We start from the raw sequence: 918,437 nt of genomic DNA on the forward strand, positions 1-918,437 counted from the left end.
TTTTTTGTAAGACAACATTGACCAGCTTTCATTACGGCGCTAATCTCAAATTGTAAGTAACATCAAAAAAATTTAAATAGACTGTCAATTCTTTATGTAAAACTATTTGTAGCTTATCCCTTATGATGTCGATGACTATCGACGAAATATTGGATCAATAAAGGAATAAAGAGTACACTTAGCCTATTCTTTCAGCTGTTTTACCCAAAGAATCTCTAAGTTTGTTCTCGTAACTTAATTAGCTGTGATCAACACTATTTTATCTTCAATATAGAGATGGGTTTCTACTCCACCATAAGAGCTAACCATGGAGAGGTGGCAGTCTTATCACTTAAACACTGGGCAAAAACAAAATTAAAACTTTCACAAGAATATAATAGGAGAACCTTCCTTCTCAGTTGTAGAAAATTATGCATCCGTCCTGACCATATAAATTCAGCAACAAATCCTGTTAGAGAGATCATAAGAAAACAAGAACCTTTTTTACATCTTCAAATCAACAACATTAACACAAGGGTAGGAGATAAACTTTTAAATTATGAGATAGGTTTCAATCATAAATTAATTAAACAACTTGAGAAAAAATTACTCAATTTAAAGACAGTTATCATTAAACATTGTGGAGAATTAGTTTTTAATGAATTCAAAGGCAGACAATTAAGAGTATACAATCATTCTTTTCATGAAATCAAAAGAAAACAAATTAATAAACTCAACAACATAAAAGAAAATACTATAAAAAATACACTCAAAGTAAAATCAAATTGGTTAAAAAACTTAACCAATGTTGAGATTCCCCACGATGTTTCATGTATACTAGCGTTAGGGCCTAAATTTAGTATAGAACCTGTTTTGCATCACAATATCTCTGTAAGGCGTCTTATGGCTGACATAGATTTTGCCACTTCTTTTATCGAACAGAAGGAAATAAGATCAATTGCAATGGCCAGAGCTACAAACACTCTTACCAATTATGTAACAAGTAACAGTTCAACTAAACCTTCTTTTTTACAACAACTAGTAAAGAAAACCAAATATTTTCTCAAACAAAACCCACAACTCATAGTTACTTTATCTGACAAGGGTAATGTAACTGTAGTTATGGAAAAACAACAATATATGGAACTGTCCAATGATTTGATAACGAACAGTAATACTTATATTGAATTACGCAGTGATCCTACTTCTTCTGTTCAGGCAAAAAGTAACAAACTCATAAAGTCATTAAACACAAAAGGCATGATAGACAATGCCACAAAAAAGAAACTTACAACATATAACAGCATAACACCTAAATACTATTCTTTGCCAAAGATTCATAAACCTCAACTAGCAGTAAGACCTATAAATGTCGTCCATCGGAGCGCCTACAGAGAAAATAGCCACTCTAGTAACAGACATTTTAACAACCTCATATGACTTAAACAATGAATATTATATCAAAGACTCTTTTGAAGTCAAAAAACTAGTGGAAAATGTCACCCTTCCACCAAACTATATTCTTGCTAGTCTTGATGTGGTGTCTTTGTTTAGTAACGTCTACTTAGAAGCGTGTTTGAGATCAATACAGAAAAGATGGGATATAATATCAACTCATTGCAAAATAGACCTAGAGACCTTCTTGGAGTTGGTAACCTTTTTGTTCGACAACACTTATTTCACCTTCGATAATAAGATATATAAATCTACCTTTGGAACACCAATGGGTGCAAAAGTTTCACCAATCCTAGCTGCATATGTAGTCGATGACATTCTCGACACAGTTATCCCAGTACTACCCTATAACCTTACCTTTGTGAAGAAATATGTGGATGACATCATCTTGGCACTTCCAAAAGATCAAGTTGAAGACATTTTATCAGTCTTCAACAGTTATGATCCATATATACAGTTCACAATAGAAGTAGAGGATAATGAACAATCTGTTCCTTTCCTCGACACTAAACTAATTAGAACTAATAACAATAATATCCTAGTGGACTGGTATAGAAAACCAACAGCATCAGGTAGATACCTTCACTACCTGTCATATCACAAACATTCAATGAAAATCAATCTACTAAAACAAATGAAGGCCAGGGTGATGAAAATTTCTGTATAACTTTCCACGAAAAGAACCTTAAACTTTTGCACAACCTTTTTAGAGACAACTCTTACCCCACTGATTTAGTTAAGAAAATCTGATATGACACCCCTTCATCCCTTCCTCAGATTATAGTAGATGAATTAAACAACATCAATACAAATGTTCATAGAGGAGGAGGTGGTGCCGAACGAATTGACACCAACATCCAAGAAATAAGGGAAAATGTTGAACAGAGCATAACTATTGAACCAACTATAGAATACACTATGATTTCTCTACCTTACATCAAGGAACTCACACCCAGACTAGCAAGGGTACTTAATTCTATTCATAATTTTAAATTTGCCAACAAAACTGTATTTACAATCAAAAGTCTTCACACAAAAGTAAAAGACAAAACACCTAAGGAGCAGATGTCACATGTAGTTTACAGCATTCCATGCAAAGACTGTAATAGAAAATACATAGGCCACACAGAAAGGCATTTAAAAAATCGTTTAACGTCACACAAAAGCGACTGCAGACTGCATCCTGACCGTTGCTCATTAGCGCTTCACGCAGTAAATGAAGGACACCAGATGGACTTTGATTCTGTAGAGGTTCTAGAAAGGGAAACCAACTACAAAAAACGTCTTTCCCTAGAAATGGCTTGCATAGCACAAACAGATAACAACATAAATAAAAAAACAGACATCCACCACCTTAGTGAAATCTACTCTTTTCTTCTCACAGTTGACAAACAACATATTAAATTCAACAATTCAATAGATTCCATTTTAGAATAAAAATATTACATTACCATAGTATCACACAGTTTAACAATAGACTTTTAGTAACAAATCTAACAGCACATATTCAATTGCATAAGAACTAGATCTTGAAATTAACCAAGATCTAGTAAACAAACTCTTGTTAAAGTGATCTTCAATCACTTTAACAATTTCAATTGTATAAAAAAAAAATTTTTTAAATAAATAAAATTAGCTAGAAATTGAGTTTCTAAGCAAATATAGGTATATACATCCAATGAAGGCAAAAGCCACTAAAATCTCCATTCTACTTCGACCATCTAAGAGAGAAGAAGATTTTAGAGGTTAGTGTTTTCCAACCTACAACATGTCACATGGTTCAGGTTCTGCATTAAAATAAAATAAAAAGATGTAAAACTCTCGAGAGAGGACTTATTTCAGTCCGATGCATAAAAAGAAAACACCTTTTTCGTTGTTTTTTGTACCAGTTTTGTAAATATACACTACATGTTTTTTGTAAGACAACCTATACAAGTTTTTATAATATTGACCAGCTTTCATTACGGCGCTAATCTCAAATTGTAAGTAACATCAAAAAAATTTAAATAGACTGTCAATTCTTTATGTAAAACTATTTGTAGCTTATCCCTGATGATGTCGATGACTATCGACGAAATATTGGATCAATAAAGGAATAAAGAGTACACTTAGCCTATTCTTTCAGCTGTTTTACCCAAAGAATCTCAAAGTTTGTTCTCTAACTTAATCAGCTGTGATCAACACTATTTTATCTATATATATATATATATATATATATATATATATATATATATATATATATATATATATATATATATATATATATATTTACTCCCAGCGTATGAAGTGAGCCACATATCAAAAGAAACTGCGGTTGAAGTGAGGTCCTGTACAAAGTGAGGTCCAGTATACGGACCTCACTTAGTCAATCAATGTAAGACTTTTTCGTAGACATGTACTGATAGCAAACACTGTTTTTTTACAAAAAAAAGTGGGACCTCACTTTGTATGGTCCACATCAATTTTTAGTTCAGAGATTTTCCGCATAGAGGCGCTGACTTTGGCGTATATTTTCTAACCATGTATATTCTATGCCCTGTTGAATAACTTACGATACACATAGTGAGGACCATACAACTGGCAACATCTGTTCAACCAATCTTTAAAACAGTGGATCGTCAATCGTCGCATAAATTCAAACAGTACAAAAATGTTTAATACTTTAATCCTTTTTGAGAGCGTAGGCGCAAAATTTCGGTCGAGTTCTTTTTAAACGCATTTATTTTTTTCGAATCCTGAGATAACTAATAGGTATTTTTAAAATATTTAAACGCAAAATAGAAGACTACATTATTCCCGAGGGCAGAAAGTCCCTTATAATGAACAAAAAGTTTCTTTTGTAATATATATTTAAAATTAAAAATCAGACTATTTTTTTTCACCCCTGTGACTTATTAAAATAAATATTATAGAAGTTCTCAAGGACTTTCGACCATGGATAATACAGTAATATTTCTTTCTGCGTTTAAATTTTTTAAAAATACTTAAGGTTTTCTCAGTATTCGAAAAAAATGAACGCATTTAAAAATAATTCGAGCGAAATTTTTGCGCATATGCTCTCAGAAAGGCTTAAAATACTATAAATTTTTGTAATCAGTATTTCAATAGTTATTTATGATATAAGTGTTAAAAGTACACGTTTAAGGCACGCATGTGAAAGTTTGCAGAATGAGCGACAGCGAGTTCTGCAATTCACATGAGTGCCTTAAAAATGCACTTTTTAACACGCATATCATGCAATATTTTTTCTACAAACGTAATTACAGGACAATATCTACAAAAACTTTTACTTGAACTTGACTGACATTCCATTTTTATATTTTTTTGACATTACATCAAAATTGCCTATACGATCAATACGAATTGCAGTGCCATAAAAATTTTAAAGCACTAGTGCCTTAAAGCAGCGCCGGATAAAGGGGCGGGCGAGCCGGGCGACCGCCCGGGGCGCCAGAATTTGGGGGCGCCAAATTTTGAGAGACGCTGATATATAAATATAATATTTACCCCCCTCCGTGGCTCAGTGGTAAGAGCGCCTGCCTTTGGATCGAAAAAATCCGAAAGGTTGTGGGTTCGAATCTCACCAGGGTCGGAAATTTTTCATTTATTATAAATTAATAGATGAATATAGTTTCTGTCCTCGTGGGATCGGTTCTCACCGGAGGGACCGCAGACGTTCGGATACAATTAGCGTCTCTTTGCAAAGACAATGACGTCGACATTGCAAAGTAACAAGCCACTTACTCAACACCCACACTACTTACACATGACACTAGGTACCTAACTGTTCAAAATTACCGTACCTACCATGCCAATGGCCATTAGTTGTCGAGGCATTAGCTAAACAAAAAAAAAATATAATATTTTTTACATTCACTATTTTTTTGGACTTTATAGATTATCTTTGGGCTAAGATTACTCCTAAGACAATTAATATTAAATAATTGTAACAAAAAGAAAACTATTTCTAGCTCACAAAAATTCTCTAATAAAAATAATGCAACCTAAAAACTGTTATGGCTTTTAAAGGTCATTTTTGTCAGGTAATACCTATCACTTTTATGGTATTACAATGTTATACATACATACTTAAAATACACGAAGATCAGATTTACGAAGTATCAACAAATTTATGAATAGTCAGTGATATTATTATACTGCTACTTGTCATTATAGCCTCAATGGTTAGATAGTTTTGTTTTCCTGTTCTGTAAACTTTGCTTTATCAACATTGTCGTGTGTCCGTGGGTGTGTAATTTGAAATAAAAAAAAAACAAACCAGGTATATCTATATGAATTAGAATTGACAAGTTCTTTTTCATAATATGAATATATAGAAATTTATTTCGAATACTTTGTACGCGTTAAGATGTTTCACTTTTTGCATAAAAACGGCACGAACGACGTATGAAAAAAAGGAATAATAGATTTTTGTATATATCATAAATTGAACGAGTAATTCCAAAATGATTTGTTATTTGAAATATCTCAGTGGCGTACTGTTTTTCTTTAAAAAAATTCACACCATTTCAACAGTAGATATAAAATTATTAATTTTATGTCAAAAAATGCGCAATAATTACCTCTTAAAACACATCAAATTTCATTTGCATATCTGAACCGGTTTTAGAACAATAAAGAAATCGTCAGTTTGTAAGAAAAATGTCAACACCCCATATCTCGGAAACGAAGTATTTGCTGACATACGCTTATAGAGAAAACTGTCATTATTTTTTCATATAGAATTACCCTTTAAAGTTTGTTGCATTTATTTAGTAACATCCTGTTTTTTCTTGACCACCCTGGATTTCCATAGTTTTTCCTGTATTATTTCACTTGACCGTTATTTTCAGTTCTTTCTGTTTTTCCAGTCCTGCAGGTTTCTTTTCTAATATTGCTTCGTCCATTTTATCTCTAAAAGATTTTCGGGGTCTGTCTCTCTTCCTTCTTCCTATCGGGCTCCAATCTGTTATTCTGTTTATCAACGTTTTTGGTCTGCTCTTCTGCCATGTCCGTACCAGGTTAATCTCTTTTGTTCTATGTTGTCTATTATCCCTTGAATTCATTACCATTATTTTCTTAATCTCTATGTTATTTATTCTATCCCTTCTACAGCTTCTACTTAGGTATTCGATCTCTGTTGCTCTTATTTTGCATTTGGTTTTCGTATTTTTTATTCAATTTTCACACCCATTATTCAGAATACTTTTTGTCATGGTGTTATATTATATTCTTCTTTTTGTTTTTTATACTGATGTTCTTATCCCACAGTACCGGGTTTAATTTTAGTATGCAGCATATTGTTTGTCCTAGTAACTCGATACCTAAAACCATAGCTTGGTTCTATAGGTATCGAGTCATAGAGATAATAAAAAGCTCATGAGATAATAAAAAAAAAAATAATGAATGATTTTATTTGAATTTGCATAGATGATTGTAAGGCCAAGGATATCACAACGGCTCTAAAAGGAAGAGAAAAAATAAAGATGTACAAGCTCGCGTTTGCAAAGAATATCCGCATGTTATTTTATGCTAAGTGGATGCCACTCTCTCAATTTAGTTATTGGGGATGCAGCTATATATTGCGCACAATCAACATGTTTTTTGGTCTTGTAGAAGATTTATACACACTAAATGATATAAATGAGTCAGATTAAATAAATTATTAGACGAATTTTTTACTAAGCAACAACATTTTTGTTTAATTTAGTAGTATTTTGACAACGACACCCGATTTGGGCGTCGAAACGATAATAAAATTATTTTTTTCAATTTAATTGTGGCTTATTTTCCATCTAAATAGTTATTTATACACATTTTTTACTGGTTGTTGATAATGTGCATTTATCTTTTACCTCGCTTCTTCGTCGCTTGAACTTAAAATGTGCTCGCTATGCTATGCCCTATGTTGGATAAGTTGTAAGTAATAACTATCCTACTATTTTTTAAATAAATATATTTTTACATAGTTCTTTATGGTAAAATTTTGATTTTTTCCTATTTTTTTTATATTTGCAGTAAATTTGTATATTCTTATATGAAGGGGCGCCAAATTTTATTTTGCCAGGGGCGCTCAGAACCCTAAAACCGGCCCTGCCTTAAAGTAGCATTTTTAACGCACGTATGGAGTTCTAAAAATTGCATTTTTAACACGGTTGTAGAAAAAAGCCTTTAAATGAGGTGTCACATGATGTACTTACTTTCCTATTTAAAAAAATCAAAGTTGTGCCTGTCACCTGAAGAAGAGGGATCGCGTAAAGTTCGAAACATTTACGCTATAATATACTATGATTATTTTAAAAATCGACCTATCCGAGCGTTTTTCTTATGTGCTAAAAATAAATAAGTTAATAAGGGGGGTAAAACTTATTCCAGCGAACTGTATTTGTAACAACCAAGGTAGGGATGGCGGTTGTTGAACAAAAAACCGGTTTTCGGTTATACCGGTTTTTTACTTACGGTTTAACCTGGCGGTTATAACTGGTCAAAAAAAGCGGTTGTTCCAAAAACCATTTTTCGGTTTTTTTAATCAGAAGCAAATACTCGATAGGTTATAATGTTAATATAATGTTATGTGTTACATAATATTGTGTTTTCAATTTTATCAATCAAAGGCAAAATAAAAATTAAATTAATTTTTTTTTAATAACGCGGGCACATAAATTTGATACACCCTGTATATTGATCTGTAAATATTTATTAGAATTTAGTTTGGATGTAAGTGGATTTCTTTTTTTAATGAGCTTTCCGATGAACCATTAAAGACTTTTGTGAATAATTAAAGTGAAAATAACGATGTATTTTGATTTAAAATGGAAAAAGATTGTTTAGGGTAGAGGTAATTATCAATTTCTAGAAAAGTGGTTTTAGGAGAAAGTTTGGAATTTTAGTATCTTTGTTTCAACACGAGTAAATGTTGTATAGTTCTCAGAAGGTAATTAGGATGGTCGGAATGGTTTTGAGGGTGACTGTTTTGTTTGTCGAATGGAAAAGTCGATGTTTCAGATTCTTGGCAACGTGGAAGGGGAAAAGTAGTTTGAATGATTAAGAGAGTTTGAAGGGGAAGTCATTATGTTTTTGGCATCGCTGAGGACCGGTTCGACGTTTTAGTGGATAGATAGTTAGCAGATACCAGTGGCTGTTTGATAGTGGAGAATAGTGTTGAAAAGTGGAACGAGAGACAGATCAAATTGAGACGAAATACCTCTTTGATTCTGTATTATTGTGAGAAGGAGAGCAGAGAATTTTTGGAGTTTTGTTTGAATCGAGTACGTGTCAAAAGAGGCCCGGCTTGTTGGAGAATTGGTGCTGGTATGTTGATAGTTTTGAAGCTGGAGAACGGAGAGGGCTTTGTGAGTAGCCTTTAACATAGTCAACGAGGGAGAACTGTTTTGGGTCACGAGAAGACATCAGAGTGAGTGAAGCAAAAGGTCAGTCAACTTATGTGAAAGATATTTTTATGTTCGGAAACTAAAATTTTGAGTAAAAGGCATATGAATTAAAATTCCAATATTTCTAAAAGTAAATAGGAAGTATAGCTAATCTTGCGAATACATAAATTTGTTTTGTTTAGTTTGTTTTACCAAAGTCATCGGGAACAAACCGATAAATTGTTTTTTTTAACTATAATAGATTTAATTGGTAAAGATTTCATTCAGACATCTGTGTCCACAGGTTTTAGATTTGATAGAGTTTAGAGTATTGATTTTGACAAATAAAAGACAATTTTGTATGTTTATTTTAATATTTTCCCTATTTCTTTCTTTCTTTTCCCTATTTTATCCCGATTAGGATCAACTAAGAGATACTGAACCCACGAGAGAAGATAAGTATAACGTGAGATAATTTAGATTTTTTTTATAGTATACAAAGGCACCCTGAGATTTTTTATTCATTTTTATGTATGATTTGCGGCAATTAAATAATTAATCAGATAAATAATAATTAATATATAATTAATAAAAAGCAGATCATAACAATACATTTATATTGCAATTCAGTTTGCTCAATTTTCCTCCCGAAAAATTCCCCAACCAATTCAACCTATAAAAATTTTCCCATGTGCTTTCAAATTACCCTAAAAATGGGCGAAAGTACCCCAATCTGGCATCTCTGATTCGTCGCTCGTTGTAGACGGCGTCGGTGTATATTGCGTTGTCAATTGGGATATTCCCAAAACTCCCAAAAGTGATGATCCTACCGATCTACCGACATGTCCCTAGGATCTATCGAGTTTAAAAAAATATCCAAATGACATATTTTACTTAAGAGGAAACAGTAGCGATCAACAGGTAGCGAAAACGCGTTCCAAGATTGCGGCTGTAATTTTGAATATTTTTTCGAGATATGTGGCACACGTATTCGTAATATAATAAAGAATGGCGGTACAGAGCCCAATTTAAAAAATATATTAATATGTGGAAATTACTCTGTAATTAAATACAATATTAAAAAAACGAGCCTGTACCGCCACTAAGAAGAACAAAAAAATACATTTTCTTCAAATAAACTTTTTTATCCGATGCCTAGATTTTGTGTCATTTTGGAACTACTAAAATTTTTTATTTCATTAGTAATTCCAAAATGACACAAAATCTAGGCATCTGATAAAAAAGTTTATTTGAAGAAAGTGTATTTTTTTGTTCTTCTTAATGGCGGTACAGACTCGTTTTTTTAATATTGTATTTATTTACAGAGTAATTTCCACATATTAATATATTTTTCAAATTGGGCTCTGTACCGCCATTCTTTATTGTATTAAAAATACGTGTGCCAAATATCTCGAAAAAATATTCAAAATTACAGCCTCAATCTTGGAACGCGTTTTGGCTACCTGTTGATCGCTACTGTATCACCTTATTCGATAAACCAATTCATCATTTATTGCCATCAAAAAATTTCAGTAGGTAGTATTTTTTAACACATTTGTATAATACCTTTCATTTCCTAAGAATTATGTATTATTTAAAAATTACATAATGGAGATTCCTAATCGTATTTCGGTATTCACATTTCATACAAGAGTCTCAAAGTACTCAAGTATAAACAATTTTTAGATGATTTTGGGAATATCGATTTCAAGCAGATCACTTACCTTTTTATGTAAATATTCATGTGTTTCATAAAAGCTGATGTGACACTTTCGTCCAGTTCTTTATTAGTAAATAAAAGTTGAATTATGGTTGTTTGGGTTAATAATTACTTCGCATATTATTTATAATACATATATAGTAGGGGAGCAAAGTATGCTAAATGTGCAGTCACTCGAGCGCTTTGGGGACCTATTGGGTTGTGATTATTAGGTTCTAAAACCAAAAAAGTTAAGTAAAATTTTCCATTTTAGTGGGGACTTTCCATATTTTAATTTAATTTTCCATTTCCAACACCCGTTTTCTCCGATTATAGCGCCACCTATTCGTAATTAGAAAAAACGTTTCGAATAAAAGTTGCTTATTTTTACGCAAAGAATCCAAATCTGAAATAAAAAAAAAGGAGTTCCTATTTAAGATTTTAAAGTAACCCCCCCCCCCCCCCACCTCCGTGGGGTCGTGTTTGGTACCATTCGATAGATTTCAGAAAAAATATTCAGAAATTGTAGTGTATTACCTATAAGAAGTTACCGTTAAGCCGGGTCCAGACTATGTAACAAAACATGTTAAATAACAAAGTTTTGTAACTTGTTACAAAATTTTAAATAAACAAGTTTTAAAACACAGTGTTGTATAACATTTTTCTGGTTATATAGCATGTTTTATGTTATCCAACAGATGTCGGTAAACATCAAAGAAAGTTATAAAACCGCACCGCGACTGATCTACACCTAAAAACATGTTATTGAAACATTTCTCTGGCATAGTACCTACGCGAGCAGCAACCGTTGGAGTCATATCGCCTTGTTCATTCTGGAGTGATTGTGCTAGATTTTTCTTTGCTCTGTTCACGTAGGGTTATTTACGCGATGAAATTGTCGAAAGAACTGACTACTCACTTAATTGAGCTATTTCGTAAGTAACGAGTATTATGGGATTGCTATGGGATGAGCTACATTTATTGATTTAAAAAACAAATAAAAAACACGATGAATAGACTGAAATAGAAGTGAAAATAGATACAGAAACTGTAGTTAAAACTAATGCAATGCACGTACGCCTATAACTCAAGCCAACAAAAGAAAAGCAGTACGCGGAACCTTAACAGCAAATCGGTGCAAATCAACTCTAAATTTGACATAAATACTATTCTCTACAGAGCAGAGTGTTCAGACATAAAACCTGTAACATTCACTTCATTCGCTACACAGATGCAGACTGCTTCATCAGCTACTCAAACAGGCACTCAATCATACAATATATCTGAGCCTTTCTATTCCGTCCACTACACCTACATCCGCTACTTCTCCAGCTACACCAATTCAAACAGACAGTGACACTCAATCATGAACAGGTGAAGACGATAATACTGAGGAATTAAATTCTACAGAAATGTTATACTTCCTCTCTGAAACAATGAGTAAAAAGTTTAAAAAATATGAGGCGTTCTTTGCAAAAACCCCATATGTCACTTTTTACAACATCGGAGATATTTAAAAAAAAGTTATTTAATTGAACCCTATTAAGTTTACGGAAATTCTCAAATTAGTGATTTATTATTTTGATGATTACACACAGTTTACAATATAAATAACATTATTTTTTCCTTTTGTTTATTTATGAAGGACATTTATTCATTTGACATATGGGGTTTTTGCAGGAATTTTTCATTAATTTATAGGAAAAACGATATTTACAAACCAAAATAAAAAATGAACGAAAAATGGTGTTGACTTATAATATCACGCAACACAACTATTCGAAGGATATTTAACCTATAAAAACCTACTGACAGCCCACGGTTCTGACAGCCAAGCGATAAAGTTTCCCGCAAAAACACCAATAACAACTATGGTTTTGAAGGGAATTGCGCTTGACATATGGGGTTTAGGCGGAATCGCCTATATTTTTGTCGCTTATATTTTGAACTACTGTAATTTTAATGCAAGTTTCTTACGCAAGGAACGTAGGTAATTAGTCCTTCAATCCATAGAAGCCATAAGTCCATTTCCGAAAAAAAAGGACAACTGGGGTTTTTGCAAAGAACGCCTCATATACTTTGCTAATAATATAACTGTTAATCTTTCTCTTACTGAAATTGCATCTCGAAATGTCTTTCCTGCCTATTTTATGGCCGATTTCATTTATAAGAAATTCAAAATCAGAACTTTCTATTCTTAAGAAGTTTTTAAAACTGCCATCACATTTAATGTCTCCTGTCGATGGGTCTATGTTATCTCTTTCCAGATCAGCTAAAAGAGCTGTACCACTACCTATATTTTGCTCGAGCTGCTAATGAAGGACACATCCAAAATATTAATTTAACACGCCGGTGTCGCCTCCACAATATTACACAAGCTGCTGTTGCTATGAAGAGATCCTCCATACTTATATGACGCAATTTTATATACTACCTAACCCACCAGCTATCCATCTAAAATGCTGCAAACTTTATGCTCATGTTGTTGTTTTGTTTTTTGTTATATAGTCTGGATACTCATGCTATTAACAAGTTACATAACAAAGTTGTACAACAAATTTGTTGTACAACTTTGTTATTAGCATGTTTTGTTACATAGTCTAGACCCGGCTTTAAAAGTTCCCCGTTTCAGGAAAAAATATTGTCTAAGAGCGATAGCCTAGTGACCTAGTGGGTAGACCTCGGATCTCGGATTCGTAAAGCAGAGGTTTAGATTTCAAATCCGGGGTGTGGATCTCCGATTTTTTTATTTATTGTTACTGCATTCATGTCTGTAGACAATGTTGCAATCTATTATGAGCACAATAAAAAAATATAGTAATAAAATAATAAATAAATATTTCAAAAAAAAACAAGAAAAAAAATACAATCACTGGAAGCGAAACTAAACAATACGGAAGAAATATAACCACTGGATTCGGAACTGGATATGGAACTGGATAATATTAGAAAACTGATATTATAATATGTAAGCACTACGAGCCTAGTAGGCCCATGGCTTGATGTACTATTCTTTTCCACTCCCTTTTGTCAGTCGCTTTTGTTTCCCAGTTCCTTAAGTTAATTCTTCTCATATCTTCTCTAACTCCATTACTCCATCGTGACCTCGGTCTTCCTCTTCGTCTTTTCCCTGCCAATGCACTAGATAGTACCATTCTGGGAATTCTAGATGGAATCATCCTCTGCACATGGCCCAACCATCTAAGTCTTTGCGCCTTAATTACTGCTAGTATGTTAGGATCTTGATAGAGCTCAGTTAGTTCATTATTTGTTCTTCTTACCCATTGTCCATTTAAGTTTTTCCCTCCGAAGATTTTGCGCAGCATTTTCCTCTCCCAAACTAATAACAACTCTTGATGTTTTTTGTTGTGACCCATGTTTCAGAAGCATACGTTACTATCGGCCTTATTACGGTCTTGTAAGTTCTTAGTTTTGCTCTTCGTGATATATGTTTACTTCTTAACAACCCATTAAAAGCAAATATAGCGCGGTTGTCCGACATAATTCTCTTTTGTATTTTTTCTTCACAGTTAGGATCTCTTGTGAAGACAGTTCTTAAGTACTCAAATCTCTCAACTTCTTCGAATTTATACTGTGTTCCCTTCGCTGTTGTCATTGTTATGTATTGCCCCCGAACGAATTGCTTATTTGTCCATTCCATATACTTTGTTTTTGCTTCATTTATATACAATCCTTTGGTTGCTGCCCTCTCCTCGAGTTTCATGAGTGTTTCTATAAGTTCTATTTTGCTCCTAGCCAAGATTACCAAATCGTCTGCGAATGCCAAGCACTGATGTTTTTTGTGGTAGATCAGACCTGTTCTATTAATGTTTGATTCCTGTATAACCTTTTCTAGTAATATGCTAAACATTATAGGCGATAATGGATCACCCTGTCGCAGTCCTTGTTTGACCTCAAAGCTTTCTGTTATAGTATTGTTTATCTTGACTTTATCATACTGATATATCATACTGATATTGTTTAAAAACACTAATAATATATATATAAAATGTTAATCAATTTTATTTATTGTTATAAGAATCAAAGGTAAATATGATTAGGCGAATGTCAATATCCGCAGTCAATATCCCAACCACGCACACATGTTGCATTCTTTTTCAATACGGTTTATAGTACAAAATATACATTTAATATCAAAATAGTGTGATATATTTTTTTAGTTGAGGACACTTGGTCACATTGCATTGTTTCAGGATAAGGTGAAATATCTTCAATAAATGGAAAAAAGCATGTATGTCATATATTATAATACTTTCTATACTCTTAATATGTAGTCTCGTATAAATTTGTAGTGACATGATTTTAAGTAGGTATAAGAACAAGAAGCTTGCAACAATTTTCAGAGAAAATAGAAAACTAAAACTATTTTAAAATGATTATTCGAAATAAAACATATGCAAATATTCACTGTATTTGCCATCTAGTGGAATAACTGTAAAATTAAGTCAGTAAAAAAGGTACATTAAGTTTAATTAAATTAAGTAAATCATCTTGTATACTAAAATTAAGGTTCTAAAATTTTCATTTCAAAATGAAAATCGACAGGGGCAACAGTACCTATACTAAAATACACTCTGTATAGATAATTATGTCAATGTTAATAATACTGGATAGAGAATTGAATATCCTTTCAAATGAGCTAGCACACGCCCCTCTTCCCTATTTAAAAATAAGGGGTGGGGGAAATGGAAGGGAGGGGGTTGACAAATGACAGATATGTATGTACCGTAAAAACTGTGTTTCCCTTGGATCAAAAGTCGGGCTTTTATATTTATATGTTAAGTTCAATATAAATTTCACATAACTGAACTATCACTGTGTCCTCCATTTTGATTATTATTGTTCTCAACTAACGCTATTTTCAAAATTCTTGCTTTCCTATCCATCTTTAACGTAAATTATTAAAAAATATAAAACTATTTCTTTATTAACGCTAGTCTCCGATAAGGCTACCGTGATTTAATGCTGAGGTACTAATATGTTATAAAATTAACAAACAGTACGAGCAAGAACAAAGAGTCCACATCTTCTTATAACTACAAGTGACTGAAACATCGAAACAATAATAATTCTTACTGTGTTATACAGAAGATGGGAGAGACAGGAACAAGGTGGCTAGCAGGTCTATTTAATAGAATTATGGAAGTCGGACAAATGCCAGACGAATGGAGAAGCAGTATACTGGTACCTGTTTACAAAAACAAGGGAGATATACAACAATGTACAAACTACAGGGCTATAAAACTGCTTAGCCACACCATGAAAATATGGGAAAGAGTAATTGACAGACGGATACGTGAAGAGACCGAAATATCCGAGAATCAATTTGGCTTTATGCAGGGTAGATCAACAACAGATGCAATTTTCATTATAAGGCAGTTGATGGAAAAATACAGGAGTAAAGAAACAAACGCTCATATGGTATTCATTGATCTTGAGAGAGCATATGATAGAGTTCCTCGAGAGATTCTGTGGTGGGCACTCAATAAGAAAGGAGTCCCTGGTGAATATGTAAAGATTGTGAGGGATATGTATGAGGGAGTAACGACTAGTGTTAGGACAGGTGTGGGAGAGACTGATAAATTTCATGTGAAAGTAGGATTGCACCAAGGCTCTGTGCTTAGTCCGTATTTATTCTCATTAGTTTTGGACCAGATAACAGCGAAACTACAGGGTAACATTCCATGGTGCTTAATGTATGCTGATGATGTCGTGTTAGTAGGAAATAGTGAAAGAGACTTAGAACAAAAACTGGAACAGTGGAGACAAGCTCTGGAGGAAAAAGGTTTAAAACTTAGTAGGACAAAAACAGAGTATTTGGAATGTTCATTTAAAGATGGAGCTACTACAAATAAAATGGTATCTTTGGATGGTGAAATGATTGTGAAAAGCAATAGTTTTAAGTACCTAGGATCGGTATTACAGAGTAATGGAGAAATAGATGGAGATGCATGCAGTAGAATTAGGGCTGGATGGATGAAGTGGAAAGAAGCGAGTGGTGTGTTGTGTGACAGAAAAATTCCAATGAAGCTGAAGGGAAAATTCTATAAAACAGCCATAAGACCGGCTATGATGTACGGAACTGAATGTTGGGCAGTGAAAAAGAAAGAGGAACAACGAATGCATGTGGCGGAAATGAGAATGCTTAGATGGATGAGTGGAGTGACAAAGAAGGATAAAATTAGAAATGAGTATATTAGGGGAAGTCTAGGTGTGGCACCAATTGATGCCAAAATGAGAGAGCATAGGTTAAGATGGTTCGGTCATGTTCAACGTCGAGACGTTAATCACCCAATACGAAGAATAGCTGAAGTGCAGATTCCTGGAAGGAGTAGGAGAGGAAGACCAAAGAAGACCTGGGGGGAGGCGATAAGGCAGGACATGTTGGTAAAGGGGATTAACATTGATATGACCCAAGACAGAATTGTGTGGAGAAATGCAATTAGGGAAGCCGACCCCGCATAGGGATAAGGCAAAGAGAATGATGATGACTGTGTTATACAGAAAAAGGCAGTAGAAACGATTAATCTCATATTTATCGACAACACTGTATGGTCCTCACTTGATGAGCTGTAAGGAAATATACACGTAAAGTTGTCCTCACTTTGTGCGCATAACGAAAAAGTATATACAGTCTCACTTTAATAGCTGCGTATAATGGCCTCACTTGGGTGGCAATATACTTGAACAATACGGGGCACATATACGTAATTTTTTTTGTGTATACTCGTCATTTTTTAATTGCTATTTACTTGTCAAGGTCACTATGAAGAGTTGAAACGATTATGTCTACGTTTTCTACCGGTCCTCACTAAGTGCGCGTAATGTCAGGACCTCACTTTGATATCTGTGCATATATATATATATATATATATATATATATATATATATATATATATATATATATATATATATTGCATTTGCGTCCCTCGTGGCTTCTGTATAGTTTTGACTCTTCGTGACTTCCGATCAATATACAGCGTGTATATTAACAAGAATGATTCCATACAGTTAGCGCTCGCTTTGGCATCCGTTATACTGGCAACAATGTACTATGGTATCAAGTCAAATATTTAACCTTGGTCGTGTTTACGTGAGAATTTAGTTGAAGAACCCAGACAAATTCTATTTATAACTTTTGCCAACTATGTGGTTTGCTCGGATATATGATAAGGATTTGCTGTAAATTCTTTGTTTCCGTTTTTATACTCTTAAATCAGGTTAGAAAAACTTATTTCTTGGGTGTAGTTATGAATAATGTATTTTCTAGACTTTAAAATTTTCTATTTTATTTTGATGGAAGAAGATTATGGATTTCGGAAGATTTCGATGGAATAAGTTATAATGTAATATACCTAACAATACCACTATATACCCTTGACAAATGTTTTTTTTTAGTTAATAATTGTTTGATGAGCCTTTCGATAGGTTAGGTTTGGTTTATTCTTAAATTTTATTTTGATAAATAATCGGTATTGTTTCTCTCTCTCTCTCTCTCTCTCTCTCTCTCTCTCTCTCTCTCTCTCTCTCTCTCTTTCTCTCTCTCCCTCTCTTTCTCTCCCTGTAATACCTTCCCTTATTATGAAGTATTGGGCGCTCTTGCGTTTCTTAGCCAAAAATCAAAGATGACTGATTCGCAGGATTAGCGCATCCTTTTCTGTTTTATTCTTTCGAAATTTGCTATACAAGTATTTTCCATTGCTCTCTGTTTCTCGCTCTCTGTTTGACTTCTCTCCATCTCAACGCCAATTCTTTCATGATCTCTTGTTACAGTTCTTCTCCAGCAATTAATATTTTGATTTTGGTTAATTCTGATATATCGCGTGTGTTCCAGATTTTCCTTAGGAGGAAACAGGTAGCGAAAACGCGTTCCAAGATTGCGGCTGTAATTTTGAATATTTTTTCGAAATATTTGGCACACGTATTCGTAATATAATAAAGAATGGCGGTACAGAGCCAATTTGAAAAATATATTAATATGTGGAAATTACTCTGTAATTAAATACAATATTTAAAAAACGAGCCTGTACCGCCATTAAGAAGACCAAAAAAAAACACTTTCTTCAAATAAACTTTTTTATCCGATGCCTAGATTTTGTGTAATTTTGGAACTACTAAAATTTTTTATTTCATTAGTAGTTCCAAAATGACACAAAATCTTAGGCATCGGATAAAAAAGTTTATTTGAAGAAAGTGTATTTTTTTGTTCTTCTTAATGGCGGTACAGGCTGGTTTTTTTTAATATTGTATTTAATTACAGAGTAATTTCCACATATTAATATATTTATTAATTTGGGCTCTGTACCGCCATTCTTTATTATATTATGAATACGTGTGCCAAATATCTCGAAAAAATATTCAAAATTACAGCCGCAATCTTGGAACGCGTTTTGGCTACCTGTTGATCGCTACTGTATCACCTTAATGCATTATATGATTATATAATGAGTGCATATTATTGTGCCTTTACTATCCTTTTTTCTACATCTGCTCTATTAGAGCCTTTTTTTCCATGATCGATCCCAGATATGTAAAGTTATCTACCTCCTGTATTTGTCTTCCTTGTATTTTAATTTTAGTTTCTTGGTTGCTGTTTTTTTTTAAGTTTTTTTTTTTTTGTCTTTATCTTCAGGCCCATTATCTTGGAGTATTTTGCAAGCTTGTCGATCTTCTTTTGCTTATGGCTGCTATGTTCGGTTAGGGGACAAATGTCATCTGCGAACTACAAATCGTCCAACTAGTTATGCAATTTCCATCTAATACCTGTTTTATTATCGCTTATTTTCTGCATGATCCAGTCCGTTATTATTATAAATATTGTCGGGGATAGCACACATCCTTGTTTAACTCCGCTTTGTATAGCTATATCTACTACCATTTTTCTCGCATGTTGTAATCTGGCTCTATATTTCTTGTAAAATAGTCTGATTAAGTTGATTTATTTTATCGATAGTCCATATAGTTTTAGAATCTTCCACATTTGTTCTCTGTTTATACTATCGAAGGCCTTTTCAAAGTCACAAGTTTATATTTTTTTGCCATTCACCAGCTTGTTCCAAGATAATTATAGAGTACAAGAGATACAGAGGTACAGATAGAGTACAAATGTGGTCGATAGTGGAGCGTTTTGCGCGAAAACCTTCTTGGTTGCTTCTTAGTCTTAGTTTCTTGTCTATTTCTGGCTTCAGTCTATTCAATATGATATTTGACATTATTTTGAATGTGGCACTTAGCAGTGTTATTTCTCGCCAATTCTCGCATTTTTTTGGTATCTTAATGGTTAAACCCACGTTCCATTTCTGTGGGAGCTCCTGGTCGGCCCATATCTTGTTAAAGAGTTTGTGTAACATTTCTACTGATTCGTTTGCGTCCGCCTTTATTAAATCTATCGGTAGTTTGTCGCTTTCAGCGGCTTTGCCATTTTTGTTAGTTGATTCAGTGTGTTTTGTATTTCTTCTTTCGTAATTTCAACTGTTCTAATGTTTATTTCCTGTATTACATTATCTCCGTCTATATCTGGTGTTTGGAGTATATTTCCTTGCAGTGTTCTTTTCATCTTTGTATTATTTTATGTTCTGATTTAATTATATTATTTCCTTGTTTATCTTTGCTTTGTTTATTACTGTTTAGCGTTTTCTCTGTCAAATTTCGGATGATATTTTACTGTATTTTCATATTTACCATATGACTTATGTCTTTTCTGACTTGCTTTTTAACCGCTATATTTTTCTTTGTATTTCCTTTCTACTGCTTTTCCTTCTTCGGTTGCTTCTTTTTGTAACATTTCTTCTTTAAGTTTCTTTCTTTCTTCTTTTAATTGCAATAGTCCAGAAAAATAAGGTTTTTGTCAGGACACTTGACCAGCCAGGTGGCAAATGGTTTTTTGGAGTTATACATATTACATTATAAATACAACAAAGCCCGTCACAGTTCGGACGAGAATTTTAGTTATTAACAAATAAGGGTCAAATATGACAGTTTTTTTGTTTAAATGGCTACAGGTAAAATTAACGTACTTGTAGATATCTTTTAGTAGATAAGCAAAGGTTTAAAATGGAAGTTTTTGAGTTTTGTTCTGATTATTTGTTACTTCGTAAATTTCAAAATAAAACTAAATTTCGAAAATAAAGAAATTGCTATAACTTTTGCAAAAATGAACTTAAGACTTTGATATTGCATGAAATGTTGAGTCAAACAGTCCACATAATGCACAAAAAATTGCAAGACAATTTGTCAATTAGTTTAAATTGCATTCGATTTGTTTATCACAAAGAGCTTTTTTGCAATGTTGTTGTTCAGAAAATAATAATGATACAGCAATTCTGTGAAAACCACAGGAAAGAAGAATACTTACATTTTCAACTTATTTAAAAAATCAATAAGAAGTCATTTTTACCATTCTGAAAACATTTTACGAAAGTAGAATCATTTTTGGCTTATAAACAATTTGAATAACTATATTAACATATTGACTAAATCTGCGTTGGGATTTGAAAAGCTGATATTTTTATACGAATTTTCAAAAAAAAAAACTTTCGCCTAGGTTAATTACGAGCAAATTTAGCCACTTCTATTACTTATTTAATTTACAGTTACTTCTATATACATAAAATTCTCCTGTAACAGTGTTGGTTATCATATTCCTCCGAAACGGCTTGACCGATTCTTATGAAATTTTGCAAATATATTCTGTAGGACTGAAAATAGATTGTAATCTATTATTTATACCCATAAGTAATAAGGGGGGTTACCCTCTGCCACTTTTTTATTGTTTTAGACAAAATTGTCTACCTTAATTTTATAGTATGTACCATTAAAAATATATATACAACCCTTAATTTTCACCCTTCTATCACCAAGACCCTATTTTTTAATAGACATCTATTTATTTGCGTTTATAAAATTCTCCTGTCGTAGTGTTAGTTGCCAATTATTTTAGTGATGACACCTTTGGCATGGTTCTGATTAGTATTCGTTCTATAAGAAATAAAACTGATGGATTATTTTTGTTTCTGGAGGAATTAGGATTTCCTCCGATAGTTGCGGTTACAGAGCACTGGCTTGAAGTTAACGAGCCTTTTTTGTAGAAAAATATACCACAATTGCCAGGTATGATCGTCCAAGTTCGGCTCATGGAGGCATCCTGATTCTCTCTAGAAATAATGATTTTTCTCTGGTAACAAAATATGACTTTTTGTTAAGTGAATCCTTCTTTGAGTTTTCCTTAGTTTATAATAAAAATCTTAATCTTTACATTATTTGCATTTATAGATCACCTGATTCTACCGTGGAACTATTTTTTCAGAACCTGCTAAATTTGTTAGATGACCTGCCTCATAAAAGCAGAAAAATTCTATGCGGTGATTTTAACATTAATTATGCTGCTGCTAGTGCTACCCAAGTGTCCCTGGCAAACATATTTGAATCGTATGGTCTCTCAATGCACGTTAATTCTCCTACAAGGATTACAAAAACTACAGCTACCATAATCGATAATATTTATATTGTCTCAGATTTCTCACCCCTTGATGTCTGCTCTACAGTTATTAATGCGGGACTATCTGATCATGAAGCAGTGTATACGAAGTTTAACATCTTCAGCAAACCCTCCTCAAAAACCCGACGTTTAGGTAGGATTTTTTCCGCCCAGAATTTTCGTAAATTCCAAAATTTATGCTTAACTTCTGAGTGGCAATTTCCTTCTATAGACGTGGACTATAATTTCAGTGTTTTTCTAGATAAGCTTCTCCACATCTTCAATAAGGCATTTCCTTTAATTCCTATTAAGCCAAAACATCGGAAACCTTGGGTTACGAAAGGTATTCGATATCAGCTAAGAATATGCGTTCACTACTATACATCAAGAAATTTACTACCAATGTTGCTGTCACTGAATATATCATGAAGTACAGGACAACATATCTAAAACTTGTCAGGTCAGCTAAAAAAGCCTATTATCAAAATCGTCTGGGAAGCTCTAAAAGTGTTGCAAAAGAAACTTAGTCTATAATAAACGATCTTCGAAATAAAACTCACACAGCTCAATCATTTTCCCTTCCAAATCCTGAAAGTCTAAACGACTACTTCGTTAATGTGAGTAAAAATATAACATCAACAATTTTGCCGCAACAAGATCCCATTTCCTATCTTCCTAATTCAAGACAGGTCTCGAATTCATTCTTTTTACGACCAGTCGATAACTCTGAACTGATCCAAACAATCAATAGTATCAAAAGCAAATCATCCTGTAGTACTGATGGACTATCTATAAAAATTTTCTCTAATCTCACAGAAAATGTGTTGGAAATCCTCCTCTCACTAATTAATGATTCCTTCGAAAAAGGTAAATTTCCAGAGTGCCTAAAGACAGCCATTATTATTCCTCTTCATAAGGGTGGCGAAAAATCTGATGCCTGCAACTATAGACCTATTGCCTTACTACCGGTACTCTCCAAAATTATTGACTCATTAAAACTCGACTTATATCCTTTATCGTTGATAACAACATTTTATCACAAAATCAGTTCGGCTTTTTAACAAATAAATGTACCACTGATGCCATGTTTTCTGTACTACATGAGGTTTACCAAGCACTAAACAATAATCTTTATACTGCCACTGTTTTCTGCGACTATGCCAAAGCTTTTGATTGTGTAAATCACGACATCTTGATTACAAAACTAAATTTCTATGGAATTCGAGGTATTTCTTTGAATTGGTTCCAATCCTACTTGAATAATCGGAAACAACTAGTTAGAGCAAATGATACTGACTCTAGTCTCAAAAACATCGTATGTGTAGTACCACAAGGTTCAGTATTGGGTCCTATACTGTTCCTTATCTTTATAAATGACATCACTAATTTAAAAATCAATGGGAAAATTTTTCTTTTTGCTGATGATACCAGTATCACTTGGAGCAACTCAACTATTGCATCTCTTCATGAAACTATAACTTCCGATCTACTGACGATAAAGACCTGGTCTGACTCTAATTTACTCTCTTTTAACGTAAATAAAACAGTAGCATGATCCTATAAAGGAGCTCTTCAACCTTTGCCTCTTAATAACAGCCAGATCAGTACCGTTGATTCTGTAAAATTTCTTGGTATTTTTTTAGACAGCAACCTCAAATGGTCCCTTCATATCGATTCGTTAAGTAAGAAACTCGCCTCAGCTTGCTATGCAATACGATCTGTCTCAAGGGAACTCAATTTAGCATCTTCTAAAATAACATATTTTTCGTTGTTCGAGTCTCATCTTCGATATGGTCTTCCTTTTTGGGGTTCTAGTACAGCTGCTCAATTTGATGTCATTTTTCGATTGCAAAAAAGAGCAATAAGATATTTGTTTGGCCTCAGAAGATCTACACATTGCAGAAGTTACTTCAGAGATCGCGAAATTTTAACACTTCCATCTTTATATATTCTAGAAACGGTTTGTTTAATTCGTAAACACCTTCATGTCTTTCCATCAAGGCCCAATCATCTTTACTCCACCAGAAATTCAATCTTTGATATTTATTTACCGATTCCATCCACTGAGTTAGTAAAGAAATCTATATTATATTCCGCAAAGAAACTGTACAATCATCTTCCGTTACAACTTAAATCTGCACCATCTTTCCCTAAGTTCCGTAAAATGACAAAAGCCTATCTATCCAAAAGACCATATTATTCAATAGAAGAATTTCTTAATGAATAACTAAGAAAATTGGGTTCCATACGCAGTAGCATAAACTTGTCAGTTCCTTATGTTGTACCTATTTTATTTTATTTGTTGTATGTTCAATTTGCAATTTATATATATTTTGCAATAAATTGTTTTTGTCTTGGCTTTTATATCTTATACTGTACATTATTGACGATTTATCTAATTTTAGTAAATTGTAGTTGTTATTTGTTATTTATATTATGTTTTTCTTTTGACTGTATGTAAGCTTTATCCATAAAATTGTAAAAATTTTCAGTGACAATAAAGCATATTTCTATTCTATTCATAATCCTCCGATACCGCTTGAACGATTTTTATGAAATTATATATGTATACTGGAAGGTCTTAGAATCATAATTATCGGCCCCATAACATTTTGTATTGTTAGGTAGGTATATGTGTACATAACATACTCTACAAGACTACAAGAAGTATATATAAATAAAAAAAATGATCAAAATCCATCAACTATCTCTGGAGATATTAAGAGCAACATATCTTTGAAAAATAAATTTCATTTTTTGAATGCATAGATTTTAATAATTCCCCTCCACCGACCACGAGTCGATTTCGTTAGGGCGTTATTTTTAAAGATACATTAACCACTCTGTTCAAGTTTACTCAAACTTTTACATATAAACTATATACATACCTTGAACTTCAAAATAGCGCTAGTTAGCTTTCTTAATTGTTATGAACAAACTAGCTGTGCATTAAATAAAAAAAAGTGGCTAACTTTGACCGTAATTAGCCAAGGTGAAAGTTTTTTTAACATTTGTGTAAAAGTACACATCGAAAACAATGTGATAAATACATGGGTATTTCCTGTACACCAACAATCAGCAAAATATACGAAAGGATCTTAAAAAACCGACTAGAAGACGAATACAAGAAAATGGAAGCAGAAGAGCAAGCAGGATTCAGAGCCGGAAGATCTACAATTGATCACCTTTTTGCAATCGCACAAGTCATGGAAAAGAAAACAGCGATTAACCAAGAGATTCATTTCGTATATTATATTGATCTGAAAAAGGCATACGACAGTGTACCTTCGGTAAAGTTATGGGAGGCAATGGAGAATACAAATATAAACATAGAAATGTGAAAATTGAAAACTACCCCTAACTGTAAAAAATTATAAAACAACATTTTTAGCTTTAATATTAGCAACATTTGGTTTTTATTAGGTAAATAATGATTGTTTTATGCTTTAAGATATACTATCATAATATTTCAACCCTTAAAACCACCCTTGCTGGAGCTATATATTAAAAATTTACTTATTCTAAAAGAATCATTTCAGCTTGCGTCGATTTACATAAAAATTTGGGATTAGGATCACATCACCCTGTACTTCATATTCTATATCATGCTTAAGGGCGTTGATTATTTTAGGGGTGTAACCTACCCCCTATTGACAAAAATTATATAAAAACATTGTAAATTTTAATATTGGTAAAATTTGGTTTTGATTGGTTAAATAATGATTGTTTTATACTTTAGGATAAAATATCATATTTCAACCCTTAAAAACCACCCTTAATAACATCACAATTTTTATAAGTAGATAATTTAATAGATCTATACAGAAAATAAGTAGAATTAAAGAATTACAAAAACATTTATTTACACAAAAATACGAATTTACAAATATGTACAAATACAAATAGTTTTTTAGTCATCTTCCAGTATATCAACCGGTTCTGTGGTATTATACATATATTGAAAATTATCCATAAGCGGACTATTCGATATTTAAAAAAATAATCGTTTTCTAAACATGGCTCCTTTATTTTTGACGATAAAAAGTTTTTTCAAAAATAATTCTGTAGGATTTTTGAAGAGTTCTAAGACCGTGAAAACTAAATTCTGTAAGATCCCTTAGTTTTTAATTGGGGTGAGTTTAAAAGACGCGAATAAGGGGGTGTTTGCTCGTAAATAGAGGTTTTAAATAGCTATAGTATCTCTCTAACTGTTCACTGTAATGAAAATCTATGCACAAGAGAATTTTACTTATTAAATAATAAGCGACAATTTAGTAGTCCATAATTTTTTTCGTATCTCCAGTATTTTCGGAGATATTTTGAAGTAAAAGGTGACAAATAGGCCTTTTAAATAGGTCAAACTTCTTGGGTGTATTGATAATACGAATATAAAGGGAATTACAGAAAGGTGAAGACCAATTTTTAATCAGTAGGGTAGTTAGGGGGTTGTTTTCACTGATTTTTTCATACAGAATAGCAGGTACCGACCTTTTTTTGATCATGAGTCGCTTAATTTTCATGCTAGGAGCTTCATATTATTATTTTTTGAAAGGTCTAACAGTATACTTAAAAGATTATTTAAGTTTAATTTAATTTGTGTTACTAAAAGATGCATTTTTGATATCCACAGTTTTTTTGATTAAATGCATATTTTTCGAGGTATTCTCAAAAAACCATCTAAAAAAGTCGATTTTTTCGTCGAGAACTTTCAAGCGCGAATAACTCGAAAAATACTAGTTTTACGAAGAAAATGTAAAAAACATTTTTTTCTTAGAATTCATTTTTACATCGATTTACATGGTTAAAATATAATAAAAAATCCCCGTCTCCGAGATGGGCTGGCAACCACTGCAAGCTTTTAACGTACAGCGGCATGATATAGAAAATGATCCTTGGACTATTCCCTACCTTCTGTGAAAATTTTAAGTAAATCCATGCTGGACGAAAAAATTGCGAGCCAAAATGCTTCATTTTCTCGACTATAGAAGGAGGAGAAACAATCAGTAAATGTAACCAATATAAATACCTGGGTATGAAAATCACGAATGATAGAACACTGGACGGAGCCATTAAAGAACGAAATATTCAGGGCAGGAAAGCTCCTAAACTCAGTACTCTGGGACAAGCAGATAAACAACCAAAACAAGAAAAAGTCTATAACGCCGTAGTGAAAAGCATTATAACATACAGCTGCGAAGTATGGCATATGAAGGAAAAATCAAAACAAATGTTAGATGTCACTGAAATGGATTTCTGGAGAAGAGCTGCAGGAAGACCAAGAAGAGAACATGTCACCAATGAACGGATACGAGAAATAATGAAGGTCACACATACAATAAATGACGAAATCAACGAAATACAACTACGATGGTTTGGTCACGTACAAATAATGCATGAAGACAAAATCACAAAACAAGTGCAAAACTAGAAACCGCAAGGTAGAAGAAGATGAGGTAGACCGCGGAAAATTTGGCAGGCAGGAATAAACAAAGCCATGGATGAAAGAGGTCTGCAAGTAGATCAATGTGCGGACAGAGAGGAATGGCGAACGGGTATCGGAAGACGGAGAAGGTTATAAACCGATAATACAATAATAATGTAAAAGTACCAGCTTTTTAAATCCTAAAGTCTAGGGATGGTGCATGGCGGTTGTTGAACAAAAAACCGGGTTTCGGTTATACCGTTTTTTTACTTACGGTTTAACCTGGCGGTTATAACAATAGGTTATAATGTTACATTTATATTGCACTTTATTTTGCTCAATTTTCCTCCCGAAAAATTCCCCAACCAATTCAACCAATAAAAATTTTCCCAGGCGCTTTCAAATTACCCTAAAAATGGGCGAAAGTACCCCAATCTCTGATCCGTCGCTAGTTGTAGACGGCTTCGGCGTATATTGCGTTGTGAATAATTGGGATATTCTCAAAAATGATGATCGTACCGATCTACCCGAAATGTCCCTTGGATCTATCAAGTTTAGAAAAATATCCAAATGACTTATATTTTACTTAAAAATAAATTCGATAAACCAATTAATTATTTACTTCTCTATTGCCATTAAAAAATTTCAGTAGGTAATATTTTTCGCTGTGTCTAGGTACACGCTAACGTGTACGCAAATAAAAAAGTTAGGTACACGCGAATTAAACTTCATCAAGCCAGTGACGTTATTATTTAGCGTGCGCAGTGACTGTATATTTTGGTACACGCTATTTTGATATGGTTAATGTTTGTTTGATATAATGATATTTGTTATAAAGGGAAGGAGAAGGGAAGCAGAACTTTTCAGATATTTTAAACTTACAGTAATAGACTTTCATTTACATATTATAATATACCAATAATGTTGAATTCGACGTAATGGAAATAAATTTTTTTTTATAGTTTATTGACTAATCTTAATGTTTTGCGCTTTCTTGCAAATGTATACATTGTGGATATACGACTGTTTACCTCCACGGTACAGAATATATACAGTGCGGTGGAATAAGTGTTGCCCCCCCTCTTAACTTGTTTATTTTAAGAATATAAGCAAAACGCTCGGACAGGTCGATTTTTAAACTAATCATAGTATATCATAGCATCAACGTTTCGAACTTTACGCGATCCCTCTTCAGGTGACAGGCATAACTTTGATTTTTTTAAATAGTAAAGTACATCATGTGACACCTCATTAACAGCTTTTAAAATACTGATTTCAAAAATGTATAATACTTTAATCCTTTTTGAGATCGCAGGCCCAAAATTTCGGTCGAACTCTTTTTAAACGCATTTATTTTTTTTGAATTCTGAGAAAACTAATAAGTATTTTTGAAAAATTTAAATGCAGAATGAAAGATTAGATTATTACCGAGGGCTGACAGTCGCTTAGAATAAACAAAAAGTTTCTTTTGAATGATATATTTGAAATTAAAAATAACACTAAATTTTCTCTTTTTTCCACCACTGTGACTTATTAAAATAAACATTATAGGAGTTCTCAGGGACTTTGGACCATCGAGAATACTGTAATATTTCATTCTGCGTTTAAATTTTTCAAAAATATTTATTAGTTTTTTCAGGATTCGAAAAAAATCATTGCACTTAAAAAGAATTCGACCGAAATTTTGCGCCTACGCTCTCAAACAGGATTAAAGTATTATACATTTTTGAACTCAGTATTTTAAGAGCTTTTAAATGAGGTGTCACATGATGTACTTTCCCATTAAAAAAAATCAAAGTTATGTCTGTCACCTGAAGAGGGATCGCGTAAAGTTCGAAACGTTGATGCTATAATATACTATGGTTAGTTTAAAAATCGACCTGTCCGAGCGTTTTGCTTATATTCTTAAAATAACCAAGTTAACAGGGTGGGGGCAACACTTATTCCACCGCACTGTATTTAGGTAGGCAAAATATTTTTTTTTAGTTGACATGACATGTTACAAAACACTGTTAAAATAAGTTTTATACTTAAGTTAATTATACCAGTTTATAAACCAATGCTGTTGTATTTATTTTTATTTATACAGGGAGTTGAACTTGTTACGATTTTCATAGAAAATTAGTTATAACTTTATCTTTATCTTAACTAAAGTTAAGAAGATTTCGAACATAAATTAAAATATAGGGTGTTTCATTTAAAAAACATAAGTTTGGTCTGCCACTATGTTATCGAACGTCCTGTAACATTTTAACTCATTTTGTAATATGAAGCTCAAATAAGTTTGCTACAATTTTTGTTACTAACTTTTATTGCTACCTATTTCTATTTGCGGATCTACTGAGCTTTATCACACTAATCAAGCGCCCTGTATATTTTATCTTAATACTTCTGCTACACTTAATCACGAATTTTTGTCTCTTATCTTTTTCATACTGTTTTAAAATGATGTTAAACTCATTAAAAGAACTAAATAATTGTCCACACTCCATAGTTAATTAAAAAAAACACTAAACAAATAAAAAATACGAAAACTCTTTACTAATCAATATTTACTAACCACACTCTGACACTCGCGATACTTACCACAGCATACACGCGGCTCAAATTAGCGTGTACCAAAAAACCCAGTCAGAGTGCACGCTAAATCGTGACGTCACTGACTTGATGACGTTTAAGCGTGTACCTAACTTTTTTATTTGCGTACACGTTAGCGTGTACCTAGACACAGCGAATATTTTTTAATACGTTTGTATAATAGCTACCTTTTATTTCCTAATATTTAAAAATTACATATTGGAGATTCCTAATCGTATTTCGGTATTCATATTCCATACAAGAGTCTCAAGTCTCAAGTATAAACAATTTTTTAGATGATGGTTGGAATATCGATTTCAAGCAGATCACTTACTTTTTTATGTAAATATATTATCATCTAAAACTAAATAACTATTCCCAAAATTGTTTCATAAAAGCTGATGTGACAATTTCGTACAGTTCTCTATTAGTAAAAAAAAGTTGAATTATGGTTGTTTGTGTTAATTACTTATTACTTCGCATATTATTTATAATACATATGATTGAGATCGAAGATAGATAGAAATTCCTTCATTTTTCTCTAAACAAATTTTTTTCCACAGGTAACTTGTTCGATTTTCGCCGGTTATTACGTTAAAAAGAAAAAACCTGTTATAACCGAGACAAAAAAACCGGTAAAACTGATTGTTTCGAATTAAAAAAACCGGTTTTAGGTTATAACCGGTAGGTTTTTCCCATCCCTAAGTCGATTAATTTAGTTTGCAGTCATTACTAACAAAGTTATTCAAATTGTTTTTATAAGCCAAAAATGACTCTACTTTACTAAAATATTTTCGGAATGATAAAAATGACCTTTTATTTTTTTTTAAAACTTTGAAAACATAAGTATTCTTTTTTCATGCTGATTCCACAAAATTGCTATATCATTATTATTTGATGAAGAAAGCATGCTTCATCATTGCAAAGAAAAGCTTTTTTTTATAAAAAAATTGAATAAAATGTAAACTAATTATCTGCACTGGAGATGGACTGTTTTACCCAATTTTTCATGTAATATCAGTCTTAAGTTTATTTTTGAAAAAGTTATGGCAAATTTTTTATTTTCAAAATTTAAGTTTTATTTTGCAACTTCCGAAGCAACAAATAATCGTACCAAAATTCAAAAACTGACATTTTTGACCCTTATTTGTTAATAACTAAAATTATCGTGCGAACTGTAACGGACATTTTTGTATTTATAATAGGTATATAGTATCCAAAAAATCCATTTGCAACCTGGCCGGTCAAGTGTTCCGAACGTATATTTTTGCCTTATTTCCCTGGAGTACAATGTGTCTCCGGTTATCCATTTCTTTTCTCTTTTTTTTTCATCCCTATAATTTCGTTTGCAGTTTTTGCATAATGTCCTTGAAGTTCTTCCATATTTCTTCCACTGTTTCCTCATGTTGGGGCAGTGCCGTTCGGTTTAATTTCAGTCTTTTTGTGAATTCGATTCTTGTTTTTTCTTGTTTAAGAGCTTCCACATTGTATCTTCTTTGTGTGTTCGTATAGTTCAGTTATAAGCGAAATAGGGTGTTGGGGTACGCCTACTTCTTTTAGTATAATAAGTGTCTCCACTTGACCCTGTCGAACGCCTAACGATAATCTATAAAGCATATGTACAGTGGAATATTGAATTCCCTAGATTTTTCGATTATCTGTCTTATATTCAACAGGTGTTCTCGATTACCTCTACCTTTGGTAAATCCCGTTTGCTCTTGTGGAATTTCTCTTTGAAGGAATGTTTTTAGTCTCTCATTGATTATATTTATGTAGTATTATTTTACTGGCATGTGATATAAGAGAAATAGTTCTATAATTGTCGCATTTATGGAAGCTGCCTTTTTTATGAATTGTTGTTATTGTAGATTTTGTCCAGTTTTCAGGCCATTGTTTAGAATGCCATATTTGGTTACAGAGTAGATGAAGTAATTTTACGCCAGTTTCTTCTGTGGCTTTGAGTATTTCTGCTGTTATCATATCTGGACCTGGTGCTTTATTATATTTGAGCTTAATGATCGCTAGTCTTACTTTATTTTCAAGTATATCAGGTTCTTCTTCTTCCTCATAAAAGATTTGGTTAATAGGTTTTTGGGGTTAATCATCTTTATATAGGTCCCTGCAATACGATCTTCATGTCTCTGCTATATCTTCTCTGATTGTTCTCAGTGTTCCAGTGTTGTCTTCAATGGCCCAAGTTCTGGCTTTGAAGTATCTTGTTAAGTAGCGTATTTTTCTAAATAGATCTCTCGGCTGATTATTCTGATCATGTCTCAATTTCTTTGCATATACTTTGTTACTACAGTTTTTATCTGCCTTGCATCTTCGCTTTACTTTTTTATTGAGGTTTCTTAAACTAGCTTTTTCCCTTTCACTATGCATACCACTTTGACAAAGATTTCTTCTATTCTCAATGATTTGAAAGGTTTCATCTGTTATCCAGTGTTTCCGTTTCACAGGATTATTTATCTTTGGATGATCAGTTGGTTTTGGTTAAAAGTCTCCCATATCTCTTGTGATGTTCCGTTACGAATAGAGGGCATTATTTTATGTACATCTGATTCTATCTATGATACAGGTGGTGACATTATAATTGATATATTATAGTATGAGAATAAAAAAATTATATTATTAAAAATATTGTAATAAAGAATTCTATCTATACAGGGTGTTTGGTAAAGAATGGGCCATAGCTTAACCTCAGGTTCCTGAGGTTAAAATAGCCCGATTTAAGCTAACTTACCTTAGTACAAAGTTTATAATAACCGAGATACAGGGTGTCAAAATTAAACTTTTTTTTATTTATTATTGAATATATCCTGACAGGTATGAGATAACAACATGAAATTTGGTACGTGGGGGTTTTTTGGGCCGAGAAAACTAAATTCCCTACCAAAAATTATGTATTCCCCAGAGGGCGCCACATACGCCTTTCAGCACTCATTTATTACGTTCATTTTTTTTATCCCTCACTCTGTATAATTTTGACATTAAAATTTTTATTCTTCTATTAGTTTTACTTAAAAAATGTATAGTTCTTTCATCTCCCTAAACTCAACCGTTTTCGAGATAAACGCATTTTAAATCTGCGATACACCATCATTTTTAGCATAATATCATGTACACCCGAAAAATAACTTAAAACCATAAAATTATCCAAAAATGTATCGCAAATTTCTTCAAGTGGAATTTGCGATGCAATGACATAAATTTGAGAACTGGCACAATTATTATGGTTTTAAGTTATTTTTCGGGTGGAACTACAATGATATTATGCTAAAAATGATGGTGTATCGAAGATTTAAAATGCGTTTATCTTGAAAACGGTTGAGTTTAGGGAGATGAAAAAAGTATACCTTTTTTAAGTAAAACTAATAGGAGAATAAAAATTTTAATGTCAAAATTATTCAGAGTGAGGGATAAAAAAAATTGAACGTAATAAATTAGTGCTGAAAGGCGTATGTGGCGCCCTCTGAACAATACATAATTTTTGGTAGGGAATTTGGTTTTCTCAACCCAAAAACCCCCACATACCGAATTTCATGTTGTTATCTCATACCTGTCAGGAAATATTCAATAATAAATAAAAAAAAAAGTTTAACTTTGACACCCTGTATCTGGGTTATTATAAACTATGTACTAAGGTAAGTTAGCTTAAATCGGCCTATTTTAATCTCAGGAACCTAAGGTTAAGCTATGGCCCATTCTTTACCAAACACCCGTAAGCGAGGTTCCTATAGCCTCTGCTACTTCTCGCATTTCGACCGCTATCTTTTTCTGTCCATCCATTCGTCTTCTTTGATGGCTTTATCTCTCATGATGTGCTGTACATGTTCTTCCCAGGTAACTGAAGACCTTCCCCTTCTTCTTCTTTGTTGTGGTATGTAATTTAAAGCTTTCTTTGGCCATCTATCTTCATTCATTCGTTTGACGTGACCATACCACACTAGTTGTCTCGTTTCAATTCTATCTACACTGGAATATACAGTTTTTGTCCTCCTTCCTGATGCGATCTTTTATATACCACACGCTCCCCTTAGATAATCTATTTCTACTACCTACTTGTATTCTCTTTTTATCTTTTTTTGTGATCTGCCAAACTTCTGCTCCATAAGTCATAATAGGCTCTACCAAGGTACGATAGATTGTCGTTGTTTGTCTTATCTCTTTAGACCATAGTAGAGAGCTTAGAATGTTTACCGCTATTTTGCCCTGCTGTGTTCTGTTTTCGATGTCTCTTTTGCCTTCTTTAGGTAATATAGATTCGAGATATTTATATTCTTTAAATGTATTTGTGGTTCTAATTTCTAAATCTGGATCTTCTAATAAAGAATTAAGAATAAAATCTAACACTTCTATAATATGTTACAATTGAGCAATTAGACCACCAGTTTCGGCAACTGGTTATGATAAATTCATCAAGTTTAATGAACATACTTTTTAATTGTTTTTATTTTTGCAGTAAAAATACACTGTTAATTATACAAAGAGAATATCATTAATCTGTCACAACAATAATTGTTTTAAAATACTACAATAATTATTTATAAAAATATCCGAAGTCTAAATACCAACATTTGAGGTGGCAACAGCGTAGTAGAAGCCATGAGGACATAAACTGAAATATACGGATTCCGCGACAACCTTAAAATGAATAAATATATATTTGGACGTCATCAAAACCGTTAAAGTGATTTTAGATATACAGCAAGCAAACGTGGCGCGCCTGACGGCAACTGCGCCAAGTAATGTGTATATTATTATACAGATAACGTGTCTGAGGACATCCGGCTAATATTTTGTTCAGGCATTGTAGGAAGTGGTACCTTTCACCTGCGATAAATTTTAGAGAAAATCCTCGTGGCAACCGTATATCGGAGTCCACGAAGACCTGGACGCCACGAGAGACTATAGTTTAACATGGGGGGACGTCATGAGATGCTAAAAAAAAATAAATATATATATATATATATATATATATATATATATATATATATAAACGTCCAAGGAGTAATTGGGTTACTAGTAAATAAAAAAGTACTGAGATAACAGCTGGGAAAACCCTGGTACTGAGGAAGCAATGAAAGACTGGTGCTTCAAAGTGAGTGCCTTTTATTTTGGTCAAGCTTTCGCCTATTGTTTTTAGGCTTCTTCAGGACTTGCTACAAAGAAGAACATTCTTTATAAATATGCTTAAAGATAGAACAAGCAATTCTTACCGAAATAGGTGCACTAGTGCTCAGTGAAAATAAGGATACATCTTTTACCTTGCCTTTTTTGTGTATACATAAGTAATACAGATATTTTTGTTGTTATTACTTAGCTAATAAAACCAGATATCGAAACTGAGTCAGATCCTCCCTATTCAACCTAATCCATTGTAAGAAAATTTGGACAAGTGTCGTTAAAAGTTGATTTTTTTATTTACAAAATGATACCTATCGATCCATCGATTGTCAACGTCGTCTTCCGTTTTTTTACGTCTGACTGACACATAGAAGATTTGTTTAGAGATTTCGAGAGAAGAGACTCGTAACATCAAACAACCATTCGACTGTCAGTTGTTGTCACATCAAACTGTTGGGTGGGAGGTTCTTAATCAGAAGCTCACCACAATTATATCATGAAAAAGAGAAGAAGTGATTTCAGACAGCTGTTCGAATAGTGACAGTCGAATGGTTGTTTGATGTTACGAGTCTCTTCTCTCGAAATCTCTAAACAAATCTTCTATGTGTCAGTCAGACGTAAAAAAACGGAAGACGACGTTGACAATCGATGGATCGATAGGTATCATTTTGTAAATAAAAAAATCAACTTCTAACGACACTTGTCCAAATTTTCTTACAATGGATTAGGTTGAATAGGGAGGATCTGACTCAGTTTCGATATCTGGTTTTATTAGCTAAGTAATAACAACAAAAATATCTGTATTACTTATGTATACACAAAAAAGGCAAGGTAAAAGATGTATCCTTATTTTCACTGAGCACTAGTGCACCTATTTCGGTAAGAATTGCTTGTTCTATCTTTAAGCATATTTATAAAGAATGTTCTTCTTTGTAGCAAGTCCTGAAGAAGCCTAAAAACAATAGGCGAAAGCTTGACCAAAATAAAAGGCACTCACTTTGAAGCACCAGTCTTTCATTGCTTCCTCAGTACCAGGGTTTTCCCAGCTGTTATCTCAGTACTTTTATATATATATATATATATATATATATATATATATATATATATATATATATATATATATATATATATACAAACAACTAGTTTATTAGGGTTGCAGTCAGAAGGTTGGCCAGGATGTTAAAGAAACACTCTTTTGACTTTTTGTCTAGCTTTCGGAATGGTTTTATTCCTTTTTCAAGACTCTGTAATATAGATAAAAAGAAGTATGTAAATTTTTATAAAATATCACAATTCGTCAGTTCAGTTTATATATATATATATATATATATATATATATATATATATATATATATATATATATATATATATATATATTGATACATGTATCCATGTGACTTCCAAAGTAGATTCTCGTAATACGTTGTTACTTCATATATACCGTTATGACTTCCGATTTCGGAAGTCACAACGTTTTGCCTATATTTTTACGAATTTGGCTACTAGATGGTATCAGAAGGCTTATATTAAAAATTTCGCTGGAAGTCATATCGTATCTAACATACTCATAAGATCAGATTTTAGTTCGACGGTCGCACCAGCGCTAGTGTCGCTCCCGTGCTACTATACAGGCTATGTACACAACGCGTAGCGTCTTCCGTATACCACACCGCTCGGTGTGACTTCCGTTTTTTGGCAACCCTGTGTAACGGTTTCCAGACATTTATCTGTTGTAGATTCGCGGTCCTAATCGTACTTAGTGTTTTGTGTGCCTTTTGTTTTTAAACATGAATAATAGCAGATCTGCTTTACTTTTAAAGTTAGCCTTAAATGAAGGTACAATAAGTGATTATATATCTCTATAATTATATATTTTCTGTACTTATTTTAATCTATAATATTTACTTACCTATTTACTTATATAAATTCATTTTTCTCGTGTTTTTGTTTACTTCCTTTTTTACAATGAACTTCTAATTTAATCTACACTCACCGGCACGAAAAACGGGCACCCCAAAAAAATGGGTAATTTTTGATGTCTCGTATCTCCCAAACCTGTTGTCCGATTTAAGTAATTTTTTTTAATATGTTATAGCCTTATTCTTTAACAAAATAGCTATGATAATATTGTTGATAGACAGGTAAATTTTCATTGTATACCGGGTGTACCAATCAAACTGGGTTTTTTTTCTCAATTTTCACAACACCCTGTGGAATATTCTAGCCTTTATAAAATATTTAAATCAAAGCCTAACTATAGCTCCAGGTTTTATTAACATTCTGTTTTTTTATTCATTCGCTTACGTTGGATAATAAAAAGTTAAGGACTTTAACAACTAGCCATGTTCTTTATCGATACAGGTGTTTCTAAATATAAGTGCGACAAACTTTAAGGGGTAATTTCTGCATGAAAAAATAATGATCGTTTGGCAAAAGAATTTTATATTTGCAAGCATTTGCGGACATAGCTTTATCAAGTAAACGATCATTATTTTTTCATGCAGAATTACCCCTTAAAGTTTGTCGCACTTATTTAGAAACACCATGTATTGATAAAGAACATGTTTAGTTGTTAAAGTCCCTAACTTTTTTATTATCCAACATAAGCGAATGAATAACAAACAGAACGTTAAGAAAACCTGGGGCTATAGTTGGGTTTTAATTTCAATATTGTATAAAGGCTAGAATATTCCACAGGGTGTTGTGAAAATTGAAAAAAAAACCAGATTGATTGGTACGCCCAGTATACAATGATAATTTACGTGTCTAGAAACAATGTTATTACAGCGATATAGTTAAAGAATAAGGCTATAGCACAGGGGTGGGCAAAAGCTGGCCCGCGGGCCGGGTCCGGCCCTTTCGCTTACTTTGTCCGGCCCGTTGAAAAACCCCGCAAGTACCTAATCTTTTTAATCCCTTTTATGTGATTTTGTTGAAATCAACAGTAATAGTTTGCATAGTGTTCACATAAATTATTAAATATATAAATAATAGAGAGTATTATAATTACGAACAGCCTTAGCTAACTATATTTTTAAAAACTGTTTAATTGTAACTATTTACTTTAAATTTCTTTTAAAATATAGGGAAATCCCCGGAGATTCATAATTGTTTATTCGGTATTAATAATCGTATTTAACTCTCAAGGTCTCAAGACAAGCACTCGGTGTTTGGGTATCTATTTCAACCATATCACTGACAGTTTATGATCTAAATACCTCAGCACTTTGGTCCCAATAATATGATTCTTTATTTATTAAATCTGAATTAAGTATGGTTGTTTGGAATACCTACTTCAGCATAAAATTCATTGTTACCGATTTTTGCCGAAGTTTTACAACTACTTCGAAAGACGCGTATAAGTTTATTTTGATTTAGCACTGGTCGTATTTCCTATTACTCCTCATATTTCTTTTGATACAGTGTGTGTTATTTTGCAAATATATAATAAATTGAAAAAGTGGAGGACATTTTGTAAGTAAAATTTGAAAACATTGTTTTTATTTTATTGTATTAAAATATTTATTTGTAAGCATTTGCAAAATGATACAATCTAAAAAAAGAAAAGTTGATTTGGAATGCAGAAATTTTAATGAAGCATGGACAGAAAAATACCTTTTTACGAACATTGGTAAGAAAGCAATTTGTTTAGTTTGCCATTAAACCATTGCTGTTTTCAAGGAATATAATTTAAAGAGGCATTTTACATCAAAACATCCAAAATATGCATCGTTTTCTTTAGAAGAACTTAAAAATGCTGCAGACAACTTAGCAAAAAACTTAAATAAACAACAAAATATTTTTAGCAAACAAAGTAACATCGAGAAATCTACCACACAAGCAAGTTATGTTATTGCACACAAAATTGCTAAGTTATGTAAACCTTTTTCTGAAGCAGAATTTGTTAAACAGTGCATGGTAGAAGTGTCGGAGATATGTTGTCCTGAAAAAAACATATTTTTGAAAATTTAAGCCTGTCAAGGAGAACAATAGTACGACGGATCGAAAATATTTCAGGAAATTTACTCGACCAGCTAAAAACAATAATTGCTGATTTTACATATTGTTCTCTGGCGTTGGATGAGTCCTGCGATATTACTGACACAAGTCAATTATTAATATTTATTCGGGGCATTAACAAAAAATGTGAAATTCGCGAGGAACTTCTTAGTGTGCATCCAATGAAAGATACAACTACCGGTGAAGACTTCTTTAACGCTGTTGAAGAGTGTTTAGTTAAAGTAAATTTACCTTGGAACAAAATAGTAAGCATCACTACGGATGGCTGTCCTAGTTTAACAGGGAAAAATGTGGGCTTACTAAAACGAATCAGCGACAAAGTAAAACAGTTGCAGCCAGAACAAGACATATTATTTTTACACTGCATTATTCATCAAGAAGTGTTATGTAGAAAAGTTTTAAAATTGAATCACGTCGTTACTGTTGTGACTGAAGTTGTAAATTTTATCCAGGAACGTGCCTTAAATCATCGACAGTTTGTTGAATTTTTGAAAGAAATTGAAAGTGACTTTTACGAAATTCCTTACTACACTGAGGTGAGATGGCTTAGCATCGGTAAAGTTTTGGACAGATTTCAATATTTGCTTGATGAAATAGTATCCTTCTTGTCGATAAAAGAAAAACTACATGATTTTCCTGAATTGCAAAATGAGGTATGGCTAAACGATTTGTCGTTTTCTGTAGATATTGTAAAATATTTAAATGAACTTAATGTAAATTTACAAGGGAAAAACCAGTTCGCTTTCAATATGCACTCAAATGTCAAAGCATTTATGATAAAACTAAACTTATTTGCTGAGAACTTTAATAAAAAAATATTAAACCACTTCCCATCATTACAAACACGACGAGAATTATTGAAAAATTCTGATTTTCTTAAATATAGTTCAGTAACACAAGACCTGCATACTGAATTCCAAAGAAGATTTCAAGATTTCAAAGCTATTGAAAAACCTTTGTCATTAATTAGTCAACCTTTCAATTTCGATGTGCAAGAAGCTCCTGTTGAAATTCAGCTAGAATTAATTGACTTACAGGCAAATAATTTATTAAAAGAAAATGTTCAATCAAACGAATTGAGTGCTTTCTACGGTGCTTTAAATACAGAACATTTTAAACATTTTTTAAACTATGTTCAAAAATACCTAGTTTTATTTGGTTCGACATATTATATTTGTGAAAGAACTTTTTCGTTGATGGTTTCCACGAAAAATAAATATCGATCACAAATTACTGACGAAAATCTACACTCGGTATTGCTACAAGTGATTTGGATCCCAATTTTGAAGAAATAATATCACATGAACATTCGCGATTTCACGTTTCGCATTAACTATTATAGAAGTTATACTTATAATGAGTATTCTATTAATTTTAACGTTTAATGTTTGTCTTTTTTTTTTATAATTTTATTTAATATTAGGTATATTTACAAAATATGTATCAATATAAATTAATTTGTATCGTTAAAATATAAATAAATAAGAAAATAAAATCTTTCAATAACTGATTTATTTAATTACCATTAATTTATTATTATTCTTCTAACGCCGACTCCACTAATGAAGGTTGGCTAAAACACCATTGCAAATTCGTCTCTATTTTCTGCTTTTCTTAAAAGCGTCTGTGTGTTTAACCCGGTCCAGTCTCAAATGTTTTCAGTCAGAATATTTGTCGTCTACCAGGACCCCTTTTTCCTTCGAACAACTCATACATATCATTTCTGAGCATGTGCCGTAAATATGCTGTCTGTCTCCTTTTAATGGAGGTCAAAAGTTCTCTGTCTCTTTCCATTTCGTGCAACATCATTTTGTTCGTATATGATCGGTCCATGGTATTTTCTAAATTCTCCCAAAAAGCCACATCTCAAAAGCTTCCGGCTTTCTCATTAAGTCAACATTAACAATCCAAGCTTCGCACCATAAAAAAGAATAGAGTGGATATACAACATTTTATCAACTAATATCAGATTTGCAGATTGAGTCTTTGGTGACTCAGAAATGTCCTCATCTTCAAAAAGTCTACCCTCAATTGCTCTATTCTTGATCGAATTTATGATTTCGAATTTAAATCTTCCGTAATCCAGACTCCTAAGTAAGTATTTCATTTTGTCCACTTGCTCAATATCTTCATTTTTTATCTGGTTCTTTTTCTGGATCTTCTTATGATTTAATATAATGACCATTTTTTTTTCAATTACGTGACATATTTTACTGGGCACAAGTTTTTCGCATGTATTCCCAAGTAGGACAATTTATTATTACCATTTTCTAATTATTAACAGTCAAATTTCTTTGTCCAAATGCTTTAAAATAATACTTATAGTATTTATTTCTTGGGCAGGGAATAAACTACACCAAAAAAATTCGCGTGGGCACAGCGTACATATCCGGTATAGTCCTCCGGCCCGAGAGACATTTTGAAACTTTCATTTTGGCCCGCGCTTAAAAGTAATTGCCCACCCCTGATCTAAGCGGTTTTTTAAAATTTATGGGTTTTGCAATATTTTACCGTCAGCGAACGGACTAATAGTAGAGGTTCCGATATAAGGCCGATCTGCATCGATCTATTTAATGGATAACGTGTGGGTGAAGTAACAATGTATTTTAAACGGGATTTACTTTTTCGCACTGTTTTTGACACACTTTCATATAATCAAATATCCTTAACTTTCGCGTTGTCATGGTGATGACATAATGAGCAATAAATTACAAAAAAAAATTTGACAGTTTTGTGGTTTGAAAGAAATTAGAATGTTTAAATAATTTCTAAAAATTGTAGAATAGGAATGAATTCCAGTGATGAAGAGTTACAGTTTTTTTATTTGTTTATCGTAGATAAAATATTGTATGAAACTGTGCGTGAAGTACTTTTTGCGAACTTAAGCGATGTATAGCACTCGCTCCGTTGTCGCTTGTGCTCTAAACATCACGTGCATTCGTAAAAAGCATACTTCACGAACTGTTTCATAAATAACTATTTTCATATATTAAAAAAAATGTTTCGACCCGGGTAGATATTATTCCAGATTTTCAGATTTCAGCACAGTGTTAGATGGTTGGGGCATATATGGAGAGCAGGTAGCGTAACAACTATAAACTCAATTTTACAATGGAAACCCGGAGTTAGAAGGAGACGCGGAGGAACTAGAATAAATGGTTACAGGAAGTAAAGGAAAATTTATATAGGGCAGGAATTAGAGACTAGCAGAAAAAGACAGAGGATAGAAAGAACTGGAGAAGCACAGTCAATAGTATCGAGTAGCAGACTGGGACTAATCTGCTCTAAAAAGATGGATCTAGATAGCTTTTTAGCAGCTCAACCCCACCTGGTGTATTTAGCCATTTAATTTTCTTATTACACATTATTATTGGTACATCAAAAATTAAAAGGACGGTGCCTGTAATAAAATCTAAAATTCAAAATTTAATCAAGAAAAATAATAAATATTAAAATTTCCTATAAGTTCAAATTTATTTATTAAAATTTTTGATATAATTTTCATAAATAAATTACTTACTAATAACACTTTTTTAATTAATTCCAAAAAATCCATTTTGCAGCAATAATAAAATATTAGTATTTGTAAAATAAATATCAATCATATCATAAATACTACAGGTTTACAAAAAAAAACTAAATTTCGGACTATTTGACGAAACCATGTTACAAGGGGGTTTTTGGGGTGGCTGATCACGAATCCGGGGTCCGCTCACCTCTTTCACGCCAGGTAAAGGTCATTTCAAGGTCAAATCAAGATAAATCGACAGTCGCTCTGAGAAAGTATATTAGGGCGTTTTTGGTGTCGCTGATGACGAATCATTAGTCCGCTGACCTCTATCACGTCTAGTTCAAGGTCAAATCAACATAAATCGACACAATCGCTCTGAAAATATAGGGGTTTTGGAGTCACTGATCATGAAAACTGCGGTCCGTTGAGCTCTACCACGTAAGGTAATGGTCATTTCAAGGCCAAATCAGGACAAGTCCACAAAACTGATTTGACCTTGAAATGACCTTTACCTGTCGCGGTTGAGCTCAACGGACCCCAGTTTTGTGATCAGCGACCCCAAAAACCCCCTAAAATACTTTTTCAGAGCGATCGTGTCCATTTATCTTGATTTGACCTCGAAATGACCTTGAGCTAGACGTGATAGAGGTCAGCGGACACAAATTCGTCATCAGCGACCACAAAAACCCCCTAATATACTTTTTCAGAGCGACTGTCGGTTTATCTTGATTTGACCTTGAGATTACCATTACCTGACGTGATAGAGGTCAGCGGACCCCGGATTCGTGACCAGCGACCCCAAAAACCCCCTAGTCATATGGTTTCGTCAAATATTCCGAAATGTATTTTTTTTGTAAACCTGTTTAATCAAAAGAATATCAATCTTTTAATTTAAATAGACAACTTTAAAACATAGAACTGCATTCACAACTGTATTCACAGTAAAAGTTTCAAAAGATCACACATTACGCTTAAAGTAAGAGGTAAATCAGCAGACGAGTCGTTGTGACTTCCAAAATATGACAACACCGCTGGAAGTGACAACGCACCTTGAACTACCCTATATATGGAAGCCATAACGTATGCTGTACGCTTCGGTATATACGTATATATATACAAAATTTATTTTGGTAAATCCTTTCCCCTCAATAGGTAGATCCATTTTATAAGCCCCCCTTTTACCAAATACACAATTTTTAAAAAATAATTCCTAGTAGAAAAGGTGGAAGTCGGACAGCCTCTTCTGTATACCGGAAGTCACAACTTAACGTGCATCAATATATATATATATATACATATATATATATATATATATATATATATATATATATATATATATATATATATATATATATATATCTAATGCCGTCTTTGGGGACCTTTTCTTGCATTTAATGTCGTTTTTGGGGACTTTTGTCGTTTTCAGGGACCGTCCTTAATAACTTTATGTATATATTGCCGTTTTTGGGTACCATTGGCTACGTCCTCAAAAACTTACCATTATATCGATTGATGATTTCAAGGACGCGCGATATGCGTCCCATAATACAATATATCTAATACTGTTTTTGAGGTCTCAATTAGGTAAAGCAGTGGGGATGAGTTTAAAATGTTTAACAAAAAATGCGGTGCGGTTTTTCACTAGGCTTATGGTATAAGGGGCCCAAAATATTTGACCGCTTCGAATCAGCTGGATTAATGGGACATCGAAGAATAATTGTAAATTATAACTGTCGACATGAGCCGGTCTAAGGAATAGCGGGCCAAAAAAATTGTGCCTAAGCGACAACTGGAAAACCGACATAAGGTATCATTAAATGAGTATTTCCTGCTCAGCTATGACAGCACGGCTTAAGGGAAAGGAATCCAAAATATTTCTCATATTGAGAACAGATATTTTTTTTTTTTTTTTTAACATCCCATTTATTTACAATCTGTAATAATGATTACAATAAGTAAATTGTTTAACAATTAAAAGAGACTTGCAGGAGACTGTCCAGTGACAATAACCTATAAAATCATAATTTTAGTACTTAACAAAATTATTTGTGACTAATAAATAAAACCCTATAAATAAAACTCTATAATAAATAAAATATTTTTGAAAATTTAAAATTTAAAATCTTGTTCGTAGATCGCTTGGAGTGTGGCGCTTTAGCCTTCTGTTTGCCTGGGGTCTCATTAGGTTCTTCGCTAGCCTGTTGGGGTGGTTTTGTAGTCGGATGTCGTATTTTTGGGCGTAACTGGCAATTTCTTCTTTGACAGTCTTCATTTGGAGATCACGATTGATGTGTTCATTGGGCATGTACCACGGTGCATTTGTGATAATGCGCAAGGTTTTCGATTGGAATCTCTCCAGGATGTCGATATTGGATCTCGACGCAGATCCCCACAGTTGGATACCATAGCTCCATATTGGCTTAATCACTGCCTTGTATACTAAAATTTTATTGTACAAACTCAGTTGTGACCTTTTTCCTATCAGCCAGTACATTTTATTGAGTTTCAGACCCAACTGTTTTCTTTTCGTGAATATGTGTTTCTTCCACGTTAATCTGCGGTCCAAGTGCATACCTAGGTATTTTACGTCATCCTTTTGTTGTAGTACTTGATTATTTATTGAGACGGTTGGGCACGTATCTTTTCGATTAGTGAACGTTATATGACTTGCTTTCGTTTACTTTAATTCGCCATGTTTGTAACCAGATATTTATACTGTCGAGATTTGTCTGGAGCAGTTGCGAGGCGATGTACGGGTTTGAGTGAACTGCAATGATTGCTGTGTCATCTGCATATGTGGCTGTGATGATGTTTTGGCTTGTAGGAAGATCTGCTGTGTAGAGTAGGTAGAGAACTGGTCCAAGGACACTACCCTGAGGTACTCCAGCGTTGATTGGATATAAGTTAGTGCACTGATCTTTAACTTTTACAAGGAAATGGCGGTCGGAGAGATAGGACTTGAGGATTAGAAAGTAGTTGAGAGGAAGGACTTTTCTTATTTTGTATAGCAAGCCAGTGTGCCAGACTTTATCAAAAGCCTGCGAGACATCCAAAAAGGCTGCAGAGCAGTATTGCTTCTCTTCTAAGGCTTTGTTTATGGAATTGCAGACTCGATGAATTTGCTCGGTGGTAGCATGTTGTTGTCTAAATCCAAACTGGTGGTTGGGTATTAGCTGCTTTTCCACGAGGATTGGCTGTAATCTGTCTAGTAAGAGTTTTTCAAAAACCTTTGACATCACTGAAAGTAGACTGATAGGTCTATAGGACTTAACTTCTTCTACAGGCTTGCCTGGTTTGGGTATTAAGATGATTTGTGCCACTTTCCACAAAAGGGGATAGTAACCAGTTCTTAAGATTGCGTTAAAAATCTGTGTCAAATATTGCACGCCTTTCTTGGGAAGTTCTTTTAAAATTCTTGCAGTGATTAAGTCGAACCCTGGGGACTTTTTCGGATTCATATCTGTTTGGATTTTGTTGAAAACTTGTTTGGCTGTGAATTTCTCCAACGGTGCTTCTAGTTGGTATGGATATTCTAAATACAATTGAATATTATCTTCTGCATCAGAGTTGTTGTTTTGGGCATGTGGTTGGAACACTTCCTCCAGGTATTTGGCAAAGACTGTAGCTTTTTCGTTGTTACTTTTAGCCCATCGTCCGTTACTGGCCCGGATAGGCGGATTAGAGAGTTGTGGTCTGTTAATCTTTCGTGTTGCCTTCCATAGCGAGTATTCGGAGGTTTCCGTAGCAGATAGATTTTGTAGATATCGTTTTATGTCGTTGTTTTTATTGTTGTTTAACAAAGTTTTTAGTCGCGCTGTAGCTTGGTTTAATCTATTTTTATCCTGGGGTGCACGGGTTCTTTGCCATACTTTCCTTAGTCTTCTTTTTTCAAGAACAGATATAAACATAATATGTTTTTATATGTTTTTATATGAACTGGCTATAAACATATATTTTTTTGTCTAATATACGAACATTTTCATTGTTTTGTACATTTTATTAATAAAACAGGATTTTTTAAATGGTTTGTAAATTTAGTGGCCACTAAGTAATTTGATTGACTGATTAATCATTGATTATGGCAAAAATTTGTACAATCAATTCTTTGCTATCAAAAGCTAAAACCACAAATTCTCACTTAAATTTTAGACTCATATTGTATGATGAACGGTAGAAATAGACGAATGGTGCCGTTCTACGCATTCTATGGCGATTTTCGATTGGCCCTGGATCTTTAATGTCGCACGAGAGACTATAACAAAGTTCAATATTCTTATAGTTTAACTTAAAAATAAAAAAATATGAAAAAAAAAAAATTTTAAGAAACGCTTTTTTTAGTTACGAGTGACTAAAATTAAAAATTAAAAAAAAATCAACTAAAATGCAAAAAATAAAAAAAATTTAAAAAATCAACACATTCGTTAAAGAAAAGCGTGGAGCGTCTTCATCGAATAAACAGTTTCCGCCCCACGCTTTTCTTTAACAAATGTGTTAGATTTTTCAATTTTTTTATTTTTTGCTTTTTAGTTGATTTTTTTTATATTTTTAATTTTAGACCCTCGTAACTAAAGAAAAGCGTTTCTTAAAATTTTTTTTCATATTTTTTTATTTTTTACTTTTTAGTCTTACACTTTTCAAAACATTGTATAAAATGTATAAAACGTTTCAATGTATAAAACATATGATGTACTAACATGAAAAGTAGTCGTCATCAGCAAAAAATTTGAAACTTTATTGTTTATTTATGAAGCATAACGTAAACAATTAACGCAACGTGAAATTATTATAGTTCATATCACTAGCTACAATCCGTAAAAGTTTCAAGTTTTTACATTGTCGAAAACGAGAGAATTTAAGCATTTTCCATTAAAATCTTTTTTTTTTATTTAAACAATTAATAAACATAAAAAAAATATTGATTATATGTGTATTGTTCCCGCGAATGCATGTGTCTGCAAATTTTCATTCATTTGCATTGGAGAAAAGGCACTCAAATTAACGTCTAAAGATTTGACGCAAACTATTAAACTAAATAAAAGCGTTTAATAATAATAATATACCGAGTGTAACAATTTACTCAGTGCGTCGAGGCGCTGTTTTTCGTTATTAAGAATTGTTTGACAGAATTAAGAACGAATTAAAATTTCAACTTTTTAAATATTCATTTCCGAAACGAATGAATACGTTTTTCGTCAATGGTACACTTTTTTAGTCGATTTGCAAAATGTCAGTCTGTCTGTCCGTCCGTGTTTTTTGTAGGCGCTCTACAGGTAACAATTTTTGAGATATCGCAATAAAATTTATCAGAAAAATCAACATCCACGAGGACAAGGTGTAAATCCGTGGGGGTTAACTGGTCCCTTGGATCCCCAAAATAAAAAATAAATCTCAAAAACGACTACGTTGACGAAATAGTTATTTTCCTAACAAGTGCAGAAAGTCATACTTTTCCGCACGCGACTGCAGTTTGCCGAACGACGCGAAGCGGGAGTTCGGCAAGCAGTCGAGTGTGGAAAATAGAGTTTCTGCAAGCGTTAGGAACAATATTTTTTCTACGAGTCTTTAAAAAATAACCTAATTTTAATCAATTAATTTAATTAATATGAAAAATACATAAACAAATTAATTTTTTGACAAGGTTGTCAAAACCAAACTTTCAGCATAATTGGTAAGCATGACGACGATCTTGGTTTCCATGACGACGATTCAAAACCACTGTTATTGTCTACTGATTTGACTTTCGAATATTATGTCAAAATTATTTTATGTCATCGAATTCTCGCGTTAATTTCATTAAAACATGAACACAATAAGATATATTTGAAATAAATTAGTAAATAATGTCTAAATATTAGTTTATTGCATGTATTATAATTACTTTAAGGCCATATTAACATATCTAAATTAACATGCGTGTGGAAAAGTAAAACGCGTGCGGAAAAGCAAAACTTTCTAAACTAAAACGCGTGCGCGAAAGTAGACGTTTTTCCACACTCGTAGAAATAATGTTTTATGACGAAAGTTGTGTATTAAAATATTTTTCTAAGTAAGAAGGACTACTAACTTTTAATGCGAATATACAGGATATCCACAAAAATTATTTTAATTTAATATCTTATAAGTCAGGTTAAATTAAGCCAGATTAGGTTACGTGTATTTATACAGAAGCTTCACGTTTATTGGACCAACTTGTACTTTAATAATAATAATAAACGAACAGTTTATAGGGCAAAAATTTGGTTAGATTATTTGTGTTTGTCGACTTTTTGACTGTGCATAAAATAATATTTCTAGTTTACCTTACTTTTACTTCATGTGGCCGAGAGCTGTTAGACATTTCTGAGTAGGTATTTTAGGCAAGCTGAAACTTTTTCAGGTGACTCTTCCATGATAGATTAATACAAAAATGCCGGTCTGGCTGGAGGGTAGCGGTTATTTTCACCAAAAATCCCCCCCCCCCCAAAGTTAAAAAAGGGTAAAAATTGTTATTACAAAAAATATTATTGACATGACTTTAAAGTAAATATAAATATTCAAATATAAAGAAAATAACCAAGATACGTGATTTGAGAGAGATTTTAACTCTTCGGGATGCTTGCATGGGCGCCCCAGGATTATTTTCAGAGGGTGCATCTGAATCTGTACATACCAGTATTAACATGTATTAACCAGTATACAATATACAAATACATGCATATCAATGTATTTTCTTTCCAGACAGCGGGGTACAATTGTTATTTTGACAGGGATTTTTTAATATTCAAAACAAATATTCCAAAAACACAGGTTTTTTTTGGTAAAATTTTCTAACTGTCAGGTGATCAAACAAATTACGCGTGCATGTGAATGAAAACCGCTATATGCATTATTTATAACATACGAATAGCATGAATCATTATTTAAATTTATCGCCTAAAATATCTACTCAAAAATGTTTTAACAGCTCTCATGCTAATGGCAATTATCTGCAAACTGATTGGGTTGATACGTTGAACTGTCTAATTTTAATACATAATATGTCGATAATGTGATTGTCTAATAAAATAATTGATTTTATGAGTGTCAATTATTTGATCATCTTTTTAAAATGATCTGTCTAGAAAATGATAGTGGCGACTTCATTATTTTTTACGATATGGAATATTTGTACGTTGTGCGTAAGCGTAAATCAAATATGTTTCAAATTTCGCTGATTATGGATTTTATGGCGTAAATTTTAAGACTACATACAAGTGTCGTTCCTGGGCCCAGAGCACGCCAAATAGAATTCTATGGCCCAGAGCACGCCAAATAGAATTCTATTTTGCTGACGTCACAAAATAGAATTTCATAATGGGAGAATCGACGGTTGCTAGGCAACGTGACGTCACTAAAATAGAATTCTATTTGGCGTGCTCCCACAGCTGTTGTTTCAAACAGTAAAAGCACGTTATACTATGTTGCCAAGTCTTCTACATTTTCTTAGTGAAAAATTTACTAAGGCAAAAAAGTTAAAAAATATTCAATGAAGTTATATAAAATCGTTATCAAATATTTTTCAAATTTCGCTAATTATGGCTTTTATGCCATACAGGTGATAAAGACGTTAGGTTAGGTTATACTTTAAGAAAGCACGTAACCGCTGATTTAATATGTGCGGTACTTCAGTTTTCTTGATTTTTCAATTATTTATAAACAATAATAGTCCCAAGAGGCAGCGCTGAAAAATCTCTTTGATTTTACTAAAGCTAGATTTTTCACAGTTGATTACTGTGATTGTGTAGAGTGTAGAGAAACATACTGCGGTCAGTCAAGCGAAACGTAGAGCAGGGGTTACTGAGAGGGTATCAAAGTTGCTTTCCTACGAAGCTAATTAAATCCATTTACTAAGGCTGAAAATCAGTACACACATTCTAAATTAAATATAAATAAAAGTTATTATAGTCGATCAGCTGTATGATGGGACAGAGCCGGTCGGTCGGCCCCAGTGAATGTACAGGGTTATTCACTATATTCTGACCCCCTTGTAAACTGCTTTATTTACAGAATTAGAAAAAAATGCAAAATACAAAAGTTATTCGATTTTTAAATTATGATTTTTTGACATATACATATATCGTACTAGTGACGTCATCCATTTGGGCGTGATGATGTAATCGACTATTTTTTTAAATGGGAATAGGGGTCGAGTGCTAGCTAATTTGAAAGGTTATTCAATTCCCTATTCAGTAATATAAACATTAACATGGTTAATTATACAGGGTGTCCAAAAAATTTTTTTTAATTAAATTAATTGTTTAATTAATAATTAAAAAAAAAAATTTTGCCACCCTGTATAAATAATGATCTTAATGTTTATAGTACTGTATAGAGAATTTAATAAATACCCTTTCAAATGAGCTAGCACGCGACCCCTATTCTCATTAAAAAAAAATAGTCGATTACGTCATCACGTCTAGATGTATGACGTCACTAGTACGATATATATGTCAAAAAATCATAATTAAAAAATCGAATGTACTGAATTCGCTCTATCGAGATTCACTTTGACACTGATGTTAGTAATTTCTTTTTTGGGAAGTTCAGTTGTCAGAAGTGACTGGAAATTACTACACAACCACCGCACCTGCTCATAGCCAATATTATTAATAGTAAACAGACATAAAAATAACATAAACCTTACGCCAATCAATAATTATTTATTTACACCATTATAAAATAATGTATTGATAACAAATTAGAAAATTATTTATTGTACAAAACAAAAATATTTTGTAGAAATGAACTCCATAAAATTTTATGAGATTAGTGGACACTCCCACCTTTTCGAATAATTCTCCTTTTTTTAATGAAAGATTAAGTTGATTTTAGCAGTTAATAGTGTGAATTAGGAATTTTTGTGTTATATGTTTCCTATTCCGAATGTGCCAAAGTGTATAACTTTTGTATTTTACATTTTTTTCTAATTCTGTAAATAAAGCAGTTTACACGGGGTCAAAATACCTATAGTAAATAACCCTGTACATTCATTGGGGCCGACCGACCGGCTCTATCCCGTCATACAGCTGACCGGCTATAATAACTTGTATTTATATTCAATTTAGAATGTGTGTACTGATTTTCAGCCTTAGTAAATGGATTTAATAACCTTCGTAGGAAAGCAACTTTGATACCCTCTCAGTAACCCCTGTTCTACGTTCGGCTTGACCGACCGCAGTATGTTTCTCTACACAATCACAGTACCTAATCAACTGTGAAAAATTTAGCTTTAGTAAATTCAAAGAGATTTTTCATCGCTGCCTCTCTGTCTCTATAACATTGACAAAATCACAGTAATATCGTTGATTGATAAATGTACGGAAATATTATAATTTATCAATCAACGGTAATATACAGTTAGGGCTTTTCATCGATTGTCATTTGTTTCGGTCTTTTGTCATATGTTATATAATCTCTGTATAATATTAATATACACGGATTATACGACATATGACAGAAGCTCGAAACAAATGACTGTGAATGAAAAGCCCAACGGTAATATCAAAACATGAAATCTGTAATGTTTAGTCTGGAAATTATACAATACAGAGTGACATTCCTTAAGTACCGTGAATTACGGTGCAAAGGAGAAAGACGTGCGGCAGATCATAGGCGTCGACGTTTTTGGATAAATATTTCCAAGAATTTTATTAATATTTAATTTTGTAATTACCTACCTTAAAATAGTTTTAAAATAGACTAACAAAAATTTAAACTTCTACAATATTACAAGTAAACAAATTACTATATTATTATTTTCGGTTTCAAACACTTACACAAGAATCGAAGAATCGAAATAAAATTCACCATAAAATTAAATAGCATCATCAAATAGGTAACACTGTTATAATATGTCTGTGTGTTCACAATAGTATATTATTCAACGAGCATGTAATGATGGCTATTACTCATAATGATGAAGTTTGCGATGACGTAATTTAGCAGAGTTAGTAATAGCCATTACATGCGAGTAGAATACTATACTTTTTGTACGACCTTTTTTTATTTTAATTAGTAAAAAATATAATTATCAACTACTTGAGATTTAAATTATAATCATTTGCAAAAATACCTAAATGCTGTGTACCTCTAGTACGTGACTGATTAATTGGTTGCCTACTATTACCAAATTTATATTTATTGTCAAATACAACAAGAAATAGTCAATCCAAGGTCTATTCGTTTCAGCAAAATTATAAGCATACATTTGTACCTATTGTTTGTTTTTTAACCAAGAGGAGTGATTCAAATTTACCGCGCCGTAATGCTTGTTTCTAATTGGTCCGACCGCAGGCAAGTTTACTCCACTGTTATTAAATTTTGACACTAATGACATTTATGAAATTTTGGCACTTCTGTCATTTTATAGGTTAATTAAGTATATCGGCGATTTTTTGTGTTTTCTGCATTATTCCTTTAATTTTTAGATTTTTAGTCTACTTTTATATAAAAACAGGTGTTTTTAAAACTCTTTAGCGATGTTTTAGTATAATATAATATGTATGGATTATCATCGAAAGCTGATATGATCAACGAAAAAAGAAGACGAATATGGTGACTTTTATAGTAACTTTCTTGGGTGTGAATCTGTCTTTTTAGTTTACTCCTCTTGAAAAATCAACTAGTGTCAGTGAATCTAATAAATAGGAATTGTCGGTGGACGTATTTTTGATATATGTAGTTATAATGTATATTTAAATTTAACTACATATATATAATGTAATAATATAAATATAATTATAACATATTTAAACACAATATAACTTGAAAAATAAACACAATATTAGTTATAAATTCCAATTAACAAAACAAAATGCGCTAATGTCACTGTCACTAAAATAAATGATAAACGTCAAAATTTTTAGTAAACAAGCTATAAACGGAAAAAATATACTGACATTGTTACAGTTAAAATTCCTTTAAACATTTTTCGAAGTTAATTATTAATATAAATTACCATAATTATTGTATTAAATAAACAAGTTTAAGTAATTTTATTTACAGTTTATATACGATTAATACTAAAAGTGGCATGCGCCACTTGAATCTAATTTCATCACGTGAGTAATGACTCATGAATAACTTCAGCTATTACTCACGGGTACAGTAATGGGTGCTATTATCTATGAAAAAATAGCGGATAATGAGCATGTTATTAAACGGTCGTAGAAAAAAATATTAATTACACTCAAGTTCCGCCTTAATTTCGTAGTGAAAACTCACGAAAATACTTTTCAAACTAAATTACTGATCAATTTTACATAACTTACTTTTACACAAAGCCAGAAATGTCCGAGTTATCGCTATCTGCACCAAGTTGAACTACAATTACAATCAGTTCCATAATGATATCTTCCTCATCTTCCTGTATCTCTTAATTCCTCATTTTTTTTTCTTTCTATTTGTAAAGGATGCCCTTTTGCCGGTTCTCTGGAGTAACGTTATTTATGGCTTCGTGGAAGAGCACTTTTAAATCACAACTTTCTATTGTTTGTTTTTTAACCAAGAGGAGTGATTCAAATTTACCGCGCCGTAATGTTTGTTTCTAATTCGTCCAACCGCAGGCAAGTTTACTTAACTGTTATTAAATTTTGACACTAATGACATGTATGAAATTTTGGCACTTCTGTCATTTTATAGGTTAATTAAGTATATCGGCGATTTTTTGTGTTTTCTGCATTATTCCTTTAATTTTTAGATTTTTAGTCTACTTTTATATAAAAACAGGTGTTTTTAGAACGCTTTAGCGATGTGTTAGTATAATATAGTATTTATGGATAATCATCGAAAGCTGATATGGTCAAAAAAATAAGAAGATGAATTTGGTGACTTTTCTAGTAACTTGCGTGTGAATCTGTCTTTTTAGTTTACTCCTCTCGGTAAAAAAATAAACTATAACTCTCGACTAACTAAGCTTTGTTTTTAAACCAAGAGGAGTAAACTAAAAAGACAGATTCACACCCAAGAAAGTCACTAGAAATAGCACCAAATACGTCTTCTTTTTTGTTTGACCATATCGGCCTTTGACGGTAATCCATAAATATTATAGGTTTGCTCCAACACAACGAAAAACCGTCATGAAACGATCACGAAACTGCACAGTAAACAAAATAACCCATGGAACGTATTATTTTGCTATATGTGCCCGGTTTCGTGATCGTTTTTTGACAGTTACTTGACAGTTTCTTATTCCTATATTAAGTATACTAATACGTCGCTAAAGAGTTCTAAAAACAACTATTTTTTATATAAAAACAGACTAAAAATCTAAAAATTTAAGGTAATAACGCAGAAAATACACAAAATCGCTGATAATATAACTTAATTAAACTTATGAAATGCCAATACTGTCAAAATTTTATAAATGTCATTAATGTAAAAATTTGACAGTGGAGTAAAATTGCCTGCGGTTGGAACAATTACAAACAAGCTTTGCGGCGCGGGAAATTTGAATTACTCCTCTTGGTCTAAAAACAGACTATAGTATATCGAATCTTCTTCTTCTTTCTCATAATCCTTAGTGCCCTTTAGGGCATCGGATGTAGGATTTCGCCTCTTATCCATTTCTTCCCTGCACTTCTATTGGTGGCCAGCTACTTCATATCTCTTATAGTCATGTCTTTCTTTTCACCAATATCATGGATTTGGTCCACCCATGTCTTCATGGGACTTCCCTTTTTTCTTTTGTTTCTCATTTTGGCTTTACGTACCTTCTTTGGTAGTCTCTTTTGCTTCATTTGCTCTATGTGGCCAAACCAGTTAAATTGTTTGTGTTCGATCTTCCTCAATCGGTTCTTTCTCCAGCTCTCTCCTTAATCTTCATTTCTAAATCTTTCAAATTTCGTAACTCCAGCTATTCTTCTCATGTATTTCATCTCGGTCGCATTTATCATTGATTCATGTTTCTTTGGCACAATCCATGTTTTCGCTCCATATGTCATTATCGGATTTACTATGCTGTTATATACTCTGAGTTTAGTTTTGTTATCTATTCCTAGTTCCCCAGAAATTGTATTATTTTATAAGTAATACTCGTAAACTATAGTAGCATTCTTCAGTTTATTATTTGTTGCCATGCCCATTTTCCCATCCTCTGGTATTATATCTCCCAAACGTTCAAAAGTAGATACTTGTTCTATTACTTGTTCCTTTACTATTATATTTGTATTCCTTTCTTTTTCTCATCTTTCTTTATTATCATACCTAAGTTGAGTTTTATTGACAAAATATATCCAGATAAAGTTAATCGGTTAAGTTAATCCAGATAAGTTAATTTATGTATGCATTTTATATTTTGGACATATTATTATGGAGTTTACTTGACACATACTATTATAACACACAACTATATATAATTTGGGTATAAGAACCACACATATAAAAATAAATAACAAATAAACCCCGTTTGTCAGTGTGATACGCCAGCGAAAAAATATCAATTGAGTCAACAATAAGAGAACAATCAACACCTCCAAAGAAAGAGAAGCTTTTATTTTTATGTTTTGATAATTGATGTAAATTTACTATTAATCCTTTACGGATTTTCGAGTCCACTTTTCGATTTGGCAGTCCACTTCAATATCTTATAAAGCGGCATATTAGTGCCGGTTTATCCACTGGGCGCATGGGACGGGCGCCCAGGGGACCGTTCCTTTTAATTATAAAAAAAGTCGCTAAATAATCTACATGTTTTCTAAAAATATTCTCATACGCAGATACGTCAATACACTGCAAACGCGTATGTTCTATTGTTACATCTCTTCACGCCTATAAACAGTGGCGTAGCCTAGCCCCACAGGGGCTACGTGTCAATGTTTGTGGCGGGGCACTTTTCCAAAAACTACAGAAAGTTGTCAGAAAGATGTCTCGAATTGTAGTGAATTTTTCATGTGAATCCAGCTTGCCAGCAACTAGTTATTTCAGAACTGTTCAAAGTATCTACACGTTTTTTCGGCTTCTCCTCAAAGGTGGAATTTACTAAAAGAAAGCGGCAAATGTGCAAAAAGATAAATTGAAACTAGATGATCCGCCCGATTTGACGCTGTAAATGCAATATTTAAAAATTACGGATCCATGAAACATATTTTTTCCAGTTGAGCAATAATAGAGATGAAAAATCAGCAGATAGAAGTGAAGCCAAGGTACTGTACAATAAAATGAATACCTTTAAGACAGCTTTATTGACACTGATTTGGGCAAGAATTTTTTAACGAGTGAATGCAACAAGCAAAACGTTAGAAACTCTGGACTTAAATGTAGAACGTGTCAATTGGGATAGAATTAATGGCATCTCTTTTGAGCTTTGTTGGAGACGTAAAAAATAAGTTTAGCGAAATTGAACAAGAAGCGAAAACTTTCCTTTGCGAAGGCGAGGATATCTCAAACATCTACTATACAACGGACCTTCAAAGAATAAAGAAAATAAAAACATTTTTCGAAGAAACAAGTGAAAGTCAAATCGTTTTAAAGGGCCAAGACCAAGAGATATTCAGAGTTGAAGTATTTAATGTTAAGTATGCAACAATATTACTCAAGATCTTTTAAAAAGAATTGAATGCTACAGCTACAAGGATGTAACATCAGCTTTTAGATGTTCTTTTATGCTAGATAAAGAAGAAGTCAAGACGTCAGTTAATACTTTATGCGAGAAATATAAAAAAGATGTTGATTTGTTGTCATCCAGGATGTAAAGGCAACTTTTCCGAATATTTTAACTGCAAATTTATTTGACGATACTAATTTCTAATGCGTCAGGCGAGCGGTCTTTTTCGGCTTTAAAAAGAATAAAAACATATTTAAGGTCAAATTTGGGTAAAGAAAACCTAGACGCATTATCACTACTTATTGTATATTATAAATTAAAAGTTGTATATAGAGAATGAAGAACTGGAGAAATTGAATTGTGATAATATTATATGGCAGTTTGCGAATGCCATACTACTCATACTATAGTCAAGAAAAAAAAAATGATCTAATTTTTGTCTTTATGTAATTTTTAGAATGTTTTTTGTTTGTCATGTGTTGTTTTGTGAAACTTTCTGTTTTTGATTTATGTTTTATACCGTTTTATACGCTGACGCGGCTTTGGGATTGTAGCAGGGTAGTCTGCTATATCTAGGGCCTACGGTATACAAGGAGGTTAACAGGGCCAGTGCTACGCTTCAACCGCCTATTATTACCCCTGGTTTTACCCAAGTTACTCATTTTATTCAGGCTGAGTCGACCTGAGGCCTATAGACATTTTAAAAATGTCTAGTTGTTTTTGCCGACGCTGGGATTTGAACCCCGGCCTACCAGCACGCGAATCAAGCATACTACCGCCTGAGCTACGCCGGCGCCGGCCCGGGATTATTTTTTACGTTTGCTATTCTTCTTGCTTGTTTAAAAAAATATTTTATGAGTTTTACAATAAACCTTTATAGCTAATGCATTTGTTTTCTTGTTAAAAAACTGACAACGAATAGCAATGAATAGGGCCCCTAAACCTCCAGCGCCCAGGGCCTGAAGTTAGGTTAAACCGACACTGCGGCTTAAGCTTCTAACAAAAATAAAGAAATTTTCAGAAATGTATACAATTCAATTTTGCCTATGTGGTGCGTTGTAGTCCAACATTGTAGTCAATACTAAAGATTTTCTTATTTACTTTTTATTATTTCCAGACTTGATTATAGAAATCTAAACTATAGAATTCTAGTAATAAAGCATTTTGAAATAAATTAAAAAACAATTAAAACAGTAGTTGTATACAATTCGGCAACATTGACTTGAAAATCCCAATCCTCGATGTTACTTGGTTAGCGCGAAAATAGTTGGCGGGTATAATATGGATAAAAAAAACTAGTTTTTGAAGGGACAGGTACAAGGTTGTAATATGTTGAAAAACAAGGGCCCGGTTATATTTATTTAAAGAACAGGATAGTATTTACGTGAAACATAATAATATGGTATATTTTATAAGAAATTGGTTCTATAAATTTTGATTGTTATAAACAAAGCTTAATTTTATGTCTTGATGATTTTGTGTAAGTTTAAATTACTTTAATTATATTTCTGTAATGCATTTTCTTTAAAATGTTCAAACAATAATTGGTTTGTATACAAAAACTAATTAATAATTGAGTGAACGGTCGGTAGTGAAAGATAAAAATATATATTTAAATAATTTATAAAACCTTGAAGTAAACATTAAAAGTTTATCTATTCAACACTTACTTACATTATTATTTTCTCTTAAGAACTGATTTTCAAAGATATAAATATTGCAACAATAAGTGGTGTTCATAATAAGGCCACGTTTTTCTTAAAAAATTGAAGCAGTAGTTTGGTGTTGAACAGATGTCGATAATCCCTACACCTAATTATGTAAGAAAATATTCCGGGTAAGCTCAGTATTGAGAGAAAGTTGTCTTGGGATTACACTTCGTCACATTCTTCCTCTGAATCAGTGTTCTCCACATTGATAATAATTTTATTTAGAACAGAAATGTTTTCGAAAAGAAAAGATATTCTTTTCGCGATATTTTTTACGTGCTCTATTGCTTTCTTCCAGTTATCCTCAGAGATATTTTTAAATTCAGAATCTATTAGTTTCACGATAGTGTTATAACATATTGGATTTTCATTGTTTTGTCTAACATTATATTTCAGTTCAGACCATAACAACTCTATTGGATTTAAAACGCAGTAATATGGTGGTAATATTAAAGTTGTATGTCCTTTCTTACCCTCATCAATAATATATTCCTTTACAAATAATTTTGTATTAAGTACCTCTACTAATTGGTATTTAGTGTACCAATCTTCAAAATATAAATCTTGTGATAATAAAAAGACTTGCAATTCATCCTTTCTAGAGTATTTATTCGGAATTTTTTAAGTTGTCTAGAATGATATGATTCATTATCTAAAACAATAACACTGTTGTCCGCTAAATTTGGTAATAAGTTGTTTTTAAACCACGATTCGAAAAGTTCACCCGTAATATCTTGATGATAGTCCAAACAACTGTCTTAATGTCTTTTGCACTTAATAGTAAGTCATCGATTACCCAACCATCTTCCCCTCCACAATGTAAAATGCATATTCGTTTGCCCCTGGAAGCTGGGACTTTGCACTTTACATTGTCATTACTCCAACCTTTGGCAATTGTTGCGTTAGTGTCAAACCACGTTTCATCTAAGTAATAAATTTTTCTTCCGCTATTTCTGTACTCGGTTATCTTTTCCAAATATTCATTACGCCATTTTATTAAACGGGCACTTTCCATTATAGTATGTCGTTTATTGATTGTTTTATACTTAAAACCATTTGATAGTAAAAATTTTCTTAAAGTTGATTTACAGCAATTAATAATATTTTTAATTTTAATTCAGCTAAAATTTGGTTAAGTTTGGGTATGATATTACCTGCAAACATATTATAAATGGTTTCTCAAATGGGACCTAAAAGATGTTGCTCAATAGATCGATGTAGTCCAAAGTCGCTCCTTTTTTGTCTATTTGTAATGCCCTCCTTTATAATTCGATATACAGTAGCACATGAAACTTTTGTTAAAGCCGCAGTTTTTAAAACACTCTCGTGCCGTTCCAGTTCTTCACATAATCCATTAATCACATTTAACACAATTTCTTTAGCATCTTTCGATAAATGTTTTTTTTTCTGGCTGTTTAATACTTCCTCTACTTGGTCCAGCAACATTTTCAGGATCAAATTAGATGGTAGAATTCCCTCATTTTCTTCAACAATTTCTAGTTTATTTTTCCAACAATTTCCAATGCACTATTCTCCCATGAACGCCACATTTTATTTACTTAATATTTTTCTGATAGCGAAATCGTCACTAATAAATGCGTGGTCTCTTTACAGAGTTTAAGCTAAAAATTATATGTATAACAGTACCGAAAGCCACATCAGTCTTGTTATCGGTCGTTCAGAATTTCATGGAAATGTAAAAACCTTGGTCAGCACAGATAAGTATAAAAAGGAGCTTACATCGGCAACTTTTAGCAGCAGCGTAAATAAAATAGTTATTTTCCTAACTAGTGCGGAAAGTGATACTTTCAGGCACGAGACTGCCGTTGACCCGAACGATGCGATAGCGGAGTTAGGGCAAGCAGTCGAGTGCGGGGAAGACACTTTCCGCATTAGTTAGGAACCATATTTTTTCTAGGGCCATACGTTTGGACAAAAGCCACAAAAAACAGTCATATCAATTTTTATTTAGGAGTGAAAATGCACCAATTAATCTTTGACAAGGTTGTCAAAACCAAACTTTCAATATATTGGGTCACCACGACGACGATATTGGTTTCCATGACGACGATTTAAAACCATTGTAATTGTCTACTGATTTGACCTTTAAACATTATGCCATTCCCATTTCAGAGGCCAACGAGTAAAGTACTCCTCGCTTATCGTCTCTGCTAATAGTGTTTCATATAAAAACTAGTTAGTTAATGTGCTGTGTTTACCAACAAAAATACTGGTAAGGCGATTTTTAATTAACAGCAAATATCAACAACCAAAAAATTAGGCCAGTTCTTACTGGCCATACATATTTAATATTTTGGCATCCAGAATATTAAAATCAAATTATGGCATCAACATCATCTCAAATATCATCACAAACATCATCACAAACAGTACAACCCAGCTTCGCTGCAGTAACAAAAATCACACCAAAAAAACCTACAACAGCAATATCATGTCCCAGTAGAAGGTTCGCCATCGTTATGCACGCTCTTCCTGACGTCGTGCTATTTGATTACATCAAGGCAATCGGCGAAATTGTTACCCCTAAAGAAATAACCTTTGCTTCAGCAACCAGCGTATATGCATATATCTTTCAGCGTATAATTTCTAACCAGCGTATATGCATATATCTTTCTTCCTTATCCGTAGTGGATAATCTTCTGCAAAATTATCCGACCATTACTGTTAGAAATCAAACAGTATCTATTCGCAGACTTATTACACCTACAAAGAGGCTACAACTGTCCAACGTGAGCCCTTCGATCCCGAATTCACTCATAGAGCAAGCACTTAAAGACGAACTTCGATTACAACTTGCTTCGCCTATCTCTTTTATCCGATGCGGCTCACCTGAGGACGAATACGCTCACATTTTCAGTTTTCGACGCTCTATCTATATTATACCGGATAAAGAAAACTTTGAATTAAATACCTCAATTTTAATATCGCATGAAAATACCAATAATAGAATCTTTATCACTTCGGATAAACTTGAATGTTTCTTATGTAAACAATCTGGACACACTGCAGACTCCTGTTCTAACCCTCAAGAAATATCTACCAATCTTTCTCAAAATACAACTTCTAGCCGAATCCCATTTGAACCTCCTTCTACTATGTCTCCTCCTTCCTCCTCCTCAAAAGAAGAAATCAATCCAACTAATAACGACTTAATAATTCCAAATGAACAGTCTCTAATGTCAGTGTCCTTACCTTCAAATCCTTGCATCAAAAGAACTTATTCTACCGACACAAGTCTCTAATCACCCACTTTATCGGTTACTGATAACCCCCCAGACTTAAACCCTATAAATGATAAATCTACCACAGCCTTTGCAACTCCTAAAACAGCTCCTAAAAAGAAATTAAAAACTGATGACAAAGAACTTGGTAAAATTACTCCCTCTGCTCAATCAACTATTGAACAATTAATTAGTGCTAATCCAGAGAAATTTTCGTTGACAACATTACAGCTTATTGCCTTCCTGGAGAATTCCTTTGGTAGCAGTGATCCTCTCAAAGAAGCTCATAACTTTACCACCAACATTAAGTCTCTTTTAGAAGACCTTACACAAATATATCAAACTGTATCTGATAGGTCGCTTAAAAATCGAATTACAAGATTATCTAAAAAGCTTAAGATCACATTAAATCCCGTAGATGCTGACGAAGTTGCAAGCCTTTCATCCAATAATTCATGTACCTCCAACACCAATGATACCGATCTTTTCTAAAAATAAAAAAAATATCTTTTCACTATTTTACAATGGAATTGCGACGGATATTATCCGCGCCTTGAACACATACAATATCTGACATCAATTTACCATCCAGATTTTATTTGTCTACAAGAGACTAATTTTACTACAAATTCTCTAACTACTCTTCAACAGCCTATCGAACTCTGTAAAATTTCTCCTTGGTGTAGTATTCACACTGGCGAACTGCTAGCTATCTTGTGTGCTTTCAAACATGCTCAAAAATATCCAAACACACACATAGCCCACATATGTACTGATTCACTTTCATCTATACACTCCATCAATACTATAACCACCAACCATCCTCTTGTCCAAGATATTCATGACATTTATCAGCTTCTTATAAATCAAAATACAAAAGTCACTTTATTATGGGTACCATCCCATGTTGGCATTAGTGGTAACGAAAAAGCCGATTGCCTTGCCAAAAAAGCTGCATCATCGATGGATACCATACTTAATGTACAAATCTGCAATGATCTAAAAGCCAGACTGAAGAAGCACACTCTATCCACCTGGCAAATTCACTGGAATAAAATTACTTCAGTGCTGCATGAAATTAAGCCCTCAGTGAACCTATATACCTGCCCTAGTTTATCTCGGAAAAACATGGCAATCGTACGAAGACTGCGTATAGGACATATCCGTCTAACACATGGCTATTTTATGACATCATCTCCACTACCAAAATGTCAACACTGCAATACTACTCTCCGGATCAGACATATACTTAGTGACTGTCCTTTTTATGCCAAAGAACGCCAACAGCTTGGTATTAGTCCTAACTTCAAAGATGTCCTCAACAGTACAGACCAAATCAACAAGGTTATCAAATTCCTCGAGAAGAATCAACTGTTAAACAAAATATAATTATTGTTAACTGATCTTTTTTTACTTATGTTAACTACTACTAATGTTAACTATATATTTATAATTTGTAATTTATAATGTTACCATGTAAACTGTAACTCGTGCTAATGACCATAGATGTCACATGCACGTTAATTTAAATAAAAAAGAAAAAAAATATTATGTCAAAATTATTTTATTTCATCGAATTATTGCGTTAATTTCATTAAAACATGAACACAGTAAGATGCATTTGAAATAAATTAGTAAATAATATCTAAATATTAGTTTATGGCATGTATTATAGTATATTATAATGCCATATTAGAAGGTATTCTACTTTCCCGCACGCGTGCGGGAAAATTTACTTTCACGCACGCCGTGCGGGAAAGTGCAACTTTCGGAAACGAAATGCGTGCTAGAAAGTGGCTGTTTAAGCACGGCCGTAGAAAAACATTATTGTGATTAAAGATACAAACATTATTTTGATTAAATAACAGTTATAATTATTTAAATATAATATATATATATAATTGTACATAATGAAATTATATTTTACAGTAATTATTTTTGCGTTTTTCTGAATACTATCCTGTAACAAGGCAAAAATATTAAAGAGGAACTATTAAAACCGATGTCATTTGATCTAAGCACATGGATATTTAAAATTTACTTTAATTTACTAGGCACGGGAAAATTTACTTTCACGCACGACGTGCGGGAAAGTGCAACTTTCGGAAACGAAATGCGTGCGGGAAAGTGGCTGTTTAAGCACGGGCGTAGAAAAAAAATTTTTTTTATCATTTATTACTTATTTCCGCACATTAATTAAATACCATTTTTTGTTCAGTTAATTATATCTATTGTTTGTTTTTTAACCAAGAGGAGTGATTCAAATTTACCGCGCCGTAATGCTTGTTTCTAATTGGTCCAACCGCAGGCAAGTTTACTCCACTGTTATTAAATTTTGACACTAATGACATTTATGCAATTTTATCACTTCTGTCATTTTATAGGTTAATTAAGTATATCGGCGATTTTTTGTGTTTTCTGCATTATTCCTTTAATTTTTAGATTTTTAGTCTACTTTTATATAAAAACAGTAGTTGTTTTTAGAACGCTTTAGCGATGTGTTAGTATAATATAATATGTATGGATTATCATCGAAAGCTGATATGATCAACGAGAAAAGAAGATGAATTTGGTGACGTTTCTAGTAACTTTCTTGGGTGTGAATCTGTCTTTTTAGTTTACTCCTCTTGGTTAAAAAATCAACTATAGATGTAGGTAACTTTCTTAAACAAGATAAATAGTTCTTTCTTTCTACCTAAAATAGGTGGAATTTGTCGCTTGGTAATAATTTACCTGCCGTTTATTTTAATGTTTTTGTTGCTTAGATATATGTATTTCTTTAAAAAAGTAATTTTAAAAGGAAGCTTATCATTATTGCACGTAACCTGTTTCGCCGTTTAGAAGGGCTCCAAATCATAGTTTGATTTGTAGTAAATAACAGAATCTCGGTCAGTATGCTCCGAATTATGGAATAGTTAAAATCTATATTTTTTACTATTGGGTATTACCTACTTACTATTATAACTCATTTTTGGATCAACGTAATCGTATTGTTTTATTAATTTAAGGGATTTAGTAGAAAACGAATAAATAATATCCTAAACCTAGCTTTGACAAGCGCAGGGGCATCTACCAAAGATTTACTTTTGATAAGTAGTGTAGCAATATGCAAAGAAATCAGTACATATTTCAAATAAGAAATTTATACATTTCACTGATCATGCATGTCGTATGGATAAAGGCGAATTTACACTTATTCACTTTAGATGTACACTGCGGATGATACATGAATAGTAAAAGTGTAGATTGAAAGGCCAGCAATTTACATTTTCACTGACGGAATTCGTTTCACAGTCTTTTCAAAATGGCGAATACGATTGTAAGTGTTGGCGTGGAGTTAATAAAAAGCATTACTAGAAAAATGTCGAAAATTAGAAAAAATACAGAAGGAGTTTGCCTCTTTAAACCAAAATAAACGAAGAGAATAGACTTCAGCGCTTCGCCTGATCCACTCTTTTCTCACTTTCTAATTTTTGCTAACTCTGGACAATAGCGAGCGTGGATAGTTTTGATTTTTGATTTTATGTCGCCTATATTTAATCCAGATAAATGTAGCTCTTTTAATACAGACCGGTATGCTTTTTCACGGATGTTTATTTTATGGTAGTCCTCAGATTGAATATTCCACAGGCACTCATGATTACGATATATTTCTAGAAATATATGCATATGTTCGTCTTTCCATTGAAAAGCCATTTTAAGTAGGTATCAAAAAAAAATATTCAACTGCGTTTTGATGGCATGGAATGTTCAATGATCCGAAAAAAACAAGTTTACACCTTACACTAGGGGTTCACGGTGGATGAATCATCCATCCAGTTCATCGAAAGTAGGAAGACGTTCTACTTTGTTCACTGTTTACTTTGGATGTGCGTCTTGGATGAAGTGTAGTTGAAGAGTATGTTTATACCTTTCATTGCGGATGAATCATCCGCAATGTACATCTAAAGTGAATAAGTGTAAATTCGCCTTAAAGACGAGACGATTCGCAGTAAGGCCTGTTATTAGTATGTAATTACTGTAAATTATATTTTTTAGTTTTCTAGTTCAATCATTTTACCTGTTACAAAACATAAAGGATTTTCGGATAGGTTATATTAATTTGTTAAAATACAGTCAAAAATTTATCAGGTTAGTCCCTATTACCAGTTCCGATAATAAAAATCAGTCACCTTCAGTATTTTTTTCCAGTTGAAGGTTAAAAAATATAGTCGGTTGGTAACTTTTTCCTGGTTGCGATTAAGCAGAAAATATTACTAACCGACACTATTTCATAAAGTATTTAAAAAATACATAGTCTACAAAGGGTAGTTTATAATGAATCTAAACTGCATTTAAAGTTCGTTGGAATTATGACAATAAAATCAATAAATCTTGTTTTATGATTTTTTTTTCAAAATTTCAAACTTTAAACCGCTCTATGATTTATTTTTTAACCAGGAGGAGTAAATTAAAAAGACAGATACACACCCAAGAAAGTCACTACAAGAATCATCAAATACATCTTCTTTTTTGGTTGATCATGTCGGCCCTCAACGGTAATCCATAAATATTACGTTATACTAATACGTCGCTAAAAAGTTCTAAAAACAACTGCTTTTTATATAAAAGTAGACTAAAAATCTAAAAATTAAAGAAATAACACAGAAAACACAAAAAATCGCCGATATAACTTAATTAACCTATGAAATGCCAAAAGTGTCAAAATTTGATAAATGTCATTAGTGTCAAAATTATATAACAGTGGAGTAAACCTGCCTGCGGTTGGACCAATTACAAACAAGCATTACAACGCGGTAAATTTGAATCACTCCTCTTAGTTTAAAAACAAACCATAGTGTAAAGTTAGCCAAATGTCGCTTGGCCATTTTTTGCCCTTCAGCCGTCGATATACAGTGCGCTGGAATAAGTGTTACCCCCCCCCCCCCTATCAACTTCTTTATTTTTAGCACATAAGCAAAACGCTCGGACAGGTCGATTTTTAAAATAATCATAGTATATTATAGCATCAATGTTTCGAACTTTACGCAACCCCTCTTCGGGTGACTGGCACAATTTTGATTTTTTTAAATGGGAAAGTACATCATGTGACACCTCATTTAAAAGCTTTTAAAGTACTGGTTACAAAAATGTATAATACTTTATTCCTATTTGAGAGCATAGGCGCAAAATTTCGATCGGAGTCTTTTTAAACGCATTTATTTTTTTCAAATCTTGAGAAAACTAATACGTATTTTTGAAAAATTTTAACGCAAAATGAAAGATTACATTAATAGGGCAGTCAATGAAGGTATTTGGCTCCGAATTCCATCCTACTACATCGATTTACTTCATACTTTCACAGTAAGTAGGGAATAGCTCAACAAACAAAGTATACCCTATGCTGATGTGTGCTTTTATCTTGGGGGTGGCTCCCACCCCTTCTCGGGGGTGAAAATTTTTTTGGTTAAAATAGCCATGGAAGAGGCTAGAGAACCTAATTCTAAGCAAAAACTGTTCTATAATTATTTTTTGAAAACTCAATACTTTTTGACTTATTCGTGGTTGAAAATTGGCCATTTTCATTGAAAAATTGCACCTTTTCGGACGGATTTTTGCGAATACATTAAAAACTATGCATCTAACAAAAAAACCATATAAAATATTTTTGTAGCTCATAAAAAAACAAAGAGGTTCGTTTCGTCGTAAATCTTCTAGTTATAATACAAAAAGGGTTATGGTAGGTGGGAAGAGTTTGTTTTTTTTATGCATGCTCAAATCGGTGTATTCAACTGGAAATAACAGAGAAACGGCCGATTTTAGATGTATAAAGATGATCTTCTTCTTCTTCTTATGCAATCCACTAATGGATGTTCGCGATCACGTTTGACCATTTTTCTCTATTCCTTGCAGTATGTATTAGGTCTCCTATGTTTTTTAGTCCTGTCCATTGTTTGACATTACGGAGCCATGACATTTTCTTCCTGCCCACTCCCCTTCTTCCTTCGATCTTTTCTTCAATAAGGTTTGCAGAAACTGATATCTTTCATTTCTAATTATGTGTCTCAGGTATTCCGTTTTTCTCTGTTTAATTGTGCACATCAGTTGTCGTTCTGTACCAATTCTTCTCAGGATTTCTTCATAAAGATGATACTATAACTTTTTTAGTGCTTGAAAAGACCTTTAAAATGGGCAATATTAAATGTCGATTACATTCAAACTAAGCGAGGTATGCTGTAAAAAAACTTGATGACTAATGTATTTTAAGAAAAACTTCTCATCCACCAGAATTTAAATGCATCGTTTTCCTTCTATAGTACCTTTTATTTTAGTGTTTTTCTATGTTCAAAAAAGTTGGACAGAAATGAATGGTTTTTGAAAGAAATAAGATCAAATATTAGAGCGCATTTTTAAATTTTCTTAAAAATCTTCTTTTTCTCCATGTAACTCGAAAATGATAAGAGATACGAAAAAAAGATACCAAAAACATATAGGGTTTTTTATTTAAAAATTTGGTTTTGATATTTCATTACTGTATCTCTTATCATTTTCAAGTTACATGGAGAAAAAGGAAGATTTTTAAGAAAATTTGAAAATGCGGTTTATAATTTGATCTTATTTTTTTTCAAAAGCCATTCATTTTAAACCCGTCCAACTTTTTGAACATAGAAATAACACTAGAATAAAAGGTATGGTAGAAGGAAAACGATGCATTTACATTCTAGTGGATGGGGGTTAAAATTACTTCTCATTTTTTTAAATACATTAGTTATCAATTTTGTTTGCAGAATATCTCGCTTAGTTTGAATATAATAGATCTTTAATATTGCTCATTTTAAAGGTCTTTTCAAGCACTACAAAAGGTATTGGTGGCATTATACACCTAAAATCGACCGTTTCTCTGTTATTTCAAGTTGAATACACCAATTTGAGCATGTAACACAAAACAAACTCTATTCACCTACCATATCTCTTTTTGTATTGTTACAAAACTGACTTTACTATTTTATTATTTATGTTTTTAGGCACTAAGTTTAATTTAGTTGACTTTATTTATTTTTAATAACTTACTTCTAAACAAATGAAAGACACTGAATTTATTATCTTTTTTACAAACAACGATATCGAATTTATTTATTACACCAAATCTAATAATGCACTTACATAATTACAATTACAAAAGTATATCGCGCCCGACACATACCAAAATACACCGACGTATTCAAATTCACAACTCACTTACTAATTCCAAAAACCCCTATAATTTATACATTATTACAAAGTTCCAGAATAAGAAAGATTATTATGGAAGAATTCATCTTATTCTAGAATAACAATCGAAGGGTTATTTACACAAATATCAAATAGGCATTTTCTAGAAAGAAATATCGAGGTTAATATACCGGTTAAAAAAGGTCCCCCATTCATAAATCAAATTAGGTAAACAAGACCCTTTCTGTTAAATTATAATAAATAGGCCAGGAGCTGAAAACAGTTTGGTGACAAAATCTCGTTACAGTATTATAACTAGAAGATTTATGAAGGCCAGTGTCTCTTTGTTTCTTTAAAACCTACAAAAATGTTTATACAGTTTTCTTAGTTAGATGTATAGTTTTTAAGGTATTCGCAAAAAACCGTTCGAAAAGGTGTTATGTTTCAATGAAAATGGCCAAATTTCAACCAAGAATAACTCAAAAGGTATTGAGTTTTCAAAAAAAAATATAGAACAGTTTTTGCTTAGATTTAGGTTTTCTAGCAAATTCCGTGGTTATTTTAACCAAAAATTTTCTACCCTGAGAAGGGGTAGGAACCACTTCCACGATAAAAGCACACATCGGTATAGGGTAGACTTTGAATTAAGAGATAAGTAGATTCAATTCCCAAAATTTCATTAAAAGCCATGCAGTAGGATAGAATTCGGAGGTAATATCCTATTCTTGCTCCCATTAACTGGCGTATAATACGGAGGGCTGAAAGTCCCTTAAAATGAACAAAAATTTCATTTGAATGATATAATTGAAATTAAAAATCAGACTAAATTTTGTCTTTTTTTTTCACCCCTGTGACTTACTAAAATAAACATTATAGAAGTTCTTAGGGGCTTTTAACCCTCGATAATTCTGTAATATTTCATTGTGCGTTTAAATTTTTCAAAAATACTTATTAGTTTTCTCAGGATTTGAAAAAAATGAATGCGTTTAAAAAGACTTTGCATTATCAATATAACGTGTGATCCAAAATTATTGTCACCATAGGTGGCTCTGTCAACGTCAACTTAAAAAACACTATAATTGAACATAAAAAGTAGCAGAGGAAGCAAAATTTTAGATTTATACGAATTAAAAGGTCTTGAGATTGGATACTTATCTTTTCAACGTGTTTTCAATCTGTATTCTTTGTTTGGAAAAGTCATCATAACAACACTGAATATAGCCGCAGTTGGCCGTGACGTCACACTCCGGCGGCCTTTCATATTAAAACAAGACATACGTGCACGGATAGCTTTGATCCCAATAATTGTGGATCGCTCGTTATTTACAAAATATTTTGCCTAATCTACTTGCCAATGTAGCCGCCCGAGGTATGTACTTTATGCACGATGGGGCATCACCACATTTCTCAGTTGCTGTTCGTCAATATCTTCATGTAACTTATGGAAATAGGTGGATAGGACGCGGAGGGCCTCATGCATCATGTATGATACATGGCCACCTAGATCACCTGATTTTAACCCTGTCGATTATTCCATATGGGGTCGATTAAAAGAAATGGTTTATCGAGAAAATATTAATACGTGGCAAGACCTAAGTAATTGATAAAATTATTGATTCTTGTAACATTATTATAAATGATCCCTTAACTCTCAGGAGGTCTATTAGACAGTTGATGGTCCGACAAAGGTGGATTTCATTTCGAAAATCTGCTATAAATCTCAAAAAAAAATTGTTTTGTTTTGTTTCAAGTTCTTTTATGTATGTATAGAATTGTTGTACACACATACAAATTCTTAAATTTACTTAAACACGCAAATAAATCCGTTTATGTTTAATGTTCTACATTATGTATTTTATTTTCGTTAATTTAAAAAATAAATTAACTGTATTAAATACAAAATTTTTGCCTTTTGAAATAAAATTCTGAGAATTCAATTAAACGACACTACCGATGAATCACTAAACAAATACTATACAGGGCGATGTTTTAATATTATTCAAAACAACCAGTTCCTTTTGTAATTCTGTAAAAAATTGAGGAATCGTGTGGGAAAAAATAAATATGCCATTTTAGTTGCCTATTTGTCTAGTTTGTATAATTCTTATTAGAGTTTTGAAAAACCATATACCTACAGGGTGAAAATTTTTTCTAATACCAAATTGAACTAATTTTTTAAAGGCGAACCTGATTTTTTTCTAGTTTCAATAAATCAGTTGATTGGTTAGTAATAGTGTAACAATTGACTAAAATAAGAGACACATCGATATTACCGTTCACAAAGTATGACGAATACAAATTTCTGTAAAAATTAACAACTCGGCCTGTATATTATTAAACAATGGGAGCAGACACTTTTTAATGGTCATTTATTATTCCCCATAGGGCCCTCCGTATGAGGTAGGAGTATGTATAGTTCCTCATGACTCACCCTCTATATGGTTACCAGTAGTACCTAAATTTAGTTAAAAACATTAACGAGATTAAAGAAAATAATAAATTATAATAATATATTATTTATTATTCTAAGCATTAAAAGCAAATATATGTTTTCAAATCGTGAAGAAACTTACACTCGATAGACAAACTCAAGAAGGTCGAGACAGAATATAAATTTAAGTCATAAAAAATATATCTAATGTAGGGACCCGACGGCCGCACCAAGGGGTCAGCCTTTAACACAAGAATCTACAGGTCGAGCAAGTCTCGTAAATTTCACGATTGCGAGCCACGCTTCACGCAACCGTGTTTGCGTACTTGTGTTTCGAGTTGCGTGGTCGCGCGCAATCGTACTTGAGACGCTGTGTCAGGTGAGGTGTTTGAAAATTTTGTAACTTGATTGCTTGATTCTGTGGTGTGAAGGTGGTTAAACTTTTGTTTTATTTTTTTTTTGTTTTTGTTGTTGCGAATATATCGCAGAAAGTTTTTAGATGAAGTAATTTTATGATGAAGATAACACAGAAAATACAAGAGGGCAGCATACTTTGCAAAACAACTTGTTACAATTTGAAATCAGCATTTTGTTAAGTTGTTGTCTTGCAGGTAAAAAAAGTGACTTTTTAAAAAAATTATATCTTGGAAACTAAAAATTATTTTTATTTATAATTGAAACATGTAAAAGTATACTACTCTCAAAAAAATTTCAGCCAAAAATATTCATTTTTGTAGAGTTGACTGCAATTTTTCGACAACAGCCCTTTTTTGCAGTGAGCAGCATAACAAGTCCAGTCTCATCTGAAATCAAAGTTTCTTGTAGTTTATACCTCTGGCTAGTGAATGAACAAAGGATTTTTTATTAGATGAGGTCATTTTTGTTTTATAAAAAAAACTACTTTAAAAATGATAAAAATTGGGGTCAAAAATGTGTTTAAACTTATGTAAAATCTTCAAATTTCATTTTTTTTAAATTCCTTCGTTCATATTCTAGCCAGAGGTATAAACTACAAGAAACTTTTTAATTTCAGATGAGACTGGACTTAGTTATGCTGCCAACGCAAAAAAACTTAAACTCTACAAAAATGAATATTTTTGGCTGAAACTTTTTTTGAGACTACCTTAAGTACTATACTTTTACATGTTCCAATTATAAATAAAAATAAATTTTAGTTTTCGAGATATAATTTTTTTAAAAAGTCACTTTTTTTACCCACAAGACCTATGTAACCCCTTAAAAAATGTTTGGAAGAATATGTTTGATGGCCAAGATGCATACATATATTTAGAAGCAAAGTTCCTGATTTCTGTAGTATAATACGTAATACCGAAGAGGAAGTAGCCCTAAGCGCCGGACTCCACTTGCGATTTGTAGTTGTGAAGATTGAACACATTCTTTCAAATAGAAGTCAATCCATGATTATTTAGTCACAAATGGATTGACTTGTATTTGAAACAATGTGTTCAATCTTCCTGATTACAAATCGCAAGTGGAGTGCGGCGGTAATAACACCAAAATATTCCATATAGGTCCATAGAAGGTACACAGACATTGAAAAATTCCTGGAATATCCCCGAAAACATGTTCCCTGAACATCCCAGGAAAATCCTGTGTCAGCATTTTAAACATTACCTGAATGTCTTATTGGAACATTCCATGAATGTCCACAAATGTTCTCTGGACATTCAAAATATATTTTGTAGACATTCCCTGGATATACCAGAAATACAGTGATGACCGCTCTAATAACCGGCAAAATAGCACAAAAGATGTATTAAGTAGTGAGATAAAAAGACATGAAACTAGTCGAGCTGGGAAATTTAGCGATATTAACTTATACATTTAGATTGTATTGATTGTGTACCACCTTCAGACGTATCAGACGAGTTTGGAAACTACCACTGTCACAGTGACAGTTTTAGTTGACATACTCCTCCGATATGTGTAAAGGTGGGATCAATATAACGTAAATTTAAAGGTTAATTTCGCTAAATTTCCCAGCTCGACTAGTTTCATTTCTTTTTATCTCACAACTAAATATGTTGCCCATATTTTGCCGGTTATTAGGGCACTCATCACTGTACATCCTTGCTGATGTGACAATACCTCCTATCTGTTTTTTCATGAGTTTTGTATGAGAGATGGAAAAACATGTTTTAAGGTCACCTCCTGTGTTCATATGTAAGTTTTGACTTGTTTTGTAGTTCATAGATAGTTTAATTTACTACAAAACAAGTCAAAAAATATCATATGAAAACAGGAGGTGACCCTAAGACAAGTTTTTAGTCTCTCTTACAAAACCCATGAAAAAACAGATAGGATGTATTATTACATCACTGACGATATGTGGCCATACCAAATAATACATCCTTGATAAATATAAACATTTTTATTGAACAAAATCTTTTCATACATTTTTTCAATGCAATTTACTGATATTCCTAAATATTTCAAAAAGATGTGTCACATTTGCTTTGTAAACCTTTCTTTTGCCTTTCGTAGCCACATATTCCGTTTCCTTCATGGTTTTTTGTAGACCACTTCTCTCAGCTGATTCTAAAAAAAATAAAATAAATGGTAATTTTTCTATCCTTTACAATTAACAATCAGAAGAAATACTATTTACAGATAATGATATGCATAATAATAATAGGTTTGTTCTAGCATCAGTTTGAAACCATCAGCGAATAGTGGACCAGCGCGAGTAGAGGGGATCGCACTGGTGACTGTATTATGTTCTTTTACTGACCAACTGTTTGCTGATGGTTTTTGACTAGTTTGACTGTTTGCTAGAACAAACTTAATAATAATGAATATTTTGTATTTTGACAATGACATCTGATGTGGAAGTCAAAACATTAATAAAATTATTTTTTCAAGTTAACTTTCACATGCGCATCTTAAAATTGTACTTTTAATACTTATATCATAAATAACTATTAAAACTATCTTAAGAGGAAACAGTATCGATCAACAGGTAGCGAAAATGTGTTCCAAGATTGCGGCTGTAATTTTGAATATTTTTTCAAGATATTTGGCACACATATTCGTAATATAATAAAGAATGGCGGTACAGAGCCCAATTTGAAAAATATATTAATATGTGGAAATTACTTTGTAATTAAATACAATATAAAAAAACGAGCTTGTACCGCCATTAAGAAGAACAAAAAAATACAGTTTTTTTAAATACAACTTTTTTATCCGATTTTGTGTTATTTTGGAACTACTAAAATTTTTTATTTCATTGGTAGTTCCAAAATTACACAAAATCTAGGCATTGGATAAAAAAAGTTTATTTGAAGAAAGTGTATTTTTTTGTTCTTCTTAATGGCGGTACAGGCTCGTTTTTTAAATATCGTATAATTACAGAGTAATTTCCACATATTAATATATTTTTCAAATTGGGCTCTGTACCGCCATTCTTTATTATTTTACGAATACATGTGCCAAATGCCTCGAAAAAATATTCAAAATTACAGTGACAATCTTGGAACACGTTTTGGCTACCTGTTTATCGCTACTGTATTACCTTAAAACATTGTAATTTGCTAAACCAGTATATTTTACTCTACTACTACTCTACTAGCTACCTCATTTTCCACTGTTTCTAAAGACTTGTTTACATGGGTAGAGTTTTGAGGAGAGTAGAGTAGTGGTAGTACTCTACCAAAAATGGCTTGATACCATTCACATGAGGAGAGTACAAGTATAGTACTGATGCTAGTATAGTGAAACCGATTTTTGTATTTTTAAACACTCTTGATTATAAGTGCACCTTAAATTCTTAATTTTTTGCTGAAGCTCGTTTACTCCAAAGCCCCCTTTGCCATTCTTTCGACGATTTCATCCTCCGCAGCTTGCTGCAAACTTTTATTTCTGTAGTATACACTACCTAAATTCCATAAACACTGGCATTCGCCGTATTATAGCTCTACAAGTTTTAAAGTTTCATCTTCGGTGAACTTCATTTTCACTATTTACACAAAACACAATTCCAGCCAGAATGACAGCACCTCCATGTACTCTCCTACCTACTCTATTCTGCCATAATTGAGCGTGTTCCATGGGTAGAGTGTGCAGCTGAGTAGACATTTTGGCAGTAGTGGTGGTCATAGAGTAGTTACTTTGCCATAGGTTGCTAGTCACTCTACTTTAACTCCAACTATACACTCTACCAGCTATTCTACTGTGCTGAGCATTTTTACAGGTAGAGTTACTCTACTTCAAGTACTTGCATCATTACTCTACCCGTGTAAACAAGTCTTAAATCTACTGAATGAAAATCTACTTAATCTTAATCTACTCTTAATGAAAAATGTCTAAAATAATTTACCCACCTAGTATTATTGTAGAATTTAAGACAGTCCAGTGCCTTATAAATAATTTCAATATGAATATTTTTCCCTTTAATTCTCCTTTGATACCACTCCATTTTAGAGTTTGGGGAACTTATTTCATTGTGTTTATAGACCATATTTATTGAAGGAACCCAATCTGGAGATTGTTATTATCGATTAAGTCGGCTGGTTTTCCTATAAGATTAAAATGTTAACATCTTCAAAAATCATTACTGTTGCAATTGTAACTTACCAGATATAAAATGATTACAGCAGACAGGACAGGAAAATTTTCATTTCGCTAGTAAAACCTGTACATTGTATTGCATTTAACCATTGTTGTCTCTCAGATACCTTATTTAGTTCAGTTTAAAAGTGAACTTTATCTTGCATTTAACTATCACAATTACTTTGCATTTCACACTTCAAAACACAACACCAATGAAGCATATTATCTTTCTAAATTAATACTTCCAGAGAAAATGTTAAATTAATCTTTGTACAACACAAAATTACAAAGAAATACAACTAAAATTATCTAAAACTCATTAAGAACAGATAGAATAAGATTTATCTTTTACACCCAGTAGCCATATTGATTTAATTTTGAAAACGATTATATTATATTTAAATTTGGTAAATATAACTCCGCACGACCACGCAACTCGAAACACAAGTACGCAAACACGGTTGCGTGAAGCGTGGCTCGCAATCGTGAAATTTACGAGACTTGCTCGACCTGTAGATTCTTGTGCCTTTAACCGGTCCACCATTGAATTGTCTTCACGCGGTGTTGCCAATGTGTAATTTTTGTCGGATATTACCGGATTGTTCATTCGCGGCAAAATATTTTAATCACATGTTTGTGTGTTGAAGCCAAAAATGCCGAGACGTGTTTTAGATGTAGATAACTTTATATTTAATCTATATGCACATTTTACTATTGAGAAAACCAAAAGGTGACGTTTGCTACCAGTTTTGTCTGTTCATAAGCATGTGTATGACGCCCTAGCTATGTATTAGTGAAACAATACCAAAGTCAATTTTACAAAAAGCAAAAAAGGAGAAATAGTGAACAAAATGTCGCACAATACAAACCTTGCCGACACCCAAAGACTATATATAGTATTTTCACTACAAAAGCAATATTACGTAGGTCAAAATTTCTGACGTAAAAGCACTGTCAAAACATTAGATTGTGACTTTTCATCATGGCCACGTTAATATCATTACTTGTCAGATATTTTTCATAGAGGTATATATTGACATAGAGAGAGTGTCATTCAAAGCGACGTGACGACACCATCCTTTTTCTTTGGATTAGTGCTGTTTCACTCTTACGCATAGTAAGCTGCGACAGTTGTTCTCCTCTTCCGTCCCTATACTCACACCTTACTGTCATCTTAGTTTCTCGGTACAATGTGCTAGAAAGAGATAGCGCAAACCAGTCGAAGAGATCTTGTCAGGACGCGCGGAGTGAAGGCTCACTCTATGTTAATATATACTTCTATGATATTTTTCCTTGTTTTTGTTTACTATAAAAATAATATCTATGCTTCTTTTCATGAGCATTTTTCAGTGCGTCACAAATAGGGCTTTTCATTCACAGTCATTTGTTTCGAGCTTCTGTCATGTGTCACATAATATTAATATATCTACGTCATACATTATTGGTATATACCAATGATACAAACCAAAGACCTATGACGTAGATATATTAATATTATGTGACACATGACAGAAGCTCGAAACAAATGACAATCGATGAAATAAGGCCGTGATAATATACATTTTAGTGACATGGCATTTTAGTTAAATCTGACAGTTGTTACATTTTATTTGCAATTTGGCATAAAATCAAATCAATTGTGTTTATTGCATTTATAAAATGGTATTTATTTGTTATTTGTATAGTCTTATAAATTATTCAGATTATATTTGTAGATATATTATATAATTCGCAAATTATTTTATTTTCGATTATGGCGCCATCTACAATACAATACAACTAGAATAAATGTTATAATTGTCACCGACGAAATGTAATCACCGACGTGCGTTTTTTTCTGTCACATACAATTTAATGCGTTAGAAAGAAATCGAAAAACTGTGACGCACTGAAAGATCCTCATGAGAAAAAGCATATAATTCTTTATTCTAATTAATTATGTCAATCGGATTTCATCAATTGCCGAAATATATTAATCATATGCCAAAATATTTGTTAATGTTAACGAAAATAATGATATTCCATAACATCAACTCTAGAATTGAAATTGGTGCAGCACAGCTAAAATACGACACCAACACGGAACTGCTCGATCTTGTATAAGTGTCCACATGGTATTTAATAAGAAAAACGTAATCGCGATTACATTGAGAATTTTAGAATTATACTAATTAAACAACTAAAAACATTTATTATTATCAATAATATAAATTTTCTAAAACAATTATTTAAGTTCAATATTTCAAAAAATAATAATTTTAGTTAAATATTTTAGACATTCGCACACTACTCATTCATTCAAACGCAAATGACAGTTCAGTGTTGCTGGTTGCGGTCAATTACGCTGTGAGCTGTGAAATAATCTATTTTAATGATTATACCTACACTATGATAATATTATTGCTAATTAATATATTTCGGCAAGTAATGAAAACCAATTGACATCATTAATTAGAATAAATAATTATAGATATTATTTTTATAGTAAACAAAAACAAAGAAAAATGTCTCTGACAAGTAATGACATAAACATGGCCATGAAAAAAAGTCACATTCTAATGTTTTGACAGTGCTCATACGTCAAAAATGTTGACCTACGTAATATCGCTTTTGTAGTAAAAATACTAAATAGATCTTCCCGAGTGAGAGTTTTGAGAGAGTTTTGAGAGAAGTTCAAAATGGAAGACAATAGGAAAGCTTTTTGTGAAAGCTTTATTTAGACGGTACATGGATTTTTGCTAAAGGTGGCATAAAAGGAATTGGGCAGGACGAGGGTATAAAACACAATGATACTGCAGGAAAGAATTATAGTTCACGCATGGAAAACCTAGTTTTATTGCTGAAGCCGATCTTCTTCGGCTGAAGCAGATCTGTTATCATCAAAATAAAAATCGGTCGATGATCATGACAATGTGAATACGAAGGTATCTATGAATTCGTACTATAAGAAATCGCCAAAGATCAGCCCAAAATTTTCAAAAAATCAACAATTTTCATGACTTTTTTATCGCAATTTTTGTACGGCATCAAGTCGTAGGTCATTATTTTTTAATTACCTGCAAACTGTCGGATTCTGCAAACTGTCCTTCTCCTTTAAACTGTTAAAAAAAACAGCACTCGTTCAAATTAAAATGAAACAATAGGTACCTACCAATCTTTCGAATTCAAAAATTTTTTTCCTCAGCTAGGTACCTCATACAAGTTTATATAATACTGCTACTCGTTACTGACAGAAACTGGAATCTTTTCAGGACACGAATTTTGACTTCTCGACTCGGTCTCGTTCTCGTCTCACACGATTCTGCTTCCACGGTCAACAATTTAACACACTTTGCACAAATATACTACTTTCAAACTAGACTGATTGCTTTCGATGGTAATTACCCAATGAATTCCTTTTTCTCTCATCAATTTGAAACTCACCACTCTATTCTCCTTCCATCGGTCTCCTAGCCAATCACAAGCATTCTCCACACAGCATATCCCTACTTTCTTTTCTTAAGAACAAATAGTATTGTACACAAAATTTCTTTCTTGTCAATTTCTAGGAGATATTAAAATTATTTTTATTTACAATCTAAAAAAACGCCTATGCCAAACTAAACAAAAATGTTTACTATCGTTTCTTTCTGGGAAACCATTTAGAAATCTCTGTCTATTGTTCAATCAGCCGCGGTATTCATTAACCTTCTAAACAAATTTTGTAGTCCGTTCTGTTGAAATTTGTAAAATGTACGTAGAAACTTTACCACTAAAATTTTACTCTTCCGTGAAACACTTTTTACAGCTAAATTATTTTATTTACAAAATTTTACCATGTACAGAGTCATGAAAATCTACGGTCTCGTGGTCTTTGACATACAGTTATTTTCAAATGCTCCCCATTAAAATTATTTAACAGTATGTAAAAAAATACAATGACACGAAAACTGTGACGATTTAGTAGTAAAAAGGTATACTTATAGAAGTCCCTGAAAACGCATTTGTCCTATACATCAGCTAAAAGTCTATACATAGCTGTATTAACTAGATTTTTATACTTAAATTACTGATATATATCCATGTATAAACGTGTAAAACCTATGTATACATTTTGTAGCGATGTATAAGGAGGTCCTCGAAAACAGCAATAGACACATATAATATATATATATATATATATATATATATATATATATATATATATATATATATATATATATATATATATATATATATATATATATATATATTGTTATATTTCTATTTGATCTGAAAATTAAATTTTGATAATTATAAGCAGAATTCAATTTAATATAAAATATTTTCAATTTTCTCAACCACGGGCATATAAATTTAGAACAACCTGTATACAACAAATTGTTATATTTAATTTTAAGAAGTGATTAGAAAAAGCTTACGGAACTCGGGACAATGCGCTTAGAAAAAACAAAGTGAATGGCGCGTACCATTATCGTTGTTCGCGGAAGGTTCGAACATTAGCCTATGCTAAATAAAACTCAAGTGAAATCGATAATAGGTCATTATCGTTGTTCGCGGAAGGTTCGATCATTAGCCGATGCTAAATAAGACTTAGTGGAAATAGAGAATAGGTCATTAAATTTTGTAAATAGTAGAAAGTAATTTTAGAATGGGAATTAACTATTTCTTTTTTGAAAACCATTAAGCATATTTAGAAAGATTAAAAATTGGTTTTGAGGAATACTGCGAATGAGAGTTGGTGGTGGAAGGTTGATTTGTGAATCTGGAAGGGATATTTAGAAAGTAGGGGAATGAATGACAAATAGAGATCAGAATGTTTTGAGCTATCGAGAAGTGAAGTCCAGTGGTAGACGGTAGTGTACGGAGAGTGAGAAAGCCGGTGTAGTTCCGTGAGTGTGGAGTATCTATCGTGGAACGAGAGGTAGGCCAGGTTGAGAGTAAAAGAACCTCCTTGAGCCAAGAGTGTCCCGGTAGCTGATTGCAGTTTCGAAAAAGGTAGAAACACGGCATCACGACAGAAGCAGGAACGGGAGCTATACGAGCTAGTTTTCAAAGGAGAACATTACTGGAAGCCAGGACGAGGTTTTGATCGCAGCCAAGGATAGCAGGAAACGGGTCTTGTGTGAAGACATTCTCAGTTCACCAGAAAAAGGTCAGTCTCATTTGTTTGGACATGAATGTATGGGTTTTTCGTATTAAATACCACATTTAAAATTGAAGAACATAATCAATAATATCAGAAAAGCTTCATCAAACTTAAATAGAATTGTTGCTAATAAATCCTAATAGTTAAATGTTAATAAAAACTTTCAATTGGAAACCAAAAGGAAATAAGATTCCCATTTGTAAATGTTATGTTTAAGAATAATAAGATCTAGCAAATATTAAGCAGTGATTGCCATTTAAATAAAATAAACAATATTTTGATTATAATTGTAACCCATATGTGTGTATTATTTTACTCTTTTCTTTCCTATCCCGATTAGGAACCATTGAGAAATACTTAGAAGCCACGAGAGTAAGTAATTAATTTTATAATTCGCCCTGAGATTGAAAACATATTGATATGAGATCTGGTAAATTAATTACATTATGATTAATGCATTGATTAAATTAAATGACATATAAGAATATTATCTCATACAATAATCAAGATCACATCAACTGTCGTCCAACGTGGAAAGCATGGAAAAGTATTTCTAGTGGCAAATTTGAAGGATAGAAAGAGTAAAGCCGGTATTTGAAAATTTATATGCCTGTGGTAAAAAGTGAGATACTTACATTTGATAACATAAAATTTTAGATCTCTTTAGGTACAAATTTTACATAACTGATTTAATATTTTATTTTTACGATATTTACATTTGATATATTTATTGACAATTTATAATATTTGGGTGAGAAAAAGTCGTCTTGGTAACATACTAGTAAAATTTCATATTTGGCGGGGGACAGTACTTCTTGAAAACAAATGTCTGTGACAAGAAGCCAAAGCAAAGACAACAAAAAACAAAAAGAACATTCAAATCAAGAGAATAATTCAGACCAAGAAGATATTTTAGACACGACAATCATGGCATCAGAACAGCAAGAATTATCAGGTATAGATAAATTATTACAAATGATGCAACTCCAGTCACAAAGAATGGAACAGAAAATGGATGAAACACAACAAAAACTGGATGACAATCAAAGAGAAACAAAACAAAAAATGGATGAAACACAACAAAAATTGGATCAAAAAATGGATGAAACACAACAAAAACTGGATGACAATCAAAGAGAAACAAAACAAAAAATGGATGAAACACAACAAAAATTGGATCAAAAAATGGATGAAACACAACAAAAAATGGATGAAACACAACAAAAAGTGGATCAAAAAATGGATGAAACACAACAAAAATTGGATCAAAAAATGGATGAAACACCACAAAAAATGAAACAAGCAATAGAAGAGAACAACAAGAAAATGGAGGAACGCATAGGAAAGTATGAAAAGGAAGTAAAAGGATGTTTGACAATGATCAAGAACGATATGGGACAACAAGAGACAGAGATTAAAGAAATCAAAAACAAAATAAAGGAAATAACGAATTGCCAGAAAAAGGAAATAGAAAAGTTGGAAAACAAGTTGCAAAACGCTATTCAAGCAGACATAGAAGAAGTGGAAAGAAAGATTGCGGAAATCAATACGCAACAGAATGTCGGAGAAAGAAGAGAAATGGTTATAAATAGCACAGATGACGTGAAGATAAGGTTTGGCGGGGATATAAGAAGATTACACCCAGTGCCGTTCATAAATAGCCTGAAAAAGAAAATACAGCACATCGGAAATTTCGAAACAGCAAAAGAAACTATCAGAAACCATCTAAAATATGAAGCAAGCCTATGGTTCGATTGCAAAGAAGAAGAATTATTTGACAGTTGGCAACAATTTGAACAAAAATTTTTGAATTATTTCTGGGGAAAAGTCCAACAATTGGAAATTAACAAGGAATTGCAAAATGGGAAATACAATGATAGGATGGGTATATCAGAAAGAACATATGCATTACAAATTTACTAGATAGATAGATAGATAGATAGATTTATTTAACTACTTTACAAAAAAAAAACTACTATAACGCAAAACATTTACAATATAATTACTCATCGGAACAATTAGTCGAACTGATTGCAAGACATTTCGAAGAAACGCTGGAAGACCATATCACATTGCAAAACTACAAAGACATAGATAGTTTATGCCAATTCCTACAAATAAGAGAATCACGTTTAAGAGAAAGAAAATCAAGAAGGTCGCGAGAAGATTACAGGCCCCGAGAAACACAGGATTACAGAGATAGAAATCAAAATAGGAGGGACTATACAAGACGAGATTTTAATCCCAGAAGGGAAAACGAAAATAGAGACAACGGAAGAGGAAATTATGAACAAAGAAATAGGCAATGGAATGAGGACAGAAATCGAGAATACCAGAATAGAAACACCACACTCGCAAATCAAGAAAACAGAAATAATGGTAGACAAAATGAACAGGGATATCGAGAAAACCGAAACAGATCCGACAGACCAAGAGAAAATAGAAGAGAAGTAAATAATACCCAGACAGATGAATATGACGGAGAGAGACATTATGACGAAAATATAAACAACGATGAGCAACCGGCGTCTTTTCACGACGGCGCTCACTAAAAACCAAAAATCAAACAGGAATCTTTTGTAACCCCAAGGAGTTTATTAAATTGGCAAGAAACAACGAAAAGAAAAATGGAGTTAATTTAAAATTTGTGGATGGATTTATCAACGAGAAACCAATTAAAATTATGATAGACACTGGATCTGAAATAACATTGGTCAACAGAAAACTAATAGAAGAAGTGAACTTAACAAATTTAATTTACAAAATACCTAGGGTAAATTTAGTGGGCGCAAACAAACGGACATTGGCAACTATAAATGAAGGCATACGAGTAATGGTACGACTGGGTAAGAAGATGTATGCACTACAATGTGTAATAATGCCAAACATGTCACATGACATGATAGTAGGAGTTGACGAATTGGCAGAAAAACATGTAGTGATAGATTTTAAAAATAATACGATGAATCTAACAGAAGAAAAAGAAGAAGAACAGGACAAGGAACAGGAGAAACAAAATACGGACGAATCAGGTAAAGAACAAACAGTGGAAATGAATTTGGCAACGAAGCAAGGACAAAGAAGAAAAGGGAGAAAAAGTCAGAAAAAGACAAAAGAAAATGAAACCTGTGGCTCCTCAAAAGAAGAGTTGAGCCCAGAAGAAGAAAAATTGAGAGTATCAAAAGCAAAAGAAAACTGGGATTCCTCAAAAGAAGAGATGAGCTCAGGAGAAGAAGAAATAAAGCTAACAAATGAAAGCGAAAAAGATATGATCGAAACAGTGGCATTTGAAGAGGAGGCATGTGAAAACGAGGATGCAGAATACACGGTAAAAGTATGTGAAAAATCTGAGGAAAAAGACAGAAGATTGATATGGGAAAAAGGGAAAGACAACATAATAGCCGACACTCTAACACAGGATGAGGACACTGAAAATAAGGAAACAATTACTCTACAGGTGGGACTAATTAGAGTAATACAAGAAGAAGGGGTATAAGACGTAGATTAAAGTAAGGAAATATACAGGGAGTTGGTTTTGCCTCGAGAAAATTTATTTAAAAATGCAGATAAATTTTATCGAATACAAGGCGGGGATTTGTTATATTTCTATTTGATCTGAAAATTAAATTTTGATAATTATAAGCAGAATTCAATTTAATATAAAATATTTTCAATTTTCTCAACCACGGGCATATAAATTTAGAACAACCTGTATACAACAAATTGTTATATTTAATTTTAAGAAGTGATTAGAAAAAGCTTACGGAACTCGGGACAATGCGCTTAGAAAAAACAAAGTGAATGGCGCGTACCATTATCGTTGTTCGCGGAAGGTTCGATCATTAGCCTATGCTAAATAAAACTCAAGTGAAATCGATAATAGGTCATTATCGTTGTTCGCGGAAGGTTCGATCATTAGCCGATGCTAAATAAGACTTAGTGGAAATAGAGAATAGGTCATTAAATTTTGTAAATAGTAGAAAGTAATTTTAGAATGGGAATTAACTATTTCTTTTTTGAAAACCATTAAGCATATTTAGAAAGATTAAAAATTGGTTTTGAGGAATACTGCGAATGAGAGTTGGTGGTGGAAGGTTGATTTGTGAATCTGGAAGGGATATTTAGAAAGTAGGGGAATGAATGACAAATAGAGATCAGAATGTTTTGAGCTGTCGAGAAGTGAAGTCCAGTGGTAGACGGTAGTGTACGGAGAGTGAGAAAGCCGGTGTAGTTCCGTGAGTGTGGAGTATCTATCGTGGAACGAGAGGTAGGCCAGGTTGAGAGTAAAAGAACCTCCTTGAGCCAAGAGTGTCCCGGTAGCTGATTGCAGTTTCGAAAAAGGTAGAAACACGGCATCACGACAGAAGCAGGAACGGGAGCTATACGAGCTAGTTTTCAAAGGAGAACATTACTGGAAGCCAGGACGAGGTTTTGATCGCAGCCAAGGATAGCAGGAAACGGGTCTTGTGTGAAGACATTCTCAGTTCACCAGAAAAAGGTCAGTCTCATTTGTTTGGACATGAATGTATGGGTTTTTCGTATTAAATACCACATTTAAAATTGAAGAACATAATCAATAATATCAGAAAAGCTTCATCAAACTTAAATAGAATTGTTGCTAATAAATCCTAATAGTTAAATGTTAATAAAAACTTTCAATTGGAAACCAAAAGGAAATAAGATTCCCATTTGTAAATGTTATGTTTAAGAATAATAAGATCTAGCAAATATTAAGCAGTGATTGCCTTTTAAATAAAATAAACAATATTTTGATTATAATTGTAACCCATATGTGTGTATTATTTTACTCTTTTCTTTCCTATCCCGATTAGGAACCATTGAGAAATACTTAGAAGCCACGAGAGTAAGTAATTAATTTTATAATTCGCCCTGAGATTGAAAACATATTGATATGAGATCTGGTAAATTAATTAGATTATGTATGATTAATGCATTGATTAAATTAAATGACATAAGAATATTATCTCATACAATAATCAAGATCACATCAAATATATATATATATATATATATATATATATATATATATATATATATATTTGAAAAACAAAAAAAACAAAAGATGTAAATCTTTGAAACACACTCAGTGATCAAAAGATCTAAGTTATTGGTTTACCGACCAAACGTAACTAAATCAAACAAATGAAATAGAGAATGTGGAAAAATCCCCTTACGAACAATTCACACATCCACCATTTCAGGTTGGGAAAAATTTCTTGAATAGAATCAAAGATCCAAACACCTGTTCTTAGAAATGTGTTTCGCCCTCTTCAACCTCTCTGGGCTTATCAATAAAGATGAGAGGTTGAATATCTTTAGACACATTCCATCAAAAAACAACATTCGAGACCCAGACATAGCAGGAGCGTATATCTACGCCGCATAATCTGACCATGACAGCCTCACGTTTTAATTCCCTAATTACTATAAGTAAAATATATGTTTGAAAAACAAAAAAAACAAAAGATGTAAATCTTTGAAACACACTCAGTGATCAAAAGATCTAAGTTATTGGTTTACCGACCAAACGTAACTAAATCAAACAAATGAAATAGAGAATGTGGAAAAATCCCCTTACGAACAATTCACACATCCACCATTTCAGGTTGGGAAAAATTTCTTGAATAGAATCAAAGATCCAAACACCTGTTCTTAGAAATGTGTTTCGCCCTCTTCAACCTCTCTGGGCTTATCAATAAAGATGAGAGGTTGAATATCTTTAGACACATTCCATCAAAAAACAACATTCGAGACCCAGACATAGCAGGAGCGTATATCTACGCCGCATAATCTGACCATGACAGCCTCACGTTTTAATTCCCTAATTACTATAAGTAAAATATATGTTTGAAAAACAAAAAAAACAAAAGATGTAAATCTTTGAAACACACTCAGTGATCAAAAGATCTAAGTTATTGGTTTACCGACCAAACGTAACTAAATCAAACAAATGAAATAGAGAATGTGGAAAAATCCCCTTACGAACAAACCTTGAAATGGTGGATGTGTGAATTGTTCGTAAGGGGATTTTTCCACATTCTCTATTTCATTTGTTTGATTTAGTTACGTTTGGTCGGTAAACCAATAACTTAGATCTTTTGATCACTGAGTGTGTTTCAAAGATTTACATCTTTTGTTTTTTTTGTTTTTCAAACATATATTTTACTTATAGTAATTAGGGAATTAAAACGTGAGGCTGTCATGGTCAGATTATGCGGCGTAGATATACGCTCCTGCTATGTCTGGGTCTCGAATGTTGTTTTTTGATGGAATGTGTCTAAAGATATTCAACCTCTCATCTTTATTGATAAGCAAGAAATTTTTCCCAACCTGAAATGGTGGATGTGTGAATTGTTCGTAAGGGGATTTTTCCACATTCTCTATTTCATTTGTTTGATTTAGTTACGTTTGGTCGGTAAACCAATAACTTAGATCTTTTGATCACTGAGTGTGTTTCAAAGATTTACATCTTTTGTTTTTTTTTTGTTTTTCAAACATATATTTTACTTATAGTAATTAGGGAATTAAAACGTGAGGCTGTCATGGTCAGATTATGCGGCGTAGATATACGCTCCTGCTATGTCTGGGTCTCGAATGTTGTTTTTTGATGGAATGTGTCTAAAGATATTCAACCTCTCATCTTTATTGATAAGCCCAGAGAGGTTGAAGAGGGCGAAACACATTTCTAAGAACAGGTGTTTGGATCTTTGATTCTATTCAAGAAATTTTTCCCAACCTGAAATGGTGGATGTGTGAATTGTTCGTAAGGGGATTTTTCCACATTCTCTATTTCATTTGTTTGATATATATATATATATGAAAATTACTAAGTTCTCGGGAAGAACCGCGTTGAGAATTTATAACTCGACGTTTCGGCACCCTTTTTGGAGCCATTATCAAGAGGGGTATGGTTCCGTTCGAGTTCGGGGTCTCAATCTGCCTACTCCCCTCACTCGTGACGTACCAGTAGTGTCTTGTTCTCTAGGAGAACGGTCAAGCGGCACTGAGGTCTCAATCTGCCTACTCCTCAGTGTCGAGTGACGACCTGTCTTCGCCTGTGTAGCTCCTTTTATACTCTCAGTGCGCGCGGGAACTGTATGCGCGGGAGAGGCCTGAGTGGGATCGACTGACGTGGGGATTCGCCGAAGCAGCGGTCGCCATGTTGCCGGCAGTCTTTTGGCGTCATCGCGTGTGTTTAGGCTGTGAGGGCGTTTTTCAATTTCGATGGCTTCACGGATGATTCTCGATTTTAAGGAGCGGACAGGGGCGATGGTTTTTGCTTTCTCGAAATCTATTTGGTGACCTGTCTGAATATGATGTTGGGCAAGGGCTGAAGTAGTGTCGGAATGTTTTACAGATATGGAATGTTCGTATGGAATGTTACATTCCATATATGATGTTGGGCAAGGGCTGAAGTAGTGTCGGAATGTTTTACAGATATGGAATGTTCGTATGGAATGTTACATTCCATACGAACATTCCATATCTGTAAAACATTCCGACACTACTTCAGCCCTTGCCCAACATCATATTCAGACAGGTCACCAAATAGATTTCGAGAAAGCAAAAACCATCGCCCCTGTCCGCTCCTTAAAATCGAGAATCATCCGTGAAGCCATCGAAATTGAAAAACGCCCTCACAGCCTAAACCCACGCGATGACGCCAAAAGACTGCCGGCAACATGGCGACCGCTGCTTCGGCGAATCCCCACGTCAGTCGATCCCACTCAGGCCTCTCCCGCGCATACAGTTCCCGCGCGCACTGAGAGTATAAAAGGAGCTACACAGGCGAAGACAGGTCGTCACTCGACACTGAGGAGTAGGCAGATTGAGACCTCAGTGCCGCTTGACCGTTCTCCTAGAGAACAAGACACTACTGGTACGTCACGAGTGAGGGGAGTAGGCAGATTGAGACCCCGAACTCGAACGGAACCATACCCCTCTTGATAATGGCTCCAAAAAGGGTGCCGAAACGTCGAGTTATAAATTCTCAACGCGGTTCTTCCCGAGAACTTAGTAATTTTCATTTACCTGACCGCGGAAATCTTTCCGAACATATATATATATATATTGATGTGATCTTGATTATTGATATGAGATAATATTCTTATATGTTACTTAATTTAATCAATGTATTAATACTAATCCAATTAATTAACCAGATCACATATCAATATGTTTTCAATCTCAGGGCGAATTATAAATTAATTACTTACTTCCGTGGCTTCTAAATATTTCTTAATGGTTCCTAATCGGGATAGAAAAGAAAAGAGTAAAAAAATACACATATGGGTCACAATTATAATCAAAATATTTTTTATTTTATTTAAAAGGCAATCAATGCTTAATATTTGCTATTTCTTATTATTCTTAAACATAACATTTACAAATGGGAATCTTATTTCCTTTTGGTTTTCAATTGAAAGTTTTTATTAACATTTAACTATTAGGTGTTATTAGGAACAACTCTATTTAAGTTTGATGAAGCTTTTCTGATATTATTGATTATGTTATTCAATTTTTTATGTGGAATTTAATACGAAAAACCCATACATTTATGTCCAAACAAATGAGACTGACCTTTTCCTGGTGAACTGAAAATGTCCTCACACAAGACCCTTTCCTGCTATCCTTGGCTGCGATCAAACCTCGTCCTGGCTTCCAGTGATGTTCTCCTTTGAAAAACTAGCTCGAATAGCTCTCGTTCCTGCTTTTGTCGTGATGCTGTGTTCTACCCTTTTCGAAACTGCTATCAGCTACCGGGACACTCTGGGCTCAAGGAGGTTCTTTTACTCTCGACCTGGCCTACTTCTCGTTCCACGATAGATACTCCACACTCACGGAACTACACGGGCTTTCTCACTCCTCGAACACTACCGTCTACTACTCGACTTCACTTCTCGACAGCTCAAAACATTCTGCTCTCACTTTGTCATCCATTCCCCTACTTTCTAAATATCCCTTCCTGATTCACAAATCAATCTTCCACCACCAACTCTCATTCGTAATATTCCTCAAAACCAATTTTTAATCTTTCTAAATATGCTTAATGGATTTCAAAAGAAAATATTTAATTCCCATTCTAAAATACTTTCTAACTATTTACAAATTTTAATGACCTATTCTCTCTTTCAAATGAGTCTTATTTAGCATAGGCTAATGATCGAAACCTTCCGCGAAAAACGATAATGAACTATCATCTATTTCACTGAGTTTTATTTAGCATAGGCTAATGATCGACCTTCCGAGAAGAACGATAATGGTACGCGTCATTCACTTTGTTTATCTAAGCACATTGTTCCGAGTTTCGTACGCTTATTCTAATCACTTCTTAAAATTAAATATAACAATTTGTTGTATACAGGTTGTTCTAAATTTATATGCCCGAGGTTGAGAAAATTAAAAATATTTTATATTAAAGTGAATTTTGTTTATAATTATCAAAATTTAATTTTCATATCAAATAGAAATATAACAAATCCCCGCCTTGTATTCGATAAAATTTATCTGCATTTTTAAATAAATTTTCTCGAGGCAAAACCAACTCCCTGTATATTTCCTTACTTTAATCTACGTCTTATATCCTAACTTACTATCTACTTCATGTAATTCTGTCTTTTATTCGTGATATTTGTATACATCGTGAATATTATAAATTCCTCGGATCTTTTCCATTTGTATACATCGTGAATATTATAAATTCCTCGGATCTTTTCCGAGTTCCTGTGCCTCAACTCATAACTATTTATCCCATTTTCATTATTCACGATGTACGGGCCTTCGAAAACAGGCATCAACTTTGCGCAAATGCCCCCAGGAAGATTTGATACTCGTAATGCCCTCACGAGTACTTTTTCACCCTTTTGGAAAGTCACTGGTCTTCTTTTTCTATTTTGTTCCTGTCTTTGGATATATTTTTCGTTGCTTCGCCGTAATCTTCTCTGTACGGTTTCAATCACCTGTTGATATTCTTTTGGCTCTTGGTCTTCCCATGGCCTTATCGGCAGTACACCCTTCATGATGTATTCTGGGGTCTCTTTTGTTACTGTGCTCGGAATTGTATTTAGATACCTTTCTATTTCCGCCATTTTCCTGTCCCAGTGGCGATGTTGACCATCTGTTGCAATGCGAAGAAATTTCGTCACTTCCTGTATGAATCGTTCCGAAGGATTACTCTGTGGATGCCTGATGCTGACAAAATTTGTCTCTATTCCTCGTTCTCGAAGTTGTCCCTTGAAACGATCATTTCGGAAATACGTTGCATTGTCCAGTAGAATCTTTTTTGGTGTTCCTACTATGGCTATAAAATTGTCGATTTTTCTTAATATTTCCTGCCCCTTTGTGGTGCGGCAACTATATAATTTTACGTATTTTGAAAACACATCCACCATTACCAGAATATGTTTGTTCCTTTTAGTGGTCATAATTAGATCGCTTAACATATCTATTGCTACAATGTCTAGTTTGTTTCGGGCTTCAATATTTTTGGCAACATTTTCGTTTTTGAAATTCCGACTCTTATATTTTTGACATACATCGCACTTCTGGGTAATTTCCTTTGCAATGCGGTAATCCTGTCGGCTGATGTAATTTTCCCTAAAAACGAGCCAAACTTTTCTGCTACCGATATGCCCATTGTCCTCATGTAATTTCTTTATTATCTTTTTGGCCAATGTCTGTGTCACTAAATATAGTTCCTTTCCGTCTATTCTCTTAAAATATATGTCATTTTCTATTTCCGCTCTTCTTTTCTCTCTTTCCTCTAGGTCTTCTTGGTTTGTCCTTATCTCATTTAACGAATATATCCCTTCTTCTTGTATTAATCTATTTAGTCCCACCTGTAGAGTAATTGTTTCCTTTTTTCCGGTGTCCTCATCCCGTGTTAGAGCGTCGGCTATTATGTTGTCTTTTCCTTTTATATATCGGAACTCAAAATCATACTCCTGTAATAATAGAATGCCTCTATGTATTCTATTATTTACTAATCTATTCTTCATGATATGTACTAAAGCTGCATGGTCTGTTTCGATTGTGAATTTTGCTCCCAATAAGTAAAACCTCAATTTGTTTACGCAATATAGTACACTGGCAAACTCCAATTCTGTAACACTATATTTTCTCTCATGTGTTTTAGTCACTCGAGATATAAAACATATCGGCACTTCTTGGTCGTTTTGTATTTGAGACAGAACTCCTGCAAATTTTTGTATGGACGCATCAGTTCGGAGTATAAAAGGTAAATTGTAAATGGGGTGGTATATTTTCGTTCCTTTTGCGAATTCTCGTTTTAATGTTTCGAAAGCTTCCTCCTGTTCTTCTTTCCAATTCCATTTTATTCCTTTTTTAAGCAACTTTATCAGAGGGATTTCCTTTTGGCTCAAATCGGGAATCAGTTTTTTAAAATAATTAATCGTGCCAAGAAAACCTCTCAATGTTTTCAAATTCGTTGGTCTTGGGTATTCATCTATGAGCTTGACTCTGTCTTCGGATAATCTTACTGTTTTGGTGTCCAATTAAAAACCCAAATAAATGACTTCTTTTTGAAAAAATTGACATTTTTCAATGTTTAATTTCAATCCCGCTGTGTCCAATTCTTCCAGAATTATTTCTATGTGTTTCAGATGACTCTGAGTATCTTGTGAAAAAATTAATAAATCATCGATATAATGAACTATGAAATCTTCGTGGCGATTCAAAATGGTATGTAGAGCTCGGACGAGTGCAGCACAAGCACTCTGCAATCCAAACGGCACTACCTTAAACCGGTAGACAATACCATCAATAGAAAAAGCGGTGTAGTTTCTACACTTTTCAGCTAACGGTATCAACCAAAAACTGTGTTTTAAGTCAATTTTCGAAAATATGTGTGACCCGGTGATTCTTCCAAAAATGGCCTCGATGTTTAGAGGTGATTCATATTGTGATACTGTGTGCTGGTTGATATTCCTGGCATCTAAACATAATCTCAATTCTCCACTGCTTTTCTTTACTATCACAATCGGGTTAACATACGGTGAATCACATCTTTCGATGATTTGATCTTCCAACATTTTATTTATTTCTTCTTTCACCTCTTGTCGATACTTGTATGGAATCGGGTAAGTCTTTGATCGAAAATTTCCCAAGTTTTTCACCTCAAATGAATGTTCGTACTTTTTAGCCACTCTGTTTTCCTCATTGATCAAATTTTCGTAGTTTCGTAACATCAACCGCAATTCTTTTTCTTTCCCTTCTCCACATATCAATTTTCTGTCTTTTTTCTCAGATTCTTCACACAAGTTTACCGTGCATTCTGCATCCTCGTTTGCATATACCTCCTCTTCAAATACCACTGTTTCAATCATATTCTTTTCACTTTCATTTTTTAGCTTTATTTCTTCTTCTCCTGAGCCCGTCTCTTCTTTTGAGGAATCCCAGGTTTCCTTTGTTTCTGATACTCTCAAATTTTCTTCTTCTGGGCTCAACTCTTCTTTTGAGGAGCCACAGGTTTCATTTTCTTTTATCTTTTTCTGACCTTTTCTCCTTTTTCTTCTTTGTCCTTGCTTCGCTGCCAAATTCATTTCCACTGTTTGTTCTTTACCTGATTCGTCCGTATTTTGTTTCTCATGTTCCTTGTCCTGTTCTTTTTCTTTTTCTTCTGTTAGTTTCATCGTATTATTTTTAAAATCTATCACTACATGTTTTTCTGCCAATTCGTCCACTCCTACTATCATGTCATGTGACATGTTTGGCATTATTACACATTGTAGTGCATACATATTCTTGCCCAGTCGTACCATTACTCGTATGCCTTCATTTATAGTTGCCAATGTCCGTTTGTTTGCGCCCACTAAATTTACCCTAGGTATTTTATAAATTAAATTTGTTAAGTTAACTTCTTCTATTAGTTTTCTGTTGACCAATGTTATTTCAGATCCAGTGTCTATCATAATTTTAATTGGTTTCTCGTTGATAAATCCATCCACAAATTTTAAATTAATTCCATTTTTCTTTTCGTTGTTTCCTGCCAATTTAATAAACTCCTTGGGGTGACAAAAGATTCCTGTTTGCTTTTTGGTTTTTAGTGAGCGCCGTCGTGAAAAGACGCCGGTTGCTCATCGTTGTTTATATTTTCGTCATAATGTCTCTCTCCGTCATATTCATCTGTCTGGGTATTATTTACTTCTCTTCTATTTTCTCTTGGTCTGTCGGATCTGTTTCGGTTTTCTCGATATACCTGTTCATTTTGTCTACCATTATTTCTGTTTTCTTGATTTGAGCGTGTGGTGTTTCTATTCTGGTATTCTCGATTTCTGTCCTCATTCCATTGCCTATTTCTTTGTTCATAATTTCCTCTTCCGTTGTCTCTATTTTCGTTTTCCCTTCTGGGATTAAAATCTCGTCTTGTATAGTCCCTCCTATTTTGATTTCTATCTCTGTAATCTTGTGTTTCTCGGGGCCTGTAATCTTCTCGCGACCTTCTTGATTTTCTTTCTCTTAGACGTGATTCTCTTATTTGTAGGAATTGGCATAAACTATCTATGTCTTTGTAATTTTGCAATGTGATATGGTCTTCCAGCGTTTCCTCGAAATGTCTTGCAATCAGTTCGATTAATTGTTCCGATGAGTAATTATATTGTAAATGTTTTGCATTATTGTAAATTTGCAAAGCATATGTCCTTTCTGATACACCCATCCTATCATTGTATTTCCCATTTTGCAATTCCTTGTTAATTTCCAATTGTTGGACCTTTCCCCAGAAATAATTCAAAAATTTTTGTTCAAATTGTTGCCAATTGCCGAATTCTTCTTCTTTACTATCGAACCATAGGCTTGCTTCATATCTGAGATGGTTTCTGATAGTTTCTTTTGCTGTATCGAAATTTCCGATGTGTTGTATTTTCTTTTTCAGGCTATTTATGAACGGCACTGGGTGTAATCTTCTTACATCCCCGCCAAACCTTATCTTCACGTCATCTGTGCTATGTATAACCATTTCTCTTCTTTCTCCGACATTTTGTTGCGTCCGGTTTTCGGTGACTTGTTTTTCTATTTCTGTGATTCTTTTTTCCACTTCTTCTCTGTCTACTTGAATAGCATTTTCCAACTTATTTTCCAAATTTTCTAGTTCCTTTTTCTGGCCATTCGTTAACTCCTTTATTTTATCTTGAATTTTCATTTCATACTTTTCTATGCGTTCCTCCATTTTCTTGTTGTTCTCTTCTATGGCTTGTTTTGTTTCCTTCTGATTTTCTTGCATTATTCTTTTTGTTTCATCCATTTTTTGATCCAACTTTTGTTGTGTTTCATCCATTTTTCGTTGTGTTTCCTCCATTTTTTGATCCACTTTATCCATTTTCTTTGATGTTTCTTCCTGATTTTTCTCCATTGTTTGTTTTGTTTCTCTTTGATTGTCATCCAGTTTTTGTTGTGTTTCATCCATTTTCTGTTCCATTCTTTGTGACTGGAGTTGCATCATTTGTAATAATTTATCTATTCCTGATAATTCTTGCTGTTCTGATGCCATGATTGTCTTGTCTAAAATATCTTCTTGGTCTGAATTATTCTCTTGATTTGAATGTTCTTTTTGTTTTTTGTTGTCTTTGCTTTGGCTTCTTGTCACAGACATTTGTTTTCAAGAAGTACTGTCCCCGCCAAATATGAAATTTTACTAGTATGTTACCAAGACGACTTTTTCTCACCCAAATATTATAAATTGTCAATAAATATATCAAATGTAAATATCGTAAAATAAAATATTAAATCAGTTATGTAAAATTTGTACCTAAAGAGATCTAAAATTTTATGTTATCAAATGTAAGTATCTCACTTTTACCACAGGCATATAAATTTTCAAATACCGGCTTTACTCTTTCTATCCTTCAAATTTGCCACTAGAAATACTTTACAAATGCCCCACGTTGGGCGCCAGTTGATGTGATCTTGATTATTGATATGAGATAATATTCTTATATGTTACTTAATTTAATCAATGTATTAATACTAATCCAATTAATTAACCAGATCACATATCAATATGTTTTCAATCTCAGGGCGAATTATAAATTAATTACTTACTTCCGTGGCTTCTAAATATTTCTTAATGGTTCCTAATCGGGATAGAAAAGAAAAGAGTAAAAAAAATACACATATGGGTCACAATTATAATCAAAATATTTTTTATTTTATTTAAAAGGCAATCAATGCTTAATATTTGCTATTTCTTATTATTCTTAAACATAACATTTACAAATGGGAATCTTATTTCCTTTTGGTTTTCAATTGAAAGTTTTTATTAACATTTAACTATTAGGAGTTATTAGGAACAACTCTATTTAAGTTTGATGAAGCTTTTCTGATATTATTGATTATGTTATTCAATTTTTTATGTGGAATTTAATACGAAAAACCCATACATTTATGTCCAAACAAATGAGACTGACCTTTTCCTGGTGAACTGAAAATGTCCTCACACAAGACCCTTTCCTGCTATCCTTGGCTGCGATCAAACCTCGTCCTGGCTTCCAGTGATGTTCTCCTTTGAAAAACTAGCTCGAATAGCTCTCGTTCCTGCTTTTGTCGTGATGCTGTGTTCTACCCTTTTCGAAACTGCTATCAGCTACCGGGACACTCTGGGCTCAAGGAGGTTCTTTTACTCTCGACCTGGCCTACTTCTCGTTCCACGATAGATACTCCACACTCACGGAACTACACGGGCTTTCTCACTCCTCGAACACTACCGTCTACTACTCGACTTCACTTCTCGACAGCTCAAAACATTCTGCTCTCACTTTGTCATCCATTCCCCTACTTTCTAAATATCCCTTCCTGATTCACAAATCAATCTTCCACCACCAACTCTCATTCGTAATATTCCTCAAAACCAATTTTTAATCTTTCTAAATATGCTTAATGGATTTCAAAAGAAAATATTTAATTCCCATTCTAAAATACTTTCTAACTATTTACAAATTTTAATGACCTATTCTCTCTTTCAAATGAGTCTTATTTAGCATAGGCTAATGATCGAAACCTTCCGCGAAAAACGATAATGAACTATCATCTATTTCACTGAGTTTTATTTAGCATAGGCTAATGATCGACCTTCCGAGAAGAACGATAATGGTACGCGTCATTCACTTTGTTTATCTAAGCACATTGTTCCGAGTTTCGTACGCTTATTCTAATCACTTCTTAAAATTAAATATAACAATTTGTTGTATACAGGTTGTTCTAAATTTATATGCCCGAGGTTGAGAAAATTAAAAATATTTTATATTAAAGTGAATTTTGTTTATAATTATCAAAATTTAATTTTCATATCAAATAGAAATATAACAATATATATATATATATATATATATATATATATATATATATATATATATATATATATATATATATATATATATATATATTAAACCAAGTTTTCTATATATATATATATATATATATATATATATATATATATATATATATATATATATATATATATATATATATATATATATATATATATGTTACACCCTTCTACCCTAAGGTGTTGGGTATAAAGTCTAAAATAAAGTCTATTTTTATGCTTCGTACACAAACTTCCTCCAATCCTTCTTATTTCTTGCCATTTTCTTCGCTTGTTCTTTAGTGACTCCTCTTTTGTCTAGGATGGCAGCGATTTCATCGTCCCAGGTCTTCATGGGCCTGCCCCTCGGTCTTTTCAGGTTTCTTCTCGCTTCCCAAACTTGTTTTACTGACCTTCCTTTATCCACCCTAACCATGTGGCCGTACCATCTTAACTGGGCTGCTTCGATTTTCTTCTCTATTGGTTGGACTTTAAGGCGTTCTCTTATTTCCTCATTCCGTATCCTGTCCATCCTGGTCACACCTAGTACTCTTCTTAAATATTTCATTTCCATGCTTTGCAATTTCTTCTTTAGTCTGGTGGTGAGCGTCCAGCTTTCACATCCAAATGTTAGGATAGGTACGAAAACTGTGTTGTAGATTGTTACCTTGTCTTTTTGGGATACTTCTTTTTTCGATAGGAATGTGCTCTTAATTGCATGGTATATGCGGGCTACGCTTGCTATTCTGTTGTTTATCTCAGTATCGTGTGCACCCCTACTCTCTATTTGAACTACCAGGTATTTGAAAGTTTCAACTTGTTCTAAGGTGTCGTTATTGATTTTAATTTTTGTACGTTTATCTGTTTTCCCACATATCGCACTCCTAGATGTAAACTGCGTTAACTCAAAATTTGACCATTTCGACTTAACAAAATTTTCAAATTCTTGACCTGAAGATCTATACGTAAATAAAACCCACGTAACAATACCTTGAATAGTTTCCGAGAGATGACGCTAAACGTCACTTTAGTTGAAAGATTTTAAACCGGGCGGTTCGAGTATTACTACGCCATTTTCAGTTATCCTCCAGTCACCGTAAGTGGATGTCGATAGTAAACTCGCTGAATTTGAGTTACAGCACTTTACGTGAAAAATATGTGGTAAGTAACATTTTCTATTTCAAGTTAATGTAGTTTACATGAACATTTCTTTGGCGATTTAAATAGTGATTTGATATTATTTTAAGTTGTACTGATTTTGGTGGAAATATATGATAAATTTTTTTGAGATATTTCAAATTACCTTACTTATCGTGAAAAAATTATTGCTTTCAGAGTTACAGTAGTTTAGATGAATAAAATTTTTCCTTCATTTATTCAGTTAGTCTTTTGAAGTTTGTCAATTTTCGCAATCCAAAGAAATTAATTGTGACATTTTGAACTATAGCTTTGACCCTATGTAAGATGCATAAATAACTTTGTGACAAAATAATGTTTTTTGAGTTGCACTACTTTACATGAATATTTTGGTAATATCAATCAACTTTTCTGTTTTTTTAGGAAAATGACAGGCCGTGGAAGCAAAATATTAGAAATTTTGAAAAAAGAAGCAGAACAACAGCGTGCAGCTGTTCTGCATATACCAGTAAGCAGCCAAGTCAACAATGAAGAGAATATAAATCCAATGTTAACTGATGCTGACCCTCCGGTCATAACTGAATCTGTATTTTCTGTTCCTGGTATGTATAGAAATGATTTACCTACTCAATGTATTTCAACTGACGTACAGGATGTGACAAACTCTTCAAAAAAAGCTAACGATGTGTCTCCGATTATTAGCGAGTCTTCCCCTGTTCCTGTTTTGGATACAATGGTACTGCCTATTCACAATACAACTAGCAATATTCATGTGACAAACGCTGTAAAAAAAATTCCAAAGCATTACTATGTCTCACTGATCCATAGTAACGAAAGTGATGTAGACGACTCAGACGCTGATCCGAACTACAATTATCGTGAAGCTGATTTACCTCAATTACAAACAACGCGATCTCGTAGCTGTTCCTCTTCATCGAGTTTGACTACTTCTTCCAGCTTTAGTAGTAGCTCTTCTTCTGATAGTGATGATAATACTACTAGTCACATACTACAAGATGCAACCAATATCTGCGATGGTCCGACGTTAAGAGCAATTCAAGATTTGGCACATGACCAGGAAGAGAAGAAAGGAAAGAAGAGGTTAAGAAAACCAGAAGGGTGGAAAATTAATTACACAAAGAGCCTTAGAAATTCGGGAAAAGCTTACCAATCTAGATCTAAATCTAAGAAACAAGTTCCTGCACGACAAATTCGCCCTCCTTGTGGAGAAAACTGCAGATGGAATTGCAGTACCAAACTCGAAATCACAGATCGCCAAAAATTGTTTGATGCATTTTGGAGACTTGGGGACCTTCAGCGACAGAGAGAGTTTATAGTGAGACATTCACAAGAAATAAAGCCCAAGTATAGGTACGTAAGTACGATTAAGTACCGGGCTCTAAACTCAGCCTTTTATTTTGTAGTGAACAACTCGCGAATTCGTGTCTGTAAAACCTTTTCTAAGGCCACACTTGAGTTAAGTGACCAAGCAATTAAAACAGCACTTACCAAAAAGACAGAATGTGGGTTTATAGAAGGAGAACAAAGAGGAAAGCACGGAAATCAACCCACCATAGACCCTGTAATTACTGAAAGTGTTGTTCAATTTATCAACACTATTCCCAGGATTGAATCGCATTATCTCCGTGCTCAAACTTCACGGGAATACATTCAGTGCGACAGATCTTTATCAGATATTTACCGCGATTATAAAGAACTTCGCCAAGCAAGTAACATGCCATTCGCTACAAGCTCGACATTTCAGCGCATATTTAATTTTCAATTCAACATTGGCTTCTATCGACCGAAAAAAGATTTGTGCGACTTATGCGAAAACTACAAAAATGCAGATGAAGAAAGTAAACTCAAAATTTCGGAAGCCTATGAAAATCATTTAACAGAAAAGGAACTGGCTCGAATTCAAAAAGAGAACGACAAAAAGCGGACTGATGCTATTGTGGTGGTTTATGATCTCCAAGCAGTAATGCAAATTCCTAAAGGGCAAGTATCCCTATTCTTTTACAAGTCTAGAATTAATTGTTTCAATTTCACTTTAAGTGATTTACAGGCAAAGAATGTGGACTGTTATTTTTGGGATGAAACGGAAGGGAAACGTGGAGCGGTTGAAATCGGTAGTTGTGTATTGGCTTTTATTCAATCACAGTTAGATCAGCAATCCGATGAAGATATAGATCTGATATTTTACTCAGATAACTGCTGTGGGCAGCAAAAGAACAAGTATTTATTGACTGCTTATGCCTACGCTGTGTCCAATATGAGAGTAAAATCTATAACGCACAAATTTTTAATACGGGGTCATTCGCAAAATGAAGGGGACAACGTTCACAGTGTGATCGAAAAGCAAGTAAAAAGGCATCTTAAGTCAGGTCCTATTTACATCCCACAGCAGTATACGACTTTGATTAGGGCTGCCAAAAAACTGGCCCTGCATACAAAGTGCATGAATTGACACATGACCAGTTTTATGATTTGAAATCGCTGCAGGAAAGTTGGGGAAATAATTTCAATTTGGATGAAGAAAACAATCAAGTTAGGTGGCATGACAAGTTCTTAAAATGGAACAGGAAAGTCCTAACACTTTCTATTATAAAACATCATTTGCGGAAACAAACTTTAAAAAATGTTTTGTACACAAAAAAAATCCACTAGACAAATGGCGGAAACTAATGTTGACTTTTCCAGTGGACTGATAAAGGCATATACTGTAAAAAATACTTTGTCAGATGCAAAAAAGAAGGATATCAAAGAACTTGTGGAAAAAAATCTTATACCCAGATCTTACTACGAGTGTTATTATAAAAATATCTTGTAAAACAAAAAAAAATCCATTATAAAAGTAAAATAAATAATAACTATAAAATAAGTTTACAGTATGTAGTAGTTAAGATTATTAATAGGCTAATGTATTTGTGTTAACTTTTGTAATAAGACAAAATTATAACTTTTGATTTAAACTAACCACCTATGTTTTCATTCCATCACTAGGGCATAAATAAGTATCAGTGTACTTCAGATTATTCGGTAAGTATAATTACAAGAAAGACCAACTCAAAATACTCAAAATACTAAGAAATTTGAAGATTTTGTTAGAGTAAAAAGTAATGTTATAGTTCAAGCAATCTATATAGTGTAATGGGTAAGATTATTGTAGCTTTGGGTTGTTCTTCTTTAATATTAGGCCGGCAGCTGGTGTTTTCTGGTAATTAAATATGTAGTTAAAAATATTTATTTAACATAATAATATATAACGGTAAATACCGTTAAAGCAGGACATAATATTGTGTTAAAATTAATTTTATCAAATTTTTTAATAACTTTTAACCTTACAGGGACCTTCCTCTTACCGCATGCTTGCATTAATAACTGATTTAGAATAGCTTTTATAATTAATCTTGTTATTGTTAGAATTACTGATACTAAAATAACTTTATAAAAACACAGTTAGATCTAAAATTACTTTAGGTATACAGTTCAAAACTTTTAAAATTCAGCACAAAATGCAAGCATGTCCCCGCTCTTTTTTTATTAAAAATACAAAATCTAAAAATATTTTTTTAACCGAGTCTTTTCATTAGTACACTTATGCTTGGAAAATGAATTGCACAACACAACAATTAAAATACTGATACACTTAACTCATTTTCTCCTTCTTCCGTATTTTCTTCGTCACTATCATCGCCCAATTCAATAATAAATTTATTTCCACCATTAATGTGGAAGTGCCCAATCTTCTTATAATATTCTTCTCATTTGATCACTTTGGCAATTCTTTTCTGCCAGTCTACTTTGGTAATATTGGCTACTTCTTTTTTAATTATCTCAATTACCTTTTTGTCAAATTTAGGAAATGTATTTGAACGCCTTATACTTGGTTTTAATTGTCCCCAAATTAACTCAATAGGATTGAAAACACAAAAGTAGGGGGGAAGTCTCAATATAGTGTGTCCATGCTTTTCGGCAGTACTCTCTAGAGCGTATAATTTTCTAAATTGCTTCGTGTGTAGAACTTCAATAAGTTGTTTTTTTGTGTAAAAATCTTCGAAATACAAATAATTTTCCATTAAAAAATTTTGCAGGTCAGCTTTGAAGATGTATTTGGTATTTTAGTGAGCTGTCGGGAATGATAGGAACCGTTGTAAAGCACTATTACGCTGTTTTTCTCCAAGTTTGGGATCAGCGAGTTTTCAAACCAATCTTCAAAAATGTCAGCTTCCATATACTTGTGGTAGTCAACGTTACAATCTTCCATTTTCTTCCCACATAATTTTAAAGCATTCGGAACCCATCCCTCACTTCCTCCGCAATGTACAATAATTAGCCGCGAGCCTTTATTTGCAGGCATTTCTGGTATGCACATGCTTGAACCATCTGTCCATCCTTTCTTAACTGTATCGTGGGTATCATACCAAGTTTCATCTAAATAATAAATTCTCCTATTTTCTTGCCTATATTTAGTAATTTCTTCTAGGTACATATTACGTCTGTTGACTATTCTTTCGCTTTCCATAATTGCTTGACGTTTATTTATTTTTTTTAACTTAAAGCCCATTTTTTTTATCCAATTTTGAAGGATGCTGTGAGTTTTCTCACAGCAGTTCATATTTAGACCGGTTGTTTCCAATTTCTTTCTTATTATTTGTATTGCAGGTATTTCATTGCTTTTGTAGCAGTCGTATATTGTGGTTTTGAATAGTTTTACGAGTGAAGGATTTAAAGGTCTTGAAAATTTGTAGTCACATCGTTTCTTGCGATGATAGGGTTCATTTTTAACTATTTTATATACATTAGAAAGTGGAATTTCTGTTAAATCAGAGGTGGCTTGTGCCAATAGTGTTTCATCGAAGCCGAATTTCGTACGTAGATTGTTGTATACATTCAAACATACTTGCTCTGTTTCTGCATTTAAATGCATTCGAATCTTCTTTACGAGCTCTTTTTTTTTGTAATTACATTCACACTAGCACTGGCAATTTTTACAATATCAGCGTTATCGTACGCGATATTTACATTATCCCACGGGCGCCACACCACTATTCACATTAATTAAATTACAATAATTAACACTTGACACTCTCCAAACGAAATACTAAACCAATATTCAAAATAATTACAGCAACAAAACACTCGTATCACTTAACAGACGTACACTCCAGTACTAACACACTGCTAGCTACCGAACTAAAACTAAAATTTTGCACGAAACTTGTGAATAGATATGCGGGAGGTCTGACCGTAAAAACACAGATGCTTCAAAGGGCCGCTTCTTAAACGTTTGACCTAATATCTATATTTGAAGAATATCATATTTCACCGGCTTAAAGCTATTCCACAGTATTTTTTACTTGGACAATACTCTTTTTTGTTCAAGTAAAGTAAACTAACTTGAGATACTGTGCAAAAATAGTGCGTACTTCTAGTATAAAACTGGAGTAACTAAAAATCTCCATATTATTTAAATTTGAACACATTAATTAAAAAATGAGTACCTTAAGTACGGACTAAAAACCATTATCTTTATAATACTATCAATTTTTTTTATATCTGCCTTACATTAGCTAAAATCAGTTTTTGTCAATTTCTGAAAAATAAGGTATTTTGAGTTACAGTAGTTTACATCTAGGTGTGCGATATCATGACCTTAGTTTTACTTTCGTTAATCCTCAGATTACGTTTTTCAAGTTTATCCCTCCATAGTTGGAGGTTTCTCTGTAGTGCGGCCTCATCTCTTCCAAACACAACGAGATCATCTGCAAATGCACATTCTGCTATCTGTATCATTTTGAGATTTCTACGTCCAACATATATTTTCGATGTTTCTTCTCTGGTTTCCTTCATTACATCATCTAGAACAATATTGAACAAGATGGGGCCTAGTACACCTCCTTGTCTTAAGTCATCATTAACTGTAAACTCGTCCTATTCCATATTATCTGTTCTTACTCTATTTCTTGTGTTTTTGTATAGGCTCATAATAGCTTTTCTGAGTTTAGTGTCTACTTCCCTGTTCATTAGGCTTTTGTCGATTTCTATCCTTGGTGTTCTGTCAAATGCTTTTTCTAGATCGATAAAAGCTTGGTGTAGTTCTGTGCTTGTATTTCGCGTATTTTGTATTAGCTGCTTGAGTGTGAAAATATGGTCATGAATGCTTCTTCCCTTCCTGAATCCGCTTTGTGGTCCACTTCTTGTAATATTTTTTTCTCTAGTACTCGTTCGTAGACTTTGGAAGGAATACTCAGGAGGGTTATACCTCTATAATTACTGCAGTCTCGTCTGTCTCCTTTTTTGAAAATGGGTAGAACAATGCCAACTTCCCAGTCTTTTGGGATTTTACTCTCATTCCATGCTTTATTGCAAACTTTTCTGAGCATTTCATTTCCATTTTCTCCCATATTTTTTAGCATTTCCGCGGATATCTTATCATAGCCAGCTGCCTTTCCTCTTTTAAGCTTGCATATTATTTCTTTTATTTCATCTGTTATTATTTCGGTTTGATTTTGGTTTTTAAGTGCATTTTCTTCGGTGTTATCTGATTTATTAATGGAGTCTTCTTGGGTCAAGAGGTTTTCAAAATATTCTCTCCATCTGTTTATGATGCTTTCGTTCTCGCAGAGAATGTGCCCATTTTCATTTTTAATTTGTTTTGGTGTTTGTTGTACCTTCTCTGCTCTTAGACTTCTCAGGGTTTTGTAAAATAATTTTTGATTAGTGTGGTAGTCTTTCTCCATTTTATTGCCAAAGTCCTCCCAGCTCTTCTTTTTCGCTTCCATAACCATGTCTTTTACTTTTGCCCTCTGCTGTTTATATTTTTGATAGCTTTCTGGGCTCTGCTTCCCTAGGTATTTCTTCCACGCTAACTTTTTTAATTTGACCTCTTCTTTTATTTCATTACTCCACCAATTTGTGCACTTCTTGTTTTTATTGTTTATAGTCATTCCGCAGACTTGCTTGCCTCCATCTAGGAGTGTTTCTTTAAGTTTTTGCCAAGTTTCTTCTAAGTCATAGTTCTGGTTTAAATGCTTTTGTAGACTATTGTTTACATAGTTTTTGTATTTCTGTGCTATTTTCTTATCTGTTAGCTTATATGACTTAATAGCTGCGTTTGTGAGATTTTTTGGGGTTTTGTCTCTTTTTCTCAGTTTCCTTCGAGTTAGTTTTTGTTCGTTTCCTATACTTGTTCGGGATACTACCAAGTAATGGTCGCTATATATTTCTGCTCCCCTTCGCACTCTGACATCTTTAATATGTTGTCTTAAAGATCTGTTCACCAATACATAATCAATAATAGATCTTTCTCCTCTGCTTTTAACTTCTCTGGTGAATTTATGCACATCTTTATGCTGAAAAAACGAATTCATTATTAAAAGATCATTCTCTCTGCAAAAGTCTATAATACGTTCTCCATTATTATTTCTTGTTAGTTCTCCATATTGCCCTAGTACATCCGAGGAGTCGTCGTCTTTTATGCCTACTCTACCAAGATCCCCCATTACTATTGTGTTCCCTTCTGCGCTGTCTATAATCTCTGTCGCCTTTTCCCAAAAAATGTCCTTGGTCTTCGCTCTTTCGGTATCATTTGGTCCGTATATGACAAATACGTTAAGTAGCTTCTTCTCATCGGTTGTCATCCTTATTTTCAGGATCCTTTCGGTGATACATTCCCAATCCTTAATGCTGCTAGTCAAATTTTTATTGATTAAACAATCAACCCCTTCACTTGCTCTTTCTAATTGCGATACTCCGCTGAGGATTAAAAAATGGCCATTTTCTAGAAACTGTGTGCTCTTGCCCTTTCTTTTTGTCTCTGTTATACCTAGTATGTCTATTCTAGCCTTATCAAATTCTTCTGCAAGTTCTATCTCCTTACCGTTGAGACCTCTTACGTTCCAAGTTCCTATTGTCCATCCTTCGGGTATTTTGGTCTTTTCAGTTGCAGTTGTTTCTATACTTTTGATCTTGTTGTTTGCAGCTGTTCTGTGTATTTGTAAGCATTTCTCATCATTCTTACAGTTTAAGTTTCTATCCTGATCGTTGCATATTGCTTTATTTCTACTCGTGTCCTTGTTCATTGCCTGTTCCATTATCGTTTTTCCATTGGCGCTTTTTATTAGTTTTTTGATTTTTCTATCTTATCTTCTTTATTATTCCATTTACATTCTTCATTATTTACCCAGAGTTTATTTGTACCAATTTTTACCTCATTACCTTTATCTCTCTCTTCTCGTGCGATCATCCGGATAGTTTTTTGTATTACTCTTTCTCTCATTGTGGTGCCATTGTTGATATATATTTTTTCTTCCTTGTAATTTTTTAGCTTGGACTTATTCTTCACGACTTTGATTTTGTCTTCCTGGTCTTCTAGTTCAATCAGACAGGTTTTTGTTCCCAACTTGTATGCATTTTTTATTTTGACCTCAATTTCCATATGTCCTTTGAACAAATTCAGCATCACCTCTTTTATTGCTCCTTGTTCTTCATTACTACGTTGTTCTTCCTCCGTTGTTTTTCCATAAATTCCATATTTTCCTTTATTTCTTTCAATTCCTCTTTTATTTCCTTGTTTTCTTGTTTAAGGTGTTTGTTCTCGTTCTTCAATGAGCTGTTCTATTGCTTCTTTAATGCTCTTTTGGTCTTTCTTTATCTCTGTGACATCGTTTCGACAATTTACTCATCATTTCAATTATGGTATCTAGCTTTGATTCATACTTTTTTTGTGGTGAATTCGTTGAAAGCTTTCTGCTCTTCGCGTGCTCTTCTCTTTCCTCATTTTCGTTGTCCCCCTCTCATTTTTCTTTTTGTTCCTTCGTCCGTTGTCGAGCTATCACTCTCATAACCTTTTCCTTTCTCCAAAAACTTTTTCATTATTATTCGGCGCCAGGCACTGCTTTCCACCTCAAAAGTGCGGAGAAAGCAGTGTCTACCGTTTATTTACTTTGTTAAAATTAAATTAAAATTGAATTAAAAATTAAAATACTGTCACCTGGGATATTTTGCTCACAGTGGCAACGTCGCAAATAAATCGGCCGAGACTTAGCTCTCTCGTTTGTCTCTTATCGGTCTTATCTGTTGACCTTGTCGATTTGTTTTGGTTAATTTTGTATAGTTTTTTCGCCGACTCACCTTTTAGAATCCCAATTTTTGCACTACTGATTAGTTTTTAACTTGGTTTTGCACTCCTTATACTTTGGTTATTTGTTTCTCGTTGAAACTCCCGATAAATCGGGTTAATTGCAGCCGAAAAATAACAAGGTATTTGTCTACTCACTACCGTGTTGCCACTCCCAGAAAATAACCTAATGGAAATAACATAGTCTATATTTGTCTCTTGCGCCAAATATCTGGGCGTAGACCTCGAGCGAGGACTGAGGTTCACCAATCACCTTACGAGGGTGGTAGGGAAAGCGGAGGCACAAACCGGGGCCCTCCGAAGAATAACACCAAATATCGGAGGGCCAGGTAGTGCTAAAAGAAGACTGTACCTCCACACTATACAGTCCACCCTTCTCTACGGAGCTCCAGTCTGGGTCGAGGTTCTACGCTACAAGAAATATAGAGACGTGCTAAACAAGGCGCAGAGTAAACCTCTGTTGAACGTAGTCAGCGCATACAAGACTACGTCTACCACGGCCTTACAGGTGATAGCAGGCGCCCCTCCTATCTACCTGCTAGCCAGGGAAAGAAAAACATTATACGAACAACAAAACGGTCACCTTCTGGAGGTAAGAGCGGCTGCCAGAGAGCAGCTTCTCACGGACTGGCAGGCAGAATGGGAGGCGGAACATAACAAAGCCCAATGGACCAAAAAACTCATCCCGAATGTAGGGACGTGGTACGCTTGCAAGTTTAAGAGGGTTAATTTTTATTTTACTCAATTTTTAACTGGACACGGGTCCTTCCGGGCGTTCACTCACAGAATCGGCAAGACTGATGACGATGTGTGCCGGACCTGTCACGTGAGGGAAGACGCAGAGCACTGTGTCTTCCGGTGTAGCGTCTTCGCTCGCGAACAGGCCGAGCTCAGGAACAGACTTGGTGAGGTAGGCCCAAATAATATAATTAACGTCGCGATCGAGAACAAAATAAATTTTGAATTTATAATTGACATCGTTACGGCCATCGTAAAACGTAAAGTGGCTCTAGAACGGGTAGAACAACAAAACGGGTGAAGTGGGCCCTCAAAGTCAGCAGAATAAAAAATTAGAAAGAAATAAAAATAACAGTAAAAAATAAAAAAAAATAAATAAAAAATTAAAAGAAATTAAAAAAAATACAAAAAGAACAATACTTTTCTCAGTAAGATTTACAAACATCGTATACAGAGATATACCCCTATTCCCCTATCTTACGTTAAGAATGAGATTTAGTAATATTGTACACAGATACACATGACCTCAACCCCTACTTTATCTTTATTTTCAATTCAACACGTCACTTCTTCTCCTATCCGCTCTTAGGAAGGTGAGGATAGCATAGCAGGGCTCAGCAAATCTTCTTGGGACCTACTTACAGACCGCGCGGAATATCCCTATGTATCGTTCACTAATGAACACGTCCAGGGATGTTCCGGGTCGGAAGAGGGGGTGGTTTTAGTTGGTAGGCGGCTGGTTATGGGGGGCACGCGGGACGCATGAACCATACTCTGGTCTGTGGGGCCCAGCTTGTTCTCCTCTCCTGTCTGAGTCCAACAGTACTATGGACACCTTCCCTAGTCTGCTAAGAGCGTTCCACCTCAATCCAAAAAAAAAAGGACATGGCAAACCTGCTTCTGACTTTGTAGCAGCAGCAGAGGGGTTAAAAGCATTGACATATTAAGCCTAGACTCGGCATACTCACCAAAAAAGCGTAACGCGGAAACAGTCGATCGGTGGTCTATCTATCTCTTTTAACCAAACGATCCGCGCATGTGACTGACAAAGATGGCTAGACCACTCAATCCTATGTCGGCGTTACACCTCGATGCATTGAGTGACATATCCCCCCCTAGCCAAGTCTCTTTACATGTCTCTGGTTAAAAGGCGCGAATGCAACAACGACATACACGTCATCTAGCGAAATAGAGAAGAGTTACAAGTCTGACTTTGTTTCCCCAGACAAATACGGGTATTAGGAATATCGTAGTGTTGATAACTCAATTTGTGAAAAGTATTTCTCCAAAGGTGCGATATATTAAGGCGGGTATACATATGCGCTCTGCTCGGTGTGCGAGCCGCTCGCGCGCAGCATATTTGTTAGATTAGTACGTGTTTTCAAGTGGCACACAAACGGCTCGCACACGGCGCACCACGATCTAACTTCTGTCGGCTTTTCAACAAATGCTTTGATGGTTCGCAATACGTATTTGGACGGGTTTGCGAGTGGTTTGTTGGTTTTGGAGCGCCCGAGTTGAATATTTGTTAGTAATGGAGTGTAGGAAGGAAATATCAAACTTATTGATGTTTACCGTGGAAAGTGAAAATGAGATGATGACATTGAATATATTTAAACATGTTAGCTTGCAACCCCCAACTTGTAACCAACTTGCAACCATCTTGCAACCAACTTGCAACCCATTTGCAACCAACTTGCAACCAATTTGCAACCAACTTGCAACTCAACTTGCAACCAATCGGAATGGAACCAAACACTTCTCGATGAGAATAGGAGAAGCTACTCCCGACGTCGGCCGATATCGGATCTGATTTGATCGGAGAAAAACGGATCCAATGTAGGCACCCACATTTAATACTAATTATCTACAATTACTAAATGTTCGTAAGTTTCCTCTGGATCGCGGAAGGTTCGTCAAAATGAAAAATTTTAACCAACATTAACCGCGCCACGAACGCGCGGCGCTCACACGGCGCGGAGTTCGCGGCGCGGATATGTATTTCCGCCTTAATAATAATAAAAACTGTCGATATTACGAGTGAAAAATACCAAAAATACCAAAATTCCAATCAAAAATTAGGTTAGAGAAACTGGAATCTCAAAGTTCAAAATCGGTATACGTTAAAAAATGCATTTTCTCGGCTTCCCATGGTGTAATTTTCTTCATTTTTGTTTGTTCCTAAGTAATTCGAGTAGAGCCATCTAACTAATGTATTATTAAATGTCAAAGTTGCTTTTGTTTTGTGATAATAAATAACTTTTCCCAAAAATTGCACATTCTCCGATAATCTGCCCAGACTATTATTCATTGTCGAAAGGTTTATGTTATTTATGTCTGCTTACTATTAATAATATTGGCAATGCGCAGGTATGTTTGGTTGTGTAGTAATTTCCAGTCAAGTCTAGCAACCCAATTTCCCAAAAAAGAAATTTCCAACGTCACTAGACAGTTGTGTCTCGGCAGAGCGAATTCAGTATATAATTATTTCTTTACTAAATATTTTTAAACATGCAATAAACTTACCTGTTAAAGCAGTTAACCGTTCTTGTATCCAATGTAACTCAGTAGTGTATTTCCTTCTGCTTCCTCCTGCGTAAATTTTAAAACATTGTGTATAATGTCACGCGACTGTGCACTATGTGTCCTATTTTTCACGGCACTTGTAATACATATTCATGTTTATTAACCCTTCGTTGGTCGCGGATGGGACTGGCAGTCCCACGGCTCAAAATTTTTTTGTTTAAATACAAACTATTGTAGATACGACACTGTAGATTTGGGATATCTTTAAGTGATCTTCTGGGAGCCCTTTACTGAAGTTTCACACAAAAATGCTGATTTTATTCCTTTGTAAATTTTCTCAGAATGTGTCACGCACCTGGTTAATAATAGAAAAATTTGTTCATAAATTAATGATATATTCGAAACTATGAATCAATTCGATTAATTTTGTTTTTAAATCAGTTTTGTTGATAATATATTATATTTACTACGACAAACTAAATTACTACAAATGTATTGTTACTACTAATGACGTGATAATAAACACTATGAACCAATTCGATTAAATTTGTTTTTAATCAGAGTTTTGTTGATATTTTGTTTACTATGACAAACTAATTTACAGTAATTTATTAAAAAGCCATTCAAAAAATAACACAGATCGAGCCGATTTATTGTTATGGGACTGTTAGTACCAGCGCGACTAAAGACGTTACATAAGGTGGCGCGCTTAACCGGGGTTTAAAATGTATATCAAATGTATTCCAAATAAACAACCATTCGACGATTTTTTCTGGCAAAGGCGCAAAACCACTAATTTCGTGCACAATGCTTTTTAAATGGATGTTTACTCTTTGCACCAACGCGTTCAACTAAGTACCCTCTCCTTGATTTGCTACCTGATTCCTGCTTAGGAATCTTCCTAAGACCGTTAAAAGATCTTCTGGCGTTTTGGCTGTTTTTTTAAACTCAAATACCTGCTTATTATTTAAGGTACACATGTTCCGTTTGCATAACAACTTTTGTATAATTACTTTCAATTAAATTTTATATAATTCAATATCAATGTTTAGATTGATCTAACTAATTCTTTATAATATCTACTTACTTCGTGGCGTTACACCTCTTCGTTGTTTTAGTCGACTCGACAACATGCCTCCAGTCTTCTCTGTCTTGGGCAATCTCCCAGTTGTCCACGCCCATAGCTTTCACGTCTCCTTCTGTATTATCTCGCCACTGGAGTCGAGGGCGTCCACGTGGCACAGTGGTTCCAAATGCTGAAAACGTGGTCATGAGGCGAAAAAAGTCCCTATTTAGGGATTTTCATGTTTACAGTTGTTTTCTCATACTATCGTAGAGTCCTAATACGCAGGTATGAGGATCAGGCTGAATGTATTCTGGTTCACAGCTCAGGAACAAGTGAGCCATGTCCATGGTTATTTTGGACGGCAGAGAAAGTGAAAGAAAACGCGTATATTTAAAACGCTGTAAAACGTTTTGTAGGTTATTAATTTTATCGATGTAAAGTAGATTCTTCTTTTTTAAGTATATAGTAATGTAAGATGTAAGTTAAATCAACATGTATTACCAATAAATGCCTTAAATTTGTTAATGCATAAATAGTGAAAATATACTTGAAATAATTAAAATTTTGTTAAGATGCATTTAAAAAGTACAAAATTCTGCATAATTCTGCGACTAATGTTTATTAATCTTAAAATACATAGTAAGGAGAAGCAGAATCACTTTACTTTAGCTGCCTATAACTGCCTATGCATTGCCGGCGGTTGTTTGAATACAAAAGTGGGAAATGACGCATATTACATAATTATAACGATTGTTGAGTATGTATGGGCAGTTGTACATAAGCAATAGGCTCTGAATATTGTACTTAATAAAGAAAATGTATTGGTAATCAACAATTTCAAAATTCCCTTATAATATAAAATTTTAAACAAAAATGCGGTTAAAATAAAATTTTCGAATTTCTTTCGTCCGTATTGGATCCGCTATTTTGTTTAAAAAAAAGTAATGTTGGATTTGCAATCAGCGACCTTAACTTACTAGATTTGACAAAACATTTTCCTTTTTGATTGATATTTTCAATTTCCTTTCGCCATGTTGAATCCGCCATTATGTTTTTCAGAAAAAATAATGCCAGATTCGTAATCAGCGATGCCAAAAACCCTTAAGAACGAAAGTAATTCCGAAATGTATAAACAATATACGTTTCTAACGGTTCATGACCACGTTTTCGGCATTTAGAATCACTGTGCGTGGTCTTCTTCCAGTGGAGACTTCTTCCCATACCAGCCTTACTGTTCTTTGGTCAGAATGGGTTCTGAGGTGTCCTGCCCATTGGAGTATTCTGGACTTTATTTCTTGTATTATGTTGGCGTCTGGAAGCACAGGCCCAGTGGTTCCTTAGGACTTTTCTTTCCCAAACACGTAGTCTCTCTTCGTTTGTCTTTGTTATCACCAACGTTTCACTGCCACACATCACTACGGGTCGTATGATTGTTTTATATAGTTGTCTGATGCTTGTTTAAAATCTGTGAACATCTGATGAAACTCCCAGCATTTTTCCATTATCTGTTTTATTGTGAATATCTGATCAATAGTAGAGCGGTCCGGTTTAAATCCGCATTGATAATCCCCATCGATTTCTTCTGTGTATGTTCTGGTTCTTTCTAGCAAGATGTTTGCAAGAACTTTGTAGGTGGTACTTAAGAGTGTTATAGGTAGTTAGTAAATTAATTGCTTTTTGTTTCCTTTTTTGTGGATTATTACAATAACCCCTTCTTTCCATTCATCTGGCATTGTTTCTTCTCGCCAAACTTCTTTAGCTAGCTTGTATATAGAACTGTACAATACTTCTCCTCCGTGTTTTAAGCACTCTGCGGGTATACCATCAGTACCTGGTGCCTTATTATTTTTGTTTTTTATAATACAGGGTGTCCCGAATAGATTGGTCATAAATTATACCACAGATTCTGGGGTCAAAAATAGGTTAATTGAACCTCACTTACCTATATACAATAGTGCACACAAAAAAGTTACAGCCCTTTGAAGTTACAAAATGAAATTTGATTTTTTTTCATATATCGAAAAGTCTTAGAGATTTTTCATTGAAAATAGACATGTGGCATTCTTATGGCAGCAACATCTTAAAAAAAATTTAAGTGAAATTTGTGCACCCCATAAAAATTTTATGGGGGTTTTGTTCCCTTAAACCCCCCAAACTTTTGTGTACGTTCCAATTAAATTATTATTGTGGCACCATTAGTTAAACACAGTGTTTCTAAAACTTTCTTGCCTCTTAGTACTTTTTCGATAAGCCAGTGTTTATCGAGATATTTTGAATATTTGTCGAATCCACCACATATTTGTATATGGTTAAGTACGATTATAGAGACCTTAATAAATCTGAAAATTTATTTAGACTGTACATTTTTGGGTATATTTTGAAAAAGAAGCCACATCTCGATAAAAGGTGACTTATCTAAAAAAGACTAAGAGGCAAAAAAGTTTTAAAAACCCTGTGTTTAACTAATGGTACCACAATAATAGTTTAATTGGAACGTACACAAACGTTTGGGGGGTTTAAAGGAACAAAACCCCCATAAAATTTGTATGTAAATATGTTAAAAAAGAAGCCGCATCTCGATAACAACTCGCTTATAAAAAAAATACTAAGAGGCAAAAAAGTTTTAAAAACGTTGTGTTTAACTAACCACAATAATGAATTAATTGGAACGTACACAAAAGTTTGGAGGGTTTAAGGGAACAAAACCCCCATAAATTTTTTATGGGGTGGACAAATATCACTATAATTTTGTTTTAAAATGCTCCTCCCATGAGAATAATACATGTCCATTTTCAATAAAAAATCTCTGATAGTTTCCGATATATTGAAAATAATCGATTTTCATTTTGTAACTTCAAAGGGCTGTAACTTTTTTTATGAGCACATTTGTACTAAGGTAAGTTAGGTTCAATCGAACTATTTTTGACTCCAGAATGTCTGGTATAATTTATGACCAATCTTTTCGGGACACTCTGTATATACTATATAATACTGGTATATTCAGAATGAGGATTGTATTTACTTTATATTTTGTCTTTTACTGAAGCCGAATCTTTTACGGCAAGTTGTTTTAGGTAATGTAAAGCGCAGTCAGTGCCTAAATCGCAAGAAATGATGTATATAATAACACAGGCTATTTATTGAAAAACATTTACGTTTCACTTGAATCGCAACACAAAACAAAGCAACGTCGAATTAGAAAAAAAAATTATCAAATAAAAAAATCTCAAAATAAATATTAAGGTATTTCTATTTAACAATGTATAGTTTATAATCATCAACCTTTCCACAAATCTACAATTAAGAACATTACAAGTATTTTACGTAAAGAAACAAGAAACATCATTTTAGATCAGCCAGTGAGTGATTTGCTGTTATTTTTCAAATATATGCTACTTCCGAAAACAGGAGTAAGTTAAAAATATAGAAGCTATTAACATATAAGAAACACAATGCTACTGTTAGTGAACCAAAAAGAAACTTTTGCTTATTGATATTGAGACACAGGTTTTATACTTTTTGTGAAATATTTATTTTACACTAACATACAACTAATTTATTTTAAATTAAATGGACTGGTGTGCTATGTATTATTTGAAATAGCTAAATAAATTTAAAATCGGTGAGTTTGATCACTCGGGAACACATTACTGATATCGCATTTACGGAACAAAAATGATTTATTAAAGCATCAAATGAATGGACAGGCCAAAAAAGGAACTTCTTAAAAATATTTAGGAAGCATTTATGACGCACAACGGTACTATTGTACAATAAACAATCCCTCATATCATGACATTTCAGTTTTTTAATTATTATATAATTTTAGAATTGGTACTAGATTGGTAGACATTTCGATCGCCTCGTGTAAAGCAAATTTCAAATTAAGAATTCTAAAAATGAAATTAATTTTATTTAAAATAATCTGAATGTAAATTAAATAGTAATTAAAAAATAGTATCATAACCCTAACAACATTACCTTCCATAAAAACAGATTATTGCAAGAAAAATATATGAATAAGTTAAAAGATGATTAAGTGAAATATGATCAATGATCAGACACTCATTAAAACAAAATTACACATAAAAACACTTAGGTATAACTAAATATTATTAAGGGAAGATATGAATCACACTCATTAAAGAAAAATTACAAATAAAACACATGCATAACTAAAGCAACTTGCTGAAAGGAGAAGAAATAGAAATGATAAGTCACAAATAAAAAACAATGAATGGAGGATAGATAAACGGGATCACACGATGAAAGAAAAGTATCTAATAATAGATCAAGTATATAATATGATATTTTTTACATTTGATACAACTACAGCACACTAGTATTCAAAACTATAACTTTTCTGCAAATATTCCAACCCATCGTAGCATTGTTTCTTATTATATTTCAGAATCAAGTGTTTTATGAACTTGCAAAATTGAGGGAAAGCTGTCAGATTCTATTGTTTTTTTGTTCTCACAGGCTGTTCTAAAATCTACAAGGCTTTGTGGTATATAAATAAAACAAATTACATAAAAGTACAACTAAGCTAAACATAAACAATATGCTGTTCAACAACTGTACACATCTACAGTATGTCCGAGGTATATAGAATTTTGGATACCCTATAAAATGTAAAGTCTGCTAATAGACCAAATTTGAATTATTTATTTTGCAACCCGTGTCGAACGGATTCAGTCCAAAAACTCATTCCTACACATACACAATAGTTATTTTGGTTATATATACAGGGTGTAACAAAAATACAGGTCATAAATTAAATCACATATTCTGTGACCAAAAATAGTTCGAATGAACCTAACTTACCTTAGTACAAATATGCACATAAAAAAAGTTATAGCCCTTTGAAGTTACAAAATGAAAATCGATTTTTTCGAATATATCGAAAACTATTAGAGATTTTTTATTGAAAATAGATATGTGGCATTCTTACGGCAGGAGCATCTTAAAGAAAAATTATAGTGAAATTTGTGCTCCCCATAAAAATTTTATGGGGGTTTTGTTCCCTTAAACCCCCCCAAACTTTTCTGTACGTTCAAATTAAATTATTATTGTGGTACCATTAGTTAAATTCAATATTTTTAGAACTTTTTTGGCTCTTAATTTTTTCGATAAGGCAGTTTTTATCGAGTTGCGGCTTCTTTGTTAATATGTTTACATAAAAATTTTATGTGGGTTTTGTTCCTTTAAGCCCCCCAAATGTTTGTGTACGCTCCAATTAAACTATTACTGCGATACCATTAGTTAAACAAAATGTTTTTAAAACTTTTTTGCCTCTTTGTATTTTTTCAAGAAGGCAACTTTTATCGAGATATGGCTTCTTTTTTAATACGGTTCAAAATATACCTAAAAATGTAAATGATACATAAATTTTCATATTTTTTACCAAGTCTCCATAATCGTACTTAGCCATACAAATATGTGGTGGATTTGACAAATATTTAAAATATCTCGATAAAAACTGAATTTTCGAAAAAGTACTAAGAGCCAAAAAAGTTTTAAAAATATTGTGTTTGGTACTACAATAACAATTTATTTGGAACGTACACAAAAGTTTGGGGGGGTTTAAAGGAACTAAACCCCCATAAAATTTTTATAGGGTGTCCAAATTCCACTATATTTTTTTCTTAAGATGCTACTGTCATAAAAATGCCATATGTCCATTTTCAATAAAAAATCTTTAATAGTTTTCGATATATTGGAAAAAATCAATTTTCATTTTGTAACTTCAAAGGGTTGTAACTTTTTTTATATTCACATTTGTACTAAGGTAAGTTAGGTTCAATCAAACTATTTTTGGTCCGAGAATATGTGATTAAATTTATGACCTGTATTTTCGTTACACCCTATATATATATATATATATATATATATATATATATATATATATATATATATATATATATATATAAAGCAGTTAGGTAATATTGACTGACACTATGTAAAATCTTGTTAATTTTGATTATATATTATATATATATATATATATATATATATATATATATATATATATATATATATATATATATATATATATATATATATAAAATTTTGGTATTTTTCGGGTTCTGTCGGTCAGGAATTAAAACAATTCTATTTTTTTGTCACTTAATATTTCGTCAACTGATTGTTGACTTCATCAGAAGTGCACTACAAATTTACAAGAAACAAAGGTATAAGCAACATAAGAAAAAATTATATAAAACACTACTTACAATGTGGAATTGTTGACAAATAAACAAACAAACATTGGTCACACACTCTTACAATTAGACTAACATTTTTAAAATGAAACAAATTAAATATAGGTAAAATGATAAAAAACGATAAAAAATATACATTAATGACTAGTTTATGTGTATAGATAAAATAAGTATAATTGGTAAATGTTGTATCAATAATTTTAATTAAATAGATTGCAGAATATTGCAGTATATATTGCTGAGTTGGTTGGTGTCAGCCTTATAATTAATTACATTTTTTGTTTTTGTGATGTAACACATTTCGAGAAATAGCCTGTTTTTATAGTGTTGTACTGTTTGTAGTATTTCAACATTGGTATAGTCAAACTGATGACCTGTGTTGATGCAGTGATCGACTACAGCGCATGTATTTTTATATTTCTGGCAGTCACTTTTGTGTCGAGTAATACGTTGTTTCAGCCATTGGCTTGTTTGTCCAATATAGCAACCGTCGCAGCCTAAACACGGTAGTTTATAGATCGTGTTGGTTGTGTACATAGTTGGTGTATGATCTTTTACACGAGAGAATAAACTTTTGTTATTAATACAGCTGTACTTACCAATTCTGATGTTAGAATGTGGTTTAAAAAGAGCCGTAATTTTGTTCGTGAGGTTTTCAATAAAGGGTAATCTTCTGTATTTAAAATCCTGTGGAGCATCTCTATCCAATTGTCCATCATAATATTCCGAGTTGTAAATTAGTTGTTTTAGTATAGACCTCGGGTAACCGTTGTTGATAAATATGTCAAGTAGTTTGCGTTTATTGGTACTTAGGAACTGGTCATCACATATATGTAGTATTCTATTTTTCATAGCAAGAACTGTACTATATTTCTGGTTTTTGGGGTGGTTGGATGAAAAATTTAAAAATCTTCCTGATGCAGTAGGTTTTTGATACCAATCTAGGATGACGTGATTGTCTTCCGTACGAATTACTTTTGTGTCCAAGAAGGGTACGCTGTTATTAGTTTCTCTTTCAACAGTTTCAACCTTCCATTCACACTGCCTTTCCTATATAAATATGTCGATGACATCATCTGTTCCGTACCAATTAATCAGGTCGACACCATCTTAAACACTTTCAATTCTTTCAATAGTAAGATACAATTCACTGTTGAAAGAGAAACTAATAACAGCGTACCCTTCTTGGACACAAAAGTAATTCGTACGAAAGACAATCACGTCATCCTAGATTGGTATCAAAAACCTACTGCATCAGGAAGATTTTTAAATTTTTCATCCAACCACCCCAAAAACCAGAAATATAGTACAGTTCTTGCTATGAAAAATAGAATACTACATATATGTGATGACCAGTTCCTAAGTACCAATAAACGCAAACTACTTGACATATTTATCAACAACGGTTACCCGAGGTCTATACTAAAACAACTAATTTACAACTCGGAATATTATGATGGACAATTGGATAGAGATGCTCCACAGGATTTTAAATACAGAAGATTACCCTTTATTGAAAACCTCACGAACAAAATTACGGCTCTTTTTAAACCACATTCTAACATCAGAATTGGTAAGTACAGCTGTATTAATAACAAAAGTTTATTCTCTCGTGTAAAAGATCATACACCAACTATGTACACAACCAACACGATCTATAAACTACCGTGTTTAGGCTGCGACGGTTGCTATATTGGACAAACAAGCCAATGGCTGAAACAACGTATTACTCGACACAAAAGTGACTGCCAGAAATATAAAAATACATGCGCTGTAGTCGATCACTGCATCAACACAGGTCATCAGTTTGACTATACCAATGTTGAAATACTACAAACAGTACAACACTATAAAAACAGGCTATTTCTCGAAATGTGTTACATCACAAAAACAAAAAATGTAATTAATTATAAGGCTGACACCAACCAACTCAGCAATATATACTGCAATATTCTGCAATCTATTTAATTAAAATTATTGATACAACATTTACCAATTATACTTATTTTATCTATACACATAAACTAGTCATTAATGTATATTTTTTATCGTTTTTTATCATTTTACCTATATTTAATTTGTTTCATTTTAAAAATGTTAGTCTAATTGTAAGAGTGTGTGACCAATGTTTGTTTGTTTATTTGTCAACAATTCCACATTGTAAGTAGTGTTTTATATAATTTTTTCTTATGTTGCTTATACCTTTGTTTCTTGTAAATTTGTAGTGCACTTCTGATGAAGTCAACAATCAGTTGACGAAATATTAAGTGACAAAAAAATAGAATTGTTTTAATTCCTGACCGACAGAACCCGAAAAATACCAAAATTTTATTTAAATAATATACGGTCGATAATAAATCAAATACTATATATATATATATATAAAATCAAACAGATGAAATAGAGAATGTGGAAAAATCCCCTTACGAACAATTCACACATCCACCATTTCGGGTTGGGAAAAATTTTTCGAATAGAATCAAAGATCCAAACACCAGTTCTTAGAAATGTGTTTCGCCCTCTTCAACCTCTCTGGTTATATGTATATATATATATATATATATATATATATATATATATATATATATATTATATATATATAATATGTATATATATATATATATATATATATATTATATATATATAATATATATATATATATATATATATATATATATATATATATATATATATATATATATATATATATATACATTCTGTTGTTTTCCGGGTTTGACTCCGCGTTGAATAATTTTGGTTTTGAGAAAAACCATTATTTTGACGACGTTTCGGCAAGATCTCACTTGCCATTGTCAAGTCAGGTAGTTCCGCTTCTCGCTGCTGCTTGAAGTAAACTGAATTCTTACTCACGATACCGTCACTTATGTAGTTGATCCTGAGGCGGCTGCTTGTCCTGCGCGAACTCTGGCTCTTGTTATTGGTCCAGTGTAGGTTGCAGTCGACGGAGGGATGTTACGCGTCGATGTTGCGTCGATTCATCACTACCGTAGCATTGAATATTCAAGACTACGAAACAAAAATAAACGACATCTTAAATGATACAACATATCAAAGCATCTCGTCAGACCCGACAACCTATCTAGAGAAAATAACAAAAGCCAAGATCAAAGCCTCAAATATCAATAAAGAACAACAGGTCCATCTCATACCTAGAGAGAAGTCATCTAGATGCCCAAAATTTTACGGCCTACCCAAGGTACACAAGGCAGGATTACCACTGCGACCAATTGTGAGCACCATCGGATCTCCCTTACAACCGCTGGCGAAATGTCTGGCCCAACAGCTGCAACCATACGCGGAAGAAGCGGATTCTTACGTCAAGAACGCGAGCCACTTCATCGAGCGTATAAAAGGTGTGACTCTTGAGCCGGGACATTTGCTAGTCAGCTTCGATGTAGTCTCACTTTTCACGAATGTTCCTATAGATGAATCACTGGACATCATAAGCAAAAAGTATCCAATATCACCGGATACACTAAACCTAACCAAACACTGTTTAAATAACACTTATTTCATCTATAAGGAACAAAGATATAAACAAGTTGAGGGAGCACCGATGGGTTCCCCACTGTCACCAGTAATAGCGAACTTGTTTATGAAGGAAATAGAACAGCGGGCAATAGAAACAGCTAAATACAAACTAAAACTGTGGCTTAGATACGTGGATGACACTTTTATCATCTGGACCCACGGAGAAGAAAAACTAAAGGCTTTTTTAGAACACATCAACAATATCCACATTCCACATTCTTAGATGTGTTAATAATAAAGAAACAAGACGGACACATAGGCCATACAGTGTATCGGAAACCGACACATACCGATAGATATCTAAATGCTGCTTCACACCACCATCCTGCACAATTGCATTCAGTCATCAAAACCTTGATTACAAGATCCGAAAGACTGACAGACCAAGAACAACAAAATGAAGAAATGCATAACGTGAAAACAGCGTTAAGAAAAACCGGCTTCTCATCATACAACATCGAAAAAGCTCAAAATGCTCGAAGAAGAGATAAGGACCCTACAGAAGACAATAAACCGATCGGCAAAACCATTCTGCCATATATGAGGGTACGACAGAGAAAATAGGGAGAGTGCTGAGAAAACACAACATAGAAACGATATTTAATACGGACAGAAAGATCTCAACTATTTTACCAACACCAAAGACCAAAATATCGTTAGAAAGTCAAGGTGTATACGAGATTCCGTGTGGGGATTGTGGAAAGTCGTACATTGGACAGACCAACCGAAGAATCCATGTAAAACGAGAAGAACACCGAAATGCTATAGAAAGGGGAGAAACCACGTCATCCCTGGCTCAACATGTCGCAAATACAGGACATACAATAAACCTGAACCAAACAAGGATGTTAGCAAACATCGAAATAAAAAGAAAACGGGAAATCAGAGAATCGATAGAAATTGAAAGAAATCCCAACGGCTTAAACCAAAGAGATGATGCGCAACGGCTTCCTACAACATGGAAAACGGTACTAAAGAAAAAGACCAAAATAAATCAGGCCGCAACATCCACGCGTAACATCCCGCCGACGACTGCAACCTACACTCGACCAATAACAAGAGCCAGAGTTCGCGCAGGGCAAGCAGCAGCAGCAGCATCAGGATCAACTATATAAGTTACGGTATCGTGAATAAAAATTCAGTCTACTTCCAGCAGCAACGAGAAGCGGAACTACCTGACTTGATAATGGCAAGTGAGATCTTGCCGAAACGTCGTCAAAATAATGGTTTTTCTCAAAACCAAAATTATTCAACGCGGAGTCAAACCCGGAAAACAACAGAAAGCATATATATATATATATATATATATATGCGACATCTATTCATGAGCATGCGCTCAATATAGTTAACACCGAACGGGAAAGTTCAAAAAAAGAAGGACATATTTAAACATTCATTGTTCTCATCTACATGTAAAGTTACTTCCAACATAAAATGTAGTTATATGCTAGTGTAATTGGTTCCTTGAGTAAATAATTCATTGATTGTAACCATATAGCCATAGTTTTCCAAGTTGAAGTGTTGTGTTTTCTTTTTACTTCTAACAAAAAGAGATATGTTTTTATACATATCGTCTTTTTTATTACTTAACAACGTAACTCTACAATTCTACGTATTGGTAATGAAAACTAACATTTTGCATGGAATATATATGGCTAATTAACATTTTCTTTATTTCAGCCCTGAAGAAGTGAATAATCATTCACGAAAACGTTAGGCCGTACAATTGATACGCATTGAGTTTTGGTTTGCAGATTTCCCCAATATTCAAAACTTTACTGTTTAACTTATCTGCAAAGATTAATCTTTCTTTATTTTTTCTTTATATATATGTTATATCCGTTTTTACCAACTAACCTTAATAATGAAGTACCTACTTATTTCCCATCAGGATATATCAGGTGTCAGCCATCTGAATCGACGCATCCAGTTTCAATGCCAATGTCAGCGAGAACTACTACGTCCAGGCTTTCTCACAACCTCAGCATTTTGTAAATCATATAAAACCATTTGCCGGTGTTTAATATTTGTTCGTAATAATTTAGATTTAGTACATGTAACTTTAATTCTTGTATTTTCAAAATAAAATATTTTTTAAAAAGTCAAAAAAGTTTTAAGTGATATAAAAATTGGCGCAGTCAGTAGGATCTGGAAACGTTGTTAGAACACGGAAAGGCCTAACTAACAACGGTGGATTCCAATCCTTTGATTCAGAAACGAACCATCCAAAAGGCAGAGCCGTCATCACTTTGCAGATATCTACGGATTAGGAACACCTGGTGAAGCCCCTGGCAGAGACGCTGTCGAGAACAAGACGACTAGATGTTTTTGGATTTAGTGTAAGTCTAATATTGAATCATCTCGTATATTATTATTACATTATTTTACAATATTATTATTATTGAATACTGTTCGATATTCCAATATTGATTATACTGAAAATCAATCAAGACAACTACATATTTATTCTCATTACTTGACGTTTATACTGTAAATCGTCAATTTTTATTTATTTATTGTTGTTATAAAACGCCGGAAACACGCACTTTTCGCTCATCGGGCGGTTATTATAAGAACATTTTTTTTTAAATATTAAATACAACCACTAAATATTTTCTGATTATCTTTTAACTATTTGACGTTTATTCTGTTAATCGTCATTCCTTTATTTTCACTATTGTTCTTATATACACGTCTGAAACACGCACATTTCGCTAATCGGACAGTTGTTATAAAAACATTTTCTGATATTTTTTATTATTTCTGATTATTATTTGATATTTAAATTGATTTATTTGACCATTTTTATTTTTACTATTTGATATATTGACTATTCCATATTTAAATTGTTTTATTTGACCATTTTTATTTTTATTATTTGATATTTTGATTATTTCATATTTAAATTGTTTTATTTGACCATTTTTTATTTTTGATATATTGATTACCTGTTTTATTTAAATTTATTTGATCATCATGACTGACAACAGTAATACTTCTCGTCCCGCAGTCCCCGTATCTCATATCGAGAATGAACCCGAAGTAGAACCTTATAAACTATCCGAAATATTTTCGATCGTACCCGAATTTGAAGGCGATCAAATATTTTTACAAACTTTTCTAAATGCTTGTGACTATGCCTACAATATGTCTACGCGTGATCAAAAACAACTATTAGTAATTCACATAAAAAATAAACTTCGCGGAAGAGCAGCGCAACTCATAAGCTCTAGAAATCCCTTATCATATCTAGAAATTAAGCAACTTCTTAATTCCCACTTTGGAGACACTAGAGACCTATCTTCTCTCATACAAGATTTACAGAGAGTCAAACAACTTCCAAATGAATCGGCTCTTACATTCCTCAATCGTGTCCAAGTCCTTAATGCAAAAATGCATGCCAATATCCAGAAATCTGGCCTCACTCCTGAAGAGAAACAAGCCCAAATCGTACTAATCGAATCAATGGCGCTCAATACCTTATTGACCGGCCTAGATCCAAAAATTGCACATATTGTTCGTGCTAGTAATCCGAAAGACCTTCTTCAAGCTCAGGTCCGCATCAGACGAGAGCTACAATTATCCTATTTCGAAATACAGAAAAACAATCGCCCCAATCCTCCCAGACCCAATCAAAATAATCAACCCATTAGAAGACCAAACTTTCAACCACCAAGATGCACCTTTTGTGGACGCATTGGCCACTCAAATAACGAATGTCGCTCTAGACAAAATTCCCAAAATAATTCCCAGAATTTTAACGATACTCGAAATTTCAGTAGCTATGAAAACTTCAATAATGCCCAAAATAATGGCTTTCAGAGGCAAAACTTCAGCCCGAATAATAACTATCAAAACGCTAGATCTAACGACCAACAAAGACCTCAATTCAATCAAAATAACTCACAAATACGCCCTTCTGTAATTCATAAGAACCCAAATTTTTCGAACGATAGACAGAGAGCTCATTTCGTTAACTACGAACATGACTATGTTCATGATTATACCCCAGTTCCAATTGAAAACTATCATTACGAAGATTTCTCCGATAATAATTATCCACCTCCTAATTATCACCATTCATTCGGTCAATCAACGGACTTAATTGATAGCCAAGACTATCAGGATTTTCTCACAGTTTCAAATCAGAAGCACCCACCAGACAATGCCATTTCAATAAACGAACCTTTGTCTCAAATAAAAAATCAGATCCAAACTCTAAATTTGGACGACATGAACCCGTCTCTAAATTTTCCAGAACAGAAATTTTTCTAAGCCCTCCTCTTGCTGTAAACTCTAAAAATCCTTATTATATAACAGACGCATCAAACAAGTTTAAACTACTTATCGATACCGGTGTTTGTATCTCTATCTTTAATGAAAATACCGCGAAAAATTTCAAACCACGTTTTCCTGAAAATATGACCATACAGTTTAATACAGACCAAACAATTCATATCAACGAATCTACTTTATTCCCTTTCCAAATGGGGAACCCCCATAAAGTATTTATCTATAATCTAGATACAGATTTTGATGGAATCTTAGGCCTCGATTTTTTTGAACATTACGAATGTGCAATAGATTTCAAGAACAAACAACTAATCACAAATTTTCAAACATTACCTCTCTACAAAGTAGAAACTAATTCGCTTAACAATGAATCTCCTAATCAAATTAAAATATATCCCAGATCCGAGCAAATATTTAATCTAACATGTCATCTGTCGAATACAGATGCAATTTTGCACAAAAATGATAATGATAAAGTCCATACTCCCAACGCATTAGTACACGTGAATGAAAAAGAAAAATTTCTGACATCTATTATAGTAAACTCAAACACAATCCCCAAAATTACCGATTTTTCTGATACCGCAATAATTGAACCCTATTCAAACTACCCGATTCTAAATTTCCAGCCACACGATAACTTAATAAATTATTGTTCTGATAAAATATACCGAAACGACAACATCAAGTCTCGACTTCCAATACAACATATTAACAAGGAAGAACGAGAACTAGTAAAAAATCTTTGCTTAAAATATAAAAACAAAAGAGCTAATCAATCTGAAAATTTCGATGAACATCCTTTCAATATCCTGACTTATGCAATTATTTGTCCTAATAACACAAAAAACAAAACTAACCAATTTACACCGTACAAACTTATTTTTGGATATACTTCTATTAGACCACCCGAAATATTTTATAATGCGAAAACTCACGGATTTATGCTCTACGAACTCATTTTTGGATATAATTCCATTAGACCACCCGAAATATTTTATAATGCTAAAACTCACGGATTTATACCGTACGAACTCATGTTTGGGTATACTTCTGTTAGACCACCCGAAACATTTTATAATGTAAATTTGCTTATATCAAAATACTTTAGGAACTTAGGTAATCCTAAAGGAAATCCCAAATTAAAATTATTGTCCCTTTCGAAACCCAAGAAACCCACGTAAAGTTTGTTACTTTATTAAATACCAAATCCAATAGAACAATCAAAGTAAATTTTGAAAATTCATCTATCATGAATTCTCTTTCAAATTCCTTAGACTCATTTCAGTCATCCACTCCCAGTATATGTTAACCCTAATCAACAACACCATTGGAACCTACTTTTATGAAGAATTTATTTTATTTATTAAGCTCAAGAACCCTTGAATGCATAGAGCTGAGAAATTTAATTTTCCCCACAATTAGTATTAAGTTATTAAGTACATAATAATATTACACTGTACTACTATAATATAGACTATAGACAATATTACATTTATTTTTATTAAATACTTAATATTAAATATTTACAATGTACAAATTTTATTATAGTCTTTCCATACATTTTTTCTTAACTACATACTTGTTTCCATTGTTTTCTGTCTAAAGCTTTTTCTTTCCAATTCTCGATACTTATTACTTTTTCGTAAGTCTTCATATACTGTAACATTTATTATCCTTCCTGGTCTATCTTTCCTTCTTGATGTATTGATTTTCGTGAGAGTACCATTTTCAACATTCTTTCCTTTCCCATTCTTTCAATTTGTTCTAAATATCATATTCCATATGCTCTAATTTAAATAAATATTTTTGACTCGTTATTTAAGTCTCTTAGTCCATACAAAAAAAAAAAAAAACAAATAGTCTGGCTAGTTGACTAAGCCAAAGCCATTATAAAATAAAAAAGTCTCTTATTATTCTTTCTACTCTATTATTATTTATTTTCACACCTCTCTATATTGCTCCTGTATTTTCTCTCCCATCTCTCTAAAAAATATATTTCTGATTTTTGTACCCATGTTTCACATGCGTATGTAGCTGTATGCCTGATAACTGTTTTGTAGATTATAATTTTTGTTTTTCTCGAGACATATTCGAATTTCACTAATGATCACAACACTATACTTTTTGTTTCCTTTTACTATTTTTGTCTTTATCTTTCCTTCCCCGTGTCCATTTTCACATAATTTCAGACTCACCTGAGTAAACTCGGAAACTCATTCGAACAGAAATTTTTTCATTCTATCTAAGGCGAAATTATCTTCTTTTTCTTTATGTCTTTCTCCCATTATCATGCATTTTGTCTTTTCCTTATTTATTACTTATTTCCTTATTTATTAGGAGACTAAATCTTTTACCCCTTTTCTTTTCTATTATTATATTATTGTTCATTAATCCTTTTAGTTCTTTCTTACTTGTCATTAATAGTGTTAAATCTATACATTGCCATACTTTGATGGCCGTGTTGAAAATATTTCCTGCATCTTTATTTTACTTTTTCTGATTATTCCTTCTAGTATTAGATTAAAAAAAAAAGAGTCATTGATAATTTGTACCCTTACTGTCATCCTTCGTTTCTTTCAAAATTGCTTGGTTTATGCCCTTGCCCTTGTTTACTATTTCGTTATTGTGTTATCCATAGGCATTTTGTTTTCATCATGACGATTTTAATTAGTAGGCTTATCTCTTTCATTAGATCGTATATCTGTTGCCACTTTACCTTATCTTAGTCGTACTTGAAAAGTCAACGAACAGGACATAATACTGATGTTTATATTCGTAGCACGTAGTGCGGATTCCTTTTAGCGCAAACTTTTGGTCTGTCGTCGACCTATTATTTCTAAATTCTGCATGATATTCGACCAATATGTTTTCCTTATATTGATTTAGCTTTTTCTTATGATTTGTGTCCAGATTGTCTAAACTAACTACTTATAACAGCGCGATATCTCTATTATAGTTGTCTCTACTATAATAGTTTTCACCTTTCATTTCGTCAAATTTTGTGTATAGGACATACCCCTGCTATCGCACACTCTGTTGACGTTTTTCTGTTTCCCATGTGCTTTTATCAAGTTATGTATCTCTTTGGGTAGCCTTTTTTCTTCGGCTATTATCATTTCCGCCGATATTTCTGTTATTCCTAGATTTTTATTTTTTTTCGTCTTTTTATTATATTTTTTATTTCTTCCATTGTACAAGTTTCTATTAATATAAGGTCATATTCGCTTTCATGGATTATTCTCCTTCCTTCTTCATTTTTGTTTAGCAGTTGCAAAAAGTAAGTTTGCCAATTTCTCATTAACTCCCTGATTTATTTATTAATGTACCCACCTTCATCATTTTTCGTATATGGGATATTTTTCTTATATCCTCTTTCCATTGTTCTTGTTTCCTGGTAAAAGGATTTAATGCCCTTTTGTTTGGAATCTTTCTTCGACCTCTTTGAGTTTATCTTCATTGTATTTTCTTTTGTTTTACACATTATTTAATCATTGTCCTCAATTCTCTGAATTCTTATCTACTACAGTCACTATTATTGGTTAACTTTTAATTCTTATTTTTCTAATTGCTTCTACCAATTTTAGCATTTCCCCCATCACACCATTCCTTTATTTTTGTTTTCCATTTTTAACTATTAACTAATTAATTTGACTAAGGTAACTTTACTAATGTTTAACACTGCTTCCTGTATGTTTTCACTAAATCTTTTAAATCAAAATTTCAAACGACAAATGGACCCTCCTGGTATACAAAGACATGTAACCATTCAGAGATTTTATCGACAAAACGACAGAATCTTAGCCAATTAATAGATACCACTGAATAAAATGTAGCTTGAATACTATCATTCAAATCTGAAGTCCAAACTCACATACGTCTCCTCAAACAAATCTCTAGTTCCGTTATAGTCAAATATACAGAAATAATCGCTGATACAAAACAATACGCTTTCCGAGAAAAACATGTACTTATTAACGGAATAGGTTCAATATGGAAATCAATAACAATAACCGGAAACTTAGATTCGTCAGATGACGAATATTTCAATGAATGTATAAATTTAATAAGATACCCCGCGATGAGTATCAAATCGAAAACTTATTAAAAATTCAAATATCGGTTACCACTTCTTTCATTAAGAGTTTCAACGCGACAATCCGAAAATTACAAATAGATGAGGAAACCTTCAACAATAATATTAAAGAAATTAGAAAATCAATAATGAATATCTCTGACCAATTAAAATTCTATAAATCTCAAATCGATATGCTGAACTTTTGTGAATTGCTAATGGAAAGATATTCATTTATCAAAGATTCGTTAAATGGTATAGTAAATGCTATAACTTTTGCTCGATTAAAAATATTACATAGTTCAATCATTACCCCGTTTGATTTAATTGAATCGCTTATATTAGGCATATATCACAATCATTACAGAAAAATAATCTTCCCTATCTATCTATACTTCAAACCTCCCTCAATATCTCGATATTATCGAATTACATGCCTATCAATTAGACACAAGAATTGTGTTCTTCTTAAATATTCCTTTAACTGTTTAACTGATGTAGAACAATATACTTTATATTATCTCTATCCAATAACAATACTGGATAATCGAACAGGTTTAAATTCGATATTAACAACAACTCATAAATATATTGCGCGAAACGATGATTCTTTGTTATACCTTACAATAAATAGATAGCCTTGAGTCATGCAAAACACTTCGAGCCAGAACCAAGATCTGTTATCCAATCGACAGCGACGCCATATGCGAAGCCCAACTTCTGAAGCGACAAGAACGCCTTTCTAGGACATGCCAGACTTCCGTAATATTTGCCAAAGACTACACCATTCAGAAGATCAGCTTGAATTTTTGGCTCGTAACAGTTTCTGACCCACTGCCCAATAAAATCAAATGCTAATTCAGAGAAGTCAAGTCAGAAATCATCAAAACTAACCACGTGCTCAAACTACAACCCACTTGCGATGCCCTTATTGGTAGTACAAGAGTACACTCCCAGAAATTGATTGACGCTTACGACAATGTTACGTACTAAAGTCATCCAGTTCAAATACCATTCAGTTGTTGCAATCACTTCTCAGACAAAATCTTTCCAAGACAAAGACCCAGTATCCACCTAAGCGACTCCATAGACGAAGAAGAGCAAATCGCACTGAATACCAATAAACAGACACTCTGGAAGTTGCTGCCACGCGTCAACTTCCTTCTAACAAGGGGAGCTGTTATATCCGTTTTTACCAACTAACCTTAATAATGAAGTACCTACTTATTTCCCATCAGGATATATCAGGTGTCAGCCATCTGAATCGACGCATCCAGTTTCAATGCCAATGTCAGCGAGAACTACTACGTCCAGGCTTTCTCACAACCTCAGCATTTTGTAAATCATATAAAACCATTTGCCGGTGTTTAATATTTGTTCGTAATAATTTAGATTTAGTACATGTAACTTTAATTCTTGTATTTTCAAAATAAAATATTTTTTAAAAAGTCAAAAAAGTTTTAAGTGATATAAAATATATATATATATATATATATATATATATATATATATATATATATATATATATATATATATATATGAAAGAACGGCGATTGCATTTTATTACACTTCGACCACCACCGGTATTCTACACGACGTGTTTCGCAGGTTATGTCAACCGCTCGTCAGGAACACCTAGGTGAGTGGTCGAAGAGGAATAAAATGCATGGGGCCTTCCTGGTAATAATTGGTAATAATAAAATACCAGACTTCAGTACACTAGGTACGACATCTATATGAACTAATCGAAAAGATTTCTCTGGTGTACAGAAGAAATCTTTTCCGTAGCGGCCGTGACCATGTGAATTCAAAGTCTTGATAAAAGACTATGAAACGACAAAAGATACCTCTTTGTATCACAGATTTGTCTACAAAGCCACGTTATTCGCTACGCATTCCTCAATAACGGAGAAACCGTGATAATAGGAAAGAACGGCGATTGCATTTTATTACACTTCGACCACCACCGGTATTCTACACGACGTGTTTCGCAGGTTATGTCAACCGCTCGTCAGGAACACCTAGGTGAGTGGTCGAAGAGGAATAAAATGCATGGGGCCTTCCTGGTAATAATAAAATACTGACTTCAGTACACTAGGTACGACATCTATATGAAATAATCGAAAAGATTTCTCTGGTGTACAGAAGAAATCTTTTCCGTAGCGGCCGTGACCATGTGAATTCAAAGTCTTTTAGTCCTGGTAATAAGTATTTTATTATTACCAGGAAGGCCCCATGCATTTTATTCCTCTTCGACCACTCACCTAGGTGTTCCTGACGAGCGGTTGACATAACCTGCGAAACACGTCGTATAGAATACCGGTGGTGGTCGAAGTGTAATAAAATGCAATCGCCGTTCTTTCCTATTATCACGGTTTCTCCGTTATTGAGGAATGCGTAGCGAATAACGTGGCTTTGTAGACAAATCTGTGATACAAAGAGGTATCTTTTGTCGATTCATAGTCTTTTATCAATACTTTGAATTCACATGGTCACGGCCGCTACGGAAAAGAATTCTTCTGTACACCAGAGAAATCTTTTCGATTATTTCATATAGATGTCGTACCTAGTGTACTGAAGTCTGGTATTTTATTATTACCAGGAAGGCCCCATGCATTTTATTCCTCTTCGACCACTCAGGTGTTCCTGACGAGCGGCTGACATAACCTGCGAAACACGTCGTGTAGAATACCGGTGGTGGTCGAAGTGTAATCAAATGCAATCGCCGTTCTTTCCTATTATCACGGTTTCTCCGTTATTGAGGAATGCGTAGCGAATAACGTGGCTTTGTAGACAAATCTGTGATACAAAGAGGTATCTTTTGTCGTTTCATAGTCTTTTATTATGACTTTGAATTCACATGGTCACGGCCGCTACGGAAAAGATTTCTTCTGTACACCAGAGAAATCTTTTCGATTATTTCATATAGATGTCGTACCTAGTGTACTGAAGTCTGGTATTTTATTATTACCAGAAAGGCCCCATGCATTTTATTCCTCTTCGACCACTCACCTAGGTGTTCCTGACGAGCGGTTGACATAACCTGCGAAACACGTCGTGTAGAATACCGGTGGTGGTCGAAGTGTAATAAAATGCAATCGCCGTTCTTTCCTATTATCACGGTTTCTCCGTTATTGAGGAATGCGTAGCGAATAACGTGGCTTTGTAGACAAATCTGTGATACAAAGAGGTATCTTTTGTCGTTTCATAGTCTTTTATCAAGACTTTGAATTCACATGGTCACGGCCGCTACGGAAAAGATTTCTTCTGTACAACAGAGAAATCTTTTCGATTATTTCATATATATATATATATATATATATATATATATATATATATATATATATATATATATATATATATTTGTACAAATATTTTCGACCACCGTACTGTGTTATAGTGGTTTGAAGTTTCAGCAATTCGGTCATGTGAAATAAAAGTCTATTTGTTATTTCTCAATATTTCGTCACACTTTTGTGACTTCTTCAGGAGAAAACTGTAAATTTATTAAGATTAGAAATTAACAAAAGCTAAATATTTAATTACTTACAACTATAAGAGTATTAATTTAGATTTTTTTAACATATCGTAAGGGACATTGACTTAATTTTGATTTTGACATTTATTATTTCGGAGTTATGGTAACTGCAATAAATTTTATATTCATAGAATATTGTCTGATATTTAAAATTCTTTTTTTAATAATAAATAGGTCAAAGTAAATCAAAGAAAATATTAACGGAATTTTAAGGTGGAAAGGTATGATTAATAGTAGAAAAATTTTAGAAAGAGACTAGAGTATATTAAATTGATCTATAAAATGTAAGTGATGGTACATAGTGAGTTAGTATAAGGCTGATATTTTTCGAAATTAAATAAAAATTAAGATGGATTAATTATTAGGTGAATAATTGAGTAATTTGTTTGAATTTTTACACTTTTTGAAAATATTTTAAAGGTTATTTATTATTTAGAATGTTACAGTAGATATTACTCAAATGGTTAGTATCAGTCTTATAATTAATTAGATTCTGGAGTTTTGATAATATGTACCATCTCAAGGAAGAGTCGTTTTTTATAATTGTCAACTTGTTCCAAGATTTTTACATTGTTAAAGTCAAATTTATGTCCCGTCTTTAAATGGTGTTCTACCAAGGCACAACAGTTTTTTCTGATATTACAGTCACTTTTATGTTGAGTGACACGTTGCTTAAGCCACTGTTTACTTTGACCTATATAACAACCTTGACATTCAATGCAATTTATTTTGTAAATTATGTTGCTCATTAATCCCTTTGGAGTATTAGCTTTAGTTTTCGAGAACAACTTTGAATTTAGAAGTGGATTGTACTTGACTAATTTGATGTTTGGAAATGGTTTAAAAAGTGGGACAATTTGGTCTGTTAAATTTTTTACGTAAGGTATTTTTTTGTAAATAACTGGTTGAGGATTATTTATCAAAGCTCTATCACAGGAGTTAGTGTTGTAAATGAGTTTTTTTAAAATGTGTTTTGGGTAGCCATTGTTTAAAAACATCTCAAAAAGTTTATTCAGATTGACATCTAAGAATCTTCGATCACAAATTGTCGTCACTCGATTTTTCATGGATATAATTGTGTTAAATTTTTGATTTCTAGGATGATTTGAATAATAATTTATAAATCTGCCTGATGCAGTATCTTTTTGATACCAATCTAATATAATTTTGTTATCATTTGTTTTTATAACTTTGGTATCTAAAAAAGGTATACTATTTTCATTTTCATTTTCGACAGTGAATTGAATATTTTGATTAAGTGAATTAAATATTGCTTGTACTGTCTGGATGTGGTTAAAAGGTACACTGCATGTACTGTCGCAATGGACAAATTAGACTATATTCAAAAAACAGATACTCTTCTTCAAGATCATACAACGTACATTCAAATCAACAATAATCCAACCACCTCTATCCAGACTGCACATAATAAATTAATAAAAACTTTAAAAAATCAAAACAAACTTACAGAACAACAAGCCAAAGAACTAACAATTTACAATTCTGATATACCTAAACTGTATGGCCTACCAAAGATACATAAAGCAAATATACCATTACGTCCAATTGTCAGTACTTTAAACTCCACAACTTACAACCTGTCCAAATTCTTGGGAGACATACTTAAACAAACATTTGAACATGAGCCAAGTTTTAATACAAAAGATACATTTTCTTTTGTAAATTCTATAAATGGACTTCAGCTACCAGATAATTATGTTCTGATCTCATTAGATGTAGTGTCATTGTTTACTAACATCCCTGTTAAGTTGATCATTGAAATCGTACAAGAAAAATGGTCTAAAATAGAACAATTTACATCTTTATCCAGAAAAGACTTCCTCTCATTGATAACATTTCTATTTGATAATACATATTTTTGTTTTTATGACAAATTCTATAAACAAATATTTGGAACTCCAATGGGCAGTCCTATAAGCCCAATCCTAGCCACAATTATTCTAGACCATTTAATAGACATTGGAATCTCAAAATTGCCGTTTTCACTACCATTTATTTATAAATTTGTTGATGATATAATATGCAGTGTACCTTTTAACCACATCCAGACAGTACAAGCAATATTTAATTCACTTAATCAAAATATTCAATTCACTGTCGAAAATGAAAATGAAAATAGTATACCTTTTTTAGATACCAAAGTTATAAGAACAAATGATAACAAAATTATATTAGATTGGTATCAAAAAGATACTGCATCAGGCAGATTTATAAATTATTATTCAAATCATCCTAGAAATCAAAAATTTAACACAATTATATCCATGAAAAATCGAGTGACGACAATTTGTGATCGAAGATTCTTAGATGTCAATCTGAATAAACTTTTTGAGATGTTTTTAAACAATGGCTACCCAAAACACATTTTAAAAAAACTCATTTACAACACTAACTCCTGTGATAGAGCTTTGATAAATAATCCTCAACCAGTTATTTACAAAAAAATACCTTACGTAAAAAATTTAACAGACCAAATTGTCCCACTTTTTAAACCATTTCCAAACATCAAATTAGTCAAGTACAATCCACTTCTAAATTCAAAGTTGTTCTCGAAAACTAAAGCTAATACTCCAAAGGGATTAATGAGCAACATAATTTACAAAAAGCAAGATACAAGCCCTAGAAATGAAGTATTTACGAAGAGTTAGAGGAGTGACAATGAGAGACAGAATAAGAAGCACAGATATACGCACAGATCTTAAGACGAAATCTGTACTTGAGTATGTTGAAGAAAAACAACTAAGTTGGTGGGGACACATGAAAAGAATGAAAGACAACATACCGGTGAAGAAAATATGGGAAGCCAGGATACAAAAGAAAAGAAGTAGAGGAAGACCTAGAGAAGATTGGGATACAGTAGTCGCTAAAATCATCCAAAGGAAGGGGAAAACAATAGCAGAAGCAAGCCGATTAGCATACAATAAGAAACAATGGTCAACATTTGTACACACGTGAAAGGATGTGCCAGTCCCGACACTGAAAAGTAAAAGGGACTCAAAAGACTATATATATATATATATATATATATATATATATATATATATATATATATATATATATATATATATATATAATTTACAAAATAAATTGCATTGAATGTCAAGGTTGTTATATAGGTCAAAGTAAACAGTGGCTTAAGCAACGTGTCACTCAACATAAAAGTGACTGTAATATCAGAAAAAACTGTTGTGCCTTGGTAGAACACCATTTAAAGACGGGACATAAATTTGACTTTAACAATGTAAAAATCTTGGAACAAGTTGACAATTATAAAAAACGACTCTTCCTTGAGATGGTACATATTATCAAAACTCCAGAATCTATTAATTATAAGACTGATACTAACCATTTGAGTAATATCTACTGTAACATTCTAAATAATAAATAACCTTTAAAATATTTTCAAAAAGTGTAAAAATTCAAACAAATTACTCAATTATTCACCTAATAATTAATCCATCTTAATTTTTATTTAATTTCGAAAAATATCAGCCTTATACTAACTCACTATGTACCATCACTTACATTTTATAGATCAATTTAATATACTCTAGTCTCTTTCTAAAATTTTTCTACTATTAATCATACCTTTCCACCTTAAAATTCCGTTAATATTTTCTTTGATTTACTTTGACCTATTTATTATTAAAAAAAGAATTTTAAATATCAGACAATATTCTATGAATATAAAATTTATTGCAGTTACCATAACTCCGAAATAATAAATGTCAAAATCAAAATTAAGTCAATGTCCCTTACGATATGTTAAAAAAAATCTAAATTAATACTCTTATAGTTGTAAGTAATTAAATATTTAGCTTTTGTTAATTTCTAATCTTAATAAATTTACAGTTTTCTCCTGAAGAAGTCACAAAAGTGTGACGAAATATTGAGAAATAACAAATAGACTTTTATTTCAATATATATATATATATATATATATATATATATATATATATATATATATATATATATATATATATATATAATAAACAAGGCTGAAATATTGGGGTAGCAGCAATCTCAAAGAAAACTCTTTATAATAGTTCCAAGCTTTCGAAAATGTTTATTTTCATCATCAGGGAAACTATAATATTTCAGCTTTGTTTCCTAACTGTTCAGCAAATATTATATACCTGTTATATATATATATATATATATATATATATATATATATATATATATATATATTTACTCTATATCTCCAAACTCTACAAAGATAGTTGAAAGATTGACCCAGCTAAATCCGAATTTTTATTATCTTGGGTGAAAAAATTGATTATCTGAATTATCTTACCTAGTTTTATAATATATCGAGTGTGGTCCAATCTACTCTTATCTTAAACGCAAGTGACCTAAAATCTATTTTTTCACACATATTTGGAAGAATAAGATCTAAAATGTGGTATGGGTATTTGTAAAAAAGATTGCAATGCTTTTCGACGATAACTCATTTCAAAATTAGAAAACTATCCATATAATAAACAATCATGCATAATCAGTAAGGATTGTTATAAACATTTTAGCGAAAATCAATACAAAGAGTACTAATTTCATTGCAATAAAAACAATTATATAAGGTGTCCTAAAAGTATTGGGACGGTCGAATATCTCGCGAAATGTACATCAGATCAAAAAACCGAAAAATGTGTTTTCAATATTTTTCAAAAATCTATGGAATGACACCAAACACGACACGTGGGGGGTAACTTAAAAATCTTAAATAGGAATCCACATTTTTTATTGCAGATTCGGATTGCTTACGCAAAAAAGTAACTTTTATTCGAGACATTTTTTCGAATTGTGGATAGATGGCGCTATAATCGGAAAAAACGATTTTTCCTGGTGCACTATAGACAAGGCGAAAACGGCGGGTTCGTTGGATAAAATATCCCCATGAGATTTTTTGCATAATCACATTCGTGTGACATCCCAGAATAAGGTTCAAGAAGTCGCCCACATGAAAAGTGGTCCAAATTTTTTTAACAATTTTTTTTAATCAAATTGCAAAAATCAATATTTTTGGCCAGGACAATTTTTTTTAGATGTTTTAAACCATTTTGGACAAAAAAAGGTCTCTTATAATTTCTCTCTAAAGTTGATCGTTGTCGAGTTGATAAGAAATTTAAAATTGAAAAAAACGAAAATTGGCGATTTTCAAGGCTTAATAACTCGGTTAAAAGTTATTATTATAAAAGTCAGAAAGTAACTAAATCAAAGTTTGAAGCGAGAAGAGATCCAGAGATACAAGATCCAGAAGAAATTTTTGTAATTATTTTATTACTAAGCTGTTATTTTTAAGTAATAATAATGAGCGCCATGCACGTATTAGGCGGCCGTCAATGTGAGTGCGAGAGACATGCCATTCCGGCAGTCAATGGTGCATCTTACTCGCACTCACATTTACAGCCGCGTCAATACGATCTTACCGCTCATTGTTAGTAATTAAAAATAACAGGTTAGTAATAAATTAATGACACAATTTTTTTTGGATCATGTAGGGTAGGCTTTAAACTTTGATTTAGCCACTTTCTGATTTTTATAATAATAATTTTTAACCGAGTTATTAAGTTTTCAAAATGGCCATGTTCGAGTTTTTCAAATTTTAAATTGCATATAACTCGAAAACGATCAACTTTAGGGAAAAATTACAAGAGACCGTTTTTGTCCAAAATGGTCCAAAAAACCTTAAAAAAATTCTTTATTAAAATTTGATTAAAAAAAAATTGTTACAAAAAAAATTTGGACCAAATTTCGCGTGGGCAACTTCTTGAACCTTATTCTGGGGTGTCTCACGAATGTGATTATGCAAAAAAATCTCATGGGAATATTTTTTCCAACGAGCCCACCGTTTTCGCCTTGTCTACTAAGTAAATTATAGAAACGGTCTAATATCTCGAGAAATACACTTCCAAATGAAAAACCAAACAACACGTGTTCCAAAAAACCACAAAAAAAATATTTATCAAAAATCTACCGAATAACACTAAACAAGACCTCCCACTCCATCCCATGGAGGTGGGGGTTTTTAGTGGATTTTGCGTGGGAATAGTTCAGAATCCAGTAGCCCGCTTGAGTATTTGATTTTTATAATATAATTCTTTGACAACCTTTTGTTGTCAACTGCGTGGAGCTGAGTTGAGATAAATTACATGTAATGTTCCGTTTAAAAACGAATCTACAGTCGGAAAAATGAAAGAATACCCATGAACGAACATATAAAACACGCTGTATTTTCCTGTCGCCGTGTCACAAAGAAAATTGCTTACCGCAAGTACATGTAATAATAATTATTACATGTACTTGCGCTGGCCAATTTTTTGTGTGACACGGTGACAGGAAAATACAGCGTGTTTTATATATTCGTTCATGGGTATTCTTTCATTTTTCCTACTGTATCTGTATGTATATATATACAATAGATCTCTTCCTCTCCCACCTGAATGGAATACATCCAAGTATTCAATTCACGATGGAAGTTGAGTCTGAGGCGTCTTTACCATTCCTTGATGTACTTATTCAAAAACAGCCACCTCACAGTTTTTCCTATTCCGTGTACCGAAAACCCACCCATACAAATCGGTATCTCAATGCCCAGTCACATCATCACCCCGCCCAACTCAGTTCAGTTGTCAACACTCTTGTTTCCCGCTCTATAAGACTTAGTGACGACAATCACAGACCATCTGAAATAAATTCAATAAGGCAAACACTCTTACAAAACGGCTACCACAAAATTCAAATCAATAGGAGCATTCAGAAACATCTAAATCCCATTCCATCTAATAAAGAAAACTTGCCGCCCGATCAACCCAAAACCTTTCTACCTTTTATCAAAGGTGTCACTGACAAGATCAGTAGAATTCTTAACCCTCTAAATATCAAAACCGTCTTCACTACTCACTCCAAGTTGTCCAATCTTGTCAGATCCGTAAAAGACCAAATCCCCAATGAAGACCATGGTGTCTACGAGATACCTTGTTCCAGTTGCCCACGGACATACATAGGACAGACAAACCGACGAATCCAAAACCGTATTTACGAACATTCCATATCTGTAAAAGACTGCCGGCAACATGGCGACCCTCAGCGCCAACCGATCCCACCCAGGCTTCTCCCGCGCGTACTGAGAGTATAAAAAGAGCTACACAGGCGAAGACAGGTCGTCACTCGACACTGAGGAGTAGGCAGATCGAGACCTCAGTGCCGCTTGACCGTTCTCCTAGAGAACAAGACACTACTGGTACGTCACAAGTGAGGGGAGTAGGCAGATTGAGACCCCGAACTCAAACGGAACCATACCCCTCTTGAAAATGGCTCCAAAAAGGGTGCCGAAACGTCGAGTTTTAAATTCTTAACGAGGTTCTTGCCAAGAACTTAGTAATTTTCATATATATATATATATATATATATATATATATATATATATATATATATATATATATATATATATATATATATATATTATTTAAGGAGGAGAAAATATTTATAATTATTAAACCAAGTTTTCTATATATATATATATATATATATATATATATTTATATAAAATAGTGAAATTCGTTTATATATATATATATATATATATATATATATATATATATACATCTTTATATCATACCTGAACCATCTGGAAAACCGTACAATCCTGAACCTCCTATATCTAGAGTATTTAGAGTTGCCCACGGTACGCTTATATTCATTAATTCTAGCGGGGAGTTCAAAAATGTATATATACAAAAGAAATGTTTAATATTTTTAAAGATATATAAATAGGGATTTTACATATTATTGACATAATCCTGATCCCCTTGTTATTTCAGTCAATTCTGAACCCAAACATATGTGTATATATACAAACCTGAGCCTAATAGATGTTGCCAGTTTTTAGTGAAATGGGATTCTTAGGGAATTTTTCGTATGGCTTCAGTAAGTAGTCAAAATAAAAATTAACAAAAGAAATGCAAGAATTATCTTTTACATATGCATAAGTTTACACCTTTTTGGATAGTTACAATTTATCTAGTAAATTATTTGTATTGTTCATTAAGTGAACAAATGGACAAACCCCTCTGTTTATTTATTTTCCGGAGAAGAATAAATTGAATAAAACTTAGTCTCTTATAATGGTGGTCCCTGGGATTGGGATCTCAGATTAAAAGAACACTCGCCTGTGGAGTAATGACAGCAGTAATTTATTTAGTTAGTTTATTTTTCAAAATAATAAACATACAGGCTTTAAAAAATTGCAAATTATAAATATCTCAAAAAAACAAACTATTAAACTGATTGTAATAAAATATTATATATAAGAAATTAAAGCAACCTCTTTTATCAAACACAATGATAAACTCGTTGGCGTAAGTTTTGATTGTATCTCAACAACAACAAATGTTTAAAAATGCAAAAAAATTAAATACATAGTGGATTGCACAGTAACGTTACATAGTATTTAAAAATAATACCTATTTAAAACTCATTAGTTAAAAAAGGGTTTTAAACAGTAACAAACTTGTCGGCGAAGGTATCACATTACTGCAAAAGATCCGTCCCACATAATGAATATCATAAAGAAGGCGAACCCATCATAATATTGCAAAACGATATTATGTCCCACCGAATTAACAGCGATGGCAGCATCATATTACTATAAACTATACGTTCCAGGTTCCAGTTCTTATAATGAAATGAATGTCAAAAATATGACGTACCTATGTTGACAGCAATTTATGCAGATTAACAAAAAAGGAATAAATCAGGAAAGTATTCGGTACAATAATTTATTATCAAAAGTAGGTACATTTGTACATTACTTGATTTTATTATTGATTATAGCTTAAGTAATGGCAATTTCAATTGCCTGCAAGCGTAAGAATAATGTGATACAGATCAAAAATAAAACAATAATGTCTTTCAAAATAGTGAAAAAAAAATAAACATCAACTAAAAAATATTTGAAAAATAGTGTTTAATATTTAATGTTTTCTTTTATACATATATTATAAACGATAGCTTTGATACTTGCGCATTTTCTTTCTTTAAATACCTCGACACTCTAATAAGTTGATGCACTTCTACCTCAACGGGAGGCTTTCTGTTTTTAATATGGTCGGAAAAATATTCTGCGATAATGCTTTTTTGTTGCTTTGTCCATGGTTGTCTCCTATCAATAAAGATTTTCTTTTTTAAGTGGCCCTTTTTTTTGGTGGTTCTTTATTATTATTTAAGTTAGCTGAAGTAGATGGAATCTGGTAATCGGCGTTTAGATTATCATCCAATATATATTTTCCATTTCTTCACCTTGTGCGTCAGAGAGAGGAGGTAAGTTAATGTCAATTTCGTCTAAAGTTTTACCTTTGTATTTTTCAGCTCCTTCCATCATTAAAAGTAAAAGTTTAGAAATTTTAGCAGTTTGATATATACTTTTTCAGACAAACGATAATAATTGCAATGCGTTTGTAATGTGTGTCCCATGAATTTGCTTAATTGCTCCTTATGATTATTGTAAAATTGGAGAAGTTGAGTAATGGTGGCCAAATGCTTTCGAAGTTTTGTTGCTGTTATACTCGCAGGTCTCTCCAACTGACATTTCTTGGCATATTTATGAATAATTTTAGTTCCATCAACAAATCCTCTTCCAGTGGTGTGAAATACAAAGTCACTTTCAATTACAAAGTTATTTCTACAGTGTAAAATATAATCGAAATGCATTTTCATTGATAGTGATAACAACATGGTTACTTCTCTTCCACGCTTACCTCTTATAACTAAACGACTGTAAGTTTTTAATAAACATTTTTCAGCTTGAGTTAAACATTTTTCGAATTCGGAGCATTTTCACCCCCTAAATTAATACATTTAAACGTTTGGATCTTTAGCTGAGCCATCTCTGCTGGTCTTAGTCTGTTAAGAAGAATGACTTGCGCATACAGTGTGTCTTTTAATGAATTATAAGTCTTAAAATCATACTCATCTGATTTCAATTTGTCAAATAATTCTTCTGCAGTTGTTTGCAAAAAAATGTTAAGTTTCTTGAGGTCGTTAGTAAGCGGCAGAAGTTCTTCCTTGTTCCATTTATTCTGATTGAAACTGGTACATGCTTGTGCAGAAATTTCATTGCACCATTGGGATTCTATAAGATTTTTTAATATTTTAAGGTCTTTTCTCTCATCGCTTGTGTCCTCAATCTGAACAAGATTAATATCTGCTAAGTCGCAAGATTTTTTTATAAGTGTCCCAAAATTTATGGCCAACGTTGGTGACTCATAATTTTCTGTTTCTGGATTATATTTTGCCAGTTTATTAACTCCAGAAATTATTAGTTGAAAATACTTTAGGCGAAGAATACCTATAAGTTTCTTAATCTCTGGATTTTGTAGTCTTGCCAACTTTGCAATGCAAAGTGTAAGAGTTTTTCAAGTCTTCGCATATTCTTTCTTACCAAATCCATATTGCCTTTACTTTGACGGCCTTTTATGTACAAATATGTATACTGACAAATTAAGGGATTTTTTTTGGCAATAATATTTATGTGATCTGCGTGCATCCTGAAATTTTTTTTGATTTTAATAAATCGTCATGTTTAAGAAAATGGTGTAGAAACAAAGTAGTTTGTCCGTCGCTTTGGGACGTTTGTCTTCTATTATTATCCTTATCATAATTATTAGACGGACAAATTTTGGTATGCCTAAGTAAACATTTTTTATTATAGTATCCCAAACAATACTTGCACGGTAGATATTTATCTGCACTTGACGACTTATCCGTAAGGTTTTTCCTTTAACAGGTCTTAACGCGGCGTCTGCCCGATTTCTGATAAAATTTCCCTTCCTTAGTTTGATAAAGCCAATCGTCTCTCTTTCAAATTAACTTTATGACATAATATTTTAACTACCTCAATTTCTTCTGAGTGCCATTTAGAAATATGTCTAGCAAAATGAGATTGTACATCCTTTTCGCAATAGAAGCAAAAATCCCTTGGATCTTTGTAATTTTTCCTCAACGTTTTTTCAACAAGTGGCTAAAAAAATGTACAATGAATCGAACACGTTAAAAGAAATAGGAAAGATTTAAGTAAAGTAACATTAAAAAAATAATCATAATTGATTTTAACTTATTAGACACAAAATCTTGTGACCAAGTTATTTCGTCATTTACGACTTGTCAGATAGGCTTTTTATACATGCAGCTGAGTTTGGTTTGTTTTGTTGGACACAAAAAACCGTCTTACGAGCCGTAAACGACAAAACAAACTTACCAGGGTATGTCATGTCTAATGGATTAAAATCAATTCTGCTTCTTTCCTTACGTTATAGGCTTTCTCACAGATTGTTAGTTGACAATTATTGGAGTTTAGGAAAACGTAAAGTACCAAATTGTTTTGGACGCCATATTATACTGCTTATATCGTAATTTAAAGCCATGGAATGGAGCCTCAATGTTAGGCATTTCTCGTAGGAATCGAATTACGAACAGGGAGATAAAACGGAGAAGAGGAGTGACGGATGCCATACTAAAGTGGAACTGGGCTGGACACATAGCTAGAATGTCGGATAACAGATGGAGACAGCAAATAATACACTGGAGACCAATACAAGAAGCATATCGAAGTAGAGGTCGTCCGCCAACCAGATGGTCTGAAGAAATAAAACGGATCGACAAAAATTGGATGCAAACAGCACAAAACAGAAATGCATGGAAAATACTGAGGGAGACCTATATCCAGCAGTGGATAGATCCGGGTTGAATGATGATGATGATCGTAATTTAATTGAGGTATTACCTTCTCTTCTAAAACAAGAGATGATATCCTTTTAGCTACAGAACTGCTGCTTGTCTGTTGCCCCTTTTCACTTTCCTTCTCCACTTGATGTTCACTTTTTTGTTTACTATCAAAATTTAAGAGTTTCTGTATTATTAGAGATTCGTCCTTCTCGCGCTTCTCTCTTTCAACCGGTTTTTCAAATGATATTGAAGAAACGTTATTCCCGTGATCCGTTCTATCAACCACTTCTTCAAGTATTAACGAATCGTTCTCACGCTGCTTGCTGTCAACCAATTCTTCACATATATGTGGATGGCTCTTTCTTAGTAGAATATTTAAATTTGAGAACTGCAAGAATAGTCTGGGCAGATTATCGAAGAATAAGCAATTTTTGGGAAAAGTTATTTATTAGCAATTTTGTTGCTGGAATCGAATCTTATGATCCTATATATTAATAATATAGGTACGCAAAGTCCACAGACAGTGTGCTACTTTTCTATAAACAAAATGGCGCCCGAAAATCGTGTTTTTTCAATCTTTGCTCTACAACTCCAAAGATTTTAACTTTACACCAAAAACACCCAAATAAAAATTCACCGTAATGAAATTCTGCATAGAGACAGATTTTTCTCGATTTACTTCGACGAAATTTTTTTTCGGAAAATGCGGGTTTTTTTCAACAAAATTTTTAATTTCAACTAAAATTTTAGGTTAGTAATAATTTATCAATAAATAGATCTATCTACCAAAAGAGCTTTTACAGTTTAGCAACAATTAAATTGTTAATTAAAAATTTAGGGTCGCCATAATAACCACAATAATTATGATGCATAAGAATAACTATGATTTTTGTATAAAATGGCACTATACCTATCTAATGTACTTTACAGAATTGAAATTGGACTATTTGAGCGGCCTTAGGAATATTTTAAAATTATAAACCATTTTTTGCCTTATAAACAAATATAATATCTCGGAAAATATTAAATTAAATTAAATTATGAAAACGGTCTTGGAAATAAAGCGGCAGGGCGCTTCTTTTAAAAGAAAAACTGTTTAATTGCGATGATTGGTTCCTGAGATACAACCGGTCAAAGTTGAGTACGGCGAAGATATACATAATAGGATAGTAATTTTCGAACCTTTCTATTTCGGTTCTCTTTCTCCGCACAAATTTTCATATCGTCAAAAGACTCATAACATATATTATAATAATAAAAACTGTCGGTATTACGAGTGAAAAATACCAAAAATACCAAAATTTCAATAAAACATCAGGTTGGAGAAAATGGAATGTCAACGTTCAAAATCGGTATACGTTAAAAAAAATTGTATTTTCTCGGCTTCCCATGGAGCAATTTTCTTTAATTTTTTTGTTCCCAATTTTTTTCCTTTGACATTAATAAATGTCAAAGTTCTTTTTGTTTTGTTAAATAAGATTTAAATTTTCTGTTATGTTTTGTCTAGAAATTTCAGGGCCGGCGATAACGGGCCTGCAACGGATGCACTGCAGGCGGGCGCCCCTGTTTGGGGGGGGGGGCGCCAGAATGAGCTTTTTTCTGCTTGTGTTTATTGTGTTATGCAAAATACTTAAATAGAAAAATTCATTTTTTAGATGTGGTTTAAATTCGTCATATTACCCTAATCTGTGTTTGTTTATTTTTGCATATCACACATGTAAAACATACAAAAATATGCAATGCCGCATATAATTTTTACTATTAGGTAGTATTGGTCAAAGATATCATATTTCAACCAAACAACTTTGCTCTAATGAGAATGCTTTGTTTATTTTCTTCAAATTCTTTGCAGGTTGTTAGTTTTGTATCAGCAGTTATGAGAGGAAATGAATGATTTCTAGTAAAATAAACAAGATTGCAATACTGTTTTTTGCTGCCTGTCTAATTTAATAAGTATTATGTACCTATTAATAGATACCAAGTTTAGTAATAATCCCATATAAAAACAATGTTTAAAATAAACATTTTACAAAAAATCTAGTTTAGAGCTCTTTAGATTTGGTATTATTTCATGTGATTATAATACAGAATAGTTTGTCAGTTGTACTCTGCAGTTAAAGAATCTAGTGTTGTAGGTATTCAATTAATATAAAATTATATTAATTTGTTAAGTACTCAGTGCTATTATTAAACTACGGGTTCACATTACTGCAGAAGCATAATCTTGAGGTTTTAAAGTTATTATTTTTATTTAGTTAAAAATAACAGTGAATTCAAAAAATATCTGGGGTACAAATCGAAAAAGAAAAGCCGAAAAAGAAGAAATGACAAAAAAATCTTAGTTCTCTTAGCCAATTTCTTAAAAAAGTTAAAGTGAAGTTGTTTTGTCAGATGATGGGCCCAATAAAACTGTAACCGAACTTTATTTTCCGTGGATATTTGCGGATAGCGGGACACCAACTTTAGTCGGTGCCTCGTTGCCCGGAACACACATTTTTAGAAGATAAGTCCAAAATCAAGCCATTAATGGGGAGAAAAGCTCTTCTAGCTACCCCTAAAATCAGGTGGTATAACCACATAAAGTAATACACAGGATGTCCCATTACTCAGGACATTCAGTACAAAGCCTCCTCGTTCGTTATGTACTGCGATGGGGAGGGGTGGTGGTATAGCTTGGGGGTCAGATAGATGCCACTCCAGGTTATGGACGGTCAGATAGGTACCACTCCAGGTTACGCATTCTGACCGGTTTGATCTTCAGACATATGGGTCTCACTTCACTGTTCCATTAGAACACACATAATGTCCCTGAGGCTGTGGTTGTACGAGTATCTGTGTGTATGTGTGTGTGGAGCGCCAGTGTTAGTTTTGCAGGCGGGCACCTTATACCGTAGCGCCGACACTGAGAAATTTAATATACATTTAATCCTTAAACCCTTTTTCTCAAAGTGAGAATTTATTTTAATCCCTTCTGCATAACTTAACTTTACCTAACTTACAAATACGTATCAACCATCAATTTACAACGTCCTTTATTATTCATATTCACTTTTGCATCGAGCGCACACAGCGACGTTCCTGAACCAAAACAAACGAATCTTGCAAAGTTGCAAAACTAAAGTATATAATATATAGCTATTAACAAATCTGTCTGGCTAAAAATAGAATTCGCCGATTCTTTACACAAAATAACGACAAAGCAATGTTGCCACATGGTATGGATCAGGATGGTATTAATTGTGATATATACATAAAGATCATGTATATTCGAGAAATTGTTTCCAGCGCCAAAGTGGCAAATATCTGAACTAAAAGATACAATGCTGAACCATACTACAAACAGGTTTCTCTCGGATTCCAAATGACATATTGAATTGAAAGTTAATCAGTTTTATCCGCTGATGACACCACTAGTTTAAAAAAATTATTTATATTGTAAGTTTAAAAATATATGTCAGTTATAAAAGGAAAACAATCCTGAACCAATATACAGGTTCAGGATGGTTAACGTGGTTCAGGTTTGTGTTTAAGTTTTACTATCGAAGGCTCAGGATTGTACTATAAATGAATGTATATATATATATATATATATATATATATATATATATATATATATATATATATATATATAGTGGTTTGAAGTTTCAGCAATTCGGTCATGTGAAATAAAAGTCTATTTGTTATTTCTCAATATTTCGTCACACTTTTGTGACTTCTTCAGGAGAAAACTGTAAATTTATTAAGATTAGAAATTAACAAAAGCTAAATATTTAATTACTTACAACTGTAAGAGTATTAATTTAGATTTTTTTAACATATCGTAAGGGACATTGACTTAATTTTGATTTTGACATTTATTATTTCGGAGTTATGGTAACATGATATTTATTATAACTATTAATAAAAAAAAAAAAAAAATCTAAATTAATACTCTTATAGTTGTAAGTAATTAAATATTTAGCTTTTGTTAATTTCTAATCTTAATAAATTTACAGTTTTCTCCTGAAGAAGTCACAAAAGTGTGACGAAATATTGAGAAATAACAAATAGACTTTTATTTCACATGACCGAATTGCTGAAACTTCAAACCACTATAACACAGTACGGTCGAAAATATTTGTACAAATATATATATATATATATATATATATATATATATATATATATATATATATATATTATATTAATTTGGTTTCTTGGGTTTAGGTTCATAAAAGAAGAGATGGCTATGGTGTTATGTCATATTTATTCGACGTTTCGGCTGGATATCCATGCCTTTTTCAGCCTTTTTCATGCCTTTTTCATATATATATATATATATATATATATATATATATATATATATATATATATATATATATATATATATATATATATATATATATATATATATATATATATATATATATATATATATACATATATATACAGTCCAACCCGCTTATTGGAATAGCCTTCTTGCCAATAAAAAGTATTCCTATAACCGGGATATTTTAATAACCGATCGTTGGTCACTAGTAGAAACATTTCCGGACCTCAAATTTCTATTCCTTAAACCGGGATATTCCTTTCAGAGGTATTCTAATAACCGGGTTTGACTATATATATATATATATATATATATATATATATATATATATATATATATACCAAAGAAAGTATTCCACCTGTTGTCAATCTGGTGGTACGGAGGCGATATTTATTGTCGTTTTCTGCGCTGCTTCGATTGATAACTTAGTTTATATAATATATATATATATATATATATATATATATATATATATATATATATATATATATGTTCGGAAAGGTTTCCGCGGTTAATACAATGAAACTTAAAGCTAAAATCAATATCAACAAAAGAATTAATATTAAAATTAAACTCACCAGGCTTCCGGGTTGAACCGCGTCGTTGGTTTCTAGGCCGAGCTTTCGACGTCCTCTCTGACGTCATCTTCAGGGCTTCCGGGGTCTCAGTCTCCTGAGGCTCCAGACACTACACTCACTACTCACTGCAATACTGTTGTTGCTGACGCTGGGGCGGTCATTTATACCGTGGACTGGTGTGACTGACGTGGCTGTCGATGACGTGGCGGAGTGGGAATTAGCGCGAAGACGATTTGGAGAGGCGCGAAGATTTTTGACGGCGGGAATTGTATTTGTAGATGGAGCGGACGATGTTTTCTTTAGGAGGGGTCTCCAAGTCGAAGGTAAACGGATGCCGTCATCTCTTTTATTGAGACAATTTGGCCGTTTTTCGATTTCTATGGCTTCTCGGATAATTCTTTGTTTATAGAAGCGGATGGGGGCTATGGTTCTGGAGTGTTCAAAGTCAATTTTGTGACCTGTATGAAGATGGTGTTGGCCTAGGGCTGAAACTGAATCGGAATTGCGAACAGATATGGAATGTTCATAAATCCTATTTTGGATTCTACGATTGGTTTGTCCTATGTAAGATCGGGGGCAGTCTGCACAAGGAATTTCATAAACTCCGTGTTGTTCATTTGGAATGTTGTCTTTGACGGATCGGACAAGAGATGAAAGTTTTTGTTGGGGGGTAAATACTGTTTTTATTCCTCGTGGTTTAAGAATTCTGTCGATTTTGTCAGTAACACCTTTGATATAGGGAAGAAAAGCTTTCGTATGATCAGGATCTGACTCTTTGGGTTGTGATTGAGCGGGAGATTGAAGTTTATGGATGCTCCTATCGATGTGATTTTCGCGGTAACCGTTTTGGATGAGGGCTTGTTTTAAAGAAGAGAGTTCAGTAGATCTACTTGCATCATCGGAAAGACGGATTGATCTGGAGACAAGAGTATTAATGACTGAATTAATTTGAGAAGGTGGGTGATGAGAGTTGCCATGCAAGTAGCGGTTGGTATGGGTGGGTTTTCGATAAACAGAGTGATGAAAACCTTGTGATTGGTTCTTCTTAATAAGAACGTCGAGAAACGGTAAGGATGAGTCAGTCTCCATCTCCATCGTGAACTGGATACTGGGATGTATACCATTCAGATGGGTCTGAAAAGACGCTAAAGCATCCCTGCCGTGGGGCCAAATGACGAATGTATCGTCAACATATCGTAGCCAACATGTGGGTTTGAGCGTAGATGTGGATAGTGCTCGGGTCTCAAAATCTTCCATAAAGATATTAGCAATTACTGGAGAGAGTGGTGAGCACATTGGGGCACCATTTATTTGTCTGTAGAATTGATTTTGGAAGATGAAATAAGTGTTGGACATGCAATGTTTAATGAGAGATAAGTGGTCTTGCTGGATACTGTGTTTCGTTTCCAGAATATTTAGGGTGTCATCTATAGGAATGTTAGTAAAAAGTGAAACGATGTCGAAACTTACTAGAATGTCTGAGGGTGAGATAGGATATTGTTTGAGAAGTTCGATGAAATGAAAAGAATTTTTGACGAAAGATGAGGCATTTTCGGCGAAAGGTTGAAGAGTTTTGGCTAGATATTTTGCCAAAGGTTGTGTCGGACAGTTGTATGCACTGACAATGGGGCGTAGAGGAAGATCGGGTTTATGAATTTTGGGTAGGCCATATATTCGAGGTGTTCTAGAAGACTTTTCACGAGGAATTAAAGTTTGTTTTACGGCAAGAGGAAGAGAAGTTTTATTGATGATGGTTTTTGTTGTTTTTTCCAAATAGGTTGTGGGATTATTAGAAACTGGCTTGTAGTCGGGGGTGTTAATGAGATTTGAGAGCTTATCGATGTAAGACGAAGTGTTTAGGATGACAGTGGCGTTTCCTTTATCGGCAGGAAGAATGACTAGATCTGGATTTGCTTGAAGTTCTTTCAGGGCTTTTCTCTCAGATTGACTAATGTTTGGAGTAGGGGGCTTTGAGTTCCTAAGAACTCTAGCGACGTCTTGTCTAACTATTTCAGCATCTTCAGAAGGTAAATGAGAGATAGCTTCCTCAGTTTGACAGATGATTGTCTCAATTGGGGTGTGGCTTGGGGTAACAGAATAATTGAAACCTTTTGCTAAAGCTTGTGTGGCAATAGTAGAAATGGGGGTATCAGAAAAGTTGTGAACCACTGTGGTGGGTTTCAAAGTTCTGGGTTTTGGAAGTTGTTGGGTAATTAGATGAGCTAATTTGCGCTTTTGAGTTTCAGTCTTAGACTCGAAAGTATTTAGGGCTGTTTGTGTGTTTATACGGTCGAAACTGTCCCATAATATAGGATGTACATGAAAAGAATGAATAGATGACCAGGTATTAAAAATATGGGTGTTCGTGACTTCTTATACCTGGTCATCTATTCATTCTTTTCATGTACATCCTATATTATGGGACAGTTTCGACCGTATAAACACACAAACAGCCCTAAATACTTTCGAGTCTAAGACTGAAACTCAAAAGCGCAAATTAGCTCATCTAATTACCCAACAACTTCCAAAACCCAGAACTTTGAAACCCACCACAGTGGTTCACAACTTTTCTGATGCCCCCATTTCTACTATTGCCACACAAGCTTTAGCAAAAGGTTTCAATTATTCTGTTACCCCAAGCCACACCCCAATTGAGACAATCATCTGTCAAACTGAGGAAGCTATCTCTCATTTACCTTCTGAAGATGCTGAAATAGTTAGACAAGACGTCGCTAGAGTTCTTAGGAACTCAAAGCCCCCTACTCCAAACATTAGTCAATCTGAGAGAAAAGCCCTGAAAGAACTTCAAGCAAATCCAGATCTAGTCATTCTTCCTGCCGATAAAGGAAACGCCACTGTCATCCTAAACACTTCGTCTTACATCGATAAGCTCTCAAATCTCATTAACACCCCCGACTACAAGCCAGTTTCTAATAATCCCACAACCTATTTGGAAAAAACAACAAAAACCATCATCAATAAAACTTCTCTTCCTCTTGCCGTAAAACAAACTTTAATTCCTCGTGAAAAGTCTTCTAGAACACCTCGAATATATGGCCTACCCAAAATTCATAAACCCGATCTTCCTCTACGCCCCATTGTCAGTGCATACAACTGTCCGACACAACCTTTGGCAAAATATCTAGCCAAAACTCTTCAACCTTTCGCCGAAAATGCCTCATCTTTCGTCAAAAATTCTTTTCATTTCATCGAACTTCTCAAACAATATCCTATCTCACCCTCAGACATTCTAGTAAGTTTCGACATCGTTTCACTTTTTACTAACATTCCTATAGATGACACCCTAAATATTCTGGAAACGAAACACAGTATCCAGCAAGACCACTTATCTCTCATTAAACATTGCATGTCCAACACTTATTTCATCTTCCAAAATCAATTCTACAGACAAATAAATGGTGCCCCAATGGGCTCACCACTCTCTCCAGTAATTGCTAATATCTTTATGGAAGATTTTGAGACCCGAGCACTATCCACATCTACGCTCAAACCCACATGTTGGCTACGATATGTTGACGATACATTCGTCATTTGGCCCCACGGCAGGGATGCTTTAGCGTCTTTTCAGACCCATCTGAATGGTATACATCCCAGTATCCAGTTCACGATGGAGATGGAGACTGACTCATCCTTACCGTTTCTCGACGTTCTTATTAAGAAGAACCAATCACAAGGTTTTCATCACTCTGTTTATCGAAAACCCACCCATACCAACCGCTACTTGCATGGCAACTCTCATCACCCACCTTCTCAAATTAATTCAGTCATTAATACTCTTGTCTCCAGATCAATCCGTCTTTCCGATGATGCAAGTAGATCTACTGAACTCTCTTCTTTAAAACAAGCCCTCATCCAAAACGGTTACCGCGAAAATCACATCGATAGGAGCATCCATAAACTTCAATCTCCCGCTCAATCACAACCCAAAGAGTCAGATCCTGATCATACGAAAGCTTTTCTTCCCTATATCAAAGGTGTTACTGACAAAATCGACAGAATTCTTAAACCACGAGGAATAAAAACAGTATTTACCCCCCAACAAAAACTTTCATCTCTTGTCCGATCCGTCAAAGACAACATTCCAAATGAACAACACGGAGTTTATGAAATTCCTTGTGCAGACTGCCCCCGATCTTACATAGGACAAACCAATCGTAGAATCCAAAATAGGATTTATGAACATTCCATATCTGTTCGCAATTCCGATTCAGTTTCAGCCCTAGGCCAACACCATCTTCATACAGGTCACAAAATTGACTTTGAACACTCCAGAACCATAGCCCCCATCCGCTTCTATAAACAAAGAATTATCCGAGAAGCCATAGAAATCGAAAAACGGCCAAATTGTCTCAATAAAAGAGATGACGGCATCCGTTTACCTTCGACTTGGAGACCCCTCCTAAAGAAAACATCGTCCGCTCCATCTACAAATACAATTCCCGCCGTCAAAAATCTTCGCGCCTCTCCAAATCGTCTTCGCGCTAATTCCCACTCCGCCACGTCATCGACAGCCACGTCAGTCACACCAGTCCACGGTATAAATGACCGCCCCAGCGTCAGCAACAACAGTATTGCAGTGAGTAGTGAAGTAGTGAGTAGTGAGTGTAGTGTCTGGAGCCTCAGGAGACTGAGACCCCGGAAGCCCTTAAGATGACGTCAGAGAGGACGTCGAAAGCTCGGCCTAGAAACCAACGACGCGGTTCAACCCGGAAGCCTGGTGAGTTTAATTTTAATATTAATTCTTTTGTTGATATTGATTTTAGCTTTAAGTTTCATATATATATATATATATATATATATATATATATATATATAGACTTTAGTTTTTTATTGAGGTTGCAGTCATTTATTTCTAAGGGGCAGGGTAAGAGAAACTCTGTGTTATAATCAAGCTTTCGCAAAATTTATTTGCTTCGTCAGGATTAGCTAAAATTATTATATAGTTATAAATAAATACAACGAAATGAAAGAACATTGCATAAAAATTAGTACAAAAACTTACAACGTGAGGCTTGTTCCTTAATTTGACATTTCTAATTTATTTGAAATTTAATTAATTAATATTTAATTAATTAAATATTTAATACTTTTGACTGCAACCTCAATAAAAAACTAAAGTCTACATATTGTCAATCAATAATACCAAACTTCTTTATATATATATATATATATATATATATATATATATATATATATATATATATATATATATATATATATATATATATATATATATATATATATATATATATATATATATATATATATGTCTTCATATCAAGGCGAGATCCGTTTGTATCATAAGCTATACAAGATGAGATCCGTTTTGCAAGGCGAGATCCGATTTTGGATCTCACCTTGTATTCACGTGTATATAGTGACATCTCGATGTAACAATGGTTGGGGTACAAGGAAATCGATTTTTGTCTGAACCTCATTTTGCACCCCTTTTGGTAAATTTTATATTGCAGTGGTTCCACTAAATCCGCTTTAGAGGGCAGCGCGCGCGATCCGTTGTGTATATGGTAAATATATATTTTGCAGACAACCCGAGATCTGGTAAATTTGGAAACATCGCAAATGAATTTCACGGTCAGCTCTCTCACTCGGCTTATGTCTAGCTTGAATAAGAATATTTACATTATTTAAGGGCTCTGTCCAGAAAGGCGATTGTCAAATATCTCGAGAACTAGACGGCATATCGAAAAAACTTTGGAATGCTTTTTTAATGGTTTTTCAAAATCTATATACTTATGCAATAGCAGGGTTCTTATTCTGCCTGCGAAAGCGGTGGGTGTAGCAACTTTGAATTATCAACTGAAACCCTTTATTTTTAATTAAATAGTTGAAATTTAGAATTAAAAATACACAACTTTTGTTTGAATCGATAATACCTTCTTTAATCCAGTCGGAAGAGCTTCAAAATCGTCGTTTTGATGACATTTTTAGGGTTTAGGGGTACCTCAGGTAGTTAGCTTAAAACGTAAGAAATAAATTTGAATAGTAACGGCCAACACAGAGCCTATCGCAAATGTATACTTTTCATTAATGTTTATTGATAAACAAAGCTCCAATTCTATTTTACTTCAACTCATTTTAACGCTATTTCAATAAACTAACCGGTTCTTTTTTCAGTTTTTTGGTAAAATATTGTAACTTATAGACGAAAATTCTTAAAATCGGCTATTTTAAATTTAATTTGTCAATAAATAATTAAATTGAGAAAAAATTGGTCAGATTTACATAAATTTTGTTATTCCGTCCATATAGAAACTAAAACAGTTGTTACGTAGTTACACTGAGTGTCGTAAAAACCATGTATTTTTACTCATTGCTTTGAGCTATTTCACGTAATATCGAGATATAAGTTGTATTTTTACATAAGTTATATTAACGTTAAACTGACTTAATTTATAGTTTTATAAGCAACAATTAAGTATAGCGAAATTTATAAAACCTTGTTTAAATTGTTTTACATGCTCTATAATGCGGTTATCTTAAATTTTGTTTTGAATGCTTTTCTTCTTACTGGTAGACAAAAAATTGCAAAATGTGCATTTTTGACATCAAACTGTTGATAACCAACATAGTTACTACTCAAAATATTAAAAAAAACTAACCGTCGGTATAACAGTTTGCCTGGCAACCAGATGCAGAACAGTACCATAAATGTTTTCCACTTTTTAGCACTTTCTTTAAGTGAAATTTAAAATCATTTACCACCAATAACTTACACCCATGTTCACTCATTACGAAATCTGTTACAAGAATTTCAGCGATTTCAGCCATTTTTTCAAAATTTATTTGGATTTTCTCTAGTAATCCTTCCAAAAGACAATACATAAATGATGAATACCTTTTACACCAACTTCAAAGAGGGTAATTTATACAGGTACATACCAGGAATTATTATATGGACCGTTCACTCTTGTTAGAGTATAGTTCGCTCAAATATGAGCTCTTTTAATCCATTTCACGCGGTAAATTAGTCCGCTTTTCCTTTAGGTCGTAGTTCATAGGTTGTGATGTTTTTTTTGCCTTCTCTACTATCTTCTTCCACTCTCTCCGGTCCTGAATCTTTTTTCTCCAATTTGCAATTTCCATCTTTGATATATCTTCTAGCAGTTGATCTTCCCATCTTATTTCTGGTCTTCCTCTTGGTCTATTTTTTACTGGTTTTCAGTTCATTATCTTCCTGATCAGTTCTTCTACCCCTCTTCTTTGTGTGTGCTCAAACCATCTGAGCCTTTGTGCTTTAATGAATTTTACTATATCTTCTCCTTTATTTATATTTATTATTTCATGGTTCATCAGCTTTCTATATTCCCCTGTTTCTGTCTTTACTGGGCCATGTATTCTTCTCATAACTTTTCTCTCAATTATTCTTAACATTTCTTCGTCTTTTTTCGTAAGGCACATTACTTCTGCTCCATAGGCTATCTCTGATCTGATTGCTGCTGTGTATATTTTTGATTTTGTTTTTTTGCTCAGGTTTTTGTCCTTGAGTAATTGGTGATATTTCCAATACACTCTATTACCTGCTTTAATTCTTTCGTTTATCTCTATACTCCTTCCGTTTTTGCCGTCCACCATCACCCCCAGATATTTGAAGCAATCTACTCTCTGGAATGTATTTTCACCTATCTTTATTTCTGTTATTCTGTTTACATTGTCTCGTTTGCTTATAAGATATTTTGTTTTATTCTGATTGATTATTAATCCTCTCGTCTTTGCTTCTCTTACCAGGGTTAAAAGTGCCTCTTCTAGTCTTTTTTTTATCTCGTGCTACCAGTTCCAGGTCATCTGCATATCCTATGATCTGTGTTGAGCTTTGAATGATTGTCTTTTTCAGCCCTGTGTCACTAATTACTCCTTCTAGAGCGATATTAAATAGTGTCGTTTGTCGTTGACAGACTGTCTCCTTGTCTTACTTCAAGTTCTATTTTGATGTCATTTGTATCGCCCTCATTTGTTTTAACTTTTGCTGTTGAGTCTTTTATTGTCATTCTAGATAGTCTTATTAATTTTGCCGGTATCTCCATTTTTTTCATTTATTTTAATAATTGTTGTCTGTATATGCTGTCGAAGGCCTGTTAGAAGTCGATGAATAGTATGTGTAATTCTATGTCATGTTCATAGCTTTTTTCAATTGTTTGTGTCAGTACATGTATTGCATCTATTGTTGATCTTACTTTTCTAAAACCCTGTTGGTATGGTCCTATAATTTTTTCTGTGTATTGATTTAGTCGGTTTCTTATAATTGTCGTCAATATCTTATACGTTGTATTTAGTAGCCTAATTGGTCTGTAGTTGCAGCACTTAGTTTTATCTCCTTTCTTAAAGATTGGTGCGATGTGTCCGTTTTTTCATTCTATGGGCATGCTTTCGTCCTTCCAAATTGTAACCATTAACTTGTGCATTCGCTTCGTGAGCTCCTCTCCTCCGTTGATGATCAGTTCGTTGTTGATTTCATCTGGCCCTGGCGTTTTGTTTACTTTTAGTTGTTTGAATACCTCCATGAATTCCTGATAAGTAGGTGCGCCTTCCTCTTCATCTCTGTTATCTCTTATATCCTCATCCTCTGAATATGCCTTATTGTCGTTTTTGTATAGGTCCGTGAAATGTTTTCCCCAATCTTTTTTGTTTATTTTTGTGACAGATTTCTTGGTACTCCATTGTTGTTTTATCTATTCGAACAATTTCTTGTTGTCTTTATTATTCGTTTCTAATTCTTGCATATGTTCAGAGATCCATGTGTTGTTCTTTCTTCTATAGAGTTTCAATGCTTCTTGTTTTTCTTTTCTATATTGGTCCAGTTGTTCCTGTTCGGCACTTTGTAGCCATTTGTTTCTTGCGAGGTGCTTCAGTTGACTTTTTTGGTGACATTCCTCATCAAACCATTCTTTAGATTCTTTGTTTTTTGGAATCCTATTATTTGTTCTGCTGTCTCTATTATGCTGTTCTTTAGGTTTTTCGATTCTCCTTCTATTTCTATGTGCTTGTACTGACCCAATTTCTGTTCCAATTGTTCTGTATATTGTTGCTTTGTTTCTTGCGTTTTCAGATTGGCTATATTCCATTTCCTCCTTTTTCCTTCCTTATGATTATTTGCTTTGATTATTTTCATCTTAAGTTTTGCTATCAACAATATGTGGTCAGTGCCTCCATTTGCCCCTCTATATGACCTTACGTCTTGTACTATTTGTGTCCACTTTTTCGAAATTAGAGTATGATTTATTTGGTTTCCATCCATTCTTCCTGGTATCATCCATGTTATTTTGTGTTCTTTTTTATGTTTATGCCCAGTACTAACTATATATGTGTTTGTTGCTGCTGCTAGGTTGCAGATTTCTCCTCCATTATCATTCGTAGTTTCATGAATGGTTTCTTTGCCAGCTACATTACGATTATAGTCCTCCTTTCCGATCTTTGCATTAAAATCACCCAATATTATTAATATGTCATTCCTCGAAATATTTTCACAGGTTTCTTCCAGGATGTCGTAGAATTCTGCTTTATCTTCTTGGTTTGCTTCTTCGGTGGGTGCATAGCAATTGACTATCGAGATGTTGGCTTGTTTATTTTCTTATGTAAGATATCCTTTCATTAACTGCTTTGAATTGTATCACTTTTCCCTCATTTTTTTGTTCACCATAAATGCCGTACCATTCGTTCCCTGTTTGTTTTCTCCCGAATAATACATGCTAAAGTTTTTTTTCTCAATTTTTCCTTCTTTCTTCCATCGTATTTCCTGTAGGGCTATGATTTCTAGTTGGTATTTTTTCATTTCAAGAGCTATTGCTTGCATCTTACCTACTGCCAGCATGGTTCTAATATTCCAAGATCCCATTCTAATGGGTTTTGTTTTTTTCTTCTTATTGAGATTCTTTCTTTATTTTGTGTGCGTTATTTTGTTTTCGTTAACCGTTTGCATTTCCGAGTCTTTTTTTGCCATGTCAATATCATATTTCAGCCGCTGTTCTTCGTTTATTAGTTTTTTGAATTTTCTATCAGCTGTTCTTTCTCTTCGTCCCATATCTAGATTTTGCCATTCACTATTAATTTCTTGTAGCCGATTTTCGTTTGCTTACCTTTGCTTCTTTTGTCCTTTGCTATTTTAGTTATTTCCTTTTGTATTTCTTTTTCTTTGGATGTCCAATCGTTGTTTATATAGATACGATCTTTATGCTGTTTTAGTTTACGTTTCTTTTTTAGGATTTCCATTTTATCCGTGAAGGCTTCTGTTTCTATTGCGCATACTGTTTCTCCTATTTTTTTTTGCACTTCTTAGTTTTATTTGTATTTGCAACTCTTGGGCTATGAAATTTTCCATTTCTTCTTTTAATTTCTTATAATCATTTGTTTCTACTTTTAACCCAGTTACGATCAAGCTTTTCTTTTTGCTAAATTTCTCCAGTTGCTCCATTCTTTCATGTAGCTGTTTTACTTCTTTTTTTAGTTTTTGATTCTCTGATTTACATCCATTAACTCTTTATTGGTTTGTTGTTATTCTTTCCTGATTTGTTTTATTTCCTGAAGCATTTCATCGTTTTTATTCATTAGCTCTTTCATTATTGTAATCATAACATTTTCCATGTCTTCCTTGTTTTCGTTGCCTGCTTTGCTTGGTGACCGTTTTTTAATTTTACTTCTATTAAAACAATCATCCAAGTTTTCTCTTTTGCGTTTCGTTTCATCATCGGTTTCACTTCCTGTGCCATTTTTTCCATTTTCTAGGAGTGCAGCTAAATACCTGGAATCCCGATATTAGATTATCAACAATACTTAAAAAATGAAAGTTACCAATTCACCGGTAGTTAATGGGTTATCTAAAAATTAACTGCGCACCAGAGTTGCCAGTTGGCCTGTAATTAGGATGGGGGATCAAAATAGATACGAATTCACCGGGACCCGGAAATATGCACACCCTGATATTCTAGTTACATAAGCTCGTCCGATTGGCGCATGACGTTAACAACAGAGTAAAGCATAGTCCCGTCTATGCGTTCGTAATACGAACGCGAATGAAATTTGAGAATAGTACAAATGAATGAATTATGACTAAAAGAAACTAAGTGATTTTTATAGTTTAGAGGAAAATTATTAAACTATTTACTTTTATTTAAATTGATTTTCAGTTATTAGTTCCCAGTTTCTTGATTATATTGGTATCCGGAAAATAAAAATATTCATATAATCGATATCTAATAAAATTATTATATTTCGTTAGTTGGCAAAAATTGATTAGTGGCCTACACATTAGTAAATATAATTTTTACCAAGGGGAAGAAAAGCCCCAAAATAAAACCATAAATTTAATGGATTGATAAAAAAACAAAATTTTTTACTTTTTAAATAATGTATTTCATCAGATTTAAGTAAGAGGCTTGGAAAAGACAAAAATAAGTTTTGCAGTTTTCATGCCATGCACTTTATTTAAATTTTGTGCATGTGAAATAGACGTACATACAGCAACTATGTAGCAGTTTTCATAATTTTTCTTTTACGCAATGTCAGGTTGTTAAGGACTTGTTTAATTCTTTAATTCGGAAGTACATCCGAGACCTAAAAAATAACTTGTTCGCTTTGTTAGAACAGTCTAGAGTTACACTTTTGGACATAAGGTTTTCTAAATAATTTTTAGTTACCAAAATGGAATCACCATTCATGTGGAAGGAAAAATTGTCTCCAGTTACTTAATATATGACAAGAGAGTGTCTGATGGTTTACATAAACCACACTTACTCAAATGATCAACCCACGTGTACGTTGAAACATCTTCGGATTGAATACTGGAGTCCTTCAATTTATGGCAGATATAACCAGCCAAATTCTCCAAACCATCACACTCGAGGTCACTGTTTTTTCATTCTGACTCTCATTGAGAACTTGAAAATCCACAACTGTTTCGTTGTTAGAATCTAGCCTTTGGATCAATTGTCCAGAAATTGGTAAATCTGGGATGTCGTCTGTTTAAACGTTCGAAAATTCGTTCCGTTGTCTTTCCTACCCGTATATAACTTTTATAAAATATAACAAACCTTTTTGTAAACACTTTAAAAAAATTTTAATGGGTTTTCCCCAAAAAGAGCTTCATTTTTTGGTACTATGTATCACGTTAAAATATTTGATTTGGAATTTGAAGGATAAGATCGTCTTTTTTATGAGCTACAAATTTACTTTTACTGGTTCTATAGACTAAGAATATACCATTTTTTCGTTTTTTTTTATATGCTACATTTTTTTAAGAATATTTTTTCGATAAAATACTTACTTTTTAAGTATTTGCGAAAAACCGCCGAAAAACGTGTTTTTTTTTTATTGAAAAGTAAACATTTTTAGTCGCAAGTGACTCTAGTACCTACTACTGAATTAACCTAGTACCTAATTTAAAAAAACTCTATAGAACAAAAGTTGCTTAAAGTTAGTCAGATCTGTTTCCGGACTTATTTTAAACGTATATTTTTTCACCCTCCAAGTAAAAGCAATCAAAGGCACAAATTCAACTTTGAAGTGGGGGATGGGTAGAATCTAAATCCAAATTTTCAGGCAATTAGGAGTTGACCCTGAAAATTATGTGTGTTTCTTTTTATCTTTTAAATCATTTTACTTAAAATCATTTTTTAACTACCAAATAATAATTACATATTGAGTTATTTTATTTTTTAAACTTTAATAATAATTATAAAAATTTTTACTTTCTTGTAATGTATTTTTAAAACAAGCAATCATTTAAATAATTATTTTGTAATAATTTGTATTATTTAAGAATATAATAATTACATTTTGGTTTCGTAGTAAGTGTTTTTTAAGAATATTAATGTATAGTTTTAAAATATTGTATTGCAAATAATTATCATTATTAAATGGTTATTATTTGTGAAGTATTCTTTTTCTTTTTTCACACCCTTATGTATGTAACAAAACTAAGGGACCTTCTGAAAGGTAAATCGTAGACGTTAAAGACACAAAAGAAGCGATACTTAAAAGTTACATAAAGAATTCGAGACAACGCTGTTGGTGCCGTCATTGACTCCGCCCGCTATATATCTGTATATCGTGGGAAATATACAATACAACACGAGCTCCAATCGCTCGACTAATACTCTTTAGAGCTGGCATCAGTGTGTGATCTCGCGTTGATCGGTAAATATCTAAAATTTCGTATATAAGTCCTCCCCTTTACTTTTCAGCTACGGATCTCGTTTCGCTGTAAATTTATCAGAAAAATTTAAGTACAAAAATCTTTTCCCCTCTAAGTGTGCCATGATTAATATGTTAATTATAAAGATAGTTATGAACAATATACTCCAATAATTAATTTCCTATTGGTGGATCTCGGGTTGGTCCTCGATTTAGTCGGATCTCGCCTTGATATGAAGACGTATATATATATATATATATATATATATATATATATATATATATATATATATATATATATATATATATATATTCTATAACACTATAAAACAGTGTTGAAATTATCGGGAATTGCGGTCTGTGGCTTAGATTGAAACTACATTTAATTCTCTAAAAAGGGGTAGTTCCCTGGATTGGCTGTATACCTTATAGTTAAACAAACTGGAACATGAAGTAAAAACCACTTCTATGTAAAAGGTATATTTACTAAAAATTTTTAGAATCCCAATGGATTCAATAAAATGAGTTCATCAGAACGTTTTCAAACCTATCGGTCCATCATCAGTGATTTGAATATTTGCAAAATAGCCCCAGAACCAAACAATGGTTGTGATTATAAATAAATCTACATTATGTTGAAATAAATTTAAAATGGCTAAACGCCGATGTTAAAGGATTAAACCTCTGGGAACATGGTGAAACTCTACCCGAGGACCCAATCAACCATCTTCGGTCAACGATGACTACTAAGACTTAGTAGTCATCGTTGACCGAAGATGGTTGATTGGGTCCTCGGGTAGAGTTTCACCATGTTCCCAGAGGTTTAATCCTTTAACATCGGCGTTTAGCCATTTTAAATTTATTTCAACATAATGTAGATTTATTTATAATCACAACCATTGTTTGGTTCTGGGGCTATTTTGCAAGTATTCAAATCACTGATGATGGACCGATAGGTTTGAAAACGTTCTGATGAACTCATTTTATTGAATCCATTGGGATTCTAAAAATTTTTAGTAAATATACCTTTTACATAGAAGTGGTTTTTACTTCATGTTCCAGTTTGTTTACATTTAATTCTGTTGAATTCGATATTTCGATGAGTATTTATTAATTTTTCATCTTCATCAGGAACAAACTACAAAATTAACTAACAGTTAGGTACAAACATAATATTACAATGATATAACTTACGAATTGTTGTAGGTATGTTATATAAGGCAATTTAACTTAAAGCTATGCATGTCGTTTCACGAGAACGTCGAGGGCGGCACTGAGTCAGGTATCTTTTCTCACATGTGTTAAGGGTCAAAAGTTCCAATATCGAACCATCTGTTTAATATTCTGCTATTTTTCGAATTTTAAAACATTGCAGTAAATTTCGCTTAATCTACTTGTGTCTGATTTGTAATTAATTGAACGTTTATTACTGTTTATGTGGTACATCTCGAGGAACAATCTTTTCTTATAATTGCTTTCTGAATTTAAGATCTTGATATCTGACAAATTAAATTGGTGTCCTGTTGTTATGGAATGGTGTGCTGCTGCACAAGTATTTTTGTGTGTTTTACAATTACTTTTGTGCTGCGTTATTCTTTGTTTCAGCCATTGCGATGTTTGTCCTATATACTGCCCATCACATTCGAGACAAGAAAGTTGATAGATGATATGACTCTGATTTAGAAGCGGTGTCTGGTCTTTAAGCTTCGAGAATAAGCTGTAGTTGGATATGCTATTGTATTTCGCTATTTTGATTTTAGGAATTCCGTTCAGCAGCTTGATTATATTGTTGGTTAAGCCATTTATGAAGGGCAACTTTTTGTAAATCACGGGATCTGATGGTCTGTTGTCACGTTGCCCGTCGTATAAGTCTGAGTTATATATCAGTTGCTTAAGAATTTGTAGTGTGGTTCACATAATTAGTTATGATATTGGTTGCTCTAGCTCGTACGACATCCTTTGATTCATCTGGAATATCATCCACTATGATCAATGTCGAGATTCATGAGATGAATCAAAGGATGTCGTACGAGCTAGAGCAACCAATATCATAACTAATTATGTGAACCACACTACAACAAACAAACCAAACCACTTCAACAGGATGTTTGAAAAAACACGCAAGTTTTTGAAATCAAATCCAGATCTATACATTTTGCAATCAGACAAAGGTGGGTGTACGGTTGCCATGGATAAATCAGAATATATGGATAAAACTGAGATAATGCTACAGGATTCTTCCACGTACACCAAATTAAACACTGATCCAACGGTGAAAATACAAACCAAATACAACAATATTATTAAGAACCTGAAATCCATAGGTGAGATAGACGCTAATGCTGCAAAACAACTAATGATCTACAACTCGATGTTTCCAAAGTTATACTGTCTACCAAAAATTCACAAAAGCAATGTTCCTCTTCGCCCTATCATCAGCTCAATCAACTCCACTACATACAACATCTCGAAATACTTGGCAAACATTCTAACTGCCACTTTTGAATATCAAACTAATTATAATGTGAAAGATACATTTACGTTTGTAGAACTAATTAAGAATGTTACAATTCCTTAAACCTATGTACTTATATCCTTAGATGCGGTATCGCTTTTCACGAATATTCCTCTCAACTTGATTATTGAAATTTTACAGCAAAATTGGCACTTAATAGAACTCAACACCACACTAAGTAAGAATAACTTCTTCAAACTAATCGATTTTATTTTTTCTAATGTTTACTTTTCTTTCGGTGGAACTTTTTACTCACAAATCTTTGGCACTCCCATGGGCTCTCCTATCAGCCCCATTCTAGCCACCATAGTTTTAGATCATCTATTTAATATAGTAATTCCACGACTACCGTTCAAGTTACCGTTCATATACAAATATGTGGATGATGTGATAAGTGCGATCCCCGAGGACTCTATTCAAACTACACTGGACCTCTTCAATGGATTTCACAAACACCTACAATTTACCGTTGAGGAGGAGAAAGAACAAAGTGTGCCCTTTTTAGACACTAAGGTGATAAGAACCACAGAGAACAAGATAATTTTGGATTGGTATCAGAAACCAACTGACTCTGGAAGATATATAAATTATTTCTCTCAGCACTCGAAAAGCCAAAAACACAACACTGTTGTGGCAATGAAAAACAGAATTTTACACATCAGCAATGACCTGTTCACACAAAAGAATTTAAAAACACTCTACAACATATTCTTGAACAACGGCTATCCAAGTAAAATTCTTAAGCAACTGATATATACCTCAGACTTATACGACGGGCAACGTGACAACAGACCATCAGATCCCGTGATTTACAAAAAGTTGCCCTTCATAAATGGCTTAACCAACAATATAATCAAGCTGCTGAACGGAATTCCTAAAATCAAAATAGCGAAATACAATAGCATATCCAACTACAGCTTATTCTCGAAGCTTAAAGACCAGACACCGCTTCTAAATCAGAGTCATATCATCTATCAACTTTCTTGTCTCGAATGTGATGGGCAGTATATAGGACAAACATCGCAATGGCTGAAACAAAGAATAACGCAGCACAAAAGTGATTGTAAAATACACAAAAATACTTGTGCAGCAGCACACCATTCCATAACAACAGGACACCAATTTAATTTGTCAGATATCAAGATCTTAAATTCAGAAAGCAATTATAAGAAAAGATTGTTCCTCGAGATGTACCACATAAACAGTAATAAACGTTCAATTAATTACAAATCAGACACAAGTAGATTAAGCGAAATTTACTGCAATGTTTTAAAATTCGAAAAATAGCAGAATATTAAACAGATGGTTCGATATTGGAACTTTTGACCCTTAACACATGTGAGAAAAGATACCTGACTCAGTGCCGCCCTCGACGTTCTCGTGAAACGACATGCATAGCTTTAAGTTAAATTGCCTTATATAACATACCTACAACAATTCGTAAGTTATATCATTGTAATATTATGTTTGTACCTAACTGTTAGTTAATTTTGTAGTTTGTTCCTGATGAAGATGAAAAATTAATAAATACTCATCGAAATATCGAATTCAACAGAATTAAATGTAGTTTCAATCTAAGCCACAGACCGCAATTCCCGATAATTTCAACACTGTTTTATAGTGTTATAGAATATACTTGCACGGTCGATAAATACATCGGATTTCGAATCCAGTTCTATATATATATATATATATATATATATATATATATATATATATATATATATATATATATATATATATATATATATATATATATATATATATATATATATATATATATATATATATATATATATATATTTAACAGGTATATAATCTTTGCTGAACAGTTAGGAAACAAGGTTGAAATATTGGGGTGGCAGCAATCTCAAAGAAAACTCTTTATAATAATTCCAAGCTTTCGATAATGTTTATTATCATCTTCAGGGAAACTACAAATATAAATATACAGTATTTAACAATTAGTCTAACTAAAATCAATAAAAATTGTTATCTTTGTGCCATCAAAAATCCAAAACACCATAGTTTTCTCTCACTAAACTAGGTGTCTAGGATCCCCAGAAACACAAAAATAACAAAATATTGCTCTGAGAAATGCAGAGCTAATACTCTCACTATAAACACCGCATATCACAGAACAACCTTACTAAAAAATTATTTATATGTTTTGGTACTTACATTATTTGAGGATGTAGAGCCTAGTTGTTAAATACTGACATAACAATGAAATTTTGTCTTGGTAAATAGTAAATAATATAAATTAAAGTAAAAACTATATAAAAACTTATAAAAATCTGAGTATAAAGCGATAAAAGCTAAAATATTTTTTAAAAAATTATGTATGTCTAATTGGCATTTTACAAAATGTCTAACAAAATGTTATGGATGTTTATTCATTTTTCTTTGAATTCATACGGAAACGTCACATTCACTGAACCAATTACAATTTTGTTATAAATTTCTAATAAATTTTGAAATAGGAAAAGAGCGAAATGATAATATAAAAGTTTTAATAAATGCAAAATTGTTTCATAGTGCTTGTCTTTTATTATTATGTAGTATACTGAAAAAATCTACAAATTATGTATCAAATTAAAGAAGAATCTGAATTATTAAATTTAAATTGGTTATTTTTGTCTAAAGTGAGCAAATAAGAATAAATTTCACTGAGATGTCTTACATCTGATTTTTTGTTTATCGAATTTTCTTTTTGAAAACTATGAAACAATTTTGCATTTATTAAAACTTTTATATTATCATTTCGCTCTTTTCCTATTTCAAAATTTATTAGAAATTTATAACAAAATTGTAATTGGTTCAGTGAATGTGACGTTTCCGTATGAATTCAAAGAAAAATGAATAAACATCCATAACATTTTGTTAGACATTTTGTAAAATGCCAATTAGACATACATAATTTTTTAAAAAATATTTTAGCTTTTATCGCTTTATACTCAGATTTTTATAAGTTTTTATATAGTTTTTACTTTAATTTATCAATGTCAAATAAACGTCAAATTGAAAGGCAGTTTATTTAGAAGTTCTCCTAAAAATTATTAATTTTTAAGGTTTTTTCTTAACTTTTTGAGTATTACGAGTAGTATAAAGAAGTACTAAACCAGTGATCTGTAAGAAAGTGTGAAATTTAGCGCCTAGAAGTTAAATTTCAGGAAACAAATAATATGGAAGGTATACCACCCGAACCTCCAGATAAAGGTAAATTTTATGTAGAAATGGAAGGAGATGGGATGATGGAATATGAGGAATTAAATAAAAATAACAATAGAGTAAATAATAAGGTAACAAACAAACAAAACCAAACAAGTAGTACTATTGAGGTAAGTAACAAATTTAGTTGCAATAACGATGAAACTTTGACAAATTTAAATCAAACAGATAAGTCAGGTAAGCAAAATTTAAATAAAGTAATAAATTTAAGATTAAAACATAGATATCAATTTGGAGATAATGCACCTTATATAGTACACATAGAAAATAAAAACGGTAACATTGGTCGATTACACAGGATCGGCACGGCCCGTTTGATTTTAAGTGCAGTACCTGAAATTGAAAATAATATCACACAAATTACAGTAGTTGGTAGAAATAAAATCAAGGTAGAACTAAATAATTTTGCTAGTGCTAATAAATTAATTGATTCTCAAATTCTTAAAAGCAAAGAGTATGAGGCATATATTCCAACGTTTTTTACTCAAAAGAAAGGTGTTATAAAATTGGTAGATAAAGAGATAGAAGATAATGATTTATTATCATTAATTAAACCTAGATTTGGAATTAAATTCGAAGTATTACATGTAAAAAGAATTATGCGGAAAGTGATTCAAGATAATGGTAATACTAATTATGTAAAAACAGGAACCGTAATTGTCACTTTTAAAGGTCAGTCTATACCAAAAAATGTAATAATAGAAAAAATGATATACGAGGTGGAAAATTATACACCCAGAATAATCCAATGTTTAAAGTGTTTGAGATTTGGGCATATAAGTGCCCAATGTAGAGGAAAAGATAGGTGTGAAAGATGTGGCGAAGAACACAACAAATCTAATTGTTCCAATCCGAATAATTTACTTTGTGTATTGTGCAAAGGAAAACACAGCGCTACTGACAAGGGAGCAGATTGTACAGAAAGACAAAAACAGGAATATATTAAAAAAGTTATGAATAATGAAAATATAACATATTATGAAGCTAATAATAAATATAAAAAATGTTATTCAACAGTAAGTAAAGACCAAGAAAATACTTCAAATAAATATACAATATCTAAACGAAAAAGATCAAGTAGTATTGATTCTAGTAGTGTAAATAAAGAAACAATGGAAGCACGCAGAAAAATTTTGCAAACACCAAGAATACAAAGTCAGCCTTGTTATAATTTTAATAATCCCATTTATTCTAACACAACACAAACACAAAACGATAATCAAAATAATATAGGAGAAATAATAGTAAACTTTATTTCAGCAACATTAAATCAAATTAATCACAATTTAGATCAAAAAACGTTGGAATTATTAAAAAACAATATTTCACAATTATTATTACCTCGTGATGGCTAACGTTTCATTTCTTCAATGGAATGCGAGATCAATTAAAACAAATAAGGGTTATTTAGAAAAATTCTTGTATGACAATAAAATAGATATAGGATTAATATCAGAAACTTGGTTAAAAAAAAGTAATTTTATTAACTTTACTGGTTATAATGTCTTTAGGAATGACAGAGATGATGGATATGGTGGAGTAGCCATCCTTTTGAAAAAATTAATAAAATTTTACAACAGTCCTACTTTTCACCAAATCAATGACTTAATGTGCAATAGCATATCCATTAAAATTCAATCCGGCAAAAAGATAAACATTTATTCAATATACGTAAAACCCAGTCTTAAAATCACAGTAACTGAATGGAAAAAGTTTTTTAATAGTCTAGAGAAGCCTTTTATAATTGGTGGTGATTTTAATAGCCACAATTATGTTTGGGGTTGTAGTACTGTAGATACTATAGGAAAAAATCTGTTAGAAGCTATTGAGGACTGTAATCTTGTAATTTTAAATAATGGTAAAGAAACTTTGATGCGTAGACCGAATAGCAATAATAAATCTGCAATAGATCTTACAATATGCTCAGCAAATATTAGTCATTTTTTCGATTGGGATGTTGTGGACGAGACATTAGGATCAAATCATTTTGCTATTATTATTAAGTCAAATATTAATGTTAATAAAGCGGAATGTGTAAATACAAAATTCCAATGGAACATAAATAAAGCGGATTGGTCTCTTTTCTCTTCTATCACTGATAATTTCATGGAAATAGATAATAATTTAAATTACCAACAATTTTTAAATAAATTAAACGAATATTGTAAGATATGTATACCGGAGAAGAGAACAGGGACTAATCCACGATTTAGAAAAACTTGGTGGAATGACAATTGTAAAAAGGTAATAGAAGAACAAAAACTAGCTTTACGCAAGTTTAAACTACAGTCTAATATACAAAATTATATAAATTATAATAAATGTGTAGCGAAAACCAAAAAAGTTGTATTAGAGAGTAAGCGTAATGCATGGAGAAATTTTTGTAAAACTTTAAACAAAAATACACCAATTAAAGATATGTGGAATCAAGCCAAACGATTACAAAACATTTTTAAACCACAAGTAAATCCAGTGACTGAAGGAGAATGGGTTGAGGAGTTTTTAAGAAAATTATGTCCAGATAATATATTTTCAAAAATTAATGTAATGGAAAGAAAAAACTCTATGCATCCACTTTCAATTCCATTTAGTTTCTGTGAATTAGAAATAAGCCTTAAGAATAAGAAAAATACTTCTCCAGGTATAGATAATGTACATTATATTATGTTGGCCAATTTACATCAAAAAGGGAAAGAAACACTATTAAATTTTTTTAATCAAATATGGTTATCAGAAGATATTCCAGATAACTGGAGAGAGTACCGGGTGATTCCTATTCTCAAAACAAATCGGAATCCTGATTCAGCAGAATCTTATAGAGGTATTTCATTGAGCTCCTGCATAACAAAAACACTGGAAAGAATGATAAAACTTAGGCTCGAAAGTTGGCTAGAAAAAAACAATAAATTATCACAAACACAATTTGGATTTCGAAAAAATCATTCTACTGTGGAAGCTGTGAGTCATTTGGTAACAGATATAAATTTAGCGTTTACGAAAAATTCTTCAGTAATCGCTCTTTTATTAGATGTTGAAGCAGCATACGACAACGTTAATTTAAATATACTATATAACAAAATGATACAAATAGGTCTGCCAGAATGCTTCTGTCAAAAAATAATAAAATTGTATGACTGTAGAAAAATTTATATATCGGTAAATAATAACACATTTGGTCCAAGACTAGCGATGGGTGGTTTACCTCAAGGAGGAATATTAAGCCCTTTGTTATATTTAATTTACACTTCTGATATAGAAAAAAATTTAAACTCAACAAAAATTTTACAATTTGCAGATGATATAGTTATTTATCAAGAAAACATTAAAATAGAAAATGCAGTCAAATCCATTGAAGAAGGAGACAAACATATTAAAATATGGAGTGAATTACATGGACTAAATATATCTGATTCCAAAACCAAATTATGTATTTTTACAAGAAAACGAAAAGAAATACCCAATCACATCTTAATAAACAATATATCCTATCCTGTACAAAGTTATGTTAAATATTTGGGTATTACTCTGGATAGACAGCTTCTCTGGAAAGAACATATAGACCATATAGTTAAAAAAACAGAAAAAGGAATAAACCTTCTTCGATTCGTATCACACTTACGTTGGGGAGCAGATCCAAATATTTCTTTGTTGTTATTTAAAAATAATATAAGAGCTATATTCGACTACGGATCAATATTATACAGTGACGCATCACAGTGTCATTTAAATAAAATAGACAAAATCATTAATAAATCCCTTAGATTGTGTATAGGAGCCCTAAGAAGTACACCGATAAATAATCTACAAGTTGAATGCTGTGAAATGCCGATGGATATAAGACGAAAAAAACTTGGCATCAACCTTTTAGTTAGATTGTATGAAAAAAAGGCAAGTTTAATTTCCAAAATACATCAACTGTTTTTAGCAGACTTGACAGAAAAATATTGGATAAAAAAGAAAACTCTAAATATGGTAGATTTATATTCAAAAATGACAATATATGATAAACAACTTTATAAATATGACATAAACCCAAATTATAATATTGACTTTAATAGTATGGAACAAGTTCAGGTATACTTTTTAAGGGACTATAGCAAGTTGCCTATATCTTTAAGAAAATTAGTGTTTATCTCCGACAGTTCACAAATGTTCAAAGATTATTGTATGCTATATACAGATGCATCAAAAAATATGGAAGGTGTGGGATGTGCCTATTGGGATAGCAGTAATAAAATTAGTAAAATGTTTAAACTAAATTCTATTATGAGTATATACACAGCTGAATTAATAGCGATAATGGAAGCACTAAAATATTTATCTAATATAAATCATTCAAAGTTTATAATTTTTAGTGATAGTAAAAGTTCTCTTAGTAAAATTAGTGCTATAAATCCTAAATCAAAAGTGAACTACATTGAATTATATATCATAAATAAAATTAAAGAACTTCAGCAACAAGGAAAGTCTGTTAAGTTGGCATGGGTTAAAAGCCACTGTGGAATAACTGGAAATGAAATGGTAGATGAATTGGCTAAAAACGCGGTGACACAAGGAGTATTAACCCATTATCTTTGTACGCCAAAAGATATTGAATCAAATTTATTCAAAGAGATTAAGAAAGAATGGAAAGAAAGGTATATTGATGAAAACGTAAATACAGGAAACCACTACAGATCAATCAGAAACTATATAACGGATAAACCTTGGTTTTCTAAAATGGAGTCGACAAAAGATATGATAAGAACCATATGCAGAATGAGATTTGACCACTGTCTTACTCCATCATATTTATTTAAAATTATTATAGCTGATAGTCCACAATGTATTTGTGGACAGTTGGGCAATCTACAACACAAAATTTTGACCTGTTCTCTTATCTCTAATAAAGTTAATATGTTTTTAAATTCACTGTATTCTTTGACTGATGTCCACCATCCCATTAATTTAAATTATTTATTAACATTAGAAAATAATGAGTTGGTATACCGACTATTGTATAAACATATTTTAGATATTAAGCTTAAATTGTAATTGTAAAATATAGAGTAAGTATTTCTTGTAAATTGTTATATGTTAAAAGAAAAAGAAAAGAAAAGAAAAAAAAAGAAAAGAAATATAAAAAAAAAAAATAATAAAATAAAAATAAAAAAAAAATAAAAAAAATAATAAAAAAAAAGAAAGAAAAAATATAAAAAAAAAAAGATATATAAAAAAAAATAGAAAAAAAATATAATAATTAAAAAAATATAAAAAAAAATATGTAGATAAAAATGAATGACGAACTTGGACAGTCCATAGTAAAATAGCTTTCGAATGAAGTAGAGGGCTAAAGAAGAATGTTGCAGTTTTTGCTGTGGAACTCTGAGAACATCATTTGGAAAAAAATTAATAAAAATATATATATATATATATATATATATATATATATATATAAAAAATTATTAAAAAAAAATACAAAAATAATTATTTATTAGTAGAATTGTTTATTATATTAGTATTAGTTTTAGGATAAGATACGAAAAAATGACTAATAAAATAAAAAATAGTAAAATTGGCGAATGGATTTAGTGTCCGCAGTCATATAAACCCAAACAAACAACAACAATACTTTAATTTATATTATTTACTATTTACCAAGACAAAATTTCATTGTTATGTCAGTATTTAACAACTAGGCTCTACATCCTCAAATAATGTAAGTACCAAAACATATAAATAATTTTTTAGTAAGGTTGTTCTGTGATATGCGGTGTTTATAGTGAGAGTATTAGCTCTGCATTTCTCAGAGCAATATTTTGTTATTTTTGTGTTTCTGGGGATCCTAGACACCTAGTTTAGTGAGAGAAAACTATGGTGTTTTGGATTTTTGATGGCACAAAGATAACAATTTTTATTGATTTTAGTTAGACTAATTGTTAAATACTGTATATTTATATTTGTAGTTTCCCTGAAGATGATAATAAACATTATCGAAAGCTTGGAATTATTATAAAGAGTTTTCTTTGAGATTGCTGCTACCCCAATATTTTAACCTTGTTGTATATATATATATATATATATATATATATATATATATATATATATATATATATATATATATATATATATATATTTATATATATATATATATATATATATATATATATATATATATATATATATATATATATATACTGGATTCGAAATCCGATATATTTATCGACCGTGCAAGTATATTATATAACGCTATAAAAAAGTGGTGAAATTATCGGGAATTGCGGTCGGTGGCTTAGATTGAAACTACATTTAATTCTGTTGAATTCGATATTTCGATGAGTATTTATTAATTTTTCATCTTCATCAGGAACAAACTACAAAATTAACTAACAGTTAGGTACAAACATAATATTACAATGATATAACTTACGAATTGTTGTAGGTATGTTATATAAAGCAATTTAACTTAAAGCTATGCATGTCGTTTCACGAGAACGTCGAGGGCGGGACTGAGTCAGGTAACTTTTCTCACATGTGTTAAGGGTCAAAAGTTCCAATATCGAGCCATCTGTTTAATATTCTGCTATTTTTAGAATTTTAAAACATTGCAGTAAATTTCGCTTAATCTACTTGTGTCTGATATGTTATTGAACGTTTATTACTGTTTATATGGTACATCTCGAGAAACAATCTTTTCTTATAATTATTTTCTGAATCTAAGATCTTGATATCTGACAAATTAAATTGGTGTCCTGTTGTTATGGAATGGTGTGCTGCTGCACAAGTATTTTTGTGTGTTTTACAATCACTTTTGTGCTGCGTTATTCTTTGTTTCAACCATTGCGATGTTTGTCCTATATACATATACTGCCCATCACATTCGAGACAAGAAAGTTGATAGATGATATGACTCTGATTTAGAAGCGGTGTCTGGTCTTTAAGCTTCGAGAATAAGCTATAGTTGGATATGCTATTGTATTTCGCTATTTTGATTTTAGGTATTCCGTTCAGCAGCTTGATTATATTATTGGTTAAGCCATTTATGAAGGGCAACTTTTTGTAAATCACGGGATCTGATGGTCTGTTGTCACGTTGCCCGTCGTATAAGTCTGAGTTATATATCAGTTGCTTAAGAATTTTACTTGGATAGCCGTTGTTCAAGAATATGTTATAGAGTGTTTTTAAATTCTTTTGTGTGACCAGGTCATTGCTGATGTGTAAAATTCTGTTTTTTCATTGCCACAACAGTGTTGTGTTTTTGGCTTTTCGATGTATATATATATATATATATATACATCCCGCTATCATTATGTCATCTTTTCATGTTGCAGTCATTTGGCATCACTAAGAAATACTATCATTTTCGAATTTTAACTCGTGTATGTTTGTTGAGCGCATTTTTTAATGCCCTGTATCGTTCTCAGTTTTCTAAAATTTTGATTTTAAAAATTTAAATTATATACAAAAATTTTTACACTTCACAGCCATTTTGACTTCCACCACATAAAAATGTGTATTTGCGGTGTATTTGCCGTCAATCGATGTTGCCACGAGTTAAAAATATCGAGCGTTTGAGGCCAGGTAGAAAACGTATATTATGAACTATATAAAAGGTGGGTTCTTTACCTGTTCGGCTGGTAAGGGTCCAAATATTTTACGAGTTGAATTGTGTTTATTTTATTTCATCTGTTAAATTATAATTTTCTCATAACGACTTAAAATATTTGTTTGAAAAATTAATTTTGTGTCATTCCATTTCAAATCGCTCAATTTTGGAGCAAAAAAAAATTTGGACCTCCGATTTGTCTGAAAATTAGTATATAGCTTCTGCGGGACGTAAAAATAAGATATTTAAGGTCAAAAAATCTTCTTCTTTTTTTCTCAAAATGTTATTTTATTCGATTTTACAGTGATTTGGTGTTTATTTATACAAATTTCCATTTTATCTCGTAAAGTATCAATGGAAAACATAATATTTTAATAGAAGGGACTCAAAAATGTCATTATATGGCATTATAACAAGTTACTTTGATTCAAAACAAGCTTTTGATCAAATTTTATAGTGTAGAAAACGTTAAAATACCGTTTTTTTTTACATTTTTCTCCATTCCCAAAATGCATCATAATCGATTTGGCTGAAAATTTGCCCACAGATAGACAAAACATAGGACTTTAACTGATCATAAGGATTTGAATTATATTACAATACCCAAAAAGTTACATGCAATATTATAGTCAAAAATATAGGCGTCTACTGTAACTAAAATTAACTCGAAAATATCGACCTCACGACAAAAATTTTTAAAAAGAAATTGTAATAATTGTAAATACGATTTATTTGGAACAATTTCAGTTCCTTCCATTTTTGTCGAAAAGTTAAAAATGGCGGAGATATTGAGCAAAACAGGTTCTCCTTTAAAATCAAGATGGCCGCTAACGTAACGGAGGAATTCATTCGCGATTTTAAATTTAGGCTACTATTGACTCCCCTAAAGATCAGAAAAATAAATTTTTGTGCAGCTTGGCATTCAAGATCAAATGCTATCCCGACTGGACTAATATATACTTTTGAGTATGATATTACTGCATGTAACTTTTTTGGTATTGTAATATAATTCAAATCCTTCTAACCACTTAAAGTCCTACCTTTTAGCTATCTGCGGGCAAATTTTTAGCCAAATCGATGATGATGTATTTTGGGAATGGAGGAAAATGTAAAAAACGGTATTTTAGCGTTTTTTACACTATAAAATTTGATCAAAATCTTGTTTTGATTCAAAATAACTTGTTATAATGCCATATAATGACATTTTTGAGTCATTTCTATTAAAATATTATGTTTTTCATTGATACTTTACGACAGAAAATGCAAATTTGTTTAAATAAACACCAAATCACTGTAAAATCGCATAAAATAACATTTTGAGAAAAAAAGAAGAAAAAGATTTTTTGACCTTAAATATCTTCTTTTTACGTCCCGTAGAAGCTATATACCAATTTTCAGACAAATCGGAGATCCAAATTTTTTTGCCTGAGTGATTTGACATGGAATGTACCTTTTACATTTTCATTTAATTTACTTACGGTTTTTGTTCAGAATTTTGAAGAAACGCTTGGTTTGACATAAAATTTGGGACACGCATAGCTAATATGTTAAAGAAAAAAAGTGATATTGTGCCGATATGTGCTTTTGATCTGGAGGTGAGTTTCGTCCGTTATCGGGGATGAAAACAAATACGTTCAAATAAGTCCGGAATTGGATAAACTGACTAATTCTAAGCAACTTCTATTTTATAGAGTTTTTCACTAAGTCAATACTTTTAGAGATATTTGCGAGTGAATATGCTCATTTTTCAACAAAAAAAAAACACGTTTTTAGACGGTTTTTCGCAAATAACTCAAAAAGTAGTTACCTACTTTATTGAAAAAAAAATAGCAAATAGCAAATATAGCTCATAGAAAAGTGAAAAAATGGTATATGTGTCAGGTCTGTAGACCCAGTAGAAGCAGAGTTATTGCTAAGCTTTGTTTTAAAACCAAGAGGAGTAGGTAAACTAACCCTAATAGCACACGACGTCCTCTGGACGTCCAAAATAGGTCCATTTTTGGTCCTAACGTCCATGGACTATAAATGGACGTTCTTTGGACGTCCGGCGTTGGACGTCCTTCGGTGGACTAAATATGTACGTCCTTCGGACGTCCGACGTTGGACGTCCTTCGGTGGACTAAATATGTACGTCCTTCGGACGTCCGATGTTGGACGTTCTTCGGGTGGAATAAATATGAACGTCCTTTGGACGTCCGTACTGGACGAAATACGGACGTTTGCTGATCGTCCATATTCGACATATTATACGAATTACGGGATAAAATAGCAAAATAATTCAATAAAATATTAACTTAATTATGTTAATAAAATAGTTTACATCGAAAAGATAATTATATTTAATTCAAAATTGCACAGTTTAATATTCTAAACATGTTTTTGTTTTTTTTTGTAAAGTGTGAAAATCTTATTTGTAAATTATTTGTTACAATGTTTTATTATTCTAGTTACGAAGATGACATAAGTTTGCTAATTAATTCTAGTAAGCAAAAATATAATTTTTATCAATGTATCTGTACTAAAAATGAATCTTAAGAGCATCTTTTTGAGGTTGAATATACGTGGCCGTGCCCAAAATAGGTCCAGTCTTAGTCCTAATGTCTATGGAATATAAATGGATGTCCTTTGGACGTCCGACGTTGGACGTACTTCGGGTGGAATAAATATGAATACGGTGGACTAAATATATACGTCCTTCGGACTTCCGATGGTGGACGTCCGATGGTGGAATAAATACGAACGTCCTTTGGACGTCCGTACTGGACGAAATACGGACTTTTTGTGGACGTCTGAAAATCACCCCCACTACTTGGTTCCTCTGTTCACAAAACTATAACGATAGGCGATAGATTTTCGATTCACCCACCGATATCAGTTCGAAGTTGGAGAGTTGATCTCTCAGTCGTTGTCGTCGTTAGGGCTCCCGCGTAGAGTTTTATTCATTAACCACTGATTTTCATAATGTAAGAAATTATATTATATATGAATTAAAGTATAATATACTTATACATATACTATATATTACGTAAAACTATGAAGACGCTGTTTCACAACATAACACAGAGTCCGACCGCCTCATCGGGCCATTTAGAGCATCAATGCATAAGCCCATCCAATGGATTATTATGTACCCCTTTGACATAGGCGCACAACATTTTAATCTACCACCCTGAGGATTCCTGCTCCTGGAGTTTTTCTGAAGTGCCGAAACAGTCTATGTTCCTGATTCCTCGATCAGATGAGGAGTTTTCGGAGCCATCAACCCCAGACAGCTACTGGAGCTCCACGTTGCAGCCAGTCACTTCTTGGTAAGTGAACGCCAAAGAGGAAGCATTCAGACTCTGCTGCTACCACCGTCTGGACATAGCCTATCGATCCCTGATGGCCTAGAGGACAAACTCACCGAGAATGATGGAAAAAACCACCAGCCAGGACAACTGGTATCCAAACATTGGTATTATTTACGTTTTTTATTACATTTGCATATTTTTTCATGCTCTTTGATATATATTTCTTATTCTTTCTGGTATATTTTTCATACATTTTTCAATCTTATGGGTGTTTGGTAAAAAATAGGCCATAGCTTAACCTTGGATTACTGAGCTTAAAATAGGTCGATTTAAGCTAACTTACTTTAGTACGAAAGATGATAATAACCGAAATACAGGGTGTCAAATTTAAACTTTTATTTTATTCTTGATTATTTCCTGGGCAATACATCAATTTTGGTGTTGAATTTAGATTTCTTGTCCCAAAAAAACCCCGCTTACCAAATTTCGTGATATTATCCCATGCTTGTTAGGAAATATTCAAGAATAAATAAAATAAAAGTTTAAATTTGACACCTTGTATTTCGGTTATTATCAACTTTAGTACTAACGTAAGTTAACTTAAATCGACCTATTTTACCCTCCGAAATCTAAGGTTAATCTATGGCCTATTCTTTACCGAACACTCTGTATAAGTACATATTTGTATTCTAGCCAATCTTTTTGATTTTCTATAAAGTATAGACTTCCTTGAATTTTGAATTACAATTGTTAAAGGAAAGTTTCGCTACCGCGGTCGCCTTTTGTTCGTCTTAATATTACCTCTACCCATAAAGTTCTTTTGTCAAACAGATTGGGTTGGTTATTGTACCTAGTAAGCAAAAAGTATTTATCTCAGTATTTTATAATCTATTTATAATATTGAATTATCTAAAGACAGAAAGCGAAGGCGGATGAAAAAAATTAGACAAAAGTTGAATGATTATTATAATATTATAATATAATATTACACTATACAGTGAGCACGTAAAGGTTGGAATAAATTCATTTTCTCGAGAATGGACGATTTTGGAAAAAAATTCTGAAACATGTCAATTTTTATTTTTAAATTACGACTTTTTGGCATATATATTATACTAGTGACGTCACCCATCTGGGCGTGATGACGTCATCGATTAATTTTTTAAATGAAAATAGGGATCGTATAATAGCTCATTTGAAAGGTAATTCAATTCTCTATTCAGTAATATAAACATTAACATAATTATCTATACAGGGTGTCCAAAAAAAATTTTTTTTAATTAATTTAATTGACATAAAAAGAAGAATGTGCGTAATTTATTTAATTCAAAGTACATTTTACTGCTATCAGAAGACAACAAAAAATGTTTATTTGGCAAATAAATATTGTTTTTTGCTTAAATTCAATATTAAAGCAGCCACCCACCAGCCTCGTGACAGTTTGAATATTTAATTTAAGCGAAAAGCCATGAATATTTTTCAAATAAACATTTTTTTGTTTTCTGAGAGCAGTAAAATGTATTTTGAATTAAATAAATTACATACATTCTTCTTTCCATGTCAATTAATTTAATCAAAAAAAAATTTTTGGACACCCTGTATAAATAATTATGTTAATGTTTATATTACTGAATAGAGAATTGAATTACCTTTCAAATAAGCTATCACACGACTCCTATTCTCATTTAAAAAAATCATCGATGACGTCATAACGCCCAGATGGGTGACGTCACTTGTATGATATATATGCCAAAAAGTCGTAATTTAAAAACAAAAATTGACCTGTTTCGGGATTTTTCTCCAAAATCCTCCATTCTCAAAAAAAATGAATTTATTCCAACCTTTACGTGCTCTCTGTATAATAAGTATACATAGATAGACTCGGACAAACATAAGTTTGGGAATATGATTCATAACTCGATGATGCGCAGTGGTTCTTGTTTACTAGCGTTACCATGGAAACGGCCAGTTTGCTGGTCGCCAGTGTCGTAGTTAGAAGTGCATTACATATCGCAGAGAGTGTTTAACGATTTGATCGTGTTGGATATTTTATTAATAGTTTTTAGCTTAGTGTTTGGTATATTAATATTAGTAATTAGTGTATTATTAAGACATTTAGTGTATCTCTAGTGTGTTAAGTTTAGTGATTAGTTATTTAACAATATGCCTCATAAAAAGATAGGAATCAAAGGGCTGGGATTGAATAGCCAAGCAAAGGCAATCATTTATAATGTTACTACATTTATGGAACAAGAGGCAGCACATTTCAAAACAACCGAAAACCTGTTAATACCTTTAAGTAAATCGACGTAAGTATTGTTAAAGTTAACAAATTATCTCGAACAAATTACAGGGGGAGAAAAACCGAATACAATAAGAGTGTCCTAATGGAAAGTTATGACATTCGTTTAAAACGAACAGAGTATTTAAAGCAGCTGATTAAATTTCGATCTGAGGGTAGAAACATAATTTATACTGATGAAACTTATACAGGGTGTTTGGTAAAGAATAGGCCATAGCTTAACCTCAGGTTCTTGAGGTAAAATAGGCCGATTTAAGCTAACTTACCTTAGTACAAAGTTTATAATTACCGAGATACAGGGTGTCAAATTTAAACTTTTTTTTTATTTATTATTGAATATTTCCTGACAGGTATGAGATAACAACATGAAATTTGGTATGTGGGGGTTTTTTGGGTCGAGAAAACTAAATTCCCTACCAAAAATGATGGATTGCCCAAAGGGCGTCACATACGCCTTTCAGCACTCATTTATTACGTTCAATTTTTTTTATCCCTCATGCTGTATAATTTTGACATTAAAATTTTTATTCTCCTATTAGTTTTACTTAAAAAAGGTATACTTTTTTCATCTCCCTAAACTCAACCGTATTCGAGATAAACGCATTTTAAATCTGCGATACACCATGATTTTTAGCATAATATCATTGTAGTTCCACCCGAACAATAACTTAAAACCATAATAATTTTGCCAGTTCTCAAATTTATGTCATTGCATCGCAAATTCCATTTGAACAAATTTGCGATACATTTTTGAATAATTTTATGGTTTTAAGTTATTTTTCGGGTGTAACTACAATGATATTATGCTAAAAATGATGGTGTATCGCAGATTTAAAATGCGTTTATCTCGAAAACGGTTGAGTTTAGGGAGATGAAAGAAGTATACCTTTTTTAAGTAAAACTAACAGGAGAATAAAAATTTTAATGTCAGAATTATACAGAGTGAGGAATAAAAAAATTGAACGTAATAAATGAGTGCTGAAAGGCGTATGTGGCGCCCTCTGGGCAATACATAATTTTTGGTAGGGAATTTAGTTTTCTCGACCCAAAAAACCCCCACATACCAAATTTCATGTTGTTATCTCATACCTGTCAGGAAATACTCAATAATAAATAAAAAAAAAGTTTAACTTTGACACCCTGTATCTCGGTTACTATAAACTTTGTACTAAGGTAAGTTAGCTTAAATCGGCCTATTTTAACCTCAGAAACCTGAGGTTAAGCTATGGCCCATTCTTTACCAAACACCCTGTATACATAGCAGCCGTACTCCACCATATTACTGGGGAGATCAAAGTGGAAAAACGTTCAAGAAACCAATTTCTAAGGGCAAAAGCCTGATTATTGTTCATGCTGGAGGAGAGACTGGATTTGTACCTAACGCTCTGTTAATTTCTAAATCAGGTACATGTTTTTAATTAAAAAGTTAATTTTAATAACAGTAACAATGATGTAAGCCATAATTACTTTTATAATTAAGTTTCACAGTAAACCAAATTCTACTGTTAAAAAAATTTCACAAAAGGCTGTCTATGAAACTAATAACAAGGCAAAGGTCGTTCGGCAAAAAGCTTTTGATAACGGAACATTAAGTAAAGATAATAATATAAAATTATTACAGTGGAACCCCGATAATTCGGCCCCCGATAACCCGGAAGTCCGGCTAACCCGGACCGATTTTCATCAGACAAATATTTTAACAATAAAAACGTTACTGAGTTTTTTACCAAGAAATGAGCAATGCTGTGTACAACTGTACGTATTTTAGATGTATTTTGCATACATATTTCATGTTTTTGCAATTATAAAGGAGTTTATCTGTATGTATCCGTATTTTATTAATTTTTACCATTATTTTCCGGGTAACCCGGATTTTCGATAACCCGGATCGTCCGCGGTCCCGATTAATCCGACTTATCGAGGTTCCACTGTATTGTAATTCGCCGAGAAATCATCTAAAAAAATTTGTACAATAATTTCATATTTTTGCTTTCAGGATCCAAGAGTGGTGACTATCATGGCGATATGAACCACCTTAATTTTATGAAGTGGGTCAGAAGTCAGCTCTTACCCAACTTACCCAAAAACTCGGTTCTGGTAGTTGACAATGCATCCTACCATAACGTAACAATGGAAAAAAATGTGACATCTGCCAGCCGTAAGGATATTATGGTAAAGTGGTTACAGAAAAAAGCATCCCTTTTCCAGTAAACTTAACCAAGCCAGAATTGTACAAAATTATACAAGTCCATAAACCACGTTTTCCACCTGTTTATGCATTAGATCATGAGCTTGAACAGCACGGACACAAAGTACTTTGCTTGCCTCCCTATCATCCGGAGTTAAACCCTATAGAAAAAATATGGGCTTTGGTAAAAGGTAGGGTGGCCAGTCATAATACAACAATCAACATAAATGATGTTGAAAATATAACGAAAAAAAAATTTTCAGAAGTGTTAATACAAGAATGGGGTAACATGTAAACACGTAAACAAATATGAAGACACCCTAATAGAAAAAGAGCATTTGTTAGACGCTACGCTGGAAAACCTAAAATTTTTTATTAATACTGGTTCATCAGAAGAAAGCTTTTCTGAGGATGAGGACAGTGATTCAAATTCCAGAATAGATATCTTAGAATCATCCGAAGAATCGTAATTAAAACTTTGTTTAGAATTATTGTTTAGAAAATAAATATATTAGAATTAGTAAAAATAAACACTTGTTTGTAATCCTTCCTTCCTGCCTGAAAATGTTATTACATAACTGTAAGTATTGAGGAATTTGTCATATATTAAAGTACTCCTAATATTTTGCTCATTATTTTATCAAATGCAACTGATTATAGGCTTCATAATTATTACAAACTATGAAAATAAAAAGAAACAAATTCATTATTCGCTTTAATTAAATATAATTTAGGTACTATTATGATTTACTTATAAAAATTTATTTCAAATCTGCCTGTTTCCGTCCGCCACTGGCAGAAATGGTTTGCTTGTCTGCGCGAAACGCTACGTCGCAATCCCAAACTTATGTTTGTCCGAGTCTAGAATATCTTCTTTTTAAGAAATTATCCATTATCTCCAAATGAGCAAGGTGTCGATTTGAAATAATATGTATATGTATAATATAGAGCCCATTACGCACCACCTTAAAAATTGAGCATTTTTGATGTCTCGAATTTCCTAAACCAGTTGTCCCATCTAAGTGATTTTTTTTATAATATTATAGCCTAGGCTATAGGTTACCTCCTTAAGCTTGTCATGCACGGGGAGCTATATACTGTAATATATATTATATCACATCGCTCTCTATAGTAATGAGTGAGCCTGCACACACGGAACCATTAGTTCCGTGTCTCCAGGCTCACTCATTTCTATAGGGAGTGATATGATATAATATACATAATATATTACAGTATAGCTCCCCGTTCATGACAAGCTTAAGGAGGTAACCTGTAGCCTAGGCTATAATATTATAAAAAAAATCACTGAGATTGGACAACAGGTTTAGGAAATTCGAGACATCAAAAATGCATCATTTTAAGGTGGTGCGTTAATTTCTTGGAGAAGTGTAATTGTAATTTAATGTAAATAATGTAATATCCAATAATTGTAATTTAATATAAGATGTAATATAAGTTCCTTAAAAAATGTATTTTTTATTTCCCACAATACATTCTCCACAGGTATAAATATCGTCGCTAGACGTCCACCGAACGTCCTCTCAGGACGTTAGATGGACGTTCGGCAGCACGACATTGGACCAAACTGGGACGTCCTATGAAGGTCCAATTGACGTCCACCGAACGTCCCCTCGGACTTTAGGTGGACGTCCATTGGACGTTAGATGGACGTCCATTGGACGTTTGGCAACGAGGCATTTGGACCAAACTAGGACGTCCTGTTAAGGTCCAATTTACGTCCCCTAGGACGTCCGATTAAGGTCCAATTTACGTCCGATTAAGGTCCAATTTACGTTCGATTAACGTCCAATTTACGTCCGATTAAGGTCCAATTTAGGTCCCCTCGGACGTTAGGTGGACGTCCATTGGACATTTGGCAATGTGGCTTTGGACCAAACTAGGACGTCCTGTTAAGGTCCAATTTACGTCCCCTAGGACGTCCGATTAAGGTCCAATTTACGTCCGATTAAAGTCCAATTTACGTCCCCTCGGACCTTAGATGGACGTCCAATGGACGTTCGGTAGCGCGACATTTTGACCAAAATAGGACGTATAAAGGACGTTCCTCGGACGTAAACGGACGTCCTTAAAGTCCGTAAAGGACGTCCTATGGACGTCCATTGGACGTCCTTGTGCTATTAGGGTAAAAAGACAGATTCACACCCAAGAAAGTCACTAGAAATATCTTCAGATACATCTTCTTTTTTGGTTGATCATATCGGCCTTTGACGGTAATATTGACTAAAAATCTAAAAATAAAGGGAATAACGCAGAAAATGCAAAAATCGCTGATAAAATAAATAAACTAACCTATGAAATGCCAATAGTGTTAAAATTTTATAAATGTCATTATTGTCAAAATTTGATATGAGTAAAATTGCCTGAGGTTGTACCAATTACAAACAAGGTTTACGGCGCGGGAAATTTGAATTACTCCTCTTGGTTTAAAAACAGACTATAGTGAAAAATAAGCTCTTATATGTCAAATTCCAAATCGAATATTTTTAACGTGAAATAAAAAAAATGAAACACTTTTCTGGGAAAACTTATACAACTTTTTTAAAGTGTTTAAGAAAACGTTTATTTTTATTTTTTTAAAAAGTTTCTAGCAGCAAGAGTAAGCAAGTTACGCTCAAAATACAGTTGTTCCTTATTTTTTGGTTAAAAATATCGTAAAAATCTCCCTCTAATTAACAGCCCAAATGGAATTAATCGTTACCACTTCACAAGTAACTTTATGTATTGTTTGTGTTTGTAAGTTTCATCAGTTCAAAGTGCTTATTTGTGAAAAAATTTGGTTTTAAAGTAAATTTTAAATCTTTAATTTTGAAAAAAAAAGACTTTTTTCAAAATAACTTTAAAATTATTAGTGATACCAAATATCTTAAAGAGTAAAAAATGTAGGTTTTGCTTTTTTAAATATTTGGGATTTTTTGATTTTCTGGAAGACAAAACTTGGTTAAGATATGGCTGTTTAAAATTTGCATATACATACTCGTGACTAGTGATTCGTTCGAGCCCTTTCAACAAAACCCCTTTCAAAAATAAGCATTTTTAACCAATGCAACTTACAGATCATATACAGGGTGTCCCCGAAAATAGTGCGTTCCTTAAAGGTATAGATAAAAAGCACAATGTAGAGCAAAAAATTCTTATAATATTTTCAGCCGTTTAAAACTTTTATAGAACAAAATTTGCTTAGAATTAAAATTAGTCAGTTTATCCACTCCCGGACTTATTTTGAACGTATGTTTTTTCACCCCCAAGAAGGGGTGAAAGTCACATCCAGGACAAGAGAACATATCGGCATAATCTCATTTTTTTCTTTGGCATTTTAGCTACGTGTGTGCCAAATTTTATGTCAATCCAAGCGGTTCTTTAAAATCTGGAGGTTTTGCGATATTTTACCGTGAGTGAATGGAATGATTGCCGTTGTCACTTTTAGATAAGAAGTCATTATCACAATAACATAGTCAGGTTAACTGAATTATATAATTATTGTTTTTATTATTAAATGTGAAAACCTAGAATTATCCATGTCTGTCCGTCAATAAACACAACTCCTCTGTTAGTAGGACAGAAAGAATGACAAATAAGGTGTCAAATGAAAGCCTATAACCAAAATATGATATTACATGTGAGAAGTTTGACCTCGGACTGGCGGTTCCAGAGTTGCAACCGAAAGTACTGTTTTAAATTCGTCGAAATAGTACATACTATTATTCAACGCGACTAAGAAAGACCAGAACAAATACATACTTCCGGTTTCATGCCTGTCTGTTCGTCCATGTCTGTCGGTGAACAAAATTCATCCGTCATATCAACTGACAAAAAGTTACACGAAGAGTTCAAATATCGACTGCCGGTTCAACTTCCGGTCACTTTGGGTGAAAAATTAGAACTTACGATGTCCAATTGCTTGCTACAATTTTTTTATAAGTGTTCTACTCTATCTATTCTGACTTTTTCTATAACTTACTTAGATCACATATAATTTAATACAGTTTTGATGTCAGGGGCTTCAAAATTTATGTGGTGAGTTCCGGTATGTGATGAATGAAAAACGACTCCATAAGCAGAAGAAAAAAGTGTTCTTTAAAGTGTTCTCAAGACCTAAGACAATACATCGACTCACAAGAGCGTTGTCACAGTAGCAAAAATTCGACTTGGGGTTCGAATTACTTTCTCATGCGGCTTAGTCTCCTGACTTGGCCCCCTCCGATTATTAAGTGTTCCCAAATCTGAAGAAATGACTCGTAAATAAAAAAATCAGCTGAGATAATCGAAGAAAAAAATAACTATTTTTCAGAGCTTTTTCAATGATATTTTTCAATGTTGATTCTTTGAGAAAATATAAATAATCCGACTGTTGTTATCTGCATTTCGGTCTTTTGTATTGGTAAAAATCTAAGTAGGAATAAAAGTCGGCTAATTCTTATTTTCTAAACATATAAATTAGTCAAACATGACAATCAGTGCTCATTCCGTCAATTTTTATTAAGAACATGGTCTATCAAAAAAGTTTTCATAGTAACATAAAGTTACTTAAAGTATCCCCTAAAATGGGACGCCCTAAAACAATTTTGAGTGATCGAGTCAAAGAATTTGCAACAGATGACCTATATCTGTGTGACACAAGACACAATTGCTACACAGTGCAGTTTTCCGTCATTTGCTAAAGCAGCATTACAGAGCATTTGGAGTCCAACGAACAGCGTAGACGCAGAACGATTCTTCAGCACATATAATATTGAAGTGACAGATCGAAGAACAGCTCTTAAAGAGTCGAATGTCGAAATTACAACGATGTTAGCTTTTAATTAATGTTTTCTGTTGTTTTACTCGTAGTTAAAAATAAATGCGAAATTTTGTAATTATAAAAAAAGTAAATGCGAAATTCATGTTTTTGTTTGCGAAAATTCCGTACCCCTAATTATAATTAGTTATAAAATAGCTTCAATGGGGAAAAGCTGTAAGCTTAGACCAAACACCAGTAGGGGGCATCCAATTAATTGAGGAAAAAAATTAAATGTATAACAATATTCACTTCATTTACTGAAAAGGCATTGTCCCGCAAGAATGGTTGAAATCACAATTAATAGCCCTACAAAAAGACAAGCGCTTAAAAGTGATAAGACCATTGAACAATAAGCATGTAAGCTACCTTTTAAACACATTCTCAAAAATTATCCATAACACAAGGATTGTTAGGAAATTCTTTAATAGACTTCAGGCAACAAATTCTCCTGATCATGTTTAAAAAACGTACGGAATGTACTAAATAAAAAAATATATTTTTATCATTTAAAAATATATACCCTTATACTATAACATAATTCTAACGTTGAATATATAATGCTTTCCTGTGGAGTATACATCGAAGTGGAGTATACATATATGGAGTATACATATTTAATAAAGTTTATCAAACTGGCTATATACCAACGGATTGGCTGCTGTCGACTTTTGTGACGATACCTAAAAAAGCAAACGCGAAAAGATGTAGTGACTACCGAACCATTAGTTTGATGAGTCATGTTTTAAAGATATTTCTACGAATTTTGCACTCTAGGATGTACCAAAAAATAGAAGAACAGCTTGGTGATACACAGTTTGGATTCCGCAATAACCTTGGGACCAGAGAAGCACTGTTTAGTATTCAGGTTATGGTACAGAGATGCAGAGATGTCGGACATCCGGTTTATATGTGTTTCATTGACTTTGAGAAGGCCTTTGATCGGGTAAAACATACGGAAATGATTGCTATTCTTCAGAAAGTGGGTATTGATGATAAAGACCTACGCATTATCAAAAATCTTTACTGGCATCAACGTGCAAACATCAGGATTGGCTGGGACACGTCTGAAGAACTTCAAATACGAAGAGGAGTAAGGCAGGGCTGCATTTTGTCCCCACTAATATTTAACATCTATTCTGAGTTTGTTTTCAATAAAGCAGTGGATAATGCTCAATGTGGTATCAAAATGAATGGCGTCAATATTAATAATTTGAGATATGCGGATGACACGGTGTTAATTGCGAGCAATTATGAAGAACTTCAACATCTGATTAATAGGATTACCACAACGTGTGATGAATATGGACTCAAGCTAAACACCGCAAAGACCAAGGTGATGGTTGTCAGTAAGACGCCAATACAACCGGAAGTAGTAACAGCTTATGGTGAACAATTAGAAAGAACTAACAGTATCACCTACCTTGGTTGTAATCTAAATGAGAACTGGGACATGAGCAAAGAAATTAGAATACGTATAGAGAAGGCCAGAGCTGCATTCTTTAAGATAAAGAAACTTTTATGTGGAAACAACATTACTTTGAATCTTAAAATTAGATTAGTGAGATGTTATGTGTTCTCTACTCTTTTGTACGGTGTCGAAGGTTGGACTTTAACAGATACTCTTCTCAAGAAATTGGAAGCCTTTGAAATTTGGGTATACCGAAGAATCCTACGAATAAGTTGGGTGGATAGAGTTCGTAACGAAGTTGTTTTGCACCGGATGGGAAAAGTCACAGAAGTCGTCAGAACAGTTAAAAATCGAAAACTTGAATATTTTGGCCATGTTATGCGACACCCAGAGAGATATAATATAATCCATTTAATAATACAAGGCAAGGTAGACGGAAGAAGAGGGCCAGGTCGAAGAAGAACGTCATGGCTTAAAAACCTGAGAGAATGGTATAACAGATCCTCTGCATCCCTTTTCCGAGCTGCCGTTAACAAAATTACTCTAGCCAATTTGATAGCCAACGTTCGATAATCGAGCACGGCACATGAAGAAGAAGAAGTGGAGTATACAAAGGATGGTCTTGTTTTTCCCGCACGCTGCCTTGTTTAGTTTTCTTTGTCGTTTAATTCGTTAAATTCTATCCTCTTATGTCACGGCTTCAGGAAGCAGTGGATATATGCAGTGAACGGTAGGTCTATGTCGAACAGTGACCGAACGGAGCCTTTTCGCGTTTATCATGTATTCAATTTGTTAAATACTGTCACATAATATGTCATGCACCTCTGTGCGTTAATCCATTTTATTTCTACAATTTTAAGGTGCTATTACATGCCGCCATTTTGATTTGTCTACAGTCGCATTCTGCCCGTTAAATCCCATCGTTTGAGGCGCTGTACGTCACGATTGGATCAATTGTAGCGAAGCTGCATGACTAAGGCCCTTTTAACATGTTGCTGTATTTGATTTTTCTGTGCCATTTTATATTATTTGTCAAATACTATTATTTGAGGTGCTGTACATCACGATTGGACCAATAGGACCGTAGATACAAGACTAAGGCCCTTTTGACATGCTGCTGTATTTGATTTTTCTATGTCATTGTATTCTATTTGACAAATCCAGTTATTTGAGGTGCTGTACTCCACGATTGGACCAATAGGAGCGAAGATACGTAAATAAGGCCCTTTTAGCATGTTGCTGTAATTGATTATTCTGTGCCATTGTATTCTGTTCGTTTAACCCTATCATTTGAGTTGCTGTATGTCACGATTGGACCAATAGGACCGAAGATACATAACAAAGGCCCTTTTGACTTGTTGCTGTATTTGATTTGTTTGTGTCAAATTTGATTCTATTTATGAAGTCCTATTATTTAAGATGCTGTACGTCACGATTGGACTAATAGGACCGAAGATACGCTACTAAGGCCCTTTTGACATGCTGTTGTATTTGATTTTTCTATGTCATTGTATTCTGTTTGTCAAATCCTATCATTTGAGGTGCTATACATCACGATTGGACTAACAGGACCGAAGATACATAACTAAGGCCTTTTTGACATGCTGCTGTGTTTTGATTTTTCTGTGTCATTGTCTTCTATGATGCCTAAGGCATGTCTATGACATGCCTTATTTTCAAACAAAACAAGTAATTGGACTTCGTAAGTCCTAGGTTTTCACCCAAAGTAATCGAAAGTAGAACTGGAAGACGATATTTGAATTTTACGTGTAACTTTGCGTGGATTGATATACGAATTTACTAATTTTGAGTCATTTTTACTAAACTTTGACATTTGTCACCTCATTTGTAATTCTACCCGGTATAATGGCGGAGGAGTTATATTGGCGGTCGTACGAACCGACAGAAAGATTGCCTAGGTCAAATATCTCACCTTTAGTACCATCCTTGGATTATAAGCTTTCATTTGACACCTCATTTGTCATTCTACCTGGTATAATGATCGAGGAGTTATATTCGCGGTCGGACAGACCGACGGACAGACCGCCAAGGTCAAATATCTCACCTTTAGTACCATCCTTGGATTATCAGCTTTCATTTGACACCTTATTTGTCATTCTACCTGGTATAATGACGGAGGAGTTATATTCCCGGTCGTACGGACCGACGGAAGGACAGGCTGGGTCAAGTATCTCACCTTTAGTACCATCGTTGGATTATAATCTTTTATTTGACACCTCATTTATCATTCAAGCTGGTATAATAAAAGAGGAGTTATATTCGCGGTCGGAGGGGCCGACGCACAGACCGCCTAAGTCAAATATGTCACTTTAGTACCATCCTTGGATTATAAGCTTTCATTTGACACCTCATTTGTAATTCTACCTGGTATAATGATCGAGGAGTTATATTCGCGGTCGGACAGACCGCTAAGGTCAAATATCTCACCTTTAGTACCATCCTTGGATTATCAGCTTTCATTTGACACCTCATTTGTCATTCTACCTGGTATAATGACGGAGAAGTTATATTCGCGGTCGTACGGACCGACGGAAAGACAGCGTAGGTCAAATATCTCACCTTTAGTACCATCATTGGATTACAATCTTTTATTTGACACCTCATTTATTATTCAAGCTGGTATAATAATGGAGGAGTTATATTCGCGGTCGGAGGGGCCGACGCACAGACCGCCTAAGTAAAATATGTCACCTTTAGTACCATCCTTGAATTATAAGCTTTCATTTGACACCTCATTTGTCATTCTACCTGGTATAATGATCGAGGAGTTATATTCGCGGTCGCACAGACCGACGGAAAGACAGCCTAGGTCAAATATCTCACCATTAGTACCATCCTTGGATTATAGTCTTTTATTTGACACCTCATTTATCATTCAAGCTGATATAATAATGGAGGAGTTATATTCACGGTCGGAGGGGCCGACGCACAGACCGCCTAAGTAAAATATGTCACCTTTAGTACCATCCTTGAATTATAAGCTTTCATTTGACACCTTATTTGTCATTCTACCTAGTATAATGACGGAGGAGTTATATTCCCGGTCGTACGGACCGACGGACAGACCGCCTAGGTCAAATATCTCACCTTAAGTACCATCCTTGGATCATAAGCTTTCATCTGACACCTCATTTATCATTCAAGCTGGTATAATGATGGAGGAGTTATATTCGCGGTCGGACAGACCGCCAAGGTCAAATATCTCACCTCTAGTACCATCCTTGGATTATCAGCTTTCATTTGACACCTCATTTGTCATTCTACCTGGTATAATGACAAAGAAGTTATATTCGCGGTCGTACGGACCGAAGGAAAGACAGCCTAGGTCAAATATCTCACCTTTAGTACCATCCTTGGATCATAAGCTTTCATCTGACACCTCATTTATCATTCAAGCTGGTATAATGATGGAGGAGTTATATTCGCGGTCGTACGAACCGACGGAAAGACAGCCAAGGTCAAATATCTCACCTTTAGTACCATCCTTGGATTATAAGCTTTCATCTGACACCTCATTTGTCATTCTACCTGGTATAATGATCGAGGATTTATATTCGCGGTCGGACAGACCGACGGACAGACATCCAAGGTCAAATATCTCACCTTTAGTACCATCCTTGGATTATCAGCTTTCATTTGACACCTCATTTGTCATTCTATCTGGTATAATGACGGAGAAGTTATATTCGCGGTCGTACGGACCGACGGAAAGACAGCATAGGTCAAATATCTCACCTTTAGTACCATCCTTGGATTATAATCTTTTATTTGACACCTCATTTATCATTCAAGCTGGTAGTTATATACGCGGTCGGAGGGGCCGACGCACAGACCGCGTAAGTCAAATATGTCAACTTTAGTACCATCCTTGGATTATAAGCTTTCATTTGACACCTCATTTGTCATTCTACCTGGTATAATGACGGAGGAGTTATATTCGCGGTCGTACGGACCGACGGAAAAACAGCCTAGGTCAAATATCGCACCTTTAGTACCATCCTTGGATTATAAGCTTTCATTTGACACCTCATTTGTCATTCTACCTGGTATAATGATGGAGGAATTATATTCGCGGTCGGACAGACCGACAAACAGACCGCCAAGGTCAAATATCTCACCTTTAGTACCATCCTTGGATTATAAGCTTTCATTTGACACCTCATTTGTCATTCTACCTGGTATAATGATGGAGGAATTATATTCGCGGTCGGACAGACCGACAAACAGACCGCCAAGGTCAAATATCTCATCTTTAGTACCATCCTTGGATTATCAGCTTTCAGTTGACACCTCATTTGTCATTCTAGCTGGTATGTTGACGGAGGAGTTGTGATTACAGACAGACGGACGGACAGACGGACGTGGATAATACAAAGTTTTCACATTTTTTCAAAATTGGGTGAAAACAACATGATGCCAGAATGATTTGTTGATGAAAATAATATATACATTTTCAAATTGCCTATTTTTCGGTGTGGATAATATTATATTCAACAGTGATGCCAAATTTCTGATGCCAAAATGATTGATAATGAAAGTGGGATATACGTTTTCATGTATATAGCGGCAGCGACAAAACGGTAAAACACTGAACTAAATGTATATAATATTTTCACTGTACCATCATTTTGGACTCAAACATTTTATGGAATAAACTTATGTAACTTAGTAAGGGATAAACAAAGAAAGCTGATATATTAAAGTAACATCAAGAAATCAAATCTCTAACTACCGAGTTGATTAGACTTCTGGTAACAAGTGCAGAAAAAAAGTTATTAAGGTAGTGTAAAGTGGCATCGATGTACAGATGCCACTTTGCAAGACGATGCCAAATCGATGGTAAATGCATAATGTATCGATGCCAAATTGATAGTAGGATGTATATATATATATATATATATATATATATATATATATATATATATATATATATATATATATATATATACATATTTTTCCGGGTTTGACTCCGCGTTGAATAATTTTGGTTTTGAGAAAAACCATTATTTTGACGACGTTTCGGCAAGATCCCACTTGCCATTGTTAAGCCATTTAGTTCCACTTCGCGCTGCTGCTTAAAGTAAACTGACTATTTATTCGCGATACGGTCACTTAGATAGTTGATCCTGATGCGTTTCCCTGGCCTGCGCCATTTCTGGCTCTTGTGATTGGCCCAGTATAGGTTGGAGGGCAGGAGGGGTGATACGCGTCGATGTTGTTGCCTGATATATTTGGGTCTTTTTCTTCAGTACCGTTTTCCACGTTGTAGGAAGCCGTTGAGCATCATCTCTTTTAGACCGTTGGGATTTCTTTTAATTTCTATCGATTCTCTGATTTCACGTTTTCTTTTTATTTCTATGTTAGCGAACATCGTTGTTTGGTTCAGGTTTATTGTATGTCCTGTATTTGCCACATGTTGTGCAAGGGATGACGTGGTTTCTCCCATCGAATGCCATCGAAAGGTCCGTAAGAAAAGCAAGATCAGCATTCGTAACGATGAAGTCTCTTTTCAGAAGTCACCATTTACCACTTGGTACCATGATCTCTATTATCAGATTTTATGTATGTCTACGTTATTATACGGAGTAAGGCTGGACACTTTCTGAATTCACACATCTTAAGAAAATTCTAGGCCTTCGAGATGTAGTGTTACAGATAGTGCAGTTACTGATATGAACTATTACCTCCGATTTCGTTGAACCTCCATCGATTTGCATGAAAATTGGGGAGTGGGTAGAGGATATCTCAAGGAACAAAGGTGACACGGTGCCAAATTGCACTTTTATCCTGGGGGTGGATGCCACCCCTTCTCGGGGGTGAAAATTATTGTATTAAGAATAACCCCATAATTCGATAGAGGGACAAATTCTAAGCAAAATTTGTCATTAAAGTTATTTAAATAAATCCAAACTTTTTGAGTTATTAAAGATCAAAAATTTTAATTTTTCGTGAGAAAAATGCATGTTTTTAACCGATTTTCACAAATAGCTCAAAAACTATAAGTTTTTTCAAAAAAGTTATTATTACCAAAATTTAAGCTAATAAAAAACGAAATAAACTCCTTGCTAGAAAAACCTTTTAATATTAACTTACAAGTGAGTTATAAGTAATTGAATGTATATTTTTTCGGCGACTACCCAAATCTACATACAAGAAGTATTCAAGCTTAAATAACCGGAAAATGATGCATTTTATAACATAAACTTATTAAACATTTGTCAAAGAACTTAGAAATATCTATCAAATGAGCACCTGAACGAGCCGATAGCATTAAAATTTATGCTTCAAAAATTTTTCAAAATTTATCTTTTAAAAATTTTTCCAAAAAATATTATTGTTTTTTTTAATAACTTCGTTAATTTTTATGATATCAGGTTCACATAAAAATCAAGTTAATTCCAAGGGCTATTAACCCTTTGAATGCTGCGGACGTCATTTGACGTCTTTGATTTGCCGTGCCTACAGTGCTATGGACGTCATTTAGTTATTTTGATTTGCCGTGAAGTGCTGTGGCCGACAATTGCAGTTTCCTGCGCACGTGTTCATTTGTGGGTAATTCAAGGCGGGGCTAGCGCTTGCTGAGTAGTGGGCGGTCTCTTTACGTCTGCGTTTAGATGTTGTTATTCACTCATTGCCGATGCTTGTCCCAACACGAAAACATTGCGATTTCTATCAGTTTTACTTTAGTATTGCATCATTTTTACATCAGTATCGTCCTATTAGTTTTTATAAATAATGGACGAGCAGCAACCGGGGCCTTCAAAAGCGTTACCAAGACCTAAGAAGGGGCAGTTTTATACTGAAAAAGAGTTACTTGAAATTCTTACTCGAAGCGACAGTGAAGACGAATACATAGAAAATACGCAAAATGCTTTAGATTCCGATGAAGAAATGGACGTTGCTCAAGAGCCCGAAGACCAAACATCGAATAATACCTACGATTTTCTCTGGAAAAAAAAAGACCTTCTACCAAAAACATTTGCATTTGACTCGTCAGAGGTTGGTTGCACAATTGATGGGCTGACTGCTGAAAATAAACCTTTGGATTTTTGTAAAGTATTTTTTACGGACAATATAGTAAATCATATAGTTACGGAAACAAACAAATTTTATATTTACGTTTGTGAACATGTGGAAGTATCCGCTAAGTCACGTTTGAAGAAATGGAAAGATACAGATTTCAATGAGATGTGGTTATTTTTTGGGATTACATATCTGATGCCTCGTGTAAAAAAATTGCGCCTCAGTGAATACTGGTCAACAAACACACTATTATCTACTCCAGCATTTTCTGAGCTTATGTCGCGTGACAGGTTTTTTCTGATTTTGCGAATGTTGCATTTCTCGGACAACAATCTGCCAAAAAACGGCGACAGTTTGGTCAAGATTAGAGCAGTAATAGACCACGTACGTGATGCTTTCCGAAACGCTGTCAAGCCGCATAAAGAATTGTGCATAGATGAAAGCCTTTTGCTTTTCAAAGGCCGACTCTTTTTCAAACAGTACATACCCTCGAAGAGACATCGATTTGGTGTAAAGTTTTTTGTTTTATGCGACGCAGTGACTGGGTACATTCTCGATTTTGTTGTCTATACTGGAGCAACAACTGACTTACAAACGAATAATTGTAATTTGGGTAAATCTGGCGATGTGGTGCTAACGCTTTTGGCACGCTATTTGGATAAAGGTCATACTTTGTATTGTGACAATTGGTATACAAGCCCCAGTCTGTTTGTATGGCTGTATAATAGAGCTACAAATGCGTGTGGAACTGTGCGGAAAAATAGAAAATATATGCCGCAAATGGCAGAAAAGCTTCAGAGAGGAGAATGGAGTTTCCGAAGTGATGACAAATTGTTGTCGCTAAAATATTGTGATAAACGAGAAGTATACATGCTTACGAGCTTACATAACAACACCGGTATGGAAACTGGTAAAAAAGATCGCCTCACTGGGAGGACAATTGTAAAACCCCAGTGTATTGTTGCATACAATAAGTTTATGGGTGCAGTAGACAAGACGGACATGCTACTGAGTTCAGTAGAGTGCGTCCGAAAAACTGCGAAATGGTACAAAAAAGTTTTCCTTCACCTTATGGATATGGTTCTGCTCAATGCAAACGTTTTGAATAATATAGTAGCAAAAACTAAAACTTCGTTGGCAGAATTTCAACTGACACTCATCCAACAGATAGTGGAAGAAAATCACAAGGGGAAAATGCGCACGTCAGCAGGTCGAAGATCAGTCGACGACAATCCATTGCGGCTTACTTGTAGGCATTTTCCGTCGCATGTACCTCCCACAACAAGTAGGAAAGTTGGACTAAGAAAATGTGTTGTGTGTGCCAAAAACAAAAAAAGAAAAGAAACAAGTTTTATGTGCCGTGAGTGCAATGTGCCTTTATGTGTTGTGAATTGTTTTGAAAGATTTCACACCATCAAACATTTTTAGAAAGTAAGTTCTACATAACAAATGACTATTTGGTTTTATTTTTTGTTTTGGATAATTTTGTTTTTCTTTTGTTATGGATAATTTTGTTGTTTTTTTGTTATGGATAATTTTTTTGTTTTTATTTGTTTTGTTAACATTTGTTTACATTGAATTTGAATGCAAAAATATGTGCAATAATTTTTTAATTTGTTTTATCTATCTTTCTATCCTAAGTTTTTCTAAACAATAGCGTTTTTGTATTTTTTTGTAAAATTTATTTTGTTTCAAAAAAAAATAAAAAAAATTATAAATAATTACCCAATTATTTTGTTTATATAAAACAACGTTATAAAGAATCATTTAGTCGCATTATTTAGCGCGAAAGCGGCCGACCGTTTTGACGTCAGAAATAGCCGCACTGGGGCATGAGTATCGCCGGAGAGAGAGCCGCATCGAAAGGGTTAAACCACGTTGAATTTAATCTTTTAAACCCCTTCATTTTTTAAAAATAAAAGGTTAAATGGCACCCGTTATATGGTTAGCGCAGCAAAATTTAAGCTTTGAACGTTTCTATCTCAGTTATTTTTTACCCTACAGAAATAGTAAAAAAGGTAAAATATTTGATATAGAAAAAACTAAAATTTGGTTATATATCATGTTTTACGTATATTGAGTATTTTTGGAGTTATTATCAAAAGAATGTGAAAATTACGATGATTTTAAAAATTCTGATTTTTTTAAATTATATCTTTTTTTCAAAATTATGCATTCTAAACCGGTCAAAATTATTAAAATAATTACTTATGCTCATATAAGGAAATTATTGTAAGGATTATTATAAATTTTAATTTTTGTGGAAATGGCATATGGTTTATTTTTCACTTTTTCCTAAAAAAATTCGAAAGGGTTCTCTTATTTTCATCATAACTTGCTTAACTTTGATGCTAATAACTTCTTCTGGAGCTCATTTGATAGGTATTCCGAAGGACTTTGACAAATACTTAAAAGATAAATTTTATAAAATGCATCGTTTTCCCGTTATTGAAGCTTGGATACTTAGATTTGAGTACTCTACGAAAAAAATATACATTTGATTGCCCATATCTCACTTTGAATTAACATTAGTTCAGATTTTTAAGTGAGGAGTGTATTCAATTTTTTATTATCTTCAATTTTGGTACTGACTATTTTTTTGTAAAAGCTTATAGTTTTTGAGTTATACGCGAAAAACAGCTTTAAAACATGCATTTTTTTTAGGAAAAAATACAATTTTTGATCTTTAATAACTCAAAATGTATTGATTTATATTAATAACTTTATATAATAAATTTTGCTTAGAATTTTTTCCTCTATTGACTTATGGTACTATTTTTATTAAAATAATTTTTACCCCCGAGAAGGGGTGGCACAAGCGCGGCTCCTCCTTAGGGTCAATTGGTCAATGACCCCCCTAAAATAATCTCATAAAAATACCAATTTTATTAAAAATATCTTTTATCTAAAACTTCACTCTGAAATATAAAATTCTCTTTCAGCAGTCTGCATTGGCAAAACAAATATAATAGATATAATAACGTCGCGCCTCGCGCTATACACAAGCCCGTGGCTGGGCCGTATTTTAAATTGTCTATATACAGTTCTTATGGCTTATGGACAAATGCATGTAAAATAGAAAAGAGACGGCAGATAGCAATTTCGTGGGCGAGAGTGGGAGTGACCTTTCCGTCGTATACCTCTAGTAGAGTCGACGGCCTCACGTTTAGTTAGTTACCGTCTGCTGACCGCACTTCACGGCAGGTCTATATCGATCGCGGCGTATTTGCGTAATTTATTTTGTTTTGTTGGATTTTTTTGTGATTGTAACAAAAACAAGATGAGTGTTGTTGACGAAATAATTGCCTTAAAATCTGCTGGAACACTAAATTATGAACGGCGGCTTGAGAAAAAAGAAAGTGGTCGACCAAAACCAAACATGAATTTAAAACAAACAACAAAGGATAGGGGTAAGGACATTCAAAGATATTTTAAAGAATCAATGTACAATTTGTGTGATTGGATTTGTGGCTGCAGTGTGAGAAATGCATTTTTTTGCTATCCGTGTTTACTGTTTTCGAATGACGCTGTATGGGCGAAAAATGGAGTAACTGACATTAAGCATTTAAAAGTGAAAATTACAAAACATGCCTCTTCAACTACTCATATAAATTCATCAATGAGTTACGCAAGTTTAGGACGTGTTAACATAAGACAGCAACTTGATAGTGTATATCGTAAATCTGTGCATGACTTTAATGAATTGGTATCTAAAAATAGGTATATTTTAAACAAACTAATCGACTGTGTAAAATTTTGTGGAGTTTTCGAAATTGCATTGCGCGGTCATGACGAAAGTGACAGCTCCAATAATCGTGGAATTTTTCTGGGCCTTATCGATTTTGTTTCTGAACTGGATTTAATGTTTAAAGAACACATTGAAAAAAGTACAGTATTTAAAGGAACATCGAAAACAATTCAGAACGATATTTTAGAATCAATGTTAGCCATTGTGCATACTCATATCATGAAGGAGATTGGCCAGACAAATTTTGTGGCCATTCAAGTAGATGAGACCACAGACAGCTCCAATAAAACGCAGATGATTATCATATTGCGATATGTATTAACTGGTATTGTACATGAAAGATTTTGGAAATTTGTTAACCCCCTAGGTACTACAGCACAACATTTAACTAATGTAATATTGGAAGAACTTCAATTATTAAAAATTAATGAAGCACCTGAAAAATTGATTGCCCAAAGTTACGATGGTGCATCAGTCATGAGCGGTAAACTGGGAGGAGTACAAACAAAAATTAAAGAAATATACCCAAATGCACACTTCATTCACTGCTATGCCCATCAATTTAATCTTATCCTCCAAAAAGCGGCGAGTCAACACAAACCGATAAAAATATTTTTTGCAAATTTACACGGATTTTCGTCCTTTTTCGGCCGATCTCCAAAACGTACGATGGTTCTGGATAGAGTGGTTAAAGTAAGGCTACCTAAAGCTGCGCCTACTCGATGGGCTTTCAATACAAAATGTGTTGAAATTGTATACACTTATAAAGATGATTTAAAATCTTGCTTAGAGGAAATTATTGATGAGGAGCAAGATGGTAACAATATAAATCAAGCAACTGGTTTAAAAAGACATTTGGAAGATGAGCATTTTTTATTTTGGTTAAATTTTTTCCATAAAATAATGCCCCATGTTGATATATTGTTTAAACAATTGCAAATGCGAGACATTGATGTTATATCTGTCAAAAATTGTATCCTGTCTTTTAACAACAATATCCAAATAATTAGAAATACTATTTTGGAATCAGAAGTACCAAGCACATCAACAGCAAAAAAAAGAAAAACTACTGCAGAGGATCCAAAGCGACGAACTGCACTTGAAATTTGTGATATTATTATATCTGAAATAAATCACAGGTTTAGTTTCAATGATCATCTCATGATTTCACAGTTATTCTACATAGAGAAATTTGAAGCATACACTACCAACTTTCCGCAAAATATTTTAAAAATGGTGACGGCTAATTATCCCACAGTGAATATTTCCAAACTAAAATCGGAACTTGAAGTCTTATATTGTCGTGAGGATTTTCGCAATAGTGCTGGTGCAGTAGCCATACTTCAGCTTTTTATTAACATGAATTTGTCTGAAACATTTTCTGAAGCAGTGAAGTTATTAAATATTTTGTGCACACTCCCTATGACAACCGTGGAAAGTGAGAGATGTTTTTCTACTTTAAAAAGAGTAAAAACATTCCTGCGTAATACGATGGGACAACCTAGACTTAGTGCCTTGTCTATGCTGAGCATCGAGAAAACGCTTGTCAAGAGCATTCCAAATTTCAATGAGAAGGTCATAGACTATTTTGCAGAACTAAAGGATAGAAGAATTGACTTAAAATATAAAAATATTTAAAGTAAGTTTCGTTTTAATAAATTTACAATTTATTATACTATAAATATTCCTATCTATATATCAGTCAATAACCTGTTCATACCATTTTTCCTATATTTTTTAAAAGATTTACTCTAAAAAAAGACAAATTTAATTTTCGGAAAACTAGGGTAAATAGTATTGAGTTTTATCTAAGTCTGTATTTTTTATCTAAAATATAAATGCTAAAAGATCTTTTAAATACTTTAAAAAATCAACAGTTTGAAGTTTTCAAACCAAAATGACCCCCCTGAAGATTGACCCACGAGCCGCCGCTGGGGTGGCATCCACCCCACAGTAAAAGCGCAAGTTGGCATCATGTCACCTTTGTTCCTTGTGGTATCCGCTAACTACTCACCAATTTTCATGAAAATCGATGAAGGTTTAACGAAATCGGAGGTGAAAACCTTCAGTGACTGCACTAACACACATTTTAAGAACTTCATGGGTGGATCGTGTGACTAATGTTGAGGCCCTACATAGAATGGGCAACAAATGCGAGATTAACCCAATCAAAGAGCACAAACTAGACTATCTTGACCATGTTATGAGGAATGAACAGATATATGGCTTGATACAACTCATTCTTTGGGGCAAGGTATTTGGAAAGGGTGGACCAGGATGAAGAATATCTTGGCTTCAAAACTTGAGAAAGTGTTTCAATACATCTATAACCGGACTATTCCGAATAGTAACAATCAAACTTAGGATAGCCATGCTGATCGCCAACATCCGGAACAGAGAGGCACCGTAAGAAGATAAATAAAGAAACCAATAAAATATAAATATACGGATATGTTTAATGCCTGAAAAAAGTAGGGCGAATTCAATTAAAATTGTGAACACAGCATTGACTGATACAATTTTAATGAACATGATTTAACACAAATTATATTATATCGTACGAAAGATAAAGATTAGGAATATATTGAATTCAAAACGTTTAATAAAAAACTAGGATCATATATCTGGTAAATGACAATACATATATCAACATATTTTCAAAAAGTAGTGGCACCTTAAATAGTTTTTTATTTTGTCTAAGGTGAATATAAAATCGGCGTTCGTTAGCTATTATTAAAATGTCATTTTATTTAAAAAAATGAATAATTATTGGTAATATATTTTGTAATTAATGTTATTTTTTTAATCATGCTTCTAATATTTACAGGATTTCCAAAATTCAATTTATTATCCTTGAATATAAAGTCAGCGCACACGCACATTTATTTCGTGTCACCCTACGTAAAATCGCAGTAAACAAAAGTAAAATAGTTTTTATAATATATAATATATATTATTTTATGCCGTAGCTTGTATGGAAAATAACACATTTACAATGTACACCTCTGCTTGTGTAAGAACTATGCATTTTGTATATAATATATATACAATAAATTTGCTATCTATGTACAATTCTATTTAGTTTGTTTAGCAAGGTCAGTAAGGAGGCTAATAAATTTGAACTTTCGGTTTTTTGAGTGTGACTTAAATTGTATAAAAGATTTTAAAGTATTTGTAAGTAATCATATCGGTGTCATAATAAATCGAAATACGCTATCCTTTTATATAAAAGCATCGACAACACAACAATTAGCATATTTAAATAATTAAATTTTAAAAGTATTGCTAGTAGTAGTAGTGGTAGTAAAAGATACATGCATTGTACTACAAGGACATCAACGATAAGAAATAAAAAAAAACCTTTTCAATAATGCAACCTATCGAAATGAGATTTATAAAACCTTATTTAGCAAAAAAAAAGACAGTAATTTGAGTAATTTTCACAATTATCGAAATTATGGTTCGATGCGCAATAACATGTAAATTGAGCGATATTACAGTGACAGAAAAAATAAATATTCAAGAAGATAAAGTAAAAACGAAATGAAACAAAAGAAGAAATAAATTATGCCGACTAGAGGTATGTGTAAATGGGGAAGGAAACTGTATACAAGAAGAAACCAATAAAATTTCAAGTGTGCTGTTGGGCAACAATGTATTTACAGTTGATCTCAAACCCTTTTTTCAGTGTCATTAATTTTGAGGTCATATAAGATTTTAAAAATATCGCGAATCACTGCATGGCATTTTAGTTAAATCTGACAGTTGTCAGAATATTTATATTTTTGTTTATATAAATGTTATATACAGTGCTGAGCGCGCTAATAACCGGCAAAATAGCGCAAAAGATGGAAAACATAATACATTGCGAAACAAAAAGAGATGAAACTAGTGGAGATGGAAATGATCGTTATAAAAGTATAAATTAACATTACATTATATAGTTTCTCACCTTTAGACGTATCAGAGGAGTATGACAACTGTCACTATGACAGTAGAATTTTATAAAATACTCTTGTCACAGACGTCTAAAGGTGGGAAACCATGTAATGTAATGTTAATTTATACGTTTATAACTATCATTTCCACCTCCACTAGTTTCATCTCTTTTTGTTTCGCAATGTATTATGTTTTCCATCTTTTGCGCCATTTTACCGGTTATTAGCGCGCTCATCACTGTATATTATTTATATAAATATTTTTTCCAGAATATTAATATTTAAAATATTTTAAGGAAAAAATAAATAAATAAATATAGACAATGAAGTAAATATAGACAAGTTCACTACACAATGTCCGAATATACCAATGACATAAAATATTTATATTTACGTCGTTGACAAATTTCTAACCTAGAATTACAATGGCCATTTTATACGTTAATATTGTGAAAGTACTTTCACGATAGATTAGGTACTGTTGTTTCAAATTATCTTTATTCGTATCATGGATTGGTTATATATTTAGATTATTGTAATTGTCAACCAATTATACATCTATAAGTATAAGTAGCTTTAATATGGAAAAACCCTTCAACGAATACATACTTTTCGAAGTTCTATGTATATTAATCACGGACGTACGTTTTTTCTGTCACTTTGAGCCTAATGCGTTAAGTCGACTTTACACTACATGATTTATCATGTGATTTGTCATATGATTTTTCCCATGACGAGCCGCATGACAATGCTTATGACAAAACGAGCCGTATAAACAATGCAAAATCATATGACAAATCACACAGTGTAAACATGTAAATTTCACTCCATGACCAAATCATATGACAAATTACATGATAAATCATGTAATGTAAAGTCGACTTTAGAACGAATTCGACAAACTATAACGCACTGAAAAAAAGGGTTTGGGATAAACTGTATTTTATATTTTTTTCTTTTCTAGATTTCATTTTGATTTGTTTTGTGTATGAATAGCCGTATTAAATGTGGAAGAAGGACTAAAAGGGATTGTCTTAATTTATAAAGGACCGTGACACTATTTAGTCTGTAAATATAACACAAGGTAGCTCATGTCATATTTAATTCACAAAATTTTCCGGTTGGTCAGATAATTGTTAGAACTTTTCTACCAAATAGACATTACCAAGAAAACCAGTGCAGTGCGGCAACATAGCGCCTGTTACATCCCTGTTTTTTGTATTCGAACAACCAAAGGTGGGCACATCAAGTAACTATAGCAACCATGTAATACATCACATCACATCATCCAGCCTCAAAAGTCTACTGCTGAACATAGGCCTCCTCCACTCGTTAGACCCACGAGGATAGGCCTCGTTTCCATCTATCCTGCGCCGTTCTCATCCAGTTTTTATTTACATTTCTTAAGTCGTCAGTCCATCTTGTAGGCGGTTGACCGACGCTTCTCTTGTCTTCTCTTGGCCTCCATTCCAATAACCTCTTCGTCCATCGCCCATCTGTCATTCTGGCTATGTGCCCTGCCCATCTCCACTTCAACCTGGCTATCCTCTCGATGACGTCAGTCACCTTTGTTCTTCTCCCGATTTCTTCGTTTCTGATTTTGTCTCGCAGAGTTATTCCTAACCTTGACCGCTCGATTCTTCTCTGCGTGACTCTTAGTTTGGTAGCCGAGGCTTTAGTTAGGGTAAGTGTTTCTGATCCGTACGTCAAGACTGGGAGGACGCACTGATCAAATACCTTTCTTTTTAGGCATGTGGGCAACTCACTTTTAAAAGTTTCTCTCAGTTTTTAAAATGCTGCCAACCCAAGACCTATTCTTCTCTTCAGTTCATGAGTCTGGTTATCCCTGCCAATCGTAATTTCATATCCCAGGTATTTATATCTATGTACGAGTTCTATTTCCTTCCCAACAATACTGATGTTCTGGTTGGGTACCAAATGTGTCATTATTTTTGTTTTCAAGATGTTTATATTTAAACCTACATTTTCTGTAGCCACAACGAGTTCTTGTACCATCTCTCTTGCCATACCTAGATCCTCAGCTACTACGAGTATATCATCGGCGAAGCGTAAGTTGTTTAGGTATTCTCCATCTATTTTTATTCCCTTTATCATCCAATCCAAACTCTTGAAAGCATGTTCTAAGACCGTATTAAAAAGTTTAGGTGACATTGGGTCTCATTGTCTAACCCCCGTTCTATTTTTATGCGATTACTGTTAGTATGTAATTTGACAGTGGTTGTTGCCTGTAAGTATATTTTGTGTAATAATTTTGTATACCTATAATCTAGCCTGCATTCTTTAATCGCCTGTAATATTTTGCTAAGCTCAACTGTGTCAAAGGCTTTATGAAAATCGATAAAAACTAGAACTAGAGGTTTATTGTATTCCACTATTTTCTCTATTAGGGTTTTTATACTTTGTAGATAGTCATTTGTTCCGTAACTTTTTTGGAATTCTGCCTGTTCTCTTGGTTGATAAGTCTCTAACTTTCTTTCCATTCTCTTAACTATTATTCGCGTTATTTACGTGAATAATAGTAATACATCGATTACAACAAAAAAGAAAAAAGACTCCACGTCAGAATTAGATTTATTGTGTAGTTAAATCGATAAATTATTATATCAGAAGAAATACCGATCTATTTAATTAAAAAATACAATGCAAAAACTAAGAGAAAAGAAAAATCTCAAAAATTAATTATTATATTACAAATTGCAATCAATTGGTGTATTAAAATATATTGCAGTAACACTTACCATAACGTAAAATATCTGCCACGATATTGATTTACTTACAAATATTTTCGAATTCGCAATTAAGTTAGTCAACAACTGTAGAACCTACATGATTATTATTGTCCTTATAGACCAGACTAAGGTAGCATATCACAATCTGTACAGTTTTAGAGGTAAGGAGAGAATTTTACTGATCTGACTCCTCCTCGCTACTGTAACTGTCGTCCTCATCTTGGCTTTCTGACGAAGATGACGTTATCGATGATGACGATGACGACGACAGATCGCACAAATAAGGGCGGTACAGTGGGTACTGGTATACGTTCATTTCTCCTTCTTCATGTTGCTGATGTTGTACGTGATGGAGATTAAGGTGGCTGCCTTCCAAGCAGCCGCTCTCATACTGTCACTTTACCTCTTTTTTCCGTTTATTTTCAACATCAGAAACTAAAAAAAAAACAAACATTATTATCATTACTTAATAAAATATATGTAACGATAAAATCTAGTTCATGCTAAAAATGAAAAAAATACACTAAATAAAATAAGTTCCTTTTTTGGACATATTTGGTTAAAAAGAGAATAATAAGCGTTCAACTGACTTGGTAGCACCGTGCCAGAGTGTCAACTTCTTCTTCTTCACGTGCCATGTCAGAATTATTCGACGTTGGCGATTACCATTGCGAAGGCTTCTCGATCTTCTGTAAACATGTAATAATTGTCCTTTGGATATCTGAGTCCATTCACGAATATTTTTTAACCAAGCATTTTGAAATTTGTTTTCTGCCTACACTTTTACGGCCCTCTATTTTGCATTTAAGGTTACGTTGTAGAGGGCATTACGTTGTATATCGATTTCCCCTCACTATATGTCCCAGATAAGACATTTTTCGGTGTTTAACCCTCTTTTGCCCAAACGAAGAAATCCTCAACCGATGATAATTTCCTGTTAGCATTTTATTGTTTTAGGGTTTTAGGGTGTTTAAGCAAAAATCACATTTAAAATTATTTCCGCCCCCAAAAAAGGCGTTAAAAATGTGTATCTTCTGAGATACATTGGACAGATAGATCTTGGAAGCGGTATCCTAAGAGATATATTGGGCACGACAAACCATTATTACATGGTGGAAAAATGATTACAAATAACAAAATTTTACTGTATACTATTTGTGTAATTAAAAAAAAATATTTTAAGAATTCAATATAAATAATAAATGTAAATTAAGTATATACATACAATAATTATTATTGTACAAGTGTATGATTTTATCATATGTGATCATATTCAAAAACAGTTTTCTTTGGTAAGAATCTTAATGGAATGTCACACTTTGAACAATGTACGGTAGTTTGTCCTTTCTGTCACTTTCTGCATCTACCTTTGTCGCCATAATTGGGAAAATGTCCTACACCATCATACTTTAGTTCCCCTCCAACAGATGAAGGTGGAGGTCTAACTAACAGGTCTCCCCGTTTTTTTCTAGCTAAATTTTGAGCAACGTGTAGTTTAAAAACTTTAAGTGACATTGACAAATTATTTGAAAATGTTTTGATGTTCCCTTGGACACCTACACAATATCACAATTAGGACCATGCTGCCCAATGTGTACTGGAAGATACATTTTATAAAAGTATATTGCAAATAAACCAGAAAGTATTAGTGCCTAAAACTTGTGAATAATCAAACTTAAATAACATAAGAATAAGTCAATTGAATAGGTTTTTATAAAAAAATGTAATAGAATAATACATAACAGTAAACTGAATTTACCACTTGTGTTGATGACTTGAAAAACGCGAGCACTCCCAGAACAAGAAAATAAATCAACATAACTTAATACTTCGAAACCTTTTAAATCAAACAAAGATAGCCAACTGTATAGAGAAAGAACAGCTGATTGTAACAGCCATGGTTTGAACTATTGGGAAAGCTCGCAATATTAATCAATTATAAATCGCTCGCTAATCAATTATAAAGTCATGTATCTTGTGAGATACATTGGGCAAAAGAGGGTTGACAGTTTTAGCAGTTTTCTATATTTGTAAACTCTCTTTAGTACTTCCTCATAAGTTTCTCTTGTTGTCCAAGGTATCTTCAGCATCTATCCATGAATCCACATTTCCAATGCTTCAATTCTGTTCATGGTCGATATTTTTAGTGTCCACACTTCTGCACCATACAAAAGTACATATCACCAAAACATTTTTCTAAACTGAGATTATTATTGCCAAGAAATATCTTCACTTTCATAAAAGTAGTTTTATTTCTATGTATCTAGTTGGTCCGTTATGACCAACCATGAACATGTACCATGAATATGTAATTTTGTGAACTTTTTTTAACTTAGACTCCAATTAATTGAAGTTATGTATCGGGATGTAGGCTGTAGGCTACGACTAAAGACTAAAAATTCGGTTTTGTTCAAGTTTATTTTAATGCCAATTTTCTCTCTTACTTCGTGAATATGATCAAGCAGAATTATGAGATCTTCAATATTTTCTGACAGAACTACTGTATCGTCCGCGTATCTAATTACACTTAGTAGTCCCCGTTGATTTTTATTCCATCTCCAGTGCCTTTTTAAATAACTGGTCCGAGTAATCATTGAACAATGTTAGGGACAAAATGCAACCTTGTCTGACTCCTCGTTGTATGAAGATTTCGCCGGTGTAGTTATCTCCAATTTTCATTATAGCAGTGTGATTCAAGGACAAATTTTTAATGGCATCTGTCATTTTGCTATATTTTTTGGCATCTGCATTAATTTTACCTACTTTTTCGAATGCCTTTTCGAAATCCATGAAGTATGCAAATACATATTTTCTTTGATCATGGTACTTTTGTAATAGTGCAAAAATTGCCTCACTGGTTCTCATGACATTTTTAAAACCAAATTGGGTATCTTCGACATCTTCGCATTTGTGTCTAATTATGTTGTGACGTATTCTTAGGAAAATCTTAAGAGTGTGGCTCATTGGACTAATTAATCGATATTTTGAGTATTATCTAGCATTGTTGTTTAGGTCAAAAATGAATAACCATTTTCATTTTGACTTACATTTACTCTGATTGGAGTACGAAGGGAACCATTCTCGTTGGAACTTTACCGCGCTAAGCAGATGGGACGTGAACTGTAAATTGTAGAATTCCCTCATCTTCCTTAGTCTCAGCATCCGTATGGCTTGCAAATTGTAGAAGCCTCGGAGGTGTAACCAGAGAAGGTTACCATTGTTTTCATTCTGGTGGGATGTAGAATAGCATTATGTTGTTTTATATGCCATTAGAGTGAAAACTTAGTCTTTTTGTTGTTTAGGTATTGCGACAAAGACAGACTTGAGCCAGTCTGTGGGAATCACTCCATTGTTATTTTATATACAGTGATCAGCGCGCTAATAACCGGCAAAATAACGCAAAAGATGGAAACATAATACATTGTGAAGTAATAAGAGATGAAACTAGTAGCGGTGAAAATTATCGAGATAAACGTATAAATTAACATTACATTATACAGTGATGAGCACGCTGATAACCGGCAAAATAAACATAAATAAATAGAGTATTTTATAAAATTCTACTGTCACAGTGACAGTTGTCATACTCCTCTGATACGTCTAAAGGTGGGAAACTATGTAATTTAATGTTATTTTAGACGTTTATAACGATAATTTCCACCTCCACTAGTTTCATCTCTTTTTGTTTCGCAATGTATTATGTTTTCCATGTAGTATTCTACTACGGACGCGAACTAGCTTGGGGTGTACACGTGCACCCTGGGTAACGCTAAATGAACTAGCAACAATAGGACCGCCAGACCTGTCTCTCGTAGATCTCCTGGCGAACACATTGCAATGAACAACACAAAACGATCAAATGTTGGCTCTTGTCAGAGCCAGTTGACAATCGGACCAACGGTTCGAGTATGCCAATTGAACATCGAAGGCATCAGCCGAAGCAAGAGCGAGTATCTTGGCAAGCTTCTGGCAAAGAATAAGATTGAGGTGGTTACCGTTCAAGAAACACATACTGCAGACGACATACAATTAAAAAACCGTGGCCAAATCCCTGGATACACACTAATAGTTTCACTCAACCACGCTCAGTATGGTATAGCGACTTATTGTAGAGCAGACATCAAACATTACAGCACATTTCACTCTAACTCGACACAAGAGATTTTTATACTTGCTGTGAAAGTAGACGAAATAACTATAGTCAATATATACAAACCACCAAACGCTGGATGGCCACCAAACGTACTTCCCACATTTTCTCACCCGACAATATACACTGGAGACTTTAACAGCCACCATACTACATGGGGATATAACCAATGTAACCAACAAGGAGAAAAAATCGCCGAATGGGCTGAGTTTCACCATCTCAAACTTTTATACTATGCAAAACAGAAACCCACCTTCCATTCTGCAAGATGGAAAAAGGGATACAATCCCGATCTCACGTTTATATCTTCCAGCGGAACGGGCTCAAAAAATGACTTTACGAACGCCACAAGGGAAGTTCTCGATAACTTTCCTAAATCCCAACATAGACCAATAATTACAACCTTGGGCACCACCATCCCTATTATAAATTCAATCCCTTTGCCAAGATGGAATTTCCGGAAGGCAAGGTGGGAAGAGTTTAAATTTCAACTTGAAAGTGATATAAGACATATCAAATCCGAGGTTCAAAATTATGAAAGATTCGCATCACTAGTGATTAGGTGTGCAAAAAAGCACATTCCACGTGGAGTTACCAAATCCTACATCCCATGCTGGAACGACAAATGTAAAGAACTACTTGATCAGTATGAGAAATCTGGAGATCCTGAAGTTGGTGAACAACTCTTAGAAACCCTAAACTCCGCGAGAACCACAAGGTGGAGGGAAACTTTAGAAAATCTCAATTTCACACACAGCAGCCGCACCGCATGGAACCTTCTAAGGAAACTAGACTCTGGCTCAAACAAACCTACAGCAAACTCTACAGCCCCACAACCGGAAGACATAGGCAAACGCATAGCCAACCTCTCAAAACCAGTAATAGAAAAAGATGATAAAAGAGAAGTTCGATCTCAGTTAAAAGAAGCCAAAATTGCTCAACAAGAAAGCCTACCAATAATGAAGCTCATCGAGCCAGAAGAACTTGCAGAAGCTCTAAAATTAATTAAATGTCGTAAAGCCGCAGGAGTTGACAACATTTATCCTGAATTTATAAAACACATTGGTCCGAATACCAGTAAGTGGCTTCTTGAATTTTACAATCAAATCTTGACTAAGCAGAAGTTTCCAAAATCCTTCAAAAAGAGTAAGATCATCGCAATATCTAAACCTGGGAAAGACCCTGCACTACCTGAGAGCTACAGACCAATCGCTCTTTTAAGCGTCTGCTACAAGATATTCGAGAGGATAATCCAATCGAGACTATTTTACTTTACAAAGTCAAATATTCCTCAAGAACAAGCTGGATTCATGCCGGGAAGAAGCTGTGGTGACCAAGTCCTCTCCTTAACAACATTTATTGAGAACGGATTCCAAAAGAAACTTAAAACAGTAGCAGCTTTCATAGACTTGACCTGCGCCTACGACACAGTGTGGAAGGAGGGTCTTTTATATAAAATATACCAGATGGTACCGTGCCGTTCGTTCAACAGGTTGATCAACCAAATGCTAAGTGACAGACTTTTCCAAGTACACCTAAATGGGAAAAATAGTAATTTCAGAAACCTGCAAAATGGCTTGCCACAAGGGTCAGTTATGTCTCCTCTTCTTTTTAATATTTATACGTCAGATGTACCAACTACCACCTCGCGCAAATTTATTTATGCCGATGACATGGCGCTAGGTGCCCAAGAAGAAGACATAAAAATCGCCGAAACCACCATAGAAGCAGATCTAAACACTTACACTAAACAGATACTTTAAGAAATGGGGCCTACAACCAAACCCATCGAAGACTGAAGTAAGAGCTTTCCATCTTAACAACCACAAGGCAAATTACAGACTAAATATAGAATGCGATGGAACCATTCTAAAGCACAGTTCTAACCCAAAATACCTCGGCGTAACTCTAGATCGTACCCTAACATTCAAACAGCATTTGGAAAAAACTTCAGCAAAAATTAAGACCCGCAATAATATTATCCATAAGTTAGCAAATACATCATGGGGGCCTAATGGAGATGTAATCAGAACGAGCGCGCTGTCCCTAGTATATCCTACTGCAGAATATTGCGCTCCTGTCTGGCTAAACAGTCATCCCACAAAAGTCATCGATACCCAGTTAAACCAAACAATGAGGCACATAACGTGAACTATAAAGCCCACACCAACCCAATGGCTTCCAGTTTTAAGCAACATCGCTCCACCAGCAACAAGACGACTAGCCGCACTCAACACCCTAGTGCAAAAATGCCAACAAAATCCAGCACTACCGATAAATACAGACATCGCTGAACTACACCAAAGGCAGTTAAGACTGAAATCCAGACATCCACCTACTAGAACTGCTACAAGATTGGCTGATTTCACTACGGAAGAGCACTGGATGGGCGAATGGAATCCAGACATCAGAAATTCCAATCTGATAGAAAAGCCCACAATTAAACCAGACGGCTTTTCTCTTCCTCGTCGTGAATGGTGCAACCTAAATAGAATACGAGTAGGTCATGGGATTTGTAACAAATCGCTAAATCAATGGGGTATAAATGCCAGTCCGGAATGTGACAAATGCAGCGCTGCTGAACAAACAATTAACCACATCGTCTTCGAGTGCCCAACCACCAAGTTCTTTGGCAGTCTTCAAGAAATCCACCAACTCACTCCCAAGGCAAGAGAGTGGCTTCGAGGATGTAACCTTCGACTTTAGTTTAATAATTTTTAATTTTATATGTTATATGTTTGTGATTTCTTTTTTATTTATTATTGTTATTGTCTTTTTTTACGTAAAAACTGCAATGTATAAAGTTCATACGAATATATATATATATATATATATATATATATATATATATATATATATATATATATATATATATATGTGTGTGTGTTTTCCATCTTTTGCGTTATTTTGCCGGTTATTAGCACGCTCATCACTGTATTGGGACCGTGCAAGTTCGGAAAAGCGACACCTGGTTTCATAGCTCGGCAACTTTTTTCGCACTTTTAATTATAGTCACCAATCATATTGGTCCTGGTTACTGGATAATTGTCAAGACCATAGTCAAAAAAAAATAATAAAAAGAAAAAATAAGATTTAGGTTATGCTATTCAAACGTAAACAATTGTATGTAGTAAATAAAATTAGTTATTAAAATGCAGTACTGCAAGTAAAATACAATTAATTAAATTTACCTTTATATAATAATTGCATATCATATCAATATTGTGGAGCAATATATAATTTTTGTCCTTCAATGACAGTAGTTATGAAATGTACGTCAATTTGACAATTTCAATTGACAATAATAATTATTTAAGAAAGTTGCAATATTTCTCCGCTATTCGCGCACGATCGTTTCGCGTATCCCTTCCAAGTACTTGCACGCCGCGAATATTGTATTTTAATTGTATTGTATTACTGTAAGTTTTACTAGTACTTTTATGTTATCGTCATCTATTAGCTTCAACAACTCAGTTGGTGTAGGATCTGGACCGTCAACACAATTTTGGTAGAATTCGATATTATATTTTTCTTTGGCTAATTTGATGTCACTGTTTTAATGTTTTAATTCTTCTCTGTAGATATCTATATTCTGTTTCATTCTATTTTATAAGTCGACGTTCCATCAATTTCAAGATGTCTGTCATCTATTTATTTTTCTTGATTAAGTTACTTCTATACTCATTGTTTGTGGAGATTTCGTTAACTTGGTTTTTAAATTCACCCCATAGTTCCTCTAGATGTCCTTCGATGATGTTCTTTATTCTATTGTTAACTTCTTTTTTTAATGTTATCTTTTATGCTTACATCGTCAACTTAATAATAGTCTCCCGTTTTATACCTCTAACCCGGCTTTGGAATTATAGCAAAGTAGTCTGCTATATCTAGGGCCTACGGTATACAGGAAGGTAAAGACGAAATTACACGGTCCAACCGAATTGAATTACTTTGGTTGAATGAAGCTGAAATGAAAGCGACGCTATTTACACGGTATCTGGGAAGTGAACTATTCAACACATATTTTTCTAAAGTTGTCGTCGACTGAAGTCATGCGTTTAGGAGCTGCATTAATATTGTGATCATTTAGCAAAATAATTATCGAAAAAGAGGCTAAGGAAACGCCGTCGTTGGTTGGTACGGTCATGGATATTAAGAACGCAAGCCTAAAAAGCCGCTTTTGGTCGATCGTTTTATCATTATTAATTCACAAGTATAACGAGTATGGTTACTTTTAATTTTCAATTTTATGTCTTCTTCGGTTATACCACTAACGTTCAAATCTACAATTAGCGATTTAATAGCATTTTCCACCTACCTCTACCGAAAGTATACTTTTCCGGACCTGATTTTAGGGAGCAAAGTTGTAGTTTTCCTACCTAGGGAGGAAAAGTAAAAGTGACGTCATGGTATTTCATTCATGAAATATAACTTATTGACGCCCTGTGCAATATCTATTTTCTATTACGTAAGTATCTATACATTTTAACGTTTATTTATAAAACACCCTGTATTTTGCAGAAAGTTAAAAAACCGTAAATTGATATTTTCATTTAACAATGTTTACATTAATAATTTGACTTATATTTGACAGTTGACAGTTATATTGTACCTACTTGTTAGTTTTAGTTCTAATAAATTTTGTTGGTTAGTTACATAAATAAATTAAGTAAAAATGAAAAAATGAATTGTTATTTGAGGAAGGTGGAAAAACCATATGTATAACATGGGAGTAAAGTGCCTTTTCCTCCCTAGAATGATTACTGCCCTCCGCTACGCGTCGGGCAGTAAACTTCATTCTCGGGAGGAAAAGTAGCACTTTCCTCCCTTGTTATACAAATAGCTATTCCACGACAATCTTGGTTTTTACAACCCTGTTTTATAATTCCATAGTTCCATTGAACGATTCCACAAGAATCGTTCAATTCTTGTATTTACTCATTCATTTCTCGTTCAACCGCGTTGAAGATTGTACGCTTAAAGTGAAAATATTGAGCATGTTCAATTCTTTCAACGTCATTGAACGACAACATTCAATGACATGGAATGATTGGTTGTCATTGGTTGCTATATCCAAATTCTTCTTCTTCTTCTTTTATATAGGCAGTACTGCCTGTTTTTCTTCAACGGTACCTTTCATTCTGCCCCTAAAATGTCATTTCATCTTTTCTTTGGGCGTCCTATACTTCTCCTGCCTAACGGTGACTTGTCCCTGGCTATTCTTACTATTCTTGATTCAGACATCCTGCTTATGTGATCATTCCACTCTTCTTTTCTGTTCTTTACCCAGGTATTCACACTAAGCATCAAAATTAACGCACCACCTTAAAAATGGGACATATTTGATATCTCGTATTTCCTAAGCCTGTTGTCCGATTTGAGTGATTTTTAATATGTTTTAGCTTTAATATTCAAGAATATCAATGTAATAATATTGTTGCTAAACAGGTAAGTGTCATTGTATACCGGGTGTAACAATGATAGTGTGTTTTTTCCTCAAAGTTCGGAACACCCTGTGGAATATTCCAGCGTATATAAAATATTGAAATTTAAACTCAACTATAGCCTATAGACATTCTTAACATTTTGCTTTTTGATTCATTCGCTTGTGTTGGATAATAAAAAAGTTAGGTACTTTAATAACTAGCAACGTTCTTCATCAATACAGGGTGTGTCTAAAGTGCGACAAACTTTAAGGGGTAATTCTGCATGAAAACATAATCACTTACAAACTGACGATTTATTTATTGCTCTGAAACCGGTTGAACTATGCAAATGAAATTTGGTAGGTTTTAAGAGGTAGTTATTACGCATTTTTGACATACAACTAATAATTTTATTTTCACCATTGGCGTGTATACGTTTAATATCACCGAGTAATATGACCCGTATGCACGCCAATGGTGAATATAAAATTCTTAGTTGTATGTAAAAAATGCGCAATATCTACCTCTTAAAACCTACTAAATTTCATTTGCATATCTCAACCGGTTTTAGAGCAATAAATAAATAATCAGTTTGTAAGAAAAAATTCAACATCCTGGATTTCGGAAACGAAATATTTGAGGACGTATGTTTACCAAGCAAACGGTCATTATTTTTTCATGCAGAATTACTCCTCAAAGTTTGTCGCACCTATTTAGAAACACCCAGTATTGATGAAGAACGTTGCTAGTTGTTAAAGTACCTAACCTTTTTATTATCCAACATAAGCGATTGAATAAAAAAGCAAAATGTTAAGAAAGCCTAAGGCTATAGCCGAGTTTTAATTTCAATATTTTATGTACGCTGGAATATTCCACAGGGTGTTCCGAACTTTGAGGAAAAAACACACTATCATTGTTACACCCGGTATACAATGACACTTACCTGTTTAGCAACAATATTATTATATCGATATTCTTGAATAATAAAGCTATAGCATATTAAAAAAATCACTCAAATCGGACAACAGGTTTAGGCAATACGAGAAATCAAAAATGTCCCATTTTTAAGGTAGTGCGTTAATTTTGATGCTTAGTGTATATTGTCTACCCCACATATGCGTCTGATTTCTTCACTTCTTACCCTATCCTGTAGTCCTTTTCCAGCAATCCTTCTTAAGATCTTCATTTTGTTGGTCTCCAGATGTCTTCGTGTTTTGCTTGTCTGGTCTTGTTTCGGCCTTGTAAGTCATAACTGGCCTAATAACTGTTCTTCGATATTGTTGTCGGCTGATAGATTAATTCCCAGCTATTTGAAAGTCATTACTTGTTGTATAATTTGATTGTCTAACTCCAATTTGCATCTTATTGGTTCTTTGGCAATTACTAAGCTTTTTATTTTTTGGGATGATATTTTCACATTCATTTCTTTTGCGTTAATGTTGAACTCGTGCAGTAATCTTTGTAGGTCGTCTTCGCACTCTGCTACTAACACGGTGTCATCAGCGTAACAGAGTATTTTTATCTCTCTATCGCCCATTTTGTACCCTCTTTTTTTCTTCACTTGTTTTATTATTGCATCCAACATTATGTTAAACAGTAGAGGGCTTAGTGAATCTCCTTGCCTGATTCCTGTGTTTGTTTCTATGGGTTCTGTTATTATTCCATTGCCTTTCATTTCTATTTTATTTCTTACATATATGATTTCTATCAGTTTTATGATATCCAGTGGTAAATTTTTGTCATATAGTAGGTGTATCACATCTTTTATTTGGATTATATCACCTTTCTTAAATAACGCTATCATTTGAGTGGTTCTCCATTCTTCTGGAATTCTTCCTGTATTTATTATTTTACTTATAAGGATATTCAGTTCTTTGTGAAGTCTATCTCCTCCGTATTTTAAAAGTTCATTAGGTATTCCATCTTTCCCAGGAGCTTTTCGATTTTTCATCTTTTTTAAGGCGTTCTTTATATCTTCCTCTTTAATTTCTGTTTGCTCATCCGATTCTAATCTTGGTGTTTCCAGTTCTTCGTGATTAGCTGTTTGATAGAGGTTTTTTAGGGAAGTTGTCTATGTATTTGTATCAATATGTTTTACTTCTATCAGTTCCTTATCTCTGCTCTTTTATCATTTTCCACATTTCCTTTTGCATCCCATAAAAGTCGTGCTCCATCTCTTTTGAAAATGCTTCCCAATGTTCTGTTTTTTTCCTTCTTACTATTGAGTTTAATTCATTTCGTACTCTTTTATATTCTTCATATGTTTGTCTCGTTCTTTTGGACTTGTATTCTAGGTAGTGGCATTTTATTTTTATTTCTTCACAGAACCACGGTGTTCTCCTTTTCTTTCGTTTACTTATCTTACGGTCTCCAAGTGCTTCCGTTGCTGCCATTTTGATATTATCGCTGATCTTCCTCCAACTTTCTTCTATGTCTTCATCCGGTGTTACGTAGTTCTCATTCAATACTTTTTGCAGTCTTCTCTGGTAGATCTCGTGTTGAGAAGTCTGGTGCTGTTCTACCTTTATTCTTGTCTCACATTCAACAGGGTCTTCTTTCCTGTTTCTTTGTAGCTCTTCTTCTGATTTTTCCAAGTACTAAGTTGTGATCGCTTCCAATATTAGCTGCACTTAAACATCGTATATCTAGTACTTGACAGTGGTGGATGTTTCTGTTTGTCAATATATAATCAATAACGGATCTGTGTCCTCTTGTATTGTGGAATGTGTATTTTTGTTGATCTTTGTGTCTGAATACCGTATTGTTTATTCGAAATTCGTTCTGAGAGCAAAAGTTAATAAGTAGTTCTCCATTTTCATTTTTGATGTCTTCATTGAATCGTTGCTTTATTCCTGGTATAATTATGTTACCGACTCCTGCGTTCATGTCTCCTAAAATGTATATTATCTCATTGGCTGGTATTTCGTCGACTGTCTGTTGAATCTCGTTATAAAAATGGAGTTTTTCGACTTCAGGTTTGCGGTTTTCTGGGCTATAAACTCATATAATATTTATTTTTTGCTTCTGTAATTTGATCTTTGTAACTACGATTCTTTCTGATATGTATTGACATTCATATATGTTATCTGCCCATTTTTTTTTTGTATCATCAAGGCCTCGTATTTTTTGGTACACCACTATAGATCAAGAAGTATTCACCAAGCCACATCTGTCCTTTCACTTTCTTTTTTGTTTCCTGGATCGCGCATATCTCTATCTTATTTTCTCTTGGTTCCTTTTCTAACTCCTGGTCTTTGTTGTTCAAGGATTTTATATTCCAAGTCGCAATAATTCTGAGTATATTTTTCCTATTCTTTGTCCTGATTCATCCAAATTGAAGGACAAAAAGGAACCGTGTAATTTCGCCTTAACAGGACCAGTGCTACGCTTCAACCGCATATTATTACTCCTGGTTTTACCCAAGGTACTCATTTTATTCAGGCTGAGTCGACCTGGGGCCTATAGACATTTTTAAAAATGTCTAGATATTCTCGCCGGCGCTGGGGTTTGAACCCCGGCCTACCTACATGGAATACTCACAGCCCCCGATAGTGGCTGCAAGACTTTGACGTGAGTTCGGGGGCTTAAGCTACAGTTTAGATAGGGCTGTAGTCTGGTGTAGGAAGTGGAACAAGTATGCATGTGTGAATGAATAGGATCTCCCTAATAAGCAGCTCTCCGCTGAGTGTAGGTACCCCCTATAAACGGGCTAGGCCTGATGACAATGATGATGGGAAGCATGAAAGGATGTGAAACGACCTTGCTAGATCGGTTCCTGTCACCATTTGGTTCTCTGGGGTATCTGGGAATCTCTCCTAGGAAGTCTAGACACTATAAGTGGACGAACTGCTTCAGCGACCAAGAAGCAGCCTACCTTTAACCTACCCAAGCTATGGTTCTTTTCATGAGCATTTTTCAGTGCGTCACAGTTTTTCGATTTCTCTCTAACGCATTAAATTGTATGTGACAGAAAAAAACGCCCGTCGCTGATTACATTTCGTCGGTGACATGTATAACATTTAATCTAATTGTCAATGGATGGCGCTAATAATATAATATTAAATAATATTATATAATATTAAATAATATTATATTATTCTATATAAAAAAATTTAATCTGTACAATTTATAAGACTATACAAATCAAAGAAAATACCATTTATAAATGCAATAAACACAATTGATTTGCTTTTATACCAAATTGCAAATAAAATGTGACAACTGTCAGATTTAACTAAAATGTCATGTTAGAATAAATGTCATAAATGTGTATTTATCACGGACTAACCTTTTTTTCTATCATTTGTGACGCACTGAAAAATGCTCATGAAAAGAACCATAAGGTGGATGGTAATCGTGCCGATGGCTGGATGGCCACAGGGTGTATGTGGTCGTGAACGATCCCCTTGGGGTACCAGGCGCGAAACCCCATTGCATATAGCCTTCTTCTGGTAATGCGGGGCTCTTCCAGGGGTGACCAACCTTTCCCTAGCTACTCGTGGGAACATCATGGACTCAAAAAACAAACTAACAATAACAAACAAAAAACCAAAACCAAATTCCGAGGCTGAACCAAAACGTTCACCTCAGCTAGAGGCCGCGGTTGAGGATGGACTGCAATGTTCACCTCAAGCTTCGGCCCAAGCAGAGGCCGAACAAGGATCACCTCGGGAAAATCGACAAAAGCGCCACAAACTTAGTGGCGCTGAGCTAAAAAGAAGGAGGAAGGCCAGAGAGGCGGCGGGGAAGGCACCTACGGGAGCCACCCATCTCTCTCCAGCCCCTCCAAAAACAAAGGTGAGGATGCCCGCATCGAAAGCTGTCAACAGTTCCACTGCCCTTCCCAAAGCTTCGTGAAAGCCGCCGTGACACACCTTAGGGTAGCTATCATAGATAAGGTAAACCCGTACGGCAAGGTCTCTGCCGACCGGGAAAACCTTATCAAACGCAGCCTGATGGAGGAATTGGACAGAGCAATCTTGTCCACCTCCAACATCTAAGCAAAAGCACCCACGTTTAAGTCGTGGACCTATCTGGTGAGATCATCAGAGTAGCCTGCGATGACGACGAGGCGCTTGCGTGGCTAAAAAAGGCTATAGATGACTTCAAACCGTGTGAGGACGCATCACTGGCTGTTGTCAGTCAGGATAAGCTGCCGAAGCTTACTAAAGCCTCTGTATGGATCTCGGAGGATGTTACTAACACCTCCGATGACACAGAAAGAGTGCTGCGAAGGCTAACGGCGCAAAATCCAGATGTGTCAGTTGCGAGATGGTGCACCTTCCACAATGAGGTCAAAACCTATCCAAACGGAAACCTGTTCGTCTTCGGAATCGGAGACGAGGACATGGCTGTCCTTAAGAAAAGAGCAATGAGGCTGAGCTACGCGTTAACCTCATTGACTCTAAAAGCAAGCAAACAAAAAATTGAGGGCACCTCCTCGGAACCAGGGACCTCAGATACTCGGCAGCCGGATACGGTAACTGAGACACCCATGGTTCCACAACAGGACGACGACCATCAGATGGTGGTCGACGAACCCTGCAGAGGAAGCACCGAAATGACTAAGACTGCCGCCTCCTCAAGTGAGGAGGAAATGGACGCCTAAAAAGAACCAATACGACACCTTCGCCATGGGCAAGGACGTCGGGAAAAAGGTAACGGTTATTCAATGAAACCTCCAGTACAAAAAGGTGGCAACCGCGACACTCTGCCGCCACCTGGATGTAAAGGAGGATGCAATAGCATTAATCCAAGAACCTTGGATAATTAAGACCAAAATAACTGGTTCTGGCAGTCTAAATGGTCAAATCTTCAGCTTACCAAGCAACCAACAACCGAGAACAGCAATATATGTTCCCAGGAAAATCAAAGCCTCCACCCTGGTGCAGTTTTGCACCTCAGACGTAACTGCTGTTAAAGTAAAATGCCCATGAGGAAAAAGCAAGAACAGAGAGTTGATACTAGCATCGGTCTACCTACCCTCAGATGCAGCCACCCACCACCAACAAAGGAGATGGAAGATCTGGTAGACCATTGTCTCAGCCAGAAGGTAGAACTTATTATCGGCTGCGATTTGAATTCTCACCATCTAGGCTGGGGCAGCAAAGATAACAGCTCTCGAGGTAAGGCTCTTTATGACTATATTATTAGTAAAGATTTGGATTATTAGTAAAGATTATTAGAGGCACGGAACCTACATTTATCAATGTTCCTAGCCAAACGGTCATAGATATCACGCTAGCAACAGTAGAAATATCTAATAAAATTCAGAACTGGCAGGTCTCAGAGGACATCTCTATGTCTGATCATCGCTGGTTGACCTATATTATTAGTCTGGAAAAAAGCCTTATCAAATCTCGCGACCCTAGGAGGACGGATGTAGAACTCTACAACCGCCTCTTAGAAGATGCTCTGCGGAATGAAAAGGCTTTAACTCCAGGAACTAATACAGAATTGGAAAGGTACACGGTATCTATCCAAAATAAAATAAGCTACGCTTATGAAAAATCCTGTCCGATAAGGATGGTCCAGGAAAATCGCAAAACCAACTCTGGGTGGTGCACCGAACTGGAACAGCTTACAAAGACAGTAGTGCAGCCGATATGTGAAACAATTGTGCATTTAATGAGAGCTCTTTGTTTTTGTCTGCAGACTTTCTTAAACTCTCTGAGGTTTGACTGATAAATATCCCAATCCTCTTTGAGTTTGGTGCGTTTTGCTTTATTAAAAGCAGTTCTTGCTGTAGTGCGGCAGATTCGTGCAAATATTATAAGAATTGTGCATTTAATGATAGAAGCATATAATTTGGACCACATATACTACACATATAAAGGTTCAAATTTAGATGGGAGGCCATCTCAAATTTTGCCTTTTACAAAAATGGCGGGGATTCAAAATGGCGACTATACATATGTGACTAATAGCACGATAACTTTTGAACGAGACTACAGAGTTCAACCAAATTTGGTATATAGGTTCTTTTTCTGATGTATAAGATCGAGGTCTTGAACCGGAAGAATCGGTTTACAAGAAGTTGTGTTTTTCCTGGTTTTTATGTAAAAATATGCTGTTTTTTTTTCAATTCTTTCACCCTGTATGTATCAATTTTTCAAAAAGTTAATACCACCGTTGAAAATAGCGTAAAAATATTTTTTAGGAAATATTTTTAACTTTTTAGTTATGTTAATTACCATTTAATAAATGCAAAACGTATCTTCACATGTACAGCCGGTTCCTAAAAAAACTGATACGACTCTTAGTAAGATTTGATCATGTTGAGCAGTGTATTTGATTGATCTGACATTATATTTATTATGACAGACAAATAATAAAATAAACAAACAACAAACAACTGATTACATATTATGTTAATTCATAAATTGTACTAATTATTAAGGTCTAAATGTTTATATTATTTTGGATTCCTGTATTTTATAAAGAGTATATAAGTATATGATAGTTTTTACATCAAATAGATCACATAATTATTGTAAACGTGGATTATACAACAAAACAAATTAATATTCAATGTAAATAAATAAAAACTTAAGAAATAGAGAACAAGTATTAAGTTATAATCTTTTAAGATTTGTAGTGTAAGCGTTTTTGCACCGCATTGTTAATAATTATTAAAAAACGGCTCCGAACTCTTGGGAGAAGCCGATAGGTTTCTTTGTATATGTCTACAATAACAACTAAAAAAGTTGTCAGATACCTGGATATTTCCAAGTCGTGATAAAGTTAGGTGAAATTTATATTTTTATAGTAGAGGATCTTCGAATCCGGAGCAATCCTATACTTTTTTTATTTTTTTGAAACCGGTAAGCACAAAATTAGTTTGGTGTTTAAAAAAATTAAAACAAACTGTTTAAAGTATATTTATTTTTAAGAAATCATATAATAGAAGTATAACTTCTTACGTGCGTACAAAATACACACACATTCTTTTTTTATTATTATTGGAATAAAACAAACGACTTAACTCAACAATATATTGAAGCAAGAATTGTAACCAAATTAAAAGATAACTGGGCACTATCATAGGCAGCAAAACATTTTAACATAAGCAGAACCACAGTTTTTCTATTAATAAAAATGGAGGGAACAAGAAACTCTCGAAAGAAAGCGAGGGTCTGGAAGACCAAAAATATCTGCCGCTCATGAAGATCGTATGCTTTTGGAGAGATTAGAAGAGAATCCTTTTGAAGATACGAAAACTGCAAGAATTATGTCACAGTTTGGAAGACCAAAACTATACTAAATTTAGGTATATAAAAATAAAATTAATATTTTGTGATATCTCCATCAGCATTGATAACAGCTTGTAGTCTTCGGTCCATCTGCGTGAAAGGAACTATGAAATTGTCTTCTTCAGCGAGCTCTTCCCAAACCTGTTGTATACTGTGCCACAGCTCTTCAGCATTTTGAGGTAAAAAATTACGTTGATACAACCGTTTTACAATAACCCCCCAGACATTCTCGATTGGGTTTAAATCTGGACTGTAGCTGGGCCATGGTAAGGTTTCGATGTTGTTATTCTGGAGCCACTGGTTTATAATATTTGCAGTGTGAACAGGACAATTATCTTGTTGGAGGATAAAATTATTTTCTGGATACAACTGTTCTACACTGGGAAACATGATGTTTTCTAGAATATTCAGATAAGTCTACCCAACAAACCTGCCATCAATACGCCATACAATTCCCCATACATTGACGCTAAAATGACCAGCTGCTCGATATCTATCAACATATAGAGTATTAAATCTATTATTATCTGGTCTATACACCCCAATTTTGCCCTTTTTAGAAGATTGAAAAATTTTCTCATCTGTAAATATTATCCTATCCCAAAAATCTTGATTTTGTAACTGATGGTTTAAAGCAAATACATAAAAATCTTGACTGTTTCTGTTCTGGTGTAAAAGCTTGTTTTTTTGCTGCAGTTCGGTACCTAAGACGCGATGCTTTAATTCTGCGCCAAGTTGTTGTCTTTCTTCCCGGAAACTGTGACATAATTCTTGCAGTTTTTGCATCTTCAAAAGGATTCTCTTCTAATCTTTCCAAAAGCGTACGATCTTCATGAGCGGTAGATATTTTGGTCTTCCAGAACCTTGCTTTCTTTCGAGAGTTTCTTGTTCTCTCCATCTTTTATTAATATTAAAAACTGTTGTTCTGCTTACGTTAAAATGGTTTGCTACGGCAGATAGTGACCAACCATCTTCTAATTTTGTTACAATTCTTGCTTTTAGTTCTTTGCTAGCGTGTGGAGCCATTTTTTGAGGTTGAACCAGAACTGTCAATACTGACAGTTCGTATGGGTCGAACAGAATAAGCTATCTGACAAATTTTAAGATTTGGCAGTGACATTGACAGTATGTAAATATGTATTTATCCTTCAAAATACACTGCTCAATTTTCTACAAAATACGCTTCAAGAGTCGTATCAGTTTTTTTTGGAACCAGGTGTACCTATATGCGGCAGATTCGTGCAAATATTATAATAATTATTGTGCATTTAATGATAGAAGCATATAATTTGGACTACATATACTACACATATAAAGGTTCAAATTAAGATACGAGGCCATTTCAGTTTTTGTTTCTTTTACAAAAATGGCGGGCATTCAAAATGGCGACTATACATATGTGACTAATAGCACGATAACTTTTGAATAAGATGTCAGATTTCAACCAAATTTGGTATATAAGTTCTTTTTTTTTATGAATAATATCGAGGTCTTGAACCGGAAGAATCGGTTTACCAGAATTTGTGTTTTTAGTGTTTTTTAATGTAAAAATAAGTTGCTTCTTTTTCAATTCTTTCACCCTGTATATATAAATTTTTCAAAAAGGTGATACCGCCATTGATAAGAGAGTGTAAATATATTTTTTAGGAAATATTTTGGACTTTTCAGTTGTGTTAATTACAATTTAATAAATGCATAACGTATGTTCACATGTACCTATGGGCGGCAGATTCATTTTGAATGCCCGCCATTTTTGTAAAAGTGGCGTCCAAATTATATGCTTCTACTATTAAATACACAATAATTCTTATATTATTATTTGCACGAATCTGCCGCACATAGCTACCTACATGTAAAGATACGTTATGCATTTTTTAAATGGTAATTAATATAACTAAAGAGTTCAAAATATTTCCTAAAAAATATTTTTACGCTCTTTTCAACGCCGGTATTACCTTTTTGAAAAATTAATATATACAGGGTGAAAGAATTGAAAAAGAAATAACATATTTTTACATAAAAAAAAAAACAGTAAAAACAAAAATGCTGGTAAACCAATTCTTCCGGTTCAACACCTCGATATTATTTATCAAAAAAAGAACCTATATACCAAATTTGGTTGAAATCTGACATCCCGTTCAAAAGTTATCGTGCTATTAGTCACATATGTAAAGTCGCCATTTTGAATGCCCACCATTTTTGTAAAAGGAACAAAAACTGAGATGGCCTCGTATCTTAATTTGAACCTTGTGCGTAGTATGAGTAGTATACAGTCCCTGCTCAATTTATTAGACTCACCATAGAAATATCAGTTTTTTTTAATTTGAAACACCTTAAAAGTATGTCAAAGTCATACAGAACCGGTGAATGAGTTAAATAACAATTACTTAATAATCGTGCTACATAATTAAGTTAAAAATAGTGAAACTTATGATTGAATTGTGAAAATATGACAGATGGCAATAGAATGGGGTAAAAGTGTGCAATGACTAGATTTTTTCAACTTTTAGCAACTTTTCAAGTTTTTTAGCTAAATTAGTGATTGGTGATCAATTTTCGTAAAGTTTGCAGTGGTGAGGGTTAATATTGCTATTTTAATGTTAGTTTTTAATTTTTTAATTTATTTTCTATTTATTTAATTTCTAAAAGATCCATATCTTGGATTGGAATTTTTTCATATGGGTGATTGTAAAGATCTTTCTGTTGAGCAAATCTCTTCTGTAACTGCTCTAGTAGACAATATCACATGTTGTCAAAGAGAAATAGCAAAAAATGTGGTGTATCTTAATCATCAGTTAGAAGGTTGAGTCAAAAACCTAAAGAGAAACATACTGTTACATCGATTTGGAGGGGTTGGTATGGCAGAAAGATTTTAGTCTCCTCCAGAGGGCAACGAATTTTAAAGAATTCAGTTGTAAAATACAGAAGAGTCATCCATAGCGATATAAGGAATAAATTGGAAGAAGCTGAGTGTTCAGTATCGGAGTCCACTTTACGCCGAAATCTGTAGAGTATGGGATTCAAACATCAGAGGCCAGTTAAGGAACCAACTAAACAGTCGACTATCACCATAAATGCTCAAAAAACGCTTAGTTTTGCCAATTTACATAAAAACTCTCTAGTCATATAATATTTATGCAAATTGGCCGAAACTAAGCGTTTTTTGAACATCTGTGGTGATGGTTTTGGTATCTTAACCAGCCTATGCCATTTTAATCCGATACTGTAGGTACTAATTTCGGCGTACAGTGGACTCCGATACTGAACACTTAGCTTCTTCCAATTTATTCCTTATATCGCTATGGATGACTCTTCTGTATTTTACAACTGAATTCTTTAAAATGCATTGTTCTCTGGAGGTGACTGAAATCTTTCTGGCATATCGACCATTTCAAATTGATGTAACAGGTTGTTTTTCTTTAGGTTTTTGACCCAACCTGGAACTGACGAGTAAGATCCATCACATTTTTTTGCTATTTCTCTTTGACAACATGGGATATTTTCTAATAGAGCAGTAACAGAAGAGATTTGCTCAAAAGAAACATCTTTACAATCACACATATGAAAAAATTTCAATCGAAGATATTCATCTTTTAGAAATTAACATGTTTCTATTGATATCTTAAAATAGATTAAACAAATTAAAAACTAACATTAAAAAAGAGCAATATTAAAACTCACCACTGCAAATTTTACAAAAAATTGATCACCAATCACTAATTTAACTAAAAAACTAAAGTTAAAAAAAGTCGAGTCATTGCACACTTTTACCCCATTCTATTGCCATCTGTCAATTTTTCTCAATTCAATCAAAAGTTTCACAATTTTTAATTTAATTATGTAGCACGATTATTAAGTAATTGTTATTTAGCCCGTTCAGCAGTTCTGTATGACTTTGAACATACTTTTAAGGTGCTTCAAAATAAAAAAAAACTGATATTTCTAGGGTGAGTCTAATAAATTGAGCAGGGACTGTATGTGGTCCAAATTATATGCTTCTATCATTAAATGCACAATAATTCTTATATTTGCATGAATCTGCCGCGTATAGGTACATGTGAAGATACGTTTTGCATTTATTAAATGGGAATTAATATAACTAAAAAGTTACAGATTCCCTAAAACATATTTTTACGCTCTTTTTAATGGCCGTATTAACTTTTTGAAAAATTAATACATACAGGGTGAAAGAATTCAAAAAAAAAAATGGCCTCGTATCTAAATTTGAACCTTTATATGTGTAGTATATGTGGTCCGAATTATATGCTTCTACCATTAAATACACAATAATTCTTATATTATTATTTGCACGAATCTGCCGCTAGTGCCGCTGATAGGTACCTACATGTAAAGATACGTTATGCATTTTTTTTAAATGGTAATTAATATAACTAAAGAGTTCAAAATATTTCCTAAAAAATATTTTTACGCTCTTTTCAATGCCGGTATTACCTTTTTGAAAAATTAATATATACAGGGTGAAAGAATTGAAAAAGAAACAACATATTTTTACATAAAAAAAAACAGTAAAAACACAAATGCTGGTAAACCAATTCTTCCAGTTCAAGACCTCGATATTATTTATCAAAAAAAGAACCTATATACCAAATTTGGTTGAAATCTGACATCTCTTTCAAAAGTTATCGTGCTATTAGTCACATATGTATAGTCGCCATTTTGAATGCCCGCCATTTTTGTAAAAGGAACAAAAACTGAGATGGCCTCGTATCTTAATTTGAACCTTTATATGTGTAGTATATGTAGTCCAAATTATATGCTTCTATCATTAAATGCACAATAATTCTTATTATATTTGCACGAATCTGCCGCATATAGGTACATGTGAAGATACGTTTTGCATTTATTAAATGGTAATTAACATAACTAAAAAGTTACAGATATTTCCTAAAAAATATTTTTACGCTCTTTTTAATGGCCGTATTAACTTTTTGAAAAATTAATACATACAGGGTGAAAGAATTGAAAAAAAAAACAACATATTTTTACATAAAAACCAGGAAAAACACAACTTCTGTTAAACCAATTCTTCCTGTTCAAGACCTGGAATACATCAAAAAAAGAACCATATACCAAATTTGGTTGAAATCTAAGTCTCGTTCAAAAGTTATCGTGCTATTAGTCACATATGTATAGTCGCCATTTTGAATACCCGCCATTTTTGTAAAAGGCAAAATCTGAGATGGCCTCCCATCTAAATTTGAACCTTTATATGTGTAGTATATGTGGTCCAAATTATATGCTTCTATCATAAAATGCACAATTCTTATATTTGCACGAATCTGCCGCACTACAGCAAGAACTGCTTTTAATAAAGCAAAACGCACCAAACTCAAAGAGGATTGGGATATTTATCAATCAAACCTCAGAGAGTTTAAGAAAGTCTGCAGACAAAAACAAAGAGCTGCTTGGAGAGCCTACTGTGAGGAAATTGAAGATTTTCCGCAAGCTTCCAGGCTACAAAAAGAGCTCTCAAAAGATCCACATCGGCATATCAGCATAATAACAAAGGAAGATGGAAGCAAAACTTCCAACCTTTGCGAAAGTGCTGAGGTCCTGATGAAAACACACTTCCCTGGTTCTAGCGTTTCAAAAGCATCGAACTGGACGGAAGAAATAATCATACCCACACCAAATGACTGGCATCTTGCCAGAACATTAATTAGTGAGGAAAAGATAAGATGGGCCATATCGTGCTTCGCCCCTTTCAAGTCACCAGGGGCTGACGGCATATATCCAGCCGTACTACGGTGGGGACTGGATATTCTTTTGCCGCACCTTATGGGAATATTCAGAGTCTCCTTGCTCTGAGATATATTCCTAGAAAGTGGAGAGAGGTACGTGTGGTTTTCATACCAAAACCAGGTAGGATGGATTACACCCTACCGAAGGCTTTCCGACCAATTAGCCTAACATCTTTTCTCTTGAAACGATGGAAATACTATGCGAGAGGTACATAAGAGATGAAGATCTGGTTCATAATCCACTTCATCCAAATCAACATGCATATACTTCGGGAAGATCTACCGATTCTGCACTTCATCAAGTAGTAGGAAGAATTGAAAGATCGCTGGATAATAAAGAATCTACCCTAGGTATATTCATAGACATTGAGGGAGCGTTTGATAAAACAACTTTCCCAACCATCACCCAACAGCTCAATGTCAGGAATGTCTCCCTGGCCGTGAGCGAATCGATATTCAGTATGCTGTCAAATAGAGCAATAAGCATAAATGTAGAAGACGTTTTGGTTAGAGGGATGGTTACGAGGGGATGTCCACAGGGGGGTGTTATCACCACTCCTCTGGAACATAGTTTTGGATACCCTGGTTGACCAACTCAGCAAAAACGGTTTCTACACAACAGCCTATGCAGACTATATAACCGTCTTGCAAAGCGGTAAGTTTGAGAACACACTATGTGAGAGATTACAAGTTGCTCTCAGACTAATAGAAACATGGTGTAAAGAACACTCACTGTCTATAAATCCAAAAAAGACAGAGATGATCCTCTTCGCCAGAAAAAGAAGGATCACGGGCTTAATACCCCCTAGGATTCTAAACTGCAGTCTGAACTTCTCTGAAGAGGTGAAATACCTTGGTATTACCCTTGACAGGAAGTTAACATGGAACTCTCACTTAGATAGTAGAGCTAAAAGAGCATATATTGCCTATGAACAGTGTCGGCGAACGGTCGGACGCACTTGGGGCCTTTCGCCCAGGGTGGTCGCCTGGATCTACACTACGGTCATTAGGCCAATGCTAACTTACGAAGCCATTGCTTGGGTACCAAAAGTGCTACAGGCAACAGCGATCAACAAACTAAACCATATTCAACGGATGGCTTGCCTAAATATATAACAGGTGCCATGAAAACAACACCAACTGCTGCAATGGAGTTGCTCATTGGCATTACCCCTTTAGACATATATGTCAAAGAGGTGGCGCTGATGACGATGATGAAATTACGCTCAGCGGGTGGAAAGCTTGATATAGGAATGGGACAATTGAGATGTCGTTTCTGGCGGGGTGAGCTGGAGGCACTGCCCCAGCTACATGTGGGCCATGGATGCGACTCAATTAAACCTACGTTCGTCTTCGACAAACCCTACAAAATCGAAAATACAACATAGGGAGTCAAACGTGGCACCGATGGCTCCAAAACGGAAGAAGGCTCAGGATGCGGAATATACTCCAGATCACTGAACCTTAGTCTAAAATGGGGTATGGGCAAAAATGCCAGCGTAGTTCAGACTGAACTGATTGGTATCTCCATAGCCGCAAAAGAGATAATCCGGAAAGGTATGACCACTTGAACAGACCACGTGTCATATCAGGGCTAGTAATAGAGTGTCATGAATCACTAGCCCAAGCTTCGGTTGGTAACAACATCATCCTGAGGTGGGTTAAAGGACACAATGGAAATAAAGCGTCGGCTTAGAGACACACAAACCTAACTACATTTCAGGTAAGGGCGAACTTCCTATGATAATATAGGAAGTTCGCCCTTACCCGAAATGTAGTTAGATTTGTGTGTCTCTAAGCCGACGAAAGGCAACCGCATTGCTGACCAGCTAGCTAGGAAGGCGGCAGGCCTAAGACTCTTAGAACCTGGTGATCTTTTTGACTGGTCAACTGCAACAATCGCAGAAATTGTCAAATGTCACTCCCACGCGCAAACCGTGAAAAGATGGGAAGAAGGGCCAGGATGTAGACTTGCCAAGGTAACACTAAGGAACCTTGGGAAGTCAGTATCAGAAAAGTACTTGAGAATGACCAGGAAAAACCTACGCTTGACAGTTGGTTTTGTAACTGGCCATTGTCAACTAAGAAAACACCTCCACACACTGGGGCTAGTAGACACATAGACACACCTCTATGCAGAAGGTGTGAACGAGACGACGAAACTATCGAGCATGTCCTATGTGAATGTCCGGAGTTATCGTCAATACGAGAGTATGCGTTCGGCGAGCCTTGGACTACACCTGCCGATATAGGGGAGATGTCACCAGGTGATTTGTCCGCCTTCCTGGAAATGGCAGGATGGATAATGAACTAAGGACGACAACCTCCTGGGAGGATGTACAATGGGTCAATTGTGGCCTAAGTGCTGTGGGACTCACACTCCCTACTCTACAGATACAGATACCTGCATGGAAGTCAGACATACTACCACCAGAGCTACACCGACCCCCACATCGTCAACTTACTGAGCGTAAAAACTCAAGGGTCATAAGTTTGAATCCTGGCCAAAATACGTTCATAGAGATATTAGGTTCGGTTTGTTATTTAAACAAAGATCCGTGTGAGTTGGTTTCTGTTTGCAAGTTTTCAGTTCGTTATATTAAAACGTCTAAAAATAAGATATGTTTTTTCCCTCTGTTCTAGAGCAAATTATAAAAACCAATAAATAAATTCATATTTATTTCATGAAAAAGTAAACATGTGTAATCACAGACTAGACTACTTACCTGCACTTCGAGTTTTCCTCCTCAACGCCTCGGACTCGGACAATACCTTAACATTTTCACCCTTGCTTCTGGTATTCTGCGCAGGCATATTGCTTCTCACCGACCTCCTAGTACTAACCACTAAAGTTCCCCCTTTCTGCGTAGGTGCTACCGTAGTATTATTATTAGCAACACTCACCGGCCCCGTTTTCCCCGTTTTAATGCTTTTCAACATTGAGTTGGTGTTATTGTTCACTTGAGTATTCACAATTAGCGAGGATTTGCGTATTTTCTCAGTTAGAGGTTCATCACTATCAGAACTGTCTTCCTGTTGTACTTTTGGTAATTTCTTTACATTGTTTATTTTGGTAGGATCTGTCTGGCGCAGAGACTTCAGCTGAAATATAAAAAAGCTTATTTATACAGGGTGTTCATTAATAATTGGAAATATTTAGATTCATGGGCTCAAAATATTGAGGTTCAACCGAAATCACCTAGTCCGAAAATGCTTCCTAAGGCTAGCACTCCACTTGCGATTTGTAGTTGCGGCAACAAAAAAATCGCTGTCGCAGAAAATCTAGAGGGTGCCTCCACTGCGATTTTTAACCCTTAAACGCCCAAGGGTGGGTAAAGAATGTCCACCTAATGCGTATTCCCTTGTAACATATTTATTACGTGTTTAAAAATTTTTCAAAAATTATTTATTGTTAAAAATACAGCCCTTTATCGAATGTTAATTTGGTTTCACCGATGTTTTTGAAAATAAAAGTAATATCTTGAGTTAAATATGGACGGGCATGAAAAGTACACCCTTGGTAAAACTTGTTACTAAAGGTTCCTCTATATATTTTCGTTATTAGGAACATAATCCATATAATTATCGACGTATAATTACATTATCGACATAATTATTCGCCAATGAGGAGGCTGAAAGGAAGAATGTGGAGAAAATCGACAAATCTGAATTAATGGCTTTTACTGGTATGTTAATTTGGATGTACATTGTAAGGTTTGCAAATTGTTTATATTAATATTTTAAAAGATGCTGTGTTTATTAAGCATAAAGTTTAATCCATTTCTAACAACTCTCAATAAATATAGTAGCTATTTTCGAGGTGGACATTTTTTACCCACCTTTGGGCGTACATGGAACCTATAAAAGGTTGGGCGTTTAAGGGTTAAGTCGCTGAATTATATCAGTTTTGCAATGGATGACATGTCGGTAAAGTTAGCAGCACCATTGTATAATAGGCTATTGATTATGTATTATAGAAAGGAACTGCAACGTTAACGGCGTTTTATTGTTTAATATAGTCAATGGACCTCTAAATATGAAAAAACCGCGGAGTGCTACCATTTAAAGGGGTGCATTTTTGAGAAAGGAGTGAATTAGTCCCTAGGCACAGGGCGAATTAGGGTGAGTTCTATGCACTTTTGGTACAAACACTTCTACATGAAAATTGTTCCAGGTTAAATTTACTATTGAAATATCACATTTTAAAGTGAAAAATATGTTTTTTTGCAAAAATATATTCAAAAGAAAAGCAAAAAAACAACACGAAAGATAGCAATTTTGTTTTTCGCCCCATAACTTTTTCCCATGGGGATATAGGTATAAGCATTGCTTCACAGAAAAAAACTACCATCCTTCTTCTTTAAAATGGTGTTTGGTAAAAGTCTCTATAATTTATAGTTTCCAAAATATGATTTTTTAAACTTCGCTACTCACAGCGATTTTGACCCATTTTCCCTTTTACTTCGCAAACATTGTTCTGTAACTTTTTTCTACGCAGCTTTAGGTATATGCAATGGTACATTTTGTAGGAAGAAAAGTCAACAACAACCTTTAAAATGGTCTATAGTAGAAGGCTGTATGACTATTTTTAATCAAGATATGGTTTTTGAAAATTGTATACTTTGAATGATTTTTGATATATTTTTCGATTATTTTTAAATTTCTCATTATAACTTTTTTATTGTATATTTATGTATATACATTGTAGGTCTGGATTCCGCGTATGAAAAAAAAGTTGATTAATAGCAAGTTGAAATTTTGTTAATAACTTAAGGGTGTCTAGTCGGATAAACTTTGATATATGGGAATACTGGAACAGAGGCAGTTTTAATTGTGGAACAGGTTAAAAATTTGAAACGGTCAGACCACGAAAACGGCACATTTATTTTGTCCGACAGAACAGACTTAGGCCATTCGCACACACAGCTGCTAAAAAGAAACCAGTTGGTAATTTTAGTTACCAATCAGTTACTTAGTAGTCACTGTCCATGTATTTTAATGAGCGTCCTCACACAGCACTACTAGTTAGCAGCCGGTCTATAATGCGAGAATGATCAGTCGACAGCGGACTGGACATACAGGTCGCTGGGGGGACTAGTTCGTAAACATTTGGAAAATGAATAAAGGATTGAATGGGTCGAACTTTGGTGCTCAGCGAGAGGTAGGTATTTATTACGGATATAGGTAAAGAAATAGTGGGAATTGGTTTACATGTTCTATTGTTGTTTACATTAAAAATAAAAGATGGTTATTTTTGATATCTTAAATAAGCTTAAGATATGAACATGGTTTGTTTGGATTATGCGTGTAAAATTTTTTTATTAGTAGATATTTCAAAGCTAGTATTTTGCAGTAAATTAAGCTAAGCCAAATTATTTTGTGTGAATTATTGCTCTTATACAGTAAAATTATAAAGGCTCTTAACGATATAATTTCTTATTTGCAGTAAACCTTATTACCTATCTCAGAGAAAAAAGTGTCATATTTTGTTAAAGTTTAACACGCAAAATCAGCGGAATCGTTTAAGGCTATGGGTACATAATTCGCAAATATTTAACGTGTATCCCTACTTTTTCTGTCTTTACACGGCAAATTACGTGTAGTAAAATTCACACTGGTGTGGATATGTAAACATTACTAGAATGTCATTCTACTTGAAAATGTCATAATTAATTTAAAGAGATGGCTTTTGAATGTTCTTGGATAACTGTTATTTTTATAATTGCAAATTATTAATTCAGTTAATAAATGTGATAATTTTTTCACTAACTATGTTTTCAGTGATTGTAATAATTTATTTGTACAACAAAAACTAATAATCAATCGAGAAAAGAGGAAAAGTGTTAAAGTGATTTTTTAATATGTTGTTATTTTGGAACGCTTAAAATTTTGAACATATCTAACAACAAAATACTTGGATCACAGGATATATCTGATGTATTCTCTGCTTGGATCTTCCACAAATAATACACAATAAATAACTTTTTATTAAGTTCACGTCTTAAATCAATTATTTCTCAAATACACTATATATCAATAATATTTAATCAATTTCTCAAAATATTCCCGATGCAATGTCAAATATTTAAAATTGTCACTGATTGTCAGTGTCTGACTGACAATATATGCTGACAATATTATATTCGGTTGAGTGCGTTGTAAGACAAAGACAGATTTGGAAAATATTACCACGGCGTTGTGTTCATTTTTTTCAAATCCTGAAAAAACCAATAAATATTTTTGAAAAATTTAAACGCAGAATGAAAGACTAAATTATTACCGAGGGCCGAAAGTCCCTTAGAATAAATAAAAAGTTTATTTTGAATGAGATATTTGAAATTAAAAATCACACTAAATTTTCTCTTAGTTTTTTCACCCCTGTAACTTATTAAAATAAACATTATAGAAGTTCTCAGGGACTTTCGGCCCTCGCTAATAACGTAATCTTTCATTCTGCGTTTAAATTTTTCAAAAATACTTATTAGTTTTCTCAGGATTTGAAAAAAATGAATCCCCATTTGAATAGCATTGCAGTCGAAAATACGTACCGATCCTCTTAATATAAAATTAGTGCAAGAAGTGGAAAACATCCGTGCCTATATAAACTTAATTAACTAGTACCTATTGATGGACGTGCTCTCCCCAACCACCATACGAATGGTGGTTGGGGAGAGCACGTCCGGGAGGTGACCCGGAAGGCAGCGGAAAGAGCGGCTGCGCTGGGGAGGATAATGCCTAACATCGGGGGACCTAAATCCGAAAGGAGGAGGGTTCTACACGGTGTTGTTCAATCTGTCATCCTCTACGCGGCACCAGTCTGGAGTGCCGCTGTGGAAATACAGGCATACAAGAGGCTTTTGGTACGCGCGGACAGAACTAGTTTGCTGCGGGTGGCAAGTGCTTACAGGACTGTGTCTGCTGCTGCCCTGTGGGTGATCACCGGCTGTGTTCCCTTACATGTGTTGGTGAGTGAGAGAGATAGAATGTTCCAGCAGAGAAATAGAGAACTACAAGGGGAGAACGTTAGAAGTGAGGAGAGGGCCACATCTATTGAGATGTGGCAGGCCGAGTGGGATGTAACGGAGCATGTGGCGCAGTGGACGAAGTCACTGATACCGAATCTGCGAGGCTGGCTGGACTGCGGGCACAGGCGCCTAGACTATTATCTGACGCAGGTGCTCACAGGACATGGGAGCTTCCGTAGCTACTTACACAGATTCAAAAAGACCGAATCGGACAATTGCTTGTACTGTGGGACTTCGGACACTGTGTCACATACCCTTCTGGAGTGTGTCAGATGGGCAAGGGAAAGGAATGAGCTGGAAAGAGTGTTTGCGTCTGTGAGAGAGATGGTAGAGAAAATGGTGATTGATGAGCGATGGTGGGACAAAATCCACAATTATGTGAGAAAGGTTTTGTCGATAAAAGAGAAGGAAGCGCGGGAGCTAGACGCAGTTCTGGCAGGTATCGAGGAGGCAGAGCTGGGCCCGCATAGGTAGTAAGAATAAGAGGTTGACAGCATATGATTGAAGGACGTAGTGGTCGGATGAGTGCGAGAGACGGAAGCTAATGCGTGATGACGAGTGATTGAGAATCGGGTAAAAGAAGGACATCAGGGAGAAGTCATGCCTTAACGGGCGATTCCAACCTGATGCCCTAGTATGAGAGGGGTGGGGTTTAGCTGGTCCCGGCCACATCGGAGTTACGGAGGGCAGGGAGGTCCGATTTAGGGCCAAACTGGTCGACGTGACACTGATGAGGTTTCAGCTCAGGAACCCAGCACTGTCGGAAATGTTTACCTCCGTCGTCTGTTTGCAGATTCCCCACCTAGTGATGAAAAAAAAAAAAAAAAAAAAAGTACCTATTGATGGGAAATAATCCACAATTTTACTAAAAAAAAAATGATTTTATTAACGTTTCGTAGTCCAAATCGGATGCCGTTGTCAAAGTACAAAAAATATTAATGAATTAAACAAAAATGTTGTTGCTTAGTAAAAAATTCTTCTATGTATTTTTTTTAATCTGACTCATTTATATCGACAATTCAGACATATATTATACATTTTAAAGTAGAAGCCTTTAAAGTGATATTGCTAATATTTATGAATTGCGTTTCTGGGACGACTCTACTGAAAGATAGTTTATTCGATTACATGAAATCAACCCCAACTCAAGAATATCCGTCACAAAAAATCATGACATGTGATCTGTTTTTAAAAATACAACTACATGCAACGGTGACAATAAATAATAACAACAATATGATTTTAAAGTCTTCTACGTTAAAATGTATAATATACCTATGTCTAAATTTCCGATATAAATGAGTCAGATTAAATAAATTATTTGAAGAATTTTTTACTAAGCAACAACATTTTTGTTTAATTCATTAATATTTTTTGTACTTTGACCACGGCATCCGATTTGAACGTCGAAATATTAATAAAATTATTTTTTAGTAAAATTGTGGCTTCTTTCCCATCAAAAACTAGTTAATTACAAAAATTTTACAAGAAAATAGATTCAGGACAACATAATATATAAACTTAAACACCGCCTAACAATGCATGGGGTGTAATGCTAGTTCGCCTCCATGTGGTACACCCTGGGTAACGCTAAATGAACTAGCAAAAATTTGGCGGCAGACGAACGAAAAACAAAAACAATATCCTGCCAACATCACAGATCACAAACAGAAATCTTATCTATACGTAAACATACGATGGGAACAAATAAAGGTTCTTCTCAGAACCAACTGACTAGAGATCTCGGACCGTGTATCCGAGTCTGTCACCTTAACATCGAGGGCATAAGCCAGGCAAAATGCCAAGTGTTGCAAAAAATCCTACACGATAACGACATTGACCTGGTTGCCATACAAGAGACCCATACTGAAGACAAAGTCCAGCTTGATTTAAGGGGAAAGATACCTGGCTACGATTTACTGGGAGCCACCAATGATAAACATTACGGCGTCGCAACCTAGATTCGCTGCAATATAGAAAATGGTTTCCTACTTTCTGCTTCCAATGAAAATAATATACATGAAGTAGTCACCAAGATTGGAGATATTACCGTAGTTAACATATACAAACCTCCAGCCACTACATGGAACCCAGAAGTGCTAAAGACTCATCCACATCCTACTATATACATCGGCGACTTCAACAGCCACCACGAAATGTGGAAGTACACCACGAATGATGAAAATGGGGAGGCACTAGTAGAATGGTCCTAAGAGCAAAACACATATCTAGTTTTTGATGCCAAAGACAGAGGAACATTTAAATCAGCTGCATGGAGAAAAGAATATAACCCAGACCTATGTTTTGTCTCAAAAGATACCAATGACAGACCACTAACAACTGCGAGAAGTGTCCTTGCAGACTTCCCACATACTCAACATCGTCCGGTGCTTATCACCATCGGAATATCAATTCCAATAATTAGATCATATCCTCGACCCAGGTGGAATCTTAGAAAAGCAAACTGGAAGAAGTTCTCTGAACAACTAGACCGGACCTTGAGCTGGGTCCCTCCAACCAGCAAACATTATCAGAGGTTTGTGGGCGCAGTAATAAGCACTGCCAAGAAAACCATCCCTAGGGGGTATCGCAAAGAATATGTGCCTGGATGGACTGAAACATGTGAAGACTTATACACGAAGTTTCTCGAAAGTGGTGACCGAGAAATAGCCGATGAGCTTTTACACAACATCGATACAGCTGGACGCCAAAAATGGATAAAGACTGTCGAAAACCTTGACTTCAAAAAATCAAGCCGGCAGGCATGGTCCTTGTTGCGGAAAATTGGAGGAGCTAACCAGCTGGAATCCAGAGAGTCTAAAATGTCTCCTAACAAGGTTGCCTCCCATATAGTATCTCTATCCAGAGCTTCACGAGATCGAACACATACTACCAACGTGAAAAGAGACTTAAGGGCATTAAAACAAATGAACAGAACGAACTCAGAATATTCAGCAAGAATACTTATTTCTGAAATCACACATGCGCTGAAAGAAATGAAATCAGGTAAAGCACCTGGCTTTGATGGTATCCATCCAGAGTTCTTGATACACAGTGGTGCATACACGAAACAGTGGCTTGCAATGTTCTTTAATGATATACTTCAGTCAGGTAACATTCCTTTCTCACTTAAGCGAACAAAGATAATTGCAATTCCGAAACCGGGCAAATCAAACGATAAGCCAGAAAACTACCGCCCCATAGCTGCTCTACTCAGCATGGTATATAAACTATTAGAAAAGCTTCTCCTCAACAGAATTAGTCACAGGATACTAGAAAATGTCCCCATTGAACAAGCTGGCTTCCGCCCTCATCGAAGCTGTACGGACCAAGTGCTGTCATTAACAACTTTTATAGAAGCTAGTTTTCAAAAGAAACAAAAGACAGCAACAGTATTTATAGATCTAACAGCAGCATATGATACTGTTTGGAGACAGGGATTAATATATAAACTGGCCCGCATTATCCCCTGCAGAAAGATAATTAACCTCATTGACAACATGCTGACCAACAGAGCCTTCCAGGTTATAATGGGAAAGGAGGCGAGTAGACAGATGAAACTTAACAATGGTCTTCCACAGGGTTCTGTTCTTGCCCCTTTACTTTTCAGCCTCTATATTGCTGACATGCCTGAAACCGAATCTCGGAAGTTTGGATATGCTGACGACTGGACCCTTGCAACAAGCCACCAATCTTTAGAAACTACAGAAATCACTCTCACGAATGACTTATCCATCCTCAGCGAATACCTTAAGAAATGGAGACTACCAAGTACTACAAAAACTGAAGTATCAGCTTTTCATCTAAACAACAAGTTGGCAAACAGAGAATTGCGAGTGTATTTTAATAACAAGCTGTTAAAACACAATAAATACCCGAAATACCTTGGGGTTACTCTAGACAGAACGCTCACATTCAGAGAACACCTGACGAAAACAGCAGCAAAATTGAAAACACGCAACAATATAATACAGAAACTCTGCGGCACTACATGGGGGTCCACAGCATCAACATTAAGATACTCTGCTCTTGGCCTGATATATCCGGTGGCAGAATACTGTGCTCCAGTGTGGCTAAATAGCAGGCATACCCACCTGGTCGACACCCAACTAAACCGTACTATGCGTATGATAACAGGCACAATTAAGCCCACACCTACAATGTGGCTACCTACCCTTAGTAATATAGCACCACCCAACCTACGCCGCGAACATGCATTGGTTAAAGAATATAACAAAATAATGGACAGTCGCCAGCTTCTAGTCCACAACGACATCCCCGATATTCTTGGAAACCGTCTCCGATCCAGGATACCCCCTCTACAATCTGCTCAAGCGCTGCAGCAATCCAACTTTGACTTAAATACCCGATGGAGAGAAGATTGGGAAAGTAGGACAGATCCACATTACCATAGTCTACCGGACATCATAGGGAAACCTGGCGAATTTGAACGTCCCCGTAAGATTTGGGCAGCCCTTAATCGAATTCGAACAAACTGTGGAAGATGCGCCGACTCCCTCCACAGATGGGGTAAACTCCCCTCGCCTTCTTGTGACTGCGGCGCTGCAAGACAGACGATCAGTCACATTGTTCAGGACTGCCCACGCAGAGCATACACAGGCGACCCTATAGACTTTGTAATGGCAACCGAAGGGTCAATCGAATATATAAAAAAATTGGACATCTGTTTGTGATGCATTGTATAATGCATAAATCTAAATATGTTCTGTGATATACTTAAGCCATACGCTAAATAAATAAAAAACCGCCTAACAAAGCTACTCAGTACAAAGTACAGTCAAGAAGTGACTCGTTTTATTAAGTTTCGGTAGCGTAATGTGCGAGCCAAAGTTGATAACCCGTTGATAACTCTGATTACCAACTAGTTTAGTTTCTTTTTAGTAGCTGTGTGTGCGAAAGGCCTTAAACTCTCCGAACAGAGATTAAACTCTCATGCAAAAATCAGACTGCTATTTATCACCTGTCATAATTCCTGTCATTTGACATATTCTACATGTTCCACTCATTAAAACGCCCATTTGGTGATAAATAGCAGTCTGATTTTTGCATGAGAGTTTAATCTCTGTTCGGAGAGTTTAAGTCTGTTCTGTCGGACAAAATACATGTGCCATTTTCGTGGTCTGACCGTTCCAAATTTTTAACCTGTTCCACAATTCAAACTTCCCCTGTTCCAGTGTTCCCATATATCAAAGTTTGTCCGACTAGACACCCTTAAGCTATTAACAAATTTTCAGCTTGCTATTAATCAACTTTTTTTTCATACGCGGGATCCAGACCTATTGTGCAATAAAAAAGAAAAGAAAAGAAAGCCTATTTTCTTTACTTTAAAGTGGCGTATTGTAAAAAATTCTAGGACTATTTTTAAACAACATATGAGTTCTCAAAATGTGACATATACACATGCCACAAGTCCCACTAAGCTGGAACCATATGGAAACTTTTTTATTATTAACCTTATGAAAAACAAGCTGAAAATGCGAGCATTATCATAACGAAAACTTTGTTTATTTACGTATTTTAATTCATAATATGGAAAATTGCTATTATGAAAAGTTGTTTAGAATTAAAATTATGTTTTAATGTGCAATTATATCATTCTAATAAATGTTGTGAACTATAAAGGTACTTTACTCTTGATCGAAATTCATTTTTATATAATATGTACCTCGTATAAAATTAATAAAATTTGACATATGATGGTTGCACCATAAATCTAGACCATGAAGCTGAAATATGACCAAGAACTGAAATATTCATTCATTTTAGAGAAAAATTTTTTAGAAGGCCTTTTTTTAAGGCCTTAAAGAATAAAAGTTATTTTTTACAATAAATAATGCAATGGCAAAAAATGGCCATTTTGGACCTTTCGGGGTCCACGTTTTGCAACAACAAATTAACGAAATTAATTGTGGCTTTTTTAATTTACTACAACTTTCTATTTAAAAGTTTTTCTCTAAAATGAATAAGTGAATATTTTTATAAATGTTAGTTGTCAGTATTGATCAAGATTTCATGTAAATAATAGGTTGTTTTTATAAATGGTAAGGTAAATATTTCAATCTACCTATTACATGACTTTTTACGAAGTTTCATATGTACTTAAAGATCTGCAATGATTTATGACTGATTGTATTACATAAAATTATTAAAATGTTGATGTATTTTAGGTGAAATTATATGTTTAAAGTACATATCGATAAACTTTATACCCATAATAGTCCACTCGTACTGCGTATGTATGCGTACAAAACTAGAATCTGCAATCGGCTTATGTTTGTAGTCGATTCGGTTATAATCCTTTAGCCCGATCAAACAACAAACTGGCCCCCAAAAAAAAATAAAGGAAGGATGAAAATTTGGGAATAGGTAGTTGAAATTGTCTATTATTATATAAGAAAAAGTTTACAATTCTACATCCCTCCATTTTTCAAAAATGGAGGGGAATACCCCCTCTCGAAGATGAAAAATATACATTCAAAGTAAGTCCGGAATTGGATAAAATGACTGATTCTAAGCAACTTTTGTTCTATGGAGTTTTTTCCCAAGTCAATACTTTTCGAGTTATTTGCAAGTGAATATGTTCATTTTTAACAGAAAAAAACATGTTTTTGGACGGTTTTTCGGAGATAACTCAAAAATTAAGTACTTCAGCGAAAAAATATTCTTAGCAAAAATAAAGCTTATAAAAAACTGAAAAAACGGTGTATGCTTGAGGGCTGTAGACCCAGCAGAGTTGTAGCTAATGAAAAGTAGGTTATTCTTCATCAAATTCCAAATCAATATTTCAATCTGAAATAACCCAAAAACGGAGCACTTTTCGGGGAAAATTCATTTCAACTTTCTTAAAGTGTTTAAAAAAAGGTTTATTTTTGTTTTTTAAAAAAACTTGTAACATTTAAAGTAAGTAAGTAACTCTCAAAATATTGTTGGTCCCTTTTATTTTTTGGTAAAAAAATCGCGAAAATCACCCCCTAATTAGCATCACAAATCAATTTTATCATTACCACTTGACAAGTTACTTTGCGTATGTATTATTTATATGATTTGTAAGTTTCATCGGTTCAACGTGCTTATTTTTGAAAGAGCTGTAGTGAAAATGGCTTGAACGAGTAACTAATCACGAGTTTAGGCAAATTTTGAACAGTCATAGCATAACCAATTTTTGTCTAACAAGAAAACAAAAAAGAAAAAATATTGAGAAAAGCAAAACGTACATTGTATTATTCTTTGAGATTTTTGGTATTACTAATAATTTCTAATGTTGTTCTGAAGCTATTTTCTTGTGGCATTTTTATAATCAACTATTTTCACTGGGAAATAAGCCACAATTTTACCAAAAAAATGATTTTATTAACGTTTCGACGCCCAAGTCGGGTGTCGTTGTCAAAATACAAAATAATACTAGATTAAACAAAAATGTTGTTGCTTAGCAAAAAATTCTTCTAATAATTTATTTAATCTGACTCATTTATATCGGCAATTCAGAGATGTATTAGCTATTTTCTTGTGGCATTTTTATAATCAACTATTTTCAATGTATAATACAAGTCTGAATTGCCGATATAAATGAGTCAGATTAAATAAATTATTAGAAGAGTTTTTTGCTAAGCAACAGCATTTTTGTTTAATCTAGTATTATTTTGTATTTTGACAACGACACCCAACTTGGGCGTCGAAACGTTAATAAAATCATTTTTTTGGTAAAATTGTGGCTTATTTCCCATTGAAAATAGTTGATAATATAATTTTTAAGTTAATTCCATGAACAATTCCATTTTTTTTTCAAAATTAAAAAAAAGTTTTATTTTAAACCCAATTTTTTTCAAAAATGAGCACTTTGAACCAGTGAAACTTATAGACAATATAAACAATACATAAGTAAAGTAACTTGTGAAGCGGTAACGATTAATTTTATTTGGGAAACTAATTAGGGGGTGATTTTCGCGATTTTTGTACCAAAAAAATAAAAGGGACTAACAATATTTTGAGCGTAACTCACTTATTTTTAATGTTTTTTTTTTAACAAAAATAAACCTTTTTTAAGTTTAATTTAAAACTTTAAAAAAGTTATAATGAATTTTCCACGAAAAGTTGTTTTTTAGTTATTTCACATTGAAATATTCGATTTGGAATTTGACGAAGAAGAACCTACATTTCATTAGCTATAACTCTGCTTCTACTGGGTCTGCAGACCTCACGCGTACACCATTTTTTTCAATTTTTTATAAGCTATATTTTTACTAAGAATATTTTTTTCGCTAGAATACTTACTTTTTGAGTTTCCTGCGAAAAACCGTCCAAAACCATGTTTTTTTTGTTAAACATGAACATATTCACTCGCAAATAACTCGAAAAGTATTGACTTAGTGAAAAAACTCTATAGAACAAAAGTTGCTTAGAATTAGTCATTTTATCCAATTCCGGGCCTATTTTGAACGTATATTTTTTCACTCCCGAGAAAATGTTTTTCACCCCGTATTTTCCAATTTTTTTAAAATGGAGGGGATGTAGAATTGTAAACTTTTTCTTATAATAATATAATAATAGACAATTTCAACTACCTATTCCCAAATTTTCATCCTTCCTTTATGTTTTGGAGGTTTTCGTAAAATTTTGTGTTACCTGATCGGGCTACTTGAGCTGTGCGGACATGCTAGTCTACAGGAAGCAGTTTTGACACGTTAGTAAGGTTAGGGTTAGAGGTTAGTCTAGTTTTCGCCACAGGTGTGGCTTTCAATTTGTATACGTGATGTGAGGGGTCGTGGCGCAACTATTTGGGTGGAGTGGAATTTTGACTTGTTCTTGAAGGAGTTCAGAATCCAGTAGCCCGATGAAATATTGGATTTTTATAATATAATTATTTGAAAACCTTTTGTTCGTCAACCGCCTAGAGCGAGTTGAGCCGAAATACATGTATTTTGTATAATCCGAAATTCTCTCGCGGAATATGTATACATCACTGAAGCTGTAATACAAGTAAAGTCTCTACAGGTCCCTCATTTTACATTCCAGTGTAACCTTGAGGAACATCTATTCAATTATTGTCTGCGTGGCTAGGGTCGTGGGTGTTACTATAGTATGAGGTCTACGCGTTTCTGCTATTGCTTGCGGTCTCCCAAGGATGTGAATAAATCTTATAATAAATCTTGTAATCTAATCTTGCAATAAATCAAAAAATCTTTTACAAAGTGAATAAAACGAGAAAATCATAAGAATTATTATATTAATTTTACGGCTTATTCCAGACAAAAACAGTAAATTGATATGACAAAGTATTAAGTTGTAAAATCAAAATATTAATTCTTCTTATTTATGCGTTCTATTCACTTTGTAAAGATGGTTTTTGTGGGTATATACAATTTCTATCGGTACGTCGGCTAATCACCATAATCTTTTCTCAGAAGGGTTTGAACACAATAATGAAAGTCAATTTTGTAAAAGAGATGTTTATTGCTAAGTACTAATAAACGTTATAATATACAATAAACATTATGCAAATTTAGTTTATTTACTATTCGCAAATTACATCGTAATCTTTTCCCATGGTATGCAAAATCCTTCAGGTAGATCCATCCTCGAGATATCATTTAGTCTTCAGTAGGTACTACATGGTACTACTCCGGAGTGAAAATATGTGTTAAACCTAAATTTTTAAACCTATTTCGTGCTGTTTTGATTTTTATAACAGAATATTGTTTTATTTGTGCTACAATTTTAACTGGAGAAATTGTTACTGTTGAAATTGTTGATACATCTGCATTTTTAGGAGGTGTAAAACAACTGTTTTTAAAATGTTTTAAAACAAACAAGATTTACTTCAATGTACTGAAGTTAAAAAAAAATAAGGCACTAATGGGAGTGCCGACAGATGTGAAAACTTCTTCTACTTCGTCGAATCAATAACGGTCGCGATGACGGTCGCTAATTCAATACTTTTTCTCCATCTAAAAAGGGCACAATGTCCCTAAAGCAGTTTTCACTTCAAAAATTTATTTCGTTGAAGCAATGACGGTCACTAATTCAATACTTTTTTCCCATCGAAAAAGTGCAAAACGTCTCTAAAGAAGTTTTCACTTCAAAAATTTATTTCGCCGGAGCGATGACGGTCCCTAATTCAATACTTCGTCCCCATCCAAAAAGTGCACAACGTTCCTCAAGAAATTTTCATTTCAAAAATGTATTTCGCCCAAGCGATGACGGTCGCTAATTCAACACTTTTTTTCCATCTAAAAATTGTATAAGGTCCCTAAAAAAGTTTCTCTTCAAAAATTTATTTCGTCGAAGCACTGACGGTCGCTGATTCAATACTTTTTCTCCAACGTACCTAAAGAAGTTTTCACTTCAAAAACTTATTTTTGTCGAAGCAATGACGGTCGCTAATCCAATACTTTTTCCCCATCTAAAAAGGGCAAAACGTCCCTAAAGAAATTTTCACATCAAAACATTATTTCGTCGAAGCGATGACGGTCGCTAATTCAACACTTTTTCCCCATGTAAAAATTGTATAAGGTCCCTAAAAAAGTTTCGCTTCAAAAATTTATTTCGTCGAAGCACTGACGGTTGCTGATTCAATACCTTTTCCCCAACGTACCTAAAGAAGTTTTCACTTCAAAAATTTATTTTTGTCGAAGCAATGACGGTCGCTAATCCAATACTTTTTCCCCATCTAAAAGGGGCAAAACGTCCCTAAAGAAGTTTTCACATCAAAAAATTATTTCGTCGAAGCAATGACGGTCGCTAATTCAACACTTTTTCCCCATCTAAAAATTGTATAAGGTCCCTAAAAAAGTTTCGCTTCAAAAATTTATTTCGTCGAAGCACTGACGGTCGCTGATTCAATACTTTTTCCCCAACGTACCTAAAGAAGTTTTCACTTCAAAAATTTATTTTTGTCGAAGCAATGACGGTCGCTAATCCAATAGTTTTTCCCCATCTAAAAAGGACACAACGTACCTACAGAAATTTATTTTTGACACTAACGACGTCGATGACGGTCGCTAATTCAACACTTTTTCCCCATCTAAGAAGTGCACAAGGTCCCTAAAGAAGTTTTCACTTAAAAAATGTATTTCGTCGAAGCAATGACGGTGACTAATTTAATACTTTTTTCCCATCTAAAAAGTGCACAACATCCCTAAAGAACATTTCACTTCAAAAATTTATTTCGCCGAAGCGATCACGGTCGCTGATTCAATACTTTTTCCCCATCTAAAAAGGGCAAAACGTCCCTAAAGAAGTTTTCACATCAAAACATTATTTCGTCGAAGCAATGACGGTCGCTAATTCAACACTTGGTCCCCATCTAAAAATTGCACAACGTCCCTAAAAAGTTTTCACTTCAAAAATTTATTTCGTCGAAGCAATGACGGTCAGGATGGCGGTCGCTAATTCAATACTTTTTGCCATTTAAAAAGGGCACAGCGTTTCTACAGAAGTTTTCACTTTAGAAATTTATTTCGTCGAAGCAATGACGGTCGCTAATTTAATACTTTTTCCCCATCTAAAAAGTGCACAACGTCCCTAAAGAACTTTTCACTTCAAAAATTTATTTCGTCGAAGCAATGACGGTCGCGATGACGGTCGTTAATTCAATACTTTTTCCCCATCTAAAAAGTGCACAACGTCCCTAAAGAAGTTTTCACTTCAATAATATTACTATTACTATACGTACATTTGGTACGTACGTATAATAATATACGTACAAAATTTATTTCGTCGAAGCGATGACGGTCGCGAAATCAATCCTTTTTCCCCATTCCAAAATAGATTTTTTGCATTTATTTTAAATTTAAATACTCCTACACAATTTGTATAGACATACACATAAAAAATATACGAACAAAATTTATTTCGCCGAAGAGATAACGGCGTCAATGACGGTCGCGAAATAAATCCTTTTTCCCCATCCTAAAATAGGTTTTACATTTATTTTTAAATACTTCTATACAATTTATATATACATATACATAATATACCTATATATGTACAAAATTTATTTCGCCGAAGCGATGACGGTCGCGAAGTGATGACGGTCGCGATGATGGTCGTGAAATCAATCATTTTCCCCATCCTAAAATAGGTTTTACATTTATTTTAAATTTAAATACCTCTACACAATTTATATATACATACACATAATATATAGCATAAGCGAAGACGGTCGCTATGACGGTCGCGAATTCAATGCTTTTCCCCTATCCAAAAGTCGCGATGACGGTCGCGAATCCAATGCTTTTTCCCCTGTCCAAAAATCGCACAACGTCCCTAAAGAAATTTTCACTTCAAAAATTAATTTAACTCCACAAGAATATTACCGACGGAATTAGCTTTCTTCTCTCCTTGCATAGAGCGCCTAAAAAACTACTCAAGAACGCGAGCCACTTCATCGAGCGTATAAAAGATGTTAATCTTGAGCCGGGACATTTACTAGTCACCTTCGATGTGGTCTCACTTTTCACGAATGTTCCTATATAGAGGAATCACTGGACATCATAAGCAAAAAGTATCCAATATCACCGGATACTCTAAACCTAATCAAACACTGCTTAAATAATACATATTTCATCACGACACATGCTAAGCAAAGATTGTTTCGAAAAGAACGTCGCATGCAAAGCCCGTCGCTTGCCGGTGCCTGCCACGCATAGTGTGAATTACATGCCATGCAGTGCATAAGATTTTATGTAAAATGTATCTTGCCGAGCCGATGCCTTGCCCATGCCGAGCACTTGCCTTGCGTTATAGTGAGAATCGGCCTTTAGGCATCCAGGGGTTTTTGAGGTCGCTAATTACGAATCCGAAGTCTAAATTGCAAAAAACAAAATGGCGGATGTAATATGGCGGATTTATGTATTTTAAATATATGTAATACCGTCGAAATTTGATATCCGAGGGTTTTTGAGGTTGCTGATTACGAATCCGAAATCGAAATTTCAAAAAACAAAATGGCGGATGCAATCCGCCAATTTTTTATTCCAACGTTAAATTCGATTATTCATGATATGAAAGTCACAACTAATTTTTGCTTTATTTTCAAACAATACTGTACCTGACCCTTTTATCTTCGATTTTACCCTACGATACTAAAATAACTAAAGATCTACAGTCATAACAACTACCTGCATGCTGCGGCTTGATCTGTTTATTCTGCGTTGTTAACGATACATATTGAAACTCATAGCACAGAGCGCCTGAACAAAAAATTGTCGCAAAACCAAAGGAGCAGATAGTGGCAGCTAATTTTTTTTTGAATCTTAAAGAGAGAAACATAAACTAAAAGGTGATTGTGGTAACATCATGGAATTCGATGGAATATATAACTATTTGGCTATCTGAAAATTAAATTTTTTCAAAATATATACTTTCTTATTACTTAACTTCAACTTAAAATCTACTAAATGTAACACATATACAAATATTTTTATATTATCGGCTTTTATTAAGGATGGCTCCACGAATATCCTTCATTTCGCAGAATTGAATTTGTGCACTTCGTTTTCGAGATACACGCACAAGACTGTGCGTATAAAATATTAATTATTCTTAACTGCGCTTCTGTTCCGTACGAAGGTCAACTTTGAACTGAACTGGAAATTCAGATATAGGAGATATCGTTTTAGGGTTTCCAACACTGAATAGGGAATTTAATTCTCTTTTAGAAAATATAATAATATTCTCGAAACGTTGATTTTTTTTTTGAGTTTTGGCCAGCTTTTCTCGATTTTGGACCACTGTGCGATCTGGCCGTTCCGAGTCGAACGTTCTTAAGCGGTGCGCGGTGGCTCATTTATTTCCATGTATAGCAAAATCTGCCGATTGCACTTAGCCGGGCCGGCCGGTCCGAGCCGATTCAGTGCGCGACCTCCTTTAGTTGGTAAGCATTGTAACACGGATGCATCCGGAGTCAAGGCCCCAGAGGGGGAAGTGCATTCGATGTACTCCGTTTACTCTGAATCCAACACACGTCAGGTACGATTCACCTGGTACGGTATTTAGAAGATTCCCACTCTCACAAAAAAAAACTGTGCGGAGGTATTTTTGAAGGCAAGAAATGTCATAAACTTAATCTCTAGAGAAAGGTAGTCTTTGACCGGTTATTGCACCAAACCCTTCAATTGCAACTCAGACTCAGAGGAAGAGATAATAACCAGGATCTAAATATCACGTAAGGCTTTTATGACCTGCAAACCAGTTCTATGTCGATGAATATTAGCAAGAAGGTCCCGAAATGATATGTGTGGTCTATCTTATTGGATGGTTGTGAGAGATAGACGCTAAAAACCACAATTCTAAACAAATTAAAAGCAATCGAATTGTGGTGCTATCAACGAATCCTAAAGGTATCGTGAGTTTCGCACACTTTCAATGAAGATGTTATTTCGCACAAATGATGAATTCAGAACGTCTGCTCATAAACATAAAGAGGAGAAAAACAGAATACTTTGGTCATATAATTAGAGGACCTAAATACTATCTACTTCGCCTTATAATACAAGGAAAAGTGGAAGGAAAGAGATGGATTGGTTGAAAGAACTTTCATGGTTGCGTAATATTAGTTTGGTTCCACAGTAGAAGAATCATTTCGCGCAGCAGCTGATAGAGACAGGTTTCAAGAACTTGTAAACATGATGACGGCCAACGCCTGAATACGGACATGGCACCTAAAGAAAATATCACTGCAAAGAGCTTTAAAAATGCTGCAAAATGACACCTCTCCCACCTTTCTAGCTCAATTAGGACAGTTTCTACAACCATTCCAAAAAAGTATGGTCGCAGTTTTTTGGAGTTTTTTGAAAACTTTACATAACCATATTTCGGAAACAACTTGAGATAAAAGTGGCGACTGCATAAACTTTATTATATTATTTGTAGATTTCTACTATTTAAATTAAAAATTTCTTCTTCTTCCTTTTTATAAACACTTTCTGCTTGTTCATTGGAAGACTGATACCTCTATGGAAGGTTGTCACTCCATCTTTTGCGCGGTCTGCCGATACTTCTTCTACCGATTGATGAATATTTATCTCTGGCTATTCTGACCACACGTGTCACCCCATTTTGCTTATGTGGTTATTTCATTCTTATTTTATTTAGTGTCCATTCGTTTATATACTGTAAGTTACATTTGCTTCTAATGTCTTCACTCCTTTTTCGATCTCTCAGCGTATTTCCTGTAATTCTTCTCAGTACTCTCATCTCTGATGTTTTCGGTAGTCTTTGTGTTGTGGCTGTATCGGGTCTTGTTTTTGATGCATGTCATTATTGGTCTTACACTGGATTTTTAAATTCTTGGTTTCATTTCAGTGTAAATATGTCGGTTTCGCCATAATATAGTGTTATTAAGGCATTAAAAATTTGAATAAAATATTCTTTATAGTTCTAAACAGATTCAGATTCATGAGCTCTCCCTAGTGGCACAGAAAAGGAAGTAAAAGTTCCCGAACCGCAAGTACTAAAAAATGACAGTGAAGTGTGCTTCCTTATGCGTCTATATTCGTTGGTATAATTTAAAATATCCCCCTGATTCCTCTGGTTGCCAGTAAAATACCAATTTTAATATAAGGTCAATACATAATAATTTAAGAACACAACACATAGTCCTGTCGCCAGGGGGGGTACAACGGCCTCGTTAATTCAGATGGACTTACTCAAGTTTTTTTTTATGTATTTTGACCCGTAGAACACGAATTTTTTGGGTAACAGTTGATCCGGATGTCGATAAGATTGTTATAGACCAAGAACTTGAGGAATCAAATAACAGCGATTTTTGGCAAAACAAAACAATATTTTGTATTTTTTGGGCCATTTTAAGTAAAAAATATTTCTACAAGTTTTTTCGTAGGATGCACAGTTTTCGAGATAAACGCGGTTGAACTTTAAAAAAATCGAAAAATTGCAATTTTTGAACCCGAATAACTTTTGATTAAAAAATAAAATAGCAAGTCTGCTTACCGCATTTGAAAGTTTAAGTCAAATTATATCGGTTTTGATTATTTGCATTGGTAAAAATTTATTTTTTTATTGTTTAACAAAGCTATAAACACGTAGGGTTTCCCGTGCTTTTACATGCGTTTTAACGCATGTAATGTAGAAATAGTCTTGATTGCACTAGTACCTATTCTACCTACTCGTTCGATTTTAAATGAGAAATCATAGAAACATCACTCACGCACTAGTTGTTTGTAGCTTTGTTTAGCAATAACACAATAAATTTTTAGCAATGCAAATAATCAAAACCGACATAATTTGACTTGAACTTTCAAAGGCGCTAAGCAGAATTGCTATTTTATTTTTTAATCAAAAGTTATTCGGGTTTAAAAATTGCAGTTTTTCGATTTTTTGAAAGTTCAACCGCGTTTATCTCGAAAACTGTGCATCCTACTAAAAAACTTGTAGAAATATTTTTTGCTTAAAATGACCCAAAAAATACAAAATATTGTTTTGTTTTGCCAAAAATCGCTGTTATTTGATTCCTCAAGTTCTTGGTCTATAACAATCTTATCGACATCCGGATCAACTGTTACCCAAAAAATTCGTGTTCTACGGGTCAAAATACATAAAAAAAATTTGGTTAAGTCCATCTGAATTAACGAGGCCGTTGTACCCCCCCTGGCGACAGGACTAACATTAACAGTAGGTAAAAAGAACAGAATTTGAGAGCAATTTCAGAGCTTTAAAGATAGCCTAGTCGAGTATACTATATATTTATGTATATGGCTGATGCCAGTGAGACCGAGATAAAGTAAGTCTAAACTGGTAAAAATTCATTTGCCGTCAATTGACCAAAAACACAATATATACCAAGGAACAGTAACAGGACGGAACCCACTGTAAAGGAAAGAAAATATAACAAAAATTAACCCGGGAACAGTCGCGCTCTCTTCTGTCACGTAAGCAGTCGCGCGTTAGATTAAATCTAACAATACGAATTTAAAACAAATTTCTATTTTATACTATTTTTATTTACTTGTTATGTTAATTATGTTAAAAATATATATTTCTAACAATTTTAAAGCTAATTGGTTCTCACCAAAGCCATAAATTCCACAAAAAAAATAAATATTTTTTTTAAGAAATACCTACGAATTACTACAATCTTCCTCGAGGCACTTCGGAGTGGAAAGTTATGTTGCAAAATTTTTCATCAAGTTATAACGGAAAATGAAAAAATGTTATGTTTTCTAACGCCGCGACTGTTCCCAGGTTAAAGAACAAATAATTTACGGGCGATATTAGGTCCAGAAGTGGAAGGAGGTGAGTATTTGAAAGTAAAAACGGATTATCTTTATTTCCAGGAAAACTAAAGGTCCTATGAAAAAAAAGTTAGATGGCAAAGTTGTAGGTAATAAAAAAATGATCTCTGAACTCTGTACCATCCATTTCCATGGCTAAGAAATGGTTTACTGAATTTCGATGTGGCCGTACAAGCACGGAAGATGCCGAACGTTCTGGACGCCCAGTTGGGGTCTTTACATCCGAAAAAATTTAAAAAAATCATGAGATGGTTTTAGCTGATTGGAGATTGAAAGTGAAAGAGATTGTGGAAGCCATAGGCATCTCACATGGCTCAGTAGTTTCAATTTTGAATGATTACTTGGGTATATGAAAGCTTTCTGCAGGATGGGTGCCACATTTGTTCACAACCGACCACAAACGCAACCGTGTGACAATTTCGCAGGAAATTTTGCAGTCATTCAGATGCAATATGGACGAGTTTTGCGCCGTTTCGTAACTGTGGACGAAATGTGGATCCACTACAACACACTGGAGACCAAACACCAGTCAAAACGGTGGGTTTCTAGTGGCGAATCGGCGCTAAAGAAAGCGAAGGTGGGTTTGTGAGCCCATAAAGTCATGGCGACCGTTTTTTGGGACGCACACGGTATAATCCACATTGACTACCTTGAAAATGAGGAAGCGGCAAATATTATACCAACTTATTGGGTCTATTCGATGAGGAATTTAAAAAAGCATTTGGCCAAGAAAAAAGTTCTTTTGTGTGATGGTGTCACATATACAGTTTTCATGGCAAAATCTATTAATTGGGCTACGAATGGCCCCCCCCCCCCATCTACCCCATTCTCCAGATTTAACCCCGAGTGAATATTTCTTAAATATTAAAATGGTTGCTGATGTTAGCACATATTATTTATGTAGGGTAGGTAATAAGTAGACTTATTACTTAAGTCAACTTGTTATCTACCCTACAAGACACTTGATTACAACAACGAAATCATTTCACAAACAAATGCCTATTTTCATGACCTCGACAAATCATATACATATTTCGAAAAACATAAAAAAATTGGAGAAACTTTTTAACTGCGTATAGAACTAAAAGGCGACTATGTTGAAAAATAAAAGAACTCTTTATATAAAAACTTGTATTTCATTCAACAAGTCACGGACTTATTGACCCGCCCTCGTATGAATTTTATATAAAAAAAATGAATTTAATATATTTACCACTGTATCAGTCGTTTGGTTCATCTCAACATTAGTCACACTCAGGCTCTTGCGTGATTTCTTTTTAGTTTCTTCCATACTATGATTCGAACTATCCGACTCATTCCTTTTCCTTTTGGTGGTAGGTACTATTCGCAATGTCGAGTTCTTTGCTACAGGGGAATTTAACTCGGGACTGTTGAGTTTAGAGAGCGCCCTTGTTCGAACCGATGATCGCGTGGCTGGGCTTGGTGAGCTCGGCGTTTGGTGATCATTGGGAATTTCTATAAGTAGCTGTTCCAGAAGGCTCTTGCTATGCTTACTGTTACCTGGAACAGTACTGGTGGTCGAACACGAATTACTGTCTTCGTCCGAAAGGGTGGGACTCTCTGATCCAGCGCGACTTTTGTCCGGATTTGAGTACGTGTACAACGCGGGAGTTACTCGCATGGGGAGTGGCTCTAAGTCAGCTTCCTCTTTTTTAACCTGTAATTTAGTTTAACATTAAAAATTTTTATTGAATTGTAAAATGCAAAAATTATTATTTTCTAAAATTTGAACATTTGAACAAGTTAAAATGTGTTAAACAAAAGAAATAAATACTTCATTGTTATTGGTCTTAGTCGGCGGTATAGAACCAAACTGCCGAAAACTTATCACGCGGTTAATGGTACATCCCAACTATTATATGACAGTCACCCCTACCTATCATCCCGATATTTTAAAAACAAACCCAAGAAGAGGACCTCTACTAATAGGCTAGCGGCACACCCATAATTTGAGGCTTAGAAATCGAAAAAGCGACCATAATGGGTGAATGGCAAATTTTGGTCATTATTTATGTTTTTGAGGTCGCTGAATCCGAATATGAAGTTTATTTTTATCTAGAATTGGTGGAACATGTTCAAAAATAAAATTTTATGCAAAAATGCAAAAAATCGTTTTTGATGATTTTTCATATTTACCTCGCTGTATCTTTGATAGCTATAAATGTTTTCTTTTGAAAATTTTACTGTGTCATCTATGAATAATTTAGATAACCATGATATTTCTCCGAGATGTTTAAACAAATTAAAAGAGAAGTTGTTAATTTATAAAAAATTTGTCGTCAGATTTCGTTAGTTTCATGTTTACTTAGTTGAGTGACGAACTTTTTATTTAATAATTTTAATCAACACAGCATTAAAACATAAGTCATGAAGAAGTTTTCTGGAAAATTTCAAGTCAAAATATGCAATAGGAAAAAAGTTGTGTGACTTTATAATAGACGAGTGGCACTCTCCCCAACAAACGCTTATTTCTCGAGATACTGACGACGGTGTGGTGAATGGCTAATTTTGATCATACTTTATGTTTTTGATGGTGTTTAAAACGAAAATGAGGTTTATTTTTAATTTTAAATGGGGGAACATTGTAAAAATCGCAGTTTTACCCTAAAAATAAAAAAAATTAAATCACGTTTTTCTTAAAATTAAAAGTTGCACTATTTTTTTTTTCATAAAACATATTGTTCTTTGTACTCTATATTTTAACATAAACATGATTAAAAATCTAAATTTCAAATGTTGTAACTCAACTTTTGTGATTAAACTTTGCAATTCAGGGATCTGCACCTTTTACTTTAAACAATTTATAACTTTTATTATAATAAGACAGAAAGGGTATAAACGACCAATGGAAACTGTTAGGGAAATCGCTTGGTTAAACTCGCTTGAAGATACACTTTAACTTTATTGATACAAAACTTATAAAACAAATTGATTACATCTATGGACACAGGGAAGAGTATTCAATTATAGGACGAATTATGAAAATAGGAGAGGACAGCAGCAATACCGAAGAGGATACCATAACAAATACGATAGAGGAAGAAGAAATAACTTCAGACAACGGAACGAAGGAGAAGCAACAGAAAACCAACGGAATTATTCGAACAGAGGATATAGACAATTTAACAACCAAACGTACAGAGGGAACCAGAGAGGAGGACGTAACAGAAACGTAAGGCTACTGGAGTTAGAGGACAGCCAAGAGGAACCAGAAAACCAGCAGTTGGGGTTTTGAATGAACGAAACAAGGAAAGTACACAGTCAGAAGTGGAATATAATATTTACAACTTCAACTTAAACCTAACGAATTTTGTACGAATGAAAACAGGAATCCTAGAAAACACAAATACCTTAATCATAGACACAGGAGCTGATATTTCAATACTGAAATGTTCACAAGATTTTATGAAGGAACATGTGAAACCAAACACAAAGGCGAAAATAAAAGGAGTAACTAAAGGAGAATTACAAACAATGGAAGAAGTTGAAACAACACTAGAAGTAAAAGGATCTCGATTTGAGCATATCTTTCAATTAGTTGAACCTAGCTTTCCTATTCCAACCGACGGAATCATTGGGAGAGACTTTATTTCAAACTTTCAATGCATACTAGACTACGATAACCTTAAAATGCACATTAAAAAGGACAACGATTGTTACATTAGTACGAACATTTTGGATAATATAGATAATGACACGATAATAATACCGCCTAGATGTGAAATTTACAGAGTCGTAAAAATTTTTCAAACGCTGAAGAACGACAGGATAGTGGAACAACAGGAAATACAACCAGGAATATTCATAGCGAGAGCAATTATTTCAAGTAATAATCCGTACATCAAAATTTTGAACACAACCTACGAAACAGTAAAAGTAGAGACAAACGCAATCAAAACATAAGACATTAAATTTATTCAACATATATAGACTGATCAACGACAGCAAGGATAGGAAAAAGGAATTACGGGAATCATTGAAGTTAGACATTCCAGAGTACATACGCGATAAATTAGTATCTTTATGCGAAGATTATTCAGATATATTCGCCCTAAGGCATGACATGCTAACATGTAACAACTTCTACGAACAGAAACTGAGAGTTAAAGACCAAACTCCGGTATATATTAAAAATTATAGGACACCGCATGCACAAACAGAGGAATTAAACCGTCAAGTACAAAAACTGAGAGACCAAGGAATAATAGAACCGTCCACATCAGAATACAACAGCCCAGTAGTGCTGGTACCGAAAAAAGCGATAGATGGAAATAAAGCATGGAGATTATGCATAGATTTTAGACAACTGAACAAGAAAATAGTCACAGACAAATTTCCTTTACCAAGAATAGACTCGATATTAGATCAACTAGGAAGAGCAAAATGGTTTTCAGTTATAGACTTAATGTCAGGTTTTCACCAAATACCATTAGAAAAATCATCTAGGAAATACACATCGTTTACACAGAAAATGGAGCATTTCAATTTACCAGATTACCTTTTGGATTAAATGTAAGCCCAAATAGCTTTTCAAGGATGATGTCAATAGCATTTTCAGGATTAACACCAGACAAAGCATTTCTTTACATGGACGATATAGTAGTAATAGGATTATCCGAAAAACATCACCTAGACAACCTGAAAAAGACATTCGAGACATGTCGAAAATTCAATTTGAAACTTAACCCAGGAAAATGTCAATTTTTTAGAAGAGAAGTAACATATTTAGGACATGATCTTTCTCAGGAAGGAGTATCACCGGACAAAGCGAAATATGCAACGATCAAACAATACCCGACACCTAAGACAGCGGAAGAAACAAAAAGATTCGTAGCATTTTGTAACTATTATAGACGTTTTATTCAAAATTTTGCTGAAATATGCAGACCACTCAACAGATTATCGAGAAAAGGAGTAGAATTTTTTTGGTCAGAAGAATGTGAAAAAGTATTCAATAAGCTTAAATCATCTCTAATGAAGCCACCGATCCTAAAATATCCAGATTTCAATAAACAATTCATCCTAACAACAGACGCATCCAACGAGAGTTGTTCAGCAATTTTAAGTCAAGATTATAACGGAATAGACCTACCAATAGCATACGCATCAAGAAGTTTCAATAAAGGAGAATGTAATAAACCTATAATCGTTAAGGAATTACTAGCGATTCATTGGGGAATTAATCATTTCAAATGGTATTTATATGGAGCACCAACATTTTTAATCAAAACGGATCATAAACCACTAACACATTTATTTGCAATGAAAGAACCAACTTCGAAACTTACAAGGATCAGATTAGATTTAGAGGAATACGATTTCGAAATAGAGTATATAACAGGGAAAAATAATTATGCAGACAGTCTTTCAAGAATAACATTACATCAACTAAAGGACCTATACATAGACAATACCCATATATTAGCTATAACACGAGCTCAAGCCTCAAGCAAAAGAAAAGAAGAAGGAAGCAAGGCAAACGAAGGCAGAAAGTGAACTCGCACTACAGCCAGAAGCCCCCAGACAGACAGTAAGAAAGGTACTAAATAATTTAGAGGCGCATAGACTACCAATTTTGTCTTTTGGAGCAGAACTAATCTCACCAAGGCTGAGCATTAGGGTCAAAAACAAAATAAAATGCAGCAAGAGCATAGCCGCAGGATTCAATCATTTCGATTTAAACCAAATGTTGGCACAGCTTGATAAGCTGGCGGTAGAGAATGCAGTACGTAAAGTAAAAATATACGTAAACGATATTATTTTTAAAGTGTGCACAATTGAGGAATTTATTAAACAAGGAAACAAAATATTGAAGAATGTAGAAATATACATATGTGAAGTACCAGAAGCAATAGAAGATGACAAAGAAAAACACAGATTAATAGAAGAATACCATAACCACCCGATGTTTGGAGGACACGTAGGAAATAATAGACTAATAAAGAAGCTAAAAGCAAAGTTCAGATGGAAAAATTTAGAAAAAGATGTAAGAAAATACGTTAAACAATGCCATGAATGTCAAATTAACAAACCGAATAGAACACATGTCAAAGAAGACGTGATATCGGACACTTCTTCAAAACCAGAGGACACAGAATACATAGATACGATAGGTCAATTCACTAGAAGTAATAAAAGCAATGAAGACAAAAAAGGGCGGCAAGAAGAGAATAAGCCCAAAGCAACATCACAACACTTTAAAATAGGAGACCTAGTCCTGGTAAAAAGGGAAGAGAATGGTAAGTTTGATAGTCTTTATGTAGGTCCCTTCGCAATAACAGAGGTAAACAACGTTAATTGTAAGATCAAAACAGAAAACAATAAAATCAAGGAAATACATAAGAATAGATTATATGCTTACTGTCCGAGGACACAATGAGTGACAGTGAAACGGGAACAGTGTTGATGTAGAACATTTTTTTTGTACCTTACTTTATTTACTAATTAGTTATAGGAAATATTTAATTTTGTATCGATTAAAACACAGTAACCAGTTGGTGGCGCTATTAAACAACAATTTTCTTCCTTGCATGTAGTCAGAAAATTTCCCGAAGGGGATGGATGTAAGGGTTTATCAACATCCAAAATTGAGATCAACACATATTCATTTAATTCTTAAATGTACTAGAAACGAAAACCAAAACATACACATTTGTTTACATTTTTACTGGGTCACCTAGTTTTGTTAGAAGCACCAGTCGACGATATTGCATAGTCAACTAATTCATATTTTCGTATGTCATGGCCACGCTGAGTCGACAATATAAACAAACTAGATGTTATAAGTTTGTTTATATAAACACGAAGGTATGGTGATTCTTTCTAATTCATTCGTATTATTAAAAAGAACATTCTTAATCCAGATGCTCTAGCAGATGGTTTTACCGCGAGCACATCAACTATTTACTGTGGTCTTTATAGTTGGTAATAAATAATCAGTTATACATATTGTTTAATTCAGCAACCCCTATTGGTAAGGGGTAACTACCCCCAACTACCCTAAGATGTTTCCCGAGGGTGCATACCCGCATAGTCACTCCCCACACTCGCTCGAATCGGAGCGTACAACTGCACATATTTCTGGTCGCGGCCAACTGCACTCATGTTTTATTAATTCTCCGCAACAGAAACAATAGGGAACTTGCAAAAATTTTTAAATATTAAAATGATATTAAAAAACATAAGGTAACATGATCTTAAAACGCTTGCATGCGAAAAAAACAAATATTTTTAACCCGTACGCTAATTTCGACGTTTTGTGAGCGGCCGTGGAGTAACGGCATAAACGCTGGCCTCATACGCCAGTAGACGTGGGTTCGAGCCCTGCCAAAGACAAACCATTTTCATTTCCAATAATGACACGAGCCGTCTCACCGTGCCTCGGAGAGCACGTAAAGCCGTCGGTCCCCCTGGGCTAGTGTACATCGGCACTAGTTACTTAAAACAGGATTAAAGATGTAAATGGCGCCGGAACTATCCGAAAGGATCTCCCCGGCAAAAATGCCATACGATATTATTATTATTATTACGACGTTTTGAAAATGCTATAAAATTCAAATATCTTAGGAGGCTCTTGAACGTCCTTCTATTGGTTCGACGTCACCGGCCACGGTGAACCGGCGGAAACAACGCGATTAAGGTAGGTATCACGGGTATACTACATTTTAATCGTCTTTAATGAAAAATTGCTAGGTAATATTTATGTTCATCTTATATATTGTAATAAGTAGTTCCCTAATCAGCTTAGTTTTAAACTGAAATTGATAAAGTTTAGTGCTACCTTGTAAAGAGTTTAAAACGCATAATATGACGGACGAGGGTTTTTCAAAAGGTCAATCTGACTAACTTACCTACCGTTGATGTCTTCATCGTGGCAACTTTTATAAAAAGTAGTAAAAGCTATTCTATTGGAGAAATGCGAGGTGTCAAGGCAAATAAGTAAGAGTTATTAATAAGCATGTTTAAACCGCTTATAACAATAGTTTGGCACCATTATATTATAGTACTTATACGGTTTACCCCGTGGGTTTGATCTACCTACCTCTAATCGAAGGATTTCGTATATCCTGGAAAAGATTACGGTGTAATTTGCATTATAATAAAGATTATATTTTATTGTAATGTTTATTAGTACCTACTGGAGCCTTTCATTATTGTGTTCAAGCCTTCTGAGAAAAGATTATGGTGATTAGCAGCAACAAAATCCTTCTTTACAAAGTTAATAATACGCATAAATAAGAAGAATCATTATTGTAATTTTACAAGTTAATATCTTTATCATCTCAGCTTATACTTACACCGCATCCCTCGGTAGACCGCAAGCTATAGTAGAAACCCGACTGTAGACCGCATACTATAGTAGCACCAATACTTTGTAGTTACTCTTACTTTTATTACTAAAAGTTTTGTTTATTTTTAAGTTACTTGTTTCTTCTTTGTTCTTCAACACAAGAAACGAACAAAGTAATTTCATAAAAAAGAACTTTTTGATACATGTCAACAGAGATAAAATGTTAATATTTTGCCTGTCACAGAAAAAATCATTTTTGCCACAGAGTAAAACAAGATATTTCAACTATATTATTAATCTATGGGCAAACTGCATTAAATACAATGGCCCACCCCGAACGGACAAACGATACGAGTGGCCTGTGACGTCAGACCACAGGTCTCACTTTTGAAGTTGTTTAAAACGGAAATTTTAGACGCGGAACTTTGATTAGATGTTGTACGTACGCTATTCATTGTTAAGACGTAATATTTTGAATATAACATTTTAAAACATAAATTAACAATTTTATGCAAAAAAAAAATTTAGTGCAAGTTCCCTATTAGAGGACATAATAAAGAAAGCTACCGAGCAAACATTGCCATATAAAAAACCCCAGAAAAACGAAACATGGTGGGATGAAGAATGCCGGGCAGAAACAGAAAAAAGAAATAAACTAAGAATGTTAGCATTGCAAACAAAGCAACCTGATGCAAAAGTAGCATATAAGGTGAAAAGGCGAGCAAAAGTGAAAAAGATAAACAGACAAAAGAAAAGAGCAAGTAATGAAGAAAGAGTAAAAAAATAGAAGTCTACTATAAAAGAAAAGAAAATAGAAACTTTTACAGAGAAACTAAGAAAGGGAAAAAAAGATATAATAACAATGTGTATATAAAGGACAAGGAAGGAAACTTACTCGTATTAGGCGACGAAGAAAAAATGAAAGAGAGATGGAGAGAATATTTCTATGAATTGCTAAACGAAAACCCAGGGAACAAGAATGGCAGACAATAAGAGAAGACGATATTGAAGTACAAGAACCGACAGAAGAAGAAGTAGAACCAATCTTAAGCAACATGAAAAACAATAAGAGCGTCGGACAGAATGAAATAGCAATTGAAAATATTAAATATGCCGGCAAAGAGATCAAACGTAAACTGTATGAACTAATTGTGGACATATTATGGAGAGAGGAGCAGATGCCGAATGATTGGGAAAAAGCAACAATAATACCGATTTTAAAGGATGGCGATGAGGCAGAGTGTAAAAACTATCGGGGAATATCACTGCTACATGTGGCCTATTAAATAATAGCGACAATCATTACAATCAGGCTGGAGGTAGTAGTTGAACTACAGATAAGGGAATATCAAGCAGGGTTTAGGAAAGGCAGAGGAACAACCGATCAGATATTCATAATGAAAAAGGTACTGACTAGCTGCTATGAATACAAAATCCCGGCAATAGTATCATTCTAGAGTGCTATGTATTAAGAGTCAAAAATGAAAATTTTTTATTAGGACTTTTCAAAAGTCTTTTTTACCACTGATGAAATAACTATTAGAATAGAATAGAAATATGCTTTATTGTCACTGAAAATTATACAAATTTTATGGACAAAGCTTAATATAAAGTCAGAAAAAATAAATAAATAATAACAATAACAATAACAATAACAAATACAATTTTCTGAAATTTGATAAATCATCAATATAAAAAAATACAAAAATATAAAATATAAGTTAATAAAGTAAAGAAAAGAAAAAAAACCAAAATCGGTATATTGCAACAATTAATAGAAATTGCAAAGTAAACATACAACAAAGTAAACTATAGACATAGGAACTAATAAGTTTAAGCTGCTGCATGTGACACCCAAATATAGATAAGTTTGGTTACTTGTACATTACTGTAATTTCTTTGAGCTTTTGTCATTTTACGGAACTTGGGGAAAGATGTTGCAGATTTGAGTTGTAAAGGAAGATGGTTGTATAGTTTTTTTGCGGAATATAATATAGATTTCTTCACTAACTCAGAGGACGGGGTCGGTAAATAGACATCAAAATTTGAATTTCTGGTGGAGTAGTCATGATGAGGCCTTGCTGGAAAGACAAGCAAACGGTTTCTAAAATATATAAAGATGGAAGGGATAAAATTCCATGATCTTTGAAGTAACTTCTGCAATGTGTTGTTCTTCTGAGGCCAAACAGATACCTTATTGCTCTTTTTTGTAATTTAAAAATAACATCTAATTGGGCAGCTATACTAGAACCCCAAAAAGGAAGACCATATCGAAGATGAGACTCGAACAAGGAAAAATAGGTTAGTTTAGAAGATGCTAAATTGAGTTCTTTCGAAACAGATCTTATAGCATAACAGGCTGAGGCGAGTTTCTTACTTAACAAATCGATATGAAGGGTAGAGATCTGACTGTTATTAACAAGCAGGGGTTGAAGAGCACTTTTTTAGGATAATGCTACTGTCTTATCCACGTTAAAAGAGAGTAAATTAGAGTCAGACCAGGTTTTTATCGCAATCAAATCAGAAGTTATAGTTGCATGAAGAGATGTAATAGTTGAGTTGCTCCAAGTGATACTGGTATCATCAGCAAAAATAAAAAAATTTCCATAGATTTTTAAATTAGTGATGTCATTTATAAAGATAAGGAACAGTAGAGGACCCAATACTGAACCTTGTGGTACTCCACATACAATGTTTTTGAGACTAGAGTCAGTATCATTTGCTCTAACTAGTTGTTTCCTATTATTCAAGTAAGATTGGAACCAATTCAAAGAAATACCTCGAATCCCATAGAAATTTAGTTTTTTAATCAAAATGTCGTGATTTACACAATCAAAAGCTTTGACATAGTCACAGAAAACAGTGGCAGTATAAAGATTATTATTTAGTGCTTGGTAAACCTCATGAAGCACAGAAAACAAGGCATCAGTGGTACATTTATTAGTTAAAAAGCCGAACTGATTTTGGGATAAGATGTTGTTATCAATGAGAAAGGACATAAGACGGGTTTTTATGAGTCTCTCAATAATTTTTGAAAGTACCGGTAGTAAGGCAATAGGTCTATAGTTGCAAGCATTAGATTTTTCACCACCCTTATGAAGGGGAATAATAATGGCTATCTTTAGGCACTCTGGGAATTTGCCTCTTTCAAAGGAATCATTAATTAGTGAGACGAGTATTTCCAACACATTTTCTGTGAGATTTTAGAAGATTTTTATGGATAGTCCATCAGTACTACAGGATGATTTGCTTTTGATACTATTGATCGTTTGGATCAATTCAGATTTATCGATTGGTCTTATAAAGAATGAATTCGAGAACACTCCTGAATTAGGAAGATAGGAAATGGGATCTTTTTGCGGCAAAATAGTAGAAGTTATATTTTTACTCACATTAACGAAATATTCGTTTAGATTTTCAGGGTCTGGAAGGGCAAATGTTTGAACTGCGTGAGTTCTATTTCGAAGATCGTTTATTATGGACCAAGTTTCTTTTGCAACACTTTTAGAGCTTCCCAGACGATTTTAATAGTAGGATTTTTTAGCTGATTTGATGAGTTTTAGATAGGTTACCCTGTACTTGGTGATATATTCCGTGACAGAGACGTTGGTAGCAAACTTCTTGATATACAGGGTGTAACAAAAATACAGGTCATAAATTTAATCGCATATTCTGAGACCAAAAATAGTTCGATTGAACCTAACTTACCTTAGTACAAATGTGCACATAAAAAAAGTTACAGAGCTTTGAAGTTACAAAATAAAAATCGATTTTTTCCAATATATCGAAAACTATTAGAGATCTTTTATTGAAAATAGACATGTGGCATTTTTATGGTAGTAGTATCTTAATAAAAAAATATAGTGAAATTTGGACAGCCCATAAAAATTTTATGTGGGTTTTGTTCCTTTAAACCCCACCAAACTTTTGTGCACGTTCCAATTTAATTATTATTGTAGTACCATTAGTTAAACACAATATTTCAAAAACTGTTTTGCCTCTTATTACTTTTTCGAAAAGTCAATTTTTATCGAGATATTTTGAATATTTGTCAAATCCACCACATTTGTATATGGCTAAGTACGATTATGGAGACTTGGTAATAATATGAAAATTTATTTATGATTTACATTTTTAGGTATATTTTAGGCATATTAAAAAGGAGGAATATCTCGATAAAAAGTACCTTCTCGAAAAAATACAAAGAGGCAAAAAAGTTTTAAAAACACTGTTTAACTAATGGTACCTCAGTAAAGTTTAATTGGAACATACACAAACATTTGGGGGGTTTAAAGGAACAAAACCCCAATAAAATTTTTATGTAAACATATTAAAAAAGAAGCCGCAACTCGATAAAAACTGCCTTATCGAAAAAATATTAAGAGGCAAAAAAGTTTTAGAAATATTGAATTTAACTAATGGTACCACAATAATAATTTAATTGTAACGTACACAAAAGTTTGGGGGGGGGTTTACGGGAACATAACCCCCATAAATTTTTTATGGGGTGCACAAATTTCACTATAATTCTTTTTTAAGATATTCCTGCCATAGGAATGCCACATGTCTATTTTGAATAAAAAATCTCTAATAGTTTTCGATATATTCGAAAAAATCGATTTTTATTTTGTAACTTCAAAGGGCTGTACCTTTTTTTATGTGCATATTTGTACTAAGGTAAATTAGGTTCATTCGAACTATTTTTGGTCTCAGAATATGTGATTTAATTTATGACCTGTATTTTCGTTACACCCTGTACAATAGTGAGCTCAAATTTTTGGCTGATATGCGGATACCTTTGGTAGCCCAGGGTTTGTGATGTTTTGGCTTAATTGAAATTAAAGGAAATGCCTTATTGAAGATAGAGACAAGCTTTTCTAAAAAATCGTTGAAAATATAGTCCACGTCCGCAGAAGGAAAATGCCACTCAGAAGTTAAGCATAAATTTTGCAATTTATGAAAATTCCGAGTGGAAAAAATCCTACCTAAACGTCGGGTTTTCGAGGAGGGTTTGCTGAAGATGTTAAACTTCGTAAATACTGCTTCATGATCTGATAATCCCGCATTAATAATTGTAGAGCAGACATCAAGTGGTGAGAAATCTGAGACAATATAATCAATTATGGTAGATGAAGTTTTTGTAATCCTTGTAGGAGAATTAGCGTGCATTGAGAGACCATACGATTCAAATATGTTCACCAAGGACATTTGGGTAGCACAAGCAGCATCATAATTAATGTTGAAGTCACCGCATAAATTTTTTCTGCTTTTATGAGGCAAGTCATCTAACAAATTTAGCAGGTTCTGAAAAAATAGTTCCACAGGAGAGTCAGGTGATCTATAGATGCAAATAATGTAAAGATTAAGATTTTTATTATAAACTAAGGAAAACTCAAAGAAGGCTTCATTCAACAGAAAGTCATATTTTGTTATCAGAAAAAATCATTATTTCTAGAAAGAATTAGGGTGCCTCCATGAGCTGAACTTGGACGATCATACCTAGCAATTGTGGTATATTTTTCTACAAAAAAAGGCTCGTTGACTTTAAGCCAGTGCTCTGTAACCGCAACTATCGGGGGAAATCCTAATTCCTCTAGAAACAAAAATAATTCGTCAGTTTTATTTCTTATAGAACGAATATTTATCAGAACCATACTAAAGTTGTCATCACTAAAATTATTCGAGGTTTCTAGTTCCTGAGAACACGTCGTATTATTTAAAAATTTCGTCTTGGAGAGCTAGTGGAATAATAATTTCGGTGACATTCCCTTGTCAGTTTTATTTCTTATAGAACGAATATTAATCAGAACCATACTAAAGTTGTCATCACTAAAATTATTCGAGGTTTCTAGTTCCTCAGAACACGTCGTATTATTTAAAAATTTCGTCTTGGAGAGCTAGTGGAATAATAATTTCGGTGACATTCCCTTGATTTTTGTAGATGTATGATTGATTCTTTCTGAACTTAGAAAGGACCTAAAAGCAGCAAGATCAGCTTCCACCTCATCTGGACCAATTCCATAGGCATCATTAAATTCTAGAAGAATTTTTTTAGTTCTTCAGTCTTGGTAGGTAGTCCTTTGGAAGCCAAAAATAGTTTTACACTGGTGTTGGTATATCCATCATAAAATACTGAGGCAGGCTGGTCGTGTAGAAAAGCAAGATGTAGCTTAATTGCTTTTAAGATACCCGGTTCCCTTAATCTTGCTAGAAGATATCGACTGTTTGAGTTATTGGTTAATCTAACTCTTGGTGGTGTTAAAGGATCCAAATTTATGGATGGTTCCAAAGTATCTTTCTTAATGAAATTAATTTGGGAACGGAATGGATCTTTAGATTTGCAAATTGTGATGGCCTGCTTGTCAGTAAGTATATATTATGTGTTTTCAACTTAATTTTTGTTTTTACTTGGAATGGTAATTGGATTTTCCAAGCTAACTGGGCTTCTGATGTGCTTCGGTTTCATATTTGCCTCAGATGAAGTTGTTGGTTCGGAGCATGAGGATTCTGTAGACCATTTAATGTTTACACCAGGTGGCCAAATTTCCTTATTAAATAATAAGTCAATAGATGTTTTAGACTTAATACCTATTTTGAATGAGGACCCAGTTGCTGTGTTGGCAGCTTTAAGAAGGGCATAACATCTTATATATTCCTTGATACCTAGCTTCTCTTTAATGTAGTGAACTACTTAAATAGAAGTGTAAATTGGGGTTAAATTGCTAATAACGACAAAGTGACATTTATCTTTTGCATTTTTTTGATTTTTTGACTGGACTAGCTTCGAAATGTTGAGTGTCTTCAGTTTGGGTACTTGAAGTGGCATACACTATGTTTCTCTTCGATACATCTTTCTTCGTTGGTATAGGAGGTAGTTTGTTGGAAAGATTACTCATTTGATTAGATATTTCACTTACGTTTGAAGAGAGCCTTTCTAATCCCGATTTTATCTCAGATGAATTTGAATCTTGGACTTGGACCTTAATCGTGTCATTGGAACAGCCGAAAAAAACTGACGATATATTGAAGATATCTTATTCCATCTGCCTTATCGATTTTAAAAGATATTCAGGATTTAGCAGGTTATTTAATTTATGGATCTCGTCAATTTTTTTCGTAATATAGTCTAATTTGCCGTCATTTTTGGTTAATAAATCATATGTCTCGATGAAAATTGGCAAATTATCAGTGAGTTTTTTTGTAACTCGAATTAAGGCGTCAAAATTCTCTTGTGGTATTTGATTTTTTGATAGATTGTTAATTTTTTCATTTAAATATCTGAGACTAGGCAAATCACATAATGTACAGAAAAATCTTAAATGAGAATTTTTTGGGTCCAGTAGAGTTTTTGCCGTTGTTTTGTTGAGACCAGAACATTTGATGCAAAAATACCGTTTACAATCTCCATGGCAACGTATCTGATATTTTTCGTTTTCAGAAAATTCAGCTAAGCAAATTTCACAATTTTTGTACGCCATTGTGTCAAGGTTAAATATTATACAAATATTTAACTAGGTCGTTGAAACATGGTCGATGTGATGATATTAATAAAAAAGAAAACACTTACAGCTAGTATTCACAACACATAAATCAAAACAAATAAACAAAACATGTAAACACAAGAACAAATAAAAACATACAACCGTACGCTTCCAGTGCTGGTAAAATTAGGTTTATTTTGAATTTTACGTGGGGGAACATTGTCAAAATCGCAATTTTACCCTAAAAATAAAAAAATGAAATCACGTTTTTCGCGTTTAACTCACTACAACTCTGTTCCATTTTAATATTTTTTTCTGAAATTTTTATACTTATATATTTCTTACCTTTCTGAAGACAGTGGGACCTGTTTCAATCTTTCTGTCTTATACAGGGTGTTTCATTGGGAGATGAAGAGGTCACTGAGGCGGTTCTAGATATACCACATTTATTGCCTCACCGATTTTTATAACCGAGTTACAGGGTGTTTTATCGATTTTGCCCATTTCTTTCTGGACCCATATATATTTTTGATATTTGGTACACATATGATCATTTACAACACAATCCATCCAACTACTAATCACAAGAAAAATCCAGGTCCGAACTAAAAAAAAATTATAAATTCTTTGTGACCTTGAAACAACACCCTGTATATTGAATTTTTTAAATCCGTTTGCATATTTGAAAAGAGCACAAAAAACTAAGTTTAATGGTTCGCTTAAATTTTTCGGCCAGACAATTTAATGACTTTAATTTTGAAATAATATTTAAGCTTTAGAGAACTCTTAGATTAAAAAGCAGGTATTATTAACTTTTAATAATAAATTATTAAATTTAATGAACAAATACTCATTCTAACAATAATCAGTACTTATTTACTACATTAGAACGATCCATTTACTAATCACAAGAAAAATCCAGGTCCGGATTAACAGAAAAACAAAGTAATTGTGACCTTGAAACAACACCCTGTATATTGAAATTTTTCAAATTGGTTTGCACATTTGAAAAGAGCACAAAAAACTGAGTTTATAGCTTCGCTTTAACTTTTTGCGCAGAAATTTTAATGCCTTTAATTTTGAAATTAAATCTATTGAAATTTTTTAGAACTCAGATTAAAAAGCAGGTATTAGTAACTGTTAATAATAAATGAATAAAGACTAAATACTTATTTTAAAAATAATTCATACTTATTTACTAGGTACATTGGAACGACTCACATACTAATCACAACAAAAATCAAGGTCTGGATTACCAAAATATATATATAAAGTAATAGTGACCTTGCAAAAAACACCCTGTATATTGAAATTTTCAAAATCCGTTTGAACATTTGAAAAGAGCACAAAAAACTAAGTTTAATGGTTTGCTTCCATATTTTGCGCACAATTTAATGACTTTAATTTTGAAATTATACCGATATTTTTAAGAAGTCTGAGAACTTAACAAAAATTTCGATAATTTCAAAAGTAATTTCATTAAATTGTCTGTGCAAAAAATTAAAGCGAGCCAATAAACTTAGTTTTTTGTACTCTTTTCAAATGTTTACATTATATTATTACATTATATTTTTTGTTAATCCGGACCTGGATTTTTCTTGTGATAAGTAAATGGGTCGTTCCAATGTAGTAAATGATTACTGATTACGTTTAAAATGAGTATTTAGTCATTAACTTATTATTAAAAGTTACTAATACCTGATTTTTAATCTCATAAAAAATTTCAATATATTTAATTTCAAAATTAAAACTATTAAATTTTCTGTCTTGCTGCTGCCTTGTAGTTAGATGCTGAACCATCAAAGGCTAGAGAAAGAAAACCTTGACAACAAATCACCCGGTCCTCCAGGTGGGGGTTGAGGCATTGGGCTAACTCCTCAATACTCAGAAAAATGTATAAATGTTAAAAAGCCAAATCTACAGCCTCGGAACGGATGGAATAAAACACGACGACTTAAGTCAAGCGTCCACAGACCCGCATCGTACGCAACTGATTTTAGTTTGACAATCGATAATGCGATCCGTACGATGCGGATCAGTGGACGCGGTTACATAAGTTTCTGTACAAGGCAAACTAAAATCCGTTGCGTACGATGCGTCCGATGCGTACGATGCGGGTCTGTGGACGCTTGCCTTTAAGCTACGAAAATGGATCAAGAATATAGGAACATGGAACGTACAGGGTCGCTCTACAAAACTCAGTGAAGTAATGTATGAAACAAAGAAGCTCAATATGGACATAGTGGTGTTAACAGAAACCAAGAAAAAAGGTACAGGGTCAGAAAACTTAGGGCATTACGACCATTTCTATAGCGGCATATCAAAAGAAAAAAGAGCACAACAAGGTGTCTCAATAATAATTCGTAAAAGCCTAAGAAGGTATATCACCACTTGGGAAGCCATAGATGAAAGACTAATTAAAATAAACCTCAATATACATGGTCATAAACTAACGATAATAGGTGTATATGCAGTTAACGAAGATGCATTGGTTAACAAGAAAGAAGAATTCTACGAGAAACTAAACCGAGAAATAACATCGATAGGAAATATGAGGGAATTAATCTTACTTGGAGATTTTAATGGCAGGGTCGGAAAAAAACAAAACAATAAAATAGTTGGTCCTTACGGAGAAAACATAACAAATGACAATGGGACCAGACTCATCACAATATGCGAACAGAACCAGCTCCGTATTACAAATGGATTCTATCAACATCGAGAAGTACATAAATACACCTGGGGACAGAGAACAAGGAATCTAAAATCTATAATAGATTACTTGATTGTACGCCAAAGATCAAATCTTAAAATCTACGACGTAAGAGCTTATAGAGGTGCAGTTTGTGGAAGCGATCACCATTTCTTAAAAGCAAAAATAATGTTTTCAAGAAGATGCCAGAAGGATCAACCAGTAGTTCGCTCAGAGATGGTAGATGACGTAAGATATAATCTTATAAGCCTAGAACAAGATAGTGTAAAAATATTGTATCAAAACAGACTAAACGAGAAACTTGAAAACATAAATTTCAATAACATCGAGGACCACTACAATTACATTAAAGAAAGTATTCACTCTGCAGCAAAAGAAGCCCTTGGATATTACGAAAAGAAAAACAAAAATACTCCATACTGGTGGGATGAAGAAATAGACACAGCGATAAAACAAAAGAAACAAAAGTATGAACAATATTTAAGTGCAAAAACAGATACCAATTGGTCTAATTACAAAAACCAACAAGCTAAGGTGAGACAAATGATAAGACAGAAAAAAAATGAATCCTGGGATCAAAACTGTCAAAAAATAAATACGTACATAGGAGGAACCAGAAGTACACAAAGCTGGAAACTTATTAAATCTCTTAGGACCAACGACAAGAAAAAAGATTTAATCTCACCAATTTCGTTAGAAGCATGGGACATGTACTTCAGTAAACTGTTACAAGAAGATCGAGTAGAATTCAAAATAAAAGATAATAACCAAAACATACGCGTTTAAGCATCTCCTATAAGAATCACGAAAAAGGAAGTAAAGGATATTTGTACTTCACTCAAAAACAAAAAAGCACCCGGACCTGGCAATATACCCTCAGAACTAATAAAAAATGGAACTGAAAAACTATATGAGCACCTGACAATACTCTTTCAAAACTGCATAAACAAAGTAGAGGTTCCAGCCGAATTTAAAACCTCTACCATTTCAACTTTACATAAAAAAGGAAACAAACAAAACTGCGACAATTACCGTGGAATAGCAGTTACTAGTACCATTAGTAAAATCTATGGGAAAATGATCAAAAATAGAATAGAAAGAGAATACACTGATATGGAGGCAGAAGAACAGGCAGGTTTTAGAGCTGGTAGATCGACCATAGACCACCTTTTTTGTATCACTCAACTTATAGAAAAAAAGGTTGCCGTAAATCAAGAAGTCCACTTTTTGTTTGTTGATCTAAAAAAGGCCTACGATAGCATCCCCCAAAATAAGTTATGGAACACTCTAAGACAAACGAACATTAACTCAAATCTCATAACAGCAGTGGAAAAACTATATGACGCCAACGCCAAAGTTAAAATAGGAACGAATGTTTCCAAAGGTTTCGTAGTAGACAAAGGACTGAAGCAGGGATGCTGCCTATCGCCGACACTTTTCAAAATATATCTGGAACAAGCATTGAAACTTTGGAAGCGGAAATGCAGCGGCATTGGTATACAATTAAATAATAACAACCTGTACACTCTATGTTTTGCTGATGATCAAATTGTGATTGCTAACGAATATGACGATCTGGAATACATGACTCGAAAATTAATCGAAGAATACAAAAAATGGGGATTAGAAGTTAACATAGATAAAACAATGTACATGAACATCGGTGGCAACGAGCAGAGTCTAATTTTAAATGACGGACAACACATTAAGTACAACAATAAATATTCTTATTTAGGAGTAGAAATCACGGACGACGGCAAATCAGATCAGGCTATAAAAAAACGAAACATTCAAGGTAGAAGGGCCACATCGCAACTAAATAGTATTATTTGGGATCGACATATATCCAAAAAAAATAAACATCGGATATACAACACTATTATAAACAGCATAGTAATGTATGGAAGTGACGTGTGGCAATTAAAGACAACTACTGAAAGAACACTACAAGCCACGGAGATGGATTACTGGAGACGTGCCGCAGGAAAATCAAAACTCGAAAGAGTTAATAACCAACGTATAAAAGAGATTATGGGAGTCACAAATACGATTGTCGAAGATATAAGAGTACAACAATTAAAGTGGTATGGACATGTGCAGAGAATGCCAGAACACCGTCTGCCCAAACAGATTCTAGATTTTGTTCTGAAGCTATTTTCTTGTGGCATTTTTTTTTATGATTAATTATTTATATGGGAAATAAGCCACAATTAAAATGAAAAAAATAATTTTATTAACGTTTCGACGCCCAAATCGGGTGACGTTGTCAAAATACAAAATATTGATTCTAGATTGGTCACCAAATGGAAAAAGAAAAAGAGGCCGACCCAGAAAGAGCTGGAGAGAAGGAATAGACAGAGAGATCCGAGAGAGAGGTTTAGACGAAGACCTTTGGGAAGATAGAGATGCATGGAGATTGGGCATCGGAAGACGTCGGAGGACGTTTTAAACCGATTATATATATATATATATATATATATATATATATATATATATATATATATATATATAAAACATGAGATGTAGATCCTTGAAACACACTCAGTGATCAAAAGATCCAAGGTTAATGGTTTGACGACCACTCGTACGAAATCAAACAGATGAAATAGAGAATGTGGAAAAATCCCCTTACGAACAATTCACACATCTCTCTATTTCATCTGTTTGATATATATATATATATATATATATATATATATATATATATATATATATATATATATATAAAATAGATGAAATAGAGAATGTGGAAAAATCCCCTTACGAACAATTCACACTATATATATATATATATATATATATATATATATATATATATATATATATATATATATATATAAATTTTCTGTGCAAAAAATTAAAGCGAACCTGTAAACTCAGTATTTGTGATCTTTTCAAATGTGCAAACCAATTTGGAAAATTTCAATATACAGGGTGTTGCTTCAAGGTCACAATTACTTTATGTTTCTTTGTTAATCCGGACTTGGATTTTTCTTGTGATTAATAAATGGGTCGTTCTAATGTAGTAAATACGCATTGATTATTTTTAAAATGAGTATTTGTTCATTAACTTTAATAAATTATTATTAAAATAATACCTGCTTTTTAATCTAAGAGTTCTTAAAAACTTCATTATAATTTCAAAATTAAAGTTATTAAATTGTCTGGCCGAAAAATTTAAGCAAATCGTTAAACTTAGTTTTTTAGTGCTTTAGAGCTTAGTTTTTTAGATTTTTGTGCTCTATTTAAATATGTAAACGGATTTTAAAAATTTCAATATACAGGGTGTTGTTTTAAGGTCACAAAGCATTTATAATTTTTTTAGTCCGGACCTGGATTTTTCTTTTGACTATTGGTTGGATGGTTTGTGTTTTAAATGAGACATATGTGTACCACATATTAAAAAAATATACAGGGTGGTTCTAAAGTTATGGGTCCAGAAAGAAATGGGCAAAATCGATAAAACACCCTGTAACTCGGTTATAAAAATCGGTAAGGCAATAAATGTGGTATATCTAGAACCGCCTGAGCGACCTCTTCATTTCCCAATGAAACACCCTGTATAAGACAGAAAGATTGAAACAGGTCCCACTGTCTTCAGAAAAGTAAGAAATATATAAGTACTATAAAAGTTTCAGAAAAAAATATTAAAAAGGACAGAGTTGTAGTGAGTTAAACGCGAAAAACGTGATTTCATTTTTTTATTTTTAGGGTAAAATTGCGATTTTGACAATGTTCCCCCACGTAAAATTCAAAATAAACCAATTTTCGTTTTCAGCACATCAAAAATATAAAGTATGATCAAAATTATCCATTTACCACACCGTGGTCAGTATCTCAAGAAATAAGCGTTTTTTAGGGTGTGCCGCTCGTCTGTAATGTCACATAACTTATTTCCTATTGCATATTTTGACTTAAAATTTTCCAGAAAACTTCTTCATGTTATTAAAACTTATTGCTGTCTTGGCTAAAATTATAAACTCAAAAGGAGTGTTTTTTAAGTAAACATGAAACTAACGAAATCTGACGACAAAATGTTTAAAAATTAACAACTCATCTTTTAATTTGTTTAAACATTTTTGACAAATCTCATTATTATCTAAATAGTTCGGTGTGGACCTATGGCCTAAAATTATGGGGCTGTACCAAAAAAAGCAACTACCAAATATTAAGGAATATTGTATGTGCTCCTTGGTATGTTCGTAATGACGATTTGCATAGAGATCTTAAAATCGAATCTATTCCAAAAGAAATTAAGAAAGTCGCCAGGAGACATGAAGAGAGGCTCCATAAGCATCCCCCATGAAGCACTTCAGCTTCTTGTCAACGAACCCTAGATGCGAAGGCTCAAGAGGACTAAACCGTTCGAGCTCGTGTAATGTGTGAAGTTGTGCCGGGCTTAGTTAGTGTTGTGCATTGTATTGCAGCCACAATAAAGACGTGAGCAATTAGTGAAAAGCAGAGTCAGTGCTGTGCTGTGTAGCCACAACAAAGAAGTGGGCATTGCATGTAAAAAAAAGCTAGGATCGACCAGGTGACATCTAGTTTACAAAAATTTTAAGGGAAATTAGGTTAAAGAAAAAATACTGATTAATCTTGTAGATTAGGTGTATTTATATTGTTTAAATAAAAAAAAAATTCTAAATACTTCAACGATGACACAGTAAAATTTCCAAAAGGAAATATTTACAGCGATCAAAGATACACCAAGGTAAGGTTGAAAAATCATCAAAATTGATTTTTTGCATTTTTGCATAAAATTTGATTTTTGAACATACACCGTTCTTAGGCGTCAACGCCCTTCGGTAGGGATCTATGGAAGGAGTATCACCAAGCCGGAAGCCCTTATCCCTTCCCGTACCGCTCCTCCATAGGCCGATCAGACGCCAGTTTATTCCAGACCAAGCCGTAGACTCTATTGAGTTTTATACTACGGCGTTGGCTTTTTATAAATTTCATGACCTAGCTGAGGCTCGAACCAGCGACCGCAAATCGCAAATCCACTAAACTTGTCGATCGACTGAGCCCCAGCTAACTGGACCGATTTTTGAACATGTTCCACCAATTCTAGATAAAAATAAACTTCATATTCGGATTGAAAAACATAAATAACGACAAAAATTGGTCATTCACCTTAAAAGTAATTTTCGTGGTCAGTATAACGTAATTTTAGGGGTTGCTGCCGCTCGCCTATAATAAAAAATCCGGTGAAAAAGCTCAGATGATACAGTTGCGGCTCGTGATTTTTACAATAGGGGAGGCTATACCTAACTGTAAAATATCTACACAAATTTGCTCTAGCAAAAAAATCCGCAAAAAAAATCTAATTTAAGGCCCCATTTTTTTTTATCATTTTTTATTTACCTTTTATAATATCATCATAATTCATAATCTCATAATATCATATCATTTTAAAAATAGTCTAATTTTATAAAAGTGTATTACCAAAGTTTGTGTCGTTTATTTGTTAACAATTCTATCTCTGTAAGTAGATATGCATATCAAAATAAATACAGATTTGTGCTGACCCGATTAGCCGCCCTTGCTATAGCTCCGGGCAGCGTGTGCGTTAAGCGATAATGCAGCGTTAAGGAGACCGGGTCTCCTTAAACGCTGCTGGGCTGCGCGGAGCATTAGCAAGTGAGACTTCCGGCCAGCAGCCTCCGCTCCAATTTTAGGATCCTAACTACAAATAATGAAAAAACTAAAAGTGTGAATTTTGTGATGGTATTTGGTATGTGGGGTTAGAACAGTATTTGGAACAACTTGTTCAAATAACTTTTTCCGATATCTCTAACCCGAAGCAAAATAGCAAAGTAAACAAGACAGTGTGTAGCATGTTAAAAAATTTATGGGGAGGCTAAGCCTCCCCATAAATTGGAAAAGTCCTGATGGAAAAGCTCAAAACGAAATAGATTTTATTATCACTGACAAAAAAGACACAGTTAAAGACATTACGGTTCCAAACAGATTTGTTACCAGTAGCGACCATAGAATGGTACGAGGTAAAATAGAAATAAGCTTAAAGAAGGAGAGGTATAAGATGATTAAAAAAAAAGAAGAACAAATCAAAACCATGGATGAAACCATCAGATGTAGATAGTTTTCAGCAATGCATTTCAGACATACTTAGCAGTCCTGAAGCAGAAAGTAATATAAACGACTTAAATAATAAATTAACAAATGCCTTATTGGAAAATCAAAACAAATTCTGTCCTAGAACTCAAAAAGAAGAGAAGATCAGCCAAAATACCAGGCAACTAATGCAGAAAAGAAGAGAAATGAGAAGCAACACGGAAATTAAAGCTAACGAACTACAAAAATTAAATAAAGAAATATCCAAAGTTATTAGACAATACTCTCGAAAATACTACCAAGAACAAATCGAACATACCATTGAGAACAATAGAAGTATGAAAGTATTGAGAAGAAGAAGAGTAAGAACGGGGACAAGGCAGATAATAAAGATTAAAGATAGAAATGGTCATGTTACAACCAACAGAGAGGAAACCCTTAAAATAGTTTAAGACTTCTACAAATTGTTGTACACAAGCCAACACAAAGTAAATAGCAAAGAAGATCAAGTACCAGAAATATTAACAAGGAAAAAGGGCATTGTCAACCAAGGATCATAACTGCTACCAGAAATCACAATAGACGAAATAAAACTAGCCCCAAGAAAAGCCAAGAATAACAAATCTCCAGTAGACAAGGCGAAAACGGCGGGTTCGTTGGAAAAAATATTCCCATGAGATTTTTTTGCATAATCACACAAGAATAAAAAACCGATAAACGCCGTAAAAATGAGTGGCGCATACAATATTAAAGCTACAAAAGATCTGATATGAATATTACGTGGCGCGAAAATGTATTTTCATTTTGATGCAAAACAAAATTCTAGTTTTAATTTATAAGATTTTTCCATAATATTTGCTAAATTTGAAGTAAACGCGCCACAAAAGAGTTACTTTGATACAGTTTAAATTTTGAAACTCTTTTGTGGCGCGTTTACTTCAAATTTAGCAAATATTATGGAAAATCTTTTAAATTAAAACTAGAATTTTGTTTTGCATCAAAATGAAAATACATTTTCGCGCCACGTAATATTCATATCAGATCTTTTGTAGCTGGAATATTGTATGCGCCACTCATTTTTACGGCGTTTAGCGGTTTTTTATTCTTGTATCAGGAGTTTTTCAAAGTTATTTATAAATTAAATGTATGAAGTTGAATGTAATGTTTCTCGATTACACGTTAAGTTTTATAAATGGTCGCCTTTGTCGCATTACCTCCCAAATGATCTAGTGTCCATCGAATGTACACTAGATTTTTTTTCTATTCGAAATAGATTGAAAAATATATTGGGATGGCCGGTAAATGAACTCGGATTGCCCGTTGCCAGATCAAATTTAGCGTCGCAACCACTGCAACTACATAAACGGAATAATGGTTAATTGGATTATACTTTTGTAGCTTAATAACTTCTAAACGGCTTAACCGATTTTGATCCCTAAACATGAGTTTGAAACATATTGACAAGTAATATCTGATGCATCGAAGGTCAAGTAAGATAACTGAACTAGTCCAGTCTTTCACGGTTTTTGCTCTAAATTTTAAAGAACCGCTTGGATTGACATGAAATTTGGCATACGTATAGCTTACATGTCAAAGAAAAAAGTGATATTGAGCCGATCTGTGCTTTTGCGCTGGGGGTGGTTTTCACCCCCTCTTGGGGGTGAAAAAATATTCGTCCAAAGAAATTCAAGAAATGGATAAACTGGCTAATTTTAAGTAACTTTTGTTCTATAGAGTTTTTTCACTAAGTCAATACTTTTCGAGTTATTTGCGAGTGGATATGTTCATTTTTCAACAAAAAAAGACATGTTTTTAGATGGTTTTTCGCAGATAACTCAAAAAGTGAATATTTCATCGAAAAAAAAAACACTTTTAGCAGAAATATAGCTTATAAAAAGTGAAAAAACGGTGTATGTATGGGGCTTCTAGACCCAGCTAGTTTTGTAGCTAATGAAAAATAGTTTCATATTCGTCAAATTCCAAATCAATATTTCAACGTGAAATAATAAAAAAATTGAGAAACCTTTGAGGAAAACTTTAAAAGTTTAAAAGTAGCTTTATTTTCGTTTTTTAAATAAGTTTCTAGCATCAAAAGTAAGCAAGTTACGCTCAAAATAAAGTTAGTCCCTATTTTTTGAAAAAAAAAAACAATGGGAGAACCACCCCGTAATTAGGATCTCAAAGAAAATTAATCGTAACCGCTTCGCAAGTTGCTTTACTTATGTATTATTTTGATGATCTGTAAGTTTCATCGGTTCAAAGTGTTCTTTGAAAAAATTGGAAATAAAGTAAAATTTTCTTAATTTTTAATTTTGACAAAAATTGCTTTTTTTTTAAATAAGTTACAAATTATTAGTGATAGGCACCAAAAATCTCAAAGAACAAAAAATTATAAGCTTTGCTTTTTTGAATATTTTTTATTTTTTGATTTTAAGTTAGACAAAAATGGGTTCAGACATGGCTGTTTAAAATTATTTGCATACACTCATGATTAGTGACTCGTTCAAGCCCTCTCAACTACAACCCTTTTAAAAATAAGCACATTGAACCGATGTAACTAACAGATCATATAAACAATACGTGCACGAGTAAAGCAACTTGTGAAGGGATAACGATTAATTTCATTTTAGATGCTAATTACGGGGTGATTTTCACAATTTTTTTTTCTAAAAAAAGTTACCAACTTTATTTTCAGCGTAACTTGCTTACTGTTGATGCTATAAACTCATTTAAAAACAGAAATAAAGATTTTTTTAAACACTTTAAAAAAGTTGTAGTGAGTTTTCCTCAGAAACCTCTTTAATTTTTGGTTATTTCAAGTTGAAATATTCGTTTTGGAATTTGAGGAATATCCTATTTTTCATTAGCTACAACTCTGCTTCTACTGGGTCTAGAGACCTCAAACATACACCATTTTTTTCTCCTTTCTATAGCCTACATCTCTGCTAGGAATATTTTTTCGATAAGATACTTTACTCGCAAATATCTCGAAAAGTATTAACCTAGTTAAAAAACGGTATAGAACCGAAGTTGCTTATAATTAGTCAGTTCCATTTCCGGACGTATTTTGAACGTATATTTTTTCAAACTCGAGAAGGGGTGAAACTCACCCCAGGTCCAAAGCACACATCGGCACAATGTCACTTTTTTTAATGTTAGCTATGTGCAATAATGTGCATGCCAAATTGCATGTCAATCTTTTCAATCAAGCTCTTTTTCTTAGCGATGTAGAATATATTTATGCCCTATTAATTTACCTTTTAAAGTACAAAGATATTTATTTAGTAGATAACTTATACTGAACAAAATTATTTGACGGATTGCGTGAATAAAGCTCGTATATACTTTAATTCTATATTTTCTATTATAGGAGACCGATTCAGATAACAGCAGTGCTACAAACTTAAGTCAAAAAAATCTCAGGATTCTCACAGAAACTTGTACCCACCACCAGTTAATCCATGAAGTGAAAGATGTTTCAGCCCTCGATGCAACGTTAACTGAGGTACAAGAAGATATACACAATTCCAATAAACACAAGTGTAGAAATACAAGTAATCTCAAACCTCCTTATAAAAGAAAATCAGTTTATTGTTACTACTGTGAAACGGAAGTTCTTAATTTTGGTCGCCATATTAAAAGAAACCATTCAATGGAAGTCGATGTGGCTGAAATTATCTCCAAACCAATCAAATAATAAGAAAGAAGAAGTCTATTTGATAAACTCAGAAGAAAAGGAAATTTTTTAGCTGATGGTGGAAACTGTTTCAAGGCTGTTAGACAGACTTATGTACCAGATCGGGTTCTCATTCATTGTGGCAAATTTTTAGGATTTTCTCTTCGAAACTATTATACCGACATAGAAAAAAATGTGGAAATAGAAGCTATCAAGAGAGGGCACAATTTGCTGGCCAATCAAAAATGTTTCCCAACATTAAAATTGATTACCGACTGAAAGAAGTGTTTCTCAAGATGAGAGCGGGCAGGATTTCAATGGAAGCCAAGAACGACTTTCTAATTCGTGCATTTGGAACCCGTTGTTTGAAGACGCACAGAGAAAAGCATTTTATAGCAGTTACATCATGCAAAATGAGGGAACTGTCAAAAATATTTAAAGAAATGAGAAAAATAGACCCATCTATATCCACTATGTTTTCAGCATTGCGACCAAAGTATTTTGATGCCTTTGTTGAAGCCACAAAACGAATAGCTTGTTATGATCCTGAAAAAGACATTTACTTGTCTCCAAATTTTGCCATGAATATAGTGAGATCACTCAAACAATGTTGCGATATTTCAATCACTTTTGCCTATAAGAAACAAACTGCATACTTATCTGTTTTAACTGCTACAATTGAGGCATAGCTTAAAACTTTAATTCATCTATTTGAGACAAACTGGAGTACTGAGGCCTCATCCCAAGCAGCTAATAATTTAAATCTTAACAAATGGAATAAGGTCACAATAGTTCCACTAGCGAATGATCTAAAATTGCTAAGATCCCATTTAGTTAAACTTGCTGACGATGCAACAAATATTCTGCAAAATTATTTAAGTGACACTACAGTTAAAAATGTACCGCAAAAGACTGAGTCCAAAAATGTACTAAAATTAGAAGATATTAAAGCGTTTAACAATCTCATTGAATCTGTGTACTGTAGAGTAATTTTGCTAAACAGAAAACGTTGTCCCTTCACATTTATGTTAAAAGAGTTTCAAAAAGCAGTTTCACCTTCTTAAAAAATACTACTAAGTTCAATGAAGAGAGTAGCCATTAGAGGTAAGAGGAGCAGGGGTGTTCCAGTTTTGTTCAACCCCTAGGTACAAAATCATATCGATGTTTTGCCTGCGGTTAGAAATGAATTTGTACCAAGGGATAATCCTTACCTATTTGCTCCTGTTAAATCTTCTTCACATTTAGTCGGTTACAAAATATTAGGAAATCACGCAAAATTATTCGGTGCGAAAGATCCTACTTCTATAACATCGGCTCGTTTGCGTAAGCATCTGGCAACTTTATCACAATTATTAAATTTATCTGATGGAGAGATTGAACAATTAGCTACTTTCATGGGACACACGCCTGGTGTGCACAGAAATTCCTACAGACTGCCAGATGCCATTTACCAAACTACTAAAATAGCGAAACTGTTGATGGTAATGGAGAAGGGAACAGCCAAAAAATTCAAAGGAAATCTTTAGATGAAGTAGAAATTGATATGGACAAAAATCTTTTCGAAGATAACTTTTCTGAAAGCGATGTTGATGGTGACGATGAGTTAAAGTGTTTGCTACATGATGATAGTGAACCATCAACTAGTCAAATTGAGAATACCATTTTTCCAACGAAAAAAAAAACACTCAAAAATAAGACTGCGCGAAAACTAGTTCCATGGACAGAAAGACAAAAGTCTGTCACTCTAAACTTTTTCAAGGATCATATCAAATCTAGAAGGCCTCCAAAAATAGGGGAGTGTGAAGAACTAAAGAATAAATTTCCTGAGCTATTGAACAAAAAAACTGGTTAAAGATTAAAGTATTCATACAAAATTCATATTGCAATAATAAAAATTAACGCATGCTTTTTTATTAAATTTTGGGTTTTACGTTACTCTAAGAATGATTGTTTATATGTAAAAGAATAAAATTTTGTATTTTAAATGATTGTTGTTTTTATCAAGGAATACAAACTAGAAAATCTTCATTATCGTTTTATTAATACTCCTATTAAATAAATCCCAATTTAAAATAAAACTATTATTATCATTCATGAGGATCTATTTTAATGCATTGAGTAACCAAAGTTAAAAAGTCCATTTAAAACATCTATAATAGATTTCCCTTCTTCTTCTTCTTCAGGTGCCATCTCCGCTACGGAGGTTGGCAATCATCATAGCTATTTTAATTTTTGAGGCAGTAGCTCTAAATAGTTGTTTCGAGCTGCATCCAAACCACTCTCTCAGGTTCTTCAACCATGAAATTCGTCTTCTTCCGATGCTTCTTCTGCCATCTATCTTTCCTTGCATTATGAGTCGTAGGATGCCATACTTCTCGCCCCGCATCACATGTCCGAGATACTGTAGCTTCTTTTCTTTAATTGTAAGTTCAACTTCCTTTTCTTTACCTATTCTTCTCAGTACTTCATTGTTTGTAACTCTATCTACCCAGGAAACCCTCATAATTTTTCTATAGGTCCACATTTCAAAGGCGTTAAGTCGTCTCATTGTCTCTACATTTAACGTCCATGATTCCACTCCATAGTATAGAACACTGTAGACGTAACATTTTGTTAGGCGTACTTTAAGAGCTAATGTTAAATCTTTGCTACATAGGACCTTTTTCATTTTTATAAAATTAGAACGTGCTTTTTCGATTCTGACTTTTATTTCTGCAGTGTAGTCATTATTTTCTGTTATAAGTGTTCCTAGGTAAGTGTACTTTTTTACTCTTTCGATCTGCTGGCCCTCTACTATCAAGATTTCGTTAGTATTATGGTTGTTTTTACTAATTTTCATAAACTTTGTCTTTTTGATATTGAGAGAGAGTCCGTACTCCCTACTACACCTTACTATTTTACTCATGAGTCTTTGCAGGTCTTGTAAACTATCGGCTATTATTACTGTATCATCTGCATATCTGATATTGTTAACTAAGACTCCATTTACTCTTATGCCGACTGTTTCATCTTCCAGAGTTTCTCGCATTACCTCTTCAGAATAAGCGTTAAATAATAGAGGTGATAGTATGCAGCCTTGCCTGACTCCTCTCTTTATTTCCATTTCTTCAGATGTTTCTTTTTCAATTCTTACTATTGCTCGCTGATTGTAATAGAGGTGTGTTATTAGTCTTAAATCTCTTTCATCTAGGTTTTTATTTTTTAGGATTTCCATGAGTCGATCATGTTTTACTTTATCAAACGCCTTATTGTAGTCTATAAAACAGACGTAAAGAGGATGGTTAACATCCAAACATCTCTGTGTCAGCACGTTGAAGGAGAATAATGCCTCTCTGGTACCCATACCATTGCGGAACCCATATTGAGTGTCACTAATATCCAGCTCCAGTTTAGAGTGTATTCTGGCGTGGATAATTTTCAATAGAATTTTCAAGGTATGTGACATTAAGCTTATGGTTCGGTAGTCACTGCATTCTTTTGCATTCACCTTCTTTGGCAAACACACAAAGGCTGATGTCAACATTTCTCTAGGGATGATTCCTGTATTATAGATAGCGTTGAACAGTTCTACTATTATGTCCAGGTTTTTCTCGTTGACCAACTTTATCAGCTCGCTAGGCAATTCATCTGGACCAGCAGATTTATTGGTTTTCATAGAGTTTATTGCCTGACCAACCTCTGATTTGGTTATCTCTGGGCCTACATCTCCCGTTTGGCTATCTACGGATGTACTAGCTTCTCTCTGGTCATGAAATAGTTCCTCGATATACTCTTTCCATCGTCGTAGTTTTCGTTCAGTCTCCATTATAATATTTCCATTTTTGTCGAGCAATATATTTGAGGTTCTTCTATTTCCTATTCCGGCTAGTTCTTTGACTTTTTTATGTAGGTTGAAGTTGTCATATGTGTTTTAGGGGAATATAAATATGAAAAAATATATAGGGTGTCCCATTTAAAAAATTATATGTTTGATATACCACGCAGTTACTGATCACCCTGTAGAAATGGACATATTTTCCAAGCGTGGAGAATATCATTGCCTACATTTTTTTAAATAACTTTTCTCGATATTTCATACCATAATGGAGTTATCGACCGATCCCGCACTAAAAACTCACCCTGTATATATATATATATATATATATATTGCAAGGTATGCGACCGTTAATTTAAATTTAAAGGTATTCAGCTAGTGAATTCAGAGGTTGAATCGGTCAATTTAGTTGGCAATTAAATAAAGAAGTCAACTACTTCATTGATATATTGAAAACGTTTCGCTTTACAATTTCGAAAGCTTCATCAGTTCACTACAAATAAAGGATGAAGTCTATAAGTATAAATAACCTTAACAAAAGTGATATAATACTTACAAAGCAATTTGTAGTATGTTTAAGATGTTAAAACAAAAATTCTACAGATACTACTCATTCTATAACAACAACTTAACGATACACTGCGGAAAAATACACCATGTATTAATGTTCATTGGCTAGTTATTTAATTCGGTGATTTGAATCTCACTGAAGCCTTCATTTGTAGTTGATCACCGTTAGACGAATTAGCGGCAAATGAGATGTTATTTTTCCCTATGCCAAATCCACCCACTAGCCGACGACACGCATGTTTGTAAGATTTATGGCTCAAGCCCTTGAGTAAGAGGTAGAATATTGACTTAACTTATACAGGGGTGTTAGAGAAATTTTTTGTTCGAAGGGTAGAATAATGTGGCAGAATTATTTGAAGCTTTAAATCTCGGAATATGGGTTGTGTTGATTTGTTTGTTATGTAAGATGGGATTTATTATGGCAGAATTATTTGAATCTTTGCATCTCAGAATATGGGTTATGTGGGTTATAAAAAAAATACCGGTGGGCCTGGAAATAGATATGAAAAAACGGACTACTTAGCAATATCGGAAGAAGACGTCAATGATTTGGCAATAAATAAGTAGGAATAAAAGGAACGGAATTTTAAATTTGGGTTTTGTAATGTCGAAAAACGGAACAGCAGGGGCAGAAATAAAAATGAAAAATATATTGGGACAACAGATCTTGCATCAGACAACTCTATAATGATCTGGAATAAGAACATCACATTTTTCTTTGTTCTTTCCCTTGATGTTCTTATTCCAGATCATTATAGAGTTGTCTGATGCAAGATCTGTTGTCCCAATATATTTTTCATTTTTATTTCTGCCCCTGCTGTTCCGTTTTTCGACATTACAAAACCCAAATTTAAAATTCCGTTCCTTTTATTCCTACTTATTTATTGCCAAATCATTGACGTCTTCTTCCGATATTGCTAAGTAGTCCGTTTTTTCATATCTATTTCCAGGCCCACCGGTATTTTTTTTATAACCCACATAACCCATATTCTGAGATGCAAAGATTCAAATAATTCTGCCATAATAAATCCCATCTTACATAACAAACAAATCAACACAACCCATATTCCGAGATTTAAAGCTTCAAATAATTCTGCCACATTATTCTACCCTTCGAACAAAAAATTTCTCTAACACCCCTGTATAAGTTAAGTCAATATTCTACCTCTTACTCAAGGGCTTGAGCCATAAATCTTACAAACATGCGTGTCGTCGGCTAGTGGGTGGATTTGGCATAGGGAAAAATAACATCTCATTTGCCGCTAATTCGTCTAACGGTGATCAACTACAAATGAAGGCTTCAGTGAGATTCAAATCACCGAATTAAATAACTAGCCAATGAACATTAATACATGGTGTATTTTTCCGCAGTGTATCGTTAAGTTGTTGTTATAGAATGAGTAGTATCTGTAGAATTTTTGTTTTAACATCTTAAACATACTACAAATTGCTTTGTAAGTATTATATCACTTTTGTTAAGGTTATTTATACTTATAGACTTCATCCTTTATTTGTAGTGAACTGATGAAGCTTTCGAAATTGTAAAGCGAAACGTTTTCAATATATCAATGAAGTAGTTGACTTCTTTATTTAATTGCCAACTAAATTGACCGATTCAACCTCTGAATTCACTAGCTGAATACCTTTAAATATATATATATATATATATATATATATATATATATATATAGGGTGGTTCATCTTATTCGCCTCGGTCTCTGCACGGAAAACCACTTGATATTTTAAAAAAATTTCTTCACAGAAATATACAGGACATTTAATACTACAACCTAAAAATAATGTGAATTATACAGGGTGCTCCAAAAAAGAGTGGTATATCAAAGTTATATTTTTTCTTATGGAATGCCCTATATATGATGAGATTTTTGAATTGACCTTAAAAAATAAGCTATACTTTTATAAGGGTTCCCTATACCTAAATACAGGGTGTTTTGATTTATTTAAATTTTTATGAAAATGTAAGGTTTTAGAAAAAAATAAATATCTACGAATCTAAGAATCAGTAACAAATTCCGTCTTGGATCTTAATAATAGACTATTTAGCATACTTAAACAGATGCTTACTGCAACAAAATTTCTTACAGGGTGGTCAAAATATGAGATTGTTCTATTAACAAATTCAAGCTGTAATAACTTACTTAATTTAAATGGAACACCCTGTATCTTACTAGCCTATCGCGTAGAAAATTTACTTAGCTTTCAATTTATATTAGGGTTTCCTATACCTATCTTTTACAGGGTGGTCAAAATATTAGATTGTTCTATTAACAAATTCAAGCTGTAATAACTTACTTATTTTAAATGGAACACCCTGTATCTTACTAATCTATCGCGTATAAAATTTACTTTGCTTTCAATTCTTATTAGGGTTTCCTATGCCTATCTCCCTTCATTTTTGACATATTTAAAGATTTCCTAATTTGTAAGCTTTAAAAATTAGAATTAAGTACCTATGTCGTGGTTATGTACAACACATCACCAACACCGGCAATATACTTAAATATCTTAGTCAAGATACTTTCGTTAATAAAATTCATATTTTTATCATTTAATCACACAGAGTGTTCTTATTTTAAATGACATACTCGATATTCTATTCTTTATAATGGAAGATATTTAAAATCTCTTCAATTCCATGTAAACATTCTCAATACACATGTTATTCTGTAAATGTTAATTCCCATGTTATTCTGAAAATACCCATTTTTACATATTTTTGTACAATAGGCTCGTTTTCGTCATAGTAGCCATTGCATTTAATTGTCTGTAATTGTGATTCAAAGATTCAAACAAAAAGTGGTGTTCTTAAATTTATTTAACAACCGTTGGTTTAGATATGGAAAATACTTATACGGAATGAAATATAATTTAAGTATCTTCCAGAATACGGCATCTAATATAGGGTATGCAGTTTAATATAAACATATTCAATGTCACATGTAGGCCCAAAATCAACTAAAATAATACAACACTCTGTGTGATTACAATGAAAATTTTATTATTGACAGTATCATGTCTAAGTATATTGCCGGTGTTGGTGACGTGTTGTACATAATATGTAACCACGACATATTTACTTAATTCTAATTTTTAAAGCTTGCAAATTAGGAAATCTCAAAATAGTTAACAAATGAAGGGAGATAGGTATAGGAAACCCTAATAAGAATTAAAAGCTAAATAAATTTTCTACGCGATAGGCTAGTAATATACAGGGTGTTCTATTTAAAATAAGTGAGTTATTGCAGCTTGAATTTGTTAATAGAAAAATCTAATATTTTGACCACCCTGTAAAAAGATAGGTCTTCTGCTTCTTCTCAACTCAGGCGAGACTCGTTAGTCTCTGGCACTTGGTCATAAGACCTTTGTACCAAACCCTGTTCTTCTCCTTAAACTTTAATAAGTTCTGTGGCCTCAACGAAGGCCAACAGTTTTCTTATTGGTAGTTTTAAGATCTCTTCTGGTTCAAACCTCATTTGACCAGTGAAGTTCTGCCTTACATCACCTAGCACACTGCAATAGCATAGTATGTGTATGGCAGTTTCTTCTTCCATTTCGCACTTTCTGCACCATGGTTCATTCACCTTACCTAGTTTGTATAGGTGATTTCTTAAACGACAATGTCCAGTCACCATTTCAGTGACCGTTTTGATCTCTCGTTTATTGAGGTTCATCAAACTGTTCGAGAGTTTTTTATCAATATTCTTGATTATTTTTTTAGTCTGGATTTGCCCTTGAGTGGTTCTCCATTTATTTTGATGATTCTTTATCAGCCATTTCTGAACCTCGTTTTTCATAGCATCTTTAGTGATGCCACAGAAAGGTTCTGGGCCTTCAAAAGTTTTTCTCGAGCCTTGTTTCGCTAACATATCTGCTCGTTCGTTCCCATGCACCCCTTCATGACCCGGCACCCATATTAAAGACACTTTGTTGTCTTTTGCCAGGTTATTGAGGAGATCTTTGCAGTTTCTCACCAGTTTTGATTTGGTGAGAGGGTTCTTTACAGCCAGAATAGCCGATTGGCTATCTGTGTAAATGTTGATTCTCTTAGCTTTAGGGTCCTCATCAATTATTTCATCAATGCAGGCCACCAAAGCAAAAACTTCAGCCTGGAACACCGTTGTATGTTGACCTAGGCTGTAAGATTTATTATAGTTACATGTTTGCCCAAAGACTCCTGATCCAGTACCATGGGCAGTTTTAGATCCATCAGTGAACCATATTAAGTCTCCATTAATGTTTGGGACTTTTTGTTCTCTAGATGGTATAATTGTGTTAATCTTCTCAGTGAAGATTAGTTCTGGTGTCATCATATCTAAGTTCATCATAAAGATGTATTCCTCAAGTATAGTCCCAGTAATGTTTGTGTGGCTATTCAATACATAATTTGGCCTCCAAGTATTGTTTGCTTTGAGCCTCAGGATGGTCATAAAGGCTACCGCCGAAATATACAATTCCAGCGGAGGGAGACCTGTGATAGCCTCTAATGAAGCCGTTCCTATACTATTCAAGGCTCCTGTTATATTTAGAAGCGCTTGTCTTTGTAGGGTGGTGAGAGTGGTCACACAAGATTGCAAAGCCGTCTTTCTCCACCAGAGTACTGACCCATAAGTAACTGTCGGTCGTATCACTGATGTGTACAACCAACATATCACCTTTGGTTTCAATCCCCAGGTTTTACCTACAACTCGTCTGCAGTTCCAGAAGAGTCGCTTAGCCCTATTGGTTATATTGGTAATATGAGTATTCCAATTGAGTTTCGAATCCAGGGTTACCCCTAGATACTTAACCTCATTGGTTCTTTCCAGTACCTCTCCAAATAATTTCAGTTCACTCAGTCCAGTAAGCTTCCTCTTATTTGTAAAGGCTACCAGTTTAGTTTTAGAAGGGTTCACGGAGAGGTTCTCTTTCAGACACCAGTTCTCTATGTAGTGAAGGGCATATCGCATCTGATACGCAACAGTGCTGGGAAATTTTCCCCTAGTTACTATCACGATATCATCTGCGAAACCATGGACCCAGATTCCTTGGGCGCTTAGCCCATGAATCAGATCATCGACAACTATGTTCCATAATGACGGTGACAATACACCGCCTTGAGGGCATCCCTTAGTTGCCCTCAGATTTATGGTATCTTCATGCGTATTTGTGGATATTATTCTGCTCTGAAGCATCTGAATAATCCACTTGCATGTTGTGTTGTTGATTTTCTTCCTCACCAGTGCGCTTTGTATAGACTCGATTGAGGTATTATCAAATGCACCTTCTATATCTAAAAATGCAGCAAGGGCGACTTCTTTCTGATGCAGACTCCTTTCGAGTTCCGACACTAGATTGTGCAGGGCGGCTTCACCTGATTTCCCTGCCTGATACGCCCATTGCCGTTGGTGCAGTGGATTTTCATTTAAATTGTTTTTCTTGATGTGTTCGTTCAAGATTTTTTCCATGGTTTTTAACATGAATGAGGTCAGACTTATAGGCCTGTAGGATTTTGCTAAGGTGTAATCTGTTTTTCCTGGTTTGGGAATAAACGCCACCCTTGCCCTTCTCCAAGCTTTGGGAATGTATCCCAGAGCATGGCTAGCTCTAAATATTGTGATCAGGGGACCCATGATTATTTCCAGACCCTCCTGGAGAAGCTTAGGAAATATACCATCCGGTCCCGCAGTTTTATAAGGTTCAAAAGTTTCAATAGCCCATCTGACCTTGTGAGAACCAAAGATCTCGTCAGAGGTCAGCCAGTCCCTTTTGGTTGGGCTATTGTTTGCTTGATGATTGTTATTAGCAGTCAATTGCGTCGACCCTGGAAAGTGAACACTTAAAAGATGCTCTACAGCCTCCTTCTCTGTGTCCGTATACTTCCCATTGGGCAATTTCATTGACTTGGGTTTGTTAATGATATCTCTTTTGAGGATTCTGTTAACTCTGGCGCTTTCAGGTACACTTTCAATGTTTTCACAGAATTCTCTCCAGGATCTTTCCTTAGCGGATTGGATTTTCTTATTATAGGTTTTCAGTTTAGCCTTATATGCTTCCCAATCACCTGATTTCTTCGCCCTATTGAAGAGCCGTCTTGTTTCTCTTTTGAGATCAGACAGCTCCTTATCCTCCAAGTTACTTGCCCGGGAGGGTGACTTTCTTTTAACGGGCAGTTTTCCTCATATGAGACGACTATTGCATGCTGCAACCAGTCTACTGCCATCTCAACCTCAACATTGTTTTTTGGCCTTTTAGGATAATTCCGTACCCTTGTTCCAAGATCCCTCTTAAAGGATTCCCAATCGGTCACCTTAGGGTCTCTATAGAACCTTGGTTCCGGTTTGACTGAGTTTATCTCAAAGCATATGTATGCATGATCCGATAAGGATAACGCATCCGACACATGCCAGTCAGATATTATGTTCCCAATCCCCATAGAGCATAGGCTTAGGTCGATTAGTGATTCTGCTCTTGATGTCCTGAAGGTGGGCTTATTACCCCTGTTCAGAAGATCAAGTTCAGTAGTGCAATGGTACTCAAAAAGTAACTTACCTCTATTGTTTGTATCTCTGCTTCCCCAAATGATGTGGTGGGCGTTGGAGTCGACTCCAATGATAAGTTCTGTATGCTTATCATTGGTGTATTCTAGAAGGTTCTCTAGGTTAGTCCCTGGAAGTTGTTCTTTACTGTCAATAGGAAGGTAAAGAGACGCAACAATCAACTCTATAACCAACCCATTGCAATTCAGTTTAATTCTGGCAGCTGTCATGTCTCCCGTACAGAGCTCCATTACTGGTACCAGGTTAAGGTCACATCTACAAAATATACAAGTTCTGATTTTATTGTCAGGTACTCCCAAAATTAGTTCCCATCCCTTAACATTTAATCCCCGTATCTTACCTTCATTTATCCACGGTTCTTGAATAAGCACCATATCAATGTTTTTCTCAGCTACTTCCTGGCACAAAAGTGCCGAAGCTGTTTTTTTGTGCTGCAAATTGATCTGTATGATCTTAATTTTGCAGTTTATTCATTTTTGGGGTCTCTAACAGGCCCTCTTGTAATTTCTTCCACCTGCATAGATTCCCCTTCGGCCTCCTGCAGTTCGGAAGTAATCGTTGCAGGTTTTGGTTCCCCAATGTTCCCAGCCTGTCTTGCTTTACCCTCTTCCAACGGTATAATACTTGCTCGCTGTAGAAGGTAATAAGGCTTCCATTGAAGCCTTTCGATCTGTGCCTCTGACTCCTTATCAATTCGGAGACTCACATGCAGTCCTCCGTCAGTTGCTGGTTTGGAACTCAGAATTGCCCAACGACTGGTCCTTAGTTCAGGATTTTGTTTTTCAATTCGTGCCAGTGGCACTTTCAGATCCTCATTTTTAGTCTCTGGAAGGTACATCAGTACACGCTTCAATTTTGGGAGTTCCTCAGCCTTAACGACCTTCCACTCCGTATTTTCTTCCAAGAAATCCTTTGTGATCTTAAAGGACTCCTCGTCAGCACATATCAACCCATAGTATCCATCCATGAGCCGATTACCTTCGTAACGAGGTGCGCAAGGAACCTCATCGATAAGTTTAATTAGGGCCTCTTTTATTGCCCCAACGTCTTTTTCCGTTACAGATATGTCTGGGTATTCTTTGGGAATTATTGCCGTCTTTATTCCCGTAAGAGCTGCTTTGTAGTTGCTGCTGAGCTTTTTGAAAGAGGCAGCAGCAGTTCTGCTCTTTTTTGTTAATTTCTCCTCAGGAGTGCTTCTATCAGACACAGTCCGCTTGACAGCTTGTGTGATTTCGGCATTTCCAGGAGTTTTATTTTGAGGTCTAAGAGGTAATTTGACCTTAGAAGTGTCAATTCCCTGTTCTCTCATTTTCCGAAGCTTTCTTCTCTGTGCCCCAGATATTTTTGGCCGAGAAACCTCATCCTCAGCATCTTTTAAAGGAGTCCGCATTGCGTCCTCAGTATTTTTATTACCCGATGTGATGGGATTATTTTCTTCCAGATTCTGCCGAACAGTCTCAGTGGAAGTTTGATTGTTTGTTGGGTTCTCCTGCGAGACCCCTAGGGTTAAATCTTTTAAATTTTTGCATGGTTCCATATTGATCCCACGAGTATGGGAAAAATAAACTGTCCATACCAGCAGCGCTCCCTGTGCCGGTACAAGGCCTTAAATGAAAGGGGGTGTGGCCTGGTTCCCCCAGTCGACCGTTTGAGACAGTTCAATTTAGACACACAACTGCCATGCAGATAGGTATAGGAAACCCTAATACAAATTGAAAGATAAGTATATTTTCTACGCGATAGACTAGTAAGATACAGGGTGTTCCATTTAAATTAAGTAAGTTATTACAGCTTGAATTTGTTAATAGAACAATCTCATATTTTGACCACCCTGTAAGAAATTTTGTTGCAGTAAGCATCTGTTTAAGTATGCTAAATAGTCTATTATTAAGATCCAAGAAAGAATTTGTTACTAATTCTTAGATGCGTATATATTTATTTTTTCTAAAACCTTACATTTTCATAAAAATCGAAATAAATCAAAACACCCTGTATTTAGGTATAGGAAACCCTTATAAAAGTATAGCTTATTTTTTAAGGTCAATTAAAAAATGTCATCATATATAGGGCATTCCATAAGAAAAATATAACTTTGATATACCACTCTTTTTTGGAGCACCCTGTATAATTCACATTATTTTTAGATTGTAGTATTAATGGCCCTGTATATTACTGTGGAGAAATTTTTTTAAAATATCAAGTGGTTTTCCGTACAGACACCGAGGCGAATAAGATGAACCACTCTGTATATATATATATATATATATATATATATCTATATATATATATATATATATATATATATATATATATATATATATATATATATATATATATATATATATATATATATATATATTGTTGTGATCTTAATTATTGATATGAGATAATATTTTTATATGTCATTTAATTTAATCAATGCTTTAATAATAATCTAATTAATTTACCAGATCACATATCAATATGTTTTCAATCTCAGGGCTTTTTATAAAATTAATTACTTACATACGTGGCTTCTAAGTATTTCTCAATGGTTCCTAATCGGGATAGGAAAGAAAAGAGTAAAATAATAACACATATGGGTTACAATTGTAATCAAAATATTGTTTATTTTATTTAAATGGCAATCACTGCTTATTATTTGCTATATCTTATTATTCTTAAACATAACATTTACACATGGGAATCTTATTGCCTTTTGGTTTCCAATTGAAAGTTTTTATTAACATTTAACTATTATGATTTATTAGCAACAATTCTATTTAAGTTTGATGAAGCTTTTCTGATATTATTGACTATGTTTCTTCAATTTTAAATGTGGTATTTAATACGAAAAACCCATACATTCATGTCCAAACAAATGAGACTGACCTTTTTCTGGTGAACTGAGAATGTCTTCACACAAAACCCGTTTCCTGCTATCCTTGGCTGCAATCAAAACCTCGTCCTGGCTTCCAGTAATGTTCTCCTCTGAAACTAGCTCGTATAGCTCTCGTTTCCTGCTTCTGTCGTGATGCTGTGTTCTACCTTTTTCGAAACTGCAATCAGCTACCGGGAACTCTTGGCTCAAGGAGGTTCTTTTACTCTCAACCTGGCCTACCTCTCGTTCCGCGATAGATACTCCACACTCACGGAACTACACCGGCTTTCTCACTCTCCGTACACTACCGTCTACTACTCGACTTCACTTCTCGACAGCTCAAAACATTCTGATCTCTATTTGTCATTCATTCCCCTACTTTCTAAATATCCCTTCCAGATTCACAAATCAAACTTCCACCACCCACTCTCATTCGCAGTATTCCTCAAAACCAATTTTTAAACTTTCTAAATATGCTTAATGGATTTCAAAGAAAATAGTTAATTCCCATTCTAAAATTACTTTCTACTATATACAAATTTTAATGACCTATTCTCTATTTCCACTTAGTCTTATTTAGCATCGGCTAATGATCGATCCTTCCGCGAACAACGATAATGTAGATTTATTTTGTAAATTAAATTTGTTAAGTTAACTTCTTCTATTAGTTTTCTGTTGACCAATGTTATTTCAGATCCAGTGTCTATCATAATTTTAATTGGTTTCTCGTTGATAAATCCATCCACAAATTTTAAATTAACTCCATTTTTCTTTTCGTTGTTTCTTGCCAATTTAATAAACTCCTTGGGGTTACAAAAGATTCCTGTTTGATTTTTGGTTTTTAGTGAGCGCCGTCGTGAAAAAACGCCGGTTGCTCATCGTAGTTGATATTTTCGTCATAATGTCTCTCTCCGTCATATTCATCTGTCTGGGTATTATTTACTTCTCTTCTATTTTCTCTTGGTCTGTCGGATCTGTTTCGGTTTTCTCGATATCCCTGTTCATTTTGTCTACCATTATTTCTGTTTTCTTGATTTGCGAGTGTGGTGTTTCTATTCTGGTATTCTCGATTTCTGTCCTCATTCCATTGCCTATTTCTTTGTTCATAATTTCCTCTTCCGTTGTCTCTATTTTCGTTTTCCCTTCTGGGATTAAATTCTCGTCTTGTATAGTCCCTCCTATTTTGATTTCTATCTCTGTAATCCTGTGTTTCTCGGAGCCTGTAATCTTCTCGCGACCTTCTTGATTTTCTTTCTCTTAAACGTGATTCTCTTATTTGTAGGAATTGGCATAAACTATCTATGTCTTTGTAGTTTTGCAATGTGATATGGTCTTCCAGCGTTTCTTCGAAATGTCTTGCAATTAGTTCGACTAATTGTTCCGATGAGTAATTATATTGTAAATGTTTTGCGTTATAGTAAATTTGTAATGCATATGTCCTTTCTGATATACCCATCCTATCATTGTATTTCCCATTTTGCAATTCCTTGTTAATTTCCAATTGTTGGACTTTTCCCCAGAAATAATTCAAAAACTTTTGTTCAAATTGTTGCCAACTGTCAAATTCTTCTTCTTTGCAATCGAACCATAGGCTTGCTTCATATTTTAGATGGTTTCTGATAGTTTCTTTTGCTGTTTCGAAATTTCCGATGTGCTGTATTTTCTTTTTCAGGCTATTTATGAACGGCACTGGGTGTAATCTTCTTACATCCCCGCCAAACCTTATCTTCACGTCATCTGTGCTATGTATAACCATTTCTCTTCTTTCTCCTACATTTTGTTGAATATTGATTTCCGCAATCTTTCTTTCCACTTCTTCTATGTCTGCTTGAATAGCGTTTTGCAACTTGTTTTCCAAACTTTCCATTTCTTTTTTCTGGCAATTCGTTATCTCCTTTATTTTATTTTGAATTTTCATTTCTTGTTCTTTCATCTCGTTTTTCATTGTTGTCAAACATCCTTTTCATACTTTCCTATGCGTTCCTCCATTTTCTTGTTGTTCTCTTCTATTGCTTGTTTCATTTTTTGTTGTGTTTCATCCATTTTTTGATCCAATTTTTGTTGTGTTTCATCCATTTTTTGTTGTGTTTCATCCATTTTCTGTTGTGTTTCATCCATTTTTTGATCCAATTTTTGTTGTGTTTCATCCATTTTTCGATCCACTTTTCGTTGATTGTCATCCAGTTTTTGTGACTGGAGTTGTATCAGTTGTAATAGTTTATCTATTCCTGATAATTCTTGCTGTTCTGATGCCATAATTGTCGTGTCTAAAATCTCTTCTTGGTCTGAATGTTCTTTTTGTTTTTTGTTGTCTTTGCTTTGGCTTCTTGTCACAGACATTTGTTTTCAAAAAGTACTATCCCCGCCAAATATGAAATTTTACTAGTATGTTACCAAGACGACTTTTTCTCACCCAAATATTATAAATTGTCAATAAATATATCAAATGTAAATATCGTAAAAGTAAATTATTAAATCAGTTATGTAAAATTTGTACCTAAAGAGATCTAAAATTTTATGTTATCAAATGTAAATATCTCACTTTTTACCACAGGCATATAAATCTTCAAATACCGGCTTTACTCTTTCTATCCTTCAAATTTGCCACTAGAAATACTTTTCAATGCCCTCCACGTTGGACGACAGTTGTTGTGATCTTAATTATTGATATGAGATAATATTTTTATATGTCATTTAATTTAATCAATGCTTTAATAATCTAATTAATTTACCAGATCACATATCAATATGTTTTCAATCTCAGGGCTTTTTATAAAATTAATTACTTACATACGTGGCTTCTAAGTATTTCTCAATGGTTCCTAATCGGGATAGGAAAGAAAAGAGTAAAATAATAACACATATGGGTTACAATTGTAATCAAAATATTGTTTATTTTATTTAAATGGCAATCACTGCTTATTATTTGCTATATCTTATTATTCTTAAACATAACATTTACACATGGGAATCTTATTTCCTTTTGGTTTCCAATTGAAAGTTTTTATTAACATTTAACTATTATGATTTATTAGCAACAATTCTATTTAAGTTTGATGAAGCTTTTCTGATATTATTGACTATGTTTCTTCAATTTTAAATGTGGTATTTAATACGAAAAACCCATACATTCATGTCCAAACAAATGAGACTGACCTTTTTCTGGTGAACTGAGAATGTCTTCACACAAAACCCGTTTCCTGCTATCCTTGGCTGCAATCAAAACCTCGTCCTGGCTTCCAGTAATGTTCTCCTCTGAAACTAGCTCGTATAGCTCTCGTTTCCTGCTTCTGTCGTGATGCTGTGTTCTACCTTTTTCGAAACTGCAATCAGCTACCGGGAACTCTTGGCTCAAGGAGGTTCTTTTACTCTCAACCTGGCCTACCTCTCGTTCCGCGATAGATACTCCACACTCACGGAACTACACCGGCTTTCTCACTCTCCGTACACTACCGTCTACTACTCGACTTCACTTCTCGACAGCTCAAAACATTCTGATCTCTATTTGTCATTCATTCCCCTACTTTCTAAATATCCCTTCCAGATTCACAAATCAAACTTCCACCACCCACTCTCATTCGCAGTATTCCTCAAAACCAATTTTTAAACTTTCTAAATATGCTTAATGGATTTCAAAGAAAATAGTTAATTCCCATTCTAAAATTACTTTCTACTATATACAAATTTTAATGACCTATTCTCTATTTCCACTTAGTCTTATTTAGCATCGGCTAATGATCGATCCTTCCGCGAACAACGATAATGACCTATTAACGATTTCACTTGAGTCTTATTTAATCACTTCTTAAAATTAAATATAACAATTTGTTGTATACAGGTTGTTCTAAATTTATATGCCCGTGGTTGAGAAAATTGAAAATATTTTATATTAAATTGAATTCTGTTTATAATTATCAAATTTTAATTTTCATATCAAATAGAAATATAACAATATATATATATATATATATATATATATATATATATATATATATATATATATATATATATATATATATATATGCTTTCTGTTGTTTTCCGGGTTTGACTCCGCGTTGAATAATTTCGGTTTTGAGAAAAACCATTATATATATATATACATATATGAGCAATATTTCTACTTTTCGGTGAATTTTGTGGGGAGGGTCCTCGGATTTTCTTCAAATTTTAGTATGTTATTGGACCTATTGAAAAATGCAGAGACCGAGAGTTACAGACCCCTAGGGGCCTTAGAGCCCTAAATAGGGCCCGTCAAAGACCCAAAAAAGGTCGTTTTTGCCGTATATTTGACAGGCTGTATATCGGCTCCAGGTTAACCGATTTTAACTTGCCAAACGTCATTGTCTTTGTAATTTTAAGTAGTTTTTCCAGTGACAATTCCAAGTCTCTATTCAATAACCCTGATTTTTGGGACCATTTTAAGTAACGCTAAAAATTTCAAAAAATTACTATTTTGAAAAATTTGTCAAAAATCTAATTTTAATCCGATTTTCATTTTCTGGACGACAGCTTAAACGTATTAAAAAGGGCTTTAAAATGATATTTTGTGAGTTAAAATCCGTTCAGTAGAAGTGGAGATAAAACAGATTGGAAATAGACATTTTTGTAAAAATCGTGTTTTTACGCATTCTCAAAGTGCTGGCACCTTTTGGAGTATATATTAAATTGTACAAAAATTTTTTTACAGGTAGTTTTTTGTATAAATAATAACGTTTCATTGGAGATTTTCTTGGCCTGAATGTCTATCTACCTTATATAACCCTCTAAAAATGAGTATTTTGTTACTCAAATGAGACAACTTAACAAACAACTTACGGCTTATTTCTATCAATCAGAAAGCCTGCAGACTTTATCAATCACATATTATAAAAGTAAAGATTAAAACCTTTTATTTAAGGGGTCATACAAACTTCTAGGTGGCCTAGAAGTACAGTTATGATATTTCAAAGTCTTAACTAAACTCAAAGTATCAATTTTGTGAACGCTACTTTTATAGACTAAGAGCCGCTATAGATGAAATTTGATAATTATTTTAAGCACGATAAGAGCCTAAAACTTAAATAGTAGAACCTAAAAAAAAGCTATGGACACTGTGCCGTCACTTTTTAGAGGCACATACGTCGACAGTGGCGCATCAAACTTTCCACTTATGGAGGGGATAAATAAATTAAAAGGTACCTTCCCTTACTCCCAGAATTAATTTTTTTTTATTTTTTAAAGTTATACGTGATTCATAAATAAGACTCAGTGTAATTTCAACCCGCCTCCCCTGTTTCTCTACCCCCACCATCAAAAACTTCATTTCTCGTTTTTTATTTTTTTTAGGTAGGATATAATCCATTTTAAAATTTCAAAAAATTCACACGCATAGTTGTGGCTTTTACACAAAATATGCCTATTTTTATAGACACGTAGGTTGAGTGACATAACCTAAAAAAACTTATTTTGTTATTTTTATAAACTTTTAAACGAAAAACTTTTTTTGGGGATGGCTGTTGGACTATTTTGTTTTAATCTCGTGTATTTTATCAAATGCTATATTTCTAATTTATTTCAGAAGTTTCCGTAAGGTTCTCCATCTTCAAAAATCCAAAAAATTGTTTTTCGATGGGGTTTTTGGGGGTTTCAACGTATTTCTCCAATGTTTAAATATTCTACAAGACACAGTTACTTCAATTTACATATAACTTATAAAAAACAATAATTTAATCTATTTTGAAGTCTATAAAATAGGGAAAATCACCAAAAATCCCCCAAAAAAGTTTTTTTGGATTTTTTGGTGGTGGGGGAAAGGGGATGGGGGTGGCGGGTTAAAATTACACTGAGTTTTATTTTTTAATAACGTAGAACTTTAAAAAATTAACAAAATTGAATTCTGGGAGTAAGGAAGGGTACCTTTTAATTTATTTATCCCGTTCATAAGTGGAAAGTTTGATGCGCCACTGTCGAGGTATGTGCCTCTAAAAAGTGACGGTATAGTGTTCATACGTTTTCTTTTAGGTTCTATTGTTTAGTTATGGCCTCTTATCGTGCCTAAAATAATTAGCAAATTTCACCCATAGCGGCCCTTAGTCTATAAAAGTAGCGTTCACAGAATTGATACTTTGATTTTAGTTAGGACTTTGAAATATCATAACTGTACTTCTAGGCTACCTAGAAGTTTGTGTGAGCCCTCAAATAAAAGGTTTTGATCTCTACTTTTATAATCCGTAATAGATAAAGTCTTCAGGCTCTCCGATTGATAGAAATAGGCCGTAAGTTGTTTGTTAAGTCACCCCATTTGAGTAACAAAATACTCATTTTTAGAGGGTCATATAAGGTAGATAGAGGCCCGGGCCAAGAAAATCTCCAATGTGAAGTTATTATTTATATAAAAAGCTACTTCTAAAAAAATTTTTGTACAATTTAATATATACCCCAAAAGGTGTCAGCACTTTGAAAATGCGTAAAAACGCGATTTTTACAAAAATGTCCATTTTCAATCTGTTGTATCTCCGCTTCTGCTCAACGGATTTTAACTCTTGAAATATTGTTTTGAAGATCTTTTTATTACCTTTAAACTGTCGACCAGAAAAAGAAAATCGGATTAAAATTAGATTTTTAACAAATTTTTAAAAATAGTAATTTTTTGAAATTTTTAGCGTTACTTAAAATGGTCTCAAAAATCAGGGTTATTAATTAGAGACTTGAAATTGTCACTGAGAAAACTACTTAAAATTACAAAGAAAATGATGTTTGGTGAGTTAAAATCGGTTAACTGGGAGTCGATATACGATATAACGAAGACAATTGTAACACTGCATAACAGGATGAACATACATGTCAACGGGACATCTAACCTTATTTATATAGATAAATTGAGCAATTTTATTACCTGCGAATGTAACTATTATCATTTGACGAGGGATCTTCTCAATCACTCCAACTTTTGCCACTTTCCGAAACATTCTCTGAACTTTAAGAACAGAACACTCTGATTTTATAATATTAACAAGAACATTTTCTGTTAGATATAATTATAATTATAATATAATATTATTAATTATAATATTATAAGATCAACTGATCTTATAATACCTTTTTTTTCTGTTAAATGCGAGGGGACATCCGCTATCATTTGATTGTCTTTAAATACCGAATGTTCCACCAATTTATTTGCAATTAAACCTGAATTAACTTCAATTTTAATTCTATTACGTCCAACGCTACTAATTTCTAAGATCGATTTTTCGTATTCCGAAAGTGCTAACAGTTTTTCACAAAGTATCATTGGATGTAGTCTGTCCAAATTTCAAGATTCGTGTTCAACAAAAATTAAGAACGAACCTATATCTCTTGATATAAATCGATTAGTAATGGAGACTGGTTTGGCTGGTCTAGATTATTTGCTGTTGTTTTCAATGAGGTTTTGTTGTTATTATCTGCTGGAAAAACTTGATTCTTGTCCCCTGTTGCAATATTATTCTTCTCAGCTTCTGTAAATCCGTGAAAACCATATTGATCAATATTTACGTTTGGCTCGTATAGACTTTTAAATCAAACACGCCTAGTCACTAAGAGACGACTGTCAAAACATTTCATTTCGACGATGTTATTAAAAAATCATTTTAAAGTAATTTTTCAATACATTAACGAAAATACATCAATATACATAATACTCCGTTTAATACTCCGTTTATGCAATTGAAAAAAAAAGTTATATTTAATAAACAAATTAAGTACCTCACAAACTATTGAATATTTTTCAACAATTTTTTGTTACTTTATATTTGTAACATAACGCAACTTTTTCTGCAAAATAAAATGTTTTATAGTGTTTAGTTATAATGCAAATAATATTTTTTTACAAATTTGTTTTTCAATCTTGATTTACAATTAGTATTGAGAAATTGAAATTTTAATTAAGCTCCCTCCAAAATGGCGTTTGAAAATTGTTATAATTTGTTTATAACTAAATTTAATTTAATAAGTCTTGTATAAAAGATTCTTTCTTCAACTCGGCAGAAAAAATCATAAAAACCTTCATAAAAACAAGAATTACCACAGTAGTTAAGAAATGTAAATTTTGTGCAGAAATGACCCATTTTTCATTATTTAAACAATGATCCCCTCATATGAATAATATCTTTGATCACCTCTTTGAAAATATCTTTTGCTATCACCTAAACTTTGATAAAAATTTATTCCAACCTGTACGGAATTACATTTTGATTTATATGTACTGTAATTTTATTTGATTGGGGTACTAGTTAATAAGCTAACTAGGCAAACAATACTAACAGATGTGGCGATAACTAAAAATAATAATCTGCGTGTTAAATACAACTAAAAGATTTCCAGGTATACAGATCTGGAAGTACAAATAAGAAGGCCGTGGAGAATGGAAAGTATCCAGACGGTACCTTAAAGAGAAAGAACCACAGAAAGAATGCAAAACAGCTGCGTCTTAATGAACATTTTTATAATGCTATGCAGAAAGCGATAGTACTCTCAACATCCAGATGTGTAATAATTTTTTTGGAAGATACTCCGACATACAAAGTTAACCAAGTCTCGATAAATCCTTTTGATACAGTAGATATGGTTCTTTTCATAAGCATTTTTCAGTGCGTCACAGAAAAAAGGTTAGTCCGTGATAAATACACATTTATGACATTTATTCTAACATGACATTTTAGTTAAATCTGACAGTTGTCACCTTTTATTTGCAATTTGGTATGAACACAAATCAATTGCGTTTATTGCATTTATAAAATGGTATTTTCTTTGATTTGTATAGTCTTATAAATTGTACAGATTAAATTTTTTATATATAGAATAATATAATATTATTTAATCTAGTTGTCAATAGCGTTATCTATTGACAACTAGATTAAATGTTATAAATGTCACCGACGAAATGTAATCAGCGACGTGTGTTTTTTTCTGTCACATACAATTTAATGCGTTAGAGAGAAATCGAAAAACTGTGACGCACTGAAAAATGCTCATGAAAAGAACCATATCTGGGATTTTCTCCATGGAGGGAGTGTGAGCCTTATGGGTAAATCTGGATAATAATAGTAATATAAATACATGTTACACATACAATAATCTACATTATGTTACTATACCCTGTTCCACGAACATACGCCTGTCTTGGGTTATCACGACAACGAATATTTTACTGTGCAAATTATGAAGAACGAAAGTAAATAGCAAAATACATTGTTGTTTATTGGAACAATTATTTTCGCACTTCTTATGTTGCACACTAAAATATTCGTTGTCGCGATAATCCAAGACAGGCGTATATTTGTGGAATAGCCCATACTTTCAATTTCATTTAAGTTTTAATATAAAAAAACTAAGTTTTTTAAACCTTTTTTATGTGGACACGCTCGTTATAATCAAGTAAGCAATAACCACATATTTTGTCAAAATTATGTTATTTGATTATGAAATGGTTATGGTTATGATATGTGATATATTTTTAGTAATGTTAATTAAATATTAAATAGTCTTACCTTGAGAGGACCAAGATTACTATCAACTTTGTTAACAGAAGGGGGTGGTGAATCCAAATCAGCAGCAAGAGATACCACTCCTTGCTTGCGGTTGTCTTGTAAAGCACAATTAAGTTCACAGCAGTTTCTCACTGCTTGGTCTTGATGGCATTTGTTTTCATCTTCTACATGTCCTGTTTCCGCGACACCTAAATAATAGTTCCTAATTACATAAGGGGCAAAAATAGCAGCTTAAGAAAGCTAAATAAAAACTGGATGAGAGCGGCGCAGGATACACGGGGTTGGAAACGAGGGGAGGAGGCCTATGTTCAGCAGTGGACCTTTGAGGCTTAATGATGATATAAAATTAAATAGAATTATTATAGAAAATAAAATAAAATAAAATTAAATAAAATTACAGAAAATAAAATAAAATTATATTTAATTAAATTATATAAAATTAACTAACATCCTCAAGATATTCTATGATTGTTCCTATACTATGTGCACGGGCATTATCATGCATTATCACAAAATTATCATTCCCAATGAAGGAAAGGAAACAAGGAAAAACATGCTGTTTGAGGATGTTTCGTAAATACCAGTCAGCATTCATTCGAATATTCAACTCAATAAACTCCGTATGACTCTCCAACTAATGGTACCCATAGCATAATGGAACCGCCACCAAAGCCATTGTGTACAAGATTGCATTCTGCGAAACGTTCCCCAGATATTCTGTATACTCGACCTCGTAAATCTGGCTTCTATAACTGTATCCTCTTTTAATATTTGAAATAACTATACAGTGCTAGTCAAAAGTCCGTACCCCCTCGTATCTTTTGAACGATTATACCTATAATAGTGAAATTTTGAGGAAGTAAATAAACGGACGTAAGCTCATGCCCCGGAATCTTATATGAACAAACTGGGGAATTTCCCCCATCACTTTCACTACCGTCAGCTAATAAAGAGAAATGACAGCCTATCTCGCTCACGAAGACTTTAACCAATCATTTATGTTAACGCCATATCTGAATGTCATAAATAAAATAATCAAACGAGGCTTAACTCGGCAATGTCAATTCTGTCAAAAGTAATGACAGTTAGTGGAAAAAATTTTCCATTAGTTTACAGTTTTTATTTTTTATTGTATTACCTTTAACGATTTGTTCTTAGTAATTTCAATTTAAGTTGGTTCCTTATCCTTCGTTGATAAAGTGTAGTTTTGTTTTAGTTACGAAACGAAAGAACTTTTGTGTTGTGTTAATAAACAAACTGAACATGGTTTATTATTGTTGTGTACCGTTGTGTACAAATCATAGAAAAGTTAGAAAAATGCATAGATAGGTAAATAGTAATTAGTTTATAACTGTTTTATCTGAAACAACAAATAAATACCCGTATCTATATTTAGAAAAACATTGTCATAACTTTTTTTATATCCCTTTTCCTTACTAAATTTGACAGCAAAAATAACATATTTTTGTAACTTGGGAATTCCGAATAATTTATGAGTATTACTTAGATATTATTTAAATAAAATACTTTAACAAGCTTAGTAAGTTCTGGTATTTTATTTTAATAATATAGGTGAGATTATAAGAAGATATTTTAATTAGTAACGAAAGGGCCCGCAAGAGGCGCTGAACGGATGAAATTAATGCTTGTCCATTTAAATTTCCCGCCAAATGGTGATTAGTTAACACTACGGTCGCAAGTGGCGAAAGGAACCAAATTTTTACAGTGAGTTGCCTATCTATCCGGTAATACTATATTATTAATCTATGCGTAAGCTTCTTAACTAGTTATGACAGGTGACATAATAGTGACAGATGACGTTACAGAGCCACTGTGACCGATAATTCTAAATAGGACCTTATGGCAAGTGATACCTCGTTTGAAAGGTATTTAAAATACCTATTCAGTCATACTAATTTTTTTGGGTTTAGGTTGATTTTGATTTTGGTGAATAAATTAAATAAATATAATATTGTAGTTTCGAATTTAATTAATAAAAATTCAAATGTCCGCCTATGGATTTTTTGTCAAAAAAGTTGACGTTATTTAATTCTCTAGTAGTTTTTACGTCAACGTCAACCTGTTTGACAAGTAATCATAGGCGGAATTTCGAATTTTTATTAATTAAATGCGAAACTACAATTTTATATTTATTTCATTTATTCATCAAAATAAGCTTAAACTCAAACAAAATTAGTATGACTGAATAGGTATTTTCAATACCTTTCAAACGAGGTATCACTTGCCATAAGGTCCCATTTAAAATTATCGGCTCTGTATATAGTGGCTCTGTAACGTCATCTGTCACTATTACGTCACCTGTCATGACTAGTTAAGAAGCTTACGTCCGTTTATTTCCTCCCTCCAAATTTCACTATTATAGAAATAACCGTTCAAAAGATACGAGGGGGGGTAAGGACTTTTGACTAGCGCTGTATGTATTTGAAATGCCCTGTTGATGTTCATTCCAGTTAACATGGGCTCATTCAAATTACAATCGTTGGGTTTTGTGTCTCGAGAAAATTCGTGGAACTCTGGCAGGCCGTTTTGGATTTAAACAAACCTCGTATAAGGCTTCTTAAATCTAAACCGTTTTGACACTTAATACATTAACTTGTCTTGATACGTAATTACATTTTGAGACTAGGAGCTGTAAGTGCGCCATTTCGCAAAGATTGAAGTCTGAAATATTGGACATCCCTTGAAGTTGTACATCTTTTTCTTCCTTAACCAGGTCGCCGTTTGTATTCTCCAGTCTCATTGTATCGCTTTACCATACGAGAAACAGTCGATTGATGGATATGCAATTTTCGCGCAATACAAGATAAGCTTCTTGTCTGTAATCCTCAGTGGTAACAATTTTAACACAACCTAATTCGCTTAAATGTTGCGTATCAGCAAGAAAACTGCAGAATCAAACATAAAAATCTCCAACTGACATATTCCATCCCATATTTCTATACCAAGAAACAGAACAAGAATCATTCTAAGTCGCCAAAGCACACTTTGCATACAATATACAATACAATGTTTGTTAGTGTGTGACATTATTGCCTCTTCGGCTATAAAGACTATGTCTAATCATTCTTTTATCTCTAATAAGTAATATGGGTAAAACATTCCAACACAACACACTCAGGAATAAAAAAATGCATAACATTTCAAAAGATGAAAAATAAACATAAAATAATGATTGAAGATAAAATATGCAATATTTTGTCTGTAAATATCGATATTCACTTATATTATTAATACCTTCCACTATCCTATCACTATCCCCATTCAATCCCTCCATCTTAGCGAGTTGCGCCTCAATGTCCAGCATGTTAGGCACTTGGGTCTTTGGAGGTAAAATGTCGGCATGCGGACTTTGACTCGCTTGATTAGGGGATTTTTCGCTGAGGGCGTCCATACTTTCTATCCCGCTATCTTCACCCTGATTGGCTCCCGAATTTGGTGACCGGCTACCACCTACAACTCCTACTACGACAGGTTTATCCCCCAACTCAACTGACTTCCTGTTAGGCATGTTGCATTTGTCTGGTTCTGGAGATTTGTCTTTAATGAGATTGGATTCATGTATCATCTTTACTGCCTGTAAATAGTAAAAAGAATTATTTCGATATTTAACCCTTGGTCTTCGAGCACGTTTAGATTTTTTTTGACAGTTACTTCCCAACGGTACCTTTAAGTACGCCATATTTTTTCGGTCATAATTTTTTAAAATAAGCTACAGCTCCCGGAGCGAACCATGGCCGGTGAGAGAAATCCTGTCTGCGTAAAGTTTAGGTGGCTGTACGACCGACGACAGCGTTTGTCATCGGCCATGGTTCGTTCCGGTAGCTGTAAATATGTTGTTTTTTCCCAATGATCCTTTAGAATACCTACAAATATTATTTTGTATTTAAAACAAAATCGTTTGAATGACATAATATGATGTATTAAGCATCAGCTGATAACTAATAGGCTATTGATTATGTATTATAGAAAGGAATTACAACGTTAACGGGGTTTTATTGTTTAATATAGTCAATGGACCTCTAAATATAAAAAAACCGTGGAGTGCTACCATTTAAAGGGGTGCGTTTTTGAGAAAGGGGTGAATTAGTCCCTAGGCACAGGGCGAATTAGGGTGAGTTCTATGCACTTTTGGTACAAACACGTCTATATGAAAATTGTTCCAGGGTAAATTTACTATTGAAATATCACATGTCAAAGTGAAACATATTTTTTTGCAAAAATATATTCAAAAGAAAAGCAAGAAAACAACACGAAAGATAGCAATTTTGTTTTTTGCCCCATAACTTTTTCCCATGGGGATATAGGTATAGACATTGCTTCACAGAAAAAAAAAACTTCCATCCTTCTTCTCTAAAATGATGTTTGGTAGAAGTCTCTATAATTTATAGTTTCCAAAATATGATTTTTTAAACTTCGCTACTAACAGCGATTTTGACCCATTTTCCTTGTTATTTCGCAAACATTGTTCTGTAACTTTTTTCTACGCAGATTTAGGTATATGCAATGGTACATTTAGTAGGAAGAAAAGTTAATTAGCTTTAAAATGGTCTAGTGTAGAAGGATTTATGACTATTTTTAAGCAAGATATGGTTTTTGAAATTTGTATACTTTTGATAATTTTTGATATATTTTTCTATTATTTTTAAACTTCTCATTATAACTTTTTTTATTGTATATTTAGGTATATACATTATGCAATGAAAAATAAAGCCTATTTTTTTACTTTAAAATGTTGTATTGTAAAAAGTTCTAGGACTATTTTTAAACAAGATATGCGTTCTCAAAATGTGACACATACACATGCCACAGGCCCCACTAAGCTGGAACCATATGGAAACTTTTTTATTCTTAACTTTATGAAAAAAAAAATATTCTTTATAAAATGCTCTGCATAATCTAAAACCTGAGATGCAATCATCAGATATAAAATTTTATCAATACATAGTGTACGAGGTGTATTAAAAAATATGAATTTCGCTCAAGAGTGAAGTACCTTTATATTTCACAATATCGAAAAGAGTTATTAAGAAAAGTTATTTGGAATTAAAAATTATGTTATAATATGCAACTATATTCTTCTAATTGAAAAGTATAAAAAATTTTAAAATTTGTCTCAAATTACGGATACCCTTGGATATCCTACGGATATCTTGTTTAAAAATAGCCCTAGAAGTTTTTGCAATACACCATTTTAAAGTAAAGAAAATAAGCTTTTTTTATTGCACAATGTATATACCTAAATGTATAAGAAAAAAGTCATAATAAGAAATTTAAACAATAATCATAAAAAATATAAAAAATCATTAAAAGTATAAAACCTTGAAAAAGCATAACTTGCTTAAAAATAGTCGCACAACCTTATACAATAGATTATTATAAAGGTAATTGACTTCTATTTCAACTAAATGTACCATTACATATACCTAGAAATGCGTAGAAAAAAGTTACAGAACAATGTTTGGGAAATAATGGGGGAAATGGCTCTAAAAATGCTGTGAGTGGAGAACTTTGAAAAATTATATTTCGGAAAATATAAATCCTAGTGACTTCTACTAAACGTCATTTTAAAGAGAAAGGACTGAAGTTATTTTTCTCTGAAGCAATACCTATACCTATATCCCTGAGGAAAAAATGTATGGGGCAAAAAACAAAATTGCTTTCTTTGGTGTTTTTTCTTGATTTTCTTTTGAATTTATTTTTGTAAAAAAAATATTGTTGACTCTAAAATGTGATATTTCGATAGTAAATTTAACCTGGAATAATTTTCCTGTAGGCGTGTTTGTACCAAAAGTGCATAGAATCACCCTAATTCACCCTGAGCCTAGGGACTAATTCGCCCCTTTCTCAAAAATGCACCTATTTAAATGGTAGCACTCCGCGGTTTTTTAAAATATAGAGGTCCATTGACTAGATGAGATAATAAAATCCCATTAACGTTGTAGTTCCTTTTAGCTCTCTTATTTTGAACATAATCAATAGCCTATAAGAGAAATGATATTTAACAGAAAATTCTCAAATTAGTTCTACTTCAATACTTAGGAATCTTAGCAATTTTAGAGTTTGTAACATCAAATAAATACAAATTCTAAGATTAAGAGTATTGGCTCAATTTATATCCAATAGTAATGCTATATAAGGATATTTAATTTTGGGTTCTGTTGCAGTTATGGAATTGTTCAACATTACTACGTGCCTGATGATGGTGTCAGACTTGTATGATGTTTTTTAAGAGCTCCAGAATCGGGTTTTCTTTCCGAAACAATCTCAGAAGGCTACGGCGCATCCGACCGTTGCCATTGATAAATTGAATCTCTTTAAATACTAATATCACGTGCTATGGTAATTACAGAGTCCCCTTTCTCAAGTAACGTTGAAGCACGAACTTTCTGTTCAAGTACGTCATCACCTGTCCCCTCAAATGCTAAACAGCCTCAGTTGGCTTTATACAAGTATGTAGTAAATGTGAAACTTCTTGACAAACTGAAGTAAAAACTATGGGGCGAAAGAAACTCACACATTTCTTCAACATTACTTGAGAAAGGGGACTCTTTAATTACCATAGCATGTGATATTAGTGTTTCGAGAGATTTAATTTATCAATTGCAACGGTCGGGATGCGCCGTAGCCTTCTGAGACTGTTCCTTAAAGAAAACCTGGTTCTGGAGCTCTTAAAAAACATCATCTAAGTCTGACACCATCATCAGGCATGTAGTAATGTTGAACCCTTCCATAACTGCAACAGAACCCAAAAAAAATATCCTAATATAGTATTAATTTGTAAAATTAAAATAATAATTATCCTGATTTATGCGTTTTATTCACTTTGTAAAGATTTTTTTTGCCGGTACTCTAATATCAAATTTGCCCGAATGTACCAATGACATACAATATTTATATTTACGTCGTTGACAAATTTCTGACCTAGAAATTACAATTGTCATTTTACCATATTATGATCGATTATTTTTGTGTCAAATTATCTTTACTCGCCTCATTGATTGGTTATCTATTTAGAGTATTGTAATCGCCAACCAATTATACATCTATAAATAGAAATCCGTTTTAATATGCAAATACCCGTCAAGGAATACATCATTTTCTAAGTTCAATGTATAATAATCACAGGTCCGTTTTTTTCTGTCACTTCCAACTGTAATGCGTTAGAGAGAATTCAATAATCTATGACGCACTGAAAAAAGGGATTGGGACGGGCTATATTATATTATTGTTTTAATACAGTTCAAATAAAATATCCAACAATTTGAATCAAAATCAAATCGAGAAACTAAAGTAACATAATGTACTGTGTAGACGGTTTATATTTTAACCCATTTCACTACAATAACCACAAATATTACATAACCTTCTATAGAACAACATGGGTTTGACATTTATATTACAAATAGTTATCCCACTCTTAAAGACAAAAGAAACAGTGTAGCCGATAGCTGCTGTGGCAAATACATACAGTGAGGAGGTTTCTCGAGAATGTGCGATCCTGGCGATAAATACCGAATTTTTAAATTATAATTTTTTGGCATATTTATCATACTAGTGACGTCATCCATCTGGGCGTGATGACGTAATCGATGATTTTTTAAATGATAATAGGGGTCATGTGACAGCTCATTTTAAAGGTTATTCAATTATCTATTCACTAATATAAACATTAACATAATTATTTATACAGGGTAGCCAAAATTTTTTTTAATTAAAATAATTGAGACAAAAAGTGGAATGAAGAATGTATGTAATTTATCTAATGCAAATACATTTTACAGCTCTCAGAAAACAGAAAAAAATGTTAATTTGAAAAATAAACATTGTTTTTCGCTTAAATTAAATGTTCAAACTGCTAAGAAGCAGGAGGTGGCAGATTTAATATTAAATTTAAGCGAAAAACAATATTTATTTATCAAATAAACATTTTTTTCCTGTTTTCGGACAACAGTAAAATGTATTTCGAATTAAATAAATTATATACATTCTAGCCAGGAATCCCAGGCCTATTTTCACCATTTACTACTAATAACCTAATTTTTCGTGAATAGCTTCCTTACAACAATAATTAGTCCTGTCGCCAGGGGGGGTACAACGGCCTCCTTAATTCAGATGGACTTACTCAAGTTTTTTTTATGTATTTTGACCCGTAGAACACGAATTTTTTGGGTAACAGTTGATCCAGATGTCGATAAGATTGTTAGAAACAAAGAACTTGAGGAATTGCATAACAGCGATTTCTAGCAAAAAAAAATATTTTTGTATTTTTTGGGTCATTCTAAGCAAATAATGTTCTTACAAGTTTTTTCGTAGGATGCACAATTTTCGAGATAAACGCGGTTGAACTTTCAAAAAATCAAAAAATTGCAATTTTTGAACCCGAATAACTTTTGATTAAAAAAGAAAATAGCAATTCTGTTTACCGCATTTGAAAGTTCAAGCCAAATTATATCGGTTTTGATTACTTGCATTGCCAAAAATATATTTTTTTATTGTTAAATTAAGCTATAAACACATAGTGTTTCCCGTGAAAATACATGCGGTTCAACGCATGCTACGTAGAAATAGACTCGCTTGTACTTGTACCTACTCTACCTACTCGTTCGATTTTAAATGAGAGATCATTGAAAACATCACTCAAACACTATGTGTTTATAGCTTTGATCAACAATAAAAAATAATTTTTAGCAATGCTAATAATCAAAACCGATATAATTTGACTTGAATTTTCAAATACGATAAGCAGAATTGCTATTTTCTTTTTTAATCAAAAGTTATTTGGGTTCAAAAATTGCAATTTTTCGATTTTTTTAAAGTTTAACCGCGTTGATCTCGAAAACTGAGCATCCTACGAAAAAACTTGTAAGTACATTTTTTGCTTAGAATGACTCAAAAAATACAAAAAAATGTTTTGTTTTGCGAGAAATCGCTGTTATGCAATTCCTCAAGTTCTTTGTTTATAACAATCTTACCGACATCCGGATCAACTGTTACCCAAAAAATTCGTGTTCTACGGGTCAAAATACATAAAAAAAACTTGGGTTAGTCCATCTGAATAAGGAGGCCGTTGTACCTCCCCTGGCGACAGGACTAAATCGTATGTGGTAGATAACAAAGATAGCAGGGATAGTCCAGTCGAGTTAGACGAATAACAGGCCTAACCTTGCATGCCGAGCTGCCCCAAATTTTATTTTTCTAATCTTTAGGGAGGGTCAATAGTAGTGCAAATTTAAAATCTCGACTGAATTCCGCCGTTGAGTTAGCCGTTATTTTGATTTTAAACGGGAACCGTTTTTGCTCAATATCTCCGCCATTTTATACTTCTCGACAAAAAGTATGAGAACTAATATTGTTGAAAATGTGATTGTCTATAAAATTTCTTTAATTACAATTTTTTTCGTGTGGTCGGTATTTTCAGAGTTATGGTGAAAAATAGTAACAGTTAGAGCATAATTATTGAATTATTTCGTTTATTATTGATTCTTGTCGGACTAACAATACATACATAATGTTTTTTGTAGGACATTGTTTTATTTGGTTGAAAAATACACTAACCTATCAAGTGATACCTTTGTCCTACTATTACTAATAAAAAAAATGGTCTTGTGGTATTAACAACTTTTGAAAGTAGGACCAGGACAACGTACCACACAATTTGTAGGAAAATGTTAAACATATATTTTTCATCCTAGCCCAGTCGGGATAGCATTTGACCTTGCATGCCGAGCTGCCCTTTTTGTATAGGTACATTTTTGTCGTAAAATGAATAATAAACGAAATAATTCAATAATTCTGCTCTCTTCTTCTTCTTGTTCAGGTACCGAGTCCGTATTCAGACGTTGGCCGTCATAAATAATTCCGAAATAATTCTTCTACCGTGGAACCACGCCATTGTCTAATATTACGTAACCATGAAAGTTTCTTTCGATCAATCCATCTCTTTCCCTCCACTTTTCCCTGTATTATAAGGCGAAGTAGATGTATTTAGGTCCTCTAATTACATGGCCGAAGTATTCTGTTTTCTCCTTTTTATGATGCTTATGAGCAGACGTTCTGAATTTATCATTTGGAGAACATCTTCATTGGAAGTGTGCGAAACTCACGATATCTTTAGGATTCGTCGATAGCACCACAATTCGAATGCTTCTAATTTATTTATCATTGTGGTTTTTAACGTCCATGTCTCACAACCGCTCTAACTGTCCATACTCTAACTGTCATTATTTTCCCCCATAACTCTGAAAATATCGACCGCACGAAAAAAATTGTAATGAAAGAAATTATAGAAAATTTACATTTTCAACAATTTTAGTTCTCATACTTTTTGTCGAGAAGTTGAAAATGTCGGATAATATTGAGCAAAAACGGTTCCCGTTTAAAATCAAAATGACGGCTAACGCAACGGCGGAATTCAGTCGAGATTTTAAATTTACACTAATATTGACCCTCCCTAAAGATTAGAAAAATAAAATTTGGGGCAGAGCGGCATGTAAGGTTAGGCCTGTTATTCGTCTAACCCGACTGGACTATCCCTGCTATTTTTGTTATCTACCACATACGGAACTTGTTGTGAGGAAAAAAGTTCGTCAAAATGAAGCTACTCACGAAAAATTAGCTTGTTAGTAGTAAACGTTGAAAATAGGCCTCTGAGATCCCTGATTATTCTTCTTTCTGTCTCAATTAATTTAATTTAAAAAAATTTTGGGTTCCCTGTATAAATAATTATGTTAATGTTTATATTAGTGAATATAGCATTGAATAACTTTTCGAATTAGCTATCAAACGACCCCTATTATTATATAAAAAAAATCATCGATTACGTCATCACGCACAGATAGACGACGTTACTAGTATGATATATATGCCAAAAAGTTATAATTTAAAAATAAAAATCGACCTGATCCGGGATTTATCTCCAGAGTCGCCCATTCTCGAGAAAATGAATTTATTCCAACTCAAACGTTCTCACTGTATATGTTTTTTATTTGGCAACAGCGTTTTCCTAATATTCAAACCCGTTACCGAAAGGCTCTGTTCTATCAGACTCAAAGGACAACTACACAGTACACAACTATTCCTTAGTTGCTGCCCATGCACCGACAGAAGAAAAGGAAGAGCATGTAAAAGATAACTTCTATTGGAAACTAAAGGAACTGACAAATAATCTCCCCAAAGAGGACATGCATAGTATCTTAGGAGATTTCAATGCAAAGATTGGGAAGGAAGCAGCGTACAAACCAACAATAGGTAACCATAGTCTTCACGATAATGGAACAAGGTTAAGAGACTTTGCAGCGTTCCACAACCTACTAATAAAATAAACAATATTCGAACACAAGAAAATACACGAAGAAACATGGGTCACCAACGACGGCGTCACAAGAAATCAGATCGATCATGTTCTAGTAGATGCCAGGAGGGGTAGGAACTGCCTAGACGTAAGAAGCCTACGAGGAGCTGATGGAGACACGGATCATTTTCTGGTAAAAACGAAGATATAGCGTCCCAAAAAATCAACAAGAATATACCAACTTCTTCTTCTTAAGGTGCCGAGACCGCTTGTCGATCGTTGGCTCTCATGTTGCCCAGCATATTAACAATCATTGTCTTATTTACAGCCGCACGAAATAGTTCAGTGCTAGTTTTCCCAAACCATTGGCGTAGGTTTTTAAGCCAAGAAGTTGTACGGCGGCCCACACTTCTTTTTCCCATTATTTTACCTTGCATGACAAGGTGAAGTATGTCATATTTTTCTGGGTGACGCATTATATGACCAAAGTATTCCAATTTGCGCCTTTTAACCGTGTTCACTACTTCGCAACTTTTATTCAAACGTTTCAAAACCCTTTCGTTTGTGACTCTTTCTACCCAACTGATCTTCAGGATACGGCGGTAGACCCACATTTCAAATGCTTCTAGGTTTTTTAAAAGCGATTCTGTCAGTGTCCATGCTTCGACCCCGTAAAGTAGTACTGGGAATATATAACATCGGACCATTCTTATGCGAAGTTCCAAATTTAGATCATGACTGCACAGGATTTTCTTAAATTTCATAAGACTTGTTCTTGCTTTGGCAATTCTACTTTTAATATACCAACACCATTATGAAATACCGAAGTTCTCCGTGATAATGAGACAGGACAGATATTTCAAAAGGCTATAGAAATAGTTCTAACACAGACAGAGGACTATATCAACATTGATTCAGCTTGGAAAAATATAAAATTAGCTCTGACAAGCGTATCAGATGAAATACTAGGACACAAAAGAAAACAACAAAAAAATGGTTCGATGATGATTGCCTGAAATCCATTACAGAAAGAAATATGGCTAGAAGGAACATGCTAAAAAACCCCCCGCACAACAACAATGAATCGTATAAACAGAGAAGGACAGAGACAAGAAAACTAATGAAAAGGAAGAAAAGGGAGTATCACGAAGAAATAATCAGAGATATAGAAGAAAAAGGAAAGAACAAACGAGCAAGACAGTTCTTCAAAGAAGTTTCAGAGATCAAGACCGGGCCAAGCAAGAACAGGAAACTTCCTCCAAAACGACAGCGGGCAGCTTATCACTGATAACAAGGAAATCCTAAAAACCTGGAAGGAATACTTCTATCAACTATTAAAGGACCAATCTAGCAGAAATACATCAAATATAGAAATACATACAGCTGAAAAAGAAGACCAATACCCGACATACGAAGAAGTAACACAGGCAATTAAAAAACTTAAAAATAATAAGGCACTATGTAGCGATGGTATACCCGCAGAGTGCTTAAAACATGGAGAAGCGTTTTACAGTTCTATATACAAGCTAATTCAAGACATTTGGCGAGAAGAAACAATGCCAGATGAATGGAATCATCTGGCATCAATGGATCAATGGGTTATTGTACCAATCCATAAAAAAGGTAACAAAAAGCAATGTACTAACTACCGGGCAATAACACTCCTAAACACCACCTACAAAATCCCTGCAAACGTCCTGTTAGAAAGAACCATAACATACACAGAAGAAATCGTTGGGGATTATCAATGCGGATTTAGACCGGGCCGCTCTACTATTGACCAGATATTCACAATAAAACAGATAATCGAAAAATGTTGGGAGTTTGATGGTGAGCTTCATCAAATGTTCATAGATTTTAAACAAGCATTTGATAGAGTATGCAGGGCTAGACTGTGAACAGCGATGCAGAAACCTGGCTTTCCAAAAAAAAGTAGTCAGGTTGATACGGATGTATATGGAACGGTTACGATGTAAGGTGAGAGTTGGACAACAGTACTCGGAGATATTCGAAATAAACAATGGACTAAAACAGGGAAATGCACTTTCCCCACAACTCTTCAACTTAGCTCTGGAACACATAATCAGAAGTGCAAGAATTGAAAAACCGACTACAGTATTTCATCGAAAAGGGCCAAACTTACTATTGGCATTTGCAGACGATAGTTATCTATTTAATAGGAAACACCCGATTAAGGATGAAGGAGACTTTCTTGAGGTTCGAGAAGGAAGCAAAGAAAATGGGGCTCCTAATCAATGAAAATAAGACGAAATATATGTATACGAGCCGCAATAATCAAAGCAGAGACAGAATCGGTCAGAACATCACCATTGATGACTTTAACTTTGAGCGCGTTAGAAAATTTAAGTATCTTGGAACAATAACTGAAGACAATGACGGATCACAAGAAATAAACAATAGGATACAGGCCGGCGTCAGATGTCTTTTTGCCCTCCAAAACCTTATAAAATCGAAACAACTAACAAGACGTACGAAGATACAAGTGTATAAAACAATCATACGACCCGTTGTGAACGGGTCGTATGATTGTATGAAAAGAAATAAAGGTCAGAAGACTGCAATGAACAGGGCACCTCAGAAGACATTCTGACCAAACAGTGGGAGGCTGGCTCCCAAACAGGCTGGTGTGGGAGGAAGTCCCAACTGGAAGAAGACCACGCGGACGCCCTCGACTCCGGTGGCGAGACAATATAACAGGAGACCTGAAAGCTAGCTGCTTGGAGAAATGGATAGAGGTTGCTTAAAACAGAGAACAGTTGAGGCATGTTGTCGAGTCGGCTAAAACCCACGAAGGGTTGTAACGCCACGGAGTAAGTAAACATCGTTTGCCTGCCAAACTTGACAGTAATTTGTTGAATTTGTTTGCCGTCATGTTTGTACCAGAGGGACATGATGTCCTGGGGTGTAAAGCTAGTTCGCGGTCGTAGTAGAATACTACACGTGCACCCTGGGTAATGCTAAATGAACTAGCACATTACAGCCAGACAATCTCTAGATCTCCTGGCAAGAACACACTACAATAATAAGATATGCCTCAAACCGACAACTTAAAAGGACCTTCTCAGGACCAAGCAACAAAACGACTCGGGCTAAGCATCCGAATCTGCCATTTAAATAGAGAAGGTATTAGTAGAAGTAAATGTATGTACCTTCAAAAAATACTCATTGAAAATAATATCGACGTTAGGGTGGTTCGAAAAAAACTTTTTTTCTTATTTCAGATCGCTATAGTGCGCAAAAGTTGCCATTGGTATAGACTTGAAAAAAGCACTAATTATTATTTTTTTATTAATTTGTCTTCCGGTCGCGCAATGCCATCGAAATTAGCAAAAATTGTGAAAAACCTTAATTTTTCATATTTTTTTTTAAACAGGCCAGGTGGTTTTAATTGCGTTCCTATACCATGAATTAACTACTAAAAGTATGTAAAATCAATATAAATGCACTTATTATACATTTGTTTCATATCTTCCGGTCGCGCAACATAATACAAAATGAGTAAAATAAGTAGCTTTTGCAAAATTTCAAAGTTTAACTGTTTAGTACAATTTAATCATACGACTTTTAGAGATGCTATAGTTTAATTCAATTACAATAATATATTTAAAATCCAAGCATATAAGATACATTTTGATATTCAAGTGGAATTCGGTCGCGCAGCTTCGTCAAAAACAGCAGACTACCGAGAGGCGAGGCAAAAGTGACGAATGCCAGCGAAGCTCGCGCAGTCACAAATAGAGATACATGTGGGAAGACCTCTACAATGGAGTATTTGTCTTCTCCATTACAACGAACTGCCATTCCGCCACCTTTTCCAACACTTAGATGGAGATACAACAGGCACTATAGGATATCCGGACCGATTGGAAAGGCCCTACCTGATTGTGAAAGACTACCAGTTGTTGTTGATTTTAAACGTTGGCATCGCTGAGCGGTGCAATATTGTGGTTCTAATATAGCCGTCTCTGGAACTGTGTCCACACTTTACTTGAAGCTTCGCTCAGTAGCTTAACGCATCTTTCAACTGCCTGTGTATGGCATGGCAAAGTATCTATACTCATAACAGGCTTGAATTCATTCCTCACATACTGTTTTATCTCTTCATTAGTCAATGTTCTTAGCAGTAGAGGGGAGTCAGGGTACTGGTGTTCCATTTGATAATTTCGTAATATTATTTAGCTTCAAAGTTAAAGTTTGGTGGTTTAAAGATTCCGATAGAGTCACTTTCAGATATTGCTTGCTTTTCCTTAATGATACACCTAAATCCCAGCTCTCGTATATGGTTTCTGTCATCAGTTACCATGGCCAAAAGTAAATTTTCGGGATGGGCAAAGTAAGCATTCCGTTGTAAAACGGGATCAACAACTTGAAGAAGCTCTTCTGGTAAGTACCTTGAAGATTCAATGATTTTGTAATCATGTCTAGGCCCATCTGTGAATTTGTGGTTTATTTTTGTGGAAAACCACATAGGCATATTATATAACATTTGAGAATGAATGTGACAATCTCTCTCAGATTTTCAGAAGGGTTGGACACACTGATGTAGAAACGCAAAACTCGGTTTGCAGTAGTAAGCCATCTTGAATGTGACATTGGGCTAGGATCACGTACCCAATACAAAGTCTTCTGAACAATGTCCTGACTTGATGACTTCTGATATCTCAAGCAAGTACAATTATTGGTGCTTGCTAAGAATACGCTTGTCAACTTTTGGAATCTCACAATCAATAGGATTAAAATCAATAAGTGGTAGTCTTTCACAATCAGGTAGGGCCTTTCCAATTGGTCCAGAATATCCTATTGGGCCTGTTGTATTTTCATCTAAGTGATGGAAAAGGTGGTGGAATGGCAGTTCGTTGTAATGGAGAAGGCAAATACTCCATTGTATAGGTATTCCCACATGTATCTTTATTTTTGGCAGCGCGCGCTTCGCTGGCATTCGTCACTTTCGCCTCGCCTCTCGGTAGTCTGCTGTTTTTGACGAAGCTGCGCGACCGAATTCCACTTGAATATCAAAATTTATCTTATATGCTTGGATTTTAAATACATTATTGTAATTGAATTAAACTATACCATCTCTAAAAGTCGTATGATTAAATTGTACCAAATAGTCAAACTTTGAAATTTTGCAAAAACTACTAATTTTACTCATTTTGTATTATGTTGCGCAACCGGAAGATATGAAACAAATGTATAATAAGTGCATTTATATTGATTTTACATACTTTTAGTAGTTAATTCATGGTATAGGAACGCAATTAAAACCTCCTGGCCTGTTTAAAAAAAATATGAAAAATTAAGGTTTTTCACAATTTTTGCTAACTTCGATGGCATTGCGCGACCGGAAGACAAATTAATAAAAAAATAATAATTAGTGCTTTTTCAAGTCTATACCAATGGCAACCTTTGCGCACTATAGCGATCTGAAATAAACAAAAAAGTTTTTTTCGAACCACCCTAATCGACGTGGTCGCAATTCAGGAAACCCATGTAGAAAACGAGGAACAAATTCTCGCTAGAGGAAGAATTCATGGCCATGATTTATTGGGTCTAACTTAGCATCCAGCTTATGGAGTAGCAACCTATGTTCGAAACAAAAAAGAAAATGCACACATATGTTCTATATCAGACATAAATAATATTCATACGGTTACCATACAAATTGGCGAAATTACTGTCAGCAATATTTATAAACCCCCGGCAGTCCTGTGGCCTCCTGTTTGACGCTAAAGATAAGGGAACTTTTCGATCTGCAGCCTGGAGGCGAGAATACAACCCAGACCTATGCTTTGTTTCCACAAACGAAAACAATCAACCCCTGGCAGCTTCCCGTACAGTACTCCCAAATTTTCCACATAGCCAACATAGACCAGTTGTAATAGAAGTTGGCATCAAAATACCAATAATAACACCTTTCCCTCGATATAGGTGGAACTTTAAAAAAGCAGACTGGGCGACTTTTACTGCGAGAACAAATGTCTGGGATGGATAACCCCAACACGTGCAAACTATATGAGATTTGTTGGCACGGTTATCTCTACAGTGAAGAAAATTATATCCAGAGGATATCGGAAAGACTATGTCCCAGGATGGGATGAAAAATGTGAGAAATTGTATAAAGAATAGAACGAAAGCCAAGACCGAGAAATTACGGACGAACTACTGCACAGTTTGAATGCAGCCAGACGACAAAAATGGATGGAAACTGTGGAAAAACTAGACTTTAGTAAATCAAGCAGAAAAGCATGGTCCATACTTAGAAAACTTGGTAGTAGTAGACACTCAATTACAAAGTACCAATAGTTCCCAACAGAGTGGCCTCCCACATTGTAGTAACCTCAAGGGCACCTAGAGATCGTGACCACACCAGCAAAGTAAAACAAGAATTAAAAATACTGAAGTCTGCATGCCCGCCTACATCTGAATACTCTGACGAGTTTACTCCAGAAGAAATTACCTCAGCAATATCAGAAATTAAGTCTGAAAAGGCACCCAGCTCTGATAAAATATATTCAAAATTTTTCTCCACTGTGGCAAATATGCTAGGAAATGGCTGGCTGATTTCTACACAGATATGCTAAAATCAAGAGAAATCCCCCATTCACTAATAAAGGCCTCCATTATAGTCATATTAAAACCAGGAAAGGCAAATGATCAACCCCAAAAACTACGAACACATTGCACTGCTGAGCTGTGTCTATAAACTGTTGGAACGGTTAATCTACAACAGCATTAGTAAAAACATATTTGGGTTGATACCTATTGAGCAAGCAGGGTTCAGACCTAACAGCAGTTGTACAGATCAGGTTCTATCCCTAACAACACATGTCATATTGAAGCAGGTTTTCAAAGAAAGCAAAAAACATTGCTTTCATTGACCTATCAGCTACATACGACACTATCTGGAGACAAGGACTAATCTGCAAACTAATCCGTGCCATCCAGTGCCAAAAGGTAACCAAACTCATTGATAGCATGCTCACCGACGGACCTGTTCAGGTCACAATGAGCAACTTAAAAAGTGTCTAAATGAAGCTCAAGCAATGGACTGCCACAGGGATCTGTTTTGGCACCCTTACTGTTTAATTTATACATCGGGGACCTACCTAGGACAACTTCGCAGAAATTTGGCTACGCTGACGATTGGGCCATTGCAGCAAGACATAAAAACACGGATGTTACAGAAACAATACTGACGGATGACCTTGCCGTTATGAGTGAATACTTTCGCAAATGGAGGCTACGGCCCAATGCAACGAAAACCGAAATGTGCTGTTTCCATCTGAATAATTCCCAAGCCAACAAAAACGCTCCGTTCACTTTGAAAACAGACTACTCACTCATAACTCAACACCAAAATATCTTTGAGTGACTCTTGACAGAACTTTAAGTTTTAAGGAACACCTACAAAGAACGGCAGAAAAACTGAAGACAGATAATATAATCCAAAAGCTATGTGGCACCACATGGAGGTCCTCAGCCTCCGTACTCAGATCATCCGCTCTCGGACTCGTATACTCGGCGGCTGAATATGGTTCCGCGGTATGGCTTAATAGCAAACATACGAAGAGTATTGACACCCAATTAAAGCAGATAATGCGAATGATCTCAGGTACAATTCGACCAACACCGAACTATTGGCTTCCCATTATGAGTCATATTCTACCGCCGAAACTAAGAAGAAGGCATTCCATTCTCAGAGAATATCGAAAAATCGAGGCTAATAATCCACCATGATAAGCTTGATATCGAAATGAACAGACTGCGCTCCAGATATCCTCCATTGTTAAGGGCCACCTCGTTACATCAGGAACATTTCGACCTCACCAACGCTTGGAGAAGACAATGGGAGAGCGACTCACCACAGGACGCACACCAAATGGCTTGTATTGATCAGAAACCGCCATGCTTTGAACTGCCCCGTAATACATGGACAATAGGCGCATTGAAAAAGGCGAAAAAAATTTTTTTGCGATGGAAAAGTAATACCTCACAAAAGTTGCCCAATCAACTGTTAAGGCTATGCCTATCTTTTCTGTCTTTACATGGCAAATTACGTGTAGTAAAATTCACACTGGTATGGATATGTACATATTACTAGAATGTCATTCTACTTGACAATGGCATAACTAGCTTAAAGAGATGGTTTTTGAATGTCTTGGATAACTGTTATTTTTTGTATAATTGCAAATTATTAATTCAGTTAATAAATGTGATAATTTTTTCACTAGCTATGTATTCAGTGATTGTAATAATTTATATGTACCTACAACAAAAACTAATACTCAATCGAGAAAAGAGGAAAAGTGTTAAAGTGATTTTTTAATAATATATTGTTACTATGGAACGCTTACAATTTAACATCTTTAAAAACAAAATACTTGGATCACAGAATATATCTTGATGTATTCTCTGCTTCTATCTTCCATAAATAATACACATTAAATAACTTTTTATAAAGTTCACCTCTTAAATCAATTATTTATCAAATACACTATATATCAATATTATTTAATCAACAACTAAATAAAAATATTCCCGATTCATGTCAAATAATTATTTAAAATTGTCACTGATTGTCAGTGTCTGACTGACAATATTCTATTCGACTAAGTGCGTTGTATGACAAAGATAGATTTGGAAAATATTATCACGGACATTGTGTTCATTTTTTTCGAATCCTGAAAAAACCAATAAATATTTTTGAAAAATCTAAACGCAGAATGAAAGACTAAATTATTACCGAGGGCCGAAAGTCTCTTAGAATAAATAAAAAGTTTATTTTGAATGAGATATTTGAAATTAAAAATAATACTAAATTTTCTCTTAGTTTTTCACCCCCGTAACTTATTAAAATAAACATTACAGACGTTCTCAGGGACTTTCGGCCCTCGCTAATAACGTAATCTTTCATTCTGCGTTTAAATTTTTTCAAAATATTTATTAGTTTTCTCAGGATTCGAAAAAAATGAATCCCCATTTGAATAGCATTGTAGCCGAAAAAACGTACCGATCCTCTTAAGTATTTTGGTAAAATCTGGTTGAAATTGGAAAATATCTTCTGCCTCCCCAAGACAATTAAAAATTTTGAAAAAATATTAACAGACGAAAAAAATTTTTATTTTGAAACGAAAATGTAATACCTCACAAAAGTTGCCTAACACACTATTTAGTATTTTAGTAAAATTGCGTTGAAATAAAAAAAAAATATTTTCTGCCCCCCACGGCTACTAAAAATTAGAAAAAAATACATTATTATGCGAATTTCTTTTGTAATAGCTCATAAAAATTTAATAAAAGATAAATTCGGTTTACATTGGAAAATATTTTCTGGTTTCACAAGGCAATTGAAAAGTGTGCTCTAACATTCTTTTTATAACAAAATAGTCTAACTTATCCGTCTCCCTGACGTCACCAAAATTTTTTAATACTAAAATAAATATAAAGCAAAGTACAAAATTACTATAATTTTAAAATAGTTGATTAGGTATATAAATATCACAAAAAATATGGTAAAAACATTCTGTTCGAAGATGTCTTCCGATTTAGCATTAAAGTGAGGCATAGTTTTTCTGGAATCAATTCGCGTTTTTATAAATCCACCCCTCGAATACGCTCCACAAACTGCTAGAGAATGTTGTGTCACAAGCTTGACACCTCGTTCTACACATTGTTTGTGACAGTGATGTTTCTCAATCTCAATGTTAAAAGGGTCTTAGTTAGGATTCCTAATAAAATCTCGCAGATTGTCACTCGAAAATCTAGAGAATATAGGTGGTTCTGTACGGTGATATTCTTGCTAGTTAATTAAATCAAAGTAGTCGTTTGAATCAAAATTTTTATAGGAGAAAGTTTGCAGACCCTCACGTTTTTTTATTTGGTCACTGGCACACTTCTTTTGATGTCCAAGGGGTAGATCATTTGAATGTCGCAGACATACAAACCACTGAAGCGGTTTTTTAAGATGCTCTTGTAACAGTCGTATTTGTGCCCTGACTTATGCACAAGTGTTATGTCGTGTTCTTCCACGATCGATTGACGATAAAACTTTGTACCGTTTTTTACTTGAGCTAAAGTTTTGTCTTTGCGTCGGTACCTTTCTTCTTTTACCGTTGTTCTCTCTGAATATATTTGTTTTTGTTTTCCATATCAATGGAGCTTAGCACCATTTTTCTGGGGCCACTTTGATTTAATAGAAATTCGTAATCATCCAGAGTCACTTTTTGAGTTTTGCTACAAAGACAAATCATCAGAGTGTCACATTTGCAAGATCGAAACGTGTAGTTTTACTTTTGTCCTTAAAGCATTGAATTTTATTTTTATAAAATTCACTGTTTTGCTTGTTCTTAAATCGTTTTATAAGTTTCATATATTTGTCATCATAGGCTTTTAAAAGCTGAATAATTCTTGTATGTTAAATTATTTTAATTGAAGCCTTTTTCCATATTTCCTCCAATTTAATTGCAACCTGTTCGGCAATACCGGAAAATTCTGGCTCTTTCTTGGTAAGTTTTTTATCCTTTTCCAACCACAAAACTTCATCACTTGTTTATATTTCGGTAAAACATTTTCAGGTATATTTGGTGGTTGAAACCAACTTCTGCGATCCAGAGGAAACTTACGAACGTTTAGTAATTGTAGATAATCATGTCTCTGTCCTGTACTTTTACTACATCTTATTTTGCTATTGTTCTGAAACTATTTTCTTGTGGCATCTTATGCAATTTATTATTTTATGTGGAATAAGCCACAGTTTGAGTTTGAATCAAGTTTATTTGACGTTTCAAATAAACAGTAAAAATATCTCTAATAAAATATTTCAAACGTTTCGTGTTGATTTTGAGAGTAAACTAAATGTAAGACCAAATGTTTACCTTCATTTCATTCAGTGTGACCAAATAATCATTTATGATTTTTCTGATATTCTCTGATTTTCGGATATTCTTAAGTTAAAGTTGATTTCATGTAATCGAATGAACTTCTCATCTTCCAATAAAGTCAACCCTTTCGCGTTTCTGATCTCCTGATATAAAATCGTAAAAATTCTCAAATTTTAAGCGAAAGGCCATACGGGCGATAATTTACGGCGCCGTAAGAGCAGTAAACCTGACGAGGCATTGGTTGACTATTTCATCTACAATTGGTTTGTCAACCAATGTCTCGTCAGGTTTACTGCTCTTATGGCGCCGTAAATTATCGCCCGTATGGCATTTCGCTAATAAGAGATTGTTTCAATTCTGAACATTTCAGGGACTACCTTTTTCGCTTTCCGGCGACACAATTTTAATATATCTGCTTGTTCCTACAACCAGAAAACTACCAGAAACAAAATTAGAGAACTATAGGTTCTTCCAAGTTGTGCGTTACCTTTTCCGCTTTCCGGTGACACAATTGTAATGTATCTGCTTGTTTCAACTGCGTAGCTTCACCAGAAACGAAGTTAGAAAACTATAGGTTCTTCCAAGTTGTGCGTTACCTTCTTCGCTTTCCGGTGACCCAATTATAATATATCAGCTTGTTCCAACTCCGTTGCTTCACCAGAAGCGAAGTTAGAAAACTACAGGCTCTTCTAAGTTGTGCGTTACCTTTTTCGCTTTTCGTTGACACAATTATAATATATCTGCTTGTTCCAACTCCGTTGCTTCACCAGAAGAGAAGTTAGAAAACTATAGGCTCTTCCAAGTTGTGCGTTACCTTTTTCGCTTTCCGGTGACCCAATTATAATATATCTGCTTGTTCCAACTCCGTTGCTTCACCAGAAGCGAAGTTATAAAACTATAGGCTCTTCCAAGTTGTGGGTTACCTTTTTCGCTTTCCGGTGACCCAATTATAATATATCTGCTTGTTCCAACTCCGTTGCTTCACCAGAAACGAAGTTAGAAAACTATAGGTTCTTCCAAGTTTTGCGTCACCTCTTTCGCTTTCCGGTGACACAATTATAGTCTAAGAGCTGGGAGCGGATTTTGTGCGTGAAAAGTAATATGGAAAAACTATACGGGGATATGTTGAATTAGTTGTGTACATGACTTTCACCAACGGCCGGAAACCAGAGTTGGGGCCGAGGGGAGTTATAAGGGGTCAAATTCGCGGATTTTATTATTTTTTTTATGACGCTCATGATCGAGATAGTGCACCAAAATTTGTGAATAAGTAGGTTATGACGTACCTAAGTAAAATCTCTAGGGGCTAAACGCTGCGTGGCCGACAAAGGGGTGGGGGTAGGGGTGAATATAAAAAATATAAGTGGTTTTTTACGACGTTCGTGATTAAGATAGTGCACCAAAATTTGGGTATAAGTAGACCATGACATAAATAATTAAAATCCCAGAGCCGGAAACCAGAGTGGGGAAGGAAGGTAGTTATAAGGGGTCAAACTTCCGTTTTTTATTATTTTTTTTTGTGACGCTCATGATCGAGATAGCGCGCAAAAATTTGGGAAAAAGTACGTCATGACGTAACTAAGTAAAATCTCCAGGAGTGGAACGCTGCGTGGCCGACAAAGGGGTGGGGCAGGGGTGAATATAAAAAAATGTAAGGGTTTTTTTGCGACGTTCGTGATTGAGAGAGTGCACCAAAATTTGGGAAAAAGTAGACCATGACATAACTAAGTAATATCCCCAGAGGCGGAAACCAGAGTGGAAGACGAGGGTAGTTATAAGGGGTAAAAGTAGCGGTTTTTATTATTTTTTTTGTGGCGCTCATGATGGAGTAGTGCACCAAAATTTGGGAGTAAGTAGGTTATGACGTAACTAAGTAAAATCTTCAGGGGCGGAACGCTGCTTGGGATACAAAGGGGTGGTTGGCAGGGGTGAGTATAAAAATTTATGGGGGTTTTTTTGCCGTTCGTGATCGAGATCTACCCTCATCCCCAACTCTGGTTTCCGTCTCTGGGGATTTTACTTAGCTGTCATGGTCTACTTATTCCCAAATTTTGGTGCACTATCTCAATCTAGCACGTCGCAAAAAACTCCTTATATTTTTTATATTCACACCTACCCCCACCCCTTTATCGGCCACGCAGCATTCCACCCCTGGGGATTGTACTTAGTTACCTCATGACCTACTTATTCCCAAATTTTGGTGCACTATCTCGATCATAAGCGTCACAAAAAAACTAATAAGAACGGTGATTTTGACCCCTTATAACTACCCTCATGCATAACTCTGGTTTCCGGCTCTGAGGATTTTACTTAGTTATGTCATGGTCTACTTATTCCCACATTTTGGTGCACTCTCTCATTCACGAACGTCTCAAAAAACCCCTTATGTTTTTTGTATTCACCCCTGCCCCACCCCTTTGTCGGCCACGCAGCGTGCCACCCCTGGAGATTTTACTTAATTACGTCACGACCTACTTATTCCCAAATTTTGGTGCACTCTTTCGATCATGAGCGTCACAAAAAAAATAATAAAAACGGCGACTTTGACCCCTTATAACTACCCTCATCCCCAACTGTGGTTTCCGGCTCTGGGGATTTTACTTAGTAATGTCATGATCTACTTATTTCCAAATTTTGGTCTACTAACTCAATCACGAACGCCGCAAAAAACACTTTATATTTTTTATATTCACCCCTACCCCCACCCCTTTGTCGGCCACGCAGCGTTCCGCCCCTAGAGATTTTACTTAGTTACGTCATGACCTACTTATTCCCAAATTTTGGTGCACTATCTAGATCATGAGCGTCATAAAAAAATAATAAAATCCGCGACTTTGACCCCTATAACTACCCTCGGCCCCAACTCTGGTTTCCGGCCGTTGGTGAAAGTCATGTACACAACTAATTCAACATATCCCCGTATAGTTTTTCCATATTACTTATCACGCACAAAATCCGCTTCTATCTCTCCGACTATTATAATATATCTGCTTGTTCCAACTGCGTTGCTTCACCAGAAACAAAGTAAAATTTTTAGTTTATGAATGTTTTTTTGATATTGATAACTATTTCCGAAGTGAAAGTCGAAACGTCAAGTAAACTTGATTTCAAACTCGAATTGTGGCGTATGCCCAAATAAAATAGTAAATCTTATTTTGTATTTCTCATGCCGGTAAGAAGACAACAATGAAATGACCTTTTTTGCATTGGTCTGCATGTACATTTTTTATTTCAGCTTCTATTTCCCTTCAGATATCGGCTTTAAGTTGTTTCTTTAAATGGTTCTTTGTTGAGGATCCCACAATAATGATTTTATACGGTAAACATCAATAAGTTTGATATTTCCTTCCGACAGTTCCGACCACTCCATTACTAACAAATATTCAACCCAGGCGCGCCAAAATCAACAAACCACTCGCAAACCCGTCCAAATACGTATTGCGAACCATCAAAGCGTTTGTTGAAAAACCGACAGAAGTTAGATCGTGGTGCGCCGTGTGCGTGCCGTTTGCGCGCCACTTGAAAACACGTACTAATCTGACGAATATGCTGCGCGCGAGCGGTTCGCACACCGAGCAGAGCGCATATGTATATCCGCCTTTATATTAATACATTAGATGTTTGTTTGTAATACTTCATGTAACGTTTTATATATTTTTTTAAATTATGTGTTCTTATTGTATCTATGCCATACGATAAATAAATAAATAAATAAATGATGTCCTGTTAAATCTATGACGTGCACGTCAAATTGTTTGAATTGTCCTTTATTCGATTGCTGAATACAAAAATAAAACTTGGCGTCTATCACTGTCACAAACACCTACTACTACTATATGTCGGTTTATAACCACACTAAAGGTAAAATCGTGTCACAAATACCACTTCTTCTAAAGGCCTATCTTCTACAAATGTTGGCGACCACATTCTATTTGACCCATCTTATTCTATTTACAGCAGCACGAAATAGATCAGATGACGTTAGACCAGTCCACTTCCTAAAATTGGCAAGCCAGGATATACGAGTACGTCTACATCCAGGGCCTTTCTTGCCCTCAGCCTTGTCTTGTAGAATCAACTGTAGAAGTCGGTATAGATTATTAAGCATAATGCGGCCGAAGTAAGACAATTTTCTGTTCTTTACGGTGTTAATAATTTCCTTGTCTTTTCTTACGCTCGGTTTCATAATCAGTTAAAGTGGACTTTAAATTTTAAGTTGGTACCTTTATCAATGCAATTCATATAGGAAAATGTCAACTTTGAAGTGAACTTTAGGATTTTTCTGTATGAGCTTTCGTAACGTACGGTTGTGTGACAGTTCAGTGTGGAAGAGATAGAGAAAAAACGCAGGCGGCAAAAACAAAATCGGAACTACATAATAGAGGTAACGAACAAATTTCCTATCTGTTGAACTCCTAAATTTCCTGTACTTTCTTGGAATAAAATAAATTATATATTATCTAGTTAGGTAAAAAAGAGACAGCTTTGCATTACACGGTTAATTATGGGGGATAGCACGGGGACTAACCCCCCCCCCCCCCGGTGATGAGGAGATGTTAGATAATATAGAAAACACTGAAAATAATATTAGTTTAAATAATACACCATTACTTGATAGCAATGATAATTCAAATACTATTAATAAAAATGAAACAAAAAAAGGAAAAAAACATTTCTTTTATCAATACACAGATACCGGTCCATTTGAGGTATAATATATGGAATTAAAAGGCGATAACCTTGGTAATTATAGTTTTATAAATTAGCAAAATACATAAATGACAAAAAAATCGAGAATGTACTTAAACTTAACAAAAAAGGAAAAAACCGAATTAGCGTTGCTTTCAAGAAATGGGAGGATGCTAATAAATTTGTTTTAAATGACGTGGTCAGAAATGATGGATATGAATTGTTTATTCCGGCAAATAATGTAACATGTAGGGGAGTCGTTAATAATGTAGATACTAGTATATCGGATGCTGATCTAATCAAATTTTCGGGATTGGCTTCGGTCAACATTAAAGAACTAGAGGTAAGACGATTTAAACGGAAGTCTAAATACGACACGACGAAATATATTGATACAGAAACAGTCGCGCTTACCTTTTCGGGAAAAGTAATCCCGAAGGAAGTGAATATATATGGGATCCCTTTTAGGGTAAAACCATACATGATACCAGTGGTTCAATGTTATCGGTGTTTTCTTTTTGGCCACACAAAAAATCAATGTAGAGGGGGAGAAAAATGTAAAAACTGTGCGGACAAAATACATGAAGGGGAATGTTCGATGAAATGTTTTCATTGTAATAGCAGCTTTCATATAAGTACCTATGAGGAGTGTCCAGAGTATGTGAGACAGCGGAATATTAAAGCTGTCATGTCTCTGGACAATATTTCATACTATGAGGCATGCGAGAGATTTCCTTATGTTTCTACTAGAAAATCGCAAGAGAATATTACATTCAGAATGAGCCAGGAGGAATTCCCAACATTATATAAAACTCAAACAAACAATTTAGAGACAATTCCCATTAATAAGCGATGGATAGAAAATGTAAAGAGTAACCCTGAACACCTGTTTAGTAGAAAAATCGAGAATAACTCAAACAAAAATAAAAGAAAGGCTAATGAAACAAATAGGGCATACAATAAAGAAGTACACAATCAATATTTAATATCTCCAAATGGGAGAAGTGAAGAGAGAGCTCGTGCAGTAAACAATGAGACTCCTGGAAGTTCCCATACAGAGCAACTGGAGAGGGACACAGAAAAAACACTGAATGCGATAATAAAAAAACTAGATTGGAAACATAAGGAACATAATATAATCAATTACTTGAACCAGCTATTTATACATGAAAGCTCATCGAACCAAAAGTTGTTAGATTTAGATGGATATCAAGAATCCACTTATCATCAAATGGAACATAAAAAGTTTAAGCAGTAACTACAACAGTCTAAAATATTTCATAAGCGAACACAGACCCAAATTAATTCTATTAAATGAAACTTGGCTAAAAAATGATCATCACTTCTATCTAAGAGGATATTAAATACATAGGTTGGATAGAGGGGATGGTTATGGTGGCCTAGCTACTGTGGTTCATAATAGTCTGGATCACAAAATAGTATATAGGTATAATAATAACGTTAGTAAAATTCAAATTTTAGCAACAAAAATAATAGATTGGGACATTACAGTTATCAATATTTATATCCATCCTAGGGCAAAAATAAATTTAAATGGTTGGGTTGGACGCATAAATAAAATCAGGGGAAATAAAATTTTAATGGGGAATATGAACGCACATAATGCACTTTGGGGAAGTCAAGTGTCTGCTAATGTTAATGGAAGAATAATTGCTGAATCCTTAGAGGATTTGGATCTAGTTTTCTGCAATGATGGGAGACCCACGCGGATTACCCTACCTGGACAGAATGCCTCAGCGGTAGACATAACACTAATTTCCTCGGAAATTACAAATATATGCCAATGGGTTGTGTTAGAGGATTCTGCGGTCATTTCCCAACTTCTTGCAAAATCGCAATTGTAAATGAAAATATAGTAACACAAAAAAGTCATAAAAGAAATACAAAGAATGTCAATTGGGAGAATTATGCTTCAAAAATAGAAGACCTAATGAAGAATGGGTGTGAAGACTATAATTCATTTACACAAATTATGGAAATGGTGAGCAATGAGGAAATACCTCTTTTGAAAACAGAAAAATCTATAAGAAAAAAGAAAAGCCCTCCCTGGTGGGATACGGAATGCTCTAATTTAATAAAAACAAGAAAAGAAAAAATTAAGAAATATAAGGAAGAAGCAAGCAATGAAAATTATATTGAAATCAAAAAATATTTGCATATAGTAAAAAAATATTAAAAAAAAGAAATAGCTTCAAAGGCTTTTGCAATGGATTGACAAGGCACACTCCTCTAACTGAAATATGGCGAACAGTTAAATTATTCTCCACATATCAAAATGCTGTAATCCCTGCTAAACTTCCCAAGAAACACATAGCTCAGAACATATTAAATAATTTGGCAATTGACATAACAGATCCTGAGTTCACGGTTACCCTAACTAACGAGGATGTGGAGGACATTTCAAGGCAAGAAATAATAAGTGTCAGAAATAAAAAGATAAGGCTACTGGTTTAGATCTTGTAACCTATAGCATGATAAACAGACTTCCCCAGGTGGCGCTAGACGCATTATCAAAAATATTTAATCAAATAGTTAAAAGAAACACAGGTTTTCCACAAGAATGGAAAAACACCCTTGTCATTCCCTTTTTAAAATCCAATAGAGACCCTCTATGTGAGGATAATTATAGAAACATAGCTCTAGAGCAGCGATACTCAACTTTTTTCTTTCCTGGGCCACATAGTAGCTATTGCCACAGCTTGCGGGCCGCAATCAAGATGAAGTATACAGGGTGTGAATAGAGGTAAATAATTCGGTTCTAGACATACTAAATTTATTTCTCCACCGACTTTATAACCGAGTTACAGGGTATTTTATCGATTTTGCCCATTTCTTTCTGGACCCATAACTTGTATATTTTTTGATATTTGGTACACATATGTCACATTTAGAACCCAAACCACCCAACTACTAATCACAAGAAAAATCCAGGTCCGGATTAAACAAAATTATAAATCCATTGTGGCCTTGAAACAACATCCTGTATATTGAAATTTTCAAAACCCGTTTGCACATTTGAAAAGAGCTTTAATGGAGCTTCAATTTTTTGCGCAGACAATTCAATGACTCTAATTTTGAAATATGTATGTTGAAATTTTTAAGAACTCGAACTTTCAGAACAAAAATTTCGATATATGCAATTTCAAAATTAATGTCATTAAATTGTCTCCGTAAAAAATTGAAGCGAGCAATTAAACTTAGTTTTTGAGCTCTTTTCAAAGAATTTTGAAAATTTTAATATACGTAAAGTAATTTTAATTTATAAAGTAAATGTATTGGAAAAATAGAGCAATCTACAAACCATGTGAGACATTCTAGTAATAAATCTCAATGTTCTTCTAAATCTTCAAACAAGTCATCCAGAACTCGTTCCTTTGTTACCAATCAATCTGTCACATTCTCATGTGCTTTCTGTAGAGGTGATCACAAAATATATACATACTTGTGAGGAATTTCTCAAGCTTGATGTTCATTCACGCATAGAGGAAGTAAAAAAACGATCATTGTGTTTAAATTGTTTGCATGTTGGACATATAAGCAGTACATGTAAATATGATAAATGTAAACATTGCAAAAGGAAATATCATTCGATACTACACATAGAAATATCGGAAATTTCTATTCCTTCAACGAGCCATATTAATTAATAAACCTCTCTTTCAAATTATACTAATATGCAAAACAAAGGAGTTTTACTTTCAACAGTTAAAGTTCAAGTTTTTGATCAACATAATAAAGCTCATACTTGCAAAGCAATTCTTTATAGCGGAAGTCAATCAAATTTTGTAAGTTCTAACCTTCTAGGTAAACTAGGTCTCCCTAAGATTAATATCAACATCTTAATCTATTCTGGGAACTAGAAGAATGCAATGCTTCCAACCACAAATCCCTGTCTCAATAAGAAAAGGATTGCGAATCACATTTTCAAAATACTTATCAAAGGCAAGCAGATGGTAGATTTGTTGTATCGTTGCCTCTCAAGGATCCTGCTTCCAAACTAGGTGACTTAAAAACAATTGCTACTAAACGTTTTTACACTTTAGAGCGCAAGCTTCAGCTAGACGATAAGTTAAGGCAAAATTACACTTAATTCATTTACGAGTACTTGTCAATGGGACACATGACGCAATGTGAACCAACTAATAGTATTTCAAATAAAGTGGAATTTTATCTTCCTCATCATGGAGTTATTAAAGAAAGTCTAACGACTCAACTCAAGAGTTGTTTTTAATAGTTCTTTTCAATCATCTTCAGGTATTTCTATTAATGATTTACAGATGATAGGACCAGTCATACAGGATGATCTCATTTCCATCTTATTACGCTTCAGACAGCATTCATATGTCATTTCTGCACACATTGCAAAAATGTATAGGCAAAGTCTCATCGAACCTTCTCAAAGATGCCTACAGAAAATAATTTTGAGATCTGATTAAACTCAACGTTTAAACTTTAACGAATTAAATACGGTAACATATGGAACCGCTTCGGCCAGCTTCTTAGCTATTAGATGCATACGTCAGCTTTCATTAGATTTTGCCACTCAATTTCCAGAAGCGTCTCAAATTATTTCTAATGACATGTTCGTAGATGACATTGCGTAGATGTCTATCGCGGTTGTGTTCAGAAATAATACACATTCTGAAATCAGGGTGTTTTTCTTTACGTAAATGGATTTCAAACGATCCTAATCTTCATAAATTACATGATTCTATATCTTCGTTAGATATTCCATTTTCATTTCGCTCAAATGAAAATACGAAAACCTTAGGCCTTCAGTGGTGCTCTCAATCGGACACACTTTCTTACAAGGTTCATTCTCTACCTTTATCAAAGGTTACAAAACGTTCTATATTGTCAAGTATATCCCAGATATTCAATCCGTTGGGACTAATCAGTCCAGCAGTGATTAGAGCCAAAATTCTCTTGCAGCAATTATGGTTACATAAAATTGATCGAGACCAATCTGTTTCTCCAGATATTTATACACAGTGGTTAACATTTTACGATCAATTATTCCATTTAAATAAACAAAAAATTACTAGTCATGTGAAGCTCAAGGATTCTGTTGTGTTAGAAACTCACGCGTTTTCTGATGCTAATGATCTAGCATATGGTTCTTGTATCTATATTCGTAGTATCAATGAACAAGATGAAATATCCGTAAACCTATTAGTTGCTAAAACAAAGGTAGCTTCTCTCAAACGAGTTTCCATACGTCGTGCGTCGTCTCGAACTATGTGCAGCCATTGGCTCAGCTCGTTAATAAAGTAAATAATTCATTGAAACAATAGGGTTGGATAAATAAGTCATCTCATTTACTCAAAACATTTGTTGCCAATCATGTCAGTGAGATTCAATCAATAACAGCAGCTCACAATTGGAGACATGTTACATCAAATCAAAATCCAGCTGATTTGCTTTCACGATAAATACGCCCTTCTCTTCTTAAAACTTGTGATCTTTGGTGGCATGGCCCACAATTCTTGTCTCTTCCTGAAGAGTCATGGGAAATATCTAGTACTGATCCCCAAATGTCTCTTCCAGAAAGGAAGAATTCAGTTCAGTCTTGAATTGCAGTCAATTTCTTTAAGTTCCCATTCAATTATTTCTCCTCTCTTATTAAACTTAAAAGGCTCATTGCTTGTTGGATACGTTTTATTCATAATTATTGTTCCACACGCGATAAAACTCAAAGAAAATCAGGTCGCCTTTGTGGTCACGAGTTAGATCAATCTCTGCATTTTTTAATCAAGTTAGCTCAAGGTGAAGGATTTCCTACTGAATTATCTGATCTTTCAAAGGAAAAAGCGATTTCCTCCAAGAGTAAAATTCTTTTTCTAAACCCTTTTCTTGACGACAAAGGTATAATTAGAGTTGGTGGAAGAACATGTAATTTTAATTTTGAATTTGATAAGAAACATCCTATCTTGTTACCAGCTAAGCATCATTTAACAATATTGATATTTCGTTTGAGGCATCAACTATTATTTCATTCAGGTCCTCAACATCTTTTAGCAGTTGTTAGAGAAAATTTCTGGCCTATTAATTGCAGAAACACAGCAAATAATAATAAGCTTTCGTTTCAATCCTAAACACGTATACCCGATAATGGGCAACTTACCCAAAGCTCGTGTTACTCCTTCATTCCCATTTTCCGTAACGGGTGATGATTACGCTGGACCCTTTATCTTAAAAACCAAAAAGGATCGTAATCCGTCATTTTAATTATAAAGCATACTTGAGTTTATACATTTGTCTTTTTACCAAAGCAATTCACTTGGCACTAGTAACCGATTTTACTGCTCAATCTTTTATATCTATAGCCTAATAAAATAAAAAAAAAAGTCAAAATGTAAATTTGTACAGGTTGAAACAAATTTTATATCAAAGTTTAGGTGGGTACAAAAGATATTTTCAAGAAAGTATCCAAATCTGTAACATCCTGATCATAACAAGACCAGGGCATTAAGCAACACCACACTGTTGGGAGAAACGATGGGAGGAATTCCTCGAACATCCCTTAGGATATTCAAAAGAAAAACGTCCACCGTTCCATCCATCAGAATGGTGCTCTGCCCGACTGCTCAGCCCTGGGTTCGTTCCCTGTTCATTCTTCCTTCACACCCATCCCAGAAAAGGTACAGGAAGTAAAAAGTCTACCTAATCATTTTTAAATACGCTATTTATTGGAATATAAAAAAAACTTAACAAAAATAATTTTTATTGTATACTGATAACCAAGTTAATTTTCTAAGCCCGTGACCGAGACCCCGCTGGTAATCGGTACAAAAGTTATAAAGGTAAAAATTTACTCAGCTTTAAGTCCTTCCGTCACAGTTCCTAAAGGAAGTCCCCAATCCCTGTAGAATTTGTCGTCGCCAGCAGTTAAGGGAAGTCTAGGGCTACGTTGTTGGGCTGTCTTGTCTCTGTAGGGCTGTCTTGTTTAATTTATTCTACTGCATCAGGATACGGTTGTAAGCTAATTCGCTCTCCAAGGTAGCGGTAGAAGGTTTTCTTTTCCAGGTGCTTGATTAAAATCTTCTTCCCGAGGTAGGGGCCATTGTTTAACGGCCTACACACAAACACGATAATGTATGCCAATATTGTGCCTGATTTACGTGGCAATGGCAAAAGGGAGCTAGTACAAATTGTTATCGCATTAAATAGCTTCGAGGAGATGTACTAATTGACTTGACGGTAGTAGGGTCGCTTCTAGAAATATATAGTCCGAGGGACAAATACCAAGCGGAGCTTGGTGTAGCGTTCAATCGGCTGATTGAAACGTTACACACTCCCCAAGGTACCGGAACATTTTTTCACAGGGACTTGAAAAAATTTTTTTCAAAAAAGAAGAAGAATAGTTGTAAAAAAAATGTGAATAAGAAGAAGGATGACAAGTAAGAATTCCAGAAAAGAAAAAAAAATGTTGATAAAAAACTCGAGACGTGAAAAGAAGAAGAAGCAGAAGAATGAATAAGTAGGGTAATTATATTTAAGATAATATTAAAAAGAAAACAAGAAGAAGAAATAGTTGATTTGAAAGAGAGAAAGGGAGAGAGAGACAATATTTAGCACAAATCAAGTTATTAAAGTTAAATATAAATATTTGGACAAGCAATAAAAAATTGTTGCTAATAGCTGTACTATAAAATTCAACTGTAAAAAGAAATGACGCTAACTAGCTAGTTAAGCCTTGTTCTCTGAATTTTTGCTGCAGATACCTTCATTCGAAGAAAAAGAATAAAGCATTGTATTAATAGCTAAAAATAAGCTGAATTAATATTTAACAAATTCTGTAGGTATACCTAATTAATACTAAAAGCTAAAATTTAAACTTACAATTATAAATAAAATAAATAATAAGGGATGTGCCTTTGGAGTAAAGTAAAGCACCCCTAGGTCAAAGCAAAAGTTAGGCAGGAAGCACAACATATTATTTAGCCTATCAATAAAAATGGAGGTACGGTAATATGAGATAAACAAAATTTTATTGATAGTAAAATAAAGATGTACTAGATAAACTGCCAGAAAAGTTTAGACAAGTCAAGGTTATAATCATAAATAAAAAATGAAACAATGAACTTAGAAAAGATAAAGAAGAATGGTAACGAATGAACATCATTTAAAATTCTGATATTAAGAGCCAATAACAAACAATGTCAATAAAACAAAAGAAGACTCTTGAAATATTTAAAGTATTCACAATATATAAAAAAATAAATCTCAGATGTTTTGGTGGGTGTTGAGATGAAAGTAGTTGAAGCTCAAATTCTAATGAGGTATTTCAAGAGTGCCAGGGCGCCATGCAAGCAAAAAATCGAAGGTTCATGAAAAAGAAAATTGGTAAAAGGTGTCATAAAATTTTCCTATTGAAGCAGAAGACATGATTACGCAGAAGTTGAAAAAAAAAACTATATGTGCATAATGCACGCTTAACTTCAGGAAGTATTTACGACCTGAGGGTAATAGTTTTCTAAAAACTATTAAAATTATTTTAAAACGCCATGGAATTACACAAAAGGTGTCACCTGGGACGGCTGCATAATAACATTTGTGTTTCGAAAAGAGAGTAGTAATAATTAATATATGCCAAGATAGTTCCAAATATGGAAAGGATAGAATCTGGTGGTGGCCCAAACTCAATGCTAGAATGCAAGGAAAGAGACCGGTTGGGAAGCCACGAAAGCGCTGGGAAGACACAGTAAACAGCGACGCACAAGCCCTTTTAGGAGTCCGTGTATGGAGAAGAGCAGCCACAGACAGGCAAGGGTGGAGTCAAAAAATAAAGGAGGCCAAGGCTCAATTTGGGCTGTAGTGCCGTAGAAGAAGAAGGTGGCCCAAACTCAAGATAACGCGTATTTAGGAATCACAGTCGTGAAAAATGCAAGATAAAAAGATACAAATTATGAACCTCGAAAAATTGATTACAAAAAAAATTGACAGAAATGTTGTTAAAATAAAGATGTGGAAAACGTCTCTTAAATATAAGAAAAGACAAAATCAATTATTATCGATGTCTGTATCGTTATCAACGTCATCATCATCAATGTCATCACAATCTGTTTCATCAGGTTTTAAATCTCTGACGTGGAAATTCCCTAAGTCAACACCATTAAGATCCTTGACAGCATAAACAGTGGAAGAAATAACTTTGTCAATAATGCAAGGAACAAATTTCGGAGCAAGTTTTGAGGTAAAATTATCAACAGCTTTAGACAAGACAAAATTTCTTTTCCAGACTTTCATTCCAGGAGAATAAGTCGGAGAGGGCCTTCTACGTAAGTTATAACGATCCCTGTTGGTAGTGTAGGAATGACGAATTCTTTTTTGGACTTCATCGAAGATAGGGGAATAGGGGGATAGGGGGATAGGGGGTTTTCGGGCGGCAGGGGAGAGAAAAGACTGTTGTTAATATTTACCGAATTATTTGCCCTATCCTCAATGCTTCCGTAAAAGGAACCGTCAGTTGGAATATTCCTGGCAAAAGTTAGGAAAGAGGGAGAAAACTTGGTAACATCATGTTTTGCGAGCCTGATTGCCTGTGCTATCTTAAATATGTCTTTATCCCAGTCTTTATGGTTGTCTTGAATAAAAGAACGAATAGCTGTTACGATAGTTTTGTTTATAGTCCAAGTAATGAAGCTTACAATAGGACAAAACCTCGCAATTTTTACAGAATGGATCGATTTGCTTGAAAATTTGAGAATAAGTAGTGGATAGTCCAAGGATCAAAATCTATATGATGCCGAAAGGCGCTTTTACCATGGGGGTGGTTGTCACCCCATCTCGTGGGTGGAAATTTTTTATTATATTTTGACCGCAAAAGTTAGTAAAAACATTCATTCTTAGCAAAAAACGTTCTATACAATTTTTTGATAAAATTAATAGTTTTCGATTTATTCGCTATCGAAAGTGTTAGTTTTATATCGAAAAAATCAATGTTGTTAATAAGTTTTCGTTTTATCAAAACAACTTTACTTAACAAAAATGTACCTTTTGAAATAATAAACAAAACCGTTTCTTTTAGTTTTTTAAGACCAATAGTAATCGAGCTATACATTATTAAATGTTAGCTCTTCTTAGTCAAATGCTAAATACTGTAGTTTCAAAGTCAAATGACGGGAAAACTATACATTTTTCGAGGATAACTTGTCCAAACTAATTTAAAGCATTTTAAAATATCTATCTCCAGAAATAAAAACAAAGTCTTTAGCTCAAAAATTAAGTGACGTATATTGAAAAGAATGTTAGTCCCTACTTTTTTCAGCGAAAATAGTGATCTGAAGCAACCTCCTAATCAGCACCCTAATTAAAATTAGTCATTAACCTTATTTGGTCTTCTTTATTTTTATATTATTAATAGGTTCTAGAAGTTTTTAAAAAAATGGCATTAGAAACGAATAACGAATTTTTGTAGTTTGGAAAAAATGGCCTTTTCTTCAGAATAGAAAGATTAGCATCAGAGATACGAAAAAATGTTTAAATATGAAATTGTAGCTAATTTAATTCTCAAGAAACTGGTTTTCAAAAATTTTTACTACTGCAAAAATCGAGTGAGCTATTGATAATTAAAACTTGTAATAACATGCAAAAACCACCTTTACCAACCCATTCAGTCACCTCTTTTTGCGACTGAGGATTTTAAAAAGAATTAATATTAATAGGCTTATACACCTTATAACAGCCTATAAAATTCTTTTTTGCCCAACCTTCTAAGATAAAAAATAGAAAAGTTGCGGTTAAAAAATCAATATATTTTTTTGAAAAAAAAGGAGAAATCCAATTGGAAGCATAATAATGTAAGTTAGCGATGTTTTTAATCATTGGCCTTATTCATTCTTCTTTATTTATGTATTGTTAATAGATTCTAGAAGTTTGACTGGCTTAGAAAGATTAGTTTTTAAAAAACTGGAGTTAAAAGCGAATAACGAATTTTTGTAGCTTGGTAAAAATGTCGATTTCTTCAGAATAGAAAGATTACCATCAGAAGTACGAAAAAATGTTTAAATATTAAATTGTAGGTTATTTAATTCCCAAGAAACTGGTATGAGAAAATTTTTTCTACGGCAAAAATTGAGTGAATCGTAAATTAGTATATTATTGAAAAACACTTATTTTTTTCGATATAAAACTAACACTTTCAATAGCGAATAAATCGAAAACTATTCATTTTATTAAAAAAATGTATAGAACATTTTTTGATTAGAATGAATGTTTTTATCAACTTTTGCGGTCAAAATATAATAAAAAATTTCCACCCCCGAGATGGGGTGGCAACCACCCCCATAATAAAAGCGCCTTTCGGCATCATATAGATTTTAATCCTTGGACTATCCACTACTGGTTCTCAAATTTTCAAGCAAATCGATCCATTCTGTAAAAATTGCGAGGTGAAAAGCTTCAGTTCCTGGACTATTACCCTCTCAGTTGGATTAATCTGGGGAAAATATCTGGCATTGTACCAGATTTTCTGTACATTCTATCGTTTCATAAGGTCCTTAAATTCCTTAGAAATGAACTGAGGGCCATTGTCAGCAGCAAAAATCTGCGGGACACCGAAGATCAGGAAGACCTGATTTTCAATAAATTTCACGATGCCAGCAGACGTCGCTGAGGACATGGGGTGTACTAAGATAAACTTGGTGAACCAATCTACAACGACCAAAAGATATCGATTACCCTTCTTAGATCGAGTATAAGGACCTAGAAGGTCAGCTGAGAGGAACTGAAAGGGGTAGTTGATGTCCCTGTATTTACCCATTCGGCCTGCTGGGGGTAAATTTGATGATTTACACGAAGCGCAAACTTTGCATTTAGAGACATATTTTGAAACATATTGCCTCATTTTAGGCCAATAGTACAATTCGGAAATTCTGCCAAGGGTTTTTTATACACCTAAATGACCTGCTGTAGGTTCGTTGTGGTACATATGGAGGATAGATTTTCTGTGTGGGGAGGGAACAAATATTTTCCAATCCGGAGAGGAATCGCAGAATTTGGAACGAGAGAAGACATGCTTGTATAAGATATTATTTTCAACTTTAAGAGAAGGATACTTATGTGGGTCATTGGTAACCTTCTTTATTAAGGTGTTATACCAATTGTCTCTAGTGAGATTAGACAGATTGAGAACTGAAACTTCTGTGGCATTTTCTGGAATTCTGGAAAGGGAATCAGCAACGACATTAAGAGAACCGCTACGATGCACTATGTCAAACTTATAAGAAGATAACTTCATTATCCATCTAGCTAGACGAGGAGAAGGGTTTTTCATAGTGAAAAGCCACTGAAGTGAAGAGTGGTCAGAAATTACGCAAAAAACTGTGCCTTCGATATAACCTCTAAATTTTTCGACTGATAGGAGGATGGCCAAAAGTTCTTTCTCGGTCGTGCTGTACTTGCGTTGGCATTTGTTGAGAGTTTTGCTAAAATAAGCGATGGGGTGTTCAAAACCATCCTCTTTTTGAAACAGGACTGACCCAATTCCAGAGTCACATGCATCGCAGGCAATATAAAATTTCTTTGAGAAATCAGGACTAGCAAGAACAGGAGCACGAGTGAGAAGGTTTCTTATCTCATGAAAAGCTGAATCAGCCTCTTTAGTCCATGATATGGGCTGTCCTTTCTTTTTTCCTTTTAACAAATCCGAAATTGGAGAACAAACAGAGCTAAAGTTAGGGATAAATCTACGGTAATACCCGATCAAACCGATAAGGCGTCTGATCTGCGTGGTATTCTGAGGTACAGGGTATTCTAAAATAGAATCGATTTTCTCAGGATCTGTTCTAAGACCTTTTTCATCGACAATGAATCCTAGGAACTTAAGAGATGGTCTACAAAATTCACATTTATCAAAATTGATGGTCAAATTGGCAAGTTTCAGTTGTCTAAACAGCGAGGAGAGTACTTTAAGGTGAGTCTCAAAATCTGGAGTTGCCACAATAATGTCATCAACGTAGTAAAAGACATAGGGGTCAAGTTTGGGACCGATTACCATGTCGATTAATCTGCACATTGCTTGTGCGGAATTATTTAGACCAAAGGGAAGAACATTAAAGCAAAATACTCCACGATTTGGAATAGAAAAAGCGGTTTTGATCTTAGACTCCTCGTCGAGAGGAATTTGATAGAAAGCATGTCGTAAATCAATGGATGTTATATACCTAGCATCATGAACTTTAGAGATAATAGAGTCGATAAGGGGCATTGGGTAACTGTTCGGAAGAGTTATAGAATTCAGCTTCCTACCATCAAAACAGACGCGATGTGTGCCGTTCTTCTTTTTAACGAGCCATAGAGGACTCGTCCAAGGAGTTGGAGTGTGTAAGGGTTGAATAACCTTTAGTTTCAGCATCTCGTCAACACCTTCATTGAGGATTTTCTGCATTGCAGGCGATAGAGGGTATTGCCTTTGTTTTACTGGCTTTGCATTTCCGGTGTCGATGTGGTGAGTATAAAGGGTTGTTCGACCAATAGAGTCCTCTGGAGCTATTTCTTTGAATAGAGAAATGATCGAATCTAATTGAGCGAGTTGAGAAGGAGATAATGTGCATCTATCAGAAATCGTATTAATAACGCAAGTTGAAAAATTATTGGAGCTATACGAAAAATCAGAAAAATTAAAAGATAAACCAAAAAGACGGATAAAATCCATACCTAAGATGATTTTATGTGATATAGAGGGAACAACTAAAAATTTTAAGGAATGTGTGGTATTCTGTAAAGTAACGGGAACGTGAACAAAGCCAATGGCATCTTGTAGGCTACCGTCAGCTGTCGTTAAGTGTATTGCAACGCCATAACTAATCTGCAATTTAAATTTTTTTAATAGATAAAGGGCTTTAGAACCAAAAATTGACAGGTTAGAACCAGAGTCAATAAGAGCAGAAATAGAGTCGTCTAAAATACTGACTGAAAGATAAGGACGATTGTCATGTTCACGAACATTTAAAAGAGGATTTGTAGACAAAGTTCGACTGATTTGAGACGTATGTGCCAAAGATACTGGAGTAACGGTAGAGAAAGGTGGATTGACCATGAGGAAAGAGGGAATAACACATGGTGAAGATATGTTTGAATTTAAGTTATTTGGGTAAAAAGTTAGGTCGTCAGAGCTAACAGGTGAAGAGAGAGTTGTAAGTGAAGGTAGAGATTCATCGGTTAATGACGGGGTGCGCTGGGTTGGTCCGCGGGTCTTCCTTGTTGTGGGGTGGAAGATAGTGCTGGCGGGTTGATGGTGACGCCAGTATGGTCGTTTTTTTGAACTTTAGAACATTTCGGACACCTCGCCTTTGTAACACGCTGTCTTCCACAGCCGTAACAGAAAATAGTAGCTTCGGATTGGCAATCCTGATAGACGTGTCCTTTAGTTCGGCAATTCCAGCAAATTAGGTTCAAAGAACATGTTTCTCTGAATCTTTGAGGTAAGGAAGTGGACTGTTTAGAACGGGAAGAACAAATTGCACGAGAAGTTTCTATGCACTTACACGCATTAATGAGATCAGCAACAGTGGGGGTTTTGACCATAGCAAGACCCATAACAAAATCAGGAAGAAGGTCTAACCTAATTTCTTCCACTCGCTCCGTTTTTGAAACATGTTTTTCAAGACGATTGAAGAGTGCCTCACAATCGGCTATAAAAGAGAAAAAAGGCTCATCAGGACCTTGCTGTTTAGTACGAATTTGTTCCCATAAGGCTCTATCGTAGTTGTCAGGTAGATAGGTTTGTTTCAAAGCTGAAACTAACTCATCCTAAGAAGCAAATGACTTTTTTAAATAGTGGTTATGACACCAAGTGAAGGCAGAGCCTTCGAAAAGATCTCCGGCGGAGAGAAAAAGATCAGAATCCTTGCATCTTCTAGACTGTTTTAAGACATTAAGTTGTTCAAGTAAACTTTGGGAAGCCCTCGAAAAAACTAACATCAGTCTGAACCTCATTAAAGCTGTAAAAAATCTATACCAACATAATATAGCAAAAGTTAAGCTAGGCAAGGAAATCTCGTCAGGATTTGAAGTGAATAAGGGTCTTAAACAGGGCTGCTGTCTATCGCCGACACTATTTAAAATATATTTAGAGCAAGTTTTGAAATCCTGGAAAAGGAAATGTAAGAATATGGGTATACCGCTAAATGATGATAACATGCTATACACTCTATGTTTTGCGGATGATCAGATTCTTATGGCCCAGGATTATCACGATATTGAATATATGACCCGAAAAATCATAGAAGAGTACCGGAACTGGGGTTTAGAAGTGAATACCAAGAAAACGGAATATATGTGCGTTGGAGGTATACAGCAGGATCTAGCGTTGGAAAATGAAATAACTATTAATCACTGTCAGGAATATAAATACTTGGGTCTTAAAATTACACAAGATGGAACGTTGGACAAGAATATCCAAGAAAGGTGCACACAAGGAAGGAAAGCTATCGCATTATTGAACAAAATCCTATGGGACCAAAGTATCTCCAAAGAAAATAAACGTAACATCTATAACAGCATTGTTAAGAGCATTATAACATACAGCAGCGAAGTTTGGCCACTTAAAGAAAAATCCGAAAATATGCTCAGAACAACTGAAATGGACTTCTGGAGAAGATCTGCTGGTATATCAAGAATACAAAAAATCAGAAATACAAGAATATTGGAGATAATGGATGTAAAGCATACAATAATGGACGATATAAAAACAAAGCAACTAAGATGGTTTGGCCACGTACAACGTATGGAAGAAGACAGATTACCCAAGCAAGTGCTACGATGGGCACCAAAAGGACGGCGGAAAAGAGGAAGACCTAGGAAAAGCTGGATAGAAGGAATCCATAGGGAAATCAGAGAAAGAGGCTTGAACGAAGACATGTGCTACGATCGAGAGCAATGGCGATTGGGAATCGGAAGACGTCGTAGAACGTTATGAACCGATTATATATATATATATATATATATATATATATATACACAGTAGAGCGTCGATAATCCGGACGTCAAAAATCCGGACCGTCAATAATCCGTATTTGTATCCAGCAAAAATATCTGATTCTTTTAAAATAAATTAAGAACTTCGCTGCGAAAAACGAACCTCTACCGCAGTTCAAAAATATTTTACACATTTTTTAAAAAGCCCAAATAGGGTCTGATGTTTTTACTGTACACATGGTGCTATTATAAATTAATTACAATACAGTGTTTAAACATAAAAAAATGTTTTGATTAATTTCACCTCTAGACACTTTACTGTACAAGAGAAAACATAAAATTTTAAAACGTTTGTTGTACTTTAATGTGTATACTGGCATTTTTTTGAGGTAATTTCGATAATCCGGATAATTTGATAATCCGGATGGGGTCCGGTCCCAATTAATCCGGATTATTGACGTTCTACTGTATATATATATATATATATATATATATATATATATATATACCCCACCATGTTTCACTCTTCCATTCATTGACATTTTTCATATGTTAGGTCGTCCGACCGACATAGCTCCACAGTATATGGAGGAGCGAAAGAAATCAATGTAAGTCGATTTAATTTATCATATTTCACCTTTCTACAACTTTTTAGAGGGACGACTTATTATGGTTTTTTTAACATTTTGTATAATTTAGTTTGAGACATCACCGAGAGTTGCGGCGGCGCCACCGCTCTACGTATATTGACTGCAGTATACGAAATGTAGGTATTTCCGATGGTAGGTCTTCCGCTGAATATATGTTTATATTTTTACATAGCATAGGTATTACGCAAATCGGGCAACACTGCATGCAATTAAATCTATTTTAGGAATATTCGACTGTTGGTCTCTCGCGTCGTTTATCGCCTAATATCTTGAAGTATTAGCACCGTTTATTTATGAATACCTATATAGTGGTTTCATAAATAAATGCGTGTATAATTTTTCAGTGTTTTTTTATTTTTGATGTTTTTTGTTTCTGTTTTTTTTTGGTTTTGTTATTTTTTCCATTGTTTATTAAACTATGTTTATTTGTGTGTTCATTCTAGTTTTTCAGTGGATTTAGTAGTTATTTTTTATATTTGTTTTATTTTGTTTAATCTTACATTTGATTTAGATGTGTGTACATATAATTCTATAATATAGATCAATACATACATTTCGCTATTCTTACTATTATATTAATTAAAATTAATATAGTGAGTTTTAGTCAACGACAAACGCATGGGCATTTTAATTCCAATTATATTTATGTAATGTATTATCGTTTATTAGTAAATATACCTGTATTTTAATAATTAATACATACATACATAATCGATTGCCTCTTATACCTATAGGTTATATGCTGCTCTCTGCAAATTTCCGCCACTTCTTCCTATCTGCTGCTAAAACTTTTGCTTCTTTCCACGATGTTCCTCTTTTCTCCAGTATTTCGTTTACATTAGTGTTCCAGCTTTTGCTTGGTGTACCCCTCGTGCTTTTATCCACTGCTTTGGCCTCCCATGCCATTTTCACTTCTATGTAACCAGTCATTCTTATCATGTGTCCAGCCCATTTAACGTCTTTTCTTTAATTTTTTCGTTGAACGATTTTACCTGTAGTTCATGTCTTATATCTTCGTTTCTTCTTTTGTCTAATCTTCTTGCTCCCACCACTATTCTAAACTATCTCATTTTTGTAGCTTGTAATCTTTTTCTTTGTCTGTCGTTCAGTACCAAGTTTTCTGCCCCGTATATTTTAATTGTCTGTATAATTAATAATATTAAATATATCGTGTATATTTATCTATCAACGGTATTATTTATATTATTTTAAAGTGCGCATGCTCCACTTGTCGTGGACTAGTCCTTGACTGTCTCCGCGAACACACTTAATAGTACGGGATCCGAATAGGAGGTCGAAATGTACCCATCTGCTTGCCGGATGAAACATTTTTTTTATTAAATTTCATACATAGACAAACACTACCAGCATGGGTTGCCTATCAAAATCGTGTCATAGCTATCCTTAAGGGGGGCCGTAGGGGTTGAAATCAACATTTTAAGCACATTTTTTTGAATTTTTTTTGAAAGTATGAGAGAATAATTTTATTTTTAAATTAAATAAGCATATTAAGTATAATTCGAAAAATATTTAAAAAAAATTCAAGAAAAAATATTGAAAAATAAGCCAACGGTGGACATCAGAATTTATCATTGGATCATGGTAGACAAAAAATTCAAAAAGATTTTATTAGCTTATGACTTCTCGAGGTAACGCTGTCAAGTTTCTTTTAGTTTTAATGATCTTTGACTTTTTAGTATCACTCAGAAGACAAAACAATGAAATTTTTTACAGAAAAAAGGGTGAAAATCAACATATTCATTATTGTTAAACAAAATATAAGCATAAAACAAAGTGTATTACGATATCTCGACAGTGTTACCTAAAGGAATGTCTAACGAAAATATGTACAAAATTCCAGGTGAGTTGGTCAAGTGGTTTTTGAGTTACAATGTCTAAAGTCTTTGAAAATAGCAGTTTTGAAAAAAACGCTTGTATTTTCAACTTTTATTTTCATTTTTTTTGTCAAAACATATAGTGATGCAAACCGGAATGTTTTTGAATCGCGGGGTAATTTACAAAAGAAAATGAGAACAGCTGTTGACCGTTTCTCACTAAGCTCAAGCGCGCTGGCGCGAAGATACTGCAAACCGAGTCGAAGGTAGGAAGATAGTGTTGAATATCCCTATCTTCGGCTCGCTTTGCAGCAGGTTCGCGTTAGCACGCTTGAACGTAAGAACAACGGTCAGCAGCTGTTCTCATTTTCTTTTGTAAATTACTCCGCGATTCAAAAAGATATTCCGGTGTACATCATTTGACGATTTGACAGACAAAAAAGAAATTGAAAATAAAAGTTGACAATACTTTAAACGCCTTTTCCTCAAAACTGCTTTTTTCAAAGGCTGTAGACATTGCAACTCAAGAACTACTTGACCGACCCACCTGGAATTGCGTATATATTTTCTTTAGACATTCCTTGAGGTAACGCTGTCGACATATTTTTTGCTTTATGCTTATTATTTAACAATAATAAATATGTTGATTTTCGCCCTTTTTTGTTCAAAAAACTACGCCCTCCCCCTTAGGGATTGCTATGACACGATTTTGATAGACAACTCATGCTGGTCGAGTTTGTCTATATATGAAATTTAATAAAAAAAAAATGTTTCATCCGGCAAGCAGATGGATATATTTCTACCTCCTATTCGGATCTTAGACTATGTCTGTATAACAAATTTAATCAAAAATTGCAAATAAATATTACATATTAACATCAAATATTTTAAATGTGTATATGTTTAATGCCAAATTGTGGAGTCATGCACGGAGCGAATAGTTAATTTAATGTATATTTTTTTTCGGCGAGTACCTACTCAAATCTAAGCGTTCAAGCTTAAATAACGAGAAAACGGTACATTTTATAACAAACACTTACTTAACACTTGTCAAAGTACTTTGAAATACCTATTAACTGAGCTACAGAAGAAGTTGATAGCATCCAAATTTATGCTCCAAACATTTTTCCAAGCAAATGTTATTGTTTTTTTTTTTCATAACTCCGTTAATTTTTATTATATCAGGTTGATCCAAAAACCATTTGAAAGGCAATTTTATTAGCTATAAAATTTTATTAAATTTAAATACATTTTTAAAAGGATTAATTAAAGGGCCCCGGTTACATGGTTTTCGCAGTAAAATTTAGGCTTCAAGTGTTTCTGTCTCGGTTATTTTGTATCCTTCAAAAATAAAAAAAAAAGACAAGTAAAATCTTTGCTAACAAAGAAACATAAATTTCGTTCTGTGTCAAAAAAAACTCTATAAACAGGTCAAAATTTATGATGTCATTACTTATGCCAAAAAATAAAAAAGTCGCATAGGGATTACTAAATATTTTAATTTTTGTGGAAATGGCGTATGTTTTATTTTTCACTTTTTCCTAAAAAATCGAAAGGTTCTTCTATTAAAAGTTTTTTCAAGTAAGGAATTTATTAGATGTTTAATAATTAATTTTATTCATTTTAAGTTCAATTCTCTCTTAAGGCTGGAAAAAGAGTAGGTTTTCTTGAGAGGGGGTTGTAGCTCAATAATCAAAATGCGCGAATTTTAAGAGTTTAATCTTATACTTTATATGCTATACGAATTATATCTGCGGTACGATAAATATTTTAATCTTTCCCAACGTTTTTCTCTTTGTTGAATCGATTAAAGGGTTGTTTGGGGGGTTAAGACAACGATGACAAGACTACGTTGATATCTGTTACATGACAAGAAAGCTAATAGAGGAATATAGGAAATGGAGACTAGAGATCAAAGAGACAAATATATGAATATCGATGGAACGCAGCAGGACTTGCTACTAGACGGAGGAGAAACAATTAGTAAATGTAACGATTATAAATACCTGGAGCTAAAACCACGAAAATCACGAACACTGGACGGAGCCATTAAAAACGGAATATTCAGGGCAGGAAAGCAATTACGCTTTTAAACTCAGTACTCTGGGACAAGCAGATAAACAATCAAAACAAGAAATAGATCTATAATGCCGTAGTATAAAGCATTATAACGTACAGCTGCACAGTATGGCATATGAAGGAAAAATCAAAACAAATGTTAGAGGTCACCGAAATGGATTTCTGGAAGATCAAGAAGAGAACATGTCACCAATGAACGGATACGAGAAATAATGAAGGTCACACATACAATAAATGAGGAAATCAACTAAATATAACTAAGATGGTTTGGTCACGTACAAAGAATGGATGAGGATAGAATCCCAAAACAAGTACAAAACTCTCATATATATAGCTCGTAATTTATCGCAGTTGTTTTTTAATTTGTGCAAAGTGGGGGGACCAGCCCAATAGGGGTATGACAAATACCTACCACAAGAATAAAGAGAACTTATGAATAAAAAACTGATGATGTTTTCTAATAGAATCTTACGAGCTTCCAGGATCTGATTATAATACACATATTTATAAATAGAATAGATGCCTACATTCTTTATAAGTATGGATTTTTCTAGTTGAGGAATTAATGTTTTATCAATAACTTTAAGATTCCAAACTCGTTTTAGGGCAAATGCTGAAGTAAAACATAATTTACTAAAATATGTTTGTAGTCCAGGGCCCATCTGTTTTGAGATGGACGTTGAGAGGTGACTCAAATTTTTTTGCAGAAATTGCTTGAAAATAACTCAAATAATAATATTTGAGTTATCCTCCCTCTCAAAAAGGTCCGGAACATTGTTTAAATAATTAAAATGTCAAGAAATTAAGGAAAAATTCGACTTTTTTCTTCGATTTTTGATTATAACTTTAAAAGTATTCATTTCCCAGAAAAGATGTACTGACATAAAAGTTGCGTAATTAAATTTCCTACAATATAGAATTAGCTAAAAGTTGAAAAAATAGTCACCCTTGTTGCAATATAGCAATAATTGCGAAAAAAAACATACAAAAACAAGTATTCGCATTTTACGTTTTTCAACCATTTATGCTACACTTATGACCTTCATATTTTACCCAGAAAAACTTTATTATACAGTAAAACAATACTGTAAATTTCATTGAGATCGGGTCAATATATTTTGCAAAATAAATTTTGCAATCCAGCTTTCGCAAAAACAATTCATTTTTTAAAAATGTTACAGGACTGAAAATAAAGCAGATAGCAAGTTTAAATTTTTTTAAGTATAGAAGTGTACTGTACCTTTCATTTGCAATTTGCAAAATTAAAATCGATTAACTACCACGGTGTCAGAAATTTTTTTAAATAAACATTAATTATTGGTGCTACGCGCAGGACAGCGGTGTTCGATTCACATGAAGTTGATTTACACCAAAATTTCTTCCAATCTTCATCTAATATATTATTTTTTTACTCTATATTTTGTTGTATTTTAATATTTTAATTCCACAAAAATCAAACTAATTTTATTATTGTTTGTGAAATATTGTTTAAACAATTGTATATGTTTAAAAATAATAAACTTTTATTCTTAAGTTAAAATATGTTAACAAAGAAAGTTTTTGCTAAAAAAAGTGTTATTTCAAAGGACAGAGTATGTGTTTTTATTTTGCAATAAACAAATTTATTTATTTATATCGAGATGTAATAAAAATTTAAATGTATCAATAATTATTCAAAGGTCATTGGAATGCCCAATCAGATCAAACTATCCGGTGTCCTGCGTGCAACACCAATAATTAATGTTTATTTAAAAAAATTCCTGACGCCGTGGTGGTTAATCGATTTTAGTTTTGCAAATTGCAAATGAAAGGTACAGTACACTTCTATAGGCAAAAAAAATTCAACTTGCTATCTGCTTTATTTTCAGTCCTGTAACAGTTTGAAAAAATCAATTTTTTTTGCGAAAGCTGGATTGCAAAATTTATTTTGCAAAATCTATTGAACCGATCTTAATGAAATTTACAGTATTGTTTAACTGTATCATATAGTTTTTCTGAGTGAAATTTGAAGGTCCTATGTTTAGCATAAATGGTGACTATTTTTTAAATTTTCAATCAACTCTATATTGTAGAAAATGTAATTACACAACTTTTATGTCAATACAACTTTTCTCGGAAATTAATACTCTTAAAGTTATAATCAAAAAACCAAGAAAAAAATCGAATTTTTCCTTCATTTTTTGACATTTTGATTATTTAAACAATGTTCCGGACCTTTTTAAGAGGGAGGATAACTCAAATATTATTATTTGAGTTATTTTCAAGCAATTTCTGCAAAAAAAATTGAGTCACCTCTCAACGTCCAAATGTACTAATATTTTTACAGATGCGCCCTGGTCTATTGTTATGTTGATTCAAATTTACGGAACCCGAGTTAAATAACAAAAGAATAAACAAAATTTACACCTTACAGACATTAATATTATTTTAGAAATCGACTTTTTCATTAGCGAAAGTAGGTACATAACGCAATTAAACTAAAACAAAATATACCTATAACATTTTAAAAACAGAGATAATATTATATTTATAATAATTATTATCAGATTCACCACAAGTATTCATTTCATTTAAATGTTAAAAACCACAAAACAAAACCAAATTAAAGCAAAGGTATAACATCAAAAATAAAACTTAAACAAACGGATCACTATGAACAAACAGCTGATTTCATGACGTCACAGTTCTTTTAAAATTTTGCCATGGGGAGACAAAGGTCTAAATCTAGCAACACAGGTTGGTTAATCTATTAAATGCATTTTGTAACAAAAATATACTCAGGAAGACCGAAACCTGTTAGAAATGGATAATGTAATTATACACGTGGAAGATTCAAACATTGCACAATGTAAGGAGGAGAGAAAAATAGTAGATTAAAAAAATAACAAAAAAAAATGATTTATATTTTTCCACACTGAATATCATAAAGGTGTTTCAAGCGATATACTCAAATCGAAAAGTACATATACTCACTCCTTCTGGGAGACGACTTATAGCTGCTTTCCGAAAGGAGGAGTTAAACATACTGGGGTGTATATATATATATATATATATATATATATATATATATATATATATATATATATATATATATATATATATATATATATAAGTTGTTCAAGAAAAGGGATGAGGTTTGTACCCCCAGAAAATTTTCTTATTCCCCATTTGTGCACGGGAATAGGTTTTGACGCAGTAAAAAAGGAAGGAGAGGCAATAGGTGTAGAAGAGAAGTGTTGAGGCTCCTCTTCATCTTGAGGATTTCCCAGTTTTTCCTCCAACTCGCCAAAAAGGATGGATACGTCCATTTTAAATTTTTGCTTGGTCTCCTCTTCCTTTTCATCTGAAGCGGCCATGCGACGTGCTCTTCCGGATAGATGGTGAAAACGATCGGAAATAGTCCGATAGCTAGGAGTTGCACTAGTACCAGTAAAACCCTCGACCAAAGTTTTTAACTCCTGATACGTTTTCTTAGCGTCTTTGACATCCTGCGTAAAAGCCGGAGTCAACTTATATTCTGGGGCTGTCTTCTTTTCTTCAGTAAGCAACCCTCTCAGTGATTTCCTACGCTCCGCAACATTTTCGGGCACTGTAGAACCTCTAATGATGAGTTCGTAAGCAAATTCCTCCGTTTTTAGGTGGTTGGGATTGAAAGGGAGAGGCATGATTAACAACGAGAAGATAGTTGAAAAATCTGAGAGGATAGTTGTAAAAGAAAAAAGACAGAAATTCACAGCGGGCGAAGAATAAAGAATACAACGATAGTAACTACAATTCAAAATTAATTAAAGAGAGTAAAATTTAAAAATAGTAAAGATAGTTTTAAAGATAGTTAAATAAAATTAATTCAGCATAAGAAAATGTAAGTCCTGAAAATTTAGTATTTTTGGGACAAACGGTATATTATAATCCATCCATCCAATGGCACTACAGCCCAAATCGAGCCTTGGCCTCCTTTAATAAGCTTCTCCAATCATTTCGATTTACCGCTGTTCTTTTCCATGAACGCGTTCCCAGGAAGTTTCTGGCATCCTCATCGACTTCGTCTTCCCATCTCTTTTTAGGTCTTCCAACCGGTCTTCTTCCCTGCATTCTTGCATTCAGCAATTTTCTGGGGATTCTATTCTCATGCATGCGGACCACGTGCCCTGCCCACCGTAATCTCTGTAGTTTAGTGTGTTGTGCTAGAGTTGGTTCGCTATATTGCTCGTATATTTCTCTATTATACCTAATTCGCCAGTTGTTATTTTCCCTTATTGGGCCCAGTATCCTACGTAATACTTTTCTTTCAAACACATCTAATGCATTGGCAGATTACTGTGTCACCACCCATGTTTCGCAGCCATAACTTACTATGGGCCTGATTATTGTTTTATATACCCGGAGTTTTGTTTTCCGGTGTACGTCTCGCGATTTGAATATGTGGCCCATCGCGAAATATGCTTTATTTGCCAGCACAAGCCTTCTATTTATTTCCGGTTCTTCTTCACTGCTTGCAACCAGATCCATTCCTAGGTACGTGAATCTATTCACAGCGGGCGAAGAATAAAGAATACAACGATAGTAACTACAATTCAAAATTAATTAAAGAGAGTAAAATTTAAAAATAGTAAAGATAGTTTTAAAGATAGTTAAATAAAATTAATTCAGCATAAGAAAATGTAAGTCCTGAAAATTTAGTATTTTTGGGACAAACGGTATATTATAATACACTATCACATTAAAAATTTATCGCAATAATAAATATTAGCGACAAAATATTTTATAGATATCATTAAATATGGGTTGCTAATACCGGCAAAAGGCAATTAAGCAAAACGAACATTTATCAAAGAAAAATAAAATGTAAAAACTAGTATTTTAAGCTACGCCATTAATGTTGAAAATAGACAAAAACAGCAGAGTGATTATTAATATCTACTAACGAATTAAATTGAAATTGTAAAATTAAGATATTTTAAAATTTTTAGCGATAAAATTCTGCAATATAGTTTAAAAGTAAATTTCTATTTCCTGCATCCTGACTAGGATAAGCGCGAGAAAGAATAAACAGGTTTTATTGGGCGCCATTTTGTAACATCCTGATCATAACAAGACCAGGGCATTAAGCAACACCACACTGTTGGGAGAAACGATGGGAGGAATTCCTCGAACATCCCTTAGGATATTCAAAAGAAAAACGTCCACCGTTCCATCCATCAGAATGGTGCTCTGCCCGACTGCTCAGCCCTGGGTTCGTTCCCTGTTCATTCTTCCTTCACACCCATCCCAGAAAAGGTACAGGAAATAAAAAGTCTACCTAATCATTTTTAAATACGCTATTTATTGAAATATAAAAAAAACTTATTAACAAAAATCATTTTTATTGTATACTGATAACCAAGTTAATTTTCAAAGCCCGTGACCGAGACCCCGCTGGTAATCGGTACAAAAGTTATAAAGGTAAAAATTTACTCAGCTTTAAGTCCTTCCGTCACAGTTCCTAAAGGAGGTCCCCAATCCCTGTAGAATTTGTCGTCGCCGGCAGTTAAGGGAAGTCTAGGGCTACGTTGTTGGGCTGTCTTGTCTCTGTAGGGCTGTCTTGTTTAATTTATTCTACTGCATCAGGATACGGTTGTAAGCTAATTCGCTCTCCAAGGTAGCGGTAGAAGGTTTTCTTTTCCAGGTGCTTGATTAAAATCTTCTTCCCGAGGTAGGGGCCATTGTTTAACGGCCTACACACAAACACGATAATGTATGCCAATATTGTGCCTGATTTACGTGGCAATGGCAAAAGGGAGCTAGTACAAATTTTTATCGCATTAAATAGCTTCGAAGAGATGTACTAATTGACTTGACGGTAGTAGGGTCGCTTCTAGAAATATATAGTCCGAGGGACAAATACCAAGCGGAGCTTGGTGTAGCGTTCAATCGGCTGATTGAAACGTTACAAATCATACAAGGGGATCATTGTTTAAATAATTAAAAAGGGGTCATTTTTGCATAAAAAAATACTTTTTTAACTGCTGAGGTAATTCACTTATTAATGAAGGTCTATAGGATTTTTTTCTGCAAAGTTAAAGGGTAAATCTTTCACATAAGACTTACTAAATTAAATTTGACCGCATATTTATTTAAATAATTGTATATAAAACTTTAAAAACAAATTTGCAAAAATTTATTTTTAGCGTTTTAAATAAGCACTATAAAATATCTTATTTTACAGAAGAAGTTGCACTGTGTTACCAGTATTAAGCAAAAAAAATTGGTTGAAAAATATTTAATATTTTTTGAGATATTGAACTTGTTTATTAAATGTTACTCTATTTTCAATTGCAAAAACGCGGTTGTTGCTAAAGAAATATTCACCTGCGCAAGATCCCATTATTTTTATTTTTATGTATATTTTCGATAAATGTATTGATAAATTCAAATTTCAATTTAACTCCCCCCTAAAATGGCATTTGAAAATTATTCAAATTTGTTTATAATTTGTTTTTTTAATAACGTCGCGGGGATTAAGTATTTTGAAATACCGTTTCAATAATTGGGTTCCTGGGAATTTTTTACTAATTAACAAATTTTTCTTGTCGTTTTTTTTTCTTCTTCTTTTTTTCTTGGAGTTATATTACTACGGGCCCTTTAAGGGTTAAATTTCATTAAGATTGTCGAATTTCTGAGTTGTAGATTCTAGACCTATAAATATTAAGATTTAACTAAAATCTCTTAAATAAAATGTGGCTACTTACTGAGTTACAGGGTGTTTTATTTAAAAATTTAAAAATTATTGTTACCAAGTACTTTAAAACTATTTGACGTATCCTTATCATACTTGGCAGAAAGTGTGGCTATTACACATCCTACTAAATTGTGATTAATAAACGTTTCTAGCTACTGCCAGAGGCGTACGACAGGGGATAGTGAATGATTGACCCTTCTGAAATTCTACGCCACTGAGTGAATTACTATTTTAGCAAAATTTTTCGATTCCCAAATACTTTGTATGTAAATAACTTTATTGGTATCGATAAAGTCATCAGTTTGCGAGATATTGGAAGTTTAAAATGAATGAATGAATGAATCAAAATAATTATGCCGTTTCATTTTTAACGTCCAATATCTCGAAAACTAATGACTTAATCGTTACCAATAAAGAGTATATTATTTACATAGAAAGTATTGGAGAATCGAAAAATTTTGCTAAAATAGTAATTCTCTAAGTGGCGTAGAATTTGGGAAGGGTCAACCATTCACTATCCCCTGTCGTACGCCTCTGGTATTAGCTAGAAACTTTTGTTTATCACAATTTAGTAGACTGTATAATAGCCACACTTTCTGCCAAGTATGATAAGGATACGCCAAAGAGTTTGAAAGTACTTGGTAAAAATAATTTTTTAATTTTTAAATAAAACACCCTGTAACTCGGTAAGTAGCCACATTTTATTTAAGTGATTTTAGACTAATCTTAATATTTTTAGGTCTAGAATCTACAACTTAGAGATTCGACATTCTTAATGAAACTTAACCCTAAAAGGGCCCTTAATACATATAATTCTATGAAAAAAAGAAGAAAAAAAGATAAAAAATTTTGTTAATTAGTGAAAAATTGCCAGGAACCCAATTATCGAAACGGCATTTCAAAATATTTAATCCCCGTGACGTTATTAAAAAAACAAATTATTAACAAATTTGAATAATTTTCAAATGCCATTTTAGGGGGAAGTTTAATTGAAATTTAAATTTGTCAATACATTTATCGAAAATATACATAAAAATAAAACTGATGAGATCTAATACAGGTGAATATTTCTTTGACAACAACCGCGTTTTTGCAATTGAAAATAGAGTAGCATTTAATAAACAAATTCAATATCTCAAAAAATATTAAATATTTTTGGACCAATTTTTTTTGATTAATACTAATAATATAGCGCAAGTTCTCCTGTAAAATAAGATATTTTATAGTGCTTATTTAAAACGCTAAAAATAATTTTTTGCAAATTTGTTTTTAAAGATTTATATATAATTATTTAAATAAATAGGGGGTCAAATTTAATTTAGTAAGTCTTATGTGAAAGATTTACCCTTCAACTTTGCTGAAAAAAGTCACATACCTTCATTAGTAATTTAATGACCTCAGCAGTTAAAAAAGTAATTTTTTTGCAAAAATGACCCCTTTTTAATTATTTAAATAATGATCCCCTTGTATGATTTGGATACTTTCTTGAAAATATCTTTTGTACCCACCTAAACTTTGATATAAAATTTGTTTCAACCTGTACGAATTTACATTTTGATTTACATGTAGTGTAATTTTATTTTACTAGACTACTACCTACGTTAAAACCTTTTATATCTAGACGTGGAAAACCAGTTTATATCTTGTCGGACAATGGTACAAATTTCATAGGATCTTATAATGAATTAAAGGATTTAGGTAACTTTCTTAAAATCAATCAATCCAATATATCAGATGTTTGTGCGAATAATCAAATTAATTGGCAATTTATACCAGTATATTCACCTCATTTTGAAGGAATTTATGAATCGGGTATTAAATCTATGAAATCTCATTTGAGAATAGTTATTTCAAATTCACATCTTACTTATGAAGATTTCAACACTATTCTTGTTCAGATAGAAGGTATCCTAAACTCTCGCCCTTTGATTCCAATGTCCTCTGATCCTTCCGACCTTATCCCAATCACTCCTGCCCACTTCTTGATTGGAAGCTCAATGGAACTGAACCAATTCCAGAAGTTGACTTTACAGACATCAAACCCGGGAAACTTGATCAATTTCAAAGACTCCAACAGATTCGACAGCAATTTGGCGACGATGGTCTTTGGAATATACAGGGTGTTTGGTAAAGAATGAGCCATAGCTTAACCTTAGATTCCCGAGGTTAAAATAGGTCGATTTAAACTAACTTACCTTAGTACAAAAGTTGATAATAAGCGAAATACAGGGTGTCAAAGTTAAACTTTTATTTTATTTATTTTTGAATATTTCTTGAGAGGCATAGGACAACAACACGAAATTTGGTAAGTGGTGCTGGTACTGTACACCCTACTAAATTATGTTAAACAAACGTTTCTGGCTACTACCAGAGGCGTATGACGGGGGAACGCGAATGGTTGAGCCAATGGTTGAAAACGAAGGAGCATAATACATTAATCAAAATAAGTGTGCCTTTTCATTTTTAATTATTTTCTATGGGAAATAAGCCAAAATTTTACTAAAAAAATGAATTTATTTCATTTTTAACTTCAAATATCTCGCAAACTGATGACTTTATCGATACCAATAAAGTTATTTACATACAAAGTATTGGGGAATCGAAAAATTTTGCTAAAATAGTAATTCACTCAGTGGCGTAGAATTTGAGAAGAGTCAACCATTCACTTTCCCCTGTCGTACGCCTCTGGTAGTAGCCAGAAACGATTATTTAACATAATTTAGTAGGATGTACAGTGCCTACATTTTCTGCCAAGTATGACACGGATATGTCAAATTATTTTAAAGTATTCTTTTTTTAAATAATTTATTCTTCATTTAAAACTTTAAGAACTATGTGTGCCCGGTACTATAAAACTATTTGACATATCCTTATCCTTTAAGAACTATGTGTGCCCGGTACTATAAAACTATTTGACATATCCTTATCCTACTTGGCAGAAAGTGTAGGTACAGTACACCCTACTAAATTATGTTAAATAATCGATTCTGGTTAATACCAGAGGTGTACGACAGGGGAAAGTGAATGGTCGACTCTTCCCAAATTCTACGCCACTGATGAAACTGCCATTTTAGCATAATTTTGAGATTCTCGAATACTTTCTATGCAAATAATATACTCTCCATTCGTAACGATAAAGTCATTAGTTTTCGAGATATTTGAAGTGAAAAATGAAAATGCACACTTATTTTGTTTAATGTATTCATTTTACTCCTTCATTTTTAGCTTCAAATATCTCGAAAACTAATGGCTTTATTGTTACGAATAAAGAGTATGCTATTTACATAGAAAGTATTGGAGAATCAAAAAATTGCACTAAAATAGCAAATCCTCGAGTGGCGTAGAACTTGGGAAGGGTCAACCGTTCACGTTCCCCTGTCGTAACCCTCTGGTAGTAGCCAGAAACGTTTGTTTAATATAATTTAGTTGGGTGTACAGTACCAGCACCACTTACCAAATTTCGTGTTGTTGTCCCATGCCTGTCAGGAAATATCCAAAAATAAATAAAATAAAAGTTTAACTTTGACACCCTGTATTTCGGTTATTATCAACTTTTGTACTAAGGTAAGTTAGCTTAAATCGACCTATTTTAACCTCAGGAATCTAAGGTTAAGATATGGCCAATTTTTTACCAAACACCCTGTATATCCGAACTTCAGAGCCGACAAAAATGTAAAGTAAATACATAATATGTCGAACATTCAGCTTGGAGATTTAGTCCTTATAAAGGATAAAGGACAGCACCCGTTAAATTGGTTGATGGGTCGTGTTCATTCTCTTCATCCTGGACCAGATGGTGTAACCAGAGTGGTTACTTTTCGCACTTCAAAGGGTCTTACCAAGAGAGCAGTTAGTACGATTATGTCCGCTTCCTATAGTAGTCTGGGCTGATATTATCGGAGAATAGGCCATTTTTGGGAAAAGTTATTTACCAGCAATTTTATTGCTGGAATCGAATCTCATGATTGTATATATTAATAATATAGGTATGCAAAGTCCGCAGATAGTGTGCTACTTTTTTATAAACAAAATGGCGCCCGAAAATCGTGTTTTTTTCAATTTTTGCTCTATAACTCCAAAGATTTTAACTGTACACCAAAAACACTCAAATAAAAATTCACCGCAATTCAATTCTGCATAGAGACGTGTGTTTAGGATGCCCACGTGCAACCTTGTGTTCCCAAATGAATAAAACTGCTGACTAAGTGGACTGTATATATTTTTATTACTAAGACATGTGTGAACTCTTTGAAGACAACAAACAGACTAACTAAAAAATGAATATGTCGCTAATAAGCCATATATGCACGCAGGCAAGGCCGTCTCAGGACATTTCATTAAATATTGCAGCGAACATGCCGCCCCTCCTTGAAAGCACAGTCTTTCAAGATAACTAAAACTAAAGTTCCTATTATATCAACAAAATAATGCAACAATATAACCTAAAACCAAAAATGATGTCCTAAAATAAACGAAAGTTTCTCTTTCCCCTATGTCTAATTATCCATCGGTAACACGCAAATTTTTGCCACTGCACGTTTAATACAGTGTCCATTACTCGTTTTGGGCGTCACTACCCGCACAATACCGTCTTTTCCAGGATGCATCTCCATTACCCTTGCCAAAGGCCATTTCATGGGTGGTACCCCACTCTCCTCCAAAATTACTATTTGTCCGGGTTTAATCTGGTCAGCTGAAGAACGCCATTTATTTCTTTCTTGCAAATTTGCCAGATAACCCTTGGACCATTTACTCCAAAAATTTTGCATCATCTGCGTTACCAATTGAAACCTTTGAATACGACCCGGATTCAGATGTAGAATGTTCTCCTGCTGCAACGCCACCAATGGACAGCCAATTAAAAAAATCAGGAGTGAGAACATTAAAATCAGTAGGATCCTCGGAAAGAGGGGTCAAAGGACGGGAATTTAAGCAGGCTTCAGTCTGCGCAATTACCGTATTCAAATCATCATAGGTGAGACTAGTGTCCCCAACAACCCTTTTTAAATGATATTTTGCCGATTTTACAGCTTCCTCCCATAAACCACCGAAATGTGGAGAATAGCTTAGTATAAAATGCCAGTTAATAGACAATTCAGATAAGTATCTAGCAAAAGTACACTGATTTACCCTATCCCGTAAAAAATTAAATAAATCCTGAAAGTGGTTGTTAGCCCCTACAAAGTTACTTCCATTATCCGAATATATATCCCGTGGTAAACCCCTTCTGGATATAAATCTTTTAAAACAATTCAAAAATCCCTGCGTAGTTAAATCATTGACCAACTCCAAATGACAAGCCTTGGTCACCAAGCAAACAAAAATACACAAATACCCCTTAATAATTTTTTGCCCTCTAAGCTTATGAGCCCTTATATGAAACGGACCTGCATAGTCAACGCCACACCGTTCAAAAGGTTTACTAGGAGTTATGCGACTAGCCGGTAAATTTCCCATTTTTTGTTTAAGATGCAATGCCTTTGCCCGAAAACACGTTATGCACTTACGTAATATATCCCGAACCACGCTTCTACCCGATATAGGCCAATAGGTTAATCTCACAATATTTAATAACGTTTGCGCACCCGCATGCAAATTTCGATAGTGTTCGTTTTGTATTATGAGTTTTGTTAACTTATGTGATTTCGAAAGTATAATCGGATGCTTTTGGTCGTACCCTACCTCAGCATTCTGTATTCTTCCTCCTACCCTTATTACACCCGAATCATCTAAGAATGGATTTAAATATATTATTTTACTTGAATTCAAAACCCCTTTTGATTTTTTCAGAGCTTGCCAGTCTTCATAAAAACTCCGTTTCTGCGATAATATTATTAGTCGTCTCAAAGCTGTTTCTTGTTCGTCATTTGAGAGAACCTTACTTAACCCTTAAGTACTAACACACCGTCTCTCAGACGGCATCGTTTGTTGAAAGTGGGATATTTCCCTTCCTATAAAAATTTGAAAGTCGTCCGTTTATGACTTTTCAAGTTGGGTTGTTATTTACTAGTATTGAATTCGGCAATTTGATGCAGGTTGTTATTCGAAAGATATTTAGACTCAAAGTGTGATTTCCGTCTAATAGACGGGGTGTTAGTGTTTGTGCCCAGTTCGTAATTAAACATAATGTGCCCCAGTTCGTCAAAAAGTTCAAATAAGGGGATAAATACTATGATGAAACTCTATTGAAATGACTTGATGAGGTAGAAGACGACGTAAGCGAAGTGGGATCAATTTGTGATGAAAATGTTGCCACTGACTACCATTGCTACACTGTACAAATTTTAGTGTTTGTCAGTTTTTTTTTGTTTTAATATTTTTTAAAAAAAATTTTATTTGCATATTTATTACTCTTTGTTTAACTCGATTATAAATTTTTATCAAGATTCTTTAATTTGTTTCATTTTTATCACACTTTTTTTCAGGAATAAAAAGTCACACAAACAATCCCTCCATTCTTGTTATAATGTTTTGTATTTTAATAAATACAGAAAAACTAGATCAATTACTGTGTTTTTTAGATAAGTAATACTTTCAGTAAGTCATCGAAATATTTTTTGGCATTATAATATTTAACAAAAGAAAAATAACCAATAAAATGTGAAACCCGTCTGTCAGGCGGTTAGTTAGTGTTTGCGCCATTGATTTAAGATGTTAGTACTTAAGGGTTAAAACCCTTTGTTCCCTTTTTAATTTAGAATTTTTGTAAAATCTAAATATCCAACGTATTACATTTTTTAACCGTTTAACACCAGAATATTTACCGAATATGTCCTGTACCACAATTGGAGAAAATACCAATTTTGGCTTTCTAATTTCTGGCAGCTCCTCTACTTTAAAGTCTGATTCTGTTTCAAACCACATTTCTTCGTGCAGTCTTAAAAAATTAGGACCATCCCACCACAATCTAAAATCCTTGGATTGCTCTGGTTCTATCCCTCTTGATAAAACATCCGCTGGATTTATCTCTGACCTAACATGTCCCCAAGAATTTTTATCCATGTATCCATGGCAATGCTATCGTGGAAGCCGTCCAGAGTCTTATCTTGGTAAACCTAATATTTAAAGATTTAATTACCTCTTTAGTCAATTTTGCTCCTAAAAGAGCAGCACATAGCTCCAGTCTTTCCAAACACGCAGACTTCAAAGGAGACACCCTAGATTTTGAACAAACGAAATTTACATTATCCATACCGTTAACATCCGTTGATTTTTTCCAATAAAATTTTCGATTTATTTTTAATTCTTCCAGAGCCGTTATTTTATCCCTGAGCCTGCTACAGGACGAGTAAAGTTCCTGAGGTAATGATTCATCCCATCCTAATTTCATCTGCCATAATGTTTGTATTATTAATTTTACCCTGATCATCACTGGACTAACTAGGCCAAGTAAATCGAATACTTGAGCTACGACCGATAGAATGCCTCTCTTGCTCACCTTATCTTTTCTTGTATCAATCGTAATACTAAAATATAAAACATCTTCCTTTGAATTCCATAATAATCCAAGTGTTTTATTAATCCCATCTTCCGCTAGATAATATTCTATATCTCCTACCGAATTAAACTCATCCATAAGAACCTCTGGATGATTTGACTTCCATTTTCTTAATGGAAGACATCCTGAACCCAAAATACTAATTATTTCCCCTTTTAAACCTCTATCTTCTTCAACCGTGTTTGTACCCTTTATTAAATCATCCATATAAAAATCACGAAGTATAACTTGACTTGCCCTTTGATATTTATCCCTCTTTTCCCTAGCTAACTGTAATAAGCATGGAACCGCTAAAAAACTATATGGAGCTAACCCGTAGGTGACCGTGTTCAACCATAAACTCCTACTTCATTTTTCGTTGAAAATTCCCTTGGAATTCCTTGAAATTCCTCGTTTGAATCATAAATCAAAATTTGCCGGTACATCTTAGCTATATAAGCTAAAATGACTATAACATGTTCCCTAAACCCAGTGCCGGTTTAACACAGTCTGCCGCCCGGTGCTGATACGGATGCCGCGCCCAGGCTCAAAAATATTTCTTAACTTTATTTCAATTAATAATTAAAACCGGTATAATTTGACTTAAACTTTCAATTGCTGTCAGCAGAATTGCTATTTTATTTTTTAATCAAACGTTATTCGCGTTCAAAAATTGCAATTTCTCGATTTTTTGAAAGTTCCACCGCGTTTATCTCGAAGACTATGCATCCTACGAAAAAACTTGTAAGAACATTTTTTGCTTAGAATTACCCAAGAAATACACAAAAATGTTTTATTTTGCGAAAAATCGATTTTGTGTAATTCCTCAAGTTCTTTGTTTATAACAATCTTATCGACATCCGGATCAACTGTTACCCAAAAAATTCGTGTTCTACGGGTCAAAATACATAAAAAAACTTGGGTAAGTCCATCTAAATAAAGGAGCCCGTAGCACCCCCTCCTGGACACAGCACTAATTTGTTTATAAGCCAAAAAATTGTTTATAACTTTAAAACATTGCTGAGGCTGCTTAAATAATCCGATTTCAATTCTGTAAAGTGCATTAGATAGGTGGAGTACTTCTTTATATGTAAAAAAATTGACAAATCTTTGTATGTTCTAGTTTTTGTTGTGCAATATTTTAAAAAATTTTAATTTTTTAAAAAAAGTTTAGATTGCAAAATTATTATGGAAAATCTAGTAAGTTAATTTTAATGAAATTTGGTGTACGGTCTTAGCACATTAAAAAAATTTTCTAAGCGAATTAGGAATGTTCCAAATGTAACCTAAGTGATGGAAAATAATTGAATAAGGACAGGTTTGTTTTGCCCCCTTATTTTATATTTATTGCTATTTTAAAGCAAGGGTGATAAATTAAGACATTTTTAACAAATCGCATCTGATAGAAAATTGAATTATCTTTGTTTTATTCCTATAGAACTTTGTTCTAAAATGAATAGTTTTTAAGTTTTAAGCAAAAAAAGTATAAAAAAACGAAAAAGTTTTGAAATTTTTAAATATTTTATTTTTTTATTAATGTTCCGGGCATACTTGAGAAGGAGCATAAATTAATTATTATTAACGAAGTTATCACCTAACTTTATCCGCAAAAATCTGAATGCCACCTCTCACATCCACCTAAAAACAGATTCTTACTGGTCTAATTATATTCTTAAACGCTGTAAAATGATATAATTTTACGGCGCGCGGCATGTTTGTACGTTATCTGACATTTAGATAACATAAACTGAACACAGTGCATAAACCATATATAGGTCTGGATCCCGCGTATGAAAAAAAAGTTGATTAATAGCAAGCTGAAAATTTGTTAATAGCTTAAGGGTGTCTAGTCGAATAAACTTTGATATGTGTGAACACTGGAACAGGGGTAGTTTTAATTGTGGAACAGGTTAAAAATTTGGAACGGTCACAGCACGAAAACGGCACATTTATTTTGTCCGACAGAACAGACTTAAACTCTTCGAACAGAGATTAAACTCTCATGCAAAAATCAGACTGCTATTTATCACCAAATGGGCCTTTTAATGAGTGGAACATGTAGAATGTGTCAAATGACAGGAATTATGACAGGTAATAAATAGCAGTCTGATTTTTTCATGAGAGTTTAATCTCTGTTCGGAGAGTTTAAGTCTGTTCTGTCGGACAAAATAAATGTGCCGTTTTCGTGCTGTAACCGTTCCAAATTTTTAACCTGTTCCACAATTAAAACTACCCCTGTTTCAGTGTTCCCATATACCAAAGTTTATTCGACTAGACACCCTTAAGCTATTAACAAATTTTCAGCTTGCTATTAATCAACTTTTTTTTCATACGCGGGATCCAGACCTAATAGGTACGTCGACGTTAATAATAATTATTTATTTATAAATTATTGTTAAGTTTTCAAGTTAATGATAAACCAGAAAAAATTTTATTATTATATCATGTGGATTTGTATGCAAATTTTATTTTACCATAATCATATAATTTCGGAACAGCACGCGCTTCGCGCGTACCGCCCTAGAACCTTCAACCGCCCGGTGCTACAGCACCCAAAAGACCCCTGGTTAAACCGGCGCTGCCTAAACCGTAACAAAATATTAAATAAATTATCCTGTAACTTAGGACCCGTCATTAAATTATCGTTTAGCGCGATTCCCGAATCGCTAACCACAGACCCATCAAAAACAACCCTACATTTTGTAGTGATAGAAGAATCATTGAACACCCCGTGGTGACAACGATAATAAGCAGCTCCTGAGACTTGATTCTCATCCTCAATCTTGGACATGATTCCTGAATATATTCCTTCATAAAATCATGATATTGCTGCTTCATGTCGGCGTTCCGTTCTAATTTCCTTTCCAAATGATTAAATCTTTTTAACGCCGTGTCATAAGATTGGCCCAACTTATCCACATTATCCTTAAATAGATATTTCACAATAAACCTGCCTTCCCAGTTTCTCTCCCTAGAATTTTCAAATAATTCCTCACATCTTCGTTCTTCCGCTGTATGAGGTGTAGCTTCCTCACATTCATCCAAGCTCCGAAACCGTTCTAATTGTGCTTCAATATTTTTATTTTCCGTAAAATTGCAACTTCGTTTTTTGTGCTGGGCCACTAACCCCTAGTATTAGCCCCGATACAATCAAACCCAATTTGGTTTTTTGAATAAAAGGTCCCTCTTTATTCAACTTGAACCGCCCTGTACAAAGTAAGTCCCAAAATACAGTTGCTCCAAGCAGCAAACTTATTTTATTTGTTTTCCAAAACTCAGTATCTGCTAGAGTAATATTTTCCGAAATTTTAAAAGTATTTACTAAATCCATGCTATGTGACGGTAGACCGTCAGAAATTTTATCAATGGCTAAGAAACAACCGTCCATTTGAAAACTATTACATTTAGACCGTACCGTTAAGTTAACCGAATCCCTTATGCTTGCGCAATTGTGCTCTATCCCTTTTACCGGTATATTTACTTTAAAGGACTTTAGTCCTGTCTTTTCCCATAATTCTTTAGTCATAAAGTTTGATTTTGAAGCACCGTCTAATAATGCTTTACAGTCACTTAATTTTTCCGATTTTTTCCATTATTTGTAACTGTTCCGTAGATAATAAAATCTCCCTTGAATTCGTATTTTCCGATATCCTCACCGATTTGTAACTGTGAACAATATCCTGTTCACAGGTTCGCGTACCTTCTGTATTTCCTTGAGCCCTCGAATTTTCATTATAATTATTTCCCGAATTATCCGCTGTGTTAACAGTGCTTTCCCTATTGTTGTTATTACCCGCATTAATCCGATTTACCGTATTATTTGCCGTGTTGTTATTATTAACCTGATTTCTCGTATTATGTGCCGTTTTAGCAGTGTCTTCCCTATCATCATTATTACCCGAGTTAATCCGATTTACCGTATTATTTGCCGTATTATTATTATTAACCCGGGTTCCCGTAACCTCATTTTCCGTAACCGTATTTTCCGTAACCGTATTTCCCGTAAACCGTATTTCGTAACCTGTTCCCGAAAAAACAGGTACCGTATTATTATCCGTTTGTGGTGTCCCGCGACTAGCCACATTTGTATTTACCGAATCCGAAATATTTCTACCGAAATTCCCTGAAATATGTGGCAGAATATTATGTTTTCTACCACAAGCACTGCAACCTGGCATAGTACAGCCTTCTACCCTATGATTCCGCCTTTCCGTTTGAGCCCGATTGTCCCTATTTTTTACCAATGCTCCTCTTTCCGTTGGAGCCCGATTATTCGTATGTTTTAATAATGCTCCTCTTTCCGATGGAGCCCGATTTTCCGTGTTTTTGCTAATACCCGCATTTTTAGAACCATCGTATGAATTTTGTAATTTACCCTCAGCTAACGCAATAATCCTAATATAATTATCTTCGAAACTAACCCTTTCATCTAATTGTTTCCCTGAACTGTCTAATATTTCAATTATTGTCTGAATGTCTGCAAATTTATCCCAATTTTCTTCACATTTCGATTTCCGAAGACGTAATTCTATGAATTGCAATTCATTATCCCTTATATTATTTATAAATGTTTCAAACCGGCTTAATTGACCTTTAATTACACCCCTTCTAGCAACTAAATCTGTTAGATCACCCATTATAAACCAAAAATAATTTATTAAAACCAATAATTATTAAATCAACCAAATGTATTATCAAATTAAATTCTCCAATTTTAAACTCCGGAAATACAAGTAATTAAAATCAAAATTTACTACCTATGACAAATGAATAACATGCAATAAACACAGACCAAATTATGCTGTTTTTTTCGAATAAAATTAAGGAAAATATAAATAGGATATTGGCTCACCCACTGTTAATTTTATTATCGTCGTATACCATGCCGCTATTAGCTGAAACCTGATCCGCTTATTCCAACTGCCGTCTTTATGATCTTTGTTTTCCGTCCGTTGAACTTGTAAAGCAAAACACTTAACCGTCTTGAGTCCCACTTGTTGACTTCACCCAATTTGAACCAAAACTATTCACTTATTACGTCACCGTCACCACGTTGACGATGTATGTCTTAGTGTAATCTAATTAAAACTTAACTGCTCCCTTGACCAATTTACATCGGCACTATAGTGAAATTTGATCTGTCTCGAATGGACCAATGTTTAGGATGCCCACGTGCAACCTTGTGTTCCCAAATGAATAAAACTGCTGACTAAGTGGACTGTATATATTTTTATTAACTAAGACATGTGTGAACTCTTTGAAGACAACAGACTAACTAAAAAATGAATATGTCGCTAATAAGCCATATATGCACGCAGGCAGGGCCGTCTCAGAACATTTCATTAAATATTGCAGCGAACAACGTGTTTTTTCCGATTTACTTCGACGAAAACTTTCCCCGGAAAAAGCGGGTTTTTCCAACAAAATCTTTAATTTTCAACTAAACTTTTAGATAAGTAATTGTTAATCAATAATTAAATAACTTGGTAATGTAAAAGTACTTTTTGTATAGATTATAATTCCAGAAGCCGATGGAAATTGAATGAACAGTTTAGCAACAATTGAATTGTTAATTAAAAATTTACGGTCGCTATAATAACGACAATAATTATGATGCATAAGAATAATTATGATTTTTTCATAAAAAGACACTATACCTATCTAATGTACTTTACAGAATTGAAATTGGACTATTTAAGCGGCCTCAGGAATATTTTAAAATTATAAAGAATTTTTTGGCTTATAAACAAATAGAATATCTCGGGAAATATTGAACTAAATTAAATTGTAAAAACGGTATTCGAAAAACAGCGGCAGGACGCTTCTTTTAAAAGAAAAAACGTTTAATTATGATGAGTAGTTCCTGAGATACAACCGGTCAAAGTTGACCGGAATTTACGGCAAAGATATAAACAATAGGATCATAATTTTTAAACCATCACCTTTTTATTTTTGTCCTCTTTCTCCACACCAATTTTCATATCCTTAAAATACTCATAACATATATTATTATAATAAAAACTATCGATAATACGTGTGAAAATTGCCAAAAATAGCAAAATTCCAATCAAAAATTAGGTTGGAGAAACTGTAACCCTCAAAGTTCAAAATCGGTATACGTTAAAAAAATGCATTTTCTCGGCTTTCCATGGAGCAATTTCCTTCATTCTTTTTTTTGTTCCCAAGTAGCTCGAGTAGAGCCATCGAACTAACGCATTATTAAATGTCAGACTTGCTTTTGTTTTGTTATAATAAATTAATTTATTTATTATAACACAATATGTTAATTTGTTTAAATAAAAATTGTTTAAATAATTATACAGCTTTCAAATGAGAATATTTATGTTTTTAACTTTAAAAGGTACACTTGTAGTAAGTTTATCTAAAAAAAAAGCCTACAACTGGAAAAAATATGTAGTTTTCTGTTCTTTCGGAAGCCGAGAAAATGCATTTTTTTAACGTATACCGATTTTGAACTTACATTCTTTTATATACTTACATTATTTTGAGGGTTACATTTTCTCCAACCTAATTTTTGATTGGAATTTTGCTATTTTTGTCAATTTTCTCACGTATTATCGATAGTTTTTATTATAATAATATATGTTATGAGTATTTTAAAGGTATGAAAATTATTGGTGTGGAGAAAGAGAACAAAAATAGAAAGTTGATGGTTTGAAAATTATGATCCTATTGTTTATATCTTTGCCGTAAATTCCGGTCAACTTTGACCGGTTGTATCTCAGGAACTACTCATCATAATTAAACGTTTTTTCTTTTAAAAGAAGCGTCCTGCCGCTGTTTTTCGAATACCGTTTTCACAATTTAATTTAGTTTAATATTTCCCGAGATATTCTATTTGTTTATAAGCCAAAAAATTGTTTATAATTTTAAAATATTTCTGAGGCCGCTTAAATAGTCCAATTTCAATTCTGTAAAGTACATTAGATAGGTATAGTGTCTTTTTATGAAAAAATCATAGTTATTCTTATGCATCATAATTACTGTCGTTATTATAGCGACCGTCAATTTTTAATTAACAATTCAATTGTTGCTAAACTGTTTATTCAATTTCCATCGGCTTCTGGAATTATAATCTATACGAAAAGGGCTTTTACAACATTATCAAGTTATTTAATTATTGATTAACAATTACTTACTGGAACGGGTACTTCGGAAATATGTTTCAATCGACTATTCCACGTATTAAAAATTGACAAAACTTTGACGGCATCGGTTTCGATTCCAGAGTCGGACGTTCGTAGTTGAGTAGGTACACTTTCCGGAACGACCGGGCAAGAGATTTGAAATGAAACTTGAACTGATCTCTCGGAATAGGTATTTTTTTCATACCATAGAGAAACGAATCGGCGGTGTATGTTTCTATTCCAACATCTCACATCTGTTTATTGTGATGGGTTCAAAAGAATTTCAGGTCGATACGGCTGTAACAAATTTCTAATTTATGACGGGTAAAGTTGTCATTTAAATCTGTTAATATTTTGACTTTTTCGCATTATGCTTTTATTTACATGACTATAATCTAATCGATCCTATCTTCTGTAATAACTTAGTGTCTTCATTTTCCATTTGCATAAACGAATTCTGAATAAACCTCGACTTTAGGTAATTTAAAAAACCATAATTACATGTAAGAAAAATTAGTTTTTTTGATTGTTAAATATATTGAAAAATTGATATATATATTTGCGAATTGTAGGAAAAACATAGTAAGAAATATAAATATATTTAAAAATCAAATTAAATACATCCTTTAGATTAAAAATACAAAACTATAGGTACTAGTTTGATCGTTTAAATTTGATACAGCGTAAGACAATAGTGGCACAACTAGGAACAATTTAGGGCGATCGATATATCGTCTTTTCACGTCGGAATCAGAAACTCGCATTAGGTTTCTGGAATAGGTATATGTTTGGAATGGGTTCGGTTCCAGCCTATTACCGAAAAATGCTATTCTGTACCATTTCTAAATTACTTATCTAAAATTTTAGTTGAAAATTAAAGATTTTGTTGGAAAACCCCGCTTTTTTCGGGGAAAGTTTTCGTCGAAGTGGATTGGGAAAAACACGTCTCTATACAGAATTTAATTGCGGTGAATTTTTATTTGGGTGTTTTTGGTGTAAAGTTAAAATCTTTGGAGTTATAGAGCAAAAATTGAAAAAAACACGATTTTCGGGCGCTATTTTGTTTATAAAAAAAGTAGCACACTATCTGCGGACTTTGCATACCTATATTATTAATACATACAATAATAAGATTCGATTCCAGCAATAAAATTGCTGGTAAATAACTTTTCCTTGTATTTTGCTAATTAGCCCAGAGTATAGACACAGTGCAGTGATAACTGATGAACAATATCAAAGTGTTTACTATTTTTTGAACTCTATTACTAAATTAAATGTTTAGTTTTTAGTAATATTATATGATTATGTTTGTTCATTTATTATTTGCTTATGTTCTTAGAGCTCTCGGATTCGCTTATTGCGGTGAATCACTCCGCATTCCACTTGTATGTTGTCAAAGTTTGTTGTATGACTTGGCTTTCGTTACAATTTTCTTCCACTCATTTCGATATGTGCATAGTTCCCTCCAGTTTCTCACTTCCAGAATTTTGATATCTCTTATGACCTGGTCCTCCCATCTTTCTCTGGGTCTTCCCCTTGGTCTTTCAGTTTCTGGTTTCCATCTGGTGATCTTCTTAATCAGTAGGTCGTTTTTCCTTCTCTCTATGTGTCCCGGCCATCTCAGGCTCTGTGCTTTAATAAATCTAACTATATCTTCTCCCTTCATTATGCCTCTTAGTCTATGGTTCATTCTTCTCAATTCTCCGTTGTCAATTCTTATCGGGCCCATAATCCGTCTGAGGATTTTCCTTTCGAATATTCTCAATATTTCTTCATCTTTTTCCGTGAGGCACATTGTCTCAGCTGCGTACGTAACTGCTGGTCTGATTGCAACTTTGTATATTTTCAGTTTTGTATTTCTGGATAAGTTCTTGTCCTTCAGAAGCGTATGATATCTCCAGTATGTTTTGTTGCCTGCTAGTATTTCTTTCCTTTACTTCTTCACTTCTCTTGTTTTGGCCATTCAGTATTACTCCCAAATATTTAAATTGTTGGACTTTTTCAAAAGTGCAGTTTTCTATTTTGATTTCTCTCGTCCTGTTATCTTCTCTTCTAGAGCAGAGTAGATATTTTGGTTTTCCTTCGTTAATTTCTGGACCTCTTTTCCGTGCTTCTTTTGTCAGGATTGTTACTGCTTCTTTTAATCTTTCCTTGTCTCTTTCCATAAGAACTAAATCATCTGCATATGCAAATATTTGTGTTGAGCAGTGTTTAATAGTTCCTTTAATTTTGCTGGCCTTTACTGTTCCTTCTACTGCTATGTTGAATAATGTGGTTGACAGGGAATCGCCTTGTCGTACTCCTGTTTCTATTGCAATTGATTTTGTGCTACCTTCTTCTGTTGTTACTTTAGCTCGAGATCCGTCCATGGTCATTAGAAAAATCGCTGATTAGAAGGAAAAAACAAGCAATTGGACTTTTAAGTCCTAGGTTTTCACCCATCGTGACCGGAAGTAGAACCGGAAGTTGATATTTATTGAACTCTTTGTGTAACTTTGCGTCGATTGATATACAATTTCACTAATTTTTGAGTCATTTTTGCCAAACTTCCGATCATAATTTTTTAACCAGAAATGACATCAAAACTAGTCAATAATTTTGAGTCTTTTTTGCAAAACTTCCGGTCATAACTTTTTAACCCGAAATGACTTCAAAACCGGAACTAAATATTCGAGCTACACTTTTCCATATGCGAAGATTGATATATCACATGTACCTACTATTTCTGCGACTCTAATGTGGTACTTCTGGCTACACCTTTTTAACCAGAAGTGATATAAAAACCGGAAGTGTATATTTATTCTCGACTTGCTAAGACGCATCGAGTAATACATCACTTGTACTATTTCGGCGAGTTTAAAATAGTAATTCCGGTTGCAATCCTGGAGCCGAATTTCAATATATTTCTCACCTTCAATGCCATCATTGAGTTATAAGCTCCAATTCGACGCCTCACAATGTCATTCTATCAGTTCTAATAACGTAGGAGTTATATTCGCGGACAGACAGACAGTCGAAATTTTCACAACAGAAGAAGTACAAAAACAAATATTAAAAACCTAGGAAACGGAAAAGCAGCAGGAGAAGATGAAAAAGCAATGGAATTACTAAAATACGGAGGAAGAGCATAAAGAAATAAACCAACTAATACAACAAATTATGGACAAAACTGACTACCAGACGATTGGAACACAGGTATTATAGTACCTATAGCTATAATATATGAAAAAAAAAAGGAGATCGGGAGGAGTGCGAGAATTAAAGAGCAATAACTTTATTAAACACCACATATAACATTCTAGTAAACATACTAAACATGAGACTTAAATAATGCGCTGAACGAATATTAGGAGAATACCAGAATGGATTCAGACCAAGGAGGTCGATGATTAATTTCACACATACAATGAAACAAATAATTCAAAAATCTAGAGAATACAACAGAGAAATTCCCCGAATATTCATAGATTTCAAAAGCGCTTTTGATATAATCAATCGGACGAAAATAATGGAGGCGCTAGAGAATGTTGAAATCCCAGAAATATTAAGACAAATTATGCTAACAGTAAGCCTAAAGAACACCAAAGCAAGGATCAGTTTCAACGAACAACTTCTACGGAGATAAATGTAAATAAATTAGTGAAATAAGGTGACTCTGTCTCCCCGACACTATTATTTAATCTGATATTGAAAGTAATCATAAGGAGGACAAACTTGTATGGGCCATTCCACGAACATACGCCTGTTTTGGATTACTTCGACAACGAATATTTTACTGTGCAACCTAAGAAGTACAAAAGTAAATGGCGCTAATAATTATTCCAATAAACAACAATGTAATTTGCAATTTACTTTCGTTCTTCTTATTTTGTACAGTAAAATATTCGTTGTCGAAGTAATCCAAAACAGGCGTATGTTCGTGGAATAGGGTATATCCTCCTTTAGCTACTTGGGAGTAACAATATGGAAAATTGGAAAAGAGAGAACAGAGGAAAGAATTCTGAAAGGCAGAAAAACATATGGAATGATTAGAAATCTGTTAAGAAACAAGACAAGTATAATATGAACCAATATAATACCTTAATAAGACCTGTTGATACATATGGGATGGAAACAACGACGATTAATAAGAAAGAGGAACATAGCATTCCGAAATTTGAACGAACAATAATGAGAGCAATACTGGACCACATTGTAATAAGAGAGGGAGAAATAATAATGAAAACAAATGCCGAAATTGAAGAAACAATTAAAATTGAAGAAAAAAATAAGAGAGAAAAAGTCAGATACATAAAATCAACCTAACGCAAATACGGGACATTTAGGCGTCCCGAGAGACTTTTTCGGGACACCGGGACAAATTGTTAAAAAACGGGAAAATCCCGTTTTTTCGGGACGTTTGGTCACCCTATTGTAAGTCATTGCTCATATTGTCATCACCATGACAACGCGAAAGTTAAGGATACTTGATTATATGAAAGTGTGCCAAAAAACCCATTGAAAGTGTGCGAAAAAGTAAATCCCATTTAAAATACATTGTTACTTCACGCACACTTTAAACCCTTCGCGCACTGCTATCTATAATGACAGTGTTCACAAACTAAAAACTTATACATAATATGACATAAAGTAGATAAAAATTATTTTGAACCTCCCAAATATAAATTTTTGTTCTCAATCCTGTGGGATAAAATTAAACAAATCACTATTCCCAAATTATATGCATGTAATTATGTATACATGTATTATATGCATGTAATAGGTATAACAATAAATAATAAACAAACTAAACAGATTATTCTACAATAAAATTAACATAAAAAATAAACAAATAGGAAACAGAACATATTTTGAAAACTAGTGTTTATATTTTAAATCTTCTATTTTCAATAATTTCATTTTTTTCTTCAAAATTATATATAAAAAAAGTATACAAGGATAATGACTTTTCAAGTAGATGATCGATTACGCAGCAACATTCTTCCATGTTTAAATGCACGAATAGCTACTAAACTAACATTACCAGATTGTAAAATGGTTACAATACTGATATACACAGCGTGCCCGCGCCGTCTCTGGAGCCGTCATTCCTTCAAAATTTTCAGTCCCGAACGATAGCGACAATCATTTTTCGTTACCAGAACTAGAAGTGGTAACGGAGTATAATAACGTGCAACGGATTCAAATGTATTCACATGTAATCTCGCCAATATTTTCGTGCGTCTAGTTGGCTATTTACTGAATTAGGTAGGTACTACGTATTAACAAATATTTGTTGGTAAAAAATATAGATGGAATTATTTCATAGTAGTCATAAAATATTTATTTGCAAGATTTTTAACTGTTACCAAAGGTAACAGTGGTTACATGGCCGCTTCGCCAGTGGTTTATCGTGTTAAGACTGACTCAGACGGCAATCCTGTTCGTTATAAAGCACGTCTGGTTGCACGCGGTTTTATGCAACAACGTGGAATAGACTATGAAGACACTTCGCCGGTTGTGCGGTATGACTCAGTGCGGATTTTGTTATCGTTAGCAGTGGAAAAGGATCTTAGACTTGCTAACTTTGATGTACAGACTGCATTTCTATATGGTGACCTTTGGTAGGGGAGCCCAAGCGGGGATTTTTGCAGTTACTCGAGCGCGTCAGATTATCATATGGGGAGAAACCTGGTACCCTGCAAATGTATATCTACCATATATTGGCTCACAGTGGAGTTCGTTAAGGGAGGCCGAAAAAAATTTATCCTTAAAAAAACTCGAAATTGTCAGATTAAGATAAGGTAAGTTAAGTACACGCAAAAGAGTGTATATTTCAAAAATCTGACGATTTGAGCCGGGCGTAAGGAAATGGGTGAGTCCCAAAGTTTCACAAGAAAAAAGCGAATATTTCGCGAAATCAATGACAGATCGAAAAACTAAAAAATATGTACTCAATATTTTTCAAAAATCTATCGAACGATACCAAATACGACTTCCCACGGAGAGGGGTGGGGGGTAAATTTAATATTTTAAATACGAATCCCGCGATATTTCGCGAAATGAACATCAGATCGAAAAACTGAAAAATACACTTATCCAATATTTTTGAAAAATCTATCGAATGGCACCAAACACGAACCTCCACGGAGGTGGGGTGGGGGGTTACTTTAAGATCTTAAATGGGAGCCCCCATTTTTTTATTGCAGATTTGGATTCCTTACGTTAAAATAAGTAACTTTTATTGGATATATTATCTATAATCTAAAAAACGATTGTTGTAAATGGAAAATTAAATTAAAAAATGGCAAGCGCCCACTAAAATGGAAAACTTTACTTAACTTTTTTTTTGGTTTTAGGACCTACTCTTCACAACCCAATAGGTCCCCAAAGCGCTCGAGTGACTGCACATTTAGCATACTTTGCCCCCCACCACTACCAGAGTGTGTGTATATGAAGCAGCCAACTGGTTTTGAAAGTAAGAAGTCACACAACTTACTGTGTAAATTGAATAAAAGCTTATATGGACTTAAGCAATCACCACGATGCTGGAACCAGAAGTTTGTATCTTTTCTTAATAAATTTGACATTAGACAATTAAAAAGTGATCAATGTGTTTTTGTTGGTAATTTTGCAAATTCTGAAACTTATTTAGCAATTTATGTTGATGATGGACTTGTCATGTCAAAATCAGAAAGTGCTATTAATGAACTTACTTTACAATAAATTACATTTTGTTGGACTTGATTCGGACTTGTTCTTGAATTGAACAAGATCTTAAAGCTGGTCCAATTATTGCTATTCATCAACATAATTATTAGTATGGTATAACTAGACCCAAACCCAGACATCCAAAGTGAAAGTTATCCTCCAACACCAAATTGTTCTATATGGTCCACATAATGTTCAGAAAAAAGTCACACCATCTTGAGCGTCATGTTTGGGGGGGGGGGGAGAGGGGGGAGAAATCGGTAAATTCGTAGTTATTTACGTTTTTCGTCAATATTTCTAAAACTACACGGTTTAGCATGAACAACCTTCTATACAAAAATGTTCTACATTAAATTTGAAATAAAAAAGGTCCTATGCATAATCCTTCCAAAATGAACGGTTCAAAAGTTACGGAGGTAGTCTAGTATAATTGGTCCAAAAAAGGCCTACCCAGACATCCAAAGTAAAAGTTTTTCTTCAACACCAAATTGTTCTATATGGTCCACATATTGTTCAGTAAAAAGTTACACCATTTTGAGCGTCCGGTTTGGGAGGGGAGATGGGGGAAAAGTCGGTAAATTAGTAGTTTTTTTACGTTTTTCGTCAATATTTCTAAACTATGCTTTAGCGTAAACAATGGTCTATACTTCTATACAAAAATGTTCTACGTGAAATTTAAAACAAAAAAGGTCCTATACATAATTGTTATAAAATCAACGGTTCCAGAGTTACGGAGGGTAAAAAGTGGAGGTTTTCGATACTTTTTATATTCTTTGGGCAATTTATAGAAATTTTCTTTAACAGGATTGTGTTTTGTAAATAAAATTTGCTATTTCAGTGGCCGATGATATGTTAGTGATAAGCCCTTGAAGAAACGTCAACCTCACCACCCAAAATCATCATCAATTGCCCAGGTAATACAAACAGTATCGAAAACCTCCACTTTTCACCCTCCGTAACTCTGGAACCGTTGATTTTATAACAATTATGTATAGGAACTTTTTTGTTTTAAATTTTATGTAGAACATTTTTGTATAGACCATTGTTTACGCTAAAGCATAATTTTAGAAATATTGACGAAAAACGTAAAAAAACTACTAATTTACCGACTTCTCCCCCATCCCCCCCCCCCCCAAACCGGACACCCAAAATGGTGTACTGAGCAAAAACTTTTACTGAGCACTAGGTGGACCATATAGAACAATTTGGCGTTGGAGGAAAACTTTTACTTTAGATCTCTGGGTTAGGCCTCTTTTGGACCAATTATACAGTTGAGTCCGCGAATCTTTACCCGTGAGTCATCATTTAAAGCATACGAAATAAGTGGATGATAAGTCGGAAATCGAAATTTACTAAACGCAACAGCAAGTGACAGTAAGTAACTTACTGTTGCGTTTAGTAAATTTCAATTTCCGACTTATCATCGACTTATTTCGTATGCTTTAAATGATGACGTACGGGTAAAGATTCGCGGACTCAACTGTACTATTCTTCTTCTTCTACGGCACTACAGCCCAAATTGAGCCTTGGCCTCCTTTATTTTTTGCCTCCACCCTTGCCTGTCTGTGGCTGCTCTTCTCCATACACAAACTCCTAAAAGGGCTTGTGCGTCGCTGTTTACTGTGTCTTCCCAGCGCTTTCGTGGCTTCCCAACCGGTCTCTTTCCTTGGATTCTAGCATTCAGTGCTCGTTTTGGTAGCCTATCCTCTCCCATTCTTATCACATGTCCGGCCCATTGCAATCTTTGTAATCTAATGAAGTTTGACGGGGGCGTTTCCTTATAAAGTTGATAAAGCTCGTTGTTGTATCGACTTCTGAAGATTCCGTTTTCCCTCACAGGTCCTAGTATTCTCCTAAGTACTTTCCTTTCGAATGTGTCGAGTTTGTTTTTGGATGTTTCTTTCAGCACCCAGGCTTCACTGCCATAGTATGTTATTGGTCGAATTAAGGTTTTATAGATTCTCATCTTTGTATTTCGGTGGACACTTTTAGACCGAAATGTATGGGAGAGGGCAAAATAAGCTCTGTTTGCCTGCGTTATTCTCTTCCGTATTTCTCCATCTTCTGATTCGTCGGCATATATTTCTACTCCCAGGTATGTAAACTTTTCAACCGTTTCAATGTCATGTTCATGTATAATGTTTTCTGGGACTATATTTCTTCTCGTCTGAGTCATTATTTTTGTTTTTTCTGTGTTAATTTCCAGACCTAGTATTTTTGTTTGTGTTTTTAACTCTGCATATGTTTCCTGTGCTCCTGTTGATGTTCTAGTCATAATATTAATATCATCAGCATAAGCGGCCAGTTGAACCGTTCGGTTGGTCAGTAGATTTCCTCGTCCAGTTTGCATTTGCCTAACCGCATACTCCAGTGCCAGGTTAAACAATGTTGGGGCCAGCCCATCTCCCTGTTTTAGTCCCTGCGAAATGTTAAAAAGTCTGTCCGGTGGTTTTGTATTACCTATGTATTACAACTGTACTATACTACCTTTGTAACTTTGGAACCGTTCATTTTAGAAGGATTATGCATGGGACCTTCTTTATTGCAAATTTAATGTAGGACATTTTTGTATAGTAGGTTGTTCATGCTAAACCGCACAGTTTTAGAAATATTGACGAAAAACCTAAAAAACTACGAATTTACCGATTTCTCCCCCTCTACCCCCCAAACCCGACGCTCAAAATGGTGTGACTTTTTTCTGAACATTATGTGGACCATATAGAACAATTTGGTGTTGTTTCACTTTGGATGTCTGGGTTATGCCATTATTTGGATCAATTATATCATACTATATATAGAAAAACTTCTTGTTAAATTTAATATGAGTAATGCTAACCCATTAAAGATTCCTGCAGAGCCTAGTGTACCTTTGTCTAGGAAATATTTTAAATTGTAATAAATCTTTGCCATATCGTGAGGCTATTGGTTCACTAATATTTCTAGCAACCACCAGTCGCCCAGATATTACATTTGCAGTTAATCAGGTACGCAGATTCTTTAATGCTTGGAGTGATGAACATTGGAAAGCAGTAAAACGAATTTTTAGATATCTAAAATATACTGCTCATTATAAAATTGTGTACAAAAAAACTACACAAAACAAGGTAATAGGCTACACTGATGCAGACTATGTTGGCTGTCTGGATACAAGAAAATCTACTAGTGGATATGTATTTATACTAGGCAATGGCCCTATTAACTGGAAGAGCCAAAAACAGAATGTAGTGGCACAATCAACGACAGATGCTGAATATGTGTCCTTGGCTTTTGGTGTTAGAGAAGCTTTATGACTTAAAATTTTTTTAAAAGAGATTGAAATTGATGTCTCACCTGTCAACATTTTTGTTGATAATCAATCTGCCATTATAGGTCTGGATCCCGCGTATGAAAAAAAAGTTGATTAATAGCAAGCTGAAAATTTGTTAATAGCTTAAGGGTGTCTAGTCGAATAAACTTTGATATGTGTGAACACTGGAACAGGGGTAGTTTTAATTGTGGAACAGGTTAAAAATTTGGAACGGTCACAGCACGAAAACGGCACATTTATTTTGTCCGACAGAACAGATTTAAACTCTTCGAACAGATATTAAACTCTCATGCAAAAATCAGACTGCTATTTATCACCAAATGGGCGTTTTAATGAGTGGAACATGTAGAATATGTCAAATGACAGGAATTATGACAGGTAATAAATAGCAGTCTGATTTTTTCATGAGAGTTTAATCTCTGTTCGGAGAGTTTAAGTCTGTTCTGTCGGACAAAATAAATGTGCCGTTTTCGTGCTGTGACCGTTCCAAATTTTTAACCTGTTCCAAAATTAAAACCACCCCTGTTTCAGTGTTCCCATATATCAAAGTTTATTCGACTAGACACCCTTAAGCTATTAACAAATTTTCAGCTTGCTATTAATCAACTTTTTTTTCATACGCGGGATCCAGACCTATTAAGCTAATACTCCGGTCAACTTACGCATCCGAGGCTACAAAAATTACCATCAAGCTGAAAATTGGCACGATTGTTCAAGTACCATCATAAATGGAATCTAAAAAGTCCTCATAAATCCGACCCGTGCTAAAAATTTTACACGGGGTCAAAGGTCACCAAATATGGTTTTTAGCGATTTTCAGCGAAACGGTAAGTTTTATCGTAAAATTAGTTCTAACAAAAAATGTAGATTAGATAATTATCTATAAAAAATGCCCTATTACTTTTTTTCCTGAGAGCCACCGTTTTTGAGATATTATAACGATTCAAAAAGTGGTAATCGTCATAATATGTGAACACGTTTCCACACCACCTTTGAGGTAGTGTACTTAGCACGTTTTTTTAACGTGGTTTCCCCAGTAGGCCTATTCCACGGATTTGTTATGATTCTGTTTAATTTAAAGCTATTTAATAATTGATATTGGCAAGGGTTAAAAATGATAAAAGTTATATAAAGTGGTATAAATTAAAAAAAGGGAAATTTATCAAACTGGTTAATAATTTTCTAATACTTCTGCTTCCATTGTTCTACTTCTCATTGTTCTTCTTCCTCTTCTTCATCTTTTAGTTCTTCTTCTTCTTCTTCTTGTTCATCCTGGGTGCAAGTAAATTGTCAAAATAATGACACATCGCATGGCTCCTCGATAGAATCAAATTTTGACCGGTTTTGACAATTAGTGCATGCTACCGAACAAAACAGTCCAACATTTTTGCAACCACATTTAGCGGTACATCCCTTTTTACAGTTGCAAAAAATTGTGTTCAGGAGTTTTTCCGACGCAGGGGTGAGTAAAGTTTGAATTGGTTCTAATGAACTGTCGACTAATATCCATCCCCAGTCTTTTGGATCTAGCTGATAACCAAGCCACACTTGAACTTTGTAGTATACCCGAAAAAGATGTTGATGAGCAGCCGCTGAGGTTGGAGGAAGACAAGATAACTGCACTTGTTTTTTGTTTCGAGTACTTTTAAAAAAACATGCATATCGAAACTGATCTAAGCACGTAGTTTTCCTTAGGCGCTCCATACATAGAGAGAAGAAAGCTAATTCCGTTGAACTTCTTGTGGAGTTGAATTAGTTTTTTTTTTAAACTTCAGCCCATTCAAGTAAATCTTGTTTTTCAAACATTTTAAAAACAGTCGTTTTACCCCTCCTGAAAAATGCAGATGTCGTATCACAGCCAGTTATTGCGTGTAAAAATAGTATATGATTTTGACATTTTGCAAAAGTAGATAAACTTTTCGATGAATATATTTCCGATTGGTGTTGAGCTTTTCCAGGTTTTAAAAAAAAAAGATAGTTTTTTCGATTGGAGTTCTACCAGTGAGTAATACGAGCAAGTCTACATCTTCACCTACAACAATAGTTGTATTTGTTAAATTGAATTGCTCTATGGCTGTTTCAATTATCATTACGTCAGCATCATTATTAGCTTGTTTTACCGATATATTTTCAGCAATAAACTTATCTTTCAGCATTGAAATGAACCGAGATTTGTTGTGAGTATTTGCAAGAAATTTCTGTTGAGTGGTAGATACTGTCATATATTGATCAAATAAAATATTAGAAGATGAAGATGTTGCTGAAGTTCTACGACGTTGTTCTGTAGCTTTAATATTTCTCGTAAAATCATTATAGCCATCAAATACGACAGTAACTCTGGGACCAAAATGATGCCGTACATACTGAACGTATTTATCTAAGATAACGTTGAATGTTTCTTCGCTATCCCACACAATGCGATGTAATAGATATCCTCCATCAATTATGTATGTCGCTTTTATGTTGTTATGAATTATTATAAGTTAAAACTTTGTCATATCAATTTACTATTTTTGTTGGGATTGGGCCGTAAAATTCAAATAATTCTTATTATTTTCGCGTTACATTCACTTTGTAAAGATTTTTTTGTTGGCACTGTAATATAATACAGCTTATATACTGCATCCCTCGGTAGACCGCAAGCTGTATAGTAGAAACATTATCATATTTATAATCGTATATTATTATGTGTAATATAAGTTAAGTTGACCGATAAAATATTATGTTTACTTGTATTACAGTTTCAGTGATGTATATACCTGTGTACTAATACATATATTATGACGATTAGAAGTCTTTCAACTCTTTGAATCGTTGTATCTCAAAAATAGTGGCTCTTAGGAAAAAAACTATTCAGATATTTTTTATAGATAATTATCTAACCTACATTTTTTGTTAGAGCTAATTTTACGATAAAACTTACCGTTTCGGTAAAAGTCGCTAAAAACCATATTTGGTGACCTTTGACCCCGCGTAAATTTTTTAGCACGGGTCGGATTTATGAGGACTTTTTAGATTTCATTTATGATGGTATTTTGAACAATCCTGCCAATTTTCAGCTTGATGGTAATTATTGTAGCCTCACTCCTATTTTTGAGTCTAACTAGACAGGTCTATAACACAGGCACAACAATTTCATAGCAGAACAAAGCATATTGATATTAAGGTTCACTTTGTTCGAGATCAGTGTGAAAACAAGAATATCTGTGTAAGCTATGTCAATACAAGTAATCAGTTAGCAGACTTGTTCACGAAAGCATTGCCAAAGTCTACCCGTCTAACTTTTTGAACATAGAAATAACACTCATAAAAGGTATTGTGGAAGGAAAACGATGCATTTACATTTTGGTGGATGGGGGTTAAAATTACTTTTCATTTTTTCTTAAAATACATTTAGTTATCAATTTTGTTTGCAGCATATCTCGCTTAGTTTTAATGTAATGTACCTTTAGTATAGCTCATTTTTAAGGTCTTTTCAAGCACTACAAAATGTATTAGTACCATTATACACCTAAAATCGACCGTTTCTCTGTTATTTCAAGTTGAATACACCAATTTGAGAATGTACCAAAAAAACAAACTATTTTCACCTATCATATATCTTTTTTTGTATTATAACTAGAAGATTTGTGAAGGCAAGTGTTTCTTTGTTTTTTTATAATCTACAAAAATGATTAATATAGTTTTTTATGTAGATAAGGACACATCATTAAACTTGATAAAAATAATAAACTTAAAGATAAAACCCATAACTAAATTAAAATTCATGGTGACGTTTCAATTATTACTTTAATCATCGTCCGAATAATAAGTTTCTTGAGCGGATGCTTTAAAATAATTTTAAAGGAACAAACAATATTTAATGAAAACGTAAAAAATGACAATCATTGGGTTAAGTCAATAATTTCAAACACGCCATGTCTTGTTGCGTGTTTAAGGGTGGCTTCAAAAGAAATATGGATAATGCCTCCTTGATGCTGAGTTCCGTTGGAGAGCTTGCATGACCAATGATTGAGAAGTCCTTACGACTAATAGGGTGGTCAGAATCAGTCATGTGTTGGAATACCGCTGAATTTGGAACTGTTCTTGATCGTCTTCCTAAGTGAGGAGTGACACCTAAGTGTTCGCAACATCTGACATTAAAGTGACGTCGAGTCTTCCCGACGTACGTAGCTGCACAGCTACTACATTTGAATTGGTATATAATGTTAGATGCGAGATCACTAGGAATCATGTCTTTCACATGGAAACGAGATCCTATCCTTTCCAAAGTCGTGAAAGCAAATCTTAATTCTATAGAGGAAAATGATTTTTTAATTGTTCTACGGATGTTGCGTTTATAAACGCAGATAGCTTCATTCCCAACAAATACAAAACAAGTTTAATCAACATACTTGTTCACCGCGCTTTCACTATCTGTTCAACCTGGCAATTCCTACATGAAGAGTTAGAAAACATAAAGGTGATCTTAAGTAAAAATGGTTTTTCGTTGAACTTCTTAGAAAGATACATCAGACGTTTTTTCAATAACAAATTCCAACAAAACAGCAAAGTAGAAGAAATCAAAGAAAAGATCTATATCAAACTTCCATATACTGGTTACCACAGCTTACAAATCCGACGCAACATCCGTAGAACAATTTATTTATTTATTTATTTATTTATTTATTTACGGGATTACCCCCATTACAACACATACAGTATAAAATCAATCTCTGTAATATCTACTAAACTAGAGTAAAATAAATCTTAATTACATACTTATTAAACAAAAACGAAATATTAATAGTTATCCATTACACATATTACATCTATTACACAAATCAGTTCAAATAAACAAAAAGTACCTGTCAAGCTCTTTTAATCCGATTCTTAAAACCAGCCAAGGAGACACCAAACATTTCCAAGTTATTCTCGTTTATAATTTTTAGTGTTCGCTCAATGGGAGAATGCATACCATAGTTTGTCCGATGAAAAGGTATATAAAACAAATCAACATGTCTGAGACTTCTGGAGGGAACATATAAATTAATAGATTGGAGAAGTTCAGAACAACAAATTAAACCATTTATTAATTTAAACACAAATACCAAATCAGAGTTATCTCGTCGAGTTTTTAATAAATTCATGTTGAGTGTTTTTAAAATATAGGTATAATCATGATTAGTAATGCGTATGTTTAATTTGTATGCACAATATCTCAAAAATTTATTCTGCAATCTCTCCAACGTAGTAGAATGAGCTTGGTATTGTGGAGACCATACAATAGATGCATATTCCACTTTAGATACAACCAAAGCATAATTACCGTTCTTAAAGCCCCTACAGATAGTCTCAGACAGTTGCGAATGATAAAGCCCAAAGATTTTGATGCATTTACTGTTACACCATTTATATGTTGCACAAAACGCAACTGGTCATCAAATGTGACTCCTAAGTCTTTTATTGTTTTAACATAAGACAATTCATTTTCAGTAATTGTGTAAGAAGTATCATATTTTTTATTATATTTATAAAAGCTTATATAACAGCATTTAGCAACATTTAAATGCAAAATATTATTCTCACACCAAATACTCAACCGGTCTAAATCTTCTTGAATTAATGTTACATCAACATTTGAATCTACGGATTTAAATAATTTCAAATCATCTGCAAACATCAGGAAATCGCAATTTCTAAAACACTCTGATATATCGTTCACAAATATATTAAATAACAAAGGTGAACAGTGAGCTCCTTGGGGTACTCCTGATGTCACATGAATTATATTTGAATTAAAACAACCTACTCTCACCTGCTGTGTGCGATCTCTTAAAAAGCTATTGAACCATTGTAAGGATTGATGACTGAAGCCAAAAGCATTTAATTTTCCCAATAACATGTTATGATCTACTCTGTCAAATGCCTTGGAGAAGTCAGTATAAATAGTATCCATCTGACTTTTATTCTCCAACGCGTTTAATATTTTTTGTTCAAAGAGTACTAAATTTGTTACCGTTGATTTATTCTGAGAAAATCCATGTTGATTGTGTATTAGACGCTCTTTACAATAAAATTTTAATTGATCGTGCAATAGTCTATCAAAAAGTTTTGGTATAGAGGATTGTTTACAAACGCTTCGATAATTTGTTATGTCTTGTTTATTACCTGATTTAAAAATTGGGACAGATATAAGAGTGCTTCCATAAAGTTGGGAAAACTGATGTCTTTAATGATGACTCAAAAAGAAGATATAAAGGATTAGTTAGTGAATATATACAGTTCTTTAGAAAGTAATCGGGAATACCATCTGGACCACTGCTTAACTTATTGGGTAGGGATAAAATGTTGTTGAAAATATCTTTCACTGATATTGAAAAATTAGGTATAAAAAGATTGTTGTTTCCCTTTACTTCCAAGTTATTAATATTTGATTGTGGCGAATAAACTGTTGAAAAAAATTGACGGAAACAGTTTGCAATCTGTTGTCCGTTTGTTGCTATAGCATTACCATAGTACATACTGTTTGGTAAATCATTTGATGCTCTCTTACTGTTTACAAACTGCCAAAAGTACTTAGCGATTACTGCATAAATTATGATTTACTTGATTCAGATAAGTGTTATAACATTGATTTGATAGATCCTTACACAATCTCCTAAGTTCTGAAAAAATCACATAATCCTCTTGATTACAGGAAGCTAAATAATTTTTATGAGCAATTTTTTTCTGTACAACTAAATAACGCAAGTTGGCATCAAACCATTTTGGATAACTAGAAGTTTTAAATCTTTTCACCGGTACAAACAATGATAGTGACATATTAAGTATGTTGTAAAATTCTGTTAAAGCATCATCAACATTTGACAAATTCAAATGGTCTTCCCAATGTATCATTGAAAGATAGTTATTGAGACCTTCATAGTCTGCATTTACAAAATCATGATAAAATTCAGTATATTCTAATGACTTACCTCGATGTTCACACAAACTAATATTGTAAGTGTAACCTATGTGATGATAACTATTTTTGAAAATCGGATCTGAGGCTTTTGCTACTTGTAAATCACAAACATTTGTAAATATTAAGTCTAAAAACACATTTCTTTCATTTGGAATATTAATCATCTGGAAAAAATTCAAGTACCCATAAAACTCAGCTAAGTACAATGCATGTGAACCTTGAGGACAATTCACCAAGACACCTGATTCATTGTTATCCCATGAAGCTTCCGGAAGGTTGAAGTCTCCGAATATATATGTCTTATGATGATTATACCTTTGGGATATATCTTCGACTGATAAACAGTGTTGTTCATATATTTGTTCTACGGATTTTGGTGGAATATATACCCCTCCAATTATAAAATTTTCTTTACCAAATGAGCATAAAAGAAAAAGTTGTTCAATAGATTTGTACAAGGGTTTCAGCACAGTTACCTTAATGTAGTCTTTAACAACAATCAAAATACCTCCTCCTCTTGACTTATAACTATTATCACGATCACATCTAAAAGTTCTATATGAAGGTATTTTAATTTCACTATCTAAAATATCCTCGTTTAACCAACTTTCAACAAATATAAAAATGTCATAATCAGAACATAAAATAGAACTAATCAGATCTTGAATTTTTGTACGAAGTCCTCCGACGTTCTGACAATAAACTTGTAATGGGGATGAGATTAGTTTTTTCCTTCTTTCTTGAATGATTCAATTTTTGGTACACCATTTCTGTATTTTATGGCAATGTCTTTTTCGCCTTTATTTTGTCTGTCTTTTAATTCTTTCCAAGCTTTACTGAACATATCCCTTTGCATATTTGTTTGATCACTATTTATTTTGATTGTTGAGTTCTGTAGTCTTTTCTTACTCCTTAAAATGTCCTTAACAACACCATTATTGGAAAAAATAGCTCTAAGTGGACGAGACTTACCACCCGTGTTCTTTCCTACTCGAACAACCTTCACTAAATCCTCCAACGCTTCATCTTTTCCCATTTGTTTCATAATTTCCTCGACTTTGGCTTTGTCTTGTTTTATCCTATCTTCAATATTCTCAGAATTCAATTCGGGAACATTGAATAACATAATATTGTTAGATTTTACAATTCTATCATTTATTTCTATGAACATTTCCTCAAATGGCAAACCTGGCGCATTGGAGTTGCATTTCAGTTCATCAATAGTCTTCCTTAGATCACAAATTAAAAGCATTTCCCTCAATAGAATTAAGATTTGCTTTCACGACTTTGGAAAGGATAGGATCTCGTTTCCATGTGAAAGACATGATTCCTAGTGATCTCGCATCTAACATTATATACCAATTCAAATGTAGTAGCTGTGCAGCTACGTACTTCGGGAAGACTCGACGTCACTTTAATGTCAGATGTTGCGAACACTTAGGTGTCACTCCTCACTTAGGAAGACGATCAAGAACAGTTCCAAATTCAGCGGTATTCCAACGTATGACTGATTCTGACCACCCTATTAGTCGTAAGGACTTCTCAATCATTGGTCATGCATGGTTCTCCAACGGAACTCAGCATCAAGGAGGCATTATCCATATTTCTTTTGAAGCCACCCCTAAACACGCAACAAGACATGGCGTGTTTGAAATTATTGACTTAACCCAATGATTGTCAATGTCATTTTTTACGTTTTCATTAATTATTGTTTGTTCCTTTAAAATTATTTTAAAGCATCCGCTCAAGAAACTTATTATTCTGACGATGATTAAAATAATAATTGAAACGTCACCATGAATTTTAATTTAATTATGGGTTTTATCTTTAAGTTTATTATTTTTACATAGTTTTTTTAGTTAGATGCATAGTTTTTAAGGTATTCGCAAAAAACCGTTCGAAAAGGTATTATGTTTCAATGAAAATGGCCAATTTTCAACCACGAATATCTCAAAATGTGTCGAGTTTTCAAAAAAAATTATAGAACGGTTTTGCTTAGAATTAGGTTCTTTAGCGAATTCCATGGTAATTTTAACCAAAAATTTTTCCACCCCTAAGAAGGGGTGGGAACCACCCCAAGATAAAAGCACACACCGACATAGGGTAGACTTTGAATTAGGAGATAAGTAGAGGCTAGGTCCAAAACTTCATTAAAATCCATGCAGTAGGATAGAATTCAGAGGGAATATCCCATTCTTGCTCCATTTGACTGGTGTATTATTTCTCTGGAATACAACGGAGAAGTTATATTCGCGACGGGCGACGGAATGATAGACAAGCATGAAACCGGAAGTGAATAGTTGGTCTCGTCTTGCTAAGGCGCGTTGACTAATATATCGATTATACTATTTCGGCGACTTGAAAACACTACTTCCAGCTGCAACTCTAAAACCAGAAGCCCGAGGTCAAATGTCTCACCTTGAAGACCATCCTTGGGTTAGAAGCTTTCATTCGACACTTCATGTGTCATTCTATCTGGTCTAATGACGGATGAGTTGTGTTTACAGATCGACAGACAGATATGGATAATTCACAGTTTTCACATTTTTTCCAAAATTGGTGAAAACAATAAACATGAGCATTTTATTGGATAAAATTACAATAAAAATACTTTTAACGCGTTTTTCTTTTTCGGAACCACATTTTTCAAAATCGGAGACGTTTTTCTTCAAATCTACTACACCAATAGTAAACCAAAACGTTTTTGACACTTTATACATATTATATACGATTACTAAATAAACTTCTAAAGTTTTAAAAAAATACCCCCTGTTTAGAACAGGGAGTTCAACCACAAAACAGATGCTTTTTCGAACTTCTTATAATAATCACGTATAAAGGCCATGAAAATAAATAAACATTAACGTTTGAAAGGTTTATACTATATACGCCAGTCAATGAGAGCCAGAACAGGATATTACCTCCAAATTCTATCCTACTGCATGGATTTTAATGAAATTCTGGGAATAGCCTCTACTTACCTACTAATTCAAAGTCTACCTTATATATTATGGCGCTTTTATTTGGGGGCGGTTCCCACCCCTTCAACGGGGTGGAAAATTTTTGGTCAAAATAACCACAGAAGTGGCTAGAGAACCTAATTCTAAACAAAAACTGTTCTATATAATATATATACAGCGTGTCCATTTAAGTCGGCATCATATGGGAAACTTTTTTATTCTTAGTTTTATGAAAAAAAGTTATTCTTTATAAAAAGTTGTGCATGGTCTAAAACCTAAAATACAATCATCAGTTATCAATTTTTTTAAACCGTATACGAGGTATGTCAAAAAATATGAATTTTACTCAAGAGTAAAGTAGCTTTATTTTTCACAATATTGAAAATTGTTATAATGAAAAGTTGTTTGGAATTTAGAACTATATTTTAATATGCAATTTCATTCGTCTAATTAAAAAAAAAATTGAATTTGTTTTTTAATTATCGATAACCAACATTATTTTCAGTTATGTATTTCAGTTATTATGATAACTCTTTTATTAATTTTACGAAAAACAGTTATTCTGTATAAAATGTTCTGCATGGTCTAAAACCGAGAATACAACCATGTTATATCAAATTTTGTCAATTTTATACGAGGTATATAGAAAAATATGAATTCGCGTAAGAGTACATAAATAAAATACCGTTATTTTTCAAGATATTGAAAATTGTGATTATGTGAAGTTGTATACTAAAAATCATGTTCCAATATGTAATTACATCCTTCTTATTGAAATATTCTGAACTATAAAGGTACTTTATTCTTGATCGATTTTCATCTTATTTGACATACCTCGTATAAAATTGATGAAATTTGATATTAGATAGTTGTATTCAAGGCTTTTGACCATGCAGAACTTTTTATAAATTATACATTTTTTTCGTAAAATTAATAATAAAAGAGTTATAATTTAAATAACTGAAAATAATGTTGGTTATCCATAAAAAAATTCAATTTTTTTTCAATTAGAAGGATGAAATTGCATATTAAAATATAGTTGTTAATTCCAAACAACTTTTCATTATAACAATTTTCAATATTGTGAAAAATAAAGCTACTTTACTCTTGAGTAAAATTCATATTTTTTGACATACCTCGTATACGGCTTAAAAAAATTGATAAGTGATGGTTGTATTTTAAGTTTTAGAACATGCACAACTTTGTATAAAGAATAACTTTTTTTCATAAAACTAAGAATAAAAAAGTTTCCCATATGATGCCGACTTAATTGGACACGCTGTATATATATATATATATATATATATATATATATATATATATATATATATATATATATATATATATATATATATATATATATATTTTTTTAAACTCAATACTTTTTGAGTAATTTGTGGTTGAAAATTGGCCATTCTCATTGAAAAATTACATCTTTTCGGACGGTTTTTTGCGAATATCTTAAAAACTATGCATCTAACTAAAAAAATATATAAAACATTTTTGTAGCTTATAAAAAACAAAGATTCGTTGCTTTATAAATCGTCTAGTTATAATACAAAAAGAGATTATGGTAGGTGAAAAGAGTTTGTTTTTTTTGGTGCATGATCAAATCGGTGTATTCAACTTGGAATAACAAAGAAACGGTCGATTTTAGGTGTGAAATGCAACACCTTTTATAGTGCTTAAAAAGACCTTTAAACTGAGAAATATTAAATGTCGATTACATTCAAACTAAGCGAGATATGCTGCAAAAAATATTGATGACTAATGTATTTTATGAAAAAATGAGAAGTATATTTAACCCCTCATCCACCATAATTTAAATGCATCGTTTTCCTGCTACAATACCTTTTATTATAGTGTTATTTCTATGGACGGGTTTAAAATGAATGGTTTTTGAAATAAATAATATCAAATTATACACCGCATTTTTAATTTTTTTTTAAATCTTCCTTTTTCTCCATGTAACTTTAAAATGATAAGAGATACAGTAATGAAAAACAAAAACAAAATTTTTATTTAAAAAAAAACCCTACATTTTTGTATATCTCCTTTTCGTATCTGTTATCATTTTCGAGGAGCAAATACATGTAGCAAAAGAAGATTTTTAAGAAAAATTAGAAATGCTCTCTATAATTTGATCTTATTTTTTTTAACGTTCATTTTAAACCTGTCCAACTTTTTGAACATAGAAATAACACTATAATAAAAGGTATTTAGAAGGAAAACGATACATTTAAATTCTGGTGGATGAGGGGTTAAATATACTTCTCATTTTTTCTTAAAATCCATTAGTCATCAATTTTTTTGCAGCATATCTCGCTTAGTTTGAATGTAATCGACATTTAATATTGCTTATTTTAAAGGTCTTTTCAAGCAGTACAAAAGGTATTGGTAACATACACCCAAAATCGACGGTTTCTCTGTTATATTATTTCACGTTGAATACAACGATTTGAGCATGCACCAAAAAACAAACTCTTTTCACCTACCATAATATCTCTTTTTGTATTATAACTAGAAGATTTATGAAGGAACCAATATCTTTGTTTTTTTATAAGCTACAAAAATGTTTTGTAGAGTGTTTTTAGTTAAATGCATAGTTTTTAAGGTATTCGCAAAAAACCGTCCGAAAAGGTGTCATTTTTCAATGAAAATGGCCAATTTTTAACCACGAATAACAAAAAAAGTATACAGTTTTTAAAAAAAATTATACAACAGTTTTTGCTTAGAATTAGGTTCTCTAGCCACTTCCGTGGTTATTTCGACCAAAAATTTTTCCACCCCCTTGAAGGGGTGGGAACCGCCCCCAAGATAAAAGCGTCATAGTAAATAAGGTAAACTTGTTTCTTGAGCTATTCCCTACTTACTGTGAAAATATCAAGTAAATCGATGTAGTAGGATAGAATTCGGAGCCAAATATCCTCACTGACTGCCCTAATATTAGTTTTAAGTTTCACGAATTGCTACAGAAAGACAGAATGTCTCCCAAAATTAAAATGCATCTTTTGAAAGACGAAAATATATACCAACAAACCTTACCAATGTATAAGGGTGATTCCATTTCAAATCATTCAATTTTGTATAAAAAAACTTTTGGATCTCCGATTTGTCTGAAAAGTGGTGTATAGCATCTGCGGAATGTAAAAATGAGACATTTAAGGTCAAATTGTCTTCTTTTTTTCTCAAAATGTCATTTTAAACGATTTTACAGTGATTTGGTATTTATTTAAACACATTTGCATTTTCTATCGTAAAGTATCGATGGAAAAAATAATATTTTAATAGAAGGGACTCAAAAATGTCATTATAATAAGTTATTTTGATTCAAAACAAGTTTTTGACCAAATGTTAATGTTAAAAAACGTTAAAATACCGTTTTTTACATTTTCCTCCATTTACAAGATACATCATATTCGATTTGGCTGAACATTTGTCCACAGATAGCCAAAACATAGGACTTTAAGTGGATAAAAGGAATAATTTTACAATACAAAAAAGTTACATGCAATATCATAGTCAAAAATATAGGCGTCACGACAAAAATTGTTAAAAGAAATTGTAATAATAGTAAATACGATTTATTTGGAACAATTCCAGTTCCTACCATTTTTGTCGAAAAGTTAAAAATGGTGGAGATATTGAGCAAAAACGGTTCTCCTTTAAAATCAAGATGGCGGCTAACGTAACGGAGGAATTCATTCGCGATTTTAAATTTGGACTACTATTGACCCACCTAAATATTAGAAAAATAAAATTTTGGACAGCTCGGCATGCAAGGTCAAATGAAGACCACACGGAAGAAAGGCGAAATGTCACAAAAAGGTTAATTCGAGAAAATTGAGTTTGAAATTGAAACCGCTCGCCTTTCTTCCCTGTACGGAGAATTTTATAACGTGTTTTAAGCTATGAGGATTCGTCTTTTTCCCATGTTTGAATGACTCACATAAAACTACTACTAAAAACCTACATATTGCTGCTCTGAACCAAAAATAATAAAAAATTGACATTTCGCCTTTCTTCCGTGTTGTCTTCAAATGCTATCCCGACTGGACTAATATACTTTTGAGTCTGATATTATTGCATGTAACTTTTTGTATTGTAAAATTATTCAAATCCTTTTAACCACTTACACTAAAATTTGATCAATAACTTGTTTTGAATCAAAATAACTTGTTATAATTCCTTATGACATTTTTGAGTCCCTTCTATTAAAATATTATTTTTTCCATTGATACTTTATTGTTTAAATAAACACCAAATCACTGTAAAATGGCATAAAATAACATTTTGAGAAAAAAAAGCAAAAGACTTTTTGACCTTAAATGTCTTATTTTTACGTCCCGCAGAAGCTATACACCAAGTTTCAGAAAAGTCGGAGATTCAAAAGTTTTTGCCTGAGTGATTTGACATGGAATGTACCATAAAAAAACTACATATAGGCATAAATATAATAGTTTTTTAAATTACTCAAAAATTAATGTTTTTCCAATTTAGAAAGTAAAAGTCCCTTTAATCATAAATATTGTCCTTGAATGATATTACATAAATATCAGTTTGAATTCAAATGCATTAGAAGTACAGTATTAAAGTTTGTAAGAGAACACTAATTTAAACAAATATTATTGTTATGAACAAAGGAAGTGTAAAGAGTTTCATCATAAAGCGCAAAATATTTCTTTTATTTTACTTTGATTAATGGTGAAATCATTTTCATTTTTATATTATAAGTTTGCTCGTAAGTGTTCAATGCAGATTAAAGAAATTGACGCCAACATCGAATTACTAATATGTGGCATATTTAAAATTAGCTGTACATTAAATTTTACAAATAAAAATTCTTACCTCGGCTGCTTCTCTTCTATTTGGTTCAGTACAGAGATGATTCACAATCTCTGTTCGGTGTGGCGGCCTTGAAATACCTTTCTCTCCCGTGCCTTCAAGCAACCCTTGTTTGAACTTCGCTTCCATGTTCATTTCTCCGGCAGTGGGTAATGTCACCGGTTTTGTCTGTAACTTTTCTCCGAAATTTTTGTGAAAGAGCTTGTTATTTTTACTAGCGTCTTTTTTAAACACATCTTTGATTTTTACTTTGTCTTTTCTCACTTTCTGCGGCAGACTCGTGATGGTTCCTACATTAGTGGAACCCAATACAGGTTGGTCTTCCTCAGGTTGCTCAGACTGGCTTAACCTCCTCTTCTTGTCATCAGGTATGGCGTGACCATCAAGAAATTTCTTGGTTTTTACAAGTTCCGAATCGCTACCTCGTCTTTCCTTCTGTTTTTCTCTGTAGTGATTGTGTATCACAAATTTTGACTTCAGATCACTCTCTTGCGTCAGACTAGTAATTATATCCTGCAAGAAAAACAAAAACTAATATAAAAAATGTACCTTTATAATTCAATGATAAAGAATCATCACTAAAAAATTTCTATAAAAATAGCTTTTCTGTAGATCCCTAATCACTATTTTTTATGAAATTACGAGAAACTGACAGATTTGCATTTATTATCAAAGGTAATACCACGAGTCCTCTAAATTTTATCGATAAATTTTTTTGTTTTCACGAAAACTTCTTTATTTGGTAAAATTACGAAAACAAACCGAATGATAAAATCACGAGTCCGAAGGACGAGTGATTTTATCCATTTCGGTTTGTTTGAGTGATTTTACCCTAAATAAAGAAGTTTAAGTATGAAAACGAACAAATTTATCAAGCAAAATTTAGAGGACGAGTGGTATTTGAAAAGATTATTTTGTGAACCAATATGTATTATTAGTAAATACGGGCATCTGTGAAATATTTTTAAGACAACTAGGATCAATGTCTTAAGTAGGTTATAGATAAATTATTTTATGATTTAAAAATGAACCAATTTATTTATTATATTGTTAATACATAAAAAACTGTTTAAATAGAAAATGAACAATTATTAAAAACACAATTTTTATAACTAATATGAGATTTTCCAATGTCGTTCGTAAATAATAAAAGTATGTATTATGTGAAATTTAGGGTACCTTAAGTTTTATCAGTGAAGAGACTGTTTTATCAAGGAAGAGGCTGTTTTATCAGTATTACACTCAATGATTGGCTAGAACGACGCGTGGTGATTGGCTGAAAAAGCAAAAACGTCAGAATTTGACAGGTGAAAAAAATAATCAATAAAAAGATAATGGGAAGAAACAATCTCATCGTAATGACGTCGGTCAAAAATAACATCTCCTTGACTGATAACTTTACTTATTGTGGGTGATTAAGTGCGGCTACTAACTACTAAGACCTCAGTTGATCGGTAGGAAATTATCAGCAGTGTGTGTTTCCTGAACTGTGGCTATGTCAATGTTGTTTTCTGTAAGAAGCTTGCTGATGTATTCGCTCTGGCTTCGGCTAATGCCGTCAATGTTTTTTTACTAATGTTTGCTCCTAGATAACTATGATTTTTACAACTAGAACAGTCATTAGCGATAAAAAACTGTAAAATCGTGGAATTTTGAGGATCAACACCGATTTTAATGAAAATTTGGATTTGAGCTCGGTTAAACCTCTTCTTTAAAATCTACCCTATGCCGAACCGGACTTTTATCCTGGGGGTGAAAACAACCCCATCTAGGGGATGAAATTTTATTAAATCAAAATAACTATGTCGATAGATTCACCAATTCTGAGTCAATTTTGTTCTATAAAATTTTATTTCAAAGTTGATATTTTCCAAGTAATTAGCGATTGAAACTATTCATTTTTCATTGAAAAAACTCACGTTTTATAACCGTTTTTCATAAATAACTTATTTTTTGGGAAAACTTAAAAGACATCTTTTAACCCGCCATTGCACTCGCTATGAGGGAATACCACCATATTTGTTTATAACCAATGAAATTGTTGAAATAACTAATACGATAACCTTGAGCACCCAGGAACGCCTTTAGCATCGTCCATGAGAGGGTATGACAAAATTATAGAATATTTCAGGCGGTCAGTTTGCTGTGATACTTGAAAGAAGTGACCATCCCTCTTCAAGTGAGAGAATTCCTCACTGCGCGTGCAATCACGGTGAAATCACGTTTCTGTTATTTCAAAGAAACTTTTAGGTTAATATTTGGGTAAGTTTAATTAAGATATTATTGTTTAGGTTACGTTAGGAACAGTGGTGGGTTTGGGGGTTAAAATCCCTCCCAGAGCATATAGAAATATATATAAAAGAAAGTAGGAAAATGTAACTTGTCTTTCACAAATAATACAAAAAACTTTCGGTGCTTAAGCCAACTCCCCCAGAGGAAAATTCTAGGTGCGCCACTTGAATTGCCGCGAACATAAGAACTATCTCCGTATTGTTACGAATGCAAATAAGGGACGATTTGGGAATCCGAGATGAAGCAGAGTCTGTAGAAATGAACCAAGTATCTAATAAATGTGCATACTGTCCTAAGAAGAACATAAAAATTCTGCACGCCAAATTGTAGAAGATCAATTTGTAAGGAACACACAAAAACTTGTACACACAATGTAATGTAATTACTAGTGTAATTCTTGTTGGGAAATAGAGGAGGAAGAATCTGAGTAGATGTATTTATTATCTTTAGATGTGTGCAATATTTTTAAAACTTTTCATTTGTGTACTGAATATCTCATTTGTCTATTATCATATTATTTTTACTTTTGTTTTGTTAAATTAATAAAAAAAATTGGTTTACGAGACTTTCCATGATATGTGAGTACAACCCATTTTATATTTATACAGGTTGACATTCATTCTACCTCGAAATAAGTCGAATTGGTGTAGGTGAGGGCGACGCTCATATGCGTGCAACCACGTCACAATAGAAGACGCGTGTAACGGCGGGTTAAAGCTAATTAAACAACCTTTTAAATGAGCTTCGATAAAAGAATCTTGCATAAGAACGACTGACTTATGACGAAAATAAAGTCATCGCTCCCTGCTTTTTTTGAAATGTAACAATTAAACAATCGGCATTACAATCTTAATAGAAATGAACAGCTTCCCACTTGAAATTAACTTTATTTAGGTATAATTGATACGATCCATGTGATTTGACCGGTTTAGAATGCTTAGTTTAGAAAAAATAGTTGATTTAATAAAAAATGACATTTTTATAATTAAAAAAAGGTGCATTTTTCTTATAAATCTAAAAGTATTCATAATATGAAAAAATGTTTCAAATATTAATTGTAGGATTTTTTTTACTAAAAATTATGATTTTTTTTTGTTTTTGTATCACGAATACTTTTAGGTTTATTTAAGAAAAATACACTTTTTTTTTAATTATAAAAATGTCATTTTCGATTTAATCAACTATTTTTTTTTCTAAACTACGCTTGCCAAACCGGTCAAATGACATGGATCGTATCAATTGTACCTAAATAAAATTAATTTCAAGTGGGAAGCTGTTCGTTTCTATTAGGATTGTAATGCCGAGGGTTTAATTGTTACATTAAAAAAAAAGCAGGGAGCGATGACTTTATTTTCGTCATTCTTATGCAAAAAAGTCAGTCAGTTCTTATGCAAAAAAACTTTTATCGGAGCTTATTTGAAAGGTTTTTTTAATGAGCTTTAAAATATGTCTGTTAAGTTTTCCCAAAAAATTGCACCACATTCGAGTTATCGAGTATTCGAGTTGAGGTTGAAGATTCTCCATTTCGAGGTTCTTCAAAATAACCACCTGTTAAAGAGCAATAACTTAGTAGTTGGCTTTTCATAGGTCTTTCCGACGCGAATCTCTTTGTTTTTTATTAGCTACAATTTTATTCAGAATGATTTTTTCTCTAAAATTAAATTTTTTTTCGTACTTCCGGGCCTAAAGTGACAACTTCACTCCCTTGTGACAGGTACTAAAGTGTCACATTTAATCCCTCCGGGATTAAATATTGACGAAACTCCCGGAACGATTAAATCACAAACAAACGAATTTAAGGGATATTTTTTTGGAAATTTACTTATATCAATATCTTCTCTAATGTTAATAACCGATTTCAGCATTGAGTAATGTGCCCAGAGAGTTGAGGCACAAACCGCTTTTGATTTATCATCGAAGTAGACTAACAGCGCATTTTCAGTAGGTTGTCTCACATTTTTTAAGCGGCACCACTTTTTAAAAGCATCGTACTGCTGCTCGTATAGTTTTCTAGATTTCGGTGGTAACAATTCTTCACCTACTTCGGCTGCTCTTTTATCAATATCAGATACACCTTCTTCACTCATGATACCAATAATTATCAATAACAATGTTTCTTTACAATGACACTAGTAATGACAATGTTTCTAAATTATAACTGTCACAACGCAATGTTACTATGGTAACTTATTTTAAAGACAGTTTATTAAATGAGTTGAAGAGAGAAAAAACTGATTGAAATTATTGAAATAATTAATAAAATCATACCGGAAGTACGAAAAGTATCGTATATACCTTGCGACTGAAGTACATTTAATCCTTCAGGTAAATTATGGCCCTCCCTGCGGTCGGGCCATAAACTTTACCTTCAGGATTAAATGTACTACTTCAGTCCCGCGGTATATAATGTACTATTAAGTTATTCGTGAAAACGGTTATAAAACGTGAATTTTTTCAATGAAAAATGCATAGTTTCAATCGCTAATAACTTGAAAAGTATCAAGCTTGCAAAAAAATTTTATAGAACAAAATTTACTTAGAATTGGTCAGTCTATCGACTTCCATAGTTATTTTGATTGAAATATTTTTCATCCCCTAGATGGGGTTGTTTTCACCCCCAGGGGAAAAGCCCGCTTCGACGTAGGGTAGATTTTGACAAAGGTTATAAATACTACCTAAATCCAAATTTTCAAGGAAATCGACCTTGATTCTCAAAATTCCACGAGAAAATGGCTGTTGATTGGACTAATCCCCTTATTTTGTTTTCATTTTCGCCTAAAATATTGAGGTATTTTTAGCCCAGTCGTGATACCATTTGACCTTGCATTACAAGCTGCCCCAAATTTTATTTTTCTAATCTTTAGTGGGGGTCAATAGTAGTATAAATTTAAAATCTCGACTGAATTCCACCGTTGCGTTAGCCGCCATCTTGATTTTAAACGAGAACCGTTTTGGCTCAATATCTCCGCCATTTTGAACTTTTTGACAAAAAGTGTAAAAACCAAAATGGTTGAAAATACGATTTTCTATAATTTTGTTTATTATAAATTTTTTCGTGCGGTCGTTATTTTCCGAGTTATGGGGAAAAAATAGTGACAGCATAATTATTGATTTATTAAATTATCTCGATCATTATTAGTTTTACAACAAACTGAGCCTATACAAAAATGAAAAGAATTAAATTTTGTACAATTTTGATCTCTTTCATTTTTTTGATAAAACCAATATTTAAGGTAGTACGTATTAGTAGTGTAACGAATATTCGTATTCGCATTCGCGAATATTCGCATGTTTTTGCATATTCGCATTCGTATTCGCATTCAAGAAATTTGTACGAATGTTTTGCGAATATAAATATCAGAAAAAAAATAATTTGAAGATAATATTTAGGTTAATAACATCCAAATCTGTTAACTTCTCATCTTTTTTTTATTAAGAAATGGTAACTTTACCTTGTATAATATTATCAGCCTTCACTTTATTTTATTATTTGGTATTATGTAATAAAGCTTAAGATTCAGGTTGATTTACACCAAATATCAATTAACTTTTTATTATAAATTTAGAAAACATGTCAAAAATAGACACAAATTAAAAAACAAACTGAATATTCGCATCCGCGTTCGCGAATGTCGGTAGCAGATATTCGCATTCGTATTCGCGAATTTTCAAAAAATGACATTCCTTACATCACTAGTACGTATGCAGTAAAGGCGCGAGCGTAAGACCTGATTGGTTTTATAGCAATTGTTTTTGTTCAATATCTCCGCCATTTTCAACTTTTCGACAAAAAGTGTAAGGACTGAAATTGTTGCAATTACGATTTACTACAATTTTTCGAGAAAACCAGTGGCGGGCCTACGAGGGGTGGGGCAGTGGAAAAATTCCCCCAACAGGGTCCAAAATTAAAAAAAAAAATGTTGAAATATTAAAATGTGTTAGCTGACATGAAACTTAATTATCGACAGACAAATTCAACCAATAAAAACAGCTAGCTAATAAAATTAAGTGAACTTAATGCATATAAGTTATTTTTATGTCTTTTATGTACTTAGTTTGGTTGGTGTTTCATTGGAAGTTTCGAAAATTGTATAAAATGTAAGTCTCTTTTTTTTGTTTATGTACAATTATGTCGTAAAGTTAATAATAAATGCAATTCAATAATTATGCTTCCCCTCCGCTTCCACTATTTTACCCCTTAACTCGGAGAATATTAATCGCATAAAAAAATTGTTGAAAAAAAATTGTAGGAAATTGCGTTTTCAATTTTTTGTCGAAAAGTTGAAAAAGAGATATTAAGTAACAACGGTTCTCCTTTAAAATCAATATGGCGGCTACGGCAACCGCGGAATTCAGTCGAGATTTTAAATTTACATTACTATTGATCTCCCCTAAAGGATAGAATTATAAAATTTGGGGCAGCTCGGAAACAAGATTAAATTCAGTAATTATGCTCCCCCCACCACTTTTACTATTTTTCCATTTAACTCGGAAAATATCAACTGCATGAAAAAAAATTGTTAAAAAGAACTTGTAGGAAATCATATTTGGAACAATTTTAGTTGAAAATGGCGTAGATATTGAACAAAAACAATTGCTACAAAATCAATCAGGTCTTACGATCGCTCCATTATCGCATACGTACTATCTTAAATATTAACTTAAAAAAAAAAATGAAAGAAATTAAAATTGTGTAGAATTTAATTCTCTCTATTTTTATATAGGAACATTTTTGTCGAAAAACTAATATAAACGAGATAATTCAATAATTATGCTCTAACTGTCACTATTTTTCGCCATAACTCTGAAAATATCGACGGCACGAAAAAAGTGTAACAATATAAATGATAGAAAATCACATTTTCAACAATTTTGGTTATTATACTTTTTGTCGAAAAGTTGAAAATGGCGGAGATATTAACGAAAAACGGTTCTCGTTTAAAATCAAAATTGCGGCTAACGCAACAGCGGAATTCAGTCGAGATTTTAAATTTACACTACTATTGACCCCCCCTAAAGATTACAAAAATAAAATTTGGGGCAGATCCTAATGCAAGGTTAAGCCTGTTATTCGTCTAACCCGACTGGGCTATTTGTTTTATTCAGATTTATTGTTAGTCTTGCCTTTTGGTATTCTTCCGTGACCATTTTTTATTTCTACAAAAAAATGTATAACTATTTTTCAGTTCATTTCTCCTTTTTGTCTACATTTTTGTGGCAGACACCACGAAAAACCTATCTTCTTGTGAAACGTGGTTATATCCTAAGATATACCGTTTTGTTGATATTTATTTCCTGTCTAATTAAAATTGGAATACCTTTTAATTTAAATTGCATATGCTAATAGAATCCTTACACCTATCAGATTGGTCTAAAATTGGAGACAATAATGACCGACATGCTTAAATTGAAAGAAGGCTATGAGAAGAACCATACAACAGAAATGTATGTACACTCCGACCGATATAGAAATTGGGACCGTGCAAGTTCAGAAGAGCGACACCTGGTTCATAGCTCAGCAACATTTTTAGCACTTTTAATTATATTGGCCAATTACATTAGACCTGGTTTCTGGATAATTGTCAAGGCCATAGCCCAAAAATAATAAGAAGAAAAAGTTAGATTGAGGTTATGTTATTAAAAGGTAAACATTGTACTACAAGCAAAATACCATTAATTGAATTCACTTTAATAATTGCATATCATATCAATATTGTGGAGCAACATATAATTTTAATAATTTATAACAATCATTTGCGAAATCCCATTTTCTTCAATGACAGTAGGTATGAAATATACGTCAATTTAACAATTTCAATTAACAATACGAAATATTTAAGAAATATATGTTAAGAAACTTGCAAGATTTGTCCGCTATACGCGCACGATCGTTTCCCGTATCCCCTCCAAGTACTTGCACACAGCGAGTAGATGTGAGCTACGCGCAAACCGGAGAAGGAATGCATAATTGATTTGGGGCTTAAATTACAGAGTTGCCACAGTTCTTACAAGTATTGACTGATTTCTTTTGAAATGCTCTTTACATGAATCATTGTTTACAAGAAGTTGCATGTAATTATTTAAAATTTGTAAATTTTATACGGATACTTAACAATGTTCGGTTACTATTTCTGAATAGCGGTCTACTCTGCGGTCTGAATAGCGGATTCTGCTATCTGACACCGCAGTATTCAAATGGTAAGGTCTTTTTGACCTTACCATGATCAAATATTCGTTTTATATATAATGTAATTTTCGTGTGAAAGTCCTTTGTGCTCGTTCTTGATGTTTAACTTTTCTGGATACAAAAATAACCAACAGCAAATTGAACAATTTTTTAAACAGACAGACAAGGTTTTCCAACCAATAAAAAACTACATAAGAAACAGAAGTATTTCATGTCATAAATGGAACCCATCTCTCTTCATAGTGGTATTTTGACCTTTTTGACCATAGCTCCGAAGATGGCTTTATAAGCCGAAAGCGTTCAGCTAAGAATTATTAATTTTACACACTTCAAAAGTACACTTCTCCCCCTTTTACCTGATATTTTTTTGTGCTGCCAGACAAGCTCTATCGGGTGTAAATCTGTATATGGTGAGAGCCTTAATGCATTATGTCACGTTATTTCTAATAATGGAATTAACAGCAAAAACATATTTCGATTGATGTAATTTTATAAAGGCATACAGATCTGGTCTGAGGATTTTAGCAGGAATAGGAATATTTCTAGCTTTTAGACAATCTATCATTTTGATCTTTGTTCATGCGGATGTTGGTGCTTTATCTTCTTGAGTATTATGATAAGGTACATGTCATTAAGATGACACTGTTGGGATGTATATTACTTAACAATTTTTCTTCTAACCACTTTTTGCAGTTGACAAAATTCATATCATCATGGTAGTCACCCGATTTTGTTTGGAATTTCCATGTCACATAAAGATCCAACGACAAAACCTGCTTCGTTTTCTGCACCCACGATGATTAAACGTTGGCCCTTGGAAACGAGTTTTTTAAGCATAAAGGTAAATACGTTTTATCAGTAAACACAATAAATATTTTTTCGTTTCTAAAATGCTTAATTCATTGTATCTTTGCACATGCACGAAATTATTCCCGAATTACTTTTTATACTAGGTCTCTTTTTTACTCACAGAAACTAGTATCGCAAAATTAAGCCGCTTGTCCATAGAAACCACAATAAGTTAGACAAGGATAAACAATATAGCATGTAAGGTGAAGTTTTCAATCCTAATAATAACATTAATATGTATTATTGAAAAATACCGGGTAATCATCAGAAATAATTTTATCCCTGAGGTTAGACGCGATGCCATCAAAAGCGAAGTCGAAAGGGAGATTAATAACCAAGAGCTAGTTGTGGATCAAGTCCCTAACGAAACACATGAGCAGATTCCTGAGCCTGCCATACAAGAAACTCGACCTGAGAACACACAGGAGAACAACAACGAGTTGCGCGATAGCCTGTTAAACGAAATGGCACAAGCCGTACAAGAGTTTAGTGGAACAAACCCACTTAGCAAACCACCGCTACCAAGAATAAACTCTTGTAAGAAACTAGGTGCGCTGTTACAAATTATGAACACCGAAGTCCTACCCAATTATGTCGTAGAAGCTCAAACATTAGAATATTTGCATATGCTGATCTACTGTGCAGCGACAGCAATTGCTAATGTAATGGGCATTAAGATCAGAACACGACGGGGTACTAACAACGGAAGGACTGGTGACAGAATAATTGCATCTTGGGAAAGACGGCTGCAAAGAAAAATTGAATCGTTGCGTAGGGATATTGTTCAAATAACGGAATATATTCGAGGAACAACGAGTAGAAAACTAATTAGAAGAGCTGAAGAAATAATGCGAAATACGCCGAGACACTCACAGCATGATCCAGAAAACAACACAGCTCAACATTGCCTGGACACATTAAAACAAAAACTCTGTTTATTCAGGCCGTCTAAGGAGATACAAAGTCAGTAACAACCGAAAATGCGACAATATACTCTTTGAGCATTCAGAGAAGGCGTTTTATAAGAAGCTTAACTCCACTGTAGAAAATGAAAATAAAGCATACCCAAGTCAAGAAGAAATTCATGAGTTTTGAATTTCACCACTCCACACCACTGAAGAAGTCTCGAATACTATCAAAGAGCTTCACAACTGGAAATCTCCTGGACCGGACGGAGTTCAAAACTTCTGGATAAAGAAGCTTTGGAGTGTTCATGAGCGATTTTCAATTTTAATTAATTGTGTTATTTCTAATCCGATGGAAATACCATCATTCCTTACAAAGGGAACCAGTTATCTAATACCGAAGGATCAAAATAACACCCAAGATCCAAAGTACCGCCCAATTACTTGTCTACCTACTTTGTACTAATAGGGAACTTGCATAAATTTTTAAATTCGAAAAAAATGTTATAAATCACAACAGAACATAATTTAAAACATGTATCAAAGATAAAAAAGTTTTGTTTGTCTTTCGTTTGGCCCCTAAAGACGATTAAAAATTCAAATTCAAACAGGTGGTCCAAAACGCATCGTGACGTCACTTGGTTTTACATTTACATTTTTCCAATAAAGTAAACAGAATTTTAAATTAGACGTTATAAACGTCAGTAGAAAATACATTTATGTGACGTTACAAGTGTTTTTGATCGTTTGACCTATTCATAGAAAATTTGTACTTTTACAAAATGGTTTTATTTTCAATAGTAAACCTTCGTTCCTTTCCTTCAAAAACAGTATAAAACTACAATTTTAACAAACTGGTATATATTATTACAATGACATACGACAAATGTCATTAGAATATAAATATTTTTGACTTATTCCACGACGATGAGCTTGCCAAATACCCAAGTAGGTGGAGGCCAATAAACTAAAGAATGAGAAGAATATACGTAAATATAAGGTTGTGTCTAGGTATACGCTAACGTGTACGCAAATAAAAAAGTTAGTGTCAGTGATTTCTTATTTTTTATTTGTTTAGTGTTTGTTTTTAAATTAACTACGGAGTGCGGACAATTATTTAGTTCTTTTAATGAGTTTAAGAACATTTTAAAACAGTACGCAAAAGATAAGAGACTATAAATTAATATATATTTTTTTTAGTTAGAAATGAAATAGTATTACCGTAAAAGATTAAAATAAAAGGAAGACCTAAAGCTTTCACAATAATAATTAACTTGTTTTGAAGCTATTATCCTTGTGGCATTTTTGTAATCAACTATTCTAAATGGGAACTAAGCCACAATTTAACTAACAATTGATTTTATTAACGTTTCGACTTCTAAACCGGATGTCGTTGTCAAAATACAAAATATTATTAAATTAAACAAAAATGTTGTTGCTTAGTAAAAAATGTTTTCCAATAATTTATTTAATCTGACTAATTTTTGTATTTTGACAATGACATCCGATTTGGACGTCTAAACGTTAATAAAATATTTTTTTTTAGTTAAATTGTGGCTTATTTTGCATTTAGAATAGTTGATTATAATAATTCACTTATGTATAAAAATTATTTTAACAATATTTTGTACCTACATGTCATGTCAACTAAATACATATAATTATTTTGCTAACCTAAATATATACTTTTATATATACACATTGATTTATTACAATTAAGTTTGAAACATCTGAATAGTTCTGCTTCCCTTCCCTTAACAAATATGTTTCCATCAAACAAACACTAAACATATCAAAATAGCATGTACCAAAATATGTATATAGTAACTGCGCAAGCTAAATAATGACGTCACTGGCTTGATGAAGTTTAATTCGCGTCTACCTAACTTGTTTATTTGCGTACACGTTAGCGTGTACCTAGACACAGCGAAATATAACCATAATAAAAACTAATGCAAAACTATGTGACGTCACGTGCCGTTTGAACTATTTTATACCGCTGAAGACTTTAAATATGTATTTCTAAGTTATTACGAGTTTTTGAAGCGTGAAATTTTGGAAATCTCATTTTTAAACAAAACTGAACATTATTATCCAATAAAAAAGATGTGCAAGTTCCCTATTGGTCACATCCTGTGTAGCCCGGCGTATCTACCAACACTGTGCTCTAAACAATATCACAGAGCCTCAACAGAAAGGATGCGCTAAGGGCTCCATGGGCTGTAAAGAACAACTTATTATCGACTCGGTCATTTCTAACCAGGCATATAACAAAAAACGAAAAAGCATTTGATTCAGTGCCGCATGAATGGCTTATAGATATATCGAAAATATATAAAGTCGATGATAATATAGTGACCTTTTTAGAGCATATAATGACGGAGTGGAAGACTAGAACTCACCTTCAAATACCTGGTGAAAACAATATCGAGACTGAAGACATCCCAATTAACCGGGGGCTTTTCCAGGGGGACTCCTTGAGTCCACTTTGGTTCTGCCTAGCAATGAACCCACTATCTCAGCTACTGAATTCCACTGACTCAGGCTTTAGCATCAAAAATAATAATACTGTTGTAGCGAAGCTTAATCATTTGTTGTATATGGATGATTTAAAATTAATGGCTTCCACTAGAAAACACTTAGATCAGATGGTAAAAACTGTAGAAACCTTCTCTAACGATACTAGTATGCACTTTGGTCTAGACAAGTGCCGTATCTTAAATATAGTCAGAGGACAGGTTCAGCCCGGTGGTTTCCATATGCAAAATGGCCAGAACATCGAGGCCATGGGTGAAAATGACATGTATAAATATCTCCGTGTAAAGCAAGCGCGGAAAATTGATCATAAACAAATGAAAACCGAACTAACTTCTGAGTTTGTACGAAGGGTAAGACAGCTTAATCGGTCATATCTCAATAGTAAAAATTTGTTTAAGGCATTAAATACATATGCATTTTCCGCGCTTAGCTACTCATTTGGTATTATCAGGTGGTCAAAAACGGATATAGAAAGTCTTCAGCGGAAAGCAAGAACACTTCTCACAAAGGCACAAAAACATCATCCTCGCATTGCAGTAGAGAGAACAACACTACCGCGGTATCTAGGGGGAAGAGGACTCATGGACATAGGTGAGCAATTAGGTAAACAAGTTGCTAACTTGAGAACTTATTTTCAGGCGCAGGCTGAAACGCCTACTTTACATCGTGCGATCTGCACAGTAGATCACTCAACGCCGCTTAAACTGAAGGAACAAGAAATGCGCATAAATCACCTATCTAAGCAAGAAAAAATGAACATCTGGATGGGCAAACCCCTGCATGGACGGCATCTCAATGAGGTTAACCAGGAATATGTCGACAATAGAGCGTCGAACTATTGGTTGGTATCAGGAAAGATGTTTCCCGAGACAGAGGGTTTCCTACTTGACATTCGGGATCAGGTTATTCTAACTAGAAACTACCTGAAGTACATTGTGAAAGATCCTCAAGTCCAAAACGACAAATGCCGATATGGATGTCAAGCCCAAGAATCCATCCAACATCTTACTGGGGGCTGCCAGGCGTTTGTCGTAACTGATTATAAAGAACGCCACGACTCAGTAGGAAAGATTCTTCACCAAGAACTAGCTAGCAAACTTGTACTTCTCCAAACCGACCATCTCCCTTATTATCAATACGTCCCTGATATAATGCTTGAAAATGACAACTACAAGCTATACTGGGATCGCACCGTGCTCACAGACCAAACAGTGGCACACAATAGACCGGATCTCATACTAGTTAATAAACTTACTAGGCAAACAACATTAATAGAGGTGGCGATACCTAACAACAATAATCTGCGTGTTAAGCACAATGAAAAGATTGCCAAGTATAGAGATCTCGAAATACAAATAAGGAGACAATGGAGAATGGAAAGTACCCAGACAATACCTATTATTCTTTCTACTACTGGAGTCATTCCGAAGAACCTCATAGAAAATATCAAAAAGCTGGGTCTAAATGAACATTTTTACAAGACTATGCAGAAAGCTGTGCTACTCTCGACTTCCAGATGCGTACGAAAATTTTTGGGAGATACTCGGGCATACCAAGTCACCTAGGGCTCGATAACATGGAAAGAGTCCCACCAGAGCTCAATCCTTTTGATACCCTAGGTATCTGGGATGAGTGAATTTTCCCCGTTAGAGGGAGTGTGGGCCGTATGGCTAAATTTGAAAAATATGTGGGAGTTTTTTGTCAGTTCTTTTATCAGGCGCGGCCACCTGCGACCGAGGCAGCGCATGAAATGGACTGTGTCCATTAACCTTCCGATGACCAACCTTTTTTTGTTACACGGATGACCAAGGGGGGGAAAATGACCCCAGGTCAAAAATGACAATTAACAAAAAAATGTTTAGGGAGTACCCAGATATTCAAGTATCGGAGCAGAGTATCAGATCAATACCGGGTAATCATAAGAAACAACCTTATCCCAGAGACTAGGCGCAATACGATCAAAAACGAAGTCGAACGGGAGATTAATAACCAAGAGCTAGTTTTAGGTCAAGTCACCAATGAAATCCTTGATGAGAAGATTCCTGAGATTCCCATACCAGAAACTCAACCTGACAATACACAGCAGAAAAACAACCAGTTGAGCGATAGTCTAGCAAACGAAATGGCTCGTGCCGTACAAGAGTTTAATGGAACAAACCCACTTAGCAGACCACGGCTATCATGAATAAACTCTTGTAAGAAACTAGGGGCACTATTACAAATTGTGAACGCTGAAGTCCTACCCAACTATGCCGTAGAAGCCCACACATTGGAATATCTGCATATGCTAATCTACTGTGCAGCAACAGCAATTGCTAATGTAATGGGCGTTAAGATCAGAACACGACGGGGTACTAATAACGGAAGGACTGGTAACAGAATTGCACCCTGGGAAAAAAGACTTCTCGGAAAAATTGAATTACTGCGTAGGGATATTGGTCAAGTCACAGAATATATAACAGGTGTAACAAGTAGAAAAGTCATTAAGAGAGCTGAAGAAATAATGCGGAGCACTGCAAGACACTCGAGATACGATCCAGAAAATACCACAGCCCAACAGTGTCTGGATACATTAAAACAAAAACTCTCCATCTATTCAGGACGATTAAGAAGGTATAAAGTTAGTAACAACCGAAAATTTGACAATGCACTTTTTGAGAACTCTGAGAAGGCGTTCTACCGAAAACTCAATTCCACCGTAGAAAGCGTCGAATGGTCTTACCCAAGATAAGAAGAGATTCATGAGTTATGGGGAAATCAACTTTCCACACCAGCTGCTCTTAACAACAATGCTGGCTGGATAGAAGATACGACGCACAACTGTCACCACTACGTCACAGCTAACTACGAACCATTCACTACTGAAGAGGTCTCAAATATCATCAAAGAGCTTCATAACTGGAAATCTCCTGGACCAGACGGAGTTCAGAACTTCTGGCTTAAGAAGTTTTGGAGTATTCATGAGTGCTTATCAACATTAATTAATCATGTTATCTCTAACCCGCAGGAAATACCATCATTTCTAACTCAGGGAACCACTTATTTAATACCAAAGGATCAAAATAACACCCAAGATCCAGCCAAGTACCGCCCAATTACTTGTCTTCCAACTTTGTATAAATTGGTCACATCCTGTATAACCCGGCGTGTCTACCAACACTGTGCTTTAAACAATATCATAGAGCCTCAACAGAAAGGATGCGCTAAGGGTTCTATGGGTTGCAAAGAACAACTTATCATCGACTCAGTCATTTCTAACCAGGCATTCATCAAAAAAAGGAACCTCTTTACTTCCTTTATTGACTACAAAAAGGCTTTTGATTCAGTGCCGCATGAATGGCTTATAGATATATTAAGAATATACAAAGTCGATGATAACATAGTGACTTTTTTAAAGCATATAATGACAAGTTGGAAGACTAAAATTCACCTCCAAATACCTGGTGAAAACAATATCGAAACGGAAGATGTCGCAATCAACCGGGGCCTGTTTCAAGGAGACTGGCTGAGTCCATTGTGGTTCTGTTTGGCTATGAACCCACTATAACAGCTATTAAACTCCACTGACTCAGGTTTTAGCATTAAAAACAACAATACTGTAGTAGCGAAGCTTAATCATCTGTTGTATATGGATGATTTGAAATTATGTAATGGCTTCTACTCGAGAGAATTTAGAACAGATGCTAAAAACAGTAGAAACATTCTCGAATGATATTAATATGCACTTTGGACTAGACAAGTGCCGCGTTTTAAATATAGTCAGAGGAAAGATACAGCCCGGTGGATTCGATATGCAAAATGGCCAGAACATCGAGACCATGGGTGAAAACGATATATACAAATATCTTGGAGTAAAGCAGGCGCGGAAAATTGACCATAAGCAAATGAAAACTGAAATAACTACTGAGTTTATTATATATAATGGATTTCTACGGCTGTCGCCGCCTCTCCATACCCAGCTTCCAATTTTTTCTATCGTAACACATATCTTCATCTAATTGCCTGGAATCCATTGCCTCCTGAATATTGTCCCACTACTGAGTTTATACGAAGGATAAAACAGCTGCTTCGTTCACAGCTTAACAGTAAAAATTTGTTTAAGGCACTAAACACCTACGCTTGTTCCGCGCTTAGCTATTCACTTGGTATTGTTAAGTGGACAAAAACAGATATAGAAAATCTTCAGCGAAAAGTACGAACACACCTCACAAAGTCACAAAAACACCATCCTAAAAGTGTAGTAGAAAGAACAACATTACCACGAAATCTAGGAGGAAGAGGACTTATGGATATAGGTGAGCAATTAGATAAACAAATTGCTAATTTAAGAACTTATTTTCAGATGCAGGCTGAAACATCTACTCTACATCGCGCTATCTGCGCAGTAGATGACACAACACCGATCAAACTGAGGGAACCAGAAATACGCATAAACCACCTTACTAAGGACGAAAAAGTGCGCGCCTGGATGGGTAAACATTTGCACGGGCGACATCCCAATGAGGTCAGCCAAGATTATGTCGACAATATAGCGTCGAACTACTGGTTGACACCAGGAAAGATGTTCCCTGAAACGGAGGGTTCATTACTGGCCGTTCAGGATCAGGTTATACCAACCAGAAATTACCTGAAATATATCATCAAAGACCATCAGGTTCAAAACGACAGATGCCGATATGGATGTCAAGCCTAAGAAACCATCCAACATCTTACAGGGGGCTGCCAGGCATTTGCTGCAACTGAATACAAGGAACGGCATGACGCAGTGGGAAAAATCCTTCATCAAGAGATAGCTATCAAGCTGGGACTTCTCCAAACTGACCATCTCCCATATTATCAATACGTCCCTGAAAGTGCTTGAGGATGGCAACTACAAGCTATACTGGGACCGCACTGTGCTTACAGACCAAACAGTGGCACATAATAGACCAGATCTCGTACTAGTTAATAAATTAACAAGACAGACAACACTAATTGATGTGGCGATAGATAACAACAATAATCTACGTAGTAAATTTACTGAAAAGATCGCCAAGTACAGAGATCTGGAAATTCAAATACGGAGGCAATGGAGAATGCAAAGTACCCAAACGATACCGATTATTATGTCTACTACTGGAGTCATTCCGAAGACCCTCCTTGAAAGCATAAAAAAGCTGGGTCTGAATGAACATCTTTATAAGACCATGCAGAAAGGTGTACTACTCGCGACGGCCAGAAGTGTATGAAAATTTTTGGGAGATACACCGGCATTCCAAGTCACCTAGGGCTCGATAACACGGAAAGAGTCCTACCAGAGCTCAATCCTTTTGATACCGTAGGTATCTGGGATGAGTCAATTTTCCCCTTAGAGGGAGTGTGAGCCGTATGGCTAAATTTGCAAGCCAAATGTATGTTGCAGTGAAGACTAAAGGGAAGGAATTCTACACTACGCAATTCACAACCCCCGTCTGCAGCTTGGTAAAGTTCCAACGGAAAATGAACCTAGTTACTCTATAGGAGTAATACCAATATAAAATAAAAATGTATACAATGCAATGCGAAGGCAAAACAATCTTATTTTTCACTTAGAATACGTAGCGCAGTACAGCACTCTGAATCGACGTTTTTTGACTCTTATTGGAGTCATCATCGGAGAGGCGTAGTCCTGTTGCTCCATACTCGAAGTGATCAACCATGAGAGTTTATCCCCACACTGCAACTGACGTGAATGGATTAGGTGACTAGCGTCATCTGGCAATTGAAAGGTAAAGTTAAATCAAAAGATTAAGCGAAGCATCGGTCGATATGTAATATCATTGATATGTACTAACAATATAATGACAATTTGTAGGTTAGAAATACAATGCAAATAAACCAATAAATACAACAAATGCGCTAATGTCACTGTCAATGAAAATAGTAAACGTCAAAATTTATAATAAACAGGGACATGTCATATTAAATAAAAATGTATACCATTTTTATTCAGTTGCAATGCGAAGGCAAAACAATCTTATTTTTCACTTAGAATACGGAGCGCAGTACAGCACTCTGAATCGACGATTTTTGACCCTTATTGGAGTCATCATCGGAGAGGCGTAGTCTTATTGCTCCATACTCGAAGTGATCAACCATGAGAGTTTATCCCCACACTACAACTGAAAATCGTCGATTCAGAGTGCTGTACTGCGCTCCGTATCAGTGGCGTGCTGGCCATATAAATGAATCGGTGCAATCACCGAGAGGCCGCGGCCTCTTGAGGCCGGTCAGATAGGTTTTTTTCACAAAAATTTTTAGATGTAACAAAAAAATATTTTTTAATTTCTAATTGAATTTTAATTTTGCTAATAATATTAATAAAATATTTCAAAAAAATTAAATTTTTTTAATGGTAAAATACAGTTAAATAAATACAGTAAGTAAATTAATAAGACTCTATATACATAAATAGATTGCTACAGATAATATTTATTTTCATACATACAAGTATGTATCTCTATTTATGGTTTCCCAATTTCCTTAAAACATAATGTATGTACTCAGCAGAATAAAAAATGTCTTGCACATTTCTTCTGAATTAAGGAAGTATTGAAAAACGATTTGATCAAGACAAATCGTTTTATGATGTTATATGAAGAATTCGTGGATTCTGCTGATAAATGGATTGTATTAAAAAATAGGATTTTGCAAAATACTGGAATTATAGAAGTTCGAGTTAATGATGAATATGTTCAGTCTACAGAAATTATGAAGGATGATATTATTAATCTAAGTGATAATGAACATGAAGTAACAAATGATAATGTTGTTGATATTGTGAAAACTTCACCTCCGTGTGGTACTAAAAAGTATAAAGATTGTGTAGCTTGCTGTTACGCTGTTTTACATAAGTACAACTTATATCAGTGTATCTATCCAAATTTAAATAGTATATAAGCATTTATTAACTCTTTCAGTGACACAGAAATCTTGCGAAAAAAGCTTTTCATCGTTGAAATACATAAAACATCAGTTAGAAGTACTTTAACACAAGATCACTTGGAAACATTTATGCTAATCGGTATAGAAAAAGAAGCTTTGTATGAGCTTAAAAATGATGAAATAATCGACGAATTTGCTCAAAAATCTACTTTAATGCGGAAATTATTGGTCGAGAGTTAAGTTAGTATTTTATAAAATAATTGCAAAAGAATGTTTAGATTATTGCGTTGTATTAACATTTTAAATATTGTTGAATTAAAGTATTTGCACTCTCTTGTATAATCGATTTACTAAAATTCAACTTAATACATGATTGAAAAATTCTCAAAATTTTATTTTATTCAGGAAATCATGGTTTCTGTCTTACTGCATACAATATTCGCATACATGTCATTTATTATTTGTAAAATTTTATTCTTAAATAAAAAAATATAGCAAATTTAAAAAAATCATTGAGTTTAAAAATAATTTATATTTTTGTTTTTTTTTTGTTTTATAAATAACGAATAAAACATCCTGATAATAGAAGGTAAAATGATGGGAGGCCGCTTTTCTATAAAATCACCGGGCCGCTTGAAAAGTTCCAGCACGCCACTGCTCCGTATTCTAAGTGAAAAATAAGATTGTTTTGCCTTCGCATTGCAACTGAATAAAAGTGGTATACATTTTTATTTTATATGAGTATTACTCCTATAGAGTAACTATTATTATTTTATTAAAGAAGAAAAAGGAGCCGAGGTCTAGGACCTATATAGCTCCATTTGACTAAAAAGAACTATGCAAAAAGAAACCTAAACTTAAGACTACATACGACTTATAAATTAATTTAATTTAAGAAACGAAAAATTATTGTTCCCGTGATACAGAAGTAAAAGAGTCATATTTATTTTTGAAGCAATTTACAGATACAGCCCCGACGACGTCGTGTGGAAGTGAGTTCCAGGTATAAAGTATTCTATTGGATATAGAGTTCTCACGACATTTACTGTGAAACTGTTGTCTGGCTAATTTGTATGGATGACCCCGCAATCTAAGGTCGTTACTCAAAGGGAAAAGATGTGATAGATCTATCCCAAACTTTCCCTGTAACGCTCTATAAGCAATTATTAAATCCCCACGAAGTCGTCGGTCCATAAATGTAGGATAATTTAAGTAGGTTAACCGTTCTTCGTAGGAAGGACGACGACGGCCATAAGGAATTCTTGTTGCCCATCTTTGCACAGATTCAAGTCGATCAGAATCCCTTTGCCAGTCGACATTCCACACGGATCCCGCAAACTCTAAAATAGGTCTTACATATACACTAAAGAGAGCAACAAAATTTTTTGGCGATATCTTAGAGAAAGTCTTAGATAATAAGTAAACTGATGTTCTAGCTTTATTGCATACCGACTGGATATGTTCAGACCAAGATAATGTTTCCGTCACAAGTACACCCAAGTCTTTTTGCTGCGAAACAGTTTTTAGAGAAACATTTGAAAGTACATACCGATTCCTTGGATTGTTTTTACCTAAATGTAGAACTGCACACTTGGATGTGTTTAATTGCAAGCACCAATCGTCTACCCACTTAGCAACCTCTTGAAGGTCGGTCTGTAATTGATTGTAACCAGAAAAGGGATTTGCATATAACTTTGTGTCATCAGCGAAAAGCGACATGTTACTTTTAAGGTGAATTGGCAGATCAGCAACGTACACTAAGAACAAAATCGGCCCCAACACTGAACCCTGCGGAACGCAACTGTATACACTAAACATTGAGGAATAACAGTCACCAACGCGTACGCAAAATTTACGGTTTATTAAAAATCCTTTAATCCACTCAAGTAAGTTTCCTTTAATACCGTTATGTTCCAGCTTAAATAGTAGTCTCTTGTGAGGAACTCGATCAAAAGCCTTAGCAAAGTCTAAATATATAATATCAACAGGTTGATTACTGTCCAAACAAAGAGACCTGTCATTAACACATGTTAACATATTAGTAACTACCGATCTTCCAGGTACAAAACCGTGCTGGGAAATAGGAATTCTATTATTGTTTAAGAGAAAGTTCATAACCGATTCGCGAATAACTGATTCCATCAATTTAGCCGCAATGAATGTTAGACTAATTGGTCTATAATTGTCAGGATCTAACTTGTCACCTTTTTTATAAATTGGAGTAACACTAGAGATTTTCCAGCCATCAGGTAAAGTGTGTGACAAAAATGAGGTTTTCATTATAAAACTTAACGGATAGATAATCGAGTTTGCACACTTCTTAAATAAAATTGCGGCGAAACCGTCTAATCCGGGAGCGGAAAAGGATTTTAAACACAAAATTTTTTTGTTTAAGAATCTCTGGATCAAAGTCTATGTCACTAATATCATAGTTACTTCTTGTAGAAACAACACGTAAAGTATTCGGAAGAGCCTCCTCGATTGTAAACACTTCTTGAAATTTTTTGGCAAAAATAGTAGCAACTTCCATTTTCACTGAGGTTGGTTCGCCTGTTTCGGTTTTTAAAATAGGTAACGAAACTTTAGATAAAATAGAATTTCTGACATATTTATAAAGAGGTTTTTTGTTCTTATTTAAGGACAGTTGGTTTTCAAAATTTTGTTTAGATTTAAAAATAGTTGATGTTAAGTTATTAGAAAAAGTACGATGATTGAGGTAGTCAGCATTCGTTTTACTTCGTAAATACTTTTTCCATAATGACTTTTTAAATTTTATCATTTCAAATATTTCTGCACTTATCCATGGCTTATTAGGATTACATCTACGTTGCACATAATGAGAGTTCGTGCGCATGGATTTATTCAGGTCCATTCAGGTTTAACTAGGTCCATTTTCCGTTGGAACTTTACCAAGCTGCAGACGGGGATTGTGAATTGCACTGTGTAGAATTCCTTCCCTTTAGTCTTCACTGCAGCATCCATTTGGCTTGCATATTGTAGAAGCCTTGGAGGTGTCACCAGGGAAATGGACCAATAAGTTTTCAATTTAAAAATCTTATGGTAATATTTTTAATATTTTTCATTTTCAAGATTTAGCCATACGGCTCACACTCCCTCTAAGGGGAAAATTGACCCATCCCAGATACCTACGGTATCAAAAGGATTGAGCTCTGGTGGGACTCTTTCCGTGTTATCGAGCCCTAAGTGACTTGGAATGCAGGTGTATCTCCCAAAAATTTTCGTACACTTCTGGCCGTCGCGAGTAGTACAGCTTTCGGCATGGTCTTATAAAGATGTTCATTTTCAATATATTTTGACGTTTACTATTTTCAGTGACAGTGACATTAGCGCATTTGTTGTATTTATTGGTTTATTTGCATTGTATTTCTAACCTACAAATTGTCATTATATTGTTAGTACATATCAATGATATTACATATCGATCGATGCTTCGCTTAATCTTTTGATTTAACTTGTTTGCAAATGAATCATGACGTTTGTGCAAAGAGATAATGTAAGCCTATATCATATTTTTCCATCAAAGTTTTCAATTATTTTCGGCTTTTTTCCTAACGAAACCCGAGATTTCTAACTTCCAAACACATACTTTCTTTGCCACCTTTATAATCAAATTCTTCGACAAATCTATTATGCATTTTAATAACAATGAGCACTTGTTTTTCGGTTATATGAAAATTTAATATGCCGACGTAACGGTACACGACAATTAGACCGAAAGCAGTAGACCAAACTCATTGGACCGAAAAGCACTTTACCGAAACCTCACTAGATCGAACAACACTAGACCGAAATGGTAGGTACATAAATTAAAAAAGATTGCAGTAAATTATGCTAAGATTTTGAAGCACTGCGGAGTTGCAGAGAGAACAGAGTCTGACAGTTTAAAACGCCTCGTCGGTAACTTTGATGTTCATGGTAACATAGAAAATTAACCAAAAACAAATAAAAACAAAAAAATAAACAAAAACCAAAGCGAAAAAAAACCTCTAATGTTCATGGTAACATAAAAATTAACCAAAAACAAATAAAAACAAAAAATAAACAAAAAACAAAGCGAAAAAAAACAACCTCTAAACTATTTTTAGTATTTAATTTTTATTGAAAAACTATTTTTAGTATTGTATTATAAACAAAAAACAATCTCTAAACTCGCCAGTACTTTGTGCCGCCGCCAGTCCTAAGCCTGGATAAAGGGTGAATGGAATTTAATGTTACTCTTGCTCAGATTACAATCCTGTTTGAGCACCCTGTATTATGAACCTAATGCTTTTCGGTCTCCTACTGTTCGGTCTAGTGAGGTTTCGGCAAAGTGCTTTTCGATCTAATGATTTCGGCCTCTTTACAGTAAACCGACGTAACAGACCTTGTTCAACGGCTGTAATTTTATTTTTGAAGACGTTGTCTGTCTCTTATTAGTAGTGACAAAACCGGATATACTTTCTGTTGCATTTCGCGGCCCTCCTTTGCAATATTTTTGATGCTACACACAGAAACTCCTGCAAATGCAACCCACAAATCTCAGATTATTTACTATTCGTTTTATTAAAATATTTATCAAATTACCTGTCATACTAGCTATACGCTCTTGAACTTTTTTAAAGTTAATAATAGGTTTATCAGCAGCTGCTTCTCATTGAGCGAATTTTAATACACCGTGTATTATTTCACGAGCTTGACCAGTAAAAAATTTTCGCTTCACTTTATACTGCTGATCCATTTTTTAGACCAAATGAACAATTAAAAAGTTAAAAATCACTATTATTATTAAAAATAGTTACACTTTTATAAACAACTTTTTATAATAACACGTTTTTATTATTTATAGGACACAATATAAAATTATAAACTATTTTGAAATATTCATTAGCTATTACAAACGAATAGAAAATTTTACAGACATAGAAAATAACACCATTTATTGAAAAAACTAGTATGTAGTATCTTTTGAGAACAGTAAGAACTAATTTTACCAATATAAAATTTAAAATGGCTTAAAATTACAAATAAAACTCAATGCGTCCATGTAAAAGCTGTTGAATATTGCATTGCCATTGAGTTCTGAGCTATTCTGAAAGTTTCAGACCTCTAGCTAGTCGGGAAGTATTTTTAAAATCAATTACAATATTTTTCCAGGACAAAGTGAGAGACAGACAAAGAACAGGCGAAGTATATAAAAACGTAGTAATCATTATATTTTGAGATTTTACAAAACAATTGTAAACGTCGCGAATCGGCCTGAGCTATTTCTGCCGTAATATGAAATTTGCTAGCGCGCACAGTATGTTCACATCTATTTCTATTTCGGTTCGCCTGTATGTACAGCTGGTTCCTAAACAAACTGATACGACTCTTAAAACGTATTTTATAGAAAATTGAGAAGTGTATTTTGAAGGATAAATACTTATTATTTACATACAGTCACTGTCACTGCCAAATCTTAAAATTTTTCAGATAACTTATTTTGTTCAACCGTTCATCCTCAAAAAATGGCTCCACATGCTAGCAAAGAACTAAAAGCAAGAATTGTAACGAAATTAGAAGATGGTTGGTCACTATCTGCCATGCCGTAGCGAATCATTTTAACGTAAGCAGAACAACAGTTTTTATTTATATTATTTTATAAGTATAATTTTTTATTAATAGAAAAACTATGGTTCTGCTTATGTTAAAATGTTTTGCTGCCTCTGATAGCGCCCAGTTACCTTTTAATTTGGTTAAAATTCTTGCTTTAATATATTGTTAAGTCGTTTGTTTTATTCCTTAATAATAATAAAAATAATAACAGTACCGCCCAATTACTTGTCTTCCAACTTTGTATAAATTGGTAACATCCTGTGTAACCCGGCGTATCTACCAACACTGTGCGCTAAACAATATCATAGAGCCTCAACAGAAAGGATGCGCTAAGGGTTCCATGGGTTGCAAAGAACAACTTATCATCGACTCTGTCATTTCTAACCAGGCATTCACTAAAAAAGGAACCTTTTTACTGCCTTTATTGACTATAAAAAGGCCTTTGATTCAGTACCGCATGAATGGCTTATAGATATATTGAAAATATACAAAGTCGATGATAACATAGTGACCTTTTTAAGGCATATAATGAGAGATTGGAAGACTAAAATTCACCTCCAAATACCTGGTGAAAACAATATCGAAACCGAAAATATCGCAATTAACCGGGGCCTGTTTCAAGGAGACTCGTTGCGTCCACTGTGGTTCTGCTTAGCTTTGAACCCCCTTTCCTAGGTATTTAACACCACTGACTCAGGTTTTAGCATTAGAAACAATAATACTGTGGTAGCGAAGCTAAATCATCTGTTGTATATGGATGATTTAAAATTAATGGCTTCCACTCGAGAACACCTAGAACAGATGCTAAAAACTGTAGAAACATTCTCTAATGATATTAGTATGCACTTCGGACTAGACAAGTGCCGTGTTTTGAATATAGTCAGAGGAAAGGTACAGCCCGGTGGATTCGATATGCAAAATGGCCAGAACATCGAGGCCATGGGCAAAAACGATATGTACAAATATCTTGGGGTAAAGCAGGCGCGGAAAATTGACCATAAGCATATGAAAACTGAGATAACTACCGAGTTTATACGAAGGGTAAAACAGCTGCTTCGTTCACAGCTTAACAGTAAAAATTTGTTTAAGGCACTAAACACCTACGCTTGTTCCGCGCTTAGCTATTCATTTGGTATGGTTAGGTGGACCAAAACGGATATAGAAAATCTTCAGCGAAAAGTACGAACACACCTCACAAAGACACAAAAACACCACCCTAAAAATGCAGTAGAACGAACGACATTAACCCGATATTTAGGAGGAAGGGGACTTATGGATATAGGTGATCAATTAGATAAACAGATTGCTAATTTAAGAACTTATTTTCAGATGCAGGCTGAGACATCTACTCTACACCGCGCTATTTGCGCAGTAGATGACACAACACCGATCAAACTGAGGGAACCAGAAATGCGCATAAACCACCTTACTAAGGACGAAAAACTGCGCACCTGGATGAGCAAACCTCTGCACGGACGACATCCCAATGAGGTCAGCCACGACTATGTCGACAATACAGCGTCGAACTATTGGTTGACATCGGGAAAGATGTTCCCTGAAACAGAAGGTTCATTACTAGCCATTCAGGATCAGGTTATACCAACTAAAAATTACCTGAAACATATCGTCAAAGACCCTCAGATCCAGAACGGCAAATGCCGATATGGATGCCGAACCCAAGAAACCATCCAACATCTTACAGGGGGCTGCCTGGCATTTGCTGCAACTGAATACAAGGAACGGCATGAGGCAGTGGGAAAAATCCTTCATCAAGAGATAGCTATCAAGCTGGGACTTCTCCAAACGGACCATCTTCCATATTATCAATACGTCCCTGAGAGTATGCTTGAGGATGGCAACTACAAGCTATACTGGGACCGTACTGTGCTCACAGACCAAACAGTGGCACATAATAGACCAGATCTCGTACTAGTTAATAAATTAACAAGACAAACAACACTGATTGATGTGGCGATACCTAACAACAATAATCTACGTGGTAAATTTACTGAAAAGATCGCCAAGTACAGAGATCTGGAAATTCAAATACGAAGACAATGGAGAATGCAAAGTACCCAGACGATACCTATTATTATGTCTACTACTGGAGTCATTCCGAAGAACCTCCTCGAAAACATAAAAAAGCTGGGTCTAAACGAACACCTTTATAAGACCATGCAGAAAGCTGTACTACTCGCGACGGCCAGATGTGTACGAAAATTTCTGGGAGATACTCCAGTATACCAAGTAGGGTGGGTCGATTTTGTAAAAATAAATTTTTTTTTCAAATTTCATAGGTGGGTAGTTTTCAAAAGTTGCATAATACTGAATTGTTTGAGATCATGCTTTTAGATTTTTAATTCAATATAGTTTATAGCCCTCTACCTGCGTTTGAAATGTCAAGATTTTTCAATTTTTTTTTCTTTGATTTTTAAAGAGTAGAATAAAATTTAAACAAGCTGTTTAAAAAGAAACAATATTTATTATTAATTAAACATACATTTTTGACAAATCCAGAAAAAAAATAGGTACACTAAATATAAGACTTTAAGTAAAAAAATATAATAAACTGTGAGAAAAATTGCAATGTTAACACTTAAATTCAGCTTTACAATCAAAAGATGGCATAAGACCTCTAGACTCGACTGTGGTACGAATTAATCCATCACGAGCCTTTTCACCTACTACAGTGATAGATGCCTCAGTTACCAGTTTTACGCAACGTTCCACTGCTTGAGTATGGCAGGGAAATTTTGAAAATTCTATTTTAATTGAACATATGTTTGACAGCATATCCACAAGAGTTGAGTCGGTAATGTCTCCTAGTAAGGGAGGTGAAGTTACTAGTAAATCGGCCCAGTGTATCATTTCAATATAGTCTGTTGCATTGAAATTTAGTTTCGGAACTTTAAACACTCTTACCTTATCACCTGATTCCTTTCTTGCTTTTATGATACGTCTTAGACCTAATTCTTTGACGAAACCTCTGTTGTCTGTTATCATAGCAAGCAAAAGATTTTCCGGATGGGCAAAAAATGCATTACGTTGTATTACTGGATCAACAACTGTTTTCACTTTATCTGATAAACATCTGGAGTATTTAATTAATTTAAAAAGATGTTTGGGTCCCATTTCACACGAAGGTTGTTCTTTCATGTGGAACCATACGGGAGCGTAGACTTTCATGATATTGTTACGCGATTGACTCTACTATTTTATTTATTTATATCTTTAGGCACTAAGTTTAATTTAAATAAAGGAAGACTTACTTATATTATTTTATACATCTAATAACACCAACTAACACATCTAATTTATTTACAACTCAAATTTATGATTTAATTAACTAAACATAATAACTTCGATAACTAATATATACATTTCATTAAATCCGACTCGAATACAATTATATCACGCGTCGCGGCTCGTTCATTGACTGACTGGCCTGTGCTCGAATTCCTGTTCTTAAATACTCTGACAGCGGTCGCCTCGAATCGCCGTGGAAGGTCTGGCCTTTACTCGTAACCCCGGGAAGCATCGAGAATAATTAGGCCGGGTTGTGAGGCGTCACATTGCCCCCTCCTTAAAAGATGGTTCCTCCTGGAACCTTGTCGGGACTGGAACTGGATGCTGGTATCTGAAACTGGACCCTCTTTTACAACTCCCAGTTGTATAAAAGTGACAGGGGACGGTCTTCTCTCCGCACCAGTAACTATGCGGATTGCAACAGACTAACACCTGGACCTCGGTGTCTTGGAAAATTTCTTCTACCATATTTCGGATAACTCTCCAGTCTAATTGGCTGCATTCTAACTTTGGCATGGCTAACTTTTGCACGTCGGACTCCAACACGTGCTCTCTCAATTGAATTAATGCATCCCATACATCTTGGTAGGTAGGTTGGTCACGGACAGTGTCTTTTGTTACCAGATAGAATAGGTAACGTGATGCATCTTGGAGTTTCAATGCTTTGCCAGGAGCTGGCAGTTGGCATTGAAGTTCTACAACTCGACCAAACTTCCTTCGGAAGGCGGATGCCAACCCTCGTGCGTCTTTGATACTGGCTGGGATGGTATGGGCCAGCGAATAGTCATCGGGAAGTGCGAGAAGATCTCGCTTTTCTTCAGTGGTAACACCATGTCTTGCTTTACCGGTACCTCCGTAGGCACCCATGAACTCTTCAAAGGTAAGGTCAGGTATTCCTCGAATTTGGTTGACTTCCACTTCTTCATCTACGTCGTGATCTCCCTCGTACGGCGCCAACCGGTTATGGTGGACTATCATCGGCTTTCCCCTAGGAATCTTGCTTATTCGGTAGATAACGTCATTGATTTTCTTGACAATGAGGTACGGACCCTCCCAGAACTGCTGCAACTTGGGAGAACAACCTGTTCGCTTCTTTGGATTATAAAGCCAGACTTTGTCGTTCTCCTTAAAACATCCCTTCTCGGCTTGGGTATCGTATCGTTTCTTCATGCGGTCGCTAGTGATCTGAAGGTTAGACCGGACCAACTCATGTATATCGTCCATTCTTCTTCGTAATTCATTCACGTAATCCTCACCAGCAACATCTTCTCCAGGTCGACATCCAAACTCTAGATCACAGGGTAGACGCATCTCACGTCCAAATAGGACTTTTGCTGGTGATTGGCCAGTTGATTCATTAACAGCAGATCTATAGGCCATTGCGAAGAACGGAAGGTACTGGTCCCAGTCTCGTTGATGATCGGACACCATCTTTGTCAAATACTTGCCGACTGTCCTATTCATACGCTCCACCATTCCATCCGATTGCGGGTGATAGGCCGTGGTCCTTGTCTTCTTCATGCCTAGTTTATCACAGATTCCTTGAAATAGATCGCTCTCAAAGTTCCTTCCTTGGTCACTATGGATCTCCAGAGGTACTCCAAATCGGCTGATGCAGTCTTTGATTAACACATCTGCAATAGTGGCGGCCTTCTGGTCTGGAATTGCGTAGATCTCCACCCACTTCGTGAAGTAATCCATTATCACCAACATGTATTTGCATCCATTGTCACTTTCTGGAAATGGCCCGGCAATATCCAAAGCTATTCTTTCAAACGGACTTCCAACATTGTACTGTCTCATAGGAGCCTTTCTTTTCCGGTAGGGCCCGTTACTTGTAGCACAGGTAGTACATTTCTTACACCAGTCCTTCACATCGTCGGAACTATTCATCCAATAAAATCGTTCCCGAATTCTCTGAAGGGTCTTCTTTACACCAAAATGCCCTCCTGATGGACTGTCGTGTAACTGACGGAGTACTTCGGCTACTCTGCTCTTTGGAATCACCATCTGTGTTCTCCTCACTGAACCATCATCATTTTCTATTACTCGTTTAAGCAAGCTGTCTTCCAAGATAAATGAGTCCCACTGGGCCCAATACGTCTTAACTACTGAGCTTAGGCTTGATATTTCTTGCCAAGATGGTTGACGATTTTCTTCTTTCCATTTTCGAATCTTCTGTAAAACTGGATCTTTTTCTTGTTCTTCCTTGATCTTGGTAGGCGTCCACTCGTCGTTGACCACTGTTGTTCTTAGTACTGCTGCTTCCTTCGACTCTGTTTTGTTGCAATGGGAACATTCTGCTGGACACGGTCTTCTAGATAGAGAATCAGCGTTTCTGTGGCTAACTCCGGCCCGAAGCTCGATCTTGAAATCATATTCTTGAAGTCGTTCAATCCATCTGGCTATCTGACCCTCTGGATTCTTAAACTGCATTAACCATTTAAGGGCGGCATGGTCGGTTCGGATTAGAAACTTCCTTCCGTAGAGATATTGATAGAAGTGTTCCACTGATTTTACTACTGCTAGAAGTTCTCTTCTCGTGACGCAATAATTTCGTTCAGGTTTTGAAAGCACTTTACTAAAATATCCAAGGACTCGTTCCTGTCCTCCTTGGATCTGCGACAGCACTCCTCCAATTCCCACATTGCTTGCATCCGTATCTAAGATGAACTCTCCTTCTGGCAGTGGATACCCTAATATTGGCGCTGTAATTAAATGCCTCTTCAAAGTTTCAAAGGCCGTTTGGCAGTCTCCATCCCAGCAATAATCCCTTGCTTCCTCTGTAAGTCGCGTTAATGGCTTAGCAATATCTGCAAACTTCTTAATGAATCTCCGGTAGTATGTACATAGTCCCAGAAAACTTCTCACTTGATGTTTATCAGTTGGTTCAGGCCATTCCTTAATGGAATCGATCTTTCCTTTATCCACGGCCACTCCTTCTTTGCTGACTATATGACCTAAATAATTGACTTTACTTTGAAATAACTGGCATTTCTTGGGATTTAACATTAACTGGGCAGCTTTAAGTCGATTAAAAACGTCTTCTAAATTCTTCAGGTGGTCTTCAAACGTCTCTCCCAAAACGATTATGTCGTCTAAATACACCAGGCACGTTTTCCAAGATAACCCTCTCAACACATTTTCCATAAGCCTCTCAAACGTCGCAGGAGCGTTACAGAGTCCAAACGGCATAACGTTGAATTCCCATAATCCAGATCCTGTCGTAAAGGCCGTCTTCTCTTTGTCCACTGGATCCATTTCTACCTGCCAATATCCAGACTTCAAGTCCAACGTAGAAAACAATTTACTTCCAGCCAACGTGTCCAACGTGTCGTCGATCCGAGGCAGAGGATAACTATCTTTCTTGGTAACATTGTTCAACAAACGGTAGTCCACACAGAACCTCGTAGTTCCATCTTTCTTCTTGACCAGAACCACCGGAGAGACCCATGGGCTCGTAGAAGTTTCTATCACCCCGTCTTTCTTCATTTCTTGAACAATCCTTTCAGCTTCCTCTCTCTTCGCCTGTGGTAATCGTCGAGCGGTTTGACGAATTGGCCTAGCGGTACCAGTGTCAATTTTATGTTTGACAACTGTCGTTCTTCCTGTCTTTCCTCCTTTCGGTACGAATATGTCACGATATTGCCGAAGAAATTCCCTTAATTTCCTTTTCTCCACTTGATTTAGAGATTGGCCTGCAACTGCAACCATTTGGTCGAACTTGTCGTTGGAATTATCTGATGTTGTTGTCTGACGGATTATGGACGTCACGGGTACACAAGTTCCTACTTTTGTCTCCTTCTTGATGGTCACCGGGTAGTCATTGACATTAATCAATCTCACGGGAATTTCTTTAGCAGAAGTAACCAATTCCTTTCCAATTATGATTCCTCGGCCAACCTCCTCGTCGTGGTTCCATGGCTCCATCATAACAGGTGTTCCTTCTTCTACAATTCCCTGTAGCCGCGCTACGATGATCGTTTCACTCCTCGCAGGCACAACTGTATCTTCTTTAATGGCTGCTAGCACAGTGCTGTCATCATGTGGATGAAGAAATACCTCCTCGTTGCCAACTTTGATTACCCTGTTCTTAAAATCCAATTGAAATCCATGCAAATTCATTACGTCCATTCCTAATATAACATCTTCTTCGATGTCTGCAACTATGACAGTATGGACGAACTTTTCTGCTCCAATCCCTAATTGTATCTGGATTTCTCCGTGGATGTTGGCATTTTCACCTGTGGCAGTCCGCAGTCGCAACCTCGTTGGTAAGAGTTTCTTACGGCTGTTTAAAACTGACGGTCGCATAATGGTCCTGGTTGCTCCGGTATCCACCAACAATGTATACTTTTTACCATTTATTTCTCCATCCACATATACACTATCTTCACGACATTTCAAAGAAGCTATTAGTATGAGAGGGTCTTTGGAAAAGTTGCGGGTCGAAGCTGCCCCCCTAAGGCCGACCCGTTCTAGTTTTCCTGCTGGTGAGTCTCTTGATTGTTATTGTACCTAGGGTACTTACACGAACTCCGTACGTGTCCCATTTCCCCACAGTTCCAGCACCTTATGGTCTTCGTTTTCTTGGATGCAATGTCTTTCATCATATTAACAAGCTGGTCAAGTTTGTCCTCATCCTGTTCCTCTTTCACAGTCCTCACTTTACTGTACCCACCAGAGGCCTGGGTAGCTGATTCGTATTCAAGGGCGGCAGACAAGGCATCGACCAGCGTCTTGTGACGAGCTAATCGCAGTGTTCTTTGCATTTCATGATCACGAAGGCCATCAATAAATGTTTGAACAGCCAACTTTTCCATCATGTCTTCGGGAGCTGTTGGATATGCATATCGTACCAACCTGGCAATATCGACCTCGTATTCTTGAAGAGCTTCATCTTTCTTTTGTCTTCGATTTTTAAACTGCGACTGATAGACATGCTCTAAATGTTCGTGCCCGTATCGCATATTCGGTCTCTTTTTAAGCTGCTCGAAGTCATCTGTCTCCTCTACGGCTATGGTCTGGAGGACATCCAAAGCGTCGCCTCGAAGAGCAATAGTGAGGTTTACAGCTTTTTCTTTTTCGGACCATCCGTTCGCTCTGGCCGCCGATTCGAACTGCTTCATGTAGTTGTTCCATGATGACTTTCCGTCGAAATTTGGCACCTTAACACGAGCATGACCTACACTCCCTTCAACTATCGACCGTGGCTCCAATTTGTATTTGGTTTCATCATCTTTAATATCTGTTAAGATGGGTTCCACCACTTTGTCCACTTTTTCAGTTTCCTCCAGTTTCTTTTCTATTTCCTTGATCTTTTCTTCAAAAGTAGATTTTATGGACGATATCTTGTCGTCAAAATCCGAAGTGACCTTAGAGATGTTAGCAGAGATCTCGTTAGTCATTTTGCTTTCAAGGGATGAAATATCACCCGAAACTTTCTTCTCTAACGATGCAATGTCTGTCGAAACTTTCAAAACATCCGAGGAAACTTGAGAGATTTCACTAGAAACTTTGCTCTCTAACGATGTAATGTCTGTCGATACTTTGTTCTCTAACGATGTAATGTCTGTCGATACTTTCAAAACATCCGAGGAAACTTGGGAGATTTCACTAGAAACTTTGGTCTCTAACGACGTAATGTCTGTCGAAACTTTAGAAACATCGGAGGAAACTTTCGAAATCGACGAGATCACAGCAGCATGCTTGTCTTCAAACAAATAGGTTTCTGGATCTTGACCCTCTTTCTGAAGAGCGTTCTTTAGACGTTCGACCAGATCAGGATCCCTTTCTTCCAATTCAAGTCTCAGGTCTGCAATTTTTAGCTTACACAAGGTAGACATGATCACACACTTTATTTATTACGATTTATATTTTATTTATTTTTAAAGGTTCCACACTGTATTTAAACCGAAAATTTACGTTGATATTTATTTCAAGTATCCTCACTTCTGACACCATTTTGTTATGCGATTGACTCTACTATTTTATTTATTTATATCTTTAGGCACTAAGTTTAATTTAAATAAAGGAAGACTTACTTATATTATTTCATTTACATCACTTATTTATTTTAATAATTACAAATAACACCAACTAACATCTAATTTATTTACAACTCAAATTTATGATTTAATTAACTAAACATAATAACTTCGATAACTAATATATACATTTCATTAAATCCGACTCGAATACAATTATATCACGCGTCGCGGCTCGTTCATTGACTGACTGGCCTGTGCTCGAATTCCTGTTCTTAAATACTCTGACAGCGGTCGCCTCGAATCGCCGTGGAAGGTCTGGCCTTTACTCGTAACCCCGGGAAGCATCGAGAATAATTAGGCCGGGTTGTGAGGCGTCACAATATAATCAACTAGTGTCTGTAGTTCTTCAGATGGGTCAATGGTTCCAATGTAAAGGCGTAATATGCGGTTGGCCGTTGTAAGCCAGCGAGAATGTGACATATTGCCAGGCTGCCTGTTAGTGAGTTCGTCGCTACACACACCCAATGATACAGCCTGACACATTTCGTACATGTATTTTTGATAAGTGCTTAAAGATTTTATCACATCTTCTTTTTGAGAAATAAGGTTACCGGAGACAGGGCTGAACGCTTTAACACAGAGATGGTCGCAGGTTTCCAGTGCCTTTCCGATAGGCCCAGTGAATCCCCGAGGCCCGCTGGTTCGCCCATCCAATACACTAAATAAATGTCTTAGAGGCAATTCGTTTGCGTGTAGTAGGCAAATAAACTATTGAAGAGGCCTTTGTAGACGTAACTCCATAAATCGAATTGCTCCAGACTTCCATCCAGTATTCGTATTAGTTCCGTCACATCCTATACATTTTAGAAAATCTAACTTCACATTATTGGTTGAAAGAAAGCTAAGAAGAGAATCACATATAGCTTTTCCAGTTCCAATTACTGGTGTCGTATGTCCTAAATATTGTGAGTTTGGTTGGCTTATGATAGAAATATGTTCTCTTGATACCAATTTTCGATAAGAACGACCATTTTTCTTTTCGATCGTTAAGGTTTTATCTTTTCTCCCATCGAAATAAATACTTTCTAGAGAGCTTTGGTGTACATTACTTTGTAGATGTTGCCTTGCTTTATTTCGTGCTCGACGTACCTTGCTCTTATCTATAACCAAACGGTTCTCTTCGGAGAACACTAGGCCGACATCTTGTAACACTGCAGTAGCAATAGCAGCCGCGGATCGGTTTGAAACTCCATATCTATCGCAGATTCTTGCGAGTTTTGGAAGATGTAATGTATTATAGGTTTTATTAGACTCCGAAGTTGATGTTGAAGGTATAGGTTCCGTATCAACGTCAACAACATCATTATCAACATGTGCTTCTGAAACATTCTTACTCATTTCAGACATCTTTCTTTTTTTGCAAGGACTTCTATCATTGAGTTCGATTTCTTTATGTTTCATTTGTCGATCCAATGCGCGCTGTAATTTAATGGTAGTATTTTTATCGACACCTGTTATCATCATTTTTCTTTCTTTCCTCTGGTCTAATAGGAAAGGACGCTCGATAATAGGGACTTTGTGATTCTTAGGGCATTTGCAAGAATCAAAAGTCATGCATTTACACGATGCAATGTCAAAAAGTCTTGTCATGGAAGTTTCTCGGAAAGCGTCAACTTTTTGTGTGTATGTATCAGATCTTTTTGTTTTTGGATATCGAATTAATTTAATATATTCATCATAATACCTTTTAAGAAAGTCCTTAATGCGTTTTGAGCTTACAGTTGGAATTGAAGCCAAAGACCAGATCTTTTCAATGCGTTGACAAACAGCGTGAACTTCGGTTATAGGCGGCTGTTTTCCGGAGTTTGCTTCTTGTAAATCATACCGCACATATAATATATACCTTATAATGTCACTAACAGTAGGCAAAACACTTGAAGATGGTTCAGAAGGTATTCCAAATATAGGACAACGCACTTTACTTCGAATTTTTAAAAGTTTTGAACTCATTTTACTAACACACTTATATCTTTTTTAGTTTAATAAACTAATTAGTTATAAAAAGTTATTACGGCAATAATACAGTACACAACACGAAGCAGTTTCAATTATACAAAATCCGACAACAAATCATACAAAAAAAAAATAGTGATCTGCCAACCTGTCCAGACAAAACTGTACTGCGATTTCTACGAAATTAGCTGAAAGGTCAGTCTAGTAATCTCGCTCGCGCATGCGTTAAACAAGCGACAACAGCCAATCAGTAGCGTAACACGCATTAATTTTCTTTAGAACCAAAAATTTAGATGAATACAACTTTGTTTTATTTTGTAAAACTAATTCGAAAATCAGGGGGAAAATTTCCATTTATGGGAAATTTCAAGTCCCGGTAGAGAGCTAAAACATATATATTATATATTTTTTATTATTTTTATACTGTTTCTAATAGTCTAATGCAACTTCCGATTCATACCCATACTAATTTTGTTCGATTTGAAAAATTCGAACCACCCTAATACCAAGTCACCTAGGGCTCGATAACACGGAAAGAGTCCCACCAGAGCTCAATCCTTTTGATATCGTAGGTATCTGGGATGAGTCAATTTTCCCCTTAGAGGGAGTGTGAGCCGTATGGCTAAATCTGGACAACCCTATTTTATGTAAAACTATCTTTTATATGGACGGCGTTATGCATAACTCGACCAAGCGCCATATCTTTAAAATCGAGATAACAGCGGATTCTGGTGACACATAGCTAAAACTATCTTGGAAAAAAATCCCTGTTATTGTTACGTTAACGGTTACTAAGAAAAACAAAATTAAACCAAGCGACATTCTGTCTATTAAGGGTTTTTAGTTTTGCATAACAAGACTATATCCATAACACCCATTCTTAGTTTCGCAATAGTAGACTAAGCGCCGACTTTGGTCTGGTTATGCTTAACTAATAGGTCTGGATCCCGCGTATGAAAAAAAAGTTGATTAATAGCAAGCTGAAAATTTGTTAATAGCTTAAGGGTGTCTAGTCCGACAAACTTTGATATATGGGAACACTGGAACAGGGGAAGTTTTAATTGTGGAACAGGTTAAAAATTTGGAACGGTCAGACCACGAAAACGGCACATGTATTTTGTCCGACAGAACAGACTTAAACTCTCCGAACAGAGATTAAACTCTCATGCAAAAATCAGACTGATATTTATCACCAAATGGGCGTTTTAATGAGTGGAACATGTAGAATATGTTAAATGACAGGAATTATGACAGGTGATAAATAGCAGTCTGATTTTAGCATGAGAGTTTAATCTCTGTTCGGAGAGTTTAAGTCTGTTCTGTAGGACAAAATAAATGTGCCGTTTTCGTAGTCTGAACGTTCCAAATTTTTAACCTGTTCCACAATTAAAACTGCCCCTGTTCCAGTGTTCTCATATAACAAAGTTTATCCGACTAGACACCCTTAAGCTATTAACAAATTTTCAGCTTGCTATTAATCAACTTTTTTTCATACGCGGGATCCAGACCTATAAGCGTTTGGACAGAATAACATTTTTGTACCCCTTAATGTACACATTAATTTTGAAGTTTCGGTCAAAAAATGATCGAATTGTTTTAAAGTGAAAATGTTGTTTTTATGTATAATTAAATTAAAAATACAAATAATCTATATAAAATCTCTATACCTATATAAGGCATAAAATAATTCTAAGAATAAAAAAACATGATTTACTTCAGACTGCTTCAAATACCCTTACGCTTTGTATAAAAACAAAATACTGAAAATTCTACAAAATTCAATTCGTATCGATTGTCAAATGGTTCGGACTGCTGCAAGTTATTAAAAAATAAATCTCATTTTACAATGTCTTAACACTGGCTGAGCAATAAAGAAAGGTATCTATGTACCGCTGTTTAGTACACTAATGCTTCGAATAACAACAGATTTTTAATAATTCAACAAAACTAAATTTATGAATTGTCAATGGTCCCTACTGCAAGTTAATAGATAAATAAATATCATTTTACATGACAACACAGTCTTGGCAATAAAAAAGGTATAGATGTAAAAAAAGATTTTACCGCAAGTTTAAAAACTTTGTATACTCCAATTTTTTATTGAGATAATTTTAACTGTATTGGAATTAACGCTATTGAATGGTAAAATAAATTTAGAGCAATAAAATGCAAAAAATATATTTAATGATAATTGAATTGATTATAATTTAGCAATACACGTTTAACATAACAATTAAAAAAATACTAGTTTTTATATACGTATTTATTTAGTGATTACAAGAGGCATATCGCAATATTTTGTTTTGCATTAATAGACCAAACGACATAAATGGTAGTTGGTCTAGTAATGTATAACAGCTAAACTTCCTAAAATATATTTAAAGCATAAGTAGACCAAGCGACATTTTATTTTTTTTTTCTAGAATATCGTAGGTGCGATTATATTGAAACTTTGCAACCAAAAAGAGTTAGAGGTGATCATTCTTCTGTTAAAATTTTGTGCAAATATGTTAATAAATGCATTTTTAAGAAACGATAAACTTTGAAGCTATTTATCTCAAAACTATGTTTTGGCGCTTGGTCGAGTTATGCATAATGCCGTCCATATATGTACTCTTTATAAAATGCAGGAATTCAAAATAATAGCAAAATTTAGACCTGAATAATTATTATTACAATTTATGAATTAACATATTACATATTATGTAATCAGTTGTTTGTGTGATTGTTTATTTTATCATTTGGCTGTCATAATAAATATAATAAAATGTCAGACCAATCAAATACACTGCTCAAAATGATCAAATCTTACTAAGAGTCGTATTAGTTTTTTTAGGAACCAGCTGTACATTATTTTAAAATTTGGCTACCACCGAAAATTTAGAATATTTTAAAGTTTACAATTTTTAAAAACAATATACAATTTTACTACATTTACCTTACGCTCGTGATTCGTTTTTATCTTCTTTTTCTTCTGATCTAAACTGGCAAGCCTCGCTTTAATCTCATCCGATATCACTGAAGATGGTACATCCATCATCAGAGAATTAATACTTCCATTGTCTTCTATGGATTTCATAAAGGTACAACTGTCACTTTTTTTTATCTTCACATGGTCCTGATTTTTTCTGACCTGAAACATTAATAAGTTTATTAATAAGAAGTTAATAGAAGTTTAATAGAATTTCATTCATATGGTAATCATACAAGTGATATTCTTCGTGAAGTTTTCCATTCTATCTTCGCACATGCTTGAAATTATTCACGAATTACTTTTTACACTAGGTCTCTTTTTACTCACAGAAACTAATATCGCAAAATTAAACCGCTTGTCCATAGAAACTACAATAAGTTAAATAAGCATAAACAATACGACATGTCTTTGATACCTTGTTTACTATGAATTTTGGTATTTATCATTTTCAGCGACATTAGTGCATTTGTTGTGTTAATTGGAATTTATAACTTATGTTTATTTTATATAGTTTTAATATAACTATAAAATACGTCCACCGATAATAGCCATTACCTAATAATTAGTACATGTTTCACTTACTGTTTTTATTTAACTTGTTTGCAAATGAATCATGGCGTTTGTGCAATGATATAATGAAGCAACTATAACAGATATAAACTGCTCGTCAAAAGTTAGGGATATAGAAAATTATGCTCATTTTCGTACCTGATTTTTTCAAGAACAGATTAACGGATTCCTCTAATTTTTTTTATTATTTTAGATTTTTCTTTAGTATTTACACTGTTGTGCAAAGGTTTACTCAAACTTCTTTTCTTGTACTTATACCGGGTGGAAGAAACGAAATGTTTTTCTTATGTTAAGTTTGAGACGCTCTGTAGGGAGGACGAGATACAAATGTGAGTATTCATCAGAATCGTATTGAAACCTTATGTTTTGTGAACATTTTGTTTTTTGAATATCCCTGATATTTTTAGAAAGCGAAACAAAAGTTTGAGACGCCTTGTAGGAAGGAAAAGACACAAGGTGGGTATACATCGTTATTATGTTGTAGTCTCATATTTTGCGAATATTTTATTTTTTTAATTTCTCTCATATATTTAATAATAAAGAAATTTCACGGTTTTATTCTTTAGTATGTGTTTTAACTGACGACATACGATACGTGAAGAGGCCATGTCTTGTCATACCACTAAGATGAAATTATTTCTAGATATAGTGCGAAAGGAACAGAGTGTTTAAAGAAACAAAATCTGTGTAATGTACCTCTCGCTATTTAAAGAGCCTCCACGTAGACACCAAATCCGTACTTCTTCTCAAGGAAATTCCGCCCCAAAACATCACAGGTCCTCATTAAACAATCTTGTCTCTCTTATATTACGCTGTGCATACCGCTTACCTGGTCGACAAATAAATGGCAGAGTTGCCATTAAGTCATTGAAATGTGATCAACTCAATGTTGATCCCACGTGTTGGGAAACCTGTATACTTTACCTTAGGGCATTATCCTGCTTGCCATGTGACCATCACAGGCCTTTTTATTGAAGTATGCACTTTTAAGGCATCTATATTTTATGTAAAGGGTTTTTACCCAGATATTTTTCTTTTGTGGCTCAGCTAGCATCCAGTTTATCGAACACTGATGATGATTTTTTATAAAAATCGAAAACGTTTTGTTGTGATATAGCCCTTTTAAGGGATTTTTAATAAAAAATTTTTATACCTTTTACAAAGGATTTCTTTCCAATTTTATAATAGAATAATTCAATACTAACATAATTACATATTAATTTTAAGTTAAATATTTTCACATATAAATAAATAGTAAATAAAAAAAAGAAGAAATTCCCTGAAGAACCAGAGGTTGTGCTCAGGGATTACATTATTCAAATATTAAACATTAACAATACAAAACGCATAACAAATATTAAAAATTAACAATACATAACGCATAAGGCATTTGATTGTGTAAGCTGGATAAATCTGTGGTCAATTTTAATAGAAATGGGCGCACCAATGCACTTGGTGACACTTATTAAAAATCTGTACCAGTCTAATATAGCGACAGTATGACTAGATCAGAAGTTCTCAAACCAATTCAAGACCGAGAGAGGTGTTAGACAAGGATGCGTGTTGTCACCTGACTTATTTAACATTTATGGTGAACATGTCATGAGGATGGTTTTAGAAGGATGGGCCGGTGGAGTAACAGTAGCTGGTAGAAAAATCTCCAATTTAAGATTTGCTGATGACACTACACTTATAGCAGCAAATGAGCAAGAAATGTTTGATCTTCTGCGAAAAGTTGAGTAAAAAGCAATAAAGTTGGTCTGAAAATCAATAAAGCTAAGACAAAAATAATGGTGGTCGACAGATCTGACACTATTCAACTGACTAACATATTACAGGAATACCAGATAGTAAACACCTTTGTCTATCTCGGGTCTAGTATAACTAACGATGGTAACTGTGAAGCAGAAGTTCGGATACGTATTGGTATGGCAAAAAATGCGATGAGTCGCCTAACTAAACTTTGGAAAGACAGATCTCTCTCTCAAAATATCAAGATGAGACTGGTGAATGCCCTTATATTCTCAATATTTCTATACGGAGCAGAGGGACTCTTCGCGCATGCGAGCGCCAAAAAATTGATGCCTTTGAGATGTGGTGCTGGAGAAGAATGCTGCGCATACCTTGGACAGCTCATAGGACAAACGTTTCCATTCTAAACCAACTCAATATTAAAAAAGGCTGTCCACAATATGTCTGCAACGAATTCTGCAATTCTTTGGTCACGTGGTTTGCAGAGGTGACGACAGTTTGGAGAGATTAATTGTTTCTGGAAACGTTCCGGGGAGAAGATCAAGAGGACGATCACCAACTAGATGGTCTGACCAAATAAAGCATTCAGCTGGAAACTCATTCTGCGAAGCTCTTAGAGCAGCTGAAGATAGAGACCAATGGAGAAACATTGTTAGGAATATTGGAAGAAATCACGATCCTCAGTAATGGGGAAACGACAGGAGAGAGAACGCATAACAACTCATAACGCATAACAAATATATTATATATTAGTAGTTATATTATAAATTTAATTAAAGATCGCATTCAAAAATTCAGGTCCAGTGTTCTTAATAAATTTTTTTAAAATGGATTTAATCATGTTGAATGAGTTTATTTTTCCCAAATATATTTTATAAATTTCTGGTAAATAATTAAATATTTTAGGAATATAGTAAGTGAAATTATGTTTACCAATTGATTTAAAATTACTAATAATTTGTACATAGTCATAAAGTTTTCTTCTAGTGTCGTAATTATGATCTATCGATTTCAATATTTGTTTATTTTTGTATGTATGCAAAATTATGTTTAATAAATATAACTGTCTAATTTTAAAAACACCAGCTTGCTGATAAAGAAGTTCTGATGAATATAAGCGAGTTTTTTTAACATTATTTTTAAAAATCTCCTTTGAAGTATTTCGAGTTTAATCAAATGTGAGGAATATGTTCCACCCCATGCTATAATGGCATATCTAAGACGTGATTCTATTAAGGAATAGTATACCATCTTTAAGTAAGATAAATCAAGAATGTTGCTGAGGTATCTAAATCTGTATAGTATCATTCTTAGAGTTTTACATACCATATCAATATGTATATCCCATTTCAAGTGACAATCTATGTAAACGCCTAAATATTTTATGTATTCTTTCCTATTTATTTTAATGTACGCCTTATTATAGTTTAGATTTAATTCCATGAATTCGGGTAAATTATTTTTATATATTGAAAATGGTACAAAGTAAGTTTTATCTGTATTAACTGTCAGTAGTTTCCTATTTAACCAATCTGGAACCTTTACAGTTTCTGTTTCTGCCAAAGTTTTAAGTTCTCTCCAAGAATTACTAGTGTAAAGTATAACTGTGTCGTCAGCAAAACAAATAATCTTTCCATTTATTTTCATTGCCGCTAGATCATTTATATATATTGAAAACAATAAAGGGCCTAAAACAGTACCTTGAGGCACACCATACTCAATGCTTCTTTCAATACTAAGTTTGTTATTAATTTTGAGAATTTGCAATCTATTTTTTAAATAACTTTGAAATAGTAAATATGGTATGCCTCTTATTCCAAGATCGTCCAAAGCACCTAATAACTGCTGATGACTAACAGTGTCAAATGCTTTCGCTAAATCTAAAAATATTGCTAAAGTAGTAGAGCCACTGTCCAGCATCTTATATAAATAATCAGTAGCAGATGTTATAGCATCTGAAGTGGAATATCCTTTTTTAAAACCAAATTGGTTTGTATGCAGAAAGCAGGTTAAACTTTTTAAGATATTGATTATCTCGTTCGGCTAATGCCTTTTCAAAGATTTTTGCAAGGCTGGTAATAAGTGATATTGGACGATAATTTTGCACTAATTTTTTATCACCTTTTTTAAATATAGGTATAATTACAGCTTTTTTAAAATTGTCAGGACATGTACCTTGTTCAAATATATATATATATATATATATATATATATATATATATATATATATATATATATATATATATATATATATAACTACTTGGAAAAATAGCAGAGAGACATGAAGAAACAGCTGTAACATTAATAAAGACAAGGTTGACCAATAAGGCTAGAAACCTGATAAGTACCGAAGATACGATCCCGCTTATAGCCGCGGCACTGAAGAAAGAATTAAGAGGCGACAATCCGAAAACGGTAATAGACAAGTTAGCAAAGAAAAGGCAGGGAAACAAAGATGCAGCAGTGTACGCATCTGAAGTAGAGGAACTAGCAGAACAGTTAAAGGTAGCATACATAGCGGACGGAATGCCATTGGAATTAGCGAAAAAATACACGACGGAAACAGTTGTAGCAACAATGAAACGAAACGTTAATATAGATAAAGCTAAGTTAATACTGGAGGCAGGTAATTTCACAACACCGCAGGAAGTAGTATCCAAATTTTTATCGATTAATACGACAGAAGAGAACACACAGGGAAGAGTGTTCAATTATAGGACGAATTATGAAAATAGGAGAGGACAGCATCAATACAGAAGAGGATACCATAACAAATACGATAGAGGCAGAAGAAATACCTTCGGACAACAGAACGAAGCAGAGGCAACGGGAAACGAACAGAACTATTCGAACAGAGGATATAGACAGTTTAACAACCAAACATACAGAGGAAACCAGAGAGGAGGACGTAACAGAAACGTAAGGCTAATGGAGTTAGAGGACAGCCAAGAGGAACCAGAAAACCCGCAGTTGGGGTTATGAATGAACGAGACAATGAAAATACACAGTCAGAAGTGCAATATAATATTTACAACTTCGACTTAAACCTAACGAATTTTGTACGAATGAAAACAGGAATCCTAGAACATACAAATACATTTATCATAGACACAGGAGCTGATATTTCAATACTAAAATGTTCACAAGATTTTATGAAGGAACATGTGAAACCAAACACAAAGGCGAAAATAAAAGGAGTAACTAAAGGAGAATTGCAAACAATGGGAGAAGTTGAGACCACACTAGAAGTAAAAGGATCTCGATTTGAGCATATCTTTCAATTAGTTGAACCTAACTTTCCCATTCCAACCGACGGAATCATTGGGAGAGACTTTATTTCAAATTTTCAATGCATATTGGATTACGCTAACCTTAAAATGCACATTAAAGAGGACAGCGATTGTTACATTAGTACGAACATTTTGAACACAACCTACGAAACAGTAAAAGTAGAGACAAACGCAATCAAAATATTAGACATTAAATTATTCAACATATATAGACTGATCAACGACAGCAAGGATAGGAAAAAGGAATTACGGGAATCATTGAAGTTAGACAATCCAGAATACATACGCGATAAATTAGTACCTTTATGCGAAGAATATTCAGATATATTCGCCCTAAGGCATGACATGCTGACATGTAACAACTTCTACGAACAGAAACTGAGAGTTAAAGACCAAACTCCGGTATACATTAAGAGGCTACAGTAGCGATCAACAGGTAGCCACAAACGCGTTCCAAGATTGCGGCCTCTAATTTTGAATATTTTGTCGAGATATTAATTTGGCACACATATTCGTAATATAATAAAGAATGGCGGTACAGAGCCCAATTTCAGAAATATTTTAGTACGTGGAAATTACTCTATAACTAAATAAAATATTGAAAAAAGGAGCCTGGGCCTGGATTCCGTGCACTGTAGATATCTACAGTCGCCTTCTATCGATGTCAATTGTCATGAAAATATTTGAATTTTTAGCTTTAATTGAATTATTTTCTAGTTTTGCTAGGTTATACTCTAATTGATGCTGAAGTGACACTTAGTAAAACAAGAAAAACTAAGTTACTACTTAGTAAAACTAAAAATTCAAATATTTTCATGACAATTGCCATCGATAGAAAGCGACTGTAGATATCTACAGTGCACGGAATCTAGGCCCTGTACCGCCATTAAGAAGAGAAAAAAAAAAAAACTTTCTTCAAATAAACTATTTTTCCACCTACCTCTACCGAAAGTATACTTTTCCGGACCTGATTGTAGGGAGCAAAGTTGTACTTTTCCTCCCTAGGGAGGAAAATATTTTTCCTCCCTAGGGAGGAAAAGTAAAAGTGACGTCATGGTATTTCATTCATGAAATATAACTTATTGACGCCCTGTACAATATCTATTTTATATTACGTAAGTATCTATACATTTTAACGTTTATTTAAAAACACTCTGTATTTTGCAGAATGGTAAAAAACAGTAAATTGTTATTCTGATTTAACATTGTTTACATTAATAATTTGACTTGTATTTGACAGTTGACAGTTATATTGTAGCTACTTGTTAGTTTTAGTTCTAATAAATTTTGTTGGTTAGTTACATAAATAAATTAAGTAAAAATGAAAAAATGACTTGTTATTTGAGGAAGGTGGAAAAACCATATGTATAACATGGGAGTAAAGTGCCTTTTCCTCCCTTGAATGATTACTGCCCTCCGCTACGCGTCGGGCAGTAAACTTCATTCTCGGGAGGAAAAGTAGCACTTTCCTCCCTTGTTATACAAATAGCTATTATCCCATGCCTAGATTTTGTGTAATCTTGGAACTACTAAAATTTTTTATTTCTAACAAGAAATCTAACATATTACAACTAAATAACTAATTAGGCAAAGTTGTGTTTATTGATAGTTAATTTATTATATATTTGTTGTTGTATAAGTTGTTGGCTTCTTTGATAGAATATATTGTTGTTAATTGTGAGTTTTAGTTATAGGTAGGTAAGTATATTTTACGTCAAAATTTTACGTCAAGGATTTTTTATTCTAAACATATTATCAATAGTTTAACAAAATGGAAAAAGTAAATCAAACGAAAAATAAAGTTCCAAGAAAAAGTCCATTAAAAACCGTGCCAAAATTATGCGAAAGTCGAAATTTGTTTCACTTCACAACAAAAAATTATTATTTATTATTAGATATTTCATGCAAATACCTTTCTATAAATATCTATTTATTAATAATAAGATCGTTTTCTATTACTTCCATTTAGCGCGACTATGATATTGTCAAAATATTAATTTTAGATAATGTCAAAGATTACCACTGTTGCCAAAGTTTATGATACTATCTCCCGAAGTTATATTTTGTTGCTACCTGTTGATCGCTGTTTACTCTTAAGAACTATAGGACACCGCATGCACAAACAGAGGAATTTAACCGACAAGTACAAAAACTAAGAGACCAAGGAATCATAGAACCGTCTACATCAGAATACAACAGCCCGGTAGTGCCGGTACCGAAAAAAGCTATAGATGGAAATAAAGCATGGAGGTTATGCATAGATTTTAGACAACTGAACAAGAAAATAGTCACAGATAAATTTCCATTACCAAGAATAGACTCGATATTAGATCAACTAGGAAGAGCAAAATGGTTTTCAGTTATAGACTTAATGGCAGGTTTTCACCAAATACCATTAGAAAAATCATCGAGAAAATACACATCGTTTAGCACGGAGAATGGAGCATTTCAATTTACCAGATTACCTTTTGGATTAAACGTAAGCCCCAATAGCTTCTCAAGGATGATGTCAATAGAGTTTTCAGTATTAACATCAGACAAAGCATTTCTTTACATGGACGATATAGTAGTAATAGGAATATCTGAAAAACATCACCTAGACAACCTGAAAAAGACATTCGAGACATGTCGAAAATTCAATTTGAAACAACCCAGGAAAATGTCGATTTTTTAGAAGAGAAGTCACATATTTAGGACATGATCTTTCTCAGGAAGGAGTATCACCAGATAAAGCAAAATATGCAACGATTGAACAATACCCGACGCCTAAGACAGCAGAAGAGACAAAAAGATTCGTAGCATTTTGTAATTACTATAGACGTTTTATTCAAAATTTTGCTGAAATATGCAGACCACTAAACAGATTATCGAGAAAAAAAGTAATTTTTTTGGTCAGAAGAATGTGAGGAAGCATTCAATAAGCTTAAATCATCATTGATGAAACCACCAATCTTAAAATATCCGGATTTCAATAAACAATTCATCCTAACAACAGACGCATCCAACGAGAGTTGTTCAGCAATTTTAAGTCAAGATTATAACGGAATAGACCTACCAATAGCATACGCATCAAGAAGTTTCAATAAAGGAGAATGTAATAAACCTATAATCGTTAAGGAATTACTAGCGATTCATTGGGGAATTAATCATTTCAAATGTTATTTATATGGAGCACCAACATTTTTAGTAAAAACGGATCATAAACCACTAACGCACTTATTTTCAATGAAGGAACCAACCTCAAAACTTACAATGATCAGATTAGATTTAGAGGAATACGATTTCGAAATAGAGTATATAACAGGGAAATATAACTACGCAGACAGTCTTTCTATATCGTAACAGTTTAGTTGATGCATAACATTGCATCAACTAAAGAACTTATACATAGACAACAATCATATATTAGCTATAACACGAGCTCAAGCAAGAGAAAAGGAGAAAGAATCAAGGCAAACGAAGGCAGAAATTGAACTCGCACTACAGCCCGAAGCCCCCAACCAGACAGTAAGGAAGGTACTAAATAATTTAGAGGCGCATAGACTACCAATTTTGTCTTTTGGAGCAGAACTAATCTCACCAAGACTGAGCATTAGGGTAAAAACAAAATAAAATGCAGCAAGAGCATAGCCACAGGATTCAATAATTTCGATTTAAACCAAATGTTGGCACAGCTTGATAAACTGGCGGTAGAGAATGCAGTACGTAAAGTAAAAATATATGTAAACGATATTATTTTTAAATTGTGCACAATTAATGAATTTATTAAAGAAGGAAACAAAATATTGAAAGAATGTAGAAATATACATATGTGAAGTACCAGAAACAATAGAAGATGACAAAGAAAATCACAGATTAATAAAGGAATATCATAATCACCCGATGTTTGGAGGACACGTAGGAAATAATACGACTAATAAAGAAGCTAAAAGCAAGATTCAGATGGGAAAATTTGGAAAAAGATGTAAGAAAATACGTTAAACAATGTCATAAATGTCAAATTAACAAACCGAAAAGAACACATGTCGAAGAATTCGTGATATCGGACACTTCTTCCAAACCATGGGACATAGTATACATAGATACGATAGGTCAATTCACTAAAAGTAATGAAGGTAATAGATACTGTATCACAATGTTATGTGAACTTACTAAATACGCGGTCAGTATACCCGTGTGCAATAACGAAGCAGAGACAATAGCCCGAGGAATTTTTGATCATTTTATACCAACATACAGACTCATGAAACAAATAAGAACAGACCAAGGCACAGAATTTTTTTTTATTAACCCCACATTTATTACAATCTATCTATATAATCTAAACCTAAATGTTCAGGTAGATAACAGACAATAAGTAATAGGACTGACAATAATTAGGAATGACATGTAGAGAGGCATCCAGTGATGCACCCCTTTTTTAAAACTTAGCCTACAACACTGACTATTTCTGATATAAACTTATACACATTAATTTAGTACCTATTGTTCACTTAACTCTAACGGAACTTTTCGGTTTAACCTGCGAACAGTACGCGGTTTATTCACTAAACTTTTTGCTAACACATTTGGATGCACTTTAAGTTTCTCTGTATTTTTTTTGCGAACTTTTTGATGTCATCTTTGACGTATGGTAGTCCGGCGTCCCGATGAATGGCTTCATTGGTTATGAACCATGGAACTCCTAGTATTGATCTCAATATTTTGGACTGAAATCTTTGTATGATTTCAATGTTGGAATGTGCGGTGGTTCCCCATAATTCTATCCCAAAGTCCACACTGGTTTTAGGATGGATTTGTAGCTTAATATTTTATTTTCAGTTGATAGTTTTGATTTTTTGCCCAACAGCCAATATACGGTTCTTAACTTATGACCCAGTTGTTTTCGCTTAGTAAATATATGCTTCCTCCAGTTTAATCTTCTGTCCAAGTACATACCCAGATATTTGACTTCATCCCCTTGTGGTATTCGTTTACCGTTTAAGTATACAGCTGGACATGTTTCCCTACGCGTGGTAAATGTTAGGTGTAGCGATTTGTTTTCATTAATTTTGACTCCATTTCGCCATCCATTGTTGAATTTTATTTAGATTATTTTGTAAGATTTCTGAGGCTATTTTGGGATTTTTGTTCGATGATAGTATTGCCGTATCATCCGCAAATGTGGCTGTAGTGATATGTGTATCTGTCGGTAAGTCAGCAGTGAATATAAGATATATAATATAGGTCCTAGTACACTTCCTTGGGGCACCCCAGCAAGAATTTGTTGTATGTTTGTGTATTCATTATCATACTTTACCTGGAAGTTTCTGTTGGTGATATAGGACTTTAAGAGTATATAGTAATTTGTAGGTAAATTCTGTTTTAGTTTACATAATAGGCCTTTATGCCAGACTTTATCAAATGTCTGGCTTACGTCCAGAAATACCGCCGAGCAGTACCTATTATTTTCAAAGTCCTCGTTGATTCTCTCTACAATTCTATGTACCTGTTGTATTGTTGAATGTTGTTTTATAAATCCAAATTGGTGTGATGGTATTAGTTTTTTTTTGTTTTCTAGTATAGGCATTAGCTTAGTAAGTGTCAGCTTTTCAAAAACTTTGGATACCACTGGAAGAAGACTAATAGGACGGTAGGACTGTACACTTTCTGGTTCTTTTCCTGGCTTTAGTATCATTGTTATTTGTGCTAGTTTCCATTGTGATGGGAAATGACCTAATCTCATCAGGGCCCCGCAAGCCTGACGGGCCCCGCAAGCCTGACAGGCGCCCGCGTGCGCGGCATATTTTAGCGCCCTTTAAATCTACTATATAAAACTAATAAATATTTTGGAAAGATTTAAACGCAGAATGAAAGACTACATTATTACTGAGGCCGAAAGTCTCTGAAAACTTCTATAATTTTTATTTTAATAAGTTACAAGGGTGAAAATAAAAGAGAAAATTTAGTGTAATTTTTAACCTGGGAGCAGTCGCGCTGTTAGAAAAATCTAACATTTTTTCCTTTTTCGTGATAACTAGATAAAAAATTTTGCAACATAACTTTCCACTCGTAAGTGCTTCGAGGAAGGGTGTAGTAATGCGTGGGTTTTTTTTCTTTTTTTTTTTCATCTTCTTTTTTTGGAATTTATGGCTTTGGTGAGAATTAATTAGCTTTAATAATTGTTAGAAATAATATTTTTAACATAACAAGTAAATAAAAATACTATAAACTACAAGTTTGTTGTAAATTCGTATTTAAATTCGTTTTGTTAGATAAAATCTAACGCACGACCGATTACGCAACAGAAAAGGGAGCGACTGTTCCCGGGTTAATTGCAAATATTTAATTCAAAAGAAACTTTTTATTTATTCTAAGTGACTGTCGGCCCTCGGCAATAACGTTATCTTTCATTCTGCGTTTAAATTTTTTAAAAATACTTATTAGTTTTCTCAGGATTCGAAAAAAAATAATAGGTACATTTAAAACACATTAAAAATTTTGACAGGCGACATTTTGTGCCTTTTCCCTTAAATTTTTTTGCTACATTAATGAAGCACCCTGTATATTAAATTAAAAATATTATTATACATTTAAGTAAATTAACAATAATATTTGGTCATTTCAAAGTTTTCAAACAAATTTTATATCTATAGGTTGTCTGCATAACTAGGAACCATATGGGAAACTGTTTTATTATTAATTTTACGAGAAAAAGTTATTCTTCATAAAAAGATCTGCATTGTCTAGAACTTAGAATACAATCATCAAATATCAAATTTTAGGAATCTTATACGAGGTATGTCAAAAAATATGAGTTTCGGTCAAGAGCAAAGTACCTACTTACGTTTAGTTTTCACAATATTGAAAAGTTATTATGAAAAGTTGTTCAGCATTAAAAACTATGTTTCTATAATATGCAATTACATCCTTCTAATTAAAATATTGTGATCTAGAAAGGCACTTTACTATTGATCGAAACTCATATTTTTTTAGACATATCTCATTTAAAATTGATAAAATTTGATAGGATTTGATGGTTGCATTTTAGATTTTAGACCATGCAAAGCTTTTTATAAAGAACTTTTTATCATACAATAATTGTACTTTTCAACAACGCCCTTTTCGTTTATTAGAAATAATATGATAAGTCTTTTATTATTAACAATTAGCCCTTTACATTTATTACAAATAATGTGATAACTCTTTTATTATTATTAATTACTTAATCATGAATAATAAAAGAGTTATCACATTATTCATAATAAATGAAAAGGGCGTTGGGTGTCTAATTTGAGAAAAAAAATTTCAATGAAAAGGATGTAATTGCATATTAAAAAGTAGTTTTTAGTTAATTCCAAACAACTTTTCATAATAATAGATAATTTTCGATATTGTGAAATATAAGGTACTCTTGATCGAAATTCATATTTTTGATACTCGTATAAGATTGATACAATTACACTCGTATAATAATGATCGTATAAGATTGATACAATTTTATATTTGGTTGTATTTTAGTTTTTAGACTATGCAAACCATTTTATGAAGAATAAATTTTCCGTAAAATTAATAATAAAAAAGTTTCCCATATGGTTCCAAGTTACGCAGGCACAAGGTCTTAATTTTCTTTTTTTCAAAAAAAATTGTAAATTGTGGATTTTATTAGAGGAAACCCGATTATATTTAAAATGAATTATTATTATTATATGTAATGATTATGATACTTACTATTTTTACAATTATTAATTTAATTTACATACCATTTAAAATAACAACAAATAAAAAAGATTGTCCAATATCTTTTAGACGAAAACAAAAAATCAGGGCAGAATAAACCCAACGGATACTGCAATAATAGTCGTAATGATTAACTTCAATATAAAATAAAATTTTAAACCTTTCACTGCAGGAAACCACCCGTTCACCAGTAACAGTAAATAATGTTTGTGCATAGTAGACGAGAAGGGAAAAGGTATTATCAAATACATAATCATAGGCGTAACCAGGGGGGGGTTTTGGGGGTTATAACCCCCCCCCATTGGGATGTACTTTGAGCTATATACGCTTAACACCATAGCCCTCGGAGACCTTCCAGTAGTTGTAACCCCCCCCTTTCAGGTAGTTGTAACCCCCCCTTAGGATCATCCTGGTTACGCCTATGTACATAATCATAATTCATAGAGTATTTTTTTACTTCGAGTAAAAGATTCACTTTATAGGAGTAAAGTTGCTTGATCCAGCAAGTTGTCTTTTTGAAGGAGTAAACTGCTAAGTTGCGTTTTATGGGTGTTAATGATTTATGTTTCTACTCGTCAAGGAGTGTGATTTGATGTTTATTTGACTATTTTGAGTGTCGTTTAGTTTACAACATAAAATCGATTGGATGGTAGGCCAAGCGTAATTCAATCTATTTCAAAGAAAAAAATTAGGAAGAAACAACAAAATACGTTTTTGACGGAGTAAGTTCAACATTTCAGGACGGGAATAATTATTTTTTCAGTAATAACACAATATTTGATTTTTGAGATTTCTCTAGCTGTTCATGAAATAATTAAAATTGTATATAAACAATGATTATCTCATTTAAAATAAATATTTCTTATTTTACCAAACCTTCGGTTTGGCGCCCCTTTGGGGTTACGCCCGCGTGAGCCGCACGCGTTGCACGCCCGGTTACGGGGGCCCTGAATCTCATTATAGAGTTAAATAACTGTGTCAGAAATTGGAAGCCTTTCTCTGGGAGTTGCTGAAGAGTTTTTCCTGTAATCAGGTCGTATCATGGAGCCTTTTTTGGATCGATGTTATGTTGTATAATATTTTTTACCTCATTTTCTGTGAATCTTTTTTCAGGAAGTTCTAGTTGATAAGGTTTTGTGAGTATCGAAATAATTTCTTCTTCAGTTTGTAGTGAGTAATTTTCCTCATTTGGTGTAAAGACTTTTTTAAGGTGTGTCGCAAATGTTTCGGCTTTTTCTAGTGGACTTCTCGCCCATTGTCCTGTTTGTGTTCTTAGTGGTGGGACTGTATAGTTCTGCCTTCGTAGTGTCCTTGTAGCCTTCCATAACGAGTAGTCAGTGGCTTGAGTTGCATCTAGTTTTTGTAGGTATTCCTGAAAGCTTGCATTTTTTTTTGCTATTATCAATCTTTTTAGGTCTTTTTGTGCTTTATTGAGGTTTGTTTTACTTTGAGGTGATCTGGATAATTGCCATTGTTTTCTGAGTCTTCTTTTTTCAATTATTTTTACATGTATTGTATTGGAACAGTTTTTGTTCATATGTCGATTTGTTGGTAATGGTGTTGAGTTCCATGCTGCTTCCTGTAAAACTGTGTTAAAATGTTCTACTGCGTGTTCGATTTGTTTACCCGTCTTTAGTGGGATGTCTAAATTGATCTGATTATTTACTTGATATCTAAAATAATTCCAATTTGTTTTGTTGTTGTGTAATATACAGCTCCTTTCTATTTCTGTTATGTTTTTGCTTACAGTTATGATAACAGGTGAATGGTCAGAGGATAAATCATAACAAGACTTTGGTTTAAAGTATTTTTCATTTATTCCTCTCACTATAGCAAAATCTAGGAGATCTGGAATTTTCGCAGGGTCTGTAGGCCAGTATGTTGGCTCCCTTGTGGTTACTATGTTTAGATTATCTATTAGTATTTCTTTTTGTAGTTCACGGCCTTTGGTATTAATAAGTCTAGATCCCCACATTAGATGTTTTGAATTGTAGTCTCCGCCAAAAATAAACCTAGGTCCAAGTGTATCAAAAAAGGTTTTAAATTCTGATTGTTTAATTGAATGTTTTGGTGGACAATATATAGCTGAAAAAGTTATAAGTCCTGTCCAGTCTTCTACAACTACATTTGTGGCCTGAATATGTGCTTTTTGATAGTGAGTTGTCTGGTAATGTTTAATGTTGTTTCTTATAATGATTGCTCTCCCACCATGTGCAGTTCCATCTGGATGTGCTGTGTGATATATTTTATAGTTGTGAAATTTTATGAAACTTTTTTTCGTGAAGTGTGTTTCTGAAATCAGTATTATGTCTAATTGATGATTAACTATAAATGCATACAACTCATGTTTGTGTTGTGTCAAGCCATTAGCATTCCATATGGCAAATTTTAGTGTATTAGCCATTAGTTCATTTTTGAGACAAGTGTTGTTAATAAGTTTAGCATGGTGCTCATTTGTTCCATAAGCCCTTTCATCATATTCTTTAACTCCTACATGTCATTTGCCTGAGTGACCATTGTAATATCTTGTTGGTTGGTATTTACCATTTGAGCATATGTAGGTCTTTGTGTTGTATTTATATTTGTTGTAGCCACTGGTAGCTGTTGGTTTTGCAGTTGATTCGGTGACTCTTTCTTTCTTAAGGTTGGAAACCTTGCTTCTTGCAGTCGTTTATGTACACTGCATCCTCTGTAATTAGCTGGGTGGTTATTACCGCAAAGTACACACTTTACTAGATCAAATCGAATTTTCTTAGGACCATCAGCTGTTTTGTGATTTAGAGCACATTTTACACACCTGTATTGATGATAGCAGAAATTTTTTGTGTGACCATATCTTTGACATCTGGTACATTGTACTAATTCTCTTTTTAGTCTTGGGGCTTCGACATTCGACAGAAGCCCCCAACCAGACAGTAAGGAAGGTACTAAATAATTTAGAGGCGCATAGACTACCAATTTTGTCTTTTGGAGCAGAACTAATCTCACCAAGACTGAGCATTAGGGTCAAAAACAAAATAAAATGCAGCAAGAGCATAGCCACAGTATTCGATCATTTCGATTTAAACCAAATGTTGGCACAGCTTGATAAGCTGGCGGTAGAGAATGCAGTACGGAAAGTAAAAATATACGTAAGCGATATTATTTTTAAATTGTGCACAATTAATGAATTTATTAAAGAAGGAAACAAAATATTGAAGAATGTAGAAATATACATATGTGAAGTACCAGAAACAATAGAAGATGACAAAGAAAATCACAGATTAATAGAGGAATATAATAATCACCCAATGTTTGGAGGACACGTAGGAATTAATAGACTAATAAAGAAGCTAAAAGCAAGATTCAGATGGGAAAATTTGGAAAAAGATGTAAGAAAATACGTTAAACAATGTCATAAATGTCAAATTAACAAACTGAAAAGAACACATGTCGAAGAATTCGTGATATCGGACACTTCTTCCAAACCATGGGACATAGTATACATAGATACGATAGGTCCATTCACTAAAAGTAATGAAGGTAATAGATACTGTATCACAATGTTATGTGAACTTACTAAATACGCGGTCAGTATACCCGTTTGCAATAAAGAAGCAGAGACAATAGCCCGAGGAATTTTTGATCATTTTATACCAACATACGGACTCATGAAACAAATAAGAACAGACCAAGGCACAGAATTTAAAAATGAAGTAATGCAGGAACTAACAAAGCTACTAAAAATAGAGCACAACTTCTCAACGGCATACCATCCACAGTCCATTGGAAGTTGTGAGAAACTGCACAGAACATTAAATGAGTACGTAAGAGCATTCATAGATGAAGACAGGGAAAATTGGGATGTGTGTTGCAGGATGTTCACATACTGCTACAATACAACCCCTAAAGCGTATCATGGTTACACACCGTTTGAACTGCTATATGGCAGTAAGGTTAACCTATCAGAAGACCTTACAAGGGAGATTCAACCATGTTACAATATAGATGCTTACTACAATGAATTACGATACAAGCTACAAAGAGCACACGAGAGAGCTAGAACCTTCTTACTGAAGCACAAAAAAGAGCGGCAGGAAAGGAATAAGCCCAAAACAACACCACAACACTTTAAAATAGGAGACCTAGTCCTTGTAAAAAGGGAAGAGAATGGTAAGTTTGATAGTCTTTATGTAGGCCCCTTCACAATAAAAGAGGTAAATAACGTTAATTGTAAGATCAAAACAGAAAACAATAAAATCAAGGAAATACATGAGAATCAAAACAGAAAACAATAAAATCAAGGAAATACATAAGAATAGATTATATGCTTACTGTCCGAGGACACAGTGAGTGGCAGTGAAACGGGAACAGTGTTGATGTCGAACATTTTTTTTGTACCTTACTTTATTTACTAATTAGTTATAGGAAATAAATATTTAATTTTGTATCGATTAAAACACAGTAACCAGTTGGTGGCGCTATCTACAAAAATTTTCTTCCTTGCATGTAGTCAGAAAATGGTTTATCAACATCCAAAATTAAGATCAAGACATGTTCATTTAATTCTTAAATGTCCTAGAAATGAAACCAAAACATACACATTTGTTTACAATTATGTAGGTCACCTAGATTGTTAGAAACACCAGTCGGCAATAATGCGTCGTCAGCTAATCAATATTTTCGTAGGTCATGGCCAAAGCTGAATCGACAATATAAACATACTACATGTTACAAGTTTGTTTATACATACAGCGAGGCATCGTGATTCATTCTAATTAATGCAATTATCATTCTTAATTCAGATGCACCCGTAGATGGTTTTACCGTGAGCACATCAACTATTTACTGTGGTCTTTATAGTTGGTAATAAACAAGTAGTTATCAATAGTGTTTAATTCATCAACCCCTATTGGTAGGGGGTAACTACCCCCAAACTACCCTAAGATGTTCCCGAGGGTGGAGAACCCGCATACTTGTATTTACACAATTTAACATGTTTATAAATGAGATGAAGAATTTTCATATCATTTGTAAATATTAAAGTGTTAAGGTTTATTGGGAAAAAACATTTTAAATCTTTTAATTCCTTATAAAGGTCGTTTATATTATTTATTTGTAAATGACATTCTAATATGACATGTGTTAGATCTTCGATTTTACCACAAGTACAATTAGGAGTATATGACAAGCCGATTCTATGCATGTAAGATGGCGTAAGAGCATGATTGGCTCTCAGCCGATTAATGGTCTTTATAAAATGTCTATTATATTCTGTGTAAAACCATCTTCTTGAGAATATCCTAGGGTTACAATGAGCAAAATTTGAGAGATTTTTGAGTATTTCATTCTCTGTAATACAATTGCCAATTATTTTTAAGTTTTTATCTGCTAAAAGTATCGATATCTGAAGCTGGAATTAAATTTTTGTTTATTTTTTCTCCTATCATATAAGCTGATTTATCCTTTTTTTATTTCAAAATTCATAACCCCGCAACGGCTACCTAATTATTGAGCAAGAAAATAAACAAAATGTTTAAAAGAAAATTTTTATTTTAAATTTTTTAGGCTTTTTGTTATGTAATTTTAATTTTGAATAAAGTTTTTTAAACATCTGCAATTTTATAGGCATTTACTTATATTTTGGTCTTATCGTTATACTTTAAAAAATGATCTCAATTCATTGTAATTAAAACGACGTATTTGACCAATATTAAAACAAAATAATTTGTTTAATTTGTATTTTGAGAACAATTTCCGAAGTGGAAATCGAAACGTTAAAATAAAAATGTATTTTTAACGTAAATTGTGGTTAATTCACATTAAAAATACTAAATATTAAAATGTCATAAGAAATTAGCTTCCACAGTTAGTTGAGCCGTTGAAAACAAGGGTGGTCTAAGTCAAGAATTTCATTTTACATTTACGTCGTCAAGAATTTTGTTCTGTTTAACAGTAGTATTTTATTTTGCTAAAAAATTTAAAAAATATTAGTGCAATATTAGTGCACTCACTTACAGACGAAGCTACTGTAACAATGTCATTATTATATAATATAGTATAGTAACTCCACTGATTCAGGTTTTAGCATTAAAAATAACAATACTGTAGTAGCGAAGCTTAATCATCTGTTGTATATGGATGATTTGAAATTAATGGCTTCCACTCGAAACCAACTAGATGAGATGCTAAAAACTGTAGAATCATTTTCAAATGATATTAGTATGCACTTCGGACTAGACAAGTGCCGTATTTTAAATATAGTCAGAGGAAAAGTGCAGCCCGGAGGATTCGATATGCAGAGCATCGAGGCCTTGGGTGAAAACGATATGTATAAATATATTGGAGTAAAGCAAGCGCGGAAAATTGACCCTAAGTCAATGAAAACTGAGATAACTACGGAGTTTATATGAAGGGTAAAACAACTGCTTCGTTCACACCTTAACAGTAGAAATTTGTTTATGGCACTAAACACCTACGCATGTTCCGCGCTTAGTTATTCTTTTGGTATTGTTAAGTGGACAAAAACTGACATATAGAATCTTCAGCGAAAAGTAAGAACACACATCACAAAGGCACAAAAACAACATCCTCGAAGTGCAGTAGAAAGAACGACATTATCACGGAATCTAGGAAGAGGAGGACTTATGGATAAAGGTGAGCAATTAGATAAACAAATTGCTAATTTAAGAACTTATTTTCAGATGCAAGCTGAGACATCTACTCTACATCGCACTATCTGCGCAGTAGATGACACAACACCGATCACACTGAGGGAAGCAGAAATGCCCAAAAAACACCTTACAAAGGACGAAAAAATGCGTACCTGTATGGGCGACATTCCAATGAGGTCAGCCAAGACGATGTCGACAATACAGCGTCAAACTATTGGTTGACATCAGGAAAGACGTTCCCCGAAACAGAAGGATCATTACTAGCCATTCAGGATCAGGTTATACCAACCAAAAATTACCTGAAATATATCGTCAAAGACCCTCAGGTCCAAAACGACCAATGCCGATATGGATGTCAAGCCCAAAAAACCATCCAACATCTTACCGGGGGCTGCCAGGCATTTGCAGCAACTGAATACAAGGAACGGCATGACTCAGTAGGAAAGATCCTTCATCAAGAGATAGCTATCAAACTGGGACTCCTCCAAACGGACCACCTCCCATATTATCAATACGTTCCTGAGAGTATAATTGAGAATGACAACTACAAGCTATACTGGGACCGCACTGTGCTCACAGACCAAACAGTCAGTGGCGGCTCGTGATTTTTACAATAGGGGAGACTATACCTAACTGTAAAATATCTAGACAAATTTGCACTAGCAAAAAAATGCGCCAAAAAATGTTATTTAAGGCCCCATCTTTTGACCATTTTTTATTTACATTTCATAATATCATCCTAATTCATAATTTCATGATATCATCATTTTAAAAATAGTTAGTCTAATATTAAAAGTTGAATACCAAAGTTTGTGTCGTTTATTTGTTAACAATTCCATCTATTTGTAAATAGATACCTATGCATATCAAAATAAATACAGATTTGAAGTTTTGCAGTCCATACATAATGAAGCTTCAAATTTTTTAAGATACTCGACTGAATTTTTTTAATTCTAAACGCGGCCTACTGCGAATTTAAAAACACGATAAATTACCCATATTTTGCTTTGAGTTAGAGATATCGGAAAAAGTTATTTGAGCAAGTTGTTCCAAATATTATCATAACACCACATACCAAGTTTCATAACAAAATTCGCACTTTTAGATTTTTCATTCTTTTTAGTCAGGACCCTAAAATTCGTTGTCCCGAGACGCACCCAACCACCCAACGGAGCTGAGAAGCTATTCTGCCTCCCTTGGTATATCTCCGGGCAGCGTGTGATGGCGCCGTCGTAGATGCCACTGTTAGGAGACTGAGTCTCCTTAAACGCCTGCTGCGCTGCACGGAGCATTAGCAACGGAGAATGCTGGGCTTCTCGGCTCCGTTCGTGCATCTCGGGATAACCCAGGGTCCTGCCTACAATAATATGTAATAAAACTGAGACGCGATCATGCGTTCTAATGCTAATGCTCCGTACGTATGGATAATTAGTGATAATATGGAATTTACACGTTGTATAATAGTGAGAGTAATTGTTGTTTTCGCGATTCATGATAAACAAAACAGTATAGAGTGTGTAAAAAATTTATGGGGAGGCTGGGCCTCCCTTGCCTCCTCTGACGAGCCGCCACTGCAAACAGTGGCACATAATAGACCAGATCTCATACTAGTTAATAAATTAACAAGACAAACAACACTAATTGATGTGGCGACACCTAACAACAATAATCTGCGAACTAAATTTACTGAAAAGATCGCCAAGTACCGAGATCTGGAAATTCAAATACGAAGACAATGGAGAATGCAAAGTACCCAGACGATACCTATTATTATGTCTACTACTGGAGTCATTCCGAAGAACCTCCTCGAAAGCATAAAAAAAGCTGGGTCTAAATGAACATCTTTACAAGACCATGCAGAATGCTGTACTACTAGCAACGGCCAGATGTGTACGAAAATTTTTGGGAGATACACCTGCATACCAAGTCACCTAGGACTCGATAACACGGAAAGAGTCCCACCAGAGCTCAATCCTTTTGATACCGTCAATCCTTTTGATACCGTAGGTATCTGGGATGAGTCAATTTTCCCCTTAGAGGGAGTGTGAGCCGTATGGCTAAATCTGGATAATAATAAAAATAATAATAACGGCCAGATGTGTACGAAAATTTTTGGGAGATACACCTGCATATCAAGTCACCTAGGGCTCGATAACACGGAAAGAGCCCCGCAAGAGCTCAATCCTTTTGATACCATAGGTAGGTATCTGGGATGAGTCAATTTTCCAATTAGAGGGAATGTGAGCCTTATGGCTAAATCTGGATAATAATAATAATATACCCGTGGGAGTTTTTGTCAGTTCTTCTATCAGGCGTGGCCCCCTGCGAATGGGGATCTCTCTGGGTATTCGTAGCGCCAATACCGAGAGGGTAGCACGGATACCTGCCGAGGAACAAAAACTGACACCTGGCAGTAGGTATAAAATGCACACCCATTAATATGGAGAATTATGGTTTATGTTTAGGGTCGCTGCCTGGGGATCGCCACGGAACGTCTGGCGCCGGCACTGGACATGACAGCATGCGCGACGTCGGTGGCAGGGATTTGAGGAGGCGGGAACCTGTCATACACTCAGTTACAGCCCCACAACAACAACCACAAGCGTGCCAAACAACAGCAAGGGCTCCACTCGCCGAAGGTGCTGCGCTGGAACACTAGCCGCCGCTCACTGATAGAATATATAGAAATATGCTTTATTGTCACTGAAAATTATACAAATTTTATGGACAAAGCTTAATTAAAGTCAGAAAAAATAAATAAATAATATCTAACAATAACAATAACAAATACAATTTTCTGAAATGTGATAAATCGTCAATATAAAAAAATATACATAAATACAAAATATAAGTTAATAAAGTAAAGAAAAAAAAAACAAAATCGATATATTGCAACAATTTATAGAAATTGCAAAGTGAACATATAGGTCTGGATCCCGCGTATGAAAAAAAAGTTGATTAATAGCAAGCTGAAAATTTGTTAATAGCTTAAGGGTGTCTAGTCGAATAAACTTTCGATATATGGGAACACTGAAAAAGGGGCAGTTTTAATTGTGGAACAGGTTAAAAATTTGGAACGGACGGTCACAGCACGAGAACGGCACATTTATTTTGTCCGACAGAACAGACTTAAACTCTCCGAACAGGGATTAAACTCTCATGAAAAAATCAGACTGCTATTTATTACCTGTCATAATTCCTGTCATTTGACATATTCTACATGTTCCACTCAATTAAACGCCCATTTGGTGATAAATAGCAGTCTGATTTTTGCATGAGAGTTTAATCTCTGTTCGAAGAGTTTAAGTCTGTTCTGTCGGACAAAATAAATGTGCCGTTTTCGTGCTGTGACCGTTCCAAATTTTTAACCTGTTCCACAATTAAAACTGCCCCTGTTCCAGTGTTCACACATATCAAAGTTTATTCGACTAGACACCCTTAAGCTATTAACAAATTTTCAGCTTGCTATTAATCAACTTTTTTTTCATACGCGGGACCCAGACCTAATACAACAAAGTAAATTATTTATAGACATAGGAACTAATAAGTTTAAGCTGCTGCATGTGACACCCAAATATAGATAAGTTTGGTTACTTGTACATTACTGTAATTTCTTAGTTAGTCATTAAGAAACTCTTCTACTGAATAATATGGTCTTTTAGATAGATGAGCTTTTGTCATTTTACGGAACTTGGGGAAAGATGTTGCAGATTTGAGTTGTAAAGGAAGATGGTTGTATAGTTTTTTTTGCGGAATATAATATAGATTTCTTTACTAACTCAGAGGACGGGATCGGTAAATAGACATCAAAATTTGAATTTCTGGTGGAGTAGTCATGACGAGACCTTGCTGGAAAGACATGCATGTGTTTACGAATTAAGCAAACAGTTTCTAAAATATATAAAGATGTAAGGGTCAAAATGCCGTGATCTTTGAAGTAACTTCTGCAATGTGTTGTTCTTCTGAGGCCAAACAGATACCTTATTGCTCTTTTTTGTAATTTAAAAATAACATCTAATTGGGCAGCTGTACTAGAACCCCAAAAAGGAAGACCATATCGAAGATGAGACTCGAACAAGGAAAAATATGTTAGTTTAGAAGATGCTAAATTGAGTTCTTTCGAAACAGATCTTATAGCATAGCAGGCTGAGGCGAGTTTCTTACTTAACAAATCGATATGAAGGGACCATTTGAGGTTGCTGTCTAAAAAAATACCAAGAAATTTTACAGAATCAACGGTAGAGATCTGGCTGTTATTAACAAGCAGGGGTTGAAGAGCACTTTTATAGGATAATGCTACTGTCTTATCCACGTTAAAAGAGAGTAAATTAGAGTCAGACCAGGTTTTTATCGTAAGCAAATCAGAAGTTATAGTTGCATGAAGAGATGCAATAGTTGAGTTGCTCCAAGTGATACTGGTATCATCAGCAAAAAGAAAAATTTTTCCATCGATTTTTAAGTTAGTGATAAGGAACAGTAGAGGACCCAATACTGAACCTTGTGGTACTCCACATACAATGTTTTTGAGACTAGAGTCAGTATTATTTGCTCTAACTAGTTGTTTCCTATTATTCAAGTAAGATTGGAACCAATTCAAAGAAATACCTCGAATCCCATAGAAATTTAGTTTTTTAATCAAAATGTCGTGATTTACACAATCAAAAGCTTTGACATAGTCACAGAAAACAGTGGCAGTATAAAGATTATTATTTAGTGCTTGGTAAACCTCATGAAGCACAGAAAACAAGGCATCAGTGGTACATTTATTAGTTAAAAAGCCGAACTGATTTTGGGATAAGATGTTGTTATCAATGAGAAAGGACATAAGACGGGTTTTTACGAGTCTCTCAATAATTTTTGAAAGTACCGGTAGTAAGGCAATAGGTCTATAGTTGCAAGCATTAGATTTTTCACCACCCTTATGAAGGGGAATAATAATGGCTATCTTTAGGCACTCTGGGAATTTGCCTCTTTCAAAGGAATCATTAATTAGTGAGACGAGTATTTCCAACACATTTTCTGTGAGATTTGAGAAGATTTTTATGGATAGTCCATCAGTACTACAGGATGATTTGCTTTTGATACTATTGATAGTTTGGATCAGTTCAGATGTATCCACTGGTCTTAAAAGGAATGAATTCGAGAACACTCCTGAATTGGGGAGATAGGAAATGGGATCTTTTTGTGGCAAAATAGTAGAAGTTATATTTTTACTCACATTAACGAAATATTAGTTTAGATTTTCCGGGTCTGGAAGGGCAAATGTTTGAACTGCGTGAGTTCTATTTCGAAGATCGTTTATTATGGACCAAGTTTCTTTTGCAACACTTTTAGAGCTTTCCATACGATTTTGATAGTAGGCTTTTTTAGCTGATTTGATGAGTTTTAGATAGGTTACCCTGTACTTGGTGATATATTGAGTGACAGAGACGTTGGTAGCAAATTTCTTGATATACAATAGTGAGCGCATATTTTTGGCTGATATGCGGATACCTTTGGTAGCCCAGGGTTTGTGATGTTTTGGCTTAATTGAAATTAAAGGAAATGCCTTATTGAAGATAGAGACAAGCTTTTCTATAAAATCGTTGAAATTATTTACGTCCGCAGAAGGAAAATGCCACTCAGAAGTTAAGCATAAATTTTGAAATTTATGAAAATTCCGAGCGGAAAAGATCCTACCTAAACGTCGGGCTTTCGAGGAGGGTTTGCTGAAGATGTTAAACTTCGTAAATACTGCTTCATGATCTGATAATCCCGCATTAATAATTGTAGAGCAGACATCAAGGGGTGAGAAATCTGAGACAATATAGTCAATTATGGTAGATGAAGTTTTTGTAATCCTTGTAGGAGAATTAACGTGCATTGAGAGACCATATGATTCAAATATGTTGACCAAGGACATTTGGGTAGCACAAGCAGCATCATAATTAATGTTGAAGTCCCCGCATAGAATTTTTCTGCTTCTATGAGGCAAGTCATCTAACAAATTTAGCAGGTTCTGAAAAAATAGTTCCACAGGAGAGTCAGGTGATCTATAGATGCAAATAATGTAAAGATTAAGATTTTTATTATAAACTAGGGAAAACTCAAAGAAGGTTTCATTTAACAGAAAGTCATATTTTGTAATCAGAGAAAAGTCATTATTTCTAGAAAGAATTAGGGTGCCTCCATGAGCTGAACTTGGACGATCATACCTAGCAATTGTGGTATATTTTTCTACAAAAAAAGGCTCGTTGACTTCAAGCCAGTGCTCTGTAACCGCAACTATCGGGGGAATTCCTAATTCCTCCAGAAACAAAAATAATTCGTCAGTTTTATTTCTTATAGAACGAATATTAATCAGAACCATACTAAAGTTGTCATCACTAAAATTATTCGAGGTTTCTAGTTACTCAGAACACGTCGTGTTATTTAAAAATTTCGTCTTGGAGAGCTAGTAGAATAATAATTTCGGTGACATTCCCTTGATTTTTGTAGATGTATGATTCTTTCTGAACTTAGAAAGGACCTATAAGCAGCAAGATCAGCTTCCACCTCAGCTGGACCAATTCCATAGGCATCATTAAATTCTAGAAGAATTTTTCTTAGTTCCTTAGTCTTGGTAGGTAGTCCTTCGGAACCCAAAAATAGTTTTACACTGGTGTTGGTATATCCATCACAAAATACTGAGGCAGGCTGGTCGTGTAGGAAAGCAATATGTAGCTTAATTGCTTTTAATATATCCGGTTCCCTTAATCTTGCTAGAAGATATCGACTGTTTGAGTTATTGGTTAATCTAACTCTTGGTGGTGTTAAAGGATCCAAATTTATGGATGGTTCCAAAGTATCTTTCTTAATGAAATTAATTTGGGAACGGAACGGATCTTTAGATTTGCAAATCTGCTGAAGCGGGACGACCGAGGCAGCGCATAAAATGGACAGTGTTCATTAACGAAAACATTTTGCGCTTCTATTACAAGGTGACTAAGCTCGGTCAAGAAACGATCGGCTACCGACAACAGCTGTATGCCGAATTTTGCAGGGAGTACCCAGATATTCAAGTAACTGAACAACGAGAGAGATCAATATCGGGTAATCATTAGAAATCATCTTATCCCGGTGACTAGACGCGATACCACCAAAAGCGAGGTCGCACGGGAGATACATCATAACCAAGGGCTAGTTTTAGATCAAGCCCCTAATGAAATCCGTGATCAGCAGATTCCTGAGCTTCCCATACCAGAAACTCAAACTGATGATACACAACAGGAAAACCACGAGTTGCACGACAGTCTAGTTAACGAAATGGCTCGTTTAGTACGAGAGTTTAATAGAACAAATCCACTTAGCAGACCACCGACACCAACAATAAACTCTTGTAAGAAACTAGGTACGCTGTTACAAATTGTGAACAGCGAAGTCCTACCCAATTATTTCGTAGAACCTCACACATTTGAATATTTGCATATGCTCATCTACTCTGCAGCAACAGCAACAGCAATAGTCATTTTAAACATGTAAAACGATTAAGAAACACCCTAGGAATAATTATCTAAAATATTAAGAAAATTAAAAAAGCCTTTCTATGAAAAAACTTCATTAGAAATCTAGCATTATTTTAAATTTCAAGAAAACGCTTCTGACGTCACTAGTCGTACTCTTATACTCCAGCGCGCGCCATATCCACAGTATTCTTTCTCTTTGGGTACCTGTTTGACGTTAGTTCAGGTCATTTTATTTTGTATTTTGTTCTCTTATTGTTTTATCATTGACTGGATGGATGACTGATAAAATCCTTCTTCTCATGGACAATCGGAGAATAATGAAATGAAAAAATGAACAAAGGTATAAACAAATACAGAAAGAAATCAAAAAAGAAATCAGAATAGCAAAGGAAGATTTTTTTAAAAGAAAATGTGAAGAAATAGAGCAATTGCAGGCAAACATGATACATATTTTTAATGTACATAAAAAAGTGAAAGAACTTGCAGGTACACAAAAACGTAAGCAGCCAAATACCCTGTATAATGTCAACGGAAACATAATAACAGAAATAGAAGAACAGTTGAAGACATGGAAAAACTATGTTGAAGAACTCTTTGCAGATGATAGACAACAATCTGAACTAAGTAACATACAAGGAGACGAAGGTCCAGAAATAACGGAAGAGGAAGTAATGTACGCACTAAAAAGAATGAAAAACGGTAAAGCCCCAGGTCCAGATGAAATACCAACGGAAATCATTAAACTGATAGAAGAAGACTCGATCCACATTTTAGTTGAACTTTTCAATAGCATTTATACATCAGGAAAAATACCACAAGAATGGCTTTTATCCACCTTTGTTATTATACCAAAAAAGATAAATGCCAAACAATGTAGTGATTACCGTACAATCAGTTTGATGAGCCATGTACTGAAAATATTCCTGAAAATTATACACACTAGAGTATACAGAAAACTGGAAATGGACATCAATGATACCCAGTTTGGATTCCGAAATGGACTCGGAACAAGAGAGGCGTTGTTTGCACTGAACGTTATGTCTCAAAGATGTCTTGACATAAATCAAGATGTATTCATGTGTTTCATAGATTATAACAAGGCCTTTGATAAAGTGCGGCATGATCATCTAATCAGACTCCTGGCAGAAAAGAATTTAGATAAACGAGACATCCGACTAATAGCAAATATGTACTACAATCAGAAAGCAGTAGTACTTACTTTCCGTGTCCGGAACACCAACAACTTTAAATTCTGTATTTCCAATGGTTGGCCACATAGATGGCCCTGTCATTTGCTATAATTAAGTCTTGTTCGCAGGTCTCTCTCATCTCTGTGCATGATAGTAGATGCCGGCTGGTCTGAACCGCGCCACAGTCGCAGGTATCGTCCTCCTGGTATCCCCATTTTTTCAGGTTACTAGCACAACGTGAAACGCCGGTTCTTAGTCTGTTTAGCGCTTTCCAAGTCGGATACGGTAAATTGTGTCCAGCAGCCATTTCCTCCGAGGGAGGAAAATGTGTCGCGGTAGTTGACGCTTGCCATAGGTGTATTCGGCGCGTCTCTGGCGCTTCGGGGATGGATCTTGATGTTTTCAGGAAGCTTTTCCGAGATCTTAGTCTGCTTGGCTGAGTTTGGTGGTCATATAAGGGGTGTCTTCGGTCCGTCTCCTGCTATTTCCGTTCTACCTCTGACGTGACCTTCCTCCTGATTGGTGGTGGAGCAATTCCAGCAATGGGGTATACCTCTTCGATAGGTGTCGGTTTCAGGCAACCCGATATTATACGGACCGTTTCATTTAGAGCCACGTCGACGTTCTTTGCGTGAGCAGAGTTTGCCCATACTGGTGCTCCAAACTCCGCGGCCGAAAAACATAATGCCAAGGCAGAAGTGCGGAGAGTGTGTGGTTGTGCTCCCCATTTTGTATTAGTTAGCTTGCGGATGATATTATTTCTGGCACTTACTTTCTTCTTGACATCTTGACAGTGGTATCGGTAAGACAGAGTTCTATACAGACGGACGCCAAGGTATTTTGGCGTCTTGTTGTGTTCCAGCATCTGACCACGCCATTCCACCTCCAGCGACCTTCGGGCATGCTGTTTCTCAGGTGGAAAGCACATACCTGGGTTTTTGTGGGATTGGGTTTCAGATGGTTTTTATCATAGTATAGAGCTAAGTCTCCCAGGGCATCTGTCAGTTTCACTTCGACTTCATTGAAGGTTCTTCCCTAAGCTGCCACCGCTGTATCATCAGCGTAAATAAATTGCCTTGTTTGTTGGTGTATGGGTTGGTCGTTGGTGTATATGTTGTATAGAAACGGCGCGAGGACACTTCCCTGTGGTAGCCCATTTTTTTGGTCCCTCCACCGACTGTTCTTGGACTGGAGCGTTACGTAGAAGCGGCTATTCTGGAGGAGACATTTCACTAACCTTGTTAGTCGGAAATCCTTTGTAGTTTCGTAGAGTTTTGCGAGTAGCCGTTGATGGTTAACTGTATCATAGGCGGCAGTTAGGTCTATGAACGCTACTCCTGTTATTTCCTTCCGTTCAAAACCATCTTCAATATGTTGGGTGAGATTAAGAATTTGACTGCAGCAGCACTTTCCGGGCCTGAATCCTGCTTGTTCTGGAATAATTTTAGTCTCCACATATTCTGCGATCCGGTTCAGTGGCCTTGAAAAGGTGGCACAAGAGAGATACAGGTCTAAAACTCTTTGCATCCGCCGGATCCTTCCCTGGTTTTAAGAGGGCTACCACTCTAGCTTTTCTCCAGATTTTGGGGATTTGTAATGTACGGATGCAGCAATTCATCATTTTTACGAGCCACTCTACGGTTTTTAGTCCAAAGTTCTTTATTTGCTCTGTTCGTATGTCGTCCAGGCCAGCCGCTTTATTATCTTTCATTTGATGGATCGCGCCTCTCATCTCCTCTAGACAAAAAGAGGTACCTAGAACATCTCTTTCTTCGTCGATATTCCGTTGAGCTCTCACCTTGTTCTTTCTTGATGTCGTCTTACCGTTCATTAGAAGATGATGGGCTATCTGATCGGGTGTGACTTCTGTCATGTTGACTGCCGGAGCAGCGGGATCGTTGCCAAGATTCCGAATCAGCTTCCAGGCACGTCTGCTGTTTTGTTTCATGTCCAGACTCGTGACCAGCTTGCACCACCTTTCCGTTCTGTTGGCGGATATCGCATGTAACATTTCCTCCCCAGCCTGTATTGTCGCTTCCGAGAAAGGGTCTTCTTCATATAGCTGTTCGTATCTTTTAAGTAGGGGTTTAGATTCTTCATTGAGCCCCGCTATGTACTCAGTTCGACAACCTCTAGGGATAAATTTCCGTGATACTTGCTTTACGATTTCTACAAATTTATCGTATGAATCAGGGCAAGGTTCTAGCTGGGAAACTTCTTGATCCAATGTTTCAGAGAATTTTTACCATTTTGCTTTAGTAAAGTTGAACCTTCTCTTGAAAGGAACAATTTCGTATCTGATTGCCGCGTTGGAAAGACAAATTATTGGTCTGTGCTGTGTCTTTGGGAGGGCGCTTCCAACGATTTTTGTCACCTGGTCTCCAATTCTGTCGCTGACAAAAATATAGTCTGGGTTGTAACCTCTGCGCCATCTTCCGCTGTTGAACGACGCAGGCTGCTTTGGATCGTGAATAAGTTTTAGGTTCATGCTTTCAGCCCATTTTTCTAGTTCTTCGCCATTGGAATCTGTTTCGTTGTAACCCCACGCGACACTGTGACAGTTGAAGTCACCCAGTACGAATTTCACCCAGTCACCCAGTCACCAAAAAGCAGTAGTGAGAGTAGAGAATAATACCACTGAAGAAATTGAAATAAAGCGAGGTGTGAGACAAGGGTGTATACTGTCACCAACCCTGTTTAATCTCTATTCCGAAGACGTAATGAATAGAACACTCTCTGAGCAATCCATAGGTATTAAAATAAATGGTGTTAGATTAAACAATCTGAGATTTGCCGACGACACCGTTCTGATCGCAGAAACACTTGAAGAGCTACAGACATTGGTGAATAAGATAGCAGACTGCAGCGAAGAATATGGACTATCTTTGAACATAAAGAAAACTAAATTTATGGTAATATCGAAATCAACACGAAATGTCCAAAATTTATATTTACACAATGAAATTATCGATCGAGTTAGCAAATACAAATATTTAGCCACTTTTATAAATGAAGACAATGCAGCAATTTCAGCAGAAATCAAAATAAGAATAGAAAAAGCCAGATCCATATTCACTAAAATGAGGTGAGTGTTCTGTGGAAGAGATTTGTGCCTTGAAATGAAACTTCGTCTGAAGAGATGTTACATACTTTCTGTGCTGTTTTACGGAATGGAGTCGTGGACGTTGAAAAAGATTGATACCAAAAAATTAGAGGCATTTGAACTGTGGATGTATCGCAGAATCTTGGGAATATCATGGACGGAGAGAGTCACAAACGTCGAGGTATTGAGAAGAATGAATAAAGAAAAGGAAGTCATATTTACGATCAAAAAACGAAAACTGCGATACTTAGGACACATTCCAAGAGGCGAAAGATATGAACTGCTTCGAATAATTATGCAAGGGAAGATAGCAGGAAAAAGGTCCATAGGAAGAAGACGAAACTCCTGGCTAAAGAATCTACGGGAATGGTATAGCTGTAGCAACAACGAATTGTTTCGGTCAGCAGTTTCGAAAATACGTATAGCCCTGATCATCGCCAACCTTCGTCCGGAACGAAGATGGCACTTGAAGAAGAAGATTGTTTTATCAGAGCTAACGTGGAGTTTTATGGTGAATTTGTTTAGTTTAAAGTGGATAGACTGTTTCTAAGGACATATTTTGGGTGGTAAAAATAAATAAATAAAATGAAAGGTTTTAAAATATCTGATTCGCTTAACCTACGTACTGTACATGTAACAATGGTGTCTGATTTCTTGTCATCTAGTAAAGAAATAAATCAACCACAGAGTAGTGGAATGTTTATTTTAATAAGGTACAGGGGTGAAACTTTTTGTTTATTCTAATGGACTTTCTGCCCTCAGTAATAATGTAATCTTTAATGCTGCGTTCAAATTGTTAAAAATATTTATTGGTTTTCTCAGGATTCCAAAAAGTTAATACATTTAAATACCATTGGCATATATTTTAACCTACTAATTTACATGATGTCTGGTTTATAGGGTCTGTGGGTAATAAATAGGTACCTACTTTATTACTATGTTATGGACACCAAGTCTTTTAAGCCTCCAGACAAATTGAAAGATCATAAACTATATAGGTACTTTTTATTTTTGTAAAAATTTTCTTGCTAACCCATTTCGTTGCCTGGATATTTAGAAACAGATATTTAGAAGTCCAAAATACGAAGTTTTCGACTAAGGTATTAAGAATTTTTATAATTTTTTTTTTATAACCAAGCTAACTTAAATCTAAAACATATCATAGAGTTGGGTAAAAATGAGTACTTAATTTAAAAACCCACTTATTTAGGAAAAGATCCATAACTTACGATAAAAAAGTGATCTTCGCAAGAGAAAAGCTTGGTTTTTATTGATACATATACTTCTTTTTTACATTTCTTTTTACGATTTAAATTAGCTGGAACTGTCATAAAAATCTTGTCAGAATTGTTTTTAGAGGTGTTTACACACCAAGGAACAAAACACCACTTATATGGTTTCATTTTTACTAATTAAATACGTAAAGAACTGCACACATTCAAATACAATTCGTAAATAAGTATACAAAACTGGTCGTCGATCAAAGACGATACGACTGCTGACGTCACAGACCGTAGCCTCGCTGCAGGGTACCGTTTTTCTAGCCTCCAAGAAAATCAACATTTTATGAACTCATTTATCTTAAAAATATACATTTTAAACAGTTTTATGATTGTTACGTTTTTTATATACCTTATAATCTATTGAATTTAACTATATTTAAAAATTAGTGAACATCCCTATTGCTAATGTAATGGGCATTAAGATCAGAACACGACGGGGTAGTAATAACGGAAGGACTGGTAACAGAATTGCACCTTGGGAAAAAAAGACTGCTCGGGAAGATTGAAATATTGCGTAGGGATATTTGACAAATTACGGAATATATTCGAGGAATAACCAGTAGAAAAGTAATTAGAAGAGCTGCAGAAATAATGTTGAACACCGCAAGACATTCACAGCCCAACAGTGCCTGGATACATTAAAACAAAAACTCTCCGTTTATTCAGGACAACTACGGAGATAGAAAGTTAGTAATGACCGGAAACCCGACAATACACTTTTTGAACATTCAGAGAAGACGTTTTATAGGAAACTTAATTCCACTTTAGAAAATGAAAATAAATCATACCCAACCCAAGAAGAAATTCATGAGTTTTGGGGAAATCAACGTTCAACACCAGCTACTCATAACAACAATGCTGGATGGATTGAAGACACGACGAACAACTGTCAACATTACAATAATATTTCTTACGAACCCTTCACCACTGAAGAAGTCTCGAATACTATCAAAGAGCTTCACAACTGGAAATCTCCTGGACCGGACGGAGTTTAAAACTTATGGCTAAGGAAGTTTTGGAGTGTTCATGAGCGATTGTCAATATTAATTAATACTGTTATTTCTAATCCGCAGGAAACACCATAATTTCTTACTTAAGGAACCAGTTATCTAATACCGAAGGATCAAAATAACACCCAAGATCCAGCAAAATACCGCCCAATTACTTGTCTTCCAACTTTGTACAAATTGGTCACATCCTGTGTAGCCCTTCGTAGTCCTGGGTGCTTCTTCCTTTGCGGAATCCACTTTGCGCTTCATACAGCAAACTTTCAATTTTCTTATACAGTCGCCTCTCAATTATTTTTTCGAAGGCTTTCATAGACGTAAGAAATTCCTCTATAATTACTGCAACATTTTTTGTCTCCTTTCTTTTAAATGGGTAAAATCAGCGCCATTTCCCAATCTTTCGGAATTATCTGTCTTCCAAATTTCATTAAAAATCTACAGGAGTAATTCATTTCCTTGATCTCCCATGTGCTTCAGCATTTCGTTCGTTATTCTATCGAACCCTGTTACGGTTTTTTAAACCTTCACAATTCATTTATATAATATGTTAAACTGATGTAATATTTAAATACTTTAAAACTCCCTGGTTACTCCTATGGTAGTTCCTATAAAACAGTTGTTGCGTTCGCAAAAAGGTTCTGTTCTGTTGATTTGTTTAGGAATGATTTGAGATTCTAGAAATATGTTGTCTTTCTCTCGTTCACAAGTTGTGCATACGTTCTTGTCACGTAACTGAATCAACCAGTGGTTCCGTGCTTGAATGGTTCGTCTGAGTTGGAACTCAGATCGAATGACATTAAGCAAAGACGGATGACATCCGGTCTGTCTTCGATTGTTCTGGAACGAGGTCGGATTGCAAGGGGTGAAACTTTACTAATCCCTTTCCATCGGCGAAAATAATACAGCCCAAGTTTATGGAAACTTATAGTCTCGAGGAGCTTGTGCCAGTGACGGATTTGGGGCTGTACATTTTATTGTGCCGATGGACATTTGTTTGGTTACGGGACATAACCCCTTGTGACTGTAAGGAAAGACATCGTAACAATTCTCTTGTGGCCACCTAACACCAACAGGTAAATATTTTGAAAGCTATTACTAAGCTTATAGCCTCTAGTATTTCTACTGCTCCGTATAGTCCCTAATGACAGTGTATTTTCTCTCCTTGGTAGGCCAACTTCTTGAGGACACACCTTGGGGACTAGTGGCTGTCCAACACTTCTAGTACCTAGTAGCTAGTAACCAGTATTTAGTTGTAACCAGAGTCACCACCACAGGAACACCCACCACGAGACCGTAAGCAAGAACAGAGATAAGTCGGTAACAGTAGCAACATAACCATTTTTATATATACCAAAATTATTATCCTATAGCAGAGGTGGCCAAGCTCCTTAATAGTACGAGCCATTTTTCAAAATTTGAAATGTTTCGAGAGCCACAATTAAACAATTATCTAAAAAGTGTACAGAAGGTATTAAATTTTTCTCTCACTGTTTCGATTTCACGAATTTTAAAGTGAAATAAAATGGTTAACATCATTATTTCAAATAATTCTACAAGCAGCCTTTGCTAATTCAGGATACTTCGATTCTTCATCATCCTTCCATCTTTTTCTGGGACTGCCTACTTATTTTCTATCGTCTTTCAAAAACACCGTCTTTAACACTCTGTCTTCCTCTGATTTATCACATGAACTGCCCATCTTATCTTAGCGAATAATTAGCTACACAGTCTTAATTTAGATTGTCTTTTTAGCTGCTTAGATCTTAATAATGATGGTAGGGAGTATAATGTTCTATTCCACGCAACTATCCTTGCTGAGAACTCTTTTTAGATATGTAGTTGTCATGTGTGATTACCGCCATATATTTAAACTCTTTTTTTACCAATTTCAAATTGTGGCCATTAATAGTTATGTTCTGCCCAAATCCTTGGTCTTGGATTTTTGGTTATTAGCATGTATTTCGTCTTCTCTTCATTTATTTGAAGGCCCCGACTACCTGTTTTCTCCTCGAGTTGTGAAAACAACTCTCTCACGTCTCTTGTATAGATTGAGTGACTGCACCTGTATCATCAGCAAATGACAACAATAGTTTTGATCCTCGATTCGCAAATCCTCCTGTCAGCTCAGATGATATTTTACTTATTACATATTACATATTCTAAGACCAAATCGAATAGCAATAGTGATAAAGGGTCTCCTTTTCGAAGTCCTGATTTTACACTTAGTCTTTTATATTTTTGTCAGTAATTTAAGACATTTTGAAAAACAAAAATTAAAAGTAAATCAGGTCCATTTATTGAGAGCCACAAATAATCCTTCAAAGAGCCACAGTGGCTCGCGAGCCACACTTTGGCCACCCCTGTCCTATAGTGTGTCTATACCTACCATTTTTTTGTCCAAATCTAAGTCCCTCCTCTACCCTCATTGTACAATGTCGGTAAAGTCAGCAGCACCACTTCATAAGACCAAATTCAGACTAAGACTATATTTTATTGCTAATTTATTACGCAAAGGAAAAATTTATTGCTGTAGCCGTTTCCGAAAAACAGTGGGTGCTGCTAGCTTTACGGTAAAGCTAGCAGCACCCACTCTATATCTCGGCAATGAAAAGGAGTACGGGGATCATTTTAACGGCATATTTTATTGCTCTTGATTGGTATATTAACCAATCCTGAAAAGCTACCCCATCATCCCCTAGCGTAAAACTCACCCCCAAAAAGATGATGAAAATCGAAAATTCAACCCCAAGGAATTAATTGCTAATTTATTGCTAATTTATTACGGAAAGAAAAAATTTATTGCTGTAGCCGTTTCCGAGAAACAGTGGGTGCTGCTAGCTTTACGGTAAAGCTAGCAGCACCCACTCTATATCTCGGCAATGAAAAGGAGTACGGGGATCATTTTAACGGCATATTTTATTGCTATTTAATTGCTCTTGATTGGTATATTAACCAAACCCAAAAAACTACCCCATCATCCCCTAGCGTAAAACTCACCCCCAAAAAGATGATGAAAATCGAAAATTCAATCCCAAGGAATTAATTGCTAATTTATTGCTAATTTATTACGGAAAGAAAAAATTTATTGCTGAAGCCCTTTCCGAGAAACAGTGGGTGCTGCTAGCTTTACGGTAAAGCTAGCAGCACCCACTCTATATCTCGGCAATGAAAAGGAGTACGGGGATCATTTTAACGGCATATTTTATTGCTATTTAATTGCTCTTGATTGGTATATTAACCAATCCTGAACAACTACCCCATCATCCCCTAGCGCGAAACTCACCCCCGAAAAAATTATGAAAATCGAAAATTCAACCCCAAGGAATTAATTACTAATTTATTGCTAATTTAATACGAAAAGAAAAAATTTATTGCTGTAGCCGTTTCCGAGAAACAGTGGGTGCTGCTAGCTTTACGGTAAAGCCAGCAGCACCCACCCTATATCTCGATAATGAAAAGGGGCACAGGGCCCATTTTAACGACATATTTTATTGCTAATTAATTGCTCTTGATTGATATATTAACCAATCTCGAAAACTACCCCATCATCCCCTAGCGCGAAACTCACCCCCGAAAAAATTATGAAAATCGAAAATTCAACCCCAAGGAATTAATTACTAATTTATTGCTAATTTATTACGAAAAGAAAAAATTTATTGTTGTAGCCGTTTCCGAGAAACAGTGGGTGCTGCTAGCTTTACGGTAAAAGCTATATCTCGGCAAGAAAAATGGGTACAGGGTCCATCTTGGCGACCAATTTTATTTCTCCTGTCAATTCTGTAAATATTCTGGACGCTACCGGAAAGCCCCTGGAACGAAAATAATAAACAAAAACCAAAAGTGGTCAACGAAAACACCATGGTTTACACTAGAGGTTAAATAAAACTTTCACCAAAAAAAGAAAGCTTTCCTAAAATATAGGTCAGAAAAAACGAATGAATCATATGAAAACTATAAAAGAGTAAGAACTGAAACTCATCAATTGGTAAGAAAAACAATAACAGATTATACTGGGAAAGATTCACAAAAGGACTAGAGATGGATTTCTATGGACAACAGAAACAAGGCGCTTCATAAGACAACAAAGAAGCGAAATGAAAGAACTAGTTGAAATAGAACACATAAAAGAGGATACGTGGGTGGCCTTCCTGACAGAAATTTTTAAAAAAGAAAACGAAAAATCTTTACCAGAAACACCAAATAAAATCAAATACCAAATGAACTCTTATAATATGGTGGTGTACGTACAACAACTGCAACTTCTTATTCATAAAATAATCGCCACGAACAGAATACCAGATGAATGGAGAAGAGCGATCATGCTGAGGTTCTTCAAGAAAGGAGATAAGAAGGACCCCAATAACTATCGAGCAATAAATCTTTTAAATACAACACTCAAATTGACAACAAGAATTATAGCGACAAAGATAAACGAACGAATAACTCTGCAAGAGGAGCAGCAAGAATTTCGGACAGGAAGATCATAATGCACGGATGCAGTTTTTGTAATGACAAATAAAAGAAAAGTCGCTGGAATATAATAATTCAGCATATATTATGTGGCTGATAGATTTGGAGAAAGCGCTTGATAGAGTGAGAATTCGGAACGCGACACATTTATTATATGAAAAGGGAATATCAGTGGATTTAGTAAAAACCATTGAGAATATAATATATATGAAGATAGCATAGCGATATGTCTGTAAACATGTATTGCCCCAGTTCCCAATATATCTTTTCATAACTGTAGCAGTTAGTGCTAGGTTTGTTCTAGTTTGTTCTGTAATTTTGAAGTTTGTTCTAAAAAAATACAAGAGTTATTCAATATACAATGTGGCGCTCCAAGTTTACGTAAAGTTGTATTGCCCATATAGAACCCAAACGATTAGAGAAAATCTGAATAAACCACAAGTTAGTGCTAGGTTTGTTCTGCATTTTTGCCAAAGCGTGTAATTTGTTCTGTATAAACAAAAAAGATATACAAGATATAATGTGGCGCTCCAAGTTTACGTAAAGCTGTATTGCCCATATAGAATCCAAACGATTAGAGAAAATCTAAATAAACCACAAGTTAGTGCTAGGTTTGTTCTGCATTTTTGCCAAAGCGTGTAATTTTTTCTGCATAAACAAAAAAGATATACAAGATATAATGTGGCGCTCCAAGTTTGCGTAAAGCTGTACTGCCCATATAGAATCCAAACGATTAGAGAAAATCTGAATAAACCACAAGTTAGTGCTAGGTTTGTTCTGCATTTTTGCCAAAGCGTGTAATTTGTTCTGTATAAACAAAAAAGATATACAAGATATAATGTGGCGCTCCAAGTTTACGTAAAGCTGTATTGCCCATATAGAATCCAAACGATTAGAGAAAATCTGAATAAACCACAAGTTAGTGCTAGGTTTGTTCTGCATTTTTGCCAAAGCGTGTAATTTTTTCTGCATAAACAAAAAAGATATACAAGATATAATGTGGCGCTCCAAGTTTGCGTAAAGCTGTACTGCCCATATAGAATCCAAACGATTAGAGAAAATCTGAATAAACCACAAGTTAGTGCTAGGTTTGTTCTGCATTTTTGCCAAAGCGTGTAATATGTTCTGCATAAACAAAATAGTTTATACAAGATATAATGTTGCGCTACAATTTTGCCTAAAACTGTAGTGCCCCACAAACGTTTATGGAAACGATATGATTCGGGACTCGTATAGCACTGATCATTTGAAGAAAACTTGTTAGAAAAAATAGTCTATAATCAAGAATAAAACAAAAGATTTGCTTTTTGTCTTGTTTGACCCCACCGAAGTTTTAAGATCATCGTAAATTTCCCATTTATTGTTATTTCGTCGGCAGTGGGAAATATAATGTCCAATTGTTATTTCGTTTTCAGGAGGAACAAACTCAACAATGCCTTTAATTTGGTATGTTTTGTTTTTTAAGGTACCTAACTAACTGTTGCTGGAATGTCGGTTAACTCGACTAATGTACAATTTTCAAGACAAAAACATGAATGGGAGCAAAAAAATTGCTTGAAAACGTAGTAACAATTAATGTCTCTTCCACAAACGGAACATATAGATATGGTTACATTTAATGCATTTTACAAATTCTTTATTCCCTTCCTTGACAAATACTGTGTGTTATTGATAGACCGATTTTTTATTTATGCTGAAAAAAAATCATGTATTGCTGCTGTATTTGAAATTTCTCATTGTTTCGTTTTCATTTTGTTATTATAACGCTTATGGAAAAATTTATCTGTATCCAGAAATTTAGTGTCTCATTATAAAAGTTATTTTAATAACAGCTGTAAAGCTGAATAATCCCTTGTAAATATAATACCTACTCTATTGTTGTATAGTTTTCAGAATTACCCAAGATGTCAGGACCGGCTTCCAAGTCAACTGTAGGTACATAATATTATCATCAGATCAAATAATCTGTACTAGGGTTCCAGCTTTCATTAATATGAGTACCCAGATATACAATATTACTTACTCGTTCAATTGAGTCATTACCGATTGTTACGTTATAGTTATTATTATTTACGGCTGCCTGTTTACTAATAACCATAAACTTTGTTTTTCTTGCGTTGAGTTTGAGTCCATATATCGCGCAGAATGCCACCATTCGTTTCAATAACGCTTGAAGATGTTCAATTGATCCAGTCAGCAACAAGGTGTCATCTGCGTATCTGATATTGTTCATAAGCATACCATTAACACGTTCAATGCCAATAACGCGCTGGCGCGTCGATACATGACTTTAGCTAGGTGCCGACGACGCTCTCGCGCGTTCAGACTTTCATCGATTATTATCTTGGATTATTTCACTGGCGCTACAACAGGGCTTTTTATATTTTAAAGGCAGGTAACTAGAGGTATCAATTCTCTAATTTTGTTCTTGGTTTTTCGATTTACGACTTTTTGTCCCGATAGGATGTGTATATCTGTTGGCTTTGTATTAAGTGTAAATATCAGTAATAGCACATATAATTCTGCAAATGCTTATTAATTTATCGGATTACTAACCGTGTAAAAATTAAACATTCCCAGATTTCGGTATTTCCCCTATTTTCTAGAGTCGCTAATCGTAAAGCTTGGTAATACCCGGATAATTTCGGTGTTTCCCCTAAATGTTATTTGAGTTCTTTTACATCTCCTTTGGTTATTTTATATTTGAATGGCATAGGGTAAGCATACGGAAGTGCAAAAATGAATAACACTGACGATATTTTACAAAGTGGCTCAAATTCAAATAAAAAAATAAAATTAGATATGAAAAAAAAATTAACAGAGGAAGAACTTTTGAGATTATTAGAAACAAGCGATGAAGAATTTAGTGACTTTCTTCATTCAGACAGTGAATATTTACCAGAATCTGAGGATGAAATTGAAAATACTTTACCTACAGCACTTATTGAGGATACGGAAGATACGGTATGTTACAAAATTAAATGCAAATATTAACTTTTTATTAAAACATTATTTAATTGTAGCCTAATCTACTCGTTGATGTTGATGAAAGCGATAAATGGAAAGAAAATTTTGATGGTATGAAAAATTTTCCTTTTTTAAAACACCAAGAGTTACTAGTAGAAGTTTCCGATAATAATCCAGTTGACTTTTTTCGGATGCTACTTACAGATGAATGTTTGCAGCAAGTATGTGATGAGACAAACAGGTATGCCGAGCACATTTTCTTATCTAATGCAGGGGCGACACATTCTAGGATTTTCGATTGGAAAATTTTGACTTCCGAAGAACTGCTAGTCTTTTTAGGATTAGTTCTACACATGGGTCATATTTCGTTGCCTAGGATTGAGGATTATTGGAAAAATAAAGATCCTCTTTTTGCTAATGCAATTTTTTCCACTTTTATGGGCCGGAACAGATTTATGGTCATAATGCGATGTTTGCATTTTAATAATAATCCAGAAGAGGGAGAACAAGTACCTGAAGACAGAATTTATAAAATTAGACCGATGATAAACTTTTTCAATAAGAGAATGGAAGAAGTTTATTATCCTGATCGTAATTTGAGCTTAGATGAGTCAATGGTATTACACAGAGGACGACTTAATTTTAGACAATACTTAAAAAACAAAAAACATAAATATGGGATTAAGTTGTATATGTTGACCGAACCAAATGGTCTAATTTTAAAATTTTTAGTTTATTCTGGAATGTTTGACGATTCAGGTGGAAAAGGACATGTTAATAAAGTGGTTTTGCACCTTTTAGAAGGGAAACTAAATGTAGGCCATTGCGTTTACATGGACAATTTTTACAACAGCTTTGATTTAGCTAAAAATTTACTTGAATTTTCCACTTACTGCACAGGAACTCTTAGAATTGACCGTAAAAATAATCCGGCAGAAGTAAGGCAAGAAAAACTTGCTAAAGGTGCAACAATTGCCCGTTGCCGAAAAGGGGTATTAGTTGGCAAATGAAAGGATAAAAGGGACGTTTACTATATAACAACAGAATGTCAAAACACTTTACAAGAAGTTACAACAAGAAGAGGTCAACATGTAATAAAACCAGAGCCTATTATCAGATATAATAAAAATATGTCTGGTATTGACCGGCAAGACCAGATGCTTGCCTATTATCCGAGTCAACGAAAAACTGTACGATGGCCAACAAAAATATTTATACATGTTATACAGATGATGGCTATAAATGCCCACATACTATACAACAAGTACTCTGGAAAAAAGATTGGTCTTTACGAATTTCGTTTACAACTCGTTAGATCCCTTTTAAAAGTTATTAATTCTGAAGCCAAACTTGTTCCAAAAGATCATTCAGTAACAAAACGAGAGGTAAAGGATGTAAAGGGAAAAGTTATGAGAAAACGCTGTAAAACTTGCAGTCAACAAAATATTCGTAAAGATACAATTTACGAATGCAAAGCCTGTCCCGATACCCCTGGATTTTGTCTGGATTGCTGTCAAATATCCCACAAAGCTTAATGTTGTTTTATTTACTTATAATTTATGTTATTTTGTATTTCTTGTTTTGTTTTGTATTAGTAAATAAATGTTCCTACTTATTTTTATCAATATTATTTACAAAACGCACCAGCGCGTCGAACGGCGTATGTATACAAATACTAGAGTCGAGCGCCACTGACGCTCTGGCGCGTTCACCACCAACCCCTCTTGTATATATGTGCATTTAGTTTAAAAATACTTACTTTATTCGGACTTTTCCAGAAACTAATAAATAAACGTCTTTGTATCAAAAACAGTAAGCGGCTCCTGGTGAAAGCCTACCCAGAATGGACCGGCAGTTAACGTGTTAATGAGTATTCCCTCTTTTGCGTTTTCCATTTAAGATTGTTTCAGCGTAAAGATTAAACAACACTGGTGACAATATACAGCCTTGTCGAACTCCACGCTTGATTTTTACTTCTTCAGAGCACTGATTCGCAACCCTAACACATTCAGCCTGGCCACCCAATACAAATTTGCGATTATTCTAATGTCCCTACCGTCCAGACCGGTAGTTTTGAGAATATGTAGCATTTTTTCATGGCGAATTTTATCAAAGGGTTTACACATACAAAATGTCAGAAATGTGGTGTGGCACTGTGTTTCAATAGAAATAATACTTAATTGTTTTTATAATTTTCATGTAAATTAACAATGTAGATTTTATATCCTTACTTGACCTTGTATGCACAATGTAGAATTTTGGCAACAAACTTGTTATTGTCAAAAACAAGTGTTTAAAATTAAACTTAATTTTTTTTATTATTTTTTTATCATTTCTAAGCTTCCGCTAAAGGCCTTTTTTGATATGTAACATCAACAAAAAAAATCATGCATTTAAGGGTTAAACAAATTTTATATTCTCCAATTTCTGAATGTGCACTTAGGCGACCATATAAGATACTCGAAATATTTAATATTATATAAAAAATATAATATTAAAATTAAATAAATAATAAAGAAATAAAAAAAAATAAATGGTACAGTGGAACCCCGTTAAGTCGGCCTCCGATAACCCGGAAGTCCGGCTAACCGGGACCGATTTTCATCAGACAAACATTTCAACAATAAAAACGTAATATTGACAACCGAAACTGACTGAAATTTTTACCAAGGAATGAACAATACTGTATATAACTGTACGTAATTCACATGTACTGTGCTTAATGTATTTCATGTTTTTGCAATTATAATGGAGCTTATCTCTAAGGATACCGTATTTGATTAATTTTTACTATATTCTACGGCTAACACGGATTTTCGATAACCCGGATTGCCCGCATTCTCGATTAATCCGACTTATCGAGGTTCCACTGTAATCTTTATATACACAGCGTTTCAAAAGTAAGGTAAAATATTTAAGGGGGCGTTTGTTTGGGTTTATTTTAAGAAGAAAACTTTATTTAAGATGCCCTAAACGTCTTAAATTCTGAGATATACGAACAATCTATAAATCCCTAGGGTGTTTCATTTAAAATAAGTAGGTTATTACAGCTTGAATTTGTTAATAGAACAATCTAAAATTCTAACCACCATGTACAAAGATAGGTATAGGAACCCTTAAAAAGATTAAAAGCTAAGTAAATTTTCCATACGATAAACTAATAAAATGTAGGGCGTTTAATTTAAAATAAATGCGTTATTACAGCTTGAATTTGTTAATAGAACAATATAATATTTTGACCACCCTGTACAAAATTTTGCTACCATAAATATCTATTTAAATACGCTGAGTAGTATATTATTAAGATCCAAGAAAAAATTTGTCACCGATTTTTAGATTCATAAATATTTACTTTTTTCTAAAACCTTTATATAATTTTTTTTTTATAAAAATCGAAATAAATCAAAACACCCGATACTTAGGTATGAAGAACCCTTATAAAAGTACAGCTTATTTTTTAAGAAAAATTCAAAAATGTTATCTGATATAGGGTGTTCCATAAGAAAAAATATAACTTTGATTATACTACTATTTTTTTGGAGCACCCTGCATAATTCACATTGGTCCTGTATATTTCTATGAAGATTTTTTTTTAAATATCAAGTCGTTTCCCGTAATACAGAGACCGGGGCGAATGCAATAAACCACCCTGCATAATATTTTTCTATGAAATAAAATGAACACTCCTGTCACAAACTACGGTTTCGTCATTAATTGTTGGTTATTGTCGTATTTCTGTTATAAAATTATTGTAATATTCACTTTCTTCTCTTACATGGAATATAATATCTAATAATACCTATTACATTAATTTATTTTAATTTTTTTTTTTTTATTTACAACAATCCGCTTCAACCTAAGAAGGTTATTAGCGGGATAGTAACAGTTAATTACACTTTGTTTAGTAAGTTGCAGTCTTTTAGAAACAGAAATAGTTTATTAGTGTTGTTATAGTCTAAAATGTCTTTAAGATTGTTAGCTAAATGGTATTTAATTCTATGGCTATTGAACTTTTCACACTTTTCCACTAGCACATGTTTCACTGTAAGGGGTGACCCGCACTCATCACAAATTGGAGGATCTTCTTTTTTCAGCAAATATTCATGAGAAAATTGGGTATGTCCAAGTCGTAAACGGGAAATAATTGTTTGCTTTCGTCTAGATACCTCGGGTGGTTGCCATGGTCCAACGTTGTTTTTTATCTCCTGAAGCTTTGATGATGTGGATTTCCATTTACTGTTCCAATTTTCGAAAACATGTTTTATGAAGTAGCTTTTTAGATCCATACTTACAGATTGAAGCGACATTGGAATACTGTTATCATTTATGGCTTCTTTGGCATTTCGGTCTGCTGTTTCATTGCCTGCTACTCCAACATGTGATGGGACCCAGAGAAACTTGATTCTTAAATCTTCAGTATGCAATTTATGTAGTTCTTCCTTTATTAGTAAAGCTATTGGATGCTGCGTGTAAATTTTCCTTATTACGTGTAGTGATGACATAGAATCTGTGACGATTAATATCTTCTTCATCTTGTTCGCCTTTGCATGTAGTATTGCTTGGTAGATCGCATAAAGTTCCCCAGTTAATACAGTTGCAGTATCTGGAATTTTATGTTTGTGAGTCTCTGTGTTGTTAACAAATGCCACTCCGACTCCATTTTCAGTTTTAGACGCGTCTGTATAGTATACTGTGTAATCGGAATGAGAGTTAATTAGATCTCTGAAGTGTTGTAAGATGAGATTAGGGTTAGTGCTATTTTTTTGGAATTGTAATAGACTGCAATTGACTGTTGTAATTTTTACAGTCCAAGGTGGAGATGAAGATATTTCTTTGTATTGATATAAGGGTGGAAATTCCTGCCAGTTAAGTAGCTCCATTGCATGGTGGATTCTGCGAGAATAAGGGAGATTGAACTTTGAAGAGTCATTGGTCATGGATGGATCTAAAATGTTATTTATTGAAATTCTTTTATGTACATTTATGTTAGAAGCGTAATTAAAGGTTAACAGCTGTCTACGAAGCATTAGAGTGGGTTCGCCTATTTCAGCTTGTATGCTATTTATCGGAGTTGTTCTGCATGCTCCAAGTATAATCCTTAGGGAGGTGTTATGTAGCGTATCCAAAGGTTTCAACGTTGTTTTGCTGGCAGATGCATATGCGACACATCCGTAGTCAATCTTAGAGCGAATTAAGGATCTATATAGCATGAGCAGTATTTTACATTCGGCACCCAAGTCCTGTGAGCTACATACTTTAACAAGTTAAGACCATTTCGACATGAAAGAACTAACTGCTGAATATGACTTTTCCAATTTAACTGTTGATCAAATATCATTCCTAGGAATTTTATTTCGTTTGTATAGGAAAGATTTTGATTCTCAAGCGTGAGATTTGGTTTATCCTCGATACGTTTTTTTGAAAATATTATACATTTTGTTTTATTAGAACAAAAACTAAAACCGGTGTTTAAGGACCAATTTACTAGTTTATTTAAGTGTTCCTGTAATATTGACGCCATATGATTTACGTTTTTTCCTTTGATGTAAATAATCAGATCGTCAGCATATAGTCGTGCCTGAACAGGTTTCGCCATGATTTTTACTATATCGTTTATTGCTATTAAAAACAGAGTAGGGCTGATGACTGATCCTTGTGGGATTCCGTTTTGTTGTTCTCTAAGATAGGATATAGCACCATTCGCTCGGACTTGAAATGTTCTTTGAGTTAAAAAATTGTTTATATAGGCTAAAATATTTCCTTGATATCCAAATTTGTTTAGAATGCTCAATATACGGTGTTTCCATACTGTATCAAATGCTTTAGTTATGTCAAAGTAAATCGCCATACATTTTTGGTTATTTTTAAAAGCTTCGTGAATAGCGTTTTCCAGATCGATAATGTTGTCGTTTGTAGATCTGCCTGGTCTAAAGCCAGCTTGTTCGATAATCAGTTGATCATTGCGTTCCAGGTTCCACATTAATCTTCTGTTGACTATTTTTTCCATAAGTTTACATGAGGAACACGTTAATGATATAGGACGATATGATTCTGGGTGTAATTTATCTTTATTTGCTTTAATAATAGGAATAACAATGGCATTTTTCCAGATTTTTGGAAATGATTTTTGTTCCCAAATAATATTGAAAATTTGGAGCAGAAACTCTTTGGCTTCCATGGGAAGTTTTTTAATGAATTGTATTGGTATGTCATCTGGACCTGGTGCAGTGTCTTTTATGCTATTAAGTGCATCTTCAAATTCCCCATAACTGAGAGGTATATTAATAGCGTTAAATTCGTCGGAAATTGTAATAGGTACTGCCTCCTCCTCTTGTTTGTATGTTAGGAACTCGTTACTGTAACTTTGGTTGGATGAGAATTTTTGATAGGTATCAGCCAGTTCATTTACTATATCCTGTGGCTCAGTTAGTAGCGTTTTTTCTTTTTGCAGGCTCACAATTTGTTGGTAGGTATGCTGCCCTGTTATTTTTTTAACTTTTTTCCAAACTGATGATATATTTGTACTACTGTTTATGCTAGATATGTATTTCTGCCATGATTCTTGTTTGCTTTTTTTAATTATTCTTCTTGCTTCAGCTCTACGTTTTTTGTACTCTGTTAATAGATCAATATTTTTGTATTTTTTGTAGCGGTTCCAAATTGTTTTACTTAATTTAATAGCGGCTTCACATTGTGAATTCCACCAGGGAACTGGTTTGCGTTTTTTTAAAAGTTGAGATTTACCTATGGTTATATTAGCCGCATCCAGTATAAGCTGATTGAAGCTCCTAAGTGTGTCATCAATGGAGTCTGAAATTTTAATCTGATCCATTCTGTTTGATACAATTCTCTCAAATTCAATCCAATTTGCCTTTTTTAATTTCCATTTTTGAGTTGGTATTGTATTTGTGTTTAAATTTACTGTGTGCTTTATTAAGATTGGGAAGTGGTCGCTACTATATAAATCTTTTAATGCTGTCCAGTCTAGTTGGGTGATCAATGAGGGTTCACATATGGAGAGATCAATGGCGGAAGAAGTTCCCGTAGCCATATTGAATCTTGTTGGCGAGCCGTCGTTAAGTAGGCATAAGTTCATAGTGTTCAAAACGTTTTCTAACATATTTCCCCTCGTTGTTGTTTTATTTGATCCCCATGTAATATTATGGCAATTAAAATCTCCCGTGATTATTCGAGGGGAAGGAATTTGTTGGAGAAGATTAAGTAGTTCGGGTTTAGTCAGAGTCTTGTCTGGTGGAACATAAATGCTGCAAATATTTAACTTTAGAGGGGCAAGTATTGTTACAGCAACTGCTTCGATATTAGTTGTGAGGTTTATATTTTGAACAGGTATATTTGACTTTATATATAGAGCTACTCCTCCACTAGCGTAGTTCTGATTGGGTGGATTGGTGCAAAATCCTGTGTAACCTTTCAGGTTGTGTGTTGAGTTATTTTTGAAGTGAGTTTCTTGTAACGAAATAAAATCTGGTGCATATTCTGAGATAAGAAGCTGTAACATTGTTAAATGGGTGTAATACCCATTTAAATTCCATTGTAATATACTATTGAAAGTGATTTATTGTTTAGTTGAAGCACATGAATCACTATCGGGTTCAGATACTTCATGTTGTAATAGTCTTTCTAGCTTTTTTCGTAGTCGTGTGATTCGATTTTTTAATTTTGAGTCAGTAAAATGAGGATGAGTGTCTACAAGCATTTTAATAAGTAATGGTAAATCTGGTGTATAATCCTTAACAATATTATAGACATCTTTAGCTCCGCATGTCTCATTTAGTAACTCCCGAAATTCATCGTAATTTAAGACATATGATTTTGAATGTTTATTGATAAATCTTTTAGCAGCTTCTTCGGTTTCTATTGTTTCCTTGGATATTGTGTGAATTTGATTTTGTAATTTCTAATCAACTTGTATCTGTTGTTTTTGGGGTGAGTCTTGAGTGGGTGGTATTGTTTTTTTCGGGTTCAGAATTGTTGTCGGCTCTTATTTTTTTGGATATAGGACTACTTTTATTACATGCTTCGTTAAATATATTAGATGCTGGTTCTTCTGTTGGAGATGGGGTTTCTGATAAATGTCTTTTGGTTGATGTTGATGTTTCTGTTGTTGAAAGGGATATATTTGACACCTCCATAGAATTTATTGGAAGAAGAGGACTTGATGAATTATTTGTTTGGTTATCTGTTGTGGGAATCTGCTAGGTGATACTTTGAGGTGGATTAAAAGTTAGAATAGTATTTGGCATATTAGAATTGATTAGGGAAGAGGTTTCTGATGAGCATTGTGAGGCAAGATGGCCATTTTGTTTGCATTTGAAACAAAGCGATTGGTCGTTGGACAAAAATATTTTGTAGCTAACATTATCATGATTATCCATGACAAAATCAGGTATGGTTATATTATCTAGGGGTTCTATATACAGCGTGTCTACTTAAGTTGGAAACATATGGGAAACTTTTTTATTATTAATTTTACGAAAAAAAGTTATTCTTTATAAACAGTTCTGCATGCCCCAAAACCTAAGATTCAATCATCAGATATCAAATTTTCTCAATATTATACGAGGTATGTCAAAAAATATGAATTTCAGTCAAGGGTAAAGTACCTTTATTTCTCTCAATATCGAAAATTCTTATGATAAAAAGTTGTTTGGAATTAAAAACTAAGATCAAATATGCAATTACATGCTTCTAATTGAAAAAAAAAAATTTTTTCTCAAATTTATGGATACCCAACATCGTTTTTAATTATTACAAATATGATAACTCGTTTATTATTCATTTTACGAAAAAAAGTTATTCTTCATAAAAAGCTTTGCATGGTCTAAAACCTAAGACACAACCATGATATATCAACTTTTATTAATTTTATACGAGGTGTGTCAAAAAATATGAAATTTGCTCAAGATTATAGTACCTTTATACTTCACAATATTTCAATTAGAAGGATGTAATTGCATATTGAAACAAAGTTTTTAATTCTAAACAACTTTTTTAATAACCGTTTTCAATATTGTGAAAAATAAAGGTCTTTACTCTTGAGTGAAATTCATATTTTTTGACATACCTCGTATAAAATTAATAAAATGTGATATCTGATGGTTGCATCTTCGGTCTTAGGACATATAGAGCTTTTTATAAAGAATACCTTTTTTCCGTAAAAGTAATAATAAAAGAGTTATCGTATGTGTAATAAATAAAAACGAAGTTAGTATCAATAAATTTGAGAAAAATTTGGAAAATATCTTTTTCCAATTAGAAGCATGTAATTGCATATTTGATCTTAGTTTTTATTTCCAAACAATTTTTCATAATAAGAATTTTCGATATTGAGAGAAATAAAGGTACTTTACTCTTGAACGAAGTTCATATTTTTTGACATACCTCGTATAATATTGACAAAATTTGATATCTGATAATTGAATCTTAGGTTTTAGAGCATGCAGAACTTTTTATAAAGAATAACTTTTTTTCGTAAAATGAATAACAAAAAAGTTTCCCATATGTTTCCAACTTAAGTAGACACGCTGTATACTTGACGCCTAAAACTGAGTATGTGGCTATATTCAGGATTTGTAGCTCCAATTCTCAAACATGTTATTGGTGACATTAATTTCAAGCCTAGGTTCTGGAGAATATTAATTAACATTTCCTGCGGTATTGTTGGATGAACATTAGATAAGAGAAGACGTTCCGATGGAGTGACTAATCTACGTGCTAGAAGTACTTCATTATTTATTTTTATGGATCCTGTTTTATTTAGAAAGTCATCAACTACAGCTTTACTTGAAAGATAAACGCATACTCGGTTATTAGAGATTCTTGATGAATAAATAATATTTTTTGGTTGGACGAGTGGTCCTAGTTGCAAAAGATAATCTTGCAATTTTGCGCCATTAATTGAACTTAAGATGATGGCTTGTTCTTTCACTGGTAATTTTGGAGTAGTTTGTTGAGATGCAATAGTAGAGTACATTGGAGTGTTTTGAGAAGTGGTAGGAGTTTCCATTGTTGATAAAGTATTATTCATCATTTAATTTTACTTGAACGATTTATTATAAACATATTCAAGTACGGCCCTGGTTTTAATTGTTGTTAATAAAAAACCAGTCCGGTGTAGTGTTGATATGAAGATTTTATATAGATAGATTTCCAAATGAATATATTATTTCAATCTAATTAATGTTCTTCTACTCACGTTTTTGGGTCTTCTTATAACACTAACTTTATTGAACAGGTATATCACTTCTGTTAATTTACTATTGTGAAAATACTGGTATAAAATTGCGAGTATATCGGAGCTGAAATTAAACACGCTTTGTGGTTCGGAATCAGGTCCGGTCTGTATTTTAATTTTCATTTCACTATTTTATTATTTCACTTGCAATTTATTTTTTCTACGAGCGTGCAAAAATGTCTACTTTCGCGCACGCATTTTAGTTTAGAAAGTTTTACTTTTCCGCACGCGTGTTACTTTTCCGCACGCGTTTTACTTTTCCGCACGCGTTTTACTTTTCCGCACGCGTTTTACTTTTCCGCACGCGTGTTAATTTAGATATGTTAATATGGCCTTAAAGTAATTATAATACATGCAATAAACTAATATATAGATATTATTTACTAATTTATTTCAAATATATCTTATTGTGTTTATGTTTTAATGAAATTAACGCGATAATTCGATGAAATAAAATAATTTTGAAATAATATTCGAAAGTCAAATCAGTAGACAATAACAGTGGTTTTGAATCGTCGTCATGGAAACCAAGATCGTCGTCATGGTAACCAATTATGCTGAAACTTTGGTTTTGACAACCTTGTCAAAGAATTAATTTGTGTATGTATTTTCATATTAATTAAATTAGTTGATTTGGTCATTTTTTAAAGACTCGTAGAAAAAATATTGTTCCTAACGCTTGCAGAAAGTCTCTTTTCCGCACTCGACTGCTTGCCGAACTCCCGCTTCGCGTCGTTCGGCAAACTGCAGTCGCGTGCGGAAAAGTATGACTTTCTGCATTTGTTTGGACAAACCTAGCAGGTGCATTTGTTCAGAATGTGCAATTAATTCAATGGGTCTATTGAATAAAAAGAAGTATTTGCTTTTACTTACAAATATTTAAGTATTTAATACTAATTGAATAAAGTCATTTCTTTAATGCTTTATTCAATTACCGTTAAGTAAATACTTAAATACGAGGAAGTAAAAGCAAATACTTCTTTTAATTCAATAGACCCAATTAATTGATTAAGATTTGGTCATTTTTTAAACGCTCGTAGAAAAAATATTGTTCCTAACTCTTGCGGAAAGTCTATTTTCCGCACTCGACTGATTGCCGAACTCCGCTTCGCGCAATCGCGTGCAGAAAAGTATTACTTTCCGCACTTCTTAGGAAAATACCTATAACATAACAAAAATTGTTAATTACTTTCAAAATTGGGATATATTTAATAAAGAATCGACACAGAAAAATATAATAATTAATTAATTCTAATACTCTATAGTGTAGGAAACAGAGGTTGAACCTTGCAAAATGGACACAAGTCGGGTTTTATTTTTTTTCTGGTAGATCAAGGGGTGCTTATTATAAGACTAACTTTTTCTGAAAAAATTTCGCCCCGGAACCCCCTTTTTCACCCCTTTCAAGGGGGTAATTTGTGGTTTTTGCGAAACGTAGCCCTTCCTGTACCTTTTACAAAAAATTTTTTTTATAGAAATATGAAGAGGACTATATTTTCTATGATTTATTTCCAGACAGCATATGTCTATCATCCACCGTTTAGCGGGGGTGGCGCCCCAAAGTTGACAAGTTTTTAAAACAGATGTGTTTAAAAAAAATATATTTTTCCCTAACTGTAACGGAAATTAAGAAAGTGTCCTGCGACAATTTTTCACAAATAAGTGACTGATTTTTTGGTATAGGTTTCACTTAAGGGTAATTGCCCTATTTTTAATTACAGGGTGTTACATTTTAAAAAACCCCTTTTTATACCATCTGAACCGTTTATGCTAGAGTAAAAAGACTTTCAGCGATTACCCATGTACTGGTAGTATTTACAAATTTATATAATACACCCCCATTTTTTCCCCGGAAGCACCCCAAAAAAAAAGAAGAATTAATAAATAAAGTGATTCTCTTGGAATCCTTCACACACAATGCCCTTTATTAATATGCTTCATATATAATTTTGTGCACGTTATTATTACCCATGCATGGACACCAAAAGCGATTTCCTAGTGCAACACCTGTAGCCAAAAATAAATAAATAAAATGGGGGTTGAAATTTTTTTTTGTTTTTTGATTTTTGATCCATATGGGCATAAGCTTCATCAATTCTGCTTTTCAAAAATATATACGGTTATTGCAACATTCTTGCGGAAACCACCCCTATCCTTGAAAATATACTGCAGAAACTACCCCTATCCCTTGGCGAGCATGTTTTTACGATTTTCTCATTACCTATGCATTATTTTTAAACAAAACTTATATAAGGTTAAAGACCGCTATTAACTCTAAAAATTAGGTCCTATTCATTTTTTTCGTATAAGCAACCGTTACGGCACAGTGGCGCCGTAAACTTCGTGATATGCTTTGGCGGGCTCCAGTTTTTGTTTTTCATTTCGTCACTTGTTTGTTTTATTGATAAAGTACTTCTGTAAAATAAAACAACACAGTGTAAGCTACAAATTATGACCTATACACATTTTATATTCTTTGCCCCCCAAAGCCACAGTGGTGGCCCAAAATCAATTTTTGCCTATTTTCGCCACCTACACGCATTTTATTTCATTATTGCTACCTTAATAGCACAATATTCACCCTTAAGTGGTCGCTAAGCAGTGGCGGATCCAGGGAGGGGTGATGGGGGCGATCACCCCCCCCTCTCACACAAAGAGTGATATTATATTTAAAGATTATAAAAATATTCATTTATTTTTATAGAAATTTAGCCAATTGGCACGCCCCTTAACGATGCTGGATCCGCCACTGTCGCTAAAACATAAAAAGGACGCCATCATTATAAAAATAATAAAATAAGTATTTCTATAAAAATAAATGAATATTTTTATAATCTTTAAATATAATATCACTTTTGGTTTTAGGGGGGGTGATCGCCCCCATCACCCCTCCCTGGATTTGCCACTGCTTAGCGACCACTTAAGGGTGAATATTGTGCTATTAAGGTAGCATTAATGAAATAAAATGCGTGTAGGTGGCGAAAATATGCAAAAATTGATTTTGGGCCACCACTGTGGCTTTGGGGGGCAAAGAATGTAAAATGTGTATAGGTCATAATTTGTAGCTTACACTGTGTTGTTTTATTTTACATAAGTACTTTATCAATAAAACAAACAAGTGACGAAATAAAAAACAAAAACTGGAGCCCGCCAAGCATATCACGAAGTTTACGGCGCTACTGTGCCGTAACGGTTGCTTATACGAAAAAAATGAATAGAACCTAATTTTTAGAGTAAATAGTGGTCTTTAACCTTGTATAAGTTTTGTTTAAAAATAATGCACAAGTAATGAGGAAATCGTAAAAACATGCTCGCCAAGGGATAGGGGTAGTTTCTGCAGTATATTTTCAAGGATAGGGGTGGTTTCCGCAGGAATGTTGCAATAACCATATATATTTTTGAAAAGCACTGTTGATGAAGCAAATGCCCGTATGGTTCAAACAGCAAAAAACAAAAAATAAGTTTCAACCCCCATTTTATTTATTTATTTTTGGCTACAGGGGTTGCAGTAGGAAATTGCTTTTGGTGTCCATGTATGGGTAATAATAACGTGCACAAAATGATATATGAAGCATATTAATAAAGGGCATTGTGTGTGAAGGATTTCAAGAAAATCACTTTATTTATTAATTCTTCTTTTTTTTTGGGTGGTTCCGAGGAAAAAATGGGGGTAAATTATACAAATTTGTAAATAGCACCAGTACGTGGGTAATCGCTGAAAGCCTTTTTACTCTAGCATAAACGGTTCAGATGGTATAAAAAGGGATTTTTTAAAATGTAACACCCTGTAATTAAAAATAGGCCAATTACCCTTAAGTGAAACCTATACCAAAAAATCAGTCACTTAGTTGTGAATAATTGTCGCAGGATTTCTTCCTAATTTCCGTTACAGTTAGGGAAAAATATATTTTTTTTTAAAACATCTTTTTTAAAAACTTGTCAACTTTGGGGCTCCACCCCCGCTAAACGGTGGATGATAGACATATGCTGTCGGGAAATAAATCATATAAAATATAGTCCTCTTCATATTTATATAAAAAAATTTTTTTGTAAAAGGTACAGGAAGGGCTACGTTCCGCAAAAACCACAAATTACCCCCTTCAAAGGGGTGAAAAAGGGGGTTCCGGAACGAAATTTTTTCAGAAAATGTTAGTCTTATAATAAGCACCCCTTGATCTACCAGAAAAAAAATAAAACCGGACTTATGTCCATTTTGCAAGGTTCAACCTCTGTTTCCTACACTACTATCAGTTTCTGTATTTTCCCTTATTTATCTAGATATTTATTTAAAATAAATATGTAATGTTAAGTTAATACCAAATGAAATATAAAATTTCTTAAGCCGGCCCATTTCAATACTTATATTTACCTGAAATCCCTTTATTGCTTCGACTTTATCAGCGGGTTACTCTTAAATTCTGCATAAGTCAATTCTTAAGGATCGTTTAAACACAGCGATATATCAAACAACTTATCAAGGTCAATCGAGTTGTTGCAACTTATCATTGTGTGTAAAGGGGCATTTAAACACAGCGATAAGTCCAGCAACTAGTTGTGATGACAAGTTGCTGTGATTTGTTGAGGTTGAAACGCTGTTTAGACGCTGCGATAAGTTGACCACAACAAGTTGAAGAGGGGACCATTGTGTACATTAGACCCTTTTAGACCCTTCAATGAATTATAACTAGTTTTCATCGTAAACAAATAGATCCTGTTACTTTCAAAATATAAAGGTTGGGTATGTTATACAGGGTATTTACAAAGTTATAACCAATTTTATATGAAAATCGTAACAAGTTCAACTCACTGTATAAATAAAAATAAGCACAACGGCAATGGTTTATTGATGCCATATTTTATTTATTGTCAAAATTTTTAAAAATGATTGATATTGCTAATTTACTTTATATCTAATAAAGGGTGAGTTAAAACTCAAGTAGGTAGGTACATTATTTTTTCAGTAAAATTTAAATGGGATACCCTGTATTTTATATCACTATTAAAAAGTACCATTACCGTACTTTAATTTGTATACAACATTCCCTATTCGTCTGTCTACGCAAAAGAAAAAGTAATTAAAAATGCGTGATCAAGGGATCAGGCACGTCAACTTCTGTCGGTTTTTCAACAAAAGCTTTGATGGTTCGCAATACGTATTTGGACGGGTTTGCGAGTGGTTTGTTGGTTTTGGAGCGCCTGAGTTGAAAATATCAACAAAAAACATTCATACATTAAAAATTTAACTTTGTTTCTGGTGAAGCAACACAGTTGGAAAAAGCAGCTGATATAATATTATAATTGTCACCGGAAAGCAAAAAAGGTAACGCACAACTTGGAAGAACCTATAGTTTTCTAACTTCGCTTCTGGTGAAGCAACAGGGTTGGAACAACCAGATATATTATAATTGTGTCACCGGAAAGTGAAAAAGGTAACTCACAACTTGGAAGAGCCTATAGTTTTCTAACTTCGCTTCTGGTGAAGCAACGGAGTTGGAACAAGCAGATATATTATAATTGTGTCACCGGGAAGCGAAAAAGGTAACGCACAACCTGGAAGAACCTATAGTTTTCTAACTTCACTTCTGGTGAAGCAACAGGGTTGGAACAACCAGATATATTATAATTGTGTCACCGGAAAGTGAAAAAGGTAACTCACAACTTGGAAGAGCCTATACTTTTCTAACTTCGCTTCTGGTGAAGCAACGGAGTTGGAACAAGCAGATATATTATAATTGTGTCACCGGGAAGCAAAAAAGGTAACGCACAACTTGGAAGAATCTATAGTTTTCTAACTTCGCTTCTGGTGAAGCAACAGGGTTGGAACAACCAGATATATTATAATTGTGTCACCGGAAAGTGAAAAAGGTAACTCACAACTTGGAAGACCCTATAGTTTTCTAACTTCGCTTCTGGTGAAGCAACGAGTTGGAACAAGCAGATATATTATAATTGTGTCACCGGTAAGCGAAAAAGGTAAAGCACAACTTGGAAAAACCTATAGTTTTCAGGGACTACCTTTTTCGCTTTCCGGTGACACAATTATAATATATCTGATTGTTCCAACTGCGTTGCTTCACCAGAAACGAAGTTAGAAAACTATAGGCTCTTCCAAGTTATTCGTTACCTTTTTCGCTTTCCGGTGACACAATTATAATATATCTGCTTGTTCCAACTGCGTTCCTTCACCAGAAACCAAGTTGGAAATCTATAGGTTCTCCCAAGTTGTGCGTTACCTTTTTCGCTTTCCGGTGACACAACTATAATATATCTGCTTGTTCCAACTGCGTTGCTTCACCAGAAACGAAGTTAGAAATATATAAGTTCTTTCAAGTTGTGCGTTACCTTTTTCGCTTTCCGGTGACAATAATTATAATATTCTGCTTGTTCCAACTGCGTTGCTTCACCAGAAACAAAAGTTAAATTTTTAATTTATGAATGTTTTTTTATATACTGATAACGATTTCCGAAGTGAAACTCGAAACGTCAAGTAAACTTGATTTCAAACTCGAATTGTGACTTATGTCCAAATAAAATAGTAAATCTTATTTTGTATTTCTCACGCCGGTAAGAAGACAACAATGAAATGACCTTTTTTACATTGGTCCGCATGTATATTTTTTATTTCAGCTTCGAGATGAATGACGTCACTAGTATGTAAATGCCAAAAAATCATAATTTAAAAATATGTCCGGATTTTTTAGTCGTCGGTTTACGAAATAATGAATTTATTCCATTTGGTTTTGCCACACTGTAGAACGTAGAACTAATAATAATTATTAAGTTACATAATATTTATTTAATTATAAAATTGCATAAAGTTATAAATTTAAAAAGCCATCGTCGTCATCTGAATAGGGAATCTTACTGATTCAAAAACAGCTTTCTTTGAAACACTTCAGATATCAGGACATCGAGATTCATTTTTCGGAAAAATAACAAAGAGTGCGAGCGGAGAAATCAAACTTGTTTGGTTTCGCTGTTTTGCTCTATGATTTCTGCCACTATGTTATCGAACACCCTATGTAACATTCTAATTAATTTTATAAATTTGAATCTAAAAGTTGGCTACAATTTTTGTTATTAACTTTTATTGCTATCTATTACTATAACGGATCTACGTAGCTTTACCCCACTAATCAATCACCCTGTACATTATTTAATTATATATGTAAATAAATTCTAATACGGTAAGATTCTCCTAAATTGATACGACCCAAGTCCAATGATAAATCGCTGTACCGTTTAGACACGACGATAAATTAAAACAACTCGATCCTTGTGATAAGTTGATACCAACCTCAACCCAACTCCAACTTTGATAAGTCGTGCGATGCACCGTTTACACACAATGATAAGTTGCAACAACTCGATTGACCTTGATAAGTTGTTTGATATATCGCTGTGTTTAAACGATCCTTAAACGGTGCATCGCACGACTTATCAAAGTTGGAGTTGGGTTGAGGTTGGTATCAACTTATCACAAGGATCGAGTTGTTTTAATTTATCGTCGTGTCTAAAGGATCGTTTAAACACAGCGATATATCAAACAACTTATCAAGGTCAATCGAGTTGTTGCAACTTATCATTGTGTGTAAACGGTGCATCGCACGACTTATCAAAGTTGGAGTTGGGTTGAGGTTGGTATCAACTTATCACAAGGATCGAGTTGTTTTAATTTATCGTCGTGTCTAAACGGTACAGCGATTTATCATTGGACTTGGGTCGTATCAATTTAGGAGAATCTTACCGTATTAGAATTTATTTACATATATAATTAAATAATGTACAGGGTGATTGATTAGTGGGGTAAAGCTACGTAGATCCGTTATAGTAATAGATAGCAATAAAAGTTAATAACAAAAATTGTAGCCAACTTTTAGATTCACATTTATAAAATTAATTAGAATGTTACATAGGGTGTTCGATAACATAGTGGCAGAAATCATAGAGCAAAACAGCGAAACCAAACAAGTTTGATTTCTCCGCTCGCACTCTTTGTTATTTTTCCGAAAAATGAATCTCGATGTCCTGATATCTGAAGTGTTTCAAAGAAAGCTGTTTTTGAATCAGTAAGATTCCCTATTCAGATGACGACGATGGCTTTTTAAATTTATAACTTTATGCAATTTTATAATTAAATAAATATTATGTAACTTAATAATTATTATTAGTTCTACGTTCTACAGTGTGGCAAAACCAAATGGAATAAATTCATTATTTCGTAAACCGACGACTAAAAAATCCGGACATATTTTTAAATTATGATTTTTTGGCATTTACATACTAGTGACGTCATCCATCTCGAAGCTGAAATAAAAAATATACATGCGGACCAATGTAAAAAAGGTCATTTCATTGTTGTCTTCTTACCGGCGTGAGAAATACAAAATAAGATTTACTATTTTATTTGGACATAAGTCACAATTCGAGTTTGAAATCAAGTTTACTTGACGTTTCGAGTTTCACTTCGGAAATCGTTATCAGTATATAAAAAAACATTCATAAATTAAAAATTTAACTTTTGTTTCTGGTGAAGCAACGCAGTTGGAACAAGCAGAATATTATAATTATTGTCACCGGAAAGCGAAAAAGGTAACGCACAACTTGAAAGAACTTATATATTTCTAACTTCGTTTCTGGTGAAGCAACGCAGTTGGAACAAGCAGATATATTATAGTTGTGTCACCGGAAAGCGAAAAAGGTAACGCACAACTTGGGAGAACCTATAGATTTCCAACTTGGTTTCTGGTGAAGGAACGCAGTTGGAACAAGCAGATATATTATAATTGTGTCACCGGAAAGCGAAAAAGGTAACGAATAACTTGGAAGAGCCTATAGTTTTCTAACTTCGTTTCTGGTGAAGCAACGCAGTTGGAACAATCAGATATATTATAATTGTGTCACCGGAAAGCGAAAAAGGTAGTCCCTGAAAACTATAGGTTTTTCCAAGTTGTGCGTTACCTTTTTCGCTTACCGGTGACACAATTATAATATATCTGCTTGTTCCAACTCGTTGCTTCACCAGAAGCGAAGTTAGAAAACTATAGGGTCTTCCAAGTTGTGAGTTACCTTTTTCACTTTCCGGTGACACAATTATAATATATCTGGTTGTTCCAACCCTGTTGCTTCACCAGAAGCGAAGTTAGAAAACTATAGATTCTTCCAAGTTGTGCGTTACCTTTTTCGCTTTCTGGAGACACAATTATAATATATCTGCTTGTTCCAACTCCATTGCTTCACCAGAAACGAAGTTAGAAAAGTATAGGTTCTTCCAAGTTGTGCGTTACCTTTTTTGCTTCCCGGTGACACAATTATAATATATCTGCTTGTTCCAACTCCGTTGCTTCACCAGAAGCGAAGTTAGAAAAGTATAGGCTCTTCCAAGTTGTGAGTTACCTTTTTCACTTTCCGGTGACACAATTATAATATATCTGGTTGTTCCAACCCTGTTGCTTCACCAGAAGTGAAGTTAGAAAACTATAGGTTCTTCCAGGTTGTGCGTTACCTTTTTCGCTTCCCGGTGACACAATTATAATATATCTGCTCGTTCCAACTCCGTTGCTTCACCAGAAGCGAAGTTAGAAAACTATAGGCTCTTCCAAGTTGTGAGTTACCTTTTTCACTTTCCGGTGACACAATTATAATATATCTGGTTGTTCCAACCCTGTTGCTTCACCAGAAGCGAAGTTAGAAAACTATAGGTTCTTCCAAGTTGTGCGTTACCTTTTTTGCTTTCCGGTGACAATTATAATATTATATCAGCTGCTTTTTCCAACTGTGTTGCTTCACCAGAAACAAAGTTAAATTTTTAATGTATGAATGTTTTTTGTTGATATTTTCAACTCAGGCGCTCCAAAACCAACAAACCACTCGCAAACCCGTCCAAATACGTATTGCGAACCATCAAAGCTTTTGTTGAAAAACCGACAGAAGTTGACGTGCCTGATCCCTTGATCACGCATTTTTAATTACTTTTTCTTTTGCGTAGACAGACGAATAGGGAATGTTGTATACAAATTAAAGTACGGTAATGGTACTTTTTAATAGTGATATAAAATACAGGGTATCCCATTTAAATTTTACTGAAAAAATAATGTACCTACCTACTTGAGTTTTAACTCACCCTTTATTAGATATAAAGTAAATTAGCAATATCAATCATTTTTAAAAATTTTGACAATAAATAAAATATGGCATCAATAAACCATTGCCGTTGTGCTTATTTTTATTTATACAGTGAGTTGAACTTGTTACGATTTTCATATAAAATTGGTTATAACTTTGTAAATACCCTGTATAACATACCCAACCTTTATATTTTGAAAGTAACAGGATCTATTTGTTTACGATGAAAACTAGTTATAATCCATTGAAGGGTCTAAAAGGGTCTAATGTACACAATGGTCCCCTCTTCAACTTGTTGTGGTCAACTTATCGCAGCGTCTAAACAGCGTTTCAACCTCAACAAATCACAGCAACTTGTCATCACAACTAGTTGCTGGACTTATCGCTGTGTTTAAACGCCCCTTAAACGGTACAGCGATTTATCATTGGACTTGGGTCGTATCAATTTAGGAGAATCTTACCGTATTAGAATTTATTTACATATATAATTAAATAATGTACAGGGTGATTGATTAGTGGGGTAAAGCTACGTAGATCCGTTATAGTAATAGATAGCAATAAAAGTTAATAACAAAAATTGTAGCCAACTTTTAGATTCACATTTATAAAATTAATTAGAATGTTACATAGGGTGTTCGATAACATAGTGGCAGAAATCATAGAGCAAAACAGCGAAACCAAACAAGTTTGATTTCTCCGCTCGCACTCTTTGTTATTTTTCCGAAAAATGAATCTCGATGTCCTGATATCTGAAGTGTTTCAAAGAAAGCTGTTTTTGAATCAGTAAGATTCCCTATTCAGATGACGACGATGGCTTTTTAAATTTATAACTTTATGCAATTTTATAATTAAATAAATATTATGTAACTTAATAATTATTATTAGTTCTACGTTCTACAGTGTGGCAAAACCAAATGGAATAAATTCATTATTTCGTAAACCGACGACTAAAAAATCCGGACATATTTTTAAATTATGATTTTTTGGCATTTACATACTAGTGACGTCATCCATCTCGAAGCTGAAATAAAAAATATACATGCGGACCAATGTAAAAAAGGTCATTTCATTGTTGTCTTCTTACCGGCGTGAGAAATACAAAATAAGATTTACTATTTTATTTGGACATAAGTCACAATTCGAGTTTGAAATCAAGTTTACTTGACGTTTCGAGTTTCACTTCGGAAATCGTTATCAGTATATAAAAAAACATTCATAAATTAAAAATTTAACTTTTGTTTCTGGTGAAGCAGCGCAGTTGGAACAAGCAGAATATTATAATTATTGTCACCGGAAAGCGAAAAAGGTAACGCACAACTTGAAAGAACTTATATATTTCTAACTTCGTTTCTGATGAAGCAACGCAGTTGGAACAAGCAGATATATTATAGTTGTGTCACCGGAAAGCGAAAAAGGTAACGCACAACTTGGGAGAACCTATAGATTTCCAACTTGGTTTCTGGTGAAGGAACGCAGTTGGAACAAGCAGATATATTATAATTGTGTCACCGGAAAGCGAAAAAGGTAACGAATAACTTGGAAGAGCCTATAGTTTTCTAACTTCGTTTCTGGTGAAGCAACGCAGTTGGAACAATCAGATATATTATAATTGTGTCACCGGAAAGCGAAAAAGGTAGTCCCTGAAAACTATAGGTTTTTCCAAGTTGTGCGTTACCTTTTTCGCTTACCGGTGACACAATTATAATATATCTGCTTGTTCCAACTCGTTGCTTCACCAGAAGCGAAGTTAGAAAACTATAGGGTCTTCCAAGTTGTGAGTTACCTTTTTCACTTTCCGGTGACACAATTATAATATATCTGGTTGTTCCAACCCTGTTGCTTCACCAGAAGCGAAGTTAGAAAACTATAGATTCTTCCAAGTTGTGCGTTACCTTTTTCGCTTTCTGGAGACACAATTATAATATATCTGCTTGTTCCAACTCCATTGCTTCACCAGAAACGAAGTTAGAAAAGTATAGGTTCTTCCAAGTTGTGCATTACCTTTTTTGCTTCCCGGTGACACAATTATAATATATCTGCTTGTTCCAACTCCGTTGCTTCACCAGAAGCGAAGTTAGAAAAGTATAGGCTCTTCCAAGTTGTGAGTTACCTTTTTCACTTTCCGGTGACACAATTATAATATATCTGGTTGTTCCAACCCTGTTGCTTCACCAGAAGCGAAGTTAGAAAACTATAGATTCTTCCAAGTTGTGCGTTACCTTTTTCGCTTTCTGGAGACACAATTATAATATATCTGCTTGTTCCAACTCCATTGCTTCACCAGAAACGAAGTTAGAAAAGTATAGGTTCTTCCAAGTTGTGCGTTACCTTTTTTGCTTCCCGGTGACACAATTATAATATATCTGCTTGTTCCAACTCCGTTGCTTCACCAGAAGCGAAGTTAGAAAAGTATAGGCTCTTCCAAGTTGTGAGTTACCTTTTTCACTTTCCGGTGACACAATTATAATATATCTGCTTGTTCCAACTCCGTTGCTTCACCAGAAGCGAAGTTAGAAAACTATAGGCTCTTCCAAGTTGTGAGTTACCTTTTTCACTTTCCGGTGACACAATTATAATATATCTGGTTGTTCCAACCCTGTTGCTTCACCAGAAGCGAAGTTAGAAAACTATAGGTTCTTCCAAGTTGTGCGTTACCTTTTTTGCTTTCCGGTGACAATTATAATATTATATCAGCTGCTTTTTCCAACTGTGTTGCTTCACCAGAAACAAAGTTAAATTTTTAATGTATGAATGTTTTTTGTTGATATTTTCAACTCAGGCGCTCCAAAACCAACAAACCACTCGCAAACCCGTCCAAATACGTATTGCGAACCATCAAAGCTTTTGTTGAAAAACCGACAGAAGTTGACGTGCCTGATCCCTTGATCACGCATTTTTAATTACTTTTTCTTTTGCGTAGACAGACGAATAGGGAATGTTGTATACAAATTAAAGTACGGTAATGGTACTTTTTAATAGTGATATAAAATACAGGGTATCCCATTTAAATTTTACTGAAAAAATAATGTACCTACCTACTTGAGTTTTAACTCACCCTTTATTAGATATAAAGTAAATTAGCAATATCAATCATTTTTAAAAATTTTGACAATAAATAAAATATGGCATCAATAAACCATTGCCGTTGTGCTTATTTTTATTTATACAGTGAGTTGAACTTGTTACGATTTTCATATAAAATTGGTTATAACTTTGTAAATACCCTGTATAACATACCCAACCTTTATATTTTGAAAGTAACAGGATCTATTTGTTTACGATGAAAACTAGTTATAATTCATTGAAGGGTCTAAAAGGGTCTAATGTACACAATGGTCCCCTCTTCAACTTGTTGTGGTCAACTTATCGCAGCGTCTAAACAGCGTTTCAACCTCAACAAATCACAGCAACTTGTCATCACAACTAGTTGCTGGACTTATCGCTGTGTTTAAACGCCCCTTAACAAAGTTAGCCTATGTCGCTGATTTGCGTCTCAAAAGGTGGGTTCATTGCATCGCGATGTTTTGCCTTAGAGGCAGAATGTTTATATTCCCTTCAGAGTTGTGACTGCATAATCTTCACTGATGATGCATAAGGATGCTGAAATAGTTGCTGTATGGAGATGGTAGTCCAACTCTGAATCGAATATAAACAAAACCTGCCTTGAACCCTTTTTAATCTTAGCCTATTCAATTTTTTTTTGGATTTTATATTATGGGGCAGTACATTTAGGTAGAATTGGAGCAACGCATAATATCTTGTGTAACTGTTTTTGCGCAAATTTCACGCTTTGACAGAAATGCAGAACAAACCCAGCACTAACTTATTATAATATGGTCTATTTAGGTTTATCCATTTCACGAATATACGACTGTTTTGGATTATCTTAACAACGAATATTTTACTGTGCAAAATATGAAGAACAACACTAAATTGCAAATTACATTGTTGCTTATTGAAATAATTATTAGAGCAATTTACTTTCGTACTTCTTATGTTGCACAGTAAAATATTCGTTGTCTCGATAATCCAAAACAGTCGTATATTCGTGGAATGACGTATATTCAAAATGTCTTCAATGGTTTTAATTCTATAATATGGGACAGTACTGCTTTACGCAAAATTGTAGCGAAACATTATACATATGTATATCTTGTATAACTTTTTTGTTTATGCAGAACATATTACACGCTTTGGTAAAAATGCAGAACAAACCTATTAGCACTAACTTGTGGTTTATTCAGATATCGTTTGGATTCTATATGGGGCAGGACAACTTTACGTAAACTTAAAGCGCCACATTATATCTTGTATATCTTTTTTGTTTATGCAGAACAAATTACATGCTTTGGCAAAAATGCAGAACAAACCTAGCACCAACTTGTGGTTTATTCAGATTTTCTCTGATCGTTTTGATTTTATATGGGCAGTACAGCTTTACGTAAACTTGGAGCGCCACATTATATCTTGTATACCTTTTTTGTTTATGCAGAACAAATTACACTCTTTGGCAAAAATGCAGAACAAACCTAGCACTAACTTGTGGTTTATTCAGATTTTCTCTAATCGTTTGGATTCTATATGGGCAATACAGCTTTACGTAAACTTGGAGCGCCACATTATATCTTGTATATCTTTTTTGTTTATGCAGAACAAATTACACGCTTTGGCAAAAATGCAGAACAAACCTAGCACTAACTTGTGGTTTATTCAGATTTTCTCTGATCGTTTTGATTCTATATGGGCAGTACAGCTTTACGCAAACTTGGAGCGCCACATTATATCTTGTACATCTTTTTTGTTTATGCAGAAAAAATTATACGCTTTGGCAAAAATGCAGAACAAACCTAGCACTAACTTGTCGTTTATTCAGATTTTCTCTGATCGTTTTGATTCTATATGGGCAGTACAGCTTTACGTAAACTTGGAGCGCCACATTATATCTTATATATCTTTTTTGTTTATGCAGAACAAATTACACTCTTTGGCAAAAATGCAGAACAAACCTAGCACTAAATTGTGGTTTATTCAGATTTTCTCTAATCGTTTGGATTCTATATGGGCAATACAGCTTTACGTAAACTTGGAGCGCCACATTATATCTTGTATATCTTTTTTGTTTATACAGAACAAATTACACGCTTTGGCAAAAATGCAGAACAAACCTAGCACTAACTTGTGGTTTATTCAGATTTTCTCTAATCGTTTGGGTCTATATGGGCAATACAACTTTATGTAAACTTGGAGCGCCACATTGTATATTGAATAACTCTTTTATTTTTTTAGAACAAACTTCAAAATTTCAGAACAAACTAGAACAAACCTAGCACTAACTGCTACAGTTATGAAAAGATATATTGGGAACTGGGGCAATACAGGTTTACAGACATATCGCTATGCTATCTTCATATATATTATATTCTCAATGGTTTTTACTAAATCCACTGATATTCCCTTTTCATATAATAAATGTGTCGCGTTCCGAATTCTCACTCTATCAAGCGCTTTCTCCAAATCTTTCAGCCACATAATATATGCTGATTTATTATATTCCAGCGACTTTTCTTTTATTTGTCATTACAAAAACTGCATCCGTGCATTATGATCTTCCTGTCTGAAATCCTTGCTGCTCCTCTTGCAGAGTTATTCGTTCGTTTATCTTTGTCGCTATAATTCTTGTTGTCAATTTGAGTGTTGTATTTAAAAGATTTATTGCTCGATAGTTATTGGGGTCCTTCTTATCTCCTTTCTTGAAGAACCTCAGCATGATCGCTCTTCTCCATTCATCTGGTATTCTGTTCGTGGCGATTATTTTATGAATAAGAAGTTGCAGTTGTTGTACACCACCATATTATAAGAGTTCATTTGGTAATTGATTTTATTTGGTGTTTCTGGTAAAGATTTTTCGTTTTCTTTTTTAAAAATTTCTGTCAGGAAGGCCACCCACGTATCCTCTTTTATGTGTTCTATTTCAACTAGTTCTTTCATTTCGCTTCTTTGTTGTCTTATGAAGCGCCTTGTTTCTGTTGTCCATAGAAATCCATCTCTAGTCCTTTTGTGAATCTTTCCCAGTATAATCTGTTATTGTTTTTCTTACCAATTGATGAGTTTCAGTTCTTACAGATATTTAAATGAAAAAATAAACGATTTATCAAAAAATCAAATACCACAAGAGAATTTTGACGCCTTAATTCATGTGACAAAAAAACTCAATGATAATTTGCCAATTTTCATCGAGACATATGATTTATTAACCAAAAATGACGGCAAATTAGACTATATGACAAAAAAAATTTACGAGATCCATAAATTAAATAACCTGCTAAATCCTGAATATCTTTTAAAATCGATGAGGCAGATGGAACAAGATATCTTCAATATATCGTCAGTTTTTTTCGGCTGTTCCACTGACACAATTAAAGTCCAAGTCCAAGATTCAAATTCATCTGAGATCAAATTGGGATTAGAGAGGCTCTCTTCTAACATAAGTGAAATATCAAACCAAATGAGTAACCTTTCAAACAAACTACCTGCTATACCAACGAAGAAAGAGGTAGTGAAGAGAAACATAGTATATGCCACTACAGGTACCCAAACTGAAGACACTCATTTCGAAGCAGGTCCAGTCAAAAAATCAAAAATTGCAGAAGATAGATGTCACTTTGTCGTTATTAGCAACTTAACCCCAATTTACACCCCTATTCAAGTAGTTCACTACATTAAAGAGAAGCTAGATATTAAGGAATATATTCGATGTTACGCCCTACTTCAAAACGCCAACACAGCAACTGGTTCCTCATTCAAAATAGGCATAAAATCAAAAACGTCCATCGACTTATTATTTAATAAAGAAATTTGGCCACCTGGTGTCAACATTAAATGGTCCACAGAATCATCATACTCTGAACCAAAGACTTCATCTGAACAAAATATGAATCCGAAGTACATCAGAAGCCCGGTTAGCTTGGAAAATCCAATTACCATTCCAAGCAACAACAAAAATGAAGTTGAAAACACAAATATATTTACAGACAAGCAGGCCATCACAGTTTGCAAATCCAAAGAGCCTTTCCGTTCCCATATCAATTTTATTAAGAAAGATACTTTGGAACCATCCATAAATTTGGATCCTTTAACACCACCAAGAGTTAGACTAACTAATAACTCGAACAGTCGATACCTTCTTGCAAGATTAAGGGAGCCGGATATCTTAAAAGCAATTAAACTACATCTTGCTTTTTTTCACGACCAGCCTTCTTCTGTATTTTATGATGGATACACCAACACAGCGTGAAACTTTTTTTGGCTTCCGAAGGACTACCTACTACGACCGAAGAACTACGAAAAGTTCTTCTAGAATTTAATCATGCCTACGGAATTGGTCCAGCTGAAGTGGAAGCTGATCTTGCCGCTTATAGGTCCTACCTCAGTTCGGAAAGAATTATATACCTACAAACGTCAAGGGAATGCCACCGAAGCTATTATTCCACTGGCTCTCCAAAGCGAAATTTTTAAACATCACGACGTGTTCTGAGGGACTAGAAACCTCAAATTATTTTAGTGATGACAACTTTGGCATGGTTCTGATTAATATTCGTTCTATAAGAAATGAAACTGATGAATTATTTTTGTTTCTGGAGGAATTAGGATTTCCCCCGATAGTTGCGGTTACAGAGCACTGGCTTGAAGTCAACGAGCCTTTTTTTGTAGAAAAATATACCACAATTGCCAAGTATGATCGCCCAAGTTCGGCTCATGGAGGCACCCTAATTCTCTCTAGAAATAATGATTTTTCTCCGGTAACAAAATACGACTTTTTGTTAAGTGAATCCGTCTTTGAGTTTTCCTTAGTTTATAATAAAAATCTTAGTCTTTACATTATTTGTATTTATAGATCACCTGACTCTGCCGTGGAACTATTTTTTCAGAACCTGCTAAATTTGTTAGATGACCTGCCTCATAAAAGCAGAAAAATTCTATGCGGTGACTTTAACATTAATTATGCTGCTGCTTGTGCTACCCAAGTATCCCTGGTCAACATATTTGAATCGTATGGTCTCTCAATGCACGTTAATTCTCCTACAAGGATTACAAAAACTACATCTACCATAATCGATTATATTGTCTCAGATTTCTCATCCCTTGATGTCTGCTCTAAAGTTATTAATGCGGGACTATCTGATCATGAAGCAGTGTATACGAAGTTTAACATCTTAAACAAACCCTCCTCAAAACCCAGACGTTTAGGTAGGATTTTTTCCGCCCAGAATTTTCGTAAATTCCAAAATTTATGCTTAACTTCTGAGTGGCAGTTTCCTTCTATGGACGTGGACTATAATTTCAGTGTTTTTCTAGATAAGCTTATCCGCATCTTCAATAAAGCTTTTCCTTTAATTCCTATTAAGCCAAAACATCGAAAACCTTGGGTTACGAAAGGTATCCGCATATCAGCCAAGAATATGCGTTCACTTCTATACATCAAGAAATTTACTACCAATGTTTCTGTCACTGAATATATCACGAAGTACAGGACAACTTATCTAAAACTTGTCAAATCAGCTAAAAAAGCCTATTATCAAAATCGTCTGGGAAGCTCTAAAAGTGTTGCAAAAGAAACCTGGTCTATAATAAACGATCTTCGAAATAAAACTCACACAGCTCAATCATTTTCCCTTCCAAATCCTGGGAGTCTAAACGATTACTTCGTTAATGTCAGTAAAAATATAACATCAACTATTTTGCCGCAAAAAGATCCCATTTCCTATCTCCCTAATTCAAGAAAGGTCTCGAATTCATTCTTTTTAAAACCAGTCGATAACTCTGAACTGACCCAAACAATCAATAGTATCAAAAGCAAATCATCCTGTAGTACTGATGGACTATCTATAAAAATTTTCTCTAATCTCACAGAAAATGTGTTGGAAATCCTCGTCTCACTAATTAATGATTCCTTCGAAAAAGGTAAATTTCCAGAGTGCCTAAAGACAGCCATTATTATTCCTTTTCATAAGGGTGGCGAAAAATCTAATGCCTGCAACTATAGACCTATTGCCTTACTACCGGTACTCTCAAAAATTATTGAGAGACTCATTAAAACTCGACTTATGTCTTTTATCGTTGATAACAACATTTTATCTCAAAATCAATTCGGCTTTTTAACTAATAAATGTACCACTGATGCCATGTTTTCTGTACTACATGAGGTTTATCAAGCACTAAACAATATTTTTTATACTGCCACTGTTTTCTGTGACTATGCCAAAGCTTTTGATTGTGTAAATCACGACATCTTGATTAAAAAACTAAATTTCTATGGAATTAGAGGTATTTCTTTGAATTGGTTCCAATCCTACTTGAATAATAGGAAACAACTAATTAGAGCAAATGATACTGACTCTAGTCTCAAAAACATTGTATGTGGAGTACCGCAAGGTTCAGTATTGGGTCCTCTTCTGTTCCTTATCTTTATAAATGACATCACTAATTTAAAAATCGATGGGAAAATTTTTCTTTTTGCTGATGATACCAGTATCACTTGGAGCAACTCAACTATAGCATCTCTTCATGAAACTATAACTTCGGATCTACTGACGATAAAGACCTGGTCTGACTCTAATTTACTCTCTTTTAATGTAGATAAAACAGTAGCATTATCCTATAAAGGAGCTCTTCAACCTTTGCCTCTTAATAACAGTCAGATCAGTACCGTTGATTCTGTAAAATTTCTTGGTGTTTTTTTAGACAGCAACCTCAAATGGTCCCTTCATATCGATTCGTTAAGTAAGAAACTCGCCTCAGCTTGCTTTGCAATAAGATCTGTCTCAAGGGAACTCAATTTAGCATCTTCTAAAATAACATATTTTTCACTATTCGAGTCTGATCTTCGGTATGGTCTTCCTTTTTGGGGTTCTAGTACGGCTGCTCAATTTGATGTTATTTTTAAATTGCAAAAAAGAGCAATAAGGTATTTGTTTGGCCTCAGAAGATCTACGCATTGCAGAAGTTACTTCAGGAATCACGGAATTTTAACACTTCCATCTTTATATATTCTAGAAACGGTTTGTTTAATTCGTAAACACCTTCATGCCTTTCCAGCAAGGCCCAATCATCTTTACTCCACCAGAAATTCAATCTTTGATATTTATTTACCGATCCCATGCACTGAGTTAGTAAAGAAATCTATATTATATTTCGCAAAAAAACTTTACAACTATCTGCCTTTACAACTTAAATCTGCAACATCTTTCCCAAAATTCCGTAAACTGACAAAAGCCTATCTATCTGAAAGACCATATTATTCAATAGAAGAATTTCTTAATGAATAACTAAGAAAATTGGGTTTCATACGCAGTAGCTTAAACTGTCAATTCCTAATGTTGTATTTTAGTTGTTGTAAGTATGTTCAACTTTCAATTTGCAATGTATATAAATTTTGCAATTAATTGTTTTTGTCTTTGGTTTTATATCTTATTTACTGTATATTGACGATTTATCTCATTTTATTGAATTGTAGTTGTTATGTGTTATTTCTTGTTGATATTATTTTTTTTTGACTGTATGTAAGCTTTGTCCATAAAATTGTAAAAATTTTCAGTGACAATAAAGCATATTTCTATTCTATTCTATTGCCGAGATATAGAGTGGGTGCTGCTAGCTTTACCGTAAACCTAGCAGCACCCACTGTTTCTCGGAAAGGACTTCAGCAATAAATTTTTTCTTTCCGTAATAAATTAGCAATAAATTAGCAATTAATTCCTTGGGATTGAATTTTCGATTTTCATCATCTTTTTGGGGGTGAGTTTTACGCTAGGGGATGATGGGGTAGTTTTTTGGGTTTGGTTAATATACCAATCAAGAGCAATTAAATAGCAATAAAATATGCCGTTAAAATGATCCCCGTACTCATTTTCATTGCCGAGATATAGAGTGGGTGCTGCTAGCTTTACCGTAAAGCTAGCAGCACCCACTGTTTCTCGGAAACGGCTACAGCAATAAATTTTTTCTTTCCGTAATAAATTAGCAATAAATTAGCAATTAATTCCTTGGGGTTGAATTTTCGATTTTCATCATCTTTTTGGGGGTGAGTTTTACGCTAGGGGATGATGGGGTAGTTTTTTGGGTTTGGTTAATATACCAATCAAGAGCAATTAAATAGCAATAAAATATGCCGTTAAAATGATCCCCGTACTCCTTTTCATTGCCGAGATATAGAGTGGGTGCTGCTAGCTTTACCGTAAAGCTAGCAGCACCCACTGTTTCTTGGAAACGGCTACAGCAATAAATTTTTTCTTTCCGTAATAAATTAGCAATAAATTGGCAATTAATTCCTTGGGGTTGAATTTTCGATTTTCATCATCTTTTTGGGGGTGAGTTTTACGCTAGGGGATGATGGGATAGCTTTTCAGGATTGGTTAATATACCAATCAAGAGCAATTAAATAGCAATAAAATATGCCGTTAAAATGATCCCTGTACTCCTTTTCATTGCCGAGATATAGAGTGGGTGCTGCTAGCTTTACCGTAAAGCTAGCAGCACCCACTGTTTCTCGGAAACGGCTACAGCAATAAATGTTTCCTTTGCGTAATAAATTAGCAATAAATTAGCAATAAAATATAGTCTTAGTCTGAATTTGGTCTTATGAAGTGGTGCTGCTGACTTTACCGACATCATTGTACACCTGGGTATAGCTATAACATAGTAATTACAGTGTATATAATTTCACAGGTAGACTTACAGAAGTAGGTATTTGACACTCCATGGTATAAATTATTCACTTTATATTTGGTACTAGTAATATTAACATAATATGGTTACGGTATATATCTGATTCTTGCTGAACGTGGGTACATTTCATTCATCAGGTTGTGTTGTATGTAATAAGTTAGGGTTTTTAAGTCTTACAGTGTTTTATATTTAATAGTCTGAATAGTTCAATAGTCACTACATTTTTCTAATATTTTGCTTTATTTTCTGTTCTTCCTTTTATGTTCAATAAATATTTGTAGTTATAGGTTGTTTTAATGTTCAGAAATAACCGGGTCACCTTCTTCTTCTTCTCGTTGTCCTTATGCCCTATAAGAGCGTCGGACTCCGGGTCACCTTCTACTAACCCATCATAAATCCCCGAGATAAGATAGAGAAATTGACTGAATTTTGTATTATATATTTTGGAATATATTGATATTCATTTTATTTATTCAGTAACATATCTCGATCTTTATTTTCTTGTAACAAACTGGCGCCCAACGTCTCACGCAAAAGGTGACGAGCGACCGTATTTGAATGTTGCTATTTATGGTAGATCTGTTCTTGGTCTTTCAGATAGTGGTTCCTCTAGAACTATTCTTGGTTCTACCGGGTGGAATATGTTAAAAGATTTTTGCTATTTGAATAAAGAAACTCAAACCAATTGTGTTGTAGCGAATGGACAAAGTTGTCAATGTTTAGGATCTGTTGTTTTACCGTTTTGTGTTCAAGATAAGGTGGTAGTCTTGGAGGTGTTAGTTATGCCAGATTTCAATCACACTCTCATCTTAGGTATTGATTTTTGGACGCGAATGGGAATAAATCCAGATCTTCGAGAAAATGAATGGTCTTTTCGTTCTAATGATGTCAATGACATCCAGATAGCTGATATTGAATCCACGGACATGTTGAGTGAAGACAATCAACTTCATTTGAACTCACTTCTAGACGAATGCTTTTCTAAAATGAAGTCTGGACTTGGTTGTAGCGACTTAGTGGAATTGGTCATTAAAACTGAATCGACTCCAGTTAAACAACGATACTACCCATTATCTCCTGCGCTTCAAAGGCAAGTGAATCAAGAGCTTGACGAGATGATTCAGAATGACGTTGTTGAGCCTTCTAATTCACCGTGGTCGTCACCGATTGTCATGGTGAAAAAGAAGTCAGGGCAATGGAGATTTTGTGTAGATTATCGTGTTCTCAATAAGATTACTGTATCTGATGCCGATCCAATTCCGTTTGTCAGCGCAACTTTGGACAAGCTTCGTAATGCTAAATACATCAGCACGTTAGACATCTTCTTCTTCTTCTTTCTCGAAACTCCTTATGCCCCTCACGGGCGTCGGAGGTTTTATTCATCTTCTATCCATCTCTTCCATTTCTTGCGGTCCTTTGCTAACTCTTTCATTTGTTGATGTGTTTTTCCTTTTTCCTGTCCAATTTCTATAATCTGATCGATCCATCTCTTCCTTGGCCTCCCTTTCCTTCTTTTACCATATCTATTCGATTCCATCATCTGCTTTGGTAGTCTTCCTGGTCCATTCTGTTAATGTGTCCATACCATTTGAATTTTCTTTTTTGTATCTTGGTTATTATCGATTCCTGTTTCAGTATATGTCTAATATCATCATTTCTTATTCTGTCCAATTTCGTTTTTCCTATTTTTCTTAGCTGCTTCATCCCCGCTGCGTTTATTGTACTGTCTCTTTTTGCATTGTTTACCCATGTCTCACTTGCATATATTAAAGTTGGTACAGTGATTGCGTTGTTGTATACCTTCAGTTTTATTTCTTTATCTATTTCTTCCTTTCCAAATATTGTTTTATTTAGTGCATAGTAGATCTTATTTGCTTTTTTCGCTCTGTATGAGATTTCTTGATCTATCTTTCCATCCTCTGATATTATTACTCCAAGGTATTCAAACGTCGAGACTGTTTCTATTATTTCGTTTTTGCACCTAAATATCGTTTGGTTTATTTCTTCCCTTGCCTGTTGGGTTACTATCATGGTCTTCGTTTTCTTTACATTTACCTCCATTTTAAAATTTTCTATTTCCTCCACCCAGATATAGATTCATTTTTGCATTTTCTCTTTATTGTCTGCTATTATTACAAGTCATCTGCATATAGTAATCCCTCCATTCTCACTGGTACTAAATTCCTGTATCCTATTATTGACTGTAATTGCCTTGACCTTCTTTTAGCGCTCTTCATTACTCTATCCATTACTAATATAAACAAAACTGGGCTGAGACTGTCCCCTTGTTTTATTCCTCTCCTTAGGTTTATTATTGGCGATCTGTTTCCGTTTATTTGTACTTTAGCAAGTACGTTTCTATATGTACTTTTTACCACGCTTACTATCTTTTGCGGGATTTGCAGATCTGCCATTACTGACCATATTACTTCTCTATTTATAGAATCAAAAGCAGCTTTAATATCTATAAACGTAATATATAAGTCTTCTCCTATTTCGTTTTACCTTTCAATTATATTTCTCAGTATGTATATATTATCTGTTGTTCCTCTCTCTTTCCTAAAAGCCGCTTGTTCTTCTTCTAGTTTTCCTTCCAGTTCTTTCCTGAGCTTCCTTTCTATTATCCCGGTGTAGACTTTATATGCCACTGATGATAAGCATATAGCCCTATAGTTATCACATTCCGCTTCATCTCCTTTCTTGTGTATTGGTATCAATAAATTTTCTTCCCAGTCTTCCGGTATCTTTTCTGTTCTCCATGCTTCCCTCATTATTTCCAGTAGCCAAAGCTTGCCTCGTTCTCCCACGTACTTCATCATCTCCGGATCTATGTCATCGGCACCTCCCGCTTTTCCAATCTTTATTCTTGCCAATCCCTCTTCAATATCTTTGATATGAATTTCGTCTACTCGATTGTCTCTATCCACTTCTCTTGCCTGCTGTCCTCTCTCCTCATTTTGTTGGTTACTTGCCTCGAATTTTTCTTTATAGTGCTTATTCCATATGGTTAGTATGTCTTGTATGTTTGTTTTCAATTCATTTCGCTCATTTCTAATTCCTCTTATTTGTTTCCTTTTTGTTCCTTTCATGCTCCTTATTTTATTCCAAAACTGTTTATTGTTATTCCCAAAACCTTCGTTCAATTGTTGTTCTGAAGCTATTTTCTTGTGGCATTTTTACAATTTTAACTATTTATAATGGGAAATAAGCCACAATATTATTAAAAAATGATTTTATTAACGTTTCGACGCCCAAATCGGGTGCCGTTGTCAAAATACAAAATACTACTACTAAAATAAAATTCGTTCAATTCTTCACCGAATTCCTTCCAGCTCTTCTTCTTCGCATCGTTTACTAGTTCTTTCACTATATTTCTCTGTCTTCTGTATTCGTCTCTGTCTTGCTCTTCATTTGTGTTTATGTATTGCTTCCACATTTCTTTCTTCTTTTTTACAGCTTGCTTTATTTCCTTATTCCACCATCCAGTTCTTTTATTATTCTTCCCATTCTTTCTTATTCCACATACTTGTTTTGCAGTGTTACATAACGTGTCTCTCAACTTTTTCCATCTCTCTTCCATATTCCATATTTCCTCATTGTTTTCATGCTGTTCCAGTATTTTATCTGTCTCTCTTTGGTATAACTTCCTCATTTCCATATTTTTCATCTTATGTATTGCTATTCTTGTATATTGAGGACTCTCTATTATTTGCATATTGGCAAATTCCGGTTTCCAAGGAATCGAGACCACTTACAGCTTTCACTGTACCGAGTAGGGGTTTACTTCAATTTAAACATATGCCGTTTAGTTTAAAGAATGCTCCAGCCGTTTGGCAAAGATTCATTGATAACGTTATTGGAATTGACTTACGTCTTTCAATATCTAGATGATGTGATTGTTATCAGCCCGGATTTTTCCAAACATTTAGAGATTCTGAAAGAAGTTCTCACCAGAATCACTAACGCTGGACTTACCCTGAATCGGGAAAAGTGTATATTCTGTAAGCCGGAGCTCTGATATCTTGGTTACATCGTTAATTCTTCAGGTTTGCTAGTCGATCCCGAAAAGGTAAAGGCAATTATCAATATTCCAACTCCAAAAACCGTTTTAGATATTAGACGTTTAATAGGTATGGCAAGCTGGTCTCGTCGTTTTCTTTCAGATTTTTCTTCACTTATTTCACCACTTACAGCTCTAACTCATAAAAATACCAGGTTTGTTTGGGATGAAAATTGCGAAAAGGCTTTCCAATCTGTTAAAGAAAATCTTGTCAAGGCACCGGTTCTTTCCTGTCCAGATTTTAATTGTCCTTTTGTGGTTCAGTGTGATGCTTCAGATTTTGGTTTAGGTGTTGTACTCAGTCAGGTAAAAAAGGCGAGGAAAAAGTTATCTCAGCCGATCTCTGTCTAAGCAGGAGCGACGTTATTCTGTGACAGAGAAGGAAACATTGGCCGTATTGTTTAGGATAGAGAAGTTGCGTCCTTACCTTGAAGGTACTAAGTTTACTGTCATCACGGATCACTAGAACTGTTGGTAGAATTGCGCGCTGGGCGGTGAGACTTCAACAGTACGATTTTGACGTCGTTCACCGAAAAGGTAAAGAACATGTCGTTCCAGACGCGCTCAGATTATTAGTTGTGATTTGGTGGGTCCGTTACCCAGATCAACGAATGGTTATACTTTTATTTTGTCCGTTGTAGATGTTTTCAGCAAATTTGTTTTGTTCTTTCCTTTGAGGAATGCAAAAACTCATAGCATTTTAAAATGGTTAGAGGATTATGTAATTCTTGTATATGGTGCTCCGGATATCATTACTGCTGACAATGGTCAATTTAAGAGTAAGGAATTTAGAGCTCTGACTAGTGAATATAAAATTAAACACAGGTATACTGCTATTGTCATCCTCAATGCAATTCTGTCGAGAGGACACATCGTGGTCTCAAGACCATGTTAATAAGCTATATTTCGGAACTTCATACTAAGCGGGATCAATTTCTTGGTACGATATCGTACGCCGCTAGGTCTGCTGTTCATGAAGCTCATGGACATACCCCAAATTTTGATATGTTTGGTAGAGAAATACCTGCTTTCGGTAAAGCATCCGATAAACATTTTGAGGATAGTGATCGTGATCAACCATCTCTTGATGCTATGACAAAGAGTTAAGTGATGAAGAGAGTTTTCACTGATGTACGTATGCGTTTGAGTAAGGCGTATGAGAAGTCCAAAGATTCGTACAACCTTCGTAGACGACCGGATAGGTATATGGTAGGCCAAAAGGCCTGGCAAAAGTTTTACGCTAGGGGATGATGGGGTAGTTTTTTGGGTTTGGTTAATATACCAATCAAGAGCAATTAAATAGCAATAAAATATGCCGTTAAAATGATCCCCGTACTCATTTTCATTGCCGAGATATAGAGTGGGTGCTGCTAGCTTTACCGTAAAGCTAGCAGCACCCACTGTTTCTCGGAAACGGCTACAGCAATAAATTTTTTCTTTCCGTAATAAATTAGCAATAAATTAGCAATTAATTCCTTGGGGTTGAATTTTCGATTTTCATCATCTTTTTGGGGGTGAGTTTTACGCTAGGGGATGATGGGGTAGTTTTTTGGGTTTGGTTAATATACCAATCAAGAGCAATTAAATAGCAATAAAATATGCCGTTAAAATGATCCCCGTACTCCTTTTCATTGCCGAGATATAGAGTGGGTGCTGCTAGCTTTACCGTAAAGCTAGCAGCACCCACTGTTTCTTGGAAACGGCTACAGCAATAAATTTTTTCTTTCCGTAATAAATTAGCAATAAATTAGCAATTAATTCCTTGGGGTTGAATTTTCGATTTTCATCATCTTTTTGGGGGTGAGTTTTACGCTAGGGGATGATGGGATAGCTTTTCAGGATTGGTTAATATACCAATCAAGAGCAATTAAATAGCAATAAAATATGCCGTTAAAATGATCCCTGTACTCCTTTTCATTGCCGAGATATAGAGTGGGTGCTGCTAGCTTTACCGTAAAGCTAGCAGCACCCACTGTTTCTCGGAAACGGCTACAGCAATAAATGTTTCCTTTGCGTAATAAATTAGCAATAAATTAGCAATAAAATATAGTCTTAGTCTGAATTTGGTCTTATGAAGTGGTGCTGCTGACTTTACCGACATCATTGTACACCTGGGTATAGCTATAACATAGTAATTACAGTGTATATAATTTCACAGGTAGACTTACAGAAGTAGGTATTTGACACTCCATGGTATAAATTATTCACTTTATATTTGGTACTAGTAATATTAACATAATATGGTTACGGTATATATCTGATTCTTGCTGAACGTGGGTACATTTCATTCATCAGGTTGTGTTGTATGTAATAAGTTAGGGTTTTTAAGTCTTACAGTGTTTTATATTTAATAGTCTGAATAGTTCAATAGTCACTACATTTTTCTAATATTTTGCTTTATTTTCTGTTCTTCCTTTTATGTTCAATAAATATTTGTAGTTATAGGTTGTTTTAATGTTCAGAAATAACCGGGTCACCTTCTTCTTCTTCTCGTTGTCCTTATGCCCTATAAGAGCGTCGGACTCCGGGTCACCTTCTACTAACCCATCATAAATCCCCGAGATGAGATAGAGAAATTGACTGAATTTTGTATTATATATTTTGGAATATATTGATATTCATTTTATTTATTCAGTAACATATCTCGATCTTTATTTTCTTGTAACAAACTGGCGCCCAACGTCTCACGCAAAAGGTGACGAGCGACCGTATTTGAATGTTGCTATTTATGGTAGATCTGTTCTTGGTCTTTCAGATAGTGGTTCCTCTAGAACTATTCTTGGTTCTACCGGGTGGAATATGTTAAAAGATTTTTGCTATTTGAATAAAGAAACTCAAACCAATTGTGTTGTAGCGAATGGACAAAGTTGTCAATGTTTAGGATCTGTTGTTTTACCGTTTTGTGTTCAAGATAAGGTGGTAGTCTTGGAGGTGTTAGTTATGCCAGATTTCAATCACACTCTCATCTTAGGTATTGATTTTTGGACGCGAATGGGAATAAATCCAGATCTTCGAGAAAATGAATGGTCTTTTCGTTCTAATGATGTCAATGACATCCAGATAGCTGATATTGAATCCACGGACATGTTGAGTGAAGACAATCAACTTCATTTGAACTCACTTCTAGACGAATGCTTTTCTAAAATGAAGTCTGGACTTGGTTGTAGCGACTTAGTGGAATTGGTCATTAAAACTGAATCGACTCCAGTTAAACAACGATACTACCCATTATCTCCTGCGCTTCAAAGGCAAGTGAATCAAGAGCTTGACGAGATGATTCAGAATGACGTTGTTGAGCCTTCTAATTCACCGTGGTCGTCACCGATTGTCATGGTGAAAAAGAAGTCAGGGCAATGGAGATTTTGTGTAGATTATCGTGTTCTCAATAAGATTACTGTATCTGATGCCGATCCAATTCCGTTTGTCAGCGCAACTTTGGACAAGCTTCGTAATGCTAAATACATCAGCACGTTAGACATCTTCTTCTTCTTCTTTCTCGAAACTCCTTATGCCCCTCACGGGCGTCGGAGGTTTTATTCATCTTCTATCCATCTCTTCCATTTCTTGCGGTCCTTTGCTAACTCTTTCATTTGTTGATGTGTTTTTCCTTTTTCCTGTCCAATTTCTATAATCTGATCGATCCATCTCTTCCTTGGCCTCCCTTTCCTTCTTTTACCATATCTATTCGATTCCATCATCTGCTTTGGTAGTCTTCCTGGTCCATTCTGTTAATGTGTCCATACCATTTGAATTTTCTTTTTTGTATCTTGGTTATTATCGATTCCTGTTTCAGTATATGTCTAATATCATCATTTCTTATTCTGTCCAATTTCGTTTTTCCTATTTTTCTTAGCTGCTTCATCCCCGCTGCGTTTATTGTACTGTCTCTTTTTGCATTGTTTACCCATGTCTCACTTGCATATATTAAAGTTGGTACAGTGATTGCGTTGTTGTATACCTTCAGTTTTATTTCTTTATCTATTTCTTCCTTTCCAAATATTGTTTTATTTAGTGCATAGTAGATCTTATTTGCTTTTTTCGCTCTGTATGAGATTTCTTGATCTATCTTTCCATCCTCTGATATTATTACTCCAAGGTATTCAAACGTCGAGACTGTTTCTATTATTTCGTTTTTGCACCTAAATATCGTTTGGTTTATTTCTTCCCTTGCCTGTTGGGTTACTATCATGGTCTTCGTTTTCTTTACATTTACCTCCATTTTAAAATTTTCTATTTCCTCCACCCAGATATAGATTCATTTTTGCATTTTCTCTTTATTGTCTGCTATTATTACAAGTCATCTGCATATAGTAATCCCTCCATTCTCACTGGTACTAAATTCCTGTATCCTATTATTGACTGTAATTGCCTTGACCTTCTTTTAGCGCTCTTCATTACTCTATCCATTACTAATATAAACAAAACTGGGCTGAGACTGTCCCCTTGTTTTATTCCTCTCCTTAGGTTTATTATTGGCGATCTGTTTCCGTTTATTTGTACTTTAGCAAGTACGTTTCTATATGTACTTTTTACCACGCTTACTATCTTTTGCGGGATTTGCAGATCTGCCATTACTGACCATATTACTTCTCTATTTATAGAATCAAAAGCAGCTTTAATATCTATAAACGTAATATATAAGTCTTCTCCTATTTCGTTTTACCTTTCAATTATATTTCTCAGTATGTATATATTATCTGTTGTTCCTCTCTCTTTCCTAAAAGCCGCTTGTTCTTCTTCTAGTTTTCCTTCCAGTTCTTTCCTGAGCTTCCTTTCTATTATCCCGGTGTAGACTTTATATGCCACTGATGATAAGCATATAGCCCTATAGTTATCACATTCCGCTTCATCTCCTTTCTTGTGTATTGGTATCAATAAATTTTCTTCCCAGTCTTCCGGTATCTTTTCTGTTCTCCATGCTTCCCTCATTATTTCCAGTAGCCAAAGCTTGCCTCGTTCTCCCACGTACTTCATCATCTCCGGATCTATGTCATCGGCACCTCCCGCTTTTCCAATCTTTATTCTTGCCAATCCCTCTTCAATATCTTTGATATGAATTTCGTCTACTCGATTGTCTCTATCCACTTCTCTTGCCTGCTGTCCTCTCTCCTCATTTTGTTGGTTACTTGCCTCGAATTTTTCTTTATAGTGCTTATTCCATATGGTTAGTATGTCTTGTATGTTTGTTTTCAATTCATTTCGCTCATTTCTAATTCCTCTTATTTGTTTCCTTTTTGTTCCTTTCATGCTCCTTATTTTATTCCAAAACTGTTTATTGTTATTCCCAAAACCTTCGTTCAATTGTTGTTCTGAAGCTATTTTCTTGTGGCATTTTTACAATTTTAACTATTTATAATGGGAAATAAGCCACAATATTATTAAAAAATGATTTTATTAACGTTTCGACGCCCAAATCGGGTGCCGTTGTCAAAATACAAAATACTACTACTAAAATAAAATTCGTTCAATTCTTCACCGAATTCCTTCCAGCTCTTCTTCTTCGCATCGTTTACTAGTTCTTTCACTATATTTCTCTGTCTTCTGTATTCGTCTCTGTCTTGCTCTTCATTTGTGTTTATGTATTGCTTCCACATTTCTTTCTTCTTTTTTACAGCTTGCTTTATTTCCTTATTCCACCATCCAGTTCTTTTATTATTCTTCCCATTCTTTCTTATTCCACATACTTGTTTTGCAGTGTTACATAACGTGTCTCTCAACTTTTTCCATCTCTCTTCCATATTCCATATTTCCTCATTGTTTTCATGCTGTTCCAGTATTTTATCTGTCTCTCTTTGGTATAACTTCCTCATTTCCATATTTTTCATCTTATGTATTGCTATTCTTGTATATTGAGGACTCTCTATTATTTGCATATTGGCAAATTCCGGTTTCCAAGGAATCGAGACCACTTACAGCTTTCACTGTACCGAGTAGGGGTTTACTTCAATTTAAACATATGCCGTTTAGTTTAAAGAATGCTCCAGCCGTTTGGCAAAGATTCATTGATAACGTTATTGGAATTGACTTACGTCTTTCAATATCTAGATGATGTGATTGTTATCAGCCCGGATTTTTCCAAACATTTAGAGATTCTGAAAGAAGTTCTCACCAGAATCACTAACGCTGGACTTACCCTGAATCGGGAAAAGTGTATATTCTGTAAGCCGGAGCTCTGATATCTTGGTTACATCGTTAATTCTTCAGGTTTGCTAGTCGATCCCGAAAAGGTAAAGGCAATTATCAATATTCCAACTCCAAAAACCGTTTTAGATATTAGACGTTTAATAGGTATGGCAAGCTGGTCTCGTCGTTTTCTTTCAGATTTTTCTTCACTTATTTCACCACTTACAGCTCTAACTCATAAAAATACCAGGTTTGTTTGGGATGAAAATTGCGAAAAGGCTTTCCAATCTGTTAAAGAAAATCTTGTCAAGGCACCGGTTCTTTTCTGTCCAGATTTTAATTGTCCTTTTGTGGTTCAGTGTGATGCTTCAGATTTTGGTTTAGGTGTTGTACTCAGTCAGGTAAAAAAGGCGAGGAAAAAGTTATCTCAGCCGATCTCTGTCTAAGCAGGAGCGACGTTATTCTGTGACAGAGAAGGAAACATTGGCCGTATTGTTTAGGATAGAGAAGTTGCGTCCTTACCTTGAAGGTACTAAGTTTACTGTCATCACGGATCACTAGAACTGTTGGTAGAATTGCGCGCTGGGCGGTGAGACTTCAACAGTACGATTTTGACGTCGTTCACCGAAAAGGTAAAGAACATGTCGTTCCAGACGCGCTCAGATTATTAGTTGTGATTTGGTGGGTCCGTTACCCAGATCAACGAATGGTTATACTTTTATTTTGTCCGTTGTAGATGTTTTCAGCAAATTTGTTTTGTTCTTTCCTTTGAGGAATGCAAAAACTCATAGCATTTTAAAATGGTTAGAGGATTATGTAATTCTTGTATATGGTGCTCCGGATATCATTACTGCTGACAATGGTCAATTTAAGAGTAAGGAATTTAGAGCTCTGACTAGTGAATATAAAATTAAACACAGGTATACTGCTATTGTCATCCTCAATGCAATTCTGTCGAGAGGACACATCGTGGTCTCAAGACCATGTTAATAAGCTATATTTCGGAACTTCATACTAAGCGGGATCAATTTCTTGGTACGATATCGTACGCCGCTAGGTCTGCTGTTCATGAAGCTCATGGACATACCCCAAATTTTGATATGTTTGGTAGAGAAATACCTGCTTTCGGTAAAGCATCCGATAAACATTTTGAGGATAGTGATCGTGATCAACCATCTCTTGATGCTATGACAAAGAGTTAAGTGATGAAGAGAGTTTTCACTGATGTACGTATGCGTTTGAGTAAGGCGTATGAGAAGTCCAAAGATTCGTACAACCTTCGTAGACGACCGGATAGGTATATGGTAGGCCAAAAGGCCTGGCAAAAGAATTATGTGATTTCTGACGCAGCTAAAAAATTTACTGCGAAATTTGCGAAAAGATATGTTGGTCCGTTTACCATAGGTAAAGTTGTATCCCCGTGGAGGTACGAATTAGTTGATGCTTCAGGTCGTAATGTTGGTGTATGGAATGCTAAGGATATTAAGTTACATCCACCTGAGGACTCTGAATAATTGTTGTTTTGGATTCTTCTCATTGACAACACTTGCCGGTTCATGGACATGAGTTAAACGTTTTTTTTTTGGGTGACAGCTCTTTGGATTTATGATCTTCCTGTCAGAGACTGCTACATCGGGTTAGAGGTGGGCACGTATTTTGAAACTCTGAACTTAGCTTCTCCTGTCACTAAGTTTACATTAGTTTCTCAGGCATTACATCATGCCAAACGAATTGTTTCCTGGCAATTTACATTTTTTTCATTTAATGTTCGTGAAACAATTTCGTTAATTTAACAATTCACTGTTTGTCATTTCGTTTGGTGGAAGTTGTCTTATTTTGTTGAAGTTGTCTTACTTGGTTGTATCACTATGATTGCGTATAACCATATTGTGAGTGTTCACCTATACATGTCTGAACAAAATGATGTTCTCAACTTTCTTTCGAAAGTCTTTTTTTAGGTGGGGTGGTGTTGTTACGGTTTTTTAAACCTTCACAATTCATTTATATATGTTAAACTGATGTAATATTTAAATACTTTAAAACCCCCTGGCTACGCCTATGGTAGCTCCTATAAAACAGTTGTTGCGTTCGCAAAAAGGTTCTGTTCTGTTGATTTGTTTAGGAATGGTTTGAGATTCTACAAATATGTTGTCTTTCTCTCGTTCACAAGTTGTGCATAGGTTCTTGTCACGTAACTGAATCAACCAGTGGTTCCGTGCTTGAATGGTTCGTCTGAGTTGGAACTCAGATCGAATGACATTAAGCAAAGACAGATGACATCCGGTCTGTCTTCGATTGTTCTGGAACGAGGTCGGATTGCAAGGGGTGAAACTTTACTAATCCCTTTCCATCGGCGAAAATAATACATCCCAAGTTTATGGAAACTTATCGTCTCGAGGAGCTTGTGCCAGTGACGGATTTGGGGCTGTACATTTTATCGTGCCGATGGACATTTGTTTGGTTACGGGACATAACCCCTTGTGACTGTAAGGAAAGACATCGTGACAATTCTCTTGTGGCCACCTAACACCAACAGGTAAATATTTTGAAAGCTATTACTAAGCTTATAGCCTCTAGTATTTCTACTGCTCCGTATAGTCCCTACTGACAGTGTATTTTCTCTCCTTGGTAGGCCAACTTCTTGAGGACACACCTTGGGGACTAGTGGCTGTCCAACACTTCTAGTACCTAGTAGCAAGTAACCAGTATTTAGTTGTAACCAGAGTCACCACCACAGGAACACCCACCACGAGACCGTAAGCAAGAACAGAGATAAGTCGGTAACAGTAGCAACATAACCATTTTTATATATACCATATTTATATCCTATAGTGTGTCTATACCTACCATTTTTTTTGTCCAAATCTAAGTCCTTCCTCTACCCTCATTGTACACCTGGATATAGCTATAACATGAGTAATTACAGGGTGTCCAGAAACTCTACCGACAAACGAAGACAGGAGATTCCTCAGATAATTTTAAGACAATTTAATCCAATTCATCTAGTCCGAAAATCCTTCCTAAAGGAGCTAGAGCTATTTGAATATGGCGTCTGGTAATTAGTTTTTCTTAAATATCTCCAGAACGCTTCTATTTAGAAAAACGAAACTTGGTACACATAATTATCTTCCAGAGTTAAATCGATTCAATCCATTGCAAATTTCTAGTACCGGTCATAGGCGTCCGTTTTGGGTAGGGCTACAGTTATATTATCGCATAACTTTTTTGTTTTTTAATTTCTAAGCATTCTTGAGTTTAGATTATTAAAATGTAAGGTGTTATAGTACCAAAAGGTACTCTTACTTTAAGTCGATAAGATACACCGTTTTCTACAAAAAACGATTTGAAAATTTTTCGTTTTTTGAATATCAAAAAAAAAAAAAATATTTAGAAAAACGAAAACTGGTACGTTTATTTATATTCCAGAGATGAATCGATTTCATTAATGGCGAATTTCTAGTACCGGTCATATGCGTCTGTTTTGGGTAGGTCAACGGTTATTTTATCGCATAACTTTTGTCTTTAATTTTTAAGAATTTTTGACACTAGATTATTAAATGATGAGGTTCTAGTACTAAAAGGTACTCTTGCTTTAAGTTGGCAAAATACACCGTTTTTTTTGAAAATTATTTTCAATTTTTTTTTTAATTCAAGAAACGAAAAATTTTCAAATCGATTTTTCTAGAAAACGGTGTGTTCTACCGACTTAAAACAAGAGTACCTTTTAGTACTAGAATACCTCACAATTTAATAATCCAGTATCAAAAATACTTAAAACTTAAAGACAAAAAAGTTATGCGATAAAATAACCGTTGCCCCACCCAAAAAGGACGCCTATGACTGGTACTAGAAATTCACAATGGATGAAATGGATTTATCTCTAGAAGATAAATATGTGTACCAATTTTCGTTTTTTAACTAGAAGCGTTCAGGAGGTATTTAAGAAAAACTAATTACAAGACGCAATCTTCAAAGAGCTCTAGCTCCCTTAGGAAACATTTTCGGACTAGATAAATTTGGTTAAATTGTCTTAAAATTATCTGAGGAATCTCCTCTCTTCGTTTGTCGGTAGAGTTTCTGGACACCCTGTATAATTTCACAGGTAGACTTACAGAAGTAGGTATTTGACACTCCATGGTATAAATTATTCACTTTATATTTGGTACTAATTAGTAATATTAATATAGTATGGTTACGGTATATATCTGATTCTTGCTGAACGTGGGTACATTTCATTCATCAGGTTGTATTGTATCTATGTAATAAGTTAGGGTTTTAAGTTTTACAGTGTTTTATATTTAATAGTCTGAATAGTTCAATAGTCACTACATTTTTCTAATATTTTGCTTCATTTTCTGTTTTTCCTTTTATGTTCAATAAATATTTGTAGTTATAGGTTGTTTTAATGCTCAGAAATAACCGGGTCACCTTCTACTAACCCATAATAAATCCCTGAGATGAGATAGAGATATTGACTGAATTTTGTATTATATATTGTGGAATATATTGATATTCATTTTATTTATTCAGTAACATCTCTCGATCTTTATTTTCTTGTAACAACCCAGGGCCTCGATTTTTGACCCTTCGCTTCGTTATCGAACGTATTCGCTTCGTATCTGTTTAGTATACGAAGCGAATACGTTCGATAACGAAGCGAAGGGTCAAAAATCGAGGCCCTGGCGCTATTTTAGCCATTTAATAGCATCCCCTAACTCTGCGCTAATTTTATCTCATTTGTTGCTGCGCAGTATGTTTCCTACTTCCTCCTCCGCTGTATCTGCTGCTTATTATTTCTTTGGTTTCGGTTAACACTTTTCCTTCTGATAATGTATTTGTTTCTTCTGTATCCTGCCTAAACGATTTAAGGTTTTTATAAAACAGCTTTTGGTTTTCTTTCCTATTTTGTTCCATTTTTCTCTTCAAATTCTGCTTAACTTACTTTTCTTGCCTCTGCAACTAGTTCCTTTGCTTTTTTCCTTTGTTTCTTGTACTCCTCGTAATTAATTTCGTTCCTATTGGTCAAGTACTTTTTCCACGCGGTTTTCTTATTTTAATACCATTTTTCACATTCTCTGTCCATCAATATGTTTGTTTCTTGGGTTTGATGGTTCTACAGGTTCCACAAGCTTCCTTTGCCGCTTCCTTGTATGTAACTAGAGAGCGGAATATATGCAAAGTGCATATAGATGCATATATTGCATATTTTCAGACAACAAACACAACATTGCATATTTAAGCTAAACACGATTTATTTTGCATATTTTAAAAATAAATTATATAGAAGTTTAAAATTTTCCTCTCTTAGTTGGAATTTTATAACTTCGATATGAACGAGCTCGGTGTTTATCTATCTATCGCTCATTATTATCTATCTGGACTTTCCCATTACTACCTGAATTTAACAATTATGGGTGTTCCCAGAAAAATATTATTTTATTAGCGTAGCAAGTCGTAGGTACCTACCTGCTTTTAAGGGTCTAATATTTATTTTGTCAGTTTCCGGCCAACATTTGTTTAAAGTAAACGTATCGTATTTAGTGTTTTTGAAGTGATTGGTATATATTAAATTTAAATATGTCTACCATTCAAAAAAGTGCTTGGATAAAGTGTTTTTCCGAGTTAAAGCTAAGTTGAGACAAAGTATTTTGCAAGGCCTGTTCCAAAATCGTAAGTTACATTCATTTTCACATTTCATTTTTTAAATGAGGAACTGACAAACAAAAGCATCATGTCCCACAAAATAAATTTTTCTGGAAAGAGTTTTTTTATTCGACAAATTGTTCATATATGTAGATAAGGACACACCATTAAACTTGATAAAAATAATAAACTTAAAGATAAAACCCGTAACTAAATTAAAATTCATGGTGACGTTTCAATTATTACTTTAATCATCGTCAGAATAATAAGTTTCTTGAGCGCATGCTTTAAAATAATTTTAAATTAATTTAAAATAATTTAATTTAATTTTAAAATTATTTTAAAGCATCCGCTCAAGAAACTTATTATTCTGACGATAATTAAAGTAATAATTGAAACGTCACCATGAATTTTAATTTAGTTATGGGTTTTATCTTTAAGTTTATTATTTTTATCAGATTGTTCATATGTTCATAAAAGTTAATTTTAGTTTTTTACCAGATCTAATAAAGTCATTAGAACAAAGGAATTTACAATTAAGTGATTCGGTTAATCTTGTTAACACTTTTTCTGCTCATTGTCAAAAAATTCCCGGAAATACAGGGATTACAATTAGAAATAAATTAAAAAATGTTTTAGAAAAAAATGAGGGCTTCGATTGTTTGAGGAAAGTTGTACGTATTTTTGAAGGCAACTTTTCTGAAGATCTTACGACTTGGCAAATTAGTTTACTGCCTAAATTAAAATATTGCCCTATAACATCAGTAGATGTAGAACGAACTTTTTCTGTGTCCAAACACGTTTTTAGTGATAGAAGGCAAAAGTTGCTAGTTGAAAATTTTGAAAAATATTTGATTATAAATTCATACTATAATTTAGATTCTTAATTTAATTATAATATCAGTTTTTGTGTCATTTCATTTGTTTTTATGTGAAAAATAAATATGTATTAAACATAAATGTAGGTTGAATTTTTTAAACATAAATGTTTATATTTAATATATTGTTTTATTTTTGAGTATTTTTAATATGCATTCGCATATTTAGACAAATTTAGAAAAAATACCTGCATATTTGTAGTAAAAGTAATGCTATATATATATATATATATATATATATATATATATATATATATATATATATATATATATATATAGTGGTATGAATATTTGTATATATTATATATATAAAAATATTTGTACAAATATATATATATATATATATATATATATATATATATATATATATATATAACAGGTATATAATATTTGCTGAACAGTTAGGTAACAAGGTTGAAATATTGGGGTAGCAGCAATCTCAAAGAAAACTCTTTATAATAGTTCCAAGCTTTCGAAAATGTTTATTTTCATCATCAGGGAAACTACAATCATAAATAGACAGTATTTAACAAATAGGCTAACTGAAATCAATAATAATTGCTATCTTTGTGTTACCAAAAATCCAGAACACCATAGTTTCCTCTCACTAAACCAGGTGTCGAGGATCCCCAAAAACACAAAAAATTTTTTGTGTTCTTCCTCTACGCCCCATTTGTCAAAACCCGATCTTCCTCTACGCCCCATTGTCAGTGCATACAACTGTCCGACACAACCTTTGGCAAAATATCTAGCCAAAACTCTACAACCTTTCGCCGAAAATGCCTAATCTTTCGTCAAAAATTCTTTTCATTTCATCGAACTTCTCAAACAATATCCTATCTCACCCTCAGACATTCTAGTAAGTTTCGACATCGTTTCACTTTTTACTAACATTCCTATAGATGACACCCTAAATATTCTGGAAACGAAACACAGTATCCAGCAAGACCACTTATCTCTCATTAAACATTGCATGTCCAACACTTATTTCATCTTCCAAAATCAATTCTACAGACAAATAAATGGTGCCCCAATGGGCTCACCACTCTCTCCAGTAATTGCTAATATCTTTATGGAAGATTTTGAGACCCGAGCACTATCCACATCTACGCTCAAACCCACATGTTGGCTACGATATGTTGACGATACATTCGTCATTTGGCCCCACGGCAGGGATGCTTTAGCGTCTTTTCAGACCCATCTGAATGGTATACATCCCAGTATCCAGTTCACGATGGAGATGGAGACTAACTCATCCTTACCGTTTCTCGACGTTCTTATTAAGAAGAACCAATCACAAGGTTTTCATCACTCTGTTTATCGAAAACCCACCCATACCAACCGCTACTTGCATGGCAACTCTCATCACCCACCTTCTCAAATTAATTCAGTCATTAATACTCTTGTCTCCAGATCAATCCGTCTTTCCGATGATGCAAGTAGATCTACTGAACTCTCTTCTTTAAAACAAGCCCTCATCCAAAACGGTTACCGCGAAAATCACATCGATAGGAGCATCCATAAACTTCAATCTCCCGCTCAATCACAACCCAAAGAGTTAGATCCTGATCATACGAAAGCTTTTCTTCCCTATATCAAAGGTGTTACTGACAAAATCGACAGAATTCTTAAACCACGAGGAATAAAAACAGTATTTACCCCCCAACAAAAACTTTCATCTCTTGTCCGATCCGTCAAAGACAACATTCCAAATGAACAACACGGAGTTTATGAAATTCCTTGTGCAGACTGCCCCCGATCTTACATAGGACAAACCAATCGTAGAATCCAAAATAGGATTTATGAACATTCCATATCTGTTCGCAATTCCGATTCAGTTTCAGCCCTAGGCCAACACCATCTTCATACAGGTCACAAAATTGACTTTGAAAACTCCAGAACCATAGCCCCCATCCGCTTCTATAAACAAAGGATTATCCGAGAAGCCATAGAAATCGAAAAACGGCCAAGTTGTCTCAATAAAAGAGATGACGGCATCCGTTTACCTTCGACTTGGAGACCCCTCCTAAAGAAAACATCGTCCGCTCCATCTACAAATACAATTCCAGCCGTCAAAAATCTTCGCGCCACTCCAAATAGTCTTCGCGCTAATTCCCACTCCGCCACGTCATCGACAGCCACGTCAGTCACATCAGTCCACGGTATAAATGACCGCCCCAGCGTCAGCAACAACAGTATTGCAGTGAGTAGTGAAGTAGTGAGTAGTGAGTGTAGTGTCTGGAGCCTCAGGAGACTGAGACCCCGGAAGCCCTGAAGATGACGTCAGAGAGGACGTCGAAAGCTCGGCCTAGAAACCAACGACGCGGTTCAACCCGGAAGCCTGGTGAGTTTAATTTTAATATTAATTCTTTTGTTGATATTGATTTTAGCTTTAAGTTTCATATATATATATATATATATATATATATATATATACGTATATTTTGGTAATGTTGCGTTGCATATATTCCGCTTTCTATATATAACCCAGGAATTTTCTGAGTTTTTATCCCTTCTTTCTATTGAAGTAGTCCCTAATTTTTGTTCGGCTAATTCTTTGAATGTGTTAGCTACTAGTTTGTCATTTAATTTGTAACTTCTGATTGTTTCACATTCGGTTTTGTACATACTTCTTCCTATTCTTATCCTCCATTTTTCTTTCAGTTACATCTCTTATTTTAGATATTAACATAAAATGATCACTACCAATCTTTGGTCCCCTTCAACTTTTGTGTCTAGAACATTTTTCATATTTTGTCTATCTATTATGACATAATCGATGACTGATTTCTCGTTTCTTGTTGGTACCTCTCTTGTATAAGTATGTATCTCTTTATGTTTGAACCAGAAGTTTGTTATGATCATATTATTTATTGTGCAGAAGTCTAAACGCTTTACGCCATTGTTGTTACACGCTTTTTCACCGTGTGGTCCTCATAATATCTTCTTGTATCTTGGGTTGGCACAGCCTACTATAGCATTAAAATCGCCTAGGAGATATATCACCCGTCCCGCTCCTTCACTGGTTTGTGTTAGCTGTTCCCAATACTTTTATTTGTTCACAATTCTCTCATCTTCGTTTGGCCCATAAGTAACAATAAATGTATTAATCCTGTTAGCTCCGTTCCTCATTTCAACTGTCATGATTCTCTCCGATATTGCTTCCCATTCATGTCTTTTGCTATTTTCTCGTTGATAATGCATCCAACACCAGCAGCTGCCCTGTTGTTTTCTTGTACTCCGCTATATAATAATGTGTTCGTTATCTAATATTATGCACCCTTTTCCCTTTTTCTGTTTCTGTTATCCCTAGTACTTTCATATTTGCTTGTTCGAATTCTATTTCAAATTTCTTTTCCTTACCATTAATACCTCTAATGTTTTATGTTCCTTGTTTCCAAACTTTTTCATTTTTTTACCATCGATTCACTTAGATTTTCCTTTTTTTCCAATTGTACCTTATTCTGATTGTTTATCTTATTTCTTTTACCGTTCCATTGCCTGGTCGTCATCTTATTTCCTTCCTTTTGTACTTCATCTAGTTTTTTGAAAAAACTTTATTTTTTATTTCTTCTATGTCATTTGTTGCGCGATTCCATTTAAAAGTCTTCCCATTGATTGTGATTTTCTGGTACCCAATCTTCACGTTTTTGTTTACACGTCTTTGTTCATTTGCTTTTTCCGTAATTAGTTTTTGCACTTTCCTCTCTTGTTTTGTTAGGTCATTTTTTATGTAAACAGGATTCTCTGAAATTTCTTTTAATTTGTATTTATTTCGCATTATTTCGATCTTCTTTTTTTAATTTGATATTTCTGCGATGCACATACTTTCGTTTATCTTCGTTACCTTCGTGATATTTGATTCGATTTTTAATGTGTCCTCGATGAAAGTTTTAATTACGTCATTTTGCTTTTCTTTATTTTCTTTTAAGTCCGCTTATCACTATGTTATTTCTCTTGCTGTTTTTCTCTAGTTGCTCTATCGTTTCATTGGCTTTTTCTAAACGCGTTACTCTCTTATTTAGTTCTTGAATTTCTTCCTTCATTATTTTATTTTCTTTTTTGAGTATTTTCATCACTTCCCGATATTCACTGAAAAGCTCTCGCATTTCCCTGATAATTTCTTAAAAACCTGCTACAATTTCTGTTAAATACTCTTTAATTTCATCCATTACTAATTTGCTATGGATATAATATATTTTTTTCAGATTTAGCCATACGGCTCACACTCCCTCTAAGGGGAAAATCGACTTATCCCAGATGCCTACGGTATCAAAAGGATTGAGCTATGGTGGGACTCTTTCCGCGTTATCGAGCCCTAGGTGACTTGGTATGCTAGAGTATCTCCCAAAAATTTTCGTACACATCTGGCCGCCGAGAGTAGTACGACTTTCTGCATGGTCTTATAAAGATGTTCATTTAGACCAAGCTTCTTTATGTTTTCGAGGAGGTTCTTCGGGATGACTCCAGTAGTAGACATAATAATAGGTATCCATTGTCTTCTTATTTGAATTTTCCAGATCTCTGTACTTGGCGATCTTTTCGGTAAATTTAGTACGTAGATTATTATTGTTAGGTATCGCCACATAAATTATTGTGGTTTGTATTGTTGATTTAATAACTAGTATGAGATCTTGTCTATTATGTACCACTATTTGGTCTGTGAGCACAGTGAGGTCCCAGTATAGCTTGTAGTTGTCATTCTCAAACATACTCTCAGGGACGTATTGATAATATGGGAGATGGTCTGTTTGGAGAAGTTCCAGCTTGATAGCTATCACTTGATGAAGGATCTTTCCTACTGCGTCATGCCGTTCCTTGTATTCAGTTGCAGCAAATGCCTAGCATCATATCGGCATTTGTCGTTTTGGACCTGAGGGTCTTTGACGATATATTTCAGTTAATTTTTGGTTGGTATAATCTGATCCTGAATGGCCAGTAATGAACTTTCTGTTTCAGGGAAGATCTTTCATGATGTCAACCAATAGTTCACCCGAAGTATCACCAATACTTCATTGGGATGTCGCCCGTGCAGAGGTTTACCCATCCAGGTGCGCATTTTTTTGTCCTTTGTAAGCTGGTTTATGCGCATTTCTGGTTCCCTCAGTTTGGTTGGTGTTGTCATCTACTGCGCAAATAACACGATGTAGAGTAGATGTCTCAGCCTGCATCTGAAAATAAGTTCGTACTATACTGTATTTTTTATTATTATTATTATTGATTCTTTGGTGTCATCACGGTAAGTGCCTATCCCGGATCAACGGTTTACTCTTCTTGGTTTCGCCCTAACTATCTTAACCTATCTATCCTAATCTTACCTTTTCTGTAGTTGCTATTTTCTTTTATCCTAATATAACTATTCACTCCACTTTTATTGTTCACTATTTATCTATTTACCACACTGTTTTTAAATTTTGAACACTTTAAATTCTCTTAGTAAATAAATTAATTCGAAAACCTAATTACCCATATTTCGTTTGTATCTGCTAAACCGTGATAAGGCTCGATCAACGAATTTGTTATCGCCGATAAACACAGACAAACTACTTCTCCGGTGCTCATATATTTTATAAAAATAATAATATATATAAAAAACTCTAACAAGAAGTAAAACCACTTCTATGTAAATTGGTATATTTATTAAAACTTAAAAAATCCCAATGGATTGAATAAAATATGTCCAATTCAGAACGTTTTCAGACCTGTCGGTCCATCATCAGTGAATCTACAATAAAATAAGTAATCCCACTATTAGAATTGAAAGATGGTTGAAATTTTTAAAAAGCTAAAAAAGTGTGGTTAGATTACTTACGTGCATACTTGCTAAAAAGCCCCAGAACCAAACAATGGTTGAATTTAAAATTCATTATTTAAAAATAATATTAAACAGGCTAAACGCCGATGTTAAAGGATATAGCCTATGGGAACATGGTGAAACCCTACCAAAACCTCAATCAACCATCTTAGGCCAACTTTGACTATAAAGTGTCAAAAGTGTGTAAGGAACTGTTTGAAGTGACATTGACAGTAGAGAAAAAGGTAGTCGATTTTCAAAGTTAATTAACCAAAAGGTCATGACCCACAACAAAAGATAAAGATTTTAATATCTGAAAATGTCTAACATTTTAAATCTATTGTTTTTGAAAAGAAATTGTGATATACAAAATTAATTTAGAATATAAGATTATTTATGTTGACTGTATACTATAACATTAGATTGATCAAATTGATAAAAAGAAAGTTAAGCTGCTGTCAATAATGATAAAAAGATAAAAATAGATGAAGGTGAGAGAAGAGAAAGAATAAGTATTAGTTGGAATGTTATTGTACAAAATGAATAAATTGGTAGGCAAGTTAATCAAGTCTATATTGTATTGGTGGTTGTATATGTAAAAGGAAAATATTGTTATTTAAAAATAAATGCAAATTTTTGTAAATAATGGATTTGAGTTAAGGCCCCGTCTCACCATCAAATAATTGACAGTTATTTGATCAAACTTGACAGTTAGTGACACAAAGTGACAGTTAGTATGTATAGTTTGTGTCACTAGTCAAGTTTGACTGTCAAGTTTGATCAAATAACTGTCAATTATTTGATGGTGAGACGGGGCCTTTAGGATACAGTCAAATACTTAAAAGTGTGTAATATGTAAATGAAAAGGATTGTAATTATTATGAGATGTTTTATTTTTTAATTTTATTATAAAAGTTTTGAGAGAATTCTTGTGACAAAGTGAGGGTATGTGAAGTTAGAGATAAAGAAAAGTATGATTATAGCTGTTGAGTCCAGTTGATACAAGAATGAAATTAAAATGAAAATAATATTGAAAGTGTACTGAATAAAATAAAACCAAAGTAAGAAAAAGAATATTGATATAATTTAATTGTAATGATAATGGATCTGAATGTGAGAACTGAAATTAAGTGATGGGATGTTAGTTGGAGAGGTAAAAAAAAATTACTTGGAAAAAGTCAAAGACAAAAAGTAGAGGGCTGTGGTGTAAGGTATAAAGACAAGAATTTTAAGGGAAAGAGAGGGATAAAGAAAAGATGAGGTGTGGAATTAAACTGAATGAAGTAATGAAATGAAAAAGAAGTGAAAAGATAGTAGGGTGAATTAATGAGGTGATGGTTAATAGGGTTCAGTAGTTAATAATGTTAGTTGGGTAAAGGAGTTTGGAAGCAGTGAAGGAAAGAGGAAATTTTGAAAAAAAAAGAAGGGAGAGTAAGTTAAAAGAGAAAGAATAGGATAAAAAGAGGAAGTTGAAAAAATAGGAATTATGAGAATAATTGGCGGTGAATGGGGACAAAATTGCGGTTAAGGGATGTTTGTCTATTGACACAGTTGGGACTCTTCCTCAGGTCCTTGACAATCTCCAAATCTTCGTATAAGTCTAAACGGAGTGTATTGTTTTATTGAATATTGTGTATCAACTGGACACCTTCAGGAATCTTAAGTTCATGTTTATTGACTTTTAAATGGTGTGAAAAGGCAGAAGTGGTATCTCTCTTGCTGTGTTCTGCAGATCGGGTAGAAAGGGATCTGTAAGTTCTGCCGATGTAGGTGGCATCACAATCTGAACAAGAGAGTCTGTATATCCCACTCCGGTTCATATAATGGATAGGATCTTTGGTATTAGTTAAACTTTTGCTGAGAGTGTTATTAACTTTGAAAGATATTTTTATGTTGTCACAAGAATTGGAAATGATATGTTTGACTCTTTCAGATAATTTGGAGTTATTGAATGGTAAGGAGGCATAGATGGGAGTAGTTGTGGATGATGTAGAGAAAGCGGATTGTTGTAGTAACTTGAGTTCTCTTTTTTGTTGAAGTTTCAGTTTCAGTACACTTTCAATATTATTTTCATTTTAATTTCATTCTTGTATCAACTGGACTCAACAGCTATAATCATACTTTTCTTTATCTCTAACTTCACATACCCTCACTTTGTCACAAGAATTCTCTCAAAACTTTTATAATAAAATTAAAAAATAAAACATCTCATAATAATTACAATCCTTTTCATTTACATATTACACACTTTTAAGTATTTGACTGTATCCTAACTCAAATCCATTATTTACAAAAATTTGCATTTATTTTTAAATAACAATATTTTCCTTTTACATATACAACCACCAATACAATATAGACTTGATTAACTTGCCTACCAATTTATTCATTTTGTACAATAACATTCCAACTAATACTTATTCTTTCTCTTCTCTCACCTTCATCTATTTTTATCTTTTATCATTATTGACAGCAGCTTAACTTTCTTTCTATCAATTTGATCAATCTAATGTTATAGTATACAGTCAACATAAATAATCTTATATTCTAAATTAATTTTGTATATCACAATTTCTTTTCAAAAACAACAGATTTAAAATGTTAGACATTTTCAGATATTAAAATCTTTATCTTTTGTTGTGGGTCATGACCTTTTGGTTAATTAACTTTGAAAATCGACTACCTTTTTCTCTACTGTAAATGTCACTTCAAACAGTTCCTTACACACTTTTGACACTTTATAGTCAAAGTTGGCCTAATATGGTTGATTGAGGTTTTGGTAGGGTTTCACCATGTTCCCATAGGCTATATCCTTTAACATCGGCGTTTAGCCTGTTTAATATTATTTTTAAATAATGTAAATTGAATTTTAAATTGAACCATTGTTTGGTTCTGGGGCTATTTAGCAAGTATGCACGTAAGTAATCTAACCACACTTTTTTAGCTTTTTAAAAATTTCAACCATCTTTCAATTCTAATAGTGGGATTACTTATTTTATTGTAGATTCACTGATGATGGACCGATAGGTCTGAAAACGTTCTGAATTGGACATATTTTATTCAATCCATTGGGATTTTTTAAGTTTTAATAAATATACCAATTTACTTAGAAGTGGTTTTACTTCTTGTTAGAGTTTTTTAACTATATGGTATACAGCCAACCTAGGGAACTTCCCTTTTAGTTTATATATGACAGTATGGTCAACTTGGCGCTACAATACTTGCGATTAGCCACACAACGGAGCAACATAAAGCTGGACATATGGTTCATTTCAAGATGTTTACATCATAAAGTCTTCCCAACATTTTGTAGAGTTAGAACATCCAATAATGTACATCCTAACATCAGGACCTCCATGCAGATTAAACTCATGAAGAAAGAGATTTGTAAACATTACAGTAAACTCAACTACATAGAATGTAAGCTAAAGGTAACATATGATTCTCTGCTTGAAACTTTACAATTTATTAATCTTAATTCTTTTATGTCAGACGTTCAGGATAAGGTAGATCACTCACATTCAGTTAAATTTAATAGAGTCAATAATAAATTAAAACACTTAATCAACAATAAGATTAGACTTGATCAACAAAAAGCTTCTCGTAACAAAAATTATTCCAATTTTCGATTCCACCCAAGAATCAAAAATCTCTCTAATGTCCAATTTTCTGATGACGAATTAAAACTCTTAAACCTCGGCCTCAAACACTCCATTCCTAGCAATTTATCTATCAAAGATCTTGAGAGTCTTTCTATAGAGACCGACATGGTTATTCAAAATCTTTCCATTTCACTCACACAAAAAACTTCAATCAGAAACTCTTGCATCCAAACTATCAACAAATTCAAAACGAAACTTCTTTCCAACAATAACTCTTCTCTTACCAACATCAGTTCCCCTTCTACTTCTACACAAACTTCTTCATCTCTCTCTTTTCCCAATTTCTCATATAATAAGTCTAAATCCCTTCTCTCCACACTCAAATCTATCAAAAATAAGATCCAAAACCACCACCTCATCTTCAGCAAAGCAGATAAGGTTAACTGCCTTGTTATTTTAGACCAACAATTATACATTGACAAAGTCACCTCTTTCCTAGACAACAATAATGCTCTATCTTACTCAATATTACTCTTCTTCCCGTTGATCCCTCTAAATCTTTTGTTTCGAAGATGAAAACCAACTTAAAACAATTTACTGATTTCTTTTCTGAATTTGAAGCACCATATACTAAAATTCCATCAAATCCACTCACCCCCAGGTTATACGGTTTACCAAAGATACACAAAGTTGACATTCCTATTCGTCCCGTTGTCAGCTTCATTAACACTCCAGTTTCTATTTTATCTAAATTCATTCTTAACACCATTAAAAACTTTATCAACTTTACCCCACAGTTTACTGTTTTGAATTCTCGCCAATTAGTTGAAAAACTTCAACTTGTCAATCTTAATCCAAATATTGTTATGCTTTCTTTTGATGTTAGCAATTTTTTTACTTCAGTACCAAAAAATGAATCGATTAGTCTGGTTAATTCACTCCTTTTAAATAATTCTGTCACTTCCACCACCACTTCGTCTATTATAAACATTCTCAAAATTTGTCTATCTCAAGATTACTTTGTTTTTAATAACAACTTTTATCAACAACCTGACGGTTTAGCAATGGGTAGTTGCTTATCCCCTTTCTTAGCTGATGTTTTTATGGATCACTTAGAATCCAACTATATCATAAAAAATCCAGAGATCTTACACTGGTTCCGTTATGTTGATGACATTTTAGTCCTCATTTCTGGTAACTCTGATTCAGCTCACAACTTACTTCACAAAATTAATCAAATCCATCCTAATATCACCTTTACCATGGAACTAGAATCTTCTAACTCCATTAACTTTCTGGATTTATCTATTACCAGACTACATGACCACTTCAACTTTGGTATCTACCGTAAACCAACACAGACAGATCATGTTATCCATTCTACTTCTAATCACCCTTTATCATATAAACTCTCTGCTTTTCGCAGTTTTATACATAGATTAAACTCTATTCCTTTATCCGTAACTGAATTCAACAAAGAGTTGAATATTATCAAACAGATTGCAGTCAACAATGGTTATGACCCAGACATCATCAGTAAACTTCAACAAAATAGAGAACTCAAGTTACTACAACAATCCGCTTTCTCTACATCATCCACAACTACTCCCATCTATGCCTCCTTACCATTCAATAACTCCAAATTATCTGAAAGAGTCAAACATATCATTTCCAATTCTTGTGACAACATAAAAAAATCTTTCAAAGTTAATAACACTCTCAGCAAAAGTTTAACTAATACCAAAGATCCTATCCATTATATGAACCGGAGTGGGATATACAGACTCTCTTGTTCAGATTGTGATGCCACCTACATCGGCAGAACTTACAGATCCCTTTCTACCCGATCTGCAGAACACAGCAAGAGAGATACCACTTCTGCCTTTTCACACCATTTAAAAGTCAATAAACATGAACTTAAGATTCCTGAAGGTGTCCAGTTGATACACAATATTCAACAAAACAATACACTCCGTTTAGACTTATACGAAGATTTGGAGATTGTCAAGGACCTGAGGAAGAGTCCCAACTGTGTCAATAGACAAACATCCCTTAACCGCAATTTTGTCCCCATTCACCGCCAATTATTCTCATAATTCCTATTTTTTCAACTTCCTCTTTTTATCCTATTCTTTCTCTTTTAACTTACTCTCCCTTCTTTTTTTTTTCAAAATTTCCTCTTTCCTTCACTGCTTCCAAACTCCTTTACCCAACTAACATTATTAACTACTGAAAACCCTATTAACCATCACCTCATTAATTCACCCTACTATCTTTTCACTTCTTTTTCATTTCATTACTTCATTCAGTTTAATTCCACACCTCATCTTTTCTTTATCCCTCTCTTTCCCTTAAAATTCTTGTCTTTATACCTTACACCACAGCCCTCTACTTTTTGTCTTTGACTTTTTCCAAGTAATTTTTTTTTACCTCTCCAACTAACATCCCACCACTTAATTTCAGTTCTCACATTCAGATCCATTATCATTACAATTAAATTATATCAATATTCTTTTTCTTACTTTGGTTTTATTTTATTCAGTACACTTTCAATATTATTTTCATTTTAATTTCATTCTTGTATCAACTGGACTCAACAGCTATAATCATACTTTTCTTTATCTCTAACTTCACATACCCTCACTTTGTCACAAGAATTCTCTCAAAACTTTTATAATAAAATTAAAAAATAAAACATCTCATAATAATTACAATCCTTTTCATTTACATATTACACACTTTTAAGTATTTGACTGTATCCTAACTCAAATCCATTATTTACAAAAATTTGCATTTATTTTTAAATAACAATATTTTCCTTTTACATATACAACCACCAATACAATATAGACTTGATTAACTTGCCTACCAATTTATTCATTTTGTACAATAACATTCCAACTAATACTTATTCTTTCTCTTCTCTCACCTTCATCTATTTTTATCTTTTTATCATTATTGACAGCAGCTTAACTTTCTTTCTATCAATTTGATCAATCTAATGTTATAGTATACAGTCAACATAAATAATCTTATATTCTAAATTAATTTTGTATATCACAATTTCTTTTCAAAAACAATAGATTTAAAATGTTAGACATTTTCAGATATTAAAATCTTTATCATTTGTTGTGGGTCATGACCTTTTGGTTAATTAACTTTGAAAATCGACTACCTTTTTCTCTACTGTCAATGTCACTTCAAACAGTTCCTTACACACTTTTGACACTTTATAGTCAAAGTTGGCCTAAGATGGTTGATTGAGGTTTTGGTAGGGTTTCACCATGTTCCCATAGGCTATATCCTTTAACATCGGTGTTTAGCCTGTTTAATATTATTTTTAAATAATGTAAATTGAATTTTAAATTCAACCATTGTTTGGTTCTGGGGCTATTTAGCAAGTATGCACGTAAGTAATCTAACCACACTTTTTTAGCTTTTTAAAAATTTCAACCATCTTTCAATTCTAATAGTGGGATTACTTATTTTATTGTAGATTCACTGATGATGGACCGATAGGTCTGAAAACGTTCTGAATTGGACATATTTTATTTAATCCATTGGGATTTTTTAAGTTTTAATAAATATACCAATTTACATAGAAGTGGTTTTACTTCTTGTTAGAGTTTTTTAACTATATGGTATACAGCCAACCCAGGGAACTTCCCTTTTAGGTTAATAATATATATAATATATCAAGAGAGCGCGTAAAACAAAATTCTTGACTTAGACCACTCTGGTTTTCAACGGCTCAGTTTTGGTTTAATCACAAAAAATAGCTTATTCTTTCTCATTAACTTATTTGCTATTAGACATTGTAAGATGATTTTACTTAACTCCGCCCAGTCTATAACCTAATCTAAATCGTAATTTTTCCCATGTCTTGCTAAACAATTTTTGTAAAAAAATGAGTACTTGACTAGTTTGTTAATTGATTTTTAGATACTGTTTCTTTTTAGTAACAATAAGTTGATAACTGTACTTAAAAAATTTCTTCTGATACTTATTTTAGAGTAGTGTAAAATACATGTAAATTATTGATGCAAATATATTACTGCAATAAAATGAAATCCTACAATACCTTCACTTTCATAGGAGTACCATCAGGATTCAATTTATTCTTGTTTTTTATCACTGCCGAATTCCTACCCCTAAGTGAAATGTGAAGTGGTGGCACTCGAAGCTCCTCCCCAGCTGTAATTAATGATGAAGATGCCTTCTTTGGTTGCTGGTTAATAAAACTAACATCCACTTTGTATGCCTGATTAATTGGTTCAGACTTCTCCAATTTTAATCTAAAGAAAAGATAGAACATTTATGTAATACACATTTATTACATTGTTATGTTGTTGATTTATATGAAAATAAAATATTTGTTTTTGAGGTTTTGCCAAGAATTTGGGCTATTTCATAAAATGCATATACAGAGAGGTTCAAAATTATGGAATAAATTAATTTTTTTCGAGAATAGGCCACTTTGGAGAAAAATCCCGACACAAGTCAATTTTTATTTTTAAATTATAATTTTTTTACATATATGCCATAATAGTGACATCCATTTGGGCGTGATGACGTAATCGATTTTTTTAATGGGAATGTGGATCGTGTTTCTCATTTAAAAGGTTATTCAATTCTCTATTCAGTAATATAAACATTAACATCATTATTTATATAGGGTGGCCAACAAAATATTTTTGAATTAAATTAATTGACGCAAAAAGAAGAATTTATGTAATTTATTTAACTCACAATACATTTTAATGTTGTCGGAAAATAGATGTTTCACAAAAATGTTTATTTAACAAATAAACATTGCTTATATCTTAAAGGCACCCGAAGTCCCATTTAACGACAATGTTAACATTATGTCACATAGCTCTGTAACCAAAGCACTTAAATACCTAATTTTAATTTTATTTTGAAACTAGATGTATTGTTTAGTCCCGCGTAGATGGTTGGACCACCCTGTGGAGACAAATGTCGCCTAAAATGCACAGATAAAGTGGACAAGATGTCAAGACAACAGGACTTTGATGAATATTGGACACTCGGTGATCTTGGAAAGCAAAAAGAATTCTTAGTACGCCACTCGCAACAAATAAAGTCTGAATATCGGTACTTAAGTACACACAATTTTAGGAGTTCTCAACAATCACTTTTACTTTGAGATTAATGGATCCAAATTACAAATATGCAAGGCATTTTTCAAATAAACTCTTGATTTGAGCAATAAAGCGATAAAAACAGCATATTCGAAGAAAACAGAATTAGGTATTTTTCAAGCCGATTTAAGAAGAAAACAATAATCATCATCCAACCAAAAAGTCACTTCGTTCTAACTAAATGAACAATGCCTCTTCAAAAGAGAGTCAACTACAAACTTAATTCACCAACACAGGCTCAACTCAAGTTAGTATAACAAATATAAATATATTAATAAGCAAAAGGGAAATAATTCAAAAATATCGATTTTTAGCCTTAAAACGTGTATTAAACATTAAAGTACTTCAACATAATAATCTGGTGTATAAATAAAGCAAACCATAAAAACAAAACACTGCCGCAGTGCACATGGACACCGAAAACAGTTTTTCGTGTTTTTTGAAAAAAGTGCTTTTTTGACTTAACTTTCTTTAGATCTAGGTGTGCGAATATACTCAGTGACATTAGAAGTGTTACACCCAGATGGAATTATTTCTGGAACTTAATTTTTTGGCAACATGGTACATTTTCATCAAGAATGAAACGATAATACTGGCAAGATTTTTTATTGACATGTAATAAAAAAAAATTAATAATGTGTTTGGCGACCCCCTAACTGACACCACTCCTGTATACGTCTAGGCACTGACAAAATGAGATGATCGATGTCTGCTTGATGCACCTCGTTCCAAGCAAGTTGAATTTGATGGATTAACTGTGCCAGAGTCTGTGGAATATGGTACAAAGTGAACAGTCTCCTCCCCATCATATCCCATACATGTTTGATAGGATTTAAACCCAGTGAACGAGGTAGCCACGGCAAAAAATTAACGCCAGCTTCTTGGAGAAAGTCCATAGATCGACGAGCAATATGGGGCCGCGCGTTGTCTTCCTGAAAAAGGGCGTTTCGACGGCCGTCTTGATAAGACAGTAAAGTGGTTTGTAAGATGTCATCAACATAACGCGGATCTGTCATACTTTCTCGAATAAACAAAAGTGGTGATCCGCTACCATAGGCAATAACCCCCCAAACCATTACTCCAACTGTCCTTTGTAGATGCCTCTCAACAGCAAACCCGATGTCTCGTGGCTCTTCACGGCGGCGTCTTATCATCTTACGACCATCTTGCGTACCTAAACAAAAACACGATTTATCGCTGAATGCTGCATTATGCTATTCTGCCACCCAATGCTGCCGTTCTCTGCACCAATTCCAACGTTGATGACAGTGGTTCGCAGTCAAAAGAAGTACTCGCCGTGAGAGGAATGAAAACAGTCCAAAGGTCGAATGCTACGGTATAGGGTACGTGTAGTAACAAGTCTACCTTCTACTCCAAACCATTAGTCAGCGATTTGACGCGTAGTAGCAAAACGGTCTCGCAGAGATAGAAGTCTAAAGCGCCCATCTTGACGTCCTGTGGTACACCTCGGTTGACCAGTTGGTCTTCTTCGTGTTCCTCTACCTTCGTTTGTCCACACACGACACACTCGCATAACTGTCATTGTCGTACAATTAACATGACGGCCAATTTCGTGACACGACAAACCCATATCTCTATAGGCAATAATTCTACCCCTGCCCTGTCAAAATCGCTAAAATGATGGTAATTTTGGTATTTTCGAACTCGAGGCATATTCTTGCACTTGAATACAATTAGACTGAGGAATAATAACTAAAAATTTCTGTACCAACCGGTCTTCATAAATGGGCCTTTTCACAAAAAAAATTAAAAATAAAACTTTATTTTTACAAAAACTATAAAAGATAAAATATCGATATTGTTATCATAGCATGCTTTAAATATATTAATTGTGATGCCAAAAAATTAAGTTCAAGAAATGATTCCTTCTGGGTGCAGTGGCGCACCCCGGGGGGGGGGGTTGGGGGTTAAAACCTCTCCCAGGAAAAGGAAGCTAGGACAAATAATCCCCGGACAAATAATCCCAGACAAAAAATTTTCAAATTATTCCTGGACAAAAAATCCCCGGACAAATAAAAATAATCCCCGGCAAATAATTCCAGTCAAAAAATCTCCACAAATTATCCCTGGACAAAAAATCCCCCGACAAGAAATTCCCGGTCAAATAATCCCCGGACAAAAAATTCCGGACAGTTAATCCCCATAATTTTTTTTTGAACAAAATATCCCTACAAAAAATACCCGGACAAAAACTCCGCAAGAAATATTTGCTGCCAAATAGTTCTCTAAAAATTTTCCCGTGAATGCAATCGACTCAAATGTTTTTCAGCCTCAGTGCGTGAGAGCTATAGCAATCGCCAAGAAACCGCTTTTTGTTACGAAAATAATGATTAGCAATTAAGATTAAGCATAAATTGTAATTTCGATTACCAAATTTCGAATTTCAATTCCATGCCGAAAACTTCAAATTTTACATGACAAACTAGTGTGAGTTTTTTCAAAAATCGTGGAATATATGTGGAATGCGCTAAGGCTGTGGGAACCATGTTGTAATTATTCGCTTAAATCTTTTACTCACTCTGCTTTGAATAACTATGTTCAAAACAATGCCTATTCGTGATGAGAACTGCTGGTCCTGAAAACAATAATCTTGATTGTAATGCAAAAAACCTGTTACTTTTTGTAAATGTATTGTCAAAAATATTTAGTTATTATCATCATCAATGGCGTTATAACTCTTCGAGTGTCCTTGCGAGTGGTTTACTTCCATGTGTCGGTCCTGTGCCACTATTTCCCATTGTCTCACTCCCATTTTCTCCAGATCTTCTCTGACTGCATATTTCCACCTTTTTCTAGGCCGCCCTACAGACTTTCTCCCATCTGGCCTCTCCAGAGCAGCTATTTCTGGTTTGATTTTTGGATAAATTTTTCGCATGGCATATTCTAAGGCCAGCTTAAACAACAATGGGAATAACGGATATCCCTGTCTCTTCTACCTTGTGCAAAGAAGTTACTTATACATATTTGCGTTACCGCAGTTATTTTCTTGGGTACGCCCAGTTCGACCATTGTATTTCATAGTGTAGGATGATTAATTGAATCATAAGCCTGTTTGAAATGTATAAAGATCTGATGCACGTCTTGATTATACTCCCAATCTTTCAAGCATTTGTCTAATAGGTAGTAAATATTTGATCAAAAATCGATCTTCCGGGCCTGAAATCACACTGATAGTCACCAACTATTTCTTCGGCGTATGGTAGTAATACTTTTAGTAATACATAACGAAAAATATTTAGTCCTCAGTTTCAATTCACTGCAAGCAACATTTCAGAAACCTTCTTCAAAAGCTATGTCAAAAGCCTGTGTTCTGCATTTTCATAACAAAGCTAAACATTCTTAATAGCGCAAACATTTTTCATGGATGCACACAGATAATAGACAATGTTTTGAACTTAGTTATCCAAGGCAGAGTGAGAAAAAGATTTAAGCGAATAATTACAACATAATTCCTACAGCCTTAGCTCATTCCCCATATCTTCCACGATTTTTGAAAAAACTCACTCGTTTGTCATGTAAAATTTGAAGTTTTCGGCATGTAAGTGGAATTCGAAATTTGGTTATCGAAATTACAATAATTCATGCTTAATCTTAATTACTAATCATTATTGTCGTGCCGAAAAGCGGTTTCATGGCCATTGCTATAACTCTTATGCACTGATACTGAAAAACATTTGAGTCGATTGCAAATAAGCAAATAAACTATTCGGTAGCAAATATTTCATGGGGATTCTTTGTGGGGATACATATTTTGTAGAAAAATATTTGTGGGGATTATTTGTCCGGGATTTTTTGTGGGGATTTTTTGCCCGGGGATTATTTGTCTGCAGATTTTTTATCCAGGGATAATTTGTGACGATTTTTGGTCAGGGATTACTTGTCCGAACCCAGCCCAAGCCAACCCCTCCTAGAGTAAAATTCTGGGTGCGCCACTGTCTGGGCGTAACACTTCTAATGTCACTGAGTATATATATATACATATATATATATATATATATATATATATATATATACATATATATATATGTATATATATATATATATATATGTATATATATATATACATATATATATATATATATATATATATATATATATATATATATATATATATATATATATATATAGTTTTGTTATTTCCTGACCGTAAATTATTAAATAGAAACTTTTTAATTCCTGGGTTTTCGGTCTGATAAAAATAAAACACTTTGTTATGGCTTAAACGTTTCGGCTAATTGCCATTTTCAATAAGCACTTTAATGAATAATTATAAACATTACATAAAACAAAACAAAAGACTAAAATTTACATCGCACGTCTGTCTGCGATCAAGTCATCCAAGACAAAACCAACCAATAGAGAACCATTCCAATTTGGGAGGAATTCACGATTCCTCACAAATAAATAATGGAATTCAAAGAGAAGAGGTTTCCACATCTGGGACCCCTCAGAGATACTGTTCCTTACCTTATTTCCCACATTTAACTGATAAACTTATGAAATTGTTCAAACCGTTATCCGCCAAAATAGGCATCAAGAATTGTAAAACAGTCAGAAATCTTTTTTCTTGTACTAAAACACCAGTAGATATTTGGGAGAAATCTAACGTAGTTTATAACATTCCATGCAAAGACTGTCATTTGAAATATGTTGGACAAACAAAAAGAACCCTTAAAGGAAGGGTAGTTTCACACAGAAGCGATATCAGATGCAACAAGCATTCTTGTGCCCTCAGCACACATTCCATCACACTTAATCATCAGATTGATTTTGATAACATCAAAACCTTAGTCACAGAACCTAATTTCTATAAAAGATCTTTCCAAGAAATGGCCCACATTCTAAGGGAACAAAACTCTATGAACAAACGTACTGATATTGACAATCTTAGCATCATATATCACTCCTTGCTTTTAAACAATCCTTAAATTCATTCAGTTGTTAAATTTCAAATTTATGTTCCACACAAATCCGATCAACACATGGCCTAATTTCATTTGTTTTTACCTTCATCCAAAAAGTTTCCAGCCTACAAACCACCAATGCTTGGTAGCAACATAAAAGTTTTAAATCTCATTTCCACCCAGCTTCTGTCTGATAACATTGCTTAACACTCCAGCTTTAGTGACTTTTTTCCAACAATCATGAGGCAAGTAAATCAGTCTTTTGTAATTAATTTTTAACTAATCCACACCTATTTCTAGGTTCCTGGATTTCAAATTTATTACTAACAACCAATAAATCTATGGCATTTTTTCGATTAAAGAGAAATTGATATAATTCAGGGTGCATCGTCAACCTGTAAACCGGGTTTTCGTTTGAAAGCTTTTTTGTGACACTATACATTGCTGCCGTTGTCACGGCGATCGTATATCTTTATTTCTGTTTATCTTTTGTGTGTCACAGGGAGGTTTTTGGATGAAAATCTAGGTTTACAATAATTTTCATTAATTTGGTTAAGATTTTCACATGCCCCTTTTTTTAAATCCATTTAATGACAGACACCTAACAGTTGGTTTTTTGCTTAGGTTTTTGTGCGCTTTTTTTGGTTAGAATAAGAAATGGATTTAAAATAATTCTTTTGACTCTAACAGAATATTTCTTCTCCTGGCCTCATGTTTCAAAACAAAATTTTATGTAACTGTTCAATAACCTTAGGATTTTTACCACTAAGGATCTTTGTGACATTTTTTGCGTTTATGTATTTTTAGCTTAAGAAATTTTATGTATTTTTAGCTATTAAGTTTTTAACAACACAACCCATTGTGATGACATTGTTGTGTATATCTTAAATGTAACTTCACAATCAGTAGAACTGATGAAGTGCAGTAAGACTGCACGAAACGTCTTCTATTAAAAGATTGAAATAGTTTTTTCATTTTTTATTTCTCCTTGACTGATAACCTCAATTACAGTGAGACTTCTTCTCACTCACTTGATATATTGTTAATATTAAACAGTCGTACTCCTTGCTATGTCTTTTTTAGGAGGTTTTTTCCACAACATCAGATTGGAATATGGAGATAACAATGTCAGATCTTTGAAACAGTGGTCCAAATTATGTCATAAATTAGCGAAACTTGAGGCTAGAAGAGTTTTCTTGTTAGAATGCCGAAGGAGGAAACAAACACCTACCTTTATTCAAAACCAAATAGATAGAGTAGTTAACACCACCTTCAGAGCAACCAGGGGTTCTGTTAGACGCAGAGTAGACAATTTTGAAACTCAGGTGAGGGTTCGACTTCTTAATATTTCAATTCACTCAGTTCATCATGACATTAAAACCATCACCCAACAGATTCATTCTCTTACTTCACTTCTCAGGAACTCACTTCCCTCTTATATTATCAATAACTTTGATCATAGACTTCACAATCAATTTAATTTTACTTTTAACAAGTCACTTAAGGAACTTCAAAATAAGCTTTCTAATCTAGGTATCACTCCTTTTTCTAAAATTAAATTTCAACAGAAATGGTTAAAAAACCTTACTGATATTGATCTTCCGCCCAATATTTCGAAATTGTTAGCTCTTGGTCCAAAATTTGGATTATCTCCAACCCTCAAGGATTACTCAATTTGCAACCTGTTATCAGATGTCGAAAATATTTTGTCAGATTCTAATCCCACAGATCTCACTCAATTAAGATCATCAGCTAATAATATCATACAAAACTATACTAATGCACCAAAAAAATCACAGTCAGAAATAGATCGGGCTTACTTTGAAGCTAAAACTTTTTTAAAAGATCATCCTGCATTATTTTTAGTTCTTTTAATTGACAAGGGTAATACCACAGTACTTATGTACAGAGATCAGTATATGGAGTTAAGCCAATCACTCCTAAATGATGATCAATATTATCGATCATTACCAAGAAACCCTACCACCACTTTTACCTCTAAAATCAACAAATATATTTCTGATTTGAAAAGATCTAATATTATTACAGAAGTTGTAGCCAAAGCCCTTAACAATTATAATGGTATCGCTCCTAGATTTTACTGTTTGCCAAAAATCCACAAACCCCAACTATGCATGCGCCCCATAGTGTCATCAATTAATTCTCCCAATTGTAATATTGCAAAATTTCTGTCCAACATACTTTCAACAGCATATGATCATAATAATGAATTCAACATCTCAGACTCATTTAAATTCAGTGAATTTATCAATAACTTCCAACTACCTATAGGGTTTCAAGTAGTAAGTTTTGACGTCGTGTCCCTTTTCACCAACCTACCCTTACCTGTAGTTCTTTCTTCCTTGCATAATCATTGGCATCAGATCCAAATCCATTGTCCTTTTGGATGGGAAACTTTTGTGGAGCTTCTTAAATTGGTTTTTGATACAAACTACTTTGTCTACAATGACAAGTTCTACCTACAAATTTTTGGTACCCCAATGGGATCTTCTATTTCTCCTCTATTGGTTGGTTTTGTCTTGGATGACTTGATCGCAGACAGACTCAGGCATTTAAATTGTAACATTCCTTTTGTTAAGAGATATGTGGACGACTTGATCCTGGCTGTACCCACTGATCAAATTATGAACATTCTTTCCACTTTTAATGAATACAATCCCCACTTACAATTTACATGTGAGATGGAGGAAAATAACACCATTCCTTTCCTTGACATGTTAGTTGTACGAGGTGTTGACAACATCCTAAGAACCAAATGGTTCAGAAAGAGCGTTGCTAGCAATCGCTTCCTAAATTATTTTTCCTTTCATCCTAAAAGATTCAAACACAACCTCGTACAGGGATTAGCTATAAGGACACATAGGTTGTCGCATCCTCTTTACAGAAGTGAATCCAGTCAATTACTTAAGACCATTTTAAGTGAGAATTCTTATCCAACTTCTCTTATTAATAGATATTTATTTTCAACTTCTCGAGTACTACTTGACCAGAACCATTCCAATTTGGGAGGAATTCACGATTCCTCACAAATAAATAATGGAATTCAAAGAGAAGAGGTTTCCACATCTGGGACCCCTCAGAGATACTGTTCCTTACCTTATTTCCCACATTTAACTGATAAACTTATGAAATTGTTCAAACCGTTATCCGCCAAAATAGGCATCAAGAATTGTAAAACAGTCAGAAATCTTTTTTCTTGTACTAAAACACCAGTAGATATTTGGGAGAAATCTAACGTAGTTTATAACATTCCATGCAAAGACTGTCATTTGAAATATGTTGGACAAACAAAAAGAACCCTTAAAGGAAGGGTAGTTTCACACAGAAGCGATATCAGATGCAACAAGATATATAAGACTATATCAGACTATAAAAGATCTTTCCAAGAAATGGCCCACATTCTAAGGGAACAAAACTCTATGAACAAACGTACTGATATTGACAATCTTAGCATCATATATCACTCCTTGCTTTTAAACAATCCTTAAATTCATTCAGTTGTTAAATTTCAAATTTATGTTCCACACAAATCCGATCAACACATGGCCTAATTTCATTTGTTTTTACCTTCATCCAAAAAGTTTCCAGCCTACAAACCACCAATGCTTGGTAGCAACATAAAAGTTTTAAATCTCATTTCCACCCAGCTTCTGTCTGATAACATTGCTTAACACTCCAGCTTTAGTGACTTTTTTCCAACAATCATGAGGCAAGTAAATCAGTCTTTTGTAATTAATTTTTAACTAATCCACACCTATTTCTAGGTTCCTGGATTTCAAATTTATTACTAACAACCAATAAATCTATGGCATTTTTTCGATTAAAGAGAAATTGATATAATTCAGGGTGCATCGTCAATCTGTAAACCGGGTTTTCGTTTGAAAGCTTTTTTGTGACACTATACATTGCTGCCGTTGTCACGGCGATCGTATATCTTTATTTCTGTTTATCTTTTGTGTGTCACAGGGAGGTTTTTGGATGAAAATCTAGGTTTACAATAATTTTCATTAATTTGGTTAAGATTGTCACATGCCCCTTTTTTTAAATCCATTTAATGACAGACACCTAACAGTTGGTTTTTTGCTTAGGTTTTTTGTGTGCTTTTTTTGGTTAGAATAAGAAATGGATTTAAAATAATTCTTTTGACTCTAACAGAATATTTCTTCTCCTGGCCTCATGTTTCAAAACAAAATTTTATGTAACTGTTCAATAACCTTAGGATTTTTACCACTAAGGATCTTTGTGACATTTTTTGCGTTTATGTATTTTTAGCTTAAGAAATTTTATGTATTTTTAGCTATTAAGTTTTTAACAACACAACCCATTGTGATGACATTGTTGTGTACATCTTATATGTAACTTCACAATCAGTAGAACTGATGAAGTGCAGGAAGACTGCACGAAACGTCTTCTATTAAAAGATTGAAATAGTTTTTTCATTTTTTATTTCTCCTTGACTGATAACCTCAATTACAGTGAGACTTCTTCTCACTCACTTGATATATTGTTAATATTAAACAGTCGTACTCCTTGCTATATATATATATATATATATATATATATATATATATATATATATATATATATATATATATATATATATATATATATATATATATATATATACAGGGTGTCCCGAAAAGATTGGTCATAAATTATACCACAGATTCTGGGGTCAAAAATAGGTTCATTAAACCTCACTTACCTATATGCAATAGTGCACACAAAAAAAGTTACAGCCCTTTGAAATTACAAAATGAAAATCGATTTTTTTTAATATATCGAAAACTCCTAGAGGTTTTTTATTGAAAATGGACGTGAGGAATCTTTATCGTAGCAAAATCTTAAAAAAAAATTATAGTGAAATTTGTGTACCCCATAAAAATTTTATGGGGGTTTTATTCCCTTAAACCCCCCCAAACTTTTATGTACGTTCCAATTAAATTATTATTGTGGCACCATTAGTTAAACACAATATTTTTAAAACTTTTTTGCCTCTTAGTACTTTTTTGATAAGCCAGTTTTTATCGAGATATTTTGAATATTTTTCGAATCCACCACCTATTTGTATATGGTTAAGTATGATTATAGAGACCTGTTAATAATCTGAAAATTTATTTATAACTTAAATTTTTTGGTATATTTTGAAAAAAAAGCCACATCTCGATAAAAGTTGACTTATCAAAAAAAGACTAAGAGACAAAAAAGTTTTAAAAACACTGTGTTTAACTAATGGTACCACAATAATAGTCTAATTGGAACGTACACAAACATTTGGGGGGTTTAAAGGAACAAAACCCCCATAAATTTTTTATGTAAATATAGTAAAAAGGGAGCCGCATCTCGATAAAAACTGGCTTATCGAAAAAATACTAAGAGGCAAAAAAGTTTTAGAAACGTTGTGTTCAACTAAGGGTACCACAATAATGAATTAATTGGAACGTACACAAAAGTTTGGGGGGGTTCAAGGGAACAAAATCCCCATAAATTTTTTATGGGGTGGACAAATTTCACTATAATTTGGTTTTAAGGTGGGCCTGTCAGAAGAATTATACATGCCCGTTTTCAATAAAAAATCTTTGAGAGTTTTCGATATATTGAAAAAAATCGATTTTCATTTTGTAAGTTCAAAGGGCTGTAACTTTTTTTATGAGCACATTTGTACTAAGGTAAGTTATGTTCAACCGAACTATTTTTGACCCCAGAATGTGTGGTACAATTTATGACCATTCTTTTCGGGACACCCTGTATATATATATATATATATATATATATATATATATATATATATATATATATATATATATATATGAAAAGAGAAAATAATTATTCTCTTGGTAGCCCGGCGAATAGCAAAATCAAGCTTTATAACAATAAAGCTATGAAAGGCGATGTAACGGAATCCTTTTTCCGACAATACATCATGCAAACACCGTTTGGGCTAACCAATTCGTCTCTTACTGGAGAATACAGTAAAATGAAAAATAGATAATTGCATTTCAGTTAGATTCGAACCCCACCGGTGCCCCGACTAGTTTCGACTCATGTCAAGTCGTCATCAGTTAGCTTCGAACACCTACCTAGTGTCTCCTGATGACGACTTGACATGAGTCGAAACTAGTCGGGGCACCGGTGGGGTTCGAATCTAACTGAAATGCAATTATCTATTTTTCATTTTACTGTATTCTCCAGTAAGATACGAATTGGTTAGCCCAAACGGTGTTTGCATTATGTATTGTCGGAAAAAGGATTCCGTTACATCGCCTTTCATAGCTTTATTGTTATAAAGCTTGATTTTGCTATTCGCCGGGCTACCAAGAGAATAATTATTTTCTCTTTTCACATATAGAGGTCGTACTAAGTATACTCTGGTGGGTTTAGTTTATAAATTCACCAAGGAATAGCGGCAAATCAGTTAGCTTTGAACACCTACCTAGTGTCTCCTGATGACGACTTGACATGAGTCGAAACTAGTCGGGGCACCGGTGGGGTTCGAATCTAACTGAAATGCAAGTATCTATTTTTCATATATATATATATATTTACTCCCAGCGTATGAAGTGAGCCACATATCAAAAGAAACTGCGGTTGAAGTGAGGTCCTGTACAAAGTGAGGTCCAGTATACGGACCTCACTTAGTCAATCAATGTAAGACTTTTTCGTAGACATGTACTGATAGCAAACACTGTTTTTTTACAAAAAAAAGTGGGACCTCACTTTGTATGGTCCACATCAATTTTTAGTTCAGAGATTTTCCGCATAGAGGCGCTGACTTTGGCGTATATTTTCTAACCATGTATATTCTATGCCCTGTTGAATAACTTACGATACACATAGTGAGGACCATACAACTGGCAACATCTGTTCAACCAATCTTTAAAACAGTGGATCGTCAATCGTCGCATAAATTCAAACAGTACAAAAATGTTTAATACTTTAATCCTTTTTGAGAGCGTAGGCGCAAAATTTCGGTCGAGTTCTTTTTAAACGCATTTATTTTTTTCGAATCCTGAGATAACTAATAGGTATTTTTAAAATATTTAAACGCAAAATAGAAGACTACATTATTCCCGAGGGCAGAAAGTCCCTTATAATGAACAAAAAGTTTCTTTTGTAATATATATTTAAAATTAAAAATCAGACTATTTTTTTCACCCCTGTGACTTATTAAAATAAATATTATAGAAGTTCTCAAGGACTTTCGACCATGGATAATACAGTAATATTTCTTTCTGCGTTTAAATTTTTTAAAAATACTTAAGGTTTTCTCAGTATTCGAAAAAAATGAACGCATTTAAAAATAATTCGAGCGAAATTTTTGCGCATATGCTCTCAGAAAGGCTTAAAATACTATAAATTTTTGTAATCACTATTTCAATAGTTATTTATGATATAAGTGTTAAAAGTACACGTTTAAGGCACGCATGTGAAAGTTTGCAGAATGAGCGACAGCGAGTTCTGCAATTCACATGAGTGCCTTAAAAATGCACTTTTTAACACTCATATCATGCAATATTTTTTCTACAAACGTAATTACAGGACAATATCTACAAAAACTTTTACTTGAACTTGACTGACATTCCATTTTTATATTTTTTTGACATTACATCAAAATTGCCTATACGATCAATACGAATTGCAGTGCCATAAAAATTTTAAAGCACTAGTGCCTTAAAGCAGCGCCGGATAAAGGGGCGGGCGAGCCGGGCGACCGCCCGGGGCGCCAGAATTTGGGGGCGCCAAATTTTGAGAGACGCTGATATACAAATATAATATTTACCCCCCCCTCCGTGGCTCAGTGGTAAGAGCGCCTGCCTTTGGATCGAAAAAATCCGAAAGGTTGTGGGTTCGAATCTCACCAGGGTCGGAAATTTATCATTTATTATAAATTAATAAATGAATATAGTTTCTGTCCTCGTGGGATCGGTTCTCACCGGAGGGACCGCAGACGTTCGGATACAATTAGCGTCTCTTTGCAAAGACAATGACGTCGACATTGCAAAGTAACAAGCCACTTACTCAACACCCACACTACTTACACATGACACTAGGTACCTAACTGTTCAAAATTACCGTACCTACCATGCCAATGGCCATTAGTTGTCGAGGCATTAGCTAAACAAAAAAAAAATATAATATTTTTTACATTCACTATTTTTTTGGACTTTATAGATTATCTTTGGGCTAAGATTACTCCTAAGACAATTAATATTAAATAATTGTAACAATAAGAAAACTATTTCTAGCTCACAAAAATTCTCTAATATAAATAATGCAACCTAAAAACTGTTATGGCTTTTAAAGGTCATTTTAGTCAGGTAATACCTATCACTTTTATGGTATTACAATGTTATACATACATACTTAAAATACACGAAGATCAGATTTACGAAGTATCAACAAATTTATGAATAGTCAGTGATATTATTATACTGCTACTTGTCATTATAGCCTCAATGGTTAGATAGTTTTGTCTTCCTGTTCTGTAAACTTTGCTTTATCAACATTGTCGTGTGTCCGTGGGTGTGTAATTTGAAATAAAAAAAAAACAAACCAGGTATATCTATATGAATTAGAATTGACAAGTTCTTTTTCATAATATGAATATATAGAAATTTATTTCGAATACTTTGTACGCGTTAAGATGTTTCACTTTTTGCATAAAAACGACGTATGAAAAAAAGGAATAATAGATTTTTGTATATATCATAAATTGAACGAGTAATTCCAAAATAATTTGTTATTTGAAATATCTCAGTGGCGTACTATGTTTTTCTTTAAAAAAATTCACACCATTTCAACAGTAGATATAAAATTATTAATTTTATGTCAAAAAATGCGCAATAATTACCTCTTAAAACACATCAAATTTCATTTGCATATCTGAACCGGTTTTAGAACAATAAAGAAATCGTCAGTTTGTAAGAAAAATGTCAACACCCCATATCTCGGAAACGAAGTATTTGCTGACATACGCTTATAGAGCAAACTGTCATTATTTTTTCATATAGAATTACCCTTTAAAGTTTATTGCATTTATTTAGAAACATCCTGTTTTTTCTTGACCACCCTGGATTTCCATAGTTTTTCCTGTATTATTTCACTTGACCGTTATTTTCAGTTCTTTCTGTTTTTCCAGTCCTGCAGGTTTCTTTTCTAATATTGCTTCGTCCATTTTATCTCTAAAAGATTTTCGGGGTCTGTCTCTCTTCCTTCTTCCTATCGGGCTCCAATCTGTTATTCTGTTTATCAACGATTTTGGTCTGCTCTTCTGCCATGTCCGTACCAGGTTAATCTCTTTTGTTCTATGTTGTCTATTATCCCTTGAATTCATTACCATTATTTTCTTAATCTCTATGTTATTTATTCTATCCCTTCTACAGCTTCTACTTAGGTATTCGATCTCTGTTGCTCTTATTTTGCATTTGGTTTTCGTATTTTTTATTCAATTTTCACACCCATTATTCAGAATACTTTTTGTCATGGTGTTATATTATATTCTTCTTTTTGTTTTTATACTGATGTTCTTATCCCACAGTACCGGGTTTAATTTTAGTATGCAGCATATTGTTTGTCCTAGTAACTCGATACCTAAAACCATAGCTTGGTTCTATAGGTATCGAGTCATAGAGATAATAAAAAGCTCATGAGATAATAAAAAAAAAATAATGAATGATTTTATTTGAATTTGCATAGATGATTGTAAGGCCAAGGATATCACAACGGCTCTAAAAGGAAGAGAAAAAATAAAGATGTACAAGCTCGCGTTTGCAAAGAATATCCGCATGTTATTTTATGCTAAGTGGATGCCACTCCCTCAATTTAGTTATTGGGGATGCAGCTATATCTTGCGCACAATCAACATGTTTTTTGGTCTTGTAGAAGATTTATACACACTAAATGATATAAATGAGTCAGATTAAATAAATTATTAGACGAATTTTTTACTAAGCAACAACATTTTTGTTTAATTTAGTAGTATTTTGACAACGACACCCGATTTGGGCGTCGAAACGATAATAAAATTATTTTTTTCAATTTAATTGTGGCTTATTTTCCATCTAAATAGTTATTTATACACATTTTTTACTGGTTGTTGATAATGTGCATTTATCTTTTACCTCGCTTCTTCGTCGCTTGAACTTAAAATGCGCTCGCTATGCTATGCCCTATGTTGGATAAGTTGTAAGTAATAACTATCCTACTATTTTTTAAATAAATATATTTTTACATAGTTCTTTATGGTAAAATTTTGATTTTTTCCTATTTTTTTTATATTTGCAGTAAATTTGTATATTCTTATATGAAGGGGCGCCAAATTTTATTTTGCCAGGGGCGCTCAGAACCCTAAAACCGGCCCTGCCTTAAAGTAGCATTTTTAACGCACGTATGGAGTTCTAAAAATTGCATTTTTAACACGGTTGTAGAAAAAAAGCCTTTAAATGAGGTGTCACATGATGTACTTACTTTCCTATTTAAAAAAATCAAAGTTGTGCCTGTCACCTGAAGAAGAGGGATCGCGTAAAGTTCGAAACATTTACGCTATAATATACTATGATTGTTTTAAAAATCGACCTATCCGAGCGTTTTTCTTATGTGCTAAAAATAAATAAGTTAATAAGGGGGGTAAAACTTATTCCAGCGAACTGTATTTGTAACAACCAAGGTAGGGATGGCGGTTGTTGAACAAAAAACCGGTTTTCGGTTATACCGGTTTTTTACTTACGGTTTAACTTGGCGGTTATAACTGGTCAAAAAAAGCGGTTGTTCCAAAAACCATTTTTCGGTTTTTTTAATCAGAAGCAAATACTCGATAGGTTATAATGTTAATATAATGTTATGTGTTACATAATATTGTGTTTTCAATTTTATCAATCAAAGGCAAAATAAAAATTAAATTAATTTTTTTTTAATAACGCGGGCACATAAATTTGATACACCCTGTATATTGATCTGTAAATATTTATTAGAATTTAGTTTGGATGTAAGTGGATTTCTTTTTTTAATGAGCTTTCCGATTAACCATTAAAGAATTTTGTGAATAATTAAAGTGAAAATAACGATGTATTTTGATTTAAAATGGAAAAAGATTGTTTAGGGTAGAGGTAATTATCAATTTCTAGAAAAGTGGTTTTAGGAGAAAGTTTGGAATTTTAGTATCTTTGTTTCAACACGAGTAAATGTTGTATAGTTCTCAGAAGGTAATTAGGATGGTCGGAATGGTTTTGAGGGTGACTGTTTTGTTTGTCGAATGGAAAAGTCGATGTTTCAGATTCTTGGCAACGTGGAAGGGGAAAAGTAGTTTGAATGATTAAGAGAGTTTGAAGGGGAAGTCATTATGTTTTTGGCATCGCTGAGGACCGGTTCGACGTTTTAGTGGATAGATAGTTAGCAGATACCAGTGGCTGTTTGATAGTGGAGAATAGTGTTGAAAAGTGGAACGAGAGACAGATCAAATTGAGACGAAATACCTCTTTGATTCTGTATTATTGTGAGAAGGAGAGCAGAGAATTTTTGGAGTTTTGTTTGAATCGAGTACGTGTCAAAAGAGGCCCGGCTTGTTGGAGAATTGGTGCTGGTATGCTGATAGTTTTGAAGCTGGAGAACGGAGAGGGCTTTGATGAGTAGCCTTTAACATAGTCAACGAGGGAGAGCTGTTTTGGGTCACGAGAAGACATCAGAGTGAGTGAAGCAAAAGGTCAGTCAACTTATGTGAAAGATATTTTTATGTTCGGAAACTAAAATTTTGAGTAAAAGCATATGAATTAAAATTCCAATATTTCTAAAAGTAAATAGGAAGTATAGCTAATCTTGCGAATACATAAATTTGTTTTGTTTAGTTTGTTTTACCAAAGTCATCGGGAACAAACCGATAAATTGTTTTTTTTTAACTATAATAAATTTAAGTGGTAAAGATTTCATTCAGACATTTGTGTCCACAGGTTTTAGATTTGATAGAGTTTAGAGTATTGATTTTGACAAATAAAAGACAATTCTGTATGTTTATTTTAATATTTTGCTTTATTTCTTTTCCCTATTTTATCCCGATTAGGATCAACTAAGAGATACTGAACCCACGAGAGAAGATAAGTATAACGTGAGATAATTTAGATTTTTTTTATAGTATAAAAAGGCACCCTGAGATTTTTTATTCATTTTTATGTATGATTTGCGACAATTAAATAATTAATCAGATAAATAATAATTAATATATAATTAATAAAAAGCAGATCATAACAATACATTTATATTGCAATTCAGTTTGCTCAATTTTCCTCCCGAAAAATTCCCCAACCAATTCAACCTATAAAAATTTTCCCATGTGCTTTCAAATTACCCTAAAAATGGGCGAAAGTACCCCAATCTGGCATCTCTGATTCGTCGCTCGTTGTAGACGGCGTCGGTGTATATTGCGTTGTCAATTGGGATATTCCCAAAACTCCCAAAAGTGATGATCCTACCGATCTACCGACATGTCCCTAGGATCTATCGAGTTTAAAAAAATATCCAAATGACATATTTTACTTAAGAGGAAACAGTAGCGATCAACAGGTAGCGAAAACGCGTTCCAAGATTGCGGCTGTAATTTTGAATATTTTTTCGAGATATGTGGCACACGTATTCGTAATATAATAAAGAATGGCGGTACAAAGCCCAATTTAAAAAATATATTAATATGTGGAAATTACTCTGTAATTAAATACAATATTAAAAAAACGAGCCTGTACCGCCACTAAGAAGAACAAAAAAATACATTTTCTTCAAATAAACTTTTTTATCCGATGCCTAGATTTTGTGTCATTTTGGAACTACTAAAATTTTTTATTTCATTAGTAGTTCCAAAATGACACAAAATCTAGGCATCTGATAAAAAAGTTTATTTGAAGAAAGTGTATTTTTTTGTTCTTCTTAATGGCGGTACAGACTCGTTTTTTTAATATTGTATTTATTTACAGAGTAATTTCCACATATTAATATATTTTTCAAATTGGGCTCTGTACCGCCATTCTTTATTATATTACAAATACGTGTGCCAAATATCTCGAAAAAATATTCAAAATTACAGCCTCAATCTTGGAACGCGTTTTGGCTACCTGTTGATCGCTACTGTATCACCTTAAAAATAAATTCGATAAACCAATTCATCATTTATTGCCATCAAAAAATTTCAGTAGGTAGTATTTTTTAACACATTTGTATAATACCTTTCATTTCCTAAGAATTATGTATTATTTAAAAATTACATAATGGAGATTCCTAATCGTATTTCGGTATTCACATTTCATACAAGAGTCTCAAAGTACTCAAGTATAAACAATTTTTAGATGATTTTGGGAATATCGATTTCAAGCAGATCACTTACCTTTTTATGTAAATATTCATGTGTTTCATAAAAGCTGATGTGACACTTTCGTCCAGTTCTTTATTAGTAAATAAAAGTTGAATTATGGTTGTTTGGGTTAATAATTACTTCGCATATTATTTATAATACATATATAGTAGGGGAGCAAAGTATGCTAAATGTGCAGTCACTCGAGCGCTTTGGGGACCTATTGGGTTGTGATTATTAGGTTCTAAAACCAAAAAAGTTAAGTAAAATTTTCCATTTTAGTGGGGACTTTCCATATATTATCCGATTATAGCGCCACCTATCCGTAATTAGAAAAAACGTTTCGAATAAAAGTTGCTTATTTTTACGCAAAGAATCCAAATCTGAAATAAAAAAAGGAGTTCCTATTTAAGATTTTAAAGTAACCCCCCCCCCTCCGTGGGTTCGTGTTTGGTACCATTCGATAGATTTCAGAAAAAATATTCAGAAATTGTAGTGTATTACCTATAAGAAGTTACCGTTAAGCCGGGTCCAGACTATGTAACAAAACATGTTAAATAACAAAGTTTTGTAACTTGTTACAAAATTTTAAATAAACAAGTTTTAAAACACAGTGTTGTATAACATTTTTCTGGTTATATAGCATGTTTTATGTTATCCAACAGATGTCGGTAAACATCAAAGAAAGTTATAAAACCGCACCGCGACTGATCTACACCTAAAAACATGTTATTGAAACATTTCTCTGGCATAGTACCTACGCGAGCAGCAACCGTTGGAGTCATATCGCCTTGTTCATTCTGGAGTGATTGTGCTAGATTTTTCTTTGCTCTGTTCACGTAGGGTTATTTACGCGATATGAAATTGTCGAAAGAACTGACTACTCATTTAATTGAGCTATTTCGTAAGTAACGAGTATTATGGGATTGCTATGGGATGAGCTACATTTATTGATTTAAAAAACAAATAAAAAACACGATGAATAGACTGAAATAGAAGTGAAAATAGATACAGAAACTGTAGTTAAAACTAATGCAATGCACGTACGCCTATAACTCAAGCCAACAAAAGAAAAGCAGTACGCGGAACCTTAACAGCAAATCGGTGCAAATCAACTCTAAATTTGACATAAATACTATTCTCTACAGAGCAGAGTGTTCAGACATAAAACCTGTAACATTCACTTCATTCGCTACACAGATGCAGACTGCTTCATCAGCTACTCAAACAGGCACTCAATCATACAATATATCTGAGCCTTTCTATTCCGTCCACTACACCTACATCCGCTACTTCTCCAGCTACACCAATTCAAACAGACAGTGACACTCAATCATGAACAGGTGAAGACGATAATACTGAGGAATTAAATTCTACAGAAATGTTATACTTCCTCTCTGAAACAATGAGTAAAAAGTTTAAAAAATATGAGGCGTTCTTTGCAAAAACCCCATATGTCACTTTTTACAACATCGGAGATATTTAAAAAAAAAGTTATTTAATTGAACCCTATTAAGTTTACGGAAATTCTCAAATTAGTGATTTATTATTTTGATGATTACACACAGGTTACAATATAAATAACATTATTTTTTCCTTTTGTTTATTTATGAAGGACATTTATTCATTTGACATATGGGGTTTTTGCAGGAATTTTTCATTAATTTATAGGAAAAACGATATTTATAGTAATAAACCAAAATAAAAAATGAACGAAAAATGGTGTTTACTTATAATATCACGCAACACAACTATTCGAAGGATATTTAACCTATAAAAACCTACTGACAGGCCACGGTTCTGACAGCCAAGCGATAAAGTTTCCCGCAAAAACACCAATAACAACTATGGTTTTGAAGGGAATTGCGCTTGACATATGGGGTTTAGGCGGAATCGCCTATATTTTTGTCGCTTATATTTTGAACTACTGTAATTTTAATGCAAGTTTCTTACGCAAGGAACGTAGGTAATTAGTCCTTCAATCCATAGAAGCCATAAGTCCATTTCCGAAAAAAAAGGACAACTGGGGTTTTTGCAAAGAACGCCTCATATACTTTGCTAATAATATAACTGTTAATCTTTCTCTTACTGGAATTGCATCTCGAAATGTCTTTCCTGCCTATTTTATGGCCGATTTCATTTATAAGAAATTCAAAATCAGAACTTTCTATTCTTAAGAAGTTTTTAAAACTGCCATCACATTTAATGTCTCCTGTCGAGGGGTATATGTTATCTCTTTCCAGATCAGCTAAAAGAGCTGTACCACTACCTATATTTTGCTCGAGCTGCTAATGAAGGACACATCCAAAATATTAATTTAACACGCCGGTGTCGCCCCCACAATATTACACAAGCTGCTGTTGCTATGAAGAGATCCTCCATACTTATATGACGCAATTTTATATACTACCTAACCCACCAGCTATCCATCTAAAATGCTGCAAACTTTATGCTCATGTTGTTGTTTTGTTTTTTGTTATATAGTCTGGATACTCATGCTATTAACAAGTTACATAACAAAGTTGTACAACAAATTTGTTGTACAACTTTGTTATTAGCATGTTTTGTTACATAGTCTAGACCCGGCTTTAAAAGTTCCCCGTTTCAGGAAAAAATATTCTCTAAGAGCGATAGCCTAGTGACCTAGTGGGTAGACCTCGGATCTCGGATTCGTAAAGCAGAGGTTTCGATTTCAAATCCGGGGTGTGGATCTCCGATTTTTTTATTTATTGTTACTGCATTCATGTCTGTAGACAATGTTGCAATCTATTATGAGCACAATAAAAAAATATAGTAATAAAATAATAAATAAATATTTCAAAAAAAAAACAAGAAAAAAAATACAATCACTGGAAGCGAAACTAAACAATACGGAAGAAATATAACCACTGGATTCGGAACTGGATATGGAACTGGATAATATTAGAAAACTGATATTATAATATGTAAGCACTACGAGCCTAGTAGGCCCATGGCTTGATGTACTATTCTTTTCCACTCCCTTTTGTCAGTCGCTTTTGTTTCCCAGTTCCTTAAGTTAATTCTTCTCATATCTTCTCTAACTCCATTACTCCATCGTGACCTCGGTCTTCCTCTTCGTCTTTTCCCTGCCAATGCACTAGATAGTACCATTCTGGGAATTCTAGATGGAATCATCCTCTGCACATGGCCCAACCATCTAAGTCTTTGCGCCTTAATTACTGCTAGTATGTTAGGATCTTGATAGAGCTCAGTTAGTTCCTTATTTGTTCTTCTTACCCATTGTCCATTTAAGTTTTTCCCACCGAAGATTTTGCGCAGCATTTTCCTCTCCCAAACTAATAACAACTCTTGATGTTTTTTGTTGTGACCCATGTTTCAGAAGCATACGTTACTATCGGCCTTATTACGGTCTTGTAAGTTCTTAGTTTTGCTCTTCGTGATATATGTTTACTTCTTAACAACCCATTAAAAGCAAATATAGCGCGGTTGTCCGACATAATTCTCTTTTGTATTTTTTCTTCACAGTTAGGATCTCTTGTGAAGACAGTTCTTAAGTACTCAAATCTCTCAACTTCTTCGAATTTATACTGTGTTCCCTTCGCTGTTGTCATTGTTATGTATTGCCCCCGAACGAATTGCTTATTTGTCCATTCCATATACTTTGTTTTTGCTTCATTTATATACAATCCTTTGGTTGCTGCCCTCTCCTCGAGTTTCATGAGTGTTTCTATAAGTTCTATTTTGCTCCTAGCCAAGATTACCAAATCGTCTGCGAATGCCAAGCACTGATGTTTTTTGTGGTAGATCAGACCTGTTCTATTAATGTTTGATTCCTGTATAACCTTTTCTAGTAATATGCTAAACATTATAGGCGATAATGGATCACCCTGTCGCAGTCCTTGTTTGACCTCAAAGCTTTCTGTTATAGTATTGTTTATTTTGACTTTATCATACTGATATATCATACTGATATTGTTTAAAAACACTAATAATATTAATATAAAATGTTAATCAATTTTATTTATTGTTATAAGAATCAAAGGTAAATATGATTAGGCGAATGAAGCCTTAGGTTTCGCAGTCAATATCCCAACCACGCACACATGTTGCAATCTATTTCAATACGGTTTATAGTACAAAATATACATTTAATATCAAAATAGTGGGATATATTTTTTTAGTTGAGGACACTTGGTCACATTGCATTGTTTCAGGATAAGGTGAAATATCTTCAATAAATGGAAAAAAGCATGTATGTCATATATTATAATACTTTCTATACTCTTAATATGTAGTCTCGTATAAATTTGTAGTGACATGATTTTAAGTATAAGAACAAGAAGCTTGCAACAATTTTCAGAGAAAATAGAAAGCTAAAACTATTTTAAAATGATTATTCGAAATAAAACATATGCAAATATTCACTGTATTTGCCATCTAGTGGAATAACTGTAAAATTAAGTCAGTAAAAAAGGTACATTAAGTTTAATTAAATTAAGTAAATCATCTTGTATACTAAAATTAAGGTTCTAAAATTTTCATTTCAAAATGAAAATCGACAGGGGCAACAGTACCTATACTAAAATACACTCTGTATAGATAATTATGTCAATGTTAATAATACTGGATAGAGAATTGAATATCCTTTCAAATGAGCTAGCACACGCCCCTCTTCCCTATTTAAAAATAAGGGGTGGGGGAAATGGAAGGGAGGGGGTTGACAAATGACAGATATGTATGTACCGTAAAAACTGTGTTCCCCTTAGATCAAAAGTCGGGCTTTTATATTTATATGTTAAGTTCAATATAAATTTCACATAACTGAACTATCACTGTGTCCTCCATTTTGATTATTATTGTTCTCAACTAACGCTATTTTCAAAATTCTTGCTTTCCTATACATCTTTAACGTAAATTATTAAAAAATATAAAACTATTTCTTTATTAACGCTAGTCTCCGATAAGGCTACCGTGATTTAATGCTGAGGTACTAAAATGTTATAAAATTAACAAACAGTACGAGCAATAACAAAGAGTCCACATCTTCTTATAACTACAAGTGACTGAAACATCGAAACAATAATAATTCTTACTGTGTTATACAGAAAAAGGCAGTAGAAACGATTAATCTCATATTTATCGACAACACTGTATGGTCCTCACTTGATGAGCTGTAAGGAAATATACACGTAAAGTTGTCCTCACTTTGTGCGCATAACGAAAAAGTATATACAGTCTCACTTTAATAGCTGCGTATAATGGCCTCACTTGGGTGGCAATATACTTGAACAATACGGGGCACATATACGTAATTTTTTTTGTGTATACTCGTCATTTTTTAATTGCTATTTACTTGTCAAGGTCACTATGAAGAGTTGAAACGATTATGTCTACGTTTTCTACCGGTCCTCACTAAGTGCGCGTAATGTCAGGACCTCACTTTGATATCTGTGCATAAATATATATATATATATATATATATATATATATATATATATATATATATATATATATATATATATATATATATATATATATATATATATATATATAAATATATATATTCAAAGTGATTATTTCGACCAAAAACAATAAATAAATCTGTAGGAAATATCAGGTATGTGGTCTATAATAAAAAATCTTTATTTTTTTTTTTTTTCTAAAAACTAAATATTTCGCACATTTTTTTGATGGTATCTTCAGGAGTATACTGTAACAACAATTTTAACAACTTACAAAGACGTACAAACTAGATTTTAAAATACTTACAGAAAGTTAAAAGATTTCACAAATAAATAACATTGACATTAAAATAAAAATTGTTACTGTCATATATTAAAATGCATCTTAAAATTAATATAAGGAAAGGTCTGAAGCACGTTAGTTACAGTAATAAGACAAAATACATAAAATGACTCAAACGCAAAAAATAACAACAAAAGAACAATTAGAGGAATAATATTACTTTAAGTATTAAGGTTAGTTGTTTATTAAGGCGAGTGTTAACTTAATGATTACTGTAAATTTTATTCAATATATTACAATATATGTTACTTAACTGTCCAGTGTCTGTTTTGTAATTTAAAGTTTTTTTATTTTTGTTAATGTGATACATCTCCAGAAATAATCTACTTTTATAGTTATCAGACTGTGCCAAAATACGAGTATTATTATAGTCTAGCATATGACCGGTGTTTTCGTAATGCTCAACTACTGCACACGTATTTTTTCTTAAGCGGCAATCACTTTTATGTTGTGTGATTCTTTGCTTTAACCATTGTGATGTTTGGCCAATGTAACTATTCTGACATCCTAGACATGGTATTTCATAAACAACATTACTTCTATACAAGGTTGGTACTGGGTCTTTAATTTTTGAGAATAATTGTTTGCTGTTCATAGTATTGTATTTGGCTATATTAATATTGGGAACATCTTTAAATATGGATATGACTGAATGTGTTAGACCATTAATAAAGGGGAGTTTTTTTTATATATAATTGACTTATTGTTGGAATCATGGACGGGACCATCATAGAAATTACTGCTGTAAATAAGTTTTTTTATTTTAGGGCACAAGTAACAAATGTAGTAACTAATTACCTGCATATGTCAACCTCTAAACACCCCACAACAATAAACAAAATGTTCAAAGATGCAAAAAAATATTTGAAGTTACATTCCGACGTATATATTTTACAATCTGACAAAGGTGGATGTACGGTAGCTATGAATAAACAGGATTATATCGAAAAAACATTAACGTTGTTAAACGACAAATCTACATATATTAGTTTACACAAAGATCCTACTACAGTAATACAGAAGAACTATAATGACCTAATAAAAACCTTAAAAAACCAACATCAACTTACTGAACAGGTTGCAAAAAAACTGTCAATTTATGATTCATATTCTCCTAAACTTTATTGTCTGCCTAAAATCCATAAATTGGATGTTCCTCTAAGGCCTATTGTAAGTTCTTTAAAGTCCACTACCTACAACATTTCTAAATTGCTTGCTGATACATTAAACGATGCCTTTGAATATCACAATAATTATAATTCTAAAGACACATTTACTTTTGTCAATGCTGTTAGGGGAATGCAGTTACCAAAGGATTATGTGTTGATTTCTTTGGATGTGGTGTCATTATTTACAAACATTCCACTAAATATGGTCACGGACATCATAGAATCAAATTGGAACCTTATAAAAGACCACACGACATTATCGAAAGATAATTTTTTGAAAATTCTTAGATTTATTTTTAATAACACTTACTTCAGTTTCAATGGAAAATTTTACTCCCAAATTTTTGGAACACCGATGGGTTCCCCGATTAGTCCAATCCTTGCGACTATTGTAACTGATCATCTCTTAGACAATGTGATTACACAGTTACCGTTTGAGTTACCGTTTTTATATAAATATGTCGATGACATCATATGTGCAGTTCCATCGTATCACATCAACACTACATTAAATATTTTTAATTCATTTAATAAACATCTTCAGTTTACAATAGAAACTGAGACAGATCTTGGTGTACCATTTTTAGATACAAGGGTAATAAGAACTGAGGATAATATTTTAATATTGGATTGGTACCAAAAGCCGACAGCATCAGGCAGGTATATTAATTATTTTTCAAATCATATAAAAAAACTCCCCTTTATTAATGGTCTAACACATTCAGTCATATCCATATTTAAAGATGTTCCCAATATTAATATAGCCAAATACAATACTATGAACAGCAAACAATTATTCTCAAAAATTAAAGACCCAGTACCAACCTTGTATAGAAGTAATGTTGTTTATGAAATACCATGTCTAGGATGTCAGAATAGTTACATTGGCCAAACATCACAATGGTTAAAGCAAAGAATCACACAACATAAAAGTGATTGCCGCTTAAGAAAAAATACGTGTGCAGTAGTTGAGCAATATGAAAACACCGGTCATATGCTAGACTATAATAATACTCGTATTTTGGCACAGTCTGATAACTATAAAAGTAGATTATTTCTGGAGATGTATCACATTAACAAAAATAAAAAAACTTTAAATTACAAAACAGACACTGGACAGTTAAGTAACATATATTGTAATATATTGAATAAAATTTACAATAATCATTAAGTTAACACTCGCCTTAATAAACAACTAACCTTAATACTTAAAGTAATATTATTCCTCTAATTGTTCTTTTGTTGTTATTTTTTGCGTTTGAGTCATTTTATGTATTTTGTCTTATTACTGTAACGAACGTGCTTCAGACCTTTCCTTATATTAATTTTAAGATGCATTTTAATATATGACAGTAACAATTTTTATTTTAATGTCAATGTTATTTATTTGTGAAATCTTTTAACTTTCTGTAAGTATTTTAAAATCTAGTTTGTACGTCTTTGTAAGTTGTTAAAATTGTTGTTGCAGTATACTCCTGAAGAAGCCATCAAAAAAAATGTGCAAAATATTGAGTTTTTAGAAAAAATAAAGATTTTTTATTATAGACCACATACCTGATATTTCCTACATATTTATATATATATATATATATATATATATATATATATATATATATATATATATATATATATAGAAGAGGGCGAAACACATTTCTGAGAACTGGTGTTTGGATCTTTGATTCTATTCAGAAAATTTTTCCCAGCCCGAAATAGTGGATGTGTGAGTTATTCGTAAGGGGATTTTTCCACATTCTCTATTTCATTTGTTGGTATATATATATATATATATATATATATATATATATATATATTATATATATATATATATATATATATTATATATACAGTATGTCCCTGTAAGTTGTATCCAAAAACTTTTTTATTATTAATTTTACGAAGAAAAGTTATTCTTTATAAAAAGCTCTGCATGGTCCAAAACCTAAGATTTAATCATCAAATATCAAATTTTTTGAATATTATACGAGGTATGTCAAAAAGCTTGAATTTCACTCAAGGGTAAAGTAGCTTTATTTTTCACATTATTGAAAATTGCTATTATGAAAAGTTGTTTGGAATTAAAAACTATATTCTAATATGCAATTACATCCTTCTAATTGAAAAAAATTTTTTTTAAGAAATTATGGATAACTATCATTATTTTTTCAGTTATTTCAATTCTGATAACTCTTTTATTATTAATTTAACGAAAAAAAATTATCTTAATAAAAAGTTCTGGATGGTCTAAAACTTAAAATACAACCATCTTATATCAAATGTTATCAATTTTATACGAGGTATGTCAAAAAGATAAATTTAGATCAAAATTAAAGTACCTTTATAGTTCAGAATATTTCAATTAGAAGGATGTAAATACATACTAAAACATAGTTTTTAATTCTAAATAACTTTTCATAATAACAATTTTCGATATTGTGAAAAATAAACGTATTTTACTCATGAGCGAAATTCATATTTTTTGACATACCTCGTATAAAATTAATAAAATTTGACAAAAGATGGTTGTATTTTAGATTTTAGACTATGCAGAAGTTTTTACTAGGAATCACTTTTTTTCGTAAAATTAATAATTAAAGAGTTTTCTGAATTAAAATAACTGAAAATAATGTTAGTTATCCATAATTTTTCAAAAAAAAAAAAAAAAAATTTCAATTAGAAGGATGTAATTGCATACTGGAATACAGTTTTTAATTCCAAACAACTTTTCATAATAGCAATTTTCAATATTGTGAAAAATAAAGCTACTTTACTCTTGAGTGAAATTCAAACTTTTTGATAAACCTCGTATAATATTCAAAAAATTTGATATTTGATGGTTAAATCTTAGGTTTTGGACCATGCAGAGCTTTTTATAAAGAATAACTTTTTTTCGTAAAATTAATAATAAAAAGTTTTCCATATGGATACAACTTACAGGGACATACTGTATATATATAATATCGGAGTTATTTCTACATTTATTAAAAAAAAATTTTTAACAAATTATAAAAATCAATTTTTTCGGCCCGGGTAGACATTATTTTAGGTTCTCTGGGTCATTGGGAACATAAAATGTCTTTTTTAATTTTCCTCTAATGTTAATCGTTTCCGAGTTATAAATAATTTAAAACTGAAAAAAATGAAAAAATTACGATTTTATAGGTTCAAAAACACAAGTAAAAATATTATTTTTGAAACTACGAAGTGCCTAAATTAAAATTCAAAGTTTATTTTATTATCTACCGATAAGCAATTTGGTCTTAAGTATTTTAAAACATTGTTTATTTTTTAATTATTAATGAAGCGCATACGTGAGGACGGGCGATCGGGATGCATTAACAACTAAAAAACAATGTTTTAGAATAAAATAAGACCAAATTGCTTATCGGTAGCTGATAAAATAAGCTTTTAACAAAATAACAAAACTTGAATTTAGGTAGTTCGTACTTTCAAAAATAATATTTTTTGCTTGTGTTTTTAAACCTAGAAGATCGTCATTTTTCCATTTTTTCAGTTTTAAATTGTTTATAACTCGGAACTTCAGAGGAAAATTAAAAAAGACCTTTTTTTGTTCCCTTAAAAGAGCTTAAATTAATGTCTACCCGGCCGAAAAAATTGATTTTTAAATTTGTTAAAATTTTTTTTTAATAAATGTGGCAATAACTCCGAAATTATGGCATTTAGGTATAGGGAATATTACATGAAAAATAATCAGTATTTCTTACGGATTAAAAAATATACAGGGTGTTCCATTTGAAATAAGAAAGTTCATTAGATTACCAGAAAAATGGAAAATTTGACAACAATGTAATTACCACTATAATATCGGCCGCATTTGAAAACCTTTACCCATCAAAATTTATAAAAATCGTTCTAGCGGTTTCCGAGAAATTACCGTGTTGCCAGACTTTCTCGGAGTTTATGGGATTTAGGTATAAGGAATATAACATGAAAAATAATCAGTATTTCTTAAGGATTTTAAAACGCAAAAAATATACAGTGTGTTCCATTTGAAATAAGAAAGTTCATTAGATTTCCACAAAAATGGAAAATTTGACAACAATGTAATTACCACTATAATATCGGCCGCATTTGAAAACCTTTACCCACCAAAATAATCGTTCTAGCGGTTTCCGAGAAATTACCGTGTTGCCAGACTTTCTCACGACCCTGTATATATTGTAATAGCTCTGAAGCGACTATATTTCTGAGTTGGTTTTTAATAAAAAGAAGACTAACCTTAATTTGATTTTCTCTGGTTTCAAAGCGGGGGAATCTCTTTCTCTATCGCGAGGTTTGGGGTTTTTTAACCTTACAGTTTTGGCGGTGGTGTCACTGGAACGCGTTTCACTATCACTCTGATCGGTTGTCGTATCGGGTCGAGTTGTTGAACACGTATCTTCGTCAGAAAGATTTGCAGGCGATGGTAAACCCGTAAAAACGTCTTTCAATTCTTCCGTGTCGCTCTCTCCGCTCGACTGAGGTTCCAATTCGCCCGTCAGAGGATTGATGAGAAATTTCCGATTATCATTCAGTTGTAGGTCTTCTGTAGTAGATATAATATTCGAATGAACAGCAAGAAAATCTTCCGGTAACTCCGGCAGAGGACTGTGAGTCAACTCCCTTTCCAAAGTAGGTAGCAATTCATCCAGATCGTCTGGTTTTAAATCCGTTAATGTTGGTGTTAGATCCAAAAGGGAGTTACCGTTATTTACAAGTGAATCCCATGGCCTGGATATGGCTACAGAGTAAGGAGGCGGTGAAGGCATATTTCTTAAATTAATATTGTTGAACGTTTGCCTGGAAGTCGGCAATTCTAAAGTACTAGGTATAGGAGTTGATATAGATGCCGACTGGGGTAATGAACTTGTTGAAACATTTCCAATATTCTGAGAAAAGTTATTTTTTATTGGCTGAGGTACGTAAACAGGAGTTTTGGGTAATGGTACATTAGGCTGTGCCATTTTTGGGTGAGTATTGTTTATGGGATGATTTAAAATATTAGGTAGAATATTACCTCTTTGAGGGATAGTTTTTGTGATTGGCAAAGTGTTAAGTAAAGAAGACGACTTCGCAATATTGGATGAGGTAACCAGTTTATGAGATAAAGACTGTTTAATAGTAGATGCAATATGTGGTTGAACCAAAGGATTAACATTATTATTACTTGGGCTTTTAAGATGTGCAGATGAGGCTGTTAATTGCTGTTGATAAACATTCGTTTGTTGTAGAGGCACAGTTACTGATTGTGTACCCTGAGATACTATAGTGTTTTGTGAAAGTGAGTTGTTTGGTAGTGGCGAAGATATGGTGTTCAAGTTCTGGTGACCGATAACAGGACTTTGTTTTACCTAAAATAATAAAAAGAAGAATATTAAATCTTGGTTCTTGACTTCAAAATGTTAAAATAAATTGTGTTGCTCAATAATTTATAGACTTTTAAGAGACAAAATAGGTCTTTAGTCTTCTATAACCAGCAAGTCTTTATCAGATCTTTGTATCGTTCCTACCTCAAAAACAAAAATAAATCAATAATATGGGAAATAAGCCACAATTAAAATGAAAAAATAATTTTATTAACGTTTCGACGCCCAAATCGGGTGCCGTTGTCAAAATCGGGCGTCGAAACGTTAATAAAATTATTTTTTCATTTTAATTGTGGCTTATTTCCCATATAAATAATTAATCATAAAAATGCCACAAGGAAATAGCTTCAGAACAAAATGAATAATTTTCAAAAATAATTGAGTAGATCTTCACTGTAATATATACAGTTAACTGTAATATACGGGGTGGCCGAAAGAAAACAAAACAGATGCAATATCGGAAACTACGACATTTTTGAAAAACCCAGCAACAGGTCGATTTTTGATTAAGGGGGTACACATTTTTCCAGTATTTTCTATTTTACTTTCACCTCTAAGCCAGAGTAAGAATCACAAACATTTTTTAATGGTTATGGAGGTCAAATAAGATATCGTTTTAAAACCCTTGCAATTCCCTATACACTACTCTTTAAATTTTTAAATTCGGTCCAATACTGTATTTTATTTATTTAAAAAGAATCCACAAGGAAGAATTTCCTGTAGCTGGCTGTATACCATTAAGGCTGATTCTCATTATAACGCAAGGCAAGTGCTCGGCATGGGCAAGGCATCGGCTCGGCAAGATACATTTTACATAAAATCTTATGCACTGCACGGGATGTAATTCACACTATGCGTGCCAGGCACCGGCAAGCGACGGGCTTTGCATGCGACGTTCTTTTCGAAACAATCTTTGCCTAGCACGTGCCGTGAAGGTCACGACAGTGTGAATACATTACCGGCAAGCAATCTGCAATATTGGTTGTTTAAAATTAGTTTTAAAAGACGATAGAGAAAAGAAGTATTTTGTTTTTGAAGAGGTTCCTCAATATTTTTCTTCTTTTTTGGCATCCTAACTCTGGATGGGTCTTTGCCTGTCTGGCTATGTCCTTCCATTCGGATTTCTCGTGTGTACTTTTTCTCCATTGTCTTATGTTCATGGTTTTCATGTTGTCTTCCACGTCATCCATCCCTCTCGTTTTGGCCCTTTCTTTTTTTGCCTTTCTATCGGCTTCCATTGTAATATTTTCTTTGTTGTTTATTCATTATATTTTCTCTGCACATGTCCCAGCCATGACAGTCTTTGACTTCATTCAATTCATTAACCTCGTTGTTTCTACTGATTCTCGACTTCCGTCTTCCTCTTGCACCGGGCCATATACTTTTCTCAGTATTTTTCTCTCGAATGTACTGAACTGGGCTTCATCTCTTTTCGTCATTTCTCAGGTTTCACAACCATACGGGTCTAATCGATGTTCTGTAGATAGTCATTTTGGTTCTTTTGCCTAATAATTTCGGTGTCATCAATATTTTAATAACATACTCCTCTGGAAATACGGGCATTAATTTCGATCATTACGGAATTCTTCTGATTTCTGTGGCCAGATATGTGAAGGCATAAGGCATCCACACGTTCAAGAGTATAGTTGTCTATTGTGATATAATTTTCATTGTCAGGTGTTCTTTTGACGGTCATGTAATTCGTTTTTGCTTCGTTTATTTAAAGCTCCCTTTTTCATGCTTCAGTATCAATGTTTTTGAACACTTCAGTTAGTCTTGTTAAAGTGTAGAACTACATCGTCTGCATATGCAGTAATTTGTACTGTCTTGGTGTTTCATTAGTTTTTCTGATGAGTGACTCAAGAACTAGGTTGAATATTATGGTTCAATATGCAGCCATAAGTTGTTAAATTCATCCACTGTCATTCGGTTATATTTAAAAAAATTTGTATGATCGTCTTAAGGCCGCGTCCCACCATCAAATAATTTGATCAAACTGGTTTGAGTAAACTGAAAGTGACAGTTAGTGACGTCACATCCTGAGTGTTCATTGTGGATAATAATGAAACATTTTAATTTTAAATACAGTACAAACAAGTTAGACAACTCAATGCAAAAAATTTGATCAAGCTAGACTGATAGTGAGAGCACAGATTTTTGGAATTTCAAAAAAACTGCAATTTTGACGTCACTTTGACGTACTTCCGGAGTTTGCTCAAACTGTTTGATCAAATTATTTGATGGTGAGACGCGGCCTTAAAAGTTCGGAGTGTAAGGTTGCAAATTCTCCTTCTTTTGTGCGTTTTTTTAGCATTTTAAGCACTCAACAACGTCTTTTTCTATTTCTGCACTATTTGTTTCTATTTTCTGTTTCTTCGTCTAATATTAGAGCAATTTTTATTAACGTTTAATTTCAACATTTTTCACTACACAAAGCAACCAACCCGCGGCCAGCCTTTCGCAGTGTGAATTGACTGCAAAAACCTTGCCCGTGCCTTGCCGTTGCCGGTCCGGTTCCTTGCACGTCTAATGAGAATCAAGCTTTAATTACAAAAATCGAAGAAAAATCTTCTGCGTAGAAGGTATATTTATTTTAAAAAACCCCAAAAAAGGGCTACAAATACAATACAGAATGTTTTCGCTCTAAAGAGAGCGTCATCAATGTTTTTTGCAAGCTCTACATGCTAAGCCACCAAAAATAAATGGGCTAAAACCCTTAAAATGTCGAACAAATGTCTGACATTAAAATATTAAATGCTAAATCGTGACAATGGATGAAATTACTAAGGATCTACCCTAAGGCATTATATGACCTTCCACGAAGCACGTGGGTTGTTGAGTTGAATTCTGTCTTCACATAGGGTAGATCCTTAGTAATTTCATCCATCGTCAGGATTTAGCATTTAATATTTTAATGTAAGACATTTAGTCGACATTTTAAGGGTTTTAACCCATGTATTTTTGGTGGTTTAGCATGTACAGCTTGCAAAGAACACTGATGATGCTCTCTTTAGAGCGAAAACGTTCTGTATTGTATTTGTAGCCCTTTTTTGGGTTTTTTTTTTAAATAAATAAACCTTTTACGCAGAAGATTTTTCTTTAATTTTTTATTTAAAAAGACGTTCAAACTTAACATGAAATTAAAGGATTGTCTTACGAATATTAGCTGTAAACATTAATTTGTAGTCTTTGAAAATTTATTACCATTGTTTATTCCAATCTGGAAAGGGTAGATATCGCTTCGTTGTATTTTATGAACAATGAATGTGCCAATATGACAGCTCAGCAATTTAATGGACGACATCAAGATATGCATTACAGTAGGAAGTATGTTTTGGAATTAGTCAAAAAATTTCAAGAATCTGATAATGTAGGTAATAAAAGACGAGAAACTGAAGGGCTTGTAGTTAATAAAGCTAGTTAAACTTTACCGACATGTTCAGCTAGGTGGCATGTGAAGTACAAGACCAGTAGCAGCTATATGTAGAATCAACCAAACTAGTACCCAAGCCATTGAAGAAGAACAAATTCCATCCATATAAAAGACACTTAGTGCATGAAATTAACGAGGATAATTATGACCACTATTTAGAGTTTTGTGGCATAATCAGTTAGCGAGCAGTGACTGATCCACAGTTTTGCTTAATATTTTGTTCTTCAATGAATGAACTTTTGTCATATGAAACTGTAAATCGTCACAATTACCGTTGTTGGTCTGGTTAAAACCACAGGATTTTCCACGAGGTGCATACACAGCAACCGCAAAAATTAAATGTATGGCCTGGTATTGTTGGTGATCTACTGATAGGACCATTCTTTTTACCTAGCAATTTGACCTGCTAAATGTATTTACAATTACTGGAAGACGTGTATAATCTTGCCTAGGATGATATTATTGAAAATGATAAACAATATGATAAAGATCATTTGAATTTTCAACAGGACAATTCTCGCCGCATTATGCTTTACTTGTTCGTCAATATTCAGAAAAAAACTTTCCACAGTATTGGATTGGAAGGGGAGGCAGCATCGAATGACATCCTTTCAAATATTAAGCATTCAGCATTAAGCAAAGCATTCAAATATTACTTACTGTGTAACATAATGTTGAATGCAATAATACAACAAGTGAAGAAAAAAGAGGGTGCAAAATGGGCGATAGAGTGATAAAAATACTCTGCTACGCTAGCAGAGTCCGAAGACGACCTACAAAGATTACTGCACGAATTCAACATTAACGCGAAAGAAATGAATATGTAAATACCAGCCCAAAAAACAAAAAAGCTTAGTAATATCCAAAGAACCAATTAGTGCAGCCGATATGTGAAACAATTGTGCATTTAATGATAGAAGTACATATATAATTTGGACCACATATACTACACATATAACGGTTCAAATTTAGATATGGGACCATCTCAGATTTTGCGTTTTACAAAAATGGCGGGCATCCAAAATGGCGACTATACATATGTGACTAATAGCACGATAACATTTGAACGAGACGTCAGATTTCAACCAAATTTGGTATATAGGTTCCTTTTTTGATGTATAAGATCGAGGTCTTGAACAATAAGAATCGGTTTACAAAAGTATTTTTTAGGAAATATTTTGAACTTTTTAGTTATGTTAATTACCATTTAATAAATACATAATGTATCTTCACATGTACAGTAAAACCTCGATATAACGGACTAATTGGGGGGACGGGATGTCCGTTAAAGCCGAAAGTCCGTTGTATAAAAATAGGTTTAAAATCGATCATTTTTTTTAATTATGTAGATACATATCTACTGTATTTAGAAACAGTGTACGAATCTGTAAGTTAAAAAAGGAATAAAGGTTTGTTCGCTACTTTTTTACTTTTCTACTTCATCTAAAAACTTTCTGCAATATACTCATTTGGTTGACAAAATTATTCACTGATTCATGGGTTAAATAAGCGGTGTATTTTTTGGCAAAGTATACAATTAAAGTTGCCATCTTCTGAATTTAGCATACTCTCAGGGGGATTAGCAGGAGCTTTGTCTAAAGTCAATAAACATTTCACCTCTTAAGCGGTATTATCAGTTTCTTCTCTCGAAATTTTTTCACTGCAGGTACAAATCCTTTAAAAACCAATTTTTGAAAATATCTCTGGTGAACCATGCCCAGATGATGCCTTATTATAGTTGTTGTCAATGCATGCGATCCATCGGCGTTAGCACAAAGCAGTGCCGAGATGTTTGCTTCTAGAATTCGATTTTTCATATTTTTTTGCATTCAATTTTTTTTTAAATTTGATCCCATTTTTTGTCCGTTATATCAGAAGTCCGTTAAATAGAGGTCCGTTCTATCGAGGTTTTACTGTATCTATGTGCGGCAGATTCGTGCAAATATTATAAGAATTATTGTGAAATTTTTATTTGAACCTTTATACACATATAAAGGTTTAAATTTAGATATGAGGCCATCCCAGTTTTTGTTCCTTTTACAAAAATGGCGGGCATTCAAAATGGCGACTATACATATATGACTAATAGCACGGTAACTTTTGAACGAAAAGTCCGATTTCAGCCAAATTTGGCATCAAGGTTCTTTTTTTTTTGATAAATAAGATCGAAGTTTTGAACCGGAAGAATCGGTTTATTAGAAGTTGTGTTTTTACTGTTTTTTTTATGTAAAAATATGTTGTTTCTTTTTCAATTCTTTCACCCTGTATATATTAATTTTTCAAAAAGGTAATACCGCCATTGAAAGAAGTGTAAAAATATTTTGAACTTTTTAGTTATGTTAATTACCATTTAATAAATGCATAACGTATGTTCACATGTACCTATGGGCGGCAGATTCATCTTGAATCCCGCCATATTTGTAAAAGACAAAATCTTATATGGCCTCATATTTAAATTTGAATCTTTGTATGTGTAGTATGTGTGGTCCAAATTATATGCTTCTACCATTAAATGTACAATAATTCTTATATCATTATTTGCACGAATCTGCCGCACATATGTACCTACATGTTTAAAGACGACGTTTAGACCAGGGCGCATCTGTAAAAATATTAGTACATTTGTAGACTAAGAGCCGCTATAGGTGAAATTTCTTAATCATTTTAGACACGATGGGACCCTATATCTTAAATAGTAGAACCTAAAAGAAAATGTTTGAACACTGTGCCGTCACTTTTCAGTGGCACATGCGTCGACAGTGGCGCATCAAACTTTCCACCTATGGACGGGATAAATAAATTTAAAGGTACCCTCCCTTAATAACAGAATTCAATTTTTTTTATTTTTTTAAGTTCTATGTGATTAACACATGTAATTTTAACCCACCACCCCCTTCCCCCTGCCCCCTACATCAAAAACTTCATTTTTCATTTTTATTTTTTTACTGGGATGCAATCAATTTTAAGATTTCAAAAAATTCACACGCATAGTTGAGGCTTTTATAAAACATATCTATTTTTTACAGACCCGTAGGTAGAATGTACATAACCTCAAAAAATTAAAAAAAAATTTTTTTTTTGAAAAAAGCGTACTTTTTTTGGGGAATAGCTGCAGGTCTAATTTTTTCTTAATCTTGTGTGTTTTATCAAACACTATATTTCTAATTTTTTTAGCCATCTTCATGAATGCTCGCCACCTTCAAGAATCCGAAAAACTGCTTTTTGGGGGGTTTTGGGGGATTTTCCCTATTTTATAGACTTCATAATATATCAAATCAATTTCGATTTTATAGGATATATGTAACTTAAAGTAAGTGAGTCCTTTAGAATATTTAAAAGTGGGAGAAACACGTTAAAACCCCCCAAAACCCCCTTAAAAACAGTTTTTTGGATTTTTGAAGGTGACCAGCGTTACAGAAAAATCTGAAAAAATTTAAAAATATAGTGTTTGATAAAATACACAAGACTAAGAAAAAATTAGATCTGTAGCTATCCCCAAAAAAAAGTTATATATTTTTTTCCAAAAAACATTTTTTTAAATTTTTTGAGGTTATGTAAACATAACCTACAGGTCTATAAAAAATAGACGTTTTTTATAAAAGCCTTAACTATGCGTGTGAATTTTTTGAAATTTTAAAATTGATTGCATCCCACCAACAAAAAATAAAATCGAAAAATAAAGTTTTTGATGATGGGGGCAGGGGGAAGGGGGTGGTGGGTTAAAATTACGATGAATCTTATGTCTCAATCACATAGAACTTAAATAAATGAAAAAAATTGAATCCTGGTAGTGAGGGAAGGTATTTTTTAATTTATGTATCCCGTCCATAAGTGGAAAGTTTGATGCGCCACTGTCGACGCATGTGCCACTGAAAAGTGACGGCACAGTGTTCAAACCTTTTCTTTTAGGTTCTACTATTTAAGTTATAGGGTCCCGTCGTGCCTAAAATGATTAAGAAATTTCACCTATAGCGGCTCTTAGTCTATTGGACGTTGAGAGGTGACTCAAATTTTTTTGCAGAAATTGCTTGAAAATAACTCAAATAATAATATTTGAGTTATCCTCCCTCTCAAAAAGGTCCGGAAGATTGTTTAAATAATCAAAATGTCAAAAAATGAAGGAAAAATTCGATTTTTTTCTTGGTTTTTTTATTATAACTTTAAAAGTATTCATTTCCGAGAAAAGTTGTACTAAAATAAAAGTTGCGTAATTAAATTTCCTACAATATAGAATTGGTTAATAATTTAAAAAATAGTCACCCTTGTTTGCAAAATAGCAATCATTGTGAAAAAAAAAACATACAAAAACAAGTATTCGCATTTTACGTTTTTCAACCATTTATGCTACACTTAGGACCTTCATATTTCACCCAGAAAAACTTTATGATACAGTAAAACAATACTGTAAATTTCATTAAGATCGGCTTAATAGATTTTGCAAAATAAGTTTTGCAATCCAGCTTTCGCAAAAAAAATTCATTTTTTCAAAATGTTACAGGACTGAAAATAAAGCAGATAGCAAGTTGAATTTTTTTTTGCCTATAGAAGTGTACTGTATTCTTCATTTGCAATTTGCAAAACTAAAAGCGATTAACTACCACGGCGTTACGAATTTTTTTAAATAAACAATAATTATTGGTGCTACGCGCAGGACAGCGGATAGTTTGCTCTGATTGGGCATTCCATTGACCTTTGATAATGATTGATACATTTTAATTTTTATTACATTTCGATATAAATAAATAAATTTGTTTCTGGCAAAATAAAAACACATACTCTATCCTTTGAAATAACACTTTTGTTAAATACTTACTTACAAACTTTCTTTGTTAATATATTTTAACTTAGAGAATAAAAGTTTATTATTTTTAAACATATGCAATTGTTTAAACAATATTTCACAAACAATAATAAAATTAGTTTGATTTTTGTGGAATTAAAATACAACAAAATATAAAGTAAGAAAATAATATATTAGATAAAAATTGGAAGAAATTTTGATGGAAATCAACTTGTGTGAATCAAACACCGCTGTCCTGCGCGTAGCACCAAAAATTAATGTTTATTTAAAAAATTTCCTGACGCCGTGGTAATTAATCGATTTTAATTTTGCAAATTGCAAATGAAAGGTACAGTATACTTCTATAAGCAAAAAAAAATTCAACTTGCTATCTGCTTTATTTTCAGTCCTGCAACATTTAAAAAAATGAATTTTTTTTGCGAAAGCTGGATTGCAAAATTTATTTTGTAAAATCTATTAAACCGATCTTAATGAAATTTACAGCGTTGTTTTACTATATCATATAGTTTTTCTGGGTAAAATAGAAGGTCCTAAGTGTACCATAAATTGTTGAAAAACGTAGAATGCCAATACTTGTTTTTGTATGGTTTTTTTCGCAATTATTGCTATTTTGCAAGAAGGGTGACTATTTTTTAAATTTTTAACTAATTCTATATTGTAGGAAATTTAATTACGCAACTTTTATGTTAGTACATCTTTTCTCAGGAATGAATAGTTTTAAAGTTATAATCCAAAAACCATTAAAAACATCCGAATTTTTTCTTCATATTTTGACATTTTGATTATTTAAACAATGTTCCGGACCATTTTGAGTGGGAGGATATCTCAATATTTTTATTTGAGTTATTTTCAAGCAATTTCTGCAAAAAAAATTGAGTCACCTCTCAACGTCCATCTCAAAACAGATGCGCCCTGGACTAGTTATGCATTTATTAAATAGTAATTAATATAACTAAAGAGTTCGAAATATTTCCTAAAAATAATTTTACGCTCTTTTCAACGCCGGTATTACCTTTTTGAAAAATTAATGTATACAGGCTGAAAGAATTGAAAAAATAAACAACATATTTTAACATAAAAAATCAGGAAAAACACAACTTCTGGAAAACCGATTCATCCAGTTCAAGAGCTCGAATTTATACATAAAAAAGAACCTATATACCAAATTTGGTTGAAATCGGACTTTTCGTTCAAAAGTTATCGTGCTATTATTCACATATGTATGTATCGTCGCCATTTTGAATGCCCGCCATTTTTGTAAAAGGCAAAATCTGAGATGGCCTATATCTAAATTTAAACCTTTGTATGTGTAGTATATGTGGTCCAAATTATATGCTTCTACCATTAAGTGCACAATAATTCTTATATTTGCACGAATCTGCCGCACATAGGTACATGTGAAGATAAGTTATGCATTTATTACAAGGTAATTAACATAACAAAAAAGTTCAAAATATTTCCTAAAAAATATTTTTACGCTGTTTTCAATGCCGGTATTACCTTTTTGAAGAATTAAAACATACAGGGTGAAAGAATTGAAAAAAAAAACAACATATTTTTACATAAAAAATCAGGAAAAACACAAGTTCTGGTAAACGGATTCTTCCGGTTCAGGAGCTCGATCTTAAACATCAAAAAAAGAACCCATATACCAAATTTTGTTGAAGTCGGACTTCAGACCCGTCGATTGGTATTTCAAATTGTCCTTTTACAAGATAATAGAAAATAACAAAGCTATGTCTGTAATTTGGAATAAATTCAATAATTATAATACTAATTGTTTTTTTTTTTGAAAAATGCTTAGACCCGTCGATTAGTATTTCAAATTGTCATTTTTGAAATACAATAATAAATAATGTATACAGGGTGTCCCAATTTAGAGATATGACGTCATCGTTGATTTTCATAAATGGCAACACTGTCATTTTGATAGGGTGTGTAAAGTTATACACAACTGCAAAATTTCAAATGTTCATTCCCTACCCTTTACAAGATAATAAAAAATAACAAAGTTATAAAAAACAAGTAATCAAATAATAATTGAATTTAATCATTTCGAATAAGCAAATGCTCATATCGTTGCCTATTGACAATTTGACAATAATTGAGGGCAACATTATGAGTATTTGCTTAATTGAAATAATTAAATTGAATTATTATTTGATTACTTGTTTTTCATAACTTTCGTTATTTTTTATTATTTTGTAAATGGTAGGGAATAAAAATTTTAAATTTTGCAGATGTGTATAACTTTACACACCCTATCAAAATAGCTATCAAAATGACAGTGTTGCCATTTAAGAAAATGAATGATGACGTCATATCGCTAAATTGGGGCACCCTGTATACATTATTATTGTATGTAAAAAATGACAATTTGAAATATCAATCGACGGGTCTGAGCATTTTTCAAAAAAACAATTAGTATTTTAATTATTGAATTTATTCCAAATTACAGACATAACTTTGTTATTTTCTAGTATCTTTAAATGGTACAAAATAAAAATTTGATATTTTGCAGTTGTGTATAACTTTACACACCCTATCAAAATAGCTATCAAAGTGACAGTGTTGCCATTTAAGAAAATCAACGATGACGTCATATCTCTAAATTGGGACACCCTGTATACATTATTATTGTATGTCAAAAAGGACAATTTGAAATACTAATCGACGCGTCTAAGCATTTTTCAAAAAAACAATTAGTATTTGAGATATTGAATTTATTCCAAATTACAGACTCTCTCTGTATATGTAGTATATGTGGTCCAAATTATATGCTTCTATCATTAAATGCACAATTCTTACAATATTTGCACGAATCTGCCGCACGAAATGAGATGCAAATTGGAGTTAGACAATCAAATCATACAACAAGTAATGACTTTCAAATAAGTGGGAATTCATTCATAAGCCGACAACAATATCGAAGAAGAGGTAAAAAACCAAATAATTAAAGGCAGTAGAACGACCGGATGCCTAAACGACACAATTTGGAAAAACAAACACCCAAGAGTGGAAACAAAAGCCCGAATATATGTCAGTTATTAGGTAAGTTATGACTTACACGGCCGAAACAAGACCAGACACAAGCAAAACACAAAAACATCTGGAGACTAACGAAATGAAGATCTTGAGGATTGCTATAAAAGGACTACAGGACACGGTAAGAAGTGAGGAAATCAGACGCATATGTGGGGTATTAGACAATATAAATACCTGGGCAAAGAACAGAAAAGAAGAGTGGAATCAACACATAAGCAGGATGCCTGAATCAAGGATAGTAAGAATAGCCAGGGACAAGTCGCTGTTAGGCAAAAGAAGTATAGGACGCCCAAGGAAAAGATGGAATGACAATTTAGGGGCAGAATAAAAGGTACCATTGAAGAAAAACAGGCAGTACTGCTTATATAAAAGTAAAAGAAGAAATATTAGTTAGAAATTGCCTTACCAAAACACTCAAATATTAGTTAGAAGTTGTCTTACAAAAACAACTTAAATATTAGTTCGAAATTGTCGTACAAAAACACTTAAATATTAGATCGAAATTGTCCTAACAAAAACACTCAAATATTAGTCAGAAATATGTATATAGGGTAAGGCAGATAACTGGCCTATTAGAAATATTTAGAGAACTAAAGGCAACAGAATCATGAAAATTGGAATGAAGGGGTTTTAAAGGGTGATCTATTTAATGAAAATATTTTCATCAATTTGCCACTTCCGATTATACCGGAAGTTGCTTAAAACTTCGTTTTTTAAAATGGGACACCCTGTATATTTTTACATTTTTAGATTCTACTCGATGTCTTCTTTCTTAAAATATCCGGTTTTGTAATGTTATACAGGGTAGTTTAAAAGCTAATTACGTTTTTTTAATAATTTCGTAGAAACTTTCACACCCTGTAGAATTGTAGTAGTTGGATATCAAAAACTCTATGTTAAAATGATTTTTAATATAGTCTACTATTATTAAAAATTATTAGTGTAGCTAAATGTTAAATTTTAGTATACAGGGTTGGTCGAAACTCGGAATGAGGATTTTCTGAATTTTCTTAAATGGAACACTCTGTATTTTAGTATTGCAATGAAAAGACATTTTATGGTACCTTTTTATTTCTTAAGCATTCCCTATACTAAATGCTTTAATTTGTGCTTAATTGTTAATCGCGCCAAGAATGTTAACTACGTAGGTATTTTGATAGCTCAACCATTATTGGCAATTTTAAAGATAAGTCTAGATTAATATGTATTTATATCCGAAAAATTATTTGTGATTGAATATTTTCACGACCAACCTAATAAAATTTCACGTATTTTTTGTTGAAATTAATGTTTGGCTTGAATCACCAATAACTCACAAATTAAAGCAGTTAGATATAGGGAATGCTTAAGAAATAAAAAAGTAGCATAAAATATCATTTCATTACGATAATAAAATATAGGGTGTTCCATTTAAGAAAACTCAGAAAATACTCTTTCCGAGTTTCGACCAACCCTGTATAGTACAATTCAACATTTAGCTATACTAACAATTTTTAACAATAGTAGACTATATTAAAAATCATTTGAACATAAATAGAGTTTTTGATGTCAAACTACTACAATTCTACAGGGTGTGAATGTTGCTAGGAAATTAAGAAAAAAAAACGTAATTATCTTTTAAACTACCCTGTATAACATTACAAAACCTCATATTTTAAGAAAGAAGACATCCAGGAGAATCCAAAAATGTAAAAATATACAGGATGTTCCATTAAAAAAAACGAAGTTATATAAAAAACGAAGGTATAACCGGAAGTAGTAAATCGATGAAAATATTTTCATTAAAGAGATCACTCTTCAAAACCCCTTCATTCCAATTTTCATGATTCTGTTTCCTTTAGTTCTCGAGATATTTCTAATAGGACTTTTATCTGCCTCACCCTGTACAGTTCACAGCAACTATCTAAAGATTTATAAAACCGAGTGTCAGAACGAATGCCAAACGTAATGAATTAATATCGCAGACTTAAAATATTATAATAATATGACGTCACGACCAATGAGGGCGCGCCAAAACGAAAGACAAAATCAACTTTTTTTCTTTGATATACAGTATGGTGCAAATGAAAGGAATAAATTCGTTATTTCGTAAACTGACGACGACGAAAAAATCCCAAAACAGGTCGGTTTTATGTCGACTATATGTCACACTAGTGACGTCATCCATCTGGGGTGATGACGTAATCGATGATTTTTTTAAATGGGAATAGGGGTCGTGTGCTAGCTCATTTGAAACGTAATTCAATTATCTATTCATCAATATAAACATTATTTACATAATTATTTATACAGGGTACCAAAATAAATTTTTTTAATTTAATTTTTTGACAAAAAAAAAGAAGAATACTATGTAATTTATTTAATTCAAAATACATTTTACTATTGCCCGAAAACAGAAAAAAATGTTAATTTCACAAATAAACATTGCTTTTCGATTAAATTCAATATTCAAGCCAGCTCCCGCCAGCCACCTGTTTCTTGGAAGTTTGAACATTTAATTGAAGCTAAAAGCAATGTTTATTTGTGAAATAAATATTTTTTCTGAATTCTGATAGCAATAAAATGTATTTTGAATTAAATAAATTACATACATTCTTCTTTTTTTGTCGTTTAAATTTTTTTTGACACCATGTATAAATAAGTATGTAAATGGTTATGTTACTGAATAGAGAATTAAATAACCTTTCACATGAGCTACCACACAACCCATATTCTCATTTAAAAAAAAATCATCGATTACGTCATCACGCCCAGATGGATGATGTCACTAGTATGACATATATGCCAAAATATCATAATTTAAAAATAAAAATCGACCTGTTTCGGGATTTTTCCTTAAAGTCGCCGGCTTAGGAAATATCGAATTTATTCCTTTCATTTGCACCATGCTGTATATTTTAAATTATGTTGTGATTTATACAATTTTTTTCGAATTTAAAATTTTATGAAAGTTCCCTATTAAACCAACATTTATTGTAATGAGAATTCGATCCATGTAGCCCATGACACTACAGCATAAGTCGGGTCTTGGCCTCCTTCAGTAAGCTTCTCCAAAGAGCTCGAACTAGTGCTGCTCTTTTTTATGAACAATTTTTAGAAGTTTTTTGTCTTCGTAAACTTCGTACTCCATTCCTTGCGTTTACTAATTTTTTGGGGATTCTATTCTCATGCATCCGGACCATGTGTTCTGCCCCGTGACCAGACATCTCGTAACGCGACAATTCGTAACCGGACAAGTGGTAACGGCGACAGTTAGTAACGGCGACAGTTAGTAACAGCGACACTTCGTAACGGCGACAGTTCGTAACTATACAAATTCGTAACGTCAAAATTGAATTATTCTGTTTATCAATTTAACGAATCAGTACCGGGATAAACATGTTTAACACATTTTATATTTCGTGTTTCAGAATATATTAAAAGTCTTTAAACACAAACAAATATTTAAAAATAGATACAAACTTTTAATTTTGCGTCTTTTTTTTAACCGTTATAGAGAATGAAAAAATCAGTTTTTTAACCATAATCCGTTTCTTGTGTATTTTAGAGAAAAATGTTTCAAATAAATGTTGTAAACGTTAAAAAGTTCTTTAATTTGATAGTATGTATGTTGAAATACATAAACAATTGACGGAGATAATTGCAAAAACGCTCATTTTTGCCCTAATTTATAAATATTAATAACTTTATTTTTTGCATAATGACACATAATTTTAAATTAAAAAAAAACTATTTTAAATTATGTCGATTAACAAGTTATTTAAATATGCTAAATTCCAACCGGATCGACCCAATAGTTTATAAGTTATTCAATTTGTTATCCCAGAGAGCAATTTTTCAAACAACTGTTCTTGACCTAACAGCGCCTCTAGAGATATTTAGCAAATCGCAATAGATTATTTGAGACTTAATTTTTAAGATGAATTAAAAAAAGTTTCAACATTTTAATAAAATTGTTATTACAAAAATCATTTAAAAACGTCCTTATTTTTAGCTTATAAACAATTAGAATAATTTTGCAAAAAATACACATTATGAAAGAAAAAATAATTTTATATGACCAATAGAAATCAAGTTAGCTTTTGTTTTTCAATAAATCATATTTCAATTGTTTATAAACATTAAGAGCTAAGAATTGAACAGATCGTATATGAAAATCTACATTTTATGACCAAATTTATGGATTGCATATGCAGTGAAATAATAAAAAGTTAGGACCCTTTAAATTGATGAAATATCCCGGAAAAATCAATTTATTCAATTTTTTTAAAAAAGTTATTAAATTTTAAAATTATTTCGTTACAATTCTTTGAATTTTATTATAGTCGGTTCGCTAAACTCAGACGCAACTGGCTAGTGATTTTAGTAAATAATTTTGCCAATTTCGTAAAATTGTTAAAAAAATAATTACTAAATAGTTAATAATTACTAAATAGTTGGTAATTTTGCCAAATTTGCCAAAATTGACAAAAAACAAAAAAATTACCAACTAAAATCACTAGCCAGTTGTGTCTGAGTTTAGCGAACAGACTATAAAGTTATTATTATTATTTTTTTAAACCTTTCATAACAAAAACTAGATGATATAGAGGTTTTTTATTTTTTTACATATAAAAAGTACTTCACTGATCTAACGTACTTTATAGAATTGAAGTGTAGGACTATTTTGGCGGCCTTAGGAATGTTTTAAAATTATAAACAATTTTTCGGTTTATAAACAAATATAATGACTCGGTAACTACTGGATTAAATTAAATTCAGAAAACGATACTGGAAAGACTCGTCAAGAGGCGTTTTTAAAAGAAAAAAATTGAATTGAGATTAGTGGTTCCTGAAATACAACCGGTCAAAGTTGGTCGATATTTGCGAAGAAAGCTATAAACAATAGGAAGGTAATCTTTGAACCACTACCTTTTTCGTTTGGTCCTCTTTCTCTATAGAAATTTTCATATCGTCAAGATGCTCATAACCATAACATATTATATTATTATTATTATAAAAACGGTATTGCGCGTGAACAATACCAAAAATACTAAAAAAAACTATGTAGGGTAAAGAATATTTATTTTCAAAGTTCAAAATCGGTATACGTAAAAATATTGTATTTTCTCGGCGTCCAGTAGAGAACTTTTTTAATTTTTTTTAATCCAAAGTAACTTGAGTAGTCTTTAGTACTTTAGTTTTGCCATAATAAATTTATTTATGAAAAAATAAAACCACATATTTTTTCCCATGTTGCAGACTAGGTCTATCTTTAAACTTCTATACAAAATTATAAAAATAAAAAAAATATGTATTATATTAATTTATAATTGTATGTTTATCTAAATAATATATTTTAACTAACAAAATTTAAAGAATTGTAACGAAATGATTGTAAAATTCAATAACTTTTATAGAAAAATTTAATAAATTGATTTTTCCGGTATGTTCCATCATTTTAAAGGGTCATAACTTCTTATTACTTCACTGCATATGCAATCTGTAAATTGGATCATAAAATGTAGATTTTCGTATACGATCTGTTCAATTCTTAGCTCTTAATGTATATAAACAATAGAAATATGATTTATTAAAAAACAAATGCTAACTTATAAAATATTGATTATATAAAATTCTTTTTTGTTTCATAATGTGTATATCAGCTTTTCAATTATTTTACATTCAAGCGTGTGGCATAAAAAGTGCCAAAGTTATTATATTTGTTTATAGGCCAAAAATCAGGACTTTTCAAATGGTTTTTTTAATAACACTTTTGATAAAATGTTGAAATTTTTTAAGATGTTTAAGATAAAATCTTAAAACCTAAGTCTCAAATAATTGATTGCGATCTGCTAAATATCTCTGAGGCGCTGTTAGCACAGTTGTTTAAACAATTGCTCTCCGGGATAAACAAATTGAATAACTTATAAACTATTTGGTCTATCCGGTTGAAATTTAGCATACTTAAATACCTCTTTAATTGACATAATTTAAAATAGTAAAATTATGTGTCAGTATGCAAAAAATTAAAGTTATTAATTTTTATAAATTAGTGCAAAAATGAGGGTTTTTTTGCAATTATCTCCGTCAATTGTTTATGTATTTCAACATACATACTATCAAATTAAAGAACTTTTTAACGTCTACAACATTTACTTGAAACATTTTTCTCTAAAATACACAAGAAACGTTTTGTAGTCAAAAAAATGACTTTCATTCTTTATAACGGTTTAAAAAAAAAGAAGAAGCAAAAGTAGCTGTACGTCTTCACGGAATTATCATCAGTTAGGTATCCCTCATCTACCGTTTACAACCTTCAAAAACCTGTATAACATTTTTACGTGAAATCGATTAATTTTTTCCAGATTGACTGGGGTATATACCTAGACAAAGGAATAATGAAGTAATTCGTGAAATCTTTGAAAGTGGTAAATACATGTATGTAGAAAATATGCAAAATGCGTTTTCAAAGTATTTAAAAATAGTGTAGGGTAGGGTAGGGTAGAGGTGCTTGCAGCACTCTCTGATTGGACTGGAATATGGTTCGGCTGTATTTTCGTTTTGCAACGAAATTGAAAATGGTTATTCATTTTTTTTTATTTACATTTACTCTGTGTGGAGTATGAAGGGAACCAATCTCGTTGGAACTTTACCGCGCTGAGCAGATGTGACGTGAATTGTAAATTGTAGAATTCCCTCATCTTCCTTAGTCTCAGCATCCGTATGGCTTGCAAATTGTAGAAGCCTCGGAGGTGTAACCAGAGAAGGTTCCCATTGTTTTCATTCTGGTGGGATATGTTGTATGCCATTAGAGTGAAAACTTAGTCTTTTGTTAGCAGTTGCCGCTAGGGCATCTATGCCATTTCGTTCGTTGCAATTCGGGACTGCACGCTGGGGTTTGTTTTGGTTGGATCAGGGAGAGCAGCATATGTGCCTCCTGATGAGAGACTAATAAGTTTCGAAACCGGTAGAGGTGCTTGCAGCACTCTCTGATTGGACTGGAATATGGTTCGGCTGTATTTTCGTTTTGCAACGAAATTGAAAATGGTTATTCATTTTTTTTATTTACATTTACTCTGTGTGGAGTATGAAGGGAACCAATCTCGTTGGAACTTTACCGCGCTGAGCAGATGTGACGTGAATTGTAAATTGTAGAATTCCCTCATCTTCCTTAGTCTCAGCATCCGTATGGCTTGCAAATTGTAGAAGCCTCGGAGGTGTAACCAGAGAAGGTTCCCATTGTTTTCATTCTGGTGGGATATGTTGTATGCCATTAGAGTGAAAACTTAGTCTTTTGTTAGCAGTTGCCGCTAGGGCATCTATGCCATTTCGTTCGTTGCAATTCGGGACTGCACGCTGGGGTTTGTTTTGGTTGGATCAGGGAGAGCAGCATATGTGCCTCCTGATGAGAGACTAATAAGTTTCGAAACCGGTAGAGGTGCTTGCAGCACTCTCTGATTGGACTGGAATATGGTTCGGCTGTATTTTCGTTTTGCAACGAAATTGAAAATGGTTATACATTTTTTTTATTTACATTTACTCTGTGTGGAGTATGAAGGGAACCAATCTCGTTGGAACTTTACCGCGCTGAGCAGATGTGACGTGAATTGTAAATTGTAGAATTCCCTCATCTTCCTTAGTCTCAGCATCCGTATGGCTTGCAAATTGTAGAAGCCTCGGAGGTGTAACCAGAGAAGGTTCCCATTGTTTTCATTCTGGTGGGATATGTTGTATGCCATTAGAGTGAAAACTTAGTCTTTTATTTAAAAATAGTTTTAAAAGTTTGCATGTAAGTATTTTATTTAAATATTAGTTTGCGTGTTTAAATACTTTTATTTAATACATTGACAACTAGTATAAGACTAAATGTATCAGCTATAATGGAGCTATTGACATTATGTACTAATAATACCTATTTTCAACTAAATAATGAATTATATAAACAAAATTTTGGTCTAGCAATGAACTCTTCTTTATCTCCATTATTGGCTAATATATTTATGGAGTATATCGGAAACTAATATCATTTCTAAACAAAATTTAAAACCCACAGCATGGTGGAGATATGTAGATGATGTGTTTTCAATATGACGTCATAGATCAGAATTGTTGGATACATTCCTAAATATTATAAACCATCAAGAAGAGACAATAAAATTTACAATGGAAAAATGGAAAAGGAATATAATAACACCCTGCCTTTCCTCGATGTTTTAGTCTCAAAGATGGATACTGGATATGAGACTCAAGTGTATAGAAAACCAACACACACCAACAGATATCTCAATTACAAATCAAATCACAACATCAACGTTAAAAAGGGAATCATTAAATCCTTATATGATAGAGCCAAAATAACTTGTTCTAAAGAAAATTCATTCTTAGAAGAAAAACAATTGTTAACATCTGTTTTATTAAAAAATGATTATCCTTTATTGTTTATAAATAAGGAATTGTCAAGATTGGATCGAATGAAACAGAACAACTTAGAACGGGATAATATAACATTCACAAGAAATAATACGAGGGAAATATCAATACCGTATAATATATAAAAGGACTATCCCAGAAACTTAAAACAATAGGAAATAAATTCAACATTTCAACAACATTCAAAACAACAAACACATTGAGATCTATTCTATCTAAAACTAAACCTAACAATGAACAAGAAAGAACAAAGAATTGTATTTATAAAATATCTTGTGAATGCGAACAATTTTATTTAGGTGAAACATCATAACATCAAGATCACTAAATGTTAGATTAAGTGGACATCAGTCTTATATTAAAAATAGAGAATTTGGATGTCAACACGCATGGGATAATGAACATAGAGTTCAGTGGAGAGATTCAAGTATAGTCCTGAAAGAAACATATAGTGAAAAGAGAAACCACTATGGAATCTCTAACACGAGAATTTTACTGTCACTGTTGCATGTGGTTGTCTCTTTAAAGACAAATCACATGCTATATTTTTGTGCCGGATATTCTTGAATTGGGGTTGATTTCATGTAATCGAATGAACTATCTTTCAGTAAAGTCGTCCCAGGAACACAACTCATAAATATTGGCAATACAATTTTAAAGTCTTCTACTTTAAAATGTATAATATGTCTGAATTGCCGATATAAATTAGTCAGATTAAATAAATTATTAGAAGAATTTTTTTACTAAGCAACAACATTTTTGTTTAATTTATCAATATTTTGTATTTTGACAACGACATCCCATTTGGACGTTCGAAACTTTAATAAAATAATTCTTTTAGTAAAATTGTGGTTTATTTCCCATTTAAATTAGTTGATTACTTTTATTATATTCTGAAACACGAAATATGAAATTCCTTAAAAATATTGATCCTGATTTCGTTAAATTGATAAACATAATTTCATTATATTCTGGATTACAGTTACTGTAATAAGAGTTAGTTTCCACGTTAACAAAAATAAACAGAATAATTCAATTTGGACGTTCGAATTTGTATAGTTACGAACTGTCGCGTTACGAGATGTCATGGAACCATCCTGCCCACCGTAATCGCTGCAGTCTATTGTACTAGTGTTTCTCTATATTGTTCATAATATATTTCTTTATTATATCTAATTGGCCAGTTGTTATTTTCACTGATTGGGCCCAGTATCTTCCATAATATTTTTCTTTGGAACACATCTAATGCTTAGGCCGATTTCTATATTATAATTCATGTTTCGCCCTCATAGCTTACGATAGGCCCAACTATTGTTTATAGACTCGGAGTTTTGTTTTCCGGTGTAAAGATGGCGATTTAAATATGTGGCTCATGGCGAAATAGGCTTTATTGGCCAGCATAAGCCTGCTATTTATTTCATGTTCTTCAATATTATTTGTTTTCTGGTCCATTCCTAAGTACATAAATCTGTTCACATGTTTTATATCATCTACAGAGTATTGTTGTTGCGCTTGTCTATTTGATCTGGTTTGTATGAGTAATTTTGATTTATTTGCATTTATTGTTAGCACAAAACTTCTGCACTGAAATATTCTATTCTGGATTATTCTGAAATAACGAAGTCTGTTTTTTTGTATGAGTCTTGCTCATTTATCCTAAAACTTAGTGGTCTTGCAGTTTTTATCGTTTTTGTTCTGTTGTTTGTTCTTTCTATGATCGTTGAATTCTTTGTTTACAAATAACAATGGATAATCCTTTTTTGCTAAAAACACTGTTATCAGGTTTATTCTCCCTGTAATGCATAGTGCTTTGGGCTCGATTATATAGCGATTTCATGATTTCCTTTTTGATATATGTTGCGGTTTTAATGATAATTTAAATACCTCTAGATGTGGGTTGGTTTTCTGTAGACTTCAGTTACATATTCTATAGTGAGTTGTCATTTCCCATGGTGAATTTGATTCTTCTTTCCAGTTGGTGACCATCAAAAATTTGTTCAGCGCTTCTGGTCCATGGGGCCATATGGAGAACACATATTTTTCATATAACCATCGATTGTGGTTCAATCCAACATAAAATAATACTTAAGTTAAACATGCCACAAGAAAACAGTTTCAGAACATTTTTCATAAAAATTATTGTCTAAAAATAAAAATTTGGAAATATCTTAGTGATACTACTGATGCTGCATTCGTGACCATTCAATGTAAAATATTAGCAAAATGAGTCTTACCATTGAAGAAGAGAGTGACCTATGGTATTGTGGTGGTGGTGTCTTATTCACTATACCAGTTGTACTTGTCATAATGGTGCTATTCTGCCTAATGGAAGTATTTGTTGATAAGGCGCTTGGTGATACAGTAGAATTATTAACTAGCACATTGGCCTGAGTAGTATTCATAGAAGAAGTTGAGGTTGTAGAAGAAATGTTGCTGCTAGGTTTAGATGCAAAATTTGATGGCCCTGAAGAAGAGTTTACTGTAGTAGTTGACACATCAGAGGAAGCAGCTATTGTCCTTGTAGGCAATGCTTTTTGAACACCTGATGTACTTGATGAATCCTTAGCTCCATCATTCTGCAGAAGATTTACCAGAAGTGGACTGGATATTGTTACAGGGGGATGTTTTGCAGGGTAAGGAGGGGGTAGTGAGTTGAATGGAGTCTCTCGATTACTATGTATGGCCTGAAAAATATTTAAAATATATTGTATACACATATAAATTCTGACTAATTTAAAAAGAAACAATACATAGAAACGATAGGTAAGCATAACCTCCATGAAGGAAACAAATGAAAATGGAAGCTTACTATTTCTCTGCTAGTAAGGTAATGATCATAATCCCAACCTTTTCTGTAAACAAGACATCCAAAGGACCACATGGCTGTACTAGTCGGTCAAACAACCAACCATATATGACAGAAGAGTAATTGTTACTACAAATAAAATTTTGATGTTACAAACATCATGACAGGAGATAAAAAATATACTTGGAACATCGTGAAAAATGAAAAATCCAGAAGTAGAAAAGCAATTGCGAGAAGTATTGAATAGAGGACAGAGAACTCCTAGAAGAGAATGAGGAATCAATAGAAGAAGAATGGGAGTAGAAAGCAGTAAGAAGAGCACTGGAAAAGCATGAAAAATTTGAAGAACAAAGAAAGCAGGCAAAACATGCAGAAGAAATATAAAAATGACCAAAAATACTAAACATGAAGGAATATTTAAATTAGGGTAATACTATACAAGAGAAACGTATGAATATCTGAAACAACTGAAAAGAGGGATATAAACCACACACCAATCCTTGTAGGAATAGTTAAGGATCAGTGATTGTGCAAATATAAAGCATGCTAAAAAACTACTTCAAGGGTCTGCTAACAGAGCAAATGTAAACAAACACATCCCAAACAGTATACAACTTCATACATTCAGCAAAGTAATACACCCATCCACAATACAGGAAATAGTGGGCCATTAAAGTAATGATATTGATAAAGCCCCAGATATTGATAAAATACCAGACAAAGAAGGATAGGAAATGAAGCGGAAATAATTTTAACAATCAAAAGGCTACTTTTGATACGAAATGTGATGAGAGGGTAAAAATATTAATTACAACTTATTATGCAAAGCAAAATTCAAGGAAAGCGAAATGTAGAAAGACAAAGAATATCCTGGATTAAGAATATTAAGGATTTTGAGTAAATAGTTTGGACGCAGGTAGTGCAAAATTATTCGAGCGGCAGTCAACAGGGTCTGCATAGCCACGATGAATTATTCCAACTTTCAATAGGAGATAGAACTTGAAGAAGACCAGCCGAAACTTTCAAAATTGACACACACTGATTGATAGACTTCATAAACTAATAATAATTAATAGATGTGTGGAACCCAGAATACACCGTCCCAAACCCATTTTCAGTGCGTCACAGATTATCGAATTCTCTCTAACGAATTACAGTTGGAAGTGACAGAAAAAAACGTACTTCTGTGATTATTATACATTGAACTTAGAAGAAAATTATGTATTCCTTGACGGGTATTTGCATATTAAAACGGATTTCTACTTATAGATGTATAATTGGTTGGCGATTACAATACTCTAAATCAGTGGTTCCCAACCTTTTATGTCTGGCGACCCATCTTCGGATGTTTTTTCATATTCGCGACCCATCCCTCACCCATGATAATACGCTATTCTGTACTCTGTACGTCACTCAGCTACTGTAAGAGCCACGCCGCGACCAAATAGATAACCAATCAATGAGGCGAGTAAGATAAATTGACACAAAAATAATCGACCATAATATGGTAAAATGACAATTGTAATTTCTAGGTTAGAAATTTGTTAACTACGTAAATATAAATATTTTATGTCATTGGTATATTCGGGCATTGTATACTGTATGGTGAAATTTGATATTATATTTATTTAATTTTACATAAAACTATTTTAAATATTAATATTCTGGCAAATATTTGTACAAATATTGATGTTTATATAAATATAAATGAATGGGTGATTGGAAAAAGGATAACATTCCAAAATTATGGCGAATTACAGTAAAGCGCGTGATACACACGCAAACTTTAAGTACGCGGTTTTAAAGATCGCGGTCGCCGTCGGTTTGACACACGGCAGACTTACTCATAATTGATTTTTTATAAGTGTGGTAAGCTGTCAATATCATGATGTGAAGTATAGCACTTGTTTTTGATCTATTTTAATTTAATACAAGGTAGGCATAAACAAACAAAATATCATAGATAAGATGGTAATATTTTCATCAGAAGGATAAAACAGCCTAAAAATAATTAGGTTTACTCAAAAACAAATAATCAAAAATAATTTACTATAGCTTAAAATAGTGTTTTACGGTTTTCTCAAAACTTATAAAATGTAACTTGTCTCCTTTCAACAATAAACGATTGAATTATTTCTAGGCAATTTGCTTAATTAGTGAAAATATAAGTGTAACTTTGAACGCAATAACATGATGTCTCGCGGCTCGTGGCAGTGATACACGTACGGGTTACGAGTAAGATTTCAAACTTGTTGGATCGACGGCGTACTTACTCGGCGGACTTAAAGTACGCGTAAACGACGACTTAAAGGTCGTCGAGCCATAAGTTCGCGTACTTACTCGCGTGTGTATCACCCCTTTTAGATACAAATATTCATAGAATGGCTATCTAACTTGGCAAAGTGAGATAGCCCTTGTACGAATATTTATATCTTCTATCTGCTGAGCTCCAAAACGATAAAATCGCCGGCCGCGTTCTAGCGGATTCGACGCAAAACAGTTTTTTTTTATTTCTAAAAATATGGTTGTCAGGAATGTTATCCTTTTTCCAATCACCCATTCAAATATTCTGACAACTGTCAGTGTCAGATCTAACTAAAATGTCATGTAATGATTTGCGACATTCTTAAAATCCTACCTGACGTCAAAATTAATGACGCACGAAAAAAAGGATTTGGGACGGAGTATACTATAAACCCTTTAACAACTTTGGCGGTTATATTATTTTCACACAATTCTTAAAATAATCTTTTGAAAACGATTTTCAGAGTGAATATCTCGAAACGTCAAATTTTTTAGTTTAAAATGTAATTTTAATTACAATCAATAACTGTGGCTTAATCCTCCATAAACACAATATTTAATTGAAAAGACCCATTAGCAACAATAGTGTGTGGAGAATAAGGTTCAACCAACAGCTATATCAGTATTACAAAAAAAAACACAACAGCAAATTATGCAAAAATACCGTGCTAGCAAGGTTATCTTATAAGAATGGATAACAGAACATCTAGCATAATGCTTGGTAGAACTATGGTGGGGCGTCGGCCATTGGGAAGACCAAAGACGAGCTAGTTAGGTGGAAATAAATATATAGATGCTAAAGAGACGTTGAGGGTTGATAATTGGAAGAGAGCACCTGAAGAAAGAGGTGCTCTAGGAGATCAGGGTTCGATTTGGCTTATAGCGTCATAGCAGAGGATAGATTTGGGTTGGTGAATGGTTCAGTAAAGATGATAAAAAAGTAATTTCAGAACATTATTAAAACTGTTAATATTTATGCAAATTTGGATATATTTCGATATAATATTTAATATAACACACTTAAATATAATCTTACCTGGTTCATGCTGGTAAAAGGAAATGGTCCAGCAAAGGCCTTATTACTACCCGAGACAGTATTAGGGGGTACTGTGTTGGCACCAACTTTGGGTACCACAGTATCAGGGGGGCACACCACATTGGGTGATTTGAATTGCACTTGAACGTTGTTGCTACTGACAGCAGTCGATGTAGCATTGGTCTGTAGAAAATTGCCCAGTTCTGACTCGTGGTTAGCTGAGCTATTGCTGCTGCCATCTAAAACAATGAGGAAAATTATATATTGGTTACATATAGCAAATGGCAATAGTGTGAAAAAGTTAAATCAATCATTTATCGTAGAAGACACGAAAAAAAGTTATTTAGCTAAAAGTTGGGGCACAGAGAGCATCATGATTTAAAAATATTTTCAAATATATTTAAGGGCCACCCGTATTGATAGGATGACACAAACTTACAGTAGGAAAAATGAAAGAATACCCATGAACGAACATATAAAACACGCTGTATTTTTCTGTCACCGTGTCATACAAAAAATTGGCCAGCGCAAGTACATGTATATATATATATATATATATATATATATATATATATATATATATATATATATATATATATATATATATATGAATTAAACGAAAAGATTTCTCTGATATACAGAAGAAATCTTTTCCGTAGCGGACGCGAAAATGTAAATTTCAAAGTCTTCATAAAAGACGATGAACGACAAAAGACACCTCTTTTTGTCACAGATTTGTCTACAAAGCCACGTTATTCGCTACACATTCTTCAATAACGGAGAAAAACCGTGATATGAAAGGAAACGGCGATTGCATTTTATTTCACTTCGACCACCACCGATATTCTACACGACGTGTTTCGAGCTCATGTCAAGCTCTCGTCAGGAACATCTAGGTGGATGGTCGAGGTGTAAGAAAATGCTTTTGGCCTTTCTGGTAATAATAAAATAACCAGACTTCAGTACACTTGGTACGACATCTATATGAATTAAACGAAAAGATTTCTTCTGTATATCAGAGAAATCTTTTCGTAATTCATATAGATGTCGTACCAAGTGTACTGAAGTCTGGTTATTTTATTATTACCAGAAAGGCCAAAAGCATTTTCTTACACCTCGACCATCCACCTAATGTTCCTGACGAGAGCTTGACATGAGCTCGAAACACGTCGTGTAGAATATCGGTGGTGGTCGAAGTGAAATAAAATGCAATCGCCGTTTCCTTTCATATATATATATATATATATATATATATATATATATATATATATATATATATATATATATATATATATATTGATACATGTATCCATGTGACTTCCAAAGTAGATTCTCGTAATACGTTGTTACTTCATATATACCGTTATGACTTCCGATTTCGGAAGTCACAACGTTTTGCCTATATTTTTACGAATTTGGCTACTAGATGGTATCAGAAGGCTTATATTAAAAATTTCGCTGGAAGTCATATCGTATCTAACATACTCATAAGATCAGATTTTAGTTCGACGGTATATCACCAGCGCTAGTGTCGCTCCCGTGCTACTATACAGGCCATATACACAACGCGTAGCGTCTTCCGTATACCACACCGCTCGGTGTGACTTCCGTTTTTTGGCAACCCTGTGTAACGGTTTCCAGACATTTATCTGTTGTAGATTCGCGGTCCTAATCGTACTTAGTGTTTTGTGTGCCTTTTGTTTTTAAACATGAATAATAGTAGATCTGCTTTACTTTTAAAGTTAGCCTTAAATGAAGGTACAATAAGTGATTATATATCTCTATAATTATATATTTTCTGTACTTATTTTAATCTATAATATTTACTTACCTATTTACTTATATAAATTCATTTTTCTCGTGTTTTTGCTTACTTCCTTTTTTACAATGAACTTCTAATTTAATCTACACTCACCGGCACGAAAAACGGGCACCCCAAAAAAATGGGTAATTTTTGATGTCTCGTATCTCCCAAACCTGTTGTCCGATTTAAGTAATTTTTTTTAATATGTTATAGCCTTATTCTTTAACAAAATAGCTATGATAATATTGTTGATAGACAGGTAAATTTTCATTGTATACCGGGTGTACCAATCAAACTGGGTTTTTTTTTCTCAATTTTCACAACACCCTGTGGAATATTCTAGCCTTTATAAAATATTTAAATCAAAGCCTAACTATAGCTCCAGGTTTTATTAACATTCTGTTTTTTTATTCATTCGCTTACGTTGGATAATAAAAAGTTAAGGACTTTAACAACTAGCCATGTTCTTTATCGATACAGGTGTTTCTAAATATAAGTGCGACAAACTTTAAGGGGTAATTTCTGCATGAAAAAATAATGATCGTTTGGCAAAAGAATTTTATATTTGCAAGCATTTGCGGACATAGCTTTATCAAGTAAACGATCATTATTTTTTCATGCAGAATTACCCCTTAAAGTTTGTCGCACTTATTTAGAAACACCATGTATTGATAAAGAACATGTTTAGTTGTTAAAGTCCCTAACTTTTTTATTATCCAACATAAGCGAATGAATAACAAACAGAACGTTAAGAAAACCTGGGGCTATAGTTGGGTTTTAATTTCAATATTGTATAAAGGCTAGAATATTCCACAGGGTGTTGTGAAAATTGAAAAAAAAAACCAGTTTGATTGGTACGCCCAGTATACAATGATAATTTACCTGTCTAGAAACAATGTTATTACAGCGATATAGTTAAAGAATAAGGCTATAGCACAGGGGTGGGCAAAAGCCGGCCCGCGGGCCGGGTCCGGCCCTTTCGCTTACTTTGTCCGGCCCGTTGAAAAACCCCGCAAGTACCTAATCTTTTTAATCCCTTTTATGTGATTTTGTTGAAATCAACAGTAATAGTTTGCATAGTGTTCACATAAATTATTAAATATATAAATAATAGAGAGTATTATAATTACGAACAGCCTTAGCTAACTATATTTTTAAAAACTGTTTAATTGTAACTATTTACTTTAAATTTCTTTTAAAATATAGGGAAATCCCCGGAGATTCATAATTGTTTATTCGGTATTAATAATCGTATTTAACTCTCAAGGTCTCAAGACAAGCACTCGGTGTTTGGGTATCTATTTCAACCATATCACTGACAGTTTATGATCTAAATACCTCAGCACTTTGGTCCCAATAATATGATTCTTTATTTATTAAATCTGAATTAAGTATGGTTGTTTGGAATACCTACTTCAGCATAAAATTCATTGTTACCGATTTTTGCCGAAGTTTTACAACTACTTCGAAAGACGTGTATAAGTTTATTTTGATTTAGCACTGGTCGTATTTCCTATTACTCCTCATATTTCTTTTGATACAGTGTGTGTTATTTTGCAAATATATAATAAATTGAAAAAGTGGAGGACATTTTGTAAGTAAAATTTGAAAACATTGTTTTTATTTTATTGTATTAAAATATTTATTTGTAAGCATTTGCAAAATGATACAATCTAAAAAAAGAAAAGTTGATTTGGAATGCAGAAATTTTAATGAAGCATGGACAGAAAAATACCTTTTTACGAACATTGGTAAGAAAGCAATTTGTTTAGTTTGCCATTAAACCATTGCTGTTTTCAAGGAATATAATTTAAAGAGGCATTTTACATCAAAACATCCAAAATATGCATCGTTTTCTTTAAAAGAACTTAAAAATGCTGCAGACATCTTAGCAAAAAACTTAAATAAACAACAAAATATTTTTAGCAAACAAAGTAACATCGAGAAATCTACCACACAAGCAAGTTATGTTATTGCACACAGAATTGCTAAGTTATGTAAACCTTTTTCTGAAGCAGAATTTGTTAAACAGTGCATGGTAGAAGTGTCAGAGATATGTTGTCCTGAAAAAAAACATATTTTTGAAAATTTAAGCCTGTCAAGGAGAACAATAGTACGACGGATCGAAAATATTTCAGGAAATTTACTCGACCAGCTAAAAACAATAATTGCTGATTTTACATATTGTTCTCTGGCGTTGGATGAGTCCTGCGATATTACTGACACAAGTCAATTATTAATATTTATTCGGGGCATTAACAAAAAATGTGAAATTCGCGAGGAACTTCTTAGTGTGCATCCAATGAAAGATACAACTACCGGTGAAGACTTCTTTAACGCTGTTGAAGAGTGTTTAGTTAAAGTAAATTTACCTTGGAACAAAATAGTAAGCATCACTACGGATGGCTGTCCTAGTTTAACAGGGAAAAATGTGGGCTTACTAAAACGAATCAGCGACAAAGTAAAACAGTTGCAGCCAGAACAAGACATATTATTTTTACACTGCATTATTCATCAAGAAGTGTTATGTAGAAAAGTTTTAAAATTGAATCACGTCGTTACTGTTGTGACAAAAGTTGTAAATTTTATCCGGGAACGTGCCTTAAATCATCGACAGTTTGTTGAATTTTTGAAAGAAATTGAAAGTGACTTTTACGAAATTCCTTACTACACTGAGGTGAGATGGCTTAGCATCGGTAAAGTTTTGGACAGATTTCAATATTTGCTTGATGAAATAGTATCCTTCTTGTCGATAAAAGAAAAACTACATGATTTTCCTGAATTGCAAAATGAGGCATGGCTAAACGATTTGTCGTTTTCTGTAGATATTGTAAAATATTTAAATGAACTTAATGTAAATTTACAAGGGAAAAACCAGTTCGCTTTCAATATGCACTCAAATGTCAAATCATTTATGATAAAACTAAACTTATTTGCTGAGAACTTTAATAAAAAAATATTAAACTATTAAATTTATTGAAAAATTCTGATTTTCTTGAATATAGTTCAGTAACACAAGACCTGCATACTGAATTCCAAAGAAGATTTCAAGATTTCAAAGCTATTGAAAAACCTTTGTCATTAATTAGTCAACCTTTCAATTTCGATGTGCAAGAAGCTCCTGTTGAAATTCAGCTAGAATTAATTGACTTACAGGCAAATAATTTATTAAAAGAAAATGTTCAATCAAACGAATTGTGCTTTGTACGGTGCTTTGAATACAGAACATTTTAAACATTTTTTAAACTATGTTCAAAAATACCTAGTTTTATTTGGTTCGACATATATTTGTGAAAGAACTTTTTCGTTGATGGTTTCCACGAAAAATAAATATCGATCACAAATTACTGACGAAAATCTACACTCGGTATTAAGGATTGCTACAAGTGATTTGGATCCCAATTTTGAAGAAATAATATCACATGAACATTCGCGATTTCACGTTTCGCATTAACTATTATAGAAGTTATACTTATAATGAGTATTCTATTAATTTTAACGTTTAATGTTTGTCTTTTTTTATAATTTTATTTAATATTAGGTATATTTACAAAATATGTATCAATATAAATTAATTTGTATCGTTAAAATATAAATATATAAGAAAATAAAATCTTTCAATAACTGATTTATTTAATTACCATTAATTTATTATTATTCTTCTAACGCCGACTCCACTAATGATGGTTGGCTAAAACACCATTGCAAATTCGTCTCTATTTTCTGCTTTTCTTAAAAGCGTCTGTGTGTTTAACCCGGTCCAGTCTCAAATGTTTTCAGTCAGAATATTTGTCGTCTACCAGGACCCCTTTTTCCTTCGAACAACTCGTACATATCATTTCTGAGCATGTGCCGTAAATATGCTGTCTGTCTCCTTTTAATGGAGGTCAAAAGTTCTCTGTCTCTTTCCATTTCGTGCAACATCATTTTGTTCGTATATGATCGGTCCATGGTATTTTCTAAATTCTCCCAAAAAGCCACATCTCAAAAGCTTCCGGCTTTCTCATTAAGTCAGCATTAACAATCCAAGCTTCGGCACCATAAAAAAGAATAGAGTGGATATACAACATTTTATCAACTAATATCAGATTTGCAGATTGAGTCTTTGGTGACTCAGAAATGTCCTCATCTTCAAAAAGTCTACCCTCAATTGCTCTATTCTTGATCGAATTTATGATTTCGAATTTAAATCTTCCGTAATCCAGACTCCTAAGTAAGTATTTCATTTTGTCCACTTGCTCAATATCTTCATTTTTTATCTGGTTCTTTTTCTGGATCTTCTTATGATTTAATATAATGACCATTTTTTTTTCAATTACGTGACATATTTTACTGGGCACAAGTTTTTCGCATGTATTCCCAAGTAGGACAATTTATTATTACCATTTTCTAATTATTAACAGTCAAATTTCTTTGTCCAAATGCTTTAAAATAATACTTATAGTATTTATTTCTTGGGCAGGGAATAAACTACACCAAAAAATTCGCGTGGGCACAGCGTACATATCCGGTATAGTCCTCCGGCCCGAGAGACATTTTGAAACTTTCATTTTGGCCCGCGCTTAAAAGTAATTGCCCACCCCTGATCTAAGCGGTTTTTTAAAATTTATGGGTTTTGCAATATTTTACCGTCAGCGAACGGACTAATAGTAGAGGATCCGATATAAGGCCGATCTGCATCGATCTATTTAATGGATAACGTGTGCGTGAAGTAACAATGTATTTTAAACGGGATTTACTTTTTCGCACTGTTTTTGACACACTTTCATATAATCAAATATCCTTAACTTTCGCGTTGTCATGGTGATGACATAATGAGCAATAAATTACAAAAAAAAATTTGACAGTTTTGTGGTTTGAAAGAAATTAGAATGTTTAAATAAGTTCTAAAAATTGTAGAATAGGAATGAATTCCAGTGATGAAGAGTTACAGTTTTTTTATTTGTTTATCGTAGATAAAATATTGTATGAATCTGTGCGTGAAGTACTTTTTGCGAACTTAAGCGATGTATAGCACTCGCTCCGTTGTCGCTTGTGCTCTAAACATCACGTGCATTCGTAAAAAGCATACTTCACGAACTGTTTCATAAATAACTATTTTCATATATTAAAAAAAATGTTTCGACCCGGGTAGATATTATTCCAGATTTCAGCACAGTGTTAGACGGTTGGGGCATATATGGAGAGCAGGTAGCGTAACAACTATAAACTCAATTTTACAATGGAAACCCGGAGTTAGAAGGAGACGCGGAGGAACTAGAATAAATGGTTACAGGAAGTAAAGGAAAATTTATATAGGGCAGGAATTAGAGACTAGCAGAAAAAGACAGAGGATAGAAAGAACTGGAGAAGCACAGTCAATAGTATCGAGTAGCAGACTGGGACTAATCTGCTCTAAAAAGATGGATCTAGATAGCTTTTTAGCAGCTCAACCCCACCTGGTGTATTTAGCCATTTAATTTTCTTATTACACATTATTATTGGTACATCAAAAATTAAAAGGACGGTGCCTGTAATAAAATCTAAAATTCAAAATTTAATCAAGAAAAATAATAAATATTAAAATTTCCTATAAGTTCAAATTTATTTATTAAAATTTTTGATATAATTTTCATAAATAAATTACTTACTAATAACGCTTTTTTAATTAATTCCAAAAAATCCATTTTGCAGCAATAATAAAATATTAGTATTTGTAAAATAAATATCAATCATATCATAAATAATACAGGTTTACAAAAAAAACTAAATTTCGGACTATATATATATATATATATATATATATATATATATATATATATATATATATATATATATATATATATATATATATATTGATGCACGTTAAGTTGTGACTTCCGGTATACAGAAGAGGCTGTCCGACTTCCACCTTTTCTACTAGGAATTATTTTTTAACAATTGTGTATTTGGTAAAAGGGGGGCTTATAAAATGGGTCTACCTATTGAGGGGAAAGGATTTACCAAAATAAATTTTGTATATATATACGTATATACCGAAGCGTACAGCATACGTTATGGCTTCCATATATAGGGTAGTTCAAGGTGCGTTGTCACTTCCAGCGGTGTTGTCATATTTTGGAAGTCACAACGACTCGTCTGCTGATTTACCTCTTACTTTAAGCGTAATGTGTGATCTTTTGAAACTTTTACTGTGAATACAGTTGTGAATGCAGTTCTATGTTTTAAAGTTGTCTATTTAAATTAAAAGATTGATATTCTTTTGATTAAACAGGTTTACAAAAAAAATACATTTCGGAATATTTGACGAAACCATATGACTAGGGGGTTTTTGGGGTCGCTGGTCACGAATCCGGGGTCCGCTGACCTCTATCACGTCAGGTAATGGTAATCTCAAGGTCAAATCAAGATAAACCGACAGTCGCTCTGAAAAAGTATATTAGGGGGTTTTTGTGGTCGCTGATGACGAATTTGTGTCCGCTGACCTCTATCACGTCTAGCTCAAGGTCATTTCGAGGTCAAATGAAGATAAATGGACACGATCGCTCTGAAAAAGTATATTAGGGGGTTTTTGGGGTCGCTGATCACAAAACTGGGGTCCGTTGAGCTCAACCGCGACAGGTAAAGGTCATTTCAAGGTCAAATCAGTTTTGTGGACTTGTCCTGATTTGGCCTTGAAATGACCATTACCTTACGTGGTAGAGCTCAACGGACCGCAGTTTTCATGATCAGTGACTCCAAAACCCCTATATTTTCAGAGCGATTGTGTCGATTTATGTTGATTTGACCTTGAACTAGACGTGATAGAGGTCAGCGGACTAATGATTCGTCATCAGCGACACCAAAAACGCCCTAATATACTTTCTCAGAGCGACTGTCGATTTATCTTGATTTGACCTTGAAATGACCTTTACCTGGCGTGAAAGAGGTGAGCGGACCCCGGATTCGTGATCAGCCACCCCAAAAACCCCCTTGTTACATGGTTTCGTCAAATAGTCCGAAATTTAGTTTTTTTTTGTAAACCTGTATTATTTATGATATGATTGATATTTATTTTACAAATACTAATATTTTATTATTGCTGCAAAATGGATTTTTTGGAATTAATTAAAAAAGTGTTATTAGTAAGTAATTTATTTATGAAAATTATATCAAAAATTTTAATAAATAAATTTGAACTTATAGGAAATTTTAATATTTATTATTTTTCTTGATTAAATTTTGAATTTTAGATTTTATTACAGGCACCGTCCTTTAAATTTTTGATGTACCAATAATAATGTGCAATAAGAAAATTAAATGGCTAAATACACCAGGTGGGGTTGAGCTGCTAAAAAGCTATATAGATCCATCTTTTTAGAGCAGATTAGTCCCAGTCTGCTACTCGATACTATTGACTGTGCTTCTCCAGTTCTTTCTATCCTCTGTCTTTTTCTGCTAGTCTCTAATTCCTGCCCTATATAAATTTTCCTTTACTTCCTGTAACCATTTATTCTAGTTCCTCCGCGTCTCCTTCTAACTCCGGGTTTCCATTGTAAAATTGAGTTTATAGTTGTTACGCTACCTGCTCTCCATATATGCCCCAACCATCTAACACTGTGCTGAAATCTGAAAATCTGGAATAATATCTACCCGGGTCGAAACATTTTTTTTAATATATGAAAATAGTTATTTATGAAACAGTTCGTGAAGTATGCTTTTTACGAATGCACGTGATGTTTAGAGCACAAGCGACAACAGAGCGAGTGCTATACATCGCTTAAGTTCGCAAAAAGTACTTCACGCACAGTTTCATACAATATTTTATCTACGATAAACAAATAAAAAAACTGTAACTCTTCATCACTGGAATTCATTCCTATTCTACAATTTTTAGAACTTATTTAAACATTCTAATTTCTTTCAAACCACAAAACTGTCAAATTTTTTTTTGTAATTTATTGCTCATTATGTCATCACCATGACAACGCGAAAGTTAAGGATATTTGATTATATGAAAGTGTGTCAAAAACAGTGCGAAAAAGTAAATCCCGTTTAAAATACATTGTTACTTCACGCACACGTTATCCATTAAATAAATCGATGCAGATCGGCCTTATATCGGATCCTCTACTATTAGTCCGTTCGCTGACGGTAAAATATTGCAAAACCCATAAATTTTAAAAAACCGCTTAGATCAGGGGTGGGCAATTACTTTTAAGCGCGGGCCAAAATGAAAGTTTCAAAATGTCTCTCTAGCCGGAGGACTATACCGGATATGTACGCTGTGCCCACGCGAATTTTTTTGGTGTAGTTTATTCCCTGCCCAAGAAATAAATACTATAAGTATTATTTTAAAGCATTTGGACAAAGAAATTTGACTGTTAATAATTAGAAAATGGTAATAATAAATTGTCCTACTTGGGAATACATGCGAAAAACTTGTGCCCAGTAAAATATGTCACGTAATTGAAAAAAAAAATGGTCATTATATTAAATCATAAGAAGATCCAGAAAAAGAACCAGATAAAAAATGAAGATATTGAGCAAGTGGACAAAATGAAATACTTACTTAGGAGTCTGGATTACGGAAGATTTAAATTCGAAATCATAAATTCGATCAAGAATAGAGCAATTGAGGGTAGACTTTTTGAAGATGAGGACATTTCTGAGTCACCAAAGACTCAATCTGCAAATCTGATATTAGTTGATAAAATGTTGTATATCCACTCTATTCTTTTTTATGGTGCCGAAGCTTGGATTGTTAATGCTGACTTAATGAGAAAGCCGGAAGCTTTTGAGATGTGGCTTTTTGGGAGAATTTAGAAAATACCATGGACCGATCATATACGAACAAAATGATGTTGCACGAAATGGAAAGAGACAGAGAACTTTTGACCTCCATTAAAAGGAGACAGACAGCATATTTACGGCACATGCTCAGAAATGATATGTACGAGTTGTTCGAAGGAAAAAGGGGTCCTGGTAGACGACAAATATTCTGACTGAAAACATTTGAGACTGGACCGGGTTAAACACACAGACGCTTTTAAGAAAAGCAGAAAATAGAGACGAATTTGCAATGGTGTTTTAGCCAACCTTCATTAGTGGAGTCGGCGTTAGAAGAATAATAATAAATTAATGGTAATTAAATAAATCAGTTATTGAAAGATTTTATTTTCTTATTTATTTATATTTTAACGATACAAATTAATTTATATTGATACATATTTTGTAAATATACCTAATATTAAATAAAATTATAAAAAAAAGACAAACATTAAACGTTAAAATTAATAGAATACTCATTATAAGTATAACTTCTATAATAGTTAATGCGAAACGTGAAATCGCGAATGTTCATGTGATATTATTTCTTCAAAATTGGGATCCAAATCACTTGTAGCAATCCTTAATACCGAGTGTAGATTTTCGTCAGTAATTTGTGATCGATATTTATTTTTCGTGGAAACCATCAACGAAAAAGTTCTTTCACAAATATATGTCGAACCAAATAAAACTAGGTATTTTTGAACATAGTTTAAAAAATGTTTAAAATGTTCTGTATTCAAAGCACCGTAGAAAGCACTCAATTCGTTTGATTGAACATTTTCTTTTAATAAATTATTTGCCTGTAAGTCAATTAATTCTAGCTGAATTTCAACAGGAGCTTCTTGCACATCGAAATTGAAAGGTTGACTAATTAATGACAAAGGTTTTTCAATAGCTTTGAAATCTTGAAATCTTCTTTGGAATTCAGTATGCAGGTCTTGTGTTACTGAACTATATTCAAGAAAATCAGAATTTTTCAATAAATTTAATAGTTTAATATTTTTTTATTAAAGTTCTCAGCAAATAAGTTTAGTTTTATCATAAATGATTTGACATTTGAGTGCATATTGAAAGCGAACTGGTTTTTCCCTTGTAAATTTACATTAAGTTCATTTAAATATTTTACAATATCTACAGAAAACGACAAATCGTTTAGCCATGCCTCATTTTGCAATTCAGGAAAATCATGTAGTTTTTCTTTTATCGACAAGAAGGATACTATTTCATCAAGCAAATATTGAAATCTGTCCAAAACTTTACCGATGCTAAGCCATCTCACCTCAGTGTAGTAAGGAATTTCGTAAAAGTCACTTTCAATTTCTTTCAAAAATTCAACAAACTGTCGATGATTTAAGGCACGTTCCCGGATAAAATTTACAACTTTTGTCACAACAGTAACGACGTGATTCAATTTTAAAACTTTTCTACATAACACTTCTTGATGAATAATGCAGTGTAAAAATAATATGTCTTGTTCTGGCTGCAACTGTTTTACTTTGTCGCTGATTCGTTTTAGTAAGCCCACATTTTTCCCTGTTGAACTAGGACAGCCATCCGTAGTAGTGATGCTTACTATTTTGTTCCAAGGTAAATTTACTTTAACTAAACACTCTTCAACAGCGTTAAAGAAGTCTTCACCGGTAGTTGTATCTTTCATTGGATGCACACTAAGAAGTTCCTCGCGAATTTCACATTTTTTGTTAATGCCCCGAATAAATATTAATAATTGACTTGTGTCAGTAATATCGCAGGACTCATCCAACGCCAGAGAACAATATGTAAAATCAGCAATTATTGTTTTTAGCTGGTCGAGTAAATTTCCTGAAATATTTTCGATCCGTCGTACTATTGTTCTCCTTGACAGGCTTAAATTTTCAAAAATATGTTTTTTTTTTCAGGACAACATATCTCCGACACTTCTACCATGCACTGTTTAACAAATTCTGCTTCAGAAAAAGGTTTACATAACTTAGCAATTTTGTGTGCAATAACATAACTTGCTTGTGTGGTAGATTTCTCGATGTTACTTTGTTTGCTAAAAATATTTTGTTGTTTATTTAAGTTTTTTGCTAAGTTGTCTGCAGCATTTTTAAGTTCTTCTAAAGAAAACGATGCATATTTTGGATGTTTTGATGTAAAATGCCTCTTTAAATTATATTCCTTGAAAACAGCAATGGTTTAATGGCAAACTAAACAAATTGCTTTCTTACCAATGTTCGTAAAAAGGTATTTTTCCGCAAATCGCCAGGAAATTTTGACATTCCTGTCAAAATTTCTTGAAGAAACAGTCAGGACTTCCTTACTGTAAGGAAATGTCATTTCCTTACTGTAAGGAAATGATATTTCCGTACAGTTGTTAGTGTTTTACATAAATGATAGAAAAGTTTGACAATTCAACCTCAATACGTTTCCATAGTAACCCAAGTAATTTTATTAGGAATTTCAAAGCACCATTTATTTGGGAATAAAATTATCGCGTTTTTTTTTTAAATCAATCAATATCTGTCGAATTTTAAACGATTTGCGGAAAAATAGTATGTTTACCTCGTAGGAAAAGCCACATTCCTGGACTCTGTGTTGCTAAGTCTCGGCTTGCGCCTCGACTTAGCAATCTTCACAGTCGTCCAGGAATGTTAAGCTTTTCCTACCCGGTAAACAATGTACTATTTCTGTCCATGCTTCATTAAAATTTCTGCATTCCAAATCAACTTTTCTTTTTTTAGATTGTATCATTTTGCAAATGCTTACAAATAAATATTTTAATACAATAAAATAAAAACAATGTTTTCAAATTTTACTTACAAAATGTCCTCCACTTTTTCAATTTATTATATATTTGCAAAATAACACACAATGTATCAAAAGAAATATGAGGAGTAATAGGAAATACGACCAGTGCTAAATCAAAATAAACTTATACGCGTCTTTCGAAGTAGTTGTAAAACTTCGGCAAAAATCGGTAACAATGAATTTTATGCTGAAGTAGGTATTCCAAACAACCATACTTAATTCAGATTTAATAAATAAAGAATCATATTATTGGGACCAAAGTGCTGAGGTATTTAGATCATAAACTGTCAGTGATATAGTTGAAATAGATACCCAAACACCGAGTGCTTGTCTTGAGACCTTGAGAGTTAAATACGATTATTAATACCGAATAAACAATTATGAATCTCCGGGGATTTCCCTATATTTTAAAAGAAATTTAAAGTAAATAGTTACAATTAAACAGTTTTTAAAAATATAGTTAGCTAAGGCTGTTCGTAATTATAATACTCTGTATTATTTATATATTTAATAATTTATGTGAACACTATGCAAACTATTACTGTTGATTTCAACAAAATCACATAAAAGGGATTAAAAAGATTAGGTACTTGCGGGGTTTTTCAACGGGCCGGACAAAGTAAGCGAAATGGCCGGACCCGGCCCGCGGGGCGGCTTTTGCCCACCCCTGTGCTATAGCCTTATTCTTTAACTATATCGCTGTAATAACATTGTTTCTAGACAGGTAAATTATCATTGTATACTGGGCGTACCAATCAAACTGTTTTTTTTTTCAATTTTCACAACACCCTGTGGAATATTCTAGCCTTTATACAATATTGAAATTAAAACCCAACTATAGCCCCAGGTTTTCTTAACCTTCTGTTTGTTATTCATTCGCTTATGTTGGATAATAAAAAAGTTAGGGACTTTAACAACTAAACATGTTCTTTATCAATACATGGTGTTTCTAAATAAGTGCGACAAACTTTAAGGGGTAATTCTGCATGAAAAAATAATGATCGTTTACTTGATAAAGCTATGTCCGCAAATGCTTGCAAATATAAAATTCTTTTGCCAAACGATCATTATTTTTTCATGCAGAAATTACCCCTTAAAGTTTGTCGCACTTATATTTAGAAACACCTGTATCGATAAAGAACATTGCTAGTTGTTAAAGTCCTTAACTTTTTATTATCCAACGTAAGCGAATGAATAAAAAAACAGAATGTTAATAAAACCTGGAGCTATAGTTAGGCTTTGATTTAAATATTTTATAAAGGCTAGAATATTCCACAGGGTGTTGTGAAAATTGAGAAAAAAATCCCAGTTTGATTGGTACACCCGGTATACAATGAAAATTTACCTGTCTATCAACAATATTATCATAGCTATTTTGTTAAAGAATAAGGCTATAACATATTAAAAAAAATTACTTAAATCGGACAACAGGTTTGGGAGATACGAGACATCAAAAATTACCCATTTTTTTGGGGTGCCCGTTTTTCGTGCCGGTGAGTGTAGATTAAATTAGAAGTTCATTGTAAAAAAGGAAGTAAACAAAAACACGAGAAAAATGAATTTATATAAGTAAATAGGTAAGTAAATATTATAGATTAAAATAAGTAGGTACAGAAAATATATAATTATAGAGATATATAATCACTTATTGTACCTTCATTTAAGGCTAACTTTAAAAGTAAAGCAGATCTGCTATTATTCATGTTTAAAAACAAAAGGCACACAAAACACTAAGTACGATTAGGACCGCGAATCTACAACAGATAAATGTCTGGAACCCGATACACAGGGTTGCCAAAAAACGGAAGTCACACCGAGCGGTGTGGAATACGGAAGACGCTACGCGTTGTGTACATAGCCTGTATAGTAGCACGGGAGCGACACTAGCGCTGGTGATATACCGTCGAACTAAAATCTGATCTTATGAGTATGTTAGATACGATATGACTTCCAGCGAAATTTTTAATATAAGCCTTCTGATACCATCTAGTAGCCAAACTCGTAAAAATATAGGCAAAACGTTGTGACTTCCGAAATCGGAAGTCATAACGGTATATATGAAGTAACAACGTATTACGAGAATCTACTTTGGAAGTCACATGGATACATGTATCAATATATATATATATATATATATATATATATATATATATATATATTCTATAACACTATAAAACAGTGTTGAAATTATCGGGAATTGCGGTCAATATAAGCCACAGACCGCAATTCCCGATAATTTCAACACTGTTTTATAGTGTATATCAGAGAAATCTTTTCGTTTAATTCATATAGATGTCGTACCAAGTGTACTGAAGTCTGGTTATTTTATTATTACCAGAAAGGCCAAAAGCATTTTCTTACACCTCGACCATCCACCTAGATGTTCCTGACGAGAGCTTGACATGAGCTCGAAACACGTCGTGTAGAATATCGGTGGTGGTCGAAGTGAAATAAAATGCAATCGCCGTTTCCTTTCATATATATATATATATATATATATATATATATATATATATATATATATATAAAAAGAATAATTTTGGGGAATGCAGTCAATGTGTTTTGGGCTGATTAGAAGTGAAACACTTTGAACTTTTGTCGAGCTTTCGGACAATTTATTTCCTTTATCAAGACAATCTAAAAATACAAATGTTTAAATTTAGATGAAAACTAGAAAAATAAAAACTTACTGCTCGTGGTTTACAAAATAACTAACATAATTATAAAAAACATAAAAATTCTTTCTAAAAAATATAAATTGTAAACGTAAATTAATTTTGAAATATGTCAAAAAGACATTAATCAAATGTAGTTAGACTACTTTAATAACTCGATAGATTGGGAAAGAAGTTAGTTAACAGTGTATAAAATAATGATATAAAGATGTAAGTAAATTTGAAGTTATAATTATTAGTAAAAAAAAACTGATAGTAATGTAAAACAAGTTGATTTAGAATGTTATAAATATTTTTCTTTTGATACTATTTAGTGAAATTTTAAAAATTAATAAGACCAAATTGTTTATAAAATGCATAAATTAGTAATATCAGATCTCAAAATTAAAGTCAAAGTTAGTAAAAATTACAGTCAAAGTTAGTTAGTCAAAGCCAAAATGTTATTATAAATAATGCTTAGATTATTGATATCAGATCTCTTATTAATACAATTTGATTTTTTTATCCAAACCATTTCTTTAAATTCTCTTTTACGTAAATTTACTTCTCTTTCCAAAATTGTTGCTTCTTGAAAAATGAAAACATGTTTTCATTTTTCAAGAAGCAACAATTTTGGAAAGAGAAGTAAATTTACGTAAAAGAGAATTTAAAGAAATGGTTTGGATAAAAAAATCAAATTGTATTAATAAGAGATCTGATATCAATAATCTAAGCATTATTTATAATAACATTTTGGCTTTGACTAACTAACTTTGACTGTAATTTTTACTAACTTTGACTTTAATTTTGAGATCTGATATTACTAATTTATGCATTTTATAAACAATTTGGTCTTATTAATTTTTAAAATTTCACTAAATAGTATCAAAAGAAAAATATTTATAACATTCTAAATCAACTTGTTTTACATTACTATCAGTTTTTTTTTTTACTAATAATTATAACTTCAAATTTACTTACATCTTTATATCATTATTTTATACACTGTTAACTAACTTCTTTCCCAATCTATCGAGTTATTAAAGTAGTCTAACTACATTTGATTAATGTCTTTTTGACATATTTCAAAATTAATTTACGTTTACAATTTATATTTTTTAGAAAGAATTTTTATGTTTTTTATAATTATGTTAGTTATTTTGTAAACCACGAGCAGTAAGTTTTTATTTTTCTAGTTTTCATCTAAATTTAAACATTTGTATTTTTAGATTGTCTTGATAAAGGAAATAAATTGTCCGAAAGCTCGACAAAAGTTCAAAGTGTTTCACTTCTAATCAGCCCAAAACACATTGACTGCATTCCCCAAAATTATTCTTTTGGTATTATTAACAGTCACTACATATTAATAATTATATATATATATATATATATATATATATATATATATATATATATATATATATATATATATATATATATATATATATATATTCTATAACACTATAAAACAGTGTTGAAATTATCGGGAATTGCGGTCAATATAAGCCACAGACCGCAATTCCCGATAATTTCAACACTGTTTTATAGTGTTATAGAATATACTTGCACGGTCGATAAATACATCGGATTTCGAATCCAGTTCTGTATATATATATATATATATATATATATATATATATATATAAAAACATGAGATGTAGATCCTTGAAACACACTCAGTGATCAAAAGATCCAAGGTTAATGGTTTGACGACCACAAACAACATGAAATGGTGGATGTGTGAATTGTTCGTAAGGGGATTTTTCCACATTCTCTATTTCATCTGTTTTATATATATATATATATATATATATATATATATATATATATATATATATATATATATATATATATATATATATATATATATGAGCAATATTTCTACTTTTCGGTGAATTTTGTGGGGAACGTCTTCCGATTTTCTTCAAATTTTAGTATGTTATTGGACCTATTTAAAAAACGTTATCCTGAGAGTTACATACCCCTAGGGGCCTTAGAGCCCTAGATAGGGCCCGTCAAAGACCCAAAAAGGTCGTTTTTGCCGTATATTTGACAGGCTGTATATCGGGTCCCATTTAACCGATTTTAACTTACCAAACGTCATTGTCTTTGTAATTTTAAGTAGTTTTTTCAGTGACAATTTCAAGTCTTTAGTCAATAACCGTGATTTTTGGGACCATTTTAAGTAACGCTAAAAAGTTCAAAAAATTACTATTTTCAAAAATTTGTCAAAAATCTAATTTTAATGATATTTTGTGAGTTAAAATCCGTTCAGTAGAAGTGAAGATAAAACAGATTGAAAATACATTTTTGTAAAAATCGCGTTTTTACGCATTTTTAAAGTGCTGGCACCTTTTGGGGTATGTATTAAATTGTACAAAAATTTTTTTACAGGTATTTTTTTATATAAATAATAACGTTTCATTGGAGATTTTCTTGGCCCGAGCCTCTATCTACCTTATATTATAACCCTCTAAAAATGAGTATTTTGTTACTCAAATTTAACTATTACGGATTAGAAAAGTAGAGATCACAACCTTTTATTTGAGGGCTCACACAAACTTCTAGGTAGCCTAGAAGTACAGTTATGATATTTCAAAGTCTTAACTAAAATCAAAGTATCAATTCTGTGAACGCTACTTTTATAGACTAAGAGCCGCTATAGATGAAATTTGATAATTATTTTAAGCACGATAAGAGCCTAAAACTTAAATAGTAGAACCTAAAATAAAAGCTATGAACACTCTGTCGTCACTTTTTAGAGGCACACACCTCGACAGTGGCGCATCAAACATTCCACTTATGGAGGGGATAAATAAATTAAAAGGTACCCTCCCTCACTCCCAGAATTATTTTTTTTAATTTTTTAAAGTTATACGTGATTCAAAAATAAGACTCAGTGTAATTTCAACCCGCCTCCCCTGTTTTCCTACCCCCACCATCAAAAAGTTCATTTCTCGTTTTTTTATTTTTTTTAGGTGGGATATAATCAATTTTAAAATTTCAAAAAATTCACACGCATACTTGTGGCTTTTACAAAACATGCCTATTTTTTTATAGACACGTAGGTTGAGTGACATAACCTAAAAAAAAATATTTTTATTATTTTTATAAACCTTTAAACGAAAAACTTTTTTTTGGGGAAGGCTGTTGGACTATTTTGTTTTAATCTTGTGTATTTTATCAAATGCTATATTTCTAATTTATTTTAGAAGTTTCCGTAAGGTTCTCCATCATCAAAAATCCAAAAAATTGTTTTTCGAGGGGGTTTTTGGGGGTTTCAACGTATTTCTCCAATTTTTAAATATTCTACAGGACACAGTTACTTCAATTTGCATATAACCTATAAAAAAACATTAATTTAATCTATTTTGAAGTCTATAAAATAGGGAAAATCACCAAAAATCCTCTAAAAAACAGTTTTTTTTGGATTTGTTGGTGGTGGATGAAGCGGGATGGGGGTGGCGGGTTAAAATTACACTGAGTTTTATTTTTTAATAACGTAGAACTTTAAAAAATTAACAAAATTGAATTCTGGGTGTAAGGAGGGGTACCTTTTAATTTATTTATCCCGTTCATAAGTGGAAAGTTTGATGCGCCATTGTCGAGGTATGTGCCTCTAAAAAGTGACGGTATAGTGTTCATACGTTTTCTTTTAGGTTTTATTGTTTAAGTTATGGCCTCTTATCGTGCCTAATATAATTAACAAATTTCACCCATAGCGGCTCTTAGTCTATAAAAGTAGCGTTCACAGAATTGATACTTTAATTTTAGTTAGGAATTTGAAATATCACAACTGTACTTCTAGGCTACCTAGAAGTTTGTGTGAGCCCTCAAATAAAGGTTGTGATCTCTACTTTTCTAATCCGTAATAGTTAAAGTCTTCAGGCTCTCTGATTGATAGAAATAGGCCGAAGTTGTTTGTTAAGTCACCGCATTTGAGTAACAAAATACTCATTTTTAGAGGGTCATATAAAGTAGATAGAGGCCCGGGCCAAGAAAATCTCCAATACGAGGTTATTATTTATATAAAAAGCTACTTCTAAAAAAATTTTTGTACAATTTAATATATACCCCAAAACGTGTCAGCACTTTGAAAATCCGTAAAAACGCGATTTTTACAAAAATGTCCATTTTCAATCTGTTGTATATCCGCTTCTACCGAACGGATTTTAACTCTTGAAATATTGTTTTAAAGACCTTTTTATTACCTTTAAACTGTCGACCAGAAAAAGAAAATCGGATTAAAATTAGAAGAAATGTATGGAATGATGACCCTTCATCATTTTATATATTTCCAACTAAATTCACATTCACTTTACGAGTATTAGCCAATGATTTTGCTTATTTATTTTTATATTTGTACTCGATTATCCAACATCATTTTATTTAATAATGTTATGGCTTTTCATTTCCTCAGGTAGCCTTACCTCCTTGGCAATGTTAGTTGTAGCCTTGCGACTGCGGGTCTTCTAACAATCTGACCAAAAATGGTAACTTTGCTCCTGTAGTAATCCTTTTACAAGTTAACAAACAACTTTTTTAACTTGCTACACTATACTGACGAAGCCCAAATAGGCCGAAACACCGGTGTATATAGTTGCACAGAAATGTATGGAATGATGACCCTTCATCATTTTATATATTTCCAACTAAATTCACATTCACTTTACGAGTATTAGCCAATGATTTTGCTTATTTATTTATTTATATATATATATATATATATATATATATATATATATATATATATATATATATATATATATATACATTCATTTTCATTTTCATTAATAATTGTCCATATAGTAACTGGAGAAACCTTAGCACAAAATACGAAGATTTAACCTAAAACACTTAAATAAAATATGGTTCCTTACTGAGTTACAGGGTGTTTTATCTAAAAATTTAAAAATTATTTTTGCTCAGCATTTTAAAACTATTCGGCATATCCTTTTCATACTTGGCAGAAAGTGCGACTACTATACACCCTACTAAATTATGATAAACGAACGTTTCTAGCTACTACCAGAGGCGTACAACAGGGGATAGTAAATGGTTGACCCTCCTCAAATTCTACCCCACTGGAGGAATTACTATTTTAGTGCCATTTTTAGATTCTCCAATACTTTCTACGTAAATAATATACTCTTCATTGGTAACTATAAAGTCATTAGTTTTCGAGATATTTGAAGTTAAATATGAAACGGCAACTTATTTTGATTCATTTATGACATGATTCATATGATTAAAATTTAAAAATTATTTGTACCCAGTAATTTAAAACTATTTGGCGTATCCTTATCATACTTGGCAGAAAGTGTAGGTACTGTACACCCTACTAAATTAAGATAAATAAACGTTTCTAGCTACTACCAGAGGCGTACGACAGGGGATAGTAAATGGTTGACCCTCCTCAAATTCTACCCCACTGGAGGAATTACTATTTTAGTGCCATTTTTAGATTCTCCAATACTTTCTACGTAAATAATATACTCTCCATTCGTAACTATAAAATGATTAGTTTTCGAGATATTTGAAATTAAAAATGAAGCGACACAATAAATTAATCAAAATAACCGTGTCCTTTCATTTTTAACTTCAAATATCTCGAAAACGAATGACTCTATCGTTACGAATGAAGAGTGTATTATTTTCATATAAAGTATTGGAGAATCCAAAAATTGTACTAAAATAGCAATTCCGCCAGTGGCGTAGAATTTGGATAGTGTCAACCATTCACTTTCCCCCGTCGTACGCCTCTGGTAATAGACAGAAACGTTTGTTTAACATAATTTTGTAGCTTGTACAGTACCTATACTTCCTGTCAAGTATAAAAAGGATACGTCGAGTAGTTTTAAAATGCTGAGCAAAAATAATTTTTAAATTTTCAGATAAAACACCCTGTAACTCAGTAAGGAACCAAAATTTATTTAAGTGTTTTAGGTTAAATCTTCGTATTTTGTGCTAAGGTTTCTCCAGTTATTATATGGACAATTATTAATGAAACACCCTGTATATCATAAAGGAGTACGACCGTCAATTCCAATATAAAAAAGGAGCCTAATTTTTGTTGTACTCCCCTAGCACAAAAACCATTTTAATCAGTTGCTCATTAGAAAAATTCATATTGGTAATGTCAAATGTTTAACTAAATTTAGTGTCATAGCTAACAGGGTAGAATATTGTGTTCTTATTAATATTTTACACACCAACAATCTTAACTACGTAGGTATTTGGATATCTCATTAAATATTAATAAATTAAGGATAAGTCTATATTAACATGTATTTTTTTTTTCGAAAAATTATTTTTGATTGAATATTTTCACGGCCACCTAATAAAATTTCACGTAATTTTTGTTGCAACTAATGTTTGACTTAGAGAATCACGAGTAACTCACAAATTAAAGCACTTAGGTATATGGAATAGTTAAGAAATAAAAAAGTACCATAAAATATCATTTCATTGCAATACTAAAATACACGGTGTTCCATTTAAGAGAACTCAGAAAATACTCATTCCGAGTTTCGACCAACCCTATATACTAAAATTTAACATTTCACTATATTAATAATGTTTAACAATAGTAGACTAAAATCGTTTGAACATAAGTAGAAACTTTGATGTCAAATCACTACAATTCTACATTGTGTAAAGTTTGTTTAGAAATTAACAAAAAAACGTAATTATCTTTTAAACTACCTACTATAATATTACAAAACCCTATATTTTAAGAAAGAAGACATCGGGATGAATCCAAAACTGTAAAAATATACAGGGTGTTCCATTTAAAAAAACAAATTTGTGTCAACCTGTCAATACGGGTGGTCCTGTATATTTGAAAATATTTTTAAATTGTGGTCCTTTATGTGCCCCTTTACCTTAACAACTTTTTTCGTATGTAAATATGGCAACGTCGCACACTGATCGTGTGTAACCTACATGTAATGTAGAAATTGACCAAAAACTGAGTGTCGGAGGCCAAAAAACGTAAGAAGAAATTGACAGTTGGCTGAAAATAATAGTTATTTTCTTTAATTATTTTGTGGTAAAACCCATATTCCAATTTAACATTTTTATTTATAAAACTATAATTATTAAAATAATGCTGAACAAATGCATCTCATATTTGTTTTCTTCTAAACCTGGTCGAAAATACTTTTACTTAACGTTATTTGCTCAACTATGTAAAAAGTTTATGCAAATAAAAAATTACTCTATTCTATTCGAATGATATTTTCAATTACATTAAGGTCATTGTCATCATCTTGTCCTAAACCTTCTTCTGGAACTTCAACCTTATAAATATTTGATTTGTTGTGTAATGTACCACAAGTATAAATAATTTTTCCTGCTTTAATAGGATTATAATTTAATACATGATGCTCTAACTTAACACATACCTTTCATTACTGTCTAGTATTTCTTCAACTAAAGCTGCTCCAAATACATCATAAAAAGTTATTTGTCTTTTTTTATTGTTTATCTTCACTGTAACATATAAATAACAAACTACTAATCAAAGTTCGACGCTTTATTTCCGGAGAAATAAACACTTCTATTGGTATGTAGTTTGTTATTTATATATGTTAGGCCGTGTGTTGGTATACACAGCATCTCAGTAAACATCTTCTTCAGACAAACTCTTTAATAATTAAATGCCCGTGGTAAAAACAAATATGTTTGTTTTTAATAAATACGATTAACCTAGATTACCACATCGATACATGCTAGTATTTGATACAAGGTCAAGTTGCAATAATATTCAAGGTATGTTTGTTAGCAGTCAGCATTTTTAATCACTCTCACTTTTGCTTACCAAAACATAAAACAAAACAATCGACCTTTAATTATACCTTCACGGGGAACAGATAAATCAATTAGTAGTTGAGATTCCAGCGAGTAACATCACATTAAGCAAATAATATACCACCAGCTACTTACCGTTAAATACTCCACGTATAAATAAATGTATTAACAGTGAGAGTTATTTACTACATCAACCCTTATGGTCGGGGGTAACCAACCCCTAATTATCTAAGGTGGATCAGAAGACAGGAGCCACCATAGCCGCACCTACATTGGATCCGTATTTCTCAGATTGGTATTTGAAAACAAACTCATGGTATTAAATGGCAGCACCTATATTGGATCCCTAAATCGCCCCATATCGGGCGATTGATATGAGAAGCTACAGCAGAGAAACAGGTTCGACGTCGGTCGATATCGGATCGGAGAAAAACAGATACAATGTAGGCACCGCCATTTAATACTATGGGTTTATTTTTTAATCCGACGTCGGATCGGATCGGAGAAATAAGGATCCAATGCAGGTGGAGATAAACAATTAAAAGACAAATAATTTTTTTGATGTACCTATTTGGAGAAGCTGTACCTAGTTGAAGAAATAATAGACAGTAATGAAAGGTATGTGTTAAAGCATCATGTATTAAATTATAATCCTATTAAAGCAGGAAAAATTATTTATAGTTGTGGTACATTACACAACAAATCAAATGTTTATAAGGTTGATTGATGTTCCAGAAGAAGGTTTAGAACAAGATGATGACAATGACCTTAATGTAATTGAAAATATCAGTCTACCAGGTATAGAAGAGAAGAACAAATATGAGATGCATTTGTTCAGCATTATTTTAATAATTATTATAGTTTTATAAATAAAAATTTTAACCCATTAACGCCGAAAAAAAATTGTTATCGACAAAATTTATTAAAAATCTTGAAATAGTAATCGAGAAGAAACCTGTTCCCAATAGGCGCGAAACCGATAAATGTTCATTAACAGTCACTTGGTATGCAAATTGCGAAAACAGTAAATACAAAGGCCCACATCACATTTGCAGAATATTGTTCGCCCTCGACTTGAACATCCAATCCCTGCGCATGTGTTTTTTGGTACAGAGACCACGAAATTATTTAATCCGTAGTAGCTTATATCTCCCTTCCTGCAGCTGCAGACACTCTTCCCGGTGCTTTTGGTGGGTTTTTAAATCTTATCAGATATGTCTGGACAATTAGGTACCCGTGTAAATTCCAGTTGGCTAATGTAACGACCAGATTTTCTATACAACGTCCATGCATTTTGAATGCTCACGTCCACTAGATATGTAAAAATAGGCCAATTTTTGGAAGCAATTCCAATTCGATAGCAAGATACATTGCTATCCATCAAATCACTACCACCCACATAGTTATTATATTGTGAAACAATATTTGGCCTCGGAACAACAAGGTTTTTTCTCTACTGTCTTGAAAATATTTCAACAGGTGTAGTTAGTTATACGCCAAAACAAGTGCTTGCTAATGTAACAACACTGTTGTCCATCCATCGAACGTATACTATTCCACAAGTTCTTTCTAATACAGAACAGATAACGCCCCGAGCCATTTTACTAATTTTTTTTGTCTTCGAGAATACACCCTCTTGGTAATCGATTGTCTCTAATGGTTCCTGTTGCACTATATACATTATTCTTCAATGTGTACAATAGGTTTGATCCAGTGAATAAATTATCCAAATAAAAATTGTATCGATACTTCCGTTTTCTTCAATTATTTGCACAAGATATGCAGCCGATTTACCGAAGAGTGCTTCATACGCCCTGTTTGCACGGGGATTGCGTCCTTGATAAATTTCAAAGTTTATCAAGTAGCCACATGGAGTGTTGAAGGCCCACACTTTGTACCCGAACCTAATCGGCTTTCCCCATATGAACTGCTTACAGCCATGCCCTCCGTAATAACGGATCATTGATTCATTGTAGCAAAGATTTTTCTCAGGAACAAAATGTTCTATAAATTTTGATTTCAAGTAATCTGTTAAAAATCCAAGATTATACATTTTGTCTTTTAAATCGATTGAGTTGTTATCTGCAAAATGTATAAAGCGACAAATTTGCAGAAAACGGTCGCGTGGCATTGTCTCTACCACCACTTCGTTTGGAACATCTTTACCACTTTCCCAATAGCTTATTTTTGAAGGCATGGTGTTGTAGCCACTCAAAATTAAAATGCCTAGAAGACTTGTAAGTTCTTTTATGAACACGTTTGTAGAGGCACAGTTTTTGAACAGTGCGTAATTTGTCTTCTTTGTTACAAGTTCGTTCAAGAGTTCCTCAGTAAAAAATAATTCAAAAAGTTCTGTAGGGCTTGAATCAGCATATTTGAATAATTGAGGGGGCCAGACGTACAAGAGTTTAAGTGCAGTTTTGGTAGTTCTGAGATAATCAGCTTCAAAGTTGTTTGAGTTTTATAAATTCTAGGAGTCATTAAACTAACACTTGTCTAGTGTACAATGTACTATAAAGTGATAAAAATATAAGGGTATATTATTAACCTTACTATATCTTTCCTTTTTTCAATTATTAAAAAAATGTACTTGAATCGGTACATGGTGTTGATAAATGTTACTGGTAAAACGGTTCAAGTGCAGATGTTAACTACATATTACTAATCATTTTTGTTCCAGCTGTTAACCACAGTGTAACTACAACTGGCACGTTGCATAATACACCCATACCTCGTTATGCGGCCGCTCTGTATACGGCATTTCGCTATAACGGCTAAAATGTTTCGCTATAACGGCCCCATGTTGTCATTCTCGAGCAAACGCAATCTCGATGCACACTCTTTTTTATTTCCACTTGTTTATGCATAATTTGAAAATAAATTGAGAGGAGGCCGCATTTAAGGAATATCTTAACATTTTAAAGGGAATTATAGAAAAAGGTGGTTATAAACCTGAACAAGTGTTTAACGTAGACAAAACAGGACTTTGTTGGAAGTAAATGCCTGATCGCACGTACATTTCAAAAACCGAAAAATCTGCGCCTGGTTATAAATGGTCTAAAGAACGATTAACTTTGCTACTTGGTGCAAATACCACTGGTGATTTTAAGCTAAAACCACTTCCAATTTGTCCAAAAATCCAAGGCCTATTACAGGACTAAATAAAAATAATTTACCCGTTATATGGAGATACTACAACAAGAAAGCTTGTAGAGAGTTTGTAGAGTATTTTTGGTTTCTGGAATCTATTATTATTTTATATACCAGTGTATGTGCCTTTTTGTATGTATTTTTGATTTAAATAAAATAAACAGATAAAATGCATTTTTAACGACAAACCATGTAACATATTTAACAAATTTTGAACCGATTCCATTAAATTTTTATGAATTTGTATTAGAATAATTGATTTCTTATACGGCATTTCGCTGCGCGGCCATGTTTCGTGGAACGTATCTAGGCCGTAAAGCGAGGTATGGGTGTACTTAATTAGTCTTCAAAATTGGTAACAAATCTAATATTTATTTACTTGAAATTAATCCTGTATTAACATGTGTTTACACATTACAAAATACTAAAAATAGTGTTGTTTTAAAAGGGTTCAAGCGCACTTAAACCCGTTTCTTACTATTTATTTTTACAGAATACTAAAAATAGTTTTATGGTAAAACGGTTCAAGAGCACGGATAAACCTGTTTACTACCAAAGCAAACTGCAATTGTTTTCATTGAACACAATGTAATGGCGATAGATGGCGCCTGTAGGGCGAAATATGCTTAGATCAATTTACCACCAAGTTATAATACCATTTAGGTATGTGAATCTGTACTTAAACCCTTTTACTTCCAAGCCTCTCAATTAGACTTTGCAAAATCATACTCTGTACGAACCAAATCCCCTTCTTCAGAAAAATCTGCATTTGGCGGCTGCGTGAACATAGACCTCCATCCGATGAAGTTAGCAGAGATAGAATTGCTCTGCTAGTACTCGGTGGATCTATTGTGTTTTTTTCTACTATCGTATCTTCAGCAAGCAATGCCTTCAATTCTAGTATTGTTGGAAAATACAATTCGGCACCTGAAATACGTGATAGCTGGTTATGACTAAGATTATCAATAAAACCCGTGTCATCTTCATCCACTTTCCCTGTCAAAACGTTACTATCTGGAGGTTCTATGCGGTAAACCGAAGAAACATCGTTATCACTTTCGTCTTTGCCGTAAGTTATATCGAGAGCCTCTTTCAAAGAAATTCCTCTAAAAATAAGAAAAGTACATAAAAAAATAAAGCCGGATTTATGTTACAACGGGGACGTGGTGAAGAATCGTCTGATATGAAAAGTATTGGCTGATTTATCTTACAACGGGACGGAGCGACACCGGGAAGTGCCGAGGACGTGCGCTTCTTTCTATTGTTCTACGCTCCGTGCCGTCCAAGTCCCGGTGTAACATAAATCAGCCTTAATAAAAACTATTTATCCAACAAACCGCCTAGCGGCTCTATTTGGGTACACATATTTTTGTTAATTACGAAAAAATCAAAAGATGAAATATTATGAAAACATGCAAAATTTATTTACTGAAGTTTGTAGCAAATGTTTTTAAAACAAATCGAGAATCCCAGTGTCCCAGACGTTGGTCAAAACGCAGTGCAAAAAGTAATAAATAACATACTTACAGGAAACAAATATGTATGTCCATATTCTCACACAAACAAAACCAACAGAAAATTCAAGAATTTAGTACACTTGAAACTACATAGATATAAAACTTAATTTCAGTTGTTCACTCAAGAAAAGGCAACCTTCAACCAAAAATACCAACTATTCTGCGAAATTTTAGCAGACAATATGGCAAATAGACTTCGATGTGTATGCAATTTGTTGGTTTTAAATGGTACCCGTAGGCGTTAATGGGTTAAATTGGAAAATATGAGTTTTACAAAAAATAATTAAGAGGCTAATCACCGCGTCATCAATTTTTTTTTCGAAAGTTCTGCGAACGATCTACAGTGCGGCAACAGTGCGTCGGCAGTACGACAGTGACACTATACTATCAAAAAGGAAGGCACAATATTATGATAGGTAACAACAATTTTTATACTCATAGGCGCGCTAAATGTTGCCAAGTCAGTCAAGTTTGATTTCTGGTTGTGATAATCGATTTTTAGTAATTCCAATGTGACACAAAATCTAGGCGTGGCATAAAAAAGTTTATTTGAAGAAAGTGTATTTTTTTGTTCTTAATGGCGGTAAAGACTCGTTTTTAAATATATTACTTAATTATAGAGTAATTTCCACATACTATACTACGAATACCGCTATTCTTTACTATATTACGAATATGTATGCCAATATCTTGATAAAATATTCAAAATTAAAGCTACAAACTTGGAACGCGTTTTCCGCGCGCTGATGTTGCCTCTTAAATAAAATAACTATTATTATCAGCCAATAGTCACTTTATTCTTCTTACGTTTTTTGGCCTCTGACACTCAGTTTTTAGTCAATTTCTACATTACATATCTGAAATATATGAATAGATTGAAGAATATGTTCCAGTGAAGATACGCGTTAACCCATTCGCGGACACGACTGCATACCCAGACACAAAGGAAAAAATGTGATAAAAATATATTAGTAATTAATTTATTAAACATGGAAAACAAAATAGTAAATCAAGAAAAAAACTGCAGTTTGAAGATTTTAATATATGTTTTTAATTTGTTATTATCTATATGAAAATAAGCCACAATGCAGAATTATTCAATGTAACAAAACAGTATTCAGTTACATTCATCCTAAAATAATAAATAAATGGTCATAAAATTGAAGACATAATTGAGCATATCTGCTGAATATATCTTACAATGTAGCCCAGTCGGGATAGCATTTGACCTTGCATTAGGAGCTGCCCCAAATTTTATTTTGCCAATCTTTAGAGGGGGTCAATAGTAGTGTAAATTTAAAATCTCGACTGAATTTCACCGTTGCGTTAGCCGCCATCTTGATTTTAAACGAGAACCGTTTTTGCTCAATATCTCGGCCATTTTCGACTTTTCGATAAAAAGTATAGCTACTGAAATTGTTGAAAATACGATTTTGTATAATTTCGTTTATTATATTTTTTCTCGTGCGGTCGATATTTTCCGAGTTATGGGGGGGAAATACTGACAGTTAGATCATAATTATGGAACTATTGAATTATCTCGTTTATTGTTAGTTTTACAACAAACATGTACGTGTACAACAATGAAGAGAATTAAATTTTCTACAATTTTGGTCTCTTTAAGTTTTTTGATAAAATCAATATTTAAGGTAGTACGTACGCGGTAAATGTGCGAGGGTAAGACCTGATCGATTTTATAGCAATTGTTTTTGTTCAATATCTCCGCCATTTTCAACTTTTCGACAAAAAGTGTAAATACTGAAATAGTTGCAATTATGATTTACTACAATTTTTTGAGAAAACCAGTGGCGGGTCTACGAGGGGGGGGAATGGGGAAATTCTCCCCAACAGGGTCCAATATTTAAAAAAATTGTTGGAATATAAAAATATATTAGCTGACATGAAAATTAAAATATCGACAGACAAATTCAACCTATAAAATCCGCTAGTTAATAAAATAAAGTGAACTTAATGCATATAAGATATTATTTATGTCTTTTATGTAGTTAGTTTGGTTGGTGTTTCATTGGAAGTTTAAAAAATTGTATAAAATATTATTCTCTTTATTTTTGTTTATGTACAATGGCGTAAAGTTAATAATAAATGAGACAATTCAATAATTATGCTTCCCCCTGCTTCCACTATTTTCCCCGTTAACTCGGAAAATATTAATCGGATAAAAAAATTGTGCAATAGAATATGTAGGCAATTGCATTTCCAAAAATTTTATTTCCTACCGTTTTTGTCGAAAAGTTGAAAATGGCGGAGATATTAAGCAATAACGGTTCTCCTTTAAAATCAATATGGCGGCTAATGCAACAGCGGAATTCAGTCGCGATTTTAAATTTACACTAATATTGATCTCCCCTAATGGATAGAATTATAAAATTTGGGGCAGCTCAGAAACAAGATTCAATTCAATAATTAAGCTCCCCCCACCACTTCTTACTATTTTCCCACTTATCTCGGAAAATATCAACCGCATGAAAAAAATTGTTAAAAAGAAATTGTAGGAAATCATATTTGGAACAATTTACGTTTAAAATGGCGTAGATATTGAACAAAAACAGTTGTTATAAAATCAATCAGGTCTTACGCTCGAGCAAATACCGCATACGTACCACCTTAAATATTAATTTTAGCAAAAAAATGAAAGAGATCAAAACTGTGTAGAATTTAATTCTCCCTATTTTTGCTTAGGTACATTTTTGTCGTAAAACTAATAATAAACGAGATAATTTAATAATTATGCACCGTCACTATTTTCCGCCAGAACTCGGAAAATATCGACCGCACGAAAAAATTATAATAATAGAAATTAAAGAAAATAACATTTTCAACAATTTTGGTTGATATACTTTTTGTTGAAAAGTTGAAAATGGCGGAGATATTGAACAAAAGCGGTTCTCGTTTATAAAATCAAAATGGCGGCTAACGCAACGGCGGAATTCAGTCGAGATTTTAAATTTACACTACTATTGACCCCCTCTACAGATCAGAAAAATAAAATTTGGGGCAGCTCCTAATGCAAGGTTAGGCCTGTTATTAGTCTAACCCGACTGGGCTAATGTGGCAATTGGAGCTTTGATAGATCTGAGTATATGGCCAAATCTATCCACTAATCTATCAAAGGACAATTGCCGAAAACAATTTTTCTAATAATTATATATCTGTAGCTTTTTTAGAGGCCTTTTAGGCCCAGAACTTTGTTGCTCTTTTCCATAGCAACTTCTTCCAGTCTGTTATTCCCTTTTCCTTTAGTTCTTCTACTACCGCCTCTCTCCATCGCTTTCGTGGTCTTCCTCTCTTTCTTTTATAATCTGGTACTCTTCATGCTATTTTCTTGACCACTTTATTGCTTTTCTTTTGATTTATTTGCAGACCCAGCTTATACGCTCCATTTACCAATCTTTCTATTATCTCTTTCAGTATCTTTTCACTCGTCGCCGTCGCTACAATTGCCACATCATCTGCATATCCCACTAATTGATGGGTCTTGTACAATACGTATACATTTCTATTTAAGTTGCTATTTCTAATGAGTTTTTCTAGTATCATGTTAAACCGTGTCATGTTAACACATTGCGTGTCACGCTTTAATCGGGATACTACTCTCAGGGGCTACTGATATCCACGGCCATGAAAGTTAGGCATACGTGTATATCAAAAATGAGCGACGTGGCCCCTGGAAAAACATCTGTGTCTCTCATATATGAGCGACGTGGCACGCAATGTTAAATATTAGCGTTGATAGCGGGTCTCCTAGCCTAAGTCCTGATTTGACTGCAAAATCTTCCAAGGTTCCCTCTTTCACCCTTATGTTGCAGGAATTCATAGCAGCTGGTCAGTACCTCTTTCATTATGAATATCTGATCGGTTGTTCCTCTGCCTTTCCTAAATCCTGCTTAATATTCTCCTATTTGTGGTTCAACTAGTACCTCAAGCCTGATTTTAATGATTTTCGCTATTAGTATGATACAATTATTGATCCAAAAGGTGGCATAACCCAGACATCCAAAGTGAAAGTTATCCTCCAACACCAAATTGTTCTATATGGTCGACATAATGTTCAGAAAAATGTCACACCATTTTGAGCGTCGGGTTTGGGGGAAAGGGGGGAGAAATCGGCAAATTCGTAGTTTTTTTACATTTTTTGATAATATTTCTAAAACTATGCGGTTTAGCATGAACAACCTTCTATACAAAAATGTTCTACATTAAATTTGAAATAAAAAGGCCCGATGCATAATCCTTCTAAAATGAACGGTTCCAAAGTTAGGGAGGTAGTATAGTATAATCGGCCCAAAAAAGGCCTAACCCAAACATCCAAAGTAAAAGTTTTCCTTCAACACCAAATTGTTCTATATGGTCTACATATTGTTCAGTAAAAAGTTACACCATTTTGAGCGTCCGGTTTGGGGGGGGGGGGAGATGGGGGAGAATTCGGTAAATTAGTAGTTTTTTTACGTTTTTCGTCAATATTTCTGAAACTATACTTAAGCGTAAACAATGTTCTATACAAAAATGTTCTACATAAAATTTAAAACAAAAAAGGTCCTATTAGGGGAGTGCAATTAGAACGAAAACATGCATTGTTTCGGAAAAATTAAAACAAGCTTATATTTTTCTAAAACTTTTTTTGTTAGTTTATATACTTGTTAAAGTAAAAAGTTCTACTCGCAGATTTGTTTTTACAATAACAGATTTTGTAATAACAATGTTTCTATTTTGTTTTTGATTATGCTGAATCCGAATATGGCATTGCAATTTGAAAATTCTTATACAGAAGCTCTTATCCAGTATGTATGCGTAGCTAGGAACCACATGGAAAACTTTTTTATTATCAATTTTACGAAAAAAAGTTATTCTTCATAAAATGCTCTGGATAGTCAAAAATCTAAAACTTAACCATCAGATATCAAATTTTATCAATTTTATACGAGTTATGTCAAAAATATGAATTACGTTAAAGAGTAAAGTACCTTTATATTCCGGGTCAATCCATTTTAAATCACCCAATATAAATATAATTTGTTGCTCAACATTTTTAATTTTCCTGATTCTTTTATCATGGATTCCCTAAAGGTAGATATTCACAAAAATCCATTTGAAAAATTTTTGTAAGCCATATTTTTTATTTGGCAGCCATTTTTAAAATGACGGCTTGGCGAATTTAATGAAAAAACGGGGTTTGCGGAAAATTTAATTGCCAAGTCATTTTTAAAGATATCAGCATAATCTAAACACCAGTGTGTTCAGCATGAAATTCCCTTCAAAAATATGTTATTTAAATTTCTCTATCATTAAAGAAAGTCAATAAAACTTTCTCCAAAACTTCGGAAAGAATTTAGCAAAATCGTTCATTTTTAAGACCATTAATTCTTAGGAAGGAGAAGTATCTCACAAATAATAATTTATTTCTGTGTTGAATACTCAAAATACCACCAGCAGCAGAAGTTGTAATCTTGAGAATCAACTCCTTTTTTCCCTACAGTTTTTCAAAAATGGACGAAAGCACGTTAATGCCAATTTTCAAAGGTCAATATCTGAAAAGGGACTGAATAAAAACAAGTGAAATTTTTATTAAATGTTCTTTATACTAATAAGAATATCTCACAAAAAAATTATGACTGAGACTCAACTAAGTTTTGAGTTATAGTGTTGTGAATTCCAATAAAAACGCTAACTTTTTAATACACTCATGCAATGCTAAATTAGCAAGTGAAGACTAAAATTATCTTAATTTTCAAAATTAAATGATGCTTAAATCTATATATTATTATTAGAGTTTTAAAATAACACCTGCACCTACATGTCTCTGCAAGGGGAGAAATGAACCCCCCCCCCCATCCCTCAATCTCCATTGCTTTGGTACTGATGAGGCTCAGTTGGTGATAGTTATTTGACTAGTGAACATGTCCTGTTAGTGCAGTTTTGGAATTGTTTCACTACATTGATGTGCTTAATTAAATTTACTTATATTAGTAATGTTATTTAATTGATTGTTTAATTATTCAGTATGAGTTGTTTTGTGGGTGAACTAATAAGTGAACAGTGTCATAAACAACACTACAAGAAAGAAGTGTCTTAAAATTTTATTAGTGTAAGTGACTTGCCAACTGAAGAACAATGTTTGCTCAAATTAAGAATTTCAAATGAAATTACCAATATCTGCCATTACCACAGAGATAAATATTTAGACAAGTACATACAACCACATTTTTTCGTTGTAACCCATTTAATTGTCATAAAAGGCCAATTAAAATGTTTGCGTAAAATACTAATTGAACACCTTTCCAAGAGTAAAAATGTGGGCGTTAAACTAATTCCTGGACAGGCTCTATGTCCAACCTGTGCAACAAATATATTTGTAGAAAAATTGCCCAAAAATGAGACAAAAAATGTTGAAAATGATCCTGAATTTCTTCCTGGCCCTTTTGAATTAGTACAGGAGAATCCGTTGCATCAAGTGGAATCCATTTATGAAACTTCGGGATTGTCTCCTTTATGTAAAATAACAAAGAACAACGACTGTCAGCTTTGCAAAGAAAAACTGACAAAATTACAAGCACGGTCAAGCGAAAGTTGGAAGAATCATTCTACAATGACTTAGAAACTCAGAATTTAAATGCTGTAGAAACTTCAATTAGTGAGTATGACATACTCATTACTAAACTGAAAGAAAAATTTAAAGTGTCTAGTAAAGATGATAAAATTAAGATAATTAGTCTATTACCAAGCTCATGGTCAAAGAAAAAAATAGTTGAGGACTTTGGTGCATCTGAACACATGGTAAAGTTAACTAGGCAACTAGTAAAGGATCAAGGTGTCTTACCACATCTTTCAAAAAGACAGGTCAACAAACTAAGTGAAGATATTTTTAACTGTCTTAAAGAGTTTTACGAAGATGACCAAAATAGTCGCTTATGCCCTGGTAAAAAAGAATATGTTTCAACTGTGATTGACAATGTCAAGGTGCACAAACAGAAAAGGTTAATTCTTCTCTCACTAAATGAACTCTACAGCATATATAAACAGAAATATCCAGATCACAAAATTGGTTGCTCTATGTTTTGCGCTCTACGACCTAAGTGGTGTGTTCTTCCGGGTTCATCAGGAACTCATAGTGTATGTTCCATTTTTTTTTTGAAAAAAAGAAGTAATTAAAAGTGTATTGGTAACTTAGTGATTTCAGCATAATTTAAATTTTGTCAATTAAGATAATTTTAAGCCTACAGTTGCTAATTTAGCATTGCAGGAGTGTATTAAAAAGATAGCGTTTTTATTGGAATTCACAACTCTATAACTCAAAACTTAGTTAAGTCTCAGTCATAATTTTTTTGTGAGATATTCTTATCAGTATAAAAACATTTAATAAAATTTTCACTTGTTTTCATTCAGTCCCTTTCAGATATTGACTTTTGAAAATTGACATTAACATGCTTTCGGCCATTTTTGAAAAGTTGTAGGGAAAAAAGGAGTTGTTTCTCAAGACTAAAACTTATGCTGCTGGTGGTATTTTGAGTATTCAACACAGAAATAAATTATTATTTGTGAGATACTTCTCCTTCCTAAGAATTAATGGTCTTAAAAATGAACGATTTTGCTAAATTCTTTCCGAAGTTTTGGAGGAAGTTTTATCGACTTTCTTTAATGATAGAGAAATTTAAATAACATATTGTAACAAAAACGAGCGTTCGGGTATTTATTTACGACTTTATTATTTATTTATATAAGTTTACTTTACAAACTTTAGCTTAAGACTAAACTCTATTTACAAATATGCCGTATTTATATATGCGATAAAGTTATAATGGAACATTCCAGAAATATCCGCGCCCATCTCGATATCTCCCATCTCTATACCAGTCGATCCGTTTGTCTGCCAGCACGCCGACGTGATTTACCTTCCAGAATTCTCGGGATTCTCGCCGCGAAGATTAGATTACGTCATTCTCTTGTTGTTTACTATTACGGGCGCCGATCAAGAGTTTTCTTTCGTTACACTACTCCCCTCTTAAGATCTGAGCGTCCCGATCAGCAACTCTACATGAAAGCCCAGGATGGCGGAATCTACACGACTCTCCAGCTCTGCATACACCCTTCAAGAAGAAATAACAGTCTACTGTCTTTGAAGGGTACGACATCTTCGGGTTCATGCAACACACAGTGATTTGTACGCCAGTTTCTCTGAAGACCACTTCAAGCATGCTTCTCACAATCTTCCAATCCAGATTTTCTACTGCATGGCCTATTTTTGGTAAAGCCAAATCTTTGATGTCATAATTACACACGATTTTCTTCAAATTAGTTAGAGCACGCCATATGTTCTCGTAGCTTGGCGTGTCCGTATAAGACTTCCTGGTCACCATATACAGCAAGGATCGAGGACCATCTTCCAATCGCAGTACTCTTCCAATTTTAGGTTGTTGATTTCTTAACTCGTCCAGGCGGCCGAACTTTCTATTGAATACGGACGAGATTCCTTTAGTCATCTCGAGGTCTTGGGCAACACAGTGGGCTAGAGAGACGTTTTCTGGAACACCAAACAGATCTTGCTGAACTTCTGTGGTCACGCCGAATCTAGCACTCTTTCTCGCTGCGTAATTTGACATAAATTGATTAAAACTTGGCTGTGCGGCGTCTTTCATCTCCTGTTGGAGGACTCGGGCTTCTTCTGTTTCATTTGAGCCAGCATATGGTGCAAGACGATTTATGTGAATAACTTTTGGTTTACCGTTTGGCAACTTCTTAATTCTGTATATTACGTCATTTATTTTCTTCTTAACTTCATACGGTCCTTCCCATTGTCTTTGCAGTTTAGGACACAAGCCGCGACGACGTTGTGGATTATAAAGCCAGACAAGATCACCTACTTCGAAGCTTTCATTCTTGCATCGAGAATCATATTGATCTTTCATTCTGTCACTGGCTATCTGGATGTGTTGTCGGGCAAATTCATGAATGTTGTTCATTCGTAACTTCAGGCGGTCCACGTATTCTTCGCCTGCAACATGTTCCTCGGAAGGTCTGCAGCCAAACTCTAGGTCGCAGGGCAAACGAACTTCACGACCCAACATCAGGCAGGTTGGTGTTTGACCTGTAGTTTCATTTACGGCCGAGCAGTAGGCCATCAGGAATAAATGAATGTGTTGGTCCCAATCTCGCTGATTTTCAGATACAACTTTGGACAAGTGTTTACCCATCGTTCGGTTCATCCTCTCGACCATCCCATCTGATTGAGGATGCAGGGGTGTTGTTCTGGTCTTATTGACACCAATCAATTTACAAACGTTTTGGAAAAGAGCCGACTCAAAGTTTCGCCCTTGGTCGGAGTGGATCTCCAAGGGAACACCAAATCGGCTGAAGAATTCTTTAACAAGTACCTCTGCAACGGTAGCAGCTTCTTGATTTGGTAATGCATAGGCCTCGGTCCATTTCGTAAAATAATCCATGGCTACCAGGATGTATTTATTTCCAGCATCAGTTTCTGGAAATGGACCTGCAATGTCGATTGCTACTCTTTCCATAGGACTGCCAACATTATACTGTCTCATGGGTGCTCTCTTTTTACCAACTGGACCATTACCGGATGCACACAGTTCACATTTCTGGCACCATCTTCTTACATCATCTTTACAGTTCACCCAATAGAACCGTTCTCGAACCTTTTGCAGAGTCTTCGTAATACCAAAGTGTCCACCTGATGTACCGTCATGCAACTGATGCAATACTTCTGACACTTTACTTTTAGGTACAATCAACTGAAGCTTAGATTCTGTACCATCATCGTTCTCAAAGGTTCTGTACAAAAGATCATCTTTTAGTATCAGGCAATTCCATTGGCTCCAGTAGGCCTTGACTTCCGGACTACATGCACTAATGTTTTGCCAACTAGGTCTCTCACCTCGACGCATCCAATCCAATACTCTTTTTATACATGGATCATCTTCTTGGGCGTGTTGTAACTGTTGGGGCTGCCATTGTTCATTAACTACGGTGGTTCGTCTCACGGGGCAAAATCGTTCCTCTAATTTGGCACAGTGATTACAATTTGCACTGCATGGTCGTCTCGAAAGGGCATCAGCATTTGAATGAACTCTTCCGGCCCTATGTTCTATCTCGTAGTCATATTCTTGTAATCGTTCTAACCATCTTGCCATCTGGCCCTCTGGATTACGGAATTGTATGAGCCATTTTAGAGCAGCGTGATCTGTTCGAAGAAGGAACTTTCTGCCATACAAGTATTTATGGAAATGTTCGCAAGCCTTCACTACACCCAGCAGTTCTCTTCTGGTAACGCAATAGTTTCTTTCTGGTTTCGACAGGACTTTGCTGAAATAAGCGATGACTTTTTCCTGTCCATCCTGGATTTGGGAGAGAACAGCTCCTATGGCACTGTTGCTAGCATCGGTATCCAAAACAAATTTTCCTGCCTGTACCGGGTAGCTTAATATCGGTGCACTGATCAGAGCTATTTGTAGTTGTTCGAAAGCTTTTTGGCACTCTTCACTCCATATATATTCTTTGCCCTCCTCCGTCAACTTTGTTAGGGGCTTGGAGATATTGGCAAATCCTTTGACAAATCGTCGGTAATATGTACATAGGCCAAGGAAACTTCTAATTTCATGTTTATCTTTTGGTACTGGCCAATCTTTAATTGCTTCAATCTTTTCAGGATCAGCTGTTACACCGTTACTCGATACAATATGTCCCAAGTACTTAACTTCTCGTCGAAACATGTGACATTTCTTTGGACTTAACTTCAAGTTCGCTGCCCTCAATCGTTGAAAGACTTCTATTAAATTCTTGGCGTGTTCATCAAATGACTTTCCAACCACAATTACATCATCCAAGTAAACCAGGCATGTTTTCCATGTTAGACCTCTTAAAACTGCCTCCATTAATCTTTCAAATGTGGCAGGGGCATTACATAAACCAAACGGCATAGCCGTAAACTGCCAAAGCCCTGATCCTATCGAAAATGCGGTTTTCTCCCGATCGACTGGCTCCATGTCTACTTGCCAATATCCACTTTTTAAATCGAGTGTGGAAAACCATCGAGAACCAGAGAGAGTATCCAATTTATCGTCTATTCGGGGCAAAGGATAACTATATTTTTTTGTTACCGCATTGAGCTGGCGGTAGTCGATACAAAAACGCGTCGAACCATCTTTCTTCTTTACCAGAACTACTGGTGATGTCCATGGACTGTTCGATGGTTCAATTACCCCTTGTTTGTCCATATCCTTGATAATCTCTTCGGCTTCATCTCTTTTCGCAAATGGAAGCCGTCTAGGCCGTTGTCTGATTGGCTGAGCGTCTCCGGTATTTATTTTATGCGTTACTATGCTTGTTTTGCCCTTATCCTTCTTATCAATAGCAAAAACATCTTGGTACTCTATCAGCATAGACCTCACTTTTTCCGTTCGTTCATGGTCAAGATCTTGGCATCTTTCAATAATTATCTCGACAAGGTCTTTTGGATACTTTGACTTTGATGATTTCTCATTGGTATTCATAGAGCAAATGGAAGCCACGGGAACACACTGTCCGATCAAAGCTCCTCTACTTAACTTAATAGCAGTTTCCCTTACATTCATAACTCTTACAGGAATGACATCTCGAACTTTTACCAAAGTTTTCGCCGTTAGGAACTCGACATTATCCACATCTTCGACCATCCTTAAACTTCCCTCTCGGCAGTGTCCATCAAGCATGGTCATCAGAACTTTCTCACTATTACCGGGTATGGTTACGTCACATGTAGTTAGTAAGCGGATGGCATCTTCTTTGTCGTCGTGAAAGGGCAACTCTTCACCATTGATCCTGAGAACTCCATTTTGAACATCCAATATTGCCCCCACTTTTCTTAGTACGTCCATCCCCAATATAAACTCGTCGGAGATCTCGGCAATTAATACTTGATGTTCAACTGTGGTCTGGCCAATGGATATTGACATATTAGCCTCGCCATATGTGTTAATTAGCTCACCAGTCGCTGTTCTAAGCTTTACTGTTGCAGGTGATAACTTATGGTGGCCTCGTACTATGTCTGGGCGTGCGATAGTTCTCGTTGCACCTGTATCCACCAAAAACGATCTACATCTATTATTGATACGACCTTCGATGTATAAGTTGTGGATTGCACCGGAGGACGTAAGGTTGACAGTTACTATGGGGGCTTTAGTTCTCGAGGTCGGCAGTCGACCCGCTCTAGTTTTCCGACGGCTGTACGATCTTCCTACGTCGCCGCAATTCCAACATCTAGGGTCGCGTCTCTTTGGCATCTCGGTACGAACTACTCTCCGTATCATTTCCTCCAGAGGTTCATCGTGGTGTTCGTCACTTTCTTCAATGGTTCTTACTCTATGGCTTCGTGAAGTTTGACTAGCCGTTTCGTGCTCCAATGCAATAGCAAGTGCTTCATCTAAAACTTTCGGTCTTGCTAGTCGTAAGGCTTTCTGTAGTTCACTCTCTTTCAACCCATTGATGAAGGTATCTACGGCAATTTCTTCTAAAATACTGTCTGGCGCCTCCGGATAAGCCAACCGCACCACACGAGCAACATCTGCTTCAAATTCTTGCAGATTCTCACTTGCTCGTTGACTTCTACTTCGCAGTTGTGCTTTGTATACTTGTTGTAGATGAGCATCTCCATAGCGTTTTTCTAGACGAGTGAACAAGGTCTGGTAACATTTTTCTTGACCCTTAGGAATTGACCTTAATATATCTGCAGCATCACGTCGTAAAGCAGCAGTCAAGGAAACAGCCTTTTCTTGTTCGGTCCAATGATTGGCGGTCGCAATAGCTTCAAATTGTTTAAGGTATATGGACCAAGAGGACTTTCCATCAAATGGTGGTAATTTGAATCTCATATTATGCGACATTTCTTCTCTCGGTAGTTCATCTTTCACTACAGGATCTAAAGCTACTGCATGAACTGACGGTTGCACTTTTGTATCGGTTATCATGCTCTCTAATTCTTTGATCTTCTCTTCTACGGCCAAAACTACTGCATTAACTGAAGGTAGGACTTTCGTATTGATTACCATAGTCTCTAGTTGTTTTATCTTCTCTTCTAACATTTCTTTACTGTCGTCTACGCTTTTCTGTATCCTATCGAATGTTCTAGAAACTTCTTCAAATTTTTCGTCGTTCTGTCTACAAACGTCTTTAATTACTTGAGAAACACTTTCGAATTTTCTAGAAGTTTCATCGATCTTTTGAGAAACACTTTCGAATTTCTCGTTGTTCTGTCTACTAACTTCCTCAAGTTTCTCGTTGTTCTGTCTACTAACTTCCTCAAGTTTCTCGTTGTTCTGTCTACTAACTTCTTTAAGTTTTTCGTTGTTCTTTCTAGAAGTTTCATCGATCTTTTGAGAAATGGTTTCGAATTTCTCATTATTTATCTTAGAAGTATCATCGATCGTTTCAGAAACAGTTTTTAATTTCGATAAGATTGCTTGTTCTGCTGACTGGAAGTGGAACGTCTCTGGATCATCTCCGTTCTTCGTTAAGACTTCCTCGAGTCGTGCTTGTAGGACTATCTTGAGCCCACTGCTGTCCAGATCCCGTTCCTCTAGCTGTTCACGGAGCTGTTTTACCGTAAGTTCTTGTAGCAACATCTTTGGTCGGCACACACGTACTTTCCGAAATGTCTTTTAAAAGTCTTTCCGAATACCGAACAATCAACGCACTTTTATTCCCGACGAATAAAGTCCAAAAGTCTTTTAAAGTCTTTCCGAATACCGAACAATTAACTCACTCCGGTTATTCCCGACGAATAAAGTTCAAAAGTCTTTTAAAGTCTCTCTGTAATTCACTTATTTATATCGCACTAAATTTACCGAACACCGACACCAACTGTAACAAAAACGAGCGTTCGGGTATTTATTTACGACTTTATTATTTATTTATACAAGTTTACTTTACAAACTTTAGCTTAAGACTAAACTCTATTTACAAATATGCCGTATTTATATATGCGATAAAGTTATAATGGAACATTCCAGAAATATCCGCGCCCATCTCGATATCTCCCATCTCTATACCAGTCGATCCGTTTGTCTGCCAGCACGCCCACGTGATTTACCTTCCAGAATTCTCGGGATTCTCGCCGCGAAGATTAGATTACGTCATTCTCTTGTTGTTTACTATTACGGGCGCCGATCAAGAGTTTTCTTTCGTTACAATATTTTTGAAGGGAATTTCATGCTGAACACACTGCTGTTTAGATTATGCTGATATCTTTAAAAATGACTTGGCAATTAAATTTTCCGCAAACCCCGTTTTTTCCTTAAATTCGCCGAGCCGTCATTTTAAAAATGGCTGCCAAATAAAAAATATGGCTTACAAAATTTTTTCAAATGGATTTTTGTGAATATCTACCTATATAGCATAAGAGCTGTGAGACATTTTTGAGTAGGTATTTTAGGCAACCTGAAATTTTTTCAGGCAACTCTTCCATTATAGCCTAATACAAAAATGCCGGTCTGGCTGGAGGGTAGCGGTTATTTTCCCCAAAAATCCCCCCCAAAGTTAAAAAAAGGGTAAACATTGTTATTACAAAAAATATCATTAACGTGACTTTAAAGTAAATTTAAATATTCAAATATAAAGAAAATAAACAGGTCAGGCGATTTGAGGGCGATTTTAACTCTGCAAGATACTTGCATGAGCGCCCCAGGATTATTTTCAGGGGGTGCATCTGAACTTCAGAAGATTTCATCTGAATCTGTACATACTATTAACGAGTACAAAATATACAACTATACATACATAGCTATGTACATTATTGTACATTCCTTCCGGACAGGGAGGTGCAATTGTTATTTTGACAGGGTATTTTTTAATATTAAAAATAAATATTCTAAAAAAGAGAGGTTGTTTTGGTGAAATTTTCCAACTGCCAGGTGATTAAACAAATTACGTGTGCATGTAATTGAAAAGCACTTTAGGTAAGCAGCAGTGTGAGAAAGAGAGTATACCGATAGATGTTTGCGTCCTATATTGTAGCTGAGCGAGTCCTTTCGCTCGAGAAAAATCACGTGACCTGGCGATACCCATGTTGTTGTGCCTCGAAACGTTAGAGTAATTATTATATATTATAGTTTCTTAAGTACCTTTTTATTAATTAAAAGAAAATAATACGTACTATACAATAGATTTTGCAAATATGATAGAAAAAGACTTTATTATTATAAATATATGTATAGGTGGAAAAGTATAAAACTATAAACTAAATTAATTATGTGACCGAATCTTGTACTTCTTCTTCAAACTCCTCATTTAAGCTTAAATATTCATTATCTTCTTCTTCGTCAGACTCCCCTCGAGACTCAGATTCTTCTTCTACATGATCTGTAAATAGTTGTAATATATATTTGGAGTTAACTAATTGAGTTGCTACGTATTCTCTGTCCTTTTATACGGACTCGAAGCCTGGACAATCACGGGCGCATCTGAAAAAAGACTTGCCATTTTTAAGATGCGGTGTTATCGAAAAATCTATTGTATAGTACGTATTATTTTCCTTTAATTAATAAAAAGTTATTTAAAAAACTATAATATATAATAATTACTCTAACGTTTCGAGGCACAACAACATGGGTATCGCCAGGTCACGTGATTTTTCTATCAAACAGCTATCGGTGTACGCTCTTTCTCACACTGCTGCTTACCTAAAGTGATTTTCATTTACATGTACGCGTAATTTGTTTAATCACCTGGCAGTTGGAAAATTACACCAAAAAAAACTGTCTTTTTTAGAATATTTATTTTTAATATTAAAAAATACCCTGTCAAAATAACAATTGCACCTCCCTGTCCGGAAGGAATGTACATAACTATGTGACTATGCATGTATAGTTGTATATTTTATACTCGTTAATAGTATGTACAGATTCAGATGAAATCTTCTGAAGTTCAGATGCACCCGCTGAAAATAACCTGGGGCGCCCATGCAAGTATCTTGCATGGGTTAAAATCGCCCTCAAATCGCCTGGCCTGTTTCTTTTCTTTATATTTGAATATTTAAATTTAGTTTAAAGTCACGCCAATGATATTTTTTGTAATAACAATGTTTACCCTTTTTTTAACTTTGGGGGGGATCTTTGGGAAAAATAACCGCTACCCTCCAGCCAGACCAGCATTTTTGTATTAGGCTATCACGGAAGAGCTACCTGAAAAAATTTCAGGTTGCCTAAAATACCTACTCAAAAATGTCTCACAGCTCTTGGACCAATAGGGAATCTATGATAAAAGAATCAGGAAAATTAAAAATGTTGAGCAACACTGACTGGGTGATCTGATATGGATTGACCCTTCCAGAATATCAAAAAATGATATTATGAAAAGTTGTTTGAAATTAAAAACTATGTTTAAATATACAATTACATCATTCTAATTGAAAAAAAAATTACGGATACTTATCATTTTATTCCAATTATGATAACTATTTTATTATCACTTTTTCGATAAAAAGTTATTCTTCATAAAATGCTCTCCCTGGTCTAAAATCTAAGATACAACCATCAGATATCAAACTTTTTTAATTTTATACGAGGTATTTAAAAAATATGAATTTTTCTTAAGAGTTAAGTGCCTTCATTATTCAAAATATTTTAATTAGAAGGATATAATTGAACGATAAAACAAATTTTTTAATTCCAAACAACTTTTCTTAATAACACTTATCGATATTGTGAAATGTAAAGGTACTTTACTCTTGAGTGAAATTCATATTTTTTGACATACCTCGTATAAAATTAATTAAAGTTGATATTTGATGATTGCATCTTACGATTATATACAATGCAGAGTATTTTATAAAGAATAACTTTTTTTCTTAAAACTGATAATAAAAAAGTTATCAATAAGTTCCAATTTACGCAGACATACTGTATAAGAGCTAAAAAAAATTTTTTACTGAACATTTATTATTGTTGAAGCTTATTATTAAATGTATTTTAGGTAAGTTTTACAGAAAGAAGTTTTGATCACTTTGTATAAACATTATTTTAGCTGGTAATTTTCGGTTTTTGTATTACATTTTTGTTATAAATAGTTTATTTCATTTCTAAAGTAAAATAATTCAGTGCATTTTAAAGATTATATCCTAAGCTTTAAAAAAGTACTTATAAAACTGTAATAGATCTGTTCAAACTTGAGTAATACCGTCTTAAAGTGGTGGTAATTCTGTAAAACTACGAAGATTTCAAAAATTACATTTTTTGAGACGTCATATCATTTGAATTAAATTTTTGAGATTTTTTTTGAATGAAACATCATTTAGTAGGATGCTTGAAAGGTAAGTTGTACAAAATTGAGAGTTTTATAAGAAAAATTGTATTAGTTACACATTTTTAAATCATTTTTAAACAAAATTCATGTAAGGGTCACTTTCCGCCCACACCGTACTTATGACCATACATTTTATTTCTTTCTATTATAACCATAAGATAGCTTAATGCTTAATTATTCTTCTTTCATGTTCAATTTGTAAAATTTAATTTGATCCATTAGTTAAAGAATTACATTAAAATAACTCAACGATGCACTTGCCTGTACGCTAGTTTACAGTGCGCCAATGTTTGTGAGAAGGGTGACTTTAGCGTTATAAATAAAAAATTATGGAAGATACAGATGTAATTTTAGAAAAATCTTTGTCCAAGGTTTTTGTTGTAAGATTTTCTGAACCTTTTAATGGTCAAGTCAGTTTTTTTCTAGAATTTATATTTTCGGAGTTATTTAAAAAACATCTAATTTCGTAGTTCATTTGTTTAATAAAAAATGAAGCACCCACTTCTCGAGTAGAACTTTTTGATATGTTGTTTATTAAACATTTCTTAATGAAATTACAAAAAGTTCTATCTTGTTTGATTTTTTCCGAAGTGAAAGTCTATATGCACTCCCCTATATACATAATTGGTATAAAATCAACGGTTCCAGAGTTACGGAGGGTGAAAAGGAGGCTTTCGATACTTTTTATAATTGTTGGGCAATTGATGATGATTTTGGGTGGTGAGGTTGACGTTTCTTCAAGGGCTTATCACTAACATACCATCGGCCACTGAAATAGCAAATTATATTTACAAAACACAATCCTGTTAAGAATATAACACAACAAATATAAAAAGTATCAAAAACCTCCACTTTTCACCCTCCGTAACTCTGGAACTGTTGATTTTATAAAAATTATGTATAGAACCTTTTTTGTTTCAAAGGACATCGCACACATCTTATGGAAAATATAATGTCACTCAAATTCAATAAAATTTATACGATTAGATTCGTTTTAATATAACGATCAATTCTTATCATTGCGCCAACTCTTAATTATGATTAATTACGGCGCAAATTGCAATTAAAGTTTATCGAAATCACATTTTTGGAGTCCATAAAATGTTAGTTTACAATCATCATTGCTCTGAGTGCTATTCATAACAGCTTAAATCCCGCTGGGCCTAAGCGGATTAGTGAAACTAATCCGCTGATTTATGGAGTACCGAAAATCTGGGTATTTTAAAATATTTTTTCTCTCTCTAACTTATGTACCTACCCATTTGATTTCAGATTTATTTATATCAATTTCTGCTCTTATTTTTGAAAATAGAGAGTTGGCGCAATGATAAGATTTGATCGTTAACGAATCTATTGGTATAAATTTTATTGAATTTGAGTGACATTATATTTTCCATAAGATGTGTGCGATGTCCTTTAATGTAGAACATTTTTGTATAAAAGGTTGTTCATGCTAAACCGCATAGTTTTAGAAATATTGACGAAAAACGTAAAAACTATGTTTTTACTGATTTCTGTCCACTCTCCCCCCAAACCCGACGCTCAAAATGATGTGACTTTTTTCTGAACATTATGTGGACCATATAGAACAATTTGGTATTGGAGGATAACTTTCACTTTGGATGTCTGGGTTTGGGTCTAGTTATACCATACTATATGATTTTGTAGGCCACATCCAGCAGTGATATTCCCCGTAGTTTTGACACTGCCTCATCGCCATCCTTTAAAATCGCATTACAATTGAATATATAATTGAACATATCTGCTGAAAATATCTGGCGGGTATGTAGGGTATGTAGGGAGTATGGTATGTAGGGAGTAGTAACACTAGAAATGGAGTTGGTATAATTGCTGATAGTGAAATGAAAGATAACGTAGTAGAAGTTGTAAGAACGAGTGATAGAATGATGTCAGTGAAATTTGTAATTGATAAAGAGGTATTGAATGTTGTGTGTGTGTATGCTCCTCAAACAGGTCTGGGTGAGAATGAAAGAAGAGCTTTCTATGACCAATTAGGAGACGTACTGAGTGATATTCCAGCAGAGGAGAAAGTTATAATAGGAGGTGATTTCAATGCACATGTGGGCCAAGCAAAGACAGGATATGAAACAATACATGGGGGATTAGGCTTTGGAACTAGAAATGAAGCTGGAGATGACATGCTAGAATTAGCAACAGCATTGGATATGGCGATTGTTAACACATTCTTTAAAAAGAGAGAAACTCAACTTATTACCTACAAAAGTGGACAACATCAATCCCAAATAGACTACTTCATGATAAGGAAAGAAGACATACGTGAATGCAAGGACTGCAAGGTAATAGTTAGTGAGACAGTAAGCCAACAACATAAGCTGCATGTTCTGGACATCGAAGTAAAAAGCGAAACTAAACAAAAATATCGGAGAGGACCACAAAAAATCAAGTGGTGGATGCTAAAAGATGAGAAGGAAGGTCTATTCAGGGAACGAACAGTAGAAAAAATATGTTGGAACATGAAAGGAAGCCCTAACACAATTTGGAGAAAAACGGCCAATATTATTAGAGAGACGGATATTGAAATACTTGGGAAAACGTCAGGAAAGAAGTTTGAGGATAAAGAGACTTGGTGGTGGTCAAATGAAGTACAAGGAGAAATAAAAGAGAAGGGAAAATTATATAAAAAGTGGCAAGAAACCAGATCGGACATAGATCTTCAAAACTATATGGTCGCCAAAAAAGAAGCGAAAGTAGCAGTAGCAAAAGCTAAAGCAGAAGCGTATTCAAACCTATACGATCAACTTGATACCAGGGAAGGCGAAGCAAAGATATATAAAATAGCCAAACAGAGAGCAAAGAAAGCAAGAGATTTTAATCAGATTAGATGTATCCGAGATGAAAATAATAAAATACTAATTCACGAAAAGGATGTCAAAAAGAGATGGAGAAAGTATTTTGACAGTCCATTAAATGAAGAATGTGACAGACAGCCTGTGGAGTTAACGGAGACAGTAACAGCAATGGTTACCAGAATAACAAACGAGGAAGTGGCTCAAGCGCTCCAAAAAATAAAGAAAGGAAAAGCAGTCGGACCAGATGATATTCCTGGGGAAGTATGGAGAGCATTAGGAGAGACAGGAATAAGTTGGCTAGCAGGTCTATTTAATAGAATTATGGAAGTTGGACAAATGCCAGACGAATGGAGAAGCAGTATATTAGTACCTGTCTACAAAAACAAGGGAGACATACAACAATGCACAAACTACAGGGCTATAAAACTACTTAGCCACACCATGAAAATATGGGAGAGAGTAATTGATAGACGGATACGTGAAGAAACCGAAATATCTGATAATCAATTTGGCTTTATGCAGGGCAGATCAACAACAGATGCAATTTTCATTGTAAGGCAACTGATGGAAAAATACAGGAATAAAGAGACCAACGCTCATATGGTATTCATTGATCTTGAGAAAGCATAGAGTTCCTCGAGAGATTCTGTGGTGGGCACTCAATAAGAAAGGAGTCCCTGGCGAATATGTAAAGATTGTGAGAGATATGTATGAGGGAGTAACGACTAGTGTTAGGACAGGTGTGGGAGAGACTGATAAATTTCAGGTGAAAGTAGGATTGCACCAAGGATCGGTGCTTAGTCCTTATTTATTCTCATTAGTTTTGGACGAGATAACAGCTAAACTATAGGGTAGTATTCCATGGTGCCTAATATATGCTGATGATGTAGTGTTGATAGGAAATAGTGAAAAAGACTTAGAACAAAAACTTGAGCAGTGGAGACAAGCTCTGGAGGAAAAAGGTTTAAAACTTAGTAGCACAAAAACAGAGTATTTGGAATGTTCATTTAAAGATGGAATTACTACAAATAAAATGGTATCTTTGGACGGTGAAATGATTGTGAAAAGCAAGAGTTTTAAGTATCTAGGATCGGTATTACAGAGTAATGGAGAAATAGATGGAGATGCATGCAGTAGAATTAGGGCTGGATGGATGAAGTGGAAAGAAGCGAGTGGTGTGTTGTGTGAAATGAGAATGCTTAGATGGATGAGTGGAGTGACAACGAAGGATAAAATTAGAAATGAGTATATTAGGGGAAGTCTAGGTGTGGCACCAATTGATGCCAAAATGAGAGAGCATAGGCTAAGATGGTTTGGTCATGTTCAACGTCGAGACGTTAATCACCCAATACGAAGAATAGCTGAAGTGCAGATTCCTGGAAGGAGTAGGAGAGGAAGACCAAAGAAGACCTGGGGGGAGACGATAAGGCAGGACATGTTGGTAAAGGGGATTAACATTGATATGACCCAAGATAGAATTGTGTGGAGAAATGCAATTAGGGAAGCCGACCCCGCATAGGGATAATGCAAAGAGAATGATGATAATGATGCTGAAAATATCTGGCAATGTGGCAACTCTAGCTTTGATAGCTCTGAGTATATCAGGCGAGCGGCAGCAACCCCTAAAATTACGTTATACTGATCACGAAAATCAACTTTCAGGTGAATGAGAAATTTTGGTGATTCTTTATGTTTTCGAAATCGCTGAATCTGAATATGAAGTTTATTTTTATCTAGATTTGGTGGAACATGTTCAAAAACCAAATTTTATGCAAAAATGCGAAAAATCAATTTTGATGATTTTTCATATTTACCTCGCTCTATCTTTGGTCGCTGTAAATATTTCCTTTTGAAAATTTTACTGTATCATCCTTCGAGTATTTAGATGACAACGAGATTTGTCCAAAACGTTTATACAAATTAATAATAATAATAATAACACCCAAGATCCAGCAAAATACCGCCCAATTACTTGCCTTCCAACTTTGTATAAATTGGTCACATCCTGTGTAGCCCGGCGTATCTACCAACACTGTGCTCTGAACAATATCATAGAGCCTCAACAGAAAGGATGCGCTAAGGGTTCCATGGGTTGCAAAGAACAACTTATCATCGACTCAGTCATTTCTAATCAAGCATATTCCAAAAAGAGGAATCTATTTACTGCTTTTATTGATTACAAGAAGGCCTTTGATTCAGTTCCGCATGAATGGCTTATAGATATATTGAGAATATATAAAGTCGATGATAATATAGTGACCTTTTTACAACATATAATGACAGAGTGGAAAACTAGAATTCACCTGGTGAAAGTAACATCGAAACTGAAAATATCGTAATCAGCCGGGGCCTGTTTCAAGGAGATTCGTTGAGTCCTCTGTGGTTCTGTCTAGCTATGAACCCACTATCTCAGCTATTGAACTCCACAGATGCAGGTTTTAGCATAAAAATAACAACAATGTGGTGGCGAAGCTTAATCATTTATTGTACATGGATGATTTGAAATTAATGGCTTCCACTCGAAACCAACTCGACGAGATGCTAAAAACTGTAGAAACTTTTTCTAATGATATTAGTATGCACTTCGGACTAGATAAGTGCCGTATTTTAAATATAGTCAGAGGAAAAGTACAGCCCGGAGGATTCGATATGCAAAATGGCCAGAACATCGAGGCCATGGGTGAAAACGATATGTATAAATATCTTGGAGTAAAGCAAGCGCGGAAAATTGACCATAAACAAATGAAAACAGAGATAACTACTGAGTTTATACGAAGGGTAAAACAGCTGCTTCGCTCACACCTTAACAGTAGAAATTTGTTTAAGGCACTAAACACCTACGCATGTTCCGCGCTTAGCTACTCATTTGGTATTGTTAAGTGGACAAAAACAGATATAGAAGTTCTTCAGCGAAAAGTACGAACACACCTCACAAAGGCACAAAAACACCATCCTAAAAGTGCAGTAGAAAGAACAACATTACCACGGAATCTAGGAGGAAGAGGACTTATGGATATAGGTGAGCAATTAGATAAACAAATTGCTAATTTAAGAACTTATTTTCAGATGCAGGCTGAGACATCTACTCTACATCGCGCTATCTGCGCAGTAGATGACACAACACCGATCAAACTGAGGGTAGCAGAAATGCGCATAAACCACCTTACTAAGGACGAAAAAGTGCGCGCCTGGATGGGTAAACCTCTGCACGGGTGACATCCCAATGAGGTCAGCCAAGATTATGTCGACAATATAGCGTCGAACTACTGGTTGACATCAGGAAAGATGTTCCCTGAGACGGAGGGTTCATTACTGGCCATTCAGGATCAGGTTATACCAACCAGAAATTACCTGAAATATATCATCAAAGACCCTCAGGTTCAAAATGACAGATGCTGATATGGATGTCAGGCCCAAGAAACCATATAACATCTTACAGGGGGCTGCCAGGCATTTGCTGCAACTGAATACAAGGAACTGCATGACGCAGTGGGAAAAATCCTTCATCAAGAGATAGCTATCAAGCTGGGACTTCTCCAAACAGACCATCTCCCGTATTATCAATACGTCCCTGAGAGTATGCTTGAGGATGGCAACTACAAGCTATACTGGGACCGCACTGTGCTCACAGACCAAACAGTGGCACATAATAGACCAGATCTCGTACTAGTTAATAAATTAACAAAACAAACAACACTAATTGATGTGGCGATACCTAACAACAATAATCTACGTAGTAAATTTACTGAAAAGATCGCCAAGTACAGAGATCTAGAAATTCAAATACGGAGACAATGGAGAATGCAAAGTACCCAGACGATACCGATTATTATGTCTACTACTGGAGTCATTCCGAAGACCCTCCTCGAAAGCATAAAAAAGCTGGGTCTGAATGAACGTCTTTATAAGACCATGCAGAAAGCTGTACTACTCGGGACGGCCAGATGCGTACGAAAATTTCTGGGAGATACACCTGCATTCCAAGTCACCTAGGGCTCAATAACACGGAAAGAGTCCCACCAGAGCTCAATCCTTTTGATACCGTAGGTATCTGGGATGAGTCAATTTTCCCCTTAGAGGGAGTGTGAGCCGTATGGCTAAATCTGGATAATAATAATATTTATTTCGAAAATTGTACATACATATATACATAGACACATACATATACACAGAGCGAAATATTCGTCAACATAAAAAACTAAATTAAAATTACAGAAATCCTGTTAAATATTAGAATTCATAAAATCTATTACCTGATATGGTTCAATCTGCAATAGTAATTTACGCACAGCTTTTTTATATTGAGTTAATTGTGTTATTTTTCTAATGTCGTGGGGCAATTTATTAAATAATTTCATGCAAGAATATTTGGCACCCTTCTCTGTCACAGTTAATCTGTGGATAGGATAAATATACTTAATCTCCCTATTGTTGTAACAATGTGTAGGTAGATTCATTTCAAACAGATATTTATTTCTAAAGAGGAATAGTAGACATTCCTCGATATATATTGCAGGTACTGTTAAAATATTATTAGATTTGAAAACTCCTCTGCAAGACGCTCCGAATCTCATTTTTTAATAATTCTTAGCACTCGTTTCTGACAAATAAATATTTTATCAAGTTCATTGCTTCCACCATAAAAAATTGCTCCATAACGGAATAAAGATTCAAAATTTGAAAAATAAATTGTTTTTAGGTCATCTTGACTTAAATATTGCGATAATACTCTAAAAGTATAGCATACTGAATTCAACCTTTAAGTTGCTGTATGTGACTTTCCCATGACAATGTTATATCAATTGTCATGCCTAAAAATGTAGTTTTAGTGCCAAATTCAACGTTTGTATCATCTAACAGAAAATTATTTGGATATTCCACATTTGATCTAGTTGTTCTAAAAATTAAACAATTCGTTTTTTGTTTATTAATAATTAATCCCTCACTGGAGAACCACTTATGACATTTCTTCATAAATATCAACAGATTCATTTAGTAGAATTTCCAAATGATCTCCCTTTACTAGAACATTCGTATCATCAGCATAATTAATTAGACTACAGTTGTTACTAGTAATACAATGCGACATATCATTTATATATAAAATGAAAATGATCGGTCCAATTATGCTTCCCTGAGGAATGCCTAATTGTATAGGTCTAATTTCGGATTTAACATTCTTATTATCTTTTGTTAAAATTACTCTTTGTGATCTTCCTGTTAAGAACGATTTAAACCAATTATGAGCTACCCCTTTTACACCATATAAGTTTAGTTTTTTCAGTAATAATTCGTGATTCACACAATCATATGCTTTTGTTAAATCTAGAAATAACCTAGAAATCTAGAAATAATTAAAAGGAGTTGTTAATTTTTAAACATTTTGTAGTCAGATTTCGTTAGTTTCATGTTTACTTAAAAAAGTTAAGTGACAAACTTTTTAGTTTATAATTTTAATCAACACAGCAATAAAACATGATTCATGAAGAGAGATTTTCTAGAAAATTTAAGTCAAAATATGCAATAGGAAAAAAGTTATGTTACTTTATAAACTGTGATGAGATACTGTGTGGTGTGATGACCACAATGTGGTGAATGGCTAATTTTGTTCATATTTTATGTTTTTGATGGTGCTGAAAACGAAAATTAGGTTTATTTTTAGTTTTACGCGGAGGAACATTGACAAAATCGCAATTTTATCCTAAAGATAAAAATAAAATCACATTTTTTTTGCGTTTAATAACTCTTTTCCATTTTAATATTTTTTTCTAAAATTTTTATAGTATTATATTTCATACCTTTCTGAAAACAATGGTACATGTTTCAATCTTTCTGTCTCATTATAATAAAAGTTATGAATTGTTTAAAGTGAAAGGTGCAGATTCCTGAATTGCACAGTTTAATCGCAAACGTTGAGTGGAAAAAGTTGAAATTTAACTTTTTAATCAAGGTAATGTTAAAATATAGGGTACAAAGAATAAAATGTTTTATAGAAAAAAAAATGAAACTTTTAATTTTAAGGAAAACGTGATTTCATTTTTTTTTATTTTTAGGGTAAAATTGCGATTTTGACAAGATTCCCCCATGTAAAATTCAAAATAAACCTTATTTTCGTTTTTAGCACCATCAAAATCATGAAGTAAGATCAAAATTAGCCATTCACCACACCCTGGTCAGTATCTCCAGAAATAAGCGTTTTCCACCTACCTCTATCGAAAGTATACTTTTCCGGACCTGATTGTAGGGAGCAAAGTTGTACTTTTCCTCCCTAGGGAGGAAAAGTAAAAGTGACGTCATGGTATTTCATTCATGAAATATAACTTATCGACGCCCTGTACAATATCTATTTTCTATTACGTAAGTATCTATACATTTTAACGTTTATTTAAAGACACTCTGTATTTTGCAGAATGGTAAAAAACAGTAAATTGTTATTCTGATTTAACAATGTTTACATTAATAATTTGACTTATATTTGACAGTTGACAGTTATATTGTACCTACTTGTTAGTTTTAGTTCTAATAAATTTTGTTGGTTAGTTACATAAATAAATTAAGTAAAAATGAAAAAATTACTTGTTATTTGAGGAAGGTGGAAAAACCATATGTATAACATGGGAGTAAAGTGCCTTTTCCTCCCTTGTTATACAAATAGCTATTTTTGGGGGAGTGCCACTCATCTATAAAGTCACATAACTTTTTTCTTATTGCATATTTGGCTTGAAATGTTCCAGAAAACTTCATCATGAATTATGTTTTATTCCTGTGTTGGTAAAAATTATAAACTAAAAAGTTTGTCACTCAACTTTTTTAAGTAAACATGAAACTAACGAAATCTGACGACAAAATGTTTAAAAATTAACAACTCCTCTTTTAATTTGTTTAAACGTTTTGGACAAATCTCGTTGTCATCTAAATACTCGAAGGATGATACAGCAAAATTTTCAAAAGGAAATATTTACAGCGACCAAAGATACAGCGAGGTAAATATGAAAAATCATCAAAATTGATTTTTCGCATTTTTTCATAAAATTTGATTTTTGAACATGTTCCACCAACTCTAGATAAAAATAAACTTCACATTCAGATTCACCGACCTCGAAAATATAAAGAATGACCAAAATTTGCCATTCACCTATCATGGTTGCTTTTTCGATTTCTAAGCCTCAAATTAGGGGTGTGCCGCTCGCCTGTATGGCCAAATCTATCCACTAATCTATCAAAGGACAATTGCCAAAATCACTTTTTTTAATAATTAACTGCAATTAATATCAAAACAAATATTTATTCATTCGTGTTTCATATAAATTAAAAAATAGCAGAATCCATAAAATAATATAATGGTAGGGGAGCCAAAGCGGGGATTTTTGAAGTTACTCAAGCGCGTCAGATTATGAATGGTGAGAAACCTTGTACCCTGTAAATGTACCCCTACCATATATTGGATCTTAATACAGGGGGGTTCGTTAAGGGGGGGCCGAAAAAAAAATATATCCCTAGAAAAATTCGAAATTGTCAGATTAAGATAAGGTAAGTTAGGTACATGCAGAACAGTGTATATTTCAAAAATCTAACGGTTTTAGTGGGGGGTAAGGAAATGGGCGAGTCACAAAGTTTCACAAGAAAAAAGCGAATATTTCGAGAAATAAACGTCAGATCAAAAAAGTAAAAAATATATCTTCTATATTTTTTTAAAAATCTATCGAATGACACTAAACACAACCCCCCACGGAGAGGGGTGGGGAGAAAATTTTAAATAGGAACTCCGCGATATTTCGCGAAATAAACATAGAAAAACTGCAAAATGCACGTATTCAATATTTTTGTAAAATCTATCCAATGACACCAAACACGACCCTCCAGGAGGTGGGGAGAGGGGTTACTTTAAAATATTGAATAAGAGCCTCCATTTTTCATTGCAGATTTGGAACCCTTACGTAAAAATAAGTAACTTTTATTTGAAACATTTTTTCGAATTATGGATAGATGGCGTTATAATCGAAAAATTAGTGTTGGAAATGGAAAACTTAATTAACAAATAATGGAAAGTCCCTACTTAAATGGAAAACTTTACTTAAATTTTTTTAGTTTTAGGACCTACTCTTCACAACCCAATAGGTCCCCATAACGCTCGAGTAACTGCACATTTGGCATACTTTCCTACCCTACTATAATAAAAATGTACTTTTTCAAAGTTTTCTCTCTGTATATTTGAAGCATACAACATATATACTGCCTGGGGTAATTGCGGAGTGGATCGAGTAGCTCTGCGGTTACTACAGCCGGTCCCAAGCCCGGATAAAATGTGGAGGGTGATTGGCAAGGTTAGCAACCTACCAATCGTAAAAACTAATACTGCTCAAAGAAACAATGTGAAGCCTCGGAACCGGATTGATAATATGAAGACGACCACGGCAAGAAATAAGGACACGAGAAAAACCTCCAAAACCCAGATGAGAATAACCACTTGGAACATAAGATCGCTCAACACTAGAGATCAAGAAATAACCCAAGAGCTAAAAGAGAAAAAAATAGATACATGCGCTCTACAGGAGACCAAAAAGAAAGGAAAAGGCCAGTCAAAATTAGGCGAATATATACTAATCTACAGTGGAGTAGCAAAAGAAAACAGGGCCAAAGAGGGTGTAGCCTTACTAATACACCAAAGATACCAAAATAACATCAAAGAGTGTCAATATGTATCAGAAAGGATTGTCACAGCAAAAATAAGAATGGAGAAAGAAGACCTGAACATCATCGGAGTATACGGCCCAGAAAATAGTAAGCCCCAAACAACAAGGGAAATATTCTATGATCAATTGCAACAAGTAGTAGATCAAGTTGATAACACTGGGGGATTTAACGCTCGAATAGGCAACCAAGTAATACCTGGAATTAAACAAAAACATAATGAGAATGTCAAAAACGAAAATGGAGAACTGATGATAAACTTCTGCACGAATAACGAACTTCGAATAAACAACACCTTTTTTGACCACAAAGACCAACACAAATATACATTTAATAATACCCGTGGACAAAGATCTATGATAGATTATGTTGTAACTAACATACATACATCCATCAAAAATAATTGACGTAAGATGCCTCAACTCAGCAGATGTAGGCAGTGACCACAGCCTAGTATTATGTAAAATTAGAATCACCATGCTTCATGGTGAATGCTTCAAACCTAAGAGAGTGGCACCAACACAAACAAAAATCAAAGTCGCAGGACTAAGTACGGAATCCACGGAGTACTTATATAGAAAAAAAATATCAGAGAAGATTGCTGATAATGAAATACTAGAAAACGATAACATCGAGGAACGCTGGGAAAAACTCAAAAGTAACATAATTAACGCAGCAACAGAATCACTTGGAGAGAGGAAAGTAACGAATACCAATATATCAAAAAAGAAAACCCCATGGTTTCGAGAGGAAGTGAAGATAAAATGTGAAGAAAAGAAGAAAGCCTTTTTACAATACAGAACACAACAAACACAACAGGCATACAACCACTATAAAAGAATTAGAAACGAAACAAACACTCTAGTCAGACAAATAAAAAGAGAACACTGGGAGAGTTTCTCAAAACAGATGGAACATGACTTCTACGGAACACAAAAGGAAATATGGAGAATGATGAGAGGACAAAGAAAAGAGATGAACGAACTAATAAAAACGAAACACATTCAGAAGGAAACTTGGGCAGACTATTTTCGATCTCTGTTTGCTAAAGATAACGATAACGAACCACCAACACCTGAGGTGACAACAAACGAAGAAACAAATATTGAAGAAGCAGAGGTAACGGAAGCATTAAGGAAATTAAAAAATAGAAAATCGCCAGGAGAGGACAGAATATCGAATGAACTCCCAAAGTATGGAGGACAAGACCTGACCAAACAATTATTAAAACTAATCCAAAAAATAATAGAACAAAACAGAATACCACAAGAATGGAGATCAAGCATCCTAATACCTCTCTTCAAAAAGGGAGAAAAATCGGACCCGGAGAATTACAGAGGAATTAATTTATTAAACACAACACTAAAATTAACGACCAAAGTGATAACAAACAAACTGAATAAAATTATAACATTAGCAGAAGAACAAGGTTTTAGGTCGGGAAGATCATGCACCGACGCTATATTTATAATGAGGCAGATTCAAGAAAAATCGTTAGAATACAACAAACCGGCATACTTATGTTTCGTGGACCTTAAGAAGGCATTCGACAGGGTCAAATTAAAGGACGTTATCCATTTATTGTACGCAAGAGAGGTACCTCTAGGAATAATCAAAACGATCGAAAATATCTACCAGAACAACACAATAAAAGTAAAAGTAGATGCAGAACTAACTGACCCAATTGAAGCTGGCAATGGGATAAGACAGGGAGATTCCCTGAGTCCTCTGTTGTTCAACCTGATCATGGACGAAATAATAAAAAAGTAAGAACAAAAAAAGGATACCAAATGGGAGAAAAACAACTTAAAATAATCTGCTATGCAGACGACGCAATACTAATCTCTCAAAGTGAAGATGATTTACAACGTATGCTGAACGAATTTAATATAACCGCTAGAAAATTTAACATGTTAATTTCCCCAAAAAAGACTAAATGCATGGTTATAACAGCAGATCTAATAAGGTGTAAATTAGAGCTTGGGGGTCAAATAATAGAACAAGTCATGGAGTTTAAATACCTAGGCATCGCACTATGCAGCTACGGAAAGCTTGAAACAGAAGTAGAAGATCAGGTGAATAAAGCAAACAGAGCCGCAGGTTGCCTGAATGAAACAATATGGAGAAATAAAAACATCGGAAAAGAAGTGAAAGGCAGAATTTACAAAACAGTCATCAGACCAATAATGACATACGCGGCAGAAACACGACCTGATACAGAAAGGACAAAAAGAATGCTAGAAACAGCAAAGATAAAAACATTGCGAAAAATCGATGGTAAGACGATGTGGGATAGAGCCAGAAGTGCAGATGTACGAAGGAGATGCAAGGTGGACAACATTAATAACTGGGTGAAAAGCAGAAGAGTAGAATGGAACGACCACATAAGCCGAATAACAACAAATAGAGTAGTAAGGACGGCGAGAGACGGTTCCCCAATAGGAAGACGATCAGTGGGAAGACCACGAAAAAGATGGAATGACAACTTACTGGAGGCACATTGAAAAACAGACAGAGTAATGTCTATATAAAAAGAAGAAGAAGAAGAAGAGAACATATATTATGTGTGTGTACATAGTGATGAGCACGCTAATAACTGGCAGAATAACGCCAAAGGTGGAAAACACATTAAGTTGTGAGATAAGAAGAAATGAAACTAGTGGAGGTGGGAAATTTAGCGATAAAAACCTATAAATTCATATTATATTTATTGTTTCCCGCCTTTAGACATATCTGACAAGTTTGGCAACTACCAGTGTGACAGTGACTGTTTTAGTTGACATACTCCTCTGATACGTCTAAAGATGGGAAACAATAAATATAATGTAAATTTATAGGTTTTTATCGCTAAATTTCCCACCTCCACTAGTTTCATTTTATTTTTATCTCACAACTTAATATGTTTTCTATCTTTTGCGTTATTCTGCCGGTTATTAGCGTGCTCATCACTGTATATACATTCTGTAGAAAATTGTCTTTCCTACAATAGTTACTTTTATCCTAATAATAGATATTCTAATAATAACTATTCTAATATATTTTCATCTAACCAAACTAAAACCGTACTTGATCAGCACACATGCTGTCGTTTTGCTAGATCATATACCCTGCACCTGTCAGTTTTTCTATACCCAAAAAATGTTATACCTAACTTTCCTAAAAACAAATGACTTCAACTACAGCTTTAACTCGAAGCATGCAAGTTAATCTTACGCTTTTCTAAGAAAAGCAAGTTTTAATTCAAGCAATCAAGTAAATATGTAGTATTAAATTCAGTGCTTAGTGCATCTCAAATTGTAAGTATGTGCAAATCAAATTATTACAGAAGAAATTAAAATTGTTCCTGATCACCTTTACTAAAATACAGTGTCTTACATTACAGGGTTGCTGGATATATAATTAAACTTTCTTGTTCAATCTCTTGTTTTTAGTTTTATGAACATTTTGTATAATATTAGATAGGTGATTGTTTGGCAAAATCATTTTTATTATTAATTCCTTTTCATTTACTATTATTTTCTATTATATACTTATTTACTACTTTCTTATTATTTACTGTTTTCTGTTTGTGCAAATCTTACAATAAACTATTTCAATTTAAACATTTTAATTACAGTACTATACAGTGTTTCACGTTAATAGAACATTGCGAAAATAGCCAATGTATTTCTTATGAACGATAGATGCGCACCGATGCCATGCCGTACTCATGAGAATGAATCGTATATCAGCAGTCGAGTAGCGACCCATGCCCGAGAGGTTTGGCAACACTAATCTCCATAAGCGCAATGTTCCGTTCTTAACGTGAAACAAAGTATAACTATCCCATACTTTTACTAACTGATAATAATTTTGCAACCAATTGGTTGCTGGTCCTTCGAGGTATTTTATATTCTTTGATCTACCAAATGTAAGAAGGTGAGAACATAATATGTATATTTTTTAAATTATTTTCTTTTATAAACAATTAGAAGCTGCCCCTGTTAACCTATTTCCTCTACACATTCTAAGAACAAGACAACACTGCTAAACACAGATATTTTCTTCTGCAGGCATCATTCGTAGCTATCTTCACCAGAACGTATTCTATACAATGTCTAATATTTAAATGAAGTGAAGGCAGAAGTACAATGCATAATTACTAAGATATCCAGATTTATCTCTATCGAAACATTATTTTAAAAAAGAGAACACCATAAAAGCATGTAGGTACAAAAAAACCTGACAATCTGGATGATCTTAGAAATTAGATACTTAAACAACACTTCAAATAAAACTAAGTAATTGCTTAATTCAATATAATATAATCCTACAAGAGTAATGGTCTGCATGGCATGTAAATACTTACCTTGAGAAGTTCGCAAGATGATTTCCTGAGGTTCTGAATGACCAGCAGTAGCCAACCGCAACGATATCACCTGATCTCCTTCAACTTGAACACTGAGTATCCCAAGTGCTCTAAGATGCTGGGAACCCTCATTAGCTAATTGTCTAAGACGTAACGCTGCTTCCCTAGGAATGGACAGCGTTACACGCACCGAGTTCCAGGGCTCCAGTTTGTGTACTTTCACTGATTCACCCAAAATAGTATTTAAACTGTCCACCAGTATATTCAACTGTGTAGGGAACCTGGGATCTGACAGGTCCCCTTCACAGGTTAAAATAGCAGAAAGTTCAATACTGCCGTCACTATTTGCTGCCATTTAAAATCAGCATGTTGAGCCGTAATTACCCCTATTGGAATTCACATGCTGCATGAGAGCCATTCAAAGTACTGTTAGGCACCTAGAATATCATTTACTTAATGAATTTCAACTATACATACATACATATCTGGACCTCACGAGGTAAACTGCATTACGTCACTTCAAGCAACTGTGTTAGGATGTTAATAAAAATCTAATATATCCCATATTTGGTTGAAAGACAATATGACCATATTTTAATGGTAATAATATATAATATAACCAATTTGTATAATCCTACTAATAAAATAAGTGGATTAAAGGAACTTATTCAAAACAACACCATGTCGACATAGTGTAGTTTACCTCCGAGGTCCAGAGATATATATACAGGGTGAGTCATGAGGAACTGTACATACTCCTACCTCGTATAGAGGCCCCTATGGGGAATAACAAATGACCATTAAAAAGTGTTTGCTCCCATTGTTTAATAATATACAGGGCGAGTTTCGCATTTTGACAGAAATTTGTATTCGTCATAATTTTTGAACGGTCAGATCGATGTGTCTCTTATTTTGGTCAATCGTTACACTATTGCCACCTAATCAACTGATTTATTCAAACTAGAAAAAATCAGGTCCGGCATTAAAAAAATTAGTTCGTTTGGGTCTTAGAAAAAATTTCACCCTGTATAAGCTTTTTGAAAACTCTAACATGAATTTTACAAATTAGACAAATAGGCAATTAAAATAACATATTTATTTTTTTCCGCACACGATTGCTTAATTTTTTATACAAAAATTAAATTTGATTATGAATTAAAAGTTTGGTAAAGTGAACCATAGATTAAAAAAAAAAATAACTTTTATTACCAAAATTAATTTTTTTTTGAACAAATATTTAATTTATGTTACCACCAATCAACTGATTTATGCAAACAAGAAAAAAATCAGGTCTGGATTTAAAAAATAAGTTCGTTTTGGTCTTAGAAAAAATTTCACCCTGTATACGCTTTTTGAAAACTCAATATGATTTTTACAAATTAGACAAATAGGCAATTAAAATGGCATATTTATTTTTTCCCCACACGATTACTTAATTTTTTATAAAAAAAAATCAAATTTGACTATGAATAATTAAAAGTTTGGTAAAGTGAACCATAGATTTAAAAAAAAACTTTTATTACAAAAATGATTTTTTTTTAAACAAATATTTAATTTATGTTATCACCCAATCAACTGATTTATTCAAACTAGAAAAAAATCAGGCCCGGATTTAAAAAATTAGTTTGTTTGGGTCTTGTATACGTTTTTTGAAAACTCTAATATGAATTTTACAAATAAGACAAATAGGCAATTAAAATGGCATATTTATTTTTTCCCCACACGATTACTTATTTTTTTATTAAAAAATGAAATTTGACTATGCATAAAAAGTTTGGCAAAGTTTTTGCATAGATTTTAAAAAAATTAACTTTTTTTACAAAAATTAATTTACAAAAACGTTTTTCTTAAAATTAAAAGTTTTACCATTTTTTTTTCTATAACACGTCTAGATCTAAAACTTCCCATAACACTTCTTCTGGACTCTATAGTTTAACATAGACGTGATCAAATTGATAAATTTTAAATTTTTCCACCTAATTTTTGCGATTTACAAGTTTGCAACTTTTACAAGAAGAAGACTGAAAGTCTACAACAATTTTCATAGTCTTCATAATGGTAAGAGGTATGTGCTGTAAAAATTTCATAAAAAAAATATTAAAATGGAACAGAGTTGTGGCGAGTTAAACCGTGAGTTCATTTTTAGAAAATTCCGATTTTGACAAATTTGATTTTTTAATAAAAAATTAAGTAATCGTGTGGGGAAAAAATAAATATGCCATTTTAATTGCCTATTTGTCTTATTTGTAAAATTCATATTAAGAGTTTTCACAAAGCGTATACAGGGTGAAATTTTTTCTAAGACCAAAACGAACTAATTTTTTAAATCCGGACCTGATTTTTCTCTAGTTTGAATAAATCAGTTGATTGGATGGTAACATAAATTACTTATTTGTGCAAAAAAAATTAATTTTTGTAATAAAAGTTATTTTTTTTAAATCTATGGTTCACTTTACCAAACTTTTAATTTATAGTGAAATTTGATTTTTTTATAAAAAATTAAGTAATCGTGTGCGGAAAAAAATAAATATGCCATTTTAATTGCCTATTTGTCTAATTTGTAAAATTCATATTAGAGTTTTCAAAAAGCGTATACAGGGTGAAATTTTTTCTAAGACCCAAACGAACAATTTTTTTAAAGCCGGACCTGATTTTTTTCTAGTTTGAATAAATTAGTTGATTAGGTGGTAATAGTGTAACGATTGGCCAAAATAAGAGACACATCGATCTGACCGTTCAAAAATTATGACGAATACAAATTTCTGTCAAAATGCGAAACTCGCCCTGTATAGTATTTTTACTACAAAAACGTTATTACGTAGGTCAAAATTTTTGACGTAAGAGAACTGTCAAAACATTAGAATGTGACTTTTCATTATTGCCGTATTTATAATAAACATAGCAATAATGAAAAGTCACAATCTAATGTTTTGACAGTTCTCTTACGTCAAAAATTTTGACCTACGTAATAACGTTTTTGTAGTAAAAATACTATATATTATTAAACAATGGGAGCAGACACTTTTTAATGGTCATTTGTTATTTCCCATAGGAGCCTCTATACGAGGTAGGAGTATGTACAGTTCCTCATGACTCACCCTGTATATATATATATATATATATATATATATATATATATATATATATATATATACATAGTTTCAAAAGTTATGCATCACCCCTCGTATTCACGATGTTTACGCTTTTATAAATCCGTATGTTTATCACATATTTAATGGGTCTTTTTTATAAAAAATATACCATTTTTGGTTTTTTATTTTATTTGATTACCCATTTAATTGACCTGGTTTTGCCAAGGTGTAAACATTTGAAAAAGTTATTTTGGTGAAATGTTTGAAAACGCGATTAAAAATGAAATGTACTTTAATTTCTGAGTTGGACCGTATAAGAATTATCGATTTAGTTGAAGAAGGCCATTCACAGCGGTTCGTGGAGGAAGGAGTGGGTGTTTCTCAGAGTGATGTCTCACGGATATGGAATAGGTTTCTGGAGACAAACTCGATACGGAATAGAGCTCGGTCTGGTAGACCCCGAGTTACCAATGATCGACAGCATAGATATATCAGAATTTCCATCCGTAAAAATTCTTCTATGTCTGTACCAGCCCTCCAAAGAGAATTCAGGCATGCTACAGGAGTCAGAGTATCGTTGGCTACAATAAGAAGAATTTTAGTCTCCGGTTTGAGGAGTCGTCGACCAATAAGAGTTCCTCAGCTACAACCTAGACATGTTTTGGACCGCCTCCAGTGGAATCAAGAACACACAGAGCTCCCCAACTGTTTTGGAATTTTGTGCTTTTTTCAAACGAGACCAGAATCTGTTTAAATAGTGAAAGCCAGCGAATTCGTGTGTGGCTAGTTGTGCAGCTCTTGTTGGCTGTCGCCACACACAAATTCGCTGGTTATCCACCATTGCCTGGTCCCAAGCCCAGGATGAGAAAGGAGGAGGGTTGTGCGTGAGGTTAGCAACCTCACCACATAAAAAATAATATTGCTAAAGAAACCTCTACAAGCCTCGGAAATAGGACGGATAACGCGATGACGAAAATGACCACGGAAATGGATTTGAGAAAAACAACGTACATAGGATGTTGGAATGTCCGAACAATGTTTGAAACAAGTAAAACACATCAAGTGGCAAAAGAAATGGATAAAAATAACATTAGTATATTAGGATTATCTGAAATTAGATGGAAGGGATGTGGAAAAACAAGAATTGAACACGCCAAAACGGTTATATACTCGGGAAAATGTGGCGAAAAAGACCGACACGAGAGTGGTGTTGCATTCATGATTTCAAAAGAAGCAACAAATGCCCTAATAGAATGGGAAGCCATCTCGGATAGAATAATAATGGCTAGATTCAAAGCGAGATATAAAAATCTAATAATTGTTAATGTATATGCACCAACAAATGAAAAGGAACAGGAGATAAAAGATGAGTTTTACCAACAGCTACAGATGACATACGATAAAATACAAAATAAATATAAAAAAGATATTGTGATGATAATCGGAGATATGAATGCCAAAATAGGAACGAATAATAGTGGAAGAGAAACTGTAATGGGGAAAGAAGGATTGGGACAAATTAATGAGAATGGTAACATGTTTATAGATTTCTGCACCCAAAATAGTTTAGTCATAGGTGGAAGTATATTTCAACACAAACGCATACATAAAGTAACATGGACATCCCCTGATGGACAAACACACAATCAGATTGACCACATAACCATAGATAAGACATGGAGGCACTCACTCTTAGATGTTAGAGCAATGAGAGGGGCAGACATAGGGTCCGACCACATGTTGATTAGAGCCAAAATCAAACTCAAACTAGCCAGAAGTAAGAAAACGCCAATGGAACAACGAGAAAGATATAACGTTCACTGGCTCAAAGACGGAAATGAAAGTACTGAAGAATATAAGACCAAGTTAAGAGAATTATATAATAAAACTTACAACACAGAAAATGCCACGATAGAAGAGCTGTGGGATAAATGCAAGTATGTATATACACAAGCAGCAAAAGAAACGATAGGAATACAAAAAAGAAGTAATAAACCATGGCTATCGAGAAGCACGTGGGAAAAAATAAACGAAAGGAAACTACTTAAATGTAAAATGCTAAAAAATGATCTAAGAGATAGGGAACAAATGAAGAGAGAATATAGAGAGAAAGATAAAGAAGTTAAAAAAAGTGCGAGAAACGACAAAAGCAATATAACGAAGAACTGTTAATAAAAGCAGAAACAGCAGCAAAAAACAACGACATGGGAACTCTATATAAAACGACGAAAAAACTAAGCTCGCGCGGAAAAATGAACGTTGAGCATGTAAAAGACAAGAACGGGAAAATATTGAAGAATGAAAAGGAAATAGTTGAGAGATGGATCGAACATTTTAGAGAAGTATATGCCAACAGAACAATAGAACACGAAATGGAAAATGAAGAAATAAAGGAAGAACTAAACTTCACCGAATCGGAATTCACAAAAAAAAAGAAGTAAGTAAAGCAATACAACAGCTGAAAAGAGGGAAAGCAGCTGGAATAGATAACATTACCACAGAACTACTGAAAGCAGATAGAGAAACATCGGAAGAAATCCTGTATGTACTAATAAACAGAATATGGCAGGAGGAGAGAATACCTGATGATTGGAAAAAAGGTATAATTGTAAAGATACCCAAGAAGGGAGGTCAAACGAATTGCAACAATTGGAGAGCAATAACACTACTTTCTACAGTGAGTAAAGTCATGACAAGGATGATACTAGAAAGAATGAAAGAAACTATAGACCAGTTGTTAAGACCAAACCAAGCGGGCTTTAGAAGTAATAAAGCATGCACAGATCATAATAACACATTAAGAAACATTGTAGAACAAACAATAGAATGGTAGAGCAAAATCTATATAAATTTCATTGACTTTAGACAAGCCTTTGACCGGATTAACAGAGAAAAAATGTGGAAAATATTAAAGAGATATGGAATTCCATTAAAATATATAAGAATTATCAAAATGTTCTATGAAAACTATACCGCACAAATCATGCACAATGGGAAACTCACAGAACCAATCAACATAGACAGTGGAGTCAGACAGGGGTGTATTCTATCTCCAACCATATTTCTGATCTTAATTGACTGGGTCATGAAGAAGGCAACGAAAAATAAAACAGGAATTAGATGGAATGCTTTCGGTCAGCTTGAAGATCTAGACTTTGCAGATGATATATGTCTGGTGTCCGAAAAAAGACAACATATGCAGAAAAAAACAGAAAAGGTGACAAAAGAAGCAAGAAAAATAGGACTAGAGATTAACACAAGAAAAACCAAACTTATGAAGATAAATACGGAAAGAGAAATGGGTATATTCATTGAAGGAGAAGAAGTAGAAAATATACAGAAGTTTTGCTATCTGGGAAGCATAATTGACGCTAGCGGTGGAATAGAAGAGGAAATTAATGGAAGGATAACTAAAGCCCAAAATGCGTTCTATATGCTGAAGAAAACATGGGAGTCCAATAGATTAACAACCAAAACCAAAATCAGGATATTTAATACAAATGTAAAGAGTATTTTGCTATATGCAGCAGAAACTTGGAAAATAGAGAAAAAGATTATACAAAAGGTTCAAACATTTGTAAATAGATGCCTTAGACGAATATTGCAAATATATTGGCCAAATCGGATAAGTAACAAGAAACTTTGGAGAAAAACTAATCAAGAGCCGATAGCCAAAACGATAAACAGACGCAAATGGAAGTTTATTGGACACACATTAAGGAAAAATGAAGATGATATAACCAAACAAGCCCTGGATTACCAACCAACTGGAAAAAGAAAACAAGGCAGACCAATGACATCATGGAAAAGAAATATTACCAGAGAGCTAGAAGACAATGGGTTAACATGGAAAGAAGTGAAAGCCCTGGCCAGAAACAGAGATGAATGGAGGGGGACTGTAGAGGCCCTATGTTCCAAATGGAATCAAGAGGAGTAAAGTAAGTAAGTAAGTACAGGAGTCAGAGTATCGTTGGCTACAATAAGAAGAATTTTAGACTCAGGTTTGAGGAGTCGTCGACCAAGAAGAGTTCCTCAGCTACAACCTAGACATGTTTTGGACCACCTCCAGTGTTCTCAAGAACACATAGAGTTCCCCCAACCGTTTTGGAATTTTGTGCTTTTTCAGACGAGACCAGAATCTGTTTAAATAGTGATAACCGGCGAATTTGTGTGTGGCGACAGCCAACAAGAGCTGCACAACTAGCCACACACGAATTCGCTGGCTTTCACTATTTAAACAGATTCTGGTCTCGTTTGAAAAAAGCACAAAATTCCAAAACAGTTGGGGAGCTCTATGTGTTCTTGAGCCCACTGGAGGCGGTCCAAAACATGTCTAGGTTGTAGCTGAGGAACTCTTATTGGTCGACGACTCCTCAAACCGGAGACTAAAATTCTTCTTATTGTAGCCAACGATACTCTGACTCCTGTAGCATGCCCGAATTCTCTTTGGAGGGCTGGTACAAACATAGAAGAATTTCTACGGACGGAAATTCTGATATATCTATTCTGTCGATCATTGGTAACTCGGGGTCTACCACACCGAGCTCTATTCTGTATCGAGTTTGCCTCCAGAAACCTATTTTATATCCGTGAGACATCACTCTGAGAAACATCCACTCTTTCCTCCACGAACCGCTGTGAATGGCCTTCTTCAACTAATCGATAATTCTTATACGGTCCAACTCAGAAATTAAAGTACGATTCATTTTTAATCACGTTTTCAAAAATTTCACCAGAATAAATTTTTCAAATGTTTACACCTTGGCAAAACCAGGTCAATTAAATGGGTAATCAAATAAAATAAAAAACCAAAAACGGTATATTTTTTATAAAAAAGGCCCATTAAATAAAGATACGGATTTATAAAAGCGTAAACATCGTGAATACGAGGGGTGATGCATAACATTTGAAACTATGTGTATATATTTGTACAAATATTTTCGACCCTACTGTGTTAAATAGTAATGTTTGAATAACGGCGATTCGGTCAGTTGAAAGAAAACTCTATTTGTTTTAAGTCTCAATATTTCGTCACTATTTGGTGACTTCTTTAGGAGAAAACTGCAAATTTATTAATATTAGACATGGACAAACTTAAATATTTCGATACTTACAACTATAAGAGTAAAAATTTAAATTTCTTTAACATTATTTGGGAGTTATGGTAACTGCAATATATTTTATTTTAATAGAATGTTATCTCATATATACAATTTTTAGTGAATAGGTCAAAGTAAAAAAAAAAGAAATTATACATTTAGGAAATTTTAAGGTGGAAAGGTAATAGTAGAAAACTAAGAAAGGACCTAGAATAAGTTAAAATGATTTATAAAATGTAATTGATGGTACTTAATGAGTTAGTGTAAGACTGGTATTTACAACTTAAATAAAAATGAGGTAGATTAACTATTAAAAGATAAATTGAGTAATTTGTTTATTTAAATGTTATGTATTAGTTAGAATATTGCAGTAGATATTACTCAAATGGTTAGTGTCAGTCTTATAATTAATTGATTCTGGAGTTTTGTTAATATGTACCATCTCAAGGAAAAGTCGCTTTTTATAATTATCAACTTGTTCCAATATTTTTACATTATTAAAATCAAATTTATGTCCTGTATTTATGTGGTGATCTACTAAGGCACAACAGTTTTTTCTTATATTGCAGTCACTTTTATGTTGAGTGACACGTTGCTTAAGCCATTGTTTACTTTGACCAATATAACAACCTTGACATCCAATTAGTTAAGTACAATCCACTTCTAAATTCAAGTTTGTTCTCAAAAAATAAATCTAATACTCCAAAAACATTTAAGAGCAACATAATTTACAAAATAAATTGCATTGGATGTCAAGGTTGTTATATTGGTCAAAGTAAACAATGGCTTAAGCAATGTGTCACTCAACATAAAAGTGACTACAATATAAGAAAAAACTGTTGTGCCTTAGTAGATCACCACATAAATACAGGACATAAATTTGATTTTAATAATGTAAAAATATTGGAACAAGTTGATAATTATAAACAGCGACTTTTCCTTGAGATGGTACATATTAACAAAACTCCAGAATCAATTAATTATAAGACTGACACTAACCATTTGAGTAATATCTACTGCAATATTCTAACTAATACCTAACATTTAAATAAACAAATTACTCAATTTATCTTCTAATAGTTAATCTACCTCATTTTTTTTAAGTTCTAAATACCAGTCTTACACTAACTCATTAAGTACCATCAATTACATTTTTTAAATCAATTTAACTTATTCTAGGTCCTTTCTTAGTTTTCTACTATTACCTTTCCACCTTAAAATTTCCTAAATGTATAATTTCTTTTTTTTACTTTGACCTATTCACTAAAAATTGTATGTATCAGATAACATTCTATTAAGGAGGAGGTATGGTTTGAAATCAACATATCAAGCACATTTTTGTGAATTTTTTTCGAAGCTATGGTAGAATTATTTTATTTTTAAATTAAATAAGCATATTAAGTACCATTCAAAGAATATGTTAGAAAAAAATTCAATCCAAAATATTGAAAAATAAGCCATTGGTGACAAATTTTGACAGGCAGCTCACAAAAAAATGGATTTTGCGGTGGACATCAGAACTCGACACTCGATCCTACGAAACAACAAATTCAAAAAGATTTAATTAGCTTATGAGTTTCACGAGGTCACAACGTCGAGTTTTTTTATTTTTAATGATTTTTGAATTTTTGGTATCAGTCAGAATTCAAAAAAATGAAATTTTTGGTAAAAATTGTGTGAAAATCAACAGATTTATTATTGTTGAACAAAAAATAAGCAAAAAAAGAAAAATATCTCGACGTTGTTACCTCATGAAATGTCTAAAGAAAATCTGTGCAAAATATCAGGTACATCGGCCTGGTAGTTTTTCAGTTACAATGTCCACCGCATTTGAAAAAGCAGTTTTGAGAAAAATGCGTTTAAAGTTTTAACAACTGCATCTTCATCTTCTTATATGTATGCCAAACCGTAAAGTGATGCACATTGGAATATGTTTTTTGAATCGATGAATAATCTACAAAAGAGAAGGCGAACAGTTGTTTAACGTTTCTCACTACGCTCACGCGTACTGGAGCGAAGTCGCGGCAAAGCGAGTCGAAGGTAGGGATATTCAACACCCTGTATCTCTGGTAATTTTACTCCGATTATTTTGAAATTTTCAGAGTGTATTCTTGAAAGTATGCACTTTTATTTGAAATAATAAAAAAAATTAAATATTTCAAACCATACCCCCCCCCCTTAAAATAAAATATATTGTAGTTACCATAACTCCCAAATAAGTTCAAATAAAATCTGTCATTTTCTAAATCAATTTTCAAAATAATGTTAAAGAAGTTTAAATTTTTACTCTTATAGTTGTAAGTATCGAAATATTTAAGTTTGTCCATGTCTAATAATAATAAATTAGCAGTTTTCTCCTGAATAAGTCACCAAATAGTGACGAAATATTGGGACTTAAAACAAATAGTTTTCTTTCAACTGACCGAATCGCCGTTATTCAAACATTACTATATATACAACCTTATATAATATATATATATATATATATATATATATATATATATATATATATATATATATATATATATATATATATATATATATATATATGTTCGGAAAGGTTTCCGCGGTTAATACAATGAAACTTAAAGCTAAAATCAATATCAACAAAAGAATTAATATTAAAATTAAACTCACCAGGCTTCCGGGTTGAACCGCGTCGTTGGTTTCTAGGCCGAGCTTTCGACGTCCTCTCTGACGTCATCTTCAGGGCTTCCGGGGTCTCAGTCTCCTGAGGCTCCAGACACTACACTCACTACTCACTACTTCACTACTCACTGTAATACTGTTGTTGCTGACGCTGGGGCGGTCATTTATACCGTGGACTGATGTGACTGACGTGGCTGTCAATGACGTGGCGGAGTGGGAATTAGCGCGAAGACTATTTGGAGTGGCGCGAAGATTTTTGACGGCTGGAATTGTATTTGTAGATGGAGCGGACGATGTTTTCTTTAGGAGGGGTCTCCAAGTCGAAGGTAAACGGATGCCGTCATCTCTTTTATTGAGACAACTTGGCCGTTTTTCGATTTCTATGGCTTCTCGGATAATCCTTTGTTTATAGAAGCGGATGGGGGCTATGGTTCTGGAGTTTTCAAAGTCAATTTTGTGACCTGTATGAAGATGGTGTTGGCCTAGGGCTGAAACTGAATCGGAATTGCGAACAGATATGGAATGTTCATAAATCCTATTTTGGATTCTACGATTGGTTTGTCCTATGTAAGATCGGGGGCAGTCTGCACAAGGAATTTCATAAACTCCGTGTTGTTCATTTGGAATGTTGTCTTTGACGGATCGGACAAGAGATGAAAGTTTTTGTTGGGGGGTAAATACTGTTTTTATTCCTCGTGGTTTAAGAATTCTGTCGATTTTGTCAGTAACACCTTTGATATAGGGAAGAAAAGCTTTCGTATGATCAGGATCTAACTCTTTGGGTTGTGATTGAGCGGGAGATTGAAGTTTATGGATGCTCCTATCGATGTGATTTTCGCGGTAACCGTTTTGGATGAGGGCTTGTTTTAAAGAAGAGAGTTCAGTAGATCTACTTGCATCATCGGAAAGACGGATTGATCTGGAGACAAGAGTATTAATGACTGAATTAATTTGAGAAGGTGGGTGATGAGAGTTGCCATGCAAGTAGCGGTTGGTATGGGTGGGTTTTCGATAAACAGAGTGATGAAAACCTTGTGATTGGTTCTTCTTAATAAGAACGTCGAGAAACGGTAAGGATGAGTTAGTCTCCATCTCCATCGTGAACTGGATACTGGGATGTATACCTTTCAGATGGGTCTGAAAAGACGCTAAAGCATCCCTGCCGTGGGGCCAAATGACGAATGTATCGTCAACATATCGTAGCCAACATGTGGGTTTGAGCGTAGATGTGGATAGTGCTCGGGTCTCAAAATCTTCCATAAAGATATTAGCAATTACTGGAGAGAGTGGTGAGCCCATTGGGGCACCATTTATTTGTCTGTAGAATTGATTTTGGAAGATGAAATAAGTGTTGGACATGCAATGTTTAATGAGAGATAAGTGGTCTTGCTGGATACTGTGTTTCGTTTCCAGAATATTTAGGGTGTCATCTATAGGAATGTTAGTAAAAAGTGAAACGATGTCGAAACTTACTAGAATGTCTGAGTGTGAGATAGGATATTGTTTGAGAAGTTCGATGAAATGAAAAGAATTTTTGACGAAAGATGAGGCATTTTCGGCGAAAGGTAGAGTTTTGGCTAGATATTTTGCCAAAGGTTGTGTCGGACAGTTGTATGCACTGACAATGGGGCGTAGAGGAAGATCGGGTTTATGAATTTTGGGTAGGCCATATATTCGAGGTGTTCTAGAAGACTTTTCACGAGGAATTAAAGTTTGTTTTACGGCAAGAGGAAGAGAAGTTTTATTGATGATGGTTTTTGTTGTTTTTTCCAAATAGGTTGTGGGATTATTAGAAATTGGCTTGTAGTCGGGGGTGTTAATGAGATTTGAGAGCTTATCGATGTAAGAAGAAGTGTTTAGGATGACAGTGGCGTTTCCTTTATCGGCAGGAAGAATGACTAGATCTGGATTTGCTTGAAGTTCTTTCAGGGCTTTTCTCTCAGATTGACTAATATTTGGAGTAGGGGGCTTTGAGTTCCTAACCTTTCCGAACATTTTATTCGCCTCTACGGGGAGGAATTTTACCATCTCACTAAATCATACAGCAATCTGTTGTTGCGCAAAACTCGTCTTCTTTGCGATCTAACATTCCTTAAAGCCTGTCGAGACCATAAAGTCATTCCCAAATGTCTAAAACTCAAACACCATACTTCTTCTTCTTCTATCTCCCAAATTCTTAGAAAATCCAGTTTCGCGCTTCTTCGTGAAGCAATTCATTCCACTAGACGAAAACTAGAAGTCACAAACACCCATATTTTTAATACCTGGTCATCTATTCATTCTTTTCATGTACATCCTATATTATGGGACAGTTTCGACCGTATAAACACACAAACAGCCCTAAATACTTTCGAGTCTAAGACTGAAACTCAAAAGCGCAAATTAGCTCATCCAATTACCCAACAACTTCCAAAACCCAGAACTTTGAAACCCACCACAGTGGTTCACAACTTTTCTGATACCCCCATTTCTACTATTGCCACTCAAGCTTTAGCAAAAGGTTTCAATTATTCTGTTACCCCAAACCACATCCCAATTGAGACAATCATCTGTCAAACTGAGGAAGCTATCTCTCATTTACCTTCTGAAGATGCTGAAATAGTTAGACAAGACGTCGCTAGAGTTCTTAGGAACTCAAAGCCCCCTACTCCAAATATTAGTCAATCTGAGAGAAAAGCCCTGAAAGAACTTCAAGCAAATCCAGATCTAGTCATTCTTCCTGCCGATAAAGGAAACGCCACTGTCATCCTAAACACTTCTTCTTACATCGATAAGCTCTCAAATCTCATTAACACCCCCGACTACAAGCCAATTTCTAATAATCCCACAACCTATTTGGAAAAAACAACAAAAACCATCATCAATAAAACTTCTCTTCCTCTTGCCGTAAAACAAACTTTAATTCCTCGTGAAAAGTCTTCTAGAACACCTCGAATATATGGCCTACCCAAAATTCATAAACCCGATCTTCCTCTACGCCCCATTGTCAGTGCATACAACTGTCCGACACAACCTTTGGCAAAATATCTAGCCAAAACTCTACAACCTTTCGCCGAAAATGCCTCATCTTTCGTCAAAAATTCTTTTCATTTCATCGAACTTCTCAAACAATATCCTATCTCACACTCAGACATTCTAGTAAGTTTCGACATCGTTTCACTTTTTACTAACATTCCTATAGATGACACCCTAAATATTCTGGAAACGAAACACAGTATCCAGCAAGACCACTTATCTCTCATTAAACATTGCATGTCCAACACTTATTTCATCTTCCAAAATCAATTCTACAGACAAATAAATGGTGCCCCAATGGGCTCACCACTCTCTCCAGTAATTGCTAATATCTTTATGGAAGATTTTGAGACCCGAGCACTATCCACATCTACGCTCAAACCCACATGTTGGCTACGATATGTTGACGATACATTCGTCATTTGGCCCCACGGCAGGGATGCTTTAGCGTCTTTTCAGACCCATCTGAATGGTATACATCCCAGTATCCAGTTCACGATGGAGATGGAGACTAACTCATCCTTACCGTTTCTCGACGTTCTTATTAAGAAGAACCAATCACAAGGTTTTCATCACTCTGTTTATCGAAAACCCACCCATACCAACCGCTACTTGCATGGCAACTCTCATCACCCACCTTCTCAAATTAATTCAGTCATTAATACTCTTGTCTCCAGATCAATCCGTCTTTCCGATGATGCAAGTAGATCTACTGAACTCTCTTCTTTAAAACAAGCCCTCATCCAAAACGGTTACCGCGAAAATCACATCGATAGGAGCATCCATAAACTTCAATCTCCCGCTCAATCACAACCCAAAGAGTTAGATCCTGATCATACGAAAGCTTTTCTTCCCTATATCAAAGGTGTTACTGACAAAATCGACAGAATTCTTAAACCACGAGGAATAAAAACAGTATTTACCCCCCAACAAAAACTTTCATCTCTTGTCCGATCCGTCAAAGACAACATTCCAAATGAACAACACGGAGTTTATGAAATTCCTTGTGCAGACTGCCCCCGATCTTACATAGGACAAACCAATCGTAGAATCCAAAATAGGATTTATGAACATTCCATATCTGTTCGCAATTCCGATTCAGTTTCAGCCCTAGGCCAACACCATCTTCATACAGGTCACAAAATTGACTTTGAAAACTCCAGAACCATAGCCCCCATCCGCTTCTATAAACAAAGGATTATCCGAGAAGCCATAGAAATCGAAAAACGGCCAAGTTGTCTCAATAAAAGAGATGACGGCATCCGTTTACCTTCGACTTGGAGACCCCTCCTAAAGAAAACATCGTCCGCTCCATCTACAAATACAATTCCAGCCGTCAAAAATCTTCGCGAGACTCCAAATAGTCTTCGCGCTAATTCCCACTCCGCCACGTCATTGACAGCCACGTCAGTCACATCAGTCCACGGTATAAATGACCGCCCCAGCGTCAGCAACAACAGTATTGCAGTGAGTAGTGAAGTAGTGAGTAGTGAGTGTAGTGTCTGGAGCCTCAGGAGACTGAGACCCCGGAAGCCCTGAAGATGACGTCAGAGAGGACGTCGAAAGCTCGGCCTAGAAACCAACGACGCGGTTCAACCCGGAAGCCTGGTGAGTTTAATTTTAATATTAATTCTTTTGTTGATATTGATTTTAGCTTTAAGTTTCATATATATATATATATATATATATATATATATATATATATATATATATATATATATATATATACAGAACTGGATTCGAAATCCGATGTATTTATCGACCGTGCAAGTATATTCTATAACACTATAAAACAGTGTACAAAATTAACTAACAGTTAGGTACAAACATAATATTACAATGATATAACTTACGAATTGTTGTAGGTATGTTATATAAAGCAATTTAACTTAAAGCTATGCATGTCGTTTCACGAGAACGTCGAGGGCGGCACTGAGTCAGGTATCTTTTCTCACATGTGTTAAGGGTCAAAAGTTCCAATATCGAGCCATCTGTTTAATATTCTGCTATTTTTCGAATTTTAAAACATTGCAGTAAATTTCGCTTAATCTACTTGTGTCTGATTTGTAATTAATTGAACGATTATTACTGTTTATGTGGTACATCTCGAGGAACAACCTTTTCTTATAATTGCTTTCTGAATCTAAGCTTTAAGTTAAATTGCTTTATATAACATACCTACAACAATTCGTAAGTTATATCATTGTAATATTATGTTTGTACCTAACTGTTAGTTAATTTTGTAGTTTGTTCCTGATGAAGATGAAATTTTAATAAATACTCATCGAAATATCGAATTCAACAGAATTAAATGTAGTTTCAATCTAAGCCACAGACCGCAATTCCCGATAATTTCAACACTGTTTTATAGTGTTATAGAATATATATATATATATATATATATATATATATATATATATATATAAATTTGGTTATCGGGTTATGCAGCAATTGAAAAAGTGTACTCTTTTAAATTTCTTTAATCCGAGCTTTCGGTTAAGATTTTAACCATCATCAGGGTGCTACAAAGATATTTTTGGTGTAAGATAATATGAAAACATGTATAAAATTTTGTACTTACAAACTTATTGAGGATATTTCAAATATGGTGTAACTAAAATGAGAATCAAACTTAACATGGTCATGTAAATGCTTCAATGGAAAAAACATAAAATAAAGTAGTAATTTAGTAAAATAAAAGTTAATTAATTTAGCACAACTTCAAAATCAATAAAAGATAAAATGACATTTAGACATGACATGACATTATTTGAAATATCTTACAAAAATTTTTAATATAGATGAACAATTTATTGAAGGACCAATAGGGTCAATGATAAGAATTGAAATATTTTTAATTTTTATAAAATATTGTTAACACTATAGAGGGATCGCAGTGATTGTGATTATAGGTCGACTATACTCAAAGGTAACACGAAACCTAATAGAAAATGATATTAAAGACAAAAAACCCCGAAGAACAAGCGGGATATAGGGCCGGACGCTCCAATATGGATATTTTTCATTAAAATTTGCAATGGAAAAACTAGTGCAGAGAAATAGAGAAACCATATAGCTTCAATAGATTTGGAAAAAGCATATGACAGTGTACCGACCTCCCAACTATGGATAGAATGGGTAAATTGAAAATAAATCCAATTCTTATTAACGCCACTCAAAATTACTACGAACAAAAGTTTGCAAGAATTAAAATGGGACAAGAAATGACCTCTCCTTTTCAAACAACAAAGGGACTTGAAACAAGGCTGCTGTCTGTCACCTACCTTTTTAAAATCTATTTGGACAGATTCTTAGTGAAATGGGTAAAAAAATTTGTAGAAATATGGGAATAAAGGTGGAAGAAAACACGTTATATACGACGATCTCAGTTATATGGTAAGAAAACTGCAAGAAGAATATGAGGTGGCAGGTCTAAACATGAATATGACAAAATATGAATATCTCTATATGTAACAGATGAAATATGTGACCTAGTCTTGGAAGACGACAAAATCAAAGGCGTGCATCCTGCAAATATTTGGGGGTCATTTTCAACAAGAAGGGAAATAGCGCAGATGAAATCAGGGAAGAATTAACAAGGGCAGAGCAGTAACTCGTGCCTTAAGCTATCTTCTCTGTGGCAAAAAATTTTGACAAGAAACCAATACATTTACGGAAGTATAGTCCAAAGTATTACACTTTACTGTTCGGGAGTATGGGATGTCGTCAAAGGTAATAGAAACAAACTTATGACGACAGAAATGGATTATCTGATACGAAGCTGCGATAGATCAAAACTGGAGTTAGTTAAAAACGAACAAATAAAAACGAAATGAAAGTGGAGCGAAATATCAATGATGACATAGAACGAAAACATTATCTGGTTCGGACATGTTAAAATAATGCCAGAGTACAGATGGTCTAGAAGAGTATTGGAATGGATACCTTCTGAAAGAAGAAAGAGAGGACGGCCACGGAAAAGTTGGCACAACGAAATTGATGGAGCAATGGTGGCAAGAGACTTAGAAGAGGCAACTGCATATGACAGAAGAAGATGGAAATTGGGGGTGGAGAAGCGGCGATAGCTGTAATCAATCCGTTATATATGTATATAAATAATTGTTGTAATTATAACTTACGGTTAAATTTAACAGGAGTAAAATTATTAATTAAACTTGATTAAATTTTTTTTTAAATAATTAATACAAAAATTAATCTATTATGTTGTTGACAGGTTAGAGTATCTAGAAAAGGAGTTAGGAAATAACTCACGATTATCTAAAAAGAGTAAATAAGAAAACATTTCATTTAAGTGGCCTATATCAGTACGATGATTCATTGAATTTGGATTTTTATTTATGTGAACCATTTCCAAAAAGAGCCTCTTTGTAGTATGTGACTCACGATCCAATATCTGCACGTCATTGTAATCAATTTGATGACCATTATTGAAAACATGTTCACCCAATGCACTTCTACCTGGGTACAATCTACAGTCTGACTTGTGTGAAGTTATTCTGTCTTTTAGTCTTCTTGACGTTTGACCAATATATATTTGATTACAATCTAAACAAGAAAGCCTGTAGACTGTATCAGTTTTAGAAAGCAATGGAGTCTTGTCTTTAATGTTAGAAAAAATCTTATTGACTGTGAGAGCAGTTCTAAATGAAAGTTTGATGTTTTCAAAAGGTTTGAAAAGTCGAGTAAATTTCGGTGCAATATCACTAATATATGGTAATGTCATATAAGTTACATTAGGAACGGGAATCGTGATGGTTTGTGAGTTGTCTGTATTAACATTGTTATTAATAATTGTTGGTTGAATGTTGATTGTATTAAACAATAATTTCTTCAACAAAGAAGCTGGATAACCATTTTCCAAAAAAAGATGATATATTTTTAAATTTTTTGAGTGAAAAGAGACATCGCTAATTTTTAAAATGCGGTTTTTCATAGATTTAATTAGATTGATTTTTATAACGTGTTTATGGTATGAATTATAGTTAAGATATCTGCCTGAGCTAAGTGGTTTACGATACCAATCCACTAACAAAATGTTATTCTTACGTATAACTCTAGTGTCCAAAAAAGGTACAGAACATAACGTGTCCTCTTTTTCAAGAGTAAATTGTATGTGATGGTTAAAGTTGTTAAAATAGAATAACAAATTATTAAGTTCATTAGTAGGTAAGCAAAGAAGAATATCATCTACATATCTTTTGATGAAAAATAATTTAAAAGGTAACACCCTTAACACAATATCCAAAATATAACTCATAACATAATCAGCTAAGATTATGTTATGAGTTATATTTTGGATATTGTGTTAAGGGTTATTATGTTATGAGTATATTATTATGTTATTATATAATGAGTTAATTATGTTTCATCAAAAGATATCGACGCTTGAAAGGTAAAATGTATAATACGCCACTTTTTGTAAAATAGACTTTATACAGTGATGAGCGCGCTAATAACCGGCAAAATAGCTCAAAAGATGGAAAATGTATTAAGTTGTAAGATAAAAAGAAATGCAACTACTGGAGGTGGGATTTTATCGGTATTAACTTATAATTTACATTACCATTATGGATAGTTTCCACCTTTATACCTTTAAACGTCAGCTAGTTAACTTCGGTCTTAATTCTGCGTATGACGTTCTCTCAAATCTGGTTTTAACACCGGTTTTAATAAGTTACGTATGTCTTCTTTTTCTTTTGTTTATTGGCCTCTACGTGTATGAATATTTGGCTAGTCCATCGTCTTGGAATAAAGGAAAATAAGGGATTTATTCACCTACAATTATTAGAGTAGAGTAGATATCGGAAAAATACAACAAAAGTAAAAACTAAATGTTAATAAAAACAGCTTAATTGGTAGTAATTTTTTATTCTAAAATTAACTTAATTTCTACCATGATTTTAGACGTCTTGCATTCACTCCTGTCACTACAGAATTGTTGTCGAAGGTTGTTTCAAATCTCACATTTGTGACTTTTTTTGCAATAACTAAATATTAAAATTTGAAATTATTGAGTTATTAACTCTAAATTTTAGATGATTAAGGGATTTTTTCTCTATTCTAAGAGCTGGCCGAAATACCCATGCAGGTAGAGGCCAATAAACCAAAGAAGAAGAAGACATACATAACCTGATAAAACTGAGTTTGAAAGAACGTCATACCGGTGGTCATATGTAGAATTAGAATTATGACTGAAGTTAACTAGCTGACGTTTAAAGGTATAAAGGTGGAAACTATCCATAATGGTAATGTAAATTATAAATTAATACCGATAAAATCCCACCTCGAGTAGTTTCATTTCTTTTTGTCTCACAACTTAACACATTTTCCATCCTTTGAGCTATTTTGCCGGTTATTAGCGCGCTCATCACTGTATACCATTAGATTCAGTGAATTTTTCTACGTACGTATAAAGGGGATTTAGGCTGTTTGAACTACTTTTTTGGCGTATTAAACATTTTATTTTTGGGATGGTTTTGAAAGCAGCTATGTCTTATGCGCCAAATTTTAATACAAAAATATGTTATCAGTCGTATAATACACCCACCATGTTTGATTCTAGCAAATAAGTCAATTTTACTTTCAGGTATTAGAGCCTTAAAGCCGTGTTAGTCATTTCATATGGCAGAATATTTTTGCATAGTGGTGTTTAAAACAGTTTTGTTTACATCAGTTACGGGTACAGGTGGCGTATTATACATTTTATCTGTTTATAATAATATCAAGCGTGGTACATCATCCACTTCGAAGACGGTCTGTCCAAAGATAGAAACTATTTCCAAACAAAATTTCAAACATATCAACACAGAAGTAAAGACATGGTTTATTAATATTTGGCGAAAAACACTTATAAAAATATAAATTATTTAAGCCTGATAAGTAAATAACAATATTTTTTAAATCTGACTTCACCTACAGAAACTCGATTTTATGGTAGGTACATGTACAGTATGAGCCAAAATGTTCGCGGCAAATGAGAAATGTTTTATTATAAATCTCTTAAAAACATTTCTTTCTGATGAAAGTTGGTGCTTAAGAGAATTTCAGTTTTGGCAATAAAACATTTAATTTTTAAACACATAGTATTCTCATAATAAACTCAAAGTTTAAAATATTGAAAGATTTACAATACAAAAATTAGAGCGTGTCATAACAGTATATTATGCAACGAGCATTTAATGATGGTCATTATGAAGCGAGTATGAGGGATACGAAACGAGCCGCCTAGCGGCGAGTTTTGTATAGAGTACGAGCTTCATAATGATATAATTAAATACAAGATGTATACAAGATTTTTTCTATGATCATTCACAACAAAAAATATATTCAAGTTTATTAATTTTGTAACGCAAACAAATTAAGTAATTTGTCAGTTTGTTTACATATTGAGAACTGTCAAAGCCATCGAAGTATGTATTTGAATCGCCATTGGTCACTTCGCGAGTGCCACTTTCATCGCGAATGCCATCTTCTTCTTTAAGTACCGTGCCCAAATTTTTAGGCGTGGGTAGCTTCCATAACAATTTGCCGATATCGTTCTCGATCTTCTGCGGCATGTAACAATTGATCTGCTGATAAGCCAGTCCATTGACGAAGGTTTCGGAGCTATGAATATTTCTTTCGACCAATACCCCTTTTTCCGTCGATCTTTCCATTGAGTATTAACTGCAGCATCCTGTATCTGCTACCTCTCATTATATGCCCCAGATATTCAAGTTTTCTCTTTTTTATCATCTTCATTAAGTCACCTTCGCCTTGACCTACTCTGTTTAAGACTTCTCTGTTTGAAATGCGTTGAACCCAAGATATTCTGAGCATTCTACGATACGACCACATCTCAAAGGCTTCTAATTTGTTCATCATGTTAACCTTCATGATCCAGGTTTCACATCCATATAGTAATACAGGATACACATAACATTTTAGGAACTTGATTCTTAGTTGTAAGTTCAGCTGAGAGTTGCTCAGAATAGATCTAAGTTTCATAAATGCTCCTCTTGCAATTTCTATACGAGTTTTAATTTCTTCATCCGGATTTAGTGCCTCGTTTATCCAACATCCTAGGTATTTAAAATGGTTAACTTTTATTATTGATTCATCATTGACAATTAGTTGCATAGGGCCGACGTCTTGTTTACTAACCACAAGTAACTTTGTCTTTGTTGCATTTATGTTAAGTCCGTTATTGGAGCATTCTCTAGTGACTCGATCTATAAGGAATTGAAGATCTTCGATATTTTCAGCCATGATCGCGGTGTCGTCTGCATATCTGATGTTGTTAATAGTTTCTCCCCCGATTCGAACTCCACATTGTCCTTCCAAGGCTTCATTAAAAATTATTTCTAAGTATACGTTAAACAAAGTTGGGGATAACACACAACCCTGTCTGACACCTCTTTGAATGCAAATTTTGTCTGTTTCTTTGCCGTCTACCAGAATAGAAGCTTCTTGATTCCAATATAGATGTTGTAAAAGTCTCAGATCTTTATCGTCTATTCCAATCATTTCTAGATATTCAAACAACCTATCATGTTGAACTCTATCAAACGCCTTCTCAAAATCTATAAAGCAGACGTAAATTGGTTTCTGTACTTCCCATGATCGTTGAAGTAATGTTAGCATTGAGAACAAAGCTTCCCTTGTTCCCAATCCTTCTCTGAAACCGAATTGTTTGTTTCCCATTGTCTCTTCACATTTCTGCTTGATTCTATTAAGAATTATCTTAAGAAGTAGCTTGAGAGAGTGGCTCATGAGACTAATTAGTCTAAAGTCTTTACATGATAATGTATTAGGCTTTTTTGGGAGTGGAATAAATGTAGACTCTAACCATATCTGTGGCATCATGCCAGTCTCGTATATATGGTTATAAATGTTTGTTAGTTGTGAGACATTGTCGTCATCCAGAAGTTTGAGCCAGTCTGATGGTATTTGGTCAGGGCCTGGAGATTTCCCATTTTTGCTCTGTTTGATGGCTTTCTCTACTTCCGCTTTTAAAATACTAGGACCAGTATTCGTATACTTTGTGGTGTTAAGTGGTGGCCTCGTATCCAGGAAGAGCTCTTTTATATAGTTAGTCCATTCTTCTTTTTTTTCATCCAAGTCGAGAATTATTTTACCTTTGGAGTTTCTCATAAAGTCAGGAGTTCTTTTTCTCTGAGTGTAGGTAATTTCTTTAAGCTTTTTATGTATATTAAACTCGTCATGTTTTCTTTGTAGTTCTTCCATTTCACGACATCTTTGTTCCATTCAGTCCTCTTTTGCTCGCTTAACCTCGTATCTTATTTGTCGATATATCTCTCTATACCGAATCTCGTCTTTGTTTTTCTAATTTCTTCTTTGTTGAATAAGGTATAGTATTTTATGCCATATCGCGATTATATTGGTTACAAATTTGTATCGTAATGAAAAGCTGTATCATGGTAGTGAAATAGTAATTGATATACCAGGTGTCCACATATATTTTCCCCTATTTTTAGTGCCTATAACTTTTAAACGGCTCAAGATAGAAATATGCGGTTTTCGCTGAAATGTTTTATTTTAGTAAAAGTTTTGTTTGAATGTACCTTTGCAATATCATAATGAATATTCAAATCCACCTAGAGGTAATAGTGTAAATTATGTCCTTCCAGAGACTGACGAAGAAGATTGTGTTCAACTTTAATATTGCTGGTGTGTTTTTTATTGTTTTTGTCATAAACCTCAGTTGTTTTTTTTTCGTAGAAATAAAGTATTTTCTAGTTACTTGAACTATTTCTTTTTGTTTTTTCAATGTAAAATGTCTAGACTATCTAATAATTATGCAATAAATATAATAAAATATTATTAGAATTTAAACAGAGAATGACTTATATTCTTGTAAATTTCACAAAAGACACTTCTAATAGCTTGCATTCATAAGATAAATATATTATAAAACATTTCACCTTCTCATAAAATTACTCATATTTGGTAAATTAGCCGTTTTCAGTTACCTGGTTATATACCGCATTATGCTTATAATACATTTCTCCTGATTGCATTCAAGAATTACTTTGTACAATGCGCCATTAATTTTAAAACTAGATAATATTTCTTTTAGAAATTCATACCATGAAAGCATTCTAGTATAAAACATTTATTTTCCTAAGATTGGTCAAGATAGTAAGCTTACAACAAAAATTATAATTTTTTTTATAAAATTTCAAACTTTAAACGGTTCTCCTGTAAAATTCGTAATTGGCGTATTAGCCGTTTTACCTTTCAAGCGTCGATATGTAGATGATATTCTTCTTTGCTTACCTACTAATGAACTTAATAATTTGTTATTCTATTTTAACAACTTTAACCATCACATACAATTTACTCTTGAAAAAGAGGACACGTTATGTTCTGTACCTTTTTTGGACACTAGAGTTATACGTAAGAATAACATTTTGTTAGTGGATTGGTATCGTAAACCACTTAGCTCAGGCAGATATCTTAACTATAATTCATACCATAAACACGTTATAAAAATCAATCTAATTAAATCTATGAAAAACCGCATTTTAAAAATTAGCGATGTCTCTTTTCACTAAAAAAATTTAAAAATATTATATCATCTTTTTTTGGAAAATGGTTATCCAGCTTCTTTGTTGAAGAAATTATTGTTTAATACAATCAACATTCAACCAACAATTATTAATAACAATGTTAATACAGACAACTCACAAACCATCACGATTCCCGTTCCTAATGTAACTTATATGACATTACCATATATTAGTGATATTGCACCGAAATTTACTCGACTTTTCAAACCTTTTGAAAACATCAAACTTTCATTTAGAACTGCTCTCACAGTCAATAAGATTTTTTCTAACATTAAAGACAAGACTCCATTGCTTTCTAAAACTGATACAGTCTACAGGCTTTCTTGTTTAGTTTGTAATCAAATATATATTGGTCAAACGTCAAGAAGACTAAAAGACAGAATAACTTCACACAAGTCAGACTGTAGATTGTACCCAGGTAGAAGTGCATTGGGTGAACATGTTTTCAATAATGGTCATCAAATTGATTACAATGACGTGCAGATATTGGATCGTGAGTCACATACTACAAGGAGGCTCTTTTTGGAAATGGTTCACATAAATAAAAATCCAAATTCAATGAATCATCGTACTGATATAGGCCACTTAAATGAAATGTTTTCTTATTTACTCTTTTTAGATAATCGTGAGTTATCTCCTAACTCCTTTTCTAGATACTCTAACCTGTCAACAACATAATAGATTAATTTTTGTATTAATCATTTAAAAAAAATTTAATTAAGTTTAATTAATAATTTTACTCCTGTTAAATTTAACCGTAAGTTATAATTACAACAATTATTTATATACATATATAACGGATTGATTACAGCTATCGCCGCTTCTCCACCCCCAATTTCCATCTTCTTCTGTCATATGCAGTTGCCTCTTCTAAGTCTCTTGCCACCATTGCTCCATCAATTTCGTTGTGCCAACTTTTCCGTGGCCGTCCTCTCTTTCTTCTTTCAGAAGGTATCCATTCCAATACTCTTCTAGACCATCTGTACTCTGGCATTATTTTAACATGTCCGAACCAGATAATGTTTTCGTTCTGTCATCATTGATATTTCGCTCCACTTTCATTTCGTTTTTATTTGTTCGTTTTTAACTAACTCCAGTTTTGATCTACCGCAGCTTCGTATCAGATAATCCATTTCTGTCGTCATAAGTTTGTTTCTATTACCTTTGACGACGTCCCATACTCCCGAACAGTAAAGTGTAATACTTTGGACTATACTTCCGTAAATGTATTGGTTTCTTGTCAAAATTTTTTGCCACAGAGAAGATAGCTTAAGGCACGAGTTACTGCTCTGCCCTTGTTAATTCTTTCCCTGATTTCATCTGCGCTATTTCCCTTCTTGTTGAAAATGACCCCCAAATATTTGCAGGATGCACGCCTTTGATTTTGTCGTCTTCCAAGACTAGGTCACATATTTCATCTGTTACATATAGAGATATTCATATTTTGTCATATTCATGTTTAGACCTGCCACCTCATATTCTTCTTGCAGTTTTCTTACCATATAACTGAGATCGTCGTATATAACGTGTTTTCTTCCACCTTTATTCCCATATTTCTACAAATTTTTTTACCCATTTCACTAAGAATCTGTCCAAATAGATTTTAAAAAGGTAGGTGACAGACAGCAGCCTTGTTTCAAGTCCCTTTGTTGTTTGAAAAGGAGAGGTCATTTCTTGTCCCATTTTAATTCTTGCAAACTTTTGTTCGTAGTAATTTTGAGTGGCGTTAATAAGAATTGGATTTATTTTCAATTTACCCATTCTATCCATAGTTGGGAGGTCGGTACACTGTCATATGCTTTTTCCAAATCTATTGAAGCTATATGGTTTCTCTATTTCTCTGCACTAGTTTTTCCATTGCAAATTTTAATGAAAAATATCCATATTGGAGCGTCCGGCCCTATATCCCGCTTGTTCTTCGGGTTTTTTGTCTTTAATATCATTTTCTATTAGGTTTCGTGTTACCTTTGAGTATAGTCGACCTATAATCACAATCACTGCGATCCCTCTATAGTGTTAACAATATTTTATAAAAATTAAAAATATTTCAATTCTTATCATTGACCCTATTGGTCCTTCAATAAATTGTTCATCTATATTAAAAATTTTTGTAAGATATTTCAAATAATGTCATGTCATGTCTAAATGTCATTTTATCTTTTATTGATTTTGAAGTTGTGCTAAATTAATTAACTTTTATTTTACTAAATTACTACTTTATTTTACGTTTTTTCCATTGAAGCATTTACATGACCATGTTAAGTTTGATTCTCATTTTAGTTACACCATATTTGAAATATCCTCAATAAGTTTGTAAGTACAAAATTTTATACATGTTTTCATATTATCTTACACCAAAAATATCTTTGTAGCACCCTGATGATGGTTAAAATCTTAACCGAAAGCTCGGATTAAAGAAATTTAAAAGAGTACACTTTTTCAATTGCTGCATAACCCAATAACCAAATTTATATAATTACTGTCAGCAAAGACTCATTGTCTTCTATATATATATATATATATATATATATATATATATATATATATATATATATATATATATATATATATATATATATATATATATATATATATATATATATATATATATATATATATAGTGGAAGAGGGGATAATGCTGGGAGATACCCTTTTTTATACCTGAGGAAGCAAAATGAAACTCGGGTGCTTCGTTTGATGTGCCTTTTAATTAATAGTCTAAGCTTTCGTCAATGATTATTGACATCATCAGAGTAAACTACAAACAAACAAGAGAACAAACAATAAACAGGTGGAAATAAGTATAAAATTAAAACACTTACCCAAATTATAGCAAAAAAACTCAGTGATTTGGGTGGAAAACAAAGAAAGTGTTATTGGTGTACATACATAACATATTTTTAACTACATAGTAAGAAGTATCCATAGTTCACAATGTATTTTTATCAAAATAAGATCAATCTATTTACATAAAACCTAACCACAAATAATTGGAATATAGGTACGTTGTTCAAAACAATCTAAAAGTAATTAACAATTTACGGCGGTGTCACTAAACTTGTTTGAAATAGCGGGATAATTTGAAATGCAAAAACGACAAATAGTATCTAAAATGATAAAAACAAATACTTAAGTAACATTAGATTTACAGAATGACAAAACACAATACAAGTAAATAAAATAATTAAAATTGTTATTAAAAGAGTTGATGGGATCATAAAAATGATGGAGATATGGTATTTAAATATTAATTTTTTGTGATTTTTAAATTAAAATAGTTAAAAAATCTAACCTATATCACTCATATATCTGGACGACAATTTTTTTTGTTCCTGAAATGTTTTGTTTAAGTAGGAAGGTGTAAATGGAACTTAAATTATCCACATCCTTCTTGTGATTGATGGGATTTTTCGCATTATAAATGTTAATTAAAAGGCACATCAAACGAAGCACCCGAGTTTCATTTTGCTTCCTCAGGTATAAAAAAGGGTATCTCCCAGCATTATCTCCTCTTCCACTAAATATTTCCAGTACCCGTTATCCTCCTTTGATTATATATATATATATATATATATATATATATATATATATATTATATATGTACATATATAAAATGATGTTGGATAATCGAGTACAAATATAAAAATAAATAAGCAAAATTATTGGCTAATACTCGTAAAGTGAATGTGAATTTAGTTGGAAATATATAAAATGATGAAGGGTCATCATTCCATACATTTCTGTGTAACTTTATACACCGGTGTTTCGGCCTATTTTGGCCTCATCAGTATAGTGTAGCAAGTTAAAAAAGTTGTATGTTAACTTGTATACTACATTCGCTCTCGCGAGATTTTTTTTGACACATTCGGAATAGGAAACACACAACACAAAAATTCCTATCTCACACTATTCACTGCTAAAATCAACTTTAATCTTTCATTAAAAAAATAATTATTAGAAATAGTGGGAGTGTCTACTAATCTCATAAAATTTTGTGAAGTTTATTTCTACAAAATATTTTTATTTTGTACGATAAATAATTTTCTCATTTGTTATCAATACATTATAATGGTGCAAATAAATAATTATTGAGTGGCCTAAGGTTTATGTTATTTTTATGTCTGTTTACTATTAATAATATTGGATATGAGCAGGTGCGTTGGTTTTGTAGTAATTTCCAGTCACTTCTGACAACTGAACTTTTCAAAAAAGAAATTACTAACGTCAGTTTCAAATGGTGTCAAAGTGAATCTCGCGAGAGCGAATGTAGTATAAAACGATTACTACATGAGCAAGGTTATTTACGAGTATTAGCCAATAATTTAGCTATATATATATATATATATATATATATATATATATATATATATATATATATATATATATATATATATATATAGACAGTATTTAAGAAATAGGCTAACTAAAATCAATAATAATTGCTATTTTTGTGCAACCAAAAATCCAGAACACCATAGCTTCCTCTCACTAAACTAGGTGTCTAGGATCCCTAAAACACAAAATATTGTTATGAGAAATGCAGAGTCAATACTCTCACTAAAAACACCGCATATCACAGAACAACCTTACCAAAGAGTTACTTATATGTTATATGTACTTACATTATTTGAGGATGTAGAGCCTAGTTGTTAAACACTGCCATATATAAAGAAATTTTGTCCTGGTACAAATCGTAAATATGAATTAAATTAAAAACTATATAAAAATTGCTATAAAAATCGAGTATAAATTGATAAAAGGTAAAATATTTTAAAAATTGGGTATGACAAATGGCATTTTACAAAATGTTGTCGATTTTTATTCAAATTTTTTTTTGAATTCATACGAAAACGTCACCACTACTGAACCAATTACAATTTTTAATAAATGTTTTTTAAATTTTGAAATAGGAAAAATCCGACATGAGAATAGAAAAGTTTTAATCAATGCAAAGTTTTTTTTAGTCTATATTGAAAAAATCTACAAATTATGTATTAAATTAAAGAAGAATTTGAATTATTAAATTTATTCTTCTTTAAAATAAAAATGTATACCATTTTTATTCAGTTGCAATGCGAAGGCAAAACAATCTTACTTTTCAATTAGAATACGGAGTGCAGTCCAGTCCATTGAATCGCAATTTTCGGCTCTTATTGGAGCCTTCATCTGAAGGAACGTAGGCACTGTTCTCCATATTTTAACTGATTCGTATCGAGAGGTTTTCCCACCCATTGTTTTCCCACCAATAAGTTTTCAATTTAAAAATCTTTTAGTAATATTTTTAATATTTTCAATATTAATAATTTACTATTAGGATTGAAAACTACTTCGTCTTATTCTTCTTTGCTCAATAAAATTAATATACATGTTCCATCTAGCTAGACCAACCAGATCTATAGCTAGTTTCCATTACCCTATACATCGCACTAACTATGGATTTAACAACTTCATTTCAAGAACTGCTAACTCTAGACTAGCCAATCAATATGACAACATAGATTTCTTTTCAACCTTTGGCTCATTCTTGCGTCAGGTTTTGTGTACCTTGGCTCGAGTAATAGAGATAGGGATAATAGATATAGATAACTTTTGTATTGCATTGTATAATAATACAGATTAACTTTTTGTATTGTAACCATAGATATAGTCTGTATTATGAATTTATAGTTTAATATTAATTGTAATTGGGCTTGCCCGTTGATAAATAAAATAAATACTGACTATATCTACGGTTACAATAGGTCTAGATTCTAGATGGAACAAGTATATTAATTTTATTGAGCAAAGAAGAAGCAGCAGCTCTACCATGCAGAATATTGTAAAAAGTAATAAAATCTCTCTTCTTATGACACATAGAAATGGGAGGCATATTTAATGTAGCAAGTAAATCTACATCATTGTATTTGAAAGCAATCTGTTTAAGGAATTTATGCTCAACACGACACAAGGCCTCTATATGCACACCATAAAAAGATGACCATACACAGGACGCATACTCAAGATGGGGACGGACAAGAAAGCAATAAGCGTTTTTAAGGCAGTAATCCCAGTAAAATCCTGTGTGCTTGCCTTGTTGACTACATTATTTAAGTGATCATAAAGTTGTAGAGTTGCATCCAAAGTAACACCAAGATCCTTGATGAAAGGTACAGTATCTTGGCAATGCTGTCCAATCTTGTATTCAAAAGTGATTGGGGATCTAGATCGAGAAAACGTAATGGCTTTGCATTTAGATGGATTCAGACTAATCCCATTTCTTGTACACCAGTCCAACAAATTGATTAACTCATATTGAAGTTTATCACAGTAATTGGGAGATTTAATCAGACAGCTCAATTTTAAGTCATCAGCAAACAGCAAAAAAAGGGAAGAAGAAAAACATTCGTGAATATCGTTTATAAAAATGTTACAGAAGAGGCCCACGATAAGATTCTAGAGGAACCCCTGAAGGAACAAGAATGGATTTGGAAAGAAAATTACCAACTTTTACTATCTGTCTATGATTAGACAAATAGCTGCTAAACCAAGAAATCATTGGTTCATCAACACCAATAATTCTGAGCTTATGGACCAACATACCATGAGACACCCTGTCGAAAGCCTTGGAGAAATCTGTGTAAATTGTATCAACTTGATACCCCCTCTCAAGGGAGTCAAACAAAAAATCTACAAAGTAGATTAGCTCAGTAGATCTATGGGGTCTAAACCCAAATAATTTCTCCACTTATCTCGACACTGTAAGGTACAAGAGGACGGCTTAAGTAAGTAAGTAAGTAAAGTTGCTAGGAATGGCTTTACTATAAGAAGTTACTGTCTTAGAAAACTACATTATTCATATGTATGCACAATACAGGGTGATCAACTTCTGTGACAAAGTCCAATATATCTGTTATTATAAAATATATGAAAAAAAGTTGTTAATAAAAGTTATAGATACCTTTAATGTACACATTTTAAAATTAGTGAGAAATATACAGGGTCCTCCATAACACGGTGCCAAACTAAAGTTTTGTTTTTTTAAATGGAACACCCTGTATTTTATTCAAAATCTGGTTTCTCTACATTTTTCTGATTAAAAAGATATAACACTTGTCTAGGGTTATACTGAGTGTTTCAAAGTTATGAGCACTTTTATCAAAAAATCATACTGATTTGATAGCCCTGTATGACTCTAACAGTATAATATAAACTTATTTTTTTTACTGCTGTTGACTGTCAATATTAAAGTAGTTTTGCAATAACGTGCAATTTTTTTATCACTACACAAATTGTATACAGGGTAAGTCAAAATGCAAATAAAAGATTTTCTTCATATTTTTAAATGGAACACCCTGTATTTTATATTACCATCGAAAAGTTCTTTCATTATACTTGCATATCTTTTAAATATTCCCTATACCTAAAGTTATTACTTTTCGAGATATTTTAGTTTTATTGTCGATAACTCATAGATACGTTTATTACAGTAAATTAATTACCCATAATATGAGAAACCTCCAATGAGTTTGTTAATGATAATTAAAATTAGACTGCATTTCATTTTTTCTCCAATTTTATGGTAAATTATATACAATAACGACAATTTTATATTTACTAACAAAATGATATTAATTTTCCGCGAAGAAATGGAAACTATAAATTGCTGCAAGTTTTTGTTTAAGATGGCTTTGAAATAATTGACACAAGAACTGTCAGATGTAAGATTTTAAATATCTGTACGTTTTTACTTTTGTTATTGATTATAATTGTTTGCCATATTGTTATAATTGTTACCCAACAATGAATTTTAGTCGTGAAGAAATGACAGACATGATATGGTTTTTAGGAGAGTGTTTCAAAAACTCATTAGTTGCCACAAGAATTTATAAGGAATGGTGTCCATAGCGTCAGCAACCAAATAAGATAGCATTTGACAACTTGTTTGACAGGTTTAATCGTACTGGCTCTGTTTATGAAGCAAAGGAAAAAACAAAATTCATTATTACGAATGAAAATTAATTAAATGTTTTACTGCCTGTTACAGAAAATCCTCATACAAGTATTCAAAATATTACAAGAGAGCAAGATATAAGTTATATATCTATCCAGAAGATAGTCAAGAAAAACAACATGCACCCATATCATATACAAAAGAGTACAATTTTGTCAATGGTCACAAAAACAAATAGTTACACTGAGAGATTTTTTTGAGTTTGTCCTTTTTTTTTGGAGACGAGGCAACATTCCACAAAAATGGTAGTGTAAACAGACACAATTTTCATTATTATTCCACAACCAATCCGTACTGTGCTCAGACACATACTCAAACAAGATGGTCCTTAAATGTTTGGGGCGGAATCAGAGGCAATTACGTTATAGGTCCTTCTCTCTATGAGGAATCGGTAAATGGTGAGGTTTATTTAAATTTTCTAGTGAATCATTTACCTATTCTACTTGAAAATGTACCACTAAACATCCGCCAACATATGAGCCCCTGCTCACCACAACGCACTTCTCACCGATGAACTATTTCCTGAAAGATGGATAGGAAGAGATGGGCCAGTTCACTGGCCACCCAGATCACCAGAATTAAACGAAGGTGACTTCTTTTTTTGGGGTTATATTAAAGACGTAGTCTATAGGGCACCTCCAACAATAGTTGATGATATGAGAGTAAGGTTTAAAAACGCCTTTCAAAGTGTCACACAACAAATGCTTACAAACATCTGTAGGTCTTTTTAAACTCGTCTCCAGGCTTGTGTAGACGTTATGGGAGGTCATTTTGAACACCTTTTATAACATAAGAGGTAAGATGAATATTTTTTTTATTTAATTTAGTTTTTTTAACAAATTTTGATAAATTAAAGTATTGTTATTAATAACTAAGTAATACATGTTGCTATCAACAATAAAACTAAAATATCTCAAAAACTAATAACTTTAGGTATAGGGAATATTTAAAAGATATGTAAGTATAGTGATAGAACTTTTCGATAATAATATAAAATACAGGGTGTTCCATTTAAAATTATGAAGAAAATCTTGTATTTAAATTTTGACTTACCCTGTATACAATTTGTGTAGTTATAAAAAAATTGTACATTGATGCAAAACTACTTTAATATTGACAGTCAAAAGCATCAAAAAAATAAGTTTATATTACACCGTTAGAAACATACAGGGCGATCAAATCAGTATGATTTTTTAATAAAAGTGCTCGTAACTTTGAAACACTCAGTATAATCCTAGACAAGTGTTATATTTCTAGAATCAGAAAAATGTAGAGAAACCAGATTTTGAATAAAATATAGGGTGTTTCATTTAAAAAAACATAACTTTGGTTTGGCACCGTGTTATGGAGGACCCTGTATATTTCTCACTAATTTTAAAATGTGTACATTAAAGGTGTCTATAACTTTTATTAACAACGTTTTTTCATATATTGTATAATAACAGATATATTGGACTTTGTCACAGAAGTTGATCACCCTGTATTATTGTTGTCTGATATAACGAGATCGGCTTATAACGAGGTAATTAGTCTGCCATTTCAGTTCTCTTTATACAGAGAGTCTACTATAATATCACTCCAAGTAGGGTCACCTAGGGTTAGTTCTATTTTAAATAAGAAAGTTCATTAGATTTCCAGAAAAATCGAAGATCTGACATCAATGTAATTACCACTATAATATCGGCCGCATTAGAAAACCCTTACCCACCAAAATCTATAAAAATCGTTCAAGCCCTTTCCGAGATAATTGAGGGTTTCCATACATAAAACTCACTCTGTATATGTTACAAATGTGTTGCAAAGAATATGTAGCAAACTTGAACAATTTAGTGAATGACCAATAGGGTCCATGGTAAGTATGAAATATTTTTAAATTTTATAAATTACAACCAATTTTAACTTATGGTTAAATTTAAACTGAGTAAAATTATTAATAAAAGTTAATAACAATGTTTAAATTATTAATACAAAATTTAATCTATTATGTTGTTGACAGGTTAGAGTATCTAGAAAAGGAGTTAGGAAATAACTCACTATTATCTAAAAAGAGTAAATAAGAAAACATTTCATTAAGTGGCCTATATCAGTACGATGATTAATTGAATTTGGATTTTTATTTATGTGAACCATTTCCAAAAAGTCTCTTTGCAGTATGTGACTCGCGATCCAAAATTTTCACGTCATTGTAACCAATTTGATGACCATTCACCATTCTTGAAAACATGTTCACCCAGTGCACTTATATCTGGGTACAATCTACAGTCTGACTTGTGTGAAGTTATACTATCTTTTAGTCTTCTTGATGTTTGACCAAGATATATTTGATTACAATCTAAATAAGATAGAACAAGTTCCCCCTGGAGATTTTGCTTAGTTACATCATGCACCAGGGGGGTCAAAAAACTAATAAATAATAATCAACAAACACGAGAAAAATGGTAACGACATGGCTACAATAAGGACGATGAATTCGGCGAAAGGAAAAGAAGATGAGAAAGGAAATAAACAAATTGAAAATGTACTGAAAGTGGGCACATGGAATGTAAGAGGGACCTACGATGAAGGAGCATTAAGAAATTTAGATGAAATACGAGAGAAATATGGAATCGAAATAACGGCCTTGTAAGAAACCAAGCAACTAGGAAGTGAGATAGTAAAAGTTGGGAAAAGTACCCTTCTTAAAAGCGGCGCACAGTGGTGAATTTTGCCGAAAACCTGGCCAAAATGCAAAAATTTAAGTTTATATATTCCGAACTTTTGTGATTATTTATTTACAAATATGTAAATAAATTGAAACAAGTATTTAAAGACGTACCATATCGCTCTCGAGATCCAAGTTCCAAGTTTTTGTGCCGGTCTCGGCTATCGGCCGGGACTAGTTTATGGTAATTAGTGAAATAAAAAGTAAAAAACGATTTGAGTGATTAATTCTAAATTACTATTTATGTGATTAATTTTGAACTCAGTGGCGTACTATATTAAGGAAATGTACCACCAAAATGAAGTTCCAAATGGGGGTTGTATAATGTGCCCCAAATATATACAGCCTCAACAACCTCCAGTAATATCGCCCCCATTTTATGGATTTCCGAGCAGCCAACAGACAACAAACCAATATATCCCGCCTACTCCATTCCCAAACAATAATCACCAATATAACCAAAACCTCCCTGCACCTCAAATGGATCAACCAAATACATCAAATGCTTCCCAATACATCCTCAGTGGAGAGGAACTTGTCATGGAAAACTCAAGCGACGAAGACGACGACACCATAGAAAATGTCCATGATTGGCAAACAGTCAAAAAAATTACAAAAAAAAAGAAAAGCAAACCCCAAAGATGATAACACAACAATAATGCAAGTGAGTACAAACAACAGATTTGAACTATTAGAAAACTTAACTGATAATAATAACACACCAGTAACACCTAAACCTCCACCTATATTTATCTATGGGGTAAATGATATCAAAAAGATGACTGAAAACCTATCGACAGTCATTAAAACAGAAGACTACCAGTCGAAAGCTCTCCCAAATGACACAATAAAAATAAACACAAAAACTATTGAGTCATACAGAAAACTTATACAGCATTTAAATAGTAGCAAAATAGTTCACCACACATACCAAGCAAAACAGGATAGAGCTTATAGGGTAGTTATAAGAAATTTACACCACTCGATGCCAGTTGAAGAAATAAAAAGTGAACTAGCTAAATCAGGGCATACTGTCCGTAATATCATTAACGTATTACACAGAGTCAATAAATCACCACTGTCAATGTTCTATGTGGACCTAGAACCGAATGAAAACAACAAACACATTTATACACTGGATTCTATCGGCAATATGAAAGTCAGCTTTGAACCTCCTCACAGAAAGAAAAATATAACACAGTGTCAGCGCTGTCAACGTTATGGACACACAAAAGCGTATTGTACAAGACCTTACGCATGCGTGAAATGTGGAGGAAGTCATCCAACGCCAGAATGTACAAAACCCAGACCCAAAACACCAGCAAAATGTGCCCTGTGTAATGGAGAAAACACTGCAAACTATAAAGGCTGCGTAATTTACAAGGACTTGCAAAATGTAAGAAATAATAGACAACGCGGAAATCAGTCAACCCATAATAATCATAACCCACATCAAAATGTTAACCCAGCACCAACTTCACAGTATCAGAGTCAACAATCACAGTACCAACAACAGAATGGAACCCAATCCTATGCCCAAGCAGTAAGAGCAGAAAATCAAGTAGCTGACATAGGGTCTCAGATGAACTTATTCTTAAACGAATTTAAAGCAATGTTCACCCAACTAATGAATCAAAACAGCATGATCCTTACCACGCTAACAACATTAATTAATAAAATTCATTAGATCTGTTCGAATAGCCGAATGGAACGCAAATGGTTTAGCAAACCATAAAGCAGAAGTAATCCAATTCCTAGAGGACAACATAATAGACATCCTCTTTGTATCCGAAGCGCATTTTACAGAAAGAAGCGTAATTAAAATACCTCAATACTCAGTCTACCACACTAGTCACCCAGATGGAACAGCCCATGGAGGATCTGCAATAATTATAAGGAACAATATACAACATCATCAAATGCCGGAACATAAAACAGATAAGCTACAAGCAACAATACTTAATATAAATGCCAGGCCTTGGAACTTCGAAATTGCTGCAATATATAGCCCTCCTAGACATAGAATCACAACTGAAGAATACGAAGAACTATTCAACAAGCTAAGTAACAAATTCATTGTTGGAGGTGATTGAATACTAAGCATACGAATTGGGGTTCACGACTCATTACACCAAAAGGCAGAAGCCTACTAGATGTCATCAACAACACAAACTGCACCTACTTATCGACGGGACAACCAACGTACTGGCCGTCCGATACAAATAGACTACCAGATCTACTCGACTTCTTCATCCTAAAAGGAATTGCAGCAAACTACACAAACATAGAAGCAAATTGGGATCTCTCGTCTGACCACACACCAATCAGCACCCACATAATCAAACGACCTGAAATACCCAAGTTGACTTCCCCTAAAACTAATTGGTGTCAATTCAAGTACCAGCTTGACACGAATATAAATCTTGGAATCAGACTCAAAGAAAAAGATGACATAGATAAGGCTATAAACCACTTCACCTGTCACAAAAATACCACTTCGAATTATATTAGACAACTAATAGTCGAAAAACGAAGAGCAAGAGGTAGATGGCAAAGAAGCCGCAACATTAATGACAAACACGAATATAATCGATTAACCAGACAATTAAAAACAGCGCTAAATGAAGCACGCAATGCCACATTTGAACACTACATTAGTACCTTGTCTAAAGAAGATCACTCAATATGGAAGGCAACAAAACACTTAAAGAGACCTACAGAACACAACTCGCCAATTAAGAAAGATGATGGTACTTGGGGAAGATCAGACGAGGAAAAAGCTTCAGCATTTGCAGAATACTTAGCTGGTATTTTTAAAGAACACCAAGTAGAGAATAATGATGATGGAAACTTAATAAGAGACTTCCTGGATAGTGCTTGCCCTATGACGCTCCCAATAACACCATTCAATACATCAGAAGTTAAACTAGAAATAGAAAAATGCAATAACCACAAAGCACCTGGATTTGACCTAATAACAGGATTAATACTGAAACATCTTCCGAGAAGAGCATTGGTCATGCTAACTATAATATACAATAGTGCACTCAGACTGACATATTTCCCAATCACATGGAAATTTGCGCAAATAATAATGATTCACAAACCGGGTAAACCTCCAAATAAAACATCATCCTATCGACCAATCAGCTTGTTGCCGATAATGTCTAAGATCTTCGAAAGACTACTACTTGGTAGACTGAAGAATGACATAAACCTAGATGTAGAAATAACCACACACCAGTTTGGTTTTAGAGAGAGACACTCCACAACACAACAGACTCATAGAATTATAACAAAAATCCTTACTGCTATTGAGGAAAAAAAATATTGCACAGCGGCATTCTTAGATGTAGAAAAGGCATTTGATAGAGTATGGCATACTGGATTTTTATACAAACTCAAATGTATTCTTCCAACCCCCTACTACCTAATCATGAAATCCTACATTGAAGATCGTTACTTCCAAGTAAAATGTAACACAGCAACTTCCACATATTTTCCCATTAAATCAGGTGTACCACAGGGTAGTGTCCTGGGCCCTCTCCTTTACCTATTATTTACCGCGGATATCCCAACCACTGAAACAACCCAAATCTCAACATTCGCTGATGACACCACCATAATCGCTGTCAATGAGGACCATATTATCGCGTCTGCACAACTGCAAAACCACCTTGACCAATTGGGAACATGGCTCAACAAATGGAAGGTGAAAGTAAATGAAACAAGTCAACCCAAGTTACATTTACAAACCGAAGGGATGTATGTCCAACAATAACACTAAATGATACACAATTACCAGTCAGCACACAAGTCAAATATTTGGGACTAACCCTTGACAAAAGATTAACATGGAAGCCGCACATTCAAGCCAAGAAAACCCAGATCAACATCAAAATACGACAAATGAGCTGGCTTATTGGTCGAAAATCACAACTCAATATTGAAAATAAACTGCTCCTGTATAAAACTATGATAAAACCAATTTGGACCTATGGTGTTCAACTCTGGGGTTGCTCAAAGCCATCAAATATCAAGATAATACAAAGAGTCCAATCAAAAATATTGAGGATGATATTCAACGCACCCAGGTATGTAAGCAATAAAACCCTACACGAGGACTCAGCTACACCCTTGGTAGAGGAAGAAATTCCAAGGATCACAAAGAGCTACCTTGATGGACTGAGAAGTCATCCAAATGATGAAGCAAGACTGCTGAACACTCCTCCCGAATTCGCAAGACGACTGAAGAAACTATGGCCAACAGATTTAATAAATTAAATATACATATTGTGATCAAATGTAAAAAATTATAATAGGAGGGTTACCACAGGGCAGCTTCTCCCTCATGTATTTAACATTCAAACTATTTGCTTATAGCTTCGATGAAGCAGATTGTAAATTAAAATATGTAATAAAAAAAATATATTCCGAGAAATTTTATATGAATCTTGCTCTGTAGGTTACGGAGGATCATAAACGGCCGTTGAGGGTAGAACAATACAAGCATATCACATATTTATATTAGTGTAAAGTTGGGATTGAACGAAAGCGGACCGAATAAAATTAAAGTGTGTTATACAATTGAGGCATTGTTAGGTTTTCGTTTAAAACTATAGACGTGTATTATTTTGTTATTTTATAGTGGATGGTATTTCTTGAGGTAAGTGGAGTATTTCAGTATACTTTTTAGAATGTTCTTCCTAACATAAACTTTATTTACAACTTATTTACAAAATGATGGCAAGAATCTTCAATCGTTTTCTGTTTCCCAAGTTTTAAAATGGGAAAAGTAAAAAAGTCAGCTTTGGTCAGCAAAGATTTTTTGCTTAATAAATAATTCAATATGTACAAAAATGTTCCTCAAGAAATCATCTGCAACAAGTTGCAAACTTAGCGGAATTCTTCATTTTAAAAAAACTGTAACATGCTGGAGAATTTCTACATTAAGAGACTTTAACCCATTAACGCCGAGAAAAAAAATTTTGTTTTCGACAAAATTTATTAAAAATCGTTAAATGTTAAAACGTTAAAACAATATTATGTACAAAAGAAACACCATAAACAATTCTTTCAGAAAATACAATCCTTCATTAACAGGTGCCTACGTATTATACTGAGAATATTTTGGCCAAACAAAATTACTAATGACGAATTGTGGAGCATAACAAATGAAGAAAGGATAGAACATACAATAAAAAAAAAGGGAAATGGAAGTGGATAGGACATACCTTACGAAAACCAGCAACAAATATTGCTAAACAAGCTCTACATTACAATGCTCAAGGCAAAAAAGAATGGGTAGACCATCTTATACGTGGAAAAGAACAATAGAGAAAGAACTCAAAGAAAATAACTTAACATGGAACGATGCAAAAAAGATAGCAAAAAACAGAAGAGAATGGAGAAAACTAGTAAACAAAGTTGGAACTCAACAGATGATGCGTGGGACTAGCAACCTCACCATCATTCCTCATGCTACTTGAAACACTGCAAGGTGCCCTTTGCTCCACTTGGAGATGTATGATTATGATGATGTACAAAAGAAAAAAACTGTTCCCATATGGGACCACTAGGCGCGAACCCGGTAAATGTTCGTTAAGGGTTACTTGGTATGAAAATTGCGAAACAGTCAATACAAAGGACCACATCATATTTGCAGCACATTGTTCTCCCTCGGCTTAAAAATTCAATTCTTCATCTTTGGTTTTCTGGTACAGAAACCACAAAATGACCTAATCCCTTGTACCGAATATCTCCAATTCGAGAGTCACTTCTTGCAGCTGCCGACACTCTTCCTGGTACTTTCGGTGGGATTTTATATATTATTGGATACATTTGGATAATATCCCGTGTAAATTCCAATTGGTTAATGTTACGACCAGAGTTTCTATACAACTTGCATGCCTTTTTAATGTTCGCGTCCACTACGTATGTAAAAATAGGCCAATACCATTTTTTTGGAACGGATTCCAATTCCATAACAAGATACATCGCTATCCATCAAATCAGTACGACCTATATTATTATTGTATTTTGAAAACAATACTTTTGGCCTCGGAATAACAATGTTTTTTTTCTCTCCTGTCTTGAAAACCTTTTAACAGGTTGGTCTAATTGCTGTAATGTAAAAAGTTCTGAAGGGCTTGAAATCAGCATACTTTGAGTAATCAGACTCTAGAAAATCATACACTGTAGAAACCAAATCCCTTTCTTTGCAAAAATCTGCATTTTGCTGCAGCGCGAACATATGTAGACCTCCATCAGTTGGCGCAGATGGAATTGCTTTGCTAGTACGGGCTGGATCTAAATGGTTTCTTCTACGAACGTGTCTTAACGACGTTCTACACCTTCGTTGCGGGGTATGCCTTTCAGAGGAAAGAGGGGAAACTTATATGCAAACGAAAGTTGGTAACAATGCATTTATAGCAGAATAATCAAATCATATGTTTCAGTATTGAATACTTTATAAAAATAAATTATAATAAATTACGGAATTAATTATAATAAATAAATTAAAAATAAATGGTACGGTAAACAATCCTCATTTTTTAATATGGTATTCCTTACAAAAAAACCTTTAATTTAAGCACAAATAATTAAAAATCGTAAATTTGGGTCAAATGTTATTAACTTTTTAAGAATTCCCATAAGAGCCCATGTTAAAACTTAACTTTGACCCTTAATAGTAATTAAACGGCACGGTAAAACAATTTTTAAAAAATCAAGTCTTAGTTTTTTGAAGTAAACTATAACATACTAAAATTTCATGCAAATCCTTAATTCTTTGCCGAAGGTGTAGAACGTCGTTAAGCAGTGCCTTCGATTCTAGTATCATTCGAAAATCCAATTTCCGCGCCTGAAGACAGCTGGTTCCGATTTCGATTATCAATAAAACCCGCGTCATTTTCATCTGCCTAATCTTCGTCTGTCAAAATGTTAGTATCTGGAGATTCTATGTAAACGGCAGAAACATCATTATTACTTTCGTTTTCCTCAAAAGCTATATCGAGATCTTTTTTCAAAGAAATTCCTCTAAAAATAAGAAAAGTTAAAAGTGAATAGTGAAAACAACATATCCAGCAAACCGCCTAGCGGTTCCATTTGGGAACACCTATATTTTGGGCCTATTTACGAAAAACCCCAAAAGATGAAGTATTATGAAAACCTGTACAAGTTATTTATTAATGTTTGTAGAAAATCTTTTGAAAACAAAAACGGGGATAATACTGCAAAAAATAATCAATAAAACACTTACACAAAATGAATGTCCATATTTTGGCACAAACAAATCCAACCGTAAATTCAAAAATTTATTACACTGGAAAATAGGTATAAAACTAAATTTGGGTTGAACTACCATTCAAGAAGAGGTAACCTTGAACTACAAATAGGCCGAATCTCTCTGATGAATTTTACTTAAAAATATGGTAAATTGACTCCGATGCGTACGCAATTTGTTGGCTCCATATGGTACCCGTAGGCGTTGATGGGTTAATGTTATGGTCAGTTAATAAAGTAAGAACAAAATATGAAGCAGTTGATCCAGAAAATTTAGAGTTTTCTTTACACAAGAACTCCAGTTTTTTGTTATTTTTTTTTGCTTTCTTCTTCTTTTTTTAATCTTTAAGCCATTTACCTTTATCTAATGCTTTATGTATAGGTCTATCTTTTTGCTTTCTTTTTTTTATATTTTTTAATAATTTTGGTCGTGTGAGTCCAAAAATTTTGCCTTTACGATACTTTATATTAAGAAGCCAAAAATAGGTAGGTCAACTCTTAATACATCATTATTTTGTAAATGGATCAGATTAATTATAATTATTACCTACCATTGTGTGGCTTCTTAACACAAAGTTTCGTTTATGCATTTCATTTTTAAAAAATAAAAATTTTTGCCTCACACGACCAAAATTATTAAAAAATATAAAAGTAAGGAAACAAAAACAGGATTATACATAAGAGTAAAAGGACTTAAAGATTAAGAAAAAGAAGAAAGGGAAAAAAAATAACAAAAAACGGCGGCACTTGTGTAACAAAACTGTAAATTTACTGTATCAGATGCTTCATATTTTGTTCTTACTTTATTAACTGACCATATAACATTAAAGTCTTTTCATGTACAAATTCTCCAGCATGTTATATTTCGTTAAAATGAAAAGTTCCGCTAAGGATGCATTTGGCTGCAGATGAATTTTTCAGGAATATTTATATACATTTTGAACTATTTATTAAACAAAATATCTTTGCTGAGCAAAGTAGACTTTTTTACTTTTCCCCTTTTAAAATTTAAAAAACTTAAAACGATTGAAAATTCTTGCCAATTTGCAAACATGTTGTAAATAAAGTCTATTTTACGAAGAAAAAAGTCTAAAAAGTATATTAAAATACTCCACTTACCTCCAGACATAGCATCCACTATAAACTAACAAAATAATACACGTCTATAGTTCTAAATGAAAACCAACCAATGCCCCAATATTATTGCATAACACACTTAAATTTTATTTGGTCCGCTGTCGTTCAATCACAACTTTACACTAATATAAATATATGATCTCATAGGCGCCCATGTCCATGGGCATGGCCACGGCCCCCCTAGCTTTTCTGTTGCTTCAAACTATAATATATTGTCATCCAAAGTATACAAAATGTAATGTGCAACATCTTCACGTCTGGCCCCTCCTCTAAAAATTTTTTAGATGGGCCCATGCACGATCTGCTTGTATTGTTCTACCCTTAAGGCCGTTTATGATTCTCAAAAACCTACAGAGCAAGTAGACAAGGCGAAAACGGCGGGTTCGAAGGGAAAAATATTCCCATGAGATTTTTTTGCATAATCACATTCGTGAGACATCCCAGAATAAGGTTCAAGAAGTCGCCCAAGTGAAAAGTGGGCCAATTTTTTTTAACAATTTTTTTTTAATAAAATTGCAAGAGTCAATATTTTTGGCCCGAACAATTTTTTTTTTAATTTTTTGGACCATTCTGGACAAAAAAGGTTTCTTATAATTTTTCTTTAAAGTTGATCGTTTTCGACTTATATGCAATTTAAAATTGAAAAAAACGAAAAATGGCGATTTTCAAGGCTTAATAACTCGGTTAAAAGTATTATTATGAAAGTCAATATATGACTAAATCAAAGTTTGAAGCCCCCCCTACAAGATCCTGAAGAAATTTGTCATTATTTTATTACTAAGCTGTTATTTTTAAGTAATAATAATAAGCGCCATGCACGTGTGCGGGGCTGTAAATGCTGAGTGCGAGAGAGAAGCTATTCCAGCAGTCCCATTGTGCACTCGCACTCACATTTACAGCAGCGTCAATACGATACAACCACTCATTGTTATTAATGAAAATAACAGCTTAGTAGTAAATTAATGATACAGATTTCTTCAGGATCATGTAAAGGCGACTTTAAACTTTGATTTAGTCACTTTCTGACTTTCAAAATAATAATTTTTGACCGAGTTATTAAGCCTTAAAAAATGGCCATTTTCGCGTTTTTCAAATTTTAACTTGCTTATAACTCGAAAAAGATCAATTTTAGAGAAAAATTATAAGAGACCTTTTTTGTCCAGAATGGTCCAAGAAACCTAACAAAAATTAGTCCGGGCCAAAATATCGATTTTTTCAATTTGATTAAAAAAACATTGTCAAAAAAAAATTGGCCCACTTTTCTCGTGGGCGACTTCTTGAACCTTATTCTGGAATGTCTCACGAATGTGGTAATGCAAAAATATCTCATGGGAATATTTTTCCCAACGAACCCGCCGTTTCCGCCTTGTCTAAAGGTTCATATAAAATTTCTCAGGGTATACCTATAAACTTAGATTTTTACATTTTGGCCAGATTTTCGGCGAAATTCACCACTGTGCGGCGGGCCAAATAGATACCTGGGGATTGGTTTTATGGTGTCAGACAGAATAAGACGAGTAGTAACTGACTTCCAAGCAATATCAGAAAGACTGTGCTACTTAAGATTGCGCGGGAAGTATAGAAAAATCAGCGTAATTAATGCACATGCTCCTACAGAAGAGAAAGACATGGAAACAAAAAATGAGTTCTATGAACAACTCGGTGGGCTAATTGGGAAAATACTAAAATATGATATAAAAATAATTGTGGGAGATATGAATGCGAAAGTAGGAAGAGAAGAAATTTATGAGTATAACAGGGGGTAAAAGCCTACATAAAGAAAGTAATGACAATGGCAAAAAACTAATAGAACTTTCAACGGAACATAACCTTAAGATAGTAAGTACACAATTTGATCATAAAGATGTACACAAAATAACCTGGATCTCTCCTGATGGGAAAACGAGAAACCAAATAGGCCATGTTCTCGTTGAAAGAAAACACAACAGATCTGTGACTGATTGTAGAAGCTATAGAGGAGCAGACGCGGATAGTGCTCAAATATTGACAATAGTCAAACTTAAGCACGAAATTCCCAAACTACCAAGAAAAGGAACACAACGGAAAAAATACCTATTAGAGCGACTCCAAGATAAAGAGTAGCAAAAAAACAGGAAGAGATAAACAAGAGATTGGAAAGAATCACGACCGGGAACATAGAAGAGGAATGGGAACTAATAAAAGCAGCGGCGATAGAAGCGGCAGACCTTAGCATTGGGAAAGCAGAAAAAGAAAAGAGAGAACAATGGTTTGATGAGGACTGCAAAAGAATTCTAGAGCAGAGAAACAACGCAAAAATGAATAATATTAGAAACAACACAGAAAAAAGTAAAGAGTATTATAATGACAAAAGAAGAGAAGCTAAGCGATTATGTACGCAAAACAAGAGAAAATCACTGGAAAAGCAACTAGAAATAATAGAAGAAAACTATGTCCAAAAAGAAGTTAAAATTTTTTATCAAGGAGTAAAAAAAACACGAGGGACTCAAAATAAATGCACAATGTTTTGCAGAAATAAAGATGGTATGTTGCTGGGAGACAAGACAGAAAAATTGAATAGATGGGCAGAATACATTAATACGAATAATCGAACAACAAATACAAGAAGCGGAACCCCAACAAACACAAGCACCAACAGAAAGGGAGATAATAACAGTAATAAAAGACCTAAAAAATAATAAAAGTGCCGGAGAAAGCGGAGTGCCAGCAGAGATATTAAACGTAGGAGGAAATATACGGCAGCAAAAAAAACTGGACTTATAAAGAAAATATGGGATAACGAAAAAATGCCGGAGCAATGGAACACAGCACTCATCTGCCCAATTCACAAGAAAGGTGATAAGACCATATTTATGTGAAAATTACAGAGGAATCACACTGTTAGAAGTGGTGTATAAGGTATTAGAAAAAATTATAAGAACTAGATTGAAAGCTTATGAATCAGAGATATTAGGAACCAGGCTGGTTTCAGACAGGGAAGAGGAACAACCGATCAAATTTTTTTGCTAAAGTTATTACAAAACAATAGTTATGAACAAAATCTAGGCTTGCATATGCTCTTTATCGATTTTAAACAGGCTTACGACTCCATCTCAGGAAACGGGCTATACGAAGCAATGAGAGCACTAGGAATATCAGAGAAACTGACACGATTAGTAAAAATGACGTTAACCAATACAGTCAATAACGTCATGATAGAAGGCAGTTTTTCAAATCAGTTTAACGTCATCAGAGGATTAAAACAAGGGGACCCCCTGTCAACAGACTTATTCAATCTAGTGCTGGAAAAGATAATTACAGGAGCCAATATCGACATGCGGCACAATTCTTAACAGAAGACAACAGTGTATAGATTTTGCAGATGACTTACTGTTTCTAACACGTTCAAGAACAGAACTTCAAAAAATATTCAAGCAATTTGAAGAAGAAGCAAAAAATATGGCCTGACTATAAACCAAGGAAAAACCAAGTGGAGATGAGAGAAAACCAAGAGAAATGAGAGGAGAAAACGCTGAAGAAAATAAGTGGATTACTCTAAGGACAAACGACAAAGATTATAGATTTGAGAAGGTTACTGAATTTGAGTACCTTGGAGTAACAGTTATAAATAGAGGAGACAAAGAGAGAGAGATAGATAAACAGTTGTTAAAAGGTAGCAAAGGAGTAGGTTCATTAAACGCACTGTTGAAGGCAAAAAACGTGTCCAGGGCAGCCAAGATCCGAGCGTATGAAACAATAGTGAGACCAACAGTGTTGTATGCATGTGAAACTTGGACAATGAGCCATAAAGTAGAAAAAAAGCTAGATATTTGGGAGAGAAAAATATTGAGAAAAATTTTTGGTGGTATAAAGGAGGCTAAAGGGGAATGGCGCAGAAGAACAAACCAGGAGCTAATGGAGATGTATAAGAAACCTAAAATAACTCAGAAAATCAAGGCACAGAGAGTTAGATGGTTGGGTAATGTTTTACGAATGCCACAAGAAAGAAACGTCCTAAGAGTTTTATCAGCAGGAGAACAAGGGAAGAAAATAAGAAGAACAAGGGAAGAAAATAAGAGGGAGACCACGAAGGAAGTGGTTTGATGCCGTCCGGACGGACCTAGAAGAAATGGGTACAAGAGACTGGAGAGGACAAGTACAGGACCGCAAAAAGTGGAAGAAATTAGTCAAGACTATCGAAGCCAAGGGCCTCTAAGGCCGGTAGTGCTGTATATATATATATATAAATTTTTTTTGGGGAATGCAGTCAATAAATTTTTGGGCTATTCAGTGAAACACTGAACTTATTAGTCGAGCTTTCGAAAATTTTATTTTCTTTATCAAGACTATCTACAAATAAAAATGTTTAAATTTAGATAAAACTCAAAACAAAACTTAACTTACTGCTCGTGGTTACAAATTAATAATTATACAACTTGTATAAAAACATGAAAATTTCTTAGGTGAAACAGTAGCGATCAACAGGTAGCGAAAACGCGTTCCAAGATTGCGGCTGTAATTTTGAATATTTTTTCGAGATATTTGGCACACGTATTCGTAATATAATAAAGAATGGCGGTACAGAGCCTAATTTGAAAATATATTAATATGTGGAAATTACTCTGTAATTAAATACAATATTAAAAAAACGAGCCTGTACCGCCATTAAGAAGAACAAAAAAATACACTTTCTTCAAATAAACTTTTTTATCCGATGCCTAGACTTTGTGTCATTTTGGAACTACTAATGAAATAAAAATGTTAGTAGTTCCAAAATGACACAAAATCTAGGCATCGGATAAAAAAGTTTATATGAAGAAAGTGTATTTTTTTGTTCTTCTTAATGGCGGTACAGGCTCGTTTTTTTAATATTGTATTTAATTACAGAGTGATTTCCACATATTAATATATTTTTCAAATTGGGCTCTGTACTGACATTCTTTATTATATTACGAATACGTGTGCCAAATATCTCGAAAAAATATTCAAAATTACAGCCGCAATCTTGGAACGCGTTTTTGCTACCTGTTGATCGCTACTGTTTCCCCTTAAAAGTAATATGTAAACGTAAAAATTTTGATAGTATGTCAATTCGACATCACTCAAAAAAATGTCGTTGGACTACTATAATAATTCGATGGGTTGGGAAAGAAATTAATGACATAATTTGTTGCAATTTATGATAGAAGAAATAAAAAAAAAATATTTTAGGTAGAATTATTAGTAATATTTAAACAAATTTTAATAAGACAAAATGTTATTATAAATGATACTTAATTTATCAATGTCAGATCTCTCTTATTAATGCAATTTGATTTTTTTATCCAAACCATTTCTTTAAATTCTCTTTTGCGTAAATTAATTTCCCTTTCTAAAATTGTGGTTTCTTGAAACATGATCATCATTAATCACATGTTCTGCCAAGGCACAAGTTCTCTTAATCACATGTTCTCTTAATATCACTTTTGTGTGAAGTTAATCTAAGGGATAAATTCCGTGAGGTTTGACCAACGTAACATTTACCACAAGTGTTACAAGGTATAGAGTAAATATATAGTGTATCATATAACCAAACACGGTACTGTGTAGAACGTTTTTAAAATCGCTCGTAGTTATTTGCTATTTTTGCAAGGAAATAGTTATTTTTGTATTGTTTAATTGGCATCAATTTAATCGTCTAATTATAGTGGTAATATTAGTGAAAAATTAAAATCTGTGCAACATAAATTAAGCGAGTAATTAGAAGATATCTGGAAGCTGTTCTGCCGTATAAACAGGTTAGTCAATAATTGTTTATCGTTACCAAGGTCAAACAGCTTTAAATATGAGTGATTGCCAGAATTGTCGATCAGCTTTAGGGTCTACGCCAACAACAATGTGTGACGGATGTCGATCTACTGTTCATTTGAAGTGTGTTGGAATGCAATCCGCCGAAGATGTTAGAATGACTAGAAATAAATCACGAAGCGTTAAGATTCTTTGTAATAATTGTTCAGGAAATATTGGTAATCTTGATCAATTAAAATCTTTTTTTGAAGGCTTTAAAAATGAGTTTGAAACTAAAATGTCAGAATTAAATAAAAAGTTTGATGATCTAAGCACACAAATTACAAACCAAAAGATGTCACCACAAACTTTTGAAGAAGTTGTTTCGGAGGCAACTGAGAGGATGGTGCGAGCTCAGAATATAATTATTGTTGGTGCTCCAGAAAGTACAGGCAGTATCGATCAACGTAAAAAGCATGATGAAGAATTAGCATCCGATATTTTGGGGGTAGTGTGTGGGAATTCAACCCCACATATTCCTGTTAGCATAACCAGAATTGGCAAACCTTCACCCAATAGACCAAAATTAATGAAACTTTCATTTAACAATGCATCAATTGCAAAGGATATTCTTAAACGCAAGAACTCATTAACGGGAACCCGTTTTGATAAATTTATTATTAGAGATGATAAAACACCTAAGCAAATGGAGTATTTGGATCAGTTGAGAAAGGAGCTAAATGATCGAAAGGCTAAAGGCGAGACTGATATTACTATAAAGTTCATCAGAGGAACCCCCTCTATTGTACCATCAAAAAACTGAAACAGTCAAATTTTCTTAATTTCTCTATATCTTATACTAATATTGATTCTTTAATGGCAAAACTCAATGAATTTGTTCCTTATATGGATTTAGAGAAGCCTGCTATTATGCTTATAACAGAATCCTGGCTTAAACCACATATACCTAATTCTATCATAGATGTACAAGGTTATACTATATTCCGCAACGACCGGCTTTCGACTGGAGGTGGAGTATGCATTTATGTGTTAGATTCTGTTTTTTCTCAATTTACAGTAACTGTTTTACCTTCCAATATTCCTGGCTTCGAGGCAATATGTCTTCTCTTTCATAATAAACACTTATCTTTTACGATTTGCTGTGTTTACAGACCGCCTGATACTGCTTATAATAATTATGTTCAACTTATTAATTTTTTATCCGTTCTAGCTTCAACTTACAAAAACCTAATTATTGCCGGTGACTTCAATCATAGAGATTTAAAATGGCCACATCCTGTACCTCAAAATGCTTCATCTAGACTTCTTCTTGATTTTGTACAAGATTCACATCTCCAACAAATCGTTACTGAACCAACTCGTTTCCGTTCTGGGCAGCAACCCTCCATCTTGGATTTAATTATTACTTCTGATAATGATTTAATAAACAATCTAGAATACTATCCCCCTTTTGCTAAATCCGATCATGCAATTCTTCAGTTCCAAATGCAGTTAATTCTTGTTACTGATCCAAAAAAACTATACTCATCAAGATATTTTATTGATTATAGAGGTATTAATCATGATGTGTCACTGGTTGACTGGGCTTCCGCCCTGTCGTTACCAAATGTACAGGAAAACTGGAATATTTTTCATGAACAATGTAGCAACATCATAAAAAAGAATACAAGCTCAAGACTTATAACTACATTTCCTTCTAAACCCTGGATTAATTGGGATATTCAAAGACTGATTAAGAGAAAGAAAGCTCTTTGGCAAAAGTATCAAAGATCACGTTTGGAGAATGATTTTGTTACGCATAGGAAAGTTGCCAATCTATTGAAAACAAAAATTTGCAATGCTAGGAGAAACTATGAAAAAAATATTATAGACAGCAATAATCCAAAGAAGTTTTATAAGTATATTAGAACTTCCATAAACACAAAAGTTTCTGTTCCTCAATTAAAAACAGACTCAGGTGATATTACAAATGATGATTTGAAAGTGGCTACAACTTTTGCTAGGAGCTTTTACGGATCTTTTACTTTAGAACCTGATGGCCCGCTCCCAGACTTACATTATGAACCCGTAAATCATAGTTCTATTACCTCAGTAGAATTTTCTCCTGATGATATTTTTAAAAAACTTAAAGAACTTGACACCAACAAATCTCCAGGACCAGATAATCTTTCTCCTACTTTCTTGAAATCATGTGCAAATGCTCTTAAATATCCACTCCATTTGCTTATGGAACAATCATTCCACTCTGCTACTCTGCCACTTATTTGGAAAGAAGCACGGGTGAAACCAATCTTTAAGAAAGGAGATAAACTCGACCCCAAAAATTATAGGCCTGTTAGTCTCACTCCAGTTATATCCAAAGTTATGGAATCAATTATTGTGGATAATTTACACATATTTTTGAACCAGCATCAAATAATCCCGAACGAACAACATGGCTTTACCAGTGGAAGATCGGTTGTTACCAACTTGTTATGTTGCCTAAATGACTGGACTGCCGAAGTAGATATGGGACAGGATATTGATATTATCTACTTAGATTTTAGCAAGGCTTTCGATAAAGTTCCAAGGGAAAGGCTTTTGAAAAAATTAAACAGGATTGGAATTCGCGGGCAACTGTTAAACTGGATTTCAGCCTTCTTAAGTGAAAGAAAATTTTCAGTAAGAATACAGTCTTCAAGTAGCCCCCTATATGACGTGATAAGTGGAGTCCCCCAAGGATCTGTTTTAGGGCCACTACTGTTTAATATATTTACATCGGAGCTAAAATACATCATTTCATCAAAGTTTTCGGTTTATGCGGATGACACAAAGCTGTACAACAATCCTAAAATAAACTCTCAGTGTTTGCAAAAAGACTTGGACAGCATTTCTCGATGGTGTACTGACTGGTTGCTACCGCTTAATATAGAAAAATGTGTCGTTCTTCATCTCGGCAAGAATAACCCTCGGTTAAATTATTTTATTAACGGCACCGTTTTAAAAAAGACCGATTGTCACTCTGATCTCGGCGTGTTAATAGACTCACAATTGTCCTGGACTCCTCAAACGTTGCAACAGTGTAATAAAGCCAATCGCATGGTATATCTTATTAGTAAAGTTTTTTCGTCCTGTGACAGTCGAACCTTAGCAAAATTGTATAAAACTTATGTGAGACCTATATTAGAATTTGCTAATTCAGTGTGGTGTCCGGTTCTTCAGCGTGATGTAAATATGCTGGAAAATGTACAGCGACGAGTAACACGGATCCCGTATTCATTGGTGCGTCCCTCATATGAAGATCGTTTAAGGATCATGGATTTAGTTCCATTATCCGCCCGCAGACTTAGAGGCGACTTAATTACAACATTCAATTCATTTCATTACGAAACTTCTTCACTCAGAAATTTCTTTACAATAAATACAGATGAGCGGTTAAGAGGCCATCCCAGAAAGCTAAGAAGAGAATTCTGCAGAACCAACATCAGGTTAAACTTTTTATCAAATAGGGTTGTTTACGCTTGGAATTCATTACCGGCTTATGTCGCTATGGCTCCTAGTACAAATAGTTTTAAGAATAGACTCGATAATAATTGATTGTATTTTTAATTTAATTATAATGTAAATCAGCATAAGTGTAAAACAGCTAAGTACCAAAATTTGTTTAGCTTTTAGAGTATAATAGGATTATTATCCTCTATTCTTATTGAATGTTAATAATAATAATAATAATAATAAAATAAGATTAGAGCTCTCCATAATTTGTAGTGGAGTCTTCGTTTTGGTGTAAAGACTGTTTAAAGTTTTAATATTTCTAGTGGCAATCTTAATTTTTTTATTTTGCCTAAATAACTTAACAAATTTGGGTGTTAAAGTTGGTATATATGGTAGAGAACAATAAGAAATGGTAGGTAAACTTTCTAATTCTAATGGTAGGTAATTAAAAAAAAATTATTAGAAAATGGTTATCCCAGGGGTTTATTAAATAAATTAATTTTTAGCACTAATTACAATAGAACACTTCAGGAAGACAATATTGACCAACAGGAAAGGGAATTAGAAAGTTTACCTACCATTGCTTATTGTTCTCTACCATATATACCAACTTTAACACCCAAATTTGTTAAGTTATTTAGGCAAAATCCAAAAATTAGGATTGCCACTAGAAATATTAAAACTTCTTTACAATATTAAAACAGTCTTTACACCAAAACGAAGACTCCACTACAAATTATGGAGAGTTCTAATCTTATTTACTCTATACCTTGTAACACTTGTGGTAAATGTTACGTTGGTCAAACCTCACGGAATTTATCCCTTAGATTAACTTCACACAAAAGTGATATTAAGAGAAATGTCCCATCTTGTGCCTCAAATGTTTTCATGTTTCAAGAAACCACAATTTTAGAAAGGGAAATTAATTTACGCAAAAGAGAATTTAAAGAAATGGTTTGGATAAAAAAATCAAATTGCATTAATAAGAGATCTGACATTGATAAATTAAGTCTCATTTATAATAACATTTTGTCTTATTAAAATTTGTTTAAATATTACTAATAATTCTACCTAAAATATTTTTTTTATTTCTTCTATCATAAATTGCAACAAATTATGTCATTAATTTCTTTCCCAACCCATCGAATTATTATAGCAGTCCAACGACATTTTTTTGAGTGATGTCGAATTGACATACAGTAGAGCGTCGATAATCCGAACCCTAGTAATCCGAACGATCGCTAATCCGAACGCAAAAAAAAAATTATAAAATTAAAAAATATGATCGCGGACCGAATTTTTGGATTTAATATGACAATATGGGCAAAATATGACCGCGGATTTTTGTTTTGTTCATGCAGAAATACATAGAATATATTTGTTTATTATGCAGGTTGTAATATCATTAGGACAATCTATATAGAATAATATGTTTTAAGTTAATTTTAAATAACCTTATAAGATATGTATTAGTGAAGTGACATTGAACTCAGGTGAACCCATAAGACGTGTTGTTTTGGGTTAAGAATAAAATATAAAATAGGCGACAAAACACGAGAGAATGAATTATATTATTGTACGTAGAATTGCGAAATGGTTTGGCTGATATAATGTTATTGTTTATAATACACTTCAAAGACATGTAAATAAAGTATGTTGTAGCAGATGAAGCAGTAATTATTTAAATAAGGACTATAAGGGTTAATTGTATACCAACCCTTCAACATTCCTTACATGGCGATCCTGTAAATTAATTGGGAGAATCTTCTGACAATGGGCGACAAAAATTGGAAACGGAGACGGCGAAGATGGACCAGGACGAAGATGCAGAGAACCCAGTGAAAAGACAAAGTGGAAATAAAATGTAAGTAAGAATGTCTATCTTTATTAAAAATGCTTCCCTCGTTTTATATTATTATTGAAAATTGAATATTTATCTTTGCTGATTTTTGAATAATTTATGAAGTATCGATTTTTTTTTAAGAATATCTATGAATTTTGAAACATGAAGTGATTTTTGAATTGAATATTTTTATCGAAGTTTATTATATATGCTATTCTTGAATTTTTATTGAATTTTGAATCTTTATTGAATTTATTTGAAAAATCTCTATCCGATTTCGATTTTTAGTACGGTTATTTTTGAATATTTTATGGAATATCGAATTTTTTTTTTCAAAAAAATTTCTATCGAATTTTGAGATTTAAACTTATTTTGAATATATTTATTTAACTTTTGCATATGCTATTTTTGAATCTTTATTGAATTTTTGTCGAATATGTATACTATTATTAAATTTTTATTAGCCAGTTGTTTTATTATTGATATTTATTGAGTAAATGTAGTACATTTGCATCGATTTTGTGTTAAATTTTGTATGATATGAACCTGAATTAATATTTTTTGAGTGATAAATGATATTTTTTTAATAATGATTAGTGATGACATACGATAAACATTGCTATAAGCAAGATATATATTTTTAACGAACCGACCTGATGCGTCGAGATAAGGAATTTGGAGAAGAACTATATAGATAAGAAGAAGAACTAACAATATTATAAGCTAAATATTATGAGGCAACTTGAGACAATAAGAAACCCACGGCTCTTGTCAAATTAGGAAGGTACTAATGATTTATAGAAGCTTGAAAGCTTATTAGAGACCCACTCTGTGTTTTGAAGGGTACCTATTTTATTCATGATTATTCGTGAATAAACAACGGCCTCAAAGCAAGGGATTGAGGTTGTGATATTTTTAGAAGAATTTGAACCGCATAAAATACCTATTTCGTGTTTTGAGTTAACTATACCACCTAAATGGTGCGTACAGATCAGGGCGAAAATTCGGGTTAATATTGGCGGAGAACTAAGACATCCGAGTGAAACCTCTTTTATTAAGGTAAAACGAAGGTATCGGAGCTAGTATATGAAGTGATGATTATGATGTTATCATCATCATTCTCTTTGCCTTATCCCTATGCGGGGTCGGCTTCCCTAATTGCATTTCTCCACACAATTCTGTCTTGGGTCATATCAATGTTAATCCCCTTTACCAACATGTCCTGCCTTATCGCCTCCCCCCAGGTCTTCTTTGGTCTTCCTCTCCTACTCCTTCCAGGAATCTGCACTTCAGCTATTCTTCGTATTGGGTGATTAACGTCTCGACGTTGAACATGACCGAACCATCTTAACCTATGCTCTCTCATTTTGGCATCAATTGGTGCCACACCTAGACTTCCCCTAATATACTCATTTCTAATTTTATCCTTCTTTGTCACTCCACTCATCCATCTAAGCATTCTCATTTCCGCCACATGCATTCGTTGTTCCTCTTTCTTTTTCACTGCCCAACATTCAGTCCCGTACATCATAGCCGGTCTTATGGCTGTTTTATAGAATTTTCCCTTCAGCTTCATTGGAATTTTTCTGTCACACAACACACCACTCGCTTCTTTCCACTTCATCCATCCAGCCCTAATTCTACTGCATGCATCTCCATCTATTTCTCCATTACTCTGTAATACCGATCCTAGGTACTTAAAACTATTGCTTTTCACAATCATTTCACCATCCAAAGATACCATTTTATTTGTAGTAGCTCCATCTTTAAATGAACATTCCAAATACTCTGTTTTTGTCCTACTAAGTTTTAAACCTTTTTCCTCCAGAGCTTGTCTCCACTGTTCCAGTTTTTGTTCTAAGTCTCTTTCACTATTTCCTACTAACACGACATCATCAGCATACATTAAGCACCATGGAATGTTACCCTGTAGTTTCGCTGTTATCTGGTCCAAAACTAATGAGAATAAATACGGACTAAGCACAGAGCCTTGGTGCAATCCTACTTTCACATGAAATTTATCAGTCTCTCCCACACCTGTCCTAACACTAGTCGTTACTCCCTCATACATATCCCTCACAATCTTTACATATTCACCAGGGACTCCTTTCTTATTGAGTGCCCACCACAGAATCTCTCGAGGAACTCTATCATATGCTTTCTCAAGATCAATGAATACCATATGAGCGTTTGTTTCTTTACTCCTGTATTTTTCCATCAACTGCCTTATAATGAAAATTGCATCTGTTGTTGATCTACCCTGCATAAAGCCAAATTGATTCTCGGATATTTCGGTCTCTTCACGTATCCGTCTGTCAATTACTCTTTCCCATATTTTCATGGTGTGGCTAAGCAGTTTTATAGCCCTGTAGTTTGTACATTGTTGTATATCTCCCTTGTTTTTGTAAACAGGTACCAGTATACTGCTTCTCCATTCGTCTGGCATTTGTCCGACTTCCATAATTCTATTAAATAGACCTGCTAGCCACCTTGTTCCTGTCTCTCCCAATGCTCTCCATACTTCCCCAGGAATATCATCTGGTCCTACCGCTTTTCCTTTCTTTATTTTTTGAAGCGCTTGAGCCACTTCCTCGTTGGTTATTTTGGTGACCATTGCTGCTACTGTCTCCGTTGACTCTACAGGCTGTCTGTCAAATTCTTCATTTAATAAGCTGTCAAAGTACTTTCTCCATCTCTTTTTGACTTCCCTTTCGTGAACTAGTATTTTATTATTTTCATCTCGGATACATCTAATCTGATTAAAATCTTTTGCTTTCCTTGCTCTCTGTTTGGCTATTTTATATATCTTCGTTTCGCCTTCCCTGGTATCAAGTTGATCATATAGGTTTGAATACGCTTCTGCTTTGGCTTTTGCTACTGCTCCTTTCGCTTCCTTTTTCGCCACCATATAGTTTTGAAGATCTGTGTCGGATCTGGTTTCTTGCCACTTTTTATATAATTTTCTCTTCTCTTTTATTTTTCCTTGTACTTCGTTTGACCACCACCAAGTCTCTTTATCCTCAAACTTTTTTCCTGACGTTTTCCCAAGTATTTCAATAGCAGTCTCTCTTATACTACTGGCCACTTTTCTCCAAATTGTATTAGGGCTTCCTTTCATGTTCCAACATATTTTTTCTACTATTCTTCTCCTGAATAGACCTTCTTTCTCATCTTTCAGCAGCCACCATTTGATTTTTTGTGGTCCTCTCCGATATTTTTTTTTAGTTTCGCTTTTTACTTCGATGTCCAGAACAAGCAGCTTATGTTGTTGGCTTACTGTCTCACTCACTATTACCTTGCAGTCCTTGATGATTATGATGTTATATGAAATGATATATGAGATAAATGATATATGATTGTTATATGAAATATGTATATGAAGATGAATTATGTACACTGTAGAAGTGTTATTATGTGGAGAAAAATGAAGAAATATAGTTATAGTACCAGACAAGAAGAAGAGAGAGAGAAAAAAAGAATTTTATTAAAATATGTGGGAAAAACGAAAGAAGGAACATAAAATTTGTCAGAAATGTCAAAATAAAGCAGAATTAAGAATAATATCAAATAAGTAGCTAATCATTGAATGATGTCTAAGAAGTAAAGTTGTAAATTTTTTCTCTCTAAAGTAACGTAAACTATAAATAACTTATTTTTAAATGTATATAATGAATTCAGGTTAAATTTTCGCGGAGAATGGAAGTGTTTGAATTAAGGATAGACAATATCTTACAATAGTGTTAGTAGATAGTAAGCAAAGGGACACAAAAAGGGAAGTTCTTAGAGAGATTAAATCTTTATTATAGGTACAAGAGAGTTATTAGAAGTTTTTTAGAGACACATTAGAAGTTTTTTAGAGAGATTACATTTTTATTATAGGTACAATATTTTAAAGTTAGTAAGACATATATAAATAAATCAAAAGAAGACTGAAATAGGAATTATTAATAGAGTAAAGGATACAATGTTTTTACTTATTCGAGTAATATTAGCTTAGCTTAGGACTTTTAGTTAGATACGAGATTTTTAGTTAGGTAGATTAGATTATTCCCCTGCTTATAGGAGATGCATATAGGCACTAAAAGACTATATTAAAAATCCCGATAGGTTTAGTCACTGTTTTTATGTGGACACTGTTTTGTGAATGGAGAAAAGACTAAAAAGCAAGACGGAACAGAAAGTGAATTAGTGATAATAATAAACAATTTTTTTAGTATTAGGAAAAACCGGTTTAAAATAGGAAAAATAATATACATGTTTAGGGTATTAGGATAGTTAGGAAATTTAATTTTTGAAAATAGGTATTGAATAATAAGGTTGAAGTATTAGGTAACCATAAACATTTTGTAAAAGGGAAAGAGGAATATATCTCATTTTAAAACAGGGAGATGTAATATCATTAGGACAATCTATATAGAATAATATGTTTTAAGTTAATTTTAAATAACCTTATAAGATATGTATTAGTGAAGTGACATTGAACTCAGGTGAACCCATAAGACGTGTTGTTTTGGGTTAAGAATAAAATATAAAATAGGCGACAAAACACGAGAGAATGAATTATATTATTGTACGTAGAATTGCGAAATGGTTTGGCTGATATAATGTTATTGTTTATAATACACTTCAAAGACTTGTAAATAAAGTATGTTGTAGCAGATGAAGCAGTAATTATTTAAATAAGGACTATAAGGGTTAATTGTATACCAACCCTTCAACATTCCTTACAAGGTGTTTTATTCCTTGTAACTAAAACGTATGTACATATGTACATGTACTATGTTTAAGAGCTTTGTATGTATTTTGAACATATGTTCGATAATCCGAACGATTTGATAATCCGAACTACCCCTATACCAATTAGTTCGGATTATCGACGCTCTACTGTACTATCAAAATTTTTACGTTTACATATTACTTTTAAGAAATTTTCATGTTTTTATACAAGTTGTATAATTATTAATTTGTAACCACGAGCAGTAAGTTAAGTTTTGTTTTGAGTTTTATCTAAATTTAAACATTTTTATTTGTAGATAGTCTTGATAAAGAAAATTAAATTTTCGAAAGCTCGACTAATAAGTTCAAAGTGTTTCACTGAATAGCCCAAAAATTTATTGACTGCATTCCCCAAAAAAAATTTTTATTACATTCTAACAGTCATTACATATTAACAATCATATTGGTTATAATGGGGTTTTATGGTAACATCTACTATGAATATGGTCCTGCTGCTGTAAGTTTCCTGAAACAATGGGCAAACATGAACAACAAACTTGCAACTTTAAGAAACAGAATTTTTTTTTTATTAAAATGTAGAAAACAACATCTTCTACCCAAACATATAAACAATGGAGTGGTAAACGTAAATCATTTGATAAACCACACTAGAGGAAGAACTGGAAATCTTATTCAGAATTTTAATTCGAGATTGGGAAAGAATATAATTAATTTAGAAATTAAAGTCACTTTTTCAAATATTAGGATGCTAGAAAAACAACTTGGTGAGACTAAAATTAAATTGAGAAATTACCTTCCACAATTTATTATAGATAACTTTAATTTTAGACAAAATGATTTTTACAACAAAAAATTTCTTGAAATTAAAAGATATAATTAAATAAATTTGAAACATTAAAACTAGATAATTTTAAATTTGTCACTTTTCAAGAAAAATGGATAAAAAATTTAACTGATATAGATATACCATATAATGTTAAAAAATTATTATCATTAGGTCCTAAATTTTGTTTGTTGCCGAAACGTAAAGACGTTAGCATGTCTTCATTATTAGCAGATGTAGAAAATATTTTGGCAAATTTTGATAATAATATTAAAGACAACCTTAGAGCTAAATGTACTAATATAATTACCAATTACATTCACTTAGATAATTCTAATAAACATTTCTTAAACAATTTGTATCAAGAAAGTAAGCAGTTTTTAAAAACTCACCCTGAGTTATATTTGGTCAAAAGTGATAAAGGTGATGTAACAGTACTAATGTATAAAACAGACTATGAAGAAAAAAGTTTAGCTTTATTAAATGATAAAAAGTATTATGTGAAACTAACAAACAACCCTGTTTCTACACTTCAACAAAAAGCTAACAAAATTGTCTCACAACTAAAAAATAAAGGGTTTGTTACTAAAGAAATAGCCTCCACTTTGACAATATATAACTCTGTAGTTCCTAGATTCTATACTCTACCAAAAATTCATAAGCCTACTTTATCAATGAGACCAATTGTTTCTGCAATTGATTCTCCTAACAGTAAACTTTCAAAATTCTTTACAGAAATTTTAACCAAATCTTATAATTCCTCCAACGATTTTTTGTATTAAAGATTCTTTTCACTTTAGCAATTACATTAATAATTTTAAATTACCCAATGGATACGAAATTGTTAGTTTTGATGTAACGTCGTTATTTACTAATCTTCCTTTACATATGGTACTGGTAAGTGTTGAGAAGCACTGGAATTTAATATCAAACAATTGTAACCTTGATCTGCAAACGTTTAAAAGTATTTTGGAGTTCATATTCAACTCAAATATCTTAATTTTCCAAGACTTTATATACAAACAAGTTTATGGGACACCATTGGGTTCAAAGATTTCCCCTATAGTTAGTAATTTTGTCTTGGATGACTTGATTGATGATATAAGAAAGAAAATTGATTTTCCAATTCCTTTTATAAAGAGGTTTGTAGATGATTTAATCTTGGCTTTACCATCAGACAAAATTGAATATACATTATCTATTTTTAATAGTTGGAATCAAAGTATCCAATTTACTTACGAAAGAGAGGTAAATAATTGCTTACCTTTCTTAGATTTGTTAATTCACCGAGATTCTAATAATATGCTACGAACTCAATGGTACAAGAAAACTTTTTGCAGTAATAGGTATATTCATTATCTTTCTCAACATCCTTTCAAAATGAAAATTAACTTAGTTTTAGGACTAAAGAACAGAATATGTAAACTGTCACATAGGGATTTTGTAAATAATGACCTAAACAAATTAAGAGAAATTTTATTAGAATATGGTTATCCCAGGGGTTTATTAAATAAATTAATTTTTAGCACTAATAATAATAGAACACTTCAGGAAGACAATATTTACCAACAGGAAAGGGAATTAGAAAGTTTACCTACCATTTCTTATTGTTCTCTACCATATATACCAACTTTAACACCCAAATTTGTTAAGTTATTTAGGCAAAATCCAAAAATTAAGATTGTCACTAGAAATATTAAAACTTTAAACAGTCTTTACACCAAAACGAAGACTCCACTACAAATTATGGAGAGTTCTAATCTTATTTGCTCTATACCTTGTAACACTTGTGGTAAATGTTACGTTGGTCAAACCTCACGGAATTTATCCCTTAGATTAATTTCACACAGTGGTGATATTAAGAGAAATGTCCCATCTTGTGCCTTGGCAGAACATGTCATTAATGATGATCATGTTTTCATGTTTCAAGAAACCACAATTTTAGAAAGGGAAATTAATTTACGCAAAAGAGAATTTAAAGAAATGGCTTGGATAAAAAAATCAAATTGCATTAATAAAGAGATCTGACATTGATAAATTAAGTATCATTTATAATAACATTTTGTCTTATTAAAATTTGTTTAAATATTACTAATAATTCTACCTAAAATATTTTTTTTTATTTCTTCTATCATAAATTGCAACAAATTATGTCATTAATTTCTTTCCCAACCCATCGAATTATTATAGTAGTCCAACGACATTTTTTTGAGTGATGTCGAATTGACATACTATCAAAATTTTTACGTTTACATATTACTTTTAAGGGGAAACAGTAGCGATCAACAGGTAGCAAAAACGCGTTCCAAGATTGCGGCTGTAATTTTGAATATTTTTTCGAGATATTTGGCACACGTATTCGTAATATAATAAAGAATGTCAGTACAGAGCCCAATAAAATTTTCGAAAGCTCGACTAATAAGTTCAAAGTGTTTCACTGAATAGCCCAAAAATTTATTGACTGCATTCCCCAAAAAAATTTTTTATTACATTCTAACAGTCATTACATATAACAATTATATATATATATATATATATATATATATATATATATATATATATATATATATATATATATATATATATATATATATATATATTTGTACAAATATTTTCGACCGTACTGTGTTAAATAGTGATTTTTTGAATAACGGCAATTCGGTCAGATGAAATAAAACTCTATTTGTTCTAGGTCTCAATATTTCGTCACTATTTGGTGACTTCTTCAGGAGAAAACTGTAAATTTATTAAGATTAGATATGGACAAAAATCAAAACATTTCATTACTTACAACTATAAGAGTGATAATTTAAATTCGTTTAACATATTATATTGAACATTGACTTGAGAAATGACTGATGTTATTTTGACATATATTTCGGAGTTATGGTAACTGCAATATATTTTATGTTAATAGAATATTGTCTAATATTGAAAAAAATTTTATTTTTTATTTTTAGTGAATACGTCAAAGTAAACAAGAAAAAGTATTTGCGAAATTTTAAGGTGGAAAGGTAATAGTAGACAAATGAAAAAGGACTTGAAGTATTTTAAATTGACTATAAAATGTAATCGATGGTACGTAATGAGTTAGTGTAAGACTGGTATTCAGAACTTGAATAAAAATAAGGTAGATTCATTGTTAGTAGATTAATTGAGTAATTTGTTTGTATTTTTTAAATTTTGGGAAAGAATGTTATGAATTACTTAGAATATTACAGTAGATATTACTCAAATGGTTAGTGTCAGTCTTATAATTAATTGATTCTGGAGTTTTGTTAATATGTACCATCTCAAGGAAGAGTCGTTTTTTATAGTTGTCAACTTGTTCCAAAATTTTTACATTATTAAAATCAAATTTATGTCCTGTATTTAAGTGGTGATCTACTAAGGCACAACAGTTTTTTTTGATGTTGCAGTTACTTTTATGTTGAGTGACGCGTTGCTTAAGCCACTGTTTACTTTGACCAATATAACAACCTTGACATTCAATGCAATTTATTTTGTAAATTATGTTGCTCTTTAATGTATTTGGAGTATTAGCTTTAGTTTTTGAGAACAACATTGAATTTAGAAGTGGATTGTACTTAACTAATTTGATGTTGGGAAAAATTTTGAAAATTTGACGTATTCACTAAAAATAAAAAATAAAATTTTTTTCAATATTAGACAATATTCTATTAACATAAAATATATTGCAGTTACCATAACTCCGAAATATATGTCAAAATAACATCAGTCATTTCTCAAGTCAATGTTCAATATAATATGTTAAACGAATTTAAATTATCACTCTTATAGTTGTAAGTAATGAAATGTTTTGATTTTTGTCCATATCTAATCTTAATAAATTTACAGTTTTCTCAATGTTGTTCTGAAGCTATTTCCTTGTGGCATTTTTATGATTAATTATTTATATGGGAAATAAGCCACAATTAAAATGAAAAAAATAATTTTTTTAACGTTTCGACGCCCAAATCGGGTGCCGTTGTCAAAATACAAAATATTACTGAATATATTTTGATTTGGGCGTCGAAACGTTAAAAAAATTATTTTTTTCATTTTAATTGTGGCTTATTTCCCATATAAATAATTAATTACAGTTTTCTCCTGAAGAAGTCACCAAATAGTGACGAAATATTGAGACCTAGAACAAATAGAGTTTTATTTCATCTGACCGAATTGCCGTTATTCAAAAAATCACTATATATATATATATATATATATATATATATATATATATATATATATATATATATATATATATATATCAGATAACATTCTATTAATATAAAATATATTGCAGTTACCATAACTCCCCAATAAGTCAAAATAAAATCTGTCATTTTCTAAATCAATTTTCAAAATAATGTTAAAGAAATTTAAATTTTTACTTTTATAGTTGTAAGTATCGAAATATTTAAGTTTGTCCATGTCTAATATTAATAAATTTGCAGTTTTCTCCTGAAGAAGTCACCAAATAGTGACGAAATATTGAGACTTAAAACAAATAGAGTTTTCTTTCAACTGACCGAATTGCCGTTATTCAAACATTACTATATATATATATATATATATATATATTGTTATATTTCTATTTGATATGAAAATTAAATTTTGATAATTATAAACAAAATTCACTTTAATATAAAATATTTTTAATTTTCTCAACCTCGGGCATATAAATTTAGAACAACCTGTATACAACAAATTGTTATATTTAATTTTAAGAAGTGATTAGAATAAGCGTACGAAACTCGGAACAATGTGCTTAGATAAACAAAGTGAATGACGCGTACCATTATCGTTCTTCTCGGAAGGTCGATCATTAGCCTATGCTAAATAAAACTCAGTGAAATAGATGATAGTTCATTATCGTTTTTCGCGGAAGGTTTCGATCATTAGCCTATGCTAAATAAGACTCATTTGAAAGAGAGAATAGGTCATTAAAATTTGTAAATAGTTAGAAAGTATTTTAGAATGGGAATTAAATATTTTCTTTTGAAATCCATTAAGCATATTTAGAAAGATTAAAAATTGGTTTTGAGGAATATTACGAATGAGAGTTGGTGGTGGAAGATTGATTTGTGAATCTGGAAGGGATATTTAGAAAGTAGGGGAATGGATGAGAAAGTGAGATCAGAATGTTTTGAGCTGTCGAGAAGTGAAGTCGAGTAGTAGACGGTAGTGTACGGAGAGTGAGAAAGCCGATGTAGTTCCGTGAGTGTGGAGTATCTATCGTGGAACGAGAAGTAGGCCAGGTCGAGAGTAAAAGAACCTCCTTGAGCCAAGAGTGTCCCGGTAGCTGATAGCAGTTTCGAGAAAGGTAGAACACAGCATCACGACAGACGCAGGAACGAGAGCTATACGAGCTAGTTTTTCAAAGGAGAACATTACTGGAAGCCAGGACGAGGTTTGATCGCAGTCAAGGATAGCAGGAAACGGGTCTTGTGTGAGGACATTTTCAGTTCACCAGGAAAAGGTCAGTCTCATTTGTTTGGACATGAATGTATGGGTTTTTCGTATTAAATTCCACATAAAAAATTGAATAACATAATCAATAATATCAGAAAAGCTTCATCAAACTTAAATAGAGTTGTTCCTAATAACTCCTAATAGTTAAATGTTAATAAAAACTTTCAATTGAAAACCAAAAGGAAATAAGATTCCCATTTGTAAATGTTATGTTTAAGAATAATAAGAAATAGCAAATATTAAGCATTGATTGCCTTTTAAATAAAATAAAAAATATTTTGATTATAATTGTAACCCATATGTGTATTTTTTTTTACTCTTTTCTTTTCTATCCCGATTAGGAACCATTTAAGAAATATTTAGAAGCCACGAAAGTAAGTAATTAATTTATAATTCGCCCTGAGATTGAAAACATATTGATATGTGATCTGGTTAATTAATTAGATTAGTATTAATACATTGATTAAATTAAGTGACATATAAGAATATTATCTCATATCAATAATCAAGATCACATCAACTGTCGTCCAACGTGGAAAGCATTGTAAAGTATTTCTAGTGGCAAATTTGAAGGATAGAAAGAGTAAAGCCGGTATTTGAAAATTTATATGCCTGTGGTAAAAAGTGAGATACTTACATTTGATAACATAAAATTTTAGATCTCTTTAGGTACAAATTTTACATAACTGATTTAATATTTTATTTTACGATATTTACATTTGATATATTTATTGACAATTTATAATATTTGGGTGAGAAAAAGTCGTCTTGGTAACATACTAGTAAAATTTCATATTTGGCGGGGACAGTACTTCTTGAAAACAAATGTCTGTGACAAGAAGCCAAAGCAAAGACAACAAAAAACAAAAAGAACATTCAAATCAAGAGAATAATTCAGACCAAGAAGATATTTTAGACAAGACAATCATGGCATCAGAACAGCAAGAATTATCAGGAATAGATAAATTATTACAAATGATGCAACTCCAGTCACAAAGAATGGAACAGAAAATGGATGAAACACAACAAAAACTGGATGACAATCAAAGAGAAACAAAACAAACAATGGAGAAAAATCAGGAAGAAACATCAAAGAAAATGGATAAAGTGGATCAAAAAAATGGAGGAAACACAACGAAAAATGGATGAAACACAACAAAAATTGGATCAAAAAATGGATGAAACAAAAAGAATAATGCAAGAAAATCAGAAGGAAACAAAACAAGCCATAGAAGAGAACAACAAGAAAATGGAGGAACGCATAGAAAAGTATGAAATGAAAATTCAAGATAAAATAAAGGAGTTAACGAATGGCCAGAAAAAGGAACTAGAAAATTTGGAAAATAAGTTGGAAAATGCTATTCAAGTAGACAGAGAAGAAGTGGAAAAAAGAATCACAGAAATAGAAAAACAAGTCACCGAAAACCGGACGCAACAAAATGTCGGAGAAAGAAGAGAAATGGTTATACATAGCACAGATGACGTGAAGATAAGGTTTGGCGGGGATGTAAGAAGATTACACCCAGTGCCGTTCATAAATAGCCTGAAAAAGAAAATACAACACATCGGAAATTTCGATACAGCAAAAGAAACTATCAGAAACCATCTCAAATATGAAGCAAGCCTATGGTTCGATAGTAAAGAAGAAGAATTCGGCAATTGGCAACAATTTGAACAAAAATTTTTGAATTATTTCTGGGGAAAGGTCCAACAATTGGAAATTAACAAGGAATTGCAAAATGGGAAATACAATGATAGGATGGGTGTATCAGAAAGGACATATGCTTTGCAAATTTACAATAATGCAAAACATTTACAATATAATTACTCATCGGAACAATTAGTCGAACTGATTGCAAGACATTTCGAGGAAACGCTGGAAGACCATATCACATTGCAAAATTACAAAGACATAGATAGTTTATGCCAATTCCTACAAATAAGAGAATCACGTCTAAGAGAAAGAAAATCAAGAAGGTCGCGAGAAGATTACAGGCCCCGAGAAACACAAGATTACAGAGATAGAAATCAAAATAGGAGGGACTATACAAGACGAGATTTTAATCCCAGAAGGGAAAACGAAAATAGAGACAACGGAAGAGGAAATTATGAACAAAGAAATAGGCAATGGAATGAGGACAGAAATCGAGAATACCAGAATAGAAACACCACACGCTCAAATCAAGAAAACAGAAATAATGGTAGACAAAATGAACAGGTATATCGAGAAAACCGAAACAGATCCGACAGACCAAGAGAAAATAGAAGAGAAGTAAATAATACCCAGACAGATGAATATGACGGAGAGAGACATTATGACGAAAATATAAACAACGATGAGCAACCGGCGTCTTTTCACGACGGCGCTCACTAAAAACCAAAAAGCAAACAGGAATCTTTTGTCACCCCAAGGAGTTTATTAAATTGGCAGGAAACAACGAAAAGAAAAATGGAATTAATTTAAAATTTGTGGATGGATTTATCAACGAGAAACCAATTAAAATTATGATAGACACTGGATCTGAAATAACATTGGTCAACAGAAAACTAATAGAAGAAGTTAACTTAACAAATTTAATTTATAAAATACCTAGGGTAAATTTAGTGGGCGCAAACAAACGGACATTGGCAACTATAAATGAAGGCATACGAGTAATGGTACGACTGGGCAAGAATATGTATGCACTACAATGTGTAATAATGCCAAACATGTCACATGACATGATAGTAGGAGTGGACGAATTGGCAGAAAAACATGTAGTGATAGATTTTAAAAATAATACGATGAAACTAACAGAAGAAAAAGAAAAAGAACAGGACAAGGAACATGAGAAACAAAATACGGACGAATCAGGTAAAGAACAAACAGTGGAAATGAATTTGGCAGCGAAGCAAGGACAAAGAAGAAAAAGGAGAAAAGGTCAGAAAAAGATAAAAGAAAATGAAACCTGTGGCTCCTCAAAAGAAGAGTTGAGCCCAGAAGAAGAAAATTTGAGAGTATCAGAAACAAAGGAAACCTGGGATTCCTCAAAAGAAGAGACGGGCTCAGGAGAAGAAGAAATAAAGCTAACAAATGAAAGTGAAAAGAATATGATTGAAACCGTACAGAGAAGATTACGGCGAAGCAACGAAAAATATATCCAAAGACAGGAACAAAATAGAAAAAGAAGACCAGTGACTTTCCAAAAGGGTGAAAAAGTACTCGTGAGGGCATTAAGAGTATCAAATCTTCCTGGGGGCATTTGCGCAAAGTTGATGCCTGTTTTCGAAGGCCCGTACATCGTGAATAATGAAAATGGGATAAATAGTTATGAGTTGAGGCACAGGAACTCGGAAAAGATCCGAGGAATTTATAATATTCACGATGTATACAAATATCACGAATAAAAGACAGAATTACATGAAGTAGATAGTAAGTTAGGATATAAGACGTAGATTAAAGTAAGGAAATATACAGGGAGTTGGTTTTGCCTCGAGAAAATTTATTTAAAAATGCAGATAAATTTTATCGAATACAAGGCGGGGATTTGTTATATTTCTATTTGATATGAAAATTAAATTTTGATAATTATAAACAAAATTCACTTTAATATAAAATATTTTTAATTTTCTCAACCTCGGGCATATAAATTTAGAACAACCTGTATACAACAAATTGTTATATTTAATTTTAAGAAGTGATTAGAATAAGCGTACGAAACTCGGAACAATGTGCTTAGATAAACAAAGTGAATGACGCGTACCATTATCGTTCTTCTCGGAAGGTCGATCATTAGCCTATGCTAAATAAAACTCAGTGAAATAGATGATAGTTCATTATCGTTTTTCGCGGAAGGTTTCGATCATTAGCCTATGCTAAATAAGACTCATTTGAAAGAGAGAATAGGTCATTAAAATTTGTAAATAGTTAGAAAGTATTTTAGAATGGGAATTAAATATTTTCTTTTGAAATCCATTAAGCATATTTAGAAAGATTAAAAATTGGTTTTGAGGAATATTACGAATGAGAGTTGGTGGTGGAAGATTGATTTGTGAATCTGGAAGGGATATTTAGAAAGTAGGGGAATGGATGAGAAAGTGAGATCAGAATGTTTTGAGCTGTCGAGAAGTGAAGTCGAGTAGTAGACGGTAGTGTACGGAGAGTGAGAAAGCCGATGTAGTTCCGTGAGTGTGGAGTATCTATCGTGGAACGAGAAGTAGGCCAGGTCGAGAGTAAAAGAACCTCCTTGAGCCAAGAGTGTCCCGGTAGCTGATAGCAGTTTCGAGAAAGGTAGAACACAGCATCACGACAGACGCAGGAACGAGAGCTATACGAGCTAGTTTTTCAAAGGAGAACATTACTGGAAGCCAGGACGAGGTTTGATCGCAGCCAAGGATAGCAGGAAACTGGTCTTGTGTGAGGACATTTTCAGTTCACCAGGAAAAGGTCAGTCTCATTTGTTTGGACATGAATGTATGGGTTTTTCGTATTAAATTCCACATAAAAAATTGAATAACATAATCAATAATATCAGAAAAGCTTCATCAAACTTAAATAGAGTTGTTCCTAATAACTCCTAATAGTTAAATGTTAATAAAAACTTTCAATTGAAAACCAAAAGGAAATAAGATTCCCATTTGTAAATGTTATGTTTAAGAATAATAAGAAATAGCAAATATTAAGCATTGATTGCCTATTGATTGCCTTTTAAATAAAATAAAAAATATTTTGATTATAATTGTAACCCATATGTGTATTTTTTTTTACTCTTTTCTTTTCTATCCCGATTAGGAACCATTTAAGAAATATTTAGAAGCCACGAAAGTAAGTAATTAATTTATAATTCGCCCTGAGATTGAAAACATATTGATATGTGATCTGGTTAATTAATTAGATTAGTATTAATACATTGATTAAATTAAGTGACATATAAGAATATTATCTCATGATCACATCAATATATATATATATATATATATATATATATATATATATATATATATATATATATATATATATATATATATATAACAAGGTTGTATTTTTGGGAAATACATTTATAATATATAATATAAATATTTGGGAATTTATTTTATATAAATAAAATATTTTGATTATAATTGTAACCCATATGTGTATTTTTTTTTACTCTTTTCTTTTCTATCCCGATTAGGAACCATTTAAGAAATATTTAGAAGCCACGAAAGTAAGTAATTAATTTATAATTCGCCCTGAGATTGAAAACATATTGATATGTGATCTGGTTAATTAATTAGATTAGTATTAATACATTGATTAAATTAAGTGACATATAAGAATATTATCTCATATCAATAATCAAGATCACATCAATATATATATATATATATATATATATATATATATATATATATATAACAAGGTTGTATTTTTGGGAAATACATTTATAATATATAATATATTTGGGAAATACATTTATAAAGAAATACATCTCCTTTACATTGAGATTGACTGCCTAATACTAATATTTTAATATTATATTAGAATACTTAAAAATAAAAAAAAACATAAAAAAAAAACTATATCTTAACAATAATAACTTACTATCAATCTCAAATGACTTTGATTACAACATTATAACTTTTGTTCAAATCATACTGGAGTTGACTCAATACTTATTAATAACAAGACCATGGCTAAATAGCTTAAAAACCGATTTTTTATGATAAATCATTCTAATATTTCCTGCCTGTTATTTACTTGTGTAATCCGATCTGTCATAGTATATATATTCTGTGATATTTTGTTTTTTAAAAAACTGTTTACAATTTAAAAAACAATTGTAGTTATCAATGTAAAAAAATATTTTAACCATCACTTTTTAAACTTCAAGAGACATTTTATGATTTTAATTAACTTTTTTACAACACCTTTTTGTGAACAACCACAACTTACTGTGAGTATATTAATTTATAAGGTCCTATACCAAAAAACTACCATCGTTTTTTATTACAGTCTACCCTGATGATGTAAACGATTCATTAAAGTTTACGAAAGCTTGGATCAAGTAAAAAGTGTTTTCTTTCACATAAAATTTGCTGAATTCCCCAAGAATACAACCTTGTTATATAACATTGTCAGCAAAGACTTCCCTTCTGGTCTCATTTATATATATATATATATATATATATATATATATATATATATATATATATATTATACTATATATATATATATATATATATATATATATATATATATATATATATATATATATATATATATATATATATATATATATAACAGGTATATAATCTTTGCTGAACAGTTAGGAAACAAGGTTGAAATATTGGGGTAGCAGCAATCTCAAAGAAAACTCTATAATAATTCCAAGCTTTCGATAATGTTTATTATCATCTTCAGGAAACTACAAATATAAATATACAGTATTTAACAATTAGTCTAACTAAAATCAATAAAAATTGTTATCTTTGTGCCATCAAAAATCCAAAAAACCATGGTTTTCTCTCACTAAACTAGGTGTCTAGGATCCCCAGAAACACAAAAATAACAAAATATTGCTCTGAGAAATGCAGAGCTAATACTCTCACTATAAACACCGCATATCACAGAACAACCTTACTAAAAAATTATTTATATGTTTTGGTACTTACATTATTTGAGGATGTAGAGCCTAGTTGTTAAATACTGACATAACAATGAAATTTTGTCTTGGTAAATAGTAAATAATATAAATTAAAGTAAAAACTATATAAAAACTTATAAAAATCTGAGTATAAAGCGATAAAAGCTAAAATATTTTTTAAAAAATTATGTATGTCTAATTGGCATTTTACAAAATGTCTAACAAAATGTTATGGATGTTTATTCATTTTTCTTTGAATTCATACGGAAACGTCACATTCACTGAACCAATTACAATTTTGTTATAAATTTCTAATAATTTTGAAATAGGAAAAGAGCGAAATGATAATATAAAAGTTTTAATAAATACAAAATTGTTTCATAGTCCTTGTCTTTTATTATTATGTAGTATACTGAAAAAATCTACAAATTATGTATCAAATTAAAGAAGAATCTGAATTATTAAATTTAAATTGGTTATTTTTGTCTAAAGTGAGCAAATAAGAATAAATTTCACTGAGATGTCTTACATCTGATTTTTTGTTTATCGAATTTTCTTCTTGAAAGATAAAAGCCATTTCCAAAAAAAGTCTTTTTTTATATGAGTTCTCAGAAGCTAGTACTTTAGTATGTTGATAATCCATTACATGACCCTCTTTGGAAACATGTTCTGCTAAAGCACAACGTTCAGGATGTAGTCTAGAATCACTTTTATGTGAAATTATTCGAGATGATAAAGTTCTCGAGGTGATACCTATATAGCTCATATTACAACTACGACATGGTATATTATAAACTACATTTGAACAAGACAATGCATTCATAATAGTATCACATTATCTATTAACTCAATTTTTACTAGACTGAAAGATAAAACTCCTGCATTGTCTTGTTCAAATGTAGTTTATAATATACCATGTCGTAGTTGTAAGATGAGCTATATAGGTATCACCTCGAGAACTTTATCATCTCGAATAATTTCACATAAAAGTGATTCTAGACTACATCCTGAACGTTGTGCTTTAGCAGAACATGTTTCCAAAGAGGGTCATATAATGGATTATCAACATACTAAAGTACTAGCTTCTGAGAACTCATATAAAAAAAGACTTTTTTTGGAAATGGCTTTTATCTTTCAAGAAGAAAATTCGATAAACAAAAAATCAGATGTAAGACATCTCAGTGAAATTTATTCTTATTTGCTCACTTTAGACAAAAATAACCAATTTAAATTTAATAATTCAGATTCTTCTTTAATTTGATACATAATTTGTAGATTTTTTCAGTATACTACATAATAATAAAAGACAAGGACTATGAAACAATTTTGCATTTATTAAAACTTTTATATTATCATTTCGCTCTTTTCCTATTTCAAAATTATTAGAAATTTATAACAAAATTGTAATTGGTTCAGTGAATGTGACGTTTCCGTATGAATTCAAAGAAAAATGAATAAACATCCATAACATTTTGTTAGACATTTTGTAAAATGCCAATTAGACATACATAATTTTTTAAAAAATATTTTAGCTTTTATCGCTTTATACTCAGATTTTTATAAGTTTTTATATAGTTTTTACTTTAATTTATATTATTTACTATTTACCAAGACAAAATTTCATTGTTATGTCAGTATTTAACAACTAGGCTCTACATCCTCAAATAATGTAAGTACCAAAACATATAAATAATTTTTTAGTAAGGTTGTTCTGTGATATGCGGTGTTTATAGTGAGAGTATTAGCTCTGCATTTCTCAGAGCAATATTTTGTTATTTTTGTGTTTCTGGGGATCCTAGACACCTAGTTTAGTGAGAGAAAACTATGGTTTTTTGGATTTTTGATGGCACAAAGATAACAATTTTTATTGATTTTAGTTAGACTAATTGTTAAATACTGTATATTTATATTTGTAGTTTCCTGAAGATGATAATAAACAATATCGAAAGCTTGGAATTATTATAAAGAGTTTTCTTTGAGATTGCTGCTACCCCAATATTTCAACCTTGTTTTATATATATATATATATATATATATATATATATATATATATATATATATATATATATATATATTTATATTGCTTATTTCCTGACCGTGAATTTTTAAATAGTTGGTTTTTAATTCCTGGGTTTGCGGTCTGTTATAAATAAAACACTTGATTTTGCTTAGACGTTTCGGCTGTTTGCCATTTTCAATAAGCACTTTTAATTATTAAACATTACACTGTTAACAAACATATTTTATATACAATACACGTAATATTTTGAAATTTAAAAAAAATGCACATTGTGTTTCTCTAAGATGTTAAGAGAGAATGCCAGGCATGGGCAATGGGCATTGGGCATATGGTAAAAGCACTTCACAACGGTTTTGGATGGTGGTCGTAAAACCAAAACGATAATATACAGGAGATCAAGTTACATAATATAGGAAAGAAATAAATCTGACTAATGTTTAACTTTCAATAATGGGAGCAAGATATTTTGCAGTTATGATCTGAGTATGTAACTCGAAATATGAATACTGAGGTGCGTATTTTTTTTTTGTATTTTATATGGAACAGAGGCTTGACGCTAAAACAAGGATATTCGTTAATGATAGAACATTATAATAAAACAGAGTATTTGAGATGTGGTCATGTAGAAGATTTTTAAAAATAACCTTGGTTGAAAAGATTAAGAGACAACCACATTTGTAACCGAATGAAATAAAGAAAAATGAGATACTAAATACAATTAAAATAAGAAATTTACATTATTTGGAAACACGTTATGAGAAATGAGATATGTGTTTATGTAGATCGTTATATAGGAAAAGATACTGGACACAAGAAGCTTAGGACGCTGACATATATCCTGGCTAAACAAAATTGATATAATGATACAAACTGCAACTCTGTGGAGTTGCTATCAGAGGTAGCACGTAACAAAAAAATAAATAAAATAAAAAAAAATAAAAATGCCGTATTTAAAGTGTTAACCAATGGTGTGCTTACAACCGCACTCAATTTATCAAATTGTGATATATATTGGAGAGATCTTTAATATCAGTTTTATTATTGATACAATTTTGGTCTTTCTTTATGTGGATCATCTCCAATATACATCTTTTGTTATAATTTTGCTCTTTTTCCAGAATCTGTACATTTTCAAAATCAAAACTATGGTTATTTTCTACAGAATGTTTGGCTAAGGCTGTGGTGTTTATTTTGTTTGTTTGTACACTATGTTTGTGTGCAACAATCCTTCTATGTAGATATTTATGGGTTTGCCCAATAAAGACTGCAATTCAACATACATTGGGCAAACCCATCAATATCTACATAGAAGGATTGTTGCACACAAACATAGTGTACAAACAAACAGAATAAACACTACAGCCTTAGCCAAACATTCTTTAGAAAATAACCATAGTTTTGATTTTGAAAATGTACAGATTCTGGAAAAAGAGCAAAATTATAACAAAAGATGTATATTGGAGATGATCCACATAAAGAAAGACCAAAATTGTATCAATAATAAAACTGATATTAAAGATCTCTCCAATATATATCACAATTTGATAAATTGAGTGTGGTTGTAAGCACACCATTGGTAAACACTTTAAATACGGCATTTTTATTTTTTTTTTTATTTTATTTATTTTTTTGTTACGTGCTACCTCTGATAGCAACTCCACAGAGTTGCAGTTTGTATCATTATATCAATCTTGTTTAGCCAGGATATATGTCAGCGTCCTAAGCTTCTTGTGTCCAGTATCTTTTCCTATATAACGATCTACATAAACACATATCTCATAATATGTTTCCAAATAATGTAAATTTCTTATTTTAATTGTATTTAATATCTCATTTTTCTTTATTTCATTCGGTTACAAATGTGGTTGTCTCTTAATCTTTTCAACCAAGGTTATTTTTAAAAATCTTCTACATGACTACATCTCAAATACTCTGTTTTATTATAATGTTCTATCATTAACGAATATCCTTGTTTTAGCGTCAAGCCTCTGTTCCATATAAAATACAAAAAAATACGCACCTCAGTATTCATATTTCGAGTTACATACTCAGATCATAACTGCAAAATATCTTGCTCCCATTATTGAAAGTTAAACATTAGTCAGATTTATTTCTTTCCTATATTATGTAACTTGATCTCCTGTATATTATCGTTTTGGTTTTACGACCACCATCCAAAACCGTTGTGAAGTGCTTTTACCATATGCCCAATGCCCATGCCTGGCATTCTCTCTTAACATCTTAGAGAAACACAATGTGCATTTTTTTAAAATTTCAAAATATTACGTGTATTGTATATAAAATGTTTGTTAACAGTGTAATGTTTAATAATTAAAAGTGTTTATTGATAATGGCAAACAGCCGAAACGTCTAAGCAAAATCAAGTGTTTTATTTATAACAGACCGTAAACCCAGGAATTAAAAACCAACTATTTATATATATATATATATATATATATATATATATATATATATATATATATATATATATATATATATATATAGAGCGGAGTAATTTTTTTTGTCATCGGGTCACAATCAGTTTCTGATTCTACAATGAATTCTGTGAAAAAAAAACAACACCATAGGTATCTGATGAATTTCGAGGCGCCACATTTTTCATTTTAGTTTTGAGGTACATCAGAACTCGTCATTTTACGACTTCTGATGTACCGGGTGTCCCAATAAGAATGGCTCTCGGCCATATCTCAGGAACCGTTTATAGTAGAGCTTTGAAATAAAAAATTTTATAACAAAAGTTGCCTCAGGAAAAGCCTGGAAATTATTTTCATAATTGTGGGTCCACCGCTAGAGGGCGTAATTGAATATCAAAAATAAAAAAATCTAAATTTTACAAAATTTTCTTCATCAAATTCTGCGCTTATTTGATTTAACAAGTTTAACTCTACCTTTGCAAATAAGAGGTGGGGGTGAGTGGGAACCTTGTTATGAAAAAATGGCTGTAAGTCCGGTTCTGCTAAATCAAATTTTGAAAACTGGGTCTTGTTGAAGACAGATCTTTTTCCTTCAATGTAAGCGTGATAATTTTGAACCATCCTAATAAGTAATAAGCCAGCTGGGAGGCGTTATTTAATTTTTTTCAGAAATCTAGTTTTGTTTGGAAAATATTAAATACAAGTATGCATTTTTAATCATACTTTATAAAATTAGATTAAATTAGCAATAGAATAGCGAAAACCGCATGTCGATACCTTTTTTCTATCTCAAGATATCTCGAGAAACGTGTAAATTTTATACATAACTGTTACTATCACCGGTAAACTACGTTAATGAAAAGTAGTGTGCTGTGGAAAAAAACAAAATAACATTTTCCAGATGTCAACGTATAAAAATATAATTAATTAAAACAACAATATAAAGAGAAACAATACTATTAAAATTAAATATAACACAGAACAAAAAGAACTACTTAGTGACGACCTAAATATTCAAATTGTTGCCCATCATACATTACTCTAGAATACATTATCCAGAGAATACTAAACGCCATTCAAAGCATATCGAGAGCAGAAATTGAGACTGCTGTTCAATCTACTCTTGAAAGAGTAAATGTTTGCAACGAAAATGATGGGCAAAAATTTGAACGTTTATGTCATCACTAAATAGTTTTTATTTCTTTGTAATAGGGCTTTTCAACGCTTCTCATTTGTTTCGAGCCTCTGTCATATGCCGTATAATCCGTGTATAATATTAATATACGAGATATGAACGAGGCTCGAAACAAATGAGAAGCGTTGAAAAGACCTAATATACGTTGACAGCTGGAAAATGTTTCTTTGTTGTTTCCATAGCACACTACTTTTAATGAATTATTTCATTTACCGGTGACAGTAACAGTTATGTTTTTAAATTTACACGTTTTGTAAGATATCTCGAGATAGAAAAAAGGTATTAACATGCGGTTTTCGCTATTCTGTTGCTAATTTTGTCTAATTTTGTAATATGGTATTAAAAATGCATGTTTGTATTTAATATTTTCCAAAGAAAACTAGATTTCTGAAAAAAATTAAATAACGCCTTCTAGCTGGCATATTACTCAGTAAGTTGGTTCGAAATCATAACTTTTACATTGACGAAAAAGATCTGTCTTCAACAAGACCAAGTTTGCAAAATTTGATTAAGCAGAACCGGACTCACAGCCAGTTTTTCATAACAAGGTTCCCACTCACCCCCACCTCTTATTTCCAAAGGTAGACCTAAACTTGTCAAATCAAATATGCGTAGAATTTTATGAAGAATACGACGATCGGATTTCCAGTGCCCCTTCATTAGGAAAATTTTGTAAAATTTAGATTTTTTAATTTTTGATATTCAATTACGCCCTCTAGCGGTGGTCCCACAATTATGAAAATAATTTCCAGGCTTTTCCTGAGGCAACTTTTATTATAAAATTTTTTATTTCAAAGCTCTACTATAAACGGTTCCTGAGATATGGCCGAGAGCCATTCTTATTGGGACACCCGGTACATTGAGGTTGATTGTGGACAAAATTTCAACTTTTTTTATTACGGAAAAGTGTATTTTTGTAGCTTTTGAGACGAGGAATCCATTTTTGATATCTATTTGTACCAAAAACACTTACCAGGGGGCGCTACAATGCAATTTTATGAACATCAGAATTTGTCATTTTATGACTTCTGATGTACATTGCGGTTCACTGGGGACATATTTAAACTTTTTTTACGGAAAAGTGTATTTTAGTAGCTTTTGAGACAAGGAATTTATTTTTGATATCTATTTGTCCCAAAAGTTCTCACCAGGGGGCGCTACAGTGCAATTTTTGTCATTTTACGACTACTTTTTTGGATAAAACAGGGTCATTTCATATCAAATCAACCAGGGGTTTGGCAGACACCCTCTCCGATTTTGATAATTTTTGGTACACTTATTTTATCCATAAAGTAGATGAAAAATCTAAATTTTCAAAATTTTTGGTCCAGTAGTTTTTTTGTTATTAATTTTTGAAAATGATAAAATTGACAAGTTTTGCCTTTACATAAGTATAGAAAAATAGGAATATCTCTAAAACTACTTATCAGAAATTCATGAGCGATACCTTGTTTAAAAGGTCTTTTAAAAAATGTATAACATGGCACATTTTAAAATTACATTTTTTTTTCAAAAAAATTGAAAAAAGTATTTTTTATTTTTTTTCAAAAACACTTTTATTTTTTTGAAAAAAATATATATTTTTTTTCAATGTTTTACTAAGACACACACCAATTTTCAAGATGGAGAAATGATGGGTTCCATATGAAAAAAAAATAAAACAATATTCAAACATGTAAAAAATGGTAGCTTTTTTAAGTAAAACACATAAAAGTCAAAGATACATGCTATAATATAGAAAACAATAATTTTTTATAAGTAACACAAACGCTTCTCTAAATTTCAAATAAATTAAATATTTTTTAAAGTTATTTTTCTTTCCAAAATGTGGGTGGAATCTGACATTTCCTCCTTTGTCAGTGTGTAAGTCCGACCTGTAGCGGTAATGGGTTGAACTTTTCTTAAAATCATTTTTCTTTCAATAATTAGAATATCTGATTTAGGTTTGGGGTAATAAAAGGAGGGGGCTGGCCCGTTTGGATGCAAGAAACTAACTTTAATTTCATTTGTCTCATCATTTCTGCCTATAATACAAGCCACCCACCAAGCATTGTTATACTCTACCGTTACAAATCCAGATTCAATTAGTTTAAGTTCCATTTGATTTAATTCTGACAAATCTTTCTGAATTAGTTGTTTTTGTTGATCAGAACTTAATGAATAATTTTTGGTTATGATTTGTGTTTCTGAAAAAGGAATAACCGCATGCACTTTTTGTGTCCCTTGTATTGTTTGGGCTTTAGCAAATCTTGGTTCTAATTTTTGAGTATGTTCATTATATTCTTCAGTTGAACAGTACTTAAAAGTGATTCCGTGAATATTTTCGGTGGCAAATTGAAATAATTGCTCTGGTGTTAGTATCTGATTCTCGTAAGGCCTTTGCAAACTGGCCTTAGTGGCCAATCTTTTGACTGTGCCTCCTAGACCATCACAGGCACTTTTACCATGTGATGTGGCAAAAAAATGCCACTCAGCTGTAAGACCAAAATCTTTTTCGTGGTAGGACAGATTTAAAACATTTTTTTTTGTTCTTATATTGAGCGGCACATCCGTCAGAAAAGTAGAATATTTTTGATAGATTCATAATTTCATTTTTCAATTCCGGTATCAACACAGTTAGAAATAAATGAAAAGCTATTGTATTATGTATTAAACAATCAGATATGAAAACATAATTCATATGCTTTATTTCTCCTTGCTCATTTCTGTAGTAAATCACAAATGGGTGCAGGGTGGCTTGCGAATTATTCCAATGGTACGATTGTACCTCATCTTGTAAAACAAATGAGTAATTCTCTGCAAAATCTGACGTAATGAGCGCTTCTCCATTTTTTAAATTATTTTTGGTCTCATTATAAAATTCCTTTTGAATGTTTGAAATAAATGAGTGTGTTTTTAATTTTAAAAGGTTTTCACCAAAGTCTTCAACAAAATCTTCTGTAGATTTAATCACCGTTTCCATATTGCACCGGTCAACAGAAATCCACTTTTTGTAGGAAACATTATCAATGAAGGATTCATTGAACTTTTCCATAAGATGATTTTTCAAATTTTCTATGCCAGGACATGTTGAGCATCGGTCCAAATAACAATCAATATTTGGGGGATTACACATTATTTTGGTTAAGCAAGCATAGTAATCCGGATAGCTAGGTTTGTTATTTTCATTAACAATTATTTTATTCAGTTTTGAACCATTAATCATTAATTTAATGTTTTGATGAATAGTGCAAACACATACTGGAGTGTGTTCCACTTTGTCCTGCTAATATGCAATTTTTTGGTTTTAACTCATAAAATTTTGTAAATCCAACTTTAACTTCAGAATTCTCTTGTTTAAATAGGGCATAAATTTCTTTTAAGTTGGCTAAAAGTAAGCGTTTTTGAACGTGTTCTTTCTGGTTTTCTTGCTTGACCACAACACAGTCTTTTTTTCCTGGCATCATACGACTTATGTCATCTCTTAAATAAAATTCTCTAACTAACTTGACTATTTCAGGGGAAACCGTTTTTCCTGGCTTTGGATTTGGGGTGGACAGAATCCCTTTTTCTTTTACCATCTGCTTAACAGCCCTTGCCATATACTGACTGACTCCGAATTCTTTCACTATTTTTGATCTACTCCAACTAATAGGCAGGCAGGATAGCAAATGCATTTTCTCGCTGCTTTTTGTAAGTTCCCTAAATTTCTTCTTTAATTGCTGTACCATCTCGCATTCATGTTCTTTTACAGCTTCAACAGGTGGCTCTTCAGTTTCAGCTCGTCTTTCCTCTCTTAATTTTTTCTCAATAACAGTTTTAACCTTTTCCGCTTTCTGCATTGTCAATCTTTTCTTTTTAATTGGTGATTCTCCTAAAAGCTCAAGTGATTGGTTAAGTAGCTCTAAAGACAGGTCTGGTCCAACCTTAGGTTCGGCTTTAAAATTAGGGGATGGATTTTCTGTTGAAGGTCTGAAAAAAAAAGAACTGAATAAGTGTTAAAGTTACAAAAAAATTATAAAATAAATAAAAAATATTTTTTTAATATAAATAAATAAAGTTCATGTCTATATAATAAAAAAACCCAATGTAGATGTTTACTTTTGTAAAAAAAATAATAAATTAAAACTTACCCGGCTTCAGGAGATTCAGCATTTTTCAAAGTCTTCATGTACTTTAGCCTACACCCATCACAAATCTTCATTCCTTTTTTTATGTCGACGCGATTGCACATGGCTTCAGTAACATTTCTAAGTTTTCCTGAATGTTTTCCAGTTTTAAATGGATCACAACACTTAGTTGAATACTTGTACCATTCTTTTGCCTGGTTTTCAGGCATTGTTTTGCCGTAACCCCTAAATCACTATTTTTCAAAAAACAACACTTGCAATTTTTTTACAGTTTTAAACACGTACTCTTACACCACAATAGATACGCCAACGTCTATTTGTTGAGCTCAAATAAATTAAAAATGAGTTTACCCCTGTGCTTCTTTTATGCAGGATTTTTCCTGCAAAAACATGCATTCTAATTTATTTCTAAGACTGACCAATCAGGGAAATTGAGGTGTGGCCTAGCTAAAACGTGAACATGCAAGTTTTTGTATCTAGTTTAAAAAGTGGTTCATAGAAACAAAATAAGTTTTACAAAAACCAAGAGAAACCAAATTAGCTTTAATAAAAAGTTAATTTTTTAAGGTAAAATCATGTGTATTGAAAACTTTATTTATTTTTTGTACCTAAACCCATGATTTCTCCATCTTAAAATTTGGTCAGTATCTCACTAAAATATTGGCAAAAAATATATATTTTTTTGAAAAAAAATAAAAATGGTGTTTTTGAAAAAAAATTTTTTCAAAATTTTTTTCAATTTTTTTATTTTGAAAATGTGTCATGTGACACATCGTTTGAAAGGCCTTTAAAAGACCTTTTTAACAAGGTATCGCTCATGCATATCCAATAAGTAGTTTTACAGATATTCCTATTTTTCTATACCTATGTAAGAGCAAAATTTGGTAATTTTGTAATTTTCAAAAATTAATTACAAAAAAACTACTGGACCAAAAAATTTGAAAATTCAGATTTTTCATCTACTTTATAAGTAGAATAAGTGTACCAAAAATTATCAAAATCGGGAAGATGAAAATCCAAAGTCACCATTTTATTGGTTGATTTCATATGAAATGACCCAACAGTGTTATTATTTTTTCAACGTTTTTATTTAATAGGCCCTGATTTTATGTTACAAAAAATAGATAATATTAATTAGTTTATTATAAACTTTACTAAAAAATATTTTGCTTAATTAAATTTATTTGAAATATAATAAATTAGATGTTTTTGAGTAACCAAACCACTCAATTTTGGATCAAAAAAATTTTGGATCTTCATTTTTCTAAAACTTGATGTATAGCTTCTGAGGAACGTAAAAATAAGCTCGAGCTGAAACATTTACGCCCGAACAGTCTTCTTCTTTTTTCTCAATTTGTATATTTTATCATAAAGTATCAATGGAAAAAATATAAGGTATTAATACGAAGGACTCAAAAATGTCATTATAAGGCATTATAACAAATTATTATGATTCAAAACATTTTCTTACGTTTCTTACATTTTCCTCCATTCCCAAAATATTGTATACTTCGATTTTGCTGATCATCTTGGCAATATTTTGCCAAGCATAATTCCTGTCCTTTGACATGTTCTACGTGTCGGACTTATGACTTATTAAAATGTCCAGTTGGTGATAAATAGCAGTCTGATTTTCGCAAATGTGCGAGTGTTTAATGAAAGGGTAACAAATCAATTGGAAGTTCTGCCTGACAAAATATATGGGACGTTTTCGTAGTCTGACGTTCCAAACTTTAACCTGTTTCACAAAAACTTCCCCTGTTCCAGTGTTCCCAAAGATCAAAGTTTGTCCGACTAGACACCGTTAAGATGTTAACAAATTTTCAGCTTGCTATTAATCAACTATTTTTTTGTACGCGGGATCCAGGCCTATATACTTTTAGAGCGCTCACTTCCGCCTTCATCTTAATTGTAAGAATTTTATACCTTTTTTGTCTTGGAGTTATATGACTGCGGGCTCTTAAATCTCCTTCGCTGATTTTTATAACTTATAATTATACATAATAATTGTTTAAAACGATTTTAGACAATATTTGTTACATCGCAAACCGCTACAAGTAATATTAAAATTGGTTGAAGTTTTTATCAATTTCCGCGTCCAAATCATAAAAATCTCACAAACACATCACCGGGGATTACGGCTTTTAGATATGACATTGGTGAAGCAAGTTGTAAACCTTTAGAGATGTTTCTATGTAATCTCGTGAAATATTGATGGGCAAACGTTGGAAATTATAAGTCTTTTAGCGTGGGTTACTAGTCTCCTTACTAGTACTTCAACAGTAGTTTTGTAATCGTAGGATATTCAGTTATAATTTGTTCCGCAAGTTCAGAGTTTATTAGGTAGATGCATATTCTGTTATTGGAGATTCTTGAGGCTAAGCAAATGTTTGTGGGACTAACGATGTTACCTATGTACTTGACATATTCGAGTAGTAGTAAATTTGGTTCTGCATTGATTAGTACCTATGGTTTGCTCTTTTTTGGATAGGTATTTAGGATTCGGCTTTGACATAGTAACAGTTGCATGTGAACTAGAAATATTACTGGTAGAGTTGAGTTCAGACATGTTGTTGCTATCTGTTACTTATATAGTCAAAAGTAATGGACTAATTTGTAGCGTTAATGTTTTTGTGCCATTGAATGTAGCCAGCCACGGCAAAAACATCACTGTAACACTATAACATAGAATATTATTAGGTAAACATCTATTACTGATCGAGTTTACAGTTTTCTCTTGATGATTAACACTTTACACAACAGTTAATACTTACTATCTGATGAGTAAATAGTATTATAAACTAGTATTTAAGGTAATAATAGCAAAAATCGACACTAATTTTAAGATCGATACGTAAACGAGCTGACGCTTATTTGACAGTCAAATTAAAATTTGAATTGGTTAATTGAACTAAAGCTAATACAAAACCCTTCTTTCTGTGCATCATAGTTTGCCGAATTCTCTCGATCGTGATTATCATAGATATAAGTCAGAAAATTATGTATTCGTTGAAGAATAGTTACGTACTTTCATAATGTCAAGTGGTGAAATTACAATTGTCATTCTAGGTTAGTATATTTCGACATTTTATCGTTGACGCACTGAAAGAAGGGTTTGGAATGAACTGTATGTATTTTTAGTATGTAATACGTTCGTATTAGTAGGGGAGGCAGGTGTGCTAAATTTGCAGTTACTCGAGAGTTATGGAGACCTATTGGATTGTGAAAATTAAGTCCGAAAACCAAAAAAACCTAAGTCAACTTTTCCATTTTACTAGAGACTTTCCATTTTTTAATTTAAATTCCAAAATTTTTTTTCCGATTACAGTGCCATCTATCCATAATTCGAAAAAATGTCTCGAATAAAAGTTTTTTTACCTAAGAAATCCAAATCTGCAATAAAAAAATGGGGAATCCTATTTTAAGGTTTTAAAGTAACCCACCATCCCACCACCGTGGGTGGTCGTGTTTGATGTCATTTGATAGATTTTTAAAAAATATTGAACACGTATTCTTTAGTTTTTTGACCTCATATTCATTTCGCGAATTATCGCGGGGTTCCTATTTAAAATTTTAAAGTTACACTCCACCTCTGTCCGTGGGGTGTCGTGTTTGGTATCATTTGATAGATTTGTGAAAAATATTGAACACGTAGTTTTCAGTTTTTCGATCTGACGTTCATTTCCGACGATCAAAGTTGTGAAACTTTGTGACTCATCCATTTCCTTACGGATCCGCTCAAATCGCAAGATTTTTTAAATATACTGCATGTACTTAACTTACCTTATCTTAATCTGATGCTTTCGAGATTTTCTAAGGATAAATTCTTTCGGACCCCCCTTAACGAAATCCCCTGTAGTTAGAGTCCATATATGGTAGGAGTACATTTACAGGGTACAATGTTTCTCCCCATGTGATATTCTGACGTGCTCGAGTAACTGCAGAAATCCCCGCTTGGGCTCCCCTACCTAATATAAAAGTAATTGCTTAAGGTGTAGTTAATTATTATATTTTAATTAATTTCATTAACAGAATTATTAATTTTTTAAAATTTTATAATTATCAAGTTAATGTTAAATATTTTTAATACCACGGAATTAATATCTACTAAATAAAAATAAAAGAAAAAATAATAATATTAACATTGTTTTACTCACAAATGACGCAAATTGCACTGTAGCTCCCCCTGGTGAGTATTTTTGGTACAAATAGAAAAAAAAAATGGTTAAAAAAAAATGTCTCGAAAAAAATTCCTCGTCTCAAAAACTACTAAAATACACTTTTTCGTAAAAAAATTTTTAAAATTTGTACACAATCACCCGCAATCTACATCAGTAGTCAGAAAATGACAACTTCTGATGTTCATAAAATTGCATTGTAGCGCCCCCTGGTGAGCGTTTTTGGTAGAAATACATATCAAAAATGGATTAATCGTCTCAAAAACTACTAAAATACAATTTTCGTAAAAAAATGTTTAAAATTTGTACACAATCACCCGCAATCTACATCAGTAGTCATAAAATGACAACTTCTGATGCTCATAAAATTGCATTGTAGCGCCCCCTGGTGAGTGTTTTTGGTAGAAATACATATCAAAAATGGATTGCTCGTCTCAAAAACTACTAAAATACACTTTTGCGTAAAAAATGTTTAAAATTTGTCCACAATCAAACGCCATGTACATCAGAAGTCATAAAATGACAACTTCTGATAATCATAAAATTGCAATGTAGCGCCCCCTGGTGGGTGGTTTTGGTACAAATAGATATCAAAAATGGATTCCTCGTCTCAAAAGCTACTAAAATACATTTTTCCGTAAAAAAAAGTTTAAAATATGTCCACAATCAACTGCAATGTAGATTAGAAGTCATAAAATGACAATTTCTAATATTCATATAATTGTATTGTAGCGCCCCCTAGTGAGTGTTTTTGGTAGAAAAAGATATTAAATTTAAATTTCTCGTCTCAAGAAATACTAAAATTCACTTTTCCGTAAACAAAGTTTAAAACTTGACCACAATTAATCGCAATGAACATCAGTAGTCATAAAATGACAACTTCTGACGTTCACAAAATTGCATTGTAGCGCCCCCTGGTGAGTAATTTTGGTAAAAATAGATACCAAAAATGGATTCCTCGTCTCAAAAGCTACTAAAATAAGCTTTTCCGTAATTAAAAAAGTTGAAATTTTGTCCACAATCAACCTCAATGTACATCAGACAGGACCGGCCCCAGGGGTGAGCGAACTAGGCGGCTGCCCAGGGCGGCAAATTTTAGAGGACAGCCAATTTTTGAAATTGAAGAAATAATAACTTATGATTTTAATATTATAAAAAATTAATATTATGAACAAGAGCGGCAAAAATGCAACTGTAAAAATGAGAATTAAGTAAGTGAAACAATAACAATTGCAAGGTTCGGAGTTGCAATTCGACGGAAAATCGACAACACCGCCTTCTTCTTCGTCGCATAAGAATAGTAGGATCAGAACTAAACTAACTTCACTTAAAGTCAACTTTACTGAAAATAGATATAATAATTAGAAACATATGGCTGAAGCTTTGTCTAAGTCTCCAGCTCATCTACAGTCACAGCGACAGTGGGTAGAACTAGCAATTTGACTAGAATCGGGCAAAATCATAGATGAAGAAACACAAAAAGTTCTAAATTCGGAAATTGGTCACTGGAAAAATGCAATACGACTTATATCAATAATACATTTCTTAGCACATCAGCGTCATCCAATGAGGGGTGATTCTGATAAACATTTTCATCAAAACAACGGTAATTTTTTAAGCTTTTTGAGCCCTTTAAAAATTATGATTCTGTGTTACAAGAGCACATTAGGAGAATAACTAATGGGAGTAACAAGCAGCATCACTACTTGGGAAAACGTATTCAAAACGAAATTATTCAGCTCCTCCATGACCAAATCAAAAATATAATTATAAACTTTTTGAAATCAGCAAAGTATTATAGCATAATTTTAGATTGTATATCTGATATTGCTGGGGCGGAACAGACGACTATTGTTGTACATTTTGTCAATTTAGGTTCTTGTTCACAAAGTGTTAAAATTGAAGAACATTTTCTTGGATTTGTGCCTGTAGTGGAAACCACTAGCTTGGGAGTTACAGAGTCCCAGAATGAACTGGGAATACCTTTGGAAGATATGAGAGGACAAGGGTATGTTAATGGGGCAAGCATGGAAGAGAAGAACTTGGGAGTTCAAAACAGAATTTTGAAAATGAATCTTAGAGCATTTTTTGTCCCATGTTCTAGCCATTCTCTTAACTTAGTCGTGAACGATGCTGCTAAAGCTTCTTGCAGTTTGCAGTTTCTTTCTTTTCCTTAGTGACAAAATTTACAACTTTTCTCAGTATCTATTCATCGTTATACTATGCTGAAAAATCATATTTCTTGCCTAACATTGAAACCTTTGTCCAAAACTAGATGGGAAAGTAGAATAATTGATGCAATTACTCCCATTAGATACCAAATTGAAGAAATTTACGATGCTCTTGTAGAAATCACTGTGAATAAAAACAACGATAAAATGATTGCTCGTGGGGCAAGCTGTTTGGCAAATCAAATCCGTGTTTTACTTTTCTTTGCTCTGTGGTAATATGGCATGACATTTTACTTCACATCAACGTAGTCGCATATGCAGAGCATTGATATGGGAGCGTATCAAGCTATCAGTTTATTAGAAAAATCGGAAATCCATTTTCAGACGCAAAAGGGCTCATCAAAGTTAGAAATTGAGAATCCCAAAAGGAGGCTGAAGATGAAAGTATGGACCTAGATCCAGAAACACGATATAAAGTTGACTTCTATTTAAAAATTATAAACACAACCGTTAATGCATTAAGTGATAGATTTCAGCAAATTAAGAGCCATGGTGAAATTTTTGAGTTTTTGGGTATACCAAGGGGGAGGGGCGGCCGTCGCCGATCTTGCCCAGGGCGGCAAAATCCCTAGGGCCGGGCCTGACATCAGAAGTCGTAAAAATGAAAAATGTGGCGCCTCGAAATTCATCAGATACCTATGGTGTAATGTTTTTTTTCACAGAATTAATTGTAGAATCAGAAACTGATTGTTATATATATATATATATATATATATATATATATATATATATATATATATATATATATGTATATATATATATATATATATATATATATATATATATATATATATATATATATATATATAAACTAGAAATGATCACAGCTGATTAGTAATTATCAATTTACAAATTATTGGGTTAACAGCTGAAATGGAAGACTTTTTATCTTTTTTATTTGTTATATTTTTAATTTTTAATAACATTCACTGCAATTCTTTTTGTTAATACCGCTTTTTTACACATTTATAACATCGTTGACTAAAATCTCAAACTGGTGAGTTATTTTTTAATACCCAGTTTCACTATTATACCTTTAATATTATTTCAGCGTCCCTGATGATGTTAACGACTGTTAACGAAATATTGGAATCGTAGAAAAGAGTACACTGAGTCTTCCATTTCAGCTGTTAACCCAATAATTTGTAAATTGATTTTGACGACGTTTCGGCAAGATCTCACTTGCCATTGTCAAGTCAGGTAGTTCCGCTTCTCGCTGCTGCTTGAAGTAAACAGTCACTTACTGTCACGTGCTGTTGCGTTTAGTAAATTTCAATTTCCGACTTATCATCGACTTATTTCGTATGCTTTAAATGATGACGCATGGGTAAAGATTCGCGGACTCAACTGTATATTCGTTATTCATGTTAGTATATTGCTATTATAAAATAATGGGATATATAAAATAATTTTAATAATTTATTAATAAAAATAAATAATTTCTATGATCTTTAACACCCATAAGAAAGATTGACTACAGTTATTACTTCTTATTTTGTTTTGTTTTCAAGATTTCGCTTTTTATAGAGCCCGGAAACATTTTTCTATGCTCCGCGACTACTTGCAAGAGGTATTGTAACTGTTCTCCCTTATTAGTGAGTTTTTGTTAAGGTCTTCAATTATTGCAACTCCTCTTTCTGTCCTATCATTTGCCGTCACGAAATTCTTCACCATCTTTTAAGCTGCCTTGAAACTTTCATCGTCTTTCCATTGAACCGGATCTCTTTTTAAAAAAGTCATCAGGAAGTCCAAGCATGTTGAAGAACTGTTTGGAGTTTACAGTAAAAACTTCTCCAGACCTTTGCTCTCCAAAAATGCATAATATTTCATATCAGTAGGACGTTTTAGATGATGTTCAGCAGCTTCATTCTCCATAGCTGCAACCATTAATCTTTTGGATTCTGGAAGTATCCTGGAATCAAAAAGACTCATCGGAAAGAGATGTTCAGATAGATATCATAAGTGTTTTTGAAGTTTTTGGCTCGTTACGATGGCACTTTTTTCGTTAAGGAGCTGTTTCCTAAGTCGAAATCATTGAATGGCGCTTCAATAGCTAATGGTGCTTGTATCTAGTCCCTCAAATATACGCTGACTGCGAAGAGCGCTGATTTACAATTCCCTTCGGCTCCGAAGCTGTGATTAATTGGCTGTGAAGCAACCACATCTTTATAGCATAGATAAATTTAGACCTCCATCTCGCCTCTGCATGGCTCCAGGGTAATAGAAACGAACCAGTTGGAAGGCAGTTCAAAAGTACTTTTGTCTATAATTCAACAGCTGTCTTGAATCTTTCGAAAATACTTATTTGGAGGCTAGATGATTTACTACTCATTACCTCATCAAACACAGATTCAATTATAAGTTCCGAAATGTAGTGGCGGCAGGTTAAAAAAAGTAAGTCCTTTCTGGAGTTATGCTGAAGAATGGTACATGTTCCAGACTTCAGCTCCGAGTTGCATGCAGTAGAATCGAAACATACAGCTGCGACTTCATGAACATCATGTATCCTACAAACATTCCAAAATGGCATTTGTCTGGGCAATTCCCATTCCATTGTGTAATTTTGGAACACCCAGCAGCTGTTCATATCCACGATTGACATTTGACACAACAACAGAAAGGCGATCCACATGTTTCTTGGAAGTTAAGTCCTCCATTAGCTTACCGTCCAAATGAACAATAACAGGTCCAGAAATTAAAAAGTTTTTTTTAAATTTTGTTGCAATCTTGAATCGAGTTATCTCTCTCTCGCGCTGAATATAGTTGCGATTGATGACTAACGAGCTTACATCATGACCAAGACTGGATACTACATCACTAATAATAAATGTGGCTGTCTTGTACGATACCTGGGTTCTATCGAGGGAAGACGAAAGTTCAGAAGTCATAATTTTGATTCGTGCTCTTTTAGGTAAGGTTTCACCTTCAGAAGTCGCAGCCGCACCAATGTTAGCACATCATTGTTGTCCAAGTCCATTTAACCTTCACCAATTTTAATATTCTTTATTCCTGTGCTTAATTGTAACTGATAGGCGATTAATTATTAATATCTTTTACATTATTGGCAGAAATTCGTAGTACATGACTAATTTCAATTGCATGGGGTCTCAGGGGCCCGGGGCCACCTTTAAATATTTTCAGATTTCAATAAAAATTTATATTTTTAAGTTTCTCCATAATTGAAATAATTTTAGGGGGTGAGAGGTAACAATCGTTAAATTTCATTTTTAAGGGCCACCCTAATATATATACAGCGTGTCTACTTGAGTTGGAAACATATAAGAAACTTTTTTATTATTAATTTTACGAAAAAAAGTTATTCTTTATAAAAAGTTCTGCATGCCCCAAAACCTAAGATTCAATCATCAGATATCAAATTTTCTGATTATACGAGGTATGTCAAAAAATATGAACTTCGTTCAAGAGTAAAGTACCTTTATTGCTCTCAATATATATATATATATATATATATATATATATATATATATATATATATATATATATATATATATTGTAGTTTTATATATCGGCAATTCGGTCTTCTAGAAATTAAACTCTATTTGTTATATCTCAATATTTCGTCACTCTTTTTGTGACTTCGTCAGGAGAAACTGTAAATTTATTATGATTAGAAACTAACAAAAGATTAAATATTTCGGTACTTACAACTATAAGAGAAATAATTTAGGTTTGGAACATATCATTACATTGACTTATAAAATTATTATGTCTTATTTTGGCATATTTGGGAGTTATTATAACAAATATGCCAAAATAAGGCATAATAATTTTATAAGTCAATGTAATGATATGTTCCAAACCTAAATTATTTCTCTTATAGTTGTAAGTACCGAAATATTTAATCTTTTGTTAGTTTCTAATCATAATAAATTTACAGTTTCTCCTGACGAAGTCACAAAAAGAGTGACGAAATATTGAGATATAACAAATAGAGTTTCATTTCCCGAAGACCGAATTGCCGATATATAAAACTACAATTTAACACAGTACGGTCGAAAACATTTGTAAAAAAAAATAAAAAATAAAATATATATATATATATATATAGTTGTTAATATGTAATGACTGTTGGAATGTAATAAAAATTTTTTTTTTTGGGGAAAATAAAAAATTTTTAAATTTAAAATTAAATCCCCAAAAAAATTTTTTTATTATATATATATGTATATATATATAAAATGTGTGGTGGATGTGTGAATTGTTCGTAAGGGGATTTTTCCACATTCTCTATTTCATTTGTTTGATTTAGTTACGTTTGGTCGGTAAACCAATAACTTAGATCTTTTGATCACTGAGTGTGTTTCAAAGATTTACATCTTTTGTTTTTTTGTTTTTCAAACATATATTTTACTTATAGTAATTAGGGAATTAAAACGTGAGGCTGTCATGGTCAGATTATGCGGCGTAGATATACGCTCCTGCTATGTCTGGGTCTCGAATGTTGTTTTTTGATGGAATGTGTCTAAAGATATTCAACCTCTCATCTTTATTGATAAGCCCAGAGAGGTTGAAGAGGGCGAAACACATTTCTAAGAACAGGTGTTTGGATCTTTGATTCTATTCAAAAAAAAAAAAAAAAAAAATTTTTCCCAACCTGAAATGGTGGATGTGTGAATTGTTCGTAAGGGGATTTTTCCACATTCTCTATTTCATTTGTTTGATATATATATATATATATATATATATATATATATATATATATATATATATATATATATATATATATATATATATATATATATATATATATATATATATATATAGTTTGAATATGATTCTTGAACCTTAATATATTTTTTAATTTGGGTTTCTTGGGCTTAGGTTCACAAAGAAAAAGAGATGGCTATGATGTTATGTCATATCATTTAATCGACGTTTCGACAGGAATATCCTTGCCTTTTTCAAGATCATTACGTGACTAAAAAACATTTCGTCAAAGATACAATACCAAAAAAAATTTTGACTTACCCTGCATTTAAAGTTGGCAGTGAACAATAACAATAATAGACGTCACAAAATAAAACAATGTTAAAAACATAGGGACAGACCCACTAGTACATACGTTTAAAATTTAGGTACTGTGTCGAATTAATGTGATGTTATATCGATGTTTCAAATATCAATTAAATACTTAGTTGCTTCCGCATCATAGGCGTGCTGAAATTTCTTTTGTATTATATTTTAAATTAGATTATAATATAATTTGTTCAGATGTTTGATGTCCCTTTTGTCATTAATAGCATGGTTGTTCTTTTTTATTTCTATAGACTCTAGGAGCTCCCTCTTTTTTGTTGTACCACAACACCAAAATCTTAAAAACTGAACACAACAAGAAAAAGAGGGAGCTCCTAGAGTCTATAGAGATAAAAAAGAACAACCATGCTATTAATGACAAAAGGGACATCAAACATCTGAACAAATTATATTATAATCTAATTTAAAATATAATACAAAAGAAATTTCAGCACGCCTATGATGCGGAAGCAACTAAGTATTTAATTGATATTTGAAACATCGATATAACATCACATTAATTCGACACAGTACCTAAATTTTAAACGTATGTACTAGTGGGTCTGTCCTTATGTTTTTAACATTGTTTTATTTTGTGACGTCTATTATTGTTATTGTTCACTGCCAACTTTACATGCAGGGTAAGTCAAAATTTTTTCTTAAATTTTGGTATTGTATCTTTGACGAAATGTTTTTTAGTCACGTAATGATCTTGAAAAAGGCAAGGATATTCCTGTCGAAACGTCGATTAAATGATATGACATAACATCATAGCCATCTCTTTTTCTTTGTGAACCTAAGCCCAAGAAACCCAAATTAAAATATATATATGAGCAATATTTCTACTTTTCGGTGAATTTTGTGGGGGGGGGGGGGTCCTCGGATTTTCTTCAAATTTTGGTATGTTATTGGACCTATTGAAAAAACGTTATCCTGAGAGTAACAGTCCCCTAGGGGCCTTAGAGCCCTAGGTAGGGCCCGTCAAAAAGGTCATTTTTACCCTATATTTGACAGGCTGTATATCGACTCCCAGTTAACCAATTTTAACTCACCAAACGTCATTTTCTTTGTAATTTTAAGCAGTTTTCTCAGTGACAATTTCAAGCCTCTAATTGATAACCCTGATTTTTGGGACAATTTTAAGTAACGCTAAAAATTTCAAAAAAATTGCTATTTTCAAAAATTTGTTAAAAATCTAATTTTAATCAGATTTTCATTTTCTGGACGGCAGTTTAAAGGTAATAAAAAGGTCTTCACAACAATATTTCAAGAGTTAAAATCCGTTCAGTAGAAGCGGAGGTACAGCAGATTGAAACTGGACATTTTTGTAAAAATCGCGTTTTTACGCATTTTCAAAGTGCTGACACCTTTTGGGGTATATATTAAATTATACAAAAATTTTTTTAGAAGTAGCTTTTTATATAAATAATAACTTCACATTGGAGATTTTCTTGGCCCGGGCCTCTATCTACCTTATATGACCCTCTAAAAATGAGTATTTTGTTACTCAAATGTGGTGACTTAACAAACAACTGACGGCCTATTTCTATCAATCAGAGAGCCCGAAGATTTTATCTATTACGGATAATAAAAGTAGAGATCAAAACCTTTTATTTGAGGGCTCACACAAACTTCTAGGTAGCCTAGAAATACAGTTATGATATTTCAAAGTCCTAACTAAAATCAAAGTATCAATTCTGTGAACGCTACTTTTATAGACGGAGAGCCGCTATGGGTGAAATTTGCTAATTATTTTAGGCACGATAAGAGGCCATAACTTAAACAGTAGAACCTAAAAGAAAACGTATGAACACTATCCCGTCACTTTTTAGAGGCACATACCTCGACAGTGGCGCATCAAACTTTCCACTTATGAACGGGATAAATAAATTAAAAGGTACCCTTCCTTACTCCCAGAATTCAATTTTGTTATCTTTTAAAGTTCTACGTTATTAAAAAATAAAACTCAGTGTAATTTTAACCCACCCCCCTTCCCCCACCACCAAAAAATCCAAAAAACTGTTTTTTAGGGGATTTTTGGTGATTTTCCCTATTTTATAGACTTCAAAATAGATTAAATTAATGTTTTTTTATAGGTTATATGTAAATTGAAGTAACTGTGTCCTGTAGAATATTTAAAAATTGGAGAAATGCGTTGAAACCCCCAAAAAGCCCCTCGAAACAGTTTTTTGGATTTTTGAAGATGGAGAACCTTACAGAAACTTCTGAAATAAATTAGAAAAAATATTTGATAGTGCATTTGATAAAATACATAAGATTAAAATAAAATAGTCCAACAGCCATCCCCAAAAAAAAGTTTTTCGTTTAAAAGTTTATAAAAATAAAAAAATATTTTTTTTTAGGTTGTCACTTAACCTACGTGTCTATAAAAATTAGAAATGTTTTGTAAAAGCCACAACTATGCGTCTGAATTTTTTGAAATTTTAAAATTGATTATATCCCACCTAAAAAAAAACGAGAAATGAAGTTATTGATGGTGGGGGTAGGGAGACACGGGAGGCGGGTTGAAATTACACGGAGTCTTACTTTTGAATCACGTATAACTTTAAAAAATAAAAAAAAATTATTCTGGGAGTGAGGGAGGGTACCTTTTAATTTATTTATCCCCTCCATAAGTGGAAAGTTTGATGCGCCACTGTCGTGGTATGTGCGTCTAAAAAGTGACGGCACAGTGTTCATAGCGTTTCTTTTAGGTTCTACTATTTAAGTTATAGGCTCTTATCGTGCTTAAAATAATTAGCAAATTTCATCTATAGCGGCTCTTAGTCTATAAAAGTTGCGTTCACAGAATTGATACTTTGATTTTAGTTAAGACTTTGAAATATCATAACTTTACTTCTAGGCTACCTAGAAGTTTGTATGACCCCTTAAATAAAAGGTTTTAATCTCTACTTTTATAATCTGTAATAGATAGAGTCTTCAGGCTATCTGATTGACAGAAATAAGACGTAAGTTGTTTGTTAAGTTGCCTCATTTGAGTAACAAAATACTCATTTTTAGAGGGTTATATAACGTAGATAGAGGCTCGGGCCAAAAAAATCTCCAATGAAACGTTATTATTTATATAAAAAACTACCTGTAAAAAAATTTTTGTACAATTTAATATATACCCCAAAAGGTGCCAGCACTTTGAAAATGCGTAAAAACGCGATTTTTACAAAAATGTCCAGTTTCAATCTGTTTTATCTCCACTTCTACTGAACGGATTTTAACTCACGAAATACCATTTTAAAGGCCGTTTTAATACCTTTCAACTGTCGCGTCGTCCAGAAAATGAAAATCGGATTAAAATTAGATTTTTGACAAATTTTTGAAAATAGTAATTTTTTGAAATTTTTAGCGTTACTTAAAATGGTCCCGAAAATCAGGCATATCGACTAGAGACTTGAAATTGTCACTGAAAAAACTACTTAAAATTACAAAGAAAATGACGTTTGGTGAGTTAAAATCGGTTATCTGGTAGTCGATATACAGCCTGTCAAATATATGGTAAAAACGACCTTTTTTGGGTCTTTGACGGGCCCTACCTAGGGCTCGAAGGCCCCTAGGGGGCTGTAACTCTCAGGATAACGTTTTTTCAATAGGTCCAATAACATACTAAAATTTGAAGAAAGTCCGAGGACCCTCCCCACAAAATTCACCGAAAAGTAGAAATATTGCTCATATATATATATATATATATATATATATATATATATATATATATATATATATATATATATATATATATATATAGTTATATATATATATATCGATAATATTTGTACAAATATATATATATATATATATATATATATATATATTTATATATATATATATATATATATATATATATATATATATATATATATATATATATATATATATATATATATATATATATATATATATATATATATATATATATATATATATATATATATATATATATATATAGATACAAGTTTTTATTGAGGTTGCAGTCAGTGTAAGGGGCAGGATGAGAGAAACTCTTTGTTACAATCGAGCTTTCGCAAAATTTATTTGCTTCGTCAAGATTAGCTAAAATGAGTATATAATTATAAATACAATGAAATTAAAGATAAAAGAACATTGTATAAAAAAGCACAAAAACTTACAACGTGAGGTTAGTTCATTAATTTAACATTTCCACAAAACATAATTATATAAAAATATCCTTATTTTAATCGTTTCCAAATTTCAATGTTTTAATTTTTACAATTTCTAATGAAAAATTTTGATTTATTAATTTAGTTCTAAATTTGATTAATGCCAGAAAGACACTCAATTAATGTCAATAAGACATTAAATAGGTATCTGTTTATTTTATTTTAAGTTGTTAAAAACTAGTTTTTTGATTATTACTTACTAGCGCACTTTAAATTATGGAAGGTATAGATAGATATAAGTACATGTTTTGTTGATTATTGTTTTATTAATAAATTAAAGTGGCGTTAATTTTAAAAATTTAATTTTTGAAATTTTGTCAGGGAATTTACTATTCTTTAATTAGAATATCATTTATCGTAAGATAAAATATAATTATAGATGTTACTTAGTTTATTTATGTCTGTTCTTTTATTTACACATTGATATTTATTTATGCACACCATTTCTAAAAATTCTCTTTTATTTAGTTTATTTTCATGTTTTAATACCGTTGTTTCATCGAATTTGAATGTATGATTTTTGTTTATTGCATGATCTACTAATGTACATGTGTTTTTATTATTTCTAAGGTCGCTTTTGTGTGACGTTAGTCTACCTATTAAATTCCTGGATGTGTGTCCGATGTATGACTTAGAAAATGACTTTATTATGACTCACACAAAAGCGACCTTAGAAATAATAAAAACACATGTGCATTAGTAGATCATGCAATAAACAAAAATCATACATTCAAATTCGATGAAACAACGGTATTAAAACATGAAAATAAACTAAATAAAAGAGAATTTTTAGAAATGGTGTGCATAAATAAATATCAATGTGTAAATAAAAGAACAGACATAAATAAACTAAGTAACATCTATAATTATATTTTATCTTACGATAAATGATATTCTAATTAAAGAATAGTAAATTCCCTGACAAAATTTCAAAAATTAAATTTTTAAAATTAACGCCACTTTAATTTATTAATAAAACAATAATCAACAAAACATGTACTTATATCTATCTATACCTTCCATAATTTAAAGTGCGCTAGTAAGTAATAATCAAAAAACTAGTTTTTAACAACTTAAAATAAAATAAACAGATACCTATTTAATATCTTATTGACATTAATTGAGTGTCTTTCTGGCATTAATCAAATTTAGAACTAAATTAATAAATCAAAATTTTTCATTAGAAATTGTAAAAATTAAAACATTGAAATTTGGAAACGATTAAAATAAGGATATTTTTATATAATTATGTTTTGTGGAAATGTTAAATTAATGAACTAACCTCACGTTGTAAGTTTTTGTGCTTTTTTATACAATGTTCTTTTATCTTTAATTTCATTGTATTTATAATTATATACTCATTTTAGCTAATCTTGACGAAGCAAATAAATTTTGCGAAAGCTCGATTGTAACAAAGAGTTTCTCTCATCCTGCCCCTTACACTGACTGCAACCTCAATAAAAACTTGTATCTACATATTGTCAGTCAATAATACCAAACTACTTATATATATATATATATATATATATATATATATATATATATATATATATATATATATATATATATATATATATATATATATAAATATATGAAAACTACTAAATTCTCGGGAAGAACCGCGTTGAGAATTTAAAACTCGACGTTTCGGCACCCTTTTTGGAGCATTTATCAAGAGGGGTATGGTTCCGTTCGAGTTCGGGGTCTCAATTTGCCTACTCCCCTCACTCGTGACGTACCAGTAGTGTCTTGTTCTCTAGGAGAACGGTCAAGCGGCACTGAGGTCTCAATCTGCCTACTCCTCAGTGTCGAGTGACGACCTGTCTTCGCCTGTGTAGCTCCTTTTATACTCTCAGTGCGCGCGGAACTGTATGCGCGGGAGAGGCCTGAGTGGGATCGATTGGCGCGGGGATTCACCGAAGCAGCGGTCGCCATGTTGACGGCAGTCTTTTAGCGTCATCGCGTGTGTTTAGGCTGTCAGGGCGTTTTTCAATTTCGATGGCTTCACCGATAATTCTCGATTTTAAGGAGCGGACAGGGGTGATGGTTTTTGCTTTCTCGAAATCTATTTTGCGACCTGTCTGAATATGATGTTGGGCTAGGGCTGAAGTAGTGTCGGAATGTTATACAGATATGGAATGTTCGTAAATACGGTTTTGGATTCGTCGGTTTGTCTGACCTATGTATGTCCGTGGGCAACTGGAACAAGGTATCTCGTAGACACCATGGTCTTCATTGGGGATTTGGTCTTTTACGGATCTGCCAAGATTGGACAACTTGGAGTGAGTAGTGAAGACGGTTTTGATATTTAGAGGGGTAAGAATTCTACTAATCTTGTCAGTGACACCTTTGATAAAAGGTAGAAAGATTTTGGGTTAATCGGGCGGCATGTTTTCTTTATTAGATAGAATGGGATTTAGATGTTTCTGAATGCTCCTATTGATTTGGGTTTTATGGTAGCCATTTTGTAAGGTTTGCCTTATTGAATTCATTTCAGATGGTCTGTGATTGTCGTCACTAAGCCTTATAGAGCGGGAAACAAGAGTGTTGACAACTGAACTGAGTTGGGAGGGGTGATGATGTGACTGGGCATTGAGATACCGATTTGTATGGGTGGGTTTTCGGTACACGGAATAGGAAAAACTGTGAGGTGGCTGTAAGTACATCAAGGAATGGTAAAGACTCCTCAGACTCCAGTCACCTTCAGTATTTTTTTCCAGTAGAAGGTAAAAAAATATAGTCAGTAGGTAACTTTTTCCTGTTTGTGATTTAGCAGAAAATATTACTATAGTCGGTTCGCTAACCTCAGACACAACTGGCTAGCGATTTTAGTACGTAATTTTTTTGTTTTTGGCCAATATTGCCAAAATTGGTAAAATTACTAACTACATACTTAGTAATTATTAACTATTTAGTAATTATGTTTTTTAACAATTTTACCAAATTGGCAAAATTACTTAATAAAATCACTAGCCAGTTCTGTCTGAGTTTAGCGAACCAACTATAACCAACCCTATTTCATAAGCTATTAAAAAATACATAGTCTACAAATGGTAGTTTATAAAGTATCTAAACTGCATTTAAAGTTCGTTGGAATTATGACCATAAAACCACTAAATCATGTTTTACATTTTTTTTTCAAAATATCACACTTTAAACTTACTAGTGTATAGTTAGCTAAATATTGAATCAAGATGGCGCCAACTGGTGAGTAGTGTTTAAATGTGCTCTCTCTAGTTAGTGATGAAAATTTCCTAGAGAAACAGTTTAAGTGCTGTCAAAGTAAAGCTACTAAAATCTTAGTTTGTGTACAGTGTGGAAATGTTTTTCATTTGTTATGTGTAACCAGAAGCAAGCTTCAGTACATAAAAATTTGTGACATGAATAATTTGCTGTGAAACAAATGAGAAACCTATTGACGTTGAGGAGAATTTCCAAGGTAAACCCGATTTATACAAAGAAAATGAGCTACTTAAAAATATTATAAAAGAAAAAGAAGAAACATTTAATTTATTACTAGAAAATAATTCTCTTTTAAAACAAAACAATCGTTATCTACAAGAAAAGATAAGCCAAATGGAAGCAAAAACTGAACCTGTTAAACAACAAGTTTTAAATGAGTCAAACAAAAAACACCTTAGTCATATCAAACAATTAACTCCAAATTTATTTATTTATTTCAACGGTAGAACCATTTACAAACGAGTACAAAAAAAAATAGTAAAAGTAAAAAAACATGTACAAAAAACATCAAAAATCAGCGAATAAAAGACAATTAAACAACAAAATTTGTAAAATAAGACAGTAAATTCAATCACAGAAGATGAAAAATATCACATATTTAAATCAATAAACTCAGAAGTTGCCTTTTGAAGACATTAATGCTTGGACAGAATGGATCAAGTAGCATGCCATTGCATAAGCTGAGCATTCTCGACAAGGGAAAATGACGAGCATACTCAGTCCTATGAAAAGGAATATAAAAACGTGCAGTGTGTCGAGTTCTATGTATTGTGTTTAAGTACACATTATCCAATAACGAGGGACAATTGATACCATTGTTAAGAATTTTAAATAGAAACAACATATCAGCTCTCAACCTGCGGTTCATCAGCGTAGCAACATTAAATTGAGACATTATTCCAGAATAATCTATGACGAAATTTTCAGTGTTTCTTATATTAGTATGTGCTTTATAAGCTAAGGATCTTAGAAACTTCCGCTGAACGCTCTCCAATCCATCAATGTAAACTTGATGAAATGGAGACCAAACAACAGAGCAGTATTCAAGTCCTGAGCGCACTAGAGAGCAGTACAGTAATTTGAATACAGTAGGTGAGAGATCATGACTGTTGCGATAAATAAAACCAAGATTGCGAAATCCTGTTTCCTTAATTTTAAGATAATGGCTTCTAAATGTCAATGCACAATTCAATAATACACCCAAATCTTTAATCTCAGTAACTGAATCCAAGAGTACATCATTAAGAACATATCTATTAGCTGTTAGATTATTTATACGACCAAATGAAATACAAGAACATTTAGTCGGATTTAGGCTTAAACCATTTTGTTTCGACCATAAACATATTAGTCGAGGAAATGAAGCATTTTGGCTCGCAATTTTTTCGTCCAGCATGGATTTACTTGAAATTTTCACAGAAGGTAGGGAATAGTCCAAGGATCATTTTCTATATCATGCCGCTGTACGATAAAACCTTGGGGGTGGTTGCCACCCCATCTCGGGGGCGGGAATTTTTTATTACATTTTAACCATGTAAATCGATGTTAAATGTAATTCTAAGAAAAAAATGTTTTTTACATTTTCTTCATAAAACTAATATTTTTCGAGTTATTCGCGCTTGAAAGTAGTTATTCATGTTATTCAGAACAACATTGAAAGTAACAGTTTTTCGATGAAAAAATCGACTTTTTTAGAGGGTTTTTTGAGAATACCTCGAAAAATATGCATTTAATCAAAAAAACTGTAAATAATAAAATTGTATCTATTAGTAACACAAACCAAATTCTTTTTCTGTAATATCTTTGAGACCAACACAAACCGAGATACGGCATGTTAAAAGTTAGCTTTTTTCGTCAAATGCATAATTTCAAATATTCAAAGTAAAATAGCGGAAAAACTTTGCATTTTTCGAAGAAAACTTAAATAATCTTTTTTCAAGTATACAGATAGACCTCTCAAAAAATATTAGGAAAAAGTTTCTAGCCTAAAAATTAAGCGACTTATGATCAAAAAAAGGTCGGTACCTGCTTTTCTCTATGAAAAAATCAGTCAAAACAACCCCCTAACTACCCTCCTAATTAAAAATTGGTCTTTACCTTTCTGTATTTCCTTTTATATTTATATTGTCAATACACTCATGAAGTTTGACCTATTCAAAAGGCCTAATTTTAGAAAAATTGTAGTTTAAAGAAAAATTAATTTTTTGGAATTTCCCATTTTCCACCTTTTACTTCAAAATATCTCCGAAAATACTGGGGATAAGAAAAAAATGATAGACTACTAAATTGTAGCATTTTTAATAACTAAAATTCTCTTGTGCATAAATTTTCATAACAGTTAGCGAGATATAGTTGTTTAAACCTCTATTTACGAGCAAACACCCCTTTATTCGAGCCCTTTAAACCCACCCTAATTAAAAACTAAGGGATCTTACGGAATTTAGATTACACCTTCTTATAACTCTTTAAAAATCCTACAAAGTTGTTTTTGAAAAAACACTTTTATCGCCAAAAATGAAGGAACTATGTTTATAAAACGAATTTTTTTTTTCGAAAAATGCGGATAGTGCGCTTATGGATAATGTTCAATGTATGTATAGTATAATACCACAGAATCGGTTCGTATACTGGAAGATGACTAAAAAACTATTTGTATTTGTATTTGTACATATTTGTAAATTCGTATTTTTGTGTAAATAAATGTTTTTGTAATTCTTTATTTCTACTTTTATTTCTGTATAGATCTATTAAAATATCTACTTACAAAAACTGTAATGTTATTAAGGGTGGTTTTTAAGGGTTGAAATATTATGATATTATATCCTAAAGTATAAAACAATCATTATTTTAACCAATAAAAACCAAATTTTACCCATATTAAAGTTTACAATGTATTTATATAATTTTTGACAATAAGGGATAGTTTACACCCCTAAAAATAATCAACGCCCTTAAACATGATATAGAATATGAAGTGTACAGGGTGAGATGATCCTAATCCCAAATTTTTATGTAAATCGATGCAAGCCGAAATTATTCTTTTAGGATAAGTATATTTTTTATAAATAGCTCCTACAAGGGTGGTTTTAAGGGTTGAAATATTATGATAGTATATCTTTAAGCATAAAACAATCATTATGTAACTAATAGGAACCAAATGTTGACAATATTAAAGTTTAAAATGTTATTTTATAATTCTTTGCAATTAGGGGTAGTTTTCACCCTTAAAAAACCAAAAGCGTACAACGGCTCTATATAGAAAATGAACTAGAGGGTGTAATGAGCCTAATCCCAAATTTTTGTACAAATCGATATATATATATATATATATATATATATATATATATATATATATATATATATATATAAAGTAATTAGGTAATATTGACTGATACTATGTAGATTATAGTTTTGTTTTGGGGTTGCAGTCATTTATTTTTTAGGGGCAGGATAAGTAAAACTCTGTGTTATTACCTAGCTTTCGCAAAATATATTTGCTTCTTCAGGGTAAGCTGAAATGAGTATATTATAAATACAATGAAATTAAGTTAAAAAACATTGTATAAAAAATAACAAAAAAGACTTACAACTTGAGGTTATTCCTAAACATTTTCACAAAACATAGTATATATATAATTCTTATTCTAATGTTATCCAAATAGCAATGTTTTAATTTTCAAAAATTCGATTTAATAATTTAGTTTTTAATTTTGATTAATGCCAGAAAGACACTCGAATAATGTCAAAAAGACACAAAAATCTGTTTATTTTATTTTAAGTTGAAAAGTTAGTATTAGATTATTTAATTAGTAATCAAAATATCAAAAACTACTACATATTTTAAATTATAGAGGATATAACTAGATATTTATATGCATTAGTAGTTTATTTTATTTTAAGTTGAAAAGTTAGTATTAGATTATTTAGTAAGTAATTAAAAACTATTATATATTTTAAATTATAGAGGATATAACATATATTTAGTTTGCCAATTATGGTTTTGTTAATAAATTAAAGTGTTGTCAAATTTGAAGATTAAATTTATAAAATTTAGTCGAGGAATTTAATGTTCTTGATTTAAAACATCATTTATCATAAGATAAAATATAATTATAGATGTTGCTTAGTTTATTTATATCAGTTCTTTTATTCACACATTGATATTTATTTATGCATACCATTTCTAGGAATTCCCTTTTATTTAGTTGGTTTTCATGTTTTAATACCGTTGTTTCATTGAAATTGAAAGAATGATTTTTACTTATGGCATGATCCACTAATGCACATGTATTTTTGTTGTTTCTGAGATCGCTTTTATGTGATGTTAGTCTACCTATTAAATTCCTGGATGTGTGTCCGATGTATGATTTATCACAATTTTGGCATGGTATCTTGTATACTACATTTGAGTTTTCCATGATACCAATAGGTGTTTTAGTTTTTGTATATAATGTTGCTAATGATTTTATATTTTTAGTTGCAACTTTAATTTGTGGGTAGTTAGCAAATACTTTAGTTAATTTGGGTGTTAATATTGGTATGTATGGTAGTGATGTGTAAGTAAATTGGGATTGTGAAATTTGGTGATTAGGTTCTGTTGTTTTATTCATATCAATTATTCTATTATTAGGGTTGTTAAATAAAAATTTGTTTATTAGTTTAATTGGGTAAGAATTCTCCAATAAAATTTCTTTGAGTTCCATTAATCCTTTATTGATGTTGCTAGTGTGAGATAATCTGTTGATTCTGTTTTTTAGACCCAATATTAAATTTATTTTCATATGAGGTGGATGCTGTGAATGGTAGTTGATAAATTTGTTACTATCTATAGGTTTTCTATACCATTCGGTACTTAATACATTTTGCGGATTTCGTTTGATTCTCATGTCGAGATATGGGATGCTATTATCTATTTCTTCTTCACATGTAAATTTTAGATGTTCATTATGGTTGTTAAAAGTTTGTAATGTTTCATTTATTTGATCTGCAGGTAAAGTAAGTATTAAGTCATCCACGAAACGTTTAATAAATGGGATATGAAAAGGTAACTTATTTAAAGAATCCCTGATTAAATCATCCAATACATAATTACATAACATGCATGATATGCTAGAGCCCATGGGGGTGCCAAAGATTTGTTTGTAGAATTTATCATTAAAAATCAATACATTGGAATCAAAAATGAATTCCAAAATGTCTAAGAAAGTTTTATTGTTCATTTTGCAATTTATCTCGATTTCATGCCAGTGTTTGTTAATGCTGTTCTTAATAACATGTAGGGGTAGATTGGTAAATAAAGATATTACGTCAAAGCTTACTAATATATAGTTGTTAGGTAGTTGATAGTTATTAATAAAATTACTTAGTTCAAAAGAATCCTGTATAGAGAAACTATCATCTAAGCTATATGATTTTGTAAGAATATCATTCAAAAACTTTGCTAGTTTACTATTGGGTGAATTAATTGATGATACAATTGGTCTCATTGCTAAATTAGGTTTATGTATTTTTGGTAGTGCATAAAATCGTGGTGTGACTGAGTTATATATGGTGAGAGTTGAGGCTTCCTCTTTGGTGATCATTTTTTTATTTTTTAATTCAGTAACTATTTTGTTAGCTTTCTGTTGTAAGGTACTTGTTAATATACTATTTGGATAACATTAGAATAAGAATTATATATATACTATGTTTTGTGAAAATGTTTAGGAATAACCTCAAGTTGTAAGTCTTTTTTGTTATTTTTTATACAATGTATTTTAACTTAATTTCATTGTATTTATAATATACTCATTTCAGCTTACCCTGAAGAAGCAAATATATTTTGCGAAAGCTAGGTAATAACACAGAGTTTTACTTATCCTGCCCCTAAAAAATAAATGACTTCAACCCCAAAACAAAACTATAATATATATATATATATATATATATATATATATATATATATATAATCGGTTTAAAACGTCCTCCGACGTCTTCCGATGCCCAATCTCCACGCATCTCTATCTTCCCAAAGGTCTTCGTCTAAACCTCTCTCTCGGATCTCTCTGTCTATTCCTTCTCTCCAGCTCTTTCTGGGTCGGCCTCTTTTTCTCTTTCCATGTGGTGACCAATCTAGAATCTGTTTTGGCAGACGGTGTTCTGGCATTCTCTGCACATGTCCATACCACTTTGGTTGTTGTACTCTTATATCTTCGACAATCGTATGTGTGACTCCCATAATCTCTCGTATACGTTCGTTATTAATTCTTTGGAGTTTTGATTTTCCTGCGGCACGTCTCCAGTAGTCCATCTCCGTGGCTTGTAGTGTTCTTTCAGTAGTTGTCTTTAACTGCCACACGTCACTTCCATACATTACTATGCTCTTTATAATAGTGTTGTATATTCGATGTTTATTTTTTTTGGATATATGTTGATCCCAAATAATACTATTTAGTTGAGATATGGCCCTTCTACCTTGAGTGTTTCGTTTTTTTATAGCCTGATCTGATTTGCCGTCGTCCGTGATTTTTACTCCTAAATAAGAATATTTATTGTTGTACTTAATGTGTTGTCCGTCGTTTAAAACTAGATTCTGTTCGTTGCCACCGATGTTCATGTACATTGTTTTCTCTATGTTAACTTCTAATCCCCATTTTTTGTACTCTTCGATTAATTTCCGAGTCATGTATTCCAGATCGTCATATTCGTTGGCAATCACAATTTGATCATCAGCAAAACATAGAGTGTACAGGTTGTTATTATTTAATTGTATACCCATGCCGCTGCACTTCCGCTTCCAAAGTTTTAATGCTTGTTCCAGATATATTTTGAAAAGTGTCGGCGATAGGCAGCATCCCTGCTTCAGTCCTTTGTCTACTACAAAACCTTTGGAAACATTCGTTCCTATTTTAACTTTGGCGTTGGCGTTATCATATAGTTTTTCCACTGCTGTTATGAGATTTGAGTTGATGTTCGTTTGTCTTAGAGTGTTCCATAACTTGTTTTGGGGGATGCTATCGTAGGCCTTTTTTAGATCAACAAACAAAAAGTGGACTTCTTGATCTACAGTAACCTTTTTTTCTATAAGTTGAGTGATACAAAAAAGGTGGTCTATGGTCGATCTACCAGCTCTAAAACCCGCCTGTTCTTCTGCCTCCATATCAGTGTATTCTCTTTCTATTCTATTTTTGATCATTTTCCCATAGATTTTACTAATGGTACTAGTAACTGCTATTCCACGGTAATTGTCGCAGTTTTGTTTGTTTCCTTTTTTATGTAAAGTTGAAATGGTAGAGGTTTTAAATTCAGCTGGAACCTCTACTTTGTTTATGCAGTTTTGAAAGAGTATTGTCAGGTGTTCATATAGTTTTTCAGTTCCATATTTTATTAGTTCTGAGGATATAATGCCAGGTCCGGGTGCTTTTTTGTTTTTTTGTTTTTTGTACAAATCGATGCAGGACGAAAAAATTGCGAGGTTTTGCCATTTTTTCAGCTTCATTTCCTCGACTATATATTATGAATATCATCTTGCAGAAGATCTATATCTGATAAATAATGTATGTAACGAAATAACTTAAGATCATCAGCAAATAGTAGAAAGTGTGAGTTATTGATAGCCTTACCAATATCGTTAATGAACAAGTTAAAGAGCAAGGGACCACAATGAGACCCTTGTGGGTCACAAAACAACAATGGAATTCTTTAGAAACATAATTGTTGATACAAACTTGTTGTGTACGTCCCATCAAAAAGCTTTTAATCCAATTGACAATGGGTACACCAAAGCCAGACGCATGAAGTTTATGAACCAACAGGTTATGATTAACCCTGTCAAATGCCTTTGAGAAATCAGTATAAATACTGTCGACCTGAATCTTATTCTCAAATCCACCCAACAAGTATTGTTGGTAGTTGACAAGGTTTGTTACAGTTGACTTTCCGTTAGAAAAACCATGTTGCTCATCAATAATTGTTTCGGCAAGCCCAGGTAAGATTTATCGATACCAATTTATCTAGAAGTTTTGGGATTGCTGATTGAATAGTTATACCTCTATAATTATTTACACACTCGCGATTGCCAGATTTATAGATAGGTGTAAGAAAACTATTTTTCCAATAATGTGGAAATACAGATGATGACAATGATAAATTGAAAATTTGTTGTAAAGATTTACAAAGGGAAAACATACAGTTCTTAAAAAGTGCTGCAGGTATACCATCAGGCCCTGAAGAATATGTAGTTTTTAAACTCATAATTCCCTCAAAAACATCTGTCAGACTAAATTCCAGAGTTTGGATATCTACACTGTACTCTAATTCAAAGTTAGGTAAATTATACTCACTATCATTATATGTACTCGAAAAATAATTGGCAAATAAATTGACTATTTCCTCACCACACTGAGCAATTACATCCCCACCTTCATTAGGATAACCGTTAGACCCACGTGTAGCATTAACATGTCTCCAAAAAGAGCGGGGATTGCTTGAAAGATTTGCTGGAATATTCTCTAAATAATTTTTATAACATACTGCTTGTAATGATTTACATCTTTCCCTTAACACTGAAAATTCCTCATACGAGTTGCCTGATGCTTTAAAATTCCGGTGAGCTATTTTTTTCTGTATGACAAGTTCAATCAATTCTCGTGAAAACCAAACTGGAAAGTTCAACGATTTAAACCGATTGACAGGAACAAACATACTGATGGCGTCATATAAAATATAGTAAAAATTTTCTTTGCAGCAATTAATATCTGATACATCTAATACCTTGTTCCAAGGAATTGATGCTAAATGTTCATTTAAAACCTGATAATTACATTTTTTAAAATCATGATAAAATACATCATATTTAAGAAATAAATTTAAATTAGCTGCAGGTAATAATATAGTATAAGCTGAATGATGTTGAGAAGTATTCAATAGAATATCAGTAGAAATCGACACAACTGCATCCCTCTGCAGTGTGTAAAAAGATGGTCTATGGCTTTTAATTTCACGTTATCCCCTGAGAAATCTAGCATCACCTTTTTCACTAGACATAGGTTAAGTTCCCCTACCAGTATAAATTTAAGTAATGTTGATATTAATGTGTTCTCTCTCACCATAAGTATCTGGGCGTGGTTTTGGACAAAAAACTAACCTGGACACTCCATGTGAATCACATTATCAACAAATGCGAAAAAGGTTTAAACATGCTTCGTTGCATATGTAAAGCTAGATGGGGTGCCGACCCAAAGATAGCATTAATGTTCTATAAATCGTATATTCGGTCAATCATTGATTATGGATGCTTTTTATATGGTTCGTCAAAATCTAATATATTAAAAATCGATCATATTCAGTATAAGGCAATACGTATATGTATTAGTGCGTTTAAGTCAACGCCATGTGCTGCAGTTCTAGCAGAAGCGCAGGAGCCTCCTCTAAACCTTAGAAGAGAATTATTGTCTAATTTTCTATTAAATAAGTTTCTATTAAAGACCAGGGCTTTAGACTCACATAAATTATTAAGTAAAATTAACAGTCTCACTGAATATAACTTAACAAATTCTTATTGGAGAATTAAAACTTCTCCCCCTCTTACAGATGCTTATCTAGAAACTAACAACTTTAACATTAACACTAAACAAATATTACCCATATATAACCTTTCTCTTGAGGAAATCGCAATCTTTCCAAAGATCATAAAACCTACATACAGAGACTTACCATGCCAAAACAATAAAATTATAAAATTATTATGTTTCTAATATAAAAAGTGGTAATTCTTTTAGACTACCTAAATGTACATCTATCTTCACTGCCGAAATTTATGCTATTGAAAGAGCCCTAACTTACGCCGTGAACAGAACTTTGGAGACACGGTTATACTATCAGATTCTTTATCTGCTCTTGAGGCAATATCACAACCAATAATCAAAAAATACAACAATGAGTTGTTATGCCATATTAGAAAGACAATCGCTCGATTTAAAAATAATAGCAGTGACTTGGTCTTTATCTGGGTAAAAGGACATGCCGGAATCAAAGAAAATGAGATAGTGGATGAAATGGCAAAGAATTCAGCAACTTTAAATCAAATAGTAGATTTAACAATCTCCAGCGATTACATTCCAGAATTGCATAAAAAATTTAGAAAGAAATGGGAAACTATTTGGCTTAAGTTTGTACAAACTTCGAGGAATCCATACACTTACATACACCCACAACTTCCGTAAAATATCCCACATATATTTGATTATCACGTTACTCGATTTTATTCCACATCCCTAAGTCGCTTAAGATTAAACCATGGCAATTTTCCTGCACATTTAGCTAACATAGGAATGCTTATCAACTCTCTCTGTTCATGTGATAACTACTCTACTGCAGATTTAAATCATATAATCTTTAATTGTGAACTTAATAAAAACCATACGAAAGCACTAATTGCTAGACTTCAGGAGCGGAATGTAAGTTTACCGCTGAATATTTCACATCTACTACGCTTCAATACCAAAACTATTAATGATATTATCATACAATTTCTTAAAGATTTTAAAATAAAAATTTAATATGACATCTTCAATCTTCAACTTTCAAATATCTGTGGCAAAAAGTTTATCTAATGCCATCCCCTCTTTGTGAACACACACACACGCATCCCTCTGCGTACAAAAAACTAGATCTAAAAATTTATTATTAGGGTTAGGCAAAGTATTTACTTGTGACGTATTAAGAAAATTGTAGCAAGTACAAATAATATTTACTGGATAGTGTTGCGGACACTCAACTGTTACACCATCACTAAGATTTATACCAGGATGCCTCAGGTAGGTTGTAGTCACCACAAATACAAAACTCACAGTCACTGAATCTATCTACTAAGTCCAACATACAGGTGGAATGCTCCTCATATAATGACCCAGATGACCATGGAGGAAAGTACACAGCACCAATGATTAACTTTCTAGTAGCACACATGACCTGTGCAAATACATGTTCCACAGAGGAATCGATAGGCTTAACCATCATTGAATGAAGGCGCTTTGGATAGCAATAAGGACACCACCACCATGAGCCTTCGAACTAGTTTGAGTGTCTCTGCCGTGCCTATACATATTAAAGTCACTCAATCCCAATTCAGCATCTAAGATTTTAGAAGTAAGCCATGTTTCAGTGATAATAATAATATCATAACTAGAAAGAACCACAGCATGTCTGAAATTTTGAAGTTTGGTGCACATACCCCCAGCATTTTGAAAATATAATCTCAATGATCGTTTTTTGAATTATTGAATTTCTTGACGATTCTGGGCACCCCATTAAAGTACTTGATCCTCAAGTCCTCTTCACCATGTGTTTTCCTGTGTTCCAATTCCTGATAAACTGCCTTCACTTTCTCATGTTGCAATAGGGTAAGATCAGCTCCAATTCGCAGATTTGAACCCAACAAGGCTTAGTAATGCACAGCTAAATAAAATTCAAACTTTAATAAATATAAATGAAGATAGGGGACAAGACAATGATGGTTTTACGTTAGTCCGCTCAAAGAAGAAAACTAGACAAACAAAAAAGAACTACGGAGAAAATGATAAAACTAACCTCTTAGGAGTTCAAAAAAAGGCTTGGCTTTACCTTTCTAGAGTTAAACGAAGTGTCACAACAGAAACTATCTCCAATTATCTAAATGATCAACAAGTGTTTAACGAGGCTAATATTGTTATTAGAGAACTACCAACTAACGAAAACCAAAACAAATGTTTATGTGTGGTGTCAACTTCGAATTAAAAGACGAAATCTATAAACCGTCGACTTGGCCAAAATCTGTCCCTTACAAGTGTTTCGATTTCCGGAAATACCAACAATATAATCGTCCCTCCGAGGATTTTTAAATAATTTCTTCGTTAGGGACTCTCAAACCCAAAGTAAATGTCAAACTTCCATAGTTCACCAAAATATCCAAAGTATTAATGCAAGGAAACCGACAAACTTATATTTCCCTATTTTACACTGCAATATACAGGGCACGTAAATGTTACAATATAAATTTGATACTTCAAAGTAATGATGTGAATGTTTTATGCCTTAGTGAACACTGGTTGAAAGAAGATAAACTTAAAGTAACCAATATTGAAAACTTTAATTTAGTGTCTTATTTCGCAAGAAATGATAAAGAAAGTGAAGGTGTATGCATATTTGTTAATAATAAGTTCAGTTGTGAACAGCTAAATTTACGTCAATGGTGTATTGAAAGCAAAGTTGAAATATGCGGAGTAATATTTAAAGTTCATGGAAGTAAAAAATATTTATTTATTGTAACTATATACAGACCTCCTTATAGTGTGAATTTTAACACTTTTATTACGAAGTTAGAACTATTGTTGCAGAGTATTTATAACAATAATGATTTTTATGTCATATGTGGAGATATTAATATCAATTTTTTAGAAAATAGCAATCAGAAAAATATTTTAATAAACTTATTTTTAGAATACAACATTAAATTTCACATAAATGTACCTACTAGAATTACTAAAAATTCTTCAACATGTATTGACAACTTTTTTTCCAATTTAATGTTCAAAAGGTGAGTGTATGTGACACATTTCTGTCAGATCATACTTATAGACTAAGAGCCGCTATAGGTGAAATTTCTTAATCATTTTAGGCACGACGGGACCCTATAACTTAAATAGTAGAACCTAAAAGAAAACGTTTTAGTACTGTGCCGTCACTTTTCGGTGGCACATGTGTCTACAGTGGCGCATCAAACTTTCCACTCATGGACAGGATACATAAATTAAAAAATACCCTCCCTCATTACCAGAATTTAATTTTTTCATTTTTTTAAGTTCTATGTGATTAAGACATAAGATTCATCGTAATTTTATCCCACCACCCCCTTCTCCCTGCCCCCATCATCAAAAACTTTATTTTTCGATTTTATTTTTTTTTGGTGGGATGCAATCAATTTTAAAATTTCAAAAAATTCACAAGCATAGTTAAGGCTTTTATAAAACACGTCTATTTTTTATAGACCAGTAAGTTGAGTGTACATAACCTCAAAAAATTTAATTTTTTTTTTTTTTTTTTTTTTTTTTTTTTTTTTGGAAAAAAGTATATAACTTTTTTTTGGGGATAGCTGCAGATCTAATTTTTTTCTTAGTCTTGTGTATTTTATCAAAACACTATATTTCTAATTTTTTTCAGATTTTTCTGTAACGCCGGTCACCTTCAAAAATCCAAAAAACTGTTTTTTAAGGGGGTTTTGGGGGGTTTGAACGTGTTTTTCTGATTTTTAAATATTCTAAAGGACTCAGTTACTTCAAGTTACATATAACCTATAAAATCAAAATTGATTTGATATATTATGAAGTCTATAAAATAGGGAAAATCCCCCAAAACCCCCCAAAAAACAGTTTTTTGGATTTTTGAAGGTGGGGAGCCTTACGGAAAAGTCTGAAAAAAATTAAAAATATAGTGTTTGATAAAACACACAAGATTAAGGAAAAATTAGACCTGTAGCTATTCCTCAAAAAAAGATATACGCTTTTTTGAAAAAAAAATCTTTTAATTTTTTGAGGTTATGTACACTCTACCTATGGGTCTATAAAAAATAGGCATGTTTTATAAATGCCTCAGCTATGCGTGTGAATTTTTTGAAATTTCAAAATTGATTGCATCCCAACAAAAAAAAATAAAAACGAAAAATGAACTTTTTGATGGTGGGGGCAGGGGGAAGGGGTGGTGGGTTAAAATTACGCTGAATCCTATGTGTTAATCACATAGAACTTAAAAAATAAAAAAAAATGTAATTCTGTTAGTAAGGGAGGGTAACTTTTAATTTATTTATCCCGTCCATAAGTGGAAAGTTTGATGCGCCACTGTCGACGCATGTGCCACTGAAAAGTGACGGCACAGTGTTCAAACGTTTTCTTTTAGGTTCTACTATTTAAGTTATAGGGTCCCATCGTGCCTAAAATGATTAAGAAATTTCACCTATAGCGGCTCTTAGTCTATTATCAATTATGTGCTTTTGATATGAAAGTTACTGGAGAAAATCCTCAAACTATTTTTACCAGAAACTTATGCGATGCCAACTTAATCACTTTTCAAAATATTTTAGCTAATATTGATTGGAGTGATCTACAGGGTGATTGATTAGTAGGGTAAAGCTCAATAGCTCCACTATAGTAATAGATAGCAATAAAAGTTAATAACAAAAATTTTAGACATCTTTGAGCTTCACATTACAAAATTAGTTAGAATGTTACAGAGTGTTCGATAACACAGTGGCAGACCAAACTTGTTTTTTTAAATGGAACACCCTATATTTTATTTTAAATTCGAAATCCTGTTAACTTCTCCATCACAAAAATATAAAGGTTTGTTATGTTATACAGGGTATTTACAAAATTATAACCAATTTTATATGAAAATCGTAACAAGTTCAACTCCCTGTATAAATAAAAATAAGCAAAACAACAATGGTTTATTAATGCCATATTTTTTAACTTATTGTCAAAATTTTCAAGAATGGTCGATATTGCTAATTTTCTTTATATCAAATACAGGGTGAGTCAAAACGCAAGTACATTATTTTCTCAGTAATTTTAAATGGAACACCCTGTATTTTATATCACTATTGAAAAGTACCATTACTGTACTTTAATTTTTCGATAACATTCCCTATGTCTAACCTTATTAGTTTTCGAGATATTTTCATTTTTCAATGGACCAGTAGAGTGGCAACCCAAATCACCAGAATTTAATAAACTGGACTGATTTTTTTGGGGTTACGTTAATAATGAAGTTTATAAAATACCTCCAACAACAAGAGATGAGATGAAAAATAGAATACAAAGTGTATGAGTAAGTAGCTCATTCAATGATCGCTTTTAGTCATACACCTGAACACCTTATGTAATTAAATATTAAAAATATTTTATTAAAAGTAGCTTCTAATTTTTTCAAACATGTTTTTTTAAAATGTATTACTGATAAATTATGTTTCGTTCTTTATTTGTTACATTGTTACATTTACATACAAAAGTAGTGTTTAATTGTCTTCACAAAATATTTATTTTGTGTTTGTGTGTTTTTTTGTAAAATTTATTACTAATTTTCTTTGTTTATTTGTTGCATTTACGTAAAAAGATAGTTTTTAATTGTTTCAAAATTGTTGCATGTAGTGGTTGTGTTTTTGTTTGTAAAATGTATTACTAATAAATTATTTTTATTTCTTTATTTGCTACAGTGTTACATTGATTACCGGATTGATAATCAGTAATCTTCAATTGTCAATTCAGTCATGGCTTACTTAAAATTTAGATAAATTTAAACACCTAAAATAATTTGCTCTGAAAAATGAAAATATCTTTCGAAAACTAATAAATTTGGGCATATTGAATGCTATATAAAAATTAAAGTATGTTAATGTTACTTTTCAATAATGATATAAAATACAGGCTGTTCCATTTAACATTACTGAGAAAATAATGTACTTGCGTTTTGACGTTTTTGTATTTGATATAAAGAAAGTTAGCAATATCAATAATTCTTAAAAATTTTGACAATAAATAAAAAAATAAGGCATTAATAAACCATTGCCGTTGTGCTTATTTTTATTTATACAGGGAGTTGAAACTTGTTATGATTTTCATACAAAATTGGTTATAACTTTGTAAATACCCTGTATAACATTAAAAACCTTTATATTTTTGTGATGGAGAAGTTAACAGGATTTCGAATATAAAATAAAATATAGGGTGTTCCATTTAAAAAACATAAGTTAGGTCTGCTACTGTGTTATCCAACACCCTGTAACATTCTAACTAATTTTGTAATGTGAAGCTCAAAGGTGGCTAAAATTTTTGTTATTAACTTTTATTGCTATCTATTACTTTAGCGGAGCTATTGAGCTTTACCCTACTAATCAATCACCCTGTATATGTGGCTGGTAGTTTTGAAGAAAAATTTTCAATATTTTATGATACTTTCTTATATTATTATAATACTACTTTCTTAAAACGTAGAGTAACTACCAGACCAAAACAAAAACGTGGATTGCACCTCATATTAAGGGTTTGTATGATCAATTGTGTCACACGAATAGATTAAGAAAACAACTCAATAACCCACAATATTCGGAATGATACAAGAAATTTAAACAAGAATATCAAAAAATTGTTAAAAAACATGAAAAGGAACAATATGATAATCAATTTAGAAATAGCAATAATGTAATGAAGGAAAGTTGGAAAATAATTAATAAAAATAGAGGTAAAAACTGTCAAACGAATCAAAATTTAATATCTTTTAGTAACAAAGGTGACTTACAAAATTATCATAAAGCTGATCAAATCAACAATTATTTTATTAATGCTGTAAAAAATAATGAACTATCAGTTGTTAACAGTACTATACAAATTGACCAATTCAATTCAAGTTTCTTTTTATCACCAACCACTGAAAAAGAAGTTATGTATATCTATTCTATTAAAAACTGCTTCTAAAACAGCTGCAGGGGTAGACGAAATTGATGGAAAAGCTTTGAAACATGTTGCCACTTATAAAGCTTTTCCACTATTTTATCTCATAAATGAATCATTTACATGCGGAATATTTCCAGATGTAAAAGAATCCCCATTTTTTAAAATAAAGTATCTGCAACAGATATTGCAAACTAGAGGCTGATTTGTGTGTCAAGTCAGTTCTCTAAAATATTTGAAGCAGCCTATGCAACTAGATTAACAGATTATTTAGAACATTTTAAAATTCTTCCTGTTATTCAAAACGGGTTTAGAAAAAAGAAATCTACAAATACTGCTATTTCTGACTGTTTTCAATTTTTTTTATAAAGCATTAAATGATAAATTAAATGTATTGGGTCTTTTTATGACCTTAGTCGTGCATTTGATATGGTTGATCGTGAACTCTTATTACAAAAATTGCAGGGTATTGGAGTACGTGGTATACCGTACAATTGGGCGCCCTATCTTATCTAAGTAATAGAAATCAAGTAGTCACAGTGGATAATGTAACGTCGAGGCCACTTCAATGTACGATGGGTGTACCTCAAGGCTCAATACTGAGGCCTTTATTTTTCCTTATATTTGTAAGTGACCTAAACACGTTTTGTTCAATGCCAGATAAAATTGTTCAGTATGCTGATGATACCAATATCCTCATGTCTCACAGTGAACCCATACAACTGGTGGAAAATACCAATGTTGCGTCTGCTGAATTTAGCAGATATTGTAAAAATAATGGACATAACAAAAACACATTTTATGCGTTTCTTACCAAAAAAACTTACTCCAAATTCTGACTTTTATTTACATGTGGATGGCAAATCAGTAGAAAGTTATACTACAACGAAATTTTTGAGGGTAACCCTAGATCATAAACTTACATGGGAAACTCACGTAAATCATGTATCAGCAAAGTTAAGTACATGTAGCTATATAATGCGTAATTTAAGAGAAGCTGTCTCATTTGATATATTGCGAATGATTTACTTTAGTTTAGTCCAGTCTGTATTTCAGTATGGCTTAATATTTTGGGGTTGCTCATCTCATTTTGAATGGGCATTTATAGCTCAAAAGAAAGTTTTAAGAAATATGTATGGCGTTCCATTTTCGGATAGTTGCAAGCCACTATTTAAGAAGTCTAATATTTTAACACTACCAAGCCTTTTAATTTTCCAATTAATATTGCACATTGGGGAAAACAAGCTCAAGTTTGACAGAAATGAGGACATTCACTCACATGATACTAGAGGTAAATCAAATTTTCGATAACCTTTCTCTAGATTAGGTGTATCCAGGGCGCAAGGATATATTTATATCCACTGATATACAGGGTGATATGACAAAGTCCAATTACTCGTTTGTCATAAGAGATACGAAAAAAAGTTATTTAGGTAATAGTTGGGGCAGTGATAGGACCATAATTTAAAAATATTTTCAAATATACAGGGGCGTGCGTATTGACAGAGTGACACAACTTATGGTTTTTTAGATGGAACACCCTGTATATTTTTACATTTTTGGATTCTCCTCAATGTTTCCATTCTTAAAATATATGGTTTTGCAATATTATACGAGGTAGTTTAAAAGATAATTACGTTTTTTTGTTAATTTTGTAGAAAAATTTACACCCTGTAGAATTGTAGTGATTTGACATCAAATTTTTATTTTATGTTCAAACGATTTTTAATATAGTCTACTATTGTTAAACATTAACATGATATCGAAATGTTAAATTTTAATATACAGGGTTGGTCGAAACTCGGAATGAGTATTTTCTTAGTTTTCTTAAATGGAACACCCTGTATTTTAGTATTGTAATGAAATGATATTTTATGGTACTTTTTTATTTCTTAAGCCTTCCCTATTCCTAAGTGCTTTAATTTGTAAGTTATTCGTGATTCTTTAAGCCAAACATTAATTGCAAGAAAAATTACGTTAAATTTTATTAGGTGGCCGTGAAAATATTCAGTCAAAAATAATTTTTCGAAAAAAAATACATCATAATCTAGCCTGTTCCTTAATTTACTAATATTGGATGAGAAATCCAAATAAATTCGTAGTTAAAATTGTTGGTGCGCAAAATATTAATAAAAACATACAATATTCTACCTAGTCGGCTATGACACTAAATTTTCTTAAACATTTGACATTATACCATCTTTATAGTTCCAGTTGCTTTGTTACCATTACTAATATGAATTTTTCTAATGAGTAACTGATTAATAAGATTTTTGTGCTAGTGGAGTATAACAAAAATGTACTACTAGCAATAAGAATTTTTTATCAGCAATTCCCTGATAGACGACAACTAAGAAGAGAAACGTTTAAAAATATACTAGAACGGTTTCAACGGACTGGACACTTACATAGATTATGATAAATCTGATTGAACAAAAACTATTGTAAGTGAAGAAAACAAGAATTAAATGTAATTTTTAGTGTCACTGAGGATCTGCATATTAGTACAACCATTCTTACAATCTAAATATCTAGTCTGTTGAAACCGTTTAGTATACTTTCAAAAGTTTCTCTTTTTGGTTGTCGTCTATCAGGGAATTGCTGATAATAAATTTTTATTTCAAGCAGCTCATTTTTGTTATACTCTCTTAACACAAAGCCATTTTAATCAGTTCCTCATTAAAAAAATTAATATTAGTAATGGTAATAAATTAATTGGAACTATGTAAATAGTATAGTGTCAAATGTTTAAGCAAATTTTGTGTCATAGCCAACTAGGGAGAATTTTTTATGTTTGATTAATATTTTAAGCACCAACAACCTTAACTACGAATATATTTGGATATCTCATCCATAATTAATAAATTAAGGATCAGGCTAGATTATTATGTATTTTTTTTCGAAAAATTATTTTTGATTGGATATTTTCACTGCCACCTAATAAAATTTCACGAATGCTTAAGAAATAGAAAAGTACCATAAAATATCATTTTATTACAATAATAAAATACTATTTAAGAAAACTCAGAAAATACTCATTCCGAGTTTCGACCCACCCTGTATACTAAAATTAAACATTTCTCTATACTGTTAATTGATAACATTAGTAGACTATATTAAATATCGTTTGAGTATAAATAGAAAATTTGATGTCAAATCACTACAATTCTACATGGTGTAGATGTTGCTACGAAATTAACAAAAAACGTAATTAACTTTTAAACTACCTCTGATAATATTACAAAACCATATATTTTAAGAAAGGAAACATTAGGTTTGTTCGTAGTACGATCCAAATGATCAGCAACCGTTTCCAACCATCAGACGCATGCGCAGTTAACAGTTAGCACTGCGCAGTTAACAGTTAGAGTTCGTAGACTATGAATGCGCATGCGTCTGACGGTTGGCAACGGTTGCTGATCGTTCTACGAACAAACCTATTGACGACAATCCAGAAATGTAAAAATATACAGGGTGTTCCATTTAAAAAAACATAAGTTTGTGTCACCCTGTCAACACGGACGCCCCTGTATATTTGAAAATATTTTTAAATTATGGTACTATGTGTGCCCAACTTTTACCTAAATAACTTTTTTTCATATCTCTTACGAAAAACGAGTAATTTGACTTTGTCACACTAATGTCCCACCCTGTATATCACGATATATATCATGATATATATAAGATTATGGTATTCTTGACTGTATATTCAAATATCAAGCAGTGATTCTTGAGGATGCAGTCTATTTTGGCCCACAAGACAAAGAAAACTCTTTGACTTACTGTCAAGCTTTCGAATTTATTTTAATTCTTTTTCAAGACATCTGTTGACAAAAATATACAAATATAAAAATTATGTAGGTACTTACAATTTTCTTAATTACTTACTAGTCATGAGATTACATTGAAAAAATTTTAAACTTTACCAAAAGGACAATTATGCACATAGGTATGAAAAATTATTTTAAAAACTTCAGTTATGTTGTCATGTTTGAAATATGTCATGAAATATGTAAAGTGTATACACTTTATATAGGAGGAAAGTAAAACTAGTAACAACATATTTTTTATTTTTTATTAGATTGGTCTATGAAAAACAAATTAATAACATCAAATCCAATTAGTCCAGTCATTTTTTAAAGCATGTATATAAATTTTAATGTTGGATTATATGGTAGAAAATCAGATTATGATGTACTAATTTTTTGTTGATATGCCAATATGTAACAATAAATGTTACTTAATTTGTCTATATCTGATTTTGTATTTATACATTTTTTATTTTTCTGTATATGTGTCATTTCTATAAATAACCTTTTCTGTTCATTTTTTACCCTCTGTAGGATTGACGCTTGTGAAAAATTAAATGTATGATTTAAATTAATCGAGTGGTCGGCTAACGCACAAGCTTGTGATTTATTTATGTTAATATCACTTCTGTGAGATATTATTCTACTGTGCAATGTACGAGAAGTTTCTCCCATATAAACTTTATCACAGTCTGAGCAAGGTATTTGATAAACAACTTTTGAACTTTCTTTGGTCGTTAGAGGATCCTTAGTTTTAGTGTATAAATTTGCTATAGTTTTAACATTTCTAGTAGCAATTTGTATGTTTTCTAATCCTTTAAATAATTTTAGAAGTTTTGGTGTTAAGAATGGAATATAAGGTAAAGATCCAAATGTTTGTGATGTTGCTGGTACTAAGGCGTCAACTGGAGGGTTATTGTTTTGGCTATTATTTATTTCTTGGCTTGCCGTGATGGAAGGTGGAGAGGTTGCAGTACTAAAAATTAATTTATTAAGTAGGCCTACCGGATAAGAGTTTTCCATTAATATGGTTTTTAGTCTCTTCTATGTTGGATGGGATATTTTTATTACTCTACTTTTTAGTCCCAAAATTAAGTTTATTTTCATTCTTGTAGGATGTTCTGAATAATCATTTATGAATATATTGCTAGAAATCGGTTTTCGATACCATTCTGTTTTGAGACTATTATCTTCAGTGCGATGGACTATCATATCCAGAAAAGGGATATGATATAGTATCAGCAACATCACAAACATTTGGATCTTTACCTTATATTCCATTCTTAACACCAAAACTTCTAAAATTATTTAAAGGATTAGAAAACACACAAATTGCTACTAGAAATGTTAAAACTATAGCAAATTTATACACTAAAACTAAGGATCCTCTAACGATCAAAGAAAGTTCAAAAGTTGTTTATAAAATACCTTGCTCAGACTGTGATAAAGTTTATATAGGAGAAACTTCTCGTACATTGCACAGTAGAATAATATCTCACAGAAGTGATATTAACATAAATAAATCACAAGCTTGTGCGTTAGCCGACCACTCGATTAATTTAAATCATACATTTAATTTTTCACAAGCGTCAATCCTACAGAGGGTAAAAAATGAACAGAAAAGGTTATTTATAGGAATGACACATATACAGAAAAATAAAAAATGTATAAATACAAAATCAGATATAGACAAATTAAGTAACATTTATTGTTACATATTAGCATATCAACAAAAAATTAGTACAACATCATAATCTGATTTTCTACCATATAATCCAACATTAAAATTTATATACATGCTTTAAAAAATGACTGGACTAATTGGGTTTGATGTTATTAATTTGTTTTTCATAGATCAATCTAATAAAAAATATGTTGTTACTAGTTTTACTTTCCTCCTATATAAAGTGTATACACTTTACATATTTCATGACATATTTCAAACATGACAACATAACTGAAGTTTTTAAAATAATTTTTCATACCTATGTGCATAATTGTCCTTTTGGTAAAGTTTAAAATTTTTTCAATGTAATCTCATGACTAGTAAGTAATTAAGAAAATTGTAAGTACCTACATAATTTTTATATTTGTATATTCTTGTCAACAGATGTCTTGAAAAAGAATTAAAATAAATTCGAAAGCTTGACAGTAAGTCAAAGAGTTTTCTTTGTCTTGTGGGCCAAAATAGACTGCATCCTCAAGAATCACTGCTTGATATATATATATATATATATATAAATATATAAATAAATTCGAAAAATTTTTCCCAGCCAGAAATAGTGGATGTGTGAGTTATTCGTAAGGGGATTTTTCCACATTCTCTATTTCATTTGTTTGATATATATATATATATATATATATATATATATATATATATATATATATATATATATATATATATATATATATATATATATTGTTATGACAGTTCCGTAGATTGTTCCTACATAGAAAGAGTCCCTCGACGTGAAAGAAGAAGTAGTCACGTACGAGAATATTCTGGATGTCATGGAATAACCCAGAAATGTCTGGTGACATCTAGAACGTCAGAAAACTATATAAACATTATGTGTTTGACATTCTATAGTTCAGTTGTATTTGAGATTTTGAGTATAAAAAGTTGTCAGTTTGTTCAAGTTGTTAACGTATTGTAATATTGTATTGGAGTTTAAATAAAGTATTTTAAAGAAGTTGTAACATTGGCGACAGCGGTGGGATAAGAAGACATTAAGTAATTTGTATATGGTCAATACAAGATCTACTAAATTTGAGAAAGAAATGGATACATCCGGACCACCAGAATGGTTTTTAAAAATGGAAGAGTTAAAAGAGAAACGTAGGCAAGAAGAGAAAGAAAATGAAGCGAAACGTAGGCAAGCAGAGAAAGAAAATGAAGAGAAACGTAGGCAAGAAGAGGAGGAGAGGCGTAGACAAGTAGAGATAGAAATAATAAATAGTTTGTCACAAATTCAAGAAAGTTTTACATTAGAGGTAAGTCAAATTAATAGTAGAATAGACACATTAGAAGAAAAACAAAGCTATTTAGATAATAAACTAGAACAGCAACAAAATGATTTAAAGCAACAACAAGATAATTTAAAATCTAGTTTAGAAAGACAAATAGTTATGTTAGAACGAAAAATTAATACCCAAGCTTCTTTATCTCGTATTGTTTCAGTAACGAATGTCGAATCTGAAACAGCCCCTTCATCTTCACATCCCCTAAATCTTCTTGAATCAGGCACAATCAGAAATAGCAAAATTTTGAAACCACCCACCTTCGATGGCCAAACAGCATGGGAAACGTATCGTTTCCAATTTGAAGCTGCAGCTAAAGCAAATGGCTGGACTGAAAGAGAAATGGCAGCTTCCTTGGTGGTGTCGCTTCGAGGTAAGGCAGCAACCGTCCTTCAATTTCTTCCTCAGGATTCACCTAGTTATGACTCACTTGTTCAAGCTTTAGAAACAAGATATGGCCAACAACATCTGAAGCAGGTTTTTCAAAGTCAGCTTAAAGTTCGGTATCAAAAACATAACGAGAGCCTACAAGAATTTGAAGCTGATATTAAAAGATTACTACATTTGGCATACCCTCAGGCACCTAAAGATTTTCTTGAACAAATCGGTATACAGGCATTCATAGACGGACTACATGATATCGAAATGCAACAGGCTCTCCGATTACAACACCACAAAACGCTAAATGGAGCACTAGTTTCAGCCCAGGAGTTTGAAGCGGCTAAAAGTATTTCAAGATCTCGCCCAAGATTAAAAGAAATAAGATTTCGAGAAGATGAACAAGTCCCTACCACAGATAATTAACAACCTATTTTGTCCCAGATGTTGAACATACTCCAAAATCTTCAACAAAATCAACAAAAAGCTCAAAATCAAAACAGAAGATGTTTTAACTGCGGAAGAATTGGACATTTGCAGGTCAATTGTAGAAGTGGATCCCAAGCGAGAAAAGAAGAATACAATAATGATGTCAGAAGGTCGCCTAGATCGACATCCAGAAGCCCATCATATAGTCCTACTAGAAATATTAGTAGAGATAGGTATGTAAGAAGTCGATCTCCTACAACTGACCACAGATATTCAAACAATAGCCAGGGAAACGAATAAAAGTCGACACTAAGGGGCGGGCGTCGGCTGAATCTAATAAAAGCCCCCAAATTCGCAGTTATACTTTAAACAAAAATGAACAGAACTTATTACTTAAGGGCTACGTTGACAATCAAAAATGCACTTTTCTTATTGATACCGGTGCAACAAGATCTTTTGTTCGCAAAGAACTTCTGAACAGAAAACTACAGCCATGTAAAACAAACTTAGTTCTTGAAACAGCTTCAGGTCAAACTATTCCAATTCATGGAGAAGTAACGGCGACCATAAAGATTGGCAACACCTTGATAAAACACATATTTCTTGTAGCCGATATTAAAGATGAATGCATTCTTGGAATGGACATTATGCAAAACAAATTTATCATAGATCTTCAAAATAAAATTTTGTTTATTGAAAATGAAGAAATAGTCCTAAATTTTGAAGAGTCTACACCTCAAGTAAGAGTTATAGTTAGTGAAGATACAGAAATTCCTCAAAATTCTGAAAGTATAGTCCTGGCGAGACTGAGTCAAAAACCTGAAGGTTTACATTTCGGCGTTGTTGAAAGCGAGGAACTTGTTAATGACGGAATCTTGATAGCCAGATGCCTCGTGAATGTAGATGAGATAATTCCAGTAAGGGTTGCTAATTTGTCCAAAAAGCCTTTTAAGTTGAAGAAAGAACAACAAATAGCACTCTGTACGCCAATAGAAAAAATAATCAAGTGCGAAAAGTATTTGAAAAAGAATACAGCTTTAAGTTACCAAGTTGACGCTAACCTGGCGAAAGAACTGATCAAAAATGTTGATCACTTAACAACTGAAGAAGTAGAAAAAGCTAATGAATTTATTAATGAAAACTACGACATTTTTGAATCCGAGAAATCTACAGGGCGTACTAGTCTAGTTCAACATAGAATCGATACTGGAGATGCAAGACCAATTCGTCAAGCCCCACGCAGATTACCGTTTGCTAGACAAAAAGAAGTTGAAAACATAATACAAGACATGATAAATTCCGATATCATTGAAGAAGCTGCGGGCCCCTGGTGTTCACCAGTAGTCTTAGTAACTAAGAAAGACGGATCTACTCGTTTTTGTGTAGACTACAGAAGATTAAACCATGTTACACAAAAGGACAGTTATCCATTGCCACGAATAGATGATACACTAAACACTTTATCAGGTGCTAAATGGTTTTCGACTCTAGATTTAAAAAGCGGCTACTGGCAAGTAGAAGTACATCCTGATGATCGAGACAAAACAGCTTTTTCAACTGGCCGTGGTCTCTACAGGTTTCAGGTTCTACCATTTGGTCTTTGTAATGCTCCAGCTACGTTTGAACGCCTGATGGAAATGGTTTTAAGAGGACTTACTTGGAAAACATGTCTAGTATATCTTGATGATATAATGATTATGTCCAAAACCTTTGATGAACATCTGAAAAACTTAAGCGAGGTATTTGAAAGACTGCGAAATGCCAACTTAAAGCTTAATTATAAGAAATGTTCACTATTTCAAAGAGAAGCGTACTATCTAGGACATATCGTTTCAGCAGATGGAATTAAAACTGATCCAGAGAAGATTTCAGTTATTAAAGATTGGCCTAAACCAGGAAATAAAAAAGAAATTAGAAGTTTTCTTGGACTCTGTTCATATTACCGAAAATTCATAAAAGATTTTGGCTGCATCGCTAAGCCTCTTTATCGACTAACCGAAAACAACATTGAATTTGACTGGACACCGGATTGTCAAAATGCCTTCGTAGATTTAAAAAAACTACTTACAACAGCACCTATCCTAGCCTATCCACGAGAAGATGGAAAATTTCTGTTGGATTGTGACGCATCTCAGCATGGTATTGGCGCTGTATTATCACAAGAACAGGAAGGTGAAGAAAAAGTTATTGCATATTTTAGTAAAACCATAGGAAAGGCAGAAAAGAATTATTGCGTTACCAGAAAAGAGCTCCTAGCTATTATAAAAGCCCTAGAACACTTTCATACCTTCCTTTATAACAGAAATTTTACAATCAGAACAGACCATAGCGCTTTGCAGTGGCTAATGAATTTTAAAAAGCCAGAAGGACAAGTGGCTCGATGGATAGAGAGACTCCAACAGTATAACTTCGACATAGTACATCGAAAAGGGCGTCTCCATAACAATGCCGATATTCTTTCTAGGCGACCCTGTTTAGAACGACAATGCCAGTACTGTAAAAGACTTGAAGAAAAAGAGAGCGTAACTGAAGAAGTAAGTCTCTGCATGACCACGGTTGAACAGGAAGAAGATAATTATCAGACTTCCCTGGAAAACATTAAGAAGAGTCAAAAGAAAGATAATGACTTAAGAGTCATACGAGAATGGCTTAGAAATGGAGTAAGACCTCTTTGGCAGGAAATATCTAAATATAGTCGAATTATAAAGGCGTACTGGGCTCAATGGGAATCTTTGCATCTTTCGAATGGTCTATTATATCGGAAGTGGGAAAGTCCCGATGGAGTACGTATAGTTCAACAAGTGGTACTGCCAAAATCACACATTAAAAGTGTGTTGCAAGAACTTCATAGCAGCCTGTCTGGAGGACATTTTGGGGTAAAAATAACACTGGCCAGGGTTCGAGACAGATTTTATTGGATCAATTGTCGCCGAGATGTAGAAGAATGGTGTAAGAAATGCGACTTATGTAACGGTAGAAAAGGCCCTAGAACAAGAAGTCGTGGTAAAATGGCACAATATCTTTCCGGAGAGCCTTTTGAACGACTTGCAGTTGATATTCTCGGTCCACTTCCAACGACAGAGAGAGGTAACAAGTACTTAATGGTTGCAATGGATTATTTTTCAAAATGGCCTGAAATTGCACCTCTTCCTAATCAAGAAGTGACGACTGTAGCAGAAGCATTCATAACACACGTCCTATCAAGACATGGAGTTCCTTTAGAGTTGCATTCTGATCAGGGACGAAATTTTGAATCCGAATTATGGCAAGAATTAATGAAAATCTTGGGTATTAAGAAAACTCGAACTACGCCTCTCCACCCACAATCAGACGGAATGATCGAAAGACATAATAGAACTATTTGTCAATACCTCTCAATGTTTGTTGCTGATAATCAAAAAGATTGGGATACCCTAATACCTCTATTCCTGTTAGCCTACAGAAGTTCTGAACATGAAGCAACCGGTTATTCTCCATCAATGATGATCACCGGAAGAGAAATGAAGCTTCCTCAAGATCTTATTTTCGGAAAATTGCCTACCTGTGAAGAAGAACCTTCATCCCTGACGTACCTAGAAAGCTTAAGAGAAAAACTGGAAAAAGTCCACGCATTTGCTCGTAAAAGTTTGAAGCTTCAAAGTGATAAAGCCAAGTCCAGGTTCGATGGGCAAGCTACAGGGACAACTTTCGAAAGAGGTGATCCAGTATGGCTATACAATCCCACACGCAAGAAAGGACTTTGTCCGAAACTTCAACGAAACTGGGAAGGCCCGTACACCGTCTTAAAGAAAATAAATGATCTGGTCTACCGCATCCAGTTTTCAGCGAGAAGTAAACCCAAGGTAGTTCACATTGAGAGATTAGCCCCATATCATGGAACTGATCCACCCTGTTGGCTTCAACCAGACCCTGATAGACCAGTTATTCGAGGCGAATAACTATAAAGGAGGGAGCAGTGTTATGACAGTTCCGTAGATTGTTCCTACATAGAAAGAGTCCCTCGACGTGAAAGAAGAAGTAGTCACGTACGAGAATATTCTGGATGTCATGGAATAACCCAGAAATGTCTGGTGACATCTAGAACGTCAGAAAACTATATAAACATTATGTGTTTGACATTCTATAGTTCAGTTGTATTTGAGATTTTGAGTATAAAAAGTTGTCAGTTTGTTCAAGTTGTTAACGTATTGTAATATTGTATTGGAGTTTAAATAAAGTATTTTAAAGAAGTTGTAACAATATATATATATATATATATATATATATATATATATATATATATATATATATATATATATATATATATATATATATATCGATAAAAGGTACGTTGTCGCCTCGCGGTGAAAACTATGACGACCTCGCCTCACCTTTTTGTAGTTCTTTTTTTCAAAAAATATATGCATATATACAATGAGGGGAACTTTCTAATTAAGAATCTCTAAAGAGGGGAAACGATTTTAAATGTTTTTTTATATATAAATTTACGATTAAATCCAATGCGCTGTCGCCTCACAACTACATATGACTAAGAATGAAAGCCGGTACGTTGTTGCCTCAGGTGGCGTTGCCAAATTTTCGAAAATGAATAAAGGATTGAGTGGGTCGAACTTTGGTGCACAGCGAGAGGTAGTATAGGTATTTATTACGGATATAGGTAAAAAAATAGTGGGAATTTGTTAACATGTTCTATTGTTGTTTACATTAAAAATAAAGGATGGTTATTATTGATATTTAAAATAAGCTTAAGATATGAACATGGTTTGTTTGGATTATATGTTTAAAATTTTTTATTAGTAGATATTCCAAAGCTAGTATTTTGCAATAAATTAAGCTAAGCCAAATTATTTTGTGTGAATTATTGCTCTTATACAGTAAAATTATAAAGGCTCTTAACGATATAATTTATTATTTGCCGTAAACATATTACCTATCTCACAGAAAAGTGTCAACGGTTTATTTAAAAATTTTAATTAAAAACCAGTAAACATAGCTGGAAAAATTTTCCAACAAAACATATTCTTACAGCAAAGTGTACGAAAATAACCCATAAGGTGGTGAAGGTGGGGTGGTTTTAAGGGCGAAAATGGTTTTCTAAAATTTCTGGCTAAACATTGCATCGTTTAAAAAAATTCAACGCAAAAGCTATGGGCGATAAAAAAATCTACAATTTGTGTAGTGGTCTTTTTATCCTTATCTCAAAAAATTTTGAGAAAAACTCAAAACTAGGTTTTTAGGTACCTATTTAATTTTTTTCTTCTACAAAAATGATTTCATTACGTTTTGTTTCAATTTCAAACCCTTTAATTGAGGAGTTGGTTAGATGTTTATTATATCTAAGAATAAAAAAATTATAAAAATAGCAACAAACAGTTAAGTAAAAAAAAATATTTCTATATTTTCACTTAAGCACCATATAAAAAACTTACATATGCCATACATATTTTATTTTTATAAGATGTTGAATTTTTGATTTTATAATATTGGAATTCACCTTTTTATATACGCCATCTTGAATATAATTTTAAAAGTGTTCTCTTAAAAGGTTTGGTTTTTAATATTTCTTCTTTGTGGAGACACATATAAATCGCATTCGGAATCTTCCCTTGCTTGGTTTTTTGATGCTTTGAGTAGGTTTTTATTTGGATAGTACTTATCGTCACTGTCCGTTTTAAATTCTTTACTTGTTTGAGCCATAACGTTATCTTTTGCAACCAACGCTTTACTTTTTTAACTTCTTGCATACCTGCAATACTTGGAAAATTAATATTCGTATTTTGAAGATTGCTTATTTTATTTTCTTCCGCATTTATAAATCGTGGTGAAAATCTAGCTCTTCAAGGATAAAGGAAAATCGCCTTTATATTCTAAGGGAAGAGAATCCCTTTCCATTACTATTAAAAATTTTGACAATTTTACGGTTTGATAAATGTCAGCAGGTAATTCATATCATTCATCATGCATTTTTTCGTCATGCCCCATAAACTTGACAAATTCTTTAGTTTAATTTTTGGACATACATAAAATTTGTGCTACTGTTGCAATATTTTTGCGTAATTTGTTGCTTGATATAGCTTCAGGGTTTGTTAAATTCATTTTGCTTGTCAATTTACTGATCGAAACATCCCCTTTGTCCCATTTTAGCTTACTGCCTGGAACTGCAAACATATAGTTATTAACGTTGGACGATGTCAGACATGTATTTATGTCTATGTTTTATTAAGGTTTCTATGAAACCTTGCAACATTTTTGGAAGTCAAATAACAACAGCTCAAGAACCTTTACCAGAACACACTGGAATTTTGTGTCCTCTCGTAAGTGCCTTTTCTCCTTCAGTTAAAACATTTTCAAAATCACTTAACTCCGTTTATCTTTCGTTACTAGATTGCTGAATTTTAAAATACTGAACATCACCTATTCGTCTTCTGTTAAAAATAGTGGCTAATGCTAAAGCATAGTTAACTAAATTTTTTTATCAATATTGCTCTCAAACGTCTTCTGACACTTCACACCAATTTTAATACTTTCTTCTCAGAATATTTTAATATCACTTACAAGTGGTACTAGCTTTGGCAATTTTTGTTCTTGAATATCTTTGTTAGCGAGAGAAGAAATTTCCAAACTGCAACTATTTGTCAGCAACGTTTTCAAATTATGTATTTATAGCTCTTGGTCAATTCCTGTATTTGTCTTTCTGTTGTACACGTAAAATCAGCTGATTCTTTTAGTATTAAATGGAGGTATTCATAGCAACATAGTTTTAGGTACGTACCCAAGTGCAACGCGATAATACGAGTAGGAGAACTGAAGGTCTTTTTAAAACTATTATATACATATAAAACTAAACACTAAGTAGTTTCGTGTTGCAACGAAATTGACAATGGTTATTCATTTTTTATTTACATGTTTACTCTGATTGGAGTACGAAGGGAACCATTCTCGTTGGAACTTTACCACGCTGAGCAGATGAGACGTCAATTATAAATTGTAAAATTCCCTCATTTTCCTTAGTCTCAGCATCCGTTATGGCTTGCAAATTTTAGAAGCCTTAAAGGTTTGACCAGAGAAGGTTCCCATTGTTTTCAATCTGGTAGGATGTGGGGCAACATTTTTGGTGTTGTTTTATGTGCTATTAGGTTGAAAACTTAGTCTTTTGCTAGCAGTTGCAGCTAGGGCATCTCTACCATTTCGTTCGGTGCAATTCGTGACTGCACGCCGGGGTTTGTTCTAGTTGGGTCAGAGAGAGCAGCATATGTGCCTCCTGATGAGAGACTAATAAGTTTCGAAACCTGTAGAGGCGCTTGCAGCGCCCTCTGATTGGACAAGAATATAATGCGCCTGTAGTTTCGCGTTGCAACGTAATTGAAAATGGTTATTCATTTTTGACATATAAAACTCTTGGAGCACTTGAGATCGTCAAAATTTTTGGGTCTTAAAATATGCTTTAAAGCAATCGTATTATTATTTACCATCGTTCTATACTTAATAAGAAATATAGAGAGGGTTCGCATTCTTCCACTACATGCATAGTTTATACCCTCTCTCTTATGGTTTTTTATATAAGAATTACCAAAATTAACGTAAATGTAAATGATATACATCTTTAGTTTTGTCGAAGACTCTTGTTCCTTAACATTTAATTTGGGGACAACGTTTTTTGGATCCATTACACAGGCTGTAAGGGTTTACGATTCAGAAACTTAATTATTACTGGAACCACCACGGCTTTTTGCTTGCAAATTCTGTTATGTCGTTTAAGATGATACCGTCATTTGCTAATAGTCTAGCTAGAAGGCTTACAAGACATAATCAATAAAGTTACAGAAGTGAGTCAGCGTTATGGACTGAATCCTAATATTAAGAAACCTGAAGGGCTAGAAAAAATCGTAAACAAATAAGTACAAACATGCAAATTACCTATGAGGATATTAATCTGGTGAGCAATATCAATGGTAAATAAAATAAATAATAAAATAAGGGTACTTCGTGTTTTCTTTACATCGCCATCTATCAAGATCTTATTTTCAATTATTTTGTTCGTTTCATGTCTTGAATTTATTTTTGTTAGTTTCTCATTTTATCGTCCTATATTTTTTTTGCTTGAAATATTACTGTTGTAATTTCTATTCAAATATTTTAATGTCAGAATACAGGTTTTTCTTTCAGAGCAGAAGTAGTAAACTTCTGATGTTGGATAGTGTTTTGGTGTTTCATTTTTGAGATTTTTGAAACTGTTGCTATTACTGTTCAATGATAAATTAATGATAAATTCCTATATGAAATTTACTTAGATTGACTCCCGTTTGCATGTCACCCACATAAGATATTTATTTTGGTTTTAGTTTTTTTTATTTGAGTTAAGCCATTCAGGTTCATTTTAGTGTTTTTCAACTTTCTGTAATTTCGATAGTATATCAGTGTTTATCCTCTGTCATAACTGTTATTTGTTCTCTTACTGCTGTTACAGAAAAAATCATTTATGTTCTTACTTTTGTAATAAAGTCACATAATGTAATGAATTTTTTATTTTTTAGGATTAAATTAATGACTGGTTAGAATTTTCCTATCCTTTCGTCTTCATGATCCTTTGGGGCATAGACTTGTTCAGTTCCATATTATAATAACTACTTAAGTATTACATACGCTCCATGATTACTAATATTCTGTTTGTAATTTTTATTAATTCCTATGCGACCAGCTAACATATTTTAATTCCGGCATGCTCTCTCTCTTATAGAACTTGTTTATACAGGGTGTCCAGAAACTCAACCTACAAACGAAGACAGACGATTCCTCATATATTTTCCTAAGACAATTTAACCCAATTCACCTAGTCCGAAAATGCTTCCTAAGGGAGCTAGAGCTCTTGGAAGATGGCATCTAGTAATTAGTTTTTCTTAAATACCTCCAGAACGCTTCTATTTAGAAAAACGAAATTTGGTAAGCCTATTCATCTTCCAGGGGTAAATCGATTCCATGCATTGTGAACTTTTAGTACCGGTCATAGGCGTCTGTTTTGGGTAGGGCAACGGTTATTTTATAGCATAACTTTTTTGTCTTTAGCGTTTAAGTATTTTTGACTCTGGATTTTTAAATTGTGAGGTATTCTAGAATTAAAAGGTACTCTTGCTTTAAGTCGGTAGGACACATCGATTTCTAGAAAAATTTATTTGAAAATTTTTTCGTTTTTTGAATTTGAAAAGAATTTAAAAAACGGTGTATTTTACCAACTTGAAGCAAGTGTAACTTTTAGTACCAGAATACCTCATAATTTAATAATCTAGTGTCAAAAATGCTTCAAAATTAAAGACAAAAAAGTTATGCGATAAAATAACCGTTGACCTACCCAAAACGGACGCATATGACCGGTACTAACAATTTGCAATTAATGAAACCGATTCATCTCTGGAATATAAACAAACGTACCAGTTTTCGTTTTCTAAATAGTTTTTTTTTAATTCAAGAAACTAAAAGTTTTCAAATCGATTTTTCTAGAAAATGGTATATTCTATGGACTTAAAGCAAGAGTACCTTTTAGTATTAGAATAATTCACAATTTAATAATCCATAGTCAAAAATGCTTAAACATTAAATACAAAAAAGGTATGGGATAAAATAACGGTTGCCATACCCAAAACGGGCGCCTATGACCGGTACTGGAAATTCACAATGAATGGAATCGATTTATATCTGGATGATAAATATGCGTAATAATTTTCGTTTCTCGAAATAGAAACGTTCTGGCGGTATTTAAGAAAAACTAATTACAAGACGCCATCTTCAAGGAGCTCTAGCTCCCTTATTAAGCATTTTCGGACTAGGTGAATTGGGTTAAATTATCTTAAAATTATCTGAGGAATCTCCTTTTTTCGTTTGTCGGTAGAGTTTGTGGACAGCCTGTATAAGGGCAACAATTTTAAATTATAAGCTGCAACTTATTTCATAAACTTTTTAGCTGCCTTGTTACGGTACCGACGGCGCATATTTTTATATTTTACGACCTAATACCCAATGCAAACTGAAAGCGACGTTGCCAAAATCTGAGGCAACAAGGTACCGGTTGTTAACCAAAAAGTAGAATTTATATGCTGAGGCGACAACATACAGCCAGTCACTGCTGCAATGCCGATACTAGCGCCAGTGATATACTGACGAACTAACGAACCAAAAAATAGTGAAAAGGGGTACGTTGTCACCTCAAAACTATTTTTTGCACATCGACTCATAAGGTGGTTGGGAAGCTCTCCTGAAATTTTCAGCCCAAAACGTTGTCGCCTCACCAAAGTGAGGCGACAGCGTCATATATGAGGCGACAATGTCTACCGATTTACCGTTTCTGAGGCGACAAGGTACCCCTTATCAATATATATATATATATACATCATGTTACCATTACTGCGTCCGTATAACAAAGCGATCTTATTGCGTCTCCTGGAAATACAAGGAAAATTGATAATTTTCCGACGAATATTGGTTTAAAATTTAATTTCTAATATGGAACTATACTTTGTTTTATTATATTTTAATTTTTTAAATATTCGAATTTTCGTTTATTTTAAACCATTATTGCATCTTTATAACAGGCGGCTTTGTTAACTCCGTATATACCTCCAACCATACACAGTTGCGTCCATTCAATGTTGCCAAACTGAAGGACGCACTAATATTTAGAAATACATGATACATAAAATGAAACAAAAAATATATTAAATTACCGGTATTTGAGCTTCGTAGCGAAATTGTAATACGAGTTGGAATTTTCGAACTGCTTGTTATATTCAATTATGATATCTATACAATTTTGATACAATTGTGATATCTACATATAAAAATGATCCTTATTTATTGAGAACGTATTAATATTTCATTTATTTATAGTTTTATATAGTAAACTCTGTCTTAACGGACACCTTTCTTCGCCGGACACCTCCTCTATACGGACGATTTTTAAAACAAAAATCATTCGGCGATATGTGAACTTGTACTCTTTAACTCCCTTCAACGGCCTGTGCAAATGCGGACAGCAAATGGAAAAATAAAAATTTTTATCCAAATATTTTACATCCTAATGTTATATAATAAAGCTACCTATACTAAATTTACAATCAAGATGCAGTAGAATTAAACAAACCAAGACACGTTAAATTCTACTAGGAGCACTCCCGAATCATAATTTACATATACATTGTAAATCCCAAATCATGATTTCCAAAAATTATACATTGTAAATTAAGATTCGGGAGTGCTCCTAGTAGCATTTAACGTGTCTTGGTTTGTTTATTTCTACTGCATCTTGATTGTAAATTTAGTATAGATTTATTATTTAAAATCAATACAGATGTCCATGAGATGGGTGATATTTGATATAACTGTTTACGTTAGCGGCATCAAGTAATAAAAGTTTGATATTACCACTTTACATTAACAAACTGTAAGCAAAGCAAGCAAAATAATACATTTTACTAATGTCCTGTGTGTGACCGATGACGCGAATGCCGATGCCAGGAACATTAAATTTTATGATGAAGTTATTGTATTTTGTCTAGAATACAATTTTAACGGAAATATCAGATGAAGCAAAATATTCAAAAACTCAACTTAATTTTTGTTACTTTCGGATTAAATTTCGTAATAGATTTTATCTGAATATCGACCTATGTAAAATTAGTAAAACTGAAATAATTTTAGTTTTGAAGGTTTTGCAACGTAAATAATATGGCGTCCACCAAAAGGAAGTTTTTAGGTTTGAAAGAAAAAGTCGATATGGTTCATTATGCAGAGATGCATAAGTTAAGTGTTAGAAAGTTAGCAGAAAAATTTGGAATTGGAAAAACTCAAGCTAGTAAAATTTTTAAACATGTGATTAAATTAATTAATTTTCTGAGAGCGGAAACCTGGAAGCGAAAATAAAATTTTTGAAAACGTAGGGTGCTGCATGAGACCAAATTGTTTTCGTTTTCGATTGGTTTTGTAAAGTGAGGTCTAAAAATATTCCTGTTTGTGGTAAAATTATTCAAGAAAAAGCATTAGAAGTTGCAAAGGAACTAAGTCTCGATATTATGAAAGCTTCTGGCGGATGGCTCGAGAAATTTTGTAAGCGTCATAATATTTCCTTGAAATCCATATGTGCGTAAGCAGCTGCTGTAGATTTATTAGTGGTTTCTGACTGGAAAGAGAAACTGCTCGCTCTCTCTCCGCGAGACATTTTTAACGCAGATGAGACGGGATTATTTTTTAGAGCATTACCCAAAAAAACTTATACCTAAAAGGAGAAAGATGCACTGCAAATAAGGCTTCCAAAGAAAGAGTCACAATACTATTTTGCACCAACATAATAGGGGACAAATAAAGGCCACTCAGTAATTGGAAAAAGTAAAAAACCCCGTTGTTTCAAGGTTTCACACAGAAAAATTACCTATCGAATGGTATAGCCATAAGAAGTCGTGGATGACAAGGGAAATCATGACAGACTGGCTAAATAAATTTGATAGAAGAATGCAGAGAGAAAATCGAAAAGTTCTTTTGTTTCTAGACAATGGTACGTCTCATCCACAACTTGTTTTATCCAATATTAAAATAATATTTCTACCACCAAATACTACATCAGAATGCAACCCCTGGATCAATGGATTATAAAATGTTTTAAAACATACTGCCGACCATTTTTGATTTGAAGGCTACTGTCGTCAATGGACGAATATGATTCTACAAAGGAGATTAAAAAGTCTATAAATATTACCAACTTCTTAATTTGGACCGTAAGTGCATGGAAGCAAGTGCAACCGAAAACAATTAATAATTGCATCTAGAGATAAACCGAAAATTGTGTTAACAGAATCATTTGTGTAATAAATTATTCTGAATTTTTCGAATTATACAGAAAAAAAATTGACGGACAAAAATATATAAGGCAGTAAAATTCCATGCTTCGGAAAGGGAGAACGGCTATTCATCTATGGGAAAAAAATTTGATAGAAATGCTCTCATAGCGCAACAAAATTTATATATATTTAGGTATATACATAGGTACTTCTTGTTGTGAACATTAACAATACAAAAATAAAATGCATAAATAGGCCTAAACTTTTTTTTCTGAACATATTTAAAAACAGGAACAATTTAATAATTTATTTGATAAGCAGTAATCAGATTGTAGGTATAATTATGAACAGAAGATAAAGTAATTTAAATGAGGGTCTTTCATTCCACCATACCTAACCTGAAGCTAAACTAAGGATTTTAAATAAATAGCCATAAAAAAAATGAAACATGACCACATATAAAATCACCCCCTGGGATGTCTTAGAAACCAAATGATATACAATATTAAACTCAACTCCACCATTTAAGGAAATACTAAAAAAATACTAAAGCAGATTTTAATTATTTTCTTACTTGTCTTTATATGCATTTTGTATAAAAATTTTGATTTTTAACCAATCTTTGTTGTATATTATTTTTTTAAACTTTTACTTAAACTCATCACACTCTAGTCTTTTAGGGGCTTTCTTTACTTTTATATGATTTTTAAAGTACTTTAATGTTATATCCTTCTGTTCTTTAGTCCACGGAACGACTTTCCTAATAATTTTCTTTTTTAATTTGGGTGCAATTGTTTTAATTAGTGTATTATCTGCATTGCTATTACTGGTCGACATTTCGGTACCCTTGCTATTTATTAAATCATCCAACATATCATTTTCACCCTCATCACTGTCATGATAATTAAGTTCCAGAAGATTTTCTGCCGTATTGTCATCTCCTATGTCATCTATAGATTTTTCTTTGTATTGGTCTGCTCCGCCTTTTTCCATAACCATCAACAGCTTGGAGATTTTAGCTGTTGGATAAACATCATCTGGGAGGCGATAGGAACTTCGATGAACACAGGATGTATGACCCAGAAAGGCTCTCTTCAAACATCAATGAAATATCGAATCAAATGAGCAATCTAATCAAAAGTCTATCTACCATAACAACGAAAAAAGAGGTATTGAAGAAAAATACATGTTATGCCACCTCAAGTACCCAAACTGAAGAGCCTCAACATTTCGAAGAAAGTCCAGAGCAAAAGTCAAAAATTACAGAAGATAAGTGTCACTTTGTAGTTATTAGTAACTTGAGCCCAATATACACCCCTATACAAGTGGTTCACTATATTAAAGAGAAGCTAGGTATCAAGGAATATATAAGACGTTATATCCTCCTTAAAGACGCTGACACAACAACTGGTTCTTCATTCAAAATAGGTATAAAATCTAGAACATCTATTAACCTATTACTTAATAAGGGCATTTGGCCACCTGGTGTAAACATTAAATGGTCTATCGAATCTTCATATTTCGAACCAACGCTTTCATCTGAGTCACATAAAAATCCGAAGAATATCAGAAGAGGTATTAGCCTGGAAAATACAAATAGCAGTTTATGCAACAACACAGATGAAGTTCAGAGCACAAACATACATACAGACAAACAGGCCATCGAAATTTGCAAAACTAAGAATCCGTTCCATACCCATATTAATTTCATTAAGAAAGATACTTTAGAACCATCGACTAATCTGGATCCATTGACCCCACCAAGAGTTAGATTAACCAATAACTCTAATAGTCGATATCTTTTAGCCAGATTAAGGGAACCGGATATCTTAAAGGCCATTAAACTTCATCTTGCTTTTCTACACGACCAACCTGCATTAGTATTTTATAATGGGTATACCAACACAAGTGTTAAACTGTTTCTGGCTTCCGAAGGACTTCCTACAAAGAGTGAAGATCTATGAAAAATTCTTCTAGATTTTAATGATGCTTATGGAATTGGTGCAGATAAGGTAGACGCTGCTTGCTGCTTTTAGGTCTTTTCTAACTTCGGAAAGAATTATTCACCTGCAAAAATCAAGGGAATGCCACCGAAACTACTATGCCGCTGCCTCTCCAAGACGAAATTTTTAAACATCACGACGTGTTCTGGGGGACTAGAATCCTCAAATAATTTTAGTGATAACAAATTTAGCATTGTTCTGATTAATATTCGTACTATAAGATATAAAACTGATGAATTATTTCTGTTTCTAGAGGAATTAGGGTTTCCACCGATAGTTGCGGTTACTGAGCACTGGCTTGAAGTCAACGAGCCTTTTTTTGTAGAAAAATATTCCACTATTGCTAGGTATGACCGTCTAAGTTCAGCTCATGGAGGCACCCAAATTCTTTCTACAAATAATGATTTTTCTCTGGTAACAAAATATGACTTTCTATTAAGTGAAGCATTCTTTGAGTTTTCCTTAGTTTACAGTAAGAACCTTAATCTTTATATTATTTGCATTTATAGATCACCTGACTCTTCAGTGGAACTATTATTTCAGAACCTGCTAAATTTGTTAGATGACCTGCCTCATAAAAGCAGAATAATTCAATGCGGTGACTTTAATATTAATTATCCTGCTACTTGTGCTACACAAATATCCCTGGTCAACATATTTGAATCATATGGTCTATCAATGCACATTAATTCTCCTACAAGGATTACAAAAACTTCATCTACCATAATTGATTATATTGTCTCAGATTTCTCACCCCGTGATGTCTGCGCTACAACTGTTAATGCGGGACTATCTGATCATGAAGCGGTTTATACGAAGTTTATAACATCTTTAGCAAGTCCTCCTCGAAAACTCGACGTTAAGCAGGATTTTTTCCGGTCGGAACTTTCGTAAATTCTAAAATTTATGCTTAACCTCTGAGTGGCATTTTCCTTCTATGGACGTCAATTATAATTTCAGTGATTTGTTGAATAAGCTTGTCTGTATCTTCAATAAAGCATTTCCTTTAATCACAATTAAGCCAAAACATCGCAAACCCTGGACTACCAAAGGTGTCCGCATATAAGCCAAAAATATGCGTTCACTAGTCTACATCAAGAAATTTACTACCAACGTCTCTGTTACTGAATATATCACCAAGTACAGGGCAATCTATTTAAAACTTATAAAATCAGCTAAAAAATTTTACTATCAAAATCGTCTCAGAAGCCCTAAAAGTGTTGCAAAAGAAACTTGGTCCATAATAAACGATCTTCGAAATAAAACTCACACAACTCAAACATTTTCCCTTCCAGACCCAGAAAATCTAAATGAATACTTTGTTAATGTGAGTAAAAATATGACATCAACTATTGTGTCACAGCAAGATCCCATTTCCTATCTCCCTAATTCAAGAAAGGTTTCGAATTCATTCTTTATAAGACCGGTTGATAAATCTGAACTGATCCAAACAATCAATAGTATCAAAAGCAACTCTTCCTGTAGTACCGATGGACTATTCATAAAAATTTTCTCAAATCTCCCAGACAATGTGTTTGGAGTCCTCATCTCTCTAATTAATAATTCTTTTGAGAAAGGTAAATTTCCAGAGTGCCTAAAGACGGCCATCATTATTCCTCTTTATAAGGATGGTGAAAAATCTAATGCCTGCAATTATATACCTATTGCATTACTACCGGTACTCTCCAAAATTATTGAGAGATTCATAAAAGCCCGACTTATTTCCTTTCTCGTTGATAACAAGATTTTATTACAAAATCAGTTCGGCTTTTTAAATAATAAATGTACCATCGATGCCATGTTTTCTGTACTACATGAGGTTTATCAAGCATTAAACAATAATCTGCACACTGCCACTGTTTTTTTGTGATTATGTCAAAGCTTTTGATTGTGTAAATCACGACATTTTGATAAAAAAACTAGATTTCTATGGAATTCAAGGTATTTCTTTGAACTGGTTTCAATCTTACTTGGATAATAGGAAAGAGCAAATGATACAGACTCTAGTCTCAAAAATGTTGTATGTGGTTCACAAGGTGCATTATTGGGTCCTCTACTTTTCCTTATCTTTACTAATGACATCACTAGTTTAAAAAACGATGGAAAAGTTTTTCTTTTTGCTGACGATACCAGTATCACTTGGAGCAACTCAAATATCGCAACTCTTCATGCTACTATAACTTCTGATCTACTCACAATAAAATCCTGGTCCGATTCTAATTTACCCTCTTTTAACGTAGATTAGTAGCATTATCCTATAAAGGAACTCTTCAACCCTTACCTCTTTATAACAGCCAGATCAGTATCGTTGATTCTGTAAAGTTTCTTGGTATTTTTTTTAGATAGCAACCTTAAATGGTCCCTTCATATCGATGTGTTAAGCAAGAAACTATCCTCAGCTTGCTTTGCAATAAGATCTGTTTCGAAGGAAATGAATTTAGCCTCTTCCAAAATAACATACTTTTCACTGTTCGAGCCTTATCTTCGATATGGTCTGCCTTTTTGGGGTTCTGGTACAGCTGCCCAATCCGATGTTGTTTTGAAATTACAAAAAAGAGCAATAAGATATCTGTTTGGCCTCAGAAGAACAACACATTGCAGAAGCTACTTCAAAGGTTACATGATTCTAACACTACCTTCTTTATATATTTTAGAAACTGTTTGCTTAATTCGTAAACATCTACATGTCTTTCCAGCAAGACCTAGACATGACTATTCCACCAGAAATTCTACCTTTGACATCTATTTACCGATCCCGTCCAGTGAGTTAGTAAAGAAATCTATATTATATTCTGCAAAAAAACTATACAACCATCTCCCTCTGCAACTTAAAATGACAAAAGCCTATTTATCTGAAAGACCAATATTATTCAATAGCAGAGTTTCTTAACCAATAACTAAGAAATTACAGTATTCTTATGTATAAGTAGAATCTTAATCTATATTTTTTGAGTGTCATATGCAGCAGCATAACTTATTAAATTTCTTAAGGTAGATTACTCAATTTGCAATTTTTTTTTAATTTTGCAATATATTGTTAGGGTACTGATTTTTATTTCACTTTATTATGTTTAATTTATATTGACGATTTGTATAATTTTAGTAAATTGTATTTATTATTGTTTTTATTTATGATTCTTGTAAGCTTTGTCTATAAAATTGTTAAATTGTTCATGACATCAAGGCATATTTCTATTCTATAACCTTGTTTTAGGCACTCATTTAATATTCGCTTCCCACGATTCATATTGATAGTAAACTGTTTTTAAGAAAACTATTTTCTTAAAAATCCACGTACAATACGGATCTCAAATATGTATATCTATTAAAGTAAAAATAGATAACAGAGTTGCCACATTTCGGAAGCAATAAAATGCGTGCTTTGTCAAATGTATACTTGGAGTAGTATATTATCTTAGCGCCAACACGGAAAATCGATGAACTAACCATAAACTGGTTGCTAACATTATTGCGTCCTGATACAAAATTTAAATCATAAAATATATCTGTCATCTGATTATATGTTGCCAAATTGAAATTAAAAAGGAGAAGTTTGAATATTTTGTCAACTTACAGAGTCGCAATGATACTTGAAAAACGACAGGAACAACGAAAATTATGGCTTGACATTATTGCGTCCGATATACGGACGCAATAATTCGAAGGTATCAATAATGTATGTAATTGGGATGTTATCAGACGCAACAATGATAGAATGATGTATATATATATATATATATATATATATATATATATATATATATATATATATATGATTATTAATATGTAGTGACTGTTAATAATACAAAATGAATAATTTTGGGGAATGCAGTCAATGTGTTTTGGGCTGATTAAAAGTGAAACACTTTGAACTTTTGTCGAGCTTTCGGACAATTTATTTCCTTTATCAAGACAATCTAAAAATACAAATGTTTAAATTTAGATGAAAACTAGAAAAATAAAAACTTACTGCTCGTGGTTTACAAAATAACTAACATACTTATAAAAAACATAAAAATTCTTTCTAAAAAATATAAATTGTAAACGTAAATTAATTTTGAAATATGTCAAAAAGACATTAATCAAATGTAGTTAGACTACTTTAATAACTCGATAGATTGGGAAAGAAGTTAGTTAACAGTGTAGAAAATAATGATATAAAGATATAAGCAAATTTGAAGTTATAATTATTAGTAAGAAAAAAAAACTGATAGTAATGTAAAAAACGTTGATTTAGAATGTTATAAATATTATTATAATATTTTGAGATCTGATATTACTAATTTATGCATTTTATAAACAATTTGGTCTTATTAATTTTTTAAAATTTCACTAAATAGTATCAAAAGAAAAATATTTATAACATTCTAAATCAACGTTTTTTACATTACTATCAGTTTTTTTTTTCTTACTAATAATTATAACTTCAAATTTGCTTATATCTTTATATCATTATTTTCTACACTGTTAACTAACTTCTTTCCCAATCTATCGAGTTATTAAAGTAGTCTAACTACATTTGATTAATGTCTTTTTGACATATTTCAAAATTAATTTACGTTTACAATTTATATTTTTTAGAAAGAATTTTTATGTTTTTTATAAGTATGTTAGTTATTTTGTAAACCACGAGCAGTAAGTTTTTATTTTTCTAGTTTTCATCTAAATTTAAACATTTGTATTTTTAGATTGTCTTGATAAAGGAAATAAATTGTCCGAAAGCTCGACAAAAGTTCAAAGTGTTTCACTTTTAATCAGCCCAAAACACATTGACTGCATTCCCCAAAATTATTCATTTTATATATATATATATATATATATATATATATATATATATATATATATACTTACTCTAAAGTAATTAGGGAATTAAAACTTGAGAATGGCATTGTCAGGTTGGGCGTAGATTTACGTTCCTGCTATGTCTAGGTCTCGAATGTTGTTTTTTGATTGGAATGTGTCTGAAGATATTCAACCTCTCATCTTCACCGATGAGCCCATAGAGGTTGAAGAGGGCGAAACACATTTCTAAGAGCTGGTGTTTGGATCTTCGATTCTATTCAAAAAATTTTTCCCAGCCCGTAGTAGTGGATGTGTGAATTGTTCGTAAGGGGATTTTTCCGCATTCTCTATTTTATTTGTTTATATATATATATATATATATATATATATATATATATATATATATATATATATATATAAAATGATGTTGGATAATCGAGTACAAATATAAAAATAAATAAGCAAAATCATTGGCTAATACTCGTAAAGTGAATGTGAATTTAGTTGGAAATATATAAAATATATAAAAAATATATAAAATATATAAAGCTTTACCTCCTTGGCAATGTTAGTTGTAGCCTTGCGACTGCGGGTCTTCTAACAACCTGACCAAAATTGGTAACCTTGCTCCTGTAGTAATCCTTTTACAAGTTAACAAACAACTTTTTTAACTTGCTACACTATACTGACGAAGCCCAAATAGGCCGAAACACCGGTGTATATAGTTGCACAGAAATGTATGGAATGATGACCCTTCATCATTTTATATATTTCCAACTAAATTCACATTCACTTTACGAGTATTAGCCAATGATTTTGCTTATTTATTTTTATATATATATATATATTGATAAGGGGTACCTTGTCGCCTCAGAAACAGTGAATCGGTAGACGTTGTCGCCTCACTTTGGTGAGGCGACAACGTTTTGGGCTGAAAATTTCAGGACAGCTTCCCAACCACCTTATGAGTCGATGTGCAAAAAATAGTTTTGAGGTGACAACGTACCCCTTTTCACTATTTTTTGGTTCGTTAGTTCGGCAGTATATCACTGGAGCTAGTATCGGCATTGCAGCAGTGACTGGCTGTATGTTGTCGCCTCAGCATATAAATTCTACTTTTTGGTTAACAACCGGTACCTTGTTGCCTCAGATTTTGGCAACGTCGCTTTCAGTTTGCATTGAGTATTAGGTCGTGAAATATAAAAATATGCGCTGTCGGCACCGTAACAAGGCAGCTAAAAAGTTTAAGATATAATTTGCAGCTTACGATTTAAAATTGTTGCCCTTCTACAGGGTGTCCAGAAACTCTACTAACAAACGAAAAAGGGATATACTCCAGATAATTTTAAGATAATTTAACCCAATTCACTTAGTCCGACAATGCTTCCTAAGAGAACTAGAGCTCTTTAAAGATGGTGTCTTGTAATTAGTTTTTCTTAACTACCGCCAGAACGCTTCTATTTAGAAAAACGAAAATTGGTACGCATATTTATCATCCACATATAAATCGGTTCTATTCATTGTGAATTTCCAGTACGGTCATAGGCGCCCGTTTTGGGTACGGCAACGGTTATTTTATCCCATAACATTTTTGTGTTTAATTTTTAAGCATTTTTGACTATGGATTATTTAATTGTGAGTTTTTCTAGTACTAAAAGGTACTCTTGCTTTAAAAGTCCATAGAATACACCACTTTCTAGAAAAATCGATTTGAAAATTTCTCGTTTCTTGAATTAAAAAAATTTAAAAAAAAACTATTCAGAAAACAAAAACTGCTACGTTTGTTTATATTTCAGACATAAATCGATTTCTTTAATTGCAAATATTTAGTACAGGTCATATGCGTCCGTTTTGGGTAGGTAAACGGTTATTTTATCGCATAACTCTTTTGTCTTTAATTTTTAAGCATTTTTGACACTAGATTATTAAATTATGAGGTATTCTGGTACTAAAAGTTACTCTTGCTTCAAGTTAGTAAAATACACCGTTTTTTAAATTCTTTTCAAATTCAGAAAACGAAAATTTTCAAATCAGTTTTTCTAGAAATCGGTGTGTCCTACCGACTTAAAGCAAGAGTAGCTTTTAATTCTAGAATACCTCACAATTTATTAATACAGAGTCAAAAATACTTGAACGTTAAAGACAAAAAAGTTATGCGATAAAATAACCGTTGCCCTACCCAAAACGGACGCCTATGACCGATACTAGAAATTCACAATGGATGGAATCGATTTATCCCTAGAAGATGAATAGGCTTACCAAATTTCTTTTTTCTAAATAGAAGCGTTCTGGAGGTATTTAAGAAAAACTAATTACTTGATTCCATCTTCCAAGAGCTCTAGCTCCCTTAGGAAGCATTTTCGGACTAGGTGAATTGGGTTAAATTGTCTTAGGAAAATATCTGAGGAATCGCCTGTCTTCGTTTGTGGGTAGAGTTTCTGGACACCCTGTATAAACAAGTTCTATAAAAGAGAGAGAGCATGCCGTAATAAAAATATGTTAGCTGGTCGCATAGGAATTAATAAAAATTACAAACAGAATATTAGTGATCATGGAGCGTATGTAATACTTAAGTAGTCATTAAAATATGGAACTGAACAAGTCTATGCCCCAAAGGATCATGAAGATGAAAGGATAGGAAAATTCTAACCAGTCATTAATTTAATCCTAAAAAATAAAAAAATTGTTATATTATGTGACTTTATTACAAAAGTAAGAACATAAATGATTTTTTCTGTAACAGCAGTAGAAAAAAAAGTAACAGTTATGACTATGACAGAGGATAAATACTGATATACTATCAAAATTACAGAAAGCTGAAAAACACTAAAATGAACCTGAATGGCTTAACTCAAATAAAAAAAAAACTAAAACCAAAATAAGTATCTTTATATGGGTGGCATGCAAACGGGAGTCAATCTAAGCAAATCTCGTATAGGAATTCATCATTGAGCAGTAATAGCAATAGTTTCAAAAATCTCAAAAATGAAACAACAAAACACTATCCAATATCAGAAGTTTACTACTTCTGCTGTGAAACAAAAACCCGTATTCTGACATTAAAATATTTGAATAGTAGTCCAGGGCGCATCTGTTTTGAAATGGACGTTGAGAGGTGACTCAAATTTTTTTGCAGAAATTGTTTGAAAATAACTCAAATATTAATATTTGAGTTATCCTCCCACTTAAAATGGTCCGGAACATTGTTGAAATAATCAAAATGTCAAAATATGAAGGAAAAACTCGATTTTTTTATTGGTTTTTTGATTATAACTTTAAAACTACTCATTTCTGAGAAAGTTGTACTGACATCAAAGCTGCGTAATTAAATTTCCTACAATATAGAAGTGGTTAAAAATTTAAAAAAGAGTCACCTTTGTTGCAAAATAGCAATAATTGCGAAAAAAAACATACAAAAACAAGTATTTGCATTTTACGTTTTTCAACCATTTATGCTATTGGGACCGTGCAAGTTCGACAAAGCGACCCCTATTTCTACGCTCTATACTAAAATTCGCACTTTTAATTATATTGGCCAATTATATTAGTCCTGGTTACTGTATAATTGTCAAGGCCATAGTCCAAAAAAATAATAAGAAGAAAAAATAAGATTCAGGTTATGTTGTGAAAACGTCAACAATTGTATGTAGTAAATAAAATTAGTTATTAAAATGCAGTACTGCAAGCAAAATAAAACTAATTAAATTTACCTTTATATAATAATTGCATATCATATCAATATTGTGGAGCAATATATAATTTTTCTGCTTCATTGACAGAAGGTATGAAATATACGTCAATTTGACAATTTCAATTGACAATATGAATTATTTAAGATAGTTGCAATATTTCTCCGTGACTCGCGCACGGTCGTTTCTCGTTTCCCCTTCCAAGTACTTGCACTCCGCGAATACTTAGGACCTTCATATTTTACCCAGAAAAACTTTATGATATCGTAAAACACCACTGTAAATTTCATTAAGATCGGTTTAATAGATTTTGCAAAATAAATTTTGCAATCCAGCTTTCGCAAAAAAATTATTTTTTTAAAATGTTGCAGGACTAAAAATAAAGCAGATAGCAAGTTGAATTTTTTTTGCTTATAGAAGTGTACTGTACCTTTCATTTGCAATTTGCAAAATTAAAATCGATTAGTTACCACGGCGTCAGGAAATTTTTTAAATAAGTGCTACGCGCAGGACAGCGGTGTTCGATTTACACAAGTTTGTTTCCACAAAAATTTCTTTCAACCTTTATCTAATATATTGTTTTCCTACTCTATATTTTGTTGTATTTTAATATTTTAATTCCACAAAAATCAAACTAATTGTATTATTGTTTGTGAAATATTGTTTAAACAATTGCATATGTTTAAAAATAATAACTTTTATTCTCTAAGTTAAAATATATGAACAAAGAAAGTTTTTGCTAAAAAAGTGTTATTTCAAAGGATAGAGTATGTGGTTTTATTTTGCAATAAACAAATTTATGTATTTATATCAAAACGCAATAAAAATTAAAATGTATCAATCATTATCAAAGGTCATTGGAATGCCCAATCAGAGCAAACTATCCGCTGTCCTGCGCGTAGCACCAATAATTAATGTTTACTTAAAAAAATTCCTGACGCCGTGGTAGTTAATCGATTTTAATTTTACAAATTGCAAATGAAATGTACAGTACACTTCTATACGCAAAAACAATTTCAACTAGCTATCTGTTTATTTTTAGTCCTGTAACATTTTGAAAAAATGAATTTTTTTTGAGAAAGCTGGATTGCAAAATTTATTTTGCAAAATCTATTGAACCGATCCTAATGAGATTTACAGTAATGTTTTACTGTATCATAAAGTGTTTCTGAGTGAAATATGAAGGTCCTAAGTGTACCATAAATGGTTGAAAAACGTAAAATGCGATTACTTGTTTTTGTATGGTTTTTTCGCAATTATTGCTATTTTGCAACAAGGGTGACCATTTTTTAAATCATTAACCAATTCTGTATTGTAGGAAATTTAATTACGGAACTTTTATGACAGTACAACTTTTCTTGAAAATGAATATTTTTAAAGTTATAATGAAAAAACGAAGAAAAAAATCGAATTTTTCCTTAATTTTTTGACATTTTGATTATTTAAACAATGTTCCGGACCTTTTTGAGAGGGAGGATAACTCAAATATTATTATGTGAGTTATTTTCAAACAATTTCTGCAAAAAAATTGAGTCACCTCTCAACGTCCAAATGTTCTAATATTTTTACAGATGCGCCCTGGTCTATAGAAATATGACGACAGTAATATTTCAAGCAAAAAAAATATAGGACGATAAAATGAGAAACTAACAAAAATAAACTAACAATACATGAAACGAACAAAATAACTGAAAATAAGATTTTGATAGGTGGCGATGTAAAGATAACACGGGAAATACATATCATCGAAGTAGCCTTATTTTATTATTTATTTTATTTATCATTGATATTGCTCACCAGATTAATATCCTTATAGGTAATATGCATGTTTATACTTATTTGTTTACGATTTTTTCTAGCCCTTCAACTGATGCGTTATCTTTCCTGGTCCTCATATATTCAGGTTTCTTCATATTAGGATTCAGTCCATAACGCTGACTCACTTCTGTAACTTCATTGATTATGTCTTGTAAGCCTTCTAGCTAGACTATTAGCAAATGACGGTATCATCTTAAACGACATAACAGAATTTGCAATCAAAAAACCGTGGTGGTTCCAGTAATAATTACGTTTCTGAATCGCAAACCCTTACAGCCTGTGTAATGGATCCAAAAAACGTTGTCCCCAAATTAAATGTTAAGAAACAAGAGTCTTCGACAAAACGAAAGTTAATTTGCTTTAAAGCGTATTTTAAGACCCAAAGATGTTGACGATCTCAAGTGCTCTAAGAGTTTTATATGTCAAAAATGAATAACCATTTTCAATCTCGTTGCAACGCGAAACTACAGCCGCATCATATTCTAGTCCAATCAGAGAGCGCTGCAAGCGCCTCTACCGGTTTCGAAACTTATTAATCTCTCATCAGGAGGCACATATAAATACATAATTTGAAAACGTTCCTGACAACAAAGATATTCAAGAACAAAAATGGTCAAAGCTCGTACCACTTGTAAGTGATATTAAAATATTCTGAGAAGAAAGTATTAAAATTGGTGTTAAGTGGCAGTAGACGTTTGAGAGCAATATTGATGACGTTGAAACATAAAAATTTAGTTAACCATGCTCTAGCATTAGTCATTATTTTTAACAGGAGACGAATAGGTGATGTTCAGTATTTAAAAATTCAGCAATCTAGTAACGAAAGATAAACGGACTTCAGTGATTTTGAAAATGTTTTAACTGAAGGAGAAAAGGCACTTACGAGAGGACACACAATTCCAGTGTGTTCTGGTAAAGGTTCTTGAGCTGTTGTTATTTTACTTCCAAAAATGTTGCAAGGTTTCATAGAAACTTTAATAAAACATAGACATAAATACATGTCTGACGTTGTCCGACGTTAATAACTATATGTTTGCAGTTCCAGGCAGTAAGCTAAAATGGGACAAAGGGGATGTTGCGATCCGTAAATTGACATACAAAATGAATTTAACAAACCGTGAAGCTATATCAAGCAAAAAATTACGCAAAAATATTGTAACAGTAGCACAAATTTTAAGTATGTCCAAAAATTAAACTAAACAATTTGCCAAGCGTATGGGGCATGATGAAAAAATGCATGATGAATGATATGAATTACCTGCTGACATTTTTATCAAACCGTAAAATTACAAAAATTTTAATAGTAATGGAAAGGGATTATCTTCCTATAGAATATAAAGGAAAATCGCTTGAAGAACTAGATTTTCACCACGATTCAGAAATACGGAAGAAAATAAAAAAAGCAATCTTCAAAAGACGAATATTAATTTTCCCAAGTATTTCAGGTATGCAAGAAGTTAAAAAAAGTAAAGCGTTGGTTGCAAAAGATAACGTTCTAGCTCAAACAAGTAAAGAATTTAAAACGAACAGCGACTATAAGTACTATCCAAATAAAAAACTACTCAAAGCATCAAAAAACCAAGCGAGAGAAGATTCCGAATGCGATTCATATATGTGCCTCCACAAAGAAGAAATATTAAAAAACAAACCTTTTAAGAGAACACTTTTCAAATTATATTCAAGATGGCGTATACCCATCTAGATAAAAAGGTGAATTCCAATATTATAAAATCAAAAATTCAACATCTTATAAAAGTGAAATAAAATATGTATGGCATCTGTAAGTTGTTTATATGTTGCTTAAGTGAAAATATAGAAATATTTTTTTTCACAATAAAACACTGAAAAACGTTTGTTTTCTATACTTCCACAAAATTTATTACAACTATGTTATTACTACAGCTGTTTCGGCAAAGTGCCTTTCTCAAGTGATATATTTTACAATGTGTTTGCCTTTTTAAGTCTTTAACTGAAGAGGTTGAGGAGTGGGGAGCTGTTTGTCTCGAGTTGGTCATTCAGAATTATATCTGTATTTTTCAATTTATTAATTTCCATTGATTCTAAAAGTGATAGTTTAAGGCCTTTATTTTGAATATGTAGAATTTGAAACTCTTCATTGAAAGAATGATTATGATCTAGAAGGTGAAGTGCGTATGTAGAAGTGTCTGTTTTTCTATTGTTGAAAGCCCTTTTGTGTTCTGCTATTCGTTTGTCAAAAGTTCTGCCAGTTTGACCGATGTAAGTTTTCGGACAGTCACCACAAGTTAGTTTGTACACAAAATATTTTTTTTACTTTTTGTTGATATTTTTATAATTTTTTTTATTCTTAGATATAATAAACATCTAACCAACGCCTCAATTAAAGGGTTTGACGACTTAGATATTAGGTACCCATTTCGCAAACATCCGCTAATCATTTAAACAAAACATAATGAAATTATTTTTGTAGAAGGAAAAAATTAAATAGGTACCTAAAAACCTAGTTTTAGTTTTTCTCAAAATTTTTTTAAATTAGGATCAAAAGAAATTTCAGAAAACCACTTTAGCCCTTAAAACCACCCCACCTTCACCACCTTATGTATTATTTTCGTACACTTTGCTGTAAGAATACGTTTTGTTGTAACATTTTTACGGCTATTTATACTAGTTCACTGGTTTTTAATTAAATTTTTTAAATAAACCGTTGACACTTTTTTCTGTAAGATAGATAAATAATAAATTATGTATAATATCGTTAAGAGCCTTTATAATTTTACTGTATAAATGCAATAATTCACACAAAATAATTTGGCTTAGCTTAATTTATTGCAAAATACTTTGGAATATCTACTAATAAAAACATTTTGCACATATAATCCAAACAAACCATGTTCATATCTTAAGCTTATTTAAAATATCAAAAATATCCATCCTTTATTTTTATTGTAAACAACAATAGAACATGTAAACAAATTCCCACTATTTCTTTACCTACATCCGTATTAAATACTACCTCTCGCTGTGCACCAAAATTCGACCCACTCAATCCTTTATTCATTTTCCAATATTTGGCAACGCCGTCTGAGGCGACAACGTACCGGCTTTCATTCTTAGTCATATATAGTTACGAGGCGACAGCGCATTGGATTTGACCGTAAATTTATATATAAAAAAAACATTTAAAATCGTTTCCCCTCTTTAGAGATTCTTAATTAGAAAGTTCCCCTCATTATATATATGCATATATTTTTTGAAAAAAAGAACTACAAAAGTGTGAGGCGAGGTCGTCATAGTTTTCACCGCGAGGCGACAACGTACCTTTTATCAATATATATATATATATATATATATATATATATATATATATATATATATATATATATATATATATGTATATCAGTACTTTATTTCATACTAATTTTTACATAAGAAGGTTAAAACCAACGACAATTGCTGTCACCTTAGAAATTTGGATTCAACTGGAAAAGATCTGAGTGATCAACCAATTCAAATTAAGAACTTTTATTACAAAGAGAGGAAAAATATGAGTTTGCCTCATTTTTGGCAAACTTACTGGACCATCGCTTTTTGGGAGAAAGACTTACTGCCGAACAAAAAGAACAGGCTTATGAAATTTTTTAATTCAACAAACACAGATTTTGTTCCGTTTCTAATAGCAATAACTTCGAAGTCTACACCTTTTCCGCCTTTCATGTACGGTCCAAATTTCAAAAAAACATCTCCATTATTATGGCGGAAGTCTGTTCCAATCACTGAATCTGCTTGGCCTGATAAAAATATATTTATCGAACGAATTAACCAATTACTTACAGCAGTAGCCTCAATGGCAGGCATTGAAAGTGCTTTTCAAGCTTTGGACTTGTGCATTCCAAATTACGAAATAATTTAGGAACCGAAAAGGCGGTTAAACTTGTACTCATGTTTAAATATTTAAACAGTTCTTCATACCAAAAACATGACAATTTGGAATGGATTTAACCTGAACAAGAAACGGAAAAGAAGAGAAAATGAAGGGGCAGAATTAAGTCTTGGGTGCTTTACTGGTTTTGATTCAGACACTTCCGATGTTAAACCATCATTTTAATTAATTTTCTAAATTTTAATTTTATTTTTTAAATGTTCAGAATTTTTAGTTATTTTGGAAAAATAGAAATATGCACCTATATGTTTAAATTATTGTTTTTAATATTTTTACTTAATTTAGTTGTTACTTGGATACTCATATCATTTTGTTTTCCGTTTATGTAACATACTACCATACATGTTTATATTTTTGTATTTTTTAAAAATATATCTTTTATACTGTTACATTCTACATTTAGAGTCTTATTTTGGTCAATTTAGTTTCTCTATTTTAATGTTTTCCAAAATGTCATAAATATCATAGGTATATCACATTTTGGATATATATCGGATATATTATCATATATATCCAATATTTTGATATTTATATAAATATCATGGATATTTTGTGCCCTGGGTGTATCCCAACATGCACCTGAATATATTGGAATAAAATGTTACAATAAAATAGTCAATATATTAACCCTCAGTAATTCTTCACATAAAGGTTTTCGCCAAACTGTGTATTCATTTTTAATGGACAACACATTCTACAGTATTGATGGATTTTTAAATTTTTAACATTTTTGCAATAATAGTTCTAAAATTTTTTTTTCTGCAACTTTTATTTATTTTATTGTAATCACTGTTTTATTTTAATCATGTGTACTTTTACTATTGGGACCGTGCAAGTTCGGAAAAGCAACACCTGGTTTCTACGCTCTGCACTTTTATTCGCACTTTTAATTATATTGGCCAATCATATGGTCCTGGTTACTGGATAATTGTCAAGGCCATAGTCCAAAAAAAAAATAAGATTTAGGTTATGTTAATAAAACGTAAATAATTGAATGTAGTAAATAAAATTAGTGATTAAAATGCAGTACTGCAAGCAAAATACAATTAAGGTGAGTCGGGGTAAGATCGAATCTGGGGGAAGACCGTCCACAGTCGCTGTAACTCGGATTACTTCGTAAAATCACGTCACCGGTAGCGCTTTCGCTTGCTTTACGGATTAGTTGGATGGTACCAAAGTTGGAGCGTGCTTACTTACACTTATTTTAGGAAGTGAATATTCTTAGATTTAGTGTGTTTTTTTAACTAAATTTAGCTATTCGGTCTTGCCCCACAGAAAATAAATCCTTATTCGAGGTGAACACATTGAATGATGAATACCTGGTAAAATGCTTAAAACATAAGCATAACAGTGCCCAGTTTTTTTGGCCCGAGCAACCCGACGAAGATACTGTAACGAAAGATACAATTGTAATGATTTTACCAGAACTTGAGAAAGATCGTCGAGGCTCATATATGACTTTCAATATTGAATTTTCTGGCATGAACTTGTGCTAAAATTATTAATGTTGTATTTTTTAAGTTTCACCAGAAATTACTTTTTATTTTGTAGTTATTTAAGCACACATTTAGTTATAATGGGACTTTCCTTTATGTCCAGTTTTGTTCATAAGCATTACATTATTTCTTGTTATATACTGACTTAAATAAAATACTAAATTACTGCCATCGTTTGCACAGACAATTTATTTTCTCATTGGGGAAGACCGGAATTCGAACTTCCACCTTATTGGGACAAATGAATGTTCTGTACAATTTTGACCTCTTGTTCGGTCTTGCCCCATAAGTAGGTATAAGATCGGACACTGACTATATATTATTATTTTTAATATTTCAGTAATACGGTTTTGTTAACTATAAATCTAACCTTGTAGATGAATAGAGTATGTCTTGAAAGTACAGTATGCATATTATTATAATTCTATGCCTAATTTTCATTTTACAATTGTCAGACAAATTTCATGTTTACATTTTTTGGTGCGATCTTACCCCGACTCACCTTAATTAAATAAATTTACCTTTATATAATAATTGCATATCATATCAATATTGTGGAGCAATATATAATTTTTCTTCTTAAATGACAATAGGTATGAAATGTACGTCAATTTGACAATTTCAATTGACAATATGAATTATTTAAGAAAGTTGTAATTTTTCTCTGCTATTCACGCACAATCGTTTTGTGTATCCCTTCCAAGTACTTGCACACCGCGAATATATTGTACTCTATTGTACTAAAATTTTGACTAGTCCGATAAGATTTATACATTTTTTTTGTAAGAATTGTGTAAACTTTGTGGATGAATAAATTCTATCTATCTATATCGCTTTCAGCCATCGATATGCAGTTGTGTCTGCTAATGGGTTTGGAAAGTCAAGTCACTTTGTTATTGGTGAGTTTAGCTTCATGGAGATAAGTTGATAAATCTAGAAAAATGTTATACTTTACTTGGAGTGATATTGTAGTAGACTCCCTCTATAACGAGAACTGAAATGGCAGATTAATTACTTCGTGATAAGCTGATCTAGTTATAGTATACTAGACAACAATATTGTGCATACTTAGAAATATGTAGTTTTCTAAAACATAAACTTCCTATAATAGTGAAGCCATTCCGGTAGTGATGTTGATTATAGTTACTTTCGAGTATTCGTTACAAATCGTTACTTTTGTATAAAGTAATCATTTACAGTATTCGTTACTTTGATTACTATGATTACTTTTGTATTTGAGTACCGGTGATCATATCGAGAATCGTATTTCTCAGTAGGTAGGTATTTTGTATAAAGTAATCATTTACAGTAGTATCCGTTACTTTGATTACTATGATTACTTTTGTATTTGAGTACTGGTAATCATATCTAGAATCGTATTTCTCAGTAGTATTTTGTATAGGTATTCCGATATAATAACGACCTTCATGAAGTATGAAGTAATCAGAGTAATCAAAGTAGATACTATAGTCGTTACTCGCTCTATTACGACTGGTACGAAGTAATCATAGTAATCAAAGTAGATATAATAGTTGTTACTCGCTCTGATACGATTGGTACGAAGTAAGCAGAGTATTCAAAGTAGATACAATAGTCGTTACTCCCTCTAATACGATTGGTATGAAGTAACGAAGAAATCAGAGTAATCAAAGTAGATACAATAGTCGTTACTAGCTCTGATACGATTGGTACGAAGTAATGAAGTAATCAAAGTAACGATTTGCCTCTCTGTATAGTAATCGTTACTTTTGGTATTCGTAAGTAACGAGTACTTTGTAACGAATAGTTACTTTTTCAACATCACTACATTCCGGGCAATATAAGATGCTAAATATTCTTTGAATGGTGTTTTTGAAAAAGAGTCAGTGGATAAACATGAAGTAGTTGATAGTTCGTGGAGCTATGTACATCACTAACCTTGATAATCACAGATTCTAGGCATTTCTGTATACATGCAGCTGGAGTATTTATTTCTGGCCATCACTGCACCAAAAACAGGTTAAGAAACATGTTCTTCGATCACATTTTTCCTCGTTAGAACCAAATATAACTCGTTATAGTTCAATAGGAATTTCATGGGACACCTAATGTACCTCACTATAAGCAAAACACCTCGTAATACCCGTGTTCGTTGTAAAGAGAGTATAATGTATTAAATGTGGAGTAACTTATTTACTGATGTTCCTTATTTTTTTCTATAAAATTTAATAGCTTTTATATGTTGTATTGCCATGTTTTTATAACTTTACTTGATCAAATTCTATTGATTTCCATTGTGTACTAAAGAAACTATGAAAAAACCTACTGGAGCTTAATACAGCAAAAATTTTGATACTGTATATTCATATTAAATTGATATAATAGATTTATTTTTTGAATGAAAAAATATTAAAAAACTAAACAAGAGCTAAATGACAGTAAAAATTAAAAGATCAGGTTTATGGAAAAATTCAATAATTACAATTAAAACAGTCTGTGTTTGATCATATTTTAGCAATTTTGGCGGTCATTTAACACGTACAGGAAAAATCACATGCAGGTAAAATATGTGAAGAATATCATGAATTCAGGTACTAATATATGTTTATCAAACTGTTATGGACAGACATATTATATACATTTTAAATACGTAATCTGTATGCATAAGTGTTGAATCAACGTCAAAAATTATAAAAACCAAGCAAATAATTAAAATAAGCTGTATTTCTAGGGCTTTCATCAATTCATAAGCACCAATATCGCAAAATATGAAGATGGATATGATCGCAGCCATCTTGTTCCTTTGACGGGGGAGTGTTATTCCATGTGTTCAAATAGAAATTTCACGGTTCACAACCTCAATTACTCCTTAAACTGTTTAAAACTATAAAAACAACGTTACACAGATTCATCTCGCAGAATTTCCAATCGTCCTCTCATACATAAGTGCAAATATTTATTACGGAAATTGATTTGCTTACGGGCAAGAAACATTATATACCCCATTTTATGTGACATACTTTTGACACTCAAATGAATAATCCAGTGGAAAAGTCTTACTTAACACTTGTCTAACTAAACTAGATGGTCACAATATTGTACAATTTTATGTAAAAAGACTGTATAAGCACTCATAATCTTATTACAAATAATTAAACGCTTTCAACAATAACAACTTGACGCCATTCGTCATGCGTAAACTGAATGCGCACAAGTTAAAGTTTAACACGAAATCGAATACTCACGGAAATACGGTTATGACATCGGTGTGAAGTTAACAACGTTTATTTTTCAACGCTTCTTCCATAGAGGTATATATTAGGTCTGTTCCTTTGTTTTTTAGGCCCGATTGTACATTGGCGGCTTAAGCTATCGCTTAGTTGAACCGGGTTCAATTTTGAGCGTCGGTTTAACTTCATTCGGGTTGTTCAATGCCGAGTTCAGTTAAGCCGAGGTTCATACAAATTTTGGTAAGGTTGGCAACGTAAGGCATGCGTATTCAAAGCAATTCCCGTCAATTCTCGACATAAATTTTCCCGCCATTTATGTATTATTATTTGGTTTTTGTCAATATAATTCTTTTATTACTGTTATTAGTTTAATCGGTATTTTCTATCGTTTAGTTTATCAGTTTAATCAATTTCCTACGTTAAATTTGTAAACAGACCATTTGAATAGGTATTATAAATATTAGGATATTTCAATGTGTTTATTTTCTTTTTGTAAAAAACTGTTTTTATATAAGTGTTTTTTTCTACACTGGACGCAAAAAAGCCTTCCAATTTCACCTCTCAAAAAGAAATATTGGTATCTTTGGCCAAATAATAAAGCAGAATTGTACAAAATAGAATGAAACAAATAACCCCCAAAATTTTAAAGAAGTTTATCAAAACCATTGATTGTAGCAGATAGTAAGAAATTTTTATAAATATCTAATAGTTGTTGTATGTATTAGTTTAAATTTCTAAATTAACAAAGTATTCATGCATAAGATTTTCAACCTCCTCCTACGTTTGACAAATTGTACTTCTCATGATTCTCTAGACTATAAGTCCACTTTACATCAACAATAATTGGACAAGAAATTGACAACAAGTTATTCAAGGTCAAATTTGAATTATACAAAGCACAATTCTACATCCAATTTTGCCGTGAATAAAAAGAAAATAAAGAAATTTGACAAAATAAAACATATCCAATTGTTCTATTTCATCAAATTCCTTCATTTTCTTTTACAAACATACATTTTGTACTCGTCAAATTTGGCCTTGAATAACTTTGTCAATTTATTGTTCAATTTATTGTTGATGTAAAGTGGACAATAGACAGTTAGATTTACTACATTTTTGGCTAATGCCATTGCTACTTCTTCTTCTTTATGTAGTATGGGCAAAGGGTTATTAAAAAGCATTGCAATATTGTGTATCATTGATGTTCCAATTACAATTGAATGGGCCTTCCGAATAAAAGTGCCATGTGATTCGTTTTTAAGAAATCGAACAAAAACTGTTAAAATTATAATAATGGTAAATTTATACATCTTAAGGATTAGTAATTAATTACTTCAGCTTAGTACCATCTGTTTAATTTCAGTACTTAAATTACATCTCAACTGAACTAACTTTTCTTCGTCATTGATATTTTATGGACTTTACGGTCTTTAAATGTACCTATATTCTTCTTAATATATTAGTCATGCTTTGACTGGCTGATTGACATATAGTCCATGCCATTAAAAAAGGATTAGTAATACAGTACAGTTATTTACAAACTGTATTAATAACTAACCCTTAAATGTGTAAATTTACCAATATTCCAATTTTAACAGTTTTTGTTCGATTTCTTAAAATCGAATCACATGGCACTTAACAATTGTTATTCGGTAGACCCATTCAACTGTGTCTATGCATTCTGCATTCTCATTGTGCCTCATTAAATAAAATTTCAGCTTGTGATGAAGGATTGCGTAAGAGTGTTATCAGGTTTTCTTGACTCCGTAACCACTATCACTAAAGAAGATACTAATTCAATCTTCACATTCTCTTCTCATAAATATTTAACTGTTTACAGCTATGATTTCAAATTAACTCAAAAATGTTAATATTTGCCTTATTCTAGGGAAGTAGGTAGGTAATTTAAATAATTTTAGAAGGTAAATTAGTTTGTAATTATTATTAAATAAAGTGATATGTACCTACATAAGCATGGTACAAATATAATTAATTCAAGATTTATTAATAAATTATGTACATCTAATTTAATAAATTAACAAAATCGTTTTCTACATTTGCTTCAAAATCATTCATAAGTTGCAAAAAGGAGCCTGTTGCTTAAAACCAGTGATATGGGCCCACTTCACTGCACAAAACCTTAATTTAAGGCAATAAAAACCATGTTCTTAGAAGATACAGCTTGGTTCTTGAAATGTCAATAACAAATTTGCCACTTGTTTTCGTTCTCGTTCTTACCTATCTGTTCGATTTTTTATTCTATGAGCAATACTAGTTTCATACAAATAGTGAACAGTGAACAGATATCCAAAATCTTTGCAACAATGCATTATCCTTCCATTTTCAAAATGATTTTCTCTAGACCTACACTGTTTCTGTGTTCTCCTTCCTTCTAGAATATTTACCATTTCCAGAAAATCTTCATTATTAGTTAAATTTTCAATGACGTTCATTTTTAAGGTGTAAATATTATGATTTCCGTTGATAATGACAAAAATGTGAGGTTAAAAATGCTTGAACCAGCGTTAAACCGCCGAACATCGACCGCTCAGCTGAACCCGGGCTTAAACCGAGCTCAAGCTTAAACTTTGTATGTACAACGCACTTCTTGCCCTGAACTCGGTAATGGCGCTGAGCCGGAGTTGAACCTCGATTGTACAACCGGGCCTTAGTGTTACACTTTTGAGTGTAAGTGTAAGAAATTCTATGGACATTTGAGTGTAAAATGACAGCGGATGTGACAGCGGCTCATGACAGCGGACAGTATTAAACGAAAATTATCGGTGTGCCAATCAAGCAAAGGAACAAGGAACTTCCGAATATGGCCTAACTGGGGGCACATAACATAACCTAATCCTAATATTTACATTTGTAAAGAATATCCTGTTTGTTTTTATTGTCGATTGTGCAGCGAAATTGTGATAGCAAATCAAATATAAAGTAGTTTATCGCCTACAGAACTGAATTAGTCCATAGCAGTTATCAGTTTTTCTTTCTTGGGAAGCTTATACATGTAACTTTTATTGTTGTAAATTGTGGGAGTAGGGCAGACAGGGAAAAGTCTTATTTTGTACTGTTCCCAAGGCTCCCCATGCAATACATTTAAATGAATTATCCAAACAAAGCCGGGGACAATGGATAAAAGCCACAAGAAGAACAGATATAAGGGAACTAAAATTAAAATATGAAAAGTAAACATTTTATAAGTGGTAAGTTTAATGTAATTCAATTAATAAGGATTTTAAATGTCTACAATAATAATAAAAATGTGATAATTCAAGCTTAATTATTAGGAAAGCCAGCCATGTTTCACTTCCATGAAGCAGAGAAGGGAGGTATATAATATACTGTCCCTTTTGTCTTCTCATTAATTTCTCTTTTGCTAATGAAACCTGTAGTGAGGGAGTGATATAATCGTGATGTTTTAGCAATTTTGTTGTTCATTTTTTTTGCATTTTTTGTCTATTATAGTTTATAAATATTCAAAATCATTCATATGTTCTACTAAATTTCCGTCTAGGTTTATATGGATTTCTCTCGGTGTCTTGGAAATAAGTAAGGTTTTAGTCTTTGCTAATTTTATTTTCATTCCTTTTTCTGCAAGTTCTCTCGTCTATAAATTTAGGTTGCTTTGTAAAGATTTCTCTGAACTTGGTATCAATGCAATGTCATCTGCAGATACACATTTACTCAGAGTTATACTTTTTAATCAATGGTAACCTAAATCTAATTTTCGGGACTCTACTGCATTTTTTTTATTGGTTCATTCATATATATAATATAATGAATAGCAGTGAGCTTAAAACTCCACCTTGCCTTACTCCTTGTGTATTAGCAAATTTGTTTGATTCACAGTTTAATGCTCGCACAATGTTCCAGTACATAAATTTTACTTGCATCAATTAGTTCTCCTCCAACATCGAACAGTTCAAGCCCTTTCCAAATGTGATGTCCGGGTACCTTGTCAAAGGCTTTTTCCATTGTCTTATAGTAAAGATATGATCTTGGACACTGTGCCCGGTCAGAAACCTTTTTGTGCATCGTCTAGTTGATGTTCCACTTTCTTTCTCAGTCTCATCTCCAGTGTTCATTCATAAATCTTAGCCAGTACACTTAGCATGAAAATACCTCGATAATTTGAACATTACTTTTTTACCTCCCTTCTTTACCAGAAGAGCCATTACTGCTGTTGCCCAATCTTCTGGGATGCGTTTCTGTTTCCAAATTGTTATCAGTAATTTGTGTAAGTAGTGTAATGCAGATTCCCCCATATATTTCAACAATTGTGTTTTGATATTATCTATTCCTGCCACTTTACCATTTTTCATTTTTGCAATGGCTTCCGTTAATTCTTCCATTGTTATTTCATTACTCAACTCTTTGGAATATTTACTCCATCTATTAACTATATCTTGTGGTTGGGTAAGTGTTTCTCCATTTTATTTTTTTTTATTTGCACGACAGTACTACCTGATTTACTTCTCATTTTTTCAGACCTTAATAGAACAATTTTTGGTTTGTCCTACTACTGTCTTGCTCCATCTTTTCTCCAAATCTCTCCCACTGTTCCAATTTAGCTTTTTTAACTTTTTCTTTCACAAGCTTCCTTGCTTATTAACTGTTATTTTCTAGATAAGCTCTCCATGGTACTTTCTTTTCTTTCACAGCTATTTTTATCTCTTCGCTCCACCAACTAGTCCTTTTTTTTTTAAATACTTTTATTCAATAAAAATATTAAAATACTCTTGTGATAGTGAAGAGACAGTTTATGTTTCCTTTCAATCCAGAGGCGATACAGCTCCGTGAAGTTAGCCCGAAAAAGTCGGGAAAAAAAATGCGATTGATGCCATTCGTTTGTCCATTGATTGTCCACGTTTGTCCACCATTTTATTTCGTTAGTCCACCCATCAATTCTTTTTTATAAACAAAAATTTTTTTTCGGGCTAACTTCACAAATCCACAAATTTTCGAAAATTTAAAAAAACTCTTGCTATATTGTTTGTCCATCGTTTGTCCATGTTTGTCCACCACATAATTTTTTTGTCCACCCTCTGAAACAACCCCCTGTTAATTGTAATTATTTTTTTATTTCTTAATTCGGGCTAACTTCACGTTCTCTTAAATGGGCATTTAAACGTTAATTCAGGTGCAGAATCACAACTAAGCGTTTGTCCACCCCTTTGCAGCATTTGTCCAACCCCTTAAAGTGCGAAACAACCCCCCTGTTAATTGTACTTATTTTTTTATTTCTTAATTCGGGCTAACTTCACGTCCGTTTAAACGTGTATTTTAAAGTTAAATCGGGTGAAGAATCACAACTACCCGTTTGTCCACCCCTTCGCAGCGTTTGTCCAACCCCTTAAAGTGCGAAACAACCCCCTCGTCAATTGTAATTATTTTTTTATTTCTTTATTCGGGCTAACTTCACGTTCTCTTAAATGGGCATTTAAACGTTAATTCGGGTGCAGAATCACAACTAAGCGTTTGTCGACCCCTTTGCAGCGTTTGTCCAACCCCTTAAAGTGCGAAACAACCCCCCTGTTAATTGTAATTATTTTTTTATTTCTTAATTCAGGCTAACTTCACGTCCGTTTAAACGTGTATTTTAAAGTTAAATCGGGTGAAGAATCACAACTACCCGTTTGTCCAGCCCCTTAAAGTGCGAAACAACCCACTCGTTAATTGTAATTATTTTTTTAATTCTTAATTCGGGCTAACTTCAAGTTCTCTTAAATAGGTATTTAAACGTTAATTCGGGTGCAGAATACAACTACCCGTTTGTCCACTCCTTCGCAGCGTTTGTCCAACCCCTTAAAGTGCGAAACAACCCCCTCGTCAATTGTAATTATTTTTTTATTTCTTTATTCGGGCTAACTTCACGTTCTCTTAAATGGGCATTTAAACGTTAATTCGGGTGCAGAATCACAACTAAGCGTTTGTCGACCCCTTTACAGCGTTTGTCCAACCCCTTAAAGTGCGAAACAACCCCCCTGTTAATTGTAATTATTTTTTTATTTCTTAATTCAGGCTAACTTCACGTCCGTTTAAACGTGTATTTTAAAGTTAATTCGGGTGAAGAATCACAACTACCCGTTTGTCCACCCCTTCGCAGCGTTTGTCCAGCCCCTTAAAGTGCGAAACAACCCCCCTGTTAATTGTAATTATTTTTTTATTTCTTAATTCGGGCTAGCTTCACGTTCCCTTAAATGGGCATTTAAACGTTAATTCGGGTGCAGAACCACAACTACCCGTTTGTCCACCCCTTCGCAGCGTTTGTCCAACCCCTTAAAGTGCGAAACAACCCCCCTGTTAGTTGTAATTATTTTTTTATTTCTTAATTCGGGCCAGCTTTTAAATGCCCATTTAAGGGAACGTGAAGTTAGCCCGAATTAAGAAATAAAAAAATAATTACAATTAACAGGGGGGTTGTTTCGCACTTTAAGGAGTTGGACAAACGCTGCGAAGGGGTGGACAAACGGGTAGTTGTGATTCTGCACCAGAATTAACGTTTAAATGCCCATTTAAGAGAACGCGAAGCTAGCCCGGAATAAGAAATAAAAAAATAATTACAATTAACAGGGGGGTTGTTTCGCACTTTAAGTGGTTGGACAAACGCTGCGAAAGGGTGGACAAACGGGCAGTTGTGATTCCGCACCCGAATTAACGTTTGAATGCCCATTTAAGAGAACGTGAAGTTAGCCCGAATAAAGAAATGAAAAAATAATTACAATTAACGAGGGGGTTGTTACGCACTTTAAGTGGTTGGACAAACGCTGCGAAAGGGTGGACAAACGGGCAGTTGTGATTCTGCACCCGAATTAGCGTTTAAATGCCCATTTAAGAGAACGTGAAGTTAACCCGAATAAAGAAATAAAAAAATAATTACAATTAACTAGGGGGTTGTTTCGCACTTTAAGGGGCTGGACAAACGCTGCGATGAAGTAGACAAACGGGTAGTTGTGATTCTTCACCCGAATTAACGTTTAAATGCCCATTTAAGGGAACGTGAACCTAGCCCGAATTAAGAAATAAAAAAATAATTACAATTAACGAGGGGGTTGTTTCGCACTTTAAGTGGTTGGACAAACGCTGCGAAAGGGTGGACAAACGGGCAGTTGTGATTCTGCACCCGAATTAGCGTTTAAATGCCCATTTAAGAGAACGTGAAGTTAACCCGAATAAAGAAATAAAAAAATAATTACAATTAACTAGGGGGTTGTTTCGCACTTTAAGGGGCTGGACAAACGCTGCGATGAAGTAGACAAACGGGTAGTTGTGATTCTTCACCCGAATTAACGTTTAAATGCCCATTTAAGGGAACGTGAACCTAGCCCGAATTAAGAAATAAAAAAATAATTACAATTAACGAGGGGGTTGTTTCGCACTTTAAGTGGTTGGACAAACGCTGCGAAAGGGTGGACAAACGGGCAGTTGTGATTCTGCACCCGAATTAGCGTTTAAATGCCCATTTAAGAGAACGTGAAGTTAACCCGAATAAAGAAATAAAAAAATAATTACAATTAACTAGGGGGTTGTTTCGCACTTTAAGGGGCTGGACAAACGCTGCGATGAAGTGGACAAACGGGTAGTTGTGATTCTTGACCCGAATTAACTTTAAAATACACGTTTAAATGGACGTGAAGTTAGCCGGAATTAAGAAATAAAAAAATAATTACAATTAACAGGGGGGTTGTTTCGCACTTTAAGTGGTTGGACAAACGCTGCGAAAGGGTGGACAAACGGGCAGTTGTGATTCTGCATCCGAATTAACGTTTAAATGTCCATTTAAGAGAACGTGAAGTTAGCCCGAATAAAGAAATAAAAAAATAATTACAATTAACTAGGGGGTTGTTTCGCACTTTAAGGGGCTGGACAAACGCTGCGATGAAGTGGACAAACGGGTAGTTGTGATTCTTGACCCGAATTAACTTTAAAATACACGTTTAAATGGACGTGAAGTTAGCCGGAATTAAGAAATAAAAAAATAATTACAATTAACAGGGGGGTTGTTTCGCACTTTAAGGGGTTGGACAAACGCTGCAAAGGGGTGAACAAACGCTTAGTTGTGATTCTGCACCCGAATTAACGTTTAAATGCCCATTTAAGAGAACGTGAAGTTAGCCCGAATAAAGAAATAAAAAAATAATTACAATTGACGAGGGGGTTTTTTCGCACTTTAAGGGGTTGGACAAACGCTGCGAAGGAGTGGACAAACGGGTAGTTGTGATTCTGCACCCGAATTAACGTTTAAATACATATTTAAGAGAACTTGAAGTTAGCCCTTATTAAGAATTAAAAAAAATAATTACAATTAACGAGGGGGTTGTTTCGCACTTTAACGGGCAGGACAAACGCTGCAAAGGGGTGGACAAACGGGTAGTTGTGATTCTGCACCCGAATTAACGTTTAAATGGCCATTTAAGAGAACGTGAAGTTAGCCCGAATTAAGAAATAAAAAAATAATTACAATTAACAGGGGGTTGTTTCAGAGGGTGGACAAAAAAAATTATGTGGTGGACAAACATGGACAAACGATGGACAAACAATATAGCAAGAGTTTTTTTAAATTTTCGAAAATTTGTGGATTTGTGAAGTTAGCCCGAAAAAAAATTTTTGTTTATAAAAAAGAATTGATGGGTGGACTAACGAAATAAAATGGTGGACAATCAATGGACAAACGAATGGCATCAATCGCATTTTTTTTCCCGACTTTTTCGGGCTAAGTTCACGGACCTAGGCGATACACAATCTCCAGACAGTTGTTTCTGCCTTACGGCGTCCCCAGTGGAGCTGCCTGCACACCTCTGAATCAAAACGAAATCAAAATGTCTATTTAAGTGGAATTTCAAAAATAGTTATCTACTATTAGGATGCTTCAGCGATATCTCTTAAAGAAAAGAGAAAAGTCCCAGATACAAAATTCACTATTAAAATAGTAAATAATTATTTAAATCTGAAACTTTTCTTATTGGAACCCCTTTCTGGTACATCCTTAATCTCTTTTTGACTTTTACAATTTCGGACTTTGAATTATCTTTCTGATCTTTTTTCTAGATTAATGAAAGCAGAATGTAACTGTATACTGCAGAGTCCTTTTCCCTTTCTTTATTCATCATCTCTTGTCTTATAAATTGTAAAAGTCAGAGATTAAGGATGTTACCAGAAAGAAGTTCCAATAAGAAAAGTATCAGATATAAATAATTATTTACTATTTTTATTTTAATAGTGAATTTTATATCTGGGACTTTTCTTTATTCTTGTGATACTTTCCACATTTTTATGATTTTTTTATGGTACACAATGTAGAATTTTTATTTATGTCTTTGTTTTAGGAACAACCACCAGATATTTAAAAGGTATAAAAAGAAGAAACTGCTGGAATTTCAAAACAAATGTGTTTGACTAGTAAAGATTTGGATAAATAACAGGAGTTACTTTGGGCTATAGCTACGTGCAGATTTATTTCCTTGTGGCTTCCTATGTTAATTCTTATTAATTATACACTTAAATATGTTTTTAGTCTCAGGAAGATTTTATATTTGATTATTTTTGAATAAACATTATTATTATTATTACCTTAATTTCCATTAAATAAATTTACTGTAATCAATAAAGTAATCGTTTAATTGTTAATAAATTATCAAGTATGATTCCCAAATATTTTATTTGTTTGACACCTTCTATGGGCTGATTGTGAGATTATAGTTAAGGTACCAAAGGTATTATAAGGATAATAACACTTGAGGTCAATGGTGTATATACCGAGGGCCTTTGGCCTGAGGGATATAAGTTGACTGAAAGCGATATTATCGTTAATACCTGTGGTGCCTTCAACATTTAATGTCCGACTAAATTATTCTTTATAGGCAAAAAATTGAAGGAATTTTGAATTAATTAGTTTTCAAATAAGTACATTTACCAGCAATAGTTGTAACGTAATTGTGGTAACCATAGTTTTACTTGGGTTGTTATTTGTCAACTTGACAGTATTTAACTAGTTATTTAAATTTAATACCCTAGGGCGTAATTTTTCAAAATAATGCCCTAGAGCCTAGGGCATTATGCCATACTTAACTGACTTCGAAATCATGTCATTATTTATCAAACTGACTTCAAAATCATGTCATTATTTGTCAAATAATATACCAGTCGGACATTAATATTATTACAGTAGAACCTCGATTATCTGTCAGGGCACCGGACCAAGGGTATGACGGATAATCGAAAAGACGGTTAACAGAACATTAAAAAAAATAAAAATTCATAGTACAACTCTCAAATTTCATTTGTATGGTTTGTTTGACAATATAAGAGGGATTTATGTTCATACAATCGAATCAATTTAAAATATTCTGAAATTTGTGTTTTACTGCTGCTTCATATTTTGCGACGGCTGAATTTCTTAATCGGCATAAGGCATAAGATCATGCAATCTACTTTATTGGCTTCTTCTTGTTGAGAATACCACTCGATGAATTATTGCATATGCGATGCAGCTTCTCTAGATTATTTACGCAAATCTTTGTCAGTTACAATAGGTTCATCAATATAGCTACAGTCAAGCTTCCTTGTGTCCAAGCATCAATATAGCTACTGTGTCAGCTTCCGAATAGGTTTGGTCCGCCTTTGTTGCCATTTCAATGAGTTCTTTATCTGTCAGCAATGGATAGCCGTTTGTGTCCTCATCACAAATCAAATTACCTTTTTTTTTATTTTTTTGCATTTAAATGATTGCTAATGTATAACTCAATACAACTTCTGTATGTACCCTGACGGTTAACAGAGGTGACGGTTAATGGAGAGACGGATAATCGAGGTTCCACTGTACATGATTTCGAAGTCAGTTATATTATAATGCCCTAGGGCGTTATTTTTCAATATTTATTTTGAAAAATAATGCCCTAGCTAGGGTATTAAATTCAAATAACTAGTTAAATACTGTCGAGTTGACACAATTACGTTACAACTGTTGCTGGTAAATGTACTTATTTAAAAACTAATTAATTCAAAATTCCTTAAATTTTTTTGCCTATAAAGAATAATTTAGTCAGACATTAAATGTTGAAGGCACCACGGGTATTAAAGATAATATCGCTTTCAGTGAATGTTTATCCCTTTAGACCCTTTTAACCCTTAAGATTGCTATCTAAAAAAAATACCAAGAAACTTTACAGAATCAACGATACTGATCTGACTGTAATTAACACATTCACAGACACACTTTAGATGTAGACACATCTTATGGAGTAAGTGGCTTCATATGCAGTTGTGTCTGTGAATGTGTTAAGAGGTAAAGATTGACGAGCTCCTGTATAGGATAATGCTACTGTTTTATGTTAAAAACAGGTAAATTAGAATCGGACCAGGTTTTTATCGTGAGTAGATCAGAAGGTATAGTAGCAATATTTGAGTTGCTCCAAGTAATACTGGTATCATCAGCAAAAAGAAAATTTTTTCCATCAATTTTTAAACTAGGGATGTCATTAATAAACGTAAGGAAAAGTAGACGACCTGATACTGAACCTTGTGGTTTGTAGAGGACCCCACATACAATATTTTGGAGACTAGAGTCTGTATTATTTGCTCTAACCAGTTGTTTCCAACTATCCAAGTAAGATTGAAACCAATTCAAAGAAATTCTTCGAATTCCATAGAAATTTAGTTATTTTTATCAAAATTTCATGATTTACACAATCAAAAGCTTTGGCATAGTCACAAAAAACAGTGGCAGTGTGAAGATTATTGCTCAGTGCTTGATAAACCTCATGTAGTACAGAAAACATGGCATCAGCAGTACATTTATTATTTAAAAAGCCGAACTTTTGTAATAAAATGTTGTTTTCAACAAGAAAGGACATAAGTCATGCTTTTATGAGTCTCTCAATAATTTTGGAGTACCGGTAGTAATGCAATAGGTATATACTTGCAGGAATTAGATTTTTCACCACCCTTATGAAGAGGAATAATGATAGCTGTCTTTAGGTACTCTGGAAATTTACCTTTCTCAAAAGAATCATTAATTGGCGAGATGAGGACACAAGGATCTACAGATCGAGCGAGTCTCGTAAATTGCACAGCTTCGAGCCACGCTTCACGCAACCATATTTGCGTACTTGTGTTTTGGGTTGTGTGGTCGTGCTCTGGTCGATTGGAGTTATAATTTACCAAATTTAAATATAGTCGTTTCTACTGATTCATAATATGTATATTATAATATAATATATTGAAGTTTTTAAATATTGCTAATATTATTAAAGTTTTTAACATTGTATTTTAATATACTTTGTTTTATTAATAATAATATTACCTAAGTATTGCACCTTGTTCAAAAAAAGTTCAAGATAAATACCGCGGTTTTTTCATATGAAAATGCAAAGAAAAAATATACAATTTGCAGAGTATGTAAATGCTTGTTTTTTGATAAAACAATACAAATTGTATGTAGGTAGGTAGAGTAGCAAAGCATTGAGTAGTTATAGCAAAAGTAGCTACGCCATCTGAGAGACAATAAGGATGAAATTAGTTTTATATTTTCTTTTCTCATGGAGCATGCATGATGGAGAGTTTTTTAAAATATGTAACAAAGCATGTTGTTTTGTTATCTATGTTGCAAATATGTTGTTTTTTTTTCAAATTACAAAATATGTTGTTTTCAATACAAGTACCTAATTGTTGTTATTATTTAATGAGCATTTAGAATTTTGACTAACGCTCGATTTCATAATAAAGTTAAAGTGTGTGTTACCTTAAAAAAAGCAATTGTTACAGTTAAAGAAAACTTTAAATTTAAAGTCCACTTTAACTTTATTAATATAAAATCGAGCGTAAGAAATTTTATAAACTTTGGAAAATAGCATTTCAAAAAAAGTACTGTAAGTATGCTGTATTTTTAATTTTTTCTCAAAAAATAAAACAAAACTCATTTTAAAACATATATTAAATTATAAACACAACACTAAATAAATAATTTTTCTCAACAGTTAAAAACCACACTTAAAAGTTTTAGAAATTCACATCCCAGAATCAAGTTACTCAAATTTTCAAACACCTCACCTGACACAGTGTCTCAAGTACGATTGCACGAAGCTGTTGATGTTATATTTTTACTCACATTAACAAAGTATTCATTTAGATTTCCAGGGTCTGAAAGGAAAAATGTTTAAGCTGGGTGAATTTTATTTCGAAGATCGTTTATTATGGACTAAGTTTCTTTTGCAACACTTTTAGAGCTTCTCAGACAATTTTGATAGTACGATTTTTTAGCTGATTTTATAAGTTTTAAATAGGTTTTCCTATACTTGCTGATATATTCAGTGACAGAGCCATTGGAAAGTAAATTTCTTGATGTAGAGTAGTGAACGCATATTCATGGCTGATATGCGGATACCGGATACCTTTAGTAGTCCAGGGCCCAGGATTTGCGATGTTTTGGCTTAATTGTAATTAAAGGAAATGCTTTGTTGAACATAAGGACATGAAAGCATATTAAAAAAATCACTGAAAAGTGATAATTTTAAAATTACAGGAAAGTGCCACTCGGAGGTTAAGCAAAATTAAATTAAAACTTGTAGCTACTTTAGTTTTTTCAATTTATAAATCTAGTTTAAATTAAACTAAAAAGAAATATATCTTTTTTGTAAACAAACAAACAAACACATTTAACGGCTAAACAGCTGGCGCCGGTTGGATGATACTGCGCAGGACGAGTGTAATATCCACCACCGTCTCGGAGGTAGGTGTAGAAAAGTGTTACACTTTTTTTCCTACAGCATTTCAAAGAAACGAGTTGTACGCGTTCTACGACAGAAGTTGAGTGTATCGTGAAAAAAAGTGTAAACACTAGAAAAACAAAGAAACAAGAAAGTGTAACACTTTTACACTTTTCTTACACTTTTCAAGAACTAGTGTTACACTTAAAACAAAGGAACAGACCTAATAGGTCTGTTCCTTTGTTTTTTAGTGTTACACTTTTGAGTGTAAGTGTACGAAATTCTATGGACATTTGAGTGTAAAATGACAGCGGATGTGACAGCGGCTCATGACAGCGGACAGTATTAAACGAAAATTATCGGTGTGCCAATCAAGCAAAGGGACAAGGAACTTCCGAATATGGCCTAACTGGGGGCACATAAGGGATCGTTTAAACACAGCGATAAATCAAACAACTTATCAAGGTCAATCGAGTTGTTGCAACTTATCACTGTGTGTAAACGGTGCATCGCACAACTTATCAAAGTTGGAGTTGGGTTGAAGGTGGTATCGCATTGAATCGCAGCGTCTAAACAGCGTTTCAACTTGTCATCACAACTAGTTGCTGTGACTTGTCGTTGTGTTTAAACGACGCTTAACATAACATAACCTAATCCTAATATTTACATTTGTAAAGAATATCCTGTTTGTTTTTATTGTCGATTGTGCAGCGAAATTGTGTGCAGCAAATCAAATATAAAGTAGTTTATCGCCTACAGAACTGAATTAGTCCATAGCAGTTATCAGTTTTTCTTTCTTGGGAAGCTTATACATGTAACTTGTATTGTTGTAAATTGTGGGAGTAGGGCAGACAGGGAAAAGTCTTATTTTGTACTGTTCCCAAGGCTCCCCATGCAATACATTTAAATGAATTATCCAAACAAAGCTGGGGACAATGGATAAAAGCCACAAGAAGAACAGATATAAGGGAACTAAAATTAAAATATGAAAAGTAAACATTTTGTAAGTGGTAAGTTTAATGTAATTCAATTAATAAGGATTTTAAATGTCTACAATAATAATAAAGATGTGATAATTCAAGCTTAATTATTAGGAAAGCCAGCCATGTTTCACTTCCATGAAGCAGAGAAGAGAGGTATATAATATACTGTCCCTTTTGTCTTCTCACTAATTTCTCTTTTGCTAATGAAACCTGTAGTGAGGGAGTGATATAATCGTGATGTTTTAGCAATTCTGTTGTTCATTTTTTTTGCATTTTTTGTCTATTATAGTTTATAAATATTCAAAATCATTCATATGTTCTACTAAATTTCCGTCTAGGTTTATATGGATTTCTCTCAGTGTCTTGGAAATAAGTAAAGTTTTAGTCTTTGCTAATTTTATTTTCATTCCTTTGTCTGCAAGTTCTCTCGTCTATAAATTTAGGTTGCTTTGTAAAGATTTCTCTGAACTTGGTATCAATGCAATGTCATCTGCAGATACACATTTACTCAGAGTTATACTTTTTAATCAATGGTAACCTAAATCTAATTTTCGGGACTCTACTGCATTTTTTTTATTGGTTCATTCATATATATAATATAATGAATAGCAGTGAGCTTAAAACTCCACCTTGCCTTACTCCTTGTGTATTAGCAAATTTGTTTGATTCACAGTTTAATGATCGCACAATGTTCCAGTACATAAATTTTACTTGCATCAATTAGTTCTCCTCCAACATCGAACAGTTCAAGCCCTTTCCAAATGTGATGTCCGGGTACCTTGTCAAAGGCTTTTTCCATTGTCTTATAGTAAAGATATGATCTTGGACACTGTGCCCGGTCAGAAACCTTTTTGTGCATCGTCTAGTTGATGTTCCACTTTCTTTCTCAGTCTCATCTCCAGTGTTCATTCATAAATCTTAGCCAGTACACTTAGCATGAAAATACCTCGATAATTTGAACATTACTTTTTTACCTCCCTTCTTTACCAGAAGAGCCATTACTGCTGTTGCCCAATCTTCTGGGATGCGTTTCTGTTTCCAAATTGTTATCAGTAATTTGTGTAAGTAGTGTAATGCAGATTCCCCCATATATTTCAACAATCGTGTTTTGATATTATCTATTCCTGCCACTTTACCATTTTTCATTTTTGCAATGGCTTCCGTTAATTCTTCCATTGTTATTTCATTACTCAACTCTGGAATATTTACTCCATCTATTAACTATATCTTGTGGTTGGGTAAGTGTTTCTCCATTTTATTTTTTTTTATTTGCACGACAGTACTACCTGATTTACCTCTCATTTTTTCAGACCTTAATAGAACAATTTTTGGTTTGTCCTACTACTGTCTTGCTCCATCTTTTCTCCAAATCTCTCCCACTGTTCCAATTTAGCTTTTTTAACTTTTTCTTTCACAAGCTTCCTTGCTTATTAACTGTTATTTTCTAGATAAGCTCTCCATGGTACTTTCTTTTCTTTCACAGCTATTTTTATCTCTTCGCTCCACCAACTAGTCCTTTTTTTTGACTACTTTTATTCAATAAAAATATTAAAATACTCTTGTGATAGTGAAGAGACAGTTTATGTTTCCTTTCGATCCAGAGGCGATACACAATCTCCAGACAGTTGTTTCTGCCTTACGGCGTCCCCAGTGGAGCTGCCTACACACCTCTGAATCAAAACGAAATCAAATTGTCTATTTAAGTGGAATTTCAAAAATAGTTATCTACTATTAGGATGCTTCAGCGATATCTCTTAAAGAAAAGAGAAAAGTCCCAGATACAAAATTCACTATTAAAATAGTAAATAATTATTTAAATCTGAAACTTTTCTTATTGGAACCCCTTTCTGGTACATCCTTAATCTCTTTTTGACTTTTACAATTTCGGACTTTGAATTATCTTTCTGATCTTTTTTCTAGATTAATGAAAGCATAATGTAACTGTATACTGCAGAGTCCTTTTCCCTTTCTTTATTCATCATCTCTTGTCTTATAAATTGTAAAAGTCAGAGATTAAGGATGTTACCAGAAAGAAGTTCCAATAAGAAAAGTGTCAGATATAAATAATTATTTACTATTTTTATTTTAATAGTGAATTTTATATCTGGGACTTTTCTTTATTCTTGTGATACTTTCCACATTTTTATGATTTTTTTATGGTACACAATGTAGAATTTTTATTTATGTCTTTGTTTTAGGAACAACCACCAGATATTTAAAAGGTATAAAAAGAAGAAACTGCTGGAATTTCAAAACAAATGTGTTTGACTAGTAAAGATTTGGATAAATAACAGGAGTTACTTTGGGCTATAGCTACGTGCAGATTTATTTCCTTGTGGCTTCCTATGTTAATTCTTGTTAATTATACACTTAAATATGTTTTTAGTCTCAGGAAGATTTTATATTTGATTATTTTTGAATAAACATTATTATTATTATTACCTTAATTTCCATTAAATAAATTGACTGTAATCAATAAAGTAATCGTTTAATTGTTAATAAATTATCAAGTATGATTCCCAAATATTTTATTTGTTTGACACCTTCTATGGGCTGATTGTGAGATTATAGTTAAGGTACCAAAAGTATTATAAGGATAATAACACTTGAGGTCAATGGTGTATATACCGAGGGCCTTTGGCCTGAGGGATATAAGTTAACTGAAAGCGATATTATCGTTAATACCCGTGGTGCCTTCAACATTTAATGTCCGACTAAATTATTTTTTATAGGCAAAAAATTAAAGGAATTTTGAATTAATTAGTTTTCAAATAAGTACATTTACCAGCAATAGTCGTAACGTAATTGTGGTAACCATAGTTTTACTTGGGTTGTTATTTGTCAACTTGACAGTATTTAACTAGTTATTTAAATTTAATACCCTAGGGCGTAATTTTTCAAAATAATGCCCTAGAGCCTAGGGCATTATATCATACTTAACTGACTTCGAAATCATGTCATTATTTATCAAACTGACTTCAAAATCATGTAATTATTTGTCAAATAATATACCAGTCGGACATTAATATTATTACAGTAGAACCTCGATTATCTGTCAGGGCACCGGACCAAGGGTATGACGGATAATCGAAAAGACGGTTAACAGAACATTAAAAAAAAATAAAAATTCATAGTACAACTCTCAAATTTCATTTGTATGGTTTGTTTGACAATATAAGAGGGATTTGTTTTCATACAATCGAATCAATTTAAAATATTCTGAAATTTGTGTTTGTTTTACTGCTGCTTCATATTTTGCGACGGCTGAATTTCTTAATCGGCATAAGGCATAAGATCATGCAATCTACTTTATTGGCTTCTTCTTGTTGAGAATACCACTCGATGAATTATTGCATATGCGATGCAGCTTCTCTAGATTATTTACGCAAATCTTTGTCAGTTACAATAGGTTCATCAATATAGCTACAGTCAAGCTTCCTTGTGTCCAAGCATCAATATAGCTACTGTGTCAGCTTCCGAATAGGTTTGGTCCGCCTTTGTTGCCATTTCAATGAGTTCTTTATCTGTCAGCAATGGATAGCCGTTTGTGTCCTCATCACAAATCAAATTACCTTTTTTTTATTTTTTTGCATTTAAATGATTGCTAATGTATAACTCAATACAACTTCTGTATGTACCCTGACGGTTAACAGAGGTGATGGTTAATGGAGAGACGGATAATCAAGGTTCCACTGTACATGATTTCAAAGTAAGTTATATTATAATGCCCTAGGGCGTTATTTTTCAATATTTATTTTGAAAAATAATGCCCTAGCTAGGGTATTAAATTCAAATAACTAGTTAAATACTGTCGAGTTGACACAATTACGTTACAACTGTTGCTGGTAAATGTACTTATTTAAAAACTAATTAATTCAAAATTCCTTAAATTTTTTTGCCTATAAAGAATAATTTAGTCAGACATTAAATGTTGAAGGCGCCACGGGTATTAAAGATAATATCGCTTTCAGTGAATGTTTATCCCTTTAGACCCTTTTAACCCTTAAGATTGCTATCTAAAAAAAATACCAAGAAACTTTACAGAATCAACGATACTGATCTGGCTGTTATTAACACATTCACAGACACACTTTAGATGTAGACACATCTTATGGAGTAAGTGGCTTCATATGCAGTTGTGTCTGTGAATGTGTTAAGAGGTAAAGATTGACGAGCTCCTGTATAGGATAATGCTACTGTTTTATGTTAAAAAAAGGTAAATTAGAATCGGACCAGGTTTTTATCGTGAGTAGATCAGAAGGTATAGTAGCAATATTTGAGTTGCTCCAAGTAATACTGGTATCATCAGCAAAAAGAAAATTTTTTCCATTAATTTTTAAACTAGGGATGTCATTAATAAACGTAAGGAAAAGTAGAGGACCTGATACTGAACCTTGTGGTTTGTAGAGGACCCCACATACAATATTTTGGAGACTAAAGTCTGTATTATTTGCTCTAACCAGTTGTTTCCAACTATCCAAGTAAGATTGAAACCAATTCAAAGAAATTCTTCGAATTCCATAGAAATTTAGTTATTTTTATCAAAATTTCATGATTTACACAATCAAAAGCTTTGGCATAGTCACAAAAAACAGTGGCAGTGTGAAGATTATTGCTCAGTGCTTGATAAACCTCATGTAGTACAGAAAACATGTCATCAGCAGTACATTTATTATTTAAAAAGCCGAACTTTTGTAATAAAATGTTGTTTTCAACAAGAAAGGACATAAGTCATGCTTTTATGAGTCTCTCAATAATTTTGGAGTACCGGTAGTAATGCAATAGGTATATACTTGCAGGAATTAGATTTTTCACCACCCTTATGAAGAGGAATAATGATAGCTGTCTTTAGGTACTCTGGAAATTTACCTTTCTCAAAAGAATCATTAATTGGCGAGATGAGGACACAAGGATCTACAGATCGAGCGAGTCTCGTAAATTGCACGGCTTCGAGCCACGCTTCACACAACCATATTTGCGTACTTGTGTTTTGGGTTGTGTGGTCCTGCTCTGGTCGATTGGAGTTATAATTTACCAAATTTAAATATAATCGTTTCTACTGATTCATAATATGTATATTATAATATAATATATTGAAGTTTTTAAATATTGCTAATATTATTAAAGTTTTTAACATTGTATTTTAATATACTTTGTTTTATTAATAATAATATTACCTAAGTATTGCACCTTGTTCAAAAAAAGTTCAAGATAAATACCGCGGTTTTTTCATATGAAAATGCAAAGAAAAAATATACAATTTGCAGAGTATGTAAATGCTTGTTTTTTGATAAAACAATACAAATTGTATGTAGGTAGGTAGAGTAGCAAAGCATTGAGTAGTTATAGCAAAAGTAGCTACGCCATCTGAGACACAATAAGGATGAAATTAGTTTTATATTTTCTTTTCTCATGGAGCATGCATGATGGAGAGTTTTTTAAAATACGTAACAAAGCATGTTGTTTTGTTATCTATGTTGCAAATATGTTGTTTTTTTTTCAAATTACAAAATATGTTGTTTTCAATACAAGTACCTAATTGTTGTTATTATTTACTGAGCATTTAGAATTTTGACTAACGCTCGATTTCATAATAAAGTTAAAGTGTGTGTTACCTTAAAAAAAGCAATTGTTACAGTTAAAGAAAACTTTAAATTTAAAGTCCACTTTAACTTTATTAATATAAAATCTAGCGTAAGAAATTTTATAAACTTTGGAAAATAGCATTTCAAAAAAAGTACTGTAAGTATGCTGTATTTTTAATTTTTTCTCAAAAAATAAAACAAAACTCATTTTAAAACATATATTAAATTATAAACACAACACTAAATAAATAATTTTTCTCAACGGTTAAAAACCACACTTAAAAGTTTTAGAAATTCACACCCCAGAATCAAGTTACTCAAATTTTCAAACACCTCACCTGACACAGTGTCTCAAGTACAATTGCACGAAGCTGTTGATGTTATATTTTTACTCACATTAACAAAGTATTCATTTAGATTTCCAGGGTCTGAAAGGAAAAATGTTTAAGCTGGGTGAATTTTATTTCGAAGATCGTTTATTATGGACTAAGTTTCTTTTGCAACACTTTTAGAGCTTCTCAGACAATTTTGATAGTACGATTTTTTAGCTGATTTTATAAGTTTTAAATAGGTTTTCCTATACTTGCTGATATATTCAGTGACAGAGCCATTGGAAAGTAAATTTCTTGATGTAGAGTAGTGAACGCATATTCATGGCTGATATGCGGATACCGGATACCTTTAGTAGTCCAGGGCCCAGGATTTGCGATGTTTTGGCTTAATTGTAATTAAAGGAAATGCTTTGTTGAACTTAAGGACATAAAAGCATATTAAAAAAATCACTGAAAAGTGATAATTTTAAAATTACAGGAAAGTGCCACTCGGAGGTTAAGCAAAATTAAATTAAAACTTGTAGCTACTTTAGTTTTTTTAATTTATAAATCTAGTTTAAATTAAACTAAAAAGAAATATATCTTTTTTGTAAACAAACACATTTAACGGCTAAACAGCTGGCTCCGGTTGGATCATGGTTGGATGATACTGCGCAGGACGAGTGTAATATCCATCACCGTCTCGGAGGGGGAGAGATTAAATGTCCAGCAAACGACGGCACTGTTGCCAGATTTACCTTTTTCCTTTTAGCGGGAATTTTAAAATTAGTCTAATGCCACTTTGGTTTTAAAAGAGAGTTCTGCATTCTTAAATTTATAACCTTACTTTTACAAGTAATTAGGATTATTTTATTTACATGTAAATATTGAAACAAGTATTGTACTGTGTCATAATTTAAAAGTCATGTTGCAGTATTTTGAAAAAAAAATGAAGCTCAAAAGAAATATACTTATACAGTACAAATTATTTTTTAATGGGAATGGAAATTTACGATTTCAAAGGTGAAAATGTGTTGGGATAGTATAGATGGACACTTTTTTATTTTAGTATTAAGTGGTTACATAATTATTCAGAATATTAATAAAATTACTAGTAATTTGAATTAGTTTTAATATGTATTATAATAGTATTAATTCTCATCATGTATCTGGCTAAATAGCTAAGTGCTAAAGCCGCAAAATAAAAAAAATTGAAAAAAACATTCTTAGTGGCCTAGCACCTTTACTTTGCCTGGGGGCGAGGCGAGCTAATAAATTCTATTTTCTTATTGCAGTCATTTTGTGACGGCTTAAGAAGTTACATAAATGATGTCTTTAGGCTGTGAAATTTTAACTGTAGAAAGACATCTCTATGACTTGTATTTACATGATATAGGGCTTTTCACTCAGTCATTTGTTTCGAGCTTCTGTCATGTGTTGTCTAATATTAATATATCTGTCATATGTTATTGATATTGCCAATGATACAAACTAAAGACGTATGACGTAGATATATTAATATTATGTGACGCTTGACCGAAGCTCGAAACAAATGACAATCGATGAAAAAGCCCTATTCAATAGGGCATTTCATTCACAGTCATTTGTTTCGAGCTTCTGTCATGTGTTGTCTAATATTAATATATCTGTCATATGTTATTGATATTGCCAATGATACAAGCCAAAGACGTATGACGTAGATACATTAATATTATGTGACTCATGACAGAAGCTCGAAACAAATGACAATCGATGAAAAGCCCTATTGGCGTCTGCATATCAGGATCCGGTAATACTATATTATTTATCTATGATCAGGATATTGCTAGGTGTACACAAATAAACAACACTTTTTTGATTAAAAGGTTTATTTCATTAAATAAAAACTTACATGGATACAATTTAAATAAGATATTTTTTCTATTTAAGGCAATATAATATAAGATATATATTTTAGTATAACTCTCCTACATTAACAAGCTTTAACACATTCAGTGGCCATGAAGTATGAGTAGCATCACGAAGGTTTTATGGAAGGTACTGACGACACATAAGTTATGTGAGTAGTACTGTGTAACTAAATAAATGATTTAAGTATGTGGTACCAGCCAAGTGGAGCTTGTTAGAGATGGGCACCAAACATGTTAATCTGGTCATGCACAGAGACTTATACTATAATATGTTATATCTTCTATTGCTCACTATTGTAATGAGTGAGCCTGCATACACAAACTATAATATATTATTATGGTTCTGTGTATGCAGGCTCACTTATTACTACTGGAGTGAACAATATGAGATGTAATATACCTATTATATATTATGGTATAGAGTATAGCTCTCCATGAGTGCCAAGTTTTAAACTTAACTGATAACAACTAATGGATACCCTTTTATCCAAAATTTTATGAAAATTTTGAATGGTCATATTGGTATTAATTCCACAACCCCTTCCTATAACAATAGGCCCATTGTTGGATGTTATTGCAGTAGTTCTACTGGAAATACTTATTAAAATTGTATGTATCTGCATCACTTAGAAGTCTACCCAAAAAGCTATTAATACTCTCTGAACCATCATTAATACATCTTGTATATATAATAGGATTTTTTTCAGAATCAGATATTTTATTAAGATTTACTTACCATGCCCTATCTATGTGCCAGGCACTTAACAGTCTATTAGGAGCAATACCCATTACATTTGACGAGGCATTGTAAAAGGTGTCACTTATGCCTGATATGAAAACATTTGACTATACATTAATACCAACACAGACATGTATTTAAAAAAATTGGTAAATTAAAGTAGGTATCTTTTCTATTTGAAAATAAGAAAGCAGTACAAAATCCATTCCCAAATTCATCTTTTACTAATACTGTCATAAGTTCAAAGTCATAGGAATTGAGCCCATGAGTTCCATCGATTGCGATAAAGGATTTGCCAAACTTAATTAACATTTCCTTTTGGCACAGTATTAAGGAAAATAAGACAAAAATCATAAATGTTCAATTCAGAATGAATATCCATTAGTATGCCCTGTTGTTTGTAAAATAATATTGGACATGAGTCTGTAAGCATTCAACCCAAAAATAAACACTGGTTGCATCATCCTTGTACATATACCCATCTTTCAAATCAATGCCATAAGAGAGTTTAATGTTTGTGATATCTTTTCTTGTAAGTAAATTAATTCTTTTTAATTCGCCTCCTATGCTATTATGCTATCCTGAACAGTCTGAAGTTTACTAAAAAAGTAAAATATAGGTATTGGCTCCGTGCGTCTCCCCTCTACGTACAGTCACGTGATACGCTGTCAGATTTTGTAAGGACGTTTTAACATTGAGTCTTATGGGATTATTTTGTTAAACTTGAATATTTTATTTTGTAGTGATAATAACCGAATACAATTGTTAGAATTCATTAGTTATTAATTTATACTGTAATTTATAGTGCAACAAAATATTTTCTTTTTCGTTAATAAATATTTATTGACATAAACTGCGATAGTGAGGTTATGCATACAAAATCAAACTGATAATCAATATTGGAAAGTGAAGAATTTATAGTGCGTTTTTATTTTCTGTTTATATTAATACATAATATCACTAGCGTGACGCGACATTTTTTTAAATGTCCCATTTAAACATACACAAAGCGTCCTTATAAAATTTCAAAAAACCGCCACCATGAGCAGGTCGGTCGATTTTGCTTTGACACTTTGTTAACGCTCGGAGCGAATAGGAGAATCAAACACACTAGTTTGAAATTGTAAACTGTAGTAAATATTCATGAGTATAGGCGGGTTGACATTACTAGTGAATAACGAACGTGGCTCACGCTTACGTATTTTGCCCGTGCTATTGTTAGATATTTTATTATCTATTTTCAAACCCAAGCAGTACATTTGTATTTATGCAATGCATAGATACAAATGTACTGCTCGAGTTTGAAAATACATAATAAAATATCTAACAATAGCAGGGGCAAAATACGTAAGCGTGAGCCACGTTCGTTATTCACTAGTAATGTCAACCCGCCTTAATATTTAAAAAGTGGTTTAGTGGTAACATTCTTGTTTTAAATTATATTGTGTATATCGACAGCGGAAAGGCAGGACCTCATAACTGAAAAATTTGTATAAAATGAGTTACTTCGGTTTTCGCTTTAGAATAAGTGTATCAGCACCTATTAAACAGCTTTTAGAGCTGGGAAAGCCTTTTGGAAGCCTTCTGGAAACTTTCCCAGCTGTATATAAACTGCTGTATATAAACTAAAATAACTGCCGATAAACTTATTCTAAAGCGAAAACTGAAGTAACTCATGTTATAAAAAATTTTCAGTTTTGCCTTTCCGCCGTCGATATGCAAATATTTCACTTACATTTTTGAAGAAAGTCTCAAAATAAACTTTGAAGAGATATTTATCTGATTTTGGTATTTATGTAAGTGCTCTATATCATCCTCATGCCTATAATGTGTTTTAAAACAGTTTCAATATTTTTAGATACTATTATTCGACTAGTACGCCAAATAAACATTTTGCAGGGTCCTTGGTATTTTAAAGCTCTTTCTCTATCTTGTTTTGAAAAATAATTTTTTGAGGATCACATATACATATACATTCATAATAAGATGTTTCATGTTCTTGTACTCTTGTTCTCTGTTCTCTTCCTGTGCCATCCATACAGTGCAAATCTAAAAAAAACAACATAACAGGTGATTACACGGGCAGTTATACTACTTACAGCTTACTTTGTATCTAATCTATTATCTAGTATTACTCTATTAGTATCTACCTACATAAAACTATCTTTGAAATCTAAATTTTTGATATAAACATCAACCTTAATACTTACAAAATAAATAATATTGTGGAAGTTACACGTACCTACCTAAAAGTTTTTGAATTGCAATTTTATCAACTGGAAAAGACTTCAACATAATGAGTTTTAAATTATGACAAAGCACAATATTTATTGTTTCAATTTACGTGTAAATAAAATAATAATAATCTTAATCACTTGTAAAAGTAAGGTTAAGATTTTTGACTTGAGAAAACAGAACTGTCAAATTTAAAACCAAACTGCTATAAAATTTTAAAATTCCCGCTAAAAGGAATCTGGCAACATTGCCGTCGTTTGCTGGACATCTCTCCCTCTCGGAGGTAGGTGTAGAAAAGACGAAGCGTTAAATACCGCTATGAATTCCAAGATTTCATTGGTTAGAACTACCCACGTGATATCTGTGTTCCTATTGGTCAAATGATTAAGAATGACAGAGCGGGATATTTAAATACCAATATTGTATGCAAAGTGTCGTTTCAAGAAAACAAGTCAGCTGACTGAGGATGATGGATAAATATTAATTTCTTGTTTATCTGACAATTTTTATGATAGAAATAAGTGTGGTAGAAAATCAAAATGTATTGAAAAACGGTATTGATTAAAAAACACTATTTATTCGTTTCTACTAGTCTTCTTTCTAGACTGTACCTAGTCTCATAAAATATTTCTTTTTATCTCATAAAAAATATAAACAATTATTGTATAGTTATAATATGTACCTATTCTTTTTATTTATTTCAGTTGTTCAATACAAACACGGCAGCCCTAGAATAGATCTTATAAATTAAATTATAAATGCATGAAAATTAAAAAGAGATAATTTACATAAAAGTTAATATACTGGATATGGGGAAAAGTAATTTAGGGGAAATTATATGTTATATTATATAATAATTATGATTTTCTTCGGCATTTTGTGAAGTATAGGGCATGTTGTGTCTTGTGTCCTTTTAAAAAGTCTGAAATTTCATTTACATTTGGATTTTTAAATGTATCACGTATTAATATGTTGCTACGATTTTTGTTCCTTTGTGGAGAAAAACCGTTCCTGTGGTTCAATGTTTTTACATATTGAAACCTTTAAAACACTTTCAATTTTTTTTGCAAATTTTTATTAAATTTTTTGTTGCATGTAGGTATATTTGACAAAACAATCTAAACATTGCTGTCACTTAAATTATCTAAATCGGGTGTATGTATTTACAAGCATCGTCAAATCTTCATGATCTTTTTTATTGCAAATTAAATTGATGTTACTTAAATCCTTAAAGTCGTGGTTTCACTATCAAATAATTTGATCAAACAGTTTGAGCAAACTCAGGAAGTGACGTCACAACTGGAGTTTGTTCAAATTATAAAAATCTAGTCGTCACACTATCAGTTTGATCAAAGTTTGTATTGAGAGTTGTGGTAGTAGGTACATATATCAAAACCCACAAGCATTCCAACACTTTAGCGAATAATAAGCCCCAAACTCTCTATTGTAGAAGGGAGTTAGTAACAAACCAAAAAGAAATCAAGTCCTGATTAGGAAAAATCTAGAAAACAAACAAGAGTAACTATTGGCTACAAAAGCTGCTGTACAAAAATCAGTGTGCACGCTGAAGAAAGCAACGCAGGAAATGATAACGAAACAATTTTAATGTGTAGCTAGGCCATGACTGATAAACATATACAGGGGCTCACAGCTTAAATGATGCAGTCACTACTCAATAAAGCTAGCTTGTGTCAGTGGCTCAATATTTATTAGAAAAAACTTACATACTGAAAGTAGGTAAGTTAGTATGAGTCTTCTAAAATAGCATAAGCTATGTTTTGGGTTTCAAATATGCAATAATTAACAGCCTTAGCGCCAGTGTATCCTTTTAGATACACACTGTCCTCAACACTGTGTACCGAAAAAGATACACATGGCTCGTTGTGTTCGATCTGTTGTGTCACCTAAAAGGACACACTTTCTTAAGTTTTTATATGTAGAGAATAATGCTATGGCCTGAGCCAATTTCCTGGTATAACTGGGTTTGGCCTTACGACATGAAAAGATAGGTTGTATGTAACTAGAAATTCATATGAAAAATGTTGTCATGTATGGGCCAAAACAACTTGCTCCAACTCATTATGCAGGGAAAGATTCAAGGAAAAAGAAGCATAGGGAGACGCAGAATATCGTGGCTGCGCAACCTGAGAGAATGGTACAGTTGTACATCAAACGAACTTTTCAGAGCAGCCATCTCCAAAGTCCTAATAGCTAAGATGTATTGTCAGAGAAATAGCAAATAATCCCAAAAAAGTGCACCAAATTTGAGAGATGAGGTGGAAAGAGAGTTTGGAAATAGATGTAACCCAGAAACAATTAGAGGGATATTACAAAAGAATAATCTACATAGCTGAACTGCAAGAAATAAATCTTCTATCAGCCAAAGAAATAAGCAACAAGGAGTTTTGTTTTCTTTATTAATATTCTCCTTTAAAAGTTTACATCATTTTAGCTGATATCAAAATCATACACAAAATAATTAAAAGATTATTGTTATTTAAGTATGGTATATTTGAAACCCAAAACATAGCTTATGCTGTTTTAGAGGACTTGTAGTAACTTACTTTCAGTATGTAATTTTTTTCTAATATTGAGTCACTGACACAAGCTAGTTTTATTGAGTAGCGACTGTATCATTTCAGAATTGAGGCTGTGAGTCACTGTAGGTGCAGTAGAATAATTTTGCTTATAAATATTATCAGTAATAATATTTTCCACCTACCTCTACCGAAAGTATACTTTTCCGGACCTGATTCTAGGGAGCAAAGTTGTACTTTTCCTCCCTAGGGAGGAAAATATTTTTCCTCCCTAGGGAGGAAAAGTAAAAGTGACGTCATAATATTTCATTCATGAAATATAACTTATTGACGCCCTGTATAATATCTATTTTCTATTACGGAGTATCTATACATTTTAACGTTTATTTATAAAACATCCTGTATTTTGCAGAATGGTAAAAAACAGTAAATTGTTATTTTTATTTAACAATGTTTACATTAATAATTTGACTTATATTTGACAGCTGACAGTTATATTGTACCTACTTGTTGTTTTAGTTCTAATAAATTTTGTTGGTTAGTTACATAAATAAATTAAGTAAAAATGACAAAATGACTTGTTATTTGAGGAAGGTGGAAAAACCATATGTATAACATGGGAGTAAAGTGCCTTTTCCTCCCTTGAATGATTACTGCCCTCCGCTACGCGTCGGGCAGTAAACTTCATTCTCGGGAGGAAAAGTTACACTTTCCTCCCTTGTTATACAAATAGCTATTACATCAAAATAAAAATTCCATCACAGCTGATTGTCATTTGTCTTTATTGCTTAATTCTCTGACCAATACGAACACAGATATCACGTGGGTAGTTCTAACCAATAAAATCGTGGAATTCATAGCGGTTTTTAACGGCTCGTGTAGAAAAGTGTTACACTTTTTTTCCTACAGCATTTCAAAGAAACGAGTTGTACGCGTTCTACGACAGAAGTTGAGTGTATCGTGAAAAAAAGTGTAAACACTAGAAAAACAAAGAAACAAGAAAGTGTAACACTTTTACACTTTTCTTACACTTTTCAAGAACTAGTGTTACACTTAAAACAAAGGAACAGACCTACTATTTTAGGAGTTTTTAAATACTTTTGCATTATGGGTATATGTAATGGGGAATTTCTGGAGAATATATTATTAGGGAATAGTGGATATCCATTCCTCAACTACAACTACCGAATGACACCATTCCAGAATTTTCAGACAGAAGTTGTGTTTTTATAATTCATCACAAATCCCTTCAAGAATTGTTATTGAAAGAACATTTGGTATTGTGAAGAGATTTCCCATTTTACCATATGTAATGAGATGCAAGTTACCTTTTATTCAAAGAATAATATCAGCTTGTTCAGTTTTACATATTGCAGTAGTACATAATAGAGAAAACTTTGAAATACTGGCAAATGAGTGTGCTGTTGATATTGATATAGAAGCTGTGGCAGTACATTTTCAACCAGGAGCTAATCTAATGCGACTAAATTGTGTGTGTGTTTGTTTAAAATTATTGTTCGACATTTAAAGCTAGCGCTTAAACTAATTTTATTTTTATTGGACTGCAGTTTGTTAATAAATTTATAAATAAATATAAATATTATATTGGTGACTGATTTTAAATATTTTATGATCATTAGCAGGTTTTAAATAATAAATTTATAAATATATACATACATGCTATTGGCGTTTGATGTTTTATCCATTATGGCCTTCTCTTTCTTTCTTTTCACCTCTGGATAACTAGTTATCAGGAAGTTTATCTGACAGATTAGATACTAATAGATATCTGACAGAGAAAAATTTCCCGTAACTAGTTATCCGGAGCTGAAAAGACAGATACTAACGCCCGGTTTCATAATCAGTTAAAGTGGACTTTAAGTTTTAAGTTGGTACCCTTGTCAATGCAATTCATATGGGTAAATGTCAACGTTAAAGTGAACTTTAGTTAATGTTCACTTTAAGTTGATTATGAAACCGGGCGTAAGGATACTGTTATATAAACTTCCCAATAATTAGTTATCTGAAAATGAAAAGACCTCTAATCTGTCAGATAAACTTCCCGATATACAAAAAGATAATGGAAGAATTAAGCTTTATACTGGTTTTTATTAATTTTTTTGGCAATGTTTAAATAAACAAATACTGATGGCATGAAATGGATCACGAACAAGGAGGAATGAAGAAGGAATTGGAGATTGTGTTTAACATTAAACGCATAAAACTGCAGTATCTGGGACACATATGATAAATCAGCACCGTTACTCCCTGCTGCAGTACATATTGCAAGGTACAGTCAAAGGTAAGCGAAGACCTGGAAGAGGGAGAATATCAATGGAACTGTTTCGAATCGCAGCTAGCAAGGTTACGATTGCTATATGATTTCCAACATTCGAAACGGATAAGAACCAAAAGAAGAAGATGGCATGAAAATGAAAGTGTATTAATACTTTTGATTAAAAACTTTATAGATTCTAATCTATAAAAGATTAAATTTTCAAAAATAAATACTTGAACCTTTGTTTTATTTTGTTAACCTGTTGTTATATATCTGTTGAATAGAACTCTATTTTGAATCTAGAATTTTAACAAATCCTAACTTTCATTAAAATTTATTGATCTTATATCTTCAATCTCTTATATCTTCAATAAATATTTATTTCTATAGAAAAATGTAAAATATATTGAGTTTAATAAATGAGTTACTGATATTTTAAAGGCCCCGTCTCACCATCAAATAATTGACAGTTATTTGATCAAACTTGACAGTCAAACTTGACTAGTGACACAAACTATACATACTAACTGTCACTTTGTGTCACTAACTGTCAAGTTTGATCAAATAACTGTCAATTATTTGATGGTGAGACGGGGCCTTAAGTCTGATCATTGTAATTAGTAACAATTTAAAATTATTTACGTAATATTCCTTTTTACAACTTCTTGCAATAACTCAAGCTTCAATAAAATGTTCTTTTCTATATTCGTTTGGGTCAAAACATCAATAAAACCCAACCCAAATAAAACCCAACATACAACTTTAATGATGAAAGTTTAATCAAATATCAATCCCACAATACATAAATTATCAATCCAAAGAAGCGACAAGATAAATTCAAAATACAAGTGAAGTTAGACTTAGACCTTTCTTCACATTTTTGACACGTTATGTCAAAATAAAAGAACTTTTATTAAAATAAAGGTGTCCTCTAATTTTCCTTAAATACAGGCGGCCTGTATTTTATTAAAAGACAAAAATAAAAGACGCAATACTGCGCATGCTTATATGTCAAAATAAAGGATCTTTTATTACAGGTCGACTTAAAAGACGTTGGCAATAGAGAGATATCGAAACTCGGAGTTAAAAGTTCCTTTATTACAGGATCTTTTAATAAAGGACAAATACAGGACATGTGTAATGAGAGTTATCGAAAAGCAGTTTTAAGGGATCTTTTATTTTGACAAATGACATTAAATATTTTTGTAAATATAAAAATAACCTTATTATATAGGAATATATTATATAACCTCTATGCTTATAACCTATAAAATTCTGTTTGTAATCGTAATCTCGTATAAATAAGACCGTAGAAGAGTGAATAAGACCTTATTATAGAGATAAAAATTAAAATAAGAGTAAGAACAAGACAATTAAGAATAAGATCATTGAAAAGAGTAAAACGTTGAATTTAATTATTTTGTCATTTAAACATAGAGGTATATATTGACATAGAGAGAGTGTCATTCGGAGCGAAGTGACGACACCATCTTTTTTCTTTGGATTAGTGCTACTTCACTCTTACACATAGTAAAGCTGCGACAGTATGATAAACGTCATTTTTAAGTTAGGAGAAGTACGATGTTAGCTGATGTCTTTCCTGTTATTTTTATTTAGTCACTGTTTACATTGGGCATTGACATTTATTTGTAGATGTTTTTAGACGAATATTCTGTTTGGTTTTGTTTTTTATTGTTAATTGTGCAGCGAAATTGTGATAGTAAATTAAATATAAAGTTGTGTATAGCCTACAGAACTGAATTATCCCATAGTAATTATCAGTTTGTGTCAATTTGTTTGTGTGTAAAAAAGAAAAAACACCTTTCCTTGTGTTTGACCGACTTGTAGCAAGGGCTTTCTTGAGAAGCCTGTAAATTGCGGGAATAGGACAGACAGGGATAAAATCCTCACTTTTTACTGTTCCCAAGGCTATACATTTCCCCCATGCAATACATTTAAATGAATTTTATCCAAACAAAGGCAGGAACATTGGATAAAAGCAATAAAGAGAACAGACCACAAATTAAAATATGAGAGTATGTAGTAAACATTTTATAAGTGGTAAGTTTAAAGTAATTCAACTAAGTAATAAGTTTTTAAAATGTCTACAATAAAAATATATATGTACTTACCAATTCGGTTCTAGTTTAGAACAAGGGTTATGTAAAGAAAATCATGCTTGACCATGTAAGATATAGTGTATTACAATATGGTTAAATGCAAAGCTTAATAATGCCTTAATGCATATAGCCTGCCTAAACTGTTCTTAAATCTTCTTCTTCTAATGACACTACAACCATTGGTAAATCTTTGCCTGCTTAACAGCATTCTTCTATTCTGCCCTGTCGCTACTTTCCTGCACCACTGCCTGATATTTATGGTTTTAAGATCCTTCTCTACATCGTCTATCCATCTGTTACAGGGCCTTCCTCTTGTTATATTTCCTTGGGGCTTCCATCTCTGACATCACAGCTCGATTATCTGACATTTTTTCTAAGCGACCAAGAAAGTTTAGTCTTTGAGACTTTACAAATCTAACAATATCTGCGCTCTGCATTAGTTCATTCAGCTTGTGGTTCATTTTAATTATCCATGAACCATCTCTACAATGTGTTGGTCCAAATATGTTCCTTAGTATTTTACGCTCAAATATTCTCAGTTGATTTTCATTAGTGGTTGAGATGGTCCACATTTCACATTCTTATGTGACCACTGGTGTAATTACTGTTTTGTAGATTCTAAGCTTATACTCACGATTCAGTAACAGTAACTTACTTTTAATTACGTCTTTGTATGCATAAAAACACTTCTTATTACCGATAAGAATCCGTTGTTATATTCCATTTAGGTATTTTTTTTTACTTTCATTAATATATAGACCAAACATAGCAACTTCCTGTTTCAGCTCTATAGCTTTTTCGCTTAATACATTTTTGTTGTGGCTTATTATGGCAATTGTCCTTAAATAATGTTAAAATACTCTTGTGATATTTTGTCATATTTGTATGATTTTTTTATGGTATACAATTTAGAGTTTTTATTTATGTATTTGTTGTTTTTAGGAATAAACACCAGCTATTTTAAATGTAGGAAAAGGAGAAACTGCTGGAATCTAATTTTACACAAATGTTTTTGACTATTGAAGATTTGGATAAACAACAGAAGTTACTTTGGGCTATAGCTATGTGCAGATTTATTTCCTTGTGGATTACTATGTTTATTCTTTTTAACTATACTTCCTATATTGTTTGTGAGATTAATATTATTATTTAATTGATTATATTAATATTTTGTAATAATAATCAATGCTTTGGTTTAACAAATAGACAACTTAGAATAGAAAAATGCTTTATTGTCATGGAAAATTGTACAATTTATACACAAAACTTACAGAGTCATAAAAAACAATAATAAACTAAAACAATAACAAAAAAAATGTTAGGATATAAAGAGACTAACGCTCATAATTGTATTGAAGGTTTTTATATCCTCTTTAAATCCTAACATTTACACAATGTGCTCATACCAGCAACAAGTTTTTATACTTGTGTAATATGAGTCCTATTTGAGAGTACCAGTAGTAATGCAATAGGTCTATAATTGCAGGCATTAGATTTTTCACCACCCTTATGAAGAGGAATAATGATGGCTGTCTTTAGGCAGCTCTAGAAATTTACCTTTCTTAAGGGGCTATCCTAGTGTAAAAGTATGAAATTCATATACTTTTTTGGGAATTTCTAAAATAAAAAGTACTGTACCAATTATTTTGAAAATTTTTTGCTCAATTAGAAATCCAATGAAATCAATTAATTTGTGGTCATCTGATTGAATACAACCAATAAAACCAACATTATACTGAAAACAGATCCCATGGGCTGTTTTCAGTCAATCATGTAGCTATGGATACCTACATTTCGTTTCATTTCGATTTTGACATTTCAAATATTCAATATTTCAAAATGTCACGATTTGGTTGTAATACTGATGAGAATATTAATGAAATTATTATTAATTTTATATCAGCAAAAAATTTTCTATCCGAATAACCCTCGAACATTGATAAATGCTCAAAAATTTTTTAACAACTTTCTCAAGCTTGTTGCTTACAGGCAACAGACCTCCGCCTACGGCGTCGGTCTGTTTCCAAGCAACAAGCTTTCGAAATCTGTTATAAAAATTTTTCGAACAATTATCAATGTCCTCGGGTTATTACTACTGAACATTTGTTATAAAAAGTACATGTGAAACAATTTTCATAAAAAAATATTGAAAATTAAACGATTTATTCGCCATCTACTAGCACCGTGAAAATAAAAACATAGCTCCACTGCTGCAGTGATTGGGACTAAAAGAGATCCTGAAACATAAAATATCAAAAGTTATTATTGAAATATAGGTTATTTTCTATACCATCAAATAGGGATTTTTTTTAATCGGATAAAAAATGTCAATTTGGCGGTTTTTGAAACTGAAAATGTTCTAGCTAATTTAAAAAAATTTCAACACTTCGTCATTTTTCCAAAAATCCTAATTGATGGTATAGGAAATAACTAATATTTCAATAATCAATATGTATTTGCAATTTTATAATTCAGGATCTCTATTAGTCCCAATCGCTGCAGCAGTGGAGCCATGTTTTTTATTTTCACTGTGCCAGTAGATAGGGCATAAATCGTTAAATTTTCATTATTTTTTTTTATGAAAATTGTTTTACTTGTACTTCTTTTTATAATAAATAGTCATGCATTTTCAAAACAATTGGTACAGTACTTTTTATTTTAGATATTCCCAAAAAAAGTATGTGAATTTCGTTCTTTTACACTAGGATAGCCCCTTAAAAGAGTCATTAGTGGGATGCGGACTCCCAACACATTTTCTGGGAGATTTGAGACAATTTTTATGGATAGTCCATCAGTACTACAGGAAGATTTGCTTTTGATACTATTGATTGTTTGGATCAGTTCAGATTAATCAACTAGTCTTATCAATAATGAATTTGAGACCTTTCTTGAATTAGGGAGATAGGAAATCGGATCTTAACATAATTTTACTCACATTAATAAAGTATTCATGGTCTGGAAGGGAAAATGTTTGAGCTTTGTGAGTTTGATTTCGAAGAAGATTGTTTATTATGGACCAAATTTCTTTTGCAACACTTTTAAAGCTTCTCAGATGATTTTGATAGTTTAATTTTTTAGCTGATTTTTTAAGTTTTAAATAGGTTGCCCTGTACTTAGTGATATATTCAGTAACAGAGACGTTGGTAGTAAATTTCTTGATGTACAGGGTTATTCAATATATTTTGCCCCCCTCATATATATTTTTGACATACAGTAGAACCCTGCAAATCCAAACTAACGGAAAGTGAATTTTTTTTTAAAAATTCAAGACAAAAACTTAAATACATGTTTATTATACAAAGTATAACCAGAAAATTGAACAATATTGGATTCGTAGGACTTTGACATTTAAAATTTCTTAAAAATAAATACGTAGGTACTTTATATGTAGTGCTTATAAAGGTTAAACATAAATTTATTTCGGTTTTCTCATAGCCAGGTTACACGTTTTGCAGGAGAGCTTTGAATTACTGGTTAGGCTGACTTTCGAATAATCCGAACTTTTCAGAATCCGAACAGGCTGTCCCCCCAATTAGTTCGGATTTTCGGGGTTCTACTGTATACAACATACTAGTGACGTCATCCATCTGGGCGTGATGACGTAATCAAATATTTTTTTAAATGAGAATAGCCAATTCATGAATCTGACAAACCATGTACAGCTTTTGAGGAAAGTGGATGCCTTTACCAATTTTGTTGTATTCCTCTTGGGGTGACCAATGGAGTATCATATTTTTAGAGAGCCATTGATTCTATCAATAAAAAAGAAAATCTACAAGGGGTTTACGCTTATTTAGATGACGTAACAGTTAGTGGTGAGGATCAAGATAGCTATGATTTGAAGTTTTTAAATGCCGTTAAAAAATATGGGTTAACTTTAAATCAAAATAAATGTCACTACAATCAAAAGCTATAAATATTTTGGGATATACAATATTGCACTTCTATGGACAGTAATTAATGAAAAATAAATTCTCATTGTTGAAACAGATACATGAATGAATTTGCTATTGCTATCATGCTGAGTCAATCTGGAAGACCCGTTACTTTTTTCTCACGTATCCTCACAGATTCTGAACAAAAAAAAATTGATGAATTTTCAAGATTTCCATGCTAAGATACGTCCAGTCAGACAGAGGGGGACTAGCTTGACTTACCAAGAATTTATTAATTACCTACACTCTAAAGGAATATCTTCAAGTAGAACAACACCATATTGAAGGAAATGGTTAAGTTAAAAGATACAATGGAGTTATATGGAAAGCAGTGAATCTAGCATTGAAAACCAGAAATTTAGACATCACTAAATGGAAAAATGTTCTATATACCAGATGCTCTGCACTCTATACCGGGTGGTGAATTGGAACACGGCCCATAGGAAACTCAATGTAAAATTCTAAACTGTTGAATTCCTACTTCCCTAATTATTTTACATCAAAAGACATTAGAAACTATTTGTAGAGGATTGAAATCTGTATTGAAAACGACTGTTAATATTGTTCTACAAACAATAATTATTCAAAATTTTGTAAAAATATAATACAATTTTCAGAGAAATACGCCAAAGTTACGCCACACACACTGCAATAATGTGTATAAGATTGCATTCGGTGACAATGAATTTATTATATTAACAATTTGAACTGTCAATTTCTTTATTTATTTTATCATTTATTCTTTAAAACACAATAAAGTTGATCAGATACCCTCAGTTAAGGAGAAAGTATTAATAATGAAAGATATTTTCTTTAGTCAATAGTGTGCTCACTGTCAGTTAAATAGTAACGTGTGGCCTAACATGCCCACACATACCTACTGCGGTAATTACATTATATTTTTCAAAATTTTGGAATGTGTTTAAATCGTACAACAATTGTAACTTCTGTTTTTAATACAGATTTCAATCCTCTACAAATAACTTCTCATGACTTTTGATGTAACATAATTAGGGAAGCAGGAATTCAACAGTTTAAAATTCTACATTGAGTTTCCTATGGCCCGTTTTCCGATTCACCACCCTGTATGAAGTTTACTGTCTACAGCAACCAATTGTACACATCATGAACATGTGTTTACTTATCAATGAAGATCAACTAGCAGAAATTCTATTTCTTCATGAAAGATTCAGACAAAGTATTACTAAGAAAATTTGTATAAATGAGTAAGTTTGATCCTTTAGTTGAAAAGGATTATCTTTTAGAAGCCAATGTAGATTATGCCTTAATGCAGTATCCAAACAGAAAGAAAAGTACAGTTGCAACGAAGTACTCAGCTCCTAAAAGTGACCTAAAATTATTGAATCACAATAGTGATTAAGATGAAAATGAAAGTCCAAATAATACACTAAAGAATTCCACTACCAAATCAATATCAGATGAGACAGAAAATTTACCTGTTTAAGAACCGAATCAAGTCCCTGATGATAATCATGAACCAATATTAGAAAATTCAGATTTTCAATCTAGCCATAAATAAGCTAGAACTAAAAATAAACTAAGATATTTCCAACATTTTGTTCAAAAATAGAAATAGGGCCGGATTAAATTATTTGGGTTATGTTGTCTTGTCACTTGTCATAATGATTAAAGAAAAAAGAAGAATAAAGTAATTCTCCTTATTTCACTTGCCGTCCCGTACCCCCACTTAGTTTCATGTTATGTTTCTCGATACATTGTGCTAGAAAGAGATACCGCAAACCAGTCGAAGAGATCTTGTCGTCAGTGGTGGCGGAGTGAGGGCTCACTCTATGTTAATATATACCTCTATGCATTTAAAGAACAACATAACCCATAATACTTAACATAAACCATAGTACAACATGAAAGTGAAATTAGAAATACTATGTTATAAGGGAGTTAAGGAGTTGTTAAATACTTTTGCATATTATGGGTATACGAAATGGAGAATTTATGGACAATGTATCTGTTAGGGAGCAGTTGAAGTGCTGTGTAATTAATCACAAATTGCTTCAAGAGCTGTTATTGAAAGAACATTTTGTATTTTGAAGAGAAGATTTCCAATATTAATATGTGAAATAAGATGCAAGTTATATTTAAAGAATAATATGAGCTTGTTCAGTTTTACTAGTTTTACAGTTTCATTGAAATTTGCACTAACAAATATGAAGGTGGTGCGATTTAATCGAACAAGCTTTGTTGTTTATTTGGGTTTATATTTATGACTGCCGACACTAAATCCATTCGCCAAATCGAACATGCTGTGGCAGTACATTTTCAAACAGGAGCAAATCTAGTGCAACTACATTTTGTGTGTGTTTGTTTGTGGTAAAATTATTCGCAATTTAAGGCAAGTTTAAATGGTTAATGTTGATAATTTTATTTGGTTCTAGTTTACTGAATGGGTAGACGGATTACGGATATGAAATTTATACCAATGAATTCTGTTTCACTTACTGATAATTGTACAATAATTTTTTATTGGGGGCGGGCGTTACTTTTCATGTAATTGCAATTTAAAATATGTCTTATTTTTAAAAATCGCCGCCATTTTCCGCCATTATATACCATGAAACAACAAGAAACGACAGGAATGACAACCGTTTTATAAACGCAAGAAGGAGAATCCTAACAGTGTTGCCATAGTTATATAAAATATGTTTTCTTATGAAAATTACAATTTTTCAATTCTTAAATATGTCATTTTACTTATTCTGACGCATTTTTAACACAAAATGACTGCTTTATTACAAGGGTCAGGTTAGTTCTGGTTAGGTTTCGTTACGTTAGGTTAGATTACATCAAGTTTATTAATATTATAGTGATTTATGATTATATTTTAATAAATAAATTCTGTGGGATTCCCAGAATACACTTTCAAGGTTGGAATGAAATTTTGTGTATTTCATGGTTATGTACTGTCACTGATTTCGGGAAACCATGTTGCCATGTGAATGACAAAAGATAATTTCACATGAAAACATCGATTTTTGTCCATTTAAGCGTACCATTGATTTGGAATATTTATGCAAACCTCTAAATTTGGCAACTGTTTTTGAAAAATTGGTAGATGCATGCATTGACGCATTTTTTAAACAGTTTATTGTTAGTTTTTAGTTTGTTAGGTCGGTTGTTTGTGCTGCGCCCTGGATTTGGGCGTTGTCTGTTGCATCATATACAAATTTGTGAAAGTGAAGTTAGTTTATCGGGTGGGTTGTGATTGCGCTCAGCGGTCAAATACCTCCTGCGGTTCTCTCAATATAATACCCGTAAGTTAGGTTTGGACCGAAGGGTTAGGCCTTCCTCCTTTCAGACCGCCTGCGCCCAATTGCAATCTGCCCAGTTTATCATTAAATAAAGGTGAAGTGAGACTAAATGGTGTGTAGGTGTTACGAAAGTAAATTTAAGTACAATTAAGGTGTGGCTTTAATACCTATATTCACAAAGAAAAGGCCTCTTTCGAAGCTAGTAAACTGCAGGCAGAGGAAATAAATATGTTGGTGGCAACTTTTATTACATTTAAAGCCACGAATTTGGCTTTGGACTCTCAAATTGCATCGATCTATAGCTGTTTTGTAAGTAATTTTTATTAAATTTTTAAATCTTTAAAAGGTTAAAACTGGCAACACTGTCAAATTTGACCTCTCGGCGCCTGTCCGCCATATTGTTTTGAAATATGACAAAAAAAATATTATTTTAACCAATATTACGTATTTTTTCATAATTTGATTGTAAAAATCAGTTATATGTATTATGTTTCAATTACTTATATTTTATTAAGACATTCTATATACTTTTGTATCCTTTTCACGTAAATTTTTTTTGGCTACTATTACATTTTTTGATTTTTTTCAAATATTTCTTGATTTTTGGGCACTTTTACCAGTTTCCCCCAAAGAAAACAGTAAAATGTCTGCTTTTTTCCACTTTTCAGGCTAAGTCCATAAAAAAATTGGCATTTTCAAGGTCTACCCTTAGAGTAAATTTTTACCTTTTATTTTTATTGGACTGCAGTTTGCTAGTAAAGTTATAAATAAATAGGTATAGTGTATATATAGTTTAATATTGGTGTCTGATGTTAAGTATGTTATTATTAGCAGTTTTTTAATAAATTTATAAATACATATTAATGTTTGATTTTACGTATCCTTTAAAATATGTTATATCACTTTCCGTTAAAAGGACTTCCACAACTAGCAAAAATGTATGAACAATTTGTTTTAACGGGTTTTGTAGAACCGTTGATACACAGATGCGTTGCAGAGCACATATAGAAAATTAAACAGATTGTGGATGAGTGGAATGCCCTATACAAAGCTTGAACGCCACAAAAGCGACTAAAATCCAGGAAAAGCTTCCTTGGAACAGTGCAGGATGAGTATTTTCCTCTTCCCTAGGTTCAATGAACCAGACAATCTCTAGACCTAGACTTTAAAACACGGAAAACTATAAATAGGATAAGACCAGGGGTCGCTCCAGTAAAATCAAACATTATAAAATGGAGGAAAATAGACCAAGCTGATGTGAACTGTGACTATGGAAAAATACAGAATATGGAACATCTTCTTACATGCAGAAACTATCCTTGTACCCTCGAAGATTTGTGGCTCGGCAACAAAGATGGAGCCGACATAGCCCAAAACTGTGTTTTAAAGGACAAAAATAATAGATGAATTAGCTTTATGGTGGATGAATTATTTTGACAGTATATTTAAATAAACAAAAGCTGATGGCACGAAAGTGTAATACTTTTGGTTCAAAACGATATATATTCTAATACATCAAGGATAAAAAATTTCAAAAATAAATACTTAAACCACTTAAATCTTTGTTTTATTGTATGAACCCGTTTATATTTTAATACCATTTATGTTATATATCTGTTGAATTGAACTCTACCTTTGAATGCAGAATTTGAACAAATCCTAAACTTTTCCACAATGTCTCAAGTATGATACTTGTGCATTCAAATTAATTGAAATTAGGTAGGTACATCTTATATATCTGTAATAAAAATATTTATTTATATACAAAAATGTCTGGAGTTTAAATGAGTTGTAAAGAAATTCTATGTCTGATTATTGTACCTAATTATTAAACACTAAAATTATTTACAAAAATTATATTTAAATTCCTGTTTACAAACTTTTTCTAATAACTCAATGGTCTTAAATATTCTTTTTTATATTGATTTGGGTCAAAACATTAATAATCTATATCTGAGAATAAACTGTTATTCCTTTATTTAGGAGTTCTTTTTAATAAATAAAACTTCAACTTAGATCAAAAATATCCAGATGTGATAAAAACATAAATATAAGTGAAGTTAGACGCCTTTCTTTTCTTGTTTCTTCAGGGAGAGATTAAGGGCCGGTACTTTATGTCCCGGTTAAACCTCGGTTAGCTAACCGGGGTTTAATCGGGACAGAAAAGTACTTCATAGAGCCTCTTGCGTTGTAATAAAAGCAATTATAATTATCATTATAATTATTTATGAATATAATAATAAGTATAATTGCGTTTATGTCTATGTTATGCATATATTTCTGTCCCGATTAAACCCCGGTTAACTAACCGGCTGTTAACGGAGACATAAAGTACCGGCCCTAAATGTCCAGCAAACGACGGCAATGTTGCCAGATTCCTTTTAGCGGGAATTTTAAAATTTTATAGGAGTTTGGTTTTAAATTTGACAGTTCTGTTTTCTCAAGTCAAAAATCTTAACCTTACTTTTACAAGTGATTAGGATTATTATTATTATTTTATTTACATGTAAATTGAAACAATAAATATTGTGCGTGCTGTGTCATAATTTCAAACTCATTATGTTGCAGTCTTTTCCAGTTGATAAAATTGCAATTCAAAAACTTTTAGGTAGGTATGTGTAACTTCCACATTATTATTTATTTTTTAAGTATTAAGGTTGATGTTGATATCCAAAATTTAGATTTCAAAAGTTTTATGTAGGTAGATACTAATAGAGTAATACTAGATAATAGATTAGATACAAAGTAAGCTGTAAGTAGTATAACTGCCCATATAATCACCTGTTATTTATTTTATTTATTTATTTATTCACGGGCAAGCCCTATTCCGATATAAATTTTACAGTGTTCTAAATTATATAACATAATTATACAATTATATAACATTAATGTTAACCAAATTATATAACATAAACTATCGTAATATAACATAACCAAGTGGTTAATATAAAACATAATCACCTGTTATGTTGTTTTTTTAGATTTGCACTGTATGGATGGTGTCATGATGACATCATTTAGATGGCTGGCATTCGCTAGAAATTGCCTATTCAATAAAGTGAAAAAAAGAGAAGAGGAGGGAGCACCCCTCTCAGATGTCAATTTGAACCATGTGTTTTATTAATTTTATTTCACCCTATAATTACCCAATTAATCGAAACAAAAGTAAGTAAGCACACAAATATTATATGGCGCAGTCATATTTCGTTGTCTTCGCACCCTAAGGAGAATTGATAAATAGTAATACTTTGTAAATTTGACTTAACCTCCAAAATGAACGACCACATTGTTCCAGTAACAGAACTGTGTTTTGATGGTAATATGGGAGATAATTGGAGTTTTTTCGAACAAAAATTTAATATATTTTTGGAAGCCAGCAAGCTTAATGAAGAGACCGATAGTTTGCAAGGCAGCGTACTGTTGAATCGAGTTGGAGATCGGGCTCTTCGTATTTATAACAATTTCGAGTGGTCTTCAGATGAAAAGAAAACGTCTTGTAAAGCTATTCTAAAAAAGTTTAAAGAGTACTTTACACCCTCAAAAAATGTCACATATGAGCGATACTTATTTTTTACTCGAGACAAGATAGGGTTAGAGACATATGACTCATATGTAACAGAACTGAGACAGCTTGCAAGTACCTGTGAATTCGACACTCTAACTGACAGTTTAATACGTGATCGTCTAATCCTTGGAATCTCGGATGTTTCGTTAAAGGATAGATTGTTACGAGAACAAGGTTTAACACTGAGCCGAGGATTAGAAATATGCAGAGCTGCTGAGGTGGCAGCAAGACAGTTGAGCGTTATTAGTGGGGCCAATAGTAGTCAATCATTAGAAGTTCTAGAAATACAAAAACAGAAAAAACATCAATCAAATAGAAACCAGCAGCCGAAATCTGCTCCTCAGTATACAGCTGATCCTGGTCAGTCTTACCGAAATCATCCCCAGACGTCAGGAAATCAAAAGATAAGTAACAATTTTATAAAAAACTGTTATAAGTGTGGTTCTAATCATAGTTTAAACAAGTGTCCGGCTTATGGATTACGGTGTAAAATTTGTAATAAGTTTAACCATTTTGCAAAAGTTTGTAATGCTAATAGTTATAGAAACAGAGTCCATAATGTAAATGTCCATCAAAGTGATACCGATTCAGAATCTGATTTTTCGCCAGATCAGTTTTTTCTAAATAATATAAATGAAAAGTCTTCAGAAAAGTGGTATGAAGACTGTTTTATAAATAATAAAATAATTGTATCTTTTAGATTAGACTCAGGAGCAGACTGTTGTGTTTTGCCATACACTTATTTTAAAAAATTAAATATTCAAACTTCTGAACTTACTAGTAGCACCAATAAAATTACTGATTATAATGGAAAAATAATAAATACAGTAGGAAGTGTATATTTAAAAGTCAGGCAATGCAAAAATAAAGAAAATATAGCTAAATTGAAATTTTATATTGTTAAAACACATAATGATGCAATACTTGGCCTTGATGCCTGTATAATGTTAAATTTAATTCAGAAAAATAATATTAATGTAATAAATGATAATTTACACAATGATATTGAGAGTATTAGTCAAATAATTCATGAATATGATGATGCTTTTAGGGGTGTAGGATGTTTGAAAGGTAAACATACCATAAAAATTGATGAGAAAGTAGCCCCCAGAGTCCATCCACCTAGAAAGGTACCATTTGCAATGCATGACAAACTGATGGAGAAACTGAAGGAGCTGGAAAGACTTGAGATAATTAGAAAAGTGACAGAACCAACGGATTGGGTAAATTCTCTTGTAATAGTTAATAAAAAAGCTAATAATGATATAAGAATTTGTATGGATCCTAAAGATCTTAACAATGCTATTAAGCGTGAGCATTTTTATATCCCTACACTTGATGATATTTCTAGTCGACTAAAAGGTTCTTGTCATTTTTCTGTCTTGGATCTTAGCAACGGATTTTGGCATATCCAGTTAGATGATAACAGCAGTAAACTATGTACATTTAATACCCCATTTGGTCGATATCGTTTTTTAAGAATGCCAAATGGCATAGCTTCAGCTCCTGAGGTTTTTCAAAAGAAAATGCAGCAATTATTTGAAAATGTAGAAATAGGGTTATATTTTGATGATTTATTAATATATTCTGATACTCTTGAGGGTCACAATAAAAAATTAAAACAGGTTTTAGATATTGCTAGAAAAAATAATATAAAATTTAATAGAGATAAATGCAAGTTCGGGTTAGCTTCTGTAAATTATATGGGATATAATATTTCTAAAAAGGGTCTGGAACCTGATGAGAAAAAAATTGAAGCTGTTACTAAGATGCAAAGACCAAGATCTGCAAAAGATGTACAACGATTCTTAGGTGTTGTAAATTATTTATGTCGTTTCATACCTAACTTTTCTGAGCTTACAGAGCCATTAAGACTTCTGACAAGAAAAAATATTTCTTTTCATTGGGAAAACCAACAGGAAACTGCTTTTCAGAAATTAAAAAAGCTGTTAGTTGAAGCACCTATCCTACAGTTTTATTCAGTAAAATGTCCTGTAGTGATTTCAACAGATGCCAGTCAGTTTGGATGTGGTTCTGTTTTACTACAAAATAATAAACCTGTGGCATATGCCTCGAAGGCTTTTACACCAACTCAGAAAAATTATGCAGTAATTGAAAAAGAGATGTTGTCTATTGTTAATGCTTGTTTGAAGTTTCACCAGTATATTTTTGGTCGTGTTGATGTGACAATCGAGACGGATCACAAGCCTCTTGTTGGAGTTTTTAACAAACCTCTAGTGGATGCTCCAGCTAGACTTCAAAGAATGCTTGTCATGTTACAACCATATAGTTTTACTATTGTTTATAAGAAAGGTAAGGATATGTTTTTTGCTGATGCCTTAAGTAGGGCTTTTCCAAAATCATATGATGAAACATTTGAAAATAAATTCAGTGAAATTGAATCACAGCTTCTAAGCATTACAGAGAGTTTCCCAATTTCAAATTGTAAAATTAGAGAGTTTCAAAAACAAACTGCAGAAGACCCTCATTTAATACAACTCATGAAATTAATTACAGAAGGATTCCCTGATAGTAAATACATAAATCAAGAATTTCAAAAATATTTGCCATTTAAAGATGAACTAAGTGTAGTTCAAGGTATAATTGTAAAAAATAATAAATTGCTTGTACCTAAACATCTAAGGGAAGAAACCCTGGATAAATTACATATGTCACACCAAGGAATACAGAAAACAAAATTATTAGCTAGGCAATATTTTTTTTGGCCAGGAATGTCAAGAGATATAGAAAATGTTGTGAAATGTTGCAATATTTGCCTATCAGAGAGAAAATGTAATCAGAGAGAACCTTTACTGCCTCACACCATTCCTGACCTCCCTTGGGATAAAGTCGGAATTGATTTATTTGTTTTTAATTCACAAAATTATATTTTAGTGGTTGACTATTATTCAAAATTCGTGGAAATGTCTGCTTTAACGTCACAAACTAGTAATAGAGTAATACAGTTCTTAAAACAAATTTTTTGCAGACATGGAATCCCTACAGTTGTGTTTTCTGATAACGGGCCTTGCTTTTCTTCTATGGAGTTCAGTCGTTTTGCTGCAGAATGGGGGTTTTCTCATAAAACATCTAGTCCCCATTTTCCTCAATCCAATGGTCAGGTAGAAAGATTTGTACAAACTGCAAAGTCAATGTTAAAAAAGGCATTCAAATCTAATAAAGATCCTTATTTGTGTATATTAGATTTAATGAATACACCAATATCAGATAAAGTTCCAAGTCCTGCTGAATTGCTATATAGTCGCAAAGTTAGAACAACTTTTCCTGTATTAAAATCAAATTTGAGACCACAAGTGGTAAAAAACAATGTACGGAAGGAATTAACACAAAGGCAAAATCAATATAAAAAGTACTATGATAAAAATACTAAAGAATTGCCTGTATTAAAAATTAATGATCAAGTTAAAGTAAAAAATTTTAATGAATCTAACAAAGAAAAATGGCTAGATGGTATAGTAGTTGAAAAACTGTCTAATCCGAGATCATATAAAATAAGATTATGTGGAACTAATAATGTTGTAGTAAGAAATAGAGCTCACCTAATAAAAGTAGAGTTGAAAAATGTAAATTCAGGTGAAGCTTCATGTAGTTACAATCAGTTTCAATATGATAATGCACCTTCTGCAAATAGCACACACATACGCGACACTGTTGAAAATTCATTAAATTCAAGTGTAAGTTCTAATCACTCTTCCAGATGTGATACAGATTTATCAGATCATGAAATAAATAATTCAACTGTAATCTCTGAGCATACATCTTGTAGAACAAGATCTGGGCGAATTGTTAGACCTCCTGTTCGACCTAATTTATAATGTGTAAGCAATGTATTTTATGATTTTATAATTTGGTAATTAACTTTCTGCTAAACTTTAATCATAGTGTATAAGCTGTTTATCTGTATATGTGTGTATATATGTGTATGGGTCTACATGTTTATTATTGTAATAGCTTCTAAGTTCTTGACATGTTCTTTTCCAGCGAATGTTGAATTATTATCTTAGGAAGGGAGATGTCATGATGACATCATTTAGATGGCTGGCATTCGCTAGAAATTGCCTATTCAATAAAGTGAAAAAAAGAGAAGAGGAGGGAGCACCCCTCTCAGATGTCAATTTGAACCATGTGTTTTATTAATTTTATTTCACCCTATAATTACCCAATTAATCGAAACAAAAGTAAGTAAGCACACAAATATTATAGATGGCACAGGAAGAGAACAAAAGTACAAGAACATGAAACATCCTATTATAAATGTATATGTATGTGATCCTCAAAAAATTATTTTACAAAACAAGATAGAGAAAGAGCTTTAAAATCCCAAGGATCCTGCAAAATGTTTATTTGGTGTACTAGTCGAATAATAGTATCTAAAAATACTGAAACTATTTTAAAACACATTACGGGCATGAGGATGATATAGAGCACTTAGGTACATAAATACCAAAATCAGATAAATATCTCTTCGAAGTTTATTTTGAGACTTTCTTCAAAAATGTAAGTAAAATATTTGCATATCGACGGCGGAAAGGCAGGACTTCGTAACTGAAAAAATTTTATAACATGAGTTACTTCAGTTTTTGCTTTAGAACAGCGGTTCTCAATCTTTTTGAGTCACGTACCACCAAATACTTTTTATTATTTTTGGTACCACCTAACTGAAATACCTATCTAGAATGATAGAAATGTACCACCAGTGGTACATGTACCACAGATTGAGAACCGCTGCTTTAGAATAAGTGTATCGGCAGCTATTAAACAGTGATTACAGCTGGGAAAGTTTCCGGAAGGCTTCCAAAAGGCTTTCCCAGCTCTAAAAGCTGTTTAATAGGTGCTGATACACTTATTCTAAAGCTAAAACCGAAGTAACTCATTTTATACAAATTTTTCAGTTATAGTCGGTTTGCTAAACTCAGACGCAACTGGCTAGATATTTTAGTCGATAATTTTTTGTTTTTTGCCAATTTTGCAAAAATTTGGAAAATTACTAACTATTTAGTGATTATTAACTATTTAGTAATTATTTTTCGGCAATTTTACTACAATTGGCAAAATTACCGATTAAAATATCTAGAAAGTTGCGTCTGAGTTTAGCGAACAGACTATATGAGGTCCTGCCTTTCCGCCGTCGATATACACAATATAATTTAAAACAAGAATGTTACCACTAAACCACTTTTTAAATATTACTCATGAATATTTACTAGAGTTTACAATTTCAAACTAGTGTGTTTGATTATCCTATACCTATATTTTTTTTTTAGTAAACTTCAGACTGTACAGGATAGCATAATAGCATAGGAGGCGAATTAAAAAGAATTGATTTACTTACAAGAAAAGATATCACAAACATTAAACTCTCTTATGGCATTGATTTGAAAGATGGGTATATGTACAATGATGATGCAACCAGTGTTTATTTTTGGGTTGAATGCTTACAGACTCATGTCCAATATTATTTTACAAACAACAGGGCATACTAATGGATATTCATTCTGAATTTAACATTTATGATTTTTGTCTTATTTTCCTTAATACTGTGCCAAAAGGAAATGTTAATTAAGTTTGGTAAATCCTTTATCGCAATCAATGGAACTCATGGGCTCAGTTCCTATGACTTTGAACTTATGACAGTATTAGTAAAAGATTAATTTGGGAATGGATTTTGTACTGCTTTCTTATTTTCAAATAGAAAAGATACCTACTTTAATTTACCAATTTTTTTAAATACATGTCTGTGTTGGTGTTATATGTATAGTCAAATGTTTTCATATCAGGCATAAGCGACACCTTTTACAATGCCTCGTCAAATGTAATGGGTATTGCTCCTAATAGACTGTTAAGTGCCTGGCACATAGATAGGGCATGGTAAGTAAATCTTAATAAAATATCTGATTCTGAAAAAAATCCTATTATGTATACAAGATGTATTAATTAGAGAGTATTAATAGCTTTTTGGGTAGACTTCTAAGTGATGCAGATACATACAATTTTAGTAAGTATTTCCAGTAGAACTACTGCAATAACATCCAACAATGGGCCTATTGTTATAGGAAGGGGTTGTGGAATTAATACCAATATGACCATTCAAAATTTTCATAAAATTTTGGATAAAAGGGTATCCATTAGTTGTTATCAGTTAAGTTTAAAACTTGGCACTCATGGAGAACTATACCATAATATATAATAGGTATATCTCATAATATTACATCTCATATTGTTCACTACAGTAGTAATGAGTGAGCCTGCATACACAGAACCATAATAATATATTATAGTTCGTGTATGCAGGCTCACTGATTACAATAGTGAGCAATATGAGATATAACATATTATAGTATAAGTCTCTATGCATGACCAGATTAACATGTTTGGTGCCCATCTCGAACAAGCTCCACTTGACTCCACATACTTAAATCATTTATTTAGTTACACAGTACTACTCACATAACTTATGTGTCGTCAGTACCTTCTGTAAAACCTTCGTGATGCTACCCATACGTCATGGCCACTGAATGTGTTAAAGCTTGTTAATGTAGGAGATTTATACTAAAATATATATCTTATATTATATTGCCTTAAATAGAAAAAATATCTTATTTAAATTGTATCCATGTAAGTTTTGATTTAATTAAATAAACCTTTTAATCAAAAAAGTGTTGTTTACTTGTGTACACCCAGCAATATCCTGATCATAGATAAATAATATAGTATTACCGGATCCTGATATGCAGACGCCAATAGGGCTTTTCATCGATTGTCATTTGTTTCGAGCTTCTATCATGAGTCACATAATATTAATGTATCTACGTCATACGTCTTTGGTTTGTGTCATTGGTATATACCAATAACGCAGGCAAACAGAGCTTATTTTGCCCTCTCCCATATATTTCCGTCAAAAAGTGTCCACCGAAATACAAAGATGAGAATCTATAAAACCTTAATTCGACCAATAACATGCTATGGCAGTGAAGTCTGGGTGCTGAAAGAAACATCCAAAAACAAACTCGACACATTCGAAAGGAAAGTACTTAGGAGAATACTAGGACCTGTGAGGGAAAACGGAATCTTCAGAAGTCGATACAACAACGAGCTTTATCAACTTTATAAGGAAACGCCCCTGTCAGACTTCATTAGATTACAAAGATTGCAATGGGCCGGACATGTGATAAGAATGGGAGAGGATAGGCTACCAAAACGAGCACTGAATGCTAGAATGCAAGGAAAGAGACCGGTTGGGAAGCCACGAAAGCGCTGGGAAGACACAGTAAACAGCGACGCACAAGCCCTTTTAGGTGTCCGTGTATGGAGAAGAGCAGCCACAGACAGGCAAGGGTGGAGGCAAAAAATAAAGGAGGCCAAGGCTCAATTTGGGCTGTAGTGCCGTAGAAGAAGAAGAAGAAGAATAACGTAAGACGTAGATATATTAGGGAGTTTTTGTTGCTACGTAACGTACGCATCTCCGTATACGTAAAGCAACTAACGTGTCGTAGAGGATGAATGTTAAAATAGGTAGTTTTTGTAACTGCCTTAACGTAACGTAAAGCAAATCGTAAAGTCATTTTTAAATTCCGTTGACATTAAAAAAAATAAAACAATGTTCACACAATATACAATTAATATACAAATGTAAAAAAAGATAAATGAATGATGAAATTGTATTGTTTTAATTGCTTCTATTTAAATATAAAGATATTATTTTTCTTTAGGTTAAATTTTTTTTATTTTTGTTTATACCTACTTTTTAGTTGTAAATTATTGTATAACTACCTACATCAGAATTCCAGTAGGTAAAATTACATGTAAAAGTGTGGTAATATTTATTTGAAAATTTTACTGAAACTAGGTCATTTGTTTATCTAGTTATTAATTGTGGTGATCACTGTATTTCTTAAATTAATACAAGATTTGTTTGTTTTGCTTTATTAATAGACAACTTAAAAACAATAAAATTTTAAATCTATTATGAAGTTCCAATTTCCAATTACAAACACAGAATAATTTTACTCAAATAGACTAAACCAATAACCAATATAACCTTAAAATGTTTAGAAACGAGTAGTACGCTGATGAAATGTTCATTTGGTAGGTAATCGGGCAAGATCCTCGTGTGCATTCGGTGACTTTCGGCTCGATAGGGATGCGTATGAACCTGACGTACCAGCCCGTAACCTTAGGTAATACGTATCGCGATACGGGAGTTCAACCATTAATGCGCAAGCGTATATGTCAAAAAGATGCGTTACGTTTACGTATTTGTGTGCACAAAAACTCCCTAGTAGGGAGTTTTTGTTGCTACGTAACGTACGCATCTCCGTATACGTAAAGCCACTGGGTGCATTCAGCAGACGCAATCGCTAAGTAATCGATTAGTAATCGATTTGTGATTTACATGCTGAATGTCACAATTTATGTGGCATTCAGCAGAAAATCACTAATCGATTAGTTAGCGATTGTGTCTGCTGAATGCACCCATTAACGTGTCGTAGAGGATGAACGTTAAAATAGGTAGTTTTTGTGACTGCCTTAACGTAACGTAAAGCAAATCGTAAAGTAATTTTTAAATTCCGTTGACATTAAAAAAATAAAACAATGTTCACACAATATACAATTAATATACAAATGTAAAAAAAAAAGATAAATGAATGATGAAATTGTATGGTTTTTATTGCTTCTATTTAAATATAAAAATATTATTTTTCCTTAGGTTAAAATTTTTTTATTTTTGTTTATACCTACTTTTTAGTTGTAAATTATTGTACCTACATCAGAATTCCAGTATAATGTAAATAGTTTGTTCATATTTATTTGAAAATTTTACAGAAATTAGGTCATTTATTTATCAAGTTATTAATTGTGGTGATCACAGTATTTCTTAAATTTATACAAGATTTGTTTGTTTTGCTTTATTAATAGACAACTTGAAAACAATAAAATTTTAAATCTATTATGAAGTTCCAATTTCCAATTACAAAGACAGAATAATTTTACTCAATTAGACTAAACCAATAACCAATAATAACCTTAAATATTTATAAACGGGTAGTACGCTGATGAAATGTTCATTTGGTAGCCATTGGTAGGTAATCGCCAATCGGGCAAGATCCTTGTGTGCATTCGGTGACTTTCGTCTCGATAGGGATGCGTTCTCACGTACGTATCAGAGCGCTACTTTAGGTAATACGCATCGAGATACGGGAGTTCAACCATTAATGCGCAAGCGTATATGTCAAAAAGATGGGTTACGTTTACGTATTTGTGTGCACAAAAACTCCCTAGTAGTGTCATACAGCCTTAACTGGGAACTGGTGGCACCGGCACGCATATTCGCCGATCCCACTACGTATAGAATAGGCAAGTAAATACGGCTCTGCGATTGGTGATAAATATATCGTGGGAATATTATGATTTGGCGCTAAATACAATTTGGCTATGTCACATAACTTATTTTTGGATTTAAATGCATTCATTGTTTTTAATCCTGAGAAAACTAATAAGAATTTTTGAAAAATTTAAACGCAGAATGAAAGATTACATTAGTACCGAGGGCCGAAAGTCCCTTAAAACTTCTATAATATTTATTTTAATAAGTTACAGAGGTGAAAAAAAAGAGAAAATTTAGTGATTTTTAATTTCAAATATTTCATTAAAAAAACTTTTTGTTTATTCTAAGGGACTTTAGACCCTCGGTAATAATTTAATCTTTTATTCTGCGTTTAAATTTTTCAAGAATATTCATTAGTTTTCTCAGGATTCGAAAAAAAAAGACTGCATTTAAATAGCATTGGACCGAGATTTTGCGCCTATCCCTTTAAAAATATTTAGCTATACAGTTTTAAGTAGAATTCAGTGGTATGGGGTGGATTTTTTCCAAATATGTATTTTGATAAACGGAGCAATTTGAAGGGAATACCATGTTCATTTTTTAACAAACTGTCTGATACTAACTGAAGACGAAGACTAATCATGTGTAATGCTAGTTTTTTTAGTTTAGCCATTCTGTTATACTGAAAAATATCAAATTTGGAAAAATATAGGTATCTTAATTACTGGATTTTACGGGGAAACTATATAATTTGTTTTTGAGTGTTAGAAAATCAGTTAAACCTTTTGAGTGAAACTCTTGGTTACAAGAACAAAAAACATCAATTTCGCCTGAAGAGGACTATAATAGGAATCTTGGCATCTTATAGTTTACTAGTATTAAAGAAAAGGAGTATAGTCTCTTATGCCTACAGTAACTAACAGCGCTACGCTGCAAATACAAGGAACGTATCAGTGGCGAATCTATACATTTGCCTTAGGGGGAACTTCCAATGAAACACCAACCAAAAGACATAAAAAAGATTAACCAAAACTACATAAAAGACATAAATAATAACTTATGCATTAAATTCTCTTAATTTTCCTTACTAGCGTGTTTATTGGGTTGAATCTGTTTGTCTGTGTAAGTTTCATGTCAGTTACTATATATATTTGTTTCAACATTTTTTCATTTAATTTTAATCTTGGACCTTGTTAGGGGGGTATAAAAAGGATAAATAATTTTTGTTGCTACTATCTATATAGCGAAAAAATAAAATTCAATTTAAGGGTATAGTCAAAATTTATATTTATATTACATTTTGGCTTGTTTTGTCATACCCAATGATTTATTGTCATATACACAACTTTCCAAATTATGAGGAGCCTTTCTTTTCCTAGAAGGTAAATGGCCAAAAGTGGTATAGTTGTGTGGCTGTAAAGCTTCTATGGTAAGTCGAGATCCTGCTGGCCGACCAGCACTTACTTTTCGTTTTCCTGGCAAACAATACTTTCGACGTCCAATAGCAGTTGGTTGTACTCCAATTTTTATTCGATGAGACCTGCGAGATTTTGTAGATTTCAAAGTTCTCTTATTTTTTTGTTCTACTCCACTGTAACTTCCAAAAGTGTAGAGAGCAGAAACCAAACCTGTCTCTGTGTTTGCAAAACTGGTGGCATTGAATAACATTTTCTGGATCGCAGGTACGAATATAGTGGGATTAGATTTAGCTCCATTTTTTATTCGGTCAAAAAGAGTTTCTAATTGGGCTAATTCTTGGTCAGAAAGTGTTTGAGATTCTCCAGAATCAGCATCATTTCCATGGTCTTCTGCAAGTAATTCAGTATATTTTTGTGTCCCAGATGTTTCTGGAAGTGTTTGAATACTGCTGTCTAAACTCTTTTGCAATGGGGAAAACCATTCTGGTGGTGGCCGAATACCATTAGCTATATATAGCATATCCCTCTTGGTACTTGTACACACCAAATTGTATGCAGTTTTTATGTCATTCTCAAGTGAGAATATTACTGCAGATGAATGTTTACACATTTTTCCTGAAGTGCCTAGGCTACGCAGGTACATATTCCTCTAATGATGTCTACTGTTTGCTCTTCCTGTAAACATTTAACTTTATAGATGTCTGGTGTATCAAATTGCTTCTCTACAGAAAAGTCATTGCTACTTTTGAATGGCAGCATTTTTTTAAGGAGAGAACTAGAGTATCTTCCATTGCCAAAATCAGTTAGTCTCTGTTTCAAGTACAGTTCATAACGAGTTAGGATAAAGTCCACTAATTGTGTAAGATTAAAAGCCATTGTTCTATTTAGTATACAGTCTTTTAAAATCCTAAATACTATTTCAATATAATTTGTGGTATTGTTCCCACGAAGCGGCAATGCATTTCTATAATATGAAATCCATGTCTCTTTTTTTCTCCATAAATTGTTTAAATATTGATTCAATTTTCGATAACCTTTACTGATGGTAAAGAAAATAAGTTTGCTAGAGGCTTCATTCACACAATTCAAACTTGCTGAATACAATAAATTTTTGAACATAAAATAGATTTCTTGCCTATCTTCCTTCATTACATCATGCTTTTGATTACATAACCAGGACCATACTGATTTTAACATGTGAAATTGGCAAAGAAGAGTTTTTGATTCAGGAAAGACTTTTTTTATAGCATTAATTTCCTTTAAATCATTATCAGTAATAAATACTTTAGGATGTTTTTTAAAATTAAAAGCACAAGTTCCAACTAAATTTCTCAAGTATGTAAGAGCTTCCAGAAAAACACTTTCCTTTTCAGAATCTGATATAATGACTCCTAAAGGCAATCCTCCTGCAGCTGTTGGAGTAACAAGAAAATATATTCTATGCCTTTGTTTGTCTACTCCACCAGAAGCATCAACCATAACTACTTCACTCGTCTGAACAACTGTTTTATGGATTCTTAACATTATTGGAGTACACAAAACAACAAAATAATGTTCCTTGTCTGTGGTGTAACTAAATCCAGCTCTTGCACTATGTACCTTTACATATTCATTAAGTAAATTTTCTAAATGATCAAAATTTTCTTTATCAGTTAGGTTGCCATATTTACTATTAAATTCTTTTTCAAACAGTTTAGTTACTATTGAGATGCTGGGCAAGAATTTTCCATCTGCAGCTATTCGATAATAATCATTATCCTCATATTCCATCATTAAATCTAATTTATGGGAATTTAGAGCTGATGATGGGTTGTGTCCTTGTCGGAATAAATCAATGAGTTTTTCTTTCACTTCATTGGAGACATCTCTGTACTTCAAAACTGCAGCAGTATTCAATTCATGGTTGTGTTTGTTTTTTATAGTTATAAGTGTCGGAAATTCCTTAATAATCATAGGATCTTCTTTTTTGGATTTCGAATTTTTGATGAACCTAAAATAGAAAAATACTCTTGTCGCGACCAGCTACCACAGCTAGTTGAAATACTATTCAAAAATAATATTTCAATCAACTATGTTAGTTATGATATGATAGCTCAGATTCTCAAGGTGTGTGTTTGTCTTGTTCTAATCAAAAATATGAACAATGCAGATCTGGATTGGAAACAAACAAAATAATATTCTAACTACTCATGTTTATTTAACAACAAAGATATAATAAAATATAACTTCAAAAATTCAATAACATATATATTCAAAATCTTGCCGAAAGCTAACAATTCTGAGTTATACTTATGTATGGCTTGTGGTATTTGACGGTAAGCAGATCTTCTTGATGGCGGATGGTACAGCTGTTGACTTGTTGTAGATGTTGAGATGCATCCATCATCTCCTTCCTGCCTTGTAATCACCGATGATGAAGGCTTAGGCTCCCGAAGAGGGAAAGGTTCGATTTATTTCCAAAAACTAGAACTCAAACTGTGTATTAGATTGACATCAAGAAGAAAAAGTACCTTGCCAAAAAAGTATTCAAAAAACTAGCAGATGGCAAGGGGTAAAATAAGTGGGTCGCCCATGTTTCCTCAACTGTCATCAATACGACTAACTTCACGTGTAACTTAATACGAGATTTATAAAAAAAATATGCATTGAAATCCAGATCCCGTAATTTTTTAAGCGTTATAAAGTGAGTACAAAGACATACATATTTCTTTTTTGTAATTACAGATTCAATTTACTGTACACTTCTCGAAGAGTCTGCTGATAAGGTAGATTCGTGTTGAGGAAACCTGGCGTGCCCAAATTAAATGAAATTATTATTAATTGAATCGGTCATTGCGAAAACAATATATGTTACAATGTGTAAATTTTTCAGGAAACGTAAAAATCTTTCCATTAATAGTTGGATATTCCGAGGTAATACTATATTTTCTATAAGTATTCTGGGTTATAAATGCATCTTTCTGAATGACAAAAAAAGTTTAAATGTTGCATATTTTTTTTGATATTTAGATTTTAAGTTTGTGGGTTCATGTTGTTTTCGAAATAATCCATAATTTTTAATGGTTTTTCTTTATTTTCAGCAAGAAACAGTCAAAATACATAGAAATTTAGATATATTATGTATGTATATACAAGAAAAAGTCTAAATGTGACTTAATTTGTTTAATATTAAGTTTTTAATTTTTTGGACTTATGTTGTTTTCGAAATGAACCATGATGTTTAATGTTGGTACTAAAACCTTTTTTTTATTGTCAGCAAGAGACAGTCATAATACGCAAGTAAAGGACATGTGTTGTTTTCGAACTGACCGAAAAACATACCGACCTACCATACAATATTTAAACATACAATATAAACAGTAACTGGCATTGTTTTTATGCGGAATGGTTGATTCAAATTTTAAAAACATCATGGCGTCGAAATGTCATTTTTACCAAAAATATGGACTTAGATTGTTTTCGCAATGACCGATTCAATTATTATTATTAGTTGAATTATTCGACTTCTACATGCATATTAATAAAGAGAATACAAAATACCCAACAAATACGTGTGAACAGTTGAGGTTAGATACAGAAAAAAAAGGTTATAAAAACTGTGAATGTAGGCTAACTATGAATACAATAAGATATAATGAATTTCTTACCCCAGGATATGATTCCGTTGAAATAAATGAAGGTATTATTAGCTCATCTCTTTAAATAAATTAATTTTACCACCTCCATTGTGAGAAATATGGAGGTAGCTGTCACTGTCGTCAAAATGACAGCTTAAAGTATAGAAAGATGGATAAGCGTGTTATGTATTATGACTGAATGGTTAGATGAAAAGAGAGATAGGAAACAGAGGACGCCAAACAAGTTTTTAATGGGAAAACAGGTAAAACAAATAGAGAAGATTATTATTAATGAAATATTAAAGAAAATACAATAATAAAAATTATAATATTTATAAAACAAATACCTAATAAATAAAATAATTTATTTAATAATTATTTGAAAATAAAATTATAAAGATGTCATGTTTATAACATTACACTCTTATCCAAGGGTAAACAACATAATAGATAATATAATATTATAGCAAATATTTATTTTTTTTAACCAACTTGAGGACTTGGAATTTGCAGATGATATGCCTTTTAACAGAAAAAATACAACACATGCAACGCAAAACTGAAAAAGTAGCAGAGGCAGGGAAGAAGGTCAGACTTAACATAAATTTCAGAAAAACTAAGATAATGAAAATAAATACACCAAGAGAAGTGGAAATATCACTGGGAGGCACGGAATTAGAAACAATAGAGAAATTTAACTACTTGGGCAGTATTTTGAACAACAAAGGAGGGAAAAAGGAGAACGTAGAACAGAGAATAGGAATAGCTCAAAACGCATTCAATGTGTTAAGGAAAATGTGGTCGTCACATCAGATGACAAGAAAAAGCAAGATAGATTATTCAACAACAATGTGAAGACTGTGTTACTATATGGAGCAGAAACTTGGAAAGTATCAAGAACATGTATCAGACAGATGTAGGTGTTCATAAATAAAAGGAAGATTCTTAACATTTTACTGGCCAAACTGCATATCGACCTAAGAGCTATGGACAAGAACTAACGAGGAACCTATATATTACACAATATGCAAAAGGAAATGGAGTTGGATGGGGCACACACTAAGGAGACCTGACACAAATATAGAGAGGCAAGCCCTAGAATACACACCACATGGAAACACAAGACCAGGTAGACCCGTAGAAACATGGAAAAGAAGTGTTGCGGCAGACAGTTGACGCCCTATGCTCCGCATGGAGAGTAAAAAGGAATAAGTAAGTTATGGTAGCTCATTTCACTGAGCTAATGTGCATTATTTATTTATTAATTATTTCTGGAAAAAAATAGTTCTGCGAGATAATACTTGAAGTCAAAAGTTTACAGTGTTAATAATAGGGTAATTCCAACACACATGAAAACTGTATATTATTGTATGGTTATTAAACCACTCTGTAGATGAAAGGCCAGAACATTTTATTTATCAAGTGGTTTCTTGATAGTACAATGAAGGGTCTCTGTGTGTGTTGGAAAGAACCTAATAGAGCACTTGTTCACTAATGCAGTAATTTTATTACCTTCTTACAACAATTGATAATGTAACTGGACAGTTTGTATTTTTGGTAGATCTTATACCTTGAGTTCTTTTGTCAGTGTTATGCTGACACCTCAAGTCCACCTTGTAAACATTAATTTTGCCAGAGTTAGGATATGTTCGCATAACTCTCCAGGTCATCAGAGTTGCTTCAGACCACTTTTGTATCCACTCCTACAAACAAAAAAAAGACAATTTAAATTTATATTCAAATTATTTTTTCATTTGAAATTAAACCCTTGATTTATAATATATCTATATGCTTCAGTTGAGGAGATAGATAAAAAAGTTGAAAACTGAACTTTCAAAGTCGAATTGTCAGAATTTCATACAGTAAAACCTCCGTTAACTGAAACCTTTTTAACTGAAACATCGTTTAACCGAAACGGCTGACAGTTTCAATGATTTCTTCAATAAAAAGTAAATTTTTAAATTCGATGTTAATTTGTCAACATCGTCAACATTACCTTCATACAACTATGAAAGAACGCAATTAAATAGATATACAACACATATTTTTTATTACTGTACCTAGTTATTTAATTATGTTTGTACTAAAACATCATTGTCAAAGAAAAACACAATAGAAAATAGATTTATTTAAATAACAATTTAAACATGTTCATTCTCCTTCATTTTGTTGCTTTATTCAGCATTTACATATTAAAGAAAACATTACAAAATCACCTCATAGTATTTTTTAATACCAACTTTGACCAAGAATACTGCGTAAATTGGTACAAGAAGAATACAACCAACAATGTCATGTTTAACCGAAATTCTTGTTATCCGAAACGGCCTCCCCCCAATTATATCGGTTAATGGAGGTTTTACTGTATCAGCAAAAATAAAAAAGCATCAGGTTTTTTCGAATAAAGTTGCATTTTTTGAAATGGAACACCCTGTATATTATTCCATAAATAGGAAGACCATTTTTGCTGATTTCTCTAATTATTTATACAAAACTTTTGAATATGCCCACTATCAAAGTACGACCTTTGACAAAAATTACCTACTACAGCTATGAGGACTAGAGCCTGAAAACAAGATCTGTTAAATTAAATATCATGCCTGCTTGCCCAAAGATTTTAAGTCTAAATATTTGGAAATGGCTGAAGATAATTATATATAACTATAAATTTTTGAAACTTATAAGTCAAATTATATATTTTTGAAATCAGCATGAAATAATCTTCCTATTTATGAAATAATTTACAGGATGTTCTATTTAAAAAAACTAACTTCTGAAGCTTTTTTTTGGTGTTATGAAATTCTAATGATGCATGTGAAACTATGAAACTTCTTTATTCTATCTCCTCAAATAAGAGAGGTAGCGTAGAGGGGTTGCGAATTATAAGGAAAGGTCCTGTACATATAGTCTTTATGCAAAAAAAGAAACCTAAACCCAAGACTATTCCAACAAAGAATTTTTTAAATCTATATTGATTTAACTGCAGGTGTATGAAGTTGATATAATAATATGATATACTCAAAACTCAATCCCTACCCCATCATATTTTTGCAGTCCTTTTGTTTAACAATTGGAGGAAAACCAAGAGAAAAAACATATATTTTAAAATTTCATTGTAAAACAACAAAATCAACATAATGCAACTTACCTTAGCAGTTATCTCATCACTAATCTCCTTTACTTTTACTGTTATTATTTCATCACTGGTAGTATCACTCCATGCATGGATGCCATAACGCCAAACTCTGATTTTATTTTTTATATAAAATAACAAAAGTACACCCACAAGTAGAAACCTTGTAAAAACAATCCACTACAAAAAGCTTCAACGCAAAGAAAATTAAACCAAACGGCAAGGGCGGATCCAGGGCCGATTTTCGGGAGGGGCCATGAATTTTTTTTGGAGGAGGGTACCGGGGATCTTGGGGCAAGTTTTAAACATTAGGGTCACAACGGTGAGTTTTAAGGCCCTTTTCACACACTATTGGGTGCCATAAATACATTCAAAGCTAATCGTTATTAAAGTATCTATGTATTATTAAACTCAGTACCGATTCCTACACATTTGTCGGATCCAAGTGCAGTTCTTTCAACAAGTTTAATACTATTTTTCCCAATGCTCCTCCTGTCAGAACTTGTTCCTCCCCTCTCTCTTAATTTTCACTAATTATTTTTATGTTCTCATAAGCGCCAATGAATTTGACAAAATCTTTACGAATGTTGTTATTCTGTATCTATGTATCTCAAATTTAGGTAAAGCTGTTCCACCTGGGGTACGTCGGGCATTTCGTCAAATATGATACAGTAATAGTAATAATTTACACTCTGAACCTCATTTATTAGATGTTCAATTATTTCTTCACCACATGTTATCAATTGATTTCACTGGTGCTACTAATGTATCTTGCTCAGGACGATGCTGTGGATAGGTGTTGTTTAAGAGTCTCATCTCCTGATGCGATTTTAAACCTTAACACTTCCCCTCATTGCTAGGTCCAGCATCTTCGTCCAGAAGCAGAAGCCATCACCACGGTGGCCTCTCAGAGGAATATTTTGTCGACCTAAGAACACTAGACTCTACTATACGTCGTAGTCTTTCTCTATTTTCTTGTATATGTTTAGACCTTTGAGAGTCTATCTGGTTAATGACTGACTTTTGTGGGTTGCGATAACTTTGTAGAAAATTCAGCCCAACTTGAACGCACTCCTTGTGGTATTATGTTTTTTCATAGGTTTGTATGGCTCTGTCTTTGCCCATCAGTTTGGCGAAAGATGTTAAAGGTTTCAGGACAAAGCTTTGGGCTGTCATCCCTTTATTTTGATCATATTTTTCATTATAAAAATAAAACGCAATACTTGTAAGACAATCCCTTTTGACGGTGTGAAAGTACCCACCAAATCCTTTGTTCTAAATGCTAGTGATCCAAGTAACGCTTTATTTCTTTTTTATTCTTTGTGTGTACAGAATATGGAAATTGATACAATTTTGATGGCTGCCAAGTTTGTTCTAACAATTAGCACTTTGTAAAATTATCAACATTTTGATTTATAAAATATCCTATGTCATTCTTGAAGCTTCCGTTACTGCTTTTGTTGATTTCTAGTCCAGAAAACATATTTTTCCCATGTTTTGTACATATATATGTGTTTAATACTATTGTCCTTTTCATGATCATTTTTCAGTGCGTCACAAATGATAGGAAAAAGGGTATTCTTGTTCTCATGATCATTTTTCAGTGCGTCACAGTTTTTCGATTTCTCTCTAATGCATTAAGTTAGATGAGACGGAAAAAGCGGTAGCTCCGTGATTAAACACAAGAATAATGCAGCATTACAATGGTTATATACATAAGATGTCTATTCCTAACCTACGTTTGATTCGTTGATATTTAGAATGCGCGTTTTTTCTAGCCAATCAAATACACGTATTACGAACATTTGACGAAAACTTCGTCCATTTTGGCCATTTTTTAGAAGTGTCAGAGTCAAGTGACGGTTATTATTCAGGTCAGTATTTTGTGTACCTGTCATTTTGAAATTTCGAATTCGACTTCACTTGTGTTTCACAACGTCTTTGTGCATTATTTTGTGTTTTGGTTTAGAATTTAGTTCGTTAAAAGTTAGTCATTGACGTGAGGAGACTAGAGACATTCCAGATGTACCGAAGAGTGCTAAATATCTCATGAGTAGATAGAATAGCCAACGTGGAGGTAATGAGACTTACGCATAAGGAACGAGAACTAACAAATAAGAAGAAAACTGAGATATATGGGACATGTGATGAGAGATGTATATCTAATACTCCAGGTCATTATGCAAGAAAAAGATCCATAGTAAGGAGACGTAACTAATGGCTGAAAACCTTAGGAACTGGTTTGGATGTAATACCAATGAATTATTTAGAGCCGCTGTTTCAGAAATAAAGATCTCTCTGATGATTGCTAACTTTTGAAGCGGAGACAGCACCTAGAGAAGAAGATAAAAACACAGTTTATGGATAGTTTTGTGTCATTTTTTAATGTTTCCATATTTATAAATTTAATTAACAATATTGTTTACTTTTTAATTCTATTCCCCTTTATAAAAAATACCTACATGTTAACATATTGTGTAAAAATCAAATCTACTAAATTACTAATTCCACAAGCTTTTCACCTATGGCTAAGTACGATTGTAGCATCTGTCAGATTCGTCAATAATTACATGAAATAAGTCTCGACACAGCCAATACAGTATATGACGTCATAATTAATGACGCACTGAAAAATGATCATGAGAACAAGAATAAGTCCGTGATAATACACATTTATGACATTTATTCTAACATGACATTTTAGTTAAATCTGACAGTTGTCACATTTTATTTTCAATTTAGAATAAAAACAAATCAAATGTGTTTCTTGCATTTATAAAATGGTATTTTCTTTGATTTGTATAGTCTTATAAATTATACAGATTATATTTGTAATATTATTATCTAATTAAAAAAAAATATTTTTTTTAATTATGGCGCCATCTATCGACAACTAGAATAATCACAGAACTAGAAGTAATCACCGACGTGCCTTTTTTTCTGTCATATACAATTGAATACGTTAGAAAGAAATCGAAAAACTGTGACGCACTGAAAGATGATCATGAGAAAAAGAATAAAAACATTTAAACGGCAAATATTTAAATTTATATTTTTTAAATTCTCGGGAGGGGCCATGGCCCCCATAGCCCCCTCCCTGGATCCGCCCTTGCCAAACGGTCAGTCAAAGGAAAATAAACAAAAGTGAAACCAACTGAAACCATAGAGTTATATATTATCATAGAGAGAGTGTCATTCAGAGCGAAGTGACGACACCATCTTTTTTATTTGGATTAGTGCTGTTTCACTCTTACGCATAGTAAAGCTGCTACAGTTGTCTCCTCTTCCGTGCCTATATTCACACTGAATGTCATCATAGGTTTTCGATACAACGTGTTAGAAAGAGATGCCGCAAACCAGTCCATGAGATCTTGTCGTCAGGAAGCGCGGAAGGTAGGCTCCCTCTATGTTAATATATACCTCTATGACTGAAACACATAAAAATTTGAGGTTACGTTCATGCCCCGCTAACTCTAATAAAAAACATGTAATCGTATTTATTTTCCTTCCGTTTAGTCAGAGGCGCTGATGTCGGCATTGTGATTGGTGGAACATGACTTTTGACAAATCTTGGGCTATCTGTGAATCTGTGTTCGTGTTCGTTCGTTCGTTGTCGTTCACTTATTTTATATGGTCGGTTATGTGATGTGTTGGTTTGGTGTTTGTGTTTAGTTTGTCACCATAAAAAGCTGATATTCAGTCGTGTTTTTTGATATTTTTGTTATTTCATAATCGAGTACCTTTTTAAAGGTAAGTTTTTCTGATTGTAGGTACTGTTTATCCAACAGTTTTAAAATACACATTTTATTTCGCGTTTTGTTGTTGGGTCTAATGGCCGATCAGCTGTTGTGTGCAGCCGATAAATTCAACAAGTAAACATATATTTAATCGAAATTAAATACTCATATTTCTATGTAAAATGTTACATTATTGTATAAATAAATAATTAAGAAACAAAAGTTGTTTGTGTTTTACCTTTATTGTCCACTTGAATAAAATAATATTAAATATTGGAAGTACCGTATGGAGGCTATGGTGTACCTAGCGTGGAGGCTAGATAACGCTACCCTTCCTATCCAATCAACAGCAAGAACGTTTAAAATTTCACACCTATCATGTTGAAGCTACAGACCACTTATGTGGAGGCCAGATTTGTAGTATCCTTCCAATTTTCCAGGGTGCTGAAATACGTGACATATTTTTTGAAGGGTAAGATCGCATTCTACCAAATCACACAACACTTTTTTCTATGGTTACGTTGACTCTGACTCGTAAATGACGTTTATATTAGGACCAATCCGAGGTTCGTATTTATTTTCCTATGCCGTACGTTGTGGGATCGACGAATATGCCACCGGCACCAGTGATATGGGAGAGAGGAGATATGACATGTGGTGAGGTCAGCGATATGGGAGAGAGGGGATACGACATAAGGGATGATTTTGTATTTACTAAATGGGACCATTTGATTTGACACTTTTGTGCTACATCCAATATGGCGACGGGCAGGTTTTTATATGTTATATATGGAATATGTTATTAATTGGTTATTAAAATTATTAATTATTTATATATTTATATAATATAATTTTATAATTATATATTTTATAATAGAGCAGAATACACCACCAAAGAGTTGTTCCGCCATATTGGATGAAGCGTTTTTGCGAGTGAAACCGAGACTCGCGTCTAGAAATTATAAAATATTTTGGCTCCTTGGCTTCCACAAGGTCAAAGTTGTGACAGTTCTATGAGAATGTAAAATAAAATGCCGCGAAATTCAAATATGTTTAATAAGGTTATGTTTCAACTGTTGACATTATTTGAAATATTGGTCGCGTTCACCAAAATAATCCGAATGCAATCCGATTAATTTGCGCTGAAACGCTGACAGTTTTTTTACTAGTGAACGACTGACGTTTGACATTCGATTGAGAGTGTTCTGTGTTCCATTTGTTTATGTTTTTATTCTTTGTTTATAATTTATAACCTAGACCAGAGGTTCTCAATCTTTTTGAGTCAGGTACCACCAAATACTTTTTATTATTTTTGGTACCACCTAACTAAAATACCTGTCTAGCTAGGTGATCTAATTAACTATAATTGTGCCAATGGTGGTGCTGATTTTGGCTGTTTTGAGTTTTGCGTACCACCTCAAATAATGAAATGTACCACCAGTGGTACATGTACCACAGATTGAGAACCGCTGACCTAGACAGTTTTGTTTTTAAATAAAACTGAAACTGTGTCTAAACTAAAATGGATAATATTCTTGAAGAATTTTTGTTTGGGGACGAAATTAGCAAATGCCGTTATACATTTAGCAGATGTACCTACCTCAAATTATTCCAAAAGGATGAGATGAAATTAAATATATATAAACCATAATTCAATATCCAATTTAGAGAACATTTTTGTATGTCCAGAACTACTTTCCAGGTAAAATTGTATAACAAATTAGTAACATCATGTATATTATATTGTTATATTTCCAGGAACTATTTAATTGTATTGATCATATCCACCAATTTGAAAACAGAAAAAATTGGAAAAAATTAATGTTTATGATTTGGATGCTAAGTAAACCAGAGAATTTGTTGCTGGGGATACGTTTGGTTTGCCAAAGAGCTCTGGACATAAGATTTTCACCCAAATAATATAGAATTACAAAAAATTGGAAATAACTGATCTTGAATATCAATGTGTATATTGAGTTTAATTTTATTGTAAATATTCTATAATATAATTTTATTGTAAATATTGTATTAACACATTTGTGGACACATCTTTATATGCAGACAGTAATTTCCCTTTGTAAGTACATGCATATATAGTCGTATCTGCGAATGGGTTAATTGTAAATCGTAATCAATAAAAAATTTTTGTGAATCAATAAAAACTGGTTTGTTTGAAAATAAATGTAGTACAAATGTGTTAATATTTATTTTCATGCTTAGATAAAAACTAAATGTATTGTAACACAACCTTTCATATATCTTCCTCCTCCATTGTTAAGCAGAATTTGTTAACAAGAATTGTCCCTCCATTCTTTTTTTAATAAGAGGAATTTCTTCCTTAGTGTTCCTAGTATTTGGTTGTGGCTCTAAAATTGCATTTGTTTCACTGAGAGCATCTAAAAGGTCTCTCGATCCTTATTTCGTTTGACATAGCCATACTCGTAGAAATAATTCTATCTGTATTGATGGTATTATCAGAGAACAACGAACACATGGTGGTCTTCAGAGTGCTCCCAACCAACAGTACCTTATGCTGCTGCGTTTTCTTTTACTGTTTTAACCCTTATCCGGGCAAGTGGGGCTCAATAGGCCCGAAACGCCATGTCTTTTATATGGAAGTAAAATGTCTTGCCCGGATAAGTATTAAAGTGAGCTTTCTCGTTTCAGAATTTTTTATCGAATACAGCTTCAAGATAACGTAACCATGCAAAATAATTATTTTTTCCCTTTATAGGATGCCAGCAACAACTTTGTAATGTAAGATTGCTTGGAAATGTGCTTCTGTATGAGCATCATAAAGGGATGTCTACTGCATTCCCAGTTTATCTCAAGAGTTAGTTGGTTGTGATCAAAGAATCTTATTAAAAAATAGATTATATCTCCCTCTAGTTCTTTTTTCATAGTACTTATATTAAATTTGGAGTATGCCTAATTCCATGAAATGACAACAAATAATATGATTGTAAATAGTTTTGAAAAAGCTGTTTAAACTGTATAATTAAATTTTTTTTAAAACGTCTACTTTTAAAAATTTCGTACCTCGTCCCGCATACCAAAAAATATTGATTAATATATATATATATATATATATATAATCTAAACCTTTCTACCTAACGGTGTAAGGTGTTTAAAAATACATTTCATACATCTACATCATATACAAATCGTCTCCAATCTTGCTTATTCTTGGCCCTTCGTTTCGCTTCAGTCCACGTTGTATTTTTCGTCCTCAGAATTTCTACCACTTCATCGTTCCAGGTTTTCTTTGGTCTCCCTCTTCCTCTCTTGTTTCGTACTTTTGCCTCCCATATGCGTTTTACCTGTCTATCATCGTTCATTCTACACAAATGTCCAAACCATTTAAGTTTATTCCTATCTAATATTTGTGTTATTGGTTCGACTTGTAGTTCTTCTCGCACACTGCTGTTTCTTATTCTATCACGTCTTGTAATTCCTTTTACTTTTCTTAGGTACTTCATGTCCATGGAGTTTATTCTGCTTTTCGATGATGGTGTTAGCACCCAGCTCTCACTACCATAGGTAAGGATTGGCCTGAAGATTGTTTTATATACCATCATCTTTGTCCTGCTGCTTACTTCTCTCTTTCCAATGAATGTTCTGTTTAAGCTGTGGTACATTCTGGACGCCATGGTTATCCTTTCGTTGACTTCTTCTTCTGATCTTCCTCCATTCTCTATTTTCACACCCAAGTATTTATATGTTGTTACTTGTTCTAGTTTCTTGTTATTTATCTCTATATTTACTTGTTTATCTTCATTCCCCATGACCATTATCTTTGTTTTCTCCATGTTTATTTTCATATTTCTCTCTTCCAGCTCCTCTTTCCACATTATTAGGTTCCTTTTGAGGTCATCTTCGCTGTGTGCTAGTAACATCAGGTCGTCTGCAAATGCACATACTGAAATTCCTATAGGTTCTAGTCTGTGGTAACCAATGTGTAATTTGCGTGTCTTTGCTTCCATTACTTTTATGATGTCATCCATGAGTACGATGAATAGTGTGGGGCTCAGTACTCCTCCCTGCTTCAGTCCATCATTTATCTCAAAAGTTTCACAATGGGTATTATCTTTCCTGATGTAGCATTTGTTACGTTTATATAAGCTTTGTATAGCCTGCCTCAGTTTGGGTTCAATATTTCTTCGTTCGAGACTTTCCCATACTTTGTATTGTGAAACTTTATCGAATGCTTTTTCTAAATCTATAAATGCTGCATATACTTCATTTTTAGTAGTTCTCGTTTTTTCTGTTACTTGTTTGATCGTAAAGATGTGGTCTTGGGTACTCCGGCCTTTCCTGAACCCACTTTGTGGTTCTGCTAGGTTGTGTTCAACTATTGAACTAAGTTTTTTGTTTAAAATATATTCGTACGATTTAGACACCACACTTAACAACGTAATACCTCTGTAGTTGCCGCAATTTCTTGTGTCCCCTTTCTTAAAAATGGGCAATATAATTCCTGTTTTCCAATCTTCTGGTACAGTACCCAAGTGCCATGCTTTGTTGAGAATTTCTGTTAACATCTCTACCCCTGACACCCCTAGATTTTTCAGCATCTCTGGTGTGATCTTATCATGGCCTGCTGATTTTCCTACTTTTAGATGCGAGATGGCTTCCAGTACTTCATTCTTATCGATATTTTCGTCTTCGTCGTCGTGTTCTACGTTGGGGGTGGTCGTTTGTTCAGGTGACTCATTACTGGTGGTTGTTCCATTTAGTAGATCTTGGAAATGCTCCTTCCATCTTTTCATAATTTCGTCTTCATCTGTCAGTAGTACATTATCTTTTGATTTGATTTGTCTTATGTTTGGTTGTTTGTCCTTTCGTAGGTTCTTCAAAACTCTGTAGAGTAACTTCTGATTTCCTTGGCTATTTTCTTCTAATTTTGTTCCAAATTCTTCCCAGGATCTCTGTTTGGCTCGGGTTACTAGTTCTTTGACATTAGTACGTTGTTCTTTATATAGCGTGTAATTATTGTCTGTTCTGTCTCCGAGGTATTGTTTCCATAAACTTTTCTTTCTTTTCACTTGATCTTTAATTTCTTCGTTCCACCACCTTGTCTGTTTTGTATTTTTATTTACTACTATTGTACCACATGTTTGTTTTGCTGCCTTTAGCAAGATTAATAGCAAGCTGAAAATTTGTTAATAGCTTAACGGTGTCTACAGTAGAACCCCGCAAATCCGAACTAATTGGGGGGACAGCCTGTTCGGATTCCGAAAAGTTCGGATTATCCGAAAGTTAGCCTTAACTAGTAGTTCAAAGCTTTCATTGTGATTTTGAGTAGCCAAACGTTCTCGCACGAGTGTGGACAATATTTTTGGACTCAAGTTGACTACGAGAGAACCAAAGTAAGTTTGTATTTAACCTTTTTTAAACACTTTATAAACCTATATATTAAAGTATAATATTTATTTTTAAGGAATTTTAAATGTCAAAGTCCTAGTAATCCTACATTGTCCAATTTTCTGGCTTTACTCTGTATAATAAACATGTTTTTAAGTTTTTGTCTTGAATTTTTAAAAAAATTTCACTTTCCGTTGGTTCGGATTTGCCGAAAGTTCGGATTTGCGGGGTTCGGATTTACGGGGTTCTACTGTAGTTGGACACACTTTGATGTATAGAAACACTGGAACAGGGGAAGCCTTAATTGTGGAACGTGCCATCCTGACAAGTTTATGATTGTGAAAACTAGCAGGTTGTTTTTAAGTTTATTCAATAGCAAACTTTGTATATTTTAATATATGAAAAAATTTTTGTCCGAAAAATATGTTGGGCAGTTGGCTGAAAGACTTTGGTCGATGGCCTTTTGGTACATTGTATCAATAAAGTATGTCTCTCTCTATGTTGGGCATTTTAATAATTCCGACACATAGAACATGTCAGGATAGGAATTATATTGGTGATAAATAGCAGATTTTGCATGCTAATGAAAGAGTAGCAAATCAATTGGAAGTTCTGTCCGACACAATACATGAGACGTTTTTGTAGTCTGATCCTGTAGTCGAAACCTGTAACCTGTTCAACAATTAAAACTTCCCGTTCCAGTGTTTGTTTTGAATTAAAACATCTCAGTTTGTCCGACTAGACACCGTTAAGCTAATATCAAATTTTCAGCTTGCTATTAATAAACTTTCTTTTGGTATGCAGGATCCAGGCCTATTAACTATTTAACTCGAGCAGATTCCATTTTACCAGCGAATATAAATCTCATTCAAAATTCGGCATATCTAGATACTCCTCGTTAACTTAATGAAATCTTACCAGAATAATAAACGTTTACTACAAGAACAAGAAAATTTTGATAATAAATTAAAGATTCGGTCAGCTGTAGAAAGGTTTGAATAAAATGCAAATTTAGAGGATTAAAATTTGATACAGAAAATATTCGATTAACGAACATTTGTGTTTTACACAATTTTATAATATAGAAGGCAATGATGTTCTGGATAAATGCAATATTGAGTAGGTATGCTAAATAAAGAAATTAATAATATAACGGTGGGTGAAGAAGAATAAAAAATTGGAAATATTATTGAAAATAACTAATATTGAGTATTATTGTATAGGTACCTACCTACCTATATTAAATTTAATTTTATTGTAGGTAAATATTAATTACAAATAGTTGGTATGCAATCAATACCAATTTTTATAAGATTTGTGAATCAATCAAAAACTGGATTGTTGGAAAATAAATGAGGTAGGTTCCTACTATACAGATATTGTGTTAATATTTCTAGTACTATATAAATAAAAAAACACAAATATTTCTAACTTAATGTAGATAATAACTATATATAGGATACAAATTAATAATACTAAAATAAGAACTACAAATATTTACAATAAATTACATACAATAATTATTGTATTTATATTCAATTTTAATTAAATTGTCCATTTTACTTTGAACTTAATTTTAAAGTTGGCGGGATTCAGCTATCACAGCACAATAACAAATTTAAGGCTGAATAAAATGGCGAGCGCTTCCAATCCGATTAATTCAGCGCACCGTTCACTAGTAAAAGAGCTTCCAATCCGATTGCAATCCGTTTCCAAGCTCTCTGTTTGATGAACGCAACCATTGATGTAATATTTGTGCTGATTAAATTTTTATGTATTATTAGTAAATAATATTTGTGCTGAATTAATGTTACAAGACATTCATAATATAAATTGCTGTCAGAGTAATCTAGTAGATGTTCTTAAACTATATAAGGCCTACAATATTTTGAGATTATTATTTACTATAAATCTACATATTATTTTAAAACTATTTCGGCTAAAATAGGAATATATAATGGAACATATATGCACGGAGTGTACGCTCACATTCTCAAAACATTCTAATTTAAGAAGTCACCTGAAAACGTTTCATCCTGGTAAGTTGTTTTTGATTAATAACAATCCACTGGATATCTATGCAATCTACAAACTTGAAGACTTCTCGTTGTTATATCTACAATTTGATGATTCCTAATTCTTGTAATTTTAGATAAACTGGACATAATTGCACCCAACAAAATATTTAAGTCTATTGTACTTTGTAACAAATGTCCCAAAAGGTTCTCTAAATATTCCAATTTAAAAAGGCATGTCACTAAGTTTCATCCAGGTGAGGACAAAACTTCTATTTAGTGCTTTTTGGCTATTATTGTATACAGGAATCAATAGCGAACATATTTTATTTTATTTCAGAAAATATCAACGAGCTGACTTCATCTATAAGATTTGCCCATATCAATGCAGTGAATGCCAGAAAAAGTTTTCACATTTACAAAATCTTAGAAAACATAAAAAAATTCATGCAAAAGACAGTGATATTGGAAAAAAGCAACAAAACTTCAAGTGCAGTTTGTATAACTACGAAAATTCTATAAAATCCAATTTAATTCTTCATTTCGAAGAATATCATGCCATTAAAATAGAGCAACAAGATCTTCACTTTTCTAGTGAACTAGAATTTCAAAAATGGAAAACTGACATGGAAAAAAAAGAATTTTCTTCATATGTCACATACAGTCATCCATATACGACTGCAGAGGGCATTAAGAAACAGAGTTATATTTGCCATCGTTCAGATTTTTATGTGAAAAAGGGTAAGGATATGCGATATTTAAAAACCAAAGGAAGCAGAAAAATTAATGGAATATGTCCTTCTCGATTGAAAGTTTGTATTTTACCAGAAAATGGCAATGTTAAAATTAATTTTATACAAACTCACATTGGTCATGACAATGACTTGGGTCATTTGCAGTGGCGGTTCGTGATTTTTACAATAGGGGAGGCTATACCTAACTGTAAAATATCTAGACAAATTTGCACTAGCAAAATGCAAAAAAAATGCGCCAAAAAATGTAATTTAAGGCCCCATCTTTTGACCATTTTTTATTTACATTTCATAATATCATCCTAATTCATAATTTCATGATATCATCATTTTAAAAATAGTTAGTCTAATAGTAAAAGTTTAATACCAAAGTTTGTGTCGTTTATTTGTTAACAATTCCATCTATTTGTAAATAGATACCTATGCGTATCAAAATAAATACAGATTTGAAGTTTTGCAGTCCATACATAATGAAGCTTCAAATTTTTTAAGATACTCAACTGAATTTTTTTAATTCTAAACGCGGCCTACTGCGAATTCAAAAACACGATAAATTACCGATATTTTGCTTTGAGTTAGAGATATCGGAAAAAGTTATTTGAGCAAGTTGTTCCAAATATTATTATAACCCCACATACCAAATTTCATAACAAAATTCGCACTTTTAGATTTTTCATTATTTTTAGTCAGGACCCTAAAATTCGTTGTCCCGAGACGCACCCAACCACCCAACGGAGCTGAGAAGCTACACTGCCTCCCTTGGTATATCTCCGGGCAGCGTGTGATGGCGCCGTAGATGCCACTGTTAAGCCGATGCCGCACTGCAGGATGCTAGATGGTGGCTTGGAGGGTGGATTTTAAAGGTGGATGGTGGAGGGTCGCTGCATCCTGGACGCAGTGAAAGAGTGAAATGAAGTCAGAAGTCAGTATCCAACTGACTACTGAGGAATCGTTTGTTTCATTTGTTACGTTACATTTGGTTTGTTTTTAGCATATCGTCATATTAGAGGTAAAACTCACTCACTAAACTTTTTAGAAAATGGAGAAAAATCGACTTAAAGGCAAAAATTGCTTTTTAAATTCACCTGACTTGAATATTGGATTTTTTTTAATGCAACTGCAAAGAATAAATAAAACAGATATTTTAAGCCATGTTTCGTTACATAGTGGGTCTGCTGGATTCCAAATTGCCCTTCTTTTATACACAGCACTTATTACGCTTTCATCCATAGCGAGGCTACCCGGATGGATTATCAAACACGACTGATATGGGTGGATAGACGCCTGGCGGACCACCGGGTGGGTAGATGGTAGTGGAAGGCCACTGCGGCTACCGTCGCTGTATTATTCGTGGTATAAGTAGCTGGATGGTCGCCAGGCGGGTATCTACCATCCACCATCCTAGCAAACTTCCTGCACTGCGGCATCGGCCTTAGGAGACCGGGTCTCCTTAAACGCCTGCTGCGCTGCACGGAGCATTAGCAACGGAGAAAGCTGGGCTTCTCGGCTCCGTTCGTGCATCTCGGGATAACCCAGGGTCCTGCCTACAATAATATGTAATAAAACTGAGACGCGATCATGCGTTCTAATGCTAATGCTCCGTACGTATGGATAATTAGTGATAATATGGAATTTACACGTTGTATAATAGCGAGAGTAATTGTTGTTTTCGCGATTCATGATAAACAAAACAGTATAGAGTGTGTAAAAAATTTATGGGGAGGCTGAGCCTCCCTTGCCTCCTCTGACGAGCCGCCACTGGTCATTTGAATATTACTAAAAATGAAAAAATAGAAATAGCTAGTAAAATTGCTTCGAAAATTCCTCTTGTTTCCATATTAGATGAGATTAGAGATTCTGTAACTAATAATAAGTTGGAAAGGATGCATATCTTAACAAGAAAAGATCTTCATAATATATCACAAACTTTTAATTTAAATTCTGATGGAATTCGCCATAAAAATGAAGTTATAAGTATTGAATCCTGGATTGAAGAAGCCAAGAATAGTGGAATAATTTTATATTACAAGCCACAAGGGGCTTTATGTAATGATTTTCCTTGTTTAAAAAATGAAGATTTTCTGTTAATTGTTATGCATCCTGGTCAACTGGAAGTGTTAGACAAATACTCAGAAGATGTAATTTGTATCGACGGAACACATGGACTTAATGCTCATGATTTTGAACTTACTACATTGTTAATATTGGATGATATGAGGGAGGGATTTCCTTGTTGTTTTATGATTGGAAATCGGTCTGATGAGGAAATAATGACTATTTTTTTCATGAAGATAAAAGAAAATTTAGGAAGAGTAATCAAACCCATGGTTTTCATGTCAGACATGGCCCAATATTACTATAATGCATGGCTCCAAATTATGACTCCAGCTAAATTCAGGTAGAAAACTATGCAATATATTTTTATTTTTAAACGCTTTTATTTAGTTCAATAGTTTTCGTCAAATCTTTAGACATTAATTTGACTGCCTTTTCTCCAATGCAAATGAATGAAAATTTGCAGACATATGCATTTGCGGGAACAATACACGAATAGTCAATAAAAAAATTTTTTGTTTATTGTTTAGATAAAAAAAAACGATTTTAATGGAAAATACTTAAATTCTCTTGTTTTTTACGATGTAAAAACTTGAAACTTCTACGGATTGTAGCTAATGATATGAACCATACATAATTTCACTTCTTGCGTTAATTGTTTACGTTATGCTTCATAAATAAACAACAAAGTTTCAAATTTTTTGCCCATTCCAACTACTTTTCATGTTAGTAGATACATCATATGTTTTATACATATTTTAATAAACATGACGATATATTTTAATGTTTGAAAAGTGTAAGACTAAAAAGTACAAAATAAAAAAATATGAAAAAAAATTTTTAAGAAACGCTTTTCTTTAGTTATGAGTGACTAAAATTAAATATATAAAAAAATCAACTAAAAAGCAAAAAATAAAAATGAAAAAATCTAACACATTCGTTAAATAAAAGCGTGGGGCGAAAACCATTTATTCGATAAAGACGTGCCCCGCTTTTTTTTGACGAATGTGTTAGATTTTTTCATTTTTTTTTTGTTAATTTTTTATAATATTTTTAATTTTAGTCATTCGTTATTAAAGAAAAGCGTTTCTTAAAAAATTTTTTTATTAAATCTATATTATGGATATTAAATTTTAGGCTATTCTGTTCCTGGCACGTAGATAAAGCGTGGCGGAAAAATCTAAATAAAATTGATGGTCAAGAGCAAAAGGTAACTTAAATATTTAATTTTTTTGCCCACTCATCATATCATTCGTCTTTTAGGTTATCGTATACAAACAGCTACGTACCTTATTACAAGAGACCGATGTTACTTCATTTAGGGATATGATACAAAATTTTCAAATTTCTCTTCTATCTTCTGGTAATACCCAAGAATTTGGTCAATATTTTCAAAAATGTTATCTGCACAATATGGAATCCTGGGCGTACTGTTATCGCTTGCATGCAGGAATAAATACAAATATGAGCATAGAACGAATGCATCAAACGATTAAATATTTGTATTTAAATGGAAGACAAGTACGAAGGCTGGATAAAACTATCAATATCTTGATTAAATTAATTAAAGACAAATTGTTTGAACGGCTTATTACGTTGAATAAAGGTAAAATATCCAGCAAATTACGAGAGTTACGAAAAAGGCACAAAACAAGTCTTAATTTAGATATGAACACCATTGTCATGTCTGAAATGGGCTGGGAGGTACCATCAAGTTCAACCAATGATATCTATTTAGTTCAGAAAAACAAACCCAGTTGTGACTGCCGATTAGTCTGTGATTTGTGCCAATCCTGTCTACATTCATATTCCTGTACATGCTTGGATAACAGTATAATATGGAATATGTGCAAACACATACATCTTGTGTGTCAATTTATGAAAGGCCATCAAATTCAAGATACTAATGCAGATGAAGAACATATAATAAATACAGATGAGGTAAAAATTAAACAAGCTACAAAGCAAGCTAAATTTGTGGAATTTGTGAGTAAGTCTTGTAATACAATGGTAATATCAATCAAGAAAAAACGTCCAAACAACTGGAAGTTGAAAAACAGAAATTGATAGAAATACAAACCCAAATAATTCAAAATATAACAACTTTTGAACAACTTGAGGCATTTAAAAGTATTACAGCACCCTTGGTGCCTACATTAAGGACATTAGCAGAACATTCTGGAAATGAACTTAATATTGTGGCACTATCTCATGGAACACAAAACATTCCACACAATAAAAAAGTAGTTGCTCAAAAACGTTTATTTTCCACCAAAAAAAAACTACAAAGTCAAAAAAAAAGCTGTTATAAAAACCTGATGCTGAAGAAACAAATTTGATAGCAAATCAATTAATGCTACAAGTAAATAATGTGCTCTTTAATTAGAATAAAATCTTTATTTGTATACATTATTAATTTGTTTGATTTTCTCACCTATTCTAATTCATTTTTTTTTAATTCATATTGAAAATATTGTAGGCATTAATACTTTAAAAACATTTACTAACGTACCTACTCTGAAAGCAATTTATGATATTATGTCTCTTGTAACATTAAAGGCGGCTGCACAATTGCCCGGGAACGGGAACGAGAACGGAAACGGGAACGGGAAAAAAGTTAACCTCTATGTAAATTAATGTTGTAGATGCACAATAACCGAGAACGAGAAGCTGTCCGGTAACGGGAACGGGAAAGTTGACCATGTTTCAACTTTCTCGTTCCCGTTGTATTCCCGGAACCAATCAGAAGGCAGTATTAAAAATACTGACAAATGCCCAATAAAAATTTGTTATTAGAAGTGTGTGATCAAGTTCTATTGACAATTTTTATACATTTTGCATTAAAATAAATGACGAACGACGATTAATTTCTTTATTGGAAAAATCTCCTCATCCGTATGATTGATGTAGATCGTAGTACGTGTACTTATATGGTAACTAGATACAATAATAATACAAATATTTGAATGATATGCTTTTTATCTTTATGCTGACAAACCTTTGCGATTGCACACATATTGTGTAAATTAGTTCCAAGATTATAAAAAACGAAAATATTATAAAAGCTCGTCATCAAATAAATCCATATTTTTAGAGTTCACAGACATGTTCTCGTTCCCGTTTCCGTTCTCGTTCCCGTTCCCGGTCAATTGTGCAGCCGCCTTAATTCGTAATTTCATCAGCACCAATAATATTTATTAATACATAATATAATAATTTCAAATTCACAATAAAAATAAAACATAACCTTATAATATTCTTCTTCTTCTTCTTCCTTTATTGGGTTATATCCCTCGGGATAATTCGCCCAGCTTACACCAGGGAAATACTCTTGTCTTGCTCTGGGCAGTCGAATATTTCCAAATATATATGTTAAAGCCTCAATTTTTTTTTTAAATATATATTAGCAGGAACATCTTCGTATAGGGCCAGACAGTCCCTACAGGAAAGGCAATATTATACCATAAGGGTTAAGACTTTTATCATTTGGAGGTCCAATATCTTTTTATATCTTTATCTTCTTAATTTTTTTAATTCAAATTTGGGAATTGATTAATTTATAAATTAAGTTTGGCTAAGTTAAGGAATTTAAGGATCAGATTAATCCTACGTGGATTAAGGTTGGACATAAGTAGGCAAATTTCAATGGGAGTAGGGATATTTGTCTTGGCTAATTCTTTATATAGGTCAAAATTGGGTGACATATTTATAGGGCACTCAAAAATCAGATGATTTAAGGACCCAACTCGGCCACAGTCACAATATGGGTCATCTTTTACTCCTATCCTGAATAGGTGAACTGGAGTAGCACAATGACCTGTCCTCATTCTAATAATGGTGGTTATATGTCTTCTGTCTTGGTATGCAAAATTGTGGTACCAGGGGAGTTTATCTATCTGACCTACAATTTTAGAGTAAAATGAATTATTTCGATTTTTCCCCTGCCATTCTTGCTTCCACCGATTCCAGATGGAATGCTTGATGTCTGGTAGAAAGTTGGAATAGTGAAGAGTGATATCAGCAGCTACATTTAAGGTTCTACCTATATTAGCTAGTTTATCAGCCACCATGTTCCCTTTAATATTCGAGTGTCCTGGAATCCATGCCAGACTAATATTAACGTTATTTTCTTTCGCTTCAGTGATGCCTCTCTTGGTCATGAACGATGAATGTTCTGTTTCCATAGAATAGGTTGATCTGCCTATTTTCTGTAAGGCACTTTTAGAGTCCGAGCAGATGATTGCTTGTTTAATCCCATTTTTCAAAATAATTTGGAGGGCATGATTAATTGCGACAATCTCAGCCGTACATATTTGGGTATACTTAGGTAGTTTACTGGTATAAGAATAGTTGATCTCTCGGCTAAAGACACCAAAGCCTGCTGATCCTTCATCATCAACCGAGCCGTCCGTGAAGAATTTGGTGTGACTAGGTTTATTTAGAATTATTTTTTGGAGTTGAACTGAGGCAAGTTCATCTGAACGATTAGATTGGATATTTATGATTGGAATTGTTGATAATTGATGGTCTAGTTCAAAGTTATGGCATGGGTATAAGTCACTTAAATATAAGTTGGGATAAGTACTTTTAAATTTGTTTTTTAAAAGCACTAGAAATGGAATACTTCTGTTTTTCCAATGATTTTGGTTCCTTTGAATTGCCAAGTCTAACAGGTCGAGAGCGGAAATAATTGGGTTGCCAATTAACATTAAATTTTTTAATATAAATTTAGAGCTAAGCCATTCCCATCTAGATTTAAGCGAGATCTGACCACTTTCACTTAAGAGAGCATGAATAGGGGTAGATTTCATGCATCCAGTTATAATTCGGATACTTTTGTATTTTAGTTTCTCCAATCTTTTAATTAAGGAAGTTGGACAATCGAAAATTACCTGGCAGCCATAGTCCAGATGGCTCTGAATCAGACCATTGTGTACAATTTGTAAGGTTTTTGGATCACTTCCCCAATAAGTCCCACAAAGAGCTCTCATCACATTCAGGCCACGATTTACTTTTAGTTCTATTGAGTTTACATATGAATTCCACTTTAAGTTTTTTTGAATATTTACCCCCAGGTATTTGACTGAATCCACCCAACCAATATTCTGGTTACAAAATATTACGTTAGGGGGAGAGATTTTCGTGTTTCCTTTTGTAAATAATATTGCAGAAGATTTGTTCTTAGACAGATTTAAATTGTGGTCTAGCAACCATGATTCCATCTGAATCAATAATTTATTTACATTAATTACCAATTCATTAATATCACTCCCTCTAATCAGAAGAACCAAATCGTCTGCATACTGAATTAGTTTGCATGAAGAGGGGATTAAATTATACAGGGAAAGACAATATAGGTTGAAGAGGATAGGGCTTAATGGGGAACCTTGGGGTAGTCCCAGACTTGATTTTCTTGGGCCATGGGTTTGTCCCAGTTTGTCTTTGACAAATAGCTCTCTATCATTTAGAAGGCAGAAAATCAAATTAGCCAGTTGGGTTGGAATGTTATACTTTAATAATTTGGAATACAAGAGTGATATATTGACATTATCATAAGCAGAAGAGATATCTAGAAATATGCCAACAGTGTATTGATTTTGAGCGAAGCCTATTTGAATTGTTGAGGTGAGGTATGTAAGGCATTCCGTACAACCTCTACCCCTTCTAAATCCTAGTTGTAGTGGATTAAAAATCTTATTATGTTCCACAATCCACTCTATTCTATTCTTTATAAGAGTTTCGAGCATTTTGCCTACACATGAAGAAAGAGCTATTGGTCTAAAGTTTAACGGATTATTACAATCTTTATCTATTTTGATTATAGGTAAAATTACTGATTGTTTCCACTGAACAGGAACTATACCCGTTCTAAGACTTTCATTGAAAAGTTGAATTAATAACAAAGATCCAACAACGGGAAGATTTTTTAACATTGAGTAGGAAATCTGATCCAAACCAGGAGCCGAGTCAGATTTAATTGAGAGGGAGTTCTGATACTCGTCGAGAGCAAATGGCGGTTCTAGGGCTTGAGGAGATCTAACCAATACTTTATTGACAGCAGAAAGGGGGGTTAAGCAACATAGAATTTCGTGGGATATAGGAGTAGAGGGCAATTGTGTATATATTGAAGGTTTCGAAGCCGATACCTTATTAATTTTCTCCCACACAACTTTTAGAGGAGTGTTTCTATTTAATTTACTGCAAAATAGTCTGAAACTATTTTTACGTTTTGATTTTAGGAATTTTCTTGATTTGGCTATATTCTTTTTAGCCTCGATATAGTTTTCCATTGAGGGGATATTTTTAAATTTTTTTAAGGCAGACACTCTCGCAGAGACGACTTCAGCACATGAGTCATCCCACCATGGAATGTGGTATTTGGAATTATTAGGAGGGTGAAGCCAAGGTATTGTTTCATCAGCTACCGATGATATGGAGTTAGTAAAAAATTCGTAATCTTCCCTGGGAGAAGCTAAGAAAATGCTGTTTAAATTGTTATGATAAGTAGACCAATCAGCTTTCTTTAGATTTCTGATATGTCCTTAAGTACCTTAACCATTGTTTAATTAATAAGACCACTGTCGATGGAATAATTCATATTTATTACTAATATGTTATTCAATACATTTTACATTCAGTTTTTCCATAACTACTCTTTTTGCCCCGTTGTTGTCTCCCCTACCTGTCAGTCCGCATCGAACATCACCGCAGAACAGTAAGTGCCAGATGGTCATCTCTCTCAGAGCTACCAACTCACTTTAAGCTGTGTTTACACTGAAAACATCCCAACTTATCACCCTCACCCTTAATTAATATCTACCCAAATATGATTAATATGATTATGTAAAACCTAACTGAACAATTTTTTTTTTTTGACTTACTCTAGAATGAAATCATTGTATTTCTTTGGCATATTTGTAACGCGTCTGCTTCTACCTGTTTGAGACATATTATCAGATGGATAATTAACAATAATGTTTTGTTCATTATCTGACCTGTAAACTGTATCAGTTGATGATCTGTTGCCAGTGTCTGAAGAAGTAGCCATGTCCAGCAAAACTGGCTCACCTTGGGTTTCCATCGTTAACTTCTCCAAATTTGATTCAGATTGTGTTATACTCTCACCTACCGGATGTACTACGTTTGGTAGTTTTATATATTGAAAGTCATTGTTACTGTCAAGTTCATTTTCCCTGTTGTTTGCAAACTCAGTGCTACACCTGCCTACCTGATTCGTATGACGCTTCCATACCTGACCACTATCTAATCTGCAATAATAAGTTTTCTTACCTACTTTATTTATTATTTTAGCTGCCACCCACAACTTTCGGTTTGTTTCCCTATAGTCTCTTACCATAACCCTTTCTCCTATTTCAAAACATCTTTTCTCCTTTATAGAAATATTTTGCTGTTCTTTACTGGGCTTTTCGGCCATCATTGATATTCTTGTTCGCAATGATCTATTATATACAAGTTCAGCTGGTGACTTTTCTGTTACTGGGTGTTTTGTGTTGCGATATGTTAGTAAATATCTTGATATTAATGTAGACAGTGGAATACCAGAGTTTCTTGGATCATCTAGGGCTGTTTTCAGCTTCATTTTAAATGTCCTGACATACCGTTCTGCAGCTCCGTTGCTGGATGGATGGTAAGGTGCCCCTGTTAAATGCTTAATCCCATTTTTCTTAAAGAATATTTCCATGGTTTTGTCAACTAGTTGAGGTCCATTGTCACTCACACATAACCTTGGTAGTCCCATTCTGGCAAAAACTTCCCTTAGTTTTTCTTGCGTTTCTGCTGCTGTCGCCCTACTCATAGGAAATACCTCTACCCATTTGCTGTAAGCATCCACCAATATTAAGCACAACTTGCTTTTTAATTGCAAAAAATCTATATGCACTCTGTCAAATACTTTGTCCACTTCAGGCCACGGTGAAAACTCTGATGGAGGGTTGTCTCTATTCTTTAAACATGGACCACAACTTTTTACCCTATGCTCTATGTCGGAATCTATTTTAGGCCAGTAAACATATGATCTCGCTAATGACTTGCACCTGACTATTCCAAAATGTCCTGCATGGAGCTCATCGAGGATTTGTGGTCTTAGACTTGATGGTACCACAATACGATGTCCCCACATTATTATGTGCTCATCTAAATACAACTCTTGTCGTTTATGGTAAAATGGCATTATTTCATCACTTAAATGTTTGGGCCATCTTTCCGTTTTAATATACATCTTTATTGCCCTTAAAATGCCATCTTTGTCTGTTTCTTCTCTAAGTACTTTGTTGTTAATTGGCCAGTATTCTATAGACTCCGTGAAATGAATATATGTCATTCCTTCCGCTGGTTCCTCTACTGTTCCCGTAACCTGCACTGGTGACCTTGATAAATAATCAGCTACAGGATTGTTTATTCCCTTGATATGTTCAATACTGTAGTCAAACGATGACAAAAATAAAGCCCACCTTTGTATCCTGTTTGCGGACATTTTAGGGATGCTCCTGTGTTCTCCAAATAATGCAACTAGCGCTTTTTGATCTGTCCTTAATTTAAACTTATTACAGCAGAGGTACTGGTAAAATTTATTTATGGTAAAATGAACTGCTAAAGCCTCTTTTTCAACTGTAGAATATTTTTTTTCTGCTGGCATGAGAGTTCTTGACACACATGCTACTGTTCTCTCCTCTCCCTCTTTAACTTGGCTTAACATGCCTGAAATACCCTTGTCACTTGCATCTGTTGTTACTATTATTGGAAGGTCAGGGTCAAAATAAACTAAACAATTATCTGATGCTATTATATCTTTTATAATATTGAATGCCCTTTCACATTCTTTTGACCAGAAAAACTTTACATTACCTTTTAAAAGCTTGTATATTGGTTCTAAGATCTGGGCAGCCCGAGGTATAAATTTATGGTAATAATTTACTAGCCCTGTAAAAGCTCTAACTTCTGTTATATTTTCTGGTTTAGGTGCATTTATTATTGCAGCAATTTTACTATCTGTTTTCTTAAGGCCTTCTTTTGATATTTTGTACCCCAAGTATTCAACTTCCTCTTTAAAAAATACACATTTTTCTTTACAAACTGTCAGCCCAGCCTTTTCAAGTTTGCTAAGAACTTCCCTCAAGTTAGTCATATGTTCTTCTGCTGTTTCCCCCGTTACTATTATATCATCTAAAAAGTTTGTTACATTTTTCATGCCCTTAAAGAGATTTTCAATTTCTCGTTGAAATATACTACTTGCTGATTTTATTCCGAATGGTAATCTTTTAACTGCGTACAAACCCCTGTGAGTGTTCCACGCTAACAACTTACTTGATTCAATATTTAAGGAGAACTGCATATAAGCTAGTTGTAAATCAATTTTTGAAAAACGTTGACCTTTTTTTAGTTTATTCCATAATTCATCAATTTTTGGAAGTGGATATTTCACATCTTCTAAATGTTTATTTATTGTTGTTTTGTAATCCCCACATATTCGTATTTTCCCATTTGATTTTTGAACAAAGACTAAAGGTGTTCCCCAATCTGAATTGTCTATTAATTCTATTACTCCCTCTTTCTCTAACCTATCTAACTCTAACTCTACCTCTTTCGCATAGGCTAAAGGAACAGCTCTGTGCTTGCAAAAAACTGGTTTAGCATTTTCCACAACTTTAATTGAAATTTCCTTATGATTAAAGTTTCCTAACTTACTAGTAAATACGTTTGAAAAACTGTTTATTAGATCTAGAATTTTACTATTACTTACAATTTGATTCATCATTTCAAGCCTAATATTGAAGGCCTTTATCCAGTCTCTCCCTAGAATATTTGCAGAACCTTTTTGAACAACGTATAGCTTTACTGGTATTTTCTTGCTTTTATAGCCCATATCTATTATAAAATATCCCTCTGGTGAAAAGACACTACCTTCATAACTTTTTAGCAACAGATCATCACTGGTTAGCCTAAAATGAGAAAAATTATTTATATATGTTTCTTTTGTGATTGCACTTATACCAGCGCCACTATCAATGATCATCTCATATATTTTGCCTTCAATCTTTACCTGGATTTTAAAGGGATTGTCTACCTTGACTTGTACATGGCACAGATCAACAATTCTTGATTCTATGCTGTCTAATGTATAAATGTCCTCTTCCGCCTCACTATCTATAAAATTAACACTATTTTTATGTGCCAAACAGACCCTAGCCAAGTGCCCAATTTTTTTACATATATTACAAATGTAATCTTTATATTTACAACTATTTTTGTGTTTATTTCCACATATCTTACATTTTGACATCTGATTGACACTTGAATTTACATTGATGTTTGAGCTGCCATGCATTGTCCGCCTTGTCCCATGTTGCCAACCTCCATCCTGTCCCTGCCGACGAACTCGAGAACTCGACGATGACGAAGCTTGCTGATGATCTATCACGTGAACATTTACAGTTGACCTCGAGCTTGTTTTTGAAGCCATAATAGCATTTTCTGTCTTCATTGCCAAACTCACCATCTGCTCCATCGTCGCCTTTTCATCCTCTTCGCATAATCTGTCGAGAATTTTACTAGGACACATACCACTCACGAACTTATTTAGCAGCACTTTGGTTAGATCTGCCCCAAACTTGCACGTAACTGCAGCACTTCTTATCCTAGCATACCAGTCCGCTATTTTTTCCTCAGTTTCTTGCCGCAGGTCAAAAAATGTACATCTCTCTCTCCATGTACTCACTTGACCTCCGTAATGGGTAGCTAATAACTGTGATAATTCTGCAAATGTTTTGGTTTTGGGAGCTTCTGGAAAACATAGATCTCTCAACAAGGTGTATGTGGGTGCACTTACCGAACTGATTAGGATCGCCACTTTAATAGCTTCCTCTTCAACCCCATTTGCCACAAAATGTTGTTCCAATCTTTCTTCGTAAATATTCCACGGTTGTAAATCTGGAATAAATTCTTCGAACTTTTTGTTCGCCATCTTGATTTACTAACAAAGGTACCGGACATCGGTTTACATAAAACAATTAGTATTTACTTCGTTACCACTTTTATCCTCGTCGCCATTGATATGTCCTTAAGTACCTTAACCATTGTTTAATTAATAAGACCACTGTCGATGGAATAATTCATATTTATTACTAATATGTTATTCAATACATTTTACATTCAGTTTTTCCATAACTACTCTTTTTGCCCCGTTGTTGTCTCCCCTACCTGTCAGTCCGCATCGAACATCACCGCAGAACAGTAAGTGCCAGATGGTCATCTCTCTCAGAGCTACCAACTCACTTTAAGCTGTGTTTACACTGAAAACATCCCAACTTATCAATTTCTTCTTTTACATGAATGCGGGGGAGATTGAGGACATACACCTATCTGACATATTATGGGGAAGTGGTCACTAGTTCCAGTATCTGAAATAGTGGACCACTTGCCCACACTGGCTGCCACATCGACTGATGCCATTGTTAGATCTACTACCGACTTACTGCCTCCTGGGGCCACCAGTCTAGTTGGGGACCCATCATTGAGAAATACTAGCTCAAGTTCCTCCAAAGAATCAAAAATAATCCTACCATTGTGACTGTCTCTAGAACTACCCCATGCCTTATGATTACAATTTAGATCACCCATGATTAAAAATGGCTTATTAAGTAATTTAACAAGGGAAAACCAGTTGGATTTGGAGATAGAGTTGTCTTGTGGACAGTATATATTAAGAATATTCAAATTAAAGTTAGGGAGAAATGTGAGTTGGAATTGGACATCATGATTGAAGCCTGGATTGGCAATTTGAATTTCCCTATAATCAATATTATTTTTGATAAGAGTAATTAATCCGCCATAGCCATCCTCTCGATCTTTTCTGATTATTTGATACCCTCTACATCTTATAACATGTTGGTTTGAGAGCCAAGATTCGCTAATAAGGATTATATCTGGGTTAAGGTTTTTTATAAGGATTTTTAGATTGTCAGAATTAGTGTTATACGAACGTATATTCCACTGAATAATAGTTATCGGAGTGTTAGGATTCATTATAAAGAGTATGTTTGCTAGACCAAGGAGTCAAAAGATCTCGAATCCTCAGGCTCGAGATCCTCTATTCCCCTCCGACCCTGGTTTACATTTGTATTGAAAGGTGATACACTTTTGTTTATGCTAGTCTTTAGATCTGCCATATTGTAAGGAATGGAGTATGATTTTGAGTTTATTAAGTCCCCAATGAAGGTCATGACGAGCTCCCTGTGAGATTGGTTCAGCATAGACATGGCCTGATTGAAATCCAAATGAAGTTGGGATAAAGATTGTGAGTTAGTGATTTGAGAATCAGAGTGAGCAGGATTGAATTTTGAAGTCGAAGGCTCATTTATTCTTCTACCTGATGGATTAATAAGTAGTCTTTGGTGGGAGATTTTATCATAACCTGTATTTTCTTGTATTGAAGGTCTTCTTCTTTTTGGTGGAGATTGAGTGACTTGACTAAAAGGTTTTGAATATTGAGCTGAGGCTGCAGACCTCCTCTCTTGTGGTAAGATGCCATTAGAATTATTCTGATCGCTATGTAAGGGGGGGAAATCGTTTATGTTTAAAGATGAAATATTATGGATCCTAGGAACCTGCTGACTTGCCTCATAGAAAGATAGATTAGAAAAGGACATTAGATCCTTAATATCTTTTTGTCTGACTCTCTCTCTACAATTACGACTATTTGATTCATGGTCAGAAGATTTGCAGAAAATGCAATATTTTGTACACGTATTAGATGAAGAATCCTCATGAGAAGTTCCGCATCTAGCACATTTCTTTTTTCCTCTACATTGGTTCGTAGAATGGCCATAAAGTAAGCAATTTCCACATTGAAGAACAGGGCTGATGAATGGTGTGACCCTCATTGGTAGTTGATATATGGAAATTTCTTTAGGAATAGTTTTTCCTGAAAAAGTTATGCTAATAGTTCCCGTGGAGACAAATTCAACCTTTGAATCCACTTGTACTCTCCGGTTCATTCGCTTTACACTTAATATCTTACATAAAGCCAAGTTGGTTTCTGATGCCTCCTTTATTTCTTCCTCTGTGAATCTTTTATTAACTCCCCTTACTATACCCCTACAAGAAATCTGATGAAATGGAATGAACACGTCATACCCTAGGGCTTCCCAATCTTTCCTCACAACGAAATCGTTGGCTGCTTTTCTAGTGGCAAATAATACCCCTATCCTGTTTTTACCTTTTCTACTGATTTTCGTGATGTCTTTAATTTTTAAAACAGAAATAGATTTAGCTATACTTAACACGTGGTAATCTCCAATATTTTTATCCTGACCCTGGACAAATACTTCATAAGGACCTATGTCGGTCTCCGAAAATAGTATTTGTTTTTTTCCTTTAAGACTTTTCTGAATAATTGGAGGTTGAGATTGACATTCATGTTGGTTGATTTTATTAGGAGGGTCAGGTGGTGGAGGAGGATCGGGAGGAACTTCTTCCTCCATCTTATGCGGCAGATTGACGAATTTAAAATCTATGCCAGTCGATGCAAATTAGAAATTAACAGGGAAATATAGATAGTTTTGGCCCTTACCCTTTGGATGAGTCGTCCGTTCACCTCGAACGATAATCACAGATTTGTCTTTTTTAAGTTTTCTTCCAAAAAATCAAATGTCAAACACAACAAAATTCACAACAGATATTCACTGCGAAAAGAAGCCGAGGCTGTTCATCCCAGCGGACCTCGACTTCTTATCAACGATAAATAAAAAATTAACAAGAATTAACAACTGTTTTCACACTAAATTAGGTTTGATGAGGTTTTTTTAGCAAAAATTAAAAACTGTCAACTGTGACGTTTTCAAAAATCCTCATCTCTCAACCTTATAATATTATTGTTTGCATTTTTATTTGACATTTCAATCGAATGACCTTGAGAAAGCCAAGGAGCAAAAATATTTTATAATTTCTAGACGCGAGTTAGGGAATCCAACGATCTGTCAAACTATTCCAATATGTCTGGCGATTGGCATGCAATACATTGAAAGTATATGATAAATATTGTTTTTTAAGTATTTAAAGCAATTTTCGTATATTTATATCCGCCTAAGTATTGCTAACATACTTCTGTGACATAATAAAAAATATTGTTTACATCAATAAACTAGAATAAGTACTTAAAAAGTTTTATTTAACTAAGTAATTTGGAAGGTTGAAGAAAGGTAGGTTAACAAATTTTATATTTCAAAGTTTAATAATAAATTATATTAAGCATCCCTAAAATAGATTTTTTACTTATGTATTTTATTATTTTAGGTTAGTTAGTAATAGCTATGCCACTAACATGTATTGTAGTGAACTGTGGAAGCAGGTCGAAAAGGGATAAAGTATCTTTTTTTGCTATTCCCAAACCACTGAAGTTTAAACATGCTATCCACTTGAATGAATTAACTGTTAAACGCAGAAAAAAATGGATAAGGGCCATACGAAGAGCAGACCTGACAGAATCAAAATTAAAATATCAAAAAGTGTGTTCCAAACATTTTATTCAAGGTTTGTCAATAATTTTCTATAAAGAAATAATATTAATCTTAATATATTTCAATAAAATATTGTAGGTACCGTGGCAGTTAGTAGGCATTCGCATCGGGTAAAATTTTTTGGAAAATATGAAAATATACATTGTTTTAAGCTATTTTCCCAAAAAATTTTACCCGATGCGAATGCCTACTAACTGTGTATCTACGTTATATAATTTTGTTTTAGGACAACCTGCAAAACTTGAAGATGTAAATGATCCTGATTGGATACCAACCCAAAATATGGGTTACTCTAGGGGACCTGTAAAACGAAAGCAGGACCTTGAAAGACTGGAAAGAGTAAAGAAAAGATCTTCCACAAAGGTTTCACAAGAGGACAATGATACATTTATTGAGGTATACTAATTAAAAGAGAATGTCATTAACTTTAAATTGATTTGGAATTAAGGGGATCCGTACAAAGTTTCGGCTACAATGCTATTTAAATCGGATTCATTCTTTTCAAAACCTGAGAAAACTAATAAGTATTTTTGAAAAATTTAAATGCAGAATGAAAGATTACTTTATTACCGAGGGCGAAAGTCCCTGAAAACTTTTATGTTTATTTTAATAAGTTACAGGGGTGAAAAACTAAGAGAAAATGTAGTGTGTTTTTTATTTTAAAATATCTCATTCAAAAGAAAACTTTTTATTTATTCTAAGGGACTTTCGGCCCTTGATAACAATTTAGTCTTTCATTCTGCGTTTAAATTTTTTAAAAATATTTATTTGTTTTTTCAGGATTAAAAATGGTGATATTTTCCAAATCGAACATTCGTTATCTTTATCATACAACGCACTGAGTCGAATAGAATATGGTGATAAGACAGTGACAATTTTAAATATTTGACATGGCATCAGGAATATTTTGAGTTATTGATTAAATAATATTGATAGTGTATTTGATGAATAATTGATTGAAGACGTGAACTTAATAAAAAGTTATTTATTGTTTATTATTTATGGAAGATCCAGGCGGGGAATACACCAGTATATATTCTGTGATCCAAGTATTTTGTTGTTACAGATGTTCAAAATTGTAAGCGTTCTATAGTAACAATATATTATTAAAAAATCACTTTTGCTCGATTGGGTGTTAGTTTTTGTTGTACAATATATAAATTATTACAATCATTGAATACATAGCTAGTGAAAAAATTATCATATTAATTAACTGAATTAATAATTTAAGCCATTATGCAAGTAACAGTTATCCAAGAACTTTCAAAAGCCATATTTTTAAAGTTAATGATGACATTGTCAACTAATGTTTACATATCCATACCAGTGAGAATTTTACTACACATAATTTGTCATGTAAAGACAGAAAAGGTAGGGATAGCAGTAAAATATTTGCGCTTAAAACCTTAATTACTCTGTTACCAATGTTGTATCGGATTGTGAAGACATTATAAAAGATCTAGGTATTCAGTTTGACTCACAACTAACCTTCAAGATTCGTATAAATGTAAAGTATATGATTTTATAATAAGAAACTGTCATAAGTTTGATATTTTGAAATTAAAACTGTTGTATTTTTGCTTAATTCTGTTAAAGCTTGCATATGGTTCCACTATAAGGATCCCAATTTATAATCAATTATGTTTGTTACAGAATGAAAACAATACAGTAAGTGAAAGTAACACTACAGCAATGTATGAAGACAGTACTGGAACCGAAACTCAAACTGAGTTAACCTCAGATGATATTGAACAGATGGCTCAACAATTAAAATTTGCAAATAAAAAAATTGACGAGTTGACTCGCAGAATTAATAAGACCATTTTAAGTTTCGAGTCACTAGAAACGGACAATCCGAAATGTTTATATTATACCGGTTTAAATTTTTCTGTTTTGAAGTCAGTATTTGACAGAATTAAACCATTTATTCCATCATCCTCAGTAACTGTTTTAGATCCCTCTCAACAATATTTGTTGACATTGATGAAAATGAGACTTAATCTAGATTTTAAATATTTGGCCTACCAATTTGGCATTTCTCAATCAACATGTTCCACCTATTTTAATACCATCATCTCAATAATGTATCAAAGATTTAAAAATAGCATAAAATGGCCAGATCGGGAAATTATTAAAAAAAACATGCCTTCTTGCTTTAGAGAAGTCTTTCATGATAAGACCACAATTATCATTGATTGCTTTGAGGTGTTTATCCAAAAACCAGCTAGTTATTTAACCCAGCAGCAAACATGGTCAAACTATAAACATCATAACACAGTTAAATTCCTTATTGGAATTACTCCCCAAGGCTGTATTTCATATATCAGTAAAGCATGGGGAGGAAGAACATCAGATAAACAAATAGTAGAGCTCTCTGGTTTTTTGGATAAAATAGAACCCCAAGATATTGTGATAGCAGATCGAGGTTTTTTAATAAAAGAATTTTTAGATGTGTTACAAGCAAAGCTAGTAATTCCAGCTTTTACCAAGGGGAAAAAACAATTGCTTCCACTAGAGCTGGAAGAAACTAGAAACATTGCACAGGTTAGAATCCACGTAGAAAGAGTTATTGGCTCCATTAAAAATAAATTTAATATTTTTTCAGAGCCACTTCCGATTTCTATGTTAACCCATGTTACTGATGGTATAAATATAGTTGATAAGATAATTTTTATAGCATGTGTTTTGATTAATTTATGCCCTCCTATTGTTCCAATTTAATTAAATTTAACCTATTTCACCAGATTGTCGCCTTTTTAGTATTTCTTTTAATAATTTTTGGTACACATCTGAAGTGTCACTACGAAAAACAATCAATGACACCTTTGGCCAAAACTAGGATATATATATGCCATGTTGTCGAGGTTGTCAGTTAGTTTTGAATTATAAATAGCTACAGCAAGAAAACTTGCATTGTTTCAGACAAAATCAAACAAGCTTATATTTTTCTAAAACTTTTTTTGTTGGTTTTTAAATATGTTAAAGTAAAAAGTTCTACTCACAGATTTGGCCGCTAATTGTTTAAAGAATTAAAACTCTTTTGTATACTTAAATAATTTTAAAAATATTGAATTCATCATTTTACAAATCTTTGTTGTGGGGAAGCTTGCAGTTCTGATGATCTATTGTTGTTAAATCGGTATAATATAAACAAAATTGGGCATTTTTGTCTGTTTGATTTATAAATAAATAAACATTTTGCTTTATGTTGTAAAGTACTTTATAATCAACTATTTTCAATGGGAAATAAGCCACAATTTTACCAAAAAAATGATTTTATTAACGTTTCGACGCCCAAGTCGGGTGTCGTCAAAATACAAAATATTAAATTAAACAAAAATGTTATTGCTTAGTAAAAAATTCTTCTAATAATTTATTTAATCTGACTCATTTATATCAGCAATTCAGACATGGATTATACATTTTAATGAAGAAGACTTTAAAATGATATTGCCAATATTGATGAGTTGCGTTCCTGGGACGACTTTACTAAAAGGTAGTAAATCATAATATTATCATTCGAAAGTGGTAGGTTTATTGGTCAAAAGGTGGAGAATAAAAGACAAAGACTTCGGCTACTTCATCTATTTATTGAAGACATTTTTGTTCACTAATTAGTGAACATTACCAGTTCATCTACAAATGAGTTTGATAAATAACAAACATCCATAGAAAAAAAGCAATGCAACTAGCAAGTTGTAAGTAAAGCAGCTAGTGAAACGAACCATTGAGAAATGTAAAATACAGACATTAAGTTTGTAAAAAACTAAGTACAGTTAACAATTTAAAAGCCAATACAAGAGCAAGAGATCATGTAGTAACATAATGATTGCATAAAAAAATTGCAAAAAATGTGTTCAACTAGAACGAAAATAATGTCCAGAATTCAACAATTCCAGACAATAATTTGCATTCAAATGATTTAATTTTAACTTTAAGTAGCATTCTTACAATAATGACTGTGGCTAGCGTATATTATTTATGTACACCTCATTGGTTGTTTTTGTATTTTGATATTAATAAAAAATTTGTGACAATTTTAATGAAAATAAATCATATGAAAACTGAAAAGAATGTATTTATTTGATGTTTCGGAGACTGACCTATATCAACCGTAGAATGAATTGTAAAAATATTAAGGAAACAAAGTTTCAAAATTTCCTCTTAAAAGTATATATGTATACTATGGTACACTGTACTTTTGTATGTATATATGGAATAAACATGGCTCGAGGGAAACTTTTGAAGGTCCAGAACCTTTCTGTGGCATCACTAATGATGCTACGAAAAATGAGGTTCAGAAATGGCTGATAAAGAATCATCAATAGAAAAGGAGATCCACTCAAGTTCAAGTCTAGACTAAATAAAAAAAATAATCAAGAATATTAATAAAAAACTCAAACAGTTTCATGAACCTCAATAAACGAGAGATGAAAACGGTGACTGAAATGGTGACAAGTAAGGTGAATGAACCATGGTGCAGAAAGTGCGAAATGGAAGAAGAGAGTGAATGGACTCAATAATGATTATGAAAATAATGGAAACATGAACCATTAAAATTTTATGTGGCATAATCATGAAATAGTTTCTGGTTGCATATTGAACATGTCCACCTAGTTTTGGGTTTTTCTAATAAATTTACACACCCAATATGGAACCAGAAAATATTACAATTCTCATATGAGCATTGAACCATAGGTTGGCCATCATCGACATTATTGCAAAAACACCACTTTGTTATATTGCCACCTGGTACTCTGGAAGTGTAATAACGTCCTAAAAGTTCAGGCATAATTACTTTTGCATGAAAATTTAGGACTTTATCTTTAATTTCTTCCCAAAATTTTATGTCTGGTAAAACTCTTTCGATAAATATAAAATTAGGACACCAGACAACAAAGTCACAATAATTAAGTTTACAAATAAATATTTGTGCTTGCACCTGGTAATAGTACTTATGTTTTTTATTCATTTTTACTGTACCAGTTTTATCACATTCAAGACAGGAGTCCTTTCGACTTGCATACTCCTGTAAATTTCCATTTTCTCGAAGAGAAAATGGACACTTTACTTCTAAGGTACCCGCAGCACAACAGTCACAATACACAAATCCATCAGGTGAGGCACCTAACTGAGGCCATTTCATGCACACTACCAAGCCAATTGTATTCACTATAAAGTCTCTATGATTCCTGCTAGTTTCTTTTTTATAAGCATCAATTGCCAGCTGTTCGTGATTTATCCCCCATCTTATTGCCCTTGTAGAAATTTTGCGAGGGTAACATATTGATTTGATCAAAGATAGGGATGGTTTCTCCACATTGGTTCTACAGACATCTTTAAAAATTGAAGCTGTTACTCTACCAGTCCTTTGTCTATACCACTCTGCACATTTCCTTTGGTCCTGTGTCTTATCTTCTATTTCTCTTCGTATATTCTGGGTTACCTCCATTTTACATTTCATACCTAGTTGAATGAGATCATCTAGAGGCATTTTTTCATATTTTTTATGGTACACATTAAAAAGGACTGGTATACTAACTTTTTCATTATTTTCATCTGACAGTTGTGACGCAAATGGCTCTACATGCCTCATCAAAACAGCGTCACAATTGGAATTTTGCAATTCTTGCAGCAAGTCCAACATTTCGCTATCATCCATTGGAGGAATTTCCTTATAATTTTTTTCTTCTATCACTTTCCCCCAGTCTAGTGAAGCAGCTTCTATTGGATGTGTACCACTTTGCGTTGGAACTGGCCAAGTTGATTTGACATCTGTACACGCTACATTCTTTTCATTTTTCTGCTGCTTCAAATATGCTGCATGCTCTGCAGCGTACAAAACTGCTGTAACATGGCTACATACTTCCCCAAGACCTGCCGTGCAAGTACAATGCGCAGTACAAATACTACCACCTGTTTCAGCGATAATCCAAACTCTTAATTTGGTTTCTCTAGCTCTCATTGAATGCTGCACCTGAAACAAAAAAATTAAATCAATTATCAAGGCAATCAATTATATTAAACCCTAAGACTAAAAAGTAATCTCTTTAATATTGATTATTAACAAATCAGGTATTTTTTCTTAAAAAATTTGAAATACAGGTACTACTCTTACCTTGCCTATTAAAAGCACCAGATCATTAATAACTTTAAAAACCCACTTTTTCTACAAAGCCAGACTTGAAATATTTGTAAGCTGCTAAACTTTTATAAGCTCTCATTTGTTCATGGGTATAAAAGCTGTGAGTAAAAACAATATAGGTCAGAATGTCCATGGAAGCTATTGGTGGCACATAGGTAAGTCCATAATCAAAATCGACTTCACTTAGA

At 33.3% G+C, this 918,437-nt stretch overlaps 7 protein-coding genes and 7 long non-coding RNA genes across 25 annotated transcripts; 8 read left to right on the top strand and 6 right to left on the bottom strand.

The window, feature by feature from the left end:
- Positions 1–3,539, top strand: LOC126884398 (uncharacterized). Its single transcript, XM_050650319.1, has 2 exons — positions 1–52; positions 113–3,539. The coding sequence occupies exon 2, from the start codon at positions 1,349–1,351 to the stop codon at positions 2,099–2,101; it is 753 nt and encodes a 250-aa protein (XP_050506276.1). The 5' UTR covers positions 1–52; positions 113–1,348; the 3' UTR covers positions 2,102–3,539.
- A 70,628-nt stretch (positions 3,540–74,167) lies between these two features.
- Positions 74,168–76,881, bottom strand: LOC126884406 (uncharacterized). The gene is made up of 3 exons (XR_007698013.1): positions 76,387–76,881; positions 76,134–76,328; positions 74,168–74,349 (listed from the first exon to the last, which is right to left on the bottom strand). It is a non-coding gene; the product is annotated as an uncharacterized LOC126884406 (long non-coding RNA).
- Positions 76,882–135,558: 58,677 nt separating this feature from the next.
- Positions 135,559–137,197, top strand: LOC126884400 (uncharacterized). The gene has a single exon (XM_050650321.1). The coding sequence runs from the start codon at positions 136,046–136,048 to the stop codon at positions 136,790–136,792; it is 747 nt and encodes a 248-aa protein (XP_050506278.1). The 5' UTR covers positions 135,559–136,045; the 3' UTR covers positions 136,793–137,197.
- A 67,609-nt stretch (positions 137,198–204,806) lies between these two features.
- Positions 204,807–823,069, bottom strand: LOC114343065 (uncharacterized). 10 transcript variants are annotated; one of them, XM_050651570.1, is made up of 14 exons: positions 822,730–822,918; positions 821,648–821,925; positions 664,192–664,628; positions 602,501–602,739; positions 598,589–599,038; positions 575,537–576,648; positions 544,988–545,201; positions 441,179–441,373; positions 401,666–402,175; positions 311,420–311,759; positions 308,165–308,352; positions 257,815–258,279; positions 235,030–235,405; positions 204,807–209,151 (listed from the first exon to the last, which is right to left on the bottom strand). In XM_050651570.1, the coding sequence occupies exons 3-14, from the start codon at positions 664,544–664,546 to the stop codon at positions 209,111–209,113; spliced, it is 4,485 nt and encodes a 1,494-aa protein (XP_050507527.1). In that variant the 5' UTR covers positions 664,547–664,628; positions 821,648–821,925; positions 822,730–822,918; the 3' UTR covers positions 204,807–209,110. The 10 variants fall into 10 exon arrangements, with proteins under 10 accessions (XP_050507527.1, XP_050507524.1, XP_050507522.1 ...); XM_050651567.1 differs by having other exon boundaries at positions 822,691–822,918; XM_050651565.1 differs by having other exon boundaries at positions 822,464–822,918.
- Positions 289,101–289,714, bottom strand: LOC126885143 (uncharacterized). Its single transcript, XR_007698301.1, has 2 exons — positions 289,228–289,714; positions 289,101–289,164 (listed from the first exon to the last, which is right to left on the bottom strand). It is a non-coding gene; the product is annotated as an uncharacterized LOC126885143 (long non-coding RNA).
- Positions 290,209–290,822, top strand: LOC126885144 (uncharacterized). The gene is made up of 2 exons (XR_007698302.1): positions 290,209–290,695; positions 290,759–290,822. It is a non-coding gene; the product is annotated as an uncharacterized LOC126885144 (long non-coding RNA).
- A 2,362-nt stretch (positions 823,070–825,431) lies between the features above and the next one.
- LOC126885145 (uncharacterized) lies at positions 825,432–840,147 on the top strand. 2 transcript variants are annotated; one of them, XR_007698304.1, is made up of 2 exons: positions 825,432–826,148; positions 839,830–840,147. It is a non-coding gene; the product is annotated as an uncharacterized LOC126885145 (long non-coding RNA). The 2 variants fall into 2 exon arrangements; XR_007698303.1 differs by lacking the exon at positions 839,830–840,147 and adding an exon at positions 832,272–832,597 and having other exon boundaries at positions 825,854–826,148.
- Positions 840,148–854,888: 14,741 nt separating this feature from the next.
- Positions 854,889–856,571, top strand: LOC126885146 (uncharacterized). The gene is made up of 2 exons (XR_007698305.1): positions 854,889–855,287; positions 856,289–856,571. It is a non-coding gene; the product is annotated as an uncharacterized LOC126885146 (long non-coding RNA).
- Positions 856,558–860,872, bottom strand: LOC126885148 (uncharacterized). Its single transcript, XR_007698307.1, has 2 exons — positions 860,739–860,872; positions 856,558–857,583 (listed from the first exon to the last, which is right to left on the bottom strand). It is a non-coding gene; the product is annotated as an uncharacterized LOC126885148 (long non-coding RNA).
- A 47-nt stretch (positions 860,873–860,919) lies between these two features.
- LOC126885147 (uncharacterized) lies at positions 860,920–862,878 on the top strand. The gene is made up of 2 exons (XR_007698306.1): positions 860,920–862,511; positions 862,581–862,878. It is a non-coding gene; the product is annotated as an uncharacterized LOC126885147 (long non-coding RNA).
- A 13,555-nt stretch (positions 862,879–876,433) lies between these two features.
- On the bottom strand, positions 876,434–887,574 carry LOC126885150 (uncharacterized). Of its 2 annotated transcripts, XM_050651578.1 has the most exons (3): positions 883,663–887,574; positions 882,027–882,217; positions 876,434–879,360 (listed from the first exon to the last, which is right to left on the bottom strand). In XM_050651578.1, the coding sequence occupies exon 3, from the start codon at positions 878,848–878,850 to the stop codon at positions 877,522–877,524; it is 1,329 nt and encodes a 442-aa protein (XP_050507535.1). In that variant the 5' UTR covers positions 878,851–879,360; positions 882,027–882,217; positions 883,663–887,574; the 3' UTR covers positions 876,434–877,521. The 2 variants fall into 2 exon arrangements, with proteins under 2 accessions (XP_050507535.1, XP_050507534.1); XM_050651577.1 differs by having other exon boundaries at positions 876,434–882,217.
- Positions 887,575–896,393: 8,819 nt separating this feature from the next.
- LOC126885149 (uncharacterized) lies at positions 896,394–900,491 on the top strand. Its single transcript, XM_050651576.1, has 3 exons — positions 896,394–897,913; positions 898,708–898,780; positions 898,834–900,491. The coding sequence occupies exons 1-3, from the start codon at positions 897,399–897,401 to the stop codon at positions 899,635–899,637; spliced, it is 1,392 nt and encodes a 463-aa protein (XP_050507533.1). The 5' UTR covers positions 896,394–897,398; the 3' UTR covers positions 899,638–900,491.
- Positions 900,492–911,600: 11,109 nt separating this feature from the next.
- LOC126885151 (uncharacterized) lies at positions 911,601–916,178 on the top strand. The gene is made up of 4 exons (XM_050651579.1): positions 911,601–911,786; positions 911,881–912,117; positions 912,331–912,500; positions 913,758–916,178. The coding sequence occupies exons 2-4, from the start codon at positions 911,898–911,900 to the stop codon at positions 914,823–914,825; spliced, it is 1,458 nt and encodes a 485-aa protein (XP_050507536.1). The 5' UTR covers positions 911,601–911,786; positions 911,881–911,897; the 3' UTR covers positions 914,826–916,178.
- On the bottom strand, positions 915,675–918,431 carry LOC126885152 (uncharacterized). The gene is made up of 2 exons (XM_050651580.1): positions 918,223–918,431; positions 915,675–918,081 (listed from the first exon to the last, which is right to left on the bottom strand). The coding sequence occupies exon 2, from the start codon at positions 918,067–918,069 to the stop codon at positions 916,666–916,668; it is 1,404 nt and encodes a 467-aa protein (XP_050507537.1). The 5' UTR covers positions 918,070–918,081; positions 918,223–918,431; the 3' UTR covers positions 915,675–916,665.
- Between the last annotated feature and the right edge of the window lie 6 nt (positions 918,432–918,437).

This window comes from Diabrotica virgifera, chromosome 5 (assembly GCF_917563875.1).
Source record: "Diabrotica virgifera virgifera chromosome 5, PGI_DIABVI_V3a".
NCBI lineage: Eukaryota > Metazoa > Arthropoda > Insecta > Coleoptera > Chrysomelidae > Diabrotica > Diabrotica virgifera.

Bases quoted from the DNA above. Each gene is read 5' to 3' on its own strand.
- LOC126884398 (XM_050650319.1), top strand. From the start codon at position 1,349: ATGTCGTCCATCGGAGCGCCTACAGAGAAAATAGCCACTCTAGTAACA.
- LOC126884400 (XM_050650321.1), top strand. From the start codon at position 136,046: ATGGGCAGTCCTATAAGCCCAATCCTAGCCACAATTATTCTAGACCAT.
- LOC114343065 (XM_050651573.1), bottom strand. From the start codon at position 664,546: ATGGCAGCAAATAGTGACGGCAGTATTGAACTTTCTGCTATTTTAACC. The intron at 258,280-308,164 runs GTAAGACTATTT...ACTAAATTACAG, and splicing joins GTAATCTTGGTCCTCTCAAG to GTTAAAAAAGAGGAAGCTGA. The intron at 235,406-257,814 runs GTAAATATATTA...TTTATATTTCAG, and splicing joins ACCAAACGACTGATACAGTG to CTGAAGTCTCTGCGCCAGAC.
- LOC126885150 (XM_050651578.1), bottom strand. From the start codon at position 878,850: ATGATTATTAAGGAATTTCCGACACTTATAACTATAAAAAACAAACAC.
- LOC126885149 (XM_050651576.1), top strand. From the start codon at position 897,399: ATGCATATCTTAACAAGAAAAGATCTTCATAATATATCACAAACTTTT. The intron at 897,914-898,707 runs GTAGAAAACTAT...ATTAAATTTTAG, and splicing joins ATGACTCCAGCTAAATTCAG to GCTATTCTGTTCCTGGCACG. The intron at 898,781-898,833 runs GTAACTTAAATA...TTCGTCTTTTAG, and splicing joins TTGATGGTCAAGAGCAAAAG to GTTATCGTATACAAACAGCT.
- LOC126885151 (XM_050651579.1), top strand. From the start codon at position 911,898: ATGCCACTAACATGTATTGTAGTGAACTGTGGAAGCAGGTCGAAAAGG. The intron at 912,118-912,330 runs GTTTGTCAATAA...ATTTTGTTTTAG, and splicing joins TTCCAAACATTTTATTCAAG to GACAACCTGCAAAACTTGAA. The intron at 912,501-913,757 runs GTATACTAATTA...TGTTTGTTACAG, and splicing joins ACAATGATACATTTATTGAG to AATGAAAACAATACAGTAAG.
- LOC126885152 (XM_050651580.1), bottom strand. From the start codon at position 918,069: ATGAGAGCTAGAGAAACCAAATTAAGAGTTTGGATTATCGCTGAAACA.